This window comes from Sciurus carolinensis, chromosome 4 (genome assembly GCF_902686445.1).
Source record: "Sciurus carolinensis chromosome 4, mSciCar1.2, whole genome shotgun sequence".
NCBI classification, from domain to species: domain Eukaryota; kingdom Metazoa; phylum Chordata; class Mammalia; order Rodentia; family Sciuridae; genus Sciurus; species Sciurus carolinensis.
The window spans coordinates 138805590-139959022 of record NC_062216.1 but is presented as its reverse complement, the minus strand read 5'-3'; the positions used below and the strand labels follow the sequence as shown (position 1 = coordinate 139959022).

The 1153433-nt window shown below is 34.4% G+C and overlaps 2 protein-coding genes, 1 non-coding gene and 2 pseudogenes across 19 annotated transcripts; 3 read left to right on the top strand and 2 right to left on the bottom strand.

The window, feature by feature from the left end:
• Positions 1–100717: 100717 nt before the first annotated feature.
• Trnam-cau (transfer RNA methionine (anticodon CAU)) lies at positions 100718–100790 on the top strand. The gene has a single exon. It is a non-coding gene; the product is annotated as a tRNA-Met (tRNA).
• A 395002-nt stretch (positions 100791–495792) lies between these two features.
• On the top strand, positions 495793–957940 carry Ppfia2 (PTPRF interacting protein alpha 2). Of its 13 annotated transcripts, XM_047551043.1 has the most exons (33): positions 495793–496028; positions 500099–500349; positions 581845–581898; positions 751883–751984; positions 765648–765812; positions 771907–771981; positions 804751–804867; positions 828395–828616; positions 842962–843108; positions 844126–844260; positions 849382–849465; positions 849738–849869; positions 851635–851697; positions 855535–855626; positions 860117–860252; positions 862047–862267; positions 866717–866954; positions 870614–870643; positions 873681–873811; positions 875488–875642; positions 887060–887153; positions 901058–901066; positions 922709–922790; positions 925996–926196; positions 934774–934836; positions 935996–936025; positions 937601–937776; positions 940030–940127; positions 948306–948481; positions 949736–949804; positions 953131–953290; positions 954468–954559; positions 956569–957940. In XM_047551043.1, the coding sequence occupies exons 2-32, from the start codon at positions 500101–500103 to the stop codon at positions 954524–954526; spliced, it is 3765 nt and encodes a 1254-aa protein (XP_047406999.1). In that variant the 5' UTR covers positions 495793–496028; positions 500099–500100; the 3' UTR covers positions 954527–954559; positions 956569–957940. The 13 variants fall into 13 exon arrangements, with proteins under 13 accessions (XP_047406999.1, XP_047407000.1, XP_047406998.1 ...); XM_047551044.1 differs by lacking the exon at positions 901058–901066; XM_047551042.1 differs by lacking the exon at positions 901058–901066 and having other exon boundaries at positions 937583–937776.
• LOC124983626 (E3 ubiquitin-protein ligase TRIM32-like) lies at positions 541732–543607 on the top strand (annotated as a pseudogene).
• On the bottom strand, positions 923033–924357 carry LOC124982188 (acyl carrier protein, mitochondrial-like; annotated as a pseudogene).
• Acss3 (acyl-CoA synthetase short chain family member 3) lies at positions 952749–1128595 on the bottom strand. 5 transcript variants are annotated; one of them, XR_007108471.1, is made up of 18 exons: positions 1128254–1128593; positions 1103553–1103697; positions 1073878–1074066; positions 1070126–1070260; positions 1066377–1066517; positions 1057636–1057716; positions 1057461–1057556; positions 1034979–1035130; positions 1010859–1010962; positions 996584–996679; positions 993288–993351; positions 984630–984711; positions 982377–982499; positions 962490–962589; positions 962226–962401; positions 960422–961359; positions 957402–957465; positions 952749–955579 (listed from the first exon to the last, which is right to left on the bottom strand). XR_007108471.1 is itself a non-coding variant. In XM_047551058.1 (17 exons), the coding sequence occupies exons 2-17, from the start codon at positions 1105475–1105477 to the stop codon at positions 961291–961293; spliced, it is 1794 nt and encodes a 597-aa protein (XP_047407014.1). In that variant the 5' UTR covers positions 1105478–1105644; positions 1128254–1128380; the 3' UTR covers positions 958011–961290. The 5 variants fall into 5 exon arrangements, 4 of the variants coding, with proteins under 4 accessions (XP_047407012.1, XP_047407013.1, XP_047407014.1 ...); XM_047551058.1 differs by lacking the exons at positions 952749–955579; positions 957402–957465 and adding an exon at positions 1105437–1105644 and having other exon boundaries at positions 958011–961359; positions 1128254–1128380; XM_047551055.1 differs by lacking the exons at positions 952749–955579; positions 957402–957465 and having other exon boundaries at positions 958019–961359.
• Positions 1128596–1153433: the final 24838 nt, after the last annotated feature.

Sequence of the window (1153433 nt, the reverse complement as noted above, 5' to 3'; positions counted from 1 at the left end):
ATTAGCATTTTTGCGTGACTTGCATTTAATGCTTGCATATGAAGAAGGGTAGTTCAATTTTCTTTTGTCCTGGGTTTACAATTGTCTTAAGTTATAAACAGTCACACCATCTTAAGTTATGCTTTGTTTTAAGTTATAATCTGTCACAATAACTGTCATCCCTTAGTAAAATGTGATAAACTGCTGCTAAATTAATCTATTAATTCTTTTCTCCAAACAGCTCCAAGGCAAATTTATTTTTGGTACAGTTTACTAATAAACTTATAAAAAACAAATTTAAGTTTTAAAAGAAAGGCTTACTATTTACAGCAACCCTTGAGTATCCTTGAAAAATATTTGAGATATAGTATTATGTGATGTGAATAATCATGATTTATAATTCTGGACATTCACATATTCTTTACAGGTGTACTCTCTAACCAACTGAAAAGACTTATCCACATTCTTTGATTTCATAGGAATGTTTTGCATTAGTGGCCTAATAAGAGGGCCATTCACATGAGTCATGCCTACAGACCTTTTCTGTCCATTAGCAGTAATGGAATATGCACTTTCTAGAAATCAAAAACCACTAATCTAGTGTAAAAGGTGAGCTTTGTCTTTGCTCTTGTTTGAGATAGTTTGTCAGTTTTCAATATTCTGCTATCCCAATAGTTACTGAAATTGAGGAACACCATTAACAATTTATGAAGAGTGTGATAGGGTCCAAAAATGTCTAAATTATTAGCTTACACATTTACAACTTGACTAAGGATGGCATTTATATTTAGAGTTATGAAATTATTATTCATTTGCCAGTCCTTAAAAAGCTATTAAAGTCTCCGAGAAACCTTAAATAATATATCTTGGGGCATACTGCAGATGACAAATTCTACTTTTGCTTCTGATACTGTGAAATAGGACATACTCTCTCAGGATTACACACTAAAATAGTTAATACTACTTTTAGACCTTCCTATAAATGACTTGGTTAATGGTGCTCATGTACATTTATTCCATTTAGAATTCATGACAACAGAATCTTAAATATAATTTAGAATTTAGGAATAGAAAGAAATGAAGCAAAATACCACTTAGTTATTTATTCAAGGTCATACAACAATTTGGTTTCTGAGCTAGAAACAGAAAGTCAGTTTCCTAACGTTCATCTCAATCTGCTATATGGATAGCTCTAGAAATTTCATATGTGAAATTTCAATCAAGACAGCTATATTTCAGTCCTTGAGAAGCTGTGCCTGCTCTGTAATTTCACAATTTCAGACTGATAGTAGTTCACAGGACTGTTTTTTTTTTTTTTTTTGGACAGTCCATGCTGACCACCCTGTCGCCTCTACCATGACATACACACACTCTCAAATAAATTAATGTGTCATCTTCAACTGACTTATATGGGATGATCTCTTTCTTGAAGGACAAAATTAGTTTTTAGCCTGCAGCATTTGGGAACCATAAGGTTTTCTACATTATTTTTAAAATGACATTCATCTATAGGTACACATCTCACTTTCCATGTTTTAGATGTTGCACTCAATGGGAAAGCAAGGAGGATAGGAAAAATATTTAAGACCAAAATAAATGTTTTGGAAGTAAAATACTATTATTTTTGTTTGCATAGAAATGAATCACATATCAACTGCTTATTAGCTGTGTGACTTTGCAAGATTAATTACCTTCTCTGTTCTTTAGTTGTCTGTGAAATGAGCATGATAATGGTTCAGTTCATATCTTACTTCCCCCTTGCCACCCTCCCTTCCTTCCTTGTACATGTTAGGCTAGTTCTCTACCACCTCATTACACCTCAAGACCTCATACTTATTTTCTTGGGTTGAGGGGTATTTCAGAATTAAGAATATTTAGGATTTTAGAAAGTAATTCAGTGTAGACAACACCACAGTAAGGTCTGAGGCAGCATTTTAAGATATAAAATAGCTGCAGCAAAATAAATTCAAACTAAGAGGGATAATTCAAGTAAATGAAAAGCTTCTCATCAGATTTCAGCTTGTGTGGGAACAAAACAAAACAAAGTATTTAGAGATTTTCAGCTTTCAAAATTGTAAGTAAGAGATTGCAGATCTGAAATAATATGTACATCAAAGGGCAACTTAAATTAATAAATAAATTAGTTCATGCCATGTAGTTAAAACAGTAGTTGGCACATACTAAATGTTCATATACTTTGTAATAATAATAATAATAATAATAATAATAATAATAATAAATTATGTACCTTGGTTTATTTTTGAGATGTTACATATTGACATAATCATCTTGTTTGCAAGGAAATAAGATTTACACCAAAGTTTTATACCAGATGTGTCTTGGATGAGGTTTGTTGATGGAATTTGTGTTGAGGAAAAATTAAAAGTCAAAATTACTTAAGGCATTAGATAAAAGCATGTTGTCAATATAAAACACTTGCAACTACCTGTAACTACAATTATTTTTCTTTAATAATTTATAGCTTTATATTCTACATGAATAATCTTTAGTAACATGTTTATAGTACCTAATTGACAATCATGTAGGGTTATTTTTTTTACAGTATAAAAACCCATTCAATTAATAATGGCAATTATGGCTACTAAAGGGAGCATACAAAAATCCAGAGTGCCAGATGCCTTCTAAATAAAACCTGTCTGCATTTGAATCATCCATTCATGTTTCTTTATCTCTGAAGACTTTTTAGGCACTTGTTTCTTAAAAATAAATTTATATTGTATGACACAAATTAAGCTTTATCTTTCTCAAAATTTAATTGTGAAGACTTATTTTGAAAAATAAATTTCCAATGTTGATTTCTTAACACATTTTTGTAACAATATAAACTAAGAACTCAGACATTTTGAGTTTTGGATCAAGGTTGCTGAATGTTGAACACTTTTTCCCCCTTATAATCATCATATATTTCCACATAAAGTATATTTACCATGTTGAAATCATTTAACAGTAAACTAGTAATCTGGGATCAAGAAAAACACAAATGTTAGAGGAATTTGTAAATATTTGGAGACTATTAATCTGACATTGTGCATATTTTGGAAGTAAAATACTGTTATTATTGTTTTTATAGTTACTTGGCACTGTGCTGAGATTTATAAATATTACCTTATTTAATTCCCCAACAAACCCTGTGTTTTCACACAATCCTATGATTGGCTAAATAACAATAATATGATAAAAATAAAAATATTAATATTGTATAATTCTGTACTAAGACTTTTAGGTATATTCTCATTTAATTCCCTCAACAGTCCTCTGATAAATGGTGCCTTATTACAATTTAGTAAATTATAATTCCTTTTGCTCCTTAATCATATTTGATGAATTAATTTATGTGCAAGCCAGGATGCATATTTCATGTATAGTATTCATCCAAATTAACTTTCTCAATATTTATTCTTTGTGTGCAGAATTTTAAAATTTAGTACACCAATTGATTCAAGTAGGAATGATGAAAGTTTCTGTTAAGACAGTGAATCATTTTGCAGTTATGAAAATTTGAAAAGTGTATTTAAAAGTTATCATTCTAATGTATAATATGTTTCCAAAGAAAATTGTAGACAAAAAGTAGCTGCGCTTATCTCTTCTTATCTGCTTGTATCAAAGTCATACACAAAAATGTTCTTTCAGCTATCTGGTGACCAACACATTTTTGTATGGTGTTAATTGTGCTAAAGAATAACTGAGTAGTAGTTTATGAATATTGCTTTTTTTCTAAATATTAGTCACAGATGAAAATGCATGTTTTAAAAAATATGGAGAGGTAAGAACTATTAATGTATTGATACACATCTTCCAAATATGTTTTATATCATATTAACATCTTTTTACATCATTGCATACTCTTGTAGATCGGTATTTTAATAATTTATAGTCAAATAACATTTTATTACAATGTTGAGCAATAATCTCTTAATTACTTCCAAAAATTGACTTTGGAATTTTAACTACCCTAGAAAAAAGATACCATATTGATATTTTTGTAAATAAATGTTTAAACATTGTTCTCATGTTTTCCTTTACAAATTTCAATTTTATATAAAATGTCTTTAGAGAAATAAATATGATAGGTCATGCTAAAATAAGTATTTGGGAAACTTTTAGCATACTAACTGTCATCATAAGTTTATACCAGGTATATATACCACAGTTTCTTTGTCCATTCATCTATTGAAGGGCATTTAGTTTGGTTCCACAATCTAGCTATTGTGAATTGAGCTATAATAAACATGGATGTAGATGTGTTACTCTAGTATGCTAATTTTAAGTCCTTTGGGTATAAACTGAGGAGTGGGATAACTGGGTCAAAAGGTGGGTCTATTCCAGGTTTTCTGAGGAATCTCCACACTGCTTTCCAGAGTGGCTGCACCAATTTTTCAGCCATAAAGAATAATAATAATAGGCATTTGCAGATAAATGGATGGGACTGGAGAATATCATGCTAAGTGAAATAAGCCAATCCCAAAATACCAAAGGCTGAAATGTTTTCCATGATAAGTGGATGATGATATATAATGGGGGTGGGGGGGTGGGGGTGAGAGAAGAATGGAGGAACTTTAGATTATGTAGAGAGAAATGAGAGGGAGGCAGGGTATGAAAAATGGTGGAATGAGACAGACATCATTTCCCTATGTACATGTATGATTACATGAATGGTATGAATCTACATCCTGCACAACCATATGTGTACAATGAATCAAAATGCAGTCTGTAGAAATTAAAAAATTAAAAAATATACCAGTTGTATGTTATAAAGTCTTTCTTTTGAGCTTTTAAAAAACTCTCTTGGACAATCTAAGTAATTAATTTTATTGGAAATGAAATGTAGAAAAACAGCATCACATAGTTCTAAAAGAGAATGAAAGAATATTTTCCAACTCTTTCTTATGTATATTTATTGAAAGATGAAAATGCTTAATTAAGTTACCGGAAACTATAATAATTTGCACCACTTATTGAAGAATGCTTCATTTTCTTAACTAATTTGACACAATAATGCTGGATATATTGTAGTATACTTCTAGAAACTTTCAAATCACTAGAAGTTTCTGATTTATCCAGATCTTCCAGAAAGGAAATCTGCTTTTAGAAAAATTTATGAAGAATGAAACTGGAGGACATGTATTAAGTGAAATAAGTCAAGCACAGAAAGAAATACTGCCTGTTCTTACTCATGTGTAGAAGCAGAAACATTGACCCTTAAAGAGATTGGAACAATATTTACTAGATGGTTGCACAGGGAGAAGAAAGAAGAAATAGTGGGAGGACGGGTGGGTTCCAAAAAATAGGAGGAATAAGTTCTAGTGTTCTATAGCAGAATAGGGTGATGATTGTTCACAACAACCTATTATATCCTTATTGAAGAACTGGAAGAGAAGAATTCAAAATCTTCAAACACAAATAAATGATAAATATATAAGGACATGGTAATAGTTACCCCGCTGTTATCAGCACATCATATACATGTATTGAATTATCATCACACTGTGCCCCATAAATATATATAATTTATAAGTGTCAATTTAAAAGAAAAATAAAACTTAAAAAAACAACATCATAGAAACAGGTAATTAATAAAATTCATCAAATATATTTATTGAATACACATTGTTACAAAAGCACTAATTGAGTTATAATGCCAAGTCCAGAGGGGAAGAACAGCATGATTCTTGCCTTTCAATATTTATAATATGCTCAAGAAAGTTTTACCATATGTACTATGATTAATATTTTCTTTCATTAATTTAACATATTTTATGTGTAATGATGTCTCCATGCACTCAAAAGTAAACTTTGTACTATAAAAATGATTTAAAAAATAATTTTTATTTAAAGTAATTAGTAATAGGCCTCAACATGACATTTTTGATTAAGTGCTTTAAATCTTGAAAATACAAAGCACACCCAATTAGTGAATCTAAGAATGTCAATTTAATGGGCAGAATTTATGGGGTAGAGTGGAGGCCTGGACTATTATTTTTGTAGGTGGGTACAGGGATTTGAACCCACGGGCACTTGATCACTGAGCTATATGCCCAGCACTTTTTATTTTTTATTTTGAGACTGCGTCTCACCAAGTTGCTCAGGGCCTTGCTAAATTGCTGAGACTGACCTCAAACTTGTGATCCTGAGTTGCTAGGATTACAGGTGTGTGCCACCATGTCCAGATGAACTTTCTCAGTTTTCTCTCCCCTTTCTGGGCACATAAATAATTCTTAAAAATGCACTCATTAATTTCAGAATAGTAGGAAAAACCCTGACATTTGAAAAGGAATCATTTCTTTCCTTGGAACACATGACTTTTGTCCTTTGTTTCTAACAGGTAAGTTCTCTATGCACCAAAGCTAGCCAATTGTTAAAGATTGTCTGGCCTGAAGAATCCTTTGTGGAGTTTAGAAAATAAAGGAAAAATGATCTTTCCATTCTGCATCCCTTTGTGTTTTATGATTTTTTAAAATTTTATACTGCTTTGTAAAAGTTCAAGATTCTGAGGTCTAATTTGTTCTAGCAACTGAAGAGTGTGTTGAGTATCACGAAAGAGTTGATTCTATCCAATTCCATAGTGCAGATTATTCCTCAAAAAGGTCTATGCCTTCAATTTTGAGGGTAAAGTAAATGAGCCAGAGAGATACTATTGAGAGAAGAAAAGTAGGATGAAAAAATTAGGTTTCAGTGTTCATATACATAATTTATTTGGATATTATGTTGTTTCCTTCTCAGCAGTCTCCTGCAAGGCTACTTCTTTATAATAGTCAAGAAGTTACTATGAAATGATATATTTTAGACCTCTTCAGATGACAAAAACAGAAAAAGACTAAGATCCAAGAATTTTTACTTAATTTGCTCATAATGCAGCAGCTCATTTTATATTAATAAATATTGCTACAGCACAGGTAGGAGACTAATGATATGCTTTACCCTCATATTTTATACTTAATATATAGTTATAAATTCAGTCTAGTATATTATATTATAGTTAATATAAATTATATAGCCAATACAGTATAGTAGGTAGAACTATGGACGTTTTACTTTGACATTTGGTCAAACTACTATAGTTCAGACTGGGACACCTTGGGTTATTTTGCCCTTTTCATGTCATGTAATGTACTTTAACATTTCTTCAGTGGTACTAATCAAAATGAAGAATTCAACAAATTTATACATTCCCTCAGTTGTGTTGAAGTTTATAATTCCCAGGTCGTAACACAGATTGAGCTTAATATAATGTGCTTTTGGTTTCTAAAATGAGTTGAGAACATGTAATTTGCATTCTCTGAAGTCACAGCATGAGACTGTTTAAACTGCAGCTGGATGTTTATAGCTTCTTTTCTCCTAATTCTCTTTGTAGTGCTTTAACTAGATGTGCTACATATTAAAATTCATATCTTTTATGCTGATGTTGTATTAATGCATCTTCTCAAGCTGAGCAGTCAATGCAAAAGCAAAAATAATGTGGACATATAAATGAGTCTGCTATGCCCATATTTTTCTTTTGCTGTAAATGAAAGGAAAATGATCTTCCTAACATGATATAGGAACCTGCTCCATGACCTTGATCTTTCTGTTATTCCAACTTCTTGTCCTACTGTTTTTGTATAATCTATGTTATACAAAATTTTTTTTTTTTACTTAGTAAGCACGTAACCACAACGTCCCATTGGGGAGGGTCGGTGTAATAAAGAGAAGATATTTTAGATGTATTTAGTAGACAAAGTGGATAGGACTCGGTATTTAGTCAATTAAGAGTGGAATGCAGAGGGAGAATCTTGGCTGACTCTCCAATTTATATCTTGAGTGAAAAGTAAACAGAAGTTCCAAGCATGGTGTGTATGGTGTGTGTGTTAGGGTTAAATATCTGGAATGTTACAATATTATGCATGATACCTTGTGGTTTCCCTATACCTTATTTATATCTGTGTAAATTGTTTTTTTTTTTTATGAATCTCTTCTCTCATTTGTGTCATCTGTACCCTGGCGGCACCTTGACTGATATAATAATAACTACCAAAAATGGCCCCAGGAAACAGAACTGCAAATTAGAGGAACAGATTGCTCACATATTTGGGAAGTGCTGAGAAGAAATGGGATATAGATAATTCATGACATGAAGTGGTGGTATTATTACTTAAGTGATCACAGGTGTTAGCACTGGATGAAGCATATAAGCAGGTCAAGGTGTTGAGAACTCAAGTAATTGTAAAAGTTAGTTTCTATGACAAAAAGCGATTATAAATTGTTGGTATTACCTGACTTCTTTTGATGGTCAGAAGAGTTTAGGTGCAATTGATAAAAGATATCATGCATGAATAATCAGAAAGCTTAAGGAGCCATCTTGAATCTTCCATTTTCCTAGGGCCACATGGAGGCTGTGGAAGAAAACTAGGTCCAATGTCTTATTGAGAAGTTTCAGAGTTTTAATTCAAATACATCCACAATCCCTCTCACTGATGGAAAAATATCTGTGGGGAAGGAGTGGAGATTTGGAATCATAAGACAGGGACACTTGGGCAGCATGGATGAGACTGAGAAATTTGATGTTCTCCCCATTTTTGCCATCAATTTCCTCAAATATAATACATGTAGATAACTAAAAGGACACATTTCCTCTGATAAAAACCTTTTAATGAATGTATTTGCTTCACAGGTAATTGATCCTCATAACCAACCTATGAATGCTTCTAGATTTAGAATGGATGAAGAGTAAAATAATTGCACCAAGAAAAGACAGCCTGTACCCACAAAGGGTTTCAGTGCTTCACAGTCTGTATTGGTGAGAGATCAACAGGTGTGTGTGGGAGTGGGTTTTAAGAGGTTAGACCAAGGTTTAGACCAGTTTAATTAAAATTAAACTGATTATCTAAAACAGCTATTATAAAAAATTGTTTCCTCAACTACATAACTATGTGAAGCAGGAATTTCTTTATATACTTCAATGGAAACATCATTTTCCAACAAACTGAATGCAGATTCACATATTGGATTGTCCCTTATTTAGCCTAACATTAAAGAGAGTTGCAGAAAGTGAACACTGCCATTTTTCTCACCACACATCTTTCATTTTGGAAAGTATTCTTTTCCATAAATTATATCATTTAAGTTAGCATGTAATGGGTTATTACTACTATTTAAAAAATACATAACTAGTTTTTAAATTATGCAGTTATATTTTATAATATAGTAAGACCAGGTATGTGCATGTGTGTGTATGTCTGTGTCTGTATAAAATTTTTTCTTTACTTAATAAATCCGGATTTATTTATTTATTTATATATTGAAATCCTGGGACGAACTCAGGGTCCAGTGTATACTAGGTAAATGCTCTCTCACGGAGCTGTGTTCCCAGCTCCTTTTATTTTTTTTATTCTGAAACTGTGTCACCAATGTGCCCTGGTTGACCTCAGACTTGTGATCTTCCTTCCTCAACCTCCCAAGTAGCTGGGTTTACAGGTGTGCAGCATCACACCTGACTTTGAGTTTAAAAGAGGAGAAGTTTTGATATTAAAAGGATTGAGAATTAATGTTTAGATCATTCCTCTACTAGATAGTAAATAACTTGCTACATTGATTGTCCTGTTAAAGATCACCTGGCACAATGATTATAAGGGTGCAATACTCTTCATCCACAAAATATATCTCTTTTCCTCCTTCTTTGCCTTATTATATTAAAAAAACTTACTGGTATATGTATATTCTGTGTTTGCTTCATCCTTCTTCATGTGAATATATTAAATTCCTGTATAGCAGGGTAATAGTATGCCACATTTACTACTATGCCTATAATGTCTAGGTGAGATCCTTGTGTATGAGGTATTAATAAATACTTTTAACTGACATATTAAATGAATAAGTGAATTCATTTCAGTTATCAATTCCACAGATCAACTTCTAATTAGTGAAAGAAAGGATTCTGTTAGTTTTGTGCCATGGACATAGTATATTTTTCTAAAGGTTAAAAATATGATTACTACAAAATATTGAATAAATGCTTGTCAAAACCTATTCAATTCAACTAACGGGAATCGTAAGCAGTTCAAAGGCATACGAGCTTTATCATCATTGGAAAAACATTACTGGATGAGCTTGTCAGTTAGACGCAAGATGGTTAACACCTTATAGATCAATAAAAGTATAATTTCTGGGGTTATGTCATCTACTGAAACAAAATGCTACAGAAAAATACGACATTTAACATGTATAATCACATATTTTAGGTCTTTAATTAATAGAAGATCATGATTTAATAGTGGTAGACTTATTAATTCTTCTAGATAATAAAATATTTCTTTGGTTGATATGTTAAATAATGTTCCAATATGACATTGAAAGAATATGCTGCTCTTCCTTTAACCCTCAAATTAGAAAGATTTTGAGAAAGGTTATCTGGTACAAACCTTAAAATGATTATTTTGGGTTTAATAAACACAAAAAATCTATTTCTAAACTTTGAAAGAGCTAGTTTCCCCATCTTGTATGATAAGTAAGCCCCAAAGATTATTTCTAATAAAAGATGTTTGGTTTCACAAGTGTTTGGTCCTATTTCTTTATATTAGGTGGTCCAAAAAGCGTTAATTAATATGAATCTCAGAGAACATTCAGGGTTGAGCAAATAAAGGTTAGAAACAAACTTTTGCCTGGAAATTTAGGAGAAAAATAGGATCAGATTTTTAAATTCCTCTTTTTTTTTTTTTGAATCTTGAAAAACCAAAGACCAAAGTCTATTTATTTACACAAGATTTATTTCAGTGTCTTTAAATTTAGGTGAATTCTTCTCTCTTCAAAATTCCTCAAATATTCTGAAATCTGTGGCTCGTCAGAAAATGACTTTTGTCATCCCTGTGACAGCAGGATCTTATAAGTCATATAATAGGTCCCAGTCCAATTTGGTATGAGGAGTTGTGAATATTGGTTCTACATGTAACATGAGACACTCCTTTTTGGCAAACTCTAGAGACTTTTCATCATATATAACATTGTTTGATGATCTTGGTTGCATTATCAATTTGTCAAATATACCCTGATGTAAGGAAGGATGAATTCTTAAATGAACTTATGAAATAAATGCATCACCATGAAGAGTAAGAAGACTCAGTGAAAGCATCTTTTCAGAACTCTGGGAAGTGGGAATCAGATATCATTTAAAAAATATTTCTTTCAGTTTGTAAAAGCACAGTCCATTTTACTGAAGGTTAGAAAGAGATTTATAAGTAGAGGGAATGTTTCCTCAAAAACGAATCAGAAAATAGATCTCTAGAAATAATATCAATAGCATGCCAAAAGAATGACCCAAATTAAAATGCCTTATTCAAGTATTTGATTCTATGTAACTAATTTCTGTACTTCAGGATTTAAAAAAAAAAAAATTTTAATTTCTATGTCTGTAGACAGTGTAGATTCACACCATTCATGTAATCATAAATATACATAGAATGAAATACTGTCTGTTTCATTCTACTATCTTTCCATCCCCTACCCCCTCCCACCCCATTTTCCTCCACACCATCCAAAGTTCCTTCATTCTTTTCTTCCCTCGGCCACCTCCACTTGTTTTATATCATCATGTTCTTATCAGAGAAAACATTCAGTCTTTGGTTTTTTGGGCTTGGCCTATTTTACTTAGCATGATGTTTTCCAACTTTATCCATTTACCAGCAAATGCCATAATTTTATTGTTCTTTATGGCCAAGTCATATTCCATTGTGTATATATACCACAGTTTCTTTATCCATTCATCAATTGAAGGGCATCTCAGTTGGTTCTACAATCTAGCTATTGTGAATTGAGCTGCTATGAACATTGATGTGGATGCATCACTGTAGTATGCTGATTTTAAGTCCTTTGGGTATAGGCCGAGGAGTGAAATAACTGGGTCAAAAAGTGGGTCCATTCCAAGTTTTTTGAGAAATCTCTATACTGCTTTCCAGAGTGGTTGCCCCAATTTGCAACTCCATCATCAATGTATATGTGTGCCTTTTTTCCCACATCCACACCAACACTTATTATTGCTTGTGTTCTTGATAAAAGCCATTTTAATTGGAGTTAGATGAAATCTTAGTGTGGTTTCAATTTGCATTTCTCTAATTACTAGGGATGATGAGCACTTTTGCATATATTTGTTGATCAGCTGTATACCTTCTTCTGTGAAGTGTCTTCCCAGTTCCTTAGCTCATTTACTGATTGGGTTCTTTGTATTATGGGTGTAAAGTTTTTAAAATTCTTTATAAACTTTGGAGATGAGTGCTCTGTCTGAAGTGTGTGTGGAAAAGATTTTCTCCCACTCTGTAGGCTCTCTCTCCACATTATTGATTGTTTCCTTTGTTGAGAAAAAGCTTTTTAGTTTGATCCTATCCCATTTATTGATTCTTGCATTTATTTTGTGCGCAATGGGGGTCTTGTTAAAGAAGTCTGGTCCTAAGCCAACATAATGGAGATTCGGGCCTACTTTTTCTTCTATTTGGTGAAGGATCTCAGGTCTAATTCCTAGATCCTTGATCCCTTTTGAGTTGAGTTTTGTACAGGGTGAGAGACAAGGGTTTAATTTCATTTTACTGTATATGGATTTCCAGGTTTCCCAGCACCATTTGTTGAAAAGGGTATTTTTTCTCCATTGTAAGTTTCTGGCACCTTTGTCTAGTATGAGATAACTGTATTCATGTGGGTTCGTCTCTGTGTCTTCTATCCTGTACTATTGATCTACCTGTCTATTTTGGTGCCAATACCATGCCGTTTTTGTTACTATTGCTCTATAGTAGAGTTTAAGGTCTGGTATTGTGATACCTCCTGCATCACTCTTCCTGCCCAGGATTGCTTTGGCTATTCTGGGTCTTTTGTTCTTCCAGATGAATTTCATGATTGCTTTTTCTATTTCTATGAGAAATGTCATAGGAATTTTAATTGGAATTGTGTTAAATATGTAAAGCACCTTTGGAAGTATGGCCATTTTGACAATATTAATTTTGCCTATCCAAGAACATGGGAAATCTTTCCATCTTCTAAGGTTTTCTTCAATTTCTTTCTTTAATGTTCTGTAGTTTTCATTGTAGAAATCTTTCACCTCTTTGGTTAGATTGATTCCCAAGTATTTTTTTTTTTTTGAGGTGATTGTGAATGGAGTTGTTTTCCTCATTTCCCTTTCAGATGTTTCATTGCTTATGTATAAAAATGCTTTTGATTTATTTGTGTTGATTTTATATCCTGCTATTTTGCTGAATTCATTTATGAGGTCTAGAAGTTTTCTGGTGGAGTACTTTGGATCCTCTAAATGTAGAATCATGTCATCAGCAAATAGTGACAGTCTGAGTTCCTCTTTTCCTCTTTGTATCCCTTTAATTTCTTTAGTCTGTCTAATTGCTCTGGCTAGTATTTCAAGGAAAATGTTGGATAGAAGTGGTGAAAGAGGGCACCCCTGTCTTGTTCCAGTTTTTAAAGGGAATGCTTTCAGTTTTTCTCCTTTAAGAATGATGTTGGCTGTGGGTTTCACATAAATAGCCTTTACAATGTGGAGGTATGTTCCTACTATCCCTATTTTTTTTCCTAGTGTTTTGAGCATAAAGGGGTGTTGTATTTTGTTGAAAGTTTTGTCTGCATCAATTGAAATAACCATATTATTCTTTATCTTAAGTCTATTGATGTGATGAATTACATTTATTGATTTCCAGATGTTGAACCAACCTTGCATTCCCAGGACCCACTTGATTGTGGTGCACTATCTTCTTAATATGTTTTTGTATGTGATTTGTCTGGATTTTGTTAATGATTTTTGCGTCTATATTCATCAGAGATATTGGTCTATAATTTTCTTTCTTTTATGTGTCTTTGTCTGGTTTGGGTATGAGTGTGATATTTGCTTCATAGAATGAGTTTGGTAGGGTTCCCTCCTTTTCTATTTCCTGGAATACTTTGAGAAGTATTGGAATGAGTTCTTTGAAGGTCTTGTAGAACTCTGCTGAGAATCTGTCTGGTCCTGGCTTTTCTTGGATGGTAGACTTTTGATGGCTTCTTCGATTTCATTGCTTGAAATTGATCTTTTTAAATTGTGTATGTCCTCCTGGTTCAGTTTGGGAGGATCATATGTCTCTAGAAATTTGTTAATGTCTTCTATATTTTCTATTTTGTTGTAGTATAGATTTTCAAAGTAACTTCTCATTATGTATGTATTTCAGTGGTGTCTTTCATCTTTTTTCATCACAAATTTTAGTAATTTGAGTTTTCTCTCTCCTCTTTGTGTGACTAAGGGTTTGTCTATTTTGTTTACTTTTTCAAAGAACCAACTTTTTGTTTTGTCAATTTTTTGAATTGTTTCTTTTGTTTCAATTTCATTGATTTCGGTTCTGATTTTAATTATTTCCTGTCTTCTACTACTTTTGGTGTTGTTCTAGTCTTCTTTTTCTAGGGCTTTGAGATGTAATGTTAGGTCATTTAGTTGTTGACTTTATTCTTTTCTTGAATGCACTCCATGCAATGAATTTTCCTCTTAGTACTGCTTTCTTAGTGTTCCAGAGATTTTGATATGTTGTATTGTCATTCTCATTTACCTCTAAGAATTTTTTTATCTCCTCCCTGATGTTTTCTGTTATCCATGCTTCATTCAATAGCATATTATTTAGTCTCCAGGTGTTGGAGTTATTTCAGTTTTTTATTTTGTCATTGATTTCTAATTTCATTCCATTATGATCTGATAGAACACAAGGTGGTATCTCTATTTTTTTTGCATTTATTGAGGGCTGCTTTGTGGCATAACATAGGGTTTATTTTTGAGAAGTTTCCATATACTGCTGAGAAGAAAGTGTATTCACTCATTGATGAATGGAATATTCTGTATATGTCTGTTAAGTCTAAGTTATTGATTGTGTTATTGAATTCTATGGTTTCTTTGTTTAGTTTTTGTTTGAAAGATCTATCCAGTGGTGACAGCAGTGTGATAAAGTCACCCAGAATTATTGTGTTGTTTTCTATTTTATTCCTGGAATTGAGAAGGATTTGTTTGATCTACTGGATGCACTGTTGTTTGGGGCATAAATATTTATGATCATTATGTCTTCCTGATTTATGTTTCCTTTAAGCAGTATGAAATGTCCTTCTTTATCCCTTCTCACTAACTGTGGCTTGAAGTCCACTTATCTGAAATAAGGATGGAAATCCCTGCTTTTTTAGTGAGTCTGTGTATGTGGTAGGTTTTTTCCCATCCTTTCACCTTTAGTCTGTGGATGTCCTTATCTATGAGTTGAGTCTCTTGAAGGCACCATATTGTTGGGTCTTTCTTTTTAATCCAGTCTGTCAGTCTATGTCTTTTTATTTCTTTTTTTGCATTATTTAAATTGTAAACAAATGGGATACATGTTGTTTCTCTGTTTGTACATGGAGTAAAGGCATACACCATTTGTGTAATCATAAATTTACATAGGGTAATGTTGTTTGATTTATTCTGTTATTTTTCCCTTCCCCCCATCCCTCCCAACCAGTCTTTGTCTTTTGATTGATGAGTTTAGGCCATTAACATTCACAGTTATTATTGAGATATGATTTGTATTCCCAGTCATTTGGTTTATTTTTGGTTTTTAACTTTACTTGGTTTCTCTTTTGATTGGTTTTTCTCTTAAGGTAGTTCCTCCTTTTGCTGACCTACATTGTTGTTTTTCATTTCCTCCTCATTGAATATTTTACTGAGAATATTCTGTAGCATAGACTTTCTATTTGTAAATTCTTTTAACTTTTATTTATCATGGAAGGATTTCATTTCATCTTCAAATCTGAAAGTTAGTTTTGCTGGGTATAGGATTCTTGGTTGGCAACCATGTTCTTTCAGAGCTTGAAATATGTTTTTCCAGACCCTTCTAGCTTTTAGGGTCTGGGCTGAGAAATCTGCTGATATCTGTATTTATTGTTTTTCCCCTATTTGTAATCTGATACTTTTCTCTTGCAGCCTTCAAAATCCGATCTTTATTTTGTATGTTATGTATTTTCATTATAATGTGACTTGGTGTGAATCTGTTTGTGATTTTGTGCATTTGGTGTTCTGTAAGCCTCTTGTATTTGATTTCCTATTTAATTCTTCAGGTTTGGGAAATTTTCTGATATTATTTCATTGAATAGTTTGTTCATTCCTTTGGTTTGTATCTCTGTGCCTTCCTCAACCCTGAAAATTCTTAAATTTGGTCTTTCATGATGTCCCATAGTTTTTGGAGGTTCCATTCATGATTTCTTACCATCTTCTCAGTTTGGTCAATTTTATTTTCAAGATTAAATATTTTGTCTTCATTGTCTGAGGTTCGGTCTTCCAAGTGATCTAGTTTGTTGGTGATGCTTTTCATTGAGTGTTTTATTTGGTTTATTGTTTTATTATTTCAAGGATTTCTGTTTGTTTTTTTGAGAATCTCTATCTCTTTGTTGAAATGATCTTTTGCTTCCTGCCGTTGCTTTTTCAACTACTTATTGGAGTGATCATGCATTGCCTGCATTTGCTCTCTTATCTCATTCTTTGCTTTATGAATCATTTTAATTATGTATATTCTGAACCCCTTTTCTGACATTTTTTCTACCATGCTATCACTGGATTCTATTAATATAGAATCTAGGTCTATTTGGATCATTTTCTTCCCTTGTTTTTTCATGTTTTTCATGTATCTTCCCCTCTAGCAGTGCAGATCTGGGGTATTGAAGTCCCCACCCCCCTTAGGCTTATAGTGACTCTGCAGGTTTCCAAAACCTTTTCTTTAAGGGGGAGATCAATAATAGCAGTGGCCAGTACAGACAATATGCAGCCCTAAACCGAAGAGCCTCTATGAAAACATTAACAATATTGTCATAATAAACAGAATGAGTTCAATTATTATCTACAGTATAACAAATAGATTTGCAATAAGGTCGGCAGTTTCTAATGGAGGACAAAGAGAATGGGGAGGGGTGTAGGATGTAGCTGTTACTGGGATAAGAAAAGAGTATATAGAAGTTCTAGATCATAGAAAGGGTGAAAGTATAATTGAAAGAAGTTGGTTGTTAGCATGTGAAAAGCAAGAAGGAATCTCTGAGGAAACAGGTAAACAAAAGGAAAATAGAGTGAGAAAAGTAAGGAAATAAAAACTTCACACCAAAAATGCAAAGAACCCAATCAATAAATGGGCTAAGGAACTGGGCAGACACTTCACAGAAGAAGATGCATAGTTGATCCACAAATATATGAAAAAGTATTCAGTATCTTTAGTAATTAGAGAAATGCAAATCAAAACCACACTAAGATTTCATCTAACTCCAATTAGAATGACTATTATCAAGAACACAAGGAATAATAGGTGTTGGCATGTATGTGGGGGAAAAAGCACACTTGTACATTTCTGGTGGGATTGCAAATTGGTGCAGCCACTTTGAAAGCAGTATGGAGATTCCTCAGAAAACTTGGAATGGACTCGCCATTTGACCCAGCTATCCCACTGCTCGGTTTATACCCAAAGGACTTAAAAATCAGTGTACTACAGTGACACATTAATGTTTATTGCAGTTCAGTTCACAATAACTAGATTGTGGCACCAACTGAGATGCCCTTCAATAGATGAATGGATAAAGAAACTGTGGTATATGCACACAATGGAATGTTATTCAGCCATAATGAAGAATGAAATTATGTCACTTGCAGGTAAACAGATGGAATTGGAGAATATCATGCTAAGTGAAATAAGCCAATCCCAAAAAACCAAAGGCTAAATGTTTTCTCTGATAAGTGGATGATGATACATAACTGGGGGGGGGGTCTTGTAAGTGAAAAATGGAGGAATGTTGGATTGTGTAGATGAAAATGAGGGAAGGGGAGGGGGTTGGAGGAAGGAAAGGTGGTGGAATAAGACAGACATCATTACCCTATGTACATGTATGATTACACAAATGGGGTGAATCTTCATTGTGTACAACCACAGAAATGAAAAGTTGTACTCCATTTGTGTACAATGAATCAAAATGCAGTCTGTAAAAATAAAAATAAATAAAATTTTAAAAAATGACCTTTCTTTTTATTAAATTCCTACTTCAACTCTAACTTACCATCCTGAACTGGCCTATTGTCACAAATGTTAAAATATACTAGTATGCAAAAGACCTAGAAAAGGACTTTTGAAAAAGAAGGAAAAATTTAGAGAATTTAGCTGTTTGATTTTAAAATTGCTACAAAGTTACAATAATCAAGATATTGTGCTAGTGGCATAAAAATAGTCATAAAGATGGATGGAATATCATTGAATCCTGAAATAGATCTGTGCATATATAATTGATCAAGCTTTTCATTGTTGACAAGGTTATTTAATTGGGGAAGCCCACACATAGTGTTTTTAGTAGAATATTTTTATGCCCTGAAAAGAAGAATTTTAATTGGTATAAAATACAAAATAATGTATAGACCTAAACATCAAAATTAAAAATATTAAACATCTATAAAATATGAGAATCTTTGTGATCCTGGCTTAGGCAAAGCTTATTTAACTATAACAACAAAAGCAAGATCTGTAAAAGAAAACATTGATAAATTTGACTTTATTAAGGGAATGAAACATGAATCACAGACTGGGATAAAATATTTGCAAATTATACATCAGATAAAGGACTTGTACAGAATATATTAAAAGCACTTGATAAGAAAACAAATAATTCATTTAAAATAGGACCAAAAATTTGAATAGACCAAAAAAGGCATATGGATGGCAAAAAGCACCGGAAAAGATGTCCAGTATCCTTAGTCATTCGGAAAATGAAAATTAAAGCCACACTTTTAATAGGCTGACTAGAATCCAAAATAGTCTGTATCAAGAGTTGAGGAAGATGTGGAGAAACTGGAAACCTCTATCAAGAACTGTAAACAGTGTGACATTTTACCTTACTTTTAAGGTTAATGAGTATTCCTTCTATGTCATATGGATTCTGATAGAAAACATAAGATTCCTGACTCTGAGATAAAAACAGTTTGTTATTTTAAAAAATAGCAGTGGTCAGAGTATTATCATTCTTGTATCAGTTATCTGACTTCAAATTCTGACAGGTGGGCCGTGTGAATGCTATGGATACAATGGGTTTATATCTAAGTCTAGATATATATCGCAGCCTCTAAGCCTGAGGAATCTGAATCTTTGGTAATGGGTTATAAACAAATTTTCCTGACTTTATTCCCAAAGGAAGACATTTTCTTTACTAGCTTAGTGAATAAAACTATTCTTGGCTCTTTCAAGTCTATTCACTGTGCAAACATTCTTTTTAAAAAAGATAGTTTGAAACAAAAGAGCAGTTAATTTCTGTGCTTGCAAAATGTGCAGAAACATGAAAGACACGTGAAAACTATCTCCTAGCAACCACACACAACTGGTGAGAATGTAAATGGTACAGTCACTTTGGAAATTTTGTCATTTCATAAAATTGAGTGAAGCTACTCTTTGGTATCTATTTAATGAAACAATGAGATCATATATTCACACACAACTACCTGCACATGAATATTTATAACAGTATTATTCATAATATCCCCAGGTTCGAAAAATTTCAAATGCCTTTCTACTGAAGAACAGTCAAGTCTAATGTGGAATACTATTAGCAATAAAAAAGAATAGACCACTTATACATGCAACAGCAGAGTGGTTTTTAAAAATATTGTGTTAAGGAAAAGAAGCAAGATAAAAATGAGCATATATGGTACAATTACAAAACAAAGTTTCCAGGAAATCAAAATTGTGAGACAGTAAAAAAAGTCAATGGATATTTGAGATTGGATTGGGGGTCAGGTTAGACTACAAATGTACATGAGGAGACTTTTTGGTAAATGATAAATATGTTCTTGAACTTGGTTGTGGTGATGATTGTGCAACTGTGTAAAGTTATTAGAACTTATCAAATGTATGTTTAGTGGTAAATGTTTGATATACAAATTATATCTCAATAAAGTTGTTTTTAAAAGAGTGAAAATAAGATGTATGGCCGTTATTATAAAGCTCTAGGTTTAAAAACTATTTTTTTTTTTTTTTTTCCTGTGCGTTATAACCGTCTTTTTCCCTTCGGGCTGCCTGGTGGTGGCATCAACAGACTCGAGCTACTGCTTTAGAATCAGGGAGAGGATGCTTAGCCTATTAATGGTTCTCAACCCACACAATGCTTCTGGATCACCTGGGGAGTTTTTAAAAACACTGGTAGAGAAGATCCAATCCCCAGTTCTAAGATTTGGATTTAATCAGATGAAAGGCATTTTCATCTGATTAGACAGTTTTCACATGTCTTTCATGGTTCACTGTTCTGTTTGTTTTTTGTTCCTCAGTGATCTCTAAGGTGAAGCCAAGGCGGAGGGAAAGGTATCACACTACTTTTCTGGAACAATTTTGAAGCTATTTTGGGAGTCAGTATTACCGCACCTGTGATCACAGCCAGCCCCAAAGAAACACGTGAACTCAAGTGGGGAGGCTTTCTCTGTTCAGCCTGTAATGCTCTTGGCAGCGAGCATGAGGTGGGTTGGGGAGTTTCCCATATACCTGTATGCTTGGGGTCTTGCTATCTCCTTCCTCCCTGGAAGTTCCCCTACTACCCCTATATTTTCCCCACCCATATTTCATGGAACCCTGCTGAGTGGTTAAGATTTCTTTTATTTTTTGGTGGGAAAAAAAAGCAAAAAATACTAAGAAAATTACTATAAACTAAAGATGTGTAGAACAGCTGGGTGTGGGGGCACACACCTGTAATCCCAGTGACTTGGGAGGCTGAGACAGGAAGATTGCAAGCTTGAGGCCAGCCTCAGCAACTTAGAGAGGCCTTAAGCATAAAAAGGCAGGGCAGGGTGGTGGGCTGGGGATGTAGCTCAGTGGTAAAGTGCCCTGGCCTAAATTCCTAAATTCCTAGTACAAAAAAAAAAATAAATAAATAAATAAAAATAAAAGATGTGTAGAACAAGTCTTACGTTCTCAGAGATAGACATGAATACTTCATATTAACTTTCTCTGTAATTTTTTTCTTTACTAAAATTAAATTATTAAGTCAGTATATGATAGATACATCAATGTTCATTTTATAAAGAAAAAACTTTCAAAGATGTATATATAAAAAGTTAAGATTTGCTCCCTCTCTACTCCTGCCCCCCTTGTTTGAAACTATAAAGGGCTTAGTTCTTTCTTTTCACTACTTACTTTATGAAAACTATATAATTGGAGTGTTGTTGTTACGGCTTTTCTTGAAGATCCATCATGATTCATCTCAATGATTCTTCAGCATGACTAATTTATATTTCTTTCTGATCAATACCCCTATATCTAATTACATATTTCCACTTAATAATTATAGAATGACTATATTAAAATTTATTCACTTGTTCATTCTTTGATATTTGAACGTTTCCCAATTTTTGCTACTACAAATATGTTACACTAAATGTCACCACATGTATATTCCTTTTACCTTTTATTTTTATTAATGTGTATTAATTATACATACTAATGAGTTTCACAGTGTGATATTTCCATACATGCATACAACATGCACTGATAAAATTCAACTTCCCTTTATTCACCATCCCCATATTCTCCAACCTCCTTTTATTCACCATCCTCATATCCATATCAATTTCTAGAAATTGTTCTTCTACTTTTGCCTCAACAATTTTTAGCTTTCATGTATTAGCCGTCTTTCTAGGTATGGCTTATTTCACTTACATAGCATTCACTAGTTCCATTGATTTTGCTGCAAGTGACAGTATTTTATTTTTCTGGCTGAATAATATTCCACTGCGTACATATAACACTTTTTCTTTATCTCTTCTTTTTCTTTATCTCTTTTCTTCATCTACATGTATATTATTGGGTGTTGGTCCTTTATTTTTATTGGCTAGATTCACTCAAGTGGGATTACTTCATCAAAAGTTGCATGGATATCTGATTTATAGATATTGCTAAAATATTTTTTAAAATATTGCAGCAGTTTACAATGAATGTTATTGTAGTCTTAATTTTTGCCACCTAGCCCAAAGCTTAAGCTACCTATCCCATTAATGATTTGTAAACTTAGTGTGCATTTCATTTTTGTTTTCATTTCCCTTTACTCCTAGGGAAGAACAGCAACTTTATACAATGCTTATTGACTATTTATATTTCTTCTTCTATGAATTTCCTTAACGTAAGTCTTTATTTTTCTATTGAGTTCCTTTTCTTTTTCTTATAAATTTGTATGAGCTTTTCACATGTAAGGGAATTTATGCCTTTATCTATTATATCTGTTGCAATATTTGCCAGCAATCATCTGCCTTTAACTTTGTTTACCAGAATATGTGTGTAGTTAAATACAACTGTCTTTTCCTTTGTGGATTCTAAGTTTCTTGTTTTGTTTAAAAAGATCTTTTCTATCTAAAGATATAAATAATTCTCCAAAATATGATAGCAATGTTTAAATTGATATATAATTTATAACTTAAAGTTTTAAAGTTCTATGTACAATTTACTATGGCATAAAGTATGAGGTAGAAGTCGTTGCTTGGTTTCTTCCAGAAATCTAACTGATTATGTTAATATACATTACTAATAAACTCTACATTATGTTGATTAATTTGTTCTGTTTTTAATTTATTCAATTCCTAAAAGGCTCTTTTTTCTCTACTCTTTATACTAATCTTTCTGTCTTTACCTCTGCCTTCCTAAATTGTGTTAATTGGTGTAGTTTCATTTTAATATCCTTTCAATATTCACTTCGTGTGACTCCAAGGTGTATTTTTAAGGCTGAGAGAATATAAGCATGCTTATTTTTACATGGATTTTATTATAATTGAAGTAATTATGTAACATTTAAAGTGCTTATAAGTGTTTCTGTTTACATGCTAGAATATTATGTCTTTTAAACTACCTTCATAAAGCCAGCAGAGGGAGTACAAGGCACTGTTTTTCTCGTGAGAAATTAAAATTTGTTTTAAAATGTGTTCTTTTACTGATTTATGGAATAAATATAAAAATACAAACTATTCACTCAGATATTTTTATTGATCAAGGTGTACGTCTACATAATCAAAACTTGCCTAAATATTTAAAAGTCCTCCATAAATCACAGAATTCAGGGATGAACCTAAATCTCCTTTTGAATGAGGAGAATTTTGGGCAAAATTTATTTTATGCACACAATAAGGATAACATAAAATTGAAATAATTTATTATTTTAAACGTTATTCCTACTTGTTTTTGGAGATTGAAGTCAGGAGAAATCAAAAGACGATTGTAGAATAATTAATAAATATGTTATTTAACTAATTATATTTGATCGCATGAATACAGTTCTCTAACTTGAGAATATGCATGTAAGCAAATGAATGTCTTGGCTGAATAACAACACTAAATATTTTGAAGTGCCTGTCTTTTACACTAAAGTAATTAGAAGACATTGCAAACATGATAAACTAAAAAGGGGTTAATAATTTAATAGGAACTTATAGATGGGCTAATGGATATTTTGAAAAAGCTGTGTTATTCCAGGCAAGTTTTTGTTTGCAGTCTGTTGCTCTTTGCTATTTATAAATATCAGAATGATGGAGACTGCTATGAAGTAGAAAACGCTTCACTGAACCTCTCAGTGGCAGTAATTCAATCAAGCAAAGGTTACAAAAGCCCTGTGGGCCACTTGTTATGTGATAGCAGAGGTAGACCTGATTTTGTTGTATCAAATATTTTTTAAGCCAGGAAGCTTAGTCTTAAATTTAATGCTCTATCAGGGTAACTCCATTACTCTGAATTTGATATATCCATTTCATTTCTGTGCTAGATTTAGTTCTGTTTGATGTTAAGATACATTATCTGATGCACAAGTATATATACATATATGTATTTAAATATTTAATATTAGGATGTCAATCCAGTTTTGCAAAGGATAAAATATTATGAAAATTAAACAAGGGGACAATAATGCATTGAGAATGATTTATAAGTTTATTTTTAAACTAATATTTCTCAAATATATGCTATTTAGATTGTAGCCAGAATTATATAGTAAATTTTAGAATAATATATATAAATTATCATTGCTGAATTTTCCATCTTCCTTTTCAGAATATTTTTTCAATATGAGCACTTGGGTTTTGAACTTTGCTAACAAAAACAAATTTAATTGTAGTTTTTAAGAATTTCTAGTCATAATTCACAAAAACATGTGTGTATCCTTATATAGATATATATTCACTTGAAAATAGGCTTATAAAACAAGTAGAAAACATATATTTGATTATTTATGTTTTCCTGGAGGTAAAAAAAAATATTTGAGTACTATTTCAAAATGAAAGAAAAAGCTGAGTATATTTTAGTATATTAACTTAAAAATATTTCTGCATATCAAAATAAATATAATCAAACTTAACAGGCGCAACTTCCAAACTGAAAATGGAATAAATACAAGATGTTAAAACCACAGATCACAGAATAAACTCTCCTGATCATAGAATAAACTTTCTCAATTCAATATTTAGCAATAAAACATACATTTCAAAGTACAGGTATTTGTTAAAAGAAAGATACAAATAATTACTGAATATGAGAAAAAGATGCATTCTCACCAGAAATTGCATACTTAAACAACGTAGGTTTGGGTTTTGCATTTATTTGGTGGGCAAAAACAATGATAATAAATAGTTGGAAATGGGTACATGATAATTGATGTGCGTTTTCAATGAATGTTTAATCTGATGCAATCTTTCAGGCAACTGAAAGATTTTTTAAAGCTGTTTAAAAATGTTCACACTCCTTAACAGGACTCCCATAGCACAAGAAATAAAAGCAAGAATCAACAACTGGGATAGATTCAAACTAAAAAGCTTTCTCTCAGCAAAGGAAACTATCAGTAATGTGAAGAGAGAGCCTATAGAGTTGGAGAATATCTTTGCCACTCATACTTCAGATAGAGCGCTAATTTCCAGAATCTATAAAGAACTCAAAAATCTCTACACCAAGAATACAAATAATCCAATCAACAAATGGTCTAAGGAAATGAACAGACACTTCACAGAAGAAAATATACAAGCAATCAACAGATATATGAAAAAATGTTCAACATCTCTAGTAATAAGAGAAATGCAAATCAAAACTACCCTAAGATTCCATCTCACCCCAATAGAATGGTGATTATCAAGAACACAAGCAACAATAGGTGTTGGAGAGGATGTGGGGAAAAAGGTACACTCATACATTGCTGGTGGGGTTGCAAATTAGTGCAGCCACTCTGGAAAGCAGTATGGAGATTCCTCAGAAAGCTTGGAATGGAACCACCATTTGACCCGGCTATCCCACTCTTGGCCTATACCCAAAGGACTTAAAATCAGCATACTACAGAGATAGAGGCACATCAATGTTCCTTGTTGCTCAATTCACCATAGCCAGATTGTGGAACCAACCTTGATGCCCTTCAGTTGATGAATGGATAAAGAAACTGTGGCATATATATACAATGGAATATTACTCCGCCATGAAGAATGATAAAATTATGGCATTTGCAGGCAAATGGATGAAATTGGAGAATATCATGCTAAGTGAGATAAGCCAATCTCAAAAAACTAAAGGACATATGATCTCCCTGATAAGCAGATGAGGACATATAATGGGTGGTGGGAGGGGTTAGCATTAGGGTTAGGGTTAGGTTTAGGGTTAGGGATAAGGAGGGTGGTAAGAATGGAGGAAGGAAGGACTGTATAGAGGGAAAAGAGGGATGGGAGGGGTGGGGGGAAGGGAAAAAATAACAGAATGAATCAAACAACATTACCCTATGTAAATTTATGATTACACAAATGGTATGCCTTGACTCCATGTACAAACAGAGAAACAACATGTATCCCATTTGTTTACAAAAAAAAAATGTTCACACACTCTGACTTGGTCATTACCTTTCTGAGAATTTGTCCAGAAGACATTGACGTTTTGTATTCTCCCATTTTTTAGAGGTTTTTCTTCAGATAATGATGTGACACTCCTTAGTCTCCCCTACCTTGTCATTGATCATCACTCAAGTATCAACTATTCAACAAGACCTTCCCTAACCAACCTATCTAAATTGTATATCCCACCCTTCCAATCTATACTTCCAAATTTTGCTCTTTCTCTTTATTCATAGCACATAATATATCCTAATATAATTTATATGTTTTTCATATGTAGTATGATAATGTCTCCCCTCAGTGGAATGTTAAGCTCAACAGACTTAAGCTTTTGTCTTGTTCCATGGTGTCTTATTCCCCCAGTTATCTGGAAGAGCATCTTATAATAAATATAGGTTGAATGATTGAATGTCAAAAATGTTCATCCTAACCTTATTTATGATAGCAAATGAAATAAATAGGAAACATCCCTCTTTGTCTGGAAGTGGTTAAATAAACAGTGATTCATCCCCATGTGTACAAATTTCCTAGGGTCATTGTAGCAGATCACCACTATGTGGGTAGTTTAACTCACAGAAAATTTAGGAACTCCCAAACTGTGAGGCCAGCAGGCTGAAATGAAGATGTTGGCAGGGTCTATTTCCTCTGGAGACTCTGAGGGAGAATTAGTTTCAGGCTTCCTAATTCAGAGAATACAACCACAATCCACACCACAGTCTTCAAATCGCCTCTCTGTCTTTTCTTCTATATTGTTATATGGATCCTGGTTGCATTTAGGGTTCACTCTAATCAAGGGGAAACTCATTTTGAGACTCTAATTACATTTAAAAAGACTCTTTTTCCAAATAAGGTCACATTCAAAGTCTCCATGTAGACATATATTTTGGGGAGGTCACTCTTCAACCTGTTACAATATGTTATATTGTTAGAGTGCTATTAAAAATCTTAGTTTGATTGATGTTAAAATCTATAGAAATATTCATTTTTAATGTTAAATTAAGAAAAGATGATAGAAATTCTGTTTGTATGACTGTATTATATACACACACACACACATACACACACATGTACTCTGAGTAAATGGTACTAATTTTGACTAAAATGTGTGAATTGATAACATCTTAGAGGAACTACACAAAAATATTAAAGAATATCTTATGTTGGGATTTGGTAGATTCATAAATGGTTTATTTTTTCCATTGTTTCTAGTGTTTTCCAATATTTTCACAAGGAAAATGAACTTTAAATTTTATACAGTATTTATAATTTTTTTACCATGATAAATGAAAAGGAAATAAAATATGCCTTATAAATGATTTAATGGGAAACTAAGAAAAGTTGTTTCAAAGGGCACAGTGATTAATCATCTCTTTCACTGGTTTACTCTGATGAAATTTTTATGCCAATCTGTTCAAGAAGATATGAATCATTTGTTTCTAGAGATTTTCTAGAAAAGATGAGAGAACCATTTTGTTGGGCAGTGTAGAAACTCACCTTTCCAAGGACAAGGAATTGAATCAAATGCATATTTGGAGTCCCTTGTAGTCCTATGATTTTGTCAGTTTTAGAATATTACTCATTGTATGATTTATCAAAGTCATGTTAATTAAGCCAAAAATTGTTATCATCTTTTCCTGACTTACTTTTTTTTTTAACCTGCTTTGTAAATTTGACACTATCATGCTCGCTTTTTTGGATGCCTCCACTTTTCTGTACCTGTTAATTAATTGATTTGACAAGTATCATCATTCATTGTCCCCTTTCTTTCTTTATCTCTCTCCTCTTCCTGTTTTTCTTTCTTGCCTTAATAAGTTAGCTAGATTTTAAACTTAGATGCACATTAGTAGTGAATATGGGAGAAGTGCTTACACAGGGGCCTTGTATTAGAGTCATCTGAAGAACCAATCTCCTCTATGTACTGGCTTAATAGCGCTTCTTTGCTGTTTCCTTTGAACACAATAGGCTCCAGATGAGGGTCTGGCTTGTGCCAGAATTGCATGGGAGGAGTGGAGGGACTTGTGAATGCAACTGTCACAGAGATTCCTGTGTTTTTGTTCTCAAGTCTTTAAACCTTGATTGACCACATTCCCAAGTGCAAAAAGCTATATAGAAGTATAGTCTTCAAGGTAACTGGTTATACTCATTAGAAAACTGAAAGAAGAAACCAGCAATAGAAATGAAAAATAGTGAATTATTCCCCTTCTAATATTTTAAGTCTAATGATTAAATGCTATTCATGCAAATTTGTAATGTTTGTCTGGTGATACATAAGCGATCTCCCTGCAGTATAGTACACAATAAAGGTAAATATACTTTTAAAAAGATACATTGCTACTTATTAAAGAACATAAAATCACTTAAACAAGGAAGAAGATGGTATTCAATCATTTCCAATATTATTGGAGGCATCAATGAGGGCAATTTCCTAAATTTTCTATTTGTTAGGTCCTGCTGTGGACATTAGCCAGTATTAGGTCTTTTAGCACTAACATGAAAGCTTCCATTTTGAATCTCATTCAAAAGATGATACCTTTAAGAATTCAACAACGCTTCACTTTGAGAATCTATCTGGTGCACCTCTAGGGAAATCTATTGGATTGTCTCTCAATTAGTGAAGTTCAATTCTCAAAAAATCATTTAGCACCACATCAATGATCCCAAGAAGCTACTTTTATCAGATCACATTTAAACAGGTGAAGAGCCACTTCCCCTATCTTGCACAGATGCTGAGTACAACTCTGGCAATGCCCACTGGGGCTGTGCAAAACACACTCCTCAGCCTTCAGATGGGATACGCTGTCACCTGTGGGGGAAACCAGGAAGTCCCTGATGATCTTCTCTTGCTCTCATTCTTTGGTTCTTCTTTCACCTTAGGTAACATTTGTAAGTTATGAAATACGGGGATGCAATTTAAATGTAATTTAAACCAGGTCACCAAAATATTTTGCTTCCAACCTCTGATGGCTTCTGGAGGTGAAGGAATTACCCAAACAATAGGAAGAATGGCTGACAGTAAGCGTCTCAATTATTTCCAGGCTCATGCGGTATCTTCCAAGAGTTAGTGTTGTTTGTTCATTTGTTTTTGCCCTGCTATTTTTAGAAGATCAAATCATGCTGCTGCTCAGGGATTAAGAACAATGAACCATCCTTGCTAAAATACTTTTAAGCCAGAATTGGGCCATATTTATTTTTATAATATCTATTTTTTACTGGTGCAATATAATTATACACAAGAATGGATTCATTGCAATATTTTCATCCATGCTCAGAATATATTTTGGTTGATTTCATTTTCCAGTACCACTCCTTCTCTTCCTTCTCACTTCTACTGCTTCCCTTCTTCTAATCTTCTGGTAGCCTTTCTTTTTCCATGAAATCCTTTCTTCATTCTTTTTTCTCTCTAGCTTCCACATGTGAGAGAAAACATACAATCCAGGATTTTCTTCATTTGGCTTATTTCATTTAGAATGATTTTCTCCAGTTCCATCCATTTACCAATAAAAGACATAATTTTGTTCTTCTTTACATTGTGTATATATACACCAAATTTTCTATATCCATTCATCTATTAACAGACATATAGGCTGGTTCCACAATTTGGATATTATGAGTTGCACTGCTATAAACATCTGTATGCAGGTATCATTATAGTGTTCTGACTTACTTCTTTTGAATAAATGCTGAGGTGTGGGACAGCAGGGTCATATGATACTTCCATTGCTAGACTTTTGTGTAATCTCCATACTGTCTTCTATGATGGTTATATTAATTTGCAGTTCCAACAAAGATATGTGTTTCTTTCCACCTGCATCCTTGCCAGCATTTATTATTATTTGTATTCTTGATGATTGTTGTTCTAACCAGAGTGAGATGAAATTTCAGTAATCATTAAGTGGGCAAATGAACTAACAGACATTGCTCAGAAGAAGAAATAGAAATGGCCAAAAATAAAGAAAAAAAATGTTCAACATCTTCAGCAATCAGGGAAATGAATATATAATATCTATTATGTGCCTGATACATCAACTAATTAAAATAATTTTCTTAAATGAACTTAGGTTCAAGTCCCAGGTGTGCTACACAGACCTGGGTCAGATATTTAATGTCCCTGAGGCTCATTTTCTCCATTTATAAAATGGATATTTAAAAAGTTGCTTGGAGCTGGGTATGCAGCTCAGTGGTAGGGTGCATTAAGACCCTGGGTTCAATCCCCAGCACCAATAAATATGAAGGAAAGTAACTAAATAAGTAAGCGTCTATATCTGCATTTTGAGACAAAACAGGCTAATGCTTATATATATACATATATAAACATTATATATAAAATATATAATATATAAAACCATATATAACCATACATATAAACATGCTTTCATATATAATATTTAACATGTTTATATATAATATATAACATGATTATATATATAAATATGTTTAAATATATGGTTATATGTATATATGGTTAAACTACAGTATTGTGTGGAAAAGTAATGACTTGTGCACATGCTAAAAGTGTTCATAGATAAATTAAAGTTGTAATGTTGAATTTATTAAATGAGACTAAAAGAGGTTGTTGGAATAGCCAGTTTGAGGCCTAACAAGGGACATTATATTTCTGTCATAATTCCTGACTTAACTGTTATTTGTAGCAGTCATATCACTTATTTCCTTGTTTAAAAATATTTTCTAACTAGTTAACAATATTTACTAAAGCAGAGACCTTTCCTATCATGATCCCAGCTGAATCTTGAGCACTTAAAATAGTTTCTGGCACCCAGTAGACACTCAACTGTTTTTTAAAAATAAATCAATACTAATTCAGTGCAGAGAGCCACTCAACACTGGCTCCCACTTTGCTAATGTATATGGCTTGTCCATAGTTTTGAACCTGCTTGAGACTGGAAAACAGAAAAAATAAGATAGTCGCAATTTTACACCCTATATAAATAGAGAAGAAAAATATTTGTTTGGAGAAGGATGTTTTGTAGCAGAAAACTATGAGATTATGCAGGGAGTCAAATTGTTAATCATAAGGCAGGCCATATGTTTTACTTTAAATCATTAAACTTAACATTTGTATAAGTAATATCATTCTATTTTCATGTGACATTTTCTAAAAAGTAGATTTTAGTGTTTGTTTTATGTTTGAAGGCATTACTGGACCTTCTAACAGAAAAAATTTTGAATGGAATCTTATAATCTAGAACAAAATCTTATCTTTAATCAGTTTATATAAATATTTTCTCATGTTTATTAAAGCATGCACTGAAGTGGTTGGCATATTTTTGGCAGTTCTGATCAAATTACTTCCTCTTTTGAGAAATGTTCAAACCAAACAGACAGTTTGGCCTATTTGATGGCTCTCTTCTGTGATTGTCTAATTTTTCCACATAGTGAACCAAAAGATTTTCTTGTGTATCAAGTTAACAACAAAGGGCTTATTTCCTATAATTGTTATTTTGCCAATTGAGTATTTATAGAAACTTTACAGCTATATTCAGAGACAAGGATAGTTGATATGAAATGTTACTGTACAAATTATGTTAAGGACTTTAGAACCTTTTTCTTTTATATTCCACTTTGTCTGGTGGGGGTAATATAAATTTTATTGTGAATTTGAACGTTTTATTTTTGCTTAATTCATTTGAAAACTTCTTTAAGTTTTCTATTTTTTCCGTTTTCTGAATATCACTATACAGTCTAATAATTTGTCCTCTGTTATTTTATTTTAGTATTTTAAATTTTAGATGAGAGTTGCTTGATCAATTGGCACTTTCTCGGTTTTTAAAAATAATACTTTATGGTTTCACTTGTTTGTTTCTGCTTTGGCAAAACAAAACAAAACAAAACAAAACAGAAAAGTAACAACATCTTCATGGGTGTTCGTTTAGATTAATCTCACTGAACTTTTTAACTCTGAAAAACATCCACATTCTCTATCACTGTAATTTCCCTGTCTTTAAATTTAAGATAAGTAATTTCAAGTTTGAAATGATTTTCTGTGCCACAATATTACATACAGAGAAAATAAAATAAACTCACCAATTTTGATAGGAACTACTTTAATAAATTATGTGAGAACCTAATTGTCTTCCACTTGATAGAGAGATATTAAAAATTTATTAGTGTCAATGCCCTAATTAAAACTCTGTTGATTGCAAACAATAGAAATTTACTTAATCAACTTTAAGAAAAATAGAAAATTTAACGACAGATATTGAGTTATCCAGTGGCATCAAGGGCAGCATGGGATCTCTGGACTGGAGTCAAGATCAAGAAAGATGTTAGGACTTGAATTATTTTTCCAGAATATCTTCTTCACTTTTTCTTTCCTTATAAATGGACTTCGGTTTCTCCATATCCACGACGGAAAATGGTCACTGACAGATAATGAGTTTCTATCAATGTTTTTCTATATACCCTTGTTGGTTGTTTCTGACCTACAATTTCAAGTTTTTGATTAAACATTTTATTTACTAATTTGACTTTGACACTGTTGTGATCATCAGTAATGCTATTCACCAACTATCTCTATTTTTCCTTTTACCTTACAAGCATGTGATAGGATTGTACTTCTTAATTCCATTGTAATTGGGTGAGGCCATGTGATTTACTCTGGTCAATGAGGTGTGAGTAGTTGTGATGTGTATCATTTAAATCTCAGTAAGTGGTTCTCTAGAGTGTGCTTTCCTTGGGCTTTCATGATCAGCAATGTTACAGTTAATGGCTGCTTCATAAGCCTGAGTTCCTGAATTAAGATAAGGTGAATTGAGGCCCTCATCTATCCCTCAGTGGAGCAAGAAATAAACCTTCATTGTTTAAGTCAGTGGGATTTTGAGATTGCTTGTTATCTCAGCATAGTCAAGCATGTTTTGACTAATGTGTACATGTACATGGAATTGCACTAGATGTACAATGTTTATATTTGGATATGATAGTTACTTAAAATCTCTCCCTGAGCTACTGCTCCATATTCTTGATGCTCTGCACTCACACTATTTTCTTGCCTTGCGCTCAGTGCCCATTTTCTTCTGTCATGCTTTGCTGCTGTTGTAAGGATTTTTAGAAAACATAACCAAGAGCATTTAAGTGTATTGGAATAAACATTGGCTGAGAAGTTGGAAGATACACATTCTTTTGCTCATTTATTAGTCACGTGGTCATTTGGAACTCAGTTTCTTTATTTGAAATTAACACATTATACTCTTGCTTCTCTCAGTTATAGTACATAAAGAACAAAGTGCTATATTATACAAAACGAGTTTAATTGACCTATTTCTCTATCTACCCATCCATCCACTCCATGTAAATTGCTTAGGTGTATTTTTCTAAGGCATAGCTGGGCATCATTTCATTTGATCAGTTTAATCAGTAAATATACAAGCATATAAATTCACAAATTGATGGCAATGACATGTAACAGGTTGATAATGATTGCTTGAACATATAATTGCATCTAAACTATTGTTGCCTTAGTATTTCTTAAATCACACTTGAAGATAGCTATAGAACCAAAGATGATTCTAGTTACTGACTTCAAAACACAATGTATTGCGTCTAAGTGATGATTTAACCAGGTCGTTCACTGAGTAGCAATAGGTAGTACAAAGTTTATTTTCTTACTATGTTTCTAGTTGTGTACTGTGATCTACCGAACAAATACAGTGATCCAAGATTTTGAAACAGGATCAGTATTTGTACCCCCTTTTATATTCTGTGAGAAGCAATCATGAACATATGAGGCTTGCCTGCTGCTGCTTTTCAGGCTTCATTCTCCAGTTTTTAGTGTTGAGATGCACATATACGTAGACAATGGTGGCTAAAATTTCAGCATCCTGACACTGTGCTGTGGTCATAGCACATGTTGTTGAAATCAGTTACTCTAGTAGTGGATCCAGAGGTGGTAACACTCTGTGAAGTCATTTCTATTCTGTTCTTTATTTCTGGAAACCCTGTTCTGAGCTTGCTCTTGCAGCCATCTTAATGACACTATAAGTATCTAATCTGTATTAAGTGCACTCTTCAACAAAATATTTAGAGTACAACTTCTCAAACTTTAGCATAACCCAGAATGAGCTGAAGGGCTTTTAAAAACAGATTATCTGACTTTAGTCCCAGATTTCTGATTAATGAGGCATGGAGTTGGATTTACAAATATGGAAATATTATAAGTTCCCAGATTGCTGAAAATCATCAATCTAGAGTATTTCGTGAGTATTCCTACACAGAATATGTAATGCATTATGCCCTGTACTATGTATCAAATAATCTATACCCACCAGAATCATTTCTCAAAAGTTCAATAATTGGACACATTATTGAGCATTGCATTCCAAATGGGAACTATTAATTGCATTTACAACCAAATGCATATTAAGAGGTTGCAATGCAGATTTAATAATTAGTAAGGTGTTCTAAAATGGCTTATGCTATGCTCAGTGTGTATTTTTAGTTTTAGTTTTTGGAAGAAAGCCCAGTTGGTGATTTCCTATTGTAACATTATCATATAGTTACACACACTTCTTTTTCCCCTTGTCTGAATATCAGTTACGCTCTGACTTCTGGCATTATGAAGATTTAAAAAAAATTCAGTTGAAATAGAAGCTTAAATGGAATTGCCATTTACATTTTCATCATATCCTTTCATTCTATGTGTATTGGAGCACATTCTCATTTTATATTTTAGCTTAGTCATAACATATTGACATAGTTCATTGTATACTTTTTAGATAGATATTTTGAGACCCCAAAACATACCCACTTAGAGACTGAGTTGAAATTTGTGATTAAATCCTTTGGCACTTAGTTCAGCATTTTTTATTTAAAAAAATTAATGAACTTCATTTTATGGAGCAATTTAGGTTCACAGCTAAATTCATAAATTATGGAGTTCCAATAAACCCCAAGGCTGACGCTCATAATTGCCTCCATGATCAGCACCACCCATGGAATGGTGTGCATAGGTTATAGTTACTAAACCTGTATTATGTATCATTATCACCCAAAGTTCACAGTTTATACTAGGGCTCACTTGATGTGCATTTTAAGGATTGGGACCAATGCACAATGATATGTATCCAGCATTGTATCACACAACATAATCTCCTTTTCCAACAGTTTTCTGTGCTCTATTTTTCAACCATAATTCTGGTCACCACTGACATTTTACTGCTTCCATCATTTTGCCTTTTCTAGAATGTCATATAGTTGGAATCATATAGTATCTGGTCTTCTCAGGTTTTCTTTTACTTAGTAACATGCATTTAAATATCCTCCATGTCTCTTTACAGGTTGCTAGCTCATTTATTTTGAGGGATGAATAATATTCCATTTTTTAGCTGTACCATAGATTATTTATCCTTTTATCTGTTGATTTTTTTTTGCTTCTATACATTAGTAATTATAAATAAGGCTGTTACAAATATTCACATGCAGATTTATGTGTAAGCATAAGTTTTCATTTGGGTAAACACCAAGGAATGTCATTCCTGGATTATATAGTGAGAGTATATTTAGTTTTGGAAGAACTCCCAGGGTGCCTTCCAAAGTGACAATACTATTTTGCATTCCCACCAAGAATGAATGAGGTTTCCTTCTGTTGTTCCACATTTTTTCAGCATTTGGTAGTGTCAGTATTTTGGATTTTGGTTGTTCTATTTGGTATGCAGTGGTACTTCATTGTTGTTTTAATGTGCAAATATTTAATGACAAGATGCTGAACATTTGTTCATGTTTGCTTGCCATCTTTATCGTTTTTGGTGGGGAACTTGTCCAGGTCTTTTGTCCATTTTCTAACTGTTTTTTTAAATTGAGTTTTAAGAGTGATTGGGTGTTTTCAATATCAGTCTTCTATCAGATGTGTCTTTTGCAAATATTTTCTCCCCATCTCTGGCTCAATGTATAATTATTCTCTCATTGTCTTTTACAGAGTGATTTTGCTTTTAATGAAGTCTTATGTGAATTATTTCCTTCATGGTTCATGTCTTTGGGTTCATTTATGGGCTCTATATTTTGTTCTTTTGATCTATTTGTGTATTATTTCAGCAATATCACACTCTATTTTTATAACTCTGTAGTGAGTCTTGAAGATTTTAATGTCAATCCTCCAACTTTGTTCTTCAATATAGTTATAGGAAGGTATTCTAGGCCTTTTACCTTCCCATATAAACTTTAGAATCAGTTCATTGAGGTCCAAAAATAATGGGAGGGATTTGTCTGAATTGAGATTTTGTTGACATCTTAACATACCCATGATCATAGAATCTCTATTTATTTGATTCTTCTTTGATAACTCTCATGTGAGTTTCTTAGTTGTGTTCATATAAGTTTTGAACATATTTTGTTAATTTTCACCTAAGTATTTCATTTTTGGATGTGCTAAATTATTGTGTTTTTAATTTCAAACTCCACCTGTTCATTGATGGTATGTAGGAAAGCATTGTATCCTGAAATCTTGCTTTTTTTTTTCATTTTTGCTATTGTTGACTCTTTGAGATTTTCTTCATAGATGATCATGTCATTTGCAAGCAAAGACAATTTTATTTCTTCCTTCAAAATATGTGTACTTTTAATTTCCTTTTGTTATTTTCTTGTATTAGCTAGAGTTCCAGTACAATGCTGAAAATAGTGGTGAGAGGATAAATCCTTGCCTTTTTCATAATTTTTCTTGGGAAGATTTTATATTTTACACCATTATGTATGATGGTAGTTGTATGTAGGTCTTTTGTGGATATTCTCTGTCAACTGAGGAAGTTCTCCTCTATCTCTAGTTTGCTAAGAATTTTTATTATGTGTAGTTATTAGATTTTGTCAAATGCTTTTTCTCTATATAGTTATATGATTATGTGACTTTCTTCTTTAGCTTAGTGATTTTATTAATTTATTTTCAGACTTTTTGAAACTTGCCTTGAATACATGGGATAAATCTCACTAGGTCATGGTGTATAATTCCTTTTACCCTTGGATGGATTTGCTGTGCTGATACTTTTGTTTAGAACTTTTGCATATTGGTCTACTTTTTTGTATTCTCTTAATGTCTATTGGTTTTGGTATGGGATTAATAAATAGTTTCATAGAAAAAGTTGAGGCATTTACTCTGCTTCTATTTTCTGGGAAGTGATTGTAACAAAAAGTAAAATAATTTCTTCATTAAAGTCTTAGTGCAATTCACTAGGGAATCCATCTGGGTGGGATGTTTTCTGTTTCGGAAGGTCATTTTTATGCAATTTCATAGATATAGGCTTCTTCAGGTTTTCTATTACTATTTCTTCTTTGAGTTTTGGCAGACTGTGTCTTTCAAAGAATTGATCCATTTCATCTAGGTTATCAAATTTGAGGGTCTAGAGTTGTTATATTTCACAATGCTTTCTAAGTCCATGGGCTCTGTAGGGATGTTCTCTCTTTTCAATTCTGATATTAGTTAATCGTGAGCTTTCTCTTTTTTATTAACATGCATAGAGGCTTATCAATTTTATGGATCTTTTAAAAAATCAATTTGAAACCAAAACCCAGTTGTTTGTTGCTTTCCTCTATGACACTTCACTATACTTTCCACGTTGACGATCACTTTTTTTAATTGGTTCATTTAGACGATTGACATTTAAGGTGATTAGTGATACAGCTGGATTAATACCTATCATATTTGTTACTATTTTCTATTTGCTACTCTTGCTCTGTTTTTTGTTTTCTACCCTTTTTCTGCCTTTTGTTGCCTTAATGGAGCATTTAAATTAAAACATGACTTCATTTTTCACTTTTATTAGCATGCTGGTTAGAATTGTTTTAATTTTTAAAAGTGGTTATTCCAGAGTTTTCATTACTTTTTAGAACTCACATTTACAGGTAAGTCAAATCTACTTTCAAATAACACTATATCACTTCACATTTTGTAATAACAAAATAATCCTAATTCTTTCCCATTTCTAAAAAAATCACTATTTTCATTCTTTCTCATATATATATACTTACATGCATAAGCATAAATATACATATATTTACATAAGCATAGATATTCAAACAAATTGCCACTATTATCATTTTTAAAAACCATTTTAGTAGATTGATGTAGAATGAGAAAAAAATTAGTTTACTTTTGTTTCTTTCCTTTTCTTATTCTCTTCTTTATGTATATTTGAGTTTTTAAGCTATATCACTTTTCTTTTCTCTGAAGAACTTTTAAAATTTTTTCACTAGGAAGATCTACTAGTAACAAATGCCTTAAAATTTTGAGAATTTAAAATTTCTTTTTCACTTGTGAAAGATAATTTTTCAGAATAAAGACTTCTAGGTTCATATTTTGTTTTCTTCCATACTTAAATTTTTTACTTTACTCTCTTTTTTCTTGTGTGGTTTATGAGGAGAAATCATATACAATTTGGTGTGGGGGGAGGTGTTGGAATTGAGCTCAGGGCCTTGTGCATGCTAAGAATGTTCTCTATCATTAAGTTCCAAGTTTATTCTTCTTTTCATATTTTATTTTATTTCATATTTTGGGGGCTGAGGATTACACTCAGGGTCTTATGTATGCTTAGCACATGCTATACCTCTGAGTCACACCCTAGCCTGTTTATGTAAGTTTTAACTTTGCTTTTCTATATATGGTGTTTTTCCTTTGTTTTTTCCTCAAGATTTTTCTTTATGTTTGAAATTTGAATATGATATGCCTATGCATAGTATTTTGAGCATTTATCCTACTTGATGTTCTATGAGTTTCCTGAATCCATGGTTTGGTATCTGACATTAGTTTGGGAAGTTTCTTTCATTATTGAAGTAGGATTGAATAAATAAGGACAGGTAGAAAGCAAACAAACAGGGAAGGAAAGAAGTTCTACAAGTTCAAATCTAAAAACTCCATCAACACCCTCACCTTCACTCCCCAGGCCTGTTTTCCTCCAGGTCTGAATTCTTAGAAGGTCCAATAAACCTTAGAGTACTTTAAGTCTAGTTAATTAGTGACTATATACTTTATTAGTTTATATAAAGTACTTTAGACTGATTTAAAAAAAAAGTGTACAGAGCGAGAATGTAAGAGATCCAAGCTGTGGGCATAGTTGAAGTACTATATAATGTCAACCTGAAAATTTTGAGAAGAACCAGACCACCAGATCTTTTCTGCTCTCCATAATAATAAAAAAAAAAAATCGAGTTCATTAGGCTGATGCCACCCCACGTTCCTCTCATGCTTACCATTTACAACATTTTCCTTAAGAGAAGAAGACGGAGGATCCCCAAAACTTGTCTCACTCAAGTGCCCATGCTTGCTCTCCCTTTCAGAGTATATCCTGTGTTACAGCTTGGTATCCTGAATAAATCTCCTTGTATGGAGAACAGACTAGGCCCTGTTCTGAGTTACTTCATGACTTGTAGAACAAGAATCCTCAGGTCATGCCTAAACCTGTGTTACTCCATTTTATAAAGCAGTAGGTTGCCATAAGCGACTCCATTTTAAGTTTAAGTGCTAGGGCAGAGAATGATTCTATACCTGGTTTGTACAAGTGAAAACCACCATCTGCCTAGTACAACTGTAAGGCACAAACTGATAAATTAGTTATGCTAATAAAAATAACCACCTATGAACATATTGGATTAATCAGAAACATATCAGATACATGGGCATATTAAACTTCTATCAGAAAAACCAGGCCCATGAACTTATCAAACATTACAGACCACTGAAAGAAGCAACCTCCTCACATGAGGTTCATAAAAGGAGGAGCACCTCAAGATGACATGTCACTCAGAAACTAACATTTGTCTGGACCTCAGCCTGGAATAGGTTCCTGTGTTTTGACATCTCTGTGCCCTGAAGCCCTGAACAAATTTTTCTGCTGATTCCTAATCTTACCTGATCATCTACAGTGACTCTTTGCATTCTTGTCTGCTCTTTGGCTATGCTCACTCTGATTACTTGTGGCTCAACCCTTTATTAGCATTTCTGTAATGTGTACATGTATGTGTGTGTGTGTGTGTGTGTGTGTGTATAAAGTGTGACTTGAGTATTACAGATATTAGAAATTAAGATTGGAATAAAAGAACTTGTGATTGCCCAGTTTGTGACTAAGGTGACACATGAGTAGTTGGTGTACTGCCAGTGATGAAAGTGGTGTAGCCTGTGAATTTTATTGTTAATCAACAAATTCTGACATTGTGGAAAGACACAAATATGTTTGGTTTATGTTAATGGCACAATACCTTACCTACCGTAATAAATCTCTGCCTGTACCTCTTGATGCTTCCTGAAATTCCTTTCTGTGGTTTAAGTCCAGAAACTGCCAGGGCTGAGTTGAGGTCCTCTTTTCTTCTGGGGACCTCCTCAGATCCCATTCAGTGAAAGATATTACTTCAAATATCTCTTCTGTTCCTTTACCTCTTTCTGACACTTCCATTATGCATTATTACACCATATGGAGTTGTCTCAGTTCCTGGATATTCTGTTCTGTTAATTTTTTTTTTTTTTTTTTTTTTTTGGCCTCTTGAGGTTGGAGCAAGATGGTGGCCCAGTCAGAGCCTCGTGATCATCCCCTCAAAGACACTCCAAGTTGAACAGCTATTCACACACAAAACCTTCACAAAAGCAAAAGAAATCAGGTGAGAGACCATAATATCTGCTTATAGTATTGTGAGAAATACAAAGTTTGATGATCCTTCAGAATATAGTATTTTGCCTTAATTGGGGTGTAAAGAACTAATTATAGCCATTTTTAACTATAGTCCTTCCTTTTGCCAGTCTCAATTTTAAAACTAGGTAATTGTGTAAATCTAACCCTGAGCGCCTCCAATCAGGGAAAGGGGAGTGCTATGTGAGGGATAAAAGCAGGCCGACTGCCCACCCAGGTGCGCTTGCTCTCCCTTCTTGCAGAAATGAAGTTTGCCTTGCCCACCTTGCACTTCAGAGCATGCATTTGATTTCTTGCAGCACCTCGGTATTTCTAACAGTATGAAAAAAGAAAAGAAATAAATGGAAGGAGGGGAGCAGAGAGAGGGGAAAGAGAAGGAGAGGGAGCAGTACTGGGGTTTGAATTAGAATAAGATATATTCCATGCTTATATAATTTTGTCAAAATGGATTCTACTGTTATATGTAACTAAAAGGAACCTATAAAAAAGTTAAAAGAAAAATATGTATAGAAGAAGGCAAGCAGGAAAGTTGTCTGTGTCAAGCTTTCCCCTAACCTAAGTCTAAGCAGTCCACTGTGGGAAAAAGGCCTATGGCTTGTGGGAGGGAGCATTAAGTCCAGGTCTGAGACTTGAAATGTAGTGCCAGTCCTGCATGGTGAAACCAGTGTTAGGAAAAGCCCCACATCCCCTAACCAAAGGCCAGTACCTGAGATGGTACCTGAGGTCAGGTCAGGTGGCTGACAGCAACCACACTTACCCCTCCAACCTTGTGGGGTAGAGCTTGGAGCCAGACTCTATATGCTGGGGAGCAGAGCATGAAAGCTAGCTCCAGCTAGCATGGGACTAGTTGCCATGGTGAGACCCAGCACTGGGTAGAAAATGAGGGTCCCCCATACAGATTGGAGCTCACAGACTGAACCTCTAGACCTGCCCTGGCACTAGGCAGAGATCTGTGTGTCGTCATGATGAACTTGGACACAGACAGGACTCTAGAATTGCTCTGCCATTATGAAGAGATCTGTGACCACAGGGACAGACTTTTGTGTGAACCTGGATCACTGCCAGTTATGGAATGGGCCTCAGTGCACCACTGAGTCTGTGCAGGTCCTTGTGGCTTTAAGATTCAGGTTTGACCCAGCTTAGTGTTGGCCTAGAAGTTCAAGGCTCTGTTTTCACCAACACAACCCAAAACTCAGGCAGCATCGTGTGGCACAGGATCTCATTCACTAGGGATAGGACAAGGAGGTCACTACAAGACTTTGCACTGGAACTTAGTGTTTAGCTGATTAAATCTAATACTAGGCAGATTGTAACAGCTTCCATCTCCAGGACTATCAGTGGACAGAGCCTCTGGAATAGCTCTGGCGCCGGAAGAAGACACACTGCTCCACTGTCAGATTTATGGCTAGTATCACCATAAAGCCATCTTGGTCCCTGAGTTCACTTATTGTGTAAAACAAACATCCGTTAGTAGGCCATTAATAGTAGTGTTAGGTCGGAGTTTAGGGACACCAAGATGGTAGAGGCAGGGTATAAGAAAAATGGCTGGAGTACAAGATGAGAGGAGTCATCATGTCCCTGCATATAATAAGTAACATCACCATGACAACTCTTGCAACTGAGGGCTCATAGCCTATGACAACTCTCTCCACAGGTTTAGTATTCTAATTAGGTAAAATACAGTGACCAATGGGTGCAAAATGGGCAGTATTCTAATTTGGTATCATAAAGTGACTGATGGGAAAAATTGAGGCAGGATCAATCAGGTCTGTATGGGGAAGGGAATACCTCACAATTCAGGAGATAAGAAAATAATCCCTTGACATTGGGGCCTAAAGCCTCCCCCCTCCCCTCTGCTTTATGGAGAGTTGTAATGGTTAAATTGTCAACTTGATTGGATTAAGAGATGCCAATGATTAAGAGGCTTCTGGGTGTGTCAATGAGGGCCTGTCTAAGAATGACTGGAATGTGGGATAGTGAACTGAAGTGGAGCCCCTCCCTAAGAGTGGGCAGCACTGTCCTATAAGATGGAATAAAGGTTGGAAGAACAAGGAAGCAGATACAGATGCAAGCTCCGCTCTTCTTGAATGGGTTCTTGATTCTGCTTCGATTGTCTGAGGATGTCAGACTCTTGCTTCTTTACTCTTCCAAATCGGACTCTGCCAGTGATTCTCCAGGTAGTTTCCAGAAGCTTTGGACTAGGGTAGCACTGTTGATCCTTCTTGTTATGAGACTTCTGCCTCTCAGACTGCGCAGTGCTGGTTCTTCCATTGTGGACGAAGTCAATCTAATAAATCCCCTTTTAGAATCATACTTCCTGTTGATTCTGTTCCTCTAGAGAACCCCGACTAATACAAGTGTGCTTGCTCTACTTTATGAACTATTATTTTCACCTTCAATATATCTTTGTCACTTCTGAGTGTCTTACTTGATATTTCGTTCAGGACACTGAGAACCTGGACTCCAGCTGGACATCCCACTGGATGGTAACAGGAGGGTGGTATGACGTAGGGAGAGGGAAAGTATTATACAGTCCCATGATTAAATCTTGATCTTTTTTAAGCACATGCCCCTAAACTGTAAATCAGTGAACCTGTAAATCAGTGTTTGCTTTCAGATTTCTCTCCTGCTTAGGTGAGATGGGATGGATAGAATGGGCTGAGTGTGGCTTATTTTCCTTTCTCTGTGGAAGACAAGGACTGATTAGAGTTGGTTAGCTTAGGTTTTGCTGGACCCTCAAAATGTTAGTCTCAGATAAAATAGCATCTTGTGAGAATGGATCTTATGCAGAAGAATCAAGTGTTCTGGTGTAGTTCAAAATAGTGAATTTTCCCCTACCCCTGCTGGGAGCACGAGAGTATTTTTTCCTGAAATTTATTTACTGTGAGGACCTGTGAGCTCCTGGAGGTAAAATCCACAAAAGGAAAGTAGTCCTCTCAGAGGTCCTAACTCTGTACTTATTCACAAAGAACCTCCAGCAATTTGTCAATTACAGTCCAGGTTTTCCTACCCTGGGTACCCATTCCCATAGAGGTTTATTTTAGAGTTTCTTCTTGGTAAATTGAATTTCTTGGTATCTGCCTGTCTGTCTTTCCAGTTTTGGGGGAGTGGTTTGCCCTGTGAGCTCATTTCTCTGACAGATCTAGAATCTAAGAAAGGTGGCTGATGTTTTATGTCTATTGGAGTTTGTACTTGTTAGAGTGGGATGGTGATTCCTGAGCTCCTTTATAGCATATTCCTTTCTTTACTGCTCTAGTTCTCTCTGAAGTCCAGGCTTCATAATTACCTATTTTAGGGATGTGTGGGTGTTCAAATCAGCAATGGAAGAATTTTGGCATATTTGAAACAAAAGTTTTAGAAAATCACTAGAATGAATATATTGCCAAATCTAACATATTTAAGTATTAACCATAGATAGCTAGTTGCTTCCAATTTTTAAGTTATTATTTTTAGGCTGTTTAAAATATCATTTTAGGCTATTTTAAGTAATTCTTTAATTCTTAGAAATAAGTAACGTATTTGGAAGCCATCCAGTATCTCACTATGAATTAAATCCTTTCACTCTATAATCATGTTATTTAATCAAAAATTAATTTCCTGCCAGAATGACTTGTTAAGGATTTGCTAATTCTGACTTTCTTCGCTGAAACTTAATTGAACTCAGCGGTCAATCGCTCCTCTTCCCAGGATTCAGATAACAAAATACATTTTGGTTTTTTCTTTTTTGCCCCAGATTTATCATTTTTCAAACCAGTAATTTTTTTCTTTAAAAATTGCATTTTTACAATGATTAAAGCAATTGAAAAGGATAAACAATTCACCATTAAGTGATTAGTCTTGAAGCTTTGCTATTTTTAAATTAACTTGGGATGATTTTTAATTGCTTCTAATATGCTTTCACACTCAGTTAAAAAATATGTAACAATGTAGAAATTTCTAATATATTCTCAACTCTTTGGGCAACTCAAGAGATGTATCACTTATTCTTACCTCTGTTGTCAGCTATGGTCCATGGAAGATAACTTCCATGGTGATGTGGGTTACCTCATGATGAACCAGGAATGTAGTCAAAGTCTCTTATGGAGTTGTGGAAAGCTTAAAAATCTATGTTGCAAGCTAATAAGTTCATAGTTTCATGAGATTTGGAGAGATGATATACATCTCAGCAAAAGGTTCTGATTTAAGATTTATCCCAAGGTGATTGATAATTATTGAAACTGGATAATGGGTTCAGAAGGCTTATTTTACCAGTCTCCTTATATTTATGTATAATTAAAATTTCTGAAGTAAAAGTGAAAAAATAAAATGTGAAATGATAATTATAAGGATTATATAATAAGGTGCTTAGTACATAGAGAAGTATTTAGGGTAAAGAGATAGACAAGTATAGGTCTAATGTGATTTATTGTGTGCAAGTAAGACATGACTAGGAGAAAATACACTTAAAAAAGGAAGCTGATATGTCAGAGAAGGGATTCATTTTTTCCTTTGGCATGGACTTTATTTTGCAGAATTTCTTATATGATAAATAAAAAATTTAAATCAACTTAAAACATTTTTATATAAATCTTTTTCTCATAAAGTTTAATTAAGTAAAGTTAAATTTAAAAATGAATTCTAGTTCTTATATTGCCAAGCAATAATTAGTTAATTAAAGAAGTATTCTTGCATTGAAAAATGATGAATTTTGTAGCACAAATGAGAGCAAACACCTCAGAGTCTGCATATGATGCTATAATTCACAATGAAGAAGTATAATCCTTAATTTTAACCAAAAAAGTTATTTTTATTTTTTGAGGATTATCCCATAAAAATTGAAATAAATATAACCCAAATATCACAATATTATGATATTTCATAGAACATACCTGTGAGAACCAGGTTAAGAATACTTTGGAAAAACTGTTTCCATTCTAATCCCCTAAGACAGGTTACTGATACGTGAATATTAAATACGTCTGTTAAAACAAAGTGCACCATTAAAAATTATGACAAGAATATAGGCTTAATATATCTAATATTTAAAGACAACCAACCAAAATTAGAAGATAAAGATTTCAAAAGATAAGTAATGACTGATCTGGCAATAAAAAAAGATAGTAAAATAAAACATGTAAAAGTGTTTATCCTCTGTACCAGGGTTGGGAATAAAGAAAGCAAGACACCTAGGACACAAAATAAAAAGAGGCAGTCATTCTCTGGGATATGAAATTTCATGCAAGGTGGCACCAAGGATAAGTACCTTTTTGCATTCTGCTTTCTAAATGCCTTAATTGATTACCCTGCCCTGATCCCAGCCCTGCTTTGCACTAATCAGAGAAATTACAATTACAGCTGTGATAGTTGATCTCCATATGGTTCCCTGTGATCCTCTCCTTCTGGTATTCATGCCTTTGTATGTGGTATTTATAAATACATGGCATTTTGAATGACCAACAGAATTTGTCTAACATGATGGTAAATGTGATGTTTTGGCTGCTGACTTGGGTCTTGTTTTTGGGAGAAGCTCTCATGCTGGGAGAAGTCAGCTGCCATTTTGTAAAGACACACAAACAGTTATATTCAGAAGTCCAAGTAACAAGGAACTGAGGCCTCCAGCCAATAGCCATGAGTGAATCATTTTGGAAGCAGAGTTTTCAGTCTTAATCAAGCCTTCAGATAAATGTAGCCTCATCTAGCATCTTAATTATAACTTCATAAGAACCCCAAGCCAGAATCATGCTACTCTTGACTTCATGGCCCACAAGAACAGGTAACTCACATAACAACAAATTTGAGGCATTTAATCATTTGTACATAAAGAAAAAATAATGAATTATGTGTTGTTAATATAGTCTTGCCTCAACATAGAGGAAAAAAACATAGACTCTGGAACAAAGCTCTTCCAGATTGAAATCTGGATCTGACATATATTAGCTATGTTTCCTTGGGGAAATTTCTAAGCCTATTTGTGTTTTAGTTTCTTCATCTATGAAATAGGGAAAATAATGTATCTATTCTTTGGTGTTGAGGGATGAATTAAGAAAGCAAATACCTATAAAACATTGATTGAATAATAAGCATTATGTAAGTGTTTGATGTCATAATTATTCTAGTTAATTTTTCATGCTTATTTCTCAAACAGAAACACATTTTGTTAATGAATGAGGTGCATGTTTCCTTATGTACAAATGTAGTTCACTAATGTCTTTCTATCATAATGCCCAGGGATGGATGTACATGACTTCTAAAAATTATTTTGTAATTCCAGAAGAGGACAAATAACATTTCTTCCACCTTGGTTTTAAGTGGAGAAAATAATATTCTGGATTATATAGCCAGTGAGTTTCAACCATTTTTTATTTTATAGTTTGTCCTTCTTGCCATATCAGGCATACTCCTAATTTCAGTAGCTGAGGTTAAAATTTTGCATGTTTCCTTATAATGAGAAACTTGAAAAGGTTTTATTGTCCAAATGTTTCATGCCTACAACATTCAGCTTCTACAACCCTGCAAATGAATCTTTTCTTCTCTGGCATCATGTCTCCCTGCTCCAAGTGTGACCTACATGCATTCTTTTCTTTTTGAAGGAATGTTCTTACTGCTCTGCAGATATAATGTAGCCTGAGCTGGAGGTTACCATGGTGATATGGCCATACAAAATGACTTCAAGTCTACATCTTGCTGAGTTTTTTCCTGGGAGAACTGAGGATTGTTGTCTTTTGCTGATAGACTCTACTTAAACTCGCCCTCCCTGCCATTTCTTTTAAGAATAATTAAAGAACTTTGCTATTGGTGGATGTTCAGGCTGGGTATTTTCAAAAGTAGGAAACATTTATCTTTTTTACACTTTCCTTTTCTTTAACCTTTTCCCCAGTAAAGCATCTTTTATTTTCTTTAGACATTTGATGACCTTACCTCAGACCTTCCTAACAGTAATAAATGAATTCATTAATCCCATTCACACTGTGCTTTATTTTTAAAAATCATATCACTGTATTTGAGTGGTATTATGTAGACTCTGAAGTTATGACAGCAGAGAGTTACACTAGGGGAAACATTTTAATCCTTTTAAAAAATGACACTGGTGGTAGAAATTTCTACAGATATAAATATATAATGAACTCATTATTTAAAAATTACATCTATAGAACATGTTACTAGCTTTCAAATAATCCCCCAAATGTATACATTAGAACAGCTGAATATGTCCATTTCTGCTTAACACACCAATTTTTACCCCTCTGTTCCATTTTGTTTTTGAGAACATCATTTATATTTTTTGTCTTTATTGTTTTTGAATTGGCTAACATAGTTTTTTAGGTTTCTCAAAAACTTGCTACCAGATTGTACAAGAAGTTAGGCTCAAAATATTTAAAAATTACAATTATATTTCAACATGAAGGGAAAATGTTCTCAATAATTATCTGTAAAATAATGCATTTGAATCTCACTATAGCTCTCTGTGTCAGTCATTCCAACATCCATTGCTTGCTGCCTGGCAGCTACTTAACTTTTCATGTGTATATTCATCTCCTCAATTGTCTTGATGTTAGGAATCCTGTCTAATGTTTGGTTCTTTGTTTCCAGTTAGTATTTAACTAGCAATTCAATAGCACTAATCAACTGAAAATTTATTTAGAAGCAATTAAAGAAGGTATGCAACATTTAGGGGAAAGTAATTACTCACATCTTCAATTTTTTTTTTCCCAGAAATGCTTTGAACTAGCTCTTTTTCAAGTTTTAGCTCTTTTTGGTAAAAAGGGATGCTTATGTATGCATTTAACAAATTCTCACTAAGGCTGTTTTTTAAGATGCGAATCTTGGCTAAAAGATCTCCACTTTTATGGAACTTTATTAGTGGAGGAAAACAAATAAACAATTAAGCAGGCAGTGCATAATACCAATATCCATTGGTATAAAGAAGCTCCTTATATAAGAGATCACATAGTTACTTAAAAATCAGCTCTGTGGAAGTGCCAAATTGACAGTGAAAGGACAAAAAGCTAGGTGCATGAAAATCAGAGGCATCAGCAAGTGAAAAATTGAGTGTGTTTTATTTGAAGATATGAAGAAGGTCAATGTTGCTGAAAGTGAACAAGAGAGGGGAGCCATTAGATAATATAAAAGTGGAAGAAAAATGCCAGACCATGGATTGCCCATTTTAAATTGGGGTAAAGGATTTGTATTTTTTTCTAAGTGTAATGGGAACCTGTGTGAAGGTTTGAGGAAGGAGGAAACAATTTCTGGTTTATATTTTAGAAAGTTGTCATGGTAGGTTTTGAGGTGAGAAGGATTTGGACAGTAGTTGGGGTGGGATTAGAAGCTAGAGAAAGAGTTCATGTGGAGATATCAGGTGAAAAGTTGATATCTAGGGCATCCTAAATATTTTAAATTAGAAAATAAGGAGGAGCTACATGTATAAAATTTGAAAGATATACTTACACAGTATATGTTGTATATCAACAAAAAAGTATGTTTTTTGTGATTTTTGCAATGTCAATATAATTAAGTTTTCCCAATTTCTTTCATATATGGTTTCTGGTTAGAATTGACAAAAAGAATTTGCATGAGATATGGAAGGTAGACTCAAAGCAGGTATTTTACTTTATGAAAGTTGTCATGGTTACCTGGGGGTGGTTATAGAGATTGCTGTTGAACTCTACTTTGTCTTGTCTTCCTGCCCCTCCACCACAGGTCCAGCCCTTTGTTCAGATTCCTGGTCCTGCTGACCAGTATCAGCTTCAAAACTTAACAAGAAGTACACAGGTTCTAGTGGGATCCTGCTTTGCTTTGCTCCAGTCTCTAACTCCTCTTCAGAATTGTTGACCCTAACCCAGGACTGTCACTACTCTGATGTGAATCCACAGAGGTAACGGCTCTCCACAGATTTTTCTAGTCTGCCCCCTTTTTGTGGTTCTTCTTTGGTAGCTGGATCTACCTGGCTTGTCACACTAACTGTTGATGAACATCGAACTTCCATTTTCAGACTCTAACTTTTGAGCTTCTTTCACAACTGTTTAAGATCTAATTCCTATAAAATCATTGCTTTATTTTTTAACTATTTTATAACTTATTCTACAATCATTATATTAATTATTAGTGATTCACTGATTGAATCCAAACTGATAACAGTTACTGGGACAGGTCTCCAAATATGGTGTCAATAATTCCTCAGTCCCTTGCATGCAGAAACTCCAAGAAATGTGTTCTGCTTTCGCTCTCCTTGCATCTGGGCTGTACTTGACTTGCTTAGGCCAATGGAATGGAGTGGAAATGACATTCTGGAATGTCTGCATTAGATGTGTTACCATAGTACAGCTGTCATTCCTCCATCTTGGATCTCAGTAGCCATGACGTAAAGAAACCTGGTCTAGATTATTGAATGGTTGGAGACTGCATGGAGCTAGAGAAGCCACTTTAGATGAATTCCATGTTGACTGCAGTTACAATATCACATATAGCAGAAGAACTGCTCAGTTGAGCACTGTCTGAATTCCTAATCCACAGGGTCAATAAATAAGAAAGCATTGTTAATTTAAACCTCAAAATTCTCAGCCAGGTTGTCACATAACCTTAGAAATACTGATTGATTGACTCATTAAGCAATTATTGTGTACCAGGGTGACATTCTACATGTAGGGAAACAGTGTTGAACAAGAAAGACAAGGTTCTTTCTTCTTAGAACTTACATCCTTATAGAGAAAAATAAATAGAATAATTTTAGATGGTGATAACTGCTACAAAATAATTACATATGCTCCTGAGATAGAATCACTGAGTGGATTATCCTAGATCAGAGTTGAAGAGAGAATTCTCTGAGGAGACATCTGATGAGTTGAGACCTGAAGAATAGGAAGGCTCCATTCCTGCAACCAATTGGAAGTTTTCAGGCAAAGAAAATTGCAAAGTAGATGAGAATATCCTAAGAACAGAAGAAAGCATCATGTGGCTATTGTGCAGTGAAGGAGGGGCAATGAAGTCCATAAGTAGACTCTTTGACATCCTTTTAGATTTATGAAGAATTTTTGGTTCTATTCTAAAGTTGAAAAATGTTAGGTATACTATGAACTCATTTAAAATATATTTAAATGTATGACTACAATGAGTTTTATAGGGACTTGTAACAAACCATTTATGGTAATTATCCTTGTGGGATTGTCATAAGGAGTGATTTATTTTTAAAATCACATTTTATGTCTCAATTTTGTATAAATGTGGAGTAAGCATGAACTTTTCTCAAAAATCCATTCTTTCCTTTTGTATCCATAGGATTATCATCATGAACATAGACTATCTATTCCTAACTGCTTTGTGGTGGAAGTGTTATATGGTTCAATGTATGAATAAAAAACAAATGTGTCATTCTCTTCTTTGACTTTTATAGGAGTGGGTAGGCCTCTTTAATGATTTCTTTCCTCTAGTTTTGTCTGCTTATACAGGCTGGTAAGAATGAAATAGCCACAAGATGAAAGGAAACTTGGTCCTGAGCTATTTCAGGGAAGATAGGAGGATGAAATACACTATGGTGGATTAAACTCCAGAAATTCTGGAATGTGCTACCATGGTTTAGTTTAACTTAACTAATAGAATAAGTATATGCAGTATTCTTGTAATCTGAAGAAAAAAGGATCAAAAGGCCTATATTTAATTACTACTTTCTATTGTACTTCCAGTTAAAACTTAAGGCTTTATGAAGTTTGACTGCAAACAGGTCAATAAATTAACTGGAGTACTAGAGCAAGTAGATATTTAAAGTTTGTTGTGAAGCAATATTTAATGATGCTGGTGCCACTGGTTTTCTATGGTAGATCCTCAAGGGTTCTCCACACTTCCACTCTATTTACTTCATGTCAGGAAGCTCCTACTTGAATGCAACAAGGACTAGGAAGTACCACTGGATTGCAGCTTTTTAAATCAACTTTTCTCAGAATATTACCAAAAGTGTTATAAGATATGCATTTGCTACATTGTCAACTTTCTGAGATCATTATGAGAGTCTACAACTGAGAGAAAGGCTCTTGGTATTAAAATCAAACAACTTGAGCATTAATGCCCAGATATTTCAAATTACAGTGGTTTTAACTTAGTACCATCAATTTACAACCTCACTTTAGCATCTATAACTTCTGTGCACAGAGCTGGAGGACACACATCTAAGTTTGCCTGCCTATTTAAAAGCAGTTCTGGAGATCATGTATAGTTGACTCAACTATAATTCTAGAGGTCACATAAGACTCTTAGCTTATTCTCCCTTCAATTTATGCTCTTTCTGCCAGGCCCATCCAAGATGAGAGAGTGTTTTCTAACATTTATTTCATTGCCTTTGGCAAAGTGCAACAAACTGGGGTTTATACAGTAGAAAATTATTCTACATTCCTAACCTAATATTTCTGAAATATACCTAAACTTGCTCTGTCTGCTGAAAAAAATGAGATCTTTACAGGAAATTTCCTGTATTGTTTCTTTTAACACTAAAATTTTGATTTTAAAATTCCAACAATTTAATGAATGATGTATCTAATGAAACAGATACCATTAAAATGTATAATCTGAGTACTCTGGCAAACTCAAAACTTTTTTGTGTTGAGTTAAAATGAATTAGCTGACTAAAAATTATGTTTGCAATTCTGTAAATAAAACTAATTTTGTAAGAATTTTACGAAAGAAAAAGAACATAACTTTAAACTTGATATATTGGGTTAAAAATTGTGTTTTTCTATTTCTTCCCTTTTCATGTTTTAATGATGTTGCTGTAATGCTGTTTGTGGATTAGGTAATTTACTTATTCAAAGTCATTTTGCATTGACAACCTACTGCATCCTAGGCTTTTTTGTGGGGTAGGGGTTGCTATGATTTGGACCAGTGTTCTTCAAAGGTCCATGTATTGAAGGCTGGTTTGTCAGACTGTGACACTATTGAGAGATGGTGGACACTTTAAAAGGTGAGCCTACTGGAAGAAAGTTAGGTCATTAGGGACTTGTCTTTGAAGGGTATATTGGAACTCTGAAACTGCAAGATAAAATAAACCTTTTCCATTATTAAGTTAATTATCTTGAGTATTTGATTACAGTAACATGAAACTAATACAGGGGATGTGTCAGTACAATGATTAATAAGACAGACAAAGTCACTTCCCTAATAGAACTTGCATTCTACTGATACGGACAAAATATTAAAAAATGTGATATACTTTGCTATGTTGCTGGGGTTCTTTAGAAAGTAGACACTCGTGAGGAGGTGGCATTGAAAAGATTGGGTAGTAAATTTGTGAAAGAAAAAGGGAGAGAATGGGACAGGAGTGAGGTCAGCCATGATGCTGCATCCAACAATGTTTCTACCAATTTATTGAAATACTCCTTAGCAAAGAATGCTCATTAGAAATGGTGAGTCCCCTGTATTAACTGATGGCTCAGCTATTGACTGAGGTCACCTAGTGTTATGGTTTGGATGTGAGATGTCCCCCAAAAGCTCACATGTGAGACAATGCAGGAAGGTTCAGAGGGGGAAGAGTCTTAATTGAAGTGGTAGGGTGTGACTGGAGGAGACTGGAATTGGGGCATGGCTTTGGGGGGATATATTTTGTATCTGGAGAGTGGAGTCTCTCTCTCTCTCTCTGTCTCTCTCTCTGTCTGTCTCTCTCTCTCTCTCTCTCTGCTTCCTGATGATGCAAGCTCCTTTCCCCTGCCAAGCTCTTCCATCATGATGTTCTGCCTTACCTTGAGCCCCAAGGAATGGAGCCGACCTTTTATGGATTAAGACCTCTGAAACCATGAGCCCTCAAATAAACCTTTCCTCCTCTATAATTGTGCTGATCAGATCTTTAAGTCACAGCAGTGAAAAAGCTGACTAAAACACCCAGATAAGAGCATCACTTGCGCTCAAAAGCTGAGGTGGGTCTTGAAGGAGTTATTAGCTGGGGGCTGCCAGTCAGTTCCACTCATCTTCTGAAGAGAGGAAAGACAGATCCTTTCTTAAAGGAAATTTTAAGAGCAGCATGTCTTTGTCTATCAGTTTGTAGAAGATAAAATCAAGGTAAGAAGAGAAAATGATGTAGGAAGATTATTTTAAATAGATGGTGAGAAAACCACGTATAATACCATTCTTGAGCAGGGATTGGGAAGGGAGGCTAGGAGCATAAGGGCTATGACTGGGGTATTTTCTAAGTACCATGGATTGCCAGTGGAAGGTTTTGAATGTGGGTACCCTGATCTGGTTTTGCATTTTTATAAAAATCTAGCAGGAGAATGTGGTGAATTGTAATAGGGAATTAATGATAGGGTAGTGTGAAGAAGTAGAAATCAGATATACACAATAAGGATGGTTTTGGGGCTGTGCATGCTGTAATCTTAGCTATGTGGCAGCCAAAGCAGGAGGGTCATGAGTTTGAGGCCAGTCTGGACAACTCAGCAAGAACCTGTCTCAAAAAAAAAAAAAAAAAAAAAAGCCAGGATGTAGTTCAGTAGTTCATTGGTAGATATATATCCTGGTTCACTCCCTAGTGCAGCAAAAACAAACAAACAAACATTTAAAAAAAAAGACCATGACTTTCTGTTTGGTCAAATTTGGGAAATGAGAATTAGAAATCGAGGGCGACTCCTAGGTCTATGGCCTCAGAAAATGTGTAAATGAAAAAGGAACAGGTTTATGATCTAGGTGGGAAGATAGAGTTTTGTTTTGAGTATGTAAAATTGAAGATGCTTATTAAATTTTTAGCTGACATGTAAACAATTTGATAAGGGCATTTTGAAGCTTATAAGAGAAGCAGAATGTGAGATTAAATCTGGGAGTCATTAACACAGAGATGAAATGTATAAACCATGTGATTAGGCAAGATCATCCATGGATTCGAGGCCAAGTGACTAAGAAGTGAATTTGACTAAGCCATGTGACTAAGGAGTAATTTGACTAAGCCCCAAAGTAGTACAAAGTTCAAAACTTCAGACTAAGGAGAAGAGATATCAAGAGCTGCAAAGAAGGAACAGTAAGACAGGTAGAAAGACACCAGGAGATTTGGTGATTTGGTGTCCTGGAAAGCCAAGGATTTTTTTACTCACTTATTTTTCTTTAGGGTACTGAAAATTGAACCCAGGGGTGTTGCACACTGAGTTACATCCCAACCATTTTTATATTTTATTTTGGGACAGGGTCTCACTAAGTTGCCCAGACTGGCCTTGAACTTGCAATCCTCCTGCCTCAGTCTCTTGAGTCATTACTGGGATTGGAGGCAGATGCTACTGTTCCTGGTTAGGGTCATGTAAAATGAGGACTAATTGTTGATTTTTTGGAAATGGTAAAATGGAAATCAATAGCAACTTTGACAGGAGTAGTGTCATTGGAATAGCACAGATTAAAGACTTCTTGAAAAGCATGTTAAGAAGGGAATTAGAATTTGAGAAAAAAGAGACTGTGGTGTGTGTGTGTGTGTGTGTGTGTGTGTGTGTATGTGTGTGTGTGTGTGTGTGTTTCTATTTTCTCCCTAGAAGAGAGATCTGGTGAAACCAATCAAATTATTCTGTGCTACAGTTGTTTTAGAATATAGGTAATACTAAACTCTTTTAAAACACTATGCTTTTGGAAAAAGACTTGGACAAATTTCTCTAATGCAGAAGTTTCTACTATGGATACCTACATCTAAATATATCAATAATCAATACAAATTATATAAACTGCGTTTGAAGCACCATCAATTACTTTGTATTTCTGGATCTACAATTAAACCAGAAGAGGAAAAATTAATTGATGGTTAAGTTTCTGTAATCGTCTTGGGCTTATACTATTATAAGGAGTTTTTCCCCACTTGTATTATCATGCTTATACTGAAAATGATCCTGTCAAAGTCCTTTAGAGATAAGAAAACTGAGGGCCTGAGTTTTGGGTGGTTTGCTCAAAATCACATAGCTGCAGACATGGAATTTCATTGTGAGTCCTTCATTAGGTTCTTACTTACTCTCATGTGCAATACTACTTCTTGATTTAAAACAACTTAAGAGGGACAATTATTTATGCCCTGTGTGCTCACCAAACTTTTAAGTACTTCAGAATGAATTCCAATTCAATAACTAAAGATATAACAATAATACATGGAAATTAAGGTGAAATTTTTTGATTTTATCAAGATAAAGGTTGATCGGTTAAATAACTGTTTTTGACCTATTTAGTAAAATAACATACTAAAAATCTTTTTGAGATTATGTCTATATTCCAAATGTATTCTTAGTACAGAAATTAACTTGACATTTATTTCTATATAAATTCAATTATGTAGTGTTAATGTCTCTAAGACCAATATCCATAGATACAAACATAGATATAGAAATTTTATAAAACTCTTGGTCTTAGGATGAATAGTCAAGGAAGAATAAATTTTAAATTGGCATTTGAAATATTGACAATGATGGATGGGAATATTTGGTATTGATGGGAAAAATGCAAAATTTAACCTATCCAGTTATGACTGTGTTTAAAATAATAACTTGAATCTATAATGTAGCACTAATTAGGAATATAATGTTAAACTTATCATGTATTCCAGAGTTATAGCAACTATTACCTAGGTAACCACAAAAATATATTGTCCTGAATTGAATTTATCAAATGAAAAGTTTTCCTTTGGATTCTTTCTATTACTATATGTAAAGAGAATTTGATTTTAAAAGATTTAGATCACATAATATGGATTTTAAAATACATTTTCTAATAATTAGAAAAGAAAATAATATTTGTTTCAATTAAATATCTCAAAAAATATGTGGTGATGATTTATACTTCACATTTTTCTGTAAAATTGAATGTGCTTTATGTTGTTTTTATTTTATTTTTATTTTTATTTTTATTTTTTTTTAGGTTATTTCTTTTTTTTTTTTTTTACGTTTACATAGGGTAATGATGTTTATTTTATTTTTCCCCTCCCCCCTACCCCTCCCACTCCTCTTTTCCCTCTACACAGTCCTTCTTTCCTTCATTCTTACCGCTCTCCTTAGCCTAACTCTAAACCTAACCCTAAACCTAATGCTAGCCCCTCCCACCCCCCATTATATGTCCTCATCCGCTTGTCAGCGAGATCATTCGTCCTTTAGTTTTTTGAGATTGGCTTATCTCACTTAGCATGATATTCTCCAATTTCGACCATTTGCCTACAAAAGCCATAATTTTATCATTCTTCATTGCGGAGTAATATTCCATTGTATAAATATGCCACAGTTTCTTTATCGATTCATCAACTGAAGGGCATCTAGGTTGGTTCCACAATCTGGCTATGGTGAATTGAGCAGCAATGAACATTGATGTGGCTGTATCTCTGTAGTATGCTGATTTTAAGTCCTTTGGGTATAGGCCAAGGAGTGGGATAGCTGGGTCAAATGGTGTTTCCATTCCAAGCTTTCTGAGGAATCTCCACACTGCTTTCCAGAGTGGCTGCACTAATTTGCAACCCCACCAGCAATGTATGAGTGTTCCTTTTTCACCACATCCTCGCCAACACCTATTGTTGCTTGTATTCTTGATAATCGCCATTCTAATTGGGGTGAGATGAAATCTTAGGGTAGTTTTGATTTGCATTTCCCTTATTACTAGGGATGTTGAACATTTTTTCATATATCTGGTGATTACTTGTACATCTTCTTCTGTGAAGTGTCTGTTCATTTCCTTAGCCCATTTGTTGATTGGATTATTTGTATTCTTCGTGTAGAGTTTTTTGAGTTCTTTATAGATTCTGGAAATTAGCGCTCTATCTGAGGTATGGTTGGCAAAGATATTCTCCCACTCTGTAGGCTCTCTCTTCACATTTCTGATAGTTTCCTTTGCTGAGAGAAAGCTTTTTAGTTTGAATCTATCCCAGTTGTTGATTCTTGCTTTTGTTTCTTGTGCTATGGGAGTCCTATTAAGGAAGTCTGATCCTAAGCCAACAAGTTGAAGATTTGGACCTACTTTTTCTTCTGTAAGATGCAGGGTCTCTGGTCTGATTCCGAGGTCCTTGATCCATTTTGAGTTGAGTTTTGTGTAGGGTGAGAGATAGGGGTTTAATTTCATTCTATTGCATATAGTTTTCCAGTTTTCCCAGCACCATTTGTTGAAGAGGCTATCTTTTCTCCATTGCATATTGTTGGAAATTTTGTCTAGTATGAGAAAATTGTATTTATTTGGGTTTGTGTCCATGTCCTCTATTCTGTACCATTGATCTACCTGTCTATTTTGGTACCAATACCATGCCGTTTTTGTTACTATTGCTTTGTAGTAGAGTTGAAGATCTGGTATTGCAATACCCCCTGCTTCGCTCTTGCTACTGAGGATTGCTTTAGCTATTCTAGGTTTTTTATTCTTCCAGATGAATTTCATAATTGCTTGCTCTATTTCTGCAAGGTACATCATTGGGATTTTAATTGGAATTGCATTGAATCTGTATAGCACTTTAGGTAGTATAGCCATTTTGACGATATTAATTCTGCCTATCCAGGAACATGGGAGATCTTTCCATCTTCTAAGGTTTTCTTGAATTTCTTTCTTTAGTGTTCTGTAGTTCTCATTGTAGAGGTCTTTCACCTCTTTTGTGAGATTGATTCCCAAGTATTTTATTTTTTTCGATGCTATTGTGAATGGGGTAGTTTTCCTAATTTCTCTTTCTGAAGATTCATCACTTATGTATAAAAATGCATTGGATTTATGAGCATTGATCTTGTAAGCTGCTACTTTACTGAATTCACTTATGAGTTCTAAAAGTTTTCTGGTGGAATTTCCAGGTTCCTCTAAATATATAATCATGTCATCAGCGAACAGGGATAGTTTGAGTTCTTCTTTTCCTATTCGTATCCCTTTAATTTCTTTGGTTTGTCTGATTGCTCTGGCTAGAGTCTCAAGGACGATGTTGAATAGAAGCGGTGAAAGAGGGCATCCCTGCCTTGTTCCAATTTTTAGGGGGAACGCTTTCAGTTTTTCACCATTTAGAATGATATTAGCCATGGGCTTAGCGTAGATTGCCTTTAGAATAGTCTGAGAAGTTTTATACAAATGAACTATTGGAAGGCACTTTCATCATAGTCACTTTAATTCAGTGACAAAAGAAGCACCAATGTATCTTTTAATTTTTTAAAATTTCAAATTAAAGATACATTTTAATTCCCACTTATCTTTCTTTTTTAGTTATTTTAATGTGATCTCGTTGCCTTAAAATTTTCCTTCTTTCCTTCCACAGCTATTTCTATTTCCAAATTATTCAAGTTGGATGTGATCATGTGGTTAAATTTTCTTTGAAAATATGTGAGTGGAATAGTGTGTGCCCCTTGTGGACCTAGTCCTGGGTATGTTCCAACACAATCTTGTCTGCCCACTAGCCAGTGTAACCTTAATATGACAGTACCCAATTTCTCTCCTACAGATAAAGGTGAGATACTACGGAATGATGGCGGAATGTAAGGAAAGATCCTGGACTTTTGACAAACTGGAGAGCAGGGCAGACTATTGGTTTGGACTGCTCACTTCAGACTATGAGTTAAAAGAAAGAAATTTCTACATTTTAAAGCCACTCTACTATTGATAAATATATTTTTTATTTCAAGGCCGTCTAAATAATGCACACTGATCTGACCAGATTAAATGAGAAAAGGAAGAGGTCAAAGGCTGTCTCTGGTTCACAGGTGCAAGCTAATTGACTGATACATGGGACCTAGTCTTCCCCTGATGACATGGGTCTCTGTGATAGTCCTCCCCAGTTCTTCCTTGGTGTAAATCATTTGTGGCTCCACCTCCAATTAATGCTTGTTCTATTTACTTTGCTTTTCCTCATTACAATGCTATTTCCATAAGCAGAGGGAAGTGGGGTTGATGTCTGCTACCAGGACAACCAAGAAAGGTGAGTGTACATTGCAGTTGCACAAGAGATATTCAACTTCATCAGTTTCTTTGGCTTTTCTTGGCCTCTCTCACTCTCGTGATTAAAAGAATCCAGAGTATTCTGCTATTTGTTTCTTCTTCTTTTTTCTATCTGTAATGATTAACACCAATTCTTTTTAAAACATTAAAATTTTTTTTTCTTTTTAGATATACATGATAGTGGAATGTATTTTGACATATTATACATACATGGGATATAACTTATCTTACTTAGGATCTACTTTTTGTGGTTGTACATGATGTGGAGTTTCACTGGTATTCATATATGAACATAGGAAAATTATGTCTGATCCATTCTACTGTCTTTCCTAATCCCATCCTCCCTCCCTTCCCTTTATTCCCCTTTGTCTAGTCCACTGAATTTCTATTCTTTCCTCCCTCCCCTTTATTGTGAGTTAGCATTCACATATCAGAGAGAACATTTGGCCTTTGGGTTTGGGGACTGGTTTATTGCACTTAGCATGATAATCTCCAATTCCATCCATTTACTGGCAGATTAATACCAATTCTGATGAAAATGCAAACTTGAGAACTCAATGCTTTTTCCTATATAGTTTCAATTGTATACAATTATGTTTCCTAATATTTTATAGTAACATTTTAAAATTTTGTACCTAGTATATTTTATACAACATATTATTTTTATATCTCTATATGATATAGGTATCTTTCTGATTTATTCCCTTACTTATAATTCCTCATTTTACAGAGGAGAAAACTGAGATGTAGAAATCATTAGCTCAAGTGGTTTCACAGAGTTGCTAAATAAAAGCCATATTTTCAACTTGGTTCTGAGTACAAGTTTATTTTTGTTGTTGTTTTCTAATAATAAAGGAACAAGGTGCCAGAACTTTCAATAGAAAGAATTAGAAGTTGAGTGAAGGTGTCTAGGGAACCCAACCTCATTTTAAATGATGTGTGATTGCAGTCTGAGAAGGCTTCATTGAAAGAGACTGTTTTCAAATAACATAACATAGGGAAAAATTTTTTTTGTTGCAAAATGAGTTGAACATTCCTAATGATCTGCATGGACTATCCATGCTTAGAATAGACGCTAGGGTCCTGGTTTTAGCTGAGGTTGGTTTCAGAATGGCCGTGCATAGTTGCAGGTCCTGTTCTGGGCATAGGTTGTCTTGACAATAGTAGAAATCTCTCTCTCTTGCATCTTGCTAATTTTCAAAAGGGACTAGTGACTGGTCATGGCCTGGCGCTAGTATCTGCATGCTTATTGGCTTTATTATCTTGTGGTTCCTTATTAGCTGGTCTCCCTTATTCTCTGTATGTGCATTTTATCACACACTAATTAGAATGTAAGAGGTAATGAGTACATATGAAGGTGGTATCAGTGAGACAAAAACCAGGAGACTTGTATGAAAAATATTGAGAAAAAATCAATAGTTAAAAGATCCAAGAGATGATGTTACATATTTTAAAATATGGAACAAAGTGTTTTGTGTTCTTCAATAACTCATCAATATCTTCACTTAAGAAATGCAACAAAAATTCACTGGAATTGTTCAGTTTCCAGTAGTGGCTAACTTTGATAAATAACTGTATTAGGTTGCTAGGGCTATCACAACAATATCGCAGACTGGGTGGTTTAAACAAAAATTTATAAAACCTACTATAAAATGCTAACCTTTAGGAAAGAAGAAAGAAAGTTAAATGAATCAAATTTGTTTTGAAACTACCTCTCTCAAAACATGAAAACGAATGAAGTGATTTCTTTCACTCTGTGGCAAATTTCTTTCTCTAATCATGAAAATAGCAAGGAAAGAAAAATTACAGTAAAGATACAGATTCAAGATAAGTTTGCAACAAACTTCAGGAATAGTATAAATGTTCTCACAGTGCTCAAGGATAGAGGTCCAAAAGCAAGTGTGGGTAGGTTTCTTGTTGTGTCCTCACATGGTTGTCCTTCTTTCTGTTTTGTCTCTGTCCTCATCTTCTTTTCTTAGAAGTACACCAATTGTACTAGATCAGATTTCTCTCTGATGGATCCATTTTTACCTCAAATGCTGCCTTACAGGTGCTTTCTGTAAGTATAGTCACATTCTGAGGATCAGGGCATGAAGACTTCACAATATGAATTTTGAAAGATCATATTCAGATGGCAAGAGTAGGAAATATTTAATAAATGCCAGCTATGAGTCTGCATTATTATAAACCCTTTTCATGTACTGATTTGTTTACTATGTTTCAAAATTCTTATAACTAATGTTATCAATTCCATTTTGCAGCTGTGAAAACTGAGGCACAGAGACATGAAATGACTTTCTAAAAGTCAAGAAGGTAGTATGTGGCAGAGTAGGGAACAAACGGAAGTAGGCTGGTTCTAGCTCTGTTTCCTCCGCCACTGTGCTGTTATGTTCGTTGGTCAAAGGAGAGGATGAACTCATCCAGTGGAATCTCAGCTCAGAAGATGACTTCCTGTTTTGGTTCCATCACTCTATGCCTTTCAGAAAGCCATCTGATCTCTTCGGGTCATCCATAACTGCCTTGTGAGACATAACTGACAAGATGATGTAAAGCTCTTTTGCAAATAAGAGCTAAATGAATGTCAACTGTCATGGTAATTTAATCAGTGGGAGTGTGTTTGTCACTTATATTTATGGGCAGCCTTGCTATTCAACTGAGAAAGGACTGTGTGTAGAAAACGAGTCCTTTGAAAATGTGGAAGAAAGAAGGTCATACTGTGTGTGGCAGTCAACCTTTCTGACTCCTCTGGTAAATCCAACATTATACCAAATGATCTCAGACAAAGTTCTTGTGTAGATTATAACTTCAAAACATAGTTAAAGATAATTTTTATCTTTAACTTAGTAAATAAATCAGTACATGAAAAGGGTTTATAATAATGCAGACTCATAGCTGGCATTTATTAAATATTTCCTACTCTTGCCTTCTGAATATGATCTTTCAAAATTATCTTTAACTATGTCCATCAGAAAAATTATCATTAACTATGTTTTGAAGTTTTGAATAACCAGGTCATTCAAAGGTGAGAAAGAAAAAAAAAATAGTCCTTGACACCTAGGAACTAATGTGACACAGCTCTGGGCTTCAGTATTATTTGAAACTGGCCCAGCATGCATAACTAGTTGTTTTCCTGTTGGACATTAGTAAACTCATCACAAAACAGCATCAGGCCAAGTCACTCAGAGACTATGGAATAAGACAAACCAGGGCACTTCATTGTTTTTAAACACAGACAAAACCAAGGTCACTATGCCATCCAGCAAAAGTAGTCAACATCCCCCTTTCCTAAGAGGAAATTGTAACGTTAGCCTCATTCCAGTTTGCTTTCAGTATAGACATGATTTATTGAGATGATCAAACACACAATTGTCCCTACTTTCTTAGACTCCTCAGAAGCACCCAGCCAAAGCTCTAATCCTGTGAAAGATTATTTACAAAACCTCTGCATTCATTTGTTAGGGCTGCTATAAAAAAAAAAAAAAAAAAAAAAAAAAAAAAAAAAGCCAGTCTCATTGGCTTAAAGAACAGAAATGTATTTTCTCACAGTTATGGAGGTTGGAATTCCAGGATTGTGACTTGGTCTCTTGAGTGGCCTTTCTCTTTGGCCTGCAGATGACCACTTTCTTACTGTGTCTGCGCATTGTCTTTCCTTGTGCATGCTACTCTCTTGTCTGCCCAAATGGCCTCCTCTTGTAAGAACATGTCAGATTGGAATAGAGCCCATCCAATTAGTATCATTTTTATTTAATGACCTCTTTAAAGGCCTCATGTCCAAATACATTCACAGTCTAAAGGTATTGCAAATCAGGGTTTCAATACGTGAATTTTTCTGATGGACACAAGTGAACCCATACGGCCTTCTTGTTGAGAGGCACTGCAGTTTTCTATGTGTGTTCACCGTCCTTGAAATGAATAATAAACCTAAACAGCTGTATGAACCACAAGTCAGGTTCTGGTGGTGTTCAGTGGTATTAACAAATGTCATGAAATTTCCTATCAGATTTTAGAGATTTATTATAGTATTTCCATAATTGAAGAAGACTTAAAAAATATTTTTGGTTAATAAAGATTTGATATTTCTGGACTTTTTTTGGAGGAAGGTCATCCCAAGTTGAATCTATTTCATTAGTTAAGAAAAACTTCCATGTAGAAATAGCCATTTTTTTTTTTACTTTATAGATCATGTAGACTGAGCACATATGTTTCTAGTATATCCTTAATTTTTGCTTACCTAAAAGTTGGAGGTTATATTGCTATAGATGGATCTTAAGAATCCTGAAAGTCCATGTACTTTGAAACTACCTCACTCAAAACATGAAAACTTGGTCCCCAATTTAGCAGTACTGAGAAGTGGTGAACCTTTAAGAGGTGAGGCTTAGTTGAAGGTTCAGGTTACTAGGAGGCATGCCCTTAAAGGGGATGGTGGGACCCCAGACACCTCCTCTTCTCTTTTGCTTCCCAGTCACAAGGTAAGCAATTTTGCTTTACCACTCACTCTCACCATGTTATCCTTTTCCCTGAATCACAGGCCCAAAAGCAATAGATTCTCCCGATCAGGTACTGGAACCTCTCAATATTCGAATCAAAATAAATCTTTTCATAAACTGATTATCTCAGGTGCTTGTTACAGTGATGGAAAACTCCCTAACATAGTTTGATGGTCATGTATTCATTCCTTCTCGTCACAAAGTGTCGTACTAGTTAGTACAAAGTTCTCGTTCTATGTATTCTTGTGTTCTTAGCCACAATGGAAAGGAAAAAAAAAAAAAAGAAGAGCTTTATACTGGTGTGAGCTGCCTGCCCAATTTAGTTGCTAACTGTCCACCCACTGTTCTTTTCTTTGTGTTAAGCTTGTGACTATGCTGCAGTTTGAATGATGAAATTAAACGATAGACCTAATTAACTCTAAGAACTTTGCAAGCTTCTAACTGGAAAATCTGCTTCTTCTGGCTTATTTCTTTTCCTCACAGAAAAACCACTTTATACTTACAGCTTATTACTCTCTGATAATTTATACAGTATTGCCTACACACATACACATTTAACTCATTTTATTCTAACACCTTAATTCATATGCTCATAGTCTATGACTTGAAATCTCCCTTTCTCTCAATATGGTTGCATAGCAACATCTGCAAGTTTGTGAACAACAAAATGACTTATTATTGAGTGCTAGGAAAGAGATTTTCAAGTAACACCGAGTCAAGAGTTATATATGTAAATGTTTTTCTCTTATACCTTGATGGAAGTATATTTGAAGTGTGAGGATTCAAATTTGTGATTAATCTGAGAAAAACAATTATTTGACACCAAAGAGAAATATTTAGACAGTTTGATAAATCAACTGATTTGACGGGTTCATTGACTTTTGTCTTTTTGGTGAAATGTGAGTTTCAATCTTTGACTTGAATTAAAATGATGTGAGCATAGAGGTTTATTTTTAACATTATTAGAAAAATTCATGAATATATTGAAAAAAAAATCTTACTGTAAATTATACCAGAAACTGGGGGTGAAGATGTATGTGATGTAAACTCTATTGCAAAGGCATTTCATCAAATGCTTAAGTTCTATTTTTCATGACAGTCAATAATCTTCCCTGGTTTTTGCTTCAGATCTTTGATCAGCTTGAGGGTACAGAGGTCAAAAGTCTTAGTGCCTTAGGACTTCATTACAAGGACAATTTATTCTTTCAGAATAAAATATGTGCTTTGCTGTGGGAGGTCTAACCTGGAGGAATCTCATTTGAAAAATTGTACATTTTTTCTTTTTATTGAAGCTGGTTGCTATTTGCAGAATTTTAATCTTGAAAACTCCACCTTTTATATTCACTGTCTACCTAATGTACCTAATTAAAATATATGCATATAGAGAAAATTCCCCATTTCCAATGTGGCACAGCGGGGGAGAGTTTTCTGGTGTAGCACTTTTCATCTGATTGCATTATATTATGCCTTTAAAAGCGATTCTCTAAAATCTCATTCTTAAAATATTTTTAAAACAATTGTTTTCTATCTGAGATGCTTATTATCATCTGTCTAGGTAGCTTCGGTTTGCCAAAAATGTAGTGGATACAATAGCTATTTTAATCTAATTTGAGTTTAGGTCCTGTTCATTAAAGTTGTGATTTAAAAAACAATTTTAGTGTTAATGGACTACTAATGATGTTTTGAGACTGCACTATTGATGAGGTCCGCATTTGACATTTTGTATGCACAGAGATTCAAGAATAATTTGTTTTTGATTCGGAATTAGACATCTGTAATAAACTCAAAGGTCAAGTCCATATGGAATCAATCATCTAATCATATTATAATAAGTAATATTTATTAAGTACCTACTATATCCATGCCTATTCAAACACTTCTCATTTAGTGCATGTAGCAATAAGATGAATATTATTATATGATTTTTTAACCAATGTGATGATCAAGTCTCCAAGTAAAAAAGAAATTTTACATGTCTTAATGGAGAAGTAGCAGAGGTGACATTCAAACGTGTCTGCTTGCCTTCTAAATTCTTTCCTACTGCACCATTCTGAGACTCAGGGAGCTAACATTTATTGACTACCTATCATTTGTCAGTTATTGGCTGAAAGTTTTGTATATATTTTATGTATAATATATCCATTAAAGTGCTTTGGAATCTACAAAGAATTCTGAGTCATGTGTTTGAGCTAAAAAAACCTGTTGACACATTGGAGGAGCTTAATTTATGAGGCAACATAAAAGTACCAGAGGAGAAGTGTAGATAATTACTATAGGAGCTGAGTGAAGGACTTCTTTACTAATCTATTGAAGTAAGTTTGCAGGTTGGCATCCACAGGGCATATGCTTATTTTCTACTTTTTATCTAAAATATCAATGAAGAGTTAGCTGTTTTTGCTATAAATTGCTGGTGCTACTTTCCATTCTATATTTTTGTGGCTTGAGTGAATGTGATACAAATGAGTATCTCCCAGCTCTACCACCTACTATTGGTTAAATTAATTACTTCTCATGTGTCTTAGTTTGTCTATCTATAAAATGTACATAATAATAGCACCTTGTTTATGGGATTATTGCAGTGATTACTGAGAAACTAGGAATGTTGATTAATGATTAAAAAAGACAGAACATTTTAATATTATTTTTTATATAAGTTGTAGTTTTTAAAATAAGTTTTATGATCTTAAAAGAAATTAAAGTTTAATTTGGTTGATTAACACATTTAGAACATCAATAATCGAGTTTGTGCCTACACAGGATATGAGTATAAATATGCTAACAAAATCAATTAAATCAACTTTAGTGAGTACTTATTGAGCACTATGTGCTTGTAACAAATCAAAAAGAAGAAAAAAAACTGTTGTTCTAAAGGTAATTGAATATTCAGGAAAGAAAGGAGACAAATGATAGATAATAAACATATTTAATAAGCACATATTATATATATGCTTAATGTCCAAATGAAAAGATTACTCAATCTTATGAAATTCTTAGCAAGAGAGAATTATTATACTTTAAAAAGGTGTTACAAAAGCAGGCAAAAATGTCATGATTATCTTAATTTTAGGCTATCTTTTAGTGCTAATTACTGGTTAATAATTCTTAGGACAACTTCATAAGCTCTGTTTTTAGGTGAGGAAAAAGGCTCATAAAAGTTCAGTAATTTTCTTGTGGTAAGATCTCTGGAAGAGGTAAAACTTGGATATAAATCCAGTTCCTTCTGATTCTACAGTTATGCTCTTAACTACTGGAGAAACAGTAGGAACCCCTATTCCTTCTTGAGAGTTATTTCCCCACCCTTGACAGCTAAGACAACATTACTAGTGTCAGTAATATTGTGGGTGTGCAAGTTTTCATTTTAGTATTCTTCTTTTTTTAATATTGAAGTATTTTTCTAGGTAATATTGAACTGTGGCAAAAATGGTTACTAGAGAAAATGGGGAAAGGACAATGATTCAGTTTATGATTTTGGAAGCTGAGCCATAATTTAAAAAGTAATCTGTAAAAAGACTTCAGCAAATATAGAAATGTTGAAAAAGTTATAAGTAAGGAGTCAAGGATCCAGAATCAGAGGAATAAGCAAACTAACAGTTATTTAAGAATGAGGGGGGCAATAAGGGGGGGCAATATTTGGATAGATCAAACAAATTTTAAGACATGTGAGGGAAGCTGTCTAGGACTAGCAAAATTAGACTTGGTGGAGCCATAGACACAGAAATCTGGCTTTCAGGAACTGGCAGTCATGAGAGATTGTTTCAGATGACCTGAAGTATGTGGTTTCTGTGCAGAATGGCTCACCCCAGGGAATTTGCATGTCCTAAATGTGTCACATGATCCTATAGAGCAAAATGGCTTCCTTAACTCCACCCCATCCTGTTTCTCCAGAAGCAGCTCCTCCTGGTCCCCCTTTGATCTATACTGTTATAAATAAACCAAGTGGGCTCCATTTCTTGTTAAAGCCAGATCTTAGCATGGCTCAATCCGTCATGCCCCCTGCTTCAAAAAATAATTGTCTCCTGTAGTTTTTCTATTAAATAAGTTTCTTAGTGATTAATTTACAGCTGGTCCATCCCTCCAACAGAAACCCTTTCCCTAGCCCACACAGGGCGTGTGACAAGACCCAAGAGATATGTTTTTCACAAAGAGCACATTTTGATGTGTTACCTGTAATGTTATACATCAGAGTTTCTTCAGGCACATACCATTTTCACTCCACTTCTTATTGGAGTTTTCTCATTCAACAAGAGGTGCAGTTAGGGATTCAGCTGCACCTGGCAAAAAGAGATTTGAAAGAATATTTCTATATCTCTTTTGGTAATAACTCTCATTATTTTAAAAATCTTTGTTGGAAAAGTATAGAAAAATTATACAAATGTCCACACACTCACCAGCCATCTTAAAGTAAAAACATTAATGGAAATTTGGAACCTCTGTCCATTTCCCGACAAGACCAGTCCCCATTTCTCCTTTACACTTTCTTCCTCCCTTCAAGTGATCCCTGCCCTCATAAAATGAGGGCATTAAAAATGCCTATTAAAAATGTCTATCATTACCATGACTGTCTTTGTATTTTATCATTTATGTATGCTTCTACAAACCACAGATTAATCTCCATTTGGGGTTATATACAGGTATTGATACACCCCAAAATATCCTAACAAGACATCTAGAAATGCTAGCTAAAGTGTAAGAAACTTTTCTCACACACAATGCTGAATTCAGGAGAAACAAAAAAATCAATGGGCACACACACACACACACACAAAATGAAGAAATTGAATGCCCAAGAGATAAGGGGTTATACCATTATAGTTCTCCTACTATTCACTTATGTTTATTTACAGTTATTTTATTAGGTACAAGCACAGATATCTATAATATCTTACTGGTAAAATTTTTCTTTTATCACCAATCACTCTTTATGCTTAATAATAATTTCATATACTTTTCCCTTTTATCCACAAGTTCTATTTTGTCTATGTCAACTTCTTTTGATTAGTGTTTCCTGTTAGTATTTGACATTGCTTTTTCCTTAATCTTTTCCTAATCTTTCACCTGAAATTCTAAGTTTTCAGTTTTTAAAAAATTATTTTTATTACAATTATTATAATTGTTATTTATTTTCACTATAATTTTATGATATTTCCCTATGTTTATTTTTTACCTTTTATTTAGGTAATTCAATTGATAGGTGTATTTTTTGTCTTTTTATTCTCTCTTCTCAATTGTAAATTATTTATTTTATTTATATTTCTTTATTTTTACCCTTAAAATTTTAACATATATGTTTAAAAAACACAAAAACTTGGAATTTTTTCTTTCTTCCCAAGCAGTGTAATTGAAAACTGAAACTCACTATTTCCCATAAATATCCAAGCATATCTTATAATATGGGCAACTAAAGTCAATGTTTTCTTGTTAATAATGCCCACCTTCTTTTTCATGCTATTAATTATCAGGTGATATTCATTCATTCTTAATTTTATGTACTCCCAAATAATCCTTATTTTTCTTTATAGTCATTGCTTTCTTGGTAATTTTCTCAGTACTACCTAACAATTTATAATCATCTTTTCAACTTCATTTAATATCCTGATCTTGGTCTCTATTAATATTCTTTATTTTCCGGACATTATATGCAAATCTGATTGGGTTTTTCTTGTTGCACTTATTTTTGTATTCGGGATTTTCACTCCTTCTTTATATACTTAGTCTTTAAATATACTTGGTATTTTACTTAAGATTGTTTTATTATCTGAAGTCTTATGGATTTTACCTGTTGTGTACAGCATATGCTGATTCTTGCTCTTGGTGGTTGTTTTCCTTATGTTCTTTCTAATTTTAGATTGCTCATCTTCAGCAGTCTTCTGTTGCCTGAATTTGGGGTGTATCCCTTAGGGATGACTTTTGTATTTAGTTTCACCCAGAGTCTTAAAGATTTACCAGCTCACAGGCAGCATTTCATATTAATTTCTAAGCTTTGGAGATATGGACCAAGCAGGTGGTGGGAATTAAAACATGCCTAACCAAGGTCAAGCCTGAGGTCACAAATTTGTGCAAAGATTTCTTTTCTCTCTTCACAGATGTGGAAGAGAAAGAATGTGTGGTGATCTTTTTGTCTGTTTCTGGTGGGAAATGGGTGCATATTTACAGAATACCATTTCACATGGTTGTGCTCCCTTGGTATATCCTAGATTTACTGGGGAAGGGATAGCAGGGGCTTAAAGCAGATAATTCAGTACAGTACATTCCACCCAGGCACTCCACCAACTTGCATTTACCTTTCTGGATTTTATTTTACTCTTTGTTTGGACCATGAAACTTTGTTACTTTCTTCTGAATTAGTACATGTTTTAAAACTGTTTCTCACATTTATCCACTGCCCTTAGAGGTTTTATAGTTTGAGAACTTTAAAAATTTTTAGTTGCCCATATTATAAGATATGCCTTGATATTATGGGCAATATCAAGTGGATTCCAAAGGTAGTAGACTTTGTTTTGTTGGTGATAGGGAAAGTCCTGTGGTTTTATAGTAAAATTTCAACTTTATGTTCAAGCTATTTTCACTAAATCACAAATCCAATTAAATTGTTGCAAAAAGTCTTCAGTGATTTCTTAGGCTTTTGGGATCAATTCTAATTATCTTAGCATTTCTTTCACTAGTTTTCAGTATCTCTATTGCCTCATCTAGATCTTCTCCCATTCTCATGTGGTTTATGTATGGCTAGAATGAATTTCCTTAATTTCTCCAAGCTTAGCATTTGTTGTTTGCTCCTAGCCTCTTAAACATGTCAATCCATCTTTGGAAAACTACTTGGTTCCAACCTCTCACCTTCACCATGTCTTTGATGATTACCTATTTATATCTTGCTCTAAGCATCCCTTCTTATGGAGAGTTTTCTTGATATTCCCCTGCCAATCAGCCAGCTTCATCACATGCTCCTCTTGCATCTTTTAGATCCTATGTTTTCTATCATGTCACTAAAATTATATTACTTATACTGCTACCTTATTGGTCATCTTGGATAGTCTCTAAATCCTGATGATAATAGTGAAATTATTCTCTCACCATTGATTCTCCACATCTTAGCATAGTGACACATTGTAAGAAATTTGTAACTATTTGCTGAATAATTTCAAATGATTTCTATGGTCATTATTATTATTATCAATATCAACCATTTGTGTACCTAGAACAGTATAGAAATTACAGGCACTATGGTGTTATAAGAAAAGGCTCATTTGTGAGAGGCTTTTAAAAGTGAAAAATGAATTGTGTCTTATAATTCTAATTATCTAGTCTGTGAGGTTCTGTATTTGGATCTACATAGCAAAAGCAGAACATTTTGAGAATATGGTGGTTGCTTTCAAGCAAAATATAAGATGGGCCAGTTTAGTTGAGAGTCCCTGATGATGACAGGAACACAGGCAAGTAGGGTCACTAATGTGGCTGTGTCATGGATGCTTGCATGGAGGGTAGAAAAAAGCTCGGGGTTTTTCAGAGCAGTTTTTCTTGTAGATACAGACATCACACATAAAGCATGTTGATTTACAAGATGGAAAACAAGGGTGAAGAGAAGTCTGGATGGCATTTGTAGAATGTGTCATGGCTCCAGGTTAAATTGTGGCAAAATTAGAGTAGCAGTTCTTGGGCCTTCCTGGAAGAGTCAGACAGAATGGCATGGGAATGTCAATAAGAGAGCCTATTCATAAGTAAAAATAGGTGTAAATGTGAATAACAGCAAATCATTTGGACAAATAAACCGGCTTATGTTTCTGCAAAGTGAGGAAGATGAATTTAAAGATAGGCTGAGGGGTGATAAACTACTTATTCAAAAATAGGGCAGAGGCCATTTTTAGGGATTAAAAGATCCAGGATGTTTAGATATTCTTGCTTTTAGGTAGGATTTCCATCATAGTTCAGCATTTCATGCTTGTTTATGATCAAGGAGCTGAAATATAGAAAGAATAGCAATTGCCATCCTTGTCATCATTTAATTTCACAATCACAGGGAGTCATGTTAATCTGGTGGCCAGTAGCATTATGCTATGACCTACATCTGTCCTCTTGGTAAAGACATCCCACCTTACCTGTGGTTCTTGAGTTTTCATTATCCACAGGGAATGAGTATATGTGTTCTAAAGGACTAAGCTTCTTCAAGAATTACAAGCATAGAAACAAAAACCAGAATCTAGATTCCTTCTGGGTCTCCACAGAAGCCATGATCATTTAGGTTCACCCATCTCAGTCATAAATGGCTGAGAGGGTTTTCAAAGTGAATTTAAATGACAGACTCTGGAGAATATATCATGCCAATAGGAATTACTAAAGTAGCAGGTTCTTCTCCAGGAGGTATGTGAAGAGGACTGGATGGTGTCAAGAATTTGTAAACGCACCCCATAGGGACAAGAGATTTTGGAATTATTTGATGTCCTCATTGGTAGTGTATGACCATAATGCTAATTTTCAGGTATGTTTGAGTTCCCTTATTGGATCAGATATAACACTCAACTTTAGGGCAATAAAGCACATCTCACTCAAATATTATATTATGTACAAATGATACTGACACCAATGGCCCATATTACATAGGCTTAAATGATCTTTTGAGTTTTGAGTATCTGAGCATATTGTTGCCAGCCAGAAAATTCCTTGACCTAAAAGCATGTGGGGGTTGGACACAAACTCTGAAAAATTGTGGGTTCATTTTATAGGTCAAAGTTTACCAATAAGCATTGAAGTGTTCCAATATGATTTTTCAAAAAGAAAACATAAAAGTTTTATTTATTTTCTTAAGTTTTCTTTTAGATAAGAATCTAAGAGTAATTTACACAGTGAAGTAAGCTTTCCAGCAACAAAAAAGAATTAGGGCATGACTTTAAACTTGTTAGCATGATCATGGAAAACTGTACAATCAGCAAAAAATTGTAAAATGACTGAATTCCTGCTGAGATCAATGCTAACAAGTTTTCGGTTAACTGTACCTCAATCACTAGATGGAGCCTACAATTTTAGTGTGGGAAGAAGAAAATGATAAACATAATGTTGACCACATAACTCATGTCTTTCACCCCACTAGATGACTTTTTTTTTGACAGAAGAATGCATTTATGCATTTTGATAAATCAGACATGAATGGAGTATAATTTCTCAATTTTCTGATTGTGTGTACTATAGGATCACATCACTCATGCAGGCATATATGTACATGAGGTAATAATATCTGTTTTACTCTACTATCTTTCCTACTCCATAACCCTTCCCCTTCATTCACTCCTCTCTACCTAATCTAAAGTAACTCTATTCTTCCCTAGTATACCCCACCCTATTGTGAATTAGCATCTGCATATCAGAGAAAATATTCAGCCTTTGGTTTTTTGGGTTTGGTTATTTTACTTAGCATGCTATTCTCCGACTCTATCCATTTACCAGCAAATGCCATAATTTCATTTTTCTTTAAGGCTGACTAATATTCCATTGTGTGTGTGTGTGTGTGTGTGTGTGTATCACATTTTCTTTATCCATTCATCTGCTGAAGGACACCTAGGTTGGTTCCATAGTTTAGCTGTTTTGAGTTGTACTGCTATAAACATTGATGTGGCTGCATCACTGTAGTACACTGATTTTAAGTCCTTTGAGTATAAACTGAGGAGTGGGATAGATGGATCAAATAAAATACTTGGGAATCAACTCCAATATGATTTTGTAAGTTATGCTATTTTAGTTGCCTATAATGAACCCTACAAGCTCATAGGGAAAAATGTTGAAAGAATTTACAAAGGTTCAATTTTTGTTATGTTATTTGGGTATATGCATCTCACAGCCCTTCCCATGCTGTTAGTCATCTTTTCATCACTGTGATAAAATGCCAGAGATAAACAACTTAAAAGAAAGAAAGATTTATTTTGGCTCACAGTTTCAGATATTTCAGTCCATTGCTTTTGGCCTGAGACTGGATAGCACATTATAGTAGTGAGAGCATGAAGTGGGAAAGACCACTCACCTCATGGAAGCCAGGAAGCAGAATAAGGGAAAGGGCCTGGGGACAAGATGTAGATCTCAAGGTTACTCCCCTAAGGATACACTCCCTTCAAGTAATCCTACCTCCTACAGTTTCTACCATTTCCTGGTATTCCCTTTAGCTATTAATCCATCAATGGATTCATCCACTGGTGAGAATCAAAGCCCTTATGATCCAACCACTTCCCCAAAGCCCAAACTCTGAATGTTGCTGCATTGAGGACTAAGCCTTCAACATTTAAGCCTTGTGCGGATACTCCAGATCCAAACCATAATGGATCAGAACCATAATTCTCTCATTCTGGAATGCTATTCAACAAGATCTTACTCTATATTGTTTATTTCTTTATTTCATTTCATCTCTTCGAACAGAAATTCTCTGCTAGCTTATTTATAATATTCCTTTAACATGCTGTGGTTTTCTTGTTTAATTTTAATTCTCTTGTTTATCACTCTCTGGCATCATTCTGTGTTACTCTGTATATATTCTGGTTGTTTTATTACAAAACAAACATCTGTGAGAGCAGAACATTCTTTTAATCCTCTTTATATCCCCCATTCCCAACATCTGCACACCAATCAATAAATAGCTGTTGAATAAATGAATTAAAGTTTGCTAATCCTAAAAATTCACTTAAATTGTTTTCTGATGGAAAGAAATTATACAAATTATTTTTCTTATATCATTCTTTCATATCCCTTTAAATAATGTCTCTAAAAGTAATTTATAACTTGAAGCCATTATTATGGCCTCATTTTAAACATGTTTTCAAGCAGTATTAAATTGGAGCTTTAAATGCTTGCTTTCCTAGATTGTTGGATTGGAAGGAAATATTGTCAAAGGTAATAAGGGACAAGTATTGTTCATCAAACATTAGCATTACTAGGCTTCATGCCCACAGCAAGGTCACATTTTGTCCCATGGAGGTGAGTGTTTTTGAGTATAGCTTAGCAGTAGATATCTTTGGACGAGTGGCATTGGGATCAATGGTAAAGTTAGACACCTTTCCATCCGTGAAATTTGAAAAGAAAGGATGCTTTTTCTTTTGTTTTTCATCACCTCCCTCTTTTCTCCTCCCTTCTTCCTGCTTCCCCTGTTCCTCTTTCTCTTACTGTTCTTTTCCCCTTCTCTCTTTTTTTCTTCCTCCTACTTTTTCTTTAATACTTTTGTGAAGAAACCCACTGGGTGGAAGCACGGAGCTACTTTCATCAGAAGAGAGCAAAGAAAAAAAAGAATACTTAAAAATAGTGTTGCCGTTTCAAAATATCAATGCTACTATTCTTAGAAAGTCTTTTTGTATTTTTAGAACTGCTACAATTTGAGAAGCAACATGACAAATGGCATCAGGGGACACAGAGATGTGATAGATTGGCAAGACGTGTCCAGACAGAATGTGCAGTACTTACTTTTACTTTAAGATGCCTTCACTTTACAACAAGAGGAACAGGGAAAAACATGCTCTATAATTAACTGTGTTTTGATGGCATATTTCCTTAGCTTATTTATTAATTTCCTAGTCACACAGATTAGGCAATTTTAGCAGTTTCTTTATCAAGATTTGTGAAAAATTGATGATGGATTAGTGAAATGAGATAGCACAGAGAAGTTAGAAGCTGGATAATGATTATATTAAAAAATGCCATATATGGCTTTAGTTTGGTGACTTAAGTAGACAATCACATTTATCTCAAGAAAAAACTTAAATGTGTTAAAGAGGATAGACTTTAGTCGTTTCCTATTTTGATGTTAAAACACATCTCAAACACTGTACAGATGTCACTGCAATAAAATGTAAAATTATTGCATAAGTAAGTGTCTGTCTATTGACTGGGACTCTCACATATAATTAAATTAAATAATCAAGCTGCTGTCAGAATAAACATGTGGGTTTGCATTAAGAAAGAAAATGCAGATTTCATTTAATAAATTCCAGAGACAGGAGCCACCAAGAGAAACTTGCTAGCTGAGATTACTTAGTGTGATGGTATGAATGTAGGCAAACTACCATCATGGTAATATAAACAGCTTTAAGCATCAGAGGTGGGAATAAATGCCCTCAATATAAATGTGAAAAATAAGTATCATGTACTCTGAATTATTCAGTGTGATAGAAGAGTAATTTGCTTTAATCCTTTGCAACCACAGTTCTCAGCACCAAAAAGTGAACTTGGGAGCTCATGAATGTGAAGCACGTAGAAAACAGCTCCACACTGCAGCCAGAATCATCTTTGAAAACACAAGTCCGATAATGTCACCACTTTGAAGAAAGTCCCCCTTCTTTTCCTGTTGTTTCCCAGTTCAAGACGAGAGACTATTTATCGTGCTCCATTTGGCTCTTTTTGGTCTTACTATGCTCTCCCTTCTCTTCCAGACTCTGTTTTGTCTCTCTGATCTTGTCTCTAGTCACCGTGTCTCATTTGAGACACATGCTTAAATGAACTGTGTCTCCATCAGCAATAAGCTCTTCCTGTTTCCTGAAATCAGAGGAAGACTTTTGTTCTTTTGCCCACTTAATACCTGCTCATCCCAGTTTTTAAGTCTCATTTCTTCAGGAAGCCTTCTCTGCCTGGTCTTTGAGGCCAGTTCAAATCCCTAACTACAAACTCATAAGGTATTGTACTGTATGATTATTTGACTAATATATTTTATCTAACTTGACTGAAAACTCCAGAGGACTGGGCTGGGGTTAGATTTTGGTTACCCTTGTATTCACTGTTCTAGTATTTTGTCTGGGACATCATTCCATATTCCAATCCTTAAATGCATCCTGCTAGTTTTGAGATACTGACTTTTGCGATTTTCAAACTACTGTTAATGTCTAGCCACATAGTTTCTCCCATCTACTTATAGTCAGAGACTGGCAATATGCATCAGATCCGTAGAGGTATTATGCCACTAAAAATGTGTAGTGGTGTTTCAAAGGAACTTGGAAGTGATGCATGCAGTACACAATAGCTCTCATGAATTGTCTTAGTTTAACTCCCCAGAGGACAAGGAAATGAAGATAGGAGAAGATCCCACCCCCAAACAAAAACCCCTGGGCAATTGAAAACTTGCAAACCACATTCTGGACTCTGTGATATCAATTTCCAAACTGAAATTACTGTAGTTATCTATTTTGAATAAATGCAGATAGAATGTGGTATTGTTGGTATACAAAAAAAACCAATGTTTTCTCTGTAATATTTACTGCTTTTTTCATGGTTTAATAAGACGACTAAGGAGATCAAAATGATATCCATGGTAGAGAAATTATACCTTCACTGAGGAGAAAGGATGAGAAAAGTAAAACCAAGTCTTATGGTTTAACAGTATAATAAGACTATTGATTATTCCCTCAGATGAAAATATTTACTCTTCTCATCAATTTCTTCAAGTTCCTAATAAAAGTGAACTGAATACAAATGCTTCTTACTTCCAAGTGTACCTTATTTAATGAGTTTTTTTTTTTCTTTTAGTAGGTTACCAGACTGGAGGTCATCTAATCCAAACTCCTCGTTAACAGGTGAGAAAATAGTACTTGTATTATGAATTTGTGATGTCAAGGTATGTAGGTGATGCTTTACATTTAGGTTGCCTGTGTGTGTGTGTGTGTGTGTGTGTGACACATACACACTAATGGGCATCTTTCTAATGAGATGGTGCATATATTACCAGAATCCCAAAAATGCTTAAACTTTTTTTCTCCTACTCTATCCTCTCATAGTAATAATCAGATAAAGCCTTATCTAAATAGGGGTACAGAACTAAGGGAATCCAATAAAAGAGGGAGAAGATAAAGAGGAAGATGATAAGGAGAAGCATATTTAGAAATGCAAAAATGTAGAGATTGCTGTGTAGTATGAATACATCTCCTCCCAAGGGCATTTTCATTACCGCCTATGGAATTCGAGACTCAATCTATATTTGCTAACATTGCTATATTTGGATATTGATACAGTATGTTTTAGTAGGATGAACCAAGAAGCAGTTATATAAAATGAGAAAATAAGGAGGAAGTACAGCTGTGTACTGACATCAGGGAAGGAATAGAAAAATTCTCTGGACTTAGAAAAAGCTACAGATGTAATACCAATGAAGGCTTGGACATGTGATATCGCTCACTGACTACCAATTTATAATAAAACCACAGCTGTACTGAAAAGATACTACAGTGATGCAATTTGTTATATATGGATAGCATTTTAAATTTTAGAAAAAAGTGATAGGATAATTTTACTTATTGTCTAGGGCTATATTCATATTTCCTTAAAAATTATTCTAAGCCTGTGAACAAAATGTGTGTGACTTTAACAGAAAATTTTATTTGTTGATAAACTTTTTCCATAAAGTCAGCAAAAAATTCAAATTTTATTTAGTAACAGTGATTGAATAGTTCCCCTTTTGAATGTAGACTTAGATAAATTGTCTAAAAAATAAGATTGAAAATGTTCACTTTGGTTACTGTAAAATTACAGTTATTTCTAGTATAAGCACTTTAAGTCTTCAGACTTATTTATTGATCATTGTCAATATTGTTTGATGTGAAATTTTTATTAATTGCTTTCAAAGGTAGAGTCCAATACACTGGTTTAGGATTAAGAGGAAGTGGGGTAATATAAATTGTAGCTTGAGAGTGATCTCAAACACAAGAAATTATGAGATCAATGGAAGCATATGGGACTTAAGTTCAAACCAACGACAGTCACTATTACATTATTGCAGAGTAGTTCAGTGTGTGCACTCTAGATTATGGATGATTGTGTTTGGCACAAGAAATTTGTCTTCTCTGTGTCCCAGTATCAAATTTACAGGGTTTCTTGTGGGATTAAATATTTTAATATAAATATCTCATCACAAAACCTAGAACATAGGAAATGGGTCCAAAATGTTAGCTATCTGTACTAATCGCTGTTGCCACCACTATTATATTTATAACCGGTGAGGAATTATTGAGAAGATATAAAAGGCTAGAGAAGAAGTTATAATAATCGAAAAGGTGAAGAAAATAAAGTCCATAACCCTATCCTGGAGATTCTGGTGTTAATGTGTTTTCTTGATCAATAAATTAAAGAATCTATTTAAAATAATTGTTTGGGAGCATCTAGAAAAAAGAGGAAGTGATGATTAGAAGCTCAGACAGATTAATTTAAAATGAATCAGGTCTAAGTAAATTTATTTTGACAGAAATACTAGACTGGATATAACATCATCCCTCCAAATGTCACAAGGCACAGTGTATATGAATTTTAGTGTCAATAGACATGCTCTTTCTTCTTATCATTGTGAACAAGATAAAAAGAAAAGAATGATAGATGCTTTACTAACCATTCAGAAAAATAATGAACTTAGTAAATTTACCCAGAGGACCCTCATTAATGAATTAATATAAAGAAATAAGAAAATTTATACTTGTATGTTTCAGGCTATAGCTTTGTTGTGCCTTGGAGTTTATTTGTATTTTTATCAATTACCCAATGATAAGAATAATAAAAATTTTAGAAGACACTATGTATTTCTACTCACAGTGAATTCCCTTCTTTTCCTAACAAAGCCCACTTTTCGCTATTACTGTTGTCTGCTCAGCCGTGTGCTTACAGGGAAAGGGCATCCCTAGCAATGGAATTATGACTGATTTATGACAGTCATTGTTCCCCTGTTTCCTTATTCCCAATGACTGACTCAGAATGGGCGTGAAAGAACATTCTGACTTGTAAGGAGAACTGGGCACCATGAGAAAGTTTCTAAAAGACAGGAAAGAGGACATTTCTTACCACTTTTGGGCTTTGCCATAAAGAGAAAAAAAATGTACTAATGTCATCCAGAGATAGAAGAAACGCCAACAGCATATTCATATAGCAGTAAAGAGAGGCAAAATCCCATCATTGACATTGTCCTTAAACCATTGAAAAAAGGAGCCTGGAACCTTCCTACCTTTAGATGTGCAGTACAGGAAAACTTCTTACTGTGATGGTCAATACAGGGTTCTCTGTAACTTGCAACCTAAAACATTTGAACGAATGTAACTGTGTGTGAGGAATTGTGCTGCATATCTTAAGCCACTCTCCTGTTTAATTACCTCAGTGACTGAGAGGTGAGGTGAGTGGTATTTTTGTCTATACTTTACTGAGAAGTAAATTGAAGCTCCAGGAAATGAAGTGATTCACCCAAATAACATGGGGAGCAAACTGGTGAGTTGAGATAAATGTTAAGTCTTCTTGATTCTAGAATCTGCATTCTTAGCTATCATAATATACAACCTTTCCAGGTAAACATATAAAGCATGAGTACAAAGTTTTTAGAGGGGGAGTGAATGTGTTGAAAGGCAAATTAAGATTCCAAAGAAAGTAGGCTCAGAACTGATGCTGTTGTTGCCCTGTGGGCACTTTGCTGATCAGATTAACTTGAGTTTCTGATCTCATGCCTGGTTGAGAACAGCCAATAACAAAGAAGGAAAGGGGAGCAGGAGGCAAGATAGGAACTCTCAGGCTTTGCCGTAAATCTGAGCTTCCTAAAGGACTCTAACCTCAGGAGTATGAACCGTCCCTACCACCTCTTCATCCATAGGACCTTCCAGAAAAGTTACTCTGGCATTTAAAAGATCAGGAGAAAAGAAAAAAAACTGTTCTTGAGAAATCATCATCACCTATGGAAGTTTGAATTGAGTTGTAGTAAAAATTCTCATCCTTTGGGTACTAAAAAGAAAAGCAAGAAGAAGATAATCCATGAACTTGATAGTTACCATTCAAATGCCAAAAACACAACACAAAACAAAGAAACAAACAAAAATCTCACAGGTGTAGCTTTACTACTGTCAGAAAAAATTGACTTTAGTGAATAAAAGAATTAGACAAAGATAGTCGCTTTAAAGAGATAAAAGTTTCAATTTTTAAGAAAAAATTTACATACATAATACCAGGTAATATATCCTTAAGACATATCAAGGAATAATTTTTAGAACTTCTAAAAATAAGTAAACACTCATTGTGGTAGGTTTTAGCACATATCTCATATTAGTTGAAGAATAGACAAAAATTAATATAATATGAACAACATATCAATATCCTGACCTAGAAGACTGAAGAATATTTATGTTTAAAAACATATGGAAAAATGTTAAAAAAAAGTTTCAAAAACTTGAAAACATTGAAATTTTATATGGCATTTTCTCTCATCAAATTATGTAAAGTTTGAAAAATTACAGAGCAATAAAATGGTTAACAGAAAAATCTTCGTAAGATGGAAAGGCAAGAAACACAGTTTTACATAATTCATGGTGCATGAAGTCATATTGGAAGATTCTTCAACTTAATAGGTAAGACACTCAAATAGTTTCGGGAGGTCATACAGCTAAAACAATTACAATTTGGGGCCTTGAAGATTATTTAGAAATAAGACTAAAAATTAATATTAGGTATCTGTCTCGAGAAGTACAGATAAAATAAACTAAAACATGAGAAAGTGAAGAATAATGAGTTTGAAAACAAGCATAGAAAAAGATATAATTTCAGTCAAAATTTGCTGTTTTAGAGAGGAAAGATCAATAAAATTGACAAACCTCTAACAAGTTTGATCATGAGGAGAGGAAGCATAAATAACTCATATAATTATGCAAAGAGGGACATACTATAACTGCTGCATAGAGTAAATAGATAAAAGGTATTATAATTAGTTTATGCCACTAAATTTGAAAATATGGAAAAAAGTTTTGAATTTCTTAGACATTATACCTTGCTTTTTGGTCACAGCTTTTCATTGCTGAGACCAGAAGAACCTGACGAGTACAACATAGAGAAGAAAAAGTTTATTTGACTCAATTTCAGAAGTTCAGTCTATGGTTTCCACTCCAGAGTTCTGGGCCTAAGATCAGTCAGAACATGGCAAAAAGGTATGATGAAGGAAGGTTGCTCAGGACATGACAATCAGGAAGCAGAGAGAGCTCCACTCACCAGGGACAAATTATAACTCCAATCATGCCCCCAGTGACCCACCTCCTCCAGTCCACACCCAATCTGCCCAGTTACCAGTTAATCCATATTGGTGGATTAATTCACTGATTAGGTTACAACTTTTCTAATCCAACCATTTTACCCCAAAATATTTCTGCATTGTCTCACATATGAGCTTTTGAGAGATACCTCATATCCAAACTGTTAACACTTGTCTAAAGTGAGTCAAGGTAAAATGGAAAAGGGATATCCTGTATCTCTATTAACATAAAATAAATGATCAAAATCTTTTACAAAGAAAACAGACCAAGATGGCTCATGACTTTTACCAGATAAGCAAACAGGAAGTAATTCCTATCCTATGCAAATTCTTCCATAGGATAGAAGAGAAAATGTATTCTAGTTTATTTGATAAAGAAAATGTAATTTTGTTACCCAGTTAAAATATTTAGAAGATATTAAAAGCTTGTCCTGAGATTTGGAATCTGAATGCCTGTTAATACTAATTCTATTCAACATTATACACAAAAATTTTGCAAATAAGTGAAATAATTCAGTAAAGGTGTGGATACAAAATCAAGCTAAAAAGGATATCAACATATAGACACAAGCATGAAAGTGAGATTTTAGAAAATAATATATGAAATATTAGACACATGCAGAAATGAAATTTTAGAAAATCATATTCATAAAACAATATATCAATGCTTAGGAATAAGTTTAACAAAAGTATACAAGATCTCTATGAATAAAATTATGTCATTTTCAAAGGTCATTGTAATATGTATGTAAAAAGTGATATTTTGTGATCATGAAATGAAAAAGATTATTGAAAAGATGTCAGTCCTTCCCAAATAGATTTGTAGATTTGATGTAGATGCCACTAAGGTCACTGCAGATTTGTTGTTGAGTTTGAGGAGTTGATTAACAATTTCCATGGAATTGCATAGGATCTACACATCCTTGAAGAAAAAGACATGATTGTTGTGAAGTATGATCTAACATCTATTAAGACATCTTAGAAAGCTATAAATAAGGAGTATGCTATAGGGTAGGTTAGAGAAATAGACCAATGGATAAATTGATCACAGTGATCAGAAATAGTCTTAGGCATATTCAACAAAGGTGAAAATGTAGCTAGGTAGAAAATGACAGACTTTTCAGTGAAAGGCAATGACATAACTGAACCTTCACTGAGAATTCAATGGAAATTGTAAATTGTTTCCACCATGCACAAAGTCCAAGAGCAGATGTGTTAAAGTTAAGGTTTTACAACATCCAATAAAGAATATCTTCATGACCATCGGCCATAGAAAGCTTTCTTCATTAAGACATGAAACCCCCTAAAGGAAAAGACGTTTTTGACTAAATTATCTGACTACATTAAAATTAAGAATTTCTTTTCATCAAACTGTAAATTCATATATAGCAGGATGAAATTGAACCCGTATCTCTCAGCCTGCAAAAAACTCAACTCAAAGTAGGTTTTAGACCAGAAATCCTGCATCTACTAGAAGAAAATGTAGGCCCAACTTTCTATCATGTCAGCTTAGGAACCACCTTTCTTAACAAGACTCCTAAAGTGCAAGAAGTTAAAGCAAAAAGCAAAAAAATGCAATGGTATCAAACTAAAACAACTTCTTCATATCAAAGGAACAGAGTGTAAAGACACAGTCCACAGAATGAAAAAATATCTTTGCCACATGCACCTCAGAGATGGATTTAGTTTCCAGGATACACAAAGAACTCAAACAACTTAACACTGAAAACAAACAAACAAACAAAAAACAAGAAAACACCCAAACAACCCAATCAATAAATGGGCAAAGGAACTAAACAGATACTTCTAAAAAGAAGAAATAGGAATGGTCAACAAATATATAAAAAAATGTTCAACAGCCTATCAATTAGAGAAATGCAAATTAAAATTACACTGATATTCCATCTCACTTCAGTCAGAATGGCGATTATCAAGAAGATTATTGTTCTTGATAATAATCGTAAACAATAAACAATAAATGTTGGCAAGAATGTGCAGAAAAGGTACACTCATACATTGTTGGTAGGACTGCAAATTAGTACAACCACTCTGGAAAGCAATATGGAGATTCCTCAAAAAACTAGGACTAGCAGTTATCCTGCTCCTTGGTATATATACAAAAGAGTTAAAATCAGCATACTAGAGTGACTTAGCTACATCAATGTCTATAGCAGCACAATTCACAATAACTGAACTATCAAACTAGATGCCACAGATGAATGGATGAAGATAGTGTGCATAGATACATGATAGAATGTTACTCAGTCATAAAGAAGAATGACTTTATGATATTGCAAGTAAATAGATGGATCTGGAGACTATCAAGTTAAGTGAAATAAGCCAGTCTCAAAAATCCAAAAGTCAATATTTCACTGATATGTGGATGCTAACCCATGACAAGGGAATAAGGAGGGGAAGAATAGAAGTTCAGTGGATTAAACAAAGGAGAATGAAGGGAATGGAGGGGAGTTAGGAATAGGAAATAAGGTGGAATGAATCTGATGTAACTTTCCTATGTACATGTGTGAACACATAGTGAATCTCAACATTGTGTACATCTACAAATCTAGGATCCTAATTAGAATAAGATATATCCCATGTTTGTATAAATATATCAAAGTAGATTCTGCTGTTATGTATAACTAAAAAGAACAAATAAAAATAAGTCTAAAAAAAAAGAATTTCTTTTCATTAAAATAATGAAAATCACACAGAAGAAGCTGAAACACATGATAACAATAAAGTAATATGCATATAATCTAGAAGTTTTTCTAACACATATAGATAGGAAATTCTTTCAAATCAGTATAAAAAAATCATATAGTTGAAATAAAAAAATGAGCAAAAGGTTTATACAGATACTCCACAAAATAGGAAATCCAATGGCCAATGAACAAAAAAAACCTGATCTGTCTCATTTGTTCTTAAAGAAATACAATTAAGTCATAGCTAAATATCCTTACCAACCAGAGGTACATGTAAAATTTAAAAATAAATAAAAGTTGTGTGACAAGGATCAGTACAGGTTTTCTTTTTAAGTAACTATTTTGAAAAGCCTAAAATGTTATCTAGTTAGTTGAAGATATGCAAAACAATTATTTCTTTCCTAATATATTCCCTAGAGAATCTCCTGTATATGTGTACAAGGAGAGAGCTATAAGAATATTCATAACATCAAGTTTTAAAATAACTCCAGGTTAACACTATTAGAAAAAGAGAAGGTGACAGGAGAAGGAGGGAGAGGGGGCTAGAGGGGGATAGTGAATGGGGCGGGAATGATCAAAATATGCTATATGAGAGTGTACAAGTATGTCATAAGTAAACTCATTATTTAATATGCACCAATGTACAAAAAGGGCCAGGGAGTATTGGGGTGTAGCTGAGTGGTACAGCACCTGTCTAGAATACATAAAGCTGTGGATTCAACCCTCAGTTCCACAAATATTAAACAAAACAAAACAAAACCAATAAAAATAATACAAATAATCATCAATGAGAACATGAAAAAATGTGTACACATACAGAGGAATGTCATACAGTATGGATGAATCTAACAAAGGATTAAAAACAAAGAAGAAAGTCATTAAATAGTATGTACGCTATTATTCTAATTGGATACATTTCAAAGACAGGAAAAACCACTTTTAAAAGCAAGGAAGAATTGTTCTAATTGCAATGCATTTTCTTGTTTTAATGATGCTAAGTACCGTTTCACAAATCTGTTTGCTGTATGTCTTCTTTAGAGAAATATCTGTTTAGGTCCTTCTCCCATTTTTTAAATCAGGCTCTTTCTTTCTTCTTTCTTTCTTTCTTTCTTTCTTTCTTTCTTTCTTCTTTCTTTCTTCTTTCTTTCTTTCTTTCTTTCTTTCTCTTTCTTCCTTTCTTTTATTTTTGCTATTTATAAGTTATAAATTTGGATATCAAACCCTTTCAGATTCCTAGTTTGCAATACCAATTGCTATTGCCCTTTCTTTTGCTTAGTTTGATGCAGTTATTCTTCTGTATTTTGCTTTTGGTCCTTGAGTTTTTCATGTGATATCCGAAAGATTATTGTCACAGACAATAGTTTTTCCGTTTTCTCTTCTTTCCTTTCCTTTCCTTTTTCTTTCTTTCTTCTTCTTCTTTCTTCTTTCTTTCTTTCTTCTTTCTTTCTTTCTTCTTTCTTCTTCCTTCTTTTCTTTTCTTTTTCTGTGGTGCTGGGGATTGAATGCAGGATCTTGGGCATGCTAGGCAGCACTCTACCCTATATCCCAAGTTCCCTGATTCTTCTAGAAGTTTTGCAGTTCAGGTCTTAAGTTTAGATCTTTAATTCATTTTTAGTTGATTTTTTTTATCATATTTGGTAACATAAAAGTCTGGTTACATTCTTTGGTATGTGGGTATTCAATGTTCACAGCACCATTTATTCTTTATTTTTATTTTTATTTTTTTTTTGGCGGTGCTGGGGATCGAACCCAGGGTCCTGTGCCTGCAAGGCAGGCACTTTACCAACTGAGCTATCTCCCCAGCCCCACCATTTGTTGATGAGATTATTTTTTTCTCCACTATGCCATCTTAGTGGGCTCTGTCCCAGTAATCCCTCTGTAGTGAATGGAATCAAAGGAGATGAAATCAGTATCTTCTAGAGATATGTGTGCTGACATATTCCTTCAACATTATTCACAATAGTCAAGACATAGAACCAACCTAAGTTCTGGTATTTATATATATATATATAAATGTGTATATATACTGGAATATATATATATATATAATGTGTATATATACTGGAATATATCTTTAGATTTATATATATAAAATGGAATATTATTTGGCCTTTAAAAAGATATACTCCAATTATGACAACATAGATGAACTTGGAGGAAATTATGAGAAGTTAATAACCCAGAATAGAAAGAGTATTTTTTTTGTCTCACATGCAGAATCTAAAAAAATTTAATAAATAGAAACAGATTGTACAACAGTAGTTTCTGGGAGGAAAAAGGGAGGAAATGGGGACCATGGGTCAAATGGTACAATTTGTAGTTAGGTAGCATGAATAAGCCTATGGATCTAATGTAGAGCAGGATGACTATAATTAATACTATTTCATTGTACATTGGTGAATCTGCTAAGATAGTAGATTTAAAGTATTCTGTGTTAGTCAGCTTTTTGTCACTGTAACCAAAAGACCTGACAAGAACAACTTAGAGGACTAAATTTATTCTGTTCATGGTTTTAGAGGTTAGTACTTGGTTGGCCAGTTCCATAGTTTGGGTCTGAGGTGAGGCAGAACATCATGGTGAGAGGGTTTGAGGGAGGAAAGCTGCTCAGCTTATAACATCCAGAAAGCATAGAGAGCTTTGCTTACCAGGGAGAAAATATCAACCCTAAAGGTGTGCCCCCAGTGACCTATTTTCCCAGCTACACCTTACCTGCCTATAGTCACCACCTCACAGATTTTTGATTATTAATATGTCAAATGGATTGATGGTTAGGTTGCAGTTCTCATAACCTAATCATATCACCTCTGAACATTCCTGCATTGTCTCACACAAGAGCTTTTGGGGCACACTTCATATCCAAACCATGACATATTCTTACCACATACACACAATACAAACACATATACACTTATTACATATAAACACAAAAGGTAACTATGAACATTGATGGATATGTAAATTTGTCTGACCTTGGTAATAATTTCACTATGTCTATCTACAGCTAAACATCATAGTGTACATTCAAAATATATGTAATAAAATTAAATAAAATAATAAATTAACCCAATTAAAATGATTAAAGATATATCTACTCGAATAGACATTTATCCAAAGATGATACACACTTGGACAAAAGCACATGAAAGGAAGATCAATACTATCAACCATTAGGGAAATGCTAATCAACAATTAAATGCTACTTCATATCCACAAGAATGGCTACAAATAAGAAAGAAATATAAACTATGCATGGTGGCACATGCCTGTAATCCTCGCCACTTAGGAAGTTGAGGCAGGAGGATTGCCAGTCCAAGGACAATCTCAGTAACTTAAGATCCTGTCTCAAAATAAAAAACATGAAGGTTGAAGATGCAGCTTGGTGGTAGAGCACTCCTGGGTTCAGTTCTAGTATGGGGGTTAGCTAAAAAGAGGAACATTGCAAATGTTGATCAGCAAATTAATGTACAAATAAATTTAGAATATTCAAACAAGGAATTGTTATTTAGCTATAAAAATGAATGAAGTACTTAGATATGCTATAAGGTATATGAATCTTGAAAAAATATGGTAAGTAAAACAAATGTCCAAAAAGAAAGAGTTCAGATCATGTGATTCCATTTTTTATGAAATATCCAGAATAGTCAAATCTATATATAGAGAAGGTGGTTTAATGGCTTCCTGAGCTTGGAAAATGGGGGACATGAGGAATGATAATTAGTAGAGTGCTTATTTTGGGGGTAATAATAATGTCCTAAATGTTTTTGGTAATGGTTGTACAACTTGGTAAATACATTTAAAAAGACTGAATGGATGTACTTGATATGGATGAATTGCATGGTATGTGAATCTCAATAAAGTTGCTGAGAAACAAAGAACAACCCTAAGAGGTAAAATTAGGTTTGACACATAGAAGGAACCAGAAGACAGACTTGGCTCTATATAGAGAAAAAAGCTATGTAAATGAATGACTGCTGATGGAACAGTCACCTCTGTAATGAGGTGAGTTCTCCTCACTCTAGATTTTTAAGGCCAAATAGAGCACAATGGAGGGTTTAAATGGTTTATGTATGGTTGACATAGATGGCCTTTCACGTTTCTTTCAACTTTATAATTCATAGTTATATGAGGAGGGACCTAAGTTGATTTCTTAATTAATATTGTATGAATATTCATTCACTTTTGCAATGAAACAAAGTCTAAATATATAAATTGAAATGTTAATAAACTATGTAATGGCTTTATAGTATCTGTCAAATTGATCACAATTCAATAGTCTTTTAAAAAATATGAAAATAACCTGTCAATTTCATAGGATGGTGAATTATTCCCATGAAGCGAGACTGTAACAACTACCTTATTCTCAGATTAAGAAGACATAATTCTCATTCGTTCTCTTCATTCATCCCCGTTTCTTGGAAAATAAAATACTCTTAACTTTCAATGGGAAAATGTTTAGTTTGAGTATAAAATGAATGTTTCAATATGTCCTTCAATGACCTTTCTGATTTAAAAATTATTCTGAAGAAAACAGTTTAAAACCAAAGTTCCTTTGTTTTATCTTTGTAAACTTCTGCAAATTACTTAGTTCTTTAAATCTCAATTTATTGACTAAATGGGAGTAATAACAGTACCAACCTCACCAGGCACTGGGAAGAATTAAATTAAATAACATAATCTGTGTAAACCACTTAGCATAGTGCCCAGAATATGGTAAGGGCCCTATAAATGTTTATGAAAAGAATACATGATTTCTGTCATCGTCATCAGAAAGGATAGGATCTAAGCGAAGTTTCCAAAATGCAATGGAAATTTAGGGAAGAAAACTGGAGTTAATCAGGAGAACCGTTATGGGATTTATTTATACTTTATCTCAGCTCATTGCTTTCTTCCTTCCAGTTGCATAACTTGTCCTCTGGCTAGGAGGTATAGAGGATGGATTGTCAAATGGAGACTTTTAGACATACATAAATATTTCACCTCCCTCATGCCCCTCAGGACCAGGGATGTATCTACTTAGTGGACCAGCAAAAGACAATAGGGAATTGGGTGTAATATATATTTATAAAACATATTACTGTCTTTCTATGAACATATGTGGAAGCTCACAGGGCATTTTATAGATTAAGTCTTGATATAACTGATGGGATCTGTCACTTCATTCTTGATGCTTAAAATACATCTGAGATAAATCTGACATAAAATAGTGGAAATTTCAGCTTCAGTGCTGACACTAAAAATATAAAAGCATGAATAAGTCAGATCTTGGATGCCTGTCTACCTTAAATTTTATTTCAGATGCCTCCAAAAGTCTTTTGCTTTAGGCTGATAGGGCAGTCACAATCTGATTAATAGTTTTGGTGAAGATGCAATGTCTTATATTAATACACTTGATCAATAATACTTTCATTGATTTTAACTTGAAACATAATTGAGAGTTTTAGAGACTAAAATATGCTTTATTTCCATTTTGACAATTTTGATACATTTTATAAATGAGAACAAGAAACAAAATAATTCTAGAAGAGCAATCAGTCTGTTTCTTTCTAATTGTTTGATTTTGGCTTTCATCTATCGCTATTTTTGGCTGTTGTAGATCTAGCTAATAATAGAGAAAATTGAATACATTACATAATTTCAGCATACAGGAAGCCAGCAAGATTTACAAATGTAATGAGGAATATCTTTCTTGTTATATCTCAGTATAAGAGAATCTATCTCTTTCCCATGAATAAAACTGAGTTGTGCAAAGGAAGGAGATTCCTATCTATAGAATCACTGTTTTCCTCAATCTCCAAACTCAATACCTACGTTTAAGTCTCACAATTGCTCTCCAGCTCCCTAACTGGTCATCTGATGTCTCATTTTTCTCTCTCTCTCATCCTTGATATTAAATTCATTCTCCCTAAATCATTCCCATTGATATGTATACACTCACTCTCAGACTGTGTCATTCTTGGAGAGTAAAATTCTACTAATCTCATAAAAAAAAGGAGAGAACTTTCTCATGGTTAATTTCTCTACTATCAACACCATCATTAATTTATTTCTTAAACATGTTCCTTAGCACTAAAATATTTCTCTTTAATGTAGCATGCACCCATGTGATCCTAGGGTTTTAAAAAACGCTTGTGTTGCTTCATGTCGTCACATTGGGAGCTTTGAGAATTGGTGCTATATTTAATTCTTTACATGACTTTCAAACCTCCCATGATTCTGGTTTCTTGTAGATGAATTGGGGTTAGTGAAGATGAAGAGAAGCAAAGAATTTCAGTTTCAGAATGGTTGGAAGATGTCAGGGGATTAAATGTAACAAAGAGAGAAGTAGATCATCATGATAAATCTTTGCTTGGGGTGTAGGCAACTGGAACTAGTAAGAAATGGAAGCCTTGTAGGATGTGTGTCTGTGTTGGTGTGAATCGGGAGTTTGCTTTGAGTATTGTCAAAGGAGCAGTTGATCAGGATAAAATACATTTGGAAGTCATTAAAATAGTTCATATTTAAATACCCCGGGCATGGGTGAGATAAAGTAGGAAGAGATTTACACATCCAGAAGGAAATGCTGTCCAGAAATAGTCCTTAGGAACACTTCAGGAGAAGAGGAGAAAGAAACAAAATTGGAGACTTAAGAAGAAGGAGCCAAGGAAATAAAAAGCAAAGTCAAAAGAGTGTGATGGAAACTGTGATAGTTGGAGGTGGCTGTGTGTCAGGGATGGGTCATTGAAGACAGGAGGTGATATAGCATGAATGTGTAGAAGGAAATTGACAATATGGAGAGGGGACAGAGATAATTCCAAGAGAAAACCATCTTGACAAAGTTAGGGGTCCTGTGCTTCAAGGCTACCTTGTAACAAGGGGAAAAGAGTGGAAGTGTTACTGCAGGTAGCCATGTTGGTTGGCTGGTGGGAAGGTGTGGGAATTCTAGTTTGAAGTTGATTTTTTTTTCCTGAAAGGGTTATACAGTGAGTTTGTCAGTGTGGAATGAGGCACTTAAGGCATATCGGGGATCTGAGGTAGAGGTAAAGGACAAAATTGCTGTTACAGAGTGTGGAAGAAACCTGACTAGGAAAAGAGAAGGATGGCTTTACTGGGTTGCAAGATTATTTGAGGCTTGGGATCCTGACATTTAAAGGGAAAGTGCTTAGCCCAGGTTTGTGTTCCTTTAAGCAACATCTAGCTGCTTGCATGCAGGTATGGGGAAGGCAGGTATCTGGGTTTAATCAGACTTGGAGTTTTGCCAGGTATGCACAGCAATGGAGAGTGTAAGGAAAGAAGTGAATGAAGGACATAAAGAGAGAAGAGAGGTGGCTCAACAGTAAAACAGGTTTATTTGGGACAAACCTGCAGAGGGGGGTCCAGTGGAGACTAAGACCTACCTTCTGCATACAGCCTGGGTAGACATAGGGTAATGAGGAAGGGGGTTGTCAGGGAAGGGTCCTTGTGGTGTCACCGTCTTAAGGAACTAGGAGTTTTCAGGACCTTAGTCCCAGATAATTATTTCTTTGTAGGATGATGGAGTGATTAGGGGTTTCAGTGATTAGGGTTTCTTTCCATGATGATGAAGTATTATCTGGATTTAGGTCAGGCCTGAGTAAGAGTGATCTTGAAGTGACTCTGGTTCTAAGATGGAGAATATGCTTCAAAATGGCATTGCCTTGGTCAGGTTTTACCTAACATTCCTACCTTATTCTTTATGTTGATCAGAAAGGAGTGATGGGAGAAGTGGTGATGTATCTTACACTATTCCTCACTACGGGGAGTGAGGCTGTGCTTGAGGCCTCTTGTGGTATTGGTAGTAAGCAGTTCTAATAGAGCTCAGCAGTAGTATGTTCTGGCATTACCTCTGTGTTAGCTGAAGGATCCTTTTAGTGTGTCACTTAAAAACTCTCTTGGTAAAATCAGGGCTTTTATGTGCCACATTACATTTTTTAGATTGATCTTATAGATAAATAGTAGAAGTAGGCAATCATACCAGGGAAAAATAGATTGAATTCATAGGAGGTTAGGAAAATTTGTAGGTTTCAAATTGGCTTAGAACAAACTTGTGTCCGTGGTAGTGTCTTTTTGAAGTCTTTCTTTATAACCTCCCAATTTTACTTACTTGTGAAGAACTGACACAAGTGTACATTTCAAGTTACATTAAAGAGTCATTGCCTTTTTCTTAATGTCCATGTGTGACTGTGTTTTGGTTATACTCCCCTCCAAGTTGACCTTTTTTTTCCTATCTACTCTTAGGGTCAACTGAGATTCCTCAGAGATCATACATAGGAGCATGTAGGAAGCCTCTTGACTCCTTTAAACTTTGTCTAGTCATTGTGCCATATACCAGGATAGGTCAGAGTCTTGCTGACCACATGTGGTTTCCTTTGGAAACATTAGGGACATTTCCCTTTCCAATGAACTTCCTCTTTGCAGAATGTGCACTGGTTGGCCCCTGTTCTCTAGGGTCCTCTCCATCTCCCTGATCAAGAGTAAGAGTTTTGTGACTCATCAAAGGTACAAGGACTGTAGAGGTATACCATCATTCCTTGAGTCCTAGCTGATCTTAAAAGAGCAAGTACCAAAATATTGACTGATTATCCCTTGGCCCTTTTACTTCCTTGACTTAGATTTCCAAGTTTTTGGTTTTAAATATCCAGCAGGCCAGTTTTACCCCGTCTTAAAATGGGAGTAATGGGTTATAACTTGAATATCTATAATTTTAGTTACTTCTGGTCATTTAATTAGGGACAGTATTTGTTCTGGGAGTATTACATCCTCCCTGTCCTGTAGATGATGAATTGTCTAAATTAACTCAGGTTGTTCGTTAGACCAAGTTCAATTAGTTAAATAACCTAAAGACTAGTATATTTAACTATATAAATGAAAGGCACACAAATGTCTAAAATTTTAATTTGCTCAATATTCATTTTCAATTTTCATTATGTGATTGACCTTCACATTCTCTTTTGTTGTCAGGGACACAAATAAATGGACTAAAATAGATTATAATTTCAGCTATTATGTAATTTTTAGTATTGTAGGATTGAAGAATGATCTTGCTATTGAAATAGCACTTATGGAAAAATGCTTTAGAAACCAGCAGTTACATTAGTATTATTAATAAAAATACTTAGATTCCTAAAATAGAGTTCATCTCAGAATCACTTAATTAATAAGGGAAGAATGATTCCACTTCTCTCTCCTATGATATTTTGTCTTCATCTTAATTAATATTTTTTGCAGTGTCATCCCAAATGCTAATTCATAGCTAACTGTTGTCATTTACCCTTAGTTTTATTTTATTTTAGGACATTGTCAGAGAAATTATTTTAAAAGTATTGAAATTCAAGATGCCTAGGGATTAAGTAGAGGAAATAATAATTTTGAGACTCAGTAGGATACTGAAATTTCTGACAGATGTTATTTCTAACAGACTCATTGTTTTAATTGGAGCTTTTTATTTTAAGTGATTTTATAGCAGATTTGCCCAGTACATTATAAACTCTTGAAGGATAAGAAAATCGTCTGTTTTCTTAGGGGGAAATACCTAATTGAAGTAATGAGTTATTGAATTATTCAGGTTACTTTATTGTCATGGTAACTTGAGTTTTTAAAAAAATGTACTGTAAATTTTGAGTTTACTTTTATTATTAAAATTTTATCTCCCACATCACTTAGTAAGCAATGTGTTTATCTTTAATATAACATCAAATTTATAGTATTTCTAGTAGATACACTGGGTGAAATTCCTATTTGCAGACAAAAAGGAAAAAAAAAATGGCATAGATTTGCCTAAGAATATCAAAAACCTTATGACATAAATGTTTATTTCCTTATATTTCCTAAAAATCACGATACTGTCATGGGATGTTGGTTTCTAAATAAATCATCATTTAATTTGATAATAATAAGGTTAAACCAAATGTTGACATTAGCTCAATATTTATAATTTTTTGTTTAGCATTCTGGATAATGAACACTAATATAATATTGTGACAGAGTTTTAAAAGGTTTTTAAATTAAGCAAACCTTAAGACTTAATTTTGGTGCAAGCAAATTTTTATCAGGTTTCTTTACCTTTTCAGCTGGGAACAAAAACATTAAAAATTTTTGTAAATTAAATGAAATGTCACCTCTTCATGATGAACCATCTAAGGAAATGCTCTGCACAGTGTCTAATGTTAATAAAAGCACCTAAAATGTATCAATTATGAAATTCCTTAAATATCCTAAGCTCTCAAGATTAAATATTTATAGAGAATCAACAATTGACCAAACTGCATGCTAAATTACCAGGCGAACATTGATAAATTAATCCCTCCCACTAGTTAGAAACTTTGGCTTACTAAAAATAGCTAGGAACCTGCAAAGATCAGAGTGGAACATGACAGATTCTACATTCTGTCAGCTTACCCACAGTTACTATTGGTTGTGAAATTCCTAATTAGAGCATCATCCTGCCAGGGGAAAGAGATAGGCATAAGAAAGGAAAAAGAAGAGAACAAAGAGTCTAATTCTGAGAAGGTGTCTTGTACTGACAATCTGGGAAAAACTTTCCAAATATGCAGTCACCAATTTTTCATCCTGGTTTGTGGTTTGAGTCTCTGGTTATGGTATCAGACATTTTGTGAACTCTTTGTGTGACCTGGATGTCAGGCATCGTGAGATTTGTACCTTGGGAGTGAATATCAAGTTGTCCAGCTTTAGTTTGTGAAGCTTCAGGAATTGAGCAGTTTTGTTCTTAGTTTGAGAATTATAGACAGATATTAGAGAAAACTGGAAGAATTCAAATCCAATGCAGTCTACAGGTAGGTCATTAAAATCTCAGAATACAATAATAGGGCTACAGTCTAATAAATGCACTACAGTTTTTCCCTCTGTAATTTCCTTATTTTTCCAAGATAATCACAATAAGACCTATTTGCAAAATAGGTCTCATTTCCTATTTATTTGTATAAGTATAGCCAGAATAACCATATAGGATTTTTAGAAATTTGTTTTATTTTGGCAAAGAATCTTAGATTGGACTTTCAAAATCTTGAGGTGAGGAGCCAAATGAGGTGGATTTCAGATTTACATATATAACCTAATATCTTGAGGTTTCTGAACCTGACAAGTAGTGACAGTTTTCACTCACTGTTTGTAAGGCTGGGAACCCTTGAAGTCAGGCATACTATGCCCATTCTTAAGTGTGGCATCCTAGTCAAAGCTAGTAGTTCCAATTAGATACTATTATAAAAGAGAACAGATTTTTACTGATTTTATGCAAATAATGATACCACCATAAAAATATCCAACATCTCTAGCCCAAATGTTTCAAAATTATACTAGTGATCTCTTTATAGTGTTTCACTTGTCTACTTTAATTTACCTAATTCAGGGATCCTAGAGACCAATTTACTCCATACTAACTGAACAGGAGGGAATCCATGCATGTGCACTTATTGTACTTTCTGTTGCATATTGTTAAATAAACTGGACATTATAGAGGCTGTGAACTGACAGTCTCTGAAGAAGCTGCATATATATTAAAGATCCTGCAAACTGCTTGATCTTGCTCATTAGAACATTGTGATTGTGGAGAGATGGAACATTTTAGGTTGATAGTCAAAATTACCTGAGGCTCTCTTATGCTTTTAATAGCCATTCACCTTAATTTGCATCTGGTTTAACATTTGTGTGATGATTATATAAACTCCTAATGTATCAAGCTTAGCAAACCTCTTCCCTCTACCAACCCGGAAGCTAAGAAGCCTACAACATCTGAAACCTATAGAAGAAATTTCCCTATCTTGCCATAGCCTGCCTACCTCATATGTCCATCAATGTAATAATTGGTAGATGTACTGATTTATGATTTTCTTTTGTTCTGTGACTATAAAAGTTCATGTAATCTCTTCCGTGGTGGAACATGTCATTCAAGGTAATTTGAATCCTTGTTCCAGTCCATGGTCACTCATATTTGGTTTAGAATAAACTACTTCTTATTTTCTTGTAAAGTAGAGTTGTTATTTTACATTGACAAGACTCAGTTGCAAATATTAATGACATATGACTTGGTTAAAAGTGTGTAATTTTTTTCCCCTGGCTCTTTGATCTGTTTTTACTTAGTTTGTTCCCAAATCTAGAATAGCAAAAAAGGCTAATTAGGATTGTTTAACTGAAAAAATAGCAACAAATAAAGAGGAAGCTAATGGCTTAAAGAGGAAAAAGAAAATAAAATTTCCTGTTAAAACACAATATGTTTTATGATATGGTAGTTAGGAGATACTCAGAATTTGGATTTGAGGGGCAACTAGGGACACCTTTTTCAACATTGAGGGATCATAAAAGTTTTTCTGGAGGAGGTAGTTAAGAAGTTAAGCTATGAAATTTAATAAAGAGGAAGGCAAATGGTGTTGGTGAAGGAGTATAAGAAGGGGAATAGAGCTCTTGTGAAGAGTTCCCCAGGTGTATTAAAGCCTTATCTCCACAAATATTTAGAATTAACTTCAAGATTGTTCCTACAGAGAGACCATTTTCCACAGCTCTCACATTTCTGCATTTCCTGAGCAGTTGCTCTGTTTACTATTTTTGCGGACTATCTGTTTTTTGTTAAGCTTTTCTATTATAATTATTTTAATTTTTACAGACTGCACTTAGATTCATTGTACACAAATGGGGTACAACTTTTCATTTCTATGGTTGTGCATGATGTAGATCCATATCAGTTGTGTAATCATACATGCACATAGGGTAATGATGTCTGTCTCATGCCACCATCTTTCATATCCTCTCCCTTCCTCCCTCTCATTTCTCTCTACGTAATCTAAAGTTCCTCCATACTTCTCTCACCCCCGACCGCCCACCCCCATTATGTATCATCATCCCTTATTAGGGAAAACATTTGGCCTTTGGTTTTTTGGGATTGGCTTATTTCACTTAGCATGATATTCTCCAATTCCATCTGTTTACCTGCAAAGTGACATAATTTCATTCTTCATTATGGCTGAATAATATTCCATTGTGTGCATATACCACAGTTTCTTTATCCATTCATCTATTGAAGGGCATCTCAGTTGGTGCCACAATCTAGTTATTGTGAACTGAACTGCAATAACATTTATGTGTCACTGTAGTACACTGATTTTTAAGTCCTTTGGGTATAAACGAGCAGTGGGATAACTGGGTCAAAAGGTGGGTCCATTCCAAGTTTTCTGAGAATCTCCATACTGCTTCCAGAGTGGCTGCACCAATTTGCAATCCCACAGCAATGTAAAAATGTACCTTTTTCCCCACAGCCATGCCAACATCTATTATTGTTTGTATTCTTGATAATAGCCATTCTAATTGAGTAAGATGAAATCTTAGAGTTGTTTAATTTGCATTTCTCTAATTACTAGAGTGTGAGACACTTTTTCATATATATGTTGATCACCTGTATATCTTCTTCTGTAAAGGTGTCTACCCAGTTCCTTGCCCATTTATTGATGAGGTTCTTTGTACTTTTGTTGTAAAGTTTGTAAGTTCTTTATAATTTTGGAGATTAGAACTCTATCTGAAGTGCATGTAGAAAAGATTTCTCCTACTCTATAGGCTGTCTTTCACATTATCGACTGTATCCTGTGTTGAGAAAAAGTTTTTAGTTTGAATTCATCCCATTTATTGATTCTTGCTTTGATTTCTTGTGCTTTGGAAATCTTGTTAGGGAAATCTGATCCTAAGTTAACGTGATGAGATTCAGGTCTACTTTGTCTTCTAATTGATGCAGGGTCTTTGGTCTAATTCCTAAGTCCTTGAGCCATTTTGAGTTGAGTTTGTGCAGACTGAGAGATAGAGTAAGTTTAATTTCATTTTGCTGCATATGGATTTCCAGTTTCCCCAGCACCATTTGTTGAACAGGCTATCTTTTGCCACTGTATATTTTGGCTCCTTGGGTAGTTTGAGGTAAATGTATTTTTGTGGGTTTTTCTCTGTGTCTTCTATTCTGTACCATTGGGTCTACCTGTCAATTTTGGTGCCAATATCATACTGTTTTTGTTACTATTGCTCTGTAGTGTACTTTAAGGTCTGGCATTGTGATACCTCCTGCTTCACTCTTTCTGCTCAGAATTGTTTGACTATTCGGGTCTCTTATTCTTCCAGATAAGTTCATGATTGCTTTCTCTATTTCTATAAGAATGCCATGGGGATTTAATTATATGGTATAGAAATCTGTATAGCTCTTTTGGTAGAATGGCCATTTTGACAATATTCATTCTGCCTATCCAACAACATGGGAGATCTTCCATCTTTGAAGGTTTCTTCAATTTCTTTCTTAGTGTTCTAGTTTCACTGTAGAGGGCTTTCACCTCTTTTGTTAGATCGATTCACAAGTATTTACTTTTGTTGAGGCTATTGTGAATGAAGTGGTTTCCTAATTTCTCTTTCAGAGGATTTTCACTTATGAATATAATGCATTAGATTTATGGTGTTGATTTTATATCCTGCTACTTTGCTGATTCATTTATGAGATCTAGAAGTTTCTGGTGGAGTTTTTTGGATCCTCTAAATAGAGAATCATGTCATTGGTAAATAGTGACAGCTAGAGTTCTTCTTTTCCTGGTCAAATCCCTTTTAATTGCTTTGGTCTGTCTAATTACGCTGTTTCTAGGATGATGTTTAATAGAAGTGGTGAAAGAGGGCATCCCTGTCTTGTACAGTTTTTAGACAGAATGCTTTCTATTTTCCTCCATGTAGAATGGTGTTTGATCATGGAATTAGCATAGATAACCTTTACAATGTTAGGGTATGTTCCTACTATCCCTATTTTTTAGTGCTTTGAGCATGAAGGGGTGCTGTATTTTATTAAATGCTTTCTCAGCATCTATTGAAATAATCATATAATTCCTAACTTTAAGTCTATTGATGTGGTGAATTACATGTATTGATTTCCAGATGTTGAACCAACCTTGCATCCCTTGGATAAACTCCACTTGATCATGTAGCACTATCTTTTTAATATGTTTCTGTGTGTGATTTGCCAGAATTTTGTTAAGAATTTTTGCATCTATGTTCATCAGGGATATTGGTCTAAAGTTTTCTTTTCATGATGTGTGTTTGTCTGGTTTTGGTATCAGAGTGATACTAGCTTCATAGAATGAGTTTGGAAGGGTTTCCTCCTTTTCTATTTCCTGGAATACTTTGAGGAGTATTGGTATTACTTCTTTAAACTTCTTGTAGAATTTGATGGAGAATCTGTCAGGTCCTGGACTTTTCTTTGTTGGCAGACTTTGATGGCTTCTTCTATTTTGGTGCTTGGAATTGATCTGTTTAAATTGTGTATGTCTTCCTGATTCAGTTTGGGATGATCATATGTCCCTAAAAATTTGTCAATGTCTTCAATATTTTCTATTTTGCCGGAGTATAGATTTTCAAAGTAGCTTCTAATTATGTTATGTATTTAAATGGTGTCTGTCATTATCTTTCCTTTTTCATCACAAAATCTAGTATATTGAGTTTCCTCTCTCCTTCTCTTCATTAGTGTGGCTAAGGATTTGTCAATTTTGTTTACTTTTTCAAAGAACCAACTTTTTATTTTGTCAATTTTTGAATTGTTTCTCTTGTTTCAATTTCATTGATTTAAGCTCTGATTTTAATTATTTCCTGTCTTCTACTACTTTTGGTGTTGATATGTTCTTCTTTTGCTAGGGCTTTGAGATATCATGTTAGGTCATTTAGTTGTTGACATTTTTTTAATGTGTGAGCTGAATGCAGTGAACTTTCCTCTTAGTACTACTTTCAGTGTGTCCCAGAGATTTTGATATGTTGTGTTGTTGTTCTCATTTAACTCTAAGAATTTTTAAATTTCTTCTCTGATGTCTTCTGCTATCATTGCATCATTCAATAGCATATTATTTAGTGTCTAGGTATAGGAGTAGTTTTGATTTTATTTTATCCTTGATTTCTAATTGTATTCCTTTATGGTCTGATAGAATACAAGGTAGTGTCTCTATTTTTTTGTATTTACTAATGGCTTCTTTGTGCCATAGCATATGGCCTGTTTTGGAGAAGGATCCATGAGCTGCTGAGAAGAAAGTGTATTCACTTGATGATGGATGAAATACTATATACATGTCTTTTAAGTCTGTATCATTTATTGTATTACTTAATTCTATAGTTTCTTTTTCAGTTTTTGTTTGGAGGATCTATCCAGTGGTGAGAGTGATGTGTTAAAGTCACCCACTATTATTGCCTTTTGGTCTATTTGATTCTTAAAATTAAGAAGAGTTGGGATTGGGGATATAGCTCAGTTGGTAGAGTACTTGCCTCATAAGCACAAGGCCCTGGGTTCAATCCCCAGCACCCCCCCAAAAAAAATTGAGAAGAGTTTGTTAATGTACAAAGATGCTCCATTGTTTGAGGCATAAATACTTAAAATTATTAGGTCTTGCTGGTTTATGGTTCCCAGGAGCAGTATGAAATGTCCTTCTTTATCCCTTCTGACTAACTTAGGTTTGAAGTCCACTTTTTCTGATATGAGGATGGAGACCCCTGCTTTTTTACTGAGTTCGTGTGCATGTATGTTTTCCCCCATCCTTTTATCTTTAGACTTTGGATGTCTTTTTCTGTGAGATGAGTCTCTTGAGAGCAGCATATTGTTGGGTCTTTCTTTTTAATCCAATCTGCCAGCTTATGTCTTTTAATTAATAAGTTTAGGCCATTAACATTCGGGGTTATTATTGTGATATGATTTGTATTCCTGGTCATTTTGACTTATTTTTGGTTTTTAACTTGACTTGGTTTCTCCTTGGATGACTTTTCCTTTAGGGTAGCTCCTCCCTTTGCTGACTTGTTGTTTTTCACTTCCTCCTCATGAACTCTTTTGCTGAGAATGTCCTGTAGTGCAGGCTTTCTATTTAAATTCTTTTAATTTTTGTTTATTGTGGAATAATTGTATTTCATCATCAAATATGAAGGTTAATTTTCCTGGGTTTAAGATATTTGGTGGCATCCATGTTCTTTCAGAGCTTGAAATATATTGTTCCAGGTCCTTCTAAACTTCAGGGTATGGACTGAGAAATCTGATATCCATACTGGTTTCATTTTATATGTAATTTGGCACTTTTCTCTTCAGTCTTTAAAATTCTATCTTTATTTTGTATGTGAAGTATTTTCATTGTAATATGCCTTGGTGTGGATTTGTTGTAATTTTGTGCATTTGGTGTTCATTCTATTGGTTTGTATTTCTGTGCCTCCCTCAATCCCAATAATTCTTAAATTTGATCTTTTCTAAATTTGAAAAGACCTTCAATGGAATGGAGTTTCTGTTCATGGTTTCTTACCATCTTCTCAGTTTGGTCAATTTTATTTTCAAGATTAAATATTTTGTCTTCATTGTCTGAGATTTTGTCTTCCATGAGATCTATTCTGTTGGTGATGCTTTCTATTGAGTTTTTAATTTGTGTTATCGTTTCTTTCATTTCAAGTTTTTCTGTTTGCTTTTGTTTCAGAATCTCAATCTCTTTATTGAAGTAATCTTTTGCTTCCTGCATTTGTTCTTTTAACTGTTTATTGGAGTGATCATGCATTGCCTGCATTTGTTCTTATCTCATCTTTGCTTCACAGATCATTTTAATTATGTAGATTCTAAACTCCTTTTCTATCATTTCTACTGCCATGACTTCATTGGATTCTATCAAAACAGCATCTTGATTTGTTAGGGACACTTTCTTCCCCCTTTTTTTTTCATATTGTTTCTGTATATTCCCCTCCAGCAGTGAAGAGCTGAGGTATTACAGCTTCCCTTCTGTAGGCTTATTGTGACCCTGCAGGTTTTCAATACCTCTCCTTTGAGGGGAAGATCAATATTAGCAGTACCCAATACAAACAATATGTAGCTCTACACCAGTTAGTTCCTATAAAGATGTTAACAGTATTGTAATAAACAGGATGAGTTCGAATATTATCTGCAGTATAACCAGTAGTCTTGCAGTGAGCTCTACAACTTCTAGTGGTGGATGAATGTAGGATGTAGCTGTTAATGGGATAAGAAATGAGTAAATTAGAGGCACCTGATAAAGGGAAGAGTGAGAGCGGGATCAAAAGAAGTGATCTTTAGCAGGAGGAAAGGGAGAAAAGACTCCGAGGAAATAGGTAAATAAAAGGAAAATAGAGTGAGAAAAAAAGAAACAAAAAATTAAAAATTAAAAAAAATTCTATGGTTCACAGTCATGACTCAATCCTTGAAAGTTCTCAGTATCTCAATGCAAGTGTGGTACCTGTCAAAGGGCCTCCAGTCTCCTGCAGGTGTCTCGGTATGGGAGCTGACCTATCCAAAGATGGTGGCCACACCCTCAGGGATAAATGTCTGCACCAGCCTCCAAAGCCACAGCGCTGGTGGGTCCTGAGGTCTGGAAGCACTGGGTGGGGGTGGGTGCGAGCAGGTGCGGTCTCTGACTATCTTTGCAAGAACATATGTAGAGTGAGCAGCTTTGCCTGATGGAGATACTGTTTCTCTGGAGCAAAGGGCATAGTTGTTTCTTGTCCAGTGTGATGGTGTCTCCCTCTGGGGAACAGTCAGGCAGATTTACTGCTCATCTTAAAAACTTCACTGCTTCTAAGCTCAGGATTTTTCTTCTGTAGCACAACCCACTGGAGTGGTAGCCATTACCTGGCTTTCTGAATGTTGCTTTTGGAAACTGACCTCTGAGTACTGTTTTAAGTATTGTTTTTTTCACTTCTGACTTTTGAATACTAATAGGAAAGTAATATTGATGAAGCAGGAAGAAAGAGGACATAATTGCAGGTTTGATGTTCTTAATTCCATGAGATAAGCTCCAGGAAATAGAGTGGGATATATTAAATTCTGCAAACATCACCTGTTTAAAAAAAAAAAAGGTAAATGTACTGAAGCACTCTTCAGTGAGGAAGCACTCCCACCTTTACAGGGTTTTAGCAGCATTTGGAAGGAGCGGGTATAAGTAGGAAATTCATAGATCTTTCTTGTGTGTGACTGAAATTGTTTAAGGTGAATTTTGAAAGATGAGGAGCTGATTGAGTTTAGACACAGTTCATGATGTCACAGTTGACACAGTCCTGTTGACATAGTCATCTACAAACTCATCTAAGTCATAGTGACACCAGGGTTTTCAAGTCCATCCCTACTTTTTCATACTTCAGTTCAGGCTGGAAGACAGACCATTATCATCTGGGGAAGTGGTCAGTTCATATCTCTATTACACTTTGGAATGTCATGATTGCATAGCAAGTTGCTGCTAGCAATCATTTCATCTGCTGCCTATTAGGTTTCCTTTTCCAGTTGTTACATAATCATTTTTGGGACATCATTGATGGAACAGGGGCTATATAAGCCACTCCAGGATTTAAGGTTCAAACAAAGAACCAGGGAATATATGGTGTACGTTTTACCTGTGTCACATTTTTTTTAATATGGAAGTTTTTACATTTTTTTTTAAGTGAACTGTTATGCTATCTGCTAGGAAGAAGTCATGCCATGGCTGAGTCCAACCACTGGTGAAAAAAAAAGGATTTATTTTAATAAGGGATTAGTACTTCGCATTACTGGTTGGCACTTAGAGGTAAGAGTGTACAAACCAAACAGTAGTTTGTACATTTTGTCCAAATCATGAAAAGTTTACAGAAAGGGATTGTGCTTATAAAAAATAGTAAGTGAAAATACAGAAAGTAATATTACGTGTAAACTCTTGAAAGTACTGTGTTTAAGGAAAAAACCTACTTTTAAAAAGTCCAAAACTTGTTGGGTATTGGGCATATGTCTTGTAATCCCAGAGGCTTGGGTGGCTGAGGCAGGAGGATCACAAGTTTAAAACCAGCCTCAGCAACTTACTTAGGCCCTAAGCAATCTAGTGAGATCCTGTGTCTAAACAAAATATAAAAAGGGCTGGAGATATGGTTCAGTGGTTAAGTGCCCCTGGGTTTGATCCCCAGTCACCCCTCCCCCCCAAAAATCCCAAACTTGAATCCAGAAAAGAGGAGAGAAATAAAATAAATAAAGAACAAGGATATGCATAACAATCTGTAACTTCAGTAAGCCAGAATTCATTCTGTAGGATTTGAGTTGAATGCTACCTACATTATGTTGTCATCTTAATATGAAGCTCTTGGTTTGAATATACCCTCTTGTCATGACTGTTTGCCTCTGAAGGATTTTAAGAACCCTTTATTTTCAGCCCATCAATGGAATGCCAGTCCACATGTTGAAGCATGAAGCCAGGATACCCAAATCCAAGAATTTACTCATGGAGTTATATATCCAATCTCATGATTAGCCATACCTGACACAGTTACTTCCAACTCTGACATTTTATTTCTTTTTCATTTTATTTCTGTTTCAGAAGATAAAGTCTCTGGGTTTTGCTATGGAATTTGTTCAGGAGGTTGTGAAGGCAAAGCAGCTTGTACATGTTGGTGAAAAGACAGAATGAATATATTGCTTAAGGTCTTTGAAGTATTTGCTGAGTCTAAATCTCTGACTGAAGCAAATTTAAGCCCCAAATCTGGGAATAAATACCCAACCTTACATAGAAACATGAAGTAATTTATATGATGACAGTTGATGGGTCTCAGAGTAAACACTTGGGATAATTAGCTTACGGGTAGGAAGGTTGTATTTGGCTCATGGTTTCAGAGGTTTAAGTCTCTGGTCTCATTGCATTTGGGCCTGTGGCAAGACAATATGTTATAATAGGCAGCACAATAGCAGAGCAACCTCTCTCCTCAGGGTGGCTGGGAAGCAGAGAGAAAGAAGGGTGGCTGGTGTCCCAATATCTTCTATCAGGTCATGGCCTCTAATGACTTAACTTTCCTTTCACTGAGACCCACCTCCTGAAAGTTTGACCACCTCCTGACAGTGTCACAGACTGGAGAACAGGCCTTCAAGACATGGACCTTTGGGAAACCTTCAAGATCTAACCTATAGCACAAAGGGTGAGGATCTCAGGGTTATGAGGGAATTCTTATCCAAAGCCTAAGAGTGACAGATTATTTTGCTCATTTAAATTTAAACATGACATTGTTTCTCTCTTACCTTCCTGAAGACCAAGCGATTGGGACAATAAAGTTTCTAATTACATGGCAGGAGTTTAAATTTTCATAGTAACAGTTCCAAGAAAATGAGTTCTTTTATCACTGGAGGGGTAGTTTGAGATTCCCCGTTATTGTATTCAGCTTTTTCACTGCTGTGATCCAAAGACCTGACAAGAACAATTTTAGAGGAGAACAGTTTATTTGGGACTCATGGTTTCAGAGGTCTTAGTACATAGATGGCTAGCTCCATTGGACTGGGACCAAGATGAGGCCTAACATCATGGTAGAAGGGTGCAGCAGAGGAAAGAGCCCAGAATGTTGCACCAAGAAGAGAGAGTGCCCCAGAGGCACATCCCGCAGCCCACCTCCTCCAATCACACCCTACCTGCCCACAGTTAATCCCTATCAGGGGATTAATGCACTGATTTGTTTCAGAGTCTCATAACCTAATAATTTTACCTCTAAGCTTTCTTGCATTATCTTACACTTGAGCTTTTGGGGGAAGAATATTTAAACCATAACATCCTTGCTGGGAACCTAAAATTAGCCAAAGTTTTGCTATTGCCTGAGCCATGACTCTTCGACAAGAAGCAACTTCAATTCATCTTGATAATAACCATTGATTTGGATATATTGAAACTGGTAGAATGTGTGAGATCTATTTGGAGATGTTCAAAAGAACCAGAAGTCTTGAGTTCTTGATCATTTCTCTCTCATAGTCTACCATGATTATACTGGTGACAAGACAGGTACCCATAACAAACTTACAAATGTTGGTAAAATTTACCACCACCATCCCCACAACCAAGAATCAACTTGGTACAATCTGTCTTTGATGATGTGGGTAATTTCATATAAAGTTTTTGCAAGATTTCACTTGAAAGTCTCTGAAACCAAGACTTCATACACTTTGCATATAGATTTCTCTCAATAATCTGTTGATGGTAAGCATGTGGTATATCTTTCTATTTATTTTTATTTGGTGGGGAATCATTATTTGAGACTCAACCATATCAGTAGCAGTGAGCTAAAAATGCATGTATAATGAAAACTTACGTTTGATTATCTCTCAAAGAAGTTGTTGAAGAATATGTAAACTTACAAAATATTCATTTTCAGCATTTGCTTTCAATCATGGGGGCCATAAAATGTCTTGGACCACATGGAAAGCAGAAAACCAAGTATACTTATAGACATAATCATCATGTGCTTCAAACTTACAAGACACTTGAAACTGCAGAAAGCACATTAAGACTTTAAAAAGTTCTTTAAATTCATTTTGTGCATTATCAATCTCAACTTTTAAGTATAAAAGTAAATATTAGGCATTAATGTATTGAACCAATTAGTAGAAGAATATTCAGACAGTTAGTGATTCCAGTTTTACATAGACATCGTTAGATGCTTAAAATAGGAAATCAGTTAAATTAATTTCCATAGTGATTTGATTTCAGAAGAATTCATTTCATGGAAGAAACGAATCTTGGAAACATTCTGTCAAGTTCATATGTTTAATATTATTATATTGCTGTTATAAACTTGGATTAAAGGTTCAAAGCTAAAATTTAAAATTATTTTTGTAATGATAATGTAAAATCTTTAGGTACAACACAGCGATGTCATAAAGATTGCTACACTCAAATTAAGAAACCAAAAGGTAGAAATATACTTGGGATTTGATATGGTATATACCAATTTGTCAAAATGCATTGAATTTTTATGTATATCTGCTTGGAGTAGCAATTACAAAATGTTTTTTATTTAATACTTTAGAATTCAAGGAATGATTTCTCTCTTGGCAATCCAACATTGTTCAGACTTTGAATTGTTTGAGTTTTGAAGAATTACCATTGTTTTCAACTTAGTATTCTACCCTGGTATCAACTTATTTCAAAGTGACTTCTCTAAATCTTTGTTGCAAGGAGTTGAAAATCAGTAAGAAATCTTTAATCAAATGTTCAACAAATGGAATGTCATCCATCTTTTGAAGTCTTGGAGAATTATAACTCTTGAAAACAAAGCTTACAAGCAGAGAGAGTTAGACATTTCTTGATACAAAATCAGAGGAATAAGTGAACATGTTAAATGGTAGGAGTTCAAACAAAATACAAGTTTGAAATTCTCAAATTGTTTTTGGAATAAGATGATTTTGATGGACTCTCATGTTTTATGGGCTAATTTAGATTCCCTACAAGAATAGAATGAAGTTTGAGAGGGCTTATATTTTGCAAGATATGAGTTTGGCAAACATCTAGAACATTATAAACTGTGCGGCTGACTTACTTGATGAGTTTGTCAGTCAATATTTGCCAAAGATAAATCCTCTCACTGCAGGTGAAAATGATGTGTTTGTGAAAATATTTATGATGAAAATTTACTTATAAATGTAAAATATTAAAACTGAGAATATTCCCTATTTAGCAGTATTTGCCTTGAGCTAATCAGTTACCCATAACCTGTAGAGATAAAATTTTCTTAATGGAAATTATTGTGATCATAGAAAAGAAATAAATTTCAAATGCATTCACATTACACTTAGTTTCAAAGACAATTTCAGATAACTGGGCAAAACAAATAAGAAAATAAAGTATAGTATTTAGAAAAAATGCCAGTAACATGACTCTGGGAAAAATATAATGAAGAAACTGGTAAAAATACATGCATGTACCAATAATATTGTGTCACTTATATTCTTATAATAAAATAAGTAGTTTCCCCTTTCATATATACTTGTATGTTATCTTTACATTCTTTTTTAAAAATTATTTTTATTGTAACAAATGGGATACATCTTGTTTCTCTGTACATGAAGTAGAGAAGTATGTGTAATCATACATTTACATAGGGTAATAGTTTTTGATTCATTCTGTTATTTTTTGTTATCTTTATAGTCTAACTAAAATTTTATTTTTGAAAGTAGTTTTAAAAATACAGTATTTCTATATTCATCAAAACCAAATTTTCAAATATTTATATTAGTTTATTTTAGAAATTATATTACTCAGAGTTGCTTTAGTTTGGTTAATCACTGGTATGGTCTCTCCAACTAGTGTTGGTAAATTAAAGAAAATAAAGCTACAAGAACCAAATTACAAAGGAAACTGAAGGTCTGGTAAGGAGTTTGGAATCTGGGGTAGAACAGTAGGAAAGGTTACTTCCTACAATGTGAGATGCAGGAAATTGAGCTAAACTGAATTTGTGCTATTTCAAATATGAAGATAATAATAATTTATAATGTTCTTTGAGGTTAAATTGGTAGCAATCACATACTTTTAATTAATAAGACTTTTTGTAAGAATACGCTTTTCCTGAAAGTTTATTGTGCATTATAAGTTTAATTTATCAGTGTCAAACTGCCGGCACCTTATCAGTGATTAGAATCTTGTAGAATGGCTTTGCAGTCTGGCAAACAGCTTTCATATATTTACCAAAAAAAATGTGGTTCTCACACCTTCGGTTCCCCATTCTCCCTTCTTTCCCTGTTTCTTTCAATGGATTCAAGGTGTGTGAAAACTTTTCCCCTTAGACTTTGTCAGAATCACATTTTTCACTCAGGTGTTTGTTTCTTTATCTCTATTCAGTTTTAGGAAGACCTGGAAGTAAATTTGAAATTCGTTCTTCTCCAGTGGTCTTTCAATCAGTATTTAAACCTAATGTTGGCTTGATTGACCCAGAAGAAATTATCAGTATTTGGGAGGCAAATTTTAATTTCATTTGGGAAAATTTAAACCTATTGTTTCTTGTCCTATCTCTTACTTTCCTTGTCTCTGTTACCTATGTTTGTAATCTCCTTTTTCTTTCCTTATTCTCTGACAATACTAGAGTATCTGTGGTACAAATAATTGTTATGATTTTATCCTAGGTTTGTCATTATTAGCTTCATATTATGTTGGGTAACTTAATAAGCAATACTATAGGGCACTCTCTTTGTGCCAGATTATTTTCTGTGAACTTTGCCATTATTAACTCATTTATTCCTTCCAATGACACCATGAAGTAAGTGCTATTATTTTCTCCTTTTACAAATGAGGGAATAGTAACCAATTAACTCAAGGAATTTATGCACAGTTACACAGATTGTAAATGTCTGAGTCAGAGTTTAAACTCAGGTGTTCCCTGCTCTTTAACATATTGCTTTTTATTTAAAGTTAATGCAGGTGAAGAATGGAGGAGATAAAAGGGAGGAGGAATTTAACAGGATATAGGACTAGATAGGGAGGAAGCAGCAAACAGGGAAGGTGATAACAACCAGTTCTGATTTAAACAGGGATGTGTCCACTTTAGACCACATATGGGCAAAAGATCTTAGCAAAGTTTCAAAATGGTATGGAACTTTGAAGACTCAGCCTCTGGAGTATACTGTGGAGTTCTGTGAAAGCACCCAGAAACCACTCCGGAAGCAGGAACAAACGCAAAAGATTTTATAGAGAGAGAGAGAGAGGAGAGAGAGGAGAGAGAGAGAGAGAAAGAGAGAGAGAGAGAGAGAGGAGAGAGAAAGAGAGAGAGAGAGGAGACAGAGGAGAGAGGAGGGGGGAGGGAGGGAGAGAGGAGAGAGAGAGAGAGAGAGAGAGAGAGAGAGAGGAGAGAGGAGAGAGAGAGAGGAGAGAGAGAGGAGGAGAGAGAAGGAGAGGGGATAGAGAGAGAGGAGAAGAGAGAGAGAGAGGAGAGAGAGGAGCGTAGCAGTGGGGCCATTCTTAAATAGTGGAAATTTTGCGGGCTAATGAGAACGAACAATGGTTGGCAAGGAGGTTGGCAGACTAACAATCTGGGTTGTAAAATGTGGTGCAGAGGGATAGTAATGGTGGCTGCAGCAATGTGGGCAGCAAATAGCAGATCTGATGCCAATATTCTGGAAGGGAGTTTTTGGAAAGCGACTCCTATAGCAGTAGATATTTTGAAAAGTAGAAGGGGAAGAGTGGGGATAGGCTCAGTTTCTAAAAGGAAGACGGAAAGGGCTTAGGCATCATTCTCAGCTGAGGTGGCTATTGGCCCTCTCAAGGTTCCAATGATCTGGGAGAAGGACTGGGGAAGCACTGAAATAACAAAGGCCCAAGGAGGAGGGCTCATACAGGTGGTCCGATTTCCTCAGAGACATTCCAGAGATCTACCACTTATCATCTATGCTCTGTATTTGTTGGTACAACAGGTAATTTCCACATTATTGTTGCTGAGTGCATATTTATTATAATCAGCTGTGATAAGGCCCTGGTTGTGATAATTAAACAATATTAAGAAAATTTTATCACACATTCAAATAATCATATCCAAACATGTCAATATATGCAATATTTTGTTACTATAAGACAAGCAAAATTCCAAGAAAATAGTAAATATTTCTAATAGATAATTGTGTATTTTAATTCAGTATGCTAGAGAACAGATGTAAATGCCAACTCTGAATTCAGGATTTTCAGTAGGGTAAACTGTATATGTATGATAACAAATTCTGTGAAAGTTTAATTACTGTTCTTATAGAATATAACTCAATTGTAACCTCTTTCCATTGTTCCTCTGATGCTTTGGCCATAGGTGGGTTTTTCTTTCCCATCCATCCAAGGGAAGAGGTTTAAAAATGATCCATTTGTAGTCTTGAGGTGGCAGTCAAATTATAGGAGACTACGATCTCACTTCACATAGGATGTTTGCTGAGTTGCAGAAATTTGTAGGTCTATCCCAGTTCTTGTAGAAAATAATTTTGGAAATTAACAAATCATGGCTTTTGATGTTTGGTGCTAAGTGTTATAGTGAAAGTTGTCATAATGGGATCAATTTTCCCTTTTATGCCTGGAGGATTCTGAAATCTGGAATTTGACTGAGTGTAGAGGAATATTACCATCTTTTCTCTTTATGGTTCAATTTTGAAAGCAAGACACTTATTGTCCATGAGGGTAGCCAGTAACCCCATGCCTCCAGTGGGCATTTGAAATGTGACTGGTCCTTATCAAAATGTGGTGAAAATGTCAAGCACACATTGGATTTGAAAAAGGGGTTATATATCATTGATATTTCTCTATTAATTGCATGGCAAAATAGGAATGTATAGAAATATAAGGTTAAATAAAAATGTTACTAAAATAGTTTTACATTTTTTTCCTTTTCAATGTGATTACTAGGCAGTTTAAAATTGCACAAGTAGTATTTATTTGTGGTCCATATTTTATGTATATTGGGTAGTGTTGAGCTAGGGTAAAGTTTTACTTTTCTTCTCATTTTTTGTCATTTCATAACTTGAGAAGTCTGTGAAAATTCCTGACTGTGTTGGGAACAAGCCTGTCCACAAGAAGCATGCCTTATCATCTGCTTTTCTGCCAAGGATTGGCATCCTGCTCCTGTAAGGAGAGTACTGTAGTTTGCCAGCTATACTTGTGACTGGATAGATATTTCTGTCTACTTTGAGGGTGATATTTTAGCAAGGACTACTGGCACAGCTCTAAACTATTTCCTGAAAACATGCTTTCATCAGGAATAATACTAATGCTTAATCTCAATCTCTATCTTTTTGACTCATATCTGTCCTATTCTGATTTGAATTTAGATGGGAAAAAGACTATTTTTTTAGGACCCTTAAACTCTAGCTGCTGGAAAAAAAGGGATAGCAAAGGAACAGTCAGTACGTAATTATCAGCATGTCGCGGATGCATGAATTTGCTGTCAATTTATTGATTGCTGTGAAGGTAACCAGATTGAGCCATTTTAACATAATATCAATCAAAGAATATATTTTGAGGCAGTAGGTTTCCGATGATAGGCAGCTGTGCAGTGGGGTACTAGGAAATGGGACTAAATGAAGTCCTAACACTCAGCCGAGGGCACTGCCCTGTCATGGAAATCAGAGAGGCCAGTGGAGGTGTACCAAACAACCCATATTTGGGGGACTTCCTCAACAAGGATTCTGATGGCTGTATTACAATAGCACAAGTCACGTGAATGTTTTATCCTATATATTTTTTAATAAAGATCTTCTTCCACGGCTTAGTATTTCAAAGAAAGAGAGATCCAAAAGTAGCAGAGTGTTAGGAATAAACAGAATAAGAATAAAAAAAAGATTATCTTCCTCTTTCCCACCTACTAAGTTATAGTTTCAGGTCTTGAATTGAGTGTGAAATTAAACTTTTTAAACTCTCTGAGATGTTATAATACCTAAAAAGAGGAGTGAAACTGAATGAGTTGAGAAAGCTAAGGGATTTGCCTGAGGTATTCTTAAGGAGTAGGAATGAGAGAGTTAGAACAATGATTATTAAATTTTAGTATGCATCAGAAGTATATGAAGTGCTTGTTAAATTGCACTTTGCTGATACCACCCTCAAAATTTCTGATTTAGCACATGTCAGGGAGGGTGTATGGGGTCTGAGAATTTGCATTTCTAAGTTTCCAGGTGATATTGATGTTGATGTTGACATTTTGCAAACCACTGTTAATAAAACAATGTCAAGACAATCTTTCTTTTTGTATCCATTAAATTTAGTCCATTCAATAAACAATACTAATAGACAAAGACATGTGTATAAGAAACTTTTTTTTCTTTTTTTTTAATTGTAAACAAATGGGATACATGGTGTTTCTCTGATTGTACATGAAGTAAGGGCATACCATTTGTGTAATTATACATTTACATAGGGTAATAGTATTTGATTCATTGTTATTTTTTCCTTCCCCCCCACCTCTCCCCACCCCTCTTTTCCCTCTATACAGTCCTTCCTTCCTACATTCTTGCCCCCTCCCACCCCCCATTATGTGTCATCATCCATTTATCACCGAGATCATTGTCCTTTGGTTTTTGAGATTGACTTATCTCACTTAGCATGATATTCTCCAATTTCATCCATTTGCCTGCAAATGCCATAATTTTATCATTCTTTATGGCTAAGTAATATTCCATTGTATATATATATATATATATATATATATATATTATATATATAGCCACAGTTTCTTTATCCATTCATCAACTGAAGGGCATCTAGGTTGGTTCCACAATCTGGCTATTGTGAATTGAGCAGCTATGAACATTGATGTGGCTGCATCTCTGTAGTATGCTGATTTTAAGTCCTTTGGGTATAGGCCAAGGAGTGGGATAGCTGGGTCAAATGGTGGGTCCATTCCAAGCTTTCTGAGGAATCTCCACACTGCTTTCCAGAGTGGCTGCACTAAATCCCATCCCCACCAACAATGTATGAGTGTACCTTTTCCCCCACATCCTCGCCAACACCTATTGTTGCTTGTATTCTTGATAATCGTCATTCTAATTGGGGTGAGATGGAATCTTAGGGTAGTTTTGATTTGCATTTCTCTTATTACTAGAGATGTTGAACATTTTTTCATATATCTGTTGATTGCCTGTAGATCTTCTTCTGTGAAGTGTCTGTTCATTTCCTCAGCCCATTTGTTGATTGGGTTATTTGTATTCTTGGTGTAGAGTTTTTTGAGTTCTTATAGATTCTGGAAATTAGTACTCTATCTGAAGTATGAATGGCAAAGATTTTCTCCCCTCTCATGTTCTCTCTTCACATTACTGACAATTTCCTTTGCTGAGAGAAAGCTTTTTAGTTTGAATCTATCCCAGTTATTAATTCTTGTTTTTATTTCTTGTGCTATGGGAGTACTGTTAAGGAAGTCTGATCCTAAGCTGACATGTTGAAGATTTGGACCTACTTTTTCTTCTATAAGATGAAGGGTCGCTGGTCTGATTCCAAGGTCCTTGATCCATTTTGAGTTGAATTTTGTACAGGGTGAGAGATAGGGATTTAGTTTCATTCTGCTGCATATGGATTCCCAGTTTCTTGGATAGGCAGAATTAATATTGTCAAAATGGCCATACTACCAGAAGTGCTATACAGATTCAATGCAATTCCAATTAAAATCCCAATGATGTACCTTACAGAAATAGAGTAAGCAATCATGAAATTCATCTGGAAGAATAAGAAACCCAGAATAGCTAAAGCAATTCTTAGCAGGAAGAGTGAAGCTGGAGGTATCGCAATATAAGAACTTCAACTATACTACAAAGCAATAGTAACAAAAAATGGCATGGTATTGGTACCAAAATAGACAGGTAGATCAATGGTACAGAATAGAGGACATGGACACAAATCCAAGTAAATACAATTTTCTCATACTAGACAAAGGTGCCAAAAATATGCAATGGAGAAAAGATAGCCTCTTCAACAAATGGTGCTGGGAAAACTGAAAGAATATTTATTGCAGCTTTGTAGAAGCATAATTTACCCATAAATATGGCATTAGATAAATTAAGGTATATTCGTAAAGTGGAGTACTATATAGTCATTATGATGATATAGATATATAGCTAATACATATTTTTAAGTTATACAAAACAAGTAGCCAAATAATGTGTGTAGTATGATCCCATTTTTGTAAATAATCATATACTTACATGTGAATTAAAATCAAATGGAAAAATACAGAAAAAAATTGTTTAACAGTGGTTTTATCTTGTTTTGAAGTCAAATGGTAGTAAGCAGGTAGAGAGCATTTGAATTTGAAATTTATGTTCCTCTAAATATTTGATCACATTCATACATCAAAAGAACAGCCATAGTTTTAGAGATGCTGTGCTTTTGCATATGCTAGTCCCTTTAAACCTGATGTTCTTTTACCTTTCTTTGACAAACAGTAGCCTGCCCATGTATCTCATATTCTTTACAAATTTCTCCATGTTTATTCCTCACTTAGTGATCTCACTGCTATGAGCTGAATTGTGTTCCCACAATTCACATGTTGAAGTTCTAATTTTTAGTATTTGCTGATAGGGCTTTGAAAGAGACAGTAAAGTGAGATCATGTGGGTGGTCTAATCCTATATGACAAGTGTCTTTTTTTCAAAGAGAAAATTTAGGACACAGAATGAGAAGAACCATGAGAGGACACAGTGAAAAGGTGATTATCTGCAACCTAAGGAGAGAGACCTCAGGAGAAACCAAACCGCAGACACCTTGATCTTGGCTTTTAGCTTTCATAATGTTTGGAATGTATTCCTGCTACTTAAGCTGGCCTGGTTTTGGTTTTTGTTATGACTGCTCTAGCAAACTTTTACTTTCAGGTGCTTTGTTTAGTCAATTTCCCAGAACACTCACCCACGCACATTTTGTTATTTGTACTTCTTCTTATTTGCTGGATTATAAACTTTTTGTATTATTTTCTATTGCTGTCAAAACAATTACTGCAAAGTTAGTGGTTTAAAACAACATTGATATATTACTTAGAGTTGTTCTACAGATCAGAAGTCTAGTACTGGTTTCACAGAGCTAATATAAAACTCTTGGAATATTTCTGGAGTCTCTGGGGAGAATCCATTTCCTGCTTGTTCCGGTGTTGACAGAAGTCAGTTCCACGTGGCTGTGGGGCTGAACACCTCTGTTTCCTTGCTGACAGTCAGCTGGTGATTGCCCTTTCTGTAGAGGTCCCCTGCCTCTAGAATGAGCCACAGAGCTGTGAATTATCTCATCGCCATTTCTCTGATCTTCGGTCACCACATTTTTCTCTAATTGAAAACCAAGTGATTTCTGCATTTGAGAATTTATGGGATTAGATTGGGTCCACCAATAATTCAGCATAATCTCCCCATCTCATGGTTCCTAGCTTAAACAAATTTGCCAAGTTTCTTGATGTCTAACGTAATAACACTCACAGGTTATGGGGATTAGAGCATCGACACCTCTATGTTTAAAAACAGATTTAAATTTATTTCCTTGTGTGTCCTTAACTTTCATCAGATTCTGACTAATAGATTTTTAACTATATTTTAAAAACTTGAGCACGTGGGCGAAAGGCCAAGTAAAGAGCTACGGTAGAAGTGGAAGGAGAGAAAGAAGAAGAAAAAACAGGGGGAAAAAGAAGGAATACTATATCCTCCGATAAAACTTGATGCTATCAGGTAGAGGACCCCACACTGCCTGTTATATAAAGGTTAGCTGCTTATTTTATTAGACACATGAAAGGCATTAAAGAAGTGTTGTGAATATATTGAATCAATTGGCTATGAATTTAACTTAACTCACCAATGAGTAATCTAGGGAGGTAATTACAATCAATTTCTGTAAGTTGTGTTTTCTAGCATGGTTGGAAATAAAATACTCTGACCAACTTTTCTGGTTAGTTTAGAGATCCAAAGAACTTTCATATTTAAAGCACTAAAATAAAATAAAAATACTATTTAAAAAGAGTTAATTTTTTTTTGTTAAGTAGCCCATGAAATCTTGAAGTGAGTCATATTATATATATTATATATAAGTATCTATCTATCTATCTATCTAAATCTGTCTTCCAGTATATGTCACTGACTAGAGAAAAATTTTAAAATATGTCAGATAAATAAAATTACTGTATGCGTTTTGGAAACATTGACTGTTTATTCTACAATGTCATTTGACTTGGATATGCATTACCCTTTTTAGACTTGGGTATATTCTCCCTGCAAAAAAATTAGGGGTGAATAAATTTGTTATGAATTGCTTCAGAAGACACCAATGAGAAGATAATCTATTTATAGCCATCTTGAATGGGCTTTATGGGAATATCTGAAAATAAAATGCAAAAACTTTTCTAAGCAGCATATAATTACCCAAGTGAAGTGGTTCATAAAATATTGAGCAAATATGATGTCATTGATGAAAACAGTGTCAGATTTCTCAGCATGACAGGGATCATGGTCATAAAGTATCTTCTTGGAAGTTTAAATTTTCTTGAAACTAACTATAAATGCTTGTAGATATCTAAGTAATGTTGGTTGGTAAGTGCATATGTTTATCTGTCAATAGTTGTTTTCATGGCAGACAATCTGAAAACTTCCACTAGGCTAAGCCCTGAGTTATATGTTTATCGGTAAGCTTTTATTTTTCTTTTTTGTCTGAGAGAAACAGTGTTAGGTTCTTTAGGTTAATATTCCAATCCCCAATACACTACATCAGTGCACGTGAAGTGCTTTGCCACCATGGTAACTAACAGTTCTGAAGTGTATTGATGATATTATCATGCTCTATATCTCACTGTGGGTGTAGGGAGTGTGTAGCTTCCTAAGAGTAAATGTGGTCAGGCTGGGCAGAGGTGAGGATAGGAAGACTGGAGGGAGAGAAATTGTCCTATTTTCAATATCCTCAGTTCTTACCCCTCCTTCAAATTGCCTATGTCTGTTTTGAAGCATTTTTCCTATACCATAAAGATGGATCTCAATTATCTAGGATAATTGAGTTCAGAGTAAGAAAAAATGAAATCCACTGGTAATCAAAAACACTAATTTAATTACAAGTTTCAATTTCCCCTTTCATAAACATTTATTTAACAAATTGGCTGCAAAGAAACTAAATGGAATATTTCCTTATCTCATCATCACTCCTCATTTTTTTTTTCTGGTTTCTGATAAAGTGCCAAAAAATAATAATAGGGTACAAGGAGTTTTCTGGATAATTCCCAAACTGGTTAATCACTTCTGAACTGCCTTGATTGAAAATGCATCAATAAATTTTCTACACCAATGGAAATGTGCAGTCACACCATAATTTATTTTGGTAATATATTTTCCTGCCAAAACCATTGTTCTTGGTGTTATGCATTTGGTTCTCATCAGCTTGGACTATGCATGTGTCTCAATGCGGAGTTGGTGGAGATCAGTGACAGTATTGACCTAACCACATTTCTTTGCTCTTAAATTTTTATCTGGATGAGACATCTTTGATGTTTTTATATTATCAAAGAACAAATAGATTTTGATTTTATATTGCAATTTGTGCTGATTTCATGGGTCAGGTTCCATTATGCTTTCATATTTACAGTCTGGTTTTTCTGAGTTGGGAGACTAACATTGAGCTCATTTGTTCTGATTTTATACTTAATGGTATCTATACCAAATAAGCTCAGTTTCACACAGACTGAGAAAAAATTCTTATTTTATTCTCTTTCTGCTTCTTTTTAAAACTGTTAAGAGATTTATTATTATTCCTGAAGGTGCCATTATATAATTGCAAATAAAGTCAAACAATAAACTTTCTAGTTCTTAGAGAAATCTTCAAACTATGTTTATCAAAGTATCTCTAGAGAGTTAATATAACTTTAGAACTTATTTGTCCTTGGGAAGTAGAATTTCATTTTTAAAATTTTCTCTTATAATGATAGTCAGTCTGCATTCGAAGAATGCCACATGGTTGAAAATTCTCTTTGCTACCATGTTTTGAATATGAACCAGTATTTAAAATGAAGCAAAAAAAAAATTTGATCATATTTTAAGATGTTATTTCTATTCACCGATATTTATTGGTTGATTGAGGTGTGAGAAATTAATCATATATAAAAACCTTTGCTCAGAGGAATTATACATGAGGGCCATATGCCATGCATATAAGTAACTAATATTATCACACAGAAGTGATAAAACAGAAGAGGGTATAGAAAGATGCTGTGAAAATTTAGAGAAACAAGAACTTAACTCTTATAGAGATTAGAGTACAGGTTTATGATGGAGATAATTAATTAACTAAATATTTACTAAGCACCTACATTAGCCAATTAGTCACAGAAGATATAGTCAGTTCTTTCCATACAATCTGATACAAACTAGCAGTTGAGTTGTACTTTGAAAACCAATATATAGAAGCATAAAGATGGAGATGATTACATAATCTGTAGTTCCCCTTTTCTTGTATGTCTATTTTCTCTCTCTCTCTCTCTCTCTCTCTCTCTCTCTCTCTCTCTCTCTCTCTCTCTCTCTCTCTCTCTCTCTCTTTCTCTTTCTTTCTCTCTCCCCCACCCCCAAGTTAGAATTGCACAGATGTGGAACTTCATTTTGATTTTTTGAATAATTTAAAAAATACTAACTTGAAATGACAAATGGATGAGGACTCTCGTGTCTCTTTTATACATTTGATTTGTGATCCATCTTGGCCGAGTCACAGTGATGTCAGGAAAGCCTTTTTTCTTCAAACATTTATCGCTTAGTTTCTAACTCCTGAGGAGACACTTGCTCTACTGGGTTTCCTTCTCCTCTGCATATGCTAAGAGGTCATAGTTTTAGAGCTCAGGACCACCTGCTTGCCAACGTGTCTTCCTTGACATTAACAAATCCCAGTATTTTAGTAGGGGTAGATATATTCTGTCATACAAATCTTAAAACTAAAATGTAAAAATAAAAAAAAATGAATGAGGGCTTGTGAAGTTGAAGCAAAGCTATCAGTATTTGTTTAGTCATATTGTGGTAAAACAGATATTTGTCAGGTACAGCCAGCCTTAAAACATTACTTCTATGGAAAAAAAATTCCAAATAAGCATGTTATAAACAAACTTTGGGGGGATACTTATATTCATAAATAGTGGGCTCTGTAATTTGTCAAGCAAATATTATAATTTGGTAAATTAACTTTTATGGAATTTTTCTCAGAATAAAAGAAATGGACATTGAATACTAGGGCTATGTTTAAATATAAACTAGGAACACCTTCTTTCAGCCTTGCAAAAGACATGTATTCAGTAGGTAAAAAGGCCATGACATTTATTTACTGTGATAGTTGTTTGAACGGTCTCAAGGCTGATGTAGCACTGCTTCCCTTCACCCTTCTAGCTATAATTCAATACATTTCTGTTTCTTAAAGCCTGTACAGAATTGTAAAGGATGAATAATACATGTAGGAGGTGTTTGTAATTTCTTCCTTTAGGATAATTATGTTATCAATTATTAAAAGCTGATAATGAAAGTTGATTATCTGAAAATGGACTAAGAAAATTAGAAGCTTGGTGGATGCATATGCAATTTATGTATATAGAGAGATTAGTACAAATTAAAGTGGAAGTTAAAGGATTTAAAAGATCCTTGAGGCTTATCTGTAGTTTTCAGTAAGCCTTTGATGTTTGAGATGGGATGCTGTCAGAACAGGCTGGAACAGATGAGGGGTAGTGTGAGATGGGCTGTTAGTGCACATTTATTTTTGAGCTAGGCAGACAAAGATAGCAAGACCACATAGAATGAAATAACCAACAATAAGAATCTGGTGTGTTTGTGGCCAACAGAGATTGCTAGAAGACCATGAAGATTAAGACTAAAGCTGTGGGGCAGGCAACTCTGAGAGAAAGAATTTAACCTTGAAGAAGCTTATAGAAACAAAAGAGGAATATGGGAGGTTGAGGAAAACTACGTCCAACATAAAGTAGTGTCACACAGGTGTGGAGTCAGGAAAGCAAGCAGTGTCACAGTAATGACACAGTAGCAACAGCAGTTGTACTGATAAAGAGCTGGAATGGAGAAAAGAAGAAAACATTACTAGTAGGGACTGCTAATGAAGAGGTTAACTACTTACAGGTAAAAGTATAAGTAAATGAAAACACAGTATAGAATATCTAGAAAAGTATTCAACAAATTATATTTGCTGTTGAACCTGACATTCAGAAGGGTTCTAGCCATTTGTAGCAGCCAGCTGACAAAGTATGTTGTCATTAGATAAAAGAACAAGAGAAATGTGCTGTTAAACCATCAAGAAAGAGGAAAGAGTCTTTGTTTCCAGTTACTTGGAAGACTTGAGGAAGATTGTGTCGTTATGAGAATTACCTGATATTAGATTATATTTGCGGTATCCTTTTGATAAAGTAGTTTTGTGACAATTATTATGTAATGTTGCATAAATAAATATTGTACCCTCAGGGGGTAAAGGGAGGATAGGGGAAGGTATTGAGGAATGAAATTGATTAAATTATGTCATCTGGATATAGAATATGTCACAATGAAACCCACTATTTGTATAATTAATATGCACCAATAAGAAAATACTTTCAAAAGTCAAGAGATGAACCTGGGCAGGACTCTGGGAAAATTTCCTGGGACTCCCAATAAAACTTGAGTGCAGGGTAGGCATGCTAACCCTCTCCTCTCTGAGGACCCACTCTCTCCTTTGAGAGTGTCTCCTTACTCCTTTCCCATCCATTCTAAAAAACTCATGCCTGATTCAAAAAAGAAAAGAAAATATTCTCTACCTCTGTTGTTCTTTTCCTTCTCAAACTAATTCCTTTTGAAATTTCTAAAGTCTACTTTAAATAACTCTGTATTACAAATCAGACTGTCTTTAAATGGATAACTTCAATGATTTATTGATTTCATTTATTTATTCAGCAATTATTGAGTGCCTCTTAACACACTTATGTTATAAAACTATCTGTCTCTTCCTGGGCTTCAAAGAGAGGAGGACTTAAAACTTGAACCATTAACTACAATACTCCCTGAGAGCTCTCCAGAGCATGGAAGAAGCAACCATACCTGGAGAGGGCGTTTTGCAAGGAGTTGGAGTTTGCAAGGTAAAGATGGCGGGGAAGGACATTACAGGGCACAGGAGGATTTGTTTACAAGAGATATGGAGACATGAAAAGGTCTGAAGAAAAGGTGAGAACAAATGGCATGGTAGGAGCCTAGCATTTGTGACAAAGGAGATTATATGGCTTCAGATGGTGAAGTTCCTCAGCTAATATGCTAAGAAGTTTGGGGTCCAATTCTAATAGCACCTCTTATCAAACCAACAGATATTCTGAAAGACAGAAGTGACTTGATCTGAATTGCAATTTTCAATGTTAACTCCAGTGGCAATTGAAAGATAGATTGGTGGAAGGAAAGAGTAGGTCTAGTAGGAAAAAACAGAGATAATTATTACAGTTTTCCAAGAAGAAAAAGTGCTGCTTTAACATTGCTGTGGCTGCATCACTGTAGTATGCTGATTTTAAGTCCTTTGGTTATAGGCCAAGGAGTGGTATAGCTGGGTCAAATGGTGGTTCCATTTCAAATTTTCTAAGGAATCTCTATACTGCTTTCCATAGTGGTTTCACCACTTGCAGTCCCACCAGCAATGTATGGGTGTACCTTTTTTCCCACATCCTCACCAACACCTATTGTTGCTTGTATTCTTGATAATAGTTCATTCTAATTGGAGTGAAATAAAATCTTAGGGTGGTTTAATTTGCATTTCTCTAATTACTAGAGATGATGAGCACTTTTTCATATTTTGTTGATTGCTCAATTCACAATAGCTAGATTGTGGAACCAACCTAGATGCCCTTCAATAGATGAATGGATAAGAAACTGTGGTATATATACACAATGGAATATTATTCAGTCATAAAGAAAAATATAATTATGGTATTTGCAGGTAAATGAATGGAATTGGAGAATATCATGCTAAGTGGAGATAAGCCAATCCCCAAAATAAAGGTCAAATGTTTCTCTGATAAGTGGATGATGATTCATAATGGTGGGGGGAGTCTTGTCAGAGAAGAATGGAGGAAGGCTGGATTTGGTAGAGGGAAATGAGGGGTGGAAAGAGGGTGGGGAGAAGAAAGATAATGGAATGAGACAAACATCATTACCCTATGTACATGTATGATTACATAACAGTGTGACTCTACTTTGCATGCAACCGAGAAATGAAAAGTTGGACCCTATTTGTGTACAATGAATGAAAAATAATTAAAAGAAGAATAAATGCTTGAATGTAAGGGCAATGAGGTTAGAAAGAGAAGCCAGATTTAAGATATTGCTTGAGTAAAATAGATGAATTTTTTTGTTTAGCTTTTTTTTTTTTTTTTTGATCTGGTTGGATATAGGAGATGAAGGAGAAAAAGTAATTGAGAATGGGTCAGAATGCCTAATTTGAGAAACTAATTCAGTGATGATGTAAATGAAGAATAACAATAGAAGAGGCTGTTCAAGGCAGGAGGTAGAGACATTCTAGATTGTCCATGCTAGTCTACTAACTAGATAGAAAATCATTTTTATTCAAGTAGCATTCAAAGGAGGATCAAGACTTGGCAGGATACTGCTTGGGAATCCAGACTTAACTATAAAATAGAAAACATACATAAGAGATATGTTAAATTCTTGTGCTTTGGCACCAGTGACAAGCAATTTTCTTATGCAGTGGTATGAGCAATGGCAGCATTTCTTGTTTCTATATTTTTTTCTTTAATGTTTTCCCATGCAGGCAAGCTTTCCATATGCTAGGCTGGGTAGATTCTTGTTGCCATATGGCACCATAAATATGAGAAAAAAAATCATGAGGAAGATGTTTCTAGTTGTCTAAAGGATGCTCTTGGAAAATCATAATTCCATGCTGGGGTTGAAGAATCGTACTAGGCAGAATGTCTTGGTTAATTCGACCAGTGCATGATCCATTAAATATGGATTCTAAAGATTTGGTAAGTGCCACACAAGTTTAACACAATTCATCACCTTGATGCTCTTTGAGGAAACAATTTTATTCTTACCATAGGAAAGATGGAAATGTGGCTGCCTTCCTAGCTTATCTCTGGGAAAATTTTGCATATCTGTATACTCTCAATTCAACTCACCCAACATTTTATGAATATGGAGGTACTTGGAGGTATTGAAAGATGAATGGTCAGTGTGTGAATAGTCCTTGTTATGATACTAAATGATTTTTTTGACCAAAACCCTGGTCTAGTGGATCTGTGTCCGCAGGGAGGTCACTTCACACCCTCTTGTACTTCAGAATTTTCATCTCTAAAATGGAGATAATAATGCCTACTTTGCAGAGCTATCAAGATGTTAGAAATAATACACTCAAATACCTTGCACTACCCATTACAGGGAATGTGAGTCACCATTACTTTGGCTTTTAACTCTATACCTTCACAGGCCTGAAAAATGAACTTCAATAATAAACAACTCCCACATTTTAATTTTTTGTTTTGTATGTATTGAACAAATACATACCATGTGGATTAGAAAGTCCCAAGGTGCTTCTTTCATTAAATTTGAGATGTAAATGACATTTGGTTACAAACCGAAGCTTGTCATAAAATTAAGCTGTTAAAACGTATATATATTCTGTGGTAATTCAAAACATATTTTGATCCTTCAAATTTATATGATTTTGAATAGTTATAGTGGAGAGTGAACTTTGTTTTACTAAAGACAGAACAAATTTAAGGTTAACTGAGATGTTATTGGCCTGCTATCAAAATGAGTGTGTATATTCCAAGAAAATTAACTCACTAAAAATAAAAATATTTGGTCAACTATTTAATGTTGAATAATATTTGTTGGGAGAATGCATTTCTTATTTTAATACTTTTGAAATGTGCAATGTCATTACTCATTTTCTGTCCTACACTGACATATTAATACTGATAACAAGTAATCATAAAGCTTAATGGTTTCCAACAACAAGCATTTATTTTTCTTATTCCCAGGTCCCCAGGTCATCTTTTGCTAGGCTGCTCTGTGCCTTGATGAGTCTACTTTGGACTCTTGGTTTGGGTTTGGATTCAGGGGAATGAAGGGAATGGCTACATGGGGTGCATATTTCTCATGGCAGAGGCTGAAAATTCTGGAAGACTAAGTCAAATTACAGTCACCCTTTACAGACTTTCATAGCAGTGATATATATATCTCCACTTACATCCCATCTGTCAAGAAGGATCAGACAGCTAAGTCAAACTTTAGGATGGTAGGAACAAGTTACCTCATCTATAGGAGGCACTACAAAATCACATGCCATAGAATATGGATGACTTCTACCGCAGGTAAAAATGGGAACATTGACCCAACATGCCACAACATCAGTCTGATTGAATAGAAATAAGGTCTACTGACACACACTCAATGCAATAAGTTTCACATTATTCTGTTTAGCAAAGACAAACACAAGTTAATAATTTCTGCCTTTTGTACAATTTTTATGTTTTTTTTCATTAGTATTTTTATTTATGGAAGTCTATGGATCGTTTCATAAATTAATGTAAGTTGGCCTTTGGTTAAGGTGTGACTGGGGCTCTCTGGTATTAAAACACACAAATGGTGATATTAGTATAGAAGGAACTGAAAGAAAGTACAACACAGAATCCTAAAGTTTCTGCTCCTGTATCACTCTGAAGTAACATTAGAATCCAGGGGTCACAGATCAAATACCTGGGGGAGACCACCCAACAGTAACATAAAAGGAAAAGTTATTGGTTTTGTACAACAGGTCTACTAAGCTGCTTGTGTTAAGAACAAATTTTACATCTGCATAGAACATGTCTTTTTAAATGCTGAATTTAACCAAGTGTTCCCATCAGGAATCAGTGTGCCAGACTTGTCTAGGAGAATAGACAGTCATTAAATAAAATAACTAGCACAAATATATAATTAATTTTGATATGTATAACCAAGAAAGTTATTGTGAAAATGAAAGTGAATAAAGGAGTTGCATCTATCAGGTAAAATTTATACAGGGGGAAACAAAACATAAGCAAATCCTGTGGGGCAGAAGTAATTTGGAGCTGTGATAGAATGAAAGAACAATGGCAAGAAGCATTTTTGTTTCCTGTGGTGAACCATGATTCCAATTTTAAAAGCACCTATAGTACATACTGAATTGTCATTATGTATTTCAATGAATTATGGGTTATAATGTATTTTATAAATGCATTGCCACAGGGAAATGAACTAGGAGACTGTGCACAAAGTAAAAAGGAAAGTTATTTTTTTATTAATAAACTATTCTTTGCAGCAGTTTTATATGTCACTCTCCTCCCCCACCTGTGGAAGTTTCCTCTTATTAACATCTCATATAAAGGTGGCAAATTTGTTGCAATTTATAAGCTAATATTAATAAATTATTATTAATTAAGGTGCATAGCTTACATTATAGTTTACACTTTGTGTTGCATATTCTTTGGGTTTTAACAAATGTATAATGCATGTGTGCACTATGGTTATAGATGAAAGTTGAAATAGTCAAAAGAATTTTCAGCTATTAGAACATTTTATTCACTTTTTGCCTGACAGTGTGAATAAATAACTTCTTATATTACTAATAATTGGCTTATATTGTTTTGAGGCACAGCAAATCTCCCCCAAACTGATTCTCAAAACCTATTTATAAAGTCTGTTTATTTTTGTAGATGTCTAGCACAAATTAATGCTTTTAGTTCTTTTCCAAATGCATTATTATAAAAGATTCAGTTAATATTGAAGAGATGGCATAGTACCATCAACAACCAGAGAGTAATGAAAACAAATCCCAAGAAATTTATTTTTCCCTTAGGTCAAGGAAACAGCACATCAGCCTGGGTTCTAACTTTGTACATGTTTTATTATTCAGTCTCCTCTCTAAATTTGGCTTAGTAAAATACATGCAAATCAGATCAGCCACAATTTTGCAAGCATACTGGAATTTGCTCCGTCTGTCATCCACTTTTGTTGAACAACTAACAAGTTGTTGTGTAAGTAAAATACTCTACTCGTTACACAACTGACCTCTTGCCAAAACCTATTTATTTTACTTCACAGCATTTCAAAAATCCAGTTTTCTTTTACATTTCCACAAGTCATATTCTCTTTGCTAGCCAAAGTAATTTCTTGCATGAAGTCTCCAACTTTCGAGTGACCTTTAAAAATGCAAATTTTATCATGTCTCCTGTCTACTTAAATCCTTAAATGACTTTGCTCTTGGAGAAGGTAAAGAATCCTTTTCATGCACGAGTCATCTTCTCTACCCTGTCCACCTGGCTCACCTCATCTGTCATGCTGTTTCCAGGCCACCCAGGCTGCTACACCCACTCACTTTCACTTCCACCAGGAATCTCTCCTTCACTCTCCTACTCCTTTGCCTAGTTGTAAACAAAAAAATCCAACTTTGAGTAATTTAAGGAAGGAAAAAATAATAAAAGATGTTAGGAGGCTCATACAAATGGGGAGTACTCTAAGAACAGAGATTGTGTCTTGGTAGCCAGTACCACATCCCGAATCACTTGGTACAGTGCAGAGGGCATTGCCATTAACACCAGCCCCATCGGTGGCTGCTTACCCGCCAAGTCTGTTGACCAGTAATATTTACTGCTTCACAACCCTGTACCCACAGAATCATTTCTTCCAGTTTCTATTCATGTAGGTTTCTTGCTTCAAATTTAAGTTTTTTATGGCTATGTCTTAATGGTAGCTCCTGTGTAAATGTGAGCATACTTTGGCTATTAAGGGGGCTGGGAAAATGAGTATCTGGGATTTCTATCTTTTCTTGGCTTGGGTAGATTCTACTTTCTACCAACACTCATGAAGTGATGAATTTATCAAAAAATAAGAGATTTAGATGATTTCTGACCAAAGAATAACATTAGTTCTTTTATTCTCATTCTTCAAGCACTCAGCTGAAATAAAATTTTCTTCAAGTATGTCTGTATGGATCACTATGGATTACTCCTTTCTGCCAGTGTAGCGCAGGTCTCTGTAATACACTTTCATAATACTCTATCTTCCACAGTATTAACACTATTATGAAGTGGATAATTGTGTAATATTTTGTTTATTGTCTGCCTTTCCCGGCCAGAATAGAAGATATATGAAGACAATATGTCTATCTTAGTCAAACTTTTATATCCATACATTAAGCATACGGTAGATGCCTAATAAATATGTTTTAACTGAACAAATTGTGCATTAAATGCCTATATCTCTTCATAATACTTTCCAAATAATATTATCTGGAATTTAAAGGATCTTCTACTTGATAGCAACTTACAAGGAACACATTTCTCTAGGTGAAAAACCAGAGGTGGGAGAAAAAAACCCTACATGCTTTAAATTTCCACTGACAATTTAGGTCAAGAAGATTTCAATTGAGCATACATATAAAGATTTCAATACTTTGACTGAGTTAGTGTCTTACTTATATCTTATTACTAGAAAACTTTCAAGCCAGAACTTGTTTAGACCTTTGTCATCTTGCAATTTCAAGCTCTGTTACCCAAGTCTATACCTCCCTTAATTTTCAAATTATCTTCTTTATTTGATTTGGTTTTAAATATGAGGTGGCCCTCCCCAAGCTCATATGTGAGACAATGAAAGAAAACTTAGAAGTTAAATGATTGGGTTATGAGAGTCTTAACCCGTCAGTGAATTAATTCACTGATAGCTATTAACTGGGTGGTAACTGTAGACAGGTAGGATATAGCTGGAGGAGTTGAATTGCTAGGGACGTGCCTTTGGGGTTTATATTTTGTCTATAGTCAGGGAAGGAGGCTCTCTTTCTGCCTTCCTGGTTCCATGTCCTGAGCTACTTTCCTCTTCCATGCCTTTCTGCCATGATGTGCTGTCTCTCTTGGGCCCAGAGCAATGGAGTTAGCCATCGATGGACTGAGACCTCTGAAAGGTGAGTACCAAATAAACTTTTCCTCCTCTAAATTGTTCTTTTCAGGTCTTTTGCTCACAGCAGTGAAAAGCTGACTAAAACACTGCCCATTCTTTTCCTGGTTACCCCTTTTTAGGCTTCTGAAATACTTTGCATTTCTTTTCTGTTGGCTCATCTACATCTTACCTATAGGTGGAGTTCTTGCTATTCTTTACAGATAATATTTGGGGGATCATTTTAATATAGATAACAGTTATGTAATCACATTATATTTTTCAGAGAAACAGTATCGTGATTGTGGGTTTCATTCCTAACCATAGGTTGAAAAACATATGTGGTGAGTAAAATCATTAGTATGTGGCATTCATTAGTATTTGTAATCATGCAAATAGGAAAATTGATCTCCAAATCCTGTAAAATAGGCTTAATTAAGGGGTTCCAATGCACCAGTAAAAATGGGTAAAGGGGCTTGCTATTTAAGTTGATTGATTTTAACCATCATATTAACTATTGAATTGGCAGATTTATGAGTGTGAATGGGTAAGTGAATTTGGTTTTCTTCTTCATTCAGTTTTAATTGTTCTTACCCTTTTTCCATCACTCTCCCATTTCATAACTTGGGAATACCTTGGAAATGGCTCATTTATTCAACAAGAATTTACTGAGACAGTCCGTGCAAGGTGTGGGGATGCAATGGGCCAAATCATACTCCCTCATGGAACTTACAGTCAAAGGAAACAGGAATTTTATTGAAGCATGGGCAAATATTTGTTGTAAAGAATCCACACTATTATATTCTTACTAATTGTGATTATGTAAAGACTATCTGGTGTGAAAGATGAAGCATTTAAAGATATTTGTTATTTAGTCTGGAAGGCTCAGGGAAAGCCTCTTGAACAATATTAAAATAGGCAAACATGCCTACGGGTACAGAGGTGGTATGGAGGACAGGAGATGTGACAAGATTAGAGGCTTTGGCACTTGGTGACATTGAAAGGTGTCTGTGAACTGAATGAAGAGAGACTTGCTGTGTCCCTTTGTATGCTGCCTTTCCTATCATTTCTTCATCTCTCTAACATATTCATGGCTCCAGGCCAACAGTTTTGAACCATGAGGCAAAATTGTCAAACGTGTGAGTAAAATTGGCACTGAGTAGAGGACATGGCACAGAGTGAAATGAGGCAGGGGGAAGTCGGGTACAGTGTAGCTCACGGCACTGCAGAGCTGTGCTTGGGAGGACCTTGGCATCTCCCATCTGCCTGCTCATTATTTACCATTCTCCAGACAAGATGGGTGTAGCATTTGTACAAAACCAAACTCCTTGATCCATTAATCCCACATCTGCCTCAGATCGGTTTCCTATTCTGTGCTCTCTGCCTGGAGTGCCCTCCTGGTCCGATTATCAAGTTTTTCCTTTCATATTATATAGCATTTGGGAATCTTTCAGTCTTTACTTTAAAAAGCTCACAGTCTTTCAACTAGACCAGGAGGTTTAGTCTTCTGATTGTTTTCCTTTGTACTATATGCTCTAAACTGCTTGACTTCCTTTATGTAAATTATAACCACTTGTATTTCTATTCAAATTACTGTGGATCCACAATTCCTTTGCCATTCATGTTATACATTCTTAGAGATAACTACTCTAACCATTTAATTTTCTTGTCAAGCTTTTGCTTGCCTCAAGCTGCTGCCAAATGTGTCCAGGGGCTTCAGCAATTTGCAGTAGTTCCAAGCCACCAACATTTTTAAGACAAAACCCAAAATCTCTATGATTACACAAAATTAACCAACCAATAGACATAATGCATCCCTTCATAATGTCCATGACCCAGTCATTTACAAAATAGCATGTTAGTGCCCAACATTGTACTTCTATTATTCTTAATTTTGTTGCATATATATGAACTATAGTAATCTCTAGTGAAAGAACTGAGTAATGAATCTAATTCTGGTTATATAACCTGATTTTGTATACATATGTAAATATATATGAAATAAACATTTTATAAATACATGAAATATGTACACATATACGAACCTTCTGATCTTGAATAAGATACCCTATCCTATGAATATTAAAAATATTGGCTTTCCAAAATATAAACAGGGATAATCATACCTGCTGTAATAGGATTATTAAGCCCATGAAAAAATTCTTTGGAAAGATAAAATGTAAGTTATGTTAATGGTTATTGAATCCAATAAAAAGTCACAGTCTTGCATAGTAGAATATGTTTTAAAATGGTATTGATGTTGCACATGCTTCCTGCAATTGGATGAAATCATCTTTACAAGAGGGAAAAAAACAAAGCTGGCTGTGTAGTTTTTCTCCTTGGCAGATGTTGCTATGTGATCCGCATTGTTCCACTGGGAAAGCCTCAGAAAACTGCATGTTCATTTTAGCTTGTACTGTGTGAGATATCAGGAAAAGATTAGCCTTCTGCAAGAAATATGCTGTACAATGCATCAAACCTGTGAATGTCCTGAATCTATTGGACCTCATTGCTTGAATGGTTGATTTGTAATTGCTAAAATTACATAATATTGTAATAAAAGTTAAAGTAAGCATTAGGTACATGTTGTTTGTAGAAATTAGCTTTGATATATTTAACTGCATTCAAGATTTTCCTTTAGAAGTTTTGCTTATTAATGAAAAAGAAAAAATATTAAAATTTCATAGTCATTTGAAGAAAAATAACTGCTTATCAAAATGGAAAGGCTGGTTCTTGGCAGAAATTCAAAAGGACTTTTACAAAATGTATTAAATTTGTATGAATAAATTAAACATTTCAGCACTCCAGTGATGATCTCAAAGTAATAAAATACATAAATACATGTTCTGCATAAGGATACTAAAGTACTAAAGTAGAAAGGTTATTACATGCTTTAGGCCATTCTGAAAATCAATGTCTGCAGAGGCAGAAAAAAAAAAAAGAAAAAATAGAAGGAGTCACGTACTTTAGCTCCTAAGAATGAAATAAAATCACTTATGATTATTACTCTTATTTTTTTCTACTTTTCCCTGGTTAGAGTTTTCTACTTTCTTAGATTTACTTCACTGCACATGTCATCTGTATTCTCCTATGCTTGAACCTCTTACTTTCCCCCAAATTAATATTTAATGGGACAAAGCAAACCTCTATCTACATGTGCACATAATTTGCTTACTATATATTACTGACTCAGGTACCAACAGTATAATAGAAGAGACAGCTACTTTAATGAAATTAAATGAAGAAATTGTTAATTTTAGTATTGCTTTTTACTTGGCCATTCCAATATTCAAATGCTTCCTGATGATTTTTTTTTTCCTTTGCTCTTTTCATACCTTCTCATTCTGGGTGCAGGTTCATGTGACTTTTGGGCAACGATGTCTGCTTCAGTGCAGGACTAGTGGAACTGTGCTGCATCTGTTAGACTTTCACCTGGTGTGCCTAGTCTCAGAGTTGGCATTATTCCCAAAAGGCAATTGGGGAATTGATCACACAGCTGTTCTACACGGATAACAAGAGAGGCTGCTACATCCTGTGTCATCACACTCAGCTTTTTTTTAAGGATTATTACATAGTTACATGCTGTTGTATGTATCTATCAAAAATGTGCTTCAGTGAATTGTTAAAATACATTTTTTGTGATAGTTTTTTTCTTAATTGAATATAATTTATAATAGTGGTCCATCATTACACTGGTTTAAAAATGTGTGTGTTTGTGTGAATATGTGTGTATGTGTATATATATATGTACATATATATGATTATATATATGTATATATTCAAACATTTATTTAATAATTGAGCAAAAATGGGTAAATGTTCCCTACTGGTTTAATTATCTGAAAATACTGTTGTAAAAAGGAATGTTTTATTTGTTAACAGAATTTGACACACCCAGTTAGTCTAACTAGATTTGTATTATTATAAGCAAGAAGAGAGAAAGCAATAAAAATACATGGAAACTGAAAATGAAAGCTTACTTGTAGGTCAAATGAGGTGAAGAGAAAAAATTTTATTGTGTTTCAGTCCATTAGGTAACAGTCTCCCTATTAGTGCATGGTGAACTGAATCTAGGCATCAACGCTGGCTTTAGAGAGACACAAATTGATTCATAAAGAAAGATATAAGGGAATTTTCATGATCACACTAACCAGTTCTTTAGTTCTCAAGAGATGGCAGTTTCATACAATGAAAAAGGATGTGGGAAGAACAAAGGAGGATGGAGAAAAAGAGAAAATATTCAAAGGACTAAAAAGGAAATATTAGAGCAACTGGATTTAGACTTGAAGGAGAAAAGGAAATATGATCAAGGAACACATTTGCCTTCTTTAAGATCTATTGTAGTATCTATCTAGAGCTGTTATAAGAATTTGAGGGCTGGGGAGAGATGCTCAGTTGGTAGAGTGCTTGCCTGTAGCATAAGGTCCTGGGTTTGATCCCCAGCACCAAAAAAAAAAAAAAAAAAAAAAAGAATTTGATATGTAAAATAATATGATACCTAGTGTATATAATGCTCAAAAGATGAAAAAAATAACAATAATGAGTAAGGCATTGGAATATCATAGAGCTGCTTTCTTTAAGTATTATCATTTTGGGTATCTTTGATTATGATTTTAAATTTACTATTTTAAATTCTGTGAGATCAAAAATAATTTTAGATTTAAAAAAATTAAAAACAACAATAACTATACCATGTATTTTGCAAGTGCCTTTAAGCTTTTTTATTTATATTACAAGTGAGTGAAAGTAATTGAATTGTCTGTTATAATAGAAAAGTTTATTTTCAGAGCATTTTAGAGATAGATTTTTTTCTTCATATTAAATGGCCACATAGTTGAATTAAGCTGTTCTCAGAGGTTTCTAGGGAAAAACTCTCCTGCAGGAACTTTTGCCTCCCTCCAGTCCTGCTGCCTTAGAGAGTTGCTTACATTTCTTTTCTGTATTTTCATTTTCCTTGGTATTCATAATACTCAATCGATTTGCACATTCATCAGTGTTACCTGATTGCATAATTGAGGATCAGCTTTCTGCTACTTAATCCTTTTCAATATTCTTTCTCCCCTTCTTCTTAATAAAGTTATATCACAGTTTTGGTCCTTCTTTCATTCCTATTTATATTTAAAGTCTAGCAGAATTTTCGCTGTGAGGTAAATAAGCGATTACATTTTTTAAATTTATCTTTCTTATGCAACTTTCTGATTTTAGAATTAACCTTTTTTCCTTGCTTAATCTTCTATTTACTTTAAATTTCATCTCAGCGATTCATTAGAGCCATAAAAATCATATCAATACAGTTTTCCAAATGTCAACAAATGAAGTGCATTATTAGTTTGCTGCTTTCATGGCAATCATCACCCCAGAGACCTTCTGCTCCCATGTGACCTGGCAAATCTCCAGACCTGTGCACAGGTGCCATTTTGAGACTCCTTTGCCCATAACATGGGAATTCCCTTGATCTCTTCTTATATTAGTTTCTCTCTTTTCTTGTAGCTTCCTAAGAAAGAAGAATGACAGAGAAATTTGGTTTAGTGTTTTAAGCTTGATAGATAGCTTAGATGCATCTGAATTTCTAGATTAAAAATTATGTTCCCTCAGAATTTTGAGAGCATTGCGGTAATCTCTCCAGTGTTGGTTAAGTCTACTGGGAAACTCTTGACATTTGTGTACTTCTTGAATCTTCTGTTTTAATTTTAAAAACATTTTTAGACTCTTTTTTAAATCCCTGTGTCCTGTGATTTGTCGATGTATTTTGGCATAAATTATTATTGTTCTTGCTGTCTTTTTTTTCTTCAGAGAATTCAGAGCATCCTTTTAATGAGGCGACTCCAGTCCCTCAATTTTGGAGAAATTTATAAATTTGTGTTTTGATTTTCTTAATGATAAACTTATCTTCTAGTCTCCCTTTTCTGTGCCCCCCTTTGTAAAATGTCAAATCACTATTGGATTCTTTGATTTTTCTTTCTTTTTCCCTTCTATTTACCTTTGCTCTCCTTTTCATCCTACATTTTAGAGGATATTAACATGATTTGCAATTCATTATTTTGGTTTGTTAAAAATTGAAGATACATATACATGTATGAATGTATAGTTTATTTAACAGGAATGTTTTGTATTTTGTTTCATCTTAATATATATTTTTATGTTTAAGGATGTACTACTTCCATTCTCTCTGAGAATATTGTTTTATTTGGTAACTGTTATTCTTCCTTCCTATTGCCCCCTCCTTCATCATCTTGTGTTTTCTATTTTTAATGTTTTTTCATATTTTTATTTATGTTTTCTTTCAGACTACCATTACAGAGGCACACATAGAAACTCAGTTTGTATAAGGCAAAAAGGACTCCTATCTTAAGCAATCTGACATCACCTTTCGTTGCATATTCAGCTGTTCAACTACTTGGAGAAAGTGTTCTGTAAAAGCAGAAGCCACACATGTCCCAAGCTCACTGACACTTCACTTCCTACTCTGTACTTAGGAGGACTAGTCCTTATGACCAAAGCACATCATCCTGTCAAAGGGCTGCTGGGCTGACAGAAGCACTATGAGCAGACACATTATCTCTCCACAGGGAAATAACTGGGTCAAAGGAGAAATCACAGAAATTTGCCTCCCATCTTAGGGATTGATTCTTTGTGAGGCAAAAATAAACTAAAGACAAATCCGATTTCTTACCATCCAGGGGAGATGGCAGCCTGACATTTTGATTATACTTTGGAAAGTAGGCTCTTCCAGGAAGGACTTTCTAGATCATGCAAATGGTCAACTGAGACCTAATTTTCTACACATGCCTTGTAGAATCAAGTGGAATCCCTTTTAAGTTGATCTCTCCTTTGCCCATACAGGAAAGAAAACAAAAACAAAAACAAAAACAAAACAAAAACAAAAACAAAAAAACAAAAAAAACATATTCCAGGTCAAAAAATGAGAAACAGTTAAGTATAGTCCAGCCTAACTTTTGGGTATAAAGCCCCTGTGTTAATTTGGACAAATAACATCAACTCTTAAAAACTCAGTTTCAGATAGGGATAATAATATATATTTTATAGGATTATCAAGAGGATTAAATAAGGGAATCTATTTAAAGTCTGTAAGCACAGTACCTAGTCCATAGTAAAAGTGCAAAAGTTATTGAGTATTAACTTATGTATTAAATGCTAGAATTGGAAAGGAGGAGCTATTCTAATTTAAGTATAGACTCTGTTACTTAGCCTGTATTTCTTCTCAGTCCCCAAAGACTCAGGCTACTATAAAGTTGGCTGTAAGCCAGGGTGTTGTGGTTGGGAATTGTGCAGCTAGAGAAGACCGCTCTAGTGTTCTCCCCACTGATAAGCAATGCTTTGGGTGTGGCAAGGTTTAGAGCAATGGGATTTCTAGAAATGTGGTATCAATAGCCACTGTAGATACTGTAGCCACTGTAGAGGCATTGAGGGGTAGAGACTTTTTTTTTTTGGTGGTGCTGGGGATTGAACTCTGGACCTCTTGCATGTTAGCCAAGTGCTGTAGCACTGAGCCACATCCCCAACCTTTCCTGTTCTTTTGACAGTGACAAGAGATGCCACCACAGTGTGTCAGAACAGAAAAGGAGAAAAACACGAAATACTTAGGGTTTTCTAAGAAGACTAGCCCATGGAGCATGGAGGCGCTCTCATATGAGGGTTCCAAGATCAATTTGGGAGACATTAATGCTGGCGGCAGCAGTAGGGGTGGTGATGGTGGGGGAGTTATTAACACTTCAGAAGGGTACACTTAGGTACAGGCAGGGGAACACTGTGCTTCCTGACCGTCACTGTAATCCTCTCCCCGCCACCCGCCCTGCCCCAATTCTAGAAGGAGGTGATGTGACTTATGAAAAAATGTTATTAAAATAGTTTACTGCTCCTATCCAAATGAGTTTACAGGAAAGGAGTCACATTGCTTTTTTATTGTTAAGTCCTTTGCAGTCTCTGAAATCCTTACCCCTTTGGTGTGAGTTGCATCATTATCAAGGATCTTGGTTTCCCCACATCTTCATGCATTATTTCCACAGATCTTTGCAGTTTGTTATGAGGCCTATACCGAGAACAAAATGTTGATATTACATATATTTAAGAGAGGAGTTGGAGAATATTTTCATTTTGGTGTTCAGCAATGTAATGTGGAACTGTGGCTTTTATGGACCTAACCACTAGAAGAAAAATCCTGGGCATTTCATTTGTATTATTTAACTGTAGTCTGTAAAGTTTGAAGTCTCTTGGGGTGGGATTCCTTTACCTCAGCCTCTTGATCATGATTTGAACATTTCCTGGCAGTATGGGGTGCAGGAGTATAATGTGGGCTTTTTTGTCTAGGGGACCAGGACCTTGATCTCTGGCCAATGTTCTGATATTCCAAACCTGAATTTGGGATACAGTTCCTTCCTATAATTTTACTCAACTCATATGTTCTTACTGGTTGAGAAATGGATACCTGGTTAGCAACTGTTTTCTTTTTCTTTCCTTTTTTTTTTTAATGAAAGTACATATAACTATTTCATAAGAGAATTTTGATGAAAAAAATGTCAATAAAAAAGGAGTCAATTTCAATTTCATGTTTCCGTCTCTTTCCACCTCATTGCATACTACTACTTTGAGTCGTTCTCTACTACTACTTGTTCTAATCTTAATTTGAATTCAAACTTCCTGCTACCACAGTCATTGCTGTGTTCCTGCCTCTCACCATCCTGTTTGCATTATTTCAATAACCTCCTTGCTGTTCCTTTGCTTTCAATCTCACTTTTCTCTTGCCATATTTTATGGTCATTAAATTATATTCCTACAAAACTGCTCAATCTTTAGTATTATAATTTCATGCATAGATCTCAAATATCTTAGTGTAGCACTTAAAACCCTTAACAATTTAGACCCAATTGAACTTTTTGGTATAATTTCTTATTCTTTTCCCATTCATCTCCAAGACTAATGACTATCAATAGTTACCTTAATTGTCCCCAAATAAAGTGAAAAATAATCTTTTTGAGCATGATCTTTGATGCAAATGTTTATAACCTACGTATTTTTTTAAGAACCAGCACAAATGATCTGCGCATAAGAATTTCTTCCTCCTATAGCTGTTATTATAGTACAGGACCTCTTGTCTTAGATGTCACTTGGTAGAGTTAAGAAGGCCTGGTCTATTTTTACTGAATGTGAATTCCTCAAGGTATAAACAGTATTTTATATATTAGGTGTCCCACTACCAAATCTAAAAAAATACTTGGTAGATACTTACTGAATTAAATTAATTGTGTTGATTTGAATCACTTTCCATTTTAAGTTTTCCAAAAGACATGGTAATATTTTCAAGTCCATGAGTATTGCAGTTGATAGTCATTTATCATCACCTTGGCTTGAATTTCCACAGAGGAATTTCTGCAAAGCAGGATGCCATTTAATGTCATGAATTGGACACTAAGCCAGATTAATTCAGAAATTTTATAATCTAAAAATTTATAATATTGCATACTTAATTATGAAACAAATATGCGTTGAGACTATATTATGGATCAAATATTAGGACAGGTGCCAGAAATTTGATAATGAATCATTCAATTCCTTGCTTCAATAGTTCAGAACATAGTGAATGAGACAGCTGAATTTAGTCTAATAAGCTTGTGTCGAATGCCTACTGTTGGGTGACAAGAAGATAAGAAGGTCTCTGGCCTCAAAAAGCCTACACCCCATGGAGGGGAAGACAGGTACATGAATAAATGACTGTAGTACCACATCTAAGAGTTGGTGATAGAAGAATCTGCAGGGGTGCTTTGCAACACTGAAGAGGACTGATTGCCCAAACCACCTTGCAGCATAAATGAAGACTTCCTACATAGATATGTAAATTCATAAATAATTTAAATATGTTATTTGTGGAAGATTCATGTATAATATGCTATGCATAAAATCAGGCAAAGTTTCAAAGAGACAAGATAGAATTCAAGCTGAGACCTAAAAATGAGTATTATTCAGCAGAAGAAGGGAAAATGGCAACTAAAAAACAACAAAAAAAGAAGGATCAGAAAGTATACACGCATGAGGATGAGGTTATATCACTTGTTTTAGAGAACATTAATAGAAGTCTATTATGGTAGGGCAGAAATTATGGCATGATGAGGCTGAGAAAACACAATGCAAAGTAGATCTCAAATCTACTGGGGTGAGATTGCAAAAGGACTCATATGCCAAGTTAAATAATTTGTTCTGAGGGAATAGGGCGCTCCTGAGGAACTTTTAAAAATATTTGGCTTTTATGGCATATTTTACAGCAAAGGTATATTAATGTATATTGTGCATCAAATAGTATATATAATAAGTACATGGTTTGTTGAATTTTTGAAAATTCAATGAAAAAAAATGCAATGCCTGTATCAAAAGACAGCATGATAACTACTCAGAAATTCTCCTGGTACCCACCTTTTAATCAGTACTCCAGGGGTAATCACTATCATGTCTCTAATAGCATTGACTAGTTTTACTTGATTATATATTTAGATATTGAATCATATAGTAATTTTTTAATCTGGCTTCTTTTCCTGATGTTGGAAAGACCTATTTATATTGCTATAGTTGGTTTTAGATTATTTTCATCTTTGTGAAGTATTCCATTGTATGAATAAACCATATTTGATTAATTCTATTGGTGATGGACATTTAGATTATGTAAAGTTTGGAACCACTTTAAATAGTGTTGCTTTGAATATTTTAGTATACGTTTTTGGTGTACATATTTATGTATTTTTGTTGAGCATGTGCTTATGAATGGAATGGTTGATGTTTGCAGATGGTATTACAGTTTTTCAGTGGAATTTGACTTGGTGAGTGTTTCTACTGTTTCATATCCTCAACAACACAGTCTAAAAGTGTTTAAGGGAAAGGAAATACATTTATTAAGCACTTATTATATTTTACATCATCATTGGGATAGTAGGATAGGTAATATTATCCCATTATTCTTCTGTTACTAACATGAAAGCCAGTAAAAATTAAGAAGGTAGCACAACATCAAATAATGGAAAGAAAAACACATTTTTTGGAACTTACTATGAGGTAAGGTCTTATAGTAGGCTGGAATCATGGTCCCCAGAAATGTTCATGCCTTCATCCCTGGAATCTATGAATATTCCCTTACTTGCAAAGGTCTTTGTAGATGTAATTAAATTATGGGTCTTGAGATGGGGAGATTATCTTGGATTATTTATGAAGGGAGAGATTAAATGTAACCACAAGTGTTTTTTATAAGAAGGTGGTACAGAAAGATTTCAGATAGAACAGATGAAGGCAGTGTGACCATGAATGCAGAGATTGGAATGATGCAGCCACAATCCAAGGCATTCAAGCAGCTACTGAAAGTATGAAGAGGGAAAGAACATTCTCCTCAGGACACTCCAGAGGAAAGAGTTGACACCTTGATTCTGACTGAGGGAATATGATTTTGCACTTCTGGCCTCCAGATCTGTGACAAAATAATATCCATTTTTTGAAGACAAAAGATTTTGGTAATTACTTACAGCAGCTTGTAGGAAACTCATCAGTGCTAATAGGGAGCTCAGAATTTTTCATTCACTTTATCACTTCATACTATGAGATAGGTATGGTTAACCTCATTTTCCAGAGAACCGAAATGAACCTGAGATAACTTTCCAAAGAACACATAGACAGCAAGAACAGAGATAGGATTTGAAGAACAGAGACCACAGACTACAAAGATGATACCAATGACCAATATAGTAATTAGATGAATCAGTCTCCAATCTAGGTTTCTCTACCCCTAACATCATAATCCCCCCATCACATGCTATTTCATGGATTTGTGCTTTGAAAAAGAAGCCTCAGTAAACATAGTAAAGAATAGGTTATAATCAAATGTTAGGAGATAGGAAGAACAGTTAGGAAATCAGTTGGATTATTTAGGTCAGAAATACTCAGAATCTGGATCAAGTATGGGGACTTGGATCAAAGATGCCATGGAATAGCTTTTCAGCTGTAGAGTTATCACTGTTCAGGACTGAAGGTGCATCATCTTATGTTCATGAATCAATCATTGAATGAATGAAGGGCTTATTATGATTATTGTTCTTTAGATTACTTTAAACTAAATTGGGAGTTTTTCTGCTGTTTACCATAGAATCATACAAATAATGCTCTGAATAGGAGTCCATACATTTTTTTGTGATAGTTAAGAACTATTGATTAGTAAAAAAGATGATGGAATGCAAAATAAATTGATTATCCCATCAATAAAATCTAGTGGCTTAAATATATGGATATTATATTGAAACCAGTCAAGCTAATTATTATATTCATCACCTCTGCATAATATCACTGCATGTGTGTGCATATGTGTGTGCATATTTGTGTGCTGGGAAGGTTAAATTTAAGATCCATCTTAGCAAATTTCAAGTGTGTCACAATGGTATACATTAAATATGTAGTATTTATTCATTTTGCATGACTGAAACTTTACACAATTTTATCAATGTTATCCCACTTCCATATCTCCCTTTCTCCAGCCTAAAGTAACCACTATGGTATGAGCTACATATACATTAATCGGAACATCAATTTGTGCACATATGTATAAAAATCTTTATATGTCAATGATAGGCCAATAAAGGTATGTAAAAAATCTAGTAGTTTCCATTTCTGGAATTGTTATATTGAAAATGTATAACATAATGTATACTGAAAATGTTCTTGAAATTACATGAATCTTCTACAACTCCAATTTGTGTGTGTGTATGTGAGATCACATTTTAACCCACATGGTTTTAAACATTCTAAAAAATAGACGTGGATTATAAAAGTAATACATGCTAATTTTGGAAACGAAGTATAAAAGAAACAATACACAATACAAACCAGCAGACGAATCATACATATTCATTTCTAAAATTTTGAGTTTTTCCTTATCTGTGCAGTGTGTGCCAATGTATTTTGGGTCACAGAGTACCTGAATCTCTATATTTTTCACTTATTATTTTACTGAAAAGAATTTTCAATGTCTCTAAATACTTGTTAAAAATTTTTAAATAACTAATTAGTTGGTATGATTAATGTCACTTTTTTAAACTTCAGTTATATGCCAAGTTCTACTTGCTGAACATTTAAAATCCATTGGAGGTTCACTACCTAATCTCACTCTTCTCATCTTGAGGAGGAGATGAGAATTTAACAGGAAATTTGTGGAGAAATCTTTACTAACAGGACTTTCTAAATAGTTTTTTTTTTTTTTTTTTTTTTTTGAGATGAGATTTCACTATTTTTACCAGACTAAAATCCTCAACTCAAGTGATTCTCCTACCTCAGCCTCTAGTACCTGGGACTATAGACTGGTGCCATTGCACCTGGTTAAAATAGCTATTTTTGTGGGTTGAGTCTGATGTTAATAAAAAATACAATTGCTACCACTAATTACTGAGTAGTTTCTTAGCTGCTTCTTTTCTTTTTATTCACACTAAACTCCTCATAGCTTTCCTGTATATATATCTGGACCATAACTTGCTTAAATTCTACAGACTAACATCTGGGAACCATTTTATAATTTTTTCTTGTAGTTCATGGGGGCAGGGTATTCCTTTGAGTTACGGAGAGGTCCTCATCTCAGGAATTACTGAGAAGAGTGTGTGAGAGAGAGATAGAGATAGACAGAGGAAGAGAGAGAGAGAGAGGGAGGGAGGGAGAGAGAGAGAGAAAGGTTTGTTTTGACCTTTTTTATCATCTGCCTGTTATACTACGCATATAGTTGGCCTCCAATAAATCTGACTGCTTCGAATAAAAAGGGTGGTGGTGGAGTGGAGGAATGGGGAAACATTGATCAAAGGGGACTCTGTCATAGGAATGAGGTTCTGTTATGCTGGAATATAGTAGGGTGGTTACAGACTATACCAATACACTTTACATTTCAAAAAGCTATGGAAAGGTGTTTTAGTCGGGTTTTTCTGCCACCATGACCAAAGACCCAAAAGAATAATTTTAGAGGAGGAAAAGTTGATTTTGGGGCTCATGGTTTCAGAGGTCTCAGTCCATAGATGGGGGCTTCATTCCTCAGGGCTCAAGGTGAGGCTCACATTATGGTGAAATGCTGTGGCAGAGGAAAGCTTCATGGACACCAAGAGGCAGAGAGAAAGAGAGAGCTCAGTTTCTCCCCAGTTAATCTCTATCAGGAGATTAATGCACTGATTAGGTTAATACTCTTGAAACCCAATCATTTCACCTCTAAGCTTTCTTGCACTATCTTGCACATGAGCTTACACATATCTAAAGTATAACAAAAATATACACAAACTTTTCTCCAAAAAGAAATGATAAAGGTTTGAGGAGATAAATATGTCTTACCTGATGTAAACATTACACAATTACACATTTTGAAATCTCACATTGCCCCATTATAGATAACCTTTTTATGCTTTTAGGTTAAAACAAATGTAATTAATTAGCTAACTATGAAAAAGTTAGCTCATCACCAGTAATAAGCATGATTGCATTTTACTTCCTCTGAAGCATCTGTGCATAATGCTTAGCTCCCTGTAGGTCTGTGTGGCCATGGGCCAGGCTACTATAATGCTGCTTCCCCTGCTTTTAATTATTTGGAGGACTTCTCTGATTTGGATTTGTGTCATGTGAACCTATACCTCTACGATTTGAATTAGTACCTTTCTTAAGTTTAATTTTGTCTATGATACAAAGAATATAGGTACAAAAATTTTATAGTATCAAGTACTACTACTGTATAGATAATTAAAGTTTTGAGCCAGACCCTAGTCATCTCCATTTGTTTTTCCTATTTGTTCATTTTTGATTCAATGGAAAAAAAAAAAAAAAAACCTCTCTCATTCTTTCTCTATTGAAATCATTGTCAACTTTTGGGTTCTTAATTTCCTGGCATTTTCTTTTATTATCTCCTAAAAAAATTGATCTTCAGAAGACGAGAACGATTTCTTAGGCCATTTGGTTTTCTTGCTTATTCTTAAATGTGTAACAATCCAAAAATGTCTTCATAAAATTATTGTGGCCCTTTGAAGACCAGGCAGAGAAACATTTGAAAACTGAATTTTATTGTTTTCCTTTCTTAAGGCACTCACTGTTGTCATGCCAGGCTAACATCTCCTCTCTGATCTCCTTTACTGTTATATGAGGTTTCTCTATTCCAGCATTTTTCAGCTAATATATTAATTTCCTATTGGTGCTGTAACAAATCACCGCAGATTTAGGGACTTAAAAGTATTCATTTTTTATTTTATAGTTCTATAGGATAGAAGTCCAGTACCAACCTTACTAGGATAAAGTCAAGGTATCAATGCTGTATTCCATTCTGGAGTTGCTGGGAAAAACCATTTTCCTTGTCCTTTCCAGTTCTATAGTTCACACACATTCCTTGGATTGAGGCCCTTTTTCTCCATCTTTGTTTCTATGTCTTCTTTCCTTAGTCACACCTTTCTCTGACTTCATCTTTGACCTTTTCCTCACTTTTAAATGACCCTGTGTTATGGTTTGGATGTGAGGTGTCCCCCAAAAGCTCATGTGTGAGGCAATGCAAGAAGGTTCAGAGGAGAAGTGATTATGTTATAAGAGTCTTAACCCAAGCAACCTAATCCCCTGATAGGGATTAACTGAGTGGTAACTGAAGTGGTAGTGTGTGGCTGGAGGAGGTGGGATTTGGGGATATGATTTGGGAGTATATACTTGTATCTGGAAAGTGGAGACCTCTCTCTCTCTGCTTTCTGATCATCATGTGAGCTGCTTCCCTCTGCCACACTCTTCTGCCATGTTGTTTGGCCTTACCTAAATGAAGACTTGAGGAATAAAGGCAACTATTAATGGGTGGAGACCTTTGAAACCATGCACCCCTGAAAAATCTTTTCTCCTCTATAGTTGTTCTTGTTGGGTCCTTTAGTCACAGTAGCAAAAAAAAAGTCAACTAAAACACCCTTATTACTCTGGGCCCACCGAGTAATCTAAGCTAAGATCCTTATTTTAAGGTCAGTTTATGAGCAAATTTAATCCCATTTCTAACCTTAAATCCTCTTTCTTTTGTTACCTAATATGTTCATCATTTCCAGAAATTAGAACACAGATATTTCTGAGGAGCTATTATTCTGCCAACCACAATTAGGAGTTGTACTCATATATTTACTTGTCTGTATCTCGTGTGAGAAAATGAAGTCTTTAAGGTCCAGGATTCACCTCAACCTTGCATCTCGGCCCCAATCACAGTATCTGGTACACAACATTCATCAGTGAATGGCTGTTGAGTAACTTAAAGTTTTACCTTGTAGAGAAAAATAAAAGACATAAATATGTAAAGTGCAGCCTAAGATTTGGCAATGGAGGTGTTAGATAAATGTAATATTGTAACAAGTGTGACATTATTCCAAATTTTTTTTTAAGGTTCGAATTTATAAAATAGATGAGAATAAATTAAATGTTACAAACTCTGGGAAGTATGCCATAATATATCATTTTAGAAAGAAAATCAATATATGCTTAGCTTATTATAACTACTAAATAGGTAATCCAACTATACAATTTCCTAACCTTTAAAGAGGAAAAAAAAAGTGATTAAGGAAATAGATTTTATATTTAAGAGTAACTTGCTATAGATTTAAAGGTTCTTCTCTTTATCACTCTACCAAGTTCAGCAATCTTATCCCTGTAGAGCTCAGGGAATGGGGAAAGATTTCTGCATGTTTATATGGAGATTTCAAAATGCACGGGCTGGGATGAATGAAAACGGTGACTTTAGCTCTGAGAGTGATTAAATTTTGAGTTTTCCAAATGTATGGCTGTACTCTAGAATATTCAAAGGGGAAAAATGAAAAAGTAATATACTCTAGGAATATCTGGCTAAATTCAAATTTACCTACAAGAAAAAGGAGGGATTCGAATGTCAATCTTTGCTTCCTTGACAATGGTAGGCTTTATGGAACCTGCACATTTTAACATTATTTTCCTCGCTAAAAATGGAGGAGTCAGTTATATTTGGATATTCAGAGCAGGTTTCGTTCAGTGCCATCTTCTGGATTAGACCCTGTTTTCTCAGGCGGAGGAGCAGAATGATTGAAAAGGTGGTTGTGAGAGAGAATACCTATGATTTACTTTTAATTCTGCCATTTTCTGTTTTGTGACCTTGGGCAAGACTATTTTCATTTTGTTGTCTCATTTTTGTTATTTACAAAAGGAGAATTCTTGATAGTACTGAGGATTAAATGTGCTACAACATGTGAAACATAGAAGAGTGCCCCATTTTAAACATGCTGTTTGTTACCTGAAAGAATAGCTAGTCGAAGGACGGGTATGGATATGCCACTCTCTTCTTTGTGAAGACATACTGTTGCCACACTTGAATGCTGCAGTTTAAGCTGAATAATGTGATCATACATCTTGCTGGAATCACCTAATCACTTACCTTTTTCATGTAAAGGGATTTAACAACATAGTCCTTTATTTGTCTTAAACCATTCATTTTTATGACACAACAGATTGACACCAAAGAATTCTGTGCATGTAGAGACTAAAGTCATTAAAGTCAAGTATACACCTAATTTAAAATTAATATGCTTATGTTATCAAAAACTTTTTCTTAGATCTAAAAGAGTTTTGGAAGAACTTGTTATACAGAATTTGAGATGGCATCTGGCTAGAAGCCACCGGTCCAACTTCTTTCCACTTTTGACAAAAATCTATAACAGCAGAAATGAAAAATGAAAATCTACAAAAATACTTCAAAGGAAAACCATAGCCAAATGACAGCCTCCAGATATTTTGAGATTGATGAAGTTGGTGTAGGAAAAATTATTAGTTCTATTTCTTGGCACATCTAGGACAAAGGAGGCAAAAAGGATACTATGTATTTAGAATGAGCATATGTGTATAAATACTTCATGTACATATTTATTACACAATGTTCAAATATATCCATACCATAACAGATGCATACAAGATGTATTTTTAAAATCATTTCAAAAAGCCTGTATGATTGGTTTTGCTCAATTCCAAATATCATTTGAAAAATTCAGTAGCACATTTGTTATTCAGAGTGTCACATGTGGGAATTTTTAGTCACAAATTTGAAAGTTGGTGCCAGCTATTCAGTAGTGTGCTCAAGTGTTTAACAACAAGCTCTCAAATAAATAAATAGCCCTGAAGTGTAGGATTGACTGATTCCCATATTCATGTTATGGTAGATTCAAGCTACCAAGGTGACATCACTGAACTGTTAACCACTATCATGGAGCCCGCAGATATTTTAACTTCTAATCTCTGAGCTACTTAAGCTGATGTCAAGCAAAACTAGACTTTGCCAAATTCTTCTCAAATTACAGATTCATGAGTCAAGTAAATACACTTTGTTTTGAGTCAAAAAGTTTTAGAGAGCTTATATAGCTTCAGGTTCACTAGAATACCCTACTAGTTTACTTACTTATATTTGTAACCCTAATCTTAGTGCTGAGCTTGCTGCAGGGTATGTATTCAAATAATGTTTTTGATATACTAGCAAAGGGAGGCATAATTCTATTTTAAAAAATGGTAAATAAGAAGAATCTTATAATCTTTTTCAAGCATTCTAGGATCCTTCAACTGAAAATGTGATACAGCTCAGAATCAATAGTCGGAAATGTATAGACTGTAAGCACAAATAAATAAATATTGAAAAACATTTCAGAACCAACTTTCTTCATCATTACGCCATTATTATGATTTATGAGCAATATACTTACAATTAATGATGTCCTAGTGATATGGGATGTAAAATAAATAGAATTTTGCTTTTTGTCTTTGATGACTGAGAAAGAAATTGATATAGCATATCTTTGAGGCTCAGCATTTATTTGGTTGCTTGATATTTGAAAGTTTTTGTCCTCAGTGAAAGAATTAAAAGAAAAAAAAAAGAGTAAATGAGGGTGAAAAGTATGTGTCCACTTTTAATTTTCATAGATATTGCCAAATTTTTCTCCAGAGTATTTTTACACATATATACTCCTACCAGCAATGTATCAATAAGTTGTGTACCTAATTTTTTAATCTCTGGCAATATGTTAAATGAAAAATGGTATTTCTGAGGAGATTTAACTTGCTTCCAAATGAGTTAAGGTTGAATATATTTTCACATATTTAAGAGTAAATTGTGTTCCCTCTTTTCTGAATTATATGTGAAAGGTCTTTGTTAGTTTTTCTATTGATATCTTTAAATTAACTTATTAGTATATGTTAGCACTTTGTGACAGAAGATGCAGTCCTCCTCTATCAGGTAGTCATTGGCTTTTTGCTGTGGTTATGGTGATCTTTGAATACCAAAGTATTTTACTTTTAGTGTGGTCAAATTTGCCAGTTTTTAAGTGACTTCTAGATTTCGAATCATAGTCATAAACACTATGCAAACCAAGGTTATAAAGGAGTGGTCCACATTTAGAGCCATTGATCCATTTCTAGTGCTCTTTCCCAGGAGTCCTTCCGTATCTATCCCAGTCCCCTCAACATCCTGCCCCAATTCAGTAAACTAACTTCAGTGAGGACCAAACTGCTTCTTGGTTTCCTGTTGGATTTGGTCAAATGAGATTTGTGGCAAATCAGGGGAATAAAAGAATTCTTCCATGGGGTGTCACTGAGGCCTGGGTGTGTTTCTCAACCTAAGGTCACAGCTCTTGTCAGGTGCTCCTTTTCACACATCTGCCCATCTATCAACATTATAACCCTAAGACCTAGGTATGGCATGAGAATCCAGCTGTTAGTAGTTCTTCAGAATTCCCAACACCACATAAACCTTTGTTAATAGTCTCTTTATCAAACTCCTCTACTGAATTTGAGCACCAACAGTCCTTCAGGGATGATGTCTGATACAGGACCTGATATTTTCTTTTCAGATGGCTAATTAGTTGCTTCACTAGGCTTTATTGAATAGTTCATCTTTCCTCACTGATTTCAAACACTCAACTTGTCATATTGTAAAGGAAGATATACTCGTTTTCCCCTCCCTATTTGCTCATAAGTTTGAAAAGAAATAGCATTTTTGAAAGAATGGAGAGATGAATAACGTTTATATAAAATTTCGAATTATATCATTGACTCTCATTAGGAAATTTTTAATGAGTAGATCACATTTTACCTAGTTTACTGAAAAGACACGATATCTAATATATATAATATATGTTATCTTCTTATGACTTAGACATGAAATATATGGTTTTAAATTATAATAAATTTAATTGCAGGATTAAAAAAAAGAAGATAGAGACAGGCTTAGAAAAACATAAGGAGTTGTCACTAGATTTCTCATATAACCTTATTACTATTGCCAGGCATGCAACTTGGCTTAGTTCCCTGGCAGCTAAGGCAAAAAGAGAAATATGCTGAGCAAAGTAATATTCATGTCTGATACAAGAGGCACTAAAATTCTTCTTCAGGGGCAAATTACTTCTTGGAAATAGATTTAATGAGACCTATACTATGGAAATTGATTACAAGGGATGTCATGTATAGTCGATTAACATCTTCATTTTGTTTGTATCAAAGGTGGGGAGGAGACACCATTGAAATAAAGAGCTTTTGTTTGACTTTTCATACAGGTTGAGGGTAGAACATTAAATCACTAGACACAGCAAATAGCTCAAACCAAGGCATTTCTTCAGAGACTTGTGTAATGGTTCTTCACGTGACCCATGAATACCCTCTCAAGAAACATTCATTCTCATATATCCATGTTTTAATGTGACTTGTCAACTTCAGTCATCAGATGTGACCAAGTCATCTTTCATTCTTCCATAATTCAAAAACGAGAAATCATATTTTCTATCCCCTGTGTCTCTGGTAAGTAGAGAACACAGGTATTGTTTAGGTAGGAGTTAGGAGGGAAAACCCTCTATAAAGCATGATCACCAAAAGTGATGTCCTTGTTGGGTGAACCAGAAAAAATCAAAGAACACATCACAAAGAGGTGCACTGACAATGAATAGTTGCCTATCTTGGATTTGTTCTGGGACAGAAAAAAAACAAGAAAACAAAACAAAACAAACAAACAAAAAGCACACACACACACACACACACACACACACACCACTTTTAAGATTCCAACCACAAGTCTGGCATCAGGAGGATTTGCGTTTAAAATTTGCTTTATTTGATTAGTTTTCAAAATCCTGTGCTCACAATTTAGTCTAAACGGTGTGGGAAGCCATGAATGAACTGTGGGCGTGTCTGAGTCAAATCCAAAGCAGAGGTAGGCCCTTCGAGAACTCTGGGTGCAATTTCGCCCATATAAGATTGCTCCCTTGCTTTGGCAGACGTCCTGCTGAGAGAGAATTCTGTGATACCACGGAATATATTGACCCAGACAGCCCTTGGTTCAAACGCAACTCCGTGAAGGTGGAGAGAGATACCAGTGCCCCAACTAGCTTTGTGGTGCTAGCTGCCTGGAGGAGGAAGATTTACTGCCCAAGAGATAAGTCCCCAATCAGGCCAACTGCCCCGAGCCTCTCGCTTCTTGTTTACTCTGAAGAACCCCTCCTCACCCCAAATTCTTTGGTGTGTTTCACTATAAATAAAGCATCACGGGCTTTTCCCTTTGTTAGGACCAGACTCATCAGGTCTTTTACATCTGTCAAGTCCCTGCTTCAAATATTTTCCTGTGTCTTTTGCTTTATTTCTTTTCTTTTTTATTTATTTATTTATTTTATTGTAAACAAATGGGATACATGTTGTTTCTCTGTTTGTACATGGCGTAAAGGCGTAATCATGAATTTACATAGGGTAATGCTGTTTGATTCATTCTGTTATTTTTTCCCTTCCCCCACCCCTCCCACCCCTTTTCCCTCTATACAGTCCTTCCTTCCTCCATTCTTGCCCCCCTCCCTAACTCTAACTCTAACCCTAACACTAACCCCTCCCATGCCCCATTATGTGTCATCATCCACTTATTAGCGATATCATTCATCCTTTGGTTTTTTGAGATTGGCTTATCTCACTTAGCATGATATTCTCCAATTTCATCCATTTGCCTGCAAATGCCATAATTTTATCATTCTTTATGGCTGAGTAATATTCCATTGTATATATATACCACAGTTTCTTTATCCATTCATCAATTGAAGGACATCTAGGTTGGTTCCACAATCTGGCTATTGTGAACTGAGCAGCTATGAACATTGATGTGGCTGTATCTCTGTAATATGCTGATTTTAAGTCCTTTGGGTATAGGCCAAGGAGTGGGATAGCTGGGTCAAATGGTGGTTCCATTCCAAGTTTTCTAAGGAGTCTCCATACTGCTTTCCAGAGTGGTTGCACTAATTTGCAGCCCCACCAGTAATGTATGAGTGTACCTTTCTCCCCACATCCTCACCAACACCTGTTGTTGCTTGTATTCTTGATAATCGCCATTCTAATTGGGGTGAGATGGAATCTTAGGGTGGTTTTGATTTGCATTTCTCTTATTACTAGAGATGTTGAACATTTTTCCATATGTTTGTTGATTGCTTGTAGGTCTTCTTCTGTGAAGTGTCTATTCATTTCCTTAGCCCATTTGTCGATTGGATTATTTGCCTTCTTGGTGTAGAGTTTTTTGAGTTCTTTATAGATTCTGGAGATTAGTGCTCTATCTGAAGTATGATCGGCAAAGATTTTCTCCCACTCTGTAGGCTCTTTCTTCGCATTGCTGATAGTTTCCTTTGCTGAGAGAAAGCTTTTTAGTTTGAATCTATCCCAGTTATTAATTCTTGCTTTTATTTCTTGTGCTATGGGAGTCCTGTTGAGGAAGTCTGGTCCTAAGCCGACATGTTGAAGCTCTGGACCCACTTTTTCTTCTATAAGATGCATGGTCTCTGGTCTGATTCTGAGGTCCTTAATCCATTTTGAGTTTAGTTTCGTGCATGGTGAGAGATATGGGTTTAGTTTCATTCTGTTGCATATGGATTTCCAAGTCTCCCAGCACCATTTGTTGAAGAGGCTATCTTTTCTCCATTGCATATTTTTGGCCCCTTTGTCAAGTATGAGAAAATTGTATTTATTTGGGTTTGTGTCCATGTCCTCTATTCTGTACCATTGATCCACCTTTCTATGTTGGTACCAATACCATGCCGTTTTTGTTACTATTGCTTTGTAGTAGAGTTGAAGATCTGGTATTGTGATAACCCCTGCTTCACTCTTTCTACTGAGAATTGCTTTAGCTATTCTGGGTTTTTTATTCTTCCAGATGAATTTCATAATTGCTTGCTCTATTTCTGTAAGGTACATCATTGGGATTTTAATTGGAATTGCATTGAATCTGTATAGCACTTTTGGTAGTATGGCCATTTTGACAATATTAATTCTTCCTATCCAAGAACATGGGAGATCTTTCCATCTTCTGAGGTTTTCTTTAATTTCTTTCTTCAGTGTTCTGTAGTTCTCACTGTAGAGGTCTTTCACCTCTTTTGTGAGATTGATTCCCAAGTATTTTATTTTTTTCGATGCTATTGTGAATGGGGTAGTTTTCCTAATTTCTCTTTCTGAAGATTCATCACTTATGTATAAAAAGGCCTTAGATTTATGTGCATTGATCTTATATCCTGCTATTTTACTGAATTCACTTATGAGATCTAAAAGTTTTCTGGTGGAATTTCCTGGTTCCTGTAAGTATATAATCATATCATCAGCAAATAGGGATAGTTTGAGTTCTTCTTTTCCTATTCGTATCCCTTTAATTTCTTTGGTCTGTCTAATTGCTCTGGCTAGAGTTTCAAGGACGATATTGAAAAGAAGTGGTGAAAGAGGGCATCCCTTCTTGATATCACTTTTTCAGACTTTATTTCCAGCTGACTCACGCCTCCGAGGGCTACTCATTCCATCCCCATGCAGGTGTTGGGTATGAAAATGGTGCACTAAATTAGGTTTGTACAAACAACCTAAACCATCAATCATCAGGAACATTTCATATCTTAGAATTACTATAGGCAATGGTTTTGCCCGTTGCTTTTCTACTTCAGAATACTGGTTCACATCTTATCAGTCTCTTGCCTTGTTTTCCTTGATTCTTTGAGTTATCACAATCTCCTCATTGCCTTTGCTGCCTCTTCTCACTGGCCAGTTTCAAAACTAATGTAATTTGTTCTAAGTTTTGCCCACATTTCTAGTTCCAAATTTTGTGTCAGTATCTATTGCTTCAAATAAGTAACTCTAAGACTTGGCTGTTTAAAATAGTAATCATTTTTGATGATTTTGTGGTTTGACTGGTTGCCTGTGGCTGACTTCATGTAGGCTCATTCATGTAGGCATGTAAGTACTCTCCTTCAGGATTGACTGGAGGGATCCTCTCTCTACTTAGCAGATACAACATTCCAAGAACGGAGGCCTTATGCACGAGCATTTATTAAACCTCTGCTTGTCCCACATTTGCCATTGTCTAGGGAAAGTCAAAAGGTTAATTCCAGCATCAATGTGGGAGGGGCCATGCAAAGTCATTAATTTTGAAAGTGTAATTTACTGGAAGTTGCTGGTATAAAATCTATCATAGTGAGATAGAAGCTAAGTTGCTGCTTTTATATGGATACGTAGACAAATAGGTTCAATTTCTTCTTAAAACTATTCCTAGTAAGAGAATGCAATGTTCATATAAACAAATAATTTGGCAAATATTTGGATCCATCACATATAATAAATTATGAACCCTTTGGTAGCACTTAATCTCTGGAGAATTTTATGAATGGTAAGTGATGGGTAAACATTCTACAGTAACTGGTTCCCCAAAATACAAGTTCTTGAATTTACAAAGCATGATCATGTAGTGAAGTGAACAGATTTTTTAGTTGCTCGTGGCTATTTGAGCTTCATTCCATTTGGTGCATTGTTAAACTAGAAGGGAAAGCTTCTGTTAGTGTTTCTCCTGCAGTGGGCATATGGGACTGCATCTCCTTCAGACAGAATTCATTTCCTAACAACAAATCCTCAGTATTTCAATATGATCTGACCCCAATTACTATTGATGCTTTTGGCGGAATTTCCTCATTTCTTTCTTTACATTCATTTTCCTTCCTCTGTACATGGTAGCACATATATACATATAAAACAGTATGCTTTATTAGAACAATAGTTATCAGATTAGCCAATTCTGTTGTTTCCTAGCAAAGGATATTTTGTGGCTTCAAAATTTCTACTAATAATGGTATGCAATAAAAGGAAAATGACCCCAAATTTAGAGTATGAAAAGCATGATCTCAGAGCTCCTTGGTATTTTGATCTGTGAAGAAACTTCGACACCCAGTTATATTTGTGATAGATTAGAGTGAGTAATTCTGATTATCAAAATAAGATAAAGGCCAAAATGCCTAATTTCAGCATGGTTAAAGATATCCATTTCTAGAATGAGAAATCATAAAATATGACAATTATTGAGAACTTGCCATATACTTTGTCCTATTCTCTAGACACACATATACATTTGATTCTGAATAACAAACTTAGGAATTAGTACCTAGAACTATTTTTAAAATAATGTGCAAACTCAGGCTTTGACAGGTTAAATAAAATGCTGAAGGACACACAGCTGTAAGTGATAGCACCAAATGACTCAGTTCTGTCTAAATTTAATCTATAGAACTTCTGAACCCTGTTATCATGAGGGCTAATTAATAGTCAATAATTTTCACTTTTCTTTTAGAAAAGCATCCCTCAGACTCATTTAATGCTATTAAATAGTTTCTCATTATTAGACAAGTTATGTATTGATAAATTAGAGATTTCTTTGTAAGTTAAAAAAGGAAGCTTCCTGTGGGCAAATGTTTACTAGGTATCCTGTAAATGTTTACTGGGTATCTCTAAACCCATTAAATGACTTTCCCTCCTTAAAACAAATGTACAAGTAAATATTAGTGAATAAAATAATTACAATATTTATTCTCATGTGGCTTACCATCTAATGAGAATACAGATACTATATGAGTAAACAACTAAAAAATATAAATTGAAAAAATGTAGTATGTGCTCTGATACAAACAGTCTAGCATGGGATAAGGTCTTAAGTGCCTCCGATGCAGATAGTCAGGGAACTACACATAGGAAGATATGAGTGGGACCCAAACCAAGCATTGCCAGATATAGATATGCATTAAGGTCATTTGGCCAGTTTTCAAACAGATGAAGGTTCCAGTGTTACATCATATTCAATTAAAGCAGTTTGCTCCAGGAATCTGTATGTGCAATTGCAGCAAGTCAAAAGAGAAAAGTAGTGTTTGAGAAATGCTGGCAGAGACAATCTGTTAGGGACTCATGGATATAACTTCCTGTTTAGAATGAAGATTTTAACAAGGTGAAATAAAAAAGAAAAAGTGTAAAAGTACACTGGATATTCACTGAGGGAAAATGTAACTACTAAATAAAGATTGGAGGGGGTTCCATGGAGTCCTGAGCACTCACAGAGATTGATGACAGGATAGAAAAATACACACTCCTAGAGTTCTGGAGTTTACTTAAAACTCCTGTTTTACTTAAAACTCCTGTTTTAAGTAAAAGGAATTACTCATTTGTATCAGGGGCTGAGAGTGTTGTGTTTGTGTGTGTGTGTGTATGTTTTCCTAATTCTAATCCGTAAACTGCCAATAAATTAGCTTTGTTTGTGATTTCTCTATGTCAGGAATGATCTTAAGCATTTTGAATGCACTGACAATCTGGACAATCTTCAAAGTGGTTTAGTCCCTTCATCTTCATTTTTTCCCCCCAGACCAGTTAACTAGGACTTGAGAAAGGAGCAAAATCAGTTCGATGGAAGAATAGTTTGTCAACAAATGATGCTGTAACAATAGAAAATCTGTAGGCAAAAGCAACCTCAATTTAGACCACATACTTTATGCACAAATTAACTCGAAATGGATCATAAATTCAAATGTAAACCCATAAAACTTTTAGGCTATATTTTCTAAGAAATTATAGTACTCTTGTATGTTAAATAGATAAGTATTTGTATTCTAATTCTCATGTTTCTGTTAGTATATTATTATTTTTTTCATGATTGCCCTGAGGATTACAGTTAGCATCTTAGATTCAAACGGCTTGACTATGATATGCTTAGGTGTGAAGTCTTTGAATTTATCTTGCTTGGAGATTGTTGAGCTTTTCACACATTTGTCATGAGTTTTGGGAAGTTTCTGGACATTAATTTTAAAATATTCTCCCCCCCCTTCTCTCTCTCTTTTCCTTTTGAGATTCTTATTGTGTATTTTAGCACAGTTGATTGTATCCTAGAGAGTTCTGAATCTTGGTTGGTTTTTCTGTATTCTTTATTCTAAAATTTCTGTTCCTCAGGTTGTAATTTCTCTCTTGATCCAGCTTCAGATTTACTCGTTATTTTTTTCTGCTGATTCAAGCTTGCTGTCAGTTCCTCTAGTTAATTTTCATTTCAGTTATTGAGGTTTTCAGATTAACTATTATTTCTTTTTCAGGATTTCACTCTCTTTGTTGTTATTCTTTGTTCAGACAGCTAACACTCTCCTTCCTTCCATTAACATTTACACAAAATTAAGTCCTTTAAATATTTTTATAGTAGCTAATTTTAAGCCTTTGTCTAGTTCAGCATCTGAGTTTCTTTGGGAACAGTCTATATTGATTTTTCCATTGGTTTATATGTTTCTTTGCATGTCTCATGTTTTGTTGTTGTAGTTGAAAATTCGATGTTTTAAACAATGTAATGTGGCGACTCTGGAAATCAGACATTCTCCCTCATGCAGGGTTTGTTGTTGTTCATGGACTTTACTGCATTAGCTCTCTAAAGTGCATTCTCTGCTGTGTACAATACTGAAATCTGTGCATAGTTAGCTTACTGGTCAGCTAATGATAGAACAGAGATTTTCTCAATTGTCTTGGATTGATAAATCTCTATACTTTGGAGAGTAGCTTCATGTATATGTTGGGACCTTAAACACTCTGACAGTTTCTAATTATGCTTAGCTTATATTTTCTCCTTATACAGGACCTGAAGGTCAGCCATTATTGAGGGATTTAGGCCATCTCAGATATTTTCTGTGCATATGTTGTTGCCATGTTAGTCAATTACTGTTGATCATTTTTAACAGACTCCCTGGACAGGGCCCTTTCCACAGAACAAATTTAGTGAGATCAAACAAAGACAAACCCCGTGGATGACACTTTTCCAGGGAGCTGCCAGTCAGGTCCAATAATGTTAATTTTCTGGGAGTTGAGTGTTTTGGGATGCTGCAAACCAGAAATTCACCTACAGTGTTTGCTAGTCTTTTTGTTTTCATATCAACTTTGCTGTAGGGCTGCTGGTTTTCAAGGTTACTATCTATGGAAATGGGAGAGGACTATGGCAAAAGGTCAAGTTAAGAGGTCACAAAATATTCTGTTCTTATTGAAATTCAACCCCTGTTATCGAATCAATTCTCCTTGGATTATTGCAAACCTTTGGTTAACTTTCAGAATTCTGAAAAATAAAATTCTGATCATTTTCCCCAGTGTCCTTACTGCTTTTATGGAGAATTGAAAGGTTCCCCCGCCTGTCTCTGGTATTCTGCATTCTGCAAGAGCTTCTCCTGTGGTTACTTCTTATGCTATGACTGGAAACTAACATACTTCCCTAAAATAAATTGTGACTTTGGATTGTGGAGTGGAAAGGTGGATGCTGGGAAGGCAACTTTCAATTCTCACTACAGTGAGTGATTTTTGAGAGTTTTGGAGGTTCTGTATTTCGAAAGCTTCCTTCTTCTCACACCTTGCTTCATGCCTATAGAGTGAGAACGAGAATCTAACTGGGAGGCTTGTTGCAGTAAGTCTTACTTTAATAAAAAGCACTGGTACATCAGAATCAGGCAGAACCAGGTTGAAAGCACAATCTCACTGCTTTTTCCTGAGCAGGTTGTTAAATGCTCCTTGTTTCAATTCTTTCATCTGAAAATTAAAGATGAAAGAATTGGAAACAGAAAGTCATGATACACGGTAGATACTATAAAATATTAGCAATTTAAAACAATAATTCAATCTAAGAATATCTTCTGTTCACAAGTAATGTTGGCAGATGCTTTGATGTCTTTCTTTAAAACTTTGACAAATATTTAATATTACTTCAGGTAATCACTATTTCTAGTTCAAAAGAGGCATTATGAATTAATGAAGGCTATGTTTCCATAAATGGTCAGTTTATTTACAAAAATATTTTCAAAAATATCAAAACCCCTCGTAATTAAGTATCTCATATTGTAAAAGAACACCATATAATGAAATCAGGACCCACATTATAGGACATAAAATATTTATTGCCAAATATGGAAGATGGTTCAGTGGCAAAAACTGACTGAGGAATATAGTTTAGTATTTTATCACTGACTCTAATTCTTTGCTAATTCTAAATTGAACTTCAACCAAAACTGAAAACAAAACTTTTTTTGAAGTCTCAAAAGATAAAGAAAAAGTAAAAGAAAAACTTCAATTGAACATCTCAGATTATGGGTTGTGTTTTAAAAACTAAGAACACAATAATTAACTATGTACTTTAAAATGTATAATTATAAAGAATAAAAATCAATACACACAGATATACTCAGTTTTCCATTTCTGATATATAAATAAGGTTCTATTATTTACATTTTTTTGCCTCTTTCTCATGTCACAGCACTATTTATCTGTGATGATCTGAGGCAGCTGAAAATGATCAGATAAAGCTAATGCATTCTTTTGGAATTGTATCATGTCCTATGAAATGGGTCTATGATAATGATACACATTTGGTAATGTTTAGAAATTGTTATGTATAAAGCTGCTCCCCCGCCCTTTCTTTTGCAGCCATTTTCCCCACCTCCCAACCACTTGTCAATCTGTGAATATCCTAGCTAGCTATTGGTTCATCAGTCAGCTTGCAAGTATCCTTCTCCGATATTGGTCCCCTGTTACCCGGTGGAATTCAACTGTTTACTGTAGCTACCCCCCCCCCCGCCATCTTTTCTCATTCTTCTGTCTCTCCTCACTTTCTCTATCCTCCTGGCTTTTACACTCTCTCTAGCACGCGCCCTTTCTCATTCTCTTTCTTTTCCTCTCATTTTCTCTCTTACCCTGCAGGGAGACACTCTGTTTGCTTAATAAACTCCCTTATGTGATTTCCCGTGTCCGGCGTGGTTTCGTGGGATTTCCTTACATTGGTGCCATGACTTGGGATGGGATCTTCCACTGTCTCTTCAGCGAGTGGAACCCCATCCGACGCCCCAGTGCCCCCAGACACAGCCCCACCTTCCATTCTGCCTGGATGCTCTGCTCTGCATTCATCACCAGATTTCAGGTTAGTGAGTCCTCTAGGCCGGTTCCCCTAGGCCGATTTATTCGGGACCCTCGAAGTGGCTGAGGGGTGGGGGTACCCCAACCACAACTTTTATAGTTACGGCAGGCCCCTGTAGTCGGTCTTATCTGCCGGGTGGGTTCCTGATTTTCTGGTGGAGATTCTCTCTCAGGGTTGAGGCTCATCTTGCACTTGCGCTCACACTTGCACTCGTACTCGAAAACTCTTCTCGGCTTTTGCCTGGCCCCACATTGATGTTTGTGTGATGACACCATCTATGTGCCGCCTTCTCGTCTCCAGTCGACTACTCTGTGGCCTCGGGACGCCGGGGCACAGACTCAGCTGTATCAGTCCCCACCATGGAATCTGGGTCCTCCAATCTGGCAGATTCAACCCTGGGAACCCATCACTCGATCCCTGACTTAAAGCCATCAAAATTCGTTTGTGTAATGGCACACAGCTTCCATGAGCGAGCGGGCAGATGGAAAGGGATTCCTTATCTTCCAGTCTCTTCTTTCTTGCTTCTTAGCTCTTCCTGCAGGCTCAAGCACCTCCAGACTCTGTTTCTCTGTCTTCCCCTGCTCCCCCATGTAATATAAGCAGCCCCATTCCCCACAAGTAGTGGGAGATAATTGTTTGACAATTTTCTGCGTCCAAACCTAAATTAATTGCTAACCAGGAAAAAGGGTTAAAAGGACCTAAGCCTCAAGTTTCTGCTAGAACATTTTAGCACCTTTCAGATTCAGATCTCAGTCAAGGCTTACATTGAAATGTAAATGGAGGAAGGCACCGCAGTGGGAGACCAGTCTCAAACTCGAGGAAAAAAAAAGTGTCCATTTTAAATTTCTCCTGGGTTATAACTCAAAATACTTTTCTCCCGTTCACCTTTTCTCTCCTTCTCATTGTCTCATGCTTTAGTTAATGACCCTTATCATTTTTCTTCTAGGACTTTTGTTTTTTTTAAATGCTATATTTTTGAGCTCACAATTTTGATCCTACATACCTAGGTTAATGATTTTTGATCAGTTCTTTTTATCCAACTCTAGAGTTATTTTTGAACATCTGTTACATTGCAATGGAGATAAATATTACAAGGCCTTTACTTTTGTGTTAAATATAAGTGTGCATAAAAATTAAAATTTAAAAAATGAATCCAAATATTTTTAATTCACGTGATTTAAAGAGGTTCAATTTAAATTGGGTAAACTAATAGAAGTAAAATGTCTTTAAAATTAACTCACAAGTCTCTAGGTGGTAACACTAATAAAATGTTGATGTTTATAAAATGTCTAACATCAATTTTTCTAGGACTATTCTTTAACAGGAAAGAGATGGCAAATACTGTTTACACTTGTCTGACATCTTGGTTTTTTACACTTGTCTGATATCTTGGTTTTTTTTTTACAATACGAGAATTAGAGTTGACATGTATGGGATTACTCAAACGTGTTTGTTAGAGACATCTAATTAATTTACAAAGTTATTCCATGGAGTAACCTACTTAAAAACATTATTCTTTATATATTAAATGTGTTCATATTTTCCAGGTATACAAGCCTTTAAAGCAGAAAGTTTATCAAGCTGGTATCCTCCAAATTAAACTTGTCTGTAATGGTAAACCTATCACTTAATGTTCTATTATAGGACCTGTCATCTATAGGGTATATGTAAAATTTGTTAAATGTATTTCTAAAAGTTATTGAAAGCCTGATTTATTTAAAGGTTAAACATGAAAGCATTTTGCCACTTTGCCACACAAAAGGAAACTTAAAAGCTCTCTCAGCCTTTCTTTAACTCATGTTTTGGATACAATGTTAAATTGTGTTAACTAATGTTCATATAGACTCAGGAGTCAATATATGTAAACTTCTTAAAATAACATTTAAGAAAGAGTGTAATGCGCAGTAGAAAAATGGGACAACAGTGACTGAGATTGGGGTCTCTGACCTCATGACTGTGGCATGCCTGGTGCCTGGGAGTGCTCCTGTGCAGGGGCACAAGATGCCTAACTGCTGTGGCAGTACATTGATCTCAGGCACACAGCTCTTGGGCAGAAAGGAATTTTTTGCTAGATAACCAGTGTTTAATCAGCTCCCTTCTCTGGTTCCTGTCCACCTTACAGTAACTTTGAACAGTGGACTTCCTTAAGAGCTACACAGAGCTCCTAGCTACTTTGCAGCTCTGAAAAAAGTTACGTTAATGTCCTAGTCTCTGTAACTTTCCTGAAAACAAAGAATAATGCTTACATACATATATAAAGATTGCTGACATAACTCTTTAGATCTGCATTTCCCTCAGAGAACAGAGTTCCATCTGATCTCGGCTTAATCTTCAAAATCTGTGTTTATAAACCTTTATTTTCTAATACTCCTTTGTCCCTCACTGAACTTGAGAATTTGGTCATGCTGGTCATAGCAAAAGAGGAAGCCCCGCCTTACCTGAGATAAGGCTCTGCCTCACAACCCTGCTGCACATTAGAATGGCTCCAAAGTAAGCCAGACTTTAACTCATTTAAAGTTGTGTTCAAAAGTTTGATGTTTGTTGTAAAGATTACTGTGATGTCAACCAGGGGATATAATGAATAACTCAGCCAAAATTCAAGATAGCTATTGCACAAACTGAATGTTTTACCCTTGGTGATTCAATTTTTTATTTCCTTATAAACTCTAACTGTTGCCTGATATTTTGCAGAAGTACACCATAGATTAATTTGAAAAGCCATCACCTATAGGACAGATAATGTAGACCCCAATTAGATAAAAAGGGGTAAATAACTGTAAAGTTATAGACATTTAAGCTAAAGCCCAGTACTCTTACTTTATGACTGGTGAGACTGACTTGCTTGATGGTTAAGATCAAACTTAGAGATTGAGATTAAATACAGAGGTCAAGAAAAGTCCATATTTGGGTCTTGCCCTCAAAGTCAGCCTGAACCCAGGGAATAAGAGGACTTCTCTAAGGAGGTTTGCAATTTGGGGTCACACAACCTCCTGACCAAGGAGATTGATGAGGCCACTAGAGGAAAAGCCACTCAGTGCACCTGCTGCAGAGGAGGATCAAGGAAAAAGGGAGACATCCCTGGTGATTTCAAGGGAAGCCACCTCATCAAGGAGACCCTGCCTAACCAATGGCACTATTGGAGATAAGAAGCTGGTCTTAATTTCTCTGAGTGACCCTTGTGGGAACTCAGCTGACTCTTTAACAGACAGGAACAGGTCACTTTGACCAACTTGATCTTAAACATCTAGCAAAACAGTTAAAACCAAAATATAGCCATTCTTGGGCATTTAAAAGAAATAATACTTAAATGTAACTCAAGATGTACACTTGTGTTAGCCCACTAGAATAAAGACTAAAAGCTACAAAAGAGATTCTTAGGCAAATGTGCCTGATAACTATCAAGAGAAACTGCCAGAGTCAGAAGTTTTAGTCAGTTTAAAGCCTACAGACACAGATAGGCTTAATCTATGTTTGCTAGTAACAGAAGTATAGAGATCTCTACTAAATGTTGTGTTTACATTCCTGATAACCTGGACAATGTTGAAGTTCCCAAATAAAGGCCTTGTCCTCTCCAGCCTTTGCTAGACCTTGTTATGGGAACAACTTCTCAGTTCTTCCACCTGCTGGTGAGGAATTATTGACTTCTGTCATCTTTATGATATGCATTGGCATGTTCCAGATTCTGCAACATTTATATTGTATCAATCTCATTTCAGTACTCATGTCTTTTTGTTCTTCTCTCATAGAAGCACCCACCCCCAGATGCCTTTACAACCTGCTCTTCCCCAACTGGACTTCTACCATGGACCCCTCAATTGACCCGATTTCTAAAAAGGGAACTCCAAACTGCTTGCCCCACACTGCTCCCTTCCAGCTCGAAGAAGCCAGATCGGTCATCACCCCCTTTCCCTACAGCAGTGAAGGAGTTCCTAAAATTAGAGGGGTGAATGAAGTCAGAATTGGGGACAGGCAGTTAGTATAGAAATAGGGGATCAGTCAAATTGAGGAAATAAAGTCCATGAAAACCATCTGCCTTTGGAAGTCTGGAAGGAGAATGGACTTTTTACATCTCACCTGCAAAACCAGCCCCAGTCACTTTGGCAGGAAGGAGAGAGAAGGCTTCAGAAAGAACTGGAGAGCAAAAGATTTTCTTATAAAAACAGAAACGGGGGAATGTAATGTATAAAGCTGCTCCCCCGCCCTTTCTGTTGCAGCCATTTTCCCCACCTCCCAACCACTTGTCAATCTGTGAACATCCTAGCTAGCTATTGGTTCGTCAGTCAGCTTGCAAGTATCCTTCTCCGATATTGGTCCCGTTAGCCTGGCAGAATTCAACTGTTTACTGTAGCTACCCCCGCCATCTTTTCTCATTCTTCTGTCTCTCCTCCTCACTTTCTCTATCCTCCTGGCTTTCACACTCTCTCTAGCATATGGCCTTTCTCATTCTCTTTCTTTTCCTCTCATTTTCTCTCTTACCCTGCAGGGAGACACTCTGTTTGCTTAATAAGCTCCCTTATGTGATTTCCCGTGTCTGGCATGGTTTCCGTGGGACCCCTTACAGAAATATTTTTTATTTTACTACTAGGGAAAACAAGGAGTTTTATCTATTGGCATCTACTGGGCAGAGACCAAAATACTACTAATAATTCTATAGTGCATATGTTAGGCCCCCATAGGAAAGAAGTGTCCAGGGTACAGTGCCAGCAGTGCTGATCTAGAGAAACCCTGGTCTAATAATGTGCTTTCTCACCTTTTTCCTTTTCAATTTTTTAGTGTTAGGCTGCAAAAATTCTCTTTCCTGTCTTTGTTATGAAAGTTTTTCAAATGCTAGATTTTAAATATAGCCTTGTTTCCTTTTTAATATTTAACCTCTTTTTTATATTTAAATGCTTCATCCATCTGGGCTTTTAAAAATTTTACTCCTTTAAATGTTGTGAATTGGGGTGTGAAGGGGAAAAAGCCTATTGTTCCAGTACCACTGATTAGATAATCCATCTTCTTTCTCACTGTCTTACTGCACTGTGCATGCTGGGGAAGTGTTTTGGGATCTCTATTTTGTGTCATTGATTTATTTGCATACTGTCATAAGTAGCATATAGTTTTGATTACATTTATTTTAACATCTGGTAAGCCTTATGATAATTTTAATAACTTGTCGGGCTAATTCTCCTTTACTCTCACTGTTTAATAATTCCTTGCCTATTTTTTGCATTATTTCTTCATGTGATCTTAAGAAGACTGTATACACTTTCTCAAAATGAATCATTGAGCATTCTACTTTATTAATTTTAGCCCTCATACTTACTAATCATTATCTGCTTATTTTCTTTGATTTTGCTTTCAATTTCTCAAAATAAGTATTGAACTGCTTAGATTATTCTTAATAACAAATGCATTCAAATCTATAAATTTTTATCTGAATATAGTTTTTGTATGTCCCATAACTTTTAGTAATCTTGACATCTTTTGCTGTCTCCCTCTCTCACTATGTGTATGTGTATATGTATATGTGTGTGTGTGTGTGCATGTGTATAATTATATATATATAATATATATACAATGTATGTTAACATAAAATATATACATGTAAATATTAAACATATAATTTATTAAAATATTAAAATTATTTTATAACCAAGTCTAGATTATATTTCAAAACATTCTCCACATATGTATGCATTCATTAAATTTTATTTATTATATTATTAAGTTCATTTATGACCTTAATTTTTGTCTGCATAATCTCTTTGGTTCTTAAAAAGTTTGAAATCTTGAATTATAATTGTTTCAAACGTTTTTTGAAAGTATACCACAGGACAGAAGGATGCACAAATAAAATACTTGTAGTTTGTTAAACCATCACACCTGAACACACCCATTTCCTAAATCCTAAGTCAAGAAATGGAACATTACCAGCACCTCCAAAATACATCCATTGCTCTTTCTCACTTAATACCTTTTTTTCTATTTCAAATGGAACCATTTTTCTGGGTCTTCATATGATAAATTATTCCTGCTTGTCTTTACATATATAATATATATATCTAATTAGATAATACATTAAATAGTCTCATAATATTGTCAAGCATATTTTTTACTTCTTTAATTTTTTTGTAATAAATTACTTCTTTTAGTAGATTTTTATTGCTCTCTAATATTCCATTGGATAAATTTAGTATGATATGCTTATGAATTCAGTTTGGGGGACTATTTGAATTGTTTCTAGTTTTGGGCTTTTATAATAATGTTCTTATGCATATATTTATAAATGCCTATTAATGCACATGTGTGAATTTCTTTGGGGTAAATATTTCATAGTAGAAAATCAGCATGATAGGGTATGCCTATTATACCTATGTTGAACTTTAGTACATACTAAAACAGTAAATACTAAAACTGTGAGATGTCATCTTTCCTTTACAGAGAATTGTGGCTATTTTCAGTTTCTGTGTATGACTGGATAGTGAATACTGCCTATTAAGTTGCTACCTGCTTTATCCTATTTTCATATGTTCCAAAAGAAAGGCAGTTTTATAGATTGTAATACAGGAGAAAAAACTGATGTTCTTGAGTAATGTCCTTTTCAGAAAGTTAAGCGCTATAATTCTTTAAAAGAGGATATTACAAACAACTCATTAGAATGCTGAATGGTGGACATTAATGGTTATTTGTAATGAAGCCATGTCTGGTAACTTCCTTGAATTCTTTTGGAAGGCACTGTTGGTAGAATTCTTATTAGGAATATGCTTTCTATGAGACTATAATAGTAGTTCTATTTTTATCTGGAAAGAAATGAACCTTACAATACTAATTTTCTCACGTAATGAAATTTCTTCCCTTCTACAAACCCAATTCACTAATTTGGAATGTACCCATTACATTATTGCATTATTCTGTATAGAAAAGTGCACTGACATTATAGATGAGAAGAAAAAAACTAAAGTAAGACATCATTTAAACCTTTCTTTGTAAATTGAAAGAATCTATTCCCAATATTCTTGAATACCTCATCCTGGGTGTTGTCTTTGCAAAATCAAGTCTTTTAAATTATGCAAGAGGTATTTTCTAAGATGTGGCTCTTAATAGGAAAGAACATAGATTTTTAAAAATGCATGAGAACACAAAGGACATTTTTTCCCATTGGTTTAATGAGTAGTTTACTGCATGCTTACACTATGTAGATACTGGTGTAATCACTAAAAAGACTGGCAAGTAAGACAGATGAAGTTCCAGCCTTCAATCAGCTTAAATTTGTATTATGAGAAGACAATGAGCAGAGAAACTAATGCATTTATAGCATAATGTCAGGTAATGACAAATATAAAGAATATAATGAAAGAATAAATCAGAAAATGGAGAGTGAAGTACTATCTTAGAAATATATGGATAGATATGAATTTTTGTAAGGAAATAGTGTATCTATTTTTTTTAATTTTAGCCTTTATCCTTATAATCCTTGTCTACTTTCTTTTTTCAATTTCTTCTAATTTTGCAAAGTAAGCATTGAGTTTCTTTATGCCAGACTTTTTCTCAGTATTTAAATCACTGAGGTCTACACATTTCCTTTGAATGGTGTGGTGGACACACTCTCCTATATCCACTTCAGAGGTGGCAATGGAAGATAATAAGCAAGGAACAACCTACCAGACAGAATACAAGGCCGGGACCATAGAGGAAATGTTAAGGAAATTACTTAGTACAGGGGATGCCAGATCACCTCTCAAGGAATGACTCCATAATTTTATGTGGAGTCTAATTTTTCAAGAATTGAAAGAATTTATCAAGAACTGATAACTACTTTGAACTGATGACAAGTATTTTCCACTCTTGTTTTTTTCTAAATGTGAACTTGTGTTATCCTTATTCTATTCTAATTCCACATTATATTTTAATTATCTGGGTGAGAAAGGGAGATCGATAACCTTTGAAAATACAGTGCATTCAGAAGTCAACTTCAGATGTGAGGAAGAAATCTGAGTATAAAGCCCAGAACCTGGAATTTGTGATAGATCACTAAAAGTGTTAAATTTGAACAGTTCCCTTGCTGTGAATTAGGCAAGTATATGTATATGCTGAAAGCAGATGAAAGTGGATATTTAGGTTACGAAAGCATTGGACTGTGAAAGATATTGCTAATTGATTCCCTTTATTCTTTTATCACCTAACTACAAAGTAGAATTTTCCGGGTGCGGGGGTGGGAGGAGGGGGGAAATCCTTTATCATCCAGATGAAGATACTTTTGTTGGTGTCTGTGTTGCCAAATGTACCATATGACAAAGGACCCGTCAATGGAATGTGAATGGAAACAATTTGTGTAATTATTGTGTCATGTGCTAAAATGGAAGTACACCTTCCCTAAGCTCTTCCCTACCTGCTGAGGAAAGTAGATGTGCTGGTGTGAATTGTAGCACCACCTTGGACAGGAGAGTGAACTACTTGAAGAAGACAGGGCAATACAAACACAATAGAAGGAACATGGGTTCCTGCTGATAGTGGAGATATTATATTCATCCTTCACATACTTCCTGGACATTTACATGAGAAAGAATTTAAAAATTTTATTTTACTTAAGACTTTATTGAATTTGGGTCTTTGTTACAGCAGTTAAAACTAAGTAGCACATCAGTGAAGGCAAGCATTCCGGTAGAAAGAAACAGAGGTACGAAGGCCCTGGGACAGAAATATGCCTGGAGTTTTAAGGAAGAACTATGATTTCTGCTTATCTGGAGCACATTATGCTAGAGGTTGTGAGGGAGGTAGTGAGATCAAAGAGGTGACAGGAACTGAACAGGGGGTACATTCTAGATCACTGATTTTATCAGACTGCAATTCTAAGGGTCCTGAGAAACCACTGGAAATTTAAGAGCAAAACGGGGACATGAGTTTATTTTTTTGGTTTAGAAAACATGAAATTTTAAGTTCTACTCTCAAATTCAATAGATATAATAACAAAAATTCTAACTCCCAAAACAAAGCATGTCTTTAGTTCTTCTAATACAGAAAAATTAACTGAAGTTGTTCATCTTACCAGATATTATCTCACTACACCAGAGTCATATTTTTGAAAGCATAATGTGATCCATAATTGCTCTGCTTAAAATCCCTTGGTAGTTCCCCATGGAGAAAGAGCCTTTAAATGTTTTCACAATATACTAACCAACCTGGGTTTGTTACATTCCCTACTAACATAGCATGGTACAAGGAAGTAATCAAACAATAAATCAATGACAGTAATTACTGAACATCTGCAAGCTGTTGGCTTAAATAAGGTTCCAAAGTACTTCTGTGAACAAGAAAGACAGTATCTGCCCTCACAGAGCTTAGGGTTGTAAAGGGAAGCTGTTAGGAAATAAATCTTGAGAATTTAAGCTTCTTGTGAGCACCTGAAATATATGCTCTACAGGGACACAGTAGATGCTAAAGAGATACTTGCTGAATGTTGAATGAAATTTTAATGAGTCTATTCAAAGGAGAATAAAAAGGAGTAATGGAACATTTAACAATGATACGTAGCTTAAATGAAAACTGTTAATCCCTTTCATAGTTATCTCTAAATTTAAATTAATTCAGATGGGCGTGGTGGAACATGCCTGTAATACCATTGGTTTGGGAGGCTGAGACAGGAGGATGGCAAGTTCAAGGTCAGCCTTAGCAGCTTAGTGAGAACCTAAGCAGCTAAGCAACTTAGTGAGATCCTGTCTCAAAATAAAAAGAACTGGGGATGTAACTCAGTGGTAAATTGCCCTGAGTTAAATTACTAGTACCCTTCCCAGTTAAATGACATTAAAATTAGCAATTGCACTGGACATATTTTAAACATTCAAGAGTCACACACAGCTAGGAGATACTTTAATTGGGCAACATAGATATATAACATTTCTATCATTGTAGAAAGTTCTAGTGGCAGAGAATCAGATCAGAGGAGCTGTTCCAGAGGACTATGGATGACTTTTTGAAAAGTATCACAGATGCTAAGACCAGAGAGAAGTGACAAACCAAAAGTCACTGATTTGGTATCACCTGATTTAGTGTGAATGGTTTTCTCTGATTGAGAAAAATAGTTTATTAATTTGGTTGCTCAAAACTGTCAGAACATTGTTTTAATAAAAATATACGTGTTTGTAAACATTTTAAAAGTATTTTTAAATTCAATAGATAGTTCATGCCTTAATGTCTTCCCCTGCAACTAATTGTTCCAATAGCATCTACCTTGTAAGTTTCTGCAACCCCAGTATAAGACACGTAGAACTGACTAAATAAAAAATGTGATGGTGATGGTGGGTTGCAGAGAATTGTCCCAAGCAGGGAGTAGAGTCTGCAGATGGTCTTGGGTTGGAGACATGAAGCAATCTCATACCACTATAACTTAAAGTGCAAGGGAGGGTAATGGGGCACAGATCCTCTTTTAGTTGATGCTGGACAGTTGAAAAAAAGTTCAGATAATATAGGGCCTGGTCATTCGTTTTAAGAATTATAGTCTTTAAACTAAGCATGGTGGGAAAGCACTGAAAGATTCTATGGGAAAGAGAGCTGTTCCCATATTGACACTTTAAAGAAAAAACTTATGGCTGTAGGAATGATTGGGAAGAATAGGAATCTGAAGAAAGATGGTGTTTTTAATCAGCTGTAGGGATATTGAAATAACCTGGGTAAGAAATGGACCACGACAGTTGCGGGAGAGATGCAGGGAAGTAGCTACATTTGAAGTGCATTGTGTAGTAGGTGAGTTGCTGTAGAGGGCAGTGAGGGTTAAGAGTAAAAGATGACTTCATTTCTGGCTTGTGCAGTTCTGGATGCTGTTTACTGAGATGGTGGTTGGAGAGATGGGAAGTCTGTTTCTGACCTAGAGTCTAAACTAATTTTTAGTTGCCTCTGAAACACTTCTATTTGGGGCAGCTATTTTCCATTATACATGTAGTTTCTTCTCTGGAAAAGGCATTTCCCTCTCCAGGACTAGTTTTCTAATATACCTTCCATGGGGAGATTCAGGGAAACTAATTGCTCATTCATCTGTGGTTTTGCAATGGTTAATTCATAACCCTTTTGTATGATTAATGACAGAACAGCTTTGTGTCCTCCTGTAGATGATAAGCTTTCTGGGGACAGTGAAGATCTCTTAGTTGTGCCTCCAACACAGCATGGCCACCACAACATAGTGTAGAAGAAAATGTTCCAGAATGTCATTAAGCACAAAGCTTTATTCAGAATGCTGGAATATGATAAACCTTCCAAAATTGTGTTCTAGTTTGGGGAAGAAAAGCATAGTTTTAATAGACTGTCAGCAAAAGGTGTCAGCAAAATGTCTCACTAATTCACAGAACAGGTGAACAAAAATGGTTCTTGGAAGGAGAAATTGTTTTTATGGTTTAGCAACCACTGACCAGGTAACTGAAGTATTGTCAGAGTGAAGGGGAAGAGCAGTTGGGGCTAATTTCATGAAAGGACCATGAAAATATTTTCAGTCTTCCAGAGCCTCTCAAAGAGTGCATGTTGAATTATTTTTGAATAAATAAATAATAATAATAATTCTCATATTTTCTCTTCCCTCAACCTCAAAGTGTCTCCAAAGTTGGAGAAAAAAAAAGTTTCTTTTATTAGGCAAGGTAATGCTGCCCTATCAAGTAGGCCTATCAATAGGCTGCTATTGTAAATTTGTTCCTCATTCTGATTGTAGACCATAATTAGTATTCCTGCCTGTGTGACCATCCACACAATCATTTGGAACTCACTTACCTTGACACCTCAGAATCTGTTTTTCTGTCTGCAGATTTACCTGTAGGTGATCCTTGGGTTGAGAAAGAAAAAAGGGACTCATAGGTAGATGGTTTTTATTTTCTAAGCTTGGGAGTGGAATACCTCATTTCTGCTTACATTAGGTCACCATAACTCTGTCACATGGTCACACTTAAACACAAGGGGGTCTGGGAGATATGGCATAGCTATGTCCCAGGAGGAGGAGGATAAAATAAGTGAACAGGTAGCAATTTTTGCTAGTTTTCAATAAGTTGTGTACATAAATTATTGAATGAAGAAATGAGCAATACTTTTTAAAAAATTTTTTAAATTGTCAATGGACCTTTATTTCATTCATATATTTATATGTGGTGCTGAGAATCAAACCCAGTGCCTTATACATACCAGGCAAGCGCTGTACCACTGGACCACAACTCCACCCCAGAAATGAGCAATACTTGTATGCTTAATGGGAAAAGGACAGACTTAAGATTATCACCTCTTTAAGGGCTAGCATTTCCTTGGTGTTGTATTTGATAGAGTTTGGGGAGTTTTAGTTAAGATATTTATGTCAGATAAAGAATGGAGGATGTTCAAGCACATTTATTTATTAACAGCAACTGCCTGGAATCTACATGTATTTGGCCTCTTTCCTCCTGCCTGTAATATAATCAATGAAAAATTAGGGACAAGTCTTTTTCACCCTCTTTTTTATACACAAGTATGGACTTGGGTTCAATTATTCTGTTGCACAGAACTCCTTATAACCTGAATAAAAGAACTGGATTGTAGCAGAGATGAGAAGGGACAGTCTGAGCATTTGAAGAAAAGAATACACATGTATAGGTAAACTAAATGAGTGAAGTGGTATATATTCATCTGTGAGAATACAAGTATGTGTCTTAAATGCTGACAGAAAATCAGTCTTCCATTAGAGAACTGCATGGATGTTTAAGTGCTCTGAATATAATACCAGAATACCTTATTTTTCAAAAGTTTACTGGAAATTAATCTGTGGAAAGAGTGCTTGAAAAGTTGTGTTAAGAGCTGGGGTTGTGGCAGGGTGGTAGAGCACTTGCCTAGCACATGTGAGGCTCTGGGTTCAATACTTAGCACCACGTAAAAAAATAAATAAATAAAGTAAACTATAAAAACAGATTTAAAAAAGTTGTGTAAAAATTCAGTTTACTTTTTACAATTTGAATAAGTGCCACTACCCACATAATAACTGCTCTTTTCGTCATTTGAAAGCAGAACATTTCTAGTTGAAATAACCAAACCACCAGGAAAACTTTCCATTTTTTTTCATGAAGGAATATGTATCACCTCTTTTCATGATACCGCACCACTTCCAAAAATAAAATATCATTTTGACTTTTGATCTGTGCGAGTTTTACTATGTCCTTGAGTCACAAGATAAGTAGAATTTTTCTATAGTAAGTAATGGAACACCCACATATATAGTTAAAAATTAATTTGTTAGTTGTTATTCATACTTGGTTGATTTTCAAATGTCACAAAGCAGATTCTCCAGGGACCAGACATATAATTTGAAATTAGAAACTATTATACTCTCTTGATAAAACTCCAAGAATCTGATATAAGAAACCATCAATTCATTTTATAGATTAGGAAAGTTAAATCTCGAAGGTAAAATGATGGAAATGAGTTCCTAGAACAATTCAGTAAAGATTGTCCACATCCATGTTCAGTCCATTGTAATTCCTATTAACTCATCAAATTTAGGTGTAATATGTGTAACATCCTCCTATCAAGCACATCGTTTTTTGGGGGGAGGGTACCATGAATTGAACTCAGTGGCACTCAACCACTGAGCCATATCCTCAGCCCTATTTTGAATTTTATTTAGAGACGGGGTCTCATTGAGTTGCTTAGCGCCTTGTCATTGATGAGGCCAGCTTTGAACTTGCCATCCTCCTGTCTCAGCCTCCCTATAGACATGCAGAATATCTTAGGAATTTCTTCCTTGATATACAAGCACATTCTTCTTTGTTCAAAACCCCATCAAATACTCACATTGATTTAATGGACTTTTATTTTAAAGAGGAGTTCTTTAAAACTCAGCTCATGACTTCATAAAATAGAACAGTCTTAGTTTATCACATTTCTTTGATATTAAGCAAATAAAGTAGTATTTTTGAAGTTGGTTTTAAATATAAGCAATTGATGAAGAAAAATGATTTTCCAACAAGAACCACAGCATAAAATTGTTCTGGTTGTTTATTGCACCTGCTTGAACAGAGAAATTGGTGCTGAAATTCAGGCTGTGCCTTCCTGGATTAAGAAGTACAATTTTATATGGTACAAAGATGGTTAATAAGTCAGTACGGCCTTGAAATGTGCTCATACTGAATGAAAACTATCAACAATTGCGTGCACCTGGAATTACATCCAAAAAATGCTCACTGAGAAACGCCATTCAACACTTAACAAAATCATTAAAACATGCTCAATGTACTCAAAATTTAGATACATTTGAATTCACTGATAGTAGTAGGAAAGAGACCTAGTAAATTATTAGCAATCTCTTCTTTTTTTTTTAAATTAAATTTATTTTTAACGGGTACATACAATCATAAAAGTTGTACATATTAACAGAGTACCACGTGATGTTTTGATACATGTCTACAACCTGAAATGTTTAAATCAGTTTAAACATATTTGCCCCTCTCTTTTTTCTTATGAATTAAGAATATTTGGGATCTTCTTTTACTTTAAAAGAAACTAAGCAAATTTCTCCCTAAAACTTAACAATTTCTTAAGTTCAGAGAAAAGTCTCACTAAAAAGTTATTCCTAATTTTGTGTCTTTATTGTGCTTACGTATTTTATTTTGGTTACATTAGTATTAAGAAGCTTAAAATTATTTTTGAGTGTTTCTTTATAAATACCATGTTCTGGTGAAATACAATGTTGATTGCAATGATAAAGTTCTTTGGAAAATTAAAGCAATGTCGTAGATTATTCTTTCAGATATTTGGATCAAGCCTGCTAAGGTTATATGTAGAAAGCACTAAAATTCCCTCCTCACTGCTACCCCTTGCCCATAGTCTGCTCATGAGCAATTCTTTATGTCAGCCTCATTATAAAAACATTGGCTTAAAAATTAGCCATGCAAATAAAAATGTTTAAAAATCATGTAATTTATTACGTTTTATCTGATATTCTGAGTTGTTTTAAAACTCCTTAAGTAACATGCCAGCATTTTATGGCAAAAAACATTCTGTTAGCTCAATGGATATCTCAATGATAGAATCTTACATTTCTCTGAGAAAATAGATGAAAAATAATTGCTGGAAAGGTCAAAATGACTTGCCCACCTCTGCATGTCCTCTAGTCATGTTCAGTCATTCTGAGCTGATTATAATATCTCAAAGCACATGTTTTGTGCATTCCTTTTATTCTGTCTGGAATTCCTCCTATACTTGCCATATGGAAATGTAATCTCTTAAGTTAACATTTAAGAAATATTCATTGAGCCCCTTTAGCTTCTAAGGGTGGAGTCTGCTTCCCTAACCCATTAAAGTTGGGCTTGGCCATGAGACTTACTTTGGCCACTGGGAAGTTATAAAATAACATGACAGGGAAAAACTATTTTTAACTAAATGATAATGAAGATATAACATATCAAAACTTGTGGGATACTGTTAAGTATCTCTTAAGGGAATTTCATATATGGTAGAGAAGAGAGGGTAAAAAAAATCAATGAATTTCTCAAAACTAGAAGAGTCACTGAAATTTCCTGTATCCTTATTGTTACTCAGAACATATAGTTTGATCAAGTTCATCTCAAAATTTTCTGGGCAATTTTATGAACACTCTTTAATGTTCATAAATCAGTCTTTCTAACTCTGTGGTTTAGATTGTATTTTTTAACTCTATTTATATAAGTAATGAATATTGTCTACCATTGTAACTATTATGGTATTTTTCCATGAGTGCTTAACAAAATAAGCTTCGTGGATTTTTTTCTTTTGCTTTTTTAAAAAAAAAAAATGTTTTTTTTTAATTGTAAACAAATGGGATACATGTTGTTTTGAAAAAAATTGTTTATTTATTAAAAAAATTTTTTTTTGCGGACTACATTTTGATTCATTGTACACAAATGGGGTACATCATTTAGATTCTATGGTTGTATACGACGTAGATTCATACCATTCATGTAATCATACATGTACATAGGATAATGATATCTGTCTCATTTCACCACTTTTCATACATTCCCTCTCATTTCATTCTATGTAATCTAAAGTTCCTTCACTCTTCTTTCACCTCCACCTGCCAACCCCCATTATATATTTTCATCCACTTATCAGGAAAGACATTCAGCTTTTGGTTTTTTGGGATTGGCTTATTTCACTTAGCATGATATTCTCCAATTACTTCCATTTATTTGCAAGTGTCATAATATTCTTCTTTATGGCTGAATAATATTCCTTTGTGCATATATACCATAGTTTCTTTATCCATTCATCTGTTGAAGGGCATCTAGATTGGTTCCATAATCTAGCTATTGTGAACTGAACTGCTATAAACATTGATGTGTCTGTGTTACTGTAGTATGCTAATTTTAAGTCCTTTGGGTATAAATTGAGGAGTGGGATAACTGGACAGACACTTTACAGAAGAAGACATATAGGCGATTAATAAATATATGAAAAAGTGTTCAACATCTCTAGTAATTAGAGAAATGCAAATTAAAACAACTCTAAGATTTCATCTTACTCCAATTAGAATGACTATTATCAAGAACATAAAAAATAATAGATGTTGGCATCATGTGGGGGAAAAGGCACATTTTACTTTGCTGGTGGGATTGCAAATTGGTGCAGTCACTCTGGAAAGCAGTGTGGAGAATCTTCAGAAAACTTGGAATGGACCCACATTTTGACCCAGTTTCTTTTGTTTTTAATCATTTTATTCAGGTATAATTTACAACTCACAACCTTTTAATTGTGTAATTTTAAGTACACAGTTCAGTGATTTTGGGCATATGTACCAAGTTGTACAACCATCACTACAATACAGTTTTAGACCATACTCATCACTTCAAAATGAAATTTTATGCCTATTTATAGTTGCCCCCAGTTCCAACCCACACTTAGGCAATAACAAATTTGCACTCCAACATCTTGGCTCAGGAACTAGCTTCCTTAAAAAGACTCCTAAAGCATAAGAAGTAAAGTCGAAAATTAACAAATGGGATGACATAAAATTAAAAAGCTTCTTCACAGCAAAGAAAACAGTCAAGAATATGAAGAGAGAGACTACAGAATGGGAGAAAATCTTTGCCACCTTCACCTCAGGTACAGCATTAATCTCCAGGATATACAAAGAGCTCAAAAAACTTGATACTAAAAAAAAACAAAACAAACAAACAAAAAACTAATCAATAAGTGGACAAAGGAACTAAACAGACATTTCTCAAAAGAAGAAATACAAATGGTTAATACATATATGAAAAAAATGTTCACTATATTAGAAGTTAGAGAAACGCAAATTAAAACTATACTGAGATTTTATCTCACTCCAGTCAGAGTGGTGATTATCAAGAATACAAGTAACAATAAATGTTGGCAAGGATGTGGAATAAAGGTACACTCATACATTGTTGATGGGACTCCAAATTGGTGCAAACACTCTGGAAAGTGGTATGGAGATTCCTCAGAAAACTAAGAATGGAACCTCCATTTCACCTAGTTATCCCACTCCTCAGTGTATCTCCAAATGATTTAATATCACTATACTACAGTCATGGTGCCATGTCAATATTTAGAGCAGTTCAACTCACAATGGCTAAGCTATTGGAGCCAATCCAGGTGTCCTTTAACAGATGAATGGGTAAAGAAAATGTGGTATAGATACACAATGGATTATTACTCAGCCATAAGGAAGAATGACTTTATACATTTGCCAGCAAATGGATGGAACTGGAGACTACATGCTAAGTGAAATGAGCAAGTCCCCAAAGCCAAAGGTCAAATGTTTTCTCTGAGATGTGGAAGCTAATGTAAGTTGCCATGGAAGCCTGAAGTAATAAATATGATCTGGTTTTACAGTGGAAAATCTGAAGAAAAGTATTTTTAACAAAATGAATAATAGTACTGTGGAGTTTAAAATGATTTTTAACATACAATCTTATTTGATTTTCATTAAAATTACTGAGGAAAGTAGAAAACAAGTATTAAGTACTTTTTAAATGCTAGGTATTATTCTGAATATTTAAAATATATTATTTCATTTAATGATGACAATGATTCAGTGGGAAGTATTATATTTTTCCTCATTTTACAGATAAAAAAATGAGTTTCAGAGAAGAAAAGAGCTCACCTGTTTTCACAACGAATAGGTGACATACTTGGGGTTGCAATCCCTGTTTTTCCTTATAGTCTTTCCATTTTATTTTACTTCCATGAAGTCAAATGATCCAAAGTCAACAAAAGGGAAAGGATGCTCACAAGAAGCTGCAAGAATGTTAGAAAGGCTGATTCTACCACCAGGTTTCATTTTTAATGAATTTTTCATAAGTTATGAGATATTAATGTTGTGTATAGGTAAACTGCACTCTACCTGGAATTGACTTATAGGTTAATTATATCTAGTCAGCAAATATTCATTGAGTAGTTATGATGAAGTTACTGAATTATTGTTCTAGTGCTATTCATAGGTTATGAGAAAAGGGGAGTAGAGGAGTGGGAGGAAGCCATAGAAAGAAGGAATTTAAAAAAAATGCTGGCAAACTTTCAACCTTCCTTTAAATCCTAAACACACTGCTTTGTGAATTCGATCTTTCCTAACATAATAAATCTTGGTTACACCATATTGTATATGTGGAGGTAGACCAATTTTTTTGTAGAAAAGATAAAAATTGATTTGGACCTAAGATTTTCTATCTAAGATACAGACACAGAATCACTGAATGCTTGAACTATTACTGAGGCCTAAAGTTCCTTCAATACAGTGATTTTCAAACTTGATTTCATAACAGAATCTGCCTGAGAACTTCCTAAGCTATAGCCTTTGAGATTTGATTCAGCATGCCAGGAGTAGGTCTTTAAGTCTGAATTTGTAATAGAAATTTCAAGTTGATTGTTTAAAACAAATCAGTAACAGGCTGGTACATACCCTTTGGGAAACTATTAATCTAAATATCTACATTAAGGTAAGAAAATTGAGACCCTGAGAGATAAAGTGACTTAGCTAGTTAGGTTCATATACATTTCAGGTAGCCAGAGATGGGTTTGGGGAGGAAGGTAGCCTAACTGTCAAATATGCCATAATGAAGCCTCAAGTAACTGCATGTAACTTTCACAGAATTTAAATGAAATATCTGACAATTTGCTAGATTCTCTAAATATTATAATGAGAAGAACATGAAAACATTAACTTCAATGCTTGGTAGAGTTGAAAAAGAAAGTAAGAAAAAGTTATTTAATATTTACATTTTATCAGGCATCACTATTCAATTTCAGAAATATGTAAACATTTGCCAGGAGATGTGGTGCATGCCTATGATCCCAGCTACTTAGAAGTCTGAGGCAAGAAGTTTGCAAGTTCTAGGCCAGTTTGGGAAATTTAGCAATACCCTGTTTCAAAATAGAAAATTAAAAAAAAGACATAGGGATGTAGTGCATTTGTAGAATATTCCTGGGTAAAATACCCAGTCAGTACCACCAGAAAAAAAACAAAAGCAAACAACAACAACAACAACAACAACAACAAAACAAAACCAACAGAAATTCATAGACAAAACTTATCATCTCATAGGGCACTGAATTTATCTTGGAATAGTGACTTTAAATTTAGAATAGTTGATAACTTTATTATTTTGATTTACTTCTATTGAAATCATTGCATGTGATAAAGCAGATGTTGACATTATGATTCTCATATTTCATCACTATATTTAAGAATGAGACAAAAAGTTTTAATATTATTCTCATTGAAGTACAAGTCTCCCCTCAATTGTTTTCTATTCTGAGATAAAAATATAATATGATATTTTTTTTGACATACTATCTCACCATAGGCTCAGAGACAACAGGGCCAAGCAATCATGAAAAGAATCTGTGAACCAGTATGCACTTTTCCTCCTTATAAGTTGATTATCTTGGAAATTTTGTCATAATGACAAAAAGCAGATTAACAGGATGAATTATTGGAGTAGGAAAAAAGTGTCAAGATCTTTGGTATTATGTTATATTTACAAGTGAGCATCTAGCATGCATGAGCTGCTAAGGAAGTAGTTCAAGTAGACAAAAACAAGTAGACAAGTTTTGTGGACAGTTGACATGAGCCAACCTTTGTTACTGGTTAACTCCAATACTATACTATGGGAACATGAATAAAAAAATCCACTTTGGCAATACTGAAGACTTTTAAAAACTCAGAAATACTAGGTTCCATTCACCAAGGAGAATTTCACTAAGGCAGGTGCTAAATGTCCAGGCTTCCGATGGTGGAGGCTATTATTGAGTCTCTAATATGGCGTCAATCTACAGTGTGTCTCTTTCTTCTGCATGAGCCAACAATTTGTTCTAGGAGGTATCAATACTTTTTCTATATGACTTGCCTTTTCTCTTCTGATTATTTACAGAACCTTGCCCAATACTACTATTTGAGAGTTTATGAAGAATTTTCTCTCCCATGTAGAATCCCACATAATATTTCATCAGACCAAGGTACCCACTTTATTACAAAAGAGGGCCATGACCATAGAATCCACTGGGTATATCATATTGCACAAATCAAAAAATTTTGTAGTATTGGAATGGAATGCACATTTGGATCATTTTGGAATTGATGTCATGAATGGGATACCATCCTCCAGGGAGATACATACGTAAACTTAAAGATTTTTATATGGCAATGGCCATTTGTACCCTAATTTCCAATGACTAATCCAGGATTTGTACTACCTATACCCACAACAATGAACTCTGCATGGTTTTTGGTCTTTAAGGAGGAGATATTTTCACTGGGGAACTCAGCAAGAGAAGCATTGTACTCTAAGCTTGAGTTGCCACTTGGTGCTGCAGGATGTTGTGTCTAAGAATCAGCAGGCAAGAAGGGTTACCATCTTTCGGGGGTTATCAAGCCTGATTTTTGAGAAGAGTTTGGACTGCTATTACCTGATGGAAACAGAGGAGAACATGTTTGATAATCCGGTGATCCAGTCAGGTATCTTATTGTTCTCTTGAGTATTGTGATGCTAAAGGTATAAATTCAGCATCATCAATGCAAGAAGTACTTGATGGCTAGAGTTCAGATCTCCCAGGATGAAGATAATGTCTGGATTGATCCACCATATAAACCAGTCAGACCAGGCCCTGTGGAATTCTGGAGGAGTTCCTGCCAAACATATGTAAGGTGATATGAGAACACAAGAATTGGCTGTTTCCTGTTGACAGATAAAATACAGACCACCCTGTTAAATCTGAATTTTAGATAGACATCTTTTAGTGTAACTTTAAGTATTGTCTTTGCAACACACCAAATTATTTATTGTTGATCGAAGATTTGAATTTAAGTTTCCTGAATTTTTGTATGTTAGAAATAGTAATTCTAACTGTAGTAGACATGAGGTGTGCCTGGATGTGCCTTGTGATTCCTCTTCAAGAAAAAAACTTGTTGGCTTAGGTGCTGGAAGTGTTCTCAGTAGACACTGACAACTGCTTGTCTCTTCAGCAATTGCTTCAGCTGCAGCATCAGCTATCCAGGTCCACATTGCTCCAGGGATATGCCACGTTCAGAGATTTTTTGGAAGAGAGATATGGAAGTCTAACTCCTTGGACCCAATAGAGGACAATTTGATAAGACATTCATCTTGAGAAGTTCTTGTTAGTTTAGTTGATGCTGTTGAGCCTAATTTTCCCCCTGCTCAATCTTCCTCCTGTTCGTAGAGGTAGATCCCACAGGCACTCCCAAATAAGCATCCTATACACACCAAACTCTCTGAGTCTGATTTTTAGAGAAAGAAAACTGCCACATTCTGTTTCTTCGGGACTTGTCTTGTGTAGGAGAGAGAGGGAAAAATTTGTCTTCCCTTAAATGTTTTTCATTGACAATGCCCATGCAGTAAAATTTAGAGGTCCTAGGTATCCCTTGCCATCAATCTTGAAAATTGTGCATACTTGTGTAAACCACACTGCTATAAAGACAGAGCATTTTCATCAACCAAGAAAGTTTCCTCAGGCTCCTTCCCAATCATTTCTCTCTCCTCCAGCAGCAGCAACCACTGGCCTGTTTTCTATTATTTTATGTCAGTTTTACCATTTCAAAAACTTAGTATGGAGTCATGCATTATTTATTCTTTTGTATCTGGCTTCTAGTTTAGAGCTCTAATGAGTAAAATTACAGTGAATATTTTCGTCTGAAGATTTATGTAGACATATATTTTCATTTCTGTTGAGTAAATACATAGGAGCAAAAAGTATTGGCTCATAGGGTAAATACATAATTAATTTTTAAAAGAAACTACTGTGTAATATTCCAAAGTGATTGCAACATATTGCTTTCCTGTCAGCAATATTGGGGATTCTAGTGGCTTTCCAACACTTGGAACTGTTAGTAACATTTGAAACTAGAGTCGTGGAAATATACTGATATCTTTTTGAGATTTTCACTTGCATGTACCTGATATACAATACTGTTGAACACTGTCCATGTGCTTACTGACCATTTGTGTATTTTTTAATTGTTCACTCAAATCTTTTGTCCATTTTTAAATTTAGGATTTTTCCTTAATATCATTTACTTAAAGACGGTCCACATATATATTCTGATGTAAGTCATTATTTGAATACATGAACTATGAACAAATTTCCTTCCAGTCTGTGCATCACATTTTTCTTTTCTTTTTTTCATCTTTGCTTGTTGCTGGGGATTGAACTTAGAACCTCCTGCAAGCACTCTACCACTGAGCTACATCCCCAGCTCTCGTACCAGTTTATTTTCTTAATTGTAGACTTTGATAAACATTTTAAAATTCTGTTGGTGTCCACTTTATTGAGATTATCATGGTTAGTTCTTTCTATCTCTTAAAAAACTGCTTTTATTTTGAGTCTTCTATCATAAGCAGCTAAAATTAATTCTATTTGATAGACTTTTTCATGATAATAAAATGAAATAAAATTATAAACTTTTATTATATAATACTTTAGTATATCTGTTCCTAAATGTGAATTTCTTCGATTTTCTCAACCAGATATCCATTGATAAGTGGTAGATGTGAATTCAGATTTTAAACATGTTTTATATCATCTATTTTTAAGACTCAAGAGTGTGTCCAGCATATTTAATTAAAACAACAATGTGTTCCATGATTAGTATTAACATTTGAGAGCAATTTACATAGTGTATATTTTGGAAATATTCATGTGATTTATTCTATTGTAATATTAGCTTTTCCTTGTAATTTAAAGACTTATGTTATAAATTATCTCAATGATGTGAGAGAGAGGGGGGAGGGAATATTTGAATTCCACTGGAGAGGAACTATTCAAATAACATAATTTTTTATGCACTGGAGTAAAAGAAGAACTCAGTCTAAAATCTGTTCTTTAAATAAGAAAAGTAAATGGTAAGAAAGTTGTGTTCAGTTTAACATTATGCAGAAGATATCTGTTTAAATGCTAAAAATGGAAGACTTGATATTTAGACGGATAATATTTTCCATTGACTTAATATTCAACACTTGCATTTGCTCTGAGATGGGAGACACTTATAACAGCACTAAGATGCCTCTAAGTAAAGTACTGATGTAGGTTGGTAATAAATTAGCAAAATAGATTTCAAAAAGAAACAAAATTGTATCCTTTAAAGTTTACCTAATTAGATAAATTTAACCACCGTTTTCACAGTTTCCAATTAATTTGCAAGATGACACCTATGGATGATTTTTAAAAAGGTAAAATATCATTTTTTATGTCTAAATTTATGTAATGCATATTTTTAGAGTTTTCAAAATGTATTTGTACAGTGGATGGTTTATGCCAAATTTTTCTTTTTTTTTTTCTAGCCATTGTTAGTTAATCTTGAACTTGAGTGGTATGTGAATATAGATGGTTACTTAAAAGTTGATATTGATGCAATAATACTATATAACTCATGAAATTATTATGAAAATTCAATGAAATTATGCATATAACCAGTTTATAATAGAACATATAATGGTTTAGCAAGCATTACATGAATGTTTACCATTGTGGATACTAGTATTATATATGCATACCCATCTATAAGAAGTCTATCAGTTATACTTATTGAAAGGTTTCATATTTATATAACATACATAAACATATGTATGTAACACATATTCTTTATAGAAATAAATATATGCATATGTATAAAACTTTTATTTTATATAACATATAAAATATAGAAATACACATTACTATGATGAAACACTTGTGTATCTGTTTATCTACAATGATTATATAATTTTAGTAATAGAATGGCACAAAAGCTGAATGTGGTGGCACATACCTATAATCCTAGCACTCAAGAGGCTGAGGCAGGGTAATTGCAAGTTCAAGGACAGCCTCAGCAATTTAGCAAGGCCCTGTCTCAGAATAAAGATTAAAAGGAGGACTGGATATATAGAAGCATCTTTGGGTTCAGAACCCAGATTAAAAAAAAATGCTATTGAAAGGTCTACAGTGTTTGTTAGAACCTACATGACACACAATTCAGCGGTTTACTCTCTTTCTTTTTTTTCTTAACTTTTTTGTAAATTCATCATATTACTGCAAATGATAACATGTGAGTGAAGGATTGCTGTCCTATCATCTGTTAATTTTTCCATAAAGAAACACATGCCCATATACTGCCAACTTCAAATATTACATTCAAAAATAGATGCTCTTTCTCTGGTTGGTAAGGGTTGAGGAAAAGGAAAATAAAGAGGAAGTTGTGAAGGAAGATGAAAAGCAAATAATTACCCAGGATGTGGATTTTGGATTAAATAAAGCAGTTCCTTTCAAAATGATTCTCAAAAAATGTCACTAACACCTTCTGCTGCACATCTGATAGGAATCCAAGGGAGTCAGTATTGCTGGACTGAGATGCTCCATATGGTTTAAACATCTTGGGATGTAGCTGCTGTTAATCCAATGGCAAATGTATCATAAAATCACTTTCCTTTTTGATAATATTTCTATTCTCTATTATCTTTCTCCATGTGGTTTTTATAATTAAAATCAGGAGTGTAATAGAAAAGATTTCTCTCCCATGGTATATGAAGTTAATGTGTGCAAAGAAATGTAGGTGACAACAGTAGGAGATCTAAAGTCTGTAGTTTTAGATGTTTAAGAATCTTAGGATTTTAAAGAAGTTTGCAGAAGGTGATATAACATATATTTTGTATCTTTCTACTATGTTTTTAAAAATTAAATTACTGTATTATAAGGTCAGACTACTTGAATTTGTTTTGGACTTGCCAATCATTTCTATGACCTATTTATTTATTTATTTATTTGTACCCATAAAAGTAAAAGAGTAATAGTAGTGTGGCAAGATCATTGTACTACTTAATCTCTGAGATGCAATGAAGTGTGCCCAGCACTTTACTATGTAAACAGTAATGACACACATTTCCTTTCATTTATTAGCCATTTTTTTTTCACTGCCGCCTCTCTGTTCAATCTAGTTATAGGAATGGGTGATGCTGAAACTGGCCTATCAGAATATCCTACCTGTCATGTTAACAAGAAGTTTCTTTGAACATGTGATCTAAGATGGACCAAGTAGAGTTTCCTATTTTTCTTAAATTAAAATTCAAACTTTAAAGATAAATTGGACATAGTACCACCAGTAACAGTCTTTCAGAGATTCAGGATGGAGAACTATGATTCATAGATAAATAGGTAAGTAAAAATAGCAGTGGGGAAGAGAATAAGTGGGAGAGGTATGTGGTGTGTATGTGGGGGAACTCAGAAAGAAAGGGAGATAGGGATAGAAATAGAGATAATCATAAAGATAGAAAGGGATGGAGGGGGAGAGAGAGAGAGGGAGAGAAAAGAGAAGAGAGAGAGAGAGAGAAGAGAGAGAGAGGAGATATGATAATATGGTAATATCTGCATACCTGAATTAATCAGTGATGGTTAAATTTATGAATAAGTTTAACTGGATTAAGATGACTTAAAAAACATCATTTTGGGGTATATCTGGGAGGGTGTTTTCAGAGATATTAGGGTTTGATCCCACAGACTATAGGGAAAAAAAGTTGCCCTCCAGTGTGGGTAGGCATCATCCAATCTGTTAAGGGTCCAATATAACAGAAAAGACAGAAGAAAGGTAAATTTGTTGTATCTGATCTGGGACCTTCATCATCTTCTGCCTTCAGACATTGATTCTCATGGGTTTTGTGCCTTCAGACCTGTACTTGGTACTTGCAACCGCATCTTTCCTTCCTTCCTCCCACCAAGTCTTTGGCATTTGTATTTGGACCAAATGATTCCACTGCCAGCTTTCTTGCTTTTCTAGTTTATAGACACCATAATCACAAAAGTCAATTCCTATTTTTCATGTGTATATGTGCATGTGTATGTGTGTATGTGCATGTGTACGTGTGTCTGGAGAAAGAACTCGTTGGTCTTTCTGTGGAGAATTTTGACGAAAACATGATTTATCACAGAATGGTATAAGATCTTCTCCTGGACCATTTAGTAGACCATTAACTATTTGCATTTTTGTTTCCTTCCTTTCCTTAAATTTCTTTCCTTTTCTTTTTTCCTGTTCTCTTTCTTTTATTTATGAAAGTTTGAACTATTCTGTCACTTGCTATTTGACTAACATATAGGATTTTTATAATGAAGAAATTATAATAATGATAGTCTGAATATGTATTTAAAACATTTGAATGTGGACAATTGCAGACACAGTACTAGGATCTGAGTTAATTGTTTTTTGAAGTAATATTGTATCAGTTGTATGAAAAAGCACATATTGTATATATCTAAACTTAATACAAATTATTTATAGGACAAACATTGCCCTAAAAATTGTCTCCTTACACAACAAAATTTATCTTACTTCTTGAACTTACTTATCCTTATTATGAAGGAAATCATTATGTAATAAACATTTGGCCAAGTAATTCCTCTTTTGTATAATGCACATATTGAAGTTTAATGTCATTAATTGAATTTCAGTAACTTACAGCTTCTAGTTTATTAGAGAATCAATCACTGCAGAAAAGTCATTGATTTTCTTCCCCATAAATATCAGATTAATGTTTTCAAGGAGGAGCGAATACCAAGTTTGGAATAGTACAGGTCTGTATGTGACTAAAAATAATTTTGGTAGACTTATAGACTTGCAACCATCAAGTGGAGTGAGGACATAATAGTTTTTAGATAAGAACCTCAGCCTTTACCATGTTTCATGGAAAATTCAGAGGAGGATTACTACCATGGCAATGAAGGCTGAATATGATAATGTCACTGAAGTACTTCCATATTATTTGTGTACTTCTAAGAAACGGTACCCAGAGGAAGGAGTCTTACAATGGATCAGACTGAATAACAGAATGTTGGTAGAAAAAAGTACATATTGGATTTCATTCAAGACCTCTTCACTTTCAGATTCTTTATTGGAATATGTCTGTATTTGCAGGGATTTGCCACTTACTCAACACAATCTTACTAAGCCAATGGGAAAAATAATGATTTTATATTACATGGTCTCCAGGAAACTAACATTTGAGAATGTACATAAAACCTCTGACAAGCTGCTGGACTAATTCATTGATGTTTCCATATCTCTTTTGTCATTAGTTCATTAAGAAAATATAGGTTAGGAAAAGCATTTGCTGATTATAATTAGGAGAACAAAAAGATATTAAAAAATGCTTAGAATTATAATCTTAAAAACCTAAGGCTCATTAATTTTCAAATCTCAGTTTAAATCTTACCAAATATTTTCCTTTTATTAATTTTACTTTGTGTTGCAGTTCCATAATATATCTATTTAAATTTCTATTAAAATTTCAATACTTATTATTGGTGTCAATGGGGATCCCCACATTTAGGTGTGGGGAATCACACACCTAACGATAAAAAACAATAAAAACAAAACAGAGGATTAAGACAGGGACAAAATCATGCCTTTAATACCAATAAACTTAATATAAATAAAGGTGGTTTATATCTAATAGACAAATGGGTTTCCTAATATTGTTCACTAAAGTATTATAGATATACTTTGGAAGTCATGTCAACTCTGCAGCAAATTGTCAAGTGTTTCTCATTATTCCCTATCCTCCTTGTAGTTAAGGTGAACCATGTGACTCTAACCAATGGGCTATGTAGTATACTATATGTCACTTCTGGGCCAGAGCATAAAAACTTACTGTTCAATCATTGTTTTCCTTCGCTTTAGCAACATCACCAGAAATCCACATGTTCCAATGGAAAGATTTGTCAACTGGACCCTTAAGTCATAGTTCAAAAGTGAGTAGCCTTGGAGAGCTGCTGATCCCAATTATACTTTGACATGTGTGTTAGTCTACTTTTTGTTACTATGACCAAAACACCTGAAAAGACAAATGTAAAGTAGGAAACGTTTATTTTGGGCTCACAGAGAGTTTCAGTCTATGGTTTTTCAACTCCATTATTCTGGCCCTGAGATTAAGTAGAGCATCATGGCAGAAGGAAGCAATGGAAGAAAACTGCTCAGCTTATGGCTGCTGGGAAACAGAAAGTGAGGAATCAGGGACAAGATATAACCCCCAAGGCCACACTCCCAGTGACCTACTTTCTCTAGTCACACTTACTTTTTTATAGTTACCATCCAGTAGTTTATTCAAATTATTAATCCATCAAGTAGATTAATTCACAGATGAGGTTACAGGTCTGATAATCTAATCATTTCACCTCTGATCATTCCTGCATTAACACATGAGCTTTTGGGGGAATATTAAAGATCTCAACTATTATAACATGAAACTATTAAAATCTTATTACCCCATATTTGCCTCATTTGGCATATCTAAAACACATTCCCATCTACTCATTTGGCAGAGGTAGTCTTCTCCTGTATACAATTTATGGAATTGGGCAGCAGAGTGGAACACATTCTTCATTAAGAAAGAGAACAAACAGCTGGATTAAATGTGTCAAATTACTTTTCACAAACTCATAGATCATTGGTGCCCTTAGATGTTAGTTGTTCTCATAGTCCACTGGGTTTAACTAATGAGTCCATGGATTGTGAACATTTTGGTTTTTCCCCTTGGGGGAAAGCATAGCAACCTACTCAGGCAGTCCCTCTTCTACCTACATAAGCCCACTTCCCTTACATAAGCCACTATTCCTTTGGGTATTTTTGGGGAACAATATAATTTTGTTTCTAGAAGTCTTATAAAATGGGCAAAAACAAAAACAATTAAATTAATATTTAGGTTACATTCAGAGAAATACCAAAATTTAATTTCTGTATCTATTTCTCTTCTTATATTATTTATAGCCATGTTGTTACAACATAGCTTATCAGAAGTTCATGGAAATATCAGATAACAATAAGATATGCGAATAATGAAACATTAATATAGAGATGTCTCAAATTTTACCACAAACTCCTTTTACATGATCAATCATTAGGGAGAATTCTACTTAAAAGAATTGACACTTTTGCATTACAGCTAGTTGGATTTTCCTGTGTTTGGAGTGGTTTAGGATTTCTTGAGTACCTATTCTCTGGGGGAATTCACAGGTTGAATTAATCAAATGCCATATCTCTAATATGACTACTTTTAAGTATAGTTCTGTGCCTAATTCCTTTAAGTTTAGAAAACTAACCATTCCTTATTCAACAGAGGTTATTCCTTGTAAAATGTATTGCCAAACATTAGGGGAGATCCTACTTATTTGAATGAAGGAGGTTAGAATAGAAAAAGCTTCTACTTCAAGGTTTATACTCACTAGGATGTTATTTAGTTTTATACTAGTGGCATGGAATTTATGACAGTGAATCTAAACATAAGGAGGAGAATTCCAGCTTAAGAGCAATAGTTTTAACAGTGTTATTGGTGTTTAATAATGCTCCTTGTCTTTGGGCAGCAGACTTCGCTTACATGTTTATCTTCCAATACAACAATTTCTTCTTTAGCCATATTTGATCTGTTGTGCACATTATCTATTCAAGATTTTAAAAATCTCAATTATAACTTATATTTATAGACCTTCTAGTTCTAGTCATATCATTGTATTCATTTTTGTGATTCCGTGTTTTATTTTCTTCATCTTTTCTTGCACATTTATTCATTTTTTAATAATTTTTTTTAGTTGTAGATAGACACAATACCTTTATTTTTATGTGACACTGAGGATGGAACCCAGTGCCTCACACATGCGCAGCAAGCACACTACCACTGAGCCACAACTCCAGCCCCTTGCGTATTTATTTTTATTCTTGTGGTAAGTTGTATATTCCAGAGTCCTATGACAGTGTATTCCACTCGCATATCCTTTTGCAATGTGAACTTGACACTTCCTTATCAAGAAGTGAGGAAGAATCCCAGAAGAACCTCAGAAAACAAAGTGAGGAAAATAGAAATGTCTCCTCAGCTCATATCTGTGACTCTCCTCCACAGAGGAAATGAAGCTATTTTCACTGCAGCTAACACTGTAAACTGCCCTGGAAGCCTTTGGCGTGCTACCTTTTGGAAGAATGCTTTTTGGTATAAGTATGTCTCAGGCAATACATGGAACCTTTTGTACTAAAATTTTTTTTTTGTTTATGTAAATTCAAATTTAAGTGAGCATTCTATACTTTCTGAATATGGCAACCTACTTGGAAGCCCACTGTCATACAGAAGTGCAATCACCGTGCTGTGAGGACATCAGTAGGTGAGTAGCAAGGCCTTGCAGGAGGAGACACCATGTGGAAAGAGAAGAAAGCCAAGGAACAGTGAGGCACCAGCCACATGAATAAAGAAGACATCTCAGAAATAACTCCCCTACCCATGGTGATCACAGTGATACCAAGGGGATGAACCAACCAGCTGAAACTTCCCCAAGTTCCTGACCCACAAAATTTTGAGCAAATGAAAAAGGTTTAAATCACAAAATTGCAAGGTGGTTTGTTATGCAACTATTAATAATTAAAATATACCTGTATTTAAGAAACAAAACTGATATCTCAGTAGGTCTAAATTTGTTTTCTCTTGTTTTATTCTTGTTCTTTTTTCTGCTGATTTCTTCTGATTTTGATCATCTTTGGTCATGAACTTATATCTGATTGGTTTTAATATTCAAGCATCTCAGTTTCCAAAATTGAGCATATTCTTCATGGAAACAAAGGGAATTGTAATTTGTAGCCTCTTCCTAGAGGTTTCAAACTAATCGGGTTCAGTCTTAATATAGGAGTTTCAATTTCAATGCCCTCATCTCACCAGAGACTCAAAATTTAGTATTGTGGTTAGGGCAGTTCTATGGACAATGCCAGCTTTCTCCCCCACTGATTATTAACTACTCTATATTCAGGTTTCCTCACATGGTTTATTATTTTTCTTAATTTGGACAGAAGGGTGGGAGCTTTGAGAAATTTCTCAGTTCCTATAAATTTAACAGTGTATGAAAAAAGAATGTTTTATCTAGAACTGTTTGGTTATATTTTTGTGGTGTTGGGAATGAACTCAGGGCTTTCTGTATGTCTGGAGATCTTACCACTGAGTCACAACTCCAGTTCTTAGAAATGTTCACTTTTTAGTAGAGAGCCTGTCAGCTACATAACAATAATGCTGCCTGATATCCTTCTGTTAGTTCTTTGATAACGTTTGAGGTGGCTCATGTGGGAGATAACTTAGTATCCTGAGGCCCTAAAGTGGCTATCCTATGTCCTTGGAGACATTCAGTCTGTGGTCATGAAGGATCCTCAGTTCACAGAATTATCAAGAACCCTCTTGCCTATGTCCTAGCATGATAGGAGGTTTAGGAAGAATTTTATTTCTTAGTTTTTTACTTAGAAAATGTCAAGATTGCTTAATTTGAGGCTTTAATTCATTTGGACTTTGAGGTCTTCAATTTATAACAGTATTTAATCTTTGCATTTTAATTTCTTCCATTTTAATTTCTTCCTTACAACGCAAAAATGAGAGGAAATTTACTTCAGGTTTGGAAATCTTTGCTGGCATATTATAATTAGATTATCTTATTTTGACATTAGTTTTTATTTGCAGAATCTTGGTTTATGTCATAAAACATGAATGGATATAATTTGAGGTGGGAAATAAAAGTGAGAGCACTCCATTGACTTTAGTTACAAAATGGTCTTGCAGTTTATTCCTAGTAGAACAGGAAATAATCAACCTGCCATGGTAATTAGTTTGCACATAAGGAGAAAATCATCAGATTCAACTTGTGATGGTCCCGTGCAGTTTGATTAGCACACAATATTATACAGCTATGTAAACAATTCTAGGTTTCATAATTTCACTCATGACATAAATTATTGTACTGTAGAAGGTAATTTCATACTATAGATCACTTCTCTGGTTAAAAAACAAATTAAAAGAGTGGTTGTCTGACTAAGTAGTTCATTAACTGACATTCTCAAAGTAGATTCTTTGGATTCTGTTTGAATGTTTGAGGACTTTTAGGTAAATCCTTTAAGTTAAGATTAGAAAAATCTTGACTGAATACTGAAGATTTTTCTTCTTTATTGATATCAAAAATAGTCTTTAAATAGTGATGTATTTCACAATGTTTAGTAATAGCCTTCAATTTTTCACTATGGAAGGATCAGTTATAATTCTTAAAATTTCTTCAATTTAATGAAATTTTATTTTAAATAATTTCAGAAATTTTAGGAAACAAAATCTACACTGTACAGCTATGGTTGCAGGAGGGTACTAAAGTAGGAAAAAGTAGGGGTGAGGTGGTCTCGTGAAAGAAGAAGCCTAACTGTCATGAATCTCTTGTGATCACCATCAGAGGAGACCCTATTTAACCACAGGCTTCATGTGTAAATTCAGTGGGTTAAGAGAACCAATAGTTAAAGAAATTTTCTAGGGGAATACTTTTCCCCTGCTATTGATAGTTCTTTAAAAATTTTTTTTTAGTTGTAGATGGACACAATACCTTTCTTTTATTTATTTATTTTATATGGTGCTGAGGATTGAAACCAGTATCTCACACATACTAGACAAATGTTCTACCACTGAGCTACAATCCCAGACCCTGATAATTCTTTTTATTTGGAGGAAGTTTCAAAAGTGCAACCCTTCTAACCTTTTCTCTGCCCTCCCTCACTGCTCTCCACAAGTAAGTGCATTATTTTACTAGGGAACTTGGAAAGAGAATATGTACGTGCATAACTGAGCTTCCTGCCTAATAGCGTCCTCTCTTTCAGTCCTCTCAATTGTTAAACTTTAGGTATGATCTCTTCTAAAATTGACTAACATAATATATTTGTACACATTTATGGGATACAGCAAGATAATTTGATATAGCTATGTAATATGCAGTGATCAAATCAAGCTAATTATTTCCATTCATTCATACATTTACCATTTCTATGTGCTGTGAACACCTATATAATTTTTTCTAACTATTTTGAAATAAATAATGAACTTTTGTAGACTATAGTTACTCAACCGTGTTACAAAACACTAAAATTCTTCCTTGTTAACTAGAACTGCTCTTAAAACACAAATTTCCGGGACCCCACCCCAGAGATTTGTTTCAGTAGGTCTAGGGTAGGCACATAAATTTACATTTTTAACAAATTCCCAGGTGATACTGAGGCTGTTTGTTCAGGACCATACTTTGAGAACCTTTGCTATATTACAACACTGTCCAAAGATCACACAATTCTGCTTTGCTTCTCAATGCTAAGGGTTTTGTAGTGGCAGCTTCTACCCTGTGGTGGGGCCAGCAGCAGGGCTGCCTCTGTCAAGATTAGTAAATCTGTCACATTCTGGGTCAATACAAGAAAGCCTCCTTGCCCACAAATAAAATGCTTTCTTTGATTTTAGTTTTCTATCTTTCATTTTGTGTTTTAACTTGAACAGAATTTGAGGGGGAAAGAGGCATGCTATTTATAACATCTCCTTATAACCTCAAATTAATATGTATGCTCTGATGTTGTTGATTAACATAGGCATCAATTTACCTGCCTGGGTTGTAAAGAAATTAGAGCGGATTACATGTTCTTCATCATTGTAAAGCTGGTAAGTACGCATCCTATTGTTGCCCTTTGTGTACTTGAACCTGGTGCTGATTAAGTAAAGTAGAGCTCATATACAAATACTACTGTCACCTTCTCCCAATGAGGCATTTCTTTGTCAGCTAGAATTTTAGAAGTTTTTTTTTTTTTCCAAATAAAAGAAATGTCTTCCCTGTTAGGTGCACTATCAGCAGTCTGTTTTAAAGTGCTGATGCTGCTTGAAATCATTAGAATGGAATGATATCCAGTGTTCACTAAGCCAGCTTGAGATATGCTATCCCAGGATGTTAATTTTTCAAGTTTGATTAATCATCAACCTTATTCCTTCAAGGTTTTCTATATCATGCTGGGTGGATTACAGTCTGGTGACTACTCCTAGCAGCTAGCCAGCTGGTGATAATTGCTGTTAATTTCCTGGTATTTGGCAACCAATTGTTTCTTGACAACTGGAAGGGGATAACATGAGAAAGTGTCAGAAGGATATTTATTGCTTGTGCTTGATTATAAATAGTGATGCATTTCGTTGTTGAAATTTTCAAAGATAAAGCAAATACAAATTAAAAAGTAAATTTGATCATAATCCTTCTATTTGGAGAAATCATTTGCATAATACTTTTAGATTTAGCATCTACCTATCCTCATCTTAGTCTGTTTGTGCCACCATAACAAAATACCTGAGATTGGGTAATCTATAAAGACTAGAAATTTATTTTTTCACAGTTCTGATGACTGGAAGTTGAAGACAAGGTTGCCATCAGGGTTAGTGTTGGGCAAGAGCTTGGTCTCTCTTTTTTTAATATGGGAACTTGGTACTTCATTCTCACAAGGTAGAAGGTGGAGGGCAAGAGTAGACCTAGTTGTTTCTTCTAGCCCTCTTATAAAAGCACTAATCCCTACAATAGCACTTATCCACTATCAATAAACTCATTCTGTCATTAATGAAACTTCTTCTCCTAGGAATATAATATTTTCATAGTCCAAAGCAGCATCAAGATTTTGCCTACCTGTAAATGCTTGTTAAGGTACAATGCTCACTGACTAGCCTGTAGGGGCTCCTCTGGTGCCTAAAAATTACTTGTTATCATTGGAACTCCTTGGTGATACTAGGAGTTCATTGAGTGCCAGTTATTTAGGTAAATAACACAGGAGTTCTTCAGTATTTTACCAGCCTTCCCAGCCTGGTGCCATCAGGTACATAGGGATGGAATTCATCTTTTGAACTTTGGTTTTATATTAATTCATTCTTCTATTTGGAGAAATATATCCTTTGATTTTCATGTTAATAAATTTAATAAAACAGAATATTAATTAGAATAGGAAAACACTGTCTTCTAATCCTTTCTGTTTTAGAGAAACAATTTCTAAGATGAAGAAGCATCAAGGTCTTGAATATATGCTAGGACTTTAGTGAAAATACAATTATGTAGTTTCATATATATTTTTGAATTTGAATGTGATGATTGGATGGATGAATGAATGAATGAATGAATAAATGAATGAAGACTACTAAGCTACAATAATACCAAGGATTACAAGTAATACCAAGGATTTACATAGTGTGTAAGAGTAAAAAAATTCACATATGATGTCATATTTCATTTTTCAATACTAAGGTATAGAATTACGATTCCCATGTTAAGAGAAGAACTACTATTGTGGCAGGCTCAACATCATATCTAAAAAATATCAGGTCCATGTTGTTTTGATCTTAGGTAAATGTTCTTTTGCTAAATGTGACTGTTCTTGTATAAAAGTCAGTCATGTAATGTTTGCAGTTGCATGACAGAGGAAGTAGTACAAGAGTCTAAAGGAATTCAATGTGTTAAAATCAGTATCAAGCACTCAGAGAATTGAGATGAATGACTCTGGAATAAAGAAGAGAGAAACTGGGCTAGGGATATAACTCAGTTGGTAGAGTGTTTGCCTTGCATGCACAAGGTCCTGGTTTCAATCCCCAACACCACAAAAAAAAAAAAAAAAGAAGAGAGAAACTTGCTTTATAACTAATATATATGAGACTTGATGAATCATGGGTGACATGGAAGAGAAAATGCTTGATGAAACAAAGTTAAGAAATATTTGAAAGTCAAAATAATTCACACGGATAAGGAATTTATAAAAGTGATGTGAATAGGAAATGGAGTCAGAAACTGTTTTACTGGAGCTTTGGAATCAATAAGCATACCCTGCAATAGAAAATCTAGATTTCTGAGAAAAATAATGGCATAGTATAATTAATCCCCTGAGTTCCAGTGCTTTTAAGAATCTCATATTTGTCCTGAAAAGACCTGAGAGTTCATTTTCTTCTTACTGGGAGATGTAAACCTGGCATAGTGCACTGGGAGATGTATTTGTATAAGATAGACTATAACATATAAACTATCCCTGATCAATAGAATTTACTACAAATTTGTTGCTGCTGTTTTATTTCTAGAAAAAGTCTTTCCAAAATCTTAGAGAATCGTGAATTGTGGTTTTGAACAGAAAATTGAAGTGCTGCAAGAGAATAGTGACATTTTCAAATGAATTCAGGTATCCCAGGTGGTACTCAAAAAGGGCATTTGGAATCTGTCACACTACCAGCAAATTCTTGACTAATAAATTATCCCATCTAACAGGAACCTAGAAGAATGTGCTGGCTACTTGGCTGAAGACTACATAACTTGTACAGGAATGCACTAAACTGAATATGGAGGGGAGCTTCAGATGCTGAGATAAAAGAACAATGTTGAATAATTTAGGCATTCCATGAAGAATAGAAATACTAGATATTAATAAATAATTTGCTTAGGAGAGGTTAAGAAATAAAATGGTTTCATATGTCTATCAAATACTAGTGGTCAGCATATGGGTAACAAATAAACTAAACATAAGATTATTGCATATGGTGGTAAAATTTTAACCTCATTGATGTCCTGAAGAGGTGTTGGAATGGATTCACAATGGAAATAAGCAACTGGAACTAGTAGCAAAAATAACAACACACACACACACACACACACACACAAAAAAAAAAAAAAAAAAAAAAAAAAAAACAAACACACACCAATCAACCAATAGTAACTCACAGAAAGACATGTGCTAACTGACAGATGCTGGATTCCTGAATAGACTGGGCTTTAACTTATCTGATACATAGTTGTCAGTATAACTGCTTCCTAGTGCTAATGCCAAAGTATTTTTGTTAATATCCATTAATTTTCATGGAGTTAGGAGCTTCTTAGAGAAACAGCATCAACAAGACAAAACGAATTTAAAAATGAACCTTGACATTTTCAATACTTAAGTTTAAATTAGGCTAGATAGGTATTACAGTAGATTGAGGCAGTAGCATCCATCACGGGCCAGCCAACTCATGATGGAATGGAAGTAGTTGGACTGTTCAGCACCAGGCAGAAAATTCTTTAAAAATAAAGAAAAATTCTAAACATCAAAAAAAAAAAGCAGTTGCTTTGAAAGCAGTTACTTTGACTAAAATTGGGAGATGGAAGAAATCAAGTGTGTAACTCAGTTTCTTCCACCTTCCTCAGCACAGGCACTTTTGACTAGACCACACCTTTTGTGAATATACTAATGGAATTCACCACCTGGGAGATAAATGATAGCCTTTTCTGAGCTACTACTCTATATCCACGAGGGTATTTTTTTGCTAGAGAATTTATGATTTGTTAGAACTTATAAATAAACCTGTAATTTTATGGATCTTTGACACAGTTGTACTGGAGGACTTAAAAGTCAGTCATGTAATGTTTGTAGCTGCATGACTAGAGAGGTATCAAACCTTGGAGAACTCCAAACTAAATAGCTTCCCTGTAAAATTTGAAATATAGTAGTACTTGCCTCTCTAACTCAAAACACATTTAAGGGGAAGTGATTTTAGGAAGGTGGATCTGGTGGGGTCATGGCAGCCCAAATAGCATTAGTTGTAGTGTTTTTTTTTTTTTTTTTTTTTTTTTTTTTTCGCTCTTTCTTGTATTCTTTATGAGTTAGAAGTAAAGGCTGGTTCAGGGCTTCACACTCTGAAATTAGGTAGTCAACTAAACTAAGTTCTTATCTTGATGTTGTGGAAAAAATATCCTTTGTGTTCATTTTTTTTTTTGTTCTATCCAGTCTTTATTTTTTTATTTGTTCTAATTAGTCATACATGACAGTAGAATGCATTTTGACACATCATACATAAATGGAGTATAACTTCTTATCCCTCTGGTTGTACATGATGTAGGATTACACCAGTTGTGTAATCATATAAGCACATAGGGTTCATTCTATTATCCTTCCTACCCCCATATCCCCTCCCCTCCCTTCACTCCCCTCTGTCTAATCCAAAGTACTCTTTGAGTTCATTCTTATTTCAATCCTTTGTTTTCGATTCTTTGAAATTAAAGGATTTAGGTCCTCATTTCCTTGCTAGTGCTGAGGCAGGAGCCATACTTGGCTCCTGGAGGTCACCAAACTTCCTTGACACATGCCCTCCTTTCATTGCAGAAATCCCCACATAATGCATCCTTCTTTCTTGGAATTTCCTTGACTTTCCCTTCTCCAGTGAGCAGAAGTAAGCTCTCTGCCTTTAAAAGTTTCATGCAATTAGGTCAGGCCCACCCAGATCTAATTTGCTTCATTTAAGATTTGAGTTCTTAATTATTTCTGCAAAATACCTTCATAGCAATAACCTAAATTACTCCCTGTAGCAGAATGTCTTCTGTGGGTTAATGTCAGTATCTTAAAGTCTATTTACTAGCTTATTCACTTTAATCAACCAAATCCAGCATTTTTTAATAGGGAGAACTTCAACACTAATTTTGCGCAATTCATGGACAAATAGAAATGGTAAAGCAGGCAGCAATAACCCAGTTTCACATTTCCCACACTGCATCCTAGTTGAATGGGAGACTATCACGAATCCTTTCTCCTTTGGAATAAACGTAGTTCCAAGAACACAATATAATTGTGTTCTCACATGTGATTGGGTTCTCTCTCTTTTTTTCTATTGTAGAGAGAGTCAGAGAAATATGGTTTGCTTTTTTAAAAAATCATTTGAATGAAATAACTACCACAAAGGATGAAGTTACCTTATTCTATAACAAAGACTTAGTCATTTTTTGTATCTTCCTCTATTCTGCATCTGCAAAGTGAATCCAGCTTTTACCTGTCAAATTCCTTGGAGCAGATCTCTGAGAAAAGATAGGATGAGGGGTATGCTGTTGGTGAGCAGTGCAATGTTTTCTTTAATGTACAGGCAGAGGAAAGATTTAACTATTCTTGCCCCAAACTATATTTATTTTAGCAATAAGAGTTTAATTAAACAATGTACTTGGCCAGGTCCTAAAGAAGGTTGCCTTTTGATTCATAATGTTTTTGAGCTGGAGTACATTCACAACGTGAGTACAACTTATTCTTAATTTTTATATTTTCAGCAAGGATAGGGGACTATCTTTATAGAAAATTGCACCATGTAAATTGATGGCTATTTCATGTTTTTTTTTTCTGTTTTAATACTTATATTTAGCAACCATAAGCAAACATTCAAATTCCTACACTAACAACTTATTTGTGGATCCCTCTAAGAGAATAGAATTTAAGGGAGATATTTCTCTATCAAACAACATGGTCTAGTGGAAATATCAGAAGTTAAATGAAAGTACTCCTTTTTGCTGTCCAAAATGGTAGCCATGTATGGGTTGAGTAACTGAAATGTGGTTAGTACAACTGAAGAATTCTGTTTTTAATTTTAATTTATCTTTTTGTTAGTTTGGTAACTACAAGTATCCATTAGTTACTATTTTAGACTACAGACTGTTATATAGTATAGACTATCATATGTACTATATAGGTTTTGCAGAAGATATGAGCAACCTGGGGAAGCTTTTAGAATGCTCTAGGGGGCGTAGACAGCAAATGAGCAGAGTGGCAGAAGGAGAATCAGGCAGTCTGAATGGTAACTGGAGGTAAAGTCACAGTATTATGATCTGCAGTAATTAAGACAGATTGCTGAGTGTGTTAAAGATACTCCTGGGTCTTCTGGAAATTAACCAGGGAATTAGCTTGGGAAACAAAGTTAATCCTGAAAGAGGGACTGAAGGTCTTCAGACAGGCATGTAGGGTTAATGAGCTAGCAAATTTCAAGTCTCTATGACAAGATCAAAAGTACTTCAAACCCTCAGTAAAATACTAACAAATTGAATTCAATGGCACATTAAAAGGATCATTCAGCATGATCAAGTGGGATTTGTCTCTAGGACAGAAGATTGTTTCAGCATACACAAACCAATAAATGTGAGATACCACAAAAACTGAATGAAGGACAAAAACCATGCACTCATCTCTATAGATTCAGACAGAGCATTTAACCAAGCTCAACATTCTTTCATGATTAAAAACTATCAACAAACTAGGTATAGAAAAATGTATTTCAAGATAATAATGGCTATGTACGACAAGTCCATTACTAATAATGTATTCAATGATGAAATGTTAAAGGCATTCCCTTTAAGATCAGGGAACAAAAAACAATGAAACCTACTTTTGATACTTCTGTTTAACATACTATTGGAATTCCAAACCAAATAAACCAGGTAAATAAATAAATAAATAAATACCATCCAGATTGGAAAGAGATTAATTTGTCCTTGTTTGCAGATGACATATATAGAAACCCCTAAAGAGTCTACCAATAAAATAGTAGAAAAATAAACAAATACAGTAAAATTGCAGGATACTAAATCAGCATGCAAAAATCAGCATTGTTTCCATAAGCTAATAGCAAACTATCTGAAAAAAATAAAAAAAATAGTACTATTTACAAGAGTTACCCCCTAAAAATACTTATATAAATTTAGCTAAGGAGCGTAAAAGATCTGTATACTGAAAATTATGAAATGCTGATAAAATAAACTGAAGAGGACTCAAATAAATGGAAAGATATTCCAAGTTCAGAGATGGGAAGAATTATCATTGTTGAAATGTTCTTACTACCTAAAGCAATCTGAAAATTCAATGCAATCACTATCAAAATTACAATGACCTCTTTTTACAGAAATAAAAACAATTTCAGAAATATATACAGCCACAAATGACCCTGAATAGTTAAGAAAATTTCAGCAAAAAGAATAAAGTTGGTGGCATCACCCTACCTGAATTCAAAATCTACAAAGCTACAGTAATCAAAACAGCTTGTTACTAGTATGATATTAAACACATCGGCCAGCAGAATAGGATATAAAATCCAGAAATAATTCTACATATTTATGATCAATTGATTTTTGACAAAGAGTTCAAGAACATGCAATGGGGAACAACAATTTCTTCAATAAATGGTGTTGTGAAAACTGGATATTTACCTGGAGAAGAATGAAATTAGATTCTCAGCTCATATCATATACTAAACTCAGGTCAAAGTGGATTAAAGATTTAACCATTTAAGTCTTTAAATGGGCAATGATTTTTTTTTTTTTTTGAGATAGCCCTCAAAGCTCATCTTGAAAAAGCCAAAACAGACACATGGAATTACATTGAACTAAAACTTCTGTATCACAAAGGGAACAACAGAGTGAAGAGAACACCTACAGAATGGAAAAAAAAAAAAAAAAACATTTGCAAAGCATACATTTAATAAGTGGTTTACTATGTTTTGAATGTATTGCCCAAACTTCATGTGTTACAAACTCAGTCCCCAAAGTTATATGTTGATAGTATTTGGAGATGAGGCCTCTGGGAGGTAACTGGTGGGGTCATGAGGATGGGACCTCAAAGATGGGATTAGTGACTTTATAAGAAGAGGTGGAACTGGAGACCATCATGCTAAATTAAATAAGCCAGACTCAAAGTTAAGGGGTGATTGCTTCCTCTCGTAGGTGGAAGCTAGACCCAAATAAGGAGAAATAAAAGGGAGCGGGGATCCTATGGAAACAGAAGAGAGATTGGTGGAGTGGAGGAAGAGAATTGAGGGGGACAGAGGAGGGACAGGAAAAGGGAGAAATGGTGGAATGAAATTGACCAAACTATTCTATATGAATATACCATGTACAAAAATATGCTGCAGTGAATTTCACCTTTATGTTTATCTATAAAGCACTAATTTAAAAAAATATTAAAAAATAGAATGAAGACCAGTAGAGTCGAAGAAAAGGAACAGGGAGAGGGAAGAAGGGAGGAAAGGGTAAGTAAGTACTGGGGACTGAATCAGAACAAATTGTATTCCATGCTTACATGAGTATGTCAAAATGAACACCAATATTAAGTATAACTGTCATGCATTTATGTCATGAAATAAATAAAGAAGAGGTGGTGGGACCTGAGCACATCTGTCCTCTCACTCTTGCCATCTGATGTCCCCCACCAAGCTAGGATACAGAGATAGCTTGATATTAAACTATGAGAAAAAAATTGTTCCTAAAAAATTACCCAGTCTCATGGATTTTGTTATAACAGCAGAAAATAGACTAAAGATAGTTCAAATAAAAAAATATACCAGGAACTCAAACAATAGCAAGAAAACAAAATTTAATTTAAAAAATGAATAGAGATGTCTAAAACATGTATATAAATAGGCAACAGGTATATAAAAATAAGCTTAACACCACTAATCATCAGGGAAATGCAAATTAAAACCACAATGAGATATCACCCACATCTGTTAGAATGGCCATTAATATAAAAAGATAACAGTGCTGCTATGACTGTGGAGAAAAAAGAACTGTTGTACACCATTGATGGGAATGTAAATTAGTATAGCCATTATGGAAAATAGTGTGGAAATGCCTCAAAAAATTAAAAAATTAACTACTATGGTATCTGGTGGTCCCCCTTCTGAGTATATAGCTAAAGAAAATGAAATCAGTTCTTGAAGAGATATCTGCATTCTCAAATTCAATGCATTATTCACAATAGCAAAGACATAGATCAACTCGAGTGTTCATTAGTGAATGAATACATAAAGAAAATGTGGTATCTACACATGATGGAATACTATTTTTATTCAAAGAAGGGAAAAAAATCCTGTCATTTGTGACAACACGGGTGAACCTGGAAGACATTTATGCTAATGAAATAAGCCAGACAGACACAAAGAAAAAATATCACGTGACGATATTGTATGTGTAATCTAAAAACGTTGAACTCACAGGAGTAAAGAGTAGAATGGAGGTTAACAGGGCTGAGATGGTGGAAGAAAGAGTAGTTGGAGAGATGTTGGTGAAAGAACACAAAATTTCAGTTAGTAGTAATAAGTTCAAGAGATCTATTTTATATCATGGCAATCACAGTTCATAACAAGTGTCTTGAGTACTTGAAAATTGCTGAGACCAGATTTTAAGCATTCTTACCACAGAAAATGAGAAGCATGTGAGGTAATATGTATGTTAATTGGCTTGATTCAGACATTCCAAAATGTATACATATATCAAAATATCATGTTACATACAATCAATATACATATTTAAGAAGTGACTTCAATTAGGGAGCATTTGTGAGAATGCTCTGAAGAAACATTATTATCATCTCAGAACCAAAAACATAAATGCTGCTTCTTTCTAGTTCTTACATTTGAAGGTGACAGACTAACAGATGGAGCAAATGGATGATGTGTCCCTGACACAAATTAAAGAACTGGCACAGAGGCAACATGAGGGACTTTCTGGACATCTGCTGGAAGTCTTGATTGGCTAAAATCAGAGTACCCCACAAGTTCTGGATTTGCCTTGCTGATGACTTCATCTCCCCAAAGACAGAGAAAACAAGTACAGAGACTGTTCTGATTTTGATCCTCTTCTCAAAAGAACTGGTATTATGCAAGAGGTGCAAAGTCTTGAGGAAAGGGAGCAATGCCATTTTGGATGTCAGAGTAGCCACGAGCGGAAGGCTGTGCTGTGCCAACACATACTCTAATTATTGTAAAGTACAGATTTATAAAGTAAGGGGAGAGATAGGCTCACTTCCATGAGCTTGGGCTCTAGAAAGGAAGAGAGTTTTGAGTGTATTTACATTCTGTTGCTGCTATAACAAACTACTACGTAATTGGTGGTTGAAAAATTTATTATCTTACAGTTTTATGGATCAAAAATCTGGGCAGTGTGACAGCTGTCTTCTCTGCTCAAGGCCTCAGAAACCAAAACAAATGGTTTGTCAGGAGATCAGGTTCAGGTTGTTGACTAAATTCATTTCCTTGACATTGTAGGACTAAAGTCTCCATTTCCTTGCGGGCTAGCAGCAGGATCAGGTCTTTGTTCCCACAGAGTACCTGTGTTCTGTCTCTTGCTTTCCACGTGCCTCCCTCCACTAGCAGCAAACCGAGTTCTACTCATAATTTGGACTCTTTCTGGATTCTCCTTTTGCTGTATCCTCATCTGGGAAAAATTCTCTGCTTTTAAGATTGGATTATGCAAACAAGAATCAACCAGGGTCATTGCCCTACCTTAAGGTCTGTAACTTTATGCAAATTGCCTTTTGCATATACAAGGGCAGAGACTAATGTGTGAACATCTTTGGGGTGGTCATTATTAATCCATACCACTGTGAGGATATTCTTTTTTTTCTCTTTTTATTATAATTATTAGTGCATATTAATTATGCATAATAATGTGTTTCCTTGTGACATTTTAATGTCTTTAATGTGTAAGAAAGTCATGAAAGGATAGATGAAATTTACCTTCAGCTCAGAGTTTTAAAGAATTGTTTAAATCTTTAAGTACCTGAATATTAAGAGTAGTATCAGGAAGAGTAACACTTTACATGAGCTAATAGTCCATAAAATGTTAAGAAAAACTAAAAAGACCATTGCATTTATATTTGCAGTGAGACAATAGAGTTTTAAGCCTGGGGCTGGCTGAGGGTAAAGGATTAATGACCATCTCTGAGATGAGGGAATTTTCCCTTAAGATAACTGATTTTCAGACTGGAAAAAAAAATCCACTCAGGAAATGTAAGAACTAATTATTTTAGCTGATCCATTGAGTTGTGCAATGGTCTTCTCCAGCGGAATGCATGTCAGGACAGTCAGGGAATCCATGGAGGAATCATGTTGAATGAGAGAAATTCAGGAAGTACAAAGCAATCACTGTTCTCTTCTATCCAGTAGTTTACAAAATGTTTTTGACAATGTTATGGAAAAGATCACTTAGAAGCATCTTTTTCTTTAATCAGGAGAGAATTAACACACGCGGCACTTTCCACATTTCTGATTTAAATGCTTATTAATGCCTGCTACCTATGAACACTCATTCATATGTTATTAGTTGACACTGGTACAAATGGTGGCCAGATGATGTTCTTAAAAATAAAGGGGAGGATTGGTGCCTGAATATTCTTCTTTGTGTGTGAGACAAAAACTCAAAGGTATATAACAAGTGCTGATATCAATCTCTAATTTCTCCATGTTAAAAACTGAAAAGTCTTAATTAGCATGGAAGAAAATTTCTCTGGTCTTATTTGTCATCTTTTATTTCTTATATGTTCTTTTTAGTGATACATCACAGTAGAATTAATTTTGATATATTTGTACAAGCATGGACTATATCTTATTCTAATTAGTATACGGTGGTGTATTCATATATGAACAAAAGAAGGTTGTATCAGATTCATTCTATTCTCTTTCCTATTCCTATCCCACTTCCTGTCCCTGTACTCCCCTTTGTCTAACCCACTGAACTTCTATTCTTTCCCACACCCTTTATTGTGTGTTAGCATCTACATATCAGAGAGAACATTTGATTTTTATTTTTTGGCAGGGCAGGGGATTGATTTGTTTCACTTAGCATGAAAGTCTTTAGATCTCCCCACTTACCAAAGAATGTCATAAATTCAGTTTTTTTATGGTTGAGTAATATTCCATTTTGTACATAAACCACATTTTCTTTATCCATTCACCTGTTGATGGGCATCAAGTTTGGTTTCATAGCTTAGCTATTGTGAACTGAACTGCTATAAACATTGATGTGGTTGCATCACTGTAGTATGCTGATTTTAAGTCCTTTGGATATATGTCAAATGGTGGTTCAATTTCTAATTTTTTGAGGAACCTCCATAATGCTTTTCATAGTGGTTGCACCAATTTGCAGTCCCACCAAAAATGTTTAACTGTACCCTTTTCCCCTCATCCTCACCAACATTTATTGTTACTTGATAATCACTATTCTGACTAGAGTGAGATAAAACTCAGTGTAGTTTTAATTATCTTTTCACAATATCCACTCTTCTGTTTAACCTACCCATTGAGATTTATTCTTATTTCAGTGAGTACATTTTCAATTTTGATAAATTCCACAGTTTTATGCCCTTGTTTTCTATAGATTCTTTTCTTATGATTTTAATATTTTCTCTATAATAATTTAAAATATGCATTTAATAACTTTTTACAAATAATCTCGGTATCTGAAGTTCTCAGAAATATAATTATCATATCTTTTGCTTCCACTGACTCTAAAGATTTTGTTTCTTCCTATGCTGTGTAAATTTGAATACTATGTTCATTTTCATCAGAGATTTATTTGTGGGAACCCCAGCAGGCCTCAGTGGGATATATCTGCATATGTTAGTTACCTACCAGTTTTTTTTATGTTATATGAAAAGTGGAAATCTATACCCTAAACTTTATGATGGCAATGTTTTGGGAATTTTTAGGGAGAAACATTTTACTATTGTTTTCACCAAGATTCTAGCCTGGAAACTTCCTTCTTTGCTAGGAATTTAGTAATTTTTTGGTTGTGGATATAAGAATCCAACCTAGGTTATACAGGAATACAGCATTGTTTCAATGAAAATAACAAAGAAGTGATACAGAGAAGACTTAGAATCAGATACTGACAGATTAATGCCACCTCTCTCTCTCTCTCTCTCTGTGTGTCACACACACACACACACACACACACACAAACACATACACACACACACAAATATACACATTCATTGCATATTCTTGGAAAATAGTCATATTGAATCAATTTATATGATCTAGGATCTCACATCATTCAAAATGGATTGTAATAGACCCACTCTTTAGATAGATTTAAAAAATAAAGGAACTATAAATTTAATATATGTGGAAATAAATTTAGATGCCATCTCAGTTCCCGAATACCAGACTAATTTAGCAAATCCTATTTGATGATTGATGTTGACAGTAAGTAAACAGACCTATCTAAGTGTACGTGGAATTTAGGAAGCAGAAACCTATTTTAAATCATGAGGCATGAAACTTAAGATAAGAAATGGAGAATCTACAACCATAAAGTTCATTGTAAAGGTCAAATATAATAAATAAATGATGCTATTTAATCCCACCAGTCATCATGAGAAAGTGACACTAATATTTTTATATTTTAAAAATTTACCTTGAAGTTCAGTATGGCCAAATGTCATGCTGTCAGTCAAAAGTAGAACTGGTATTTGAATCCAGGTCGTACTCCAAAGTGTATGCTTTTTCTAAGAGCAAACTCTTTTATTAGATAAGATTATATGAGAGCAGTACAAAATTATAGGACTCAGATGGACATGTAGAAGCTACGTTCCTTTAGTTTTTAGTTAATTTTGGCAAATTTTCACAGAATTACCTCAGAATATAACAGTGAACTGAAGTATCTTCATTGAACAAAATCAGTATATTTTAAGTAACCAATTTTGTTATTAAATGAGAAGCTCTTGACTTTGATTTCAAATGCCTATCTACTGGAATACATTTTCCTGCTTCATGTAGCCTCTTCTGGATCCACAAAGTGCAACTTTAATTTCTTGTGCCCTTTTCTGCCCTGCCCCAGCTAAATCAGCTCTTGTTCCCAGATTGAAAATGCAATCAAGAGTCCAGGCTTTAGTGTCAAACTGCCTGATGTGAATCCCGGCTCCATCACTTAGTTACTGTGTGACTTTAGCAGGTTTAAAATCTCTCTTAGTGTTCTTCTCTAAAAAGAAAAGAAATCATAATAGTAAATATCTCAGCATCATACCTCAATAATAACAGTAAGTATCTCACAAATAACTTCAGCAATATTCTTGTTTAGGAGAAAAACAATATGCACATACAAGGTAAGATGCAAAATACTTGTATTAGACTCAAAACATATACTGATTCTAACACTGGATTAGGATGCTCAAGGCATTTGAATTTTTATTGGTATATAGTGAGGAGGTCCAAAGTGTACTGGGAAGGAGAAAAATTATCTGGGGCAGTGGGAAGGTAGTCAAAGGAATCAGTTCCAAGACTATTTTCCAGCTGATGTGGGAATATTCTCATACATTAATAAATGATATAGCAGTGTTCATATGTAATAGTTTGATATTGTTGTTGGGCATTTGCAAAGAAAATAAAAGGTGATGATGAAGGAAACTAGTCTAATTATGAAACCAGTCAGGCTCAAGGGTCATATGGGAATATTAGCCTTCCTCTACGAAAATGCCTTCAAATCCGGATATGAAAAATAGTAGTAACTATTGATTGACACTTAAGTATTAGGCATTGTTCTAAATGGCTTGCATACAAACACTAACCTTCACAATAACATTTTAGGGTTGGCTGCATTAAAATCTTAAATTTATAGAAAACAAAGTGAGGAAGAAAGAGTTGATATGCATTTGGGAGAAATGAAAAACAGATTTTTTCAAACCGAATATATTTAATAAGAAAGATAGAGTAAAATAATACTAGAATGCAGAAAGAGAGAGGAGAGAGAGAAAGAGAGAGAGAGAGAGAGAGAGAGAGAGAGAGAGAGAGAGAGAGAGAGAGAGAGAGAAAGTGGAGATGCTAGGAACAGCCCAAACAACTAGAAAAGTGGTCTGGGAACTATCTCAGTCCTGCTTCTCAAAAATTGTATTGAATGGTGGGTTTGGAGTTGAGCTCTGTCTAGGTCATAATTTATAAAGTTCAGGGTACTCACAGTGTGGTGACTGGGCAATGTCAATGATGTTGCTCTCTGAGAGTCAAAAGTAAATGCCAAGGCCCAATTTCATACAGTGAGCTGGTATCTGGATGGTTATAATTCTCTGCTCCAGGTCTTGTTCTTAAGGATATTTGCTTTGATTCTCCCATTTGCCTTCTAGAGATTCTACACAATGTCTTTTTTTACTATAGACACCACTGGAAATATTGGATGGCTACACTCCTTCCAGAGTCCTGTAACTAAGTGGCAGGGCCCCTGGTACCTATCCTAGCCTAACGATGGAGGCCTCTCTAATTCTACTTCACACTCCAAACTGTAGGTTTTCTGAGTCACTTTGTAACTGGGTTAGGACAGTATTTCTAAGTGTAAATACACTTTATATAATATCCAAAGAATCCTTCAAATTCTCTTTTCCAGTAATGTAAGATAAAAATTGACCTTATCTTTGAAGGAGATGTCCCTGCACTCTCAATATCACGGAAACCCTAAAACTTCAGGTGAAAGCTCCATGAGTAGGGGGTCTTGTCCATTTTGCTCACCGCTCTCTCTTTAGACCTAAAATAGTGTTGACGAATATTCAGTACTCAATACATATTTTCTAAATGAATAAATGGCATTCACTATGCAGTTATTTTAAATCTATCTCTTTGTTTCAATCTATTAACTGACCTAAATAAATAAATAAATAAAAATAAATCTAAAAGCAAACTCCTTGATGCTCTGGAAAACACTTTCTCAAGGAAAGTGAAATGGAATCAAAAGTGGTTTGCAACTGGGACATTTTCCTCAACCTAGAACTATGTTCATACTTGAACAACCAGTTTAAATATTAATACTATTTTTTAACATATCCTGGATTAATACCTTCTTTCCTCCTCTGTTTCTATAACATGTTAAACATACTTCCAAACTAGCATTTAATATACTTCATAACAATGATTAGTTAATATTTATATATTCCCATTGATTTGGAATTTGTTAAGGGTCAAAACTGTCTCTAAACTATATATAGGTGTATAGTTTAGTGAAAGATCATTTGTTTCCAGTCAGACATGCTGTCTGGAGTCATATAGGGCCATGTATATCCTTGGATACTTGATATTTTCATTTAGATAGCTCAAAACTCCTTAAATTTAAATTGTCCAATACAGAATTCATGATCTCCACCTAAAAACCTGGTCATCCTCTGGTGGTCATATTTCCATAATAAAAACCCCAAATAAATATACAAGTTATATGCTAAAAAATTCCCTGAGATTTTCCTATCTTGCCTATCTCCAATGTCATATATTGGCCAATCTTGCCCAAATATATATTTTGACCTTTTCTCTTCATATTATATCTACTCTACTTTGAGCATCAATCGTCTGTTACCTTAGTTACTGCCAGCAACCTTGCAATCATCCTCCCTGAATAGACACATACAATCTGTTTTACAAGCTGAAAACAGAGTAATCTTCTAAAAACACAAATCCAATCATGTCACTCTCTTGCAAAGACTTTTCCCATACACCCCTATTGCTCTTAGGAGAAAGTCTCAAATATTTGATAAGGCTGCATGTCCTGATCTGCCTCGGTGCCTGCTCAGCTGCTCAGATCTCTCTCCCTCTCATTCCTTTCCTTCCAAGCATGTTGGTCTTCTACAATGTCATGTCTGGAACATTCCATTTATGGTTTTTTCTCTTTCTTGAGTAAAATCCTACTCACCAGTTACCTCTTAGCTCAGATACTGTGTGGGAACCCATAAACCAGAAGATATCAGAAAATATTAATGTTTTGTTATTTTCCTTCTTGTCACATATTGCAGTTTATAATATTATTTTGGGTGGAATATTTGTCTCTATTCAGATCACATCTGGGATGTACAAAACTACGGAAAATATTTTAGTTTGTAAGTCTTTTCCTATACAAGCAATTTGGTTAAAAATGTATTACAAAATTCTTGGACCAATCTGAGGGTAGTGATTTTTCTATGAAGACTTAGAATAATGGGTAGAAAATAAAGTACTTATGCTTCATTGTCAAATTTCAGTGCAAATGGATATTCTTGACTGAGTCTGGGTGCCATATCTTTTTCTATTCTTAATATTTGCCATGAGAATAAGGTGTCAACCTTATAATATACAGTGCTTTGGCTCTTCAGAATCTGAAACAATATAGATCACTTTGCCTCTGCAGTTTCTTAATATTTAATAGTATTTGCCTCATTATTCACTACTCTGTAGGTGTCATACCTTGTGCCGCCATAAATATTGGCTTCAGTGACCCTCTCAAGATTTGCTACTTGGCTTCATTAATGATATCCACAAGTTGAAATCTTATCTTGAGTATGCAAGAAACTGCAAATGATAATTTGTTTTCTAATGCACTTATACTAAGAATCTTACTACAGCATAAGAGAAAGGCAGCACATCTTCTAATTATGTCTTCTTTTAAACTCTTTGGATAGTAATTACTATAATTCTGAAATGTGGTCACTTTCAATATTGAGCACTTGCCTTCCTTCCAGACAGCCTACCACAGGAAGACTAGGAGAGGGGCCATGGTGGAACAGGAGGAGTGGTTCCATGCAAGCAAAGACTTGTCTGACATGTCGAAGTCTGACCCATAAGAAGGACAGTGCCCACCATGATCTGTGGGAGGCTACAGAGAACATTGATCAGAAGAGTAATTTTGAAGACCAACAGTCTCAGAAGTCTTTGGATGAAATATGTGCAACTATTAGCATCCTTCACACATGGCACAGAGCCTATGGGGGACAGATACCAATCCCCAGTGTACCAGTATTAGGCTCACAGAGGAAAATACACCTGTTATTACCCTCAGATGCAGCAGTACCATGGTATTTAAGTATGTGATTCTGTGAGATGTGATGCTTACTTTTGACATGACATCAAACATATGAGCACAAGCTAATCAATAGTACATTGATGGTAGCCCAAAGACCTGAACTTATCCAGGGCCCAGTGTGAGTGTGCGCCACACACAATCCACTTGTCAAGGCTATTCTGGAAATCCAATCTTATATAATTCCATGAAAGTAATAATATGCTGTCTTGAAGTGAGCAATTCTTTCTTCAGGTCAACTTCCAGGAAACAAGAGGTGACTCATAGGCATGAGACTGAAGCTCTGTGGAGCATCTGGTTGACCGTCTATATGGGAAGGAAATTTGGAAAGTGCTTGAAAGGAAGACATGGTAGGCAGGGGCCACATGGTCCTAGTCTGGGCCTCAGACTTTCTGCTTGGATGTCACTGATGAACAGCTGGCCTCAGGCATAGGAGAACTAAGAATAGAACCCCTAGAGTTCAAGTGTCTGCACACTGCAGGTACTTAATAAAGGTGCATTAAAATATTGAAATAATTAAACTAATTGATTATATTGGTGATGCCCTGGTTTTGGAGCTGGTCAAAGTCTGGTTATGACGTCCTAGAATTTGTGATCCGATCTAATTGTGTAGAAACCCTGAATTCTGACAAAATTCTGTGTTTTCATTGGAAGACCTAAGCAATGAATTAAGGGGTGTTAATTTTTTGTAATTGTTTTTATTACTTTCATCTACTTAAGAACACTCTCTGAAACTCAAAGCACAATTTAAATATATTGAAACAAGTAGAAAAGTGGTATTTTTCCTTTTATTCTGAAGTTATTTATATACATTGTATAACAAGCAGAAAAATGTCGAATATTTAATTCATCTGTAGAACTCTAATTCATATTAATAAAAAATATGCTGAGACTTATTCATATTGTAGCTTCCCTTGGAAAATCTTTGAGAGCTAAGATTATTCTTTCATATATACATAAAATCCTCAGTATCTGGCATGTCTTATCTTAAAATAACAACCACTATTTAAGAAAAATGTATAATTCCATGGTAGATAAAAGCTAGCAATATCTCTGCAGAGGTTTGGCATATCTTAGAGAAGAATAAAAGAAAGTCTGCATGATCTTATTTGAATTTGAGCTTAAAATGATCAAAATGTGTACTCTTTCATTTTTTTTTCATTTTTTTCTTTTTTTGCATTAAAAATGCCTCTTGTATGTAAAAGGCATATACTGGAGTCTTAAAATTCTGGCCACATGTTTCTCACCTTGCATGTGACTGTATTCCAATGGCAGCTGTCAGTGTGAACTTCTGACCTAAATTCAAAAATTCAATCATCTCCAACTATTGTCCCAGACTCCCATGAAGATGGTATTGTTCTGGTTTGAATAGGTCCCCAAAGTTCATGTGTTAGAGATTTATTTGCAGCACAATGGTGTAGAGAGGTGACCTGTTTAAATGATGATTGAGTCACAAGGTCTCTGCCTCCATGAATGAATTAATGTCTCTGTTGTGGGAGTGGGTCAGTTATGTTAGGAGTGGATTCCAGATAACAGTGAGTTCATCTCTCTCTGGCTCACACACTCTCTTGGCCTGTACACCTTCCTTCACAGGGTGATCAGTATTAAGACCTTGCCAGACCCTCATGCCATGCTCTTGGGCTTCATGGCTTCCAGTGCCATAAGTCAAATAAACTTACATAGTTACAAATTACCAAGGTAATCTATTATAATAGCAGAAAACAGACTAAGATGGTGTCCCTTTCAATAATAGGGGAAACCCTTCTTCCTTCCTTCTGAGGGTCCTTTTCAGAGGATGTCACCATTTTCTTTAATGCATCACCATGATTCAGCCCTGAAAATGAATGCCATGCTGATTGGCATAGCATGATGGATATGAGAGCATCTGCTTTGTTCTATTCTATAAGGACAGAGGAAAAACATGTAGATGTGTTGCACCATAAAGACTTACAGAGTTGAACAAGTATAGTGTCCTTGATTGCTGATAAATTTCTGATCAACTGATTTAAAAATCACCATTTAACACCATTTAAACTTCAATTAAAAAAAAATTACCTAAAATGTTCCTTACTTAGAAAGTCTGAAGTAGCGGTAAAGTCCCTTATGCTTCCCTGCCTCCCAACCCCCAAACTGGGAAATAAACCCAAGGATGCTCTACCACTGAGCTACAACACAAACCCTTTTTATTTTTTATTTTAAGACAGAATCTTACTAAATTGTGGAGGCTAGCCTTGAATTTGATGTTCTCCTACCTCAGCCTCCAGCCTTGCAGGGATAATAGGCATATACCACCACTCCTGGCTCCCTTGTACATTTTTATTGTTATAGTATTTATCAGCTTTACGTTTTATGACTCCTGAATGGAGACCACATCTTGGTACATGGGATTTGTTTCTACTAAGTATCACCATTGGACCTGTGAAAAAATTAATATACCATGCACCAAATCATCTGTAAAGACAGGATATGCCCAAAGGGTGAAGGAGAGTGTGTTTTAGTTCTTTTTGCTAAATTTTCTTATTAAATTCTGATGATGGAAAGTCTCCCATTCAAAACATTTTCAGTTGTTAATTGTTCTACATGCATGATTTTTTTGTTATACCTTGAAATCATAATTGATTAAAACATCACTAATTGGTTTTTAGTTCAATGTGCTCCTTTAAATTATTTTGTTTCTATGTTTATGCAGCACAGACATACCTCAGAGATATTGCAGGTCCAGTATCAGACACTGCAATAAAATGAATGTCAAAATAAAGCAAGTCAAAGGAATTTTTGTTTTCATAGTTCATATCAATGTTCACAGTATACCATAGTCTATTAAGTGTGCAATAACATTACACCTAAAAAGCAGTGCATATATCTTATTTTAAAATATTGCTAAAATGCTAACAATCATCTGACTCATAATTTTTCAGCTAGAGGGGGGTCTTGCTTTGATATTGATGACTGTTGATTGATCAGGGTGGTGATAGTTCATGGTTGGTGTGATTGTAGCAATTGCTTAAAAGGAGAAAACACTATAGCTGGGCATGGAGGCACATACATGTAATTCCAGTGACCTGGGAGACTGATACAGGAAGATCTGAATTTCAAGGTCAGACCCAGCAACTTATCAAAGCCGTCAGCAACTTAGTGAGATCCTGTCTCAAGACTGAAAATGAAAAAGGACTGGAGAGGTACTCAGTGGTAAGGGACCTCTGGGTTCACTCCCCAGTTAAAAAAAAAAAAAGACAACAATGAAATTTATTGCATTAATTGACTCTTTCGTCAAGGATTTCTCTGTAGCTTGTAATGCTGTTTGACAACTTTTTACTCAGAATTTCTTTCAAAATTGGAATCAGTCCTTTCAGAACCTTCTGCTGCTTTATCAACTAATTATATGTAATATTCTAAACCCTTTATTGTCATTTCAGCAATATTCACAACATCTTTGTTAGACAGATTCCATCTAAATAAACCACTTTCTTTCCTCATTTATAAGAAGCAACTCTTCATTTGTTAAAATGTTATCATGAGACTGCAGTACTTCAGTCCCATTTTTAGATCCTACCTCTAATTCTAGTTCTGTTGCTATTTCCACCACATCTGCAGTTACTTCCTCCACTGATGTCTTGAATCCCTCCAAGTTTGAGGGTTGGAATCAGCTTCGCGCAAACTCCTGCTAATATTGATATTTTGACCTTCTCTCAGGAATCACAAATGTTCTTAATGGTAACTAGAACAATATCCTTTCCAGTAGATCCTCCCCAGATCCAATAGACAGAGGACCCCCTGTCTATTACTGTTGTAGGTTTACTTACTGTATTTCATAAACAATAAGACTTGAAAGTAAAAATTTTTGTTTGATCCTGGGGCCACAGAATGAATGTTGTATTAGCAGTCATGGAATCAATGTTAATCTCATTGCCCATCTCCATTGGAGCTCTTAGGTGACCAGGTACAATGCCAGAGAATGGTAAAATTTTGAAAGAAAATCTCTTTCCCTGAGTAGTAGTTCTCAACAATGTGCTTAAAATATTGAGCAAACCATGCTGTAAACAGATGTCCTCTCACTGAGTTGTTATTGTTCCGTTTATAGTGTACAGGCAAAGTAGAATTGGTATAATTCTTAAAGGTCTTGGATTTTCAGATGGTAAATAAACATTGGTTTTAACTTGAAGTCACAAGTTGCATTAGACCTTAATGAAACAGTCAGCCTACCCTTCAAAGCTTTGAAGTCAAGCATTGACTTTTTTCTCCCTATGAAAGTCCTAAAGAGTAGCTTTATCTAATAGAGGAGTGCTTCATCTACAATGAGAAACTGTCCTTCACTGTTAGCCACCTTCATCAATAAACTCAGCTACATATTCTGGATATCTTGCTGAAGCTTCTATATCAGTACTTGCTGCTTCTCCTTGTACTTTTGTTAGAGAGAAAACACTTTCCTTAAACCTCATGAACAAAAATATCTGATAACTGAACTTTTCTACTGATGCTTTTTCATCCTTCTCAACCTTCATCGAATTAAAGAATTACTATTGCTCTGGATTGGGTTTTGGTCTATGAGAAAGTTGTGACTGGTTTAATCCCCTTTTCAGACACTAAAACTTTCTCCTAATCAGCAATATTTGTATACTCACTTGAGAGCACCTTTTTTTTTTTTAAACTTGAGATAGTCCTCCTTATTTTTGGATGATTATTTCATTTTTAAAATTCATACAATATTAGATCCTTTTTTAATGATGGCTAAAGATATTAGCTATTCTTACCTCTTTGTTTCTTCATATAAACTTGAGAATTATTTTGTCAAGTTCTCCCAAATTATTTTTATTAGGACTCTGTCTAATCGTTAATATTAATTGATTGGTAAGAAAATTACATTATTAAACGTATTAGTCTTCTAAAAGCATGGTATTACTTTTTTTATTGTAAACAAATGGGGTACAACTTGTTTCTCTATACATGAAGTAGAGGCATACCATTTGTGTAATCATACATTTACATAGGGTAATGGTGTTTGATTCATTCTGTTATTTTTTCCTCCCCCCCACCACTCCCACCCTATTTTCCCTCTATACAGTTCCTCCTTCCTCCATTCTTGGCCCCCTCCAACCCCCCATTATGTATCATCATCAGCGAGATCATTCGTCCTTTGGTTTTTTGAGATTGGCTTATCTCACTTAGCTTGATATTCTCCAATTTCATCCATTTGTATGCAAATGTCATAATTTTATTATTCTTTATGACTGAGTAATATTCCATTGTATATATGCACCACAGTTTCTTTATCCATTCATCAATTGAGGGATATCTAGGTTGGTTCCACATTCTGGCTATTGTGAATTGAGCAGCTATGAACATTGATGTGGCTGGATCTCTGTAGTATGCTGATTTTAAGTCCTTTGGGTATAGGCCAAGGAGTGGGATAGCTGGGTCAAATGGTGGGTCCATTCCAAGTTTTCTGAGGAATCTCCACATTGCTTTCCAGAGTGGCTGCACTGATTTGCAACCCCACCACCAATGTATGAGTATACCTTTTTCTCCACATCCTCTCCAACACCTGTTGTTGCTTGTATTCTTGATAATCTCCATTCTAATTGGGGTGAGATGGAAGCTTAGGGTAGTTTTGGTTTGCATTTCCCTTATTACTAAAGATGGTGAACATTTTTTTCATATATCTGTTGATTGCTTGTAGATCTTTTTCTGTGAAGTGTCTGTTCATTTCCTCAGCCCATTTGCTGATTGGATTATTGTATTCTTGGTGTAGAGTTTTTTGAGTTCTTTATATATTCTGGAAATTAGTACTCTATCTGAAGTATGATTGGCAAAGATTTTCTCCCACTCTGTAGGCTCTCTCTTCACGTTGCTGATAGTATCTTTGCTGAGAGAAAGTTTTTTAGTTTGAATCTATCCCAGTTGTTGATTCTTGCTTTTATTTCTTGTGCTATGGGAGTCCTGTTAAGGAAGTCTGATCCTAAGCTGACATGTTGAAGATTTGGACCTGCATTTTCTTTCATAAGATACAAGGTCTCTTGTCTGATTCCAAGGTCCTTAATCCATTTGGAGTTGATTTTTGTGCAGGGTGAGAGATAGGGGTTTAATTTCATTCTGTTGCATATGGATTTCCAGTTTTCCCAGCACCATTTGTTGAAGAGGCTATCTTTTCTCCATTGCATGTTTTTGGCATCTTTGTCTGTATGAGAAAACTGTATTTATTTGGGTTTGTGTCTGTGTCCTCTATTCTGTACCATTGATCTACCTGTCTACTTTGGTGCCAATACCATTTCATTTTTGTTACTATTACTTTGTAGTACAGTTGAAGATCTGGTATTGTGATACCTCCTGCTTCAGTCTTCCTGCTAAGGATTGCTTTAGCTATTCTGGGTTTCTTATTCTTCCAGATGAATTTCATGATTGCTTGCTCTATTTCTGTGAGGTACGTCATTGGGATTTTAATTGGAATTGCATTGAATCTGCATGGCACTTTAGGTAGTATGGCCATTTTGACAATATTAATTCTTCCTATCCAAGAACATGGGAGATCTTTCCATCTTCTAAGGTTTTCTTTAATTTCTTTCTTTAGTGTTCTGTAGTCTCATTGTAGAGGTCTTTCACCTCTTTTGTTAGACTGATTCCCAAATATTTTATTTTATTTTTTTTTGGAGGCTATTGTGAATGGGGTAGTTTTCCTAACTTCTCTTTATGAGGATTCATCACTTATGTATAAAAATGCATTAGATTTATAAGCATTGATCTTATATCCTGCTACTTTACTGAATTCACTTATGAGTTGTAAAAGTTTTCTGACTGAATTTCCTGGTTCCTCTAAATATATAATCATGTCATCAGCAAATAGGGATAGTTTGAGTTCTTCTTTTCCTATTCATATCCCTTTAATTTCTTTGTTCCGTCTAATTGCTCTGGCTAGAATTTCAAGGACAATGTTGAATAGAAGTGGTGAAAGAGGGCATCCCTGCCTTGTTCCAGTTTTTAGGGGGAATGCTTTCAGTTTTTCACCATTTAGAATCATATTAGCCATGGATTTATTATAGATAGCCATTAAAATGTTAAGGAATGTTCCCTCTATCCCTATTTTTTCTAGTGTTTTGAGCATGAAGGGACGCTGTATTTTATCAAATGCTTTTTCTGCATCTATTGAAATAATCATGTGATTCTTGACTTTAAGTCTGTTGATATGGTAAATTACATTTATTGATTTGTGGATGTTGAACCAACCTTGCATCCCTGGGATAAAACCCACTTGATCGTGGTGCACTATCTTTTTAATATATTTTTGTATGTGATTTGCTAAAATTTTGTTAAGAATTTTTGCATCGATGTTCATTAAGGATACTGGTCTGAAATTTTCTTTCCTCGATGTGTCTCAGTATGGTTTAAGTATCAGGGTGATATTGGCTTCATAGAATGAGTTTGGAAGGGTTCCCTCCTCTTCTGTTTCATGGAATATTTTGAGGAATATTGGAATGAGCTCTTCTTTAAAGGTTTTGTAGAACTCGACTGAGAACCCATCTGGTCCCGGACTTTTCTTTGTTGGTAGGCTTTTGATTACTTCTTCCATTTCATTACTTGAAATTGATCTATTTAAATTGTGTATGTCCTCCTGGTTCAGTTTATGTAATTCATATGTCTCTAGAAAGCTATTGATGTCTTCCAGATTTTCTATTTTGTTGGAGTATAGATTTTCAAAACAGCTTCTAATTATGTTCTGTATTTCAATCGTGTCTGTTGTGATATTTCCTTGTTTCAATCCAAATTTTAGTAATTTGAGTTTTCTCTCTCCTTCTCTTTTTTAGTGTGGCTAAGGGTTTATCAATTTTGTTCATTTATTTCAAAGAACCAACTATTTATTTTGTCGATTTTTTTCAATTGTTTCTTTTGTTTCAATTTCATTGATTTTAGCTCTGATTTTAACTATTTCCTGTCTTCTACTACTTTTGGTGTTGCTCTGTTCTTCTGTTTCTAGGCTTTGAGCTGTAGTGTTAGGTTGTTTATTTGTTGATTTTTAATTCTTTTATTGAATACGCTCCATGAAATAAATTTTCCTCTAAGTACTGCTATCATAGTGTCCCAGAGATTTTGATATGATGTATCTTTGTTCTCATTTACCTCTAAAATTTTTTTTATTTTCCCCCTGATACCTTCTGTTATCCATTCGTCATTCAGTAGTATATTATTTAGTCTCCAGTTGTTGGAGTAGTTTCTGTTTTTTATTCTGTCATTTATTTCTAATTTTAATCCATTATGATCTGATAGAATACAAGGTAGTTTCTTTGTCTTCTTGTATTTGCTAACATTGGCTTTGTGGCATAAAATATTTTCTATTTTAGAGAAGGATCCACATGCTGCTGAGAAGAAAGTGTATTTGCTCTTTGTTGGATGGTATATTCTATATATGTTTGTTAAGTCTAAGTTATTGATTGTGTTATTGAGATGTATGATTTCTTTGTTCTAATTTTTGTTTGGAAGATCTGTCCAGTGGTGAGAGAGGTGTGTTAAAAACACCTAGTATTATTGTGTTGTGGTCTATTTGATTCCTGGAATTGAGAAGGATTTGTTTGACATACATGGATGAACCACTGTTTGGGGCATAGATATTTATGATTGTTATGTCTTGCTGATTTATGCTTCCATTAAGCAGTATAAAATGTCCTTCTTTATTCCTTCTGACTAACTTTGGCTTGAAGTTCACTTTATCTGATATGAGGATGGATACTCCGACTTTTTTGCTGAGTCCATGTGAATGGTATGATTTTTTTCCATCCTTTCACCTTTAGTCTGTGGATATCTCTTTCTATGAGATGAGTCTCTTGCAGGCAGCATATTGTTGGATCTTTCTTTTCAATCCAATCTGCCAGTTTATGTCTTTTGATTGATGAGTTCAGGCCCTTAACATTCAGGTTTATTATTAAGATATGATTTGTATTTATGGTCATTTGGCTCATTTTTGTTTTTTTTGGACACAACTTGGTTTCTCCTTTATTTGGCTATTCCTTTAGGGTAGTTCCTCCCTTTGCTGATTTACATCATTGTTTTTCATCTCTTCCTCATGGAATATTTTGCTGAGAATGTTCTGTAGTGCTGGCTTTCTTTTTGTAAATTCTTTTAGCTTTTGTTTATCATGGAAGGATTTTATTTTGTCGTCAAATCTGAAGGTAAGTTTTGCTGGGTATAAGATTCTTGGTTGGCATCTGTTTTCTCTCAGAGCTTGAAAAATATTGTTTAAGGTCCTTCTAGCTTTTATGGTCTCGATTGAAATATCTGCTGATATCCATATTGTTTTTCCCCTGAATGTAATTTGATTTTTTTCTCTCACAACCTTTAAAATTCTGTCTTTATTTTGTATGTTAGGTATTTTCATTATAATATGCCTTGGTGTGGGTCCATTGTAATTTTATATACTTGGAGTCCTATAAGCCTCTCATACTTGATTTTCCATTTCATTCTTCAGATTTGGGAAATTTTCTGATATTATTTCATTGAATAAATTGTTCATTCCTTTGGTTTGTTTCTGTGCCTTCCTCAGTCCCAATAATTCTTAAATTTGGCCTTTTCATGATATCCTATAATTCTTGTAGATTCTGTTCATGATTTCTTACCATCTCTCTGTTTGGTCAACTTTGTTTCCAAGATTAAATATTATGTCTTAAATATCTGAGGTTCTGTCTTCCAGATGTTCTATCCTATTGGTTATGCTTTCTATGGAGTTCTTAATTTGGTTTATTGTTTCCTTCATTTCAAGGATTCCTGTTTGTTTTTTTTCAGTATCTCTAACTCTTTATTAAAATGATCTTTTGCTTCCAACATTTGCTCTTTTAACTGGTGAGTAGTGTGATCATTCAAAGCTTGCATTTGCTCTTTCATCTCATCGTTTGCTTCTCTGATCATTTTAATTATGTACATTCCGAGCTTCCTTTCTGACATTTCTTCTACCATACTGTCATTGGATTTTATTGATGTAGCATCTGGGTTTGTTTGGGACATTTTCTTCCCTTGTTTTCTCATATTGCTCAGGTATCTATTCCTCTAGTAGTGAAACTCTGAGATATTACAGATTTCCTCTATTGACTTATAGTGTTCCTGTAGATTTCCAATAACTCACTCCTAGCCTTCAGTTGATGTCTTGGAGGAACTTGAAAATGCAGTGCTCAACAGGGAAGTTGCCCCTCTAGGGGTGGTGGCCTTCAGGTGGGGTATATTCCCTGCTAGTGAGCAGAGGCACCTCCACTTGTTGACTGATAGTCAGCCAAAGGGGGTCTAGACTGTGGACTGGGGCATGTCTGGTCTGTGCCTGTGTCTCTGGTTCTACTGCTCTGGTGGGAAAGCCTTTCATGGTGGGGAAGATTCACCTGGTGTGGACGTCTCGCTGGGCAGCTCTCCTTTGAGAAGTTCCCTTCGGTCCAGAACTACCGCCTGAGCTGGGTTGCCATACTCTGTGACATTCCCTGGGGTCAGGAAATACCACCTGGGCTGGGGAGCCTGGCCCTGTGAGGAACTCTCTTGCTGACTCCTCTGCGATGTTCCCTGGGGACTTGACCTACCGCCTGGCCCAGGGAGCCTGGTCCTGCTCCAAAGTCTTTCTCTGGGTGGCCCTCCTCCAAGAAGCTGCCTGCGTTCTGATCCTGCCACTTGGGACCCCTGCTCTGCGCTGAAGCCTCTCACTGGGTGGCCCTCCTCTGCAATGCTCCCAATTGTCCAGGTTCACGGCTCCAGCAGGGGAGTATCACTAGGCAACTATACTCTACAAAGTTCCCTGTGTTCCAGGACTACAGCCCCATCCGGGGAGCCTTGCCGAGTGGGAGAGGCTCACCCGGCAGCTCTGAGTTGGTCCCGAGTCTCTCAATACCTCCTCTTTTTGAATCCTGAGTCCTGTCAAAGGGCCTCCAGTCTCCTGTAGGTGTCTTGGGAAGGGAGCCGCTCTTCTGATGCTGATGGCCACGCCCTCAGGAATAATTCAAAATGCCTGCACCAGCCTCCAAAGAAGCTGGGGAGCTCCAGCGAGGGTGCGGTGAGTCAGCACAGAGGCTTGTGCAGTGTCCCTTAGCAGTATGGGGGCAGGCAGGCAGGCTCAGGGATGGCGTCTGACCTCAGTGTGGGAGTCGGGCTGGCTAGCTGGCTGGCTCGCTCGCTCGCTCACTCCGAGATGGTGTCCGACTTCGGTGAGTAGCACTTTTAATTTCATCATTCACATGATGAAGGCATCATTCTGCATTCACAACTTGCCTAACTGTTCAGTACAAAAAGCCTAACTTTTGGCATATCTCAGCTTTTGCTATGTATTCCTAACTAAGCTTAATCATTTATAGTTTTTATCCATCAGTGAGAGATATATGACTCTTTCTTTCCTTTGAATACTTGGAGGCCTTTGTAATTAATTGGGTTATTAATTGGTATAGTTTCAATATTATTCTCTCTCAGGAGTAAGGAGGCCTGAAGAGGAGAAGAGAGATGGAAAATAGCTGGTTGGTGGAACTCTTAGAATACATGCAACATTTAGGGATTTAGTTTGATATTCTATATGGGCAGAGTTCATGGTGCTTAAGACAATGACAGAAGTGATGTCAAAGATCACAATCATAGATCACATAATAATATTGGAAGTCTTAAATATTGAGAGAATTGCCAAAATGTGACACAGAGTGACATGAAAAATTCACATGCTCTTGGAAAAGTGGTACTAATACAACTGGATTGCCACAAACCTTCAATTTTTAAAAAGGCAATATCTGCAAAGCACAATAAAGTGAAATGCAATAAAACTAGGTACGCCTGCATACATTATTAATAAAGAATAGAAAGCAATGATCTCACCAACAGATCTTGCTTTTTGCATTCCTTAGTTTCAAATTCAGAAGGTGTATGAGGTGATCAAAACATGAAAGAAAGCTGGTTTTGTTGATGTCATTTTTCTGAAATAATTTCATGAAGTCAAGCCACGTCCTGCTATCTACCTCTGGACATAGCTATCATTAAAGACAAATAAATATTTGCAAAACAAACAAAAAACCTTCAGGAATAGCAGGAAATATAGTGTCTATTTAAAGCAGATTGGTGGATAACAATGTGCGGCTAAGCAAGTACTGGTGTCCTACATGACTTACAGATTTCTGAACCATACTATTTTTAGGGAAGTTTCACTGGTAAATTTCACCATTATTTTGAGGCATTCATCACTGAAACCAGTAAGATTATGGATAAAATGTAGCTGCAGTGACCTAGTTTAGGCCTATCATAGATTGAGGTTTAATTTAGAAGAACTAAAAAAGTAAGATTGCTTTTTTGCGTCTGATATTGGCATTGGTCATGGAAATGAGATAGCCCCCACTTTCTTGCCTGATCAGTTATATGTGCACGGGTTTAACACTTCAACATCTCTTTTCCTTTCCCAAGTTCCAATCCTCTCTTTAACAGAGAGTATTTAAGAAGTTTTAGAGAAATAGTTCATTTAGCATCTGATTTTTGTATTAGTATGTTAATCTTTGCCTCAGATCCACTCACTGAGATCTTTCAGACAATACATCGCCATTGTGTGAGTTCTGCCCTAAGTTTTGCCCTCATCTCTTTTTTTTTCACTTTAGCTCTGAGGTCTTGACCTGGATTTTCTAGGCATGTTTTGTTTGCCAAATCTTGGTCTTTCTGCTGGATTTCTAGAACTATGATAGCAAAGTACCATAAACTAGTTAGCTTAAATATCGACTATTTTATCACAGTGGTAGAGGCTAGAAGTCTGAGATCAAGGCATTGGAAGTGTTAGTTTCCTCTGAGGATTTCCTCTGGCTTGTAGACGGTTGTCTTTTCTGGTATCTTCACATTGTCTTTTCTCTGGATGTCTGTGTTTTAATCTTTTTCTTTATATAATGCCACCAGTCATATTGGTTTGGGGTCCAATCTAAGGATCTCATTTTTAACTTAAGTACTCCTTTTAAGACCCTATTTCCAAATGTAGTCACATTCTGAGTTTCTGGGGTTAGGACTTTGTATCAATTTTAGGGAAACATAATTAAGCCCATAACACTGCCCATCTCCCTATTATGACAACAAAAACAATTATTTTCATAACTAACATTTATTGAGTACTTAATAGACACTAGATACTGTACTAGCAGCTTCACATTTACTGTGCCACTGACCGGAGCTCCGACCTTGCACTCAATCTTGAAATTGACAAGTTCTGCTAACTACTGTTAGATTTGCTGCCATTGACTGACTTTGAAGATACAGGATTTGTGTGAGTCCATTCCTACTGCTAGGATGAAAGACTTGAGACATAATTTATAAAGTATAGGAATTTATTTTTTACCATTCTGGAGGTTGGAAATCTAATAAAAAAAATCAGCAGGTGTGTTGTGTGGAGGGGGCCCAGTATCTGCTTCCAAAATGATACCTTGTTGCTGCATCCTCAAATCACAGAAGGAGTGAGTGCTGTATCTCCACATGGTAGAAGGCACAAGAACAAAATAGAGCCTAGCTAACTTCTTCCAACTCTTTTATAAAGTTTCCACCATTATTCATAAAGGCATACCCTTCATGACCTCATCATTTCCCGAAGCCCTCACCTCTTAATAATGTTACTTTGGAGATTAAGTCCAACATTAATTTTAGAGGGGATACCAAACATGCCAATCATAGCAGATTTGCCCAGTGGTTATGAGGCTTGACTACAGAGATAGAGAAGGTGAATTTTTGTTCCAGCTCTTCCCTTTATCAGCCATTTGACCTTGGACAAGTTAAAACTTCTTTGTACTTCAGTTTCTTCATCCATATAAATGGGAATAATGATACAACCTATAGATTTACTACAAGTGAAGCTAAGAGTTTTGCTGGGTGTGTGGTCAGCACAATGAAACATTAAAATAATATATCTTGCAACAAGCAAATTTGAACAGAATATGATTGACAATTAGCTCCCATCCTCTGAAGCAGCCTTACCTTAGTCAATTCAAGCAGCCTTAACCTTAGTCAATTCATTAACTTCCCACTCCATAGTTTTTTTTCCTTAAGTCTCATATGAAGCACTATGTTGGAGTGCCACTGTAGTTGCATTTTAATTCTTGTTACTATTTGACTTTCTGGTTTTGCTTCTACTTTTGCCTTTGAGGACATCTGTTCTTACCTTCCATGTGGATACCACCTACCTGAATTGCTGCCTAACTCTTACTATTTGAATTCTATGCCAAACTGACTGCTTTCAACTCTTGCCTATAGTAGTTTTGCCCTGCTCCACTGAATGTGGCAAACTCCCTTCCTGGCTTCATTATCCAAATGCCTAAATCCCATACCTGGAAAGGCATGATTCCCTAAGATTGCCATCTAATAAAAGGAATTAAGGAATTTTAGATCACCCTTGTTCATAGGACTGATAAAAGTAACTGATAAATTAGTTACTCCAGGTACTCAATAATGTCTGTCTTCAGAATTGCAAAATATATATCTGATTCATTATCTGATTCAATAATTGTCAATAAAACTCTTTGTTTCCATGTTGAATAAGTTAAGGGTATAGTAAGTAGTACATACAGAAGGTATTACACTATACAAGTTAAGTCTGCTGCCTCTGGAGTTGTACTGATGGGTCAGAATATCAACTCAATCATTTATTAGCTCTATGGTTTTAGACTCAGTATTCTCATATGTAAAATTTGAATATTTAGATTTGTGGGGAGCATTGCATGAACTAATTGACTGAATAATTATATTTGCACAATACTCTATAGTCATTATTTTATTTGATGCCCATGACAATCCTTTATGTTAGGTATTGTTGTTATTCCCATCTTACAGATATGTAATGGTTCAATTATGGTAGCCCCTGCCATTATTTCTATATTTTTTTAAAAACATTTTCTTCTAAAATATCTCCTACTGTTTGAATGTTCAGATCTTACTTGTGAGTTTCCTTGACAGGAAGAATGTGTTATGTTCTGAATTATACTGAAAAACAGTTACTCGTTCTAGCAAATGTGTGTATGTGTGTGTGTGTTTGTGTGTGTGTGTGCATAAATCAATAAATTCCTGAAAGTGATTTTGTTAGTTATATCAAATGGAAACCTCTCATAGTAATTACAAATAATTATAATTTCTTAAGTTTTTAAGAATACTCAAATTTAGGAAGGTATAAGAATCCTGTTAATGAAAATGGTGATATCAAAAGACATTGACTACCCCTGATGAACATAGATGCAAAAATTCTTAATAAAATATTAGTAATCCACATTCAAACACAAATCACAAGAAGTAACATTGTAACTGTCATTTATGACAAATCCAATGCTGATATCATACTAAATGGTGAAAAACTAAAAAAAGTTCCTTTAAAATAAGGAATATGACAAGGTTCTCTACTGTCACCACTATTATTCAATATAGTCCTTGAAACATTAGCCAAAATGATCAGAGAAGAAAAGGAAATCAACGGGATACAAATAGGAAAAGAAGAAGTCAAACCCTCTGTTTGCTGATATGATGCTGTATCTGGAAGACCCACAAATCTCCACCAGAAAACTGCTAGCGTGTATAAGTGAATTTAGCAAAGTAACAGAATACAAGATCAATACCCATAAATCAATAGTTTTACTATACTCCAATAGTGATTCAAACAAGGAAGAAATCAGGAAAACCATCTCATTCACAATAACCTCAAAAAAACTAAATTTGTGAATTAATTTAAACATGGAGGTAAAAAAGCTCTATAATGAAAATTATAGAACACTGAAGAAAGACACTGAAGAAGACTTTTGAAGATAGACAGACATCCATGTTGTTGTATAGGCAGAATCAATATTGCCAAAAAGACTGTTTTAGTCAGCTTTTTCATTTGTCCAACTAAAAGTTCTGACCATAACAATTTTAGGGGAGGAAAAGTTTACTTAGGGGCTCAGGGTTTCAGAGGTCTCAATCCATAGATAGCAGACTCCATTCCTCAGGGCTCAAGGTAAGATAGGACATCATGGCAGAGGTGTGGAAGAGGGAAGCTGCTCACATGATGATCAGAAAGCAGAGAGAGAGGTCTCCACTTGCCAGATACAAATATGTACTCCCAAATCATATCCCCAATTCCCACCTCCTCCAGTCACACCCTACCACTTCAGTTACCACTCAGTTAATCCCTATCAGGGGATTAGGTCGCTGATTGGGTTAAGACTCTTACAACCTAATCATTTCTCCTCTGAACCTGCTTGCATTGTCTCACACATGAGCTTTTGGGGGACACCTCACATCCAAACCAAAATAAAGGCAATACTACCAAAAGCAACATACAGATTCAAAACAATCCCCATTGAAATACCAATGACATTCTTCACAGAATTAGAAAAAAATTCTTAAATTCATTTGGAAGAATAAGAGACCCAGACTAGCCGAAGCATTCTAAGCAAAAGAAAAGTGAGGCAGGAGGCATCATAATACCTGATCTGAAATTAAATTACAGAGTTTTAGTAAAACAACAACAACAACGACAACATGATATTGGCATTAGAATAGATATGGAGACACAGAAACAAATCCACATACCTATAGCCACCTGATACTTGAAAAAGTTTCCAAATATGTCTTGGAGAGAAAAACAATCTTTTATCAAGTACTGCTGGGAAAACTGGATAGCCATATGTAAAAAAAAAAAATGAAATTATACTCCTATCTATCATACTGTACAAAACTCAAGCTGAAATGGATCAAAGATTTAGAAATTAGACAAAAGCATAGGGTCAGCACTAGCATCTACTTCTTTAACAAGATCCCCCCCCCAGAAAAAAGAAATAAAACCAAGGATTAATAAGTAGGATGTCATCAGACTGAAAAACTTCTGACAGCAAAGGAAATAAGAGCATGAAGAGAGAGCCTACAGGATGGGAGAAAACATTGGCCAGCTACTCCTCTGATAGGAGATTAATATCCAGAAAATACAAAGAACTCAAAAAAACAGCATCAAAAAATATGCATCAATAAATGGGCAAAAGAACTATGAAGAAACTTTGCAAAAGAGTAAACACAAATGACCAGAAAATATATGAAAAAAAAAATTATTCAACATCTCTAGCTACAGGGAAATGCAAATCAAAACTATACTAAGATTTCATTTCACTTCAGTCAAAATGACAATGATCAAAACACCAACAAGAGTCAATATGGGTCAGGTTGTAGAGAAAAAGTACACTTCTACATTGTTGGTACTGCAAATTAATACAAGCACTCTGGAAAGCAGTATGGAGATTCCTCAAAAATTTAGGCATGGAACCTTTCTATGAACCAGCTATTCCACTACTTTATATTTCCCCAAAAGATCTAAAATTGGCATACTACAGTGATACAGCCACATCAATGTTTATAGCAGCACAATTCACAATAGCTAAATTATGGAATCAACCCAGATGCCCATCAGTACATCAATTGATGAATGGATTAAGAAAGTGTGAAAATATATATATATATATTTGCCAGTAAATGGATAGAAATGGAGAATATCATGTTAAGTGAAATTGGGCAAATTCAGAATCAAATTTTGAATCTTTTCTCTCACAGGCAGAAACTAGAGTAAAATAAAGGAAAGGAGGAGAGAGGGATAGGATACTATAAAGAACCAATCAAATTTAAATTAATAGAGGAGCAAAATGAAGTCTAGTATAGTAGAAGAAAGAGAATGGGAGAGGGGAGGGAAGACAGAATTGGAAAGGGGAGATCAAGAACAGAAATTGATTTGCTTACATTTATGATTTTGTTGACATGAGCCCAACTACTATGTATAACTACAAAGCTCTAGTAAACAAGCAAAAACTTCACAGATGAGTTGACCAAAACAAACAAACAAACAAACAAACAAACAAACAAACAAAACAGTGATTTCCAAAGGTCATCATTTTCAATAGGTTGCTCTTTTTTGGAAAAATATTTTCTTTTTTTTAAATGTTGTTATTGTTTGGCTATATTATATCCAATTTGATCTTATTTTAAGACATGAAATAATAGTATTACTGATAAAAAAAGAAAGAAACACAACCACAGAGTGCTTGCTTACATAGCATGTACAAGGGCCTAAGTTTAATTCTCATCACTGCAAAAATAACATTAGCAACAACAACAAAAACACAACCATATTAGAAATGCTACACATTAGAAAAAGATGATAATATATTGGCACTAGAAATATAAAATATTTGGGTTGAAAATTTGAGCAACTAAACAAGTTATTAAACACTGAATTTCTTATTGATCCTTAATTAAAGCAAAGGAGCTGAGCTCTGGCTCTCTCCTGCCTTGCTCAAAATCACACATAGAACATCAGTTATGTTTAGAATATTAGTTTTGTGTCCTTAAAAATATTTAATATTTGTGGATGTTGAAAACAATGGCCCTTAAACCTTTGGTGTAGAAATATTCTAGTGTAGCAAAAATGTCTGGCTTGCTCCATTCAAGTCCACCCACAACTAATGTATTTAAGCTTACCCATGATTTGTCATTTGTGTCAGTTACTCTTAGGTCAGTTCTACACTGCAGCGACTTCATCAAAACATTCTCATTCACGTCCTTCAGTTTGATATTGATTGCATTCATTGAACACACAAATGGACATTATGTACAGATAATTTCATTTTGAATTTGTTTAGTATAAACCCCATCCCGAGGGAAACTGGAACTCCTTTTTCTTTTCCTGTTGAGAAGATGATGGTGCAAAATGTAATTGTAGGAAAAAACCACAGTTCCTGTTATTGCTCTTTCTTATTCTTTCAACACCACCACACAAAGACATTGCTGCAGTGTATCAGATTTTGCTGAAAGTGTGGGAGACAATCAAGGCAAATATACCAAGAAAAATAACTATTAGATTAATATTAAATGTACCCCCTTCTAAAACATTCCTTTAGCTATCTGGCCATGAGAAAGTTCTCTCTGGTTATTCAGTTGATGTGTTATTGACCTTTGTTTCTCCTGTCCTCCCTCTCTCTACCTCTTTTCCCTTTTAATCCCCCTCCTTCTCTCCCACTTCCTATTATTTTTTCCTTTCTTCTTTACTCTCTTCCACACTGAATTTCTTATTGATTTATTATGCAGTATAGTTTAGCTATGCCATTTGTCTACTTCATTATTGTATAACCCAGATTCAGCTTCCTCCTTATTAAGGTTTGATCCTTCTAGCAAATTTGGAAACGGCGTTTCGCCTCACATCTGCTGCTGAATCAGTTCCATACTGCAGCTGCAAATCTTACTGCCTCGCCTTCTTCCAAGAGATGTATCAGGTAGGCATTGTCCTATGCAAAATGCCTCTTTTTTATAAGCATCTAGCATGCCTGTGTTGGAATAATATTTTTTATCTTCATAAACTTAAAAAAAAATCTTGTTCTGCTTTCTCTTTGCCAGGGACACTGTTTGACCTCAATGCTATCTAATCCAATGCTTGCTCCAGTATACTGAATTGGGATGTTTGATTCTTACTCTATTTTATTTCCACATCATCATAGCATGTGGTATTAAATATGTATTTATACTTATTATTAAAGGAAAACACAGATTGTTTATCATTGATCCTGATACATTCATTTTTCCTCTTAACCTATGACTAGGAGGAAAACACATTAGGACAGAAAAGAAATAGTGCTAATAATTACTAAATGTTATATCTAATTTTACTTTTTTATTCCTATTATTATAGATTTATATTGCATCTTCAATGAAACAACTTCAAGGTCATGCCATGCAGATTTGTTAAACTCATATCTAGAAACCAACTTACCATTTCCTGTCATTAATTGTTTACCTCTTTGCTTCCTGTGGTTCAAGAATGTATGTCCACTTGACCAGACATAACATATGGAAATTATTGTTGACTTTGACCTTTCTTTCACTTCCTTAAACCCCCGAATTTGCCAATATGTCTCTATTCTAACTGCAATTAGATATCCCTTGAATATTTTCTGTTCAGTCTATCTCTACTGCTAGTACCTTGCAACAATCTCCAATTTCCTTTATTTCTAATCTTCTACACTCTTTTCTTCACAGTCTACAAAGAGTGATATTTATAACATGAGATTCTAAGTGGGTTCTTCTTTTGCTCCATTCAATGGCTCCTCATTGCTTTTATGTTACAATATAAATGTACATGGCAAATCCAACGGCCCATTTGCTTTGCATTTATTGTTTTCTTTCCTGTTGCCAAGATTCCCTGATGTCTCTTGACTTCCTGTGGTGTCAGGAAAGTTAATTCCATCCAGGCCTCATGAACTGTACGAGAGGACTGGATTAGGTCATTTAATTACTAACTTTTATGTGATTTAAATTGAGCTAGCCAAAGTAAATCTCAGCATTTTTTTACTGTAAATAGGAATTATCTTCCATTCTTCACACTGCTGGGTGCGACTGGAACCATGTCAGTCTGGAATCTGCTTACAGTCACTTTGAGATTACCAAAGTGGAGCTGGGGTGTCAAGAATGAAATCAATAGTGATGAAATGGGTAAACGAAAAGGAAAGAACAATTTGGGACCTGGTGAGATAGTCTGCAGTCAGCTCTGGATTTATGGATGATTTTTCTGTTACTTGGTGCTGAAAACATCTTAAGTGATACTCCTCTGCCCTCATTTTTAATTCTAAAATAGGATTGTATGGAGTTTCTTTCAGGCTCCTCTTCTCATTTCAGGGTCTTTGCATGTAGGGTTGCCCTTATGTTGAAGTTTTCTCACTTTTCTGTCTACCTCTCAAAAAACTTGACTGATATCCAAATAGCTTTTAAGTCTGAGTTTTGATTCAGAAAGACTTTGTTCAATCCCAAATTAGTCACTGGGCTTTATTCCCATCTCTAGAAGTATTTCTGATATTGCTCTTGTAATTGTCTGCTTACTTGTCTTTATTTTTGGTTAATTATAGGCTCTACTGGGAGAGGCACCAGCTCTATATTGCTTATTACTTTATCTTTAACTGCTAGTTTATAGCAATGACAATCATTCATTTGTTAAGTCAGTAATTATTTGTAAACCACCAACTATGGACCTGGAACTCCAGGGAGTTCAGATGCTCATGGGCGGATACAGACCTTGCACCAATGAAATAATGAAATAGAATAAGTGATGGTAACCGCTATGAAGGTCAGTAAATCAAGAGGAAAATAGAGTAAATGAATGAATCATCTTTAAAAACTCAGGCTTTTGATTTAGATTTATAATGTAATAAAATTTGAGAGAGTTATTTGTTCTGGTCATTTAAACAGTTCCTAGCAATTACATTCTAAAGACAATGCTTTCAATTCTTAAATAAATGTCCAGCAGTTGGAAGGGCTCCGTTCAACAATCATTTACCAACATTACTCCTAAAAGTTCCTTCATTTTACTATTTTTAATGTGAGATTACAAAGTAATACTTTTAAAAATCTGTTAACCTCCCTCTTGCATTATTAAATAGTTCAGATTATTATTAAAATATAGGTTATTATAACTTAAAATAATAAAGCATAGAGAAAATTTATGCATATTTAAATTCCTCAATCAAGTCTTTGAGAAATTTGTCAGCTTAAAACTACCTTTAAAATAATTTCTCAAAGTCACTTTCTCATTTTCTTGCCAGAATCATGAAGTATAAATTATAGTATAGAAGTACCTATGAGACAAGACTGAAAAAGAGGGAATTCATGACATACTGAAGTGGTTTTAAATTACCCTAATTTTAGTTTTTAGTTCTTGTTATAATTTTCATTGAAGTAGATGCACATACTATAATAAAAGCAAGACGTTTGTTGTTGTCCTGAATGCTAACTGACCTTTAAAAAATGCAGAAAATTTTCATTTATTTTTCAATAACAGTTATTTGGAAATTCAAGCTTCTACTCTGGTAGAAAGAGTATGCTGTTCTTTTATGTGCTACTTTTAAAATTATGGACATGTTTATGGAATTTTTAGTTTTTTTTTTAAATGTCCTTTGACCTTTATAACACTAACACAAATGTCTAACATTTCATACTATTTTCTTTTTTCCTTTTGGGAGAAGTGGTAAAAAGAGTGTAATCAATAAATTTTTATAATACCTAGTAAATGCAAATCAATGTGTGTGCATTACTCTCAAATATTTTACCAGAATATAAATGCTATTTATTTAAACATATCAAGTAAATTTCTATCAAATTATGTCACTGAAATGAAAATTCCATGAGTCATTTCAGAAATCTATCTGTACTATTGAGATGGATTCTGTAGTGCAGAGATCTTAAAAGGTAGAGAAAGAAAGGATGCTTCTTCTAGAACACACACACACACACACACACACACACACACACGACTTTCAATTGAGAACCCTTAAGAATATCTAGATTTAAACAGACATGAGAGAGCACAAGAAGTTTGATTAACTGTTTCAGTTTATTACATGTCATCTTGGAGGCTGAATACCAAGTAGATACCTCCATTACATACCTGTGAAACTGAACTCCACTTGTCCTCGTGGTCTATAAAAAGTGTGCCAAACAAGAAGAAATTTTACAGGCACAGATTTTTTTTTTTTAACCCATCTAAGATTGTAATGCAAAAAATAGCAAGGGATCTCTAAAAGTCTCTCAAAGTTCAAAGTGGAGAACATTGCAAAATGTCAGTTTAGTACCAGGCTCTCACATGCTCCAGTTACATAAATATTTAAGCAAACTTCTGATAACTGTCTCATGTCTATTTAAGTCTGAATGTTCTTGAAGATTCTCCAATTTAATCATATTTACACCTTTGTGTGGTCCCCTCCCACATGATACCAGGGATGTCTTGTGATCAACAGCAAATGGCAGAATTCCAAGAGTAGGTTGTAAAGATTACAGTCTCCATCTTAGGCTCTCTTTCTTTGATCACATGCTCCAGGAAAGTCTTCATGTTGTATAAGTACGCCTGTGGAGGGACACATGTAGTAAAGAGTCGAAACCTCTATCAGCAGTTCCTGTAGTGAACTTGTATGTGGTTTTTTCAGCCCCTTCAAATTACTGTGATCATGGCTGACTGGACTGCAGTCTCACAGGAGATTCTCAGCCCGAACTTCCCAGATAAGTCCTGCCTGAATGATCCTCATGATTTGTAAATACATGTTTGATAATTTAAGTTATTGTTTTTTTTTTCATGTATCAGTAAAAAAAAACCAAAAAAACAAAAAAAAACAAAACATCTGCAAATTATTCGATGTTGTCTTTGGTTTTACAAATTAGACCATTCAGCACAATGAATTTTCAGTAACTAAAGTCTATTTTTGGCATGAACTCAGAAAAACTCATATAGACTTTTCATTTTTCCCTGAAATAGAAAATACTTCTCATTTGTTTTCAGCACTCCTTCCTCTTAAGCCCAGATATGTCTTTAAGAAAGGAAGAGAGAGGAAATGAAAGAGGGATTGTGGGAAGCGCTTTGGGTGCCTGCAATATTTCAGGTCTTGCATTAAACACTTTAAATATGACAATCAATCTTGTCAATGATGTCAACAAATCTTGGAAAACCTGTTTTTACTTAGAGAAGTTAGGTGATGTTATGTAAGTGAAAACTGTTTACAGCCACAATTATTACACAAAGCTTCTAAGTGAAAACAGTAAAGTTTATAATATAAGCATCTTAAATTTTTTCAGTATAATAGGACCCTCTGTTAAAACATTTGGAGAGTGTATTCTAAATCAATAAAAATACCTGAATTGACAGATTGTCATGAGGATAAAATGAGAAAGCAAGCACAAACAAGAGTTTTACAACTATAGAACACCATGTAAATATAAGACATTGTGATTTTTTTATAGATCTTGTGGTTGATGTGCAATACACATTTGTTCAAGGATAAAGTTGCTGAATGGGAGTGGAGTTTATTCTTCTGTAGGCAAAATAATTTTAATATACATTTGCTTAATATTCTCTTTTTCTACAGGATAGCTTAGATTTTATTCTTCAATAGTATATCTGAATCTTATGTACTGCATGTTTGTGTTTGCCACCAAATTTATACGTTGAAACCCTAACCTCCAATGGAATTGTGTTAGGAGGTGGGTCTTAGGTAGACAATTAGATCATGAGTGTGGGGACACTGTGCTGGGATTAGTGTTCACATGAGAAGAGGAAGAAAGCTGGTGTTCCATCCCAAGGGAAGGATAGTAGGAAAAGGTGGCCATCTGCAAACCAGGAATGGGGCCCTCATCAGACATTGTCTCTGCCATCACCTTGAACTTAAAATTCTTCCACCTTCAGAACTATGAGAATGTTGTTTAAGCCACCCATTCTATTGTATATTTAATACAGCAGCCTAAAGTGATTAAGACAATGATATATACTTATTTCTTTTATTAATAATTTATTTTTGAAAGATTTCTATATAAATTTTGTGAGAAAAAAATAATTTTAAGTCATAGTGTGCTGCCACTGTGCATCATCTGATGTGCAAGAATGTGGGTGAAGCAGTTATTTTAAACTGCTGAAAACATATGTGTTAATGTCAATTTTGGTTATTTTATCTCATATGAAAAATTGTTTTAGATGTGTGTATCATTTTGTGACTGCTTAATGTTAGCTGAGGCATTACCAATGTGAATTTCTGTGAATTATTTTCTTCCATTAGTATCAAAACGTATTTGTGATTGTTCTTTCTAATTGCATGTGTTATTGGTGGTATATTTACACTTTAATCCTACTGATCTACTAACGTTAGTTCTAAAAGCAACTATATTTACTGACAAAGTATGGTAACTGATGTTTATAGTTAATTGAGTGAATAATGGAATAATTTTGCATGAAACCTATTGGTTTCTCACAATGAATCCAGTAAAGAGTCTAAGAATAGAGGATTGGATACTGGCCCTTAATACTTACTTGTATAATTTTAATGAACTGCAGAATAAATCTCAGTATCTTTATATGTAAGAGAAAATTTTATGAAATAAGAAAAAAATTGGATTTATTTTGAGTTACATGATCTAGAAGTCCAGAAATTTACTTTGCATTATTTTCTACACCAAATGATTTAAATCTAGAGTCTGAGCAGTTGGTGGGTTGAAGCTTCTAAACTGGGATCAGTGGCAAAGTTCAGACTTGTGGTTATTCAAAAGCGGGAAATTGTGATAAAGAGGAGACTATACAGAGGTAGGATTTTTCTGGCTCCATATTCACTAACTCCTTAATAAATATGCAATGAATAAATAATCTTTAAATTAATAACTGAATCAATGGAACTAGAGACACTATATGTCCATTATCCAGGTTATGATAAGACTTATAAACTTTGTTCTAACAGAATTGGGAAACCACTGAAAGGTTCTTTAAAGAAGACATAAATAGATGAGTTTTGAATTTCAGAAAGACAATCAGATGGTAAAAGGATTAAACTTCAGGTAATAAAACTGAAGATGGCTAACACTGGTAAAAGATACTGTTTTTTAAGCAAAAATAGCTAAAGAGAGATGTAATTCTAAATAGTTGGTATATGAATTAGGAAGGTATTTGGCTGCAATTTGTAGAAAATCCAACTTGCAGTAGTGAATGACTAGGATTCATTTCATTTTTTACATAGTAAGTCTTGGAAATAGACAGTGGTTCTAATTGGTTCAGAGACTCTACTAAGTTATAGGATTTGGTGTCCTTATAGTTCTTTGAGAGATCTCATGCCTATTTCCTCTTGAACAGGCTACTGACTGAAGGGAAAAGGGTTGTGCTAAGTACATTATTGGGAAAGAAAACACTTTCAGCAGACTTAAGTCTTTTTTGGCCATAACAGGCTCTGCTTCTCATCTACTCAGCTACAAGGGATGCTGGGAAATCAAGGAACGATGTGGTCAAGATCAATTATTAGGCTTCATCACTAGGAGGTCACATTGTTTCCTTAGGTAAAATCATGTTTCTGTTAATAAACAGCAAGGGGAGAATGGATATGGGCGGAAATTAACAGTATTTTCCACGGTTGACAATTTTATCCCAGGTGGCCCTGTGGCCTGGGTTGCGGTAACACACTGCACATAGATGTAAACATGCCATCTCACTCACTGACTCTTGTTCATTATTGTGCATCATAATCTGAATTAGTGAATATGGTACCTAAAGGAATATAAAAATCAAGTTAAAAATGAAGAAGCTCAAGCACTTTAATTTTCCTTTTCTTCTATTTTTATTTAATGCTACCCACAAACACAACCTACACCAACCAGAGCACCTCTCCTTTCAGCACGGCTGCTGTAGAGCTTTTTTGTTCCATTACAATGATATGTATGAGGAAGAATAGAAATAGAGGTCTCAGAACTGGAATATAAAGGGATACAATAGCACTGACCTGCACTGAAAATTCATCATTATCCAGATAGTGTTTTCTTGTAAACTATTTTTTTTTATCAAGACGGTTCATTTTTCTTGTAGCAGTAATTCCTCAATATGAGCAAAAATCATATGATTATGCAGCCTTGCACAATCTGTTTCAGTTCTCTGGCAACAACTGCTGAAAGGACATTAACTCCAGGGAGCCTTCGTCAGGCTCGAAGAACCGTGGCATCTGGCATGTTAATCAGGGAATTTTATAAAGCCAGTGAAGACAAAATATCTCTTGTGTATTTTTAATTAGTTTAAGAAAATTGAATACTATAGACCTTTAAAGGTTATTGATTTAACAATTTAATAATAGTAATTAAGCTTTGTGCATTGAAGTGAATGTATTATCTACTTCTTTAAGATGTGTGTGTAAAAGACTGATTTATGGTACTGTGCAATAAATTCTACTTAAATAATCTTTAAGGTAAACTTGAACATTTTGAGTAGTTTTGTTATGAGATCATTTTTGCAGGAAACTATACTATCTGCATGAAAAATACATAATCAGAAAAAAGAAAAGTTATATCGATGAAGTTCAATTTATGGCATGTTTTCTACTACTGTATTTTATACTTTCATGTTTTATGTTTACATATCATGTATTATTATTATGTGCTGTAATAGTAAGTAACATGCAAGTGAATAAGACCTATTCCATAAGGAATTTCATTTTAAATTACAGTCTTCCCACTCTTCTGAAATGTGGAAAGACAATCAACAATGTGACTCTTAGGGTCATTGAAGTTTAGATTGCAGAGGTAGTCTTAGAGATCAACTTCATAAACTTACTCATTTCACAGCTGAGGAAATACAAACCTCAACTCACTGAGTTGCCTGCTGAAGATCTCACAGTTTACTAGGGACAGTGGTCTCAGGAATGTAGTCCTAGATTCATTTTCATAAATATCCAGATGTAGTCATTAATCAGAATGGAGAAAGCCCTTCAATAGTACCTAGAATCAGACAGATGAATTATTTTTTTAAACACGTAGCTCCTTAGTTACTCCATCAACCTCTGCTTATAGAAAGATGGGTTCTATGAAAGGGTGGGAGGAGGTTGAATAGACGTGATTAAGGTTGTGTTTAATGATCAACTAATTAATTCATAGAACAGATATTTATAGAATATTTGCGAAGTACCATGAATCACTTGAGGAACTGTGACTATAACAGTGGACAGTGTATTGTTCTAATGTCATTCACATGTGGAGAAGACATATAACAAGTTAAGCAAAGGAATAAATAAGCAATGTATTTACTTAAAAAGTTCGTTCTCAACAACCTCCTACAATGAGATTTTTTTTCTGCTCCAAAAAACACTGCACATTCTTTGAAAAAGACACAAGTTGTGTTTTTCTTTTTTTTGTATTTATTTATTTATTTTTTATAGACTGCATTTTGATTCATTGTACACAAATGGGATACATCATTTCGTTTCTATGGTTGTTCATGATGTAGATTCATGCCGTTCGTGTAATCATACATGTGCATAGGCTAATGATGTCTGTCTCATTCCACAATTTTTCATACCCCTCTCCCTCTCATTTCCTTCTACATAATCTAAAGTTCCTCCATCTTTTAGTATGTTTTAAATGTTTGTAGAAATTTCTTTGGTAAAGGGATTATTTATTTTTATTACATTTCACTCTAGAAAATCATGGATTTTAGAATAAAAACTACATGTATTCTAATCTTCACTCAAGTATTATCCTCACGGTTAGTTAACTTTCTTGAGCCTGTTTCCTCACCTATAAAACAGACCTAACACTGCCTTGCATGTTTTATGTGCTCAGTAGCATCTATTCTCCTTTACTCCCATCATTCTTAGGGTTGGGTTTACATTGAAGAATATAGATTGGGTCTCTGAGATGGGTCTGAATAAATCTCTTATCTAAGGCACCTCTGCCCAGCATATAACTGTGTTAAAATATAGAGTAAGTAATCACTAGAAGTTGGTAAGAGCAGTAGTCTCTTGACATATTGTCTTCTGCTTGGGAACATAATTAAGTCTTCAAAGGGTCTTTCCACTGTTACATGGCTGATAAGATCAGCAAATCTCATGGGCATTAGACCTTTGCCTGTATCTTTTACACTTTGTTTGACAGAAATAGTGTTGCATGGGATAAACTGTTGGTGCATTAGGCATTTAGTAAGTTCACTGATGGTGGTTCTGATAAAAGCACAATGAGAAAGGAAAGAAAATGCAAAAGCATAATGAATGTCTAATTTCATGAGGAGGCGTGATAACATTCTTTGTGATGGAAGGGGTCTAATGTGGTCATTCTGTCATCATCCAGCAGGTTGATTTCAATGAAGCATGATAGCAAGCTGAGGGACAAGGGTTAGTGACCACTTCCAAAAATCTGTGTGACACAGGTGATAGATCAGTCTTAATTAGGCAATTCCTTGGCATTATGCCCATCCATATTCTATGCCCTTGCCACTATGACCACCCACTTTGTTTATAAGCCCAATGAACAAGTACCCAGATTGCTAAAAAGGAGGCTCACCCCTGTCCAGAGAGGTGAATGTATCTAACAGTTTATTAATGATCTACTCCACTATGGAAGTGTTTTGAGTATTTCCTTCCAAATGTTCTTAGTCACAAGTCTTTAATCTTATTTTTTCCAAGTCCCTGATCATTAGCCACAGCCCAATAATTGGTATGCTCCTTACCTTAGGTAATCTGTCTTTTCAGGAAAAGTGCACAATGAAATATATAGCTGATATTCTGTCTGTGGATACAATTTTCTTTAGTCCCTGATTTTCAGAGTCTTCCAGAATGTGATTAAAGTAGCCCATTTTAAGATCTATGTCTGTTTCAATCTTGTACTTATCTATATCATAATAAATTTGATAATATTTGCTTTATATTGAGCTTTAACATTTAACTGTTTATGCTTTTACTACTATTTTTCTTTTAAAAGTTACTACCAATCCTTGAATATTTCTTCTTCAATGTGATTTATGAAATCATTCTCCTATTCCATGCAAAAATCTTACTAGTATCTATTTAGAATTTCTTTATATTCATGTTAATTTGGAAATATTTTAATACTTTTACTGTATAAATCACCAGTTGTTTGGGTTTATTTAAAAAACATTAATAAAAGTGAATATATTTTGCCTAGCTTTGAAGGCCTTCTATAATAGAACCTTACCTAAACTATTTAATTTTTTCTCAATTTTCAGTCAGACTCTTTCTTTGGAGACACCCACACAGATATTTAAATATGCCAGTGCCAAAATGTTGTGAGTCTACTATATTCTAGTTGCCAAGTAATTAATAGAGTTGGTCCATCCTGTCGAAATTTTCAATGTAGTAGAAGGAATCTGCTATTCACAAATAACGATGGCACAAGGTAGCATATAATAAATGTTTCATAATAAAGATTTGAGTAAAGTCTAAATTCAGCCTGTCAGACCTGTTCTATAACTTTCCCAACATTGGCCCACCTTTAAAGTCCAGATGAGATATTAATTTTACATGAGGTAAAATAATGGTCTCATCTCCATAATTCATAGTGATTGTGTCCATTCTAGTATTCCATAATATTGACCACCAATGAAGGGATTTCCACTTTGTTCCAGATATTGTGTTATATACTTAAAGGAAAGGACATCACTCCTCAAATTTTTCACAGGGTGATTCGTTACTATCATTCCCTCATTCCCATTTTATTGATGGGGCACAAAGGCTCAAAGGATTTTCTCCTTCCACACTCACATAGTCAATAACTAATAGAACTGAATCCTAGATCCTTCTTATCTAATGCTTGGCTTTATTTCCTAAGATCTTGCTAAAAATTTTTACCCTGTATTCATGAGAGATACTAATCTGTAATTTTCAAACATCTTTGGTTTTGGTATTGTGATAATACATGTTGCAAGGAGTTTCCCTCTTTTCTGTTTTCTGGAGGATATTGAGTAGTATATTATTCCTTAAATGTTTCATGGAAATCACAAGTGAAACTGCCTGCATTTATTTCAAGGTTCAAGCTTCTCCAGCATTCTTCCTCTTAACTCAGGAGAACACTAATTTATATTCCAATTTTTTAGATTCCCTTTTAACCATGTCTGTTATGCTTCCTCAATGTTCATTTGACACTAAAATTCTGTCAAAATGTTAGCTGCCTTACTTCAGCATTAAAAACATTTTCTTACATATTTAACACATTTCACAACCCATTTCTCCCATAAAAAGAGAGGCTCCTTTTTACCTTGAGAATTTGTTTTCAATATATCTCTTTCTATTTTATCATTAGGCAATCAAATTGAATAGTGAGTTTAGGAAGTGAGTGATAAATTTAAATCATAGACCAGGAATATTGTTTGAAGGAAGTTTTATTCAAATAATTCATAGTGATTACCAGGACATTTTCTTTAAGTTGATTGGAAACAATGACCTGAAAACAAAGATTAATTTGAATTTGGACTAATGGATATATAAACAAGGTTTATAATGTGAAATAATTATCTGTAAAATTTTAAACTTGTCCCCTCCCCCCAAGAAAGTAATGAGAATCATATTTTGATTGGCAATATACATCAGTGAATTTTTAAAATTTATTTATTTTTTTATTTTTACAGACTGCATTTTGATTCATTGTACACAAATGGGGTAAAACTTTGCCTTTCTATGGTTTTGAATTTTGGTTAAAATATTTCTTTCTTTTTTTGGGGGGGTGGTGTACCAGGGATTGAACTCAGGGACATTCAACCAAGAGCCACATCCCCTGCCGTCTTTTGTATTTTATTTAGAGACAGGGTCTCACTGGGTTGCTTAGCACTGGCAGTTGCTGAGGCTGGTTTTGAACTCATGATCCTCCTGCCTCAGCCTCTCAAGCTGCTGGAATTATAGGCATGTGCCACTGCTCCCTGTAAAATATTTATTTCTTCATGGTTTACTTTTTCATGGTCATTTGTTAACTGCCTATCATATTGTTTCTCTGGTATACTGAGGAAAAAATGCTAAATCAGACTAAGTAGGGTTGAGATAAGAGAGAACAGGCTAACAGCCTGGTCAGAGTTAAGTACTCCTGGGGGATGTGACAACTGAGATGAGACCTGAAGAGTGAGAAGTTAGTAGGACAAAATAGGAGGAAAGTATTTTAGATGGTGGAGAGCATATGTTTAGAGAAACTTGGGGGCTTAAAGAACATGGAGAATTATTGAAGCATAGAATATGTGAACATGTGTTGATATGGGCAGGACTTGGGAGTATTTGACAAGAAATGGAGAGAGAACAAGGGAATATAACTTAAGAAAAACATCTGGATTGTCTTGATGTCAATGGACAACTGCTAGGAAACTTCGAGGTGGAGTGAGATACTGGATTTGGTTTGGTGAAAGACTAATTTACTCTGCACTTTGGAGGATGCATTGTACTGAGAACAGTGATAAAGTAGAAGCAGAGTTTTGTGGACAGGTAGAAAAATGCTGGAGGTGGAACTGGGAAAATCTTGTAATTAATTGAATGCAGAGGTTCAGGAGTGCAGTAGATAAAAACAGGGAACCAGCCACATGTAATCTGAAGCTATAATTTTTGAAGAAAATATTGAATCATAATAAATGCAAAGATGATGATAATTATAGGTGTTATTTCCTCAGAAGTTACATAGTGGAAATGAAATATTTTATAAACAGTATTTTAAAATAATTTCTAGAAAATATATCAAACAATAAAGTAGCTTTCAGATATGATCAACATGTAAAGGCTGTTTGAGATTTGCCAAAGTTGCTCCATGCCTGGTTTTATTTACAAACAATATTTGCTTAAATATTCCAGGGAAAGCATCAGTTTTCCCTTCTACACAATGGATTTGGCTAGTTCACAACTAATTAACTTCTTATTTTAAAATTTACCTGAAAGGTAGAATGTGATGCCATATATGTTTTTTAAAATATACATTTTGCTGCTAGTATGTGTTCTTTTGTGCTACACAGCATTAGTTATACCCATAATTCCTTCATCCTATGTATTATTCAGTTCCTCATTGCTATCAAATCTTGACTCTTTTCAAATTGCTGCATTAACATTTTCTTTTTGTCTTACATTTTTCCATCATCATTGTAGGTGAAATATGTAAGACCAATAAAAACTAAAATTAAACACAACATAATCAAAACGTGATTTCTCCATAATTCAGTACATAGTCACTAATGAGTACAAATCTTTTGTCTTGTTATGCACTAATGTTCTAGGATTGAAAGTAAATGACACAGAAGAATTGCCAATAAGACAAAGGGGAAATGAATGAACTCATTGCAATGAGAAGATGAATGATTAATTTAGGAATATTTCTATGTCATTTAATTGTAGTACACTTTTGTGTTGTCAATATCATTCAGTTATTTAATTCAGGTTGCTATTATTTGCAGTAATGCTTATTTCAGGGTACAATAGAAGATAAACTTTGATGATGTAGTAACACTAATAAGAATAGTTGAATCATGGTGGTTTCTTAAAAAAATTTTCTGAGTTGTCAATGGACCTTTTTATTTCATTTATTTATATGTGGTCTGAGGTTTGAATCCAGTGTCTCACATGTGCTAGGCAAGTGTTCTACCATTGATTCACAACCCCAGCGCCTTGGTGGATTTTTAATGTTTTATTTATATTCTACCCATTTTCAAGAGTATTTTGATGTTATTCTTTACAAAACAATTATTTACATGTTTTGATTCTCCTAATAATTTTGTTAGAAAATCATTTTAGTTCTTCTTTATAGAAGACAGAATTCAGACTTAGGGGAAATGACTTTTCTGGAAACATCACTGATAAATATCAGAACTGATACCCAAAGGCAGACATGCTGACTCTCAATTCTGTACTTTTTCCTACATCATGATCTGGTTTTTAAAGTGTGGTGAGGTGAGTTGCAGTGTGTAATGTTCGATTTCACCAATATTCACTGAGTACTGGTTTTGGCAGTACTGTGCAAGGTGCTTTGGCTAATAGCAGGATCCCAAGGTCTCAGATAAGGATATCCTCAATATTCTATGGAACATGCTGTCTTTTGCATTTTTGTGGAGGTTAGTGTATCTTTCAATAAAATCTGTAATCTATTTACTGTATTTATGAAAGCAAAGAAAATGTCATCCACTGTGAAAAGGATGATGAATCAAATTCTGGTCTAGATTGTCTGTCTCACTGTGTACTCCAGTGAGATGTGAAGAGGTCAGTCTTGTTGGCCATTAATCTGTAAACACGTGCTGAAGGTAGAGTGCAAAGGATTTTATAAGCACCAATACCCAGGTATAATTTTTACCAGTTTTATTCAGTCAAGCAAGCAACATAGCACATCTCATGGCCTGTATCATGTATCATATTGATAACTGGATTCTAAATAGTTTGAGGATGAGGTTACTTTTGAATGAGGAGAGGGACTTGTTTTGTTCTCTTAAAAAAATGATTTTAAAACAATCTTTTAGTTTTTTTTTTTTTTTTTTTTTTACTGGAAGTCAGTTTTAAACCTAAATTCTTACATATAAAAAATATTTTTGAGAAGGGTTTAAATCAATTCTTAAAATGTTTAGTAGAATTCACCAGTGGAACCATATGGTACTGGACTTTTTTCCATTGGAACAGTTTTGATGACTGACTTAATCTCCTAATTTGATTTTAGTCTGTTCATATTTTCTTTTCTTTCTAATTCATTCTTGGTGGGGAATAAGTTTCTAGAAATTTTTCCTTTTCTCCTAGGCTGTCCAATTTTTGGACATATAAATGTTCATAGTATTCTCTTATGATCCTTTGTATTTCACCAATGGATAGATCCTCCAAACAAAAACTGAACAAAGAAACTATAGAACTAAATTATACAATCAATGATATAGACTTAATGGATATTTACAGAGTATTTCATTCATTATCAAGCAAATATACTTTCTTCTCAGCAGCTCTTGGATCCTTCTCCAAAATAGACCATATGCTATGCCACAAAGAAGCCATTAGTAAATACAAAAAAATAGAGATCCTACCCTGTATCCTATCAGACCATAATGGAATGCAATTAGAAATGAACGATAAAATAACAAACAAAAACTACTCATATATCTGGAGACTAAATAATATGCTATTGAATGATGCAATGATAACAGAAGATACCAGGGAAGAAATAAAAAAATTCTTAGAGGTAAATGGGAACACAACATATCAAAATCTCTGGGACACTCTGAAAGCAGTACTAAGAGGAAAGTTCATTGCATTGAGTTCATACATTAAAAAAATAAAAAGTCAACAACTACATGACCTAACATTACATCTCAAAGTCCTAGAAAAAGAAGAAATAAACACCAAAAATAGTGGAAGACAGGAAATAATTAAAGTCAGAGCTGAAATCAGTGAAATTGAAACAAGAGAAACAATTCAAAATATTGACAAAACAAAAAGTTGGTTCTTTGAAAAAGTAAACAAAATTGATAAACCCCTAGACACACTAATGAAGAGAAGGAAAGTAAAAACTCAAATTACTAGAATTCATGATGAAAAAGGAAAGATCACGACAGACAACATTGAAATACATAACATAATTAGAAGCTACTTTGAAAATCTATATTACAACAAAATAGAAAACATTGAAGACATTGACAAATTTTGAGAGACATATGATCCTCCTAAACTGAATCAGGAAGAAGTATACAATCTAAACAGATCAATTTCAAGCATCGAAATAGAAGAAACCATCAAAAGCCTACCAACCAAGAAAAGCCCAGGACCAGATGGATTCTCAGCCAAGAATTCTACAAGACCTTCAAAGAAGAACTGATACCAATACTCCTCAAAGTATTCCAGGAAATAGAAAAGGAGGGAACCCTTCCAAATTCATTTTATGAGGCTAGTATCACTCTTAATGAGACCCTGTCTCAAAATAAAATTAGATTAAATTTTTCTAAAAAGGACTGAGGTTATAACTCAGTGGTAAAATGCCCCTGGGATCAAACCTCACTACCTGTCCCTGCCAAAAAGAAAGACAAGCCATTTCTGACAACATGAGTAAACTTGGAGGACATTCTGCTAAGTGATATAAGCTAATCTCAGAGAACTTAAAGGAGTTAGCTAAAATAGTAAAATTCATACAAATAGAGAAGAGCAGGGTGATTGTCAGTGGAGGAGGAGGAATTAGAGAATTGTCTTTCAGTGGTTATTGGTTCTGCAAGCCAGAATGAATGAGTTCTAGAGACCTACTGTACAGTACCTACATTTAACAACACCTTATTATATATTTGAACATATTTTAAGAGAACAGATTTCATCTTATGTGTTCTTTTTTTTTCTTTGCATTTTTTAAAATTTATTTTTATTGTAAACAAATGGGATACTTGTTGTTTCTGTTTGTACATGGAGTAACAGTATACCATTTGCATATTCATACATTTACATAGAGTAATGATATTTGATTCATTCTGTTATTTTTTTCCTCCCCCCCACCCCTCCCACCTCTCTTTTCCCTCTATACAGTCCCTCCTTCCTCCATTCTTGCCCCCCTCCAACTCCCCATTACGTGTCATCATCCGCTTATCAGTGAGATCATTCATCTTTGGGATTTTTGAGATTGGCTTATCTCACTTAGAATGATATTCTCTAATTTCATCCATTTGCCTGCAAATGCCATAATTTTATTATTCTTTATAGCTGAGTAATATTCCATTGTATATATATACCACATTTTCTTTATCCATTCATCAATTGAAGGGCATCTAGGTTGGTTCCATAGTCTGGCTAATGTGAATTGAGCAGCTATGAACATTGATGTGGCTGTATCTCTGTAGTATGCTGATTTTAAGTCCTTTGGGTATAGGCCGAGGAGTGGGATAGCTGGGTCAAATGGTAGGTCCATTCCAAGTTTTCTAAGGAGTCTCCACACTGCTTTCCAGAGTGGCTGCACTAATTTGCAGTCCCACCAGCAATGTATGAGTGTACCTTTTTCTCCACATCCTCTCCAACACCTATTGTTGCTTGTATTCTTGATAATCGCCATTCTAATTGGGGTGAGATGGAATCTTAGTGTAGTTTTGATTTGCATTTCCCTTATTACTAAAGATGGTGAACATTTTTTCATATGTTTGTTGATTGATTGTAGATCTTCTTCTGTGAAGTGTCTGTTCATATCCTTAGCCCATTTGTTGATTGGGTTATTTGTATTCTTGGTGTAGAGTTTTTGAGTTCTTTATATATTCTGGAAATTAGTGCTCTATCTGAAGTATGAGTGGCAAAGATATTCTCCCACTCTGTAGGCTCTCTCTTCACATTGCTGATAGTTTCCTTTGCTGAGAGAAAGCTATTTAGTTTGAATCTATCCCAGTTATTGATTCTTGCTTTTATTTTTTGTGCTATGGGAGTCCTGTTAAGAAAGTCTGATCCTAAGCCAACAAGTTGAAGGTTTGGACCTACGTTTTCTTCTATAAGATGCAGGGTCTCTGGTCTGATTTCAAGGTCCTTGATCCATTGTGAGTTGAGTTTTGTGCAGGGTGAGAGATAGGGGTTTAGTTTCATTCTGTTGCATATGGATTTCCAGTTTTCCCAGCACCATTTATTGAAGAGGCTATCTTTTCTCCATTGCATATTTTTGGCCCCTTTGTCTAATATTAGAAAATTGTATTTATTTGGGTTTGTGTCCGTGTCCTCTATTCTGTACCATTGATCTACCTGTCTATTTTGATGCCAATACAATGCTGTTTTTGTTACTATTGCTTTATAGTATAGTTGAAGTTCTGGTATTGTGATACCCCCTGTTTCATTTTTCCTGCTAAGGATCGCTTTAGCTATTCTGGGTTTCTTATTCTTCCACATGAATTTCATGATTGCTTGCTCTATTTCTGTAAGGTTTTAATTGGGATTTTAATTGGAATTGCATTGAATCTGTATAGCACTTTTGGTAGTATGGCCATTTGACAATATTAATTCTGCCTATCCAAGAACATGGGAGATCTTTCCATCTTCTAAGGTCTTCCTTAATTTCTTTCTTCAATGTTCTATAGTTTTCATTGTAGAGATCTTTTACCTCTTTGGTTAGATTGATGCCCAAGTATTTTATTTTATTTTTTTGAGGCTATTGCAAATGGAGTTGTTTTCCTCATTTCCCTTTCAGCTGTTTCATCGCTTGCATATAAAAATGCTTTAGATTTATGGGTGTTGATTTTATAGCCTGCAATTTTGCTGAATTCATTGATGAGGTCTAGAAGTTTTCTGGAGGAGGTTTTTGGATCCTCTAAATAAAGAATCATGTCATCAGCAAATAGTGACAGTTTAAGTTCCTCATTTCCTATTCGTATCCCTTTAATTTCTTTAGTCTGCCTAATTGCTCTGGCTAGAGTTTCGAGGACAATGTTGAATAGAAGTGGTGAAAGAGGACATCCTTGTCTTGTTCCCATTTTTAAAGGGAATGGTTTCAGTTTTTCTCCATTAAGAATGATGTTGGCCATGGGCTTAGCATAAATAGCCTTTACAATGTTCAGGTATGTTCCTACTATCCCTATTTTTTCTAGTGTTTTGAGCATGAAGGGGTGTTGTATTTTGTCAAACGCTTTTTCTGCGTCAATTGAAATAACCATATGATTCTTTTCCTTAAGTCTATTGACATGATGGATTACGTTTATTGATTTACGAATGTTGAACCCTCCTTGCATTCCAGGAATGAACCCCACTTAATCGTGGTGCACAATTTTCTTAATATGTTTTTGGATATGGTTTGCCAATATTTTGTTAAGGATCTGTGCATCTATATTCATCAAGGATATTGGTCTAAAATTTTCTTTCCTTGATGTGTCTTTTCCTGGTTTGGGTATGAGGGTGATATTAGCTTCATAGAATGAGTTCGGTAGGGTACCCTCCTTTTCTATTTCCCGGAATACTTTCAGAAGTTTTAGAATGAGTTCTTCTTTGAAGGTCTTGTAGAACTCGGCTGAGAATCCATCTGCTCCTGGGCTTTTCTTGGATGGTAGATTTTTAATGGCTTCTTCTATTTCATTGCTTGATATTGATCCATTTAAATCGTGTATGTCCTCCTGGTTCAGTTTGGGAGGAGCATATGTCTCTAGAAATTTGTCAATGTCTTCGGTAGTTTCTATTTTGTTGGAATACAGATTTTCAAAATAGCTTCTCATTATGTTCTATATCTCAGTGGTGTCTGTCGTGATATTTCTGTTGAGAGCAGGGTGGTATCTGTACTGCTAACTGTCTCAAGGACAAACAGGACTGCTGGGCCCCTGTGCTTACCAAGGTTGTTAAGAGATATTTGTCCGAGGAATGTGCGGTTGCCTGGAGACTTTATCCGTCAAGGACGGGAGCAGGGCTTAGCCCCGACTCATCTCCTGCATAGTTCACCCCTTCCCTCCTCCCTTCTTCCACTAGGACCGTTCAATTCTGGCAGGACCCAATGAGAATCAAATAGATTGGCCGGACCCAACCAGAGGAGGAATAATATTTAGCTGTTCAAATGTTAACCAATTAAAAGAACACTGTAAAACTGCTTGCCTTTCATTATAAAAACCCTGCTAACGAGGGCTCTGGGCCTCTCTTAGCGTCACTGGTTAAGGACGCAGAGGACCAGGTTCGAACTTGCTAATAAATGACTCTTTGCTGCTTGCATTGATCGTGGTCTGTGGTGGTCCTTGCGGGGTCTCGAGCCTTTGGGCACAACAATTTCCTTTTGCATCATGTATTTTAGTAATTTGAGTCTTCTCTCTCCTTCTCTTTGTTAGTGTGGCTAAGGGTTTGTCTATTTTATTTACTTTCTCAAAGAACCAACTTTTTGTTTTGTCAATTTTTTGAATAGTTTCTTTTGTTTCAATTTCATTGATTTCAGCTCTGATTTTAATTATTTCCTGTCTTCTACTACTTTTGCTGTTATTCTGTTCTTCTTTTTCTAGGCCTTTGAACTGTAATGTTAGGTCATTTAGTTGCTGACTTTTCATTCTTTTCTGGAATGCGCTCCATGCAATGAATTTTCCTCTTAGTACCACTTTCATAGTGTCCTAGTGATTTTGATATGTTGTATCATCATTCTCATTGACCTCTAAGAATTTTTTAATCTCCTCCCTGATGTTTTTTGTTATCCATGTTTCATTCAATAGCATATTATTTAGTCTCCAAGTGTTGGAGTAATTTCCCTATTTTATTTTGTCATTGATTTCTACTCTCAGTCCATTATGATCTGATAGAACACAAGGCAGTATCTCTATTTTTTTGCATTTCCTAAGGGTTGCTTTGTGGCATAACACATGGTCTATTTTCAGATTGTTCCATGTGCTGCTGAGAAGAAAGTGAATCCGCTCGTTGATGGATGGAATATTCTATATATGTCTATTAAGTCTAGGTTATTGATTGTGTTATTGAGTTCTATGGTTTCTTTGGTTGGATTTTGTTTGGAAGATCTATCTAGTGGTGACAGCGGTGCGTTAAAGTCGCCCAGAATTATTGTGTTGTGGTCTATGTGATTCTTGAAATTGAGAAGGATTTGTTTAATGTACAGGGATGCACCATTGTTTGGGGCATAAATATTTACTATCATTATGTCTTCCTGATTTATGGTTCCCTTAAGCAGTATGAAATGTCCTTCTTTATCCCTTCTAACTTTGGCTTGAAGTCCACTTTATCTGATATAAGTATGGAAACCCCCCCTTTTTTACTGAGTCTAAGTGCGTGGTAGGTTTTTTCCCATCCTTTCACCTTTAGTTTGTGGATGTCTTTTTCTATGAGATGAATCTGTTGCAGGCAGCATATTGTTGGGTCTTTCTTTTTAATCCATTCTGCCAGTCTATGTCTTTTGATTGATGAGTTTAGGCCATTAACGTTCAGGGTTATTATTGAGAAATGATTTGTATTCCCAGTCATTTGGCTTATTTTTGGTTTTTAAGTTGGCTTGGTTTCTCCTTTGAGTGGTTTTTCTCTAAGGTAGTTCCTCCCTTTGCTGACCTACATTGTTGTTTTTCATTTCCTCCTCTTGGAAAATTTTGTTGAGAATATTCTGTAGTGCATGCTTTCTATTTGTAAATTCTTTTAACTTTTGTTTATCATGGAAGGATTTTATTTCATCTTCAAATCTGAAGGTTAGTTTTGCTGGGTATAGGATCCTTGGTTGGCAACCATGTTCTTTCAGAGCTTGAAATATGTTGGTCCAGGCCCTTCTAGCTTTTAGAATCTGGGTTGAGAAGTTGGCTGCTATCCGTATTGGTTTCCCCCTATATGTAATCTGATGCTTTTCTCTCACAGCCTTCAAAATCCTATCTTTATTTTGAATGTTAGGCATTTTCATTATAATGTGCCTTGGTGTGGATCTGTTGTGATTCTGTGCATTTGGTGTTCTATAAGCCTCTTGTATTTGATTTTCCATTTCATTATTTAGGTTGGGGAAATTTTCTGATATTATTTCATTGAATAGGTTGTTCATTCCTTTGGTTTGTATCTCTGTGCCTTCCTCGATCCCAATAATTCTTAAATTTGGTCTTTTCATGATGTCCCATAGTTCTTGGAGATTCTGTTTATGATTTCTTACCATCTTCTATGTTTGGGCGACTTTATTTTCAAGATTACATATTTTGTCTTCATTGTCTGAGGTTCTGTCTTCCAAGTGGTTGTCTTTTGGTGATGCTTTCCATTGAGTTTTTTATTTGGTTTATTGTCTCCTTCATTTCAAGGATTTCCATTTGGTTTTTTTTTTTTGAGAATCTCTATCTCTTTGTTGAAATGATCTTTTGCTTCCTGCAGGTGCTCTTTCAGCTTATTGGTATTATCATTCATTGCTGAATTTGCTCTCTTATCTCATCCTTTGCTTCGTGAATCATCTTAATCATGTATCATCTGAAGTCCTTTTCTGACATTTCTTCTAACATACTGTCATTGGATTCTATTACTACAGAATCTAGATTTGTTTGGATCATTTTCTTCCCTTGTTTTTTCATGTTGTTCATGTATCTTCCCCTCTAGCAGTGCAGATTTGGGGTATTGCAGATTTCCCTATAGGCTTATAGTGGCCCTATAGGTTTCCAAAACCCTTTCTTTAAGGGGAGATCAATATTAGCAGTGCCCAAATCAGACACTATGCAATCCTAGACCAAATAGCCCCTATGGGGACAATAACAAAATTGTCATAATAAACAAAATGAGTTCAAATATTATCTTCAGTAAAACAAATAGGTTTGCAATAAGGTCTGCAGTTTCTAATGGAGGACAAAGAGGATGCAGAGCGATGTAGAATGTGGCTGTTAATGGGATAAGAAAAGAATATACAGAAGATCTAGAAAATAGAAAGGGTGAGAGTGTAATCAAAAGAAATCGGATGTTAGCATGCAAAAAAGGGTGAAAGAGACTCTGAGGGAACAGGTAAACAAAAGGCAAAGAAAGCAAGAAAAGTAAAGAAATAAAAACTTAAATTGTTTTAAAAAGGAGAAAAAAGAAAATCTACTCTATAACAGTCATATACTAATGAAACCTCCAAGTGTTCAGTAGCCTGAAGCATGAGAGGTACCTGACAATGAGCTTCAAGCCTCCAGCAGGTGTCATAGGATGGGATTTGCCCCACCCAAAGATTGGAGCTATGGCTTCCAGGATTATCCAAGATGGCCGCTCTGGCTTTAAAATGTGTTGGCAAATGGGGAGCTGCAGCTCAGGGGTGGACGTGGTCAGCTGGAGGTCCTGGAGACGTGATGCAGTTGGTCCAGCAGGGTTCCTGGAGGTCCGGTGTGTTTGGTGTGGTTGTGGGATCCTGGAGGCCAGGTGCAATCAGTCCGTCTGGGGTCCCGGTGATAGGGAGCAGTCAGTTGGTCTGGGGGTCCTGGCGGCAGGGAGCAGTCAGTCGATGTGAGGGCCCCAGAGGCAGACAGGGAGTGATTGGTCAGGCTGAGGGATCCTGGAGATGGGGCTCAGTCAGTCCGGCCAGGGGTCCTACAGGGCCTGACTGTTGTCTCAAAATGGTGGCAGCCACATGTAATCAAACCTGCAGGTACTGTAACAGTGAACTTCCAGGCAGCAGCAGGCAGCTGGTGGTCCACTGGCGGTTGGTGATCAGTTTGCTGACTGTTGCTGGACGATCAGGAGGTGAACCTCGAGCGTTGGGTGATGGATAGGAGTAAGGCAGGCGATGGACAGGCGAGAGGCAGGCAAATGGTGGATGATAGGCGCCTGACAGTGAGCAATCTGCACTCAAAAAAGGCGTTGATATGCTGGCAGACTGCAGGTCATCACAGCAGACAAATGGGTAAACACCAGGGGATCGATAAGCAGCAAAAACTGCCTCACCGAGAAACAGATATCCTCTGCTTGAAACCGGCGTTACAGAGCGACAAGGAACACAGCCTCCCTCTAGTCCACCATCTTGGATCTCCCCATGTTATGTGTTCTTACAAAAAAAAAAGTCAAAATCCATAAAAGAATGCAAGGAAGAAGTAATGGATATATTTTGTGTCTTGCTTAGGTCATGGCTTCATGAGTATGCAAACTTTTAGTCTCATGAAAATGTATACATTAAATGGGTTCAATAGTTTGTATATCACTCATATCTCAATAGCTAAAAAATTATAAAAATTCCATTATACAAACTTGAGCGTTGGGTCAGTTTAGATATTTTCAATTACAGAAAATGACCTATTAGGGAATTAGAAATGAAATGGTTTCCAGTAGAGCAACCAATACGCTCAGGTTGCTGCAAGTTATTAGTTTAATAAACTATAAGTAGAAATCTTTGGAGGTAAATGGTCAAATGCAAGTTATAATGCTCAGAATAAAATTATCTTGGGGAAATGTGAATATTTTAATAAGTTTGTAATTTTTATTCATAGCATTTTTTTTTCCCCCTCAGGCTATAACTGCTTATAGCCAGAGACAGAAAATGAATGTGCTTGTTGATCTCTGGACCTTGGCTATTACCATCCACTGCTGAGATCCTGCTGGAGCCATTTAAAGCATAAAGATTACTGAAGAACTTCCTTTCGGAATGAGCATGAGTTTCTGAGGCATAAACAATCTGTAGGACACTACCACATAAATTCCAAATTGTTGAAGTAAGTTAGGGAGCTCAGGAAGCTTCAATTTTATGTCCTGAGTTGATTGTACTTTAAAAGGAATGTTTAGAGACTCTAACCCTGGTAAGTCTCAGCTTGTTTACTTTTAGATACTTACAAACCTGTCTTAGGTAGATGGAAGATTTGGAAGCTTCCCTGAGTGAAGAGAAAACATGTGCTCTTGGTAACTGAATAGACTGCCTGAGTTTGGTCACTAAAAGACTATGTTTGAGACAATAGGTGCATATGAATCTTAATTACCTTTATGTGTTTTGTAATAAGAATTCATGAAAACAGAGTGATTACTGATCCAAGAATAATACAGCATTTTTGTTATGACTATTGTAAAATTGTGTGGTTCTGAAAAAATTAATAGGACTTGGGGCCTTGAAGGATTCTGACCTTAGGAAGGTTCTTCATACAAATAGGCAAAAACTATTTTTCTTTTGGAATTTGTTACCTAGTGCCAGAGTGAGGGAAACTAAAGATTTATGTAGATTAAGAAGATTTGCAGTGAAAATACAATTTCAAACTTATGTGAAGAATATATTTTAGAAAAAGAATTAATTTAGAAAATCCTTGACTCAAATAAACCAGGTTCTTTTGTTATCTTTGCATTTTGATATGAATGATAGGAAGGTATCATGCTTATCATTGTATTTGAAAAGTTAATATGCGTTGTTTATAATCCCTATGGTAAGTAAAAGTTATCATTTGTATTGCTTGTTCTTTTGCTTTATAATAAATATTTTCCAATGAACAGTTTTGTCATAGATTATTTGAAGCTATAAAAGTATAGTTATGACAAATAAAATAGTATTTTTTTGAATGAACCAAATTTATGATTATCACAGCCCCCACTACCTAAAATTGATTTTGGATGGTTTATGATGAAAAATACCTAGATTTTAGGATTAAACTGTTCTGGATTTGAATTGTACATCCATTTCTTATGAACTGTGCTACTTTTAGTAGGCAAGTAAACCCTGTCACTTTGTTTTCCTTCCATGTAACACTGGATGGTTAACAGTCATTCCCAGGCAAGGTGTGTCAGAGGACGAGAGAGGCCAGAGTACCTTTCACTTTCCGAGGATTCTAAGACATGATAAAACAAACTGAAAACTCAAAAATGGTTTCAGTGCATTTTAAATATTTATTGTTTGACAAAGGACATGGGGATTATTCTTTGTATAAGCATGTGTTCCCTAAAGCATCAACAAACTTCAGGAAATGACACTGAGAACAATGAGTCTATTTTTAAAAACATATGGAAGTACTGTCAAAATTTGAATTTTGAGAACCTTCATCAATGCAAGTGACTAAAGAGATCTTGTTTTTGCTGGTCATTTTGCTGCTCTAAATGCCAAAGCAATAGTAGAATACATGTGAGGAATAATTAGAAAGTTTGAAAAATGTCCAGGAAACATTCTGCTTCTGAGGAAAACCACATGTAACTTCTGGATAAAATACATTGTGAGACCATAGAATTCAGTTTGGATTTTTCCTCTCCTCCATTTTTAGAGACATTATTGTTCGTAAGTTAATATCTCTTGTGAGGTTCTTAAGTATAGAGGACATTAGCAACTTCCAATACTTCTTTATTGACAATGACCCACATAGTCAAGTACTCACACACACATGTATTTCATGTTACATTAATTTAGCACATTCTTAAAAACATGTTTAATACAAAAGTTTCAATAGAGCAGGAACCTAGTGTTCATCATATTTAAAAAATTAGAGTCAGGCACAGTTATTCATGCCTGGAATCCCAGCAGCTTGGGAGGCTGAGGCAGGAAGATTGAGAGTTCAAAGCCAGCTTCAGCAACTTAGAGAGACCCTGTCTCAAAATAAAAAAAATTAAAAAATAAAAATAAAAGAACTAGAAATGTAGCTCAGTGGTCTAATATCTGCTACCAAAACAAACAAACAAACAAAAATCATAATGATTTATCAGCCCATACAAAAATCTAAAACTTTTCAAATATTAAGACAAGTAACTCAAATAAACTTATAAAAATTGACTAAGAGTTTCAATGCAATATAAAGTATTTAAAAGACTAAGTAATTACTTAATATTTAATGAACATTTGTAGATATATTTTGGGGGAAAATTCAATGATAACGTATAAAAGTAAGCACAAATTACATTATCCTCTTTTACGTCAAGGGATATGTAAATAAATTAATGTGATGTAAATAAAGAATTAATTAAATAATATTTTAAAGGTCACTAATGTAGGCAAATACACTTAACAAAATAAGAACTTTTTAAGGGACTAGTTTAAAACTATAGCTACTTAATTGAGAGAAGGTAGATCCTCATAAACAATATGTTTATACTTTTGAAGATAGGCTTTTAACATTATGTCATGGTTGTTCTCACTTGTAAATAAAAGGATTTTGTTTTTATACTATTTTTTCAAGATTTTATGTCAAGTATTCCTTGTTCCTCCAGAGGTCAATGGTGAAATGAAACAGGCTGAGTACCTTAGTAACAAGTGTTGAAGTGAGCTTTACACTGGGACCGCTTGATCCAAATTTTATGTAATCCATCAGGAAAATGGCTCATACCTCACTATTGTGAAAGACATTTCAATTATGACAATTTAAATTACACAGGTCTGTGTATTTTGAGGTCATTTGATCCACCACTATTTCCTTTGAAACCCAACTCCTTTACCAACTCGATGACCTCCTCCATTTCCTTCTTCCTCAGATTTTGGAATATACACAGCAGGTTCTGTTGTGTCCACATGATGCTCCGTGGCATGTTTTTTTGCTAATTGGAGACATTAACCCATTGCACAAGGTTTCTTCAGCTGTTTCCTGCACTCTGGCATCATGGTAAAGCTTTCCAGAGTCCAAAACACTTTCCTCATTTTTTAAAATTTTCTAATACATGTATGTCTTTGAACGTTTTTGTGCTTTCCTCAGTCTATACAGTTTATAACTTCCAACTTTCCTCCTAACACAGGAACTTTTCAAGAACTTTTAAGTTCAATTACCTTCTTCAAAGCCTTTTATCATTATTTGAAGACATTTTTTACTCGATAATGTGGGGGAGATAATAACCATAATACACAATGCACTTAAGTGGTAAAAGCGAAAAACATGATCTTGTTGGGAAAAAAAAGCTGATATATGATGACAAGTTAATTTTATACTTTATTCCTAGACTTACAGGCAATTTAAATGTTGTTGTCTGCATGTCCATATAGATTCGTTGCCGTGATTTTTGCTTTGGTTAGTAGACTTCTGAGTACACTTGATCGCACTCAATTGAAGCATGTCTTCAGATAGAGACTTCAACTAGGGAGAACTTGGCAGACCACATTATTTTTCCAATTCTTCACTCCCTCCACAGTAATAGGATTATACATCCACACCCTTTGCCATATGCCTTTGCTGTGCTCTCCTAACAGTGGGAAGACTATAGCTCTCCAAACTTGGCTCATGATTTAGCAAACAACTTGCTTTGGCTGGATGTTAAGAAATGTAATATAAACAAAAGCTTAAATAATATTTGAGTGATTGGGCCTCCCTTCCTGTGCCTCTCCATTGCTATGAGATGAACATACTGTGCCAGCACTCTGGTCTGGTCCTGTGCGGAGGAGGATAACAGATACATGGAGCAGAGCCAAACTAGCCAGGTTGACTCCAGCTCAGCTATCCCTCTGTCCAGTTGAGATCGACAGAGGCAAAGAGTCCTTTTGAGACTCAGCTAAGTGTAGACTATAATCCACAAACCCTAATCTACCCCCACACCTGTGAGTCAATTAAAATCTTATTGCTCTATATTGGTGTAACTTAGTGTTTTCAGTTTTTCATTTTTTTAAAATACAGTCTTATGATGGCCATACATAACTTACTGATGCAGAGGGATATCCGTATAAACAAATCAAATCTAAGTTTTATAAAATAACTTTTTTGTTAGCATATTCAGCCTTATTAAATGCTATTATTATTTTCCATAATTTTTTTCCATAATTTTTTCCATAATTATTCTTTTTTTGTTTCCCTTTTATTATTTGAAAGTGATGCTTATAATGGGCTAAAATAGATGACAGACCACTAGTGGACCTCCCTCCAAGTTACCTTACCTTTTTGTTGTTTCAGTTCTGTACTCCTTCTATGTGCTCCACAATTTCTCATGTTCTGCCCCTAAGTGTAGTATACTCAATTTGCAGACTCTGTAAGTGTCAAGCAAACATACAAGACAGGCTAGTTCAAACCCAAGACCTGACTTTTTTTTGGGTAAAGATACAAGGAGCCACTTTTAGATTTGGACTGTATATTACTTATATAGTCAGTAAAAAGATCAAGACAAAGTTGCCAGTTTCTTGTTCTATAAATTGGAAAGGATAATATTAAAACAACAGGAGTCAGATGACTACAATGACATCTGAGGGATACACATGGATAAAGAGCTGAAGATAGACTGCACCTAGGTAGTTTCATGTCCTGACACTCTCTTCTGAGAGGGATGAGGCAGAAAGCTCCACACCTTATCAAAACTCAGAAATGACAATCTGTTTCATGCTAGCCTCCTGAGAAAGATAGTGAGGAGAATAGGATAAGGTCTCAGCGTGGCTTCTTACAGGTCTTCCATTCTCTCCTAATGAAATAGTATCATGACATGCTCTGCCAAGACTCAGACGTGTGGTTCAAACCTTTGCTTACATGGCTGTGTGCAAGGAACCCAGGGTACCTTGATGGACTTATGACCCTATAGTTAGCAACTTCTCTGCTTTTGTTGCAGCAAATGTTCAAAGTTCACAGATTTTATAAGGGTGACATGTCTCCAATAGTCTATGCAAAAATAGCAATTGCTTTACTTGTTATCTCAAATGGCTGCACAATATATTGGCATCTCTCTTACATGACCACTTAGCATTTTTTTTCCTCTCCCCAGTGGTCAGCATTATGCACATGCTGATTATTACAGGGTTATTTAAATTTCTTTTGGAAAGAAAAGAGTAATTTTCTGCTTGCTTTCAGAACTAAGTATGAACTTACATTCTACAGCATTGTGAGATTTCTTCTGTAACACTAATACCTTTCATCTAGAAACAATTATTCAGAGATTTTAACACTTAGTCACATCATGCCTTAAATTTTGTAGCCTACAATGTAAAATCTAAAAAAAGCTACTAAATTTCAGCAAATTATAATTTTGAAGGTATTTAATTCCATTCATAGAAATCATATATAGTAATTAGTAAGACAAACTTCATAATTGGTGTGAAGAACATTTGGGTTTTTTTAATTTAAAAAATGTATTGTGATGTTTATTGTCTTATAAATTTTAATTTTTTCAGACACTAATATTTCAGATTTGTGATTACTAGAGAAACTGTAATTCATGTTTAAGAAGTTATACTGAGCTATATGTTGGTTATATTATAATTTGTAAGTGAAAATAAATTCTAATTTTCACATTCTAAATGAGATTAGAAAGTCTGGACAAAAACAAATACATTCACTTTAGCATTGAGAAAACAGAAAACAGATTTCCTGCGATAGCAGAAGCTGAATGCCGAGTAGTGACTAGGAAAATGGCAAACTAATCCAGACTTTCTTTCAATCTTCCAAAGGGCTTCAATCTCAGAGAAAGCATGAAGTGGAAATTCACTGACCCAGCCAAGACTGAAGTTCTAATTTCAAATCAACTGAGTTCACTATTGGATTAAGATGATCCACCTTGTCTTAGTTAAGTTCAGAAAGCAGAGATTGATATAAAGACCTGAATGCAATCAGTTTATTTGAGCCTTTATTTTGGAAGCAGAAAGGGATAGAGTGGGAAAAAAATATCAGGGGAAGAGAGAAAAAAGGTGTTTTAGTGATCTGATTATTACTGAGGGCAATTGGCTCTCACCTGGAGAGAATCCTCAGAGAAACCATGCAATACTTAACGTCAGAATTGCCCACACTGAATAATATGAAACTGGAGTGTTTATGTACTGATGATATCATTGTCTGTTGAGTGCTGTTCCCAAAAGCATTACTTTCCTGTAATTCAGGACTCTGCTTCTGCACAGTTTTGGAATAGGCTTCCATGGCATTGGAGAAAGCTTTTATGTAAGAAGGAACCAAAATGCTGATATACACTTGCCGTGGGTTGTTGACCTCATACAAGCAATTCAGCTTGTTGAAATAGGATGGTCCAAGGGAATGTGGCATGGGCAACCCAAATATCTGCTGTGCTCAGGGCCTGCTAAAATCCAAAGATAACACCTTGCTGAAAGAAGGGACTTGCAAATTTCTCTACAAAATTTCCAGATACAATATCAGCATTTATTCTAATAAATTTATGCAAGACAACATGATTTAAATGAAAACCAAGAGAAATAGTTAAAAAAGATGTACAAATATTCAACTAGATTTTGGAGTTAACCAACATGTAGTTTAAAAAAACTGTGTTTAGATAATGATATGAAAATTTCATTAAATTAAGGACAGCAAACATGAAAATGATAGAAGTAGAAATATATTAATTGAAAGTTAGAAATTAATGGATAGGTTTAACCGAAATTTAGACATAGTTGAATGATGAATTAATGAATTGACATGTTCAGATTAAATCCCAGAGACAAAAAGATAAAGTACAGAAGAGATGTTAAGATATATAGGGGATACCTCTAAAATACTTGCATTTAGAGTGCCAGATGAGAGAAGAGATGAAAAGGGAGCAGATATAACATTTGAAGAGTGACTAAAAATGATCCCCATGTAGTGAAAGATAGCAAGCCTGAGAATTCAAAGAGTGCTTTTAACCAACCACATACAGAAGATAAAGCTTGCTACCATGATAAAATTCTGAAAAATTAAAAAGCAGTCTTAAAAAGATAGCTTTTAAATGAGAATAATTAAAAAATCAGCTGATTTCTCCGTGGTAATCTTGGAGGTCAACTAACAATAGGATCATATTTTTAAGGTGCTTAATGAAAATAACTACCAACTAGAATATTATAACTTGTGAGAATAGCTTTAAAAATAAATGTGAGATAAAGATACTTCAAATAAATAAAGCCTGAAGACTAATCAGTAATTTGCAAGTTAAGATTGAAAATACAGAGATATAAAATAAGACAGAATAAAAAAGGTAGAAAGGTTAAACTGAATTGAAAGATTATGTTCCCAATATTTCTTACCCCAACCCCTATGCCCAGCTGATTCTAATTTAGGCCACATGGTAGGAATTGTAGTCTGTATTCTGGATAATTCCATGCATGGGTACTGATGAAGATGGACAGATCACATGGTCATTATTATGGTATTTATTTGAAGTTTAAAATCACATAGTGATATTATGTTTATTTTAAATCTTCTATTTAACTAAAAGGAATATAGTAGCAAGCTTCACTGTGAATTCTTGAGAAGAGAACTTATTAAAAATCTGGCTGAAAATAGATAAGAACTTTTTCTCACATTATATTATTAATAATGATTATTGTGATGCTGAATAAAAATACTGCTTAAATAATAATCGTTTTGAAATTGTATTTCAAATAGTATTGTTAAATGTGAGTTATTCATAAAACTTCAAAGGATGCAAAATATTATTACAGTGGAACCAATATGTTCTACCTATTAGAAGGAAGTTTGTTTCAAAGTAAATTTAATTTCCTTACAAGTATAGAGAAGTAGGAATTAGATTATTAAATTTTTTGCATAATCAGAGGATAGTATCTTTTTCAAGCATTGGCATTATTATAAAATTACTGTAATGTTTTCATTAAGTTTTTCAAGAACACGCATGCCTCAAATGTTCAGAGAAAAACAAAATAATTAATTTTGCACACCATTTCTATAAAATGTTTAGACTACTGAATTTATCAAAATTTCAATTTGTATTTCTTAAGGTGCTTTTTATAGACATACATAGGTAAAAGTGAAAACATCCCTTAATATTAGTGCTAACTCTAGCAATTTGAAATAACTGTCCTTGAAGAAACTCTGCATGACAAGGTTAAAATTAGATAATGATTGATGCAAAGATGTTAAAAATAATGGCTGAAAGAATGTGTTCTTTTTAATATACTTAGTCAACAGTGTCCACACTTTATAAAAAGAGTCTGTTTCACAGCTTTCGTAGAAACTGCACCGGGAAAACAATTCTGCTATTTTTTGTATTCTTTCTCCTCCAAATAAAACTGTATTCTTCCTTTTAGGGTCCCCTGCTACTTTGAACCAGAAACTTTCATTATAAGTTTGTTTTATGTCACTTGCATTTGTATTAAACATACTTTGGTTCACTGATGTCAGAGATAATAATGGTATGAGATCCCAATATAGCTTTCTGCTTGGGAAAACTATACACTTTAAAATATCCTAGCACAGAGAATATCCCTTTTGGCAAGGTGCTCTGGTGTTAATCCTGCTCTGGCAGGTCATCAATGAAAAAAGGGTTTCCCCACCCTACCCCAGTACAAAGTGCAGCTACTGCCAGAATTAAAAAGCTCCCTTCAGGTTCATACATAATTCAACACATCTTCAGATATCTGAGGATTGTGCCTACTGTAGCAAAAGAAAAAATGTATTGAAATAGAAAGCACATTATGAGTCAAAATAAACAACTCTGTATGTGGAAAGAAAATATTTTTATCTATTATTGGAATGCTATTAGAAGTTCTAGTTCAAAAATTCTAACACCAAGAATGACACAAAGAAAATTGTTTCTTTTTATTACATACACACACAACATCCTCTTCCTCAGAGGTAATCACTGTGAAGAGTTTTGTATATTTCCAGAAATGTTCTGTGTTTGCTAGTATGTGTGTATATGTGGGTACATTTCCAAAAGAATAGTTTTTAAATAAAAAATATCGTTATATCTTGAGGAATATTTTAAAAATAATATGTATGGTTATTAATTTAAATGGTGCCAATTGACATATTTCTAGTGGATGTATTTCAATCATTTTATTGGTTTTACTTAATTTATCTCTATAGTCAATTTACTGAGAATAATTTAGAATTATTTTCAATTCGTTTTAATACTTTATCAGATTCCTATAAGGACATATTATTCAAATAAGATATTCTTAATGTGAATAAAAACAATAGTGAATAAAGTAATTTAGTGCTTAATATGTACATACCCTCATCTAAGTGATTTATACTTATTAATTTAACCAATTAGCATATAAGATTATCAATTCATCTCATTTTATAGATAAATAAAACTGAATCACCAGAAGATGTTACATGTGAAAATTCATATAGAAAAGAATAGCAAAGTGTGCGTTTGAATCCTGGTAGTATGATTGTAGGAAACACATTCTTACATATTCTGCTACCTTGATTATCACATGAGGCTATTAGTCAGACAATATTATCTTCAAATACATTGTATAGCTGTGAAAATTCATATTATGACAATAATATTCATTTTATTATTCCTTCTGTGTGTTCCAAACACAAATGATAAAGAAATCTCTACCTCCCCACCATAGTATACACTATGAATTACTCCCCACAATCTCAATTTCTGTCATTCCTAACTCTTTCCAATAGAATTATCAGAGAGAGTTTACATTAGACTGACTTGACAGCCACACAGAGAGTGTGGACTTATGATTCTGAAGTTGGCACCAGGCTTCCTGCCTTGTGAGGATCCATCTGGAAATTGACTTCCTGTCTCTTTTGGCATTGTATGCCTCAGCTGTGTGACACTGGTTTGTTATTGGGTTCTTCTTCCTGGCTTCTCTCTTACACTGCCTGTCACTCCCAGCAAAACAAAAATTCTTTAGTTGATACATTAACCCTTCTGGAACCAAACCTCCTTTTAAAGGAGTAATCATGTTTTTTAAAAAAAATTTTTCAAAAATGTTGTGGAAGTGTTGACCCACATTTTCTTCCTCAATAACAACAAGCTGCTAACCTCATCTGAGTGCAGCTGTGCATGACCAAAATACTTCATACACAGTTCCATTTGTTCTTACGTAGCAAAAGCTAAATGATGCTGCTGAAAGGAAAAATAACTAACATTTGAAGGTTTTGTGGGAAGATTTCAGTTTCTCCCTTCTGAAATCTTGTGCAGTTTTGATCAAATTATGAATTTCTTAGATTATGTCTAAGTAGCAATTGTAAGCATAGAAAAAAAAGAAAAAATAAGAGTGTAGGGTAAAGAAAAATGTTTCTAACATTTTTCTAAGAAAATATAAGCTGTTTGGGAAAACTCTATATTGTGGTTACATTCAGTTTTACAAAAGGGACAATATCATTCTTTGAGAACAAAGAGCCTACATAATGCCCATTTATAGACATTTCAGAGGAAGCAATTCAATAGATACATTATAAATTTTAACTGCTTAGTAGAATTAAGCCTTCCCCTTCTTAAAGAGTTACATGTGATGGTTATTTAATTTTTTGTTGTTATTTAGTTGATTTAGTTTATCAACATTGTGTTGTGGTCATTAAAGCTATCTGCAAATATTCCATTTCTCTGCCTTTATTGCCATGGCTGACAAATTGTGAATGGATGTGATATAAATATAACTTGCAGGTTATATTTATATAACCTGTGTAGGATGGAGCCTCTCTTGAGCTGGGTCATTTAGTGTCTTTGATGAACACCTACTCTGCTGACCTGAATTGGACATTAGTGTGAGGAATAAATAAACCTTTAATATGTTGTTCACTAAAATTTGGAGACTGTTAGCTACCACAACATTATCTAGCCAGTTGTACCTGTCCTAACACATACTAACTGCATTGCAGTTTCCACATTCATGGATTCAACAAATATTGGATCAAAAGTATGCACTCCAGCTACATTTGTACTAAATATGTGCCTTTTTTCTTGTCATTATTTCTTAGCCAATACGGTATAACAATAATTTACATAGCCTTTGTATTACATATCATAAGTAACCTAGAGATGATTTAATGTATACAGGAAGGATGTATATAGGTTACATGCAAATATGGTTGAACGTCTGTAGGGAATCATATCTATAAGCTCCTGTAACCACTGCACCATGGAAACTAAGGCTGGTATATCTTTCCCCTGTCTTCATCTGTTCAGGCTGCTATGATAAAATGTCATGGAGTTTGTGGTTTATAAACAATGACAATGTATGTCTGATAGTTCTAAAGGCTGGAAAGGCCAACATCAGGGCACAAGTAGATTTAGTGCCTGATTGCCTGATTAGGATCCACTTTCTAAATGGCCTTCCCTTAACTGCAATTTCACATGGTGAAGCAGCTGGAGGGTCCAGTCCCATTCACTTATCAATGCTCTTAGGCAGAACTAGTCACCTCCCAAGGTCTCAACTGCTTATACCGTCAACTTGGGGTTAGAATTTCAGCCATAGTTTAGGTTCTTAAGATTCATAATCATCTCACATGTTATTTTGCATCTAAAACCTAGTCACATAACTACTTCTGATATGGGAATGTGCCAGTGTTTTGAGAAACTGTTTTAATACCACATACCAAAGATGTTTTCCCATCTTTTCATTTATAACATGTAGAACGGCTTTCTGTTTCATATTAGTTGTCAATACCAATTCTAAGTTTTACATATTGTGGGAGCATTAATCTGCAAATCCATTAAGAGTTCCTTTATTTGAAGGGGTTTGGGGGAAGGAATAATAGTGGAGTCAAACAGATAATATTACCTCATGTACATGTATGACTGCATGACTGATATGATCCTACAATATGTACAATCAGAAAAAATGAGAAATTACACTTCATTTATGTATGACTTATCAAAATATATAAATGCATTCTACTGTCATGTACAACTAATTAGAAGAATTAAAAATTAATATTAAAAAAGCCATATTTATATTTATTTAAGTCTCACTAGATGTCACATACTATATGGAGAACTCAGTATGTAGAAGTGTTTAAAACAGATGTTGTTCCTGCTTTCATCAGTTATAGGGTTTTGATAACTAAAAAAGTTGGTTCTAAGACTAAAGAGTTGATAATCAAAAACCATAGGTTAGGTTGTGAGAAAAAGAAAAATAAACCTAATTACTATTCCACAACAAATTGGTAAACCTGATGTTGCATATTTAGTAGATAAAAAGTTAATTGTTCAAAGAATGTATTTGTTAAGACACTATAAACATTTTATTCCAATCGCTATTTCTGTCCTCACATGTCCTTTTGCAAAATGCTATAATGTATTTTGATCCGTCTGAAAATTTGTTAAAAACTTTGCTGAATATGAAAAGGAAGTTGATCTTAAGAATTACTATAAATGGGACACATTATTCTATAGAGAGGAAATATCTTATTTATGTCATAAGTCTGCTTATTCTATATATACTTCAGAGATATCTTTGGTCAACCCAAAATAGATTCTTGCTAACTCACAAATTAAAAGTGGAAATGAGAAGAAAATGTGGAATGGGCAGTTCCTGCATAATGGTAATGGTGAGTTATTACAATATTTATTTACATATTTTTGTATGATATTTAATGGATTACATGCAACATATTTCAGATGTGCTTTGTGAAACATTTAATTTACAAAAATGACGCCATGCTTAGAGTAGTCAGAGCTTCTAGTTAGTAGAAATTTATTTGTTTACCTGGAAAATGATCTACAGTACTAGGTTTTATTGGATTATAATTTATACAGTTATGGATAACTTCCTATATATTTATATAAAGGATGGTATAATATTTAAAATATTTTAAAAATATTTTAAAAATTAATTTAAGATTCAAGTTTATAAGTGATACAAGAATAAGTCAGACAAAACTGGAGTATAATTCATTCAATTTCAGTGGTTTCTACATTATAAAATGTAGAACAACCAGGTAAAATGAATGTATGTGTGTAACATATATGTGCATGTATATATGTATATGTACATATACAAATACACACGTGTGTATATGTACATATATATATCTATGTTCCGCGATGCACTTGATTACAAGTATATCTGACTTATTCAGCAATAACATGTGGTTTTATTTATAATTCTGACTTTTTTTCTCAGAGACTAGATAAGAAGATGATAGAACTTTTTAAACCGAAATAAAATAGCTACGTTGAGTTTTATCTTTGAAAATAATCACCATTGGTGATTTCGAATTTATGTAAGTAACAATCATATTTAAAATATTTTAAATACTTTTGAAAATTTTTTAACAGTTACATTTATGAGTGAGTAAATAATTAGCTTATTATTAGACTTCACATATTGTTTAAATGTCATGGAAATTATAGCTAAAATTTTAATGTTAAAAGAGACATACAAAATATTAGTCTGGTGCTGATGATATAGCTCATCATGTATAAGGCTTGCCTCGAATGTGCAAGGCCCGGGTTCAAAACCCCAGCACTGTGGGTTTACAGAAAATACAAACAAAAAAACAAACGAAACCAAAATATTAGTCTGATGACTTTGTGCCACACATTAGTTTGACCTAAGAAAACTTCCAAACTCACAGAAAAAGAGGGAAAGAAAGAAAAGGGAGAGAGAGAGAGAGAGAGAGAGAGAGAGAGAGAGAGAGAGAGAGAGAGAAGAAAAGGGGAGGGAAAGGAAAGAAGGAAGACCACTGAATTGAAGTTCCCATGAAATCCCACTAATTTGTGTGATGCTTTGATTGAGGGGAATAATTGGAGAACACTTAGTGAACAGCATCACCTGTGTAAAAATTACCTGACATTATAATATAAATGCAGCCCAAATCAGAATGCACTTATCGGTTGTGCCATATATTCTTTTCAGCTTACCTTAGGTCTGAAAGACATAAATTAGCTATAGGCACCATCTATTGATTTTCATTTTCTAGAAATATGTAGAATATTTCATTGAAGTCAATTCACCTATACTACAGATGTTTTCCTGACATCTGGACAATATTCATCCTTGTTTGTTTAGAAAACTTATTAAAATAAGGTAGTAAATCAATTGTTGATCTCTTTTTGTTGTATTAAAGTCAATACCTTAACATTCCTCCTTTTTTCACATTTTAATTTTGTTCTATGAGAGCAGTAATATGGAGTATGTTGTTTCATCTACATTTTCCTTTCATCCAAGATTCACTGGATCTGGTAAGCAGGAAACAGGAACTACCCAAATGACCTTTAGAGAAAAGAGAGAAACTCATTAATGAAATTTAGAAGGCTGACATGTTTGTCTTGATCCTCAGGACCCTGAAGTCCAGGGTGTGTCAGGGTACTCTGTAAAGTGAAAGACTCATTTCTGTACCTTACACAACTCACCCTTTAACAAGAGGAAAGCAACTTTTGAGGCTCTTTAGATTTTGTTGGTAATTGCACATTTCAGTGTGCTGCTCTTGCCATTCACTAAGCTTTGAATGAGTTCCAGAGGGAGAGGAATCTGTGGAAGATGCACACTGTGGGGTTGCCAGTTTTGTCCCAAGGACCTTATGACCCCTAAGATCCAATAATATCTGCCTCATTAACAAAATTTTCATGCCTTGTATTTGTGTAACTATGTGAGTTAAGTTAAAAATAAGAAAGAGAACTAAGCAGCAAAAATGTTGGTTGAATGCAAAATAAAGAGAACAAGAAACTAAACCCTTCTATACAATTGGTGAGACATAAAAAGACAACCTCTGGAAAATAGCACAGAGGTACATTTCTGAAAGAAATGAAATTAGAATCTCAAAGAGACATCAGCAATTCTGTGTTTATTATATTGTTACTCACAATGGTCAAGATAATGGGAATAATCCAAATGTTCCATATACAGATGAATGGATAAAGTGCCACATCAATCCAATGCGTTAGCCTAAAAAAATACAAAAAGAAAAACACAAGAAGGAATCTTCTTAACATTTGTAACAACATGAATGAAACTGGAGGACATTATATTAAGGTAAAAATCACAGAAGGACAAATTCATCTTGATTCCTCTTATAGAAGGTATCTAAAATAGTCTAAGTCATAGAAATGAATAGAATACTGGTTTCCAGGGACTAATATCCAGGGGAGAATAAAATTGGGAGTTTTTGCTCAAAGGGCCTAAAATTTCAATTGTGTAAGATGAGTAAGCTCTGAAGACCTGCTATATAACATACTATCTATAATTAGTAATGTAACATTGGGTAGATTTCATGTTACATGTTCTTTTTAAATTTTTTAAATGTTCTAATTTGTTGTACATGACCATAGAATGCATTTATACATTTTGATAGATTATACATAAATGGAGTATAATCTCTCTTTTTTCAGTTTATACATATTGTAGGATCTCATAGGTCATGTGGTCATATATGTACATGAGATAATAATGTGTTTCACTCTACTATCATTCCTACCCCTATACCCCATGTTAAATGTTCTTAACACATAGACACATACACAAGCCAACAAAAGAACATGAGGATATTCTTGAAGCTAATGGACATGTTTGATATCTTGATTGTGGTTGATAGTATCATGAGTGAATGCATATTTCCAAGTTTATCAATTAAACATGCACAGTTTAAAAATATTAATTATACCTCAATAAAACTGTTAAAAGTTTTTCTCAGTACAGGAAACAATCAATAATGTGAAAAGAGAACCTACAGAGTGGGAGAAAATCTTTTCCACACACACTTCAGATACAGCACTCATCTCCAAAGTTTATAAAGAACTTAAAAAATTTTACACCCAAAATACAAAGAACCCAATCAATAAATGGGCTAAGGAAATGGGCAGAAACTTCACAGAAGAAGAAATACAGGTGGTCAACAAATATATGAAAAAGTGCTCATCATCCCTGTAATTAGAGAAATGCAAATTAAAACCACCCTAAGATTTCATCTAACTCCAATTAGAATGGCTATTATCAAGAACACAAGCAATAGTAAGTGTTGGCGTGGATGTGGGGAAAAAGGCACACTCATACATTGCTGGTGGAGTTGCAAATTGGTACAGCCACTCTGGAAAGCAGTATGGAGATTCCTCAGAAAACTTGGAATGGATCCGCCATTTGACCCAGCTATCTCACTCCTTGCTTTATACCCAAAGGACTTAAAATCAGCATACTACAGTGATGCAGCCACATCAATGTTCATAGCAGCTCAATTCACAATAGCTAGATTGTGGAACCGACCTAGATGCCCTTCAGTTGAAGAATGGATAAAGAAATTGTGGTATATATACACAATGGAATATTACTCAGTCATAAAGAAGAGTAAAATTATGGCATTTGCTGGTAAATGGGTGAAGTTGGAAAATATCATGCTAAGTGAAATAGGCCAAGCCCAAAAAACCAAAGGCTGAATGTTTTCTCTGATAAGTGCATGACAATATATAATGATAGGGGGTGGCGGGGAGAAAAGAAGAATGAAGGAATTTTGGATGGTGTAGAGGAAAAAGGAGTGGGATTGGGTAGGAATGGAAAAACAGTAGAATGAAACAGTATTACTGTATATATATGTATGATTACATGAATGGTGTGAATAAACTTTTTGTACAACCATAGAAATAAAAAGTTGTGCCCCATTTATGTACAATGAATCAAAATGTGTCTGTAAAAATAAAAAAAATTTTAATTAAAAAAAAGAAATGAATTTCCTCTTTTGAAAATGAGTCTGTCATAAGATGTAAAAAATAGGTCCAAAAAGAATTAAACTCTTTACATCCCATTAATTAATTAGTCCATGGGATCACTAAGCAAATGTTCAAGTATTAATCAGTTTCAAGTAAAAATTTTGTCACCAGTTCACCATTCATTTCAGCAGTACATATTGATAAAGACTTAAAAAATTTGTGACAGAGACTTTGAATATAAACTTTTTTTATACTTTTCTCATACTACTGAATCCATATTTTTGTGAGCTATGAGGTAGGATGGTATACTCATTTAAGTTTTTAAGCTTTTTAGTTAAACTATGTATATTTTGATAATAATTGAATAGTAGCATTAAAATCTGACCAGGGTTAAGTGTTGTGGTTTTTAGTAGTTAAATTCTCTGAACCTCAGTTTCCTACTCTGCAAAGTGGAAAATGTGATGGTGCTGGATCAGAAATTGGTGTGAGGCTTAAATGAGATAGTACATGTTTAAGTACCAGCAACAGAGAAAACCTTCAGTAAATATTAAGTATTAATATCCTGGAGACTGGATGTCAGTTTCTTCAATTGTAAAATTTTAATTCTTTTCCATTGTGAAAATGGTAGATTTCTATCATTTTAGGTCATATCTACCTAAAGTGAAGTGGAGATTTAATCAGTCATTTGATTAAAGGAAAAAATAAAACAACCATATAAACAAAGCTTATGAGCAAATTGTTAAAAACTGTATATTAATGACTTAATGAATAAATATTCATTTTTAACCTTAGGAAGTCAACCTGATTAAGCCTTCTCTAAAACCATTTAATTTTGTCAAAGTTCTAGTTACAATGTACTAAATTGTATTATTAGCTCCCAGCTACCACATCCTTTTTTTGAAATTATAATTTTCATGTGTCCCTCACATTAAGGATTTTGCAATATAACAAGTAATGAATATAATTAACAAGTTAATTTATGTTAAAAAGTTATTTTCATTTGTGTTTGGTGAAAAGACAACTTTTTTCCTTTTCTGAAACATCTTTATTCTCTGTTTATTTGTATTAAGCATTCGTTAAAGGCAAGGACATTAGAGGAAATAAAGATCCACTTTTTTTTTTTCCAATAGAAGAACAAAACATAAAAATCCAAATAACTTTTGACATTGACAGAGGGTCTCATAGTAGAAAATAACTGAGTAATTGTTTTGTCAGTTTAGAAATCACACAGTGAATTATAGCATTTGTTTCATTTCACTCTGTCTTTAAATTGATAGACTGAGCTATTGGGGAAGATTTTGGTCTCAAAATACACTGTGAAATTTCTCCATCAAAATCAATATCTCTAAAAAAAGGCATGCATGATAAATGAAATTTTGCGCATTTCATGATAACCTCCATCGCTCTCAACTCTTCCTTATTGTGAAGGACAAAATCGTTATCATAAAATAAGCCTACTTCAGGCTCTCCATTTCTTTCTTCAGATTGTAGACTAATTTCTCCCTTTTGAATTTCACTGCCTGAAATGAAATTGGCTCATTGATTGTGATACATCTTTCTGTGCTTCTCCTAATAATTATTTGCCAGGGAATGTGACTTACAAGTTAAATGCAAAGCAGTTTATGTAGGATGAAGAAATATCAATAATGAGCCCAAGAATCAAGTTCATGGTATATAATGAACTATTGATAATCTTTAAGAAATAAATAACATTGTGAGTAGCATATCCTTTAAAATCCTTTTAATTAAAAGTGGTCTTAAAGTCATGGTCATTCATAGTTCAAATATTACTAAAGTTGTTATCCAAAATATGGAAAACATTAATGTGTTTATTAAGGATGAGAGAAAGAATCACAGATACTCTATTCTTAGAAAATCAACCATATATCTGAGATGGCAAAAAGAAGACTTGTGACCTCTTCTCTTGATTCTTCTGCCACTTCTAAATTTGGACCAGAGCTCACAAACTTAAATGCCTGAGGGAATTGTAGTGTTAACATACGTAATTAAAGAATGAAGGACATCAAGCAATAAATATACTCATGAATGCTATGTGTAGCATCTGCCTGATGTCACTGCTGCATATAACAAACAACAAAACAAAGATGACACCTGGGTTTAAAATTAGTTTGCACAACATGGGTTAGACCAGATGTTTGTTTTTTCTAGCCTGTAGCATGTTATATCTCTGCCTTCCGTCTCCAATAACTCTAGTACATCCCGCATACCACTCTACTGGTCTTTTAAATAGCCAAAATGCTCATATACATTTCTTATTCAAAATGTTCTTTGTCTTTTTTTCTGTTACTTGATGCAAACACCTCACTTTTCAAGACAGCTTTAACCTCTTGCTACAATTTGGCTTCCTATGCTCTGGCCATAGTGAATGTCTTGTTGTAATCTTTCAGTGCCTCAAGACTTTTTTGGACCATTATTTGCTTTCTAATACCTCTCACTCCTCCAAATTGACAGTAGTTTGTGAATCTTCCTTTAAAATCCTTGAGGATCCCACTTCTGTCTATTCCCACACCACCTTTCATATGGTATTGCGGTATGCAGTCTACCGTTTCTACTACTTCACTTTCAGAACAAAGAAAATTCTTATTTATCTCTGCATCAAGGCCTTACAATATCTAGTAGTTAAGAGATTTTCAAATAATGTATGAGTGTGTTTGTGTGTGTGTGTGTGTGTGTGTGTGTGTGTAGAACTGCATGAATGAATAAGCTAACAGTGTAGTAAAATTAAAATCTAATACATTTCAAAGCATGATAAATGCTTCCTACAATTTTTCAGCTAGTGAAGATTTCTTTCAATGAATGTGAACATATGGATGAAAATAATGAATACGTTGAGAATATTCTAAAGAAAATGCATTTTCTACTTTCACATTAGCTAAGATTATTCTGTATACAATATATATATCTACCATTGTTTCTTATCCTGTCGTAAGTGCTTTCCATGTCTGTGGTTCTGATGATTTGCTGCTTTTCTATAGAGTTTTCACCTGCTTTCCATTCACAGTAACAGAATAACTGTCCTTGAAATTTGAATGTTTTAAAAGAAACTCAGAATATGTAGCTGTCTGTTTCTGAGACAGTAGACTCTTCTATGACACCCTGCACCTGGGTCTCAGACCGCACAGGAAAAAAACAAAAAAAAACCCATGACTAGCAAAATAATCTTCCATTCTTCCATTTGGTGTGTGCCTGTGTGCATGAGTGTGTTGAAATAGGATGGACTTGAACTAGTAATTTTAATAGTAACTTGAATATTCAAAGCATGGTGTTCTACACCATGTATTATTATTATTTATGTATAGTATTTCTATTTTCTTTACTGCACTTTTACTGGAGTATTGCTAGAACCTGTCTGATGATTGTGCTCTGCTCCTGTAATATAAAGTTAATTAAGCTTCCATTAAAATTGGTTTTAGAAACTGATGGAGGAGCATATAGTCATTGTCTACCTTTTTGAATGAAGACAATTATGCATATATAGTACATAGTTTAGAGCTTTCTTTTTCTTTTAGAGGTTTCAATATTTTTCTCTGATCTCTTAAGATATACCTACATTTTTGTTAAGACATACTTTGTTTACTAAGAAATGTTTTCATTTCTCATTGCTAAATTATTTCAATATTTTTTCTATCCTTTTCTGTTTATTTGGTGCACTGCAAAGCTTTAAAACTGTTTTCTCTTTCCTGTGTTCACTACAGAGAGCTCAGGCTATGAATCCGGGCTTTGGAATGAGATCCAGTTTGAATACTACTTCGACTGATTATCATCTCTATCTCACTAAAGATACTTACCCTTCCCAAACCATAGAGAATATGGGAATAATACTAATACCCATGTCATGGAGTTGGGAGGTTTAAATAAGACAATGCATATAAAACAGGGTACAAATTTTCTAGAATACGCTTAACAGTCAATAAATGTTAGATGCCGTGATGATAGTGATGATATTTTCTCAGTGTCCGCTTACATCATAATCTATGCGATTCAGGTTCTGCCTACGTTGTTGTTTCTCATTGTATTTAGTGCCTGTGATGAGAACTTTTCATTGACTCACTCAATAAGGTCTTCTGCAGTGTATCAGGTATTGTTCCAGTGGATGGAGATATGGCAGTGTACAAACAGACAAAAATTCCAGTCACTGTGAAGCTTAAATTTGAGTTTGGGACAGAGATAAATAAATAAGCAAGAGAGTTGTGTTGTATTTTAGGTGATTACCGCTATGGAGAAAAATAAAGGCTGAATGAAGTATAGGGAAGTAATGGTGTTTTAAATAGGGTAGTCATGGAAACTCTTACTAAGGAGATGATATTTAGATAAAAACAAAAAGAGGAGAGAAAACAATTGTCCCAACATCTCAGGAAAGTGTATTTCAGCTACAGAGCAAATGCTCACTAGGTGCAAAAACTTCAGTAAAGCCAGAAGGCTATAGGAGTGAGGGAGAGACCAGAGATCAGTTCCACTATAATGATACAGGTCATTACCGTATTTGCTTTTCCTCAAATCAGTAAAGGTTTTCTGATAATATTCTTGTCAGATTAGGATTGCTATATATGTCTGTTCAGTAGCAATGGGGCAAAGGTATATTAGGAGACACTGAAGTAGAATGCCTAATATCTGCACATTCCCTGTCCTCAGAGTGTAGAAGCAACTGAATGTACTGCTGATTGGAGTCATCACCCTGTTAGCATAATGAGCTCTTCTTGTTCCCATCTAGTCCTTTGATACAGGAAATTCAAAGCCCAGACAGCAGCCATAACTTAGAGCTCAGTAGGCCACTTGTGTCTCCTAACAAGACAACCCTGACTGGGTTGTCCACCACTCAAGAGCCCAGGGTGTTAGAACCAAGAAGTACAAAATCCTCCAGTGGGTCTTTGAAGAATAATAAGTGGGGTCACTCCTGTTTTCACCCCTAATGGAAGGATCTGTATATCATTCCCACCATGAATACAAAACTATACCACAGTCTCTAATTTAATGAACATACAGCATCCGGAAGAGAAAGCATCTTCTTTTCAGGGTGGTTCCTTCAGTTAAACCTTTAAAAGCTAGTTACAGCATTGTATATGGCTCTCTGCTTCTAAATGATATGGAACAAGATTTGACCAATGAATTTCTGAACATTGGCTCACCCTCATACTTCCTTTCACTGTGAAGTGAATCCCCTGGACAGGTACTGTGTCATGTGAATTCCATTTATATAAATGGAATATATATAGTTTCTTAGCAATAGTATTGATTGAAACTCTGCAGAGAAGAAGAGAAAATTCACCTCAAAACTATTATCTTATTGGCTGTTCCAGGATGGAAGGGTGCAGCCAATTAGCCACCTACTTAAGGAGCTCAATGTTGGATTCTGTTGTCGAAAAGTGGAACAACTGGAGGTATAAACAGATGAATTTGCCTTAGAAATTGGAGTCCACAATTTTGGTGTTCATATGTACTCTGTGTACACCACTCTGTTTATTCTGATCCAGCTTCAACAGATGTGTTATGGACTCTTGTTGCCAGGTATGTTCGATGACTTTAGGACTTGGCATGTCTGACAGAATCCGATTTACAATGAGTAGTTCTGGACATATATTCACTTGGAATCCCGTTGGTCAAACATGTACTTTCTACCAGATCCCATGAAAATGTTGAGAGTTGTTTCTCAAAAGGCATATTGTTATTATCCTCTGGATACTTGGCTTTGTTCCATAATTCCAGTGACCTGCCTTAGATTTTTTTCACGAGAGCTAGCAGCAAAGTCCACATTGTATTTTTCCTATTACTGATATGCTTGACACCATAAGGTCTGCCAGATGACATGATGCAAGTTACAGGGCTAAATACACTAAGACCAGAATCTGCTACATAATTCTTTCCTATCAGTGGATGACCTGATTCTGGAAGACTGTTCCATAGGGTATATGGGCCAGAGTGAAATTCCAGCTATAGGCTACATTGACTTCAGAACTAAGATGTGTGTCAAACACTGTGCCTCATTGTTTGCATAGGGAATGAAGTATATGATAATGATGATGACAACGATGATGATGATGGTAATGATGATGATGATGACGATGATGATGAAAACTCAGCATGATTATGATATACGGACACTTATAAAGGTCACTGGATGAAACTTCTCTGAATCTTCTTAGGGTTTGTTTCTTATACAGTTTCTAGCATACTAGCCATAAATTGCTAATCTTGCAAAATCAGCATGCTATCCATCAATGCAATGGTTGCCTGAGATATTCTGTGAACTGTCCAGGTAGTACAGGTCTTTTCAGACTACAATAGGATAGAAAGTGGAAGAGTTAACATAGCTCTGAGACAAAAGCATAGATGTATATTATTATCCAGTCCATATGAATGCCAAATATTTCTAACCTTATTCTTAATCAGAATGGTAAAAGCACATTCATCAAATTAACATGCATGAATCATACCTCAGGCTTTCATATTTGTACTAGCAATGAACCCATGTCCAAAACTGCTACAACTTTACAAATTTATCAAATCTGATAGAGTCTACATCTATTTTCCATATCCATCCATCTCTTCAGGACCAGATTGGTGAAGCAAATGAATATAAAATATGGGATAATACCCTTATACTTAGTATCTAATGGTAATACCAATCTCCTCCATAATCCCTGGAATATAACTCTGATTCTTATATACTATCTTGGCTGAAGGTAGATGAGTGGAGGATGGACATTTTCAGATGTTTCCATATGGCCTTTCCTAATATGATAGCTTTTACTCTACAAACCGGGGACCTGCATGGTCATGCATAGCAAAGCCAAATAGTCCCTCTGGTACTGGGGAAATGACCACTGATTTGAGTCCCTGGGCCAACTAGGTGCAATGTGAGCTGGAATTTAGACATCTACACTAATTGCTTCCCAATGATTCTCACTCTTAACAGGAAGACTCTGATGTAACTTGGAACTTTCAGGCAACAAAGTCAATTTGGAACCTTTGTCTAACAGTTGCAAAAAAGTGGTTATTTCCTTTTACTGGGATAATTGAGTAAATGATCAGTCATACGTAGGTTTCTTTAGGGATTTATTTTATATTCTTTCATTGGTATTGTCAGATCTTTCTTACTAGAGACTTGAGTTTTTGTTCAATGGGGTTCAGATCTGAAAGTGGGTTCAGGAGCAAGAAATGATAATTCTTATGGTGACAACGGTTCTCAGTCTCCTCCTACTCCATTCCAGTTCCATTTTTGAAACCTTGATTGACTTCCATTTATTTTCCTTCTTGGGACATCACGTTCTGTTAGTCATCTTCACCACTTTCTGTGGTCAATTCTCTTGCCTACTCCTCTGATCTCAGAGGGGAAAGGAAAATTGAGAGGAAGCATCTTAGTTCCTACTGCAATCTAAGAAGTTTGAACAAGATCATCAGGGTGTCCTGGAGCCAAAGCTTGCTACCAGAAGAAATGTAGGTTTTTCAGTAATAAACTTGTTTCAAGATCCCTGTGTGCTCATTCACTCATTAGAGACATCTAGTAAGAAATGTGTGGTGGATTTAAAGTGTAACTATGATGCTTTTGGCCAATTAAGGTCCCCCAAGTTGGGGATCTGTAAGGAACATTCTCATGACTGAAATATTAGATGAATAAAAAATAATTTATTTTCCAGGAATGGAGAGGAGTGGGTTGGAGATGAAAAAAAAAAAAAAAAAAGGAATGAAGCAAGTGCTATAAATGAAGAAAATAGGTAGGCTGGCTTCTAGAAAGAAACATCGATTGAGATAAAGATAGCTTGGCTTATGTGTTAGAAAAAAAAATATACTTGAGTGCTGTGAGTTGTGCTCCATGAAAAAATGGGAATCTGGTGTTTCTAAATCTGACTTTTTTGAAGCAAAAAGTATGTTTATATGACACATAAATTGTACATAATGAAAAGTAGTTTCTAAAAACCCATTGGGAACGTAATAGAATGCATTCAAAAGTTTATTTTGGCCTAAAATTTGTGTTTCTCTATTTAACTATCTCAGTAGATAATCCATTCTTTTTATCTTCTCTGCTTTCATATCATGGGAAAAATGCTAGTGCACAGATAACTCACTCTGCACTCCCAAATTCAAGATCTGATTGACTTTATTCCCCCTACCTTAACTTCTCTTTGCCAACGAGTGCTTGAATTCTTGATGTTGTTGCTCAAGGCAAAGGTTTAAGATATCCAGGGGAGAAGAAGCTTTTTAGTTTGAATCCATCCCATTAATTGATTCTTGGTTTTTACTTCGTGCACTTTAGGAGTCTTGTGAAGGAATTCAGGCGCTAAGCCGACATGATGAAGATTTGGGCCTACTTTTTCTTCTGATAGACACAGGGTCTCTGTTCTAGTCCTAAGTCTTTGATCCACTTTGAGTTGAATTTTGTTAAGGGTGAAAGATAGGGTTTAATTTCATTTTGCTCCATATGGATTACCAGTTTTCCTAGCACCATTTGTTGAAAAGACTATCTTTTCTCCAATGTGTGTTTTTGGCACCTTTGCCTACTATGAGATAACCATATTTAGATGGGTTTGTCTCTATGTCTTCTATTCTGTACCATTGGTCTCCATGTGTATATTGGTGTCAATACTTTGTTGTTTTTGTTACTATTGCTCTGTACTATAGTATAAGGTCTGATATTGTGATGCCTCCTGCTTCACTTTTCTTGCTAAGGATTGATTTGGATAATCCGGGTCTCTTATTTTTCCAAATGAATTTCATGATTGCTTTTTCTAGTTCTATAAAGAATATCATTAGGATTTTAATGGGAATTGCATTAAATCTGCATAACAGTTTGGTAGTATGGCCATTTTGATGATATTAATTCTTCCTATCCAAGAGCATGGAAGATGTTTTCATCTTCTAAGGCAGAATGGGAGAAAATCAGATAGAGCACTAATCTCCAGGAACTCAAAATCTTAACATCAAAAAACCAAATAACCCAATCAATAAATGGGCTAATGAACTGAATGGATACTTCACAGAAGAAGAAATACCATTGATCAATAAATACATGAAAATATGTTCATCATCTCTAGCAATTAGATAAATGCAAATCAAAACTACTGTAAGATTTCATTTTACTCCAGTCAGAAAGGCAATTATCGAGAATGCAAGTAACAATAAATGTAGGTGAGAATGTGGGGGAAAAATTACACTCATACATTGCTGGTGGGACTGCAAATTGGTGCAACCACTCTGAAAAGCAGTATAGAGATTCCTTAGAAAACTTGGAAAGGAACCATCATTTAACCCAGCTATCCCACTAGTAGGTTTATACCCAAAGGACCTAAAATCAGCGTACTACAGTGATGCAGCCACATCAAGGGTATAGCTGCTCAATTCACAATAGCTAAGCTATGGAACTAACCTATGTGCCCTTCAACAGATGAATGGATAAAGAAACTGTGGTATATATATATACACAAGGGAATATTTCTCAGCCTTAAAGAGGAATGAAAGTATGTCATTTGCAGGTAAATGGGTGGAGCTGGAGAATATCATGCTAAGTGAAATAAACCAAAAAACCAAAGATTGAATATTTTCTCCGATAAATGGATCCTGATCCATAATGGAGGGGATAGGTGGGTAGGGAAGAAAGGAGGAACTTGGGATTATACAGAGGGGAGTGAGGGGAGGGGAAGTTTGTGGGGGTGGAAGGATGGTGGAATGAAATGGACATCATTACCTTATATACATGTATGATTTTACTACTTATTTGACTCTGCACCATGTTCAGCCAGAAGAATGAGAAGTTGTGCTCCATTTGTGTACAATGTGTCAAAATGCATTCTGCTGTCATGTATAACTAATTAGAACAAATAAAAATAAAATAAAATAACAAAAAAAAGATAGCCAGGGGAGACAAATTCTTTATCCTTGTGTTGTGCTAATGTCACAGTCATGGCAAAAGATGCCTCCAACAGTCCCTGTCAGTTACCATTGATACACTTGCTAATATCCTTACCAGGCCTAGACACCACTTCATGTCCATCACCATTTCAATCCTAAAACCAGTAATGTCACTTTTGCTCTTTTCTTTACACAATATACTTTCCACACACAGCTCCTATGACTTGCCAATGCTCTTATTTTTCAGATTGGCATACTGAGGGAATTTAAATTCCTGTGACATTTTTTTTCCCTTGCCATAGAACCTCAGTGTCAATATTTTCCTAAAGCCAGGGTGGGCTGACAGCTGAGGTTTGCTATGTTAGGATGTAAGTGATTTTTGCTGGGTTAAATCTGAATTTTAAAGGACTTCTTGACCTAGAAAGTGTATGCCAAATCTTTATTCTTTTTTTTTTTTTTCTGATTCAGAAATTGTTCTACAAAGGAAAGTGTACTTGACTCAAGCACCCTTAGGACATTTTTCTGTGTTGCCTATTTCAGAGCTGCGATTTTCCCATGCATTAATAGAAACTTAAGGAAGTATGTATGCTATCACACATACCTGTGCATACTATGCCCATTCTTCCCTTAGAATTAGTCCTGCTAAACAAGTATATACTTTCATCATCTTGCCTTTCTTTACTTAAGTAAAGAGCACACCTAGTAAAGAACACTGAGAAACTGGATACCATTCATGGACATTATTTTCAACCCTAGCAATTCCATTCTAAACTACTCATTTATTCATTCTCAGTGTAAAAGAAGTTTAAAATAATAAATGTTGTTATTGCAACATGTGTTGACAACTTATTCATCCATTTCCTTATAAAAAACACTGTCGAGGAGCTTACATTTACAGTAAAAATGTTATTGAGGATGTTGTTCAGTATATTAAAGCGTCTTTTATGAGAGTCTGCAGAATAGATTTTGCTCTAGTCTCAGAACCAGGAAGAGTTATTGCTCCCCTTGAGAAACTAGATGTTTTTATCTTAAGACATGAAGAATTATGTAACTGAATAAATGCCATTCTCTGCAAAACTTGGAGCCAATCTGTGAATCCTCCGCTAAAGTTAATGGTATTTATTTTGTTTTAAACTCATTCTAGTGCCATTTTGCTTTTCTATTCTTATTTTCTGTTTGCCTTGTTTTTCTTCTCTTAAAATTTTAGTCTTTACTGAATGGCATGTTTTTCATTGTATATGTTCTTAGAAGTCCTTTCTGGACAAAAGGAACATATAAATAAATTATACATAAAGGAAGACAGCACTCTTCCAACTAACAAGTTACAAGTTACATGCCATGCCCGTAAATGAGACTTAAATGAGGCAAGATTTCATGGGAACCTTTATTCTGTCTTATTTAAACACAGGTAGAGTTAAGTTTAGAATTGTTTCCTGACTATATAGTAAGTTTTTGAGAACAGGTTTCATAGTGAATGTAGGAGGTCAAGTATGGTTGTGTCTATTGACAGAAAACTTGGGAAGCATGGTTACAGTTGTTGATGGTCTCAAATTCCTCTGTCACAGTGTCAGGATAGTCCTGTGAAAGATGATGTTTAAAAATATAATTTGGCCTTCCTCTAAACCTAGACATTTTAAAAGCAGAGTGTGATTTGCAACTCTTTCATCCAGATGGGGTAAGGAGAAGAATGTCATGAGTGAGGCAGGGTTTCATATGATTCTGAGGCTTAAAGCCTTTGAGATGAATAAATTCTCAAAGAAAACTTGAACATCCACCCTAGTTGATATTTTCTTTAAATGTTTTTTTGAATATAATAAGTGTTGAATTTTCCATTTTTCTGCAAACTATAAGTTGCTCCATTAAAATGTTTACAAATTTGTCTTTGTTATATTTATATTATAATTTAAAGTACCATTCATTCGTACAACAAAGTTTAGTCAGACTGCTAAGGGGTTAAATTTTCATGGAGAATTTTACTTTTTAAAACACTGGATGTCACATCCCCTTTGCCTAGAACCCTCCAATAGCTTCCTGTGAGTCTTACAGTGAATTCAAACTCTGTGTCATGACTTGCAATTCTCCTCCATCCTAAGGCCTGCCTATTCCTCTGACCTCATCTCTGGCTACTCTCCCTCTGAATTGGCGTTTTTCAAATCTTAAAATTAATACATAAAAACTACATTTTACTTTTTGGAGTTTACAAAACCAAAATACATTTTTATTGTACATCTACTGTGTACTCATCCCACTAGATGGTGTGAATAAAATAATAAAAATCATGGTTGCTTATGCCACCCTTAAAGAAATTATAGGATAATGGGTCTCTTGTCAGAGATTCACTTAAGGTGTCAGATCAAACATTTTTACATCTATTGATGAAGCTTTTGAGACCTGTGCATCTGCTTTAACTCCATTAACTTCTGATAGTCAGGAAGTATGGCATAATGGGAAGACACATTTGCAGAGTGTCTGTCATTGTATGAGCTGACACACAGTGAACATAAATGCTACTTCTAAGAATGGAATGAGCAAGAGTGGGCATTGTTATTCTGCTATACAACAAGCTGCAAGTAAAGACTTAAGGCAGAGGAAATGTAGTCATTATAGCAAGCCCAGCTTCAACCTGATTCATGGCCTAAAGAGATAGGATCTGTACACACTTTTCTAATTGTTTTATATTATTCCTATTATCTTAAGTGATTTTTAAATTAATTTTTTATTTGTTCTAATTAGTTATACATGACAGTAGAATGCATTTATGCATTTTGATAAATCACACAAAAATGGAGTATAATTTCTCATTTTTCTGACTGTACGTGTTGTAGGATCACATCAGTCATGCAGTCACACATGTACATGAGGTAATAAAGTCTGTTTCGTTGTACTATCCTTCTTTTTCTATAATATGCTTTAATGTGGCAAGACCCTTTGTAAAATAATAAATAATTTTTAGTGATGAGATTCTTTTCTTCAATACTTGCCAAAGATATTTTAATTTCTTAAGGTATTACTGTTTTTTTTTGCACTGATTATATTTTTTTGTAGAAAATTCCTGGTGTAGCATATGTGTGTAAGTGTGTGTGTACACATGTGAATCTGTGTGCAATGTGGTATAGAAACCTTATACTTCTTACTATGTTTTCTAGTTCCTCTTTTTTTATACTATACACATTCTAGAGTTTATGCTGAACTACTACCATTCTATATTAAATTCCTAATCCTCATAAGGACATGTCTTTTCTTTCCCTAAATATATTTAATACAGTCATATTAAAGTTTATTCCCAAGACCTTTAGCTATATCCAATAAATATGTCCAAGTTAGAGCATGCATTATTTTTCATATCATCAAACTCAAGGACAGTATCACTGGGGCAATTTTACAGAGTTTTTCAAAATTAAATGCATATCTCCTTTGTTGCTGTTGCCTAGGAACACATCACATTTGAAAATATGTCTAAGAGTCAAGGTAGAATGGAGGCAAGTAAAAGATTTTACTTTATGAATACAGTTAACAATAAATCCTTTCAAAAAATATACCATGGTAATTTTGCTTCTGAATTAAATAGAAAAAGCTTACCTCATAGTTAGTCATATTTGATAAAATACTAAAAATGATCACATCTTGTCTCACATGGTGTGGTTTCTAGACCAGACGGTTAATGATGTATACTTTATGAAACTGTGGCAACTCTCTTAGGAACCCAGTCTCCTCATTCCTTCTTATAATTTATCTTTAATTTTGAATGTGTGATTCTAGTGGCAAAAGGTTTATGAATAAAAACAACTTCTGATGTATGATGTTGCTTTCTGGGTGAGGAAAACTGTCTGGAAAGGGTAACAGCAAAGCAATAGCAATAGGATAAGACACCAATAAGGCAGGTCCTGCTATTCAAAATGTACTTGCTTTTCTTTTTCTGAATCATGTGGAAAAGTATTCTTTCCTGCTATAATCTAATCTTACTACTTTATTATTACTCAGAAAACACTACTTCAATTGGTTTATATTTTGTATAAAATGTCCTATTAACAAGTACTCACATTAGTGATATAAAAAGTGATCTGCATGTGACTTCAATATACTTAGAGTTACATCATTATGTAATTAAAGTTCTGATTGGTTTATTTGATTTGAACAGGCAGTAACCCAATCCCAAAGATGCAGAAAGCACAAACCATTCCTGCAGCATACTATTGTATGAGTTTTATACTTAGGTGATATATCATAACATATTTGTTCTATATAATTAGCTAACATGTCAGTAGAACAAATTCTGCAGATGGAATAACTCAAAACATTGAACACATTTGTATTTTCTCAGTAAGCTAGATATTTTCTTGATGGCATTCCCTGCTTTTTTGAAATTTCTTGAGAGGGCTCCAATCTCCAATGTCATGACCTGTGGAAGCTTATCCCCTTTCTCCAAGTGCTGTGTAAACTTGCCTGGGCCTCCTTGGGTTCCCCTAGCTTCTGCTAGTGCTTTGTGCATGTTTCACATTACGCCATTCAACTCATAAGTAAGATTCATCCCATGCTTAAGATTTAGAGGCAAATATCCTACAAGAAACGGTTGGAACTGAGGTAGTCCTTGGAATACTGGTTAAGAAGGATATCATAATTAGGTGTTGGAATTGCAGAGGTAAGTCCGTATGTTGAAGCAATACCAGTCACTAGAAAGAGGACAGTTTTGAATGGAATCTTCTCATGTGTATTCCAGTTATAACGCATCTCTGGTTCTTCTGACTCTCTGGTTATTCTTTAATTGCCTCCATGTACTTTCCTCTCAAGAGCTGAACAAATTCCTGTCCATGTCTCTTAGAGAAGAAAACATTTTTTCCAGTTAGTTAACTCTGGCATGTCTAGAAAATGCCTCAAGACCAATGAAGTATTTCACATAAGGGAATTTCCCAGATAACTTTTATCCTCAAGGCAATACTTTTGTTCATTTTAATGATTTTGCATGGGCAATTTTCTATAATATGCTTTCATTTTCCTGTCTCTGTTGTAGAGTATATGGAAGACAATGTTTTGTTCTTTCCACGACTTTGAGTCATTACTCTGAACATCAATCACCTTGTATAATCACGTGTGATAGCATCATGATTGAGACGTAGAAATGTATGGTTTTATATTAACTGACCTCTGATAGCTAAGATGTTTTGTCTATTGTTATAATTCTATGACTATGGTTTTATGTACATATTTCTGCTCTTAAACTATTTGTAACAGTTCCTCACCCTCAGAACTTGCCGTGGTATATCTGCTGTTGGAGGACACAATTCTATTGAGACCACAATGAAACAGAAGTCACACTGAATGCAGATTTCTTAGATGATCAAATTTCATGGATTTTGTGATATGTGTTTTGGCCAAGAAATTTTATTGGTGTTGTTTCCTCATACTCCTAAGTATGAACAACGATCAAGAGGGGTGAATCCATTGAATGCATGCCTTTGGAAAATGATACTGTGATTATAATAGAAATTAGGGTTTATAACTTAGATTTTAATTAATATTTCCAAGCATTAGTTCTTTTATGTGGGGGGTGGGTACTGGGGATTGAACTCAGGGGCACTTGACCACTGAGCCACAGCCCCAGCCCTATTTTATATTTTATTTAGAGACAGGGTCTCACTGAGTTGCTTACTGCCTTGCTTCTGCTGAGACTGACTTTGGAACTCATGATCCTCCTGCCTCAGCCTCCCCAAGATGCTGGGATTATGGGCATGCGCCACTGTGCCTGGCCAAGCTTTAGTTCTTAATAAGTCATCAGTACTTCTGTTCACCATAATACCTATCCCAAAATGGCCTAGGATAAATGCCCATCACCTGATGACAAGAACTAAGGGTAACTCCCTCTGCAGATTAAACGTTTATCCAGGTGCTCAGGGACTGTGATTACTTCTTCCTGCTTCAGAACTGTTAATGAATCTCTCTCATGACAGGCCCTTTGTCCTATGTGAATATAAAGATTTTTCTTTTTTGCTTAAATATGTCAACTCCCTGCAGCCCTACACCTATCCCCTTTTATCTTGATCTCCTTCAAAATTTGTCCCTTGCACACATATTGGATTTGTAATTAATCTGAGCTGATTGCACTTTTCTTCATTGCCCATATGAATCTATTATTATCCATTCTTTCTTTTTGTTCGCCTTCCTTCAAGTCAGCAGCAGCTATACTATGCTGTCATTTCTTTGGCTTGGAATCAATTCTTTTTTCCTGCCAAGTGCCATAGAGCCTACAAAGTGCTTCTGTTGCACTAGTAATTTCGTTACCTAATATAAATGAACAGCCAAGCTTCAGAACCTTTACTATTAATAGCACGGAGTTTCTCAAAGGTCTCCCACTGAGTTTTCACCAGACTGATTTAATCTCTACTAATAGGTTTAATTCATGAATTGACATTTTAACAGTCCTTTCTGGATTTTCCCCACCTCCATACTAACCAATGCTTCTCATTGTATCTGCAGCATTGGCTATTCATTGTTCATTTGATTTATAGCACTTATACATAAGTATATCTAATCTCAAAGAAAGGGGGGAATAAGTAAGAAGATGTGGGATTTTCTATTGTTTCTTATTCCTGCGAACTATTTGTCTATCAATCTCCTGAACAGGATATAATTTGGAGGCTCTCTGGTATATTTTGTTGCTTGTGATCATCAGTTGGTAAGCAAATATGTTGATCACTGACTGTGCTCAGATGATTCAGGAAAAGAAAAATGATGTGGCATTTTGTAATTGCAAAGCCCTGGGTGGTGAGACAGAAGAGGGGTTTGGTCACAATTATGTCAGTGCATTTCTGTATGCTAATATGTAGGGCTAGTCCTGTCTCCTAAAAATAGTTAAGTATGATTATTTGAATTTCAACTTTCATTTATAATATTTTTTGACGTATAATACTGATTTTATTTAGAAATTCTCCACTTAATTGAGATGGAAAATGAGAGGAACGTCAATGCCTGAATTTCCTATAAGAGTTTTGAGCACAGGGACCAGGTCCTCTCTGCTGTTCCAACTCCAGGCATGATTTTAAATGGAGATTGCAGTTTCCACCACAGACACAAATGGCAGATGACATTCACATTTACAACACATTCTCATAGGTCTGTGTCATCTTATAAGCCCTTCTGTGACCAAATGGTAACTTTCAGCTCTCCTATGTCATTAAATTTCAATACTATTGAATCTGCTTTTGTTATTTTGTAATGGATACAAAATAAACTTCACATATTGTCAGGGTCTTAAACCCCCTTGCTCTTCTCGACCAGCGACAAGGGAAGGGGACACTCCTCAACAAGGTCAGACTGGGATAGGTAGGGCTGACTGACCACCCGCTCCCAGTCCTCCGGGCAGAGGACAGTCAGACTCATCAGGGAGACCAGTCACAGCAGGAACTCGTTTATTGAGGAAGTCACACAGCTTTTATGTAGGGTGGAGGCTAGGTGGGAACCAATCAGCTTAGAGGTCAGCAAGGCACGGGGGTTCACGCAGGCAAGAGTCCCATAGGACGACATGGCAAGCACCAGCTGATCACGTTTGCGGAACTGTTGTTAACCAATCCCTGACGGTGGTCCGATTTATCGTCATTAACTATTGAAACCGCCTTTGAGGCCTTGATCTTGCTCACCCACCAGGGAGTAAGGAGTCAGCCTGAGTTAGTTAACGTGTCATTAGTCCCAACAACGCATTTAAAAAGTACAAGTTAATATGTTGGCATATGTATATTCCTGCAAAATTGTTACCACAGTCAAGATAATGAACACATCTACCAACTCTTACCATCTCCTCCTCATGCTACTTTGTAGTCGCTCAGGTGTGCTCCTCATGCTCAGGTGTCTTCCTTCATGACCCTTCTCCATCCACTGTCACTGACTCTTCTGATTTTTATCAATAGAGATTACTCCGAAATTTCTAGAATTTTAAACAAATTGGATCAGGGAACAGTAAGATACAGGGGGATTCAGCTTTCTACTTTGTATAATTATGTTGATATCCATCTTCTAGTGGGTTTAACTATTTTATTGCTTGAAAAGAAAATGACTATTTTTTAGAGTAGTTTTCCGTCCGCAGCAGTAGTGAGTAGAATTAATACAAAGATTTCCTCTATCCTCTCTGCCCACACACATCACAGTTGCACCCATTACCAACGCCTGCCACCAAAGTGGTACTCTTGAGCCATTATCATTCAAAGTGACCTCTGGTTACCTCTAGGTTCACTCAGGGTGTTGTGCATGGTATGGATTGGGACAAATTTATAATGACATCATTATAGTGTCATAAAGAGAAAGTTTTGCTCCTCTAAATCTTTCTGTGACCTTTCTATTTATCCTCCCTAACCTGTGGCAACAAATGAACATTGTACTGTCTTCACAGTTTTGTCTTTTACAGAATGTCATCTAATTTGAGTGATATAGTATGTGGAACTTTTGCACTGACTTCTTTCAGTTAGTAATGTGCATTTAAATTTATACCATGTCTTTTCATGGCTTATTAGCTTATTTCTTTTTCATTGCCAAGTAATATTTCACAATTTGGAATGAAATACAGTTTATTTTTTCATTTACCTACATAAATTGTTTGCTGCCAGGTTTGGCAATTATGAGTAAAGCTGTTGTAAATATTTCTATGTGGGTTTTTGTATGAAGATAAGTTTTCAAGCTCTTTGGGTAAATACAATTGCTGGATTGTGTGTTGGTAGTTGTTTAGTTTTGTAGGGGAATCACAAACCTGCTTCTAAAGTGGCTGTACTATTTTTCATTTCCACCAGCAATAAATCTGTTTCTGCTGCTCTACATTCTCGCTAGCATTTGGTGTTGTCAGTGTTCTGTTTGCATAGTGTTATGGTATGGATGTGAAGAGTCCCCCAAAAGCTCACATGTGAGACAATGCAAGAAGGTTTGGAGGAGAAATGACTGGGCTATAACATTAACATAATCAGTGAGTTGATCCTTGATGGGATTAACTGAGTGGTAGCTGGAGGCAGGTAGAGTGTGACTAGAGGAAATGGCTCATTGCGGGTGTGGCTATAGGGTATATATTTTGTATCTGGAGAATGGAGTCTCTTTTCTCTCTGCTTTCTGATCATCATGTGAGCTACTTCCTTCTGCCACATTCTTCCGTCATACTGTCCTGCCTCATCTTGAGCCCCAAGGAAAGGAGGCTGCTGTCTATGGATCGAGACCTCTGAAAACATGAGCCCCTAAATAAACCTTTCCTCTACAGTTGTTCTGGTGGAATCTTTCAGTCACAGCAGTGAAAATGATGACTAAAACACATAGGAAGGTTATGGTGTTTCATTATTGTTTTAATTTTTATTTCTCTGATAACGCTGTAGTGTAATTTTTTATATTATTATTTGCTACCTCTCTATTGGGGTAACTGTTAAGATTTTTGGCTCACTTTTTAATCTAGCTGTTTTTTCATTTTTCAATTTTAAAATTTCTTTGTGTTTTGAGTTATAGTCCTTCATCAGATATTTGTTGGGCAAATATTTTATCCCAGTCCTGTGACTTGTCTTTTTCATCTTTGCAGAAATTTTTAATTTTAATGAAGTCCAACTTATGGTGGTCTTCATTCTTTCATGGATTGGGTCTTTGTGCTGTATCTAAAAAGTCATCACTAAAACCCAGTCATCTAGGTTTTCTCGTATGTTATCTTCTAGGAGTGTTATAGTTAACATTTTGCGTTTACATCTGTGATCCATTTGGGTCAGTTTTGTGAAGAGTATATGTTCTGTATAAACATAGATTAACATCTGGCCAGTGGGTGCCAAGTTGTTCCAGCTCCATTTTCTATTTAGAGACTTACAGTTATACATAGTAGTTGGATTCATCCTGACAAACTCATAATGTATGGAAATCTACCTCAGTTCATGATCCAACTTTTTCCCTTACCCTTTCCCCCCAATGCTATTTCCCCTGTTCTATTTCCTCTACTCTACTAGATTTTCTTTCATTTGTCTATTTATTTATATTTAACTGGCTCTTTTTACTAATACATAAAGGTGAATTCCCTCTGGTATATTTATATACTAACACAACATGTTTCGTAAAGACTTCATTCTGCATTACCTCTTTATTTCTATCCCTCCACTCTGACTTTCTTCTACATTACTGATCTTTATCTTTATGATAGCCTATTCTTCCTTTCCCCTTTCCTTTATTTTACTCTGGCTTTCACATTCCTTTTTTTTTTTTTTTTTTTTTGGGTACCAGGGTTTGAACCCAGGGGTGCTTAACCACTGAGCTATATCCCCAGTCCATTTATCTATCTATCTATTTGTTTATTTATTTTTATTTTGAGGCAGGGCTCACTAAGTTGTTGAGTCTGGCTTTGAACTTGGGATCCTCCCGCCTCAGCCTCCCAAATCACTGGTATTATAGGCATGCACCACGTGACCAAGATCTGGCACCAGTTTTTAAAGACTAATTTTTCTCCACTGTATTGCTGTTGCTCTTTTTTCAAAGATCAGTTGAATACATAAGTGCATATATTTCTGAGTCCTTTATCTCATTTCATTGATTCATTTGTTCTTTCACTCATACCACACTGTCTCAATCCCTGTAGATTTATAACTAGTCTTGAAGTTAGGAAGTGACAGTTTTCCACTTCAATATTATGTGTACTGTTCTAAATGTTTTGCAACTTGACTTGAACTTTAGAATCAGTTTGTTGGTATCCACGAAGTAACTTCTGGGATTTTGATTGGGATTGCATTGAATCTGTGGATCAAGTGGGAAAGAGCAAGCGTCTTGACCACACTGAATTTTCTTACCCACAAATATGAACTATCTATTTATTCAGTTCTCCCTTAGTTTCTTTGATTGAAGTTTTGTTGTTTCTCTCATATAGATCTTGTACATATTTTGTTAGTTATATGCCAAAGTATTTTACTTGGAGAGGTACTAATGTTAGTAATATTTTAATTCCCATTCCATTTGCTTATGCTAGTATATAGGAAACTGACTTGCCTGGTAGCCTCTATTCTGTAAACTTGCTATAATCAACTATTAGTTGATTCTATGCCAATTATTTCATTTTCTTGTGTTATTAATTAGTTAGAATTTATAGTAAGATGTTAAGAGTTTGAAAAGAACAGGTTGGCAGGAACACCCTTTCTTTGTTCCTGATTTTACTGGGAAGAATTTGAGTTTCACACAATTAAATATGATGTTAACTATAGATCTTTTGTAGATATTATTCTTAATGAAGTTATTGCTAGCCCCAAGGGAGTCACTTTTATTCCTAGTTAACAGATATAAATATATATATATATATATATATATATATATATATATATATATTTTAAATGAATCATTACTGGATTTTGTTAAATACTTTTCTGCATCTCTTTGTATGATCATGTGATTTCTCTTCTTTAGACTATTGATGTGAGAGATCATATAAATTGATTATTTTTTCTATTGAACCATCCTTATATACCCAGGAACAATTATATTTGATAAATAATTCTTTTTCTATATTGTTGAAAATTTTTTACTTATATTGTTGAATAGCATTATATTGTATGAATATACCCGGAATTTTTAATCCATTCCTCTGATGGATATTTGGTTGTTTTCAGGTATTATTCTATGACAATATAAAGATCCTGTGAAAATTTGTGTATAATTCTTGGTATGTCATAAACTTTCATTTAGTTTGTGTAATTACCTGGAAACAGAATGGTCAGATCATATGCTAAGTATACATTTAATTTCTGAAGAAATCAATAAAACTGTTTTCCAAAGTAGTTAGACCATTTTATATTTCTATGAACACAGTTAAAGATCCTCCATATCATCATCAACATTATTGACAGTCATTTTGATTTTAGATACTCCAGTAGATTTTTTGATACATTATTATGGTTAATTTGCATTTTCTTAAAGACTAATAACAGAGAGCTTTTTTTTTATACTAGGTACTTGTGGTAATTCTGTAATATGTCTGATCAAATATTTGCCCATTTTTTGAAATTTGTTTCTTGTGGGACTTGTGATTGAACTTTGAGTATTTTCCCATATCATAGAGTTCTTTATCTTGAATTACATATCATATATTTATACATATATATTTTATAATTAAATATGACTATAAAGTTTATATTTAATATTTTTATCTTCATTTTAATAGTTTCTTTTGAGGAGCAGAAATTTCATTTTATTTTTATTTATTTATTTTACTTATTTTTATTGGTTCTTTTAGTTTTATATGACATCAGAATCCATTTCGATATAATTATACAAATATGGAATATATCTTATTCTAGTTAGAGTCTCATTCTTATGGTTGTAAATGGTAGTGAGATTCAATGTATTGTTTTCACAAATGTACATGGGAAAACTATGTCAGATTAATTGCACTATCTTTGCTTATCCCCCCACCTTCCCTCCATTCTCCATTGTCTAATCTACTGCATTTCTATTCTTACCCTCATCCCCACCCCTTATTTTGGGTTAGCCTTCCCCTATCAGAAAAAAACATCCAATCTTTGGTTTTTTTGGGACTGGATTACTTTGGTTAGCATGATAGTCTCTAGATTCATCCATTTTCTGGCAAATGTCATGAAGTCATTCTTTATGGCTGAGTAATACTCTATTGTATATATATACCTCAGTTTCTTTATCCATTCATCTGTTGAAGAGCACCTAGGTTGGTTCAGTAGCTTAGTTATTGTGAATTGAGCTGCTATAACATTGATGTGGCTGCATTACAAAGGACTACTGTAAGTCCTTTGGGTACAAACTGAGGAGTGGGATAACTGGGTCAAATGGGGTTCCATTCCAAGTTTCTTGAGGAATGTACATACTGCTTTCCAGAGTGATTGCACCAATTTGCAGTCCCACCAGCAATGTATGAGTGTAATATTTTCCCCCACATCCTCACCAAATTTTACTGTTAACTTGTATTCTTGCTAAATGCCATTCAGACTGGAGTGAGATGAAATCTTAGAGTAGTTTTTATTTGTGTTTCTCTAATTGCTAGAGATGGTGAACATATTTTCATATATTTGCCAACCATTTGCATTTCTTCTTCTGTGAAGTGTCTGTTCAGTTCCTTTGCACTTTTATTGATTGTGGTATTTGGTTTTCTTATGGTGTTAAGGTTTTTTATTTCTTTATATATCCTGGAGATTAATACTCTATCTGAAGTGTAGGTGGCAAAGATATTCTCTCATTCTGTAGGCTCTTTCTTCATACTCTTGATCGTTTCCTTTGCTGTGAAGAAGCTTTTTAGTTTGATGTAATCCCATTTATTTATTATTGATTTTACTTCTTTCACTTTAGGTATCTTATTAAGGAAGTCAGTTCCTGTGCCAATATGTTGGAGTGTTGGGCTTACCTTTTTTCCTAGTATGTGCAGGATTTCTGGTCTAATACTTAGGACCTTGATCCACTTTGAGCTACATTTTGTGCAGGGTGAGTGATACTGGTTGTATTTCATTCTGCTACCTATGGATTTCCAGTTTTCCAAGAAAAACTTGTTGAAGAGGCTATCTAATATATGTTATTTGTGTCTTTGACTAGTATGAAGTGATTGCATTTTTGTGGGTTTGTTTCTGTCTTCTACTCTATTCCATTGGTCTTCTCACCTGTCGTGGTGTCAATACCATGCTGTTTTTGTTACTATAGATTTATAGTATAATTTTAGGTCTGGTATTGTGATGTTCTTCCTTCATTTTTTTTTCTTCATTAAGAATTGCTTAGTGAAAATAAAAGGCTATTCTGAGCCTCTTATTTTTCCAGATGAATTTCATGAGTACTTTTTTAATTCCCATGAAGAACATCACTGGAATTTTGATGGCAATGGCACTAAATATGTTTAGCACATTTGGTAGTATGGCCATTTTGACAATATTAGTTCTGCTTATCCAAGAATATGGGAAATCTTTCCATCTTCTAAGGACTTCCTCAACTTCATTCTTCAGTGTTCTATAAATTTTCACTGTAGTGGTATTTCACCTCTTTTGTTAAATTGAGTCCCAAATATTTTTTTCAAGGCTCTTGTGAATGGGGTAGTTTTCCTAATTTCTTTCCCAGTGGATTTATCACTGATGTATACAAACGCTATTGATTTATGAGTGTTGATTTTGTATCCTACTATTTTGTTGCATTCATTTATGAGTTCTAAAAGTTTTCTGGTGGAGTTTTTGGGTCTTCTAAATATAGGATCATATTATTGGCAAATATGGATAGTTTGAGCTCTTCTTTTCCTCTTTGTATCCCTTCAATTTCTTTCTTTTGCCTAATTGCTCTGGCTAGAGATTCAAGAACTATGTTGAATAGAAGTGGTGAAAGTCGGCATCTCTGTTGTTTCTGTTTTTAGAGGGAGTGCTTTCAGTTTTTCTCCATTTAGAATGAAGCCAGCCTTGGGTTTGTCATATACAGCTTTTATAATGTTGAGGTCTGATCCTTTTATTCTTTTATTTTCTAGTGTTTTAATCATGAACGGATGCTGTATTTTGTCAAATGCTTTTTTTGCATCTATTGAGATAATCATGTGATTCTTATTTTTATGTCTATTGATGTGCTGAATTATAGTTATTGATTTCTTATATTGAACCAACCCTACATCCCTGAGATAAACCTCTTGGTCATGGTACACTATCTTTTAAATGTATTTTTGTATGCAATTGAGGAGCAGAAATTTTAAATGTTATTTTTAAAATAAAAAAATGCTTTCCCAATTCTGGAATTTTGATAATATTGGCAAATAATTTGGTGCCTGTCTTATGAAAATCATGATGCACAAGTATATAGTATGGAAGAGAATGGAGAGATAGTGGAGTTCTCACTGGCAGTGAAGTTATGATTAGATAATCTTTTATAGTATCAAAATATTAAAATTCTTACTGGTTACATAATAATTTCTATTAGTAGCCTCATTTATGGGTCATTTAAAAATAGTTTAGGATAAATGTTGGAGTAGATGGAAGATACAGGTTGCGTAAAGCTAACCTCCACATATGTTAAAAAAATTGTGGATTCAGTGCTATATTTAAAAACTTGCATTGAAATGCAAAATTTTCCTTTGGAAAAATTTCCTTTGGAAAATTTTCCTTTCCAAAATTGTGGAACTTTGTTATTGGAAAAATAAGCAATTATTCTGTTTGTTTAGTTTTGTTTTTAGTTTTTTCTTTTTTGATGCTGGAGATGGAACCCAAGGCTCTGCACATTTGAGACAAGAGTTTGATTACTGAGCTACATTCCAGCCCAGCATTTATTTTTTTAACATATAAAAGTTGTATGTAATTATGTTCTACAATGTGATACTTAGATACATGTATGCATTTTGAAATTAGATCAAGCAAATTAACATAACTATCACCTAATATGGTTATCATTTTTATCTTAAAGTGAGAATATTTTAAGATCTACTATCTTAACAATTAAGTGCACAATACATTATTAATAGTAACCATGGCTTAATATAGATCTCCAGAAGGTATTAATCCTATGTATTTGAAACTTTGTATCTTTGATCAACATCTCTCTATTCTTCTGCAATACACAGCCCCTAACAACTACTATTTTACTCTACTTCTAAGCAATCAAATTTTTAGATTCCACAGAGAAGTAACATTAGGCAGTATTTGTCTTTCTTTGTCTATCCTATTTCACTTAGCATAATGTTCTCCAGCACCATCCATACATATAGTCTTTATTTATCCATCAATGAACACTTAGGTTGATGTCCTATCTTGACTATTCTAAATAATGGTGCAATGAACATGGAAATACAAATATTTATTGGATGTACTGATTTAATTTTTTTTGAATATATACCCAGAGTGAGATTGCTGTATCATATGGGAATCTTTAAAAATTTTTGAGGACCCTCCATACTGTTTTGCATAATGACTATATTAAATGACATCTTAACAGTATACAAGTGTTTTGGTTTTTTTTTTGTTTGTTTTTTTTTTTTTTTTTTTTTTGCTGCATGCTCACCAGCACTTGCTATGTTTTGCATTTTTGGTAATAACCTTTTTAACAGATGTGAGATGACATCTCATTGCATTTTAAATTTGCATTTCCCTGATGATTAGTAATATATTGAACATTTTTTTATATACCTGTTGATAATTTTTGTGTCTCTTTTGAGAAGTGTGCACTAAGCCCCTTTGTCTGTTTTTTTTTTATAACAGGTTTTACTTATTTCCTTGTTGTTGAGTTGTTTGAATTCCTTGTAAATAAACTCCTTATTAGATGTATGTTTTGCAAATATCTTCTCCTATTCTCTAGGTTGTCTCTTTAATCTGTTGATTATTTTCTTTGTTAGATAGAAGATTTTTCTGTTTGATGCAATCTCATTTGTCTATTTTGTGCAAGTTAGGGAAACAATTTTAAACTTGGCCTTTAATAAGTGCTAGTTACCTGGGTTCATGAACTAGTCAGGTTACCACACTTTATGAAGGCCTTTTCCATATACTTTTGATAATTTTTATTCATGCAAGCAATTGGCTATTTTTACATCTGCAAGATTATGGCAGTACCTTGGAAGATGCTTGTGGACAATATTGCCCTTAGCAATCTGGCATAGAAGAAGCAAGAATGCAATTAGACAGAGAAAGAGAGTGTATTAGTTTTCTATTGGCATTATTTTGGTTTAGATTTGGAATATCCCAAAGGCTCATTTGTTGAAGCTTGGCACCACTGCAGCCATGTTCAGAGGTGGGCTTTGGGGAAGTGATTGGATCATGAGGCTGCCAACCTCATCAGGGGGTTTATCCTTAGAGAAATTAATAATATGAATAGACTACAGGAAAGTGGTAGACACTTTAAGAAGTGGGGCTACGTGGAGAAAGTTGGTCTTTGGGAGCTTGCCTGAAAGTATATTTCTTGTCTCCAGCCCTTCCTTTCTCACTTTTTCTGCTTACTGGCTGCCATGAGCTAGTAGCTTTCCTCTGCCAAGCCCTTCCATCATGAAAGTTGAAAGTCTCACCAATAGACTAGATCAAGCAGAAGACAGAATTTCAAACCTCAAAGACAAGGTGAATAATTAAAAAAAAGAAAAAAGAAAAAAGAAACTGGAATATACAAGAATTCTGGAACCACATTAAGAGTCCTAACTTAAGACTTGTACATCTACCCGGAGGGGTAGAGATATAGGATAATTACATAGATAACCTATTCAGTGAAATAATAGCAGGAAATATTGGAAATAAGATGTACATTCAGATACTGGAGGCATTTAGAATCCCAAGTAGACTAGACCAGAAAAGAACTTTTCCATGACACATTAAAGAGTTAAAATCCAGAACAAAGAAGAAATTTTAAAAGCCACAACAGAGAAACACCAAGTTACTTATGCAAACAATACAGAATAACAGTGGATTTCTCACAGAAACTCTAAAGCCCAGAACTTAAGGAAGATGCAAATAAACAGCTGAATTAATTATGGAAAAAAATACAGGTTATGAATGAGAAAGTCAGTGAAAAGATACTGGTTCTTTATTTCAAGTCCCGAAAGAAAATACTGCCAACATAGACTGCTATATCCAGCAAAGTTAACTTTCAAAATTTATAATGAAATAAAAATCCTTCCAAGATAAAATGAAAACAAAGGAAACTCATGACCACCATGCCACCATTGCAGAAGACACTTAAAGGAATCCTACACAGAGGAGGAAGACAAAAACAACCAAGAGAGCATGGGAAGAAATAAATTTCATTACAAGAGCAGATGAACAATTAAGAACAAATGAAACATTAGAAATAAAACAAAATTACAGGAAGTAATATAGAACTGTCCAAAATAACACTAAATGTAAATGGTCTTACTCATTCCATTAGAAGACACAGATTGGCAGTTTGGATTAAAAAACAAGACCCAGCTTCTGTGAGAAATACATCTCATTGGCAAAGACATGGATGAACTGAAAGTGAAAGGATAAAAATGATATACCATGCAAATGGAATCTGAAAGCAAGAAGGAGTAATTATTCTTAAGTCCAAAAAAGCAGTCTTCAAATCAAATTAGTCAAAAGAGACAAATAAAGTTAGTACATATTGGTAAATGGAAGCATATAAAAAGAAGATATAATGATTATAAACATTTATACTGTGAATATTGGCACATATAGATTGAAAAAATAAAAAGTATTCAATATATAGGAGCAGATAATGAGATGACTTTAATACACCATTCTCACTATTGAGCCAGCATTCAGACTAAAATCAACAAAAATACTACAGTTAAACAATACATTTGATCAAATGAACTTAACAGACATCTACAGACTATTTCATCCCAAAATAGCTGAATATATTTTATTTTCAACTATTCACGGAACATTCTCTAAAATGCATTATATTTTAGGCCACAGTGCAAGTCTTACCATTTATACAAAAAAAAAAGTTGAAATAATCCCTTGTATCTAATCAGGTCATAATGGAAAGAAATTAGAAATCTAAATCAGGAAAAACTACAGAAACTATACAAGCACATGGAGACTGAATGACATCCTTTTTGAATGATGAGTGGGTCATCAAAGAAATCAGAGAAGAATTTAAAAATTCTTATAATCAAAAGACAATAGAAATATAACATACAAGAAACTATGACATACAGGAAAACTGAAGAATTTTAAATAAATAACCTAATGATGAATATCAAGTTCTTTGAAAAACAAAGAACTGAAAAAACAGTCCCAAAACCAGTAGAAGAGAAGAAATTATAAAGATCAGAATCAGAATTAATGAAAGAATAGAAAGAACATACAAAGCATTCAATCAACAAGGGACTGTTTTTTGAAAAGATAATGAAATTGATAATCATTTAACCAAATTAACAAAAAAGAGAGAGAACCCAAATTAATAAAATAGGTAATATTACAACATATACCACTGAAATCCAAAGAATAATTAGGGACTATTTTGAAAACCAATACATCAACAAATTTTAAAAACCTAGAAGAAATGGATAAATTGTAAACATACAACAAACCAAAATTGAACCAAGAAGATATAGAAAACAAATTCACAAATAATAAACAATGAGATTCAATCAGTAATAAAAAGTCTCCCAAGAAATAAAACAGCCTACAACCAGATGGATTTAGGGCTTAGTATGTCAGATGTTTATGAAGAACTAACACTAATGTTCTTCAAATTATTCAATGAAATAGAAAAGGAAGGAACACTTTAAAACTCTATGAAATCAGTATCACCCTGATAACAAAACAGGATGAGGACATATCAAGGAAATAAAATTACTGAGTGATATTTTTGATGAATATAGATGCAAAAATCCTTAATACCAAACTTGTAATTTTAAGTCAGCAGCACATTTAAAAGATTGTACATCATAATCAAGTTGGTTTCATTTCAGGGATGAAAATATGATTCAACATTCACAAATCAATAAATGTAATGCATCTATAAATAGAACCACGTTTTAAAAAAATCCACATGATCATTTCAATAAATGCAGAAAAACCTTCAAGAAAATTAACACCCTGGCATGATAAAAACCCTAAAATATAAAAACCCTAAAATAACTAGGGATAGAAAGAACACACACCAATACCATACTGAATAGAGGTAAACTGAAATCACACCTCTAAATTAGAAACTAGACAAGGATGTCCAATCTTACTATTATTCATTATACTACTTGTAGTTTCAGCCTGAGCAATTAAGCAAGATAAAGACATAAAAATAATACAAAGAAAAAAGGAAGAACTCAGATTAACCCTACTTTCAAATGATATGCTCCTATAATTAGGAGACCCTAAAAGCTATAACCAGAAAACTTCTAATTCTGATGAACAAATTCTGCAAAGTTGCAAGATAAAAAAATCAATATGAAGAAGTCAATAGCTTTTCTATATGCCAAAAATGAACCAACAGATAGGCATCATGAAAATAATTCTGGTCACAATAACTTAAAAAACCATGAATAAGTCTAAAGAAGTAGGAGAAAGACCTCTAGAAAATTATAGAACGTTGACAAAAAAAAATTGAAGAAAACAATAGAAGATGGAAAGACCTCAAGTAGGCAGAATATTATTGTCAAAATAGTTTAGATTACTGTTTAAGTGATATACAGTTTCAATTTAGTACTCATCAAAATGACATTCTTTACAGAACTAGAAGAAAAATAAATAATCCTAAAATTCACATGCAGGAACAAAACACCCAGAATAACTAAAGCAATTTTGAGCAAAAAGAGCAATACTGGATGCATTACAATACCTGATTTCAAATTACACTACAGAGCCCTAATATAAAAAACTACATGCTATTATTCTTCTTTATGGCTGAATAATATTCCATTGTGTATATATACCACAGTTTCTTTATCCATTCATCCGTTGAAGGGCATCTAGGTTGGTTCCAGAATCTAGCTATTGTGAATTGAGCTGCTATTCACATTGATGTGGCTGCATTACTGTAGTATGCTAATTTTATGTCCTTTGGGTATCAACCGAGAAGTGGGATAACTGGGTCAAAAGGTGGGTTCATTCCAAGTTTTGTGAGGATTCTCCACACTGCTTTCCAGAGTGGCTGCACCAATTTGCAACTCCACCAGCAATGTATAAGTGTGCCTTTTTGGAGAATACCATACTAAGTGAAATAAGCCAATCCTAAAAAAAACAAAGGCTGAATGTTTTCTCTGATAAGTGGATGATGATATATAATGGGGTTTGGGGGGGAGTGAGAGAAGAATGGAGGAACTTTAGATAATGTAGAAGGAAATGAGAGGGAGGGGGAATATGAAAAATGGTGGAATAAGACATCTTTACCCCATGTACGTGTATTACAGGAATGGTATGCATCTACATCATGTACAACCATAGGAATGAAAAATGTACCCCATTTGTGTACAATGAATCAAAATGCAGTCTGTAAAAAGTAAGTAAATAATTTAAAAAAAAAGAAACTACATGATACTCGAATAAAAACAGACACATAGACCAATGGTATAGATTAGAAGACACAGAGATAAATATATAGATACAAGTATCAAAGGTGCTAAAAACCTATGTTGGAGAAGACAGCAGCTTAAACAGATGATGCTGGGAAAATTAGATATCCTCTTGTAGAATGAAACTAGATGTCTGTCTCACCCTGCACAAAATTCTACTCGAAAGGAATCAAAGACCTAGGTATAAGACCATAAACTTCACAACTGCTAGAAGAAAACACAAGTGAAACATGCCAACAAATGGGCACAGGCATTGCCTTTCTGAACAGAACTTTTTTAACTTAGAAGATAATACTAAGAGTCAACAAATGGAATGATATCAAATCAAAAATCTTCCACGAGCAAAGGAAACAATTAACAGTGAAAGAAGAAAATCTACAGAGTGGAAGAAAATCTATGCCATCTACTCCTGCAGCAGAGAATTAAGACCTGGAACACATACAGAATGCAAAATACTCATCAACAAAACAAACAAACAAACAACAACAAACCCTCCAAAACAAACCATTCAGTAAGTGGGCAAATGAACTAAACAGACAATTCTCAACATCAGTACAAATGGCCAACCATTGTATAAAAAAATCCAACATCGTAAGCCATTGGGTAAATTCAATTCAAAACTACATTGAGATTTCATATTACTGCAGTCAGAACAGCAGTCATCAAGAAAACAACTAGCAATAAATGTTAATGAGGACGTGAGGTAAAAACAATTTTCATACACTATTGTTGGAAATGAAAATTAGTGTAGTGACTATGAAAATCAAAATGCAGTTTCCTCAAAAACCTAAAAATGGAACTACTGTATGATCCAGCTATACCAGTCATTGGTATTTATCCAAAAGGATTAAAGTCAGCATTCTTCAGAGATTCATCAAATCTGTTTATTAGCACAATGTACATTACCCAAATTATGAAATCAATCTAGCTATCCATCAACAGATGAATGAATGAAGAAATTGAGGTATATACACTCAAAGGAGTTTAATTCAGCCATGAAAAATGATGAAATTATATCATCTGGATTTAAAAAGGATGGGAATGAAAAGCTTTATGTTGAATGAAATCAGTAATACTCAGGAAGACAAGTGTCAATCCAAGATGGCTGATTAGAGGGTGACTGCATCTCCCATCACTCCAGAACACAGGATTCAAGAAGGGGAGGCAATGAGAGACTTGGACTAACATAGAGCCCCGGGTGAGTCTCTCCCACCGGTGAAGCTCGGCCCGGGCGGGAGGCCCGGACAGGGGAGGCTTCTTGGAGCAGGACAGGGTAGCTAGAGTCTTCCCCAGGCAGCCCTGCTCCCTCCGCTGTGGGATCCTTCCACAACCAGCTTCTTGGAGCAGGCTGCCCAGTGGGAGCCTTTCTGCGCAGAGCCGACTCCGGGCCGCGGGCCAGCGGCGGGCCCACAGGCGGCTTCTGGGACCAGGGCAGGGCAGCCAGAGACTTCTCCAGGCAGCCCTGAAGCCTCGGTGGCAGGCTACTTCCACAGCCAGCTTCTTGGAGCAGGCCGCCCAGAGAGAGCCTTTCCGCACAGACCTAGCTCCCAGCCCTGGAACCAGTAGCAGGCTAGGGGCAGCTTTCTTCGGAAGCACTGCATTATCAAGTTCCTCCAAGACTTCAGGTTACTGAAGGCTGGGAGGTGATACACTGGAAATCTACAGGGACACTATAAGCCAAAGAGGAAATCCGCAATATCTCAGGGTCCCACTGACATCTGACCAATATGAGAAAACAAGGGAAGAAAATGTTCCAAACAAACCTAGATACTATGTCAATAAAACCCAATGACAGCACAGCAGAAGAAATGTCAGAAAGGGAGTTCAGAATGTACGTAATTAAAACAATCAGAGAAGCAAACGAGGAGATGAAAGAGCAAATGCAGGCATTAAGTGATCACACCAATCAACAGTTAAAAGAACAAATACAGGAAGCAAGAGATCATTTCAATAAAGAGTTAGAGATACTGAAAAAAAAAAAACAAAAAAACCAAACAGAAATCCTTGAAATGAAGGAAACAATAAACCAAGTTAAAAACTCCATAGAAAGCATAACCAATAGGATAGAACACTTGGAAGACAGAACCTCAGACATTGAAGAAAAAATATTTAATCTTGAAAACAAAGTTGACCAAACAGAGAAGATGGTAAGAAATCATGAGCAGAATCTACAAGAATTATGGGATATCATGAAAAGGCCAAATTTAAGAATTATTGGGATTGAGGAAGGCTTAGAGAAATAAACCAAAGGAATGAACAATCTATTCAATGAAATAATATCAGAAAATTTCCCAAATCTGAAGAATGAAATGGAAAACCAAGTACAAGAGGCTTATAGGACTCAAAATATACAAAATTACAACAGACCCACACCAAGGCACATGATTATGAAAATACCTAACATACAAAATAAAGACAGAATTTTAAAGGCTGCAAGAGAAAAGAATCAAATTACATTCAGGGGGAAACCAATAAGAATATCAGCAGATTTTCAATCCAGACCCTAAAAGCTAAAGGGGCCTGGAACAACATTTACCAAGCCCTGAAAGAAAATGGATGCCAACCAAGAATCTTATACCCAGCAAAACTTACTTTCAGATTTGATGACGAAATAAAATCCTTCCATGATAAACAAAAGCTAAAGGAAATTACAAAAAGAAAGCCGGCATTACAGAACATTCTCAGCAAAATATTCCATGAGGAAGAGATGAAAAACAATGATGCAAATCAGCAACAGGAGGAACTAGCCAAAAGGAATAGCCAAATAAAGGAGAAACCAAATCATGTCAAAAAACAAAAATGAGTCAAATGACTGGGAGTACAAATCATATCACAAAAATAACCCTGAATATTAGTGGCCTGAACTCATCAATCAAAAGACATAGACTGGCAGATTGGATTAAAAAGAAAAATCCAACAATATGCTGCCTGCAAGAGACTCATCTCATAGAAAGAGATACCCATAGACTAAAGGTGAAAGGATGGGGAAAAACATACCATGCACATGGACACAGCAAAAAAGCTGGAGTATCCATCCTCATTTCAGATAATGTGGACTTCAAGCCAAAACTAGTCAGAAGGGATAAAGAAGGAGATTACATACTGCTTAAGGGAAGCATAAATCAGCAAGACATAAAAATCATAAATATCTATGCTCCGAACATTGGCTCATCCATGTACAAATCCTTCTCAATTCCAGAAATCAAATAAACCACAACAGAATAATACTAGGCAATTTTAACACACCTCTCTCACCACTGGATAGATCTTCCAAACAAAAATTGAATAAAGAAACCATAGATCTCAATAACACAATCAACAATTTGGACTTAATGGACATATATAGAACATGCCATCCAACAAAGAATGAATACACTGTCTTCTCAGCAGCACATGGATCCTTCTCTAAAATAGACCATATTTTATGCCACAAAGCTACTGTTACAAATACAAGAAGATAGAGATACTACCTTATATTCTATCAGATCATAATGGATTGAAATTAGAAATAAATGACAGAATAAAAAACAGAAACTTCTCCAACACCTGGAGATTAAATAATACACTATTATATGATGAATGGATAACAGAAGACATCAGGAGGGAAATAAAAAATTCTTAGAAGTAAATGAGAACATTCTGTTGCATATGGTTTTCCAGTTTTCCCAGCACCATTTGTTGAAGAGGCTATCTTTTCTCCATTGCAAATTTTTGGCCCCTTTGTCTAGTATGAAAAAATTGTATTTATTTGGGTTTGTGTCCATGTCCTCTATTCTGTACCGTTGATCTACCTGTCTATTTTAGTACCAATATCATGCTGTTTTTGTTACTATTGCTTTGTAGTAGAGTTGAAGATTGGTATTGCAATACCCCCTGCTTCGCTCTTTCTACTGAGGATTGCTTTAGCTATTTTGGGTTTTTTATTCTTCCAGATGAATTTCATAATTGCTTGCTCTATTTCTGCAAGGTACATCATTGGGATTTTAATTGGAATTCCATTGAATCTGTATAGCACTTTAGGTAGTATGGCCATTTTGACAATATTAATTCTGCCTATCCAAGAACATGGGAGATCTTTCCATCTTCTAAGGTTTTCTTGAATTTCTTTCTTTAGCATTCTGTAGTTCTCATTGTAGAGGTCTTTCACCTCTTTTGTGAGATTGATTCCAAGTATTTTATTTTTTTCGATGCTATTGTAAATGGGGTAGTTTTCTTAATTTCTCTTTCTGAAGATTCATCACTTATGTATAAAAATGCATTGGATTTATGAGCATTGATCTTGCAACCTGCTACTTTACTGAATTCACTTATGAGTTCTAAAAGTTTTCTGGTGGAATTTCCAGGTTCCTCTAAATATATAATCATGTCATCAGCGAACAGGGATAGTTTGAGTTCTTCTTTTCCAATTTGTATCCCTTTAATTTCATTGGTTTGTCTAATTGCTCTGGCTAGAGTCTGGCTAATTGAATAGAAGTGGTGAGAGAGGGCATCCCTGCCTTGTTCCAGTTTTTAGGGGGAATGCTTTCAGTTTTTCACCATTTAGAATGATATTGGCCATGGGCTTACATGGCCTTTACAATGTTTAGGAATGTTCCCACTACCCCAATTTTTTCTAGTGTTTTGAGCATGAAGGGATGCTGTATTTTATAGAATGCTTTTTCCTCATCTATTGAAATAAACTCAACTCTAAAGGGATCAAGGACCATGGAATCAGATCAGAGACCCTGCATCTTATAGAAGAAAAAGTAGGTCCAAACCTTCAACTTGTTGACTTAGGATCAGACTTCCTTAACAGAACTCCCATAGCACAAGAAATAAAAGCAATAATCAATAACTGGGATAGATTCAAACTAAAAAGATTTCTCTCAGCAAAGGAAACTCTCAGTAATGTGAAGAGAGAGCCTACAGATTGGGAGAATATCTTTGCCACTCGTACTTCAGATAGAGCGCTAATTTCCAGAACCTATAAAGAACTCAAAAAACTCTACACCAAGAATACAAATAATCCAATCAACAAATGGGCTAAGGAAATGAATAGACATTTCACAGAAGAAGATGTACAAACAATCAACAGATGTATGAAAAAATGTTCAACATCTCTAGTAATAAGAGAAATGCAAATCAAAACTACCCTAAGATTTCATCTCACCCCAATTAGAATGGCGATTATCAAGAACACAAGCAATAATAGGTATTGGTGAGGATGTGGGGAAAAAGGTACACTCATACATTGCTGGTGGGGTTGCCAATTAGTGTAGCCACTCTGGAAAGCAGTTGGAGATTCCTCAGAAAGCTTGGAATGGAACCACCATTTGACCCAGCTATCCCACTCCTTGGCCTATACCCAAAGGACTTAAAATCAGCATACTACAGAGATACAGCCACATCAATGTTCATTGCTGCTCAATTCACCATAGCAAGATTGTGGAACCAACCTAGATGTCCTTCGGTTGATGAATGGATAAAGAAACTGTGGTATATATATATACAATGGAATATTACTCTGCCATGAAGAATGATAAAATTATGTCATTTGCAGGCAAATGGATTAAATTGGAGAATATCATGCTAAGTGAGATAAGCCAATCTCAATAAACCAAAGGACAAATGATATCACTGATAAGCGGATGATGACATATAATGGGGGGTCGGAGGGGTTAGCATTAGGATTAGGGTTAGGTTTAGGGTTAGGGTTAGGGATGGGGGTAAGAATGGAGGAAGGAAGGACTGTATAGAGGGGAAAGAGGCGTGGATGGGGTGGGGGGGAAGGGGGGAAATGGCAGAATGAATCAAACAACATTGCCCTGTGTAAATTTATGATTACAGTAATGGTATGCCTTACTCCATGTACAGAGAATCAAAATGTATCCCATTTGTTTACAATAAAAAAAAAAGACAAGTGTCATATGTTTTCTCTAATGTGTGGAAACTAGAGATCAAAAAAGGAATCAAATGCAAGTAGAAGGGAGACTGGGAGGGCAGAACAAGGAGCAAAGGAGAGGGAGCAGGAGAAGGGAAGGTGAGGTATTGAGGATTGAAATTAATTAAATTGTTTTATATGTACATATGAATATATCAAAATAAAGCTTACTATTCTATGTAATTAATATATACCAATGAAAAGAGAACTGAAATGAAAAATTCTTTAGAAAGACTCAACAGTAAATTTGAGCTTGTGGAAGAAAAAAATCAGTGGATTTAAGGAAAGAACCACTGAGATGGTATAATTCAAAATGAAATAGAAAATAAATAAAAATTAATCCTCAGATAAGTGTAGAACAATGCTTAGCACATCAACATACATGTAATGGAAGTATGAAAGCAGATAAAAACAAGAGCAGAAAATAATCATTGGAACTCTCCAAATTTGATAAAAAAAATTTTTTTTGGTTAGTCAGCTTTTTGTCACTGTGACAAAATACCAGAGATAATCAGAGATAATTGACTTAATGCATGCTTTCAGAAGGTTCAGCCCATGGTTGGTTCCATTGTTTATAAGCCTATGGTAAGGCAGAACTTCATAGTGGGGAGGGCATGATAGAGCATAGTTGTTCAATTTGTGGCAGCCAGGAAGCAAAGAGGGAGAGGAAGGGCCAGGTTCCTAGTATCACTTTTAAGAGCATGACTCTAGTTACCAAACTTCCAACACTAGGCCCTACCTCTTAAAAGTTCCAACACCTCCTAATAACACCTAGGCTGGTAGTCAAGGCTTTAGTATACAGGCCTTTGAGGGACATTTAAGATTCAAACAGTAAAACACTCACGTACACAGCTAAGAATCTCAACAAACTCCAAGCAGAATATGTGCAAAAAGCAAATACCCAGACCCACCATAGTAAAAATGTTGAAAAATACAGAAAAAAAATCTCAAAAGGAGCGAGGGATAAGGCAATCATTGCATCAAACTGACTGCTTATCAGAATTAATAAAGACCAAAAGGCAGTGAGATAACATATCCAAAGGACTGAAAGCAAAAACTGTCAAAAAATTTTATAACTAGCAAAACTATGTTTCAAAAATGAGTGTGAAATAAGACATCAAATACATGAAAACAGAATTTTTTGTTAGTAGATTATACTTTAAAACGTCTTAAAAGTTCTTCAGAGTGAATTTTGACACAGTGTACGAAATGTGTTAGTTTACGAACTCTACTTTTGTCCTACATCCACAACATCTTTAATATCTAGAGACTAGATATTATAAAATTAAGACTCCTGGGTCCAGTATGTATACAATATATACAGTACAGCAAAGTTAAATGAAATGTACATCACAGGGCAATGGGTAAGCTGAAGTTTTCTAGCATACTCTAACAAAACACCTTTTGCAACTTCTTCCCTCCCACCTTCCTCAACCCAATGAGCAAGTACAGACAGTATTCTGCTCAGAGGTGGTTTAACAATTCCAAACACAGTATTTCCCATCACTTTTTAAAAGCATTTACAAGATGTTTTAATTCTACTCCTTCTACTTTTAAATATATCAAGCACTTCTAAATATACAGAAGGACTAGATATTCCATATCAGAACCTGTCCACTATGCACACAGCGCTGGCAAATAAAATTGCACACATAGCAATGTTTATAACCTGAGGTATCTTCTAATATGACCATTTTGTCCTTGAATCTTTCCTTCCTTACTTCCTTCTCTCTACTTTCAGTCCAGTGGACAAGTACAGGCACATGAACATTTAGAGATGGTTGAACAAATTCATATTCAAAAGTCATTTATAGAGGACAAGTGTTCCTATGAATTTCAACCCAAAATGTACAAAAATGTGCTAATTTTACTAACTACTTGGTCATACTGGCAACCTCTTTAACATCTAGAGACTAGATGTTGCAAAATTGGAATTCATTTGTCCATTATATACACTATATACACAGCAAAACAAAATGTAGAAAACATACAGAAAACTAATGTCTGAAAATGTTCAAATATGAACACACTAATATATTACCTTTTGTAATCGCTTCCTTCCCATCTCCTCCACATCACTGAACAAGTACAGACAGCACTATACTGCTTACAGAAGTATCACTTGACAATTATACCCATGCACAAAAGAAGAATGTATCTGTAAATATAACTATTTTGGTAATTTAAAAATAAAACATTTCACTAGTTCTAGTTTCTTTGACCAATTTAAAAAGTAATTATGTACTATAATAATCAGGCATATAACACACAGAAATGTAATATATTTGACAACAGGAATACAAAGGAAGTGGTTGGGAATGTGATTATGTTTAAGACAATGACACCAAATGATAACTCAAATTTCATATAAAAATAAATAGAACCAGGTAGAATAATTAAGAATGCTCCCATAACAAATTGTGCTTTAAAATTTTTTAAGCCTTTAAAAATGTCTGATAATATAAAGTAATATTTATATAATACACTATTCAGTTTATAAAATATGTAGGTGTAGTATATATGATAGGGCAGATTTATTTCTAACCATATAAATAATATTAGTTATTATATAGATGGCTTATACAATTGAAACAGAAAGTAAAGATTATCAGATTGGATTTAAACAACATGATCCAACTATATTTTGTCTACAAGAGAAGCACTTCGTATTCAAAGACACAAAGTAACAGGATGAAAGTTGACATACAATGACAATAACAAAGGAAAGTAGGGGTGACTATCATGTTCTTAGAAAATACCAATATTGAAAAACTTTTAATGAAAATAACTGTGGATAAAAGAGATTTAAGTTACTGAAATCAGGAATGATAAAGAGGACCTAACTATTGACATTACAGTAAGAGAAAGGATTATAAAAGAATTATTATGACCATTGTATACCAACAAGTTAGATAAATTGGATGAAATAAAATTATTGGAAAGGCACAAATGATTAAATTCCAGTGAGGAATAAGTAGGAAATGTGAATGAGGCTAACATAAGAGAAATAATAAAATGAATCATATTAACACTTTCACTGGTGAAAATTATCAAACATCCAAAGAGAAATAACTATAAATTCTTCACAAGTTTTTTTCAAAATAGATGAGTTGGAACCACTTTCCACTTCATTCTGTGAGACTAGAATCACTATGATGCTAAAACTAAACAAAATCACAAGAAAATTATAGTACCATATGCCTTAGGAATACATTTGCAAAATTAACTAGTACACCAAATCCAACAACATATTAAAAGTATTATACACCATGGACAAGTAGTATTTATTCTAGGAATGCAGGGTTGAATCAACATACAAATATCAGTTACTAAAATACTTCATACTGATAGAATAAAAGACAAAAACCATAAAAACATCTCAAAAGTTTTTGAAAATTTAACTGCATTCCATGATACACTCAACAAACTAAGAATAAAGGGGAGCTTTGTCAACATGAGGAAGTGCATTCTCAAAATATAATTAAGCTTAATGATAAAAGAAGAACACTTTAGACCTAAGACCAGGAAGTAGGCAAGAATGTCAAATCTCTTCACTTTAACATTTTACTGTAGGTATCCTGCCACACAATTAAGTAAAATAAAAGTATCTAAATTATAAAGGAATAAATAAAGGTATCTTTATTTGCACATTTCATAATTGTATACTTAGAAAAATCCTAAGGAATACTTTAAAAATCTATCAGAAACAATAACTTCATCAAGTCTGTAACATATAAAATCAATTACAAAAATAAATTATTTCTTGGGGTTATCAGCAACTATTTGCATAAATTAATAAAACATTTGAATAGTTTATAGTAGCATGAAAAATAATTATAAACTTAACAAAAGGGATAGAAGACATATTCTGAAAAATACAAAAAGAAATTGCTGAATGATATTTAAAAAAGACTAAATAAAAAGATACTTCATGTTCATGGACTAGAAGACTCATTGTTGAGATGGCAATAGTTTGCAAATTGTTCTAAAACTCAACATAATCCCTATCAAAATCTCTGCTGACTTTTTGGAAGAAATTGACAAGTTAAAGTTAAAATTTATGAGGAACTGCAAGGGACCTAGAATAGCCAAACAATCTTGGCTCATATTTCCTGATTTCAACCCTTCCTGCAAAGCTACAGTAATCAGGACAGTGTGGTACTGTCATAATTACAAACATATGGTCAATTTATTTTTGAAACTGTACCAAGAAATTTAAATGGTGAAAAATAGTCATTTCAACAAATGCTGCTGGGAAAACTGAATGACAATATGCAAATGAATGAAGTTGGAACCTTACCTCAAATCATATGCAAAATAAAAACAAACAAAAAAAGCAAAAAAAAAAAAAAAAGCCTACAAAACTCAAAGTGGATCATGGATTATAGGCCTAAATGTAAGAACTAAACTTTAAAAATATTTAGAAGAAAATAAGAATTGATTGTGAGTTAGACAATAGATTCTCGTGTAGTCCATCAAAAGCAAAAGCAATAAAAGAAAATACATAAATTAGAATGCATAATTTAAAAACTTTTGTGATGCAAATGATACCATCAATAAAAGTAAAAAAAAAAAAATTATAATACTAATAATAACCCCAAATGGGAGAATATATTTGCAAATCCTGTATCTGGTAAGGGAGTTGTAGATAAATATTTAAGAAAGTTTTGCCTTTTGATAATAAAGAGAAAAACCCCGTTAAAAATGAGCAAAGGATTTGAATAAACATTTTCTTTTTTTTTTTTTGCGGTGCTGGGGATCAGAACCCAGGGCCTTGTGCTTGTAAGTCAAGCACTCTACTGACTAAGCTATCTCCCCAGCCCAACATTTTCTCTAAAAAGGATTTGAGTATGACTATTTGGCACATGAAAAGATACTAAATATCATTGGTGAAAATAAAATGAAAACCTTAATGAGATGCCACTTTGCTCTTACTAGGATGACAATTATAAATAAGACAGGCAATAGTAAGTTGGGAATGGATGGAGATAAATAGAAAAACGCACACACTGCTGATAACATAAAATGGCAGTGAGTCACTTTGAACAGTGGTTGGTAGTACCTTGAAATTTAAACACAGTGCTACCATACAACCTACAATTCTACTCCAATGTATATTTCAAAACAAAATATAAATATATGTCTGCAATAAAAACTCACAAATGAATATTCATAATACTCCAAGAGTGTAAACCAAAATGTCCATTAACAGATGACTGTATAAATATAATTTGGTATATTCATACAATTTAACATTATTTGACAATAAAAAATGAAAGAGTAATTCATGCTTTGGCAGGGATGACACTCCACAACATTATTGTTAAGTTAGAGAAGCCAGTCACCAAAGAAAACATGTTAGATTATTCCATTTACATTAAATGGTTAGAATAAGAAAACATATAAAGTGGGCAAATATACTAGCAGCTGTTAGGGCTAGAGGGAAATGAGGGAAAATGGGGATTGCTGTTAGTGAGAACAGGTTTCTTTCTTTCTTCCTTTCTTTCTTTCTTTTTTTTCCTAGCAGGGTCCACAAAAGATTCTGAGATTTGATTGTGATGATGGTTGCATAACCCAAGGAACATACTAATTATATGGTATGTGAATTCTACTTTGATAAAGGTGCTTGAAAACAAAACAGAAAGAAGTGACACGCAAGACCTAGAGCTTTCAAAAGTTGAGTAAAACAACACATTGAGGAGCATATGACAGAAGCTGGTTGATCTTAGACCTCTGAGGTTAAAAGTTACAGAAACAACCAGAGCAGTTTTACCTCAGAAATAAATATGCTGAAGGTGATTCTTCAGTTAAAATAAATGGGAGTAGAGAAGAAACCTTTTCTATGCCACAGACAGAAGGCGGCAATAGTTCAAGTGTTGGATGAGACCACAGCTTGAGTATGTAGTTTTCCTCCCGCCGCACCCCACCCCCAACAAAATAAATAACACACTAGTGACACAGCCACATCAATGTTTATAGCAGCTCAATTTACAATAGTTAAACTATGGAACCAACCTAGGTGCCCTTCAACAGATGAATAAAGATAAAGAGAATGTGGTATAGGTATATGATGGAATATTACTCGGCTTTAAAGAAGAATGAAATTCTGGCATTTGCTGATAAATGGATGGTAAATGGATGGAGTTAGAGAATATCATGCTAAGTGAAATAAGCCAAACCCCCAAAACCAAAGGCCGAATTTTTCTGATATGTTGATGCTAATTCACAGTAAGGTGGTGGGGGGGATAGGGAAGAATAGAGTTGCTTTATATTACATACAGGAGAGTAAAGAGAGTATGGGAGAAAGAATGATAATAGAGTGAAACAGACATTTTTACCTCATGTACATGTATGACTGCATGACTGATGTGATCCTACAACAAGTATAATAAGAAAAATGAGAGATTACACTCTATTTTGTATGATCTATCAAAATGTATAAATGTATTCTGTCATGTATAACTAATTAGAACAAATAAAATTAAAAAATTAAAATAAAAAACATAAAAAAAATTTATTTAAAATAGTAACTCCTCGATGAGAACTTTCTTTCAATTGCGTTTCACACGTATATATTTAAATATACACTACCACTGAGTGCTTGACAACCCACTATGACTCCCTTAAGACTGTTCTTCATTTTTTCTCCTTGTCAAATACCATTGACTTTCTGCTATGGCTTATGACAGAGAATTTTAATTCTAGGGAGGATATGAAAATATCTTGGACCAAGATGTTCATCAGTAGGTGAACAGATAGACAAACTGGTCATCCATAGCTGTAATATGATTTGGCAATAAAGAGAAATGATCTCTTAAACCTCCAAAAGACATAGAGGAACACATAGCATCGAGCTAAGTGAAAAGAAGCCAATCTGAAAAAGTTACATAATGTATGATTCCAACTAGTGAATTCATCTGGAAAAGGCAAAACCTTGAGATGCCTAACAAAAAGATGATTAAAAAAAAAAAAAAAAAAAAAAAAAAAAAAGAAGAAAGAAAAAGTTAATAATTTCCAGGTCTTAAGTAGAGGGATGAAGCAATGAATAGGTGGAGCCCAGGGGACTTACAGATCAATGAACCTATTCTATAAGTTACAATAATGATCGACACATGTCAATCTGTGATGTGTTTATCAAAATCCTTAGAAAGTACAACACAAAGAGTGGACTCTCATGTAAACTTCCTTATGTAAACTCTGTATTTCTGTTGATAATTATAAGTATTCGGTCATCAATGTAACAAATGTTTCACACAAATCCAAGATGTTAATAATAGGGAGAAAACTGAGGCAGGGAGAGGAGGATAAGGACTTTATGCAAACTCCCTGTACTTTGTATTCATTTGTTCTATAAACTTGAAACTTCTTTTAAAAAAATCAATCTATAAAACAAAACAAACAGAACAACCCTGATGATCTTTTTAAAAAGGCATTTACACAATTCCTCTTTCAGAGATCATGTTAGTTTTCCATTGTTGTGAAAAAAACTTACAAGGAAGAAAGATTTATTTTTGCCTCCTGGTTTTAGAGGGTTCAATTCATGGTATCTTGGCCCTCTGGTTTTGGGGTTGTGGCAAGGATGAACATCATGGTGGGAAAACAGAGGTAGATAAAAGCTGCTCAAATCATGGAAGCCCAGAAGTAAAGAGGAAGAAAGAAGAAGGAGTTGGCCTTCCAATATATTCTTCAAGGGCATGCTACCAATGCCTAACTTCTTCCAACTAGGTCTCACCTTCTAAAGTTTCCACGACCTCTCGATTGCACCAACATCTGGGCCCCAAGCTTTTAATGCATGAACTTCATGGGGACAACTAAGATCCAAACTATAATAGAAATGCTGATTTAATTGTTTTTGAATAAGATATCAGAATTTTTGAAAAGTACTCATGATAATCGTAGTATACATTCAAGGAATGAGATCAGCTGATTAAGGACAATATTGAGTATCATAACAAAATTGTATCAGAGTAGGCTTTAAGAATTAGCTTTTATCTAAATTTGTTAGGAATAATTGAGTACTGTAATAGTATGGTGTGTGCTATTAATAATTCCATTTTTTATGAGGCACATTAAAGACTTTGGCTAAGTTTAAATTTATTGGTTCTTTGGAATTTATATCTTTACCAATAGGTAAAAATGATACTAAGTTTGCAAATATTCAAGACCTCTTATGAGAAGTCTTTTGAGAGATTAAATGGAATGAGAAAATGGAGAGATCTTTAAATCCATTAAGCTTTAAATTCTTTCACTTGAATAAGGTATTTGATTTTAAATGTAAAATATCTTCAGATATTTTAAAATATCTTTCTGTGACAATTGTAATGGAAGGGAATTTATGTTCAAATATGGAGCATGCCTAAGGTGTCACTTTATCATTGCTATATCTAAAGCTATTTAATCTTACTGCAGAAACTTCAATGAGCTGTGTTGAACATGGCCTGATATAATTTTGACTAGGACAAAGTAAAGGGCATAACTTGAATTGAGCAAACCTTGTAGTTAATTTGTTTTTTTGATGGGTTGTGGAGCTTCTTGTGGGATATACCATACCAGTCAGAGGATCCAAGTTCATAAAAGAAGTTGTTTTTATTTTGCTTGGAGCTTCTTGAGTATCAAAGTGGGACAGTCCTATAAAAATATAATGTACTTCCCTGAGAGGGGCAACCACAACACCAGATGAATGAACGTGAGTCATATGATTAAGTCCAATAGGTAAGAGTGCAAAAGACTTGGAAGTTCGACAGCGGCCATGCCCTGGAAAATCTTCTCTACTCAGTAGAACCTTCTGATAGCTTGTACATTCAAGTCAACTGGAGAGCTTTCAAAAGTCCCCAAAACTAATTAAATGAGAGTTCCAGAAAAGGCATGATTCATTTGGTGATTCAAAGAACACACTGAATGTGTAGAGATCATCCATTCTTTTCTGTTCTCACTTTCAGATTCGTCTAACTGCAGCCTCTATGCTATGATCTTTACTGAGAGAGGCCCTCCTGGGTGAGACCTATAGTATTCCTCTGGATTTGTGACAAATAGGTAAATCTGAAAATTTTATAGTAAGCCATTAGCAGCTTGCCTAGTCCAACTTAGCTTTTGTCACTAATTAAAGCTGACAGTTTGAACTCTGTCAAACTTCCAAATATGTCTCTCAATTGGATCCAAAATAAGGACCTAATTTATGAGCCCTGTACAATCCTTAACAGATATTGTGTCTGTAAAGCACATAAGAACCAGAGAAATCTCTAGGAACCTAGTGACTGGAAATACAGCTGGGTTCATTTGCCCTGGAAGGTTAACAAGCAGCCTTTGGCTGTTCTCTTGTCTACTCTCTTGCATTCAAGTTCGCGCTGGCTCCGGCTCATTCTCTAGGGCCATGTGCTGCATATTCAGCTTCATTCTCTTTCTTTAAATAGGCCTGTCTTTGAGTCTCTTGATGACTCATGGTGACACCAGTTTCCCATGGCAATGATTCTAATACCAATTAAATAACACCTTGTCGCTTCAAGAACCAAGGCCAACAAGCATTGTCACCGAATCTCAAAATATTAATTTCCATGACAGAACAGGATTCTCTTGTCTTGAAATATATACTCAATTCTGTTCCTATCACTTGCAATTGGGGGAAAGTCACAAGTTTCACAGAGGGTAGCCTCCCCTTCATCAAGCTGTTTGAGGCTGCAGCTGAGAAGGACCTAGACTGGGAAGACCTCCTGAAATATATTCACTGATTCACCAGCTTTCTTCTCTTTTTATATTTACTCCAGGTCTTCTACATAACCTTCAAAAAGCCATTGATAACTTTATATCCCTTCATTGTAAAATGATCTAAAATCTCATTGTGAGAATAACTAAGATAATTTTATTAACCTTTTGAGAATTTTAGACAAAACAAAATTCATGGTTCAAATGTATTTGTCAAATATCAGGCGAAATAAGAATGGTGGTTTAAACTCCAAAATTGTTAATATTTTTCAACATAAAATGATTACTGGAAGTTATGCTACTTTGGGAAAAAGAACGATACTACCCATTTTATTTATCTAATGTTTCTTTAGAAACTAGTAATGATTCTACAATATTTAAAAAGACCTCTTCAAAGTGTTTTCAATGCATTAATGAATATTTAATTTTGTTTAAAAACAGTCTCATCTGAATTTTGCCTCTGGAGTAAACATCTAAAAGTTGATTTTTGCTTTTAAGAAGCGTTAAAAATGTAGCTTGTTAGGGAAATACTGTTCATTTTGTTTTCTTGTGTTTTGTTTAGATTTCTTTTCATTTAGTTTTACTTTAATGTAGAATTTGAACATTTCCTAGGGAGATGAAAGGCACATTTTGGTTTCCCTTCCTATTAATAAAGCATTGATTACAGACGGCACTATTTTTGAGTTGTAACACCATAAGGGTTTTAGATCTGTATTTGATTATATCTCTTTAAGTGATGAATTATATGACCAAGGGTTGGCAATGATATTTCCGAACCTGTCATCTTGTCTGTGAATAGAGGTAGTCTGAATATATTTCATTCATTAGTCTGAATTAATTTAGCTCTCTTTCTAGCTTCAATATATTATTCTATGCATGACCATGTGGCATGATGGTAAACTATTCCATAGTCATAGAATTATATTTATAATTCCTCTGCAACACCATCCAAGATTCCTGATAAGAGTCTTGTATCACAAGAACTTGACAGGAAAACCTAAAAGGCATTAGTGTATCTTGACTTATTCATATACATAAGCATTTGCTTCTGATCCAAATAGTCATCTGGTTTTCCTGAAGAATTAAGATGTCAAGATGATAAAGGTGGGTAGTGGCATGCATATTCATGAATGAAGAATATGAGATTTGACAATAGTACAAAGAGTAGAGCTTTCCTGAGGAATCTGAAAATAAGTCTTTAGGAAAGCCTCATACTTGTGATCAGTTTCCAGTTTTCTTCTTTGGTTTTGTTTATTTGCTTTGAGTGATGGGGATATGATAGGAGGTCAAAGACAGAGGCTGAGACTCTGCATGGGCGAGTCATTACAGTTGTGTTTTATCTGTCAAAGGAAGCTACATAATCAAACCTTGTGAGAAAATAGCATCCTTCTGTTGGAAGGAGATGAAAAGTGTGGAAGTCATTTTTGAAACCTCAAAACATGTTTAAACCTTGTACACTCAAGTTCTCATAAAATTGACAAAGAATATATACTTTGCAAGGTTTTCATGAGCTTTGGGTAAAATGCAGTATGTATGTCAACTCTGGGTGTAGAATAGCCATTACATAAGTAATATTTCTTTGTCAATTGCATAGTTATGGTTAGAAAATCATAACTGGATTTAGGTCACCAGGATGACTAAATCTTGTGACTCTTTCTATCTTAACAAATCAAAACATATCTTCTCTACCCCAGCTGCCACTGCTTCGATTTGACCTTCATCACTTCTTACCATGATTATTGAAATAGCCTCATAGCTGCTTTTCTTGGCATAAGCAATTGACAATGAGAGGGATTATAAACTCCACGTAGACAAGGACCCAGCTTGTCATTTATAGCTGCATTTTAATTTCCTGGTACAGAGCATTGCTGACAATGGATGCTCCACAAATATTTGTTGAATGTATGAATGGAATATTAAACTATACACACAAATAAAAAATTTTTTAAAGGCCAATCTTATTATTCTGCTTTCTTTTATGACTCTGCTTCACAGAGTCATAAAATAAATTTTAAGGTTCTTAAAATAAATTTTAAGGTTCTTAGCTTAACTGAAAGGACTCTCCAAGATCTGCCCCTTGCTGTTGTAAGTTCATCTCTCATTTTTCCTGTACCTGTAATCTATCTTGTACCTGTTTCCTATCATGCCTTACTGCAAGTGTCCTCGCTGTTGGAATGAACTGAACACCCTTCTTAATCTGGCCTATCTCCTACATTTCTTTAAGACTTTGGTCAATAATTTCTTCCTCTGAGACATGTTCTTTCATGCTTCTGGAATTGTCCAGAGACGACTTTTGCATCTTTTGGCATTCCGTTTGAACTCTGTCACAATAATTTTCAAACCACAGAGCAGACGGTACATCTTTCATCTCCACATGACCAGAAAGCGTCTGGCATGTAGTAGATGCTTTGTAATTATTGTGTGAATGAATTGAGGCAGGATAGCAGTTGTGAAGGAATGGTAGTTTTAAAATTCATTGCCAGGAGTTTGATGGAGTACTCCACTTAAGCCTGGGGACATTTATTTCTTCCATTATTAAAGTCTCATTAGAGTGTTCTTCCTCTAAATGGGCTAAATTGCTTTTCTTTGTTCTCAAAATAATTCTCAGTAGTGAGCTTGGTGTTACTCTATCCCCAGATGACTATTGTCCTAACCTTTCTTTTCAGCGAAGCTTGACTTCATTTCTCTTTGATTGCTTTTGTTGATTGAGCAGGTGGCTTATGTTTTATTCCTGAACAATCTCAAAAGACTCAGGCTAGTCCAAGTAAAGCTATGTTTGTAAAATGCTAAACTATTCATTTGGTGGTGACTAAATTATTTTGGCATCTTGAGCACAGCAACAGTCTCAACTTCTTCCATAAGAAGGATAATATTGTGCTAGTATAATGGCCTTCAGGAATGAAGAGAAACCCAGCATCGATTTGACAAGACTAATGTTTAAGTGGATCCTTCTGCATTTGCTTTTGAATAAAAGAGAAAAATGATAGTTATACCAAGTGCCATGTGAATCTTGTATATTCCATTCGTGCAAGAGTTAAAGTAGCCCCAGGCGACTTTTTTAGTTAGTCTTCTTTGACTTACTTCTCTTTCTTAAAATGGAACACAAAAGCATTCTAAACAATTTGAGGTCACCTAGTGCTTTTGCTTATTTGCCAACCATGAACCAATTCCCTTAATTCTTCCCTCTTTACTGTAAAAGAGGCAAATAAGACACAATTTAGTTAAGACAAATACAGCGAATCATGACAAACCATGACTTTCCATTTCTTAACAGTAAACTGGAAGTAATCCTTCATAAATATGTTTAATGATTTCAGAGGATGAATGGAGTTCTTAGTAGCAACAAGGGATCCTTTGTTTTTCATGGTAATATTGCCTAAGGTTGAGTAGGAGCTTTCATTCTATATCAATTATTTCCTACATTTATTGCACTAAATAATAACTGGCATATTTAAAATGAAACTTGGTGTGAGTAGGAATTTGCCTAATCAAAGCCAACATCCTGTTTAACCATGTGGGAAAACAGAGACCCAGGGAAATGATGACCAGACCAAGCTCATAAAGTTCATATAGTTATCTTATATTAAAACTAAGCCCAGGACAACGATTTCAGTCTCTTGTAGTTTTTTCCTCTTCCATTTTTATAATTGTTCTGCTACTTGTCCTTTGGTTGTTATATATCTGAATGATTATTTGTTACTAATTGTTTTTAAAGACATCAGTACATTTGAAAATCAGTGAGATTTTTAGCTTAATGAACATGGTTATGAAAAGATTTGTTTGTAGATGCATACCAATTTCATACTGCCCTAATTTTATGAATTTTACATACACACAAAATAAATTTATATTTAATTAATGAATATCACAAGTCTTAGATTATTTGGGATGCAAGCTGTAGGCAAGATGTAGTTTAGAGGTAAAGCATATTCTATGTTTACTCTGTACCAAATTTCATTTTCACTTGATTCTCTAGGAATTTGTTAGGGGTATTTAAAAACATTTTTCTGGATCTGCTTATGACATCTTATTATTGGTACTCACTATTTAAAATAAGAATCTACCTACAAAAATGGGTATATTTATGAGCAATCCAATTTTTCATTTATAAATAAATCAACATTCATGCATTCAAGACACAAATATGTCTGGATAGTATTGGAAAACTATTTGTGTTACTTTTTTCTTTACATTAAATCCTTTATACACATGTCAAGGTATATACCACATATGAATTCCGTACAGTCTGCTCTGCTATATATGTTTATATGAAAAGAATTTTCAGACATTTATTAACAAACCTCTGGTCTGCAGAAATAAGGATACAACTATTGTTATATGTGCCAACATGTAAATAACATATATATATACACATATCATTTTATATACAATTTTTATCTGGGGAGTGGAGTCTCTCTCTCTCTGCTTTCTTTTGCCACACTCGTCTCCATGATGTCTGCCTCACTCCAGCTCCGAGGAATGGAGCCAGCTGTCTGTGGACTGAGACCTCTGAAACGGTGAGCCCCCAAATACATTTTCCCTCTTTTAACATTGTGCTTGCCAAGTCTTTTAGTCACAGTAGCAAAAAAGGCTGACTAAAACACCGACAAATGCTAGAATATAAGGAAGAAGAGAAGCCCAATAAGAACTGAGAAGGAACAACGTGAACATGAAGAATATCAGGTTCATGGCAGCCATGGGCAAGGTTGAGTGTGTCATAAAGGTACATTTGTTTGACTGACTCCTAACAATTTTCTCCTTCCCAAAAATGGTCTATTCTTAGAAATGACCTTCTGGACCCCATGACTCTGACTCCTGAATGTTGAATGTTTCAGGTGGTTTCAGTGAGCCCCGCTGGCCCCGCCAGGTTCTCATTTCTAAGAAAATGAAACTTAGGACCAAGAGACACAGAAACCATATCTAGCAGGTTTAATCAAAGCAAACCAATAAAGCACATTAAATAAGCATGAAACTATGGGTAAGTCAGGAAGCAGAGAAATCTTAAGGGTCTTGGCAGAAGAAGGTAAAGACAGTATCTGATGGGGAGAGAAAGAAGGCAACCTCAGATTCATTTTGCTCTGTTTGGTTTTTAAGGTCTTAAAGATTTGAGTATATTTGAATGTATTTGCCTCCCCATTCTCAGCAGATGAGTTTGCATCCTAATTCACAGAGAAAATAGAACTCATTAGGCAGAAAATTCCTCAATTCCTTGCCACCAAAGCTGCAAATTATCAGCATCTGTGCTCATTCCTTTTCCTTCTTTGCATTGTGTCACAATAGAAAAGGGGGCTTCTCTGGCAAATTACCCTACAATAACATTATAAATTGGATCCAAAAAGTAAGTGACCAAATATGTAGGGTAACTTTAGTGCAAGCTTGGTACAATGAAATCTGAACCTGCACAACTATCCATCCTGAATTCTAGGGATCTGTCTGCCAGGTCCAAACCCATCTCTCTCTGGCTGCACTTTGGCACCAGCTGACAGTGGTGCTCTACTCTGGTTTAAATATGCACGGAGAATATTCCAAAACCTAAAACTGACTGTGACTTCCAGAACAACATTTATGATCCTAGGACTATTCTTTTTTACTTGAGATATTGGGACTGGAAAAATACTTATAAAACAAAAATCTCTTCCAGTGTCTGCAGTTTTCCTCCTCCCATTTACGCCATCCTCCCCAAAAGCAGAAACACTAATTGGCACTACTTTGACAATAAGCTGGAATGGAGGACAGGGGCCTACTGCCAGGTTACACAGTACATCAATTTCTCCTGTCTTCCTAAAATGTTCTCTAGGATTATTGTATTCTCAATGAGTAGCATAATGCTCAGTACATAGCAGATTCTCGGTACAGTTCTGTAGACTATGTGAATGGATGGATAAATGAGTGAGCAGATGGATAATTTGTACAAGGTGGATGAAGCCAGAATCCAGTGTACAAGAATAAGGATATATTTTAGTGAAGAGAATCATCATTTTCTATTGAAATCTCTAGTCAGCTGGAAAGAGGCAATATGAATTGCATGGCCTATAGTGTTTCTCATATTCTACAAAGGAAAGAAAATATCAAATAATTAATATTTAGTGCTTTTATTGGTAAAGACAGATTTTGATTATTGAAGCAGTTGTCAGTTCACAGTGAGAGTGAACAGGGGGTGCCGAGATTACCCATCTTCCCCTGCCTCACAAATGCATTTTCTTCCCCATTAACAATATCCCCCACCATAGCGATACTACTGATGAATCTACTTTGTTAATGTTCTTTTAAATTCTCAGAATGATCCCCTCTGTGAACAGAGAGTTATAATTATTGGGGATATGTTTAAATGCTTACTTCCAATTTCCATTTCCATGTGCATTAATTGAGTAGTTTGATACAATTTTCTTATTTTGGAACAACCGAAATTATTAAAGTAAGTTATCATGAGTTGAACAACTGCAAGTTTTAAACTAGCATGATTATTAAAGCAGTGTATTTTGGGTTTGCAAACAAAGTGCTTTATTTTAATTGCTGGTAAAATGTGACTTTGATCAAAATCTTTATTTTGTTTTTCTGTTTTTTAGGAAAAATTATGTATATACATACTTTTACAAAGTAAGTCTCTGATTTTCTGTACCATTCTTTCTTAAAACAATCAGAGAACAATTCCTATTTTCCACTTCTTCTGAAATCCAAAAGCATGGACTTTGCTTTATTGTATTTCTACATTACCTTAGTCCTAATTTTTTCATGCTGTATAATTTTATCTTCTGTTGTTTGAAAAAAAAAAAAAAAAAACCCTGGAACTCTTTTTCTGTTTAACCACTTCTTTTTTGATGAATGAAAAATTCAAATCTCCTTGAAACTTCCCTTCAAATTACAAGGAGTTGGAAATATCAAACTATACAGAAAGGTAAAAAAGAAGCTTTTTTTGCAGGGCATAGTGGTGCATGCTTGTAATCCCAGTGGCTCAGGAGGCTGAGGCAGGAGGATCATGAGTTCAAAACCAGCCTCAGCAAAAGCGAGGCACTAAGCAACTCAGTGAGACCTTGTCTCTACATAAAATCAAAAAAGGGCTGGAGATGTGGCTCAGTGGTCAGGTGCCCCTGAGTTCAATCCCGAGTTACCCATTCCCCCAAAATAGTTTTTTTTTACTTTAACTGTACTTGGTCTTCATGCTTAGAACCCAAGCCAAAGTTATCCTGAGTAGCAGATTTCATAGGGCACCTCTAAGATATAGCTTACCTTTATCTTTCTTAGAGAAAAAATATAGAGAGATAAGGAAAGAAGTTTGTAATTAATATAATTAATAATATTTAATATGATATTGTGAGACTTTATTGTACTAAAAATAGGCTCAACTAATGAGATAACATTCAGTGCAAATGACCAATATTTTTATTCTCATCTTTCTGCACACAGGGTAGGATTATATCTCTGAGCATTTTTGAAGACAGGCATGGCATGTTACTTCTCTAGGCAAACAGAATGTGAGCAGAAGTGACATTTGTTGCCTAAGATTGGAAATCTTTGAGGAATGATGCTTCATTTTTCATGTTCTTTTCTTCCTATTGATGCAAACAACATCTCAGGAGGTGAAATCTCTAGCAACCTACTGCCCTAAGAGAGGATAAAGTGGAGCAAACTCCACTGCTGACCCAAAATAGACATGTAGCATAATGAAAAATAAACTGTTGCTTTAAATCACTGATTTGGGACTTCTAAAAAATAGCTATTTTTACAAATAGAGAAATTGGTATTCAGAAATAGGGGACTAAATGAAAGATAAAAATATCTGACATTCACTTAGGAGCTAGTGGCTGGAAGGAAAGCAATCTGTGTTATATTATAACAATCCATATTATACTATGGCAAAATATTCAGTAAATCTGTCTTCTGAGATAACATGAAAGGCAAATCATGAACACAGTGAACTTTCAGAATTGGAGAAGAAGTTGGAAATAGAATGCCAATATTTATGTTGGTTATTGTTGATTGTATCTGGCCAGGATTGCAGAAAACAATGAGATCAAAACATCATTTGCTGGGCTTGCAAACAGGAATTAATATGACTAGATACTCTAGAAACTTGGGGCAATAAAATGTTGGCAGAGACAACTAATTTTAGAATCTAAACAGGGGAGATAACATTGAGGAATACTTTAAGCAACAAGACTAATTAAAACTCAATCGTACCACAACCCATCTATTAGAATGGCAAAAATCCAAAACACTCAAAATTCCAAAATTAGGTAAGAATATGTAGCAATAGGGACTCTCATTTGATGATAATGTAATGCAAAATGAAGCAGCCACTTTGGAATACAGTTTGGCAGTTTCTTACAAAGCTAATTGTAGTTTTACCACATGATTCAGCAATCTTGCTCCTATGCATGTATCCAAATGGGCTGAAAGTTTATATCTACACAAAAACCCAGACATGAATGTTTTTGGCAGTTTTACTTATAATTGCCAAAAAATGGATCCAACAAAGATGTCTTTCATTAAGTGAATGGATAAACCTGTAGAAAATTCATACTATGAAATATCATTCAATGATTAAAAAAAACTATCTATCCATTAAAAGACATGGAGATACCTTAAAAATGTATTGCTAATAGCAGTGAGAAGAGTCAGCCTAAAAAGACTGCATTCTTTATTTTAATTCAATTACATTCTGGGAAAGGATAAAACAACAAGACTGGTGGTGCTAGAGGTTCAATGAACACAAACCCACACCCCCACACACACATACACACTTAATGTGAAAACATCATGGGTACTATATTAAGATTTCAAACTAGTACAAACAATAATTCCAGTTTTGATTGGAATTTTCCATTGTTATCTAAATAACATTGAAGAAAGAAGAGGCTTATCATTTGGTTTATTTTTATTCTTGAAAAGACCAAGGAAATGCCAGTTGACACAAGAACAACACTCTGAGACTTTTAGACCAATAATTTGCATAAATAAGATTAACTCTGTGTAAACTTTGGGGATATTTTTAGGTAAATATTTCCTTCTTCTTATTATTTTTCAGGGCACATATTTACCCTTTAGAGTGTTTCTGTATGCGAGCATATGTATATGCATATTTAAATGTATGTGATCCAGAGTATATAATTGTAAAAAAAAGAAGTCTGTGCAAGTCATACTGGAAGAAGACCTGGAAGAAAAGCAGATTTGGGTTCCCGAAGTAGAAGTTAGACTTTGTATATGGTAGCAAGAGCCCAGGCTTTGAAGTCAGGCCGACTTGGGTATAATACAAGTTTTTCTACTAAGGGCCCTTAAAGCAGTTTTGTTAACCTATGTGACATAGGAATAATAATTTATAGAGCATCAGATTCTTGTGATGCTTTAGAAATATGATTTATATGAAAGGCTAGTTCATTGTAGAAGCTCAATAAATTTTAGCTAGTTGGATTTTGCTGCTATTTAAGTACTGTTGAAATTACTTGAGTAAATAGCGGGGCAAGCGAGAAACTAGATATAAAGTAACACAATATGCCCAGGGCACCATGCAGATCTTAGTTCAACTCTAATAAAGATTCTTAGATAAAAATAAATAACCGTCCCCTATATTAATCTTCATTAGCAAATATTCACTAAGTGATTATTTTAAGTCCATAACAGAGCAAACACATTAAAAAATACAATTTTTTCTTAAGATACATAATAGGGAGTAGACAGAATGATATCCTTATAACTAACAGACTAGTCATATGTAGCAAATAAAAGAATGCTAATTGATAAATGAGGCTAGTTTGCCATGATGTTGACAAAATCTGAGTAGAGAATGAAAGATTTGATTTCATCCTCAGAAGAGGAAAATGGCTTACTACATGAGACTATGTAATCAGAACACAGAAGAATAGTAGGTGATTGGTATTTGTTAAGTGACTGCCATGCTTTAAGCACTTCTGCAAGTATCAACATATCTAAGCATGGCCTGGTATAGTGTTTGCACACAGAGGAATGTTTGGGTGGGTGAGTGGATGGTTGGATGGTTAAACAATTGTATTATTTTACCAGAAATAAACTTGTTTTTTATTGTAATAAATTAAATTTATTTAGGTTATAAGGACTTTCTTTATTTGTCAGTACATGGGTTGGGTCACATTTACAATACAATTTTATGTTCTTATGGTGTATAATATTGAGGTATGCCTGTTTATACAGGAATGACTAATAAGGAGAAAATTCTGTTTTGTTTGTTAAACACTTATTGGAATATTACCAAGGTTAGTAATAAGAACCATAATTTATTCTTACAGTGCTTGAACATATCTTTTATGGATTTTGTTTTTATATTCTTTAATGAGACATCTTCAAAAGGTGAGTATATATAGACTGAGAAAACAGTTATTGATGCTCTACATCATGAGTGAGACACTTTATCAATTTTATTTCTATTGTTTGCTTCTTCACAGTTATTTATCACTATCTGTCAGCAACAAAAGAATACTGTTAGGATCTCCTTTTCTTTCTCTTGATGGAAGATTTTTGTTGCAATCAAATTTTCTGCAAGATGCTGTGTGACATATTCATTGTCTTTCACACAGGGCTTACATAAAATTTGCTTAGATCATCATTGGATTTTTCTTTAATCATCTCAGTATATCATATATGATGTGAGGTTATTATTTTGTTGCTTAAATTTGTAGTTAAAAAGTATGCATTTCTTATTAGATTTTCCTGGCAGTTGGCAAACTGTCTCGTGTCATATGTACTAAAATTTTGAATTAGTCACAATATTTACTGTCTGTTGGTGTTTTATGTAAAAAAAATATAAAACAATTCACAACATTTATTAATAATATAGACATATAAATGAGAAAGTGGGTTACTAGTAATTATATGAGTTGCGGAAAACTACCAATAAGTGTTGTGTGCATTGAGAGAGAGGACGATACAGATATGTAGATTAAAAATTACACTAAAAAGCACAATTTCTTAATAAGGTTACAATCAGACATACTGAGTGGTGATTAAAATTCATATTGCAGCAGGGAATACCATCAAATTAGGATTGCCCCTAAAATTATAGTCAAAGGTGGTATAGACAAAAAGCCCCAAGAAAGTCAATGATCAGAATTGAATCTAATCTTATTTCCTCAAAATAATGATGTATGAATGCATCAGTTGTAATATTTAGGTAAATTCTCTAAACCCTGTGATATTAAAACTCTCAGAAAATAGAGTTAGTATTCTAGATTTTTGGTGCTATTTATATTTTCCTAAAACAAGGAAAATATATGGTGTTTAAATTTTCAAAATAGATAGGGCATATGGCCAATTCACTAAAATTTGAATGATAATTCAATATTTTTAAAATATGTTCTCCCATAATTATGTGGATGTGAGATAGGCAGAGAGCAACCATGAAAGGAGAGCTATAAACTCCTCTTCCCTAAGTATAACCAGTCCACTTTTTTCTACCTTTATATGAATGACTGTATTATACCGCTTTTATTGCCAACAACAAATATTTGAAAACCTTTGCATCTGTAGCTCTTGCCAATTCCTAGGTAGTCAGGATTTATTTTTTATTATTGTTTCTCTTTTTTATAGTAAATTTGTGATTAATGTCAATTTCATCTTTTTTCAGTAAGTAAGCTCAAATCAGCACTTTTATTTAAGTATGGTGTATAGTTGAGATAATGAACCTTGGAAGATGAAAAAAATCATATATTTTTTCATTTATTATTTGAAGAAAAACTCAAAAACTATTAACTAATGACAATAAAATGTTTAAATGGGACTTCAAGGCTATCAGAGAGTTTCTCCTAAGTTTAGCTATTTTCCCTTTTTTTAAATTGTAAACAAATGGGATACATGTTGTTTCTCTGTTTGTACATGGAGTAAAGGCATACCATTTGTGTAATCATAAATTTACATAGGGTAATGTTGGTTGATTCATTCTGTTATTTTTCCCTTCCCCCACCCCTCCCACCCATCTTTTCCCTCTATACAGTCCTTCTTTCCCCCATTCTTGCCCCCCTCCCTAACCCTAACACTAACCCCTCCCATGCCCCATCATGTGTCATCATCCACTTACCAGCGAGATCATTCTTCCTTTGATTTTTTGAGATTGGCTTATCTCACTTAGCATGATATTCTCCAATTTCATCCATTTGCCTGCAAATGCCATAATTTTATCATTCTTCCTTGCGGAGTAATATTCCATTGTATATATATGCCACAGTTTCTTTATCCATTCATCAACTGAAGGGCATCTAGGTTGGTTCCACAATCTGGCTATGGTGAATTGAGCAGCAATGAACATTGATGTGGCTGTATCTCTGTAGTATGCTGATTGTAAGTCCTTTGGGTATAGGCCAAGGAGTGGGATAGCTGGGTCAAATGGTAGGTCCATTCCAAGTTTTCTAAGGAATCTCCATACTGCTTTCCAGAGTGGCTGCACTAATTTGCAGCCCCACCAGCAATGTATGAGTGTACCTTTTTCCCCACATCCTCGCCAACACCTGTTGTTGCTTGTATTCTTGATAATCACCATTCTAATTGGGGTGAGATGGAATCCTAGGGTGGTTTTGATTGGCATTTCTCTTACTACTGGAGATGTTGAACATTTCTCCATATGTTTGTTGATTGCTTGTAGGTCTTCTTCTGTGAAGTGTCTGTTCATTTCCTTAGACCATTTGTGGATTGGGTTATTTGTATTCTTGGTGTTGAGTTTTTTGAGGTCTTTATAGATTCTGGAGATTAGTGCTGTATCTGAAGTATGATTGGCAAAGATATTCTCCCACTCTGTAGGCTCTTTCTTCGCATTGCTGATAGTTTCCTTTGCTGAGAGAAAGCTTTTTAGTTTGAATCTATCCCAGTTGTTGATTCTTGCTTTTATTTCCTGTGCTATGGGAGTCCTGTTGAGGAAGTCTGGTCCTAAGCCGACATGTTGAAGATCTGGACCTACTTTTTCTTCTATAAGATGAAGGGTCTCTGGTCTGATTCCGAGGTCCTTAATCCATTTTGAGTTTAGTTTCATGCACGGTGAGAGATATGGTTTTAGTTTCATTCTGTTGCATATGGATTTCCAATTTTCCCAGCACCATTTGTTGAAGAGGATATCTTTTCTCCATTGCATATTTTTGGCTCCTTTATCTAGTATGAGAAAATTGTATTTATTTGGGTTTGTGTCCATGTCCTCTATTCTGTACCATTGATCTACCTGTCTATTTTGGTACCAATACCATGCCGTTTTTGTTACTATTGCTTTGTAGTAGAGTTGAAGTTCTGGTATTGCAATACCCCCTGCTTCATTTTTCCTGCGAAGGATTGCTTTAGCTATTCTGGGTTTCTTATTCTTCCAGATGAATTTCATGATTGCTTGTTCTATTTCTGTAAGGTACGTCGTTGGGATTTTAATTGGAATTGCATTGAATCTGTATAGCACTTTAGGTAGTATGGCCATTTTGACAATATTAATTCTGCCTATCCAAGAACATGGGAGATCTTTCCATCTTCCAAGGTTTTCTTTAATTTCTTTCTTTAGTATTCTGTAGTTCTCATTGTAGAGGTCTTTCACCTCTTTTGTGAGATTGATTCCCAAGTATTTTGTTTTTTTCGAAGCTATTGTGAATGGGATAGTTTTCCTAACTTCTCTTTCTGAAGATTCATCACTTATGTGTAAAAATGCATTAGATTTATGAGCATTGATCTTATATCCCGCTACTTTACTGAATTCACTTATGAGTTCTTAAAGTTTTCTGGTGGAATTTCCTGGTTCCTCTAAGTATATAATCATATCATCAGCAAATAGGGATAATTTGAGTTCTTCTTTTCCTATTCATATCTCTTTAATTTCTTTGGTCTGTCTAATTGCTCTGGCTAGAATTTCAAGGACGATATTGATTAGGAGTGGTGAAAGAGGGCATCCCTGCCTTGTTCCAGATTTTAGGGGGAATGCTTTCAGTTTTTCACCATTTAGAATGATATTAGCCATGGGCTTAGCGTAGATGACCTTTACAATGTTAAGGAATGTTCCCACTATCCCTATTTTTTCTAGTGTTTTGAGCATGAAGGGATGCTGTATTTTATCGAATGCTTTTTCTGCATCTATTGAAATAATCATGTGATTCTTGACTTTAAGTCTGTTGATATGATGAATTACATTTATTGATTTCCTGATGTTGAACCAACCTTGCATCCCTGGGATGAATCCCACTTGATCATGGTGCACTATCTTTTTAATATGCTTTTGTATGCGATTTGCTAAAATTTTGTTGAGAATTTTAGCGTCGATGTTCATTATGGATATTGGTCTAAAATTTTCTTTCTTTGATGTGTCTCTGTATAGTTTAGGTATGAAGATGATATTGGCTTCATAGAATGAGTTTGGGAGAGTTCCCTCCTCTTCTATTTCATGGAATACTTTGAAAAGTATTGGAATGAGCTCTTCTTTAAAGGTTTTGTAGAACTCGGCTGAGAAACCATCAGGTCCTGGCCTTTTCTTTGTTGGTAGGCTTTTGATGATTTCTTCTATTTCATTACTTGTAATTGGTCTATTTAAAGTGTGTATGTCCTCCTCGTTTAGTTTAGGCAATTCATATGTCTCTAGAAACTTGTTGAAATCTTCTAAATTTTCTATTTTGTTGGAGTATAGATTTTCAAAATAACTTATTATGATTTGTATTTCAATCGTGTCTGTTGTGATATTTCTTTGTTCATTCCGAATTTTAGTGATTTGGGTTTTCTCTCTTCTTCTCTTTGTTAGTGTGGCCAAGGGTTTATCAATTTTGTTTATTTTTTCGAAGAACCAACTATTTTTTTTTTCAATTTTTTGTATTGTTTCTTTTGTTTCAATTTCATTGATTTCAGCTCTGAGTTTAACTATTTCCTGTCTTCTACTACTTTTGGTGTTGGTCTGTTCTTCTTTTTCTAGTGCTTTGAGCTGTAGTGTTAGGTCGTTTATTTGTGGAGTTTTACTTCTTTTATTGAATGCGCTCCATGAAATAAATTTTCCTCTAAGTACTGCTTTCACAGTGTCCCAGAGATTTTGATACGATGTTTCTTTGTTCTCATTTACCTCTAAGAATTTTTTAATTTCCTTCCTAATATCTTCTGTTATCCATTCATCATATAATAGCATATTGTTTAATCTCCAGGTGTTGGAATAATTTCTGTTTTTTACTCTGTCATTTATTTCTAATTTCAATCCATTATGATCTGATAGAATACAAGGTAGTATCTCTATCTTCTTGTATTTGCTAACATTAGCTTTGTGGCATAATATATGGTCTATTTTAGAGAAGAATCCATGTGCTGCTGAGAAGAAAGTGTATTCACTCTTCGTTGGATGGTATATTCTATAAATGTCTGTTAAGTCTAAATTATTGATTGTGTTATTGAGTTCTATGCTTTTTTGTTCAATTTTTGTTTGGAAGATCTGTCCAGTGGTGAGAGAGGCGTGTTAAAATCACCTAGTATTATTGTATTATGGTCTATTTGGTTTCTGAGATTGAGAAGGATTTGTTTGACATACATGGATGAGCCATTGTTTGGGGCATAGATATTTATGATTGTTATATCTTGCTGATTTATGCTTCCCTTAAGCAGTATGAAATGTCTTTCTTTATCCCATCTGACTAACTTTGGTTCGAAGTCCACATTATCTGAAATGAGGATGGATACCCCAGCTTTTTTGCTGAGTCCATGTGCATGGTATGTTTTTCCCCATCCTTTCACCTTTAGTCTATGGGTATCTCTTTCTATGAGATGAATCTCTTGTAGGCAACATATTGTTGGATCTTTCCTTTTGATCCAATCTGCCAGTCTATGTCTTTTGATTGATGAATTCAGGCCATTAATATTCAGGGTTATTATTGAGATATGATTTGTATTCTCGGTCATTTGACTCATTTTATTTATTTGTTTGTTTATTTTTGACATGACTTGGTTCCTCTTTATTTGAGAGTTCCTTTAGGATAGCTCCTCCCTTTGCTGATTTGCTTCTTTGTTTTTCATTTCTTCCTCATGGAATATTTTGCTGAGAATGTTCTGTAATGCTGGCTTTCTTTTTGTATATTCTTTTAGCTTTTGTTTATCATGGAAGAATTTTATTTCATCATCAAATCTGAAGGTAAGTTTTGCTGGGTATAAGATTCTTGGTTGGCATCCATTTTCTTTCAGGGCTTGAAAAATGTTGTTCTAGGCCTTTCTAGCTTTTAAGATCTGGATTGAAAAGTCTGCTGATATCCGTATTGGTTTCCCCCTGAATATAATTTGATTCTTTTCTCTCACAGCCTTTGAAATTCTGTCTTTATTTTGTATGTTAGGTATTTTCATTATAATGTGTCTTGGAGTGGGTCTGTTGTAATTTTGTGTATTTGGAGTCCTATAAGCCTCTTGGACTTGATTTTCCATTTCATTCTTCAGATTTGGGAAATTTTCTGAAATTATTTCATTGAATAGATTGTTCATTCCTTTGGTTTGTTTCTCTAAACCTTCCTCAATCCCAATAATTCTTAAATTTGGCCTTTTCATGATATCCCATAGTTCTTGGAGATTCTGCTCATGATTTCTTACCATCTTCTCTGTTTGTTCAACTTTGTTTTCAAGGTTAAATATTTTGTCTTCAATATCTGAGGTTCTGTCTTCCAGGTGTTCTATCCTCAGGTGTTCTATCCTATTGGTTGTGCTTTCTATGGAGTTCTTAATTTGGTTTATTGTTTCCTTCATTTCAAGGATTTCTGTTTGTTTTTTTTTTTTCAATATCTCTAACTCTTTATTGAAGTGATCTTTTGCTTCCTGTATTTGCTCTTTTAACTGTCGATTGGTGCGATCATTCAATGCCTGCATTTGCTCTTTCATTTCATCGTTTGCTTCCCTTATCATGTTAATTATGTACATTCTGAACTCCCTTTCTGACATTTCTTCTGCCATGCTGTCATTGGATTTTATTGATGTAACATCTAGATTTGTTTGAGGCATTTTCTTCCCTTGTTTTCTCATATTGTTCAGGTGTCAGTGGACTGCTGAGTTGTTGCAGATTTCCTCTATCGACTTATAATGTCCCTGAAGATTGCTAGTATATCCCCTCTTATCCTTCAGTAGCCTGAAATCTTGGAGGAAGTTGTTAATGTGGTACTCCCCAAGGAAGCTGCCTCTCTAGGGTTGGTGATCCTCAGGTGGGGTATATTCTCTGATAGTGGGCAGAGGTGCCTCCACTTGTTGACCAATGGTCATTCAAAGGGGAACTAGGCTGTGGGCTGAGGCAAGTCCTGTTTGTGCCTGTGTCTCTGGTTTTACCGTCCTTGTGGGAAAACCTCACCCGGCAGGGAAGACTCACCCGGTGGGGAGGTCTCACTGGTCAGTTCCCCTCCTGGAGGTTCCCCTCAGTCCACAACTACCACCTGGGCAAGGCAGCCTTCCCAGACAATGTTCCCAGGGGCCCAGACCTACCTCCTGGGCCTGGGAGCCCTGCCTTTCGCAGACGAGTCTCCTTAGGCTGCCCCTCCTCAGAGAAGCTGCCCGCATCCTGGAACCTTTGCTCCGCCCCTCAGCTTGTCTCTGTGCAGCTCTTCCACAAGAAGCCGCCTAGGTCCCCGGACCATGCTTTGCACCTAATCGCCTGGCTATTCGACCCTTCCTCTGAGCAGCCACCTGGAGCTTCGTACAGATGTTCCGCGCCCCAGTGACCGGCCACACGCCTCTTCCTCCAGGCAGCCACCTGGTGTTCTGTGTGGTCGCTTGGAGACCAAGCAACTCACTGCGCACCTCCTCTTCCTCAGGGCAGGCGCCCCCCCCCCCCCCCCCCCCCCCCCGTTATTCAGGAGGTTGCTCTGAGACCAAACAGCTCGCCGCCCAGCTCTTCCTCTGGGCAGCTGCCGGAGCCCTGGCGGGTTGCTCCAAAACCAAGTGTTGTGCTGAGCAACCTCCTCTGCAAAGTTCCCAGCTGTCCGTGTTCACTGCTCCAGTGGGGGGAGGGGTATCTTGCCACCTGGGCTGGGCAGTCTTCCTCTGCAATGTTCCCAGGGGCCCGGACCTACCTCCTGGGTCTGGGAGCCTCACCCTTCGCAGACGAGTCTCCTTAGGCTGCCTCTCCTCAGAGAATCTGCCCGCAGTCCTGGAACCTTCGCTCTGACCCTCAGCTTGTCTCTGCAGCTCTTCCACTGAAAAGCCGCATAGGACCTGGGACCCTGTTCTGCACCTAATCACCTGCCTATGCAGGCCATCTTCTAGGCAGCCGCCGAAGCCCGGCGGGTTACTCTGAAACCAAGCACTGTGCTGAGCAGCTTCCTCTGCAAAGTTCCCAGTTGTCTGTGTTCACTGCTCCAGCGGGGGGAGGGGCGTCTCGCCGGGCAACTCTACTTCACAAAGTTCCCTGCGTTCCGGGGCTACCGCTCCATCCAGGACGCCTCCCCAACAGGAGAGACTCACCCGGCGGCTTTGAGTTGGTCCCAAGTCTCTCAATATCTCCTCTTTTGAATCCTGAGTCCTGGAGCAACATGAAATGCAGCCACCGTCTAGACCGCCATCTTGAAACCTCCTATTTTCCCCTTTCTTTTCTGAGAGCATTTTAGTGAATGCTGAATTATACTTTTCTAATAATATGTTCCATTTATATAATTTAATCACTTTTATTTTAATTTCTCATGGACTTCAGGTTTCTGGTCTAACATGTAAATAACTTAGAAGTAATCACTCCTAGCTTCACAACTAGAAAAATACTGCAAAAAGCGGAAACCATCACTCTTCTTAGAACCACTGAAGAATCGAGGTCACAGGGCAAATTACTGCCATGAAAGCTGGAGAGACAGGAGTATAAAATACCACAGCTCACTGGGAACAGAAGCCACTGTGAGGCCCAGTGACTGGTAGGAAATCTTAGAGAAATTGAATACATGCTGGACACAAAACATGGACTAGCTGGAGAGATAACTGTCCTTAAGGGGGCCACATTTCTATGAATTTTACCTTCAGGAGACCCTCCAAGTTCTCAGAGTAAAGATCGGGGTTTAATGCCCTCATGCTTCTAGCCAGAGGAAGGAGAAAGTAATAATTTTGAAACATGACACAAGCACTCTGTTCTTAACAAAGGCTTGCCCTTCAAGGGAAATTGTTTGACCAAAGTCTAACATATTTGGATTTTCCCAAAGCATTATTATCCTGGGGGAAAGGAAATATTCAACTCTAGTTCAATATCATTTTCCTCTCACATGTAAAGGGGTTGGTTGGAGAAAGCCAGGAAGAACTTGTGGAGGTTACATCCCTAGGACAGAGACTCACAGAAAGATTGAGCCCTAATCCTGGGATTATACAATGCTTCCCCTCTGTGTTAGCTTTCTATCTCTGTGACAAAATACCTGAGGAAAACAACTTCAAAGGAGAAAGATTTATTTTGGCTTACTATTTCAAATATTTCAGTTCAGGGGCTGGAGTTGTAGCTCAGTGGTAGAGTGCTTGCCTAGCATGTGTGAAGCACGGGGTTCAATTCTCAGCACCACATATAAATAAATAAATAAATAAATAAATAAATAAATAAATAAATAAAAGGTCCATCCATAACTAAAAAATATATTAAAAAAAAGATTTCAGTTCATGGTCACTTGGCCTTGTTGTCTTTGTGCCTGTGCCAAGGGAGTATATCATGGTAGGGGGATGTACATCTGTGGTAAGGCACATGGTAGAGGAAACTGTTCATTTCATGCTGGCTAAAAAGCAAAGAGAGAAAGAGAGAGGAAAAGGAAGGAAGGAATGGGGTTCTAATCTTCCTTTCAAGGACACACTGTACAATGACTTTCTTCCTCCTACTAGGTTCCACGTCCTAAAAATTTTACCACCTCCAAGTAGCACTATTAAATGGGGACTAAGCCTTCAACATGTGAGTCTGGAGTACATTTAAGATCCAAATGATAACTTTCCATTCCTGACCCCCAAATGCTCCTGTTCATCTCGTAATACAAAATGTACTTGTCACTAAGAGTCCTCATACTCTCATCAGTTCCATTATTGTTCAAAGTCTAAGTCTAAAGCTCTTCTGAGACTCGAGGCAAACTCCTAGTTGTGAGTCCCGTAAAAATAAAAATCAGATTACAGACTTCCAAGATACAATGGCACAGAGCAACATTCTCATCTCAAAAGGGAGACATCGGCAAACAGAATGGAGGAATCCAGCTGAAGAAAGATTGAAACCAGGCAGGACAGTTATTAAGTTCAGAAACTGTATGTCTAGCATCTGGGACGCCTGGTGGCACGATGTGGACTCTAAAGGGCTTAATAAGTCCCCACTCTACACTTTACTGGCTGCAGTCCACGTGGCCTTTTTACCAGACTTCTGGCTGGAGACCTGAATCTATGTTTCACTGACTGGATTTAGTTGCCCACCTGCATCCAGAGGAATAGAAAAAATATATTAAAAGGAAAACTGAATTTATTCAGTTTGACCAAACTTGGAAGACAGATAGTCTTGTTATTTGTAGGAGGGATAATTTAAGAAGAACAAAGCCAAGAAATATGTATATGTAGATTTAGGAGGGACATGTTGCAAGTGTAGTTTTCTGGGTTCTGTTGCTTCCTCCTGGCAGCAGGGATTTGGGGGACAATTTCAGCTTCTGTTTTCAGAAGGAGATGATTGCCCATAGGAAGTTGTGATGGAGAAATAGCTTAGAACAGGCTAGAAGGACAATGACTGGAACTGAGAAAAAACAATTTGAGTCTTCTCTATGACATCCTAATTTTAAAGAGTACCACTGACAAGGTGATAGATATGTTAATTAGTTTGATTGTGGTAATTGTTTTATAACATACATATATAAAAACATCACGTTATTTGATCATCAGTACTGCAAAAAATAAATAAAATAACATGAAAACACATTTTACATACTACCTAGAATACATACAATTTTTGTCAGTTATGCTTCAATAAAACTGAAAAAACAAAACAAACAAAAACAAGACAAGACAATAGTACCAGCTCCTGAGTCACCAGCCTGATAGCCTGCAAAACATGTTGCAGACTTGCTGGCCCCCACAATTGCAGGAGCCAATCCTAAAGCAAATCTCTTAATTTGTATGTATATACATGTCCTATTGGGTCTGTATCTTTGGAAAATCCTGACTTATGAAAGCTTTTAAAATTGTTTAAGTTCCAGCTATCTCTAACATGGGAATAATAAAAAATACAAATCACAGAGCTCTTATAAAGTACAAAATAAGACAGAGAAATTGGATTACTTAGGAAAAGATAAATAATAAGTACTCGGCATATATTAGTCTTCATTCTTTTTGTACTACCTGGATTTTCAACTCAAATATTGCAGGTACAAGTTTCTTCTAAATTTTATGTTTATATCTCAGACTATTGTGGTTTGTAATAATTTCACTAAGGATACCTCCAGCAAGACCCATGAAATATTAAGATTTCCAGATGTTAGAAGGATCAATTATTCTTTGGTAAATGTTCACTAATTAATTTAAACACCTCAAGACAAACTGAATACCCACTGTAAGTGTCTAAATCCATTGCGCATCTATGATTATTCATTCAATAATTCATTCCTTCAATAAAGGAAGAAAATGGAAGGTGACTCACATCCCCCCACAACAAACCTTTGGTAATTTTAGTCAAAATATTTGTCAAAAATATTTAATGAGCATGTACTAGGTTCCAGGAACTGCCCTAAGGCCTGATTAAATAGGAGTAAGCAAACTAAAGACAGGTCCTATCCTCATTGAGGCTGCATCCTATAGGGCTTTATTGGGCACTGTAAGGATCTTGGTTTTCCCTTAGGAGAAAATCAGTAGCCATTGCAGGGTCTTGAACACAAGAAAGATGTGTGTGAAAAAAAAGTGACTATGAGTCCTGCTTTGATAATGAATAATGTGCACATCATATATTGCTTTCACAAATTGAAAAAAACATCTTTACACTCCAGGATAAACAAAGCAACACAAATTGGATCACCCCTTCTGTTTCTAATCCACCAAATAAATGTTAACATTGTGATTTTCCCATGAGTTATAAACTCCTCAGCAAAAACTTACAAATTCGTGAGCCAAAACATCTCTATCTCTGACTTGCATTGCTAATGTCTGAACATCTGTGGTGATCTTGTTATATAATCCCCACATGCTTGAATGCTGTTTTACTACCTAGAACAGATTAATATAAACTTGATAAATTTAGTCAGCTTGCATTTTTCATTAAATTGCTGTTTTGTTTGTTTTTCATTTGATTAAAATTGGATGAGGAAGAGAAATTGACAGTACCATGTCCTTCAGTTAGTGGCACATGTGGGGTTTCTATGGACCATCAGCTCTCTGGGGAAAACCCTGGTGTATAGTGTTTGCCAATATTTGTGGCATCAAAAGATCCCTCCTCCACATTTTCATTGTTTTGTTCAATTTAACAGTAATCATGTTCAGGAGAGGTAACTGCATCTACCTAAAAATTGTCATTTACACAGAATTAATTTGTTACCAGTGTATTTTTAAGGCAACAATAAATGTCTGTCATCAACATTACTGGAACAATACTCATGCACCACCTCTTTTAGGATGAAGCAATATGCATGTTCTCATCTTTTATTTTAAAGTTACAGAAATTTTCTCTTTTCTCCAAGTAGGAATAATAGAAATACAATAATAAAGCTATTATATTCATAATGAAGGCAATAAGAGAATCGACTGGAATGGTGTCATTAAATTCAGAATCATTTCACTCCAGCAGACCAGAATTTAAGTTGATTGAAAATAAGCATCAGAGGCTAATTTGAGACTTGCTGTAAGGTACTAGTCAATTCTAATGTGGTCATAAAGTCAATCTATAACCTTCCTTCTTCCCTCAGTTTAAAGTGGATATCAAGCTTTATGTTTTATAAAGCACTAGTAAAATTAAATTTAGATGTTAATCAAAACAATCTCTGCTTTCTAGTTTCACAAATAGTGGGTTTTAACTATTGGTGGTAACCAACTCTAATATTTTCTATTCTTTTATTTATATTCATTTACTGAATATATTGTATGCTGTATGAATGCTGCATGTACCCTTGAGATAAACTAGCAAATCCATATGCATGTAGTCTTGATATTAGAATGCACTGGGGAGCTATAGTCTTACAGTTTCTTAAGTTTTAAAAGAATGCACAGAAAGTTGGGCACAGTGACTCCTGCCTGTAATCCCAGTGACTCTGGAGGCTGAGGCAGAGGGATCACGAGTTCAAAGTCAGATTCTGCAAAAGGAAGGCGCTAAGCAACTCACTGAGACCCGGTTTCTAAATAAAATATAAAATAGGATTGGGATGTGTCTCAGTGGTTGAGTGCCTCCGGTACTCAAAAAATAAATAAAAAAGAACACACATAAAGTATTATAAAGTATTATTCATGCAAGTGTTTAAGAAGATAGGTAAAGAGAATGTCAACTGATGCGTCGGGTTGAACTCCCCAAGAGGGGAATTCTGAGGAAGGATTTGTATGTGAAATTTATGAAGAAGTAGTTCCATACCTGTGTAAGGAAGGCAAGACAAAAAGATTGGTCAAAGGAAGCTTGGAATCTCAAGAAAGGCTTCAGCCAACACCACTGGAAATTCCAAATTTGATATGACCCTTCAGAGTTTTCCCAAGTTGAACCAAAAGTATCAGGCTGTAATAGACTTGTGTTCACTAGTCACTAGATTAATTTGCTCTGGGAAGGGATCATAATTTCAGAAGAGGAGACTTTTCAACTGTGTCTGTTCTCAGAGAAGGCTATGGTGGTAGTCAGTTTCATGTATCCCCTTGAGTAGTTTATAGTACCTACTTATGCAAACACCAGAGGTTATTTCTATGATGACCATTTCAGTTGTCTTTAAGTAAAGGAGATTATTTTGAATAATTTGGTGGATTCAATACCAAATTGAATGAATTCTGATTCAATACATTGACAGACCTTAAGAACAGAATTGAAGCTTCCTTGAGGAAGAAGAGATTCTACTGATGAGTAGGAGATCTAGCTTGTGCCTTTGCTGATGTCCTGTCCTGCCCTTTGGATTCCAGATGTGCTCTGTCAGCCCCCACAGTTATGTAAACCAAGTCCATGCAATAAATATCTTCATTACATTCTGTACTGATTCTGTTCCTCTGGTTGGGCACTGACTGATACAGGCTGACAGTTGAGAACATCTAGTAACAGAAATTCCAATAGCTGGTTGATTAACCCTCAGTCCAAAAGAGAAATCCTAGCTGGATATCACAATGTGAACCACAGGGTAGTTAAATTATCCTTGTTCTCTCCATTTTGCACTCAAATTCATACTTCTTACCACTTGCCATAGAGAGGAAGAAGGGTGAAAACAGAGACTAGCTATTATGCTCTTGAACTAGTTATGACTCTTTATTTGGGTTGCAGAAACCCAATTTAAGCAGACCTCAACTTAATGTTGGCCATTAAATATGGGGCTGCTAAACCTAATGACTCAAACAAAATGATGACTTTTGGATTTCTATCATTTATCTCTTACCTCTGCTTTTCTCTGGATTGACAGCATTCTTCAATTTATTAGTCCTCCACAGTTGAGGTCTTTATAAGCTTTATAGTAGCAAGACCAATATAAATAGACCACAAATTTATTTATCAAATATTCTGATTTTACAGCTAAAATTAAGTTTTATTTCTCATTTTTGAGTGAGGTGACAAATCTTGAACCAATCACTAAGAGCAAGGAAGACAATTTGAGGACTAGTCAATAAATCCCAGGTCACTTGCCTACCACTGGAAACAGTTTTTATATTTCATGTAAGGGAAGAAGCTGGAGTACCTGAATGCCTCTGCATTTTCAAGTAATGTGGGGATGTGATCAAAAGACCGCTGCCCACAACTAGGTACAATCGTTATAAATATAAATCAGAACAACATCCAATCCAGTACCAGGAAATGGCAATGAGTTTGTGTCATCCTAGGCTCTGGGGAAAAATAATCTCTCCTATATTCCTTTATTCACCGTAAGTATTGTTTAAATTTAGCTTACCCAAATTATCCTGGGTAAAGACAATAAATTAAGAGTGATCTGAGGGCACCCAAAAAAAGCAAAAGCAAAGTTTATTAGTGTGAAATTTCAGGTTGTTCAGTATTTCAGCATGCAAAAATGAAGCAGAACTCAGTATTCAAAATTATAAAACCCAAGAATTAAGTAAGAATCAGATGCAACAAAGAATTGTATATGGGAAGTTCAGATAATATGCTTACCAGATATTTAAATTATATAAGTATATTTGAAATAAAACATAAAATGTAAAGTCTAAAGATAATAAGTGGCAATGTTCTTCATAAAATCCTTGATTTTAATGAAATGTAAAACGTTATTTCTCAAATAATTTCAGTAAAACCACAAACTTAATAGAAGTATTGACAAACGGCACTGAATATAGAGAGTGGGGTTGGAATAAACTTTTGCAGGCTAAGTTTTATATGAGGAATATTTGAAAAGTAGTAAAATAATAGCCCAGAGGGGGGAAAATGGAAAACAATAACTGTCAAAGATTTGAAACTGTCGTATGGATGAGAAATTACTATGGATTATGAGAAGATAGATTTTGGTTACTCGTGGCAGAACATGTTTAGTAACAAGTCATTCAACATGGCAATTAGTTACCTCAAAGGAGATAGTTTAAATGATGGCTCAGTATGCGAAGGTCTGACATGAGAAGATTCTTGATTTAAATGAGGCCTGGAATTAAGAGAATAGCAAAGATGGATTGTTTCTATAGTAAATTTTTAGTTTTTTGCTCATAGAATATATCAGAATTGATGCAAAAGGATAATGTCAGTCAAGAGAAATTTGTATTTGTTTCTTTTTTATGATAGAAGAAAACAACATGGTTTATGTTCAGAAAGAAGAGGAGAGGAAAGGGAAACAAAGGAGAGATTGCAAGAGCAAAAATCTAGACTGGACAAAAATAAGTGGGATGAGCAGCAGTCAAATCTTCAGTAGGAGAGCAAATGCTTCTTTTCTTGTAACAGGAGGTAAGGCAGGAAATGTGCCTTACTGCAGTGGATGGCAGTATATCATAATGAAAGAATAAACGGGTTTTAATGACATCTATCTTCTTTCCATTCCCTGAATATGCTGAAAACTTCTGATTTTTGAACTAAGATTCTTGCTTTGTGAGGAAAGAACAGCAAAATAATGGGAAGGATGCCAATGTTTATGGAATATGTACTGAATTTCAGACTCTTTTAAGAAACTTATCACATTTTATCCTCACAAAACCCCTGAAATAAAGGCACTATTGTAATTTTTAGATACTAATGTAAGAATCAGAAAGATTAAGCTACTGCCTAAAATAACACACTGCTAGGAGTGACAAAGTCAGGGTTTGGAATGACGGTCTGGCTGACTTTAGATTTCATGTTCTTTTGGTAACTCATCATTGCCTGAATAATTGAAAATCAAATGCAAGAAATCCCATGCTAGTCCATTTTAATAAAGAATTATTATTAAAATGTTTTATAAGTCTTTCTTAGAGTATTATGATAATGGTATAAGGCAATTATTATGTTCTCTTTATTTTTAGTTTTCAAAAAAATTTAAGACCACACATTAGCACTGTAGAATTACTTAACAAGCAATTTCTAAGAAAGGGAATTTAGAAGTTAATATTTATTTTTAGAGTTCAAATTTTGTCTTAATTTGCTAAAGCCAAGATTTTGTTGTATAACATTTATGCCTGATATTTATTTACAAGTTTTGAAATTGAAAACACACCATATAAATACAGTTAAATACTCAGTACTTACCTCACAAAAGTGTGAATTTTAGATTACTATTTTGCATTTTAAAGACAGTGCAGTGTGAAAAAGTAATCACTGAGATGGTATGGAATATTAGTGATTCTTTTTTATTCATCTACAATAGGAAAATTGTCTGTGCATCCTGCCATTTCATTAGTACACATGGTCATTTATAAATCAATGACTTAGATTAACCAATTAGGAATGTGAAAGATAGTTTTCTGCTTTTCCTCTTAAGCATATAACATATTAAATGTCTGTTCCCTTTCTTTTATAACATATAAATATTTGATGTCATTCATATATTGGAGATTCAAGAGAAGTTGAGAAATATATAAATCTGAGAAAAGAAACCTTTACTCTAGCATCATCTTTAACAAAACTCAGTCAAAAATTAGAAATATGTACTCTATGAGAATAGAGTTATAAATAAAGGCAATAGAATGTGAAATAACTTCATCAGAAGTCCACAGAAACAACAAAAAGGACACTAAAATTATGTATAACTCCCTTGCTCATTTTTAGCAATGGAAACAAATAGCCTAGACAGAACAACTATTTCTTTGAAATGTTAAAAATGTTAAGACTGATAAAAAAGAAAAACTTCAAATAGTATTATAATATGTGAAATGAGGGGGACACTTTTTAAAGCACAAGTTATAACAATTAGAATTATTTTCAAAACTTTTTATGATTAACAGTGTGGATGAAACCTTATAGGGAAATTGGATTATGTGAGGTTTTTTTTGAGATTTGTTCTTACAGCAGTTAAGTGGGTCTTTTTGATCTTACCAGCTTTTATTCTGTGTTGGGTGATTTTAGTTTTATTTGTATTTGCAGAATGTGGTCTCTACTCTACGCAAGTTGTTGGGGGGCATTCCAGATCCAAACTATAACAATGTCTACAGGACAACTGATCTAATTTCTTATAACAGGTAATTACTTGAACAATATAGGGTGGGAGGAGAAGAGACTTATCTATATTAAAAAATAAACGTGGGGGGCAGGTGGAGAGGGAATCAATTACCAAACAAAAAGAATGAATGGTCTGTTCAGATTGTTTTCTAGTTCAAAAGCAAATTTAAAAGATATTTTTTAGTCAACTAGAAGCATTTAACTGATAAACCATGATTGTCAATTTTGTTGATGTTTCAAAGTAATCAATAAGTATGATCCCTTTCTTTTTTTTTTTTTATTTTTGGTAAGAAAAAGACTTTCTTACCAAAGAAAACTTCAATTGACATTGAATGAAATAATGTTCTGTTTGGAATTAACTTTAGTGAATCATAAAGAAATAGAAAATCTGAACAGATCAATAACAAGTGAAAACTTTGAATCAATAATAATCTCCTATCAGAAAACAGCCTAAATTTTGGAGGTTTCAAGAATGAATTCTATGAAACATCTAAAAGAACTAATAACAGTTCTTTTCAAATATTTGCAAAACATTGAAAGGAAGGAATGCTTCAAAACTCTTTATAAGGTTAGTACTACTCTGATAAGCCAGACAAGGACATTATAAGAAAAGAAAGTAACAAACCAATACCTCTCATGACATACATGTAAATATCCTCAACAAAATATGAACAAACCAAATTCAACAGCACATTAAAATAATTATTCACCATGATCCAGTGGCTAATATAAAAAAGACTAAAAATAACAAATTCTAGCAAGAATTTAGTTGTCTAAGAAGGAAACTCTTGTACATTGTTGGTGAAATGTAAATTTGTACAGTCATTATGGAAAAGAGTATGGAAGTTCCTTAAAAATTAAAAGTAAAATTACCATATGATCTAGTAATCCCACTTTTGGGTATTTATCCAAAGGAAAAGAACCTGGAATATGGGATAGACATCTGTACTTCATGTTTATTATAATGTTATTCCTAATAGTCAAGTTTTGAAGTCAATTTAACTGCCCATCAACTGATAAATGGATAAAGAAAAAGTGGTATACACCATGGAATATCACTTAGCCATAAATAGAGGGAAACTATGTCATTTGGGACAAAATGAATGAACCTAGTGGGCATCATGTTCAGTAAAAGAAGCCAGGTACACAAAGACAAGTATAGCATGTTCTCATTTATGCGTGAAATCTAAAGCAATTTAACTTACAAAAGCAGAGAGCAGAATGATAGTTACCAGAGATTGGTGAGGAGTGAAATGAGAGTTTGGTCAAAGGGCACAATGTTTCAGTTAGTTCAAAGGAATAAATGCGTATTTGAGTTAATGGATACGTTAGCTAGCATAATTCAATCATTCTACATTGTATTCATACATTAGAGCATGGTTTCATACCCCATAAATATATACAATTGTAATTTGTAAATATATAATAAAAAACAATATTTCACAATCCCTCACCCCACTACCACAAACAAAAATAGCAAGGAAAATAAATTCATATAAGTACGGCACAATATTAATTAAAAAAAATCTTAGTGGGGAGAGTAGTAGATTTTATTTATCCTGCTATTGTGTGTATTTGGAATTTTTATTAATGCAAATTTATGAAAAGATAACAAAGATACTTGAGTAGCTGTATTTCACTGTCTTTGAGGAACAAGGTTTACAACAGGTTTTGTTTAAAAATGGTATTGTCAATTCCTGTGATTGCCCAGGATTGAAACTTGAATTTTGTTGATATGCAGCTTTGATATGCTATATATTATGCTATACAGGTGGGGAATAGATGGCATCTTCAAAGAGATTGAAGGTTTAGTGACTGAATTATGTATAGAGGTGAGTACAGAGTGAGGGAAACCAAGGAATGGTGAAGCCTTAGGGACTTGGAACAAATATAGTCCAGACCTAAAGAGACAAGGGCAGGAAATGGAACCCTGTTACTGGAAAGTGTGAGAGCTAGAGCCCTGGGAATGGGCCACCAGAGAGGAGGTAGAGCTAGGAAACAATTTACATGCAGGAGAGAACATCTAATTGTTATCCTTGTCTTCCATCAGTGAAGCCCAAGTGAGAATCAGAGTCAAAAGAGTCTGCAGTCCACAGACAGAGGGGTGGCGGGGTACAAAGCAGGGGAGAGGTGATCAAAGAATGAATGGTGGTCTGGGGTGAAGAAATGTACAATGAACATGTTATTAAACTTAAGTTTATATCTTTACAATTGATTTGGAATAGATAAAATGAAAAAACTTTTTGTACTAGAGTTTGAACCCAGGGGCATTTAACCACTGAGCCACATCCCTGTTCTAAGACAGGTTCTCACTAAGTTATTGGGGCTGGTCTCAAACTTGCAATCCTGCCTCATCCTCCTGAGTCACTGGAATTGCAGTCATATGACACCACACCTGGCTTACAAAGTGAATTTTACAAGCATCCCAAGGGTTACATGGTTTGACTAACATTTTTCAGATTTCTTTTTTCACAACTTAGAGATTACCCATTACCTCAAGTAGAATCAATTATATATTACAATTATAAATATGTGATCACTATCTTTGCATTTTTTAAATTTTTATTTTTAAAAAAATTTTTAGTTGTCAATGGATTTTTATTTTATTTATATGCAGTGCTGGGAATCGAACCCAGTTCCTCACACATGCTAGGCAAGCAGTCTACCACTGAGCTACAACCCCAGCCCTGTCTTTGCATTTTAAAGCCAAACTTTATTATCAACATGAAATGTTTTCTCTTTTATTTTCATTGATTTTAATGGCATGTTTACCTGTTTCTCATAGCTGAAGTTACTTGAAAGACAAACTACCTGAAATTAAAATAACTTGATTTTAATTGAATTTATAATTTATGTGATTTCATAATTAACACATCTAATAATTGCATCTAATAATTTTAAAAAAATATTTTGTGTATATGACAAGAATGTAAACACATGAACTTAAAGAGAGAGTCAGAAACTGCATTTGGAAAAACTGTATGACCCCAAATCATACTATTTCTTTTAGTTACTATTAGTGAAATCATGACAGAAAAATAAATTTGCTCAAGAACTTTTGAGCATTATATTCGCATTCAATTTTGCATCTTTACTACTTAACTGAATTAAAACTCCATTATGATCTGTCCATCTGATCCACATATTCAGAGATTTTACTACATTAAAGAGAAACAGCACCAGATCATTTAAACAGTCAGGAAAGATTTTTTCAGGACTATTAAAATAGGGAAGAAAGGCTGTTGCAATGTGAAAGAGCGATTCAGCACAACTGCACTGAATAAAAAAAGGAGAATATTAGAAAAGTACTGAAGAAATTGTTGGGTAGGGAGGTTAATCAGTGTAGCATAGGTCATCAGTATTTGCTAATTCGCATTTACAGTGCTTAGACTCCTCAACTCTAAGGGAGACAGGAAAGTAGTGGCTCTGTTTCTGGGTGATTACATTATATGTTATTCTATTTTATTTATTAAAAATATTGTTGAATTATAATTTTACATAGTAATGGGATTCATTGTATTGTATTCATACCTGCATATAGGATAATTTGGTCTATTTCATTACCCTGTATCTCTCTTTTCATTCCCCTCCTCCCACCCAATAATACCCATCCTCTGTTCCACTGGTTTCCCTTTTATTTTAATGAGATTTTCCCTTTTATTCATTGTTTTCTTTCTAGCTTCCATTGATGCAAGGAAACATAAAACCTTTGACTTTCATAAGTCTGACTTATTTCACTTAACATGGTATTATCCAGTTCCATCCATTTTCCCTGAAAATGACACAGTTGTACTTCTTAATTGCTGAATAAACCTCCAATTTGGGCATATACATACATATATATATATATATATATATATATATATATATATCACCTTTTCTTTATCTATTCATCTATTGAGAGACATCAAGGCTTGTTCCATAACTTGGCTATTGTGAATTGCACTGCTATAAACGTGAGTATTCTTTTAGATAAATACTGAGGATTGAAATAGTTGGGTCATATGGTGATTCCATTCATAGTCTTTTGAGGAAACTTCATATTAATATCCACAGTGATTTTATTAATTTATAATCCCACCAAGTGTATAAGCATTCCCTTCTCCAGCATTTATTATTATCATCAGCATTTATCACTTGTGTTCTTAACAAGTCAGATGAAATCTCAGTATAGTTTTGATTTGCTTTTAATTTTTAATTCTAAAAATGTTGACCATGTTTAATATATTTGTTGGTAATTTTCTTTTTTTTTTTTTTTTAGAAATATCTGTTTAGTTCGTTAATTGTTTTTTAATTTTTGTTGGTAAGTTTCTGAGTACTTCATTTATTCTCCTTTTTAATCCTGTGTCAGAATATTAGCTAGCAAACTTTTTCTCCCATTCTGTGTGCTCTCCATGTTCTTAATTAATTCCTCTGTTGTGCATAAGTATTTTAATTTGATGTCATCCTATTTGCTAATTCTTGGTTTTATTTCCTGAGCTATAGGAGTCTTATTTGGAAGAGTTGTTGCCTGAGCCTAATATGTTGGAGTGTTGACCCTGCCACTTGCAGCATTTCTGGTGTAATTCCTAGGTTTTTAACACTCTGAGTTGACTTTTGTTTAGGGCAATAGTGATCTAGTTTCATTTCTTCTACATATGAATATCCAGTTTTCCCAGCACCATTTGATAGAAAGGCTGTCTTTTCCCCAATGTATGTTTTGGTGCCTTTATCAAGGATTAGATGATTACCTGTGTGGGTTTGTCTCTGTCTTCTATTCTATTACAAAGGTTAAAGGCTACTTACGACAAATTAATGCCCAACATTACACTGAATATCATATCTAATATCATATCTACACTGAATGATTACACTGAATATATTACACTGAATATCATATCTAATATTAGGAACAAGACAAGGATGCCCACTCTCATCATTCCTATTCAAAATAGTATTTTGAATTTTACCGAGAGCAATTAGGCAAGAGAAGGAAATAAAAGTGATGCAGATAGAAAAGGAAGGAGTCAAATTATCAGTGTTTCCTGATGACATTGTTTCAGAGCAGAGACCTGCCATGAAGCTGAGGGAGTTACAGGGAGCCCCTCTTCACATCTGATTTTTGCAATCATGCCAGAAAGATTTCAGATGTGTCGCTCAGTGTAACAGGTGTAAGTTTATTAGAAGGGATAGGAAAGAGGAAAAGGCAACACTCCCAAGGGTTAGCGTGGGTCCTCTCAGAGAGAAGAGGGATGGCATGCTCCTTTTGTCTGCCAGTTTTATTGGGGGCCCCAGGGAAGTTTCCAATGAGTCCCATCCAGGTCTACCTCTTGATTGACAGCATGATGACATAAGACAATTGAGTCCCCACCACACATGTAAACTCTAGGTCACTTTGACCCATGCTGACTGGTTCTAATAGGAACCTGTTTCTAAAGATTTTATGGTTAGGGGGAATTATCCTTATCTCCTTGAGTTCTGGGATCTGATCTACCTTCCTTCAGGGTAACTTGTGTACTTCTTATTGGCATTTTGGCCCTGCATTTCTCCTACAGGTAATAGTTTGCTGAGGAATGTAACATATCCTATTGACTTAAGCCAGGCAGGGCTGCAGGGGAATTACTTTTTTAAAAATGAAATAAAGTAGGGGTCAGCATAGTAAGCCCGGTTTATAGAATTATTTCCTTAACCTCTTATTCTCGCTGCTCACGTCTCTGTTCCCTATCAATATGATCTTATACTTAGAAGACCAAAAAACCCCACCAGAACACTGCTAGAGCTGATAAACAACTTCAGCAAAGTATTAGAATACAAAATCAACATATAAAAATCAATAGATTTTCTATATATATATATATATATATACTGAAAAGAAATCAGGAAAACAATTCTGCTCACAATTGTTAAAAAATAAAATACCTAGAAATAAATCTAACCAAGGAGGTGAAATACCTTGTTTTAATCAGCTTTCTTGTTGTTGTGACCAAAATACCTGACAAAAACAACTTAAGGGAGGAAAAGTTGATTTGGTGCTCACAATTTCAGAAGTCTCAGTCCACAGATGGCCAACTCCATTTTCTTGGCTTGAGGTGAGAGAGAACATCACGGTAGAAGGAGTGGTGGAAGAAGCAAATAGAGCTCCACTCACCAGGGACAAAATATAAATCCCAAAGGTGTGTCCCCAGTCACCTACCTCCTCTAACAATACACTGTTTGCTTACAGTTACTACCCAATTAATCCACATCAGTGGATTAATCCACTGTTAGTTTAAGGCTCTCATAAACCAATCATTTCACCTCTGAAAATTCTTGTATTGTCTAACTCACGAACTTTTGGGCAACAACTCAGATCAAAACCATAACAGACCTCTATAAAATTATAGAACAATGAAGAAAGAAATTGAAGAAGACCTTAGAAGATGGAAAAAATCTCCCATGTTCTTGGATAGTCAAAATTAATATTGTTAAAATGGCCATATTACCAAAAACTACCTACAGATTCAATGCTATCTCCATCAAAACACACTGGTGACATTCTTCACAAAATTAGAAAAAAAAAAAACAGTCCCACAATTCATATGGAACAATAAAAGACCCAAAATAGCCAAAGCAATTGTGAGCAAAAAGAGTAATGTTGGAGGCATCATAATATCAGATTTCAAATGATACTACAGAACTATACAAAAACAGCAATGTATTGGCATAAAAACAGATATTCTGAATTTTTAAAGGTAGTATTAAAGAAAGACATTCTAGATTGTGGAATATTTACTTGTCAAAGGGCAGAGAAATAATTTATAAGTGTACCTTTTCTAAAGCAAATGTTCTAAGAAAGAAGGTCAGGGTTCATTAACAGGAAGAAGCCTGTCTAAAGTTCAGTCATGCTGAGGGGAATGTTTAGGAAGACTATTGGTAAACTATATCAATATTTTAATTAGTGAACCAGAAACAAAGATTTTTATAAAAGTGATATACTTGATCTTAAAACGTTTAGAGGTAAGCAACATAATTATCTCAAAATTAACCTTCTATTTTATCTTTGGAAAATTCAGCCCACTATGCATTTCATTTTACTTAAAAGAATTATGCATTCACTTTGTGGATTAAGATTTCCATATAACTGGAAAATTAACTGAGGAATTTATGCTAGGGTAAATATGCGATCATTCTGTTGTCATAGATAATGAGGTACAATGAGTTCTGCCCAATTCTTGAAAAAGTAATAAAATTTATCTATTAACTAAACAGGAACTTAATATTCCAGTGCTTCTTTGGGGGAGGATTGGCATAACCATAAATTGTTGTAAACTAAGGCATAAGGAACCATCCCTCAACAAAAAATTCTTTCAGGCAATCCAGTGAAAAACATCTACCAACAAATTGTTCTCTTCTCTCTTTTCTGATTGAAATGCACTTTACATTCCAAAGTGTACTAGCCTTTCTTGGCTTAAAACTTTATACCCACAGTTTCCTTCTGGATTTAACTAGATTTTTAAGCCAAGTGAAAACACATGAAGGAGTTTCTTGGTAGAATACTTAAGAGAAAAAGTTTGTGAATCCCTTGGAAAAGATAAGCTGAGAAAAATAATATTTTTGGACAAAATCTAAGGTTATCTTGTCTTTAATAGAAACAAAGGGCTAGAATTGAAGATATTTGGAATATATATGCCTTAAGAAATACAAAAGAATGGCTATTTGAGTATAGAAAGAATGTTTGCAAATGTCTGAAGGAAATAAGAAAATCAACAAAGGATTATGATGAAAGTTGTGAAAAGGTTCAGAAATGGGGGGAAAAAAGAAGGTAGTCCACATTTCAATGAGGAGAAATGAAACAGTAATATTAGAACTAGTCTATAGGTATTGTCTTGTAGTAGTTTTAAATTCTTATAGTAGTTTTAAATGTTTGTATCTGCTCATGCTTAAGTTAGAATGGTAGTTATAGTTCATTCTCATTTGAGGTCATAACACACACTTGCACATACTTTCTTAGGCTCATTCTCTGCTATTAAATTTGCTACTAATATTTTTTTAAAGCTGTTCAAAGTGAAGGTCTTCAAAGCAAGTACTGTTCTTCTTCAAAGTGAAGGTCTTCAAAGCAAGTACTGTTCTGTACTGTTCTTCTCTATATACTCTCCCAACTCAATTAAATCTATGCCTATGTTTGTTTGCCACAGGAAGGAGGTTGGCTGGATAATTCATAGATGTATATACTGATCCCAGTCTATTCTCTAAGTTCCAAAGCAAATGCAACTGGTTTACCTGGCATCTTCTCCAGATGTCTGCAAACACCTCAACCTTCTAAAACCTGAATTAAGTAAGCCAAACATGACCCACTGCTGGTGATACCTACCTACCTTGTGAGTGAGCACCCTGCTCACTTCCCTTCTGTCCCCACTATCCTTGTCCACTGCTTTACTGTGACATGATACTTTTACATCTTAAATATCTCCAAACATTATCACTTCTATCCACTTGTGCTGCCACCACCCTTCTCCCATCTGCCATCATTTGACAAGGACATGATTGAAGCAGGTGGACCACCTACATCTGAGCCCAGTGGCCTTTCCATACAGCCACACCAAATATAGTTGATCTTCTAGAACATCATCTAGTTATCACATCAATCTCCTGTTTCAATTTTCAGTGGCTTCCTTTTGCTTTTAGAATAAAAGAAATTCCATTTCAATATGGGCAAAGCCATGCATGGGCTGGCTCCCATCCATCTTGCCAGCCTTATCACATTCAAGGTTCCCCTTACTATCTCTCAGCAGCCACATTTGCTTTCGTTTCTCCTCCTTCACTGATGAACTATATATCATGTTCCCACTAGAGATCTGTGCTTGTTGGTCCTTATACTTGAAAATTTTCTCCCTAGATGGCCAGATAGCCTCCTCCTTCAACTCTTGGCTCAAATATCACTTTCCCAGTGAGATCCTCCATAACTTTTCTATTTAAAGGTTTAGTCGCCTATACCTAACTTCTGCATTTCTTCTTTCCCCCTCTATTCTTTTGGTTTTTTATTTTACCCATGGACCTTACCTTGTTGTATACTGTATATTTTAATTGGTTTGTTTGTTTATTTTCTTCACTGACCCATTAGAATATAATTACCTTACTTTGCTCTTTATACTGATGGTACTACAGAGTCCCCCAGAGTACTAGGATACACTGCTAGATATTCTCCATTTGCTGCAACAAATCTGCTTCCAGTTCTTTTCCTTCCTGACCTTCACTATGTCCCAGTAGCTGACCTCTACAGGTTGTTATGTGGAAACCCTTGTACCCTGGCTTTCCACTTACAGAAGTTTGTCTGTGGGAAGCACTTTCAGAGGATCAGAGGGGAACACCCAAGAACTGGCTGTGTTTTTCTACTTAAGGTCACAGCCGGGGGCGATCCAAGATGGCGGCCTAGAGGGAGACTGCACCCCCAGTCGCTCCAGAACCCAGGAGTTAAGAAGGGGAGGCATTGAGAGACTCGGACTGAAATAGAGCCACAGGTGAGTCTGCCCACTGGGTAAAGCTCGGCCCGGGTGGCAGGCCCAGATAGAGGTGGTTATCGGACCAGGCAGGGCAGCTAGAGTCTTCCCTCCGGCAGTGGGCTCCTCCCACAAGGCCAGCTGCACGGTGCAGGCCCACAGTGAGAGCCTTTCGGCACAGAGCCAGTTCCAAACCGTGGAACCAGTAGGGGGCTAGGGGCAGTTTTCTTCGCATGCACTGCATTATCAGATTCCTCCAAGATATCAGGCTACTGAAGGCTGGGAGGTGATACACTGGAAATCTACCGGGACACTATAAGCCAATAGCAGAAAACTGCAATATCTCAGGGTCCCACTGACAGCTGACCAATATGAGAAAACAAGGGAAGAAAATGTCCCAAACAAACCTAGATACTACATCAATAAAACCCAATGACAGCACAGCAGAAGAAATGTCAGAAAGGGAGTTCAAAATGTATGTAATTAAAATGATAAGGGAAGCTAATGAGGAGATGAAAGAGCAAATGCAGGCATTGAAGGACGAGATGAAAGAGCAAATGCAGCCATTAAATGATCGCACCAATCAACAGTTAAAAGATCAAATATGGGAAGCAAGAGATCATTTCAATAAAGAGTTAGAGATACTGAAAAAAAAACAAACTGAAATACTTGAAATGAAGGAAACAATAAACCAAGTTAAAAACTCCATAGAAAGCATAACCAATAGGATAGAACACCTGGAAGACAGAACCTCAGACATTGAAGACAAAATATTTAATCTTGAAAGCAAAGTTGGCCAAACAGAAAAGATGGTAAGAAATCATGAACAGAATCTACAAGAATTATGGGATATCATGAAAAGGCCAAATTTAAGAATTATTGGGATTGAGGAAGGCTTAGAGAAACAAACCAAAGGAATGAACAATCTATTCAATGAAATAATATCAGAAAATTTCCCAAATCTAAAGAATGAAATGGAAAACCAAGTACAAGAGGCTTATAGAACTCCAAACATACAAAATTGCAACAGACCCACACCAAGGCACATTATTATGAAAATACCTAACATACAAAATAAAGACAGAATTTTAAAGGCCGCGAGAGAAAAGAATCAAATTACATTCAGAGGGAAACCAATAAGAATATCAGCAGATTTTTCAATCCAGACCCTAAAAGCTAGAAGGGCCTGGAACAACATATGCCAAGCCCTGAAAGAAAACGGATGCCAACCAAGAATCTTATACCCAGCAAAACTTACCTTCAAATTTGACGATGAAATAAGATCCTTCCATGATAAACAAAAGCTAAAGGAATTTACAAAAAGAAAGCCAGCATTACAGAACATTCTCAGCAAAATATTCCATGAGGAAGAGATGAAAAACAATGATGCAAATCAGCAACAGGAGGCGCTAGTCTAAAGGAATAGCCAAATAAAGGAGAAACCAAATCATGTCAAAAACAAATATGAGTCAATTGACTGGGAATACAAATCATATCACAATAATAACCCTGAATGTTAATGGCCTGAATTCATCAATCAAAAGACACAGACTGGCAGATTGGATTAAAAGGAAAAATCCAACAATACGCTGCCTGCAAGAGACTCATCTCATAGAAAGAGACACCCATAGACTAAAGGTGAAAGGATGGGGAAAAACATACCATGCACATGGACTCAGCAAAAAAGCTGGGGTATCCATCCTCATTTCAGATAATGTGGACTTCAAACCAAAACTAATCAGAAGGGATAAAGAAGGACATTACATGCTGCTTAAGGGAAGCATAAATCAGCAAGACATAACAATCATAAATATCTATGCTCCGAACATTGGCTCATCCATGTACGTCAAACAAATCCTTCTCAATTCCAGAAATCAGATAGACCACAACACAATAATACTAGGCGGTTTTAACACACCTCTCTCACCACTGGATAGATCGTCCAAACAAAAATTGAATAAAGAAACTATAGATCTCAACAACACAATCAACAATTTAGACGTAACGGACATATATAGAGTATACCATCCAAAAAGAACGAATACACTTTCTTCTCAGCAGCACATGGATCCTTCTCTAAAATAGACCATATTTTATGCCACAAAGCTACTGTTAGCAAATACAAGAAGATAGAGATACTACCTTGTACTCTATCAGATGATAATGGATTGAAATTAGAAATAAATGACAGAATAAAAAACAGAAACTTCTCCAATACCTGGAGATTAAATAATACACTATTATATGATGAATGGATAACAGAAGACATCAGGAGGGAAATAAAAAAATTCTTAGAAGTAAATGAGAACAAAGACACATCATATCAAAATCTCTGGGACACTATGAAAGTAGTACTTAGAGGAAGATTTATTTCATGGGGCACATTCAAAAAAAGAAGTAGAAATCAACAAATGACTTAACACTATAGCTCAAAGCGCTAGAAAAAAAAGAGCAGACCAATACCAAAAGTAGTAGAAGACAGGAAATAGTTAAAATCAGAGCCGAAATCAACGAAATCGAAACAAAAGAAACAATTGGAAAAATTAACAAAAGAAATAGTTGGTTCTTTGAAAAAATAAAAAAAATTGATAAACCCTTAGCCACACTAACAAAGAGAAAGAGGGAGAAAACTCAAATTACTAAAATTTGGAATGAACAAGGAAATATCACAACAGACACGAGTGAAATACAAAACATAATTAGAAGCTATTTTGAAATCTATACTCCAACAAAACAGAAAACCTCGAAGACATCAATAAATTTCTAGAGACATATGAATTACCTAAACTGAACGAGGAGGACATACACAACCTAAATAAACCAATTTCAAGCAATGAAATAGAAGAGGTCATCAAAAGCCTACCAACAAAGAAAAGTCCAGGACCAGATGGGTTCTCAGCCGAGTTCTACAAAACCTTTAAAGAAGAGCTCATTCCAATACTCCTCAAACTATTCCATGAAATAGAAGAGGAGGGAACCCTCCCAAACTCGTTCTATGAAGCCAATATCACCCTGATACCTAAACCAGACAGAGACACATCGAGGAAAGAAAATTTCAGACCAATATCCTTAATGAACATCGATGCAAAAATTCTCAACAAAATTTTAGCAAATCGCATACAAATATATATTAAAAAGATAGTGCACCACGATCAAGTGGGTTTTATCCCAGGGATGCAAGGTTGGTTCAACATTCGGAAATCAATAAATGTCATTCACCATATCAACAGACTTAAAGTTAAGAATCACATGATTATTTCAATAGATGCAGAAAAAGCATTCGATAAAATACAGCATCCCTTCATGCTCAAAACACTAGAAAAAATTGGGGTAGTGGGAACATTCCTAAACATTATAAAGGCCATCTACGCTAAGCCCATGGCTAATATCATTCTAAATGGTGAAAAACTGAAAGCGTTCCCCCTAAAAACTGGAACAAGGCAGGGATGCCCTCTTTCACCGCTTCTATTCAACATCGTCCTTGAGACTCTAGCCAGAGCAATCAGACAAACCAAAGAAATTAAAGGGATACGAATAGGAAAAGAAGAACTCAAACCATCCCTGTTCGCTGATGACATGATTATATATTTAGAGGAACCTGGAAATTCCACCAGAAAACTTTTAGAACTCATAAGTGAATTCAGTAAAGTAGCAGGTTACAAGATCAATGCTCATAAATCCAATGCATTTTTATACATAAGTGAAGAATCTTCAGAAAGAGAAATTAGGAAAACTACCCCATTCACAATAGCATCGAAAAAAATAAAATACTTGGGAATCAATCTCACAAAAGAGGTGAAAGACCTCTACAATGAGAACTACAGAACACTAAAGAAAGAAATTCAAGAAAACCTTAGAAGATGGAAAGATCTCCCATGTTCCTGGATAGGCAGAATTAATATTGTCAAAATGGCTATACTACCTAAAGTGCTATACAGATTCAATGGAATTCCAATTAAAATCCCAATGATGTACCTTACAGAAATAGAGCAAGCAATTATGAAATTCATCTGGAAGAATAAAAAACCTAGAATAGCTAAAGCAATCCTCAGTAGCAAGAGCGAAGCAGGGGGTATTGCAATACCAGATCTTCAACTCTATTACAAAGCAATAGTAACAAAAACGGCATGGTATTGGTACCAAAATAGACAGGTAGATCAATGGTACAGAATAGAGGACATGGACACCAACCCAAATAAATACAATTTTTTCATACTAGACAAAGGTTCCAAAAATATGCAATGGAGAAAAGATAGCCTCTTCAACAAATGGTGCTGGGAAAACTGGAAAACCATATGCAATCAAATGAAATTAAACCCCTATCTCTCATACACAAAACTCAACTCAAAATGGATCAAGGACCTCGGAATCAGACCAGAGACCCTGCATCTTATAGAAGAAAAAGTAGGTCCAAATCTTCAAATTGTTGGCTTAGGATCAGACTTCCTTAACAGGACTCCCATAGCACAAGAAACAAAAGCAAGAATCAACAACTGGGATAGATTCAAACTAAAAAGCTTTCTCTTAGCAAAGGAAACTATCAGTAATGTGAAGAGAGAGCCTACAGAGTGGGAGAATATCTTTGCCACTGGTACTTCAGATAGAGCGCTAATTTCCAGAATCTATAAAGAACTCAAAAAACTCTACACGAAGAATATAAATAATCCAATCAGCAAATAGGCTAAGGAAATGAACAGACATTTCACAGAAGAAGATGTACAAGTAATCAACAGATATATGAAAAAATGTTCAACATCCCTAGTAATAAGGGAAATGCAAATCAAAACTACCCTAAGATTTCATCTCACCCCAATTAGAATGGCGATTATCAAGAATACAAGCAACAATAGGTGTTGGCCAGGATGTGGTGAAAAAGGAACACTCATACATTGCTGGTGGGGTTGCAAATTAGTGCAGTCACTCTGGAAAGCAGTATGGAGATTCCTCAGAAAGCTTGGAATGGAAACACCATTTGACCCAGCTATCCCACTCCTTGGCCTATACCCAAAGGACTTAAAATCAGCATACTACAGAGATACAGCCACATCAATGTTCATTGCTGCTCAATTCACCATAGCCAGATTGTGGAACCAACCTAGATGCCCTTCAGTTGATGAATGGATAAAGAAACTGTGGCATATATATACAATGGAATATTATTCCACAATGAAGAATGATAAAATTATGGCATTTGTAGGCAAATGGACGAAATTGAAGAATCTCATGCTAAGTGAGATAAGCCAATCTCAAAAAACTAAAGGACGAATGATCTCGCTGATAAGCGGATGAGGACATATAATGGGGGGTGGGAGGGGTTAGCATTAGGTTTAGGGTTAGGGATAAGGAGAGCGGTAAGAATGAAGGAAAGAAGGACTGTATAGAGGGAAAAGTGGGGTGGGAGGGGTGGGGGGGAAGGGAAAAAATAAACATCATTGCCCTAAAAAAAAAAAAAAAAAAAGGTCACAGCCGTCCTATAATACCTTTCCAAAGGTTGCAGGATCCCAAGCTTCTGGTAACTGCTTCCTTGTATCTTTCTTTTGCCACTTAGGGGAAAGTCTTCTGTTTTGATTCCTAGGCTTAACTCCGTTGATTTCTTCAATCCTTCCTACACCCTTGTATAGTAGGCCCTCTATATCCACAGATTCTCCTTCCCTGAATTCAACCAATCACAGATGAAAAATATTAGAAAAGGTTGTATCCGTACTGAACATGCGCAGACTTTTTCTTGTTACTCTAAACACAGTACAATAAACAATTATTTACATAGCATTTACATTGCATCTGGTGTTAATCTAGAAAAGATTTATCGTATATGAGAAGATGTATGGGAATTATATGCAAATACTACCGATTTCATGTAAGGGACTTAAGCAACTGCAGACTTTGGTATTCCCCAAGAGTGGAGAGAGCGGTTCTGGCACCAATCCCCAGTAGATACTGCGGAACAAGTGCAATTTGTCCTTCACCAAATGTCCTCAGTTATTCATTTGAATATGCCATCTTTTTCCTTCTGGGAACCTGACAGATACAGTAGATATTCAATAGTAATTTAATAAGACTATCTTTTAGGAAAATCAGTATGAAGTATATTTTTCAGCACACTATTAGTGCTCAATACATGGTACTTATCATTATTGCTTGGTCAAGATTTTTCTCAATTATTTTACATCTTAATAGAATTCCATATAACATTTCGTATATAGTATAGTATTTTAGCAAATACCGTAGCATATAAGTGAACATCTTACTGAATCCATCTATCCTTTCCCAGGGTCAACTATTTTATCAATAACTAGGAAGTAGTGCAGTAATAACTTTAAGAAGTGGGTTTTTATGATTAATTTGTTGTTATTTTATAAAAATTCAAATGCATCTATCCAAATTTCTATAATAGCAGCAATACACCTACTTTATTTTATACCAATTGGGTGACTCTTCTGTGTACAGTAATGTAGTTCAAACAGCTCAATTTGTGATGCAAACAAGAGGAAGATAAATCATAGAACAAGAATTCTAAAAATAGTGATTACCTGTCAACTCCCTGAGTTTCAGGTTGCTATAGCAAATGGCTCATTTCTACATAATTCAGACAATAGCCACAAAACCCAAATGACCAAATATAAACCTGTGGTGTTAAATAATTAATTTGGGGAGAAACTTTAAGTTCTGTGTTGTTCTAATTAAGTTTTGTGCAAGTATTTTTGGAAGGTAAATCTACCTAATGCTATTAATGACATTTTCGTTCTCTGTTGGTAAAGAAACCAGCGTTATAGTCTTCTGTTTGAGAGCTCTCTTAAACTCACACCTGAGCATAATATAGTCTCCGTGACAACCACTTACAATCCCAGAAGATGCTTAATGAGCTGGGGAAGAATTACTGGGGAAAGTATTACTGAGCCAATGCTGCAGGAAGTCCTACAAGCTCTTTTTGCCAAGAAGATAAAATCCAAAAGAATAACCATCGCTTTTGGTTGAGATATAAGCACAAAAAGGAACATTAAGAATTTTTATTTCAATATTTTTATTTCTAATTATTTTATACCATAATTATAAATTATTAAATGTCTATAAGTAGTTATCTTATTTTAATAATTTAGTCTAGAAATGTATTTATTTCATTAACAATACAAAATACATGATGCCAAATAAAACTGATATTGTTAAAGACCAAATGTCCTTTGGGGCATACCAAATAAATCTATGTAAAGTTTATTTTTCTTTTGTTCATGCCTGCCCATACTACAAAAGGTGGAGAAGCTTACTGCATTCCATGAATTTCTTTAATGCAAATGCTGTGCCAACTACCTATGGCACTTGTCTTTCAGATGCATATTTAAGCAGTTTTGTAAGACATCTCACCCCTGGCAGATAGTACACAACCAGTTGTTCTCAATTCCTATCCTTTCCTTGCCTTTTGGTTTAGTGGTACTACTTCATCTCCAAAGATACACAGCTCTTGTTCACACCATGCAACTCCAGGGTCTGCTTTGTGTTCCTACTATGGCTTAGATATGAGGTATCCCCCAAAAGCTTATGTGTGTGACAATGCAAGAATTTTCAGAAGTAAAATAATTATATAGAATTAATCTAATCTGTGGGTTAATTCACAGATATGGGTTAACTGGACAATAAGCAGGTAGCAGAAAGTAGGGAGGCTGTGACTGGAGGAAGTAGGTGCTAGGCATGGCTTTGTAGTTTATTTTTTGTTCTTGGTAAGTGGAGCTCTCTCTCTGCTTCCTGTTTATCATGTTATCAGAAGCTTTCCTCTACCATGCCCTTGTGCCATAATGTCCTGTCTCACTTTGGGGCTCAGAGCTATGGAGTCAGCTAGTCATGGACTGAACCTCTGAAACCATGAGCCAAAATAAACTTTTTTCTCCTCTATATTGTTCTTGTCAGGTCCTTTGGTCACCATGATGAAAAACTGACTAAAATAGTTACATCGATATGGTGCAGTGCAGAAAGTATGATTTCCCTGTGAATAGGAAAGAGAAATAAATCTAAAACTTTAAACTTAAAAAAAAAAAAAAAAAAACTTTATGAAGAGGTTTGTTAAGAACACCTGTAATACAGTGGAATTACTATATCTTATTACAACTACAAAGGCCAAATGAACACCCATAATATTATCCCACAAAAGAATTCTTCCTGGAATGAAACCCTATCCTAGTTCCACAGTCCAGTGATAAAAATGACCAAAAGAACTGTTTTATTCAAAGATCACTCAGAACAAAGAAATGCCTCTTTATATTTCAGAGTTCAATTTTGAACTGCATTTCTCACTCTAGAGTAAAATAAAAGTTGACTATTGTGGGTATTCATTTTCATTTGTCTAAGTTAGTTACATTTTTAAAGACCTAAACATTAAGTTCTCAGAATTTAATGAAAATCTATGTGAAAGATATTAAATTGAAATTAGTGTAATTTTATTGATACTTAAACTAGTGAGCTTGAAAATACAATCACTAAAAAAAAAAACAAAAAAAACCAAAAACCTCACCTTTTTTTCTTAACTCAGTAAGATTGTATTAATCAGATCATTTGATTGTTTTGGCTATTCCCACCTTCCTGCTTTGATTATTCCCATCTTCCAGTCATAGCTAGTCAGTGTTTGAGCTATATTGACACATCTTCATGTCTCTGTCTCTGTGCTGTAAGAAATTGGCAGTTGGGCTGGAAAGAGCAAAGAAAAATGAAAAGATGATCTCTGTGGTGTCAGTGTCTGTGGCTTGTAATTGAAGACTAATTTATTCCCTTAATTTCATTTCTGCCTAGATAGTAAGTATCCTTTGCATATACATACAATAAAATTAAGTTTTGTAATAGTTGCTGCATCAAGCATATTGAAACATTTAATTGCAAATTTTTTTTGCATTCAGATTGGTGAATTTTTCTCTCTAGGGACTAGTCAATGCCCTCCTAGTTTTGTTTTTCTGTAAAAATATTTATCAAGGTAATTTGGGCACACAGTTTTAAAAATACATAATTTTGAGAATCCCACTCTCTACTGTTAATCCCCAGTGGCAATCTCTTGGGGAACTTCTTTAGTTGTTTGTTCTAATTTTACCCAAGTATCTTTATGTGATGTGCTAATGCCATTATTTAATTTGTACTTGGTATAATACATATCAACTTCTTTTTATGGGAGATAGGGACATTCCCTTTCTTCTCAATTATGGAAATCATAATTTTAGTTAAATTACTTATTGGTGTTTAGATTATTATGCCTGTGTAAAAGTTATTCATTGTTGAGTATACCATGATTTACATTTTCTTCTAAAAATATCTTTTCATGAATTTAATATTCTTTTCTTTTTGTAAATCTTAACTTCTCTGATGAAGGCCTATGGTCACAAAGAAGATAGGAGAATAGGAAAAGAGACATCAAAAAAGGTTCATCAATGGAAAATTAGAAATGTCAATAGTTCATGATTTAAAAAAGCCCAGTGTTAAAGTTACCATGGATCCCTACTTGATCAAATATCCTTCCAATATGCATGTCTTGTGAAAAATTTGAAAAGAAAAATGGTCTGCTGTCTACATTATTATTTATTTAAAATCATAATTGACTTTGCTAGCAAAGGCTGCTCTAAGTTAAGTATGATTTTTAATCAGGTTTTATAAAAGATCACATAAAAAATATGAGCATTTAGTCATTGGAATGGAAGTAGAGGGAAAGAACTCAGCTGTAAATTTTTTTATACTTATGCTGTTGCTGTCAGTAATTATTATTCCTTCCCCCCCTAATTTTTTTCTATCATATACTTCCCTAGACCTGTGCTACACAAGGTTAAAGCCACTAGCCTCTTATGGATCTTTACATTTAAATTAGTTAAAATTAAATACAAGTAAAAATTCAGTTCCTTGGTTATACTAACCTTATTTCAAGTGCCAGATTGCTGCACATTGGCTACTCTGCAGAACAGGGCAAATATAGACGATTTGTATATCAATGTTTGGCTGAACAGCACTGTCCTAGACAAATAATATAAAATTATTAATCATCAGCAAATATATTGTCCCCATTTCATGAGGGGATTAATATACAACTTGGATTTACAAAGGCTGTCTGATTCTCTTTTCCATTCATCAAAGCTATCTGTGCTCCGACACTAAGACTTAAAAGAAATCTTACCTTTGAAACACTCCATTAGAACTCCTTGGCTTTTATAACTCAACAGAATAATGAAGCCCAAAACATGAGAGAAACATGGCACATTAAAGGAAGAGCAATGCATATTTTATTTAGGAATATAGCTCATGAAAGGAGAATGTTAACATATCAGGGGCAGGTGGAGGGTTAGGATCAAAAAGCATATATGTAAAACATGTTTAGAAGTTTAGTTTAGTTTTGTTTTGTTTTGTTTTTGTCTTTTGTTGAGAAAAAGGAAAATGATTTTTATTGCTTTGCTAGCAAAGGAGAAACACAGGGGACTCCTGTCCTAAAGGCTGTGATTCTGCCCATCAGCAGGAACAGGGATTTTTAAAGAGTGATTAAAAGGCTTTCTCTGTTGGATTAAAGGGATTCCATGTGTTCTCTGTTGTAGTTGTAATTCACTTGTTAATTTGGGAGATACCATTTTCTGAGATATTCTGGTGCCATCCCCAAAGTCTGGATTACTTCATTCCTGTGTTGGACAACTCGAGGACAGATAAATCTGCCTAAAATGCAGAACAAAGGTAATCCTGTTTTCCCTGAGATTAGGGAGGAGAAGATATTAGGGAGAAGCAGGGAGAGAGGAAGAGAAAGAAATATGTCCGTTTTAAAATTAAGTTGCAGTGGCAAAGCAGCAAGGGTTATGTTCAAAGCATAAAGTGACCCACTGTTACATTTCTCCACTGTCAATTTCTACATTCCATTTCTATGGAAAAATTGGCAACAACATCTCCAAGTTGCTTCCTGCTGAAAGAGGGTGAAGTTAGAGGAAGTAACCTAGAGTCCTTGTTCTCTATCAGGTGGGGCATGGACAGGTAAGGGCATTCAGCATCAGAGCAGTCCAGAGGTCCACAGTGGTGGATGGCAGGTGACTGGACAAGGCATACATATGGCAGGGGTCATGCTAAGACAAAAAATAAGACAGCAATACATTACCTTTTTGTAAACAATTATCACAAAAGCAGTTAGTATTTCAGTAAGTCCCTGAAAACCATGAAGACAGTAACTCATAATCATATCAATGAAAAACAGATTAAGTTTATCAATGTAGGGGGTCAGAAGTTTTGTAGGTCTATGAGATCAGGCTCAAATTGACTCAAGACAGACTTATGACTCTAGAGTTGTTTGTGATCATTATTATTAGGTGCTCACACACAAGAACCCTTCCTCTATAGCCTCCAGTTTACTTACTTTTGGTAGAGCTGACACAAGTGTACATCTTAAGTTACATGGAAAAAAACTACTTTTTCCTTTTAAATGTCCTTGTAGGACTGCACTTAGTGTATATTATCCTGCAAGTTGGTCAAAACTGACCATATTCCAATCTACTCTTAAAAGTTAGCTGAGATTCTTCAGAGATCACTCTTGGGGATGTGTACTAAGCCTCTTGGCTTCTTTAGCTTTCCTCTACCAGTGGTGCCATCTGCCAGATGGGTCAAAATCTTTTTGCCCATATATGGCTTCTGATGTAAGCTTCAGAAATATTTCCATCTCCAATGATCCTTGTCTTCACAGAATGTGCACTGGTTGGCTTCCTGTTTTCTAGGGTCCACTCCCTCTCCCTGATTAACAGATCAAGTGACTCACCAAAGTTGCAGGGCCCGGAGAGTAGTCTCATCGTTCTCTGAGTTCTGGCTGACTGTAGCGGGCAAGGGACAAAATGTTGACTGCTTTTTCCTTGGCCCTTTTACTTCTTTGGCTTTGGCCTCCAAATTTTTTATTTTATATTTATATATTTATTTATTTTTGTAGTGCTGAGGATTAAACCCAGGACCGTGTGCATGCAAGCAAGCACTCTACCAACTGAGCTATATCCCTAGTCCAAGTTTTTGATTTTAAACATCCAGCAGGCCAATTTTACCAGTCTTAAGGTGGGAGTAACTGGTTATAACTTAAATATATGTAATTTTACCATTATCCCATTTGTTTAATTAGGCTCAGCATTGGTACTATAAGTCAGCATTATATATTTCTGCCCTACAGATGATGACTTACTATTTCAAATTAAGTCATGTTGCTTATTAGAAGCAATACCTCTGCAGAACACTAACGGGCAATAGTTATGAAGTTTACAAGGACAACATAAAATAAAACTAACAGAACAAAAACATAGTTAGTTGTGTAATAGCTATGAATCAAGTAAAATGATTTTTATAATCTTAAACCTTTACTTAGTTAGATATCCCCTGTTTGTTTTGAGATTATAGTAATCTCTACAACGAAATTGGGTCTTTTGAACACAACTCTAAATGAGCTGAACTCTAGCCCATTTTGGAGCAATTCTAACATGGAGTAAAGCAGAAGTAACAAGGACACAGTTTTGAGAAAAAAGAAACATGTTTTATAGACTTGCTAACAAAGGAGAAACACAAGTGACTCCTGTCCCAAAGACTGTGATTCTCTAGAAGTTCAGTTTTTGTGTTTGTTTTCTGGGTGCCAGAGATTGAACTCAGGAGTGCTTAACCACTGAGTCACATTCTCAGCCCTTTTTTATTTTTTATTTTAAGACAGAGTCTCACTAAGTTGCTTAGGGCTTCACTAACTTGCTGAGGCTGGTTTTGAACATGTGATCCTCCTGCCTTAGGTTCCAGAGCCACTGGGATTACAGGTATGTGACACCATGTCTGGCAGAAGTTTAGTTTTAATGCTAAGGACAATAGAAAAGACATTAAAACATTTAAATAGGGAGATAATATACACAGATTATGTTAGAAGCAGCTCTCAGTTTTGTGAAGAAAGCTAGCTAGGGAGAGAATAGGATTTAGAGTCAATCTTACCTATTCATATTATTTGTCATAATCTGAATGGTCCTATACCAAGTTCTTTAAATTTTCTGTGTCTCAGTATTTCATTTGCAAAATGAGCTAATAATACCATGGAGTTGTTATGATAAATGAATGGAATAAGATATATTAAGTGTATCATTAAATGTATGACATTTGAAAGGAATCTTGCAATTTGTCAGTCCTTAGTCTTTCCCTTATTCATTTATGTTTATATTGAAACTATCAGCATATATAAAACAGACATTTTATAGGTTTATACTTTATTTGCTCCCATAGTCTAAGAATATTTCTACATGGTTTAATAGTTGGGAAGTGCAAGACATTTCAGATCTGGAACTAACTTGTCACATCACCCAGTGAAAGCCCTGAATGAAGCAATATCAGAATAGAAATGAAAACCTAGTAATCAAATGGAAGCAGACATATAGCAGACATACTGACCAAGTAAACTGCTAGTTAATCTGAAACTCATCAATATAGCATTATGTGTGACAATAAATAAATGCAAAGGATAAAGTCAGTTCATCATATGAAAAATGTCCTTCAGTTAGTGTTATAGTTCATTGGTATACCACAAATGTTCAGAGATATTCTGCCAATCTTCAAGAGATGTACATAATTTATATTTTCCACAATTAAATATAGAAATTAGGAAGATGCTTATTTGTGTACTCACAGGGCTACAAAATTTTCCTCCCAGTCATATAACTTATTTTTTTATTTCATCTAATTATCTGCACAAATGTCACATCTTCCAATGGAAACTCCTTGACCAGGCCATCTAAAATATCATTTTTCCAATGTTCTAAGTGTCACTGAAAGGATCAAGATTAATCGTTGGCAAAAAATACTGTCAGTTGTTTTCTTGAAGTGACAGGATCACTCCATTTTAACTAACTGTTTGCCAAGTATCTAAGTCTGAATAACTATAGTTTATTTTCCAGGTGTTTTTCCAAACGAAAATGTGGTTTCATTAAAGAATTTAAAAATTTGTTACTTTAATTCTTAAACAACTATACAAGTTTTTTTTTTCTTGAGACAACCATTTTACTTTAGGTGTGTAGCAAAAATACATTATATGAATTTCCCATTTCATTACATACAACATTAGAGAGGTGTACTCAATGGTCAAGATTTAATAAAATTAACAATTTATACTACTTCATTAAATACATTATTAAGTGAAAGTGACTGTTTTATACAAGTATACCATAGTGAAGAATGCAAGGATTAGTAGTATTGCCTCTATTTATGCTTAAAGCACCAATAGTTTTACCTATCATTACTTTTCTACTATCTAAAATTTTCACAATATTTAAATAGTATACACAATGAATGTAAAAATGAATTATAAGGTCAAGCACAGTGACCCATTTCTGTAATCCCAGCAGATCAAGAGACTGAGGCAGGAGAATTGTAAATTCAAAGACAGCCTCAGTAACTTAGCAAGGCCCTAAGACACAGGGTATTAGTGAGACCCTGTCTCTAAATAAAATACAAAAAAGGTTGAGGATGTGGCTCAGTGGTTAAGTGCCCCTGCATTCAAGCCCAGTACCCCCCCCAAAAAAAAAAGAATTATAAAACAAATTTTTATAATTCATAAAATAAATTACAAATCCTAGGATTTTTATATACTCTAAATATTACATGAAAATTACTTAATGAAAAGTCTGTATATTAAAGAGGAAAACGTAGACACACAGGATTTAGATTCAGAAGGAAACCTAAATACCTTGTTTCAAGTTACAAGACATTACAACATTCAACAGTATTTTCATTAATTATCAATACTTTATGCAACGGATGATAATCTTAAAAAATGTGAGTTACAAAAATGTGTCTTATAGAAGATATGGAAAACTCAAGCAAATAATTAACTATGTAAATTAACATAGTTATCCTTGATTTCTTGTAGACAAATAAAGGGGTGAAGATAAGCAAGAAAATATGGATTGAAAACAATAGCAATGATTGACTTCATTGGTCAGACAATAAAATGTATATAGTATAGAGCTTTGTGGAAAAGAATAGAAGGTGCACAAATAGACACATCCCTTTCATCATTATCATCACCACAACACCACCATACTATCATAGTATTTAGTGACCACTTGCTATATGCAGGTACTGTGCTTAAGCCCTTAGCCTGCCTTAACTTAAGATCCTCATAACAGTATTCTGAGAGATTCTTCTGATAAGGATCTAAGCAATAGACACAACCTGGAAATGGTTGATCACTCTTTAAGGGTATTCTTTTATGACAAAGTATTTTAAAACAGTAGGAAATAGAATAATTTATAATATTCAAATGAAAACCAGTTATATATTTTTAAATCATTTTAATTAGTTTTATTAAAATAAATTTAAAATGAAATAAACCTATTGGGAACAAAGTAAAGTTGTGAAAACTGTTTACAAAAATATAGTTGCCCTTTTCCTCACAACTTTCAAGAAAATGAATTAAAGATTAAAGATTTAATTGTAAATATCATGAAATATAAATATAATAAAAGCCATCAATGTGAATATATGAACAAATGCTTTTGGGTGATGGAAAATCTTTTCTAATCGTCTTGCAAAGACCTTATATAAATAAGGAGATTTATAAATTTGACTACCTGCAAATATATATGCTATGTATGGCAAAAAATAAAACCACATAAATAACAAAGGACAAATTGTAACCATGGGAAAATATTTGCAACATATATGATATGCACAGGTGAGTAATTTAAGTATACAAAGAACTCCTAAAATCAATAAAAAGACAAGCTTAGAAGACAAGTCTAATAAAAGAAGATTTACAATAGAAAAGAGTCTCATCAAAAAGTTGGAAAAGTTACAACATTAGTATCTTGTTTTCTACAATAGGTGATGATTAAAAAAGAGTATTGTCAACAGGGTATGGTTAGTAGGCCTAGAAAACTGTCATTGGAGAACTTAAATTGGTAGAAATTTCCAGAAGGAGATCTGTGCATCAAAAAGTTTTCAAAAGACCCATACAAATGCTCACAAATTGTTTATCATACTTTATCCTAAAACGATAAAATATCAAGTTGTATATATAAGTTTATAAACACTGAAGTAATGTTTTCAATAGCAAAAATCAAAATTAATTATAAATGTGTAATAATTAGGAGTTTTGTTTAAAAACAATGGTACTACTTGATAGTCTACTCTTTCAAAAAAATGACTATATCCCTATTCATTGACATAAAATAATGCCAATATATGTATGTATGTAGATCAACATAGAAGTTTTTAAACATGGAGTTTTCATTATCACTTCAAAATTTTGTTTATTAATATATTTTCACATTTTCTATAATGAATTTTTTTCATTTTTATACACTAAAATTAAACAGCCTTTAAAAACACTGAAAGTTTTCTTTGTAAGGATTATACTTATTACTAGTAAAAAATAAGGTCAGTATGATTAAACTGGTGTAAAAGCATAAGAATATTGCATAACTTACCACACATTTTTTTCATTTTCAGTTAAAGTGTAAACAATAATTTTAGAAAAGTGAGCACAATCTTTATCAACTTAAAGCAGGAGATGGGAGAACTGATGATTGAGATTATTGTCAAATATCCCTCAATTACTTTTTCTGTTGTTTTTTTCACCTACTGTTTTAATTATTCTGTAGAAAAATCTTTTTCTTGTATTTTCCATTTAAAACAAACTTTATTTGAACATTTGTTTTCTCTTTTAAATTCTCATAGCAAACTCAAACTTATTATCCACAAATTGTTTTAAGTAATCTGAAGTGGGCCTGAATTGGACTCATTACTTCAGTGCTTTAGTTGGAAATTTTCTGAACTCCAACAAATATTAAAAGTTAAAGCCTGTCCTTCCAGAAGAATAGTTTGGTACAATTTATGCCATATAGATTGCAGATTGGATGCCCACTTGTCACATCTTGCCTGGAAGCATGTTCTTTTCTTTGGTTTACAAAAAATTTTAAAGGTGATGAATTTTTTTAACAACAGTTTTGGAATGTTTGATTTTGCACAAAACTCTTAATGTTGGAACTCTAAGTTTTATTCTTGCTGGGCTTCATGGTAAAATCTTCTGAACTGGAGTCATTGGAGGGACGCCTAGATGGGGCCTTTGCACTTAAGTTTGTAATGTGAGACCTGCATTGCTCATGAATATTACTTGCCCAACTCCTTTGTAGAATTTGAATTTATAATCACTTCTTCAGACTATGTCCAAAGTCCTAACAGGCATAGAATGGTTTCCCAACATGCCCACTATGCTATCAGATTCCTAGAAATACTTTGGTTTATGGAACTCTACAATATGTCTAGGCAGAGAGCAGATGTGTATCATAGTAGAAATTTGTAATTTCTTCTTCACATTAACAAAGACTAGGTAGGAGATATGAGTCCTGAATGAAGGTGATGCACAGGATAAATGTGTTTGTGGAGGATGTAGTCAGAAGCAACGGGGACCAAATGCTTACAAATGTCTGTAGTGCTCAAGCTATGGAAAGGAGATAAAAATGGACATTCCATGGAAAGCAACAGAATTGATTTACTTTTAAAGTTTGTGTGTAAAAAAAAAAATTCCTTATCCAAAATGAATACCCAGTTTCAGTTTTAAAAGCTACTAACCTTGACTTTTAAACAATTCTGAATCTATTTCAGACTTTTCAATATATGCTTAAATGTGCATATTTTTAAACAGAAAGTGACCAGTATGAAATATGTTAATATTATATAAAAGTTCAATTTCAGAAGTGATTTTTAAATTCTCATGCTTTTCTTGTTTTTTATGAAAAATGATTTTGAAAGCTGTTGTTATCTCTTCAAAACACATGTAATTAATCTATTTTTGGCATCACTCCAAGATTAAACATGACTGAAATTGTAATGAAATTATTCATAGAGGCCTTAATAAAATGTGAATTAAATCCACATTTTAAAACTCCATGCAATTCCCTTATACATCTATTCTACTTTTTAAATTTTGACTCAAAAAATTTTGGAGTTGAGATTTACTACAGTTGGTACTTGGTTGAATCGTTTGTCACCCCCAAAGTGGTGATATAAAGTGAGTCAGAGAATTTAGGTCTAATTTGGGAAATAGAGTGTATGTTCCTTTTACTCATTCAAAAAATTTTATTAAGATAAGATTATATGTTACTTATACTAGTCCTTCGTGGAGCTATAAAGTATAGAAGACAGAGCCAATGCTTATAAGCAATTTGCAAATTAAGCAGGCAGAGAGATGGTTACCTAGCACAATGTGATTTGAGATAATTGCAAAGGCAACACAACAGGAGTATGGATTAATACTGCTGTGTGAATCAGAAACCCTACAAAAAGGATAACAGTGACTGGAATTGAACCAGGACTATGATTTTATCACATAGCAAAGGGATACATGAAAGCACATGGCAGGTTTAGGAGGTCACAAGTGAACTCACAACTTTGGAAAATAAGTCTGATGAGAGATAAGGCTATAGAAGTATTGAGACCAGATGGTGAGTGTTTCACACTAATGCATTATCCAAGGAAAATTGAAGACAACTGGGAAATGTGTACGAAGAGTCTTGGAAATTACATATGCCTTGAATAATTTTAAGTCTAGGACCTTATTCTAAGAAAAGAGTGTGGAATTGACAGCAAGCTCTAGTATCAAGGATGGTCCTCACAGCATTTTCTAGAATACAAAAAGTTGGAGACATCTGAAATAAGTAATGAGAGAATACTGAGGCACCCCCACCTCAGTGTTCTCTCATTACTTATTTCAGATGTCTCCAAAGGCACTTACATTGTGGGTCTGGATCTGTCTGGATCAGATTCTATGGTTGAAACAAACTGTTTTGGACAACCACCATCTTCTAACATTCTGATTCTCTCAAGATCTATGCTAATTCTCATAGGAGGACCAGAGGTTTCCCCACATTCAGGTTTTCAATATTTAAATACATGTCTTCACTCTTATCCCTGGAAACCCACTGTTTACATGCTTTCTTCATAATTTTTAAAGTCAAATTCATCAATTTCTCCTAAGATGCAATCACAGCATTCCTAGTATATGCTGAGCAGGAAACTCCTATCAAAGGCAGTTATTTTATGCACCCCAACATCTAAGTTAATTATTACTTTCTAAAGAATTGCACATGGAGCTAGACCATCTGAATGCAAATTTCAGTTTCTCCACTTCTATCTGGATGAACTTGTGCAATTAATTTGGCTCCTTTCTTCTTCAGTTTACTCAAGTGTAAAAATTGGAATATAAATAATACCTAGCCTTGTCAATTAACTTGTGGCCAACCCCCCAAGTACTCATTTGTTGCAGTCCTAACTCCTAGAACCTCAGAATATCTTATTTGGAAGAGATGTGATTAGTTAAGCAAGGTCATACTGGAGTATGGCGGACCTCTAATCCAATGTGACAGGTATCCTCATAAGAAGAGGAACCTGGGGCATAGACATGAATATAGAAAGAATGCTACATTGCTAGTGTGCTAGTTAACTTTTCATCACGGTAACAAATACCTGAGATGATCAGTTTATGTACAAAGAAAAAATTTATTTGAATCATGGTTTCAGAGTTTCCAGTTCATGATCTGGCCCCATTCTTTTCAGAGCTGTGGCAAAGCAGCACATCATGGTGGAGTCTGTGGAGGAACCAAACTATTTATTTCTTGACTGGGAAATGAAAGAGAAAGAGGAAGAGTCCTGGATCCCATAATCCTTTTAGAGGGAATGCCTTGAGTGACCCAAGACCTACCAATAGGACCCACCTCTTAAAATGTCCACTACTCCCAAATTAGCACAAGTTGGGGAACCAAGGATTTAACACATGGGCCTTTAGGAGACATTTAAGATCCAAACTGTGGCACCACATGAAAGTAAAGGCAGAACTCTATAAAACAAGGAAGAACAAAGTTGCCTAACAAACCATGGAAAGTTGTATGGGAGACCAGGGGCAGATTCTTGCTCACAGTAACAGAAGGAACCAATCCTACTGACATCTTGATCTTTGACTTCTAGCCTCCAGAACAAGGAGAGAATGCATATCTGTTAAGTCATTCACATTGGGGTATGTAGCTATGGTGGCTCTAGCAAATATGGGTTAATAATTACTCACTAATTATTCAAGTATACCTCTTCCCTTAGACAGCCACCTGTCCAGAGAATGTTGCCATCTTCCCCCACCCTTAATTTTGGTGCAACAAAACTTCAATTCATTTTTAGCTTCTATGTATTCCTCATTGTTTTTGTTGGGGGGTGATGCTAGGGATTGAACCCAGTGCTTTGGCAAGCACTGTATCACTGAGCTACATCCCCATCTGTTTTATTTATCTTTACATGATTTTTTACATGGCCACAAAATTTTCTTTTTTGCATGTTTTCAGATTTTTATGAAAAAAGCACTTAGACTATCTTAATGGTCTCCATATTGTTTTTCTTGTTTCTTTTACACACTGTTGCTCAACACATTATCCTGAAATGCAATTTTTGAGCATGTTATCGTCTTCCTAGAAAATGTACAATGTTTTTAGAATCTGATTTACACTGTTTAACTTGGCACTCAAGATGGTTCATGTTTTAACTACATTTAATTTCCCAAATTCAAATTCTCATGAAGTTGATTTCCACTAGCATTTATCTACAGGGAAAGAGAGATAGAGAGGCAGAGAGTAAAGAAAGAAGCCTGCTGTTTTGCATTTCACAACTCAAGATTCTAGAAATGGGATTTTTAAAAAATCAATTATTTAGCAACATGAAGAGGGAACAATATGGAATAAGAGCAACAATTGATTTTTGTCTAATGAAAACTGGTGGACAAACAAATACTGTAGTTTAATTTTCCTGTAAATTGTCCTCTGTGTTTCTAGAATTCATCACTGTGTTTCTTTTTATTTTTAACAACTAATATTAGACTTAGAAACAATTTAGTAAATAATATTACAACTACTCATGTACCCATAACCAGAATAAAAGAAAGCATTTAACATAAAATTATGTCAAATAAGGCCAAATATTATGTATATATATGTATATAAAATGAACTAATAAAAGATCTAAAAAATTTAAAACAGAACTTAGAAGTTCATTATATGTACCTTCTCAATATAATCTTCCTTCTTGAACCTCAGAGAAAATCAGCTCCCTCAATGTCTTTCTTATGTCTTTATCTCAAGATAATGTATAATACTACTTTTACTTTACTATTTTATGTTTATACTGTATATATCCTTTTGTGATTTGTGTTTATTCAGTGTTATGCCTTTGAGACTCCTCATGCTGATTCATATAAATCTGATTCATTTATTTTCTGTTTAGTATGGATTTTTATATTTGTTTTATAGAAAAATGTATCCTTTGTCCTGTTGGTGGACATTCTGTTGTTATTTCATTTTATTATTCATTCATTTATTGAAGGAACATGTATGAATCATTGGTACAAGAGTAAAATTCTATGTTCTTCTGAAGCTTATGTTCTAGGATAGACTCATCTCTTGTAAATGAAAAAGGATTTGTCTGGAGTTAATTTCAAGTAAAGATATTGATGGAGCATCAGTTATTCACATCTTTAACATCAGTAGGTATTGTCCAAAAATTCTCCAGAGCTTGTACCAGAACATTAGAATATTGTTGGATCTATATCCTTACCAACACTTGGGATTGTCAGGTTGGACCAGTCTGATGGATGTGAAATAGTATCTCCTTGTGATTTTAATATAAATTCTCTAATCATTGGTGATTCACATTTTTTATTATATTGGCAATTTGTGTTTCCTGTGCTCTCACCCATTTTTTCTGCTAGAATGTTTGATTTTTTTTTTAAAGTTGTTTGGTAGTGCTTTGCATTTTTGTATGTCAATTATAATATCTTTCAACCGAGTTTTATAATTTTTCTCTACAAAAGTCTTAACACTTCCTTTGATACATTTGATCTTATATATTAACTTTTAAAAACAGCACTTACAAATCATTTTTTCTAATTGTTTGTGGTTGTAAATGGACTTTGTTTAGATATCTAAGTCAGAGGTCAGCAAATTTTTTCTAGTAAGAGTCAAATAGTAAATATTTTGGGCTTTGTGCACAAAATAGCAAAATCCAGCAATTATTCTTGCCTGAAGATTGAAAGTCTTTTTCATGTTCGAAATCATTTTTAGCTCATGAATTTTAGAGAAACAAGAAACAAAATATATTTGGTCTGAAGGCCATAGGCTGCTGATCCTTGATATTAATTATACTTTTCAAACTCAATTCTTAAGTGTAATTATTTGTAGATTTGTGTGAATTTCCTACTTTGATGTTTGTATAATGTATGATATGGGAAGACAGAATTATTTAATTTGGATAGGGTTTTCAGAAAACTATTGAAATATAATTATTGATCATAGGCATACTATTCTTGTTTTTATAATCGAATAATCACTACAATATTCCACCTTTGGGCATGATTTTTTTGATGATAAAAGGTAAAAATTTTATTCATGCATATCTTATACTGAGGCCTGCTCATTTGAAAGGTTATTTTTAGTTATTATGTTTTCTATGACTTGCATTGAAACCTTCATCAGTTTAAAGGATTGTCTTATTTTTCCTTACTTTCCCTAGGTTTGTTATTTACTTATTTTGCTACTAAGAATACATGTTTTACAATGTTTGATGTTTTCTTCATTTATCTATCGAGACTATTTTATGTTTCTCTTATTTCTAAAAGCATATGAAGAGATTATCTGATGTTCAATTACTTTGCATTACTTTTGTTGAGTTGCTGAATAATTTTGCTTCTGTTTTATTCATAATTTTTCAACTATCACCAGATATGAGATTGGTCTGTAAATTTTCTTTCTTATGCTGTTCTTTTCTGATTTGGTTATCTCTGCTATACCAGCTTCATAAAGTGAGTTGGAGAGTACATCCACTCTCCAAAATCATCTAATTTTAAAGTATATTAAAGTATATTTTACTCACCTGTAAATATACCCAAGACCAGTAGATTTCAGTATGTATGGTTACATGTGTAGATTTTAACTGTTGACTCCACTGTATATGTGATTATATATCAATTAAGGTTTTCCTTAACAATAAGATCTGGTGGGGTATGGTGGTACTTGCCTGTAATGCCAGAAGATAGGGATGCTGAGGCTAAGGGATCACAGGTTCAAGGCTAGTCTTAGCAACTTAGTGAGACTCTATCTCAATACAAAAAATAAAAAAGGACTGAAGATGCAGCTTGTCGACAGAGGGCCCTTGGATTCAATCACCGGTACAACAACAATAACCATAACCACAATTCTAATATATTCTATAAAACCCTTCTTTATACCTAGTTTTTTAGTTTGCTGGTATAGTTCTTTAATATTTTGAATTTTAAATCATTTTATTAAAAAATTTTCCAAACATACATAAAAATAGAGAAAGTAAGTTAAATAATCTCCCTTATAGTCATCATGCAACTTCAATTACATTAACATCCTTTTGTTTTATTTACCTTCCTGACACCCACTTTTTTGGTTCTAACTATTTGAAGTAAATGCAATAAATCCTATAATTTTATCTATGAATATTTATTATGTATTTATTATTAAATTAATAATAATCCATAAATATCTTCTGATACCCTGAGTGCATTTAATTCCCCCCTATATTTTAGGAATGTGTCTTTTTGAAAATAAAATTAAGCTTCTAAATTCAGTTTTGATTTTTTTCTGTAGTTTCTCACTTAGAATTAATGAGATGGAATGTTCATATGACCTTGTTAGATATTTTCTGTTTATGGCTAAACCTATCCTGTGATTATATGCTAATGCAGTATCATAGGGAAAAAAAATTCAACATCCCAGAACCTGAATTTTAACTCCCACTTACTATTTATATGAGATCTAGCAAGTTATTTAGGTCTTTTGCATCTCCATTTCCTTAATTGGATAAACAGAATAAAAATAATTAGCTTCTACTGAAAATGCAAGAATTTAAGTATATATTAACATACTTCTAAGTTTTTAAGTGCTATAGAAAATGTTATGTGCAAAAACAATATGGAGTGGTGCTGTGACTGATCAATTCAAATTTCTACTTCTGAATAAAGAACCCAATGTGTGTGATCTCCTCAGGGTTACTAATAGTTTTATTTCTGTGTGTCAAGGCTCATATTTTTTGTTTTTTTAATTTTTTAATTTGTTGTAATTGATTGTACATGACAGTAGAATGCATTTTCACACTTTGTACACAAATGGAGCATGATTTATCATTACTTTGGCTGTACATGGTGGTGAGTCACACCAGTAGTGTATCAAGGCTCATATTTTAAGTTTGTCCTATGATATCCATGAGTAGAATTTTGCAAATGATGTAATCTAATAAAAATCTCACTGCTACTGTTTGACATTGGGTAGGGGAGGTGATGATATTTTCAACTCTTCATTAATAGGTTTATGTTTTATCCAATGATAAAATAAGAATTCCTTATTGGCCCTATATGTACACTTTGGTCATTATAACAGGAGAGTTAAGGGGTGTATATATCTATACATTTTCTCTTTACCACTTACTATTTCCATCAAGTATTCTCATATTGTCATAACCTTATATTAAAATTTTACATTTGCTTCTTTAAGCATCAGACAAGTTTTAGTTGCTAATATGTAAATGAGTAAGAAGAGGAGATAGAAAGAAAATATGTAATTTTTTTCCCTATGTGCTTGTTTAATCATGGAACTGAATACCTATGTGTGATGCTGGAGTTAATTTATCTTAGTAAAGAAGAAAAAAATGGAATGAAAGGTGGTTGGATATCCTAAATGAGCTTATTCTAGAATTTGAAATGCCATAATATGAGAAATCTGTTCCTTTTCCCTGATTCCTTTCCAACTAGTTTGCATAAAGTGGTATGTGGAGATGTTTGTTTCCCAAGGACTATTTCTAAATTCTTAGTGTTTGTATATGTTAACACACACACACTGCTTTGTATTTACAATTATATCTCTATAACAAGAGACATGATTTTTCACCTAAAGAGTTATGTAGAAATTGTGTTAGCAAAATATAAATGACATAGATATGGTGTTACTCTATTCTTCATGAAATTTGAATCTTTAATGTCTATTTCCCATAAATATTTATAACAGCAATCAACGCAACAATGACAACAGGCAAACTTTTCATGTCTGCTAGTGACCACAGAATATGTAACTATCATTCTCCATGACCACTAAAAATTGAAAAAGTTCTTTTATCACATATTGGACTGGCAGTGAATAAGAAAACAGTGATCATTTTGAGTGTTGTCTTTTTTTTCTACAGAAAATATAACACTATAAATTTGACTCAATTGAAAGAGGCTTCCACTTCTGTGGATACTATAATATTGTGACTTTTTTTTTTATTGGGACTACAAATCACTTCACCATCAAAGAATCAAAAACTCCTGACTTGTCATTTTGATGGCAAAAGGGAAGCTATATAATGAACCACCAACAATGAAGAGAAGAAAACTTGTAGAGTAAGACAATGATAACAAACTCAAGATGGTATAAGGGGAAACCTGACTTTGTTAATACTTAGAGTATTTATATATATGACTCAGAGGGTATATATGACTCAGAGGGTGCACACCAATATGGCATACTGGCTTTGTATCTTGATTATTCAGGCACTTACGATTGGTCAGTTCCCATGGTATGCCGGTTACTGAAAATATGAAATATTTTCATTGTTTAAAACTCATCTTGCTTTTAAGTAGTATGTGATTAGGAACCAGATATCATTAATGAGGGAGAGAAGAAGATTTTGCAAGAAGTGCCTGGAGGAAATTATAGAATAGATGGATAGAAGTAACAAGGTAGTTTATACTCAAACTTGTTTCCATTTACTAGTTTATAAATTTCTGGACAGAATACCATAATGATCAAAGTAAATGATTTCAAAAGGATTTGGATAATGCAGGAAATAGATGACCCTGCCTCAGAGCTCAGGGGCCAAAGTGTGATCTTGAATGGTCTAGTAGTAGTATCTCAATTTCTGTGAGGAGTACACTGCCACTCTTTTGACCATTAGAATTGAAGCATCATAGTGTCCAAGATAGCTTCAAATCTAGAGGGAAATAATCAAAGCATTAGAGAATAACCTTGAGATTATAGTCAATGCACATTGGTAACCTCTAGAAATCACTAGAGACTGGGGGAAGGGTGGAGTGGATACTATAACCCTATTTCCCTACATCTAGAAAGTAGAGAAATTTGTGTAATGATAGTAACCTACTTTGCATAATTAATTGCTTTCATATGAAAGCTTGGTGCCTCATGATTTGATCCACATAGTAGAGATGGTATACAGGAAAAAAGATTTCATAAGTTGAATCAGGTTAAGAAATGATCTTATATCTATGATTTACTGAGTTTTAAAACAAAAAGTAAAAGGATTCAACTTGTGGGACCCTGTCTCTTAATAGGGAATTTAATTAAATTGCATTTATTATAATAAGTAAAATTTTTGTCTCTGTTCAGGTCATTTATTATATGCTTAATGTATCTCTTTAAATAATATCTTTTGATTAATATTTGTTGGACATTTTTTTAAAAAAATGTTCTCTGCTTCCTTAAAAAAAAAAAATCAAAAAAAAACCAACAACAATTCTTCTAAAACCCCGATCAGATTATCACCAGGTCTTACATACTGCCCTCCACACTTCCTAATTTCTTCTAAATAAGTTCATTTCTTAATCTGGTGATAGTCCCTTCTTGGGAAATATATTATAAATTACTCTCTTTTTGACTCATTTGAATCTATTATTTAACCTATCCAACAGTTATTTTTATTTAAAAATTATATATAGTTATTTCTAATTGTTTTGTTTTAGGTGAAAAATTATTAAATATTTCCTACATAGAAGTGCTAATACCTGCACTTTTAATATATTTATATTTTGGTATTTAAATCTTTTGTTCTTGATTGTTTCATCTGACTCTGACTTGTCATTGGTTGATCTCTTTTAGATCTTAAATCTGTTTTACTTCTTCATCATATTCATTTGAGAATCTGGAATAACACTCAGTTATCTGTCACTATAATGAAATACCTGAGGTAATTATAAAGAAAAAGGTTTTTTCGTGCACAGTTTGGCAATTTGAATCTATTATTGCTTGATCCCATTGCTTTGGGTCTGTGGCAAGGGAGCTTATCATGGTAGAAGTGCATAGCAGAACAAAGCTTCTTATCAACCAGAAACAAAAGGGAAGAAGATTAGGGCCACACAATCTCCTTCAAAGGCACATCTCCAGTGCATTAAGAACCAATAACTGCCGGCCCACAGGCAGCCACTGGAACCAGGGCAGGGCATCCAGAGACTTCTCCAGGTGGCCCTGCTCCCTCCTGCAGCTGGCTCTTTCCACGGGGTGATCCAAGATGGCGGACTAGAGGATGACTGCATCTCCTGTCGCTCCAGAACCCAGTATTCAAGAAGGGGAGGCATTGAGAGACTCGGACTAAAATAGAGCTACGGGTGAGTCTACCCCACTGGGTGAAGCTTTGCCTGGGCAGCAGGCATGGATAGGGGCGACTTCTCAGAGCAGGGCAGGGCATCTAGAGTCTTCCCCAGGTAGGGCTGCTCCCCCTGGTGGTGGGCTCCTCCCACATGGCCAGCTTCTTGGAGCAGGCCCCCAGTGAGAGCCTTTCTGTACAGAGCCAGCTCCAAGAACTGGAACCAGTAGCAGGCTAGGGGCAGCTTTCTTCAGAAGCACTGCATTATCAAGTTCCTCCAAGACTTCAGGCTACTGAAGGCTGGGAGGTGATATACTGGAAATCTACAGTGACACTATAAGCCAATACAGGAAACCTGCAAGGTCTCAGAGTCCCACTGACATCTGACCAATATGAGAAACAAGAAGAAAATGTCCCAAACAAACCTAGATACTATATCAATAAAACCCAATGACAGCACAGCAGAAGAAATGTCAGAATGGGAGTTCAGAATGTATATAATTAAAACAATCAGGGAAGAAAACGAGGAGATGAAAGAGCAAATGTAGGCATTGAAGGAGGAGATGAAAGAGCAAATGCAGGCATTAAATGATCAAACCAATCAACAGTTAAAAGAGCAAATATGGGAAGCAAGAGATCATTTCAATAAAGAGTTAGAGATACTGAAAAAAAAAAACAAACAAACAGAAATCCTTGAAATGAAGGAAAAAATAAACCAAGTTAAAAACTCCATAGAAAGCATAACCAATAGGATAGAACACCTGGAAGACAGAACCTCAGACATTGGAGAGAAAATATTTAATCTTGAAAACAAAGTTGACCAAACAGAGAAGATGGTAAAAATCATGAACAGAATCTACAAGAATTATGGGATATCATGAAAAGGCCAAATTTAAGAATTATTGGGATTGAGGAAGACTTAGAGAAACAAACCAAAGGAATGAACAATCTATTCAATAAAATAATATCAGAAAATTTCCCAAATATGAAGAATGAAATAGAAAACCAGATACAAGAGGCTTATAGGACTCAAAATATACAAAATTACAACAGACCCACACCAAAGCACATTATAATGAAAATACCTAACATACAAAATAAAGACAGAATTTTAAAGGTCGCGAGAGAAAAGAATCAAATTACATTCAGGGGGAAACCAATAAGAATATCACCAAATTTTTCAATCTAGACCCTAAAAGCTAGAAGGGCCTGGAACAACGTTCACCAAGCCCTGAAAGAAAATGGATACCAACCAAGAATCTTATACCCAGCAAAACTTACTTTCAGATTTCACGATGAAATAAGATCCTTCCATGATAAACAAAAGCTAAAGGAATTTACAAAAAGAAAGCCAGCATTACAGAACATTCTCAGCAAAATATTCCATGAGGAAGAGATGAAAAACAATGATGCAAATCAGCAACAGTAGGAACTAGCCAAAAGGAATAGCCAAATAAAGGAGAAACTAAATCATGTCAAAAAACAAAAATGAGTCAAATGACTGGGAATACAAATCATATCACAATAATAACCCTGAATGTTAATGGCCTGAACTCATCAATCAAAAGACATAGACTGGCAGATTGGATTAAAAAGAAAAATCCAACAATATGCTGCCTGCAAGAGACTCATCTCATAGAAAGAGACACCCATAGACTAAAGGTGAAAGGATGGGGAAAAACATACCATGCACATGGACACAGCAAAAAAGCTGGAGTATCCATCCTCATTTCAGATAATGTGGACTTCAAGCCAAAACTAGTCAGAAGGGATAAAGAAGGACATTACATGCTGCGTAAGGGAAGCATAAATAAGCAAGACATAACAATCGTAAATATCTATGCCCCAAACATTAGCTCATCCATGTACGTCAAACAAATCCTTCTCAATTCCAGAAATCAAATAGACCACAACACAATAATATTAGGTGATTTTAACACACCTCTCTCACCATTGGATAGATCCTCCAAACAAAAATTGAATAAAGAAACTATAGATCTCAATAACACAATCAACAATTTTGACTTAACAGACATATATAGAATATACCATCCAACAAAGAACAAATACACTTTCTTCTCAGCAGCACATGGATCCTTCTCTAAAATAGACCATATTTTATGCCACAAAGCTACTGTTAGCAAATACAAGAAGATAGAGATACTACCTTGTATTTTATCAAATCATAATGGATTGAAATTAGAAATAAATGACAGAATAAAAAACAGAAACTTCTCCAATAACTGGAGATTAAATAATATACTATTATATGATGAATGGATAACAAAAGACATCAGGAGGGAAATAAAAAATTCTTAGAAGTAAACGAGAACAGCGACACATCATATCAAAATCTCTGGGACACTATGAAAGCAGTACTTAGAGGAAGATTTATTTCATGGGGCACATTCAACAAAAGAAGTAGAAATCAACAAATAAACAACTTAACACTACAGCTCAAAGCCCTAGAAAAAGAGCAGACCATCACCAAAAGTAGTAGAAGACAGGAAATAGTTAAAATCAGAGCCGAAATCAATGAAATTGAAACAAAAGAAACAATTGGAAAAATTAACAAAAGAAATAGTTGGTTCTTTGAAAAAATAAACAAAATTGATAAACCCTTAGCCACACTAACAAAGAGAAAGAGGGAGAAAATTCAAATTACTAAAATTTGGAATGAACAAGGAAATATCACAACAGACACGACTAAAATACAAAACATAATTAGAAGCTATTTTGAAAATCTATGCTTCAACAAAACAGAAAACCTGGAAGACATCAACAGGTTTCTAGAGACATATGAATTACCTAAACTGAACAAGGAGGATATACACAACTTAAATAAATCAATTTAAAGCAATGAAATAGAAGAGGTCATCAAAAGCCTACCAACAAAGAAAAGTCCGGGACCAGATGGGTTCTCAGTCGAATTCTACAAAACCTTTAAAGAAGAGCTCATTCCAATACTCCTCATACTATTCAATGAAATAGAAGAGGAGGGAACCCTACCAAACTCGTTCTATGAAGCCAATATCACCCTGATACCTAAACCAGACAGAGACACATCGAGGAAAGAAAATTTCAGACCAATATCCTTAATGAACATCGACGCAAAAATTCTCAAAAAAATTTTAGCAAATCGCATACAAATATATATTAAAAAGATAGTGCACCACGATCAAGTGGGTTTTATCCCAGGGATGCAAGGTTGGTTCAACATCCGGAAATCAATAAATGTCATTCACCATATCAACAGTCTTAAAGTTAAGAATCACATGATTATTTCAATAGATGCAGAAAAAGCATTCGATAAAATACAGCACCCCTTCATGCTCAAAACACTAGAAAAAATCGGGGTAGTGGGAACATTCCTTAACATTGTAAAGGCCATCTACGCAAAGCCCATGGCCAATACCATTCTAAATGGTGAAAAACTGAAAGTATTCCCCCTAAAACTGGAACAAGGCAGGGATGTCCTCTTTCACCACTTCTATTCAACATCGTCCTTGAAACTCTAGCCAGAGCAATTAGACAAACCAAAGAAATTAAGGGGATACGAATTAGAAAAGAAGAACTCAAACTATCCCAGTTCGCTGATGACATGATTATATATTTAGAGGAACCTGGAAATTCCACCAGAAAACTTTTAGAACTCATAAGTGAATTCAGTAAAGTAGCAGGTTACAAGAGCAATGCTCATAAATCCAATGCATTTTTATACATAAATGATGAATCCTCAAAAAGAGAAATTAGGAAAACTACCCCATTCACAATAGTCTTAAAAAAAAATAAAATACTTGGGAATCAATCTCACAAAAGAGGTGAAAGACCTCTACAATGAGAACTATAGAACACTAAAGAAAGAAATTAAAGAAAACCTTAGAAGATGGAAAGATCTCCCATGTTCTTGGATAGGCAGAATTAATATTGTCAAAATGGCCATACTACCTAACATGCTATACAGATTCAATGCAATTCCAATTAAAATCCCAATGATGTACCTTGCAGAAATAGAGCAAGCAATTATGAAATTCATCTGGAAGAATAAAAAACCCAGAATAGCTAAAACAATCCTCAGTAGAAAGAGCGAAGCAGGGGGGGGTATTGCAATACCAGATCTTCAACTCTATTACAAAGCAATAGTATCAAAAACAGCATGGTATTGGTACCAAAATAGACAGGTAGATCATTGGTACAGAATAGAGAACATGGACACAAACCCAAATAAATACAATTTTCTCATACTAGATAAAGGGCCAAAAATATGCAATGGAGAAAAGATAGCCTCTTCAACAAATGGTGCTGGGAAAACTGGAAAACCATATGCAACAGAATGAAATTAAACTCCTATGTCTCACCCTACACAAAACTCAACTCAAAATGGATCAAGGATCTTGGAATCAGACCAGAGACCCTGCGTCTTATAGAAGAAAAAGTAGGTCCAAATCTTCACCTGTTGACTTAGGGTCAGACTTCCTTAACAGGACTCCCATAGCACAAGAAATAAAAGCAAGAATCAATAACTGGGATAGATTCAAACTAAAAAGCTTTCTCTCAGCAAAGGAAACTCTCAGTAATGTGAAGAGAGAGCCTACAGAGTGCGAGAAAATATTTGCCACTCATACTTCAGATAGAGTGCTAATTTCCAGAATACACAAAGAACTCAAAATACTCTACACCAATAAAACAAATAATCCAATCAACAAATGGGCTAAGGAAATGAACAGACACCTCACAGAAGAAGATGTACAAGCAATCAACAGATATATGAAAAAATGTTCAACATCTCTAGTAATAAGAGAAATGCAAATCAAAACTACCCTAAGATTCCATCTCACCCCAATTAGAATTGCAATTATCAAGAACACAAGCAATAATAGGTGTTGGCAAGAATGTGGGGGAAAAAGGTACACTCATACATTGCTGGTGGGGTTGCAAATTAGTGCAGCCACTCTGGAAAGCAGTATGGAGATTCCTCAGAAAGCTTGGAATGGAACCACCATTTGACCCAGCTATCCCACTCCTTGGCCTATACCCAAAGGACTTAAAATCAGCATACTATAGAGATACAGCCACATCAATGTTCATTGCTGCTCAATTCACCATAGCCAGTTTGTGGAACCAACCTAGATGCCCTTCAATTGATGAATGGATCAAGAAACTGTGGCATATATATACAATTGAATATTACTCAGCCATAAAGAATGATAAAATTATGGCATTTTCAGGCAAATGGATGAAATTGGAGAATATCATGCTAAGTGAGATAAGCCAATCTCAAAAAACTAAAGGATGATGATCTCACTGATAAGTGGATGAGGACATATAATGGGGGGTGGGAGGGGTTAGGTTAGGGTTAGGGTTAGGTTTAGGGTTAGGGTTAAGGAGAGTGGCAAGAATGGAGCAAGGAAAGACTGTATAGAGGGAAAAGAGGGGTGGGACGGGTGGGGGGGCAGGGAAAAAATAACAGAATGAAACAAACAACATTACTCTATGTAAATTTATGATTACACAAATGGTATGCCTTTACTCTATGTACAGAGAAACAACATGTATCCCATTTGTTTACAATAAAAAAAAAATAATATGAGCAGAAAAAAATGCTGCCACACCCTAGAGAACCTATAGAACAATAAAAAAAAAAAAAAAAAGAAAAAGAAAAAGAACAAATTTCTAGGCCACACTTCCTGAATATCTGTAGCATCTCCACATAGCACTTCCCTTGGGAACAGTCCATAACACGTGGACCTTTGGGGGCACTTAGCCAACCAATAGGAAACAGTGATTCAGAAATCTTTCTTCCAGAGACGACTGGCTCCTGCATTTGTTAAGTATCCCAGCTGAGATCATGTCAGTCTCCTGAGGATCACAGTCAATAGAAAAACAAGACTGCTGACCCACTTCACCCCTTTTAAAACTGCATGTTCACACAGCAGTGTTTTCACTGGTAAGCCACTTATTGGGACTATGTAGTATTTCAGCGCCAAATCATCTTTTATCCTTTTTCATTTTCTTTTTTCACTGTGAGAACAATCTTTACTATCATTTGTGAAATCTACTATACTACACGGGAAGGTTCTATTTAGGATATAATCAAACCGTAGTGACAATGATCTTTCAGCACACTTAGTCATTTATAACGTGGGAAGCGGAAAACACATTAACTATATATATAGATACTTATTATTTTCTTTTGAAATCTTTATTGTTTGAGTCTATGAAATCCTGTGGAATATTTGTGTATTATTCTTCCTTCTCTTTTTGACAATAGTTCTTGTCATTTTTAAATGGAAGTTGGAAGTTGCCAGTTATAGAGACTTCTCAAATATGCTAAGAAATTGTGTTCCCAGGATTTCTTTGCTTTTTAATTTCAAAGATTGTATTTTTTTCTTACTGTGAAAAATTTTTATGCCTGAATAATTATTTGTCAAATACACAAAAAAGAGGAAAATAATTTACAGTTCTCTTAGTTACCTAGGAAGATTTATATTATTTTAACTATAATTTAGGTATTTGTATGCATATTTACTAATATATTTTCATTTTATTTTATTTTATTTATTTATTTATTTTTTGCAGTGCTGGGGATTGAACCCAGGACCTTGTGCTTGACAGGCAGGCACTCTACCAACTGAGCTATATCCCCATCCCCAATATATCTTCATTTTATATGCTTATATGCTAATATGTTTTCTTTTAGGAAAAATATATTTTTAAAAATTTTAAATTATAGATGGACACAATACCTTTATTTTATTTATTTATTTTTATGTGGTGCTGAAGATCAAACCCAGTGCCTCACATGTGCGAGTCAAACACCATCACTGAGCCACAACACCAGTCCCTAGGGAATATGATTTTTTTTAATTATATAAAACTTAGAAATTTTAGTATATTTTTAAAAGGAAAGAAGAAAAAATGGCAAAAAGTTAATACACTGATGTAAACATTACTAACTAAACATGATGAACCCATTTTAAGGTCGCTGAGTGCACGCGTGTGCGCGCGCACACACACACACACACACACACACACACACAGAACATATTATGTAATTGCATGTTATACATTCTCTTCTATAACTACCTTTTCCACTCAATTGTATATTTTAAACTATATAGAAAACAACTTTTTAAATGGTAGTTTAAGAAAATGACTAAACATAAAACTCAAGAGAATAATTGAGATACCCTATAAGTTTAGACATAAAGTAGGGGAGTCAGGTATAGTGGTGGCACAGTATAATCCCAGTGACTCAGAAGGCTGAGGCTGAAGGATCACAAATTCAAGGTTAGCCCCAGCAACTTAGTGAGACTTTAAGTGACTTAGCGAGACCCTGCCACAAAATAATAAATAAAAAGGACTAGGGATGCAACTCAGTGGTAAAGAGTCCCTGGGTTCAATCCCTAGCACCAAATAAATGAAAAGAAAAAGGGGGGAATAAAAGGACAGAAATAGGAGATGAAAATCACTGTTCTTATCTTTTTATAAGATCTTTCACAAATGTGTGCCTTTAAAAATAATCACCATGTGCAACCGTGTACTAAAAGTACTTCCACAAGGACATCTGCACAGCATTTGTCTGTCCAACCTTGGACTAGCAACACCTTTGTAAAATCATTATGGACAATGATTATTGTTTTGAAGTATCTGTTGTACTCTTTATTTTTGCCTTTAAGATCTTTCCATTTTTTCCACAAAAAAATAATCGCCATTCATGATTTGGTTTATTCTCATTCATTCTTGCATATGTTATATTTTGAATATTAATCCTATCATTGGAAGAGCTCTGTTTTGAGTGCTAGAACTAAATGCTGGGAAATAAATGCAGCCTTGCCCTTGGGACATATCAATCCAGTGAAGAGGAAATGGAATTAAACATATTAGCGACCTATATAGAAATCATCAGAGATACAAAGAGGACTGGACAGTACTTTCTTGGAGGAAAATAGTCAAAAACGTTAAAGCAGAATATCTTGAATTGTGTCTTGGTACAGAAAGATGTCTGTTTACCAAATGGGCTTGTAAGACTTAGGGTGAGGGAGAAAAAATGTGAAATAGTATCCAATATCCAAATAATAACTAGTTCAGTAGATTTACTAAAACAACTGTGTAAGAATATTAAATTATAGGTAATGGTGAGAGAACTAAGTTAACCTAATCAGTGAAAGAGTTAAGCTATTAGGAAAGACATTTTTCCAAGTTTAATTCATTTTCAGGGATTCGTACTCCTTATATTATTAGACACAGTCACATCACATGCCCTCGTGCTATGATCGTGAGATTAGATATTCATTTCAGTAAACATGAGTATGTTTTAATTAAAATGCCTTCTGAGAAAATGGAATGTCACATTTTTAAATAGATTTTCAGGTTGCTATAGTAACTAATAAAACTGTCACTATTTATTCTAAATAACATTAAAAAACATCTTTAAAGATGGTAAATCATTTTCAAAATAGTCTAACCATTAGTTACTGATTTAAATTAAATTACATTAACAATTAGATGAATGTTTCATGCATGAGAAACTGCAGGAAATATACAGGAACAGAGAAAATAGGAATATCTTTGAAAAACTGACTGGGTTAGATGGAGACAAATGTTTGATGCACCTTCCACAAAAGAGGAGCCAGTTTCTCTTTACTGATCAGATCATCTGTTGCATTTAAATCATCAAATAAAAATATCTTTTTCTCTTGTTCCCATGGAAGTGTGCGAGACAGTGAAGCACAAGGGTAGCTAAGTGAGGGAAACAGTGAGCAACAGGAATAACACATCCTGGAACCACTGGGTTCTTGGGGTCAAATCCCTGTAGGAATCCTTGTCTCTATGTTGCAGACCTAGTGACATTAGAAACAAAAATGTGAAAAGTGTAATTATTTTAAATAGTGTAAATATTTTAAAGTATTTAAAAAATATAATTAATGCAGAATAGAATCTCAGAAACATTCTATCTTTTAAAAGCTAATAAAGTAAAACTGAACAATACATAATCATGTCCCTTCTTACCTGACAGTGGCAGAGAAACCTAGAGCCACTAAAAGAAACCACGTCATGAGTTTATGGGCAAGAACTCAGATTTAAATGTTAATAAAAGCGTCAGCTAAAGATTTTCGGGGCAAGTCCAAGTATAAAGGTGGATTTCAAACTTCATAGGGATACATAACATAATAGTCACCTTGATGCTCTCCCTTCATCAGAGGAAGCATTGCAATTGCTGAATTTTTTCTGTTTTTTTTCTCTGGCCTCAGTTATCTCATCTATTGAATGGGGAAAGAAATGTCTACTGCAAATGAAAAAATAATTTTAAAGATTCCAGCGCAGCTCCTAATAAACCATGGTTCCTTTTGTTTGCCAACCCTTTCTAAGCTAAATATAGCCTACCCTGTCAGAGAAATTCACAGAGGAATGTTTTCATTTAAGGTTAAAATTCTGAAATAGTGGAAGAGATCAAAGTCCTTTTCCCCAACCCTCAAAAGAGAGAACCATGTATAATAAAGCAAAGTAGTTGGTTTCATTGAGAGATCAATGCAAAAAAACTTTCCAGGAGATCCTTTGTCATTAGTGGTGCCCTGACACATTATGTCCACTAAAGATTTCTACCATGGTTTTGGAAAAGTACCCAATGGCCAATAATGACTTTGGGCTCCAGTCTGTGGTGCAGTGCTATTGGTTGGTGGAGCCTTTAAGAGGTGGGGCCTAAAAAAAAAAAAAAAAGAGGTGGGGCCTAGAGGGAGAAAGGTAGGTCATTGGGGCATGACCTTGAAGGGAGTATTTGAACCCCAGCCCCTTCTTCATTCTCTTTTGCTTCCCAGCTGCCTTGAGGTGAACAGTCTTCCTCAGCGTCAGGCTCCTGCCATGATGTACTGTACTATTGCAGACCCAAAGCAACAGGGCCGAACAACCATGGACTGAAACTTCTGAAAACATGAACCAAAATAACTTTTTTTCCTTTTTAAATTGATTTATCTCAGTAATAGAAAACTGACTAACACAAATTCTCATCCAGACTATTTTGGTTTTATCTCTTATATTTCCTAGAATAATAAGAAAAAGTATAATTTTTATCCTTTATAATATTTTATTTTAGTGTTTAAGAAACTTGAAAAATTTAGCTGAAAACCCTCTTTGTATCATAATATCTTCCAGGATTAGTCATTTTTCTGTGAAGTTTCCTAGAAAATATTGTGGTGAAATGGCACAGATGTGTGCATTTCTTATTGACTATATCTCTGTAAACCAGTTTTGCATAATAATTTGGCAATGTAATTTGATTTTTAATATTAATATCTTGAATTAACTATTTTTCTCATTAGTTTGGGGAATATACTGGATAGCATGTGTTTTCTTATATAAATTAGAAGTATAATAAGAAGAAAAATTTCATTAAATTCTGCCAGAGATTAGAAATAATTGCTATAAACAAGTATGAAAATGATATTTTAAACTAGGATTATATATTTTAATAATAGTAAACTGAAACAAAATGGATGTGTATTACCCAAAAGTGGCCCAGTAGACAAATTGCAAATAAAAATATATTTTGTGTATCAAAAATCAGTCTAGGTAGTGGTATGGAGATTCCCCAAAAAACATGGAATGGAACCACCATTTAACCCAACTATCTCACTTCTTGGTTTATACCCAAAGTGTGGGAAGCCATCCATGTCTAGCAGAATCAGATTTGGGTGAGCCATGGGATACAGAGGTCTGACTCCCAGGAATTGGCAGTCATGAGAGACTGTTCCAGACCCCCAGGGAATAGGTGGTCCTTTTGTGGTGTGGTTCACCATCTGAGGATATGCTAATCCTGTAAGCAAATGACTTTCCTAACTCTCCCCCTTCCTGTTCCTCACAGAAGAAGCCCCTCCTGATCTGGGTCCCTTTACCTATGCAACTATAAATAAAAGTGAAAGTAGGATTCTCCATCTTGTTGGAGGCCAGATCTGGTATGATCCGATCCGCCACACCATTTGAAAAGAATACTTGCTCTTGTGTGTTTATTGATTAGATAAATTTATTAGTAATTAATTGATTTATTGCTGGCACCATCATCCTCTGACAGAAACTTCCCCTCATCCACTCAGGACATGGAAACCCTGCACACCAAAGGACTTAAAATCAGCATATTACAGTGATGCAGTCACATCAATGTGTACAGCAGTTCAATTCACAATAGCTAACCTATGGAACCAGCCTAGGTGTCCTTCAACAGATGAATACATAGAAAAAAAATGTGGCATATACAATGGAATATTACTTAGCCTTAAAGAAGAATGAAAGTATGGCATTTGCCTGTAAATGAAGCCAATTCCCAAAAACCAAAGGCCTAAAGTTTTCTCTGATATGCAGATGCTAATTCACAATGGGTGGTGGCTAGGAAAGAACAGAGTAACTTTAGATAAAGTAGAGGGGAGTGAAATGGGGAAGGGAGTATGAAAATAGGAAGGATAGTATAATGAATCAGACATTATTACACTATGTACATATATAACTATACAACCAGTGGAATTCTGTATCATGCACAACCAGAAATTATACTTGATTTATATATGATCTACCAAGGTACATTCTACTGCCATGTATAACTAGTTAGAAAAAATAAAAAAAATTAAAATATGTGGTTTTCACCTCCATTTCTATATTTCTCTAAGTAAATATTAACTTTTAATAAGTATTAGAAAAACATAAAAGGAGATTTAGATTCATTGTCTGATTTTACTATTAATAGTCAGTGGGACTCTAAGCCAGTTGCCAATGCCCTAAGTCTCTGATTCCTTTCCTGTAAATCTGGGATCATAACATGCTCTGTCCTGCTTACTTCAAAGGTATATTTAGTGAAATGATATGAATGAAAGTTTTTTGGTTACTAGAAAAATATTGTGTCCTTTCTCATCACACATTGGTCACCTCAGTCAGAATATCCAACAACTGACATTAAACGCTAAGGTACAGATTTTTCACGGCTAGTCTTTGTTGGCCAAATGAACAGTCCCTTTCCCTCTAATTTTCTTGTTTAAAACAACACAAAACAAACATATGTTCCCAAGTATTAACTATTTCCTTTTTTAAAATTTATTAGAGCATTATATATTTAGAATTATAATGCTAGGTGGATTCATTATGACATATTTGTACATGCACCTAACCTTCAATCTATAGAACTAATCATCTAGTAAAATGAAGAAGGAGGAAAGTCGTTTAGTATTTTGAGCATAATATACAGATATGGTTAATTTTATTATTCCTTTTATTCATCTTTAAGTTGCCTTCTGCCCTATTAGGCGTAATCACTTGCATGTGAATTGGGCATTTTATGCCTTGCCTGAACTGTATTTGGGTCTCAACCCAGCAGTTGTGTGTGTGTGTGTGTGTGTGTGTGTGTGTGTGTTGTGTGTTTTAACATAGGAAACATCATTAACCAAACACAAATTTTCATGAATATTATTGTGGTGCTGTTTCTGGCAATTATTCTTCTGAATTATTTTTACTATAAGTAACTTATCTTTTCACATTGTCTTTAAACTTTCCACAATTACCCAGTGTGAGCATACTGTTCCTTTCCTGATGGACTTGACCAATGCAGAGTAGGGTCATGGCTAAAAAGGAAGAGAAACTACCAGTTGTACAGGATTTTCAGTTCACTGTAAGGAGTAAGGACTAGTATGCTCAGGGGATCCACTGAAGGTTTTTAATGAGAGCAGTAGCATTTTCTATCACTCTGCTTATTCTCATAGTAATACCCCAAATATTGTTGCAATACAGTACATCAAGAGATTCTGAAATGTCAGATTTAAGCTTGAGTCCAGTGGCTTAAAAACTGAACAAGTTTCTTGCCTACACCAGTTTGTTGAGTTCTGTCAACCTATATTTCATCCTGATGGGCAATATACATAATAGAGGGAGGGCATTGGTATTAGTCTTTCCTCCAAAATACCTTGAGACTCCTCATACAAACTTTCATAACTTTATTCTTAGCTTTGTCAAAGGGGCCAAGATTATCATTCTTTATTTGTCCCGCTATCTAAAAATAACAATTCACATGCCATTGACATCCTCCTTTCACTGAATTTGCATTGCTGTTCTTGTTTCTGAGAGGTTGCAGCAACTTTTCTAGCCACTTTAACTTTTTATGCAATTTTCCTTACTCTTATTGTCAAAGTCAGAGACTTCCCCAGCTTATTCCTACATATCTGTTCTTTTCAAGGGTGTTAGCATTTTTCTGCAGAACCTAAATTCACTCAATTGTAAGTCAAAATCTCCATTCAAAATTGAGTGAATGTGGTTTGTAGAAGGCCAAAAAAAACCCCCTTTTTTTTTAAATCAGATTTTTTTCATAGTGTGTGAGGTGAGGGACAGGAAGTCTGTGGAGGAGGCTATTTCAACAGAACAAATAAGAATAATTAAGTAACAGAGGATGATGTGTAGGGAAGAGATTTAAAAATTAGTCACGAAAGAGGTCTTGCTGATTAAATTGGGAAGATGATATTAGTAAAAGAGAATGGTTCTAGCCCGAGTGTGTGGGCTAACTGAGAGAGGTAATACTGTGAATGAAGTAGGTTTGGGAAGGATTGGTTCCAGTTATTGTTTCAGTGTTAAAATACACTATGGAATATTATTCAGCCATAAATAATAATAATATTATGGCATTTGCAAATAAATGGATGGAATTGGAGAATATCATACTAAGTGAAATAAACCAATCCCAAAAGACCAAAGGCCAAATGTTTTCCCTGATAAGTGGAGAATGATATATAATGAGGGTGGGGGTGTGGGGAGTGAGAGAAGAATGGGGGAACTCTAGATTATCTAGAAGGAAATGAGGCAGGGCATGAAAAATGTTGGAATGAGACAGACATCATTACCCTATGTACATGTATGATCACACGAATGGTATGAATCTATTTCGTGTGCAACCATAGAAATGAAATTATGTACCCCATTTGTGTACAATGACTCAAAATGCAGTCTGCAAAAAATATAAAAATAAACAAATAATTTTAAAAAATTTATGTGACTGATACATACTCATGTGGAGGCACTTAGTAGATGGTAGGGAATATTGATGTAGAACTCAAGAAAGAGATAAATCCTAGAATTATAAATCACATTCATAGAGACACTTGAATAAATGACATTTCCCTGAAAGAAGATATTTAATGAAATCAGTGCTGAGGAAAGAACATATGGAAATCACATATTTTAGTGGTTCTTTGCATAAGTAGTTATAATGAAAACTGGAAATCATCAGTGACAGAGGAGAGAAACCAGAAAAATGTATTGTAGTGGACAGAGAGGTTTTCAATAGTGTAGTAATGCTAAGGACACAGAGGTCAAGGAAAGTGGGGTCTGTTACAGGAAGAGGACATTGAAGTGGAGTTCAATATGAAGTGTGCTCATTACAGAGTTCCTTTTGAGACCCCAGTAGCATGGTCCTAAATCAGATGAAATTACAGGTCTGATCCATGCTGACCAGTCATTGAATGTGCATATCTGGGACTCTGCAGTTGAGGCACCCATGAATGGGCTGGTCACTGGAGGTTGTGTGCCAACCACATTCCCATTCCCAGTCTTCACAGTAACAAGCCAAATCCTTCCTTGAAAAGAGATTTGTACTTCACAGGGTTCATCACAGAGGTAAAAAAATGAAACCAGTGGAATCAAAGATTGCGTTTTGGATCATGACGAGAGAACTAAAGCCATAATCTGTCCATTGCTAAGATAAATGCAGAGAGAAAAAATAAAGGTAACAGTTGAGAAGATTTATTTGAAAGAGTGAAATGTCACTGGTATTGAAAACAGAAATAAGCCTTGGAGAAAAGGAAAAGAGATGATTTGGGCATTATACATATAGAATTGTATTTATGTTAACAAGAGGAAAATGATGAGCAGAAATTAAATAATTATCTGTAAACTTGAAATCATAAAGTTATTGAAAGAAGAGGATGGTGTTTCAAAACTTTATCTGTCCACAGCTTGTTCTCAAAGACATTGTTTCTACCATGATTTTTCCTGCCCTTTAGGGTTTTTATCTTTCCTGCTTCTTAGTTGACATTTTTCAAATTTTGATGATGTCCAACTCCAAGAATCATTTACAAATTTTCTAACCCCAGTCTTCATCTCTCTAGACAGTACTTTTACGCAATTCTTAACAGTCGTAGTCATCTTTTTTTTTTATTATTGTATACAAATGGGATACATGTTGTTTCTCTATTTGTACATAGAGTCAAGGCATACCATTTGTGTAATCATACGTTTACATAGGGCAATGATGTTTGATTTTTTTTCCTTCCCCCAACCCCTCTCACCCCTCTTTCCCCTCTATACAGTCCTTCTTTCCTTTATTCTTACCGCTCTCCTTATCCCTAACCCTAAACCTAACCCTAAACCTAATGCCAACCCCTCCCACCTCCCATTATATGTCCTCATATAATGAGATCATTCGTCCTTTAGTTTTTTTGAGATTGGCTTATCTCACTTAGCATGATATTCTCCAATTTCATCCATTTGCCTGTAAATGCCATAATTTTATCATTCTTCATTGTGGAGTAATATTCCATTGTATATATATATGCCACAGTTTCTTTATCCATTCATCAACTGAAGGGCATCTAGGTTGGTTCCACAATCTGGCTATGGTGAATTGAGCAGCAATGAACATTGATGTGGCTGTATCTCTGTAGTATGCTGATTTTAAGTCCTTTGGGTATAGGCCAAGGAGTGGGATAGCTGGGTCAAATGGTGTTTCCATTCCAAGCTTTCTGAGGAATCTCCACACTGCTTTCCAGAGTGACTGCACTAATTTGCAACCCCACCAGCAATGTATGAGTGTTCCTTTCTCCCCACATCCTCGCCAACACCTATTGTTGCTTGTGTTCTTGATAATCGCCATTCTAATTGGGGTGAGATGAAATCTTAGGGTAGTTTTGATTTGCATTTCCCTTATTACTAGGGATGTTGAACATTTTTTCATATATCTGTTGATTACTTGTACATCTTCTGTGAAGTGTCTGTTCATTTCCTTAGCCCATTTGTTGATTGGATTATTTGTATTCTTGGTGTAGAGTTTTTTGAGTTCTTTATAGATTCTGGAAATTAGCGCTCTATCTGAAGTACCAGTGGCAAAGATATTCTCCCACTCTGTAGGCTCTCTCTTCACATTACTGATAGTTTCCTTTGCTGAGAGAAAGCTTTTTAGTTTGAATCTATCCCAATTATTGATTCTTGCTTTTATTTCTTGTGCTATGGGAGTCCTGTTAAGGAAGTCTGATCCTAAGCCAACAAGTTGAAGATTTGGACCTACTTTTTCTTCTATAAGATGCAGGGTCTCTGGTTTGATTCTGAGGTCCTTGATCCATTTTGAATTGAGTTTTGTGTAGGGTGAGAGATAGGGGTTTAATTTCATTCTATTGCATATGGTTTTCCAGTTTTCCCAGCACCATTTGTTGAAGAGGGTATCTTTTCTCCATTGCATATTTTTGGAACCTTTGTCTAGTATGAGAAAATTGTATTTATTTGGGTTTGTGTCCATGTCCTCTATTCTGTACCATTGATCTACCTGTCTATTTTGGTACCAATACCATGCCGTTTTTGTTACTATTGCTTTGTAGTAGAGTTGAAGATCTGGTATTGCAATACCCCCTGCTTCGCTCTTGCTACTGAGGATTGCTTTAGCTATTCTAGGTTTTTTATTCTTCCAGATAAATTTCATAATTGCTTGCTCTATTTCTGCAAGGTACATCACTGGGATTTTAATTGGAATTGCATTGAATCTGTATAGCACTTTAGGTAGTATAGCCATTTTGACAATATTAATTCTGCCTATCCAGGAACATGGGAGATCTTTCCATCTTCTAAGGTTTTCTTGAATTTCTTTCTTTAGTGTTCTGTAGTTCTCATTGTAGAGGTCTTTCACCTCTTTTGTGAGATTGATTCTCAAGTATTTTATTTTTTTCGAGGCTATTGTGAATGGGGTAGTTTTCCTAATTTGTCTTTCTGAAGATTCATCATTTATGTATAAAAATGCATTGGATTTATGAGCATTGATCTTGTAACCTGCTACTTTACCGAATTCACTTATGAGTTCTAAAAGTTTTCTGGTGGAATTTCCAGGTTCCTCTAAATATACAATCATGTCATCAGCAAATAGGGATAGTTTGAGTTCTTCTTTTCCTATTCGTATCCCTTTAATTTCTTTGGTTTGTCTAATTGCTCTGGCTAGAGTCTCAAGGATGATGTTGAATAGAAGTGGTGAAAGAGGGCATCCCTGCCTTGTTCCAGTTTTTAGGGGGAACGCTTTCAGTTTTTCACCATTTAGAATGATATTAGCCATGGGCTTAGCGTAGATGGCCTTTATAATGTTAAGGAATGTTCCCACTACCCCAATTTTTTCTAGTGTTTTGAGCATGAAGGGATGCTGTATTTTATCGAATGCTTTTTCTACATCTATTGCAATAATCATGTGATTCTTGACTTTAAGTCTGTTGATATGGTGAATGACATTTATTGATTTCTGAATGTTGAACCAACCTTGCATCCCTGGGATAAAACCCACTTGATCATGGTGCACTATCTTTTTAATATATATTTGTATGCGATTTGCTAAAATTTTGTTGAGAATTTTTGCATCCATGTTCATTAAGGATATTGGTCTGAAATTTTCTTTCCTCGATGTGTCTCTGTCTGGTTTAGGTATCAGGGTGATATTGGCTTCATAGAACGTGTTTGGGAGGGTTCCCTCCTCTTCTATTTCATGGAATAGTTTGAGGAGTATTGGAATGAGCTCTTCTTTAAAGGTTTTGTAGAACTCGGCTGAGAACCCATCTGGTCCTGGACTTTTCTTTGTTGGTAGGCTTTTAATGACCTCTTCTATTTCATTGCTTGAAATTGGTTTATTTAAGTTGTGTATGTCCTCCTCGTTCAGTTTAGGTAATTCATATGTCTCTAGAAATTTGTTGATATCTTCGAGGTTTTCTGTTTTGTTGGAGTATAGATTTTTGAAATAGCTTCTAATTATGTTTTGTAGGCCATATAGCAGGCCATATAATCGTAGTCATCTTGTTCATCTACTTCCACATTCACAATTTCAGTTTGAAAATAAGCTCCAAGGCTTTGTGCTGTTTCACTCACACCTGTGCCGACTCTCTTCACTATCTGATGACACAATGTGACCAAAGTCCTTTTACTTGCAGATCCTGGGAAGGAATAAAGGAAACATTTATGTAGCATCTCCTATGTGCTTGGCAAAGTAGTTCTTTCTTGGTTTATTTCTTTTCATAATTTATAACAGCCATAAGAATTATTCATTATTCCCTATTTTATAGATGAGAAACTTGAAATACAAAAATACTAACTTGATCCATATTATACACTTCCTATCACTATCATATCTGATTGAAATGGTAAGTGACCTAATTACATCACATTTATGTTGGGGGGATTATGAACTGGTATTTCTTTCATTCTATTCTTTCATATATTTTTCCAATTCAGATTTCACTTTTACTACTCCAGTGAAAGTGGTCTTGTCAAGGTCATCAATAACATATATTACTTCACCCCAATGATAAATATTAAGTTTTCATTTGATGTGACCTGTCAGCAACATTTGACAAAATCCATTATTATGTAATCTTTAATACGACATAGTCATTAGTTTTCTGGATACTACACTCGCCTTTTTTCCTTACCTCTCCAATCACTCTTTTTCTTCTTACTAGTTTCTTCTTTACTCCTTGACCTTTTAATATTTGGATGCCCCAAATCCTTGGTTCTATAACTTTCCTTATCTATGATTACTTCCTGGTAGTGTTATCCAAGATAGTCCAACTTATAGATTTATCTCTTCAGCCAAAATCTCTCCAGTTTCAGGTATGAGTATAAAACTGTATACTGAACATCATTATTTAGATGCCAAATAAATACTTAAAATTTGGATGAGCATCTCTAAAACTATGTTTTTGATCTTTCTTCAACAGTTTGCATTCAATGGTTTACATTCTAGAAAATCTGAGTTTTCTAGACCTCAAATTTTCAATTGTGAAGGTCAAAATATCTGTAGTTATATTTTATTTCTTATTATATTAACACAGCACATATACTCTCTTAGAAAATCCTTTTCTGTCTACCTTTCTACCTTTCAGATATTCTAAAATCCAGGCACTTCCTACAAAATTCATTATTAACAACCTGGATGTAAGCTTCCATGAACTCTCACCCAGTTGTTGTAGGAGCCTTCTTATTTTCTCTAGCCTTTTTATTTGTCCTTCCATGTATACTCCATCTTTGGTACATCCAATCAGGAATGGGTCCCTCAAAACGGTTGTCAGAAATGCCGTCATCTGCTCAAAATAAGTTTATGTAGTGCAAGATTTCAAATCTTATGGTGACACTTATGTTCCTTCATGATCAGTTCCACTTTAGATTTCATCATTTTTCTGATTTTATCTTCTAATTAGTCACTTTGTCAGCTACAGTGACATTCTTTACACAACATACTTTGCCACACTGTTTTCTCTACTTGAAAATCTCTGTTAGATATCTGCCTGGCCAACTCCTTTACCTCCTTTAAATTTTGCTCAAATGAATTTTCAATGAAATTTTAAGATGCAACCTGACAGTGTTCAACAGTTGACCTAAATGTAATATTTTTTAATACTTTACCCCATAGTAATTATCATCCTCTATCAATCCCTTGATAGGGGTTAACTGAGTGGTAACTATAAGTTGGTAGGGTGTAACTGGAAGAGGTCGGTGTTGGGGCCTTGCTTTGGGGTATATATTTTGTATGTGGCAATCTCTTTCTGCTTTCTGATCATTACGTGAGCTGCTTCCCTCTACCACACTCTTCCACCATGATGATCTGCCTTACCTCGAGCCCCAAGGAATGGAGCTGGCTGGCCTTCTATGTACTGAGAACTCAGAAATCATGAGCCCCTAAATAAACTCTTCTACCTGTACAATTATTCTGGTCAGGTCTTCTAGTAACAACAGTGAAAAAGCTGACTAAAACAATAGTTAATTATAGAAACTCTCACAATCCAATTTGGCATTATATGGTGAGTTAAACCTTCACCAGTAATACCACTTCATGATACATATACCCAACAGAAACTAGTGTATTTATCTTAGAAAATGTGAATAATCTAAAACGTCTAAGGAACACCTACCACCCAATAGCAAAAAAATCCAAATAATCCAATTAAAATTGGGTGACAGACTTAGTAGACATTTCTCTAAGGAAAATATACAAATGACCAGCAGATGCTCAACACTGTGAAAAGGTGTTCAACATCACAAATAATCAGGGAAATACAAACGAAACCTCAATGAAATACCACCTCATACCTGTTAGGATGGCTATTATCTAAAATCAAAAGCTAACACCTGTTAGCAAGGCTATCAAGAAATTGGAACCCTTCACACTATTGATAGGAATTTAAAACACTGCAGCTGCTGCAGCAAAGAGTATGGGATTTCACAAAAATAAAATGAAAAATGAAGCTTTCATATGACCCAGTAATCCCACAATACTTTTTATATCACTTTAGAATATACTCTGTTTATCCTCAGAGAATATTGTGAAAATAAAAACAGATTCTGTAGTCTGAAATAAAAGAAAAAGTAGAAACATGAATAGTCAACTGCACTGGTGAATTAAAATGAAAATTGCTGGCACTGTGGTTGGATAATACTTAAAATCAATTTATTTAAAATATGGTCAAATATCATTTGGAACATTTTCCCACTAGGAATTCTCATTTGACTGTCCAAATGGAAAATTTGTGTTCTGCTTTGAAAATGTTTATGCATATTTTAAAATTTATCAGCATCTTGGTTCCTGAATTTTATTTTAACTTAGGCATAATAGATAGATGTGATCATTTATTGTTTTAGCCATAATACTTTCTGAAAAAGAAGGATTTAAAAAAATAATATTATCCAGATATGAGCAATGCAACACCAATGAAAGATGAAATCTGGATAAAATAATTGGCATAGAATAGGAAAGACCTTTATGCTTTATTAATAGATATTTTTTCTCTTTTGAAAAACTTTATGAAATATTTAATTAGGATTCATAATAATCCCAGAATAGTAGAAAATTTTCATTTAAAACATGTTTAGCAATACCTGAATGTTATTATAAGTTATATAACATTTATTATTTTGGAATCAGAGGGTGAATTTAAATGGGAAAAGTCAAGACTTTGTTAAGTAAATATTTATTCATTCCATAATGGGATGGAAATTTACTATACCACTTTCCTGATTCTTCACCCTGAAAAGGACTGTATAAAATGAAAAGCATGGAAGAATTGTCTCTCTTGGAAACCATATAAATGTTATTGTTATAGATTTAGTAAAATTTTAATAAGAATTTGATATAATTTTTATCAAAAATGTCAATTTTCATGTGAATATTTCCATCTTGATTTTAGACCACAGATTAAAAGAAAATGGGTTCATATATAATTTTTAAAATCCAGTCATTTTCACACAAAAGCCAATGCTAAGAATAAAATGCATGTTTCTTTGTTGTTATTTCCTAAAGATGTTAACTACATTTGGCTTTTGTCTTCATTATGTTGTAATTAATTCAAGTGATGGAAGTAAGCAAATCAACATTAAAATAATTTCTCATGTTTAAAAATGGTTTGTTCAAGTTAAATATATGCCAAACTCAGACTCTGATGATACATATGCTCTTTGTCCCTTGTTCCTATTCTACCTTCAAAACTCCACATCTTTTTACAGGGCATAATCCACTTGATATTAATAAATAATCTGCTGATTCTTCCTCCTATTGAAAATAATTCCATTTTAGATCACACTTGAAAAGAGAGAAGAAAACTTAAGAGTGGTGAGTTAGCTGATTTGCTTGCTTGGAGATGTTAGCAGATGCTGCTCTTAATAATAAATGAAGTCATAACTTTTAGAAGCCTGGAAAATAAACTGAAATAATTATGTTTTCAGTTTTGGTTTAACTGAAAAACAGTTAACAGGAGGGGCACAAGCATTCTCCCAACTGAAACAAGCTGTAGTTCACTGACAACCAGGTCAAGTGTGTATTTTTCACAGTGGCCTAATTTATTGGTATAAATACCCACTCAAGTGAAGAAGACCTCAGAGAGCTTTAAGGCAGAGGCGCCAGAAGAAAATTCAAAAGCTCGAAGTTCATAGTAAACAGATGGCACTCAAACTTTGAGCACTGGTTTGATATTACTGCTGATTTCTGACCACATCTCATATTAAGAACTAGCACTTATTGAACATTTAATCTCTATCTTGCTTTCTGATTACATTAAATATCACATTTAGTCTTGAAAAAGTACCTGAGAGAAGACTGATGGTATCATTATCCCTATCTGAAACCTAAGGGAACTGAGATGTATTTACTTTCCCCAGGTCACATAGTAAGTGACTTTCTACAGTCTTTCTGATTCAAAATCCTAGGTTTTTTAAATCCCTATGATACTGACTTCCTGTGGAATTATTGTTAAACCCACTATTTATACAGAGAATTAATATTTGCATTGCATATTTGGTTTAATAAATATTTTCATGAGAAACAAAGCAATTATTTATATTTGCATATAGCATAGTACCCACAATCCAGTACCAAACATATTTAAGATTCTAATATCCCTCAAGGCATCATTAAATGTACCTCATAGGTAAGCAGTAATATTTATTTTTTCTGATATTATAAATTAGTAGATGAATACCAAATAATAGTAACTCAGGGCCACAAACCCACAATTGTAGTACTGTGGGTGCTGACTCTATTGGGCACTATTGATATTGCTGCTGTGTAACTGAGATAATACACTATTTAATGGTAAGCATCAAACTTTTGCATACATGCTTCCTAGAATTGGTAGAGTTTTGATTTTTAAAAGATACAACTGGAACATATATTATTTCTATATATTTTACAATGCATAAAAAGACAAAGAATTAGGATTTTACCATTTCTAATTAAGGAATAGAAGTAAGAATTAAACACAATGTAATTCTTCATAGTCAGGGCTTTAAATATCTAAACCAAAAGCAAAATAAATCGATTGTGAGATTTTAGATCTTTCTGGGGAAATTCTAGTCAATCTGTTTGATTTCAGAATCCTGTTTATCTCACTAAAAGGAACTTAACTGTTTTATATCACAATTTCCTATTTATAAAATAAGGGTAATGAAAGTACCTATCTCATTATTCATTTTGAGTATTTAGTAGTACATAAACCCCTTAGCACAGTGCTTATGACATAGGATAGTAATTAGTGTTTAATGGTAACTAGTTTTAAAACAAATTTACAAGGATGGCAGAAGTAATTATTTATTTTATTAATAATGTTTATGAAGAAAAATCACAGTAAAATATAGCCAAAATGAAAACAGACAAACAAAAGAGAAAACATGAGTAGCCAAATGTGTTGAATCAAAAAGATTCAACCTCAGTCACAAATTAATTAAAAATAAAACATTTTCTATGCATCCACTAAGAAAAATGTGATGAATAATAATTTTATGGGAGAGTGTTGAATATTGTGATTTTTAACCTTCATTGATGATGACTTTTTAACTGGATAAGTGCTGCAAATATATTAGGTAATCTGTATCAAGAGCCATTTCTTATTAACTATCTTTGATCCAATAATACAGTACTATAGATCTTATATAATGAAATGATCCTAATATAGAAATAAATGCAAAATCATACTTTAATAAGGGAATTTTTACATAAATAAGTTTATTTACATATGAATATTGCATCCACCAAAAATAAACTGTACAAAATATTAACAATCAAAAGGAAAATCTTTTAAGTTCTGAATAAAAAAGGGGATAGAAATTGTAAGTTTGTAAAGGAAAGCAAAGAAATCTTAGAATGAGGTAAAACAATATAACAGTGGATTTATTAAATTTATTAAAATTTATTTATTAAAGTGACTTTTTTTTCCTTGTTTTTGCTCTGTCTTCTATGGTCTTCTTTCAATATTTTTAAAAGTTGTTTAGGGGCTGGGGTTATGACTCACATGCATGAGTCCCCGGGTTCAATCCTCAGCACCACATAAAAATATATATATATAAAATAAAGGTATTGTGTCCACCTACAATTAAAAAAAAAAAAAACTTTAAATAAAAAAAAACTTTAAAAAAACAAACTTTAAAAAAAGTTGTTTAAAAATACATTAAATAATAAAATGATATTAAATAAATTTATAATTACTTATATTTTTTACACTGCAAGATTATGAGACACCACAGTGCCAATCCAAGGAGAAAATATAACCAGAAATGTCTGAGAACTATTTTTTTTAAATCTCAAAACCAATCACATATCCATGATGGCGTATTAGAGGGAGGCTGCACTTCTAGTCATTCCTTGACTTGGGATTCAAGCAGAGAAAATAATGTTTCTCTGTGAGGCAGCCGCCATTGCCCACTGATGCCCTGCTGTTTACCCCCCACCACTGCATTTGTCCCCTAGGACCGTCTGCTGCCTGCCAGGATATCTATCACCTGCCTTTTGCACACAGATCACTAGCTAACTGCTGACAATGGTCTACCATTTGCCCATTTGTGTACCTCTTACCTGCTCATTGCCTGCCTTTCACCTGCCCATCACCTGCCAACATTCACCCACCAATTGCTTGCAACAGTTCACAGATCGCCTGCTGCCCACTGCCTACTGCTGCCTAGAAGTTCATTGTCAGGGCACCAGCAGGTTTGGTTACATGTAGCCGCCACCACCATGGGACTCCAGCCAGAGCCTGGGAGTCCAGGGCCAAGGGGCCTGGAGGTTTGCTGCCACCACTACTGCCATCTAGGGGCATGGTCACCTTAGTCTGGGGACACCGGCCATGGGTTGGTGATATAATATTGGAATACCTGCAAGTCTGATTGCACTTGATGTTTTCCTGCTGGGGGTGCTAGTGGTCACCATCTAGTTGCCTCTTTTCAGGGTCACTTTTTTGTGTGAGCACATTTCTGGTGGTCTATCATCAAGTTGGAACAGCATTGAGATCTTGTGACTGCAGCAAGGCAGAGCCTGGAAAATCTGAAACCCAGATCTGCCAGATTGCAGCTGAGTCTCTTTGGGCCAGTCTGGACCTGATAAGCCTGTGGAAAGGTGGAGACTGGGGGCAGATGCCCAGGGCAGGGTTGGGGGAGCACAGGTTGGAGAAACTGGAGAAAAATAGACTCTCTCCAGCTCAGTGAGTCCTGAAGTATGCAGGGATGGAAGGGCTGGCTACAACAGGTGGGAAGACTGGAAGAGGGTGAGAGGGCATCTTGTTATTGGCTTACCCAACCAACCAGACCAGCACCCACCAGACTGGAGTTACCATCAAACTTCAGACAACCCCACCTATTGGTGGAGAAGGGAAACTAGAAAATTTTTGAAAGCCAAAGGAAGCAATCATTCAATTTTCCACTGACACTTTCTTTTTGCCCCACTCTCTCACTCCTCTACCATCTTTGAAGTTAACTATTTTTCATAAATCAGTTCATTGAGGAATGGGATGTCTAAATAGTATATTATAGTTTTGTTGGGTATTCTTATATTTTACTTTATAGAAAATCTGTATATATTTTTTTCTCTCACTTATTTGTCTCCCTGGGTTCTCTTTCTCATTTCTCTCATGCTAATAGCCAACTTCTATTAATTCCTCCCTCACTCTATTTTCTCCCTCATAAACATCACATCTTATACAACTGCTGTTCCTTAATTGTCCATCATTTGAAATAGTAAACCTTTTTAGCAAACTTACTGTTTATATTGTAGACAGTAATTGAATACCTCATTTCTGTTTATTGTGACAAAACTGTAGACACCTTAATAGGAGCTATTTAATTTAAGGCTGTATATTTTTTGTATTGGGTGCTATTAATATTGATCTTCCCCTTAAAGGTGAGGTACTAGAAATATTCAGGGACACTATAAGACTACAGGGTAGAAACTGTACTACCTCAGATTCACACTGCTGGGAAGACAAACAAACAACATGAAAGAAAAACAAACACACACACACACACAAAGGGAATAAAGTGCTTCAAACAAACCAAGATATTTCAACAATAGAATCCATAGACAACACAGTAGAAGAAATGTCAGAGAAGGAATTTAGAAGGTACATAATTAGACTGATCTTTGAAATATAGGATGGTATCTTGAGAAAAAAAAAAAAAACAGGAAGTGAAAGATCCCTTCAATAAAGAGGCAGAGGTTATAAAAAGGAATCAAGCATAAATCCTTGAAATGGAGGAAACAATAAACCAAATTAAATATTCAATAGAAAGTATCACCAACAGACTAGATCACTCAGAAGACAGAACCTCAGGTAATGAAGACAAAATAATGCTCTTGAAAATAAAGTTGACCATACAGAAAAGATCATAAGAAACTATGAACAGAACTTCCAAAAAATATTGGATAACATGAAAAGAGCAAATTTAAGATTTATCAGAATAGACAAAAGCCTGGAAATACAAACCAAAGGAATGTATAATCCTTTCAATGACATAATATCAGAAAATTTCCCAAATCTAAGGAATGAAGTGGAAAATCAACTACAAGAGGCTTTCAGGACCCCAATTATACAAAATTACAGCAGATTCACACCAGGGCACATTATAATCAGAATGACTAACATACAAAATAAGGTTAGAATTTTAAAGATTTTGAGAGAAAAATATCAAATTATATTGAGGGGGAAACCAATTAGGATTTTGGCTGATTTCTCAAACCAAACTCTGAACACCACGAGGTCCTGGAATACCAAAAAAGCTCTGAAAGAAAATGGATGCCAACCAAGAATTTTATACCCAGCAAAATTAAATTTTAGATTTGAAGATGAAATAAAAACCTTTTATGGGCTGGGGAGGTAGCTCAACTGGTAGAGTGCTTGCCTTGCAAGCACAAGACCCTGAGTTCGATCCCCAGTACCACAAATAAATAAATAAATAAATAAATAGATAAAAATAAAAACCTTTTATGATAAACAAAAGTTTAAAAGAATTCACAATTAGAAAGCTTGCACTATAGAACATACTGAGCAAAATATTCCATGAAAAGGAAATGAAGAAAAAAAGAAATCACCAAAGAAAACCAGCGGAGGGAGGCACTACACTAAAGATAAAGTCAATCAAAGGAAAAAGTAAGTCAAGTTAAAAACCAAAAATAAAACAAAATGACTAGGATTAAAATCATATCTCAATAATAATCCTGAATGTTAATGACCTAAACATCATCAATCAAAAGACATTGACTGGCAGACTGGATTTAAAAAACATACCCAACAATATGTCTTTAAGAATTCACCTTCTAGGAAAAGACATCCATAGACTAAAGGTGAAAGATTTAGAAGATACATATCACTTGAATGGACTGCATAAAAAGCAGGGTTTTCCATCCTCCTATCAGACAAAGTGAACTTCAAACCAAAGTTAGCAGATGGGATAAAGAAGGACATTTCATACTGCTTAAGGGAATCATACATCAATAAGACTTAACAATCTTAAATATACATGCCCCAAACAATGGAGCATCTACATACATCAAACAAACCCTTCTCAATTTCAAGAATCAAATAGATCACAGATAATAATACTGGGTGACTTTAATACACCTTTCTCACCACTTAATCGATCCTCCAAACAAAAAATAAACAAAGAAACTATAGAACTAAATAATATAATCAATGATTTAGACTTAATGAACATATACAGAGTGTATTCATCAACTGAATACACTTTCTTCTCAGCAGCACATGGTCCTTCTCTAAAATAGGTCATATGTTATGCCACAAAGCAACTCTTAGAAAATACAAAATATAGAAATACTACCCTGAATTCAATCAGATCATAATGGAATGAAACTAGAAATCAACAATAAAATAAAAAAAGTAGAAGCTACTCCAACACCTTCAGATTAACTAACATAAATGATGAACGGATAGCAGAAGAAATCGGGGGGGGGGATAAAAAAATACTTTGACAGCACCAATAGATAAGAACACTGATATAACATATCAAAATCTCTTGGACACTGTGAAGTCATAGGAGGAAAGTTCATTACAATGAGCTCATTCATTAGAAGAATAAAAAGTCAACAAATAAATGACCTAACATTATATCTCAAAGCCCTAGAATAAGAAGAAAATATCAACAACAAAAACAGAAGACAGGAAAAAATTAAAACCAGAACTGAAATCAATGAAATTGAAACAAAAGAGAAAATTCAAAATATTGACAAAACAAAAAGTTTGTTCTTTGAAAAAGATCAATAAAATTGATAAACCCTTAGCTATACTAATGAAGGAAAAAGAGGGAGAAAATTCAAATTACTAAAATCCATGATGAAAATGGAACTATCACAATGGATACTACTGAAATACAGAAGATAATTAGAAACTATTTTGAAAATTTATACTCCAATAAAATAGAAAATCTCAAAGATATCAACAAGTGTCTATAGACAAATGATCTACCCAAAGTGAATCAGGAGGCATACACAATTTAAACAGATCAATTTCAAGAAATGAAATAAAAGATGCCATCAAAAGCCTACCAACAAAAAAAAGTCTAGGATCAGACGAATTCTCAGTCAAGTTCCTTATATAAGACCTTCAAAGAAGGATTAACATCAATATTCTTCAGATTATTCCATGAAATAAAAAAAGGAGGGAACCCTACCAAAGTCATTTCATGAGGCTAAAATCGCCCTGATACCAAAATCAGACAAAGATACATCAAGAAAGGAAAACTTCTGACCAATATCCCTGATGAACATAAATGCAAAAATTCTCAATAAAATTCTGGCAAATCACATACAAAAACATATTAAGAAGATAGTGCATGATCAAGTGGGGTTTATCCAAGGAATGCAAGGCTGATTCAATATATGGAATCAATAAATTTAATTCATCATGTAAACAGACAGAAAGACAAGAATCAGGTGATCATCTCAATAGAAGCAGAAACAGATTTTGATAAAATACAGCACCTCTCCATGTTCAAAACACTAGAAAAACTAGGGATAGTAGGAACATACTTCAACATTGCAAAAGCTATCTATGCTAAACCCAAGGTCAACATCATGCTAAGTGGAGAAAAATTGAAAGCATTCCCTTTAAAAACTGGAACAAGACAGGGATGCCATTTTCACCACTTCTATTCAACATAGTCCTTGAATTTGTAGCCAAAGCAATCACACAGATGAAAGAAATTAGAGGGAAAGAGACAGGAAAAAAAAACAATCACCATTTGCCAATGATATGATCCTAAATTCAAAAAATTCAAAAATCTACCAGAAACTTCAAGAATTCAGCAAACTAGGAGGATATAAAATCAATACCCATAAATCTAATCCATTTCTATACATCAGTGATGAATCCACTGCAAGAGAAATTAGGAAAACTAACCCATCACAATGACTTAAAAAAAAATACTTGGGAATCAATTTAACAAAAGAGGTGAAAGACCTCTACAATGAAAACTACAGAACACTAAAGAAAGAAATTGAAGAAGACCGTAGAACATGGAAAGATCTCCCATGTTCTTGGATAGGCAGAATTAATATTATCAAAATGGCCATACTACCAAAAGTGTTATACAGATTGAATACAATTTCTATTAAAATCCCAATGACGTTCTTCATAGAACTAGAAAAAGCAATCATGAAATTCATTTAGAAAACATAAGAGACCCAGAACAGCCAAAGCAATCCTTAGCAAGAAAAGTGAAGCAGGAGGCATCACAATACAAAACCTTAAACTATACTCAAGAGCTACAGTAATAAAAATGGCATGGTTTTGGCACCAAAACAGACATGTAGACCAATGGTACAGAACAGAAGACACAAAGACAAACCCACATAATTACAGTTATCTCATACTAGACAAAGGTGCCAAAAACATTCACAGGAGAAAAGATAACCAATTCAACAAATGGTGCTGGGAAAAATGGAAAGTCATATGTAACAAAACAAAAGTAAACCTTAATCTCTCACCCTGCATGAAACTCAAAGTGGATCAAACATGTAGGGAGTAGAACATAGATCCCACATAATAGAAGAAAAAGGAGGCCCAAATCTTTGCCATGTGGCCTTAGGAACTGACATCCTTAAGGAGACTCCTAAAGCACAAGAAGAAAAATCAAGAATCAATGAATAGGATGAATTCAAACTAAAAAACTTCTTCTCAGCAAAGGAAATGATCAATAATGTGAAGAGAGAGCCTACAGAATGGCAGAAGATCTTTACCAAATGCACATCAATAGAGCACTATTGTCCAGGGTATATAAAGAACTCAAAACACTTAACACTGAAAAGCAAATAACTTAGTCAATAAATGGGCTAAGGAACTGAGCAGACACTTCACAGAAGAAGGTATACAATCGATCAATACAAATAAGGAAAAATGTTCAATATCTCTAGTAATTAGAGAAATGCAAATCAAAACTACTCTAAGATATCATCTCACTACAGTCAGAATGGCAATGATCAAGAATACAAGCAACAGTAAGTGTTAGTGAGGCTATGGGGAAAAAGGTACACTCGTACACTGGTGGTGAGACTGCAAATTAGTGCAACCACTCTGGAAAGCAGTATGGAGCTTCCTTAGAAAACTTGGAATGGATCCACCAGTTGACCCAGCTATCCCACTCCTTAGTCTATACCCAAAAGACTTAAAATCTGCATACTACAGTGATGCAGCCACATCCATGTTTATAGCAGCTCAATTCACAATAGCTAAGCTATGGAATCAACTTAGATGCCCTTCAATAGATGAATGGATCAAGAAACTGTGGCATATATACAGAATGGAGTATTACTCAGTCTTAAAGGAGAATAAAATTATGGCATTTGCAGGTAAATGGATGGATTTGGAGAATATCATGCTAAGCGAAATAAGGCAAGCCCAAAAACACCAAAGGCCAAATGTTTTCTCTGATATGTGGATGCTGATCCATAATGGGAGTAGGGAAGAATGAGGAATGTTGGATTATTCAGAGGGGAGTGAGGGGAAGGGAGAAGGTGTTGGGTGGGAAAGACAGAGGAATGAGAAAATTGTGCTCTATTTGTGTACAATGTGTCAAAATGCATTCTACTCTCATGTATAACTAATTAGAACAAATTAAAAAATTAAAAAATCACAAATTAAAGTCATTTTTTGTCCTATAGAGTATAAAATGTTATAAATTGAAATTATTGACAAGAAATAAAAGACTTATTTTAATTGAAAGTAGGATTACATAAGAGCAGCAAGGTATACATATTAAGCATTTTATATGTGAGTAAAAAATAACGTAAAATATGATTTTATTGCTCGAGAACTCAAATAAAAACAATGTATCTCTTCATTTAGTATGTCAAAAATAAGCATTATGCTCCACACAGGAGACACAAATTTAAAAGTTTAAGACAAAGTGTACTTCCAATTAATTTGGGGGACAAAGAAGGGAAACTTAAAACTTAAGCTCAGTTTAGGCATTTAGATAATATTTTGTGGAGGTGTTGATACTTCACCAAATCTTGAAGGATGAAGAAAGTTGGCCAAACCAAAAGTACTAAGAGGCAGAGAACATAGCATGAACAGAGACGAAAAAGGAAGCATCACAGTGTATTCCACAGAAGAGATGGCTCAGGATTATCAAAGGTGACCCCAGGTTTAGTATTACCAAGAGATGAAGGCAGAGAAGTCATGAGAAAGCTGAAATAAAATATACAGAAGCATAATCTCAGTAGTTACTGTCTTGCTTTTGTTCACAGACCTCTGACTACCTCATGAAAGTAATTAACATTCTTTCCCTCAAATTACATGTAAGTCAAAGCACTGAGTTACTTTGAATACAATTTTAGAAAGTTTGCTGAGCACCTGAAATCTATTAATTGACTCTAAATCCTGTGACAGGTGAAAAACAAAATTAAAACTGAGTTTATTAAGGCAAAATTATGGAAATATAAAGGAGCTGTGGTTTTTTTAAATCAGAAGTTCTATCAGTAAATTTTGCTCCAACTCTGAAAGAGATTCAAACAAATCTTCCTCTTCTCATTTCCAGCATCCCAATCCAAACTAGTCACTCTTTGGCTACTCAGAGCACTTCTCAGTATTGTCTTCATGTTTTCATTTCCTGCCCTTCTGCTATGGCTTGGGTTTGGTTTGAACATCATCTAAGGTTTTATGAGTTGAAATTTCATCACCATTGTCAGCTCTTAGGAGGGTGGAAGCAATCTGATTGCTATGCTTGAAGCTGGGGCTTTGAGAAGTGGTTAGGATTGGAAAAGATATTAGAATGAACCCCCATCACTGAATTCTGGTCACTTTACAAGACAGGGGAGATGGACCAGAAGAGATACACTCAGACAGACTTGTGAACTCTTTGTGTCTTGCCAAGTGATGCTTTTCACAATCTCAGAACTCTGTCAGCAAGAAGTCTATCACAAGATGGAGCCTCTAGAACTTTGTACCTCCAGATTTGTGAGCCAAAATAAACCCTTCCCCTTTGTAAAGTAGTCTCTTAGGTATTTTGTTACAGGAACTAAAAATATACCTAGTATAATTTGTTCTTTTTATTACAGAAAGTGATGCATTTAAAAGGAATATCAAATCATGCTGCTCACTGATTAAGACTCTGAAGTCTTATTGCATTTAGATTAAAACTATGGTAACTACCAATGTCCGTAAGACTCCTGTGCTCTGACCAGAGCCAACATCCTCAACCTCACCTGCGACTGTGATCTCCTGCTGTTCTTGTAATCTAGCCCAATGAATTCTTGTCCCCTCCACCAACCTAAGTTCATTCCTATCTCACTCCTTTGCATCTGTAATTTTCTTCTGCATTAAATTTTGCTCCCAAACCTCTCATGATCAATTCCTACCTATCATTAAAATCTCATCTAAAACGTTCATTCTTGTGACAGGATTTCCTTGACAACTCATTCAAAACTCTGCTATCCTTTGGTCAATCTTTCAATAATCTATTTTATAGAAATTATTATCTAATGTCTTATTTATGATTATTTACATTATTATTTTTTCTCTTTCTCCACTACTAACTAGAATTTGATTTTTTTCTTTACATCCCTATATATATCTGACACAAAATGGATAATCAGTAAGTGTCAGTTAAACAACATTTTTGAATAATTGAGACTGTGTATAACATAACATTTAGACCTAGGTCTAAAGTACCAGATCACATACACGTTCTGAACAAATGTATCAAATGAATGGAAAATATCTTTTAATAATTGTTTTATGTTGATATTTCTAAGGTGAACAATACACCTTTGAAAATGAATATAGGTTTATATACTTAAGAAATTTTACCATAAAGTTTGAAACTTCTGTACACCTAAAGGGAACTTAAGATTCTCTGTATATTTTTCTATCTAGCTTCTTGGATGAGTTATTTTCCTGCTTCTTTGAAATATAAAACAAATATTATTAAAAATTTATTAAGCTGGTGTGGTGGCACATGCCTGTCATCCCAGCGGCTTGGGAGGCTGAAGCAGGAGGATTGTGATTTCAAAGCCAGCCTCTCCAAAAGTGAGACACTAGGCAGCTCAGTAAGATCTTGTCTCTAAATAAAATACAAAATAGGACTGGGAATGTAGCTTAGTGTCAAGGGCCCCTGAGTTCAACTCCCAGTTCAAAAAAAAATATATATATATACATATATGTATATATACACATACATATATATAAAATATATTTATATAAACATTTTTACCTAGATACCATAAAGTCAGTCCCAAGTATTAGGAACTAGAAAAATAAAAATTCAAAATTGAACTAATTTTTAAGTGTCAAAAAAATAGAGAATATACAAAAGAAATTCTGTTTAAAACCATTTTGTAATATTGGTAGGATATTCATATGTTTTGTTTTGCTTGGGATAATCCTATTCTATGACTCGATGTCCACTATCTCATCTTAATCATACTGTTACCCTCAAATTGTCTCAAAAGGGACTAGCAATATGCCTACTGTAAGTATGGATAATATTTTTCAAATGGCAAAAGGATAATAATAGTATCTTCTTCTACTGATAGATACAAGGTTTAAATAATTCAATGTGTATAATGTGCTTGAAAGGTGCCTGCCGTATGATGCATATGTAATAAATGTTAGCTACCACTGTCTAATTCGGATGAAAAGGAAGTCCAACAAAAGCTGGCCAGATAGGTAGAAGAGCAAGAATTGAGTGTGTACAGAAGCATTACTCCATGATAGGAATCTTCCTACTTAGTCATATTTGATTTTTACCCAATCTTTTTATGTTCACTGGTTTTGTCTATAAATGGAAGCCAAATAACCATCCAGATCTCCTGTAGTCCTTTAAAATGGTTGTTTCCCTGGTAGGTATATTTTGTTTGCATTGGACTTCACTAGAAAAAGGTCAGCTGAATAAAAGCATATAGCGAAAGTATAGACATTATTTTACTAGGAATACAATTTTCATGTTGGGAAGGAGTTGGACTTTAGATTGTGTATAAAGGCTAAGGTAGTTCATTTGATTACAGATATTCACAATCATTTTCATGGACTTGGATTTACACTTTTTATAGAACAAAATAGAAAGTTATGATCATTAACCATTTAGTTGGCTGTGACACATTTTAGATCAGTGAAAAGATATCTGGTTTGTGGATTACAAAGGGCTTCTATGATTGTAAGGAATTGGAGGATGCTGTTGTAGAAAATAAGAATCTGATAACAGCATGGAATTGACTGAGAAAATGATAGCTAGGTAAAAAGAAATAACATTTCTGACACAGTCTGTTGAATAGTAACATCCGTGTGAGACTGGATTTATATATTTAATAAAATTGATAGTTAATGGTTGATTACTAAAAGGATTATTTTGGTTAAACTCCATCAAAAGGCAACCAGAAGTGTGGTTTTAGCTACTAAATATATATATATATATATTAAATATACCAAATTTACCATTGTTTATTTTAAATATTTACTCTCTTCAACATTAAATAAGGTTGGAAAATAATTGTTGAACCTTTACAAAGTCATTTTCACTGCATTGTCTCAGGCAAATATTTAGAGTTAGAGTGGCAGTAGATTGGTTTTAAGTGTGATTACTATTTTGGATTATTCACTCGTGAAATAAATAGACTAATAAATACATTATAAAATTAAACAGGCATTTATTGTTGACACATTCATATTTTTCTTTAGAAAGTATGAAATACTTCATGAATAATATGGGATGCTAATATGAATACTTTATAAATCATATTGGATGTTAATAATATGGGCTTAAAAAGCTGGATTTATTGTTTAAATTGTCTCAGTGTAGGGTTGATTGACAGTCCTTTCAACTATCTTATAGAAAAAAACTTAAAACAATCAAGAAATATCAAGAAATAGTTCAAAAACAGTTTATAGTAAAATTGTTACTAATAAATGTATTTATAAAGCTTTTACTATGAGGATACCTAGATGTTAAGTTGTTCCTCACAACAATCTATGATTCAGTTGGCTATGTTAGTGAGAATGGTAAAGAATTGTAGCAAATGAATGAAATACAATGACCTGGTTAAATAGTCAAAGGGGGAGATTCCTGTTAGGTAGGGAGCAGTTCTACATGTAATGATTATTCTGCCCCCTACTAGTGATATAAGAAAGAAAACATGGAGATAAAATCCTCTTAGTAATCTTGGCCCACCAGAGACAAATGACTTCCATTCAGATTCCAACACCAAGAACTAAAACCCGGTTACACACTGGTACGCAATGGGAGCTGAGAAAATGGTATCTATTTAACAACCGACATTTCCCAGGAATACTTGATTAACCCAGAAAGGGAGAGCAAACTTTCTTGGATACCTCACCTAATATGTATTGATGCTTATACATTTTGCTGAAAAGGAAACTAAGTTATAAAATTTTTAAGAAACTTGCTCAAGATTTCACAGATGATGAGCATATTTGGAATTTCTTTGAGATAGTACTGCCTTTTCCTTTCCCTTCTCTGAATTCTCAACTACTTTGATTAATTTATATTAAATTGCAATTTGCCTTTTAAATTTCCTTAATTTTTTTTCCACATATACATTTGCATCTCCTCAGAGGCATTAAAATGCTCAATGGCAGGGACTCTGTCTCTTTCTGTCTTTGTAACTCTAGTACTTTTTGTGTTCTATGAGATTGTTTCAACTTGATATTGATATTTGATAAAGTTTGTCTGATGTCTGATTATAGGTTAATGTCTAATCCAATTTAGAAGTATAAGGCATGAAGTAAGAATCAATGTAAAAAAGGAGTGGACGTCGTAATGGCTGAGCTCAGAATCTTAGCATGTTTTCAGAAAGAGACTATAATGTAGCAAGTATTAAATGAATACCACAACTCTCCTCTAACCAAGCAGTTAATATATAACAAATTTAAAAAAAAATTTTAATATCATTTGAGAGATCTCTTTATTCATTAACTACAAAAATTCAATGATAAGCAGGGGAAGATTTGGTGCAATATACTTAGTTTTGAATGTATCAGTCTGGAATAAATGAATAATAGCTGGTCTTTTATGTCAAAATAAAAGTTTTGGAAATACTTTTACAACCAAAAAGAACAATATTGTTGCAGATATTAATTATAATATACCATATTTAAAAGTGCTCTGATTGCCACGTAGAGTTAACTTATTGAATATTCTCTGAAAATTTTTATGTAACACCTTTCAATTTCCATGGAATATTTTGAGAGTAAATTCAAATAGAGAAATGCGTTGAATATTTTTTCTGGAAGAGTGAGGTCAGAGGGCAAACATGCCCATAACATGACTGTAGAATATTTAGGTAATATTCAAGAAAAAATAGATGAACCACTCTAAAATGTTCCAATCTGTTTGATGAAAAGATAAAGTGATAAACCTTGGAATTAAATAAATATTGAATTTTGTATAAGACATCTGAAAAACTAATGTCTTTTTAAGACAAATTTAAGCAGTTCTTACTTTGACACATTAAAATGCCTAGTCACTATGTTGGTGATTTAGAATTTCCTTTATATTTGCTTCCACATTTTGAAAACACTAATTCCCCAAATTCAGGTACTTGGTAAAGTCCTGCAATTTGAATCTATTGATGTAACAGGAACCAAATCAAGAAACAGAACATTACCAGAACACTATAAGATTTCCTTATGGATCTTTTTACTCACTATTCCCATATTGATTCATTTTGCCAGTTTTTATCTATATTTGGTTTCTTATTGGAACATTATATTTTGTAATCACTTATATATGCTGCTATGATTAATTCATTCTCATTGCTCTATAGAATTCTCTTGTGTGTATATACCAAAATTTATTTTTCTTGTTTTATATAATTGGTTCTTTTTACTTATACACAGCATTTTGACAAAATTATAAAAGTTTGGGATATAATTTATTTGAATTCAGTCTCCAGTACTTCCTCTTTCCCTTATCCCCCTTACTCCCGCTGTTCTCTTCCCTCTAGTGTATTGATCTTTCTTCTATTTACTTACAGTGGTTTTTTTTTTATTAGTGTCTTGTGCATATATAGTGGTGGTGAGATTCACTGTGGTATTTTCACAGGTATACATAGGAATGTTAGGTCAGATTCATTCCAATGTTCCTTCCTTATTCCTTCTCTCCTCCCTAACCTTCAATCCCTTTCATCTACTCTCTGGACCTTTCTTGTACTTTTTTATATTCCTCCCCCCTTATTTTGGATAAACTTCCACATACCAGAGAAAACATTTAACTTTGACTTTGAGGGACTGACTTATTTCCCTTAGCATGATAGTCTCCAGTTCTATCCATTTACCAGCTAATATCAATATGTCATTCTTCTTTATGTCTGAGTCATACTCCATTATGAACATAACCATATTTTCTTTATTCATTCATCTGTTGAAGGGCACCTAGATTTATTCCATAACTTGGCTATTGTGAAATGTGCTGCTATAACATTGATGTGGCTGTATCACTGTAGTATGCTTATTTAAAATCTTTTGGATTGAGGAGTGGGACAGATGAATCCTGTGGTGGTTCCATTCCTAGTTTTTGAAGGAATCTCCATACTGCTTTCTAGAGTGATTACACTAATTTTCTGTACCATAGATAATGTATGAATGTACCTTTCCCCCCACATCCTCACCAACATGTATTGATATTTGTATTCTTGATAATTGACATTCTGGAATGAGATGAAATCTCAGTGTAGTTTTAATTTGCATTTCACTGATTGCTAAAGATGTTGAATATTTTTCCATATATTTGGTGACAATTTGTATTTCTTCTTTGAGAAGTATCTTTTTAGTTCTTTTACCCATTTATTGATTAGTCTATTTGATTTTTGGTGTTAAGTGTATTTTAATTCTGTGTATATTCTAGATATTAATGACCTATTTGAGCAGCAGGTGGCAAAGATTTTCACACATTCTGTAGGCTCTGTCTTCACACTCTTGTTTCCTTTGCAGTGAAGAAGTTTATAATTTGATGACATCTGACTTATGGATTTTTGCTTTTATTTCTTGTGCTTTAAGAGTCTTATTAGGGGTGTCATTTCCTGTGCCAACATGTTAGAGTGTGGAGCCTATATTTTCTTCCAGAGGTTGCAGGGTTTCTGGTCTAATTTATAGGTCTTTGATCCACTTCGAGTTGAATTTTGTGCAGTGTGAGAGGTATGGGTTAAAATTCATTCTTCTGTATATGGATTTCTAGTTTTTCTAGCACCATTTGTTTAAAAAGCTTTTCTTTTCTCCAACTTACATTTTTGCCACTGTTATATTTATATGGGTTTGTCTCTGTCTTCTATTCTATTCCTCTGGTCTTCATGCCTGTTTTGGTGCCAATACCGTGCTGTTTTTTCTATAGCTCTGTAGTATAATTTGGGGTCCAGTATTGTGATGCCTCCTGTTTGGTTTTTCTAAGAATTGTTTTGGCTATTCTGTGTCTCCAAATGAATTTTATACTGCTTTTTCCAGTTCTGTGAAAAATGTCATTGGAATTTTGATGGGGATTGCATTGAATCTACATAGCACTTTTGGTAGTGTTACTGTTTTGACAATAGCCTATTAAAGAACATGTGAGATCTTTCCATCTTCTAAGTCTTTTCAAGTTCTTTCTTTAGTGTAGAGGACCTTCACCTCTTTTGTTAGCTTGATTCCCAACCATTTGTTGTTGTTGTTGTTTTTGTTGTTTGTTTTGTTTTGTTTTATTTTGAGGTATTGTAGATGGGTAGTTTTCCTAATTTCTTTTTTGGCAGATTCATCACTGGAGTATAGGAACACAATTGATATATGAGTGTTGATTTTGTATCCTGTTACTTTGCTGAATTCATTTATGAGCTCTATATGTCTTCAGGCAGAGTTTTTTGGGTCTTCTAAAAATAGAATCATGTCATCCTCAAACTGAAATAATTTGAACTCTTCTTTTCCTATTTGTATCCCTTTAATTTCCTACCTTGACTAATCCCTTGACTAATTTCTCTGGTTAGAGTTTCAAGAACTATGTTGACTAGGTGGTGAAAGAGGGCATCCTTGTCTTGTTCCTTTTTTTTTTTTTAAGAGGAAATTCTTTCAGTTTTTCTCCATTCATTATAATGTTGACCTTGAGTTGTTGAGATACATTCCTTCTTCCTAGTTTTTCTAATATTTTAAACATGAATGGATGCTGGACTTTGTGAAATGCTTTTTTTGCATCTATTGAGTTAATCATGTGATTCTTGTCCTTAAGTCTAGTTATGTGGCAAACTATTGATTTCCCTATGTTGAACCAATCTGGTAACCCTGGGTGAAACTCACTTGATCATGCTGCACTACATTTTTAATGTGTTTCTGTATGCAGTTTGCCAATATTTTATTAAGAATTTTTGCATCTATGTTCATCAGGGATATTGATCTGAAGTTTTCTTTCCTTGATGTGTCTTTGTCTGATTTTGGTGTCAGGGGATCCTGCCTTCATAGAGTGACTGACAGTGTTCCCTCTTTCTCTATTTCATGGACTAATTTGAGGATGATTGGTATTAGTTCTTCTTTAAAGATCTGGTAGAACTTGGCTGAGAATGTATCCAGTTCTTATCTTTTCTTTGTTGGAAGATTTCTGATAGCTGTTTCAATTTCTTTACGTGATATTGATCTGTTTAATTTTTTTGTATCCTCATGGCTCAATTTAGGCAGGTCATATATATCTAGCAATATATCAATTTCTTCAAAGTTTACTAACTTATCGGAGTATAAATTTTCAAAGTAGTTTCTGATGATATTCTGGATTTCAGTAGTGTCTGTGCTGATATTTCCTTTTTCATCTCAAATTCTGTTATTTTGAATTTTTTCCCTCTTTTGGGTAGTTTAGCAAAGGATTGATCACTTTTGTTAATGTTTTCAAAGAACTGACTTTTTGTTTTGTTGATTTTTAAATTTATAAAATTTCAATTTTATTGATTTTGGCTCTGATTTTAATTATTTCCTGTCTTCTACTGATTTTGGTGTTCATTTTTTTTCTTTTTCTAGGGCCTTGAAATGTAATGTTAGATTATTATTTGTTTTTTTCTATCCTTTTAATGCATGAGCTCAATGCTTTGAACATTCCTCTTAAAACCGTCTTCATGCTGGTCCAGAGATTATCGTATATTGTATCGCCATTCTCATTTGTTTCTAAGAAGTTCTTTTATTTCTCTCTGATTTCTTGTGCTATCCATTCATCATTCAAAAGTATATTATTTAGCTCTGTGTGGTGGTGCATGCCTGTAACTCTAGCAACTCTGGAGACTGAGGCAGGAAGATGGAAAGTTCAAAGTCAGTCTCAGCAACTTAGCAAGGCACTTAGCAACTCAGCGAGACCCTGTCTCTAAATAGAATATATAAAAAGGGTAGGGGATGTTGCTCAGTGATTAAGCACCCCTGAGTTCAATCTCAGTACAAGAAAGAAAGAAAGAAAGAAAGAAAGAAAGAAAGAAAGAAAGAAAGAAAGAAAGAAAGAACCATTATTTGGTCTTTATGTGTTAGAGTGGTTTCTCTTTTGTCTTATTGTTGGTTTCAAATTTTATTCCATTATGATCTGATAGAATGCAAGATATTATCTTTATTTTTTACCTGCTAAGATTTGATTTGTGACCTGAAATATGGTCAATTAAAAAAAATGTTGCATGTGCTGCTGAATATATAGTGAATTGAGTCAGTCATTGACGGATGAAATATTTTGTAGATGTCTGTTAGGTCCATATTATTAGTTGTACTTTTCGTTCTGTAGAATCTTTACTTAGTTTATGTTTGGATGATCTATCCAGTAGTGAGAGAGGTATGTTAAAGTCACCCAGTATTATTGGATTGTAGTCTAGTTGATTCTTTTTTTTTTATTAATTTTTTTTTTATTTTTACAGACCTCATTTTGACTCATTGTACACAAACGGGGTACAACTTTTCATTTCTATGGTTGTACACAGTGTAGATTCACATCATTCATGTAATCATATATATATATATATATATATATATATATATATATATATGATATATAGGATAATACTGTTTCATTCTACTATCTTTCTGTCCCCTATGCCCTCCCACCCCATTTTCCTCTACACCATCCAAAGTTCCTTCATTCTTCTCTTCCCCCTGCCACTTCCCCTCGTTATATTTCATCATCCAGTTATCAGAGAAAATGTTCAACTTTTGGTTTTTTTAGGCTTGGCCTATTTCACTTAGCATAATATTTTCCAACTTCATCCATTTACCAGCAAATGTGATAATTTTATTCTTCTTTATGGATGAGTAATATTCCATTGTGTATACACCACAGTTTCTTTATCCATTCATCAGTTGAAGGGCACCTTGGTTGGTTCCACAATCTAGCTACTATGAATTGAGATACTATGAACATTGATGTGGTTGTATCACTGTAGTATGCTGATTTTAAGTCCTTTGGGTATAAAACGAGGAGTGGGATAGCTGGGTCAAATGGTGGGTCGATTCCAAGTTTTCTGAGGAATCTCCATACTGCTTTCCAGAGTGGCTGCACCAATTTGCAACTCTACCACCAATGTATGAGTGTACCTTTTTCCCCCACATCCAAGCCAACACTTATTATTGCTTGTGTTCTTTGATAATGGCCATTCTAATTGGAGTTAGATGAAATCTTAGGTGGTTTTAATTTGCATTTCTCTAATTACTAGGGATGATGAGCAGATTCTTAATATCAATAAGGGTTTGTTTTATATATGTAGATATACCATTGTTTGGGACATAAATATTTGTAATCACTACATCTTCTTGTATTATTCATTGAAACATGAAGTGAACTTCTTTGATTCTTCTGATTAACTTTTGCTAGAAATCCACTTGTCTGATATCAGAAGATCTACTCCTTCTTGTTTACAAGTACCTTTGCAAGATATGTCTTTTCTCATCCTTTTGCCTTCAAACTGTGGCTATCTTTGCCTGTGAGGTGAGTCTCTTAAAGACAGCATATTGCTGGATCTTTAATTAAAATTTTAATTTTGGTGGCTATCCTCATAATTTCCAATTTGAGCTATTAGAAATACTGCCATTATCAATATTCTAGTGTTTTGAGAATGCAGGTATGCATTCGTTAGGTATGTAAGTAGAATTGGTATTACTGGATCATAGGGTCATATTCAAAAACAATTTTCATCGTAACTATTTTATGAATCCACCACAAATAATAAAAGTTTTTGTAAATATTTTAAATTACCTGAAAGAATATATTTTACAGCCTCCTTTTCCTCTCATCATTATTGTAGTTTGAGCAAAACAAAATGGTCATACTAAATTTAACAAATTCTTTTTTATTTTATCAGTTTGGAAACAGAGGCATTGTGTTGTTGACTATGAATTTTGCTTCCCAAACCAAAGAACACACTATCTTTCTATGAATAACTAATATGAAATTTGCTTCCAATATAATTCAAGTTGAATACAGGTCAAAATGGTGCATATAAAAAAATCTTGCTACACGTTTCCAAATAATGAACACATTTAATTTCAAGTAAGTGACTAAGAAACAGGAATGTTAAATAATAAAACATAACTTTAAAAGATTACCCCTCAACTTCCATCTTTTTTAATGAGCGAATGACAGTATTAAAAAGAAAATCATCTTGTTTTCAAGATGGCAGACTAGAGGGTGGCTGCATTTCATGTTGCTCCAGGACTCAGGATTCAAGAAGAGGAGATATTGAGAGACTTGGGACCAACTCAAAGCCACTGGGTGAGTCTCTCCCATTGAGGAGGCGTCCTGGATGGGGCGATAGTCCCAGAACGCAGGGAACTTTGTGAAGTAGAGTTGCCCAACTAAACACCCCTCACCCCACTGGAGCAGTGAACTTGGACAACTGGGAGCATCGTAGAGGAGGCCGCTCAGCACGACGTTGGGACTTGGAGCAACCTACTGGGACTTTGGGCGGCTGCCCAGAGGAGGAGCTGCATGGCGAGTTGTTTGGACTCAGAGTAACTGCTCCTGAACACCAGGGGGCTGCCCAGAGGGGGAGGAGGAGCACAGTGGGTCACTTGGACTCGGAGTGACTTCACCAGGGCTACGGGCGGTTGTCGGGAGGAGGAGGTGCGCAGTGAGTTGCTTGGTCTCATAGCAACTGCACCAGAGGTGCGTCAGAGGAGTGTGGCGGGGTCGCTGGGACTCGGAGTGACTGCACAGGGCTCCAGGTGGATGCTCAGAGGAGGGGCCGCATATCCAGGCGATTAGGTGCAGAGCAGGGTCCCAGGACCTAGGCGGCTTCTTGGTGGAAGAGTCACACAGAGACAAGCTGAGGGGCGGAGCGAAGGTTCCAGGACTGCAGACAGATTCTCTGAGGAGAGGCAGCCTAAGGAGACTCATCTGTGAAGGGTGAGGCTCCCAGGCCCAGGAGGTAGGTCCAGGCCCCTGGGAACATTGCAGAGGAAGGCAGCCAAGCCCAGGTGGTGGTTGTGGATTGAGAGGAACCTCTAGAAGGGGAACTGACCAGCGAGACCTCCCCACCAGGTGAGTCTTCCCCGCCGGGTGAGGTTTTCCCACAAGGACGGTACAACCAGAGACACAGGCTCAAACAGGCCTTGCCTCAGCCTGTAGCCTAGTTCCCCTTTGGATGACCATTGGTCAACAAGTGGACGCACCTCTGCCCACTAGCAGGGGATATAACCCACCTGAAGGCTTCCACCCCTAGAGAGGCAGCTTCCTTGTGGAGCACCGCGTTACCAACTTCCTCCAAGACTTCAGGCTACTGAAGGCTAAGAGGGGATATACTAGAAATCTTCAGGGACACTATAAGTCAATAGAGGAAATTTGCAATATCTCAGCAGTCGACTGATACCTGAAAAATATGAGAAAACAAGGGAAGAGAATGCCCCAAACAAATCTAGATGTTACATCAATAAAATCCAATGACAGCATGGCAGAAGAAATGACAGAAAGGGAGTTCAGAATGTACATAATTAAAATGATCAGGGAAGCAAACGATGAGATGAAAGAGCAAATGCAGGCATTGAATGATCGCACCAATTGACAGTTAAAAGAGCAAATACAGGAAGCAAAAGATCATTTCAATAAAGAGTTAGAGATAATGAAAAAAAACCAAACAGAAATCCTTGAAATGAAAGAAACAATAAACCAAATTAAAAACTCCATAGAAAGCACAACCAATAGGATAGAACACCTGGAAGACAGAACCTCAGATATTGAAGATGAAATATTTAACCTTGAAAAAAAACAGAGAAGATGGTAAGAAATCATGAACAAACAGAGAAGATGGTAAGAAATCATGAACAGAATCTCCAAAAACTATGGTATATCATGAAAAGGCCAAATTTAAGAATTATTGGGATTGAGGAAGGCTTAGAGAAACAAACCAAAGGAATGAACAATCTATTCAATGAAATAATAACAGAAAATTTCCCAAATCTGAAGAATGAAATGGAAAATCAAATTCAAGAGGCTTATAGGACTCCAAATACACAAAATTACAACAGACCCACACCAAGGCACATTATAATGAAAATACCTAACATACAAAATAAAGAGAGAATTTTAAGGGCTGTGAGAGAAAAGAACCAAATTACATTCAGGGGGAAACCAATACGAACATCAGCAGATTTTTCAATCCAGACCCTAAAAACTAGAAGGGCCTGGAACAACATTTTTCAAGCCCTGAAAGAAAATGAATGCCAACCAAGAATCTTATACTCAGCAAAACTTACCTTCAAATTTGATGATAAAATAAAATCCTTCCATGATAAACAAAAGCTAAAAGAATTTACAAAAAGAAAGCCGGCATTACAGAACATTCTCAGCAAAATATTCCATGAGGAAGAGATGAAAAACAACGATGCAAATCAGCAAAGGGAGGAATTATCCTAAAAGAATTATTAAATAAAGAGGAACCAAGTCGTGTCAAAAAAAACCAGATAAATAAAATTTAAAAAATGAACCAAATGACCGGGAATATAAATCATATCTCAATAATAACCCAGAATGTTAAAGGCCTGAACTAATCAATCAAAAGACATAGACTGTCAGGTTGGATTAAAAAGAAAGATTCAACAATATGCTGCCTGCAAGAGACTCACCTCATAGAAAGAGATACCCATAGACTAAAGGTGAAAGGATGGGGAAAAACATACCATGCACATGGACTCAGCAAAAAAGCTGGGGTATCCATCCTCATTTCAGATAATGTGGACTTCAAGCCAAAACTAGTCAGAAGGGATAAAGAAGTACATTTCATACTGCTTAAGGGAAGCATAAATCAGCAAGACATAACAATCATAAACATCTATGCCCCAAACAGTGGCTCGTTCATGTATGTCAAACAAATCCTTCTCAATTTCAGAAACCAAATAGACCATAACACAATAATACTAGGTGATGGACAGATCTTCCAAACAAAAATTGAACAAAGAAACCATAGATCTCAATAACACAATCAATAATTTAGACTTAACGGAAATTTATAGAATATACCATCCAACCAAGAGCAAATACACTTTCTTCTCAGCAGCACATGGATCCTCCTCTAAAATAGACCATATATTATGGCACAAAGGTAATGCTAGCAAATACGAGAAGATAGAGATACTACCTTGTATTCTATCAGATCATAATAGATTGAAATTAGAAATAAATGACAGAGTAAAAAACAGAAACTACTCCAACACATGGAAATTAAACAATATGCTATTATATGATGAATGGATAACAGAAGATATTAGGAAGGAAATTAAAAAATTCTTAGAGGTAAATGAGAACAAAGAAACATCATATCAAAATCTCTGGGACACTATGAAAGCAGTACTTAGAGGAAAATTTATTTCATGGAGCAAATTCAAAAAAAGAAGTAAAACTCAACAAATAAATGATCTAACACTACAGCTCAAAGCACTAGAAAAAGAAGAACAGACCAACACCAAAAGTAGTAGAAGACAGAAAACTCAGAGCAGAAATCAATGAAATTGTAACAAAAGAAACAATACAAAAAATTGACAAAATAAATAGTTGGTTCTTCGAAAAAGTAAACAAAATTGATAAACCTTTAACCACATTAACAAAGAGAAGGAGAGAGAAAAGTCAAATTACTAAAATTTGGGATGAACAAGGAAATATCACGACAGACATGATTGAAATACAAAACATAATTAGAAGCTATTTTGAAAATCTATACTCCAACAAAATAGAAAATTTTGAAAACATCAACAGGTTTTTGGAGACATATGAATTGCCTAAACTGAACGAGGAGGACATACACAATTTAAATAGACCAATTTCAAGTAATGAAATAGAAGAAGTCATCAAAAGTCTACCAACAAAGAAAAGTCCAGAACCAGATGGGTTCTCAGCCGAGTTCTACAAAACCTTTAAAGAAGAGCTCATTCCAATACTTCTCAAAGTATTCCATAAAATAAAAGAGGAGGGAACCCTCCCAAACTCATTCTATGAAGCCAATATTACCCTGATACCTAAACCAGAAAGAGACACATCGAGGAAAGAAAATTTCAGACCAATATCCTTAATGAACATCAACGCAAAAATTCTCAACAAAATTTTAGCAAATCACATACAAAAACATATTAAAAAGATAGTGCACCATGATCAAGTGGGTTTCATCCCAGGGATGCAAGGTTGGTTCAACATCAGGAAATCAATAAATGTCATTCACCATATCAACAGACTTAAAGTCAAGAATCACATGATTATTGCAATAGATGCAGAAAAAGCATTAGATAAAATACAGCACCCCTTCATGCTCAAAATACTAGAAAAAATAGGGATAGTGGGAACATTCCTTAACATTGTAAAGGCCATCTATGCTAAGCCCATGGCTAATATCATTCTAAATGGTGAAAAACTGAAAGCATTCCCCCTAAAAACTGGAACGAGACAGGGATGCCCTCTTTCACCACGTCTACTCAATATCGTCCTTGAAACTCTAGCCAGAGCAATTAGACAGACCAAAGAAATTAAAGGGATATGAATAGGAAAAGAAGAACTCAAACTATCTCTATTTGCTGATGATATGATTATATACTTAGAGGAACCAGGAAATTCCACCAGAAAACTTTTAGATCTCATTAGTGAATTCAGTAAAGTAGCGGGATATAAGATCAATGCACATAAATCTAATGCATTTTTATACATAAGTGATGAATCTTCAGAAAGACAAATTAGGAAAACTACCCCATTCACAATAGCCTCGAAAAAAATAAAATACTTGGGAATCAATCTCACAAAAGAGGTGAAAGACCTCTACAATGAGAGCTACAGAACACTAAAGAAAGAAATTAAAGAAAACCTTAGAAGATGGAAAGATCTCCCATGTTCTTGGATAGGAAGAATTAATATTGTCAAAATGGACATATTACCAACAGTGCTATACAGATTCAATGCAATTCCAATTAAAATCCCAATGACGTACCTTACAGAAATAGAGCAAGCAATTATGAAATTCATCTGGAAGAATAAGAAACCCAGAATAGCTAAAGCAATCCTTAGCAGAAAGAGTGATGCAGGGGGTATCGCAATACCAGATCTTCAACTCTACTACAAAGCAGTAGTAACAAAAACAGCATGGTATTGGTACCAAAATAGAAAGGTAGATCAATGGTATAGAATAGAGGACACGGACACGAACCCAAATAAATACAATTTTCTCATACTAGACAAAGGGACCAAAAATATGCAATGGAGAAAAGATAACCTCTTCAACAAATGGTGCTGGGAGAATTGGAAATCCATATGCAACAGAATGAAACTAAACCCATATTTCTCACCATGCATGAAACTAAACTCAAAATGGATTAAGGACCTTGGAATCAGACCAGAGACCCTGCAGATTATAGAAGAAAAAGTAGGTCCAAATCTTCAACATATCGACTTAGGAGCAGACTTCCTCATTAGGACTCCCATAGCAAAAGAAATAAAAGCAAGAATCAATAACTGGGATAGATTCAAACTAAAAAGCTTTCTCTCAGCAAAGGAAACTATCAGCAATGTGAAGAAAGAGCCTACGGAGTGGGAGAAAGTCTTTGCCAATCATACTTCAGATAGAGCACTAATCTCCAGAATATATAAAGAACTCAAAAAACTCTACACCAAGAATACAAATAACACAATCGACAAATGGGCTAAGGAAATGAACAGACACTTCACAGAAGAAGATCTACAAGCAATCAACAAACGTATGGAAAAATGTTCAACATCTCTTGTAGTAAGAGAAATGCAAAAAAAACCACCCTAAGATTCCATCTCACCCCAATTAGAATGGCGATTATCAAGAACACAAGCAACAATAGGTGTTGGCGAGGATGTGGGGAGAAAGGTACACTCATACATTGCTGGTGGGGTTGCAAATTAGTGCAGCCACTCTGGAAAGCAGTGTGGAGATTCCTTAGAAAACTTGGAATGGAACCACCATTTGACCCAGCTATCCCACTCCTTGGCCTATACCCAAAGGACTTAAAATCAGCATACTACAGAGATACAGCCACAGCAATGTTCATAGCTGCTCAATTCACAATAGCCAGACTATGGAACCAACTAGATGCCCTTCAATTGATGAATGGATCAAGAAATTGTGGTATATGTGTATATATATATATATATATATATATATATATATATACACAATGGAATATTACTCAGTCATAAAGAATAATAAAATTGTGGCATTTGCAGTCAAATGGATGAAATTGGAGAATATCATGCTAAGTGAGATAAGCCAATCTCAAAAAACTAAAGGATGAATGATCTCGCTGATAAGTGGATGATGACACATAATGGGGGGGTGGGAGGAGTTAGTGTTAGGGTTAGAGTTAGGATTAGGGAGGGGGGCAAGAATGGAGGAAGGAAGGACTGTATAGAGGGAAAAGAGGGGTGGGAGGAGTGGGGGGAAGGGAAATAATAACAGAATGAATCAAACAACATTACCCTATGTAAATTTATGATTACACAAATGGTATGCCTTTACTCCATGTACAAACAGAGAAACAACATGGATTCCATTTGTTAACAAAAAAAAATCATAATATAATTTAAGATTTTGAACTCTAAAAGTTTCCCTATTCAAAACTATAGCTTAAAATAGTATGTGACCAGGACCATTTAGCCTAGGGTTTCTGTTTGTGCAGAGGACTGAAGAGGCTTTTCATAACAGCATTGTTACAAAGACTGCTCTTTGACAATTGCTGTTTTTTTTTTTTCATTTGGTACTGGGGATTGAACCCAGGGGCACTTGACCAGTGAGCCCCATCCCCAGCCCTTTTCATATTTTATTTAAAGACAGAGTTGCTGAGGGCCTTGCAAAATTGCTGAGGCTGGTTTTGAACTTGTGATCCTCCTGCCTCAGTCTCCCAAGTAACTGGGATTACAGGTGTGCACCACCACGTCTGGCTCTTTGACAATTTTTGTTAATTATTCTTACAAACATTAAGAATTTTATTATTTTTTAAAAAAACTTTTTCTATTTTGAGAAAATTATTATTGTTATTGCTAGCTTGAAAATGTCCAAATTATAATCTTCTTCCCGAAGAAAGTGAAGAAGCTTAGAATCATATTTTTAAATGTGCATTTTAAATGACAGTCAAGGAGTCCAAATACAGCCAATACAACAAATTCCAGTGACTTCACAGTTTTCAGTGTTGTTCACCTGATGGGTTATTACTTTGGGGGGAAATGCTGAACTTTGGAAAAACGTGAATCCATTCAATTGAAGATGATCAGGTTTCCACACATTAGCCTGCAAGCAGTGCTACTTATCTACAGCTTTTCCACAGAGGCACATACATCCTCTTGTAGTACCAATTGGCCTGATGCCTTTTACTAAAATATTGATAAACTTTTATTGAATTGATGTTGCTTTTTAGAAAGAAGTGTGGCTTTTCATCCTGATTTGGACTGGTTTTACATGTCAGATTTTAAAATGTTCTTTTTCTTTTACTGAAATTAGACCACAATGACCTAATGAACACATTCGTTTATTTAACAAATATTAATTGAACTACTACTATGTTTTGGGCATGGCCTATGCATTGGGTATACGGTAGTGAAATTGATAAATCTGGGAAGAAAAGGAAGATAGAAGGATGCATATAGTAAAATAAAAAGGGTGATGAGAGAGAAGATAGATTTTGTGTTCACAATATCATATAATAAGAATTAGGCTTACAGAGAAAACCATATTTAAGATGAGCACTTTCAATTATGGCAGTTGAAACAAAAGATGCTTTAAATTTCTTTAGCTATTTCAATGAAAAGACAAACAATGTTACACGTTAATTTTACGTAGATACTTAATAAATCACCAGTAGGAGAAATCACATTTAGTATTAGTTATGAAAAATTATAAAACTGTAGGTCAAATATGTATGTGCTTTTTAAACCAGCCCTTTTAAACATTATGAATTAGTTTTCTTGTTAATAAGCATTTTATTGAAGAATTTTTGGAATTGCAGCTTATTTTATCTTACTTTCAGAAAATCACAATATCAATCTACTGAAGTTTTTAGAAAGTCTTTGATTTTTATTACACAGAATGTTCTGAGTGTATTTGATATCTGAACTTTTGTTTTTTTGTGTGTGTGTTCATTGAACTTCTGTTAAAACCTGTTGAAAACTTGTAGTCTGTGAAACACATTTTGAGACATTTAGGAAAATATGTCAAAATTATCAAATACCGAAAAGGAATTTGAAAAATTTTAATCACAGTGGGATAGCTTAAAATCATTTTCAGGCTACATCTAAACAGGGAGAAAAACAGACTGAATAGACTTTTAAGGGAATTGAGCTTCTGACATTTATGTTTACTTAATTTTTTTAAATAAATTACTAGTTAAAAATGTAATATAATATTTCCAGCAGATACCATGAATTTATGAATTCCTTCAAATATATTTTGTTTTTAAAAATAAGCTAAAATTGTGCCTTTTTTTTTTAGAACTTATAAATAGGTCTCAAAAGGCATAATAGCTTTAATGTGCAAATATGCTCTGAGTGTGGAAGCCCCGCATTGCTGGGAGTAACTAAAACTTGCATAAGATGGAGAGAGTAGATCAGGCCAATGTCCCACTGTACAGTACTTTATTTGGTATTATTCAGAATATGTAAGCTATTTTATTCCAGTCAGTTTGCTCCACTGGAGTAAGTAGCTGTGCGGTCTTGATTTCTGTTAAACTATATGACTTTATAAAGCATGGCCATTGTTAGGCATGGACTGAAGGACACAGGCCATTTTTTAAGATTTTGAAGAGAGATATAAAGATTTAAGATTTTTATTCTAAGACCAAAGGAAAGTAATTTAAAGCTTTAAACCAAGTGATGTGATCATATTTACATTTTAAAAAATGCTTTGGGATGAATAGATCTGATTGAGGGGGAAAGGGAGCAGGAGGGCAGTTTAAACAGTCTACTGTTTTCCTTTGATTTCTTTTTTTTTCCCCACGGTACTGGGAGTTGAACCACAGCCTCATGATTACTAGACAAGTACTATGGTACTAAATTACATTCTCTGTCCTGTTTCCCTTCAATCTAATTACAAACAGTTCTAGTCCCACCTTCTCTCCCATCTTAAAGAGAGAATTTAGGATCAGTTTACTTCTGTTCAAAGGCTGAGAAGTTTATGCTCATCGAGGCCACGGTGACACTGGGAAAACATCAAAGGAGAAACGAGAAGCTAGCACCGTGTAAGGGAAACTGACGGGAATTTCTTCCAGGAAGGCTACTCACCTGGATGAAAAATAGCAGTAGACAGTACGTGTTACCAAGTCTAGATTCTAAAAAAATCATTGCTCACATCAATTTCACTTATTTTCTATATTCTGGCAAGATCCTTGACTTCTTAAGAGACAAGTAAGATAAATGTTGGAATTAACACTGTGTTAATATCGTATTTTAAACTTTTGACTGGAAGAAGAAACACAATGTAAAGAAGAAAATAGACAAATTGGAGATAGAGTGAGAAAAATTATTTTTAAATGGTAATACTTATTCTTGAATGATATTTTGGTGGTATGGATTCCTATATTGGCTCACAAGCTGAAGACAAATTATATACCAGCTGATTAATTATTTTGACTAAACTCAAGCAGATATTTTTTTGGTATTCAAGTGGAATTTATCACATCTGAAGTAACTTGCTTATTATAAATGTATTGCTTACTTTTCCACTCATTTCATGCACAGTAGAACTAAGTAAAAGAAAAACAATTAACGTCCTTTAAACTGAATTTATAGTTTTAATTACTTTTGCAGCAGTATTTTCTATTTTATATTTGAAATCCTAGTTTGATTATCTCAAAGTAAAAAGAGCACCCTTGCCACAAAAATGGGTGGGGGACGTGAGGAAACTTTGAAGATGATGGATATGTTTATTTCCTTGATTATGATAATGGTTTAATATGTGTTATACATACGTATGAACTCACTAAATTATGTATATTAAATATGCACATCATTTGTATATCAATTATATTTTAATAAAACTGTTAAAAAATAAAAGAGATTATTCATTGAGCCATATAATTGTATCAGAAAATGCAGATTTCACATATATTAAATAAATTCAAACATTTCACATGATAATTAACATTCATGGTGCTAATGTTTTTTTCTTACACAGAGGTACTTAGAAAATTAAGTATAAGCTTTTGCAGATCAATACATTGTCTTTTAATTTTCCTTCTTGTGAAATCACAGACTATTTCTTATTTTACCATCAAGTATTATATATTCTATTTTAGATTCATTCATGGATAATGTAACTTGGAGTCTGTTAATATTACAATATTAAATATGCAACAAAATATAAACTAATATAAGCATTTTTTTAGGATACGTCAATTATGTGGGTGTACATACCAGAATGGCAGTAATCCTGGAAACTGTGGATTAACAAAGAGACAATTTCTGATCTCATTTCCTCTTTGGAAACCACAGCCAAGTGGGGGTATGAAAGATGGTGGAGTGAGACAGACATCATTACTCTATGTACATGTATGATTACATGAATGGTATGAATCTGCATCTTGCACAACTATAGAAATGAAAAGTTGTACCCCATTTGTGTACAATGAATCAAAATGCAGTCCATACAAATAAAAAACAAATAAATAAATAGAAGGAAATCACAGCCAGGTTACCAACTATGTGCCTCACTTTTTGAAGGAAAAAAGAAAAGGGAAGTAGTTATTTAAGAATCTTAGCATTATGGGATAAAATTAATGATTATGGAAAGAGACACAATTTGTTTTAAAACCCTTCCATCTTCAAAAGCAATTTATCATGTCAAGTTATTAATTTAAAAAGATTCATGATCTGGTTGGCAAAGCCTCACAAAGCATGAAGAAACTAGAAGAGAGTCATTATGCATCAGCATAAAAAATTTAACCAAGCTTAATGTTTATCAGACCTGCTTATGCTCAGCCTTATATATGAAGCATCTGTGAGGAGGAAGGGATATTTCTCAGGGCATCCCTTCAGCTGGACTTGTTTAAGCTTCCACAGGAAAAGTCATGATTTTTTCCTCTATATTTTCAAATCATTTTGATCACATCTATTGCATTGATTTATGTGTGTGTGTGTGTAAGGGTGTAAGTGTGTTTACTTTTAAATTGAATTGTATACATTTTTTAAAATATTACAAGTAGAATTTGGTAATTTTTTTATTTATTCTTTTTAGATATACCTGACGACAGAAAGTACTTTAGCATATTATACATTCCTGAAGTATAACTTATTCTAATTAGGATCCTCTTCTTGTGGTGCATGATGCAGACAAACCCTGGTCGTGTATTCAAATAAAAAGATAAGTTATTTTCAATTAATTCTATTGTTCTTCCTATTCCCCTTCACCCTCCCTTACCTTCATTCCCCCTTTTATAATCGAATGGACTTCTATCTTTCCCTCCCCATCCTCCCTTGGTGTGGGTTAGCATTCACATGTCAAAGAGAAAATTCAGTCTTTGTTTTTTGGGGACAGGCTTACTTCAGTTAGCATGATAATCTCCAGTTCCATCCATTTACTGGCAAATGCCATCATTTCATTTTTCTTTATGACTGAGTAATATCCCATTTTGTATATTTACCACATTTTCTTTATCCATTCATCTGTTGAAGGACACCTAGGTTGGTTCCATAACTTGGCTATTGTGAATCGAGCTGTTATAAACACTGATGTGGTTGTCTCACTGTAGTATGCTGATTTTAACTCCTTTGGGCATAGACCAAGAAGGACAAGTGGATCAAATGGTGGCTCCATTCAAAGTTTTCTGAGGAATCTCCATACTGCTTTCCATAGTGGTTGCACCAATCTGCAGTCCCACCCACAATGTTTGAGAATACTTTTCTCCCTGCATCCTCACCAACATTTATTATTACTTGTATTCTTTATAATTGCCATTCTGACTTGAGTGTTTATTGATACCCAGAGATCCACAACATAATCATGCCTCCTTCTCCTTTTCCCTTTTCAAATGGGAACCTAACAGTCCACATAATGAATGGAATTTTGGTGAAAGTATAGCTTACAGTAAGTCCACTGGGTCTGCATACCCATTCTGTGGCAATTTTCTTAGTTCCTGAGCACATAATTGGGATTGGTATACTCGGTAATCAAGTGACTCCATATTGAGTACCTGATCTATGGGGTAAGGTAACATTAATGGGGATAGCCCAAATGAACTCCTTTGAAACTACCCCTCCCCTCAACCCAATTTAAGAAAACTATTTTACCCTGTGGTGTATGTTCAAATTTGTGCCACCATTAATGACCTAAAATATTCAGAGATAGTGGGCTCCAATCATATATGCATTTAATTTGCTATTGTGAACCCTGTGGCACTAGAAAATTATTATAGACTATTGCACACTCTACCAAGTAGAAGACTAATAGCAACTGCTGAGTCAGGCATGATGTCACTGCCCAAGCAAATTAAAACCTCTGAAATCTGGCATGTAATCATTTATTTAACAAATGCATTTTAAAACCTTTTTCCAGTTATAAAAGAAGTCAGAACAGTCTGTACTCACGAAGGATGGACAATATTAATTTAAAGTTTTGCCTTGGAGCTATGGTAGTTCTCCTACCCTGTATTATACTGAAGTCCACAGAGATTCAGACTATGGACAAATTCTGCAGAGCACCACACCAAACCTTTATATTGATAGACATTACACCAATGTGGCATAGTGAACAAGAAATAGCCTGAGTTAATGCCATAGCCCATTTGTGCTGCTACAATAAAATACCACAGACTAGGTAATTTAGAAATTTATTTTCTTAGAATTTTGGAGGCTGGGAATTTGAAGATTAAGGCATAGGCAGTTTGAATGTCTAGCGAGGTCCTATTCCCTGCTTCCAAAATGTTACCTTGTTTCTGCCTTTGCATGGCAAAAGGAAAAAGGAAAAAAGAGACCAACATTATATCTTCAAGGGCAAGAAAGGTTGAGGGAATAAACCCATTTCTTTAAGTCCTTCATAAGTGTCCTAATCTCATCCAGGAGGATCCATGCTAATTACCCAATCACCTCTTCTTAGTACTATCACACTGATGATTAGGTTTCAACAAAGAACACTGGGCTTCACATTCAGACCATAACAGTCAAGAATATATATTAATATATATTATCTATATATATATGTATTCTTACATATACTTAATTGTGTGTATATCTATATACACAGTTGTATACATATTATATATATATACACATATACATACATATGTATATGATATATATATATATATATATATATATATATATATATATATAGTGTACCAGATAAGTAACCATTGCTCTGGTAATCTTTTCAGAAGACTAAGGGAAAAGGACTGAAACATCAGAGACAAGAAAGTAAGGCATAGACATATGGATAGACATAACACAGAGGGTACAAAGTAGACTTTTTATGTCTACTTTATAGCAGAAAGAATTCATCATGGAAGAGCTATTGAACATGGAAACAGACAAGATGATGTGGCTAGCTTTATTTAGTGGTCACTTCAGAAATGAGATACTGGGAACAGTGCTTGGAAAAAAAAAAAAAGGCCATAATTATGGAGATAGAGGTTGTTTGTAGACCCAGCTGTATGGACTCTTTCTGTGACTGATCTAGCTACACTTTCTTCTGAAAGTCCAACTTTCAGGAATATAAACCAATACTGAGTTTAGTCCATGAGAACAAGCAGGTAGTTGGTAGCAAATGGATTGATTCAGAACTTTTCTGTTCTAAAAGGGCCAGTGGTTTGTTCTCATAGGGATAGATACATTTTCTTGGTGTGGTTTGCCTGGTTTGCTAGAGAATCTCAGCCAGTGGCATTATTAAAGGGTTTCTGAAATACTTGATCCACAAGCGTGGAATCCAACATAGCATTGTATCCAACCACAGGGAAGGAAACTTTACAGGGAAGGAAATAGATGGAGATGAGGAGCTCCCCACCATGCGATCCATTGGTTTTAGTATGTACAGCACCATCCAGAGGTAGCTAACTTTATAGGAATCTTAAACAGCCTTCTAAAGGTTTGGAGGAAAAACTGAAAATATCAAGTAATTCTTTAAGACACCATATATTTTCCACAGCAAGGAACTCCATACAGTGCTGTATCCAATAGAAAGGCTATGTTGGTGAAGAGAAGAATGGCACCACTTACCATCATTCCTAATAACACCCTGGGAGATTTTGTATCTATCTCCACAACTCTGATTTCTGTAGCATTTGAAGACCTGTTTCTAAAAGGAGGTGTTCATAGCAAGGAAACTCGATTAGTTTACTATTATCATGTAACAAATGATACCAAATGCAGTAGCTTGAAACAAAACATATTTATTATCTTATAATTCTGAATTCAGAAGTCCAAAATGGGTCATATTCAAGGTTTAAGGAGAGCAGACTTCCTTCTGGAAATTTGTAGGGCAGAATCTTTTCTCTGAATTTTACCAACTTCTACAAGTCACCTGCATTTCTTGGGTCATGATTCCATCCCTCCACCTTCAAAGCCAGATTTATCTTGGGTTCGCCCTCTTCTTCCTTTCTCGTTTACTTTTAAGGAAACTTGTGATATCATTTGTGTCCAAAAGATGGTCTAGGATAATACCTTATTTTAAGGTTGACCAATTAGCGACCACAATCCCATCTGCAAGTTTAAACCACTTTTCTTATGCAAGTCACCAACTCCAGGCGATGAGGACATACACATCTTTGGTGGATATTTTTCTTTCTATCATTCGTTACAAATACCACCAGGGCACTCAGAATGCCTTTTGTTCAGGGATTAACAGGTAAAAATATAGCCAACTCACTGGGAAGGACAATGACCCTCATCAGCAAAGGAATATGGGCCAGTTTTACATATTGAGGGTAGGGAGCAATACGTGTGAAACTCTGGTCATGAAATTGGGGGTGCCTCCTGGCACCACTGTAACTGTGGATGATCTTATGCAACAAATGAAGAAGATTACTGTTCAGACCACACAGAGGTTGTTTTGGAAATAAGCTTTTTACACTTGATATTGAGTCATCAACTCATTTTTTAAATATTAGTCCTAGCAAAAAGCCACCTAGCATCACTTATTTTTACATAAAAATTAGAGAATTTTCTGTGTAATGAAATTTTAAAAAGTGATGACAAAGACAACCTAGTAATAACTCTGTAACACATTTGCTAGAAATTATGACAACTTTATGAACAACCATATAACTTTCTCAGTGTTATCATCAATTGCCTCTCACCTTAATTTAGATTGAAGATTGAGGTTGGTACAAAAGGATTTTAATTGCAAACCCATCTCAAAGATAATAGCAGATCCAAAGTTTTCAGTTATAATTAAGCATCAGGCAACTTTTAGAAAATCTCTCCTATTTTTTTGCTGGATATCCTTATGTGTTATTCTGTTAAAAAGAGTAACATCTGTTTAATCTTCTAGCTTTTCCCATTCTGCTCTCTTCCTTAGGTGGCTGACCTGGATGGACTCTCTCAACATGTTCCCTAACTGTAGAACTTCCACTTTGGATCAGTGAATGGGGAACTGTGTGGGAAGATGTTGAAAAGGGTATAAAAGAGAGATTAGGGAATGTACTACCCTGAGATTTTTCCAAAAAGGGTCCTGTGTGCTCCCACAACAAAAGACCCATCTCCTCTTCAATCAGTCTTTAAAACAAGATCATTTGATTTTAAATTCCAAAAACTGCTCCCTCTTCTGGTACATTTTTGCCTGTAGGTAGCAACAACCCTCACGGACAGCCCCAGAATTTTTTATTATCCTTGTGGTTTTCCTTATGCCTTCACCCACTATGCTGTAAAGAGCCTTTTTAACAAAATGATCCTTGGACTCTAACTGGTAATGTAATAACATGTTTCTCAGCATTGTTTACATTATGTAATTCCTAATGAGTTTTTTAGATTCATTCTTTTTCTACCTTGGTTCTCCACCTCACAGATCAGTTTTTTTTTCATACCCTGAAACTAATTTACCCCATTTGAGGGTGATATTGTCTTTGTTGAGAAAACTTGGAGTAACTGATCACAGAGGTAGTCTGGTGAGGATTAAGGATTGCTTGCTTGTATAATTGAGAACCTTAATTGTTGGGAGGCTATGAGACAGGACATGCTATATGACATACATATTCAGAATCCACAGATCTGGGAACCTAAAGGTGATGACAGTGAAGGTGGCCCCTCTCATTATGACACATAGTAAACCTCTGAGGAATTTCCTTCTTGTCACTGCAATCTTGAATGTGGTAGGAGTGAGTGGGCCCACCAGCCAAAGCACAAATATTTCCTCAAATGAAAAAAAAAAAAAAAAAAAAGAGTCATGATTCCAGTGAATTGGAGACTAAGTCTACTGTTTCTTTCAGGATCCTCATGCCTCCAAATTGACAGGAAAAGAAAGTCCTGGGATTACTGGTCTCCTTAACAGGGAGGTATCTGAACAATAAGCCCAGAGAGGCCCATTGGGAAACACCAGGGCATTCACAGGGAGCACCTATGGTTACTTGCTTGGTACTTGTTAGTGGTGCTGATCAACAGAGCTGTGACCCAACAAAGTAAGTGATTTGACAGGAAGGTGCTTTGGATAACTACATCAAAGAAGTCTGTGCAGAAAAGTTGCTGGCAGAGAAAAGGGAGATTGTGAAAAAGTATTGTGGATTTAAGCAATTGCTATCATCAACCTAGGGCTCATGACCAACACAAAAAGTAGAGACCTGGCAGTTATATTTACATTCATTAACTCTTTCTTTTCCCCTCTTTTTCTTTTATGATTTTTAAGGAATATTGATTGTGATTAATATTTCAGGTTCCAGACAGGAGTAGGGTTGAACTGACAGGCTGTGGGTCTTCATCTGCCTCCTATATGTGAGCACACCTGAAACCCAGGCCAGAGATGAGAGTGTATGCTGAGATATGGAGGGATGGATTGTGCCACATATCTTCCATGTGTCCCTTGAGATTCACTGCCCCTCTTCCCCCACTTCTTTTCCTGGAAAGGGGCCTGTATTGATTACTTGAGAAGTTCTCTTGTTCTCTGGCTTCCAGTGAGTTTGAATACAGTGGTTATTTAGCAGACCAGTCCTTTTCCTAGAGTCTCTCCACTGAAGGATGATGCACTCCCAACTTTTTAAACAGTCTGTTTAATAAATCCTCCTCAGCTGATCTTAATTGATTACACCATCTGTTTTCTGCTAGAACCTTGACTTGCACATTACCATGTTTATGTGGGCCTAATTCCAAAATTATATGTCTGTGTTAACCATATGGTCTGTAGTATAGTATCAGTATGAAATTAACTGGAATGATATTTTTGGCCAAAGAAAGTAATCTTCAGTTAGAAGCTTCAAAATTAATTATTAGCTTGAGAAAATAATGAATACAATTTGACCTGATAAGGTCAGCTTTAATATAGGATAACTTCATTCTATCTGGTGATAATTAAGCTTATTTTCTGAAAGATATATGGTAATTTACACACTATTCTAATGTGTTGATTAGAATAATGGATAAGAAACTTACATTAATAATTAATTCTCTATACTGGAATTTTTTCTGTAACTACACAGGTAAAAATTATGCATATAATTGACATGTCCTTACTGAATTTAGCACATTATATTGTTCTTTTTGAAAGGTAACACTTCTGTTTATAGAATATCCATCCTCAAATAAAAAACTAGATCCGAAACCAATTTTTGAATGATAATTAAGACAATGTTCCATTCAGCTTCAATATACCACCTTCCCTGTCTTTGTTCTGACTTACAGCACAGTGAATGCCTTTCTCTACACGAGTTAAAACAAACTATCAATATTTATTGAATGAATGAAACCTAATTTAAAACATTGCTCAAAATATAATGTAATGTAATGGATTAAAGACTTCATGACTTTATGCAGAACCTAAGCTTAACTCCAAACAATGGGACAATACATTCAGTGTAAGATTGTTGACAATTCTCAGATTTCTTTTATATAATCTTTTAAATGAGAAAATATAAAATATATTCTAGCATAACTACATATAAATAAAATGAGTGATTCAACTGCTAAAATTAATGATCACAATATCTTAAAGAGTGTCATAAATCAATTTTATTTTCCTTAATTTCCCTTAAATAAATTTTGTTGGTTTAGTGTTTCTTTTGAGGTCTAAATCTTTCAAATTTGGTGGCCCATGACCCTAAAAAGGAGACATAGGTGTTTCAGAATTCAGAGTGACTCTGTTCATAGTAACATATGTCTATATATTTTATATAGATAAGTATGTATGTGTGTATTTATTGAATTGAGCATTGATCAACTTCTATTCATTTACAGTGTCCATGAATTTCTTGTTTATATGAATTATGTCCATATCCTTTCTTTTTTATCCATAAATCAGATACATGAACTAGTTGAAAACCAAGTGAACGTAAGTTACTAAAATGAACAAATAAAGCAATCATCTCACAAAGTCTACTAAATTTATTTTATTTTTAGTGAACACTGATATGTATAATAAAGGGACAAAAATTAAAGTGCTAATTATGTGCTTTAAAATATTTCATTTGCATATGAAGGAATAGAGATAAATAACCATTCCAATTTTTTCAAGACAATCTGGTTTCATGACTGTTGTCCTTGGCTAATTAAAAAGATACTAGGAAATGATTATTAAGTCAATAAGTTTTATGGTCACTTTGCAGATAATGTGTATTAATCAATAAGTAAAACAGAAATTGGCAAGTAATTAGTATCAGGAAATGAGATAAGTACTAAGCAAGTACCTCTGGAATTCATACAGTGCAAATTTCCTTGTTACTCAAGGAAAGTTTAAAAAAAAATGACACTCATATTAGGTCTTAAAGAAACAGTAAGATTTTAATAGAGACAAAATGAAGGACAGGCGATTCATTCAAAATATGCACATATTCATCTGGGCATAGTGGTGCTCACCTGTAATCCCAGTGGCTCTGGAGGCTGAGGCAGTAGAATTGTGAGTTCAAAGCAAGTCTCAGCAAAAACGAGGCACTAAGTAACTCAGAGAGACCCTGTTTCTAAATAAAATACAAAATAGGGCTGGAGATTTGTCCTAAAGGTTGAATGCCCCTGAATTCAATCCCTGTACCCCACCCCAAAATATACACATATTCAATGTGAAAAGTATCCACATTAAAGGTGGAATGTAGATTAAAATTATAGATAGCTTATTTTTCTATAACAAATCTGTTTTTTTATACTGAACCCACACTCATTGTTTAGTGGGGGAAATTTTACATTTTACTTTTGTCCAATTTTAAACAGCTTTCTTCAAGATAAACAACCTCTTCAAGAGGTTGCTATATATAGGGTAAAAAGTGATTAGTTTCTCAGATTTTGTCTTCCACTCAAAAAAAGTATTTATTGCAAAGTCATACAATGTTTTTCCATGGTTTAATTTTCTATAAAAATTTTAAGATTTGTGTATATAATTGTAATTATTAAAGGCTACCATTTTTCTACTCCAACAATATTTCCATCACATTACATTGTGGGTGAAAAGAGAATGACTACTGGTATTTGTGGGTCCCTGCAAACGAGGACTTGGGACCATGTTTGTAGTATATTTTTGAGGGTCACTCTATTCCCATGTAGAGATCTGTCATTACTGGCCATGCTGAGGTAGGCTTGACTTCCAGGAACTACCCTTATTATCCCCTGTGACAACTTACCCTACTCATGACATGAATAAAATAATTTATTATAAACTGAACATGTCTTATTGCATGAGAAAACAGAAATATGGGGTGAGTAGTGATGGCGAAAAATCATAGGGTCTAAAATATACTGAGACAGAAGGTAATCCCTGAAAACATCCTTTGATCACCATATGTATAAAACTGTACCAGGAAGAACCTCAGATAGATAGATAGATGAATGGATACATAGATAGATAGACAGGCAGGCAAAGAGACAATGGACCTGCTCAAACCTGATCAGAATTCTGGTTTTATAGGGCACAAATCTATAAAAATTTTATAGGGCAATACTACTGGGAATTAAACCTAAAGTCAGTGATCAGTAAAATTCATATTCTGTTTTCTTTCAATTTGGTTGAAGCGGGATGGTACTCTCTGGGAGGTTAAGTCTCATCTTTGGTCTTTTTGTGGCTCCCCACTTGTATGTTTCACTTGGTTGAATGATCTCCCAACCTACTATGTGAAAGCTCGTCAGCTAGCACCCTTCGCTACCTTCTGGGTTCCACTTCAATTCATGCATGAATATTAGGGAGTTCAGACCTAGCATCATTGCTTAAGTATGCCATGTGACCATTTATTCTGATATGGGCACCCTAAGATTTATGTGAGAATGAAGAACACTGTGAGATAATTTTAATCCACAATACAAATGGGAGATAGGGCAGGGTGTCCTCTCTGTTTCATTTATTTGACTCTTTCATGTCAAATCCTACAAAGGACAAATCAGAGACAAATTTAACAAATTTCACTGTCTTCTCTCTCCCTTGCTTCCTTAATCCCAAGAGACAAAGAAGGTGTGCCTTATCTCCATTCTCTATGTCTGGGCTTTTTCTACTAAGAATTTAAGCTTTAAAGGCTGACCATCATTGGAGAATGAGATGTTTTTCTCTGTGCTATGGCTGCACCCTTTGTTCTTGTCCCTTAAAATATTAAATTGGAACTGAAGCAGGCTGGTAATTTTTTTCTTCCTCCATAGAGCCAATTCTTCAGATTCAGTGTCTTGCTAAAGAGAACAAGGTCCTACCCTTTCCTTCCCAGGAGTTATAAACCAGGCTCTGGAGATGGGAAGTAGAAAATCAAAAATGATTTAAAGGAGAAATTAAAATGCATTTGGGTCACTATTTGCAAAATACTAACCACAATACACAAGCTTACATCTTTCAGTAGTTTTTCATCTCCCTTACCTTATTTTCAACATTTTCTATCAGAAGGAACATAGAAAAATAATGTAAATATTCCCTAGCATAGTTTAAGTCATAGAAAATAATTACTTCTAATTTAAAAAGTGAAAAGTTCTGTGCCACCATTGTTAGGACCCTTGAAACTATGAATTTTATTTTCCTGAATTAAGTAACTCTTGGGACCAACGCTCAAGAAGAAGCCATACCTACATGAGGTACTGAAACCCATGCATAAGGTTAAAACCAGTGGAAGGTTGCATTCTGGCACTATTATATACAGTATAGCTTTCAAATTGCACCTCTGATATATTTCAATACATGTTTAACAAAAAGAAATGAAGATTAGACAGGTTAAACTGAAATGTAAACAGTTTAAATTTTTCTGACCACAAAATTCTGGTTATTTGGGTTTCTAAAAGTAAAATAACAATAATACGCTTTAGTTTAACACATTTTGTAGTATAGGAAAAAAAAAGGCAAGGTTCTACCTTGTGCTTAGATTTTTAATCATTGCAACTGTTTTTAACTCTTACCTCTGTCATATATTTTCTTTATCAGGATAATAAGATAATCAATTCTCTTTAGTCAAAGATCTAAAGATAGGTGGTACAGGAAAATCAAAGCTGCTGAAGGATGTCATCATGGAACCAAGCTTTCAAACTTCTCTTATTTTCCTTCTCTTCTGTCCTTTGCTTGCACTTTTCCCTATCTTGGCCTATGAGTGTAGTTGTAATTCCGGTAAGTAAATTAACAAAATAGGAAGAAGGAGAAAGGGAAAGGCCAAAGGCAAAAGCCTTTTTTTCTAAGAGATTTAGACCATTCATTCAGGAAGTAAAGCTGGAAGGATTCTTCCAGGTTCTACTGGCCAAAAATGTATATTCTGGTGCAAATGAATATGGGTACTATCACCTTAAAGTTCATATATAAAGAATTGTTCCTAGGGTGGAGCTATGGGAAACCGTTGTGGACTTTTAAGAGTTAGGACTTAGTGAGAAGTCCATATGTTATTGAAAGCATGTCCTCTAAGAGTATGGTGATACCCGTCTCTCAGTCTCTGCTTTCTGGTTTGAGATGTGACTTCTATTCTTAACATGCATTATTGACATGATATGTCACCCTCACAAGAATAAAAACTGAGGGGGCCACTTAATCTTGGACTTTGAACCTCTGAAACTGTGAGCTAAATAAATCTTTTCTTTTCATAAGTTAGTTTCATCAGGTATTTTGTTGTAGTAATAAGTAGCTAGTGAATACAGCTTGTTTATTCTGTAAAGAGGTTGTGAAGGAGACTGGAATGATGACTACTTCCACATCCTAGTCTCCAGAGCAGAGGAAGGCAAAAGAGGCTTCCAGGGAGTTGTCACTGAGCCAACTGCCAGCATCTGAAATACTGACATGAAGTTCTTTTGGCAAGAATTCAAAATTTGAAAATATCCTTATCTGTTTAGATTCATAATCATAAGTTATGGGTAATTATAAACTTTTTCATTAATAAGTATATTAAATAGTGACTGTATATAATATTTACATACTATGTAGCACCTAGTAAACTAAATGTTAATTCTGATCTATAATGACAAAAGTTTTTTCAGATTGAGACAATAATTCCTGAGTGAAAATTATAGTAAGCAGATAACATTTTCAGTTATAACATAAATCATGGTGTACATTAATTTTCCCCCAAAAGCAAAAGCACTCTTATTTTCAATTAAAATTCTATTTAAATCTTGTTGAAAAAATATCCTTTACCCAGTATGTCTAAAGGAATACGAAAATAGGAATATAGATGGTGACTGAGTAAGATCCTCCAGCAATTGTCTCTCCACAGACATTCCAAATTAAACAACTCTTCATGCATCAAACTACCCTCACAAGGGCTAAGGAAATCAAATGTGAGTACTTATTACCTGCCTTTTTTTTTTTTTTTTTTTTTTTTAGTATAACAAAATGGATACTTTGAAGAAGGCAGCAATGACAGTGTTGCTAACATTACTCTTCTCCCTGTTCCAAGCAGCCCAGCATGGAGAGAGATACCTTCTTCTTGAGGGAGGGCATGAGAATTAATTCCAGGCCTTACACTTGAAACTCAGGACCAGGTCCACAGTGGTAAGACCCAGTGCTAGGCACAGCCCCATAACCCCAACTGCTAAAGCAATACTGGTGGACTGAGTTTTAGGAGCTTCATTATGCTAGGTGGCTTATGGCTTCCACCACGCCTCTTCTAAACTTGACTGTCAAAGTGGGGAACAAGATTGTACCTCTTGGGGAGTAGGGCACAAAACTGTCAGAGGGTTTTGTCGTGGATGCCAGGGTTAGTCTGCAGTACTGAAACCCAGCACCCAGTGGAAACTGAAGGCTCCATATGCATGTCAGAGCTCACAGAGAGAGCACTTTAGCAACACTTGGGACCCGCTGGAGACCTGTGCTCCAGTGAAACAGACTCAATTTTGGTTTGCATAATTTGGAGTGGGCCCAATGTATCTGTCCTCCTTCCAAGATAGTGTAAGCACCTGTGGCTGTAAGGCTAACCCAAAGCTTAGCATCAGCCATGGTGATCAAAGGACTGTGTCCACAACCCACTCCCACACTTGGGGCAACGCAGCTATCAAAGGCCAACGTTTGTGGGCAGGATCCATAACTACCCTAGCACTAAGCAGAGGCCTGTGACCCAGTGGTATGAACTTGTATTTTGGCCTTTATCCCCACCAGCTGTGGGATAGGCCTTGGTGCACCCCTGAGCCTGTGCAGGTCCTTGTGGCTATGACACTAAGATGCAATCCCACTTAGCATGACCCTAGGTGACCAAGGGACTGCCTTTACCAACACTTCCACAAGGGCATGCTGCAAGACTACATTTTCTGAGGATAGTACAAGGTAGTAAGCCCAAGACTTTGTCCTATAACTAAGTGCTGGGCTAATGAAACCCAAGACTGGATAGATTCTAAAAGTCCCCATCCCCAGGCTCTCCTGTGGTCAGAAACTTCTGGGACAGTAGCAGTGCCTATGGAAGACACATGGCCTCTGTCTATTGGGATTCTTTTCCTGCCAATATCACCTGGTGCTGGTTGCAGTGGTCTTGGGCCACAGGTTTACCTCAGCAAAAGACAGTCTCACAGTAGCAAAGGTCTTGGTCCTACCTCAGTAGTCTTAGTGGATTGTCAGCTCAGGTGTGACACACCTTGGTGGCATTGGTGGCCACAGTTTGACATAGGAACCTAGGGCTGGTCCACCAAAAGTGACTTTCCCTTGAGTGGGAAAAATTCCATAGTGCCTGACCATAACCCTGTAACCATGGATGAGTTATCTGGAAATACCTTATCTCCGGGGAGAAGTATATAGGACCAGATTACACTTTCCAGATATTCTCTTGTTTCTTTCAAAATAACATACCCACAGTGTTTTTAGCTGAACCCTGTGATGGGATTTCCCTCTATTACCAAAATCAAGACTACACACCAAGACACCTGGCAAATCTGGACCTGGGTGACATCAAGTACAGAAATAGCAAAAGTGAGTAAAAACTGTTTAGAATTGCTGAAAACACACACACACACACTGCAAGATCTGGAAGACTGGAATAAATACTTAATCTTTCAATATTCCATGCCAACAAGCATCAAGACTTCTCAGGAAATCATATGTGCACTTAATAAGGTGCTAGAAAGTGACCAGGTAGTAATCTTTATGAGAGAACTTTCAGAAAATTTACAATAGTAATTTTAAGAAAATTTAGTGAGCTTAAGAAAACGCAAAGAAATGTTTCAATACTCCAGCAGAGAATCCTAACAACCTAGATTTTTAGCACAGAGGTGGAAGCAATAAAAAATATCAATCAGAAATTCTTGAGCTGAAAAATACACTCAGCACAATTTAAAGCATGATAGAAGAATAGATCAATAGAAAAAAATAACTAGTGAGCTTAAAGGCAGGGTATCTGGAAAATACACTAGGAGATAAAAGAAAAAAGAATAAAAAGGAATAAAGAAAGTTTATGGGAACTTCAGGATGGTATTAAAAGAGCAAATATTCAGGTTATTGGATCTCAAGAAGAACTTGACAATACCAAAGGGGTAGAAAATTTACTCAAATAAACAACAGAAAACTTCTTAAACCTAGAGAAGGATACAATATCGAGGTGGAGAAAGATCAAAGGTCACCAATCAAATTTAATTCAACTAGGTCTATCCCGAAGACATCTTCCAATCAGACTTTTAAAGATAAAAGATAGAGATTCTCAAAACTTCAAGAGAAAAGAAACAAACAATACATATGGGCTTAACAATTCACTTGACAGTAGACTTAACAGAAACATGATGGGCCAGGAAAGAATAGCATGAAAATTTCATGGTATTGAAGGAAAAAAGTATCTGTCAACTGAGACTACCGTACCCAACAAAACTATTCTTTAGAAATGACAAGAGATAAAGATATTCCTCAGACAAGCAAAAGCTGAGATAATACATCTTCACAGAACTGTTCAATAAGAAATGATAAAGGAAGTTCATCAAACTGATAAAAATCTTAAATAGTAAGAAGTAAATAAGAGAATGTATAAAATCACTAGCAAGAATAATGATACAAATCATAACCACATATAATATAGTATATCATGTCATGTAGCATATCATATATAGCATATTATATATGATGTATCTATATCATATCTATACCATATATATCATATATGATATTATTAGAATATCATATATCATAGCACATTTATAATATAGCATATCATAATGTCATAGCATAGTAAACATGGTATGTAAACCATTAATATTTTTATTATGAAGATTAAAACAAATAAATTAAAATAGTAATAACTACATTAATATGTTAGGAAATATAGAAAGATGTAAAATATAATATCAAGAATTAAAAAGTGAATAAGAATGGAGTGTGAGTGTTGGTTTTTCTTAGTATATTTTCTCTTGTCCTGCTTGTTTCTGTGTCTTTATGATCATGTTAAGTTGCTATTATTTCAAAATAGTTTGTTATGAACAAAAGATATGTTTTTTAAGCCTCATAGTAACTGCAAATCAGAAATCTATCAAAGAAAAATAAAAAAATAATAAGTAAGGAATCAAAACACACTACTAAAATTAATCACTTAACTACAATGAAAGACTGTAAGCGGGGGAAAGAAATAAAGGAACTACAACACAAATAGAAAACAAGCTACATATTGCTATAGTAATACTTTTCCATTAATAAATATCTTGAAGGTAAGTAGACTGAATTCTCCAGTTTTAAAATACACAGAATGACTGGGTAAAACCTAGATTCTATAGTATCTTTCTTACAAAAAACTCATTTCACCTATAAAGATACACATAGAATGAAAGTAGGAATGGAATAATATGTTCTGTGCAAATGGAACCCAAAAGAAAGCAAAAGTAGCCATGCTTATATCAGATAACATAGACTTTCTATCAAAAGCAGTAAAAAGAGGTAAGGAAGATCATTATATAATGATAAAGGTATCAATTCAGCAAAAGGAAATTATAATTCTAAATACATATATGTACCTAATACTGGAGCACACAAATATATAAAGTAAATATTAATGAACTTAAAGGAAAAGAAAGACTCCAATATAATAGTTGGGTATATTAACATCCCACTTTCAATAATGGATAGATTGTCCAGACAAAATCAACAGGAAAACAGCAGAATTAAACTATACCCTAGACCAAATCTATCTGTTATTGTTTAGATATGAGATGTCCACCAAAAGCTCATGTGTGAGACAATGCAAAAAATTTCAGAAGTTAAATGATTAAATAAAGAGAGATGTAACCTAATCAGTGGGTTAGTCCACTGATGGATTAACTGGTAACAACAATAGGCTAGCAGGATGTGGGTGGAGAAAGTAGGTCACTGGGCATGTGACTTTGGTGTTCACATTATGTGTCTGGTAATAAGTAAGGAATCAAAATACTCTCTCTCTCTCTCTACTTCCTGATGGTCATGTCCTGAGCAGCTTTCCTACTTCACACCCTTCCACCATGTGGTTCTGCTTCACTTGGGTCCCAGAGGTATGGAGTCAACTGTCTATGGACAAAGATCTCAGAAACCATGAGCCAAAATAAACTTTTCCTCCTCTATGTTGTTCTTGTCAGGTCTTTTGGTCATAGTGACAAAAAAGCTAACTAACATGGTAGCTAAGAGACATTTTACAGAAAATTCTATCCAACAACTACCAGATATATATTTTTCTAATCATTTCATGGAATTATCTCCAGGATAGATAATATTCTAGGCCATAGAACAATTCTCAACAAATTTTAAAAATTAAAATAATATGGAGTATCTTTTCTAAACAAAATGAAATAAAATTAGAAATCGATACGAAGAAAAACTTTGGAAACTATACAAATACATGGAAATTGAACAACTTATTTTTGAGCAACCAATGGATCAAGGAACAAATCAAGAAAAAAAGTCTATTAAAACAACTAAAAATGGAGACACAACATACCAAAACAGATGTGGTACACCAAAATTGATACTACAAAGGAATTTTCTAGCAATCAATGTTAACATCAAAAAAGTAGAACAACCTATTACTATATCTCAAGGAAATATCAAAATAAGAAAAAAACCAAACTGTAAATGAGTAGGTTAAAAAATTAATAAAGATCAGAGCAGAAATAAATGAAGTAGAAACTAAAAAATAGTACAAAAAATCAATGAAATAAAAAGCTGTTTGTTCAAAGAAGTAAACAAAATAGAAAAACCCTTAGCAAAAATTAAATTTAAAAAGAAGAGAGATGACTCAGATACATAATATTGGAAAAGGGAAACATTACCACTGATACTACAGAAATACAAATACTACAGAAATACAGAAATACAAAGTTCATTAGAGAATATTATGAACTATGATCGCCCACCACCCGCGGGGACAATCACAACGCATACGCTCTTCTTGATCACAGGAACCAAAAGGACTTTATTCCACAAATCTCAGACTTATATTGAGAACATCAGCCTATCAGAGAGTAGACTACCAGGAAAGTCAGTCTATCAAGGAACAGTCTCCAGGCAGATACCAGGATTGCCTCATGTACAACAGCCAACCAGAGTTACTTCCTAAAACTTGAATATGAGTGCAGCTATGTCTGGCAAGCTGCCAGGCACCATCTTAGAGATCAGGCCACGGTGCGGTTCTGGGGCCCTCAGAGCCCACCCCTGACAATGAACAACTATATGCTAACAAATTTGATAATCTAGAAGAAATAGACAAATTCCTAAATACTATATCAAGCCTGAATAATTAAGGAATAGGCAACTAAATAGATTAATAACAAATAACAAGAGTGAATCAGTAATAAAAAGTCTCCAATTAAAGAAAAGTTCAGGACCTGATGGCTTTACTGCAATATTCTACCAAACTTTTATAATAGAATTAATACCAATTCTGTTAATTTCCAAAAATTAGAAGAAGAAGTAATTCTTCCAAACCCAATCTATGGAGCCAGCATTACCTTGATACAAAAAGAAAAGTAGATAAGAACACAACAATTAAAAGCAAACTATCATCCAATATCCTCTGACAGAATCTAGTTGCAAAAATCCTCAACAAAATAGTAGCAAATCAAACACAAAAGCACATTAAATGATCACTCATTGTGAATTAGTGAGATTTATCTAAGGAAGGCGAGGATGGTTTGATATTTGCCCATGAATAAATGTGATACACATTAACACGATGATGGACAAAACCATACAGTTACGTCAACAGATACAGAAAAGGCATCTGGTAAAATTCAACATCTCTGTATGAAAAAAAATGGTGAAGGAATTAGGCATAGAAGGAACATACCTCAACATAATACAGTTCATTTATAATAAGCTAATAACTAACATTATGGAGAAAACCTGAAAACTTTCTTAGATCCAGAATAATACCACTTTAATTCAACATACTTCTGGAAGTCCTAGCCAGAGCAATCAGCCAAGAGGAAGAAATAAAGGGCATTGGAATGGGAAAAGAAGTCAAATTGTCACTGTTTGAAGATAACATGATTGTACATGTTGAAAACCCTAAAATCTACATTAGAAACTACTAGAACCAATAAATAAATTTGACAATGTTGTAGGATAAAATAATCAATATGCCAAAATCAGAAGCATTACTTTATGGCACAGCACATAATGTAAAATAGATATAAAGCAATCAATCCTGTGATGGGCTGACAGATCTGACTTCAGGAGAATGTTATAGGCCAGACTTTAAGGGAAATGACTGGACAGACTCCATTTTGCTTTGAGACTCCATGTTATGTAGGAAATAAGCTTTTCCCACTGGAACACCCCACCACGGTCCCCATCATCTGTTACTTAGTGTGACATGTTTAGCAATACAAAATGACAATTCTTATGTAATGAAAAATTGCTCTCTTTTGATTCCTATTGCTCCTCAACAATGTACCATGTGAACAGTGATTATGTGGATGTTAGTAACCATTCTTTAGTTTGTACCTAGGGAAGGGTCATTTTGACCCACTTCTCCCTCTGTTGATGATCTCATGATGTTAGTTTGTAATTTCAAATCATAGCAAAAGACACTTATGATTGATGTGATTTTTGGTATAAGAATCCCTACAATCCTGTGGTCGGGGCTATTCCCCCAATAGCCATTTTTTTGGGGCATTGTGTGAGACTCTCAGCCAGCTGGCTTAATAAAGACTCCAAAATTTGGACTTCTCAGTGGTGATCGGTCTGTTCCATAATAAATCCCACTTATAATAACTGCAAAAAGAAAAAAAGAAAATATAATTTAGGAATAAATTTAACCAAAAAGAGAAATAATTTCTACAATGAAAAGTCATAAAGCATTGATGAAATAAATTGAAGAGTAGAGAAAAAGTGGAAATATATTCCACATTCACGAAAAGAATGAATATTGTTAAAATGTTTGTATTATGTAAAGTGACAAATACAATGCAAACACTATCAAAAATATTAATAACATTCTTTGCAGAACTAGAAAATGATTCTAATATTTGTATGGAATCACAAATACCCCTGAATATCCAAAGCCATCCTGACAAAAAACACAAAGCGGGAGACACAACTCTACCTGATTTTAAAATACTACAAAGCTAGAATTAAAACATCAAAGTATCAAAAGGCAAAAACAGACACAGATCAATGGAATAGAATGGAGAATGTAGAAATAAACCCATACCCTTATAGTAAACTGATTTTCAACTAAGTTGTGAAGAACACACACTGGAGAAAGGACAGTCTTTTAAATAAATGGTGAAGGTGAAATTGAATATCCACATGGAACTAGATCCTTATTTGTAAAGAAAATCAACTCAAAATGGATTAGACTTAAATGGAAGACATGAAAGTACTAAAGAAAACATAGGGATTATGTTTCAATTCATTGGAATGGGCAAGATTTTTTTTTTTCAACAAAATCCTCAAAATACAGGAAACAAAAGCAAAAGTAGACAAATGGAATTACATCAGACTGAAAACCTTCTGAATGACAAAGGAAATAATCAACAAGAGAAGGGATATTCTACAGAATGGGAAGAACATTTTCAAAGTATACCTCTGACAAGGGATTGATATTCATAATATGTAAAAACTCCTATCACTCACTAGCTATGTGTAAAATAAAATAAAATAACCTGATTTTAAAATGGGCAATTGATCTACATAGACATTTCTCAAAATAGGTCACCAACAGACACATGAAAAATACTCTCAACATCACCAATAATAGGTCAATGAAATATCTTCTCATTCCATTAAGAATGGCTAACTGATAAAAGTCCAAAGATAAGAAGTGCTGGTGAAGATATGGGGAAAAGAACACCCTTGCACACTGTTTTGGAGAATATAAACTAGTATAGATATTATGGAAAACACTATGGAGATTCCTCAAATAATTAAAAATAAAACTACTACCATATGATCCAGCAATTCCACTCCTGGGTATATATTAAGGAAAAAAAAAAGAACAGAAAAGAAATCACTGAGTCTAAGGGCCATCTGCACTCCTGTGTTCAATGTAGCCCCATCTGCAATAGATAAGATATAGAAATAACCTAAGTGTCCACGAAGCGATGAATGGATAAAGTGGTAAATATACAATGAAATGTGATCTAGCCATACAGACAAAGTGAGATTCTGTTATTTGCAGCAACATGGATGCAGTTGGAGCTCATTTTGCTAAATGAAATAAGCCAGGCACAGAAAGACAAGTCCGTCATGATCTCGCACTCATATGTAAAGACTAAATAAGTTGATATCATAGAAGTTGAGTACAATGGTCATTACCAAAGAGTGGGTTAGGAGATGGAGAGGAGGGGGGAAGGTTTATCAATGCATACTAGTTACGGTTAAGAGCAAGAAGTTCTGGTGTGTTTATTACACAGTGTGTTACTGTAAAGAACAACCATATATTGTGTACTTCCAAAAGCTAAAAGAAAGAATTCTGCAAACTCTAACATAAATGGTAACGGTTTGAAGAAATTTACATGGATCACATGTTTATATCACATGTTTATTAATGGATCACATTAGTATAGTGTTTTGTCAGATCATTAGAATAGTCCTTTCTTCTTAAAGTATACATATACCAAGGATGTAAGAAATAAGAGACTACTAATCATGCAAAATGACTCCATGGTGAGAGTAAATAGTCCTGAGTTCTAATGAACAGTCATATCATCTTGTTATGTGACCTGGAGAGAGGCAATGACCACTTTGTCTTTTGGGACATGTAAAGTGGGATTGCAAAGAAAATATCACATGTTCCCTTCAGTCCTAAAGTTTAACTGATTCTTATTCTACACACCTCTAGGAATAATTGACTTTATAGTCTTTAAAGTGAATGAAAGTCAAGGCAAACTTTTCTAAAGGGATTTTTAAAAATACAATTGATACAATTTACAATTCTGCCATTTTCAGGCATTTGAGTCTATCATTTTTAAGATATTTACAGAGTTGGACAACCATCGCCATGATCAATTTTGTAACATTTTGGTCACCCTTAAAAGAAGCCCCAAATTTATTAGCATTCTCTTTCCTGAGCCCTTCTTTTCACCTCTAACCTAGGCAACCAGTGGTTGTACTTCTCTGTCTTTATGAATTTGATTATTTTGGACATTTAACAGAAATGGAATGATAAGTGATCATTTGTTACTGGTTTCTTTCACTTAGCTTAATACTTTCCAGGTTCATCCATGTTGTAATGGTTAACAGTACTCTGTTCATTTCAGTGCCATATAATATTCCATTGGATGGTTATAGCACATGTTATTTCTCAATTCATCAGTTGACTGATATTGGTTTGTTTTCTTTCCTGCCTATTAAATCAGAAGCTTCTATGAGCATTTATGTACGTATTTGTGGACATATGTCTTGGTTTCTCCTGGGCGTATACCTAAGAGTAGAATACTGGGTCATATAGTAATTCTATATTTAATGTTTTGAGGAAGTGCCAAGCATTTTTCTAAAGCTGTTGTAATATTTTATACTTTACAAGGAACATCTGAAATTTCGTTTTTCATACGGTAAATAAGATTTCAAATTCAAAAGTAATCTTGGGGATGGAACAGTAGTTCATAGTCTTCCGTATTGTACTTGGTAATAATAGGTAACAGGTAGATATGAATTGTGAGGAGATGAAATTAAAGGGATAATGTTATAAATCAGGTCCACTATGCTGACCCCAAGTTTTCTTTTAAAAACCAATTTACCTGATCGCTGCTTGATTTAAACCAATGGGATATGTTACATTCTTCAGCAAACAACCTGTTATCTATAGGAGAAATGCAGGCCTAAAATGTTGATAAGAAGAACACAAGTTACCCTGGCAGATGGTCAGGAATGGGGGGGGGTTGTGATGCTTGCACAGGCTAGATCCCAGAACTCAAGGAGGTGAGTATAATTCCCCGACCCTAAAATCTGTATGAACAGGTTCCAACTAGAACTGGTCAGCATTGGTCAAACTGACCTAAAGTTGACCAGAACATTCACAAGGCACTGTGGGGACTTGGAACCACTGATGTCATCCTACTGTCAGTCAAGAGGTAGCTCTGGACAAGTCTTTCTGGAAAATTCCCTGGTACCCCCAATAAAACTGAAGGGCAAGAGAGACATGCCATCCTTCTCAACACCAAGAGAACCTCTTTCTCCCTTGAGAGTATTCCCTTTTCCATTTTTATCCCTTATCATAAATTCAGGCCTGCTACACTGAGTGACATGTCTGACATCTTTCTGCTGTGATTGCAAGAACCAGTGAGAAAGGATTACCATGACTGCCTCTTCTCTGCAATGGGCCCTTGCTTGGAATAGTAAGCTCAAACTCCTATTTTATTGTGATAGCCTGAACTAACTAAAGCAGCTAAAGCAGTTTATCAACCATTGTATCTCTGAATAGTGTGCATTTATTTTGTCATGGATCCGCTTTCACTCTCCACTATTACTGAGAGTAATCAAACTTCTGAGATGTGGCAAGCTGAATAATGGTTCCCAAAGATAAACAAGGACTGATCTCTGTGGACTTTGGCAATTTATGTAGCAAAACAGACTTAGCAGACATGATTGCAGTAAGGATCTTGAGATGGGAAGACTTTCCCAGATTATTCAGATAGGCTGTAAATGCAGGGTGGCTGCAGAGGGAGACTTGACACAGAAGAAGGCAAAGTGGATACTGGTACAAGGTGCTGCACTGCTAATTTTGACAGAAATAGGAAAAAGCCATGGGCCCAGAAATATAAGGAATTGTGCTCAGGTGCTGGAAGAGTCAAAGAAATGGACTGTCCCTATAGCAACTGGAGAGAGCATGGCAATACCAACACCTTGGTTTGGACCCCATGAAACTGATGTCAGACTCCTGACTTCCAGAACTATAAGAGAATAAATCTGAGCAGTTTTAAGCCACCAAATTGGTGGTAATTTCCTTGCAGTAGCCCAAAATCCCTGCTAGATTAGGTAATATATTGGAATTTAAATAGAATTCTTAGGTGAGCCCTACTACTTTACCCACCCCCCAAATTTTCTGATGATAATATCATATAAAGAATAGGTAATTGAAGGAAATATTGGGGAAGGAACAATCTTTTCGTGTCCCAAAAAATCACATGTCCAACTTGGTGGTTTATTTTTAAAATTATGTAACTGGGAAAGTACATGAATATCTTTAATTTTTGTATGATTACTAGTCAGGGTTATAGAAAACCAAATCTACATTTTATAAGCTCAATGTGTAAGTAATGATGTTTATTAATTGCTAATTTTTCTCTTCACTCAAAAACCTGTGATCTTTAAATGTATGCTTTTGACTTTCCTGTAATTTCAGTGCAAGGAAGTATCACCAAATGGTTGGAGAAATTAGGTTTTTATATCAGTCACCAAAGTGTGATATAAAATATATGTACATCAAAGTTTGTTATGTGAGATTGAAGGAGAGAAGCTTTCCAAGGTGTTTAGTACAGAGCCTTGTACATCGTATACATTGAAAAGTGGCTAGCAATTACTGTCACTACTACTTTCATCAAGGAGGTGAAAGTTGCATGTTGGTTAAGAGCTCTCAGGCTCTCAAGTCAGGCTGAGTCTGCATCCTGGCTCAGGAAAGGTGAGGTGTATGGCTCTGGGTAAGCCACTTATCGTCTTTATGTCTCGTTTTTCTCCTTCATAAAATTTTGTTAAAAATAGACCAGATCATAGGGATGTTGTAAGTCCTGGATGAGTTAAAAGAAAGTTTGAAAAGTCATGCCTGGCACATACAGCCTCATGTTAAATACTAATTCTTCATAATGTTTATTGAAGAATTGCTTAGAATTGCTTTCAATCCCCGACCTTCCCACATTTGGGTTTGACCCTTTCAGCTTTGTTCACTCATGCTTACTTTGATGTGGATGGTGGAACCTGCATAAGCTGACTCTGCTTCTATGTCTTCCAGCTTGTCAAAGCATTTTTGTCATGACAGTATTCACACCAAACAGTGCAGCCTAGTTCCTATAAACCAGGGAAAGAATTACCCATTGTGGAACTCATTTACACAGTGTGCCCAAACTCTGCTTCCTGAAACAAACTTGCAATTCTGCACGATTCCCTAGGGCCTACAGCCCCAAGACTGCCACTCGTGTGCATGCTTGTTTCCACTTTTGGGAAAGTAGCCTCTTTTGTGAAGACAACTCTCAGGCAAACATCTGATAGAACAGTTTATGGAAACCAGTCTCTAAATTCAAGTCAGATACAGGAATGCAAAAAGCACCTTCAGCAAGCATGCTGAACAGATGGGAAGCTAAAAGGAAACAAAGAAAATGATAGACTGAATCTTGGGTACTAAAGTTCAGACCTCTTCGTATAATTGGATTCACACAAACAGTATTTTGATAACTTTTCTTAAGCTAACACTTCAGTTTCCTGATATGCACAGAGCACCTTAAAAGTATCATATTTACTCTTATCGAAAATACTCTGAGATGAATCTAATTAACTCCATTGTGCATTGAGGAAAAGAGTAAGAAACAGCCACAAGAAGGAAGAGGATCAGAATGTAAATCTGTTCCTAATCTGGCCTCCCAAATAGCAAATGGACAGGTCGATCATCATTTAATCACTTTCAAATGTTAAGCACATAGGTGGTTTTCAATCTTTCTATTAAAAGTAATGCCACAATGAATATATCTGAGAATTTATCTTTGTCAGAATTTTTATTGCCTTTAGATAGAACAGTAGGAAAAAACATACTAGGTCAAAGGGTTTGTAATATTATTAAAGTTTTTTTTTTTTTTTTAATACATGAAATGAAATTGCTTCCCTGAGGTGGCTCTGTGTCTTACTCCTAGCAGGAGCAACATTGCCAAATTTGTGCACTTCTGCCACACTGTCATTCTTTAATTTTTGTGAATTTGATAGGTTATATAAAATATTCATCCATATAATTAATATAATAACAAGGTCAAAAAATTTTTGAAAATTTATTAGCCATAAATATTTATTCTATAAATTATCTACTAATATGTTTTCAGAAAACAGAAAATAGTTCAGTAATTGATTTTTCAGGAATTCTTCATATATTAAGCATCTCTTTTATTCTAACATACTCTATTTCTCTGGACTAATTTTTGTCTTTAATGTTATTTATAGGGGTTTTGTTGTTTTGAATAGGTAGTCATGCCTAATAATAATGAACTCAGATTGATTTTTTTTTTACTATTTATTTAGTGATTTTGAGCTCATCTTATTCCCATTGATCTTTCTCTCTTTCTCTCTCTCTCACACACAAACACACATTCACCTATACCTATATCTAGTCCTTGGCAGTTATCAATTTCATAGATAATTCTTCAAACTGCTTGACATTATTATAGAACATGGAATAAGTTAACAATGTAGCTTTATTTTATCTCAAAGATCATAAAATTTGTAGTTGTGTCATGAATTGAGCTTCTCTTTATAGCTTTTATTAGAACTTTTAAACCCATAGTACTTCCCTTTTTTTCCCATTTTAATTGCTGTTTTATAATTACACATAAAAGTGGAATTACTTATGCCATATTCATACATGTACACACATAATTTGATAAATCTCATTCCCCAGTACTTTCTCTTTCCCTTCCTTTTTCCATCCCATGATCTGCTTGTTTTGTAATTTTTATTTATTTTAATTATCCTGTGTTATCTATAAGGAACCTGATGATTTCATAAAGCTAAATGACTAACTGGAACAATAGAATTGGTAAGTGGTGTGTGGAGGATGCTGGATTTGAACTCAGTTCCAGTTCTGACTGCCATATATATACAATTATGTCAGTCTGTCTTCATTTTGTTTCTCCTCCCTTTGTCTCTCTTCTTTCAGATAGCACATGTTTATTATATTTCAGTGACAGCACATAGTAAATGTTATTTAACACTTTCTTTCATTTCTTGTGATACTATATTTTGACCCAGTTATCCCATTCCTTGGTTTATACCCTAAGGACTTAAAATTAGCATACTACAGTGACACAGCCATATCAATGTTTATAGCAATTCAATTCACAATAGCTAGATTGTGGAACTAACCTAGATGCCCTTCAACATATGAATGGATAAAGAAACCATGACATATATACACAAAGGAATATTATTCAGCCATAAAGAAGAATAATATTATGGCATTTGCATATAAATGGATGGAACTGGAGAATAACATGCTAAGTGAAATAAGCCAATCCCAAAAAAACAAAGGCTGAATGTTTTCCCTGATAAGTGGATGATGATATATAATAGGGGTGGGGGGTGAGGGAGTGAGAGAAGAATGGAGGAACTTTAGATTACATAGAGGGAAATGAAAGGGAGGAGGGGCTATGAAAAATGGTGGAATGAGACAGACATCATCGCCCTATGTACATGTATGATCACATTGTGCACAACCATAGAAGCAAATAGGTATATACCCCATTTGTGTACAATGAATCCAAATGCAGTCTGTAAAAATAAAAAATAATTTAAAAAAAGAATAAACTTTCTGCTATATCTCTAGAATGATTTACACATTATGTTTGTGTTGTCTTTTTATTAATCCAAGGTCATTTCCACTTATTAATACCACCAGTTTCATTACTTTTGAAAAATGAAGACTCTACCCCAGTATTTCACTGTTCAGCAAAGATAAGATGCACATTTTCTTCTTGGAACCTCTTACAGTCCACCTGGATGCTTCCAGAACACTCCTCCCAGATCGTCAGTTTGAGGACAATTTGATGTGCAAAGTTTTTGCCAAATTTCTACCGTCTGGCAGCCTTTAGTCAGCATGTTCTGCAAGATTAAGAAATGATCTTGTCCTTCTTGTTTTGCCTATACTTCCAACTCTGAAGTATGGAATTTTTTTCCCTGCTGAATATTTAGAAATAAACCATAGTTCTCTTCCTAGCCACGGAATGGCTTCCCCAAATTACAGTAGAGCCCACATCCCTGACTGAATTTCCTGTTTGGAAATGTCTTCCTCTGGACAGGCTATGTTACTAGGTGCTTAATATCCGGGTCAAAGACTGAAAGTATGTTGGGGACTGGCAATGACCTGAAACTGAAGAAAGCTGGGTTCACAGTTCACAGTTCACAGTTCAGGGCAGATCCTGTGTCTTAGAGGTCACTGTACAGTGTGAGTGGATGTAAACTTTGGACTCATGACTTTTCAACGTCATCTTTTTTTACCCATCAAAATATGAAACAGCTCCAACTATTTGTGGAATCTCTCACATCTGTGGGGTAGCAGAGGGAATTATTTCTAGAATGTAGCAAATCAACACTCTAGCTTCTATGGCTATACATACAGGAACACCAGTGAGTTCATGGATAATTTGAGGAAAAATAAGTGTGGGTAGTTGAGTCTATCATTGAGAATTGTTACTTGCCATTTCAAGCAAGGGCCATCAGCCTATTTAAGAAATCTAATATTAAATAAGCCACGCATATTTACACACTTGTGATACATCATTTCCATTCTTCCTAAGAAAGTCTGCTTTTGTAGTACGTGACTTCAGACAAATTAATGTGAAAGGTCATTAATAATTTGCCCAAGCATTGTTGCTCTTCTGTACCTATTTTTCTTTGTAGAAACTAGTGCTGTGTAGCAACTTCATGGTTGTAAGTTGATTGTAAGGTTTTCTTCTCTTACCATTTTGTTCCTTAATTTCTATTCACTCCTGTTGGTTGCCATGCTTTTTATCATGAAAATCCAGATAAAAACTACACTCGCTCTGAAAAACTTCCAAGTCATTTTCTATTGCTTTTATTTAACTTCAAGAAGCACATATAAGGAAGTCCTATTCCTCTTATCTTGCATCAACAGCTTTTGGTTCAATAGCATTTTCTACTTTGTTTCTTCTTCCTCACTCATCTGTTATTTTGCGATTTCTTGAGACAATTTCTCAATACATGCAGAGTAAATTATTAGAGGTAATTTCAAAGGCTTGACCACAGATATATACACAATAAATCAGTGGTTGAGCCCACAGTGAATATTAGATGCTAATCTTATGCATACAAGTTTAAACTTTTATCTAATAAACTCACCACCTCACTGGGAAGCCACTATTCACCATAATAATAGGCACAAATTAATATGAAATACATTTTTCATGAACTACAACATCATACAAATCCTTCATAAAGCTAATAAAGTGTTACCTTGATTATATTCACTTATAGAACAATTGATTAAGAGAAGTAAATGAAACAATAAATATGAATTGATTGGTACTTTGTCTGGCACGTAGTAAATACTCAGTAAGTATTCACTATCATATTTAAGTGACTAATGGATGTCAGATGAGCTACTGTTCACTTTATAGCTAAGGAAGCCTTTAGAGTAAATCATTAAATTTTTAAAATTTCTTATTAGGCTTTGACATGTTCCTTGGCTTTATTATATTGACTCATTATCTTTTCATTTTCAGTATATATTAAATTTCAGTACAACACTAAGTACTTCAGAATTTACATATCAGAAAGCAATATGCTTTTCTTCATCTATTTAAATCTGTTAGTAGTATGCTTCAGTGAATTTCCAGGCCTAGAATTGTACCTGTTGGAAAAAGCATATCTCAGAGTCTGTTTGTGACTATAATAGTTTCTGCTTTAAAAAAAACACTAAGAACAACAATACTTCTACAATGTTTGTATGTTCTAATATTTCTGCAATAGTAAGCATATAAAAAGAAACTAGTGATTAAAAATAAGCAATTCCAAAAATTAGTAAACTGGTCTCGGATGTATTAAGCACTTAGGTAGGTAAAAGGAGCCTCTAAATCCATATGTATGTTTATGTGTGTGTGAGTATGTGTGCATGTAGTTTGTTTGTTATAGGAAATCAGGTGTGTTTAATGATACAAATGATTACAAACACCAGAAACCACAAAAGATGGTCAAGCAACTACATGGAAGATTGCAAGAGGATGGGTCAGGATGGATCATAGACACAGTAAGGAAACATCCTTAAGTCCAATGCATGTGACCAAGGGGCATACATAGGAGGATTTACAATGCTTAAAATAAAAGACAGTAATGATCCATTTCATAAATACAGTAAAACATTTTTTAAAAGGATGCCAAGTAAGCATTTTCCTCAAAATTCCATTGGACTGTGTCTTCATTAGCATCCCTAGGATTGGAAAGATCACACCAGTGATGGTTTTTATTCTTTGTGTTCACATAAGTCATATTTATGGTTGTGATTATGGCTCTCAGACACAGATCCTTCTGTTTTGACAATATTCAAAGACAAGACTTTTTAATACTCTACTTCTTGCTTACTGGATGGAATCAGTCAGCTCCTTTTCGGTAATTATTATATTGGTCTCTATTCTTCTGTTCCAGGTGAATGATCAAGAACTGGGAGGTATTTAAACATACCCACCAGTTAGGGTTTTCTGCCTACTCATCCTCTTTCACCCAAATATAAAACACATCCCCACTGGAATAGGTACCCTATCCAAATCTGAAGTCAGAGAAAACAGAGCAGCAAAGCTTGTAGGTTCTAACACAAACCTTGAGGGCAAGCAGAGCCCCTGTTTTCTTTGGGATTGAAAGGTAAATGTGCCATAAACAAACACCTTTCTGCATTGTTTGCATACCTGCACTGTGAGGTGTTGCTTGATTACATTTAGAGAGAGGTTTAATCTCTCCTAGGTGTTAGGAGCTTGCCTATAGTAGATCAATCTCTCTTCAACTTCATGTTTTCATTTTTGTGTACCACTGTAAAGAGATTCCCAGGTATCTGTTATTCAGTCCATGAAGGTTTGATCTGAAATTGTTCTAAGGGAAACATTTTTAGACTAGGTGTGTGTGCCAGGAGGAAAAGACGGAACTTGAAATTCTAGTATAAACATAGTATATTTAGTTAGTTGTGTAACCAATTAAACAAATCTGCTTATACAGTTTAACCAAGTAGTGGTGTAAGTCCAGTTGTGCTATCCAATATGGTGACCGCTAGCCACTTCACACTGTTAAAGTTAAAATTAAGAAGTACGTTTAATTCAGTTTAATTCAGCATGGATTCCTCAGTCTTACTAGCTGTAATTCAAGTGCTCTATTATATAGCTAGTGCCTACTGTGTTTGGTAACATACAATATTGTAGAAAGTTATGTTGAACAGTAGAGAGGTAGGCAACCACAGTGCTAGCAACATGCAGTCTTCTTGTAGATAACTAGATTTTCTTGATTCTTACTAGGTTATTCTTTATGCACATTTGTCCATGAGTCCTCAGCTCAAACTGACTGTTTTACTCCCAAGCCTTATGTCAATGCTCCAAGCAAGAAACGGGGAAAGAGTGGGTCAAAAGTTGATTGCCAAGCATTCTTACCACTTTTTGTTTCACGGGAAAGCAGTAGTTGTTTATCCATAATCTGCAAATACTAAACTTCTTATAGCACATTAAAGCTGAACAGGATGCATGACTTCCCCTGACTGGGGCAAGGTCTGAGATGCTTAATATTTTTAATGGCATATTGCTACTACAAAAAAAAAAAAAGTGTTGTCTTGCAAGTCAAAAGGGAAAAATTATAATTTAATAGGCAACACCACGGTCTGAAACTCATAGAATATCTTCTTATAGCATCAATTTTAAGTAATTTAAAATATGTGCTTTGAGTTTTTGTTAAGTAAATTTTAAGTAATTTAACAAATTAAAGTGCATATTAAGAGAATAATTGAAAGATTATTTTGTGCAAGAAATGTAAAAATATCACTTAATTTTTAGATAAAGTGTAATAATAACATGAAGAAATTATATTCTTCAGCAAAGTCATTTGATATATACTTCTACATACTTCGGGGGTACTCTTCTGCCATTGGGGGGATTTTGGTTTAATAGTTTGGAAGAAAAATTATATATTGGTGCTTCCGCTATGGGTAAAATTTTTATTTTCATATGAGATTCTAGGCAACTGAGAAGTCAATAAGATATTAGAAATAGTGCAAAATCCCCCATAGTCATAATTGAAAAGTTTTTGATTTGGGGAGTCTGTGTGGGGAATAAAACTTTCTGCAATCCCTCTAATAAGCTGAAAGAACTTGCATGTAAGGGTTACTAAAGTCATGTCTGCCTTATGAGGCTCTTTAAACACTGTTTAGATCATAATATTGGAAATTAGGTTTAGGATTTCCAAATGATGTGATGAGGGAGAGAAAACATCAAGTTCTTCTACCATCAAATTAGAGCATTTAGGAGGTTGCTTTGAAAAATCCAGGATATTTGTTTTTTAAATAAGGAAATTTTTGAGGTGTGGATGAAAAATGATACCCTTTTCCCTTCCTGTGAAACTTGTCATTTGAAGATTGGGCAGTCTCTCTTTATTCCAATAAATTTAACATTCCATACCACAATAATAATCCTAAAGTGTAATTCTTTGATTTTTCTCTTTGCTCACCATTAAATGACTTCACATTTTTTAAAAAGTAAAATCTCTTTATAACAATGTTATGTCTTCCAGGATTTGAGCCAAATTTGCCTCCTTGATCTAAGCACCTCCTGTTTTGTTCCCAAGAGGTCCATCACAGACAGCCTGACAACTCACACTTGCTCTACCATGCATGTGTCTCTTGCAGAGTTGTGACAACACTGTTCCCTTTGTAGGCATGGACACAGATTAATGTACCACGAGGGTGGTTCCACAAGGGAAATAGAGTTTGGAGACTAAGTGCTCTACAATGTTGTAGCGTATTGTATTTATTTTCCAGACACCCCACATCCTGATACTTTTGATAAAACAGGATGCAATTTTGATAATCTTCACTTATCAATGCCTCCATCCTGAAAGTTGCATACTAGTCAAAATATTGCAAGACAGAAATGACCCTTCACTTTCTCTCTGTGTATACATAGTTTTTCATCTATAATTATTTAAAATATGTAACATATTTAAAAACATGTCAGATCATGTTTTATATCCTGGATGTATTTCCACATGTTTCCACTATGCTTTGTATTCTTTTAAGAAAGTGAAAAGAAGAAAAAGAAGAAGGAAAAGGAGGAGGAGGAAAGAGAGGAAGAGGAGAATGGGGAGGAAGAGGAGGAAGAAGAGGAGCAGGGGGAGGGGGAGGAGGAGAAGGCAGTCGCAACAGTGGTTCTCCTTTGGGTATCAGAAATTAGATAAAGTCAATAATAAATTGTCACATGTTGCTGATAGTAACACATAAATAAATGTATGCATCTTGGACATAGGAAAATAAGGTAATAAACTTTCTTGGTTTCTGTTGGAAATCTGAAGTTATAAGACTGGAAAGTGATTCAAAAGGTCATTAAATTCATTTATTAAAAACTTTTAAAGCCAAACTATATTGTACATGCAAAAACATATTAAACTCATAAAGGTACTGCATGATTAATTATTAAAAACTAAATACACTTATGTAACCACAACTGATATCAAAATATAATAGAGACTGGGTGCTTTCAGGAGCCTCCCTCCTCCCTCCTTCCTGTGCTGTCCTCCAGAGATAACCACTATTCTGATTTGTATAATCCTAAGTTATATTTGTTGAGTTTTTTGTATTTTATAGAAATGAATCACACAGCACGATTCTTTTGTGCCTGGATTGTTTTGCTCAACATAGTGTATTGGAGATTTATCTGGGTTATGGTGTGTAGGTGTGATTTGTTCTTTTTCATTACTGTACAATTTGGGTTGCCTCCAGTTTGGAGTTCTTATAAATGCTGCTACAAATATGTAGCATTGAGCTGATAATACGCATTTCTGGTCACCTTTTTTATTGTATCTATATCTGGGAGTGGAACTGCAGACATTTAGGATATGATTGTAGTCAGCTTTGTTAGATACTGGCAAACCAAGCATTTTCCAAGGAGATCATACCAATCCAGGCTCCGCCAGCAGTGTTTGAGATGCAAATTACCGCTTTTCCTCATCAGCATGTTGCAGTATCGCTCCTTTTTAAAGTATTCTTTTGAGTGTAGAAAGGTAAGTCATTGTTGTTTTTAAAATTGCTTTTCCTTGATGATTTCTTTGTTAGTCACCTTTTCATTGCTTTGGCCAAAATACCTGATGAGAACAACTTAGAGGATAAAGGATTTATTTTGACTCACATTTTCAGAGGTTTTAGTTCATGGTTGACTGGTTCCATTACTTTGGGCCTGAGGTGAGGTGGATCATCATGGCAGAAGGGCATGGTGGAGGAAATTGCTCAGCTTGTGGCATCCAGGAAGGAGAGAGAGAGAAAGAGAGAGAGAGAGAGAGAGAGAGAGAGAGAGAGAGAGAGAGAGAGAGAGAGAGGAGAGGAGAGAAGAAAAGGAAACCCTTTTGGGTTATGTCCCCAGTGAGCTACTTTTTCCAACTAGGTGCCACCTCCCAATAGCTATCCAAGTCATCAATGGGTTGATCTATTGATGTGGTCAAAGCTCTGGGAACTAATCACTTCCCCAAAGCCTCCCTCTGATCAGATGAGACTTTGGGGGACCGTTCAAATTCAAGTAACAACTGATGATGTGAATAACTCTTCATAGGCTTAAAGGTCATTTGAGAGTTCTCCTTCAGGAAGAGCTTGTACACATCATTTGTCTATTTTATCTATCATTTCCTCATTAAAAATTCTTAATTTTACCAAACTGTCCTCTGTACATATATGAATATACCACAGAGAATTTCACTTTTATCTATATAAGCACTAATTTAAAAAGCTATAAATAAATAGAAGAAGTACCACTAAAATAGTGGAAAAGGAATGTGGGAGGGAAGAGAGGAAAGTAAAGGAGAAGTACTAGGGACTAAATTGGAACAAATTATATTCCATTGTTTGATTTTGTCAAAATGAACTCCAAAATTATATATGATCTTAATGCACTAAATATACAAAAAATATTTTGATTGAAAATTCCCTTCTATTTATTTAGAGTAATCATCTTGCTATGTAGCCCAGGCTGGCCTAGAACCTTTTGACTCAAGTGATCCTCCTAATTCAGCCTCCCTAGTAGCAGGAACTACAAACATATGCGACTGTGCCTGGCTAAAAGGTCTCTTTTAGATATATAGGTTACAAATATCACCTGTCTGAATCTTGACTTTATGCTACAAATACTTATATTTTATGAACAAATTGTATTAAACTCTTATTGAAAATGGAGAGATATTGTTACCATGTAGAAGAACTTAATAAAAATTTCAATAAGAGATTTGGGATCTAATTCATCGGTGTTTCTTAATATCCTTTTGTTTTATTTTTGTTTTTTAGGTAAGGTGTTCGACCAAACTGTGCCCATATGTTTCCGTAAATCTGTCCTAAAAATTATTTTTACTCTTCTGTTCTAATCCTTGAACATCTTTTATTTTTCAGAAGTTATTTTATTTGTGAATAAAAACACTTTAGTTGTAATAAGCAAAAAAGCTTCAAGGCTTTATGAAGAACATGTTTTACTTGTTGATCTTTGTGGCATGAATGAGGAAATTTGCGACTCTGTAATTGAAGAGGTTAAAAAACTGTAACTTTTTAAGAAAAGCAAAGCAAGAGGCATCACAATATCAAACCTTAAACTATACTACAGAGCTATAGTAACAAAAATGGCATGGTTTTGGCATTAAAATAGACATGTAGACCATGGTACAGAACAGAAGAAAGAGAAACAAACCCACATAAATACAGTTATCTCATACAAGACAAAGGTGCCAAAAACATGTTGGAGAAAAGAGCTTCTTCAACAAATGGTGCTAGGAAAACTGGAAATTCATATGCAGCAAAATGAAATTAAACCCCTCTCTCTCACCCTACACAAAACTTATCTCAAAGTGGAACAAGTCTATGTTGTTTTAACTTCTTAGAATTGTGCCTACTGTTGGGGGAATGTGTGCAAAATTGTAAGAGTGCTTCATGATGGGCAGAAGTAAGTGAGATACCAATCAAGAGGATCCCATCACACCCATGTTACGTGAGGTTCTAACTTATATCTGCACAGTATAAATTACACTGTATTTTTCATTTGCATTTTCAGTTAATGACAGAAAAAAATTCATTATACTTTGTGATCTTTTGTTTCAGAAAAAAAAAATGAACCCAGGTTTTAGATTGTTTCCCCTAACTTTAGTATATTTTTTCTTAAATTTTCTAAGTGATTTTTGATTCATATGTGGATATAGTCATATATATATATAAATACAAACAAAGTGATATCATATTTTCCAATGCTCTGATTACTTAAATTGTGGACATATGAGAGTTATCCAAAATGCATCTTCATTGGGCTTGTCTATATTTTTTCCCCTTTTGGCTACAACACATTCATAGTGTTCTCCAGATTTATAAAATAGATGGTCATTTATTGCCTTCTATTTATAAAGAAGGTTTTTTTCTAATTTGACATATCTTAGCTACTCACCCTTGTTTTTCCTGTTTATAACAGCATTTGGGCGAATGGGAAGAACATGTAGATTTTATTATCTCCAGCAAAATGAATACTGGCAAGAATAAATGTTAATAATGTTAAGTACCTGTCTTTAATATTGGCATTTATTACTGAATAAAAGTGAATGTTACACTATCTGAGAGGCACTATGAGTGCTATTACTTATATTTGAAAACTACTTTATTACAGTTACCATTAGATTTTCTTCTACTTGATTACTAATATATCTGTCCTATAGAATTAGAAATTGATAAAATTCACTTAAGTGTTCTCCCTGATAGACTATCCTTGTTTTCCTTCCTGCAAAAAGAAAGCCCTTAACACACAATTTCTATCAAAAGAATTTTAAGACATCTATAAATTTGTACACACAACTTCTATCAAAATAATTTTAAGACTTCCATAACTTTGTACACATGCCAAACTTATGTAACACATAGATTCACCAAAACCTTCTGTGCTGTTATTATCCCAGGTGAGAACTGATCTAATAGGGAGGAAAGTCAATGCCCTTGCTGGTGAAAAAGGTTTGAGATGGTTTCTACAGACAGTTTGAGTGTAAAAACTGGGGTCTAGATGGGATACTTTGTTTCGGATACTTTGTTTAGATTTTCTACATCGATTTTCAAAGTCATGAACTTTGGATGTTGTTAATTCAGAAATTTTATAAAATGACAGATAACTCACTTTGCGTGGGAACTCCTACCAAAAAATTAATATTTGTCTTTGGTTGACTGTCAAGGACTGATTAAATAGAAGAGGAGCTGAATACTAAGAGTCCTTTTTTAAACAATGAAATGCATGTTTATCAACTTCTAGGATGAAAAAGAAAAAAAATTTTACCCTGTTGCCAGTAGGGTGGAGGGATTATTTTTTTTTTCTAACTGATTACAGGTGAAATCAGCATAGTGAACAACAGACATATAGGAAATATTTATTGAGGAGTCCTCTTATGTTAGGGAAGTTCTTTGCACATGCTGCCTTTCCATGTTCACGAAAAAAGACCACTTGCAATTTCCAGCAGGCAGTGGTACCTCTTGATGTAAAATCATTCAATAAGAGTTTCAACACATAGGCAGGGCAGTGTGAAGAATTTCTTCCTTCTCCCATTAGCCTGGAATGAATGTGAATGATAAGTAAGCAATTCTCTTTGTAAATCCACACCCCCTCCACCCATCAGTTACTTTATAAATTGGTGTCTAAATATTGGAGGATTATTACTATTTCTGGATATTTTGATGAATCAGGGAAAATGTCAGAAAGGAGCAATGTGCAGCGTGCCCAGTTCTGTTGAGCACTTTTCCTGCCATCTGCTTCATGATTCCTCTTTCCTTCTACCACTGACTCTAATAATCAAGCAAATCAAGCAGAGAAAGCAACAGCAGTCTCAGTAGTTTTTCTTTCATCATCATGTTAATAATTTTGGGGTTTTGAGGCAACCTAAAAGTTACTAGGGGAGCAGTACATGGAGAGAGAGGGCTTTGGAACTGAGGTTCTTCAGTTTGAATTCTGGCTTGGTCACTTATCAGGAGTGTGGACCTAGACAAATCAAACAGCTCTGTGTGACTTAGTTTCCTTATTTAAGTCAATAATAATGGTACTTAGAATGAGTTGCAGCATAATTAGTGATAGGACACATATAATGTTCTCAAAACACAGCAGACACAATTTAAACGAACTCAAAATCTAAAGAAAAATCCAAGGTCTCTGCCCTTTAAACACCTTGGAATATAATTGGAGATATATTGAACAGGAAAAAACAATCAGTAGTATAAAACAGTATATGATTTTGCCAAATGACTTGATTGGGTCCATCAGAACTGGAGAATTTTAGAAGCTCATGTGAAAGATTCAGTGACATTCATAAGCTAGTGACCTTAGCTTACCCAAGAGCTAAGTGAAATCATTGTCTTAGGCAGATCCTCTTGACAGCAGACTCCATATACACCAGGAATGGCTATTGGACATTCGGAAGTTATTGCAAAAATGTAGCGTGTTAAAGGCTGGAATTGTACAGAGAGATAATACTGTTTACACTGGAGTTAAAAGCATTTATGGACTGAGGGGAACGAGCAGTACAAATAGGTAATTCGCTCGCCAAATGTTAAACAGAGATAAGCATAATTTTCTTCCAGAGAAAGATTGGTAGCATCATTGATTTGAAATGAATTAAATTGCATCAAGCTACTTATTAATCCAGAGAAAACCAACTGGGGCTCTGAATAAGTATCTTTTCAAATTATTTCCCTAGCAACTTCACACCCTGGTGCTAGTGTTGAATTTAATAAAACAAAACCAAGGAAGCTGTGGCAACTGAAGCATGTAACATAGCTGCAGAGCGGAGGGAGGGCACAGGGGGCTTCATCGAAGCTGCTTCATGAGGATGTGTAACATCTACAGAAAGCACCTCAGCATTTGCTCCCTTCCAAATAGCCACTTCTTTCCTTGCTCTCAGCCTTCCTTTTACCGTCACAGATACAGGAAAGTCATAAATCCTAGTGTCCAAAAAGGTAAAAATCATAGCTGTATTATTCTGCATTTGCTTAGAACTTTATAGTTGTCCAAGTGCAATCATATGTTTTCATAATTTAATTGCCCATCTTTCCTAAATTTCTAAATACATGTACTTTTTCAAAAGTTGAAAAATGGTCACGTTACTGAGATATTTGCAATTTTTCCCTCTTGGTATCAGGGATTCAACCCAGGGGTGCTTTACTACTGAACCACATCCTCAGCCCTTTTTTACATTTTATTTAGGGACAGGGTCTCACTGAGCTGCTTAGGGCCTCCATAAGTTGCTGAGCCTGCAATCTTTCTGCCTCAACCTCCCAAGCCACTGGGATTGCAAGTGTGCACCAGTGCGCCCAGTCTGAGGTATTTGCATTGTGTTACATTTTTTTAAAAACAATTTCCCTATTATCAAATAACTTTTAGAGATATTAGATGAATGGGAATACAAGAAGTTTGGTAAGAATAATTATATCACTTGGTAAGAAAAGAATTGGAAAGGTAAAAAATCTGGATTTAAGTAACCAAATGAAGTGTTTGAGATAGGGTGTTGAAGATTCTGGGTAATAAAAAAAAAAGTAAATCTTTCCTCTCATTTGAACCCAACCACTTGAATGCATCAGGTTAGCACTGATGTGGTTACATAAGTCTTTGCAGAAAGAGATTGGAGTTTCCAGAACTCTAAGACATTAGGAATAACATTTTAAGAGTATTTAAAAAGACTTGCACATCATGTGCTCAAGGACAGATGAGCAAGTCCACAAAGTCATTATCAACCCTTATGAGCCACACAAGACACAATCTATGTACCAGTGGTCCTGACAAAGAAGGGAATGTTTTTCCGAAGTACGTGCCTAGAGTAGATGATTCACCCCTTTGAGCTGCAGAAAGTCAGTTGTAATAAGCCCAAAACAAGTTAGATAGTAGAGAGACCATTTACTATGTGTGGGAGTGTGTATGTGTTTGTAAGAGATAGAAAAGTATCTAGTACAGACAGAAAGTTCAGATAAAAATATTTCTGAAAATAAAATTTTTAAAAAATACTCCAAAAACACTTATATGATTCAATTAATACTGTATTTTTCAACAGCTACTGCATTTTTTGAGAATTTAAATATTCTATTTGGGAAGGGCATTGGCATAATGATTAACTAGAGCCTAGCCATGATATCTCCATCTTTTTCTCTGTTCTATTGTGTTTTAAGTATAAATTTAATCTATGGTCTATATGAGATGATATCCAAGGACATGTTAATATGCCAATATAATATCATTATAATAATGCTTAATGTATTGCATTTATAATTCTCTTTATTGCACATATTTTTCACATGATAGGCAAGATCATAAGGAATTTGAAAAATTTAAAGTAGCAATTTATCAAATAAATGCTGCCATCACTAATACAAGAGTTAGTAGTTAAATTTTATTTAAAAAAACAAAAAAGTATGGACAAATAGAAAACTGGATGTGACACCATATAATTGAAGACCCTTCTGAGTAAAGCAAGGAACACACTTATTAGGTTAAGGGTAAAAATCAGAGAATGTAGCTTAAGAAAAGTCAAAGGAAGAGAAAGTTCTAATAAACAGGGCTTATCAATAGTGCCAAATGCTTCTGAGGGCATAGGGTAGAGGAATCCTCCCAGGTGCCTATGTGGTAGAGCAATGTAGAGTTCAAAGATGACTTATTAGAGAATGTTGGTAGGTTATGGAATTAATGGAAGTTAATAGGATGGAAAGATTATAGTTACTATTTCAAGGTTGGCCACAAGTAGGAAAAGGTGTAGAAAAATAATCATAGAGTATTGGGTGAGCGCAGGGGTTTTAAAAGTTGGGTGAGACTTGAGTAGGTTTGCATGTTCGTAATAAGGATTCAAAAGAAAGGAAGAGGTCTATAATATAAAAAAGGAGAAAAGATCATGAGAACATAGCATGGAGAGAGCTCCAGAACACAGGCATATGTTTGAAACCAGGGTAATTACTCCATAAAAAGTTCATTTGTCCTTGTGTGAAACAAACTAAAAGTAAATCGGAGCTAACAGGAATTAGAAATAACAGGGAAAAAATCTTATTAAGAAAGGATAAAATAACAAGTTATAAAGACAAGCTTTCAGTAGTTTGAAATGAATTTCATTATAAAATGCATTAAATAAAGGAGAAAATATTAAGAAGGTTGATCATGGCAGTAATGGGTTTTAAGTTTTATGAAATGCTGTGATAATTAGGTCAGAATTTTCAAGTGGAAATTGAGTGATCATCCTTGGAGATGCAAAATATTCATGGAAACTATAACCAGGAAGTTATTAAAGAGTTCAGATAAATATAATTCAGTCACAAAATAATAAGCTTTCATTTATCATCCTGAATCTCTATGAAATTAGAACCCAAATGTTTTTATAGAAAGAAAAATACTTTATAAAAATTTTATGGTTTCTGAATGAGAACTTTTGAAAGTCAGTTAGGTTTGAAAAACAATCATTGCTGTCGTTTTTAGGCTTGAAAACTAGTGAAACTGCTTTGTAAAGATACAATAAAAGAATGTGTCCATTTAAAAACTTTCCAATTCTGTCATTACTTTGCCTTTTACATAACAATGTAACTCAGCAGAGATTTACTTTATTGACTGCATTTGGCTGTGTCATTCGCTCTGCTCATTATTTATGCCAGTACTGGAAAGAAATCAATAGCTCTTTATATGCTATTGATGATAAAAATAAGGCTTCTTTATTATTATGTCACACGATGTAGTGACTATAGTAAAAACCTAAAAATATGAAACCCTAAATTCTATTATAAGAATGTGACTTCATCATTGTATAACAATAGAAACATCAGTCTTTGTCTTAATATCCATCACTGCAATGAAACTGAATGAGATACAACTTTGAATGTATTCACAAGAGACAAATTGAATAGACCTAGCCATCTCATTCTTCAAAACAGTTTAGCAATACTTGACTATTAATAATATCTTCTACTTAATATTACTATTTACGCAAAATATCTGAATATTTTAAATGAAAGCTTACTTCCTATTACATTGATTTGAAATTATTTGTCTTATTTTTATTTTTAGTGGTTAAACACTTGCAATGTGGAACATTTTTCTTATATAGTTAAAAGAAGTACATGAAAGATAATCTGCACACATATTAAGATGAAGAACAAATTTTTGAATTATACATGTCTAAAATGAACTCAATTTTCATGTGTAATTTCAGTTTAATTACTAAAAATAATTTCAAGGAAAGGTAGAATGATATAAATAAATGGAACATCACCTTTTCATTTGGTCCATCTTATATAGTAATTTCCCTTATCTGACAGGGGTGTATGTCCCATGACCTGCCCCCAGTGGATCCCCCCCGCCCAGTGGATGCCTGAAATCGTGGACAGTACCAACCGCTACTTATACTATGATTTTTCTTCTAAATATACATATATTTTCCTTCTAAATTTATATATTTGTTTAGAAGGAAAATCATATATATATATATATATACACACACACATAAATACATACACAAATTTATTGCTGTTTTTCATCTTAAACTGTTATCATGTATTGTGGTCATAACCTTTGCAGTTTATGGAGTGGCAGAAAAGCTAGCACAAATTTATTTTTACTTTTCTATGATTTTATGAACAGAAGATTCATTCAGACTGTTGATCTTAACAACATCACTATATGATGTTTTTCTTTCTTATTTAGTTAGAGAATTTTCAGCTTTTCACTAAAAGGAAGCACCTTATGGAGTCCTTCTGGAATCTTCAAATTGCTAGAATTATACTTTTATGCTTTGGGGCTACTATTAAGTAAAGCAAAGCAAAACAAAGCAAACCCCATGCCACTTAAACCCAAGCAATCTGACAGTTGATCTGATAACTGAGATGTTTATTAAGTAACTGATGGGCAGGTAGCACATATAGTGTTGGTAATGCTAGACAGAGGGATGGTCCCTGACCCAGATAGAACAGCAGGATGGTATGAAATTTCATGATACTTTTCATAATGCCATGCATTTAAACCTTGTGAGTTATTTATTTCTGAAATTATCCATTTAATATTTTTGAACCATAGTTGATTGCAGATAACTGAAACTGCAGAAAGTAAAACTATGGATGTGGGTGGAACTGGTCTATACTGTATTATATAACTACAGCATAGTATATTTAACTTTCCATATGTGAAAGCTCTTTGTAAACTATGAAAACCTATATAAATATGTTTTTATTGCTATTTTGCTATTCTGGTAATTAAAGTGATTGTTTACAAAAACATAACTATTAGGAAGAAAACATGCAAGATGGATTTTATGATGTTGTAACTTTTATTTTCATTTGCCATGAAGTTTGAAAATGATGTTCCCACATATTCTGGCCCCAAGCCCTCTTTGTGACTAAATACTCTTTTAGAGTTAAAGTAGCATATTCTGGTAAAAAGCTGTTAATTAATTAAGTTAATGTTTTTATTATCCTTGTTATAGACTATATGATATATAAAATATGAATTGTAGCTCATTCCTTTTTAATTCAAATGCATGTAATTTGATTTTGAAGTGTTCCTTTTAACATGATTTTTAGTGACTTAACATGGAAATAAGTAAACTGTTATTGTAATATAAAGCATCTTTTTGTTCATCTTTGTTTACTTGCCATGATGTGAAATGAAGCTGGGGAGATAGCTCAGCTGGTAGAGTGCTTGCCTTACAAGCACAAGGCCCTGAGTTCGATCCCCAGTATGCAAAAAAAAAAAAAAAAAAAAAAGCAAGAATGATGTGAAATGAAAAAGACAAGAAAAAATAACTTGAAAGATATTTTCAGTATGACACACTATGTAGAACAATTAATTCAGGGTTTCTATACCATATTAAGGGAATAGTCCCATCTCAGGTGATGCAGGGTGTAAAGAATGCAGGGAAATTCATTGGCAAGGAAGAGGATATCTATCCTAAAGTGAGGATGCAGGAGGAAGGGTGCTTGGGAACAGGAGCTGACTGGGAATGGTGAAGACAATCAAAGTACAGATTTTCATCAGGAACTCCTGCCCCATAGCAATGCTCTATCCCAGGGCACCAGCCATTCAGACTGAGCTTCAGGGGAGAACTCCAACTCCAAAAAGGGAATTGGAAAGTGAACCTGCGAACTAGCATAGAAACTTTCTGGCTATGTACATAAGATAGGATTGTGGGCAAGCATACCACTTGAAGAATTTCAAAGGATTCAGTAGTTCCAAAACATATCTTGATAAGATTGATTCCAGAATAGATAATGCTGACTTCCACCCATTCCACTGTAATAAGTGAAACATACAGTGCTTTCAGTAAGATGCTACTTCACATGTGTTAAATGAAAGGGTCTAGTTTTTGTTGACTTTTTAAATTTTTCTGTTTCATTTTGTAGCCTCCATTGTTGTTTAGTTGGTGCTCCTCTGCAATCCTATCTCTCATTCTACTAAGGCACCTTTAAAGTACTAGAATATGCCTCAGATGAAGGACACAACACAAATTAATAGAATCTCTGACTAACGCATAAAGAACTTCTTCAAATGTAACCATGGTTTCATCATTGAACATTTCTATTGTTAGTTCCTTTTTCTATTGGAGAAAGGCTAAACAGCAGGACTTTTTTGATATCAGGATAATTTGAATGTAAAATGACAGACTATAACACATAAGAAAGATAGCTGAATTTTATGTGAGTATGGATTTAAATATATATTTTAATTCCTAAAAGGTTATATGAATTTCAATGCCAACCAATGTCTCTAATTTAGACTTTGATTTGTTGAGAAGAATAAAGTGCTTGATGAAATATTAAGGCAAATTATTAATGCTTAAATATTGTGATTACAGTTGTTATTCAGGGGAAGAAATCATTTTGCTTGAATTCCTAGTGATAAATTTGTTGTTCAAATAATATAGTCCCCAAAGTATGGCTTATAAAATGGATGTCTATAATCAATAGATTTATGATTATGTATTAAAGATATTTTTATTCTCAGTTTTTGGTGTGCAAAGAAAATAAAGAAGGCACTATATTAGGAAGAAAATAAATAAATGTACTCAGAATTCCCAGTTAGATTTTGTTAGATTTTTTAAAAATTTGTAAGTATTCCATAAACCAAAGTATTATAATGATGACCTGACAACCTACTCAGGCAAATAACTTCTTAAAATAGATCACAGAATGACATTTTTAAGTTTTCATAATGTATCTAAAGCTACTCTGAAATTTCCCTATTGATTTTTAAAAATTTTCTAGTCCTGAAACATGACCCCAGAGATGTAGATTACTGAAGCTAACACTTGACTTTAGTTCTCAGGTTTTTACTAAGCCTATATGAAATTTTAAAAGTAATTTAATACTTACAGCCTTTTAATAAAAATTGTTTCTTTTTTTTGATTCACAAGGGCATATGGAATGTTGTCATATGTCGTGGTAGGCAAGAATTGGCCTCACTATGGAAATCGTATAAATCATATATTATTCCCAAATTCCTTAAGTGTTTGTCCATGTAAGTATTTGTCCATGAAGAAATTAGAAACTTACAGGTCTATTTAAAAACACAATTCTTTCTATTATCATTTATCTAAGCATACACAGGTTCTTTATAGATAGGATATTTTGCTATATTTTCTTCCACAAAAACGTGTGCATGTGTGTGCACCCACACACACACACACACACACACACACACACAATTTTCTTTTCAATCTTGGGTACAAAGATAAGCAAATTATTGTTATTATTCTGTGTGTTTTTCCATTTTTAAGTCAAAGTTTTTAAGTCTCTCCACTCTTTAATTTGAAGATCTAAATGTGAACATGTAGAGGAAATACTCATTCAAAGGTTTCATTTAAAGACAACATTTTAATGCAATTTTTTCAAAATAATTAAATTGTGAAGTTTATGGTCAAAATGGCTCCTGATGTGAAAAATTTGTATAAGAGTTCTATCACTTAAGAATTGATTTATCTTAGAAAACTGACAGCATAGTGGAAACAATATCATTAACCTTGGAAACAAGGACTATAAATAGCCAAAGTTGACAAGGAGCAAAGGTTAACTTCAACATCTTGATCTAATTTCTGAAGGACTAACTACTTCATCTAATATCCACTCTTAAATTACAAAATAATAATTGTAAATGAATATAAGCTAAATCACTCTCTTTAGAGTTCTTTGTCCTTTGGTAGGCGAGTGACAAAGAACGGTTACACTCAATGACTCTTGCTGATATCCACATGGTGCCTGACCCACACACATTTGCAGTCTATTAAGCTGTGGTGTTTTGGTAATCTTAGATTGGCCACTATGGTTAGTCCTTCCTAAAATGCTCTTTATTCACTAAATACAGATTTTACTAAAGGTTCCCAGGTAGATAGCATCATTACAACCCTGGAGCTTTAAATAGTTTTTCTTGAATACTTAAATGCATTTCCTGGTGACAGAGAAGCAATTGAGTCCCTTGAAGGACCTCTAGAAAGAGGTGTAGCCTGTGGTTCACACGACAGGTGCCATATTCCAGCAAAAGATAAGAAAATAAGTAAGTGCAAACATCACCTGGGAAATGTTCAAGAACTATGAGTTCTTAAGAAAATATACAGCAAGATTTACATGCACATACCCCAAATAAATGTAACTTTAGGAAATAACAGCTCTTATTCTAATAAATATAAAGTATATATAGAGAGAGGGATAGATGAGCAGAAAAATGTATTAAAGCAGAAATTGTTTAAATATGGAGTGAAGTGGCTTAAAGCATTTTATAGAGAAGGTAATTGATCAATGAGAGCAATCATTCTTTAGCCACAGTGATTTTGCATTGTTATGGCACTGTCCATTTTATTAGTATTATCTTCCATTAATTACCTAACTAAAAATGCACATTATTTGCATAGTTTAAATTTATATTTATATGTTTATATTGAATATTATGATTTATTCATTAAAATTAGAGCATTTAATATGAGTGTAACATCATGACTTTTCTAAAAATGGGTTAAAGCACAAATCACACTTAAATTCTTAAAATAACAAGAAACATTATAGGATAGGATGATATTCTTAAACACTGACTAATGGGAATAGTGAATTTATTTTTGTGATAAAATTGATAAATTAAACTATATTTTCCCATAGAAGAAAAAAGAAACTCCTACTTTTAATCTTAACACAACTTTTGATATAAACCCAAATATTAAAATTATGTTAGCCCTATCTGCCCTGTAATATGCCTTCCATGTGGAAGTTGCCTTATAAATAGTATCTTCTGAGATAATCATTTTTAGTTAAGATTCTGAAAATGGTTCTTCTAGGGAAATTCAAAAACCCAATATTGCAGACAAAAATATTTTCTCATAACTGCTATCCCTGATGAAATTGGAAACTGGACCAGGAGAATTACAGTACACCCTCAAATCAATGAAAACCTGGTGAGGTAGAAGGAATAAACAAAACTTAGTCTGATGTAGAAGAAACAGTGATGAAATTTATTCAAGTGAAAATTTATCTTTGCATATCTGATGGTAAAAATAGTTCATTGACTTTTTTTTCCTTGAGTCAGTCTGGTTTGTCAGACACTGTATTGAATTATTTGAATGCTGTTTTAGCATATACAACTTCTTATCTTTTAAAATAAAACAGTATCTTAGAAGAGTTTAATTAGGTGTTGCTTGTTTTGTGAAATTGCTCATATGAATTAGACAATTATTACAATTGCTTAAAGAAAGTACATGATAGTCACTGTTAAATTGGCTGTGTCTGCAGCCATAAATATTTGTTGAATGGACTAATGATTTATTGTTTTAAATAGAAGGATACTTTTCATAGATCTAAAATATAGATAATCTCAAAATAACTATCTTAATAATATTTTGGCATGTGTTTTCAGTGTTTGGAAAGAGCTTTCACATAGCTTTGTGAGAAAATTACTTTTATTTGAGAAGATTTCAGTTAGTATTCCCTTTTCAGAGTTGTTTAGGTTCAAACCATGTGATTTAAGAATCCAACCAGAGGTTCAAAATGAGTAATTCTAATGTACTTTCCCCAAAAGTTAACATCGAAAGCATTCTTATAACAATTTACCCCAACCATGGGCATTATATGCATAAATAACATACATACATATATTTTTATAAAGAGGGAAGAAGATAACTGCATTAGAAAATATTTCACGAGTTCATCAATAAACTACAAATATTTTAACATAACTTCTACCTAATTTAGTTATGCATTTTCTAGATAAAACGTCAGAATTGAGAGGATAGAGCAAGGCATATTTATCTATCAAAACTATTCCTGCTGGGTGTGGCACACGCCTGTAATCCCAGTGGCTCTGGAGGTTTAGGCAAGAAGATCGAAAGTTCAAAGTCCGTCTCAGAAAATCCACAAGGCCTTAAGCAACTCAGTGAGACACAATCTCTAAATAAAATACAAAACAGGGCTGGGGATATGCCTCCGTGGTTAAGTGCCCCTGAGTTCAATCCTTGGTACCAAAAAAACAAAAACAAAGCAAAAAGAAACTACCCTTGACTTTTATATGCTTATCCAAATCAGCTTTACTGTGACCTCCAATTTTTCTCTCAGATGAAAATACTAGGTTTGCCTGGTTTCTCAAATCTGGAGTTACTGATGCTAATAATAGTTGGCATTTATTGAGCCTATATATAAATGATCTTGTTTTATCCTATAATGTAGATATTGTTTTATCCCTATTTTACACATAATGGAATCAGGAATACAGAAATGTTAAATTATTTGCTTAAGGTCAGCTAGCATGTAGCAGAGATAGGATTTGGAACCAGGTAGTCTGCTAAGATGATATATTCAGTATTACATTTTATCCTCTCAATACCCTGCCAAGACTTATTAAGACAGATACCCTGCCTTGCTCCGGCACCCTCTTAATGGCTAAAAATCTTCTTGTGTCTGTATCTGAGTAAACCTCACATACTGCCTAGTAACCCTACCTGCTTTCTCCTAACTCCTGAGTCTCACCTATTATGTGATGATTCCAATGCTCGGCCTACTGAAATAATTATGTATCACTTCCCACTACACCTCATTAGTATATACTTCAGTTTCCTATCACAATGACCTTCTCCACATTCCAACTTTCTCCACAGTTGCTGAACTCCTTCAAGACTAGTCAAGATGCTTACTTAAATTACATAATAATATGGCATGATATATCAAGTCACAGTGGAATGAGAAGGAAAAGAAAAATTCACAAAAATTTTGCAGTTAAAACAAAAAATTATTGCTATTATACTAGATACAAGGTGAAAATTTAGAATTAATTGAATGGGGATGTTAAAATCATGAACCTTAGTTACTGGGATAATAAATCTGTAATACAGAAAGGACACCTGAGAGGAGTTAGGGTTTAAAAAAATATAAAGACATAATTTTGGTTTTAGATACATTGACTTTAAGGGTACACATAAAAAGAGATATCATGATATCACTATAACTGTAAGTTTATTTGTTCATTATACATAATTTTCCTTTTACCTTTTAAATATCTGACACTAAGAGATAACAGAAGTTCAGTTAATTAATAAGTTTTATTATAGAATTCTTTTTTTTAACAAAGAAATGCAGGTTTAAAGGAAAAGATTATGACAGTCCATTTGCTCAGGAAATTCATATAGTTAATTCTTGTAACACTTAAAATAGTTGATAAATCGATGCATTTGTACTTTCAGTAAACAATGAATAATTTTGATTCCCCTCACTTATCATTTTGTCTCTTTTTTGAGTTATTTAATTAGAACAATGAAGTTTATTTGATCAGAAATAATCTTTAAAATGGACTACCTTCAGGTTCTGAAAAAGTTTACAAGACACTAATAAAATTTGTTTTTTAAAAATTTAAAGTATTTCCTCCAAATTGTTTTCTTGTCAACTACTAAAATAGAGACACATCCTAATTTTCATAAATGCCATACACGACATAATCAAGCTACAGAGTACCAAATATGTAGTCTGAACAAGTGGAAAGATCTAATGTATAACCTGAGGACTATAGTTAACAATACTATATTGTACTTCACAAAATAGGTAGATTATTGCTGCTCTTGCCACAGAGGGAAAATGATTAGCTTTGTGTGATGATGTATCTGTCAATTTGTTCCTCTGTAATAATCATCGTGCCATATATGTGTGTGTGCCTATTTACATATATATAACATGTTGTAACCTTAAATGTGCACAATAAAATTTAATTAAAAGTGCAATGAGACTCTGAAGAACAATTTAGCAAAGAATTAGATTTTGTGTTTAAATTTCTTTTTTGTCTTAATAGAAACAAAAGCAGTAGTGAAGTAACTTTCAAAAGTAGAATATTTGTGACAAGCTGCTAGGATTGCAAATCCCTCTCTCTGTCTCATCTCTCTTTCATTGGCGCTCGTCACACACATGTGGAGCCTGAGATTTTGAAAGCATTGTACCATAATTGATATTTGTAAGCAATCTCTCATAATACTTAATACTGACAGCTTTACTGATGAAAAAAGGGTCTGTAACACATATTTGAAAAGAATGAACACAAGAATGGAAGCTACATGGGTACAGGATTCTTTTGCTGAGTCTTTTATTCATTGCCATGCCCCTAGCATTTTTAACGTTGTCTGACATATCATGGATTCTTATTAAAGTATATAGGATACACTCTAATAAAAATATTATATTTCTAATAAAGTACTATTCTTTACTTTTCTTAAGTAAGATCAGGAAAGAAAGGATCTGAGCAAACACACACACACACACACACACACACACACACACACACACATAGATGTGTTACCCCCCGCTCCCTTTAAGCCCCATATGTCCAATTCTTAACTATCAAGCATCTTGAATCTCTAACTCTTTGGTCTTCCTGTCCCTGTTATATATTTCCATATGAATCAATGTTTTTTTTTTCTTCTTTACTCCAAAAGTCCTTTGATATTTTTTTCTTTCATTAACTTTTTTCACCTATTTGAGCAAGTTAGTAACCTCATGTTCATTATTGTAATCTGTAGTACCTAGGTCATCTCTCTTCTCTGATGCACTTATCTCTTTCTCCATCTCCTTAGAGACCCAAATAAGTTCTGTATATTTATTCAAGTCATTTGCTTATATATTTCCTTCCTATTGCAACTCATAAAAGGAGTTTAAAACCAAATCTTTTTCTACTTCATTTGAAAGCATCGTTGGTTTGCTTTGTACAAAATTTCAGATTATATTTTTACTTTTCATATTTAGGTCCATTGTTCTTTTTTTTATTTCCTCATGATAGCGCCCAAGGATGTGGCTTAAATTTTTCTTTCCACATGGTTTAAATTAATTAGTATTAATTAATTAGTATTAATTTAAATTAATTAGTATTAATTAATTAGTATATAGTTTGTCCATTAAAAAATTCCTAATGCAGTTCTTTTTCATCCCAGTATTAATTTCTAAAGGATGGCAGTGTCAGGACATACCAGGTGGTTTTGAAGAGTATATATGTATATATTCAGGCTTCAGAATGATCAACAATCTTGGATCTGTGGCAGAGGGGAAAGAACTATGACAAAATTGTGAAGTTGCTGGTGATAGAATATAACATGATCACTTCTGTTCACATTCTGCAAAGAGAGACAAGAATTATGTGCAGACCTATGTCAATAAAGAGTAGAAACACACCTGCCCAAGAAGACAGTGGAATGAATATGCCCACAGGGGAGGGTTTATAATCTTCAAGGACGCACATTAGAGTAACAGGAAGTAGCAATAAAAGGTTTTGAACTCTATCTTAGGGTTATATGATTTGTTTTCCTGTCCCAAATAAAGCTTGTCACAGTAAGACATTGTTATCATGTATAAATTCAGGTCTATGCAAGTTTTAACATCAAACATACACTATTCAATACTAACTAGTGCTCTGTGTATAGCTCTGGTCATTAGTTTCTGTTCTTTCATTGCCTTAAAATCTTATATAATAACACTAACTGTGCATCTCAAAGAAATGCACACACACACACATATGCAAAGTTTTGCATAAAATTTCAGGAAATTCTGAAATGTTCTAAATCCCACCTAAAACTCACTTAGAGTTCTATCAATTCCTAAGACAAAAACTGTTATCTTCTTTCAGCTTGCCTCCATCTCTCCATCAGCACTGTATTAGACAGTGACTATTTCCACTTAGGCATTTACAATGATCTCATTATGATTTGTCTTCTGTAGCCATCATTTCACTGAAACTTCCCCTGCTCCATATAATATGTTGTTGCTATAGCAAAAGGATGTTTTCCAATTTTTATCTGACTTTGTAGCTCAGGAATGTCCAGCACTGGTCACTACTCCTTAATTGCAATACCAGCTCTGTTTCCCTGTTCTTCTTCCTTGTCTCTATTTCTTGTTAAGAGTCACTTCCTAAATATTAGTCTTCATTGAGAGTCTGTCATTCTGCTCTCATCTTATCTAATTCTACACTCTTCTCATTGTCAATTTTGTTCACTTTCATTGTTTAAAATGCCACTAATGATTTCCAAGCATTTATCCTCATCCCAGATTTTTCTTGATAGATTGGCATTTTTAACTCTTAGAATATCTCTAATTGGATGGCTCACAGTGAAATAATAAAGCTCAACATGATTAACACTGAATTCATTTGTTTCAACCCAAATATACCCCCCTCTGCTTCATTTCCTGTAGAAAGATGGTTCAATATTCATGTCACCTATAGTTAGCTCTTTTGTCTCCCAACTTGGATCCTGCCTCTTCCAAAACACTCTCTACATGTTCTTGATTTAAAATTCTATTAGGACTCCCTATTGCACTCAAAATAAGTTTCATTTTAAAAATGTTTTCAGTTCTTTCATGTATGATTCTGCTTGGATTTTCAGTCTATCTCCAGCCTAAATGTCCCTCACCTTCACACTATAGGCAAAGTGGCAATATCCCCTGTTCCTTTTGCATGTCATAGTGCATCTGCCTCTGGCTATTTGTCCTTGTAATCATTTCATGGCATTTATCCACAGGTTTGCTAAATAAATCTTATCATTGCCATCTCTGATTAGCCACCAATAGATTAGATGATTCTTTTCTATGCTTTTTGTCATCACTATTATATCTCATATTACAGTATATGATTCCTGACTCCCTACATTGCTGGTTCCTAGGTGATGCATGGAAATCAAGCGTTATGAATCAGAGACTTACTTATGAGTGCATATTATAAAATAAGTTTCAACACCTAAATACTCTTTTTGTAACCCCCAAACTCAAATAATCAATTTAAAGAATAGATGAAAAGGAAATGATGTGATGTGGCAGAAGGTAACTGACTGAGGTACAATGGTCACTAAGATGAACTTAATTCCATAAAATGCAGGTTTACATATTTTCCATATTAATCAAAGGGCCATAATGAGATTATATTGCCAGTTTGCTAGGAATCCCAAGTTTTGGTCCCTCTATCCAAATCTATCCTACGCCCAGTGGCAGTTTGGTATCACTTGGTGATGTTTGGCTGCCACAAATTACCTAGATGAGATGAGATGATTTAGGGTTTTTTGGCTAAATGGAATTTCAGAGATTCCCAGGAAAGTCCAGCTGGCTAGTACTGCTTTGTTTCGTTGTTGTTGTTGGTGGTGGTGGTGGTGGTGGTGGTGGTGGTGGTGGTTTGTTTTCATTTTTGGATGAATCCTGGGAGATCACACTGAGAAGATCTTTGAGGTTATAAGAACCCAAGCTTTGCCTTCTTATAATCTTACCTTGAGACAGTGGAAGCCTTCAAGTGTATAACCAACAAGCATATCTCAGTGGCCACAGAGTAGAAGACTCAAAGAACAAATGAAAATTATCAAATACCACATCTTATCAAGTCTATTAAATAATAGGATAGGTTATCACATTTAGGATAGGATTCAAACAGTGTGGAAGCACCATCCTACCTGAGTCCTGGGGTACTCAACGCTCATATTTCGTGTTCTCTATTTCTCACATCAGCCTTCCACCAATGGTGTTATCTACAAAGCCAAGAGTGGAGATTTGAGCTTGGGATCGAAAGGTGGGAAATAACTTGGGTCAATGGCACACACTCTTTGGAAGAGAAAAAGGGACAAATATGCCTGGATGATAGATGTAATACTTCAATTAATCTGAAGAACAGTTGTAGAATTTATATGTGTTACTTGGGTAGAGGAATTGTGGATCACCTTTAGTGCTACTAATGGGTGGCCAAATAAAGATCTCATTAATATTAATTTGGAAAAATCATTGAGAAAACCAATATTAATGGTGTATCCCAAATACTTTGTGTATTTGTCCTTAGGTGTATTTATATATTATGAATATGCACTACCCAGGTGTCTCATAAACATTAAGCATATCTGCACTTCCTATTCGTATGTTTAACACAACACATTTTGCTTACTATTTATCTTTAACAATTCCTGTGAATTCTGCCTATGCCTAACAAACATTTTGCCTACTAACTACTCATCCATTATTGAAAATTTTTAAAGACTTAGTCTATGTTTTACAAACTACAAGCTAATTCATCTAATAGAACTGAATATTTTCAATAGCATATGCACATTTCATGAAGATAACCTATTGAGTCTGATGGAAGTTTCTACAAAGGGCTGTGACAATGCTGTTTTTTGTTAAAATGGTTTCTAAATTTTCTTAAAATTTGTTTTAGTTATACATGACAGTAGAGTGCACTTTGATACATCATATATAATGGAGTATAATTTCTCATTCTTCTGGTTATTCATGATGGGTTTATTTAAACCCCACCGTTTGAATAGTTATATATGTACATGGGGTAATAATGTCTGATTCATTCTACTATCCTTCCTACCTCCACACCCAGCCCCTCCCTTCATTCCCCTCTTTCTAATCTAATGTAACTCTATCTTTCCCTAGCAGGAATTAGCACCCTCATATCAGAGAAAACACTTGGCCTTTGTGTTTGGGGGATTGCCTTGTTTTTCTTAGCATGATATTCTCCAGCTCCATCTATTTACTGGCAAGTGCCATAATTCCATTCTTCTTTAAGGCTGAGTTATATTCCATCATATATATATGTATCATATATATGAGCTTCTGCCTTGTTCACTACTTGCTCTTGAAGAATTCTCCTGCCATGCCTGACTGTCCTTAGGCTACCAAATTATGACAAAGCACAAATTATCGAATTTATGGAGAAGCTGAAAGACTACATACACACTGGGAAAGAGAGATGGCTGTACAGTGCCAACTGCTTTATCTGCCTCTCACCTCCAGTATTCCAAATCTAGCCACTGTCTGAATACAAGTGCTTGAGGTATCTCAAGTCAGCACCCAGGAGACCCCTCCCCAAATTCCCAGCCCACTTACACTATGATAAATAATGAAATAACTGTTGTTTTAAATTACTAAATTATAGCTGGATGCAGCAGTGTATGCCTGTAATCCCAACAATTCAGGAGACTGAGGTAGGAGGATCACATGTTTGAGGACAGACTCAGCAATTTAGGAATATCCTCTCTCAAAAGCAAAAATAAAAGATCTGGAGATGTAGCTCAGTGGTAAAGCACTACTGGGTTCTATTTCCTGTACCAAGAAAAGAAAAGGAAATGCAAAGTTTTAGCATGATTTTTTAAATGCAGCAATATATAACACAATACCTGCTGTTTTCCAACCTGGTCTTGACCTCCCTTCCACATCTCACTTTTCCATTTTGATGATATAAAAAATGTGTCCACCCCATTTATGACTCATCAGAATACAATGTCAATTGCCAAGTGCATTACATGTAACTGTCACTGTGGCAAGATTGTCCAACATGGCTTTAACTATCTAGCACTTCCTAAACTTAGTCTTACCAATTTGGTATTGAAGATGCAGCTGTTTCTTCACAGTTGTTCTAAAGCACACATTTGTATTTTTTATTGATTTATGAATCTTCAAATTATATCTGAAATGAGGATGACCTTATCAGTTACTTTCTTTGTTGTAGTTACTTTCCCTAAATGCTTGCATATGTTTTGTGAGTGATGAACACCAAGGAAAACGTGATTTTCATGTTTGTTAAATTTTTCCAATAATTTTGCATCCAAAGAACAGGAATACTCACTGATCTCAACCTCATATTGTCAGTGTGGCTAATTAAATAAAATATTCAACTGGTATTAGTAACTTCAACTATCAAAAGTGGTTAAGCAATCATACATAAGTTTGAGTCATGTCTAGATATCTAGAATACATGATTTGTATTTCATACAAGTTAAATAACAGAAGTCCTGTGGTACCTTGGGAAATAGCTTCTTTAGGGACTTGATGTGGAAAACCCAGAAAATAATACTAACAAATTTTATTTCATTCATCTGTAAGATTGGAGTTACACCAGGGTTCTTAGCATAAACTTCTTTGACTCCTTAGTAACAAAGGAGGGGCTGCTGGATTGGAGCACAGGAAAAATAGGAAAATCTTTTTTTAAGGTTTCACATTAGAATTCTTTCTAGTTAAAAAAAATCCTGTTGAATATATTTAGAATGTGTCACTACTACTGTCAAATTGCGTCTGAAGAAGAAACACAAAGCAGTTTTTCCTATGAAATATTATTTTCCTTTAAAAAGGGGGAAATATTTTAGAAGACATCATTATTTTTCTTTGTTTCTACTGCCCTCACAGTGCTCTTAGACTTGATGTCAGATAGTACTGAATGGTATAAAATAAAACTCTCTGAAACTTGTCTTCTTTTGTCATACTTTGACTTAAAAAAATAGCAGTTAATGTCCTTCAAGAACATGGAGATAACCTTAGTTTCAACTTGAAATGTCAGTAAATATTTGTCAAATTTCTAGATTTTACAGTAATCCCATGGAAATGTGTAAAGGTTGATTAATTACCCTTTTCACACCAATTTATCTTATGAGAATTGATATTTATAAATTTGTGTAGAGGCACGAGTTGGCAACCAAGTGCTTAGTATAGCTTTAGTATGCTACAGTTTGCATTTTTGGACAGCTAAAAAAAGAATAATGTAGAGCATAAACATAAAAAGAAATATGTTAGACCTACATAATAAAAGTACTATTTGTGATAAATATGATTTGGTATTGATTTTCATCTTTGGTTCCAAATAATTGCATTTAATCTTGTGGTTTTTTGGGGGGTTGGCAGTTCTGGGGATTTGAACCAGGGACAATTTACTACTGAGCCACATCCCCACCCCTTTTTATTTTTTATTTTGAGACAGAGTCTCACTAAGTTGCTTAAGGTCTTGATAAGTTGCTGGTACTGGCCTTGAACTTGCAGTCCAGCTTCTAGACCTGCTGGGAGTGCAGGTGTGCACCACTGCATCCCACTGATCTTGTTTTTAAATTTATGCACCACAGAAATTTACACATTTTCCCAACATACCTTTTATTTCAGTTGCCACTTGCACAAACAACATGTGGGAGAAACTAAGTTTTTACCAAAAAACTGTTAATTCTTCTTCTGTCCTTGAGGCTGTCATCTACCTTCTCTTCTTCTCTTGTACTTAGATGTTGCCATGTCAGTTGTTCTGACTTGTGAAATGGGAGAAAAAATGTGTGCCACTTTAAAATCAAGATTTCTTAGGAAATAGATGTGCTTCTTCCTAGCTTATTCTTCCCCAAATATCTGAAGGCAGGGCACAGACCAGAAATTACCGAGCAGAAGAAAGTAGCCTGCTGATCAATTCTCATGGTGGGATATAGAGAAAGTGAACAAGAAACTTCAGTTGAGTTGGACATATTTAATATTTAGAATTGTTCTGTTGCCTACCCTAAATTGTACAGTGTGAAAATATCGTATAACTATTCTTTCTAAATGCAACTAAAATAAAATTCACATTCCCACAGGACTTGATAAAACGAAGGTAACTTCCATTATCTACATACAAAACCATCTTAAATTTTACAGTCAACAGTAAGCATAAATCTGGAAAATGTCATTGAAGTGCCTCTAATAATGTTAATATAAACTGTTTTCAATATAAGCAAATTATTTATTTATTTTTTATTAGTGTAATATAGTTATGCACAGTATTAGGGTTTATTATGATAGAATCATACAAGCATGGAATATAATTTTGCTCCCATTCAATCCCTTCTTTCTCCTCTTTCCTCCCCCTGATCTTCTTTCTCTACTGGTTTTCCTTCTGTTTATGTATAGTTTTATTTTAATTGGTGCTTTATAGATCATACATAAAGGTTAAATTTACTGTAGTATATTCATATACATACATAGAACAGTTGGATAAATTTCATTCCACCACTTTTTCCATCACTCTTCCCTCCCCCTCAATTCCTTTCCTCTGTTCTACTGATCTCCCTTCTGTTTTCATGGGATTATACCCCACCCTTTGTTCCTTATTTTGGTCTAACTTCCCCCATATGAGAGAAAATGTTCAACCCTTGACTTTCTGGGGTAACATATAGTGAAACGGGATGATATTGAGAGAAACGTGACTATTTTAACTAGCTATTACTTGCATTCTATTTGCATCAAAATTATTCTTGTACTTAAAAGATTAATTGCTGATATTGACAAAAATTTTGTTATTTTCATGACTTAGGCTTAATTAGCCATTTCCTTTGGGTAATTAAGTATGTGATCTTACTAAATTATGTCTTCACTTACAAATCCATCCTTAATTTAAATAGAAACAAATCTTTTAATTGTATATTCTTTTTTCCTATCAATTTATCATGTGATGGGCAGAATGGGTAGAGTTGGAAGTAATGGCCACTATAGCACAAATGGGATTAACTGTATGACATACTCCATTAAAAGTAATGTACAGACAAAAAGATCATATTGGTAATAAAATGTGCAGAAGCAGCATTAATAAGTATGACCACTGTAATATTATATGCGTCTATAGAAAAAAAAATTCTCTTACTGATGTTAGGACTAAGACTAACAGTGAAAGAAGTGGCTTCCACTACCTTTGACTAAATCTAGTTGAATCTTAGGAGATAAACCTGTTTCATCTTAATCATTAGTCATCAAAATTAGTCAGAGTGGATTACAACCTTTTATACATATTTGTATAAAAGACTTTTCACCTTGACCAAAAAATATTTAGCAACTCTTTCTTGCTGGGTGTTTCTTTTGTTCCCTGGTTTCTCCAGATTTATTTAAGCCCTTGTCAAAATATCACGTTGGCCTAGCAATATTAGCATCAACTGGGAATTTACTAGAAATGCAAATCCTTGGACCACACCATAGATCTAATGAATCAGTAACTCTGGGGATGAGCTGAGCAGTATGTGTCATAGTAAGTCATTCTGCATGATCTTTTTTATGCTAAATTTGAGGGTCATAAAACTAGAAGAAATAGTATAGGTGATATCTATTTTTTTCTCATGTAAATTCGTTCACCTAATGAATTTTGCAAAATTGCTTCCTAAAGGTGCCTTTCTTAATCTTGATAGGAAATGCTGTTTACACTCCTTGCAATGGTTTAAGGGATGAGAATTTACATTTTCTAAACTTAGAGTGACCATTATCTTCTTACCAAAATATCCTTTATATTTTTTATTCTATGGAAAATTCCTTCCTTCCATTATTAAAATTTTTTCTTTCTGTAATATCAACTATGGGTAGAATTTGATCTATTTTGTGTCAACTGAATATGGAGATTATGCTTACAATTAAAACTTTCATTTGCTAAACAAATGGAGGTCAGGCAAACCAAAACTCTTAGAAACAGTAAGAACATCTGAGCCTGTACTTGACAAAATTTAATTGCCAAAGAAATCAAAATCAAGGTTTATTAAGAAAGGAATTCTTGTACAGAAATACATGATAGCTGTCTTCAAAAATGTAAAAGTCTCTCATATATGTAGGACTTTTTATGTCTTCTGTGGGATTCCATAGGGTTCAGTAGTAAGAGTCCTGATATATAAATAATATGATAAGAATATAATAATATTAGGTCTGTCTGAAAAAAGACTGGGATGTTTTTGTGGAATGAGTTTCCTGTGGTTACATGAAGTGGTGGGTTGTTTGGGTGGTCTAAACGCTTCCTAAAATGGGGTACCTTCTGGGACTTGCTAGAAATGCAGAATCTGGGTCCAACACAATCTAGTGAATCAGAATCTACAAGTTCACAAGATCTATGGGTGACCCAGATGCACACTATATTGAGAAATAGTGCTCCATTGACCTCTAACAATTCTCATAATTTTCTGCTTAATTCTTATGTTGGGATTCAAAATTTGAATCACAGTCTAGAAGAGAAGGGGGTAAATTCATGGGCTCGACCTCACATGCCACTGTAGAATCACCAACTGAATTAAGTACTACTCCAGAAAGAAAGACACTGTTTCTTGAATATTACCCTTGACTCAGTGAGTATTATTCCTTTGTTAACTTAGGACTCTTTGCTTTACACAAAACTAAATGACACCTTTTGAGTTTCTTGCATTAACCCTACCTTATACTCAGTGTTTAATCCTTTTCCCAATTTCCCCATGCATGTCCTCTTTACTTTCACCGACCCCAGGGTTCGTGAATCTCCCTCGCTGAAACGTTTCCTTTCTGCTTGGAGTAGGTACTGGATTTGTCTCCTGCTACCTGCTTGTCCCCAATGGTCTATATGAATGGACAAGCAGTGGCGGGGGTGGGGGGTGGAAAGTAGGTAAAGGGATGTATAGGTACAGGGGGAACTGGAGCATGATGGAGAGACCAGTCTCTGCTTTCATCGCCAAAGCAATGAATGGAGAAGAGCTGGAGAGGTAATGAGAAGTGACAGATGCCGCCACACCCTAGATTGACTTAGGTCCCTACAACCATGATTACAGTGCCCTGGTCCCGGGCGGGGAGGCGGGGAGCTACTTAAAGCCAAGCACTGAAGGCCAGAGCCAGAAGGTGCCCAAGTCAATTTCCATTCCCAACCGCGCGTGCTGACGCCTCACATGCTCTCCTATAGAGACCATTGTGTGGGAGAAGCACAGGCGGGGGAAAGCGTACCCTCTTCCCACTTCTGCCCATCTCTGTCCCTCGCGATCGCTAGGGGCACTGGGACCAGCAGGAGCCTCTGCCGCCCGGAGCGGCTTTGGGGGAGACGAGTGTATCCGCGAGCGCGTGTGCGTGAGGAGGAGAGCAAAGACGTGATTACTTCAGAATTTATTTAAGGGCCGGTGGAAACCACTGCAGCAGCTTCCAGGGGAAGCCCTTGTTCCAGAGGAAGAGGAGGTGGAGGCTGCCAAGGAGGAGGAGGGGAGGAGACAGAGAAGGAGGCGTAGCAGCCGCTACCGCACGAGGCGAGTGAGGAGAGAAGCTGCTGTAGCATCCTCACCGGCTCTCAGCAGGTTGGTTCTGTCAGCCAACTGATGCAAGCAGAGAGGCTTGCAGAGGGGCTGGAAGGAGAAAATGGGTGTGGGAGGGCTGGTTGCTTCCCTTTTCAGAGAAGAAGCGCCTCCTTTAAGTGAAATGAGACACCCTAGCGCAGAAATAGGCTGAACGCCAGGAGAAGACCTGTCCTGCTTCTCGCATCCCCGGGGACTCGCTTCCCTTTAACTGTCAAACTCCCAGCATTAGCCATTAACTCCGGAGGGGCTCCAGGTGGGGGACTGGGTGGAGAACTTCCCTTCCAGATACATCTCACGCCTTTCCCCAAAGTTCATGTTTGGAGGGACACTTCCTCACACCCCAGTGGGCCGGACCGGGAGGGGGAAGTCGCGCTGCTTGGTTAAGTTTCTGAAAGTCAACCCCGGTCTCCCAGTTCTCGGCTCCCCGCCCCGGGGCTCCAGCTGCACGCGGGGAGCTGCGGCTGCTCTAGCAAAGGGGCCGCTGCTGCTTTAAGAACCGCCTCCCCCTCTCCTCCCTTTGACAATGGTCTGAACCGAGCTCTGCTTCCCAAAGCAAAATTTGTAATATGCCATTTTTCCGATGGACGCTTCTCCTTTTGGCTGCTGACGGAGCCGCGGGAAGATGCCGACTTGCTGCCACGCCACCGAGCCGGGGCACGTTCCGGGAGAGTGCTGGGACACGCGTATGTCTAAGCTGCCTTTCTCCTCCGGTTGCTAGGGAAATGGTCCAGGAGTGCTGGGTGTGAGCCTCCCCTCTCGTCAAGCCAGAGACTGCGGTTGTCATTGATCAATTGAAGAAGCAGGACCCGAAATTACAGACATTAGGTACAGAAACTGTATTTGAGTTACACGCTTTCCCTTCGTTTTATTTTTTACCACCTCCCCGGCCCCACCCCGCCCCCAGGGAAGATGAGATGCAAATTCCTCCTTGTGGATTACTGATTACTGTTAGGTAGCTTTTGCTTTCCACCCCTTCTCGCCATCTCCGATTTCTCTGCCTCCTGCCCACTTATCTGGCTCCTGATGAGCAGGATGAACAATTTTAGTGTGGAAATTATGAAGTCAACTTCTTCGGGGCGGTGGGGGGTGTGGCTGAGAGATAACTGTCCAGCAGTGTGGGGTGAGCTGGCTCTTTGGCTACTGTGAAGGCACTGAGGCAAAGAAAGTGAAAATGCTTCCATTAGAGATGATAATGATATTTCTCGAAGAGGACGGGGGATTTCAAAGAGTTAAATAGAAGGAAGAATATTCATGTAATGTAATCAGACAATGGCTAGCATTTCTCTCACTGAATTACTCCTGTGGGTTAACTGAGGTGGAGCAGGGATGGTTCTTAAGACTAAATTTTTGCAGAGGAAACTCACTATAAAGAATAATGTTATCTTTGCCTGTAGTAGGGTCTAAATCCTAGTGATATGGTATAAGTAAAGTTATTCACTCACAGGAAAAAAAAAAAAAACCTTTGGGAACAGTCTTAGATCTGAATAGGTACTGCTTGTGTGACATACATTGCTAATGAACACATCGAATTTTGAAATCCCTTGGGTAATAACTCTAGCGGATATTCGAAACTTTTATTTTGAAATCAGAGATTTAGAAGACAGTCAAGGTTATGTGCTAAGAATATAGGAGTTGGTTTTTCAGGCACAAATTATTCGAGCTAAATTTAAGCACACAGATAATCAAACCAAGCAGGCTTATTACTTTTTCCTCCCACAACAAAATTAAATGTTTCTAACTAGGTCTTGAAGTGTTCCACAATTTAATGTTGAAGTCATCAATACCTAGATGAGGCTAATGTCATTGATATATCAAGTTGACTTTAGGGAGGGATATGGTGATGAAAAGATAAGTATTCAAATAAATTGTGTGCATGCCCTTTCTGGTTTTTCAGAAATTAGGTTATATTTGCACTTTTAATACTGAAGACAACTATAAAAGTTAAAAGTAGTATATCTGGGTGAAATACCGAAGTCATTGAATGACCATATCCTTTGGGACCTTCCAAGTTGTTTCAGATGTCATCCTTTCTACAAAACATTCTGTATAGATTTTTAATAACTTTTAGTATTTAAAATGTGTATTTCAGAAAGTGTAAGCTATATTTTAAGGATAATTCAACTATTTTACAATTGCTATTGGACAGAATATAAGTTCTAATGCAAGAACTGAGTTACCTCATGAGAGTGGCTTTGTTTTTTGTTCACTTTTTTCCTTTAATTTTTATAAAAAGACTTTGGATCTACATGGCCAACATTTAGGTTGACCAAAGAAAAAGTAACATGTATCCATTTATTTTCTGAATGACTTTTGCATACTTTGATTTTTATAAATTGAATTTGAAGAGTTCAGAAGTATCCACTAGAATTAAACCTTTAGGCCTAGAAGCAAAAAGAGTCACAAAGGTATAATATTATTTCTGCAAAACTGAAATTTTCTAATGAAAATAGATATGTGGATTTATAATAGTCCTTTATATCTTTTACTGTGTGATTTCAGTGAGGTAACCTATTAGATACATAAAATGAGATTTAAAAAAATAAAATAAGAGATTATTATTCCTACTTTATGGAAGAGAAAACTTAAGTTTTGAGAGATGAAGTAACTTGCTCTGGTTCATATATTTCAGGAGTGGAATGGAATCAGATTCTTTTGCATGTGGATATACTTTCTAAGTCCCCAAGCAGCTTCTCAGAGTAACATCTTTTGACTGACTAAATCAAAGACTACCTTTTATGCTGATCTGAGAACCTAAAATCTATGAATGCCTAATATACCATGGTAATACAAGAGGTTTGTAGAATTAGGAAATTACATTCAGGTCAAAATTGTACTTGGGGCAATCACTACAGTTAAGTTTTTCCTTGGAATTTAAAGTTATCCTAAGTAACCCAAAGTGGAGAGGAGCTAATAGTTAACTTTTAAGAAGGATTTGACATAAAATAATGACAAGAAGGCTCAGGTTACCTTAAAATTTAAACTCTATTAGTGTTTTGGCACAAATTGTCACACTGCTATCATTTCTTCTCCCATACTTTGTTTTAATCTTAAATGTCAAAAATAAACATAGGCTTCTGATTATGTTTCTCACAATGACACAACTGTTCAGTGTATTGATTTCATACTGTTGTGTGAACTAATTGTTTTAAATAGGCACATGTGTTAGAATTTTATTGCTGTTTTCCAATTTCTTTTCAATTAATGTAAAGAAAGTTTATAGCAGTGAAATTTTTTCCATTTTTGTTATAGTTTTTGAATGAAAATCAAATTGATAAAAATGCAAATCCATTTGTGTTTTTTTTATATTAAGCTGCTAACAAAAGGAGTAATGTGTGAGTGAGTGCAAATTTGTTCTATACGTCAACTCTATATTTATTTTAGGGAAACAGGTAGCTCAGTGTTTTGAGTGATGAGCAAAGTGTGAAGGCATTTTGAATTATCCTAAAATTCACCAATTCCTTAATATTTTACCTAAGTTATCAGTCACAGAAATAATTTCCTTTTAAAAAATGTTCTTTTAGTTCTCAATGCTCCCTCAGTCATTCACAAATAACCAAATTCCTCTCCTCAATAACCCAATTCATATGAAGAATTATACAAAAGTAATTAACTACTGAATTGTTAAATCTTGACATTTTATTTGAAAATATCACCAGAAATGTTTTCCCCCAGGACATGAATATGTAGGCAGGAAAACAAATTAACCTTGCATTATAAAACTAAAGAATACTTCAGGATCAACAGCCAAACCAGTCTTTCTCCACATCAGCCTTCTGCAAAATCAAGCCCTCTAATTAATAGCTTCTGGCCTTTGTACAAAAACTGAAATTGAGATGAGTTGGACTTTTTTAAAAAAACATAAGATAGAGGATGAAAGAGAAAATGTGATAATTTTTGTTTTTTAAGATGCCACATAATAAGAATTTTGCATTTCCATTTCTGTGCGGTTCATTTTAAATCAAATTAAATAATGATTTAAAAATATTTTGAACAGTTCATTTATTTCATGACTGGGAGCTTGTGATTAGCAGCCGAGATGTGATGTTACTACATTAGCTAATGTAATTTACCGCATCTGTTTTGTGGAATATTTGAAAGTGTTCGTTTGTATTGTTTGGGTGGAAACCAGACAATGCACCTAACAGGAAACAAAGGAATATTAACTGTAATTAGTACTATAATAATCAAAGCAAATTTATATATCTAGGTCTATTTCATAAAGTTTATGTGATTCAGTCAGTGTCACTTATCAGCTAAACAGAGGCGTCTGTAAAAATTCAGGAAGCAAGCACATAAAATAATAAAATGAAAGTTGTAAGGTCAAAAGCTTTAAACTAGTTGATGTGAAAACATCTGTTGAAAAGATAAGGTAAAAGCTGCTCATTATATAAGACAAATACTCAATTATTTTGGATTTTCTAAATGAAAGGTGAATATTGATTCACTCAATTACCTAAGTCATTCAAAAATCATTACTTTCTATTCATTAAGTGCCAGACACTGTGCTTTCTGTTGACAATATAATAACAAATAACACAGAGGTATGTACTATAAACCTTGCAATAAGTGAAAGGTGATGACATATAATTGAAATAACATGTTTCTATAAATCAAATTAGAGTGGGATAAATCAAGAAAATGAAAACCAAGAAAGAAGGGAAACCAAGATGTATTTTGTTGGTGGGACATAGTGAAAAGAGAAAGCATGTAGATTGGAGGAAGTGAATGGATTATATTTCACTGAGGTCAAAATAACTTGGTCTGGAGTTGGGGCAGTGAGTAGGGGAAAGAAGGATAGTGAAACTAATGAGCTGCCAAGAGTATACTGTGATGATAACCAGGCTGCGTTATTGGAATCACTTCTTTACTAAGACTCCCCCTTCACTTTCTTTAAGCAATGATGTGTGAAGTGATGCCCACGATTAATGAGGACACCCCAATGAGCCAAAGGGGGTCCCAAAGCAGTGGCTCGGACTCAGACTCCCATTTTGAGCAGCTGATGGTGAATATGCTAGATGAAAGAGATCGTCTGCTGGACACCCTCCGGGAGACCCAGGAAAGCCTCTCACTTGCCCAGCAAAGGCTTCAGGATGTCATCTATGACAGAGACTCACTCCAGAGACAGCTAAATTCAGCCCTGCCACAGGTATGCTTCTAGTGCCATTTGTCCTTCCTGTTGGAATTAAAAATGGGATAAGATTTTTAAAAGATTTGCTTTATTCCTATTCTTAGTTACTTTTCCACTTGTTATATATAATATGCAATTTCTGATAAGAAAAAATTAAGAACAGATAATTAATTTATATGAAATCTTGCCTCAAATAAAATCATGGTATATTGATGGGGAGGGGATGTGAAGCATGAGTTCCCATCTGGTCTGTTTCTTGGAAATTTTATCTGTATGTTTCAGCAGAGGTACAGAATTACTTGTTTAGTTTTTAATTGCCTGATTGTGAACACAGTTTTATCTGTGATGTTTGGAAATACCTATTTTTAATTTTTAGTAATGTAGTCTGTCTTAGTAGTAGTTTAGAAGTCTACTGTTGAAATGTTGTTTTGTCTTTCTTTAAAAATGCCTAATACCTGCTGTATTAGAATTATTGATATATTGCCCTTTCTGCTTAAAAACTTCAACTGGGGAATTGAGGGTGCAGTCCAATGGGAGGGTGCTGGTTTAGCATGCATGAGGCCTGGGCTTGATCTCCAACTCCAACCAAGTAAAACAAACAATAACAACAAACTTCAGGTATTTTCTTTTTATTTTAAAAATAGTTTGGAAATTGAGAAAAGACAAAATTCAACATTATTTAAACATATTTAATATTGTTACATTAGTTATTTTTAAATATTTTTCTGTCAGTCTTTTTATAGGAAGAAACTAAAAATTTATGGTGATTAATAACTTATTTATATACAGAGTTAATAAGGATCAATTTACTTACTGAAGAATTTCATAATTGTGGTTCTTTTAGGTATGAAAAAAATCATAGGATATGAATGAGATTTTTAATAATTACCATCACTACAATTTTCTTCCAAATAGAGGTTTGATTGGCCTTCTACTTAAAAGATAATATAGTGAACATTAAAGAGGTGACTTCTCTCCATGAAATTATGTCTGGTACCAGCACATATCTTTTCAGAAATATAGAAAACTATGCAATTAAGGTTGATTGAATTCTAAACCCTGCTGTATTAGTAACTTGCAGTGTTACAATGAGATATTTATGACTCTCAGCATAGAAAGGATACCAAAACCCTTCTACCTCACCATATTGGGTGATCCTGAAATCCATAGAAAAAACTCTTGTTTACATTTTCAGTCCATTTATTTCCTGTTGAGATGAAATAATGTTTCAAATAACTCTCACCTGTTGATAAGACTAGTTTATTTAATCACACAGAATGTGTTGATTCATTTTAAAAAGCAATTATCCAACCTTTACTAAGAATGAAATTTTTCAAGGTAGATATTTAGGTTTTTGCAATTGTTTTTTATAAGGTGATTTCTACAACTATCATCATCAAGCTCCTTCATCTCTAGGATTTTTGAGTTGGTTATTGCTGTTGTTAAAGTAGGGTCCTGTTACCAATCACACTATTCCTCATCTGTGTCAAGCACAAAATCACAGTCATTTATCTTTTGGATACAGTGTTTCTTTGGAGAAATCTACAATTGTATATCGGGCACAAGTTCAACATAACTTCGGAATGTACTGGGGTAACAATCTACTAACATTTTTTGTTAAATTGCATAAATTCTGTAGAGTATTCCCATTTTCCTCACACTCTCCTTGGGAGTTAATAATTTGATCCCACTTGTAAGATTCTGCATATATCCTTTCTGCCTTGTCTTTCCATGGTTTATTTCAGCCTAATACTTTTGGTTTCAATCCTAACCCTGTCAAAATGATTCTAAGAATAATTCAAGTTTTTAAATGTTGGCCCCCTTTCATGAAAAAAAGTGACAACTTTTTAAGTTTGTTGTAGAAATAAAGTATTAAAACAAGATGGTTGAGGAAAAAAAGAGAAAACTGGAAAATATTTTCACAAAGACCTATATTATGTGGATCAATCTTTTCTCAAAGGTACAAGAATTAAAACTATTAATTATAGCAATTCAGTTGAATTAAACATTTAGATTATAATGCCATCTAAAATTTAATTTTTGATTTTTTATATTAATGCACACTTTTTTAATTCAAACTACTTGTGTTTTGGAGTTCAGAATTTTCCTGTTTGCTGCATGTATATGAATGTATATTATAAAATTTTCCTCTCGAAGGGTTATGGGAAGCACATATTTATACATATTTATTTCTGAAAAGAAACCTTTGGATATTCCTACTTCATGGTAAAAACAGTCTCATGTTAGCACAGATCTAGTTTTGCCACCAATGAAGTTTGTTAGATATTTACAAATAAAATATCAATTCTCAGAGTATATGATTTTGGAATTTTACATTAGAAATTATGGCTTCGCATATTTAGATGGGATTGGTTCCAATCTATTTTATATATACTTTGACACATCGTTTTCAATATTGATTTGTATGCTACTATGATAAATATCTCTAGAAATCCACAGGTCCTTAAAGACAGTGATGACTCTCATATTTTAAAACATCAAATATTTAGTAACCTAATTTGTACCACAAGGGATGTATTTTCTGTAAATAATCAAGGAGTATTTCTCATTAATTGGTACCTTTGAATGCTGTATAATATTTTGCAAGCAAAATACCTGCACCATTTGGTGGCATTGTAGCTTTTACTGAACTGAAGGGAAAAATGACTACTACATGTGTGAGGTTTGAGGCAGAAATAAAGCATAAAGTTGAAATCTAGTACAGCAGCATTAAAAATAAAAACAACTTTAGAAAGCAGAATTGAAAGCAGAGACAAACTTTTGACATAGACATTTTAAATAGCCTGTGCAATGTTTGTTGATGTTGGTGATTTGGAGCTCTGCTTTAGCTACCTCCTGTCCTATTATTCCTTTATGAAGAAAGGCAGCAATAATTTTAACAAACCTAACCATGTAAATCGTTTTGCAGCCGAAGTGTTTAATGTTTCCTTATGTGTTTGGATGTATCTGTATTTCAGAGCACTGGTCATTCCACATCTCAAGGTCTGATGTTTCTAAGCTACACACTCAATTATTTACCTTTTAAATGTGCAGATTCATTTTAATAGTCCAGGGACCCTCACATTCAGTATGTCCCAAATTCTGTCATACTGTGTCTTCCACTTTCCACCTTGTCTGCTCTAATTCCCTACCCACACACCTGAGAGTCTTTAAATAATTCTCAAGTCCCTCTATTCTTTGCTATTCCTTCAGTACCTGGCAGTGCACTTCTTTGCTCCATCTCTTAACACCCCACTTTTGTAAATGTGCCACATTTTGTGCTAAATAGTAATGTTTTTACTACCCCAACGTACCTAATGCTATGCTAGTCTTCTCCCTTCATGCATATTCTTCTCTGTGCCTAAGATGTTCTTCCCTAGTGCCTTTGTTTGGCTAATTGCTCTTCCTAGCTAAGAGTTTATCTCCTCCAGGAATTGTTTTCTGAACCCCAAGTACATTTCCTGTTTTACTTACCCCTATCATTCATCACATTGTAATTACATTATCTGTCTATGTACCTGTTCCCAACTTAAACTCTAAATTGGAGAATAGGATCATATCTCGGTCCACACCACAAGACTACCAAGCCCATAGTGAGGTCTTTTAAAGTAAAAATGGAACTAAATATATGCATTGTGATGTAGAAACACATTATAAACTAGAAATAGAAAGGTTTAGTTTGTATTGTGACTCTATCACATGTCACCAGCCTGAGTCAAGACTTCTGATTTCTATGCTAAAAGAGGGCTTAATACTAATACCCCTCAGGGCAGTTTATGATGATTAAAGAAAATAATACAAGTATAAGTTAATTAATTTATGAAACATTAAATATTGAAAAGATTGAATTTGTTTTATCTAGAATATCAAAAGATTAACTTATTCCTACATATATATTAAAAAGCATTAGAATAATTTACATGAATATTGAAAAAATAAATGATTTAGACATTTTTGAAAATAGCAAATATTTGTCAGTTATTAACATACTTAAGAATATTTATAGGAGATATAAGAGGCCTGTACTTCCTATTGCAAAAGTCATCATATATAAGAATTTTAACGATTCTTTCCATTACTTTGTTTAGTATATATTGAGGGTCTCCTGTGTATTACTGAATGGTTACAGATGATTATAAAGACATGGGGAAAAGTAACATAGTTTGACTCCCAGAGAACACAGAAAATAGAATTGCTTTAAAAATGTAAGTGGATTGGAGATTATAGAAATGCTGAAAGTATTTGGGCTATGAAACTGATATATGATTAACTGCAGAAGGTTTCATGTGAGAAGTGGTATTATTGAGGTACTTTTTTAATGTTGGAAAAGATCAGAGCATATTCAGTGTAAGGCAGTTAAGTTGGGCAGACAGAAACTTGCTATAAGGACACAAGAACTGACATTCAAACTATGCTATGTTTTAGGCTAGGCTTGAGGTCCCAAACTGAACAAAGAAGATCTAACAGTAGTCCTGATTTGTTTTGAAAACTAAATGGGAACTACATACAGAAAATAACCAACAGATTCGCTTGATGAAAGGTTGCAGTGTGAAAATTAGGTTTTATATAGCAGGACAAATTAGGTTTTATATATAGGAAGTGTGAGCTATTCATATGTGGGGGAGAGAGATAAGAGTAGGAGTTTGCACATAAAATAATATGTAGAATTTTGATCGAGTTGGTACCCTATAAGGTTATCATGAAGAAACATTATTCTATTGTTTTGATTTTGAATGGATTATGTAATATTCACATATTAGTTATCTGGTATTTAAATAATACTATGTAACAAACAACATAATACCTCAGTGGCATACAAAAATATGGGTTTGTGGAATTTAACTGATTGACTTGAATTGGCTAATCTTGGCTGGGCTAACTTCTGCCACTAGATTCATCAGATATATGTCATCTGGCTATTGTCTGCTTCAGGATGGTTTTGGCTGGGCTGACTGTGGCCACTCAGCTCTATGCCTGGTGTTTAATTCAGCATAGGTTAGCTCTGGCAGGTTCTCATATGGTCAAGGCAGAGGAGTAAGAGCAAAGCAGAAATAAGCAAGTGTTTTTTAAGTGCTTTTTAAGCTTCTGCTTGAGTATTTTTTTAGCAAGTCCCCTGGCCAAGCCCAGAGACAGAGTGGAAAACAATACAAAATTCCATGTCCAAGGGTATAGACACATGGAGGGGTGAAGCACCAGGACCATCTTGCAATCCAACTACCACAAATGCAACCAGAGTCTTTTGAGTCATTATTGTATTAGGAAAAACTTATTATGATAATTTTCTAGTGAAGAAGGAAGATTTGAAATAGGAATATGAACCAGGGAGCTAGGAAAAAAAAATTAGAAATACAGGGAATATTGAAGAAAAAGAAACAGGGACTAGTAAACTACTGAATGGACAAGGCTTTGGACTTGAGTCAGAAGGTCAGAATTTGCAATGGAGCTCTTCTACTTGTTAGCTGAGAGATCAGTGGTAAGTCCATTGAATTTCCTGAAACTCTTATTTCCTTAATTGGAAGAGGGGATGCTATCTACTCTTAGGACTGGATGCAAGGATGTGTGTGTGTGTGTGTGTGTGTGTGTGTGTGTGTGTGTGTGTGTGCGTGCGTGTGTGTGTGTGTGCATGCTTCAGGAACCATTGTAAATGGCAGGTATTTTTCATAAATTGAGACGTGCTCATGCACACTTTGATAAGGAGTTAAAGAAGGTTGGAGGAGAGGAATATGCTTCTCTTTTGACATTTTAAAATGCAAGCTATTTAGGTAAGATTTACAAAGAGTGACAGAATCTGCCTTAAAGAAAGTTTCATTCTCTAGGCAAAGAGCCTGGGTATCTTTTTGACTTACTACTTAGAGCTCAATAACATTGGTTAAATATTTGATTCAAATAACGATAGAAACTGCCTCACAGGATCATTATGAGAAATAAATGAATTAGAACATGTCAAATGATCAATTCAATGTCTCACAGATAGTACAGATAGTATACGCTGAATGTAACTATTGTTGTAGTTATTATTAATATATTATTATAATCATTATTTCTAGCCAACCTTAACTGTGCAATTATACTTGGTAATAATGAGCATTAGCACAAATTGAGAGTGCCAAAAGCCCACAATCTTTATCGAATTTTGGAAGTTTTTCAATTTATTTTTTTATATTAAAAAACTTATCTACATTCTCCTAAGTGGTTTTCCCAAATTTTCCACTTCCCCATTGGTCAGTTTTTCATGTCTTTTGATTACATCAAACAACATTCCTTTCAAGTATGCTGAGATTATCATATCTGGATCTAGCACCTTCCTGTTCAGTGAAACCTGATGTCAACACATTAAGTGTCCTACCCTTTGGTCTGTCAAAGACGAAGGTGCTGCATCTTTTGCTACTTCCTAAAGTAGCCAATCTATTTTCTTAATATGTTTTTATCTTTCCAGTTATTTTCACCTCCTGGCTAAATGAATTTGTAGCCTTTGTTTCTCATTGCCTCTTCTTATCCATTTCTTACAATTAGGCTTCTATTATCACTGTTCTCCTAAAATGTACACTAATGTATGCCAACAGTGGATGTATATTTTACAAATCTAGGGATCCCCTTTCATTCTTCATGCCCCTTGAAAGCTCAGTGTCAAGCAATGCTATTATTTTGTTTCAAAATTTCCATGCCATTAATCCTTCACAACCATCCCTTCCCAGGCTCATTCTTTTCCTATACACCCCCAACACTTACCCATTCTCGTGCTTGTCTTTATTTAGTTTCATTCTTCACTCTTAAGTATTGCTATTCCTGTTCAAAACCAATACTTTCCTGCAAATCCTCCATCCCTCTTTATTATCTCCCCCAATTTTTTCCTCTGCCTATAGTATCTTTACTCTTCCTTTCAACTGGTGGTTTGGTAACATATTCAAATCTATTCCTTAAAATGAAAATGGGAAGCACAAAAATAACAAAAATGCCCATTGACTCTGTTTCCCCTTAGATTCCAAACTATTCTTTCATTTCCCATGAATTTATTTTCCAACTTGTCTCATTATTAATTGCTCAGTGGTTGTGCACCTTTGGTTCAATCCCCAGTACCAAAAAAGAAAATAAAAATTCCCTGGAACCCTTTAGGAGACCTGGACCATTGATAGATTTCTCAAGACTACTTCTGAATTCTAATAAGACAAACAAATTTTTACTAAGGACACGTGAGATGCTTATCAGAATTAACATGAATATACTGCGTGTAACTTTTCAAGGGTCTCAAATCCTGATATGGATGACACCATGAATTTGTCTTTTTTGTACTAAGCATACATTGTAGCCCATTACTTACATGAGCCAGAGAGTGAGAGCTATGTGAAAAGTATTAACTAGAATGTATAATACCTGGATTTCAGTTGTAACTTTACTAAACAGTAAGAAACTGGAAAAGGATTTAATTTCTAAGATACTTAATTACTTTTGTATAAAACATGGAATTCTGGTTTCCTCTAATCTGTTGCATGATTTTACAAATTTTAAGTGATTATAAAGATATAAATTTTAACTTTATTATTTTAGTTGTAAACATTTAATAAACAATTACTATTTATTAAACAAACATTTCTGAGTCTGCTTTGTGTCAGACTATTCTTATGGCATAGTATGGCTAACATATTTGTTTTATTTTGTCTTAAGGTTTTGGTTCAAATTATGGTTCCTAGGTATATGTAATGGCAATAAGAAATATTACCTGAATTCTACTGAATATCAAATTTATTTGTGAATTTTTTTTTTTTTTTTCTTTTTTGTGGTGCTGGGGAATTGAACCCAGGGCCTTATGCTTGCAAGGCAAGCACTCTGCCAACTGAACTATATCCCTAGCCCCTTGTGAATTGTTTTTTGAAACTGTTTTTTTTTTTTGTGATTTCATTATCTCTTATTTTCCCCTGTGATGAACTGTTCCATGTTCCTGGAAAAGACCAGCTTTCTCCTTGAGTTCTGGGTCCCATTGCCTCTTGCTTTTCCAGGACAAAACTTTTGAATTTTTCCTTCTCATCATGAATGTTTCTATCCGTACTAGATTATAACCAGCAGCATGAAACCAGCAGCATGTTCCTATATTTATCTCATATTTTAAAAAAATCTATTAACACTCCCACTCTACCAAGCTACTACCTCATTTTATCTTTTACTTTACAGCAACAGATTGTTTAAAAATTGCCTTCACTTGCTTTTTCTCATTTCTCTCTTCCCAGTTTCTCTTGAATTTTTCCAGCCAGGCATTCACCCCATCCTCTTCATCTAAACTGCTCTTGTGAACATTGTCGACAACCTCTGTGTTTCTAACTGCACAGGACCGTTCTGAGTCTTCATTTCTGCTTAATTTATCAGCAGTGTTAGACACAGTGCGTCTCTCTTTCTCGAAACACTTTCTTTAATTGGCTTGAGGACAGCTCCCTTGCCTGTCTTTTCTTCTGCCTTAGTGTTCACTCCTCCATATTCATTGTTGGTATTTTCTTGTCATATCAAGGACTGGTTATTCCCAAGTGCAGTTCTCATACCCTTTCTCTTTCTGCCTCTACTAACACTACTGATAATCTTGTCTCTCTTCTGGCTTTAAACAACATTTAATGTTTACGACTCCAGAGTATTCATCTCTAATCCAGACATTCCCCCTGACTTTCAGATTCTTCTTGTCAAATGTAGAAACTTAATTTGTTCAAGACCAAGTTCATGATCTTCACTTAGTTGACATCTCAATTACTAGCTAGCAACCTCAATCCTCATTAGCTTAGGTCAGAACCTCAGTGTTTTACATCTTTCATATTCTGTATGCAAACTAGTAGCAGTCTCTTAGTTCCATCTTCCAAGAGAATATCAAACTGAACCAGTATCATCACCTCTATGACTCCATCCCAGTAGTTCACCATCTCTTACCTGAATCATATGGGATTTTCCCAACTGTTTTGCTGTCTTTCTACCTTTCATTCTAATTCGGGGAAATAAAAATTAAGTCAAATTTTGTTTCGTATCATCTTAAATCCCTGAAATATTTTCCCACTTCAGTGTCAAAGCTCAGGTCTTTAGATCAAGCTGGACTATAACATCAACATTAGCACCTTCCCCTTTTCCTATCGGATATCACCTACAATTTTCCACCTCATTCATTCTACACTATAATCAACGTGTGAAACATTGAACTGCCTTAGGGACTTTGCACTGGCTATTTCCTGTGCTTGAAAAAGTTGTCCTCTGGTTAACCGGAAGTTTTCTCTCTTAATTCCCTCAGGTCTTTACTCAGAAATCATATTCTCAGTGGGACCATAAATGATCACCCTACTTAAAATTAAAAAATTGTAGCAGTTTCCACCCTAGTGCACCTGATCTCTCTTCTCTGTTTTTTCTTTGTAGAACTTGCAACTATATAGAATTCTATATTTTATTTCTCTAACTTAGTTTTCTTTTTTCCCTCCAGTGGACTCTACATTATATGAAGCCAGGGGGTTCTTTTCAGTTTGACAGCTACATTTTCTGCCTGTAACAATATCTGCATTTAGTTGGTGTTCAAAAAACAGTAAATAGATAAATATGAAGATCATTATTTTGCATGTTGAACACATTCTCCATGATATCCCTTTATATTTATTAATTGGCAAGTCATTCAATCACAGAAAAAATTAGCATATATTAAAAATATATAAACACAAAAACAAATATAATTTATGGAGCCTCATGGCTAAAATGTCTTCAACACTAAAGTCCTTATGTCTAGAAGACTGGCACTAACATTGTATCTCAAATATCATTTTAGAATAAAGGGAGTTTTATATCAAGAGATGGTATTAGCATTTTGAATATTTTAGTCTGAGCAATGGGGATAAGAATGTAAAGGATTTTAATACAGGATATTAGCCCAACTTTTTTGGACTCAAATTCCATTTCTTTTAAAATTTTTAATGCATTTTTACTATGAAATTTATTTCCTAAATTAAGCCAGTTTTCATAAAAGAAATGGTATTGATGGTTACATAGCATTATAATACTATTGCCACAATTTCTTAGATCTGTCTGATGTTCATTTTGTGGAAGGGCAAGAATAAAGGCAGAATGTTTTTATTAGGTTTTCTCTTTGAAGCAACTCATGCTTTAATTCCTAATTTTCTTTTCTCTTTTTTCTTCTTATTCTACTCCTCCTCTTCTTTTTCTTTCTCTTCTTCCTCCTCTACCTCCTTCAACTTCTCTTTCTCTTTTATTTTTTTTTTGTTTTTACTGGTCTCATTTTCATTCTCTCAGAGGGAAAGATAACAATAACCATTAGTATTATCAAGATGAGTTTCTAACATGAATTTTTCCACTAAAATTTATATTCCAATTTGATGTTATTAATGTTAGCAACATAGGATTTTCCCTCCCTCCCTCCCTCCCTCCTTCTCCTTCTCTCTCTCTCTCTCTCTCTCTCTCTCTCTCTCTCTCTCTTTGAAGAAAATTCTAAATTAAATAACAGGGACATCAAATTTTATGCTATTATTCCTGAATGATTCTCTTCAGAGTTTTATGACTTAAGGCTAGGTAGCAACTACGACACATCACAATGTCCCAGTTTGTGATAAAAGAATTTAAAAGAATTATGATTGTGGAAATCTTCTTCTTAAACATTAATATCATGCCATAATTATTTGGAGTGTAAATCTTTGCATTGATCTCTGCAATTTATCACAGGTGGTTTACAAGAGAGTGACTCTCCACTACCTTATGCTGCATGACCCTTAGAGGAACCTTAACATTTGTTGTCTAATTAGTCAATAGTCATAAAAATTAAGCTAGTTAATTTAAGTGAAGATTAATAGAACAAAGGTAAATTGAGCTTGATTTTAAAATTATTTTTCATATTGCAATCATTTTAATTTGTGATTTTAATAATCTTTTTAAAAAGATCTACTAATTTCTTCCAAATGTGATAGAATTTGTTAAGATCCTGAATGATTGATAATTTCTTCCTTGGGCCTTGAATTAAGACAAATTTCTCCAAGAAAATTTAAAATCATTTTTGCCTTCTAAAAAGTGAGATACTTGACCCTGGAACTTGGAATAGAGACTATGGTTAGAAAGTCAGTTTTCTTGCTCTGGGTCTGATCCCTTCTTCTCTCCCTTGTGGAAAATAGTGGCCTCAGGTTGCCGTCAAAGGCAGGTATACAGATTTACCAGTATTAGTATTCCTGTGGTATGTGCCAAGAGGAGATTTCTGCTTTGAAGAGTTCCTTTACCCTCTAAGTCATGTTAACCTTCATGTCAGTAAGAGGACTTGTTCAGATATGGATGTGATTAGAATTTGGTCTTACATTTTAACACAAGTAAGCTAATTTTCCTGGATTATTCTTACCTATAATGCTCTCTTTTTATGTCCACTTTTAGAGTAATCTACTTCAATTGAGACATGTAATATTGTGACTCAAAATTTTTATCTGTTCTTGCAAATCTTTATAAGATACACTTATGTTTTGGCAATTTATAATCATTAATTGACCTAATTTAAAAAAATAATAAATTTAAAGTTTTTCTTGGTAAAGATTTACCTAATCATTTATGTCTAACACAAAGGAGATAAAATAATTTCTAAATAGCAAAGTAATTTGATCTTTGTTAATTTTACCTGTGGAAAATATTATTTAACAATACCTTTAAAAATTTTTGTTAGCCAATTATTTGATCCATTCTACCATCAGAATACAGCCCTCTGAACTATATTCAATCTGGACAAATAATCAGTAGCAGATGATGTTGCTTGGGTTAAAGTAAACTAATTAGATAGTATCTTTGTGTAGAAAAGATGTGACTTCTAAAATCACATTTTTTAGTAGTCTTCTTTAGTAAATTTAATTTGTTTTCTAAAAGTATAACTTCTTTTGCTGTTTTGAATGAGGTTTTATGTTAATAATCACAAGTTTTAGTGTCTCCCACTATGATTGTAGATTTTCTAGTTCTTGCAATTCTTTTATTTTTTTGCAAATGTTTTGGGGCTGCTATTTGTTTCATTTAGGTACATCATTTTTATAATTTCATAGACAATTGAGCCTTCCATCATTATGAAGTGTCCTATGCCTTCATGGACAGGTATATTCCCTTGAATTTTACCTGTCTGTAGTAATCATATTACAGCAAATTTCTTTTTAATTAGTGTTTGCATTGTATACTATTTTTATGCTTGTAATTTTAACAAGTTTGTGTTCTTAAATATATTTCCTACATATAGCAAATCATTTCTGGGTTTTGTTTCTATGCAGTCTGACAATCTTATTTATTTGTGCTTAACCTATCCTCCTAAAGGCTTTCTATTTTCCTGTCTGTTCTATGTTTCTCTTACTACTTGTTTATGCCTCCTTTGAAGTGATTAAATATGTTTTTATTGTTCCACTTGCCCTTGTACTACTCTAAGAGTTTTACACTCCTGCTATTTTAATAGTTAACCTACAAATTGCAATGTTCATCCTCACAAAGTATTATTCTCTTTTATATATATCTTTTTAGTTGTCAATGAACGTTTATTTTATGTACGTGTGTATATATGTATTTATATGTGGTGCTGAGGATTGAACCCAGGGTCTCACACATGTCAGGCAAGGGCTCTACCACTGGGCCACAACCCCAAACCCACAAAGTATAATTCTAAAGGTGTATTTTCCTACCTTATAGTCCTATATGGAATATATGCATATGTCAGTTTTACACAGGGGACATATTTCTTTAGATTCCTTCACACATTTATCATTTATATGAGTAATCATTCTTTCTGAATCTCAAGTCTTCCATCTGTGATCATTTTTCTTTTACCTGAGAAAGAACTGCCAATATTCTCTTTAGCAGGAGTCTGCAGATAATTTTCTTCACTTAAGATTTTTCAGAAAATACCTTTTTTTTTTTTTTTTTTTCAGTGCTAGGGATTGAACCCATGGCATTGTGCTTGTGAGCCAAGCACTCTACCAACTCAGCTATCTCCCCAACCCCATAAAATATCTTTATTTCACCTTTATTCCTAAAGAACGTTTACACTGGATTTTGAATTTAAGTGAGCAGTATTTTTTCTTTTGACATTCAGCACATCACTTTATTCTAACTTTCATGGTTACTATTTAGAAGGAAGTTGTCAATTTAATTGTTGCTTCTTTGAGGGTAAACTGTCATTTTATTTTTCTTTTTGGCTGCTTTAAAGAATATTTTTAGAATTTCTATTTGATACATCTGATTTGCATATTTATTTTTATTTTCCCTATTTAGTGTTTGTAGGAATTATTGACATTGTGACAATGTCTTTTATTAGTTTGAGAAAATATTTAGTAATTTCTTTAAATATTGCTTCTGTCACATTTTGTCTCTCATTTCATTCTGGAATTCAACTTTACATGTTTTAGTTCATTCCACTTTGTCTTCTTTTCATCTTCCCCTTTTTTCTGTATTTTCTATCCATTTTTCTTTACATGATTCATTTTAGTGTTGTATTTTTAGATCCATCTTTTGGTTCACTAATTTCCTCTGCTGAATCAACTCTGTTATTGAACACATTTATCTGGTTCTTTGTTGTGATCGTTATCCTTTTAAATTTTACAATTTCCAGTTATTTTTGCCTCATAATTTTGTCTTTTATCACCTTGAGCACTGTAAACAGAGCTATTTTAAGTCTTTCAAATAATTTCAATACATGGAGCTCTTATAATCCGTTTCATTTTCTTGTGTATTATTCATTCTTATTGTCTTCTCATCTCTTGTGCAGTGCAATTTTTGACTTTGTGACATTTTATTTGCACATTTGTTAATAGAAGTCACTTTAGTTCTAGGACATTATTATTTACCTCCACAGGTAAAAGTTATTTGTTTTGGTCTGATGCCTGGAAAAGTGTTGATTCTCAATCATTTAAATTCAGATAATCTCTGGAAAGATTCATCTCCCGGGGATTGTTACCTCTGTGGTATAGTCCTTAGGAGTCTCAACTCCAAATGAGGAGGATTAACTCGGCGCATTGCACCTTATCAGAACCTGATCCCTTTTCCTATCCTCTAGTTGTCCTCATCCGCCAAGCTTATCCACATTTCCGCAGTCTGCCACTCCTGGAAGCAGAAGTCCACGACCTTTAATAAGTACAATAAATGTAATTAATTGAAGACCCTTACAACAAGTTTCTTAGCATAAAGTTGCCCATTTCTGTGAAAAAAAAATAAGAATCTCTTTTTTATTTTATTTTCTGATGTACTCAGAGTTTTATTATATATTCCAGCAAGGATTCTGGATGTCAGTAACTGTTCCGACACTGTTGAAAAGTTATCTCCTTTCCTACAGCATTTTCTCCTTTAAATGAACCCTCCTCACAGCTGCAGAACTATCTATTCAAAATGCAAATCTAACTATAATACTTCCTTTCTTAAAATTCTTGCAAGTTCACAAAGAAAACTCCCTACAACTAATAAATTGAGTTGTGTAAGATCAAGGATAATAGATGAACATATAAAAATGGTTATATTTCCATATAGTATGAAAGAACACTTAAAATATAAATTTAAGAGTTCCATTCATAATAGCATCAAAAATAATAAACTTAAGAATAAATGTAACAAAATATACGGAAGATGTACACAGTGAAAGCTACAGAACCATACTAAGAGAAATTTAAAAATATCTAGATAAATGGAGAGAAAATGTATGTTCATGTTTTGGAGTACTTGATCAATCTATTGATTGATTGCAGTGCTGGGGATCAAGCCCAAGGGACTTTGCACATGCTAGGCAATCACTGTACCACTGAACTATACTTCTACGTCTCAATATTATTAAGATGTCACATATGCCCAAATTGTCTATAAATGTTACACAATTCCACCAAAACTTCATCAGGCTTTTTTTAGGAAGGGATATTTTGATTCTGATACATGTATGGAAAGGCAAAGGACCCAGAATTACTAAAATAATCTTGAAGATGCTTAATAAAGAACCTAAATATGATAATGACATTGACATACTCTAGAGGAAAAAATAGGAGAAAATCTTTGAGACCATGGATTACACAAAAAATTCATAGACATGGCACTAAAATCACAGTCCATAAAAAAACTGGCAAGATAGACTTCATCAAACTAAAAAATTTTATATTTTAAAAGACATTAAGAGAAAAAATATAAGAGCAACTAGAAAATATTTTCTTATCATAAATCTGAATAAGGTCTTCTATTCATAATTGATAATGAATTCCCACAAGTCAATAAGAAGATAATCCAATTAAAAATGGGTAAACAATTTGAATATACATTTTACCAGTGACAGTAACAGGATGTCAATAAATTCATAAAATATGCCCAACACTATATTATTAGAAATTCCAAATTATAACAATGAGATTGCATGTCACAACCATTAGAATATTTATAATCAAAAGGAAATACCAAGTGTTAGTGACGCTGTAGAGAATCTAGGACTTCAGTACATTACTAATTGGCAGATGACATGATACAACCATGGTCAATAACAATTTGACAGTTTCTTTAAAAATGCAAACAAGCATAAATTCCACTTCTAGAAATCTAATCAAGAGTAACGAAAGCATATATCCACAGCCTGTTCACAAATGTTCATATCGGCATTATCTATTATAAACAATAAGTGGAAGCATCATAAAAATACCTCAAGTGATAAAAGGAAAAAAAATATTGTGTATCTGTGCAAGTAAATGTTATTCAGAAATAATAAATAGCAAATGACTGGTATACAGGAATAAAACTGAAAAGCATCATGTTAAGTGAAAGAAAACGGCCATAAAAGATATCATATTGTATGATTCCATGTTTATGAAGTATCCAGAAAAGACAAAACATTAAGAAAAAAAAGCAGATTAATGATTAGATGTGCCTGGAAGTGGGCATGTGAAGTAACTAAAACGGACACAAGGAAACTGTTTGGGGGTGATGGAAATGTTCCAAAGTTGGATTCTTATGATTATAAAACTCTAAATATAAGATGATCATGGCACTGAACACTTAATGTAGATGAATATTTTGAGATCTCAATTAGTTCTTAATAAGTTGTTAACAAAACAATAATTTTTCATGGCTCCCAATCACCTTGAGCAGTTTTCACAAACTTGACTGAAAATGAGAATCACTTCACAATGCTTGTAAGCAACATTATCTTCTCTGGAAAATTCAATTTCATATTTTCAACAATCACCTTGGATTATTTAAATATTACATTGGAAAAACACTAATACACTAATCTGGAAAATAAGTTATTAAACCTGTTATGCCTTAAAGCCTGAATTCTAATCTGCCTCTCTCACCTTTCATATTCTTCTGCTCTGAGGCTCATCACTTAAAATACAAGTCTTAATTTCTTACTGTTGTATTGCTCAGTGTCCATTTATGTATATTTTTTCTTCCAAGTGTAATGTAATTTTGCCCATCGTAGACATTGTCTTGTAATTCCATATCTCCCAAAACTACTTACAAGAGCTGAGTTTGAGTTTATTTTCAGTTAGCAATTGTTAGTTGCTTGAAGAGGTTCACCAGGGACCAGAATGTGAGTCCCATGGGCACAGGGAGAGCATGCCCAGCATTTTCACAGTCTGCAGCCTGCAAAAGAAAATGGTGGTCATGTGAGATGGGTTTCCATCTGGGACTTACAGAGACCACCTTCTATCTGCAAGATATTATATGCTGGCCTTCAATAGCTTACATGTTTTCAGAAGACACCCCCAACCTATTCACTCTGATAAGATACGTATGTTATAGATGTGAATCCCAATCAAGGGAACACAAAAGATGAGCACACGGTTATCCTGGTGGTATTGTTCTGGGCTTCTTAAATGAAGAAGACAAATAAAAAATGCCTCTCCCTTCAAGAATGCTTAGCTTATTTGAGGTGACTGATGATTCAACCAATATTTACACTGACAAGTGATAGGAGTATGTCAGTGATAGAAGTATGTCAATCACAGAAGTACAGATAATGAGTAAGAGCCAAGAACTCAGTGTAGTAGAAGGATAGGAAGCATCTGTTGATCAATACATTAGTTGCCATTTTCAAATAATTTATTTCATTTTGTAAGAGTTGAGATTAATCCCTTTAATTCCATTTTCTGTACAGTAAGACAAAAACCTCAGAAAAGTATGTTTCCTGTTCATGTATTACTAGTTTGTTTCAGAGTCAGGATGTAAATTCAAGTTTTACTTATTTTATTGTGATAAAACGCTACATGAGTGTTATAAAATTTTAAGTCAACTGTATAGTATTAATTATGTGCACAAAGTTATACAACAGATCCCTAGAATTTATTCATCTTCTGTAACTGAAAGTTCATATCCACTTCACTTAAAGCATTTAAGATATTAGAATCAAAGATAGGAAGAAGTATTTAAACACTTGGGGAAGAGTTTTTATTCCTGGGGAAATTATTTCACTGAGTCTTTATTAAAGACAAAAATATATGCTTTTTGTTCAGAGCACCTTCTTAATGTACTTCATCACTATAAACTTAAACACAGAATATATAATCTAAAATATGAAATCACAATGGATTGGTATCTTAATTTAGAAAATCTTCTTTGTAAGAGATTTGTCTAAAACCACAAGAACAGGAAGAACTAAGGGAGGTTTTTCCCTGAGTTAACTTTCAACACAGTTTATGACATATATTTTGCAAGTTTGAGTACCTATCAATCTTTTAAAATTTTCCTGAGTTCTTAGTTATTTTTTTTAATTATGTTTTTTTGCACCTTGCGGAAGATCTTCAAATAGCTACATCTACAATTACTTAAATTTCTGTTTAAGTAGGTATTCATCATCTCTTACAGTAGGGGAATGATGTTTTTCTCAACATTCAGATAATCTATATGTAATCTTATATGATGCTTTTCATTTGCCATATTATTACCAGAAATAATTACCAGAAATAATTTATGTCATTAATTTTTCTTTTCTCTTTTTTGATATTGCATTGCATTTTTGGTTTGGCTATCCAACTGGGCTTTTCTACTTGTTTGCTTATTTTTTTCCCCCTTGGATTTTCTCTTCCACAGGATATATAAGAAATACACATTATTTGTACCAAACTTGCAAGTCCTATTTTAAAACAAAAGCATTACCCATATCTCTTTAATTAGTAAAATCAAGAAAGTAAGTGGTTCATTTTTCTGATCAACCTATAAAGAAGAAAAGTTCAACACTTGGCTATATGCACTCCATGCCCACACAGAGCTTACCCATTTGTGTTAACATATTATTATCTATTGTTAGAAACTTTTAATACCATTTTTAGTATATGATGTATTGTCTGCAGTTGCATTCAGGTTTAAAATTAAGTTTTCATCAAGTATTTACATATCATTTAGTGTTTTATTTATTTGAATGTTGGTATTATTCTTGTATAACACCACTTGCTCATTTTGTGTTTTTTTTTTAATTTTTATTTTTCACTTTTTGATTCATTATACACAAATGGGGTACAACTTTTCATTTCTCTGGTTGTATACAAAGTAGAGTCACACCATTTGTGTAATCATATATGTATATAGGTAATGTTTTGTTTGTCTCATTCCATTATCTTCCCCCCAACCCTCTCCCCATCCCTCATTTCCCTGTACACAATTCGTCCTTCCTCCATTCTTCCCTTACTCCCTCTCCCCTCCATGTTATGTATCATCATCCACTTATCAGATAAAACATTTGGCCTTTGGTTTTTTGGTATTAAATTATCTCACTTAGCATGATATTCTCCAACTCCATCCATTTACCTGCAAATGCCATAATTTTATTCTTCTTTATGGCTGAATAATATTCCATTGTGTATATATACCAGTCTCTTTATCCATTCATTGATTATTCTTATTTATGGCTGAATAATATTTCTTTGTATACATATACCACAGTCTCTTTATTGATTTGTCTTTTGAAGGGCATCTAGGTTGGTTCCATAATCTAGCTATTATGAATTGAGCTTCTAGAAACATTGATGTGGCTGTCTCACTGTAGTATGCTAATTTTAAGTTCTTTGGATATGAATGGAGGAATGGGACAGCTGGGTCAAATGGTAGTTCCATTCTAAGTTTTTCAAGGAATCTTCACACTTTTCCAGAGTGGTTGCACCAATTTGCAGTCCCAATAGCAATGTATGAATGTACATTTTCCCCTACATCCTCACCAACACTTATTGCTTGTATCCTTGATAATTGCCATTCTAATTGGAGTGAGATGAAATCTTAAAATAGTTTTGATTTTCATTTCTCTAGTTGCTAGAGATGATGAACATTTTTTTCATATATCTGTTGATTGCTTGTGAATTTTCTTCTTTGAAGTGTCTGCTCAGTTCCTTAGCCCACTTGTTGATTGAGTTATTTGTATTTTTGGTGTAAAGTTTTTTGAGTTCTTTATAAATTCTGGAGATTAGAACTCTATCTAAAGTGCCTGTTGTAAAGATTTTCTCCCACTCTGCAGGTTCTCTCTTCACATTGTTGATTGTTTCCTTTGCTGAGAAAACACTTTTTAGTTTGCATCTATTCCTGCTTTATTTCTTGTGCTTTGGGAGTCTTGTTAAGGAAGTCTGGTCCTAAGCTGCCATAATGAAGATTTCGTCCTACTTTGTCTTTGATTTGGTGCAAGGTCTCTGGTCTAGTTCCTAGGTCCTTTATCCATTTTGAGTTGAGTTTTGTGTGAGATGAGAGATTGGGGTTTAATTTCATTTTGCTGCATATGGATTTTCAGTTTTCCCAGCACCATTTATTGAGGAGGCTATCTTTTCTCCACTATATGTTTTTGGCACCTTTGTCTAGTATGAGGTAGCTATATTTATGTGGATTTGTCTCTGTGTTCTCTAAAAAGTTCTACCAAAAAACTTCTAGAACTAATAAATGAATTCAGCAAAGTAGCAGGATATAAAATTAACACTCATAAATCTAATGCATTTCTTTTCATAAGTGATGAATCCTTTGAAAGTGAAATTAGGAAAACTATACCATTCACAATAGCTTCAAAAATAAAAATACTTGGGAATAAATCTAACAAAAGAAGTGAAAGACCTTTACAATGAAAACTACAAAACACTAAAGAAAGAAATTAAGAAAAACCTTAGAAGATGGAAAGATCTTCCATGTTCTTGGATAGGAAGAATTAATATTGTCAAAATGGCCATATGGCCAAAGGCACTATATAAATTCAATGCAATTTCAATTAAAATCTCAATGATGTACCTCATAGAAATAGAGAAAGCCATCACGAAATTCATTTGGAAGAATAAGAGACCCAGAATAGCCAAAACAATCCTTAGCAGGAAATGTGTATTTCTTCTTATTCCATCCTTTGGCCAGAGGCGGTGTAAGCTCTTAAATCAAGGCGTTTGAGTGGTAGTATATTTTATGAGCCCTTACATCTTGGGCAACTTCTATTAACTTTGTATACGTTCAAATTCCATGTTATATTTACCTTTATTTCTGACACTAGCTGTGATATACAGTTTAATAATTAACTTTTATCTTTTCACCTTATTTTCTTCACTACAATGTTTTAGACACCCTACACACACACACACACACACACACACACACATTGATACCATGAACTCTCAGGATAGTGACTAAAATAAGAACTAGAAATAAGAGCTAGTATTGGGAGCTCATTGAGCTACGGGCATAGTTCTAAGGACTTTTACATACATAATGAGTTTAGTTGGAACTACCAGTCCTCAACTCACATTATTATCACTAGTGTCTTTTACAGGTGAGAAAACTGGCATGGGAAGGGATTAACTCACCTTTCCTAGGTCTTAGGGGTCAGTTATAGTAGACTTCCAATTATAAGATTTCTGAATTCTTACATGAACACTCTAAATTGATATATACTGATATATAACATTTAGTACTATTTCAAGCTTAAGTTTTTTAAATTTACTGAAAAGTCCTTTAATTTATCAAAAAAAATTAATGATATAAACATAAGGTCCTTTCATGAAATTTAAAGCTTGTAACCTACTCTAGACTTTGAGGCACAAAGAAAAATCATTGCTGTCATATTTGAAGTTTGGACTTCACATGATGTTAACCTACTGAATTCCTCTGTGCCTTTGCAAAGGGTAAAGAAGGTCTGCATTCATAGCCAAGATAAATTGCAAACAGGACTGACACATCAAATTTAAGTATTTCACTTTATAATGTAAAGAAATGGAAAGGCAGTAGAAAGTTATAATCTCTTTTTTAATCCTCCCAGACAGCCCAGAGGTAGCCTTCCTTTAATTGCTGTGTTCAGACAAGAAAAAAAGAAAGTGGGATGAAAGAGAAGAAAACATTTATCAGCATCCAGTTTTGACCAATAAAACATCATCCCAAGCAGGGTTTCTGAAGTCGGAGGCTCAATTCCAACTGAGCCTTGTGTGGCTAAGGAGTGGCAATGACGTTAGTACATGGGATCCTGGCAGCTGCAATCAGGGCAGCAGCAAGATGGCAGCCACAGAGATGGAATGATTTCAGCAAATGCCCTTGGCCCTCTTCTTGATCAATAGTGTCATTTAGATGCCTGAAATTTTCACTTGTGGAGACAGAAGTTTCTGGGTTTTGTCACGAAAGGAAGTCATTTCTACCTACCTTTTCAGGCCTTCCAAACTAATTTTCTTGAAAACTATTGTTTCTGGTGGTTATATGAACTCTAATGTAATGTAGTAAGATTTATTTGAAACATAGTAGACACATAAAACATTGTTTATAAATCTCCTAATACATTATCTAGCCTATGACAAACTTATAAAGGTTAGTAACTTTTCATTTAAGGATACAGAATAAATTCTGATCTGAGGGTTTGTTTTGTGAAAGTAGAATCTTACTTGGATTCAAATAGTTCTTAATATTAATTTAATTTCTCCAGGCTGAACTTTTTGTGGAGAATAAGTATGTTCAAATAGTAGCATAATCCGTAAAACAGTTTTCCTCAGCAAAGGAGATAAGTAATATTTTGTTTTAGTTTTCTGTTGTTATTGTAAGAAATTATCACAAATATAGTCATTTGAAACAGCATTCATTTATTAGCTCACAATTTTGTGAACTAGAAGTAGATACAGCCTGAGCTAATGGAATCCTTTGTTTAGAGTCTCACAGAGTCAAAGTCAAGGTATCAGCAGAGATACATCCTGTGCTGACAGCTCTGATGATGAATCTGCTTTCAAGCTCTTCCAGGTTGTTAGTGGAATGCAGTCCCTGGAGTTGTAGGCTGAAAGTCCCTGTTTCCTTTCTGGCTCTCAGAGGGAGATCTCTCTCAGTTCTTTAGCCCATATTCTTCCTGGTGTTGCCCCATTTGTCTTCAAACCAGTGATGCTCTCTTGAGTCATCTCTTGCTTCCCAGTCTCTCTAACTTTTTCTTCTGCTGCAGCTCTCTGACTCCAGCTGGAGGGGAGTTACTACTTTTAAGAGCTCATGTGACTAGACTCACAGTTCAGGATACTCTAGTGTCCTAGTTTAAAGCTTATAACCTTCATCACATCTGCAAAATCCCATTGCTCATGTATGTAACATATCACAAGTTCCAGGGATTAGGGTGTGGATATCTTTGGGGGCCATTCTGTCTACCACACTTGGGACTAGTTTTTACAGTATCTCTGTTTTAATCAGCTGCTGTGCCTGAAAGATTTGACCAGCACAATTGTAGAGGAGGAAAAGTTTATTTGAGAACTCACAGTTTCAGAGAGGTTTTAGTTCATAGAAGGTGGGCTCCATTCCTTGGGGCTTGAGGTGAGGCTGAACATCATGGGGAAGGAGGGTGGTGGAGGGAAGCAGCTTACATGGTGATCAGGAAGCAGAGACTTCATTCTCTAGATAAAAAATATATACCCCATAACCCTGCCCCCAATGAACTGCTTCCTTCAGCTAAACAAAGTGACACATAAAATATTGAAACATAGTGACACATAAAATAGACACAGAATAGAAAAAAGTTAAATAATCTAAAAGAATGTTAAATATAATGACATAAAATATTGAAACAGAGTGACACATAAAACACCACCTACCTTCAGTTACCACTCAGTTAATCCCATCAGGGATTAATTCACTGATTAGGTTAAGGCTATGATACAATCATATATCTCACATATGAGCATTTGGGAGCCACCTCATCTAAACCATAGTAATCTCCAGTAACAAACTGTGTGCTGTATATCTGAAACCATTTTCAATATCAGAAATCCTCTGCACAGTACAATGTAGCATACAGAAAGATAATTGCCTATGGCATATAAATTATGTCACTAGGACTTGACAACTTCTCATTAAAGCATGTCTTGATGTATTTAAAAAATACCCACTAGCCTTGTTTTAAAACTAAATCCAGATGTTCTTGAATGTTTTATGACTTAAGAAATTTTTCTCTGTGTCCATGGATAGCGCTCTTTCTATAAGAGCTAGTTATGTTCAGTGAGTCAACTTATTCCAGTTCAGTAACAGAAATGTTAACGTAGTCATTCTTAAAAGAATGTGTGTGTGTGTGTGTGTGTGTACACATACAAATGTACTATATGGAAAACAATTGATTCTGAGAAAAGTTCTTATTTTCTTTCCATTTCCAAATATATTATTGAAATAATATTTAAGTAAATAAAATTGCTCTCAAATAAAATTGAGTCAATTTATTCATTTCTAAAATAATTCTGACATTCTGTAATGGTGTCTTTTCATGTTCACATATATGTGCACCATATTTGTTCTTTTGGTAAGTACTATATGGTGGCATTATCATATTTTCAGATTGATTAGATATAAGTGCAATTGAGAATCACCAGAATGTCCTTTCTTCTTTCTTCCCTCCTATCTATTGTCTGTCCATTTGTCCACTTGTTTATATTAACTATCAAATTGCTAATTTTTGTTAAGTATATCAAAATTTTATTAAATCAGTTTTCCTTTACCATGTTGTCACTTTAGGATTCTTCTTTAGGTTGCTATTAGGTCAAAATGCTCTATTAAGAAACAGATTCGAAGAACTTTCCACAGGTCCAACAACTGGTATAAGGTGGCAGAATTGGAGATTCAGATGCCACCAACTGACTCTGAATTGATCTTTCTTAAAGTGTATTCAACAAATCTTTATGTCAGAATTACCCGAAAGCCTAATTTTAAAAGAAAACTCTGAACTCAAGTACCCCAGATATGTGAAATAGAATGCATAGTATAAAAGAAAAAAGAAACAAACAAACAAACAAACAAACAAAAAAACACAACAACAACAACAAACCTTGTTCCTTTATGAACTGCAGGCTCTCAAATATGCATGTGAATCATCTGGAGAACTAGTTAAATGCAGATTCTGATACAGCAGATCTAGAGTAAGTCTTTTCCAACAACCTCCCAGATAGTTTCAGTGGACTATTCTTTGAATAGTAAAGATAGAGATTGCCAAAGAAACAATATAGAGACAAATCCTTTCATAAGTATGGAATTAAATTTCAGTGATATTAGAAACCTTTTATTTTAATTCTAAGATTTCTTTTTTTAAAGGTCAGTGAAAAGTGATCTTTGGTACATTGTTTCAAAACTGTTAAGAGGTACAGAATAGAAAAAAGTTAAATAAACTAAAAGAGTGTTAAATAAAATTGATACTTTATTTCTGATTTCAAGTAGCATCAACTCAGAGGTTGTCCATAGACCTTGAATTGTATAAAGAGGGTTGCAACAAGAAAAAAACAAAACAAAACAAAAACATTATTTCAATTTGATATGACATGGATGGAACAAACACAGAATTCTTTGACCTACTGCTGTTTCAGGCACCTTTAAATTGGACTGTATCCATTGCCTTTTGCTAGATAATATGCCATCACAACTAAAGGCAAATCTCAGTGATTTGCAACAACAAAAAATTGTTTCTCATTTTTGTGCCATATTGGCTAGCTGTTTGGCCTGGCTCAGTTACAACTAGGTTCTTCATGTTAAAATCCAACTAAGACAGTAGCTCCAATCTAAGACAGGCTATTCTTGAAACAACAGGCAAGAAAAAGCAATCGACAAAGCTTGTAGTGGTTCTCTGTGATTCTGTTGGATCATGGAACTTCCTTTACTTGTACTCCATTGGCTAGAGCTAAGCCTCAAAAGGGCATGGGACATTTACTTTGCTCCCATGCAGTCACCACATTTCACACCATGAGAATGTCTGTATACTCCTTTCTGGGGAAATAACAATGCCTGGGTTATCTGTGGGTTGTTTTTTGTTTTGTGTTGGTTGTCAGTAGTAGTTAGTCTCTTTTTAAATCTGAAATATTGTGATCCCAGAGAAAGCATTGACTGTTTTAACATTAGAAGCTTCTGAAGAAGCAAAGCCTGATTTGACTTCAACTTTGACTATTCCCAACACTTGCACATTATCTAGCATATTATAACTTTCCTGCAAATTTTCAGTGTAGCAGAGTAGATAAAAGCTAGGTTTTCATGAGTTTAAGAAAAAATGCTGTAAGTAGAAGTAAAAATTGCAAATATAAAGAATTTTCAAGGAATTTTTCTAAAAAATGGGAAGAGATACACAGGTGGTAACTGATTAGTGTAGTGAATTCAAAAGAAAGTTTTTGTTGTTATCAAATACTGATGGGAATAATCCATCAGAGAACCATACATTTGGGATGTGTGAGAGTGTGAGAGTTCTGTTCCTCCTCCTCTTCCTCCTCCTCCTCCTCCTCTTTCTTCTTCTTTTTTTGGAGGGGGGGCACTAAGTAATGAATCCAGGAAAACTTAACCATGTGAGCCACATCCCTGACCCATATTTTTATATTTTATTTTGAGACAGGGTCTTACTAAGTTGCTTAGGGCCTCACTGAACTGTTGGGGTTGGCTTGGAACTCACCCATTGTCCTGCTCAGTCTCCGGAGTTGCTGGGATTACAGGCCTGGGCCACTGCCCCGGCGGCAAGAGGGGTGAGACTTTTTAATGTCTTTGGGAGATTGAAAGAGAAAGCAATGAAAATGGCTTCAGAAAGAGAATGCATCATTTTTCATGTGTTTTACTATGTGACATTTAAGGTAGCAGGTGGGCACACACGACTGGGGAGTCCGAAAGTTCTATTCGGGTTGCTTCAATTTTCTCCGTGAAGTAGGGAGCAAGGACATCCCTGAGAGTGAATATGGGGGAGGATTTAAAGGTTTGAAAATAAAAGAGGATGTGAAATAGATTTAGGATGCAGAGGGTGATCCCTGGGAATTAGTGTGTCATTTAGATTCTGTGATAATACTTATGACTTACCTATTATCATTTTCCCCCTTTTACTTTGTGCTCCCCCTTCTTTCCTTGATTAAAATAGTCAAAAGGATTATCTGTCTGTTGTTTTCACTTGATTTGATTTGTCAGCTGTACAATGTTCGTATTTCTTATTCATCAATTTATGTTTTTATCATTTTAAAATACTTTATTTTACATTTTGTAGGTTTATATTATTATTTCTCTGAGTTTGGGTGTTTAATTAAATTATTTAAAATCTTCATGAATATAAGTACTAAACTCATAAGTTACTTTGAGAACTCTTTGATTTCTTCCCAATAGGTTGTGATATATAGTATTTTAAATATTCCATTACTTAAAAAGTTAAATAATTGATTAAATGTTTTAAATTCTCATGTGATGGGATATTTTATTATTTTCATCCTTATTGTATTGTGATCAGAAATAATGGTCTCTAATAGCCCTGATTTTCAAACTATTAATTTTTGGTGTATGTTCTTATATAATAAAATGTGTGAATTTTCTTAGGGCATCTGGCAAAAAGACTTTACTTAGGATATAAAATTTCCAGGGTCTACAATTTAATGTATGCATCAGTTAGGCCTACCTGTTTGTAAGTTGTTAAGTTTTCTTAAGTTGTTATTTCATTTTTGTTCACTCTCTGGCATGACGTAAGAAAAAGCTGAATTAAATTATATAGGCAATTTAATAACATTTTGTCATTGCTTTTAATTATAGAGCTTTCTAGTGATCAGGCAGCCAAGACACCCTCACTTTTTGAGATGGGGTCTCCCTAAATTGCCCAGACCAGAGCTGAACTTGCATTCTCTTCTGCCTCCACTCCTGAGTAGCTGGAATTACTGGCATGTGCCAGCATTACCAGCTTCAAATTTCACCATCTTAAAGAAGATATCCTACACGTCTTTTATTATTGCTGTAAAGATTATGCAAATTTAGAGATAAATAATTGTAGCCACATCAAAAGATGATTGAGAATACTACCTTGAAAAGTGGTATTTTCCATTTTACTTTTCTTGTATTTGTAACTGACTCTATTATTTAAAATAACAAATTAATAATGGTTGAAAATACCCCAAAATATGCTTCACACCCAAACATTTTAGCTGATAATTTAGATGGAATTAACCAAAAATATCATTTACTATTTATTTCATTTGAAATCTTGAAGGAGAAATGTCTCTTAATTTCACCCTCTATGCTTTCAGATACAAAGCACCTTAACTGGAGGAAATTAATCCATTGTTATGTGCAGAATTTTCTCAATGAGCTTGCTTTATAGACAGAAATTCTGAAATGTCTTCATATTTCATAATTTACATTACAATAGATGTTTTTGCAAGAATTTAATGAGCTCAACTGGAAGCATTTGAATGTGTATGGCAAATTGTGGTTTATAAAGTGAGGACATGATTTTTCATGAAAGAAGAGTAATTATTTTCTTGGACACCTGGGGAGTGTGTTAGAATTAAAATAACAATGACAGAGCAGGGGAGTACAATGATAGTTAAGACTATTTCATTGATTCCCCCAAATACCTTCTTATAGATAGCTCTCTATAGTGATACACTTGTCATGATTTTCATAAAACTTAAAAATTTTTATTAATTTCCCATTTATTTAGATTCTATTTATTAACTTTCTACTTAGAAGTTATTTTCAATTTTTTATTTCTTTTTTTAACTTATTATTCTATTTATTAATATCCTTTTAACTTTCTGTGTTTGAACTAATTGCATTTGTGTTATAGATTGTTTAATTTAATCCTCAATTAAGTTATAAGACAATTTATACTGTCTTAGCTCTGCACTTTCTGTGTACTCAGTCCCATCAGCTTTATGTTTTATATTCAAATATATTTAGAAAGAGTGCAGAGAACAAGTTGGCATTTTGAAATGTTCAATATAGGTTCTAAAGGGTTTGCCTGAGAATTAGTGAAGAGTGAAATATAAAGCAACAAAATCACAGCCTGTTCCAGACACGGGGTTTCTGAACACATTTGCCTATGTGCCTAAACAAGTATACTTGTGTCTTTAAGTTTTTAATTGAAGTTAGGCCCTGATCATAAAAGGTTACATCCTCAGGGTAGGCTCTGTCATCTGCCAGTTTAAGTGTAACTTAAACTGTATTTTGGAACCTCCACCCCCAAGTTGAAGAGGTAATTAGTATCCTTTATGCTTTGTACAATGCACCTTTATGAACCTTCAGAAGAGAATTTTAAAAATAAACTGTATTGGAGCAAGACCACACAACCAGGTATTTTTCATAACAGGGATTTTCCTTAGCTAGGTTGAAATGAGGTGATTTGGAAAATGATTAATAAGACCTGAATTTTGATAGCATATAAACAGTTTCATTGGTAGAAAGTGGAGCTTTGCCTGGGGTAGTTCCCTGATTTGAATTTGAGAAGGCAAAGTGAAGGAAATACAGAAACTGTTCCTTAGAGGATTTTATTGGGAAAGCTGAACTTAATATAGACTTGAGATAGGTTTCTTGTCTCTCATGGGCTCTATGATGATAGACATAAACTTCTTGACTAATGAGAAGCTTTTTTTTTTTAATTTTTAGAAAGAAACTCGAGAGGCATAAGAACCTTCTCTTTTAATAATCTATTAGAAAAGCGAGTGTCAGATCCGGTCAGTTTAGATTTCTAGATAAGATACAGTGACATGCACATTAAAATAATTATCTAAATAAGTGATTTGATCAACAGTGAATCTCATTTAGAGAAAAATCTATATCTGACACAAGTTGATATATATGACTTCAAATTCTTAATGTAGATTATTATATCCTGTCTTCTAATATTATCGCAAAATTAAAAACTGCTTAATCTTTTTCTTGAGATTATTCTTGGAGGAGTGAAAAGTGGCACTTGGAGGACAGTAAGAGCAGTCACAGTGCAGAATCTTCTCTAGGTTGTACATACTTTATATAGTGTATCCTCCAATGAAAACTTATAAGAAACATTATTTTAGAGATAAACACTGTAGAAAAAGTTTTCCTTGAAACAGTGATATTTTTCTTTCTGAACACCAGAAAAAACTTAAATTCCAGAGTTCTAAATGAGTGACTACGCCTTTTACTGCAGATATTTCTGTTTAATGCACACTGTTTTAAATAGCAATGGATAGTATTTATTCAGTGCTTATGTTATATACTGTGTTATATCCCACTGAAATCCTCACTAAGCTCCTATGAGGCTGATATTATTACCATCTTGATTTCCAGATGAAGAGTAGAGAGAAAGTTTGTTATGTCCAAGGTCAAACATGAAGTAAAGGATGAAACCAAGTCATTATCTCTGGCAGTCTAATCTCAGACCTAATTACTTTTAACCCCCCAACTACAAATCAATTTTCATAAAATTTCATGAAATTTGGGAGATTTCATTTTAAAAACTAATTCTTGCTCTCTTAAATTTGGGTGATCTGATGGTGAGGGTTTGCATTTCTTCTTGAATCAGTGAGTTTGAGCTGAGCAGCAGTCAATCTTTAGGCACATTCCAGCAATATTGTCCCCATTGTTTGTGGTTGTGTGGAGTTGAGATCCTGAAAGGCAAAAATGATCATGTGCTCTTTGTTTTGATCACCAAGCTATTCATAGCAACCTTTGTCTTTGGGTAGTTAGTTATATGGGAACAGAGATCAAGTGGGAACTTATCACCAAAATATTTATTTTCCTTCTGATATTGATTTTTAATCTTCAAAGCTGTATTATTGTGTGCAAATCTTTTTAGGTGTGTCAAACCCTTCATGGGATGCTTTCTTTGACTAGTGTGTTAAATGTCTTCTGTAATTGTATAAAGACATCAGATATTAAACAGACATAAATTTTGTCATGAAAATTTTAAATAGCATGCCATGGAAAAATAATCACCTGCTGTAGTTCAGGTAAGTTATTCTGAAATATATGAGGTTTATGTAACTAAAAAATATGGATAGTATTGGATCAATGCTGTGTTATGATATTGTAAAGAGAGGGATGAAGTTGCTTTTTAGAAAAGCCTTGTAGTAGAATATCATTTTCCTAACTGTACAATTGTAGACACTGTCCATGTTAGATTAGAACATTGGGAAGTACCACAGGTCTGAGGAGGGAATAAGTTTGTGAAACCTCCAATTCTTTTGAAATCATGCCCTAATTTTCCTCAGGCTCCCTAATTACCAGTGGCAGCCTTAGAGACCAAACTACCACTAGGCACTAGGTAGGGTTGTGTCTGTGTGTATGTGTGTGTGTGTTCATGCTTGTGGGAGATAACTGGAATTAAGTCAACAAGTGCTAATGGAATATGAATTCTGAACAATCTTTCTACCAGATACAGATGGCATAGTAATCCCAAATCCTACCCTGTTAGAGGTTATAAACAAACGAGGAATGCAGTAGAGTTTAGAACACCTGCAAAACAACATATATGACCCAAGAGAGCAAATCCATCATTAAACAAAACTGACCAGGGAAAATTTCTAAGAAAACATCTGGGAACAACACAAAACACTCCTGACTTGGCCTTCTCTGCACCTGTTTCTCCATTTCAGGAAAGACTCTAAACTTTGTTGCAGTATTAATGTGATTTTGATAGTTGAAACTAGGCATTAAAAACTGTCCCTTTTTTGTCTTGCTAAGGTATTTAGTTTATCTACTTCATGTAACTTATGGCATATCTTATGTGCCAATTCTGATTGACTTTGTACTAGAAACATTTCATTATTCTCTGTATATATAATACTGTATTATAATTTACAATTTTTATGAAACGTCATTGTCAGGTATCTTTGGTATAAGTAACAGAAGTTGATTCTGGCTGAGTAATACCAGAAGGAGAAGGGAAAAGGGAAAGGGAGAGAAGGAAAAGGGGAAGGAAGGAGAAAGGGAAGGAAAGGTAGAAGAGGAAGGAGAAGGAAAAACAGATGCACAAAGAGGAGAATTATTTATTAGAAATATACAAGGTAGCTAAATCTCAAAAAAGAAATCTAATAGCTAGATGTCAGAAAAAATGGGGTCAAGGAATATCCAGGGATGTGAACAGGAACTACATGATTATTAATGAGATGTTCGTATACAATGTGAGTGACCTCTAATTCTTTTCTACCTTCATGGCACTCTGTTCAAAATTTACCTACTCAGTTCTGAGAACTGGAGCAGCCTAGTTTGAGTACCTGGGTTGACCAGCAGCGACAGTATCTTCACAGATGGTCCTCGTACATAGATAATGGAAGTCAGTAGTGTTCCAAAGTTGAGGTCTCTTGAGGAGAAAGGAGCAGAGAATTCCATGCAGGGTAAACATACACACAACATACCTGCTAGTATTTAATATCCTCCATTTTAAATCTACTTATATGTGTGTAACTCTCAGTCATACCAAAATGAAATTGGTATAGGTTGAGCATTCATGATCTGATAATTCAAAATCTGAAATGCTCCAGAAGCTGAAACTTCTGTGAAACCACAAGTAGAAAATCCCATATTTTGTTTCATGATCAAAATTATTTCAAACATTGTTCAAAATCACTGTCAGAGTATGTGTATCAAGTGCATATGAAACAAGTGAATTTTGAGTTTAGATGTGGGTCCCATGCCCAACATATCTCAGTATGTATAAGTGAATATTCCAGAATACCAAAAAATCTAAGATCCAAAACTCTTATTGCCCCAGGCATCTCAAATAAGGGAGATTCAACCTATGTATGCATTTAAATATGCAGACCCACATGTATTTATTGCTGTGATTTTGAGCAATTTTTTACCCAAAGCATTTTATATTTGGTAAAAGCCTTTTCCAGAACTCTTTCTTTTTCTAATTAAAGAAACCTGTTGAGAGCAAGTGTTTCTGTACAAAAGATAGTAACAATTAAAAATTTGATTCTATTTCAAATTGAAGACTTGGCATATGTGGGCCATGCTTTCTCACCAATTATATCACAGGATTTTTTTTCACAAGAATCATTCTTAACCTCCTAAAGTAGGGAATACCAAACTTTGTTTAAATTGCATTTTTAAAAATTATACTAATTCTAAATTTGCTTAGAATGGATATAATTTATTAACAAAACAAATCTTATTCTTTTAGCAAATGAAACAAATACCCCTTCACACTCAAATGTTCTTTATATTTAAAAAGAATATTTAATAAATTAAACTAAGTGTGCCCAATGTTATTTATCATATATATCCTATCTTAATGATGTGAAAACATAAAACTACTTTGAAGTGAATAGTACCATGTGTGTGTCTATATATCTGTGTCCATATTTGTATCTGTTATATATGATATGTGCGTGTATAATTTAAGGTATGAACCACATTCTTAGCTTATGATCTAAAAGGTTGTATGACTGAATTCTATTTTGAATACAAAAGTAAACTAGGTACACAAAAATATTTAGTTAAAATTGCTCTTACTCCTTCAATTGTATCACTTTGGCCAAAATTTATCTAGCTCAATAATAAAAAAGAAGTGTGACACAGGAAATAAAATTTAGACTTCTGTTTCACAGACATCATGAAAAGGGGTAATCACTGCACAGAGAAGTTCTTAATGGTAAAGAATCAGGAAGCAGAATGAGGATCAGCAGCTTTTAGAGGGGAGAATTGATAGCAAAATAGGATATGGGGATATGGGCTATTTAAAGTAAAGATGAAACTTTGAAAATTATCTTTCAAGAAAACAGGCAAGGTGTGACTTTTCATTAGAGAACATAAACAATTTTTTCGATCAATATCTGCATTGGATGGAGTTGATATGCATTCAACAACAAGAGGAGCTGAAACCACTAATGAACATTTCTATAAAGATAAAATGGATTATTTCCTTCAAACTAATAGATTCACAGGAAATCGATATTGTTCCTGAGCATTCATAGGCAGGGCTATTTTCAAATAACATCATAATGACTCACTGATTATCCTTCAAGGACAGTATGTTCTTCTCCATTCTTCAACTTAAACGTAAAATACTTCACATTGGACTTAGTAGAGCTGATAATTTATGCAGCTGTAGTCATCTTGGCAGTAGTTGACCATTGCATGTAAGGAAAATGCAGCTCAATTGTCACTATTTCTCTTCCCCAAGGTGCCAAGATTAAAGCTAGAATAAATGCCAGCTGGTGTCAGACAGTGAGCAGGCACCCTCTGCACATCAGCCAGCTTAGTTCTCATCCTCTTGCAGCTTTGCCATTGATGGGATGACATTAAGATTCAGGACTTAAACAAATGAAATATAATATGTAGAAACTGTTCAAACATTTATGGCATAATTTTCTTCAGAAGTATTGAATGGGAAGTCAATTTCCATACATTTTAGAACTCTATTCTTGCCTTTTAGTTTCAGTGAGATTTTCCACTGTAAAAATGCTCTAAAATTTGAAGTTAGACCAGATGGCTTTTAAGAGCCCTTCTGGTTCTAAAATTATGATGACGAGATCCTGTGGAACTTAGTGCTTTTGTTTTCTTCGTGTAAGAGCTGAGCACTCTACAACAGAATTCGACACCCTGTAGAATCTGTCACCACCCCTTCCATCTCCAGCCCCACTTCCTAGCAGTTTCCCCATCCTTAACACTTCAGTCACACCCACCTTCTCACTTTTCCTGGAGGATTCCAGGCTGGTTCTGTCTTGATTTAATGACTTTCTTCCCTCAGATACATGCTGACTAGGAGTCAGTTCCCTCAAGTTTCTTTGCAAATCTCACATTATCTCAGAGGCCTTCCTTCGCCATCCTATCTAAAAGAGCATTTAATCCCTGTTGCCATTTCATCCTCTGCCATCATCTAGCCATATAGCCATGGAACTACCTGCTTATTCCATATACTCGTGATTATTATTTGTCTTCTACTTATAGCAGACAATGTGAATTTCAGGCCCAGATTTTCCTGCTGATCACCCAAAGCTGTGCCTGTTTCCCTGTCTTGTTGAGAATTACCCTCAGTCAAACAAAAACCACCTCTCCAAGTAAGGCTGAGAACCCCCAAGACTGCAAGAGTACAGAATTCCAGGCACTCTGCCTCAAAGGGCAGCATACTGTGGTATAAGTCCTTTAAATTTTTTTCTCTAGAATCATTTTGAAGCCAGTCTCAAGCTGAGAACATATTCTTTCTTTCTTAGTTTTGTTTTTCTTCTCTCCTGCCTCATCCTGCTTGTCCCATACCACTCCTCCTGAGATCCCTTCACCCTTGAATTGCTTGCAAAAGAATACACACCTCAGCCTCCGCTCCTATGGAATTTAACCCATTAGACTACTCCGGAATATATACCTTCAAAGATTAGATAACTTTCTCCTTCATTCATTATTGTATTCCCAGTATGCAAAACGGGGCTTGGACTATGTAAGTATTCAATTAAGAAATTCTGAATGACTATCTTAGTCATTAGACTCTCATTATTTTGGGTAGAGTAACATACTAGCTGACTCGAACTCTCATTCTACATCTGGGAGAAGACAGGCATACAAAAAAATAACAAGTGAAAATAAGTCGGCTTTCCAGGTTTTTCCTTTTTGCTTGCTACCATCCTAAAATTAAATTCATTAACATACATATACTATTACTATTCACCAATATTAGATTTTCTGCAATTCTATGATGATTTAGGCCATGAAAAAAACCATGATTTGTGGGCAAAATCTGGCCCTATTTTATGTCACCCAAAAGATAAGAAAATTTTTTATATTTTTAAATGGTTGAAAAGATCAAATACTATTTTAGGACACATGAAAATTGTATGAAGTACAGATTTAGTGTTGATAAAGTGGTACTGGAACTCAATAATAATTCCTTTAATGTTATCATCTGGAATTGTTTTTATGCTATAAAAGCAGAGTTGAGTAGTTGCAACAAAGAATGTAAGGCCTATACAACTTAACATACTCATTATCTTACCTACTCCATAAAATATTTGCTGATTCCACAGACTGAGACTTCCTTGTCCCACTATCCTTTGGATTCTTACACCATAACTTCAGATGATGATTTATTCCAACACAGTCTCTGGTATTGTGCCTTGCCATGTCACAGTTAGCTAAACTCTTCCCTTCAAGACAAACCTAATTCTTTCCTTTTGGGAAATTCATTATTTTCCTGGTTATGAGTTGCAAATTATCTTACTTATCCAAGGCATCCACAACTCTAAGTTCATTTGTTGTCTGGCCAAGGAAAATATTCCTAGCACACAACTTACAAATAGAAGCACTTTTTAAAACTGGAGTATATGAAAACACAATAAAAATCTCCCCATCATAACCTTGTGTACACACACATATGGTTACACAAATGGTAGGAATCTGAATCGTGTAAAACCACAGAAATGAAATGATATACCCCATTTGTGTTCAATGAATCAAAATGCAGTCTGTAAAAAATTTTAAACAAATAAAAAATTAAAAAACAAAACAAAACAAAACCTCCCACTTGGGGCAGTTTTATTGTAATATGTCTTCATTACTTAGCAGATATAGGACCTTACAATCATTAATTCCAAATGAACTGTATTTCATCATCCCTTCTAACTTGTATTTTTTAGATACAAATTTTGTTTTGTTTCTTCCACAGAAGAAAATCTCTCTCTCTCTCTCTTTCTCTCTCTCTCTCTGTGTGTTTGTGTGTGTGTGTGTGTGTGTGTGTGTGTGTGTGTGTGTTGGTGATTTCAACTAAAAGTTTAGCATCTAGTTGGAGAACTTTTAGGTTCAAAGTAGAATCTTAAACAATCTCCACAAATACTTGATATTAAAGATAAATGTAATGGCAATTTTATGAACTGTTTTAAGATTTAACTATTTCTGTTAGGAGATAGGTTAGTTCTAAGGAGTTAAAAAGCATGAGCTTATTTTCTGTATGTGCTAATTAGTTTTATGATCTTTAGCCACACAAGTTTCAGTGAAGTCCAATGTGCTGGCTCTGTGTTCACACAGAAAATAAGACAATTCAGTGGATGAAATCTGTGAAATTAATGTCATAGCTTTTACTCACAGTCTACAGCAAACTTTATTTATAAAAATATTTAGATTGCATTTTAATATTTCTAAAAGCACTATTCTAGAGTACATGGATAAATATAAGCTCAAGTAAAAATTAAAAACATTGTTGTGAATAACCAAATATTTTTTGGTTCATACATGGTATTGCTTTATTTACTCTGTAAATCTATTAAAGATTTATTAAAGAAAATAACTATATACTATAGTTAAAATGAAAATTTTTAGTTGACCTGTCGACCTACAAATTAGAATTTAAAATTTATCTATATCAAATCAGTTATATGTAATTAACTATAATTGTATTGAAAATAATATCCTGAGTATATTTATATATTTTTAAATAGTAAATAATACTATTTGAAATTATCATTTAATATTTTTAAATAATAAAGTACTATTAAATATGCATGTTTAAATAATAAAAAGTGTATTTATTTATTTTTAAGTAATAAAAGTATTGTAATGAGACCATGGGAGTATATGTCATTACCATCTCTAAAATTGATATATATTTCATACCTTATCAGTAACTGTAATCTCTTCTGTGTAATTTAGATTTTTTTGCTTAAGTTTCATACATCCAACTTGAAAAGAATTACACTATATTATAAATGTGTTTCTCATTTTTCATCCTAGAATTAAAGCTTATTTTCATGAAAAATGAGGACACATGTTACGTTTCTTTCATTAATGCTATGGGAAAAAATGAAAAACCCAAGAGAAAGCACTTAAATTTGACCTAATTAGATATCTTAATCCATCCATGTCAATATCTTTCTTCACCAAAGACTTGAATATGATATCATGGTGAAACTGTACTCTTATTTATTTTTTCCTATGGATCAAATAAGTAATAAATGTAAAACTCAAGGAAAAAAGCAAAATTTTAAGAACATATGCCAGATTTAGCTATTACTACGCAGGTATTAACATGTAGCAGAGTCAATTACTTATGTGATTAATTATTTTAAGAATAATAAAGGAGAAAAGCTGCACATGAAGATGAATAGTTCACAGTCATATCAAATGTGTGTTCCTAGAACTGGAACTCTTTGTTATTTCTACAAACTTTCTATACTTTGAAGATATCTGAACATATGGGCCAGGGTTCTTGTGCCATCTTGTAAGATTAAGGCCAAAAACCACATTCATTTATTTCACAATTTGACCTCTCACCTGCCAGATGAATATGAAAAGAATGATTCATGGATTTGGAAACAGTATTTCCAGTTTACTAGCTACTGATCATTGATAGATAATTATGTAATACATGTACCATTACCACTAGGAAGTAGAAAGTGTTGACATGGGCTCTTGACTAAATACCATAATAGAAATTAACATATTTACACATGTTAACACAGTCTTTATTTTCATTTTTAAAAATTACTTTAAATTCCTGTTGGTTCATTTTGAAAGTCAAAGGATCACTCCTTAGAAGTTCAATATCTCCACATAAACTCCACTATATATGTTTTAAGTAAGGTGTTGTTGCAAAACATAATAGAGTAGAAATAGAATAAAATAGAATCTAAAATATATTTAGATTCTCGATTTCTTCATATTCTGTATTCTAACATTTTTCTTGATTCAAACATGATAATCTTTTACTTATCTTCCCAGCCCCAAAATATCACCATGCACCAAGGTTGCTTCTCTTCTCTTTCTATGTCACTGTGAGGGTAAGCTTGTCCAATCCAGAACATTCAATATATTCCATAAAATGACAATTCACAGAGTTTTTATTCTTCCACAAGAGAAACTCACACCAGCAAGTGGTTGCTCAGTAACTCCATTTTGGAATTAAATAGAGATTTCCAGCTTAACATATCTATAACTTAAACAATTGATTTCCATCAACTTCTAAAAAGTTGCTCACTAAACTGCTTTTAATATCTTTTTAATAGATTCCAAACTTTTAGTTACTTGGGTCAAATATTTGAGGGCATTCTGATTTTAAATTTTTTCTCACAAAATAGCTGAACCATGACTTAATCTTCGTAGCTCTACCTTTAATACATGGAAATGTTTGAAGGGAAATATGTGTGTGTGTGCATTTGTGTGCAAACACACCCATGTCTATATACTTATGTTCATATTTCCAATTTCATCTTACCTCCTCTATCTTTCCAACCAGATGCTACTTTCCTCTTTGTTTTCTTTCCTTTATTCACACTGGCCCCTTAGATAATTTTCAGAACTCTTCCTAGAATCATCTTCTAGAGATGTGCATGGATAACCTCTTTCATTTAATTTAGGTCTTTGTTCAAAATATCACCTTTTTAGAGAGTCCTACCCCAACCGTCTTGTATAAAATGAAATCTTCCATCTGTCACTGTTCATTAACAGCTCTCATTATAGACAAATCATCAGTCTTCATCCTTCCCTAGAATATAAGCTTCATAAAACCAGGAACTTTGTTTCATTATCTGCTATTTTCCCAGTGACTGTTAGTCACAGAAACATGGTAGCCATTAAATCAATAAATTTTGATGGATAAATGAATCAGGCTAACACTGGAGTGGTATTAGACAGCAGGAAATGTCATGGTGGTGACATGGGAACTGTGCTATAGGGTAAACACACTGTCAAGTCTATAAGACACAACTAACATGCTGGGAATTCCAAAACATGTTAGGGTTATTGAAATTGGATTACTGTAAAAGTGTGGTAGCTGGTGTTGCAGAGTCAAGGAATGCTATGACTATTATGTACATTGCGAACCTATCATAACTTCAGATTACAGAAGTGTAGAAGAGTATTATTTACATGAAAGGTGTTATTTTAATCCTATACAAAAACAATATTATTGGTGAGGTTCTCTTTGAGATCTATCAATGAAAAGTATTAAGTACTTTGTATGAAACTAAGGAGCATCTTTGAACGGTTTAGACAGTAGGAGCAGTCAGCCTAGATTTGTTTCCTAGCTCTGTTACTCCTAGCTTTGTGGCATTAGGTAAGTCTCTTAATTTCCTAATGTGTCTGTTTTCTCATCCATCAATTCAATATATAAATAGAATAAGCTAATACATTTGTTATGAAGTTTAAGTGAATTAATGCACTTAAAACTCTTAATTAGGTCTAAAAAGTTATTATTTATAATGTCTTCTAAATTTATACTAAAATATTAAAGTATGCCATAGAAATCACTTAAAAATACTAAGGATGGCCATGCAGCACACAGGGAAAATTTTGGCTTAGAATAAATTTTATCAAACAAAGAAGAGCAAAAATGCAAAAAAAAAAAAAAATTAATCATGACATTTCAAGAATTTGAGAAGTGGGCTCTTGCCTTTAGAACGCTGAATCAATGATAAAATAAAGCCCTTCTCGTATTGACTAGGTCTCTAATCCCATCATCTCTTTACTTGCAGATGCAGTTGAAAATATAACGTTTAGGGAAGGCTTTGGTACTGAAAGGATGACAGTTCCATGATCTGAGCTAGAAACTGCACAATGGTACATTGATAGTTTTTTGTTGTTGTTCGTTTGTTTTTTTTTTTTGTGCTTTTATTTTATTTAATATAAAAAAATAATGTTCCAATAATTAAAAAAAAATTCATTTGTGGTATTGTTAGACCAGAATGCAGGGCCTAAGTTACTTAATAAGCCACCTATTACATCAGGATATTTAAGCCTTTAGAACATGTCCAAGAGTGGGCTGTTCATTAGTCGTAACTGAAAACATCAAGTGGTATTGAAATGTACCTATAGACCCACAGTCTCTAACTGATACTTATTACTAAACCCCTACTCTACATTTCTCTGTCTGTTTAAGAGTCTAGGAGACCTTGCTTTCACATATAGTCTCGTAAGCCAAGATTAAAATCAGTTAAAAAGATGCTTGCATTTAAGATGTTTTAGTATTTTTGTTCTAGTTAGAAACAACATTATTAACAAAGTTCCTTTGAGATCTATAAATAAAATATATAAACATTTTATACTAAACTATTATAGTATGGCACATTGATATAAGACTCAACACATTAAAATTTCCAGTGATTTCTCTGTATTATTTATTGATTTTTGATGGTAAGATCAACACTATGTGATATTCAGATTTTACTCTTTTCATCAATGTACTATCTATTGAATTAATGCCTTCTTTGAAAGTGGTGGCAAATTTCTTATACTAAGTATATTAGTACAATAAAATTGATGTTAATTGTTGAAAGTAACAAAAGTTAAAATGTAATACTTTTTTTAATTATAAAATTTATAAGAATGATTTTTAAAAATACCCTATTAGAGCCCCCCATTTTATTTTTGCAAAATAATGAATCATTATTATTATTCCTTCACATAACTGAAAAACTATTTAAATAATTTGATTTTTCATTGTATGAGAAGTATAGGAAATGTTTGAATACTTATTTTCTCTTTGTTTGAGTTGGAACTTTCCTAGAGGACACCAATAAGGTACCATATAGCTTTGCTGAAAAAGAATTGAAAATATTCACCCTTATGAAAATAAAATAAAATAAAATAAAATAAAATAAATAAATAAAATGAAACAAAATAAATATATCATCCCCAAAAGGAAATATTCAACACAGAGATGGTATACTCATGTGACTTTTAATGGAATCAAGATAATATTAATTACTAATAAGCAAATATTTAAGCAGAAAATGATTCTCATATTCATTCAGAAGAAAATATGTACATTTGGGAAAATTCTAAATCATTAGGGTAGAAGTGCCCATCAGGTTAAGTCTTATGACAACAACATAATATTAACTCTGCAATAAACTGACTAAATAGAAACTCTAGAAACAACTGAACATATATAGGAAAGCTTAGTAAGTGTGGAAATTTATAATGTATGAGAAAGTTGGTATTTCACTTCTTTGGGAAAGGGAAGGTTAGTGCATGTGTACATAATAACCAAAATCTACTTGAGGGAATAAATTTTTTATCTCTAGTTCCCACAAAAATTAATTATATGTTGGTCAAACTTTTCAATTTGAAAATAGTAGCACTTTAGTAGGACTTGAAGAAAATTCAAGTGGATGCATGTATTTATTCTTGCATGTACCATTTACACACTATTGTAATTTGTGTATTGATTAAATAAAATTAAAAACATGTGGATTAAATATTTAAATATGGGGTGGGCTGGTGGGGGTGGACATGTCAGGGCTGTAGGTGGTCAGCAGGAGTTGGACTCCAGGACATAAATGCTAAGCTGTTCAGTTCTGGGCTGTGCTAGCAGGACCCTTCAAAGGAAGAGCAATGACTTCAACAGCAGTTTCTCACCTGAACTTGGAGGCCCTCCACAAAGTGCTGGAATGCTCCATCTGCATGGAGTACTTCCACAGAAGATCAGCTGTGGCCCAAGGTCTTGCACTATGGCCATACCATCTGCTGCCTGGAGAAGTACCTGGAGAAGCTACTGGCTAGTAGCATCAATAGGGTCTGCTGTCCCTTTTGCAGCAAGATTACCCACATAACCAGCCTGACTCAGCTCATAGACAACCTGACAATGCTAAGGAACACTGACACAGCTGGACTCCAGGAGGCTGTGGGGCTGCTCATGTGCTGGTCCTATGGGCAGCAGCTCCCCTTGGAGTTCTACAGGAGCTGTGGTGTAGTGTTCTGTGAGCCCTCCCAAGAGGCAGACCACCAACCTCTCAACCACTGTATACTCCCTGTCGAATAGGCAGCTGAGGAGTGGCATGCTGGGACTTTGGGGAGCTTATGGAGGAGCTACAGGAGTGGAAGGTAGTTTTGGAAGGTGTCTCCAAGTAACTTCAGGCAAGGTACAAAGCAGTCCTTCAGGAATATGGGCCTGAGGAATGCAGGGTCCAGGATCAGTTGGTGTGTTCTCCAAAGTTCTTCACAGCTCTTTGGATGAAGTTGAGAAGTATAGTAGTCAAGTGGTAGAGGAGCAGAGTTACCTGCTTCACATTGCAGAGATGCAGGTTGTTTCTCACTGTGACTACTCTCTGGTCACGATCAAGCAGGTTGATGTAGCCCTACAGGAGGAGATGGCCGAGAAGGAAGAGACAGGGCTCACTGTCAACTTGTCCCTGGAGCTCACTCTGCAAGATATGTGGAGCCCCTTAAGGTAGGTCATGTTGACCCCCTCCAAATTGGGCAAACCATTAAGAAACCCTGGACAGTGAACATGGCATGGAAGATTCCTGGGCCATGGAGGCTGCAGCCTCTGCTGCCTCTACCTCTGTTAAATCTAGAAAGATGGACATGAGCCCTGAAGAAGTTGTTGCAGCCCCAGGGCCTCACCAGCTAATCAGTGAGGTTCTGAGGTGGCCACCAGTATCCAAAAGTACCTCTTTCTCAAGAAGGTAGGGGCCAAAGGCAGCACTCTAGGCATGTTCAGTCTCTATGTGACCAGTCAAGGTGAGGTGCAAGTTTTGACCCTGGCAACTATTGTAAATAAGTCTTTACTAGCAAAGGTTTTTTGAAAGAGATCCGCCACAGACCCAGTAGCATTGATAACTTTGTGCTAAGCTTCCTTGGGGCGGATTTGCCCAGTCTACTCCCCTCTCTGTGAGCATAAACTGTCATGGTCTCATTGGTGTGAGACCTCAAGGTATATACCATGGATGGCCACTGCATGGCATCTCACAGGAGCCAGCGGAACAACACATGGGGCAAAAATTCTTGCCATCCGGCCTGTTTGTGGTAACTGGTGTGGGAGGCAGAAAGATTTGGTGTTTTACTATTGACTGAGGAGCAGGAGTGGTCAAATACAACTGCCAAAAGGCACCGTCTACTTCACCAAGGGCTTGGGCCTCAATCTGGGAAACAGCCAGAATAAGCATCACTTGGAGGGTAGTTTCTCCATTGGTTTGGTGGGTCCTGAGGGCAGCTGTGTCACCAGATTAGCCACTTCTACTCGGAGAATGAGGATTTCCACTGCATTGCTGGTGTGGATGCCCATGGTGACCTCATCATGGCTGACAGTAGTAGCAAGGAAATTCTCCCTTTTCCTCGGTGTTGGGGCTATAGTGTCCTTTTTTGAGAAGGGCTTACCTGTCCAGTGGGCATTTCCCTCACTCCTAAGGGACAGTTATTGGTCTTGGACTGTTGGGATCATTTCATCAAGATCTATAACTACCATTTGAGAAGATATTCTACCCCTTAGAGAATGATAAATACCAGTTTTTTCTGCTCCCAGCCAACTTTCCTTCCCTTAGTCCTTGCTTGTTCACAATACTGTAGAGTAGACTTTACCTATGTCCTGATTCCAACTGGGTTGTTCTAGCATTTTAGAAGCTCTGTTTTTTAGTGTTTATTTGTTATTCCCTCTCCACACCCCATCCTACCCTCTACTATAATTAGAACTTTAACAGATGCATTTCTGCAAATAGAACACATGATGGTTTTAGCTGATGTTTGATTAGAAATTAGGTACTTCTAAGACTTCAGTACTGAAAATCACTTTAGGCTTTTGCCCCTGTATTTGAAATTTGCCCCTGACTCCTTGTTGATTTCTTTAGGTTTTGATGTTCTTCCCTGATCTATTGTTTCCTTCCTATTATAATGTGCTTCATCTATAATACTTTCTCTTCAACTCTGGTTGCTTTCTGAATGCATGCCCCAAGTGGAATCTGCATCACATTGCAGTGACATTTCAGACATTGCATCCCTGTAGCATGATGCTCTGGGTTTGATCACCTTCATCAGTGTGAAAGCACATTTATAGAGTGCCACCAAGAGAAAGATACACAATCCCTCAGAGAATCAGTACCTCTTGACTGGGAAATTTAGTCTCAGATTGGTCTCCATTGCAGATGTGCGAGAGTTTGACCCTAGTTGGTTGGTGTTGAAGACTTCAACCTGGAAATTGCTTGCCTTTTTAAAAGGGCACATGAATTGGAATTATACCACAGCATAGAAAAATATGAATACGCAAACAGAAATGCTAATGTAGTCAGCAAATTTAATAGCCTTTGGGGTTTACCATTTTTTTTTTCTCCATTCCACTGAACTGTGCTGAATTGTAGGAGAAATTATAACACAGGCCAGGGTCAACAAAGCAGGGAGGTAGACATGTCCATTTTCATTACTAAAACAAACACCAAAAATGTTGTATGATTACTTTGTATAGTTCTCCAGGGAGTGTATACTGTTTGGCTTCAGGATTTATTTCCATTCTTCTATTAGGCATTAAATAATTGATAACTTTCTTTAAAAAAAAGGTTTAATTATAAAAATAAAGCTATAAAATTATAAAACTTACAATTATATATCACGGACATGTATAATGTATGTTACATGTACATTTTTAAATGTGCATATGTCTATATTTGTGTAATTTTTGTAGTCTTGAGAGCAAGTGGGCCTTTTCAAACTTGGTACTAAACTTAAAAATCTTGATGAGAAAATATATTTTGATTATAAAGCAGCTAAAAATATACAAAAAAGATGAAATACACATGCAAAACTAGAAATAATATTTACAACAGATTTTTACTATAAAAATAAAATTGTCGGGAACGGAACTGGCCCGCTAGTGAGAGCCTGTCTGAACAGAGCACGCTCCGAGTCCCGGAGCTGCTGCAGTGCAGTGTACTCCTGCAAAGAACCAGCGGAGAGGCTCGATCTGCAGTCAGCCTCAGGGATAAGGTCAGGGCAGCCAGAGACCTCTTCAGGCGGCTCTGCCCACTCCGGCTGCGGGCTCTCTTCACGGGGCAATCCAAGATGGCGGCCTAGAGGGAGACTGCACCCCCGGTCGCTCCAGAACCCAGGAGTTAAGAAGGGGAGGCATTGAGAGACTCGGACTGAAGTGGAGCCACGGGTGAGTCTGCCCACTGGGTAAAGCTCAGCCCGGGTGGCAGGCCCAGATAGAGGTGGCTTAGCAGAGCCGGGCAGGGCAGCTTGAGTCTTCCCAAGGTAGTCTTCCACACTCCGGCAGTGGGCTCTTCCCACACGGCCAGCTGCACGGTGCAGGCCCACAGTGAGAGCATTTCCGCACAGAGCCAGTTCCAAAACGTGGAACCAGTAGGGGGCTAGGGGCAGTATTCTTCGAATGAGCTGCTTTATCAGATTCCTCCAAGACATCAGGCTACTGAAGGCTGGGAGGTGATACACTGGAAATCTACTGGGACACTATAAGCCAATAGTGGAAAACTGCAATATCTCAGGGTCCCACTGACAACTGACCATTATGAGAAAACAAGGGAAGAAAATGTCCCAAACAAACCTAGATATTACATCAATAAAACCCAATGACAGCAGAGCAGAAGAAATGTCAGAAAGGGAGTTCAGAATGTACGTAATTAAAACGATCAGGGAAGCTAATGAGGAGATGAAAGAGCAAATGCAGGCATTGAAGGAGGAGATGAAAGAGTAAATGCAGGCATTAAATGATCGCACCAATCAACAGTTAAAAGACCAAATACGGGAAGCAAGAGATCATTTCAATAAAGAGTTAGAGATACTGAAAAAAAAACCAAACTGAAATCCTTGAAATGAAGGAAACAATAAACCAAGTTAAAAACTCCATAGAAAGCATAACCAATAGGATAGAACACCTGGAAGACAGAACCTCAGACATTGAAGACAAAATATTTAACCTTGAAAACAAAGTGGAACAAACAGAGAAGATGGTAAGAAATCATGAACAGAATCTCCAAGAACTATGGGATATCATGAAAAGGCCAAATTTGAGAATTATTGGGATTGAGGAAGGCTTAGAGAAACAAACCAAAGGAATGAACAATCTATTCAATGAAATAATAACAGAAAATTTCCCAAATCTGAAGAACGAAATGGAAAACCAAGTACAAGAGGCTTATAGAACTCCAAACATACAAAATTACAACAGACCCACACCAAGGCACATTATTATGAAAATACCTAACATACAAAATAAAGACAGAATTTTAAAGGCTGCGAGAGAAAAGAATCAAATTACATTCAGAGGGAAACCAATAAGAATATCAGCAGATTTTTCAATCCAGACCCTAAAAGCTAGAAGGGCCTGGAACAACATATACCAAGCCCTGAAAGAAAATGGATGCCAACCAAGAATCTTATACCCAGCAAAACTTACCTTCAAATTTGACGATGAAATAAGATCCTTCCATGATAAACAAAAGCTAAAGGAATTTACAAAAAGAAAGCCAGCATTACAGAACATTCTCAGCAAAATATTCCATGAGGAAGAGATGAAAAACAACGATGCAAATCAGCAACAGGAGGCGCTAGCCTAAAGGAATAGCCAAATAAAGGAGAAACCAAATCATGTCAAAAACAAATATGAGTCAATTGACTGGGAATACAAATCATATCACAATAATAACCCTGAATGTTAATGGCCTGAATTCATCAATCAAAAGACACAGACTGGCAGATTGGATTAAAAAGAAAAATCCAACAATATGCTGCCTGCAAGAGACTCACCTCATAGAAAGAGACACCCATAGACTAAAGGTGAAAGGATGGGGAAAAACATACCATGCACACGGACACAGCAAAAAAGCTGGAGTATCCATCCTCATCTCAGATAATGTGGACTTCAAACCAAAACTAGTCAGAAGGGATAAAGAAGGACATTACATGCTGCTTAAGGGAAGCATAAATCAGCAAGACATAACAATCATAAATATCTATGCCCCGAACATTGGCTCATCCACGTACGTCAAACAAATCCTTCTCAATTCCAGAAATCAAATAGACCACAACACAATAATACTAGGCGATTTTAACACACCTCTCTCACCACTGGATAGATCGTCCAAACAAAAATTGAATAAAGAAACTATAGATCTCAACAACACAATCAGCAATTTAGACTTAACGGACATATATAGAATATACCATCCAACAAAGAATGAATACACTTTCTTCTCAGCAGCACATGGATCCTTCTCTAAAATAGACCATATTTTATGCCACAAAGCTACTGTTAGTAAATACAAGAAGATAGAGATACTACCTTGTACTCTATCAGATCATAATGGATTGAAATTAGAAATAAATGACAGAATAAAAAACAGAAACTTCTCCAATACCTGGAGACTAAATAATACACTATTATATGATGAATGGATAACAGAAGACATCAGGAGGGAAATAAAAAAATTCTTAGAAGTAAACGAGAACAAAGACACATCATATCAAAATCTCTGGGACACTATGAAAGCAGTACTTAGAGGAAGATTTATTTCATGGGGTGCATTCAAAAAAAGAAGTAGAAATCAACAAATAAACGAGTTAACACTACAGCTCAAAGCACTAGAAAAAGAAGAGCAGACCAATACCAAAAGTAGTAGAAGACAGGAAATAGTTAAAATCAGAGCCGAAATCAACGAAATCGAAACAAAAGAAACAATCGGAAAAATTAATAAAATAAATAGTTGGTTCTTTGAAAAAATAAATAAAATTGATAAACCCTTAGCCACACTAACAAAGAGAAAGAGGGAGAAAACTCAAATTACTAAAATTCGGAATGAACAAGGAAACATCACAACAGACACGAGTGAAATACAAAACATAATTAGAAGCTATTTCGAAAATCTATACTCCAACAAAACAGAAAACCTTGAAGACATCAACAAATTTCTAGAGACATATGAACTACCTAAACTGAACGAGGAGGACATACACAACTTAAATAAACCAATTTCAAGCAATGAAATAGAAGAGGTCATCAAAAGCCTACCAACAAAGAAAAGTCCAGGACCAGATGGGTTCTCAGCCGAGTTCTATAAAACCTTTAAAGAAGAGCTCATTCCAATACTCCTCAAACTATTCCATGAAATAGAAGAGGAGGGAACCCTACCAAACTCGTTCTATGAAGCCAATATCACCCTGATACCTAAACCAGACAGAGACACATCAAGGAAAGAAAATTTCAGACCAATATCCTTAATGAACATCGATGCAAAAATTCTCAACAAAATTTTAGCAAATCGCATACAAATATATATTAAAAAGATAGTGCACCACGATCAAGTGGGTTTTATCCCAGGGATGCAAGGTTGGTTCAACATTCGGAAATCAATAAATGTCATTCACCATATCAACAGACTTAAAGTTAAGAATCACATGATTATTTCAATAGATGCAGAAAAAGCATTTGATAAAATACAGCATCCCTTCATGCTCAAAACACTAGAAAAAATTGGGGTAATGGGAACATTCCTAAACATTATAAAGGCCATCTACGCTAAGCCCATGGCTAATATCATTCTAAATGGTGAAAAACTGAAAGCGTTCCCCCTAAAAACTGGAACAAGGCAGGGATGCCCTCTTTCACTGCTTCTATTCAACATCGTCCTTGAGACTCTAGCCAGAGCAATCAGACAAACCAAAGAAATTAAAGGGATACGAATAGGAAAAGAAGAACTCAAACTATCCCTGTTCGCTGATGACATGATTATATATTTAGAGGAACCTGGAAATTCCACCAGAAAACTTTTAGAACTCATAAGTGAATTCAGTAAAGTAGCAGGTTTCAAGATCAATGCTCATAAATCCAATGCATTTTTATACATAAGTGATGAATCTTCAGAAAGAGAAATTAGGAAAACTACTCCATTCACAATAGCATCGAAAAAAATAAAATACTTGGGAATCAATCTCACAAAAGAGGTGAAAGACCTCTACAATGAGAACTACAGAACACTAAAGAAAGAAATTCAAGAAAACCTTAGAAGATGGAAAGATCTCCCATGTTCCTGGATAGGCAGAATTAATATCGTCAAAATGGCTATACTACCTAAAGTTCTATACAGATTCAATGCAATTCCAATTAAAATCCCAATGATGTACCTCGCAGAAATAGAGCAAGCAATTATGAAATTCATCTGGAAGAATAAAAAACCTAGAATAGCTAAAGCAATCCTCAGTAGCAAGAGCGAAGCAGGGGGTATTGCAATACCAGATCTTCAACTCTACTACAAAGCAATAGTAACAAAAACGGCATGGTATTGGTACTAAAATAGACAGGTAGATCAATGGTACAGAATAGAGGACATGGACACAAACCCAAATAAATACAATTTTCTCATACTAGACAAAGGTTCCAACAATATGCAATGGAGAAAAGATAGCCTCTTCAACAAATGGTGCTGGGAAAACTGGAAAACTATATGCAATAGAATGAAACTAAACCCCTATCTCTCACCCTACACAAAACTCAACTCAAAATGGATCAAGGACCTCGGAATCAGACCAGAGACCCTGCATCTTATAGAAGAAAAAGTAGGTCCAAATCTTCAACTTGTTGGCTCAGGATCAGATTTCCTTAACAGGACTCCCATAGCACAAGAAATAAAAGCAAGAATAAACAACTGGGATAGATTCAAACTAAAAAGCTTTCTCTCAGCAAAGGAAACTATCAGAAATGTGAAGAGAGAGCCTACAGAGTGGGAGAATATTTTTGCCAACCATACCTCAGATAGAGCGCTAATTTCCAGAATCTATAAAGAACTCAAAAAACTCTACACGAAGAATACAAATAATCCAATCAACAAATGGGCTAAGGAAATGAACAGACACTTCACAGAAGAAGATGTACAAGTAATCACCAGATATATGAAAAAATGTTCAACATCCCTAGTAATAAGGGAAATGCAAATCAAAACCACCCTAAGATTTCATCTCACCCCAATTAGAATGGCGATTATCAAGAATACAAGCAACAATAGGTGTTGGCGAGGATGTGGTGAAAAAGGAACACTCATACATTGCTGGTGGGGTTGCAAATTAGTGCAACCACTCTGGAAAGCAGTGTGGAGATTCCTCAGAAAGCTTGGAATGGAAACACCATTTGACCCAGCTATCCCACTCCTTGGCCTATACCCAAAGGACTTAAAATCAGCATACTACAGAGATACAGCCACATCAATGTTCATTGCTGCTCAATTCACCATAGCCAGATTGTGGAACCAACCTAGATGCCCTTCAGTTGATGAATGGATAAAGAAACTGTGGCATATTTATACAATGGAATATTACTCCGCAGTGAAGAATGATAAAATTATGGCATTTGTAGGCAAATGGTCGAAATTGGAGAATATCATGCTAAGTGAGATAAGCCAATCTCAAAAAACTAAAGGACAAATGATCTCGCTGATAAGCGGATGAGGACATATAATGGGGGGTGGGAGGGGCTAGCATTAGGTTTAGGGTTAGGTTTAGAGTTAGGCTAAGGAGAGCAGTAAGAATGAAGGAAAGAAGGACTGTGTAGAGGGAAAAGAGGGGTGGGAGGGGTGGGAGGGGTGGGAGGGGTGGGAGGGGTGGGGGGGAGGGGAAAAATATAATAAACATCATTACCCTATGTAAACGTAAAAAAAATAAGTAAATAAAAAAAAATAAATAAATAAATAAAATTGTCATAATATGTGAATATAGAAAAACAAACTTCCCAATGAACAAATGGGCACAAGCCATAAAAAACTCATTAAAAACTAATTACGTATTTCTCCCCTATTGAATTGGCATTATAGATCATTTTAATATTGCTGAAAGTATTATAAAATGTTGATATAAATAGAAACTGGTAAATATTGTTTGGAGTACAGTGTAGGAATATAAATCATAATTTAAAATATGTATATGTTTATTTGCTTGGAATTTCACTTTTATTTTTTTCTTTATATCGTAAGGAAATAATCAGGCAAGTGATCAAATCCTATGTACAAAGATATGACTCACACTCCTTTTTATTGAAAATTTGATAATCTAAATGTCTAATAATAGGGGATTTGGTTTAAAAATACCTAGTGTATTCAAATGGTGGAATAATTTGTAACCATTAAAAAAAACTTCCACATTGAAATCTCTCATATTTCTGCTAGAAAGAAAACTGGGTAGCAAAAGGTAAGAAAAATATGATATTAATTTGATTAAATGTTTACGTCCAAATATCTGTGTTTGTATGTGTGTGGTTTGTGTGCATGTGTGTGTTACATGTATACTAACAATTTGTTAATGTAATTTATTTCTTGCAGTGAATGAGTCAAATAAAGTTTCAACTCTCATGGAACATATGTTCCACAGAGGAAAGTTCAATAAAAAACAACTAGGCATACAAATTAGGAAGATAAATTCAAAGTTGATCTGTCACACACACAAAAGAAATAATTACTGCCTTAGGAGAAATGATAAGCATTTACAAAGGGGATTCTAAAATGATGTCTTTGAACTGAGATATAAATGAATAGAAAAAACCAGTTATGAGAGGACTATGAAATAAAGCCTTGTAGGAAGAGGTGACAAACAGCAAGGACAAGAACTCTAAAACCAGAATAGACTTGCAGAACTGAAGCAGAAAGCCTATGTTATGGAGGCACCTGATCAAAGAGAAGGGAGAGATTCTGAGTCTTGAGCTGTTTGATAGCCCTGGTAGGTCATGAGCATAAAACAATAAAATAAAATGGAAATTATAATCCCAGTGCAATGTAGAAAGAAACAGGACTTCATTTCAGAGGGAAAAAAAATTTATTTAAAAAATTATCTTCCATTGAAAAGTAAAATTTCAGATAGACTTTCCACATTGCCTTCCTTAAACAACACTGTTTTGTCTTCCCCAACAGTTTAATTTCACAGAGATTTTGGATTCATTGAATCACAGATAATTGTAAAGCTTTCAAAATTAGAAGAAATGTTCCATTAAGGGCCCAGTGATTATGTTTATTAGTATTTGTGGTCTGATTTGTATTTGGTAAAGAATGCTATTACAGTGTAATCTCATGCATTTTAACAGCTGTGTTATTTCAAATCATTGGAAGAAAGCTGTAAACTGAGTCTCCTATATTAACAGAGATTCCCTAAAAACAGTAGATAGCAACAATCAATTTTATTTTAAGGGACTCCACAGAAATTAGTTTAACTGTATAATTAGCTTAATTGTTCCTGCACGCCATTGTTGCTTCATACTAACTCAGCTAAATAGATCTCAGTTGTAATTTTTTTTAACAAATAATGATTTTGTCAAAATAACTTAAGAAAACTTCTTATGTGGTTCATTGATTTACAAGTACCTTCTAACCACATTTTTCTTAATTTTACAGAAATTGTTGGATAACTCCCCAAATCCTTAGTCTGTTGTTTCCCAAATACATTTTAAACATGTTAAACCATTTCTAATTTGATTTTAAATTATATTGCCATCTTCTGTATTTTAATACTTCAAAAAATTAAAAATAAAATAATTAAAATTAATATGATTTGTTAACACATTTCCATCTAATTTCTATTTTGATATTGTCTTTAACTACACATCTGCTATTAAAAATCAATAGGTTCAAAGAAGGCCATTAGACATGGGTTAAAAGATATAAGTATTTTAGTGTGATAATTTTCTAGGGTTGTAGAAACAACAGAATAATATAATTGATAGCTTCACATAAAAGATAAAAGTGACTATGCAATTCTCCATTAGAAGAGCACTATACTGTAGAACCTTTTCACGTTTAATTAATATTAACAAATGTAGCTTCCCTAGATAAAATCACATTTTAAAAAATGCTCAATGCTTTTCTGCATGTCTACGATAATACTTATGTGCTATATATTAATCACCTTTTTTTAATTTAAGCCACATCATGGTTTAGAGAGTATTTTATTGGATCAGTATTAGATAATCTCTAATTTTGACTTCGTATTTTTCCATTTCTAGAAAACCACATTTGTTTTGAAAATTTTTAGATAAGCTATGTTCAATAGAAATATAATGTGAGTTACACATGTACCTAAATATAGAATTTATAATTTTTAAGAATAAATAGATGATATTCATTTTAATGAAACACTTTATGTAGCTTACTATGCCAGAAATACAACTTCAACCTGAGGCAGTAGCCACATTTCAAATGCTCAGTATCCATCTCTGGCTAGTAGCTCTCAGATTGAACAGTACAGTTGAGAATATGCATTGGTCTGTGACTCAAAGAGCCCCAACAGACTACAGTTTCTCCAAAATAGAAACTATATTTTCAGCTAACAAAAATGGTTAGCAATGTGAAGAAAAGTCAATTGATTGAACAATTTCATGTCATGACCAAACAACCAATTGAATCATCTTGTTTGGTCTGGTGTTTTACAGTTTACCTTTCAGTAGGGAGCTTTGGTCTGTGTGGACAAAATTTCTTATGCCCCAAGTACCTATTATATTATTGTACTGAGATGTTTCCAGTTCCCCACTGGTACTGCTTACCATTCCACATTCTCTCAGGCCTATGATTTCAAGCACAGACCAAAAAGAAAATTCTTCTATTTGAAATACATTTCTTCTTTGTATCGGTGGCCCAAACTTCACTTGTCCTCAATGTCTGGACTAAATAACATAAAATCTAACTTAGATTTCAACAGGCAAAATTAGTTGACTTCTCAGTAGTGATGTTTCAATGGCATTATGTTTATGTCTTTCATAACCACTTGTAGTGTCATGTCTATTTGAAGTTTTTTAATTGTCTCCCTTTTCTCTCCACCCAAATGAATTATGGATACTCTGTGACTCTTATCTATTTTTACCAACTTGGCACTGAATAGAGGCCAGACACTAGATAGGTTCTGAGTAAATATCTTTACATTATATTTATTTTCTATCCCAAAATATTGTTTACTTTGACTTTTTAAAAAGATAACTTAAGTTGATGAATGGATAAAGAAACTGTGGCATATTTATACAATGGAATATTACTCCGCAATGAAGAATGATAAAATTATGGCATTTGTAGGCAAATGGACGAAATTGGAGAATATCATGCTAAGTGAGATAAGCCAATCTCAAAAAACTAAAGGACGAATGATCTCGCTGATAAGCGGATGAGGACATATAATGGGGGTTGGGAGGGGTTAGCATTAGGTTTAGGGTTAGGTTTAGAGTTAGGCTAAGGAGAGCGGTAAGAATGAAGGAAAGAAGGACAGTATAGAGGGTAAAGAGGGGTGGGAGGGGTGGGGGGGAAGGGAAAAAAATAAACATCATTACCCTATGTAAACGTTAAAAATAAATAAATAAACAACAAAAAAAGATAACTTAAAGGGAAAATTGAGAATTGTGATTTTTTGGTGATTATTACAAATTTCCAAGTTGTCTGGACTTTTTATATGCATACAGACAGGTAATTTGATTTGCATTTATGGTGGGATCTGCTATTGTCCTCTACTTCATATGATCTCATTGCAGCTCACATTTTAGAGGGCCATGGATGGTCAAGGTTACTCTCACCAAAAAGAAACATTTACTATCATTGAGTTTTGTTGAATATTTTACAGCTTTTTTTCCATCAATAAATCATTATATATGCCCCTTTTTATGTTGTTCCATGTGTTTATACCTTAGTCCCTCAAAAATATTATAATTTTATAAGTGTAATGACTATATTATTTTTATTCCATACTCCCTATTTTGCCAAGCAGCATTAAGGGCATAGAATAGGTGTGAACTCAAGAAGCTCAATTCACAATAGCTAGATTGTAGAACCAACTAAATGCCCTTCAATAGAAAAATGGATAAAGCAACTGTGGTATATATACACAAAGAATATTATTCAGCCATAAAGAATAAAATTATGACATTTGCAGGTAAATGGATGGAGCTGGAGAATATCATGCTAAGTGAGATAAACCATTCCCAAAAAACTAAGGGCCAAATATTTTCTCTGATAAGTGAATGCTGATACATAATGGGGGGTGGTAGGGAAGAATGGAGGAACTTTGGATTGTGAAGAGGGAAATGAGGGGAGGGGAAGAGTCAGGGAGAAGGAAAGATGGTGGAATGAGACAAACATCATTACCCTATGTACATGTATGATTACACAAATGGTATGACTCTACATTGTTTACAACCAGAAAAATGAAAAGTTGTATTCCATTTGCATACAATGGATCAAAATGAATTCTACTAAATAGAACAAATAATAAAAAAGAAAGAAATTCTCGATGAACCCACAATATTTCTGCCTAACAATTATGTTTAATATTGAAAGTTTACCAAATAGCAACAGAGCTAAACGATTTTAAACCATATGATTTGTATACTCCCCTTAATTATTTAAAAGAATGTTGAATGTGTCTTTCAATTTTTAGTCCATTCAGCATATGGGGTGCTACAAGGTTTAGGAAATGTATGAGATACTAAATGTGCATTAGTGAATACGAGACATGATTCCACCCTTGTATATTTTGTAGTATAATAATAAATATAAACAACAAAAAAGTAACAAAGAGCTATAAAATAATTGGTCTTAATTCTGTGAAGGAGCAAATGGTGTGGGACAGAACAAGGAGAGACTAGACAGATGAAGTGAACAAGGCATCTACAAACAGAGGATCCTTAAACTGAGATTTGAAGGGTTAAGAATGAATTGTTGTGTGAAGAGCAGGATAAAGAGCTTTCTGATGAGAGGATACCATGTTTAACAGAATTTAATGCACAGAGGGAATTAAAAGATGGCAGGGGATGGCATGAAAAGAATGTGGAATTGTGGACAAAGCACAGGATTATTCTGGGATGTATATGAATGAGAAATTTGGGTTTTATCTAAAAGGTATTGAGTAATGGAGAATAATGATCCATATTTAACAGATAAATATGCAGAAACAAGTGGAAGGGGAGGACAAGAGGGCAAATGGAATAATGCAAGGAGTATTTTTTAGGAGTTCCTGTGAAAGAGGAGGTGTGTTGAGCCACAGTTGTTGCACTGATGTTGAAGAGAAACTGCTGTAATTTTGGTTGACTTGGGGAAGGCTTATTGAGGAATAAGATGTGGGACTGAGAAAGGGTGAAAATTCAAAGATGGCTAGCAACTTTTCTGCTTTTTCATCTTGGAGGAAGTTGGAATTTTTTTCTTTTTTTTTTTTTAAGATTGGCAAGGACTACAAGAGAAACCCAATTGAGGGCTGTAAAAAAGAGGCAATTTTTAAACTCATAAAATTTGAGCTCTCTCTGAGATGCCTAATGAAATGTCAGACAAGCATACTGTTATAAAAACCTAGAACTCAGAGAATTTTTCTTTTGTAATGTTTTTATTAGTGCATGATCATTATACATAATAGTGGGAGTCATTGTGACATATTCCTATATGCACACGGCATGATTTGTTGCAATTTATTCCCCAGTATTTTCCCATTCCAAGAAGGGAATTTTTAAAAGTATCACTTTGAAACCTCCTGACAGTATGTAGTTCTCCAAGGTGTATAACTGAATGAAAATCCCTAGAGAGAAATATAGAGACCTGAGGTCTAAGGAGTGGATCCTGAGGAGCATGGCATCTTAGTCTGCTCTTACTGCCATAGCGAATTCCCACCAGTGAGGAGGCTTAAACAACAGACACTTATTTCTAACAGTTCTGGAGTCCGGGAAGTTCAAGGTCAAAATGCTGAGAGATTTGTTCTTGGCAAGAGGATCCCAAATCTTGGCTGTGTACTCACATGACCCAGAAAAGGAGCTCTGGTCTTACAAGGGCATTGATTTCCTCATCAGGGTGAAGCCCTGATGACCTCATATAAATCTAATTGCCTGCCAAAAGTCCTGCATCTCAGTTCTTGCTCTTGGGGTTCAGGGCTTCAACTATAAATTGGGAAAACACAAGATTTCAGTTCTAAATGCCATGTAACAACTGGCATTTAGAGTTTTGTTTAAGAAGGAGAATCCAGCAAAGTAACAGAAAAACTCAGAATATGTTACTCAAGATTTCTCCTCCCCAAAACATTTCAGTGGCTTCTTACAGCATTTATAATAAACCCCAAATTCCTTTTTTTTTTCCAGTTGTAGATGGACACAATACCTATATTTTTATTTGGTTTTATTTGGTCTTGAGGATCAAACCCAGTGCCTCACATGTAAGTGGCAAGCACTCCCCCACTGAGCAACAACTCCAGCCCTAAGCCCAGAATTCTTAGTGTGATCCTAAATCCCAAGATTTTGTAAAAGAAGGTATGGTAATTCCAGGGAATGCTAGTGACATCTGATAAAATAGATTTAAGTGGTGATGTCAACAGATTTGTTTCACTGGAGTAATGAGGTTTGAAACCAGATTGAAGTGGAATGGGTAATGTAGTAGGGGTCATTAGTGGGGATAATATCACAAGGTGGCTGTCAATGCAATCAAGAAACTGAGTAATTTCCAGGGAAAGAAAGTTAACCAAGAAAAGATACAATGAGACCAGGAAATGCCTCAGGGTGATTGTGTATTGAAGGGGTGTGTGTGTGTGCAGATCTACCGGAAGCTTGCAAAAATCTGAGCAAGAATGTGCCAATAGTAGCAAGGTGAATCTCAGAAGACGTCATGTTCTGGGTATTTGCCTGCTGCCCCATTTTTCTTACTGCTGCCAAGAGGAAATGTCAGCATACATTCCATGTGTTTTTCTCACTTTCTCCAGTTACCAGTCTGCTCCTGTTTCTCTCTTTCCTCATTTACTGAACTCATGTAAATCTAATCTTCCTGCTGCTTTCCCCTTTTTGCTTTTTAAAATTTTCTACAACACGTACACTTTTCTCTTGTGGGGTTAATTACAATGAGATACAGAATTCGAGTCAGAATTTAGCAAAAGGACAATCACGTGACTGATAAAACCAAGTATAAATAATAAACCTCTGTTCAGGTTTTTTTTCTTTTTTGGGAGTGGGAGAGTACTGGAATTGAACTCAGGGTTACTGGACCACGGAGCCACATCTCCAACTCTATTTTTTGTATTTTATTAAGAAACAAGGTCTCACTGAGTTGGTTAGTGCCTCACTTTTATTGAGGCTGGCTTTGAACTTGAGATCCTCCTGCCTCAGTCTCCCAAGCCCCTAGGATTACAGGCATAACCACCACACCTGACCTCTGTTCAGATTTAATGGAGATCATATTTCTATTTGTACAACACAGTAAAGGAGAGAATGGTAGAATATTAGAGCTTGATTGATGTTTCCAACCACTGTGCTTCATACACTATTCTAAATTCTTCATGTGAATTGTGTCACTTAAATTTCACAACAACACATTTAGTCAGCTTTTATTTTTATTCTCTTTTTACAGATGGAGAAAGAGGTTAAATAACTTCATTAAGATCATGCATTTAGAAAGTTTCAGAGCCAGGATTTGAACTGAAGCATTAGGGTCCAAATTCTACTGCCAGAAGGAAAATAAAATGGTATGAATGAGTATCCTAACAGAACTCCAGCATCACATGACACATTCAAGATGTTGTCTTCCTACCTCCCTCCAAATGCTTGAATTAGTTCGACCCCATCCTTGATGTGAGGGCACCGCCAGGTTTATGCCTACCACCCTAAGGGTAGTAATAGCAATAGCTACAGCAAGTACTCTTAGTAAGAGGTGACATTTGCTGGATGGTAACTAAATGTCACACGATTTACCAATCACCTTCCTTGCATTTCATTTAATCTACCTATTGACCCTGAACCCTGGGTGCCATGGTGGCCCTTACCTCACAGAGAGGGAAATGCCCTAAACAGCTGCTGACTTGTCCCTGCCTGCATGTACAGGAGAATGCAAATTCACCCCAGAGCCCAAGTTATCAGTCAAAAGCTTACACATCTTTACTTGCTTGAAATTTTAATAAAGTTTAACCACTTCTTGGTCTGTCTCTGTCTTCCAAATCTTTTAGCCCCAATGTAGAGCAGGTTGTCAGCAATATTTTTAGAGTATATAAAATGTAAGAAGTCCAAACACTGTGAGTTTGTGTTAAAATTTATTTCCACACATTTTTCTTTTCATTCAATTTTTTAATCCAACAGATCTATTAACATTCTTTCCAGGATTTGTCTTTCTTTGTTCTCCATTGCCTGTTTTAGCATGTTCTTCAGAATTGTTCTGTGGCAATTTTTGATTATCATTTCATATCATTCTTTTTTTTTTTTTTTTTTTTTTTGCGGTGCTGGGAATTGAACCCAGGGCCTTGTGTGAGGCAAGCACTCTACCAACTGAGCTATCTCCCCAGCCTCATATCATTCTATATAAGTTGTTAATGTGTAAATTCAGATATAATGAACAATTCCAGAGTACAACTAGTATTTTTTATATAATGCTATAAAATTGACTAGAATTACATATTCCAGAACCAAATACTTTGGACTTTGCCCAAAACAACACCATAATCAAAATACCCGCCACCTACTCTGGGCAGAAGCTTTTCAGGTTTTGTTTTCTTCTTACAATTCATCATTTAATTTCCTGCATGCTATGACAAATTTTATATTTGTAGAAGAAAACATCTTTAAAAAGTAGAAGGACAGGAATTTTAAGTTTTCTTTTTTATGTGAAATCTGTAGATGTGCAGTTAGTAGAACTTTGAGTAGAAAATGTAATTTTAAAAGATTTTCATTTACAAATCCACTGTCAACTTTGTTGTTTCTCTTTCACTGAGGTAGGGTGGTCTTTGCTTTACAAATGGTTGAACTGTAGCCCTAAAGTGTAGCATCAGAAGCTAACCTGAGAAAGTCCTGTCTTCCCAGACTACTGTCTGTAATTCCAGTGGTTTGGGAGGCTGAGGTAGGAGGATTGCAAGTTCAAAGCCAGCCTCAGCAAATCAGTGAGGCTCTGAGCAACTTATTAAGATACTGTCTCAAAAGTTAAATAAGTTTTAAAAAGGGATAGGAATGTGACTCGGTTGTTAAGAACCCCTGAATTTAATCCTTGGTACCAAAAAATAAAATAAAGTTATATTTCTGTGTGGCAAGGTCAGAATTAGCAAAGGCCTTAAAGCATCCTTTTTCTTTTCTTTTCTGTCATCCAGCCCTTCTTAAGGAATCTGTGAGACCACAGTACTAACAGCAGCAATATACCACATGTCATACGGTCCAATAACTTATGGGTCGGTGTCCTCACATATAAAATAATACTAATGCTAATAAATAACAGGGCTGTTGTAAATATTAATTGATTAATAACTACAAATAGATCTACAGTTATAAGGATTAAATTTGTACAGGCTTAGAGGAGTGATTGTCACTTAATAAGCTGAAAGAAATATTATCTTTTAAAAATGTCTTTTATTATATTTTTGTTTGTAGAAAGTTCAAATCGTCCAGTGTTCATTGAGAATGACTGAGCTTCTTTGGAAAACAGTCCTTAACTACAAATTCAGTAATCATCTTATCATCTTACTTTATCAGAATTCATAAAATTATAAAGTATTATTCTTTTCAAATACAGTGCAAAAAATAAAACATAATAAAAAGAAGCAAAATTAGAGTTTTTTTTTAACTCATACAAGAAAGAACTGAAAAAAGGACTAGGTAGAAGGAAAATAATGGGATTTGTAACTTCATAGTTCACCTTTCCCTCCTTCTAAAGCACAATGAATTACCAAGTTATAGGATGATTTTCATAACAAAGGGGTGTCTATGTGTCTAACAACTTCATTATTTCCCCATTTTCTCCTTACTGAGAGTCCACTTTCTCCATACAGACTGTAGGAATGCCCAGATCTTGCCCACAATAGATAACCAGACCTCTTTTGGTAGAAACAGATTTTCAACCACAAACCCTCTGAGTCAGAAACTTTTGAATGGCATGTGGGATCTGCATTTATATTAGCTTTCTGAGTTACTCTTAGGTTCAGAGAAATTTGAAACACATTTAAGAGGTAAAATTAGCAGGTCTGGGTGATAGATTAAATGTGATGAAGAAGGAAATGATTCAGGAGTTTCCCAAAGTCTGGCCTGTGTGACTAATGGTCATACTATTAATTAAGGTATGAAGTGCAGTTGAGAAAAATAGATGAGAATTTTCAAATTGAAATCATTATATTTGAAATGTCTCAGTGACAACAAGTCAAGTACTTGACTGAGATTTGAGAATCATTATCTATATCACTGCAGGTGGTTATGACCCTATGAGTGGGTGAACCATCCCAGCTGATTATAGAGTAAGCAGACAGATGGTTTACAGATTGAACTCTGAGGAGCACCAATCTTAGGAGCTTGGGTGAAAAGGCATCCCTTAAGTGGCACGAAGCCAAATGGTCATAGGGATAGGAGAAATTTCAAAATACTCATGGAAGACAGTTTTGTTGGCTAAAATTCCAGGGAGTGAAAAGTCAACCACGTCATAGTGGTATTAATATTCAATGAGAATTTTATTTAGCAATATGTCAAGGTCATTGTCACCTTGGCAAGATGAAACCTGATAGAATGGTGGAAGCATAAACAGGTTAGGAATTGAATGATAAGTAGTGATATGGGAAAAGGTAAAGGTTCACTACTCCTTCTAGAAGTTGGATTAAAGGGAAAGGACAAAGAATACCTGGAGGATTATTCAGGGTCAAGAAATATTTATTCAGAGACAACAGTTGATAATGTTTATGTTACAAGATGGAGAATTTTATTGCTAAATTTTTAATTTAGTGATAAAAATCTACCAAAAGGAAACTTTAAGATTTGTGAAATCCTCTTAGGATACAGTAATTTATCTGTTTTTCCTTTCATTTTGCAATTAACTAAGCTACATCTAGTTCCAATAATTAAGGAAGAAGCTAAATTTTGTAGAAAGCAGCACATTATGATTTTATTTTTATGGTACTAGGGATTGAACCCAGGGCTTCCCATATTGTAGGCAAGTGCTCTACCACTGTCTTTTTAAATTTTATTTTGAAATAGTCTTACAAAGTCTTTCAGCTATTCTTGAATTTGAGATCTTCCTGCCTCAGGCTCCTGAATAGCTGGGATTACAGACGTGTACCTCTAGGCCTGGCATAAAAACAAAAATATTTCCTCAAAAAGTAATGCTTACATAATCATTAAAATGCTGAAATAATCTTAATTTATTCATATATTTATCAAAATAATTGTATATATATATCAATGTCTTTACTCAGTCTTTTTCTTTATGGTTTATTTTTTAATTATTGTTATTTTTTTGTGTGTATAGGTACTAGAAATCAAACCTAGAATCTTAAGCATGTGAAGCAACTACTCAACAACTGGACTTTCCATCCCTAAGCCAATCTTACCAAACTTTTATATTGCCATGGAAATAAATAAATTTTAAGTCAGTGTTTGAGTGATTTTTTTTTTTAATCTTTTACTAGTGTTTAAGGACATGGGTATATCACTTGTGTATTAAAAAATGTTTATGCCCTTTTTACCATCCTTTAGTAGTTTCTTACAATTTCTTAATTGCTATAATGTTCTTTTACAAGTGTTCCTGTGATCTTAGAATAATAAGATTTTGGACCTGATTCTATGCATCTGTTGATAGTGGTATAGCTAATAAGCTGATCTAAAGGCTTTAACTAATTAAGAGAAGTAAGTCTGCTTTCAAATATTTTTGTGGATAGGAAATATCTTAGCACCCTTTCACTGTGTGTGTGTATGTGTGTGTGTGTGTGTGTGTGTGTACATATATATGTGTGTATGTATATAGTGAATATATATACACATATACATATATATATGTACACACACAATATCTCATATATATATATATACATGAAATACATTTTACTACAATGTAGTCATAATTGTCATGGAACATGGAATGATAAGTCATATCCAGTCTACTCAAAACTAGCACTTCAAAATAAAAAGGAATGAATCTTTTGGTTTCCATTATGTGTGGTGAGAGAGAGAGAGAGAGAGAGAGAGAAAGGTCCAGACTAGTAGATTGAAATTAATAACACCTTTTAATGAACATCTGATATACCTCACTCCATAGGCATAAGAAATGTCTAAAATTTATACAAATCAATTTTCATGAAAGGATTTGCTTCAAACTACGAATAAACTATTTATTTCTTCAGGATCCTAATTCTTCTTTTTCTTTCCTCTGACCCTATCAGCACCATTCCATGCAAATCGTTTTTAGAAACAAAATCTTTCAATTGCTGATTCACTAAAATTGGAAATTGTCAAATTCTTAGATTCTGTATTTTTGCCATCTTTGTGATTTACTTTTGGAATAGTTATGTCCATAGTAATATTCATGTAAATATATTTTACATGACTTCTTTATGGGTCAACAGATGCATCTGACCAGAATTGTTCTGATTACTTTGGTTATAGTATTCCTGTATTCAGCATCCAAACACCATATTAAATGTGTTTTTAAAAATCGTATTATACATTTCAAAATTTCTAACAAAGTAAATTTCAGATGTTTTCACCACAAAAAATAAGAATTTGAAGTAATATGCTAATTTACTTGATTTAATTATTCCACATATTTTCATACATCATAACATCACTTTGTACCCCACAAATATATATTATTATAAATTGTTAATTTATAATAATTTTTTAAATGTCAGCCTTTTCCTTGATTGATTTTTCTAGTCTGATTTGAACTGATAAAGTATATTCATGCAGACATTCAGTTGTATTTATTGAGTACCTATCTAAGGCAGACATTGATTAACCCAGATGCCTAGAAGGAGCAGTAAATAGAACAAAGTCTTGGTTTAGAAGAAAGATACTGAACAGAGAGGAAGAGAGACCTGTGGGAGCATTTGAACATTTGGGAAAAGTTCTTCCACTGATAGATTTGTCAGTTTACCTAAGAGAACCCATGCTTCCTTGTAGTTTCTGGGCTTATATTTTTTCTAAAAAGGAAACTTGTCCTTTTCTGGATAATGCAAATCTAAATCCAAGCATCTGGATTTTCAGCAAAAGTGGCCAATACATCTCTTTCATAATTATAAATATGATCTATTTAATTTCTTTGGCTCTTGCTTTCCTCTAATTCCCCAAATTAATTGGATATACCACTCCAGTGTGAGCTGAGAGTTTCTGAAAAAAAAAAGTTGTAAATGGAATAAATAATTTTATTTAGTGAAGCAATTTTTTAAATAATGTATCATAATTTTCTGTCACTTATCATATAGTAAAACATTTAATAAATAGAATAGCTGTAAAGTCTTAAAAATGATTTACTAAGAATTATATCACTTGAAGAGTATACACTTTCCTATGAGAACTCACCATTTAAAGAAGGGGAAGATGTCTTACTTGGTGTTTAATTCATTATACAATCAAAACATTATTATTAAACAAAATTCAGAAATACAGAGGATCCACATGTTTTAGTAAGCCCACCATTTCTCTATTAAGCATGGTCTAGCTACAATCCATTTCAACAACAAAAAGATTCTGGGTACATCATAAACCCAAATTTAGGAATAAAATCTTTTACTTTCACATGAAAAAAAAATCTTGTTTTTCAGTAGAAGAAAAGTCAAGGTCAAAAGGTAGAACACTATTTCTTTTAAAGTGTATGAAACTTAAGGACAAAAGAATATCTTTTTATCTTGTGAAGAAAAACGTAGCAGGGGATCATATAGGACATGGCTAATTGGATCGCATTTTAATAGGTTAACGTTTTTACTGCCTATCTTTAAATAGGTGTTCAAAATAATCTTTAATTCCTTTGCTCATGGAAGAATTCATGACATAGCTAACAAACTGTGTGATCAAAAACCTTCTCTGAACACAGTAAAAAGTTTTGTAAGTAAAAAGTTTATCTGAGATCATTATGTACAGGAAGACTTAGTTAGGTGCCCACTAACCCTATAAAAATATCAAGATCTGCTGACCTTGGCTCGTGTCTCTGTTTCATAAAGCAAGGCCAAGTTGTTTCATGGGTTTGTAAGTCAAATTCAAGTTTATAACTCAAATATGTAAGGTGTATGTAGTATTTCAGTCTTTTTCCTTAGCATTCACTCAGTCACAATGTCTTCTGATTAAATTATGCTACTACATCCTTCATAATGGGTTGATGACAGTGAGAAACCCAGCAGAGAAATTGACAGATTCAGATTTTTCTTCTTTCTAGTATGCAAATCAAAATTTAAATAAAACACATCAAACAATATTGCAATATTTTCTACTGCTGCAAATATTGCTACTTATGCTACTACAGTAACTTTTATTTTCTTTTGCTCTTTGTACACATTTACTCTCCCAATAACCATCTGAGGCTAGCACTATTTTTCCCTAAGTTTGTTTATTCATTCACATATTCATTCATTCATTCATTCATTCATTCATTCATTCATTCATTCATTCATCTTGGGGATTGAATCCAAGGGCACTCTACCACTGAGCTACATCCCCAGCCCTTTTTATTTTAATTTTTGAGACAGGTCTTGCTAAGTTACCAAGTCAGTCCTTGATATCATGAGCCTTCTGATTCAGTCTCCCAAGTAGCATGGACTACTATGCCCAGCTATTATGCAAGTTTTATATTTGGGAAATCAGAGCACAGAACTAACAAATCCAAGGTTATACATCTGGACTACAATAAAGTCAAGGTTCAAACCTATGCATGCTGGCTCCAAAGTTCATATTCTTGACTAAGCTCCCTGTATTAATATGAGCACTAAAATACTTGACACAAATCATAGTATATTGATATGAATTTAGCTTCTTTACTGATTTCCTGGTTGCAAAGTTCTGTATAAATTAGGCTTTCATTTTTGGGGGCCCTTCTTGTACAGACAATTACCTAATATAGTACTGGGAATTACAAAATGAGGTCACAGATTTGCCTAAGGAAATTAGAGTTGGGAAATGACAAAATGCAAAACTATTTAGAAAAAACTAATTGATGTGTAGTGGTGATCATTTGAGCAGAATCATTTGAGCATAAGTATAAGTTTCTAAGGAAAAATACATTTTCATGTTTTGACTGATGGTTTTCTAAGCAAAGTGAGGCTGGATCTTTTGTTTATAACGAGGGGAATTCTTCCAGTGCTCCCTGAAAAGGAGTTTTAAACTGCCCTATTTATTCTAAAGTGCTAGATAAAATGAATTGGATAGATATTTTCACTGTGTGGTCAGACATTGACTAAGGAGTGTTTTTAATCTCTGGTATGAAATAACTAAGGTTTTAAAAAAAAGTATGAGTCATCTGCTGTGACTATGTATTTAGTAGCTAAAAACTGCAGGATTCTTTAAACATTCTTGTTGATTTGACCAAGCTCGTCATGCGTAATTAAAAATAAGCTGCTTTTTCAAAATAGGACTCCACATCCTTTCTTGCTTTGGGATATCAGAATTGAGCCTAGCAATTATTAAAATAAAATCTATTTTTTCTTAGAAATTTAATATATAGGATTGGTTAAGAAAATGGACATCCATCTAGAAGAAGATATATTGTAATTTGTAACTTGCACATACTACCTTTTATGATTCGCATTGATAATTAACAATAACAATACAAGGAATCAATCAATACCCACAGTGTTTTTTCCCCAACACTGGTTTTCTTTTAGAAATATAATTGCCATTGTACAATTAGAAATGCTAGAGCATTATTTCTTTTATGGATTAATTATTAGAAAATGATTCATCCTTTGCAATATTTTTTATTTTTTAGTGAGTACTTATGTGGTAAATGCACAAAGTTGAACACTTGTTTGGACATGTATGAATATTGTCTTTAATATTAGTAACCTATTCCTGTATAAACAATCATCTCAAAATTTATGGTCTTAAAACAATAATATTTATTATTTCATAATATCTGTGGGAAGGATTTTGGCACAGCTTAGCTGGGTCCTCAGACTCAAGAGCTCTCAAGGTTATAATCAAAGTGCCAGAGAAGGCTGAAGTCCTTGAAAGCATGGGGGTGGGATGGAGGAGCTTCTAAATTCATTTAACCTGAGTTTCCTAATACATGAGACGTTAGTTTCTTATTGCATAAATCTCGCCATAGGGAAACTCAGCATGTGGCAGCTTCCTCCCAGAGAGAGAAGGTGTTGGAGTCAGGGGTGGGACACTGCTAGAGAGAGTCTTTTTAACTTAATCTCAGAAGAGAAATTCCATTCCTTTTGCCATATTTTCACTAGGTCCAGTCTACCATCAAGGGGAGGGAATTATAGAAGGGCATGAATACCAGGAGAGGATTAGGATAAATGGGAACCAATTTGTAATATTCTCAGTACCGTTTTGGTATTCTAAATGATATTATAAAATAAGATGTTTTTCTTCTCCTCCTCCTTTTCTTCTTCCTCCTCCTCTTCTTCCTCCTCCTCCTCCTCCTCCTTCTTCTTTCCCTCCCCACCTTCTCTCTCAATAATTTTTTTCCTTATTGAATGCTCCCTATGTGTTACCCTGGTCAAAAGTAGTTATCATCTTCTTTCTATGGCTGATCAAAATTTACTTTTAGCTATTAGTCATCAATAGATTGTTGAGTTAATCTTATTTTATGTGCAAGACTTTTGACCAGTGCATTCTGAATAATAAAAGAATGAGTAACAATGTACTTCCTGCCAATGAGTTTGCAGTAGAGGTGCTTAACATGGTGTAGAATCTGTTGAAATGATTTAGTATTGGTGAGTAATTCCAATTATGTATTATATTGTTATTGTTCCTGAGGTTTCAAGGCCTTGGAACAACAAAAGATATATGATGAGAGAATTACAAGTACTGAAAGGAAGTACTTTTTTGGTAGAGTCCTTAAGAAGTTCTTGCATCTATCATACAGAAAAAGCCTACTCCAAACATCTTTCTATGGTTTGGGGTGTTTTTTTTTTTTTAAATCAGTGTGTTTATTAAGAGCCTGTAGAACACAGAGAAATATGTGCAAATCTCTGCTAAGGGAGTTAGAATTTATATAGAAATAAAATAATAATATAAGATAATATGTGCATGAAAATGGAGAGGTCACTCCTGACTGGGTTGGTCCAAAAATTTTCCCTTTTTTTTTTGTTTTTGAATCTGAGATCATGTTACAGTTCCTGTGATTCAGGCCAAAACTACTCTGGTGCATATTTTTAATTTTCCTGTGGTAGGTTGAATAATGGATCCCTCAAATGATTTTAATTCCTAGGACTGTTACTTTACAGGGCAAAAGGAATGTTCCAGGCATGATTAAATTAAGAATCTTGAGATAGAGACAATCTTCTGAATTACCTGGGTGGGTCTAATGTAATCATAAGGGTCATTATAAGAGAAAGGTAAGAGGATTGGAGTTAGAAAAAGGGGATGTGAAGATAGAAGCAGAAGTTGGAGTGATGCTCTTTGAAGATGGATGACGTGGCCATGAGTCATGGCATGCAAGTGTTCCACAGAAAATGGAAAATAAAGAAAAAGACCTCTCCCCTGAAAACTTAAGAACATAACCCTGCCAACACTTGGATGTTTATTACACTTCTGACCTCCAGAACTATAAAAGAAAAGATGGGTGTTGTTTAAAGTCAAAAATTTGTGGTAATTTGTTACAGCAGCAAGAGGAAATTAAATAGTCCCCATTTTCTGGGATTCTTGTAATCCACTGTAGGCTTCCTGACAGTTCTCTTAGTTCTCTTAAGTCAATCACTTTTCAGGATGTGCTCCTTCCTGTGTGTCTTGATGTTGGAATATGGGAGATGAAAATTGGTCTTAGTGTCCAGGGAGCCAAACATCCTGAAAGCAAAAGTATCAAAGGTGTCAAATTATACATGAACTAGTTTCCTACTACATAAGCCAATAAAACTCCCATTAGGAGAGATGCTAATCAGTTCTGGCAGAACCTGCTTAATAATACTTTTGCATGGCCTGGTATTGCTCCTGGCTTAAGTATGTGTAAATGCTTTTCACCCATAGCATTATTCTTGGCCTTTGGGTCAAAGATAAAATTGAGAAAGAATCCATTTGAATATTGGGTTATATGTAGCTATTGTACCATGCATTCAGGATTCACAGTCCAATTTGGGGCATGCTGGAGGCAAAGGAGTGAAGACTTATCTATCATTAAAATGTAGCTGCAGAGAGTCCTTGCTTTAAGTGGTACTGTGTTAATTGAAACCAGTCATATCAGAACCAGAGAAACCATGTCTTTGCTTTATGTAATAACCATGGAGCCATGCAAAGTAAAGACAGTTCCTATACTCCTATTTCAGTTAAGATTGTATGTCCGAAGAAAAGACTCTGCATTTTCTGTCTGATGTACTTCAAGCAAGAGGAATATCCAAACATTTCTCTGCTGACCATCCCCCAAAGTTAGCATACTATGAACTTTAGAATTCTTACCTACCTATGTAGTGCAGTTGAATACCATCAGTAATTTATGGGAAAAAGAATAAATAATTAAAATATGTTTCATAAACATTGAAGAAGGAAAATATGGATATAAAGTATTCTAAATTAATCTCAGTAAATTAAAGAATATTATGAACTTTGAAGCTTGGTTTTGTTTATTGGGGGAATAAGTTTTTGGATGAATAGTGGAAAGTAAGATTGTGGAGCACATCCTGCCTAGAGAACATTTTGTCATTGATGCTAAATCTCCAGCATTATGCTATATATATCCTAAAACTCCTACATTATACTATTGTCTCAATTAGCTTAACAGAATAGCATCAATGCATTTATGTTCTGATTTCAGTTTAATTTCTGTTCATTTAATAGTATTTCAAAAAATGTGATATTGATATTGCAAACATTTGTTCCTATCAGAATCCTGGTAGCAGGATTTGAAATGGAGCTGCCCAGAAGAAAAACAAGGAAACCAAATGTCCTATCCCTGTTTCTTTTTACCATAATGATTATCATTCATCAGTTCAAACACTGAACTAAGGAAAGGGAGATGAATTGGAAATGTACTTCTTATGATCTAGAACTTGGTGAATTTTTCCACAAGAAAATAGCAATGGAAAAGAATTTTTCTGCACATCCTACGGGTTCAAATTTGATTTCTGTCTGAAAATTTTACATATCTGATTTTTGGATACTTCTCAAAGCTCCCATCTCTCCTTCTGACTCTACTCAATTTCTCTATGGCTATTATCTGCAAAATTAAAGTGAGATGAAATATTTATTATTTGGCTGAAGATCCCATGCCAAATGTTTCTAAAAGTGTAAACTTAATGAATCATTAAATCATGTTATCTGCTTCTTCCCAGGTTCTCATGGTTACCTTAAAACTATTTACATTAATTGGCCTGATACCTAAATCTAGTAAGGGAGAAATACAATTAGGTAAATATTTATAATATCTATTATTAGTATTAATAGAAATATCAACTTAATACTTACATATTTTACAAATTACCCTGTTTTTCTTCCACTTCACAAAATATTCTGCCTTGTGGTTATTTATTAATCAAAAAGGTAAATCGCTTTAAGGTCTCAGTCAGTGGAATTTCAGTTAAGAATAATTGGAAAAGACAGAAGCATTTTATTCTTTCCTTTTACAAAAATCACCTCAAAGAGGCTTGCTTATCTCCAGGTTTTATTTTTTAAACCCAGTATTTTAGGCTATTATTTACTAAGTTGAAAATAAAACCTGATGATTTTTAAAAATTTGAAGTATAGGGTATTTATCATAGTTATTTGTATTTTATGTCAGGGAAAGACCTGACCATCATGTCATTGAAGGTTTAATTATAAATTAAGATCACAGAATTTGAACCTCTGATTCTCAACCATCAAAAGTTGATAGATAAATCTATAAAATCTACTACATTGGTATCCTCTTTAAGTTTTGGATTCTTCCTCTTAGTTGCTATAGCACATTTCTAACATGCTTCAAGCTGTCCATATGGTATATAAATATATGATGTCAAATAACACACAGTGAAAGAAGAATACATTTTTCATGGAGAGTGATTCACCCAATAACCAGCTCTTATTTTATAGCAAAAAATGCTCAATTTTTTGTAGAAAGAACAAAAATCACATATTTGAAAATGGCTTTGGTCAAAATTTTTTAAAAACCAAAGCCATAGAAATATATAACTTATAAGGCTAGCTAGATTACTAGGATCAATCCTAGAATCCCTTTTCTTTCAGGAAAAATACACTCTAGAAATCTAAAGGATAATTTTACCAAATATTAATCTATATCTGCATTTCCTGTATTCATGTGCATACCTGTTTCAACATATCTTTATATAGACTGTGTCTATGGTCTATTATTATTTTACATGTGTAATCTAGCTTGGGTCTGTGTATCATTCTATGGATAATAATAGCTACTATTAACTGTTTAGTATAATCTACCAAAAAATGACTTTCCATAAATTATCAAATTAATGTTAATTATTATTAATATTATATTTAGTCATCCAAGACTTCTTAAATTAGGTACTAGGACATAGATGGATTTATTTTATTTAAGGGATATCAACTAATCTGCTCAAGATGATGCAGCTAGTAAGTAATGAAGCCCAATTTGCAACTGTTCTTTTGGTTACTAAGCTTCGTGTTCTTACATATGTGTGGCATTTTGCAGACTTGAAGTAGAATTGGAGGGCACTTCCAGGGTCCTTCAGGACTGTAATTTCAGCTGTGCTACTAAGAATATCTTAACACCAATTTTACTGTCCATAAGTTCAGTTTCTTCAGTAAGATCAAAGTTAATTAGTTTCTCATTGGCTGGTTCACACTAAACAAACCAGTATACAACCAGAATGCACGTCTGTTAATATGAGATAAAGTGAAGATCAAAGTCATCCCAAGAACTAATGTCAGACAATCAGCTCATCCTTCCCTTTCAGAAGCTCTTTGCAGGGTAAATTGAACATTAATTTATCAGATTTCTTTAACATTTATTCATTGGGCTTTGTGACAATTGCTGGGTATACAAGATGAGAAGTACAGAGCAGAGGTGATCTAGAGCTCAAATGAATGGCTAAGTCAGATGAATAAAATGACAATTATGAAATGATTTATTCATAACTATGATACAGTTAAGTGATAGGAGCTGTGGAAGCTTCAGTAGAACCACTTTCTTTGCCTGAGGCACTGAAACCTTGAGAATAGGTCATATCTGGTCTGAGTCTCCAAGGAGGAATGATATTTACTCAGAAGGCAAGGAAGACTCTGTGGAGCAGAAGTATGGAAGCAAAAGATCACTTGTCACAAGGAAGTGCAAGCTTTGTTATGATAGGAGTGCAGGTTTCTTCCTGGAAATTGGTGAAAAGCAAGGTGAGAAAAGTAGCCCAGGATGGTATTACGAAAAGCCTCATGTACAAAGATATTTACTGGCTTTTCTTTCTAAAAATGACAAGCTTACTTAAGAGTTTTGGCTACAGAAGTAACCTGATTATATTTGCATTTGAGACACTTTGCTCTGGAGCAATGTTTCTCAAACCTTAGTGTGAGCTCTTGCAGGGTCTGCTAAACACAGTTTCTGATTCATTCTTCTTTAAAACTGAGTAATATTCCATCATATGTGTGTGTGTGTGTGTATCTCACATTTTCTTTATCTCTTCATCTATTGAAGGACATCTAGGTTGATCTAGACTGGTTCCATAGTTTAGCTATTGTGAATTGAGCTACTATAAACATTGATGTGGTTGTGTCACTGTAGTATGTTGATTTTAAGGCTTTTGGGTATTTTAAAAAAACTCTATTCTATTTACCACTGATATAATTGTGTCTTTGATACATATATTTCCTACTTAGATTTGAATGTGGACAAAATACTTTGAAATTAGAAATATAGAGCCCAAAACTTTGGAATTTTATTAATTTATTTTTGCTAAATAATGTGATTGACTCATATCCAGATAATATGATATCCAATCAAGGATAGTCTTTTTCCTATCATGGACTGTAATTCTCTCCTCAGAAATGTTCTGCTTACAATTTGATTCAGTCATGCTTCAAACACTAAACAAGTATGTATGTTTTTTCCCTAGTCTGTGGCATGGCAAGAGGTTCTCCCCATTATTTTTCTTCACACTTCAAATTCTTGAAGTGAGCATAGTTATTCAAAATCACTGCATCTGGATTCAGCCAGTTTGGGTTTGACACTGTGTAACTTTGTCAAGTCAATAATACCCTTAAAGACCCAGTTTCACCATCTTCAAAAAGATGGAAGTAATAATAGCTATGAGAGCTAAGACACTATTTAATGAGGTAATAGAGTTCCTAACATGGGATCTGTTAGAGTAAATGCTCAATAAAGGTTACTTTTTATGTTACCCAACCAAGTTCCTGGTCAAATTTGCTCTGTATGCATTCAAAACCAAAATAAAATTTCAGGAGTGTGAAATACTCAAACTTATTTTCATTCTATAAAATTTACTTCTATAATTCCCATTATCAATTAAACACTTAATTTCTCAGAATCCTTCCACATGTTCACATGATCTGCAGATTGACAAGCTCTTAGACTGAAAAGGCTACGACTGAAGTCAGTCATAGCCTTTGGATTCCATGCACCAGATTCAGTGGGTGCCTCATGCTTATTGTACAATATATCGACTAAATTGTCTCTAGTTCTGACTCCCAACTTGACTCTGAATACTATGGAAGCTTTTGGCCTTGATTTATCATGGTACCCTCCCATGAACAGCATAATGCCTCCATCACAATATGTGCTCACCCTTTTTTGAGGGAATTAATTGTATGGACTAAAGGAAAATTCAGAAAATTAATAATTTCAAAGTAAAGGAAAAATGGAATTTCCCTTTCTTAATTTTAAAGGATGACTAAATAGAGTTCCTTTTGGCTTCTATAAGAAAGATTTATAAAATTGGCATGTGTGTTTTTCTTCTCTGCCTCCCAGGAAATTTACCCTGTAAAGTTGCCAAGGAAACACTAACAGCTTCAGCCTGGTAGAAGAGGAAGATGCCTCATTAACAAACTCGGCTTTATTATTTGGATGCTTGCCTTGAGGAGCTGGTGTTCTGTAGAAAGATTGTTTCCATTAAGCGTTATGTGAAAAACTGAATGATTTTTTAAAAAGAAATTTTGTCTTCTGTTACTAATTCCCAGTGCTGTTAATCTACATACTATGAGATGTTACATAAAATAAACATTATTGATTTTTAATTTAATATATTTGAAGCACTTAATTATGCTAGATATATACATTAGGGACATTTTTCAAGCATTGATTTATTCATTGTATGGTAATTAGGGAATCAGGACTTTAATCTGAACTATTGACAGTATTTCACCAGAAGATAAATTTAATGTTTTGTGTATTATCTATTAAGTCATTTTGTATTTTTTCCCTTTCTATGAACTAGGAACCCTGGAATATATAAAAATGTATTGCTTCAAGATGAGATCATGCAGAGTAGGGCTTTTGCCTTTTGAAGGTTGTCTCATTAGTGGATGTGAGATGGAAAGGAAAGGCTGGGGGTAATGACACTTGGACTTCAAAATTCTTTTCAGTGTTCACCAGCTATATGATCTGAAGCAAGTCATTCATTATTATCTTATAAAGATTTGCTGTACAAACACTAATGCCTTCAGCTATGCTTTCAAAGTGATGCATTTATACAACAAGAAATAACTTCATCACGTATACCCTGAGCCTCAGCATTTTTACATACTAAATGGAAATTACATCCTTTTTTTATTCATTCACCCATTCATCCATTCAACAGGTCCTGAACCCACTATGTGGCAAACTTTGCTAGAGGTAGAGGCCTCTTGCTGGCCTTTAGCAACATTGTTCTTGTACCTTACAGGGTTATGTGTGGGGATGGTTACATTATTGCCAAGCCCTGTGCTTCACCATTCCTATAGATCCAGTAAACTATTCATAACTCTATAAATTATCTTTTTATTAAGCACTCTTCTATGAAGTCTTCGAGTTTGCAAATTTTTCTAAGTGGAAACTTTACTGATTTAGACAGTTAAGGAAAGTTTTACTCATGTTTTGATATTTAAGCTGAGATCGAAATAAAATGAGTTACTAAACCAGAAAGATATCTAGGGAATGTATACCATAAGCAGTGTTAAAAAGTATATTCAAAGGCTCTGAAATAGCAGATATATTTACACTAATTTTTGAATAATAACGGGGTCAATGTGAGTGAGATAGCACAAGAGAGGGAGAATTGTAAGAAATGGGATCAGAGAAATAACTGAAAGCAGGATCACACAGGGTTTGTCAGGGCAAAGTAATAAGTCTGAGTTGTTAGTCTTTAAGATTATGGTAAACCATTGAAGGGTTTTGGACAAGAGAGTAAACAGATATAATTTATATTTTTAATAGCTCTGACTGCTATGTGGAGAATATATGATGGAGGAGGAGCAAAGAACAGATTCATAAACAACCCAGAGTAATTTCTTTAGTTTAAGGGAAAGATCTTGTTGATATAGACTAAGGGACAAGGATAGTAAGAGTGGAGGTAGAGTCAAATTGAAGCTACATTTTAATGAGTTTTATAGCGGAATAAGTGAAAAACTTAGGACTTAAACAACTGAGTGACAATGTCATTTGATAAGATGGAGATTACTGGAACAGGAAACTAATTTGGAGAAGATGAGGTCAAAATAAGGTCTGACTTCACATTAACTTAATGAAGTTTTAGATGACAAAATACATCCAAGTGGAGATTGGAGTAAGCAGTATGGATCCCAGTGGGTAAGTTGAAGCTGAAGATAGAAATTCAAAATTCATCAGCATGTGTAGTATGTAGTATGAAAGCTTATAGAGGAAGAAAGTAAATGGAAACCAAGAGAAAAGGAATATTTCAAGGAGGATGTAGAGGTCAACCCTGTCAAGCATACCCCAGTGGGATGATGAAGAAATACTGATGAATAGTTTTAAACAATAAGATGTTTCACAGTGAGGTCCTGGTAAAAACAGGTAAATCAAGAGGAAAATGTAGAAAAGGGAAATTTTGAGGAATTTTTCAATACAGAGGAAGAGATAAATGCGTAATGTTGATATTGCAAATATGATAAATTTTATAAACTTTTCTATAAAAATAAAGCACTTTGTTGAATATTTTAAAGACTGAATCAAATTCTAAATATAACAATTCAATATAAATAGTTATTTTATTACTTTATTACCACTTTTACTACTTTTACTACTACTGACACTGTTGCAGTTTTGGATTGATTGCTCAATTAACTGTAATATACTTTTTATTGAAGTATGATAACTTTCCCCAAAGAATCCTTAAATGATCTCTGAATTGCAAATATGCATGCATTAGTTTGCTAGAAATGCAACAACAAGATACAACAAAATGCAACAGCAAAATACCACAGACTTGGTGGCTTAATAGAGACTTATTCTCTCACAGTTCTGGAAACAGGAATTCCAGGATCAAGGTGTTGGCAAATTTGATTTCTTCTGAGTTCTCTTTCCTTTGCTGTGTCCCCACATTGCTGGTGTCTTCTTCTCTTCTTATAAGGAAATCAGTCATACTGGATTAGTCACTTTAAGTACCTCTTCAAAGTCCTTGTCTCCAAATGTGATTGTGTATTGAGGTACTGGAGATTGGAACTTAAACATGAAATGAGTCCTTTGCAATGTATAAATATGCAGTTTTAAAATACTCATAACTGTCATCAATTATTGCAATGTTTTAAGTATTATCATATTATATAAAATGATTTTTTTGGAACTTAGCTTTAATCTTAAATTTTACTATCATATTTGCAGATAAGCAGGATCTTGAGGCACAGGTGATAAAGATTCAATTGACTTGACTCATTTTCTTCATTTTTATTATATTTCATGCCTAACCCATTTTATCATCTTTTCCTTTGCCATTACTGGTTGATCATAGTCTTTAAGGATTAAGAATAAGAATGCAGTGATATACCTGAGAAAGACTTTAAATCCTAACATTCTGCTTTTTCCCACCTCTACACAGAGGAAGAAGGATTTACAATATTTGAACCAAATGACTTACCAAATTACTATAGCTTCATCATTTGAATATATGTTGAAGAAAAATACGTTAATTCTTGGAGCAGGGGCCCATAAGAAGGAAGTGCATTTGGGGAGTGCAAGGTGGAGTTTAATCTTTACCAGTGTGGAGATGATACCATATCTTAGGCTGCCTTCCAATTCCATTCTATTTAGAGCTCTGACACTAATTGCCCCACTTTTGCAATTCGGTCTTCCCAAGTCCTAAGACTTCTGATTCATGAACCAGAATTCCATCCCAGAAAAGAGTATTCCAGTGTTAAAGAGACCAACTCTACAGCTTGTGTCAAAGACTGCTTGCATAACTTAGGTATGTCATATCTTCACTTGGGTATTTCATAACTTGGAAAGGGAAATGGAAGTTTCATTCATAAATTTTTACAGAATTAAAGTTGATTGTGTAATTATTAGTTCCTGTTTGTTTGTTTTCTTTTTTTCCTGTGTAGATGTTAGCAACCCTCTTCATGGAGGATATGTATTATTGGTATAGAGCCCTGAGCAATAACATGGTGTAGGCACTAGGTTAGCTTGCCATCCTTCTGTAGATCCAAGTGGTAAGGATACAATGAATCCAAATGGCAAAAGGAAATCCACCAAGGTTTCAATTTCCCAAACCCTAGAAGGGTCCAGACCAGGGTGAGACAAATACAGTGTTTAGGGCATTATATTTTAAGAAGGTTCTTACTCTTAGGATTATGCAAGGTACCTCAGGATGTATGCCTCCTTAAATTTTGCACCATAGGCACCTGCCTATCTCACTCAAATTCTGGCTTTGTGGGTTTCCAAACCCACAGGATAACAATAAACTAGATGAACCAGATAACAGGAAATAAGAGAGGTAGAGTTCTCTGTTAAGGAGGAGCCAATTCCATACTGCGATTAAGTGAGTTTATTTTGTGTAGATGGAACCAGTATGAGAAGGTGTGAGGTGGGCAGCACCATGCCTCTTAGTGCCCAGGAGGCAGAGGAAAAGCAGCTATTTGGAAGCTCCCCTTAAGACTGCCTCCCTTGCCATGTACTGGGAGGCCCACAGGACACCAAATCCAGACTTAGACCAGTTCATGGTTTAGTCTTGCTTACAAAGCCAATGTGGACATGTCAAAGACCACCAGGGTACAAGTTGAGGCTACTCCTCTAGTACTGGTATTAAAAAGCATGGGTGTGGAGTCTTATAAACATTTTTGTAATCTGACTTATTAAAACTACATGCCATACTACTGGATATATTATCCATTCTCCTAAGTAGAAAAGAAATAGCTAACTTATAAAGCACTTGGGGTTAATGTGTACAAAGCATTTTTGAGTGGCACATAGTAAAACTTCAGTAGGTAGTAGTTATTTTATTAGCTATTAGATGTAAATGATGAACTACATACAGTATACCATATAAATAAAAGTTTGTTTAGAATGCTTTAATCAAACAAAAAACATGACAATAGTAACTTTTAAAACTTTCTAGGAAATCAATGCTTTTACTATTTAATATCCTTTCTGTTGTTGTGCATAGAAAAATACTTTCAAGTAACATTGTAGGCATTGTCAAAGATTTCACTTTTATAGATAAAATATTCCATAACCATAAAGATTGATTTATTTTTAGTTACCATTTAAGAGTTATAGAGCAATGCATATTTCCTGAGTTCCTCAAAAGATTTGTTTATTTTATCCATTTTCTTGTTATGCATTCATGCATACTTGTTCATTATTCACACCTGAAAAAATTCTTTTTGCATCAAATGATAAGCCATGTTTGACTTGGGCTTCTATCCAAGTAGGACACTCTTGCTCAGCTTTACCAAAATAGAACATAAGCTCAAAAACTGTTTTATAATTGAATGAGTAAAGGGGATAAGAGTGTACATTTATGAACTCTTTAGAACCATAAATTCATGGTTTATATTAAATTCAACACTTTAAAAGCAACACATATCAATACCTTTTTTCACCTATCACTGAAATTTTTTTGTTTTTTTCTCAGGATCATGGTTAACATGAAAATTTTAAAATTTTTAAAAATCTGAAAATGGGTACACTTATCTGTTATAACAAGCAATCTTCATGATAGAATTTTTTTTTAAATTTACTAATTGAATCACCTAACTTCTTGAAGTAGTATCTGAATTACTTTCTACATTTTCTCTCATAAGTGCATTAGAATTCTAATTGCTCATATGATATATATGCTTTCCTATGCCTATGAAGAAAGACATATATTATCTCAAAATGTATTTAACATCATTTTCTTTCATTTTAAATATAGTTGGTAATAATCTTTCATATGAATGGAACTTTGATTTTGTCATTGTCACAACAGGGATATTATCAAGTATGATAAACTGGGTATTTCAATTTGTATTAATCTTTATTTTAGCCATTTAATCCCTAATGTCAAATCTTGCATGGAATTCTAAAAGAAATTTGAAGTTATAGTTTGTCTTTGAATTCAATTGGGTTTTCATTTTGTTTGCTAATTTATAAATATATCTCACTCTTTGATTACACAGGATATACTTAAATATGAAAGTTAAAGTTTACTTAATAAGAAAGTTAAAAGAACATGTAAGATCAAATAATTTAAGTGATTTGATTCCTTTTTGTGTGCATGACACTGGAATAAATAATTTCAGCAGGAGGATGAGGAAAGGCCCTTTACAAATAGACCGAACAATAGAGTTATATTAATGGGGATATTCTGGCTTTCGAGAGCCAAAAAACTGTCTTAAACTGAGTTAAAGGCAAAAAGAACATCTAATTTCAAACATTACTCAAATAAAATACTCTAGGACTTAAACTACCAGATTCTGTATCACCTTTATTCAATGGCAGACTCCTATAACAGTTGAATAGTTGAAGTCATTTTTATAGCCCTTTATGTTGTTGTTTTAATGTTAGAAATTGAAACCTAGGGCACTTAACCTCTGAGCCATATCGCCAGCCCTTTTTTGTATTTTATTTAGAGACAGGGTCTTGCTGAGTTGCTTAGGGCCTCCCTGAGTTGCCTGCAGAGGCTGGCTTTGTATTCCTGATCCTCTTGCCTCAGCCTCCTGAGCCACTGGGATTACAGGTATACACCACCACACCCATCTACAAGCCTCTTTTAAAGCTAGGATGGAGGTGGAAAGGGATAGTTCCTTAAAAACTTTCTGGATAAGGTAGAAGTGTATTTATGTCTATTTATCTATACATGCACTATATATGTGTGTGTGTGTGTGTGTGTGTGTGTGTGTGTATACGTTATTGAAAAGACAACTCAATAATTATCTTGGTGAATCTTCCTTGTGGTTTCCTTATCATTTATGACCCTCAGTATAATATGCACAAAGAAATTCATCATCCATTGAATTCCTGCTCAAAGTCAGCTTCTTCAGATGGAAACGCATACCACCCTTCCTCCTCTCCTGCCTTTAGTGTTTCAGTGGCATCCTATCTTAGAACTTTACATATTGTTAAGATTACCCAGGGCTGGGAATATAACTCAGTTGGTAGAGTGCTTGTCTCGCAAGCACATGACCCTGGGTTCAAATCCCCAGAACTGCAAAAAAAAAAAAAAAGAAAAAGAAAAAAAGATTCCCCATTCTCAGGCTGGGAGTGTAGCTCAGTGGTTCATTACTTGCCTAGCAAGTGTGGGGCCCTGGGTTCAGTCCACAACACCACAAATGAAGATTTCCTATTCTTTATGTGCTAGGGGAAAATGATATGCTAAAGTTTCAAGTTAATTAGTAACATAGGTTCTCTTAATGATTTCAAAGTATTGGCTGTTTTTCTAATCACAGACATCTAATTTTCTTTTACTTCAATTTTGATTCAGTTATCTTTCATTTTTACTTTCTTACTGCAATATTATTTACCTGGGTTACTCGTCCCTACCATTTCAACCATATGCAAACAGACAAGAAGTGATCAGAGTCACAAGAAAGAGCCTTTTTAGCAAAAATGTAATTCTCCAATGTAGTTCCAAACTCCAAGTCAGCAGTCTTTGAATAGACAGGTTTGGATTTGTTTTGTTTTTACGTGTGTATGTGATGTGTTTATTTCTTTTGGTTTTCCATTGTGGTAGATGAGAGGTGGCTTAAAACTTACATCAGTGATAGTCATTGAAAATGTGGGAGATAGCTGGTACTGAGAACTGTAATCCACTAATAAAAACATTTTTAAAAACTAGAAAGATTTTATTTTAAAACATGAAATTCTAGTTTCTTCTGAAAAATCAAATGATTGGCATGCCGAACACCAAAGTCATATAACTGATAAGATTTAGTTGTAGTAGTTGTCCCTATAAACAGAGCACAGCTGCTACAGTTTATCACAGTATTACCCATTTCCCCACTTATGATCACCTTGACAACTGCAATCATTGCTCAGGCATGACCTTCTGTGATTACTGATTCAAGATTAGAAATTGATCTTTGTTGCAGAACAGCTAATCTTTATCTCCTTGTATCCTCTCCATATATAGTAATAGAATAGATCATAGATAATTTAAAAATTTTGTAGGTTAGGCATTTTCCATGAGCTTTATATTCTTATGCTAATTACAGGTAAAGTTTATTTTTCTATTCTGCCCTCATTTTGACTTTTTAAAGATGTAACATCTATTTTCCTGAGCTATTTTATTTGCATATGTCCAGAAAAATTAACCCATTTATATATACACATATATGCAGAATGTACAGAGATGGAAAAAATATATAGGTCTTTAGATATAAGCTATTTGTGTAGTACTAATAGTATGTCAGATCATAAAAGAAGAAAAGTAACTGAACTGCCCTAACTTTGCAACTGAAGACAGTATTATGCTGTGGGACTGGGGAGTACTCCATGCTATTGAGTAGCCATTTTACAATCACACCTCTCCCCTTTTCAGGATATCGAATCTCTAACAGGAGGGCTGACTGGTTCTAAGGGGGCTGATCCACCGGTAAGTTAGATTCTTCTTTAAATTTAAGTGTTGATGAATTGAATTTTGCATATGCCAGATCATCAGATGACTGTTTATCATTTGTGTATATAGTACTTTCTGAAATATAGCTGTTGTAGTAATCAACACAAAATTGTGGACTTGTTTTGAAGTATAGTCTGGTGTTTTAAGATGTTGTAATTACTCATGAAATCCATTTCCATTTATTGGCATTGAAACATGAATAAAAACTTAATTAGAATATATTAATAATTTATGTTCTGCTAATGGGCCACTCTAACTAGGAAGTTTATCATTCCAAATATGAGTATAGAATTTGGTTGTACTATAGTTTCTATTTGCTGATAAAAATTATGTCTATGCTATAAATATCATTGATTCTTGATACTGTTGTCTTTTTCCTATTTCACCCATGAATCTTCTAAAAAATTAAAGATAATTTTATCTAATTTTTTTATTGTAAACAATGGGATACATGTTGTTTCTCTGTACATGGAGTAAAGGCATACCATTTGTGTAATCATAAATTTACATAGGGTAATGTTGTTTGATTCATTCTGCCATTTTTCCCTTCCCCCCCACCCCTCCCACCCCTCTTTTCCCACTATACAGTCCTTCCTTCCTCCATTCTTGCACCCCTCCCTAACCCTAACCCTAACCCTAACACTAACCCCTCCCACCCCCATTATGTGTCATCATCCACTTATCAGAGAGATCATTCGTCCTTTGGATTTTATCTAATTTTTAAAGATTATGTTAAAGCAATGAAAGGAGCTTGATGTTCTAGTATTGGAACATCTTGGTCCTGGCTGTGATTTCTTATTTGAGAAAACATTGATCAAAATGACATTCTTGTAATATCAGGAGAGATACAAATATGAATTCAAAGTGTATAACTAAAGTAATAAGACAGTTTTAATTTATTTTAACAAATAGTCAATGCACAAATTCTTATCACTTTTTGCTTTTCACTTAGCATGGTGAAATTTAATGAGGAACACATAAAACCTCATGTTATCAGTTTTTAGATATGCTTCACATAGGTATGTAGGTGAAGTACATAAATCTATTAAAACACCAGTGAAGTATAAAAAAAGACAACATTTAATTGTAGTTCTTTCTTTCCTGTATCACTCTCATGTTGTTTTAGTTAACTTTTTCATAGCTGAGGCCCAAAGATCTAAGAATAGCAACTTAAAGGAGGAAAAGTTTATTTTGGCTTATGTATTCAGAGGTTTAGTACATGGTTGGCCAACTTCATAGCTTTAGTCCTAATGTAAAGCAGAACAACTTGGTAGAAGGACATGACAGAGGAAAGCAGCTCAGAACACCGCAACCAAGAAGCAGAAAGCAAGTTCTGCTCACCAAGAACAAAATATAAACCCTAAGTTATGCCCTCAGTGACCTACTTCCTCTAATCGTACCCTACCCACCTACAGTTACTATCCAATCAATCCACATAATTGATTAGGTTACAACTTTCATAATTCAACCATTTCATCTATGAATACTTTCATATTATCTCACACATGAACTTTTGATGGACACCTCATATTTGAACCATATCGCATGTAATAGCATTGCTTAATTTTCATGAAGTTGCTCCTATGAAAGAGTTAAATAACATTGTAATTCTTTCCTTTGTTTTTATTTTTGTCATCTGAATTTATAGAAGAAATATGTATTGGCTACAGACAACTACTTATATTTATACACTGAACCTATTACATTGCAGCATAAAGAAAGATGAAATATAAGTCAACCCAGAAAGTATATTGACAGGACCAGCCTTGTATTTAAGTATCGTAGGTACAGCTTATGTGATATATCTTCACCCTGCTGCTTTGCACTGTGCCTGCTTGCAACATTCTCTTTATATCTGAAGATTAAATCCATCTCCCATGAAATACTTCCCTCAACTGTTCACTGGTTTCTTAAAGAATTCTACCATTAGAGATTAGTTTTTATGAGAAGGGTTTGTTCTGGTACAAAATTAAACTAAACCTTTCTTTTCTACAAGTGGTAACAAAAAATATTATTCATTATTTGTATATTAAATGAGTTTATTATATCCTTTAAGAGAGCATATTTCCAAACATGGAAAATTGAATAGGCTTGTTGTGTTCTGGTTGTTGAAAGAAATCCTTTGCAAAGGAAAGTCACGGAAAGGAAAGGTGGCTGTCCCAAAGGCTACCTTCCCTCAACTTCCTTCCCAACAGATAAAGGTGAATAAGCATTAGGCATGTGATGTTCTGCATTAGGTATACAACTTTCCTAACATTAGGTTTCCACTCTCAACTATGTGTATGCGTATGTGCGTATGTATATATCTATATGTACATATATATAGAGAAACTATATATATATATATATATAGAGAGAGAGAGAGAGAGACACAATTTATATTTAGATATAATTTATAATATTGTGAAGATATGTGTTCTTCCTTGGTCATGTTCCACCCTGAAAATAGATATTTTTATGCTTGCATTTTCTGAAGTTCAATGCTTATACTTATGTGTAAACTTTTTGTCAAGTGGGTATGTAAGAGCTTAGGCAATCTGGGGTTTCATTATTATGCAATAATTTGTGTCTCCCATTGTTAGTTATCTGGATTGCATTGCCAGAAGCAATGTAATAAAGTCATTTTATTTAGCTTATCTCTAAGGCTTTTTTAAAGTTCTTTAAGTATGAAAGTGAAATGGTCACATTTGTCAGGATTACTTATGTCATATAAGAATGAGTTTTAAATGAAGATTTTGTATTCAATTACAAGTTAGAAAACTGAGAGTCAGATTAAATTAACTTTAAAATGTCATTATTAGGTCATCAAAATACTATTGTCCATTTCTAAAATTATGTATCTTGTATAACTGTTTGCAATGTACAACTAAAAGCATTCAATCATGAAAGTTGCATTGGTAAGAAATTCAAGGTCCTTTAATTTTTTTATTCATTGAACAGAATATAGAATAAATGTTCTCTCTCAAGAATGCATAGCTATATAACAATTTCTTTACAAGTATAATAGAAAACTCAGAGAGATCTTGAAATAAAAATAGTATGTTTTAAGAACCAGAAAATTTTGATCTGGGTACACATAAGTATTATTTCTGAAGCATTAGGAAAGAAAGTGAAGTTATATTACTTAAAATTGTAAGGCATGTAAAAAAGTTTGTGTCAAATTTGCAAATGTCATGAAAAATTTGCATATTTTATAAGAAGAAATTTGAGGAACTCCAGGAATATTTTGTATTGATATTTTTGAAAATAAATGTTAAGAAGGTTTTTTAAAAATTCAAGAAGTCTCAATTTCACTGCTAATAATGAAACACAAAACTGCTCATTCATGATTTTCAGTGGCAATTCAAGAAGTTTTACAATGGATTTCTTCTGAAAAATATTTTAAGAGGCATTTTTTTAAAAATTAGAAACTGGAAATTAATTGTTGTAGCAAATAGAACTTGCAGATCATTCATTTTTATTTATTTATTCATTTATTTATTTATATTATTTATTTATTTATTTTTTGTACTAGGGATTGAGTCCAGAAAGGCTGTACCACTGAGACATATCCACAACCCTTTTTTATTTTTTTTTTTAGAGACAAGGTCTCACTGAGTCACCTAGGGCCTCTCTACATTGCTAAGGCTTGCTTTGAACTCCTGCCTCAGCCTCCTGAGTCACTGGGATTACAAATGTGCACCATGATGCCCTGCAAGATTATTCTTAATCACATAAAATAAACTCTTTCATCCCCCAAAATTGTTATCTGTTAAATATTAACTTAAAACTATCTTTGAAAAATTATATAAAAATATTCTGCATTCTTTATAGTTTTCCTGTTCATAAAAATATCATACCTCAGATTAACCTACAATGTAAAACCATACCATAATATCTGCATAGAAAGATAAAGGAAAGAAAATACACAATTAAAATTTAAGGTTAAAATATAATAACTAAATTAAGTAGTATTTTTCAAATATAGCTGACTCTTCATATCCATAGATTCTGTATCTGTAGATTCATTCCAATGCAAATTAAAGTATTTAAAAAAGGAATTGTATTTGCACCTAAGATGTACAAACATGTTCTGGGTCTTTATTCTCTAAACAATACAGTGTAAAATATTTACATAGCTATTACACTGTATTAGGTATTACAAGAAATGATATAAAGTATATGAGAAGTTGTGTATAGGTTTTATGCAGATAGTATGTTATTTTATGTAAGGAACCTGAGCACAAACAGATTGTGGTATCCATTAGAGAAACAGTCTCCCATGGATACTGAGAGATGACAGTGTACCACTTCACCACGGTTTATTTTTTTTTAATATCAGCAGCATTAATATGTGAAAGACTTGGGAACTGTTAGGAATCAGCATGTTCCAAGTGATTAGAACAATTGTCAGCCAACCCTTGAAAGCCCAAGATAGAATTTAAACATCTCAACTTCAGATGACCAGGAGAATTCTGAAAATTGAAGTAGGGTACAATCCAGGAGTCCTATTGTACATTTGCAGTGGGAACAAGGCATGCAGTTCACTGTGGAACCAGAATGTGAGGCATTACTACGCCCTGTTGAGCTCATGACTGGTGGCTAAGAGGTGTTGAGTAGACCTGGCCTGGTTCCTCCTAGACTGTGAGTTGTGAGATCTATAGATGGGATTAGTAGATCAAGTTGGCCAAAAAAAGATAAGTTTAGTGATGCAGATTTTAGCAGACTAAAGTACATGATGAAGCACATTTCATTTTGTAATTTGGTTTAAGAAAACATTCTCATCATTAAGGTGCTATTTACTGTGCTATCATTTCTGATATCTTTTAGAGGTCAATGTGGAAAAAAACTAATAGAGAGTAATATGGGCCAAACTTTTAGACTACGTGAAATACATTCCAGAAAGTATTTCATAGGAACATATATTGGTCAAATTTAGAAACATTTTATTCTTTCACACATAATGGAGTTTAGGTTAAGTTCATCTTATGGCCCTACCTAGAAATTACATTAAAAATGTTATTGAGGTTATTCAGTTCCCACCTTTAAAAAATTTTTTTGCATTTCCTATTTTTGTGACCTTAGAAAAGTAATACCTATAAGTTTACTGACTGTAGAACTTAGTTTAAGTTGCTCTAAGTTTCTTTTTCCAAATGTTAAAGATTCTTTTTTATTTCTAGAGTGGGATTATAAGCGAATCCCCATCTGATTCATTCTTAGGCTTGATATACACACTGTCCTGAACATTCTTTAGCTCTATTAATTTTTCCCCCACTGAGGAACCAGAATTGTACTTTCTGTATTTTTGTACTTTCTGTTCTCATTTTATAGGTTCTTGATTGCTCTTGGCAATTCAGGTGTGTTTACACCACAAATTTTCTGAAAAACATTCAGTTTCCTGAGGATATTATTTAGACCAGGTTTTAGATAATATATACACATATATATTATATATTTTCAAATTGTAAATGGGCTTAAAACTTAAAAATCTCTCAAACTGTTTTTAATTTGATTATTCAAAATCTGCTAATGTTCTTTTGATGTCAAAAGATAAGGAATAAAATGCTGTGAATCTGAATTGTGATCTAATTTAATTACTTTTAACTTGAATCTTATGTTTCTTATTATTTCATTTTGTCCTTTTATTTGTTTATTACAAATTCAGTGTATATCTGAATGGATATTATATGCTAGGCATTTGGTTTAAAGATGCATAGTTAGTTTTTCACTTCAAAATCTTACAATATAGTGAGATAGACAGTGTGGTAAAAAGCCAATTATAGTGTCATGTAGGAAGGTATCGAGCATGGTAGTTTAAGCAGAGAAAACTGCATCTCCATAGGTCAAAAATAAAATATAATGTCATATGAATGGAGTATGAAAAAAGTGAGAATGGGAGAAGTGGTGAGATAAAGTCTAGAAGGTTAATTAGAGGTGAGAACATGAGCAAATTCATGAAAGGAACTTGTATTCTACACTAAGGACTATAAGGAATGATTCAATCTTTAAACAGGAGCATTACTTAATCAGATATTTCCTTTAGAAACGCTTTCTTTTCTCTAGTTTAGGAATGAGTTACAGAAACATCTAAAGCAAGGAGATAAATGAAAAGATTTTTTCAGTGCCTGGAAGGAGAATGACAAAAATTATAATGGTGACTTTTTTTGTTTATTAAGTCAGAAACCAGATTCTAAAAGAAATTTTTCTCATTTCCTCTCTCATGTTTGTTTGTTTTGGGGGGCGGCAGTTACCAGAGATTGAACTCAGGGGTACTCAACCACTGAGTCACATCCCCAGCCCTATTTTGTAGTTTATTTAAAGACAGGGTTTCACTGAGTTGTTTAGTGCCTCAATTTTGCTGAGGCTGACTTTGAACTTGCAAGCCTCCTGCCTCAGTCTCTGGAACTGCTGGGATTACAGGCATGTACCACTGCACCTGGACTACTTGTTTTTTATAAAGTTGATCAGAATTTACAATATTGATTATTGGAGGTTGGAAAGGATTTGCAGAGGGTGTATAGTGAGAGATTGGATAACTTGTACCCAGTTAGGTAGAAGTAATACTCTATAGCACATGATACAAGAGTTCATTATAACTTGTTATATCTTTTATGACTATCTAGAAGAGAAGAGCTTGAAGACTTCAAACACAAAATGATGATAAAATAGAAACTTCCTTGAATTGATTGGTACAGATTGTATACATGTGTTGAAATAGCATACTCTACCCCATAAATATGTACAATTATTATGTTAATAAAAATTTTGAGAATAGTTGCTGGGCATAGTGGTACATACCTGTAATCCCAGCATCTTGGGAGGCTGAGGCAGGAAGATGGAGAGTTCAAAGCCAGCTTCAACAAAAGTGAGGCACTAAGCAATTCAGTGAGACCCTATCCCTAAATTAAACGCAAAATAGGGCTGGGGATGTGGCTCAGTGGCTGCATGCCCCTGAGTTCAATCCCTGGTATCTCCCCACCCCCCAAAATAAATTGAGAATAGTTGAAGAAACAAAACTAGGCAAGGGCAATATTTCAGGAGAAATATAAGTTTAAAAAAACAGCAAATGGTTTATATGAGTCAACAGAGTAACAATGAGACTGGAGAGGGGGACTGATTCATGAAATGATGAGGATGGAGTAAACATGTGAGAATAATGGTTATCTGGAGGGAGGAAAAGGAGGCCTATGGGGAAGTCATTTCTGACATTTGAAATTTCTGTTTTGGCAACTGAGTGAATGAAAGGGCCATTCTTAGGGTCAAGAAACCCATGACTTGGAGCATTTTCATAGGAGAAACGAAGTCCATTGTAAATACATTAAATTGAGATGACTGAGTTGGGAATAAATGAATGATTTTGGAATTTAAAGGTGAGATCAAAATTTAAACCAATGATTTGGACATGTAGAAGAAATTATAGAAGCTCCTGGAGTGTGTGAAATCATCCCCACCCCCCCCCTCCAAAAAAAATGTTTACAGAGATAGAAGAGTTCAGAATAAAGCTCTGAGGAAGAAAAATATTTAAGATAAGGGGAAAGAGTAATGTCAGGGGAAAAAATATGCTCAGGAAGGGACCAAACACAGCTGATACATGGAAATAATAGCAGGAAGGCACAGAATCATAAATGCCAGGTTAAAAGAGGATTAAAAGACCTATTAGCAGTTTTGTGATGTCAAGAATTCAAGAAAAAAATAGTGTCCAGTATATATTGCAAGAAGTTAAATGGTGATCAAGGTTAGAACAATTTTAATGGGGTAATTTGGGTGAAATCAAGTTTCCAGTGATCTGGAAATGTAAATGGAAGACAAAGAATTGAATTCAGTGGCTATGGACAGCTATTCCAAAGAGCTTAGTTATGACAGAAGTGAGAGGGAGTAAGAACCAATATAAGAAGTGAGGTAGAGAGATGATTAAGGAGGAAGAAATATAATGTGTTGTGTCATCACGTAGTTGCTTGATTTAAGCATTTCAGTACCAAAATATTCCTAGTTGTTACTAAGATCCAGGGTGTGGTCATTGACATGGTGAAGAAGTACAGTAAGAAAGAAGCTGTGGGAACTGATGACAGCAAGAAACTGAGAGGTTAGCGTGTTGGATGCATCATTTATGTGGGTCATTGAATCCTTTTCTATTGATGATCCTATTTAAAAACTTATGTACCATGTAGAAAACAGTAACTGAAAAATGTATACCTCTAGTCTAGATCACACTCTTGAACTTCAGACTTGTGTATCCAATTACTATTTGACATATCCAGCAGTGGGAAGCTGCTCCCCTTGTGGCAGGAAGGAAGCAGAGAGAGGGTTGGGGTAAGGGGTCACAGGGAAGATGCACCCTTCCAAGGCTGCCCCCCATCGCACCCCCATGACCCACCCTCTCTAGCCATGTCCCACCTGCCTACAGCTCCTACCCATTCAGTCACTTCGAACTGGGATGAACTGATTAGGTTACACCTATCATAATCTAATCATTTCACCTCTGAATATTTCTGCATGATCAGGAGATTTTAGGGGACATTTCATACTCAAACCATAAAACAGACATATATGACTGCTCAGTCAGATGTTTTCTTCCTAGATGTTAATTTGGAAGATGGATGCCTGGTTGGAGCTATCCTAAGTCAGGTCAATGAAGAAGGGTAGTAGTAAGGGTTGTTTTTCCACCTAGAATGTGGTAGGTCAAAATCACAAGAGTTTTCTATGGATCATTTGATGAAATAGAAAGATAATTAAAAGCATTTTGAAGATGACTACTTGATAGGGTAATAGGAACCAAGATGTGAGACTTTCTGTGAAAGGCAGAACCTGGGATGTGAGTCAAATGGGAGGAAGGCGGCAAATGTTTAGCCAAAGAGAAAATAGCAAATCGCCTATGTCAATAAAGTGTGTTTAGGATAACTGCTGAATATGGGAAGACTTTTTGAGATCTCTTAGCATGTTCTATAACTGATGGTTAATGTAAAAGGAAACATTTCTTCAGTATCCTCAATAATTTGAAAATCTAAGTATAATGAAGCAACTCTATTACGGAAGCTTTTCTTTAAATTTGTGATATATTTAAAGAAAAAATTTTAAAGGAAAACCAGTATATGAATTAGATACAGCAGGATAAGCAAAATAAATTAGGAACCTGTGGTTATTACAAAAGTATATAATTTTGTTAGTAATAATAAAATACATAGAAATAAATATGCATATAATATATATTTCAGTATATTGGTTGTATAATTTAAAATTCAATATGAATTGTTTTAATTCAACTCTCTTTGTCCCCCAAAATAGTTATCACAGTTTTGTCTAAAATGGCAATTCTATTTCTACCACAGAAATTATAAATATTTGTATTTTGTTGTTTCTCCTTTATTTTCTTTTTCATTCCTCCCTTCCTGTCTTTTTATTTCTACATATTTTTACTATATATAGATTTTATATATGCTCATATGTATTCATTTTCAAGATGTATATATACATATAAAACAAAATTTATAAACATCTATAAATATATGTACATATATATTTGTGTGTCTTTCTACAAAAAATAGAACAGATTTCTTAGTATCTTGAGTTCTTGACTAATCAGGGTCTGATCTCTAATTAGACTATTCTTATCTATCACAATAAAATAGAGCTATTTTTATTTTTTTATCAAAGATGCTTATAATTTTGGATGTTTATCTGAAATAAGAGATTGATGAATGCAGCTTTCTACATATAATTACTCATTAAAATGTGAAAACTATGCAGTAAAGATAAAAGTTTATTGAGAAAACATTTCTGTAATGGTCGCTGTGTACTTACTACTATTTTAGGAACTTTAGAAAAAATAAGACATCAATTCAGAGCTATAGACTTTAGACACTCTAATGATAGTAATTATTTCTTTTAAAAATATAAGTGTAAAAAGTGATATGTAGATAAATGATTAGTTTTGTGTTCCATGGAAATAATAATCATATTTAGGGGGTACTTATTGGAAGACTTTTTTCAGAGTTAAACACCGAACCTTGTCATACAGAGTAATTTGCATTAAATTCTTTCTTCTGGATGAAAGTAGTTCAAAGGCTTTACTTTCCTTGGTCTTTAGAAGAATTTCAATTCTACAGAGTTTAGCTATTAACAGAGTTTGCTGCTACAACTTGCTTACAGTACATTAGTTTGAATGTAGTTGCCAAAGTTATTAAGAATATAAAATTAACACTGGTTTCTAGATATCTTTCTTGAAATTATTTATGGTTGACTTTTCTGAGGGAGTCCCAGACACCCTAGATGTGATAGTGATTCCAACAGCTAAATACCACTTCACCCTCAATGTAATTAAGCTACTGGCAGGTGCTTGGCTTGCTAGTCCTAAAAGGAGTCATGATTGTGGTCAGTGGGTCTTCTAAGAAAGGAAGTCAGAGACCAGTCTTTAGGATGGCATATACATATCTGGGCTACTGCTGTTGCTTCTCCAGGGACTTTGGTAAGGTGATGTTCCATCTCCTTTGTCAAGAGGAGAAAGGAGTTAGTATTATGAGAATTTGCCCCTACCATTAGGAGTTAATAAAGTTTGACCAAGTAAGGAAAAGAAGACTGCTCTGCCTTGGGATTCTCTCCTTTTTCCTCCCTGTATCTCTAGGGCCTGGTAGACACCATTAGCCCTAGCTGGGGAACCTTTGTCTTTGCTTTAAGGATACTTATATGGAAGGAAAAGAGCCTGTTCTGGTTACTCTTCTGCAAGGAGATAGTCTTTTTCAAATGCCTACAGTTAAAGAACATGAATTAGCAAAAGGTAAATGCTTGAAATTACTTGCATATATTTTATAAAATAAACTTAACATTAATTATAACCACTACAGACACTTTAAAGAGAAATCTGATTGTGTATTCATAATAAATTGAAATTGATATTCTGCAGAATTCTTACTTAAAATTAAAATATACATGGACTCAAAATACCACATAAGAGGAATATTCCATAAAGATTTTATGATAAGCTATTAAATTATTTTTCAAAGTGATATTTTAGACCTTTGAAGTGTATTTAGAAAATTAGAAGTGTTATAGAAAGAGTAGAAGAGTTAAAGTATTTAAAATTGATGTTTTACTCACAGAGTTCACCAGGGTCCTTTGAAAGTTATTAAGTCATGTACTTAAATTATCAAAATGTTCTTACACTTTACTTACAGGAAATTTTATATTTTAACTGGAGCATGGAGAGAAGTTTTATGTAAAATTTTATTTCCTCTGTTTTTCCTTCCTTTCATCCCATATTAAAAGGGGTAATTCACATGCATTAATATTTCCTTCTATTAACAACTCTTTCCTCAAAAGATTTTTAAAAATCATCCTGATATGCCTATCTAGAAATACTAGATTTGTTTCATTAGATTACCATTCTCCAAAAGGCCATTAGTTTAAATAAATGTTGATATTCCAATCAACATCATTTTCCTAAATTTTAAACAAATGCATGTAAGTAATTATATTAAATATAATTAGAAAAATGGTCAATCCAGATAAATCTGAGAATGCTATTTTTAAAAAATGTATATGTTCACAAAAGATTTAAAAATTGAGAATAAAGATTGAAATTACATGATAGAAAAACTACACCATGATATATTAACTAAAAAAAGTCTGTGCAATATGTTAATATCAGAAATTAGTCTTTAAGAAAAGATTATGAAATACAAGAAGAGAGATATTTCATTATAAAAATGTGTGTACTAGGAAGACAGTATTCTTGAATCTAACAGCAATCATTTAAGTATAAAAAATAAAATTTAACAATAGTGCACAAAAAAAAAAACCTCAGTCATGGTGGAACATTTTAACATATTTTTCTTAGTTCCCAGTTGAACAAGATGATGAAATCTGTAAAGATGATAACTTGAGCAATATGGTAAGTAAACTTGACCTCAGTGATATATCTGTATGGACATCTGTATTTATTTCCCAAAAATGACCAAATGTGAACCATACAAACAGACTCAATAAATTTTAAATAATTGAAATAATACAGACTATTTTTTCTTTCAATAGTTACGTTCAGCAAGAAAGAAATTAATTCTAAAAGACGAAAGTATTTCAGCTGATAATTTAAAAGCACTAAAATTTTTATAAAGTAACAAAGATACTTATTAACTTATTAGAGCAGAATTCAAAATGAAATAATAAAACCTTTGTGAATTCAATGATATTAAAATATTTCATTTTGACATAAAGAAGGTAACTAAACTGCACTTAGAAATTTATAGCACTAAAATATAAACACCAGAAAAAAATAAAGAATAAAAATCACTGGTATAAGTATTCATCTGAAGTACCTATTGGGGAAAAGAGCAAATAAAACCTAAAATATATAGAAATAGGAAAACAATGAGGTTAGTGGCAAATATTCCTATAGATACTTCATATAGAGTATAAATAAAACCAAAAACTAATCTTTCAAAAAATTAGTAACATTCCTAACTCTCTGGAAATTCATCAAATAAACCAGTGTGATAGTGCAAATAAACACAAGCAAAGAGAAGACTTGGAGTATAGACTCAGCGCAAGGACCTGGGTTAGATCCTCAGCATGGAGGTAGAAGGTGGGGACATAAGAGCAGAATTGAACAGTAGGTATCCTACAGACAATGAAAGATAATTTGAACAATTTATGCTGATGAATTTTAAATTGTAGATTTAAATGAAATTGAAAATTCCTAGAAAAACAGCTTTAACCGAGTTAATACAAGAAAATAAAGAAATATGCAAATAGTAGTTTACATAAATAAAGAAAATATACACACGAATGAAGAAAAACACAAATAATACTTTACATCAAAGAAATGGAATCTTCAATTAAAAACCTTTTCAAAGAAAACTCCTGGGCCAGACGGTTTCTTCAGTGAACTCTGCAATTTGTTAAGGAAGGAATTATATCAACTATTAAAACCTCTAAAAGACAATTAGAATAAGTACTTCCAGGTTGTTTTATGAGGTGTATCAGTTTCTATTTAAAAATTTTTCTGTTTAAAAATTACTACTACCCTAATGGCTTAAAAGCAACATACTTACTTCAGTTTCTGTGGGTCAAGAGTCTGGGGCTATTAACTGGCCCTTTAGAGTGTCCAGCTGCAATCAAGGTATACAACCGACTTGGCTGCTTTCTTATCTACAGCTTGAAATTCTTTTCTGAGCTCACATGATTTTTATTATATATTCCCTTCTATCTTTTTTTCTCTATATATATGTGTGTACATATCTTACAGGAGTTACCTCCCACTACCTTTGCCATATTTATTTAGTTAGAAACAAGATACAAGTCTTAGAGTCAAAAGGAGGTTATTATAGGTAGAATGAACATGGGCCTCACTCTGATGTCTGTTTAGCATATAAGGCCAGATTTGAAACAAAGGCTGATATGAAAATTATTAAGGAAACTAAAAACCAGTTTCCCATAAATGTGGCTATGAAAATCCTAAATAAAATTTTAGTAAATTGAATGAAGTAATAAATATATGCCATGAGGACCTAGTTGAGTTTGTTCCAGAAATGTAAGGCCTAAATACTAATTACATAGAAAGATATACGAGGATAATTATTTAAAGAATAATTCTGTATTTATTTTTTACTTTGAAAAACTTCAATTCTGTAGACGAACAGAATGATTACATCATTAATGATAGTCGCTTGGGGTATTCTATTAGTGTACTTTTAAAAATTGATGTGCCTTCAACTCATTACTAGTACTTATGTTTTATTTCACTTTTGTAAATATTATGATTAATAGTTCTTACCCTGAAAGTAATTTCTAGTATAAAAAAAGCCTTTATTCAGTATTGTTTTCAGAGAAAGTAGCCAGTATGAAACTGAAGAGTACAGTTGATGTCCTGGATCACATGGAACGAATCTCTTCCTCCTTCCCTTCATCCCTCATTTCCTTCGTACTGTTTAAAAAATTTGTGCTTATGTACCAATTTGTTTGGAAACACTAATCTACCCTTTTGATCAAATTGTTTGGGAGTCTTCATTTACTTATCTAAACCAAATGTTCCTGTCTGCCATAAGGAACATGTGAAGAATTCTATGTTCTAGTACTTGGTAAGTTTAATTCTAAAATCTTCAAGGTATTAACCCAAGCCCACATATTTTATTGCTGTTAAAATAATTTTAAATATTTATTTGAATGTGATGGAAATCCATTTTCAAGATATTATAGTAAGAAAGATAGCTGTAGATACTCGAAAGGAAATTTCACTTATATTAATGTTGGAGATGTGCCAAGAATTCAAGTGTATTTCTAAAATACAACTATAAAAGTGTAAGTTTTCCTAAATTATATGAAGATATTATTCACATATCGATCTAAATTCCATCAGTCGAGTATTCATAAACCCACATCTAACTTTCTTATCTCCTATCAAGGTTGAATTTTACAGGAACAGATCAGAAAAATGATTTCCTTCATTTTCCCTCTTCATAATGCTATTGCCTTTGGCATACACATTTTTTTTTTGGAAGCCCTAAAACATAGTCTTGTTTTGTTGATTCTCTCAGAGGACTCTATAATCCTTACACTGAAATTTATAGACTGAAAAAGCTTATATTTCATTTTTTAGAGTTTTTTTTTTCTTTACCTCATGCAAATCGAATTGTATATCTTTCCTTTATCTTCTTATATCTTGTCGTTGATGCTTTTTGAGATTTACAGATGATTCTATCCATTTTATTTTCTTCCTCCTTAGTGTTCATCACTCTTCAAGAGATTCTGTTATTCTTTGATTATTCCTTGCTAGCTTCCTTTGAGTGTTTTCCAGCACAAAGTTATGTTAAGAAGTGCTCCTGTGTCCTTAACTAGCCACAAAGAGTACGTGTACTCATACCCACACATGCACGTATTTACATATTCCAACACTTACCTGTTCACCCTTACACTTATATTTAGTGTGTAGTTTTACATAGATGATAGATAGATAGATTCAAGATATTTCACTGAAATTATGCATGTTTATCTGAAATTATAAAGGAAACCAAATAAAGCCATAATTTATAATGAAAGGCAAAATTAAGTAAGATCTTTCTTAGTGACTTTTGGAAGATAAATTACCTAAGGAGTAAATGAAGAACAATCTTGACAAATCATAAAGCAAGTTAAATAGCGTCCCCCAATTTCATGTCCACTGAGAACCTCAAAATATGTCTTTATAATAGGATCTTTGTAGATTTGATTTGTTAAGGGCCTTGAGACAATCATCCTCTGTGTCTCTATGTCCTTTCCTCTTCTAATAAGGACACCAGTCATTGATTTTGGAACCTACCCTAGTTTTTCTGTCTTTAGTCTTTAAACTATTGTTCACCATTTAAGATGGGATAAAGGTAGAATTCTGACTCTAATTACCAATAACATTTTTGTAATTCCACAAATCCAGTTCACATTGCTTTTGTTAGCTCATGTGCAATAAGCCTCAGTAACATTCTGTTTTTAATTTCATAGCCAGCTCATATGGTATAACTTTTTTTGAAAAGGGTCCATATTTAAAATCTAAAGATAAAAAAGGATCCGAACTTATAGCCAATCCTAAATTTGGTTCCTTTACAAAATGGGCCTGCTCTTTCCCACCTATCCCGTTTTTAGATTCATAGAAATACAGAACTTGAAAATGCCTCGCAGACTATACAACTGTTTACCTTCATTTGCAAATAAGAAATCAAAGCTGGGAAAGAACAAATCACCTCCCTATGTCATAATGTGTTAGAGGCAAAAATGGAACTAAGATCAATGGTTTGTGTTGCCTGATAAAAGCTGAAATTTCTCTTCGGAATTAATTACAAGGGATTTCTATTCTCCAAAGGCAATAATAGACTCTAGTTTCATTAGAGCAAAGGAAAAAACAGAATATTTATTAAATACTGTGGTTATGTCAGATAAGAATGAAGTATAAGAAATTACCATAGAGTTTAATCCCAATTTTATTACTTATTAATACTTTGGTTTTAGACAAGCTACTTATATTCACAGAACATCAGTTTTCTTATCTGTAAAATTAAACCTGCATTTCTCTGTTATATGAGGATTTGTGATAATCCTTCCATGATTGTAATTAAGACTCTGAGCCATTTGTAGCCTTCGGTCATAACAGCATTGAAGTAATACAATTGTGAACCATCGCCTGACCCTGGCCTTGAGAAGAAGAATCAAGTAGAGGGAAAGGGATAGAGGGTAACAAGGAAAGACAGGAAGAAAATAGCACTCTCAAGTTCTAGTCATGTAGTACAACACTGATACATTGACCTTCAACTACTCACTCAAATTTTTTAAAAAATGGTTTTATTTCAACATTACTTGCTGCAGCAAGAATAAAATCTCTCATCCTAATAAATCACTTTTCTCCTTCTCTCTCAGTTTCTTCCCATGTCATTTCTTTCCTTTCTCTTCCACCTGCTCAGGGACCTTTTAACCTTCAGATATCCATTCTCCTCGAGCAAACTTTCCTTCTCATTAACTCCTTTTTCTCCTCTTCCATATGTCCCTGTGTGAAAACCCTTTTATGGAACTGTATTTATTGTTTACCACGGGGGCTTGTGTAATGGGGGTGAAGAGCACAGTGTCAATAACCACCCAGACACCGGAGCCAGGTAAGAGCAAGCGAGAGCTGCTGACTCATTTATTGCGGAAGCTTCTTCTTCTTTTATTAAGTACCTATTCAATCAGCTCGTCCATCAGCACATCACACCTCTGGAAACCACCCATCATTTAGTCACCTAGAACCACCAATCATTTGAGGGTTTTGTATTTTGCACCAATGGGGATATATGACTCCACATGTATTACCTTTGTAGTTTGGGTCTATACCTCTTCGACATTGCCTGACTTCTCATACTAGTATGCTATGTCTTTTGCAAGAACTTTTCAGCTGTGATTCTCTCCTTTGTTTTATATGAAATAATTTCCACCCTGCCTTGCCTTTGAAAAGAGTATCTTAAACATTATATTTAGGTCTGTAATAACTGAATCCAATGACCTAATTTCATTTTTCATTTCTCCTGCCCTGTCAGCATGTGGTGCTGCTCTCTCTGCCTTAAAAGGTTCCTCTTCTTTCTCCTACCTTACCAAGGAAGAATTACTTGTTCATATCACTTTCTTGTGCATTTGACTTTCTGTACATGTTTACATTTTTACAGTGGTCAGGAACTATCATAACTTCCACCACCTGTCACTAAGTCTAAAGTCTGTGACTCCTGACCCCCAGTCTTTTTGATCTTTAATCTTTCACTTACAATGAAACACAGAAACAATATTGATTATTTGAGAAATATTACAGTTACCAAACATGTACCCCTGCCCGCCCCCAACCTCAGCAGACATTTCCCAATACCAGATTTAGTGTAACCTTCCTCAAGTATACTTTTGACTTCATTCTCCTGCTTAAGAAATTTCACTCTCTCCTATGTCTGACAAACTTATGTTTATACTTATATGGATTTGCTTCTTGTGCATCAGGAGTTGTATTTGAAAGCCACAAGGAAATGAAAAATACAAATAATCAAAATTATTTTTGAAAACCCCTTAGAAAGAAGCTATGTTAAAGAGTAATTACAAATTATGTCCAACCCATCCAATGTACTTATTTCAAATTTTATCTTGGCACAATATGTAGAGAGTAAAATCCACATTTTAAAAAGTAAACTGTGAGATTAGTTTTTTTAAAGATATATGTAGTCATTCAATCACCACCACACTCAATATATCACCCTAGCCACAATCCTTTCCCTAGGACCACTTTATAACCCACTAACACCTGCAATCTTTACAATTAATTTTATCAGCAAGACCTTTACTTTCACCATAGCATTCATATGAATTTCATCATCCTATCCTTGCTTCCAATATAATCAACTCATACATTTATTATGAAAAAAATGTCCACCCTTAACCTTACCCTTCCACATATAATGTATCTCAATATCTATTATCCTATCAAGCTCCTTTCACAAGTATGAAAAAACTATGTCTGATGAAAGAGTTACTTTGATAGAGTAAATTATAGGGATTTAAGTCCTCTTATTCTAGAACAATAAGATTTGAACCTAACCCTAAGAATTGAAAACTCTTTGTGCTGCCAAATACATCATGTTTTATGGTAAAGTCAACCAAATAAGCTATCAGACCCATATCCTGAAAATACTGGTTTATACCCTTCCCAGGCTAATTAACCCCTCCACTTCTTCTATCATGGTGTCCACTCTGCTCTTAGGGACAGTAATCACCCTTTTGCAGTTCCTGTTGGGTACTCCCTTAAGTCAGACTGCAAATAAGCAAACTTGCTGGTATCAATGTACTTTAATTTATCTCTAAAAATTTTCCTAAGTCCTTTGGCAGTTGAACCCCTTCCTGCCACTCATGTCCTTTAAACTACTGATTTGCTTTCTATAGTGATAGTTTTAAAACTTCTGAATCTCACATCCATAGAATCACACAGTATAACTTCTCTCACTTAGGAGAATGCTTTTGAGATTCTTCTATATTTTTGTGTGTATCAGTAGTATAAAATAGTTCCTTATTGTTGGTGAACAGTGTTCTATTAAATTAATACTTCCTAGTCTTTCTAGTAGCTAATTGAGAGGCATTAGAGACATTTCTAGTGGTTAGCTATGATGCACAAACATCCTATGACTATTCATATATGTTTTTGTATCTTTTGAGTGGATACCTAAAGTTAAGGTTTTTGGGTTGTCTTATAGATGTATATTTGAGTTTATAAGGAACAAGCACACTGTTTGACAAAGGAGCATACCATTTGCATCACCAATGTGTAACAAATCCAAATTGTTCCATATCCTCATCAAAACTTGGTATTGTCACTTCTTTTGATTTTAACTGTTCTAGTGGAAATGTTCTAATATCTATTCAGATCATAGTCTTTATTTCTTGATAATTAATGATATTAAGCATATGGTTATGTTCTTACTGGCCTTCTGAATGCATAAGAAAGCTCTTTGTTGTCTTCTTATTGAGGTTTTAGAGGACATGAGTAAACAAGTTCATTATCAGAAAGTGTTTTGTAAATATTTTCAAAATCTCTTGCTTGTCTTTTTGTTTAACTCTATTTCAAGAGCAATTTAAATTTTGATGATGTTGAATTTATATTTTTTCCTTTGTGACTTTTGTTTTGGAATTCTATTAATTTTTGCCTAGGTAATATAACAAAGATTTTACCCTATCTTGTCTTCCAGAATCTTTATGTATTTGGTTCTGACATTTAGACGTGTGATCCAGGCATGAATGGTTAATTTGTATGTGTGGCATGTTGATACTCTTTTCTCATCTGCTTCAGTTTTCAGTTCCATTTCTTTAGCAGATTACCATTCTTCTCTTAAATTTCTCCTTTGTTAAAATCAGCTGACCACATATGCACTGGTCCATCTTAGATCTACACCTCTGTCTTTTTTTACTATTATCAGAGTTTTGATTACTGAAGTTTTATTCTAGTCTTTGAAAGGTCTACACTTTGTTCTTATTTTTCAAATTGTTTCATCTATTCTCAGTTCTTCACATTTATGAATAAATTTTAAGATTGCCTTGTAAGTTTCTTGAAAAACATAAAAGGAAGCAGAAAAAATACTTCTGAGGTTTAATTGAATCTACACATCAATTTTGGGAAAACTGATAATAGTATTCAATCTTCTCATCTCTGAACATAGAACATACTCTTATTTAAGTCCTTTAAAATTTTTCTCAGAATTGCTTTAATATTATAATTCTCAGTTATTCATTGGTGGTACATAGAATTACCCTTGACTTTTCCATATTGGCTTCCCAACTTGCAAATCTTACTATAAAGACTTCTTCTCAGTTCTAGTAGAGTCTCTGTGTAAATGAGTGCTAGCTATGGGGTTTTCTTCTTATTGTTACCTTTTGGATATGGGGTGTCTCCCCAAAATTCCTGTTAATGCAGGAATGGTCAAAGGAGAAATGATTAGATTATGAGAGTCTTAACCTGATTGTTCTATCCTAGTTTGAATGGATTGACTGACTGGTAACTACAGGCAAGTGGGATGTGATTTGAAGAGGTAGGTCACTTGGATGTGGCCCTGGGTGGGTACATCTTCCCTGTGGCTCCTTCCCCCTTCCCTTGCTCTCTCTGTTCCCTGAAAATGAGGAGATTTCCTCCTTATGAAATGAGGAGATTTCCTCCACCAAGTCCTTCTGCCATGATGTGTTGCCTCACTTAGGGCTTGGAGTAATGGAGCCAACTTCTATGGACGGCAACCTCTGAAACTGTGGACCCAAAATAAACTTTTCCTTCTCCAAATTTTTATTCTTTGGTATTTTGGTCATAGCAATGAAAAACTGACTAAAACAGTTGTTGTTTGATGGTATTTTAGTAATGCAGCTCTTTCAAGTAGAAAAGGTCCTTTCCTATCTGTAGTTTGCTAGTGGCTATTTTTATGAATTGATTTAAATTTTATTAGGATACTTTTCTTTTTCTTGAGAAAATATGTTATTTCTCTTTTCTATTAAATTTTATTAATTTATTTCAATTGCTGAACTAACCTTACTTCTATACTAAAACACTTTGGGTCATGAAGTATTTTAATTTTAATATAATCCTAGATAAAGATATTTTCTAATTGATAGAATCTTAGAGATTATTTATTTCTTTTCATTAAAGTTGTTGCTCACTGTTTCTAGTTGCATGGTTTCTAACAGGAAGTCACCTTTAATTTTTAGTTATTGTTCCTCTGTATCTTTTTCCTCTGTGTCTTTTGCCCCCGATGATACCTTCAAGATTTTTTTCTGTGTCTTTGGGTTTTAGTAGAATTTCACTATGATTTGCCTATTTGTTTCTCCTCATTTCTCTTTCTTCAAGTTCTCTGCACCTTTTGAATAGTTTGTGTTTCATTATTTTTTAAAATGTATATGTGTATGAAAGTGTGTGATATACCTTGCAGCTTTTCTATGTTCTACACTCCTGTACTCTTGTTTTCTCATTCTTCTTTTTTCTGTGTTTCAATGTGAATAACTTCACTGATCTTCAAGTTTACTTATTCTTTTCTCTACTGCTACTTTGCTTCTAAGCCCACCAAGGGAATTTTTATCTCTGATACTCTGTCTTTATTATTTGTAGCATTTCCAATTCATTCTTTCACTTAATTTTTATTTTATGCCAAAATAATCCCACCTGTTTATACATACTCTTCTTTTTTTTTTTTTTTTTTTAACCAGTCCCTTCCACATGTCAATACTAGTAATACTAGTTATTTATTTTATTTTTTATGCTGGGACTCTTTCTTTCTTTCTTTCTTTCTTTCTTTCTTTCTTTCTTTCTTTCTTTCTTTCTGTTTGTTGTGTGATTGTGGAAGTAGTAACTGCATGCCAAGAATTGTGTGAAATAAAACAACAAAACACAAACCCAGAAAAGACTTAAAGTTTATAAATGTTTATCAATCAGATCATTAATTTGGATGTTAAGTCAGTAGCTTGTAATGGAAGTAGATTTGTGTTTTAGTGTCACTGTAGATAACTTTCAATACAATACAGTCTTGAAATTCCTCCATTTGTGTACTGCCTCTATGCTGTATTTTGTATGCATATTAGAATTTCAGATGGTTTGTCTAAGGGGTTCTGTTTTACCTTCATTTTACAGAGGACTCTGAATGCCTGTGTTATAATAGGGAGTGTGGAGGATTCACTTTGCATTCTTGTGCCTTTTCTAATAATAGATTGTTGTTCTTGCAACTAGTTGCAAGGTTCATGGCAGGAACAAGGAGAAAGAGACTTTGGGACTTAGTTTTACTTCTCCAACCAGAGTCTTAAGCTGGCTTTATGCACCAAACTTCAGAATTCGGCCTTCATTTCCCTGCCCCTTCCCTTCATACTCAAGTTGTCTACCCTTCTGGCAAGGACTAAAAAAATGACCCCTGCCTTTAATTAGTCTTCACAAGCTAGTTTCCTGCCCTTATCCCACAAAAATTGATTCCTTTCTTTTATCATAGCATATCCCTGGGTTTGAGCAGGTGTCCATTCCTTTCCCAGTAGCAGACAGGTTTTCCTACTGTTAAGTACTGGTTCAGAGGGGAACCAGTACTTATGTTTTTCTGTGTCTTTGGGTTTTAGTAGAATTTCACTATGATTCTTGACCTGTGAGTAAGGGATGAGTAGGTTCATTTTTCCTTTGCTACCATCAGACACTCTTCTTCAGAGACTTATGGAAGTATTTCTCCTCCTCCTCCTCCTTTTTTCATCGTTGTCAGTCATCATCTTCTTCTTTGTCTTCTTTTTTTCTGGTGGGCAGATGGCTCTTCTTATCAAAGCAGGACCAAATGTTGGATTCTAGAAGGGTCCTTTGCCTTCCCTTGGAGACAGATGTATTTTCTCTTTTCATATCTATCCCCAGAGAGCAGCTGAACCCATCATGTAAAAGAACTGTTGGTCAAGCAGGTGCAGACTTTCCTTGGGCATGGAACTTTCATGAATGCTAACCTGTTATGACAGTCCACACTTGGTCTTTAAGATTTATTAAATATTAGTAGCTCTTGCCTTACCTACCTGATAGCTGCTTCAGTTAGTGGATCCTCTCTTTCCTCAGAGGAACTTGTCAACTTTTCAATCCTTGAAATTTGACTTATTGGCCTTCATTGAGTTCTGAGCTCTCTGATTGTTAAAGAAAAATGATGTGGTTTTGTGTTTTGGGTTTTTTTTAAGATTACCTGGCTTCTTGTTTTTAGAATGGTAACAATATTCCCATAACACTAGGTAGAAATAGAAATCCTTGTCCAATTAATTTTTTTTCTAGTACTGAAATGTATTATTCTTACTGTAAATGTTTATAGAAAAACTACTTGACTTGGACTGAGGGGTGACGTAAACAAAGAACATAAAATTTTGAACACTGCGATGGGCCTCAGTAGGGTCAGATGTAGCACTCTGAGAGCTTTGAGGGAACTAAGCACACGTCGGTAGTACATTCAAGTCTCTTACCTCATAGTCAGAAAATAGGATCTTTGAAAAGTATGGAGGGCAAAATTGCTGTTGTGATGTAACTTTATTTTTATCTCTTTCCTGTTTTACCTATTTTCCCTTTTTGTTTTCCCTCAACAATAGCTGTATTCAAGATCAAATGTGCTTAATATATGACTTTTTTGCCCTTAAAGGGTTTCTATCTAATGTTTCCACGTTATACTCTGGCTTCCTTCTATTCCCAGAAAATAATTTCTGTTGTGGTCACATTTATCTTCTGACTATCCCTCCCTCCATGTTTTTGTTTATGTCTGTAATGAATGTTCCTATTCAGAATTTAACCCTAAACATTTTTAAGTCATCTATATTTTCAATAGCTGAAATTGCTAACCAAATGTATTTATACACTAGCATTTAAAAAAATAAAATCCAATGAAAGCAAATTTTAAATAATAAATGTTTTTTCACTGCTCATTTGGTGATTTACAATATACCAAAGGCTACATTCTGCCATTGAATACTGTGCAAATATGAAACAAAACTCCTTCCTGTTGCATTTTTTAAATAAAGAGCACCACCTTGTGGGGCATGTGCTTAACTATATTTTATGAAATGGAAAATATATAAATATAAGAATTATTATAATTTGTTCTAAAAATTTGTAATTTATACTTTATTAATCTGTTACTGTAGAAAGCATTATATTCTTTCCTTAAAAAAAAGAAAAAAGAAAAAAGAAAAAATCTTGGAAATTTTGTCAATTTTTGTATTTCATGAGCCAATAAAAATCCTTTGCAAAATTGTCATTGCTAATGATTACTTTCATGTAAATATTAGTTCCCTCAGAACTAAAAGCAGAAAGTAGTAAGTAGCATTATAAGAAACTATTGATAGGACCTAATCAAAACAGGTTTACCTTAAAAATAAGAAATCCATAATTAAGGGAATACACTTAGTGTGATCACCAACTTACACATAACTGGTGTAAATACCACTTCTGTTTGCCTGATTGATTTTTATCAAATTTCAGATGTGAGTGTATAGCAATTTTTCATTGAGCAATACTGGATAATGGATTACTTGACAAAACAGAAACCTTTTTTCTATATATTTAAATTTAATTTACACATATTTGAAGAATAGTGGAGTTATATATATATATATATATATATATATATATATATATGATGTTCTACCTAAATTTCTGAGTTGTTTATTAGCATTTAAAAGAACTTGTTCCTTTTTAAAATTATTTATTCATTTTTTTATTTTTTACAGACTGCATTTTGATTCATTGTACACAAATGGGGTACATCATTTTGTTTCTATGGTTGTTCAAGATGTAGATTCATGCCATTTGTGTAATCATACATGTACATAGGGTAATGATGTCTGTCTCATTCCACCATTTTTCATACCCAGCTCCTCTCATTTCCTTCTACATAATCTAAGTTTCCTACATTCTTCTCTCTCAATCCCAATAAACCAAAGGCCTAATGTTTTCCCAGAAATTTTTTTCTTAATGAATAATGAAGAACAGCACAGCAGTCTACATGAAATAATAATTATTTTTCTAGAAACTTTCTATGATGTATTGTTTTTATTTTAATAGCAAATATTTAATGCATCTGATATTTTATGGAATTTAATTTGAAAAAAATGACATCTTTGCAAGTTAAAGTGTTATTGTCTTCTATAAAAACTTTACATTTGACATTGTTTCTTCTCAGTTTGCTTTCAAAGATTATAATAAAGTTGATATGGCCTCTCAAATATGGAGGTCAGAGTTGGAAACTAGTCCTCTTCTCAAATATAATTAAAAAACAGATTTTGTCAATCTATGTAATTATATTGTGGAATTATATTTTCATTAATCACTGCAATTATATTTCGGAGTATCAATTCAACTTACTACTTTCAAAAATAAAGTTAGAATATTATTCAATGTTAAATTTGAATAATTATTTTTTGTTTATTTTTTGTAGATTATTTATTCAAAAATGGAATTTTAGTGAGTCAGGTTTTTTTCCACTCTGTTCTAAAATGACTGAGTTATTAAATCTTTGTGCAGTTGTTTTCTTTTCAGGTTGAGCATTGATCTTCCAGTTTGTTGTGTTTTCATATAGGATTTTTAAGATGGAGAGCACACCACCAATGATACAAAAAGCACATGAAAATAAAGATTTTATAATTTATAGGCCTTGAGGATACGTGGATACCCACAGGCCACGCACAGATGTCACGAAGCACAAGGAAAGGGAAAGAAAGGACCCTTAGGCCTCTGCCTATATTGGGTCTAGCATGTTATCCAAACAGGTTTTTGTGGGGAGGTTTAATTGGTGGATTCAAGAAAGCAGGCAGAATTTCCAGGAAGTCATACTGTGGTCACAGTAGTATATCTGCACAATCCATATGGAGTGTTAGGGTCAGTGGAGCCAGACAAATAGGCTTCATGTATCTGTCCTAAAGGAGGGTGGTCACCAGGAAGTGGTTATATGAGGGACACACCTGGACCGAGCGCACTGAGGAACTGGGAGAAGGTGTAGAACTGGAAACTGTGTCAAAGGCTTCTGGTAGGAGGACATCTGACATATTCAAAATGGTTGTTGAGGCAACATTAAATTATATGAATTCACACTTGGACTCTATGATTCTGAGTCTGTCATTCGTTCCTTATTTCTCTAGTGTTGCATAATCTATGCAATTTGTAAATTTTCCTTTGTGTTTTCATATACAGAAACAGCAGTGAGTTATAAGAGATCAGTTATAATAATTGAATCTTACTTGTAGTACCTATTTCAACTGACTCCAAATCCAGTTACTCAATTTGATAAAAAACCATCTCACTGCCTCATCACTCAACTTGTATGTCCTTATCTTGTTTTCCAAGAGCCTTAGCTCAGGTAATTATACTTACCGGGATTGTTGCAATATTTATCTCTCTATTCTTATTACGGAATGTAATTATAATATATCTTACATGTATAGCAATTTTTATTCATAATTTACTACATCTAACACAAGTATGCCAGAGTGTGAAGAACCAGGAAGTTAGACTTGTGGACTTTGCATGATTTCCAGAATTTGGCATATAGAGAAATTCATAGAACTTTAATTCATAGAAATTCATAGAACTTCAGGGAAGAGAGATGATATGTAACAATAAATTATTCCAAATAAATTTGAAAACATAATCCCTTTGCTCTTGTAACCAAATTGTATAAAGTATTGGATGAAAATATATAATGTTTTATAGTAATATTTCAAACAATTAGGATATGTATGTTGAAAGAATAAAGCATATCTTAATATCGTGGTGTTTGGGACTTGGGAGGAGCTGAATGTATGTGCAGCTTTTATTAACATGATCATTATCAGATCCCCAGAAATGTATTGTCAGAAGTAGAACTGTAAGTACTGAACAGATGTAAAAATTGAACCCTGAGATACAAAATAAAATCTTATATAATTCAGTGATTCTAAAACTGGAGCTAGTCTGTTTTTATACTTCTTTGTTGTACCTCTTCAACTTTTAATTATGTAGGTTTGTGCAAGTCTTGCTATGAGATTTGTCACATAACATGTATAATATTTATTAGATAACATATTATATATATATGTACATATATATATTAAAATCATCTCCATTATTTGATATTGCCAGACTGGTGTACCTGCAATAGTGTAGTATTGTAGGATAAAATATTTCATTGAATTTAACAAATAACATCTCACTATAAGAGAATAATACAAAAGTGTGAAACATTATGCTAGCATAAAAGCAGGAGAATAATAAGAAGGTCAGTTTGGCTGGAGCAGAGTTCATAAATAAATAAAACACATTTTCATGTCTAAGAGGACATTCTGTAACATGGTATTAGGCAGTTGGGTCCTTTGTCTCCCAAATTTGAGGAACAAAATTCATAAACACAAGGGTAAGACAAAGTAGCAGGATTTATTAGAATAATAGGAGAAAGCAGAACTCCCAAGGGGCAGGGTTCTCAGGAGAGAGGTGCCCATGGGTGTCTGTCATCTGGGGGGTTTTGAAGCCATATCTGATGGCCAGTGCAGGAAATCGGTAGGATGATGGATGCCAGCATAGACAAATCAAGCTTCTCAAGCTCTGAGTTTAATAAGCCAATCAGAAGTGCATAATTTCAATCCCTTATTTACATAATTAAGGGGATGGGTCTTGCCTGGTGGTTTTTGACACATCTTTTAGAAAAAGGAACCATTCAGGTCAAGGTCTCCTTGTGGTCGGCTATTGCTAGGGATAAAGGCAAGGGGAACTGAAGAAGGACTGTAGTTGGAGCTGTGAGGAACCGAAGAAGGTACTCTAACTCAGAAGAAGGCATTGTGGTTAATGCTGGCAGGGAGTAGTGAGTCACAGGTTATCTTTCAGACCCACTATCTCCTTTCAAGTTGGCATAATGTCCCCCTCCCCTCCTTTTCATCTTCATGGCCCTTATTCTAGCTGCCTATGGGAAATCTATCTTCCTGCCTCAGTTCCACACATAGGGGTTCAAAACAATAATCAGTTATTTAACCATTTATTCTACAAAGTGGCAATTTAGGGTGAGCTCTATGTGGAGTTCTGTTTTTTCACATGATTGTGGTCAGTCACTGGATTTAAGGAAGCTGGCTTTTCTAATGTGGCTCAGCTGGGACTCTTCTCATGTAGTCTCCAATCCTCCAGAAGGCTGGGCCAGATGTGCTCATTAGGCAGCTGTGCCAGATGCTTCTGGATTGAGAAGAAGTACAAAACTCTCTTGAGGTTTACATTCAGAATTCATACAAATTTCAAGCCAACCCAGAGTCAATTATCCTTCATTTGGTGATGGGCAGATTTGCAAAAAATTGTAGTCTACCATAGCCAGAGTGGGTGGTCATGGAAATGGAAATGGAACACACTGTGAGATGACAATCAATGGAAGTGTAGAAGTGAGAAAAGTCAAGTTAAATTATTTGTACTAAGTGACTTTGTTAAAAGAACATAGTTTATGTGATTAAATATTTTCAGTGACATTGATCAGAATGATAATCCATTTAATTTTACCACAGGTACACTTCCCTAAAAACTAGCCTTACATAATACGTCATTTAATTTATTTAAAATATTTGTGTTTCCTCATTTGCAAAAAGCCAGATATAATATTGCCACCTCATTGTATCATTAGAAAGATTAGAAGAAATCATTCAAGGAAATGTGTAACCATGTACTTGGTACAGTAAGGGCTCCACAGTGGCATGAAATTATTATTCCTAGTATCATGTTTTTCTTAGAAATATTATAAGTAAGGTTCTGGTTAAAACAAAAACACATCTCAGAAGGATAAACTCACTTGCAAGTAATTCCGAAGCCAAGCACAATGACTCACACCTGTGGAGAAGTGCTACTCATGAGGCTGAAGCAGAACGATCACTTGAGTCCAGGAATTGGGGCTAGACTTGGCAACATAGGGAGATCCCATTTATTTCTATTATTTTTCAAGTAATTCTATTCTGGAAAAACTTTTATTGCATTGTGAACAGAAATAGGAACTGGCATACTGGAAATTTGAAACTGGAGATTTAGATGGAAATCAGAAATAGATATTCCTATAGTGAGAAAATAGTTGAAATCATGGGACAAAAGGAAATCCGGAGCAAAAATCTGTGTAAGAAGAAGAACAGGCAGCCAAAACTAAATATTTAAGAGTTTAGATTAGATTATGATTAATTTGGTAAGTTTGATCATATATGTAGGATAATAAGGTGTTTTTGCTGTTGTTTGCTTCCTTGGCACTAAATGCTCATTCTGCTTCCAGTCATTACCGTTACCATCAACTGTTAGAATACTGTTCCTCTGCAAAGACTTATGTCATGTATCCTCTGCTTTCTATGCTGGATGATGTCAGCCAAAGTATAGGATAGGAAAACAGTAATAGCTCAAGAAATAGTTTAATCGGATAAGAAGAAGCAAATTTATAATATGAATTATGTCAAAAATTTAGGATAGTCCGTGTAATGCATAGACATTAAATTTAGACTCACATGTATATGTAAGTATATATTTATGGAAAATCACATTCATGTTTAATGGGCTTCAACCAGAAGTTTCCCATAGACTCAAGTATTTTTAAAAAGACAGTATTTTTCTCCATAGGTGAGTGTAAACTTAGCACTACCAGGTCCCTGTGGTAATAGTTAATTGCAATTGATAGAAGAAATCTTGACCTCATCTAACTCCTTCAAAAGCAAAGACTAAATTTATTAAGGTACTATGTCTAGCTTCTTAAATGGAGATGCTTTCTCAGGTAGCTCACCATGGGGCAAAATGTTGTCCAGACGATCAACAACTTTGGCATCATATATATATGATTTAGTATTATCAGTGTAAACTGTCTTCAGTGAAATATAATTTTCAGTTCTATTCAACAGGCATTTACAATATTTTATATGAAAGATTTTTTATCAATTAAGAAAACATTCATAACCTTTGTGTAAAACATGCTTATCTGATCTTCCTTTATTTAATCCCCTGACCCCAAAAGTTTCTGCATTGGTAGAACCTGTTGTGACTGAATAACATATTACATTATTTTATGCTGAGTTTAGGCAACTAAAATTGTTGACTGGGAAGACTATTTTGTAAGTGTGGTTAAAGGAAATGTGTGTTTGAGTCATGCTGGAGGTGGGAAGGAATGTAGGTGGTTGTATTTTATTTTTCTAGGCTGTGGGTGTTATTTTGATATGTTGGGGATATTTCAAGGTTTGGGAGTGAATGTTCTATTGTAGTTTCTATTATTTTCTTTTGTCAGGGATGTGCTGAATGTTGTTTTTCTTGCAGATGGTATTTGGAAATTTGATCCAGAGGAACATGTTTTCAGAGAAAAAAGTTGGGTGGTGGGGGATGGATGCTAGTTAAACATACTCCTACACTTCTCATCTGGTAGTTGTTATTGCCTTTCTAGTCTTATTTTCTCCATGAGGTAGATATTGAGTGATGAACAGGTTGTTGGTTTTCATATTTGCCAATTCCCATAGTAACAAGTATTTCCCTCAAAGGAAGGAAAAGAATATTGACAGGACACTAAACAAGAAATATGCAGAGATCTGAAAATATATTAAAGTGAGAGGAACATTTAAAACAGGAAAAAAATCTAGAACAAAATATAAATTGCTGTTTTATTTCACCATATTAATTATGGAGCTATAAGAAATACCTGTATGGAGCCTCTGAATGTGTGAGATCATCATTCTGCATAGACCTTATGTGGATGAATAATTAAACAAACATTGCTCCAAGATCTATGCTTAGCATCTACTTGTCTGTCTTCATAAAAATCTTTCAAACTCATGACTCCATGTACAATTTTAAAAAGTTGTTTGTCATTGTAAAATAAATGTATCTCTTAGTATTTAGATAATTGTATTATTTATAACTTATGTTTTTTTCTGAGTTCAAGATCTACTTTGCTTGGATGTCACATGAGACTTCAAGGTACAACTTCAGTATTACCTTCATTTTTCTCCTTTATTCTGTATTTTAGTAAATGATTCTGCCACCCAGACAGATACTGTAGTTCAACATTTGGATATCATTCTTGACTTTTTTTTTTTTTTTTTTTCTCCAGAACTACTCTATCATTACCAACTTTTCTTAATTCAATCTCCAAAATACATCTCAGGTCCAAATACTTTCTCCCTTTGTATTGCTACCATGTTGGGCCATTGCCATCTGATCTCAGTCAGATCTCTGAAATTTCATTAGATTCCTTACACACAGTGTCATTCCCCCCAAATTAGTCCCTAAATTCTCTATCAAGTGTCCGTTGATATGTATATCCCCTCACAGCATAGCAGCAATGGCCTGCTGTAGGCAGTGAATTGGAAGCATAAGAGGCTGTAGGTAAGGAGCTGGATTTTCAAAGCTGAGTTCTAGAGCATGAGGCTGTCATTCGTGATGACATGATCCAGGTATGGCCCTGGGCATGGGTACCAAAGATGCCTATGAGAAGACGGAGAAGCTAGAAAAGCAAGCTCTTGAATGAATTTCCTGAGGAGATTTTTCAAGGCATAATGAGTGGCAATAGGAAGAAAGATGAAAAGAAGAAAGTTATCCAGGAGTTAAAGTCGGTAATAAATGATACAATGGGCCATGGAGGAAAGGTGTAAGGATGGGAGAATTAGATGACAATGCAGAAAGAATAGTGACTGACACATACGAATGGAATGAACTTCAAAGAAGATATCTGAACCAAGAATTAGGAAAATGTTTGGAGAGAAAGGAGATGTAGCTTTTCTTCTTTGGGGAGTAAGCAAGAGAATGGCTCACAGAACAAGCATTGTATTTTTTTTTTTTAATCTCACTTAGAATCTGTATTTGTAGCTTCTAAAGAGAACCATGTCCTTTGTCTTTGCGTGTCCTAAAAATTGGATAGTTTGTATCTGCCTGTGCCCTCTTTGTGGGAGGGGAGGTCATAGCATATGGCACATGGGACTTGTGCAGGACAGAGAATAATTATGTCTACAGTTCTCTCTTTTCCCCATTAGCCTTTAAACTCTGAGGCAACTGGTACCAATGCTGTTTCAGTTATTATCATTAAACATCTTTCTTGGTGTATAATAAGTACTCAGTGTAAATTGATGAACAGATGTTATCAATTAATACTTGATTTCTGGTCTTTGATGGCTCACAGTCTAAAGAAACAAACTTGTAAGCAAATGTCCAAGTTCACATAAGAAAGTCTTAAAAGGCACATTTATTTAGATAAAGTGACTCAACATGCATCAAGAAGATGCAAGATTGCAGCTGGGTTTAGAGATGGCTGTACCCTAGGCTAGATAGGAAAGAATCCAAGTTCTGCCAGGTGAAGGGACGTAAAGTTTAGCAAAAGGAAGAACAATCCAGAAAAATGATATAGCATGGGTGAAGGCACAAAGGAATTGAATCATATGATGTGTCCTTAAGAAATAAGTCTTCTGACAGGGAAGGTTTAGAAGGAGAGTGTGCTTGAAAGTCTGAGAGGTCTTATTAAATCTCATTCTAAGGATTTTATACTTGTATTATGTATTATATTATCTTTTAAGGGGTGTCTACTAATTTTTTTATTAACAAAGTGATATTCAATACCATTAGATTTTTGTTTGAAAACTATTAACTGGTTAATTTCTAGAGCAGAGAAAATAGAGGTATGAATAGGGTCTGAAGCTGTAATAGCTAACCAGGTACAATATTATTTTGTAACATATTTACACCAGTGTCTTTTTCACATTTAACAATAAGCTCACTTTTAGCAGAAACAGGAAGGAAGAGTAAAGGCAAAGAAATTTGAGCAGCTGCAGAGGCTAATGATAAAATTATTTTGCCTAAGTAAATGGGAATAAAAGACACCTTTATTTTTAAAATTCAAACATTTCAGGAGTGTGGGGGGGGGCAGATTGCATTTTCTAAAAATCACCATAATAATAGCTTCTATTCCATATGTTCTTAAAATATGACTGTGGTAGTACTACCATTAAGAGAAGTCTATTTTTCTTCTCCTTGAATCCAAAAAGGCTTGTGATTTTGGCAGAAATGATGCTATGTGACTTCCACGGCGAGGTCATAAAAAGCAATGTAGCTTTCACTTGGCTCTATTCACTGAAGGAGCTCAAACTAGCACATTCAAAGAAACTGCATGAACAAGTCAGGCATGACTGTCCCAGCTGACAGCACAGCTGGAGTCCCAGCTGATAGCCAGCACCAACCACTGGGCATTTGAATGCAGGCACATCCAGATGATTTCAGCTGCCAGCTGTGAGGTCATTTCATGGCTTTCTGGCAGAGGTTGCAGAAATCATTGACAAAGATAAGCCTTCCTCACTGTAACCCTTCAAAATTTTTGACCCCCAAAATCCATAATTCTAACAAATCTATTGTTTTCTGCCACTACATTTTTATACAACAGTATTAACTGGAACACTGAATGCATGCATATATTCCTTTTATAGAATAATTTGTGTATTGATGAGTGAAAACTTTTTCTTTCTTTCTTTCTTTTTTTTTTTTAATGAAAGCGAGGACTTAATAAGTCTACATCCCATCATGGAAAGAGTTATCAAAGTCAAAGATCCAGAAAACATTCTCACCTAAATTGTGCCTGCCCTCTCTTACTCACATTTGAATGATGAACAGTAAAAATTGTAGAAGAAAAGGCGTCATTTCAATAGATTTTTTCATTAAAATTTTATTTGAATAAAATTCAAATATTTTCATCATTTCTCCCATTACCTGGAATCAGATAATATGAACTAAACATACAACAAAAAAATTCTAATGTTGTATTACATTCAGACGGTTCAAGCAAGATGTTATGAACTAAAATCTCACAGTACCTCCTAATAACAATGAAGATGGGTTGGAGATTAAAGCTATTATGTATTGTTATTTGGCAAAGACAACATATAAAACATTTTAAAGGGCGTATTGCCCATAGGATTAGGAATAATATTGGAAAATGTCTAAAAAGGAAACTTTTACATCAGAAAGGAAGAACAACAAGGAAGAGTCAAAAATATGGATAAATGGCATAGAATTTTTTAAAATTATGTTTAATGGTTGAGATAAAAATTGTTACACTGTATAAGGAGATTTTCAAAACTAATTATGATAATTCAAGTAATGCCTCTGAAAATTGTGTTGTAATGTGCAGCATTATTTCTTCCAGGAAAAGCATTTCACTTTTCATCACAAGAAGTCAATGCAAAAGCTTTGCTCTGGGGGAAGGAACTGATTTTCACCGTGGTGAATTAATGTGCAAGCTATGAAAATATCAGAATTGAAGGACAGACTTTCCATCTCTGTGGAATAGCAAAGCCACAACTGGATGAGGCCACTTCATCAGTTCACACAAAGGCTATAGATATGCCATTTGCTCTAAAGAACTCAAAATGGAAAAGCTTAAACAGTTTTTCATTCCACTAAAAAAGCTTCCAAAAATCATTCTGGTTTTATGAAAAGTGGGATTAGTCACTTGCATCAAGAGCATTTAGAGAAAGAATGGAGAAGACTTCTCTCTTTATTCACAATTTAATACCCTTAACTCTAGCATTCATATTGTAAGTACGAAAAAAAATGCCAACCTTGGAACCAACCAATTGCACAGAGCAGCCTGTGAGAACAAAACCCACAGTTGCAAAGGTTACAGATACTTCTAAAAGTGAAAGAAGTTTCAACTTTTATTTGGACCCATATTTGATATTGCAGGGCACAAAAATCTCATTACCAGATAAACTAAACACAACAATTTTACCTGTATTCTAGACCTGCCCTTAAATATAGTTCACCTCCAAATATTGTCCAAGTATTATTCAGAGTCTTAAAAACCTGTTTTTTTTTGAATTTGGAGCACATTTTTTCTTGAGTTCCTAATAAAAATATATGCAACATATTTCTCCAAATTCACAACACCCCACACACAAAACAACAACATTCTCACCTAAAATGTGCCCTCTCTGACTCACATTTAGTTGAGATGCTGGAGGAAAAGGGACCATTTCAATAGAATTGCTATCCTAATGAGGAATTATGACTAATTTTATATTCTCATATCCCATCTACCTTCCACTTGTTCTCACTGTTTAATTAGATAAAAGTTTCATTTACATAATATCATGATCCTTCTTCCTTTGATTATAAAAGTCTTTTCTACCAGGAATGCTCTGTTCAATTTACCACATCCTTCTCTGCCTGGCAAACTCCTCATTAGCTTTCAAGTACTAATTTAAAAGTCACCTTTCTGGGTACGTTTTTTGCTGACCTGCTTAATGTAACCATGATCATAGCTTAGTTCCTCTGCCTGAATCCTCAGATGATTTCCAGAACATGTTGGATCACATTGTATTATCGTCTTTTGCCTGTTTACTTCCCCACAACATTGTCAGCAGCTAAAAACTGGAAACAATGAGAAATTTACCACCAAAAATCTCTAGTATTTAATACAGTAGCCTACACATGTCTCCAAAGGGGGAGGTGTATTAAACATCCCCCCAAGGGGAAATAAACTTTTTCTATCTAATCACCCCTAACCCATCATGGAGGTTTTTCTTTTATCTATTAGATAAGAAAGAGAGATGCCAGCTATGACAGAAGTGTGTGAGACTGGAACTGTGTTCCTTCCCTATAGCTCTATTAAGATGGAAGGATACTGTAATAAAAATAGCAACACTCCAGTTGTGGGGTCAGACAGAAACCTGACCACAGACACCACATTACTAAATATGTGACCTTGATGAAATTTTAGAAACCCTGCAAACCTTATTTTTTCCATTAATGTAGTACATACCTCAAAAGGGTAGGTGTGAATATTAAATGTGATAAACCAAGCTATTATTATGGAGTGATTCACATGGCATAAGCATCATTATATTTCCTAGTCAGGCAGAAACGAAGCTGCAGTTCCAGTTTGACTTCCTATGCCACTGAAAAATCAGCATACCCAGAACTATACAGGATAGAGACCTGTCAGTTCACCTGGGTCCAGGGACTGGGAACACCAGAGGGTATTTATCAACATGTAAGCCACCAGCATACAGATATTGCCTTTGCAAGTAAAAACGGGCCCCTCACACACATCCTCACTTGCTTTTCTTTGACTCAGAGATTAAATTTGTGTCTTGTAGATTTCCTTTCTTGTCCCTAGTGCAAGCGAAAATTTAATCGTATTGTATAATTCCCATCATCAAAGAAATGTAAGAATAAAGCAAGGGAATTGAAAAAGCAAAAAGACCAAGAATGAAGTAGCAAAGAATTCAGCTTAAAACTGTGTCTTCCCTTTCATCAAATTATTATTGTACTTTTAAATTGATTTGATCTCTTTACCTATTTTGCATTTTAACAATTTTAGGGCAATTTACACTTAAATTTTAGATAGGAGGTGATAATTCTGTGTGGGTGTATGCATATATAATGGGATATGTTACATATTTTTAAATAGTATAAGGATGATGTTTAAAAGAGATTGAATAATTTCATCTGATAGGGTAAAAAAATTAACTCTGCCAAATATTTGTATAATGGTTTTGGGTGATATTTGTGATTAATGAAAAAATAACAACTATAGTTTATGCAGAAGTTAATTTCTTTTATGTTGAGAAATTTCTTGTGCAAATTACTTGAAATTATAAAACTCAAACTAATTTCTGAGCTCTGCATTTTTTTATAATGAGTGTTTTGCAGAGTTGTATTTTGATAGGAAGTCTATTTTAGAATGCTACTATTTATACAATTTAATGGTTTATTACAGTAGACACATATGGAATAAGTGAATGGACACAAATGATGTATACTCAAACATATTTGACCTGTATTTGATCAAACATTGCTAATATTAATAAGTTAAATGTATTAAATGGTTACTGTGTGACAGACACAGTGTCGAGTCACTTACAAGTATTTTGTCATGACAGGAAGTCACACTAGGAACATATGATCACTTTCATATTACATGAGGCAAAGTGTTTGTAGATTGTAACTAGAATAGATCAGAACCAGAGCAGGAAACAATGCTTGTTGGGAATAAAGACCTTGCTCTTGAACACAGTTCTACCCTGGGTAGATGTTCTGCAGCTATTGTAAAATAGTTTTATTAAGAAAGTATTTATAGAAGCATGAACCCTGAGTAGTAGACACTGTGGAAAATATGTTGCAACTCGGTTCAGATGATAGCTTAAATTTTAAGGCTCTACAATAGATAATTAGATATTCTGTATTACCAGAAAACCACTGTAATCTCTTTTGAATTTTGCCTTTTTACTAAGTATTTTTATATATTTATTTTATAATTTACACAATCTTGTAAATAGTTTCCCCTTCATTTTAACACATCATCAGATCTTTGGGTTAGGTAAACAGAAGGTTAACCAAAAAGAACTGGACTCAATATCATCCTCATGAGACCTCCTGATAATTTTATTACTTATATAGGATCCAGAATTTAGACCTAGACTCTTAAGCTAACATATTTCTTTTATCAGGTGACATTGAAAAAATTCAATTCTTTAATCCAAATTTTATATTCAGTATAATAACTGGAAATATATTTTAGTATGATATTGCCAGTAACATTACAATTATTATCTACTCAGGAATTGATCTAAAATTCCACAGTGTTTTCATAGAAATGTTTAAGCAAGAACAAAACAGCCCAGCAATATGATTTGTTTTTAAAGAAAGTATTGTGTAATTATATAGAAAAGCTCTATTTTTCTACTTCATAATATGTCTGAGATAATTATAGACTGAAGAATTTGCTTTTATCTCTATAGTTGAGTCAGGAGTCATAGCTTTCGAACTTGGATGATTTTGCTTTGAACTGTTGAAGGGAGCCATCTGGGAAAGAATGAAGATAATGATTGGAAAGTCATCAAGATTACAATAGCAGGCTTTCAAAAGCTGATAATGACACGATCTAAAGAATAATACTAATATTAAACTGTGATAATAGCAGATACTTGTCTTCCTTTGCCTCCCTACCACATGAAAACCCTTCCCTGTACTTGGGAAATTATTCATCATATACTTCTCAGAAGAAATCAGATCTATAAACCTCAACAAAGTCATGAAAACCCTGGCTTTTCTAGGCTTTTGTGTGCTTGGCGAGAAGCTGTGTTCCCTGGACCTGGAAAATCTAATGCGTCTGTTCAGGATGGGAACTGAGAGCTAGTGATCAAAGAAGCATCTGCAGTGGGCCATTATATTAGCTTCTTCCTGCAACTGTAACAATTTACTCTCAATTTAGAACATGGAAACACCACAGTTTTATCATCTCACTTTTATAAAGGTCAGAAGTCTGAAATTGTCTCACTGGGCTAAAATCAAGGCATCAGACTTCTGGCAGGCTGTCAGGGAGCATTGGTTTGCCTGCCTGATTCAGCTGCTAGAGTCACTCCTGTTCTTCTGCGTGTTTCTCCTTGCTCTCCCTCCAAATCAGAAGTGTAGCATCTTGAAATCACTCTGACCTTTCCCTACCTGCCTCCCTCTTATAAGGACCTTTGTTGTTGCATTGGGGCCACTGAGTAATCCAGGATAATCTTCCCAGCCCAAGGTCCTTAACTTAATCACATCTAAAAACCTCTTTTGCCATATAAAGCAACAGATTTACAGGTTCCAGGGATTAGGATGTGAAACTCTTTGAGGAACTATAATTCTGCTGGCCACAGGAATTCTTTCTGGTAGCTCCCAGCAGCAGCAACGTTCATTTTCCTATGGTCAGCAAGGGCTTAGGTTCTAGTGGGCACATCTGAAATTCAGTGGAAGCTGGGATCCAGTGGAATTCTGTAACAAGGGTCTTCACTTGATGGCTTATTGAATTGAAAGTTTAATGTTTGGTGTCATCTTGCTTACTCCCAAGCCTTCTTTGTATCTTCCAAGTTAGGTTTCTCAGATTTCTTTTCCTGTTTTTTTAAGGGTTCTATGAGGAATTCAGTACCCTTTCTACAAGTTTATTTTCTGTTTAAATTATTCAGAATGCTGAGGATACAGGAGGAAAGGCATGGAGTACAGAAGAGAGTAGATGAGACACATGACATTCAAAGATGGGAGATCCGGCAGTCCCCCTTCCGCTTCCCCAAGAGCTTAAGAGTTTCCAGTTATTTAAAAGTCTAATTATAGATTTATTCAATAAAGGTAATGGTGATTAATCAGGTTTTTTTATTTTTACAGACTGCATTTTGATTCGTTGTACACAAATGGGGTACATCATTTCGTTTCTATGGTTGTACACAATGTAGATTCATACCATTCGTGTAATCATACATGTACATAGGGAATGATATCTGTCTCATTCCACTATCTTTCATATCCCCTCCCTCTCATTTCCCTCTATGTAATCTAAAGTTCCTCCATTCGTCTCTCACCCCCACCCCACCCCCATTAATCAGTTATTTTTAAGGTTAATAGCTTTTCATCTGAAAATAATAATTTTAAATGACTCCTGGATTTTAAGTTTGCTATCTAGTTAAATCATACTATTGCAGCTCTTAGAAATCTAAATTTTATTAAAGTAATTTATTATAGTATAAAATCAATAAATTCTTATTACATATATATGTGAAACTGCAGACAGATCTATGCTATGTAAACATTTATAAGACTTGTATGACCTAATTTATGTCCATTTTTTATTGTGATAGTGAACACAAAATTTGTTTTACCTTTTATTCTTGGCCTATAGCCCTTCTGGAAGAGGGAGAAAGGTCAACTAATTTAGTTTGCCCAGGGGAGCCTGCTAAGCATCTCTCTGACTTTTTATTTATTTATTTATTTTTCCCTCCCATTCTGCTGGCTCTGGGCCAGTCCTTGCCATCCCAGGATTGAAAATGACAGGAGATTGTAAACATTATGTACCATCGACGCCCTCAGCTCTGAACAGAACTGCTTCAGAAGCCTGACAGGAGATTGTGACCAGAAGGCAGAAACTTGCAGGGGCGGTGATGGACTCAGTAGATATTTTAGCGTGCATTCTAGAAATCAGGTGAAGGAAATTAAATAAAAGAGGAGCTGTTAATTTGTAGTTAGGTTCTTACTAACTGAAAGTGGGAGCCATCTAAAATGGATATTTATCAAAATCATCTGACTTAAACTCCTCATTTTACAAAATGAGGAAACTGGAACACTAGAAAGCTTGAACAGGTAGCTCAGGAGTAAGTAATTTTTAATAGCTTAAGTGCTTGATTATATTGGTATTATTTCTTAACCCAGCCTTAATAATTGAATTGTTCAGTTGATCAAGTAGGTTTGATAACTAAGAAGAAAATCTTTGGCTATTAATATTATATGTGAAAATTAATTGTTCTCCTAAATGTTATATTATATAAAACTAGAATTTCATTTTATGACACTAAAGAATTATATTAACTTAATGGCTCAATGAATGTCCAAGGTTTAAGCCTAATAGTCTTTAAAATTTTTTTCACTTATTTATTTTATTTATTGAATAAGTTCATCATAGCCTATAGAGAATTTTTAGAAACCAAGATTTTGCTTATAATGAACCCTGAATACTATCCATAAAGATGTCATCTTGGTGTGCTATCAAGTGAATATTAAGATAGTGTTTCTTAATAAACCTCCAAAGCATTTATTAGATGGAAAAGAAAAAAAGACATCATGGAACAATTTTTCCTTTGTTGTCTGTAGCATCATATGTGGCCACAAGAGGGCGACCTATGAAAACAATTCAAACTCCAAGAACAACCTCAGTGTATCCTGATGATCCTGATCTTAGAGCATTAATACAAATTATTTCACAATATATAAGAGGAGTTTGTTTCAATTAATTGAACTTCAATTTTTCTCAAAATTGGAACATAGATTAAGACATTTTTAGCTCTTATGTTTTCCTTTAGGTTGTGGTGTTGACAGCTATGCCATAGGTACCTCCCCTGTGTGGTGCTGGGAACAGATTGCATCTTCCTAGTAATGCTGTCAGTACTCTCCTAGGAAAGTGATGATCCTTCAGGGATTCAAATGACTCTCATTTATTAGAAATTGTCATAGATTTTGATGACCCTTGCCTAATCAATGATAATGCCATTACCTGCTTTCAAACACATCAAATAAGACAAGACAAAAAAGGAATCCCTTATGGATTAATTCTTTTTTGGTACCAGGAATTGAACCCAAGGGTACAGCCACTGAGCCATATCCCCAACCTTTTTATTTTTTATTTTGAAACAGGATCTCACTAAGTTGCTTAGATCTGCCTAAGTCGCTAAGGCTGGCTGTGAACCTGCAATCCTCCTGCCTCAGCCTCCTGAGACTCTTGGATTATAGGCATGCACCACCTCGCTTGGCTGGATTAAAATTTTTTTGATAGATAAAATTAGACCAATTCCTAATTTGCATATTTTTCTCTGACTCAAGGTAATGGATTGTGTTTTGTTTCTAAGAGATTGTTTAGAGGATGGGAATGATTTGGCATACCTACTGCACACTTTAAAAATCCTGCCCTCCCCAACCTCCCACTCCCCAAATCCCCAAAATAAAGCATATCATCTAAAACGTAAGTTTTGTTCCCAAGAAAATCCTGTGGTTGGGTCCTCTAACTGCATTCCCAGAAGCAGGTGTTCTTTATGATAACATCACCTAATTCCTGCCAAGAACATAATGTTCGGCACACCATTCCAGCTTTATTAATTTCATTATTGTTTGCAGTACTTCACCCATCCTACCAGATAGACTGCAGGTGACTCAAGCCACTCTTGAGAGAGACACTCTCTTTATATCTCAACATCATGTTCACCTGGTTATAGGCATGCTTTACCTTTCAAGATTATTATGCCTTTAAATTTAAATAGAATGTAAAAAATATTGGGCCAAATATTTCATGGAGTTATAAATTTTGAGATTTTCTAAGTCTAAATATGGTACACTAGTGGAAAGTATTCCATTGATACACAAGAGCTTGAAAACAGTTTATTTATCAATTCACAGGGAAAAAAATTTTCTGGTAACTTTAATGCCCCTCTCCCTTTTTAAGCTAGGATGGGTTCTTTATCTTGTTTCATGTTTGGATAATTCAGAAGGATGTATAAAATAAGTTTGCAAGTGGTACAGAAGGTAAGGGTTGATAACTTGAAAAGCTATGAATTAAATTTACAAAAGGAGTAACAAACACTAGCTTTATAAATCCTGTTCTGGGGCTGGGGTTGTGGCTTCATGGTAGAGTGCTAACCTAGCATGTGTGAGGTACTTGGTTTGATCCTCAGTACCACAAAAAATATATGAATACATCCTATTCTGGAAAATGAACATTCCATCAACTTAGGGCTTGTGGTTGGATTTTATTTTAAAAAATCTAACAATGATTGCTATTGATAATTTATCTTCCTCTTTCAGAGACTCATACATCATTTTTCTCTTATCAGAGGCATAGCACATAGCACTTCCCCATATAGATTCAAAATAGAAAAAAGGAGAAAATCAGGAAATGATAATAATGTACAGAAAATACTGGAAAATAGTAGAAATAATACAAAAATTAAATCAATAAACATTACCTCTACCTTTAATGCTGGTTATCCTCAAGTAAAATGTGTAAATGTGTTTCAGGAACCCCCTTTATATGAAGTTATATATATATATGGTTCTATAAAATGCCTAATAGAGATCACTAGACTACCAGAATACACTAGAGATCAATGCAATTGCTGAATACCTAAGGCATAGCACATTTAATAGTCTGAGGGAGTAAAAGTAGAGAGAGAGGAAAAATTAGGAAATGATAGTGATGTGTATAAAATGCTAAAGTAACATACAGAATGTAGGATTGACCTGGCACTGAACCTAGGAAGATATTAATTAAAAAATAGAGCATATAGGGATTAAGCATGCATCTATCATATAGTTTTCTGTATTTGAAAGTTGACATTTGAGTAATGTAAAGCAAGCAGCTGGACTGTATATTTAGAAGTATGTATGCTTGCCAAATAATGTAAGAAGAGTGTATTTTGACATTAAGTGCTTGCAGAAATGAAGATTCACTTTCCAATCACCTGTCTTTTCCATTGCAAATGTAGCTTCCTATTCACCATGTCACATGGAATATTTTCCCATGGCAAGGAAAGGACAAGTGAATAGCAACAACTAATCAATACAGAAAATATGACAGGTGATTCACTATAAAGAATTGTTAAAGCTGGGTGCAGCGGTGGCTCATGCCTGTAATCTCAGCTGCTCAGGTGGCTGAGGCAGGAGGATCGGGAGTTCAAAGCCAGCTTCAGCATTTTATGGAGGCCCTCAGCAACTTAGGGAGACTCTGCCTCTAAAAAAATACAAAAAAAGGACTTGTGATGTGGTTCAGTAGTTAAGTGTTCCTGGGTTTAATCCCTGGTACAAAAAAAAAAAAAAAAAGAAGAAGAATATAGAGAATTTGGGGGGCAGTTATTCAGTAATGTCCAAAAAGCAGCCATCTTGTTTATAAGAAAAAAAGTATACTAAGTAAAATTTGCCTTTTTTTCTTTAACCCCACTATCACAGTATTATTTTCATCACATCTTAGGTGGAAAATGATTTGTTAATGCTACTCTATTCAAAATAGACTTCTAACTCAAAAACTTGATATCTTTCACTAAAACATAATAATTTTTATTTAAAAATTTCCCTGGTGTTTTTATTTAGCTAAATCAAAATGTGATTGTTAGGTATGCTTGTGTAAGTTCTTTTAACTAGTGTGCATTACTACATCATACTCTGCATATGCCTATGTCTGTGATTCTTCATAATGATATAAAATTACAATAAACTGTTCCACAAATATTGTTCTAATTCCTTCTAGGCATAGAAAGTTTAGTCATGAGTAAGGATCCTTCTCCTAAGGTTTCTGATCTCAATTTGTAGTTGTAGAAATATCAATTTGTCTGCCACATTTTAGGATTCAGCCATCAATATCTTAGTACTAAAGGTTAATAAGCCATTATCCATGCTCTGTAAGATCAGTAGCAGTGAATTGAAGAAGAATATACGAGTAATTCTAATATAAGCAATATAGTGATAAGTCTACTCAAGTTAAAAATAAAACAATCTGTGATAATAGGAGAGGGAGATAATATTTCACTATGGCTTGATGTTTTAATAGAAAATTATTACTGTGTGAATATTTAAATTTCATATTAAATGGTGACTACAACATAATTATCACACAAGGATTGATTGTTACTTTGATAAACAGACTTAGAGTGAAAGATTTTTTCCTTTTTCTTTCTCACTTTACACGCACACACACACACACACACACACAAAGTGCCTTTTAATAATTCAAAATTAATATTAAAAAAGAAAGAAAAAAATTGAATATGTATGTCTCTTTTGGACCACTGTAAAACTGAATTACCTCTACCCTTGATTCTTTTTGTTTGGACTCTTTTTTAAGGTTTACCTCCTTTCCTCACTATACTTGCTGATTATTGGCAGGGGACATTGCAAAAAGTAATTATTTAACTCCTTTAGTTTGTTTTGATCACCACATGTTGTTACTTCTATTTTAACCAAAAACTACAGACTGCTATCTATAATTGTGAGATAACTAATGCTTTTTTCTAAAATGGTAATATATGTTTGAAGGCCTCCTTCCTATGCAAGCCTGTAATTCGACCATACAAAATAGCTTGTTTAAAGTAGACGTTTGCCTGACCAGTCAGGGATAGTTCTGATGCTCTGGTCTGTGTATCCTGTTTCATTCATTCAATAAATATTCACCAAATTGCTACTTTCTTTCCTTTCTTCTTCTTTTTTTTTTAAAATGGTTCTTTTTAGTCCTGAGTTGCTATTTTATGTGAGGCATTTTTCTAAAAGCTGAGGTTATGACAACGAGCAAAAAACAAATTATTCTTCTAGGAGGAAAAATGAGTTAATTCCCTTCCATGTAAGTTTTTATGTTTTGCATTGAATTTGTACAAGAAAAGGGCCACAGACTTATGGAGACCAATACACTATCTATTCATCTTTTGGGTGTCTAGTTTTAGGAATGATACCCACATACCTATAGGATATAATCATGAATACACCATAGATGTGGTCTGAAATCAGAATGTGGTTAGAGTCTTACACTATAGATGTTAAGTCACTTTGGCATCTTAGGGATATCAATTAAATGCTTATATTTGTAAACTAGTGATACATCTTTCAGCTTTAAAGGGAAAAATTAATGTTCTGATTTTATTTTAGTAGATGGATGAGGTTAATGGCACATCATTTGAAGTCATTAAAATTGCCTAAAATACTCATCATTTTAATAAGCATTTTAATATCACTTATTCTTTTTTGTCCACTGTATTAAATTTATTCCATACATTTTTAACATCTTCATTTTCACTGTTTGAATGCCTCCTGAAACTCTCACGTCTCTAAATAAACTGCAGTATTCCTCCTGAGGGTCCCCACAAGATTGCATTCAATTCACACTTACACTTAGTGCTGGTGGTAGCCTAATCTCCCATTTGATTAAAATAGATAGATATTGGGTGCAACTGTAGGTTCATTATCATGTACATTCTTTGTTGCAACTGCTTTTTCCCCATGAGAGCTATGAAAATGCACAGTCATTATCTTGTTTTTTGTCCATTTAAAAAAAGAAAAAAAAAACTTTTAAGCACATTTTCTCCTTACCTTATAGTTAATGTTTTCTTGAAATGGGTAAATCTCATTGTATACTTCCATTCTTAGGCACAATGGACTTTTTCCTAGATCATAATTTTTCTTCCTTTCTTTAAACAAAAATTTCTTAAAATATTTTCCCTAATTACTCCCCTTATGCTGATATTGTAGTACCAGAGGTTTTGTAACTGAGTATCATAATCTGGGGAGACAAAATCAAACTTTGAAATGATGCTTATTCGCTTAGGTCCTTTTTTCTCTGACAACTACAAAGACCTTACCTGAGTATTTAATACCAGTTATTTTCATCTTTAAATGGTTTTCCTTTTAAATTTCTCCCAGTGTTTTCAAACCCATATTTATAGGGTTTACATGGGCTCTGGATTATGTCAGATGACTCACAGATAACTTTGGCAGGGACTCTGAATTGGCAATTTTCTGGTTCTTTTACTTCTGCATCAAAGAAATTCGACCCATATGTCTTATATCTTGGATTCCACATATAATTTCATTTAAAGTGTATTCAGGTTAGGAAAAAAAATGTAAACTGTTATGCAGGGGGTTACATCAGCATTGTTCTCTTAGCAGCTACCCTGTATCCTTCAGCACTGGCATTGAGGACTTCTGAATAATTCTGGGTACTGGTGTTGAGCCTTATATCAAGTTGCAAACACATGTTTTTTATTATAATGTTCCCACTCTGACCTTCCCTTAGAGTCAGGATAGGAAAATCACCATGTGGTAATTTGTCACTTCACTGATCTGGCTTATCTGGTTGGCCTGGAAAACATCACCTCCTTTTTTTTTGTCTACCTGTGTACTGTCCAAGTTGGCCAGTAGGGGAGAAGAGGGGTTCAGTTGGGAGCCTGAGGTGAGCGCCCACATGGGTAAAAACACCCAGTCATAGTATTATGCTTACTAACCTCTCCTTTCAGCTTTTTTTTTTGGGGGGGGTGTTTGCTCATTTCTCTGAAATTTTTAATATTGGGGTATTATAGGGCTCAGTCATCAGCTTTCTTTTCTTTCCCTTTCACTAATTTCCATCAGCCTATAAACTGAGGATTCCTGTTTCTTGCCAGGACTCCACTCCTTTGAGAATGTCCAACTACCTACTTGACACCCACAAATGAATGTTTAATAAATATTAAACTTCAAGCATGTGGAAAATTGAATTCTAGATTTTTATTCTAAACTAGTTACATCCATAGCCTTCTCCATTTTGGTTATGACAGATTTATCCTTTCATTTGCAAAAAAAAAAAGAAAAAAAAAACTTAAAATTTTCCTCCACTCCTACTTCCATCACATCCAAATCTGTCTTCAGAATACTTTGAGTCCAGTTCTGCCTCACCGCCTTCACACTACTGCTGCTATCTGTCATTATTCACTTTTATCTGCATAGTCTGTTCCTCTCACTTGTTCCCCTTTTCTACTCTAGCCACCCCTCCCTATCTTATGTGCTCCCCCCTAAAGCAAAAATGATCCTTTAACAATATTGATCTGTCCCCAGTCATGACACTCTGAATGGAAAAGGTCAACAATGGATTTAAAATTATAGTTAGATTAGAATTTCTGGTGTGCTCTTGTGATTGTAGATAATGATAATACACGACATATTTAAAAACTCTAGAAGAATTTTGAATGTTTTCACAGTAAAGAAATGACAAATATTTGAGAAGATATGTTTACCATGATTTGAACGTAACACAAGGTACACATGTGTTAACATATCACATGGTACCCCATAATATGTAAATTTATGTGCTCTTATTTGTATGCTCTTATGTATCAATTAAAATAAATTTGTATTTAATACAAATTTATATTAAAAGTAAAGCAAAACAACAACAATAACAACAAAAAACTTCCAGAGCTTTCCCCACTGTACTCACTGATCTACTCAGATCCAGTGTTCAGTTAATACTCTGTAAGAGCCAGTGTAATTTGACTTCTTGCTCTCTCTGATCTTATCCCCTGCTACTTGCTTACTCACCTACTCAGTTTGGGTGAACCATGTCACACTCTTCATTCACACTCTGAAGTACGCTATCATTTTAGCACCTTTGCATTTATTTCTTCTGCCTGTTACTCCTTTTGATATCTGGTTGGCTCCATTCCTCACCCCAAGTTTATCCAAATGGTAATTTATCCTTGAGGTCACTCCTAATTAACTTTTGAATTCTTTTTTCAATTCTCTTACTCCTCCCTAATTTTCTCTCCTCACCCCTTCTAACATGCTGTACAAAGTGTATATTTATTTTCCTGGAAGATAAACTTTATGAAGAGAGGATTTATTTATTTTTTCTTTTTTGTCCACAGTTTAGTCCTCTCTAATTCAAATAGCTGTACAAATTCAAGTATTTGTTAAATGAAAAAATGGTTTCCCAAGTATTCTTTTATTCCTTCCTTTAATTTCTAAACTGTGTATTGATTTTACCATAGGTATCTCAGTGCCCTTATTTTTTAGAAAGTGTCAGGGGATTTTCACATTTCCCTGTTGTTTCCTTGAAATTCTTCATTTCAGAGTCACATTGCAGGTTCCATTTTGTAACCTTACATTGTCTCAGCCCCACTCCTATCAGATTCTGTCCTCTACTGATCTGCTTTGTATGCATGCATTCCTGTTGTATTTCTTTACCAAGGTGTCATTAATGCAGGTTTTTACTGCTAATTTGGGGAGAGCATGAGTTAATTTGGGCAGAAAACAGTTTAAAACCAATAGTAGACATCATAGTTTATAAAGTTTATGAACCATTCTCTATCTCAGAATATACCTCACCCTAAACTTTAGATATTTATTTTTGGTTCTGGATTTTAGTTATAGTCTAATTACTGAAGTACAAAAATTGATCCATTAAAAACTTATGGATTGTGAACACTATGTAGACTAATCCATTCTATCATCCCTTCTGGATCCAGAGATAGAATTTTTTTTTAACCATGTCTATCTTTATTGTTTGGAACTTCCATACATCTACTTTTTTCCTAAGCATGTAAATTGTAGATTTAATCGTGAGATACTTTACCTTTGATACATTTCTGTTTCATGCTCTTTCAATAAAGAAGTAGTTTTTTCTATTTAATCAACTTATCTCTACTAGAGGTCATTTTCTTTTAAAATGAATATGTTTATTTTGCTTGTGGCCTTAAGGAAAATGACATTTAGCATTATGAATATTAAATCTTAAGAGCTGAGTACTAAAACAGGAATTTTCTAATGTGTTCACATTTTTTATCTCTTTAGAAGCAGTTGAAAACTTATTTAGCTTTCACTTGGAAAAACAATGAAGATCTCACTCAAATTTCTTGTTCTGGAAAAATATTATTATTTCATATTCCCAAGTAGGAAGTAACAGATTTAATATCTTGCAATAGATTCAAACCAAGTGAAGGTATTAACTAGTTCCATTCATTCTTCAGTGGGAATACTTTTAAAAGCAATCCATGTCCTGGTAGAAATTTAAAGGGTGAGGAAAAAAATTGATGATTACATCTTGTGGCATTTGAGTGGACTGCTTTTGCTGACCCCTGTGACAATTTAGGATTGGAAAGTTACAGGTCTAACATGCATGGTTAACCACTCTTTATTTATCTTGTTCACTAACAACTTAAGTGCCATTGCACACAGCAGCAGAGCCTGAAGAATGGAAGGTGCTTATGCTCCTAGCCCCTTGTCAGAGAGGAGTGACATTTTGCCTCACTCTGAGTCCAGAGAAGAATATAGTAAGTAGCATATGTAACCAAAGAAATCAAGTTTCTAAGACCATCATTGAATAGTGACTTCATCCAAAAGGGAACAGTGTGGTGACTTTCATAAGCAATCATTTTTAAAAGTTTTATAAAAACTATTATTTTATTAATGTGACAACTTGATTGATTAATCATAAGATTTTGCTGACTTTCTTTGAACTATTTAATTTGTTCTCATTAGTTATACCTGACAGTAGAATGCGTTTATGAATTTTTTCTGATTGTACATATTGTAGAATCACATTGATCATGCAGTCATATATGTATAAGAGTTAATAATGTCTGTTTCATAAGCAATCTTTGTGTCTTAATTTTTATAACAATATAGATTCAGGATTTCTAATAATGAGACATAACTTTTAAAAATAATCATGGCTGCCATTTGAATTGTTGTATCCTCAGTGCTTAGTAAAAAGCCTATAGGCACTCAATTAATAATTAATAGGTTAATGAATAGATAATCTTATTTTAAAGAAGTTCAGTTTTGGTAGGTAATTGTCATGCAGATAAGAAATGCCATGGGTATCAAAATTAGAATATTTATGTATGAAAATTCTTCCCAATGATTTAGAAATATGTTGATCATTGCATTTCAGTCTTATTTGCTTTACCCTTTGAATTTGAGAATTATTAGCTGAAACGAAAGATTATCTCCATTTTTTTATTCAATAATCATTTATTAACAGCCCTGTTTCGGACATTGTGCTAAGCAATGAAAATACAACAGCTGATGAAACAGAAAAAATATCTGTTCCCTCACATAATGAATATGTATATATGTTTCATATGTAATACACATAAATATTTTTAAGTACATGAATACATAGATAAACATTTAACACACACACATAGATACACATAGAGGGAAAGTGAGATGAAGAAAATAAAACAGATTAAGGAATGGTGAATCACACCGTACGCCTGTTGACACTGTCTTCAGGTAGGGACTTTCAGAAGTGCTGACATTGGTTAGACGTTTACACGTTGGAGCAATCCCCCAGGTCTCTGGGTTAGAGAACCAGGGAAAAGGAACAGCCATTGAAAACACTTAGAACAGACTTCACATGAGAATTGAAATCTCAGTTCTCCTGCCCCTTTTCCCTCCTTCTACTTCCTATCCTCTCCACACTGCTCTGGTTTTCTTCACTGCATTAATCACTTTCTAAAACATAATTTAATTTATTGTTCATGTTTGTTTCTGTACTTCTCGCCATAGTAGAAACCTCCATGGAAAGTACTTCTTTATCAAATGTCCCCATGTTTCCTAATTGCCTAGAATAGTGTCCAGCTCAGGGCTGGTGCCAAGAGGGAAACTTGCAAAGGTGGATATTTCAATTCTGAATGACTGAATGACATTAAGTGCTTTACATACATTATCTCACTAATTTTCACAATGTCCTGGTTAAATGTACTAAAATGTATGTTAATCCCCACTTTTAAGAGAAGAAAATGGAGGCTTAGAGAAGCTGGGTCAAAATTTTATTCGTCTAGAAATTAAAAGTGGGAATGTGGTCTTAAATGAGCTTAACACTAAAGTCCATACTTTTAACTGCTATACTGGGCTGGTTATTTAATAATAAGAATAGTATAATCATAATTCAAAGAAATGTCCAATCTTTGCACCTAATCAGTTCAATAGAATTAATATTTATTCTGTGTGACTGTGACTGCCAGTGTAGATAATCCTCTCCACATATTGTAATCATGTCACTGATTATGTGCCCTTTTGATATTAAAGGAAGGCATTTGTTATAAGAATTTCTGCATCTGTTATGAAATGTTAATATTTATATTTCTTTCATTTATTTATGTGTGGTGAATGTCAAGCACAAGGATGATAAATTGGAGAAATTAGCCTATGCCTATAATTTATCATAACAACAAATTTTCAACTCTGTGCCTTCATGTCCTCTAATCAGCAAGCTTCACAATTATGATTTGATCATAGTCTTTTAGGAATCTATATTTCTAGTTAAGAGGTTGTGATCTGGGATGTTTTTAATAATTTTAATAGTAATTTTTAATTCAGTGTCTATATATATATAAAATGAAGTCTTGCTAAGGTTATTATATATATATATAATATAATATAATTATATAATAATATATAATATATATATATATATAAATGAGGTTTTCCTGAGGTTATTCCACTTCTGAGTGATGTTTAACCTTTTTCTTTACAGGGTTACAGGACTTTGAGAATATACTCATTCATTCATTCATTTTCACTAAAAATGTAAAAATGGTCACATGATTGGGGCTTATAAGAGAGCACCAACATTTAAAAAAAAAGATATGTTGGGAAAAGGAAGCAGAAAGATAGATTTCTCGAAGAGGAAATACTAGCTAGCACATTTTGAAAATAAGGGTATACCAGTGTCTTTCAATCTTGTTCATATCATGGCACAAATAGGAACATGACAATGTTTCTACATCACACTGTCAACAGGGCAGTATTCTCAATAACGACTGAGTTATTCATTTCTCAGAATATTCAGAACTTCTTCTCCAGCCTTGCTCAAAAGATGTCCTTACTTTCTAGTTCCCAAGAATATGTATAAACTCCTATTGCCACAATTACCAGCAGGTTGAACCTGCGTACTGTGCCTTCCCCCATTATCAAAGATGATAGCTGCCTCCTCTCTAAGACTATCTCTTCCTTTTTAGATTATGTCTTCTCTCACCTACTCTAGGACATTGCTCTAGAAATGTACCCTTTCTATCCCACATCATCAATCTTTTGTTCTCTCCTGGAGACTTTCAGCACATTAGCATACTTTCGTTTCTCTCTCCCTCCTTTCCTTGCCAGCTACTCTTCCATTTCTTTATTTCTTTGCTTCCTCTGAAAAGTATACCAAAGAAGTTTTGTATTGAATAGTTTCTAATTTCTCTCCTCCTGGTACTTTTTATATGCTCTTCAATCTTTTTTGTCTCCATCAACTCTCCATTGGAGCCAACCTGTATGAACTTAAATCCAATAACTAGTTCTCCATCCTCAGCTTAATTGACCTAGGCAGCATTTGATACAGATAATCACTCCTACCTACTTGGTTCATGTTAATCGCAAGAGTGTCCTGGTCTTCCTCCAGTGTCATCAATTGCTCCTATGCATTCTTTGTTGGTGTCCCAGGGCTCATTTTGTTGGAATACACCAGGTTTCTGGTTTGGACGTCTTCCTTGTTTATACCACTTCCTTGCTGACCTCATTCCAGTCTTTTGGTTTTCAATCTGTATGCAATTATGGTCTCCATATTTTTATATCCACCTACCTATGTGACATCTCTATTTAGATGACTAACAGAAACCTCAAACTCAACACATTTGCAAAATTTAACACTCACATTTTTTTCCAAACTCTTCTCCTGCAGCCTTCCCCCTCTCATTTTGTGGGAATTTATTTTATCCTTCCACTTCTTAGGGCCAAAATTTTTGAGTATCTGCTCAGACCAAAGACCTTACACCTATTCTTGATTCCTTTCTGTCTTTCACAACCCGCATGGGATTCATTTAGAAAAATTTGAACAATTTTATATGATTAAAATAAGCTGTTAATCAGATAGTCATCTAAAAATTCTTTTTTTATGTATGAAATCAGTTAATCAATAAGGTATTTATTATTCCTTTTTTCATATTCTTCACTGAGTTAAAGCCAGTGTCAGATAAAGAAGTAACAAAGATGTAATTTTGATTTATACTATAACTTTGTAATTGGACTGGATTTCAATTGATCTGACTTTTCCACATATTAGCTATGTAATCTTAGACAAATTGCATGATTTTTTTTAATACAGCTTGCTTATACTTATGTGAGGAATAAAAATCTCCATTTAAGGATTTTATGCAAGGCAAAACAATGTTTGGAATACAATATCATTCAATAAATGATAACTACTGAGTCATTGTTATTGACCTTAATATAAAATAAAACAAGATAGTGGTTGGCTTTGTCTTCCAAAGAAAATTCTTGCAAAAAGTAAAATTAAGGAGGAAATAATATAGTTGCTGTCATGGCAACTGTGGCCATGGTCTTAAGAGTAAGAAATAAGGTGGACTACAGATTACATTAGCTTACTCCCTGTTTTTGCTGAATATTATCCCTCTTCCTGTGATCTTCTAATCTTTTTAATTTTAGACAGGATCCTGATTGTAATCTCCATCCATCTAAATTACTTTTTAAAAAAATCTGGTTTTTTCGTTATTTCATGTTAGTCATGATAATGTATCTGAAAGGCCCTGGCATAGAATTGTTTACTGATTCTTCACTTTTTCTCATCTAATTCGCATCTATTTTCTCTGAGATGATATAAACAAAGTAGTGTACAGTGGAAAGCGTTAGAACATTTACTTCATTTTTGTTTGAAATTTTGTTTTACCTCATGTGATATTTCTCCCAATGCTCTGTGAGTGTGTACAGGGAGATGATTGTGACTGTGTGTATCCTGAGGCGCTTGGATACGTGCAGGTGTGCAATGGGATGTGTTCCTATATCTGAAAATAATCCATAAAATGTCCTAAAAACCATTTAAACTACTAGGTAGTATTTAATAAAATAATATGGATTGTTAGTTAGAATATCTGCATTTGTTTATTCTCTTCATTCATTCACCAAAATCTTGCCAATTATATGCAAAGTAGTGCATTCAACCCAAAGTTTATATGTTAGACATACCATTTACTAACTACAAGAATTTGAGAATATGACCATTTTTTTCATTCTCAGGATTATTTGGTGAATCAAATAAGACAATACTAAAATGCATCTCAGAAGAAGAAAGAAGTCAAAGAGCCAGAGGAAGATGTTTCAAACATTTCTCAAATATTTATTAGATATCTACTCTATGACATGCACTGCACTGGTCCTTGGTATAATAGGGAAGAAGTTCCATATAATCCAAAATTTTTGCACACTAAAGTAGCATATTGCGATTCAAACTTGAGCTAGGAATTTTGCTTTCTGATAATAAAAAATCCAAATTCTACAAGAAACAGAATTTTTTGTATCCTGATACGAAAGTTCTATCATAGAGTGTGACAGGTCATATATAGAAACTGGACAGGAAATGAAATAGCAAGTACAAGCTTATCCAGAGAAGCATTTTGTTAAGCCACAAATTCCTAATAATTTTACCAATTACTAACAAAAAGTAGTTGAACATTTAAATATTAAAACCATACTGTATAATAGAGTAGGTAGGGTATATTTAAGTTTAATTTTAGCATATAATTGTCTATACATGGCTCTCATGCCATAAAGTAAGCCCAAAATTTCTCAAGCAGCTATTTTTATGTTTATAAAAAACATAATTCAAAAATTCCTTCAGGTGTTACTATAAAAACTTGAACTGTATAGGCCTCTGGTATCTAGAGTCATACAGAATGAAATAAATTTTGTCCTGGAGTCTTATTTTAATATGATTTGTATAAAACCTAGTTGATAGTATGTGTTTCAAAACATGAGATAAATTTAGATATTATAAAATTAATTTAGATATTATAAAATTATGAAGTTTTAAGATTAAAGAGATCTTCTAACAGACCAACATTTGTCCATTAATGGACCAGAAAACAAAAAAAAGAAAAAAGAGTGAGAAGGAGTAACCACACCAAAACAAAGTAAATATCTGAATGCTAAAGATTTATGCATGTTAATATTTGTAATTTAAGTACAAAGGTCTTCATGGCCTATGAACATGATACATATATAAACATTTTTAAACATGTAGTTCAAGGAAAGAGAAACCAAAGTAAAATATAAGGAGGAATAAAGCATGGAAAGATGCCATTTAAAAATCTCTAATTAAATTCTAATGTGTGTGTGGATACACACATGCACATATCCATATGTATGCACATGTCCAAATACCTGCACATAGGTTAACTTTATGAGATTGTGTAAAAACAGACATGATAACCAAGCCCCAAATTAATGCCATCTTGAATATTTTTGTCCTATAAACAGAAGAACATAAGTTTTGATTTCAATATACTATTTTTTTTAACTTGGATACAAATCTTGAATTATTCCTATGGATTCTAAAGAATATCATGATTTTTTTTGGAACACCTTAAATAAATGGTTATTTAGTTAAAAAAAAATCTCTTGATCTATGAAGGAAGTCTCTGAGATATCAGTAGTTGCTTTTTCTTTTTTTTCTTTTTTTTATTATTGTATAAAAATGGGATACATATTGTTTCTCTATTTGTACATGGAGTCAAGGCATACCATTTGTGTAATCATACGTTTACATAGGGCAATGATGTTTGATTCATTATTTTTTTCCCTTCCCCCCACCCCTCCCACCCCTCTTTTCCCTCTATACAGTCCTTCTTTCCTTCATTCTTACCATACTCCTTATCCCTAACCCTAAACCTAACCCTAACCCTAATGCTAACCCCTCCCCCATTATATGTCCTCATCCGCTTATCAGGGAGATCATTTGTCCTTTAGTTTTTTGAGATTGGCTTATCTCACTTAGCATGATATTCTCCAATTTCATCCATTTGCCTGCAAATGCCATAATTTTATCATTCTTCATTGCGGAGTAATATTCCATTGTATATATATGCCACAGTTTCTTTATCCATTCATCAACTGAAGGGCATCTAGGTTGGTTCCACAATCTGGCTATGGTGAATTGAGATCACCTAATCTAAGGTTTCACCACTGAAATGAATGAGATCTGTTGGAGTTTCTCATTTTTGTGGTACAAAATCTCTCACACTGTTTATTCTTTTCTATTTAACTGTGACTGTTGTCTTGCATTTCACAGCTCCTTTGTAATGATTTGCTAGATAAATGTAGGGTGAATGAATGATTCCTACAGCCATGTGTACAGCCAATGCAATTGCCAGGCAGTAGACGACCCAGAGCAGGATATAAAAGTAAATTCAGGGTTTTAGCTCTCTTTACAGCATCATCTTCATTGTATTTTTTAGAACATGTGATGCAACGATAAGGGTACAGATATATGTAGAGACAAATAAATAGGAGAGAGAAAGAGAGAGAGAGAGAGATGAAAATGTAGCTCCCAATATATACTTAGCTAGCTAGCTTTCATATGCCATCCATATGGATTCACTAGGACGTATTGTCCATCTGGGCTACAAATTGCACTCCATCTGGAATGACTTATGACTGAATGCTTGCTGACAAAATTATTTGTTATCCTATGGTGAGATAGCACAAGTTATACGAATCTCTCCCTCTCTCCCCTTCTCGCTTCCCTCTTCTTTTCCCTTCCTCCTCATTTTTCCTCTTGTATGTTCTTTTTCCCCTGGGTGTTTATCGGAAACTAACATAAAACGAGCAGCCTATTCACTGTATTCCTTTAACTCCCCAATTCTTATCACACTTGCAAATTTTTAACTTTTTACCCAATACCCATAAATGAATGAAAGGTTATATCAAATTGCTTGTCTTGAAACAGAATATATCTCATAACACTTCTTAATCCAAAATTATTTTGAAGGGATATAAAAACGTTTTAGCTGAATCTTTCTATTGACAGAATATAAAATCACAGGCTGTATTTTCTGATTTTCTATAAATCCCAGTTGATAACATTTCTTTCAGGAGACTTAAGAGTAATTATTCCTCCAGGCAGAAAAATGGCTTCTGTGAGTGGTCTCTGAATCTATTAAAAACAAGTGTCTGGCTTTAGGTCTTTTATGTCATCCATTTTTTAGAGAGCATAATTTAGTGATTCTTTCAATGTTTCACTTTCAATTGCTTTCTGTAAAAATTCGAGCATTTAAATAGCTGGAATTCAACTTTCTAGAGTTTATATTCTTAATTTTCTTCTCTTGGTACATCTTGAGCTTTTTTTTTTTTTTTTGTAGAAGTCTGTAGCAATTGAAATGAACACATTATTTTCCTTTCATGTAGTAGACACTTGAAAACCAATTATTTTTACCATGAGCCAATTAAATATTATTTTGATGAAGTATTTTATTGTACCTTTTTTAACTTTCATGTTAATACTCAAACTACTCTGATACATTGAAAGCAATCAAACTTAGAATGAAGTTTCTTGACAACCTAAAATAATCTTTGATAGCTATTTGGCAACCTAAACAAAGGTGTCAAAATATACTAGTCTGGAGTATGAAAATATGCCTCTACCTTTTGTATTTTTTTTTCCAGATAAGAATGTTCTAATTTTACTTGGTTTTATGGGGAGATAGTGGTGGACAGGTTAAGTGTCCTTCCTAATTTCACCTGAGAAAATGTTTTTTGTTTTGTTTTTTTTTTATTGTAATGTTTTTATATGCAAATCTAGCACCGTTTCCTCGTTCACCCTGAGGTACTTTTAGTCAGGTTCTCTAGTCATTTCACACGATCTCATACCTTCAACATTGAACATTGTCTTTGGGAATCCATCAACCCTCTTTTTCCAGGGCCTCTCCAACATAGCATTCACGTAAGTTTCTTTCCAGATTAACTCATTTGGAATCCCTTGAAGCTAAGTCAATTCTTAACACTTACTCAACTGCATTACAGTTGTCTTGCTAGTCAACCATCTATTGTTAGTGGAGGTTTTTCTACCAAATTTAAAGCTCTTTAAGGATCAATAGTGTATATGTTATAATTGTGCTCCTAGGTCCTGGAAAGAGCACCAGGAAAATTTAAAGTATTTGTTAATCATTACTTGATTAAGACACAGTTGAATAAATAAACAAAAAAACAATTAGTGAATGTTGGGAGAAAAGGAAGAAGAAGAGGCAGGTGTTCTGGAATAGGTCCCACCCTCTTTTGTGAAAAGTGTCATTCTGTCCACAAGTTATTCTCTTCCTTGAATCTCAGTTTTCTCACACAGAATTAATATATTTCCAGGACAAAAATGGTGCATGGACTAAATTAAATGGCCTGCATGCATGTCTGATACATAGGTGCTATGTTTGTTCTCCCTCCCTCTTAGGTTTTCAGGTGACTTGCCTCCAAGAAGTCAGCTCTAATCAATCAGCCCAGTTGAATTTCTTCATGTGCTTAGCTTCTTTAGCTCTGATTTGATCTGTGTAATCCTCATAGAGTAAAAATGTTTAAAGTATGTGTTCTTCTTTCCAAGTGAATTAAAAGCCCCTCAAGGAAGACATATCTTTCTGTTTACTGTGAATAGGAATGACCCAAGTCCCGGATTACCCAGGACAGTCTTTTTATGTCTGTTGTTCTGGGACAATGATGCATGGATTTCCTTTCTCCATTCAAATATGTTCCAGTTCATTAATAAATGTAAAATCATTAACCATAGTACCACAAGGTGAAAAGTACCATTTCCATTAATAAATATGCAATTTTAAAATTGATAAAATACCCTGGCAATCAATTTCTAAATTTAAAAATCAAAACTATCAATTTTTCTTTATGAATGAATAAAAGTCCATACAAAAAAGCATATTTCAATTTGAATAATTTTATTTCCTCCAAATACTTGTTCTGGTGTACGCTTTGGCTAGATGCAATATCCAAATATTCTTAAGTTAAATATTTTACATACTAAATTATTTTTGAAATTTGATGTAATCCTAAACTTACAGTTTATGAGGGAAATAATCATTTTTAATGAATGGAGCATGGCTTGTAAATACTCTATTTACTTGTATTTTTATCTCATAAACTTTTGAACTTCCTGAAATCTATTCTTTCAAGTGGCATTAGAAATTTGTAGATTGTTGAGGTTTTATTCTCTGTATTTTCCACTTAAAGAAAGAAGAGGAGAAGAGTAGGAACAAATGTGAGTATTTTGCTGATTACTGCTGCATTTTTTCACTTCTTTAATCTCATTTAATTGTGACAGAAGATTTTGGATGAGATATTATTATCCCTTTCCACAGATGAGGAGACTGAGGCTCTGCATGGCCCACTGAGCTCATTGTGCATGCTTAATTTTCTTGCTTATGTTCTGAGAATATGGTTGAAGTTTTGAGTTTCTAATAAAATCAAAGGTCTGCTAATTTGAAATTATTGGTCATACATGTTAGAGATAATGTTTATTTCAATTACCTCAACTAAATTGTGTAAACAGTACTTTTTGTTCAGTCTGCATTTATCAGATCCCTGATACGTGATTGATTTCTAGGATAGATGTTTGATGATTATTTTAAATAAGTGCAAAGACTCTCCAAAGAATACAAGAATAGAAATATTTTAAGCAAATTTTTCTTCTATCTGTACTCCTTCCTGAAATGCATAATTCTGTGAACAGTTTTTTGGTTAAGGAAGCATGCATTCAAATCATTCTACCTTTTCAGAATAGCACATTCCCGATGAATCTTGCTATACTGCATTACCCCAGGGACTTAAAACTTCAAGGGCCAAATTAAGGAACCACTCAAAATATAGGTTTTGATGTTGAGAAAGTTAATATATTTAATAAAGAGGTTACACATCATTTTTCAAGACAGGTATGTTTTCATTTTTAACTTTCAATAAAATTGGTGATTTAGCTGGGTATACTGGTATACATCTGTAATCCCAACAACTTGGGAGGCTGAGACAGGAGGATTGCAAGTTTGAAGTCAGTTAACAGACTTAGTGAGGCTCCAACTAACTTAGTAAGACCATGTCTCAAAATAAAAAATGAAAAGGACTGAGGATGTGGCAGTGGTAAAGTGACCCTGAGTTCAGTCCCTGGTGTCAAAAGAAAAAAGTAAAGAAAAAAATCTTTGATTTAATCAAAGTATCTGAATAATGATTGATTATAAAATATTTTTTGACTTTACTGTATAAGCAGAAGCAATTAAAAGGATTTAGCGACACCATTATTTTAAAAAATAATAATAGCATGTTTTCCCTGTACCATCCACTTATTTCTGTGTACAGTGTTTCTGAACAAATAAATCTATAAAACTGAAAATTAGGACTGACTCATTATAATGGTATATTTAAATTTATACAAAAGCTATTTTGAAAAAAAATTAAATTTTCTCATCAAGACACAATTCTGATAACATTTTACTTTTTGTATTTAATATTTATTGGCATTTTGTTATATTTATTCTATTTTATACTGTGTTAAAATAATATTTGTGAATGCAAATCATTCCAAAACATTTATTTTTAACACTTATAAACTTAAAGGCCATGGAAAATTTGCAAACTACAATCCTAGTAATGAAAAATTTTAAAGTAAACAATATAGAGATATAGTATAATATAGGAAAAGAAAATTATGTACAGGGAATGAGAAGGCATATCAGTTTTTCCTTACTGCCTCCTGGTTAACTTATACCTATTTCCTCCCCTTCCTACAAAAGATATATAAGGAAAAGCCAAGTGTATTATTATTGACCACAAAACTTCAACATAAAAAAATTAAAATAAAAAGCTTCAATATCACCAGATAAAGTAAAATTATTTCTGATGCAAATTCAGAATGTATATGAAATTATTCCAAAAGTATGTGAGATCATACCAGAATATTTGATTTACTGACTTTTCTATAATAATAAGGAAGATGATGAATTTAATGGTCTAAATTATGTCAGAACCAATTTACATATAGGCATAACATTGCATGGAGGTTATATTTGCACAGTTCTAATCTACTTGACAAACTTTTCCCCCTAAAGTCTAAGCTCTCCAAAGCTGCAGGTTTGTGTTAGAGACTTTATTTCTACTCACAGTTCTTTGAAGAGTATGAATTACATGCTTTCACCACAAGAGGAAATGTAATCATAACATGGTTCTGGCAGTGGGGTGAACCCAAATGTTTACATATATCACTAATATCCACAGTTATTAAGCATATATAGTCATTATGAAAATTTGGCAATTAATCTGTATGAATCTCTCATGTGGGTTGAGAAATGAGGGAAAATATAAATTTGAAAAATTGCATATTATTACTGCTTAAATAATTATGGAAGAATAAAACACATTTTTTCAGGTTTACCGCAGTGGTATAGTTATGGTTAAGGAGATTAACAGTTTTAGCAAATCAGACGTGATTTTTGTAAGAGACAATCATTTTTAAAAACCATGCAGGTGCTCCAAAACAAATGGATGGTAGCATATCAAAGGGACATGGGAGCAAACTGAAGTAAAGGAGTTGCCAATGGCCAAAGCAGGGACAATATAAATCATTATCTATATTGATATAAGTGAATGATTGAAAAATAAATAATTGAAGAAGCAACAGTTCTTTACAAAATCTATTTAACATACATAGATAATCTCCCCTTTAAATGTAGGACTTTATTTCATCCTTTTTCCACACTGTTAAGAGTTAATATCCTTAATGAATAATTCCAAAGAGAAAGTAGGGAAAGGGAAAAATAGCAACTGTTCAAAGCTGACAACATTACTTAGCACAAAGATGAAGGTGCAGATCACTATTGATACTACAGATATTGTGTACCACTGATGTGACGTGATATGATGGTATTCTTCCACAGCACCAAGAGCCCTTACCAAAAAGTGAGGACAATAGCAGATAAATGTTTGATTAAAACATAAGATCATAGGATACATACATGGTCATGACTTCTCAAGACTTGTCAAGGTGATAATATTATAAATTGAAAGCATAATTAGAGAATCTAAAGTATAAATTAACAGTAATTTGTTTTAAGAACTTTTACCACCCTTTTGTAGAATCCAGGTTCAAAGCCTGTGGTTTCTGGTTTCTTGACTGTGTAGAACTATGTCAACTTAGATACAGTCACAAAGATACACTTTTGGATCATTCTGTTTTATGTCTTCCTGAAGTCTCCGCCTTTGAACCAAGTGTAAATGGAACATTTATTTTTACCTCTAGAAGTTGTCAAGTCATCTGAATATGATCTTTTATACAGACTGAATAATTTGTTAAAGGCATAGAAAATGAACATGTTTTGCAAATAACTTTTTTGCAATCAATATTTTTGAAACTGGAGTAAAAATTCTTCAGAGATATTAATTGCTCTCTGTGTATATTTGTATATAAAATAAATTATTTAAAATAAATTTATGCTACTTTTTAAGGCATTGTTATTGTCAGCTTAATTTTTGAGCTAAGATAGAGAAAAGAGAATAATGATAACATGTGTATTATGTTCTTTAGGTCTTCAGACAAGTGGAAAATATTTGCTTTGTATTTGTTAATAGTCCTAGTATTATAGAGATTTACTGAATTGTATACATTGTCCCTCAGTATCCTAGCCAGCTATGATATACTTGCATCTATAAATTATAAAAGAGTTCTTTTTTTAAAAAAAAAACAAGCTTTGTAAAAGAATATTATCATTTTATTGAAAAGACTAGGGATTATGAAGAAATTGGAAAGCATGCAGAAATAAAAGTGATAAAACAATAATTTGTAACTGAATGCAGCTTTAAGCAGTATGTGAACCATGCTTCAGGTTAGTCAGAAGAGGTCCTCTGAATTACACTGTGCATGCTTCCCTGAAATGAAACTGTATGTTATTGGTTAACCAGGATATTTAGCATAATCACTCCGCTAGACTGTGGTGGAGGGAGGTGATTATCACTGAGAACAGATGGGCAGGTCCACAGCACTGCCAGATTCTGCACAAGCTCCATTTATCGTTGGTTCTTGCGTTTTTCCTTCTGTGTTTTAAAATTTTTTTAAACATTGTCTGTTCTAAAGAACTAGCTGCACAAAAGGCCGGTAGCTGATGCCCTTTCAGCTTAGATTTCAAACGTAGGAGAAAGATTCAAAATGCTATCACTGTGTATCTAAGAAGGATGGGGCAGATTTCATTTTACCCTGTAGTCTCCCTCAATGCATGCACGGATTTATCTGTACGCTAAGCTCTCTGCTCTGCATCTGTAGCTCCTTGTGGATTATATTGTCTCTGTGATCAGAAATGATTTTCTCGGATATGAACACCGTTTCTGGCTCCCCTAAAGTGCATCCTCCTAATGGGACCCGGTTTTACACTTTTCAAGTAAGTGTGCTTTAAATGACTTCACGACTTAGGAAGTTAATATGTAGTCAAACTTTTAATAATGGGAAATATAAAGAAGGGAAAACTGAAAAGTGTGAAAGTATTGAAGAGGATTATGGAATGGACAATGTGCATGTCAGTTTAGTCTGTTTTAAAATATTGAAATAGGCTGTCATTGGATTCTCTGTGATTTCAAACAAAATAATAGTGGACACTTAATTTTTCACAAGGATTTTTAAATCTTTATAACCTTGAAAGTTTTTGAGGTGTGTTATTTCACCTGATATTATTTATGATTGTAATGTGTACATTGCACAGTTACTTCCCTTATTCATCACAGAGAGAGTAGAATTAAAAGATATTTTTATAGAACTTTGCAAACCAAGACCCCTAGGCTAAGAAAAATGTGTTATATTTCATATACATAGCTTCAGATAATTTCTGTTATTTAATTTTGTTATGTGTGCAGTGTACAAGTAATCAATAATACAGGAGTCTTAAGTACCATGTTTAGTATGCTTATCAATTCAAGGTAAAGTAGAAACTCATTAAGATGGAAGATTTTCTGTGTTATCAAAAAGTCAAAATGATTTATAATACAAATATGAATGTGAGTTACAAAGCTGTTAACTACTAGATGTAATTCAATTGCCTGTGAATAAATCAGTCATCGATCTAGAAAATGGTTTAGTCTAACCTCAATCAGATCCTACCTCATTTTATCTTTCAATTGCATCTTTCAGTGCTAAGGTTTACTTTGTAATTCAGTCATATCATCATTACATGAAAGGGAAAATGAACCTCTTCACTGTATATTTTACATTATGGAAATATAAACAAACTTTCATTTAACTATCTTGTCTGTATAGTCAGAGTGTTCTGGGGAAAAAAATACAAAAACCAAGAGAATCAATGGAGTAAAAGTAGTCAGAATATTTTTAAAGGATACCCTGAATAAATGCACATCAGATTTATAAAATTCTCTTGCCTTTGTAAACTGTAAGCACTGAATGTGTTTATTCTCTCTCCTTCTCTCTCTCTCTCTCTCTCTATCCACTTTCTATACTTCTATTTTTAATCCTGTCGCCTCTCTGTTTTACACTGATGTCTACTGATAGTGCAAGTCTGTGTTGTTCCAGAATATATTCTCTTCCCAGAGGTGATCTGCTTATTGTGGCAGTGATTTAAAATGCAAGTGCCCTGAGGCTGTTCACAGAATTATTACTTTTTTTTTCTTCTTATACTGAGATATGAACATTGCTTACAATATCCTGTAGCTGACACTTGGGAGTAGATTTTGACATTAGGTATTCTAGTTGAAGTTTAAGGGTCAGTAATCCCATATGCTTAGTCATGACACAGGCTTTTCACAATTCTTTAAAGATCTTGCTGACACCTTTCCTGGCAGGTGATTTTCTTTGAAAACATACTGTTATAAATTTAACCACTCCTTTTTTGGATGGTGTAATAGCATAATCATGTAAATCCCCTAGGATTTCAGGTAAAATATAAACATTTGCAAATATAAGCTCTATTCTCCTATATTTTTAATTGTACAACATGATATTTGATTCTGAGGTTTGCAATACCAGGCAATGTCTTTAACTTTGGGTGTTTATCTATTTGTTGCTATTGTTTTTGATTTGGATGGAAGAAGGAGAAAAGACAGTTTTTGAAGCATAAGAGTTTATGATGGTTGATTCATTGCTTTTATGTTAAAAGGAAAGAATTAAACAATTGTTTTTCTTGTGTACATTAACCTATTTCAAGGAAGTTTATTTTTTTTAGTTAAAACACTGTAAAAAGCAATGAGATGCTGTAAAAGTAACAGACCATTTGTCAAAAAATGTGTCTTGTATAAATGTTTAAATTTTCAAAAGTGGTTCTCATTATGGAATGGCATAAATGTGCTTCTGAAATGATCCTTCTTCGACAAGTTGGGATTTTAATGTCTACTTTCTTAACATTATTCCAGCACAGGAGTTAACATATGCAAAAACATTTAAGAGAGCTCAGCATGCAGAATACTGAATTTTAGCTCCACTTTCTCATTAAGCATCCAAACTACCTGTCATTTGTGCTGAAACAGTGTGTTATCAGATTTTAAGAGCAAGATTTAGAATATGTTTGACCTAACTAGTTCAAAGGTAAAATGAAAAGCTAAGGATATTTTAAGAATATGAATTTCTTTTACATTGCATTTTAATTTAGCCAAATACATTCATACACTTGCACATATACATGTAAATAACTTTTATATAGAACATCTAACACTTGCTTTAAATTTATTTTCTTACGTATGATTTCTCACTGATCCCTTACTTTATATGTACTAGTGTCTGCATTTTTTTTTAATTCAGAGATGACTGGAACTGGATGATACCAATACCCAGATTGTATTTGATGTTTAATGAATTAATTGTCACCCAAAATTAAGTCCTTGACTACAGTTGCCTAGAATGCTCTTTAACTGACCAAAATTAAGACTAAATGCCTCTAGGAGAAACATCTTACAATATTTTTATGTATTATCAATTTATGGCACTCTATTTTGTACAAATGGGAAACCTATGTTAAAACAAAGTTAAATACATGTTTATATTTTTAATATATGCATGTATATATATGTAAATACTTTAGAACAGTGAATTTTTCTTAATTTTATGTCCATAAAAATGATATCCTAACATGATTTCACATTTGTTCCTTCACTGTTCTATGTTTGCAAATAAAACTATTTGTCTGCTCTGCTAAACTTCTAGATTCACTTTTCATGACTTAAAGTGTGAGCCTTACCAGAGGTATTGATGAGCTCTCATTTCCTAGAAATTAAATACATTCATCCAGTGGTTGTTCCTTGTAATGAATTTGCTTGTTTTATGAAATGGAACTCTGTGCAAGCTTTTGTATAAAACAATAACGAGCAACATATTACTGTCAATAAACAGAGCAAAAATTTCAAACCATTTCTCCCAATCAAAATAATTAATTTTTGGCCAGGGCAATGATCTATGTAGCCCACAGAAGAGATATTTCTCTTCAGGGTACTTTTCTTTGTCATTCAACTCTAGCATTAATGACATTATGTGTGAGGTCTGTGTGTAAAGGTGACTAACTCCCTTGCCCCCTAATATCCACTGAAAACTAGAGAAAGACACTTTATTGCAAAGTATAAAAACATAGTGATCTGCCATTTTCATGTTTAAAATAGTATATGTATTCCCCCTCATAAAAGAATAAAGTTCATCTCCCTGAGTTGGCATGCAATGTCCTTTGTGATCTGGAAGACACACAACATGTTGTCTACTTCTTCTCAGGAAATTGTTTGAACGCTTCTTGTGATTGACTTTGCTTCTTCATTTAACCTGCTTATTGGAAAAATAATGTCTTAAAGACTTATCTCAAAGCTAGGTCTTACACAAAACTCTCATTCAATCCTTCATGCTATATTAAGAATTTTTGATCCCCTTTTCTTGCTCAGAACACTATTGATATGGGTATCATACTTTATTATAATCCTTGAAAGCATTTTATTAATCTATCTCTAATACAAGGATATGGGAAACTTAGCTGGGGTATATTTAAAATAGAAATGATTAAAATATGAAAATTATCACAATACACAAATTATTTCTTTCTAAACGTGTAGGTAGTTAGTGAGGCTTAACTATATATTAACAGGGAATATATAATAATGTGTAAATGGCATCTTGCTTAATACTAGGCGTTGTATACCACTCAAAGTTGTTGTATTCAAAATATCAGTTATATGAGTGATAAAAGAAAAAAAATTAATTTTATTATACTTAAATACATTTATATAGGAGCTAGCCAAAACTTTTTTGAAAATATTTTTCTATAGACATCTTTGTCATTATTTATTCATTGGAGTTTTTTTCCTACTTTATAAATAAAATTTAAAAATTTGATTAGTATATATTTTCACATTTGGCAGATAGGGTTAGCACTTAAAATATATAATAGGAAAGGAACTCTCAATTGCATAAAGAATTTTTACTCAAATGATATTATTACTAATTAGTATGGAACAGCAAAACATATCTTTATAATCAAACATGGTTGTAGAAGTTATGACTTTTCAGCAAAGAACCAGATTTATATATTCAATAATTTTCATGCTACCTTAAAAGAGTTCAGCACTATTTTAAAACTATTATTTGGAACACATTATAGCTTCTTATTGTTGATAATTTTAAAATGCATTAGAAAATATCTTCCAAATATTGGCACACATGGTCTCAAGAAAAAAATTAGGAATGAAAGAAAAGTACTCCTAACCCTGTAGAGATCATAAGAAAGACAGACAGACCCCTTGACTTCAGGATTACATAATAATATATAGGCAGATGTCCAAGTTATATGAGAGAATTGAGGAGATGCTTGTCACCTCATGGTATACATTCATGATTATGAATTCTAGAAATAATACAGTAAGTGTTTCAGGCAGAGACAAAGCTTCTCACTAGTATGTGGGACAAGCAGTGTTTAGTATAATTGGAATATAAACTGGAGGCTGAGAATGACTGTAAGTAAAGTGTACAGAATCTAAAGGAGCACAGTGTTGACTGTTATCCTCAGGATTTTGAATTTGAGATCTAAGGATTTTCAGTGAAGAGTGGCAGGCTTGGTTTACTGTTTATTTAAAATACTGGATATTACAATGGTTAGCAATGGGGCTGGAGCAGAAAGAACAGTTTAGTAGCTTTTCAAATAATCCAGATGAAGTGTTATGATTTCCACATTGTACAGATGAAAAACATGCTCACAAAAGATGCCCAAAGAGTTATTAATAATGCAGAGATCAAGTAATATATTATCTGTTTGAATCCAGGGTTTTGAAACACAATTCTATGATCTTTCCCTTATAAGCTGTTGCCTAAAGTGTTGATTAAATGCAGTAGCACAAGTCTTTTAAGATAAATAATTTCTAATCCCAGTGATGTATTATGGTGAAAATTTACAAAAGCTTGACCCCATGACTTCAAAACATTATAATATAGTCACATTGTATTTAAATTTAAGACTTCCATTTCATTACATCTTCTCATTTAATCTTAACTGACACAATCTGACCTAATCGGAAATAGGTATATTTCTAATAAACTTATGTCCTGGAATTGCAATGAAAGACATAAAGGGAAATTGAGAAGAAAATCTATTCCATCTTTAATTTAAGCATGTTCTATATATCAGTGAGATCAACTATAGAAATCAATAAATATTCCCTGGGACTCCAGATAGATAATCAATCATAACTCTTCTATTAGCCGAAGTTTCTGCTTAATGGAAATCTACAAGGTTATGTGTTCCCTGAGAACAGGAACTGTGCCCTTCTTTTCATTTTTAAATTACTAGCATGAAAGCAGATTTCCCAGCATACAATCATAATGAGTACATAGGGGTTGTATTAAATTAAAAATTGAAAAGAAAAACATCTTACTATGCATCATAGAGTGTTGGTTATATCCTGACTTAGGATAACATAGAAACAAATGGTTATAAGATTACCAGGCTAGAGTTGACAGATGTATTTTACTTATACCTAGCTAAAATAGCTTCATGTTTCAGGTACTACCTGGAAAGGAGGGGAATTTGAATTGGGAAAACCGCTTTGAAGAACCTTGAGATAAAGCATTTTAATTCAGTTAGCACAGGGCCTGGTGGTTAGAAAGATCTCAATAAGCAAGCAACCCCCATAATAGCAGCAGCACTCAAAGATATGGTCCATAGGCCACAGCAGAGGTGGCAAAGATTGAACTAAGAGAAGTTAAGGACAAGAGGAAAGTCTCTAAGAGATACAGTTAAAAGAATTTATGAACTTGGTGAATATAGGAGACAAAAAAGGATACAAAAATTTATAAATTCCAAAGTTCCTAGTGAGTAAAGATGAGAAGAACAGAAAAGGAGTAGGTTTGGAAAACCATTTGCTGAGTTCAGTTTTTGACAGATTGTGTAGACAGTTGGAAACAGGTTTGGCTCTCAGGAGAGGGATCTGTCTTTGAGTAGTAGGTGTAAATGTGGGAGACATCTGCTTACATGGTAGGAAAGCTATGGTAGTAGATGAAATGACCTTGGCAAGAATAAGGAGATTGGGGTGGGGGCGAAGAAGGAAAACCTTGGACACATTGACTTACCCAGAATTACCATCATTTTGAATGTATGTGCTTGATTTAATTTGCCATCACATTTTAGAAGTTATTTTCCTTTTCAAACCTCCTTGAGTACTACCCTTAAGGCTAACTAAAGTTAGGTGCACTTGAATTTATATTTGCTTTATCTTGTAAATACATTCTGGAAGGTTATTTCTCCTGGAATATCATCCCTGAATGTTACTAAGTTAAATACTCCTTTTCTTATTTCATACTTAATGCATAGCTATTGCATTGTTTATCATAGTACATTTAATTTTTTGTGTATCTGTCTTCACAACTAGATGGTGAACTTCTAGAGTGCATATAATTTATTTTACTTCACCATTCATTTTGTTTATTGATGCCTAGACTAATGTTTATCATACAGAAGATTTCTGTGCTTTTGAATAAATTAATGAATTCACTTGTAAATTGGAAACTGCCTAAAATTACTTCTCTTTTATTAATTCATTAAATCATTTGGCACACCTTTTAAAGTGTCCTTATTATACAAATTTAGCAATGTTAGGTAAAACACTTGTTTTCTGCACTCAAGAAATCTTAGAGTCGCCATAAAGAAAATTATCCAAAAATCACAATAGCACATTTTTTTGGTCTTTAGAGTAGATACAGATACAGGAAAGTTTTGTCTTTAAAGCTTCCACTCCCATTTTTATTTTAGTTTACAGTTAACCTTCCCACTGCTACCCTACTAGTTTTTTTCTTTTATATTTTAAAAAATATTTTATAAATAATAAAGATTCTCAGGAAAAAATTCATAAAAATTTCATAAAGAGCATTCTCTTTGGAATTAAACACATGGTTCAAAACTTGGTCCTGTCATTTGGTTGAATGTAGCTACCAAATGTAGAAGAATGAAGGAACTTTGGACAGTGTAGAAGAAAATGGGGTGGGAGAAGGTGGGGGACAGAAAGATAGTAGAATGAAATAGATAGTATTACCCTATGTATATGTATGATTACATGAATGGTGTGAATCTACATTATGTACAATGAATCAAAAAAAGATATGAGGTCATCACGAGTAGAACATTCAATAGAATATTTGTGAAATCTTGTATAAAACATTTATTTCCAATAAAGATGGCATTCAGTCAAAATTAGCCTGTTGTTTAACAAGCCTTTGAAATAATAGCATAATTTCTTTTACAATCTTCTTTCTCTTATCTTGAATTTAGAAAAATTTGATGCTGAGTACAAGCACCACAATACATACTTCATATATAAATTAAGGGAGCTTATTAAAATGCATTGCATTAATTTTCACAGGTAATTTTATATAAAATATCTTTGTGCCTATCAAGTATTTTCTTTCAGAGCAATAATACAAAGTCTCTCTTTGAAAGTGTTTTTGGCTAGCATTTACAAATATTTTTAAAAGTTTTTAGTTGTATTTTGTAATCCATTCTTCTCCCATTTTATTTCCATTGTGACATATGCTGGCATCTTAGTTTTAAACACATACAAATATAAATTTAAAATTACCAGTTTGTGAAATTAACTAATTTTAGAATACAGTTTAGAATGTATACAAAAGTAAAAGAGTAGAATAGGTGAAGGTGTAAGAAAGTTTGTATTATTGAGAGTCCATAAGAGTCAATGTTATTTTTGGCATTTTTAAATAATATTTTTAATTGATAATTTAAATAATATATAGAGTAAAATTGGTAGAGTTAAATAGAAAAACTGGGCAATGGCTTTAGGTAGCAATGAGAATAACTTAATTTTTACATCTTAAGTATTTTCAAGTTTATGTTGTTAAAGAAAACAGAACACTTGTATTTTTTGTTGTGTACAAAATGTAATGCAAAAGTGAATTCTGAGCTATGATGTCAGGTTACATACATAATATAATTACTGATCCCTTTTATTGTGTATTTTTGTTTATCATATTTAGCACATCATTAATTTGTTCTTTCTAAAATGATCTATCTTTGAAGTTACAGTTGGTTTATAGGAAACCACAGGTGTATTTTGATTTGTGTTTCCAAGAAGCTTAAAAAAAGAAGCCTTTTTTTGAAATACAAAAAGATATAAGCTTGCATTGAAATGTTATAAATGTACTCTTTGAAGATTAATACTTTATCATTGTTTACACTGTCTTATTTTAATAATATTTTGTTAAAATATTAAGTGTATCAAGAATCACAAGTGTTAAAAATAATATAATGTAGTTCAACTGTTTACATATACATATATTTCTTTCATCCAGGATACACTTATTAAGAGCTTGCTTCAGATGTTTTCAGGGAACAGTTGTAATACATAACAGGTTAAAATAAATATGTTAGTACAGAACCATGCAAGTGTAGTGACATTATGCTAGAATAACCAGTAACTTCCAATTTGTCAATTTGGAAAGACTTTGAGAAAGAACACTGTGTTTTAGGGAAAAAGTACTAAGGAATTTCAAAATAACCACCACACAAATATAAGTAGAAAAGTGATTTTCAGACATATATATCTCCTTGATCCCTGACTGGGTCAAGGGACATGATCTAACATGGACAAATATTCTCCACAGCAGACTTTTCCTAAATTTTTAGTGTCCTTTATCTTCTTGCAATTCCCAAACACTCCATGGAGCCTAGACCCCAAAGTTTTAGTTATGCCCTTCCCTGTGCCTAAGTCAGATCATGCACATGTTAATACAATATAATATTTGGTTGATCATGATCAGGAAGAGAAAATGATTCTGCTTTAGCTAAGAAGCTCTGTGAACAATAGGTTCCAGGAATAGCATGGTATTATTGAAAGAGGAATGACTGATTTGTTTAATAACTACCTCATAAGCCCTGCCCCCCCCCTCAAGCCACTGCCTCATTTCTTTTAACACTTTGCTAGGTTATTTACATTATAAAAAGAAAATGTGGATTTTCTTTGGGCCCGAACATGTTTACTGATAAAAGGCAAAGAAAGCTGGATGTATTCAAAGGGTGAAGTTAAAGGAAGAACTTGAATATTAGCTTTGGAAGGAAGAATGTCTCATCCTCTTATGAATGAATTAAGAAAAGGAAATTAGTAGTTAGATAATCCTCAAATTTACTTTTTTGCCTGTATCTAGTAGTAAAAGTTAAATGACAGTAGAAAAAAATGCATTGAGGGAAATATGAGCATATCAAACATAGTTAATGTTGAGAAGAGAATCCGTTTATTATAACCTAAACAAAAGGTAAGGCAGTTTGTGTCTTTGTGGGGAAAGGCCTAATAAAATCATAGCCTAAAAATGATCCACATTTTCATATTGTATTAATCTAATCTTACTTAATATATGCAGTTAGTATAACACACTCTCAAAAATATAGAGAAACATTTAATATAGAATGCTGTCAACATACTTTATTAAATTAAGCATAAGCCTTAAGAAGAAAGGATAGACAAAAAACCATGTACATTGTGTAGTATAAGGAAAAGAATGTGGAAGAGAGACCCTGTCATTTTTTCCCACTCTGAAGATTCTTTGGATTGGGATATGCTGTAAGTGTTCCACAATGTCTAGTGAGAAACCTGCAAGTAAACATGAACCTGAATAAAAACAGGAAGGGTTTCTATTGGGTGTAGAGAATAACTCATGAATACTGGTGGGATAAAACACCACAGTGGTCAATCATCAAAGATGGGGTCTCCATGAAATCTCCATATTGAGGGTTTTCAAGATGACATTGGACCTGGAGACATAGATTTGAACCTCATATCTATATCTTGAAACATGTGAATATGTAAATATTATTAAATTGCATTACAGTTCATTTCTTTACTTTCAAAGTAATAAGAATAGTAAAGGCATTGCTCAGAATGGGTGACAAAATGTGTTTGAAAGCATTTTATACATTTAAATGCTATTCAGTTAAAGTTAGTCATTGCAAACACCAGAAACTCATGGTAGGCAAGAGAATGCTGTAGTGGATGGATAGGGAAACAGGGAAGGAATCTCCAAAATCAGAATTTTATTGTCTTCTGCAGTCTTCTAGGTGCCAAGTTTTGTTCTATGTGCTGGATAAATTGCAATGAGTAAGAGAAACATGGAAATTATCTTATAATAGAATAAAATAGATAAATAAAATATGGACTATTGTATAGTGTGTTAGGCAACAGAAGTGCTGAGGTGAAACATGAAGCACAGGAAGTAGAAAAGGAATAGTGCACAGTTTAAAATATATGGGCAGAGAAGATTTCACATAGTAGAGGGTACATCAGTGAAGACGAGGAGGAATCACTAGCCTCTGAGACCTCTTACTAGAACAACCTGAAGAGCAGGGTCTTCACAGTGCCATTACCAGGTGGGTTAAACCCACTTATACCCCTCCCCTTAAGACTTACATTCAAGGGAGAGGAAGGCTAGTTGACCCAACTGGACCTCATTTAGGCAAGTAGGTACCTCCTCTGGTTGCCTTCTGCCTGACTCACCTCTGTCTCAACACTTTCCTCCTCCTATAAAGAGATTTAGAACAGACTGTGTTCAACTAAATTTTAGACTTCCTTTAAGACAAAAGAAATTGTCCATTGTATCTCTAAATTCCTCACTTCTCTCAACTTCCTTCCTTTATATTTACTCTCCATTTCATACTTCTTTTCCCCAAAATCTTACTCATTTTTTAAAGTTCAATACAATATATCATTCAGGAATGCACCACAATCCCCTAGTTTAGGTTCATTTTTGCCCTGACATGCCATAACATGTGTTGATCTCTTCTACAGTAATTACTACAAATATTGAAGTATGTGTATCTGTTTCCTCCTTGTTCTGTAAGTTACTTTAGGTTGACCCAAAACATTCATTAAGGTACACAAACTGTAGTTAATCAGTAAATGTCCAAATATGTAACATACGCATGTGATTATCTCAAAGACCACAAAATACATTTTGTATCAAACTTTATGTTGAGAATGCATTGGCTGAACTTTACATGTGTCTATGAAATATGAATTATCCAACAGAAGATAGAGATTGAGCTCATTTTATGTGTGTGTGTGTGTGTGTGTATCCACGGTGGTGGTGGTGGTGGTTTTCATTGTTTACTTGGTCATGAGAAGTTACTGCTGAAAAAGTAATGTTTTTATTCATTTTATTATTAAAGTTTCAAATATTTGAAATATAATACTTCAAGCATATATTTCCTATTAACAGCATACTGAGATTCAGGAAATTACAATTGAATTTTCAGATTTTATGTCATATGTGGCAATTTATTTTATCCCTTTCTCTCCTGAATCAGAGTAAAGGAGTCTTAGAGTTGTTACAGGAATTTTCAAACTTTAGAATACATAATTATCCAAAAATGCTGGCTACCAACTGCCACCTCCAGAGATGATTCAGAAGATATGTAAGGACCACAGAATTTTCATTTTTAAACTGTCAGGTGATGTTCATGCAGAAATATCACAGGTTGGAAAAGAGTGGACAGGAGATGGGTATTTTTAGTACCTTGAGCTTCCTTCTACATGAAGGATAACCAGTGAATACAAAGCTGAATATCTACAAAGCTTTCTCCAGCTATTGTTGTTGTGCTTCAGAAAGATGTATTTTGACTTGCTGTAATGAAGCCCTTTGGTAATTTCTTTCATGGGACAGTTTTTAACTAAATGATTTATGAATTGTGAGAGTTCCACACTACTTTTTTAAACCAAAATAAGCTAACTACGTTAAGGACCAACCCTCATTAATGATGATCTTTAACTTATATTTCATTTAGACCCAAGTTTGTGAAGGAATTTCCAAATTCAAACTTAAAACATTATCATGTCAAGAATGCTATTCATCTGCTCTTTATTAATGCTTTCTGTGTCACCCAGAAACTATAAAGTGAAGCAAAAGCTTTAGATTATATACTACCATAAATGTATCTAGTTCCTTCAATTCTGAATCCAAATAGCAGTTGATTAATATGACAAGAATTGTGTCAGAAATACACTATGACAAAATTCCTGAGATAATCAAATTAAAAGGGAGAAATTTTATTTTGGCTCACAGTTTTAGAAGTTTCAGTCCATGTTTGATTGGTCTCACTGCTTTTGGGCTGGTAGTGAAGCAGTACATCATGATGGGAGTTCTTTGGTGGCCAGGAACAGAGACAGGAAGGGGACTAGGTCCCAGTATCCTCTTCAAAGACATGCCCACATTGACCTAAGAGCTGTCACTAGGCCCCACCTCTTAAGGGCTCCACCTTCTCCTAACAGTGCCAGGAGCTGGGGCCGAACCCTTTAAAACGTGGGCCTTTGGAAGACCATAGCAGTGCTGTTTAAAGAGATGTATCATGTAGTTACTACTTGTGGGCTATATAATTGTTAAATATCAAGAATATCCCTCCTAGTATTTTTGATCATTATCTTTATGCTTTCAGCTAAATTTTAATAATAAGGCCTACAGAGGGTTACTTTTGTGTTTATAAAAATTTAAAATCACAGGAAATGCACAAGAAAATAGTCATGAAGAAAGCATTACTTTATAATTGGTTAAATAGTAATAACTTGTCTCAAGATTATTTTTAATGTAATTTCAATGAGAAGAATATTGGCAATCTTACTTTAATGTTAGAAACATTGTTTTCAAATATATTTTGTCTATTATTAAAAAAAATTCTTAAAGTGCCTGAATGATTGGTGTTGATAAATATCTCTATCTTTTGTACTTTGTGCTACATTTAAGAGGCTATCATACGAGGCACTTATAATATCTAGCAAGATCAACCCTGAGCTGACAATATTTTCTGAAAGGCATCATGGTATGTTTGAAGAAGTATGAGATTTGAAATCAGATTGACATTTATCCTGCCACTTAACTAATTGTGTGACTTTGGGCAAATTGTTTTCTCTGAACTTCATTTCTCTCATAATAAAAGGAAAAGAATAAAACCTATCTCACAGGCATATTATAAAGACAGGAAATGATATAAACTACCAACCACATATAAATCTTTTTATAATAAATAATTATTATATCATCATCATCATGGTGATAATGATAATATAATAATAACAGTATTAATAAATGACAATAATAAAACAATACCTGATTTGGTGACTAAACAGTAGGATACTGCCAGTGATCCTCACTACATGAACTTCCTGCCTTTGCATAGACTCCTCTTTCATTGCATTAGAGCTGACCCTGTCTGAATAATATCATATGACATAAGAGACCTTGTGAGATGATATCATGAAGCCATTGCAGCTTCTACCTTGCATTCTTGGAATTCTCACAAGCCAGGTTTCATGCTCTAAGGACACACACAGAGGTACTAAGGCTCATGAGAGGTACTCATTGTTCTCAGGCAATGGCCAACAACAACTTGTCAATCATATGAATGAAATACCTTAGAAGTGCAACCTATAGCAAAACTTCAGGAGACACTTCCCACACTGATCTAATGGCTGAATTCTTGAGGCCCCAGAGCTGAATCACCCAACTGAGCCATTCCCAAATCCTGACCCACCATCCTGACCAGATTGAAAAGCAACTTTGTCATCTATAAACAGGTTTAAGTAGCCTCTTCTCTCTGTATATATTTCATTAGCCCTAATATAGCCTTCCTAGAAAACCATCTTGTTCTCTCTCCACCCAATTTATTTTTGATCCCCAACTTTACCTCAATGCTTTCCTTTCATAAAAACTCTTATTTTAGAGCATCTCTCTCACATTAAACCAATTAATGAACATTTCTTCCCAAAAGTGACTTATAAAAAATTTACACAGTATACTTATAAGTTGCTTGTCAGCGTGTATCTTACCTTTGGATTTTTTTGATGGATCATTCATTCGATCTAATCTCATTTTATGGTGGTTAAGTGAATATATGTTTGCTTTAATGGTTTCTTAGTAAAAAAAAAAAAAAAAAAAAAAAAAAAAAAAAAACCCTGATGTTATTGAAAGTCAAGTCTACTTACTAATCCATGTGCAGGATAGGAGGGGATAGCCAGTCCAAATAAAAGAAGCACCTCATGTAGGCATTTAGAAATTTTACTATAACTTAACCATTTCATTCTCAGCAAAAGAATGCTAATTTTAATAAATTGATTAATTGGAATATTTAATTATTTTATGAGAGATGAGATAAACCAAGTTTTATCTTCCTTGAATAAAATACCATTTTAGATTGAAAGAATTTGAATTCTTATTAAGAAAACAAACATATCAGAATAGCCTGGTAAGTCATACATTTTATTATATTGAGAAGCAAAGTTTAAAAAATTTTGAAGTATAATAATGAGTATGTGATATTCTAGTGTCTTAACCTGTAGTATAAAACTATTCCTACCAAGTCTGTGTTTGTCAGAAACAAATGACTGGTCTAAAAATAATATTTGAAATTATTTTGAATAAAGTACCAATCCACATGCCAAAAAATTTGTCAGGAAATATTTTCAGAAAATGTTTTTAAATGAAATCATAGTAGTTAAGTGACTTATTTTAAATGCATATGCAAATTTACTAAAATACAAGATATGATTTTCAAAATCTTTGGTTTATTTCAGCAACAATAAGTAATGAAAACAGATTTTTAAGTATGTATATATCCAAATGAACATTTGCATAGTCTTGATTGGAGAGATTTGTTTACTTGTGTGTCTGTGATATTATTTGAAACTGTCATAAACTCCTGGCAAGAGTAAGCTTAGTATTAATAAATGAAACAAAAACATTAATCATGTACCAGACTTAAGAAAAGTAGTAAAATAGAGGAAGTAGACTTTATCTTAGGGGTTAGCAAAGGGTATTCTTTAGGGGAAAGATTAGGTTTAATTCCATATATTAAAAATCACAAAGTAGCTTTAACCAAAAGGGAAGTTAATTTCTCTACCAGACAACTGGGTACAAGACTTCCATGACCAGCTCAAAGGGTCTGAGGTAGCCAGGTGGCTTGTGCTTCTGCCTAGACAGTTCTTCCCTTTCAGCTGCCTGGTTACCTTCTCCTCACCCATCAAACCTCTGATCCAAAGTCATTTTCTCAAGTTATGGCAGATGCTTCCATTTGCCTCCAGATATTCATTCTTTCTTTCTTTTTTGAAGACCTACTGCACTCAACTTTTTTTTAACACATTTTTCATGTGGCTGAATCAGTCTTCTTTACAACTTGGTATAGTTATGTGACTAAGTGTTCACCCCCTAATGTAAGGGGAAAGGTTGTCTTTAAATGGGATGGGACACCTCCCTCCCCCCCCACCACACACACACACACACACACACACACACACACACACACACATATTTTCCTTTTTCTTGCTAGCTGGAATGCAAAACTGACTGCTGAAGCTCAAGCAGCCATCCTGAAGATAAAGTAGAAACATATGCTTATGCTCAAGATGGCAGAAATCAAAGAGGAGTGTGGACCTTGGTCAATTTGTAACTTTCATACATAAACGCGGAACACCTAGGTCCACTAATCTTTCATATGAGAGAGCAGTAAACTTCCCTCTTACTTTTGTCGCCTTTATTTTGTGATGTATTTCAGATATAACTGAACTGTATCCATCACACACACACACACACACACACGTATTGTTTTTAATGCAAACTTCCAGAGAGGAGGGACCATGTATGTGTTTATTCACCTTTATTTCATACCTATCATGGTACTGATCACAAAACTAATGAATGTTTTATAAATACCTGGTCAATAAGGGAATGATCATATGGTTAATATGCCTGAGATATTATAATACTTATAAGTTTAAGTGATACTGTAAATTTCTCTTGAAATACTTTGAATAAAGTTACTTCCCAGGCACATTCGTGCACTGGTTGGCTGTCAGCAGTGGTAATGGATTTGTAACTGTCTACTTTGTTATAAGATCTACTTGGTAAGAGGAGAGGTGTGAGAAATACTCTGTTGTGTTAGATGATGAGATTCCCTGTCTATAGTTTCCAGATATCTGAATTACTTTTATCTTCACTTTTATGAACTGTTTACATTAATAATTTACATTAACAATCTTAGATGACTTAAAAATCAGTGGCCTCAAAAACGATATATTTAACTTATTGGACATCTTTTGAAATGATTGCTCTTCCATGTCCTACATATTTTGAATGTATCTGTCATTTTTCTTCTTTATAGTATTCTGCCAGTTTTTAGAACAAAAAGAAACATCAATTTATTTAGCATTCAAATTAATTTTAATGCAGTTACATGAAAGAAAGGGGAAACATCAAAATACTTTCAGCTTACAACCTCTGGCTAAGGTATAAAGGTATACCACAGCAAAAAATTAGATTTGATGTCTGTAAGAGCAGCATGAAGCACAAAAGGATCAATTAAATTAGAACTTCATTTCTGTAAATGGAGATGTGTCTCACTGAATGCGGACTGTCAGGAGAGTGGCTGTTTTTTCCCAAGAAAAACAAAACATCTATAGGGATACCTTGGTGACAGCAGGTAGAAATACATTTGAACAAATGCTCATTTGAACACGTTTTATTCAGGAAAGGTGTTCTGGGGACCATATTACTAAAAAGGGAGTTGGATTGTGCAACCTACTGCATACATTAAGACTTAATAGAAGGATTCAGTTCTTTTTGCCTGAGAAGGCAAATACAGTGGCATAGATATAAGGATTTTCTCTTCTAGACCCGACTGTTTTCTATGTACTGAAATTTTTGTAAACTTTTTAAAATATTAATAATTTGAAAACAGTGATGGGTCTTTTGAAACATCAAGAAGGAGGTCAATAATGGTTCATAAAGTATTAGTCTTAAGTATTATCTAGTTCTTTAAAAATTGATTATATCTTGCTATGAAATATAACCTTATATTATCTAGAATCCCCATTAGTTCCCTGATTATAACCAAACTATATTAACAAGTAATACATAAACAGATGGTTGGGCATAGCATGCAACCTTTTGGCGGCACAGAAATAGATGTAAAAAAAGGAACTGTGAAGGTTATGTTTCCTGGGTGTCTACAGAAAATAGATATGTGGCCAATGATAACTGTTTTTATCTTGTGTTATTAGAAAATGTAACATTAAATGTGCAGTTGAGCACCATCTGTCTAGTTGCAAGCCAAATGGTGATCACTGAACTGACATTAAGTAAAACTAATAAGAGGGCAAAAGCCGTTGACACAATTGTCACTAAAATTATTTCCTACTGAGAATATTTCTGAGCTCTAACAGTTTATAGATTGGATTTTTTTGTTTACTTTCAGTGAAGACATTAAGCTGTCTTCAAGTGAGAAATATTAACCAGGCTAGGACCTCAGGGTCAGCTAAAGTTTCTTTAACATCAATAAATACTTCAAAAATGCTTTAATATAAAGTATTATAATTAATTGCTGTTTCACAGGAGCATTTTAATTAACACATTTGAAAGTCCTGGCATCGGTAAGCGAAACACTGCTACTCATTCGCTGTATTTGTGAAAAGAGAAGAGGGTTTTACCTTCTTAGTTGGGGAGGTGGAGGGAGATTTCATGATTATGCTGGTTAAGACCAGTGTCCCAATCACCTAATCAAACCCTGAAACCAGTGTGGCAATTCAGGTTTCCCAGAAAGATCCTAGAAATGCATGCAGGCTGGGAAACCTAGATAATGACTCTGCAGTTTGCCCCTTCAGGATGGATTCTTGCTAATGCCAAATGCAGTATGAGCCGAAGAATGGGTGACTGTCAACATGCTTTAAATAGACATGCACAGATCATTCCAGAAGGAAAGCAAACACTTCTCTATTGTTATCAAAAAGATAATTGTGTTCTCACTACTGCTGAGAATATGAATGGCAGCTGTGTTCTCACTCTTTGGTGTATCCATGAATGAGGAAAGGACAGGACAGGAAATGCTACAGCTTTTGTTAATTTTTTCTCCTCTGAAAGGGCTGTGGTTTTTTCCTGATAACGTGGGAACCTACAGCAAGAACTCATGAGCTACTTCTTCCCATCAATCCATAATACAATCTGAAAATCTGAAGGTAGTTATATTTGATATTTGTGGAATGTCATTTAACAAAACATGTTATTAGTATAATTAGCTAACTAATTAAATCAACATCATTATCTTATAATACCAATCAAGCCATATTAGATCCCACTATGCATACAATTATACATATATATATAATTTAAGTACTTGTATGTCATATAATTGTATAAGTTATACACTGACAATTATAAGTAATTTTAGATGTTGGTTATGAATTTTTATTGCTCTTTTCTTACCCATATATAACATGTTAATAAGTCACCTTCATTATTTATCATCAAACTTCTCCAGAAAATATTTTTAGGCATTGTCCTTTTTTACATGGATTATATCAGCATTCTAAGAGAACCCTTGTTTTCTCTGATTCTGTTTTGTAAGTTAGCATACAGGTTTTTAGTGTGTGTGTGTATGTGTGTGTGTGTGTATGCACAGTTCGGTGAATTTCATGGTGTGTATTCATGGAATCACCACCATGATCCAGTTACAGAGCAGTTCCTGCCTCCCTTCACGGTCCCTCTTGTGTTGCTTTGTCATCTTACTCTCTTCCTGTCTGTCCCCTGACAAATTGAGCTTTTCTCCATCTCTACAATTCTACTTTATCTTTTTGAGAATATCTTATAAAGTTAGTCATACAGAATTTAACCCCTTAAGATTACCTGTTTTCATTCAACCTTTTTTTGAGACTCCTCTAAGTTGTGGCATGTGTTAACAATAGGTGTAATTTGTAAAGCTTCTTGTGCAGCTTCAGAGGGACTTTTCTTGCCACAAATGAGTGTATCCTTTTCCTGTGTTTACAGAGAACAAATTATAAATTTGATACCTCTTACTAGAAACTGAAAACCTTAAACAGCCAAGGAGATATAAAATTAATTTAATCTATATTAACAATAACATTGAAAGAAGATAAAGTTTTATTTTTAAAGATATTAGAATGACATTTTTAAATTCAATTAAAAATGCTTTGTTATTGATCCTTTCAGTCCTTTTTATCCACAAATATCAGAATAAATACATATATAACTATTTTTCTTAGATGAGAAAAATTGGATTTTTAATAGAAGTTGTTCTTATTCCCTAAACATCTGAAAAACAGCAAATAGAATGACAAAATTTTTTTTAAAGTAAACACATAAGGCAATGTTTTTTTTAATCAGAGAGGATTTTGCTCCCATAGGAGATGTTGGATGTTTGTAAACATTTTGTTTTAAGGGGACAGTACTCCTGACATCTAGTGGATAGAAGCCAGGTATACTGCTGAATTATTTGTGATGCTGTCCCTCACAACAAAGAATTATCTAAAACGTAAATAGTACTGAAATGTAGAAACGTCAAATAAGGCACTGTATTACACAATTATTGCTAATTAATTTTAATCACCATTTTCTAACTCATATACAAATACTATATTGCTAATTATTTTGCCAACATCAGATTATTTGAGTTTTACCACAGCTAATCTAACATTTTGTTTTGAAACCCATTTAAAAATGCCTTTATATTTTATGACTTCATTTTTTCTTTAATCAAGGATCCAATCAATGTGTACATATTGCATTTGTATTTTTGTCTTTTTAGCTTCTTATTCTAAATAGTTGGAACAGTGCCTCAGCTTTTTTTAGTATCTATTAATGATCCTTGACTGAATTATATTTTCCTTGGAGGTTGCAAAAGAGTAACTGCAATTCTATCCTGCCTTACATTCATAATCTTGGATATTACTGTAAAGAAAAGCTTTCTTTTGCTGTATATAAGCTACAGTTCCACCTAAAGTAAGAGTTACTCTAAACTATCAACAGTTTAAAAGCTGATGTGACAGAAACTCTGTGGCAAAATAAGTCTCTCTCTCTCCCTCTCTACCCTCCCTCCCTCCCTCTCTCTTCTTATCATGGATACATGCATTTTCTCTCTTCTTTGCATTAAAATAAATTGTAGTAAGTTATCCCAAATTTTGTCAGTGGTAGCCCCTTAAAGACGCCCTTGTGTCTTTTGACATACCTCTATTAATCTCTGAATTGTGTGTTTATTTTAAGGCACCAAACCAAATTGTACAAATCAGTATCTCAGGATCACCTTCCTTTCTGAAATTGATCAGTTCTTTAAAGAATCTTGGTCTCACTTAATGGGAAGGGTAGGTAGAAACCAAGATTTGAATACCAGAAGGACTTTTTACTACATTCAAACTTTTAGTGCTCAGTATGTATGACTCTGGATTGTTGCATGATATATTTAATTTGCACTCAGGAAAGCAAACATCCCGCATATAAATAGTTAATACATTTCATTTATTCTTTTGTTTATTAAGCATTTGGAGATGTTCTATGTGGTAGTCACTGTTCTTGCCCAGGAGATACAAAAAAAGTGGCTGTCGTAATGGAACTTGTACTCTATGGGAAAAATAAGATAATAAATAAGCAAATAAATATTTATTATGATATCATGATGATGACTGATATGGAGGAAAACAAAGAATCTGAAAGGAAGCATAAAGGGGGAAGGTTGCTATTTAAAATAAGAAGAGGTAAGCAGATTATGTATCTGGGGTAGGGAGGAGAAAGAGAGTGCTCTAGACAGAAGGAGAAAAAATAGAGACCTCTTGGTGTAGAAGAATTGTTTGCTGGATCCCAGCAAAGCAAGATCAGTGGGGCTGTAATAGGGTGCTCAGAGGCAATTAGATAGAGCTTCGTGTCTGACATACTCTGAGGGATATCCTAAAACAGGTCCTTTCTTTAGCTATCCTAGATATTAAGACTGCATAATGTACAATTATACTCACTACTTTTATTCAGGTAACAGAATTAAATAACATTTTATCTGGAATGCTACTTTAATATGGATGGATCACATGGATGAATTTTTCTTCTACTAACTTCTTAATACCTATAATTTTTCAACAAATATCATTTCCTGACACCTTTGATAGAATTGTTTGAGGTTCAGAAAAGATGTGAGAAACAGTTACAGTATTCTATAAATATCTGTGGACCAAATGAATGAATATATTTCTAAATGAATAAAATTTTACAAGATTTTAAAATATAGGTAATGAATTTTTTTTTTTTTTTTTTTTTTTTTTTGCAAATACATATATATGTTGTGCTCACTGTGTCTTCTGTCCTAATCAGTGTAGTCACATATATTAGCTGGTTGACCTTTATGACAATCTGGTGTGGTAAGTAATGTAATTACCATATTTTCAATTGAGTAACTTGCTTAAGGTCACACAGCTAGTTAAGTGGAGAGCTGGGATTTCAGTCCACACTGTCTGCTTCAAGTCCATGAACAATATGATAGACTCCCTTATGTGAGCTGTTGCTATGTTGCTTGTAGCAAAGTAAAACAGGGTGGTGAGGAGAAAAAAAATGGTAGTATATGTGCAGATTTTTCTTCTACTATTCTGCCTTTATGTATTTTCTAACTTCTTAGAGATTTCTCCTTCTTCCTTCTCCAGCCCCAATTCCCAATTCAGTCCTCAAAGTAGTTCAGAAATGTTAAAAGCAGCTTCATCATCACATGACGCTCCAAAGCCTGAGTAATTTGAAAAAAATATTCTACAATTCTTTACCCAAAGAATTTTCAATCCTAGAATCTTTCAGATTGCAACTTTAATTAGGTTGTGCAAATGCTGGTTTTCACAGCTAACTGTGTAATCATAGCATAGTGAAATGGAAAAAAATTCATACAACTATTAGTTCTCTGTGTTGAATTGAAGGAATGTTTTAGAAAAAAAATTACTAGGAGATGTAATTTCAACTTGCTCATGTAAAAGAAAACACTTTTTGAATCTAAATTTGTAAAGCAGTCGAAATTTAGAAGATTAAACAATTGAGGCAACTTGTCTTCTTTGGGTTTCCAACTAGCTTTCTGTAATGGGATGGTAACTCTTGATAGATGGGAAGTTATTTTTATAATCCTCATTGTAGTTACTATACTACAATTAATATGTAAATTATACCTATAAATTGCATTAGTAGTATAAACCTTTTTTAAATGAAATTGAAAAAATTTTCTCCAATTTAAGCATATAATTGATGAATATGAAGAATGCTTCTAGTTTTGAAAGCAAGAGAACATAAAAGACATACAATAGATGATTTTTAATAAGTCACGTATATTACACTTGTCAAAAATAGCAGCAGTTCTTATTGCTCATAAACCAACTTCCATCACCCCGCCCAAACACATTTCATGATTTGGCAACACAACAGTTGTTCTCTAAATTTAAGTTAGCAAAAGAGTGAAAGGGGAAATTTTTAGTCTGAATTTTTCAGAGGAATAAATGGAGCCCATGAATTTTTTGAAAATTTTTATTAGAATTTGAGGATCATATTCTGAGAACTGAAGTGGGAATTGAGACTGGAGAAGGAAGAAGGGAATAATTTCTATCTAATTTAAAAATGCATAAAGGCAGAATAGTAGCAATAAAATATTCACATATATTACCAAATCTTTCTCCCACCACTAAGCTTTACTTTGCTACCAGCAACATAGAAGCACAACATCCCTCATCCCATTTTTACTGAGGTTAGTCAAAGCAGTCTTTCTTTGATAGGTTGTTTTTGCTTTTGGAGCATATATTTGATATCACCAGAGGAAAGTCATATGTTTAAGAATAGAAGGTAGTGATGGGTGGGCATTGGTTGTAGAAAAAGAAGTGTTTACTCTGCTGGGTTTTGCAATAATTTGAGGTAACTGAGTAATATGTGTAGTGTTGGAAAATTGAAGAAGCAGTTGATAGATGTGACTTGTTCTCTCAAGCATTGAACCTGGGCCTTAAATAGTAGATAGTCAAGTCCAAATACCCTCATTACCTGTTGCCAACTATATAACCTTAAAAGTTGACTTAATCACTTTTAAACTACTTATAAAAATCAACTAAATATGTTTTCTAATTCAGAAGGAATACTGCCTGGAGTAGACTTACTGGGACCTAATATTTGAGCCCCAGTGTGACTCCCTAAGGAATTGTCCAGGTTGATTTTAAATAAATGGATTTCTGCCTTATGGGTTGACTTTAAAACCTAATCTTTCCCACTGTGATTTCCCTGTGAACATGTATGTGATAGGTTTAAGGACATCAAATTCTACTCTTGCTGGGACCATCCTCTGAACATGAAAGGCTGTCACTGGATGTCCCATGTTACTATCTGCACTTTGGTGGAATGAGTGGGCCATGCTCATATGCTTTTTATCATATATCTCAGATTATAAACTTCAAATAGAAGCATCCAAGTAAATATTTGTATACCCTGGTTGTTAAAGATCAGAATAAGCATCTGGATTTTTTTTCCAGGAAGCATAAAGAAAGAAAGAACATTTAACTATAGAGAGATAAAAAAGAAAAGAATTGGGCTGGGGATATAGCTCAGTTGGTAGAGTGCCTGCCTCGCATGCACAAGGCCCTGGGTTCAATCCCCAACACCAAAACAAAACAAAACAAAACAAAACAAAAATAGCAAGGAATACAGATTTTAAGTGAAACTGGTGACATTGAAGAGCTTTTCTTTACTTCTGAGATCCAGTTTTTTACCTGTCTCTGAACTTTGTGATACACCCATGATTTTCTCTCCATACTGTGTTTTTCTTGAATTCCATTTGTGATCTTCTAATATTCACCTCAAAGAATTAATGCCATTGAAATTAGATGCTATCGGTAAAAATGATCAACATTTCTTCAGTGCTCAATAATCACAAACTCTCCCTTTGATGAAGTACATAAATAACTAAATACAGAAGTTTTGATGTGACATTAACCAACCCATGCACCAAATGAGTGATATTTCATAATATGTTTCATAATGCATTTTGAAAAGAACATGGGGAAATTGATAGCTTTTAAGTAGGAAATAGAAGTTGGTGGATTGCATCTGTTACTAATTTCATCATAACCCTGTGTTATAATTAAGAAAAAGTTTGAGAAACTGCCTTAGTCAACACTCTGGAGAATATATATATAACTTATGTATCAATTGAAGTCCAACCTTTAGTCTACACTAAGGAGTCACTAGAATATCTTCTGTCATGCCTTCACACACCCTAAGCCTTATCTCTCCTGTGCGCATCTTCAAACCATGTGACAGGAGCCTTCTATCAAAGCTTTACTAAAGCTTTTATTTAATTATGCATTGATAAAATTATTAGTCATCTAAGAGTTTCATGTTCCAATATACCATTTTTGTGGCTATTTTGTGTTGCCAACTGCAAGTCTTAAAATGCTCAGATTGCACATCTCTTAATTATCAGATATCTATTCAACACCCAAATACTACCAGTAGTTTATCTTTAGAATTTGACATTTGGAATTTCTTTTAATGTTCTCTTCTCCAAATTCCCTTTCCCTTTTTTTCTGCACAAGTCTAGTGTGCCTAAAATCTACCTTTTAGAAATCTTTAAGATTGTCTTATCAGCAAAGAAAAACTGTTGCTTTTACGCCTCTCAAAACTCCTCAATGGCTCCTAATATTGGTAAGAGAAGACTGTTCACCCTTTCTAATGCAGTTTAAAAGACCATAAATGCTGGCTCCTAAGAACATCTGTGGCATCTCTGCTGGCTACAGTCTCCCTGGCCCATACTGTTAAGCTAGTTCCCTTACACACCAAAGCCTTTTTCTTGTTCTTGTATCTTTGCCGAATCTCTTTCATCTTCATCAGGATAACTCTGCTTAATCTTTAACACTTCTTCAGATGTTACCTCTTCACTCATTAATCTGAGGTTGCTTGATTAGTTGATAACTATCTAGTTAGTGAGAAACCATAGAAATGGTGTCTTAAAGTCTCCTGCTAATAGAGAACCAAATATTCATCAAATAATCAAAGAAATATAAATAAAAGAATTAGGGCTATGAAGGAAAGAATGAGGTTCAGGGAAAATTTTTGAGGATGAGGTATTCAGTTAAGAACTAGAGGTCAGCATTAGCTAGTTCAAAGGGAGGTCAGAGAGTGGATGGTGGTTGAACAAGCCCCTTGGACAGGAGAGCATTTTAACATACCAAGTTTAGCTAAGCATTTTTCTTGGCACTCCAATATCATCTATGCACATCTCAATTCCTACAATATTGCATAGGTTTACTATTTGTATTTGATTCGTCTTGAGAGACTCCAAGTTTTTTGTAGCATGCACTGTGTCTAATTCTTATTCAGTTATAGTTGCCAGTCATATCATAGCACCCTAAACTATCACTTTAATTATTTGTTACATCCTAATTGAATTGGGCTGCCTCAACTAGTAAGATTAAATTAGCTACATTATCATGTGGGAGAAATGGGAGAGAACGTACATACTGTTCATGCACTTTTTTCTTTGCCATCTTGTGTAGGTGCCCATTCTATTTTTCTTCCTATGTGAGCCACAATAGAAATAAATGCTGTTGTCTTAATGAATGATAGTAATAATTTGGGAATGTTATTGTATTTTTAACTTAGTGAATTAAGAAAATTATTGCATTCAAATAGCACATGTTACAAAGAACTCATCCGTGTAATAACAGAATCTGAGACACCTGCACTAAAGCTGAGGCTTGAACTTAGGTCTCTTTGATTCCAAACGTGACTTTCTTCTAGTCTTTGCTGCTTCCTACTTATAAATCTAAAGTTACATCATGTTGAAAAACAGCAAAAGCACATTACTGCACACATTTTAGCTCAATCTAGAGCTAAAAGTTTAAAGTCTTCTGTGAGAAAGAGCAGTTCTCTGCCTGACACAAAATAGACTTTTACTGGGTATTTATTATATAAGTGGATCCAGTTTTTATTTAAGTCAGTCACCCGGATGAATCTTCCAGTCCTTTTTAAAAAAAAGAAAAAAAACAAACATGTCTCTCTGCTAAGAGTTTTACAAAAACAATCAAATGGTGAGGTCATGTAAGTACTTGCAACTAATGTATGAATACACACTGTATCCCATGCTGTCAGGATCACCTCTTCTTTTTTCTTACGCACACACACACACACAGGTTGCTTTTTAAAAAACAGACTTCCATACTTTTGATAATATTTTAAACATCATTACCACACTACCTCTACTTTCTATGCCATATTTTATGTAGCTTACATTATAGTCTGTTACCTGCATTACTCAAATCACAGGTATAGGCCAAAAAATGTCATTTAAAAAATAAGAACAAAAAGAAGGTTTAGAGTTCTTCACTCTTAATGCAAAGTGGAATGACATCTGTTATATTTTTGATGAAGGTGGTCACAAGGGTCAGCTTACAAATTAGCCCTCGAACTTTTTACTCAGGTCAAAAGGGTGTATTGTGATAGGATGTTAATTTATTCCAGCAGATGTGTATCAACATCATTCTGGAGATTGAGTGGAGTGGGAAGTGAGTCAGAATACAGCAAAAGAACTAAAAGCAATCCTAAAAGCACTAAGTAAGGAAAATGAATGAAATGTAAAATTATTTAATAAATAGCATGACTTTGTAAATTTAAAGAGGTTTGCAGCATCCTGTCAAAATGTAAAGATGTTTTTCTTTTGATGTTTTGACTAAGTTTTTGATACAGTGACGGTAGAGCTCATTCTTAAGTCTAAAATGGAGACTCTCTAAGGAAATGAGTCTTCTCTTGAAATCTTGTGTAAATTTTTAATATGTCTAGAGACTCCCCATAGGTTGAAGTCATAATGTTGATTATGCAACAAGAAAGCATCAACATAGTTTTGGAATACGAAGCACTTTTCTTCCAATGGAATAAAATGGAATGAAACATGGTTCCCTTGAAAGACCCATAGCACACAACAGCTCTTTGGAATTACGTTCTTGGGTCATCTTTTCTTGCCACTAACATCCTTACCACCTAAAATATGTGCACATGTACACACATACACACAAACACACATGTGCACACTGCTACCACACATACACATTACTTTTTAACAAACAGCAATAAGGTTCTTTAATGTTCTTATTTTTTAAATGTTAGTCATTGTTACCCATATATTTTTTATGTTAGTGAGAATACCCTGAAGCAATTCTTAACTCCTTCAGAGAAATGAAGGATGGATCTGTGTGTTTTAAAATTGTTTCAACTATTGCATGAAGTATGTCATTTCCAAAAGGTTCAAAGATTTCTTAATTTTCAGGACTATTAACTTTGAGATGAATTTAAGAAAGAAGATTAAGCTAGCCAAATACCCTATATTGTAATTCAAGAACTTATGAAAACAAGTTTTATGCTTATTCTAGGACAGGAGGGACTATATTTTGGCCTTCATAACATACAGCATAGTCCTTTGGAAACAAAACTAACACCATTATGTGATTTAGAATGGAAGCACACATACATTCATAAATGTGTTATAGTGTGTGTTTCCCCAGGCTGCTCCAATCAGGGTACAAATAGTAATCCATTCTGTACCAGCTCTCCCCATACTTCCATGGTAGACCACAAACACTTAGCACAGGACCACTTCTTCAAGTATTTACTAGTACCCAGAGATGTCTTAGGATTCCTCCCAAGTAAATCTTTTGAGCTCCTGTTACCATCTTCTGCTCTCCAGACTGTTTTGTTGTGCATTGTTCTGCAGCCATATGATCACAGTAGGATGGATCTGTCTTCATTATACCAATATTCCAGTATGCCAAGGTCAGTCTATATTCCCCATAGAAGTATGGGGTACTCTCTGAGTAGTGCATGATCAATAATTTATTTGTATACTACTTAATCTAATTTTCCTAACTGTTCTCAGTAATCCCATATCAAATTATAATCTATATGCAAATGTAATTACCTTAGGATAAGGATATAGATCACAGTAACTATTATTCAATCCTTCATTTGCTCTAGGTACCAGTTTAAGGGCCAAGCTCCACAACTTGAAAAGTATAAAGAAATTTTACAGAACCATGAATATGATTCTCTACTTTACTTTAGAATTAAGCTGTATAAAATAAAATTATTTAAATACAGAGCAGAGTGAGTTATATATATATTTCCTTTGAGAATTTAGCTATGTCCTGATAACCCCAGAAAGTTTTATTTGATAAGACTGACAGAATTCCATATTTTTAGGGTGATTTGAATATAAATGGAATATCTTTGGAATAGCAAGATAATTCTCAAAACCTTTTTAAACTTTCTCTTCCTACTATAATGGTGGGTTTCCAAATCAAGGCTTTCTAGAATGAAGCCTGCATAGTTGTATCACCCTATGGTTCCAATTTCAGAAATCTTTAGTTTATCAAAAATACACATTTTGTTGATACTATTAAAAGAGCGAGTTAACATCTATAACATTTTCTTTATTCTACAGTGTGTATTTATTATACATATATAGAGAAAGATGTACATATATATGTATATATATATATACATGCACACTTTAAACATAACATCCTTTTCTGATATTTTCAAAAATAGTGTGAATTTTGAATTAAATCTTATTAAATCTTATTTATTTTCATGATCTGTCAACAGTATTATTATGGTTTAGATATTAGGTGTCTCCTAAAAGCTCATGGGTGAGACAATGCAAGAAGTTTAGAGGTTAAATGATTTTGTTATGGAAGTCTTGACATTATCATAAATTAATTCTCTGATAGGAATTAACTGGGTGGTAACTATAGCAGGTATGGTGTGGGTAGAGGAGATGGTCATTGGGGCCTGCCTTTGGGGTATATATTTTGTCCTTTGTGAAAGGAGAAGTCTCTCTCTGCTTCTTGGTGGCCATGTACTAACCTGCTTTTCTCCACTACACTCTTCAGCCATAATGTTCTGACACATCATGGGCATGGAACAATAGAGTTGGCCATCTATTGACAGACCTCCTAAGCCTTGAGACCCAAATAAAATTTTTCTCCTCTAAAATTTTTCTTGCCAGGTCTTTTGGCCACAGCAGTGAAATAGCTGTCTAAAACAAATATTGATAAAATACAATAAAATATTGATGCAACATTTTTATTATATTCTTGAAATTTCAAGTCTAGTTAAATGTATATGTTTCAGATAACTAAGTAAATCTCTTCACCCAATAAGAATCATTTATTATTTTTCAAAATAAGTGTTGTGATATACTTCTATATAGTAATAGTTTAATACAATTGAATTATGAACATTAATATAAAAATTATTTCCTTAAAGGAGTGAAGTCATTAACAATGATTGCCATGAAATTTGACTAAGGTACAATTCCATATTCCTACCTTTCAGCTTTTCATGAACAAAAGCAGAAAAATTTTATGTCACCTGTTGGATAAAAGGAAACTTAAATAAGTCATATATTTTGATCCTATTAGCTATGTGTAATTCTTAAAAATTCACATGAAATATTTGAAGATATTATTTAAGAGTATCACTGTAATGTTTCATCTATGAATAAGCAAAGGAAAGTATAATGAGCATTAAACAATACTACACGAAATAAACATGTGAAACTTATAGGAAGCTATATTATCATTTTGGAATTATACCCAGGGCTACCAATTCCCAAGTACATCACCTGTAACTAGAAATCCACTAGTTCTTCAATGAGATTGTTGATCATTTTTTCTAATAATTATTTTAGCTCTTATAAAAAATAATGTCAGTAAAATCTCATCAAGGTTCAATGCAATTGTTTTTATAAATTCTTCATAGAAGCAGTCATAGAAACTAGACCATGACATTCCTTTAAGTACCTTTCCTGAGTCTTAGTTGATATGAAAGAATTAATTATGGTTAGAGAGTTTGTAAGTACCTTTTAGAATAAAGCAACATTTAGAGAGCTAAATGCCATTTAATTTGAGAAGTCTCAGTTATTATCTGAAAGTATTTAACTTTGAGTAATGGCCTATATTTAGTATGTTTTCATGAATTAGCTTAAATCTCAAAGAAAGGAAATTATTATACCTATTCACCTGTGCAAACATGAGCTTTAATGATAAGTGGTAAAAATTGATGAAATATCACTGCTTTCCAGATTGATTGATAGACTTTGCAATGATACCTTTGAATAAGAAACCATTAGCTCTAACAATTAAGGTTGACCAATTTTGAAATTCCTCCTCCACTCTGGTCAAGAAAAAGAAAAATATTCAGGGAACTTAACTAAATGAGTTCAATGTTATATACCTGTAACAGGAATTGGAGATATAGAGTCTGTACTGTGGCAGAAACTATGATAATCTGAGGATACAAAAATGAATGAAAGCAGATCTGATCCTTATACTCATGGAGTTTAATCCAATGGGCAGAGAAATATTAATACAATAATCACTCTAAATAATGTATACTATAGATAAGGGAAAGAAATTTAATTCAGTTTAGAACTGAGTTGTGTTACAATTACTTCTTCTACTAGGGAAGGTAAAAGAATAGTATTTTATAGATCAACATTATTATTTAAATTTGTTCTAAAATTGTGGTATCCCATAAGTCTGTAACAGTCTCTATAGTCACAATTTAGCATTATATTGAATCAGTTTTACTAGTGATTCGAATCTAAATGTGGATGGAGTAGGGGTTTTATCAATCACAGTACCTGAGATTATATGAGTGCTTGGTTGCATTATAAATTTAATTGGCTAGATAATCTTCATTTGTGAAAAATCTATGATGTGCACACATGCATGCATGTGTATGTGTACAATTGTGTAAATTTTATAATCAAAGAAACCTGATGAACTACTTCTTATTTAATTCCTCTTTCTTCTGATAGTCTCATTGAGGAAAAGAATTGCAGGGGTCTTTAAAGGGATGTAGGTCACTTATATAAATATTTAAAAATATATTAATCAATTTCAGAAATTATAAGCTTAATTTGTATTGAAACCAAACATATTAAAATTTAAATTGAACTTTTATTGAAACCACATTCTTGATAACAAATATAAAATGTAAATGAATGCAAGAAATAAAACATGCACTGTACCTGATATACATCTTACATTATAACTTCTACTAGGTCTATCATTAATTTCAGTAATGAGAAGTCAAGTTTCATGCTATATGTGGAATTTTCTCTTAAACTCATTGATTGTAATTGCTAAACTTTCACTCGATTTGTTACATCCTATCAGATACTTTGATGTCAAACCCCAATTCCTGCCTACCTAATCTTAGCATCTAGCCTCAAATCATAGGATAAACTTTTAAGTCCAAACAATACACTTTATGAATAGCTTGTGGAAAGCAGTTCAGAATTTCAAATCTTTTGATGTGCATGAAAAATGTAAGAAATATTCTCTCAGGGAGATGAAAAGCAAAAGTAATCAAGTTTGACAGGGAGCTAGTTTAAAATGTTAGGATATCAATAAACCCAAGCTATTATTATAAGAATTTTCATTCATTTAAAAGTTTAAACTGTTAACTTAATAGTTATAAACTCTTCTTTCTTCATGCAGTTAATTTTGGTAAAATGACCACCGTACTTTCAGATAATGAATATTATCTGGCTATAATCATATCAAAGAGTTGTTATTATTAATCATTTTTCATTAAGATGAATAAGTAGTGATAATCAGAAAGTGTGAATTATTTCAATGAGTTGAAAATAGTTGGCAAATGTTCTAGACACATTCAGTCCAGAAATTCCCATACATTATGGTTGTCACATACCAGAGGTATGACAGTCACAAATGCTACTTTTAAATATAAACTTTTCCTGATTTCATGGAAACTAATTCTGATTCATTGGGGTTGAACCCCAGGGAGTCTTGATTTTTAAACATTGAATTATCCTGAAGGGCAGCAAACTTCAGGACTGGCTGAATTTAGCTGCTACTTATTTTGTTTTATTAGGCCATATTTAAATATCAAGAAAAAGCTAACTATAACATGTATCCAGTCTGTACCTTTTGATTAATCTGCAAGATCAAAAGACAAGAATTGGGATTTGGGATGTTTTCCTCTTTATCTTCAATTTAAATGCTCTAATATTTTTAAACATCTCAACTCTATAAATTTACCGATTCACCAATTTGTACTCTTATACTTGTGTTCTAAAAATTAATTGTAATGTTTTGTGTTTTGACATCCAAACTGGTAAAAAGATTTAATAAAAGAAAGCCATAACTAAATCACTGTTTCCTTTTACTGAAAGTTCTGTTCATTATTTGAAAATTATGCCTACTAAGATGTAGAGATTATTCAAAATATTTCAGATTTATAAAGTATAATTCCTACTGGGAAAACTAAGAAAATGATGAATGCCAATGTTATCAATTAATTTCTTATCATATTAAAATTAGACTTGTTTTGACTTTTAATAATATGTGTGATAATGATTTTATTTGCAGTGTATATCTAATAATAATCTATATTCATGCCATATAGCTTAAATTAGGATAGTAACAAATACTTTTCAATTGAAATCATAGAAATAGATATCTAAATTAACATTATACTCTATACATTACCCACATATAGTATGGAAAATGAGAAAAATAATTAAATGATTGTCAACTACATTAGAATATACTAGTTTTAGAAGTGTGTATATAAAACTATTTTTTAAGACTTTTAATACTCTAATCTATATAGTAAATTCCTCATGGGCAGATTGTAGCATTGCCAGAATTCATGTGACCACAAAACCCTGTTTGCATTTAGAAGACTACTCTTTGGAAAATGGTACTCTAGATCTAATAGACTTTTCAAAGTTTTTTATTTTTTTTATTTTTTTCATAAACCACACCTTGAGATCCCATGCCCCAATGAACTGCTACCTTTAAAGAAAGAGGAAAGCAATAATTATTATAATATTCACTCCACCCTATCACTTAAAGTTTGAAATAAACTCACATGGTACTGAACAAGAAAAACCTCATCATTTCTGAGCAGTCTTTAGTTCTTGTGCTAAAATCAGTGTACAGCATTTTGATTCAGAAAACTTTCATGCTTCATATCCCAGAACTAAGAATTTCCAGATCCAGGATCAAGGATGATGTCATTTGAACATGCTTGTTCTTAACCTATGAGAATATTTACCACACCTCAGGCTCCTTTTGTCACTATGAAGACATGAGAACCATGGAATCAATTTTTTTTTTTTTTTCAAATCTGGTCAGAAGATTTCTTGAACACATTTTGTTTCTGAATCTGGGAAAGAGAAAGCAAGCTTCGTACTAGCTCTTAGAATATTAAATGAATATCTTGGCCACTGTGAAGGCTATGTTTTCTTCCATTAAGAATGGAAAATTAAAAGGATACATTATACAAGGTAAAAATTGAAGATTTAGGGAAGAGCAGAAATGCAAACTGGGAAAAGATTCAGTGACATTTGTGTTCCTGACTTCAGTTGTCTGTAAGAAGAAGACACATCCCAATTTTTTTCTAAGACAAATCCCACCACTTTGAGAATCCATCCCACTTTAGTAAGTAAAATTTGAGTTTCTATCATTTTTGCTTGTTTGAAATACCCCAAATTATATCTCCCACTTAACCGGTTAAGTCCTACAAATTTTAAACCCTATCACTCATAGTTCTCCTTTCCCTCACTGCCATTTTTGTTCAGGCCCATCATTTAAACTTCAGTTACTGAAGCATTCTTCTACCTGATCTCCTAACCCTAGTGTTAGACTCTTCTGATTTATGTTGCAGTATCTGACATGTAAATTATCAAACCAATTTCTAACCAAATATTACTTCAATCAATTAAGTTTTCTTTTCTTACAATGCCATGAAAACCATTCTTAATGTGGTTTCCAGTTAAGTATGCCACTCTTTTTTCCATCTACCTCATCATCAGCACCAAAATGCACATTATATATCTTAGTTATCTACTGTTGCTCAACAAAACTCTGAAACACAGACACTTAAAACAAGTTATCACTTTTCCTCCTGATCTGAGATTTGGCTGTACAGTTCTCACTTGGAGTCTCTCAATGCAGTCACTGATGGAAGGCAATTGGAATATGGGTCATGGAATGTGTCAAATAGGCTGATATCTACTCCCATATCTATCAGCCCAGTTCTCCCTACAGCCTTTCTCTCCAGCTGACATTAGCAGTTCCTGAACTTCTGTCTTGAGATCTAGGCTCAGGGCTATATGAAGCAGGAAGTGGAAGTTGCTATATTCTTTAAGGGATATGCTCAGTTGACTCACTATGGGTCAAAGAACTCACAGGATTCAAGGAATTAGAGAAATGGAATATAGTCTACCAATTGAGGCAAATAGGACAGAAGAGCATGAAGGCACTAGATTATTGTTTGTGCCCCTCTTCAGAAAATATTTTAGCTACATTTTAAACTATAAATATATCCCTGGTTTAGTTACCTTCCAATGCTTCGTGGCTTTCTCCTGGAAAGCTTTGCCCAGATTACTTCTCCTGGCCCAGAATACTTCAATTGGTTCCCCTTTATTTTGCCTGGATAATTCCCATTCATTCTCCAAAATAGCTCATATAGCTCCCCCAAGACACCTTCTCTGTCTTCTTCTTTGGATCAACACTCCTCCTGCCATAGTATAAAGCACTTAACACATTATACATGAAATATGACTCTTAATAACAAATCAAAACTTGATTTCTCAGTAATAAGCAAAGTACATGACAGAAAATTCAATCATTATTTATAATATGAAAAATTTAGTTACTAGTTTGATTTTTACTAGGTAACCTTATGACTACTTGGTTTATTGTTGATGGATCAAGTAATAGGTAACATCTGTAATATAGCTTCTCCAAACAACTTATATCATCAAAAATTATTTAAGCTATATTACTATTTAAAGTAGATAGGGTGATATTTTCTAAGAAGGAAGCTATTTGTTTTCACTCATGTAAAATTTAGTTAGAATTTAGAGTATTTTGTTGAAGGTATTGGATATTGTAATTCCTATCATTTTGACAAGCTATATATCATGAAAATTTTGATACTTAAACAACTGAACATTAAATCACAAGATTTAATTTTCGTTCTAGAGAAACACAGAATAGACAAACAGATAATGAGATTTCTGGTCAATATAGATACCATGATCCAAAACTTAAATATTGGAAGGTTCTGTTTCTTGAAATTTCAATTGAACTATGTTTGGCACATCAAATCCCCTTACTAAAATGTATTGCTTCATAGCATATTATTTCCTAAGTATATATATCTTAGATGTTATAGATTTTCATATTTTTCAAATGGAGTAAGAACATTTCCCTTGTGAAGTTTTAATAAAATATTTCGTTCTGTGCACTTGCTATAATACTTTTAACTTAATTACATATGTGTTCATAAGGTAAGTACCTGTCAACCTTATAACTATGAGTAGTCTCATCAGGAGAAAACAACAACAAATAAAAATGTAAGACTTAAATTTTTGTGCAGTACAGTTTACATTTAGAAGGAATGCAATGCAGTATGTGAAGTATGTATTTGACCAGGTTTTCTTCACCAATTCTCTCCTTTCTATGGAGTCCTGTGCTTATAAATAAAATTCTATTAATTATTCAATATAAATTTTTGAAGCACCAATTAGGCTTATTACCACTTCAGTTATTTATAAAGTTTGTAAAGTTCAAAACCTTTTTATCATATAACATTTTACATTATTATATTGATTATAAAATAGATATTTCAAGTACTTAAAATTAAGTCAGTTGTACTGAAATGATCTCTTAGAATTTTTGTGTTCAGAATATTCTTGTAGGCCTAAGCATAATCATATATTGAACAAGGGAGCAATTAAAATAATTCGGTTATTATTATCTCATAAAATAAGGGTTACAGAGTTAATCTTGTTCTTTTTTGAGAAATGTTTGGGGAGGGATAAAATGGAGACTGTAATTAAGAATGTGACAAAAAGATACAAGAAAACACTAATTTGAAAAGATTTATATGTATACATTTTAAAAGCTTTGTAAAACCAGAATTGCAGAGTTATTCTCAGTTGTAAAGATAAAAGGAGAGAAATAAGTACTAATAAAAATACAACCTTCCCAAACCAGATTACTTTCTTATCATAGGACATATTTCTTTCATTATCATAATACTGTACATAATGAAGTTAACTAAATTTAGTACTCCACCATCCAGTGAATGGCACATCATTATTGCTATTACATTTTGAATATGGATAACCCCAGAATTTATTCACCATCCATCTCTTCATCCTTTTACACTGCAACATTTTTTTGGGGGGGTACAGATTACTGGCTTTTTCATTTGTTATTTTTAGATATGTTTGACAGTAGAGTGTATTTTGACATATTATACATACATGGAATATAACTTATTCTAATTAGGATCCCATTCTTCTGACTGCACATGATGTGGAGTTTCACTGATCATGTATTCACATATGATCAAAGGAAAGTTATATATGGTTCATTCTCTTTCCTATCCCTGTCCTCTCCCTTCATTTCCCTTTGTCTAATCTAATGAACTTCTATTCTCCCATCGGATTGTGTGTTAGCAACCACATATCATAGAGAACATTTAGCGTTCAGTATTTGGGGATTGACTTATTTTACTTAGCTTGATAGTCTCCAATTCCATCCATTTACCATCAAATGCCATAATTTCATTCCTCTTTATGACTGAGTAATATTCCATTGTGTATATATATATCACTTTTTCTTTATCCATTCATCTGTTGAAGGGTACATGTTTGAAATCACATAATTTTTTTTACACATTTTTGAAAACTGAGACCGATCATTTAAGTTGTTAAATTCAGGTTATGCTTTTCTGACTTGATGATCATTTCCTACTCACTGTAATCTGTGTTCATCAGAGTTTTGCCAATGAAATCCTTTTACTATATTTTCTCTCCTTTGACCTGCCAAATCCAATGAATAGTTTTCATTCTGTTTCTTATCTGATCTCTACTTGAGATCTTCCATTAGGGTTCCAAGACAGGTGGATCACCAGGTTTGTCCAGGTTTCTCCTGAGATATTTTCCTGTCTCAAATTCTTTCTCTCCTTAACCATGGAATACCATTTTTCCTGAGGTACAATCTTTAGTCAACTGTTCTCCCTTACATGTGTTTTCTTGGTATTTTTATTGTTACATTTGCTTTCACTCTCTTATATACTAATGACATTGACTTTATTTCTAGCTATTAGTTCTAAAGAACTAACTCCTTTTATCCCATAGGCACAGCAGTATCAGCACAACTCAAATACCATGTTAAAAATCACTATTTGATATTCAAATGCTGCTGTGCAGGGATACCTCAGCCAGAAACCTGAGTCCATTGAATTCAAATTCTTAACAGAAAACCTGTTTCAAATCCTCTGCTGTTACTTCCACAGCCTGGTTTATGTAGGCCTTTAAAATTTATCACTTCAATCCCCTACCTTCTGTTTAATTGGATCACATCACTCTGAATACAACCTGTCAGAGATAACTCATTACTGTTTTCCCAGATCAGTTACCTCCTTTCCTTTACAAATGCTCTCCCTGTGCCTGGAATATCTTAACCTTCCAAGTGCCTAGCAAATCCTTTTCCATTCTCAGAGATTTAACTGGAATGTTTCTTTTCACGTGAATCCTCCCTGGAGTCTCAGGCTCCCTAATCCTTGCATTTACCCTACCCTTTACCCCATGCAGTTGTGTGGTAGCACTTAATCCACTCCCCATTCCCTTTTTCATTTGTCTATCTTCCTGGCTAGACTGTGAAGTTTGAAAGGGCAGTGATTTGTTAATTTACTCTGTCAGGACTTAATGCTAATTAGCCTATGTTTACTTGAGGTTAAAGTTACATCTTTTAGACTAAATTATTCTTTGCACCTAGAGAAAACATTCTTTCAGGAAGGAAACCATCTCTACTCTGGACTATAATTTAATAAGTTTATATTTTTTTAAGATGAAATAATCTGAAGATGGCTTAGGTAAGCTGTGAGAGATCTAGATGAGTAATTAGCTTTATATAATAAGCTCATTTGGAGCATCTATCTGTGGAAAGAGCAAAACAGAGACCCTAGTTAACTAGACAGGGGTGATAAGAACAGGGATGATTATTGATTCTGCTATTATTTATTATCCCTCAAACACCCAAACATGTCATGTGAGTGATGTTTTGGGAGTATGTTAGAAAAAGGGCAATTCAAGACAATCCAACAAAATATGAAAGTAGGAGCAGCCAGGTTGTTGTGAGAATGAAAACTCTTACATTCAAAGATATCGAGGGGGATGCATTTAGACTTCCCACAGGACATGATGTGAGGACAGTGGTTAACACTATCTCTCAAAAGGAAGGAGACTCCAGTTGACATCTGTGTCATATTTTTATAGAAACTAAAAGTTCTAACATGCAACATTAGACATTTTAAAAATAATTTTCCTTAGGATATACATTAATTCTCCACTAGTCAATTTATAGAATTCTGTACCAGTTGTGAATTATAGTGACTGGTAGCTTTCCAAAAAAGCATTTAATTCTTACTCAATTTTATAAAAGGACAGAAGGCTCTAGGAAGATAGAGGCAAAGCTGGAGCTGTATATAAATGAAAGCAATGATAAATACACGTGCCAGTGTTCTTCCCAGAGAGGAAAATGTTTCTAATGGATACATTTGGGTTGGAACAGATGGAAGAATATGATTCACTACTGTGTAGAGGCAAGCTACAGCTCAAAGACATCAATTTTTACTATTTATTTCTCTTGCAGGAAAATAAGCTTCCATATATTTTTACTAATAAAAGCTTACCAACCAAAACTTTAAAATAATACAAATATTTGATTTTCAAATTTAGTTATTATAGCTCTATGACAAGCACCTTCATTTTACTCATGTAAAATCATAGTACCTATTCCAATGGGACAAAAAAAAAAACATTTTTTATAAAAGGAAAAATGAAATCTAGGTGTCTAAAATGAAATCTAAGTCTTCAACACACTTACTTTATTTCTCTCATTTTTTGTGAGGGGGAATTTTTTCATCTGACATTACATTGAATTGGAGAACTATGTCATATTTTAAATATTTCATGCAGTTTTATATGCAAACTTTAAGTGCAAAAAATGGGATTATTAAAAATTTAACTTATAAAGGAGTGATTGACTTGCATTAATATATCACCATTTATTTTTCAGCTTTAGACAAACCAAATAATCAGAATCTTGTATGTGAAAATCCAGAAATTCAGACCGACTTTTAACATCCAGTTTTGAAATAGTAAATAAAATAGGAAAAAGCTCACTTATAGTTTATCACAAAGAAAAAAGAAAACTTTTCTGATGTTCTGAGGTGTTCTAACTTTCCCTGATGTATTTGTGTTGCTGAGAAGTCTCTTCTGTTGGCAGGATAGTGTGCCTAGAAGTTAAAAAAATAGCCTTGGGATCAGTTTGAGGTTCTCCCTCTTGCAGTGCCATTTTTAGCTATATATACTTTGGAAAAACTACCTAACTTTTCTAGGTTTTGATTTTAAAATGAGAATATATAATAGTAATAACATCCAACCATTCTTTGGAAAACCAAGTGAGACAAAATACACATAGCACTTGGTAGAAGAAGACTGGAACGTGACCTGTATTTAATGAATGTCAGTTTAATGCTACCTTCATAAATTCTGATTGCAGCTACATGTCATGAATTAATGTTATCATTGTTTAAAGGAATGTAAATATTCAAATATTCTTCTTGCTTTTTTAAAGTAACAATAGCCCTTTGCCAGGAAAAAAATGTTGAGAGTTCTTGTCCATTTCCTTGTTTTTCCAATTTTTCTAGGTACTAGTTACAGTTGATAAAATCAGAGATTAGTTATTTTTCCTCCTTCATTGATTAAAATATTAGTCACATGAAATTTTCATAGATCATTAAAGAATCTTACAGCAAATCAAGATGAAATTGAGTTCAAATTCCCAGTTCTCATCGTTTTATCTGTAATTCTCTGTTGCTTCTTCAATTAAATGTAGCACTAATCCATTTAAAAGTCCCTCAATAAGTTAACAATTACCCTAAAGTGAGAGTGTAGAATTTTGTTTTAGTAAATCTCAGAGGTGCATAATTGATCAATGTGGTGTTTCGGTAATAAAATAGGGATACAAATGAAATTTACATAACTTAGATTTCTACTTAACAAGAGTATAATTCCATGAAGTGAGCACAATTTTCATAACAGATAAATGCAGTTTGTCATGGACAAATAATTTCCCTGCCAACACCAAAATCTAGGTGCTGGAAAATATTATTTCCTTTTTCCTTCCAACACACCCACCCCCAGCATCTGCCACATTCCTCACTGCCAGACTTAGGGCATGATTAGGAACCGAGACATCACAACCTGCTAAATCTTTTTACTCTAGAGAAGAACACAATCAGAGACTCAGAAGCTCCCAGACCCAAGGGTACTGACATACTAAATCTAGTGTTTTCCAATGCAGTGCTCTTTTGCTTCCCAAAGCTAGTTCATACAAAACATAATCCATCTAGATATATAATTTTCAAAAGTCAATATAATGCTGTAACTGAAATGTAAAGAAGTATAAAGAAAGTCAATGCATAATAAATGCCACATATTTCAATATGCTCAGACATGCCCAGTCATAATTAATTCATTAGGTACACATAGGATTTCCATAACTGTGGTACATGGAGTATGTTATACTGGCAACTGGAATTTCAATTCCTATATTTACACATATCTATAGCTAAAGCTATAGGTATTAGTTTCCTGTGTCTGCTATAATAAATTGCCATTACCTCCATGGTATTAAACAACTAAAATATATTCCCTTACAGTCTGGAAACTGTAAGTCCTAAATTGAGGTATTGATGGAGTTATGTTCCTTATTAAGCTCTAGGGAAGATACAATCTTTTCCTCATCCTTACTCTGGAGCTCCAGGCTTCCCTTGGCTACTGGCCACATCACAATAATCTCTGTTTCTGTGGTCACATTTCCTCTTCCTCTTGTCTTAACACTCCCTCTCCCTCTGACTAATAGAATCTACGTGATTGCAGGTAGGATCCAACAAGAAAACCAGAAAAAGTTTTGCTCAGGATTCTTAACTCTTTTTTTTTTCCACATAAGGTAACATTTAGAGATTATTACAGGTATTAGAACAGACACATCTTTTCCAAGGTCATAAATCAACCCACTATGGTATACACCAGTATGTGTCTTAAACCACAGATGTATTTAATCCTAACCCAGTAATACATAGATCATCCTAGTCTCCAGCCCTTGCTTGTCCATAATTACCTTCCCACAGTTAGAAATCTAGTTCCCACCATCAGTCAAATACTTACTTAGTTGTTTATGTCCATCATGTATGGATAGTGGTTTCCTATTGTTAACTTGTGGCCAGGAGCACCTTCTCAACACCTTGAGCAGGTCAGCTCAAGGAAAAAAAAAAAAAAAAGATTATCTTAATTCTAGCAGTCTGATCACAACACACTCAGTATTCAATAAAATATTAGCAGTTTTATTTACTGATTACTTTAAAGACACATTCTACCTGATAAATGTAAAAAAAAGAACAAAAGAACAATTTGTTGAGCAGTAACAATTTTGTTCACAAGTCTTTTATTCTCTAAGAAAATAAAGGCTTTCCCAAGTTGTTGAAAATATCATAGATATCATGTGGGAAGTTATCAAAACATATATGCTTTGTCATGTATTTCTTCTTGGAGCTTATGACTTTCCTTTGGCATCTGGTTTCCCACCCTACAGGACAACTACTCTCGTAGGAACTTTTCACAGAAATATTAATTTTACATAAAATTATCTTGCATTAGTATGGACAGCTGTTGAGGAGGAGCTCATGGACAGAACTGTCAAATTTGAATGTGCCATGGACAATTTTCTACAGCTGAGTTCATTTGAATAGTGCTCATTAAAAAAAGAAAACGCCTGCCAATGAATTGTTTGTAATAGGAGAAAAAGAGAGTGTAAACAGCCTAATATTCTGTGCAAAAATATAAATAAGCCATTCTATTCTCATAATATAAGACTATTTAGCAACATGCATCAACACTGATAAATTTCAAAAGCTTAATGTTAAGTGAAAAATGCAAGTTATTTATGAAAATTTTTAAACACAGAAGGATATCGAATATTGTTTGTACATACATATGTATTCATATGAATCTGCATGGGAACAATGCGCTTCAATTTCAGGAGACTGGGGTATCATTGGGGAAGAAAAAAAAATTGTTAATGGAAATATGAACACATTTCTTAAGTCTTAATGAAAGGTACAGGGTATGTGTTATTTTATTTCTGTACGTTTGTGTCTTATTTTCATTCAAATGGTTCCAAATACCTTCAAATTCTGAGATAAGAATATTTGTATATGGGTAATATTTTGAGTATGTGAATTTTTGTTTTGCATATTTCCTGTTTTGATCAATAATAACAAATAAGAATATACACTACACCCTGTACCTAATAGAAGAAAAAGTAGGCCCGAATCTTCATCATGTTGGCTTAGGATCAGACTTCCTTAACAAGACTCCCAGAGCACAAGAAATCAAAGCAAGAATCAATAAATGGGATGGATTCAAACTAAAACGCTTTTTCTCAGCAAAGGATAGAATCAATAGTGTGAAAAGAGAGCCTACAGAGTGGGGGAAAATCTTTTCCACACGCACTTCAGATAGAGCACTAATCTCCAAAATTTATAAAGAACTTACAAAACTTTACACCAAAAATACAAAGAACCCAATCAATAAATGGGTCAAGGAACTGGATGCACTAATCTCCAAAATTTATAAAGAACTTACAAAACTTTACACCAAAAATACAAAGAACCCAATCAATAAATGGGTCAAGGAACTGGATAGACACTTTGCAGAAGAAGACATACAGGCGATTAATAAATATATTAAAAAGTGCTCAATATCTCTAGTAATCAGATAAATGGAAATCAAAACAACTCTAAGATTGCATCTTACTCCAATTAGAATGGCTATTATCAAGAACACAAATAATAATAGATGTTGGCGTGGATATGGGAAAAAAGGCACACTTTTACATTGCTGGTGGAGTTGCAAATTGGTGCATCCACTCTGGAAAGCAGTGTGGAGAATCCTCAGAAAACTTAAAATGGACCCACCTTTTGACCCAGTTATCCCACTCCTCGGTTTATGCCCAAATGACTTAAAATAGCATACTACAGTAACACAGTCACATCAATGTTTATAGCAGCTCAATTCACAATAGCTAGATTGTGGAACCAACCTAGATGCCCTTCAACAGATGAATGGATAAAGAAACTCTGGTATATATACACAATGGGATATTATTCAGCCATAAAGAAGAATAATATTATGGCACTTACAAATAAATGGATGGAATTGGAGAATATCATGCTAAGTGGAATAAGCCAATCCCAAAATACCAAAGGCCGAATGTTTTCCCTGATAAGTGGAGAATGATATATAATGGGAGTGGTGGGGGTGAGAAGTGAGAGAAGAATGGAGGAACTTTCGATTATGTAGAAGGAAATGAGAGGAAGGGGGGTATGAAAAATGGTGGAATGAGACAGACATCATTACCCTATGTACATGTACGATCACATTGTGCACAACCATAGAAACGAAAAGATATACCCCAATTGTGTACAATGAATCAGAATGCAGTCTGTAAAAAAATTAAAAATAAATAAATAATTAAAAAAAAAAAGAACATACACTAGGAAATCTATCCTTAAAATATGTTAAAGTCCTAGTTTAGGAGATAAATTTGTTTAAATAATTAATCAGTACTCTCTGTCTCTAAAATCGCTTTCTTTAATAAGAGCCATGTTTTTCCTTCTATTTTAATATCTACTTAATCTTTGTTTACTTCTGAGTTTGGCAAGGCATTTTCACAGAAGAGAAACCGATCAGTTCCAGTCCTCATGCAGGGAAGGCTTTCTAACTGTGCGCATTTCTATTGTTGGGTATGCAGAAGTTCCAAGAAGTTAAATACATTCCTTTATTCAAGTCAGTTTCCAGGCTGATTGAACAAAAAAAGTTCTTTCTCTTCTTAATTACTGAATTTTATGATAAATTCTTTTAGCTTTCTTAAATATTAAAGACTTCCAAAAGTTTGTCGTGTTTTTGTTTCCTGGTTTGCATTTTTATTCTCATGTTACCTATCTTTTTATTTTGTCCATTTATTTTTGGTAAGGCAGGAAGGAGTGGGGGTTAGTGAGAAGTGGAGAATCTACTGAAATAGTCAAATACTGGCGCTCACTCTTTCTCTCCTCTTTCTCCCTTTCTGTCTGTTTTTCTCACTTCTCTCCCTAAATTGCAGGAATTAATTTGGAAAAAAATAAGCTCCTCTTTTGGAACTCTGGTTGTTCCTGGATGTTAAAACCTTAAATTTGAGTACCTTTAATCAGATTGATGGAAAAGAATTGAAGTCAGTGAAATTGACTTTGGGGAATAAAAATTATTCTGAGCAGACATGCCTATTAGGAATGGAAAATGGGACAATGAGGAATAGGAAATTATGCAAAATCTTTGATGAAAGCATGGCAACATCCTAGAGTGCTACAGTGTGTGCTCCTGAGTGACTATTTAATAGGTAGAGGTGCAATGATCGTTTATTAACATTTAAGATAATTAATGCAGATTCTACTGTTTACCCCAAATCCAACTGTCCTGATATAGCAGCGGTTCTTAATCTTCAGAGTTGTATAGGAACCACCTGAAAGTGCTATTAAAACACCAGTTACTGGGCTCCACCTCTAACTCCTGATTCATGAAGACATGAGTGGGACAAGAGTCGCAGTTCTAAGGAGTTCCCTTGAGACGAGATTGATGTCCATGGTGGAAACCACACATTTTTCTCCTACTTCATTGGTTGCTTTCTTTCCCATGTCCTTTGCTGACTTTTCTTCTCCAGAATTCCTAATGCCAGAACACCACATAGCCACCCCTTGGTCACTTGATGTCACTCAATCTCATGACTTTAACTACCATTCGTAGGTCCCCGGCTCCCAAATGATGTTTCCTCCTCACATTTCCCCCCTGACCTTCAGACACATGTACCAAGATGCCCACCTATCCTCCCTCTCCATTGCTGATTCTAACTGGCAACTCATCCTTGACATGTCTTAAAATAGGACTCTTGACCTTCACCTCTAAATGGCTCCCTGTAGAGACTTCCCCACTTTTGTTGATGACCATTCAGTTCTTCTAATGAATTGGTGTGCCTATCTTGAGATCATCCTTGACTTCTCTCTTTCACACAACACAAGTGATCCAGAAATCTAGCCAAACTCGCCATGTATGGTGCTCTACCCTAGTGTGAGCAATCTCCTGTCATCTGGATTATTTTAAAAGTCTTCTAACTGTACAACCAAAACACCATTTCTACCTTTGTTTCTCTGTAGTTGTTAGCACAGCAGCCAGATATTGCTAAAACTGTTTTTGTTATTTTTGTACTCAAGTTTTGCCAAGGCTATGTGTCCCACTCCACATGAAAAGCCAAGGTTTTTTAAATTACCTATGAATACAATTCATCTTTTCACTCACCTCATACAATCCTTTCCCTAGTTCATCCACACTGGCCTTCATCCTGTTGTAAAGAAATGGCAAACTTCATACCACAGGGCCTTTGCATTTGCTAGAATACTAGCAATACTAGAATACTTTGCATATACTAGAATACTTTTACTCCCCATATCTACATGCTCACCTCCTTTCAAGCTTTGTTTAAATAATATCTCAAAGAATTTTACTGAGACTCCTCAGTTTAAAATTGCAATCCTTTCCTCCCACATCCTTAGCATTTCCAGTTTCCCTGAACCTCCTATATTATTTTTCCCAAAGCACATATCATCTTCCCTCTTATTCTGTAAAATACACATTTTTGGGGTATTTGTGTTATTTATGTTCCTCTGCACCAGAAGATAAAACTCATAATGTCTTGTACATGAATATTTCCATGCATGTGGCATAGTGCCTGGCACTCAATTAGCCTGTTTTTAATGAAGGAATTAATTACTATTAAGTAACTTCATCTTATGTTCATGATAATAACACTTCCTGTTTATTGTGAATGCCCAGTAATTGTGTTATACATTCATCATACCTGATCTTTTTTATTATTCACAACCAACTTTTAACATAAGTATTATTATGTTTACTTTCCAAGTGAAGAAAAAGGCTCATTGGGATATAATAACTTTATAACATTAGTGGCTAGCAGAGATAATACTTGCTTTAATAAAATCAAAGAGTTGTACCCCTAACCACTAAACTATGTTTCTTGCTATGCATGCTATGGGACTCCTGCATATCCTCAGAATGAAACATGAGTGATGTGAATCCAAATTTAAGAAATGGACCCACTTACAATGTGCTGACCAAAATAAAACTTTTAACCCTACAGGACTGTGGGGAAAGTGCAGATCCAGGAAAGATTGTATAAGGACATGTCGCACCTTGTAATCAGGTCTCCTTTCCTTAGAGCTCACATCTTATTCTCATGGAAGCCCTCGCCAGGCACAGTGCCAGGTCTTGGGAAAACTGGTCAACCCAAGAACGCACAGCCTAACATGAAGGAAGGATTCTGTAAATGCTTTGGGGTCTGCGTTCTAGCAGAGGTGTCTTGAAAGTGGAAGAAATGGCCTATCAAGAACACCAGGAGAAGCAGGGAGGCGGCTCAGGGCTCTGGGTCAGCTGCGTAGATGGCCCACAGCAAACTGGTGTAGAGGGCAAGATGGAACCCAAGTGCAAGCCAGGCTCCACTGGGGCAGGAGTGAGACAATTTCAGTTTCAGCCGGGTTCACCCTGTTGTTCTTTTCCTTCTTTCTTACCTTTCTCTTTTTTCCTTTCTCTTTTTTGTTATAAGTCAAGGACTGAGAGACTAAGAGGTGGTACAAAATAATGGCATGAGTCAGTCAAATGTTTAAATACTCATGTACTGTATAATTGTCCCAACATTTTTTAAAAACCTTTCATCACATCAAGGGTCTATTGTCTCTTGCCTGGTTTCTCTAAATCTGAGGTTTTCATTTCCCCTATAAGCTACATACATAGTTAAATGCTTTATGGAAAGATACTTATTTTTCATTTTTTTTTTTTTTTGAGATTCTTTCTCCTGCTTTCCATTCAGGTTGCAGAGCTATATCACGCTCGCTCTACAAATAGTATGTACTTCATAAATTAATATTTACTGACGTAAAGGCATAAACTTGTCATGAACCAGCAGAAAACTTACAGCTATTAAAAATGTTTAACATTTATGAGTCATGGTATATATGGAAGATAGCCGCACTTTCTCTGTATGTTAACCTAAAAAAATTTTTTCTTCATTTACCCCCTCTTCACAATCCCTCAGTGGAAATTTTCTGAAATGAAGATGTTTCTACATTTTCCCAAAAACTCAATACACCTACAAATACACACACACACACACACACACACACACACACCCCACACACACAGTAGTCATGTGTCTGTAAATGGAGGGAATATATGATGAAAAATGGATATTAGATGATTCTGTCATTGTGTGGACATGATAGACAGTAATCACAAAGACGCAGGTAAAACACCATTAGGTAATAGATTTCTTATGGGACCACCATCATATAAGCAGTCTGTCATTGCCTGAAGCATCGTTATGCAGCACATGAATCTCTGTGTGTATAAATGTATGTATTATGTATATGACAATTTATTATGAATAGAATATATATGTGTATCTATTATTGATTGGGTAATCTGAAGTTGCCAATTTATCATTCATGTTTTTTGATTATTCCTTAAGGCAATTTGAATGATATGATTCTTTTCAATATAAGATTTATAATTTCAGAACTTTAGATTAAGGGATCATTTTCATTTTTTAAAATTTTCTGTGATAAGGAATTATGGGAAAAAATGAGTTGTTTTCATTTTTTTAAGCTGGTATCTAAAATTGTTGATACTTTTTAGTATGGTGGTTGAATGATTTGGAAGATATAATTAAAGTATTTGTAGAAAACAATAAGAGCCTAAGAGTCTCAGAAAAGAATAGGCAATCTGTAATATGAAGTATCAATGAGCAGTAACATTTGTAATTTATGCTGAACCAGTGAGGTCACCTGTGTTTTTTATGCAGGGTAGATGATACCTGTATCTTGTTTCATGTTAATAGTCTATTCATCTGATATCCCAGTAAACAGTAGCTTTCAACTTTGTTGTGATTGTTGATGAATTTTCTGTGCTGTTGTAATTAATTTTCATAGTGTATCCTTTGTATACTGAGATGCTGACTATATTTATAACACTCATATTTTCATTGAACACTCAGATTTGATGATGTATGAAAATGAATTTGAGGAGCAAAGGTGAAATTCTGGTTTTGCCAACACTTTATGACCTGCTTGATTTAATGAAGTGCCTAAAAGCTCAGTTTGCTAATGTTTTTCCCCCAGATGGAACCTTGTATTTTATTTTTATTTAATTTAGAAACACTAGATTTTTCCTCAGTTACAACAAAAGTTTCATGAATGAAGAAATTTTCAAATTATAATTTGTATCAAAGAATTGGATTTTTCACATAATTTCTTAAATATAAAAGAAAATAAAAGTCCTACAAATTTCCTCTTTTTTTGTAGTGGATCTCTTCTTCCTCCTGAATTCTTAGTTCCTGATATGGAACAGTATGTGAGTGTCATAAAAGAGACTTTGATCTCTTTTATTTTCAAACAATCTCACCTGTTTCTGTGAGTGTGGATTTTATTTTTATTTTTCAGAGGAAGGAAAAGGGGCAAATCTAACTATACTCATGAAATTTTTTCTTCCTTGTCAAGATTGTACCTGAAAGGAGAGGGAAATACATTTTTATGGTATTGCGTTAGATATTCTTTATTTCAGGTCCTTCACCTGATCTCATGGCATCTGCTACAGTGAAAATTTACATTTCAGGACATTGGGCATCATGACCTGTATCCACTGAGTTATGGCTGGTCCCATCTGGTCTCTTGAATTTTGTTCTGGCATGCAGTGCTGCTGAAGGTAGACCTGGCCTTTGCCAACAATCAGGAGTTTCTAAGTTCTACAACCTTCTTATTTCGAACCTAGTCCTCTGGAAACCTAGCAACATTCTCAGAACCTATGTACATTCTTTAGTGCCCCTTGCCCTGAGAACCTCAAGTACACATCATGTACTCAAGACTGGAGTGTGACAGACCTGCTGGGGCTGTTGTTGTATGCCCTTACCCAGACAGCCTCAACCACTACCATCTTGTGTGATAGGGGCTATAGCCCCTGAAAATGGGAAAAATTTTCTGGTGACCTTGGGAGTTCCAAATACTTTACTGGGGGAAGCAGGAATTTCCTTAAAATATCATTTTTCTCCAATCCACCTGAATCTTTCAATCCATTAGGTCTTCTCAAAGATTTCAATATTGAGCAAGGAGCAAGCCATGTACTTATCATCTTCCATCCTCCTTTCAATCATCCTCTTGCTTCCCTCCTCTGCTCCTGGTAGCATTCTCCTGTGCCAGTTACTTGACCTGCTCTTTCTTTTGACATCATGGCCTGTCTTCTCAGATTTGGTTTTTGACTGTTATTCACTCTTCTTTGGATGTTTCTAGAAAAGCTTTTTCTGTGTGTCATGAAAATCTCCTTTGCTGTAAATTTTCAAGTTAAGTCTGAAATTCAAAGTTTAGCAATGAATTATGAGTCCTCAGGGTCCCCTCACACCTTCACCGAAAGAATGTAAAGTAAAAAGGAAGAAATTTGATTTGTGAGAAGGGAAAATGCATTGGTAATATTTCAGAGAATTGGCATTCATTGTATTTCTTCTTTTACTTGGTGAAAAGTTCAGCAAAGAAGTGATGATTGAAAGTTAAATATCATATTAACTGTGCAGTTACTAGGATAGGAAAATGACCCAAGGAAATATGAATTCAGGAACTATTATAATTAGAGTTCTTTGCTGTCACATAGATAAGTTCTAATTTATTATTCACTTATATGTCACTATGGAACTCTTTCTAATTCAGAGAAGTTTTTGAACCCAATTTAATTTCCTCTCCAAACGTCACAAATTTTAAAAGGTTTTTTAAAAGTAGTGGGAAATCACTACAGAAAATCTTCAACTCATTATAATCTGTCAACACTTGTTTTCCTTAGATTTTGAGGTCTTTATCAGTTGTACTTTTTTAAAAACAACCTGGGTGGGCCTAAAGAATAGATATTGGTTACTGATAAGGAAAGTTAAAATCTTCCTGAAAGTCATGGATTTGTCTAATTCATATTTCAGTTTTCTCATTTATTCTTTTGTATATTTTTGAGGTCATATTATTGGTTCTAATAAATCTAGAGCTTTTATATAATTTTGGCAAATGAACTGATATTTCAACAGAGAATGTCTTGTTTTATCTCTATTAGTACCTTTGCCTTTCTCTGCTATCAGTTTTCTTTTGATTAGTACATATTTTCCATGTTTTTATTTTAAACTTTTTGTGTTCTTGTAAATAGACACTAATATTTATGTTTTCTGAATGAAAAAGAAGGATATTGAGCACACATACAATTTAAAAATACATTGCACAAATTTGATAGATCCTTAATTCATACGTGATTCTTGGAGAAAATTTGTACCTTTATATCACTTCATATTAAAATTCTGTGATATTCATACCAACCACAGCATTTGTAATGTTTCAACCCATGTAATTTTCATCAAAGTGCACATTCAGGGTGACATAATCATAGACTCATCAAAATTAGAATTGTACTTTATTACATCTTTTTCTTCTGCCAGGGAATCAGTAACACTGTATATGAAACTGAACTCTGCTTTTCTCAGAAGGATAAGTGCCTCTTCTTGCCATTTTGCACCAATGTGATGGCACAAAGTTGGAATGTCAGCTGAATTTGGCCCAAAACCAGATACCTGAGAAACATACTATTAATAGAAAACTCTTAAGTGATAATTGATTAATGGAGATACCTTCTTGGTTAATAAAGAGACTTTTGCTTCTATCAGTGAAACTACTTCAGTTATATGTTGTGATAGAGAAGGAAATTGAAATGATTTTTAAAAACACTTCTAAGCACTACTAAAGAGGAGATTATGGGATGAGAAAAACAAAGGAATAGTAGGCATGCCTCTTGCATCATAAATACAATGAGCATCAAGCTTGCTATCATCAGAATGTACAGAACTAGTTAAAACCTAAAATCTGAAAACAGACTGTATTGTATCAAAAGGGAACTGAAGATATCTGAAGAAAAGCTACATAGAGCAAAAGAAATTCTTAACAGCATAGGGTTTTATCTGTTTGATGAGTTAGTCTCTGCATTTCTACTAATGTTTTCTTTGCAAGCAATAGAACCCATGTAAACTAAATCAAAAAGAGAAGTTATTGATTTTAAAGCTTTGAAGAGCATCACAAAATCTATCAGAGTAGGAGAAAGATTATTTGACCTCATGGTAACTGGCAAGCCTTTGGGAATTGAGCCTTTGGGACAGACTCTCAGAGACTACATGATTCCTATCTCAATGCCTTTTTTCTGTCTGCTTTACTTTCTCTGCAATGAGCTTAGTCATCTCCTTGCATAAGTTTGAAACTATCCACTCCAGAACCCAACGATACCTCATTTTCCAGTTGTGAAGTCTACAGCTCACTAGTAACAATCTCTAAATCTCTAATTTGATTGCATTAGCTCCTCTGTTCAAGCCAGGTCACCAAAATTAAATGTCACAGTTGCTTTTATTTCAGAAGACAATTTTGGATCCTACTAACTGTGGCCAAAGGCTGCAAATAGGGAGAAATAATTGCATTGAAGATAATGCTGACCTTTTAGGAAATGGGCAACTCCTGCACCTGGAAACGTGTGCATTACATTAATTTTCTAATTAATTTCCACTTAATTAATTGTCAGTTATTGCTGTAATTGATTTAATAAATCTGGGAGTTGATCCTTGAGTTTCTAACTTTCAGATTCTACTGTTCTTATGGTTTCTTAACAATATTGCTGTTATTATTATTATCATTGCTTTTAAAGTCGTCATTTTGCCTTCAGTTTTATTGTAGTCCAATGTTCAGTGTTTCCCATCTTAGTCAGTCTCCGGTAGGTAGAAAAAAAAAAAAAAATTCTTCAAAACCTGCCCACTCCCCTTAGGAGAAAATCTTTTGTCGTTTACATAAACTACACATTTCCTGGAAATACACACCTTATCTTCCTTTCCATCTTGCATCTTGCTATATCCTTCTATGCCGATGTCTGAATCATCCACATCACTCATTGGTCACCAGTTATTGTCATCCTCTTCCTCATTAGTTCTTTCATTTTGTTCTTGTGCATTTTACCTAAAAGTGATCCATTCAGATCCCAGGGAATTCTTTTTTGTTCGAAATATCACCCAAGCTTTAGTTCACTCAAAAAATCCTCTCTGACCTTCAGACATAGGGCTTTATTTTCTTTTCCTATGATTTTTATGGTATGCTCTATACTATCTTAATATTTCTACTCCATTGTTTTTATTTAGTTATATCTATCTCTTCCACTATTCCATGATTTTCAGAAGGGCAGGGACATGGTCTTTCATCTGGAATATATAGTGCCAGATTGAATCCCAGTCACATATTAGCTAACTATTCAATAAATATTCTAAATTCTCCAATTTACACTTGAACTTTTATAAATCTAATATTTTACATATTTAAATACTGCATAAAACATGGTAATAATTTCACTTAAAAATCATAATTTTAAACCAATTACTCAACTTTATATATTCTAAACTAGAATCACAAGGCCATCTTCTATCTCTAATAAGAGCACAATGCATAAAACATTGCAATTATATAATACTCCAAATATGCAGTGATTTCTTCATAAACGAATATATTAGCAGGATGTGAATCTTTTTTTGGTCTTTTCTGTTCTCAATTCTCACTTCCCTGGCTTCTCCAGTTCTTACTGTCTCAATGTTTACCACAAAGGAGATTGTACCCTTTTCAGCTGACTGAGCTGGCTTATCAATCAGAGATTGCAGCTGAGCAGATGAAGAGCTACTGACATTCTGAGTGAATTTTCTGTCCTTTACAGTTGACATACTGAGGCCCTTTTTAAAAATCACATACACTGAATTTTTTATGTTTTAAATTGTCCTTCCAGCTCTCACAGGCCAATGGTTCTATACTTCTGTGTTATTCAAGGAGGCCTATAAACCTCACCCAGGTTGCTATTCACCTGGTTTGTAAGCTCATAAGATATTTAAATTTCTAATGAGACAGAATTCTGCTGTCCTTTTAATTTTCTTCATATCTTGAATCCCCAAATCTTCTGGATACTGAAGTTGTATTTGTTTATATTCTGAATATCTCTTTCTCAATGTTTGGCTTAACTCCATTGTAGTCGAAAACATTTTCTGTAAAGAGGCAGATAATTAATATTTGGGACTTTGGGAAGTTAGAAAGTCTATGTTACAACCATTCAGTTGTTCTTGAGGCTTAAAAACTACCACATTTTCTTCTAAAATGCATGAAGAAATGGTTGGCCCTAACTGTATTCCAATAAAACTGGATTTATAGCCACTGAAATTCAAAATATGCATACATTCAAATTTCACATACACTTACAAGTCATGAAATATTATTATTTTAATTGTTTTCCAATCATTTGAAAGTACAAAAATCATTTTTAGTATGTTGAACATGAAAACACAAATAGTCAATTGGATTTGACCAGGGAAGCTATAGTTGGTCAACACCCTACTGGGAAGTTGTTTAAACAGACAGGAAATCATCTTGCTTGCCATTGTATTCATTGTATTCTCTCTTTCTCAATATATACTATATTAAGATAGATATCTCATTCCTCCACCTATCTGGAATGAATATAAAGCTAACATTCTTCCTAGAAGGTTATATCTTCATGTGGGACTACTGGATCAAGTTGTATTTCTCTGATTTTACTTTTCTTCATGTATTTTCTGTCCTTCCACTTTTTAGCTACTTTTGTTCTCTAAGTAGACTACTCATGATTCTACAATTATCCAATGTAAAATTTAAAAATTTATAATAGCAGTTTCAAAGTAGGAAAATGTACTTTCAAGAAACTAAGATAGCATTTAATCGCTTGATACTATAAAGGTAAATGAAATATTACCAAAGTCTCAGGTGTCTTTCTGGATGGCCAAATAAATCTGTGATGACTTGATTTTTAAATTTTGAGGCTTAAATATTTAAAATATAAAGGTTTTTTTTTTTTTTTTTACTAGTTTTCTTTGTTTAATGTGTTCCCTTAAAGACATATTCCATTTGTCAGTTGAATCTTTTCTTTTTCCTCATTGGCTCTGATAGTCTGCATCTTTCTTAGATCCAGATGAATTCTTGTTAGTGCTGAGAAGACAATAGTCTCATTAATGAGATACATTTGATTTGGGCTTGCATTTCTTATTCTAAAATTGGGACTCTAGCTACAATGTTTTAATCCTAGAAAAATAATCCCAAATTAGAATATGTTACATTTTACTGACACTGGAAAATATATAATTACCTCTTTTCATATGTGTTTTTGTAAAATATATTTTTATACTCAGTGATTTCTGTATAATTGTATAGGGCTCAATGAATGTTTTATACATAAAATGTAATTTTCTGTTGTTCATGCTGCCGATTCTACTGTGTGGGTGAGTACTGCAGTCCCATGATTCTGGGAAAAAACAAGGTTTGGCGTTAGCACATTTTTTTCTACTGCTGATTATAGTGATAAATATTCTGACGTTGCTATGGAAATGCTTCTGACACTTTTCATAAATGACTTCTGTTACTGTTGTTATTTTTCTGTTTACTTATTTACTTAGGTACACATTGATGAACTTAAATTATATTTTGTGGTCACAATTACAAAGCATTGTTGCATATGACTGAACAAGTACATGCTCAGAAATTTGAATGGAACACAGATTCCCTCTCATTGTCAAGAACTTCTTTTATTTCACCTTTTATCTAGAAGTTATGTTTTCCTGCTTATGAATCAGCGTAGTATAAAACAAAAGTACTCTCTAGAATATATGAAGTATGTGTGGATATATTCAGTAGGAAACTGATGCTTTAGCTAGTTCTATTCTGGAAGTTGGACTCCTGTGCCTTTTGTTTGACTTAAAGTCAGATGATTTTGGAACTCAGTTATATATTTAAAATTATCTTCACCTGCAACATGTCCTATTGACTAGGATCAAGTCACAGACTCTATCCAGGGGAGTGAATGGTCCTTCTCAGGTCTCTTTTATAAGGGCACTAATATAATTCATGAAGGCTGCACTCTGATTACCTAATAATCTCCAAAGATCTTCACTTCCTAATACAATCATCTTGGGGTTAGGATTTCACCATATAAATCTGAGGAGGATACAAACATTCAAACCATTGTATTCCATCCTTGGTCTTCCAAAATTCATGTCTTTCTATAAAGCAAAATGCATTTATTTCACCTCAATAGTCCCAAAATATTTAACTCATTCCAGAATCAATTCAAATGTCTAAAGTTTTATCTAAATATCATCTAATTAGGATATGAGTTAAACTCAAGATATGAGTAATTCTGAGGCAAGGTGTTTTCCAGCTGTGAACCTGTGAAATCAAAAAGGTTATGTGCTTTCAAAACACAATGATGGGACAGAGACAAAGGCACACATTTCTAATACAAAATTTATGACAGGTTTCTAGCAAGTTGAAAACTGTAAGGTATGAGAATAATCCTCTTTTGTTAGATTATCTGCCCTCCACGACCATGGGGACAGAAATCCTGCTTTTTTGGATAATAATGGGATGGAAGTCTCATTTCTTCAGCTTTCCTTGGCAATCCTGCCTCTATATTTTTGTTAAGTTCAGTCTATAAATAGGTCTCCTGTGCTGGAATTGTGTTCTGGTGACTCCACCAATCTGGGGTGACAATACCACTGAGACTCCATTAGGCACTGACTCAGCCCAAGTTCTCTGTGGTAACCCTGTTCTCATCGAAGTTTCCTGCCTGAGCTCTGAGACTCTCCAGATCTTTCTCTGAAACTTAAGAAATGTGGCCACACCCCAACAGTCTTGTGGAGAGCAGCAGAAGACTTGACATACTGAGTAGCATGAGTTGTAATATAAACTAAAGGTACTTTCTCTTTAGGTAGATGACAGGGAGAGAACATTTAGGTAATAAGGTAATTTGAAATTCTAAAAAGTCTACCAATGTATGATCAATGAAAGATTGGCAAACATAGCATATACCAATTTCTGGTCTGGCCTGAAAAATCTCATATAACCTCTGTCAGATGAGTGTTGTTCCTCTCGGTCACTTGAAGTAATGAGATACAGATGATAGAACCAGGACTAGCCTGGATCCTGGAGTAAGGGTGTGGAGCAGAGTCCTCCAGTCCACTGACACAAAAAATTTCCATTGAGACTTCAGGACCTCTTTGGGAGAGAAGCTACTATTACCTTGAATACTATCTCCATGAGTGAGGGCCACAAAATAGTGGCACATTCTAATAAAGCTCAGCTTCACCAGAGCAAGCAGGTGGAAAAGCATTCTGTGAAGAATCAAAGTAATTAACATAGTTATTTATCATGGAAAGAGGCTTCTGAGGAAAAAACCTGGATGGAAGAGAACAATGACATTAAAATTGAGTGAAGTGAATCTGAGAACACTAGTATTAGTGTTGTAACTTTTATAAAGATAAATCTTGCAACAATATGTAGGATGAATTGTAGTACTGAACTAGGGGGACCTGGAGGCAGAAACAATATGTGATTTCTCATTCAAAAGTACTACCACATGTTGCCTGGGCACAGTGGTACACACCTGCAATGCCAAGTTATTCAGAAGACTGCAAATGGAAGATTGCAAGTTTGAGGCAAGCGTAGGCAATTTAGTGAGGCACCATTTAAAACAAAGCAGTGGGGTGGGGCTGGGTTTATGGACTGTGGGTAAAGCACTTGTCCAGCATTTGTGAGTCCTTGGGTTCAATCAGTACTGAAAATAGTAGAAAGGAGGAAGAAAAGCAGGCAGGCAGGAAGGAAGGAAGGACGGAAGGAAACAAGAAAGAAAATATTCCTATAGGTATTGTGCACTTTAAGAGAAGTAATATTGATTAATTCAAATTTTTATATTTAATTCATTCTTTATGAAAACTGAAAACATTGTTTCAGAGAGCTAATTTTCAGATAGATTTAGTATTTGTGAATGTATCATATCTTTCTGAACATATAAGACATATATAGCTAGATCCAATTTTGCTTATGAGTATAGGATATATAATTCAAAGTCTGCAGATAGTTCTAAAAAGCAGACATTTCTGTATAAAGAAGAATACCTATTCATTCCTTGGTAAGGTATAGGCTGTGAAATCAAGAGAAAAATAGCCTGGGAAGATTACTTTGAAGCAATTAAATACCTTGTTTTAAAAATATCTCAAATAATTAATATTTTCAATCCAATATATTTTCAAAAAACCATGAAATAAACATACGTAGAAAGATATCTTAAGTATTTTTATTCAACTTTATTAATTATCCTAGATTAGTGTATGTTTTGGTTATATTTGACTAGGTTAAGAATAGGTGAAAAATGAATCCTTGCTACTCTCTTTAGATAGCAATACATAGTATAAACTCAGTAATACAGAATTGTGTATTCTGGGTACAGTTTAATTTCTTCAAAAGAAAACTGATTTTGCATCAAAATATGCAATAACTTTAATAAAGTTCTAGTGATACTTCAAAATCTTTCCATTTGGATAACTTATTAGTCTTCAAAATTGTACTGCAATTAACCAGATAGTAATAATATGCACTTATTATTTTTAAATGCTTAAAATGCTTATTAGAATTTAGTAAAGATCAGCATAAACCCCAACCCATTCAATTAGATGATAAATGTATTTCAAATTGCCACTCACCACAGTTACTATATTAAGCTGTATTTACAAGGAGCTGTTATCTTGGGCCTGCAGTAGGTTTAAACTCACTTTGATCTTTTGTTAGTGATCATTAGACCACACTTTATTTCATTTAACTCTTTAAATTTCACAAAAGTTTTAGGAACACATAATGGTCTATTACCTCAAATCATTGAACAATTGTCTAAAATTTCTGTGAATATGTACCATCTCCCTTTTTAAAAAAGTACCATGATTTTTAGATTTATGTGACTATCTTGCATTATATACAAAGAAGGACAACATACGAACAGAAAGAAGTTTCTAATATCTTTTACAATACTTAGATTGTATGATAGTCCACCATCTCACGTTCCCCACAGAAAACAGTCTTCCTATTGCACTGACAAAATATCCAACCTCCTTCCTGGGCTATCAAGCACTGTGTGGCGTGACCTCTTTCTACCTATTCTCTATCTTGCCTAGACATACTTACTATCACCAATTCCATACTGGCTCTTAGACTACACCATGTTTTTCCCACAAGAGGAGATAGATGCTAACACTCTGGAATGGCTAATTGCCACCTCTGGACCCCTCTATTGCAGCTACTCTCTTGACTGACTGCTTCTGATCCTTTGGATCTCAGCTACCTTCTTGTAATTTTTTATTCTGACAAACCTGTCAAAATGTCTGGCACATAGTAGGTAATCAATAATTAGTTAAGAAAGGAAAAAGAAGAAGAAAAGGGGGAAAGAAGGAAAGGAAAAAGAAATTGTCTTTTGCACTCTTTATTATAAACTCTGGAGTGACAAACACATAAACTCAGAAAATTCTATTGTAAAAATAATCCATCACCAATCTCATTATAATAATCTCTAGATAGCATTTTGTGTGAATTGTTCCTATAGTCAGAGATTGTTCAGGTTTTAGCAGTATGCTAGTTGCACAAGGACTTGAAACACTTCTTTTAAGTATTCAGTTTCATGGCATTTGATATATCACAGATGTCTAGATGTTTGTCATAACAATAAGAGCAATGCTGCTGTAAACAGTCAAGGTTGCAGGCTTAGGAGAATCTAGTGCATGCTTATGTAATGTGGGTCTCTCTATAATTAGCTAATCACTTAAATAGTTTTTACTAATTTAATTTTCTTCTTCACTTCCTATTAATAGATTGTCATGGTTGATTTAGCTGATGTAATTAATAATTTGGGAACTACATTATGATTGCTTAATGGCATCATTTAAATGAATCTTTAAATGTTTTCAAGCTATTTAATTTTTTTCCTTAAAGAGAGATTGAAGAGAGTAGAATCAATTTGAAGATAATTGAAATCTCAGTACAACATTAATATAACCTATAGTTATTGTAATTGACCAATTCAAGATTTTATTCAATTACTTATCTCAGATATTTTTAATCATTTAAAATTTTATTGTTACTTTAATTGAGGTGATTTTCATTAAAATGTGAGAAATTTTATGAGGAAAAGTTATTAGAGAACATTTTCAAAGTATGATATATAACAAAAGGGTAGATTTTTGTATTTCTTATATATCATTGATTTTATAAAGTTGACTCTTCCATTGACCTTTAATGGGAAAACCAAGTAGAGTGCTAAGGGTTTGCTTTATTTTAGGATTACCTGTTCCATGATATTCATTTATCTAAATACTCAAATATTTTAGTAACTTTTATATGATAGGTAGTATTATAGCTGAATTAAAAAATGAAAATATAATTATGTCACTAATCTACTCAACAAATATTTATTGAGCTCTTACTGTACACAGGCACTATTCCATGTTCGGAGGCAAACGCCATGAACATAAGTGTCTTTAATCTCATGAAACTATAGTTAGGATCTGTAGTAGGAGAAGGGGTAATTAGATAGATAGACAGATAAATTATGGTAAATTATAAGGCAGGAAAAGTGGTTTAGGAAGTGCTAAAGAAGAGGAGATTCTTAGGTGAAGAAATATGCACATGAGTGATCATGGGGATGGATCATGGCATCTAAGATGGATAGCTAGGGAATTTAAGGACACAAGAATGTAAATATGGTTTGTGTGGATGTGAATCCTTCTAAATTTGGGGAATTGCTGCAATTTGGCTATTTGAGGATGCAGTTAGAAATACAGAAGGTTTTAGAGAATGATATGTTTAGAATTGAAATTGTGGGAATTGGAATATAGTTATTAATAGTAGAACATAGATACAAACTTAAAAGTAGATGGCTGAGACATGGTTGAAGATCAAATCACTGCAAAAGAGAAGTCAAGATCCTTCTGTGTGAATATTGAGTCATCCAGGATTTTGATTGGAAAAGTTAAAATGGCACTGATTCAGGTGTTAAAATCATCAAGGAAGTAAATCTAAAGGCATCTGTAAGAGGAAAGGTGACACGCAGTGTTCTGAGAGTTAGAGGATCCAAAACCAAAGATTTTCAAGAAACAGGAAAGCTAATTGGCCAGAAGTGAAGAGTAAGGACTCCTAAAGTAGAAGCTAGATGGAGTACCTAAGATACTGTCATAAAAAACCATTACTAGGCTATTTGGAGGGTGTGGTGGATTAGTGCTCAATACCTTCCCCCTCTCTAATTAGGTAAGAGACAGCAATTCTCCTGGATCCTTGTCCTGAAGTATAGCTTTAGAACTGGTTGCTAAATGCTTAATCTACAGTTTTTCAGTCCTCCTAGTAATTCAATATGCCATTTAATATGCTATGAGAGAGCATACACTAGCTTACGTGAACTCCAGTCTCTCAACTAAGATTCTGAACAATGCAGAACAATTAGAAAAGTTACAGAGAATTCCAGATGATACATTTTGAGCATGGGGTTAAGGAAAAATAAACTGTTTCATGTAGCTTCTCTTTTGATCATGAAGCCTTCCCTTTGGCCCTGTAAAATATGAGAGGAATTCATTAGCATGTTTTCCTCTGGGTTTGATAAGATTTCATTTCTGGCATCATTAATATCTTTTATTAATTATCTAGCTTTCTCTGGTACTTTAATATATGATCAACATATTCCAGGTTTATATCTTCCCTTAATTAAGCTTCTGAACAGTTAATATAAGAATGGACATATTTATATAAAATACAATAAAACAATTGTATTAGCTTTCTGAGATTGCTATAACAAAGGCCCCCCAAAATGCATGGCTGGAACAAAAATTTGTTGTCTCACAATGCTGGATACCCAAAGTTCAAAATCAAGATATTGGTAGATTTGGTTCCTTCTGAAATCCATGAAGAAGAATCTGGTTCATTCTTTTCTCCTAACTTCTGGTTGCCTGGTGGATATCTTGCTTTATCTATGGCAATTTCCCTTCATATTGTCTTTTCTCTCTATGTGTCTATATCTCTGTTCAAATTCCTGCTTATAAAGACATAGTCATATTGGATTAGGACCCAACCAAATATCAATTCAATCATCTGCAAAGACTCTATTTTCAAATGAATTCACATTTACAGGCACTGGGGATTAGGATTCAACATTTTTTGGGAGTACATAATTCAACCCATAAAACCAGCAAAACCAAATTATATTTTATGCATCAAATTATATCACAAATGCTTGGTATCTGAAAGGGACATGAACAGTGAAGTTGAAATGGGAACAAAAAAAAATACATATATGTATATATTATATGCAATTTAATCTCAATAATAAATCTATCAGGAAATATTTTCCTTCTTTTACAAAAAAAGTATAGTGTCTCCCTTGATAGTTACATAAATTGGCCAAGCATAAAATCATTTGTGCTCTGAAAATCTAAAACTAATCTATCTGAAAACAAATTCAATATACTTTTCTACTCCTCTATTTTCCCAAAATTAAAAAAAACCCTACATGAGAATTACAAATCTAGAAAGCATCATTTCCTCCATCTTCACACTAATAGAAAATATAATATTTTAGGGACTATTTTTATCATTAGAAAAAATATTTGGTAGGTTGGAAATCTAAGGTCTTTCTAAGTACCGTGATATGTTAGTATTCTAGAAACTAGAGTAAAAAACTTGCTAAGAGATTATATGGATTTTGGGAAAGGAGAGAAGTAATGAGATTTCAGATATATATTTGGTGTAGAATTTGTAAATCTTCCTTATCAAATACAATAACAAGAAAAAGGAGTTTAGAATGACTCCCAGATTTCTGATTTGAAAAAAAAAGTCAACTGTAAAAACAAACATGTATGTAGAACAACATTCAAAGAGAAAAGATGTGGGTAATGAAATTTTGAGGACAAAGTCCTGGTGAGTTTAAGACATCCAGGTGTTATGCATTAAAGAGTTGGAATATGAGTATCTGAGCTGATGAGAGAAGCAAGGGATTATTCTCAGTGACCTGGACTGACCCTCAGAGTACTGATAGATGATGAAGAGCAGATAAATACAAACATAAGTCAGAAATAAGAGAAATGGATGATGACACTGAAATAATTACGGTAAAATATTTGAAATGTTTGACATTTACATTTTTATTAATTTAATTATGTAAACAGCATATTTTCAATATATGTAATATACATTTGGATTTATGTATGATTTGCTTTCATCAGAGTGTGTTTATATCCATGTTGTTTAATCTGTAAGATTTCTAAGCAAAACATGATTTTTATCCTGCATTTAAAGTTCCTTTGGATTTATCCTTTACCAACAATTCTGTACAACTGGCTTAGCTTGTAGGAAAGAGGGAGGTAGACTTCTATAGATTGCATTGCTCTTGATTTAGTATTAAATGTTATTTTTCTCGGGTCATATACTATTCATTATAATCAAAGCTTATTTTACTTGGCAGCTCATTTTTAATTACGAGGATTTTATATAGCTTCCTTTTTGATGTCAAAATATTGAAAGAAAATAAATGTATAAATTCACGCCAATGCCAGTAGTAGAAACATGTTATACTTTCTCATAGAGTTCCTTTAACTTTGATATATAATCTGAAAGATTAAAAGTAATAGTGGGGAAAAAAAACACTGAGGGAGTGTGAAAACATGGATAAGAAGAACAGTACAAAGAATCCACAAGTCATTCTTTATAATAAAAGAATAACTGGCAGTTTAAATGACTAAGTGTTATTTAATAAGAAACGGTTGATTTCTACGAACATTTTATCAAGGAGAGCAGAGTGGATTAAATAAAGAAATAAGGATAAAACATGCAAGATATTTTAGTATATTTACCTTAAGATTTAATAGACATTGAGTTTATCATTGTACTAAAATTTCAGTCTTAATAAGTTTACTTACATGTGGATAAATTATAAAGGGAAACATACCTCTAAAATACCCTAACTTTATATGAATGAAAATTCTCACTTAGAAATGATTTCTAAAAGGGCCAAAATAAAATATCCTAAAAGTAAAGTAATAGGTGTTTGTCATTGTTTTGCAGTTAAGAATGGGAACTGCGTTGTTATGAGATATAAAATTCAAGGACTTTATTCTGAATGTTGAATATCACTTAAATTAGTTTTCTCCTAGAATAAAATGAAAGCACTTTAAATGACAGCATCAGTATGTATGTAAGCTAAAACTGTAAAGAGAAATTCAATGAAAACTAACAAATGTAATCTACCTATTTATTTTTATGACAGCGTAATATTCTAGTATGTGAATGTCTTGTCATTCTACTTTTACACAAAGGATCTGTGGGCTTTATGTTACATCTGGGTTTTTTTGTGACACAAAAAATTATGCAGTGGATATATATTTGTATACTTTAAAATAATTTTAGAAGTCTATGTTAGCATAAATTCTTAGAGGCAAATTAGGTCAGATTATATTTGAAATTTAAATAAATGTTATCAAGTTGCTTTCCAAAAAACATTCTGAAATGAATGTGTCCCTTCTCAATTATCAAGTTGCTTTCCAAAAAGCATCTGTCCAAGTCACTTTATAAATTATATTTATGATATTGATGACCTCATATGTGACATTTGTGATGCTCTAAATAAATTCTAGCTTCCTTTTATAAATAAAGAGAGCATATCTCTAATAACAGGATATTTATTATTCTCATGCTTATCAGTCTTTTATCTAATTTGGAAAAATGTATTTTTGCCTTTGATCAATTTCACAAAATGAATTCACTTCATTTTTTAAAACATAGTATATTCATATTTTTAAATTTTTCTTTCTAGATTATAATTGTTTTGTGTTTCAGTCATTATTTTTCACTGGTAGACGCTATCATGTCAATAACAATACAATGGAGTTATTTATTCTACCAAAGTAGTATTCAAAACACCATTCACACATCCAGACAAAAAGTGAACCAGGTCATTGACATTTTCTTTCTTACATTCTATTTTTATTCCTAGTTCAACTTTGAAGAAACTAAAAGTAAGGTTGCATATGCTATCAAATGTGTCTTCTAATTTGTCAGAGGAACAAAATCATTAGAGGTCTTCCCATTAGTGGCTAACTGATTATAGAAAGTTGGAAAGGAGTCCTAGCAGTATTTAGAATATGATAAATGCTTTTTCTCAGATACAAGATCACACTATATGCTAATTATGAAGATAAAAGCAGGTGATCCAAGGTCATAACAGTAGAGTGCTATGTTAGAAAGAGGTGTGTCTGTGAGCTGCCAATGAGCATAAAGTGGTGCATTTCTAACTTGCAAGGTGCCTGGGGAAGCTGGGTCCATGTTAAATGTGCTTTTATGCTTCATTGGCCTCTTTGGCAAACCTGCCCTAAATAATTAAAATGTTCTTTGACACTTTAAGCCTTCTTGATTTCTAACCTAAGTACTGAAATTTCTAACTAATCCAACAGAGTACCTCAATAAAATTATTTCACAAGCTCCACCTCTTTATATACATTAGTTAATCTGAAAACACAATGCAAATATTAGGCAAGTTATTTGTTCCATTATGCACCAAGCCTCGACTTTGGACCAAACCTCAGTACATCAAAAAAAGATGAATATGACACAGAACCTGACGTTGAGCAGATGCATCCTTCAGAGAATTGGTCAAGGAAATCTGCCTTGACATCAAAAGCCAATGAAGCATTATTGGGGGAAGGAACTCATACCCAAACGAAAGGGAAAAGACAAAGTTTCCTAAAGAAGGTGATGATTTTGGTGAATTTTAAAGGAAGATCTGACATTATATCAAGAGAAAACTGGATTCCTAGTGGGAACACAGCATCACAAGTGTAAAAAGATGAGAGTTCAGAGAAAATAAGAAATTGGTTTTGTCTGAGGGTACATAGGAGAGAGCAGTAAGAGAAGGGATGAGAAAGGAAGACAGGTCAATCCATCAAGAGTCTTTTGTGATAATATGAGGTGTTTTGATTTTATCATGAAGACACTGGGGAGCCATTTAGTGATTTTAAGTGAGGGATACTAAGACACATTGTTGCCTAACATTTTGATGGACACTGCAGAAAAAAAAGAATTAAAAGCAGGGAGAAAAAAAAATCACCAAGTGTATCTCAATAAGGTCTGAGGGATTCTTTATACTGTACTAATTAAAACTCATATTTATCAGTGCTATATTCTCACAGTAGTTCTCAAAGTTAGGTGATTAGAAAATATACTAAATGTAAAATTCCAGAAATAATCAACTCATAAAGTTCAAATTGTGCACCATTCTGAGTTGCGCTATGAACTCACGCTGTGTCCCACTCAGGTGTCAATCATCCCTCTGTTCAGTGTATTCATACTGTATGTGCTACCTGCCCCATAGTCATTTGGCAGTCATGTTAGTTATTAGATCAATTAGTTGTCAGATCTCAGTTCTTATGTTCAAATAACCCTTGTTTTACTTAATAATGGCCCAAAGCTATTCTGGCAATTCAGATATGCCAAAGAGAAGATAAAAATTACTTCCTTTCAGTGAAAAGTTGAAAGTACAACATATTTTTAGGAGAGAGATTACATTCACATAACTTTTATTACAGCATACTGATATAATTTCTCTACCTCATTATTATTGTTAATCTGTTACTGTGCCTAATTTGTAAATGTAATGTTATCACTGATGTGTGTGTATAGGAAAAAAACAGACAGTTTCAGACACCCATTGGGGTTCTTGGGACATAGTCCCTGTGGATAATAAAGGACTACTGTATAGCTGAATGCTATTCATGCCTTGTGTTATTTAAGCTGCACAAGAACCCTATGAAGTTGATATTAGCCTGTTGTATATATTTTTTAATGAAAGAATAGTAATACTACTGCCCAAATTTGCAAGACTATGATGAAAAACAAATGACGCCACTTTAGAACAGAGACTACTACAAACAGAATTTTGTACTACACAGTTGAACAATAGGTTTAGGACTTGAAATTGTTTCGTTCTTAAAGAATTTTTTATCAGTCATCCCACTACATATATTTATTCAATTGTTAACTTTTCTTTTCACATTGATCATTGATTATTTTCTTGATTTTGAACATGGACTGGAAATATGAAAGTGAACAATATTTGCCTTCACAGATCCTATAGTGTAAAAGAGATTGATGCAGCTTTGGGTGTATTTTTATGTATTTGAAATCAAATGATATATTCTGGTACAATACTTTCTACAATTTACTTTTATTCAGTAACATTTTCATATGTTATCAAAGCTTGCATGATTATAATTTGCATTTTAATAAATTCAGTTATTATATCTATATCTTGATCTTTTTTATTTCTTATTTTCATTTGTTCTTTCTGATATTCATTTCTGTTTATTTTCTTTTAATGTTTTCCTGGAGAATAAATTGCTTGCTTAAAATATAATGTTGTACTAGGAAGTACCAGTTAAAGCTTGCACCAGCAAAATGCCAAACAGCAGTGATGAAAGTTCACTTTTTAAAAAAATGTTTTTTCAAATGCAAATGGTTTCTCTTCATATATTTTTGAAAAATGTTCAGATGCAGATAAAAAAATGATCACAAGTTTTGCTCAGCTTTTTTCCAGAATATTTTTTGAATTCTAGGGAGTTTGACTTTTATTGTTTTGTTCAAAAATTATAAGAATTTTTCATTGTGAATGTCAACTACCTTCAGAAAAATCTTTCCATATATTTTGTAATGAAAATTTTACTGAACATGGTTTTTCCTTTCCTTAGTAAATTATTGCTGTGGATGTAACAACAGCACATCTCTCCTACTGTCATTTGAAGATTAAGGAAGACATGAAGAGGAATAATCAGGAAAAATAAGACAGCTAATTAGATATTTTAATAGGCACATCAGCTTCCTTGGCTGAACTTGAATTTAATGATTTGTGTGGGTGGACATTTTCAGATTGGTCTTCTTTTTTATTCTTTCTGGTCATGAATACTTTGTTTACAACAGCAATTTCTTTGAAGGTTTTTTTTTTTCTTTTATGATGATTATATAAGATTAGTATATCATACAATTAACAAAATATAATTGAGTGAAGATTCTAGAGTTATCTTTTATGTTTAAATTCTGGTTCTGCCATATGTATTTATTACATGCTGTACCTCTTTTTTTTTTTTTTTTTTTTGCTAAATTTTATGTATCATAAAACTTACCTCATGGTATTTTCTTTGGAATTAAAGAGATAAAATATGTAAGTAATTTTGAACAGTCTGACATCTAATAAGTGAATAATAAATGTTGGATATAATATTACACATATAATACTATATATATTTGTTTAAAAATTCATTTCAATGGGCAATGATTTCTCTGTTGTTGCACTCAAGGATTAAAAGTTACACAGGTCTCAAATTCAAATGTAAAAAGCAATTTTGAACTTATATGTGATAATTGGAAAAAACTAACATGTAGACAAATTTGATAAGTTTAAAATTATCTTGAGCTCCTGAGAAGTTGTAGTTTTGGGGAAGTGTGATTGGAGCCCAAACACACGTGATATTATAACACACATTTCTGTGCATCTACCTTATTGTTTACTTTTTATCTATTATTAAGAAAATATATAGAATAGTGGTTTTAAAATACTCAAATTTTGAAGATTTTGTAATACAATTGACATTTGAAATGTGAATGGAGATCACTTTTAGAATCTTCCAAGTAAAGAAACTAAAATATAAGGCATAAGTCATTGATTAATTGGGGTGGTCAGATTGCTATTATCCATGGTAAGTGTACTTTTCTCCTCTTTTAAATTCCAATCTCCATTAACATCTAACAGATAGTATATAATGGTTTGAACTTTTTAAAAATATTTGAATTTCACTTTTGATTAAGAAAACAAGATCTCACAGAAATGTTTTTTTCACAGAAAGTATGTTGAGACTTTGTAGTCAGGGAAAAAGGGATAATATTTTTTTTTTTAATATGTGGCTGAAATTTCTTTCTTTTGGGGTCTGAGTTCCCAGAACTCTCACCTGTCCTGTGTCAACAGAGACTAAATCTTATTGTAGAAGCAAGGAGAGGTGATTCATAGCATTGAGCTTGAGATAGAGAGAAATGAGACTAAGTCTCATGCATGAGATATTTACATAATTTCAAGTCCACAGAAAGCATCAGAAATCAAGAACTATACAGAAATGCTGGCTAGATGAAGTGAGCTGGTTCAGAAAGCAAAGCCTAGAGGTATTTCCTGAAGCAAAAGGATATGGGTAAAGCAGGTGAATATCAAAGGTAAGAGCCTTAAGCTCCTTGAGGGAAAAAGAAGTTTTTTTTTCTAAGTCCCTGCAACCAAAAGTTCATTCATTTGGTCTATATCTGCTACTTGACCCTGATGTATGTTCTTAGATTCAGACCAAAATGTTGAAAAGAGGAGGATGCAACAAGAACTGATCAGTAATAGAATTTGAAGGTCTTCCCTTATCCTAAGGAAGATTTGAGTGCAAAACCTTCTTTCCTTTACCATTTTCTATTCTTCTATAATAATCTGGTCTGAAGTCTATAATGAGGGCACAACCCAACTTTATATCATCCAAACATTCAAACATTTTCCTGAGAATTAATGGACAGAAGGCTCTGCTTTGACTTGGGTCCCAGTGAGGTGGTCTTGTCTCCATTCTTTGAAAGGTCTACAAGATATATATATATATAGTTTTAAATTTGTATTTCTTTAGGTTTTAAAGAGCTCCTTCCATAAACATTTTCTCATTTTATCCTTGCAGATAATACAAAAGAGACATAGATTTGTGTTATGAAACTTCAGATATGGAGAAACATCAGAGATGAAGATAAAGTTAATTCCATACCACCAAGTTTAATATGATATGACTACTAGAATCCATATTTGAGGGCTTAGAACTTATTTACATCAGATGAAGAAGTAGATGTTCTTTGATACTATTTTGTTTTAACACTAGTCATGTAATAACACTTCAGATTAAATGCCAGATGTTGTCTCTTTTAGTCCCTACACCTTCTATAATCTGTGTGAGGCTGAACAAGTATCCTAGATTGTCCTCCATTCAAAGCTGATTACACTTTGGGTTTTGAACCAAATATGGTTTTATGTTTTAAGAGAATCTCTGTAACTACTATGCTGAGAGTAGACTGAAAGAGACAAAAGCAGAAGTAGACTTTAGTTACATGGTTACTGCAATAATCCAGATGAAAGATAAGAGTGCTTGCTGGAAAGGAGGTGAGAGGTGATTCTATTCTATGTTTTGAAAAATGGTGTCAGCAGAATTCTCTAGTAAATGGTATGAAATGAAAGAGAGGAGTTAAGAGCGATTTCAAGTTTTTTGGCTATCATAGTGTCTGCAGAATTTGGGTAGAGTATTAGATATCAAAAATTACTTTATAGGAACTTAAAACACTGAAGTAATAATATTCTCCAGACATTTTAATAAGAATTTTAGTCTGGATCTTATTAGTATTAATTTAATTTGAAGTTCATATTATATAGATAGACAAAACAATACTTTGCAAACTATGTAAAAACTAAGTTTTCTTTATAAAATCTGAAAGAGAATATTTAAAAAGAATACATGTATAGTTTTTAATTTAGATATAATAAATCAACTCAAGCAAATAAGATCCTAGGGGATGTTTGAAAAAATAAATAAATACAAACCAATTACAATATGTAATAAAACTGTGATATAGTTTTAGGCATATCCATGAATGGAAGGGTGGAGTTGCTCATTTGAACCATAGAAACAAGAGAACTGAGTGGCCATTTTCTCAATTGTCCCAAGATGGAGTATAACTATCACAGTTCTAGATGCATAAGAGAAAAGTTAATTCAATATATACATGGAAGTCTCAAGGCATTAAGCTTATTCTGGTCTGTAACTATTTGAGAAAGGCCAATATAGATCATGAGCACATCTGGCCTGCCATCTATTTTTGCAAATAATATTACTGAAACACAATCATATCCATTTGTTTACATATTATCTAAAGCAGGCTAATTTTGTGTTACAACATGAGAATGGAGTGGAAAGAGGGTTTATAGCCCGAAAATCCTGTATTATTTATTATTTGACCCTACACAAAAATTATTAAAATTCACCAAATGATAATCTGGATCCATGAAGATAATATATCTACTCTAGACCATCCTGGTAGTATAATACCTAGAATATTGCACACTTTCCACAAAAGACTTTGATAAAAATTAATTTCAAGACAGATGAACACTAGGAATGAAAATTCCAATATAAATGACAAAAGTTTAATTCAATCCATCAGATAAAAGTTGCAACTGTAGTATATATCAAACACTGTATTTGGTTTGAGGTAAAGAAAGAATGAGCTACAGCTCATGTACTTGGTGAAGTTATATTCTAGTAAACTACATGTAACTAAATGTAACACTATGTGGCAATACTAAAAGTGATATGCCAAGTGCTGTATGAATGTGTTAGTTCTACTGATGGTGGATTGCAGCCTGTTCAGTTCAGAGTCTGCATTTCACCTGGGTTTTTAAAGAAAATTTAGAACATTTTCAGGCAGACAAGAAAAAAAAAAAAAAAAAAAAAAAAAAACATTTTCTAAAACAGGGATATGCATGAGGAAAGAATAAAAATTTTAATAGTGTATAGTATCTTTATTGAAAAGCAAAGCAAGTACATGGATTATTTTACAAGCCCAGTGTGAAGTTGCAAATGCTATCTGGCTTCCTCTACCTTGTTCCTTCCCCCAGTTTGGAAATACTTCTATGATAGTGAAGTGACTTTTTTACTGTATACTTACTCTACACCAGTAACTTGAGAACCTCAAGGTAGCCATGTCCTGGGTTCTGATTAGCAAGCCCAGCCTGGGTCCTCTTTTAATTTCATTCTTTCTCATCAGAACAGACATTGCTGAGGCCAAGAAGATGGTAAAAAATAAATTTGTTTAACTTGATTTCAGATTCCTTCGATTAGACCTCCCATACTGCCTCTAGACTATCTCTGTGTACCAGAAACTGAAAATCCCAAACTTAATCAATGATCTAATATTGAGGCCTGGATGGGCTAGCTTATTGGTGTACAGACTTCACTTTGGACATGAACATCCATAGGACCATAGAACCAAAGGAGGCTCTTTGTATGGAGGAGTTCATACATGTAGGTCAAGATGTGTATTTAGGGCTGGGGAGATAGCTCAGTTGGTAGAGTGCTTGCCTCTCAAGCACAAGGCCCTGAGTTCGATCCCCAGCACCGCAAAAAAAAAAAAAAAAAAAAAAAAAAAAAAAGATGTGTATTTGTACGCTTGGATCTGAAGCTGCTCATGGTGTGGAGCAAAGTTGTGGTGAGGTTGGGGAGAGATTAGAGAGACAGCACTGAACCTCCTTTTGTACTCCTGTTGTGGGTCTTGAAAATGTTATGGACAAGCCTGTTGAAAAATGCCAGAAAATGATTATCAACCTTGGGGCAGCACTATAGAGTTGGATATAGATCAGAACCACTTTCATACAGAGCAAAATTCAGTAGACAACAGCTAAAAGCCATTGTGGAGAAAGTATGTGGTTAAAGGAAAGAAAATGGTAGATTTCCATTTTTGCCAAAATTTCCCATTTTTTACAAAGATGAAACATAGCAGCTGCTCTACCATTACCCTCATGATGATCAGGTGAACTTCTTCTTTTGAGGTGTTTGGCTCTTTCTCTCCTTTTATTTTCGTAGTCCACTGATCTTGAAGTTTCAAGAATTTATAGGAAAGAGGATTCTACATTAAGACTTTTTAAATTCTTTGTTTAAAATTAAATTATTTTTATGAACTGCATATAAAAGTTTCTTACAATAAATAATAATCTCCCTCCAAGCTGCAATAATTTAATCATCTTACTTTAAATATTTTGCTTGAACTGCTTTCTCTGTATGTTTTTCATAAGCTTCAATAACCCTCAAAATTTTGTTTTTAATGAGTTTGGGGACTAAGCATTACTTAGTAGTCTGCCCCAGTTTTTCATACATTGCAGATTCTGCATAAAACACTTTTTTTGTTGTTTATGAACAGGCATTTGCATGACTATTTAGGCTTTCAGGTCAACTAAAAATGTAATATGGACAAGTAAGGAAAAAAATCAACAATCTACCCAGTTTATCAGAGACCCTGTTAAGTGCTGTATAAAAACAATAATTTCAATTCATATTTTACCTATAAGGTTCTAAAAATTACATAATTGCCTAACCCGTTTCCATCTTTTTGTGTACGTATTCCTTTATTAATCTTATTAACAAAACAGTGAAAAAGAGTATCCCATGTATCTAGACTGGGTCAACTGAGGCACTGAAGAATTTGACCAGTGAGGTTTGGGAATCAGCGTGTGTCATATTCAACCAACCACATGGTCTTTTTCATGTAGACAATGGGAATTAGTGTGACTTATTTTTTTTTCTTTTTTTCACAGTATGATGAGCAGATCTGGGTTTCAGAGCTGTTTCTTAAAACTATGAAGAACTCTTTGGATGATGAAGATTCTAAAAGATAATAAAATGGTTAGAAATATATTACAGCATAGTTCTTCTCAGAATAGTTGTTCTAGGCCAGGGCAGTAGCAATGGGAGAAAGAGAAAAGGACTAGAGAGAACTCTTGGTTATGGGAAGTGGAGATAAGACACCACATGCAGGGTTTCAAATGGTTGAAGACCTCTTCTCTGGTCTAGAAGTGAAATCTCTCTATATATCTCCTCCCAATATTTCCATACAAAGAGTTTTCGATAAAGCCTACACTTTCTTGTAGATAAGACACCGGAAGAACAGGGAGAAGTGGAGCAGTACAAATTGAGTTAGGTTATTTAGATAGTGGCACTTTTATAAGATCTTAGATGTCATTTAGATAAATAACGGAAAACAGATTTAGGTTAACTTGATTTCAGATTCCCTGTGAGGATGTAAAGGAAACAAATGGTCCTTGGTGCTTTATTGGCATGAATATAGCACTGGTATATGTTAACATTTAATTAATATTTTCTGCTTTGTGATGAAGTTTTCTCACCTAAACTATACACCGCATGAACTTACTCCCCCAGGACAGTTCCTAGCATATATTGAGTACTTGATATAATTTATGATGGATGAGTCAGTCATTGAAGACTGTTATGCAGAAAGTCTATATACATTTTTCTTACTGCACATGGTTATCAGAAATTAGTTACAGATTAAATAACTTGAAGGAAATTATCATAAATGGAAATTACTTGGACCTACCAAGACTTATATATGAAAATCTCTTTGGAATTGGAAGGATGTGGACATCAAATACTAGAAACCCATATTTCCAAACGTTTGCAGGAGATTTTAATATGAAGCAAGACTTGAGAGAATCATTTAACCATTGCTCCATTGTTTTCTTTCCTAATATATTATCAATCACTATTTGCCATTATTTTATGGGAAAAAACTTACCCTAAAACAGCAACTTAGCAGTCCACATCATTTTTATGTAAGCAGCATCTGTTTGTAAATTTTTTGTGAAGTAATTATGGGGCAGATAATATACTTGGTTCTGTCAGGGTCAATATTAAAATTATCAGTGAGGGAATGCTTGCATTGGCTATAATGTGATCTTCCTGAAATGATAGAAGGCCATTTAATTTATTTTCTTAACATTATATATCAGCTTAGGTCATGGTTTCCATGAAAATAAGGAAGTGTTATAAAAATGTGTACCCTCCCTTTTTTTTTCTGAGAGAATATGTTATTATGTAACTTACTTTGGTTAGTGTCTGAAAATGTCCCACAAAGAGTTCATGTGTTAGGCAATGTAGCAATATTCAGAGGTGGAAAGATTGAATTATGAGAGCTGTAACCTTACCAGTGAATTAATAGTCTGATGGATGTTTTAGTCAGCTTTTCTGTTACTGTGACCAAAACACCTAACAAGAACAGTTTTAGAGGAGGAAAAGTTTATTTAGGGACTCAGGGTTTCAGAGGTCTCAGTCCATAGATGGCCTAGTACATTCCTCAGAGTCTGAGGTGAGGCAGGACATCAGGGAGAAAGAGCATGGCAGAGGCAAGCAGCTCAAAATATTGCACCAGGAAGCAGAGAGAGAGAGAGTGTGTGTGAACTTCACTCAACAGGGATAAAATATAAAACCCAAAGGCATGCCTCAAGGGAACCACTTCCTCAAACTATACCCTACCACCCAGTTAATTCTTATTAGAGATTAACCCAATCATTTCACCTCTAAACTTTCTTGCATTATCTTACACATGAGCTTTGGGGAAAACCTAATAGCTAAACCATAACAATGGATTAATAATTTGAATGGACTACTAGGTGGTAACTTTAGACAGGTAGGGCATGGCTGGAGGAAGGTCACTAGGGATATAATCTGGACTCTGTTTATGGCCCCCTCTTCTCTCTCTCATTTCTAACTGCCATAAGCTGAACAGCTTTCCTTTGGCACACCCTTATACCATGATGTTCTATCTCACTTCAAGTTCAGAGCAATGGGGTCAGTCAACCATGGACTGAGACCTTATCATTGGGGTGTCCAGTTGGGGTCCAGGGCCTTGGTATCCTGAACAAAGAATTGAGCAAGACATACACAAATAAAAGGCAAAGTACAAATTTATTGAAAGTGGAGTTGAGAGTAGCACTTTATAAAGTAGAGTGGAGTGGGTTGAGGGTAAAAGAGAGGTTCAAAGCCCCACTATCTGGAAATCAGAATCTTACATGCTGAGCTGTGAGGTCTTCTCTTTTCTGTATGGACCAGATTGAAAATCTTACCCTGTTTGCTCCTATTGGCTACCTTATCATACTTGATTAAAATATTGTCCAATTTTCTCCCATTGGTAATTTTAGAAAACCTAATTAGAGTATTTTTCATGTACACCCATTGGCATTTTAAATACAGAACCTGTGGCGGGAGTTGTCATGGTGATAAGTCCTCAGCCAAGAGTTGCCATAGTAATGGGATTTATTATGAACAGGAACATGATTCCTCTTCCTGTATTGTCCTATGACAGCATCTTTCTTATACCCTGCCTCCACCATCTTGGCATCCCTGAACTCCTACCTAACACTTGTACCATGATGTTTGACCTCATCTCAGGCCGAGAGCAATGGGGTGAGCCAACCGTGGACTAAGACCTCTGACTCTGTGAGCCCCAAATAAACTTTTCTCCTCTAAGTTGTTCTTGTCAGGTATTTTGTTTACAGAAGTAGAAAAGTGACTAACAAACCTCCTCTCAATTCCAGGGTTCAGAGATATTCCTCTTCAAAGCCACATTAGTGTGTGTAGCTCTTTTCTAGTTTCTTAGTAGCAAATTTGCAACATCATCATTGGTGGCACTACCTATAATCTAGAGCAAACAGTTACCTTGAAAAGAACACTAAATTTAGCATATTTTACATTTTTCATTTAAAAATTAAAATATTAAGGATAAATTTCTAACCAAAATAATAAAAATATAGTAAAATATGACTAAATAATTTTAGCATTTTATTAGTGTTAATGAGTAATAGTAATTCATGACCCAAATATTTGCAAGAGTTGATAATAACATATCTATTCATTTATATATTTAGTCTTTAGATAAATGTGTTTTGAGAACCTACTATGTGCCAGTGCCAAGTACTTTCTATGTTCTGGAAATACAGCAGTGTTCAAGATAGAGAAAATTGCATATATCACGAAGCTTATATGGTATTCAGGAAAAATAGAAAAGTAAAACTGCTTAAGCTAGTTTACCAAATGTTACTGATAAATGTTCTGATGGTTAAAAATAAACCAAGAAGGTGTGTTGCACATTGAAATAAGGAGGTCAGAGAATTCTTCCAGGTGAGGGAACATTTGAGCAAAGACTTGACTGAGATGAGATAGCCACTCTGGGGAAAAGCAAGGAAAAAGCAAGTACAAAAAGCTGAGGCAGAAATATTCCTGGCATGTTTGAGCAGAGAATAATGCAGCTACAAGAGAATGGACTAGGACAAAAATAAGTGATAGAAACAAAGGAGGGGAGTGCAATCAGGGTACAATATTGTAGACAATAATTTCTCTTTGGCTTTTACTGTCAGTGAGATCAGAAGCCATTGGAACCAGGGAGTATTGTGAGCAAAAGTGGCAGCAGCAGGGCTAATCTGCTTTTGGTGTGGAAGGGATCTCTGGCTGCTATGTTGAGAACAGCTTGAAGTAGGGCAACTGCTATTATTGGCAATGATTTTGACCTCTTCCCTGAAGAAGCTTTATCTGAATTAATCTGATTATAAGGAGCAGAGGTCAGAAGCAGAAGAGTCAAGTCTATTTACAAACAGAAGCTGCAGTTAAGAAATAAGGGTCAAATTAACAGATCAAATTCAGAAGACTTGTGGTTGAAAGATAAGTTTCACAGAGCAGATGGAGAGGGAAACATAAATTAGCACAAATGAACAAATGCCTTTTTCATACCAAAACTCTCTGTTTCGGATATAAATGCTTTTTAACGGGCTATAATACCAAAGTGAATCAAAATTTGATTGCATTAATTTAAAATTTAGTTTTTAAGAATAATTTGGTCCAGTTTTTCAAAACAGGAACTTCTATTATGTACCAATGGAGCCCATTGTTAGCTTGTTAAGATGATAGATGCTATGTACTGAGAGGTATTGTGCATGGAATGTATGCTCTTTGTTCCAGAATTGCTCCAAACTGAAGGGGCTAGAAATTTAGGTAAAATATATGAATGAGCTAAAATTTATAAAAATATCATGGAAGTTATTTATTTTAAAAAATATATATATTCCTGGTGTCCTTTCTATCTATGGAGACTGGGGGAGTGTTATGGTACAGGCACCCATAGTAGAGATAGGGTATTATATTGTAGTGTATATGAGGTCAGGGTTTGGACCAAAGAAACTAGAATTCTAGTTCTGATTTTTGCTAGCTTTGAAACATCGAGGAAGCCACTTAACCTTTGTAAATCTCAGTTTTCTTGTGCTTAAGTGGCAATTGCAATATCTGTTTCATAGGACTGATGGAAGACTAGATGAAATAATTATATATATTCTACTTAGAAGAGAGTCAAGTAACACCTCAGTTAATTATGCTCTGTTGCTGCTTTTGCAATTTTAGTTTAAGAGTTGTGGATATCATACTCTAAATCTCACAATATTGTCTCTTTTATAATACTTCTGTTTTATAAAATAGAGATAAATGAGAGAAATGATAGATGGATGAATGGTAGATACATAGACGGTTCAATGTAATTGCAAGAAAGTACTGAAGACATCTAGGGTAAACAAGAAAGATATCATAGATGAGGGAGTAAGTAAACTGCATTTTGAACAAGAAAACAAAATTCCACATGTAGTCCATGTTCAATCATTCATTGTCTATCATTTCATATTCATTTACTGCATTATACTATGTCCTGGGACTGTGGTAACCCTGGAAATGCAAACCTTTAGAGCCTTTTTCTCATTATGGTAGGAAAAAGCAATTTACAAGGATCATCTGTTGTACAGATGACTGTGTTTAGTGAACACAGTGTAAATATGTGTTCACTAAAGCAGACTGTTAGGAATGTGCCATGAGTATAGATGAAGGTAAAGGTTGATTCTGTTTGCAGTCATGAGGAAAGGAAAATTAGGTTTGAAATTCCTTTGAGTATCTGGTCTAGGCAACTTATTCACTTACTTAACCTTACTTAACAACAACACTCTGAAGTGTGCTTTTCTCACTTGACACTGGAGAAAACTTAGATTCAGGACATTAATTATCTTGTCTGTGTTCCATAACTACCACAAGGAAGCATCAGGATTTGAATATGGTTGCACTCAAAAGAAGAAGAGAAGTACATTTTGGTTACATGCCTAGAAGGAAAAAAGAGCTGGAATATGTGTGAGTGGCACTAACAACATCATTGGTGGCTCCCTACTTTGAAGGACTGGTCAGAGTGCTGTTGGCAGAAGTAGTCAATGCAGGAGGATCATGACCTTTGACTGAAGGCTTCCTGGAAAGAACTGGAAATAGTAGTGTAGAGAACTAAAAGTGTAGGTTGTTAGATTTAAGTTCAAACAGGTTCCTAAGCACAGAGAATCATCAGAGACCCAGACTTAGAATATCACATGAAAAAGAAAGAAAGAAAGGAAAAAGAAAGAGAAAGAAAGAAAAAGAAAGAAAGAAAGAAAGAAAGAAAGAAAGAAAGAAAAGAAAAAGAAGTTCCTAGGAGAGACTAAACTGCTCATGCAACTATCAGAGTTACCTTGTCAGCTGAACTTTCATTTTTAATTGGAAACTCTAAGTCTTTGTGCATGAAAGAATTTGTTTTGTAAGTTCAAAACCTTTTTGGACAAATAACATTAAAGTTAAGAATCTTTGTGTTCAGTTTTTCATTTTGCTACATTCCTACAAGGGATACTTAGTCATTGTTTAGTGTGCCTCAGGGAGTTATCAAAAGCAAAGGAAACCCGTTTTTTGCTTATACTTTAGGATTCTGTGATCTATGTCTTCTCATTCAAATTGGAGTAGGTCTGGCATTAAAGGGGCAACGCAAAGCTCTTTGAGGGAGACAAAAATCTTCTCAGCCTCTAACAGGTTCAATCTATTCAATATTGTTCAGTTGCATAGGATAGAATGAGAACTTTATGGAATTCTTATTTATGGATGGTATTGTTCACATTGTTTTCTGCCTTTCAAAAGGCACATAATTAAACATCACAAATAATCTCAGGACAATTACTGGAACATCCCCTCCAGCGGGGATGGTATCACAATCAGGATTAGGTTTGGTGATAGTAGGAAGATGGTCTATCTTTTAAGTTCAGACTTACAGAATCTATGTGATTTACACCTCTAAGAGAGGGAAAGAGGGAAAAACAAGTCTTTAACCTTTGGTCTTTCCTTCTTACTACCTGGAAGATCCTGGAAGATGATTTTTTTTTTTTTTTTTTTTTTTTTTTTTTTTTTTTTTTTTGGTCACACTGAATTTCACTTTCTCCATCTGTGAAAAAGAGAAAATAATACTTACTTTATAGGCTTCTCAGATTTAAATGGGATTTGATGGAACGTATAAAGCTATCCTAATCCATCATAAATGGTGGCTTCTCCCCTTCTCTTTTCCCTTGTCCTTAACAATATAATTATTGTTAGCTGAACCTCCAAGGTGAGAGTTAATTTAGGGAAGTGTTGATTCCCTTAAGATATTGCTTTTGACTGTGCCTCTCTGCTATGATATGGGTTGAAAAAGAAAAAGAGAATGAGAGTTAATAGCCCTTTGAGAAGATAATGCAATTGTTTTAGCAGGAACAAAATGGGAAAAAAAAAAGCAAAACAAAAAAAAACCTCTTGGGAACCCCCTCTAGTTTTTATAGCAGTTGACAATAGACGATGGGAAGCACATGTGGAATGGTGTACCCTTTGAAGAGGTCTTACAGAAACATGGTGCAGAGGTAGGGTGTTTGTCCTACCAGAGTTGACTGCAGGTGAGGCAGAGCCTGCAAAGATTAATGTGGCCGAAGTACTGACACTCTTATAGCACCCTACTGCTAGTTTATAGTAATGGCCTAAGGCCAGCAGGCCAAAAGTGCCAACAGAGACAGGCTGTCCTAACAAAATTGGTTTTCATCCATCCTGTGACACACAGTGCTTTGCTTTGCCATGCTTGCCCAAAAGGAAACCTACATTTTTAAATCTTCACAACTGTACTCCCTGAGAGTACAATAAAAAGGTCACAACTCTGTGGTATTCTTCCACAAAGTTTATAATGTCAAATGTAATCCTAAGAAAATAGCAGAAAAAAGCAAATTGAGATACAGTCTACAAAATATGTGACCAGTACTCTTAGGAGATGTCAAGATCCTTAAAGATGAGGAAAGACTGAGAAATTTTCTTAGATTTGATGAAACTAAGAAGACATGATGAAATACAGTGAGGTATCTTAGATTGGATCCTGGGACAAAACGAGAATATTAGAACTTACAACATATGAAGGTAGTTTGTACTTTAGTTAAGAGGTTTTTTTATCAGTTTTATTTTCTTTGATACATGTACCATGATTATATAAGATGCTAACAGTGGGTGAAGCTGGATGAAATGTATATAAAACTCTCTGTACTATCTTTGCAACTCTTCCATAAATCTAAAGTTATTTCAAACTAAATTTAAGCAAAACACTCTGTTGACACATACCACAGCTAGCTCTCTTGAGCCATGCCAACTCTAAATTTGTGGGAACAGCAGCCATAGGGTTTTCATTTTTTATCATTAATAGGGATGGTGTGCCCTTTTCTTTATCTTCCTGTTTTTCAAAACAATGAAATGAAAACTCTGGGGAAAAATGTATGTAAAAGGAAACTGACCACTGCCTATGGAAGGTAATGGAAACCCTTTAGAACTAGAACTTCAGTTTGTTTTAGAGAGCATCAAGAAAACCTATATGACATAGAAATTTCAGATGCAGAAATGACACATGAAATGAAAGGAAACCCTTTTTTTTTTTTTTGTTCATCCCTACAATGTTTTACATAACTCATATGCCAAGAGCACATAAGAAAATCTGGATCCTCATGAAGAGAAAATTAATACAAAGAAGATTAATGTATACATATCTTTAGAAGAAAAGAAATGCAGTAGTAGTCTCATTTAGGAATTCAAACACATCTCATTTTTTAATCCATGATTTTCAAAATTGTTGAGCCAAAAATAATCATAAAATGGCCTCAAAATGTGTTCTTGGTGCAATTGCTTCTGTTCTCATTTTTATCTATCACAAATAACAATTCATAAGAGGATTATTTCTGTAGCCACAACTCTCATGGGTAAATAAGGAATTTGCTTGTCTTTAGGGAAGTGGAACAGCTGCCAAACAGCTCACATGCATGAGGAACTAAGCATGGGTTTAGACAGCCATTTTGACATTTATGATTTATAAATTTTAATTACAACACACATTTTTATTACTGAGACTTGACTTTATAAAAACAAAACCATAACTTCCTTCTCCAGGAAGATGGACCTTTACTAGGACTAATGCCATCCTAAAGCCTACCAAGTCTGCTGTGTGTGCTCTGGACTTTGTCACAGTCAAGAAGAGCAAGCTCTGGTTTGCAGCAGAAGATACCCAAGTCCTCAGGCTTAGAACTATTCTTTAAAGCAAGCCCCCTTTCTATCATATTAAAATATCCTTCTGGTCTTACTCATGAAAACATAGCACCACCAACCTCCCATGCCATGCATTTACTCTGAATCTCTCTTCTATTTTATTCCTGCATGTTGAATCATCCCATTTTGTCCCAGCAGGTTGTGGGCTAGAAACACAGGACTCAGATCCTGTACATGCTTTAAAGTTTTTAAGTATAAAGAGTCTTTATTATTATTAATTTCTTTCACTCACAAAATTATTCTGATTGTTTCACCACATTCATTTCATCTATTTCTTCCTTTGATATCTTTTTCTGAAACACTTGAAAGTACATTCAAATAACATTGATGCATTACCCTGAAAACTTTAACCTGTGTCTTATACCTGTGAAAACTTTCTTCTTGAGTACTATCGTATCATTATCATACTCAAGAAATTTCACATGATAGTGTTATTTAATATTTAGTCCATATTAAATTTTCAGAAGTTCTTTCCCAAAATTTTAGAAAAGATAAAAGTCTTTAAAAATTCAATCCCTAATTCAATCAAGGATCACACATTGCTTTTGAGCAGGTTAAAACTCCCATGAGCTCCTTTACCTAAAACTAATTTACCTGCTGGAGAATCAAGCTGGTTCTCCTCTGTCCTATGTAATTAAAACATGCATATCTTCCTATACATAAAAAAAGAAAGAGAGAAAGGAAAGGAAGAAAGGAAGAAAAGAAGGGAAGAAAAAAAGAAGAATTAAGAGAGTGGGGGAAGGAAGGTAGAAAGGTATGAAGGAAGAGAGGGAGGAAGAGAGAGAGATAGGGAGATATGGTTGAGAAGCATTACTTTCATTCTTGCCAAATTCTTGCATGGTGCATTGCTCTGTTAAAAAGACTCCTGTATCTCCAAACTATAAGACAAAACACAGCATTGTCACATGTGAATATTCTTTAATCAAGTTGCAACATTCCTCTTTACCTTCTTCATTATATTGTGCATTGCCAATAAAATTTACTTTCATAATTAAATATCAAAGTTTTTAATAAATGTATATTTATATATATTATTAAATATGTATTTATCAATTTCAATAATAATTTTGAGAATTCACAGATAAAGAAAAAATTTTAAGTGGAACTTATATGGTTTAAAATTAAATGCTTTCTATTTATTGCAGAAAAATATGTTCAGTGATCAATAAGTGACTTTAAGTTTAAAAATGCATTTCAGGGTATAAGAAGTAAAATGGAAATAAATTTAGGTGAAAGAAGAATGCAAATTTTCTATCTTAAGGAATTTACATTTTTGTTTCTAGTGAATAATGGCAGTATAAAATTATAAAGATGTTAAGATTCAATCTGATGTATTTTAAAGTGTTCTTTCATTTTAGTATGTCAAAATTTATAACATAGCAAAAGTTGCATATTTTGTATTCAGTTAAATAGTATAACAAGTTTTAAAGATGTATGAGGCAATACATCCCTAAATTTCTTTTAGGGAATAATTGAGGAAACATCTTTTTACAAATTCACTTTTTGTTAGACTTCCAACACCTTCTACATTTTGATTCCCAGTTGTTGACTCCGCTTCTTTCTTTGAGAAAACAAAGGCTTCAAAAGTTATATCTCCCCACCTACCTGCATCTTACTTCTCTAGGTTATTCTATCTTCTCATTTGCGACCACAGAAGAACCAGTCCAGTTATTGACCAAGGTCAACCCCTTCCTCTGCTCCCTTCTCAGCAACTCAGAGTTTCAGAAATTCTCCTCCTCTCTCCTTGATTCATTTCCCTCATTTCTATTGTGTCTTTTCCATCAATGTTCACGTTGCCATTGTTTTCACAGTGTTAAGGTGTATGTATTTAAAAACCCAAACCCTTTTCACTCCATCTATGACTCTAGTTCCACCTCACTCAATTTCTTTCATTTCCTATACAGCAAAATGTCTCAAAAATTGTGAATGTCATTGCAGTGTTTCTCTTCTATATGTCTCATCCTCTTGCCTCTATCTCTCCAGTGAACCTCATAGGTTCAGAGGCTGGAAAGTCAAAGTTCAGGGCAGCGGCAGACCCTGTGTCTGGTAATAGTTTGCTTTCTCTTGTATCTTCACAAGGCAAGGGAAGAGGGGGAGATTCTTGGTCTCCCTTTTTTATTAGGGTGTTAATTCTATCATGAGGGCCTCACCCTCATAGCCTAATCTAACTCTAAAGACCTCCCAAAGGCCTCACCTCCAAATCTCACAAATTTGGAGGGTATAGTTCAACACATAAATCCTGAGGAGACTCATTCAGTGTATAGCAAGGACTAAGAACTTTTTTCTTTATTCTCTATGCCTGGGGGATTTATGAAATATTGATGAGGGAATAGAAAATCAAATGACCAAGACTTTGAAAGATGAGCAATATTCTAGCTGTAAAATGAATAAGAAAGAGTGAAGGTAGGAAACCCAGATCAGCATTTCAATAGTTAGGATAAAACAAAAAAGTACTACTGAATTGGAAAAACATTAGAAGAAATGTTTCCTAAAGCATGAGAGGATGTAAAGAGATAGTAACTGCAAAAGGGTGCAGAACCTACTTTAGAGTAGATGAAAAGGGAGGCCCCCTCTAAAAAGATGACATTGAAGAGAGAGCATTCCAGGTTGAAAGAAAACAAAGGCTAAGTATTTCTGGGAGAGTCTGTTTTCCTAAAGGAACAAGTAAAAGCAGCATAGGCTCAAGTGGGAAATGGCAAGAATAAAGCCAGAAATAAAGTAAGAGGCCTTGAAGAGATAATGTCTGATAAAGCCTACAGTTAACAAATTAAGCAATCAGTTTCTACAATTGAAAGAGACTTAGTAGAGCTTCAATGGAGAATGTTCAGCGTGAGGAAAATCTATGGGACACACATCAGTGAGTACCTGTGTGGATAAACAGCACTATAAAATGAGAACCAAATAGAAAAAGACAAGATTGAGGGAAAACTATGTTGGAAAGGTAGAGAGGGTCTCCATAAGAGAAGAATCTGAATGCCTAGAAGTCTTAGAAGCATGAAGAAATTTCAATTGTTGCTTTTGTTACCGAAAGCTCTGTCCTTGTCCGGTATGCCAATCCAATAATGAGGACAAGGTTTTGAGAAAAAGGAAAAGGAGATTTTATTGGTTTGCTAGCAAAGGAGAAGCATAGGGGACTCTATCTCAGAGATTGTGATTCTGTCCACTGGGGCAACAGGGAGGGTTTAAAGAGGTGATTCAAAGGCTACATTCCCAGGAGTCCTCTGTTGGGAGTTGTAATTGACTTGTTAATTTGGGAGTAGTCCTTTCTGAGATCTTCTGGTGACATCCCCAGGTCTCAATTACTTGGTTCCTGTGATGGGTGTGTGCTCAAGGACAGATAACTCTGTCTAGGATGGGGAAGACAGGTTTCCCCTGAGATTAGGGAAGGGGAGCAATTAGGAGGAGGAGGAAGACAGAAAGAAAAAGAAACTTGTCCTTTTAAAAATACTTCCAGTGGCAGAGAAGCAAGGGCTAGATTCAAAGCATAAAATAGACCACTGTTACACTTTTGTGCTTCTCAGTCAAAGCTCCTTAACAACATTTACTTACACCTGATGAATGTGAATCAGACACCCAAAATGTCTTAAGGATCTAAATATACAAACCTCAGCAAATCTCTAATTGCATTAGTGCTCTAACTTATGCATATTCTTTGAGCATAAACATCCAATTTAAAAGAAATGTGTCACTCATTTAGAAATATTAGTGATGGCAAAAAGGTGATAAAGATGACCATGGAAAAGAATGGAGCTCATAGCATAGATGCATTTCTCTCCATTTGACAGACCTGCCAACACAATGATGCAGGGATGTTTTTGCTTATGCTAAGTTTCGAACATTTAGATTGGAAATTTTTTAGAAGATTATATTTCTAGAAATATACTACAAAGCATTACACCCAAGAAAAATTTAATAAAAAGCTAATTTGAAATTTTCCAAAGGTTGACATTATAGCCCCTAAAATTCTATGAGGGCCCTATTTATGGCTTAGCAGACATAGTAATTTTCCATTGTGTATTTATAATTTACTTAATTAGTTTAATTCAACATGAATTTATTAAACATCTACCATGTGTCCAACCCTGCTCAAATGTTTATTTTTGGTAAGATAAATACTAAATCTTATGATGGGGATGATGTTATATTGGGGGTGCTGGACATGCATCAAAAAGAAAGATTGTAATAATTGAGAACAATTGATACAAAATATAACATTTCTAAATGGTGAAATAAAAAAATAGACCTTGAAAGATGAGTAACAACATATCAGAAGAAAGTCAAACAGCAAGAGTTAGAAGGACATTCTTGACAACAGCCACTCATAAATGTTTTGAATTGTTAATGCTTCATAAACAAATTTCAACTTACAAATGCAGTACTTTTTCTGTTCACATAGAATTCACATACTGTAAGGACTTTTAAATAGGATTGTACCTGATAGAATTTTATTTCACACAGAAATCTATTTAAAAAGTATCAAATACTAGTTGAATTATTTCAATTGAAAATTTTATCAAAGACAGGTTTGGAACTGTTTTTTGGTTTTTTTTTTTGTTTTTTTTTTTTTTAAGGATAGTGTGGTAATAAAATAAAGTAACTATTTAAAAGTAAGAAAAATGTTGCCTTCTCAGAATTCTCAGAAATGACTTATATATTCACCAAGTAACTATAGTACATGTTTTTAAAGTCAATAATAAATGTGGTGCTGAATACAAAATTAAATAGAAATGCAAATATTAATCATAAAATCAGATTATGGGATTCATTGCCATCACAGACATTTCAAATTACATAATTATTGTATATTTTTGATAATTTACCTTCTATGGCCACATATCAATTATTCTTTTAGTTCAGATCTATACATCTTCTTCAGTTTTCAAGTGGGTCATTATCATGCCATTGGACCCAAATGCCACTGTTTTTTCTTGCCATAACAGAAATTGATTATGTTAAAACTTTGAAAATGGACTTGACAACATGGAAGATACCAGTCATGGATTTAATGCTAATGTGACAATGTCAGTATCTATGGATTGGAGGGACTTGGGCTGACTCCCAGAATCACCTGTGACAAGATCTTCCTGTTCTTAAAAAATGAGCTTTGACTTTATTCCTGCAATAATATTAATAATAAATAATGGTTAATATTAGCAAGTGCTGACACTTGCCTAAGCATTTTACATGAAAAACTTAAAAATGAATAAGATGAGATACAAAAACGTGAAATAAATTTCCCAGGGACAATACCACTACTAAAAGAGGGAACTAAGATTCAGACATAAGCAATTGCTTCCAGGGCTGGAGATTCCAGCCACTTTGCTACTTTGTCTTCCCAAAGGTCCCCTTTTCCCCTTATGTAAGTAGGTCAATGAAAGACACACCACATGGACATTCTAAATCATCCCTGTCATGGCCACTTGAGGTTCCAAGTGCTCCAAAGCTAAATACAGTATGCTATGATGATCCACATATTTTTCTTTCCTAAAGACAGAAATCACACCAGGTTTTATAAAAGATAATCCATTGAATAGGCAAAGGAACTAGTCAATGTATGATATTTCTCATTGACAAATTGGAGTTCACAATTTTAAAAATAATTTACTGAAGTAGATTTAATAAATGTCATGTATTATTATTATAATGATTACTCTCATCCAAGATTGAATTGAGTACTACTCTGCTGAGCTAAATATGTATCACTAGTTTCCTACCATTGCTAGTATGAGTTATGTAGAGTAAGTTTTAGACTATAATCAAAAGCTGATTACAAAACCCAGCATTCAAGTTTCAAAATATTTATGTGAATTTATTGAAAAAGAATTAACTACAGGAATCTGAAGTTTAAAAAATATTCATATGTTTATAGTAAATAGAATATTTTCCTAAGGCAGTTTGCACCTGAAAAATACATTGGTAATATCATTTTTAGGAATACAGTAGTTACTTATCCTTTCTATGAGCTTATATCCTGAAAGTTCTCTGCTTTGTATATTATTTTATGTGGCAATGTTCATGATGTAATTGTGAGATGGGAAGTACAGTGTTAGTGCTTAAACTGAAATTTTATCACTAGATGATTAGGTTCAAGTATTGACTTTGCCATATAGAACGTTAATGCATCTTAGCCATTGGGCAAATTACTTACACTGTCTGTGCATCCTTTACTCCATTTTTAAAATGAGATAATCAGACTACACTACCCTAGATTAATTTTAAATATTCAGAAGTTGATGCAAATAAAATGTGTAGAACAGTGCTTGAAATGCAAGGAAAATTGGGTATTATTATTGATTCTATGAGTTGTACTGCATTTAAAAACTAATTTAATTTCTAATCTAATAGGAATATTCTTTCAGAATGCCCTCAAATATGCAAGAAGTTATATATTATAATTTTGTAAATAAGATTACAGATGGGCAGTCTGTTTTAAGTGAAATTACCAAATCATTTAGTTCAAAAAATATATATAAAATGTAGCCTCTGCAATTTATTTTTAGTATCTAACGTTCCTTGAAGGTGTCAAATTTTTTTTTTTTTAGTTAGGCTTTCATATTTTGACATTAATATAAAAATACACATTTTATGGTCTCATATCGCCTAGTGAAAGCAAAAGTAAACAAAACTGGGACAGACCTCAAAGGACCAGGGGTGCATTATTAAGCAGCAGAGGGGCACATTTTCAAGAGAGAAAATGGCAACTGGTCACAACAGGAGCCTAAGTTTTATAGGGTTCAGTTAGACTTGAATGATAGCAGAATGCGTGGTTGAGCAGTCACAGGGAACAGTTGTGAAAGTTCAAAGCCCATTGTTACTGGCAAATGGTGAAAATCCAGAGCCCATTTATTTCCTTCTCTCCCTGGGACCCATTGTTTTTTTCTCCCTGGGGTTGTTGTTCCATATCCTTCACCTTATGTTTTAAGTTACTTTAATATTTTGACTTGTGTTACACAGTTTTCTCACAAAATTTGAAATCTCTTTTTCTTTTTTCTTTTTTTTAAAATTCCCTTTTGGTCTTGTGATTGATTATTCTTCTTGCACATAGTCATTTAGATCAAACCATGAAATTCATAGAGACCACTGCTTTAAAATAAATATTTTTCATTCACAAGTGAGGTGATCAATTTCAGGTTGGTACTGAGAATCTGAATTATTTAGCACAGGTCTTTTCCCATTTCTTAGCATTGGGAGGAAAAATAAAGGAAGAAATACTAGTAAGATCAGCTTAAGGTCGTGTTAACTTTCTGTCTGACAGAAAAAAAAAAAAAAACTGTGATAATCAACTTATAAGAAGGAAAGGTTTATTTTGGCTTAGAGTTTCAGAGGTTCGGATTGTTCCTGTGGTTTCTGGGCCTGGGGCAAGGCAGTACAACACCCGTAGCATGTGACTAGAAAATGAAAGTGAGAAAAAGGAAAGGGCCTCAATGCCAACATCCCCTTCAAGGATAAGCCACAGACCTTTCAATAGGTCCCACCTCTTAAAAGTTCTGCCATAACCCCCAGCACCATGGGCTGAGGACTGAGACTGCATCACATGGGACTTTGGGGGACAAGCAAGATTCAAACTATAAAGGATAAATGCAGAAATTTTATTTTAAAGAAATTTATTGAATGTGTGATTTTAGAAAGAACTATATAAAGCATATCATGGAGAAAAATCAACAAAACAAAACTAAATGATAATCAAAAGAAAAACATACACTGTAGAAAGAGTTGATATAGAGATTAATTAAAATATAATGAATTATCTTTTTAAAAGTAAAAGTACCTTTATTGACTAGATAACATTGAATTCACATTTACAGAAGTCTCACTTTGGATTAGACACTTGAAATCAACTAAGTACTTTTTATTTTTTGAAATTATTTACTTGACTGCTTTTTGAAATATACCTTTAGCCAAATAATTCCCTATGTACTTAAAAGTAATTGGGCTCATTAGACAATCAGCATCACTATTGCGAAATGACATCTAATTCTAAGACATCTAAGTGCTTGGCTTAATACATAGTCTGGACTGATTTTTTTAAAATTTGTCCATTATATTTATCCCGAGAGCTTTTGATCTACTCTGGTGGCATTTTAGGTTTTTCATATTGTTTTATGTAGGGCAGTAAAATACAACTCTAAAATTACTAGAATCTTGTGGAGTTATTACTAAGGGAATGACCTTCACCCAGACAATACCACATTTTTTTCAGTGTCCTTTAAGAATACAGCACCATGAATGAAACAGCAGAGCATTTTAAAAGTGATTTCCACCCCTAGAGAGACTTCAAATTTCTGCATATGGGCAAGAAGTAATTTACTTCTGTACGCTCACCAAACCAAAACGTGGGGGATTGATGGAAGAAGTTATTCTATAAAATGATTACATTTATAATGGCCTGAGTTCTCAAGAGTCCTACAGGAATTCAATTAAACTTAAATATACATTCTATGGAGTTGAAAGTATTAGACTTCCATTTTCCTTTTAAATATTTTATGTAATTTTTCTTATAGTTTTTGATAAATTGATTAAGACATAATTTATACATCATAAAATTTGCTTTTTTCCAATGTAAACTTCAGTATTTTTTATCATGTTCATAGAGATGTGCAACCTTCATTACCTAATTTTAGGATATTTCCATCACTCCTTTCCCCCAAATAACCTGCATTATTAGCAATCATTCCTCATTCCCCCATCTTCAAGCCCCTGGCAACCACTAATTTGCTTTCTTTCTGGATTTGCCTATTCTAAACATTTCATGTCATTGGAATAATACAACATAGGATCTTTCTTTGACTTAGCTTTAAGGATTCATCCATGTAGTAGTACCTATCAAAACTTCATTTCTTCTTACTACCAGATAATATTCTATTGTATGGATGTGCCAATTTTATTTCCCATGCATCATCAAATGATTGACATCTGAGTTATTTTCATTTTTTGACTATTATGAATAATACTGCTATGAACATTTTCCCTATAGGAGTTTTGTTCTTATGCATGTATTTTTATTTCTCTTGAGTATATTTTGAAGGGAATTGGTGGGTTACATGGTCACTCTGTATTTAACATTTTGAAGAAATGCCAAACTATTTTTCAGAGTTTTGCCATTCTACCAGTCATGATGTATGAGGCATTTATATAAGTTTTCAGATGCACAGATGTCCTTTTGCTCTTGGTAGATTTCTTCCAGACTGCCCTGCCTCTGAGGGCAAAGCTCTATATAAACCTAGATAAAATGCAACACAGGAATACATGATTCCACTTTTGCAGAATACATTTCAATTTTTATCACAATGTATTTTATATATCACAGTATATCTGAAATAGGCCTGTCTCTTCCTTAAACTCTAAGTAGGACTTCAGAACCAAGAACTTACTTTATTCATCTTTGTGATCTCAGCGCATGTTTTGACACATGACAACCACTTGCAAATGCTGGGTAAATAAAAGATGCAATGGATTAAGTATATTTATCATTTTGCAAATATATTTTCCTGACTTTCATATTATCATTCTCTCTGACTGTGAATCAACTCTTTCAGGATTCTGGGTGAAAGCCTTTCAGATAATTGAAGGTAGCTCTTCTTTTCTCCTTATTTCACAATCCTATGGCTTTGTTTTTCTTCCTCAGATCAATCTTCTTAACAGAAAGCACTTTCACTGATGAAATGTAACTTTTTTTAGTCAACTGGAATATTTTATATACAACTCATATATACTGTGATATAAATCTAGATATCTTGTATGTTTCTTTATAAACTCACTAATATCTTGTATTACATTGAACCTCATATTTCACCAAGTAGAAAACTGTCAGAGGAAAAACAAATACCAATTCCCAGTCATAATTCCCCAATGGGTTGAATAATCTTTAATGTTAATTCTGTACAGGAGTTCAACATTTATAAATATTTCATCATTTTCAAGTTCTGCTTTTGTCAACTTGGCAAATATGAAAGTTTAAAAGACGTCACATAAATCTAGATAAATTGCAACACAGATTCTTTTAAATACATGACATCGTTCTCACAAAAAGCAAACAGTTGAGAAAAGAAAAAAACAAACAGTGCATTCTGAAAGTTGGAGCAACCTAAACATATTTACTAATGTCAGACACTAGAAACAGGATTTCATGTAGGTATGCTGGGTGCTGGGGAGGGGACAGGCCTTCAATCCAGGAGAGAAGGAGAGTGGAACTAAAACCCCTGCATAAATTCAGAACACTAATGTGCTTCACCCTCAGAGGCAGGGCAGTCTGGAAAAAATCTACCAAGGGCAAAAAAGACAAGAAATACAATGATACAGACTCAAATATGATGGAGGGGGGAAATGCTGTCAGCACAATGAAGCCTTTAAGAAGGGTTGGGGCTCAAATTGTTATTAGCTATTTAGGGTAGTCCTTGATTCATAGTTCCTGGCAGGAAAAAAATAAAAATAAAAAAATAGAAAGGAAGCCTTTAGTTGGACCTTACAGAATTCTCACAGATTAAGAAGATAAAATATGAGATTGCAATTCCATGCTTTAAATCATGAGAATGAAGTTTTCTTGTGCTAGAATCAAGAAAAACAATAAACGGAAAACTGCATTTTCAAGAATGTCAAACAATAAAATTATAACACACAGCACACAGTTTAAGTGAAAAATATTTATATAATAACACTTTAAAAGAATGAAATAGGTATGCCTTGTTTCAAATTCATTACTTCATGACTTTATCAGAAATAAGACTTTAGTTCTGTTCATTCTTAACTAATAATGCTTGCTAATCTGTATTAAACATTGATTACCAAACATGAACAGGGTAATATCACTATTTGACAAATGTAGTCTTCAGGGCAGGTCTTGTGGGAGGAGCTGATAATGGAACAGAGGCAAGAAAGTTCTGGCTGGTACAGAGTTTGCCATCTAGATACAAAGATTTTTATATGATAGTAAAATAAAAGCTTTTAGTTTTTTGTCTCAGTTACATTTTTGTTTCATAATGAACTGAATACTCAGAGTGTTAACAAAAATTGAAGGAAGAATGCAATGAATAATTAAAATGAGATATAGCTCACCTAAACAATTTCATTGATTTAAAAGGCTATGTTTTATGTAGCACTGTATTCTAAATATTTCATAATTTCAACTTCTATCAAGATTATTCAACCAGTCATCATTCTCTTTTTGTATCTACCATTTATTTTACCACAGAAATAATTTTGAGAGTGATTTATGTAAAACAATAGGGCAAAATTAGTAAACTTAATTAGAAGAAAGATAAACCTCCTCTAATACATCAAGAGCAAAGATTTAAAAATACTAATTTGATTTTTGTCTATTTGCAAAGTGTAGATAACTGGGTTTTTAAAAACGATTAAATGAAAGACAATAATTATGTTTTAGAAAATTAAATCATAACAAAATGGTATTGGGTATTAGTATTGATTTTCAAACTTCAAGTTGTTAAAATTTAAAACCTCAATTAGAAGGAAGTGTTGAAATATTTTCTTCCCTTGAAATTATAACTTTAAAAAATTTTTTTTCTAATTAAATTTCTTACTCATAGAATATGTTCTTTCTCTTGAAGCATATCATCAAAAATGTCTTTTAATACCAAAATATAAAAAGTGGGAGGGAAGAACATCTGAAAATACACTTTGACTCATAACTGTTTTTCATTCTCCCAAGCAACTGTAGCTTAAGTAAATAAAAAACGAGTAAAGAGAATGGTAGATCCTTGGTCAAAGTGACTTTAATGTGTCACTTTGTTTGCATTATGTGGACAGCACTCAATCAATTTCATTTAATTTATTAGCATAAATAAATGAAAATGAACTAAGCTATGGTTTTGCAGTTAGAATTTTCATTTGTAGTCTTTTCTGGAGTATCAGTTATACTTTATTTTTTGAAGAAGATATAAAAACAAATTTTTAAAATTTCAAAATAAGATGGCTAATAAGATTCTTCTTAGGTCCCAACTTGGCTTATTAAATAGTTTCTGCTTAAGTTCAGCATTGGGAGATATCATGAGGCTACTTCATGGAAAAACTATCATGATTATTTCTCTTCTTAGACAAGAGAGAATAGTGTCAACACACATGTGTAGGAAGACAGTATAAAATAGAAAACATCAAATTATTATGTAACTAAATATATATTTTGCTCTCTACATTCATGTTTATGTATATGTAGCAATTGAATATTTATTGGACTTGTTTCATAAATGAGTAAATAGGGAAATCAAGAGTTGTCCCTAACTTTGACTGAATCTTTTTGCATACTTCTTAGGAACACTTGAAAAGATTCAGAATTTTCCATGTACTTGCTTTGTGAAAATTGTATCTGCCTCCCAAAAAAGCAAGTCTTCTGAGACCCTTTCTACTTCTACTGATCAGCAAATGCTCCAATATCAGGGAAGTTTTCTAGGAGTAGGGAAAATGTCCAGAAGGAAAAAGGGCATATTTCTTACGTAAAGCATTTTTTTTCTAGCATAGATTACTGAGGGAGGGGGGATCAAGGTAAGAATGCAATTGAAGTTGAAAACCTTGGATGTCCACAAGCAGACTGGTTTTTAAAGAGAGTATTCCAGGATAATATTACCTTGAAAAACTTATCAAGGTCCAGTATCTGACTCTTAGCCTGAGAATTCCAGAAATTTCATGATTTCAATGAAGTTTCTAAATTCATAAGAAACAGGATAAAGACTGTCACTCCCATTTATCCCAAAGCCCCTTACCAAAGACCAAAATAATTAATTAGCAAGGTTCATTCTCCAGTGCATCCACACTGAACTATTTTTTAAGAAAACACCCATTTAAAATGAATTTATTGGCCTTTAATAGATTCACATAGTTGGGTATACATCACCACAATCAATTTTAGCACATTTTCATTATTCCATAAAGATATCTGGCATTCCTAAACTGTCACCTCATCCAACATCCTCTTTCCCCATAGTCCTAGGCAACATCTAATCATACCTTCCATTTCTATATATTTATCTATAGGAGACATTTCATATTAATGCAAACATAATATGACATTTCTTTAGCTCAGCATAATATTTTAAGGTTCATTATGATATAATAAGCATCAGTAGTTTGTTTCTTTTTATTGCTGATATTCCATATTAATTGAAAATATTTTCAGCTTTACTAAGATATAATTGGCATAAAATGAATTGCACATAATTAATATATATATATTTTTTGGTGAATTTGGCTATATGTATACATTCATCACCAAAATCCAGGTGATAAACATATCCAGTGTCTCTAAACATTTCCTTATGTCACCTCACACCTGTAAGCATGGTTCTTATCAAAAAGAAATAGAGGCAAATGTTGACAAAGTTGTAAAGAAAAGGAAACACTTGTAGCTACTGTTGGTGGGAATATAAAATGGTACAGCCACCACAGAAAACAGTATGGAGGTTTCTGAGAAAATTAAAAACAGAACTATCCTATGACTCAGCAATCCCTCATCTGGGGATGTATCCAAAATTGAAATCAGGAGTTTGAAATATGTACATTCTCATGTTCAGTGTAGCATTATTCATTTTATTTAGATACAGAAACCACCTAAATGTCCATGGGCCAATTAGTGAATAAAGAAAATGTGATGTATTATTCATCCTTAAAAAGAGAAGGAAATCCTACGATTGCAACAACATGTATAAACCTGACAGACATTATGCTAAGTGAAATCGGTCAGTTAAGGAAGAACAAATATTGCATAGTTCTTCTTATATCTGGTATCTAAAATAGTTAAGGGAATAGAAGTAAGCAATAGAATGGTGGTTACCAAGTATTGGGGGAAAGAAATATATGGGGAATTTTGTTCAATAGGTGTGAGATTATAGCTATATATATTATATATATATATAGATAGATTGTAGCTATATGATATATATATATATAATATATATATAGATGGTACATTCCAAAAATATGTCATATAACATACTACCTTTAGCTAATAATTAGATATTTTGTACTTAAAATGCATTAAATGGATATATCACATTTTAAATATTTTTATTACAAATAGCAATTTACCAAAAAAAGAAGACATGCCACATTTTAAAAATTCATTCTTCAATTTTGAACATTTGGATTATTCCACTTTTTAACTATAATGAATAATGTATCTATGACTATTCATGGATAAGTTTTTGTATGGGCATATGTTTTCAATTTTCTTGGGTATATACCTAGAAGTAGGATTGCTGGATCATATGATAATTCTCTTTTACCATTTGAGAAACTGCCAGGCTGTTTTTCAAAGCAGCCTCACCATTTTGTGTTCTCACTGTCAGCATGAGAGTCTTCACATCCTTGCCAACACTTACTGTTTATCTTTCATTTTAACCAGTCCATGGGTATGAAATGGTATCTCATTTACTTTGTGTTTCTCTGATCCTTAATGGTATAGACCATCTTTTCACATGCTTATTGTTTATTTGTATATCTTTGGATATGTGTAACTCACTAAAATTTCCTCATTCTATGGGTAGTCTTTCATTATCTTGATCATTTCATTTGAAGTGTGAGTTTTAAGTTTTGGCAGTGAATTAGTTTGAGTTTTCATAACAAAATATCACTGACTGGATGGTTTGAACAACGAAGACTTATTTCCTTACAGTTCTAGAGGTTGGAAGCCTGCAAGCAGGATTCCAGCACTGCCAGGTTCTGGTGAGACTCTTCATGGCTTGCAGGTAGCTGTAGATGGCTACATTGTCACTGTCCTCACATGTTAGAGAGCTATAGTGTCTCTATTCCTAAGGAAACTAATACCATCATAAGCACCCACCCTCATGACTTCCGATTCTTAAAGATCATATAAAAGCCCCATCTCCAAATATACCCTCATGTTGAGGGTTAGGATTTTGTCATATGAATTGGAGACTGAGAGATAAAACTCAGCCCATAGCAGATGGTGACCAGCTTATCTAGAGTTCTTGTATTGCTTGAGCTAATGGCATCATGTCTGAAAAACCAAGATATTATGATCTTAGTGAATCCAGCATCAGGTCCCCATAGGTTTTATCAGTTGTCTGGCTTGTTTATTATTGTTGTTTTTCTAATAGTTTTGTGGTTTTATGCTTGAGGTTTTCTGGACCTTAGGAAGCTGTTTGTGCTGGTCCCTTAAGCTGTAAGAATTTATGTTCAATTTGTGCCCTGCTAACACTCCATCCTTATCCACATTTCATCTTAATGCTCCCTACCCACACAGGAAGAGTATGAGACTCAGTTGACTGGTATGCAAATGCTGAGCACCTTAGATGTAGCCTTATCACAGTACTTACCACATTGTACTGTAATTGCTCTACAGTTATCTGCACTCGCTAAGACTTTTTCACCCTTGCATGCATTATAATTTCTGAAAATATTTAAAGATCTTCCACATAGTAGGCATCCAATAAGAGTTTGTACAGTCAATAAAATAATGATCAAAATGTCAATTTTGTTTTTTGCTGTAAAAAAGAGGATTGTCAAACAGACTTGTATCCAAAATGGGCTGACAAGGACAAGTCCCATTTAAAAGATACAGAAAATTCATTTGTTCTAACAATACTGCTTGATATCCATGGAATCAGAAGGCGTTACATGATTTGAATATTGAGTGGAACCAGGACATGTTAGTGGATCATAACACTATGGGACATACATACACTTTTCTCCACCCTACTCCCAGACATCTGTAATACTTAAGCCAGGACACCCTTTCGGAGGAGTGCTTAGAATAGACTGGCCAGCTTTTTTTTTTCTGTGTTTTCTTCTCCTGTGTTACTTGATACCACCACCTCCCCCATCTCTCTGACAAATTCCATTTTAGCTATATGTTAGTGTAGGATGTTAGGATGCAAAGTGTTATTCTCTGAGCCAGACTCCTCTTCTAAATGCTGAGCACAATAAAATTCTCCAAGGCAGGACAATATGTTTCAATATGTTTTATAATTTCTATGGTACCCACGACAGTATTTTAGCACAGTGAATAGTCAAAAATGTCCTAACCCAAATATATTTGGTTATATAAATATATCTCTGCTTATTTTGTTAGAAAGACATGATTTTGTTGTTTTGTTTTGTTTAGAATTAGAGCTTTTGGGGGGAGATTTAAATATTCTGCTTGAATTGTCTTTTGTGTGCCTGGGAGTGTTGGCCACAGCAGGTATTACCTAACCAGATGCTAAAGCCTTTTAAATTAATATGCAGCATCTTGTCAAACATGCCTCCTGCTTTACGCTGTCAGAGTTGTTGAAAATTGGCTTTTCCTGCCAACCGAGTTTTTGGTTGGCAATGATTCATCCCTGACATGCTTTAGCTACAATGCTTACTGGCCCAGGTGATTTTACTAATGGGCTTAAAATGTTGGGTTATAAAAAATTTCCAAATGATTCAAGCATCTAATGAGCAAAAATATCTTTTGGACCTTGTCAGAGATAAAAGATGCTTTCCCTTTCCTTCCACAAAGATGAGTCAAGATCAAGGACAAGATCATTAATTTGACTATAGAACTAGAAGGCTTGGTTTGTCTGTAATTTCTCTTTGATAATCTTCCTCTGTCTTCTCTCATATATTTGATCTATTTAAGGAAAAGTGAAGGGGGAGGTGGAGCAGGTCAAAAGGAAAGGAAACTTGGGGTTTCCTTCCAGTCTTAGTTCTAGGCCATTATGTTGGACTCTTACTGACTCTTATAATAATATGCAGAGAAAGAGGATTTTGGAACAAGGAAGCTACCCAAATTTAGAGCCAGAGACCAATGAGGGTCTTCATTTCACAAGGCACATCCTATTTCCTGGGTCAGAAATTTATAAAAGTATCCAGGCTGTAACCCCTTGTTCCTGGCTAGACTCACAGGCAGCTGGGCCCTACAGCATCTCAGGGCAACCAACACAAGTTCACTGAAAACTGAAAGATGTTTTGTGTTGTTAGTTTTAGTTCAGACATGAGACAACATTTGAGGATTGTGTGAACTCTGGGAAAGTGGTAATAGGTGCCAGAAGAGAGGTACAGAGAGAATAATAGGGGATGAAGTTGGAGACACTTGTTCAAGGGAGTTTGCTTTTAACAAGTTTTATGACAGCGAGAGAATTTCCTCATCCCTTCTATCTTTATGGACATTGATATTATAGGTGTTTTTTTGATGAGTTTTATGTGATAATAACCAAATTCTTTAGCCACCAAGAATTTACTGAGTACAAAGGAGCTAAAGGGTAAATAAGACCTTTTCTCTTATCAAAGTGCTAAATATTTTATGGTAACACTAATCCCTATCATTTCTTTTGGTCATTCCAGTAATAGTACAGCAGAACCCCTTCTTTGTTTTTACTCTTGAGTATAATCCTGCATGTCTCTATCAATATTAGGGCCTTCAGAAAAAAAGGAAAGTGAATTAAAATGAGATTTATGTAAGTGAGTCTCAGTTGTGTAACTCTCAACTATATTTCAGTTACCATGAAATTAAAAACAAACAAACAAACAAAAAACAAACACATGAAATTTTCTATAACCTGAAGCACCTTATGAAATAATTAGATTGTACTAATCTGGAAAACTGGGCCCTGGAAGAAACCAAAACTGTATGTTGAATAACTATATATGAATTATAAATAACTGGGTATATATCATTTATTGAACCCAGGGCCTGTAGTAGTCATGTTTGTAATAATAATTTCATTTTTACTCACACTAATCCAATAAGAAAGAACTTTGACTTTTCTTACCTAGTTATATAATGGAGGCCTAAAAAGTTCACGACTATTGGTCAAAATATGAACCTAGTTCTGTTTCACTCTGAAATGTGTACTGTTTGGATCATTCCACAACATGACCTCCATGAAGGAGCAGAGTATAAGGCCAATTTACCTATTAGTCATAGTTGGTGCACTGCTTGGGGGGGGCACAGTATTTTGTGGGGCCAACTAAATGTTTACATTTCTTTTAAAATTAAAAGAAAAAAAAGTAATTGGTAACATTTTTGTTAACAAACTAGCTTAGTAAGGCAAAAGTGTCTAGGGACCCCAGAAGACAGAGCACAGGCAGTGTGGCTGATTTGGGGATATCAAAAAACCCTACTATGCCTCTAAATATGTTTGTAACCAATCTGTGGTGACACTGAGTCACCCTGCTGAATCATGGCTAGAGGGTGACTGTTAAGGAGCAACAGATTCCCAGGGCAACTCTATACACGTATTGACAAATTAGAGTTCACAAAGCAGAGTGTGGACAAGATAGAAGACAGGCACATTTCAGGGGGAGGGCAGTGAATGATGGATGGTAGGAATATGGTTAGATGGTTAGGTAGTAGGAGGCTGCCTGACAGCACCAGTGTTTGATTTCAACAAACATCCACTCTTTGCAAGACTCTACTTACCTTAATTGGAAGGTTTTGAAAACAGAAATTGCCAGGCACCTCTATACACGTCCACCATAAAAAATGGCTTTTGTGGCATGTTCGATTTTAAACAGACTTGCATTCCCCAGGTCACCGAGTTATAGTGACAAAACCTGTCATGCAGTTTTAGGGAAAAGACAAAAAAGCTCTCTAATTAGAGTATATATAAATTAAAAATCAAAGGAGCATACAATATAATTTGTATGGAGTTTAAATCTCACTTTCATTTTAACATGGGCAGCCTTACTCGACGAGTTTTGTGAAAATTTCTGAGTCCAGTTGTGCCTGTCAAGTTGTATTAGCTATGCAAGCGAGTCTACCTTCAAGCTGTCTTGCCCAGGGCTGACCATGAGACATGGCTGCCTCACATAGTAATTTTGGATGACAGTTTTCCCTGGGCTTATGTGAGTCTAGAAGGCAATTATAAAAACAGAGGTCATTAACACCATACTCGATTACATAACAATGGAAAACCTTTTATATGTGTAAGAAATAGTACAATAATGGAGTACTAATGTCTATGAAATAAACACAATTTTGTTTTCAAACTAAATCATTTCTAAACTAAATTTCTAAAGATTCTTGTGAACAAATTTATAGTGACTAATTTATGGATATGTATAGGTCTAAAATTTAAGGAATATAGAATATCAATTCTTTTTTGTTGCTTTGTTTTCATTCCTCTAATATAATGCTTATATAATCAATCTGTTCCAGAATGTATATCCTGTGATTTGAAAAAAGAAATGTCTACCTTTATACGTGTAAATTTATGTGCAATTATCCAAAGAATTATAGATTGAAAAACCAATTCTTTTCATTGATTCTTACAAATAGAATTGCTGGAAGAGCTTTCAATTTTCAAAAGAGGAAACACCAAAATATAGTACGTGGGGGGCATAGCCCAAGGAAGTCATTATAAAAAGAATTTTGAAGTGGTTAATTTGTCTAATTTAAATGCTAGATGTCAACTCAGCCTGTTTCCATGCCATATGCTCTCCTGAGAGCTATTTTTGATTTGCACAAATGGTTGGAGAATAAACCTAAAAGATACTTCTTTGTGGTTGGTGAGGGTGTTGGCGGTGTTTCGTGAAGCTGAATTCCAAATCACTCTTTATTTTATTTTATTTTTCAGACTAGTTTGCACTTATGATTCTTTAGCCAGTACTTATTCAGATATATGGCTGCAGAAATAAGGCCACTCTGGGTTCATTAATTAAGTGACCCACAAAATTAGAAAATGCAGGTTTAATTGAAAGGTAAAGAGGGTTAAAATTGTCATCACCAGGAATGTGCTGCCAGAGATTTCTCTGGGGACTGCCGGTGTCACTGACTTGAAATGGAAAGGTTAAGTTTCCTTCTCGTGCAGCTTCTGCTGATCTGCTTTCCTGAGGTGAGGACTCATCTATGCAGTCAAGGTCTTTCAAACATGAAGCAAATGAGAAAATATATCCTTTTCCCCCACAAATAAACCATAAGAAAATCCACCATATGAAGTGAGTCAGGGAAGTTAGCATTCTTTTAGTCCTTGTATGTTTAATATTAAATATTAGAAAATGAATTTAAAAATGAGCATGGGCGAAAATAGAATGCTCTGCACCTGTCAGCAAAGCTAATAGGTGATGATGACTGGCCAGGTGCAAAGAGGCAAGAGTCCAAAAGAAGAGGAAGGATGGCCGGGGGAAGCTCTGATTCTGTACACTCTTTCTTCTCCTGTCAAGGCTACTCTCATAGAATGTAAGTAGAGGCAAAAATGAAGTGAATCTCTTCTTTACCCATGTATTTTCCTCATAGGGAAAAACACACACACACACACACACACACACACACGCAGGGACCAAAACAAAAGAAGCTTCTTTGCCTTAATCAGATTAAGACAACCTTTTTCTACCTATAGGCTATCATTTAAGATATTAGCAGTTCAGATGATCAAACTATGGATAAAACTCATCGTTAGCTCAGAAGTCAACAATGGGGTGTGACCACCATTAAGATACCCAGGCAGTTTTCCTTACCCTGATCTAAAAGCCTTGGGGGATCCTGGTGCCATCACAGATATTGCCAATGTAGTAGAAAGGGCCTTGCTAGAGTTACTTAATCCAATCTCTTTCAACCATGTTCTCTCACCTGTGTTCTGGGAATAAAAAAGCTGAAATGATGAATAAATGATATGACATTTCAGAACAATGTTCCCAACTTCAGAAAAGTGCTCAAAAACAATGGTCTAAAAGAAGGATGGGGGAACATGGACAGGGAAAAGAAGGTAATAACTTTAGCTGAACAAGAGGAACTTTAGATTTTATACAATGTAAGAGGCTTGTAAATTAAAAGTAGGAGTGTAAAAATTAGATGGCCGTATTGCTGTTTAAGAAATGCTACTAACTGGAAAATTTTTTAAGATACTAACTGAAAAAACAGTTATTTTATTTTCCTCTTTCTGTGATTTTTATTATGAGATGAATTAGTATTAAGAAAAATTTCATGTGTTGGAAAAAAGGTTTTAGTTCAAGAAAAAGGAGTTAAAGTAACAAATACCAGATGTGTATGGGCATATCCAGAGCAGTGACCTTAAATTTTTATTGTCAGTGTCCCAGCACTTAGAACACAGTGAGTGCCCCTAGGAACGTGTGTGTGCTGCACAAGGCCAAGCTAAGAAAAAACAGAGCACCACTCCCTTGGGTCTGAGGGTATTTTATGGCACTGTGTGTTCTAGATCCTAACCACTCTTTAAAATTCCAAGGAAAAAAATACAGAGTAGAGAAAGTAATTTCGTTCCTTGGGAAAAGTAAGAATTTGGCAAACTATGGTTGGGGAACAAAATAACTGGTCTGAAAAGTTGTTGCAAAGCTTTTTGGCTGGTGTTTGATTGAATCCTCCTGATTCTGTTATTCAAAGGAAACTCAACTTTTCCTATGAATTCCTTTAAATTCAGCCATGGTGAAATATGAATAACGTTTCTTTTAACATTCAATCCTCACTGACTTTAACTTCTGATAATACTCTGTGTTTTATGGTAGGTTGTTTTATACCCTTTTTGCTCAATTGTATTTTTGAAATATTTCCATTTTCATACAAATATGTAGCTTATTTATTCTGTTCTTTGCACAATATTTCATTATGTGGAGTTCCTATATCAATTCATCTATTTTCCTATAAATAAAAATCTAGGTTGTTTCAATTCTTGGCCACAAAACCAGCTTTGTCAAAAATTTCTTATGTTCTTATGCATGTTTGTAAATTTCTAAGAATAAAATGTAAAACATATATCATTTCTCAAATTTATTTGGTTATGGATGCCGCTTCCTGGGAATCTTGTAAAAAATATTGTTCAAGAACATAGTTTGAGAAATACTACTCTAGAAAAATAATATATTGGTTAAAGATGTATTTTCACTTTCCAAATCAATAAGATCAATGTGATATATCCAATGAACAAATGGTAATTTTGAATACACGAATTGTAGAGAGGAATAGGCCCTAAGAACTAAGAAATAGAATTTTTTATTGTTGCTTCCTATCATTTCTCTTCTTTCAGATATGCATATTATAATTCATCCTATTGTCTTTGCAATCAACGCAAATACTTTTATCTGAACATTATGGTTTCACGATAATGAGCTTCAGAACTAAAGCTGGTCTATTCCTAGCTTAGTGACATACTGTGCACCTCTTGGTAGAAACTACCAGGATCAGAAGGGATTTTCTGAATACTTGTTGAATTTGGCACTTTTAAGGCCATTACCATATCACTTTACATAAATGCAATAAAACATGGGAGAAATAATACTATGCTGTGTAGAATATAGTAGAGTGTATTTCAGTTACAAAGCAATAGCTACAGAGTAAAAAAACCATCATATCTGTTCTATATTAGGCAAATTACAGTGTTCCTACTCCATAAGAGTAGGAAGACTAATTAATATTACCTTCTAAATTATTTGACACTAAAGTTGAAAGTTTAGGGAAAGCAAGTCATTCATCCATTGTCATAACAAGAACTTGTCAAAAGTCCAATTTTCTAGGAACTATGCTAAGAGCTAAGTATATAAAAATAAATAAAATCATCTTGCCTTAAAGGGACATATTGTTTAATGAGGGAAGATAAACATGAAACTCAATTATTGTAAACACAATGCCGTGAAATATTATGGAGCATTAACAAAAACAGGATGAACCTTTAAAAAATGAATTAGAGAGGCTAATATATAAGAGGAACAGAAAAAATAGATGAGAAAATAGAAAGGTAGAAATAGAAACAGGAAAGTGAAATCTATTTCAGAAAATGGACTTTCTAATAAGGGACTTTAAAGAGGCATAATTAGTAGTATTAATAGTTGAACAGTACGAATCTGTGTGTGGCACTTTGGTGGTGGGTGTTGAGTTCTTGTTTAGAAAGGAAATCCATGAGGTGTCTTAAATGTGAATTCTGAAAGCCCTAAGAAGTCAAATGAAGCAACTATCTCTAACTTACCTTTCTACCTTCAGCACCTAGCTTAGGTGGAAAATCCTAATACCTGTTGTATGGATGGAAGATTAGAGTAAGGATACATATCCTAAGAGATTTTCCATTTTCAGTCAGATGGAGGCAGTGTTGCAAAGAAAAAAGTTGGGAATCAGGGTGGGTCATTTTTACCTTTGTGACCTTAAACAAATTATTTATCCCTACTAAACTTTGATATCCTCATCTGAAAAATAAAAATGAAAACTGAAGTAATTAATGTCAAATATTTAGCACAGAGCATAAGACAACAAAATGACACCTGTTTAAAATTAAAGTGGTTGCTATTATTCTGTAATAGTTAATTTTTAAAGGACCTTTTCTTGAATAGTTTGATTTTAAAAACTAAAAAAGTCTGTTTAACTTGATGTGTTTGGTAGTAGAAAGCTCTGAATGTTTTGGGAACTTGGGGAAGATAACTTTTACAAAGAATGAAGGAAGAACAATTTAGAAGGGAAAAACCTGTGGTCAGGAGAAAAATTAATTACCCAGGATAAATTGTCTGAGTTCAATGCCTAGTCCAGAATTGACTAACTGTGTAACTGGGCAAATGACTTATCTAGGCCTCAGTGAGTTTTTAGAGTTTGTAACAAGACATTGTTAGGATTAATGGTATAATAAGTTAACAAGATACAAATTGTTTAGTAGAGTTTCTGGTATTTTGCAATGACTCAATGTTAACTATATATATTTCGTGTTATTATTATTTTTTACAAGATGATACTAGTTCATATTAATAGTAAAAATGGAGAAGCAGGCTTGGAAAAGAAAAATGTCAAAAAATAAAGCTATAAAAATGTTTGATGGTTAATTCCACTGTGTCTGCATATCTGAAATCTGCATCTCTCACAGCTCCAGATGTGTAGGACATGCTTTTCTAACATTAGTTGTCCTCGCTTGAGTCTCCTAGCTCCCCACACTCCCATTGGATTAATTAAGGGAGATCATGCAATATAATTGGGGTAATGGTTGTTTGATGCTTCAGATTAGAAAAATGGAGACTGCTAAGTGTACTCCAAAGCTGAGTCATATAAACCCAATAAACAATAGGTTCAAAGTAATACAATAGAAGAACAGTGAACTTGCAATCTGGAGAATTATGCTTAGAGATAACTCCCTCTATATGGCTTGGTAGTTTCATACACACAACACACACACACACACACACACACACACAAACACACACACATATACATATATACATATATATATATATAATCTATATTTAGGCATTAAATGACCTGCTTAGAATCAGTGCCATGATGAGGAAAAAAATGTCAAATTCTTTGTTACCAATAACACTTGACTAATTTCCATCCTGTGTTTCAGATGCATGCTCATTTCCATGCACTTATGCATTTATTTTTCTCTTATTCTCTAAGAGAAAAAAAAAACTATTTCTTCTTTTTCAAAGTTTGGATAGTGGGAACATAAAAGGGGAAGGTAAAAACCAGAAATCATTCATAATTTCACCACTGGAGATCTAATAATAAAATTCTGAAATTTTTATTTCTATTTATTTTTTTCTATTTATTTCTATCTATTTATTTTCTATTTATTTCTATTTAATTTTATTTCAAGCTAACCCCTAGAAAGACATTGATACATGTTTGCTTGTTTGTTTACTGGTATGGTCTTAAATATACAGATTTGATTTATATCCCTAGTGAATATTCACCCTAGTGAATATTATGTTATTTGACTATAGGATGATTCTTAAATGCCTGTATGTTCACAACATACCGTATAGAATCTTTATATGTCACTTCTTTTCTCCATTACAATTATGCAATGTATAAAAGTTTTATTTTTTAGAGGATTTTCTGTTTTTTACTTGTTGCTTATTTCCATTCTCCACTTAAATAATATGCTCAGAGTATCAACAACATTTAAGCAGGCAGCAATCAGGGGAGAAAACATTCATCTGTAATGCTAGTCAGAATGTAACAATGAACTCTTTCATCTGGATTCTAAACCCTAGAGCCTACTCTGAGGTCTTTGAAGTACCCACTGGGTTGACGCCATTCAAAGAAATGGAGCAAAATAAGTAGTTTGAAGCAAAACAAGAATGTAAACCCCAAACCTTTCCCAGCTTAGCATAATCATCATATTCATTTGCTTTTTACTAAATTTGCCTTTATGGAGGCAAATTATGGAGGTTAACCAAGTTTGTCTCCCCATATTTTTTTTTCTTTTTTAACTTCTGAGAATATCATTTCATCTTGTATCTAAGTTTTCCCAAATAATCAAATATTTGCTAAGCATCATTTTTACTACTGAGGATCACTCTAAAGGGCTCAATGATAATAGGCATCTGTTTACCATTTTTTAAAACAATTATACAATATTTTTATTACTTAGAGTGCAGAATGGTGGAATTAGTTTTCCTGGTATTCTAAACAATATTTTCTATGTCTAAATTCACCAGCTAATGGTGAATTCATAACCATATTTTTTGTGCTTACAGATTGGGAAAGAAAGCCACCAGAGATCTCTTCAAAGTATCAGTAAGCCCATGAACATAGAATTACTCCAGAATGCCCCAATTTTTTATTGCAATTTGACCCATTTTCATTTATTGAAAATAAGATTAATTGAGTGTCCACATTAATTGAGATGCTGGTGGTATAACCATGAACTAGTTAGTCAAGGTCACTGTACACATAGAACTTGCCATTCAGAAAGACTGAGCAATACAAAGATTCATGAGACAATCTTAGCTAATCTTATCAAATTTCTGATACATTTATTATTTTGTAAGACAGGTAGATTCTCATTCTTCACCTTATTAGTAAACAAAATTCTTAATTTCCAGCACATTCAGCAGGGGTTTGTATTGCTAGTTTGATGATCTACTATACTCTGAATATTGCTATCTGGGAATCAAAGTGCAAGATTGGGTGGCTACTCACAAAATTAGCCAAGCTTAAATCATTCCAGCAATAAAATATTATATAAATGCTAAATTATGTTAATGTGATGTGTGATATTTTTGAAAAACAGTTTATATACCCATCTAAGCAGTATATAATAATAAAATACATATAATAAATATCATGGATTAGCACTTGTTGAACAAAAAACCAAGATACTTTCATAACAGCAATATATACCAACTGGACCAATTTTCCCCATTCTTTTCACTCAAAAGCTTTTATTTTGCATTTGTCTCTTTCTACTTAAATTTATTTATTTTTTGACATCTTGAATATATCTTCAAACATTTTTATTTCCCTTCTAGGAATTTGCTGCACTGACAAAAGAATTGAATGCCTGCCGAGAGCAACTTCTAGAAAAAGAAGAAGAGATCTCTGAACTTAAAGCTGAAAGAAATAACACACGAGTAAGAATAAAGCAGCCTCTTCTTGGAATTAATTCCATATGTAGATCAGTGCCATATATGCAGGATGTGTATAAAAAGACTTTCAAAACTTCAGGAATACTTTAGCAGATACCTACTCATAGTCAGCTACTTTACAAAAGGAAGAGGATATCCTACAAAACTCAAAATAAAAAGTCAGGAAATCTAAATTACAGTCTTGGCTACTAAATCACTATGTTGCCTTAGAAAATATTCTTACTCCTTCTGGTCTTTACTTTATTGGACTTTAAAAAGAAGGAATGTATTTCAATAATGGGTTTCAAACTTTGAAAAGATTGGGAACAGAGTAATACCTCAGAGGCTAGGCATGGGCAAAGGAAGAGAGTTTTGGGAGAGGAATAAGAGTTTAATGATGGGGTGCTATGACAGACTGGCCTGGATTTGGTCCTCGATTCATTCCAGCAAATTGTTTATTTAAAAAGAAAAGGTGTTAAAAATGAAAGCCATTAGAACAGACCTCTGGCAAGTAAAAGAGGCCTACCCTTTATATCTGAGATCTCCAAGGAGACTTCTAGTTCTGATATGCATTTTGATTTCATAAAATCTGATTTCATAGAAGTTGCTATGTTTTACTTTTGAAACCCACATGACTCATCAATGCCATTACATGTCATATAACATTAAAGTTCAGAGTTTGATCAAAGATGCTATGTTTTCTAGTTCAGAAGAAAGTCACTAAATTTTATGAACTACACAAATTGCCACATTACTCATAAATGCATGTCATTTCTCTACTAAAAGAAAGGAGAAACCACTTCTTGTGTGGATATAAATTCAATTTAAATAGTAAGCAGGTAAAATATTTTAAGTGTCATAGCTTTAATTAATTCTGAGAAAATAAAACACAATTAATGGCCTATTCATTTTATGCTTGGTCTTAGAGACTAATGTAAAAATACAAACTGTGAGCTTGTGGCTCTAATGAGAGAGAGAATTGCACACTGAATGGTTTTTATGGTCAAACTCAATTTATGTCTTTATTCACCAGGGCTTTATTGTATGGGAAAGAGAAGACACACAATACATATGAATTGGTTTACACTGAGACTTTGATGAACTGGTAACATGGATTGTCTGAAATGGGGTATTACAAAGGCAGTTTAGATGATATTTTTAGATATCAGATGAATATTTTTCTTATTTCCCTTTCCCTCTCTATATTTTCCCACTTTTGACTTTTAACTTAGCACCGTATTTCATACAAATTTAGTTTATTTCAGTCGTGAGATTTATTCTACTGCATCCCATTATTTTACGTTTTAATTGGGATGTAATGCAATACAACTGAATGTAAAAAATAGGAGCAGGAAATTTAGAATGAACAGAAATGCATACCTTCAGATGTATTTCCAAAACATCCTATAAAATGCACCAGATAATTTTTTTAACTGTGTTTGCATTTCTCCTTCGTGTGTCCTTTCTTTTGCCCTCCCTTTACACCTTTCTAAACTCCTAAGGAGGTGTTATGATTTCTCCCTTTCACAGACAAAGCAAGTGAACTCAGAAAAAGTCAGATTAAGTTCCCAGAAGTCATATAGTTAGAAAGAACAGAGAAGGGATTTGAAAGGTAAGGCAATCTCCATCCAGAACCCGCATCGTTAGCCATGATCACTCAAGCTAAATTCATGGAAGAACTCAACGATTTACTACAGCTTATAGGAAATATTGCCCATGAGACCACTGTAGTGTAGTATGTGACATTCCTTCTTAATTGTGACTAATTTCAGAGAACTTAGAGATTTGGTTTCTGCATACATATCATTTTCCTCATGTTAAATCCTCTGAAGCCCCTGAGTGTCTTTGTCTGTTACCCAAGGAAGGAGTCCTAGGTAATACAGGCAGCAAGCTGAGCTAGCCTTGAAATGTCCATTCAGGACTCAGAGGGAGAAATATGTAGTTCTTTTAGGACAATAGAAATTGAAGTCATTGATTTTAAGCATGAATAATAGTTACTTTGAAAATATGAATAAGTCTAAAAAATGTTTTCTACCTTCCTTATAGCATTGATGTGAAGGATTTTTGTTTTTGGTTTAGTGAAAGAAACAGATTTATGAAAGCTTTCTTGTGCAAAGCACTGATTATATAACAACTCCTTAGGTTGCATAACCACCTCTGACCCTCCTCCACCTCCACCAAAAGAAAGAGCATCCAGGACTAAAAATCAGATGTTTTCTCAAAATGCCCTACCATGTATTACTAAGTTGTTGTTGTTGTTTTTGTTAATAGACTTATAGCTGTTTCTCCTTCTACATGCTGTGTTTTTCTTTGCTGTTAATATCTACCTAGTGTTAGATTGTGAGCAAGTTTAAAAGTAGATTCAGTGTTCTAGTTTCTAGGGTACTGACTCTCTCCAGATTGAGGAGTAAGCATATGTTCATGAATTGAGATGAATAACACAGAAAGTCCACAAGGGGACTCTTGATTAAACAGGGATAATTGTATTAATTTTGAGTATCATCTAAAACTATAGATCAGAAGGGGCCCTCCCTCATAAAGAAGAGTTGAATGAAGTGTATCTGCTCCCAAAATAGAATATAGAAGTTTCAATAGGAGTTGAATGACATTTATTTAACATAAAAAGTAACAATAATGAAAATATAGTCACCAGCATTATGAAGTGCTCATTTGTTTCCTAAATGCTCTATATATTTAACTAACTCTATCCTTCCAGCAACCTCATTATCCCCACCTAACTCATAGGGAAACTAAGGTACTAAGGGATATGCTTACCTGAGACACTCCCAAGGATTCTCCTTGGCTGAGGATCTCAAAATAGAGTTTCTATTATTGATAATGTTTTAGAATGTAACCATTACATGACTTTGAAAATAAGATAAGCTATGATTTTGAGAGCCAATCTTAATGTCATTTAAAATAACATGATAATTTAATCTCATGGGTCATAAACTAAAAGAGAAAGACTTAATTACATTGGAAATGTTCCTTACCATGCCTTACTTTTGCTTCGAGTAGAAGGATTTATCTTTATGTTCAGATGGATTCAGCCACCTGCTATTACTAAAGAAAAATGTCCTATTCTTGACAAACCTCTGGCTACAAAAGTTAACAATACTTTTCTAACATATTTCCCCAATATGCAGTAATTACAACCCCATCAAAAAAGGAAACCCCTAGCAGTTGAAAGAGGATAAGTTTACTACATGAGTGTGCATGTGTATGATATATTACAGTAGCCAAACTAGTCAGGGTATATTTCTACTAGATGTTATCTGTAATTGAAAATAATTGCACACAAGGTTATGTTGAATTTAGATATAATGAAGGTTATAGTTTTAGAAATTCTTACAGGATCATAGTTAAATTAATGAATTTATATTACCTAGGATATTTTGTTTTTCAGGCAGAACTTAGTGCAAGAAATTCCTGATGGTGGTGGTGTGTGGGAGTATACACATAGGTAGGCTATACTGGTTTAAAAGGAATTCTGACATAGGTTTGATTGTCATTTATAGAGTCCTTGCAGTCTTCTGAGTACCAAAGAACGTATAATCAGCACATTCTGCAAGAGTTTTTAGAAGTTAGACTAAAATTGTGGCTCCCAGTGAAAGTGTACATTTAGTACATTGTTAGTGATATCTTAGACAAGTTCCTCCTCTTATGTTTTAAATTTATTCACTTTTCTTTTTTCACAAATAGATTTTTATTTTTCACTGTTAAAAATACGAATTTTAAATACCTGCTTGGAGTGGTAGTTCATATCTCTCCCCTTATTCAACTTTATCATCTGTATCATACCCAGTAGCTTTTCCAGAAATACCATTACCATGAAGTTGCATGATTTTTTGCAGTTCAAACTTGGGCTTCTTATACATGTTTACTTTCCTAAAAAGGGCATCATGAAGAAAACAAGTAGATTGGCAAGACTTTTCTGTTTCTTTTTCCAGTGTTAGATAGAAACAGTTTACTTACTACTTCTTTCAAGTCATTTGTCTACAACTCTTGGATCATGATTTCTACCATCCCAATTGGGTGGACACGTTTATGCTAAGATACTCTATATATGATTATTGTGGTTTTTTTAAAAATATTTTTTTAGATGTTGACAGACCTTTATTTTACTCTTTTATTTATATGTGGTGCTGAGACTTGAGCCCAGTGCCTCACACATGCCAGGCAAGCACTCTACCAGTGAGCCACAACCCCAGCCCTTATTGTGGTTTTTAATAAAACAAATGCAGAACAGATAAAGCACTAACCACTGGTAGTCTTGACATCATCAGGAGTTTCAATTGTCTTCTGCCATTTTTTGACCATGGAACACATTTTATCATGGGTAAGATTCATGCCATGAAAGTTAATCATGCAGTTTTTGCCCTGAACATCCTTAGTAAATTAGCTTCAATTTTCTAAATTCAGTTTCATCATTCTGCATATAAGTCAAACACATGACCTTTGAGGCCATTAGATGAAATTTTGGTTTCTTAATCTCATGATTAATGCTTCTTGATATTTCTTATATTAAACATAGCAGGTGTTTTCACAACACAGCAATCTCTCTGAGAAAATGGATCAATCACATTCTTCCCATCTCCCTTTTTGCTTCCTCTTATAAAGTACTCGTTTTATATGTTGCCCAACCACCATTGTGCTGCTCAAAGAGCCAAAAGAACATATATCTTCATTTGTAACCTTAGAGACTGTAGATCTGTGCCAGATAATACCATTTTTGATTACAATCTCCAGTCCATTTATGATTATCATTAATTTGATTCAAAAGTATTAAGCATGTTTTATGTAGAATATTTCACTAGGTATAGAGGAGTATTTAGTACAAGTTAAATTGTTCAGTGAATAATGCATTTTCTTTTCATTGTCTTGTAGAGGAGAGCTCCTAATTGTCCAAAACAGAATATAACTCAGCTGTTTTAATCTTTGAAAAGACGTTACTTAAGACATATAAGAAATCTCTAAGTTTCCAAGCATTTTCTATATTTCTTAGCCTTGTAAGTTTTTCTCACACCCTCAGTCCCAGACACTTACAGTAAATCAGCAAAATGGATCCCCCTGTCCAGCATGTTTCCTCCTCTTGTTCCATTTCAGATCTAGCTAATGGAGGTGGTTCATGGTTGACTGATTCATGTCTGCCACCTCGTGGTGAACATAGCCAAGAACTATTTCTTGGAGTCTGGATTGGGAAGGTGGGATTCAGAATGTGGGGAACTATCAAATATAAAGATAAGTTCAAAACATTTTGAACAGCCGTAAATGGAAAAATCTCTACTACAATCCATTTTTGTAATTTCCATTTTCCTTATTTAAAATTTAAATAGTAGTTATCTACCCAACAATACAACTCTCTTCTTAGACAAAAATAATAATAATAACAATATCAACTTTTTCTTCAAGGAAAAAAAATGAGAAGATTCATAATCCCTAGTTCCCTAGTCACTGTGTCTGTCTACATGTCTGGTATGTGAAGTCCTGTTTTTGTTAAATTTCAATTCAGGTAGAAGCTTCCTGGCCTTTTAAGTTTTAGGCTCAGAAATCACAAAATGATGAAATGTAACATACCAAACTGTTTTTCAAAACATTCAAAGGCCCACCCAGATTCAAGCAAAGGGGATATAGCCCCCCACCTCTTAATAACAAAGATTCAAAAACTCTGGGCTAATTTTTACAAATCACCACAGATAATGCTAATACCTCAAGTAGCTGCCATAATAGTGTTACTGGTATTTTGTGGATTCTGGGTTCTCTTCCTACAATATATTTCACAATGACTGAGAAAAGATACTTTCATCATCTCAAAGGAACTACCTAGGGGGTAAATTATACTCATGAATTACTAGCTCCATAAATTATCAGTTTCCTTCTACCTTATTCCCAAAGAATTCCTAGTATTTATTTACGTATTCTAGTTCACTACTGAGTTGACACAACCAGTAGAGCAAACAGTTACAGCCACTCCATGATGCCTGACATCAAAGTAAAATCCAGATTATTTGATTAACAGAACAACCTTTTATTTTCCAATACTAGACTTTAGGAATTGTAATTTGCACTAAAGTCATCAAAGCAAAAATAATAATAATGCATTCTGCTTCCTTTACAATCCCCCAATGCAAAAGGGGGAAAAACTTTGGTAGGAAAAAAAAAAATGGCTTCGTACATGAAATGAAACAACATAATTTCGCAATTTTCAGATAAGGTCTAGCTCTATTATTCATCTCAAAAATTTCACATGAATATCCAGTCAAAACCAACCTTTGATATGCTGTTTATTTTGATTTCCAAGTACACACCAGGTCTGCATACTCTCCTGGAATATCCTCAGAAGGTTCTACCTTCTGTAGGCATAGGAAAAATGTCAGAGTCCTTTCTTTCAAATGGAAGAGGGAAAACAGTGGGACTAAAGAAAACCATTGAGGTTTCTTTACTTGTGGATTGTGACCTCCTCCTCTTTATCCTCCTCTTCTTTCTCTGCCTCCTCAGAAGCCTTCTTGCCCTCTAAAGTCTCCCTGGGCCTCTGCAACCAAATCTGCCTCATCCTCCTCTCCTCAGCCTCCAAAGCTCCTATGGGAACCCTCAAAACCACCTCACCCCTTGGGTTTGACCCAGTCCAAGATGGCATCCTTTCCCTCAATTTCACCATCTTCCATGACCCCCTTGGGAGCTTTGCCATCTTCCTTATGATTAAAGTCTACAGAATCAAATCCTTTAGAAGTTCTCGTTCCCTGGTTGGTTACTATTCTTGCTTCAATAGAACTGTTAAATGATCTCTTTAGTGTCTCCTTTGTGGTATCCTCAGACAGACCTTTCACAAACAAATTTTGGATGGATGGCTTCCTGCATTTGATGATCCACAGGGTCCTTGCAACTCCACCTGAATGCTGTGACCTCAACTTCTCTTGCATGAAAGTGACTTAAATCTTTAGTACCTTCAAATAAAGCAAGTTTTATAAACACATATCCTTTAGATTTGTCATTTTGGTTCTAGGGCATTTTGATAAAAGTTGACATCTCAGATACTTCCTGAAAAGTTTCTTCTCCAGCACTGTTGGAAAGGTTGCTTAAAACCAGCATTTTTGATTTACCACTCCAAGTGCTATTCTTTCTGCCTCTGTAGCCTTGACTTTGACTTTTCTCTTCAGTGTAGTACAGGGAAATGGATTGACTATAGATCTCTGCTCCCTGTTTTATTTCAAAGGTTTTCTCTCTGTCTTACATTCAACATAAGCAATTCCTTTGCTCTCTCCATTCTTGCTGACTAATCTGATCTCCATGGCATCTTCAAACGCTTCTCTTAATTTGACCTGCTTGACTGTAAGGGAGACTTTTTTTTTTTTTTGCCAAAAGTATTCTCACATTTCTATCCTTCTTACTGTCTTTTCCTTTTTGTTTCTTTAGTTTAATTTCATTGCCAAAGATTTTTAAACCAGTGCCTTCCAAGGCTTTTTTTTTTTTTTTTTTTCAGACCTCCAGCAATTTCAAAATTCACACAGCAAACCTTCCTACTCATACCAATTCTGACATCCACAACAGCAAGAACCATTTTAGCAAAAAGATCACATTTTCAATTCAGGAGAAGATTTGTTAGAATTCAGGTTTCCTACAAAGAGATTGGAAGATGGAGCTAGTTCTGTGGCTTCTACTTTCTGTTTCTTGGCTCCCAGAGCCAGTTTCTGCTTGATCATTTCTTCTTTCATTTTCCAGATGCTTTTTTGACAGGTTCTTTTCCCTCCTCCTCATGCTTCTCTTTCTTATCTTCTCCCTGCTCCTCCTCCTCCCCTCCTCCTTGCTCTGCTCTTCCTCCTCCTTTTCCTCCTCCTCCTCCCCTTCCTCTCCATCCTCCTCCTCCTCCACCCTCTTAGCTTTCACAGGAACAGCTTTTGCAGGAGCTTCTTTCCTTCGGCTGCTGTGGTCTCCATGGGTTTTTCTTCAGCATCGTCTTCCTTCCATTATCAACATCCCCTTCATCTTCCTTGACTCCCTGCTCTTGCCTTTGGGCCCTGAGGAAGGGCAGCAGCTGCTGGTCACACCCACCCTCATCCACTCTCTATCATCATTCTCCTCCTCATGGGTGCCAACACCCTCCCCATCATTGTCTTCCTTCTTGACATCCTTTCCATTCTGTGCCCACTTGGCTGGGGTTACAGCTCCCATCTTCCCAGCACTTACTGCCAACACTTGACCTAATGTGGCTGCCTTCTTGCCAGCCGACTGCTTTGACTGGGATAACTGTCTTCCTGGCCCACATGGCTGCTGCCTTTTTGCCTGAGGTGACAGCTGCTTTCTTAGTTAACATGGCAATAGCAACCATTTTTGTTGGAGAGACTGCCACCTTCTTTGTCTAAGTTACGGTAGCCTTCCTGTCTTTACTCTGAGAACTGACAACTTCTTCCCTGCTCTCATTATCTTTCAAGATTTCCTCATCTTTGCCCTTTTTCTACCTCCCTCAGAGAAGGAACCATTTTCTTGGGTCACCTTGATTTTTACTGACCTTGGCTAGCTTCTCCAGGATGGTGGCTATGGCAGTGGAGTGTGTAGCCAGAGTGGTGCATATGAGCAAAGAAGCCCCTATGACATGGACGGCAGCCATGGTACTGAAAATGCCGCAGTGCATATGCCCGGCTGCCAAGCTAGAACTAGCAACTGAGGCAAAAAGCCAGGTATGTTTTTGCTCTTCTCTTCCTGCTCAGCACTATTAGCATCAATTTCTACATACGTTGCCAGACTTCTGAGAACACAAATTAGCAAACTCACACAATTCTTTTTACTGGGAAGCTTTCTCTTCTTAAGTTAGATTGTGTTATATTTCCCTATATCTTCTACTTGAAAATCTGCAGGCAGGAAGGGATTTTGAGGTGGAAGACGAGGACCAAAAACTTTTTTTTATAAGATACCTGCTTTAAATGAAATCATTACATAGTCATGAAGACAAAAAGGACCAGCCTCATCAGAGCAGAGAATCATTGGGATTCAATGTATCAGAATAACTCAAGCAAATGTCTCCTCTCCTCTACTTTTTGTGGGTTGTTTTTTAGATTTTTTTTTTTTTTTAGAATTATGGTAAGATTCTTTAAAATAAGACACCTGGTAAATCTATGCATTCATCATATATTGTAATTTAGTAACCTTTCTTGGATCAAGCTCTTTATCTTCTGTCTGTATGTCTTGAACCTCGATAAGAAGCCACTATGAGCAGCCTAACAAGTCTTGGATTCTCTGAGCCTTGATCTAGAATTGAAAATCTTAATTTTGTCGTTTTATTTCTGTAAACTTTTCAGTATAGTTGAAAGCATTCTCCTTACCTCATTGTCCTCATATTCTCCATGTTCTTCAAATTAGTCTAATATAGCTATGACTCAGTCCATCAAAGCCTGACTTTCACAGACACCCCACAGCAAGAGAGAAGAGGTGATCACTTAAGTCACAATATCTCCTCCATGTATCATGAAAGACAGTGTTCCTTCTTCTGATATTAAGCTAATCTAACCATGACTTCTGTTGCATGTATCTAAGCCACATATCCAAGATTCCCATTTCTCTAAAGAATTGTGGTCTATAAATATGCAAACACTTGCTTTACTTGGTTTTATTTATTTACTCAGTAAACACGTATGAGCATCTTCTATGCACTGTATGTAAAGAATTGAATAAAATACAGAAAATTTTCTTTAGGGGCCTTATATTAATTGGGGGATTTAAACAGTAAATAAGATCAGCACAAGATAAATAAAATAATACATTAGATAGGGACAGATGCAAAAGATGAACGGACAAGCTGTAGAAGAAGTCATCCAGGAAGACCTTACCCAAAAATGACATTTGAGTAAAAATATGTAAGGGGTCATGGAGTAAAATGGTCTCTGAAAGCGAATGTTTTAGGAAGAGAAACAAAGTACAAGGGGCCTAATATGTAGACATGAATGTTACAAGCAAAACTCAATAAGCAAAGAAAATGCTGCAAGGAAACTAGTGCACCTGTCCTGGAGGAGCATGAAAAAGAATGGATGGGAGCAGATAATTTACAGCAGAGTCCTGTGAGGACTCTGGCTTTTATGTAAGCCTGACGAGAAGATGCTGAGAATTGGAGCAGAGGTATAAATGAACTGACTTATGTTTTAACTTGAACAGTGTTTGGAGAGTAACCTGATGGGTAAAAGGATGAAAGCAGGAGAACCAATTAAGAAGCTATTATTAAAATAATTCACTGGGAAACAATGGATCTTAGACTCATGTGGGAGCAATGGATGTAGTGGCAAGTGGTCAAGTTGAGGGAACATAAAAACAAGTGATTATAAAGATGGAACTGTACATTTTAGGCTAAGTAAAGAGGCAGTGAGGGTGTGAGTGTGGTCAGAGGCAATAACAAATTCCTATGATAAAGGGACTGAAAGTGAAAGTATTTTTAGAGTTTGAGCATTAAATGGGTGAGCTAAAAGGTAGTGCTGTGGGTTAGATTATAGATTTAAAAATCATAGAAGAATTGCACTTACTGATAACAGCAGGGTCTGTAGTGGAACTCTGAATGTGAGTGAAATAAGGTAGAAATTGAGACCATTAAAGTAATGAAGTCTAGAAATTTAGATGACAATATGTGGGAAGAATCATCTAAATGAATAATAAAGATCACCAAAAATTATACCTGAAGGAACACTAAAAAAAGTGACAATGATCAGAGAGCTAACACATTTAAGGAATAATGAGAATGGTCTCAGGACTTGACAGTTACTATTATAAAGAAAATGGGTAGCAGCTGGCAGAACCTGATGACTTGAACGGCAACATGTTCTTAGTTGCAGAAAACAGGATTCACTCTAGTGAATCTAGTATTTTAAGCAGAGAGTTATTATTTAATGGACAGTTAGAAAACTTCACAAAACAAAACAAAATTTGTAGTCAGAGCTTTCAGGACCAAATTCCAGAAATTCTCTGCAAAGCTGGTAAGGGGCTTGCTTCTCCTTTTCAGTTACAAGTCCATAATTCCTTTGCCACTCCCATTGAGCAAACTGGATGTTTTCACCTAATATATTCCTTCACAAGACTCACATTTTACAAGGATGTGCTATTAGTAAAAACTGTGGGACTCAAAAGGCTTAAAATTTGCAGTCTGAAAAAATAAAAAAATAAAAAAATTTAAAAATTTTTAAAAAGGTTTAAATTGTGTGGTTTTTTGTAATGTTGTTTTTGTTGTTTTTTTGGTATTTTTTTTGTTTATTTTGTACTCTGTTGGCAAGACATAATTTGCAATGTAAGGAACTGGCCAAATGTTGTAAAGAGTATGATGAAAAGATTTGGGACATTACTAATAGATGTTCTCTGTAGCTTTATTATAATACCTCCTTATGGTTATTTTCCTACAGGGTATTATCTTATACATTTATCCTGTACTATGTCATGTAATATTAGATGCTCAAATATTTATACAACTACTGTATAAACCAACATACTTCCATTCACAGTTGGGAAAGGAATTTTATTGTATCATAAAACTTGTTTCTTTATATTAACTAATTGAAACATTCCTGTATATAACAATGTTGATTAACTGGGCATGGGTTTAACTCTAATATAGGCCAGGAGACACACAGGAAATTAACCTAATATATTCATTTTTTAAAATTAATTCAGCAAACATGTATTGCACACCTTAGGTGTCAGGAACTAAACCGACACCTGAGTACAAAAAGAATCAAAATGGAAAAGGCAGACACTAATGACCTCATGGAGCTTGTATTCCAATGAGGAGATAGAATGGAATCTAACAAAACTATTGTAAAAATTATTTATTGTGATATATTATTTAAAAAAGAAATAGAAGGTTGAAATAGAGATTAATGCAGCCTGGAAAGGGGAGAGACCTACTTACACAGAGTTGTCAGCAAAGGGTAATATGAGACTTGATGAGAAGGAACTGGCCAAATGAGAAGCCAGAGGGAGAGTACTCCAGGCAGAGGGTACAGCATGTTCAAATTCTTGGCATTTGAGGAACTTAAAATAGGCTAGTGTGGATGGTACATAGTTTGTCAGGGAAAGACTGACACCAGATGATGTCAGAAAACAGGCAAAGTTCATGCAAATCCCTATCCCCACCACCCATGTAAAACAGCTTGGATTTAGCCAATCTTGGATCTATAGAACACAAAAGAGTAGAATATCATAATTGTAATTGGAAAGTAAATAATTGTAAATGGAAAGTTCTTTGAAAGATTATGTCATCTTTGTACAGATAGATTAATACAGGGTTAGTATCCCTTGTTGATATGCTTGGGTCAAAAAGTTTTTCAGATTTGGGAGTTTCTCAATTCTGGAATATTTGTGTAGATTACCAGTTGAGCATCTACAGGAATTTTGGATTAGGGATAGTTAACCTCTACTATTATTTAGAACCTTAAAATTGACTATTAACTACTGATCTATGTTTAGGATCTTCGACAATTGTATTCTTTTGTGTCAATAACAGGCAAAGTTTTCCAACACTGAACCATAATTAGTGCCAATGAATGTAGGTAATTTTAACTTACTAAACACTAAGAAATGTGATAGTAACACGCAACATTAAATAGAAAGTGTATTATGCAAAACCAAAATATTTCATTCATATTAATGCCTGAGAAAAAGAAAATTATTTTCTTTCCTTCCTTACATCTTGTATCTGTATTTCCCTCTTTTTTTTTTTTTTTTTTTGTTCAATTTCCACTTTAGTTTTTCCTTTATTTTGTAAAAATACTACTTGTAGTACACATTCTTCACTGTTCTTCTGGAGATCTCTCTCACAAAACTTACCAGTTGTTTGTGGTTCTTCACAAATAGAATTGTAATAACTGATAATGACCCAGTAATTTATTTTTCTTCTCATGCATCTTTGTTTTTAGCAGCAGAACTCCCTTTTAAAATGAAAACGAATGTGAAACCCCAATTCAAAAATCATTTTAAAACAAGCCTTTTCTGGCAAACAGAGAATATAGAGCCTGGAACAGTCCAGAAAGGATTCACTGCACTCTCCCCTCACATTTGGCATTGCTCAGCAGGCTGCTCTAGGTGTGGGTTCCAACAGGGACACTTCAGTTATGTTCGTAGCCTCCCTTTCCCAAATGACCACTGGGGAACCTCAGTTACTAAAATACAATTGGTTGCATATATTTCATATAATGTCATATGAAGATTAATTGTGAATAAGATTATCACCATAATTTAAACCATCATCTTGATGATTATGCTCATTTTTTTCAACTCAAAAAAATTTAAATGATCAAATGTAAATAAAATGAAATTTGACTTTGGATACTCTTCTCTTAAAAAATTATCAGGTACCCTATATTTAGCTAAGGAATAAATGTTCTTTAATAATTATCATATTAGATCATGCACATTTTTTCAAGTGTTTTATTTCTGTAGAACCCATACTGAAATTATTAAATCAACTAAAGATTTGCATTGTATTTTTAAATTCAGCAACTTGTTAACTTGTTATATGATTGACATGTAATTTGACTTTGAAGTATTTTATAAAGTCTGATTTAGACAGCATTGTGTTACTAAGTTGTTTTCTGTTGAATAACCTGAGGTTATTACTGGGTACTCTGTAAACCTGAAATAATTGAAGGTAGAATCAGTTATTGTACCCAAAAGCAGTCTCATTTTCTGTTAAATCCCATAGCTGCTACTGGAGCATTTGGAGTGCCTTGTGTCACGGCATGAAAGGTCATTAAGAATGACGGTGGTAAAACGGCAAGCGCAGTCACCCTCAGGAGTGTCCAGCGAAGTTGAGGTTCTCAAGGCGCTGAAATCTTTATTTGAGCACCACAAGGCCTTGGATGAAAAGGTACAGTATGAACAAAAGATTTCAAGCTGACCCATGCTTTTATCATTAGCATGAAGGTCCTTGTCTTCATCCACTGACTCATGTGACTCCTCAAGCCAGTCAGTTTACAGGAACTCATTTGAGTTACATAGAAAAACCACTTTTAAAAATGGAAATGTGTTATTGTGTATATCTTTGTAATATTCATGACCATATTCTTTCTTTATACCACTGAATCTGTGGCTTATTCAAATTATACCTCTATTATGGTACATTATGGCCCTAGTGCAGATGGCCATTTGAAATTTAATATTATGTAATGTCATTCAGTCTCTCTCTCTTTCTCTTCCAACCCCACTCTCTTTCTCTTTCTGAAGTGCACGTCTATAGATGCCAAAATAAGAGACCACTAACCGAAAATTACACCTATTTTGTAGTGCAAATTGGGTGTACTTTAACTTCTAGACATTCATATTAGAAGCATTCCATTTTGTTGGGTCTCTAATATCTTAGTTTCAAATATATATTTTAAGAGTTTCTGCATGTAACAGCATAAGATATTAGAAGGAAAACTTGCTTTTAGGTCTTTTTAAAAGTAACTCTAAGCTTCTCTTAGTTGTTACTCAAATAAGTTCTACTGACATATATAAGCCAATATGATGATAATATCCTTTGGAGATTAGTAAGGTTTATGATTTCAATTTTGTGAAATTTCAAAGAATGAACTTTAAAAATTAATAAGGCTTTGGGATTTAGTACAGTGGGAATTGGGACACTTTATTATAAAATATATGACAAGTTTGAGGATTAAAATTCAAACTAGGGATTATTGCCCAGTTATATCTAATTTTTGAGCATGCAGATATTTTTGTTCCATTTAATATTTATATACCTATATATTTTTATCATCAGTCTTTCAGATGTTCTTAGAGAAGGGAATTATATGGAGTATGTGCATAAGGATAACTATAATTCTGTCTTCTAGATGATTAAGAAGAAATTGTATCTCGTTTTTCATATTAGCCATGAGAGGCAACTAATTTATGAATAATTTTGAATAAAAGATAAATGGATATTATATAAAGATCTATGTTAAACATAATATCAAATAATCATTTTATATGTTTAATGTTTAGTTTTATATTATATTCCCTCTTTTATCACAAAAAGGCATTGTTAAAAATTTGTAAGACACAATAGAATATTTACTTTGTGCCAGGCTCCTTGGCACTTATTTGGCACATAAATATAAAAAAGGCATTCTTCTTATGAATGAGTAGTTCATAGGACTGGAGATTCATATATCAATAACAGGCAATACCAAAAACAGATATGTACAATATAATATGAAGTCGCAGAAAGGCAGTGACAAGTTCTACTTGACAGACAAGAAAGTCGAGAATGTCTTCAAAAGGGAGTGATATTTGATATTTGATTTGAAAATTAAAGAATGAGCTTTTTGTTGTTGTTTTGTTTTGTTTTTGTTTATGAGCAGAGAAAGTAACACTGAGCAGCATGACCAACACACAATATAACCCAGAGCTATAAGAACATGATTGGTTCTGAGAAAATTTAACAGTTTCTCTCTCTCTCTCTACTTTTTTTTTTTTTTTTTTTTTTTTTTTTTTTGGTGTCAGGGATTCAAACCAGGGACCAGGGGAACTTAACAACTGATCCACATCCTGGTCCTTTTTGATGTTTTATTTTGAGATAGGGCCTTGCTAAATTCTTAGCGCCTCACTAAGTTGCTGAGATTGGTCTTGATCTTTCAATTCTCCGACCTCAGCCTCCCAAGCCACTAGATTACAGGCAGTCAAAACCACACCTGGTTTAACAGTTTTGAGTAACAGACAAAGGTACTAGAAAATGTGTGATTTGGGATGTTCCCTATGAGCACTCTGGCGTCACTTGAGGATGCTTTTATAAAGAAAAATATTTATCAGAACTGAGAGAAACAGCATTTAGGACAAATATCCTGATGATGTGAGTTCACTTAAGAAGAAAATGGTTGTTACACAATTTAGAATCTAGAAATAATTTGCTAAACAGAAGTGAGCTTAGCATAACTAAATGAAGTATTCTTTAACATGGCCGTAGGAGCTTATAATAGTATTAACTCAATGGAAGCACACTGGTCATTGGTTAGTTTAGGGGCAACTGAATAGATTATCAGTTAATTTAATGTTTAATAGCCTGAAGGAAGAAGGTTATGAACTTGAACTCTGAAATATACAGACCTGGACAAATGATCCAAATTCTTTGAGCATCTGTTTCTTTTTCTTTTGAAGGGTATGATAGTAACTACCTCAGTGTTACCATGAGGCTTTCATATGATCTAGTATATAAAACTTTTAATCATTGCATAGCATATTTAAAGTCCTCAATTAATGTTAGTAAATATTACTATTAACATGAGTAAATTTCAGCATTTTGCTAAAACTTTCAAACGAAGTAGACCTTGTCATCACTGTTGATCTAGATATTTGTTTAAATAGCATTCACTTTAGTTATGAAGGAATTACTGTGTACCTAAGTCCCTTTGTAGACAGTTTTCCCAAATAATAGTAGCTCACAGCTTCTTATGGAGATGGGGACGGACAAAGTTACAGACATAAACAAGCAATTGCAATATTCTAATCTAAGCATTATGGCTAAATTATGCTATAACACAGATAAAAGGTATGAAGAAGATGTGTTAGGAATAAGAAACTACCAACTTTATTACAGAAGGTTTAGAATATGAATAACTAAATAAACTATGTAAGATTAAACATAGCTGTGGACAATGACACTGATTGATAGTCTTCATTATTGATGTTCACTTATTTTTACAACCACTGAGTTGTTGGGAAGAATTTTCATTATCAACTGAGATCAACAGTTATCTTGACATCACCCTCTACGAGTTTACCAGGGCTGGAGGAAATGAGAAACATCCAGGTGTTTTTTAATTACTCAGAAATCATTGATTATTAAAAACCAGAAGTATGAGACATATATGGGCAATGTAACTCAAAACAGTAATTACACATGCCTTCCACTTATACTTCCAAGATTTAATATCACAGTGTCAAAATGATTTGACTGCTACTCTGAGGAGATTTCCTCACAAAAATTTTGTGTTATAGGACTGATAATTCCAAAAATGATGCCCTGCCATACCATTATTTCAATTTGGAATGTGTGCTTCTTCCATCAAGATTTCTCTTCATCCTGAAACACATTTGTCATGTTCAGGGACTTGTTTTATATAAATCTTCAGGGATAAAATTTTTTGTGACCTGAAGCATCTTTTTGAAAAGAGTTTTTCTAAGTATTTTTCATACTATTTTGAAGAAAGCAGATATAACAGATGAAATGAAAACCAAAAAATTCTATAGGTAAATAAATAATATAGAGTTGAGAGTTATTACTCCTATAGTTTAACAAATAACTAATCAATTTATTTTAAGGGAAAGATTATACAGACAACACATTAATTAAAGTGGTTCAATCATTTTTTAAAAATCAGAAGAAGTTAAAAATAGGGCTATATCAACTGAAAAAATATTTAAACTATAATTTTATATTTTATCAAGCATGTTTAACTTCCCAAGAAGAAAAAAAACAACGTGAAAAACAAAGATAACTACAATGTTCTCTGCTAGTGCAATGCTCAGAGCAGAGAAAAAGCTAAAAGTCTTGTCAGAGAGACTATTTTTTTTCCATCAGTGCAGTTCAAGCCATGTACATAAAGTAAAATGTTAGAATTCTTTGTGGCCTAGAAAGATTACTCCTTTGGATCCCTCCCTCTTCTCCTTTCCAAGTTTAGCAGAAATAAAAGCAAGATGAAGCTAACTTGTTTCAGTTTTCTGAGTCTTGTCCATTAATTAAAAGTACAGAGAATAATTCATCCTCATGTAAATGTGAGTAAAGCATAAATACTTTATTGATATTTACAGCATCAATTTTTAAATTCATATTGTTAATCCAATATATATATACAGAGATCATTTTTTATTTGCTTATGAAGACAGTTTAGATTCATTGCTTTCTGGATAATATAGTTTGTAAAAGCATCTCTAAATTTATTGAGGGATGATTATTCTATTTTCATATTGTTTTATAAGCTCAATAATTTTTTTCCCTGAAGGTTCAAAATAATAAGACTATAAAATGCTTCACTTGTGGTAAATAGAATACAGATTAGAATAGTTTCTATCCTATTTTCAGTTTAGCAAAAGTCAAGTAGCTGTTTTAACCTACAATAGAGTCTGAATTCAATCATTCTTTATGTGACTTGAGTGACTCTGTTGGAAACATTCCAGTGCATCAATGTCTTTTGAAGTTAGCACCTTAACCCTTTACAGAACTCCAGTATGATCTGATCAGTGTTGCATGCAGAGAGAATTAACATGTATTTTGTGACTTTGCATTGCTGTTCTCATTAGCCAGAATTCCTACACCCATACTTCATGGTTGGCATTTTAGGAAGTGGGCATGAAACTTCATAATCATCAGTCATATCTGTTAAGACCTTTTTGATATATGCATTCCTCATACTGGTTACCCTACTCATTTCATGATTTTAGGATAATTGCTTCTGTTATATCTATCCAAGTTCTTCGTTTAAAAAATTCTCCAAGTCAAATTATCAAAAATTTCCAAATATTTATTGTTTAGTTATTAATCAGCATTAATTATATGCATTTTACAAACAACTAGACATTTGTCTAATAACTCAGAAAGTTAGCAGTTGATCTGACACAGCTAGAAAGATTCCATGCAACTTCTTTTTATATTAAATGTTCATTTATGCATGTATTATTACTTTTCAGAGAACTGAAGCATAACAAAATATAATTAATGTTAAAACCCCACTCAGTTATTTTCCTTGCTTATTTAAGATGTATTTCAGGAGTTGAGTATACACAATAACCTGAATATACATGTAATCATAATTCAGTATTAAAATGTCCAGTTGAGAATTTTTATTCCTAATGATAGATTCTAGGTTAATGGGACATTACTGGCCTTTGATTTTTAACTGAAAAATAATATTATAACTCCAACTTTAAAATTTTTATGTATCTGGTTGTTTATATATTTTATATAGTCTATATTTGAAGTTCAATGTTATTAAAACAACACAAATACCATTTATTCTTACACTGTCAAATTTAAACTATAAAGGAATGTGATTTTAACATTAATAAAATAAATATTCACTACATAAATACTGTAACAGTCACATGGAAAAATTTGTTAATTCCTAAGTAATTAATATTCATGATCAACTGCATCTTAATGTTATATATTTGATACTTTTAAAGGAAAGCTAAACTACTGTAGTCTTTCATTTTAATTCAGCAAACTATTTTTCTCTTAATATTTTACTTTTGATAAATGCAATGTAGAGAACATCTATAGGTCTAAATATACAACAAATAAAACAATTTTGGAAGTTAAGGAAAGCCAGAGTCTAATAAACTTCTTGGAGTTTCATTCATGTATGAAATATTTGTTAATCATCATTACTTTCAAACTTAAAGGTGCAGTTTTTGGTTCTACAAATATATGGTTCTACCTTTGAAATCTGGAAGATAGTTGGGAATTTTAATTGTTTTTGAGGGATCACAAAAACAATATAAACTTCAAAATTATACAAAATATAGGAGTAGTAGACAAGTTTCAGGTTCTTAGAACACTTTGCTTTTAGACAAATAATTTTTAATGTTACAATATAGACGTCAAATAAAATTTTACTTATTTTAAAAAGACAGAAAAATTTTGCCTATTTTTCATGCTTAATCAGTCACTATTTTTCAGATGAATTCATAATATACTTTACTATGAATAAGAATTGAGAACAAGACCAGTCAATCTCCAACCCCTTCGGAAGTTCTATCAGTGAACCATCAAAAGAATTTGCTTACAAGGAAATCCCTTGATACAGTGATTCTACGAGGTGACAATGTATTCATAGTATTCCTGCCAAGTTTATTATTCTGGGCACTTAGGGCTATAAATACTTTAATATTTGCCAAATTGTGTCTGATGATGTTAATGATGGGTTCAGCACAGTTTAATATGCATGGGCTGTACATTACTGCACATATTTTGATTTTTCTTCTAGGTAAGGGAGCGACTGAGGGTTTCTTTAGAAAGAGTCTCTGCACTGGAAGAAGAACTAGCTGCTGCTAATCAGGAGGTAACATACTGCACTTTCTCCCCTTTTGAGGTGCAATATCGCTAACATTATGTCCCTTGTGTTTCACATCACTTTTATTAAAACTGTCACGCACACAAAAAAATATTTTCTGCCTACACCATTGAACAAGGCCTTTTCAAACTAGTTTCCAGAGTCATGTTTTCTGATTTCTGGTTATTTAGATCTGTCACTAAGAAACCAAAGGAAAAGTATCAAGAGTGAGACAGAGACATAGAAAAACCACGGTCAGAGTACCAGTCCTTTCAAGAAGCAAAACATGGTCCCCGTATTGGAAAATATGTCAAATATCTGTTAAACCTAGAAAATTATATAAATGAAGTTAACTCATTAGATACACACACACACACACACACCACACTTATTTCCCCTAAATGCCTGCCTATTCATATCTTTGAAAACCATTGTGCCCATGTCTAGTGGCTTCATTGATCCACATCTTTTGCTATCATTTCAAACTGTTAAGAAAACATTTTAAACTATCTCTTCAAGATTTAAAGAGTTGCTTTCATTTTAGAAGATTTTGCTTCTTTTAATTTTTAGTGCACAAATAAGCTTGCATAATTAGACAACACACACAAGCATACGTGTACACCACAGGAAACAAATCTTTTCAACAACTAAAATACCCTCCTCTCTTTAACACTTATTTATAAGGCAACTTTTTTTCCCCAGAAGTAAATTCCAGTAAAATCATTAGTTTTTCTAGTAGTAGACATAATTAAAATTATTCATCAACTATTTCTGCTTTTAATAATTAAGGCTGTAAGAGGTTAGTGTCAGCAATGATAAACCTTATAAAGATATTCATAACAAAATAACATTTACATATACATTGTGTACACAAATATGTTTTCAAACAACAAAAAAAATCATGTCCAATAAAACTCCCATGTTATTTAATATAAGACAGGTCAACTAGACAAGTTTAGATATGCTTTTGTTTACTGCAGGAAGAACAATTTAAACTTTTAAAAATTAGGAAACTTTAACTCTTGGAAGGATAAGTTCCAGGAAAATTAAAGGCTTCCATGTTAAAAGCATAAATTGTCACATAATAGTTTTTAAAACAGAAAAAAAATCCTTTTGTTGAACAGATTCAGCTTAGCAGACAATGGTTTGAGAATGTAAAAAAGAAGAAGAAATAAAGGATTGGTATCTCTCAATCATCATAGAAGAAAAGAACCTCTGAGATGCTAGGTAACAAGAATAACTCAGTCCTTTTATGAAATGAAACAGACAAATTGTCTACAAATTAGAACATATGCATTCTGGGGGCGTAAAGTAAACAATGTTACGTGTATATTCATTTTGTATTTTATCAATGTTAATTTTGGTTTTCATATATGTTAAATATGTATACTTATTTTTAGTGCATCCCTCAAACTATTTTATTGATAATGGTAAACAAAAGTTTTGATGACTACTAACATTAAAGTATCACTGAATATGGCAATGATATAATTTGTATTTATTATAAACAAAGGTGTGGTGGAACCACTTAGCTAAAGAAATACAAATGTCCCATATGTTCAAGTGAGACTTTAAAAATTTGCTCCAGAAATATCAATGGAATAGTTAATTCAGTTCTACCTAAAATGGGAGAACAATTGAGAAAAAAGCTATAGGAAAGACTTTAACTGTTTATATCATTTATTTTAGCCCTAAAATATTTTCTTAGTCTCTTGTAAGCAGTATCATGTTTGATTCCTTGGACATAGAAAAAACAAATTTTAAATAATTAGAATTCCTTTTATATCTACTGAAGCCTTTTTGAATACTTTTTTCACTTTAAATAATTTGTAAATGTAAGAAAAAAATATTTGTTGTGTTTATTATCTTCAATATGTTTTTCTTCTCATCACTGATTGTAAATCCATGTGCCTTAACCAAAAACCAAAAAATATTAATTTAGTTTTCTAATGAAAAAATATTTATAAATAATTAGAATTTTTAAGAAAGTGAGAAAAAGTCAACTTTTACTTTATAGTGAAATTAATATTTCAAAGTGAAATACTAAAAATCAGGGCACTTAAATTCAAGTCCTTGATTCTCTATAGTAATAGCAGTTAGTACAATAAATCTCTATAAGTAAAACAGAACACACTGAAAACAAGATAAATTTAGAAACATGACAAAATATGTTTAGGAAAAAATCACACTATTATCAGTTTTAGAAAGCAGAAACTTGCTGAAGTTTGATTGTTAGAAGAAGCAATTGAAGAAAATATTTAAGAAAACAAAGAATTTTCATGGAAATAAAATTGAAGCTATTCAAGAACATATTATTAAGAGCCCAACAAAAATATATAACAAGGATAGAATAATTAACTACTAGAACTAAAGTCACACATGGCTGAATGTGGCAAAGGACTGGAGGAAATTTTACTTGATGCTCCAGATTTTAAAATAAAATTTAAATGTATGTATAAGTGTGCCCTATAATTCACTTGTTTCTTGAGCTCATATAGTAAGTTTGGAGAGTGAGTACCTTATGTTATCAGAATCTGTTTGGTTCCTCCGTTTGTGGTGGTGAGTGACAGTTCAGACAGTAGGGAATTTATCCAAATGTTTTTCTGAATGGATTCAGTTCCCAAATTTAGAAAACAGAAAACAGAGAGCAGAGACTCAGATTTTGAGTGATACCTTGATATATTCATACATGCATGTGAATATGTAGCCTGAAAAGTTGACAGACTAGAGTTTATGATATGACTTGAATGGAGATCATTTTACTGTTTATGCATTGTCCAATGTCACAGATGGATTTGGACCTATCATTCTTCAATAAATTTTTTTTTTTTTTTTTTTTTTTTTTTTTTTTGCGGTACTAGGGATCGAACTCAGGGCCTTGTGCTTGCAGGGCAAGCACTCTACCAGCTGAGCTATCTCCCAGCCCTTAAATTTTTTTATATAATCTCCTCCATGGAGCTCTTCTGTCTTTCTCATCCATTCTTACTCATCCAAGGCCTGTGATTTCTGCTGACAAGAAACCAAAATCTACAGCTTGAGATTCATGCTGCCTTCTAACTTCCATAAGAAATTTTCCAAAAAAAAAAAAAAAAAAAAAGACTATTTGACAAATTCCATATTATTCTGTCACAAGTGCCCAACAAGAAACAAAGGCAGGGATTGAAATTCAGCTCAGAGTTGGCTAATTAGGACATACACCAGAAAAATTATGAATACCTATATGAACATATTTCCTAATTTACACTAAGGTATCATCTGCTTTGATTGAGGCTGAATCTCCACCTAGTTTTCCAGATGTTTCCTTAGATTCTACATAGGTACGCTAATGTAATAAAGTAAGTAACCTCATTAAACAGAATAGGAAATACCTGTGTTGTTCTGGGAAAAGCTCCAAAATATTGTTCTATATAAAAAGGATAAAGTTGTATAGGATGATCCCATTTTTTTTTTACAAACAGAAACAATAATAATGTATATTTCTATTCTATAGGAATAGAAAAAAAATGTTTTATCTATAAGTACCAAACTCTTATTAGTTGTCTTTGCTGTTTGAAAGTACATACACTGTGTATTTCTGTAGTGTTTGCATTTTGCTTTATGACTTTTCATTATTCTTGTAAAAATAAAATAACAAAGATATTTTAAATTCAGGTATAATTTTCAATAGTAACTATTACTACGTCATTTTATTGAGCATTTAATAATAGTATTTACTGACTACTTTAAATCTCAAGGCTTTCTGCTAAATATATATGTGTTTGCACAATAATTCTGGCAATTAGATGGTACAATTATTTAACAAATAAGACAAAAGAAGTTATTTCTCTTAATGTACCACTGCTCTCTCCTACTTGATGATGTGGTTATCTTTGACTTTTTCTCAACTGTCTACATTCAGGACCTTCCAATCTATACATACAAATGAATTGTTCCATTGTTCCTCATATCCATCTACTCTCATCTTTTCCCATATATATTAAAATTGTAATTGTTCAGATCTTTTAAATTCTCACCTGGGCACATGCAGTGAGTTTTTAATCTGTCCTTGCCTGCTATCCCTTTCTACTATATAATTCTAAAAGGTTAAAATTGAACCTCAAATATTTTTTATGATATATTCTTATTTTAGTCAGCTCTTTCACTTCTGTGAAACTAAAAGAACTGACAAGAACAATTTTAGAGGAAAACTTTTTTTGAGGGATCACATTTTCAGAGGTCTCAGTCTACAGACAGCCGACTCCATTCCTTAATGCTCGAGGTAAGGCAGAACATCATGGCAGAAGAGTATGGTGGAGGGAAGCAGCTCACATGATAATAAGAAAGCAGAGAGAGAGACTCCATTCACCAGATACAAAATATATACTTCAAAGGCAGGCCCCAATACCCAACTCCTTGAGCCACACCCTACTCACCTTCAGTTACTACTCAGTTAATCCCGTCAGGGGATTAATTCACTGAGAGTTAAGGCTCTCATAACCCAATTATTTCTCCTCTAAACTTTCTTGCATTATCTCACACATGAGCTTTTGGGGGACACCTCACATCCAAAACATAACAATTTTCACCTATTAGACATATATAATATACTCTATATTAATAACAGTGATATATGTGATATTAATATGTTAATAATATAATGACATATATTCCATATACCTGTAATATATCATCAAAAATCTTTTCAACAACCCTAACCTACAAATGCAGTTTTAACTCTCATTACTCCTTCTGCCTTGACTGAGTCATTCTAAGGTCTTACGAAATTAGACCATGCACTAGTTGTGAAAGCCATTAACATTTTTCCAGGCTCTAAATGTTACTCATGTTAATTTATCTCCTGGAATGTCTCCACAATCCCAATCCACCAGTCAAAATCATACTTCCTTTTCTAAACTCATTTATTCATTTTTATTTTTAAAATATTTTTTCTTTATTTATTCTTTTTAGTTATACATGACACTAGAATGTATTTTGACATATTATACATACATGTAATACAACTTCTCATTCTTCTGGTTATACTTAATGTGGAATTATATTAATCATGTATTCATGTATGAACATAGGAGAGTAATGTCCCATGCATTCTACTGTCTTTCCTATTCCCATTCCCCATTCTATCCCTTCACTCTCTTTTGCCTAATGCAAAGTACTTCTATTCTTCCCTACCCATCCCACTACTATGAGTTAGAATCCACATGTCAGAGAGGACATTTGGCCTTTGGTTTTTGGGAATTGACTTATTTCACTTAACATGACAGTCTCCAGTTCCATTCCTTTACCAGCAAATGACATAATTTCGTTCTTATTTATGGCTGAGTAATATTCCATTGTGTATATATACCACATTTTATTTATCCATTCATCTGTTGAAGAGCACCAAGACTGGTTCTACAGTTTAGCTATTGTGAATTGGGTTGCTCTAAACATTGATATGGCCACATCATTATAGTATGCTGATTTTAAGTCCTTTGGGTATAAACTGAGAAGTGGGTAACTGGGTCCAATGGTGATTTCATTCCAAGTTTTCTGAGGAAGCCCAATATTGCTTTCCAGAGTGGTTGCACTAGTTTGTATGAGTGGACCTTTTCCCTCACATCTTCTCCACTATTTATTTTTACTTGTATTCTTAATAATTGACGTTTCAACTAGAGTGAGATGAAATCAAAGTGTAGTTTTAATTTGCATTTCTCTAACTGCTAGAGATATTGAACATTTTTCATATATTTGTTAACCAATCATATTTCTTCTGTGAAGTGCCTGTTCAGTTCCTTTACCCATTTATCAATTGGGTTATTTGTTTTCTTGGTGTTAAGTTTTTTGAGTTCTTTATGTATCCCGGAGATTAATGTTGTATCTGAGGTGCAGGTGGTAAAGATTTTCTCCCAATCTGTAGGCTTTCTCTCCACTTTCTTGATCATTTTCTTTGCTGTGAAGAAGCTTAAGTTTAGATTTTGCCCATTTAATGAAATCTCTTATGATTCCTCATCAACTAGTTTTGCTCCATAGTTTATATTGCTAAATTTCATTATTTAAGCATATATTATGGGTCTTCAACAAATTTTTACTATTAGTTTATACTTATCTAAGCCTAGGTCATTGGTTCCCTGAGAAATAGACTACCTCTTTTTCACTTACATTTATTTCACTCAGTACAGTGATTCAAACCTTGTGATCAAAGTATATTTGTCAAACTGCCTTGTGTATAGTTCATTTTGACCAATATTTTCATCTGTTCCCTAGCTGTCTCCTAAATGGATAATTTGAATAAACTCAGACATGCTCAATAAACATCAATATGTTCATCATTTGTACACAATGGGCAAAGTGTTTGTTCTTCCAGTATGTTACTGAGCACCTACAATATGCAGAAAATTTGGGGAGTCTCTGAAAGGACAGAATGGAAAAAAATAAAATAAAATATTATTATTAATATTTATTATGCATATTTTAATGAACTTACCCTCTATTAAAGGAGAAAGGTATAAAACCACCTAAGATATAATCAAAATGCATTCAAAATATATCAGAGTGCAAAGGAGAGGAGTAGAGCATTTATTCTGAGCCAAAGGGTAAGAAAACTAAAGTGTGTGAAATTCCCTTGAAGGAAGACTATGACATCTTCAAAACTGAGCGAAAACATTTCAGGCTGAGAGGACAATATGTTTAAGAAAACCAGAAGCTCCCCCTTTCAAAGATAAAAGATGATGTGTTGATAAGTTTCAGGGATAAAAAGAGGTAAAAGAGAAAGGTGAAAAGGTTGAAAGGACTGTAGTTCTAGAGGGCTCTCAATGCCATGCTAAAATTTTAGGTTTTATACTTTGTGAAAAGTGAAAACCCTAAAAATATTTATTTGTTTTGCTTCTGGTTTTTTTGTTTGTTTCATCCTTTTGGTAATGTGAAATCTCTTGAAAATATGTCTTTATTTCTTGAGTTCTTGTATTTTGTTTTGGGTTGGCGTAGAGTAGGAAGTCAGTGTGATCTGATATGGTTAGCTAGCACAATGATTTGATGTGCTATTTTGATTATGACACTTCAATTCACATTTATTGGACAACTTTTGTTTGACAGACATTTATTAAGTACTGGGTATAAATAAAACAAAGAATTAGTTCTGCTCTCTAGTGCAGTATGGAAATAGATGTGTTTTAATTATAATGGAGAGTTAGAATTTAATGTACATTAAATTTTAATCTGGGAAGATAATCTGGAGATGGATCATGGCAATAACTCTGTATCAATGTGAGTGTACTTAATGCCTTTAAATGGCACACTTAAAAGTAGCTAGAATAGCTAATTTTATGCTACATATATTCTACTGCAATAAATACAACTATAATAAAATGACTAATCTGAAAATGAAAGTAGGTACAAAATTTAGTACTACTACAAAAGGAAAGGATCAATTGTATGTCTGTGAATGACAAAGAATAGATAGTATTACGAAAGACTTCCTAAAGAAATAAAGCACTTTACACAGATTCGGGCAGTGACTGAAAAGAGTTTATGGAATGGCCTTAGTGTAAGAGAAGGGAAGTGGGCAGGGATGGGATTGAGGTTGCAAAGACAGGATGATCTGAGCTGGAGGTGACTAGAGCTGAGACTTTGTCCTATAGGCAGTAGTGAGTAAATAGGAAGTTTCTATGGAGAAAAGAGATGATCTGATTTTCAATTTTACAGATCAAGGCTATTTCTAAAAGTTAAAGATTTTTTTAAAAAGCATATGATGGTCATGATACTAAATTAAAGTTTAGATTTAATAGAATCATTATGATTTCTCAAAATAATCAGGAGTCAAAAACAGAAATTAATGAACGATACAGGTATTACTCAGCCTAGCATTTTTTAATGTTCTTTTAAGAATGCAAGATATAAATGCAAGAGTCAAATTATTATAAAAAATATATACTTAATGAAAATTTGCTGTACGTATATGGTGTGAATGGCCCCACATCGGTAGATTGTGTTAACGATGAAGACATTTTCTAGTTTATCATCATAAAAAAGTGAATCCAAATGATTTAGATACAATAAATACCATAAGTTCTTTATTTATTGCAAAGCATCTTTGTTATTGCTTAAAATTGGAAAAACCACAAAAAAGTGCAATAAAATGCCAATGCAAAGAGAAATAGATAATATTCTAACAATCTGTTCTTTTTTAGCCAAAGCCCATATACTTCTTTAATTATTTAATTAAGTCAGTCAAAATGGATTATTCAGAAAGCTCCTGTAAAAATTCAATTGACAGACTAATTTGCAGTGAATACACAGACATGTTTATTTTAAAAGCGTTTTTCCACATGACTGCATTGTATATAAAAAGACTGTCATGTTTAGTTGTAGCCAGAACTACACTTTTTGTATCTTTTACTCTATGTATGCTTATTCTGTAACCACAGTATTTAGCAACTTTCAAGTCAAATTTTCTTAAGGAAATTAACATTTAATTTTACCTTATCTACAATCAGCTTTATTCCTGAAGTTTATTTTCTAAAGAGAAATGAAAGAAATTGCATAGAAAGTGAAATATCATTAACATTTAGCAGAATGCTGGATCAGGACAGTGAGAGGAGTTAGAAGAACTGGATTCACTTCTGGAGGTTTATGGATCATGACCATTGCAACACATATTATTTCATGTGATCATTGCAACAATCTTTTAATTGGATAAAGAACTAGTACTGATACCGCCGTTCACTGGTGACGAGTTCTGCTCCCTCTAAAGTTGAAGTTTGAACACTAGAGAAGCACACCAAGGCAAGCATATTAAGCAGGTTTTATTTAAAAGTAGTAATAATGAAGACTTCTCCCAGGAGGGGGAAGGGGGCCATGGCTGATGTTCTAAAGTCCCAAGAAGTGAGCGCACCCTACATCTTTTATAGGTTAAGGTCTCTTTTGTTCTCCAGTTCTCTCCCCTGCTTATCTTTCCTTCCTGCCTACTTAACTAGGCCTGGTTTTGCAGGTGAGATGTAAAAAGTGAGAAATGAATGGGGCAGGGGGAGGGCCAAAGTGATTCAGCCAGGCAAGGGCCCAGGGGGCATTAATTAGCAGCTCCTTGCTTGCAGTCCTTGATAAGGGCAGGTAAATTTGGTAATCAATGGGCTCTGGAGATCCTTGACGTTCCATTCTCCCAGGGCTGTCTCCAACTTCCAGAGGCAGATGGCTTTCATGGCCTCCATTTTCTTGATTTGACCCCATCCCCTATTTCTACACTAACTGCCTGTCCCCAATTCTGGTTTCAGTACTATGTTCAATGCATGGGGATGAAGAAAAGATGGAAAAAGTGAACAGATCTAAGCACAGGTGGAAGTTACCCCTCAAAAATATAAGAGCTGAGAAGAAGGGGAGAGAGAGAGAGAGAGAGAGAGAGACCCCATGAAAGTCAGAATTACACTGAGAGCATTTTAAAGGTTGAAGTTGGAGGAGGTCAACTGTGCCCAGTGTTTAATGAAAGTAGGGAGGATTGTGTCTTATGTGAATTGATTAGACTTATAATAAGAAGGCCACTGGGAATGTTTGCAAAGATGATTTCAATAAACTATAAAGAAAGGATAATAATTGTGCTGAACAGAATTTATGAGTCAAATAGAAAAGTTTAAGAAGGGAGATGAGACAGTAAGTAATATTCTTTTGAGAAGTTTGTCAACCAAAGGATGGGAGGGTAAAAGTTGAATGAGTTGGAGCAGTATTGAGAGAGAGCCTTCTCAGAATGGTAGAGAAATCAAAATGTTTATAGTCAATGGAAGGAAAGGAAGAAACAAAGGAGAATGAATTGTTGATAGACAAAACAATGGAGGATAAGCATGACTAATCCCAAGTAGTAGAACTCTTTTCTCTGCAAAATGAATGAAGGGAAACAACGGATAGTGTAGTGATGAATAGATTTTCATCTGGAGAGAAAAGAAAGACAGAGGATTTTATTAGAGGGATCTTTACCAAGAATACGGCTACTAAGAGATGTAAAAACAATACCTGTTCATGAGCTTAAAGAGACTAAGAACAAGATCACACAGAACATGACAATGAGTCAATAAAACTAAGCAAAAAAAATTTTAGTGTGGCATGGTAGACTCAGAGGGAGTTCTCATAAATTTACCACAACCAATTAAATAAAATCCAATTTGCTACAAACCTTACCAATGGAAACAAAATGGATTACCCTCTCATATGTCCTTACTTAAATTTATAAATTTTTTTTTATTAATACCAATTCAAAAGGAGGAGATATGAACATAAAACTAACCTTTTCTATTATGACATTGACCACTCAGAATAAATTCAAAAATAATATGTTTTCCTAAAACTTTTCAGGGGTAAAAACTTAAGAAACTTCTTAAATCCATGTACAATTCAGTATATTTATTTTTAAAGAAACTTAAATAGCTGAAAATAACCCAGAAAAAGAAGTTGAAAGTGAGAGATTGTAATTAAGGAATTTGCATTAAGGGAGAAAATACCAATATTCATTTGAAAGTATAGGACCATTTATATGCAGAATTACTGAAATGACTATCAATTTTCACTTCAAATTAAAGTGGCCATGTCTGTTCAGAAAAACTCCAGATGTACAAACAGAGATCACTGCAAAAGTTATTAAGATTTTTCAGAATTCCAAAAATGAAAATTATTTCTTTTGATAGGCCCCTTTGCAAACAATTCAGTTTTGGATCTTTTAATTCTGTCTCTCATTTTAGTAGGGTAAAAACAGACTTAATTTTGCATGTCTATCATTGCTTTGTAAAAATAATTAATCTTATAATGACTTTCCAGTTTCTAACATGTTTATGTAAACCACATAAAGCTCATTCATCTGATTAGTTAATTTTCAACAGTAATAATCATATTGGTAAATTCCTACCTACTTCGAATTAATAATCTAAGAAAGTAAAATACAAGGGTTTTGTTTTATTAAGAATCAAAGTGAGTCACCATAGCTAAGCTTACCAGGAAGGAGTATTTGTTTAATGACAGCAGTGTTTGCATTAGGCAATGACATCCTTGCAGCTCAACTTTGATCCCTTGAAGACAATGTAAACACTCAGAGACTAGGTTTTTAGCTTGCAGCAAAATTACTGGGAACCTATTCCTCCTGTTGGAATTTTGAGTTAAAAAATTATAGAGTTCTTGATTGGTTACATTTCATAGTAGATTTGAATGATAATTTAATGATGTCCTTTTTTTCTTTTGTTGGCAAACCCAAAAGTTTCAGCATTGTCAAACTAGTATTTATTCAAAAAGACATATGATTTCTTATTATAAAGATAAGGGTAGAAACTGTAAATTACCCAAGTTATTAGCATCAATAGAAAATGTCTCTTTACTGTTGATAATTATATGCTTCAGCACAAAGACTCTTTCCCAAGTAAAAGGGAATCAAAGTGTCTTATGACAACATATGTTAAAACACAACAAAGAAAACAGAGTTGACAAAATTGCTCTTTGCCACTTCCACTGTTTAGAATATTTCTAAGACTTGTATGAAGCAATTGTCTAAAATAGAGGTTAAAATTGCTGCCTGTTGTGTATGAGACATTGAAAGTCTGTTTGCAAATCTTTTCACTCTTTCCTATTTTGGTTAGAATATTTTCTTTGATGACAGCGCAGGATTTGTTGTTCTTATAGTAGCAGATGTGGTTGTTTTATCTTTGCATGAGATTTTGAACTTTTTCTATTAGTAGCAAGATCATGTTTAACATTAATATTTTAATCATAGACATCATTGATTGACCCATTTTACTCCTCTCTATGCAAGAGTATTCTTATTAATTTTAAAGCTAATTATCTAAGTAAATTACTGATATTTCAACTATTTGAATGAAATTTGAAGTCATAAAGTTCAATTTTGAGTCCAAGATCTGTTATTTACTATTTCTCTAACACCTGGCAATCTATCCCTCAGTTTTTTCATCTGAGAAATGGAATTTTAATAAATTTTGGGCCTGCCTATCATTCAGCTATCACATAATGAATGAGATAATATACAAGGAAACACTTCATGAACCTTGATGTACAAAGTTGTTTTGAGAAAAATTGTTCTCAAAATGCCAGCATTAATTATTATTTGAGCAGATTAAAAACATTTTTCTGTTGATACTCTGACTTTGACAATGAACAAAATAACAGTACTTCACATTCCATTTAGGTCTAAGGCTCCTATTATTAGATTTTAGAATAACTTTTTTGTTTGTAGGATGATACCATAGCACTAAATATGTTTTATAAATGGTCTTCCAATTCACTATTTATGTGTTTCTTAAAAAGAATGTCAAATACAATTTTGGAGGGAGACTACTTGGAATGATGCTGAGCACTAAGAACTATACACTTTCCTAAATATATGTTTTTTGGTTAATCATCATACTTAACATAGAAGAAAAAAATTATTATTAGCATTTTGAAAATTAGGAAACTGAGACTTCCAGAAGCTAAGTGAATTGTTCTGAGAGATGTCATTTCTAAGCGGGAACCAAATTCAAGAGGTCTGACTCTGCAAATGAGTGTTTAACAGTAGATACTATACTGCCTGGTCTTTCTCTTAATAACAAAATTTCTTTAAATATAAAAATTTGTGTATGTTTATAAAGCACCAGTTCATCTCCCATTATGTGAAATTACCATGACATCTTCCTATTATATTTCTATGGATTATTACAAGGCTCATAACTTCATTATATTGAAAGAGAGATAAAACTGGTCTTAACTAAATTAATAAGGCATGAATTAAACCAATTAGTTAAATTAGCCTACTTTTAAAAAGCACCAAAAATTGGACTACAATTAAATGTTTGACTTCATAGAAAAGATTCATTAAAACAGTCATATATTTGCATTTGTTTGGAAAAATTAGAATACTAAATTGTGTAATTTTCATAAAAATCTTCTCCCTTGGTGCAAACTTCAGTATTTGGGCCTCTGACCTAGATCCTGAAATAATTAATAGTGTTGTAATGACCCCTGTGTTTTAAATGAGAAAATATGAAATGCCAAGTTATACAAAATAAGATTAGAGGATTTATGCAGAACTCCTTGTTTCCATTTCATTTTTTAGTAGGAAAGTACAGTGTGTCTCAAATACAGAAAAATTCGAAAGTTACAAATAGTTGAACTGGTAGAATTTTAAGAGGAAGTAGATGGAAAAAAGAGGTATATTAACTGCTTTCATTTTTAATTAACCATTTATCTACTAATGGCTTATTTTTAAAATCTCAGTAGCTAAAATGTCTCACAATTTGATTAGCTAGTACAGATACTCCTTTATTTATGATGGGACTACATCTCAATAAATGCACCCTAAATTGGAAATTTCATAAATCAAAAATGCATATACACTATGTAGTATCAGTTGTTTACCATTATTATCCTGTGACCAACTGACAGCTGCTGCTCCCTGCCACTACTCATCATTGTGACAGAATATCATACAACATATTCTTATCCTGAGAAAAGATAATTTTTAAGTGGGATTTCAACTGAATGTGTAGCACCTCCCTACCATCATAAAAACAAAATGTTATTAAGTCAAATAACACTATATCAGAGACTGTATTTATCCTATGCCATAACCAGAACTTAGTCAAACTGTGAAATCCAAAGACATAGTTCTCCACAAGACCCCCCTCACTTCTAGGATCAGTGTAAGTGTAGGTCATTCCCAGATTCACCCTTAGTTTCAATAGTTCACTAGAAAGACACATAGTACTCATTGAAAATGATACTCACAGAGATGGTTCATGTTAGCTAAAAGATAGAGATTTAAATCAGCCAAAGGAAGAAACACAAAGGGCAGAGTCTAGCAGTGTTCCAAACATAGTTTCCATTACACTAAGGATGTGTTATTCTAGAATCCATGGTTGACAGAGTATTGCAAACAAGGAAACCTCATTCAAACTTTGGTGTCCAGAGTTTTATTGTGGTATCATTATACAACACAATTAATTTATTGATCACCCATGTTGTTTGTATCGGCCTCTAGATTGCAGCCAAAAGCCCCCTAAATTGTATTTTTATTTTTATTCCATAACCTGCCCTCAACCTAAGGCTATCAGGTATGAGCATCCTTTTCCCTCACTTAAGACTCATCATGGACAGCCCCCTACTTAAATAAAGATACTTCTACTAAGTATGATGTATATAGCTTCCTATGGACTGAAACCCAAAGCTTAACTTCACTTTGGACAAGGTCAAATTCTTAACTACACAGTTACAAATCTTCTTAATCTTTCTATCTTAATTAAAGGTTTTTAATGAGTGGTTACTGTCAACAATCTCTCCTTTTGTTAGTTAATAACATACTGTTAGAGTCAACATAAGATTTTTCATTCAGAAAGCACTGTCATTGGGAGATAAAGAGGAAAGTAAATAAACCATAGTAGAATCAGAAAATATGTTGTGGGAGTTTTATTGATTCAGGAGAGAAATAAAAATAGAGACAGAGAAAAAGAAAGTTTTTAAAAGATAGAAATAGCAATACATTTAAATAAGAGTGCCACTAGAAATTTTAGGACAGTCACCTACTATTCATGAGAAACAAGGACATTTTTAAAATAAGTAGATACATATTTATTGATGTAGAATGATAAATCTATAATGGAACTGATGAGAGAGAGAGAGAAAACTTTCTTCTTGTGTTCATCAACTTCAATTTCTCCAACACATTGAACATTGGTATTTGCTAAACCTCAACTTTTTATTCTAAATTTTACAACTTGATGGAAAGAATCGAGGTTCTCTTATACAATATGTCTACTTAAGCAGTATGACAGTAAGTGTAGAAAAACTCTCCTCTACAGAAAAATTATGGATAGTCGATATAGTAGGAAAGATAGAATTAGAAAGCCAGCATTTTACAACTCCTAGTACAATAATCAATTCAAGAACTATTATCATTTGCTTAAACCAGCAAGCCAAAAGTTGATGATGATATTTTAATATTTTAGACAATGTGGTTTTTTAATTATTTAATTTATCATAATTAGTAAGACATATACACTGTGCCCAAACCCACCTTATAACAAGGAAGATACAGGGAAATAATAACACATTTTCCAGTTAGAAATAAACTCAACTTTGCACAAGAAACCAATACCCCAAAACACATCAGGAAAAAGCCAGTTGCTAATAAGATCATAACATAAAAGCAGAAAAAACATCCACCCCAACAGATACACAGATTTCAACACAAAATCCCAAGATATGTGAAAAATCAATATAACACTTCCTAAAGTTTTTAAGTCTCTAGGGACAGATTCCAATGATACGGAGTAGATGAAATGTCCAGAAAACAATACAAAAGAGTGATTTTAAAAAAAAATACTTGATAAAATACAAGATAACTCAGATAACATTTAAATGAAATAAGAAAACAATGAAGAATATAAATGAAAAATTCAGCAAATGGAGGTTTAGAAAAAGAACCAACAAATCTTGGAAATGAAAAATTCTAACAGAAGAAAGAACATCTGAGATTTTAGACAGGTCTTATGAAATATTACATCCAGACAGATATAAATAAAAAATAAGAAAGAATAAAGAGAGCATTCAAGATCTTTGGGGTATAGTTGAAAGATCAAATGTCTTCATAATTAGCATACCCAATGGAGAAGAAATAAAGTTTAAGGACATAGAAAACCTATTCAATGAAACAATAGCAGAAAATTGGGCATACAAATACTAGAGGCATTTGTAACACCAAATAGACATGACTAGAAAAATGCCTCTACCCAAAATATTAAAATCAAGCCATCAAATGCACAGAATAAATGAAAGAGTATTAAAATAGTGAAGTGACAAGTCATACTTGTGACAAACCCATTAGACTAAGATTTCTGAGAAGAAACTGTAAAGCCTGAAAGCACAAGGAAATTTGTATTTCAACTCCAGAAAGCAAATAACTAAGATTGCTATACCCAGCAATGTCAGCCTTCAAAACTGGAAGAAATAAAGCTCTTCCAAGAAAATCATAGACTAAGGAAATTCATGATCACTAGATCAGTCTAACAAAATATGCTTAAGGGGCTCCTACACCCAGAAGTGAAAGAAAGGTAATTACCACTATGAAAGCACATGAAAGAATAAAACCCAATCCCATCAGAAAACCAGATACACAAATGAGAAATGGGAAGAAACCAAATATCATTAATACAGTAAACCATCAAACCATAAAGATGAGTAAAAGAGGAAGAAATGAACAAAGAATATTCAAAACAACTTCAACGAAATAACAGGAAAAATTCAATACCTTTCAATAATAACTGTGAATGCTAATAGTCTTGATTATCCAATTAGAAGATTTAATTGCTAAATGGATTAAATGATAACACCCCAAAATATGCTGTCTACATTGTACATATAGACTGAAGGTAAGAGGATGGAAAATGATATTTCAAGTAAATGGAACCCCAAAGCAAGCAGTAATAGTTACATTGGACAAAATATACTATAAGACAAACAGTAAGAACAAAGTCACTATAAAATGTTCAATTCATTCAGACTGTACTGCAATTATAAATCTATGTGCACTAAATGTCAAAGCCACAATTTTATAAAACAAACAACACTAGACCTAAAGGGAGTGATAGACCCCAATACCATGATAGTGGGGGACTTTCATATCTCACTTTTACCAAGAAGTTGATCACCCAGACAAGAAAAGTCAACCATAATCTTCAGGGTTAAGTCCCACTATTGATCAATTTTATATTATACAGAACATTTCATCCAGCAGTAACAGAACACAGTCTTTTTGTCAGCTTATGGAACACTTTACCATCTTAAAATTTCATCTAACTCCAATTAGAATGGCTATTATCAAGAACACAAGCAATAATAAGTGTTGGCATGGATGTGGGGAAAAAGGCACACTCATACATTGCTGGTGGAGTTGCAAATTGGTACAGTAGTATGGAGATTCCTCAGAAAACTTGGAGTGGACCCACCATTTGACCTAGCTATCCCACTCCTCAGTTTATCCCCAAAGGACTTAAAATCAGCATGCTAAAGTAAAGCAGCCACAGCAATGTTTATAGCTGCTCAGTTCACAATAGCTAGATTGTGGAACCGACCAAGATGCCCTTCAATTGATGAATGGATAAAGAAACTGTGGTATTTATATATATAATGAAATACTACTCAGCCATAAAGAATAATAAAATTATGGAATTTGCTGGTAAATGGATGGAGTTGGAGAATATCATGCTAAGTAAAATAAGCCAATCCCAAAAAACCAAAGGTCAAATGTTTTCTCTGATAAGTGTATGATGATACATAATGGGATGACAAGGGGGCGGGTAAGAGAAGAATGGAGGTACTTTGGATTGTGTAGAGGGAAATGGGGTGAGAGGGGGTGAGGGAAGGAAAGATAGTGGACTGAGACATGATTACCCTACTTACATGTATGATTACATGAGAGGTGTGAATCTACATTGTGTAAAACCATAGAAATGAAAAGTTGTACCCCATTTGTGTACCATGAATCAAAAATATAGTAAAAATTTAAATATGTAAAAAAAATTAAATATCCTACGTCTTCTCTGATCACAATGGGAAGAAACTAGAAATCAACAGCAAGATAAATTGTTGAAATTACACAAACAAATGAAAACTGAACAAACTTTTGAATGAATTGTGAGTCATTGAAGATGTCAAAGGGGAAATTAAAAGATTTCTTTTAATTTTTTACAGACTGCATTTTGATTCATTGTACACAAATGGGGTACATTTCGTTTCTGTGGTTGTGCACAATGTAGATTCATACCATTCATGTAATCATGTATGTACATAGGGTAATGATGTCTGTCTCATTCCACCATTTTTTATACCCCCCTCACTCTCATTTCCTTCTACATAATCTAAATTTACCCCATTCTTCTCTCCCTCCCCACTCCCACCCCCATTATACATCATTCTCTACTTATCAGGGAAAATATTCAGCCTTTGTTTTTTTGGGATTGGCTAATACTTAGCATGATATTCTTCAATTCCATCCATTTATTTGTAAATGCCATAATATTATTCTTCTTTATGGTTGAATAATATCCCATTGTGTATATATACCACAGTTTCTTTATCCATTCATCTGTTGAAGAGTCTAGATGTTCAGAGACTGGGTTCGCTGAGGGTGAGGACTAACGACGCCTACCTTACCTAGCCTTACCCAGCGTACTTACTCAGGCATCTGAGATCGATCTCTGAAGGCACAGATCTAATTTTATTTAGGGTTGCACAGGACATATATAGGCACACTATCCAATCAGATTAACACACTTGTTAAAGTATAACAGAGTCAGCCTATAGGTGAACTATACGTCGAGGGTCCAGGTAGTGTAAACAAACCAAGCATGCCTAAGCAATTCTGCCCAGCAACAGGTCTGAGACAAAGGACTGGGGGAATGGCAAGCTCCAGCACACAGCATGAGGCAAGGCAGCACTGGGGAGCTCACATCACAGCTTGCTGGGGTGCATGACAGAATGAGGCCTCCCCTCAGCTCAAACTCAGCCTCAGCAACTGCAAAGACCTTCATTCCCTGGCGAGTCTTTACCATTAATTCAGTTTCTCTGTCCACATTGTTTAGCTTACTTAGACCATGGTGTCAGTGACTGCTGTCAGATAAGCTTGAGGAATGTTCCCTACAGAAGAGCATCTAGGTTGGTTCCACAATCTAGCTATTATGAACTGAGCTGCAGTCTGTAAAAAAAAAAAAAAAAAAAAAAAAAAAAAAAGATTTCTCGATTCAAATCAAAATGGAAATACAACATACCAAAAGCTGTGGGATACAGCAAAAGTGGTACTAACAGGGAATTTTACAGCAATGAGTACCTACATAAAAAATATAAAAAGAGCTCAAATAAACAACCCAGTGATGCATCTCAAGTTCTTAAAAAAGCAAGAGCTAAACTCGAAGTCAGTAGAAGGAGAGAAGCATAAATATCCAAGCAACAATAATAAAATAGAGATCAAATAAATAATATAAAGAAACAATGAAAGAGAGTTGGTTTCTTGAAAAGTTAAACAAAAATATTTTATTTTATTGATTGATACATAATATTTATAGATATTTATGAGGTAGTGTGATGTTTTTATTCATGCATACATTAGGTAGTGATTAACTCAGGATAACAGCATTTCCAGCATTTTATACTTTCATCAGTTCTTAATGCTGAGTACATTCAAAACCTTTCTTCTAACTACTTTGAGTTATATGATGCTTTATTATTAATTACATCCACCCTGCTGTGCCATAGAACACTAGGATGTATTCCTCCTCTCTAACGTTGGCATTGTACCTATTTACAGACCTTTCTTTTTATTCCTCCCCACTAGTCCTCCTTATCTCTGGTAACCACTATTCTATTCTCAACTTCTTTGAGATCAAGTTTTTTTAGATTTTTATAAGTGAGATCATTCCTTGTCTTTTGGTATTCAGCATATATAATTAAACATATGTTTTCCAGTTCCACCCATATTGTGCCAGTTGACAGGATTTTATGCTTTTTATAGCTGAATAGTATTCCATCTTGTATATATACCATATTTTTTGTGTCTGTTCATGTACTGATGGAATTTAGGTTGACACCACATTCTGGCAATTATGAGTAATGATGCTATAAACTCGAAAGGGCAGGTGTCTTTTTGACAGTTTATTTCATTTTCTTTGGGTATATAACCAGTAGTGCAATTTCTAGATCACATGGTATTTCTTTTTTTGTGTTTTTGAGAAAACTCTATACTGTTTTCCATAATGATTGTACTCATTTATATTCCTACCAATAGTGCATAAGAGTTCCTCTTTCTCCACATCATTAGTTATTTTTTGTCTTTTGATAATAGCCATTCTAACTGGGGTGAGGTGCTATTTCATTGTGCTTTTAATGTGCATTTCCCCAATGATTAGTGATATTTAGTAACTTTGCATATATCTTTTTTACCATTTGTATGTCTCCTATTGAGAAATATATATTCAGATCTTTAATTCATTTTTAATTTATTTGGGGTGTTTTTTTCTTTTTTAAAAATATTTATTTTTTAATTTTTTACAGACTGTTTTTTGATTCATTGTACAAAAATGGGGCACATCATTTCATTTCTATGGTTGTACATGGTGTAGATTCATACCATTCGTGTAATCATACATGTACATAGGGTAATGATGGCTGTCTCATTCTACCATTTTTCATACTCCTCCCTCTCATTTCCTTCTACATAATCTAAAGTTCCTCCATTCTTCTCTCACTCCCCACTCCCCCCCAACTCCCATTATATATCATTCTCCACTTATCAGGGAAACCATTTGGTCTTTGTTTTTTGGGGATTGACTTATTTCATTTAGCATGATATTCTCCAATTCCATCCATTTATTTGTAAATGCCATAATATTATTCTCCTTTATGGCTGAATAATATTCCATTGTATATTATAACAGTTTCTTTATCCATTCATCTGTTGAAAGACATTTAGGTTGGTTCCACAATCTAGCTATTGTGAATTGATCTGCTATAAGCATTGATGTGGCTGTGATAAATGGGATGAACTCAAACTAAAAAGCTTTTTCTCAGCAAAGGATTTAATCAATAATGTGAAAAGAGAGCCTGCACAGTAGGAGAAAATCTTTTCCGCATGTACTTGAGATAGAGTACTTATCTCCAAAATTTATAAAGAACTTACAAAGCTTTACACCCAAAATACAAAGAACCCAATCAATATATGAACCAAGGAACTGGACAGACACTTTGCAGAAGAAGACATACAGGCGATTAATAAATATATGAAAAAGTGTTCAACATCTCTAGTAATTACAGAAATGCAAATTAAAACAACTCTACGATTTCATCTTACTCCAATTAGAATGGCTATTATCAAGAACACAAACAATAATAGATGTTGGCATGGATGTGGGGAAAAGGCACACTTTCACATTGCTGGTGGAGTTGCAAATTGGTGCAGCTGCTCTGGAAAGCAGAGTGGAGAATCCTCAGAAAACTTGGAATAGACCCACCTTTTGACCCAGTTATCCCACTCCTCAGTTTACACCCAAAGGACTTAAAATTAGCATACTACAGTAATATAGCCACATCAATGTGTTTCTTGATATGATATGCATGTCAATTCCTCTTCAGATATAAGAGTTTACAGATATTTTCTCCAATTCTGCAGATTGTCTCTGTACTCTGTAGATTTGTTTCCCTTGTGGTGCAGAAGCTTCTTAGAATGATGTAACTCTATTTGTCTGTTTTTGCTTTCGTTACATGTGTTTTAGAGATCATTTAAGAAAAAACACAGTCTACATCAATGTTTTGAAGTACTTCCCCTAGGTTTTCTTTTAGAAGCTTTGTAGTTTCAGGTCTAGAAGTTAGGTCTTTGATCTAATTTGACTTGATTATTTTGCATATGGTAAGAGATAGGGTTCTAGTTCATTCTTCTTTATATGGATTACTAGTTTCCCTAGTGCCATTTACTGAAGATATTGAGCTTTCTCCAATGTTTGTTTTTAGAGATTTTGTCAAAGATCATTTGTCTATAGATGTGTGAATTTATTTGGGGGTTCTCTATTCTGTTCTATTAATAACTGGTTTTATGTCAGTACCATGATATTTGGTTACTATTGCTTTGCAGTATGTTTTGAGGCCAGGTATAATGATCACTCCCGTTTTGTTCCTTTTGCTCAATATTGCTTTAGTTATTCAGAGTCTCTTGTATTTCCACATCATTGACAAGTTTTATGATTGGTTGATTTTTCTTTGGCTTTAAAAAGAAAGAAAGAAAGAAAATGGATAAGAGCTATTAGACCAGACAAACATTTCTGTAAAGAACCAACTACAAAACATTTTAGGCTGTAGCTCCACTGAGGAATAAAAGCGATCATAGGCAATATGTAAACAAATGAGTTTGGTCATGTTCCAATAAAAAATTATTTGTGGACACTAAAAGTTGAATTTCTTATAGTTTTTGTCACAAAATATTATATTCCTCTTAGTTTTTTGACCATGCAAAAATGTAAAACCATTTATAGCTTGCAAACCTAAAATAACAGAAACGAGAAGGAGCAAAAAATTATCAAATATCCTACGAAAGCATGTAGTTAGGAGTAGTTAGAAATTAATTTGGGCAGGTACAGGGAAAGTGGCAAGTCTAACATTCTATATATAAATTTAATTGGACGCTATAAAATGTATTCTGCCCGGGGCAAAGAAAGGGTGAAAATTAGAAAAGAAAGAGGCAAACACACTCCAATGAGGAGCTATAATTCCCACCTAGGGCAACTAAGTTTCTCCCTAAATGATTCTGCCACTTGTTCACTCTTCACTTTGGACAATTTTCTTATCCCTTTTCTCTGAATTAACTCAAGCATAATAATAGAAATTATCTCATAGGTTGTTAGGAGGTTTAAATGAATTAATACATGTAAAGAACATAAAACTATGCTTGACCCAAAGAATGTTTCAGCAAATATCATTGACATTAATGATGATTATAATGTCATTATTATGTGTGTAGACATGACATTGTTTATCCCTTTCAAAGATGATTGGACCAAAAGCTAGACAGGCAGAGTGTTCTGCCCACAGTAGGACTAAACAGGTGGCGATATGTTGGAGAAAGGAAGAGGTTGATCACTCATTGTCTGTAAACTTCCTTTTCTTTATCCGTAAAACTAAAGGTATAAAGACCATGTAACTTTTGCCTCTTCCTCTACTGACATTGTGTAATATGAACACATTTAAAAGTCACATAAAAATGAAATTGAAATGCATACAGATGAATATAACACATAATAATTACCATTAGAACCCAAGAAAATGGATTACTTTAATGAGAATTGTTCAGAATAATGGGTTTAGTATGCTTCCTCTGTTATTTCTAAGGAAGGAACTAAATGGATAAATCCTTTTTATTTCCCTGGCTGGCTTTTTTATATGCAAGGATGACTAATGGATATTGTTTCTGCCTTCTACATTTTCTTAAGTACTTTTCAAGCACTCTGAAATGCTTTTCTTTCCCTTAAGACTCTTTCCTTTTCCACAATAGAGCTAAAAAGAATAGTTCCAGGACACAGCCTATAATTTTGTGACTTCCTTCCTGACTGGGCAAAAAACAAACAAAAAAAAAACAAAAAACAAAAATGACTTGAGTATGTACTTATAGTTTTAAGCATGCCTGGCTAAGAAGATCAAATCTCATGATGCTGAAAGAGGAATGTGGAAATCAATTGTCCATCATCAGAGCAATTGACTTTAATGTGACATTTTAAAGACTCAAATATTTGTTGATGGAACTATACTGTGTTTGGGCTATTAAACACAATGCTCATTCTAGAACATCCAAAAATTCCTGACAGCAAATTGTCCACACTTGAATAAACAGAAGACAAAGATATGATTAGGATTCTGTAGATTTACATTTTAAATTTAATAACAAGTATTTGCTCAAAATATTCCAATATTGCCTCGCATACATAAAATAAACAGAATAGGAGCTTTTATTCATATATTAAGACATTTCATTAAAAAATGAACATTTAATGAGACTCTTGAGAACAGGAACTCGTCACAGAACATACACCCTGCTGTGTGAATTAATCATCGTATGGACTCATTGGATTATTTCATTTGCTTTGACTCCTCTCAGCACAACTTGGTCTCCCCTATTGTTGTTTTTCTATTTTATTGAGGTGGGAGGAGAGTTAATTACTGCAATCAGTTGTCCTTTCTGCCTTTAGCTGAAGGCCAAGCCAAATCAGCGACTTTGTATTCTGACTTAGAGAGTAAGAAAAGAAATAGGAATGATAGTGGGGAGTATAACTAAAGGAAGATGCCATTTTGTACCAAGAAGTACTTCATAATAATCAACAGCTTTAATAAGCCCTGTTTGCTGTTTCCACTATGAGACACCAAGTTCATTTTGTCAGTAGGATTCTGCTGCCTTCTGCAGGACAGTGGGAAGCTACCAGCAATGGCATTTTCCAGGGTATTGGCGGGAGATTGTAGCATATTTCTTCATGAAATTTTAAACTTTCAGCTGTGTTTGTGTCAACGTTCTCAGAACTCAGCTCTGAATTAATGCAGTTGTTTTACTCTGGTGTTGCCCTACTCAGTGAAATTTGTTCACCTTAATGTCCACCCCTCCTTACTTCATCAGTTACTTATTTATATTTTAAATTGAGGCTAGCTTTCTTGCAGTGATGACTATAAATTGCTAAGAATGTGTTTTCCTACCATTGCCACTTTTGGAAAACTGTTTAGGACTTTGCTTTTTATTTCTTTCTCTAGGTTAATTTTTTAACTTCCTACATTAACAGCATCCTCAATTTATATTACTATTTTTTCCACCTTATGCCACTTTTAGCAGCTAACTCACTGTAGTGGCAGTCCTGGACCATAACAACATCCAGTAATCCTTCTGACCAGTTCAAATTGTTTTGTATCTTCGGTAACCTTTCGTGTGCCTCTAATAAAATGCCAACATTTCATTTTATTCTCATTTTAAATATTAGGAAACTATTTAAATGGTGGAAATAAATGAAAATGAAGAGTAACTGAGTATCAGAAAATATAATTCAATAATGACTAAATTAGTGGTTAGATAGATGAACACAATAGGGACATTATGAGAGAAAGTCACAATTTTCATTTGAAATATTTATCAATAACTATGTTAAAAATGCAGCTTTATTGAAATTACTATTGTTGAAAGTGGATTTCATAAGCATATCCTTCAATAAACAAACAAGTTTTACATACCATATGTTGAAAATTTTGCTACTATTAAGACCATTCTGGCTTAAAACATAATTTTACAGATAAGCATTTCAGTTCTTGTTCTAGAAATACTTTTTAAAAATCTTTACTCTTTTAAAATTATTTTTCATTATTAGAAATTAAGCTTGGATTCCATGGTCAAAGTATCCTTGTGTTTTTATATGTAAGCAAAACAAGTTCCAAAAAAAAAATTGGAAAAAGCAAAATTCATGTATTTTCCATGTACTGTATTTCCATCAGAGTCATCTCAAACCTTCTAATAACATACCTTTAAATCTTACCACTTAGGCAATTCACCTGTATAGGCATTAGAGGGCTGGTCAATCAAGACTGGAGTGAAAGGAGGTTGAAAATAAAGGAACATAAAATTGTCTCATTCATTCAATAAATACTTTTTGACCAAATAGATGTAGCATAAGTGGTAAAAACAACCACAAAATTAACTTGCTTTTCCTACCTCCAAGCTATTTGATCATTCATTAGGATCAATGGATTCATTTACTAAATCATTGATTGATTATCTCTTTTTAATTTTAACTGACAGAAGACAAATTTTCACAAGGCAAACCTCTTATTCTCATCTTAAAGCAATTTGGTCATTTACTGGAACAGCACAAGTTCAGACGTTTTCATGGTCTGTCCATGTTTTCTGAAAACCACTTAAAATGTGTTACAATGGAGTCTGATCAAACTGCTCAGATACATGAAGTTGCTTAGCACACCGGCTTTAATAAACTTCTGTGATGTTTATAAATCTTATTTCCAAAAGCAGAACTGGAAATTGAAATAGGTACTGGTTCAGCGTCCTTAATTCTGTTTGAACAAATATCCTAACATTTATTTTTTACTAAATAACACATAACAACACAAGTCTGAGCCATTGTGGTTGTAGAGTTACCTTAAGTGTAAATTGTAAAACTCTACTGTTCTGCTAGTTTCTCTTTTTAGTTTGTTTTTGTGTTTTGCAGTCTGAATGTAAACTAAGCATGGAATTCAGCTAGAATTAGAATAAGTATCTGTGTAGAAGCAAATTATACGTTGGTATGGTGAGACTTCTGTAAGTCTCACTCTTGGAATTGTTAATTGAATTTGGTGTAAAAATAGATGAAAAGAATCTTTGTTAATTAGATGTGGATACTGCTTGGAAGTTGTTGTAAAATAGGTAAAGGCAAATATTAATTTTAAAACATGAAAATGAGGGTCCCTGTCCAATTAGCACTTGGGAGTTTCTGTGGATGTAATTTATTTTCAAAAGTAGTTTGGAAAGTTTCCAGATAAGTTGAAATACCTATGCCACATAAAAATTATAAGAAAAAGTGGTAAGTAATGTAAACAGCAAGATTTTTATTCCTAGGAATAATTGAGGTACATCTTCTAACAGGTTTTTGAAGATAGTTTCCAAATTGTTTGCCAGGATAGGGCAGTAAATTCCCTAGTTCTCAGACTATGTATCTGTAGCACTGACCTAGATAAATACTTGTATGGTGTATGCAGTGAATCATTCCATTAATTATCAAAAGGCATTAAAGCATATTGCTTAAAAACCATAAGATTTTAAGAAATTCTATCTAAATTAAAAAACTTTCTCTGTCGTATCTTTTTCTATATGGCCTCAAGTACATTACTTAGGCACTCTATGCTAGTTTCCTCATTTGTAAAATAAAAATAAAAATAATCAAAATACAACTTTATTGGAAATAATAAATAAGGTGATGCATATAAATCACCTCACAGCACACAGGGGATATATGTTCAACATGTGACGGCTATCATTATAGCCAGGAGTTTTTAATAAGGAATTTCACTTCTAAACTCATAATTCTTACTTTCCTTCTTTATCAAATTTCACAGAAATGTCCTCCACCTTAGATTTTCTGAATTAAAAAGAAGAAAAATATCAAATGAAAAGTAATTTACATTACTTTTCTTGTCCCACTTTAAGAATGCTATTAGAAGAATTTGCTCCTTAGATACTCTTGGAATTCCATTTTTCTTTCTAATGCAAATCCATTTTTAGTGTAAGTCACATAAACATAATGTATTTTGATGCATTTGAGCCCTGGTACCTAAGCTGCAATACACTTACAAGTATTTTAGTAATATTTTGAGACACCTTGAAATTGCCTCTTACTTTACATTTACATATTGTCTCGGTTACTTTCATTGAACTACCCTTTCATTATCTTATTGCCTCTCCCCTTTACAGTTGCCATGTGCCTTCATAATATGTCTTCTACTCTATTTGCTCCTCATGCTATGGCTATGCAAAACTTACAAGGTTCTATCAGTACTTTTTAAATTTTATTTCCCCAATGAGTTCTTCAGTGGATTTTTTTTTTTAACCTTATGGGCATTTGGAAAGTTTTCAGGTTCATATAGCTTCCTATATGGATAACTAATTTTCTTCTCCATTTATAAATCCTGCAGTTTTGCATCCAAGGTTTCCAACTCTCCGTAGGTCTTTTCTACCCATGTAGTCTTCTACCATTTGACAGTTCATAAATATTTCTAGAGTACCTTCTATTTGTCAGTGTGTGGTCTAAGAATGGGCAAATAATAGATATAATTCCTGATCTCAAGGCACTCAGTATCAAAATGGGTGGTGAAGACACTAACATGCAATTGGGGTAGAGTTATAATTCTATGTCATGGAGAATTCAGAGGAATTATGTAACTTACCTCCCTGAGATGGTGTGGTCCTAGAATCCATCTCAAAGACCTAAAATGAGTAAGTAGTCAACAAGGTGGAAAGGCAGCCCAGGTGTGTATTAAAACTCATAGTCAAGGTGGTAAATGTGTGACTGACAAAATTAAAGCCTTTCAATAATGTAGAGCATGGAGTATGAGTAGGAAGATAACATCAAAGAGGCAAGGGGAATCCAACTCATTCTTGTCATTACATAATGAATATTTAGTGCACATTGTATTTGACCAAATACTTCACAGTACAAATGCACTGTAAGATATGACTTTTTACCCTCCCCCTATCTTACAGAAAAAGAACATGAGTTTGAGGTTAAGTAAAAACTTGCATGGTATCACACAACCAGCAACAATTAAAAGGGCCAGTACTTACCCTTGGCCTTTCAAGAATATTTTTAAAAAATAGCATGCTTCTTGGAATCACCTCCCAAATAAACTACTTGTACTCAATTACTTATCTCAGGGTCTGCTTTCAAAATATCTGGATCTTAGATAAAAAGAATAATATAGATGAAAAGTTGATATAAATAAGCAAGTTTACACAATGTATTTAGCACAGTTTCTGGCATATTTTAAGAACTCAATAAATTATTATTATTTGTTGTTATAGTCTTACTACTTTCTTCTTTATCCTTTACTAGAATGTAATTTCCAGGAGAGAAGTACCTTGTCTGCATTTTCCCCAACAGTATCTGAAACAGAACAGTAATCAATAAATAGTCATTAAATAAATTAATTCATGCATCTTATATCTTTGAGAAATCCTAAAATTTGAGATATAATAGTTGGTTACGGTGGTATGGACCTGTAATACCAATGAGTCAGGAGACTGAGACAGGAGAATCACAAATTTGAGGCCAGCCTCAAAAACTTAGTGATACCCTCAGCAACTTAGTGAGACCCTATCACAAAATAAAAATAAATAAATAAGGACTGGGGATGTCTCAATAGTAAAATACTCCTGGTTTCAATCCCCAGTACAGAGAGAGAGAGAGAGAGAGAGAGAGAGAGAGAGAGAGACTATATTAATTTCTCCCAAAATCACTTTTCTCTTTAGGATCATATTGTTTCTAAGGTGTCAGCTTTCACTGATACCTTAGCTGTTATGTGGAGAACATTTTACATTATCTGAGGAACTAACTGAAACATTTTTATGGATTTCAAACATTAATTTTCAACTGTAATTTATATTTTTTGAAACTTCTGCCTGAAAAGTTCTTCTGCCAGGTATTCATGTATCCTATTTTCAAATTCATACTTATAAATCACCTCATTTCTAATTGTTATACTTCCCAGCATCTTTCCCTTGTTTTAATTATTACCTTTTAAAATGTGCTCTACTTATTTTTGTTTATAATTTTTTTTTCTACAACAAGAATGAAAGAATTTCTTCCCTTTTCTTCTCAGCATTTCTGTAATGCCTAGTAAGTCATCAGTACACAACAACTATCTGAGAAAGGAACTGATCTCTCCAGGTGTCAAAGAAAACAGTAATTCAAAGGCAAAGAGATAGGAGAGTCTGGCATAAGAGCTAGAAGTGTCACAAATACAATACAGGAGAAAACTAAAGAGAGTTCAGAAATTTTCCAGATGGGAAAACTGGTCATCAAGACCACTGTAGCACTGTATGCAGTTAGAAATTGATAAGAGCCATAAACAACCCGATAGAGACAAGGACAAGAATGAAACTTGGGAGACTAACTTGAAAATACACAGAGTTTTGGAGTGCTCAAAAGAAATGGGTCAGGTGTCAGAAACTTGATGAAAAGTCAAGAAACACAAATAAGGAGCAGGACAAAGCAACAAACCAGAGAGAAAGAAGCACAGAGATACCAAGTTTAAGTTCAAACACTTGAGCTTTGCTGATCCATCAGTCCTCCATCTTCTTTCAGATAGCTATATAGATACATACACTTTTTTTTTTTTTTTTGCCTTGGCAACCTAGAGAACTATGAACCCAAAGTATTAGAAATACAATAAACCTGTGGTCTTCTATCCACCAAAAATATCTTAATCTATCACATTTCATCTTGAATGGCAACATATGATTTGGGAATGATACACATATTCGAACTGTAACAATTCTCCTCATTAATCTATTTTTATCTTAGTTTAATCATTTTTTAAAATATGAATAGTACCTCTTTCTCAGATAAAAGTAGTTTAGTGCTTGTATGTAGTGGGTTTTCAGAGCTTTTTGACAATTACAGAAGAACTGTATAACCGGGCTTGTGTAGAAGTGGTTCCTCTCACATGCATGTCATTCTATTGGAGGAGACCATGTTGTTTAGCAGTGATCAAGCAGACCTACTTCAGTATTCTAGTCAAGTTACATGGGCCCTCCCTCTGAGAGCTTTCCCAGTCAGTGAGCTCACAGAATGTGTTGAGACCATCATCCACTTTTATTCTGTTTGTGGTTCCAAGTGGATTTCTCAGCTTCTCCTGTGTCCACTTCTCCAGCCAACTGGGAGAATTTTCTCAAGAGGCCTGTACAACCTCTAGTACCAGTGATTTGCAGATGACTTTCTCACTCTTACAACATGTTGAAGAGATGGTTCAACCCCCAAAGTTAAATTCTTAGGAGAGAATCCCTCACTTTCCTAGGGTGAAAAGGAGAAATCAACTAGTACCACCTATAATTAAATGCTGAAGCTTTGCATTCATAACTACTCAGGATAACTTGTTATTAGAGAAAATGGAGCAGGATAGAATCATATTAGCATGATAGAGAACATAGAATAGTGTACATTGTTCTCTTGTTTCAAAAGCCTATTTTTTTTTTACTTGACTTATTTTAAAAACAGTTTGCATGCTAGTGTTTGAAAACTATGTCTTTCTTGGAATTAATTGACATATATACTTCAGAAAAAATTGATGTTTATAATTTTTTAACAATGATAAAATCATATGTGTGCATATTGTTTTCTCAATGATTTCGGTGTTTTGATGCTTTTTAAATAAGGGTATTAATTCATTTTTTCAATAATTCAGCAAAATTATATAGATGGCCTGCACTTTTCTTATTTTTTTTTTTTTTTTAGGATCTAGGATATACTTAGATTTATCACACTTATTAAACAAATGGAAATTCACTGGTTAACTGAGAGTTCAGTTTGGTGTATGGATGCTTTTTAAATGGTCTTGCTTAATTTCTAAGTAGATTAAATAATGGAAGAAAATACATAGAATTTTTTAATGTACCGATACATTTGTCTTAACATATCTGTTAAGTCATGGATGTTATTGGTATATAATAGTTACATTTTTTAAAAATTCATCATAAAATTTCGCCATATCAATAGTAACACATTTTGTACAACAGGCAATATGTTAAAGTCATATTAAATGATTTTTTTCAGAAGCTATTTCATTACTCTTGTTTTTCCTTTCAAGTGATCAATTTCCATGTTCCCTAATATGAAAGAAATGTCTGGTTTCTCATGTACTCAAAATTTTTTTTTCTGTTACTCATGAATTAATTAGGTTTACATTCTTTATTTTTCATTGCCATTCATTAATTCATTCAACACATTTTATTAAATAGCCTGATATAATAATGTGGCTATTTCATATGAAAATTTTATTTTCAATAAAGTATACCTTTGAAAGTGAATTACCCATGTGATATTATTAGAACTTCTGCAAGCTAGACAAACAAGCAGAGTGAAGTAAATAAAGGAATAAAACATTGCATTTTAATAAAGGTTACAGACACCTATAAAATAATCAGGAATATATTGTAAAAAGTGTTTTCTGGCAAGGAGTCTTGTCTCTGAGGGGAGTTATTTCAGCTGAGTTTTGAACTCCAGGATATTGTCAGCTCTGATAATATAAAAAATGGTTCAGGTGAAAGGACAAAGGAGTTCCTCAGTTCCAGGGAAGATAGTTACAGGTATATTTGAGGAATAAAAAGAGGCCAGTGTTCCCCAAATCAAAGGGATCATAGAGGATAGTATAGACTTTGTAATAAGTTTAAATATAAACTAAATAAGTTGGGAAAGCATTGTAGTTTTTTAGAAAGCTGAAAGGTAGTACAATAGAACTTCCAGGTAAGGGATATACCTGGTGGATCTGTAGGCAAGAATGGGAGTGAAGAAACCAATTATTTGGTGATTGCAGTACTGTGAGAGAGAGACATTTACATAGCTATTCTTGATTGTGGGGTGATCTGCCCTGATGAAATGATGGGCCATGTGTTCAGATGCCAAAAGTCATGTGACAGACCTCCTGACCTCAGAGGCACATGGTGGCAGATTCAGGCACTGAAGTATTGACTGATGGTAGCACCACAAATACCTAACCTCTTGATGTCCTTAAAACTTATTTAATAATGACTGATGTGTGTGACACAGTGGTCTCATAATTTCAAATATTTTATCAATTTTATATGTTTTGATATCTATTATATATTGTATCAATATCATTTACTGCACATTAAATACCATGGAAATTCTCTTTCCTAGATTGAATACTATTGTTTGAATTGATAAAATCATAACATTTGTTATGAAATCATTTATGACATTAATATAAAGATAATATTTTCAAAATTATATATCTACATAGAAAATATATTTTAAAGTACAGTCTTGAAAGGGCCAGAAACCTTGCTCTACTGTCTGTGTTGCTAAGCTCCTGTATACTACAATGACCTGAGAACATGTTTCTTAGTTGAAATAATCATGTCTGTAAAATTGAGCTGAAAATTGCAAAAATTAATTGCTTTGGAATTTATAATTTTAGCAAAATAAGAAAGTTTGGATGAGAAATGCTAAGTTAATAGTCACTAAAATATAGATGAGACAAATTTAATTCTGAGTACTCATGAGAGTGTTACAGAATTATTTAAATCCAGCTTCTGTATTTGCTTGTTTTAAAATTGCAGATGTGCTACCACTGCAGGGTAAACAACTGTGACCATAATTAACTTCAACCTTCAATCTCTTTATTTATGTTTCTTACATAAATAGAAAGTAAAGACAATAAGAATTTTTATGATATCTCACAAGTTAATTTAAAAAGTAATTTCATAATCCACTACACATGGATCAGATCTTTAGATACTCTTCCAACTAGATAAATTTTTTGACTAGAAAGTATTTCTGAAATAAATTTCACAGAGTTTTCACCTTTTGTTAGAAGAGGTTTTATGAATTCTCATTATTCAAAACATTGACCTAGATTTTAAAAACATTTTTGAAATGAGTAAAATTTAACATTTACTTTTTGACCATCTGTTAGTATTCATTAGTTATTAACCACAAACAAGTAAATTCAATTTTTTAGTCTAAATTTTAAAGGAATAATGTTTTTATTTTGCAGATTGTTGCCTTGCGTGAGCAAAATGTTCATATACAAAGAAAAATGGCATCAAGTGAGGGATCCACAGAATCAGAGCATCTTGAAGGGATGGAACCTGGCCAGAAAGTCCACGAAAAGGTCTGACACATGAGACATATTCTTACACAATAATTTTTACTTGCTGTATACCATTTGACAGGGGTATGGGGTATAAAAACCATGTCAAAACTTTCTTTAATGTTGATTATTTTGGGGCAAAACTTCATGGTGATTTCCCTTCTCATTTATTATTAATTTAATTATTTTAAAAATAATACATATGTGTATTGTTTGTACTTTTGCACATACATTTTTAAATTTATCTTTACTTTTAATTTGATTCTTTTCAAAATAATTCAAGTATATATCATTGAATTTATATAGAATAAATATATAAAATATACAATTATTTTATTTTATTTTATTTTATTTTTTGGAAAACTGGCAATTGAACCAGGGGCACTGTACCACAGAGCTATATCCCCTTTGCCTTTTATTCTTTATTTTGAGACAGGGTCTTGCCATGTTGCTCAGACCAGCCTTGAACTTGCAATCCTCCTGCCTCAGCTTCCCAAATAGCCTAGATTATAGACATGCAGCATGGTACCCTGCTATAAAGTATACAATCTAAAGTGTGCATATGTATGTGTGTACATATATATGCACACACTTGCATACATACAAAAATTATATACATATATATTCAGAATTTTAAATGCAATAGCAGTACTTGAATTATCAAGTATTTTAAGTGCTGTTATGTATAGTTGATGACTAATCTGTTTATCACTGCAAAAATTTTTTGGTAACCTCTTATATGACTTAGTATTTTTCTTGTTTTGTTCTGGAAGAACAAAGCATAAGAAAATTATGTAATAAAATATTTGAAGTCACCAGATTTCTACATTTTTTTTTTTTTAAAGAAGGGAGCGAGTCTGCCTTTGAATGGACTTAGATACAGAAAAAGGAAACTAAACAGTCTGTTTGGCCACTAGCAAAAGACCTTTTCTGTGCTAAATTTGTTTCCAGTGTAAGAAGAAGAAGGTAAATCACTGTTGGTAGGTCTGGAATTAGATGAAAATTCCTTGTACATTTGCATATCAGATGCTTGGAACTCACAAGACTCTCCTAAATGTTTGTGACAAGCTATTACTCTGGATAGTCAAGTTCCCTTAATCATTAAGACCATATGAGTCAGGTAGCTAAATTGGTATAATCGTGACTATCAAGATGTTCCAAAACCTAGAGATTAAGAAGAAAGTGACTGCAAAATAAAACAAATGACATTTGATTTCTTACCAAAAAGTAAATTGAGCATTTCCTCACTTATGATTTTGAAATAAATGGAGGGGCTTCTTGTGTTTCCTCCTTCAAGTACGAGTACAAGGGACCAAGTAAACCACAGTTGGGTTTTAATTCTGGTGACTGAGAAATAAACAGACTTCACTATTTCAGCCTTTATCCATAGCTTTTATAGAAATCTAAGCTAAGTGTTAAAAATTAACTGTAACTGTAGAGTCAGATTTTATAAGCTGTGTCTGATACTAGAATAAAATGCATTTTTCTTTCCATCAGTTAAATAAACTAATATTAGTTCAAACAACATACTACCAAACTCCTTCAGACAAGACATTTGCACTTAGAACACAACTTAGGAGAACCAACATGAAAATTTCCATTGCCCTTTTGCTTAAATTATGTCATCAGTAGCTGACTGCTGTTCCTCTCCTCAGATAATTACAGAACCCAATTGATTTGGGCAGACATGGACTTCATGTTCTAGTCTTTCTCATAGACATCTACAAAATACTGTTTTCTATAATACTCTATGCAACTTCAGTGCAGAATTGGAAAATTGTCTTTCTCAGGTGTAAAGAACTTGAGATCTTGTCTATCCACTAATAAACTACTTGCTCCTTAAGCATTCTTGTAGCACTCCTGAGGATGGGGAAAAGAAGAGCTCATAAAACTTTTTTGGATATGGTTATGTTTCAATCTATAAGAAATGGCATATAGGATGCTACATACCATACATAGGTGTGCAGCAAGCAATATCATCTGGTGGGGTATGAATACACTCTATGGTGTTCGCTTGAAAATACTGCCTCATGATGTATGACTCAGAACATATCATCATGCAGCCACATATGGCTATGCTGTTTTTCAAGATACAGCCCCTAATATATCCAAACATTACAGAATGCTTATTTCCATTGAATTAGTTTTATGGTTCTGTTTACAGAATCAGTACCAGCATTTCTGCATACTTTGTTTTTATCTCTTTCGAACTTCATAGATACAAGTGTACATAGGAAAGATGCTGAGTCACTGGTGACCTAACGCATTTGTCTATAACTCTCTTTGCATTCCAATTGTTGATGAAGGCATTTCAACCAATGAAAAAGAGAAATTCTGGACCACTGCTCACTCACTCATTCTTTGTGTGGGCATAACTAAGGTTTTTAAACATTGTGATTATTGACATTCATTTCTTTTATTTTCCCAGATTGCAGTGTGATTTTCAGGTGTTTGGGAATAATGATATAGTGTGATTATTTAAAATTCATGCTCATACCCTTCAACATGATCTAATATATAGATATAAAGTTACAAAATATTTACTTTAGGCTGGGGAGATAGCTCAGTTGGTAGAGTGCTTGCCTCACAAGCACAAGGCCCTGGGTTCAATCCCCAGCACTGAAAAAAAAATTAATTTTAAAGATAACTACATTTCAATTCATATTACCCTTGTGATTAATTTCTCAGGATGATTCACCTTTACCACATTTCTTTATGTGACATTTCTCTTTTTTTTTCCTTTTTCTTTTTCTTTTTTTTTTTTTTTTGTGCCAGGGATTGAACCCAGGGGCACTTAACCACTAAGCCACATCCCCAGCCCTTCTAATGTTTTGCTTAGAGACAGGTTCTTGTGAAGTTGCTTAGTACCTCACTAAGTTGCTAAGGTTGACTTTGATCTTGCAATCCTTCCTCAGCCTCCTGAGCCACTGAGACTACAGAAGTATGCCGCTGCACCCAGAACCTGACATATTTTGATAAAATAGAAAATAATATCCTGATTATTACTTTCATCAATTATATATAAATACTCATCAATTATACACATATAACATTACCAAGCATCTTTTTCTTTCAAAATTATCCCATAGAACATGATTATTTGAAGTATAGCAATACCTTGAATACTAAATTATCAAAGTATTATAATATATGGTTTAACACCTAATATTTTATTGAGAACATTTTAAAGGTATAGTTAAACACAGGGAAATAGGATATTATTTAGGTGAATGTCTATGTGATAAAGCTTATCAGTATAGGATAACTCAAGTGTTAATGTTTAAATTGCAAATCTATTGTTCAGGGGGAGAATGCAAAACTATTGTTAGTTGTTAGATACTAAAGGAACTGTCAGAAAGTGACTTAACCCTAGTCACAAGAGTCATTCTTTTTTTTTTTTTTTTTTAAGGCAGTAAAATTACTTAAATTACACAGCTAGGGTAGGTTATTAGCCAACAAGAGATTGTTTTATATCAGTGACTTGAGAGCTCTGTTGACAAAATAATTGACAAAAATATTCTCATAAAAAAACCCTCTGAAATAGATCTTATAACTCATTAAAATACTTATAATAATTAATATTTTTTTAAATTTTATTTATTTATTTATGTACTATTTATTTATTTATTTTTATGTGGGGCTGAGGATGGAACCCAGTGCCTCACATGCGCCAGGTGAGGACTCTACCCCTGAGCCATAACCCCAGCCCCAATAATTAATATTTTTAAAACAAAATATAACAATAATAAGCTTAACTGAAACTGCAGAAATTTAAATGATTTCTGTATGACCTTAAATTTCTTTATTTTAGAAGAATAGAAATAGTCACAAGATAATGAAAATTTTCAAAGCACAGAATTTTACCTTGTTCAGAAGTGGGCTCAATAACCTTTTTTCTATTGCTTTCTAGAGGGACTTAATTTGCAAATTTTTAAAGTAAACATGCTGTTCTTACAAAGGAGATAATAATGTTCACACTCAGAATTCTATACTTCCAATTTTATTCCTTGGCTGCAAATATTTGCTAAGTGATGTGGATCAGTAGAATATTAGACAATGGTAGAGATTCAGAAGACATAGCACCTGTAATAAATTTGGTAAGAATTTACGTTGACACATAAAGATGCCTGAAGGAATATTAGAAAATGTGAGAAATAATGTGATATCAAAAACAACAATAGGGTTTAGAAGAAATATTTCAAGATATTGGAGTTTAAGATAAAAGTATAAGGAGTCAATTGTATGAAAAAGCTTCAGGAGTTTTTGAAGGAAAGGAAACACTGAATGCAAATTCACTAAGGCTGGAAATGTACTTTGTTGTTCTTTAGAGAAGGAAGAATGTCATGGTGACTGGATGGAGTTCAGTGGTCAAGGTAGGGAGCAACTAGAGACTGGACACAGCAGTTAGCAAATGCCAGATCATTTAAATTCTTGTCAGTTCTGCTAAGGAGTCTGATTTTACTCTATGTGCAGTGGAAAGACATGGAAGTGTTTTAGGCAAGGAAGCACCCTAATTATATCCCTTTAAAAAATCATTAGCTCTATATTTTTGTACACATTTCTCTTTTTTTTTTCACATATCAGTAGGTAGCTTTTTATCCCTTAATTTTTCAGGTAATGAAACTAAGATGAAATGACTTGGCTGGAGCAAATGATCTCACCTCCAGATGATATTGTACTCTCACATGCCTTCATGACAGGAAATGTATCTTTATTCTTTCTTAATTATACATATTCTTTTGTTTTCTATGGTTGATTGCTTTATTCTGTTCAAGAATATGCCTTAAAAAAATTATTTCATAGTTTTCCCCCACAATTCCTATGGTTTTTGGGGGGGGAGGGCAGTTACCAGCAACTGAACTCAGAGGTGCTTGACCACTGAGCCACATTCCCAGCCCTATTTTGTATTTTATTTGGAGACGGGATCTCATTGAGTTGCTTAGTACCCTACTATTGCTGAGGTTGGCTTTGAACTTGGGATCCTGCTGTCTCAGTGTTTTACTCTGAATTAACCCTCTAAGAAAGTGATCTTTAAAATTCTTCACTGTTGTGAGTATGACTCTAAAATCTGGCTGGATAAGAAGGGCCCATGACTTAAGGCCACAATTTAACAAGCCTTGCTCTGGCCATCTACATCCTTCTGTACAGGATGAGGAGTGCAGGCAACCAAGGGAACTGCACAACTATGAGCTACACTCCACCCCTTCCTTACTGTGTGCCAGGTACTTGGAAGCCCAGAATCCCTGAAATCTCACAGATCTTAGATTACCTCCAAGGTCTTTGTGGGTTTCTTCCAAAGGTAACTTCAGTCGTCTGCCTGCTTCCTAGTGTACCACCCCCTATACCTAAAGTGTTCCAAGAGTTTCTAATTGCTGGGGTTACCAAAGATTTGAAAGCATTGGCTGAAGCATTGACATACACAGGGGCAAAACAGATGAGTGCTCTGGAAGGAACTGAGACTGGGAAGAGGGCAGCAGGAGGCTACAGTGCAGGGGCCATATTTGGATGACAAAGTTGGGTGTGGAATTTCAAGGAGTTGAGAATTATGTATTAAAATCTGGTCTAACAGTTAAATTGAAAGTGAATTTTCAGGAAAGATACTAGAATATATTTATATTTGACTGACTGTTAACTTGATTTATAATTGTTAGATATTTAGATTTATCTATGTGAGCCTCTTTATTCTTTTGCCCTCAGCTTCAAAATCACTAGGGACCCACCTGTCTCCTACCCACCATAAGAAATACAGTTTAATTTCAGTCCTTTACCATGCATGGATTTGTTCTGTGTCAATATGTATGTATTCATGTATGTATAAAATTGAAACAGAACTTCCATAAAATCATTACCCTTAGGTAGATGTAATGCGTTTTTCATATATCTCATGTACGAATGACTGAGGGACTACTTTGGTTCTTCACAGAACTAAGGGCAGAGAAGGCTGTTGATCTTCCAGTAATTGAACTATATGTGAAACACAACTTTACCGTGTCACATGAGGCCTTCCAAGCTGACTGCCCTCTTCTCACTTTTCAGATCACTCTACTTATCATTCCTACTTGGAACTTAAATATTCTGAATGAACCAAGCTGAATCTTCCCTTTTTAAGAAATGTTTGATTGTTACATGACAATCATCTGTTTATGGAGTACAGGGTGATATTTCAATACACATATACATTGTGTAATGATCCAACCAGGATGCTTAGCATACCCAACGCCTTAAACACTTATAATATCTTTGTGGTGACAACATTCAAAATCCTCTCTTCTACCTATATTGCGATCTATTATACTTTGTTAACTATAATCACCTCACTGTGCAATGAAACACCAGAACTTGTTCCCTCTAACTATAACATTGTACTAGTTGACCAATCTCTCTTCTCCCTCCTCTCCTTCTGTCCCCAGCCTCTAGCAACTACCTTTCTACTCTCAACTTCTGTAATGACAACTTTTTCATATTTCATGTGTGTTTTGTCTATTACTATATATGTTCCTTACTACATGTCAGCTACTGCCAACAACTATTCTCTCCAAAATTGAGTCTCATCAGATGTAGCTCATTCTATGAACTATTGCTTCCCTCTAATAGAGATAATTAGCATTTGAGTTTATTTACATCTGGATAGCACTACTTTTCTGTTCACACATCCCTTATATTTCATTTTAATTCCTAATAAAATACAGACAAAATGACATATGTTTATCTTTGATTTTCCAATTAAATTTTCAACAATGAAACCAACAGGAGGATGGGCTTATGAATATGTCATCTTGGAAAGAGAAGGTACAGTCCTAGATACATAGACTGAATTGGCCCCGGAGGCCTATGATAGGTCTTGTAAAGCATCAAGAAGATGCAAGTTTAGGCCATCCTGTGACTCATCCGTATGTAATTTAATTTTTAATGTTGTTGAGCTCCAAGAGAATATAACTTGCAAGATTGCCGGAGATGCCCTTTCTCATCAGGGTAGCCCCTCATACCAGAGTGAAGATTCTGCAGGATATCCCTGGCTGGCTCTGGCCTTTCCAAGACTGGCAAAATCATTCTTCCAACCTGTCTGGAAACTTCATTAACAAAAGAGCAAAAGCCAATAAGAACAAGATAAATGACTTTAATAAAGACCTCTGCAGTTTTCTAAAAGTACTTTTATATATGTTATTTTATTTGATCCTTGTGAGGCTTGTAGAGCAAATATTATTGGCCTCAAATCATATAACTGTGAACAGGAAGAGCTGAGATAAATAGATAACAAGTGTACAGTTATTAAAATTCACTTATGGGTTTAGAAAGGCAGCATATAAACTCTGATTACATGGATTTCAAAATAGAAGAGTATTTGCTTAAAACAAAGTCTTAAACCTGTCCCTGTGTCTAAGTGGCTGAAAGTGATTATTTGATAATGATATTTTAATTTTTTTCAAAAGTAAATCTTAGACAAAGAAAATGCTATTAGGATATCTTCAGCTACCATTTGTCCATGTGTGTTTCTCCAGCAATTCTTACTGTTCTTTCCTTTGTCATCAAATTTTCACCTTTATCTATTTTCTACACACATGTGAAATTATTCTGACTTGATTTTAAAAGAAGGTCTCTTAGCCCCATGTCCACTACCAGCAGTTATTGTGTTTTCTGTTCTTCTTTGCAGCAATACTCTGTCAAAAGGGTTGTATACCCACCGTCTCCAATTGCTTTCTTTCCATTCTTTTATAAAGTCATTCTGATATGGTCTTTGTCCCACCATTCCACAGAAACTGTTTCAGTTACAGTCCCTAAATGGCCAATTCTCAATCCCGGTTGTAGCTTATCTCTCAACAGCATTTGATATGGCTGTTCATTCTTTCCTCCTTGATACACCTTCTTCACTTGCGTTATAGGAAACCACAGTTTTTCTTTTACCTACCAGTAGCTTTGTCTGTCTCCTTCCTTAGATCATTCTCTTATTCCTGACTTCTTAATGTTGGAGTATCCCAGGCCTTAGTCTTCTTCATCTTCTCTATTAACATTCTCTCAGAGATTTCAATCAGTCTTATGCCTTTAAATTCAATTCATCTGATAATGAATTACAAATCTTCCCAGATAATCAATTAGACCCAATAACCAAATATGTCTACTCCACCACCTGTTGAACATGTACACTTGGATATCTAAAAGACACCACATATTCAAGTGACAAAACTTATTTTTATCCCCCCAAAACCTGCTCCATCTACTTCATTTCAGGTTATGAAAACTCTACCTTTCCAACTGTTCTAACTCAAGAATTTGGTATCATTATCATGTCCTCCCTATCTCTTACACACCACATCAAACTATAAAGAAATTCTATTTGCTGTACCTTCAGAATACATTCAGAATCTGACCATTTTGCACCACATCCACTAACTACTGTGGTCTGAATCACTATCATCTCTCACCTGGATTATTGTAATCACCTGTTATCAGGTCTCTCAGCATCTCTCATGGCTCCTCCATGGTCTATTTTCAACATGGCATGAATCAAAGTGATGTTTTAAAACATTTATCTAAACATGTCAATCATCTGCTCAAAAACTCAACACATGCTTCTTATTTACACAAAGCTCTACGTGCTCTGGCTTTCTGTGTTTTCTGACTTCATCTCCAGCTCCACCCAGCCACACTGACCTCCTGTTGACCTTGGACATGCTTTTGCCTTCTTCCAAATATCTGCATGGCTGACTTCCTCACTTTCATTATATCTTTGTTTAAATGTCATAACATACTCTAATGTAGTATATAATTTATTTATAATGTCTATAATTTACTGTCTTCCCCACAGTTAAAAAATAAGCTCAGTAAGAATTAATATATTTGTTTTATTCGTAATGTGGCTTAGGTCCTCAGAATAATTCCTAAAACATGAATAAGCACTTAATAAATATATTTAATGAATAAATAGATGTATATTGCTTTGTTTCAACTAGTGAAACTTTATAAATCATGATTCTTAGAGCTTATTGTAATTCTTAGAGCTTTTCAAATTTCATCTTTAAACCCTGTTGTGATTTTGATTGGAACTTCTTAAATTATGGAAGCAATTTGTGAAAAAAATCATATCTGTGACATACTGTTTTAATATTTGTATATAAGGCTTATGCCTCCATTTGTGTTATGCTTTATATTCTTCAATAAAATTGATTAACTTTTTTGGGGGGGTCTTTCAGATTTTTAGATTTATTTCTTGGCATTATAGTTTGTTGTTATAGTTATTATTATCTCTTTTTCCTACATTCCTAATAAATTAATATTGGCATATAAACATAGTACTGAATTTTAAATATTGACATGGCATCCACCAAACTTGCTTACTATTTGTTCTAAGAGTTCATTGTTCTTTGCTTTTCTAATAGCTAAGAAAATAAAGAGGGTTTTATTCTCCCTTCTGTTCTTTTTCTGGTTTCATTTCTTTATTTCTTATACATTGGCTAAGACTTGAAAACAATGTTGAGTGGTATGGCACACTTAACTTTATAAAGCCAACTTCATGTTGCCAAGTTTAATAAAAAGGCTTTAAAAAATTGAGAATTTAATGATAATGCTGCTCAAGTTTCATTAATTATGTTGCTTACCATAGTAGCTGTTAGACAAGTTTTATCAGATATAGAATTTCTCTTCCTTTGCAAGTTTGCTATTTTTAGAATAAGATTCACACATCTCTTAAAAGTTGTTGATTTCATTGACAGATATTCTGGTAGTGACTATTTTTCTTTTTCTAAAGATAAGAAATTTGATTTTTATATTTTAGCCATATGTATGTAAATTTCTCCAAAAGTAAATTTTTGAAGTAAAAAAAGGATAAAACTCTTTAGTGCTTGATTCATATTTATTATCATTATGTCTATGAATAATACTTTACATATATAAATGTAAGACCTGATTGGAATACATATAGGTTGAGCTCTCTTGTGACTAGCTGAAGTTCAAGAGCCCAAGTGATCCAAATGAATATAAATTTGGTGGTACTCTCTTAAGGCCACTTATTATCTACTTAAATTATCCAAGAACCCTGAAAACTTAAACAGGTCAAAGGGTTCAGTCCTGTTTTTTATTTTTTCATGAAAAGAGAACTGGAAAATCTGATTAGGTAGCAAGTGAGCCACCATTTTCTTAAAACTACTATTATATCCCTTAAATCCTCAAAGCGTCACTCTTGAAAGCAGGTGTTCCCCTCAAATGAAGTTCTGAACACACACCAATGCAATAACCCCCTGACATACAGGTCAAATGAGACTATCTCATGTCAGTTGCTGGCCTAGTTCTGAATTTCCAGCAGCAGTAGTGACAACTCCTGCCACCACGGTTCTGCAGAAATACATTCCCATCCTCTAAGATATACCCACTAAGTTTTGGGTTCACTTGTGTTCCCAAACTCCATCATGATGACTAGCCAGAAAGGTCTTCTAGATCCCACCAGGCAACAGGCTGGGACCACCCTGACCAGTAATGTCTGACTCAGGTCCCAGTTTATAACTTCTTCCCTCATGGTATGTTTTCCTTATGATTTCTCAGATCTCCTTGTGATCCAGTTAATTGCTTTAGTCTAACAGAGAGTAACTATGAACTTCATAATTGAAATGAGAACATTCTTATTTTTCCTATTCCCTTGAAGTTTCCCAATAATTGTGCCAAATAACTTCCTCCTTCCCTCTCCTCGTGTCACCCAGGACCTAGGTTTGCAGGAACTGTGATTAGATGGCTTATATGATATGTAAGAGACTGAAGGAGTCAATGCAGAACTTAAAACTAAAATGAGAATTCTATGATGGAAAATCTTGAACCAAAGACAAAATGTGGTTATTTGTGAGACAAGATTTGATTAGTGAGTTCTGATTTTTGAGAGTAAAAAAAAAAAACCTACTATGAAGATCAACAAAAACAGTCTAGGCAGACCTAAAGTATCCTGAGGTCATGACCCTGAAACACTAGGCTTCCCTAGTGTTTAAATGCTTTCTGGTTCCTAGAAATGGATTTGTTTTCTTGTCTTTGTTTATTTATTTTTTTTTCCTCCCATATTATATTACTTATAGACAGGAGTCTTCACATTCTGAGTACCCAACCTAACATCTTGCATATCCTAGAAGCTAACCAAATTGAAAAGTTTTGATGGATGATTGGATTAATGGATCAATGAGACAATGAATGAACAAAAGAGAAAGATAAAAAGGAAAAAAACAAAGGAGAAAAGGAAGGAGGGGGGAGTAGAAAAAATTCCTAAGAGTATGATACTAGAATGAGAATGCTTAGGTTCGGATCTTAATCTCATTACTTTCAATTAGTCTGACCTCAGGTAAAACACTTATACTTTTTGCTCCCATTTCCTTTTCTGTATACAATAGGTTGTTATAGCGATTTAATAACCAAGTGTACATCATGCACTTGTAATACTGCCTCACACATAGAACTTAATAAGGGTTAGCACAGTGTAATAATTGTCGTGAACCCTTTAGTCTATCAGAGAGTAGCGGACTATTGATCAGTTCTGTGTTCTTAGCTACTAAATAAATGTTAACCATGCTGTTATTGGCTTTGTTCTGATGGAATATATGATCTTACTTGAGGACTTGAAGACAAATCCAAATTGGAGAATGAAAGTACTATAAAGAGCACAATGATCTATAAAAAAGAACAGAAAAATTTGCTAGGACTTTCCACTGGTTAAAATCTTTTAAAGTCCCTTTTTGGTTCAAAGTATTTATCGCGCTCCCTCTGGCCGCAGAGAGAGACACGACAAATGTCTGAAGCTTTGGAAGTTTATTATGCACAGTCCCTCTCCTACACTTCTCTTACTCCCAGCTTCCGCGCACTCCCAGCTTCCAGCTCAGCTTCAGCCTCCGCCGCCTCTCTACTCTCCCACCCACCAGGCTTATATACACTTCAACCAATCAGGGGAGAGTACACGAGGTAAACGCAGACAGCTGCAAGCATAGGATAGGTACACGAGGGGGGCATGCTCTAATCACATCGTTAACTAGCCAATCATTGGAATTCACTGGTTGTTTACTGTATAGCTGGCCGCTTTTGGCTCAGTGTCAGGCGCCATCTTGACCATGCCTAAGGCTGGGGGTCCCGGAAACCCCGACAAGTCTTGTTAAGGATTTATTCATATAGTTTACTTTTAGACTTTATTCTCTCTCTGGGAAATCACTGATGGATTTAGGCACTCATTCAGTTATTATGTACTTTTATTTTCCACAATACATTACTGACTTACACTAAATTTACAGTTCTAGATTTTTGTTATTTTTCTTAATATTTTTATATATACCTATGAATGTTTCCTGTCTGGATTTATGTTATTTATTTTTTAGTTCTACATTTCTTCAGTACTTCATTTCTTTTGTCACAGAATAAAATATTTTTATAAGTCTTTCCTCAAATTTATAGATTTTTCCCAGCCCAGCAAGTAATTATCAGTTCTAGATTATTTATGTTAATCATTGGAAATCTTGGTTTTACAGCTTTGATCAGATAATTAGTAATTTCTCTTGAACTATAAAATATTGTAGTTTTTGAAAATGGAATGGAACTGCTTAGTGTTTATTCATTAAGCACTGATAGATTTTAGTATAACTGTGCCTTTAATATATGACTTTAATGAATACTAAAATAAATTCTAAATTTCTACTTTGATCCCATCTATTGCTGTTTTTTCTAGAAAGATAAATAAATCATGAAAAGTAAACCACATAAGAGACTAATGGTCAATAAGACAGAAGCAAGGACTTATGGTTGGAAAAAGAGGTGTTAAAAACACACAAATCCAGTTAGAAATATGTTTATAAAAAAGTGTAAATTATCAGCTATCAAATGAAATAGTTCCAGAATTAATGTCAACCAAATATTCTTTCTGCATAAGTAGTGTTCATCTAACTGTAAAACTTAGAGTTAATATAACTCCTAAGTCCTCTGGAATAGCTTGTCAAGAAGTCTCTATTCCAGGACTGGTGTAGTAGCTGAGTGGTAGAGTGTTTGCCCAGCATGTATGAGGCACTGGGTTCAATCCTCAGCATCACATATAAATAAATGGAGTAGATGTCCATCAGCAACTAAAAACCAAAACATATTAAAAGAAGTCTCTATTCCAGAGAAGAAATTAAGTTACATTAACATAGTAATTTAAACACCCTCTGTTCTGTATATTCAGCAAAAATGATTTTACCACTTGAATATAAAAGATTGTTCATTAATGTTTAATACACTCTTATTTTTTGGCAAAGTAGAGGAGTAGTGTGCAACCACTAACATACGTTTAAAACAAGCAATAACAATTAAATCACCATAAACTGCAAAATGAAAATGGTTACTTTACTAATTTCACTATATCACTGTTTTTCAAAGATATGGTATAGTATATGCTAATACATGCTAAAGCTAGAAGTGGGATGAAAACATTTAAAAGATAATTTTGTAAAGGATTATCCAATACAAAAAAAAGACATTTTATATTTTCATTGTTTACCTGGTAGAATGTGAAAGAACATATTTAAATTCCCAGACTTATGAGAAATGAGCATGTTGCTATATAGTTTAATTTTGAAACTTTTAGTCCATATATTTGATCTTAAGTGTAAGCTGTCTTTCTACCTTATTATTTATTTTAATGTGAATTTAGAATAATGGTTTTCTAAAATTTACCCAATATTTTTATAAAGATATTTTACCCATACAGTGCTTTTAAAACAAGTGGGAGGGTTAAGCTCTCTTTGCCTTTTGTGAAGGTATTTTTTCATGAACTTTATGTGAGGATAGCTAAATATATATTTCTATATTTAATTTCATTTTGAATGCTTACATTTTTTCTAAAATTCATCTCATTTTTTAAAGGAAACATTCATTTTTTACTCATTCAACAAATACATTTTAAGTGCCTATATTATGGAATATACTGTTCTAGTCACAAGAGAAACATAAATTCAAACATTTATTAAATCAAAATTCTATTGTATATCCATCACATGCCTCCTAAGCACTTGTGGTACATCAAGGAGGGAATATATTATTGGTCCTTTTCCTCCTAGAGCTTGTGATTTGACAAGATGGAAGAGGTTAGAAGTAATTTAACACCCTCTGTTTTATATGCATATAAATACATATATATATATAAATTTAACAAAAATACTAATACTTTTATCTTTACATAATTACAGACTCATCTTAGTATCTACAAATCACTCAAATCAAACACTGCCTAAAATTAATTTGTTATAACTAAAAGTAACCTAAATTGTATATATACATTATTTAAACCCATTATCTGACCAATGAAAATAAATTACCCCACTATATTATATCGCAATTAATATAACTTCCACTTCCCTATCATTAAAAATTCCTGAAACATTTAGATGTAAATTGAAACCTCTCAAACACTAACTCCTATTCTAATACATACATAGAACTTAAATCAATACCCTTAAGATAAGGTCTCATCTAAAACCAAACAAATATAGACCTAGGTACATATATACACATATAGAAATATACATATAATCATAAACATTCCAAAACACTAAACTGACAAAAATAATAATCCTAATCCCACCTTAATATATATGTATGTTCAAATTAAATCAACCAAAAGCTATAATTTTCTAACACATTAGTTAATGTGACTTAATTAATGAAGCAAACTACTGAAAAGGTTTAGATGAATATTTGAACTCCATAGCATAAAGGTTTGGTCTTGGCCTTTTTTATGAAGTTATAGTAGAATTATACATGCAAGTGTCCTCAGTGAGAATGCCCTTTATATCAAACGGGTCAAAAGAAACAATATCAATTACACTATTACATGTAGTCCATCATGCCTTGCTAAACCACACCCCCACAGGATACAGCAGTGATTAAAATTAAGCACAATGAATGAAATTTCAACTAAGTCACACTATTAATAGGTTTGATAAATTTCATGCTAGCCACTGTGGTCGTATTCTAACCCAAATTAATAAGTCAAGTTTCAGATGAAAGATAATAAGGTTAAGCTTTAGCTAAGCCTTAAAAAAACCTTAGCTAAAATAAAAACAAATCATGAAGGTAACTTTGATATGTTGTATATATACATTCATATACACATATTTATTTATATGTAAATCATTTGTATGTTAGAAAATGGTAAACCATTTTGAAAAAAAAAGGACAAAGAAACAAGAATCAAGGGTCCTGGTGAGAGGAAGGAAGGGGACAGGTACATAGGTTGTCAAAGTTGATCTCATTGAAACAATTTGGGTTTTCACTATGTGGATTATTAAAGAAAGAACATTCAGTAAGAAAGAAGAACTAAAGTGAAGGCCTTATTTAGAAGAGAGATTGACACGTAAGGTGAGCAGTGTGGTTACCATTGTGACCGAATAGAGTAAATGAGAGGATAGCAGGAAAGAGATCTTAGAGATAAGGGCATTGAGGGAGGGAAAAGGATAGGAGATCCCAGGAAATGGTGGTAGTGATCATTGCTAGTTGTAAGAATTTTGCATTTTTACTAAGTAGAATGAAAAAACCATTGCAGAGTTTGGAGTACAGACTTAATTTCACTACAATAGGATCACCATGGAGCAATCTGGAGCTTCTTTAAGAATTAATAAAAGACAGGATTAGAAGTAGAGGACCTGTTAGGAGACTTACAGTAATTCAATTGCAAGTAGATGGCCAAGACAAGGGTGGCAAGGGTAGAGGTCCTGAGAATCAGATTTAGATATACTGTAAAAAGAAAACTAATAATAGATTGATTAGAAGATGGTAAAAAGAGAGGATTTGAGAATCACTAGGTTTTTGGCCTGAACAATTGGAAAGATGGCATTTTTACCAGTTGTGTTGGGGAAGGATAAACATAAAACATATTTGAGATCAAACTGTAGGAATATATAATACATCACAATGAACACACAAATATGTAACATGGTAGAGTGAAAAGTCTTTCTGATAAATTAACATTTGAAGACAGCTCTAAAAAGTCACTTTTGGTCACCTTTGATAACACCCGACTTCACTCCCCACAGACAGGTAATCTGTATAGTGAAAGAAAGTCATTTAATAGTTGCCTAGGGCTTGGGGCAAAGTAAGTTGTAAATGATTGCTAATGAGTAGGAGGTTTCTCTTTGGTGTGATGAAAATCTTATGTTGATTATTACATAATTCTGTAAGTATACTAAACTCTACTGACTTTTACACTTTTAAAGGGTGAATTTTTATGGTTTGTGAGTTGTATCTCAATAAAGCTGTTTAAAATAAGCATTTACCTTTGATTCAGTCATTTATCATGTAAATTTGCCATAATTTATTTCAAAGGTATATCAAGATAGCAATAATTTGGAGCAAAAGGAAAATATTTTTTTTCTAAAATATAAATCACAATTTTAATATGACATTCTACTCTGAAATTTTGAAAACATATAATAAGTTCTCTGAAAAATATGTTTAAACTTATTCAAATAGATGAAAGATTACACATTGTTAAGGTTTGGATGTGAGGTGTCCCCCAAAGGCTCATGTATGAGACAATTCAAGAAGATTTAGAGGAGAAATGATTCAATTATGTGAACCTTAATTCAGTAAATTAATCCCATGATGGGTTAACTGAGTGGAAATTGAAGGCAGTTAGGGTGTGATTGGAGGTATGTCATCAGGGCATGTCATTGGGGTATATATATCTGGTATCCAGCAAATGAAGTCTCTCGTCTCTCTCTCTGCTTTCTGATCTTCATGTGAGCTGTTTCTCCACCATGATGTTCTGCTTCACCTCGAATCCCAAGGAATGGAGCTTGCTGTCTATGGATTGAGACCTCTGAAATTATGAACCACCAAAGGAACTTTTCCTCCTCTAAAATGTTCTGGTCGGGTCATTTAATCACAGCAGCAAAAAAGCTGACTAAACAGAAATTGGTACTGGGAGTGGGGTCATTCCTGTGACGAATTTGACCACATGGTTAATTTTTGGAATTGATGGGAGGAATTCTGATATGTGTAGTAGTACAAGCTAGAAGTGCTTCACATTGTTGTAAGTGGAGCTTAATGGTCAATTCTGGTGGGAGTTCACAAACCAGAATGTCAATAGGACTGTGGACAGTGAGGACAGCACTCAAGAAGGTTTAGAGGAAGAGAAGAACACTATTGGTAATTGAACTGGAGGCCATTAATGTTGTGTTCTGTCTGAGAAGTTGTCTGCATTTTGCCCCTGTCCTGAGACTTTCTGTGACGCTGATTTTAAAAGCGACAGACTTTTTAATATGGCAGAAGAAATTTCTAGACAGCATAGCATTAAAGCTGTGGCAAGGATATTGCTAAAGGCTTTTAGACAAGTTTATTGTGATATTTAGGAGCAGAAAGATTTGAAAAACAAAGACTTGAAAGGTGAGATTAAAACTGGGACTCAGGAAATTGCAGTTGTGAAAGACATTACTGCCACTAAAAAGAAATGCTGAAGACTGCCCAGAGACCATAAGAAAGATGGCTTCAGGACATCTCAGGAGCTGGCAAATCCACACCAATCTCAGGCTCAACGAAGTAAAAGTGAATCTCCTCTTGAAAAGAGATCAGTGAGGAATACTTCTTGCACAAGGGGGCCTCGGAAGTTTTTTCAACATGCTCAGCCACCCAGAGACTACTCAGGCACTCAGAGACTTCTGCATCCAGGGTCCCTGGAGGATTTACTACTGCTCAAGATGGTGGCAGAACTTGGCATCAACCATGCAGTGCTGATTCTGCAGGAATACAGGATGCTGGAGTTAGTAGGTCATGGAGGCTGCCAGCAAGATTTCAAAGGAAGGCCTGGGAGGCCAGGCAAAGTGCAGCTGGGTCAGCCTCCCTGCGGGCAGCCCCTGAGAGAACAATGTGTAGAAATATGAGGAGGAAGTGGAAACTGCAGAGGAGACCCCCAAGATTAAGAAATGATAGTAATGTGGGACATTGTCCTAGGAAAGTTGCAGGAATCCAGCAGAGACAAGCCAACAGAAAGGTCACTTAGGTTGCAAACAATAAGGTAGTAAGGGCGGAGCTACACAAGCCCTTTGAACAGAATATCACCATAACATTTGCCTCAAATGCCGAATGTAGAGCTACAGGAGTTGTTTGCCCAGCTAGATTTCAGTCTTGCTTTGATCCTATCCCTTCTTTCTATGCCCCTATATTTGTAAATGAAAATGTTTACTCTATACCTTTATATATTGGATACTCGTAAATCGCTTTTGATTTTTATAGGAGCTCAAAATGAAAACTTGCCCTGAGGCTCAGAGGAGACTGTGGACTTGAACTTTTACGAAATTTTGAACCGTTAAGACTATGGAACTCTTGGAATGGACTAAATGTATTTTGCATTGTGAATGGTCATGACCTTTTGGGGGCCAGGGGCAGAATGTTATGGTTTGGATGTGAGGTGTCCCCCAAAAGCTCATGTGTGAGACTACGCAAGAAGATGTAGAGGAGAAATGATTGAGTTATGAAAGCCTTAATCCAATTAGTGAATTGATCCCATGATGGGATTAACTGAGTGGTAACTAAAGTGGTAGGGTGTGGCTGGAAGTGGGTCATTGGGAGCATGTCTTTGGGGTATATACATATATTTGGTATCAGGTAAGTGGAGTCTGCTTTCTGATCTTCATGTTAGTTGCTTCCCTCCACCACACTTTATTGTTCTGGTTGGGATTTTAGTTGCAGTGGTGAAAAAGTTGACTAAAACACACATTTTTTTCAGGATGAGAATGTTGCTCTGTGGTGAAGTGCTTACCTAGCATGCCTGAGGCCCTGGATCTGATCCCCAACACTGCAAAAGAAAATAATTACACATTTTTAAAAACATGAATGACTCATAAATACTTCAAGAAACAAATTGAGAAATCAAAAATATTTCCCTGAATTGTTCCAAATTTCAAAATACCATGAAGATCATGTAGCATACATCTACTCCTTGAAGGAATTAAAGAGGTTAACATTTGAAAAGTTTTATTTTAGTTGCCTGATTACTGTTTATATTTAGTTAAATTCCTCTCACCTTAAGCCCATTAAAAAATATATAATATTATAGAAGATTTTAATGGACCACAGGTGCACAAAATTGCAATAATCATCTTTTCTAATTAGAAAATTAGAATAATTTCATTTCATGGAAGAAATATTGTCACATATATTAACATGCATCATATATCTATATAAATATGTACTCATTTTATATATATATATGAATATATGAATGTTTGGTATGTGAATATGAATGCTTGGTACTTGTCTCTACTATACAGCACGTATGGTTTTAACCTATTTATTTATATGTTCTGATTAGAGGCAGTATAGTAAAGGATAGATGAACCAACTTGGGAACTGAAAGTTCTGCATTTTAATTTACATAACTTTATATTTAATTTCATAAGTCTCAGTTTCTCCAAAGTTCTAGGACTCTACAATTCTAACTATTATTTTTTTAATTATAAGAAATATTTTTATAACAAAAAGTTTTTTGTGATTTTTGTATTTTTAAAAGAATGCACTAATGTATAATTTGCATACAATTAAAGTGCACAGTTCCATGAATTTTGATATATATTTGCATGCACACACACATACATATTCAAATGCCACTCCGAACACAGAGAACATTCCCATCACCATTAAAAGTGTCCTTGTGCCCCTTTAGAGTCCATCTCACCCCCAGTTTCGTTTCTTGCCATGAAAGATTAGAATGGTTTACTCTAGAATTTCATACAATAGAGTCATGTAGTGTGTACTCTCAGTATATTTTTGAGGCCCTTTTGTTTTATTGCAAATTAAAGTAGTTTATTCTTTTTCATTTCATGAATTACCAACCGATTATACATTAAATGATGATGAAAACAATAATACAGAGATTTTCTCCTATTTTTCAAATTATTTAGTATAGCATAAAAATATTATTCATAAGGGACTCCATGATTGAGTGCTAATTTTTCTCTTAAGATATAAGTTGGATCTACAAACCTAATTATTTGAAGATACTACTAACCATCTGGTCAGAGAATGGTTGTAATATGGGTACTGAACTTTAGTAAAAGGAGCAGGTGATGTTGCAAATATGTAGGAACAGGGAAGTGGATGCTGCAGTACACAGGCCACATTCTCCTCCTTGCTGGGAGTGTTGCTTACTAAGGGATCAGAGCTGGGCGTGGACCTAGCAATTGCCCTTAGAAGAGGGGAACCATGAACTCCTGCAATATACAACTACCTGTACATTGAGAAGGTCCATGTAGCAGCTGGAAATTGGATTTGGGAAGAAGGCTAGACCCAGTTGCCAAAACCATAATACCTGAGGTATGATTGTGCAGTTTGTTATAATTTCAAATATCATTGACCTCTATACACAACCTACAAGTAACTGGGCAAGTTTAAGATTTAACAGAACTTCCAGTTCTAGAGGAGTAGAGACATTCCTCTGGGCAACTGAAAAAATGCAAGTAAGTCTGTTTAATCTTTCTGTGCCTTTTTAATTTAGATTTTCCTAGCTCTTCCTCTATGCTCTCTCATTGCATTAGTATTAGACTTAACATTTCCAACCATTTGTCTGCTTTCCCTTTCTCTGCATTACATCTTTCCTACTATTTTTATGATACCTTCTATTTTCCCCCCTTGTGCTGCAGTCAATTCTTAAAAGTTTTCATTCCTAAAATTCATGAGCTATGCAAAATTACCAACCCCCCCCCAAAAAATGACAGGTATGGCAACAAATATTCTATTTCCTATTTCTATAAAATTATCTCTTCTACATCTAATTTCAGATCATCTTACTGTACATGATAACTTCATATAATTTTATCCATAGATTTAAAAAGAAAAAAATCTCATACATGTATAATGGAAGAAGTGAGGTTCACAGCACCACCCTAAAAATTTGGTAATACATAAAAAGGAGAGAAAAAATATGAAGATGTATAAATTGGAACAAGTGGATTAGGGAAGGGAAGAGGGGAGTCAAAGTGAAGTATCCGGGAATATGTTACATGCATGTGTGAATATGGAATAATGGATTCCACTCTTATGTATAGGTATAATGTACCAATAAAAATGGTAACACAATTTTACACATGTTGAATGGTTAAGAATCACACATATCTTAAGATAGATATGACTCTTTAACTTGAAAAAGACCTGAAGTTTCTTTGAGGAAGTGGTGTCAGAAGAGTTAAAAGACTTTCATTTATTGTGAAGTGGTAGACAAAGTATCTAAGATCAGCAAAATGTTGTAACTCAGGTGTGGATGGTAAACTTACACCACCTGCAGGGGACTGAGGTTAATTGGTATTAAATGTTTGGGGAAGATGCATGTGTGCCTTTGATGTGTTTTTCACTTGGCTTATTTCAGCTAGGTGCCATTTCCTGGGGTTAGCCAATACTTCTCAGGAACAAACTTTGCACATAAGAGAACACAACATGTGTATTACATTCAAATTATTTCCTGATAGATTTATAATATTGGAACAAATCCACGTTGCTAAACAAGCACTACAGCAGACTAACTGTACTTTCTTTGCTCTTTCTCCATAGTTTCCTATTTCCACTTGGTTGTCCTTTACTTTATAGAGGTGATTTCTTCCCAATTTTTGCACTACTCTCACCACAAATCTGCTCCCAAGCAACTGGTCAGTGGAGTGTTCACCTTTTACAATTTTAAATGACAAGTGTATTTACTTTCAAGCTATTTAACAAATGGTTTACCTCAAGTACTTACCATTTTGTTGTAGTGAGAACATTTAACATCTACCCTGTCAGCAATTTTGAAATATGTGCTACTTTTTTAACTGTAGTCACCATGCTGTGCGATAGACCACTGAAGGCTACTCCTTCTAATTGAAACTTTGTGCCCTCTGATTAGCATCTCCCCTTTTATTATCATCCCACCCCTATCTCCTGTCCTTGATTACACCATTCCCTTCTCTACTTTAATAAATTTGACTATTTTAGATTCTACATATAAGTGAGATCATGAAGAACTTTTCTCTGTGCCTGACTTAGTTCACTCAGCAAAATGTTCTCTAGATTGATTCATGTTGTAAAAAATGGCTCTTTTCTTCTTTGATAAGGCTGGATAGTTTCTATTAGTGTATACACCACCTTTTCTTTTTCCATTCATAAGTCAATGAACACATAGGTTGATTCCCTATGTTGGCCACTGTGAATGGTGCTGCAGTGAACATGTAAGTGCAGATATCTCTGTGAGATTGATTTTGATTCTTTGGTTATACATCCAGACGTGAGATTACTGACTCACGTGGTAGTTCAATTTCTAGGTTGCTGTTTTTCAAGGTACTTCCTGACTGATTTCTAAAATTTGTGTGCTAACTTACATTCCCCACCAACAGCATATAAGAGTTTCAATCAGTTCACATTCCTGCTAACATTTTCTTTTGACTTTTTGATAATAGCTATTCTAGCATGGATAAGATGATATCTCATTAAGGTTTCAGTTTGCATCTCCCTAATTATTTTTTATTTTTTATTGGTTCATTTTAGTTACACTTGACAGTAGAATCCATTTTGGTAAAATTATACAATTATGGAATACTACCTTATTCTAATTAGGATGCCATTCTTGTGGAGGTACAGATGGTGGGATTCACTGTGATGTATTCATATCTGTACATAGGAAAGTTATGTCAGATTCATTCCACTGTCTTTCCTTTTCCTATCCTCGCTCCCTTCCCTTCATTCCCCTTTGTCTCATCTTACTGAATTTGTGAAGTTGAACATTTGTATGTCTTCTTTTGAGTAATGTCTTTTCAGATCCTTTGCCAGTTTTGTAACAGGGTTATTTGCTTGTTTGCTGTTGCGTTTGATTTCCTCATATGCTTTGGATATTAGCCTGTCCTGCTCACTAGTGAAGACATGGGTCCATTGGCTTTGGGAGGGCCCTTTCAAAAAGTAGAAATGTTGATCTTAAAATCTTTAACCCTTTTCATTTCCTTCCAGTGGGTTGTGTGCACATGTAATGTTTATGTTGCAAACAATATAGAGATTGAGACTTTTCTCTGCTATACTTTTCTACCAGTGGGGTCAGAATTACCACTTTCTAAAAAATAGTGTATATGTTCTTTTTCCATGTGTCATTCAAATTAAGGTTTGAAAATTCACAAAGGATTTTGAATAAAAATAAAAAATATTATAGTTTCTGTGTACCTACCTATTAAAAATAATATGCTGTTATCTCAATATATGTTGATAAAAAAGTATATAATTATTGTTAAAATAATAAATTCCAGTTATCACATGTGATTTATGCTACTTTACATATGTATACAAACATAAGTATATATATATATATATTTGTGTGTGTGTACACACAAATATATATGTATATTTGTAGTCAAATGCTTTTTGAAATTTATTAATTTACCTTTGTATTTTAATATCAATTATTTTCTCAGAAACTTGTTCTTTCTTCAAAACTTTTTTTCAGAAGTTCTAATTTGTCAGTGTGAAAGCTGCATCAATTTCATTTATTTAATTGCATAATACTTTTTAAATTTAAGGATAAAGAACATCCTAAGTGCCATCTCTTGGTCTATTCCTACAGCGTTTGTCCAATGGCTCTATTGACTCAACGGATGAAACCAGTCAAATAGTTGAACTGCAAGAATTGCTTGAAAAGCAAAACTATGAAATGGCCCAAATGAAAGAACGTCTAGCCGCCCTTTCTTCCCGAGTGGGAGAGGTGGAACAGGAAGCAGAGACAGCAAGAAAGGATCTCATTAAAACAGAAGAAATGAACACTAAATATCAAAGGGATATTCGGGAGGTGAGTGATTCATAACCCTCTTGGTTTTTGCTTCCTGGATTCTGTCTCTGGGAAGCTCTTTCCATAATTTCCTCTAATGATGTGAAATCTGTACTTCTCAAAAGACCATAATTTGGGTCACATTATATTAGTTATGTACTTGTTCAGTAAAGCAAAAATAGTTTGCTTCATCAACAACACTTTAAATATGTATGGAAGGAAATTTTTGGTGTCAAGTCTCAGATACAATAAAGACTTTCTGAAGCTTTAATGAATTTTTAAAAATTCAGGCTTTTAATTTTAAATAACTGTGTGTGGGAATGAATCACGACTTTCTACAATCTTAGCATACAAGAATACTTAAAGACGTTACTTTAAATCATTCCCTCTTATTTTGGTTCTGTGTCTATGAATGTGAAGTATATGTGTGAATGTTATACATATGTATAACATTTCTCATTCTATATATTCAGTTCTTGTTGGAATTAACATTGCTTTATCATTGACAAAAAGAAAGAACTTTAAAGTTACTACAAAAGATACAAGGAGATATTTTATTTGTAACACTGCCAAATCATCTTACTTGCTAAGGTTAAAGTTTAGAATCTGTTTATTTTCTCTCAATTGAAAAGAAAATTATTTTTCTCTGTGAAGATTATTTTTGATTTTACCCTTTTCCACTTTTGCATACTCTTTTCAATTATATGTTTTTATCTTTTTATATTGTATGTAGGTACTTAACAAGCTGTTAATGCAGTGACTCTTATTCTATGTATTTAATTCTCTTTCTCATTCTCTCTTGCACCCCTTTCACCATACTTATGCCTCCATGGTCCATTAAAACTGTCCTTATAAAAGTTTCCCTATTGACCTGTGTGTTACTGAGTGAAGGGATCAGTTCTCAGTCCTTTGAATCATTTTATCACCTTACCACTCCCCCTTCCCTGGAGCATGTCATCCCTGAGCTAATAGAACACTCCAGAATTTCCTCCATATTTACTCCATGCCCTCAATTCAGAGTTCTTTACTGGGTCCCTTCCCTATCTGACCTCAGAATGCCTTCCCTTCTCTATCTTCTCTAGTAAATTCATGTTAGTTTTATGATTCCAAAACCCTCTACAACCTTCTAACTCCCACTTTACATCTCTAGCTGGTCTTGCTGTCCTGATTTCCAGATGATTGTATAGAATTCTAAGTGGCATCTCAAAATTAACACCTTCAAAATTGTTTTCTTGCTATTCCTCCCACAAACCTGACTCACCTGCAATCTTACAGACCCATCATTGTTGTTGTTCATGCCAAAAGTCTCAGCTATCCATGGTACCCCTCTTTGACTCAGATACTATTGTTTGCATCAGTGACAAATACTATTACCTCCAAATTCCTAGTGTATTCATTATAACTTCTTCTCACAATTACCATGGCTCTTCCTTGTTCCACACACTTTCTCCAACTGGATAATTATAACGGTCTCTTCACTGGTCTTCCTACTTCAGCCTTTGGCTCGCTTCAATCTAAACCCCACAACCAGGGTAGCCTGCTTATGCATCATCTCATGCTACTTTTCTGCTTAAAACTCTTCAATGGCTACCTATTCCACTTGCAGTGATATAAAAGCCCTTAAAGTGACCTAAAAGACATGTGCAGTCTCTGTTACCTCCCTCCTGACCTTTTGGAGTTCATCCCCTCTATCATTCTAGCCCACTCTACTCATTAAATGTGACCTTGTCTGCAAGCAGGCCCTATTAAGTTGTATCTTCTTATCACCCTGCCTTTTGCTCAAATGTTGTCTTCTCAAGGAAGTATTCCCTTACCTTGCTATTTATACATATATACTCTCCCTCTTTTTTCATTTATGTATCCCATAGCACTTCTTCTTTCTTGGCATAACATGTATTTTACAGATATCCTTGTGCATCATCTGATTCCTTCCATGACTATATATAAAGATGCATGAGGACTGGGAGTTTGGTTTGCTCTGTTCACTGCTCTCTTCTAACTATCTACAAACTATTAAGCATAATAGGCACCCCAAAACACTTTTGTGAAAAGCAGTTTTATATAATAAGTAAATATTATATTTACAGGTTTATATAATAAGTAAATATCAGAATGCATGGATGATATTAGAATATGCACTAAAACAATAATTACTGTTTCTGAAAAATAATTACTGTTTCTGAAAAACAGAGATGATCTGTGAATGGCTAAATGCATTCCAGCTCAGATGATACAGCTTTATATGAACCAATATTCCATGGATACCTGTGTCCTCTTCATTCCTTCCCACAACCAAAACTCAGGGAATTTAAAAAGTAGATGATGTTTCACCCCTCTTCTATACCAGCTTTAAGGAGTCACTAGGACTTCTGTCATTTAAATTACTAGATCTATTTCTTGAACTGTTGCTCATTCTGATATTTCTTCATTCTCTTGGTTCCAGAGGTTTTGGTGTTTCCTTCCATTTTAGTACTTACATATCCAATTTATATCTCATCTATTGTCACCTACACGAAGAGTCCAGTGCCTCCAGTTCCCCCTTTCTTATCACCCATTTAAAAATAACACCTTAATATACATAGTCTCTGGATGTAGGGGTCAAAGGGCCCAGTTAGAGGGAAGACATCATTCCTCTGACTCCAGGTCTTCTTTTATCAGAAATTTCTTCTAATGTCCCCTTCCACAGGAAATTCTTCTAAAGTATAATTACTCTTTTTCATTTTAAGAGTTCCATGAAAAAAGAATATTTCTTGTCATCCCCCTTTGAGTGGAGATTGCAAACACAAGTGTTTTCTGAGCTAGGCAGGCCATATAAATGTGTGAAATACCAGGTGCAAGACAGTAGGAGGTGACAGAGTTGACAAGACCAGTGAATTGAGCAGAGCCCATGGCCAGCCTGCCTTTCTGGATGCATCAGGCTTTTTGTGTACACACACACACACACACACACACACACACACACACATACAGCACATTCACAGGCACTGTGAAGAATAACTAAAATATGTCTGAGAGATTCAGTTTTCAAGTCCCACACCCCTGGTTTAATAAGGATTTCAGAAGGACCAACAACATGTGAAAGCTATTCCTGGTACATTATATTTGATTTCTCTAATTTTTCATGAATTCCTTGGGCAAAAATTACTATTACCCTCACTTTTCCTAGATGAAGACCCTAAGGCTTAGTGAGATAAAATGACTTGCCAACCTCCTATTCCTGCACTAAGAAATAGGATCAGCCTGGCTTCAAAACTTGTGCTTTCCCACTATGAACATCTTCTAAAATCAACACAAAATGATTCTTTACTCAGTGATAGCAGCTATTGTAAAAAATGCAGCTGCACTATAACTGCCATCTATCTAATTAATGTTTTGGTCATTCTTCCCAATAAGCAAGATATGAAAGTCATGTACTTAAACAAGTAACCCCTTTTTTTTCTCTGCTTTTATTTTTCTGAATAATACATTGCTGAGCTGTGGTCACACAAAGTCTACTGGATTGCACATTTCTTAGTAGAAGAAACGCTGGTCAGTTTGTTTTGGTACTTCTACAGCATTGCTAGTGCAGTATGATTTATATATTATTTAATTTTGAATTAATTAAGAAAAAACTCAGGGAATCAGAATGACCAGTCATGTCATTTAAAACTGAAATGCATTCTGCTTTGCATGTGAGGAAAACCTAACATATCTTAAAGGAATTATATACTTATGTTCCATTGATGGTTTCAGAATATATTTTTGTGATTTTTCTTTATCAAGAAGTAAATTGATCCAAACTTTACTTTCATTTAAAGATTTATCTTAGTTGTTCCTTACACTGATTTTGACTTACAAGAGTAGGTGAGACAGATTAAAGATAGACAAAATACACATATTGGAAAAATAGTTCCACAAAGTGTCTTAACTCTTTACTTTTTAATCAAGGTTATTAACTGTATTGAACTATAGTATCTCACTGAATACATGACTGTACAAAGAATGAAATAGTTCAATGAAGTATTTTAATTATATCTTTTTGTGAATGAAATCAGCTTATCTTTTCAATTTTCTATTAAAAGTTCCTCAAGAGCTCACTATGTGATCCAAGGAACGAATGCATATCAGTTTTGTCTCCTCTATTATGTGAAGCATGGAATTATATTTTTCACTTTATTAGATGTTACTATAGAGTTATGTTTATTTAATATACCAAAGTCCTATTTATACATTCCTTTAGGTCAATAGATTATTGAAACTTTGAATTTTTTTCTCACTTTTTTCATAGCAGTTTTTAGAGACTAGAAGAAGCTTCCTTTCTTAGAATTTCCAAATGACACAGAGGAAAAATCTATTTCTCTCACTTGTAAATTTAAAATTATTTTTGGCAACACAGCCTGCAGTTAAGAACTGAATCACCCACATAAATCATTGAATCAAAAATGCAGTACTGAAGTCATAATATAATGATTCCTACATGTAACCGATGCCACAGGGTAAAGTTAATTGTGGACATAACAGTAATTAATAACAAAAAAATTACTATTTATTGTGTATTATATCATCATGAGGTACTATACAAAGAACTTTTAAAGATTATATGACCTGCTTCTTAACAATAATGTTACATGGTAGATGTTTGGTGGTAATTCAACAATAACAAAAAAGGCAGTGTAGATTGTAAGGCTATATAATAGAGTTTGCATCATTGACCCATGATAACAGAATTAATAAACATAAAAAATGAGGATTTGGCACAAGCATGTATTACTGTAGTGCTCATGTCCTTGAAAACATGTTTGATTTTTGCTGAATTTATTAATATTAGAATTTACTAAGAAATTTATATTCACAGGACTAGAAGAATTTGTGGATGCAATGGAACTAAGGACAACATGATGAGGCCATTACTTCCAGCATTTTCTCTTGTTTATTTTTTTAATTTAGCTTTTAATTTTTTATAGACTGCATTTTGATTTGTTGTACACAGATGGGGTGCATCATTTCATTTCTATGGTTGTACACGATGTAGATTCATACCATTCTTATAATCATACATGTACATGGGGTAATGATGTCTGTCTCATTCCACCATTTTTCATACCCCTGCCCTTCATTTCCTTCTACATATTCTAAAGTTTCCCATTCTTCTCTCACTCCCCACCCCTCTACCCCTATTACATATCATTCTCCACTTATCAGGGAAAACATTCAGCCTTTGGTTTTTTGGGCTTGGTTTATTTCATTTAGCATGATATTCTCCAATTCCATCCATTTATTTGCAAATGCCATAATATTATTCTTCCTTATGACTGAATAGTATTCCTATTCAGTGTATATATACCACAGTTTCTTTATCCATTCATCTGTTGAAAGGCATCTAGGTTGGTTCCACAATCAAGCTATTGTGAACTGAGCTAGTATAAACATTAATGTGGTTGTGTTACTGTAGTTTGCTGATTTTAAGTCCTTTGGGTATAAACCAAGGAGTAGGATAACTGGGTCAAAAGGTGGGTCCATTCCCAGTTTTCTGAGGATTCTCCATACTGCTTTCCAGAGTGGCTGCACATATTTGCAACTCTACCAGCAATATAAAAGTGTGCCTCTTTCCACACATCCACTCCAACATCTATTATTATTTGTGTTCTTGATAATAGCCATTCTAATTGGAGTAAGATGAAATCTTAGAGTTGTTTTACTTTGCATTTCTCTGATTACTAGAGATGTTGAACACTTTTTCATATATTTATTAATTGCCTGTGTGTCTTCTTCTGTAAAGTGTCTGTCCAGTTCCTTGGCCCATTTATTGATTGGGTTCTTTGTATTTTTGGTGTAAAGCTTTGTAAGTTCTTTATAAATTTTGGAGATAAGTGCTCTATCTGAAGTGCATGTGGAAAAGATTTTCTCCCACTCTGTATGTTCTCTCTTCACATTCTTGATTGTATCCTTTGCTGAGAAAAAGCTTTTTAGTTTGAGTCCATCCCTTTTATTGATTCTTGTTTTGATTTCTTGTGCTTTGGGAGTCTTTTTGAGGAAGTCTGATCCTAAACCATAGTGATAAAGATTCGGGTCTACATTGTCTTCTATTAAGTGCAGGGTCTCTGGTCTAATTCCTATGTCTTTGATCCATTTTGAGTTGAGTTTTGTGCAGGGTGAGAGATAGAGATTTAATTTCATTTTACTGCATATGGATTTCCAGTTTTGCTAGCACCATTTGTTGAACAGGCTATCTTTTTTCCACTGTATGTTTTTGACTCCTTTGTCTAGTATGAGGTGACTGTATTTATGTGGTTTTGTCTCTGTGTCTTCTATTCTGTACCATTGGTCTGCCTATTTTGGTGCCAATACCACGCTGTTTTGTTTCTATTGCTCTGTAGTATGGTTTAAGGTCTGATACCTCCTGTTTCACGTTTTCTATTCAGGATTGTTTTGGCTATTCGAGGTCTTTTGTTCTTCCAGATGAAGTTCGTGATCTCTATCTTCCTATCATATTAGATAAAGAGTATATCTATCTTATTCCTTTCCTTACTTTTTCTTCAACTCATCTTTCCATTGTAATTATCTCAAAATCACACTCAGTGTTATCATCATCATAATTATGATGATGATGTTGTTGATGTGAATAATTTTCACAATTAATTGAAATAGTAGTTTGCTATAGCAATATTTTCCTCTCATTATTCAACTTTGTTTTTCCAGATTTTTATTAACTACTGCATATATAATTTGCTTGCTCAGTGTTTAAACTATGGTAAATCTTCCCACACTCTCCAACAGTTTGGTAAAATTCTTTTCAATTGAATTATGGTTCCTGGTAAAGCAGGAAGTTGTCATTCTTATTTTATTTCCTTAGAATTATCCTTTTTTCCTCTTCCTTCCTCTTCTGATCTGCACCAGTTTCTTTGTTAGCCTGTTTCATTGTCAGTTATCATGGAATTTATCTCTACCATCACCTTAAAAGTCCATAAGAAAGGAAGTAATCAAGGTTATTAGACATTTTGAAGAAAGATTATGTTTTATGTAGGTGTGGCAGGACTCGCTTTGGACCTTGAAGCAAAGTGATAAAGGGACTGATCAGGAACAAGTAATCAAATGAACCCAGATAGTAATATACAGAAACTACCACCATCCTCTCAAATCTTTATGCAAAGGAATAGTAATATATAGAAGCAACCAATATCTCTATCCCTAATGCATTCTTTTTTTTTTTTTTTTTTTTTTACATAGGGCAATGATGTTTATTTTTTTTTCCTTCTCCCCCACCCCTCCCACCCCTCTTTTCCCTCTATACAGTCCTTCTTTCCTTCATTCTTACCGCTCTCCTTATCCCTAACCCTAAACCTAACCCTAAACCTAATGCTAACCCCTCCCACCCCCCATTATATGTCCTCATCCGCTTATCAGCGAGATCATTCGTCCTTTAGTTTTTTGAGATTGCCTTATCTCACTTAGCATGATATTCTCCAATTTCGTCCATTTGCCTACAAATGCCATAATTTTATCATTCTTCATTGCGGAGTAATATTCCATTGTATAAATATGCCACAGTTTCTTTATCCATTCATCAACTGAAGGGCATCTAGGTTGGTTCCACAATCTGGCTATCGTGAATTGAGCAGCAATGAACATTGATGTGGCTGTATCTCTGTAGTATGCTGATTTTAAGTCCTTTGGGTATAGGCCAAGGAGTGGGATAGCTGGGTCAAATGGTGTTTCCATTCCAAGCTTTCTGAGGAATCTCCACACTGCTTTCCAGAGTGACTGCACTAATTTGCAACCCCACCAGCAATGTATGAGTGTTCCTTTTTCACCACATCCTCGCCAACACCTATTGTTGCTTGTATTCTTGATAATCGCCATTCTAATTGGGGTGAGATGAAATCTTAGGGTAGTTTTGATTTGCATTTCCCTTATTACTAGGGATGTTGAACATTTCTTCATATATCTGTTGATTACTTGTACATCTTCTTCTGTGAAGTGTCTGTTCATTTCCTTAGACCATTTGTTGATTGGATTATTTGTATTCTTCGTGTAGAGTGTTTTGAGTTCTTTATAGATTCTGGAAATTAGCGCTCTATCTGAGGCATGGTTGGCAAAGATATTCTCCCACTCTGTAGGCTCTCTCTTCACATTTCTGATAGTTTCCTTTGCTGAGAGAAAGCTTTTTAGTTTGAATCTATCCCAGTTGTTGATTCTTGCTTTTATTTCTTGTGCTATGGGAGTCCTGTTAAGGAAGTCTGATCCTAAGCCAACAAGTTGAAGATTTGGACCTACTTTTTCTTCTATAAGATGCAGGGTCTCTGGTCTGATTCCGAGGTCCTTGATCCATTTTGAGTTGAGTTTTGTGTAGGGTGAGAGATAGGGGTTTAATTTCATTCTATTGCATAAGGTTTTCCAGTTTTCCCAGCACCATTTGTTGAAGAGGCTATCTTTCCTCCATTGCATATTTTTGGCCCCTTTGTCTAGTATGAGAAAATTGTATTGATTTGGGTTTGTGTCCATGTCCTCTATTCTGTACCACTGATCTACCTGTCTATTTTGGTACCAATACCATGCCGTTTTTGTTACTATTGCTTTGTAGTAGAGTTGAAGATCTGGTATTGCAATACCCCCTGCTTCGCTCTTGCTACTGAGGATTGCTTTAGCTATTCTAGGTTTTTTATTCTTCCAGATGAATTTCATAATTGCTTGCTCTATTTCTGCAAGGTACATCATTGGGATTTTAATTGGAATTGCATTGAATCTGTATAGCACTTTAGGTAGTATAGCCATTTTGACAATATTAATTCTGCCTATCCAGGAACATGGGAGATCTTTCCATCTTCTAAGGTTTTCTTGAATTTCTTTCTTTAGTGTTCTGTAGTTCTCATTGTAGAGGTCTTTCACCTCTTTTGTGAGATTGATTCCCAAGTATTTTATTTTTTTTGAGGCTATTGTGAATGGGGTAGTTTTCCTAATTTCTCTTTCTGAAGATTCATCACTTATGTATAAAAATGCATTGGATTTATGAGCATTGATCTTGTAACCTGCTACTTTACTGAATTCACTTATGAGTTCTAAAGTTTTCTGGTGGAATTTCCAGGTTCCTCTAAATATATAATCATGTCATCAGCGAACAGGGATAGTTTGAGTTCTTCTTTTCCTATTCGTATCCCTTTAATTTCTTTGGTTTGTCTGATTGCTCTGGCTAGAGTCTCAAGGACGATGTTGAATAGAAGCGGTGAAAGAGGGCATCCCTGCCTTGTTCCAGTTTTTAGGGGGAACGCTTTCAGTTTTTCACCATTTAGAATGATATTAGCCATGGGCTTAGCGTAGATTGCCTTTATAATGTTAAGGAATGTTCCCACTACCCCAATTTTTTCTAGTGTTTTGAGCATGAAGGGATGCTGTATTTTATCGAATGCTTTTTCTGCATGTATTGAAATAATCATGTGATTCTTAACTTTAAGTCTGTTGATATGGTGAATGACATTTATTGATTTCCGAATGTTGAACCAACCTTGCATCCCTGGGATAAAACCCACTTGATCGTGGTGCACTATCTTTTTAATATATATTTGTATGTGATTTGCTAAAATTTTGTTGAGAATTTTTGCATCGATGTTCATTAAGGATATTGGTCTGAAATTTTCTTTTCTCGATGTGTCTCTGTCTGGTTTAGGTATCAGGGTGATATTGGCTTCATAGAACGAGTTTGGGAGGGTTCCCTCCTCTTCTATTTCATGGAATAGTTTGAGGAGTATTGGAATGAGCTCTTCTTTAAAGGCTTTGTAGAACTCGGCTGAGAACCCATCTGGTCCTGGACTTTTCTTTGTTGGTAGGCTTTTGATGACCTCTTCTATTTCATTGCTTGAAATTGGTTTATTTAAGTTGTGTATGTCCTCCTCGTTCAGTTTAGGTAATTCATATGTCTCTAGAAATTTGTTGATGTCTTCGAGGTTTTCTGTTTTGTTGGAGTATAGATTTTCGAAATAGCTTCTAATTATGTTTTGTATTTCACTCGTGTCTGTTGTGATGTTTCCTTGTTCATTCCGAATTTTAGTAATTTGAGTTTTCTCCCTCTTTCTCTTTGTTAGTGTGGCTAAGGGTTTATCAATTTTATTTATTTTTTCAAAGAACCAACTATTTATTTTGTTAATTTTTCCAATTGTTTCTTTTGTTTCAATTTCGTTGATTTTGGCTCTGATTTTAACTATTTCCTGTCTTCTACTACTTTTGGTATTGGTCTGCTCTTCTTTTTCTAGCGCTTTGAGCTGTAGTGTTAAGTCGTTTATTTGTTGATTTCTACTTCTTTTTCTGAATGCACCCCATGAAATAAATCTTCCTCTAAGTACTGCTTTCATAGTGTCCCAGAGATTTTGATATGATGTGTCTTTGTTCTCGTTTGCTTCTAAGAATTTTTTTATTTCCCTCCTGATGTCTTCTGTTATCCATTCATCATATAATAGTGTATTATTTAATCTCCAGGTATTGGAGAAGTTTCTGTTTTTTATTCTGTCATTTATTTCTAATTTCAATCCATTATGATCTGATAGAGTACAAGGTAGTGTCTCTATCTTCTTGTATTTGCTAACAGTAGCTTTGTGGCATAAAATATGGTCTATTTTAGAGAAGGATCCATGTGCTGCTGAGAAGAAAGTGTATTCGTTCTTTGTTGGATGGTATATTCTATATATGTCCGTTAAGTCTAAATTGTTGATTGTGTTGTTGAGATCTATAGTTTCTTTATTCAATTCTTGTTTGGACGATCTATCCAGTGGTGAGAGAGGTGTGTTAAAATCGCCTAGTATTATTGTGTTGTGGTCTATTTGATTTCTGGAATTGAGAAGGATTTGTTTGACGTACGTGGATGAACCAATGTTAGGGGCATAGATATTTATGATTGTTAAGTCTTGCTGATTTATGCTTCCCTTAAGCAGCATGTAATGTCCTTCTTTATCCCTTCTGACTAGTTTTGGTTTGAAGTCTACATTATCTGAAATGAGGATGGATACTCCAGCTTTTTTGCTGTGTCCGTGTGCATGGTATGTTTTTCCCCATCCTTTCACCTTTAGTCTATGGGTATCTCTTTCTATGAGATGAGTCTCTTGCAGGCAGCATATTGTTGGATTTTTCTTTTTAATCCAATCTGCCAGTCTGTGTCTTTTGATTGATGAATTCAGGCCATTGACATTCAGGGTTATTATTGTGATATGATTTGTATTCCCAGTCAATTGACTCATATTTGTTTTTGACATGATTTGGTTTCTCCTTTATTTGGCTATTCCTTTAGGCTAGCGCCTCCTGTTGCTGATTTGCATCGTTGTTTTTCATCTCTTCCTCATGGAATATTTTGCTGAGAATGTTCTGTAATGCTGGCTTTCTTTTTGTAAATTCCTTTAGCTTTTGTTTATCATGGAAGGATCTTATTTCATCGTCAAATTTGAAGGTAAGTTTTGCTGGGTATAAGATTCTTGGTTGGCATCCGTTTTCTTTCAGGGCTTGGTATATGTTGCTCCAGGCCCTTCTAGCTTTTAGGGTCTGGATTGAAAAATCTGCTGATATTCTTATTGGTTTCCCTCTGAATGTAATTTGATTCTTTTCTCTCGCGGCCTTTAAAATTCTGTCTTTATTTTGTATGTTAGGTATTTTCATAATAATGTGCCTTGGTGTGGGTCTGTTATAATTTTGTATGTTTGGAGTTCTATAAGCCTCTTGTACTTGATTTTCCATTTCATTCTTCAGATTTGGGAAATTTTCTGTTATTATTTCATTGAATAGATTGTTCATTCCTTTGGTTTGTTTCTCTAAGCCTTCCTCAATTCCAATAATTCTTAAATTTGGCCTTTTCATGATATCCCATAATTCTTGTAGATTCTGTTCATGATTTCTTACCATCTTTTCTGTTTGGCCAACTTTGCTTTCAAGATTAAATAATTTGTCTTCAATGTCTGAGGTTCTGTCTTCCAGGTGTTCTATCCTATTGGTTATGCTTTCTATGGAGTTTTTAACTTGGTTTATTGTTTCCTTCATTTCAAGTATTTCAGTTTGTTTTTTTTCCAGTATCTCTAACTCTTTATTGAAATGATCTCTTGCTTCCCGTATTTGGTCTTTTAACTGTTGATTGGTGCGATCATTTAATGCCTGCATTTGCTCTTTCATCTCCTCCTTCAATGCCTGCATTTGCTCTTTCATCTCCTCATTAGCTTCCCTGATCGTTTTAATGACGTACATTCTGAACTCCCTTTCTGACATTTCTTCTGCTGTGCTGTCATTGGGTTTTATTGATGTAGTATCTAGGTTTGTTTGGGACATTTTCTTCCCTTGTTTTCTCATATTGGTCAGCTGTCAGTGGGACCCTGAGATATTGCAGTTTTCCGCTATTGGCTTATAGTGTCCCGGTAGATTTCCAGTGTATCACCTCCCAGCCTTCAGTAGCCTGATGTCTTGGAGGAATCTGATAAAGCAGCTCATCCGAAGAAAACTGCCCCTAGACCCCTACTGGTTCTACGGTTTGGAACTGGTTCTGTGCGGAAATGCTCTCACTGTGGGCCTGCACCGTGCAGCTGGCCGTGTGGGAGGAGCCCACTGCCGGAGTGTGGAAGGCTACCTTGGGAAGACTCTAGCTGCCCTGCCTGGCTACGATAAGCCACCTCTATCTCGGCCTGCCACCCGGGCCGAGCTTTACCCAGTGGGCAGACTCACCCGTGGCTCTATTTCAGTCGAGTCTCTCAATGCCTCCCTTTCTTAACTCCTGGTTTCTGGAGCGACTGGGGGTGCAGTCTCCCTCTAGGCCGCCATCTTGGATCGCCCCGAGAAGAGAGCCTGCAGCCGGAGTGGGCAGAGCCGCCTGTAGAGGTCTCTGGCTGCCCTGCCCTGATCCCAGAGGCTGCTTGCAGATCGAAGCTCTCCGTTGGTTCGGGGACTTGTGGCTGGTTCTATGTAGAAAACCTCTCACTGGGCGGTCTGGTCTGAGAAGCTAGACTTGAAAGGCACCTCCCACCGCAGGGGTCCAGGCTACTTGGGGAGGTCTCTGGCTGCCCTATCCTGGTCCCTGAAGCTGCTTGTGTGCCAGAGTACGTTGCGCTGCAGTGGCTCCGGGACTCGGAGCTTGTTCTGGTCAGAAAGGCTCTCACTAGCGGGCCAGTTCCGTTCCGAGAACCTGGAGAAGCTGGCTGTGTGGGCGGGGCCCACCGCCGGAGTGCACAGGGCTGCCTGTGGATGACTCTAGCTGCCCTGCCCGGCTCTGATAAGCCACCTCTATCTGGGCCTGCCACCCGGGCCGAGCTTTACCCAGTGGGCAGACTCACCCGTGGCTCTATTTCAGTCCGAGTCTCTCAATGCCTCCCCTTCTTAACTCCTGGGTTCTGGAGCGACTGGGGGTGCAGTCTCCCTCTAGGCCGCCATCTTGGATTGCCTCCCTAATGCATTCTTAAGAAAACATTCCAGTTCCATGAGACTAACTTCTGTAGCTGATTGAACCCAGTATCCTCTCAATAATGTAGATTATCTATTTACCAACAAAATTCCATGGAATATGTTAGGAATAATATCTCCATATTATTATCCATAATAAGTTAAATAGTTTAAACACTAGTATTTAAAATATTATCAGTGCCACAACTGTCTCCATTTATACAGATAGTTGATTTCTTCCTATACTTATGTGTTCACTGAGTCCTCTAAACTCTTATTTAATTGAAATGTATATAAGGGAAAATGGTTACGTTCTTAAGTCCTTTTGTAAATTTACCATGAATATGGTTCACATATATAATTTTTCACCTCTGCTTTTTGAAAAAAATATTTATTATTATTATTACAATCATCATAATCTTATTGTCATCATCATCATCATCACTATTATTTTGCAAATGCTGGGGGTCAAACCCAGAGCCTTGTGCAGGAGAGGCAAGCCCTCAATCACTGATCTACATCCAGCCCCTACCTCCTTTTTTAAGCACTGAGTTACTCTTTCTAATGTATATGAGAATACACATGGTATTTGTCATTTCTTATTTGAAGATTGCTTTACAATTTGGAACTTTAGCCATCATATAACAATCGTGTAGTTTACAATTCTACCTGTCATTGTACTTACTTTTACTACAAAAAGAGCTAATTTATCTGCCACCTCTTTCTAAATATGTCAATTCTTCAGTAGATCATCTCAAAATATACTCCTTTGCATTCTCAGAGAGCAAAAAACTTCTGGTTAATCTAGGATGTAAGATGACTTCAGATAAAGAAATTGGGAAAACTCACATGAAATCTTGTATTACTTCTATAAAAAGAAAAGAATATCTACTTCAATAAAACCATATTTCTTATGCCTTATAATTTTATTTACATAAAAAACATATTAAGCGCTCTACAAATCTGATCTGATTTTTCAATTTTAATTATAGGCTATGGCACAGAAGGAAGACATGGAAGAAAGAATCACCACCCTTGAGAAGCGTTACCTCAGTGCTCAGAGAGAATCTACCTCCATACATGACATGAATGATAAACTGGAAAACGAATTGGCAAATAAAGAAGCCATCCTACGGCAGGTTCAGTATCTCTGTCTTGGTTTTGTTCTGGTCCATGTGTGTATTCTCACCATTCTCACAAAACACAGTGTAAGTCAACTAGAGTGAATCTTAGCAGATTATTGGTCAAACATGCTCTAACATTTAGAATAAAGCTAATGAAAAAATGTGATTTCCACTATACCATTCACTTTTTAGAAAAATAAAAGTATTTGTCATGATAATAATAAAAATAATTAAAATTATTTAGTTTTAATCTGTATGTGAATCAGAAATTATGCTAAATAGTTCACATGTTTGTATGACTTTATTCAAACTACCAACTCTGAAGTAGTAATAGTTTTTATATTGAGTACACTAAGGATCAAAGACATTGAATTGTCCCAATGCTACACATCAGAAAATGCCAGAAAATAAAGAAAGCCAAAGTCTATTGGGATCTAGAGCAAGAGTAGGCAAACTATGGTCCACAGGCCAAATCTGGTTGGCTGCCTTCAATTGTAAATAAAGTTTTACTAGAACATGGCCCTGTATAATAATTTAATCATGTTAACAACAGCTTTTGTGTTACCACAGCAGACTTGAGGAGTTGGAACAGAGATCATTTGATACACTGTCTAGACCTTTACAGAAAGCTTGCCAGTCTCAATTCCAGAGTCCAGACTCAGTTGTCAAGCCACATTCCCTGTTCCACTCCAGATTAATGGGGCGATTTTCCTTATTTTTTGTCATGATAGATCTGACATCTTAATACTGAGCTATATGGCATTTGTTCCAGTTTATACTCATTAGCAATTTCTTTTCTTTTTGCTGCCAATGGTAAGAGATTTTCTATTGTTTATAATGTGCTGAATTTTATTAAGGAAAATGGATAAATAATATATAAAAGCATGATGATGATAGTCACTTAGCTCATTTGGGTACACTTATAGCTGATTTTAAGTCTAGATTAATGGCTGAAGTATAAAGCCCATAGTGACTGTATTTGCTATACTAACTCTGACCCTTTAAGTGCCTCTTTTACCATTCTTATTTCAGATGGAAGAGAAAAATAGACAGCTACAAGAGCGTCTTGAGCTGGCTGAACAAAAGTTGCAGCAGACTATGAGAAAGGCGGAAACCTTACCTGAAGTAGAGGCTGAACTGGCTCAGAGAATTGCAGCCCTAACAAAGGTACCGAACTAAAACAATTAGTAGGTCAACTTTCATATACATGTAGCAACAACTGTTAATCAATATGGAATCTGTAACAATTTTCTTTAGGCCCTATGAAAGTCAATTTTATTGAACTTTATTGATTTAATCTGCGATTCAATGAATTTTTTCTTATTGCATGTATTTTACCTATGCTGATATCAGTGACTGGTACAAACATAATAATGATCCCCTTGCCCATTTGAACATTAGCAAAACATACAATATTTTACTTTATTGTTATAGTTTTTTTCCATGGTAATATTTGTACATAAGAATAATGGAGATAAACACTCAGTGATGTTAAATGTTTAAAATATATATACATGAGACATAACAATAGGCTTCACATAAGTTATCATTAGAAATTTAGGAAATATAATACCATGTTGATTTTTTTCAGCCTGTAGTATGATAAAACTTGCTACAAATTGGAAGTTACACTTACAGAAGTCTATAGGAAAAACATTAGATAGCAAAATAGTAGTTTTATAGTTGTAATGTTCAGAAAATTAAAATTAATAATACTCTGAAGAAATTTCAAAATTTTCTGTGATAGTTTCCAGTAGATTCTGCAACTATCTTTATAGTTTAGAATTTTGCAGACTTTATAACGTTTAAAAAGACTATTCTGACCCGTAATAGTCAAATGGAAATTAAATTACTTCAAACTGTGTATACATTTTACTAGAATAAAAGTCCTGTTTATTTTTACTAATAGCATGTTGGACTTTTGATAGCCATTCAAAATTGTACACACATTTTATGTGATCACAATCATTGCTGTTTGCTAATTTTTCTAGACCATAGCAATAAATGGGTACTACAGGTATGTGAACTTAAAGTTTAAATTCTGGCATTAGGAATTTTCCAAAGCAATTGGTACAAGTAATGGAAAGGAGACACACAAAACCTATACTCTTGAAATACTTAAAATATGATCAGGCAGCTAATCTTCCTGTTTGTTACAGTAAAGGAGTTCACTGGGTAGTTAGAATGCAAACTTTTCATTTAATCTGAAAATGTTTCCTAAATTATATAAAGCTTTCCTAAATCATGTAAAGTTATCCAAATGTTAGTATTTTTATGTTTTTCTCGCAAACACTTAATTACTATAGTATGGATTAAGATATGTGAACTTGACTTTTTATTTCAGAAATATAAATAACTTTCATAGAGGTTTTTTGTTTTTGTTTTTTTCTTTTCTTTTCTTTTTTTACTGGGAATTGAACATCAGGGCACTTAACCACTGAACCACACCCCAGCCCTTTTTCTATTTTATTTAGAGTGAGGGTCTTGTTGAGTTACTCAGGGCCTTGCCATATTGCTGAGGCTGGTTTTGAACTAATGATCCTCCTACCTCATCATCCTAAGTCGCTGGGATTACAGGTGTGCACCACCATGCCCACTTCACAATGAGTTCTTAAGTGTCACTATTTCAAGGGGAGTTAAGTTAGTGATTACATAAGAAAAATAACTTTTTAAAATTATAGTGTATAATAGTCATCATTATTATTCTGACTAAAATACCAGAAAGTCTATAATCTTCCCCAAGGAAACAATTTAAAATTCAACAAACCATTGCCTGAAATTAACCTCTGACATATGCTGATAATAGAACATCATTTGAAATATAATATTTGGCTTATAGGGCATTAAATATTCCTAAGAATTCTTTAGAATGTGTACATGTATATATATATATATATATGTATATATATATAGACTATAATAATATATAGGATATATAATACAATATATATTAGAAATCCTTTTTGTTCTCTTTTTGTCCTGTCAGACTTTTATTTTGATATATTATATTATCTTGTGCATCCCAAATAATTCCCTCAGCTTATTCCTACCTAAAATATTACCCAAAGTCCACTTTCTCTGGATTCTTTTCTTTTTCTTATCTTTCAGAAAATTTTTAACCTTCTTAAAAAATCTTCCCATGTTCTTCCCATGCTACAATTCACCCTTTTCCTTTTCAAAACCTTCTCTTCTGACTGGTTATAAATCAATAACATATTTCAGATATACAATTTTTATGTTACTGACTTATTTTGTTATGTGAGCTCCTTCAGAGCTGAAATTTTCTCCTGAACACATTCTATCTGATAATAACATTTTTTATAACATTTGAATATCACTTTTTCATTTGTTTTCCCAAGGTTTATAGCTTCAACAGTCTTGTATTTTCTTGTCATCTTTTCTCAATACCTTTAGGAATTATCCCTATAACCTACTTTATTATTATTTTTTCAATTGCAGTTTATTTTCAGAAACTCAGTATTATTGATCATCATATTCTTTTTTTTTATTTCTTACTCTTTTGTCTACTTACCAAAATAAAAAAGATTTCTGCTTAGCTTAAATGCAAGCTCACTTCTGCTAATATTTTGAATTCTTTTAGCAATCCCTCAGACATTTTATTTGACTGTTGTATTTTTTTCTACTTTTATTATCTGCCAATCAAAATTCTTGATTAACTCCTATGCATAAAACTAAACTCGTGCTTTGGCAAGTTTACTCACAATTCACCATTAGAGATTCAGGTTCCTAAATCTATGATTTTATATCTACTTCCTTAATTAAAATGCATATTTCCTCAGCATGGATATAATTAATCTTGAGTTCAATGAGTTATTCACTCATTTTTAGTAACGATAAAAAGTATCAACCATAACATTGTAATTTAGATTGAACTCAGGGGCACTCAACCACTGAGCTGCATCCCCGATCCTATTTTGTATTTTATTTAGAGACAGGCTGAGTTGCTGAGAACCTCCGTTTTGCTGAGGCTGGCTTTGAACTTGAGATCCTCCTGCCTCAGTCTCCTAAGCCACTGCTGAGATTACAAGCGTGAGCCGCAGTACCCAGCTAGAATCTTGTATTTTTGAACAGATGGTTTTTAAAGTTGAAATATTCATGTCACCTGATTAATTACAATACCCCTAACTGCCTGTTACAACATACTTTCAAAAGATTGCATATAGCTTAATAAATTTAGATTTTATAATTTCAACATATTAAGTTATTAACTATTCTTTATTGAACTCTAAGTTTAAATTATGTTATAAAACCATTTTTTTCTATTTGGGGATCATTGTAGCTTTCTGTGTTGTTTCTGCTTAGAAATTTGTGGAAGATGTAGGGAAAGAAATTGGTTATTTGTTATTTGTGCATTGACATTCACATTTATGAGATAAAAACATCAGAAGGAAAATCTTACAAAATATAAATACTGAGTTATAATTTGTATAAACATACCAATTTGAAGCATTAAAGGTTAATTACATAGACTAAATTTGAATTTGTTGCATAAAATAGTACAAACAAATATACAAACTGATACTTGAATTGGTTACTTTTTATTTTTTGCATACATACTTATATATAGTCTTTATTGGCATAAAGTAAGTTTTACTATTTTAAAATGAACTTATAAAGAGTAAGATAATATCATTTGGAGTTAAAATATATAGTCCTGATAGAGATTTGTTCTAATGTTATAATTACTTGACTTGTAATTGTGATTAAAATGTTGACATAATTTTCTATGTAATTTGTGCTTAACATACTAATACAATTCAGCTATCAGCAATGTCACATGTGTTAACACTCTGCACTCTGGTAACCTGACAAGTCACCTCCAAGGCATGTAACTAACCTTAGCACTGGGCAAACTTTAACTCACAAAGATTCTGTGCTGCCTGTTCACTTTAGGGCACAATTTTGTTTCCATAGCAACAAATCAATGTGGAAAGCTTTGCAGTAGTCCTTGGTGTCATTTTGGAAAGTTCACAAATAAATTTTCTTGTCCTCATAGCATTATTGTCACCTTGATAATGTGAGGACTTTTAATAATTTTGAAATTTTGAATTTTTGAAATTTTAAAATTTCAACTTAGAACTTTATCTGAGAATAGGCAGTTAGGTTTTAGATGGATGACTATAAAGTGTATTGGGAGACCAGAAGTCATTTTGTAAGTTGGTCTCCTGAGGTAACTCAACCTTCTTCAACTGGAGAATATGCATAATATAATTTGCCCCATAGGTTAGCTTTTTCCCTAATGTCCAGAATAGCATTTAGAGTAAGTTTTCTTCCAAATATATCACACCCAAATTACTGCCTTTCATATTCCTCAGCATTTAGATACATCGTTATCATTATTTTAATGATAATTAAAATTATGATGAGCAAACCAACCAAAATACAGCACTTTTACAATCTATTAGAGACATATTCTAGTGTTTGGTTTCCCATAATTCCAGTTATTACATCACTTTTTCAGAGTTGCTTTAATTCACTGTGTAGTAGTCTTTCATTGCCAGCCATCACTAACCTTCCAAACCTTAGGTTCACAGCTTTTTATTTTAGCATATCATTGTTTTTCATTTATAACCATCAACTGCATTATGTTCACCAAATATCAATATAGTTCTTTCCATGTAAAATTCTGTCTATTAAAGTATTAAATTTGCGATCACACTTTTATTTTAAGCATTCTGTGCTATGTTCTGTTCAGTGTCAGTGTCTTTAGTTCTGATTTTTCAATTTTGTCCCTCTCCTTTTCCTTGACTTGTTAGTCTGATCCAACCTCTTCTACCTCATCTGATGATTATCAATATGTTATGGAAGCTAAACTACAAGAAATGATCTCCATACGTAGGAAGGTAGTCCTACTGGACTTTACTTTCTATTGCTAAATAGAATCCATCTAAGTTTTTCTTTTCATTTATAAAAATTATGTTACTTTTGTTTATTGATAATCAACCATCTGTGCAGTTCAGTGCTTCAGGAGCTTAAGATTGGACAATGGCAGGTTTGTGTTCAAACCATGCACAGTCTGCATGTTACATTTGGCTGATTTCATTGCTCATAAATAAATCCAATGTTTTGCTGATGCTTGGATGTAACAGGCCTTTGTAGCTGACACATTTCAAGCAATGCTGTTCAGCTGCCTGTTTAAAGAAAGTTTATTTTTTGAAAACTGTTTGCAGTTGGTAGTAGCTTGCTTTACATTTTATTTCAATTTATCTAGAAGAAAGAGTTAACCACCTCTTACATTTCATGTACATTCTTCATATTTCTTAACAGGCTGAAGAAAGACATGGAAATATTGAAGAACGTATGAGACATCTAGAAGGTCAACTTGAAGAGAAGAACCAAGAACTTCAAAGAGTATGTGCATTATAAGCCATTCCCCATTATCCATTTATAGATTTATAGGCTACATATAAAAAGAAAATTTTTCTTGATTGCAGGTTATATTTAGAATCTTTCAGACGTGCTCTTTGAAATTTAAGGGGAAAAAAGTTTCTTCCAATTTAATCAAAACAGACAAAATTAAATCCAATTTCTAGCAAAAAATATAAAATCAAGTTTGAAGTAGTTCATACCTGATTTTCATATCAAATTGACTTCTTTTTTTTTTTCTTTTTCTTGAATGTAAGGCTAGGCAAAGAGAGAAAATGAATGAGGAGCATAACAAAAGATTATCTGACACAGTGGACAGACTTCTGACTGAATCTAATGAACGTCTACAGCTGCACTTAAAAGAAAGAATGGCTGCTCTAGAAGAGAAGGTAAAAGCACGGAAGGGTAGAATCTCATGAAAGTTTAGCAATGTTGTTATGATTGTGTGTGTTTGATATGCTGCTGCAATCATCATATTAGCAAAATGATTCATTTGCTTTCCTTAATTTAAAGAATACCTGAAATATTCTCAGAAGAGCATCAATAATTTCTGTAGAAAATAAAAATGAATTTTTAAATGAATAAAAAAATGCTGCATGACATAAATCTTTCATACTAGCATGTTTGTATGAGGCAAATGTATTAACATGTGCTGTGCTTTTGTGATGAAACATTTTATTTATCTTTTCCTCATATGTGAAAAAAAGAATGATAAGACAAAACTCAATACTTGGGGTGTGGGGGTCCTACTTTGAACTATTCATGTATCTCAAATGACTGATACCTCCTCCCAGAATAAAAACTGAAGGATGAGTAAGTTTGTATGACAAAAAGAACTTTTTTCAATACCACTGGAGAGTTTAGGAACCCAAATGTATTGAATCAGATGTATTGGTTCAAAAAAGGTGCATCTGTGAAGTCTGCTATTTGATTCAGAACTATGTGTCCCATTGATAGCTGGCAGCTAGCAGACCAACAAGAGTTTTGTGATATGATTGCCAAGTCCAGAGCATAAACAAAGGTAGGGACTAAAACCCAGGTGCACAAATCATTTTGGAAACTGAGATTGAATGCAACTACTACTTTAGCTAAACATTTTCCCCTGACACATAAAATAAACCAAAATAGGGAAAAGGTTTCAATGAAACATTAAAACACTTTGATATATTTACCCATTAGAAAACCATAAGGCATGCTTCTTCCCACCACAACTCCAAATACATGGCTGCTATGTAATTAGGACATTCTTGGTTTAATTTTACTCAATACTTTGAAAAGAGTGTTTTTATTATATTATTATTATTATTATTATTATTATTATGTGGTTCTGAGGAATGAAGCCAAAGGTACTTTACTCCTAAGCTACATTCTCAAGCCATTTTTATTTTTTATTTTGAGACAGGTTCACATCATGTTGTTAAGGCAGACCTTGAACTTGGAGCCCTCTTGCCTCAGCCTCCTGAATAGCTGGGATTACAGACATGCACCACCATACCCAGCAGCAATGCATTATTTTAAATCACATTTTGTTGTACTATAAGAAAAGTACAAAGCTTTTAATGACTTAATATTTTTGTGACAAAGATTTTTTTAATTACCATTATACATCTCATTTCCATGTCTTCACTACATGTAACATCAGTTTATTAAATTGTTAGAATTTCATTTTTATTTTTCTAATAATTTGGCTATTGTTAGAAATAGTAAATGTATTGAAATAAAAGTCCAGAAAGTGAACTCTTAAAAACATGACTCAATGATTTCTTCTTTCTTTCAAAATTGAATATGAGTTTATTGGAATTCTTTATAACACTCCAGGCTAATATTTAGCATGTTACTCACTATTTCTCATTTGAAGAATTAACTAATGATTTCTGATTTAAAGTGTAGTATGACAAAAGGTAAAAATAAATAGCCTGAAAGGTAATATTTGTTTCATTTGTCCATACAAATGTTGCAAAATAACATTTCTTACATAAATAATTTCTCACAATGTTTAGGTATCACATTTAAAGATTCCATTGAATCTTCCATAGAAAATAAGAATAGATTCACCAAGGAAGGTATCAAAGGAGATCTTTGAGTGACACAACATTAACCTACATATTTAAGTATTTTCTGTTTAATTTATTGCTTATTTCTCTTTTTTTATAGAATGTTCTAATTCAAGAATCAGAAACTTTCAGAAAGAATCTTGAAGAATCTTTACATGATAAGGTATTATGGAAACATTCTTTTCTTATTTTTCTATTTTATACTGATGAATGTTTTGTTGTAAAATAAATTTGAAAAGAAATAATTTTAGGAAGTAATCTTTCTAAAATAATTTTAATTTTTTATATTATGCCTGCAGAAAAGTGCACAGGTATATGTAGAGATCAAATGAGTTCTACTGTCCAAACATACTAAAAAATCAGTACTCTGGAAGCACCTATCATGTTAGTCACTACTCTTTCCTTAAAGATAATCACTATTTTGACTTCTTATATTAAAAAAAAAAAAGTGTCCCAGTTTTTGCCTGAATCAAATGAAATAAAAGTGTGTGAACTAATTTGCATCTACTGAGATATTGTTTGTGCAGAAATGTAAGTACCAGTTATACATAATAATTATATATACTAAGTTATGTATTTGCAAATATGATCCTAGTTTCAAAGTAGTTGGTTCTAATTGAAGAGAGAACATACCTTTATAAATCATTGAGGATTCAGGGTAGCAGATGTCAAGTGCCAAATGAATGAAGTAGAAGATGAGAGTCTGGGTAGGAAAGATCACCATATACTGCTGCTGTGGGGAAGTCTTCAGGGATCTGGGACTCCACTAAAGAATTAAGCAATGGTCAAACTGTGTGGCACACCTTTCCAACACCATGCATGCAGGGTAGTCATAGGTGCTGAGTGGGGAGAGGAGAGGAGTGTGATACCTTAAATATAATGGGCACAGCAATTTGGAATCAATTATTTCTGTTGTAGGATTCTGGCAGAAGAGTCAGGTGAAGGATCTGGTTATGAAATCTTAAAAGTTGTAGTTACTAACATATCTTTTCCTATTTTATTAATCTTATTTTATTAAAGTTGCTAATTGAAGAAGTGATTTATAATTTTGTGTTGAAAGAGAGATAAAAGGAATGGATAGAGATAAGAGGGAGAGTAAGGAAATGAAAGAAACAAAGGAGAGAAGAAGGAAGGGAGGCAGGGAAGAAAAGAAATGAAAGGAGAGAGAGGGGAAGGAAGGAAGAGTGGGAGGGAGGGAGTGAAGTTCTAGCAACAGTATTGCAATGTAGAAGAATTGGAAAACATGGTTGAATAAAGAAAAGACAGAGCAATTTCACAGCACACTACACATTATGATACTAATTTAAAAATAATCATTTGATTCCATAATCAGGATGTTGACAGTCTCCTGATTGATAGTCATATTACAGCAATATAGCATGGCACATGAAGATAGCATCTAATCCTTTCTGAAGTGGTTAATATTGGCTATACAAAGGAGATATTACAGTAAGCTTTCAAAGACAAATAGGATCTTAACAACTAGCAAAAAGAGTAGGGCATTCAAGGTAGAGAATGAAGCTTGTGCAACATTTCAGAAAAACCAAAGATTGTTGGCTGGATGAATCATCAGACCTTTGCTGTGACTGGTATTTGTTTAGAGAACTAGGTTTGACCAGATTGTAAATTTTGGACTTGATCTAGTTATGCTGTGCAATGTTATTCAAAGCTCTGTGTGCTCCTGGCAAGATCCCCAGAACCCATTCCCCACTATCAACCCAAGCATTACAGCTATCACAATGTGCCTAAGTAACCAACGTCATTAATGATTTCAAGCTTTGCATTCTTGTTTATGCCAGTCTTCAGAGAGAATTTTCCTAGGTCATACTTCATTTCTGCACTATCATTCCCTATGACTGAGCATATTCACTAGTCTGACCGTATCTATAATCGCTCAGATTTAATCTCAGTCCATTATCAGGAAAATCCCTTGTGTGCTCAACCTCTTTTTTTTTTTTTTTTTTTTTTTTTTTAATGTTCTTTATTCTTATCTTCAACATTTGAAGTCCCTTGAGCTGTCCTTGTAGATTCTCCCTGTCGGTCCCTGCCAAGTATACCTGATCTCATGGATTTAAACACAACCTACAAATTGAGCACTTTCTAATTTAGATTACATTTTGGTCATCTCCCCTGATAAAATTTGTATGTTATTGTGCTAACTCAATATGTCCACTTGGACACCTACACCTCTCAAATTTAACATCTCAGTCTTCTACCACACCCTCCCCCTACACACACAACCCAAACACCAACACCACCTAACTTAACAAGTAGCACCATGGCCTTCTCAGTTAATCACAACTACAACTTCTTTTAGTAACCGAAGTTAAAAACCTTGGAGTTATTCTTAACCCATGTTTATGTTTCACTCCATGTTCAATAATGGGCAAATCGTTACTTCTACCATCCAAATCTAGTCAAATCTATCCATTCTCTCCCCCAAAAAAAAAATTCTTGTCAAAGACATTATTTTCTTATCAAAATTTTTTGAAAATTACCAATTATTTTCTTTTTTATCCTACCTTCTACTCCCTTTCAATAGTTCATTGCAGAGCTATCAGAATGATCATGTCATTTCTCATCTCAAAAATTCTCCCTATCTCAAAGTAAATTAGAAAATACTCCTTATCAATCAAAGTAAAACCAAAGACCACCATATTGTTTGCAATGTGCTTCAGAACTACCCTTTCCGAATCCCTACTCAACTTCTTCCTTAACCTCTTAAACCCACCACACTGGATACTTGTCCTCCACTTCACCAAATATGCTTCCAATAAGGGACATATGTACCTGCTTCTTTTTCCATCTGTCTTTTCCTAAGAATTTCCCATATTTTCTTCTTCCTCTTGTTTAGGTTTTTGCTAAGCTATTTTATCATCAGAAAGTCATTTCATGACTCCATTTTCTTCCTAAGCCCATCTTACCCTCCTGCACATCCTGTTTATTTAGTGTTTGTTTTTTTCCACTAGATGGTAAATTAAATGAGGGCAAGAAGTCTGTCATTGCACTTCTGTATCTTAGGGATTCAATGCATTTTTCTGGAGATAATTACAAATGAATTAATGAACTCAACAAGAAACTATTGGCTATTTCTAAACAAAGCAATTATTTGATTGTATATATGTTTAAAAATGATATGACCAGCTGAAGAACATATGGGTAAAAGACTGAAGCTAGTAAGGTAATTCAAGGGAAAGGTCAAAAGAATTTGGAGTAAGATGATGGTTTTGAGAATTACAAGGGCAGATAAAAGAAACATGGCAAAGGCCACAATGAGATTAAGAGCATTGAGAAAAGAAGAACGAGTCAAAAGTAATGCAAACACTGGCCACTGACACAGAGAAAACAGCCTTAGAAAATCTGAAGTATGTATTTATACATTTATAATAGTATAAAAATTATAATCATTAATACAAAATTAAGTGCTTTCATAGTATTTAAGAAATATGACAACCTCTACCTTCATAAATTTTTTTACTGAAATATATAATTTCAACCAATGAAAATTATCAGAAGTACAAATATTTGTGCAAAATAAGTCAAAAATTGTGTTGTTAACTTTCCTATTTAGGTGATGATTCTTTTTTTTTTTTTTTTGCTAGTTATTTTAATTCAGCCCTTTCCTTTACCCAAAAGTCCTTCAGTCCTCGGAGAATAGCAAAACTCTTCACTTACTAGATAAATGGTATCTTTTTTAAATTTTTGAACATGGATTTTTTTTCTACTAGGCATTTCGAAGTGATATTTTGATAACTGGTCATGATTTTAATATTTCTGTAAATTTGCAGAGATTAAGGATTAGTGAATGCCAGGGAATGTAGGTAAATTTTTATCAATTTCTATCAATTCAGGCATAATTTACTATCATGCTTAATAATCTTTAATAAAAATATATTTATCATTTTCCCTACAAAAATTCATCAGTCTTGGCTTTTCATAATTGAATGTTGGTAATATTGGCACATGATTATCATCTGAGTAACACTTTTTTAATTTTCAGGAAAGACTGGCAGAAGAAATTGAAAAGCTGAGATCTGAACTTGATCAATTAAAAATGAGAACTGGCTCTTTAATTGAACCTACAATATCAAGGTAAATATTAGATTAAAAGTATATCTATAGTTCACTAAGAATCATTGTCACTCTCCTATGGTTTCATAACTCCAAACTAAAGTAGATATTCCCTACTGCTCAATAGTCATTGCTATACTTTGACACTTTACTGATTTAATTTCTACATTCAAAAAATAGTTTTCTAATTTAGAAATCCTTTCTGTGCATATTCAATAAAATGCAAATTAATACCTTTTGTATTCTGAATTTAATTATATATAGATATTAAATGATTTTTAGATAAAGAAATTAAACTGTATATGGAGATTACATTCCATTCTAAGAGGAGGACCAGTCCTTTCTCTACCTGTGTTCAATGTGGAAGCATGAGAAATATGTTCAAGGTTTAATGTGATGGAACAAGTATCAGTGACCTTGTCCACTTAGCATCTATTTTGTTAAAGTAATTACACATTTAAAGGCAAGGAGAAATTACACATGTGAAATGAATTTATCCATCTTCAGTTGTTTTTAGTCACTACCTCATTGTAAAGAAATGGGATGATCCTTGGCTGAATAGTTACACAGGTTAATAGACAGATGCACATGTTAACAACTTACACACCATTTTCTCTTATGCTTAAGGCCCTTTATTTAAAGTTGGTAAGAAATTCTATAAGTATTCACTCATTTTATCTTCTATTTTGCTAGACAATGCAGAACAATACCAGCTATTTGCAACTTCTGACAACCACAGACTTCTAAGAGAACTACATTTTAATTAGTAGTGTGTCCATCTAAAGAATGTTAACTCCTCAAAGGCAGAAATGTGTGTTTGTTTCAATAACTATTGTAATCTCAGCATCTAAAACACTTCCTGGCATGTAGCATGCTCTCAATAAATACTATTGAATGAATAAATGGGTGAATATCCAGTAAAGCACGTTTCAGGTAATAAAATAAAAATTCAAGTTAAAAATAATTCTAAAGGATCTTATATTCTTTTCAATGAAAGCATAAATGAAAACAGTGTTTAATATTTGAGTATTTCTTCAGTTTACTATGAGAAATACAGTTCTTCAGGCACGATGACATTCAAAGAACTTTTAAACATGTAAGTCATCAACTTAGAAAATCATGCTTATTTTTATAATTCTGATATTTTTCTTATTTTAAAATTCCAGTTTAATTATCAATTCAATGATATGTATTCATATTGTGGTGGTAGTGACAATGATGAAGAAGAAGGAAGAGAGTTAGTAAAATATCAATGGAGTAAATACACAGACTAAGTATTAGATAATCAACAAATTAGATGTATTCTAACAGTATCAGATAGCTGTTTTCCTGTCTTTTTGGACTTAGGTCTCTGAAACAGAGTTGAAGTCTAGGACTTCGTCACTGCAGTGATTTTTTTGTGGCTAACAGGGTGACATTTACCTAAAATGAAGGGTCAGTGGACCCATGCAGAACAAATATTCTTTGATGCAGCAGATGGTAGTAGAAAAACACTAGAACCAGAGTAAAATGACCCACATTCCTAAGTTTCAGACAGACAATTATTATTTGTTTGATTTTGGAAAATAAAAGTCAATTAAACCATAAATAAGATTTCATTCCATTCTAATATTTTTTTCTTAACAAAATTCTAATTGAATATGTATTTTATATATCTGTACATACTTGGTATTTTCATAATTATCTTTCAGACTTTGCAATAAAATGATACAAGTGAGCAAAAGGGGGCTATAAATAATAAATCATAACATAATAATAGAGTTATTGTAGAAATTAAGATAGTGAGACTAAAAGAAGTTACAACATAACTGAATGTTTATTAAACAGTATTTTTTTCAACATCCATGCTTTTGAAGGAATGTAATTAAATTTGTATGTAAAATAAAAGATGCATGAATACTCAGTATACCAGTGTTTGATCCTATAAAAGGGGAGTTGAGAAGAGAGGAGCTAAAGCTGGTGAATAACAGCAATAGTCTCAACAAGTATCTTGTCTAACAAAATAAAATGAGTACCAAAATGACTAGACAAGGCTTGGTTTGGCTCAATTCTGAAGAAAAGGTAGGACCTGTGTAATTGGAAAGGATAATAGAGGATGATTTAGAAAGCAGAGGGATGGGTAAGAGGCATTTGCTAAGAAAATTCATATATCTGATTAATTTATGGAATTATATAATGAGATTATGTGGGAGAATTACAGAAAAGTACTTTTTAGATGTGTAGGAAATACAGTGGTAAGGAAGAACACATGTGCCAGATAGGAAACACAGAAACACTAATTTGTGGACTGAAGTTGTGAAGTATATTGAAATAGGAATTTTATACTGAGATTTGAAGAATGCTAGCCATATAAATGTGTTAGGAGACTGTTTCCAGCAGGGAACAAATAAAAAAATAAAAAAGACAGCATGTTCAGTGGCACAAAGTGAAATAAAGAATAAGTTATCAAAGGAACTGAATGAAATCAGTTCAGCAGAATGGAAGATAAACAGACAGTAGCTAAAAGTGATGCTGGAAAGTAGGAAGGGCCCAGATAATGAAGATATTCTGTGGATTAGACAAGGGAAAGAAAGGTGAGGGATTTGGGATAGGAATGGGAAAGAGAGTGAAATGAATCTGACATAAATTTCCTATGTTTATCTATGAATACACCTTAGGAATCTCAACATTGTGTGCATCCACAAGACTGGGATCCTAATGAGAATAAGATATAATCCATGTTTGTATAAATATGTCAAGATAGATTGTAGTGTATAACTAAAAAAAAACAATAAAAATTATTTTTCAAAGGACTGAAGATTTTTAAGCTGGGCATTGATGTGCCAGTTCTGTTTCATTTCATGTTTTTACAAATTAATTGGCATTGAGAGGTAAAACAAGAAACAACGTCCTGTTAGCATGATGAGTTATGTTAGAAACTCCACTCTAAAACCCAGAGGGACATTAACATGGCAGCCACAGATGAAAGAGACCTAAACTGCTCTCAGCTGGGAAGTTTGAGACTATATTATATTTGTATTCATTACTATCTTCCCAGATGTTTATAAAATACATCTTATGTACTGGACACACCTTCCTGGACAAAAATGGTGACCAAAAAACATCTGATCTTGTGGTCTTTGTGAAGCTTAGAGCCTCTATCCAATACACTGAGAGTTGTGTCATTCATCAACCAGTTCATACTGGTTGATTAATTTTATATATGACTTATCTACTGTAAAGCAAGTTTATTTAATTTTAAATTTGATTGCTGTAGAAATAATAACTATTTGAGGGATGATTCCTTAGGTCATCTGCTCTAATTTTCTATTTGGCAAAATAAGGTCTCTCTTAAGGTAGGTTAGCATTGGGCTAGGGATATGGCATGGGTTGGTAGAGTACTTGCCTTGTATACACAAGGCCCTGGGTTCAATCCCCAGCACCAAAAAGTAAAAAATAAATAAAAAAGTTAGACTAGCATCCCCCACTGTTGTAAACATCCAGGCTTCACCTAATCTTTTCAAATCTTGCCAGATATTCAGAAATGCTTGTTTTTGTTCAAAAACAGAAGAAGTATAGTCAGTCAGTAGGAGCCCCAATTTCCACAGAATACACAGCTTTAAGTCTACTTCCTACTGATGATGGATCTGTTATTTCATTTTATAGGACAGCATGAAGTTGCTGTCATAATCATCTTCATTATTGTGGCAATAAACTGAATTTGCTGTAAATCTATATATGAATAATGTGCTTAGGAACCTATTCAGCATTTTGATTACAGTGTATTTTATTACCATGTTTATTGAAAACCAGTGTGATGATATTTTCCAATTGGAATTTTCTATTTCATCTCTAAGCAAATTGTAGAATCGAATGTGCTTACTAAAAGCTTTTTCTTACTCCTTTTGTAACAATGTCTTATGAACAGATAACAAATTGTTCTAGTGGTACACCCTATTTTATTTTAAAAAATAAGATGATTAGCCTGTTTCTATCTTAAGTATTTCATTGTTTTTCTAAATTGAAAAATAGAATATTACAAAATAGAGAATGTGTGTGCAAATTTCTCTGAAATTCTTAAAATTGGGAAGATTCTGGTGCCCTGGAAGTTCACACATTTTTCAGTTAAGTGAGAAAAATTTAAAAGAAGTGTGGTGAGAAATGGGAAATATCGAGATACCAGTAAAGAGCACAAACTAAATAGAATTGTCCGGTTTATTTCAATGGATCTTGGTTATCGACATTAACACGTTTCATTGTAATACCACATTTGAAAATGCTAATAAACAAAAAGGTTGGAGTATATTCTAAAAGTAGAAAAATGGACTTGCCCTTCAGGAATGGACCTGAGACTAGGACTTCTGATATAAGTCTCTAATTGAGCCTCAAAAGCATGACAGTTCACCAGTTTCTTCTTGAGGTTTATATCCTTTAGGGTTTAATGCTTTATTGCCAATGAAGCAGCAGTTATTTGCTGGTAAGTTTAATTTTTGAAGTTGGATATATGACATATTTTTTTTCCATTTCTCCAGAACTCATCTAGACACCTCAGCTGAGTTGCGGTATTCAGTGGGATCCCTAGTGGACAGCCAGTCTGATTACAGAACAACTAAAGTAATAAGAAGAGCAAGGAGAGGCCGTGTGGGTGTGAGAAGAGATGAGCCAAAGGTTAATCACTGCACTTCAACTCTTTGATCATTTTAATTAAAAGCATGATTCCATTTTGGATAGAATTTTAACACCAAGAGAACTGAATCTAATTGTATTAGTTTCAAGCACAGACTATGACATATTTTTAAAAATTATAGCTAACATAAAGCCTTTACTATACACCAGAAATTGAGCTAAGCATTTCTCATATTCTTACCTGTATACATTATGAAATGAGTAATATTTTATACAACTTCAGACATAAAATTATTGAGACTCAGAAAGATTAACTGTTCAATATTACACAAGTATTACTGGAGTTGAAACTTGAACCTGTACTTGCATGGTTTCAAATACCATGCACTAGTTATCATTACACCATAATTCCAAACAAATGGACATATGTATTAAACACTTAAGCAGTAGTGTTCATATTGTTAATTCAAGTTAATTGAATATCTTAATGAAAAATTATTATGTAAAAATGATTGGGGGAAAATGTACAAAAACCACCCAAATTGTTAATGTCAACTGCTCTACGGGCCTTTCATTCAGTCAATAACTTAAAATTTAAAAAAAAAATTTTTAGTTGTAGATGGACACAATACCTTTATTTTATTTATTTATTTTTGTGTGGTGCTAAGGATTGAACCCAATGGTTCATGCAAAAGGCATGCACTCTACCACTAACTATAAGCACAGCCCCAATAACTTAAAAATTTTAAGCTACGCTTTTTGAGTAATACAATTGAATTTTATAAAGGAGAATATCCTTTCTTCGTGCCTGAAGTTTAGTTTGTTCCCCTACTTTCATGTATTCAAAATACAATTCATTTTTCCTTATTTGTACACAGGTCCTCAACACCTTATGGTTTTTAACTGCCACCAATATGCCATATATAAATTAATTCATCACAGTAGGCATCTGATATCTGTTGAATATTTGAATAAATACATAAACCAAGAAGGACAAAATTAAGTTCATCTCAGTTCTTTTTTCTATTATGTGACAAGTAAATTAGTACTCTTTGCAACCAAAACAATGTCTAAAGAAAATGCTAATTCCAGTCCTCAATTCTTAGTACTTGAGGAAATATCATGTGGTCTCCATATAACTCATTTTGCAAAATCACAACAATGAAAACTAACTTAAAAAAAAATACTCTAGGGCCTATCCCTTATACCCAACTCTCTCATACCTTCAGATCACAGTTTGAAAACCACCTGCCTATTGGTTACTCAAAATTCTCTTTCATTATATTAATTACAAAAATATAAGCCATATAAATTAGCATGTTTTGGGCTTAAAAAATCAAGGTGTTCAAGTGACCAGAGAAGTAGAGATGAAATTAAACATTTGTGCAATATTTTGTTAACCCCTATGTAAGTTCCAAAGAAAGAATTCTTAAATAATTTATTGTATAATATCTGTAGTCTCATAGTAATGAGAATAAGAAAAGCAAATGTTTGAGTACAGAGATTGCTGTATTTAGAAATAAGGAATAGTGTTGAAAATGGAGATACTTTATAGTAATTGTTACTTTGAAAGGTGATTGGATTATCAGTCATATGGAAATTTAGCATCTCTATTCCTATTACAATATTGACATTTATACTGAAAATTAAATTACTTAAAATGTCAATAAACTATTATATAGAACCGATAAATTGAAATGTTAATAGTTAAGCATATGGTTATGCTTTTGCTAGGTCAATTCTAAAAACTGGCATGCTTTTGTTGGTATTTTATGGATTCGTTCTTTAAAAATGAGCAATATGATAAATACTTGCCATTGTTCATGTGCCATTTAGGTGAAATCACTTGGGGATCATGAATGGAACAGAACACAACAAATTGGAGTACTAAGCAGTCACCCATTTGAAAGTGACACTGAAATGTCTGATATTGATGATGATGACAGAGAAACAATTTTTAGCTCAATGGATCTTCTCTCTCCCAGTGGTCATTCTGATGCTCAGACTCTAGCTATGATGCTTCAGGAACAATTGGATGCAATCAACAAAGAAATCAGGTGAGTTCAATTAGTATTGACCATTTCAAGAGAATAGAAGACCTAAATGACTCTCAAATCAGAGGCATTGACATTAATACTAGTCTTGGAAATCAGAACCAGTCTTTGTTCCCCTGGTGTTGAAGATTAAACACCAAGAAACACCAAGGCAAGAATAGAAAGCAAGCTTTATTTAAGAAAGGTAGAGACAGATTTCTCTAGAGAGAAGTGGGACCCACACCTAGGTGTCTGCAGGAGTAGATGTGTATTGCTCTTTTATAAACCCTGGAACCCCACACCTTCTCTTTCTTCTCCACGTATGTGCCTAAGGGCAGAAAGGACAGCACAGGAGGTAATAGCTTTGTGTTGGGAAGTGTGATCCCCAGAGGTCTTAGCAGCCCTGTCTTTTCTTTGATAACCATTCCTCACCTTCTCAACCCCCATCATTCATTATCTACACTGACTGCCAGGCCTTCCACCCCCTGCCTCAGTTCCTTGATAAATGTGACATTTCCTGTCCCTCCAGGTCAGGTAGGGTTACAGGCCGATTGCTTTTTGCAAAGAAAGCATGTGGGGAGTTAGCACAGTGGGCTCATTTTATAGAATTATTCTCTTAATCTAGTGTTCCCACCATCCCCATTTATTTGTCCCCTTACAACATCACCTGGATACCCACTCAACCAAATGTACATTTTCACAAGATTCTCCAAGTATTTGGGAATCTCTGGTGTAAAATTAGGACAACCCTTGTAAGCATACATGACTCATATCAGACTAATAACAGAGGCAATATAAAAGAATAGGTTAAAGATAAAATTTCCCCAGTGAATTTTAAAGTACTTTTTAAATTAAAATTTATCATTAAAGTGGATGATATTTGTAGTAATAAGGTAACAAGGTCAATTAATGCTGCATCAAAGATACTAAATAATATGCAAATTAATGTATAATCAGCTCCCTCAAAAATATTTAGTCATTGGAGTAAAATTAATATTATTTTTATCAATTTTAAACCATTATATTAGGGATAGCATATTTTTTAGAAGTTTATTAATGTTGATTACATTTTAACACACCTTGTTTTTTAAATTCACCACCAACGGAGATGACTTAGTCTGCTTGGGCAGCCATAACAAAATACCACAGGCTGAGTGGCTTAAATAAAAAGTTATTTTCTCACAGTATTGGAGACCAGAAAGTCCAAGATCAAGGTTCAGACAAAGTTCAGTTTCTGGGAAAGGCTCTCTTTCTGCTCTCAGGAGAGGCAGATGGAGGGAGAAACAGAGAGGAAGAGACAGAAAGAAAAGGAAAACATTAACTTTACCAGATCAAGTTCTCACCCTTATGAACTCCTTTAACTTTAATGACCTCCTGATTGTTCCATGTCCACACACAGTAGTAGAGTTAGGGCATCATTGTATGAATGAGTATGGGTAGGACATAATTCAGTCCATGGCAGAACATGTACTGAAAGCAGGGTGGGGTGTTTTTCTCTGCCAAAACTATAGAGAGTTTAAAAAAAAAAGAAGTTAATGCTTTTAAATAATGGGTTTAAACTGAAACTACTACTACTGTTATTAATGACAAAAATCAAATCCATTTAGTAATATACTACATGAAAAATGTATTATTCATTTTAATGCTTGTAGATGATTATAATTGTATTCAGTCATACCTAAACTTGCTTTTCAATGTGGTTACTTTCATAGTTAAAAATGAGACCCAATTCTTATTTAGATCTTCTGGAGATTAAGGAGTATTCCTTATATCTGTAAAGATAAAATTTTCATCCATTGATATTGAAGTTCATGGTAAATCAGGTTGATCAATAAAAATCCCCTCCAATTTTGGGGAAGTATGTGGTGTAAATTTCATAAGGAAGTAAATAAGGATAAAATTAATTAGCATTCTTTGAATAAAAAAGTCTTAATATATCTGTCAGAATTAATTTAATATTATACTATAATAATATTAGGCTATAATATTGTATTTCTTTATTATATTTTTTATTTCAGAGTCAATAAAACATGTGGATGATGTGTTCTAAATATGATTTATTTCATAGTAAATAAGAAATAAGTACTATGATCTCACAGCATCTTGATAATAGATGATTTACACTGTATAATTGAAATCATACAAGTCAACATTTCAAATACTGAGAAATATTAGTACTATGATAATTTTTATTTTCATTTAATATAATGTTTATTTCAATGGCGGTCAGTTCTTTTTCTCTAATTACCTTGAATAATCCCAGTAAAAACCCAAATGTGACAGGTATATTTTTTCTCTTTGAATATAGGATACAGGTGTTTATTAATTCGAACATGCATTCTGCTGTTCTTTTTGGTTCTGTTTAAGACTTTGCCTCCCTCTGCTATGATTCACATCACCTCTTCCATTGTCACCCTACAGCATACTATAATAGCTCTTCGCCTGCAGGACAAAAATTTCTATCTGGTTTTGTTGTAATCTTTGAATCCAGAACTAATTTATCCTAACACTGCAGTCACAATAGAATTTTAGAAAACTAAATGTGTTTATGTCCTCTCTTCCAAACTCTTCAATTGTTCTTAATATGAAGACCAACATCCTTAATATTGTCTAGAGTGTCCTACCGTCCCACCATTTTCTTATCACTCACTTTTTCTTCTCCTTGTACCATTAGACATGACTTCCAAATCCTTGGCTGTCCCATGGGTACTCTTTTGGTGTGACTGTTTCCTTCTTCTGGAACATTCTCCCTAGTTCACACCCTTTTCTCATGACACTTCTTTCATTTTTACCCTTCCTCACCATGCACAGCTCCATCACCACTTCTTCAGGAAAGGTTTTGCTATCTTGCAGAAATTTTACTTTCACTAGATTGTAATTTGTCTAAGAGCAAGTTTTGCTCACACATTTCTATGTCTTAGCACTATGCTTGACATATGGAAAGTGCTCCCCAAATATTTGAGAACTATAAACTGAAAAAAAATAATGTAGAACATAAATTCTAACTGAGTAACATTCTATGATGCTGTTCAGCTAATAGTTAAATCCACTGAATAGGTTTGAAATTGCAGATATACTCTTGTGGTGTTTTTTTCACCAAAAAATATCAAAGCAATATTATTAACAGTCTATTTATTTTCAGAGACTCTTACCCCTCTTAAATTGGGGTAGTAAATCTCTGTAATAATCTTAGCCTAGAGTAACTAGAACATAGGTTAATATAGTTGCTGAGTAGAAAGAACATTGAAAAATACCTGAGATTTTATTATATAACACCATGCAACGAAAATAGGTACCTTGATATAGACTGTGGTGAGCTGCTAACTCCAACCAGAATTTACTTCTGCTTGTAATTTTTCTTCTTTCAAGAACCAATTTAGTCATTTAAAAAGTTTATCTTTTCAGAGTTGTTCACAGCTCACTGAAAGAGTCAAGAGTTCAAAGAAGGACTCAATTCCCACCACACTGCTTTTCTTCTGTCGTTGGCTACTATGCTGCCTGTCTTACTTTTGTGGTCTTCATCCCTTCATCCTTCCACATGATTCCTGGGGAACATTCTAAGGGGAATCTAGTTTGCTGTTATTGTTTTCTTTGCTTTCCATATTTATATCAGGACTCCAAAGATCAACAGATTGTCATTTACTTTTTTGAACAAACTGATCTTGTATGCGCATTTGATTTCCTATTTAATTAAGTTTCCATCTACCTCTTACTCAACTTCCTTTAGGCTTGACTTGCCTTTACAATTAACAGAATATCCAGAATAAATAATTAAAACTTTTTATACAACAGGAATATATTGCCTCTTATCAAAATAAATTTCTGCAGTAGTCGTTTTTTTAATAACAAGTGTATTAAAAGTACAAAATGCAATTTTTTTGGAGGGGAAGTTTTTCCTTTGGAGTATGTTTATACATTAATGATGTTATACTATGCATTTGATTAAATATACTGTTATTAAATTGCCTGTTACTTATTTAAAGGATGCTTAGCTAAATAAGTGTTGATTTTTTAAGAAGACTCTGGGTTTTATTTGATTATATGATAATTATGAATTAACATTTATTAGAGATGCTATTAATCAAATTTTTCATTGGGTGGAAACTCAATGAAATGCTGCTGATATCTGGATGTCTAAGTGTTTTTAATTGGTACCTGAGTTTACATGTAAAATTAAAATTAGCAGTAGACCTTAACCAGGTTGCAAGGTTTTAGAAGAGTTTTAAGGGTGGTAGTAGAAAAAGGGTCAAACTGAAAGTGACAGGAATTATATATCCTTTGAAAGATACAGTTTTCTAAATTGAGGTCAGGAACCCCAGCATTTACTAAGTTCAAACTGCCTACATCAGAAAAATGAGACAAAAATACTAGTTTTGATATAAAATATTTAAAGTACTCTTTAATTGATTTTTATGTGAATTCTGGTTGCCATTATAGCAGCATATAATAGATCAAAATTAAACTATCTTTTAGGCTGATTCAGGAAGAAAAAGAATCTACAGAGTTACGTGCTGAAGAAATTGAGAATAGAGTGGCCAGTGTGAGCCTGGAGGGCCTGAATTTGGCTAGGGTCCACCCAGGTACCTCCATCACTGCCTCTGTTACAGCTTCATCACTGGCCAGTTCATCTCCCCCCAGTGGACACTCAACGCCAAAGCTTACCCCGAGAAGCCCAGCCAGGGAAATGGACAGGATGGGAGTCATGACACTGGTATGACGATGTGTACAGAGAAATTTTGTCCCTGTTAAGATTAATGATGCATTAGCTAAAATACCCTGCGTGTTTGCTCTCATCTAAGGACTTTCTATGAATTTCATGGTTTGTTTCATTTTTCCCCACAACAACCCTTTGTGGTAGGCATAATTCCATTGTGAACTGAGGAGACAGTATCCAAACAGATGCTGCAACTTTCTTAAATGAACAGGCAGAGATCTGAATATCACATGAGAAAAGTGAATGATGTAAATCAATAAGTACACTTTTACTGATGTCATAGTGATGAAATAAATTTAGACTGGAAGGATTTTTTTAATATAATAAATAGCAAAACACACATGATAATTGCTTCAATACACCAAGATAGAAATTTATAATATTGTAAGACATAATTTTCATCACAGCCATTAAAACTCAACAGTACCAGGTTCTTATCTCTTCCAGATTCATGTCAACCTCATCACATTAATTTTTTAGTTTTTGGGCTTTTTTTTTTTTTTCATTTATCTTTATATTCAGAGATAAAATGTGAAAGTCTAAACTAGAAAATCCCTGAAAACATTTGAGGAAAAAAAAGTGCTACATGCTAAAAGTAATATAGAAAGGCCTGTGTAAAATATGGTTGGAATGACTACTGAATACCATGATGTTCAGTCATTCAATTCTCATGTGAGCCCTGACATCACAGAGCATGGTCTCAACAGAGCAGAGGTAACTGAAGCTTTGAGACATGAGTAAATTGACCGTGTTCAGCACCACTTATGAGTGGAGCTGGAACTTTCCTCAAATATGTCTAACTCAAAAGCATACATTATTCTTGACTTTTTTAGTTGCTTTTTGTTTTTGTACCAAGGATTGAACCCAGAGGCGCTTAACCAATGAGCCACATCCCCAGTTCTTTTTTATTTTTTATTTTGAGACAGAGTCTTGCTAAGGGCCTTACTAAGTAGCTGAGGCTGGCTTTGAATTTGTGGTCCTCCTGTTTCAGCCTCTTGAGCTGCTGGGATTACAGGTGTGTTCCACTATGCCTAGCTGTCCTTGGTTTTGGGGTTTGATTTTTTTTTTTTTTAATTTTTCTGTAGTTACCTGGAAATAAGTTGAGATGAGAGCAATGAGAATCAAAATATTTTGAACAATATATGGAAGTAAAAGTCTGTATTTTTCCATTGTAGATTAAAACTATATTGTTTTAATAATAAAATTCCAGTTAAAATAAAATAGTCTGGGGATTGAGACTAAAATGCAAATAGGTAATAGTTCATACACTATGAAATTGAGCACAAATACAGTAAATAAAGAAAAATTAATGATATTACAGAAGAATATAAAGTGTATGTTGTATTTGTGATCAGAAGACTGTGAAGTACTATAAAAGTCCACAATGCCCACATCTATGTGTATGATTATATATTTTTCTATATGTGCACATTATATCTGAATAAAGAAGTTCAATTCATTGTTTAAATTTAATCATCAAATATTTTGAAGTAATGTGTAATCTAGTTAATAAATTATAAAAAAATTTTATTAGAATTAATTTGTATAAAAATCTACATATATGTGTGTATATTGGTGTGTATTTATTATATATATATTTCTCACCCTAGAGAAAACACTCTTACAGATAAATATTTAATATTCATATAATTTTATTTCATCTTTAAAAAATTTCTTTTACATATTATATATAAAAGTATATATATTAGTTGAGGTATATTTTTCACTAATTTTACAGTTGACAATTGAAACAAAACTATGTGGTGAAGTAGCATTTTCCACATTCAAAGTCTTTATAGTTATGGGACATCCAAGCAATAAAACTTAAATGAAAGAAAATTGGAGAAAAAAAAAAAGTTACAGCAAAAAGTTACTTCTTTAAGTCACTGAGTCTTCCATTGCATTTGCTCATTACCAAAATTTATATTTAAAATGTTTTTAAATAAACAGGACATTGACCATAGAATAATAACCAACTAACCAGAATTGACCTCAATATAGTGCAAACTTGGAGTCCACATACTAAGGTATCCTAACTAGATACACCTATGAGCCACATTATGTCTGCTTATTTTGGAAACCCAGGAAACATCTCTTTGATTTTATTAACTAAAAATGCTCTCATCTCTGCTTAGTTTCTGCAAGTGTAATATGAACTAAATAATATTAATGACTGACTTATTACCAAAGCTACTGGAAGAATCTTGGCCCACAGAGCACAATTTAGTCAGCCTTTCAGGCAATTATACTTTGGTGATTTCTATATTGCTCTTATTTCCCTTTATTTTTAAAACATAGTATTTTGCCTTTAAGTATTTTCAAAAGTATTAACATCTTAGGCCTTAATAGTGCTATTTTTATGAAAATAAAATAGTATATTAAAATCATTTAGATTTTTGTGCATATGAAAAATATGTCAGTGCTTTCATGCATTTTCTTGAGCAGATAATCATTAATTAAAACCAGTAAATTATAGTATGACCATTATCATACTATAATTAAAATACTGAAAAAAATATTTATGGCATTTCCTGAAAGTTAAAGAAATCAAGAAATTTTCTTGAATTTTTCTAAGTCAAGAAAGCAAGAAAGGAACTCTTGGAAATCCTTGACACCTAATAAAACCCTGTTACCAAACTCATATTCTTATAGTGAAGGATGGGTATTTTCTTTAGAAAATATTAAAGGAAAAATAATTTAATTGGATGTAATTCATGTTTGAATATTCAAAAGAAGATTAGAAAGTTTAGAGACAGAAAACAAGAGATTGAATAAACATCGTGTTAGTTACTACATGGCATGATATCTTGCCAACATTGCTTCTTAATCCTGAGAATAAAATGCACTTGTATTTACCTTTATCTCTTACCTCACACAAATCCACAGGCATACTAGCAATATCTAGACTACTCAACATAGTGAAATCATCATATCTTCTACTAACAATAAAAATAGAAAGCATAATGGAATAGTTTAATAAAGATGGTTTTACTTACATAAGAAAAAATGAACAAAAACAGTAAAATTCATCTGGAATTATAAAAAAAGGAACAATTTTCTTTTTAAATCCTGTAAAAGAGCATTGACAAAAAAGCACTATCCCCAAGGGCATGTTATGCTGAGTCCAGAGCTTTTAGCTTGTGTTGGGGATGTGGGGGTGGAATTTGTTAGGATTCCAGGAAATTTGAGATCCTTCAGAACAGAATATTTGCACAAAGGATACCCAAAGCTCTTCATAGATAGAACAGGGAGAGTTTATAACCTCTATATATGTGCACTGGATCTTCATTTTGGTCTATATTTTCCTGGAAGGATATTGTGTCGCATTTGTTTCTGACCAACTCACTGGCTAGATTGACTTCCTCTGCTTTACGCCCTCCACTGTGTGTCTCATATGCAATGCAGGCAGTACAGGTAGACATGGCTGCCTCATAGAGACCTGCCCTTACCCATGAGAGGTTTCTTTTCTGAAGTAACCACCAGGAGGAGGAGTATTTCTGTAATAATTAAAAAACACTTATTTAGGATAGCATGGAATAAAGAAAAGAAATGGTAGATAAGTTATGGATACAAGATACTATTTAAACTTGTAACATGGTCAACAGTAGTCATTAATTAGTTCTATTTCCTGTTGCTTTTATTACTGCCAATCGCAGCCAAGTGATCTAAGGAAACATCGGAGAAAGGTATTGTAAAAAACTTTTATATGGTTGCTAGTCGAATATTACTTTTATTAATAAAAAATTTAAAATAATTTTTCTTCGAAAGTATTTTGTTAAAGTAAAAAGTATTGAAAGTGTTTAAGAGTTATTATATTATTGTATTGTCTAAATATGATAATAAGAGATAATGCATCAAAAATAAGATCATCTATGTTTTAGGAGCAATGATTAGATTTATGAGACTTGATATCCTGATATTCCTCTGAATGCTTAAACTACAGATGATACAGTTAGATATTTTAATATCAATACTAAATAAATGCTGGTTGTTTTAGAATGTTTATTTCACTGTTATTCATGAAAACTGAGGTCAACAGATCAGGAGACAACTGCCAAAGAAAAGACAATAGTTGGTTACAGTACCCAAGAGAAGGGGGCATTCCATGTCCCCAGAAATGCACCAGGGTTGGCAGGAGCAATGGGAAAGCATAGGCAAGGACCTTTTTGAAGTCCTTTCCAAAAAGGTAAGGGAAGGCAGAGCAAGCAGGTTTAGGTTAAGTAACTTGGGGTGGCTCTGGGGTCTATGGACCTCTCTTGTCTAATGCCTGAAGCTTGGCAATTAGGGCAGAAGAATATTAAACCTAGAACCAGCTACAGGAGACAATAGAGGGCTCTGAGTTGAGGGTTTGCAAATAAAAGACTCTGTTCTGGGGTGTGGTTTGCTATGTTTAGGAATTAATGAGCACTGGAAGGAGAAGCCTTTCCAGACACAGAGCATCAAGGATACAGGAAACCAGGAGATGAGTAAAAACATGCTTTCCTGTTCAAAATGAAATCAGGAGAATTAGTACAGGATATAGGAAACAAAATGGACACCAATTCTAATTCACAAAAGGGCTTCCTATTAGATAATTGAGGACAGCATAGTTTTAGTCACCAGATATCAGATGGAGAAATTTCAAATATTCAAACCTGCTTTCCAGTGCATGAGTCATTTTTCAGTATCTTCAAGACCTGGTAGTCAGTATATACTGAAACTCCCGAAACCAGAGAACCTGATCATCATCATCCTCATTAAATTGAAGGAACCCATGTTGTACTTACATAGCTTAGATGAATGGGATTTTCTGTTCCTGGGTTATTATCTAACTGCCTCTAGAGTCTTCTTGACAATACCAGCTGGTTCTCAACCCTCAGATTTACCCTAGAGAGGATTTTTATTACTCCTTGACTTCCTCCACCACTTTACAAGTACTAGAAGGAAATTTGTGACTATATAAAGAATTCTGAGAAGATGATATAAAGAAATTGAGTGAGTGTAAGAAATGAAAAAAAAAAAAGGTTGGATAGAAGGTGTTGAACAGAAATGCAGACTCACAGAATACAAAGAGTAAAATGGTGACTGGGAAGGAAGGTCATGGAGAGAGCCACAAACTAAAAATGGTGTGTATCAGGACAAGGAGTTACAGAGGGGCTTCATTAACACTTCAGAACAATGCATTAAGGTAGGAATGATCACTTCTATCTGACTGACTGATTCCAAAGTCTTTCTCTTCCACTTTTTGTATACTGTGAGCTCTAAGTGTTATTCAGTGGAACAGTTTGTGACTAATGTTTTTAAGAGTTGATATTAAGAAAGGTATAGTTTGGCAGTGGGGAAAGAGGAAAGTATTTTATAATAAAATATTTCAGGAGCAAAATTCTGAAACCACAAATAATTGTGCTTAACAAAAACAATTATAGAAAAGAATCGTTATATCACATAACTATGATAGCACTGATACGTATTAGGAAGAGTAATGAAGCATACTTAAAGAGTTTAGATTGGGTGTGGATTTAGAAAGGATCTTCCATCACAATGGAATTGTGTCGACAGCAGATTCTTCTGGTGGCCTTATGCCAGTTTCATGGAGAGTAAGATGCCCCCTTAAACTGGAAGAGCAGTCTGGGCCTGGATGACAAGAGACCTGACAAATGACTTCATTAAGTTCCTCCAGTGCCTGGGGTCTTCATCCTATATAAACAAGTTTATGCATAAGAGCATAACAGCGTCATGGAGAAACAAGTATTTTCCCAGAATGCAGCTTTAAAACTTTTGCTTTAGCCATAAACTGAATCATACTGAGAAATTTTTTCATCAGAGCTTTTATAACTGTATGTCTTTTAGCTGTATTTTCCATATTTTTGGTCTCTGTATGGATATATAATATGTATTAGTGCCATTAAAAATGCAGCATGTAAAAAACTATTTCTCTACAATTGACTTGATCCTTGGAAAGTTCTTTTTATTACAGTGTATCTCTGACAAAACTGATGGTATCCTGAATTGTTCTGAATTCTGAACTTTATTATTCTTTAAAGAAATCCCTCTCATTCTGTCTGTGTTTGGTTTTCTGTATCTTTTTCAATTTTCCTTTCACTGGTAGTGAGATGAAACAATTTGTAAGAATTATGTTTTTTTCCTTTTATTATTCTCACTTGAAAAAAATTTTTCTCTAAACTGATATCCATTTTTAAACACTTTTAAAAGGCATTTTATTAGGTTGACTAATCTAAAACACTGTAACTGATAACATTATTTTACCAACTTATCTTTTCATTTAAAAAATTCCCACTTAAAGGTGTCTTTGTTATGATAACTTGACTATGCATGCTTTTTTCTACTTTAGTAAATTTGCTCAAATATGTGCTCAATACTTTATTATAAAGAGCATACACCCTGATGTGATAAAATGAATTCCAGAATGACTTTTCTAAAGTTACAGTATATTGATCTATAATGTTTATTACTCTTAAAAAATGCTTTGGTGGAATGGTCCATGAGTGTTTTATTTCTTTTTTTTTTTTTTATATTCTGGAAATTCCATGAGTTTTTAACTGGAGTATCTTTTTCTATGAAAACCATCCTCCTTAATAATATGAATTGATACATGTAAAATGTGTATGCCCCAAGTCTTTCTGTTTGAATTCCTCAAAGCTGTGCCTTAATGAGTCTTCATTTGTATCCATTTCAGTTGAAATTTAGAAATAGTTCATTTTAATGTACTGTTTTTGCTTCTAGATTGCAGTGGTGGAAGAAGATGGTCGGGAGGATAAAGCAACAATTAAATGTGAAACTTCTCCTCCCCCTACACCCAGAGCCATCAGGATGACTCACACCCTCCCATCTTCCTACCACAACGATGCCCGAAGGTAAGACAGTCTGAGCACACTCACATCGAATGCTCTTCTTCCCAAAATGTCCCTCTTCCTTCAGTATTGTCAAATAGACTGCAAGAAAATTTATATGAAAAATAGATTTGAGTCATAATTCTGCATCAGATTATTATTCTGCTCCCGCTCCCCAATATATCTTGTGAAATAACCAACTCTACTTTCTAAGATCAATTTTTGACTTAAAATTAACATATTTGCAGTCTGGTAACTAGTCAGTATATGAGAATAACTTTTCTTTTTAGCTAGATGTTTCCTATTAAAATGGATCAGACTAGAGAGGAGACTTAGGAAGAGTTCGAAAATACTAAAAGGATTCTAGGACAGTATGATAAGTTTGGATTGTAGGATAAGGTCTGAAAAGTCCCATGACTGTGCCTTACTTACTTTTTACAAACAGGTATGTGCACTCTGTGCAGCTATAGTCAACCAAAACTCCTCAGACAAATAGTTCAGAGAATAAAAAGCACGAATATTAAAGGCAAAGTTGTCTAGATATGGAAATATTGCATCTGTCAAAGTGACTCATCATGCTGTTCTATCCATATGCCTAAAACATTGCAATAGGATCTCTATAATAATGAATGCTATATATAAGTCTGCGTGCACTTTATTTCTTAAATGTATGTCTTTTTATTGTCTTATCAATTGCAGGACACAGTATAATGACTTAATGATCAATGATTTAAGTACGAATCTATCTTCTAAATAGTATGTTTTATAACAAATCCTTTTTTAAACAGGGCTTTCTATCTTACAGGCATTTATTTTTTGTTATTTTTCAGTTAAGTGGAGGTGGGAGCTTCAAAATATATATCTCTTTTCCAGTCCAACAAAAGACAGAACATATGAAAAGCAGTTGCTTTGGAGTATAGAAAATGTGAGCTGAAATTAGATCAGATGAATAAGTAGTTAAAGAATGCATCATGGTATTATCAAACTAACAACTATAAAAACTGATGCAATAGCTATTGAACTCTTCCTATTGAAGCAATGTCAAAGTAGAAATAGAAATTGGACTTAGACAAACTACTTAGTAATCATTTCAGCCTGTCATTTACCTAAAAGAATATTCGAGAACTATAAGAAAAGATATACAGAAATCACTATGGTGTATGATTTGTTGCTTCTAGATCCCAATCAGATGAATTTAGAATAAATGAATTAGGCTCCAAACTCAAGTGAGAAAAAGATGGATAGAGGAGATTCCAATAAAATCACAGGTTGGAACAGCATCTTCAATTTCATAATTAGTTGATTACCATAGGTCGGTATGTTTAACATTAGCAAAACAAACTCAGAAGGAAATAGATAACAGGTGCTAAATTCACAAAACTAAGCTAAATAGAAAGACTTATAACAAACTGTTATTACACCAACCTATGTTCAATGATTAGTTTCGTATTGTACTGAGCATAAAGGAGAAAAAGCCATTTGCAATAAAAGGAAATTTTTCTATTGAAAATTTGGAGATGCAGAACCCTGAGGCTGAGGAAACTACATTTCAATATCTTAAAAATCCTAAGAAGAAAGGGAGAAAATAACATTCAAAGTCTACTTGTTCCTCCTTTTGTACCTTTATAAAGGAAACAAGTCTTGTGTGCCTTATGGATATTGCAGCAAAACAAGCAGTTTGTCCTCTTTTGTGTTTGCAGTAGTTTAGCTGCCTCTCTTGAGCCAGAAAGCCTTGGGCTTGGCAGTGCCAATAGCAGCCAAGACTCTCTTCACAAAGCCCCCAAGAAGAAAGGAATCAAGTCTTCAATAGGACGTTTGTTTGGTAAAAAAGAAAAAGCACGACTTGGGCAGCTCCGTAAGTATAAATGTGTTTGAGTTCCCAGAGCCACTTCTTTGTCACTTCAAATTGTCCACCTCCTTCGTTTCCTTTTTCTCTTTTCATTTCTTCTCTTGTTTACCCGACGTTTCTTATTTAGTCAGTTTTATAAATCCAATTCAGCTGAATAATGCTTAATAAAAATTACAGTGAAAGAATATTGCAAAACTACCAGTGCTTTTAAACCTGTTAATAAAAAATAGTTAGAATATATTAAATGCTAATTCTTATGACCGACATAATCACTGTCATCCCTATTTTATTGATGAGTAAATAATGTCTTCATAATTTGTAGGACGGAGATGTACGTCCTGGTGCCAAGGTTTCAAAACCAGCTTAAGACCATTGGGTACACTGCCACTTAGAACATAGATGCATATAAAAGCTTACTTGTGTGAATTTAAAAGTTTTTTTGAAAAAGCTTTTCTTTTTCCTTTTTAAATTTTAAGTCAGAATAAAGTGTTTTAATATTTAGGGTATAAAATGTAAAGAGCAAAATTTATTTGTCTAAAGGTGTCATGACTTTCCCATAATACACTCTATGGCATTTGGATGAGGGGAGGAGGAAAGGAATAGAGCAGTAGTTAATTCACTAAATGATTTATTTTTAGTGATTAATTAAATAAAAATACAGATTAGTTCATTTGAAATGACCCTAGGTAAATATATATATTTATGAAAAAAGAGACACACAGATACAAACTTACATATTGTACATGAATAACAGTCTAGAAATTAATATGATATTTCTAAAATGATGATGGGTATAATTGGTTCTTTTGGAGGGATTTCTTCCTATTTATTTGTAGAGTTAAATTATCGGCAAAGGATTGAGCTTCTACTTCCAATGTTAAGTGTTGAACAAAGTGATACAAATCTCTAAGTGCTACCTTGGGCTTATTAAATGATTATTTACAAGCATGCTCCAAATACCAGGCTTAGCTTCCTGCTCTAGTACCTAAAAAGTTTCTGAGTATGATATTCATGCTTGCAGATTTATGACTAATTCAATTCGAAAATGCCTTTCCTGACTTCTACAGTGTGGAGGCACAGAAAACATCAGTAGCTTTGGAAACTGATGTGCCACCAGCTGTGTGACTGTTACTCAATGGAAGCTCAGTACTCTTTGAATTTCTCTTTCTCATGAGAGGGACATCTTGGGCTATAAAAACTGTTGCATAAAGAAAGGAGAAACTGATTATTTTTTATATAAAATATATATGCCAGACATTAAGATTTGTTTTATCTAATTTGACAACTGATTATAGTCTTTACCAAATAATTCATCATTTCCAATATACTGTAGTATAATTCACAATAATGTGAATGGTTAATAATTTTACAATATATATTTTGCTGATATAGTTATCACTTCGTTTACTCTTATTTCAACATGTATTTAGCTTAGGTTCTATAATTTATTTTTTCCTTTAAGATATACTTAATTGAACTTCTCACTTGAATTTTTCTATTGTTATTTTATATTTAAATTTGATGAGGAATTATTAAATCCAAATTAGGATATCCAAGATATGATTTATGATCTAGAAAATATAGAGACTTCTACCAACCTAGCCTTTATTTTCTATTTTCAGACCCTGTGTACCTTGTTTGTTTGTTTGTTTGTTTGTTTGCATTGTACCAGGGATTGAACCCAGAGGCACTCAACCACTGAGTCATTTCCCCAGACCTTTTTATGTTTTATTCTGAGACAGAGTATTGCTAAATTGCTGAAGCTGACTTTGAACTTACTATCCTCCTACCTTAGCCTCCTGAGTTGCGGGAATACTAGCATGCACCACACCGTGTGTCTTTTAGAGCAGAATAGATGAAAATGAACTCCACTTACATCTTTATTAACATTCCCCATCCCATAGTTGGGAACTAGCAATAGGTGTTTGGAATCACATAATAGACTTGGGAAAATTTCTAAGCTCTGAGAATTTTGGTTTTACTCCATAGAACAGCAGAGGGAGAAAATAAATTGACAGGGATATCAGGACCAAAACTATAGCTATGGAGTTGTGTAGAAGCCAGAAATAGGTTGAACCATCGCACTTAGTAGGTATAAGCAAGCTCCAGGACACCATATCTGTATGAGAAGAAAATGGTTCATGGGCCCCACTGTTACTTTGGGTAAAGGACATAGATTTTAGGTCTACTTTTGTTCTGGAAGGTAGATGTAAGTTGAAATGGAAAGACCGTAAGAAGCTTTCAACTCTAAGGAATAAAACCTAGTGCTGAAGCTTCATGAATTAGAAGAAACTAGTTCCTTCTACTCTCCAGTGATTGTGATTTTAATGTCTGGATGGGGAAAATTGAAAGACACAGGAGCACTGCCAATGTACTTCCCCCTACCAATAAATATGTAAATAGCAGATAGGAAAGTGTGGCATGGAAAGTAATATGGTAGGAAGATGATGTTTCAAAGAACCAATTTTGAAATTTTGAACCAGATTTAAGATCTATCACTCTTTTTTTTTTTTTTAATCATGAATTGAACTAGGGATTTAACCACTAAGCCACCTCCCAGCCCTTTTATTTTTATTTTGAGAAAAGGTCTCACTAAGTTGCTTAGGACCTTGATAAACTGCTGAAGCTGGCTTTGAACTTGCAATCCTCTTGCCTCAGCATCCCAAGCTGCAGGGATTGCAGGTGTGTGCCACCATGCCTGACAGATTTATCACTTAAAAGTTTAGTTACTAAGAGCAGAGAATTATGAATTTACTTGAGGATAGATATAATATATTCATTTGAATGAAATATAGTGGGAAGGAACAAAACTGCATAAATAAAATTGAAAGTGTTTCCTTGGTTCCATCAGAAATGATGAACAACAAAGGAGAATGTTTTAGTAATTCACCTGGGAAAATATTTGGAGAAGGGATGTTATTTGCCTTAAATAATAATTTGAAAAGTAAGTGTAACAACATCAATTTTTTATATGTTGGATCAGTCGATATGGCTATAGGGACAACCTCTAATCATTAAGAATCAAATGCAGTAGGCACAGAATATGCACATTGTCTATTTTTACAAATGTGTTATTAGCCAAGGCAGTACAGATATGGAAAGTCTCAAAACCAACGGAAGCAACATATTGAAAAGCAATTACATAAAGCTAACAGAAACTAAACAAAATACTTTGCTCCAAAAAACTATGGTAGCATCCTGTCCAAATGGTTGGTTCATTCAAATCACAAGAGCAATATAGGAAAAATTCTGGTAGTAATGCGTCATTTGGAAATTTCATTCTATTGTTATCAGAGTATTCTTGCTTATGGCATTATCAACTATATTTATCAGATTATAAAACAACAGGGAGTGGTAGAGATTAAAATGACTCAATGAGTATTTGTTCTTTCTTTTAAAGCATTCAAAACCAGTTTTTTAGAGTTATATAAGGGGGGAAAATGATACAGATGAGCCAGTCTGTTTGAATTCTATAATTGAATTTGGGGAAAATCTCCTGGCAGATAAATATTGCTTCTAGCTTACTTGGGAATCTGGTTTTAGTCCTTCCTGTCCTACTTTATTCTTATTTACTATGTTTTTATATAAAAAATTATAGGTTTGATAATCTCATTGAAAGGCATAGAGACAGCAGGTCTGATACATACTTCTGCCTACCTCCTGGAGCATAGCGTCAGGTTGTATTTGAATACTGTGAAGACTCAGCATGGCCAATGGTCATGGCTTCCACCCTCCACTGATTTATGCATCCAGATGCAATGCACCTCTGATATTTCCACTAGGGTTCAAACATGCTCATGTCTAATCTATACTTTTAAGTTTCATTTAATCCTGCCATCTTCTCCAGATATTAATTGTCTTTCCTCTATCCTTAACATCCAAAATGAAGAGAGTTATCCACAGGTACTATTTTTACTCCTTAATCTCAATCCCCTCACAACCTACTCCTGGCTGAATTCCACACACGTTACTACAAAATCCCTAAAAATAAGTTCAGCCTTGGCTGGGATTGTGGTTCAGGGGTAGAGTACTTGCCTATCATGTGTGAGGCACTGGGTTTGAATCTCAGAACTGCATATAAATAAGTAAATAAAATAAAGGTCCATCAACAACTATTAAAAAACATTTTTTTAAAAAGTAAGTTCAGTCTTAACACAGATGGTTGAGCACAGGACAACAAAAGGCTGGGTAAATGAAGGAAATTCAAAAGGACAGTGGCACAATCACATATTATGATAATATGAACTTAAGAACAAAGCAATATATCTAAAATAGGATTCCTTGCCTAAAACAGATTTTAAAACATATTGTTACAAAAGCTGTCAAGAAGAACACAACAAATGTTAGATTTATGGTATAGATACATAAAATTGGTATAAGAAAGGTCACCAGCCAAAATAAACTGACAACTGGAAAACTTCCCAGACCAAAATGGAAATTATAAAATCATATTATTATTTTTATATAAAAGGAAGGTTCACTTGAGGTGAACAGAATATACAAATAAGCAGGACTGTTCAAAAAACCCTCATTTTTATCTCTCTCCCCTTACTTAAAAAGAAAGAATTCTCCTGGAAAAGAAGTGATAACAGGAGGGTATTAAAGCCCAAGAGAGCTGAGCAGATTGTGAGGGTTAGAAAAATAACCATAGGTAATCCAAAATCATTTGTCTGTTCTCATTTCCAGTGAGTGAACATGTGTTAAGCTGCTGTTACATGTGAAGTGCAAATCATGGACTTTAGGTACACAGGCCAAAGTACGGCTATTGATAAAGAGTTTCAAGTTAGTAAAAGAAGGATACTGTGTAAACATACGCGATCTCTATATTTAAAACAAAACAAAAATGTCAGTGTATTTCTGATCCAGAATTTTCCGGCTACATTATTATCCTGTCAGGATAACCAGGAACAGTGAATTTAAACCCTCTGATCTGTGATGATGCATAACTAATTGAAATACTGACTAGCTTGACTTTTAATTTTATCTGAAGGCCTTAACCTATTTTGAAACAAAGAAAATTAAGCTGTGTTAAAAATAGCCATATCAGACTAAACTCTCTTGTTTCTTTGACAAAGTTATTTGGTAACAAATCAGGAAAAGCAGCAGGCACACTATGACTCAGGACATCCCTGCAGACAAGATGTCATAAGGGTCCCTGAATAATGGGAGAGTCAGGAGAGATATATAACAGGTTGAATAATCCTCACCCACAGTGCTCACTCTATCCTGGATCAACACATTGCCCAATTACTCAGACATAGATATTTAGTGCAAGTTTCTGATTAATAGATTACTGATAGGAACTGGAATCACAAATGAGAAAATTAATGGTCTCTCTAAAGACTATCTCATAAAACTGAGATAAGGAAAATCCCAACTATCCCACTCAAAAAGTATAGCTTGTGGGAGCATTTTTAAGTAAGAAAAATGTAGAAGCTTCATGTGACTTTAAAGTCAATATGATTATCAGTATACTTGTGACATATTGATAGATGGAAGTATTGGAATGAAAGAAGATTTTTCCAATTTACTCTCCTGTGGTAAGTTAATCGCCAAAAAAAATGTTTTCCATTGTGGTTATTGAACTTCTAGAGGCATATGTAGCCTTGGAGGGAGCATAGGTAAGTAGTTAGTTGTGTTTCTTCTCCTTGCTGACCTGTTGTGTTGCAAAAATTTTGAAGAACTGTTAGGTGGAAGGGCTATTGACTTTTTCATTGTTGAGTGATGACACAAAACTAGAAACAATGTGTTAAAGTTCTAGGAAGATAGATTTCATTTCAATGTAAGAAAGAATACTGGGGTATCAGAATTATGTACAAAATGTAAGTTTAAGAGGTAGTAAGTTGTCACCTGATATTTTCAAGCAAATACGAGATAAATACCAGGAAGAACTGTTTTGGTAACTGCCCAAGCTTTTGAAAGGTAGTTGGACTGGATGATCTTTAAGATATAGGTGAACCCTTGCAAATGTACAATCTCTGAAGTTCTAACATTTAAGGCAGTCTACTTATATTTTTAGAGCACCAAGATATCTAAAGACCAGGAAATGGACCACATCTATACTTCATGGACACTGAGATGATTTTACAAGCTGCTTAGCAGGATGGTGGCTGTCAGCTCTGTTTCCTGGTTGAGGGTTCTAGTTGGTATGCTCTTGCCACTGGTACCATCCAGAAATAGCTCATTAAACTCAGCACAGTGAAATGTATGTAGGAACTTGAAGAAATTTTAAAGATGATTATTATTTCCAAAAATTTATAGCTTCCTGAGGATGTCATACATACATTCATGGGAAAGTAAATAAGAATTCAAGGCAATAACTTAAAAAAAGACTTCACACAGAATCAATTATGAATTTCTCAGTCAAAATGCTTATAGGGAGTTCAGATTTTTATTTTCCTCTCTCTGGATATGTTTGATTTACTAGGAACACGTCAGTGCAGTTTTCCTACAGAATTATAAATGTGAAAAGCCAGAGTTTCAATAGGAAGTGTCCATGAGAGTCACTTGAAAGATCAAACTCCAAGGGAAATGTGACAGAAAGGAGCTTGGATTGTCTGTATGGTTAATGAGGAAGTGGGCCCTGAGTACGAAGCCAAATTATCAAGCAGAGGAAATGATCAGAACTGAGGGTCAAGTCTCCAACTACAAATACTGAGTAGAGACAGGAATGGTAGGCAGATAAAATCAGCTAAGTTCTCGGGTCAAGCATCCAAGCAGAAGTGAGAATTAGGAGTTATAGCAAAAGTACTGCTCAGCAGAAGCTTGCTAGCTTAGCAAAATTATGGTAAGGTATAGAAAAGATACTGAAATATTAAAATAGTTACTGTTTCTGGGGGAGCCATCTGCTCCATATAACTCTGACATATTCATCAGCTACCTGGGAAACACACAGTTCTCTCAGGTCTTCAACCCTAATAATACTGACAATTAAAAAAAAAAAAAAAAAGAAAAGAAAAAGAAAGAACACAACACACATGACCAGTTTATCTCAGTTGTGAATTGTCAGGATAAAGAAGAGGCCATTGACAGACACTGAAAAACATAGAACATCAATCTAAGATTTTTGAGAGCAAAGAATTGATCAAATAGAACCAAATATAGCAAAGTATGCAAAAATTAAGAACAGAAAAAAGTATTAACTTTGAAACAGCAGAGTCCCCAATTACAGATATACAAATGCAAGTTATTCAGTTTTTAAAAAGGCAAATTTTTAGCAAATTTCCTAAAAAAGCATTTGAGATGAAAATATAGGTTAAGAGTTTTTGTTTTGTTTTTCATGTTAAGTTGCAATTCCCTTTCCTTTGTGGTCATCTTCCAGATCGTATTATGATTGCCTGAATCCATTGACCTACTATAATAAGCATAATGAAGAAAATAATTTCCTAGTGACAAAAACAGGACCAACATTACACAAACATTATTTAACAAGCAAGTATTTTTCTGCTTATAAAATTTGGGTAGCTGTGATAGCCTTTATTCAAAATTTTAGATTGTTCTTTGATACTGTAGAACTAAGAGATACATTCTATAATTCACAAAGTATCCATTAGAAATAATTCATACTCTGTATTAATTTTTCTTTTTTACAAAACAGCACTTAGTTTCAGTTGAGTTTATCTTTTAGGTACCTTTTGTGAACCAGATCCTGTGCCTAGGTGCCTTCTCCAGACATGGAAAGACTAACAGACAATTAAGTAGCAATATATAAATTCAAGTGTGTTTAAATGCAAACTGAGAGACTGGTGAATACCGAAAAGAGGGTAATGAAAGAAAGATCAAGGGTAGATTGGAGGTATAATTTGCTTCTAATTAGAGCTACCTTTTTCATGCAAGGATAGAGAGGTCTGCTAGAAAAATAGAGGGAAAGAGTCCTTGCTGTGTGGTTTTGGCAAAAATTTCCTACAGACTGGTATCTCAAGGGCCAAGAGAAAGATGTTATTTCGAATGGAACCTAAACCCGGGTGATGTGGAGATATTTGCCTTGATAGCCCGGGTGAATGGATACCTCCAGCTGGAGATGCCCTTAATTCTGGGCCTGTGAGGTCATTCTTTGAGTTTTATCTCTTTGACCGTAGATAGCCCCACCCTTTTCAGCATCTTACTTGACACTTTTTAAGACCTTTAATGGTGTCTGGGAGAGACCAAGGCTGACAGTGCATCTGGGCAAGGCACCCCCTGGACCCATGTGAAAGTGGAAACATAGAAATGTTTGGGTTTCCCTTCAAACTCTGGGACAGCCAGGAGACAGTGCTATCTGGGCAGGGATGTCATTCATGATGTCGTTTCAACACATGATCAATATAACATTATTAATTAGATATCTCTTTGTGCTCTCTTTTCAAAATTTGGGGTTAATTTACATGTATAGCATGTTATTTGGACTAGCCACACTTGATCTGCCCAATAGTCACATGGAGCTAGTGAATAAATTTTGTTTTGTTTAATTTTTGGTACTAGAGATTGAACCTAGAGGCACTTAGTCACTAAGCCACATCCCGACTACACCCGTCTCCCCATATTTTTCTTTTTAAATTTTGAGACAGTGTCTCACTAAGTTGCTTGAGGCCTCACTAAGTTGCCAAGGCTGACTTAACTTTCTATCCTCCTGCCTCAGTCTCCTGAGCCACTGGAATTACAGGTGTGCACCACCACACCTGACTCAATACATGCTTTTTCTTGAAGTCCACACAGTCTTGTGAATCCACTGATATCTGAAGGCAATGAGCCACTCTCACCAGACTGAGATAATCAACTAAAAGAGTTTAAAGATGGATTTGCTTAAGTTTTCCTCTCAGCTGGGCAGAAATGTGAAAAGATGAATGGGACTCATGAGGCAGCGGGGTCAGTTCTGGGAAAAACTGTTCTTCTCACCTGCAGTGTATTAATTGAGAGTGAAAAGGGGCACTGACTGTGGCTGACTGAGACTTTTGCTCCTGTGTAAGGGCACTGTCTTGCTTGTGATACTTAAGATTATTTTACCTACCACGGACTTAAGCCCCATTTGTACTTGGCATTTTCAAATAGGACTTATTGCCAAATATCTATTAAACCCTTTAAAAACTAAGAATTAGATTTCAGAGTCCTTAGTATTTCTAAGATTTCCATTTTTCTTATTCTTACAGTTTCAATTATGAGAAATAAATTCTAATGTCTGGTTTTGACTCATAAAATACTCCTAAGTATTCTGTTTTCTTCCAGTGCTTTTATTGTTTTAAAAATGTTATTTTTTCCATTGAAATGTTGGCTTCTTGAAAAAATTTAAATGTCCTTTTATTGCTCAGACAAATAAAAGTCTGATTCATCTAACCATCTGGTTGTTGAAAATGTTTCACCATTTATTGAATAGGTCCATTTCATTAATCTCCAGTGAAACCATATGGACTGATTAAGAACTTTATAGCATTTAAGTGAATAGTTCACTTCCATTTCCATTAGCAGAGAACATTTTTACTGTCACTTGCATATTATGAATGACAATTTATGGATGTACAGTAAGATACACACACACATATATATATATGAGAGATATAAAATGACAATATTCACTCACTATGCCTAATGGAAAATTTCAGACTTAAAAATGCCCCCCAAGAATATTTTAGTCAGACAGTGGATGGCTTTCCTAATGATAGCAACAATGAAGATTTTTCACATTAAACACTTCAATATTAATTGCACATGTTCATAATGAATAAAATGAAATTTGATCCTCAAACTCCTTAGTTCTAATTTTTCTTCTTCTTCTTCTTCTTCTCCTTCTCCTTCTTCTTCTTCTTCTTCTTCTTCTTCTTCTTCTTCTTCTTCTTCTTCTTCTTCTTCTTCTTCTTCCTAGGAATTGAACCTAGGAGCACTGTATCACTAAGCAACATCCCAAGTTCTTTTTATATTTTATTTTGAGTCAAGTTCTTGTTCAATTACCAAAGGTCTTGCTCAGTTGCTGAGGCTAACTTCAAACTTGCAGTTTTCTGACCTTAGCCTCCCATCTCTGGGATTACAGGCCTGGGTATGGGCACATTGCCATACTTTTTATTTAGATGGACAGTAATTAATGTATTTTAATTAGAGGGGATATTCTTATAATTATGCAGCTATGTAATTATATGAGATTAACTTGTTTATATCAATATTCCAGAATTAATAATATTCAGTATTATAATTAAATTGCTAAAATGAATTATGAAAAACAGTAGCAAATAATTTTGCTCTTTGATTTTGATAAAGAGAAACCACATCTTGGTCAAATCCTGCAATTGTTAAATAAGAAAATGTCCACTAGAAAGAGAGACAAGTGAAAGTTGTCTTCCATGGTTCTTATTTACTGAAACACTAGTGAAATTCTGGGGGTACTTTTGTTAAGAGTATTAGCTTAAATTTTTCTAATGTTGAACATCACTGTAGCATAAATTTCTTCTATTTTAAAAATAAATAGATGTTTTAGTCCATTTAAAAATAGTATTTTTCATTTAGTTTGACTTTGTTTCTCACATTATCTAAATACCAAAGAGAAAGAAGAGGACAATATTGTCTCTATTTTATAATTATAATAGATAATCTATGAATCAATTATACTTAGAGAGGTTTGGAATGAAATAATTTCACTATAAAAATGTGTAGTTCTACATCTGATACCAATAAAACAATTTTTTTTAGCTTTTCATTTCAAGGCTATATGTACATATTATTCTGAAGTCAATAAATACTGACACTAATTCAAATAATTTTTTACATGCTAGGTAGAAGCTATTCTGATTAGAGTCTTTTGAAGAAAGACTTTGAATTTTTTCCAGGTATTATGAAGTTTAGCAACAACAACAAAAAAGAATCCTCTCCAGAACACATAAAGTTCTTGAACTAAGGATACAATGAAGCTAGAGAGTTAATCAGCTAAACAGAAGTTAACTTCTAACTAAACAGAAGTGTAAGTTCTAGGAGCAGTCCTTGAAGAACATTTAGGAGTCAGCAAATATTTCTCCATTCTCTCAAGGCAGAATTTAAAACATACACCTAAGTTTCTTTTCAGTGGGCTAACATTTATCCCATTATATTTATATCACAGATAATTAAATATTGGAAAATAATTTCACATGCTACACAAATATTCACTCTTCTTTTCCATAAGAAAAGCAGAAAAATTGACCTCGAACCTTGGGGCCTCTATATTCAGTAAGGGTCAGTTTACAAACCACATTTATTATTTTCCTCATGTAATATTGTACAACTAAATGGAACATCAATAGGTGTTTTTATTCTTTTGGTGTATGTTTATGTATGTAACCATGTCATTTTATTTTGTTGAATTGGAAATACAAGGAATTTTTTAAAATGAGATAGTAAACAGTTACTAAAATTAAGTTTCAAAATTTTAATTTCAGAATGGAAACAATGTTTATAACCTAATCTAAACACTTGCTACTTTACAGGTGGCTTCATGGAAACTGAAGCTGCAGCTCAGGAATCCTTGGGCTTAGGCAAACTTGGAACTCAAGCCGAAAAGGATAGAAGACTGAAGAAAAAGTAGGTTTGGAAATTATTTCCCCCTCCTTTTTATAACTTTTATTTATTCTTTATCATTTGGGGGGGAGGGAATTAAGAAAAGAGTGATTAGAAGCAAAGTCACTAAACTAAGGCTAATGTTTTCCTGGTTTACCTAAAACAACTTAGTTGCTTATGTTTTCTGTTATAATGAACTTCAGTTTAAAATAAGCAAAAGTTCGTGATCAAATAAAGTTTCTTTTAAGTGATCAAAATTCAAGTATATTTAAAATACATAAATATAGCCTTAAAAATAAAGTAATACTCTATTTGGTTTTAAGTTCAGTACTGAATTGATATGATAAAATGAGAGGATATAGCCTAACTTTGTGTTTCCTCTCATGGTAATTAAAATTATCTACTCTTTATAATGCAGTATTTGAAAGAAGAAACATTTCTCTGACTTATTGAATATAAACTTATTTTAGACTCACAGCAGATTGTTTTTCATCTGTCAGGAAACTGATAGTGAATCTTTTCATTCACATATAATATGGAACATTTAACTGACTTGCAAAATTGGCAAATTTTGAGTCTCAGCAGCTGTTGGAAAGAAGTGAGTCCATAAATAACATATTTTAAGATACATAGTAACATTTTCAGTGACAAAATAGCACCCTTAGAACATGTTCTTTAAAAGCAAAATAATTTCTTCTTATTCCAGAATCTTTTAGCCAGTCACTCCTTTTAGTCTGTCTTTCAAATATTCATTACATCATTTATGGTTTTCATGTTTTACCTCTTTCCTTTGAGAGAATATTCATTGTTCTAGTCATAATTTTGCAACAGATAAGTTTCTATGGTTATAGCACACAGGCTAATCAATTAACTTCAAGTTTTGACTTTTTAATCTGCCTTGCAAATGTTCACTAATAATGGGAAACATGCTTGCAAGTTGCAAAACAGCCCATTAATTGTTTATTAGTTTGCTAATTCCTAAAATTACATATATATCCGGATTCAATAGAAATACTATCCAGAAAAATATGTTCTTGAGGACATTCTTTCTTGATAACAATTAGATGCTCAGTCATATTCAATGACAAATATTTCTTTAGTTATTGATCAAATATATAATTAAATATTGTTATCTTAATTTTGTTAAGTACTGTCAAGAAATTACATGTTTAATTTTGTGACTATATATGGAGAATACATTCTTCTATAAAATATCATTTGATAGAATTTTTTAAAATTTTTAGTTTACTTCAAATCTAAAGGAATATGAAAAATTAAAAGCCACTCTGGCTAATGGCCATGGTCTATTCCCTTAAGTTCTTATTGCTACCATGAAGAAGTGTTTACAATCAATAGCAATCTGACCAGCTTTCTCATTTGTATATAATATTGGTATTGAGCATGTATACTGCATAATTTATAACTTATTTTGGGGACCAAGTTAAATAACCCTTCCCGTAGCTACAAAAGTTAGACACTCCAGTTATATATTACTTATATTTTATAAGTAATTTATATATAAATTACATTCTAATTACTTAAAATATTTAAGATTAGTTATTGTTAACTTCACGTACTATTAGATGATTTGATATTAATTTCATAGAATTATTTCTTAACTCCTAAGTACCCTCATAGTCAGATCTTGATTTTAGTTCTGTATTTAGTTGGAGAACTTACCTTGCTTGATTTTGTGTTTTAATTTGCAGTGTTTTGACAAAATACAACTGTGCAACGTATTAAATAGAATACTTCTCTTTAACATTAAGAAGAATATTAAGAACATTCTATAAGGCAATGATGGCTAACATTTCTTAGTATAATTATTTTCTTATAGAATAATAGCATTTGAGTTAATAGCTCCAATGAGGCAAGGCAGAGTTAACTAAAGAAAACACAAAAGTATTTCCCTTTTTATTGGCTGTTCCATAACAAGAATCCCTATGGGCATAAATATGCAACCAGTATTCATGAGATGTACATAAGTAAGTGCTAACCCTTACTCAGGACTTTTCTGACTCTGCTTTTGTTTCTGGGTTATCAGAAAGTAATGAGTCTTCATATAATGACAAGATAAATTACTTTTAAATTACCCGGTTCCAAAATTTATTTCTACCAAATTTTCATATTCATAATTATTAAGTATTTAGCAGCTTGTTCTCAAATTTCATTTAAACCTTTCCAATTTTCCTTTTTTAAGCAACAACATATCTTTTTTCATTGCACTTTAAGGGATCATATTATCTTCTATGTTCAAGTTTCATACATGCTGATCTTTTTTAAGATGGAAAAAAGTTTTGAGAATATTTTATTAAAAAATAAACAAAAACAACAAGTGGAGCAGTATGTGTTATTCATGGACAATTGTGATTATGTGTTTCCTATCAGTTGTTTTTGCATTCTGTCCTTTGGCCCAGCAGATGTTTCCAGGCTGTAGTACTCAACTTAAATTTAGGGACACCATATCAAAATGCAGAGCAGATCCATTAGTGTCTGTGGCAATAAGTGGAGCTAGAGAGAAACTTACTTTCAACTTCACTAGGATATCACGTATCTAGAATTGACAATCTGTGTCTTTAAAGAAATCTTCTCTGAGAAGTTATTTGTGGAATATTTTTTAAAATAAATTTTAAAAAACATGGGGAAGATACTTTCTGAAAGCAGCATTTGAGACATTCCAAATTCCTGCAAAGTATAGAAATTTATAATGTTGGCAATCTCAAAGAAAGGTCTCATTTGAGGTTACATTTACCATGTGACAAATGTAACACACCTGGGTTAGCACACCTGGATTAAAACAGCTTACAAAATACATGTTTGTAGTTTCAATCTACTTTTACTTTACTTCCTGATCCAGGCATTCATTTTGCTTATATTTACAGATATTGTCCCATGGTAGGAAATAGCAAATCAACAATATTGGGTCTGTTGCAACACCCTTCCTGCATGTTGTCACAAAGGTTGCTGTTCTTCCATCGGAGCATCGGACTTCAGCCTGAAGTCTGTCTATGAGTGCACTGCTTGGTGTGCCTTTACTGTGTCTTTCTTTTGCTTTACTTTACTTTAAATCTTCAATTCCATACATTTCTCCAACAAGATAATATAGAGTGCAGTTAATACCTAAAATAACTGTGTCAAACATTATTACACTTGGTCTTCCCCTTTCAAATTTGACCCCCCCACCCCCGTGGTCTCCTGGTTTGGTGCTCTTAATCTTTAGGGGTGAGACATTTATTCCCAATATTTTGTCTGCATGTTAATATTGTGACTCTTCGTAACTTTCTCAATGTGAGCTCCTTCTGGAGGGGCCATGCTTTCAAGATCTTATCCTTCATCCTGTTTCATTTCAATGGACTCCAGGCACCTTTTCCTACTTAACAAAAATAAACATCTTCCCCATTTCTAAGGTGACACTAGCAACTGAACCTGAGAATTTCACCTCTTTGCCATCTTCATTTAAAAGAACTTGTTTCTCTTTCTTAGTTCTCCAGCTTATCTTTCAATTTAAAATTTTAAATGACTTGCTCAAGATAGCTAGCTAAAACCAACCATGCAACTATGAAAAGCAGCTCCATGGACTAATAGAAGTTAGTTCAAGACCAAAAATATATCTGGGATAGACATACAAAAAAAACTCAACTTCTGAATGAGTTTCAGCTCCCCTACAGTTGAGAGTCTAGATTTGAGTATTTTAGGGTTCAATAACTAGAAATTTTCTTCTTTGCCTAAGTTCAAAACTTTTTTCTTTCTGAAATTTTAAATGTCTTTCCAAAGAAACCTCAAATTTAAAATGCAGCTATCTGCAAACCCATTATTTATAAAATTTAAAACTATAAATTTCTTATTGATTGAAAAAATATTATCATTGCTATAAACTAAAAAAAGATAGATCAAAAGTTAGAGGCTTAAAGAAAAGCAAAACAGAGTTTTGAAATTTATTTGTTGATAAACAAAGGAGGCAAACAATTAGAGGTCAAAATGTCAGCCTGATTACCAATAATTCTGTAAGAATATGGTTTAGAATTATGACTAAAGAGAAAAAAAAAGGAGGTAGTGAGGCTTCCTAAAATAGAATATTGAAGTTAAATAAACTTAATTGACACAGAAAAAGCTGGCAGTCACAGCCTTCCAAGATCTGCAGATATAAGCCCTACCTCACCTTAAAAATAAAATTTACAGTGGTATGATTTGATAAATGTTACTGTAGAAGCAAGTGCTCTTGATGTAAATGAAAATTTATGTCATAACAAATTTGCCTAAAGTTTTTGAAGTATCAGTATTAATTTTATTTTATTAACATCATATCAAATTTCTTACACCTCTCTCCCTTAAAATATATTTAGCTGCCAGTTTCTCATATTGCCCTCTTTAGAAATGTGATTATAGGGTGAGTGGCAAATTCTTTAGGTCTTTAGAGACCTAAAGATGTATTTTACACCTAAGATTAATTGATAATTGCCAAAAGAGTAGAACAATTATCTTTAAATAATTTTCCCTCAGAATTTTGAAGTTAATTCATTTCTTTCTTCCAGATATGTCTAATGTCCATTGTCATTCTTTAGTACATAATATGTAAAATGTCTTTGTCTTCTTTCTTCCTCTCTGGAATTTTTAAGATTTTTTTTGGTAGGAGGACTTCATCTTTGAGAATCTAAAATGTCATAAATATGTGACTATTAAAATTTTTATGTTTCAATTTTCCACTCTATACTTTCAATCTGAAGAGTTGTTAGACCAGACTATTTAACATTTATTGTCCTAAAGGATTTAAATTTTGAGACTCAACTTTGATTCCAAGAAGCTTATTTTTATCCACAAAAATAAGATGGGATTAAAGATAAGGATTTCTGTTTTAATAGTAATACACCTTTCTAGCTCTCAAGACAATTTCTAATAGGCAGTAAACATATTAAAACTGACAGAATATTCAACAAATAGTTACTTATCTCCAGAAACATAAATTATGAAATTCTTAGCTGAATTTTTTATGTGCTATTTTTCTCCTACCTTTTAACAATGTATAATTATTTAGTAAAACATGGATGCTGAAATCTTCTGTATATTGATACTTAAATGAAAAAATAACATTCATTTTAACATCCTGAGTAATTTATCATTTCCAGTCTTCAGTTACAATATTGATAGCATATTATTATATGCTAGAATTTTCTACATTCTCCATGGATAACACTGCTAAATGAACATGGATTTCATATTCAAATCAATTTTTCAACATCATTAAAATGAAATTAACATCCCAGCTCAGCTATCAGCAGTATCCTCTCCAGAGAAGCATTTTGATCCTCAGAGCATGGCAGTCACAGCTAATCACTACCAATGAATCTTTATGTTAGAACTTCAAAGACATAAAAGTGAAGCTGTATAGATTTAGTTAATTTATTCCCATCTTAATCCTAAGGGTCTCCTTCAGTGCATAATCTTTAATGTGTTTTGAGATTCTGCACTTTTTAATCTTTGGCATTAGGAAGGTTCAGAGTGTGCATATCTTGAAGCAAAATAAATGTCACTGAAAATATTCATTCTTGAGGTATTATAAAAACTCCACAACATCCTTTCATTTAATAAATATTTATTAAGTGACTGTATGCCAAATTAACTTATAAATGAGATGTAGTCCAAAAGTTAACTTGTAAGACATGTTAAAAAGCTCTGAACACACTTTTCCATGTAAGTAATAAGAAATACATTGGAGGTAAATATCTGTGCTTCCCCCACAAAAATCTGTTTTGTAGGCCCCCTTTGGAAATAAACTAGAAAAAGTCAAAGGAGGATCCAGTTGAAGAGTATTGAAGTTTCTCACAAATTATAGACAAAAGAACCAGGAGAACTCTAAGATTATAATAGGAAGAGATCATAAATTATTTCTGCAGTGTTGTTGAGAGCGTATATTCCTCCTTCACCCCATTACAGAGTTGGGGTACTAGGTGAAATCACATGATCTGCCTAGCCTAGTGTTGAACAGATATTTACACTTGAAACAATATTTTTGTTTTTTTGTTTTCGTTTTTGTTTTTGTTTTTTTGTTTTTTGTTTTTATAACCAAGAGTTCATTTAGCACAGATACAGCTATTTGGGGAACACTTCTGAGCAACCAACACAAGGAATCCAATGAAGTAGAATATTTTAGAACCTGAATCTAATGTTCTCAAAATTCCATGGGAAAATGTGTCTGAATTTCCTACCTGGAACTCCAGATCTGAGCTTTTTGTGCATCCACTGAGATCAAGCTGTCACTGCTATACTACTTAATCCCACATGAAACTGCTGAGCTACAACCACAATTGTAGGAATTCCCTGAACCTCCATAAAAATAAGATCCGCAAAGGCCATAATGTGCTGAAATTTGTTAGGAAAAATAAGGAAAACCAAAGTGATGTCTTTTATTTATCTCAATTTAGTTATATTTGATCTGTTGGGAAGAGGGAAAATATGGAAGGAATAGGACTGATCCAGTCAAGTGTAGAACGCTCAAATATTGAAGAGCCTTTTCTTTTTTTTTTTTAATTTATTTTTATTGTTCACAAATGGGATACATACTGTTGAGTCCTTTCTTTTCTTCATAATTTCTTCCCAAAAGAAACATTTTTGACCCAGAAAACAGTAAAATAAGAATTAGTAAATGGAAAATAAACTCACAATATTTACAAATACTAGAAGAATAGTTTAGTTTTCTTTTCTAAATAAATTCATATCATTTATTGGACTGAAGTAAACCATAGGTTAAAAGAATTCAGGATTAATTTGACAGTCACTACTTTTTACTCCTACACTTAATGTCCGTTATGCCCCCGAAACTATATTATAAAGTATTGATATTTCAAATGTACAGATTCCTTTTTCAAAACATTTTTAGAGAGAAAGAAGTGGAAGCAAATTATTGCACTTAAGTATTTCAGGGTCCAGGATCTAAGTCACTGGTCTTTTAAGAAAAGAAAAAATCCCATGCCATAAAAACCACCCATTGTCCTTATTTAAAGGATCTTCTCCAGCCTAAAAGTAAATGACCTTTATAATCAAAGGGGCTGAATAAATAAACTGATACTGGCTGAGTGGAATAGAAGGTGCATACCTGGCACCTTTACAAGCAATTTAAAGAGGAACATCAGATTTTGTCACAATATAGAGTTAGAAGACATAATTAAGTTTTTGGCTAAAACATTTTATGAAATACCTTTATAGAGTTAGCCAAATTTAACAAGTTAAAATTTATTAAAGATGATCCTTCTGCCAGCCTCAGTACAGTTATTGATTACTTGTACATAGGAGAATATATATTCTGTATATTCATATTTTACATATACCTATAATTTATATATAATTTCACTGCAGCTCCTATTAAAAATTTATCTACAAAAAATACAAATGAACGATGTCTAAAAAAGAAATTCAATTTTTTTCAATATCCACAAAAGTAATGAGAGGATCAAAATTCTCTGCACTGAGCATATATCATAGGTGGGTGCTCTGTTAATTTCTGGGAAATATATTTGAAATCTGTGTATTAAGATCAACATGTATTCAGAGAAACATGACCATAATAGTGAATGACACAAAGCCATGTCCTCAAGGACTGTTAGTAATGATTAGACCAGTAGAGTGTGGAGTACAAAGATCCAGATGCTGCTGAGAGAAAAAAGAACCACCCATCAAATGTGTTTTCAAGGCCTTGTGATAAAACCTTGGGCCAAAAGTCAGAGGTTATGACAGATAAATTTGAGCTGATTCCAAATGAGAACTATTAGGAATCACACTCCTAGTGCAATTGGTTACATGGAAAGAAAGTTGACCTCCATGAATTTGTCCAATGAAGACCTGCTGTGTACATTTATGATGGCAGGATTATTATGGGGAAATCAACTTTCAGGGAAGAGATTGAACTATACTCTCTTAAAATTACCCCTGCCCTAAGATCTCATGATTCTTTATACAATTTATAGAAAAGAATTCAGAATTCTGAATTTTTTTCATCATACTGACCCCTACATATTTTATCTACTCAAAACTCAGTTTCTGAATATCTGAATGCATAAGTAGAAGCCAGATATGCAGACAACTCTAGGAAAAAGAGGAAATCTCAGAAAATGAAACAGGAATGAGGGCAGTGATTTCTACCTTCTTGAGCAAACCTGAACCTGGGCTGCTTATTTATTTTATTTTATTTTATTTTTTTTTTACTTTTTTTTAAGTTGTTGATGGACCTTTATTTTATTCACTTAGTTATATGTGGTGCTGAGATTCAAACCCAGTGCTTCACACATGATAGGCAGGCACTCTGCCACTGAGCCACAACCCCATTATCTCCTTCCACTTCAAAATGCTTACATCTCTTAATAACCAGCATTCTCTTACATCTGCAGTTAGGCTCAACACACTCAATTTTCTCAGCACAATCTTCTTTGAAGTTTTAGCCTTTTTTTTTTTTTTTTTCAAAAATTTGGCTTCATCTGCTCACCATAGCCATTGTTTCCTGTCATAATGCTGCTTTCCCTGTGTCACTTTATGGGATTGGTGATTGCCACACTTCTTATAGAATGTCGGGTGGGACTTAGGAAAATTCACCATGTTTTGCAAGAGCTTTTTGGTGCTGGGGATTAGAACCCAGGGCCTTGTGCTTCCAAGGCAAGCATTCTACCAACTGAGCTATACCCCCAGCCCTGGGCTACTTCTTAACTGGTGTTCTTCCTTGTCCTTACTCTTCCTCCATGCACTCCCTATAGCTTCACCAACTATAGCCAGTTACATCTCTTTAAAAATCTCTATAACATATTGATTTTCTTTTCAAGCTCAGGCCTAGACTATAAAAGTCTCCATACTTCCAACTTGTCTTCCTGTAATACATTTTTCCTACTTCAGCTAAGGAGATTTATCTAAATCATATCTCTGAACCTGTCTAAAAACCTCTCAATTATTTCCTAGCAGCCCCAGGATAAATTTCAAATGCCTTTATATAGCCCACAAATCCCTACATTATCTGATTCCTGCTTATCTCACCAGTTTTCTCTCTTTCTATTTTCAACTTTACACTTCATGGTCTTAATGTGTGTAATATCTATTTCTTGCTTACGATTACTCCTATCTCTCTGTTTCATTTTCCTCCTTGTCTTTATCAAAGTAGTAATAATAATATGTTTTATGTGTAGTTACTATATAATAGTCACATCCAGACATTGCAATGAACAAGGCAAGGTACTCTTCTATGAATTTTACATGTATTACCTCTTTTTTTTTTTTTTTTTTCCACAAGCCTCGAGGTGGAAACTGCTCTTTTCTTCCACACATGAGAAAGTGCAGCTTTCCAGACACTTTGGTATACAAAAACAGAGATCTCTAGAACCCACTTTTCCTCTGGATTATTTAGGATCTGAGGTCGGGTCATGATCTACAGGGTATATACTCAAATCTTAACAGGACCTTGAATCATCTATATATTTTTAATGGTATATATAGAGTGTGAATAAAGAATCCTTCTTTTTCTTTATATTCTGAAAAGAGTAGCATATTTTTTCTCCTAAGGAATAATTAGTTTCTTATCTACCTCCACCCTGTCTTTCAAACTGAGCAGCAACTATATTTAAAAAAATACCTTTCTGAAGAGTGGGAGGATAATTTCAAAACATGAGATGTAGCTGTATTGTAAAATTGCCTTTTTTTTGATATAATTAGCCACACACAGTATTCCAAAATTTGACATAATAATAGTAATGTTCACTAGAAAACAAGCCATGTGAGAAATGGAAGCGTGTGCTTGAATCAATCTAAACTTTCATTTCAGTAAAACTTACAAGGTAGCATCTAATGACACAGATAAGTTGTTTCCTTTATTAAAAAGTACTAATTAAGATATATTTAAATATAATACTGACTTTTTAATTTGGAAGAATGTTCCACATTTGTTCCTCCAAATATAGGATATTGTATTGGCTCTGTATAGTGCTGTTTGTTCATAAAGTCTTGGAAGATATGGGTTTTTCACATAGTTGTTTAAAATTGACCATTCATGAATCAAGCTTTTCTTCCTTGGCTTCACACTTGTATGAAAGGCAGAAAATGTGTATATCTTCTCAGTGATTTTATGGAAAAGTTCTATTTTGAAGACTTTTCACTTAAATGTTGATGTATCGTGTATATTTATTTTATTCACACATGTACAACTATACAATATAAATGTCCATGTTGAATTCTATTTCATCAAAATATAAATTTGGGGCTTGACTTCATTATGTTTGCTGGAAAATGAATAATAAATTCTTGGAGCAATAAATATTTATCAATCCCTTTTAATGAATTTCAAATATTTTAGTTACTTGAAGTCAATATTAAAGAAAAGTTATTTGAAGTAGTGTGATGATGAGCCATACTTAAAACTTCTGAACTGTTTTATTTCATGTATAAGGACCACCAATAACCTGTTTGGTTATTTATTTCCACATGTGTCCTATCATCTGTCTTTGTCTATGAAGCTATGCTGCCATCATCCTCAGATGATCTTATTATCCAAATAACTTACCCATTCCCAACCTAACTTTTTAGTTTATGGCTTCATTACTTCCAATGTCATTCTCTGCACCAAATCACACACTCCCCAGAGTCATCTTCTGAATCTCTTCCTCGCCACAAATTGTTCTTCTAAATTTATAATTCAAACATGTAATTTCTCCCTAGCCACAGTCTTTTCTCTCTTCATTTTGCTACATTGCAATCCTCTCCCTTTTTTTTTAACTTCTATTGTTTCCCAGTGCATTATCCCGTCTTGTACTCCCCTTCCTCTTTTTTTTCACTTAGATTCCAGACCCTGAGTTTCCATACACTCAAAAATTCTTAAATTTCTTTACTTCTTTTTCATTGGTTACATCTATATAACATATCTATAGCCCCCAAGAAATTTTTCTTTCTCTACATACACTTTTGGAAATTCCTGTGCAGCTGGGGATGATTATAGCAGGGAAACTTGGACCAACTTCTTTTGGTTGTTCTATACTTCCCAGTCACCCTAATAGTTCTATATTATCATTTTTTTTTTTTCTCTGTGCAACTCATGGTAGAGAGTCCACTATCCTCACATATACATCTGCTCATGGGCTTATAATCAGAGAGCGAGAGAGAGGAATCATCAGAAAGTTGAGCAACCCTGATCTTACTCGAGATCTTCTCTTACCATTTCCTAGATCATTTTATGTTGACTTCCTCCTTTGCTCTTCTACTGTCAAATTCTGTTGTCATCTTTGTCTTTTCCCAGATGAGATATTCTAACATTCTCACCTTAACTCATTCAATGAAATCCTTCATTCCTTCATTCTACTTTTCTTTTCCAGACATAGTCCATTCACTTCTCAAATTGGTGTTAATATTTGATTTTAAAATATTTGAATCACCAACTTGAACCTTAAGAAGCAAGAGACAATTACATTCCATATATAAAACACAGGTAGTGAATTGTTTCTCATCTGAAATTTTAAATCCAAAAATCATTGAGTTTACAAACAGGAAGTTCATTCATTTGATAGCAGATCTGGTAGAGTAAAGCGAGACCACGGAAAAGTTTAAGGCCCCATTGTTGAAAACAAGACAGATATTAGTGAGTCCTTTCTTTTTCTTGTGTCCAAATGTATGCTGATGTTCCCAGGAAAACATTAGGTCCATAATTGAATCTGATCTTATCCATTTGATGGTGTCATAACCTGCTCTTTCCTATATTGATTAAAACTTGCTCACCCCTTATTACTCTGCAGAATATTTATTTACAACAGAATCTCTTCTATTATCATAAATTTAACTCTTCGGAATCAAGGGAAAAAGAATGATGAGGTTATATCTTCATGTAAATACATGTTTGTAAGAAAGGATGTATTAATTTTTAAAAGAAGAAAAATTGAACACTTTAACCAGAGGAACAAAGAAAACCTCTGCAAATGTATACTACCTACTATATGAAATTTATATCTTAAAATCAGAGTCATTTATGATTACAGATTTTTATTCTTCGCAGAACACATTTTTGAAAGTCATAGGCTGAACTAGTTAATATTCTAGACTAAAAATAGCTGTCCATGATGGCTCTTAAATTTATTGAATGTTTATAAGAACTATGAGAAATCAGACAATGTATGCTTATTGGCAAGACCAAAATATTAGAACTATAAACAATACTTTAAAATTTGAGTTTCTTATTTATTTTCATAATTTCTCTTATATTTCATATTTTTAGGTGTTCTCCTTGGCATAAGTTTCCTATTTTAATAAAAAATGAATGAAGGTCTGAAAAATATTAGTATTTTACTGTATGCAAATTTAATCACTTTGTTTTATTTGAAAGTGACAACTAGATAGCTGTTAGGTTAAGGAAGATTATTTTCTCAGGGTAATAACTGGTTCCAAATATTTTGGGCAACTTTCCTAGAAAGCTCAGATGTTACTTCTTTTTCCTAGAGCTCATCATAGAGTTCACAGGTACGTTGACAAGAAAATCATTTTAAACACCTAAAAGTGATCTCTTTTTGGTCTTAATTTCATTTCTGTTGCATGTATGATGATCAATTTCTTAATATATTGTGGTTTCACTTTAATGGACATTTATGTTTTTGTTTATGTGAAAATTTAAAGACTTACCACAGCTGTTGTGGAGCTAAGGCCAAAGAATTTGCATATTTTCAAAGTGCCCCTGTATTAAAATATACATGGTTTCTCTGAATGAATGCCTTCAGATGAGGCACGTGCAGGGTGTTCCATTGCACATCAACCTTTTCTTTATAATTGTGCAATAAAAAAGGAAATGCTCTAACTTGTCTAATTTTTGAAATAGGAATTTCTGTTTCATATTTTGTTATATTGAATATATTAAATGAATTGTAGTAACAGTTTCATTTTTCTAAGAGTTAATCCGTTATGCTTGCTTAGAAATTTAAAAACAATATTCCCATTTTTTTTTTGTTGAATTAGTTAACTTCCACATTTTTCAATGCCTCTACTACATACAGGTAGTAAATGGTACTTCGAGTTACATTTGAATCAATGTCATTTTGTGATGATTTCTAGTAATATCAAGGAATCGATCTAGTTCATTTTTTTCTTCAAAGCAAATTTATCAAATATTTCTATGGAAAGCAACAAGAATGGCACAAACTTAACATCTATTTTTTCCATTTCAAATAAAAGAGGAAGTAATGAGGCAAGAGGAGAAGAATAATCAAATTCTTTGCATTTTCTTGTGTTCTTATTACTGGTGCATGCATTTTTACATAAAAATAATTATTGTTGTTGTAGCACTTGTTAGAATAAAAAATTCTGGACCTGGAGTGGACACCACGATTTTCTTCTTGCTCCAGAATAATATTAAGGAAATTGAAGATCAGAACCTGGTAGGAATTTTGACTAGGTTGCCAAATTAGACAAATTAGAACCCAGGAATTTTTGACTCTCAAACTAGTACTTACTTCACTTCCAGTTTCTGCCTTTGCAGAGCTCTACTGTGCCCCTCTCCAGAGCTTTGACTGTGGGCTTACAGGGTTATCTGAAATTCTGAGTGCCATTTAGTAGGTTGCTGCCTCTATTTTTAAAGTAGCTCAGGTGTGACCTGAGGTGAAGCATATTCTACACTGAGGTGCCTTGATTTCCTCCTGGGGTGTACCAGAGGCTGGAAAATGTGGTCATGCATGTTTCAGAGTGACTCATACTCAAGACAATGTTTTTGGTCAACTATTAGAACTGCCCTCAGCCCAACCAAGCTTTTGAACACAGTGAGTATGTGTATCATGGTGACAATAAAAAAGGCACCATGTTGTTTCATATCTGCGCTTGTCACACCTGAAATAATGCTCTTGTTTTATTCCATGGCTTTCTTTGATTGAAATGTATCCATTAATATTTGTGTGCTTTTCTTTTCCATCCATCCTTCTCCATCTCATGAAAAGCACATCTGGGTAAGTTGAATCACAATGGCTACTGAACATGTTTATTTTCAGCAACATCTTCTTTTCTTTTCTCTTTAGTATTTCTTTTTTTTTTTTTTTTTTTTTTTTGGTTGTAACACAAGCTGCACTGCCTCTGACCTAAAATGAAAACTGTGAAGTATATTCATTTCCACACAGTAAAAGGAATCATTGGTTCAGAGAAATGTTCACATTCAAATTAATTATGTTGGCCTCTCAGGCACTTCTATTTCTTCAGTTCTGTTAGGTAGCTGTCAAAAGACCTTGTGGACCTTATTTCCCCTAGTTCTCAAGTCACTCTTTAGGAGTTAATGTGGCACTCAGTAAGACTCAAGTCATCCTTCAGGCCACAATGCTACCAATTGTGCTGCAAATCTGAACCTGCCAGATCCTTAGCTCTCCACCTGCCTTCTATTCAAGAGGCAAATTTATTCTTCCACTAGTGGAACTACATTTTGCCAGAAAAGATCAAATGTTGAGTTTTCCCAGCAAAACCTTAGTACCTAGAGAATCCAAAGTACCTTAATGGGTTGAATGTGTGTTCTTTCCATTATTTCTTATTCTACTGACTAAATTTTAAAGTTTAAAACACTATATTTTCAGATAATGGTTTTACATTTAAATCCTGATCTTGGAAATCAAGTTAGGTATATTAGGAAGTCTTCAGAGAAGTAGCATTTCAAAGTAAAAAGTAAAACAAAATGAGCATAATATTTATAACATGTTTACATTGGTATGTACTTCTGCATTGGTAGCAGAGTGAACTCATTAAGAGTGAGATATTACTTTTAAATTTAAAGCAAGTTTTTTTTCATAAACAAAATTGTTCCAGTGAGATGCAAGAATATAGGAAGTTACAAAGCATATTACTAGCTGTCTTTATGGATATTTAATATATTAATATCAGATCTTATACTTTGTTAAATAGCAATTTTATATTGTTTTTCTACTCTAATTGTATTAATTATTAATACTCTAAGATATTTTATCTGTTATCTGTTAGTACCTATTAATACTCTAATTATTCATTCCTCAAGATAATTTTTTAACAATACAGTATTACCTAAAGTTAAGATTAAGTATAATATTAAGGAAAGCTTGAATAAGGTGTTCTTAAAACTGCAAGACAAGACCTATTTGGAATGCTAGCTCATCATACTGGCCAAATGAATTTTGTAAGCTCTTTTTAAAATAATTAATATTTTTGACATTGAGTTAAAGCATTGTTTTCATGTCATCATATAAATTTGGTCTTCTTTTTTCTAATGAAATCAAAGTTTTATGAAGAAAATGATTTCAAGAAATAAAATTTAACTTCCCCATCTCTTCTGGAATGAAATACTGGCAAACAAAAAATAAACAATTCATTAATGTATGTCAAAAATTTGACATAATTGTGTTCCTTCTAAAATTGAATTTCTTGTTTTCTTGCACGGGTTCTTAGAACTTACATGTTTTAAAACCTCAAATTTTTTCCCTAGTGCCATCACTAAAAGAAAGTTCAGGAGGATATAGGGAGGAAGGAAGATGTTCCAAACAGTGACAATGACATGGAAGAGTTGAGGGCAGAAAGCACTAAATTATGTATCAGAAATCAGAGTTGAAGCCCCCCTGTTGCACTTGTTGGCTACATACCCTTGTATGACTGATATCTTGTGTGCTGACTAACATTATTATCAACACCCTGCCCCAAAAGAGTATAGAATATATATAAACTCTCATGGAATATATAGAATATATATATAGAATGGAATATATAGAATATATATATAGAATATATATAAAGACTCATGGAAACCATAAGTCTCCAATCTGAATGAAAAGGGGCTCAAAATCAGATTACGCACAAAAGCAATCTAATCTAAATAGTGTTCACATAACTTGGGAAATTAACAATGTTCTCTAGCAAGTCCCTGATTACTAACAGGAGGGGGCTGGGGAATAGACCACAGGGTCTAGCAAAAGTGAGATTGTTTAGTGCAAAGTAATATGAGTCCCTCTCGTTTTCAGTAGCAGCATGAGTAATTGCATTGCTTAATCACATTTTTGTGTATGTGTTTACACCTTTTTAATGGTTTTTAAAATGATTAAACTCAAAATAAATTGAGGAAGGAAATTATGTAAATCCCAACTCAAATTCACAAATAAATTAAATTTCTTTCCAGAGACTGTGCCCTATATTTCACAGCAGCTTGAAGAAAAAGCAGTTCTAAATCTGAATAAATTTTGGGTTTAATGTAATCAATTTATTTCAAATCTAAACAGCCTAATGTGTGTTACTGGAGTCTACATAAAATACCACTTAAATGTGTCATGGATTTTTATGCATTTTTACTGAATGTGAAATATGTAGCAACAGGATACACATATATTGCATTTGCACACACACAAATCACACTATGCTGCACTTCCAGAATCAAGTCTGCCTTGTTAGTGTTGAACTTGAAACTCTTAATTTTATGGCACTAAATATGTGTATTTAGATAATCAATGTTCTGAAGCAGCTGATTGGGATTTGTGACATATTTCTGTTTAGAATAATTATGTTAACTAAGATATGTATTTTTGGCTTGCATATATGTTAAAAAAAAAGTGTAGATGGTACTATACTTTGTTCACATTTACTGACCAGAATTTCAACAAGCAATTTCTTAAATCACTTTTGATTTTCATTGAATTGGTCAAATAGTGCAGATTCCTGAATAATGGAGTTATAATAAGCTCATTGTTTGGTTACAATTTGAGGAGATTATATCCTTCTTACCCTCTTGAATATTAAATTTTAATGGAACAAGATACATTTTATAATTAATAATAGTGTAAATTCTGTGTACATTTCCTACTAATATTGTGCAAGGAAAATTTATTCTCTGATACAACTTTAAATTGTCAAATCATCTGACTTATATCTTATTCTTAAAAATCCACATATTTATTTTTTCTTGTTTTTTCAATAACTAAGTACTTGACATGTATCACAGCAAATCAATAAGGTTTTCTAAAGATAAATTTTCAATCAGAGAATGACTTCATAATTCAGTTACACAAAATCAATTTCACAACAAATCAACTTTTTCATTTCAATTATATAAACTAGGATAACCTTCCTGTGTCCAAGATACAGAACTTATTAATATAGAGTAAAAAGAAAAGGGAAACAGACATTATTATCTCATGCACATATATGACTGCATTACCGATGCGATCCTGTAATATGTACAATCAGAAAAATGAGAAATTATACTCCATTTATGTATGATCTATCAAAATGCATAAATGCATTCTACTGTCATGTATAACTAATTAGAACAAATTTAAAAATTAAAATGTGAAGAAGAAAAAAGAAAAGTCACAGTTCCTTTGTTCTCTCAAAGGGTTGAGGATTGATATATGTGACAGTAAGGAGGTATAGACCTTATCCATCAACTGTTAGTCAAATAACTATATGCCACTTCTAAAAAATGGTGAACCATAGGGAAAGAAAGAGAGGGTCCTACCTTTTGATACAATGAGAAAGTGTTACTTTTTTCAGTTATTAAAAGTTCCAGGGGCTCGGGTGGAGAACTTGCCTTGCATGTGTAGAATACTGGGTTCGATTCTCAGTACCACGTAAAATAAAATAAAATAAAATAAAAGTGTCATGTTCATCTACAACTAAAATAAAAAATTTCTTTAAAAAAAGTTCTAGAGAGGTGAATTAGCTAAGGGATAACATGGGAGTTAAGAGAGTCAACTCTGTAACCAGGTTGTTTGGGTTCAAATTCAGGCTCTGCCCCCAATGGCTCTGTGACTCCCTGGGATCTCTATTCTTTAATATTCTCATCAACAAACATGTGTTGGTGCATATCTGATTGGATTGCTGTGAAGACTGAAGGAGTTAATATTCTCAAATACTTAGGATAGTGCTTGATACATGGAACATAACAAGTGTGTATTAGCTGTCATCTAATGCCTAATATGTTTACATCTAGAACCTTTGCTCTTTCAAACCTCTGTGTTATACTTTAAATAATAAGAAGTGGTTCAGATGAACAAAAGAACAAATTAGATAAATTTCTGCTGTAGCACATACTGCAGTAAATTGTAATGTAATTTACTTAATACATTTAAATAAAATTATAAATTTTAAATGAAAAATATAAGTACAATAACCAGAATGCATAGGAGTTACAGTGTTGTATAGGAGAATTCGTACTCTTGTAATTAGAGATCCTGGAATCTTAATAGGAAGGATAAAGTCTCTGAAGAAGAGTTTGGATTGTCACCAGTGTGATGCAAAGAAGACTTTTCCTGGAAGAAGGAAAAGGCATGGTAGAAAGTCAGAGAAGGGTAAAACAGTGAGGTATTTGGAGAATAGCTAGTATTTCAGTGTTGATTAAGCAGAAGCAGCAAAAAGGATCACTTGGGGTCTTTTTACAAGATATTGGTTGCTCTTTTTGAGTACAATGGTAAGGGTTTTAAGTAGGAAAGTCTTTAAAAAGATTTGTGCCTGGGAAGATCTCACTGGAGGTCAGAGAACAAGATTGTAGGGAAAGGTACCAAAAAAGAGACAGGGACCTGGAAGCCCATTGCCATTATCCACAAATGATGAGAGTTTGAACAAAAGGTTTGGGAGTACTCTGTGGGTTTACTAAATGTGTTTTTGAACATGAGAAATAGCACTTATCGCCATTTGCAGCCAACCTGGGTAACATTTGTGCAAAGTCATTATTCTTTTTTTTTAAGATTCTATAAACAAGTAGAGGTTAACTAAAGAAGATAAAGTTCTTAAAAATCACCCAAGAAGCAAGAATTCTATGTGGTTGTCAACATTGTGAATTTTTTAGATTACAATATAGAAATCACTCAAAGGATATTCTTAGTTGGTGCATATGAAGGAAAGTGCATGGTGCACTGGCAGCAAACTCATGTCTAGGGCTTTGTTTGCTGCCTTGGGTAGGAGATGAGGCCTGTGCATGTGGTTATAGCCCAAGGTCTCTATGAGTGGTGCTGATACTATCTGCTTTCAGATTGCAAAGGAGAAAACATTACTGTGAACTGGGCTGACCACTAACTATTTCAGATGAAAAGAAAGTCAACTTAAGCCAACAGTAGGATTTTGATAGTTGAAAAAGAGGGGAAAGAATTTTCTCCTGGGAAGTGGTACTTGCAAAGGAATTAGCAATGCATAAACTATTTATGAAAGTAAGTTTTTAATTTTGATTAGAAATAAGGGGAGATGATTAGGAAGGAAAATCACAATTAAGCCATGACAGTTTTTCTAATGTAGGTTGAGGACAATACTAGGGGTATTTGAGGAACCATCTATGACTTCTAAGGGGAGGATAATACTGCAGGTATTTGAGGAATCATCTATGACTTCTAAGAGGACAGCACTATGATTATAAGTAGTAAGACTTCACATTTATTGACCATTTCTTTTATGCAAATCGCTGTTGTCATTACACATATTTTCTCAAGGAACCTTCAGTCCTCTGAGGTAGGTACCATTATCAGCTACGGTTTACACATGAGCAAGGAGATGCACAGCAAGGTAAAGTAACATGCTTCCTGATGTGCCGCTAAGGAGAGGCACAGGAATCTAGCTCTAGCAATGTCATTTGGAGAACTGTTCTTTTATCTACTCTGCTACAAAATCTGTCTCCCAGAAAGATTCTTTTTCATGGCAGTGTAAGAAACCTAGAGAAAGACCAATTAAAGACTGAAAAAGAACTTTGTGGCAGCAAAAATATGAGGTAAAGGAATGCAGTAGAAATTATGAAGGGGAAGTTGACAAGCATTGAATGGAAGGTGACTGAAACAGCCACCTTGAGTGACAGGGAGCAGTGCTCTGTGGTGTTTAGACAGTCATATCACAAATTGGCAGTCCCAAAATAGCACCCTGGACTAAGTGGACTAAGAATAAAGTTTTCTTTTTTTTTCCACTGTCAGCAAGGAATCATCTACACTAGAAAGAATATGGGGGGAAACCCATTACTGTCCTCATGGTCTTTAACTTTTGTGCATAACTAATAAATTACAGATCTCATAGGTGAAAATATAAACACTAACAAATTCAAGTTTTACCATTCTGATAAAATTGCCAAAAGAATACCCATTTCTGAAAAGGATTGTCTAATGTATAATTTAGCATACTCTTAAAATTATGATAGTGTTGATTCTTTCATTCACTCCGTAATGGAGTAAAGTAAAGAATGATGGAATCTGATGAGTATTTTCTCAAAAAGAAAAAAATATATGACTTGAGCATAAGAAAAAAAATAGCACATAATTTAGAAATAATCCTCCCTTTCAGGAGAAAATATTCAAGCACCTCTGTCCTGCAAATTCCTCATACAATTTAGGAAGAAAGAGTACTTCACAATGCATATAAACTTCTTCCAGTTAAATTTTATTTAGGAGTTTGTTCAGTCCACTTTTAAATTGTAGCTGATTTTGCCTTTCAAATATTTTAGTTAAAATTCCTAAATCACTATGTAGTAAAACTGGGGTGTAAAAGCCAGTGAGATGGCTCATGTCTTCAGGTGACTGTAGCACAGAGACAGGCCTTTTGCACATGCGGTAATCTGCCTACCAGTGTTACATGTGGTAAGAGTGGTGGCATTTGAGGCACAGGGAAGGTCTGGAGGAAAAGAACTGAGGAAAAGTCCATTCTAAATGGAGAGGAAGGCAGTAGAACAGAAGAGATGAAGCCTAAAAAGTGTTGAGTATCAATGTGGCGGGAGAGAGGGATTCAGTAGCACATCTAGAAATGTAATGTAGAGGCCCATCAGGAATGATCATGAAACCATTCTTTCAATAGTCAATAAAAATGTACTACAGAAATTTGAGCTGGGTGTTACGTTCATAGATGCTTTTAGAGAGATTAATCTGATGGTGGCATATAAAATGAATTCTTTGGGAAAATAAGAAGAGACAGGCCCTGGAAATTAGCATCCATTGCCTAAGTAATGTTACATGCTTTTCTCAGAATTATTTAATTCTTATACTTGTACTGAGATTAATTTATGATCACCTTCAAATATGAGAAAATTGAGCCTTAAAAAGGTAAGTAAATAGCCAAAGGATAATATAGATAATAAGAAGCAAATTTGGGATGTGTTCGTTCAGTTAAAACTTACTGAATGTTATACACCATGTGCATGAATCCCTACGGTGACCACTTCTCACCATGTCTACAGATACAATTCAAGGCCAAATTACCATCAACATTTATTTGGCTATAGCAACATCTAACTAAATCCTTAACTACCACCTCTGGCTGACCTACCTCAAGTCTTCCTGTATTAAGCAGTCAAAGGGAACTTTCTAATGTACAAATCATATTCTGTTCCTGTGCCTGAACTTTCTAGTGGGATAAACTCTTCCATATAACCTGCGGACCCAACTTGATCTTGCATTATTCTTGACTATCTCTCCATTTCTTCTCCCTCAGCCCCAACTCTCACATCCTCCAGGACACTCCAGCCCACTGACCTTGCCTGCCTGATTTCTGTTGCTCACACTTCAGGTTCCACTCCTTTCACTGAAAAGAAACATGTTTTCTTCCTCTGCTTAAGACATTTTTCTACAAGTCCTTCACTGCCAGCCCCTTTCCAACATATGTATGTCAACTCAAATATTACTTCTTCAGAGGGACCTTCCCAGGGCACTCTAGGCAAGTTGGTATTCTTGGTCCCTCACTAACTTACTGCATTCTACAGAGCACATTTCAGTGGCCTAGATTATTATTTTTTATTTATTTTTGTATGTTTACACAAATCTTTCCTCCTTATCAGAATGCATGATGTTTGAGACTAGAGAGTCAGTTTGATTTATTGGCAAAATGTGGCATACAGGTGGTCTATAAAAATCAATGAATGACTGTCCAGATAACACGGTTAGTCACAGGGGATACAACATCCCTGCTATAAAATTCATAGAATAGAGGAGAACAATTTATAAACAATCAAATTAAATAAAATGTTAAGACACAGTAGAGAGGATTGCTCAGCACCATGGGAACTGTGAAGGAAATCATACTTATTGGCTTGGTGAAAGATAATGGTTTCAGAAAGGAAGCAGATTGTGGCTTGAGGGTGTAGCTCAGTGGTAAAAGTGCTTGCTTAGCATGCAGGAAACCTTGGGTTTTACCCCAGCACCAAAGAAAAGAAAAATAAAATGGAGGCAGATTTCTTGAATCTTGAAAGTCAATACAAAGTTAGTTGGGGACACAAGGGAGGGGGAATGAAGGTGGTGGTGTTTAATGTTTAGTATGGCAAATTATGTTTACATAATTTGGATGCTACCCCAATTAGGACACAATTGAAATAATTAAAGAGATACATAAAATCTGAGCCCAATGTGGTGGTACACAACTGTAATTCCAATTACTTGGGAGGCTGAAACAGTTCCAGGCCAACCTGGGCAACTTAGACCCTGTTTCAAAAAATGAAATAAAATAAGACCTGGGGTATAGCTCAGTGGTAGAGCACTTCCTAGCATGCTCTAGGCCCTGGGTTCAATCCTAGTACCATATACACATTAAAAAAGGAGGAGGAGGAGGAGGAGGGAGAGAAAGAGGATCTAGTCATTTCCATTAGCTTTTAGTTAGTCATTTAAATAAAATCTTACCTGCTTACTCTGGATTATGAGTTGGAAATCACAAAATAGCAAGTGTTACAGATACATTTACACTTTATGAACAGTCTTTGAAAGAAAAATGAAAGAGAAAGAAAGAGAAACGGAGATAGACCTCAGCGGATCAGTGATGCTTTAGTAAGCACCTGAGGGGCACATTTTCAAGAGAGAAAATGGCAACTGGTTACAATAAGAGTCTGAGTTTTATAGAATTTAATTAGACTGAATGATAGTAGAATGTGTCAGTTGGGCAGTCAGGGGGAACTCTTGTGAAATTTCAGAGCCCATTGTGGCTGGGAAATTGTAAAAGTTCAGACCCCATTGTCCTCCTTTTCTCTTTAGTGGTGGTTTTCCATATCCTACACTTTATACTTTAACTAGAAAATTTTGAGTCTAGTCATTTCTAGGATGCTCATCCTTTGTTCCTGTTCTCAGATCAAGTACAGCATGGGCTTCCCGTTACACGTTTGTATGGGCATGCAAATTACTTACAGCCTGAATGCTCACCCCATGTTGGGCCTTGCTAACTTGTCCAGTAACTCCTTGACAAGAATCTAAGGCCTTTGGAGGATCATAATGTTCTTTATTGCAGATGAGAATCTGCTTCTTGAAAATACAAAGTGATTAAGTTTTACATATTCAAAATTACCTCCCTTACAATGAGTTCATCTATTTTTTGAGTTTTCACACAGGTAATGACAATTCAGTACCTATCACTTCCTCTCAAAGGAAGTGCTACTGATGCCCTTGAAAATCTGGTCTAAATCTTAAAACTGAAATTCAAGCTCACAACTATTAATGTATAAGCATCCTTTGTGAAAAATGTTGGCATATTTATCTTTAAAAAAGAAAAAAGAAAAAGAAATAAACACTTTCTTCAGTTCTAAGAATGACTGTTTTCAGTCAAATTTGTAGTAGAACTGATCACAGCTTCACTCTGAGAGAACTGCTTCTTGACCTTTAAAAAGTTGAATTCCAGCTGTAGAGAGAATGCATTCCATACTAAATACCTTCTCACACATGGACTGATCAAACCAAGAACACCAGGATATCCAAAATCCTTGTCTGTGCTAAATTAATTTTTTATTTAATATTTCCTAAACTATCGTGTTCCCTCTGGCCGCAGAGAGAGACACGACAAACGTCTGAAGCTTTGGAAGTTTATTGTGCACAGTCTTCCTTTCTTTCCCTCTTTTCTATCCCCTTCTCTCTTTTCTTTTCTCTCGCTCTCTTTCCCTCTGCTTAACTCTCGCCTGCTCCGGTCGCTCCGCTCCTCCCGCTCGGCTCACACCTGCTTCAGCCGCTCCGCTTCTCCCGCTCGGCTCACGCCTACTTCGGCCGCTCCGCTTCTCCTGCTCAGCTCACGTCCTCGCTCGCACTCTTCTTCCTCGCTTCTTCTACTACTCTCAGCTTCTTCTTCTCTCAGCTTCTTCTTACTCCCAGCTTCTGCGCCTTACTCCCCCACCCACCAAGCTTATATACACTTCAACCAATCAGGGGAGAGCACACGAGGTAAACGCGCGGACAGCTGCAGGCATAGAATAGGTACACGAGGGGGGGCATGCTCTAATCACATCGTTAACTAGCCAATCATTGGAATTCGCTGGTTGTTTACTGTATAGCTGGCCGCTTTTGGCTCAGTGCCAGGCGCCATCATGACCGTGCCCAAGGCTGGGGGTCCCGGGAACCCCGACATATCCCCCTTCTTTATTATTAAACTAAGGCTCGGGACCGTGTCTGTCTTAGGCTGAGTGGTCAGCATATGTCCTTACCCGTCATCAGAGCCTGCAGAGCATGCTGCAGCTCCTGTCTTAGGTTGGTACACAGCCACCTCCTTCATTACCCGTCTTTGACTACCGGTCCAGCATCAAGAGCCATACTAATGGGGGGCTGTCGGCCTTTAGGGCGGTCATGGCCTGATGAAAGATAATTTGATCTCTCTATTGGCTAGCTCGTAGATGCATGCCAAAACGAATGAAGAGAAGGGGCCAAGGCAGAGGAGTACCACCATAGCTCCTAAGCCTGCCCGCTGTTTGACAAATCTATAAACAGAAGAAAAACCATATAGCCATATTAAATACAGAAACAATATACATCCCAGTAGAGTTACAATACGGGCAACACAAACAGCTCTCAGGGAATAAACGCATCCCAGTCCCAAAAGTTCTTGCAAGGTATCCACTTGTTCTTATAGTAAGTCCACTCTCTGATAGAGTCTCTATGGTCTGTAAGGCTGCAGCTGTATTTTCGGCCAAATGATCGTTGTTATGGTTGTGTCAATGCTGCTACTGCAAGGACTGTGATGGCAATGATCACGGCTGTTGCAATGTCAAAGCCTCTCCTGTTTCTTGATAATAGCACTGGCAATTCTATATCTGCAACAGAAACTAGGACTGGTAGGAAGATAGAAATGTGCATCAAATTGCACGGGTGGCAAAAGAACCATTCCAGCATTGTGAGAGATAGCACACGGTTAGTGAACAGTTAAGAGGTGTTATTAGAAATGTTAGTTGGTAGAAACATAAAAGGGAGGAAATACACAAACTGACGTGGGAGGAAGAGCAATATTACAGCTAGGGTCAGCAGAATGAGTTGCTCTACTCTGGGTCTGATTTGTAGTATGATTCCAATGGCAAAGTGCAGAAATTCCTCCTGTTAAAGCAAAGAAAGGCTAGAGATATCCTTGTCACCAAAAGCAGCAGGACCTGAAAAATCATCAGTAGAATTGACAGGCTTGTAGAGGAATTGGTGAAAAACAAGAAAAGGAAGGATAAAAAATGTGTTAGTTAGAAGTAAAAAATATGGCCAGGCTAACAATGGCCCATAGGTTCCGGGTTTGCCTTTCCGTCTGAGTTTTTGTTTTGGAGGAGGGCTCAGGCTCACCATTGCGAGGAGGAGCAGCATCACTTGCATGCTGTAAAACTCTGATTAGCCTTTCTGGAATCCAGACTGGAGTCTGTTGATCCTGTGGGAAAATACAAACAGACCCTCGGACCCAACGAAGGACTGGATCCGGTCCTTTCCAACAACCTGTCAGGATATCTTTCCATTTTGCCCATACTTGAGGAGTATCATGGGGATTATAATGTCGATCAGCTGCAGAGTGGCCGTCCCTATCCAGAGTTAAGAAATTTAGAATGAAAAGAACTAAATTAAGTTTATCTTTAGGAGACTTGTAGGAGGCTCCTATTCCCCCTTTTTGTTTATTTAGACAATTTTTTAAAGTAAGATGTGCTCTTTCCACAATGCCCTGTCCCTGAGGATTATAGGGGATGCCAGTGACTGATTGGATGTTAAATGTTTGTAAAAACAACCGGAAGCTTTTGGAAGTATAAACAGGACCATTATCTGTTTTAATAACTTTAGGTATGCCCCAGCCAGCAAATGCTTGTAGGCAGTGTTGAATGACATCTTTTACCTTTTCTCCAGAATGAGCGGAAGCCATAATGACCCCTGAAGCAGTGTCTACTGACACATGTACATACTTAACAGTACCAAATTCAGAAATATGGGTTACATCCATCTGCCAAATATGACCAGGCAGCAGTCCCCTGGGGTTAACTCCAAAGGATTGTACTGGGATTAAAGGAGCACAATGTTGACAATTTTTTACTATTTGTCGAGCCATACATTTAGATATAGGAAATTTTCTGCTCAAAGTAGTGGAATTTACATGGAATTTTTCATGAAAGAGTTTTGCTTGTTCCTCTATGGAAAAAACAAAAATTGATTTGGTGGCCATATCTACCAAGTCATTAGCATTGGCCAAAGGTCCTGGTAAATTAGAATGAGCTCTAATATGTCCTACATAGAATAGATGTTTATGCTGTAGGATAAGGTTTTGTAGCGTGGTAAAATAAGAAGCTACTGTGGACATGGAAGAAATATGGGGTACCGTTTCAAGAACCTGTAAAGCGTTAACGATATATAAGCTATCAGAAAGAAGATTGAATGGCTGATTATCTGCTAATTTAAAGGCTAATATTACAGCTGCAAGTTCAGTAACCTGTGCGGAGTTGGGTGGAACTATTATGGTGTGAAGTTGTTTACTGATAAGTACTGCACCTACTCCATTTTTGGAGCCATCAGTAAAAATGGTTACACAGTCTTTAAGAGGCTGGACACTAGTCACTTTTGGAAAAACTATGGGAGTATTTTTACAGAATTGAATCCAGGGATGTTGGGGATAATGGTTATCGAACTGAGCTGAAGTGGAACAATATAATACTGACCAATCATCATCATTATTAATTAGCCATTTAATTTGCTGAGTGGAATAAGGAGTTATAATAATAGATGGATGGATTCCAAAAACAGTAATGCAAGATTCTATTCCCTTGAATATTACCTGAGCAATAGCTTAGGGATATGATTGTAATGTTTTAGCTGGAGAGCTAGGGAGATTTATACTTTGCAGAGGTCCTCCTTGCCAAACTATGCCAAAAGGGGTATGTTTCTCTGAGATTATGATTAAACTTAATGGTTGAGTAGGATCACAACGATCAACGTAACACTGCTGAAGTCTATTCTCTACTAGCTGTAAGGATATCCGTGCTTCGGGAGTAAGTTTCCTAGGGGAATTCAAGTCAGGATTACCTTTTAATATATCGAATAAAGGTTTTAATTCCCCTGTGGATAATTTTAAATAGGATCTGATCCAGTTAATGTCACCTAAGAGTTTCTGAAAATCGTTCAAGGTATTCAATTGATCTGTCCTGATGGTCAACCTTGATGGTCTGACTGTAGTAGCAGTGAGCCTTGTACCCAGATATTCTTGGATCTCCTCTAATTGTAATTTTTCAGGGGCTATCGTTAGTCCTCTTTTTTCTAATGCTTGAGTTATAAATTGTAATGCTTCTAACAAAACTTCTTTTTCTGGATGGCAAATAAGTATGTCATCCATATAATGATAAATCAACAATCTCTTAAACTTTTGTCTAGTAGTTGTTAACGCTTTATCTACGTATATTTGACATATAGTAGGACTGTTAGCCATACCTTGAGGCAACACGGTCCATTCGAATCTCTGGTCAGGCTGAGTGTGATTAAGAGAGGGCAAAGTAAAGGCAAATCTCCAACAATCATTTTTGTGTAAGGGTATAGAGAAAAAGCAATCTTTTAAATCCAGAATAATAGTAGGCCAATTTTTTGGTAGCACAGTGACAAGAGGGAGTCCACATTGGATGGGTCCCATAGGGTACATTTGTTCGTTTATGGCTCTTAAATCATGTAATAACCTCCATTTTCCTGATTTTTTCTTTGTTAAGAATATTGGAGTATTCCAAGGAGAAGTAGAATGTTGTAAATGACCTGCTTGTACCTGCTCTTGTACTAACTTATGAGCTGCCTCTAGCTTCTCTTTTGTTAGGGGCCACTGTGGAATCCAGCGAGGCTTATCATCTTTCCATATTATAGGGATTGATGGTTTATCAGTGGCCCCTAGGAAAAACCCAATCCATGAGAATCATTTTTTGGTGGAAGTAAAGGCAGTGGTTGGGTAGATCCTTGACTATGTCTTCCTAATCCTTTTTTATCATCATAGTTCATATTTTGTAACATATTTCTTACAGGAGTCCCTTGGTAAGTCTGATCAGTGGTGAGTTTCATATCCATTTGCTGCAGGACGTCTCGTCCCCATAGGCTAATAGGAACATTACAGACATATGGCTGAAATATTCCTGTGTGTCCCTCTGTATCTTTCCACGATAATGAGGAAGCACTTTGATTGGGGCTTTCTGCTACTCCTAAGCCTCTCAAGCTCTGAGCTGCTGTGATCAATGGCCAGTGCTTTGGCCAGACCATTGCGCTAATAATACTTTTGTCTGCTCCCGTATCTAATAAACCTGTAAATTCCATATTTCCCACTTTTAATTTTAGGAGGGGCCTCTGTCCCATATCCATAGTAAGGTTTATTAAAGTGGTTCCTGTTGATCCAAAACCTCCTTGTCTTTTATTTGTATTTTTACTGGGCCACAAAGAATGTCGACTGGGTAATATAAGCATTTGTGCAATGCGATCCCCTGGAGAGATGACCGTAATTCCTTTTGGTGAAGAGACCAAGGCTTTTATTTGTCCAGTGAAATCAGGATCAATAACCCCTGGGTGTACTATAAGTCCTTTTAGTGTTGAGGAACCTCTACCTAGTAATAGTCCTACACTGTTCTGTGAGATTTTTTCATGCCAATCAGTATCAATCATCTGCACCCCCATATCTGGGGTTAGTATGAGTCTGGAGGTGGCACAGATGTCCAATCCGGCACTTCCTGAGGTGGCTCTGCGCTCCCCTTCTCTGTGGGAGGATACCACCGTCGGGGAACTTGTTGAATTACCCCGTATATTTGTTGCGGGCCCCGGGGGGGGGCCCTGTCTCCCATTTTTTTGAAGTTTAGGATTCAACCCTAGGAAATTATCCTCCCTATCTCTAATAGACTGACAGGCACTATTCCAATGACTTCCTCTTCTGCATCTTGGACATAGCCCAGGTCCGGTTCCCAAGTTATTCTTTGTATAGATGTTCCCACCTTGGGCAAAGGGTAGCCTTTTGTTTGGACAAGTGGCTTTTAGATGTCCCTTCTGTCCGCACACAAAACATGATCCTAAAGACTCTTTATTAGTTCTTGAAGGGAACCTCCCCTGGGCTTGTGCAAGTGCAGCAGACAACAAGGTGGTTTGTCTGTCTATGGCTGCTACAAAGGCACTGCTCTGCGCCGAAGTATCATTTACATCTCTACACACTTTTAAGTAGGTGGACAAGTCTTTGTTTCTCCATGGTCTTATGGCCTCCCTACACCATTTGTTGGCTTGTTCGTAAGCCAATTGTTTTACTAGGGGCATGACTTGCTCTGCATCTCCGAAGATGCGTGATGCTGTCTGAATTAGCCTATCGACGAAGTCCGCGTAGGGCTCACTACTCCCTTGAGTTACCTTTGACAACTGGCCCTGCAAATCTCCTGCTCCTTGTAATGTTTTCCAGGCCTTGGTTGCAGCCACGGCAATTTGTGCATAGACTGCTGGATGATAATTAAGCTGTGTCTGAAGGGTTTCATAAGGTCCTATGCCCATAAGCATGTCCCTATCGACTTGGGGATTCCCCGCTGCCGCATTTTGGCGGGCGGTATCCGTAGATATTTCTTGCCATGATGTTTTCCACATAAGGTACTGTCCCCCAGACAGAGCGGCCCTAGCAAGATTAGTCCAGTCCTGGGGCACTAAGTTTAATGATGTCAAGGTATCTACTAAGGCTATAGTGAAAGCTGACTGAGGACCATATGTGCTAACTGCTTCTTTTAACTGTTTCACTATTTTGAAGTCTAAGGGTTGGTGGAATCTTTGATTTTGAGCATCCTCAAAAACAGGATACGCTACAGATCCAAGATGACTCCATTCTGAGCATAATCCGAAACCGGACACTTCATGAGGGGGTTCCCTATTTATGGGAGGTGCACTAGGCAACACGGGCACTAGAGGGGGCTTTTCATCTAGTCTTAATTTTTGTACTCTTTTTTCCAGTTCCTCTCCTGATAATTCCCCTTCTGATAGTTCCTCATCTGAATTAGTTCCTTTTTCTGAATTTTGAGAAAGATATGAGCGTTCCTCTTTTATTTCTTCCAAAACCTGTCTTCCCTCAGCTAAAGGCTCGGTGAGTGAAGGTTTTTTGTTTTTATCTTGCAGACAGGATTTAATAAGAGACCAAATAGCCATAGTGCCTACTGGCAAAGGGTTTTGCCTATCCGCTATACGAAGGTCCTCCCCCAGCTGTTCCCACTGTAGGGTATTCAAAAGGCCCTCATCCAAAAACCAAGGGGAAACCCTTTCCACAGTATCGAGAAATACTTTAGCTGTTTTTTCCTTTAATGGCGTCCCATGGTTTTTTAATAGCTCCCTGAAGGGTTGCTGCATTCTGAATTTAGACGTTTCAGACCCCGTTGTTACTAATTTGAATAGCTTCAGTTATGGCAGTTACAATAACAAACAGTGGCCAAGCTGCCAGGAGCAACGAGATTACTGAAAGGAAAACTATCTATCAAGTGTGCATTAAAATTTTTATAGCGGCTTTTCACGTGCTACCTATACCCTAATTGGACCGCTTCAAGCGTGTTTCTACTTTCACTTTTAATTGGACCACGTTCCACGCGTCAGGACCGCTGCTGGCGTATCCTGATACCGGACCACCTTTGGTGTGTCCTTATTTTTATTTTAATCGGACCGCATCCCGCGTGTCCCCAGGACCACTGATGGCGTATCCTGATACCCTTTAACTGGACCGCATTCCGCGTATCCCCAGGACCGCTGATGGCGTATCCTGATACCCTTTAACTGGATCGCATTCCGCATATCCCCAGGACCGCTGATGGCGTATCCTGATACCCTTTAACTTTTTTATAACCGGTTTAACTTATTAAAAAAATTTTTTTAGATATCTTACCTTGTTTTCTTTATAAAATTTTCATCTTCCCGGGTTTCGGCACCAGTTATCGCGTTCCCTCTGGCCGCAGAGAGAGACACGACAAACGTCTGAAGCTTTGGAAGTTTATTGTGCACAGTCTTCCTTTCTTTCCCTCTTTTCTATCCCCTTCTCTCTTTTCTTTTCTCTCGCTCTCTTTCCCTCTGCTTAACTCTCGCCTGCTCCGGTCGCTCCGCTCCTCCCGCTCGGCTCACACCTGCTTCGGCCGCTCCGCTTCTCCCGCTCGGCTCACGTCCTCGCTCGCACTCTTCTTCCTCGCTTCTTCTCCTACTCTCAGCTTCTTCTTCTCTCAGCTTCTTCTTACTCCCAGCTTCTGCGCCTTACTCCCCCACCCACCAAGCTTATATACACTTCAACCAATCAGGGGAGAGCACACGAGGTAAACGCGTGGACAGCTGCAGGCATAGAATAGGTACACGGGGGGGGCATGCTCTAATCACATCGTTAACTAGCCAATCATTGGAATTCGCTGGTTGTTTACTGTATAGCTGGCCGCTTTTGGCTCAGTGCCAGGCGCCATCATGACCGTGCCCAAGGCTGGGGGTCCCGGGAACCCCGACACTAAACAGTTGAGACCACTATTTTTTCGATAGCAACAAGTAAGCACCATACAGTTAACATTACCCTGAAAAAAAAAGTTACGTATTAGACTCAGCGTTTTCTGACGATTACAACATTGCCTACAGTGCTTTATTTTTCTAACGTTGCTTCTTTCCAAAGCTTTACTTTTCTAACATTGCTTCTCTCTTTCTTTACATGAGTGATACTTCCCTTGGGTTAAAGATAAGCAGGTCTAGAGTTATTCTCCTTTAACATGCAGTCCTGGCTTCCCATTCACTTCTGGGCTGGTCTGTTATTCACAGTCTCAAGTGTGTTGTATTAAGGCTTCTGCCTAAATTCAGACCTAACAGTTGGGGATAAAAGGACAGAATTCACTGGACTTGGGGCTTCCTTATCTTATTTCTTTCTGTTATATCACTAAATCTTTGTTATGAGAGTTGTGATTTAAACAAAACAAAACTTTCTCAAGAGCCAGATTGCTCAATAATTTCCCAATTATCTAATTAAAGTAATAGAACTATTTAAGCATGTTGGGCTGACACTTAACCAAAACTCGATCAGTGATCACTTAGGATCAACTGTAAGCAGTGCTAGTCTGAGGAAGAAAAAAAAAATATTTCAAAAGGAGGTAGGACAGAAGAAAAACTTCTGTTATTTAAAACATAAAAATTTGACTGTTGTTGTAAGATAAAATAGGAGAAGTTGTTTGAACTATAAAAAACCCACATAAACAAAAATAAAACATTATGGAACACAATTTTTGAAACAGGAAGTACCTAAATGTAAATACTGCCTGACATGTTGTTCAACATTTATGACTATTTGCTGATTGCCTTTTCTGTGCCTGAGTTTGTTCTAAATTTCAAACTCAACTCTGAACAAAATATATCAAAGCATTGTCTTTCTTGAGCTTATGTCCTATTGGCAGATCACAGACTTTGGAGTGAATGATATACATTTAGAAAATAAATGCATGGAGAAAAATTAAGCATGGCAGGGAACAAGAAATGCATTTAAGGGGATCAGAGGATGTAGGAAAAGAGATAGAGAGAAAGTGACAGTTGAGTAGAGTTAAAATAGGTGAGGAATTGAGTCACATGTAGGTACAGAGAATCTTCCTAAGGAAGGGACAGCAAGTTCAAACTTCCTGAGGCAGAAAAAGACCTGTATGTTTCCAAAGAACTGAAAAGAAAGAGGTGTCCCGAGTGAGATGAGAGCTAATTTAGGTGAGATGTGGGGAGTGGTGTGGATCCTAATAGTTGGTTTGCTTTTATGCTCAGTAAGACAAGGAGTTATTGGAGAGTTATGAGCACAGAAGTTATATGATTAGATTGAAGTTTTAACAGGTTCACTCTGGTTTTTATGGTACTTTGTTGTTGTTGTTGTTGTTTGCTTTAGGGGACTGGTCAGAAGTTTCAAAATTTAAGTGGTCTAACATTTAAAGATGACTTTTGTACAATTTATATAATGCACATGTGAAAATGTTCCTTGGTTATTATTATGCATTTACTTACTTTCTTACTAACTAATGAGAACATTATGACTGTATCTTTCTTTCTTCTTGTTTAATGTCACACACCTATTATAACTAGAACTATTTTGTTCCCCATTGAGTATAATGTTACAAATCTAACGACATGCTCAGACTCTGTGAAGAAAAATTCTAAATTTTCTTGCACATAGTCCCTGTTAAGTTCTTTCTCTGCACCTCCACCATTACTGCTGATCTGGCTTACAGTGTCATCGCTGTATCACTCCCACTTGCCTTTCAAAGTTAGCTCAGTTGCTACAAAGCCTTCACCAATTGTTTGCATTATTGTTAAACAAAATAATGATTAATAACAACCCAATTCCTTAATCAGAACATGAATCCCTGTTTAAGCAACTATTTGTATGTTGTATATTTTTTGCACAGTTTCATGGTTTTGATCTAACAGGGGATCTCCTTGAGTCAACTAACCCTGGCTCCAAAACAGAGTCTGTGGCTCTATTTCCCACCCTGAGTTCAAGTCTTAGCTCACAACAGTGAGTTAAGTACCTGCGTTTGTGTTTTGATCCTTCAATCTATTTATTTATAGAAATAGATAAATATATCTACCACAGTGAAACTAAGCCATTCAAAACTGATTTTAAATGAAGGAACGTAACTGGGAAGCCCAAGGGAATGGGTAACAGTAGAAAAACCAGATGAGGAGATGCCTACACATTGACTTCAGATTCAGGTACCAGTGTGCTGGATAGCCTTTACACAGAACTTACTGATGCCATTTATTCAAATGAAATAATAGCTAATTTACGTGTCTCTTCAACCTCTATACCTGCAACTTTTACTTTGCCCCTTGCTACATTTTTTTTTTTTTTTTTTTTTTGGGTGGTGGTGGGGATTTAACCCAGGGCCTTGTGCATGCTAGGCAAGCACTCTACCAACTGAGCTATATCCCTACCCCGCCTTGCTACATTTTTATGCAGTCTTATTGGCAGCCTCTATCAAAAACACAGGAAGTTCTGGTGTTGAAAGTATTTTTTATTATATGTTATATGAATATAGTTTATCATAATAAATAAAAAGTAAATAGTAGGAAATAATCAAATACTGTATTTGAGAGTTCATGTATAATATCTTCAATGCATTTCTAAGCATGGAAGACACTGAAAATAAAGCAAGTATCATACTATGTTTTTAATCATACAGAGAATGTATTTCTAAATATTTTCCTGGCCAGATATACAGCACTTTGAATCTCAAGGGAAACACAGTCCTGCTGTCTCAATAAGGAATGATCTCAAGTTGATTTAGTAAGTGTGTATCAGCCCTAAATTCCTAGTGGTAGGGACAATGGATTTGCAGATGCATTTGTCAGGGTTCTTTACATTATCTTGACATCAAAAACAACCACTGATTTTCACTGACATATTTTACTTTTTTTAAAAGCAGTAGTAATTATAATTGAAAATAAATACACTGTTGAATTTTATACTTTGCTTTCTAGTGATGGAAATCAACTTATATTGGGGTTCTCATTAAATGAGATGTGATTTTCAGCTATTTATGAGTGGTTAAGAGGTCAGAGAGTGGGCAACAAGATGGACAGGTAGCAGTAGCACATGCTTGGGCGTGGATGACTTCAGAACAGATCGGTCACTTAGAAGTTTCAAACTGGAGGCCACAGAATGCAGAGTGGTTTTTGTTTTATAGTCCTTTGTTTTTACCTTAAGAAGTTGCACCCTCTCCTGAGTGTCACAGCCCCAGTGTTCCTGGTTGTCTTCTTTGCCTGGTTTACTCTTTACTGATACTTCTTAGTGACCAAATACATATTCCATTTTTCTAAATGATCTATGTTATATTCAAAATGTACATTGCCTGACTGTTGGGGCAGCTGTCATTATGTAATCAAAACATCAAGTGCATTAATAATATTGTTCAAATCTTCAAAAATAATTAAAATGTAGCTTTATAATCCAGACAAAGAACTAATGTTTTAGTTACTCATGAGCCCAGAGGTTAGACCGGAAATCAAGCCCATTATGAAAAATGGGGCAAAAGTGACCAAATTCATCTTTTGTTTCTATAAACAAATATGTTCTCTGCCATTTAAATGGTAAAGGGAAGAGAGAAGGGAGATGAAATAAGAATTATGAAATATATATATTTATATTATGAAATCTCATAATATATGATTATATGAGCCATATTAAAGGGATAAGATCTTTGCTGATAATATAATTCAAATTCTTAGTTCATTTGCACATAATATTCAAATTTAGTGAATAAATGTTGGGGAAATTTATTTTTAGATGTCATTGTGTCACTCCTAATAAAATCAATGTGTGATCTGTGTTTATTACTCAAAGGAAGAATTTTATTTATTCCATGTCATCTCATTAAAAGTTGAAGGGGCTTATTGGTTATTTTAAAATACTGTCATTAAAAATAGCCATGGGCATCTTTTTCTGCATTACTGACAAATGATCTTTGCTGTATACTTTAGGCATGAACTTCTTGAAGAAGCTCGGAGGAAAGGGTTGCCTTTTGCCCAGTGGGATGGACCTACTGTGGTGGCTTGGCTAGAGGTGAGAAAAATCAAACCAGAAGACTCCTATGTCAATCACTACTCATTAATAGTTTTTTGGATTTTTTTTCTTTTGGTTTTATAGATTTATTTTCGAAGGGTAGTACATTTAGAGAATTTAAATACAAGTCCAGGAGAACTGCTCTGTCAAAGTCAGTGATGACCCCAGAGTGGGTTCTCACTTCCACACACCCGCCAGTATCATCTGAGTCCTCTCTCGCTGAGGGAAAGGGCTCTGATATTTTATTCATATACATCTTTCTTATCTGCAATGTAATCAACAATTTCTTGTGGACACATTAACTTTTCTGCATTTATATCAGGAATTGCAAACCCAAGTTCATCTTCCATGGCCATGATAATCTTCACTTGGTCCAAACTGTGTAAGCCCAGGTCTTTCATAAAATGGAATTTAGCGAAAGTTTTTCAGGATCAATCTTTTCATAGAGTTTCAAGACATACAAAGCACGGTCCTTGATTCCCTCTAATGTCAAAGGGGGTGTACCACCATACTGGCGGCACAACTACGTTAACTCTCCCTGGCACCTGCAAGAGCACCAAAGCCGGCCGTGTAGTCCCGGGCCTCGTCGGGTTATCCGCGGGACACAACGCCTGCTGTCCCGGCTAGGGCGGTGCAAGGACCCGGGGAAAGGGCGCGAAGGCCGCAGGCACGCGGCGGACACAGGCAGAAAGGACACGAGCCGCTATGGCTACACCTACCTAGGATGCACCGTGTTACTTGTTTGCAGAGATAGGTAAAGATAGGTTTCTGGATCCTAGCTTACCCGTGGCCTAGGATTGCTCACAGAGGAAAGTATTTGCCTTAGCGGGGGACCTGTGAGCACTGAAATTTCACCCTGACACTTTCCTGTGATTGTAGCAGAACAAAGCAGGCAGTGAGGTAAAAGAAAAGGTACCCTCCTTGTGTCTAGAGCGGAACAGGTAATTATTGGTCCACTTTCAGTCGTTTTTAAGAAAATGGCTGTTCCGATCCACTAGTCCACGCGAGCAGAGAAGAGCTGTCTTCCGTTATCCAAGATACGAAGTCCACCTAATCATAAGGAAGCTGTTCCTTCACTTCTAATTTAATTCCTGAACGTGGTTCTCAGAAATCTAAGGATCGACTAGATTAAATTGGAATTAAAGAGAGAACATATCTTTTAGTTAACCTACTGTGTCCAAAATGAAAAAAAAATCAGTTTAATTGATGTTCATTTAGTTTATTAATAAATAAGTTAATACAGTTTAGTTCGAATTAATGAAATAAGAACCACATTCAGCATTTCCCCACAATATGATCTTTTGGAGAAACAATATCTGAATGAGGGGGAGGGCAGCAGACGACATTGACAGGGAGGGGAATATATATTAGACCACAGAGGGCCCCTTCATGTCACTTATGAGTGGCATTCACTATCATTTCCATTTAGTTCCTTAGTGTGAGCTGCTGCTAGCAGCACTAGAAGATGTTAATAGGGGGAAAACAGAATCTATGATTTTCTTGCCTGATAAAGACAATAACACACATTGTTTTAAATGACTTGGGGTTATAAGACCACTACCTTCATTATCATATATCCATATCTAAATAATCAGTGGTGAAAATTAAAATTCACTTTGGTTTAAAAAATACTTTTGTAGGTATAAAATCATGCTTTGCATTTTTTGTTGTTGTTGAACTTACTGAAACAAGCCTGTTTCTTTTATTTTATTCTGTCACATCAGTCAGGGAAATTTGAGCATATTAACAATCAGAGCTGCTTCTTCCAAACATGTCTTTAGAATTACTGTATTTTAAAAATCAATTACAAGACAAAATGCTTAAGACATCACACCTAAAAAATGATAGGAGTTCTTTGTTCAGATTTCACTCGAATAAGATGAGCTTCAGTTTGACAGAGTTAGCTGCTATTTTGGCAAGTGATGAACAAATCCTTCAGATAAAAAAAAAGAAAAAAGAAAAAAAAAAAGCAGATTTACTGACAGTAAGGTGCTAGGAAATGACAGACAGTGAAGTTGGTGCTAATTAAACCTATCCTGAGCACACAGAAATTGCTCATAATGTGATTCCTAATGTGACTCAAATTATAAAATGGAATAAATAAGATGAATCATCTGGGTGATCCAATGAATGAGCGCTCTTAACATTTCACCTTCCACTTCCTGGAGTTCAGGGTCTATAAAGAATGTTGTGTAGGAGGGAGTCTGAAGCTTCAGGAACACCTTTTATCTACATCAAAAACTTGAAAATCTCATCACAAAGGACACTGGTAACAATGTATTGACAAGCATTTGGGCAAATGTTAACCAGTGTGGAAATCTTAGAAGAGAGGGGTACAAAATCATTAGGGTCCAGTGAAGGTGTATTTAGTTGTTTGGTTATTTTGAATTTTAGTTTATAAATTTAGTTTGAGTTTATGAAGTAAGAAATCAGTCCTATCCTCCATCATCAGTAATGTATTTGTCATGGTATGGTCAATTCCTTGTGCCAAACTTGCAGGACAATTGCATAAATTATGTAGTCATTGTGCTTAAGTTTCCTCTCCCTTTTTCTTTTCTCAGTCACAGCCCAGGTCACATTGCTTCAGAGATTTAGCATTTGTTTCTGAACTCCCACCCCCCCCCACACACACTTCATATAGATGCCTATATTAGTTATCAACTACTGCATAACAAATTCTACCAAAACATGGCATTCATTATCTCAGGGTTTCTGTGGCTCAAGTGTTCATAGGTAGGTGGGAAAGATGGTTTAGCTACCCTGTATGTTTTGTTCAAAATCACATGACTGGAGATAGTAAATTTGTCTAATTCTGTAACAAAATCTCTCCAAACTCACAATTTCAAAAGAAAACTATGAATTGAAGTCACTTATTAAATAAACATATCAATTGAACCCCTTACTAATTGCAACTTACAGCTCTTCTTCTTGTCCTTATACACAGAGGGAATTTGGTAGTTTTCACTTTCACAATTTCACAATCCTGGATCCATTACTACCTAATAGGTATTTTCAAACAAATCACATAATGTCTCTGTGCATCTATCTCCTCCAGGGAAAATAATAATAGCATTTATTTCATGGAGTATGAGCAATAAATGAGTTTACATATGTAAGGTGCTTAGAATAATCCCTGGAACATAAAAGACACTAAGATGTTAATTGTTATTATTACAACCTGTGTGTGTGATTTCTTATCTAACAGCTCTGGTTGGGAATGCCTGCCTGGTATGTGGCAGCTTGCCGAGCCAACGTAAAGAGTGGTGCCATCATGTCTGCTTTATCAGATACTGAGATCCAGAGAGAAATTGGAATCAGCAATCCTTTGCATCGCTTAAAACTCCGATTAGCAATCCAGGAGATGGTTTCCCTAACAAGTCCTTCAGCTCCACCAACATCACGAACTGTGAGTCAATTTGTGTTCCACCCTTCCCTGGTGCTGGGCAAATAGCAGCATGTCTAAGTCCACAGAGCAAAATGTGACAGCACACATTTCAATGTCATCACCAATTATTCTAAAGAGATTTAACTTGCTCTTCATTAACCTTGCTGCTACTTTTAATGGGTTTTCAATTGAGGAGCTGCGATTCATATCAGACTTGAAGGCTACAACCAAGACAGACTTTTGAGCTAGCATTTAGACTAGAGTTTAGAGTTTTCTACTGAGCATCAAGATCCTGAGTGTACTGTTTTACAGGGATTTTTTTCTTTATTATTCTTTTATTTTTAAAATGTAATCCAGAATCTTAGGAGATGGAGCTATAAGCATTAGTGCTTTCTGAAGATGCAATGCTAACTACTAACTTTTAAGCAATTTTCATCATGATGAAATTATATGAGTTTTGATGTTTTACAAACACCAAGTGGAATGCTTCCCTTCAAAATCTGCTTCCTTATAATTTATAAATCACCAATCATTTTTATGTTTTATTCCTAACATTAGGTTAATGCTAGATTAACAGAATAAGCAGGCAAGCATGATGATAAGTTCAAACACTTATAGAAACTCCCAAATAATACTTCATTCCTTATTTATTTCCTTCCTGAATTATATATTTTGTTGATAAAGGATATGATATCTGATGTTAACAAGATTCTACAATCCCTTTTTTTCTTTTTTCTTTGTTCTTTTAAGATGTACATGACAGTAGAGTGTATTTTGATATGTTATACTTACATGGAATATAACTTCCCATTCTTGTGGCTGTACATGATGTGGAGTTATACTGGTCATGTATTCATATATGAACATAGGAAAGTTGTGTCTGATTCATTCTACCATGTTTTATACAATGTAACAAAATATAGGAGCATGAGATAAATTTGGAAGTGGGTAAAAGCCAGAAAAGTGATATTATTTTTTTGCAGGTTTCAGGCACAAAATTAACTTGATAATAACTTTTTTTTATATATAGCCTTAAATAGTTTTATAGAGTTTGCTTCATTTCTATCATGTTTAGACTTATTTTCCTTTCTAATATTCTAGATTCTAATGTCATAAATTCAAGGTCAGATTCAAAAGACTTAATCTTTCTTGCATATTTCCATTTTAACTTCTTTCTAAATACCATGTTTTATATATATATATATATTATATATAATATATATATATATTTAAAAACTCTTACCTATAATATAATTTTCAAATGAAGATAAAAACTCTTTACTATAGCTAGAGTATTGCTTAGGTTAAAACACAATTCATAACACCTAAATTAAAACTGAGAAGGCCATTAAATTGTTGCAAACCACTTTCAGATCTGATGAGTTTCCTTACTAATTTTCAGCTGAAAAAAGAATCACAATTGGTTTATTTCAACACTTACATGTGAGGAGCACGTGTAAGAAAAAAATATAAAAACTTTAAAATCCTGCATAAATAAAAGCAAAGTCCCATACTCTAGATTAAAAAATTTGGATATACTTTATTATTTTTATTTCTCAACATGGGCCATTCCTTAATGGAAAAAAAGCACTATTTTTCTAAAACTGTTTAAACAGAGACAATTTTAATTACAAAATATTAATGATAAGACTACACTCATTTGTTTACAGAACAGGAGAAGTGGAGAGAGCTTATGAAACTCCTAGGGATCTCATCTCATTCCACCTCAAAGACTTTTTTCCTTAAATACAGATTCCAACAGTGTAGAACTACTTTCATTTCTTAAACTTCTATATCATTTGTGAGTTTTTACAATTGCTTTTTTCTGCAATTGCTCAGCCTGGAACTTTCTTCCCACCAGAATCACAAGATGTGCCCCCCGTCCCCACCCAATGCATCCATCCAGAGGCATTATATAATGTCTCTGAAAAATTTACTCTGAACTTTCAGAGTCTGGGTTTGGTTCCTCTCCTGAGTTACCATTATGCAATTATGGAAACCATTTTAAAGTTCTCTCTTCTTGATTTATCCCCCAGTAGACCAAACAAGAATAGTATGTTATTTAACATAGCACATTATTGTGTCCTACTCTTTTGACACTTAGTAATAGAACGTGAGTATATTCCTCATTTCATTAACTATTAAAATGCCAATAAAATTTTTAAATTCTCCATATCTTTGTGGCAATGCAATGGAAATCACTACTATTAGATAGATTTTTATATAACAGTTTTCATTATGTATAAAATTTGAACATGTAACTATGTTGTTGCATGAGCTATGTTTATTTGCATAGCAATATTTGTAAATAGGGTATTTATATTCTTAACATTTAAAAACTTTAATTTTCAAATTATTTTGTGTTGCCACTTCTCTTTTTGGCAGTAGTAGTTAAAATTACTAGTAAAGTTGAATTTTTAAAATATTTTGTTTGCTCTAGTTATTCATATGTGTTATCTATTCACAACCTTTTCAATTTTTCCTTAAAATTATTAGAATATTTATCATTTTATTAATTATAAAAGCTCTTTATTCCCAGGGGATATTTGCCATCTGCTAACTATTGATGCAGGATACATGAGACAAGTTGTGTCTCAAACTTTAAAAATGATCTACTAAATAATTCTTTCACCCCATCTACATGGAAAATTTACTCATTTCCCATATATTTCAAATAGATTTTGCTTCTTGAAACAAAAGGTTCACATAAAATTGTAGTCAAGAATCTAAATGTAACCAGATACAGAGACACATACCTAGGTATTCTCAAATACCTAGGAGACTGAGGTAGGAGGATGGCAAGTTTGAAGCCAACCTGGGCAACTCTCTCTCAAAATAAAGAGGAACAGGGGATGTAGCTCAGTGGTAGAGTGCTTACCTAGCATGTGCAAGGCCCTGGGTTCAATCCCCAATACCACATACATACACACACACACACACACACACACACACACACAAATCTAATGCATAAAACAAAGATTGACAAATTAAAGATATCACCTAAAATTATGTTAGATTTTATACTTAGAAAATACAAAAGCAGTTTGTGCTTTAAAAGAAATGTTGCCATATCTCTGAGAACACTGCTGTTAGTTCAAATCATGGAAACATGTTTATATGGTTAGGTTCCTTAGTCAGGTGTATCTATCTAAGGGCATGTGTGTGTGTGCATATGTGTATTAGGGCTTTCTATTTTGTTTCATTATTAACTGACTAGAACTTCAGTCTGATTCTGCCTCCTTTTCTGTCTACATGAAATGAACTGGACCCCACAAGGAAAGTCTGAAGGTTACCTTTATTATTTCCTTGGGTCAGCCTAATCTTCCAACTTTCTGTTTCTTTTTATTAAAGTACTACTACTGAGGAAGACCTTTTTACCTATCTGAATAGGGATGGAGATAATCAGTTAATTAAAATTTGGCTCAAGAGAGATATCACAAAGAAAAAATGCAGTCTTTTTTCTTAAGTAAAAGTATGTGAACAATCAGCCATTTGCAAATTTAGAGGATGCCTCTGGTACTTTTCTTAGAGTAGTTTCCAATGCCTAGAGTTCCACATTATCTATGACCTCATTCATTAAGTCTTCCCTTTTTCTAGTTCAACTTTTTGTTGATGTTTACGTTTAAGTGATAACTTCTGGATAACTCAAAGAGATATCTGAGTACAAATCCTTCTGGACATTTATACTTTGCTCCCCAAACTTTGATAAAATTGTATCTCATTGATTCTGTGTTTTCAGATTTGCCTTTATCTGGTTTTTTGAAATAATTCAACTTACTGTTCATGTGTGAGCAAAATTTCTTTTTTCATATAATATTTACTTAAATTGCACAATCTAAAAAAGAAAAAGCAAGTGCAGTGGAAATAAATAGATTTGGAAACAAAGACAAATGATCTTTGGCAACTATATTTTGCAACAGTTTGTGCAGCAACATAAGGGATGAGGCAGGCATTAGATACTACAATGTATAAGGGAAATAAAAAGTATTTATTGAACCAAAGATTTGGTTCAGTGGAAGTTGCTTGGTAGTTTCTACAGCAATAGAAATCAGTGGAATTACAGCAACACCAACTTCAATAATCAATACCAATGGCTAAGAGTCAGTCACTGTCCTAAGTGAGTTACTTGTAATAACTCATTCAAGCCTTACATTCACACTATGAGATTGGGGCTTTTATTTGTCTCTTTTACAGGTGGGGAAAACAGAGATAGAGAACTTAAGTGGCTCATTTCAGGTCACACCCGTGTGTGCTTTGACCCCAAATCTGAGCTCCTAAAAAGTCACTTCTGCTTCCTTCTCTGTACCAGTTTTCCTTCTTTCGTTACTGCATTCTTTCAGCCTGCTTTGGCCCTCCTTTCATTGTTATTAGCCTCCTAAGTCTCAACCCTGAGTAGAAATTAAGTGAGGTATAGTTAGACAAATTAAACGAATGAAAAAAATCTCTTATAATGAGAAGCAAAAATTCAGAGGGGGAGAAATATGAATCTAGGTCATTTGAGTGTAAAATGTAAATTTCAAGTTACTTTAATTTGTAATTGAACTATACAGTAAAACAATACTTAAAAATACCTAGGTCATAACAAAAGTTACTTTGAGCAAGATAAGATTTAGGGTGATTCTGAGATCTAGCTGACTTACTGATCCTGTATCTTTGACTGCAAGAGACTTTTCCTCTGATTAATTTTCATGAGTTATAATTTTTTTTACTTTTTTTAAAAAATCTTTTTTATTTTTACAGATTGCATTTTGATTCATTGTGCACAATGGGGTACAATTTTTCATTTCTATGGTTGTAAACAATGTAGATTCACACCATTCATGTAATCATACATATATATATATATATAGGGTAATACTGTCTGTTTCATTCTACGATCTTTCCATCCCCCACCCCCTCACCCCATTTTCATGAGTTATTTTTAAGTTAATTTTAACATTTATCTTTTGATAACATTTTCCAGAATGATTTAATTGGGTGAGTACTTGAATTCTTCATATTCATTAGGAATTTTCTCCTCACTTCTCATTTGATAATACTTTCTAAGTACTCAATCTGTACTGAGGAGGCAGACAAGGCATCTCCAGGCTAGCACAACTTAAAGAAGTTCCCATTGTCAGGTGTCAAACGTGCATTTACACAAGACTGAAAGTCAGTGATTCCTTAAATTGAGGATCCTGGAATTTCACTTGCTGCTCATCTGAGTCCTGGGTTAGAACATACTATATTATAATTTAAAGTTCTGTATATCTGAGTATGAAGTATATATACTTTTTGCTTCACTTGAGATGTAGAATCTGAAATTTAAGAGAGGTTTAGAAAGGTCCCAGAGTAGTTAGTACAAAGTGGCAATTCTAGAACCCAAGCCTCCTGATGATAATTTGATAAATGTAAATGAATTTTTATAAATCATCTGTTAGGCTCAGATGATATTAGCCACAAATAATGACAACTGTTTTGCATTCCCCAGTTCAGATATTTGAGGGGTTGCAGCACAGGCTGCCAGCCATAGTGAGTAAATGATGCTGAGGGCTCTCAGAGGAGCACAGCCAAATTCTGTGAGGTTTGTCCTTTATGCCTTTCCAATCCACTGTTTGTGTTCTCTTTATCCTTGGTTCCATGGCACCAGTGCCCTTATGACCTTTGGTTGCCCAGAGTTTCTTGCTCTGGCTATTCCATTAGGGATACTCTTCTCTGAAACTCTCAGCTCTAAACCACTCCTTCACAACACACTTAGAGGAAGGTGGAAAGAACACCTCACTTGCTTTATGTGGGCTTGCTTATAAAATAAGCTCATTCAAACCTCAACTAATTTCTACTAGATTAGGTTTGTAGAAGCTGTCTTGTGGGTTACAAGTTTATAGGCAGGCAATGCTCTTCATAAGTAAAACCTCACATCAAATGGAAACACTTGACACACAACTGTATTTGTCAATAACATTTCAGCAAAGTGCCCTGGATATATACTCATTCTGCAAATAAAGATACAGATAAAAAACATAGCTTCCAGCATCTTCCACATTCTAAAATACAGTGGTAAACTGGCAAACACAGACTTTAAAATAACCTAAGAGATTATTCATATTTCTATTATAATATGAGATAATACTGGTCAAGTTTCTTTTGGAAGGAGTGAAAGATTCATTGTTTGGATTCAGAAGCAAAGGAGAAACTAGTACAAATCAGATTGACTTAAATGATTTTTTTCTCCAAATATTCATCATTAAAACTCACTTTGAACAAAATTACAGCCACTCTAGCAGAGCATTGTGATCAACAGGTGTACAGAGAATGTGACAGATATGTTTGAAGTACTTCTAAATACAGTACACTCTTCCTAGGTCAATAAAAACAATTATCTTCCAAATGATCTGATATTTAATATATGCCTGTACAACTTTCTGTTTATAATGAACACCATTCCAAAATCTGGAAGTCTTAGAGGGGAGGGGCTTTTAATGATATAAATGGCTCCTATATTCTAAAACGTATTTTCTAAGAGTGCACAGATTTTTCTTATAGGAAAACATGGGCTAGCCTTAAAATTCTAAAGCACTAAGAGAATGAGAGTTCTATAGATGTGATATCTAACATTTGGAATTGTTGTGATTTACTTGTAATTATAAATCTATCCTACCCAGCTCAGCGTGTTAGACACACACACATCATTTATATGATATTTCATTTATATAAAATTAAACCCAACAATTTAGTTTATATATGGTCACTTTTTAAATTATATTGGATTACATTATTTATAATACAAAGAAAGTTAGCCATGGTATTAGGCAAGTGGTAGAAAAGTCTACAGTGAATTATAGTGCTGACTTACACATGGTGGTTGAGCATCAACTTTGCTGTTTCCAATTCTTTAAAGTTGGACCCCTTCCAAAAAAAGTTACAAGTCATACATAGGATGTAAATTTCATGAGTATTTGGGCAACCTTACAGTTTTTAAAGCATCCCAGTGAAATTGTAGAATCTGATGAGAAGTGTTTCCAGTAACCCATACTTTAAATATATGCTGATTCTGTATATTACTCTAAGGACTTTGAATTAGAAAGTGTTCTTTATTCAGTATATAATGTTATGGAAATCATGCTCAGCAAGAGACCAAGCACCACTGGGAAGGTTGGAGAACTCAGGTTTATTTACTCCAGCAGACCCAGCTGAGCTAGTGCTCTGAGGTTTGTTCCCTGAGCTACATTTATAGGAAATTGGACATCATTTCTTACAACATTGGTGGGGTTGAGTTCTTGGCCTTGGTATCCAAATATCATGCACAGGGAACTTGCAATAAGTAGTTCACAGGTATAGAACAAGACAGTGAAACATTTGCGATTGTTATCATGAAGTGGCCTTTACCACAGGCAGCAGTCACTAAAGGTAACTTGTGTTCATCTCCCTAAGAGCTATATCTCTAAGAACTAAGCCTACGAGGTTATAGTCTAGACAGCAGTTAATTGGCATAGTAACCTATAATTTACACTAGCAATTAAGTAATATAGCTACATTCCTACAGAGTTGAGAAAGTTACAAAGTATAAGAAGAAATGATTCTTTTCACCAGCACCTGTTCAATCTCTGGCCTTGAAAGTCTATCCCAGTGGTGTTTACATTTCAAGAGGGAGCCATCAGACTCCTAGGGAAAGCTATTTACACTCCAATAGATAGGGACCCAGCATTAATTAGGTTCCCTGGAGAGAGGCTCACAGAGGGAAGGAGGGGAAAATTAAAGCTTTCCCCTGGCACTGGTTCTTCATCATAATGTTCTTATAATTTCATCTTATTATCAAATCTGGTTCTTCCATCACAGTAGAACTAATATCAAATATTGCCTTATTTAGAAATCAAATGTGACTTCATAATAGAATAGATTTTTTTGCACTATAGAATAGCCTTTTTTTTTCTCTATAATAGTATAGAATACTGCTGAAAAATAAGAAAATGTATAAATTATGCATTTGACAGTATTTAGTGAGGCCAAAAATATCTTTTATTAAATAAAAAATGGCATTTTACTTCTTTTTAATGTGTAAGAACACAGAAAAATGACATGTTTACTGAATTGCAAAAGGAAAACATTATCTGGAAAAAAACTGATGCTGATTTCCAGACAGGTTATGATAGTGCTTTCAGCTTTATATTGACAATCGATCTTCTCTCTCCAAGGACACTGATGAATCAAAATTATTTGAGTGAAATTTTGGTAATAATACAACAAAGCATCTGTGTCATCATCTTTTGAAGAAAAAAAAGCCCTGCATTCTTCTCTAATCAGTTCTTCATTATTACAGAAATGGTCTGATAGTTACATACCTTTGAAATGCAAATTTTGACCATGCCCCTTTTCTAATAATCACAGAAGTATCTTTGAAAGCTACCCCCCATGAGCTTCACTCCATGCTTCTGTCTATTTTGATCCCCTTGAGTAGAATTAAAAGGGAGTCCTGAGCCAAACACCCAGGCTGTCTCTCCTGCATGCTACTAGGGCAGGGGCACTGTGGCCAGCTGAGTTGCTGTTACTCACAGAGGTGCTGCCTTTCTCTTTACCCCCTTGCCTACTGGATTCCTTGCTTCTCTCTGGGCTCCTCCCTAGCCTTCAGGCAACGTTTGGGTGACCCATGAAGAAATGGAAAATCTTGCAGCTCCAGCAAAAACGGTTAGTCTTTACAGCTTTATTGAACCTGAAGGAAAATTATTTTAATGCTGTTCAGATGAAAAAACTATTTTATGCTGCTTTTATATAATGGCATGCAACGATAACTAATATTTTTGTGACAATTTTATTTTACAACACGACTTTGACATATTTAAACGAAAGTGTTAGATTACTTGTAGCAAATATAATGTTTGTAGTATGTTAATAAATAAAAATTTGATAAAACTACCCATTTTGCAATATTGCAAATTTTTGATAACAAATATCACTTGGCATTGGCTACATTAACAGGTCTCACCTGTTACCAGCCCAAATTAAACATTTTGTACAAAAGTTGAGATTGAATCCTCATTTTAAAAATAATCATGTAGTTTGTTATGCTTTAACATATCAGTTATTCAAAAGCACAGTTTAAAATTACTTCTTAGGGACTCTACTCAATTTTTAAAATACAATGTCATACATAGTCCTTTTTCATTTAAAGTAGTAAAGTTGGGCATATCATATATTTTCACTTTTGTCACTTCTTTTTAATTCAATGTGCTTTCAGTTTTATCCCTATTTGGAACATTGATCATCTGGAAGTTTATGATGGATAAAATGGAAATGTCACATACTAATTTCATTTTTGATTTAGTTTTGTTGTACTTGATTTTTGTTTTATTTTATTGACTGTTGTTGAAATCCATTTGATTACCATAAAATATTTAAAATATAGTTACTATTTTTGCTTCAGTAATGTACTTTGTATAAGGTTTCTCTATCATATAGATAGATGTGTGTGTGTATATATATATATATATATAAAATCAGAATTTGTATTATAACATATTACATTTGGAAAATTACCTACTTAAGAATTAAAAAGATTTGGAATGATCAGATCAAATGTTTGCAATATCATGAAAATCCAATATGTATACATATATCTAAATTTAAATTAGAATAAATTCAGAGCTATGTTATTGCCCTGTATTTGCTCTTGATCTAGGAGATTGATTATTGTAAATTGTAATTTAAAAATCTATGTATTTATCTGCTTATATAATGCTAACATTTTGTATTAAAATGTCACTCTTGCTAGAAAAAAATTTCTGTATTCATTTGAAATTAATTTATATTTACCTGCTTTATTAATCATTTCCGGCTGCTAACACAGAAAGAATCTGAGGAAGGAAGCTGGGCCCAGGTAGGAAATTTATATGCTTTAAGCCAACTATCATTTAGTAGGCTGTGAGGATAAAAATTAGGAAACTATTATAAATCATATTTGAAATATTTGAAATTTTTACTTATCTTAATAGTAAACTGATATGTATATTTAAATATTTATTATGTATGTCTTTTTAAATAGGATAGTTTTCAAATAAGATGATTATCATTTCATGATTTGCTTCTAAAACAGGGTGATTTTATTTCTTCCCCAAAGAATGGTCTGTAACTTCAGTATCTCTGAAATCATCCCTGAATGTATTTTAACAGTAATCACTCAAGTTGGATCTATGGGGGCAGATTTCAAAAGGCTAATTTGGAGCTCCATAAACCTTAGGGTATCCTGCAGAGTGTTTGAGGACTGGGGCTCATACAGGTGTATGAGGGACAGGTGTCAGCCCTGCAGACTGCACACAGAGTCACTCCCTTTTATTACAGTAGGCAACGAGAATGTATTCTTTCAATAAACATGTTTCTAAGGAAGCTGCACAGTTTTTTCAGTATTTCTCCATGTTGGATAATTGAAAGAATAAATGTGTATTATGTTCAGTGTGATTCAAACATTCAAATATAAGAAAAATTTGAGTAATACTATTAGGACCTATATTTAAGCATATTGCCATAACATAGGGTTGCATTGAATTTTGATCTTAAGAGTTTTATCAACGTTAAGAATTTCAGTAGATACACAAATTATAATTGTGGATTTCTGGTTTGATTTTTATGCAGTAAAAAGCAGGTATAAATAGGATTTTATAGGAAAGCCTGTGTTAAGAGAGAGAGAATAATTAGCTTTTAAAAATTAGTTGAGTAGTAACAGTTGATTTGGTTTTTATTTCAGTTGTTTTGGTCAATATTTGGCAAGATCAGTTCTTATTACTATATTAAAGAATTAGATTATCTTTCATAGCTTTTAATCATGCCCTGCTTCTTTAAGTACAATTTAAATTGATTGATTTCTAGAAAGGACTATGATTATGATCCTTATGGAATTCTGCCTACCTGCTCTTCTAGGAAATAATATTTTTGATATAATGTTTCAGTATTCTGTCTGCCTAACCTCATTGCTCTTTTCTCTATTCATTGAAGCTTTAATTTCATATCCAGGTTTGCTATGACCTGGTAGCAATGGCAATAGGAGTGTTGAAAAGAGGGAAATGTTGGAGTATTGGCTGACAGATATAAATTAAATTAAATAGACTGAATATAAAGAAGGAATCTTAAAGCTCAAAATTCATAGTATATCTTGGATTCTAATTTATTTATTAACAAAGTACATGTTTAGACAAAATGTAATTCCTTTTGAGAATGCAAAGTGAACAGTCAATTATGTTCTATAGGCAAATAATTTGATAAATGTATTCAGAGTTCCGTTTTGTATGAAAGTAAATAAAATATTATAGGCTTAATATTATTTCTCCATTCTTTTCATATATCACAGTAATTGAATATCAGTTGTAATAATGGGTAATATCCTCCAATTACCATCTCACTTTATTGGTTAAGAAACTTGACTGCTATAAAACAATTCTAGTGTCCGGTTTTTCTACAGACCCTGGCTTATGGAGACATGAACCATGAATGGATCGGAAATGAATGGCTGCCCAGCCTGGGGTTACCTCAGTACAGAAGTTATTTTATGGAATGCTTGGTTGATGCAAGAATGTTAGATCATCTAACAAAGAAAGATCTTCGCGTCCATTTAAAAATGGTAGATAGTTTTCATCGGTAGGTATTTGCCAAAGAATATTAAAGTGAAACAAAAAATAAGGTGTATGTTATTAAAACAAAAATAGATGTTTAAGACATTAAAAATTTGTGCTATTCAAAATGTCTGGGTACATCCACTTGGAAAAATATTTCCAGGCAGCATAGGGCAGAGACTACAAGGTAGAGCTGTTTGTATTATATACCCAAAGTTTATGCAAATATTTCTACAGAAAAGTTAATTTTCATAGAGTCTAAGTTGATTTCTTTTTTTGGCTGAATCTTTAGGAAATTCCGTGTTTGTAGTTTTTGTAGGTGTACATATATTGAAATTATTTATGAAGAATAAAAATATTTGTAGTACAACCCTATAAACGTGGTTATAAGTTATAATTTAGGGAAATACTTGAAAATTTTTGAGAAAAAAATTCTTCTATGAAAGGCATATTTGTGCCTTTTGATTTTACATGTCTTTTAGTGATTTTGCATATTTGTACATTAATTTTCAGAATAAAACACTTGATTGTGTTGCTGGATAGCTTTGAGGACCCAGGTGAATGAAATGCAATCTCTTTCCTCAAGTTGTTTACCAGGTAGCAGGCAGAGGGGGTTTACTATACTAGACCTTAAGTTCTATGTTACACTCTGATATCCTCCTACTCTATGTTCTAGAAGGTATGAATATGACATGAAGGTGTTGACAGGTCTGGTTTCTTCTGAGGTCTCTCTTATTGACTTGATTGCCACCTTCTCTTTGTATTCTCATATGATCTTTCCTCTGTGAGTTCCTGCTCCAACTGTTTCTGTCCACATTTTCCCTCTTACAAAAACACCAGTCATTAGATTAGGGACCACCCTTGTGGTCCCATTTAATGTAATTACCTTTTAAATATCATCTCCAAATACAGTGACATTCTCAGGTACCTGGGATTAGAGCATCATCATATGAATTTGAGGAGAACATACTTTAGCCCAGCACACTCACCAAATGTAGATTGATTTCTTCCTTCCCTTCCTCTCTCCCTCCCTTCCTTCCTTCTTTCCTTTCGTTTTCATTCTTTCTTTCTCTGATTCTGAAATATTTGACTTAAAATTGTTTTTATTAAAATGCAGAGCTTGGAAATGCATCTAACATTTACATGTCACCTAGCCAGTGTATATGTTTAAATGTTTGTCTTCTTTAACACTTCAATTTTACCAATAGCTAATGATTGTGTTTCTAAATCTAGAGATTTTATTTTTCCTATCACACTGCCATTGGCCTTCTATGTAATATCACCAAATCTTCTAATTTCTTCTCCCTGGACATCTCTAGTGTCTGGATTTGATTTTCATACTCATGGCTGTGTCCCTTAATTGGTTTGCCTATCCTCTAGGATTACTTATACTCCATGTCTTTTTTGCTATGAAATTCTTCTCTAAAAAAAAAAAAAAAAAAATTCCTTCCTCCTTGTCATTCCTTCCTTCCTCCTCTGAAAATCATCCAGTAATTCTCATTCACCTGGATGTATTTCATACACGAAATGCAAGGCTGTCCTGAAAACACCCCACTCTCCTTCTGTAACAGTGTTCCTCCTACTTCCTGGCCTGGGTTTCAATTCTGGATGCAATGCCTCACCATCAGGACACCTTTGACATTTCATCTGCAAGCCTGTGTTCCTGACGCTGCAACATTTTCCTTAATAACCCTTTTCCTGCTACCTGATCTTTTAAGGATCAATTTTCTATTCCTCCTTTTCACAGTTTCAATATCTGCTGACTTTCTCTCTCTCTTTCTCTCTCTCTGTAATGCTCTGTTATCACTTAGAATTGTTGCCTGTTCCTTTTCGTATTTGGTGCTCTATTGTATTATTGAAATTACTCATGTTTTTATGCTTATTTTATCATCAGCTTAAGAATAGGGTATCCATTTCCAATAAGATCCCTTCAATCTCCTTAAGGGGACTTTAAATTCTTTTCAAATGAGTAAAATATGAATTTGTTAGCACATAATATAGAGAGAGTAAATGGAAGGCAGAGATGTATAGATCATTTTCAAAGCTGTTTTTCTTATTTTGCAAATAGTTTTTCTCCTCTTTAGAAAGAAAATGCTTTGTAAGCATTGTGTGCCTAGAATAATTATAAATTTATTTCCTTCCAATACTGGAGGATTGAACTGGAAATGTCATTTATCAGCCTGATGCCCTAAGAAATGGTGCATAGTGTTGTATATTATTCAGCAAAGGACAGTCTCCACCTGCTGAGTTAATTTAATGTTTTTTTTTTTAATAACAGAACAAGTTTACAGTATGGAATTATGTGCTTAAAACGGTTGAATTATGACAGAAAAGAACTAGAGAGAAGACGAGAAGCAAGCCAACATGAAATAAAGGGTAATATATGTCTTTCTTTCATATCAAATTCCTTTTCTCTGATATTTTAGCTTTTTTTTCTATATATGTTATATGGTCATTAAGCAGCGTAAGTTTTTTGTTTAGAAGTCACTGTCATTTGTTTTCCTAATTATAACACAGAAAAGGAAATTGTTTTAGGGTGAATATTCCATTTGGAACATATTCTTGATTTTTTGAGTGGAGATTTATTTCTCTGGACCTATTAATTTTACTTATACTAAAGGTATCTCCATGTAGATATTTTTTGTCAAACTTTTAATGGAACATTGTTGTAATGATTGAGAGAGATATGGTATATATATTTTTAATTGTGGTTCATTTTTGATTTATATGATTTAAATTTTATTTCAGTGTCCAAAAATTTTATTTGGATTATAGTTACAGAATTTATATAGGAGCTTCCCTCCTAGAAACTAGACTAGTGCATTAATAGTTTTAGCTGAGAATGGTTTTAGAATTATTGCTAATTGCTGCAGTATAAAACTGTATATAAAACTGTTTGATTCAAATAACAAGAACTCCATATTGCAAATGTATTGAAAAGTATTATATTTAATAATTAAGCATTATATTAATTTTGTGTTACTGTAACAAAATACCTGAGGCATACTAATATAATAACAAAAAGAGGTTCATATACCTCCTTGTTTGGGAGGCTGAAAGTCCAGATAGCTTGGCACAGGACTTTGCAAAGGTCCCCTTGGTTGTGTCACCACATGGTGGTTGACAATGGTGTGGGAGCACAGTGGCAACAAGAAGTCACATTACTGACAGAAAACTGGAAAGCTGGGTGGGACCAGGATCAAGTTTCTACAAAAATCCATCCTCTCCAGAGAACTACCAAGGTGTCCTAAGAATGACCTTCAACCCCTAGAAGGGTAGCGCCCTCAATGGATGGCAGGGCCTCTCACTAGGCCCCACCTCTGATCCATGTTTCCAACACATGAAACCACAGGACCGCACTAAAGCCATTTCAATTATAGCAACTATCTAAATGTTGAGAGTCTTAATATATAGGGGGAAGGAGAAAAAAAGAAGAAAATGTTAAATTCTGTACTTGTTAACAATAAAGATTTGGTGGAATCTTTATTACTGTTGAAAGACAAAAATCAATTTTTTGGACATAAGGCTTAAGTGTCTGTAGACCTTTTTGGGGTAAAATTCATCAATTCACTGATGCTGCTTTATTAAAGAAGGGAGAAAAGGCTTATTAATACAAATATAACCAAAAATTATTTAGGAAATTTCTTGGATGTTAAATTACTTGTCTCATCTCTGTTTCCATTTCCTCTTACCTAAGAATTGATTCCTTCAAGCATTTCATTAAATGCTGTGGGTGTTTTCATGTCATTAGCTATTCAGTTAGGCCTGATTCTCTGTCTTTATCTTAACATCATTGGGGGCTTACTTTAGATCAGAACCTATTTTACATGTAACTCCCACTTCCCCGATATTAAAATGAGGTGCTCTTTTATTCTGTATTTAAGGTCACCTCTTTTAGACTTCCATGATCTTCACTTGTGATAAACAAGGTCAGAAATTACTTTTTTTCTCTGGCAGTTCTTGGACAGTACATTAGTCCGTGGTCTGTGCTTGAGTGCATGTTGAAATTACTGGTTAAAAATATTTTTTTGTCTATGGTTCATGGAAGAGTAACTATACACACAGTGGATTTCTCCTAACGCTTCATTGGACTCATTACTGAGGAGCAAGAAAGTGCTTTTCCATTATCAAAATCGTGTTGTTCAATTTCACTTTATTTTGGGGACCCAGGAAATTGTAGGTTGTTTTCAGTGCATTGTTCTTCAGTTGAATTGAAATTTGGGAACTAATGGACCAAAGATAGACATCAGAAGGTAGTGTGATTTGACCTAACAAAGGATGTTTCAGCTCACAAATAGATTTTGCCGATGGGGGACCACTTTCTAGTTTTCTTTCTGAAGTTTTTTTTTTTTTTTTTTCAATTAGATTTTATTATGCCTTGTTTCACCACATGAAATTCTTCATATATAGATAGATATAAAAGAGAAGAATTACCCATTTGGCTCTACACCAAATGTTTTATTAGAATTTGGCAATTGCTGGTTAGAGTACTGCCTTGAGAAAAATTGCCATGATTCACTATGATTATATACAAACAACTCCATATGCTAACTAACAGTGAGTGAGATCATAAATAGCCTCTATTTCCTATAATTGATCTGGTGACATTTACAGGAATAACTCTCAACTGTAACTAGGGGTCTTGGTTAATATCTGAAGTGTTAATTAACCTTGACCTTAATAAACAGTTTTCTGAAGTGAAAAAAGTATCAAGAATGTACTAACATTTAATTTGTTGCTAGGAAACAGTCAACACTTATTGTTTAGGTCAAGAGGATTCCTACAGAACATTAAAAGTCAAGGCATAAATTTTGCCTGGAAACAGGTTTATAGAAGGGAATCTGATTTACAAAATGAAAAAAAGGATATGTTTCTGTTCTGCAAAAGCTGAATTAGTGCTTTATTTGTCTTTACTCCCAAAATGTATTATTTTATATCTTTGATCACTCTTGATTACAGGTATGACAATGGAAATTTTGATTGACATATACTTGCACATATGACATATAAATATGATGGCACCCTAACGTATCTTAGACTACCAAAACATTAACCCAATTCTAGAAAAGAACAAACACTTATTAATTAGAAATCTACATAGTACAATGAAAACTGGACGATTTTTATTGTGTTCTTGATGAAAGTATTAGTCCTAGTCCATTGATCTTTTAAAAAATGTTGAATTTAGTAAAATCACATGGAGAACTGTGGCTGCCACCTATACATACCCACCGAGCTTTTAAAGTTCAAGTGCAAGATAACCAGCAGTTAAAAGAATCAGTTGCTCTCAAAATATAATATTAAACAACTTACATTCCATTTTCTGAGTTTTCACACCTCAAGGGAAGGTGGGAATGGAAAAAGCTAACGCAAACTCAGAGGAAAACCTACACTTCAGAACTCAACTAGGGAGACCCAGCAAACTTATGTAACATGAAATTCCCTATTTACTGCAGATCAATGAGGAAGTTTTAACCTCCTTTGTTTTGCTGAAGACATGGGAAAAGAAAGAGGCGAAACTCTGATCGGGACAATAAATGTCCCACTTCTTGCAGAAATTCATTCTGCTCTGGGTGGAATAGGGAATGGTAATAAGACTGGGAAGCAGACATTGCTACCTGTTCTTCATGGCTAAACCAAAGAAAGACTTAGCATCTTTCTTTTCAAATGAGATTATTCAAAGCCAAAACAGAAATTAAGGAGAGAAATAGGGGGCAGATTCATCTAAGTATCCAGATCACATACGAATGCTGTACCAATATCATGGATGTACAGAAACAAAAAGAGCACACATGAATTTTAGAAACTTTTATTTCTTACTATAATGAAGTACACTGAATAAGACAAATCTTTAACCAGTAACAAATAGAAAGGATAGATACATCAATAAATAGCTATTTAAAGGTAGTAGAAAGCAACTAAGACAACCAAGACTGGAGAAGCTGTGATCTTGGACAACAGAGAAACACATGAGCTAAATGGTAAACCTGAGATCCTCCACTGCTTCTTCTCTGTCTCACAGAGAAATAGGGAAAGGAGGTTGGAATTCAGAGGTGCCAAACTGCCAGGTTCAGGGGAACCAAGATCCTGGAGATAAGCATGACATTTTGTACAACTTTCCTCCTGAAACATTTGTGAACTTTTAAGAGCAACAGAAGCAGAAATTAAAAATTGATGTCTGGTATTCAACTTTAAAAATCAGACAGTTCCACTAATGGTGAAAATGAGGACGATCAGGAGAATAAAATCAGAAAATAGTAATATGTATCTGCAGTTGACCTTGACATGGTGCTTTTGTTTCTACCGAGACATGAACTTTAAAAAAATTATTATTAGTGTGTTAGGGAACTAAGTAGCAAAATAGAAAATTTTTAATTATTGCTATAATTAACATGTTAAGAATATAGTTAAACGGGAAATTTCAAGAAGTGGAAAGTATAAAAAATTAAGAACTCTATATGTAGTTTAACAGTAGAAGAGAAGTTCAGCAAAATAAGACAGATCTCTTGAAAATACCTGGCCTGAAATACAAAAGAATTTCCAAAACAAAAGGATGAATGATAGAAAGCAAATCATTGGCAATACATTGGACATGGCAAGGAGTCTAGTGTGTGTTCAACTGGAATCTCAGAAAAAGGGGAGAGAGAATGAGGAAGAGGCTATATTTGAAAAGATACTGAGAGATTAAAAAAAAAAAAAAAAAAAAAAACCTAACGGGAACAGGAAGCCACAAATTCAGATACTCTGTGAACCACAAGTAAGATTTAAAAGAAAATGGAAAACAAAACATGTCTAAACACATTATAGTAGAGCTGCTGAAAAATCAAGACCTCTCCAAAAAATCTTAGACTTTAGCAGAATAAACTCCATATTACTTCCAAAAGAACAATATAGCTGATGTTGCTCAACTAAAACAATGCTAGAGGAAAATGGAATATGCTTCAAATGATGAATTAAACTAACATTTTACCTAGAATGAAGCATGTCCCATCAATATTAAAGGCAGAGCATACACTTTCAGACAGACAAAATCTGAGAGAATACTTCACCAGAAAATCAAAATAGAAAATAAATATTAGAATGAATAAGGTGGACACAAGGGAAATTATCTTAAAGACCATAAATATTTAATAAATTTGATAATAATAGTATTAAATGAGTAAATTTAGCAATAATAAAAAAAATAATGCCTGCAGGGTTTAAATTTTACATAGAATTTAAATACATAACTATAATGCAAAAGACAGGAATTGGGTAAAAGAAATTAAATTGTTTGAAGGTCTTTGCATTATCCAGGAAATGATAAAAGGGCTAATTTATAGACTCTAAGAAGCCAAAGGTGCATATTATGAGCTGTGTGACTAACAAAAAATATATATAAAGTGCTAACATCAAAAACTAGTAGATTGACTAGTAGAATAAAATTTTTCAAAAGCACAAATAAAAGGGAAAGAAAGAAGGCAAAAATGACAGTGTCTTAATCAACTTTTCATCATTGTGACAAAATACCTGAGAAAAATATAAGTGAGAGGAGGGAATATTTATTTTGGTTCACAGTTTCAGAGGTTTCATTCCGTGTTGGACTGGCTCCATTGCTTTGGGCCTGAGATGAGACAAAACATCATGGTGGAGAGGGCATGTGGAGCAGAGCACTTCATAGCAGCCAGAGACAAGATGTAGCTGCTGAGGGCACACCCCGAGGGACCCACGTTTTCCACTGTGTCCCACTTCTTACAGTTTCCACCAATAGTCTATTCAGCTATGACTCCATCATGAGGGGAGAGTATTCATGACCCAATCACTTCCCAAAAGGCCCCCCCCCCCGCCCCCGAGCTTGCTGCATTGGATACCAAACCTTTCACACATGAGCCTTGAGGGACATTTCAGTCCCAAACCATGACAGACAGGTAAGACAGACAGAAAGATGTAGATTTAAACTCAAATATGTGAAATATGAAACAGGAGTAGACTAACCAATCTAATTGAAGGATAGATGAAAACACAAAACATTAACATCCTCTATATAGTGGACACATCTTAAACATAGGAAGAATTAGAAGTAAAGGAGACACACATGCAAATAATAACCCAAAGTTGCTGTGCTTTTTCTAATATCAGAATATAGACTGTAGGCAGAAAAAAATATTAAAAATAAGTAAGGTACTTTATAATAAAAGGGAATGAATAAACTTTTTATGCTTCTAATACATAAATTTAAAATATAAAAAGCAAAATTGACAGATCCAAAATGAATAGATATTTCCACAATTCTAATGGGAGTTATTGATTAAACCTACAATGATAGGGTAGTTTGCTGGGTTGCTTTAAGAAAGTACACAAAACTGTGTGGTTTAACCAACTGAACTCTACTGTCCCACTGTTACAGAAGTTTGAAGTTGCAGATCAAGATGTTAACACGGTTGGTTCCTTCTGAGGGCAATGAAAGAATCTGCTCCTTGCTTCTCTCCCCTGGCTTCTGATGGTTTGCCAGCAACAGTTAGAATTCTTTGGGCTATGGGAGCATCACCCTGATCTCTTCCTTCACCTTCACATGTCATTCTCCATGTGTGCATATCTATTTGCACATTCCCCAATTTATTTTTTTGAGACAAAGTCTCACTATGTTGCACTCAAAAGAGATTTTCCCATGTCAGTCTCCTGATAGTTAGCCTCACAGGCACATGACACCATGGTAGGCTTTGAAATTTCCCCTTTAAGAAGGGTACCAGTCATATTATATTAGGGTTCACTTTAATTACCTCCTTTGAATTGATCATTTCTTTGAAGACTGTATTCAAATAAAGTTACATTCTGAGGTCCTGAAAGTTAAGACTTTCATGTGAATTTTTTGGAAAAACAATTCACCCCATAGCATCACACATTTAACATAAAAGCTCAAAAAATAAGCACACAAAACTAATAAATGAAAATTAAAAACTACTGACAAGGATACTTGTCCTCATACTTTATTAGTACAACTTATATTGCAAAAGTATAATTTATTTAGCAAAATCTGATAACATTGAATATATGTAAACCATATGACTTAACAATTCTATTCATTGTTATTTACCAACTTGTGATATACAAGTACACACAGCAAAATACATATAAAACAATATTCAAAGCAGCACTATCATTAATAACCCAAAGTAGAATCCACCTAAGTGTTCATCAGCAGTAGACATATTATATTGCAGCATAATCATACAATGGAATAATAAACAACAATGAGGATAAACAAGCTATTACCTATTGCTTTATCCCATACTGAGTGAAAGACACCAAAGTACTTATCACACAAAAGTATGATTTCATTTATTGAAGCTAAAAAGGATAAAATTGTAGTGAGGGTACTCAGTATGTTGGTTACTGTTGGGGTGGATATAATGATCGAGAAAGTGAGTGAGTGAATCTTTGTGGGACTGTGGTATTACTTTACTTCCTTAATGTTAAACAGAAGAAAACTCAAACTGGTTCTAAATGAATGCATTAGGACAAATTAATAATGCTTTTGAAAAATTTAAACAATATAAAATACTCTTCCTGCTTCCTCCAAATACTACCTTGATTTTGTAGGTAATGGAAATAGGGGGAAATAAACAGCTGAAGCTGAAAAATATGTCTCAAACTATTTTTAAGCTTTTTCTGAAAAAGGTATGAATTTCACTCAAAAAACAAAAATTAACAAGAACACTTTACTTAAATATAGGGATTTTTTTTCTTTCTACCAAGAGGAAAAATGTTTCAATGTTTTTCATTTACCCTTAAATTCCTTAAAATTCTGTTTTCTATGGAACTTTGTGATTCTTCTATTTATTAGTTTGCATGTAGCACTCTGCCAACTCCTAATGAGAAGAAATAGAAAAGAAATGACAAAATATACTTTTCTAAGTGTTTGTCTAAAAAAAGGAACAGATGACATTTCCCTGAAGGTTTTATTTTTACTTAAATAGAAATAGAAGTGTTTTGTACTTCAATAAGCCACTACTTTTTACCAAAGGCAAAACAACTTGCAACTTGACTGGTATTTGATTTTTGCACTAGAATGTTATTGAAAGATAATGAATTGACAATACCAGGGTAAGTATTGGTCTACTTGGTCCCTGTTATTATTTTACTGTTCTTGTCTGTGTTATATATTACTTTAGGTGAAAATGAAGATTCTCATGTGTATACGCAATATTTAAGTAGTGGTTAATAAATATTTCTGATGAAGAACAACAGTATTAGGTCTTTTGCTGTTTACTCTTGTGTTATCAAGACACAAATAAGAAATGTCCCCATCTGGTGGTAAAAACATTAAACTTCAGATGGACTCCTAGGGCTCTAGTATGAAAAAAAAAAAACCACTTTTGAGGCATGTTTCAGTAAATGTTGTTTCAGCAATAACAAGCATCCTGAAAATGACGGCTTTGTTTCTGGACTAGGTGCCCTAGGGAGTGTACCAATCAGCATAAATGTGACTTAATGGAATACCTGTGGTTGGTAGAGGAAGAAGTTTTCTTTATTGAGCAAAGTACTGTAGGCTAACAAGATGCCTCTCTTTCCCAGATGTGCTGGTATGGAGCAATGATCGAGTTATTCGCTGGATACAAGCAATTGGACTTCGAGAATATGCCAATAATATTCTTGAAAGTGGCGTGCATGGCTCACTTATAGCCTTGGATGAGAACTTTGACTACAGCAGCTTAGCTTTACTCTTACAGATTCCAACACAGAACACTCAGGCAAGCCCCTTTGTGCTGAAGTTTCATTGGTCTTGGTTAATGTAATGACAAATTTAGTCTTTATGAGGAAAATGCAGCTCTGTGTTTGTGATTCTTTTTTTTTTAATTAAACTTATTTTTAACCAATACATAAAAACGTAAAAATTGTATACTAATGGGGTAATGCGATGTTTCAATGCATGTTATACTGCATAATATTTAAATCAGGCTAAACATTTGTATTTACTCAAACATTTATTTCTTTATGGTAAAACTTTAAATCTTTTCTTCTTGCTTTTTGAACTTAGCAATAGCACACAAGAACTTCTTGTAACTTCATAGTTGTAACTTAGTACCTATTAATTAACCCTTCGCATTTCCTCCCCATACTTTCTTCAGCCTTTCATGGCCACAGACTACACTCAACTGCTATGAGATCAACTTTCTTAGATTCCACATATGCATAAGATCATGCAATACTTGTCTTTCTATGTCTGGCTTACTTCACTTAACATATTCATAATTCTTAATGAAAATTAGCTTAATCTTTCAAATGTGTAACTAGGATTTTGATTTCAAGCTACTAGATTTCTAGCCAAAACAAAATCATAAAATTAAACAAGAAGGGAGTTGGAGGTTTTCTAGTCTAACCTCTCCCCTGAATACCAGATTCCCCAAAACAATATTTCTGACAGATGATCTTTAGTTTCTGCCTTTCTGAGAGGCAGTTCTTTCTATTTACATGTCTGAATTATGCAGGCACTTAACATTGGATATGCCAGTGATTCCCAAATCCAGATAACTATTTGAATCAGTGGAGTTTCATGCAAATTAAAAGTAAGCTGTCCAATCGACATCGCAGTCCTCTAAGAAATCAGTTATGAGGGGATAGGGCACAGGAATTTTTAATATCTAAACTTTCTCTAAATGACCATTGGTAAGTTTAAAGAAGTACCTGCATAGCTCTGATAAAAATTTACGATACAACTTTTTCTTTTGTTTTTGAATATTTCAAAATTTATATAAAATATTCAATTGAAATAAAGTAAGAAGTCTCTCTACTCTTCCATGGACAAAAGAAAATGGCCCCCACTAGTACTTATAGCTAAAATTTACAGTGGCTTATAGACATGGAGGAGTAAATCCCTCAACACCCCATAACGAAACTGCAGTTTGTAATGCATTCTCAGGTAAATATAATCTATATATTTTTTTTTTTTTTTTTTTAAGTAAAATGTGATTTCATTGATGGTAACTCTAACTTGCTGTCAACAGGCAAGGCAGATTCTTGAAAGGGAATACAACAACCTCTTGGCCCTAGGGACTGAACGACGACTGGATGAAGTAAGTCCTTACCTAACATTCAAAAGGGACCCTTGATCTGGTGTGCACAAGGCTCTGAGTTCAATGCCCAGCACCCCAGAACAAAACCAAAAAAGGATCTGGATCTTTAAGAGTATAGGAAAAATAACAGAACATCTTTACTTTTAAGGAATGATTCTTGGAAATTAACAAAATTTGTGGGTAGAATCTAGAATTTTCCCCATGATTATTCTTAAATATCAAATGATATTATTTAGTTTTGAAAAGAACATTATGAATTCATAAATATATCATTTTAGCACTTAGAAACAATGAAAAGTAATTCAAACAGACTTTTTTCAACATGAATGACCAAAATGTTGAACATTTTTTTAATTATAAGCAATAAAAACATTAACATTGACAAGCTCACCTTTTTAATAAGAAGATGCTTGTTTCTTAAATATATATCTTCTCAGAAAATATCAGGATATTAAAATGAGGATAAAATTTTCAATAAATGTTTTCAATAAACATTCTATGTTCAATAAATAAGAATATTTTCATTATTTTAGGTGTCAGTATTGTGTTTTCCTTCAAAATAAACAAAATAACATTTTTAACAATCATAGGATGTGAAAGGTATATTGAATGTAAGACTCTATATATATAATATATGCATGGTTTAATTATATGGAAAACAATAAACACATGAGAAACCTCCTGAGTTAATAAATATAGGAGATATCAGTAAACCCGATTGACAGAAACTTTTAGTAGTCCTGAGATTTTTGCAGGAGTTTTCTAAAAGTGAAAAGGAAACCTTGCTATGAAGCAGAACATAGAGAGATATATAATTCTATGTTGCAAAGTGCAGGTACTTCCTGGCTATAAAAATAGGCTGTTTAAATAATTTTTATGAATGAACTAAGCAAATCCTAAAATAGGGCAAAAATTCTATATTCAAATGAGCAGGGCAGACATCTTGACATTATAAAATATATGCTGTTCTTTACGGAGATTATAGGGAGATAATCTATATTCCATAATCTAATAAATTCATTCTTTTATCCAATCAGGATATTTATCAGTATTTTAAAAAATTCAGTTGATCCTTTACTGATTTTAGTCTTTAAAAGTTGTTTAACAATCTTTTTAGTACTTATTCTAAATTGATTCAAAAAGTTTGTATGATTGCCTACACTTTAAAATACAGTTATTCTTATTTAAAATTAGAAAGGAATTTTAACCAAATTCTTAAAGATATATCCTATTGCTACATTCTAAAATGTGGATTTACCTCAGGAAAATGTCTTGGTAGAGACACCAGCCTAATGAGTTATGATATTGTATCCTGAGGGCAATGAAGAAGCAGAAAGGTCTTTTAAATAGGATATGACTATCTGCCTTTAAAATAGTCAATCTCTTTTGTTTATTTTAAAAAGTACAATACACGATTTTGTTATTTCAACCCTGTAGTCTTTTTTGTTTAACTTCTTTTTGAATGAGCAAAAATAGCCAAAAACCTGCCTAAAATCACAGTGGATTTATTTCTTGGACTTGGCTGATCAATTCAGATTCAACTGAAACAGTTTGAGAAGTGTTGATTTGCTTCTGTGGGCTTTAATCATAAATGTATCTCTTAATCCCATCTCATGAAAATTTTTTTCTCCCATGACATTGTTGCTTAGAATTCCCATTAACTTTCTGTAGTAAACATGTTGTATGCTAAAAGAACAAATGTGAGAAGTCAAATAAAACTCAATTTACTGGCTTATTTTGAAGCCCTGAGTGTGTTCATTATAGGAGTTGCATAGCCCTACAATGTAATGTACGGTTTGGTAGATCTGAGGGATATTTATATTTAGCACACTAACTTCTATACGGATTCTTAAGTCAGAGAGGTCACAACCATGAAATTGTTTCTTTTCTTCATTTACAAACATTTGGAGGTCTAGGGCAGTATAAAACACAACACTTGATAACAAGAAGAGCAGACATCTCTTAACTAAAATTTGGACATCAATATGAGGTATTTTAACAGTGGATATATGTCTTAATTTATTTTCATTTTCCCACATTGACTTTTAATGTCAGTTAGTTAAATTGGTAGTCTATTAAGAATTCCATATAAGCTGGGAGTGACGTACCTGTAACCCCAGCAGCTGGGGAGACTAAGGAAAGAGGATCACAAGTTCAATACCTGCTTCAGCAATTTAGCAAGGCCATAAACAACTTAGTGAGAACCTGTCTTGAGATAAAAATTTTTTTTTTTAAAAAGTGGATATTGGTGGAGTGCCTCTGGGTTCAATCCCTGGTACCAAAACCAAAACAAAACAAAATAATATCCCAAGAATTTTATATAGTTATTCATTTATAACAATGAAATTTGAGCTTTATATCACCCTAATAATCTGTATGTCAAAATGAAGTCAAATGAGACATCAGGGTAAACAACATATACTTAGTTGTAACTTCAGGAAATAAATGGTCCTTCCCTGGAAAAATTTAGTGATTTTTAGAAGACAAGATGTATGTGGAATGTTTAATATTTTCCTTAGAATTAGACACAGCAAATATTAGTTAAGTGATAAATTATATATTACTGTTTACCAATTTAGAGGAAAACAATCATATTGGTAGAGGTAATTTAAATATACAAAGAGAAGAGATTATTTCATTAAAATATTTAAAAAATCAGCAACCAGGAATATATTATTAATCAGTTACATTATGATCTCAGAGGCACCTAAATAGCACTTGTATTGACTGAAATGAATGTGTCCAGGCTGTGAAGGTTTTCAACAAATTACAAGTTAATTCTGCAGCATCTGAAATCTAACAAATCACTAGGTAAGCATTTCTTACACAGTTTAAGTACTACAATATCTCGTATTATCCAGGCTATTATAAATATAGATTTCCAACAACATCAATATCTTGTATACATAAAATGATTATTTCTCAAGTGGAGAGTCAAATGTAGTCAGATTAACAATTTATTCAATTAAACAGATTATCTCATTCCATAAACTAGTTGGCATGAAGTGTAACAAAATATATCCAATATTCCTTTTGGAAAAATACTTGGGGATTTTATTTTAGGTTTTCAAAGATGTTTACTTTAAAGATGCCAAACCTTAGATTTGCAATCACATGAACAGTCATAGAAATATATTTCTGCTTCAACTCTCCTAACTCTTTGTTTTGGAATCTTAGAACTCTGGAGATGAACCATAACTGTTCCATTTGTTTACTCCATGGACTGAATACAAATAATCTTTTTTGAGTTTCTAGGCACCCAGCTTCATGTACCTGGACTAATAACATTGTTTGCATAACGTCATATTCTAACTCTGTACTTGCAGACTGATGACAAGAATTTTAGACGTGGCTCAACCTGGAGAAGGCAGTTTCCTCCTCGTGAAGTACATGGAATCAGCATGATGCCTGGATCCTCAGAAACACTGCCAGCTGGATTTAGGTTGACCACAACATCGGGGCAGTCGAGGAAAATGGCCACGGATGGTACAGTAGCTTTGCATTTTGGCTTGTAAATTTAAATGCTTGTTAAAGCAAAAGCAAGTGTAATTCTCTAACCTTGCGTAGCTTTGTGGAATTAATTCTTTTCTTGAGTTGGTTTGCTCTGCTTGAAATTTACTTTGCTTTCATCAAAAGCCAGACCCTTTTGTAAACTGCTAATGCATGAAATCATGGCACTTTATTCATATTTTTAAAATGATTTAAAACATCCTAAAAAGATCGACATTGGCTAATGTCCACATCTAGGAAGAATAAGAGACATCTGCATGACTTACATTTCTTTACTCTTCCATTCCCAAAGCAAATAATTTGTTTAAGGTAGAGATTGGATTTGGACATAGTAAATGACAATTAACCTCACCGACACCTTGCATGTTTAAATACTGCAAGTTTTATCTTCTTAGAAATCCAGACTCATCAAAATTTTTACCTCTGACCAAGGCAGAAGGTCTTAAATAAACCAGCACAGTCATGAGAAGAGAATTAAACACAAAGTCAACAGTAATGTCCCAATAGAATTTCCTTCTGTGGACATTAGACTTTTGATATATAATTCACAAAGGAAAACAGTCATTCTGGAGAGACAACAGTAAAATTGTAGTCACAAAATGATTTGTTTGTTAAATAAAAGAAAAATATTATTATAGAAATATTATCTCATTATTAACCACTGAGAATCATTATTTCTCTTCAAGGTCATAACTTTTATGGTTCTTAAAATTAGTTTCAACATAAACTATTGTCTTTACATTTCTTATGTCTTGTTGATATTGTGGAACATGTTAGCAAAATTCATGAGGAATTTAACATGATTAAAATTAGTACAGAAGTTCCTCAATACTTGGTGAAAAACACAGTTTACCATTCTGAATTCTCTAAGCCATCTTGACAACAAAAACAGAAGCACCCTGGGGAACTCTCTTGTTAAGATTTCTTCCAAGGAAGAACACATAACCACTGGAAAGTTCAATAAATTACATTGGGATAAAATTCTATTAGCAACTGGGTCTAGAGAAGAGGAATGTGAGTGGCTTACATCTGAAACAAAGAAGGTCTACTAATATGTTCAGTACCCCTTTAGGCAGAGAAAAGAAATCTTTCTCATCTGAAATCTTGTACTCAATCATCCAAGAACCTCTAAAGCCCTTTTCTCCATTTGCAGTTGCTTCATCAAGACTGCAGAGGTTAGACAACTCCACTGTTCGCACATACTCATGTTGACAAGCCACTCAAAGGAGGCAGCACTGACCTGCTGTGAGTAGTTTCCCTTTGGCTGACAAACCAGCAAAAGAAAAAAAAAAAAAAAAAAAAAAGAAACCTACATAGACTAGTAAATATACACTGTGCCTTTTGGTATGGCCTAGCAGTACAGACGTGAGATAACCCCTTTGAACTGATAGAGAGGGGAAAGGAATCTTCTTTTTAACTCTTAATTTGGTGTTTCCTATCACCGCCCATCTGGTTGGAAGGTCTGTCTATTGGAGGCCCGTCATTCAGTTATTACACATTGACCCGTGGTTAACCATACTGTTTTCTACTTTTTAAAAGAATTTTATACTGATTCCCCTAGCATTTTATTAATAAGATTTTGGTACCTAAAAATTAAACATTTAAGTGACTACTTTATATAAGGTAGCCAAAGTAGGCAGATGGGGATTTAAGTAAGTTCTTAGTGTCAAATAGTGGCAGAGAGAGGAAAACGATTTAGAAGTATTAAAACAAAAGTAGAAACTGAAAACACTGAACTTTCAGTATGTTGCTTTTTATCAGTGATTTATATTTGTGGAAAACAATTATGCATTCTATTAAGTATATGGAGCCTGTAAGATAGGCCCCAAATGAAATTAACATAAAATGGAGGACAGAAACAGCACAAAACCTTATATATATAGTATGCAGAATATTTGTGTTTAGAGAAATATCAGTTGAAACTATTTCCAAATCCATACAAAAATGGTACTTTATTGAAAAATAGTTTTATAAGTAAAACCATATTTTCCTAGTGTCAAATGTTCACAAATTATTTTGACCTAAAACATTGCTATATCAGAATACTCTAGAATTTTCAAGGAATTAATATTTTGAAAAAAAGAAAAACTTTTGAAAGCAATATTTAGAATGAAATGTGTGCCCAGGGGCAGGACAGGAAGCAGTAGTAGGTACAAGCAGCTCACCTTGTGCTGTTAATTCACTGCCTTGACCCAAAAGCTCCATCCACAATTGGCTGGTCTCTTGGGCCCAACATGGAGCTGATACGCTGCCTTATTTGAATCACTATTTGAAACCAATAAAACAAAAAGCATTAATTTCAGAAAGTACAACCCTAACATTAAAATCTTAATTATGGTATGCAATTTGGCATTTAATTAGGCATGATCTAAAGTATATAATAATTTGGTTAAATGAAAGACTTTCCAAAATACTGTTTATAATTGATTCTACACATAACAATTTCCTCAGGAATTGAATACTTCATTAATTCACTAAATGACTATTTAGTATGTTCAGTAGTGCTTGCTTCTCAGCTCTTGACTGATGGGTAGAATTACTCTTTAACTACTTGCAACATATTTTTCTTTTTTTGTGCATGGCATTCTAGTTCATATTTCCTACTTTCTTCCATTAAATGGGATGTAATGGCATTTAGTTACAACCAGTAAATCTAGGACAATCAATTTTATTTTGGTGAAACAGCACCTCTGTTATAATTCAGAGCACACTGTTCTACAAAGAATTCCAAGCATACTATACTGTTTCTTTTGTTTCAGTAAAAATAATTGTGAGCTTTTCCTAAGCAGATTATGGTTAGAAAGAACCTGTGATGCCATCAACTGTCACAGAGCCTTGAAAACATATACCTATCATCATTGTTTTCATCACAATTAAACAAAATTTTCTTTTTAAGAGCTCTAAAATATATGAACTAGAATATAAATCTCTTTCATTGAATAGGTTAACTTAACCTGGTGTATAACTAGTAAGCTGTTAAATTTCAGAAGGCATGTTGACATTTTCCTTTCTTTATATTACTGCCATATTTTCTCCCAAGTTGGGCAAAATCTATTATTTTAGTTCCCTTGCACAAAAGTGGATAAGAGCACATGTTATTGATGTCCACTATTGTTTAGATCTTAGATGATGCTCTTTCCATTTCCTTTTAGGACAGGCGTGGGCAGGATGCATGAAGGTGCACCAGAGTAGGGAACAGACTTCACCAGGCTGGGACCTTTCAGTGAACTAACTCTGTCCATTCCATATTTTAGATGTCGTGTTTTCAGTCTACCCTACCTAAAGTGCACTACCATCTACGAAGATGAGCAGTGAAAACCTTTGTGAAGACCGAATTCAAAGGAAATAATGACCAGTAGTGATTTATTAAAAATAAAATGTGATTTTGGGGGGAATCAGATATCAAATTTGGTTAGTTTACTACAATTGTAATAAAATGCTTAAGTCATTTGAATAATAAGCATCATCCACATCATAAATTCTGTACAACAGATGCTTTTATGAAATGGAGCCACTTGTTTTTCATGTTGTAATATACTAGGCATTTATGTATTACTGTGTATTTCTTTTTAAATGTGTAAGTCTTATGTAAATGGATATAAATATGATTTTTTAAAAAATAAAATATATGGTTCATGGAGTCTTGAGTGCAAACATTTGACAATTCCAAGTACTGTTTGTATTTTACCATTCCACCATTTTTACAGTTTTTGAATTGTAACAGTCAAATCAATATGTTTCCTTGAAGCATGTTTCATGCTTCGACATGTTTCTCCTTCAAGTCTGTCAATCCTTAAAGCTGAACACCTGCCTCTGATCATGTAAAAAGAATGATTTAACCTGGAACTGGAGCCAAAAATGACCTTTAAAGGCAATCAGGGATGTCCTTATCTATAGAAATAGCACTGTGATGGCTTGATCTCCTTTTCAATACAAAACAAAGCCAAACTGTTTACAAGAATCAAGAGCAGTTATTTAAACAAATTTATATTAAAAAACCATTATCTTCTCTTGTTACCTGTGGACCAAGAAAAAAAAAAAAAAAAAAGCCACTTCTTTCCTAAGAAACACATGTTCATTCAAATACCTTGAACTGCCAGCCCACACTGGAAGTGAATGTCAACCACGGCAGAGGCTGAGGCTCATTTCCACTGGAAAAAACAGAACCCCTTTTTGTCAATGGAACAGAGCATTTGCCAGACTCATGACTAATCTTATAAGCTTTTAGCCAACATGGCCTTGTTGTGACTTCCCTGAAGTCAGTTTTATCAGAGGAAATAAACGAAAGGCAGAGTGGTTACATATATGGTGTATAAAAAGTATAGAGGAGTAATCTCTTCCCTGTGGCTTTATTTGGTGGTGTTATTGTTGTTTATTCTTTGTTTATATGGAAGATTTCAAAGTAAAATCTATTTAATAATACCATTTATCTAATTGCTGATTTTTCTGCTGCTTGATCTTATTGAGCGCAAGACCTGTCATTAGTAATTTCTTTTTGTATTTTAATTTGCTATGTTTGCACGTACATTACATTTGTTTTGATGTCTATTTTTGTTTAACAGATTCAGTCAAAAGGTAATGGTAACAAAAACCCTCTCCATTGTCAATAAAAAAATACTTCCAGTTCTCTGTTTAAGCTTTGTTTTCTAGTAATATAAAATTCGACAACTTATTTGAATTATAATGAATATCACTCAGTAACTCTCAAATATTTAGCTTCAAAAGTAAGTCTGCCACTAGAGGGAGTACTAAACTAACTTATGGACATGATTTTAAACAATGTAAAAGAACGTTCTAAACTCAACTGAAAAAGGGGAACTTGATTCACAAAAATGAAAGGTGATATAGATGTTATGATATTAAAATACCAGATTAGATTTGTATTTACTCTTATACACAATTATGATAACTTTCACTCTAAAGAAACACCTGCAAAATGAATTTATAAAAAGAAAAATTATATTTCCGTTCAGTTTTGGAGGCTCCAGTCCTAAGTTGGGCAGAGCCATTGCTTTGGGTCTCTGTTGCCAGATGGTACCTATTGGCACACATGGAAGAACAAACAGCTTCACTTATGGTCAGGAAGCAAATGAGAGAGGGGAAAGTACTGGGTCCCCACAGCCCTCTTTGTGGTCATGCTCCCCATCCATGATCTAGGGACCTTGCACAAAGTTCCTCCTGCAAAAGGCGCACACCAACTTCCGAGACACCATCCTGGGAACCACGCCTTTAACACACAAGCCTTTGGGGGACAGTCAGCATCCAAACAGGAGCAACTACTCAATCACTAAAGTCAGTTTCTTCTTTTTAGAGATCAGGTAAGATATATTAGTCACTTACAACAAACCCTAACATTTAGTGATGTAAAAAACAGCTATTTCCTTCCAAATAAAGGCATAAAATAAGCTGCAATTCATAAGACAATTTCTGCCAGATTTTAAAATCATTTAAGGGATTGAGCTAAAATACTCAGTGTTCTTTTGTGACACCCAGCATCGTGAATTCTGACATTTCGAATGATCAAATCAGAGCCTTTCAAATACAATTTAATATTAACAAAACTTCTTTTTAAAATGTAAGTCAGGTCTCATTTGGTTACATTTAATATATTTTCAGGAGAAAAATAATTAATCGTAAAACACTTTTCTATAGATTTTGAAAACTTCATTTCAATTTTTCCAATTTCTTATGGTACAAAATGTCATGAAGATACCAAAAGTAGATCTCGCGGAATTTATTTTAGCAAATATAAGTATGATTGCACTTTTTAATAATATTATATTAGTGTTTTAAAAGGTATATTTAATTCAAAATATTTTAGGTTCTATGTAGTCAGGTATGAAACTAGAAAATTCCTTTATTTTCCTCCCAAATTATAAGTAGTCTGATGACTTGGGTATACCTTTATTGACCCATTTTTAATTATATGAATATAATTGTACTTTCTCTGACACTGCAAATGAGATAAATTTTCTCAATGAGAAAATTTGGTCTTATGCACTGTTTTCCACACCCATTTAACTGGAAAATAAACCAGGTCTTTTTGCTGAAATGTCCCTTCACATTTGGTTACCAGGAAAAATGTACAGGAACACCAAAATAAAGTGTAAACTTTACACAATTGTTGGGCCTGCTGGAGTTTATAACTTGCTAATGAACAATGATACACATTCAGTTAAAAAATTTGCTATTTCAAGTTAAGGACTCATGTTAAAAACATTAACGACATATATTTTAATGCTGAGACATTAAAAGTGGTTTATTTATAAGTACTACAGTTGTGATAATTGATAAAATGCACCCTATAGAAAAGACATTTCAAAGAACTCAGCAGCTTCAAATTATTGAATGTCTATATAGTTAGTTTAATTCTGGATACTAAAATAATTGAAGTTGAATATATTTTTCAGGAATAACAATCAAGAAGGGAGTTTAAGCAAATAGGCATTTACTTTGAGAAGCCATATATTTTGTAACATACAGTCCAAAAGAGCTAACATTTTCAGAATGTTTTTATGTAGGCTGTAAATAATCTTTACGACACAAACAATAAATGCTCATCTATTATATCTCATATATTTCATGTACCTAGACTATTACATTAGAAAGATATGCTCTTGATAATAATGTTTCCAAAGGACTGAAAATAGAGAAATACTTTGATAAACTTCCAAGATTCACTGGGCATGGAACTTGTTTTGTGTTTAAATGTATTGTTTGATAACTGATACATGTAGTTATCAAACCCTAAGTAAACCAAATAGCTAATCACCTATTTCTATCTATTCCAGTTGATTGGTACATTACTATAAACTTATTAAAGACTCATTTTCAAATTCTTTTTAAAAGGCTTGAGAGTTTTATAGAAGTTTAGATAGATGTGTTTAGGCATAATAATTTTCAAATGAATTATTTATTTAAGAATTAGAATTTTCACATAAAACTATGAATGTTTGGTTTTTCTTAAAAATCAGGTTCTTGCAGTAGAGGATCTTTCTCCCTCCCTGCTGGGACTGGTTAGAGGCTGCTCCCTTGATGGAACAGGTGCTCTCCAGTCTTCACCAAACCCTATCTTCCTGAAACTTGAGATAAATGGCTCAAACTCACCTCAAAAGAGCACTGATGTTATAGAAACTCCCTGGAAAGTCCCTTGATCTATAGCCTAGTGAAAAAAAAAAACCTTTAGAGTTCTTCCTTAAAAGTTTTTCTTGCCACTCTACTCCATTTGTATACTGTTTCCTTGATTCCATAGGAAGCTGGAGTCATTAAGAAGTATACAGTCAACTAAGCACCTGAGACACGAGGGTGACCTCTCAGGAGGCCACATCTCCATGATGAAAAGATGGGATCCAATGACTCCAGGTTCTCTGCCAGACCTGTGACTTCTCTTGCCAAAGTGACAGATGAGCTGAAGGCAGAGCAATAACCCTGGCCACCTGCCTTCCCTCTCACATGTGGCTTACACAGGTCCTCCTACCAAAATACAATTCTTCTGTCTGAATGACTACATAAAACTCCCAGTTCATCTATTTCATTTAAGACAACGTGAGCATCTGAAGAATATTAGGACATATTCAAAATTTCTACAAGAGAAAATTTTTAATTGCTTTCTGACTTGAATATTTGAATATAGATCAAAGCTGTAGATTTTTAACTTCAGGAAGTATCTATATGAGAGTCATTTTCGGTTAATGTGTTTTGAGGGAGTATAATTTTAAAAAAATCATGTAATAGATTTTCTTAAAGTGCTAGACAGCACCTAATGAGTCATTTTACAGGCAACTGACAACAATATCAAATTTGAAAAATCAAGAAAGTACGGATCTTTCACTAGTCTTCCTTAGACCACTTTAGACCAAGCTTTACAACTCACATTTCAGCTGGAAAGTAATTTCTATTTAAATATTCATTTCTGGAAAATAGCTCAAATAATGCCAACTAGAACATTAACTCAAAATTGAAAGAAAAAAAAAAAGTCACGAAGCCTGCTTCAGCACTTCTTCTATGTGCCCAAAAATGCTGGGGTCTTCGATTGTAGGAGTTACCTAGAAAAAAATTTAGTGTCAGAGAAACACTCTTCCTTGAACTCCTTCAACTCCCTTTATTATGAAAACAATCATATGCAGTATTGTATTTCCACATCATCTTATAACACTTCTGTTAAAAATGTACAAAAGAGAAACTTTGAACTTGATATTTAAAAATGTGTCTATAGTTTTTCAGAATAACCAAATAAATGGTTCAATTAGCAAAACTATTGGTCCTAGATGGTACTTTCTTTGGAGTTCCTTTTAAGAATATTTCTATATATTTCCATAGGGAGTTTTTAGGTTTTTTACTTTTTGACATGTATTCATGCAAGTACCCCTTAATGCTGAATTGACTTTAATTAGATATTATTGATAAAAATATGTGTACTTATGCACAATGTGCATACAAAAATTTAAAGAATATATCAGTATAAAGTTTCCTAAAATAATTTTCCCTTAAAATAGAAGAAATAATAAGGACATACATCAATTAAAAGGTTTTAAGCATCTTTAACCAGCCTCAAATATTTTGCTTTCTCATTTACTCATCGCCATTAATGAAAGGAATGAAGGAAAATGTACTTTTAATTCAATGTGATCGAGGTTTCATAAGTATGTTTGAATTTAACTGATATAATTACTGATAGTAAAATGCTTTCACACAGATTCCTATAATCAAAGCTATGATTTTAATTAGTCTGCTTTTCTTGCTCAAACCCTCATTCCTACAGTTTCCCTTTTAATATTAAAAAAAATCATTGTGGTATGCTTTCTATGAATACAATTCATGCTGGAGAATCATTTTTAAAGAGTCTTGCTGATGCCAATGAAATGGTTAAAAACATTTCAGTGCTCAGTCTTAAATATCCTTGGTCATTTACCTTATACGGCTTGCCATTGACAAGGGCAGATAGAGTGGATCGTGGAATTTTTCCAGATCTGGTTTTGGGTAACTGTTTGACAAACACTGCGTTTCGAAAAGCAGCCACAGGGCCAATGCTCTGTCTAACATGTTTCACAATTTCTTCCAAAATTTGTTCCTCTGTTGCGTTTATGTCTAGGGAGGAGGTTGAGATGGTAAACGCAGAATTAACCTGAGTTCATCATTCAGGCCCAACCAACCAGGAAGGACAAAGGTGTCTCACCTTTCTTCAATACGCAGAGTGCTAAGGGAACATGACCTTTCAGAGGGTCTTCCTTGCCAACCACAGCGCAGTCTGCCACAGTACCATGGGACAGGAGAGACTGTAATGAGAAAAGATTATTATTTAGAATATATATGTGTATATACATATGTAATTTTAACACAGGAAAAAAAGTAGAAGTCAGAGAACCCCCAAATCCATAGCTGCCTTTCTGAAAATTTAATGCAAATTCACATCATTATTACTGAGGCGAATGGTTAGATCCCCATGGTAGTTACTAAAGCCTGACAGTAATTAAAATAAATTGCCTAGCTTATCTGGAAAGTAAGGGAATTGTTTCTTCATCTTAATTTTTTATTAATGAGGTCAGAGAAAATAAGCAGTGAATACCACATGTCAACAAAGTATAATAGGCCTTCTCAAACAGGGGCCTTCGTGGTGATTTGATGTTAATGTAACTACCAAGTACAACTTTAGGAGGAATCCAAGACTGCTCCTGGACAAACAAGGAATTTAGTGAACAATGACCAGAACATTCCATTCCTTGAGTGGCCACTCATCAAGAGAGGATTTTCCAGGGTTTGAAAGAAGAGGCTGGATATGGAAAGATTTCAACACCAGTTAATCACCACTGATGAGGACCCATGTGGTTCACCCTCAGCTCTCAAGGCCTTACTTAGCAAAGCCACTATTGAGAATCCCAAGAATACACAGACAATCACATGAAACTTTTAAAATGCATATTCAAAAAAATCCTCTTTTGAGGGATTAATATATATTGCAGTGATTTCAAATGTCTAATGGCTAGAGAGAACAGCAAACAAACTTGATTCCAGCAGTTCATTCAGCAGTCTTTCTTCTCTTTATTCCTTCAACAAATGTTTATTTATTTATTTATTTATTATAATAATTATTATTAATATTATTTTTGCGGTGCTGGGGATTGAACCCAGGGCCTTGTGCTTGCAAGGCAAGCACTCTACCAACTGAGCTATATCTCCAGCCACAAATATTTATTAAATGCCCCTGGTGTTGTAATCCTACTGCACTAGGTTCAGTAGAGAGAAAGAATAGGCAGAGTATCACTTCATGGTGCTTAGTCTAGTAGGGGAGACAGATATTAATATACAATCACGAATATTTATCTTCCATGAAAGTTTAAATATAAATTGAGCTACTATAAAAATTGATGTGGCTGCATCACTGTAGTAAGCTGATTTTAACTCCTTTTATACTGAGGAGTGGTATAATCATGTGGAATGGTGGTTCCACCCGTAGTTTTTTGAGGAATTTCCATACTGCTTTCCAGAGTAGTTGCACCAATTTGCAGTCCCACTAGCAATGTATGAATGTACTTTCTCCCCCACATCCTCACCAACATTTATTGTTACTTGTATTCTTTGTGAATGATTTGTTTATAAAAATAAAGCCCCTCTGTATAATCCAAATGCAGACTGGAGAGAGAGAGAGAGAGAGAGAGAGAGAGAGGAAGTGTGTGTATAAGGGTTCTAGAGAAGTAATTAGGTTTTATATGTAAAATATAGCAAAAGTAGCTAACTTCACCCAGGCTATACACCTCAGAGAAGTTCTCCTTTAGAAAATGACAAGAAGCAGTTTGAAGAATGAGCAGGTATTGATTAGGCAAGGTATTGATTAGGCAAGGAAGAGGGGCAAGGCGAGACCAGTAGAAACATTCCACGTGTCCCCTTCAGACCTGAGGGAGACCAGCATGGCTGGAAGGCAGAATGAGAATGGTACAGAGGAGATGGGGTTGCAAAGGTGGATGGGGGCCATGGTCCAACCATTCATTGCTTCAGCGACACTGGGGATGGGCAATAAAGCACTTCCAGGAGTGGAGGGAAAGGGGCAAGCTCAGAGTGAATTTTATAAATACACATTATTTGTTTAGAGTAGTTTTAGATTTATAGCAAACTGAGCAGAAAGCAGAGAATTCCCATACTATCCCCGTTCTCACATACCCACAGTCCCCCACCCCCAGGAATCTGCACCAGTGTGGTGCATTCATTATAATTAAGGAACTAACACTGATACATCATTATTACCCTGGTCCATAATTTATATATGGTTCACTTTTCTTGTATGTTCTATGGATTCTGATAAATATGTAAGACATAGTCCAAAATTATCATATTTTACAGAATAAATTCACTACTCTAAAAACCCCCTGTGTTCTGCCTATTCATCTCTACCTTTACCCTACCTCTTGGCAACAATGACCCTTTTACTTCTCCAAAGTCTTCTTTCACAATGTCACATAGTTAAAAATTATACATGTGGACTTTTCAGATTGAATCCTTTCACTTTGGAGTGGGTTTTGAAAAAAAACACAACTTTGATTCCAGTGTAGAAAATAAATAGATGATTGTTGATGGTGTATGTCACAGTTTATGCCAGACAAGCACCTGAGAGGCTCCTATGGTGGACTGAGGTGATGATAGTGAGTATCAAGAATTTAGGTTTTCTTTAGAAGTAAAAATCGAAGAAAATGTGATGATAAATTGGATGTGGGGCTGATTTTAAAGTTTTTGGCTTGAGTAGCTGGCTGGATGGTGGTACCAATTGCTAAGTCAGAAAAGGCTAGTAAGAACTAGGCTTAGAAGGAAAGATCATGTATTTTCTTGGAGATTTCCTACTACAGAGGTACTTTTAAGACAACTCAGTAGAGGCAGTTAGATATAGGGATGTCAGACTGGTTTAAATTGCAGATCACATTTAGATGTCACTCATGTATAGTTATTAAGGGAAGTTATTGAATTGTATGAGATTATTTAGAGAGAAAGTAAAGAAAAACTAAATGTAGTAAAGAACTCTAGCATCTAATGGCCATATGAAAAAAGAAACAGTTGGTGAAATAGACTAATAAGACAGAGCCAGAGAGAAGAGGGAAAGAAAAATCTGGGACACCCTACTTTCAAGTAACAAACTTTGCATAAAGATTTTTAATTAAGTAAGCTGAATTGAAAATGAGGTTTCTCTTCTCTGAACTCCTGGAAGACTACATTTTTTTGGAATGGTTAGTACAAAACCAATGTACTACTTTACACTACCCCCACCCCAAAACACACAGATCAGTCTTACTCCTCCCAATTGTAAGCATCCAGTTTGAAGTACTAGATTGTTAGTACTTCCATCCATGAAGCTTTTAAGTCCTACAGTGCTGAGGATAACACATGTTGAATAACTGATTTCTGTAGCATTTGTTTTATCTTATTTGCTGATATAAAGATGTTCATTTTCTCTTTGCTGCTATCTAAAAAGTTACCTAGAGCTGAATACATACCCTACAGGCTATGCAGAACCATAATCTCCCATTACTACTATTTGGGATGTCAAAATGCTCCCAGCAGTTTTCTTATTTGTTATGATAGTATGTACCTTTAAAGTGCATTTACTGAGAATAGACAAATTTTACTGCCAGATATTTGTTTTGGTAGTTAACTATAGTCAGTTGCCAATTATGAAAAAGAATATTTTCTCCACAAGCAGATAAGATATAGGATTGGTAGGCTAGATCCTCTAATTCTGACTTAGCAGTCTCTAAATGAGTAAAGAATAACTACTTTACCTGGCTAACTAGAACTTTAATAATTAAAAGAAACATTTATTCAAGTGTTCATTAGACCCTCAGTTTCTAAAATGCCAAGGTAGAAATATGTTCAAATCACTGTAAAATAAATCAGTCATTCAAATATTTTGTCACTTAACCAGTATGACTATAACTTGAACTAAATTGAATGTCAAAATTTCTAGTTTGTCATTCTTTCACCTTGTTATTTTAATTTCTTCATATTTCCATCTTTAGCATTAGTGGTTTTAGAAGTAGATGGGGAAATTTTTTTTTTTTTTTGTAGCAGGTAATATTTTGAAATCAGATGTAACACATCACACAATTCCCTATAATTTTGGTTACTCAGATAAATTCTTAAAAATCTGTGAGAAACAACATCATTTTTCAGAAATCTACATCATCTCTAAATAAGGCACATTATTACAGTGGATAAAATACTGTGTTGATCTATCAGTTAAAAAGATGCCATCAAGGAAGAGAGGCAGTTTTCTGTGCTGAACCTGCAAGTAAAATCTGCATGCAACATGAACTTTGACAACTGCATCATTTAAAAGGAAAGCATCAAAATGTACTTTGATAACATCTGAGGGACAGAAGCCAACCAAATGTCTTCTAAGGGAAACAAACAAAAGACCCATGCATGAGTCCCTCAATGTAGAGTCTATGAAGCATTTGTGATAAAGTGGCATTTAAGTACCTAAGAAAGTAATACACCTTAAAAGGTAATTGTCTCATCACAAGTCAGTATATTCATGTCATGAAAATAGGCCTGGTAAATGCCTGTTGTTGTGTTTCTGGAGTATGGAGATTTTTGAATAGATTTTAATGGATTTACAATATTTCAAGTCTTCATTGGGCAAAACTACCTACAGTAGTTTTGCCCAATGAAGAATTTTAATTTTAGAAAAATTTGCCAATTAAAGAATTTTAATTTTAGAAAAATCAGTTTAAAACAAGCACCCCCATTCAATACAAGGAATTACTTTGGGAAGAAAAAGCCTGCTTTTTCATTTCCTTTGACATTGGAGAAGTCTAGGGAACTATCAGAGAGAGTCCACATCTTCATCAATACCCACATCAGTACTCAGAAAATAGTCAACAATTTTGCAACTATTTGAATCCAGTAGGAATTTAATGCTGGGTGCAATTGTAATTGCAGGGGACCTTTCACTTTATGGAAATGTATTGAATTTTAAAGAAACCACTTCTAAAATAGTAAACAAAATAGCTAAGTTGGAAAATAGATAGTGATGCTTTGGACAGAACAACCTTCAAATGGACAAATTGTATATGAACACTGCCCTAGGTTCTTCATGCAGTATTTTAAATAGTTCCAAGTTGCCAAGAATAATTAGTAGGATTATTGAGCAAGCTGGAACTTAAGCTACATATGAAAGGATAAAATCAGGGAGCCCAACTTTTCTCCTATAGATACCTTTTCCATGAAAAGTCCTGCCTGCAGCAGGGAAAAGCAATGAACAAGAAGGATGACATTGGCTCCTGCTAATTTTGTCTCATAAATCCCAGACGAACAGATTTCAGACCCAATTTTCTTAAGAACTCCTTGAACTGCCACCAAAATTTCCCAAGTGTCTGGCTGCTTGCTAGGCTTTCAAAGATTAATTAACTGTTAAAATAGATCTTATTACTCAAGAGTTACAGAAGGCCCTCACTTGTATTCAGATCTGCAAGAATAATGTCCTCTTAAATTTACAAAAGCTATTCTAAGGCTCCATTTTCTTATGATAAGAATAGAAAAGAACATAAAGTAGGCTAAAATATTATTTTTGATGTAGTAATTTTGATGGAATATCTGTTTGATTTAGTGTTATGTAAGGTAATATACTCAGAAAATTTTTACTTAAAGGAAAACAGGTATATTCACCATATGTAAAAACAACATTTCATTTTTTTCCCCAAAAATGAAACTTTCAAAGGACTAAAGTTCTTTTGGTTATTTCAAAAAGTTAAAGTGGAATCTGGCATTCACCACTGAGAACTCTGGAAATTAAATACTTATGTTTGGGCATTTAATAAGGGCTGGTTATGTAATCAGTATAAACATATCAGGCAATATTAAGTATCAATTTGCTAAGCAACTCTATGAGGAGTTAGGGAAAAGTCGGTAAAGAATGCTGGCTTCTTAAAAGTTTCCCAATAAAGAGAAGTCAAACCTAATATGAATGAGATGATGCATTTCTTTTTATTTAATAAGAGTCATTGTTTAATTCATGTAAAAAGAGATGTTAAAGACTTAAGGCCTGAGAAATGTCCTACTATGTGTTATAAATACTCCAAGGCTCAGGGACAAAACTTCTGTTCAATGCCAATAATTCTGGCATGTTTTCTTTATTTTTCCACTTGAACTGCCTTTCTGGCCCATCCGAACTCCCCATTACATGCAGTGAGGAGGATGTCAGCAGAAACACACAAAAGGGTAACATACATTTGAATAGGTTGACACTTCTCTTTGCATTCTAAAAGGGAAAAAGAAAACTAAGAATTTGGGCTGATAATAATAACTGTGAGGATGTAATCTTCATACTTTGATTAGCTGAGTCTGCTTGAAATATGTGTGAATGTTGGAGATAATCTTCTAGAAGCAAGAAATTAAAATTCCACACAACCAGAACCCCCGTTTGCCAACACTCCAAAATACATGAAGCAATTTTCAATTTCAAGTTATCACAGAATACTGAGTCCTTGAAAGACAAGACATGACAATAGTACACAAAGGTCATATGTTCCAAAACATTTTATGAAATTCTTTCTTTTCACTAAAAATAAAAATAAAAAAAAAAATCACAATGACTGACACAAACATGGAGGAGGAGATGGAGGAGAAAGAGCCAACAAGACAAGTAGTTCTAAGCTACTAAGTTAGTCCTCCAGGTGGGTCAGGCCTCTAGGGAAAGTCAACTATTTGAGAAGAGGAATTGTGTCTTTAGTCTGCATACTCTGATCCTGTTGACTTGTTTAATCATGCTACTTTAAACTTTTTCTTTCATTAAATTGCAATTCATTTGCTCCATTCAGTTTAAACATTATTCTGGAGATCAGTTTCTAGAAAAGATAGAGTAACTAGTTCCACATTCTCTCTTCTACAAATTAGTTCCACATTCTCTCTTCTACAAATTATCGTGGGGAAAAAAAAAAAAAAAAAAGTGGTCTAAAATACCTATCAGAAGACTCTCAAATTACCAGACCTTGAGAGAAAATCCAATGGTGAGTTCCTTGTTTGTCTGGGAGTCTGGGGATTTTGTTACTGTTGCATTTTGGTTTGTTTGTTTTGCCTGCTACATATTTTGGCCTGGGAGCTGGAGCAGCCCAAAACGTGAAATTGCCTATGAATATCAATAGACAGGAAAAGAAAAGAAAAAAACAAACAAAAACCAGCTGTGCCTAGCCTGAGGCCCAGGAAAAGGAGCCTTGGAGTTGTGAAATGAACTATCCTCCAGCTCCCTTATGAACCCAGGAGAAAGTAGTTCCCTGCCCACACAAAGCATTGAATCCCCAACCTGTCACCAGTCAGCAAAGAAGCTGGGTCCACTCCTTTTTCCTCCTTGACTATGCAGCAATCCTGTGGGATGGAGCTATACCAGGAGAGCCCAGAAAGACTCCGTGCTCCCATCCACAGCTACACAGTCCCTGAGAGTGGGCCCTGCTGGCTTACCCTACCCAACATCAGGACACGCCAGCAAAGACACAAAAGCTCTGTCCTCTTCTCAGAGACTAAGCCCAGATACATTGAAGGAGTCCTGGACAGTATGAGAGCAAAGCGCCAACTTACTACCCAGAAGACCAGTAGGGGGCGTCCTGTGACTCAAAAGTGAAGAGAGGCCTGCAATTTGAGTCTTGCACATAGGAGCTTAGAAGTCACCACTGTATCTGATAACATACAGAAAGACCAAATTAAAAACTAAATTTTTTTCTTTGATCTGCTAGAGACTGAGGTCAAAGGGCAAACTGCTGCTCCCCAAACTGGAGAGACTAAAAAATTAAGAAATCACAATTTCCTGGAGTAAAAACCTCCTTAGGAACAAGTGCCTGGGTAGGAGGAAAACCTGAATTGCAATTGATAAATTATTGGCGGTTCAGTGTGGATAAGTCTGAGAATTAAAACCTGCAGGACCCTCCCCTCCCCCACTTTGGGGCTCCATATCCAGAAGCACATGTGAGAATCAGAGAAAAATTTCCTCATATTTAAGGCATAAGCTGGATAAAAGGAACTATTTTGAAATAGTCCAAAACATTCTGTTCTTCTTAACAAGGTCTGTCCCCAAAAGAAACTATGTGCCAGAACTTTGCTTGCTACAGTTTTATCAGAGCCTAAATCACCTTGAGAAAAAGAAATACCCAGCTCCAGCTGCCTCTAGCCATCCTGTGCTATCTAAAGGGGAAAGAAACCAATAAGTACTACTAAAGTTCACAGTCCAGGGACACACTAAAGATTTCGCCTCACCACCACATTACTAACAGACACTGACTAGAATTCTTTTTACCTAGACATCATGTTCACATTTCACCAAAAAAAAAAAATTACGAAGCATATTAAAAGGCAAAACACAGTTTGAAGAAGCTGAACGGGCATCAGTACCAGTCATATATGGCAGGAATGTTGGAATTATCAGATCAGGAATTTAAAAAGCTATGATTATGATGCTAAGGGTTCTGCAAAGTCACAGAAACTGGACTTCTCAAGGTCCTTAGGGCTTATATCACAACCCCTGTGCCCTGGATGCTGGATGTGCAGCTTAAGGAGTTAATGTTTGACCTGCTGTGTTTTGTTCTTGCTTTGATTTGATAACTGCTTATTATTTTTCTATTCTTCCCTTTTGGAATGGGATTATTTATTTGGAACCATTGGATTTCAGAAATTTGTTGAGTTTTGATTTTTATGAGGCCTATAGCTGAGTTTGCCTTGAGTCTCAGAATACACTTCAGACTTGCACTTTGAAAGAATGCTACAACTGTTAAGAGTTTGAGGATTGTTGGAGGATAAACTGAATGACTTTTGCATTGTGAGATGGACACGAACCTTGGGTGGCCCAGGGTAGAATGCTATAGTTTGGGTGTGAAATGTCCTTGGGTGTGAAATAGCCTGTGTGTTAAAGGCTTGGTCCACAGCCTGTGGTGCCATAGGTGATAGGAAAGTCTTCTGGGGTGGAGCTTATGAAAAGGTCTTAGATCACTGGGGGTGTGCCCTTGAAGGAGATTATGGGGTAGATTCTAGTCTCTTCTTCTTTCTCTGTCTGCATTTTAGCTGACATGAGGTGAGCAGCTTCCTCTGTAATACACTCCTGCCACGATATGGCTAATTCACCATAGGCTGAAAGCAACAAGGCCAAGTAATAATGGACTGAAATCTCTGAAACTGTGAGCCAAAAATAACCTTTCCTCTTTTTAAGTTCATTATCTCAGATATTTTATTACTTCCATGAAAACTGACTAAAATAAGACTGTAATGGAAAAAGCAGAAAAAATTCAAGAACATATATATAAAGCCAGCAAGCAAAGATATGGAAATTTTGAAAAATAATTAAAAAGAAGTGCTGAAATTAAAATTTACTGTAACAGAAATGAAGAACGCCTTGCTGCCTTGATGGGTCTGTTAGTCGAATGGACATGGCTAAGCAAAGTATCTCTAAGTTTGACAATATCTCAGTAGAAATCTAAACAGGAAAGCAATGATTAAAAAGAGAAAAAGAAAAAAAAAAAGAACAGAACAGAATATCCAAAAACTATGAGACAATTATAAAAGATGTTACATAGAAATAGTAGGAATACCAGAGGGATAAGAGGAAAAAGGAACAGAAGCAATATTTACAGTAATATTTGAAGCAAGAATGAGAATTATTCCCCAAATTAATGTCAGACACAAAACCACAAATCCTTTAATCCCAAAAAACAAAAAGCAGGGAAACTATCAGAAAACTACATATAGGTATATCATATTAAATTCCATAAAATCAAAAAATAAAGAAAAAATTCAAAACAAGCAAAAGAAAAAAAACCTACCGACAGAGGATCAAACATAAGAATCATACACCTTCTTCTCAGCAGTCATGTAAACAAGAAGAAAGTGTAATAAAATATTTACATTGTTGGCAAGAAAAAAAAAGGCATCAATCTAGAAATCTGTGCCCTGTGAAATTTTCCCTCAGAAATGAAGGACTTTCTCAAGCAAACACAAAATGAGGCCATTTTTTCCCCCAAGAGACTTGCCTTGTCAGAAAAGTTAGAAGAAGTTCTTCAAAGACTAGGAAAATACCATGGATCAGAAACATAGATGAACAAAAGAAAAAAATAAAGGAAAAACATCAGAAATGAATATATGAAAATGAAATTAAGACTTTAGTTTTTATTATTTTTAATCTATCACATATATAAAAAATTATTCAAAATAATAATAGCAATTATATATGTACATGTATAGACACACACTTGTGCTGACCTAGCATACGTGAGGTTTTGAGTTCAACCCCCAGCACCATGAAAAAAATAAGAAAAAAAGATAAAAATAAAAATCATCTATCTTTGATTCAGAACACCTTGCTTTCATATTCAGGATAAAATTAACAATGATGAACATTAAACAACTAAAAGTAACCCAATAAATATGAACAAGCACTTGGACAGAATGGAAACAAAAACATAAAAACATAAGCTACCACCAGGCATGGTTGACACATGCCAGTAATCCCAGCAGCTCAGGAGACTGAGGCAACAGGATCCCAAGTTCAAAGCCAGCTTCAGCAACTTTGTGAGATCCTGTCTCAAAATTTAAAAAAGCTACTATTCCTATTACTTCTAGTAATAATAATAATAACCAAAATAACAAAAGAGAAGGGAGAAAAAGGGAAATGTTATTTAAAAAAAAGAGAAAAGAAGACGAAGAAGAACAAGCAGAAGCACAGGGAAATGTAATGATAAGCTGGTCAACATTTAGACAATTGTCTAAATACTCTAGTTAAAATATAGACATTGTTTATATTATATTATATTTGGATAATATATGTAATCAAGTATATGCTGCCTACAAGAAACATACATAAAGCATAATGATACAGACAGATTAAAAATGAAAATTCAGGAAAAGATAAATGATGCAATCATTATTCAAAAAAGAATGACAATAAGACTATCACACAAAGCAGATTTCAGAACAGGAAAAATTACCTTGGATAAAAAAAATCAACATATAAAAACAAAAATGCATTGTAACATGTAAGGTTTATCCCAGAAATGCAACATTAGTTCAAAAGTGAAAATTATTTAATATAATTCACATGCTGGCTTTAAAAAACAACAGATAATCCTGTCAAAACAGGTAAAAAAAGGATTTGATAAAATTCATCATTTGTGATTAAAAAGAGTCAGCAAATTAGGAATAGTAGAAAAGTTTCTCAGTTTGATAAAGAACATCTACAGAAATACCTACAGTTAGCATTATTCTTAATCATTAAACATTGAATTTTACCCCAAGATCATGAACAAGATGAGAGTATTTGCTCTTGCCGCTCTTATTCAGGGTCATACTGGTTGTTTTAGCCAGTTCAAAAAGGCAAGAAAAATAAATATATGAAAGGTATACAGATTAAAAAGGAAGTAATAAGACTATTCATAGACATTATGAGTATTTACACAAGAAATGCCAAGAAATCTAAAAAAACAGAACAAGAAGTCTAGAATTAGTAAGCAGGGTTACCATGATCACAGAATGAATATTAGTATACAAAAGTCCTTACTAGTTCTATTCACTAACAATGAAAAGTTGGAAACTAATTTTTTTTAAAGAATACTATTTGTAATAGCTAAAAATTAAATACTTGGGTATAAATATAACAAAATATGTTCAAAATCTGTATTACAAAAAGTATGAAATGTTAATTAAACATCAAAAAAGACCTAAATACATGAAGAGGCATATGAAGTTTCAAGAACTGGAAGACTTAATGTAGTTTAGATAGAAATATTTCCCAAATCAGTCTATAGATTTACAGTCTTAATGAAAATTCATGCATGAATTCATTGTAGCTATAGAAAAACTCAATCTAAAATATGTACATGAAACTAAAGGAATGAGAACGGCCAAAATGATATTGAAAAAGAAGAGTCAATTATAGGCCTCATGCTGTTCAATCACAGAGCTACAAAATCAGGACAGTATAGTATCAGTAAAAGGATAAATGTGTGGGTTAATGACAGATCATTCACTCAAATATTATCAGCCGATTTTTGACAATACAAAAGGCAATCAATATAGACAAGGCAATCTTTTCTATAAATGATACTGGAAAAACTAACATCCACTGTTTAAAAAATAATTCTCAACCTTCACCTCACAATTTAAAAATTAACTCAAAAGTAAATTTAAAATTATATAAAATGCAAAACAAACTAAATGTAAAATTAAAAACTAAAACTTGGCATCCATGTCACCCATTGCTGCTGCCCCATCTCCAGATGTAGCTGCCTCCATATTGGGACACTGACCAGGGCCTGGAGGCCCAGTGTCAAGGTGCCTGCAGGTTTGCCTACACTGCTGACATATCAGGACACTACCACCTCCATCTGGGGACACCAACCAGGGCCTAGAGGTACATTATCAAGGTGCCTACTGGTTTGGTTACACCTGAGGTCTTCCTTCTGGGTATGCTGGCAGCCACCACATTTCTGCAGAGGTGGAGAGAGTGGGGTTCTCCCCAGCTCTATACAAGTCCTTAAGTGCACAACTGGGGTGGGATACAGCCCATCAGAAGGTAGGAAAAGGGTGTGAGGGCAACTTGGTCTTGGTTCACCTAACCAGTTGGTCTGGCACCTGTCAGGTTCCTGGGGTCCACTTGAGCCAGCATTTGCTGGACCCCAGCACGAGCCCAGCCCCCAGCACTAGTCCAGCATCCATTGACCTCCTGGTTCCACCAGGTCCAGCATCAGTCTGGTACCCAACAGGGTCCTCTGGCTTCCCAGTCCTCAGTCTCCCAGCCCCTCACTACCTGCCAATCTGGCCTAGCACTCAGCTACATGGGGGAACCCACAGTTCTCAGCACCTGATCCTGATCTGCCCTATGCAGAGCAACTCTCGGTGACAGGTGTACAGGTCCCAGCACTTAGCCCTCAGGAATGCCTGGGAGAGAAGTGCCTGACATCTTAATAGGAGCATTTGGTTTAAGGCTGTATATTGTTTGCATTAAGTGCTGTTAATACTGATAACCCTCTTAAACACAAGGTACTGGAAACTTTCAGGGACACTATAGGACTTCTGGGTAGAAACTGTAATGTCTGGGATCCACACTGCTAGAAGGAATGACACATAAACAACATGAAAAAAACTAGGGAACAAAATGCCCCAAACAAACCAAGATGCTCCAATGACAGAGTCCATTGACAACATAGTAGAAGAGATGTCAGAGAAGGAGTTCAGAATGTATGTAGTTAAACTGACCTGGGACATAAAGGATACTGTAAAGAGTGAAATCAGATAAACTTCAGGAGGTAAAAGATCACTTCATAAAGAGATAGAGATTATAAAAAGAGTTCAAGAAGAAATTCTCAAAATGAAGAAATCAATAAGCCAAATTAAAAATACAATGGAAAGTATCACCAACAGACTAGACCACTTGGAAGACAGAACCTCAGACAATGAAGACAAAATATACAATTGAAAATAAAGTTGACCACACAGGGAAGATGGTAAGAAACCATGAACAGAACTTCCAAGAATTATGGGATAACATGAAAATACCAAATTTAAGATTTATTTGGATAGAGGAAGGCACAATCTTTTCAATGAAATGATATCAGAAAATTCCCCAAACCTGAAGAACAAAATGGAAAATCAAATACAAGAGGCTTATAGGACACCAAATTTACAAAATTACAACAGATCCACACCAAGGCACATTATAATGAAAATGCCTAGAATAAAGAGTAAGGATAGAATTTAAAGGCCGCAAGAGAAAAGTATCAGATTACATATAGGGGTAAACCAATTTGGATCTCAGCTGATTTCTCAACCTAGTCTCTCAAAGCTAGGAAGTCCTAGAACAACATATACCAAGCTTTGAAAGAAAATGGATGCCAAACAAGAATTTTATATCCAGCAAAATGAAGTTTCAGATTTGAATATGAAATAAAAACCTTCCATGATAAACAAGAGTTAAAAGAATTCACTAGAAAGATTGCACTACAGAACATTTTCAGGAATATATTCCAAGAGAAGGAAATTTTTTAAAAAGTGAAAAACAGCAAAGGGAAGAACTACACTAAAGGAAAAGACTATCAAAGGAGAAACTAAATCAAATTTAAAATCAGAAACAAAGCAAAATGAAAAGGAATATAAATCATATCTCAATAATAACTCTGAGTGTTAATTTCCTAAAGTCATCAATCAAAAGATATAGACTAGGAGATTGGATTAAAAAGCAAGACCCAACAATATGGTTTCTCCAAGAGACTCACCTCCTAGGAAAAGATATCCACATACTGAAGGTGAAAGGATGGGAAGAAAACATATAACTCACACGGACTGTGTAAACAACCAGGGGGGTTCCATCCTCATATCAAATAAAGTGGACTTCAGTCAAACTTAGTCAGAAGGGAAAGAAGGATATTTCATACTACTTAAGGGAACTGTACATCAACAACACATAACAATCAAAAATATTTATGTTCCAAACAATGGATCATCTACATACATCAAACAAACGCTTTTCAATTTCAAGAATCAAATAGATCACAACACAATAATACTGGGTAACTTTAACACACCTCTCTCATTACAGGATAGATCTTCTAAACATTAACAAAACAAAGAAACTATAGAACTAAATAATACAATCAATAATTTGGACCTAACAGAGATATATAGAATATTCATGCATTAATGAGTGATTTCACTTTCTTCTCAACAGCCTGTGGATTTCTCTCTAAAATAGGCCATATCTTATGCCACAAAGCAACTCATAGCAAATACAAAAAAAAGTACTATACTGCATAATGGAATGAAATTAGAAATCAATGATAAAATAAAAATAGATGTTACTCCAACAGCTAGAGACTAAATAATAAGCTAGTAAATGATTAATGGATAGCAGAATAAATCAGGGATGAAATAGAAAAATACTTAGAGGTAAAGGAGAATACTGATATAACACTTCAAAATCTCTGGGACACTATGAAAGCATAGAGAAATTCATTGCACTGAGCTCATTCATTAATAGTATAGAAAGTCAATGAATAAATGACTTATATCTCAAAGCGCTAGAAAAAGAAGAGCAAATCAACACCAAAAGCAATAGAAGACAGGAGATAATTAAAACCAGAGCTGAAATCAATGAAATTGAAACAAAAGAAACAATTCAAACATTGACAAAACAAAAAATTGGTTCTTTGGAAAAGTAAATAAAATTGATAAACCCTTAGCCACTATAACAAAGAGAGAGAGAGAATTAAAATTACTAAAATTTGTGATGAAAAAGGAAATATGATGGACAATACTGAAATACAGAAGATAATTATTTTGAGAATTTATACTTCAATAAAATAGAAAATCTCAAAAACATCCACAATTTTCTGGAGACATATGACCTACCGAAACTGAATTAGGAGGACATACAAAATTTAAATAGATCAATTCAGTAAATGAAACAGATGATACTATTAAAAGCCTACCAATCAAGAAAAGTTGGGAACCAGATGGATTCTCAGCTGAGTTCTACAAGACCTTCAAAGAAGAATTAACACCAATACTCTTCAAATTATTCTGTGAAAGATAAAAGGAGGGAACCCTTCCAAACCCATTCAATGAGGCTAATATCACCCTGATAACAGACAAAGACACATCAAGGAATGAAAACTTCAGATCAATATCCCTGATGAACACAGATGCAAAAATTCTCAATAAAATTCTGGCAAATTGCATATAAAAACATATTTAAAAGACAGTGCATCACGATCAAGTGGGGTTCATCCCAGGGAGGCAATGTTGCTTCAACGTATGGAAATCAATATAATTCATCACATCAATAGACTTAAAGACAAGAAACATATAATTATCTAAATAGGTGCAGAAAAAGCATTTGACAAAATACAGCACCCCTTCATGTTCAAAACACTAGAAACACTAGAGATAGTAGGAACTTGCCTCAAAATTGTAAAAGCTATCTATGCTAAGCCCAAGGCCAAGATCATTATAAATGGAGAAAAATGGAAAACATTCCTTCTAAAAACTGGAACAAAACAAGGACACCCTCTATAACTACTTCTAATCAATATATTCCTTGAAACTCTAGCCAGAGCAATTAGACAGACAAAGGAAATTAAAGGGATATGAATAGAAATAGAACTCAAACTATCACTATTTGCCAACAACATAATTCTATAGTTAGAAGATCCAATAAATTCCACCAGAAAACTTGTAGAACTAATAAATGAATTCAGCAAAGTAGCAGGATATAAAATCAATACCCAAAAGTCAAATGTGTTCCTATACAAGAATGGTGAGAAATTAGGAAAACTACCCCATTCACAATAATCTCACAAAAAAGAAAATAAAATATTTGGGACTCAATCTAACAAAATAGGTAAAAGACCTCTACAATGAAAACTGTAGCACACTAAAGAAAGAAATTGAAGATTTTAGAAGATGGAAAGATCTCTCATGCTGTTGGATAGGCAGAATTAATATTCTCAAAAGGCCATACTACTAAAAGTGTTACACATATTTAATACAATTTGTGTTAAAATCCTAATGACATTCTTCATAGAACTAGAAAAAGCAATCATGAAATTCATTTGGAAAAATAAGAGACAGAATAGCCAAGGCAATCCTTAGCAAGAAGAGTGAAGGAGGAAGCATCACAATACCAGAACTCAAAACATACTACAGAGCCATAGTAACAAAAATGTCATCGTATTGGCACCAAAGCAGACATGTAGACCAATGGTACAAAACAGAAGACACAGAAACAAACCCATATAAAACAGTTGTCTCATACTGGACAGCCGAGCCAAAAATATTCATTGGGGAAAAGACAGCCTCTTCAACAAATGGTACTGGGAAAACTGGAAATCAATATGTAACAAAATGAAATTAAACCCCTATTTCTCACCCTGCACAAAACTCAACTCAAAGTGGATAAAAGATTTAGGCAGTAGAACGTAGGCCCTGCACCTAATAGAGAAAAAGGAGGCCCAAATCTTCACCATGTCAGCTTAGGATCTGACTTTCTTAACAAAACTCCTAAAACACAAGAAGTAAAACCAAGAATCAATAAATGGATGGATTCAAAATAAAAAGCTTCTCAGCAAAGGAAACAATCAATGATGTGAAGAGCAAGCCTACAGAATGGGAAAAAATCTTAACCATGCGCACTTCAGAATAAAGCATTCATCTCCACGATATATACAGAACTCACAAAACTCAACACGAAAAACAAATAACCCAATCAATAAATGGGCTAAGGAACAGAACAGACACTTCATAGAAGAAAATACAATCAATCAACAAATATATAAAGAATGTTCAGCATCTCTAGTAATTAGAGAAATGCAAATCAAAACTACTCTGAGATTTCATTTTACTTCAGACAGAATGGGAATTATCAAGAGTACAAGCAACAATAAATCTTGGCGAGGATGTGAGGAAAAAGGTACACTCATAAACTGCTGGTGGGACTGAAAATTGGTGCAATCATTATGGAAAGCAGTTGGAGATTGCTCAGAAAACTTGGAATGGGACCACCATTTGACCTAGTTATCCCACTCCTTGGTTTATACTCAAAGGACTTAAAATCAGCATACTACAGTGACACAGCCACATCAGTGTTTATAGAAGCCCAATTCACAATAGTCAAACTATGGAACCAACCTAGATAGCCTTCAACAGATGAACGGATAAAAAAAATGTGGTATATACACACAATGAAATATTACTCAACCTTAAAGAAGAATGAAATTATGGCATTTGCAGGTAAATGGATGGAGCTGAAGAATATCATGCTAAGGGAAATAAGCCAATCCAAACAAAACAAAGGTTGAATGTTTTCTCTGATATGCAAATGCTAATTCACAATAATGAGGAGGGTGCTAGGGAAAAATAGAAGTACTCTGGATTAGGCAGAGGGGAAGAAGGGAGGGGAGGGGGTATGGGGATAGGTAAGATAGAAGAATGAATCAGACATTATTACCCTATGTACATATATGATTATATGACCAGTGTGATTCTACAACATGTACAATCGGAAGAATGAGAAGTTATACTCCATTTATGTATGATGTATCAAAATGCATTCTATGGTCATGTATAATTAATTAGTACAAATAAAAAAATTTCAAAAAATAGAAACTACAAAACTCTTACATGAAACCAAAAGAAAAATCTTTATGACCCTGGTTTAGGAAAGAATTCTTAGATATAATACCAAAATAATATCCATAAGAGAAAAAGACTGGACAATTAGACTTCATTAAGGCAATATTTAGTAGAATAAAACACCAGCCACGAAGTGGTAGAAAATATTTGCAAATTACCTATCAGAAAAAGGACTAGCGAGCATAATATATGTAATGAACCCTTAAAACTGAATAATAAAAAAGCATACAACCCAAATATTTAAAAAGCAGGCATAAGTCATCAGATATTTCATTAAAGAATATATAGAGAGATAGATAGCAAATAAATATGTGAAAAGATGTACCTATCATGTAAATGCAAATTGACAATTATGAATATCAATTCATACTTATTTTAATGATTTAAATAAACTGACACTATCAAATCCTTCAAAGGTTGGAAGACATTAGGACACTCAGACGCTGCTGGTGGGTATGTAAATAGCACAGCCACTGTGAAAAACAGTGGAGCAGTTTCTTAGAAACTTAAGCATACACTCATCATACAATCTAGAAAACTCACCAGAGATATTTAGCCTAGTGGAATAATATTTACATAAAACCTGTACTTGAAAATGTAAAACCACTGTTTATAATTACCCATAATCAGGAACAACTCCTAAGTCCTTCATGGGTGAATGGATGCATATACTCATTAGGACAGCTACATAATGAAGGTACACAACAATACAAAGGACAAACTATTGATCACACCAAAGTGAAAGGATCTCAAATACATTTTCATGTCTCAAAAAGTTATTCCAATTATATGACATTTCAGATAAGGCATAACACAGGAATCGAGAAAAATCAGGGTTGCCAGGAGTTATCAGGGTAAGAATGCAAAGGTGACTATAAGAGAATATTTGTTCTATATCCTGTCTGTGGGGATGGTTCCAAGAATCTACACAAATATGAAAACTGTACAGAACCTTTACAAATATAACAACTTCATTCATACAATTAAGTGGATTTGGCTCTAGTGAATTTAAAACATTAAAAAAGAAAAAATCTTCTATGAACTTAAAGTATCTTACATTGGTAGAAAATTCTTGGAATTTAAAAGGAAATAGAAAGTTTAAATCCCACATCACTTAAACATGATTATCAATCAGGAATAATTAAGAAGCAAGAGGCAATCAAGTAGCAAATAGCAAGAAACAAATGTATATAGCTCTCCCATAAAGAATACATGGAAGTGCTTGAAATGCCTCACCCAGGCAGGGATGGGATAGTATGGAGAATGTAAAATTCTACAGAGGAAGAAATGAGGTAAGAGAGTGTTAGCTTTTTGTTGCTATGACCAAAATACCTGACAAGAACAACTTAGAGGAGGAAAAGTTTATTTGAAGCTCACGGTTTCAGTTTAGTCCATGGTCAGACAATTCCACTGTTTTGGGCCAGAGGTGGAGGCAGAATATCATAGCAGAGGGCATGGTAAAAGAAAGCTCAGCTCACAGCAGCCAGAAGGAAGAGAAAGATCAGGGAGCCAGAGACAAGGTATGTAATCCCCAAAAGGACGCCTCCAGTGACCTACTTCCTCCAGCCACATTCCACCTGCCTACAGAACCTTTACAAACTGTAAAGAACCTTAGGTGGATTTCTGCCTATAGTTACTACCCATGAGTCTAAATAAATTATTAATTCCTTGAATGGATTAATCCACTAATAGGATTATGACCCTCATAATCTAACCATTTCACCTCTGAGCAGTCCTGCATGAACAAACGCATGAGATTTTGGGGCGACACCTCATATCCAAACCATAAAGGTAGTGACCTAGCCTCTACTGCAAACCAAGGGCATGGTAATTCTCCAGGTGAAATAACTTAAACTCAATATTTCTTCAGTTCAATCCTGTTTCTAAATGCTACTTGGAATAAAATAACAATATTTATTAATACCTCTTCAATGGCACCTGCAGAAATTCTGTGACCTGCAACATTTATGACATCATCAACTCGAGACATAACATACAAATAGCCTTCCTCATCCATGTAGCCAGCATCCATGGTGTCGTAGTAGCCCTGAAAACAAGAATGAACAAGTTTCATTAGCATGCCATGTTGGGTAAAGGAATCATTTTTAAACTTCATGAAATATAAAATGTGAAAGAAACGGATTTACTGTATGTATCTGACTTTTTCATAACTGGACTACAAAATTAAATTACTTTTGATTTTGAAACCTTACTAGAATCTCTTTGCTCCTCTAACAGCCAGAAGTAAATTAAAGTGTTCTTATATATGTTCAAGTTAAATGTTTGAACTTAGAGTTGTAAAGTTTATGAACCCAATTACTTTTTTTAATGGAGAAGTAATAGCTCAATATTTCCAATATACTTTGGTATTGCAGAGTAATTCCTTGATAAAGTTCTCCTCTAATTGTATTAATTTTGAAAAGCTTTAAAGCTCTGTATGAATAATTACAAAATAGATCACTGGTTTATTAACATGTATTAGGATTGGACTCGAGCCTCAGTGAAATTTAATAGTGAAAATGAAATAAAAAATTTAATCATCTCAGAGTAGCACATCTTTGCTGGTGCAGAAATCATGATAGAACGAAGTATCAAGAAGAATAAGAAATAGAAAGAAGAAATATTACTTTCTTTAAGGCTTCTGAGTTTTTTTGATACCTACGTAAAAAACATTTTCGTGTTTCTTAACCCTTCGGAGATTCGGTATGCTCTTATGGTAAATAAGCTAATGAACTCCACTTTATGAGACTTCTGTGAAGCCTATATGAAAACAGTGCAGATGAAGTAGAAGATAGACTTTGGCACATCATGAATCGTAGCTATTATGGCAAATATGACTGCTATCATCACCAGAGAAGCAGCCTATAGTAGTAGTTAAGAGCACTAACTCTGAAGCCAGATTATTCTGGTTAAATCCTAGCTCCACAACTTCTAACTTCTGTGAACTCTGGGTGAGTTGCTGAGCACTTCCATTCTGTTTTGAACCCTCAGATGAGAGGTGTGAGGTCAGGTAACAAGTCACTTCACACTAGTTAATCATATATTGGTGTTTGAGGGAGACTTTGGTATTATAGGCGATCATGTTAAAACCACATGTGCATATTGTTTGCCACTGTCAGGTTGTAATTAATCATATCAGAACCCTGATGCTTTTAACTGTGGCCCATCAGGTAGATAGATTGGGCTGGCTGGAGTCAAGTGTACTGACAAATCTTCTCTGCCACAGTCTATCAGGGGAATGTTCAATCTTGGCTATTGAGGTCATTCTACCCTGAGATCTCTTTTTAAAGAAAGCTATTTTAATTCTTGTCATTTGTCTAGTTGATTAGGTTATCTGTCTTTCGCATACAAATAATAAAGATAGAATACTAAATACTTGGAGTCACTTTTTAAAAAAAATTAAATTCCAATTATTCATTCCTTTTAATCCAGTGCATAATGAGGACAAAGTATCACTCTCAGGGCAAGAAGGAGAAGTAAAAGGACAACAAAGAGATCATGGGCGGGACCCTGACCTGTGTGATCAATGAAGTGCTGTTATGAACACAATGAACTTCACCTTGGCACAGTGATGGGCAAATGACAAAACAGAATACAGGAATATCTTTGTTATCCATGCCACTGGGGTGAGGAATGGACTTTGGGAATACTGTCTGTAGCCTGTATCTATATTTTTAACATGGAATTTTAAAATAAAGAACCTAGAGGACATTCAGGAAATAATATCTAAAATAGATGAAGGGATGAAAAAATATGACTTCTGTGTTAATCAAAATGAATTTTATTCATATGGCCAGGTGTACAGGAGGTAACATGATGGCATTGTATAATTCTGATTAATTGCTCTCAGTCTGTACAGAGGAATCCAGTGGAGGAAATAATATAGAAAACAAAATAGAAAAAATCGATTTAAGAAAAAGAAATTGCTGATAATGAGAGCTCAGGAAAAGCAGCTCAGAGAAACAGAAATTTCTACACCCAAAGACTAACAATACATGTAAAATTGACTTAATTAGATAATTGCAATTTTCGTATTTTTATCTCTAAAAGCTAGGAACTGGTCCAGGTAACCTTTAGAAGTCACATCTGAGATTCTAGAAGCATATTGATCAATTTAATGAGGAAAATTAAAGAGAAATACATAAGAAGATAAAAAAAGTATCTTAAAAGTTCTTACAGGAAATTTTTCAAAGTATAAATGCTTGAATGCTTCCTGATTCTTCCAGAGTCCTGAAAAAGCCCCAGGTGGTAATGGCAACCTTATATAAAAACAGAGCATTCAAAATTATGATGGAAGTCATGAGAGCAGATTGATTAGAACTATCATTTTTCCAGAATGATGAATAATTACAATTCAAATCCCATATTAAAATATAACCCCTAAACCTGCTGGACAGGTTGTGTCTAGTCGAAGCCTAAGTAGTTGGCTATGTCACAGTACTACTATTGAAGAATGATTGTTATTTGGAAAGACATAAAAGGCTCACACATTTGGCATTCAAACTTATTAGCAATAAGCACTATTTCAAAAATAAGCATAACATTTGCAAAGTGAGCCAAAATGCATCACTAAATTACTCTTTAATACTTCCATCAAAGGAAAATAAATTCATTTTTTAAAAAGTTACCAGGATAGCAACTGTCACCTTTGCCTGTCCATGTAATGGAATGTTCCAGGTTAACATCCAGTATACAATCTTATCTTCAGAGTCAGTGTGCCTCCCTTTCCTGGGAATTTCCTCTCCTGCTCACTCTTCTATTCTTTCTTTTCATGACCATCTAGCTGTAGGTACTTTCTCATTTCTACGAACACATGGGAATCTTGAGCGTATTGAATAGAAGGCACTACATATCTTTTCTTGCCAGTGAATTTCCTGGAATTCTTCCTTTCTTCCTCTATAGTATCAAATAAGTGTTATGTTCATGGCTTAATTGTATCTATCTATAATTTATCTATCATCTATCTATGTGCACATAAATAAATGAATAAATGTTCATCTTGGTTCCATGTAGGAAATTTCTTCTAACAAAGACAATCATTCAAATTGTTTTCTGGATGACAATGGAAAATTTGGGTACTATAAAACTTGATTTTCAAAAATGCTCCCATATTCATACAATAAAAAAATGCCAAGTGGTGACTTTATCCTTCTGATGCTGAGAAAACTGAAAAAGTCAAGATGATTGGTGCTCACTTTAGGAAATATCAAATACCTTTCCCACAAGCAGCATTTTCAGTTCTGACAGAACAAGAGGAGAAGTAAGGCAGTCATACGGCCACCCCAGTCTTATACCTCTGGGATGCTGAATTTTATCTCACCACTCTCAGGTAGAAAATGCAGCTCCAGGTGGGAGCAGCTGCCAATGCCCTTCAGGGCAATCCAGCTAATATTGCCCATTTCTACCATGGTCAGCTTGTTAGTAGTGATCTTGAGGACTTTTCTTTACTATGTGCTTTTCTTTACCACCACCACCCTTTTTTAAATAAGGAGGAAAAATGCTACATTAGCATTTCTGGACCTCATATTATTACATAAATTGCATGCGACAGCATCTTATAATCTAATTTTTAAAAACTACAGAAATGTTGGTGCATTGTTGTTACTGCTTGTTACCATTACTATTCATTGTTAAATCTATTTGAAGGCAGCAGGCTGAAATTGATAATCCCCCCAAGTTCTTTTAACTGACTTTACTGTGCTAATCCTAAATACCCATGTATAAACATGTACAAATTATTAGTTTGTTTTAATCAATTTGTTAATATTCTGCAAAAGAAGAGTGAAAATCACTGATTATTAAGCACCTAAACTAAACATTAATATGATGATCACTATAAAGTCAATTTAATGGCATTGTCAGAAAGCTAAAGGTAAAAAAATGAAGAGAACTCTAAAAAGATATGGCAAAACAAAAGGGATAACAGTAATGAATGAAACAGATGCAAAATAAATCTGATGGAGATGCACATTAATAAGATATAATTTTAGTTGCTCTTAGGAAATATATCATAATGTATCATCCTTTCTGTCTTTTGTTGTGTCATTTTTGGACAGATGCATGGGTATGGGTATTAAATATATCTTACTATTCATAGCACAAAGAAAATAAAAAGTAACAAAAATAATAAATAAAAGTAAGTAAAATAATAAATTGTAACTGACATTCATACTTGAATGAGGATAACAGAGTGGTGGGATTGCTAATATATAGGCATATTACTGAACAAACATTTCAGTCATTTCATCTACTGTGAATCAAAGATTTCAGTTTAAGGACCACATAGTACTTCCTCACAATAGAGTCTCTCTCTCTCTCTCTCTCTCTCTCTCTCTCTCTCTCTCTCTCTCTTTCTCTCTCATTTTTTGGAAATCACTGACTAGACAAAAGGCATGTGATAATACTGAATTATCAATATTTTTTAAAAGAAGGTATTTGTGTAATCTGATTTTTGTTTCAGGAAGAATGCTGAAGCCAGTGTGATGAATTGGACAACTGGAAGACACAGTAAAACAATAAAAACTAAATGTGAGGGATGGAGGAGAGAGATGAATTAAAGTTGACTCTTAAGTTTCCAGTCTAGGTCAACAGTGATACAAACACAAGGAGCACAAACATAGCAAAAGAGACATTTCAGGAGAGGTTGCATATTAGAATTTGGAGAAGTGAAGAGGAGATAGATAATTTGGTTTAGATGTTGAATTTTAAGAACCTATAGCCATCAAATAAAAGGTTGATAAATTCATGTCTGAAAGTCAGAGGGCAGTGAGCCTGGAAGGTAGAAAGATACAATCCTCATATGTAGCTGGATAATCACAGAGCTTAGAGATCAGTGGGACAATCCAGATAAAGTTTATGGAAGAGAAAGGAGAATTCCAAAGACAAACACAGTGTCCAAAAAAGGATTAAAGAAAAATGATCACTGAACAAAAAGAAAATCAGAAATGTATGGGAATGAGGAGAACTTACATCATAGGAACCACCAGAGTAGAGTATTAATAATGACCAAGGGCTGAATAAGGTCAATCAAAGTGCAAATTTTCTTTGAAAATGGGTTCAACAGAAGGAATGAAACTTGGCGATTATTTTGAATATTCTTATGATTGCTATTTCAGGCAAGTGGAATAGGAAAAGCTGGAGTACCTAGAGGAAGTAAGTTAGATACTTTTTAAAAGTTTGTGGGTGACTATAAGTCATTGGTTTAATTCAGAGACAGGCTGATGTAGGACAGGGAAGATGGGGGAGAATGAGAAGAGAAAACAATAAAGGGATTATCCCATTGTTTTATTCATTCACTCCTTCCTTTGTGAACTAACTCATGCATTCATTTTCTTCATTCTTTCAGTGTTTATTTGGGGCTTGTATTCATCAGTTCATGTAGTAAGCATTAATAATACAAATATTTAAACTCTGGTCTCTGATACACAGAAATTCACACACAGAGTAAACTACATGAAATTTAGTAGTTTTGAAAGGCAAATGGGAAGGAAGATTGATGTAAATGAAATTCACGCCCTTAAGTCAACAATAATGTAAAAATGTAAATGCTCAAGGTGTTTTCAGGCATGTTTTATAGTAGGTGATTAAACCTTGCACTACCAGAGGCTCTTGAAATAAGTTTTTAACCCTACCCAAAATGTGGAACTGTTGGAAATGGCATGTGTGCCTATCTCAAGTTATTTCTGAAATACCCCCAGAGAACTGCTTTGTTATACACAAATCCAACTGAAGATCAGACTGGAAAGTACGATAAAATAAGATAGGAGATTGCAATTGGTAATTGGTAAGGCAAAATGGGGGAATGCTCTCGGTTCCTCACTAACAAGTATCTTTAAAAATTCAGATGCTCTTATCTGAATATCAAAAAGGGTGTCTAAGGAGGGAAATCTGGGAAGAAGCATATAAGAGAAAGAAAAACAGAAAAGAATAAAAGTGTCAGAATTGGAAGAGTTTGTGATATATACATATTAAATGAGTTAACATGTGAAAAAATATTCCAGGCTTTTATATTTATGTCAAAATGAATCCTATAGTCATATACAAATAAAAAGAACCAATAAAGAAAAAAAAGGAGTGAAAAAAAAAGATCCAGACAGAAGTTATGTGTATATAAGACAGAGCAGGAATTCAGTTTTTTGCAATATTCTGAACAAACACTTTTCTCTCCATTGCTATCTGAAGGATTACCCAACATTAAGTGCAATTCGTCCTCCTGGAATAATGGTGCATTGGGGATCTTTTTCTGAGACTGTAGAAAACAAGAATGCTTTTTTTTTTTTTTTTTTTCCTGAGGTTAGACAGAAAAATGCATTGCACTGGAAGAAGGAAGGAAAAGATAGGGGGAGAAAAAAGGAAATTTGGCTGGTTAATGCTCATACTCATCCTTCAAATTGGAAATCAAACGCTACCATCCTGCAAAATTTTATACAACTCTTCCAAGTAAAGTGAAAATGGATATTTATTATAACTCCTCCAAGGGTCAGTCAGAAGCTCCTTGTGGAGAAATGTCATTTCCAAAGAGACCATTCTGAAGGGGCAAGAGGAATAAATGAGGCAGCAGTGACACCCATGTGGGAGGGAGGCATCAGAGTGCTAGGAAATCCTTCAATCATAAGAGCAGGAGGAGAATGTCCATCATTCTAGAAGGTAACACATCCTGAGCACTCTGAAATGAAAAGCTCCCAGATGCCTCCTGTTCAAGATAAAGATGACCTGTATTCACTACTCTAACAGGAATTCTTATGGATTCAGAAATAAATTGAAAACAAAACTTCAGTTCCCCAGAGAAATCTGAATATCAAAACTAACTTGGCACTCCTGGTACTTCCTACAGTGTTCTTAGGCTTTACTTGAGATTTTCATGTGAAGTTACTTTTTATCTCCCCAGAAGATACTGCCTAGGCCATCATTTCATTCTCTCCAGACAGACAAAAGACTGTGTGATAATGTGAATTCTAGCTGTGTAACTACTAACAATGCTTCATTTCTCATGTCTGAAATGAGGATAATATCTGTCCCTTTGACTGCCTTAGAGTGTCATTATGAGGCTAACCAGGGATCATAGTAACTAAGATCTGTACATGAGATTCAGAAAGAAGAAGGATTATTATTATGTGACATTGTTGGTTTTACTCAAAGAATACTGGATAAAAAGAAAGATGTCCTGGCTCTTTCCCAAGATGGCAGTATGGTGACTGAATCACTGCTGTGAAGCCATAGAGATGCGAAAAAAAAAAAAAAATGCATCATTAAAAGCCAAGAGTTCAATATCTGGAGAATGAGAAATTGGCAGGCAGTTAAGTAAAAGCCACTTGGACAATTCCATACAGCTCCCTCACACCTCACCACTGCCTGTGGAGCACAGGTCAGCAGAACACAGCAGGGAGTGAACAAGTCACATTTCCAACAGCAATGACGAATCTGGTCAGAAACACATATGCCCATCAGAGAGGAAGAGCCAGAGACCTATGACTTTAATAACAGAGAGCGCCGTGGTACCAAGGCAGGCAATTGCAGTTAAAATTTTCTTTCATGCTCTGCTCTCTGTTGCCTGGAAATTACTGACTCATAGTTTTATTTCTGCACTTCAGAGCTCTGGATGCAATTACAGGAGCACCTTCTAAAATTCATGAGCATTTTGTATTCATAGCAACTCAGATACCATAACTTTCTCACTAAATTAACTGCTTGGAGTATGCTTCAAAATCAAAAGAATTTTCTAACATCTATGTGGACATGAAGTTTTCTCTCCTGCTACAAAGGTAAATTCTATGAATGCAAGTAATCTGCTAAGACACTAAAACTGCAGGATCCTGTTTATTATATCCCAGAGCTTACAGTAGTTTAAGAACCACTAAAATATTTACTTTCTTGTAAAGGGCCCACAGAAGAGAAAAGAAATGATTTCCAGAATGCCACAACAAAGAAGGTGGAAAAAGCTAAGCTGATTAAGAGGTTTTTGGGTTTTCCTCCTGTTTTTTTTTTTTTTTTTCCTTCCCTATACAGCATGGTGTCTAAACAGGGACCTATGTGAGCAAGTTTTTTTGATGTAAATATGGAAACATTCTACACATACTGGAAACAGTCATTGGGATGCATGGGAGGTTTTCATGTTGATGATTTAGAGTGGAATAGTTATTGGCAGAGAGTTTTCCAAAGGGTGTACTTTCTCTCATGGATAAAATTGAGTTCCTGAAAAACAAAGTTGTTCTATTGAGGGTAGGGTAGGGAGAAAAAGACCTTGTGGTAATCTTGTTTTCGTTCGTTTGTTTTCTGATTATTTCCCCCTTACTTTTCTAAAACAATCCTATATGTAATCTTTTCAAATACTCAGTTTCACTATTAACCAACAGGAGGAATTTCAATGCACATCTTGACATACTGCATCCTCACAATTTATAATGAAATCTCCTAATCCCAGATCTATAAAATACAATTCCCTGCTTAGGAATACAGAGCCAAGAAAGTCATTCTAAACTAGTGACAATCTAAACAATGGGATGCTTTCAGGCAAGATCTGAGTTACTTTCAAGGACTTGGATTAACACTAAAGGCCATAAGGAAAAGTCATAGTTGATGTGGGATATGGCTGTATTTTTATTATTGCTGAACGGATGCAGGGCTAAGTGACCCATAATTATAGTGACAGAACCCATGAGGGGTTTAAAACTGTGCTGGCAACAAATGCCACCCTTGGGATCTTAAAAGAGTTGCTTTATGAAATAGATGACTCACTTATAGTTAGGTTATATAAAAATGTATGTGTTGCAGTGCTTTTAAGAGCTCTCAAAAACCATGTGCTTTTAAACATGTACCCACAATTGTGTTCATACTATTTTCTTTAGGAAGCCCTCCCCCTCCCCCTGCTATTTTATTCCTACTAGGTCATATTTCAACCTATTTTATGTGAGTATGGACGTTGATTCAGGGAACTATGAATACAAATGGCATATTCAATATTTAATTTTTCCATCTTTTAGGATATACTGTCTTAAAATTGAAACTTTAAAAAAAGTATTATAGCATCTACATGTTTACTGATAACATAGAAGTATGAGGGAAAAAACTGTGCCATGGTGTGTCTCTGCTCTATTAACTTTTTGTAAAGGTAAAATATCTCCATGTGAAGAAATAATTTTTTACTACTGCTTTTCTTGTAATTTCCATAGTACTTAAAATATTTTATTAAAGGGAGACAGTCTGAGAATGCCAACTAATAAGAGTTCTTTTGACTTCTAAGAGAAATAAATGAGAAAACAAATCTCTTTTAAGACCTGACGAACAATATTTTATATTTATAGCAGCTCATTCTGGCAAATTCTACAACTTATGAAGTATCAGTAAAGAAATGAAAAAAATATATAATGATAATCAGAGGCACTAAAGAAAACAGCTGTACCAATTATTTAAATGCACATATTATATGTGGCTTCCAACTTAACTTCCACATCAGCTTTTACTAGTGTTAACAATTTTAACATATTGATTATAAAGTAATTTTGAATATTTTCACTTTAAACATTAGCATTTTTACCTATCAAATAAACAATGATGAAAAATGTTAACGAGGAAGGGTGGTTAAGTTGGGAATTTCACAATATGTTACTATTTGACCCAGTAATATGCATTTAGAAATGGACTAAATACTATAGCAAATTATTAGAAAAGGAAAAAAGACAAAACCAAAAGTGTGTTCAATACAGTATTACTTATAATCATAAAAATTCATAGAGTGAATATAAAGAGTTTTACAGGACAGAGGAAAAATTAACAATGCTTCTGAAGTGCTGAGGAGGTAGCTCAGAGTTAGAGCACTTGGCTAGCATGGGCAAAGTCTGGATTCATTCCTGGCACCCTCAAAAGAAAAAAATCTTTCTGAGGAAGGGTTAAAGAGAAAACAGTAATCCACAAAAACACATCAAATTAATTCAATTATGGAAAATACTTGTCAAAATGTATATGGCAATATATAGTCACATGTCACCTAATGATGGGATATGTACTGAGAAATGTGTCCTGAGTGATTTAGACACTGTGTGAGCATCATAGAGTGCTTTTTTACACACTCCTTGATGGTATAAGTCAACTAGTTGCCGCAGTCTTGATTGCATCAAGAGAGTGGACAAACAATATTTATGAGGCTACCACCAGCATAAAGTGTCATACTGCTTTACAGTAAACATTTATTTTTTAAGTAGAAGGAGTACACTTTTAAAATAATGATAAAATGTATCACATCGTAAACCAGTAACATGTTTACATACTGATTATCAACTATAACATACTATATGTAATCTGATGTGCTACACTTTCCTAAAACAGGTGGCTCAATAGGTTTGTTTACATCAGTGTGGCCACAAGCTGGTGAGTAATAGGTTGCACTATGATTCCACTAGGTAATAGGAACTTTTCAGCCTCATCATATGGGAGTACTACCATATGTGGGGTTCCACATTGATTGCAATGTCATTTTGTAGCACAGACCATATATTCCAAATTAACAGTGAATTGCTGAGGGGTTGGAGTACATACATTTTATTTACTTGTTTGTACTTTCAGTATATAAATTACCTTTATAATCTACACATTAATTATATAATCAGAAGGTTAATTTTTAAAAGTACAAGATTTATCTTTTAAAAACATCTAAATTTGTTGTATTTTATGGGGCTTCCATCTTTAAATTATAGTAGAGTTGGTATAATTCTCAAATAGTACACAGATTCATTTTGCAACAACCTCACTTGTACTATTAATTCAACAACTCCATTATTTTCCTTAATATAACATACCCACTTTTGCCCTTTTAAATAATAACATTGAAAATTTTGCTTACTTTACCACAATATTTCCTAAACATCGAGCCTTCAGTTTTTGCATGTTGTCATCCAAAATCATAACTACAAAGTAAAATGTAAATAAAATTTTGAATAAAAATGTTTATAAAATAATAATGCTTAAAACTTAAACATTTTTTTCATATTTTCTATATTTGATCCCAAAACTGTAGCTTAAAAAAGTGATCTTTTAATTCCCTTGAGACCCTGAATATATTCAAATAAACTATCTTAAAGAGATTATGAAGGACATGAGTTAGATGTCTATGAGATCATAAATTTTCCTTCCTAATCTCCCTTAAAGGCACTGTATTTCAAATTTGTTAGTATATAAAGACTTCATAATCTTTATTTGCTTATACCCTTCTAGTAAGTTAAGAACATTAAAAATATGTTCATATTTTCAAAACTTGAAATAAAGTTTTAAAATACTCCAAAAATAGTACACAGAATAAAAATAAAGCATTTAAAAGCACAAAAAAACACTTATTCTGATTTGTCTTAATATCCACTTATGAGATTTAAATTACTTGAATTTAATCTTCTGAAATATTATCCAAATGTTTTCTGTGCTATCTTGATAAAACCCTGAACGTGTTTATTCTAAGCTTCTGTCCACATTCAGTACCCCTCACTGCAAACTAAACGCAAAGACACATCAGTATCATCTAGGCTTCAATGGGGTCTTTGTGTGGTTCTGTTCACACAGGTCATTCAACCGTAAGCACCTATGAGAAGAAGAGGGCATTGGGCCCATCAATAATAAAGTGCTCCCATCTTTGTGCTCCTGCAGCACTTTGTTTACATACCATTTTGACAATCAGTAGAGTTATGAGTGTCTGTATTTCACTAGCTTGTGAATTCACGAGGGATGGAGGCCATGCCTAATTTATCTTTATTTCCCTAAATCTCAGGACAGTGGTGAAATGGCTATGTGACCTGAGCATGCTGTATTACCCCTTCAGTTTTCCTACCTGTCATAAAGGAGCAATTCTTTTCTTATTGTTTTGGCATAAGAATTACTTGGGGAGCAGCTTGGGAGGTTGAGGCAGGAGGACAGCTGGTTCAAAGGCCAGCCTCAGCAACTTAGCAAAGCCCTCAGCAACTCAGGGAGATCCTGTCTCTAAATAAAATATACAAAAGGACTTGGGATGTGGCTTAGTGATTAAGCACCTCTAAGTTCAATCTCCAGTAGCAAAAAAAAAATAATAATAATAAATAAATAAATAAATAAATAAAATAAAAGAAAGAAAAAAGAAAAAATTACTGTACTGGGGGATGAAAGTAAAGTGAACAAGCTTGCATAAGGTACTCAATGGAGTAAAAGTAAGTGTTATATCACATTTAAATTTTTTTTACATAGAAAGCATTTCCTTTCCTTCTCCAAAATTATCTTGCTTTTGTATGATAATGTTGAATATTACATTGTGCTCTTGAATTCTGAAATAACCACAAAACATAAAAAAACATCACAAAGTGACTGATTCTTGAGTTATGAGAGTTTAACTTGTCTGCAAGCAAATGGCTTTCAGACAATCAGAAACTTTGCACTGAAGTTCTATGAGGCATCAAAGTCTCACTCTTTCTTACAACTGGATATAAAAGTAGAACAGAATACTGAAAGGAACATGTTTAACATCTCTCACATTGGCGACCCCAAAAATGTCTCAACACAAAAGCAACTTTTCTGATAAAAGGAACAGGGATGACAGAACTGTTCAAATGGAGGATTTCACTAAATCTGGGTTCACCTGTCTATGGCTAGAGAAGTCACTGTCTATATATATATCCCGAATAAAGAATCTAAAGTGTCTTTTTATAAATATAGGCTGCTAGTTTAAACTAAATGACCTGGGTTTCCCAAAGTAGACATTGTTCAATGAAGAAAATGCAATATTTTTATATTAGAGAAGCAAGAGACAAATCTCTAAATTTTGTAATTTACTTGAAAATATAAAACATATTTAAGAATCATACTGTGAGGGTTGTGGGTGTAGCTCATTGGCAGAGTGCTTCCCTAGTATTTGCAAAGCCCTAGGTTCAATCCCCAGTATTCCCTCCCAAATCACACTCTATCCCCTAAATTTAACTTTTCCTCATAAAAACTATTGAGCTAAATAGTATGACCTTACCCGAATGACATAACCTCTGTGTCTCACTTTCTTTGTCTATGAAGTGAATGAATATATAAATAAAATTAATGTGAGTCAAAGTCAAATAGTCTGGCTTCTCCGAAATATCAGTAGTAATACTAGCTAAGACTTGTTCCCTCTTTCTATTGACCAGGCACTGTGTTAATGCTTTGCTGAGTAATATCACAATTCAACAGCCCTAGAAAGTGTTATTCTTATTCAGAAGTATGAAAACTGAATGTTTGAAAAGTTAGATGACTTGTAAATTTATATACAATGGAATGGAACCCAAGGGAAATTATTCACCTATTATGATGACTACTATAAATTTTAGAACAAATAGAAAAAGTATATCTCTGTTACAAAAAGCCAGCATCAAAGAAATGTCTTCTTTGAGAATCTTTACTTGTCTGGCACAGTGATGCATACCTGTAAATTGGGAAGCTGAGGCAGAAAAATTGCAACTTGAAGGCCAGCCTCAACAATTTAGTGAGACCTTGTCTCAAAATAGAAATGAAAAGGGTCAGGGATGTAGCTTAGCAGTAGAGCACCACTACATTCAATCCCCAATACCAGAAAAAAGTAATAGAACTCTTACTCTTATTTTCAGCCAACAAGATTCAAAAGCCTTGTCCTCATGCCTAAATTAACAGTAGTATATGTTATGAAATCAACAGCCAGTTTTGTAATGAAAGCAAGGAAACAAATGAAATAAAACACAGTGGTTTGCACTGTCCTGAGGAACTAACCAGTTGGGTTATGCTAGGAAAGTTATTTGGTCTCTCTGGGTATCAGGTTACTGATCTCTAAATGGTTATAGTGTCTCTAAAGTAAATATACTTCAATACTAATGAAATGATGTACACAAATACTGAGCACATAGCACATGTTTCATATAGTCATTTCACACCATGTTCTTCAAATTCCTTATAAATGGTACTGTTATCTTGGCTATTACAACATTTAGTTAGAACATGTCCCTGGAAGACGATGTTACTTTTGACAGTAAAAATCAAGACATTCATATTTAATACAAGGCATTCATTCAATGAGATACTCACTAAGTACATAGAATGCTTCATAAAATACAGTACGTACTAGGTGCAGGAAAATATCAAATTTATTAACATTACATATTTAAAATGGTCACAGTCGTTTCTTACCATTGTATCCTGGAACACATTTTCCTGCTTGTCCTGGAGGAGGTGTTTTAGAGTTACCTAATCCAATGCATGATGCTGTAATTGGGGATCCAGTTTCTGAAAAAAAGAAATGCAGTCTATCATGCAATGCTTCAATGTGGAATTGTAAAGCTTCTTCAGTTGCATGGACACTCTAACCCACCCTAGTTTGCCTCATACTTTAGTTGCATTAGTAAGAGATGAATAATTCAAATATGTTATTTAAAAATGAAAAATACAACAATTTATAATGTTCTATAGTTTTCAAACTTAAAGATATATATTTATAATAATGCATACAGTAGTGTTTCTTCTAAAGAGGAGACAGACTGCTCTACTATGCTTGGTGGTAGATCAGGAGGCATGAAGAATGGAAAATGATGGCACCGTGAAGGTTTTACAACACAATTAAAAGCTGGATCACTAGAAAGATGCTTTCTCTTGACACACTTAAGTTATTATGTTTATCCTTATAAATTACAGCTCAGGGTTAAAACTTTCAGGTATTTGTGGCTTGTTCTCTGGAATAAATAGCCATACAATTTTTTAAAAAATAAATTTATGAATAATGTCATGCTTTAATTTTCTGACAACTGCTCTTGCCTAGAAACCCTGCATCTCACACTGAATCTATCAGTGCTTTAGCAACTTGTTCTGAGTCTGAGAACCTGCATGTCTAGAAGCCCCCAAACATAGGAAGGCATATGTTCTTGCTGTACTATTTCATCAAGATCATAAAGTTATGATAAGCCTGCATAGACTAACAAAAGTGTTAAATTTCTTTTCTCCATCTCAAGTTAAAACAGCCAGAATAGTAGCAGCTATTTCCTGATAACCATAGTTCTAAGAGTGACCATTTTTAAGGAAGAATGCTTTTATTATACATGAATACAAATTTGGAGTATCCAAAATCTTAAAGATATAAAATGTATATGAATGGAGGGGGACGATAAGAGGATATTAATATTGAAAAGTTTGGGAACCACAGTCTTAATATTATACTCACAAACACACACAAAAATATCCTCAAGGGATTAACTGCCAAACCAATCATATCCAAAGTCATCCAAAAAATTAGAAAAACATCCATCTTTCTAAATATGCAGAATGTATTCCTTCCTCCATGTTCTGTACCATAATATATCATACATTTATATCACCTTAGAATGATGGGACGAATTTATGACTGTTCCTTACCTTCCAGAGTAGTTCAGTTTATTATTCACATTTTATGGACGGTGGCTCATCTGGCATCAATAACAGAAGATGGACTCTTGAACATGAAAACAGTTCCTAAGTCACAGTCTAGTGCTTAGGATGCTAAGTCGTATAGTCACGGTTGAGGCTGAGCAAATCACCGGAATTAGATATTCCTGATGTTTTAACAGTGAGTTCCCAAATAGTTTTATATCATGACAAAAAATGGGAAAGTGCCTATTGAAGTGGCATTCCATAGCCAGGCCATACCCTGCCCATTTACCCCACAGCACAATCAAAGCACAGAAGGAAATCCACATGGTTGGAAGGGTTGACAGTGTTTTCTCCTTTGTCCTATTTTATCTTGTTTTTTTGAATGTCTAGGTATTCATCTCAGCTCTCCTTCAAAATTGATTTGAGAGACAAGAGCAGGGGTGATGACAGAAAGCAATCTTGTGGAGTGAAGTGCTCAAAGGTCCACAGGATACCAAGTTCTGTTCCCTGTAGGAGCAGACTATGAGGATGCCTTAGGAAAGGAGATCACCCCTTCAACATGCTCCTCTCTCTCTTCCAACACTGGTAGAAGGTAGCTGCTAAATCAGCTTCTTTTGAAAGTATTTTTTGCCTAGTTTAGTTTATGAACAGGGGCACACCCATTATATGGAGTTCAAACTCTCTGCAGTTCTTGATACCAGAAGGCCTCCACTACTTGTCAACAGGTGGCTCTGAAATCTACAAGTGAACCACCATGGTACCTACCAATGGCCCCAGTACCTGCTGCCTAAAGAAAAACCAATGAAAAACACCTCCTAACACCAAACTCAAACTGCATCAAGCTTGGTCCCATCTCCCTGTAGATTACTATATAAGATGTCAGCACTCTGTTCTTATCCCACGGGGAGAAGTTGAGTGCAGGTAGGGAGTGAGAAGTAAGCACAGTCTTAAGTGGAGATGCACGGATGGATCAGCTAGACACTGTCACCATCCCTGCCTGAGTAGGCTGCCACTTGCACCTCCTGAGATCCTCAAACATCTTTGTATAGAGATTGTTTATTTATAGTCTTTTAACCTTCAGCTGTTTTGTTAGTTTATGATTACAATACAGTTATAAAAAGTGTGTTTTGCTGTATAATTAACTTGACTCTATATTTTAGGGGCACTGAAAAGGATGATCCGTGCAGGTTACTTGAAGTAGGTGAAATAACTTTATGCTTTGAACATTGGTGATTCAAATGTCCTATTGACCTTATTTTGAAATTTATTTGGGTATTAGAAACAACGTTAATGCTACTGAAGTACAGCGGATGCCATCAGAAAAAAAAAAAAAAATGGCAGTTCCTAGGACTCCAACTACAATAAGAAGTCGAAGGTAGGATAAGAGCAGGATGAGAAAAGCCATCACAGACACTTTGGTTTCTCTTTGTACCTTGGAACATCCTGGGACTGAAGACTGATCCATCTGCAGCGCAAGCATACACACATGTGGCACACCTCCCTACACATGGACTCAAACCCACCCAGTCTCCCAAGATGGTCAAGGGCAGAATGGACTTCTGCACTTGAGAAAGTCCTCAAGTTACAATTCTTGACTAACATCCTAAGGGATCCCAGAGCCCCATCTCAAAGATGTTCCTAAAACATCTGCTTCATGTGACCCAGGCTGTAATTAACTGGCCAGCAGTTATCTAGGGAGAGAGGAAGTATAGATGTCATGCTGTGAGTGGAAAATAGCTACATTAAACAAACTAGAACATTATCCTTGAGGAAGAGAATTGGAAACTGCATTTGGAGAAACCTTTACAAAGATATCTAACCTCAGAGAAACAAAACTGAGCAAATCACCAGCACAATCTCTTTAGATAAGAGACATCCAGTAGAAGGATGGCAGGGAACTGACGTCTGTGAAGAGTGTCACATGGGCACATTTATTTTATTCGTCAGTAGAAGCCAATAGAGAAATATCATAGAATCTTTACTGCCTCACTCTGCTGCATAGGGAGTTGCCACCCAACTGAATTTTCCTTAAGAAACTTCTAACTAAAGGGAGAAAAAAGGAAGAGAACTAACAGACATAATATTTCAAATATGATTATGCTATGTTCATTGCTAAGTGGGTTTATTTTGTTCATATTATAGCTTTTAATCCAACCATAAGACTATAGGGAGAAAATGAAATATTCCTTTTACATATGATAAATACTGAGACTTAGTCAAAAAAAACTTAAAGTTTTTCCTACTCCACAGTTATTTCAAAGAAGGAGATGAATAGAATAGGCAAGTTAATCACCCCGAAGTTGTCATACAGAAGACAGAGGGTTTGTAGGTCACCCAGACTGAATATCAGCAGAGAAAGAAAACTCCTTATAGAGGAAGTGATCCCAGCATCTCACGTCTGCAAATGGAAGCGGAGGTGGTACAATTCACTTATTAGCCAACATTTATGGAGCAGTTATTATGTGTTAGCTGCTATTTTAAGAACTAAGGATATGAGGATATAGCAATAAACCAAAGTGACTCAAATCCCTACCTTCATGGAGTTCACATTCTAGTTGGGGAGACAAACAATATACAATATACAAAATTAAAATATATGTTAAAGAGTGATAATGCTTAGAAAAAAAAAGAAAGCATAGACAAACTATGAAATGTCATGAAAGCGTTGCAATTTTATATTGTTTGGACAGGAATGATCTCCCTGCTCAAGAAAGCAACCTTTGAGTCAACACCTGAAAGAAGTGAGGACAAGGGAAAGAAATATCTAGAAAGAGGGACTCTTGAAAGAAAAGTTTTCAAGGTAGGCTTTTCCTAAAGTGTTCTAGAACAATGGAGCAACCAATGTGTTAAAACAGGGTAAATGATGAAAGTATAAATAGGAATTAAGGTCAGAGATAGAGTGAAGGGAAAGATCATTTCAGACTACTTCAAAGATTTTATGGCCAGATTTATTATATTTGGGTTTCCAGAGAGATTAAAGTAGGACAGAAGAGGCTGGACACCCGATGAATTTTCAGGAAGCAAGTTTATTAACTGCAGGCCCCAGAGAGGCTACTGAATAGCCTAAAACATTCTCCTCTGAACAATAAGTCTAGAAATTCTTTGAACTTTATACCCAGTGAGTCTGTTGGGGTTGTGGGGAGCTTGGAGGTTCATGTGCAGGGGGAGTCTACATGAAAGTAATTTTTTTCCTTTGAGTGCTTTTTGTTACATTTCTTAGAACAGTTACAGGACCGTGGCCAAACTTGGCTTTTGCAAGGCAGAGCAGAGCAACAGGAAATAGGGCATCTAGCCACATCGAACCCTTCTGCAGAGATTTTAACTGATATTTTGTTAACAAGAACAATTGTGGTGAGGGTCTTTGGAGAAGTTTAATTATGGCAAGGATCTTTTTGGGTGGGAGATCTGGTCTGCTTCAAGCTGAATGATAGGAAAGGCAGAGAGAGAGAAACTACATTAGAATGACTGGGTAATAAATCCTGTGACTGCCTGTACATCAGAAACCAGTTCTTATGAGAAGTCATAAGATTGGCAGAAGCATTAGGACCCAGTTAAGTGGTAGAGAGAGACAGATTGTGTGGGTAGATGGCCCACACAAATTAAAAATAATCATTTTGTTATCTATCTACCTATCTATGCATTTCTGAAAGGCAGTTTGGCAACTCTTATAAAAAGTTCTAAAAAAAAAATAACCCACATAATTTTAACCCAATTATTTCACTTTAAGGGATGTATACAAGGAGATACTTGTAGATCATATACAGTGACAAGAATGTTCCTCACAGTATTGTTTATGTTAGAGTTTAGAAGACTGTTCAAAAACAGGAATGATTTGATATTAGGGAATAATGCAAAGGCCATTCAACCATCATAAAAGACTGTCTACTGATCGAAAATAATTCTCATAAGACATTCTCAAGAAAGATGTTGTAAAACAGAATGTACAATAGGACACATTTTTTGGTTTGTAATATGTGCTGAGTCACAGTATACATCTAGGCAAGATACACATTAAAATATTAACCAAAGTTATTTCTGAATGATAAGTAAAGTGTAAATTACGAAGAGTCCCAAAAGCTAAATCTACAACTTTTCAATTTATGCACAGTGGTAGGTTAATTATGGCCAAAATTCTTCAATATTATTCCTATTAAGAAGTGGGTTCTATATCTCCTCTCTTTAATTTGTGGTTGCTTTTTTACTACTTTGTCAACAGTGATGTGGGTACTATGTCAGATTCCAGGCACAGGCAAGCACTATCTCTGGGAGCCCTTTAGCTTTAGCTTCCAGACACAGTGGACACTACTACCCTGCGTCCTCCAATTGCTGCTGTGGGCAGCAATTCCAGTCAGTACTCTTAGATGAATCCAGCCCTCCTGTCATCTAGAGTAATTAGAATAAAGTCACCTCAGATCCTCTGAACCAACCAACTCAACACTGAATACTAAGTTGTTTCTATATACACAGAACACCAGATCCACAAAATCATGATATGATCCTTTTGTTGATCCTTTAGCTTTTGGTACAACATTTTTTATGTAGCAATACATACTCAGAACATTTGCCATTAAAATATTACAAAATCTTTTTTTAGAAGATACGATGTGATGCTCAAAAATAATTGTGCATATAGTTACATAAAGCATTCTCCTAGCCTGCAGCTAAAATCATGTTTTTTTTCTTCTGTGTGCCTGAGAGTCATTTGTATCATCAGGGTCAAATAATCCAGTCCCTGACATTTTGTGCTCAAGAAATGTTTGCTGGTTAGTAAATACAAATTTCTGACATGATTTTAGGCTACAGTTCACATTATTAAGATCAGGACTCTTAAGAAATAAATAGGAAAATCACAGAATGCAGTCCCCAAAGGAACCAAAGAGAAGGAGAAATAGAGAACTTCAAGAAGGGAGAGATTGTATGTTACTGTTACAATTCTATTACAAATTTTTCTTATTTCTGGAATGATATTCAAAGGTCAGCCCTTCAGTAAGTATCTGTTGAGTATATTCTACTCACTGAAAGACATTTCTTTTAGGGGAAAAAGGTGGAATAGTATACCAGTGACATGTGTGAAGGTTCTGGGACAAAAGCAACAAGGGACCCCACGTTATCCAGCAGAGCAAAGCCTGGTAGCGGCAGGTAGATTAAGAAAGATGAAAGAAAAAGTGAGAGAGGTAAGCAGAGGAAGATTATTAAATACTTTCCATGCCATGTAAAGAAATTTGGATATCAGATCAGGAACAATGAGTTTAGTAGAGGCAATTAATTCACTCAGAATTACTTTATAGAAAAATCTCCACATTCACTAGCTGGAGAACTAATTTAATAATCCAAACCCAGAGCAATAAATCAGTTAGATGTTAGCAGTCTGATACAAGGAAGGTACGATCAAATACTCTGCATGAAAAAGTCTTGATTATTGTTGAAATATGGGAAAAGAGAAAGAGGTCCAGGTTAAACCACAAGGTTTTGGTTTGAAAATTAAAGACAATACAGAAAGAGTAGATATGAGAGAAAATTAAGAGAAAGGACATGGTGGCGACTTCAGATGTCCAACTCAGTAAATATGGGGCTCCTGCTGCATCTGTCGTGGTTTTGGAAACACTACAGTTTGGCAAAGTGAATGGAGAAGATGGTAGCCCATGTTGAAATCTGAAGTACTAGAAATAAATCAATTCAGCAGCCTGGTACTGCTGAGCCATATTAATCATAGCATCATGATGGGAAGAGAAGCAATTTGTACAGAAATCATTCTCTCCACCTCTGAATCTATACAGTGAGCTATAAATAACTTGAATGGTGGTAGCAAAAAGAAAGCAGAAACAGTGAGATGTACACTGGTGAAAGAAAATCAATTTAATCTTTGTGTTCAGGCGATGGTGCAATTGTAGTTTAAAATACTTAATTCAAAGCAACCTAATTTTGTACTGGAAGCAAACCATTAATTCAAACTCTGAGACACTGGTCTTTTCCTACTCTCTTACCAGGACACTGTGGATGACTTAATGAAGAAGCCCATAAATAGCCTGCAGTTCAATTGGATAAGAAATGCTGAATTAATGAAAGCGTGCGATAAAACATACCAAGAGAACCTGGACCACACAGAACAATGAGAATTCTAGCTCTGATGTTATTAAGTGAGTTGACTCAAGGAAATTAAACTCAGTGGATAAACGGAGCTCTTACATTCTAAGGTTTCTTGAATATGAAATATCCATAGACCAAGATGTTAAATGACCTTTACATTTATAAAGGGTTATTCACAGAAAAGATGGGCAAAGGAAAATAATGCAGATGGAGTGTTGACTACAGATCAGGGACTCTGCTAGGTTGCTTGTGCATATTTCACTTTATTTAGAGCTTTCCATGAAGCCCATGAGGAAACTCATAAGCAGAACATCACGGACTTGCCCACAACTACAGAGTAAGTGATTGAACAAGGATTTATATACAGTGTTATCATAATTCAATATCCCTCTTGACTACCACATTGCTTTTCCAAGAAGCATAGTCATCTGCTGTTTTCCAAACTAAAATTGACAGCAAAAGAGGAATTGTGAACTATTTTGTGTGGCCAGTGGGCCCCAGTGCAGGGCTTTGCATGATACAGGGAGAATCCAATTTCCAGACAGTAATATTCCTCAAGGAAAGGTTAAGAAACTCTTGCCCTTGTGAAGATCTATAAAAACATGACATATTTGCACCTTTCTAGGGTAGATTAAATGTGAACCTTGCCAAGGGCAGGAGAATTTGAATAGGTAATATTTCAAAGACCAAACCAACTATCTTATTAATCAATTTCCCAGTGTTTGGTTTCTTGACAAAACATTATCCCTAATATAAAATTGAGCAGAAATTGTGATTATAAGAAACAATTATACATCTCCAAATGAATTCATGTAGTCATATTTTTAAAAAAAACGATGTTCTTTATACATTACAATGCTGTAAAGATGAAAACTTCTGAGTCAATGACTGCTGCTTGGTTTGGGAATTCACTTTCAGGCGGATTAACAATTTGTAAACAGTTATTCACTTAAAAAGAGAAAGTCTTATCAAACATGCCTTACAATTCACAAAAGATCTTTCTTTCTACTAACCAAATTCATGGAGCTTACCTCTAAGCTCCTGCTTCTCAAATTATCAGTAAAAGTCACCTACTTTAATCTAATGAAAACAGCTCTAGATGAGGAAAAAAAATGCTGTTACCAGGCAACGGTGATGACACCAAGACTTTCTCTCTCACCAGATGGGTACTGTCACAGCCTCTCTAGCTGCACATTGCTGGGATGACACTGTCTAACTGTTTTTTCCCCAACCACAGCTTTCATGCTAAAATATATTTTCCATGAATGAAATAAAGATTAATATATTTCTGACTCTTCAATTATAAGAACCAAAAATGCATTAGGCAGTAGCAACTAATTCCTATTACTCAAAGACTACATTCTACTATTTGATGGTATCATAAGGACCACTCAGTTCATGGGGCAATGACATTGCCAGTCTGGTCCAATCCACCCTTTGGGTTCCACAAAGTGCATTTCACACTACTTCAGTCCATAGTCTTTCACTATATAGCCATGCACTTTAAAGAAATTCTATCATCATAGTCCAAATTTGATAGACTCAGAAAAACTAGAACAAAACTCAGAAGCAGGAAACAACAAAGAGTCAAAAGGTAAAATTTATAAGGCAGCACTTGGTTGTTGATGGAAAGAGTTTGCTCATAGATATCCAACCAGAAAAACATTTACTAGTGCTTAGCGGCATCCAATCCATGGAGAGTACATTTGTAAATAGAGTTCTCAAGGTAAAATCACCAGGAGGACACTTTCCTCACCGCTGCGTCATATAGAGCCTTGTGAGCTTCAACTTTGGAAAGCATTTTGCAGTAAAATTCAAGAGACTTTGCATGGGACACAAGCTAAGTATGTTTAAATTGGAAGAAAGTCACACCTCTAGCACATAGTGGTAAAATTAAAAAAAAAAAAAGGGAAGATATAAGAATTGTACAGCTTTTAATACTGAATTCCAGAGATTGAAAAATAAATCCCCATAGTAAGCTAAACTTAAAACTATAGACTGACAGATTAAAATTTCTCTGTAATAAGTATACCAACACAGACACATGAGAGTAGAATATCTGACAATTAATGGTAACAAATGACACAGAAAAAAATGTGACTTGGACTCTGATACCCTGTGAATCAAATCCTTGGATATTGGATACTGGCTAAGTGTTTCACAGTTTGCCTAGGAGGAATGAGTCCGTGCAATGTCTGTAACATTTCCTTTAAAGGTCTTGGCTTAGGATAATTGCTACCAAACTATAATTAATTCTTCTATTTTGTGATTTTCATTCTTATAAATAAAATGCATGTCTTTCTTTAAAAAAAAAATCCTGGGCTAATGGATCTTGTCCAGTTAGAACCTAAGGATAAGGAATGAATTTGGTCAGCTTAACCAACTTCGGTGGTTAAAACTCTTGTCCCAGTTGTCTGATCTAGGGAAGTACCTCCCACCAAACTATGCAAAACAGAGGCTGTCCTGTCAAGTAGCCATGATGCACTTTAATAACATGGCATTAGTGTATGAGTGCCCTTTGGAGCAATGGTTTTCTTTTCTTTTTTTTTGTGGGGGGATGCTGGGGATTGAATGCAGGGGCCTTGTGCTTGACAGGCAAGCACCCTACAAACTGAGCAGTACCCTCAGCCCTGGAGCAATGATTTTGGTGTAAGAACTGGCATGACTGAAGCTTGCCTTGGGTCCATATTAATAAAATCAAGAACTATCAATTTCCTCCTCAATGGAGGAGTATTTAGGTTGTACATAGACTATAGTTACTTCAGAACTGCAACTGCAATGAATGCAGCCATTCAATCAAATGGAGAGAAATACTCTGATTACTCCAATATATAAGAACTCAGCAAAGATGGCTCAAGGCAGATAAAGTAAAATCAATAACTTCATTACTAAAGTCTCCAGTCATTAAGTGATTATTATTTTCTCACTGAAATCCTTCCTTAGAGTCTTTAAAATTCTATGAAGAATTTCATTTCTCCATTAAAGTGCTGAAAACAAAACAAACATCAGCTAATGCTGCTGAAGTTGATAGTCATTACCTCATTTTAATTATGTCATCACTACCTGGACACAAGACAGCAGAAACACTTTCTATTTGAGCACCATATCTTCTGATGGTAACTACACAGATAATGTCCAGCCAACAAGTGGAAAAAATCATAAACACTGATGATCTAAAACCTTCACAAGTTTTCCTTTATAAAAGTCATTGTAGGACTTGAGTATTCCAGGTTTGTAGCCATTTGTCTTTATTTAACTTATTGATGCAAGTGAAAGAATTAAGTATTTCCACCTAACATTAAATAATACTAAAAATTAAGAGTTCAAGATGTTTTGTTACAATTGTTTCTAAACAAATACCATGTCTAATAGCAAATAGGATGAAGGAAGGAAGGAATGAGGAAGGGAAGGAGGACACCTCCAAAAGGGATACAGTGTACTATATTTTGGTTTTAAAAGTGAGTTTCCAACATTTAAGGAATCTTGTTTTGTTTTGTTTTTTTTCCACATTAGTTTATTTACTTATAAGGAACAGAATTTCATTACAGTCATCTTGATTCAGAAGAAAATAATTCTCACAAAGCACACCATGTACTTCCCTGATAATTTTTTCCTTCTAAAATTGTGTTTCCTGTCTGATCTCAATAAGAGCTCCTCTCGGTACTAAAAACAAAAAACAAAACAAAACAAAAAAAAACTTTGACAATGCAGTGTTTTATCTAGGAACTCTACAACCAAGGATAATGAAGTTCTGGCAGTTCATTTTTTTTGTACATGAACTACCATATTTTAATGGAACAATTTTCTATTCTCTTAATTTTCCCTTTTCATATTATGATTGTAGCACTTCTATTTCTCTATCTCTGTGTAAAAAGGAATATGAAAAATTCAATAATCCAGAGGTTTTAAATCATCTTACAAATAAATTAATTTGAAAATAAAACATTTGGGTGAATACCAATTCAACTTTTTTATTCAGATTGATGAATCCACTGGATACAACTTTCTCTTGAAACTCAGTAAGACCTGCTTCTTTCACTGCAGCATTGTTTACATGATTATGATCCAAAGCAAGAACTTAATGCTTCAGTGGTCTTGAACACCAATAAGTCTGTATTAAGATACTCCTATGAGGGAAGGAGGTTGCCAAACTGTTCTTGGATTCTTCACAGAATAATTTTCAATTTAGAATCTTAGATACCATTTAAATCAAACATTGAGAGTGTTAGTATTAATGGATCAAAAGAGGATGTTAATCACTAAAAGTTCATCATTATAATACAAATTACACCTAGGTAACAAACAGCACAGTAACATAAATAAATTGACTGAAAAATTCCTTCTTAGAACTCAAGTCAGAGGATCCAATCAATTTTTATTCACAAATTTTAGTTACTTAACACATTCTTTACTAATTTCAAATCATACATTACAATTTTCAAACAGCTCCTTTATACAAATATTTTAATGTAATCAAAGACCAAATTTATGAATTATTCAGACATATATGGAAGGCTCATAGAAGTATGAAAACATAAAAATATCAATTTTTAAGTCAATGGCAAGAAAGAGCAGTCCTGTAGAAGACTAAACTTTTAAATAAAGTAAAGTATCATGTGGTCAAAGCTTAACCTTCCCTTATACACTATCTAGTGTCACCAGCAGGCCACTTGGGGAAATGTGCCACCAACTATTTGACTTGTAAAACATTAGAAAATTCCTCAGTGTGTTAAAAATATCATGTTTTTCCTTTCCCTAGGAGTTAAAAATCACCCATATGAAACTTGCCTTTCCCCCCAATAATTGAACATTAATTTAATATTACTTTAAGAGAAGGATTGTAAATGCTGAACTTCAGTATCACTTTACAGTGACCTCAACATACAATTTTGGAAATGATAAATTGAATTTTTCCCATGCAAATAAAGTTTCTAGCTAGGTTTTCTATTAGTAACTAACACTGGCATCATCTAGGTTGAAAATCTTTTATAAAGTACAAAATTATTTATCAACTATCTATATTATTATCTATCTGCATAGCTATTCAAAATATATTTACTTGTGTAATTTAATTGCAAAAAAGCTGTAAAATCAAATTGGAGGACAGGACAGAGAATGGAAAGAAGCAGTCATTCTATTAGTAAAATTCCCTGTTTTCCACAGTAAATGAGCAGCCTATTCCAACCTGATTAAGTTACAGCACACAGCACAATGTGGCTATTAATTCTCTCTGAACAATACATTAAAGAGAAATTGCAAATTCATATGAAACTCAGTACCCACCAGAGACCTCATGTGCTTATTTCACAGGCTTCAATGAGTTTCTTTGTAAGCCTGAATGCACTAACTGCATACATCTACACAGACTATTATGTTCAAAGATGTCTACAAGAAAAAGCAAATCATAATCTTATTTTTGAATGTGCTGGTTTCCTTCAACAAGCTTCAGTATAGTCACATTTAAAGGGTAAAAACAAAACTCTCATGCAAACACTTGTGGGTGAGAAGGTCACTCCATTACGTAAGGTCACTTGTGGGTGAAAGGAAGTCCCTCCATTTTGACCGGATAAGGAAAACTGTTATAGGTGACATCTTATTCAATTCATGTCAGGAAATAACTAACTGTTAAAAACTTTACTGTATAATAGAAAATACATCTACACAATATTGCAGAGGTAATAATTCCTCAGTTGTTTTTACATACTTCTATATAGAACATTGATTTTTTTTCCCAATGCAGTTCTATATTCTGAATTTTCTAAACAGTTACAAATCTGAACTTAGATATGTAATTTTTCCTTTAGTAAATAAAACAAGAGATAATAGAAACCCTCTCTGTGATTTTCACTTATATATGGAATGTGTCTACTGCTCTGATCATCCATTTTATATTTCATATTACAAAGGATATAGAAAACATGTTTTTCCCAAGAGAAATATCCAAAGAGATAACATAAGAAGCACAATTTCTCAGACTCAAGAAGATCAAAATTTAAAACACTGATCTTCAGCTGTAGTTACCTTGATATTCTAGACAGTAATCATATTTAAAATCATATCTAATTTTTGCAAAGAAAGATTAATTCTTAATCCAAATTTTATGCTGAAAGTACTAATATAAAAAGATCAGTCTAATTTAATGGAAAAAGTGGAAGTCAACTAAAATGTGTGCCTGAAGTCTACAAGGCTCCCATAACTCATCACTACTTTCAGTGTGTCAAATGGAAAAAAATAAAATCTCCACACTTAGGTGAGGAGGAAAACAGATTCCAAATCACCTACCTACTCTTACATACACACAAAATCCCTCAAAGAAAAAGAAATTTATTTTTCCACAATTTACCTTGTATCTATTTAATAAGAACATTTGTTTCCCAGGGGTCACTCAGAATAAGAAAAATAGAGAACAAACAATATCAGTCAACAAATAAATTACATATATTATGATAATTGTTTTGGGGGGAAATAAATTTTTCTGCCTTGAAGGCAAAAAGAAGAAATTAGATTTTATAAGGCACAAGGAGGATGCCGTAGACTCCTGTGATAGGAACTGCAGGAACTGGGGGAGCAGTGTGCAAGGTGGATAAGACTGCAGGAAGAACAGACATGAGTGATGAGGAGATAAGGCCACTGCCACAGCTCCAAGACAATGTGAACACTGAAGGAGGGATGAATCCCACAGATACAGCAAAGGGAAATCTGAGATTCGGCAACAGGTAGGACATGAGAATCAAAGAAAAGAAAGGTAAAGAAGTCTTTAGTCCTTTTATCTACAGACCAAGAAAATGGCAGCCCCAATGTCCCGTATGCAGACACTATTAACAATATGACAACCAAAGAATTGTCTATTCCTACTGAAACCAGAACCACCCGAATCCTGAGTAGGTGCTTGCTGGTCATAGCTTAGGATGTTCTTCAATCTTTGACAGTTTTTGAACATTTCAGCAATTTTTACATACATGTTTGGAAAAATGCTCACCAGTTTGCCACCAATGGTCTAGGACAGGTACTCTGAAGACCCTTTTGGACCATTCCAGTGTCTCCACATCACATCGTTCTCCAGCCACAAATAATGTTTTGAACCTGAATATGAGAGAAACAGTAAATTCAAATTATTTCTGGAAAGGAAATCTGAATTATTTCATCTACATTTTAACAATATGCCAAATTTAATCACATTAATTATGTCAGAGGAAAACACATCAGTATATCATAGTGTAGAACAGTAAGATATATTACTTGTTTTGACCCAAAGGCTACCTAACCCAAATCCCAGCATTGGAGTGAGGTGCTTAAAAGGCAGAATTCACAGTGATAGCTTCTCAGTTTTGAGAAGAACAATTCAGTTGATGTTTGTAAGCTATCTGTCATATCCCTCTAATGATCAAACATGAAAACCTTTTCCTCCTTAACATTACCCCTGCTAATTTTATCTTCAGTTTTGATTGTTGTGGTCTCCTGAAGGATATGCACAAAAATATACTCACAAGTGTCAGTTGAGGCAATAGATATGCTCTCAAATATAATGCAATTTTTCCTTCTCATGAATTCCTCTAGTAAAGGCAACTCTGATGTCAAGTACATATTTACTTTATTTCAAAATCATTTTAAAAAAACAACTGAGGGAAAAAGTAAATATTATTATTGCCTTCCAGGTCAAAAAGACTCTCATCAAAAAGAATACAGAGATACAAAGAGAAAATCATGTCACAGACCAGAAAGAATTAAATAGCAAAGTAGAATTGCTTGACCCTCCTCTTGGTTCATTGAAAGAATGACTATTTCTCTCTCTTCATCTAAGTCAGAAAACAAAAGTTATATTCAACAAACAAAAACCCACATGTTCATCTTACACAATGTAACCTGTCACCAAAGATATCTTATTATTCTCTTAATTCTCATAAATTTCAGGAAGAGTAGTCATGGAGGTTCAAATATTCCTACCTCTGCTCCAAAAACATTCTGCTCCTATCTGCCATAAACATATATTTCTTTCAATTATTCATTTCTTTTCTATGTGCCACACTGAACCATGAGATCTTTAGGAGTATTCATCTTTATAAACCTAATATCAACCATGGTGTGTAGAATTTTTATTTAAGTTTCTAGAGGCTCAGAATGATAAGTTCAGAGATGGAGGAAGGGTTGGCAAAATATTTTCCAACTGAACTTATTCTTTTAAATAAAAAAGAAAGCACATTGGTTTCTAAATGTATGGAAATTGACAATGGAACTATGATGTGAGGAAAGAAAAGTTCTGGAAAGGCTATTTTAGGAAATTTCAAGTACATAGCATAAAAGTGAAAGGGGTTAAAAGCAGCCAGTTGGCTTCTATGGACTCAAGTGGCAGCCTGAGTTCCTTTGCTGGGACAGCTCAGGTTGGGTGTGACACAGAAGAGAAGGGCTGGCAGTTCAGTGCTGGGGAGCTGCCTGAGGAATCCAGACAAGCAAGAGCAGTGGACAGTAACGCAGGAACAACCAGAATGGAAAAGAAACACCAGAAGAAATAGTGGGGTAAAAGATCAAAAGTCACAAAAGAAATTAAAAGTTTGGTGAAAATGAGGGCAGAAATGGTAAAATGGTATAGTTGTGAGACAGGGCAATTTTAAACGTAGAGACCTTGAAAAAGAGCCTATTCTGAGGGATGATAGTGTTTAGTGACCAAGAGGCTGTAGCATGGAAAGATTGTGGGGGAAGTGAAATTGTGTTGATAAAAAGATTATTGTCAAGATAGTAAAAATCACTCAAGGACCACAGCCATGGAGAGTAGAGAGGAAGCCATGACTTGTAAACTAAAGTCCTTGGGAAGACCTCAGAAGACGGGAAAACAGTGTTACAAATAACTAGCACAAACTTCAATAAAAGATGGGATAATATATTAGGTTGCCAGCTTTATTTTACTATCCTCCCTAAATTTTATTGATAATCTTGGTTCCAAAGCTGCAGTTTGGCCTCAGTAGCAGAAAAGAGGTGAAAGTTTAAGGAGAAAATTCTAGATGCAGACAAGCTATTGAAAACACATGTTATAATTAATTTCTAAGTACAAATGAATCACTGATAAATGACATCTGCACTTGAAATGCTACCACAGGAAATTATTCATGGTAATATTCACTGACAGGTGAGTCTATCTGTACATAAGAGTGTCAAAAGAGACTTCAGTTAAATTGTGTAAAACAATGTGCTATTACTATTCCACATATTTTCTGAGGATAAAGGATAAATGTCTACTAATATATTGATACTTAGGATAAAATTATCTAATCGGGATATCTTATTTTGGGTGGATGATGAATGATACAGTTAGAATCATGAGGATTACTTAGATTGGTATTGTCGAATTAAATATAATGTGAGCTACAAATGTAAGAAGTATTATAGCTTAAAATTTTCAAGTAGTCACAGTCAGAGACACAAGAAGAATAAAGTCAAATTAATTTTTTAAAAATGATACTGCAGATTGAACTCAGAGGCACTCTACCACTGAGGTCCATTCCCAGCCCTTTTGACTTTTTTTATCTTAAGATAGGGTCTCACTTGTCACCCAGGCTGGTCCCGAACTCGTGATCTTCCTGCCTCCGTCTTTGAGTCCCTGGGATTAAGGTGTGCATTTACTGAAGCTGGTTCAAATTAGTATTTATAATATATTTTATTAAATCAAATATATCCAAAATGTTACTATTTTGACATGTAATAATATAAAAATAACTAGTGAAACATCTCCCCATCTTTCTTGCATGCTAACTCTCAATTCAGACTTAACACATTTCTCAAGAGCTCAGAAGCCAAATAGGGTTAGTGACTACCATGTGGGACAGTGTAGAAGAAGATCATTAATTTCTGAAAGAACAAAAGAATTCTTACACTGATTTGGATGAAGAGAATTTTTAATTTAATACTCTATATACAATTCTTTCTCAAGTCATTATGTTAGAAATTTCTTTTGACTCAGATGTATGTACATGTACAGGTGTGGGTAAGCAGTTATAACTAAATATGGCCAAGACAATATTATTTAAAGTTTCTCTAAATAGACTATCATCACATAGTTTTGCAAAATTTGGGGTTTCAGTCTGGTTTAATAATTATAAAGGGATACCATGTCAAAAATTTTTGAGTGGCTACCCAGTGATATATTTCCCAATCACATACCCCAAATTATCTAAAAGTCAATTTTTGACATGATAAATACAAAGGTAATATTTAAATGTCTTGGTAAAGACAGAGAAGCATAACTTCAACTTTCATATTAGAAAAGAACATAGAACTAGAGTTGTTAAAAAATCATTTGAACGATCATGGTTAGTACTCTCTTACAGCACACAAGTCTACTAGAACAACACCGAAATCTTTGAGAACAGGAAGGGAGAGAGTACAAAGATGAGAATGGTAAAGAAAGAAGAAAAATGAATAAAAGGTAGAAATTAGAAAAAATACATCATAATGTTTTGACCAATTGCACATATATTTTCAATTCAACATAAAAGTTAAGTCTTCAAAGGTATATAAGTTGTGATTACAATTTGGATTATTGAATATGACTTCATCTGACAGAATTGATACAATAGAAACATATTCCTATATTAGGTTTTAAAAGTAAATTAAAGTATAATAAAGATTAGTGTAAAGTTTTTTTTAAAGTTAAGACAGGTTTAACACACCTAATTTTATTTTATTTTATTTTTTTATTGTAAACAAATGGGATACATGTTGTTTCTCTCTTTGTACATGGCGTAAAGGCATACCATTTATGTAATCATAAATTTACATAGGGTAATGTTGTTTGATTCATTCTGTTATTTTTTCCCTTCCCTCCCACCCCTCCCACCCCTCTTTTCCCTCTATACAGTCCTTCCTTCCTCCATTCTTGCCCCTCTCCCTAACCCTAACTCTAACCCTAACCCCTCCCACCTCCAATTATGTATCATCATCCACTTATTAGCAATATCATTCATCCTTTGTTTTTTTGAGATTGACTTATCTCACCTAGCATGATATTCTCCAGTTTCATCCATTTGCCTGCAAATGCCATCATTTCATCATTCTTCATGGCAGAGTAATATTCCATTGTATATATATACCACAGTTTCTTTATCCATTCATCAACTGAAGGACATCTAGGTTGGTTCCACAATCTGGCTATTGTGAACTGAGCAGCTATGAACATTGATGTGGCTGTATCTCTGTAAGATGCTGATTTTAAGTCCTTTGGGTATAGGCCAAGGAGTGGGATAGCTGGGTCAAAGGATGGTTCCATTCCAAGTTTTCTAAGGAGTCTCCACACTGCTTTCCAGAGTGGCTGCACTAATTTGCAGCCCCACCAGCAATGTATGAGTGTACCTTTCTCCCCACATCCTCGCCAACATCTGTTGTTGCTTGTATTCTTGATAATCGCCATTCTAATTGGGGTGAGATAGAATCTTAGGGTGGTTTTGATTTGCATTTCTCTTATTACTAGAGATGTTGAACATTTTTCCATATGTTTGTTGATTGCTTGTAGATCTTCTTCTGTGAAGTGTCTATTCATTTCCTTAGCCCATTTGTCGATTGGATTATTTGCATTCTTGGTGTAGAGTTTTTTGAGTTCTTTATAGATTCTGGAGATTAGCGCTCTATCTGAAGTATGATTGGAAAAGATTTTCTCCCACTCTGTAGGCTCTTTCTTCGCATTGCTGATAGTTTCCTTTGCTGAGAGAAAGCTTTTTAGTTTGAATCTATCCCAGTTATTGATTCTTGCTTTCATTTCTTGTGCTATGGGAGTCCTGTTGAGGAAGTCTGGTCCTAAGCCGACATGTTGAAGCTCTGGACCTACTTTTTCTTCTATAAGATGCAGGGTCTCTGGTCTGATTCCGAGATCCTTAATCCATTTTGAGTTTAGTTTCATGCATGGTGAGAGATATGGGTTTAGTTTCATTCTGTTGCATATGGATTTCCAATTCTCCCAGCACCATTTGTTGAGGAGGCTATCTTTTCTCCATTGCATATTTTGGCCCCTTTGTCTAGTATGAGAAAATTGTATTTATTTGGGTTTGTGTCCATGTCCTCTATTCTGTACCATTGATCCACCTTTCTATTTTGGTACCAATACCATGCCGTTTTTGTTACTATTGCTTTGTAGTAGAGTTGAAGATCTGGTATTGCGATACCCCCTGCTTCACTCTTTCTGCCAAGGAATGCTTTAGCTATTCTGGGTTTTTATTCTTCCAGATGAATTTCATAATTGCTTGCTCTATTTCTGTAAGGTACATCATTGGGATTTTAATTGGAATTGCATTGAATCTGTATAGCACTTTTGGTAGTATGGCCATTTTGACAATATTAATTCTTCCTATCCAAGAACATGGGAGATCTTTCCATCTTCTAAGGTTTTCTTTAATTTCTTTCTTTAGTGTTCTGTAGTTCTCATTGTAGAGGTCTTTCACCTCTTTTGTGAGATTGATTCCCAAGTATTTTATTTTTTTCGATGCTATTGTTAACACACCTAATTTTAGATGCCGTGTAAAATCAAGATGAAATTAAAAGTAAAAAGGTCATAATATTAATAACCTAGGACTGAAAAATGTGACCATTTCCTATTTAAATGGGTTAGGAAGTTGTGATACAGCACATGATGTAGTTGATTCATATTAAAATTTATAAAATGGAAAATTTGACTCATTTCAACAGTATAAGAAAAGAACAATCAAAAGGGTGAGTCCTACAGCTATTGAGATCATATTTCTTTCATCTATGGAGCCACAGATTGTTTCAAAGAAGTCAGTTAACATGATTCACATGGCCATGTGTTTGGTTTACATATGAAACAGAAAGTCCAGAACTAAAAAGAAATATTTACTCTAGAAGACATGATGTAAAATATTGCTAATTTTAAAAAAGTACGTACAAATTTTTTTTTTTGACTAATCAAGGAATAGTCAATACCTTGATATTACCGTTATTCTTTGCAAGGTTTAATTATTTTGTCTTTTTTCCCCATCAAATTAACTACATTTAATTAAGTATACATTTAATTAATTATAATAACAAATCATGCATTAGCACTGTTTCTAGCTTATTGCAAATTTCAGCATTATATATCTTAAAACTTAGCATTTGTTATTTAGGTTTCCGGTACAATCCTATTGCTTTTCTCCCTAGATTATAATTACATTAGTATTATGATAGCAATCTTCACATGACCTTATTAAGCTAAATAAGGTCTTTGCAGGTCAGAAAATTCCTTCAATTTTTATCAAAATCTTTTTATAATTTATTGGATGCAAAGGAAAAACTGTGCAATTATTATTGACTTAGAATTGTTCAAGAAGTATAAATGACTTATTTCCCTAAATATGCCAGAAATTATTTTTGTATTAAAATTCTTCAAACTGCCAAAAGTAGTTATTGTTTTTATCAATTACCTCCCACCAATTGTATAGCATTATGAGACAAAAACATATTGTAAACATAAATGATATTTAGGATTAAGACATAACAAACTAAATAATTTTTAATCTTCTAATAAATATTAATCAAATATTATTTAATTCCTGAGTCCTTAGTAAACAAAACTACACTGTGTGATTTATTTTATGACCATGATGATAATTAAGAAAAAATCATAGTATAAGTCTGTCATTTAAAGTTATCTTGGCATGAGTTCCTTCTTTTTTTATGTAAGTTTAGTGGTTTGTTAAAAATAGTAATACACCTAGGTGTCTTTCAACAGATAAATGAATAAAGAAAACATGGTATATATATATACAATAGAGTATTACTCAGTCATAAAGAAGAATGAAATTTGCCCTAAATGGATGAAACTGAAGAATATCATGTCAAGTGAAATAAGCCAGACCAACAAAACCAAAGGTCGAATGTTTTCTCTGGTACGTGGAAGGAAGCTAGTTCAAAATAAGAGGGGAGGGAAGAAGAGTGGGAAGAGAGATTCCATCAAAAAAAGAGGAAAGATCGGTGGGATAGAGGAAGGAGATTTAGGGGAGGGAGAAGGAACAGGATAAGGAAAGAAAAGTACAAAGAATCTGACCTAACTTTCCTATGTACATTTATGAATATACTACAGTGAATCTCACTATTATGTATGACCAGAAGACACTAGTTTTAAAAATAAATAAATAAAACAAAAACATTGCTAAGTCAATAACTGAAAGATCAGTAAACTAGAAGGAACAGAACAGGTGGAGGGAGGAGGGGAGGCAAAAGGAACTGAATTAGAGCAAATTATATTCCATGCTTTCATTATAATTTTATAATTGTTAAAATGAATTCTAATGTGTAACTAAAAGAACCAATAAAAATAAATAAATATCTCTGTACCATAGATAAAAATAGTGGCTTTCCAAAATTTTATCATATGCCCCCCAAAACAATTTTGAAAAACCATAAATCATTTTAAGTTGATGCCAAAAACTTTTCAATGTTTTTAAATTTAAATAATTAGAAAGAATTTTTAAGAGTTGGGTTTTATAAAATATTAATGTTCAACAAACATAAACACTAAATATTAACATAAAAAGGATAGTGATATTTTAATAGTTAAATTCCTCATGAGTAACCATAAAGTTGCAGAGAGATGGGCCATATTGAAAGATTAAAAAATTTATTTTGTTTTAAAGATGCATTTTCAAAACATTAAATTAGCTATTTTTTATACAGTAACTTGGGTTCTCTGGAGGACAAATTTACCTAAGTTAACTACATGTGTTCTGAATCTGCACTGTGTCACACGGGAGCTACTATCTACACATGAAGTAGATATCTACACATATCTACTTCGACTTTAGTTAAAATAGAGAAAATTTAAAATACCCATTTCTCAGTGGCAATAACTCCATTTCAAGAGTTCAATAATCACATGTAGAGAATGCCCACCATCCTTTTGTGCTCAAGTTTAGGGTGAGTGTTGTTTTAGATTATTATTGGCTAGTTAATAAAATTGTAATATTCTGATGATGTTAATGCATTGACAGGTGAAACTACTTCTAAATCTAATGTATTAAAATACAAACAAAATGATGATATGCAATACCTGAAGTAGAAAATAAAAAAGCAAAAGAGGAAATTATTGAGCATAAAACCTAGGTGTCTTTCCCCAATTTTATATAAAATTTAGTATATTTCAAAACTAAAATGAAGCTGAAAACTAAGAAAAAGATAAACAGAAAAATGGATAGGTAGTTAAATTAGTTGTAGTACAAAACAGAGAAAAAGTCACACAGAAATAGAGAAAAACTGAAAACAAATCTGGTGAAGAATTTTCAGGTAATAAAGCAGGAGCAGAAGGAAACTAAAATGAATATTTCTTTCAAGGTCCATCAATTACCAAACAAGCAAAAATTATTCTTCACTTGTGCCAACAGATGTTGAATAAAAATAGATTATTTCAGTGATGCCTCATCAACTTCTAATTCACATGACAGATCATCATTATTTTTTGTCAACTAAATTCCTGCAGTTATCTCCATCTTTCCATAATTCTAGGGTCTTGAACTTGCTTCTTGCTAAAATTCACTTTTGAAATATAAAGACACCTGTGGTAATATTATACATGTATTTGCCCCATCAATGGACAGCTAGCAGTTCGTCCAACAATCTCTCTCAAAGACAGCCCGATACACTGGAGAAAGTATTTTTAAACAGTACCTTTTGAAGGTATCAGAGAATGAAAGAGAAAATAAGCACCTGAGGCATTAAAATCTCAAGGAGAAAACTGTATAGAAAAGGAAGACAGACATTCACTTGATGATTCCCTGCCTTGGACAGACAGACAAAAAAAAAAAAAAAAAAAAAAAAAAAAAAAGCCCAGAAATGAAACAAAAACTGTGTGACTAGAGGCTCAGAACAGTACTTCCAGTCATCATAGTTTATTGGGAAATGAAAATTACAGGTCAAAAACCAAACTGGAAAAAGATGCTGTAAAACACCTAGGTATTCAGTTGGAACACCCAAAGAAGTACTCCCTAACAGTAATGGAAAGAAAACAGCCCTCTGGAACACCAAAGTCTAGCTTTAAATCAACTAAGTCTCTAATCAGATAGAAGTGATCTTCCCTTATAGTGGCTACCTGCCAAATCTCTGGGATTATAACAACATTCAGAGTCTCAACATAGCTTACTTATTTTTTTTTACAATGCTGGCATATTGGGAGACAAGACCTTAGGATCAAAGACAGGAGAGAAACAGGAGACAGAAAGAAAAAACAAAAAAACAAAACAAAAACAAAAAAAAAAAACATAAAAAGTCAGGTATTCTGTTTATCAACATAGAATTCAAAATCACTTTGATGAATATCTTCATGAAATATATATATACAGATATATATATAATATTAGCAAAGAAATAGAAAGTATACATTTAAGAAACTAAATGAAAATTCTTGAATTGAAAACAAAAACCCAAAACAAACTCAATAAAAGACTAAATACAACTTAAAAGAGGGTTTGAAACCCAAAATGCCCTGTGTGGTGGCCCATGTGTGTAATCCCCTGACTCAGGAGGCAGAAGCAGGAGGATTGAGAGTTCAAAGCCAGTCTCAGCAAAAGCAAGTTGCTACGTGACTCAGTGAGACCCTGTCTCTAAATAAAATACAAAATAGGGCTGGGGATGTGGATCAGTGATCAAGTGCCCCTGAGTTCAATTCCCGGTTAATACCTCTCAAAAATAATTCATCAAATTGCAACTGGAAAGGAAAATACAGAAAAACAATCAATAAACTCCATAGAATAAAGCATATGAGATATAAATGACATAGTAAAAACATTCTAAGATATGTGTCATTAAAATTCTAAAGCTTAAGAATGGAAAACAAGGTAGATGCAGTATCTAAAGACTATACTGAAAAGTTTTCCAAAACTTTTGGAAACAGAAATGAAAGAAACAGATTTTAAGAAGCCATAGACTTAAGAAGTAGTTTGAATCACAACAAATTGGATTCATAATTTAAAATCTCCCCACAATGTAAACTCTAAGCCCAGGAAGTTTTATTTGTAAATGCTTCAAAACATTTACTTAAATAAGATCATTTTTTCCTAAATTCCTCCATACAGTAGGGTAAAAAGACTTCTAAACTCATTTTATAAGGCTAACATAACCATGAAACCACAACCAATGATAGTATAAAAAAGGAAAACTGGATAATATAAAAAAGGAAAATGAGGTAACATTGTGAAACTTAACATTTTCCCAACATTAGGGAAAATAGGAGGAACGCAGAAGAAAGTGGACATATCATTATATATTTGCTCAAAACCATAGACTATATAATACCAAGAATAAACCTAAATAAACCATGGATTTTGGTTTATAATGGTGCCCAATGTAGGTCCATCAATTGTAAAGAAGGTGCCAATCTAGTGAGAGATGTTAACGGTGAAGGAGTGTGCATGTTTCTGGGGACAAAAAGTATATAGGAATGCTGCACTTTCACTAAATTCCCTCCTAATTTAAATTCTAAAAGTAAAGTCTAGTTAAAAAAAAAAAGCTTTATAAAATAACAGCAAATTGAATTTGGTTGTTTTTAAAAAATATTATACCAACAAAGTTGTGCTTTTCCCAAGGAAAGGGTCGTTTGACACTTGAAAAATCAATTATAATTCACCACATTAACAAATAACAGAATAAAGATGGGGAAAAATAACACAGTCATAAATAGCTAAAGGAAAACCATTTGATAAAAACTTCAATATTAGTAATGGGAAGAACTTTGCTAATTAATCTGAGTTTGTATGCAAATAAATGTTAGTAATAAAAATACTAAAAATGTTTTAAATAGTTATATTGAATGCTTTCTCCCTGATAAACTGTGTGAGATAAAAATGCACTTCATCACCACTTAATCAAGAGGGTACTAGCATAGCAATACAGTAAGAAAAATTAAGGGCATAACAAGTTTTTATAAGGAGAAAAATAATACTATTCTCAAAAATGATTCTTTCTATAATAAAATCCATATAAACAAACATAAAATCTATGGAATTAGTAAGTAACTTGAGGACACTATCAAAAGGTAGGTCATCATATAAAAACAGGTAAATGTCCATATACTAAGATAAAACAATTAAAATGTATGCAAGACTTTCTCCCAGAGCAAGCCCAAAATCATTAATGTAAGAAATTAAAGATCTAAATAAATCAAGAGATATACTATAATCATGAATTGGAATATGTCTTAACAAGTAAGTTTTAATTGTATCCATCATTAAATGAAACATGATCCCAAGCAAAATCCCAACCCCACCCTCAACTTAGATGCTGATACTACAATCTGTATAGAAATAAAAATGAGCTGTGCTTGGAGAGTGTAATAGAATGCTTGTCTGACACATGCAAGACCCTGGACTTGATTGTCTGCACCATAATAAATAAATAAGTATTAAAAAAATAAAAACAGACTATGGGGTTATGGCTCAGTGGAAGCATTTGCCTAGCATGTGTGAAGCACTGGGTTTGATTCTCAGCACCACATATAAATAAATGAGTAAAATAAAGGTCTATTGACATCTAAAATATAAAAAAATAAAAATAAAAACAAAGACTATTCAAAACAAATTTAGAAAACAATTTTGATATTCCTACTACATATCAAGATCTATTATAAATCTACAGGTAAAATGACAATGTGAGAGTAGCACAACAAACAGTCAAGAAACAAACAAAAATGAATTGGCACTAATCAAACAAAAGCTAAGCTAACTGCAGTGGACAAAAGATCACCATTTAAATAAACAGAAGTCAAATCACTGGATAAAAGGTAAAAAAGGAAATTCATCCCTTACTTCACATTATACCCAGAAATCAATTCCAGATAGATTGTATTTCTCAGCATGACAGGTAAAACAGTAAGATTTCTAGAAAATGACATAGTAAGTTCTGACTAAGGTCAGAACTCTAAGGAGTAGGTGAAATGTTTTAAATAGGGCATGAAAACACTAGCATTAATGAAAATATTGATGAAATGTACATTTTTCTAAATCAGAAGTCACCATTAAGACAATGAAAGGGAAATTCAAACCACAAGTTAGAGAAGACTATAATACAGTCAATGAAGAAACTGGCTCTGAAACATGAAAAATGCCTACAAATCAGCAAGAAAGAGAATGTAAAAATTGTCAAAGACATGAATACACACTGTATAGAAGAGGATCTTCAAATGGCTAATAAAATATGAAAAAAACTTATTAAAATTCTGACATGCAAATTGAATGCTAATGAGATATTGCCAGATGACAATCAGAATGGTCAAATTTTAATATTGACAATATCATGTTTGATGAAGACTTAGAAACTAGGACTATTATATACTGCAAATGGGTGTGCAATTTAGTGTAACAACTTTAGAAAACTGGCATACTTTGTAATACAGTCATTACAATCCTAGTGATATATGTACAGTGTGTATATATATACACACATATATAATATGTATTTATGTATATGAAAAAGACAAGTAGTGCATTTTGAAAACAATCCAAATGATTCAACTGTTTATCTCTTTGTAGAAAATAGAATAGTGACAGGTGCTAGGGTGGTTGGGGGAGGGCAAATTGCAGAGCTATTGATCAAAGGATACAAAATTTCAGTTAAATAGGAAGAATAAGCTCAAGAGATCTGTTGTACAATATGATAACGTTAGTAATATAGTATGTTTTTGATAATGCTAGAATGGATTTAAAGTATTCTTGCCACAAAAAAATATGATAACCATGTGAGGTAAAATATGCTAATTAGCTAGATTTGGTCATTTCACAATATACATATATTCCAAAACATCATGATGCATACATGAATACATATAATTTTATGTACCAATTAAGACAATAACAATTTAAAGATTATAGAATTGTAAAATTAAACCGATGTAGTTGGGGAATTTTGCACTTTATGAATTTGAATGTCCCTATTGAAAGATGAGAATTTTTCAGCAACTTGTTCATTAAATAAATTTTATCTTTCTTTGTCCTTTATCCTTCCCAAATCCCATGTGAATATTTGTTTGCTTAATGGTGTCCCCAAAGCCCATACTTATTTTCCTTCTGAGTCATTTCAAAAGAACTATCTTCAAGTTCCCAAGTACTCTCTTCTCCTTTGTCTGCTGTTGAAGGTTTTAATTGTATTTTCTATTTAATTAATTGAATTCTTTAGTTTTATGAATTGAAGTTTTTTGTATATCTAGTTCATCATTGAATTTCACAGATCATGAATTGTTTCCTTGGTGTCATCAAATGGTGTGTGTATCTCCTGTATTTTGCTGAGTTTCCTTAAGATCATTGTTTTCTATTCCTTTTCAGGTAATTCATGAATTTCCAATTCTTTTTTGGGTCTGATGTGCTTCACCGCCATTCACAGCAGCACCAGGATCCAAGGTACAGATGCTTAAAAGGGCTGGATTCAGGATCTTGATCCTGGATTCAGGATCTTATAGCACCTGCAACTTGAGTGGCAGGCTCATTCTCCTTGCAAAGTGAATGCAATTCTCCCAATAAGCTGGTGTGTGTTGCTCTGAGGCAAACCCCAGCAGCTCAGGCCAAGGGAGCTGGGACACAGCTGTGGCTCTGACCCTGAAAAGCAGGCCATAGCACTGCCTGATGTGGCTCCAGGGAAAAAGAGGTCCTCCAGAGGCTTGAGCCCTAGGAACAGTGCATAGCTGCAATTCAGGACTTTTAACCTACTGGGTGTATTGGGTGCTCAAATGGGGAATGAGGACCCATGCAGTGTGAATTCTGGACCCTGGGAGGGTAGGACACAGCAATAGCCCAGGTTTTAAAAGGGCAGATGCAGTAACAGCAAGGACCCAAGAATGGTAAGATGCCATGGTGGCTTGGATAGGAGCAGCAGAGTGGTGACTCCTCTCCAGAAAGGCAGTGTCTCAGTACTCAGACTTCAGGTGGCTAGTCCAGATTTTGGTAGGGGTGGCTCTGTGACTATTTAGCCTGGAGTGAGTTCAGTCAAGCCTCTGATTCTGTGGGATGTGAGGCATGCCTGCTTGGCCCTAGGAAGCACAACTTAACAGGTCAGTGGAGCCTCTAGGTCCCTTTGAAGTGAGACGCCGGATCGGCTGTGACGTTGGGAAGTTCTACTGATCCTGAATGCTGGAAGCTTAGAGCCCCCAGGTACCTTGGGCTGCACTATCTATGACCTGTTCTGGTGTTCAGAAGGCCTGGGTTCCCCAGGGAACAGGGTGATGCCTAAGCTGTTATGCTTCTCCAATAGTTCAAGGCTCTGGGTTCCTGGGGGAGGGGCAATGCACCGCTTCAGCTTGGTCCTAAAGTGAAGTGTGCTAGTGACTGGGATGGGAGGTTTGCAGTGGATCTGTGTTTGCTCAGCCCAAGGGTGGGGTTTAGGGATAGTGGGCTACCATGGGGGAAGATGCAGTGGCAGCTGAGCCTCAGAGATGAAAGGATGCAAGAGCTATTTACCCTGAAACAGAAAAAGCTCTAGCAGTAGTTCCATTTCCAAAATGGTATAGAGCAATAGCAGCACAGGGAACAGGAGGGGTTCAATGGTGGGGTAGGGTATGGTGTGGCTCCTTCCCTAGGTGATATCTGAGCATGAGGACTCTAGGAATCTCCCTCAGCTGGGCTCAGAGCCTGTGAGAACTATAGGAGTCTCTAATAGTGATTCCTAAAGGTGTCCATGGTGGCAATCGAGGCTGCTGGGTTCCTCTTGCTTACAGATAGATCTGATCCCGATTGAGGGGATGGGATGGCAGAAGTAGAGCCTTCACTTCCCTTCTCTATGTAGCTACACTTGGGCTTTTGAGCTCTGCAAGAGTCTGATTCTTTGCTGCTCTCTAGTGCTCTACCTTAGTTATTTTGGTTGAAAAGTGGTGTGTTTATTCATTGTTTGGGGTTTTATTCCCTTGAGTAGACATAGAAGCAATTGCCTATTTTTTAAATTAGTTTTCAAATAAAACTTTAGAAACTTCTAGGACAAGGCTTTTTTTTGTTTTGTTTTGTTTTGTTTTTGTCTTTTTACCCCTTTATATTAATATAGGCTTTGACATGGTTCAATATTACTAAATACTTCTAATTTACTCCATCAAATAGCAGTGTAAGAACAATCCTGAAGCTTCATATCCTTTCCAGGTAGTCTTATTGGTAGATGTTTTATTTTTTGCCTTTATCATGGGAATAAAATGGTATTTCATTTATGTTTGCATTGTCCTGCGTATTAGTCAGAATGGAGATCTCTTCCTGTTTTATACTATTCTAGTGTCCTCCATGAACTGTCACTTGCCTTTTGCCTATTACATTGTCTATTTTCTTAGTGATTTGTGACAGCTCTTTATATATTTTGTGTCCTAATTCCTCATGGTTATATAGGTTAGAAATATATTTTCTCAGTGTATAATTTGTCTTTTAGTTTTATTTATTTTTTGATAGACAATTAATCATTTTAACATAGTCAAACTCAATCAATATTTTTCTTAACATTTCTAGTTTATGCTTAAATACTCCCTATGAAAGAAATATTAAAATATCCATCTATGATTTCTTCTGAAAATATTCTTTATTTTATGGTTTTAGTGTCTGTAATCCCAGCTGAAATTTATTTTTGTGTATAATATGATGGAAACTAATTTTTTTCTTTATATATAATCACTTGTCCCAGCAATGTTTATTTAAAAGTCTATCCTTGCACTCATCTGTTAAGATACTTCTTCCATAAGTTAGTTTACATAGCAGTATGGACCTTTATTTCAACTAATATTTGTAGATCCCTGCTCCTAAACCAGTGTCTTATGAAAAGAATTTTATAATAAATCCCTACATCTAGTGGAACCTAACTCCCACCCCATATTTACCCAGGTCTAGTAATTCTCTATACTCTCCCTTTGTACATACCATGGACTACCACACTACCTTTGAATAACATCCTCCCTGCAATTTTGTTACTCTTATTTATAATATTATTTTTGGCATGTATTTAATTAAACACATCCCATCACAATTACATAGAAAATTATTACATAAACTCATCAACACCATTCATCTTTTATTTGCCACGACTTGTTTTATATCCCACATTGCTCTCTTACATATATTTTTTCTCTATGAAATTCTTTGAATTTTAAGTTCTCTTAACCTTGTCCAAAATTAAATATTCTTTCTATTTGCCCTCAATTTTTAATAACAGATTTTTTTTTCTTAAAAGGTTATCTTATCTCCTTAAACTTTATTCATTTCTTTGTGGTAAAAGCTCTCAGAATCCTTTCTTCTAGTCTTTTTTTTTTTTTTTAATTGTATACAAATGGGATACATGTTGTTTCTCTATTTGTACATGGCGTAAAGGCATACCATTTGTGTAATCATACGTTTACATAGGGCAATGATGTTTGATTCATTATTTTTTTCCCTTCCCCCCCACCCCTCCCACCCCTCTTTTCCCTCTACACAGTCCTTCCTTCCTCCATTCTTACCACCCTCCTTATCCCTAACCCTAAACCTAACCCTAACCCTAACACTAACCCCTCCCACCCTCCATTATATGTCCTCATCCGCTTATCAGCCAGATCATTCATCCTTAGTTTTTTGAGATTGGCTTATCTCACTTAGCATGATATTCTCCAATTTCATCCATTTGCCTGCAAATGCCATCATTTTATCATTCTTCATTGCGGAGTAATATTCCATTGTATATATATGCCACAGTTTCTTTATCCATTCATCAACTGAAGGGCATCTAGGTTGGTTCCACAATCTGGCTATGGTGAATTGAGCAGCAATGAACATTGATGTGGCTGTATCTCTGTAGTATGCTGATTTTAAGTCCTTTGGGTATAGGCCAAGGAGTGGGATAGCTGGGTCAAATGGTGGTTCCATTCCAAGCTTTCTGAGGAATCTCCATACTGCTTTCCAGAGTGGCTGCACTAATTTGCAACCCCACCAGCAATGTATGAGTGTACCTTTCTCCCCACATCCTCGCCAACACCTATTGTTGCTTGTGTTCTTGATAATCGCCATTCTAATTGGGGTGAGATGAAATCTTAGGGTAGTTTTGATTTGCATTTCTCTTATTACTAGAGATGTTGAACATTTTTTCATATATCTGTTGATTGCTTGTACATCTTCTTCTGTGAAGTGTCTGTTCATTTCCTTAGCCCATTTGTTGATTGGATTATTTGTATTCTTGGTGTAGAGTTTTTTGAGTTCTTTATAGATTCTGGAAATTAGCACTCTATCTGAAGTATGAGTGGCAAAGATATTCTCCCACTCTGTAGGCTCTCTCTTCACATTACTGAGAGTTTCCTTTGCTGAGAGAAAGCTTTTTAGTTTGAATCTATCCCAGTTGTTGATTCTTGCTTTTATTTCTTGTGCTATGGGAGTCCTGTTAAGGAAGTCTGATCCTAAGCCAACAAGTTGAAGGTTTGGACCTACTTTTTCTTCTATAAGACGCAGGGTCTCTGGTCTGATTCTGAGGTCCTTGATCCATTTTGAGTTGATTTTTGTGTAGGGTGAGAGATAGGGGTTTAATTTCATTCTCTTGCATATGATTTTCCAGTTTTCCCAGCACCATTTGTTGAAGAGGCTATCTTTTCTCCATTGCATATTTTTGGCCCCTTTGTCTAGCGTGAGAAAATTGTATTTATTTGGGTTTGTGTCCATGTCCTCTATTCTGTACCATTGATCTACCTGTCTATTTTGGTACCAATACCATGCCGTTTTTGTTACTATTGCTTTGTAGTAGAGTTGAAGATCTGGTATTGCGATACCCCCTGCTTCACTCTTTCTACTGAGGATTGCTTTAGCTATTCTGGGTTTTTATTCTTCCAGATGAATTTCATAATTTCTTGCTCTATTTCTGTAAGGTACATCATTGGGATTTTAATTGGAATTGCATTGAATCTGTATAGCACTTTAGGTAGTATGGCCATTTTGACAATATTAATTCTGCCTATCCAAGAACATGGGAGATCTTTCCATCTTCTAAGGTTTTCTTTAATTTCTTTCTTAAGTGTTCTGTAGTTCTCATTGTAGAGGTCTTTCACCTCTTTTGTGAGATTGATTCCCAAGTATTTTATTTTTTTCAATGCTATTGTGAATGGGGTAGTTTTCCTAATTTTTCTTTCTGAAGATTCATCACTTATGTATAAAAATGCATTGGATTTATGAGCATTGATCTTGTAACCTGCTACTTTACCGAATTCACTTATGAGTTCTAAAAGTTTTCTGGTGGAATTTCCAGGATCCTCTAAATATATAATCATGTCATCAGCGAACAGGGATAGTTTGAGTTCTTCTTTTCCTATTCGTATCCCTTTAATTTCTTTGGTTTGTCTAATTGCTCTGGCTAGAGTCTCAAGGACGATGTTGAATAGAAGTGGTGATAGAGGGCATCCCTGCCTTGTTCCAGTTTTTAGGGGGAATGCTTTCAGTTTTTCACCATTTAGAATGATATTGGCCATGGGCTTAGCGTATATGCCTTTATAATGTTAAGAAATGTTCCCACTACCCCAATTTTTTCAAGCAATGAAAAAGAAGAGGTCATCAAAAGCCTACCAACAAAGAAAAGTACGGGACCAGATGGGTTTTCAGCCGAGTTCTACAAAACCTTTAAAGAAGAGCTCATTCCAATACTCCTCAAAGTATTCCATGAAATAGAAGAGGAGGGAACCCTCCCAAACTCGTTCTATGAAGTCAATATCACCCTGATATCTAAACCAGACAGAGACACATTGAGGAAAGAAAATTTCAGACCAATATCCTTAATGAACATCGACGCAAAAATTCTCAACAAAATTTTAGCAAATCGCATACAAAAATATATTAAAAAGATAGTGCACCACGATCAACTGGGTTTTATCCCAGGGATGCAAGGTTGGTTCAACATCCGGAAATCAATAAATGTCATTCACCATATCAACAGACTTAAAGTTAAGAATCACATGATTATTTCAATAGATGCAGAAAAAGCATTTTTTTTTTTGTTTGACAATTATTCTCCCTAAATCTCTAAAGATCTTACACCATTGTCTCCTACCCCATCTATTCCTCTTTGGTGAACTGTCATGTGACTGGTTGTTTTTTGAATTTTCTCCATGGCCTCCATTGGTGTTCTGAAATTCAAAATGACATGCCAAAGTGAACTTGCTTATTTTTAACCTGCTTGGAGAGCACTTTCCATCTGGGATTGATGTCCTTCTTCAATTCTGTAACATTCTCAATTGTTGGCTCTCTGAGTATCTTTTTAAAATATTATTATTATTTTAATGCTAACAATCCTGTCATCCTTTTCCTCTGAAATTTCTATTAGAAACATTTTTAACTTCTTATTCTCCTTTGGGTTTTTTACTTTCTTTTTATATATGGCACATTCTGGGAAAATTTCCTCCATACCATCTGGGAGTTTTTATTAGATTCATTGATTATGCCCATATGTTTATTGTATTACTTAACTTATACCATTAATTGCATTTTATTTTTATGGCTATTATTTTTTAATATTTCATGGGAAAGTTATTTGACTTTGATCATCCTTAACATGCTTCAAATTTGAACTGGTAATACTATAAACATTTCCTCTAAAATGAATTCATGTTCTAACTGCAGATTTTGTTATATTTAAATTTCTTCATGTTTTGGAATTTTATTTTTATTTTTCAGGTTACTTTGGGGAAAAAAACGATTCTTTGTTTTATTTTTATCACTCAGACTCTCTCCCATGCTCACCCTTTCTGTCCAATAGGTCCATGCACAACATAACTGCTCCCCAGATGTCTGGGATAAAATGGTAATCCAAAATTCTTAATCCACAGTCATCTACGGAATATCACAGATCTGCTCTGGGATAACAAGTGGGTGTTTCTGTTCAATCTCCTGTTCCCAGGTGGTTCCTTGTCTCATTCAGATATCTAGACCAAAGTCCCAGAAAACAACTGACCACAAGTCTTAACAGCCCCTTGAAGCAAAAGGAGTAATAGTCAGACTGTCTTCAAGCACTGAGCAAGCTTTTTTCATTTTTTTGTTTTTGGTACCAGGGATTGAATCCAGGTATGCTTAACCACTGAACCAATCTCCAGACCTTTATATTATTATTTTTTTTATTTTGAGATAGGATCTCACTGAGTTGCTCAGGGCCTCACCAAGGTGCTGCTGACTTTGAACTTGTGCTCCTCCTGTCTCAGCTCGGATTAAAGGCATGCACCATGCAACTGGCTTGATCAGACTCTTATTCAGTACTCAGATTGGGGATTCTGAATCCCTACCATACTGCCAATGCTTGCTCGTACTCAAAACAAGCCTCTGCCTTCAGTCAACTCACAGCTTTGCAAACTTATTCCTTTTCTAGTCTCAGAAATGTTTACCTTACTTTTTAAGCTCATCCCCGATGTTCTGCTTTTTCTCTTTCATATTATCTCCCATCACTAGGTAATTGGAAAAGAGGGGAAGCATCAAAGTTAAGTTGCCGTGAAATCTCAAATGGAAGTCCCAGCATTGGATTTTTTCTAACTTAATTAAAATTGAACTAGAAGAACATAGGAAAATAAATCACTATGATGTAAAGAAAAACAGTGGTGAATTGGAAAGCAGAAGATAATAATACTAATTAAGAACTACTTCAAGTGCCTTGCCTGGACAATGCCCCTTTGATTTTCACTAGACCCTTGAGCTATTATTAACCTTATACTCCAAAGAATAACAACAAAATCCCTGTAGAATAGAGAGATTATGTAGCTTTCTGGAGGTTACAAGGCTTCTAAACTGTAGATCTGACATGAATGAGTCTAACACCAGGATGAGAATGTATACAGCATGGTACTGCCTACACCCAGTTTTGCCTAGGATCATTGTGTAATGCCAAGAATGTTATGTGACCTCTATGTGGCAGTTTTCTCATCTGTGAAATAAGACAACACTAAATGACTTCTAGCTAGTTTTCCAAACTCTAGTCATCTATGATATTATGTTAAAGTGAATCCACAACTCAGTTTGGCTCCTATTACAGATTACACTTATAAGCTTGTTTGGGGAACCAAAATGTTTGACAAACATCCAAATTTATTTTAAGACAATCTTCTAATGAGATATGTAACCTCTTTAGAAAGAAAACTTCATCCTTTAGAAAGCTGGATAAGAGAAGAGAGAAGCAGAGAATCATGAGTTCACAATTAAAATACCAAGTGAATGCTGACTTAGTAAGAATGAAATACCTTGAAAATAAATGTAATACTGAAAGTATAGTTGTAGGAGAAGATGAGTTCTTTCCTATTATCAGTCTCTAACCCAACTTAATTTTATTGGACCTCAGTTTCCTTGTTTTCAAAATAAAAAGATCTTCTAGGTCCCTGCTGTTTTTTAAGTAAGAATTTACTGAAGTAGTTCAGTAGTGGCATAATTGAATGGAACAAAAATATGAGAGGCAAAATATACTTTTATTCCATGAATGACAAAGTCCCTGACTTCGGTTAGTTTCCTAATTTGCTCCTTAATAGTAAAAGTATGCCTGTGGTATTTGTTAAGGGAGTGGGTTCTACTGAAATTGTCTGAGTTAGTTTTTTTCTATAGAGTTACTTAAACTCACTGGTAGTGACTTTCTCTGATTTGTAAAATGAGAATAATCACAATTTCTACCTACAAAGATGCTGCTATTATTAAATGAGATAAGAAATTGCAAGTGGCACATTGTAGGTGATCAGTAAGTGTTTTCATTTACTAATAATAGCAACTTGAATGGGTTGAGGGTATTTGTAGATTAATATTTTAATCTACATATGTTAAATATTTTTAAGTATCTATTAAAATAGATGTGTGAGTAATACTCCACTGTGTATATATATCACATTTTCTTTATCCATTTATCTGTCGAAGGGCACTTAGGTTAGTTCCATAGGTTAGCCATTGTGAGTTGAGCTGCTATAAACACTGATGTAGCTGCATCACTGCAGTATAATGATTTTAACTCCTTTGGGTATAAACCAAGGAGTGGGATAGCTGGGTCAAATGGTGGTTCCATTCCAAGTTTTCTGAGGAATCTCCATACTGCTTTCCATGATGGTTGCACCAATCTGCAGTCCCATCAGCAATGTATGAATGTACCTTTTTCCCCACATCCTCACCAACATTTATTGTTGTTTGTATTCTTAACAAATGCCATTCTGACTGGAGTGAGATAAAATCTTAGAGTACTTTTAGAATGAAATTATGGCATTTGCAGGTAAATGGATGGAGCTGGAGAATATCATGCTAAGTGAAATAAGCCAATCCCAAAAAACCAATTGCCGAATGTTTTCTCTGATATGTGGATACTAATTCACAACAAGGGGGACAGCTAGGGAAGAATAGAGATACTTTGGACTAGGCAGAGGTGAGTGGAGGGAGGGGAGTGGGTATGGGTTAGGAAGGACAGTACAATGAATTGGACATTTTTACCCTATGTGTGCACATGAGTACATAATCGGTGTGATTCTACATCATGTACAACCAGAAGAATGAGAAGTTATACTTCATTTATGTATGATGTGTCAAAATGCATTCTACTGTGATGTACAACTATTGAGAACAACAACAACAAAAAAGATGTATGTATCATGATGAATAACTTAGGTACCTAGAGACAGATGCCAAAGTCTGGGGAAATCTCCTGACATTTTGCAAAAAAAGATGATGAATCTCTACTCAGGTCTGCGTGTATATATTTAAAGAGTGATGATTTAGGGAGTATTGTGTGAAGGATAACATCTAGGAATCCAAATAAAATCAGAGAACAATAATGAACAAATGTGGGACCTTAGCTGGCTGGTAATGCAACTTCACACTCACAGTTAGGGTGTTAATAAAGATACAATGGAAGGAACTAAAATCATTTTTTTTCTAAACCCTGGAATTGTCTTGAGGAATGTGGACTGTATACATTCTAAGTTGTTTTGGTTAAAATCTAGTTTTTCTATAATTTGGGCTGAAGTGAAGGAAAAGAAATTAAAATGCAGCAAATGAAAGAACAACAAGAAAGGGTTGCCAGGTGTAGTGGTGCATGCCTGTAATCCCAGCAGCTCAGGAGACTGAGACAGAAGGATCGAGAGTTCAAAGCCAGCATCGGCAAAAGTGAGGCACTAAGCAAGTCAGTGAGACCCTGTCTCTAAATAAAATACAAAATAGGGCAAGGGATGTGGCTCAGTGGTAGAGTGCCCCTGCATTCAATTCCTGGTACCTCCCCCACCAAAAAAGGGTGAATAAAATACTATGATGGAAGAGTCATCTTATGGTCACCCTCTAACATTAACAAGAGTGCACTGTTTATATTATGAATATAATCTTAGGCAATTTCATGTCTATTCTTGTAACATAAAAAATAAACAAAGAAAACAAATGACCCTGACGAAACTGGAAACTTGCTTAACATATGTAGTTGAGTGTATGATAATCTAGTTTAGCTCCCTTGGGCAATAGCAACATAAAATTCAAATATTCTGGCATTAAATTTTAAAAAAATTCAGACCATCTTACTTCAAACCCATTTTTTGAATTTAAGAAACTACAAAAACTCTATTTTTTACAGCAATGACCTACATCAAAGAGTTCAATGAGAACTGATGTTGAAAACTGCCTTGAAGATACAAATTGCTATAATTACTTTGAATATACATATCATTAAACTAAAACAGATGTCAATAAACCAGCATAAAAATATCTAAACTATTCACAGCACATTATTACAAAACAAAAGTAAAAACAATTTCCTTACTCTTTCCACAAATGTAATTTGGACTCTAATTTTCTCATTTTATCTCTACACATGAATTCAAATAATTTTTTCCTTCCATTTAAACCAATCTACTTTCAAAAGAGAGTTAGATGCTGAAATTACATGCATTTTAAGTCATAAACAGAATTTTACTTTGTATGGAACATGAAGCAGGATAGTTTAAATAAAGAAATGTATAGGTAAGATTCGAACTGAGATAAAGAAGATTCAGTATTTTAAAAACTCTACAGTATAGTTAATATTACAACTATTTCAAAGTAATATTTAGCAAAAGCCAATCTTCAGATTCCGAATCTTTGGCTGTTCCCATAGAGGTACTGCAGTACTAGAAAAAACATAATGTTCTGTTATTCATTTTGATTGCAGTTTTTAATGTAATTTGCCCTGTGCATCCCGACTTCACCTTGTCAGAGAGTACTGCTTCCCCAAGGCTGCCCCAGGGTCCTGTTGACGGATTGCTCTAATTGCAGTCGGCGCTGTAAACAAGGCAGCCACTCCATGCTCTGCAAGCACACGGAAATAAGCACCAGCATCTGGTGTTCCCACAGGCTTCCCCTACAATGAGATTCATTTAAAATGTCACTGGGTAAAATGTCTCATATTTCATCGACAGTTCAATACTTACACATTTAACACAGCAATATTAACAAAGCTAGGTGCTCAACAAATCTTGCTTTTAAAATATTCCCATGTTCCATCATAAATAAAACAAAATAAATGCCCAGACCTGGAAAAGGCTGTTTGTTCCCTTCCGACATCCTAAAAGCTTTAAAATTACAGTTTTTCCTTTCTCCCATCTTGAAAGATGAAGCACCAGGAACGTATATCATATTCAAATTAAGAAAATAAAGACTCCTTCTATTTGCCAAGAAATGAAATATATTGCTTTTGTGTGGTAGGTTAAATGAAAAATATGGTCATTATTCTACCATTAACATGTTTTTTTCATGATCACTATTAAAAGTGACAATAGCAATTTTCAATCATTTGAGAAAGCAGAAAAATCTAAAATCACAGTGATTCCTGATCAGTGACCTTTTCAATTAAATGTATCACTCCAAGGAAATAACTTGTATGCATTAAAAAGAAAGTCCCTCAGATATCCCAAACTGCATGTTTTCCAAAGCCTCAAAATGAAATTATGCATGTTCAATAGAAAAAACACGTAGTAATTAATATATAACAATTTTGGTAGATTATATAATTCAAAAAGCACAAAACATTTTAATTGATGCTACTACAAAGAGAAAAATAAGCAGGTTATTGAAATAAATCAATAACCCTATAAATATTCCAAGTGACTCATAAAATCTATCTTGGCCCAGCCACATAACTTCATTCTTCAATCCATTCTCATTGCTGTTTCTTCCTATGATTTTAAAGCAAGGTGCTCAGAATGTTAATATACATTATGTAAAATATATGAATATTTCACAGTAAAAGCCATTTCACAGCAAAAAGTTGGAATAAGCAGAGAGAGAGAGAGAGGTTTCTTATTTCTTGAGCCTTAAAACTGTCAAAATAAATCAGGAATTTCCAAGAGATGGGGAATCATATGTTGTATTTCCTGAACTTCTGACAAAATCACCCATGTGAGCTTTCATGGATCTTATATTCTGGAAAACACACAGGGGAAATGGAACTATAGCAAAAAGGAAAGGATTTGCTATTATCAAAGTCAGAGATCTTCCCAAACAGAGGATAACTAATAAACAGATAATAAATGTGAGGTCAGTCCATAGCTGGTCTATAATTTAGATTCATCAACTTCTAATTGAATCTTTGATAGGACACTTTTTAATTTTTAAATGGTTGTCCTTACTATTCCTTAGTGTGATTATTTTCCTGTCTAAAAAATAACCTCTTTAAGTCTTTTTTTTAACACTCTAATGATTTCTCTCTTGTTCTTTTAATATCAAAAAGTATTTGTTGTGAATAAAAATTTATTTTTATTATCACGACAATCTCAAAGCACTTGATCTCAATTTATTTCACTACTACTTCACTTGGGTCAATACATTTAAACAGTATAAAATATGCCAGTTAGCAATCTGGCAACACATATAGGTAACTTGACTCACAAATTCTAAAGGCTTAAGCACATCAGTCAGAAATGATTGAGCAACCATGCTTTCTAACAAAGCAAGGTGAATATTTGACTTTTACTTTTGTATGTTCGGCACCAATCAGTCCTCACAGTAGTGGACTGTAACTTGAGAAATTTTCTGTCACCCACATAGCACTGATTTGTCAAAAAGCCTTATGCAATTGACTTGTCTCGTCTATATTTCCATTTTCTTGCCTGCTAAAGAAGAATAAATCACTTTGCCAATATCTCCTCAATAAGCTGACAGTACTGAGATAATATTTTTAAATAGCTTGACCTCCACTGAAGAAAGAAATTCCAGGACCAGTTGAAGTAATTCAACTATCCACTCCAATGTCAGTTTCATGGGACAATGATACTAAAACTAACATGTCAACATGAAAGTGCTGTACTATGTAAGACAACCTACATAGAAGATAATTTATTTCACATTGTCTTCAATTAACTGTGTCTAATGATAACAAAAATGATGGATTAAGTACTAGAAGTATTTTAAAACTATATCATACTTTTAATAAGTATTATAGGATTATAACTACTGTTGCAATTCTGACCCTGCACAAATTGAATATTATATTTTTGAGCATAAAAATCATAACATAGAATTACCATTAGGACGCTAAGGAAGTGATGCATAAAATCTCATCATGTTCCTTTGTAAGTCAGTCAAACTCAAAGTTCAGTTGTTTTGCATTTTATTGTGCCTTCCCCAGTAGACACTTCATGTTACAAACAAAATGTTTCCCTATTTTAAATTTTAATATTTATATGTTCTACTTTACATTTTCTTAAATTCTATTTGACCTCAAATCTGATTAAAACAAAATTATGATGATAAATTTCCTTTCCCAAAAATAACCTACTGATTAACATATGTCTTAAGTTCTGATAACATGAGGCAGAACAGAGCAAGAGCTTTCATCTGAGACAAGTTATAATAAAGTAGATGGTGCTCATATATTCCTTCATTTCATAAACATTTATTGGTTATGTAATATGGGTTGTATAATGTTCTAAATTCTGGAAACAATTTTATGAATAAGCCAGGTAAGTTTCTGCCCTAATAGAACTTACCCTTAAGTAAGGGTGTGTGTGTATGTGGGTTATTAAAAGTAATATACCAGAGGCTGCAAGCTATTTGGGTTTAATAAAGGGAAGGAATACAATAATAAACTTAGGATTTGTATGTTCTCAGCACCTATGATGACTAGCAGCTTCACAAACTGAAGCAAAGTTTGTAAGCAACTTTTACCATGGACACTAAATAAAAGTGACTCGATGGTGTATTAATTTTATTGAGCATCCTTCTCTGTACCCTCGTGCCCAGGTACACTCACAGAGATAAGCAGGCACACACCAGCAACCCAATCTGTTTACAATGCTTTATTAAAGTAGCCAGTAACACATTAACCAGGCTGACCTGCCTGAAGAAAATGACACTGATTCTAGAACTTCCATTTTCAGTAAGGAACAATAGTCTATACAATATTCAATCTAAAAATAAGATTCTAACATCTCAGGGATTTTAAACGAACAAAAAGCATATCAAAAGGAGTAAAGAATCAAAACTTAAGGATAAAAAAACTTCAAACTCAAATCAATGTCATTACCATTTGGTTTTTTAATTCCTTTCTACATGCTTGGTTGCTGCCTAAATAATGAAAGCCTGACGTGATATCCACAATGACTAAGTAGAGATTCCAAGTCTTTGGTCATTACAAATCATGTCTTGTTAATATCGGAGTTTTAGAAAATATCAATTACAAATATCAACTGCAAATATCAACTAGATCATAATGTGCCAAGTGATGGTATGAAGCTAGCACAGTTATAGAAGTATCTCAAAATTAACTTCTATGTATGTTCTACAATTTATGACTTAATGAGCTAATATTAATGGACTATAGGTGACAAGTCAGTGTTTCCTACTGATAACTTCAACACAGGAAAGCAGGGAAATATAAGTCCTCAGCAAAAGAAAGTATACTTAAAAGTTCAAGTTAAATCTTTCAGCAAGAATGTCATTGCTTTATTATTAATTCTACAATTTAGTTTATCCGAGTCTGGAGGTAAATGCTACTAGTGGTTTTGCAGATTTTGTCACAAAATTGTTTTGAGTCAACTGCATCTTTTGTTTTTGTTTTGTTTTGTTTTGTTGATTTTTTTGTTTGTTTGTTTGTTTGTTTTGTTTTTTTGGTTTTTTTGGTGGCAGGTTTAGAAATACATCTGGTCTCTTTCTGAGCACTCCTTTTGAGAATGTCACCCAAGGCATGTTTTACCTGCAGATCTGAGGTGAAGACAGCAGCATTCCTTATTGAGTACTATAGAAGTTCATGTTAGCTGACAGGTGCTGCCAAGCAAGGGCTTGTTTATTTTGGAAGTGATGACAGTGACAATAGCATTTGTTGAGTCCCTACTGTACATCATGTGCCTTTATCCAGGCATGAGTGGTTAGGCTCACAACATTTAAACTTGAGAAGTGTTAAAACTTAAGCCATTCTCCAAGACATACTATTTAGTGAAATAAGTCAAAATGCAGAATAGTATGCATATTTGCAAGATGTCATTTGCATAAAATAGGGGAAAAGCCATCGCTTGTACATGAATTAACTCTTGTACGGTAAGGCCGCCTGCCTTCCAGGGAGAGAAAATAGAAAGTTGGAAAGGGGAGAGTGAGAATTTCACTGTTCATTCTTTTGCAAGTTTTGAAATATGAACCAGGTGGGAATATACTCTCTGAGACTTTTTTCTTCCCCAGAGTCCCTTCCTGTATAAATCACATTATCTTGTCCCAATTTTTAAAACACTGCTGTTGCTTTAAAGCTACATGGGTCTGTTGTCCTACGCTTTAAGACCCTGAGACCAAGACTTTGTTTTATTCCCTTTTAGGAGCTGAATACTTATCAAGACAATTGGATTCATGTGAGTCTGACTCACTGGCTTGCTTGCTGGAGATTTCCCACCTTTCCACCGGCCTGACCTGTGAGGAAGTGTTGCCATCTTGCCTGCTTCATCTTATCTACTCTGACCCAATGACATACCAGAACTTCTTGGGATGCTTTTGAGAAGTATCAGTGTCTAGTCCCCACTCTCAGAGACTCTGATTCAATTGGTCTTAAGTTGGACCTGGGCATTATTATGTGTATCCTAAGTAATTCTACTCAGCAGCCAGTTAGAACCAACACACAGTCCTTAAATAGGCCCTACCTGAGGTTATTTTTCAATACCCACTTGCGTAGTAGCTTTAATGGAAGAGCATAGAATTTAATACCAGTCACTACTGATTTTCTCTATTATAAATAAATTAATTAAATTCAAGTACTAACAAGCACATGTACTGACAATTAAAATCTGATAATGAGCTGGGCACAGTGGCACATGCCTGTAATCCCAGCGGCTGAGGAGGCTGAGGTAAGAGGATCGAGAGTTCAAAGCCAGCCTCAGCAAAAGTGAGGTGCTAAGCAACTCAGTGAGACCCTGTCTCTAAATAAAATACAGAATAGGACTGTGGATGTGGCTCAGTGATCAAGTGCCCCTGAGTTCAATCACCAGTACTCCCCCACCAAAAAAATCTGATAATGGCAGGCCAAACAAAGGGAAATAACTGGTGAATCTTTGTCTCAATTTCCTTATGCCTTGTTCCATAAACCAAAAACCAGATTATACATATATATATCATGATTTACAGGCCACAGCATCCTACATACAGCTTCCCTTTCTCTATAGATGGGAGGATAAGCCCTGGCCTAGCAGCTTTTATGTGGGTTACACAAATCTTTGAAGGTCTGAGAATTATCTTCATCCCTATAGGGAGGGGTTATTGACTTGTACTTCAGGTGAATTCGTGCATATTCCAATTTTTTTAAGTGTATGTATGTTTATTTTCCTAAGAAGAAAAAGTCAATAGCTTTTATCAGATTCTTAAAAAGACTAAAAACAAAAGAATTCAAAATAACCAAAAGCCTCCCTAATCGAAGACTTTCAGTTTGGCTCTGAGAAATGAAGTGAGAACAAAGTTGGACATGCAGAGATGGTAACATCTGTTCAATATTTCCTACAGAGGATGAATAAATCTCTGTAGGACTACTCATTTAATCCATTTTTATCAAAGGACTACAAACATCCTCAATAAGACAAAATTCAGTGATCAATCTCAAGTCTCTAATAGTTTTTTTTTTTCCTCTCCTATTGCTTTGATCCTAAGAAACTGCTATTTTTGGAAGTCAAACCAGTGAAATATAGGCCATTTCACATTATTCAAATTAAAACTTCCCATCAGTTTACTACTTTGACAATTCTTTTGCATCATCACCTTGGGGTGGGTCCCACAGAGCTTTGATTCCTTGGGCTGGGGTTCTGCCCTGTCTTCAGTTAAGAACACACTCTGGCTTCCAGGTTCAAGAAAGTAGATTTCTCCATAGCTCAAAAGCCAAGATTCTTTATGGATATAGTAGTGCCCATTGACCCATATTTTTATCTTCCATGGTTTCAGCTATTCAAAGTCAACCACAGCCCCAAAACATTAAATTAAATGGAAAATTCCAGAAATAAACAATTCACAAGTTTTAAATTACATGGTACTCTGAGTCACATGGTGAAATCTCATGCCACAACACTCTGTCTTGCCCAGGACATGAATCACCCTCTGTCCATGCTGTATACAAAACCCACTTGTTAGTCACTTAGGAGCAGTCTCAGGTGTCAGATAGATCACAGCTGGGGTATTACAAAGCTTGTGTTCAAGCAAGAATGTTGACAGTAGCCTAATGCCACATCACAATGCCTGTATCATTCACCTCACATCAAATCATGTACACAGTGTCACCTCACATCATCACAAGAAGGGGAGTACAGTATAAGAAGATATTTAAAATACAGAGAAAACACATGTACATAACATTATTGATAGTACACTATTACAATTGTTTTATTTTGTTATCGACTATTGTTAATCTTTTATTGTACTTAACTTATAAGTTAAACATTATCATGGGTATGTATACAAAGGGAAAAAACCCAAAATATATAGGTTTCAGTATTACCCATGGTTTCAGGTATTCACTGGGGCCTTGAAATATATCTTCTATAAATAAGAGGAGGAGAACTATGTGTGTACATATGTATATGTGTGTGGGGGGTAAAAGGCATGTGTACGTGTGTGTGCTGTGATCTGAATGTATTCCTCAAAATTCAAGTCTGAAAACTTAATTTTTAATGTAAAACTGTTGGAAAGTGGGGTAATTTAGGAGGTATTTAGGTTAAGAGGGCTCTGAATGAATGAATTTATCCTACTACCAAAAGGGTTTGAAGACTCAAAAAAAAAGAGAAATATTTGGGAATCAATCTAACAAAAGTGGTGAAAGATTTCTATAATGAAAACTATAGAACACTAAAGAAAGAAATTGAAGAAGACTTTAGAAGATGGAAAGACCTCACATGCTCTTGGATAAACAGAATTGATATTGTCAAAATGGCCACACTACCAAAAGCACTATACAGGTCCAATGCAATCCCTATCAAAAGTCTAATGACATTCTTCCCAGAACTGGAAAAAGTGGTTATGAAATTCATTCATAAAAATAAGAGACCCAGAATTGCCAAAGCAATCCTTAACAAAAAAAGCAAAGCAGAAGGCATTACAATACAGGACCTCAAATTATATTACAGAGCTATACTAACAAAAACAGCATGGTATTGGCACCAAAACAGGCAGGAAGACCAATGGAACAAAACAGAAGTCACAAAGACAAATGCACAGAATGTAGCTATCTGATGCTACACCAGGGTGCCAAAAACATACGCCAGAGAAAAGACAGCCAGTTAAACAAATAGCTCCAGAAAAACTGGAAATCCATATGTAGTAGAATATATCTCACCCTGCACAAAAGTCAACACAAAGTAAATCAAAAACCTAGGAATTAGACCAGAAACCATGCACCCACTAGAAGAAAATGTACACCCAACACTCCAACATGTTGGCACAAGAACTGGCTTCCTTAACAACACTCTTAAAGCACAAGAAATAAAATTTAAAAATCAATAATTGAGATTGCATCAAATTTAAAAACTTATGCACAGCAAAGGAAACAATTAAAAGCATGAATGGGAGAAAATCTTTGCCATCTGCTCCTCAGATAGGGCATTAATATCCAGGATATACAAAGAACTCAAAACACTTAACACCAAAAAATCAAAGCTAAACAGACACTTTCCAAAAGTAAAAATACAGATGGTCAACAAATATATGAAAAAAAAAAATCAACATTTCTAACAATTAGGGAAATGCAAATTAAAATTGTATTGAAATTTCATCTCACTCTAGTCAGAATGGCAATTATCAAGAGTACAAGTAACAATGAATGTTAGTGACGATGTGGGGAAAAAGGTACACTCATACATTGCTAGTGAGACTGCTCATTAGTGAAACCACTCTGGAAAGCAGTGTGAAGAATCCACAAAACACTAGGAATGGAACCACCATATGACCCAGTTATACCACTACTTGGTATATAGCCAAAAGATTTAAAATCGGCATACTATAGTGATTCAGCCACATCAAAGTTTATACCAATACAATTCCCAATAGTCAAGCTATGGAGCAATCCTAGATGCCCTTCAACAGATGAATAGATAAAGAAAATGTGATATGTCTACACAATGGAGTATTATCCATAAAGAAGGATATTATGGCATCTACCAGGAAATAAATGGAACTGGAAACTGTCATGGTAAGAGAAATAAGCAAGTCCCAAAAAGTCAAAGGTCAAATGTTTTCTTTGATATGTAGAAGCTATTCCAAAATGGAGTGGGGGTGGGGATAAAATAGATCAGAGGAGTAAATGAATGGTGTTGAAGGGCAGAGAGGAGAGATAGGATAGGAAAAGACAGTGGAATGAATCTGACCTAACTTTTCTGTGTACATATATGAATATACCACAATGAATCTCATCACCTTATACATCCACAAGATAATAATTAAAAAAAGAACTATAAGTAAATAGCAAAAAGATCAGCAGAGTAGAGGGAAGGGAACAGGGGGAGGGAGGAGGGGAGGGAAAAGGGAAGTATCGGGACCGAATTATAGCAAATTGTATTCCATGCTTTTATAATTAGGTCAAAGTGAATCCTAATGTTATGAATAACCAAAAAGAATCAATATTATTTTTTTTTAAAGAAAAGGTATTACAGGAGTAGTTTGTCCTCTCTTGCTCTTTTGCTTTGCACCATATAAAGACAATGCTCCTCCTCTCTGGAGGATGAAGCAAAAAGGTGCCATTTTGGAACCAGACAGCAAACTTGCCAGGATCTTCATCTTATACTTCCCAGCCTTTAGAACTGGGAGAAATCAATATTTGTTCTTTTTTTAATTACCCAGTCTGTGGTATTCTGTCATAGCATCACAAAACAGGCTATGATAGTGTATATCTATACCTGTCTAGAACTATCCCTTTAAATTTGGTTCTTGTCTATTGCAACTGTGAGAGTTTACCATATTGGGCCCTGTGATGAGACTACTTCACAACGAATAAGCCATTGTTTCCAACCAGGTGGTGAGTCTATTTGTCCCATGAAAAAAAAGTTTACCTCTGGAATTATTAGTGTCAAGTAAATGAAGCAGAGCACTGGAGTGAGCAATTCTGCAGACCCAGTGCTGACCTAATTAGGAACACTGACATATTTAGCATTCTCAGTAGTCAGAGCATTTATCCCTGAGAGTCAGTAGATCACAGCTTTAGTAGGACTGTTTTTGCCTCTGTGTTCTTCCATGCTGATGAGCGATTGCTCTGCTACTCTATAATAAAGGGAAAAATTAAGATTTTTCTTATTCAGAGTGATAAGTGAGATTCCTATAAGTAGAGAAATTTATGGCTTATTGCTTTATCACACGACCCAACTTCTACCCAGGAAGTACAGTGTGGCTATTCCATACCTGAGGTTGCACATAGCCTGTTCCCCTAACCTTCCTCCTTTCAACCTTCAAACATGTTCATATTTTCCCATGTTAAAACACACACACACACACACACACACACAGAGAGAGAGAGAGAGAGAGAGAGAGAGAGAGAGAGAGAACAAGCCTTCCTATGAAATTGCTCTAACAAAGATGGCTGTTTTAAAATGCCATCATCACCTCAGCCATTTACAGGTATCCTATTGGATTTCTCTCTGCAGCACTTGGTCAATTCAAGTCCCATCTTTGAGAAAATCTTCTCTCCATTGTTTTTCAGCACATCCTGTTTTTCTGATACTCCAATTATCTCTCCAATTTCTCATTCTCAATTTATTTAGCTTCTCTTCCAAGTCTCAAAGTTTTCCCAAGTTTCTATTCTGAATCTTTACTTCTCGGGTATCTTGAGCACCTTAAGGACTTAAATTATCAGTACTTCCAATTCTGAATGTGTTCTCAGCTTCATACCTGACTTTCCAGTATCAGTCACGTGATTTTGGTAATTTCAAAATTACCAAAACCAAAAGTACTGAGTCCTTCTCCACCAGTTATTCTTCCTACTGCAGTACTGCGGTTGATAACTGACATAATATCAATTGTCCCTGCTGAAGAAAACACACCTACTTTCAACTTCCTTTTCACCTCTTTCCTGCAGAATTCACCTGACACCCTAAAATCCTTCCTATCCCTTCATGTTTATATCACTGATTCCCTGGTTCTGGCCATATATCTTGTACTACTCAACAGCTTCCCAATCATCCTCTTCTAGATAATGGCAAGGAGCCCTGTCTTTGAAGCCTTGTTTCAAATCCCAAATCCATCACCTTTGTGCCACTAGTAAAGCTACTGAAGGGCTCTGATCCTTAATTTCCACAGATACAAAAAGGAAATGTTTAGTTAGAATTAAGATCATGTATGTGAAGCACTTCAAAGAGTTGCAATTTTCCAAAATTCAATCAATAATAGCTCTGATTTTCTTTTACTCTCTCATCCACAAATTTCTTCCTGTCTGCTAGGACTAAACTTCCCTTAAAGACTAGTGGACAGACTTGTGAGCCACAGTGTAAGGATTAAATATGGAGTGTTTTTCATAGGTGATGGTCCACTGAAGTTTACCCAGAACTTTTTATAATACACAGTGTAAGACCTTTATAAGTTAAGCAATGTCTTCAATTTTTTTTGTTTTGTTTTCTGTTCTTCATATCAATTTAATTCCTTGACTGTATTTTCAGCTTTTTCAGTGCATGGGCCATCTCTGCTACTTATTCTGTTTCCTGTTCACCCGCAAGAATGATGTTGAGCTCATAACAAACTCCAACGTGAGAAATCTAAAAGATGCTGGCATCAGCTTCATGATCTTTTCCATTTGAAAAGATTATATAAAATTATATAGCTAAATCACAGCAATAACTGAGTTACCAGTTTTCTCATTCCATATATTCAGAAAAGCATATTAGTGTTACACTAGATTAAAAAAGGAAAAAAGAAAAGATAAACAAAATTTCCATCCCATAGGAGGGGAAAGAAGGTCTGTGATGTTTCCCATTGAGTGAACTAGTTAGCAACTATCATAGATACTAGTCTTAAAAGGAAGTAAGATATCCCTATCCTTGAAAAAGGAATAAAAAAAATATTAAAACAGTTAACACTGGTAAAAATACAAGATTCCTGACAAGAGAAAATGATTACGTATACACAGGTAACAATTGCTTTGTTGAAACAAAGTCCTGGTCAAGGCTAAGAACTCAAAAGGTCAGTGTGAAAATACAGCACCAGGCAACGTCCTGGAAATTACAGATCCAGTGCAGCATAGGACATATTCAATGGAGGTACTGTAAGGATGATCTGTCAAGAGTATCATACAAAATAACGTGGAAGTAGTTATCAGCTTCAGTGTTCTCAAACATGAGACTTTCACACTTGGAAGTGGTTTAAAGTTTTATATGTAAGGTATATATGTATATGAAGTCAGCATGTATATACAGTGAGGACAATTACTTGTATTTTATTAAAATATGTGTGTATATAAACAAAGTGATATTTCTTCAAAGGTTTTTAACTTTCACATACACCATCCCATTTGATTCCTGTCCAAACACAGAATAGTACAGAGCTCATTTTCATGCTAACCATTCTATAAAGAACGAAAAGGTGAAGTTATCTGAACTCTCCATTTCCTCTAGGAACCCCTGAAGAGAGCATCAATAAGATTATCAAGCTGAATATTTTGAAGTCTGCCAAGATACACATGCAGTTAAAAACTAGTAATAAAGCTCAACAACAAAAGATAGAAGTGAAGGTTATTAATGTTTGGATAATGGTGAACCATCAAATGTGCTGTCTTATTCACAGATGAAAGGCTTCAAAGGTCATGCTTATTTCCCTCACAAGTTCTACTCCTAGAGGAGAGACTTGAAGAGAAAGACCACTGGGCTGTTTTCCACATCCGCTCCTTATTCATCAAAGTTGGTAGTAGCAGGACCAACACATCTCTGTGTGCTGATTCCTTTGCCTGTGCTTAGAAGAGAATTAATGGGCTCCAAAGGGAGCTGCCTCCAAGCTCTGATGACTGCTGCAGTGTGAGGACAAACAGCTTTTGAGAAAAGAAATGAGTAGTCTCTAAAAATCCAAGCATTATGATAGTTGGTGTGTAGCCAATAAATAGTTGGTGGTTACATTCTAGAATTCTATCTGGAAAAGAATAGACCGTATTTTTGAATAATGACAGTAGCTTATAATATCTAGAATTGATTATATTGTTAAATCCTAGGAACTATTCTCAAGATTTTTCTTGGATTAAACAATTGAATGTCATATAAGAAAGGAATTATTAGTACTGATATTTATAAAGGAAAAAAATGGAAGCAAGGCAGGTAATTAGATTGTCTCAGGCCACATGATTAACACAAAGAAGTGTCAGAAATCATTGATGGTGGTCTTAAGTACTATGAAACTTTTCTTCAGTAAATACATTTGAAGAATCAGCATCATTACCTAAAAAGGAAACTGGAATGAAAATTGTTGAGTTAAAAAATTAGAACAAGTTTCCAAATACTGTATTTATACTAGAAAAAGAAAAACAATATAGAAGATTCACAGAAGTGAAAACTGGGAGAACATGGATCACTCTTTTTTGTGTTAAACATGAAAAAATGGAATCCCAAGGTAGTTGAATTGTCCAGGTCATATAGATAGATACAGGCAGAGCAAGATAAGAAACACAGATATTTGTATTTTGGATCCAGTAATAATGTTTCTATACCACAATTCAGGATCTTAAGTTCTCTTTACTTTCCTGAACCAATTTATTGCCTAAGAAGGCTAGAGTATAGCACATACCTTCAAAGTCAACTGTTGAATTATTAACAAATAGCCATCTGCCCCCAATACCAAAGAATACCAAAGAATTTGTTGAAATGACTTGCCCGATATCAAGCATACAATTTATGAATTGCCAGAAAAATGCAAAATGAGAGTAAGCTTTAATTTTTCTTTAAAGGAGACCATTATTGCATAAAAATGACAATTTCCATATCAATATCAAGTATACTAATCAATTTCATTCCAAGCTAGATTTAAGAGGAACAGTAATCACCAACATCCCCTTCTGGACCTAGGTAATAACCTAGCCAAGGATCAACAGTACTCTGTTTTCTTGCTTTAGCCATATCTTTGCCATTGTGGAAGCCTGGGTTCCATGGCATTATGAAACTGAATGTGTATATGAGACACACATTTCTATACTGAAACACGGCAGTAAAGGAGAAAGGCAGGACCCAGAAGGGCTTGTTTATCCTTAAGAAGGTTAGGTTTGATTCTGCACATGGCAAACTAAAAGAGTAGACAAATACTAAATAGAAGGCAGAGGCCAGGAGGCATGCCTGTGTGTATTTCCGAAACACAAGTGTGCATACACAATAATATGTGACTAAGTTTGTTTAGACATTAAAGTTCCTATATTAAAAGATGGTTTTGCTCTGGTTTGGATCTTATGTGTCTCCCAAAGACTCATGTATTTAGGCTTGGTTCCCACCTGATGGTGCCATTAAAACCTAGCAGAACCTTTGGGTGGGTGGGACTAGAGGAAGGACATTAGATCATTTCCATATCTCAACAGGTCAGTCCAGTTTGGCTTCTATCATTGAATCTTTTAATATGCTCAGTTCAATTAATAAAAGTAAATCTTTGCCTATAAAAAGTATAGCCTTCTTATGTAAGTTGTTCATGAAGTCCTCTGATACAAGAGGAAATTAAAATTACATTTTCCCCTCCTAGAGGAAAAAAATCTTTACCTTTAAGTCAAGTTATACTTTTTCTTGATATCTTCATTCAGGAATATGTTTAACAAATATTTATTGGGACCCGAACATGTGTGAAGAGCAAGATTAGGAGCCAAGAATTGATGCAAAAAAACTGAGATGATTCCTTCCCTAGTAGAGTTTAGAGAGGAGAGGGGCAAGCACACATCCCAAGGAGCCAGTCAACCAACTAACATGAAACTGTACTATAGGTGAAGCCACTCCAATGTATGGTGCTGAGAGACTATGGAAAGGAGATTTGACCAACAAGTGATGGGGGTCATGGAGAGGACAATGGAGATGATCAGGGAGTTAAGAAGAGTTGTATTATGGATCGATGATAATAGATGTCAAGTGAAAATGACTGTGGGCTTAAAATCCAGGTAAGGAAACAAGCTACTGAGTGCAGATAAGCTTCAAAGATGAACAGAGAACATTACCACTGCAAGGACAGAAGGGAATTAAGCATTTTGGTCTGTTTGTCTTAAGAGAAATATGAATGTATTTTTACCTGTGCTATTCATTAGGATGCTCATACCAAAGCAGAAAAACAGGATTTCTGATATGTTCAGCTCCCTACAGATGTAGTTATTGTCTTTTTATGGAAGAAAAAAAAATGTATTTAAATATCTATTGTATTCTTTCATTTTTAATCACACCTTATTATCTCAACCAACTAGCCCTTGTATCTAGAAGTTACACTGAATGTTCAAACTAGTTTTAACCCTTTGGGGTGTCTATTGTTTTCATCTGATATAGTTATAGATTGGTATTAAATTCCAGAATACTAAAAAAGTCTTTGCTGAGGAAAAAGAATTCATTCATTATTCATTTGCAAACTATCACAAGCTATTTGCATTCAATAAAAGATATTTTTTATGCACTGGATGTTGTACTCCAGATGATTTGGCACATAATGATCTGCAAATCTCTTGGTACTTCAGAACATCAATTTTTGTTAAATCAGGATTCATCATTAAGGAAAGATATTGTCCCAGACACTAATTCACTATCCACTTTATATGACACCTTTGAAATGCTACAATTCATTACACATGAAAATAAACTTCAATCACAATCAGCTGTATATATTTTTTTCTTTAGAAAAGGTAAACCTATGAGAATAACATGAATGATATGCTAAATTATTGTTTACTATATAAAGAAATATATATTTTATTACTTTAACGCAAGAGTTTGGCTTCCTAAATAAAATATTCCTAATAAAGCTAAACTAAAATAACACTATATACAGTCAGCTTTTCAAATCCCTGGGTTCCACATTCATGGATTCAAACAACCATGGATAAAAAATATTTTTTTAAAATGTGTCTATTCTGCCCTGGGTTCAATCCCCAGCACCATTAAAAAAAAAAAAAAAAAAGTGTCTATTCTGAACATGTACATTTTTGTCATGACCCCCTAAACAATACACTACAATAACTATTTATATAGCATTTACTTTGTATTAGTCATTTAAATCATCTGCAGATGATTTAAAGTATATGGAAGGCCAGGCACAGTGGCACACTTCTGTAATCCCAGTGGTTCAGGAGGCTGAAGCAGGAGGATCCCAAGTTCAAAGTTAGCCTCAGCAACTTAGTGAGACCCTAAGCAACTCAGTGAGACTCTGTCTCTAAATAAAATACAAGGGCTGGGGATGTGGCTCAGTGGTTAAATGCCCCTGGGTTCAATCCCCAATACCAAAAGAACAATAAATGAATAAATAAATAGGAACAATAAGGATAGGTTATTTGCAAATGCTATGCTATTTTATATAAGGGACTTGAACATCTGAGGATTTTGACGTCAGCCCTTGCTGGAACAAATGCCCCATGGATACCAAGGACAACCGTATTAATCTGGTAATCATCTTGAAATGGGGGTCCAAGTGTGCTAATAATTTTGTGAAGCCTAATAAATATTTTCTTCATTTGTTGGCTTGGCAACAAGTCAGAATTCTTTATTAGTTTAGTTTAGTTTTGCTTTAATCAATCAATCAGGGATTTTTTCTCAATGGATTCTCCATGCTTAAATTGTTAATAAATCATCTTAAAATAGTTCATTCACTCAGTAAATTTTACCTACCTCCTGGAAGCACCCTGCCAGATAAATAACAAACACCCCTTTCCCACAAAGAGTTTACAGACACCAACAGTGTATCTGCAAAACTGAAGGAATCTAAGTGGGTTAATGGAAGTATGAAGAACACTACCATCACCCAGAAGAAAGCAAAAACAAAAATATCAGACAGAAGACTATATAAGCTTTAATATTTAGGCTATAATATTTTATATTTAGTCCTTTGATAGAAGAATCACTTTGCTATATGATCAGAATAGAAATTTTAACAGAGGGAACTACTTAACCACGAGCAGAATTTTGTTCATGTAAGTGCCAGAATGACAGGACTTCTGAGAGAAGAGAGATGGAGGTCAGGAACCAGAGAAGACTATGACTGTAGGTGGGGACAGGTGACTACGGATCATTTGTATTATGCAAATCAGACTGAATTATGTTTATTAAGAGACAGGAGTTCTTTGAAAAGCATTCAATTTTTCTTTTTTTTTTTTTTCTTTTTTTCTTGGGGGAGGGTGGGTCCTGGGAATTGAACTCAGGGGCACTCAACCATGGAGCCACATCTCCAGCCCCCCAGCCCTATTTTGTATTTTTTAGAGACAGCATCTCTCTGAGTTGCTTAGTGCCTCACCGTTCCTAAGGCTGGCTTTGAACTTGCAATTCTCCTGCCTCAGCTTCCCACACTGCTGGGATTATAGGCTTGCACCACAGTGCCTGGTCCATTTTTATTTCTTAAAGCATTTATATAATTTGTAGATTCACATGCAGTTGTAAGAAATAATACAGAAATACACCATGTGCACTTTACCCAATTTTCCCCAGTAGAAATGTCTCACAAAAACTGTAGTCGTACTCTATCACATTCAGGATATTGACACATCAACATACAAAACAGCTGCATCTCCACAGGGATCCCTCATACTGCCTTTCTCAGTCAAATGTGTATGTTGCTAGTACATAGCAATACAATGGATAGTTGTATGTTTAGTATCTTCAGGTGGGGCTGAACTTAACAGTTGTGGGATTTTTTTCCTGTATAGTCTTCAAATTCCTCCATAGATAATCAGGCCATATGCAAATAGAGACAATTTTTTTCTTTCTGACTTGTACACCTCTCCTTTCCTTATACTGCCATATTCAACTGGCTAGAATTTTTTCAACCCTGTCAAATAAAATGGTAAAAGTGAAGATCTTTGCCATGTTCCCAAATATTAGGGAAAGCTTTCAATCTTATTAAGTGTGATGTTAGCACTTGGCATTTTTGTAGATGTTCTTTGTCAGGTTGAGGAAATTCCTTCTTATTCCCAGTTTTCTAAGAGTTCTAAATTATGAGAGGATGTTGGATTATTATATAAATTTTCTGTATCAATCAATATGATAAAATGATTTTTCTTCTTTAGACTGTTAATATGTTAAATTAATAGGTTACATCATATTTGGTTGATTTTCCAATATTGAACCAGCCTTGCATCTTGGGATAAATTCTACTTGGTCATGGTGTACAATTCTTTTTATATAATGATCAGTTCTGTTTACTAATCTTTTTGTGTATATATTCATGAGAGATATTGATCAGAAATAGTCTGCTGTTTTTCTCTTTGTCTGATTTTGTTATTAGGGCAATATGATCCTCCCTCTTTTTCTTTTTTCTGAAGGACCTAATGCAGAATTGGTGTTAATGCTCCTTTAAACATTTAGTAGGGTTTTCTAGTAACGCCATCTGTGCCAAGAGATTTCTTGCTAGGAATCTTTTAAATTACAAATTTGATTTTTTTAATAATAATGTTATTCAAGTGTCCTATTTCATATTCAGCAAGTTGTAGTAGTTTGTGTTTTTAGAGGAAATGGTTCATTTCATCTAAGTCATCAACTTTATGTCTGTTAAGTTGGTCAGAGAATTTATTATTCATTTTATGTCTAAAGGGTCATTAGTGATATATCCTGCTTCATTTGTGGTATTGGTAATTTGTGTCTCCTCTTTTTCTTTGTAACACTTGTAGAGGTTTGTCACTTCTATTTCACAGAACCATCTCTGTGGTTCATTGACTTCCTCTATTGCTTTTCTGTTTTCAATTTCTTCGATTTCTGCTCTTATCTTTATTTCCTTCTTTCTGCTTGTTTGGGGTTTATTTTGTTCTTCTTTTTCTATGTTCTTGAGATGGGCACTTAGATTCTTGATTTGAGATTTCTCCTCTTTTCTAATGTATCCATTTGATACAAAAAACTTCCTCCCCACAGTGCTTTAAATGTTTCCCACATATTTTGATATGATGTACTTTATTATTCAGATCTAAATAAATGTGTCTATATATGCATACACATAAGCATACACACAAAATAAATTCCTTCCTTCAGAGTATTTCTTTATCCTATTGAAGATTTAAAAGTGTGCTGATTAGTTTTCCATCATTTGGAGATTTTCCTTTTACATCTCTGGTATTGATTTCTAGATTGTATCCATCAGAGTAAAACAAAACCTGACTCTAGGTGATTTTGATTATTTTAAAATGATTGAAGTTATGCTGTGTGTCTGTCTCCTAGGACTTTATCTATCTTAGTATGTGTTCCAAGGGCACTTAAAAGTATATTTTGCTGTTGTTGGAAAGAGTGTTCTATAAATATCAGTTAGATTTTTTGGTTGACAATTTTTGCTTTTCTATATCTTTGCTGATTTTATTTCTGTTTTTCTATCAATTTTTGATACAGGAATGTGGAAGTGAGGAGAGGTCAGAGAGCAGAAGTATAGGGAGGGCCTAGAAATGAATGACACTGGATGTATGTCAGAAAGTCCTCTAGTCTATCTAATAATACTCTGAAATACATAACTGGATTACTCAGGCACATATCAAATTAGAAACTCAAACACGGGGGCTGGGGAGATAGCTCAGTTGGTAGAGTGCTTGCCTTGCAAGCACAAGGCCCTGGGTTCAATCCCCAGCACCGCAAAAAAAAAAAAAAAAAAGAAAAAAGAAAAGAAAAGAAACTCAAACACGGAATGAACATCAGTCAGCATGACATGAATATCAACCTTGAATATACGGCAGGGGAGAAAGAAAAGAGGGGACAGTTTGATAGTTACTAAAACAGTAGATTCAAAGGACATAATGACCAACTGAGTGGAAGGTGTAAAGACAATGACGTCAAAATCACTTGTAGATTCGTATCTTGGATGATGACTGTGTGGATGGAGGTAACATCAACAGAACTAGAGACTACATGGAAGTAAGCACATTTGTCTGGAAAAAGTGGAACTGACAGCAACAATTCATGTCATCTTGAGCATAAGGTATCCATGGACCATCAAGAGACCAGAGAAGGTCAGATATAGAAATAGGATTTGGGAGCCTTGGTTTAATTAGTAACAGTGTAATCTACCCGCATGAAGATTATCCAAGAAATATAAACAGAATGAGAAAATAGCATTAAGAATATGACCCAACTAAACCCCAATGTTTAGGACTGAAAGAGGAGAAGAAATCAAGAGAGGAAAATGCTATCAATCTGTCAGAGAAGGAAGAGAATGGGGAGGAGAGTTTATTTTGGTTCTACAAGTATTCATTGACTGCCACTTTGTGCAGTACACTGTACTGGGAAACTGGATTTTGATGCTATTACTCTTTCTGGATGTGAACAGATAACCCAGTGTGGCCAGCTCAGCAACAGATGTACACTTAGAGGATAATGGAACCACAGAAAAAGCACTGAACACAGCCTAAGACTGTGAGAGAAAACTTTCGAAAGATGATGACATTAAATCAGAGCCTTCAAGGATAGTAGAAATTATCCAGGTAAGGAAAGAGAGAGGAAAAGTCACACCAGGTCAAGGATACCACTCGAACAACAGCAAAGGGGCATTAGACTCAAGAGAGACGAGAGAATTTCCTAAAAGTAACAGTCAGCAGTGCTGAATGCCACTAAGAAAAAAGATAACATGATACTGAAGAAGGCCCTTTGACTTTGACCTCTGCTACAGCAGCTTCTATGAAATGATGTGGACAGAAACCAGACAAGAGTGAAAAGAAAAGTGAGTGGAAGAATGTGAAGTTCAGACCATGTGGGTAGGGTCATTTCTCAAGTTTAGTGGAGAAGAATAAAAATGGAAAAGTTAGAAGTGGATCAAAGTCTAAAAGGCTTTGTTGTGTGATCAGAGAGAACAGAGGACATTTACAAGTTGGGGGGATAAAGGAGAGTGCAGAAAAGGCCTTAAAAATGTAGCTTACTACAGCCAGGCACAGTGGCACACACCTAGAATCCCAGAGGTTCAGGAGGCTGAAGCAAGAGAATCATGAGTTCAAAGCCAGCCTCAGCAAAAGTGAGACACTAAGCAACTCAGTGAGACCCTGTCTCTAAATAAAAATACAAAATAGGACTGGGGATGTGGTTCAGTGGTCATGTGCCCCTGAGTTCAATCCCTGGTACCCCCCCAAAAATGTTGCTTACTTTATTCAGTCATTCACACAGCAAATATTCATAGAAACTCAACACTGTTCTTGAGCATAGCACTCCAAGATAAAGACAAACAACCAAACTCCCTTGCTGGTTTTAGCATCACATTTTAAACAAACTGGAGAAACAATAGAAAGCCAATGGTAAATAGCAGAAGAATTATATGTATCTCAATTCTGAAGTCAGCATAATAGTGATAAATATAAATACTTATAAAGGTGAATTCTGCTTTGTCACATTTATATGAGTAATGTCACATTTTAATGTAAGCATTCAGTATTGAGATTTATTTTGCTTGCTTGCTAAATAAAAACATTTATTCTCTTGCAAGGACCTCAATATGGAACAGATGTGTCAAGCTTTATATCATTCTGTAATTAATTACAAACACCCGAATGCATATCGAATCTGCCAGATACAAAAACACAGTTCAAGAGCTGTGGAGTAGTGTGCAATGGTTTAATTCTGGTATTAAAGTCTGCCTGAATATTTCTTAGCATTCAAAGACAAAAACTTGAAAACTAAAACAGCTAAAATTGATGGAACACAAATGACCTTTCAATGGTGAAGGCACTAGAAGCATTTCATATAAAGAATAGTCTCTCATGTTTTTTTTTTGAGATTCATTGAGTTGCAGAGTGTTATATCGTAAAGAAACTTGACATCATCTGGTACTTCTCTACATATCCCACACGCAAAATTCTCTTCTCCACATTCCTAGTTAGATATTGAGAGACCACTTTATGTGAGAGAGAGTCTCGCAGTGGAGAAGCTATCCTTTCTACTGCAATGCAATTATATATTTAAATTTGTCTCTGATTATTCCCCAAACATAACTTTCTATAACTCTGCATTATAAGGGTACTTATTTTATATGCATCAGTTCTTTAAGTATCAAAAGACGCTTTTGATATATGCACCTTAGAAACCTTGTTTTTCACACTAACCATTCCTAGTTCATCTCTTTACGATTTTTACCCTAGTCCTTTTCTTTCACATGATTTCTAGCAAGCTGCTTTTTGTTTTGTTTCATTTTTGTTTTTATCCTCTTCATTAAACTGAACACAAATTTTCAAATGCAGAAAAATAAAGATTATATCATTGTATATGGTAACTATTTCTTAAAACAATCCCACCAACAATTTATGTTTGTACCATGGACAATTATAACCCCCAGGATTTAATGATAAAAAGTACAACCAACCCAAGTTTGTCCTATTTTATTTCTGTGTAATTTTCAAATTTAAATATGAAATCATAAAGACTTCTGTATTTTTCTATCCTGTTTTGTCCAAAATAATCTAGGATCATTTGAATGATAACTTAGCAAATCACCACATATTTAATCCCTCCAAGATTCTGATCACTTACAAATCTTATAAGTATGTTGTCTAAATTTTCATATGTCACTGAAAGTAAAGAGAATAAGTACAGACAGAGGACTTCCTAGTTATACAGACAGAAACCTTATTCCAGGTTGAAATTAACATGTGTATCCACTCTTCAAGCAGTTATTTGTTTAGCTCTGAATCAGGTCAGTATACTTCTCTTGCTTACAGAGTGTTATGATCAGAAACCATCAAAATAATTTACCTATAACTGAGAAAAAATACGTTTGGAAATCTACTCATTCTTTAAAAAAAAAAAGGTGAATCTATATTGCTTGTTAAATGGTAACTATTTTCTTTTCTAGGACTCTAAAATTAAGTGCACAAAAAGTATCAACTTGATAATACTCTAAAAATCTATTAAGGATAGACATTAAGTTTGTTCTTGTACATTCTCCAGAGTTTAATTTATACTGACTGTTCTTCATGGCAATTGAAATAGCTGGCTATTATTTCCTACAAATTGCCTTCTCTTTTGAAATCATATTTTTAACTAGAAGAAGATATAAAAATGTTTCCTGTCTCTATACACATTTTACTGTTCCTACTCGGGACTACTTCTCAAAAATTTCATTAAAATATGTACCACCTATATGTGGTATAATATTGATTGTATTACCTCATATAAAACTGTTGTGTTCCCATGTAGGAGAGGTCCGTAACAGATATAGGAATGTCCAACAACCCAGCCTAAGTCGGAAGCTGCCCACCACACCTAAAAAATAAGAAGATGATAAAAATGTACATGGCTTAATCAGAAATGTCACATAGTGCATACTTAAAACCATGATTACCTCTCCAGGTTTAAGGCCATATATTGAAGACATTGTCCAGTTTAGCATTACTGCATATCCTCCAGTGGGTCTCACCACACCCTAAAGGAGAGAAAAGCAAAGTTAAATTCAGTGGAGGATACGTTAAAAATTGCTCTATCTTCATGCTCTTTACTTTAAAAATTCCAGATTTAAAGTATTTGATATTCTGTAGAGTACAAATTACTTCAAATTTATATAACTATGTTTGAATCGCTATTTCTGTGGCTTCTTCAATAGAAAACCCAGAACAATTTGTCCTTATCAGTTCCATTCGTGGAATCCATCTTGCATGACATTATTGCTCTTCTAAAGAAGACTTATGATTTCACAAAATCACATACATAAAATATTTTCAATTTTGTTACACATTATCAACATTACATTTTCAAATGCATTTCCAGAATAAAAATGGAAAATAACAAAATTAAGTGCATGAAAAGTTCAAATGTAGTTACATGCCTAAAATACAGACTAACATAAAGGTATCTATTCCTCAAGATAATTAAATAATACTGGATGGCTTATAGGAAACAAAGTCATATTCTAACTGGAGCCTGATTACAATGCTAAATGGGAATCCTACAAGCATCATCTCAGAGTTGAACAATTCTTAAATGATGGATTCTGGAACCCTGAGGGATGAAACCTGATAAGTTGGACCTGAAGCTAACAGATTTGCTTTTTTATACTGCATTTGGGACAAAACTAAGGATCAATACATCACTATAGTACCATTTTCACAAATCAACTTTTATATAAAGTTTTTTCCCAGTAGCTTTCCTCAATACTGAACATATTCAACTTCAATAGAAGACTAATATTTGAACACTGGGCATAAGGGTCATCATAAATAAGAACTGATGGTAAATTTAATAATTAATTTTATTTATTGCTTCATTATAAACATTAATCATCAGTCCAACAAGATATAACCATGTTTATATCTAGAATAAGGAAGTGAATGCCTGCTAACAAGTACAAGTTATATTATACTCAAATACATTTTGAAGCATCTTTTAGTAATTACAACTGCTGTATGCAAAAAAAAAGTTATTTTACATAAAAGAGCAAGCATGGCCTTAATTAATAAATGTGCTGTTAATTATACTTTTTTGGCATAACTCTGCAGTTTTAACCCATATACATGAACCAGGGGAATGTAAAATAAATTGACATTCCATTAGTTACTAAAATCACTGCTCTCCTCAGGTACCACTAATAAAACATAGGTATCATGCTGTGGAACATATTTTATCTACTAGTAACAACACCTGGTTTCTTGGCAAATACCAGGTGCAGCTTTGGTGACATTTGAGAGCTATTTTCTTGGTTGTATGACATGGTTAGCAGGCAGCTGGATCTCTTGGTTATCTTGAGAATATGAGAAATATTGGACCCCCTGCCAGCAAACTTCACACATGCACTCTGCCATGACAACTGAGCAGTTGTTTCCCCATATACTCTATCCTATCTTCCACACACTTTGCTAATTAGTTTATTTTAATAAGGTCTCTTTTCCTATGGCTCAATAACCTGATGAATTTGACATTAATCAATTTGCAAATAACCTTTTCTAAAAACTTTTACTAATTTTGCAAAGGAGAAAAAGTACACCTTTTTTGTAGACCACATGTTGTCTATATGTTACAGTAGAAAGAAATATTTAATGTCAATAATGATTTCACTTGATGCATTTTAGATTTTTCTCTCCAACCTACCTACATTTGAAGCTCATTTTTATCAACAATTTAACAATTATTATAATGGAGTAAAATTTCAGATGCATAATCTGGAAATTTTGAAAAGGAATAAAAGACTAGATAGATATACGCAAAAGAATAGTAACCACTTCCAAAACCCAGATGATAAATTTAAAGGATTAACAAATTTCTATTATCTCTCAAATAGGTACTTTTTCGAATGATGTTCAGGAATGTTGCTTTATAAATATGTGGTTATTTAAACCCAGCTGACCAAAAACAAAAACCAAAAAACAACAAACAAACAAAAAAAGTGAGACTTAATGCGATCATGTATGAAAAAGCATTTAAAATTGTAAAGGCTAAAATTTTAAATCTTCTTTTTTTTTAAGTGCTGGGGATCAAACCCAGGTCCTTGCACATGCTAAATATGCACTCTGCCATTGAGTTACATACCCAGTCTAAAATCTAATATATTTTAGATAATATTGTTTCTTCTAGAAATTATTGCTTTTTATTTTATCCTGTTCTAGTGCCACTCAAAAAGAAAAAGTGCCAAAATAATTAGAAGCCACTGTCAAAGATCCCCTTTAAAACAATAAAATGAAGCTGAGAGATAAAAACCATAACTTCTATTTTTATTGATTTTTTAAAAATATTTTAAAGTTGTTGATGGACCTTTATTTTATTTTTTTATTTATATGCAGTGCTGAAAATCAAACCCAATGTCTCACACAGGCTAGGCAAATATTTTACCACTGAGCCATAACTCCAGTCCTTCATTGATCTTTAATACTCACTTTTTTAAAAAGAAAAATGAATATAAATATTTTAGTCAGGCATCATTTTGCCATTCAATAATTTAAACTTTAGATCTGTAATTTGGTCTAGCTTCCCAAAATGTTCAGATGATACAGATTTCTGATTATTTATATGGTATAGAAGAAAAGAACTATGCCATTTTATATTCTCCATGTAGACAGTTTATGAGAGGTTTGAAAGTAAAAAATATGAAAGGTTATATTTAAAAGGAAATTCTTTGTTATATACATTAATTTATGAATAAGATGAAAAAACATTTCTGTTTCTTGCTTGTGATCATGTGTTCCAGGTAATGATAATCACAATGCAAAGGAGAAACCCTGTTCAGCTTCTGAAAACATGTAAGTTGTGCTCAAAAAACCAAATCATTATATTCTAGGTAAGTAAAATTACACTCAGCAGTTTTAAAATATATCTGAAATACCATGCATGAGGTAAGAATATTTATTCAACACTAGTGCTTGCCCCCAATCACAAGCTTGCTACATTTTGAGTCTTTTCAATCTGTCACTGCTTTCTCTATGTGCTTACACTCTACCTTGTAAATTAAAGCATTATGTGATCTGATATATTCTCAGAAAAGCCCTATACTCTGCCAATATACTCTTCAGGAGGTTTTTATAGGATCAACAATAATCCTTAAAATCTTCTGGAGAATTTAAAAAACATCCAGGTGGGAATCACACTCTGAGCTTTAAATAAAGACATGAAAATGAATTCTGTCTCAGAAATGGGAAAAAAAGACAATGTGCAGATTTTTTTTTGTACTTAGAATGTTTATGATATTTAAAGATTTTCATTTCCACAAGTCAAAATAAAGGGTGATTATTAGTCACTAAATCATGGGACCAGAGAGTAATCACAAATAGTACTTTAAGAATTCCAGCTTACTGAGCTGCTTTTGAAGAAAAGAAAAGCCACAAAATATCATAAATGGGACCATTAAATAAGACAGAGAACACATCAATATGAAGTGAGGTGTGTAGTTTGAGTTGCAGAAACTTGAAAAACACAATTGGAAAAAGAGACATTAAATGGGAAGAGGTAGGAAAACTGAGAAGCATGGTTAGATTATGAGCTTTAGAGCTTCATTCTAAAAGTGTGTGTGTGTGTGTGCATGTGTGTGTATGTAAATGGATCTATAAAAATATGGAAGGCAAATCTCAAAATAGTGTAGCAAAAAAAGTTTACAGTACATGACAAAACTTCATACTTTCCAAGTTCAACCCCTCTATTATTTATTCTATAATAAAGACTTCTATAAAAATATACATTAGCATACATAGATATTTATTTGCATATGCAAATACACATGCATGTATTCATGTATATGTATATGTTTATGCTTATGTATACCTGTTTTATATGTGTATATATGAATATGTGTGTGTGTTGGAGTGTGTGTATGTGTGTGCATGTTTTTCAACTCACCCTCACAAGTCAAGGAAAAAAACAGGAAATGTGAAGTACATTATTGTACTTATAAAAAGAAATCCATTACCAAATGATGGTTGGCATTAGAGAATCAAGAAAAAAATAAAGAAATGGCTCTGATGTACTTAAAAATTTCAGCACATCAATAATCTTATTTTGATAATGGCATTATTCATAGCATCCCCTTTCTAGAATGAGTCCCTGCTTCTTCTCTGAACCTCATCAGTTCCCATTTTTTTCACACAAGAATGCAAAGACACTGCAAAACACAACCTCTCTTGGGAAGCTGTTCCCCCATCCAATTGTGCTGCAGGGCTCTCTGCCCTGTGCCACAGATCCAGGGCCAGCACATCTCATCAAAGCAGGCCAGCACCCAGTGCTGTGCCTCTTCCCCAACTCAGTGTTGTTAGGATAACACCTTTGCACCTTTAGCACTATCTGGCACACAACAGTCATTTAGTACATTTGCTGACTGATAGAATGAATGAATATGAGAGTGAATAAACACAAGTGTGAATGATAAAATTCTTTTAAAAATATTTTCTTTGTTCAGAAAATTAAAAAAAAAAAAAAAAAAAAAAAAAAAACCCTTGAAACTAGTAGAACCCAGTGAATCATCTAAGAGGAAATGTAATGTTTCCATTCGGGATATTTCATCAGATATAAAATCTCTTGCTGCAGGCTTTTGGATGATTCTGAAACTATCTCTCTGGAAGATACTTTAGCAGCTGTATAATTTTTTATTGATCTGAAGAACTATGAGATAAGGAGAAAAGATGTAGCAAGTTCAGCATTTTAACTGCAAGAATTGTACCACAGATTAAAAAAAAAAAAAATCCACTGCTCTTATTTTATTCTCTCTCACTTTTCCCCCCAGGGTGGGGAATATGAATATGTCCCCTAACAAACAGGAATAAAAGTTATATAAATGCACAGAAGAATCAAAGGCCTTATCTATCACCTCCCTGTCATGCTTCCTTTTGAATCCTATCCTTCTGGTTGCTTTCCCATGTTCTCCTTTGGCACTGACCTTTTTGTTGTTGTTGTTATCACTGTCCTTCCATGATATCAAGCTGGAAAAAGATAAGTATGACCATCACTAAATCTCCCACTTCCAAAAGAACAGCCATCCAGATGAGGGATTTTTGTTGTTGTTGTTATTATTGTGCAGTGCTTTGAATGATATTGAATATAGGCACCAAAACCAAAGAAAACAGAAGTCCACAACAAATCCAAAATGCATGCAAAGTAGCTCAGCTGTGGTTGCTGGAATATGTGCTACAGCTAACAGATTAACCTGTCATACAGAATCCTAACAACTCCAAGGTTGGCAGATGCAGAGATGCAAATATGAACTGAATATATATGCAAATTCCAACCAAAGAACAGACTATCTTATGTGGGCCTTATATATACCTATGAGAAATAAGGATTTTTAAGCAGCATATTTTTATGGGATCTGTGTTAATTAGTTAGCCTTTCATCACTTTGACAAAATACCCAAGAAAGGTAACTTAAAGTAGTAAAGGGTTTTCTCGGGGGCTCACAGTTTCAGGGATTTCAGTTGCACTGAAATTAATCCTGTGGTGAGGCAAAGTATCATGGCAGAAAGGGCATGGTAGAGTAGAGCTGCTCCTCTCTTGGCAGCAGGGAAGTACAGAAGAAAGAAAGGGTCCAGGGCCAAAATACACTCTTCAAAGGCACACCTCCAGTGACCCACCTCTTTCAACAAGGCGCCATCTCCTAAAGTTTTCACCCCCTCCCAACAGTACTATCAGTTTGGGGATGATTCTGAAACTACCTCTATAGCACCACCAGCTGGGGAAAAAGTCCATGACATATGAGCCTTTGGGGGAGACTCCAGATCCAAACTGTAACAGGCTCATGATATTATTATTTCTTATGAAGATCAAAGATGAAGGAGAAACTATGATGTCATGAAATTTATATCTAAATGCATATTACTGCAGGTGTGTTCACCAAGCCTGTACTTCTACTCTAGAGATCCCAACAGTAACATTTCAGATACTAAGAATCTTGATTATATCTACAAAAATGAGAATAGTATAAATGAAAGAGGTGTCTGAAGAGAAAACTGGAGAAGTAAGAGATTATTAAAGATATCCTGAGACTCTTCCAGGGACAAATTCTAAGGTTAGTGCCATTGTATAATCAAAGTATCAAATATGTTCTAAGAACTATAACAATATGTGTAAGGTAGATTAAAATAAATGATGTAAAGGTCTGTTAGCAAGATATAATCTCAAAGCAATTGCAATTCTAAAGTTCATGGCAGGGAAAAAAGGCACATCTCAGGGACACTGAGAAATAATGACCTTATCTGCCATTCTGCAAGACCCAATTTGCAAAACCCACTCACTTCCATGAATTAAATACCAGCCCTCTACACTGATGACCCATGAATATCTATCTTTAGCTCCAGATGTAGGGCCTCAGACTCTTCTCTTCCAATACTGACTAGGAATCTCCATATTAATGTCTCCCAAACACATCATACTCAATACATTCAAAAACTCCTGGTTTCCCCACCCCAACCATGCTACTCTGTTTCTACTTCAGTAAATACTCAAAATTACCCTCCTATGTTCTCAGTTTCAATGTCTTCAACTTCTCCTCTCTCTCATTTTTAATCTTGAACAAAATCTGATTCTTCCCTAAAGTGTACTGTCATAAGTAAATTCCTCAACGGTCTGAAAAAATAATCTCCTTGCCTCCAGTGTGTGCAGTCTCCTGCCTTTTCAACAACTGAATCACAGTTTGTCTTGCATGACCTATGTTCTTGCATATGTCTACCTTACTAGATTAGAGGGACTGTGTTTTTCACTCAGTGTCTCCCTGTTCTAACACAGAAAGAGGACTTAACCCATGTACATTGAATTAAGCCAAATTCAATATAAATAAAGAAATCTCCAATCAATTAAAGCCTCCTCCAATTTATGGAAATAAATTGTCTTCAAGATGGTATGTTAGGAGGAAAAGGACAGAGGGAGATAAAAACATCGAAGGACCTTCAGTTTAGTCACTGAAGGAATCCAGAAACAAACTTGTCTCAGAAAACCTGGGGTAGCTAGGATCATTCTTTATTGGGAACCAACACTTTTCAAACATAATGCTCTATATACCACTTTTATCTTATTTGTTCTACACTGGCTGATTCAGCTTTGTATACTGACAAGTTCGTCTTATACAGATCCTAATCCTGGTCACAGTGAACCTCAGAGTGATTTAAAGTCTTGAGCTGGCACAAAGATTTTGCTTGTTTGTTTGTTTGTTTTCTATGTGTTTTTGAAAGATTCCTTCAAACTTTTAGCAAGCAATAGTGTTGTCATTTTTGTTTTGTCTATTGGTGTTTTATAAGTTTGATCAGTTATACTAAATTCTCAAGTTCAGGAATTTTCTCTCATGTTGATACTTCTATATTACTTTTATATTAGATTATAACTTTTCTGAACCCCCTTTTATTTTATAGCCAAATGTTCAGATGGACTCCATCACATTAGTAAAATGCAAAAAGTAGAGGGTAAATATTGGATTCAATCATTTGGGCTACTGAAGCAAATAAAACTGCAATATGGAGAAATATTTACAAAGGACTAGAGTTGTAAAGAATATCACAAGACTTTGATTCTATAAAGATAATTATCTTCATATGCATAAGATATATACATATATATATGCACTTGATAAAAATTATAGAGCACTCACTACATATAAAACATGATAGTAGAAGAAAATGTAATAAAACACGGTCTTTACCCTCGGAGAGAATACATTCTTCTACCAAATGTTTTCCTTTTCACAAGCAAGCTTTATGTGGAATATCTTAAATTTTCTTTTAAAAATATAATCTAAGAGATTAGACTAGTTTAATATAATGAAGATATTATGTTTTCAGAACTCTGAAGCTACAGGGATGTAATGATAATAGAGACCTCTATCCTTCAGGGTGAGAGTGATTGCCAAGGTCCCTTCCCCCTAAATTCTAGGATTTGGTGCATATTGAAACCTATAAGGAGATGTGTCAGGAAGATGATGCCAGAAGCCTTGTGAAGCTGTATGAAGAAACAGTACTACTTGAAGATACAAGGCAACAGTGGTCTTTCCTGATAGCAGACACATTCATGCACATTGATATTTTTCACTTTGCTTTGTGAAAGCACCTTTCAAGGTAAACAGACATTAAAATGTAGAGTATCTTCCATATTGTAAATCAAATACTTCGATACTACAGATAAACTGCCTCTTGCTCAAACTGTCCAGACCAATTCTCAAAATCACATTTATAACAAAGAACTAGATCAAAAACAAATTCCATAATATAAAATTCCTCAATATAAAAGAATACAAAATATTTCATTTAAAATATATATTTCCTCTGGGTTTGACCTCCAGCCCCCAAAATAGAAAATAAATACATACAAACATACATAAAATAAATTTTACAAAGTTTTACAAAACCCACTGATATTCCACTAAATATATATTGATTTTAGTAGATTACTAATCGATTGTGTAGTGCTGACATTTGAGAAGAATTTGGAAGAAATAGGGACAAACATTTGACATTAAATATAATGAATATTTTTGTATATTTAGAGTTAGGCACAAAATTTATTTAAGATACTAAGCAATTATGTCTAATCATCAAAGCATAGTCTAAGATATTTTTTAGTCAGTGATCAGATATTCAGAGTGCAAAGGAAATCTTCTGCTATAGATAATTATCCCTAAGAGAGTAAATACCTTAGGTAACCCAGTTGTTCCAGATGTGTATAGAATATATAGAGGATGTTCCGAAAGAACAGGAACACAGTCATGTGATTGGGCTTTCGCCATTTCTTCCTCCCAATCAAGATCACGACCTGGCATCAAAGGAACTGTCTCCTACACAGCAAAAACATAGAAATACACACTATAAAAAGGAGATTAAATCAAAAGGACAGAGAGTAACTAAATCTATATCTGCGTGAAAATCTACTGCTATGAAGCACCACACAATGAATTTTTAAATTAAAAAAAAATTCAAGGTTGTTAATTAAGATAAATGTTTAATTTAAAAAATCCCAATGGTTTCATGTTGGCTTCAAATCAACTGACACAAAGAACATATTTTACTCAACTCTAGGGATACCCTTAAGAAATTCAATCTAAGGCAGTTACATTTTCATCAACACTCAGAGCTTAATTAATTCAGAGGTTCATGTTTCCATAGATTATGTACATTAACAGCTTATAAACTAAGTTCTTATTTTTTGAATCCTATTTCTTTTACTTTGGAAGTTCTACTCCACAATGAAATGTCAAATAACCCATTAAAACTTCTCTTTATACAAGGGCATTCAAGGACATTTAGGAGGAATATTGGGGCCACCTTTCCAAATGAGGGCATGTCAAATTATCTTCAGGTGGTGAAGAATTCTATTTCTGTAAGAACAAAAATTAAATATTAAAATTTATGAGAGTATGTGATATATTTAAAAGACTACCCAAGTTTTCCTCTTTCTAGGTTATTAATTGATGTAGAAATTCTTTTTTTCTTTTCTTTCCTTTTTTCTTTCTTTCTTTCTTTGTTTATGAAAACCAGATTCTTTGTTGTAAACTTTGTGATAATAGAATCAAGGATTAAAGAGATATACCTTTAAATAAATCAATAGACCTCTTCGAAAACAGCAGCCATGCAATGGTCAGATAAGATAAAGAATAAGGAAGTAGTTTATGGAAGTTACTGTAATGAAGAGCTATCTAAGTAGCGTTAATACCCATGAAGTATTTTGTTATTTTCTAAAACATTAACTTGAGTTCGAGATCACATATCAGGAAGTTTATAATTAATGAGCATGGTAGCACAGGCATAAACAAGCTACATATTCCTTAGTAAACCTAGTGGGATTCACCAACCAGAGATGTATACAACCATTTACTCCATCAATGCAATTACTGAGCTAAGCCAAAGGACCCTGAGAGACTTGGAATGTAAAAGCAAGACACTTCTGTTTTCTAGGCTTCTTCATATATTAATCAGGGCTATAAAATCCGGTCATATGTTAAAGTAGGCACACCTACAACTTAGTGTCTTAATACAATATTACAAATACAATGCCTGTATAAATAACACTATGTATAAGTAATCTGAATTGATCCTTCATGAAGGTGATATTTCAGTCCCACTTGGCTTCCCTGGCCCCTCTCTGATTGGCACTAGCTGGTGCCATTTAGATTAACAAAAACAGCCAACTATAAGCAAATCATGTTTTCATATATTTTCATGCATCACATAAAAACAAGTAATTTCACATTATCAAGTCTTTGACATCACAATTACACACCTATAAAAATCATCACACTAAAAAATGAAAAATGTGAATTGAGTGATCACAGAAGTAATTACAGATACATGATTTTTATAGGCCGTTAATGAAAGGAGAGCTCCAATGGATGGTTATTCTAAAGGCTAAGAAATAGAGGTGCAAGGGAAAGAGATATGACAAAATGAAGAGAGAGAAAAATCAATATTTAACTTTATAAATAAGCATTTACTTCTTCAGACATGACTTTCCTAGTTGTTATAATTCCTAAAAGGCAGTACTGGAAGAGCATCAGGAGTGTCTGATGTGATATTCCTTTGATTATGTCATGCTTGCCTGAGGCTTAGGAGTAGCAGCCAAGTTTTTTACCTCCTCTGGCAAAAATGCAATCCGGGTTAATGAGATGCAATGCCCAGGCTCATAATTTGTGTCTCTCTAAACTTAAAGCAAAGCAAATCCACTGGGTTTAATTACTGCCTAAACAGTAGGTCTCATATACAGAACAAGAGACCTTGAAAATCCTTGTCCATGGCACAGTAGAAGAAAGGGTCTGGAGGAAAAGGGAGGCATAGAGAAGAGAGCTAGTACCAGGGATGAATAGACATAGAGCACATCTCTATTTAAGACAAAAGAAAAGAGACTTGTGTTTAAAAAACAAATTTGAGCAGAAAACATTGATATGCACATACCATGTGTTTACAGCATAAAAGAAATAACATATATCTTGATCCAAAGTCATTAAAACAGAGTTCAAATCTGGCTACATCACTTACTAGATGGACTTTAACTGCTTCATGATTCAGTTTCCTAAAATTGGGCCAATAATCAGGTCTACTAGTTTATTCATTTTTGAGAATCAAATAAGAAAAAGCATTTGAAAGTTGCTAGCATTGGTTCCTGCCCATCATAAGTTCTTCACAAATTCTCTGTGAATTCACACTCTATGTGTGTGAATAGCACCATACATCATGTAAACACATTTTTGCGTGTGTTTCTGTCATTCCTTGAACCTCCCTTTACCCAAAGCTTTCTTCATTGCCACTTTGAATTTCTTGATTTAAATAGCTACAAAGCATTCTGAAAAGATATGCTTGTGGTCCTCTGAAGGAAATTTAAATTCTTCCTCAAGACAGTAAGAACATTAAAATTACTGAGTGCAGCAGTTCATGAACCACAGACTACTAAAACTTTACTCAGGAATTTAATGTGGCAATGGGAATTGCTAGGTGATAATCAAAATGACACAGTTCTAACACTCTTTGTTCTCATATCTTGTCATTTAAGTATTTTCTGTAGATAACCTCTGAAGAGCTCCACAAAATTGTACATGATTCTTTGTACCCTTGTAATTTCTCCTCTGCAAAAATGTTTTAATCTGCTAAGAATCCAACTTGGTCCCACCACAAATAGCTGGAGACTTGCTTTGGATGTAAAGATAAGGCGATCATCAGGTCAAAGTTAATGGGACAGTATTATAAAATGTATTCATTGTTATATTACGGTATTTTTCTTCCTTCATCGATCACAGAATTTACCTATTTAGAATTTTCATGCTTTATTTTCCTGAACATAGTTTTATTTCTGGCCTAAATGCCTGTCTTAATTTTTTTAAAAAATATTTTACATGCAAATTAATCACACCGCTCCAATAGGCAGCACAATGAAGAGATAAAACACACAGTCAGGGAGCCAATGTCCAAATCGAGTCTGGCCCTTAACTAATCAAGCAGGGTACTTGTCTCTATGTCCACTGATTCCATTTTTAAAATAGAAATCACGATATCATGTAACTCACAGAGTTACCAGAAATATTTTTTAAATTATCTACAAAAAGAATATCTTAAAAATCAAATGATAGGTATGTAGGTAGTTTTCATTAGCATTTATATTATAAAATTTAAAGTAAAAAATGATGCCACATACACAGTAGCACTATACATAGAATCTAATCTATTAATATCATAAGTATTTCTTTGTTTCAACCTTTTTATTTTAACCTAGTTTTTCACAAAACAGTAAATATTTTTTATATCTTTTTCCACCAGAAATAGCAACCACATTCAGTATATATATATTAATCACTTGATCCTAGGTGTTTATGGACCAAGTGTCTCTTTCAAATGGTCAAAACCAGAATCATCCTTAACACAGTAACAAAACAGGAATCAAATGAAACATTCAAATTACCATATTCGGGCGATTATAAATGAGAACTTTGTCTGGTGTATGTTGACCTATTCTTAGTGCTTCTTCTAGAAGAGGTATGTACTCTACCTTCCTTCCAGGTTCAATGCCAAATGATGCTGTAACAACCACCTTGGGCTAAAATTAAAAAAAAAAAAAAAAACAGGAATAAGAATCAAGAAAGCTTTAACAATCCCAGTTAAAGTAATCACAATATTTCAGGTGCAGATTGGCAGTTTTAACATTTCTAAGGAAATGTTTGAATGATTCTGGTCTCTGTTGAATAAATGACCTGAAAACCAATATACCCTTTTTCAAATGTTATAGACCTAATCCCTTCCACATAAATCTTACTTACCTGTTGAACTTACACACTTTAGGTGATGCTCCTAAAACACAAGCTGTACAAAATATCTTCTAAAGATATTTTGGCACATGTGTATGTGCCATGATTCACTGAAATGTAAACCTTTGGGACCCTTAGTTGCACGTGCATGCTCACACACATGCACACACACACTCATAAGAGATGGTTTTGGAGGAGGCTTTAGCATTTCTTAGCTGGAGAGCTCCAGCCCGACTGTAATCAGAAAGCATTTCTAAGGCTTTCTATGTGAACATCTCTTCCACATGCCTAGAGACCACAGAAGGACAAGATCTGACTCTCCAATAATCTTTTGACAATTTTCGTTCTCATTCTAAAGATAAATTCATGTTCACAAAATATTGTAATTTTAATTTTATATTTTTTTTTCACAAAATAACTCCCAAGTGATTTAAATATCAAGCTCCACAAAGCTTGGACATGACCCTGTCAATAAGCTACCCTCCAAATTTTTCTTTACCTGACAATTTGCCAGTCATTTTTCGAGACATGCAGGTGTAGCTACAGTGTCCCTGGTAGCAACTGCATTTGGGTCATTCTCCCTCCTTGGTATATGATGGACATACCTCAAATAGTCAATGTGTTCTTTAATCCCCGATACTGCATAGTAAGCAGTTCAAGGTCAAGTTTGGATGTCTTTCATCTCCTCTGCCTGTATAGGGTCTGGCACATCATATACTCTCAATAAAATTTGTAAAATTGAATGAAAATTCTCATTAATTTGCAGAAATGAACATGTTATTATTCTTTTAAATGCATTGCTTCTTCACCAAAAACTCCAAAGCAAAGGAGACATATAATAAATGATTCAGGAGACAGCTAATCACTTCATGGTATTGCATCTATTCTTGAATTCTGATTTCTGGTTACAATACATTTCATCTAGGGAAAGTTTATACTGTGCTAAATATATGCATATATAGTACTCTTTGCTTCTTCAATATCATTTAATATTCATGGGACTGAGGTTCAGTGCAGTTACAAAGCTTGCCCCAGGTTATAAGTGGTGGAGACAGAAATCGGGCCAGTTCTGTGTGACTGTACAATCTTTCTCTTTCCACTATAGCAAGTTGACTTTTAAAAGAAAAACAAAGGAAAAAAGGAAAGAAAATAAAAATAAGTCTTATTTCCTTTTATTGTATTTTTAAACGATATTTGAATATAATTTACATTTTAATATTTGTAATACTTATAAAAATAGTTCTAGTTAACATTCCATAAAATTAGGATTCTGTATAAATGAAATTAAGCCACATATCAAATTAAGAACATAATAGAATATATCAGAACTTGAATAATTTAATACAGTCAAAATTAGACTCTTCTTCTGGAAAAATAAGTCCTTTCACATTTATATTAACAACCTTTATTAGAGGTTTTATTGGGTCTAGACTGACATGTTAGAATACATCCTTTTCATCTTTGTCTGTTAAAATAAATTTTTTTCTTTAGCCAATCTGTTTGAAAATCAGGTCATAAAAATCAGAGATTTCAAATATTAGTTTTGTCTAGATATCTCATATGTGTATCTCTATCTCCATCATTTCTCCTTAAATTTGACTTTCCTTATAGCTTTGCCCATAAGACTATGCATGTATTGCCTCAACCCCTTAAGAAGATTGTACATGTGTGTGTGATGAATGAAAACTCCTGCACAGCATTAGCTAAGTCCTTATTTATATACATATTTATAAATGTGTACATATATATATTTATATATTTCAATTCCCTCATATCTTATTAAGATGTTTTTAGAAGAAAATAACATATCCAATACCTTTGTCTGATGGTGTTTAGCATTTCTACAGCTTAAAACCTGGAGCCTATAGTTTCCTCAGAGATGTCACTAACTTCCCAAGGATTTTCAGGTCAGTGATGGATTGATCAAACCACCCCCCACCCCTAGGGTTTTTTTTTTTTTTTTTTTCACAAGCAATAACACAACATGTTAAAAATAAGAACTGAGGTGGTTAGTCCACAAAATAACTTTCTAGTTCTGGAACCTGTCTTATAGCAGATGAAATATGCTATGCAAAGCCTCACTCTAGGACCTTGAATGCAAATTATTTCCCTAAAAACATCTTGTCTTGGGTGTCTGAAACTCCAAAGACCAGCCATCTCTTAACTCCTACAAGGACTTTCCTTCCTCAGTCTTGCCACTGGCATTTTCTCCTTCCTATTTCCCATTTCTTCAAAAGCAGAACATGTTACAGAGCATCTCACTAAGGTCTCCAGCCTCCCCCCTCACTCGTGTGATACTGCAAAGCTTGTTTCCTCTTAACATTGCTTAAAACATGATACTTACCTGCTCAAAAACTTACAGTGGTTTGTTTACAGGTTAGACAAAACCAGCCTTGGCAAGCTCACATTTCTCTTTTCTCTGTCATGCCAATCTACTTGTTTCCTCCCAAATGATTTTACTCTTTCCTGCCACTAATGCCTGTTTCATACTCTTTCCCCTGCATTTGGATCCCACTACATTATTCTCTTCCAGATGAATCTCAGCCAGGACCTGATTTAAATCTCACATTTTTCCACAGAACCCTCTTCAGTCACCGAAACCAAAAGAAATGTCTCTTCCCCTAAATTAGGGGTCTGTAAACTATTTCTGCCACGTTTTATCAGAACACAGACATGCCCATTGTGGATACATTGCCTGAGTCTGCCTGTGTGTTACAGCAGCAGAGCTGAGTGCCTGCAACAGAGATTAGGTTGTGCACAATGCCTAAGATACTCTCTGGTCACTTACAGGGAAATGTTCATTGACCCTGCTAAACTCATACAACAATAATAACATTTTTAAGTGAACACTATCTCTCAGACACTGTGCTGTTTTAAATACAGTATCTCAAGAATATTTCACAATCAGCTTATGAAATTTTTTATCTTGGTATCCCATTCAAATATGTCACCCTATCCCTCTCAGCCCTTAATCATTGGGTCATTACCCCATTCCTAGAAGTATATAGATTTTAAAAATAATTAGCCCATGCATTTGATACCTATTATATATTATGCATTTCCAAGGTCAGTGCCAACCACATGAAGGGAACCTAATAAATAAATGTTGAATAAATAAATTAATAATTATTTTTCTTATATGTTTTGTATACCCCAATGTATAACAAGGTAACTTGAAAGGCATATACCTTATTTTATTGTTCATGTTTCTCTAAGCACTTGGCACACAGAACTGACTCAAAAAAGAACACATGATTAACAGACAAATGCCAAGGAAAAACAAATTTAAAGTACCCCATTTGAAAAGAAGATGAAAAGAATTAAGAATATTCTTAGATGATTCATCCACAGGTAAATATGGCTATAATATAGGTAGCCACAACTCAATTTCCCCAAAGAAAGCACTTACTTTTGCATGATCAATGCGACTGCTTAATTCTTTAGATGCAAATCCACCGAATATGAGACTATGGATGGCTCCTATCCTTGCGCATGCCAGCATAGTATATATTGCTTGTGGGATCATGGGCATGTAGATGACCACAGTGTCACCTTTTTTGATTCCATACTTAACCAAAACACCAGCCAGTTTAGAGACCTGTTACAAAATCAATAGATCAGCAAAGTTTTTCTGTATTACTTCAATAAATTTGTAGGTTAAGGCAGGAATACTTGAAGTTGATCATCCCCCTGGTAGTGGGTTAAAAAAGGTGAGAAACACATATTTGATGATGAGAATGATAATGGTTTAGATGGTGACAATAATAACAGACATCTGCATCACATCTGATTATAAACCAATCTACCATTATTATGTCATATGAACATTTTGGCTTACATTTGCTTAATCCTAGGACATATTTTCTGAGCAACTGTTATGTGGCAGACATAATGTTTAGATTTGGGAAAGCGACCCTGAAAAAGAAAGACAAAGATTTGTCCCTAGGGAGCATATATTCTAAAAGGTGATCTCTCAAGTAAAAAGAAAAATAAAATAATTATAAATTTAGATGCAGTTTGGGTTAACTGTTGAAAGAAACAAGTAGGTATTAAGAAGGAAAGCACTTCCATACACTCATAAGGCAAATAAGATAGACTCTACTATATTGCTATTCCCATTTAGAAGATAAGGTAATTAAGTCTAGGAGCTAATGAATTGCTAAGCTATGTTCAGAAAAGTAGTAAATGGTGTGCCTAGGATTACTGACATCATATTCTTTACTCTTTCCACTGCCTCAAGCCAATTACTTTTTCTTTATAGTTTTTATACGAATTATTTATGTAACACAATTTCCTTTTGGACCAAACACATGTACTTCTTTTTACTTTTTACATTTTTTTTGTTAACATACAAAGTCTCTTCCTTCTTAATATGTGTTTTTGAAATTTCTGAAAATAAAGGCAAAATAGACCATAAGCCCACAAATGATATAATTTGTTGCAAGAAATCTTTCCACAGGCAATTAGAACAGGCTGTGCAAGGTATGACAAACCTAAGTAGTTCAATATTCTTTCACTTAAAAAAAATTCCACTTTAAAAAAAAACATGATGATTCCTGGAATATAAGAAGTTCTCTCTTTCTCTCTTCCCTTGTCTTCCTCAGCACTGGTGATACATCACTAAATAAAACAAGACAAAGATTTCTATCTTTCAGATGCTTATATCTTAGCAAATGGACTACTTATAAAAGAAACAAACATAATAAATATATTATATATATATTAAAAGCTATGGGGGGGTTGGAGAACAGAGCAGAGTAAAAGGGGTTGAGAGTGCTGGATGTGGACTAAATGTCATTGTCAATGGGTCAATGGTACAATCAAGGGAGACTTCAGGAAGAAAGTGACTCTGTAGCAAAGATATGCAGAGGGTCGAGACTAAGTGGATCTCAGTGATCTATATTATTTTAGGCAGTGGGAATGCAAAAACAAAAGTGTAAAAGAGAAGGGGAATCACAGGAGATTCAAGGAGCAGTCCAGAGACCTGAGGCAGGAGTAGAAACAAGTGAGAAGACAACTGTGGATCAGGCAGAGAGCTCAAGGGCCTGCAGGAGCCCAGGAGGCAAATGGAAGGATGGCAGCTTGCCTTTGAATGTGACTGTCCAACATAATGAACAGAGAAGGCTTAAGAGAAGGATTGGGCCCACTTGGCTATTCCTGGTTTCTTTCATTTCACTCAACCTCTCCCACTTTTTGAACAAGTTCAGAGAATTCAGAATCCTGACCATTTTTCCTCTATCTCTTTACACACTGTCTCTGTGTAGATGGGGGAAGAAGTGGTCCAAGTTAAGGGTTCTCATGAAAGAGAGAAAGTAAAAAACCATCTCATTCTTCCCTATACTGCAATTCCCTATATTCTTCCCTATACTGCAAACTCTATATTTGAGTGCTAATTGAATTCCCTATATTCTTTTTATAACAACCTGCTCTTGCAAGAACTAACTAGAGTTCCTTTAGAAACACTTTGCTCTTGTCCGAGGGTGATGCCGGCAACAACTTGATTGCCTTTTGACAGTTTCATCACTTCTCCATATTCCCGCACTGGGGACCAATCTTCCAGCACATGAACCTGAGGGACACTCTCAAACCATCTCTATATATGCAAACTCTATATTTGAGTGCTAATTGAATTCCCTGTATTCTTCCCTATACTGCAAACTCTATATTTGAGTGCTAAGTTTTAAGAACTTCAAAATGCTCCTCAAAAAGTTATAAGAAAAATATACCAAAGAAATATAAATTATGAACAAATTCTATATGGTACTCAAGAACCAAGATAAACACTGGGAAATTATAGCCAAACATTCCAGTGTATGCAGAAAGTGACTAGGCTCTGTGATGATGCTGGTGAGCATCCCATTTAAGGTACGAATCTAAGAGAGATAAAGGAAAAAGATTTTGCTTATTTGTGACTGTAATTCCAACACTCTGAATAGTGCTTGTTGTTGAATCAAATTAATCCTCAACCAAGATCCAATCAAGTAGTTTCATATTTCAATCTCATTTCCAATGTTGAATGTTCTGGAAAATGCCCATAGCTCTTCTGTCCTTTGAAAGAAATGAGATCAAGAAATTTAAGGCCTTTTGTTGAAACTTATACATCAAAATAATAGGTCCTAGGACAAATATGGTCTCAAGATCTATTTAAGCTGGGACCACATCATACGTTTTAAAAAACAAGCTGACATATTAAATTTAGTAGGTCTCATATGCACTGTGGTTCAGAGATGGTTTGAGAGTGTCCCTCAGGTTCATGTGCTGGAAGATTGGTCCCCAGTGCGAGAATATGGAGAAGTGGTGAAACTGTCAAAAGGCAATCAAGTTGTTGCCGGCATCACCCTCGGACAAGAGCAAAGTGGTTCTAAAGGAACTCTAGTTAGTTCTTGCAAGAGCAGGTTGTTATAAAAAGAATATGCCTGGACTCTGAATCTCTCTTGCTTCCTCTCTGTCCATGGGCTCTCTTCTTCTCACACATATTCTTGTCATGAGAACACCCACCTTGTTGTGATATAGCAAGAAGACCCTCAAGAGAATCAACCATGCTGGTGCCATACTCTTTAACCTCCAAACTTTGAGCTAAATAATCCCTTCTTATGTGTAAAGTAACCAGCCTCAGGTATTTTGTGATAGTAACACAAAACAGACTGATACACCAATCTACATTACCAGGTTCTGTGGAAAAATTGGAAGGTCTAGCACTACCAGGCCAATGTTCTAAAATGACAACTAATCATTTGAATCTATTACCAGCTGAGCATTTTGCCATAAAACTACCATTCATGGGGTCATTAATCATAGAGAATTTGCATTTGCTTTCCAGTCAATATTTGAAATTTATTCTCCTACATCCTATGTTTGTATATTTTATGCTGTATGCTACACCATATTTCCATAACTGTAGAGAAAGTGTAATACATAACAACAATTGACTTTTTCTCAATTGATTTGTCTTCCATTTATTTTATTTGCTTAGCCCATCTAGATATCTGAATTGTCAACCATCACTCTGAAAACAACTTTGTCAAATTAGACTGCACCAGTTCTGTGAGACCACTAGATGGAGTCAATTTTTCCTTACTTCTTAGAGCTACTCTTCAATATTTCAACCATGATGACTACATCAGAGCTAGTCTAACAACAAAAGTTTTACACGACCTTTATTCATATTTCTTTTTCAGGAGTTGTCAGAGCTAAATTTCACTCTGATAAAATTTTCCAATGTAACTTGTAAATTTAGATAGAAAAATTGATATGTAGCTAGATAATATATGTGAGAAAATTAGAGGAAAATATAATTCTGATGAGACTATCAATAAATAGAAAAGACAAGGTTCATACCAAGAAAAAATAAAGATGTTGATTTAATATATATCTGTATATATATATATATATATATATGAAAATACTTCATGTAAAAACTTTACTTGTTAATATTAAATCTATAATTGGCTAATATAGGAGCTTAGAATAGAACACTTAATAGTTGTGTTCGTCAGCTTTCCTTCACTGTGACAAAATACCTGAGATAAACAACTTGAGGGAAGAAGGATTTATTTTGACTCATGGCTTCAGCGGTTTCAGTTCACGGTCACTTGGTTCCATTGTTTCTGGGTCAGAGCAACAAAGAATATCATGGCAGGGAGTGTGTAGTAGAGCAAAGCTGCTCACCTCATGACAACAGGGGGGCAGAGGGACAGAGAAACAGGAGACAAGATATACCCTTCAAGGACATGGCCCAGGGACCTACTTCCTCCAACTAGGCCCCACCTCCTACAGTCTCTATCTCCTCCCAATTACACCATCAGCTGCAATCCAAGCCTTCAATACATGAACCTTCTTAGAGGGACATTCCAGAACCTAATGAAACAAAAGTTTTGTTTTTGTTTTTGTTTTCTGAGATGCAAAAGAAATCATTCAGAATATGAGTAACAAACACTGAACAATAAGATGAAAAAACTGGAGTCCCAGTCACCTAAGAGTTTATGACCAAATAAATTTCTGTTGAACAATCAACAAAAAGGACATTTAATGAGTGCTATGTCAGAGTTTAAGATTCTCAAATTTTTATCAATTTCAGTTGGGAAGTTATCAAAAGAAGAAAAATATACATTACTTTTACCTAGAGACATATTTTTATACTGCCATGGCTGTCTGAATGTATATTTGTAATCTCTATTATCCAAAGGGAAATATTTAAATCTATATATTTTCAACTGAAGACAAAGTTAAATCACGGCCCATTCACCCAATCCATGCTCACTTTTGCATCTTCTTATAAGTATGTCTTAATGTATCAAAAATTTGATAGTTTTACATGAGGCACAAACCTCTAAAATCTACTTTCAATATGCCATTGAGGGCAATACAAATGTCATGCACCAATATGGGGACATTACACTGCTAGTCTGAGGATAACTGCTGTAAAGGAAGCCTGAAGAAAGAAAATGAATGTACATATTTACTTAGTTACAATGCTGTTCCATTCTTCCCACTAGAAATTTATGAATTAATCACTGTTTTGGTACTAATTTAAAGCCATTTTACTATGCAAGTATCCAATCATTGATTCAACTTTCATAGTATCTGCTACATATCCTACTAAGGTAAAGTCTGCAGATCCAAAAATAAGGAAGATATGATTAGTCTTTAAACCAAAGAATATAGAGTTAAGGAGGGAAAATTACATTAATAAATAACAATGATAAAAGAAGAAAATGCAAGCATAGAAATTTATACAATATAAAGTGATATACACATATTTTTGACTTTTATATAACGTATTTCATTAGATATATGTAAAATCTTTGAGACTTATAAAGTAAATACATTGGTTTAGATAATTTAATAAAAATTGAACAAAAATTTCATGAATTAATTCTGAAAGTTTTTCATTCAAAAGCAGTCTGCACATTAGTATGATTTCATAACCAAATGCTACAGCACAAACATATTAGTTAAAACTTGACTGAGGTTTATGTTCTACTACACATGCTTCACAAATAGCCAAGTGTGTTCATCTAAAAAAACTTCTGCTTATGAAAAAAGAAAGGGTATCCAAATTTTAGTAAGAAGTCAGCAATCATGAGCAACCTTAGGACAAAGTCAAATAAAACTATATGAAAGAGAAGACAAGGGAAGGCATATCTTAAAAACATAATACATTGGAAGCCCTGATCTAATCAATGACAAAAATGTAACTAATTTAGAAAATATCTGAGGAAACAGCTTACTAATATTGGGAATAAAGAACCTGTTTTTGAGAATATGTATAATTTACCATAGAAAGAGACTGAAATATATTTTACTTTCAAATATAGGTTAATCATGCATTTATTCTCTCTCTCTCTTTCTCTCTCTCTCTCTCTCTCTCTCTCTCTCTCTCTCACACACACACACACACACACACACACACACACATTTTTGTTTGTTTTACTTGGACACCCAAAAAATTCATCAAAACAATCCCAGTGAACATGAATATGCTTTCCTTTAGGCCATTTGCCAACTAGGTATCCAGGTAAACATCTGTGAAAAGAATCAACTTTTTAAAAATCTGCTCTGAAATTATATTAAAAACTATCTTTTTTGAGAGAAAAATCTTTCAGGCAAGCTTCTAGGGAAATAATTTTTAATGACAATGGCAAATTATTAAACCCGACAGTGAAATAATTTTTATTTAAACGTAATAATCTAAAGTACTAAGTTGATTTGTGAGATTGGTCTCCTAATAGCAGGAAAGAAGAGGTCATGTTATTAAAAGAAGATAAATCTTTCCTCAGAAGATAAAACCATGCCATTTATGTTCAAAAGAAAACATATTACTTATCTAAAACAGAGAACAATATACATATATATAAATATAATATAAGTATATTTAAGAAGGGCATTCTACTAAATTTTAGGAAAAAAATTATAAAATTTTATCCTATATAGAAAACAATTACTTGACAGTGGTGTAGAAAACATTTACTAGCATATTTCTTCTTGTTAAATACTTTTTTCCTAATGAATGACTAAATACCATTACTTAAAATAATCATTTTTCTCATTATCATTTTCTTCACATGTGGTTTCAATCAATATTTGATCATTTTTAGACTATGTGTTCATAAGCAAAGTGAAATAGAGAATTATTTAATTCATTTAGTTCAAGCTTGAAATAACTGCAATTTCAATAATCTGTGTGCTTTCAAGACTAATATGATTTTCAGACTATTTCACAGAAAATTAATTCAATCCTATATTTCTCCATGCATATGTGCTTTCATTTCCTTAATATTCATATGCTGAAATCTACAAGTATAACAACAAAATTTCTCAAACCTTGAAAAGAACACCTTGTAAATATTAAAACAGTGCTAGCATGTAATAGACCATTGTTGACAGGGAAAATAATCCTACTTCAAGGAAAAGTCCAAGGTCTGAAGAATGGAAAATAAAATTGACTACTATAATTAACACACACCATGATTACACTGAACGTAATAAAATAAAAGTACGTAAACAAAGAATAAAGTGTTGCCTCCAATTTTTTTTTTTTTTTTTTTTTACCATTTTAACATCTCTCCACACCAAGTATTAATGATTTGGTAACTATGACTGCCTCCTGTTTTACTCACTTGACAGTTTCTGCCAAATGCCTTATTCCTTATGGCAGGTGCCTTTTGACTAAGAACTAAAGACAGTTCAGAATGGATATGACCAAAATTCAGCATGAAGAGGGATGTGAGATGGGTTTAAACATTTGGAAGAGAATCAATATCAGATATTACACAGAGATTTGTTAAAATTCATTGTGTTTAGGTTTGCTAGGAACAAAGTTATATTAGCTTCATATTAGTAAAACAAAATACCAGAGGCAATTAACTTATAAAGAGAAAAAGTTTGGGCTTTGAGTTCTGTTTGTTCCTGTTCAATATTAGGTAGCTCCTTTGCTTATACTGGAGGGAAATCACTTGTATCAGCCAGAAATCATAATGAGAGACAGGAAGACACCGGAGTCCCACAGTTTCTTTCAAGGGCACAACCCCAGTGACCAAAGGACCACCCACTTGGCCTTACCTCTTTACCATCCAGGGCAGTTCCTAACAGTATCATGCTGGGGATCAGATCTTTAATACAGGGACCTTTGCAGGACATAAGGTATAGTTAACTCACAAAAAAATAGGAAATAATTGAAAAATGCTAAGTTCTCCTTAGAATTAGGAGCTTTCCCTATTTCTAAAATGTAATCATTATTACATGATTTAGGGCTGTGACAATGAAAATAAAAATAAATGAACTGGGGGGGCCAAGATGGCGGACTAGAGGGCGGCTGCATTTCACATTGCTCCAGGGCGCAAGATTCAAAAGAGGAGATAGTGAGAGACTTGGGACCAACTCAAAGCCGCCAGGTGAGTCTCTCCTGTTGGGGAAGCGTCCCGGATGGGGCGGTAGCCCCGGAACGCAGGGAATTTGTTTAGTGGAGTTGCTCAGCGAAACGCCCCTCCCCCCGCTGGAGCGGTAAACACGGACAACTGGGATCATCGTAGAGGAGGCGGCTCAGCACAGCGCTTGGACTCGAGCAACCACTGGGGCTCCGGGCAGCTGCCCGAGGAGGAGCTGCATGGCGAGCTGTTTAGACCCAGAACGACCGCTTCTGAACACCAGGGGGTTGCCCGGAGGAAGAGGAGAAGCCCGGCGGGTCGCTTGACCTAGGAGTGACTGCATCAGAGCCACAGGCGGTTGCCAGAGGAGGAGCTGCGTGGTGAACTGTTTGAACTCAGAGCGAGCGCTCCTGAACACCGGGGGACTGCCCGGAGGAAGAGGAGGAGCGCGGCGGGACGCTTGGTCTAGGAGTGACTGCATCAGAGCACAGGCAGTTGCCAGAGGAGGAGCTGCGTGGTGAACTGTTTGAACTCAGAGCGAGCGCTCCTGAATACCGGGAGGTTGCCCGGAGGAAGAGGAGGAGCGCGGCGGGTTGCTTGACCTAGGAGTGACTGCATCAGAACCACAGGCAGTTGCCAGAGGAGGAGCTGCGTGGCGAGTTGTTTGAACTCAGAACAACTGCTCCAGAACACTGGTGGCCTGCCTGTAGGAGGAGAGCGGTGGGATGCTTGGTCTAGGAGTGACTGCATCAGAGCCACAGGTGGTTGCCAGAGGAGGAGGCGAGTGGTGAGTTGATTGGACTAAAAGCGACCACTCCTGAACACCGGTGGCCTGCCTGGAGGAGGAGCGTGGTGAGTCACTTGGTCTCGGAGCCACCGCTCCTGAACACCCGGGGGGCTACCCCGAGGAGGAGGAGGAGGAACAGGGCGGGTCACTTGGACTTGGAGTGACTGCCTAGGGCTACGGGTGGTTGGCGGGAGGAGGAGACGTGAAGTGAGTCGCTTGGGCTCCTAGTGACTGCTTCGGAAACCGGGCGGCTGTCTGGAGGAGGAGGTGTGTGGCGGGTCTCTGGGTCTCGGAGCTATTGTACGGGGCTCCAGGTGGTGGCTCAGAGGAGGGGCTGCATAGCCAGGCGATTGGTGCAGAGCAGGGTCCCAGGAGCTAGGTGGCTTCTTGCTGGAAGAGCCGCACAGAGACACGCCTAGGGGCAGAGCGAAGTTTCCAGGGTGGCGGGCAGATTCTGTGGGAGAGGCAGCCTAAGGAGACTCGCTTGCGAAGGGTGAGGCTCCCAGCCCCAGGACGTAGGTCCGGGCCCCTGGGATCGTTGCAGAGGAAGACAGCCCAGCCCAGGTGGCAGTTGTAGATTGAGGGGAACCTCTAGGAGGGCAACTGACCAGCAAGACGTCCCCACCGAGTGAGTCTTCCCGGCCGGGGGAGGTTTTCCCACAGGGACGGTAAAACCAGAGACACAGGCACAAACAGGCCTTGCCTCAGCCCGCAGTCTAGTTACCCATTGGATGACCATTGGTCAACAAGTGGAGGCACCTCTGCCCACTAGCAAGGAATATACGCCACCTGAGGGTCACCACCCCTAGAGAGGCAGCTTCTTTGTGGAGCTCTGCATTATCAACCTCCTCCAAGACTTCAGGCTACTGAAGGATAAGAGGGGATATACTAGCAATCTTCAGGGACATTATAAGTTGATAGAGGAAATCTGCAATATCTTAATGACCCACTGATTCCTGAACAATATGAGAAAACAAGGGAAGAAAATGCCCCAAACAAATCTAGATATTACATCAATAGAATCCAACGACAGCATGGCAGAAGAAATGACAGAAAGGGAGTTCAGAATGTACATAATTAAAATGATTAGGGAAGCAAACGATGAGATGAAAGAGCAAATGCAGGCATTGAACGATCATACCAATCGACAGTTAACAGAGCAAATTCAGGAAGCAAAAGATCATTTCAATAAAGAGTTAGAGATATTGAAAAAAAACCAAACAGAAATCCTTGAAATGAAGGAAACAATAAACCAAATTAAGAACTCCATAGAAAGCAAAACCAATAGGATAGAACACCTGGAAGATAGAACTTCAGATATTGAAGACAAAATATTTAACCTCGAAAACAAAGGTGAACAAACAGACAAGATGGTGAGGAATCATGAACAGAATCTCCAAGAACTATGGGATATCATGAAAAGGCCAAATTTGAGAATTATTGGGATTGAGGAAGGCTTAGAGAAACAAACCAAAGGAATGAACAATCTATTTGAAGAAATAATATCAGAAAATTTCCCAAATCTGAAGAATGAAATGGAAAATCAAGTCCAAGAGGCTTATAGGACTCCAAATACACAAAATTACAACCAACTCACACCAAGGCACATTATAATGAAAATACCGAACATACAAAATAAAGACAGAATTTTAAAGGCTGTGAGAAAAAAAAACCAAATTACATTCAGGGGGAAACCAATATGGATATCAGCAGATTTTTCAATCCAGACCCTAAAAGCTAGAAGGGTCTGGATCAACATTTTTCAAGGCCTGAAAGAAAATGGATGCCAACCAAGAATCTTATACCCAGCAAAACTTACCTTCAAATTTGACGATGAAATAAAATCATTCCATGATAAACAAAAGCTAAAAGAATTTACAAAAAGAAAGCCAGCATTACAGAACATTCTCAGCAAAATATTTCATGAGGAAGAGATAAAAAACAAAGAAGCAAATCAGCAAAGGGAGGAATTATCCTAAAGGAACTGTCAAATAAAGGAGGAACCAAGATGTGTCAAAAATTTTAAATATGAACCAAATGACTGGGAATACAAATCATATCTCAATAATAACCCTGAATGTTAATGGCCTGAATTCATCAATCAAAAGACACAGACTGGCAGATTGGATTAAAAAGAAAGATCCAACAATATATTGCCTGCAAGAGACTCACCTCATAGAAAGAGATACCCATAGACTAAAGGTGAAAGGATGGGGAAAAACATACCATGCACATGGACTCAGCAAAAAAGCTGGAGTATCCATCCTCATTTCAGATAATGTGGACTTCAAGCCAATGTTAGTCAGAAGGGATAAAGAAGGACATTTCATACTGCTTAAGGGAAGCATAAATCAGCAAGATATAACAATCATAAACATCTATGCCCCAAACAGTGGCTCATCCATGTATGTTAAACAAATCCTTCTCAATTTTAGAAACCAAATAGACCATAACACAATAATACTAGGTGATTTTAACACGCCTCTTTCACCACTGGATAGATCTTCCAAACAAAAATTGAACAAAGAAACCATAGATCTCAATAACACAATCAATAATTTAGACTTAACAGACATTTATAGAATATACCATCCAACCAAGAGCGAATACACTTTCTTCTCAGCAGCACATGGATCCTTCTCTAAAATAGACCATATATTATGCCACAAAGCTAATGTCAGCAAATACAAGAAGATAGAGACACTACCTTGTATTCTATCAGATCATAATGGAATGAAGTTACAAATTAATGAAAGAGTAAAAAACAGAAACTACTCCAACACCTGGAGATTAAACAATATGCTACTATATGATGAATGGATAACAGAAGATATTAGGAAGGAAATTAAAAAATTCTTAGAGGTGAACGAGAACAAAGAAACATCATAACAAAATCTCTGGGACACTATGAAAGCAGTACTTAGAGGAAGATTTATTTCATGGAGCGCATTTAATAAAAGAAGTAAAACTCAAAAAATAAATGACCTAACACTACAGCTCAAAGCCCTAGAAAAAGAAGAACAGACCAACACCAAAAGTAGTAGAAGACAGGAAATAGTTAAACTGACAGCTGAAATCAACGAAATTGAAACAAAAGAAACAATACAAAAAAATTGACAAAATAAATAGTTGGTTCTTCGAAAAAATAAACAAAATTGATAAACCTTTAGCCACACTAATGAAGAGAAGACGAGAGAAAAGCCAAATCACTAAAATTCGGAATGAACAAGGAAATATCACAACAGACACGACTGAAATACAAAACATAATTAGAAGCTATTTTGAAAATCTATACTCCAACAAAATAGAAAATTTCGAAGACATCAACAGGTATCTAGAGACATATGAATTGCTTAAACTGAACGAGGAGGACATACACAATTTAAATAGACCAATTTCAAGTAATGAAATAGAAGAAGTCATCAAAAGCCTTCCAACAAAAAAAGGTCCAGGACCAGATGGGTTCTCAGCCGAGTTCTACAAAACTTTTAAAGAAGAGCTCATTCCAATACTTCTCAAAGTATTCCAGAAAATAGAAGAGGAGGGAACTCTCCCAAACTCATTCTATGAAGCCAATATTACCCTGAGTCCTAAACCAGACAGAGACACATCAAGGAAAGAAAATTTCAGACCAATATCCTTAATGAACATCGACGCAAAAATTCTCAACAAAATTTTAGCAAATCGCATACAAAAACATATTAAAAAGATAGTGCACCATGATCAAGTGGGTTTCATCCCGGGGATGCAAGGTTGGTTCAACATCAGGAAATCAATAAATGTCATTCACCATATCAATAGACTTAAAGTCAAGAATCACATGATTATTTCGATAGATGCAGAAAAAGCATTTGATAAAATACAGCACCCCTTCATGCTCAAAACACTAGAAAAAATAGGGATAGTGGGAACATTCCTTAACATTGTAAAGGCCATCTACGCTAAGCCCATGGCTAATATCATTCTAAATGGTGAAAAACTGAAAGCATTCCCTCTAAAAACTGGAACAAGGCAGGGATGCCCTCTTTCACCACTTCTATTCAATATCGTCCTTGAGACTCTAGCCAGAGCAATTAGACAGACCAAAGAAATTAAAGGGATACGAATAGGAAAAGAAGAACTCAAACTATCCCTATTTGCTGATGATATGATGGTATACTTAGAGGAACCAGGAAATTCCACCAGAAAACTTTTAGAACTCATAAGTGAATTCAGTAAAGTAGCGGGATATAAGATCAATGCACATAAATCTAAGGCATTCTTATACATAAGCGATGAATCTTCAGAAAGAGAAATTAGGAAAACTACCCCATTCACAATAGCTTCAAAAAAAATAAAATACTTGGGAATCAAACTCACAAAAGAGGTGAAAGACCTCTACAATGAGAACTACAGAACACTAAAGAAAGAAATTCAAGAAAACCTTAGAAGATGGAAAGATCTCCCATGTTCTTGGATAGGAAGAATTAATATTGTCAAAATGGCCATACTACCAAAAGTGCTATACAGATTCAATGCAATTTCAATTAAAATCCCAATGATGTACCTTACAGAAATAGAGCAAGCAATTATGAAATTCATCTGGAAGAATAAAAAACCCAGAATAGCTAAAGCAATCCTTGGCAGAAAGAGTGAAGCAGGGGGTATTGCAATACCAGATCTTCAACTCTACTACAAAGCAATACTAACAAAAACGGCATGGTATTGGTACCAAAATAGAAAGGTGGATCAATGGTACAGAATAGAGGACACGGACACAAACCCAAATCAATACAATTTTCTCATACTAGACAAAGGGGCCAAAAATATGCAATGGAGAAAAGATAGCCTCTTCAACAAATGGTGCTGGGAGAATTGGAAATCCATATGCAACAGAATGAAACTAAACCCATATCTCTCACCATGCACGAAACTAAACTCAAAATGGATTAAGGATCTCGGAATCAGACCAGAGACCTTGCATCTTACAGAAGAAAAAGTAGGTCCAGAGCTTCAACATGTCGGCTTAGGACCAGACTTCCTCAACAGGACTCCCATAGCACAAGAAATAAAAGCAAGAATTAATAACTGGGATAGATTCAAACTAAAAAGCTTTCTCTCAGCAAAGGAAACTATCAGCAATGCAAAGAAAGAGCCTACAGAGTGGGAGAAAATCTTTGCCAATCATACTTCAGATAGAGCGCTAATCTCCAGAATCTATAAAGAACTCAAAAAACTCTACACCAAGAATGTAAATAATCCAATTGACAAATGGGCTAAAGAGATGAATAGACACTTCACAGAAGAAGATCTACAAGCAATCAACAAACATATGGAAAAATGTTCAACATCTCTAGTAATAAGAGAAATGCAAATCAAAACCACCCTAAGATTCCATCTCGCCCCAATTAGAATGGCGATTATCAAGAATACAAGCAACAACAGGTGTTGGCGAGGATGTGGGGAGTTAGGTACACTCTTACATTGCTGGTGGGGCTGCAAATTAGTGCAGCCACTCTGGAAAGCAGTGTGGAGATTCCTTAGAAAACTTGGAATGGAACCACCATTTGACCCAGCTATCCCACTCCTTGGCCTATACCCAAAGGACTTAAAATCAGCATATTACAGAGATACAGCCACATCAATGTTCATAGCTGCTCAGTTCACAATAGCCAGATTGTGGAACCAACCTAGATGTCCTTCAATTGATGAATGGATAAAGAAACTGTGGTATATATATACAATGGAATATTACTCAGCCATAAAGAATGATAAAATTATGGCATTTGCAGGCAAATGGATGAAACTGGAGAATATCATGCTAAGTGAGATAAGCCAATCTCAAAAAACCAAAGGAAGAATGATATCGCTAATAAGTGGATGATGACACATAATGGGGGGTGGGAAGGGTTAGTGTTGGGGTTGGAGTTGGGTTTAGGGAGAGGGGCAGGAATGGAGGAAGGAAGGACTGTATAGATGGAGTGGAGGGGTGGGAGGGGAGGGGGGAAGGGAAAAAATGGCAGAATGAATCAAACAACATTACCCTATGTAAATTTATGATTACACAAATGGTATGCCTTTACGCCATGTACAGACAGAGAAACAACATGTATCCCATTTGTTTACAATAAAAATAAATAAATAAAAAATAAATGAACTGCTTTGAGAAATATTGAGTGTGGCATGGATGGTAAAGGATGATGTATGGATATGGAACATAGGAGAAAGGGAAGTTTAGGAATGGGTCCAGATTTGATATTAGCAACTGGTTAAAAAACAGTGCAATTCACAGCACTGAAAGCAGGATTGGATGTGTCTAAATCTGAGTGGCAGAGGGACAACCAAGGGTAGATATTGACTCAGCAGTCATATACAAGATCTGAATATCCACAGAAAAATATGGGTTGGTGATCAAGAGTGGAAATAACCAGTGCTGTCATTGGGAGCAACCATCACACATGTGGCAACTGGAGCAGGTGCAATGGCCCATGAGAGGATGTACAAAGTGAAAAGAAAAGGGGCAGAGAGTGAGGAAATGAGCACAGAAAGCCACACTTAAGGAGGAGGATTCAACAAAATGGCCAGCAAGGAAGAAGAAAAAAGAAAGCAGGGTAGTACAGCAGAAGCAAGTGAAGAATTGTCAATTTTCAAGAATGTTAGGCTGTCAGGTATGATAAAGAAGTAAAATATTGAATGTCTACTGGAATTATTAATATGATCACATTAATTACCTTATTTAAAGCAGTTTCAGAGGAAGCAACATATTTTAGGTTTTGGAAAAGTATGTGATAAGAAAATAGGAGAAAGCACATGTAGATAATTGCTTCAAAGTTAACCAGTGAAGGAAAATAGGTAAGAAATTAGCTAGTAGCAAAAAGATTCAGGCATGCTTTTTTTTCCTACTTGAATTTAAATTAAATTTATTTTAACTGATACATAAAAACATGAAAACTGTACATATTTATGGGGTACTATGTGATGTTTCTAACCGTTTATGTACTATGTAATGCTTAAATCAGGATAAACTTGTCTATTTCCTCAAACATTTACCATTTCTATGTGGTGACATCTAAAACACTTTCTTCTAGTTTTTTAAAACGTACAGTGTGGTACATTTATCTCCAGTCATCCTACTGTGCAACAGGCATGGTTTTAAGAGGCAGAACTGGCAATGATATGGGTATGTGAGGTGCTAACAAGAGTCCCTCCAAAATTTGTAGGGATGATTTTGCAATATCAAAAAAGGATTAACCTCCAATTGTGAAAGAAGGAAAAGAGAAAACAGTGGATATGGATTACAGGCAAGTCTGTCTGTCTCATGTTGGACATTTTTCATTATGGTTTCTGAATCTGAATCACTAAAGAAAAGAAAATTAAAATCCATCATTGAGAATGGTGGTGCTGGGGATTGAACCCAAGGTCACTTTACGATGGAGCAATACCCAGTCCTTTTTAATATTTTATTTTGAGACAGGTCTCACTTAGTTGCTAAAGGTCTTAATAAATGGCCGAGGCTGCCTCAAATTTGCCATCCTTCTGCCTCAGTCCGCTGGGTGACAGGGATTATAGGTGAGCTCCACTGGACCCAGACCGTTTACATATATTCTATAGCCATGTCCACTTTCCATCTACCAAAAAACCCACCTTGAGGGTTCCATCATGCACCTGTTTCCAGATTATCCCCACAATGTCCTTCCTTCATCCTTGGGCATCTATGATGCGTCCTTTTCCACCACCATGTACCCCATCTCTCCATTTATAACACTAAAGCAATCTCTAATTTAATGTTTTTTGAAACAATGCTCCCATTAATTTAAAATTTATATTCTTTTATTTCCCTCCCTAATTATGAGTATTGCAAGAATATTGAATCTATTAATTTTCACTGTCGATGCATAGTATTTCTGTTGTTATAGATGAAGCAATGTAGTGGCTAGACTAGAACCCCAAAAACAGAGGAATGTACCATTTATAGATATACATACAGTACAAATAAAATACAAATTCCAATTAAAGATTTCTCAAATGATTTTTAAAGCATAATTTAATTCAAAGTAGAATACTTTCTGCATTCTTTGTCCAGTGTTTCTTTAAAAAATGGAACATTCCAGCAAGGTGTAGCAAAGCACACCTGTAATCCTAGCAACTCAGGAAGCTGAGGCAGAAGGATCGCAAGTTCAATGCCAGCCTCAGCAATTTAGCAAGGTCCTAAGCAACTTAGTAAGACGGTCTCAAAATAAAAAATAGAAAGGGTTGGAGATGTGGCTCACGGTAAGCACCCTTCGGTCCAATCCCCAGTACAAAAAAAAAAAAAGTGGAATATTACTAGTCTTCAAAGTGTATTACAATTTTTAAAATATAAGCCACCTGGATTAAAATAAAACAAAATATTTTCACTACTGGAGAAGTCACTTTCCACAATTATGCATTCACTTGCCCTTATATAAGTATTCTGAAAAATGTAGCATAATGTGACTGATATGTAAACCTTCCAAATTTATGTTTAAAAAACACAGAATCTACTATAATCTATTCATAGAGTATTCAATTAAACACAAATTCGTGTAAGTCATTTAGACATAGCTCTATTCCTTTGATGAACAGAAAGACTGTGATATAATAACTGCCCTACCTATTTGTTTATACAATAATCAGCATGCAAAATGTGAAACAGAGTTATTATTTTAAAACAATCACTGTGTGGCTGCTATATATGCTGCACTGAATGACTAATGGAGAATATTAAAAAGTAGCATTAACTCGTGCTGTTAATTAAAGACAGCCCTTTTCTCTTATCTAATAAGTTGTTTAATGTAGTGTTTCTCAAACTGGGGTCTGTAGAGATGTTTTCAGAGCCTGGGAGTTCTTTATGAGAATTCTTAAACTTTGCATTTTCATTTTGATGACAATTTAAAAATATTAATATAGCATTACTCTGGATTATCTAAGCTCCAATGCGAATTCACTGTTAATTTGTGTTTGTTTTTCTAATCTCATTCATATTAAGTAAAGGGTAGATGACATAACAGTGCACTGTATAATAAGAGGATATATAAAGGTTCAATTACCAATCTGTTATGTGAGAACTGAAGCATCATCGGGAACATGTCACCAAACTCTAAGTCCCAGGGCCACAGCCTATATGCACATTGTAATCAGTCATTCGGTTCCAGCAAAACAACACATTTGCTATATTAAATTCATATCATCAACTGGTTTGTTTTGTAAGTTTGTTTTTATCCTACTTATAAATCTGACTTGGCTTTATATATGTATGGAACTGCAAAGAGAGGATATGAACGTGTAGGTTTAATTGTACATTAAAATAAAAATAAGTAAATACCATAAATATACAAGAATTATTTTTTATAAAGTACTTTTATGTTCCACAATTTTGAGAGAAAGTAAAGTGATTTTCCAGATTTCTTTTTCTTTTAAAGAAAGGGAAAATTAAAAGAAGCAAAAGACATCAACAGGAACCAGGCATCCTTTAGGTCAATTCTACACTGATTATTCAACTACAGCTTTAATTAAACACCCTTGACACTTATGTAGATAGTACATAAAATATGACAACTACTGTAAGTACACAAACTGCATTTCTCAGCAGTGGGCTATGTTCCTGTTAACCTTTATGGTTTCATTGGTCAATACATCCTGAAAGTCAATCAATATATGTGAAGGACTCATAGAGAACTTGCAAACACCCCAGCAATGATACAAGGACATGAGATCATTGCAACAGTTGGGTCTGTTCCAATAACATTTACATCTTTCAACCAAAGAAACTGTACACATTTAAAGGAAGAAAATTCACAAAATTATGCATACATCAATAACTAAGAAACAGAGCGAATGAACAGAGATCATTACACATGCCAAGAATTTACCATAATATTCATAAATGTATCAAATTCCCCATAAAACCATATATGATGTAGTTAACATTATTCAGCTTTGTAATGGAAAAGAAATGCTTTTAAATCAAGTACAGTATGAGAAAATAAATAATCAATTTTCCCCAGATCTCTAATCTTGACAATAATTCTATTGAATACAACCTTCCACTGATTTTTTATTCAAATGTAATTTACTTAACTATGACCATAGAACTGCCAAATGAATTAAAATTAAGAGTATCATTTTCCATAGCTACGCATTTTAATCTAATTCAAAGAGACTTGAATTAGACTTATATGACAATATTTTGTTTCATATGATCAAGATTCTGTCCTCATATCTTCATTTGCATTCCTTTAGCCACTCAAAGTTCTTCAATTTATGTTAATCAGCTTTATTTTCTACTTGTTATAAAAGTTATGCCAAGTCAAAGGATTTCATAATTTAAAATGATCTTTAACATGGCAGCTAAAGGTCAGAAACTGAAAGTTGTTGATGTATTCAGCTGTACTAGCATTGTTGATTGTACAGCAGGTGCAGGTGCTAACCAACAGATAAAAGAATAATTGTTACCAACTCTCCTCACTTCTGCTTTTTTCTTTTTATATTCTGCTGCTGCTTACTTTAACAACTGTTTGTCTCCCTTCTGTACTTTCTGACAATCTATTTTTCCCCTTTCTTAATTCTCTGAAAAGTCCAGAGGCAAGTCCAGCAAAGGCACTCAATTTTGTCTTCAAGGTATATGACTTCGTTATTAATTATGTCAAATCCAACTCTTAGAAATATTTCCTGAAGGCCTAGGAAGAGCCACCTATGCCTGTGCCATCTATTTCTGTCTTCCTTGAACCATCCAGCTCATGCATCATATCCACTGGCTCCTTCTTTGGACTGCTGGTCCAGGTAGGTTTCTTCTCTAGGTTACAAATGCACAAAGTTTTATTGTTACATTGTCACACTATATCCCATTGCTTTTTGTGTTTTTCTCACCAGGAAAACTATGAGATACTTGAATGCAGGTTCCATATCTTACTCATCTTTATGACCTCATGGCCTGATACAATAAATGTTACCCAATAAGCTTTCAATATGTGTCAGAAGAATACCTCAATGAACAAAGTGTTCCTTCTTTTCCTTTAACATGATGCCTATGATACTTCATTTTTGGCTCTTATTTCCCTAGACTCATTATAATTGACATTATAAATATTTACATGTAAGATCCTATATTATGTTTAGTCTATGAACTGAAAGTGTACTTGTGGCTATAAACTCCCAACTGCCTATCAAAATCCATCTGGTTACACTACATTCCCCAGTTTTTACTTGCAGCTAATAGCCAAATGGAGATGTAGGGAGACCACATATGATATTTCTGGATATAAATCTTAAAAGAGCATCTCTGTTCCTCTATAGCCTCTTCCACTTTCCCAAGAGTTGGGTCACATGTGTTGTACTTTGCCTTAGCTTCAATGATGCAGATGACAATAAACTAGAGGATGAAGGTACAAGAAGATATAACAAATTGGGTTATATCAAACCACACTTTATTGTCTGGATTATTACATAAGGGAAATTATATATTTTTTATTTTGAGTACTTTATTTTTGACTATCTTTGTTTCATCAATCTAGCCTTCATCCAACATTTAAGAAATTTGTTTTAGAAGATTGTATAAATCATTCAACAAATTCTAATAATAATAATGAAAATCATTCATAGTATATAGATAAAAGAAAAACAATTAAAGCACTTATAACAAATTGTCCCTCCTAAGATTCTACACAAAAAGTGAAAATTACACAAGAACAATCCCTTGGAGTACTGAAAAACAGACAAATAACCTCAAATGAAGGGAAGCAAGCAGGGCACTTATAGGTAGCCCATATATAATAAACTGAATCAGATATTTTTTCCAATCTAGTAGATAAAGCCATAGATCCAATAAAAGACACATGGAATAGCTTCCAGAACCCATGCTAAGTCTGCCTTTGTGTTTATGCCTTCATTTCTCACATGCAAGCAAATGCTGTCATTGTAAGGAGATGCAGCTAAGTGGTGCCTGTTCATTTCTCTTCTGAACCATTTGTCATCCCATTGCTTGCAACCTTTCCCACTGCAGTCCTTCTTTAGAGGAGCTGAAGTGATTCCTTTAACAATATGGAATTCCCCCATTATACTTAGAACACAACCCAGTCCTGACCATGGCCTGCAGGAATCTGCATGGTCTGGCTCAGCAGGCCCCACACACTTTCTCCCACTCTCCTTTCATTGGCCTCTCGGCTCTCCCAAGGTTCCAGGTCTGTTCTTGCTTCACAGCCTCCCCCTGGATACATTTGTCTCTCAGACATTCACAGGATTCTATCCCGCTCTTTATTTGTGACTCAGCTCAAATTTCATGTGTTCAGTAACAAGTAGCTTTTCCTGAAAAACCTTTCTAAGACCTCAATCCAGGTACCTCTCTAGCTTTTTACTTGTTACACTAAATTTTATTGTATTTTCTTTTTATTCCTACCATATCTCCCCAACTAGAATGCAAATGTCTTATGTACAAAGATTGTGTATCATTCATGACCGGAACTCATGGTGTCCCCAGAGGTACCAAATATAAATAAAGTACCCTACAAGTATGTTTTCATAAATAAATAAACTTGACTATGTCATTCCAGTTCAAGAACATAAATTCAAAGCAGGTGGCCCACTGATTTTCTTAACTTTTTCTAAAAAGTCAGAGTGAAGCCCTACTAAAGACAAGACAAATCATCTAGTAAGGCCTATTGATGAATGATAAAAATAAATTCATTAAGCAAATATAAGAGTAAAAACCATGGACCAGATTCCAGGTTTTCAAGATGGCAAAGTGAGGTAAATATCATAAGGAAGGCTCTAAATGAGGCAGGATACAGATCTCTGAGGTCAGGAATTGCCCCAAGGAAAATTTTCACCCTATATTAAAACGAAGCTTCCTAATGTAAAAAGAAAAATTACAAATGTGGGGAGGACAAGTGATATTTGTAGAAATTATGTATCTTCATCAAAGATTAGATCTTTCATTACTTTCTTATAAATGTTATTGAATGTTCTATGCATGGACTCACTCAAGACATAAGAAGATCCCAATCTCGATGAGGCCTGTATTAGCTACTGTGTAAGTTAAAAAGATGAATAAAACATTTCCCCTACCTAGAGGAGTCCTATCTCTTGTCAGGAGATCACATAAGTACACCAATAAGTAGAGTAAAAGGAGAAATGAAACCAGAGCTTGGGAAAAGGTTTAAGTGAAATGCTCTGGACTTCAAAGTGCATTGAAATAACTGCTGGCTTCATTGGAAGAGAAAGTGGGCTTATACTTCAAATGATCATCTTGCTCTCACAGACAATATGATCTTTACAAATCTTGCTCAGAAAATTCAAGGGAATTGGTGGTATTGCTGCTATTTTGGATTGAAGTAAAAACAACATTTACACTATTTTAATTTGGAATAAATATTCCAAAATATGGAAAGGGGAAGGCAAGAAATGCAAAATCATTGTTTTCTCACTTAAATAATTTTTCCTATATTACCTATTATAAACTTGTTCTAGTAATGGTTTTCCTTATAGTGCATCCTCTGAGATTCAAACTTAAATTTTACTAAGTTGGAAAACTGTTCAAAAGAGTTTCAGTTAGAATTTTGATCAAACTGAGTGCAGAATTTAGGGGATTCTAAGCTCTTTAAAATAAAATTTAAGTGTTTTTGCTAAAATACATTATATAGACTTGCAATATACAAAACTGCTCAGAAAAATGAAAAGGTTTGTGGAAAATTTGGTTGGACCACATGGCTCTAAGGCAATTTAACTACAGCCTTTTAACATTAATGAAAGCACCAACACTGTCTTCTAGAGTCTTAAATTGTGAGGCTTTTACTTCCTGTTTCAATACATTCTATTGGGAGAAATCACTTCCCAATTTACTTTTAAAGAGTGGCAAGAAAAAACTAGAAGAGTGCAGACTAATTATTTTTAAAAGAGGAAAATATTTTCTCAATTTTAGATTTTTGAAATCATTTAAACATAACCCTTATACTAAAGAATCTAAATCATGTTTTCTTCAGGTTTAAAAATATTCACAAAGTCTTCCCTTTAGTTGTACAAAAGTCTTTCTCCAAAACTTGAACACATGGGCTGGAACAGTCTAATACAAAAACGAAAGGGCAAAAGATAGAACTGGGCACTTCAGAAAAAAAGATTAGTGAATGGCCAAAATGCACAGGATAAGGAGCTCTTCTTCAGTTATTAGGGAAAAGCAAATTAAAATCACAATACAATATCACCACTCATTTGCCAGAAGGTCCAAATTAAACACACTTGGTACTATAAAAACCAAGTGCTGGCACTTGGTCTTCTCATATTCTGCAGGTAGGACTATAAATTGGTATGACCACTCTGGAAAATGGTTTGGCACTATCTACTCAAGACCAACACGTGCATTCCCTATGAACCAGCCATTTCATCACTAGACACATCACCAATACAGATGCATATACATCTACAAACTCTGCACAAACATATTCATAGAAACATTAATTGTAATAACCCTAAACTAGACATTACCCAAATGACCAAACTACAACCTCTTGCAATGAAATGAATGAACTGCATAAATAGAAAGCTGAGCAAAAAGAAACCAGATACATAAGAACACATTGTACTATTCAATTTATATGAAGTTTAAAAGCAGGTGTAACTCATCAATGTTGTTTAGATGGCTCTGATCACAATCATGAGTGAGAAATGATAAAAGGTGAATTACAAGGGCTTCTGGGGCTTGTAAAGATTCTATGATGAGGAAAATAAACTATTCTGCTTGTGAAAATCAAACAAAATCTATACTTATGATCTGTGTTGTTATGTGAGTCTATTATTATATTAAATAAAAGTTCAAAAATTTCTAGATGTGGTGGTCCACACCTGTAATTCCAGTGGCTCATGAGGCTGAGGCAGGAGGATCATGAGTTTAAAGCCAGCCTCAACAACTTAGCAAGGCCTTAAACAACTTAGCAAGGCCCTAAACAACTTATTAAGATCCTTTCTCAAAATAAGAAAAATAATAATAATAAAATAAAAAGTGGCAGGGATGCAACTCAGTGGTGAAGTATCCCTGGGTTCACTCCCCAGTACCAAAGAAAAAGTTCAAACATTGTTGTCTTCTATAAAAAAATGCACAAACTACTATAACTTCTACCTCATATAGTACCACTGATCAATTTACCAAGCATAGAAAATATAATTTACCTTAAAGATAGACACTTTTTAGTGGCACTGACTATAATTTAAATAGTTTATATTGTTTGTTTAGAAAATTGAAGAAGAGAAAACCTATCATCTGCATGGCTCAATCTTCTTTCTCAATCAGCCAACTTTGACGGGTGAATTTCTGTATGTTCTGTTTTTTGTGTTGTAGTTTTTGCTTAAGGAAAAACTGCCATTAATGACAGAGGAAATTAGACTACCATGACATTTCTGAGAAGATAGAATTCATACTTTGAAGCAAGAGTCCAAAGGTCAGAGGTTCAAAGTGGATTTTCCATGGGACATGGCCCTGGCTTTCAGAGCAATTTTCTCCTCTAAATTTTTAAATCTTCATAATTACAACCACTACCATAATTATACCTCAATAATTACCTTTAGTAGAGATAACAGGTACTCTCAGTTTTAATTAAATCAGGAAATTTAGTACAGATTGAGTTTTATCAATTTTCTTCATGTACATATATTCATGAAAATGTCTCAAATGCTCTTTGGGGGTCACTTTCTTATTTTGCAAGTAAAAAACTCTTAATTGTTGGAATATAGAAAAGAGTAAACTGTACACACAGAGATAAGTTCAAAGTTAAAATAGTGATGCAGAAAATATTCAATGTAGGAATACCTAAAAATGAACTACAATTTATATTACATACATACATGCACACAAATCCATTTTATTTCATTGTGGTTTAGAACATAGCATATTACCCTGAAAAGAGTTAGAGGAGGGACCCAATAAATAAATTCATGTCTTCAGGAAGGCAGATCTTTTGATGTTTAAGTGTGAGATATTAAAGGAAGACATATTTATTGTGAACCACCAAGTTGAAGGTAAATAACTTAAAATTTTTCACAGATGAAAGTTACAACTTATTTACAAAGATGATCAAGTTCTACTACAGATGTAATTTAAAGATAAGAACTTCTCGCAGTAAAAGAAACTTGTCACTTAGAAATTTCAAAAGGTATTTCATTGATTCATTCACCATTCAATAAATATACTATGTGCCAGGTACTCTTCTGCAGACAAAACAAAAATCTCAGCCCTTCTAGAACTGACATACTAGAAGAGGAAGCAACAATAAAGACAGATAAACACAATGTAAAGAATAGTACCAAGTAATAAATGCTAAATTTAAAAGGAAAGCAAAATAGGGAGGTACAAATTGGTGTGGACAAGGATATTTGTAGTTAATATGTTCAAGGGAGATCTCACTCAGAAAATAACATTCAGGTAATATGACCCACAAGATATCTGGAGGGAGAAGAAAAAAGAGAGCACAGGGAATTGGATCAATTTTAGGTATCAACTATTTCAGAAAGCCTTCCCAGGTCCTATTTCCCCTGGCTGTGTTAGGTGATGTTTGCTCAGTGTCCCTCAAAGGTCTGTGTGTTTAAGCCTTCATCCCCAGAGTGTGCTATTGTGAGCTGGTGGAATTGCTTGGAGGTAGGCCCTATGTCATAGGTGGCATGCCCTTGAGAGGACTGTATGATCTTGGCCCCTTCCTCTTCCTTTTCTGCTTCCTGGCCATGAGGTGAGGAATTTGCTCCACAACACACTCCCTGCTATTGCCATCCAATATACCTATCATAGGTCCAGAGCAATGAGCCCACCTGATCTTGGACTGGACTCTCCAAAATTATGACCCCAAATAAACCTTTTCTCTTTATAAGTTATCACAAGTATTTCTATATAAAGGATCATAACTCAGCTGCTTTTCCATGTGTTTCCACAGAATGTAGCACTCAGTTCTGTCATAAACCTTGTATTATTTTGAAATGGTCTATGTATATATGCTTTATTAGCTCCTTGACAGTAAGAAATGGCTTCCTTTGCTCTTAATAGGGTTTGGCATACAAAACAAATATGTGTTGAATGAACAATGGGTCTTAAAATGGGGTCAGATCCCTATACAAAAATCATAGTAAATGGTTGTTTAAAATATTCAGATCCACAGAAAAGATGACAGTTTCTCAAAAGCTCTGCTTCTAAATCACTTAGGAAATTTTTCAGATCTTCCACATCACTTAGGCAACTTAGCCTAAAATTTTCTGTTTCACTAATTAAATAAAAATACTAACTAACTTAATCAAGTTTTACCTAGCCAGAAACTCCCAGGAGAAATGAAACAGGGGAGATTAAATAAGTGATGTACAGAGGCAGTGCTTTGTTTGTTCTCAGTGGCATTACCTATTAAATCTTTCTTTCTTGGCCTTCCCTACTTGATGAAATAAAAGCCACAGGGAACGCTGGTGCAGGTAATCAAAGTAGCACACAAGGCTCTCTCTCTTTCCTAACAGTTCTTCCTTTAGTACTTTGGAGAAGAAAAGCCTGGAGAGTCAGAGGCTGTCAGCGGGTGAGAGAAACAGTCCTTTTAAGTACTTTGATGTCAGGCTAAACTGAAACCAGTGAACTAGTACAAACGTCAAGAGTCTAAGGGTCTAGACTCGATATTTGAAAGTAAGATGAGCTAGCACAAAAGCTTCTAAGCAAAACATATGTGTGTAATTATCATATACACTTATGTAATAAATGAATTTAAAGAGGAAGCACCAGAAAATGAGACTGGCAACAGCTCTTCTCATTTTAGGTTTCTCTAAAGTTTTTTCTTTGACTCTGATGTTTGGGTATATATCAAATTCAAGATGTTGATATAGATAATATTTTTACAATACATAAACAAACTTCCTAATCTGTATTCCAATTAAAATTTAAAAGTGTCTTTGGCTTTCATATTCATAAAATGAGACTGTGGCAATATGCCCAAACCATAGAAACAAGTTTTTAATCATAGATACCATAAACTTCTAAAAGTTGAAAATGCACAGCTACAATAAAACGAAGTATAGTAGGTTTTCCAGAAATTTCTGTTATCTCTTATATTACAACTCAGCCTCATATGAATAACAAACACATTTGATAATGGTGCACCTTGAAGTCCGCGGTGAACTCTGCCTCTGCATACAGCATTCCACAAATATGCAATTCCTGCTTACAGAACAATAAATATACCAAATGAGATAGCACAATTTTGTTTGGTCTTGTCTTGGGCTTTTTAGCATTTAAACTCCATTCTTATTAAATTGGAATTTACCTTGAGTCCTAGAAGGAGGCAGAGCACCAATTCCCATAATGAAATCAAAAGAGGACAAGATCTTTCCTCCCCAAGACCTGGTACTGTAGATATGTGACTTAAGTTGGCCAAGTACATGTTCCTACTCTGTCTTTCAATCTAGATGGATTGACTCAAGGCAACAAGTCTAGGTGACAATTGGTGGGTTGTCCTTAACACTTTGCTCTTGCTCCTTCTCCCCCCAGAATACACCATTTTTCTGAGACTGGTACTTCATTCTTCCCTTTTCATGAGTTTTTTTATGCCTAAATTAGCCAAAGTTGAGAACTATTGCTGCCATTAGTCTGATACACCAGCCTAACTAAACTGATTTAACTCTTCTCTCTTGTTTACAATAACTCAGGATTGGTGGGGGGAAGTAATTATTTTGCCTGAATTGCCTTTCTTAAAGTATTTTGTAAAGATAAATGGGAACATGATGATACAAAGAATGTTATTTCAGAAAGCCTGAGAGAATGGACAAAGCTACCTAAAAACCAAATGGAACTCTTAAACAGGGTTCAATAAGCAAAAGAAGAGAAAACAGCTTAGAAAACCTTCATTTAAAAGCAAATGCTTCCAAACCTTTGAATTGTAACAGGGCAGCTCTTTTGGAAGTTATCCTTGGCTGAGTTCTGAAAGGTTGTCAGTCCTCCCTAATCCTTGTGCTAGAGAGAAACCCCACCTAGATGGTTAAGATGTTAACTGCTAAGTCTTTCCTTAGTTTTACAGAACCAAGAATCTCTGATGAGCTTTGTAATGCCCCTTCTTAGTCTTTATTTTATGACAAGAGCTAGCTCCAGAAGATCAAGGTCATTGCATGTTTCAGAAAAAGATAAAAGAAAACTCAACCCCAGGGCTCTAAATTCAACTCAGCATGATCTTGCTATACTTCCTTTCCCTCCTTGTAAAAGTTCTTTGCACCCCTGAGTTCCCCAAGATGGAATTTTGAGGCAGTAACCTCTCTATCTTCTCAAGACTCCTGACCCTTAAATAAACCTGACTCCTTCCTACCAAGTCCGGTCTTTGTAATGTTGTTGGCCTTTCTGCAGTAGTCAGTCAAGTGATTTAATTCTAGTAACAGCATGGCAGACGCTGCACACCAGTGCTTCATAACCAGTGTCAATTTTACCACCAAGGGGACATTGGCAATGTTTAAAGACATATTTAGTCTTCACAACTTGGGAGAGGGGGGTGCTACTGGCATCCAGTAGGTAGGAATGCAGTTAACCATCCTAAGATGTGCATGACAGCCCTCCTTAACAAATAATTTTCTGATCCAAAACACTGAGATTGGAATTTAGAATAGAGAGAGATCCTGAATCTAACAGGAAATGCCCACAAGCCACTGAGATGCCGAAATCACAGTTGTAAATCTTGAACTTGAGAAACATGACATTAGCCTTTGTAAAATGAGGGAAATGTATAAGCAAAGGAAAAACTGAGGGCAAATTGTGAAGCTACATCCTGCCTCTAGCTCTTGTCCAATCCCTAACACTGGCCCTCTATAAATATTAACACTCCACACCAACAGGTTGCTAGCAGTTCTGCCCTTGGAGATGGTCAGAATTCTCCCTCAAATGCATATTCCATGCTTTGCATCAAAGGCATCTCTTTTTGAGATTGCTTCCCCACCATGTCCTCCCTTGAAAGTGTACCTACTTTCCTACATAAACCTGTCTCTGTCTTTGGCACGTGCTGAAATTCTTTTCTGTCATGTACGCCAAGACTTGCTAGTCCTGACTTGAGACATTTCTTCTCCCGTAACAATGTCAGTAGGGTCAAGATTGAGAAACCCTGTCCTTACAGCTTTATATCCCTTTAAATCATATACAAATAAATGCCCCCACAGAGTTGGAATAACTTTCCTATGTCCACAATACCCAAACACTTTCATAATTACCTGTGAAAACTAATTCAAATTCTACTGTTACGTTAAAAGAGGAAAAAATCTTATAAATCATCTGTCAACATCATGATCCACCTAAGAACTGCACAGATGAGAAAGAACTAAAAAGAGCAAATAAAACAAAGGAATGAGCATATGCAAGGAGCTACAAAGGGCCAGGAGTATCTCAGGGATTGACAGGAGTTATATTCATGCTAAGAATGTTGGGAAATGAGGCTTGAAGGGATGCTGTGATCAGATTCCAAAGTGTCTTATACATCACAGAAGTCTGTATTTTACTCTCTGTGTAACAGCAATTTTAAGGAAAAGACTTTTAGGTGGAACAGAGTAATACATTGTTTCTTCAGAAGAGAATTCTGGAATCACTTAGAGGATAATCTAAAATGAGCAGAGCCAGTAGTATGAAGACAGTTAGGAGATGCTTAGATCCTGCAAGAATGAGGAGTAGCCACTTTCAACCGTGGTGATGGCAGTAAGGTGGAGAGGAAAGGCCAGAAAAGGACTTTGACATATTCTTGAGATCAGTTCACCTCCCTCTGTAAAATGAATATCTTCCAGTACTGTGAAGTGTAAATTAAAGGGTTAAAAGCAGTTCAAAGGAGTTCACACATTTGCATTCATTTCCAAGGTGCATCTAAAGAAAAACATGGTAAAATATTTTAGAGGTTGCATAATGAGAGCATGTGCTTCTAAATAATTTCCACAGAACTTCTAATATAAAGAGAAAACTTATGTTATTACCTGCTCCAGTACTTCTTTGTAGGTTATAGTTGCTTTAGTATTTGTAACAGGACTGTCATAGATGATAGCAATCTTATCCCCTTTACCATTTTCAATATGACGATCGATGGCATTGTAACAAATGTTAAGCATTCCTTCCACAAACCTGAAAAAGAATTTCAAAGTAAAAGTGAGAAACTCTTTCCAAAATAAGATGTTCCTTAACTAGGTTACTCTATTTCTAGTTTGGCAGAACTGCCCGTAAAACTGTGTTTTCTAGTCCATGCTATGCTAGGTAATGATGGCTGTAAAGTACATATTTAAGATGGCACAGAGTGCACATTTTTATTGCAATAAATATGTATTTATTTTGATGTACACTGGGAAAAATATACTTCACACTTCAAACTGACATCTTTGTGGATTTTATTGCTTAGGATGATACAAGGGTATAGAATGCCAAAGTAATCTATTTTACATAGATGAAATGAATCCTATATAAGTGCAATGCAGAAGCATTAGAGATTATGGAAAGAGAAATGGTAGGTGTATGTCTAAAGGTTTGGTACCTGCTACAAACAAAATTACTGGAAAATTCAGTTCTTTGAAAGGGATATATGTATGTTTTGTTTTGATTAAATACGATGCCATCAATTGCATATTGGATAGAAAAGCTCTTTTCTGCGTGTCTGAAATGTTTCATAACTGATATAAAGAATGGACATGCACATAAAATGTTAAATGATTTTCAAAATCTTTTGCAATAGAAGTAAGAAAAGAAGTCCTGTTAAATAGCTCAGTGTCTTCAAGTCTTCACAAAGAACCCTGTGTGAAGTGAAGCACTACATTACAAGCAACTCTGAGTATAGTGGCAGTACTAGGAAAAAGATACAGAAGACAGTTGGAGGGAGATCATTTAATCAGCTCAAACAACCCTGTACAGTTCAATAATACCAAATATGATTATAACATAGCACAATATGCAATTAATACAATACACAACTTCCAATTGTAATAGAGTCAATGATCAAAAATGCTGTCTCTTCCCCTTGCTCTACTTCCATCAAAACCACTTTGTATCTTCACCTTACCTGTTGCTCCGACCGTGGAGAATACACCTCTTGATTTTGATTTGTCGGAGCACTTCATTTAGCTCATACAAGGTCAACAGAGATACTTGGAAAGCATTTGCATGATTGGGTTGCTCTCCTTCCACTCTACCTTTCCCAGGAAGCTCTGCTTCCTCAGCATGGCACCCGGAATATAAATTTGCAGGAGGGAACAGAGCCCAAAAGAAACAGAACTCAAGTCTAACCAGATATGTCATGGAGCAATGCTCCCAGATATGCCATCTTAGATCAACTGACCTCAGGACAATCTGCAAATATACAAAAATAATGTTGCAGAAATTTGTCCTTACTCAATAAGCAGCATAACTGTGGCCATAATTAACTAATACAAAAAGAAAGATACAATTTGGCATTCTCTAGGAGACATAGGTAAGATATTTTACAGAATTTCCCATGAAAATAACTATTCACTCTTTTCATTTATATTTCTGAAAAGAAAACATTACATAAAAATAGACTATTTGTTTGATGGGATCATTTCCTTTTTTCTCTCTCCCCCCTTTTTTCTTCTATCCATCTTTGATTCTTTTTCAGTGGGTCCCGCCCCTTTCCCCTCCCAGATCTGTGTGGTTTATAAGTTACCTGGAGCACTTCTTACTGATATCAATATTTTTTTTAAATTTATGGCTTCTTTAACACTCTTTTTTGCTTAATATTAAATTATGCTTATGACATTTAAAAACAAACAAACAAACAAAAAAACAGGCAGTCAGACTGCCTTTGATCCACAGATTCATGGAGGATTGACTCTTATCATTTACCTTGTTGTACCTACCTCTTTGCTTGCTCTTTCTCAAATATCTTCCTTGGCCTCATCTTTAATTGACTGTGATCCTGCCAATTCCATATGCACCCTTTGCTTTTGCTACCTTCTCTCCCTGGGTGATCACTACACTTCCATGTCTTCGACTTCCATTTTTTCTTTCATCTCTGATCTCATTCTAAGCTCCACACCCTTACAGCCAGCAGTCTAGTAGACATCTCTACAAGGAAAAAATAACATGTCGAAGACTAATAATTTCACACCACCTCTAACCCCTCAACCCTTCCCAACTGCTTGCCTACTTCTCTTCCTATTTTCTATTTCTATAACCATTCACCTAAAATAGAAACCATTTCTTGGTTCACTTGCAAGAGAGAGAAGATTTTGTTGTTATTTGTTTTGTTTTGTTTGTTTGTTAAGTTTGCAACCACTGGTGTTTTTAGGTTGCCAGCTTCTCCAGCAACCACTCTTGTATATATAAGACAAAATGAAAACCCAAGGAACTCATTGCCATGTCATTCTTCCTGTCCCCAAATTCCTAGAAGGTTAGCCTTTCTCCATTTCAGTATCTTTTTATCTGTGACTGAAATGTAATGCCCTAGATTTTAACAGTATTTAGCAGGATGAATAAGTAGTGCATTTTCTCCATCTTGTCTGGAAAACAGAAGTCCTTAATTTTTATTGAATTTCAATTAGAGGCCAAGTCTATATGTATATTTTTATCAAAAAAAAATAACTCTTCTCCTATGAGATAGGTACTCTTGTGGTGGCAAAATCAGACGTGGTTGTGAAATGAAATTACAAAAACGTATGATAAGAGTTCAGTGCCTGGGGAAGGGGTCAGTGCCCCCCCACCTTCTCTTAGGCTTTCCCCAGGAGGCTCCCTACCTTTTGCATTGTCAATAACTGCATTCAGAGTCTGACTTCTCCCTCCTGAAATGTAATAGATGTCTATGAAAAGAGCTGTTTTTTCTTATCTGTTCTGTGAGCGTGCTTTATGTTAGAGACCCTGCACAAGGCCTTCAGTTGCATAGATAAGGAATTTTTTTAAAAAAAGAGGAAAAAGTCCAATGACAGGATGAGTCTAAGATGATGTCAAATAACCTATAAATATTCTAAGAAACTGTGGATCAGGGCTCAGAATTTTGGAGTGCTAATCTCCTCTGCACCCTCTGGTGTAAAATAAAGTTTGGTTTCTCCTACTTTCCAAGTGCCCTCTGGTTTCCACAACACCCATTTTACATACAAGGGAATTGATGACAGTAACTTGCTCAGGGCAGGTGGCATGGAAACAAGTACTTAAACATTATATAGTACTACTTCTCTAGGCGGTACTTAGCAACTGCATTATTTTTTTCAGTTGTTTACAAACTTTTAGGTAGCTTACTAGTGAAATTATTGAGATGATCTTCTTTAAGATCATCCTTCAAGAAATCTAAAATAAAATTAAGGATATCTTTTGGGGTAGTAGGAAGGAATCAACACAGGGAAGGGGCTACAAGCAGTGTTGAGCAGAGATGCTTCAAGAGATAGACTGGCATGACTCCAAGGTAGCTCCAGGTAAAGAGTTCACCCACACAGATCAGCTCTACTCAAAGATGGTCATCCTGTGGATGACTGCACCCAGAGAACTGCAAGGAACCTCTCGGTTCAAAGATCTGACTCTTCTGCTATAACCAGATTTTTACTTCATTTTAAATTAAATCATTTCTGTAAAGGTCAATCGAATGCCTTCTATGTGCTCTCCACTGTCCCTTCTAAATTTATGGATGGGTTTTAAATGATTTGTCTTTCCAGATTTTAAGAATAACTAATGCTCATGTAAAAAGATAAGAAAATATACTGTGGAATATTTTATTTTGTTCTATATGTAAATATTACTTGTTGTATAGATAATTTGATAATTTGATGTTGTGCCTCCATACTCAGGATTGCATTATAAGCTTGTTCCAAGGACCTGACAGATTTTCAAATTATCATGTTTAATTATGACAAAATATTCCATTCAGTGGCTACTCAATAATAAAGTTAGCTCAGTATTATTGCCAACTACTTTTCACAACATTATCATTACTTTCAAAGATCCTAGGATAATTTTCTTGCAGAGAAATATTGGTCACATTGCTTTTTAAAATTGCATTTCCAGGCTATCATCCTACAATAGAATACATACTTACATGCACACATTAAAATCAAATAATCTAATTGCTTTCTGGAATCAATTTACATTACCATCAGCATTACCTGAGTGTCCATTTCATCATACTCCTCAAAACATGAATTATTCTCAATTTTCTTTAATTTGAAAAGTGAAAAATGGTTTTATATTTTTCTTGGTTACTCATATTGATTAAGTACAGTGTCTTACCAATTTTGAAAGCTCTTTATACATACACTATTAAACTTATGTCTAACAATGTTGCAGATGATTATCTCAGTTTATTCACTAATTTTAATTTATGTTTCCTGATATGAAAATATTTTAAATTTGTATGTGATCAGATAAATTCATTTCCTCTTTAATTTTTCTTTATAGATAATTCATTCTTTCGATTGCATCTTTAATATTAATCTTCTTAAGTGTCCAGATAATTTATTCACATGGATATATATACATATACATTATGTTATGTGTATGTATTATGATGTGGAAATACAACTATATTTGTTTACTTATTAATTGTCCCTTTTCCAAGCATAATTTTTTGTTGTTGTTGTTTTGATTTTGATTTTTGGTTTGTTTGTTTGTTTTGGTATTGGGGATTGAACCCAGAAGCACTTAACCACTGAGCCACATCCCCAGACCTTTTTATTTTTTATTTGGAGACAGGGTCTCACCAAGTTGCTTAGGCTCCCACTAAATTGCTGAAGCTGGCCTTGAACTTGCGATCCTCCTGCCTCAGCCTCCTGAGTTGCTTGGACCATAGGTATTCGTCATCATGCCCAGCTCCAAGCATCATTTATGGCACTCCATTCTTCCCATATGTATTAGCATCCAATATATACCGGAATCTTTTTCAGAGCTATACAGTTTCTACAATGTTCTGTCAGTGGACTCTTATTAATTGTTCTCTCTTTTAACGTCAGTCAGCTTTTAGTTCTGTTGAAGAAAGAAAAATCTTCATATCCTTTATCGTATACCATTCCTCCAAAACTTTGTTCCATAGAAAACTGCAAGCAATCTGAATGTAACCCATAACCCATTTATGAAAAACTTACATAAAATTAGAACTAAACTAATAGTAATAGTGGAACAATTAGTAATGGTGCCATTACCATTTCAGAACAGTGGAAAATTTCTAGATATACAAAGGGAATAGGAGCAGAATAATTGCTAAGTCCAGAAGTCAAGTAAGATGTACTAGATCCAAGTATATTAGTTATGGAAAAGATTTCCATGATATTTTATGTAGTTATTTTTTTAAAAGAAAGAAAACAAGTGTCAAAAATTTATACAACCATAATATAGAATACTCTACATTAATGAGAAGTCATGAGAAACTTATTAACCCTGAATATGTAATAACCACCAACCCCTCCCAGAAAAGAGTTGTTTATGCCTAAATTTAGGCAAATGGGCATGGTTCTAAAGTTTCAATGAAACTCTGAAATAAGGCAAAGATCAGAGATAGGTAGGAATAAAGAATGGGCCAATGGGGGTCTGGGGTTGTGGCTCAGTGGTAGAGTGCTTGCCTGGCATGTGTGAAGCACTGGGTTCAATTCTCAGCACCACATATAAATAATTTTTTTAAAAGGTTCTTTGACAACTAAAAAAATATATTAAAAAAAAAAATGGGTCATGGGTGTCTGGATGGATGAGTAAGCCATGCTGATTTCTACTGGCCTAGAATGTAACTTTCTGAGATGAGGGAGCTTCCATTTGGAGGATCCTGTAGAAGATTTAAGACCTATAGGAAGAGGGATCTATTTAAGTTCTACGAGGCCTATACACCCTATTAATCATCGCCACAGGAAATTTTTTCTCCTCTGTAATGATCACAGGAAGAACTCTAGTAATAAAAACCTGATTCACAGACAAATGCAGAAGGATCAATAGTGGGATTCTTAAATGTACTCCACTCAGCTACCTGCATCTTCACACCTAGATGAGTTGTATGTACATGTGTGCACAGACATCCATGAATAGGTAGATAATAGACACAAATATAGAATATAGATGCATAGATAGATATGTGGGTAGGAAGACAACAGTAAGCTGGGACACAAGGGAGAGCACATTTTCAGCAAAAATAACGAGGGGAGGATATATTTTTATCTTCAGTAAAATCTATAGTATTCTTACAAATAAATTTTAAAGATCTAATGGGCAAAAAATATGAAAAATATCCATCATGAAAAAAATGAAATGGCCAACTAAATGTAAGTATTATTCTCAATATTGTTAGTAATCAGGAAAATGAATACTAAAATAATAAAGAGAAGTCATTTTCCTTATCAGATTGATATACAGATGCAATACAAAGTTTTAGAGAGAGTAAACAGAAATTAGATCTCTCATATAATGTTGGAGAGCAAATATGTTAACTGAGTAATTTGGGAGAGCTCAAAATCAGTATATACAAAGATTTTAAATACATATCGTGTATCATGTACAAGCATTAAACATGAAAAATCATTACATGATGATTGTTTGATTATGTGATGTGATTTTTTGTTGCGGTGCTGGGAATTGAACCCAGGGTCTTGTGCTTACAAGGCAAGTACTTTACCAACTGATCTATATTTCCAGCCTAATTATTTTATTATGGATGGAACTTCTTTCTAAGCCAAAGCAAGTTGCATACATGTTCCAAGGTGTTTGAAAAAAGACAAAAGAAAATATTAATAGTAAAAAAAACTCTGAATAAGAAAAAAATTGGGAGGCAATAATAGAAAAGAGTACTCTACATTTTTATACAGTAACACCAGTGTTTTCTAAAAATTTTTTCTGAACATGCACTTATGTATCGAATGGGTGATTTAAGTATTGTAGATGAAAATAGAAATTTTAATGGTCTAGTTTGCTTTGGTCTGAATCATCAACTCTATAGTTTTGTTTTGTTTTTTTTGGGTGCTGGGGATCGAACCCAGGTCCTTGTACTTACAAGGCAAGCACTCTACCGTCTGAGCTATCTCCCCAGCCCCCATCAACTCTATAATCAGTATAACATCAAAGAAAAATATTTTAACTAAGTGAAGACATCATAGTATGATAACACCTACATTCAGCTTCAAGAAAACAAAACTTGGACTGTTAAAATTATACTTCTTTTTATATAATTTTCTCACCAGAATCAATCTTACACAGTTGAAGAGTCAGTAATAAATGTATAGAACCTTCAAATCACAGATTTCTACTATAAATCTTTGGTTACCATTGCTGCTCTTGACCAAGACTTCGGCTGCCCTCTTTCCAGGAACTTGCATGACTCCACTTCCATGCATGCATGACATGAGGCATGGTCACATGGCTCCCTGCAGCCCATGACATGGCCACAGGTGGAACAAAAACAAAACCGTCTTCAAGAAGCAGGTGGTTACACACTTCCTTCTTCCTATTCCAAATGGTGGCTGCACTTAGTGAGGATGGATGACATGGAGCAAAACTCCCAAATAACCCAAGATAAACTTGGCAATATCTGGGCTATTTTAAACAAGGAAGATTTAGAGGTTGTATATTCCTGCAGTATATATAACCTTCTGTACGCTGACATAAAAGTCTTAAGGTCTACCAACTTTGACAAATTTAAACAAATCTCATAATTGTCATATTTTATAATTTAAGGATACTTTCCATGGCAAATGAAATAGGAGGAATCTCAGTGAGTATAAATATATATGTACACTACAGTAATGTTACATGTCCTGATGAGGAAAGTGAGGTGGACAGGTTAAATGACCTACCTAACACCCATACATACTGAGTAACAGACTGGGATTGATGTCAGGCAGTCAGGCTCTGAGTCTCAACAACTATTCTGTTGATGGGTTAATATGAGAGAACTCTATGTCTTCCCTGAGCATAATTTATATGCATTTCAGTGTCTCATTTCTACATGTTTCCAAATGGGGAAACTGTCTTAGAGAAGCTATGAGGCCACAGTTATATGGCAATGAAAGAAACCTAGAGAAACTCACGAGCCAAAGGTGACAGTTTAGAGAGGTTGTGTTTCTTGTTTGTTTTGTTTTGTTTTTCTCCCCAAAAATGAAGTGTTATAACAAAGATGGAAAGGAGGTGATTTGAGAAATATTGAAGTCTAAGAAAGGAAAACAGGAAAAGAACATAAAGACCAGGTTATCAAAGAAACCAAGCACTGACAAAAGGAATCATCAAACTAGAACCCACAGGTCAAATCTGGTTCACTACCTGTTTGTGCAAATAAACAGTTATTGGAACATAACAATGCTCAATTGTTTATATGTGTTCTCTGCGGCTGTTTTTGCTCTGCAAAAAAAATTGCACAGGAACTTGTCTGGCCCACAAAACCCAAACTCTTGACTATACAATTCTTTAAAGAAAAGCTGTCCTAACCCTTTGTCTAGAGCAATCATGTCCAATGAAATTACTATAATGATCAGAATGTTCTATATCCCTGTTGTTTAATAGGGTAATCACTAGCTACTCATGGCTAGCAAAATTTAAATAATTACAAGTAAATAAAATTTAAATTTAATTCTCAGTCACTCTAGCCACCTTCCAAGGGCTCAATAGCCACATTTGAAGAATGGAAATTTATTTTAATTTAAAAATTTAAATAGTCACATGAATAGCTACTGCCTTCTATATTGGACATGACAGTTGTAGAGAATTTCAAGGAAGTAGAGTTGGCTCTCAGAGTCAAATACTAAAGAGACATCAATTAAGGAAAAGACCTAAAAACAATTCTTTGACTTCAACGACAGACAGGTATTAATGATTTTCGGTGATAACCGATAGAGTGGTGAAGACTGACACCCCCTTGCCGTGGGAGAGGAGCAAAAGAAAAGGGAGCTTCGTGTCTGAGAAGTTTGGGTGTGCAAGGAAGACAGTGTTCTGGCTTCTCTTCAGCTTGTGCAAATCTTTCACCTGGGATGTACTAAAAGAGAAGAATGACAAGCAAAGATAGCTAAGGGATTAAAATCTATCAAAATGTATAAATGCATTCTACTGTCAGGTGCAATTAATTTGAACAAATTTTTTTTTAATTTTTTAAAAATTAATAGAAGAAAAATGTCAGTGGCCTAGGCAAGTAAGACAAGAACACAGAGGGCAAAGTTCAGGTTCTGGTTTGGAAGTACAAATGCTGCTGAAAGAAGATGTGTCTTAGGGGTGGGGGTAGAACATGAGCTGAGGCAAGGAAGACAAGTGTAAGCGCTTCATTTTAAAAGCCTGTGTTCCCGGTAAGAAACAGAAGGCCTAGAGAGGGTGTGGAGCAGGGAAATGACCTGCTCAGAAATGGATTTCTGGAAGAACTCCAGGAGAGCAGTGCAGATAAGAGACTTGAGAGATAAAGGAAGAAATGGGATCACTTAGGGTCTATTGGTTGGCCTAGGGAGCCAAGCTAAGGAATAAAACGTAGAGAAAGAGGGACTAGTACACAAATCAATGAAAAGGAATTAGAAGGAAGGGCAGTATCAAAGATAACAGAGGTTCTTATGATCCGTGGATGTCAAATTTAGGTTCCCTTTAAGGAAGACCTGGAACACAGAATGTAAAGAAACATTTTCAAAATAGCAAAGGACACTGATATTTTGTTACTTGTGAAACATGTTCCAGATTCTGAGCCAGCTAATTCATATATATTACATCATTTAATCTACACAGAATCCCTTGAGGAAAACAATACTATTCCCATTTTACAGATGAGAAATGAAGTTCAGAGGGTCCAAATAACATCCCACAATTATAAGCACTAACAGTGTTTTCTGATTCCAAGGAAGATGTGATGAGCCTATTGCCAATTTTCAACCTTTATGTGCCTATTTGAATCTTTGTGTCCTTCTAGAATCTCTGCTTCCTATGGGTAGAGACCATTTAATAACTCATTAATGTCACAAACCAAATGCTCAACAATAATGTTCAATAATTACTTTTTAAGTAAAAAGCCACAAGTGTGAATGAATGGCAATTGAAGTAGCACTTTTCTGACACATTAACACAAAGTAAGAAAAAGTCTCTGAGGCAAACTATCCACAGACATTGCAAAAACAATGACTAGCTCAAAAGACTACTATTGCACACAAACAGAGAAGGCTTTAAGCACTTTTAAGAGGGCATCATGTTGCTTATTCACACAGTGACACCCCATCTAAATTGCAGATACTTGGCTTTGGGCAGTGTCAACTGACTGTTCCAGGAAATCCTCCAAATTGAGTAATTACTTACTTAAAGCAGCATAATAACCGTACATTAATTTAACCACTAGGGACACTGTTTTTGTAAAAGTATTTGGAAAGCACATCTCTCTGTAGGACAGACAATTATTTTAACAGAGAAACGTAATGCAAATAAAGAGATTCTTTAGTCCTGCAGATCATTCCTGCATGGGTACATACACTCAGAACCCATCCACCAGCTCTGGCCACAGACTGCCTCATCTCAACATGAAAGAACAGCCCAGACATCTGCACCCCTGCCAGATCATCTCAGGTTAAAACTGGAAGAATTGCCAATGGTAAGAAATGCAGTCAGCAGGAAAAAGAATAGAAAAAAAGGCTTTCAGGAAATCAATACCTGTTATTTGAACTGAATCCACTGTCAATGAAGAGAAAAGGCATGAATGGATATCTTAAAGATTCTCGGGTTGTGAGTCATGCCTGACAATAAATTCAAAGAAGAAGGTGAGGACACCATTTTACCTTGTTTCATTTGTGTTCCTGACAAAAATGCAGGAAAAACAGAGAACTGAAGTGAAAGGAAATAGGATTTAGTTTACTATGAAAAGATTGAATTAACTTAATATTGAGAGTCAAAAGTAAAAGATAAGTTCCAAACATACTTCAAAACACAAGTTTATTCATCTTTAGCACCACATAAAAATAAACAAATAAAATAAAGGTATTGTGCCCATCTACAACTAAAAACATTTTTTTAAATGTTGACTACAATGTTAAATAAACTTAAGAGTGTATTACATTTTTTTAAGGGAACACAAATTTCAGCAGTCAAACTCTTCATGATAGCACTTAAGATACTCTTAGGAACATGGGTTCCCAATCACATAATGCAGAAATACGTCAGCCCTGTCTAGATCAGTTTCCTAGAAAAAACAGACCTATAATTCAGGTTGTGCTTCAGCAGGTAGCACCAGAGAAACTCAGAATTATCCAGAAAACCAGGAGGGGTGAAAAGGGGAGTATTCTCTCTAATGCCTACTACTATTCCTTGGAGGGGGTGGAAGATTCCTCTCAAATTTAATCCTGTTGCTGACGATGAAGAAAGAAAAAGGAAAGGGGGACAGGAAGGAAGAAGAAATGGCAGTGGCAGCAATAGGCACAGGAGGAGTAACCCAACTTGTTTACGTGGTGTTACCATATTCTAGTTAAGGAGAAATGGGAGGAAGAGAAGGGAGAAACATATCAAAACTGAAATGAATGTCCTACAACCTGAGAACTTTAAGACTGCACATTTTTCCTCATTTCATATTACATCTTCATCTTACCTATCCATTCCTAGCTCTATGAGGTTATAACTCATGTAGAATGACACACTGCAATGTTCTGATGAAACTCTCTTCTATACCTGAGACTCCCAGGAGTCAGACACCACCTACACTAACTCTTTCCGCTTAACACTCAGAGATGTCCACAGAGAGGTGTTGGATACAAGCTCTTATTAAAGAGGAGGAATATAATCAATCATTTTTGAATGTCCAAGCACTTTTTCTTTCCATTGAGCCTTATAAATTAGCCTGTGATTGTTTCTAGAAAGACTATGGAACTGGGAGAGATACACAGGGAGCATCAATTGTGTCTGTAATGTTTTATGACTTATAATAAAAAGATCTAGACAAATGTGACAGAATGTTAAGATTTTACAAAACTCAGTATCCTCTAAGTTATTTCTATTTAAATATTTTGTAAGGAAAAGATAGTGAGAATTTTATTCACAAGATTTACCAAAGTTTTGGAGAACACTTTAATTATATATATCAAAATGTATAGAATTACCTTTTGATCCAGAAATCTGAGCATTTAAAAGAAGAAAGTAAAGAAAGAAATACACACACGCGTGCGTATACACACACACACACACACACACACACACACACACAGATAGGGAGGGGTTTCTTTGGAATGTCATGCCCACAGATGAAGCATATCTGCCTGTCCATTATAGCAAATAAAGAGAAACCACATCAATGCCAAGACAAAAAGGTTGCAAATTAATTTTATATTCAACAGTATGCTAAAATATTCTGTATTAAAAATTGTAGAATAGAAGAATGGAAAATTGCAACTTATTACAAGTGGAAAAATGAGGTATCAAGTAATATGAACAGTATAATTCCAGTTTTCCTTGAGAACAAAGAGAGACCTAGACTGTCAAAGAGAATGGCAAACAGATGTAGATTCTACATTTAAAAATACATAACACATATGAAAATGAGAGCATGAAAAAATAGGTGAAACTGAACTATGTCTATAAAATTGAGTTAACTATATCATCCCAATGTCAATTTGGGTTTTGATAATATACTATGGTTATGTAAAAGTCACCACTGGAGGAAGCTAAGTGAACAAGTGACTGTTATGTATTGATTTTATGACTCTTATGACTCCATAATTATTTCAAAATGAAAAGTTAAAAAGAAAAAAAAAAAAAAAGACTGAATGGAACCATAACAAATATACCAAGAGATATACTACAATCCTGTTTTAGATATTGATGCATAGCTGAATTTTCACCTTTTTTGTCTTTCCTGAGTTTGTCTGCTTAAAACTTAAAACAGATTTTATAGCTGAAAAAGAGGTATAAACCAAAATTTCATTCAGGAGTATTTCTGCATAAAGAAATGCCAGAACAAATCAATGCAAACCTATATGTTAAAACCTAGGCCTTGCATCTGTAAAAACTCTCCTCTTTCAAAATTAAAATATGCAACATCTTCAAGCAATTTCCTAACTCTCCCTCCACTTCTCACAAACATAACACAGATACCTTTACAAGGATAAATCACACTACACTAACCATAGGAAACAAAATATTGTGCCAAATAGGTAAAATTTGCACTGTGCCTTTTTTTTTTCTAGTCTTATCCTCAAAATTATCAGAGAACAATAAGCTACCTCTTTGGTAATTCCCCCACTGGCCACACACCACATTCAAAGATGAAACATTTTCCATTAGCACATGGACAATCTGAAACTTGAATACAGTGGAGCCCACTTAATTATCCAAGAGCTCATTATCTGACTGGTGCTAACCAAGCCCATTATTTCCCTTTAGTCTCTCTTTTGCTACTTGTCTATTCTTCACCTTCCTGCTTGTTAGTACTTCCACCTAAAAATGAGAGACTCCATAGAGGGATAAAATTCAAATTAGTTGATTCTTTTATCTATTAAAGGATTCATTAGTTGGAAAATGGCCACTGTTCACCAGAATAGAAGCCATGTGCTCTCGTTATTCACACTTCAACAGTAAAAGGTAATTCAGAGTAGAGTTGATTATAAAACAAAAGAGACTTTGTTACCCATATTTTTACAAACTAATTAGGCAGTCCATATCGCCTGTGACTGCTCTTATTAAACAGGGAAATGAAAGCTATCTTATTATACAATTAAACAATTGGCATTGTTTTTCAAACTTATACTCTGTCTGGACTTGCCCAGCTCCTAGAAGGCATTCAATAAATGTTTGATGAATGAACAAGACAGTGAATGAAGGCGTATGAATCAAGAAATAAACATATTAATAAATGAGTAAGTTCTCAAGTCACAGGGGAAAAACCACTTTTGTAAATATAACAAGCTAACAAGCATATATGTGCACGTGCACCTGGCTTGTTTTGGAAGTTGTAAACTGGTATTATAAGCATAAAATAGGATTAATTGTAGAGAAAATATGACATAATGGGAACCCGATACACTCCAGAGTCTAATGTGTCTGGTTTTCCATTCTCTGTCTGCATCTGCATACCAAGTAAACATTATTAAGTTACATAATCGTTTCTAAATTCTTCTTTAAGAATATTCTTGAGAAGTTGAAGAACTACTGTAAGGGATATGTTTGTTGTTGTTTTTATTAGCATAACAGTGTGGTTTGTATCCTATAAAACTTCAACACAAACACACAAATATTAGTATATACACAGGTACATACACACAAAGATAGACATCTATAATAAAATCATCCTTTAGAATTTAAGACATTTTGATTGAAGAGCACTAATATTTCCAGCAAATATGGCCTTTGAAATAATTATATATTTAATGAGAATCATAAAATCTTATTAAATGTATTTTCATCAGTTATAAATTACAAATTTAAAAATTAATCATTTTATAAATGAAGTAATGCAAGGTAAAACCTTATCAAATTAAATTAATAATTCTGTAATTACAGATCAGATTTCAAACATCTCTTGAAATATTATGATAAACTAATGAGATGTTTATGATAGACATGGAGAAGAGTTTGGGCAGTCAGGATTCAATATTTTTAAATTATAATAAAAATGACAAAAATCAGTCCCACATCTTTATAAAATTTAAGCATTGAACAGATTGAGGCAAGTTTTTATTGTAACATAAATATTAAGATTTTTATCAGAATTTTTGGTAATAACAAATTATGTTCTAAGAGGAAATAACGTTTTATTTTTACATTATCTGATTGTTATCAGTTTTAGCCTCTAATTTTTGTTCAGTATATTCATAAAAAATGACATCATAATGACATGATATTAATCCAACTCTTAAACTTGAAATGCTTTAAGTCTAATGTGCCAAGAGACACTTTTCTAGTTCCTACTCATATTGGTACTCAATCCACACCACACAAATGAGGTGTTTTCCCTCCCTGAAGTGTGGAGCCTTGTCCTGATAGATATAAACTCATGTCAACTGAAAAGACCCTCTACTGTAGCTTGAAGATCATGAGCCAATGAGTAGCAAAGGCAGTCAACTGTCTCAAAATGAAGCTTAGACCCATGAAGACAACAGAACTTTCAAACCCCTCAGATGCCCTTAGAGGATTCATAGATCATTTAGGAATTTGGTTGGATACATACTTCAGGTACTATCAAAATGTAATTTATACATAATCCAGACTTACAAGATGGATTAAGAAGTTTAATATGCATATGGTGATGATTTACAACAGTTCAACTGGTATACACAAGCCCTGCTCGTTCTGCTGTGGAGATAACAAATGTGATTTAGACCTGATCCCTGCTGTCCTATTACCAGACGGTGATTTATTAAATCACTGGTAACAGTATCCATGAAATGTAAGCTTAGATAATAGAAGTGATGTGACAACATGGAGATGTGATATTTCTTGCCAAACTAGCTTAAAAGGAAACAAGACTAATTGGCCTTTTAGAAAAGACCCATGTAAGATTTTAGGGTAAAATTCTTAGAGACACTGGAAGGAGGTGAAATTGAGAAAACATGTGCAAGTCAGCGCTGAGATAACAATGAAGACTTATTTTACTCTAAAAGCTGGGAAGAATGGAAGACATATAGCAACAAAGGACAAATGAGAAGGAAAGTCAAAATCTCTGATTATAATTTTTTAGAATTCTCTTGATAGAGAATTGTCATTGTCTTTTCTTTTACTCGCTCCATCCAGGTCCTGTCATCTGAACAGTCATATGTCAACCGCACAGAAGTTAGACAGTATAGTACAACTCATTACAGAAATTGGGTGCTACAGTAAGACTCAACTGGATTGAAAAATTAAGTATGACTACAGACAAGCCACTTATCTCCCTGTGCTTTTGTTTACCGTTTAAAAAATGCATTATAACTGCACCTTTTTCTTCTCCAAGATTAAAAAAAAAAAAACAAACAAAACGAGGGGTTGGGGATGTAGCTGGTAGAGCACTTGTCAAGCATGTGCAAGGCTCCAGGTACAATTTTCAGTACCATAAGACAGAGGGGGGTTGCAGGGAGCAAGAGAGAGGGAGAGATGCCTAATAGAACTTCGAAAGCTGGATGCAATGAGATTCCTGAGAAATGTGTCTTTGCACTTAACGTGAACCATTTATCAAGCAAGGTCTGTCCCTCTTGCGTGTGCAGAAGAAAACTAGGATCAAGATTAAGGAGAATAAAAGAAAAATGAGGAATACTACACATGAATGATTAAAAAATCAACAACTTTCATAATTGCAAACATATAAAATCTTACTATTTTACTCAGAGTTTAGAGGAAAGAAAAATTTTTGAGTATTTATAATTAGATTAATTAACTAGGTTATTTAGCACCATGTTCTCATAAAAATAACATTAAAGCAGACCACATGCAATGAATAATGTGGTCATTATAGATTTTTTTCCTTAAGTCAGGAAACTAACACAGCATTTCTAGAAGGAGGTTGATACTGCTTTCTACTGTCAGAAAATAGTACTTGTCAACTAATTTAAAGCTACCTTTCCACCACCTTTGTGTATTTTGTACATGATAATACGAAGAGTTTATTTTTTTAAATGAATCTATTATTCCATGTCTAATATAGTTAAAAAAATTTCTGAGATGTAAATTCAGATTTTTAAGCTCTTTTTTGTAAATATTGTTTTCTTTAAAAATGCCAAACTACTTTTAACAGTTTCAGTGAAAAGGGGTTAAGAAAAGAAAAAAAAGGTTAATCGAGATTAATATTATAGAAACAATACAATTAATTCAGAGCACAGATGCTCAATTCAGACTAATTGGATTCAATTTGTTGATCTGTCATTTATTTACCAGTTTTGTAAAGTCAGGCAAGGTGCATAGGATTTCAGTACCACCATTCCACACTCATTCAAGAGAACAAAAATTGATCCTACTTCACAAGGTTATTATATAGATTAAATAAATTAAAGCATTTGTTATTGTGCCTGGATCCTAGCATGGACAGAGTAAGGGTTAACTGTTCTTATTTTATGCCTGACATGGTACACACTAACATTCTCAGTCATTACAACAGAACTACAGTTATTATTATTCCCCAATCAATAGGATAGGTTGGATAAGGCTATAATAACAATTGCAAAATCTCAGTAACTTACAAAAACAAACACTCATTTTCACTCCCGTCACTCTACTGTGGGGGCAGGGGAACTTCCCAATACATAGTCATCTACATATTTTCATTCAGCAATCCAAACTGCTCCTATCCTACATGTGCTTTATAATGGCCTTTCCAGATGAAATAGGACAAAGGACTGAAGCTCCAGCAACTAAATGATACACACTGAAGTGACAAGGCTCATTCCTCTTACTGCATCAGCCAAATCACATCATAAAACCATGCCTATGTAAGGAAGGCCAATCCTGTGCTCTAGAGAACAGATTAAGAATGGAAATGCCCATCTCAGTCTCAGTCATTTCCCCATTTTACAATTATCTGGGAGCATGATATTGTTGAAGGAACGGAGCTAAGATTTTAAGCCAGACATTGGTTTGTTTTATCCACTAATTCTTAATTTCTTTACCTCCTACATACCCAAAGTAGGGTATCAGATAAATTCCCACTGGCAACAATGGCAAACTTCATTTGGACTTGATTGAGGTAGGAGAGTTAGGCAGAAGGTCCAGTCAGGGCATTTGTGGTTTAGAATAGCGTTTAACTCAATTGAGAATCAATGAAAGTCTACGAAAATAAGAAAAAGAGTCTGGAGAGAAAGTAAAGTGAGATCAGAGAAAAAGTAGACTTGTTCTTAAGTGTCCATGTATATATTAGCATAAAGTTCTTTAGCAAATGCTCAATAATACTGATTTTTCTGTCCCTGGATGATGAAAAATTTTACCATTTTATCTTACTAAATTTCTTACAAATTTCTATATTGATCAGAACTACAAGAGAAACCAAGCACTCTTTTTCCTTCTTCTTCTCAATTTTCTTCTTTAATCTTCTGAGATTTCTTTACAGTATTGATGCATGCATTTAGAAGTAACATCTTAAAAGATTTACAAGGGAAGTGTGACTATTCTAACATCAAAACCTAAGGAGAAGGCATTCCTGTTGTCTGGAGTTAGCTCTTGAGCCAAAACCTGAGGATTTTAGTTGCTTTTTTTTTTTTTTTTTCTACTTAGGATAATTCATGTTTTAAACAGTAAGGTTTGCTATTTATTTGAAAGTCATATAATTAAATTTTATCCCTCTCAAACTTACTATTTGAAAGAGCTTCTGTTCTATTATAATCTGTACTCTTTCAAACTTGGAATTCTTAAACTTTAATTTTCCTAGACATCATAAGAACAGTAACTTCTCCATTTTATGCACTCTTAGTTAATTGGGTCAAAATACCAGCAAAAACAAATATAATCAATACCTGTAATATAACAATTTCTCCAGTCATGTAGTTTAGATAAAGGATCTGAGTTCTACATTTACATATGCTTCTTAAAATTGTAATTTAGTGAGCTTATTGAATTTATATGTATTATTGCAAAGATTCCTTAGCCTCCCCCACTTTTCTCCTACAAATGCCATACTGCAATGGAAAGCAATGATCTCCTTCATAGAGTGGCTGCTTATTGCTTTTAAAAGTAGGGAAAAAAATGTTTTAAAGAGGCAAATAACTTCAGCCAGTGGACTTCTTTTCTCAACTAACAATATATGGCATGAACAAAGGAAAAGTACGCTGCCTTCCAGGAGGCACTAGGAGTTTGGATTTTCCCCCAACACCTAGGAGTTGATCGGTCACAGCTGATTGAATTTCCATTGTTCATTGATTGTGCCATTTGCCAGGCAATCCATCCCTGCTTATGTAATTGCAGCATTCCTGTAGTTCACTCTGTTCCATCCTAAAGGCTCAGCAGCATGACAGGCTGAGAAAATTAGATGCGGCCCAGCACCAAGATGCTGACCTTCAGAATATAAAATAAGGCCCATCTTTTTAAATCAGTCTTTCTTGATGAGGTTATTTTGAGGGACATTATTTCTAGCAGGTGATTTTTCTTGCTAACCATGTACCTTCTTAAAGCATTTTTATAAGAAGTGATCGTTTCAAAATTTAAATATACCTGTACTGTGTACAATGTTATGAATAAATTCATTTAATTTACAGTGTGTCAAAAGGGGACAAATGTTTCATCTTTAGATAACACTCTCACTTCAATCTAGAATTAAACATAATTTTAAAAACATGCAACTATATTCTTGAAAAAGGTAAGAGTGGATACAAAGGGTTATCACTGCAGAAATGATAACAATGTGAAATATGTCTATATTAGATTTAGTCATTTCATAATATGTGCATACTTTAAAACATTAAGTAGTACATGATAAATACCCATTGTGTCATCAATTTTTAAAAGAAAAAAGACAAAATCTGATGACTATGAAAGATTTTGCATAATCTTACTAAGTAGTAAATAAAATATTAAAAAATACTGAATTTCTCAACCATTTTAATATGGCTAAGCATTTGTTTGACAAAGAATCAAAGTTCAGGGTTTATGTAAAATCCACATTTATATTTTTCTTTTCCTTTAAAACAATCTCAAACTCACAGAAAAGTTGCAAGTACAAGAAAAGTTTGCTCCATAAGAACAACTGACGTGATGTTCAATAAGCCCAGAATAATTTAGTTCATAATTGCTAGGAATAAGGACGTTCGTCTAGAGAACTGCAATATAATCATCAAATTCCGGAAATTAACATTGACACATAACCACCATCTAATCCTCAAACCCCATTCAGATTCTTTAATTGTTCCAAAAATGTCAATTACAGTGGAAAATATTCAATTCAGAATTACCTATTGCATCTAGTTCAGGTCTATTAGTCTCCTTTAATATAGAACAATTCCTCAGTCCAAAGTCTACTTTAAAAATAATTCGAGATTTGGCACTGGGTTTCTGAAACAGTTGGGTATTTGTAGAAAAAGGTTCTGGGCTTAGAGCCAGAATCCTGGGGCTATTATTACTGACCCAGCTCTGCCCTCTGCTATCTAGCTGTGTGGCCTCATCTGTAGACTGGCTTCAGTCTTCTCACATGTAGAAAGGCCATGAGGACCCTAACTGAGCAGCATGGGGGAATGGAATAACAAATATACATGAGTAACTCTCGACATGGCTCAGAGATTGTTCAACAAAAGTCAATTCCCTCACCCCTTTTCAGCTGTTTCCTTATCTTCCCTCTTAGACATAAAGTCAAATGTTTTGATATTTGGCTCACTAGAATCATTGTAGGACACAATAAGAATAAGTGGATCTGCTCAGAAGCTCTTAATTCCATTTCTTAGATATTTCTATCCTGTTTGTTCCATGAACTTCTAGTACCTTTAAGGAACAACAACAAAAAGAAACCAAAACGTTCAACTTGCAAGAACAGGGAGTCCTGTGAAGCAATGGGTTTCAAAATAAACAAAATTCCTTTCATTCCTACTTCACGGACTTTGCTTCTGCCTTTAAACATAGGTTTCTTCTGAAGAGGGAAGAAGAAAATGGATGGAAGGGGAGGAAACTTTTATTTTACGCAGGTACTTCCATATGGTGTAGACTGTCTCTCCTTTCTGTCTCTGTCAAATAAATCCACAAAATGCTTTTGCCTACCACCAATCTGTAATGCTCGATTCTGGCTTTGGCCCTCATCACTTCATTGACATCACCTTATTAAAAGTCACCAAGGATCTCTGAGTCACAGAGATTCTTTTACAGAGATTGAATTTTTTTCAATCCTAGATAGCCTCAGAATATCTCTAGAGCCCTTGACCACTATTGACTTCCCCAATTTGTATCTCTTCTCTCTTTTATACTCCATGACACTAAAATATCCTGCCCCTCTCATACTTCTTTGAACAAGTCTCATCCATTCCCATGGATTCTTTTTCTTGTACTTCTCCCCAAAGTTTAGTCCTTAGTATTTTGATCTTTCCTCCCCCATACCTTCCAACAGCATTCCCAATGTTTTAAACATTATTTCTTTATAATTTATACTTAAATCAAAAGCCCTACAACAGGCTGCCTCCTAGTTTTCAAGGTATTATCTGTAATTCCCCAATTAATTCCTCTCCTTGGCTATTTCACTCAAATTCTTTTTTTTTTTTTTTTTTTTTTTTTTCCCTTGCAGTGCTGGGGATTGAACCCAGGGCCTTGTGCATGTGAGGCAAGCGCTCTACCAACTGAGCTACCTCCCCAGTCCACACACTCAAATTCTTAAGGTTGCCATAATGTCTTCTGTTTCCTCTACTCCACTTCCAGGCAGTCACTATGTCTGATGTAATCTTGATTCCGGAAATTCCTCTCTTTCTATTCCTCCTGCCATTACCCTGGTTCATTAGACACCTTACTGCATATTAGCATTACTCTGATATTTCCAATTTCTGTTATCTCCCATTCCCACAAGAAATCTCTCTCTTTTTTTTTTTTTTTTTTTGGTTTGCGGTGCTGGGAATTGAACCCAGGGCCCTGTCCCACAAGAAATCTTGAAATTTGAGGTCAAACTTGGTCTCTGATACTACGTTTATCCCATTATCCTTTTAACAAAAAGCCTCCAGGGATCATCACTGCCTTAGTAGGCATTGCAAATAAAAATGTTCACGATGGCCAAAGTTAATGACCAGAACTGGCAGAGAATAATGCAGTGGTGGTGGGGACACTTATCAATAAGCACATGCACCATTTAAAAGGGGTAGCAGATGCTCAGCTCTAGCCAAGTGCTGCCATGCAGGAATACCTTCCTATTCCTGACTGATAGGCTCTGTGTGTATATATGCTTGCATTCCCCACATGCGTGTGTTTCAAGAAAAACTCAAAAGCTGAGTTGTTACAGAAAAAAATAGATTTCATAAGAAATAGACTAATATTTAAATACTGACAATTAATTTATAAAAAATGAAACAGCATCTGGATCAAACAAAGTCTCTCTGTAGGTTTTCCAACAGCGTGTAACTTATAAGGTTAATGTAAATGCTCCCATTCCAAGCCCTCTAACCCATCCAACAACTGTCTTTTGAAATCCAGTACCAAAAACTCAAGCCAACCGGTCTGCTATAACTATCTTTCAATGCCAATGGGCTCTTTCTGAACTCTACACTTCAACTGTGTTGTAGAAATACAGAAACACCTTTCTCCCTTTCTGTATGCTATTTCAATGTCAAGTTCAAAATGCTACTATTTCCTTAAACATCTTCTTGGACCAAAATGAAGGGAATATCTCTTCCATATTCTACATAAATTTACAGGAGGCACAGTTCCAGACATTTTCTAAGCTCCTATTTGATCATTAGAAATCCATGCTATCATTATTCTTATCTTACAAATGGAATTCTGGAAGCTTTCTCAAGGTAAATGGTAAAGCTTGGGTTAAAGTCAAGCCTGTACTGTTCCAGTGCAGAAGAATGAGGAATTCAAGTTTTGGTCACCCATTATGTGACAAGTGGTATACGCTAGGAAAAAAAAAATCCTTAATAAGAATGACAACACCATTCTGGGGATGGAACCCAGATGTGCTCTACCATTAGTTCCATCCCCAGTCCTTTTTATTTTTTATTTTGAGACAGGGTCTCACTAAGTTGCTGAGGCCTCAAACTTGTGGTCCTCCTGCCTCAACCTTCTGAGTCACTGGGATTGCAGGCATGTGCCACCCCACCCAACTACCAAACAAAATTTTTGGTAAGAATAAATCACACTGCTGAAATCAATTCATATTCAGTTTTTTATTATTCACTTTGATCTTCTGCATTACTTTGAGACAGGTAAGGCTGCATGATTGGAAAACTGCACCAATCAATAATGTGGATCCAGTATTATAAATGTCAGGGATCTGCAATGCACTAATTAAAAAAAAAATTAAAAGATCCTTTACAAAAATTCTCATTGCAGATAATATTTTATAAACACAATCTTTAGAAAATTTAAAAACAAAATTTTAAGAAGAAAAAAAAAAATCAAGATTTTAGAAAGGCAATCTCCAGATCTTCAATGTCTGTTTGCTGGCCTGCCACTTTCTCTGGATTCCCCTGGGTCTTTGCTGAACCCCACTAACCCTAAAATCACTCAAATTCATCTTCCCTCCACTACTATTACCCATGTTTTAGGTTTGGTTTCATGGGTTTTAACTTAGAATATCCCACTGCCTTCTTTACTGAATGTCTGCACATTGGTTTTATAGTAAAGACAGTCACATAAAATAAATAATTACAGTATAATGTTTTATGAAAGACACATAGGTACTGAGTCTTGAGAACAAAGTGAAGAAGCCACTTTTTGAGGAACACCAGGAGAGTTTCCTCCTCCTAAAATGATTGTGCTATGAGAATACAAAGAGACTCATTATTCCTCTAACATTTATTGAGTAGACTCTATTAAGACAAGGTCTTAATCCTTTATTGAGTTAATCCTCAATCTAGTCACTTGCATTTGAGGAAACTGAGGCTCAGAGAGATTAAATGACTTGCCCGTGAACACAGTAACTGTGAGAAGCAGATAGAGAGTCTGGCCATGAATCCCTGTTCTTAATCTTCATGGTTCCCAGAAAACAGTGGCTGTTTTCCTCACTGTTGTACACTTAGTGCCTGGTTCACTGTCTGGGTACATGGAAGAGGATCAATCAAATACTACTGAAAAAAGAAAAATGGAAATGGAGGGGCGGTGCTAAAATTGTTAATGGAACATCATGTAAACACTCCCCAAACAAATAAGAGAGGACAAGACCTGATGAGGATACAGAACATCTTGCTGATTTAATTCCAAATTCCCTACTCTGACTAGGGAGGCACTCCTCAAATGACCTTGTCCTTTCCCCAACCTCATTGCTGAGCAGTGTATTTCAAAAGACTACACAGATAATTTCCCTTTCTAATGGCTAGCAGGTGAGATCAACTGCACTCTTCAGGGCCTAGGCACACAGAAGCCACACTAAGTTCTCCGAGACTCAATATCTTAGCAAGTTTGGCATCTAGTCTGCAATGTCTACAATGTATCTTGTTTATTGTAATATAAAAACAATGCTTATAAATACTTAATAATTGCAACTCTAGGAAGAAAACTTCTCTCCCACCATGACTTCTAACACCACCTGGCCTGTATCTGCTTTCTTTCTGGGCACCCCCTGCTGCAGCTTCATATGTCTCTGTCCCAGCTACTTGGCACATCACATAAGTCCCTTCCCACATCAGCCCCTGACTCTCTAGCCCCTTCTCTGGCTTTCCGACCAACACAATCATTTGCAACCACATTGCCAGCCACATTTCAAGCTATTTTCCATCTCCTGGACTTGGGTAATTACATTTGTCAACTTTGAGAACACATAGACAACCTTCCAAACCCTATTCAGCTGTGATTTTATTGAAGTCCTTACTCACTCCCTTATTCTCCACAGTATGGGGATATTGGTAATACTTCCTTAGTTTATTACACAGTCTGCTTTTGTTTACAAGGTGTCTCTCTAGTTTGTGCTGTCTCTGGAGGTAGCCCTCTGTTTTAATCACCTCAACATCCTTAGTGTCACAAAGAGCCCTGCCATAGAGGTAAATCTGATTTATGGAAAACTCGGATCACGTTAGATAATCGAGGCCTCCAGAAAAGACAGGATAGTTAACTATGAGACTGAAATTAAACTCAAAGTGGAAGGTCTGAGTTCATCTCAAATTTCGATTTTCTTTCGAGATTGAACTCCGGATTCCAAGTTCCAGCGATCTGAAGCCCGGGAAACCCAAGAATTAGGAGATTCAGAATTGACCAAGAAGTCACTCACCAACTGGTGGAAGGAGGGTATCTGTTCTCTAGCGTTTTGGTCCAGGGTTTGTACCAGCTGATCTGCTCAGCGGCTTTGCCCCAGAACCTCTCCGGATCGGCCACCGAGGCCGCAAAATGGGTCTTGTACTCGCCGCCGCCGGAGGTCAGCGCCCGACAGCCCAGGCCCCCGAGACCGCCCCGCGCACCCGGGGCCACCAAAGCCCTCCGGGCTGCACCGGCTCCGCGGGCCGAAGAGGACCCCGGCAGGGGCCCCCCAAACCCCCCGGCGCCCGTGACTTTGCGACATTGCAGCCAAGACGGCTTCATCCGCCCCCAGCAGCCCCCACCCCCGCAGACTGTGCGGCTGCAGTCCCGAGTGCGCCTGTTGGTCAACAGCTGGGCCACCAGCGACCGCCAGGGGCCCGGGGGAGGGGGAGCCAGAGGGAGGGGCGGCGGGAATTCCGAGGTCAGCCAGAGCCCAGAAGTTTGGAAGTCACACTAGAGTCGCTGGGAAAAACCGACCTGGAGCCACCGAGAAAGCAACAGGCTGGAGTGGGGACCCAGTTGGGGCTGCGGGGTGGGAGGGTCGTCACTGTGTTTTCACGGGAGGTGAGTTGCGCCTCCGCAGGAGATCCAACTCCCACCGGCAATTCCAACCCTGTGACTTTACCAGAAAAATCACTGTCAAAAGGCAGAACATCCTCCCGACTTAGACACACAAGTCTAAGACAAGGCCAAAGACGCCAACTCGCTCTCAATTTTCAAACCAAGCAAGTTGTGTGCGGCGTCCCTGGTTTAATCTTTGGTGGAGGTGGCAACGCCCCTGTCACGGCGGAAGCGAGCAAACCTGGGCATTTCAGCAAGGCCCCCGATGCATTATTCTTATTTATTCATTTATTTATATGTTTATTGAAAATCCAGCTCAATTCTGGTTACTAAAAAAACAAGTGACTCCAGGGCAATAATTGCTCCAGGATTTCCTGACAGCTGAGGTAGGAGGAGTGGAAGGAGGTTGCGCCAGCCTAATGGGGAAGTGCTTGGTGGGATGATTGACAGGCCCCTGGGGAAGGTAACCCTACTGGGATGGCGAGTCACCTGCGCACTGGACTCCCCACAGAATCTAGAGTCAGAGGACAGAAAAGACTTGTTGCATTTCCTCCCTTCCACTTTGCTCCTTTGGAGTATCTGTGGCCCTTTTTTCTGAGGACTACAAAAAAAAAAAAAAAAAAAAAATGGCTGTGAATTTTGGGGTTGGACAGGTGATGAAAATGTTCTGAAATTGATGGTGGTGATTAGTTGCACAACTCTGGACACACTGAAATCCCTTTGTGCTGTGAATTGTATGATATGTGAATTATATCTCAGTAAAGATTTATTTCAAGTCAAACCAAACAAAACAAAAAGGCTAAGTAAATATGAAATGAATCGCAAAAAAAAAAAAAAAAAAAAGGAAGCCGAGAAAATTAAAAGAGAAAGGTGGTATGAATTACTATCTGGTTGACATTCTTCAATCTATGCTGTTTTCCATGATTTAATGAAATTTGGAAACAATCTTTTCCCTTAATATGCCAATCACATTCCGTTTCAGTGTGACAATATTTGCATTTTTAAATGTAAAGATGTGTATTTCCAAATCTGAGATGAGAAACAATAGATGTCCCTGACCCTGGAATGGATCATAACTTGAGTATCTGTAAACAAATGATCCTTCAGAAAGAGAATATGTGAAGAAAAAGGCTAAATAGAGCAGACATAAATAATGCAAAACAGAAAAAAAATGTTTCTTTAAATAACCACCTCAGCTGTTCTCTTTTAAGTGAAACTAAGGCACTTTAGTATCCATTATTCTCCCAAAATTCTAATGGCAAGAGACGTTGCCACCACTTAAATGCAAAACCATTTACTCTCTTGGACCCCTCCTTCATCTGTCCCAGTCTCTTAAACCTGCTCTGTTGTATACTCAAGTTCCATGAACCACAAATTATCCCCCGTTGGATTCCAGTAGTGCATACTTTAGTCATTCATTTAACAAATATATGAGCACCCACATTATGTAAGTTATGGTCTGTTGGGGAAGATGTGAAGGAAGGACCAGACGGTAATTGGTTTCTTGTACTTGTTCACTTTGTGCTCAGCACTTTAAAGATAATGTCAGTTCCTATGATTCTCATAAGAGTACCAAGAAGTGGGAATTCTAATCCCCATGTTTACAAATAGAGTTTAGAGATAGGTGAGCTTGCTCCAGCCCATGCAGCTACCAAGCAACATTCAGAACATCAAATTTTGTTGATGCTCAGTTTCAGAACCAGAATTCCTTGAATTACAGGTGAGCCATGATACTAATCACCTGCACCTTGGGTGGAGGGGTTAGAAACTGTCCACTTCAATCCTGCCACTCCACCATAGTATTCAAATACCATTTTTTTATTCCCCCCCTTTTATCTTGTCTTTTATTTATTTTCACTGGTGCTTTATAGTTATACACAAGAGTGGGATTCATTGTGATCTATTCATAAAGGAATATCATGTAATTTGTCTATTGCACTCCTTCTTTACTTCCCCACTGTCCCTCCTCCCTTCCCTGAGCCTCTTCCTCTATATTCTACAAGTCTCCCTTGTATTTTCATGAGATTCCCCCAACACACATACACACACCTTTTTTTTTTTTTTTTTTTTTTTTCCTTTTTCCTCTCTAACTTCCACAAATGAAAGACATCATAGGACCCTGGACTTTCTGAGTCTAGCTTATCTCACTTACCATGAATACCATTTTCTTTCTATGCCTCAACTTGAATAAGTTGGGGAATCTGACTTCAAAGACCATGATTTTCATGCCAAGCTGATTATCTTCTTATTTAAATAATAATTTTAAACTTTCAATAAACTATGATAAATTGAATACCTACACCTATTTCCTCCTTTGAGAAACCCAACTGAAAGAGAATCATAAGAGTAGTGGTGGTGGTTTAAAAAAAATAATAATAAAATCTACAAATAAAAAGAGAACTAAAGAGAAGAAAGCTTGGAAGGTTTACTAACTTTCCTATGCTGTATCCTATAAATTCTCCCACTTTAGGATCCAATACCAGAAAAGACTAGGAGAAACAGAAAGAGTGAAAGAGAAAGGAAGTGATTGAAAAGCACATGATTTAAAAATAATTATATATCATGCTAGTCCTACCGTCTGTTGATCACACGATTCTTATTTTTACCTCAAATTTGTTAAGACCCAAATGTCTAACTACAAGTAAGTATTAGAATTACTAAAATTTTTGCTTATGACTTTTATACACCTTAGTGTCTTGGATATTATGAAAACTTGACAAGTACAAAGCACAAGTGTTTTCATGCAGTACTTTATCACTACAGCAGATACATGCTGACCTAAAATCTGAGCCTGGGGGAACACTGCAGATTTATTCTAATTTAGCAAAAGGGTTTCTGGAAAATATGATATTTTTATGGCTTACAAAGCAGTTTTTAAGTTCCTAAAATGAAATAGTATACAGAACATAATTGTGAACTCCAAGTTTGAAATTTTCTTCTCTTTGTCAACACAGTAATTGAAATAAAGATAAGGAGATAAGGGCAGATTGAAAGATTATTTTTAAATAATATTCCAATGGATGGGGAGACACTCACCAACTCTATTCACCCTTCAACCAAATGAGACATGAGATTCACTCACCAACCTTCATTTTATTTCTGGAAAAAAATAAAAAATAAATTTATTTCTAGTTAAGCAAAGTATTTAGCTGCTTCTGATCAGGAAAAACTTACAGGGAACAACTTAGGGAAATATCACCAATCATTTGTTTTTCAAGTTCTTGTTTCATTTTTATCTTCTTTTTCCTCTTCATGGCAATTGGCCATTGAGAAAAAAATTCTCATCAATGCAGTTATGAACTCAATAAAAGTTATGAATACTTTATCATACTTTATCCACTGTCCCTTTCTTGACTGCCAGTCCAGCTGCCTTAGAATGTCAGAAGGGGTAATATTTTCAGGTAGTCCTAAATGCTGCTTTCTGTGCAAATGTTTTTTGATTACAAATATATAACTAGGTTTGAAATGTTTTATAGAATAAGACAATATTTATTCCAAAAACTTTAAAAAAATGTACAGTTTGGTTATTTGTTTCCATCCCCACCACCTCTGCTTGCATCCCCTCCCCTACTGCCACTCTCCCACCCCAACAGCCCCTGTTTTCCTTGATTGTGTATAGGAGTTTGTGTATGTGTGTGTGTGTGTGTGTGTGTGTGTGTGTGTGTGTTGGTGGTGACAGGTGGGTGGGTATGAAATTAAAGTAGGAAATGAAACTCAAAGCCAGTTTATCAAAATAAGAGCTGCTCTTATGTAATAAGGAATTGGGCAATAATATTTGGGCTTCAAAGACAACACACAGATTTCAGCCAAAATTTAGTTACAAACTGAAGGGAATACACAGAGAAAGAAATGACTTAATTTAGCTAGAACATGAAACCAGATGTCTCATTTATTTATTCAAAGCTCTGTGGAAACGAAAACTAAGAAAATGATTACATGTTGGCTATTGAGATAGTTTTAATGCAATCTGACCAACATTTAGCTGTGTAGTTTCTCTCTGGTCCTATTTCTACTCCTCCAAACCAACTACCATGCCACATCCTGGGTGACTAGTGAGTGGCACAATGGAGATAATCAAAAAGGACAGTGATCTATTTGGACACCTTTCTCCCTTTGTCATTCTGAAGGACAGCATAACTGGTGACTCTTGAGGTACCTTCGTGTTTTGTCTATTAAACCCCTTGGCTGTTCTTAGAGTTGAACCATTAACAATTTATGACTTATTTGGGCTATTTGTTTTAATCAGAGCTGCTTGTAAATTTCATCAAGAACTCCAGAGTCTATTCAGAATTCCTAGTAAAGATATTAAGTAAAAAAGAGGGTTCATTCATTTACATGATTAATAGATTAATGGATTAATAGGTTCATGGGTTATCTTAAGAATGGGTCTGCTATAAAAGTCAGTTTGGCCAACTCTCTTGTGAGCTCCCTGTCTCTTGCCATGGTGTGAGAATTTTGTCAGCAAGAAAACCATCACCATATTCAGCCCCTTGATCTGGAACCAAACTGTGAGCTCAGATAAATATTTCTTTATAATTTACCCAATCTGTGGCATTATGTTATTACCAAAATACTTCACAACACATAATACATTTTGTGAAAAACAATCTATGAATTTGCCTTAAAAGATAAACAGAAGATATGTTTTCATAGATCATTTTTATAACTCTTAGGGAGCACTAACCTGATTGATATATTTATCTTTCAAAGATTTCTTTGCAATATGAATCAAGTTGCAATATGAATCAAGAAAGAGTAATAATGCTTAACTGTTGAATTCAAAGAGTTAATATGAATTCTCAATGTGCTAAGTTACAACTCTTTGCTTTCATTTAATGAAATCTGTAATAATAGGATAAATTACTATCTCAGAAGTTAAAACCAGCACAAAATGGGCTAAGTTGTGTGCAATAATAATATGAAAACTGATGCTTACTCTTCTTAAAGAGTAAATGCAATATCCAAATGCAGTTAGCTTACTAGAAGAATCATCTATGCTATTAGAAATAATTTAGCAGTCCCACAATACTTGGAATTTTGCTGCTGGTATTAGAGTCCAGAATTTCTGCTTCTGTTGATTTCTATCTATGAAAGATTCAGCCTACTAGGCATGGTCATGTCCTGACTTCCATCAAGTTTACGGAATGTTGGGTTCCTTTCTGAACGTTTATGTGCTCCCAAACTCTTCTGATACTCTGGAGATATGCTCAAGTGACTAATTCAATATATGTTCATTCATTCAAGTAGCTTATTTAACAAAGAGCTATTGAATGTCAATAGTCTATCAGGCACATATGAATACAGAGCTCAAGAAAGACAGGCACTTTAAAAAAAAACAGGTATTATAATGTTTACATTTTAGTGGGCAGATAGAGAAAGTTTTTAAAAAAGCTAGTAACGTTAAATAATGTTAATTTAGATGAAAATTTGAACTTTGATGAAAATAAAACAAAGAAATGTCAAATTGATGACTTTCTTAAAAGAGATAACGTTAAAACTAAGACCCAAATTATACACAAGAGTCAGTCATGTGAATATCCAGAGGAAAAGAAATTTAGATAGAGGGAAAGAGAGACCAAGAAGAGCAAGGTCTTTGTGATTTGAACAGGCTTGGTGTATATAAGAGTTAAAAAGTGAACAAGTGACATTAGAGTACATTGAAAGATTAAGAGACACAATCTGAGACATTATAGTAGCTAGATCATTGAAGGACCTTACATACTATGGAAAAGACTTTAGATTTTACACTAAATGCAATTAAAAATGAATGGATGGATTTCAGGAATAGGAGAGATGGTGTTCTATTTATACATATAAAGTTTCGGGGTTTTAACTCCGTTTAGTCTGGTTCTTACCATAACAATTTACTACTAATTTTTACATCTGTGACCAGTGAATCCAAACCAGAGACTCAGATTTGCTCACTTGGCAACATCCTTTAGATCTATGTTTTAATTGCATGGAAGTTCAGTACTGGGTCCCACCTTGACTCAAGTTCAAGAAATCTTTTTTTTTATTCCAAACTTTGTATTCTTGTTTTGTATTCTGGAGAGACAAGCACTTAATTCCTCAAACATTCTTAGTCTTTGCTAATTCCCTTTTCAAGTCTATTTTAGAAAGCTGCAAGGAACTTGTCAACAATAAAACTTTCACATCTCAAACCCCATTTTGGACTTTTTAAGCTTCAGGAACAGTTGAGCAGATCCAATATGAGCTGACAAACTTTTAGAGGATCAAATAGTGCCAAGTATACTGTATTCACTCCATTATACTTATAATATTTTTCTTTTCAAATTTGAGTACTCAGTGATTGTTTTAGGTTTAAGGTATCCAGCCTACATGCAAAATATCTCAATTGTAGATAAAGGATCAGTGACTTCAAAGATATCCCTCCCTGGCTCCCATCTTTACCCCAGATCCTCCTTATTATCATCAAGACTGTTTTTTTCCACGTAAATTTCTTTCATATTTTATCTTCCTGGAATTAGATGATTTAGTAATTGAACTAAACCTTTATTTAGTCTGTGAACATTACAGTTTCAAATATCATACAAACCACAAACAATAACAGAATTAAAATTTGAGCTTAAAAAAATCTCATTAAACAAAAAAATTATTTTGAGAATTATACAAACCTGTGTAGAAAGCTGACGAACTTTCACCTCTATGTGGTTCTCTAATCTTTACCATATGGGAAGTGCCCACTGATTTTAGCAGTACTACATGTAGTAACACTATTAGATTCGATAAAAGGAAAGTAAATTTGAGCTTCAGTATTATAAATGCACTTGTGGTAATTTAAAAAAAAACCCACAATGGTCCTAGTTAAGTGGTAATTAGGATATGTACTTAAATTCTTCAGTTTTTTAAAAGCCAAAATAATTGTGTAGAGCAAAGTAAGGTCTTTCACAACAACAACATTAAATCTATCCTAGGGATTTGGTTATGTTGTATATAACTAATTGTTAATCATATTTTATTTGTGATTTTTTTTTAAACTCCCAAATCTAATTTTTTTCTTCCAAAATATTATTCAAAGTAACTTTTAGGTGACTTCTTATAATACCCATCTTAATTCCTTCAAAGAACCAAGTAAATGTTTAAATGAACTGCTATAATTTTACATTTGGAAATTAAGTATTTGTACAAGATCTAGATATAAGAGAGAGATTTTCTAAGAAATAATCTTTTTTGGCTGTCAAAAATACATGTGATCTGTTTAAGTAAGAAGGATAATACTCAGGAAACTTGCAAAAGAAGGGGCACAATCCACTCCAAATTTCTCTTTGAAGATGGAACATTAGTTAAAAAAGTAATATTAGAATACATTGTTAAGCTATCAGAAAGATTTATTTATTAAGAGCAAAAGAGTATAACTATTCTATCTCTGCTTTAAAATTATCTGCAACCTCCTCTTTTAACAAAAATGAACCAAGAAGTCTTTTAACCATACTATAAAGCAAATCAACAGTATTTGAAGTGCATGCTATGAAGATAAAACTGATGCAAACAGAAGTGGAAATACTGATAATGGACACGTGAAGCTAATATTATCCAAGAGAACAGAGAAATGGAGAAAAGAAAGTTCGAGATGTTTTAAGATAGTACAAATTTCTCCAGTCAGTACAACAGATCTTAATGTGGACCAAATACATTGTTAATCCTCAATCAACAAAGACAAAGGAATAAATATAAAAGGAAAGACCAGGAAGAAATTATCATAATACAGAGGTCATTAACTCAGACTTGTGAGCCAGAGTTTCCATCCTTTTTGGCCAGTCTCTTATTGGCTGTGTAATTTTGGTTAAGTTTCTCATTCCAAGACTCACTTTCCTGATGTGTAAAATGAAGAACATAACAATAATTCTTCATAGGTTTATTGGAAGTTAAAATGAGATAATGCATATAAAATGACCTGTACATTGTTTAGTTCATAGCTGGTACTGAATAGTTATTTCCATTCATTCATCCATTCATGATGAATTCAGCAGATATTCATTAGGCATAAACTCTATGCCAGGCATTCTGCTGACTAATAGAAGAAAAAGAGCAAGGTTATAATCAGGGAGCTTGTAGTTTAGTAAGAAAGAGAGAAAGTGGTCAACTATAAAAACGTGCTGTGGGAGTATGGGAGCACATGATCATTCTCAAAAAGAGTGGGGCAGGGTGTTAAGCCAGAGAACACTGTTTGGAAGAGATGACTTTCAAGCAGGACTGCAGGAATAGACTGGGATGAGGCAGGAAACAAGGAAGCAGAGAAACATTTCAAGGAAAAGACACCTTGAAAAGGGCTTTAATTTTTTCAGAGATTTAGATGTGTATACTCTCTTCTCATCTTCATCTCTGGCTATTTTTATATGCTGGGACATCTGTACAGAACACTTTTCTGCCTCTGTTGTCTGCATGCCCCATCCCACTTCACCCATATGTTGTGACTAATGGTCAAGTGAAAAAAGTAGTCAAGACTTCCAAGGCCATAGTAAAGCTTCACAAGCTATAGAGGGTAAGATGGAGTTTATCTTCAGTGTAACGGGAAGTCATTGAAGGTTTTTAAATAGATCGTGTGTGTGTGTGTGTGTGTGTGTGTGTGTGTGTGTGAGTCAGTGTTGTTTTCTGTAGGTTATTATTCCTCTATTGAACTTTACTTAGCAACAACTTACCGTGGGGAAAGAAAAGCAGAAATGACTATTCATAGTTTACTGAGAAAATAGAACCATAAGGTCCAAGGGTTCAGAAGCTGCAAAATAATCACATCACTTTAAATTTTAGAAAGCCCCACGGTCAGTGTGATTGTAGATTGTCCAATGTGCACAGCAAGAAGGGAAACTGAAGCCAGCAGAGTATGATTAAATATGTGAATATGCACAATGATTGTCCAAATGACGCAGTCATGGCAGTAGTGACAACAGAAGCATGACAGCATACTGAGAAAACTCCCAGAGGTCTTTATGCCAGATTATCACCCAAGAGACAGAGTATGTGTGTCAGAGATAAAAGACAAATTGGGAAGATGATTTTATTTGCCTAATGCCCCCTAAATAGATTCCAGTTACCTTGAATTTCAAGGCCCTCTATATTCTAGCATCTCTTTAGCTCTCCTTTCTGGTTTCTTACCACATTTCCACCTTGTCCCCAGGACGTTCAGTTTTCTTACTGGTTTATGCCTGATGCCCATATACTTTGCTTACACACTACTCCATTTTTCTAGGTCATTCTTTTATTTTTTCTTTTTCACATCGATAATTCCTACTCAGGCTTCAGATTTCATTTCTTTCTTTTTTCTTTTTTTCTTTCTTTTTGGTTGTTGTTGTTGTTACTGGGTATTTAATCAAGTGGTACTTTACCAAAGAGCTACATTGCCAGCCCTTTTTAATTTTTTTTTTTTTTTTTTTAATTTTGAGACATGGTCTCACTAAGTTGCTGAGACTGGCCTCAAACTTGTAATCCTCCTGCCTCAGCCTCCCAAGTTACTGGGATTACCAGCATGCACCACGACACCCAGCAGGAAGCATTTTCTAGGTGCCATGTTTATTCACTTACTGCATTTCACTCTCTGCTCCAATGAAAAGTAATCCTGAGAGTTGCCTTTCTTCAGAGGGTATCTAGCATCACATTATTACATAATAGGTATTTAATTAGTGCTGGTGAATGTGTCTGATTTCCCATTTGACCTATTGAGTAAATGAATAAGACAAAAACCAAACCAAAATAAAACCTCAGGTGCACACAACAAAAGAAAGAAGAGTAAGAAACTGGGTTGGTGGTTGCTGTTTATAAAGAGCTTATTGCTCATTTTTATTATCTTATTTATATTTTATGAAATCTTGATAAACTGACATAATTATTCCTGTTTTATCAGCAGGGAATTTGAACATCAGAATGTTAATATCTTTTTGAAAACTAAACTGATAAAAGACATTGAATTAGAACCAGAAATTATAAGATTTTCATGTGGAGAGTAAAGTACAAATACAAAAATATTTTATAGAGTTTTAGAGGATAGATTATTTGATAGACTCACTTGTATTGGGTTTTTTGAGGGTTTTTTTGTTTGTTTGTTTTTGTTGTTCTTGTTTTTGTTGTTTTGTTTTGGTTTGTTTTTGGTACCAGGACTTGAACCCAGGGGTACTTAACCACTGAGCAACATCCCCAGCCCTTTTTATGTTTAATTTTGAAATAGGGTCTTGCTAAGTAGCCGAGGCTGGTTTTGAACTTGCATTCCTCCTGCCTCAACCTCCCATGCGGCTGGGATTACAGGTGTGTGCCACTATATCTGGCACTTGCACTGATCTTTAAAGTCAGACAAATAAGGATCTTTGATGTTAGTTTAACTTTTGCTGAGATTAAGCAGTTTTATGGACATGGTATGATGATTGCATTTTTTCAAGTCTTGGGGTGACACAGGATGGGGCAAGGAGTTTGAAGTCCCTTTTTAGAAATTGGGTCAGTCAAGGGTAAAAGTCTGATTTAGGAAGAGCAGGTTGTAAAGTCAGCTGGGGTAGGTGCTTCTAAGAGAGAAACAAAAAGACGTGAATACTAAAATAAGATTAATACAAAATAAATGTTGCAGCATCTGGAACATGTCATTGAACATCATGAAGATGATAGAAGTCAATAATGTCTTATCAGGAGGTGGAAGAGTTGAGAAGTTGTCCTGATAACAAGGCCTAATAAAGTCTAACAAGGCCCTTTTTGGGAATGTAAATCTATAACATTGTCAGAGCTATCAGTAATGTAAACACTAGTGCCATCTGTGCTAGGATGGGTCAAGGTCTTGCTGACCATGTGGCTTCCCTTGGAAATATCAGGGATGTCTCCCTTTTCCAATGGCCTTCCTCTTTTGTAAAATGTGCACTGCCTGGCTTTCTTTTTTAGGGTCCCAATAATCTCCCTGATCAGGAGGTCATGTGACCCAGAGTTGCGAAGCTCTTCCCTTTTTCCTCAGGTTCAAGCTGACTCAGAAGGCAAGAGCCAAATGTTGGCTTGAGTGACCCCTTCATTTTAACCTTAATTTTTTTTTAAGTCTTGGTCTTAAACATCCAGCAAGTCAGTCTTATCAGTCTTAAAGTAAGAGTACTGGGCTTTAATGTTTATAACCTCATAGTTATTTTTACCCCTTTTAATTACTATCTGTCTAGAGATGATAGCTTAATAGATTTTTGTAAGGCATTAACTGATAGTAGTTAAAGTGTAAAAGAAAAACTCAAAATTAACAAGAGTAAAAATGTATTTAATTTGTACATAATCTTGAACCTTAGCTTAGTTCATACATTATATCCCCTGTTTGAGATCACAGTAATCTTTACAGTAAAAATCAATCTTCTGAATACAACTGGCCTATTTTAGAGCCATTTCAACATGTGGTAAGGTGTGAGGTAGAGCCTTATCTCAGGTGAGGTGGAGCTTTTCATAAATCTGAGGTAAAGAGTTCTAGTTCAGACAATGATTTTGCCTTTTTAGATATCGTTTTATAAAATTTACATGTATTGTTTTCTAAGTCTACATGAATTTTAGCTAACACAATATGACATTATATCTAAAACATGAATCAAAAAAGGCTGAGAGTTTTCAACTTTCCTTTTGTATGGAAAAAGTGGAAAATGACTTTGTTTTACATTACAAACCTTTAAATATATCATGCTCTTATTATTTTTTAAAAATACCTTTAAATTTTTATATCCCAGTGTAGAGATACTGTAACAGACAAATTTAATTTGGAGAACACCAGCTTGATAAAATGTTCTTTTACACCTTTTACTTTAAAGACTTCTATACTTGGAAGTCATGAACACATTTAATATGTAAAAGAGAGTAATAGCACCACAATTACATTGATGTTTTTATATTAACCAAGTTTAGCTTTTAAAGAAAAATTTAGACTCTGCAATAGTGTACAATATCTAAAACAACAGTTGTATAAACCAGAGTTGTATAAACCCTAATTTTTTAAGACTAGTTGTTTTAGAGAATAAAATTTAACAGATACACTATTAAGAGTAAATTAATGTTTTAAGAAATCCCTGGCACTTTAACATATAGACTAAATTTTGTTTTATAACAGTGCATTAATATTGACCTTAGTGAAAAACCTGAAATACTTTAACTGATGGTATTACTTAGATATAACCAACTTAGTTACAAAAAAACCTTTTAAAATTTACCCTTAATTTATATAGACCTTTTTATCACTTATTTAGACCCTCTTGTTTACTTAGATGTATTATAACTTTCCTTAACTACATAAAGACTTTCTTACCTAGAAATGTTTTTTTCCTTTTACTGAATATATTTTTATACCTATCTGTAACCCCCTTTTAAAATTTACACTCTGAAACATCCCTTGTAAATTTCTGAATTTAGACAAATTTATGTTAGTAAGATGAAATACTTTGTTATTTATATTACTCTATTTTAAATGCAGTTGAAACTTTTGGACTCTTTGTATATAGAACTATCCTTGTTGGGACTTTTAGTAACCTTGTTTTTAGTGACAACACAAAGTAATTTTAAACCCTTTTTTATTTATCAATTTATGAAAACACCAATAATGTTTAAGTATGTAACCCTATGGAATTTAAGGCATTAAGAGTACTTGATGTTATATTTAGCAGTCAGTATTTTAACTGTAAATCAGTCAGATGTTTCTAACACATCCATGATTAATCCCATACATGTCAAAACTAATTTATTTATTTTTAAAAAACAAGATATCAGACAAATAAATTGAATAGCATCGGCCATTTCTTTCCTGCTGAGGAAAAAAATCCCAGAAACAATGGATATTAGACATTTTATAGACATCAACATTTTATCATTTTTTGACCTCCTAGAAACAAAACTGTTCATTAGTATCTTGAAAGACATACCTTTGTTTACCCAATTTAAATAGAACTTTTTAAATTATATGAATCAAAGGCATTTGGAGTCATTGTTTTTAAATTTTAATTTATGAGCTCATATGACAATTTTGGTACCAAACATATGTAAACATAACAATACACTGGGTACATACAAAATAAACAGACAAGAAAATGTCATATGGCTTATTTTTTAAAACATGTATTGATCTCCAGATGAAACAGTGTTAAAAAAAAAAACTTTTATAGTTGGATAAAATAGGTCTGATCAAAAAAACATGAGATCAAAATTGAAAGAAGCACACAGAGCCACAGTCCAAAGCAAATCACCGGAGAAGTCCCGTTTTATTTTTAAAATGCACACACTTATATAGGGCCGGGAAGAGGCTGATTGGTTGGGGTATGAAACGGTGTAAGAGTTGATTGGGAAAGCCTTGTTGCTGGGGGACAGGGCAATGGTTGATTGGGTGAGCCTTGTTCCTAGGGGTCTGGGCAGGGTGTCGAGCGCCTATTGGGTGCGAGTTCACACTGGTGGGAAGAAGTTATGAGGAGTAAAATCAGGATGAGAAGCTCGGCCAGCGCCATGTTGGCACCTAAGTGGGGCAGGGGGTCTTATAAAAATCATGAACTCAAAAAATAAGAACTTTAAAAGTCTTTCTGGTCTCCGTCCTGATGTGGTCCCACTTGTCAGAGATGAAGAGTTAAGAAAATATAGACAAAGACTGTGACCCCACCCTCCCTGAAGGAATTTCCTGAAGAGATATCAAGGAAGCCTGCTTCCATAGGTCTCCTCTGGAGAGCCCCCTCAGGTTGGGGTCCTGTTCTAAATGGGGTTTTCTGGTCTCTTGGATAGCTGCCACCAAAATTTTAGCCTGGCATTTTGAAAAACCCTTTGGACCAACTCCAAGAGTTGGAAGTTATTCATGCCTATAAATCTTTTAAGCTTTTGGAGTTGTCCATGAATATCGGGGCTGACTGAAAGACAGAAGCCAAATTTTCCTAGACAAAATAATATGGCGGGTAATTAGAAAGAGAATAGGAAAGAGAGAGAGGTACAGAGAGAGGGAGAAAGAGAGTCCTAAAATCATTTTTTTTTTTTTTTTTAGTCCTGTAGGCAGCAGTTTACATTGTAATGCAAGTTTTAGTGAACATAGTTAAAAAGTTTTTTAACCATTATTTTCCAGGTTGATAAACAGGCCAGGTTCAGATTAGGTTTCCCAAGACAAAACTAACAATTAAAACAATAGGCAGAAACAGAAGGAAGGTGAGAGAAGAATTTCAGCAAGACTTCCCAGGGCAAACAATTCAAAAAAATGTTAGAAACAAACCAAGATGGAGATTAACACAAATAAACAAAAGGGGACAAACAATAACAAACAGGACAAAACAAAAACAAGACAGATACTCTCTCCTCCACATAATCCCAGCCTCCAGACCGTCATCACTGTCCATTTACGGGACCACTTGGGCCTTGACTGAGGCCTTATCAGACTCCCGGTCATTTGATCCACCTTTGGGCTTTACAATTAAGCACTTAATATACTTCAAAAGATTCACGATCATAAGCTTGACACACCCACAGAGGAGGGCCCCTGATACACTCAGAAAGATTTACAATCAGGCACTCAGAACCTCTAAAGCTTTACAATTAAGTCCAAAGGAGAGAACACATGAGCTACCTCCCAACTCATGCAGTTCCATCCTCCTTCAAAGCCTATGGAATTACAGATGTGAGTCACACCAGCGCTTCTAAGGGCAGGCTCAAATCGGTCACCACAGGAGGTCCTGGCCCTCTCAAAAGCAGAGAGCTCCCATAGCTAGAGAGGGAGGGCGCCTCTCTCTTCATCAGAGGATCCAGGACTCCTGCATGCCCAAAAGCCACAGCCTGGACTCCTGTGATCATCTCGCTGGGGCCTCCAAAATGTTATGGCGAGAATGCAATAAATAACCAAGTCGATCTTAAAGCAGGAGACAGAACCATCTTTATTCACCAGCTGGAGGTCCAGAGTCACCAGCTAGTGGGACAGAGGCTGCAAGTCTATACCCTTCAACCCCCTCCAAGGGTTAGTATACCTTTTATACCATAAGTAAAGCATATCAGTACATTAATCATAAGTGGCTGTTCCTATGATTCAGAACTACAAACAAACATCATGAGATCTAAAATCATAAGCAGAAGGGGAAATGGGTCAAAACGGCCCTAGTTGAGTACAAGTTAAAGAGTGGTCACTAACATCTAGACAATCATTCTCACAGGGCACACTGTCCAAGAAAAATGGTAACGAAAAGAGAACAATTTCACGTTGTATAAGAATTGCCATTTTGCATTGCCAAACATGCTATGCTATGCAACTGTTGATGGGTACAGAGATGGGGTATTCCCATGGGAGAAGCATTTCTTACATGATGTGGAGTCTCAGGATAAAATGGAATCTGTTTGGTCATTGCCCAGATAGCCTGGCCCATAATCTATACATGTCAGATACCACTGAGGTATTGAGTCACATTAGCAAGGTTTGGGTGAAGGGCCTCTTGTCTTAAATTCTGTAATCATAATATTTATACCTTATCACTCATCAGTGTTGTAGTTTGTTTGCAAGAACATCCCTTAGGAGATTTTCATTTTATTACAATAGTTTGCTATTTTTCTATTAGTCTCAAAATTTTGATGCTTGTTTATTTGGGCATTATGTAAAACTGTACTTTATTTTGTAGTTTTTTTTTTTTTTTTTCTTTTGGGAATTTGAATTTAAATGTCATCAAGTTGAAACTAATGACAATTAATTAATTAACCTTATCAAAATTAATTTTGTCATAATAGGATTTGTCTCTCTATATAAGATTATTTAGATTCTCATGGAGTTGGGAATTAATGAATTAATATCAATTTGATTAAATAAAAACAGTAAGTGAATATAACTGAAACCCTTGTAAAGCTTAATATTGTTATCATATCAGGAGAAAAAAATCTGTGAATTTAAACCAAGTCTCCAGAATTTTTACAAAGAGGCAGAACCTAATCAGTTGTTGAACAATATTGGTATTTTTTTCCTTTGCTTGGCTGGCTTCTAGCCCCTTACAAAAGAGTCTTTGAGACCAAGTTTGAGCCAATTTACTATGGGCCTGTCTGATATGTGTGCTCCAATTCTGGCCCCTAAATCCTTGAATAACCCTCTCCTTCCTGCCTGCTATCTGGGTATAGAGAAACCAGTGCAGAGAACTCAGTGAAAGACTAAAACCTTACAGGATGGTGGAGCTGCATGAAAACAGCTAGCTCTTTGGAAAACAATGAAGAGCAGAGTCTACCTATCAGTGATGTGAGAAAACAAAACCTCTTGTGCTAAGACATTGAGATTTGCGAGTTTGTTACAAGGGACAGCTTATATGAATACAGAGAATATAAGAAAATTTCAAACTCTGTGTTGCTCTCTCTTATCTATTGTTCGTCATGCTCATCGATGTTCTATATATTATCACTGATTATGTGTCAATTAGCATAAATAGTGAATTTGATCTGGATCACGTTCATCAGCTTTCCATCACTGCAGCTATTTCCTAAAATGACTGTCTTACAAAAAGAAAATGTTTATTTGGGCTCACAGTTTTAGAGGTTTCAGTCCATGATTGGTAGAACCCATTGCTTTTAAGACTCAGGAAGTGGTGGGTAGGAGCAAGTGGTGGAGCAAACAGCTCACACATGGCCAGGGAGCAAAAGAGATAGAGGAAGGGCCAACGACCCACATTTCCTCCGAGAGCAAGAGGCAATCACTGAAGGACCTCCCACTAGGCCCCACCTCATAAAGATCCCTCCACCTCCCAATAGCTCTGCCTTTGGGACCAAGTCTTGAACACATGGGCCTTTTTGGGACATTCAACATCCAATCTATAAGATGATTATTGCCAAGACATCTCTTTATCAATCATTTTCAACATTTTTACAGGAGATGTATCTAAATTAGAAGTATACAGTGTTTACCATATAGCCAAAATATTTCCCTTTGTTCCACAAAACAGTAAAACAATTTTGTTTATTCTTCTCTTGCATTACCTTTTGCTGATTTCTTCTAGTGACAGAAATATCAGTAGAAAAGAACAATTTGGGCTCCTAAGGCATGTGATTTAATGAAAATGTAGGTTGGTAGTTTAAATCCATTTTATTAAATTATATCATGAAATACTCATTCCAATTAGAATTAATCCTCATCTAGCTTCATCTTATAAGATGAATATATTTTTGGTTTATTTAAAAAATTATGTGCAAGCTTCTGGATTGATTACTTTTAGAAATATAAGTTTTCTCATTTTTTAAGTGTATAGGAAAAATTTGATCATGATGGCTAATAAAATTAGTACAATTAGTTCAGAAGTACTCTACATTATTTTTACTTAATTATATCCAGAATTCAAACATCAGAATAAGTAGGAGTCTTTGTTATTCCAAAATAGCATTTTTAGCTTACTAATTTTGGAGGTGAATGAAATCTTTCTTATAAATAGTTCAACGTAAGAGGAAGTAAACATTTTATATCACATTATATTTTTCATTTTACAGATGAAAAAATTGAGAATCAGAGAGGAAAGATAACTTTCTTAAGCATCCAGGCTAGTTAGTGGATGAGCTAGCTGTGATGTAACCCACCCAAGAACGGCTCTGATAGTTTGGGTTCTTAACTAATTTCATCAGCTAGGATTATTCAGACCAGAGAACATGCAATCTGTTGAGAAGGTATCCATGGATCACCAAGTGGCTATGGGCTCTAGACTGAAAATTATTGAACACAATTATCGAACACAGTCTTATGTGATTTCTGGGTCTAATAAAACCATAAACACAAACTTACATTGAAATTACAGGACTGTTGCATGACTATAAAGGAACCTATGAGATGATGTAAATCACATTAATTCATACATGTATGTCTATCTAATGATTCATCCATCTATTCATCTGTTTATTGAGAAGTTCAAACCTGGTGGGGTATAAATAGTTTTAGTTTTCTCCAATCCGGTCTTTACAACACTTTTCACCCCCAGTCTTCAGAATCAGGTATGCAAACCCCTGCCACACAGAGACTTTAAAAGAAATAAGAGGAAAACAGTTTTAAAATTATCATTTCTCATATACTGTTTCAATTATGTGTTCTTCGCCAAGACCAGTCTGAGAGTAAATCCGTTAAAGAAACTGAAGTTAGTTTCCCCTTTTCTACCTCCCCCTCCGTGTCTCTTCTATCACTTCATAGAAGAAAGGGACACCTCAAAATTCTGTCTAAAAAATAAATCACTCTTAATGGATAACCAAGGAAATATAAACCATCTTAGGTCTTGTGTCTTTTCCTATTGTATAGATATTTCCATTACAGTAAAGACATTTAAAACAGATTAGTAGTGACAGTTATTTCTTAAAAACTTTACCTCTTTCATTTCCTCCTATGTCAGAAGAAGCACTAATTTTATGTGAGTTCCACAAAAATAAAGCAAATCATGTATGATTAACAAATATTGAATACTAAATATAGCGGCTATCATCTATTTAACTGCAAGTAGTTCTTTTCAGCTATTCTTAACACTCAGCCTTAGGACAAACATTAGCTGAAAAGAAAGGCATTGAAGAGTTGAAGCAGTATGTTAATGCAGTAAATCTATTTCAATATAAATAGAATATTTCTGAGACAATCAAAATATTTAAGATACATGGGAGTAAATCCATGGAAAAATGTTTACAGTCAGCTTAAGATTTTTGTTCTGTATTATTCAATAAGGAAATTAAAATCTAGTTTATCAAGTCATATCATGAAATATTTGCCCATTAGTTAATTCTCTCTTTATTTCATCTGGTAAAATGACAATATGTTCTACCTTGCATTAACAAAATAAAAGTATATTTTAGTTACCAAACTGATTAGTTTGGGGCTGTGCAGAAATTCTATTTCTTTAAAGTATACAAAAATAGTTTGATCATGATAGTTTTTAAAATTACTAGAGCTTTTATGATTTTATACATTATTGTAATTATTCTCAACTGACCAAGCACCAGAGTTTGAAACATGAATGTACACATATTTTGTAGTAAAATATTATTAGGTGCACAAAAGACTTAAGACATAAGCTATAGTTGGGCACTGGGGCACAAATCTGTATCCCCAGCCATTCAAGACCCTAAACAACTTAGTGAAACTATCTCAAAATTAAATAACTAAAAAGGACTAGGGATATAGCTCAGTGATTATGTGCTCCTGTGTTAAATTTCCAGCACCAAAACCAAAAAGGAAAAGAAAAATGTAAAAGGTATATATTACATTGCACTGTTATAAATAAGTAAAGAGAAATACACATTTATAATATTTTTATTAAATATTACAAAATTTGGTCCATTAATCTTGTCAATTAAGACTTTAAGAGAACTTCATCTTATAAAACATGCTCCATACTCTGTTTCCCAGTGATTTCATTAACACTTTTCAAAATGAATATCGATTGTTTATTTGAATAGAAAATTGAAGTTAAACTTTTTCTTGTCACAAAGCATTTTTTACAACAGCTTTTTGATTTGACAAACTGACTTTATCAATGAAGTTGCATGACAGCTAAATTTAACCATATATGTAACTTTAAACTATAAAGTATACTTAAGTACTTGCCAAGAAAAAAAACAATTAAAATGTAATATTGTTTCTAATAAATTATTACTTATATATTTCAAATAAAATGTTACTGTTATGGTTATTTTATAATAAAGAAAATATCTACATTAATGAAACCCCTTTTTGAATTTAGAATGTTCTCATTTCCAAAACTTTCTTAGTGCATTTAGGGGCAGATTTAATTTAGCAGACATGAGTACAAACCAGTCACACTGCCTGGACTCAAATCCTGGACTTCATCACTTTCAACCCAAGAGATGTTAGGCAAGTAGTTTAACCTCTCCATGGTTCAGTTTTCCTCTTTAAAATCAGATATCAATGATACCTACCTATTGTAAGGAATCCCACAAAAACCACGCCGGACATGGGAAATCACATAAAGGAATTTATTAAGCAATCAGAGTGTCTCCCTGCAGGGTAAGAGAGAAAATGAGAGGAAAATAGAAAGGAAAAGAAAGGGCGTGCACTAGAGAGAGTGGAAAGCCAGGAGGATAGAGAAAAGTGTGTAGGACAGACAGAAGAATGGAAAAAAGATGGCGGGAAGCTACAGTAAAACAGTTGAATTCTGCCTGGCTAACAGGGGACCAATATGGAAGAAGGATACTTGCAAGCTGACTGATGAACCAATAGCTAGCTAGGATGTTCACAGATTGACAAGTGGTTGGGAGGCGGGCAAAATGGCTGTACCTCATGGGCGGAGGAGCAGCTTCATACATTACACCTATAAAATCATGGTGAAATTAAATGGTTGATATGAAATTTAAACTGTATGGAATTTTTGTGTTCAACCATTTTTTACCAATCAAGATAGCAATTTCATATGATCCAACAAGAAATAAAACTTCTTACAACAGTGACTGACATACAATAAAGACTATATAAGTCAACAATTTTTCAGTTAAACTAGATTCCATTAGCAAAAGAGTTAACAGTTACAAATAAATGTCAGTTGAAAAGTCTTGGTAACACCATTTTAAAATATAATGCAGACATAGAGAAAACAAATGACTTTGACTACTATATAGCTAATCCTTTTGTAAGTCATTGGTTTTCAAATTCTTTTCTTTTTTATAAAATTGACAGAGAACCTAATTGTTTTAACAGATTTTAAAAAAAATTTTTTAACAGAGCACTATGTTATTTTTGATATAACAGAAGAAATTGAAAAAATTGGTGATATTTACATTAAAAATACTGTACTAACCACAAATTTATGAAAATATTTTTGGCCTGTACAATTATAAAAATGAAAAACAGACATGGAATTATGCTAAGCTTACTGTATTCTAACATAAAGTAATATATGAAACTAATGTTTTTAAATATTTTATCCTATTAAGAGATTAGTTTCTAATAAATTATTGTTTCAAATAAAATTTTACTGTTATTATTACTTTTATGATAAAGAAAATGACTAAATTAATGAACCATGTATCATATTGAAATTACAACTAGATCCAGAAAAAATAAGTATTAAACCTATAATTATGGGAAAATTTTAATAAATCAAATTTGATATATACCCATAATTTCTCTCTCTTACTTCTCTGTACAGAACACTACAAATAAAATATGCTGCATATAAAAAATGTTAAACTGGAGAATAAGACACCAGGATTGGATTTCTAATTTCTAGGAGAGATACTTCTTGAGAACTTCCTTCTTGGATTTGGTAATCACCATGTTCCCATATTTTTATAGCAATGAAGTGAAAAGTTGGTACTTCTCCATGGGCCAATAATTCACAGCTTGGATAAATTCCATTCTCCATCTTCCCAGGAGTTCTACTTAAATGAAATTTGAGAGTAGCATGGAGATCAGGGTAATGGGGGGGAATGGCTGAGCTATTTGACTACATTGTAATCAATGACCAAGAAGACCACAGCCTACTATTTATTTGGGGCACTATTTAGAATGGAGATAAATTGACATCCCTTTTTTCTCAGTTTTGAGTTTTCAGTTGTTGAATTTAAGTCTATTATTAACAAAATTACTACTCACCACAGACATACAGATTGAAACACAGATTTTTTTTAAAAATTGGCAAAATTATTTTAAAACCACAGGCTATATCTTCAGATCCAGGGAGCTACAGACCCCGACTTGAGTTTCTATAAGCAATAAGTTTTCCAACTTTTAGACAGGTGTCATCTAAATCTAAGACAGCCTGTGGGCTACAAATTACATCAGTACCACAGAATACATCCATCCCGCTCTTCACAAAACAAACCGCACTAGCATTAATTTCAAAATCAAAATTTAAAATATACATTTCTAAATTGTCATTTTATTTAAAAATTTCAGGACAAATCATGAAATAAAATTAAGATCATTAAATCATCATTGTAGATTAAAATTAATATTGTTCATTATTTTAGTATTAGTTCTTACAACTTTATTTCAGAAAAAAACACTACACTAGAAGAAAAAAAAAAGGCACACAAAGAGAAATACAAAAATCATCCCAATGTGATTACATGTTTATAAAATATTCAATAAGCTAGGTGAAAAGATTATTGCCCTAGTATCCAGGTATTTTGTAAAAATGTTTCTGATCATTATCTAGTTTTTCATTAATGAAGTTGACATCAGTGGAGACTAGGAATACTGGCCAACTGTATGCAAACAAATGAATTTTAGAGATGTATCTAAGTGCTCAGCAACATAGACAGTATGTTACAGATAACATATGCGTGTGTGTGTGTGTGTGTGTGTGTGTGTGTGTGTGTGTATGTTTCAAAGTATCAACATATCTGTCTGAGGAAATATCAGTAAGAACAAAATCATAGACAATGGTTTGGGAATACATAAAGAAATTTGGAAATGTCCCCTTAGAATGCCCATTAATCTTACAGTTCTCAATATGTACAATATTATCTTGACATACACAGTGTTTTCCTTTTAGGGTACTATTATTTACACATAGAATGATAGAAGTCTTTTTGTTTGTTTGGGCTTTTTTTTGTTGTATTTTGGGGTTTTATTTTGTTTGTTTGTTTTTGGTACTGAGGATTGAACCCAGGGAATTCTACCACTGAGCTACATCCTCAGCTCTTTTATTTTTTGAGACAGGGTTTAATTTACATAGGGCTTCACTAAGTTGCTGAGGCTGACCTCAAACTTGAAATCTTCCTACCTTAGTCCCCTGAGTCACTAGCATTACAGGAATGTGCCACGGTGCCTGGGAAGAAAGCAGATCTTAAGGTATATGTGCAACTTTTTTTCTCTATTCTAACAAAGATTAAGTACAATAGCCATTCAAGTCAAATCATATGTTTGGTAACAATTTTATTGCCCAAGAGCACATACCACATTTTGTTTGTTCACAGTAATATCTGATTTACTCATTGGTCAATCTTTTGTCAACTTCAACATCTTTAACAAATTTGAGAATCAGCTAACAAGTGAGAAATCTTTCAACCCACTAAAATACCTGGTATGCTAAGAGTTGAGCATCTTGTCTGTTGACTGGAACTCTAATTTCTACATTCAATATAATGAATTCATATTTCCACCAAGCTTGGTTATCTTATTTCCCTAAATACATCAAATTTAAAGGAAATGAAGTGGAAGCTTCACTTGAGAATTCATACATTTATTCCACAAAATTTATTTTAAAACTTTCTATGTGCTCAGCATGCACTGACAAACTGAAATGTTATGTAATAACTAAATAACAGAAAAGTAAGAGATTAAAAAAAAACACATTAAAACAAGGCATAAAATCAATGCTCATGAAAATGATTCTAAGCTGTTAAGACCTAGATTACACTTGATATTTTGTTTATGGAAGCAAGCAGGTAACTGTTATTTATGTTTGGAGGACTTTTATTTATTTTCACTTTATTAGGATTGTAATTTAATATGCATGTTATTAAAAATTTTTATCTTTGATTCTTGAACAGTTTCTTACCTGTGAAATTCCCTTACTGAAAACAATATGTTTTTCAACGGCAGGAGCATGGCAATAATAACAGGTAGGCCCTCATTGTTTCTTTAGAAACCTTTAGAATTTATTCTGATAAAAACAGTCATCTGTAAATGCCAGCATAGTCATTTTAAAAGTCCAAGTTTAATTATGATTATATTATGTCTCAGAAAATGGGCGTTACGTAATAGGGCACAGCCAGATTCCCTGGGGAAACCACAGTGGTTATTTTCAATTGGCTATTTCTATTAGAGATAGGAAAAGCACTGGAAGCTTTGAAAATGTAATAGTTTCTGTCCTCCCTAGAGGACTAAATCACTGGATTGAAATGAAATGTTATGCTGAATTTCAAAACAGAATATATAAAACTGTATACACAATTATCAGCAGTCATTCAGAAAAACAATCAAATGTGTCGCATGTTAAACCAACCATGTAGAATGACATAGGTTCATAAGTTCAAGGGCTTCATGAAATACTGCTGTGGGCAAGAAAACATTTGAATTCAGACTGAAAGGACAGCCCTGAGGTTTATAGCTGAATATATTTTCAGTCTGAGTTACATATGCATTATCACATTTTGTTATTATTTAAAACACAAAGGTTCCAAAACACAACTGGTCCCCTCCTGGTAAAGTTATTAACAACCCAGTGGAATTAAATTTAACTAAAAACCAAAACTGGCAGTCTCCTGTCTGACCTACAAGGAGATGTTCTTTCTTCCTTGTACAATGTATTTGATGTTTAGCATATCAACACACATAAGTGCTAATCATTGCTAAATGTATCTATGCGCTACCATTCATATATTTTGAAATGTAAAGTTGATAAATTATTTCTGAGCAAATGTTTCATTTTTTTTTTTTACTTGTGACTTACCAATTTTTGAGCCTTTCCTAGGAATAATAGCCATGAATCAATAATCCCACACTCGTCCTGTTATATTTCTATAAGGGGATTCTGTAAACTGTTTTTAGCACTCCATTATATGCAATTAGAATTATAAGTGCAAATTAAATTACAATGAAAATTCTACTGGATGTTTGATTCACCCAGTTGTAAAACAATTGAATAGAATGAAAACCTGCCATCTGTTCTATGTATTAAAAATCCACGTTTGTAACATAGCTTTTTGTAGCATTTGATAGTCATGGTTTCCAGGGGAAA

Bases quoted from the DNA above. Each gene is read 5' to 3' on its own strand.
- Acss3 (XM_047551055.1), bottom strand. From the start codon at position 1,128,561: ATGAAGCCGTCTTGGCTGCAATGTCGCAAAGTCACGGGCGCCGGGGGG. The intron at 1,074,067-1,103,552 runs GTAATAACATAA...ATTTTGTAACAG, and splicing joins ACAAAGAAGTACTGGAGCAG to GTCTCTAAACTGGCTGGTGT. The intron at 1,070,261-1,073,877 runs GTAAGTGCTTTC...TTTTAATTTTAG, and splicing joins GTCGCATTGATCATGCAAAA to CCCAAGGTGGTTGTTACAGC.
- Ppfia2 (XM_047551042.1), top strand. From the start codon at position 500,101: ATGATGTGTGAAGTGATGCCCACGATTAATGAGGACACCCCAATGAGC. The intron at 828,617-842,961 runs GTGAGTGATTCA...TTTTAATTATAG, and splicing joins ATCAAAGGGATATTCGGGAG to GCTATGGCACAGAAGGAAGA. The intron at 844,261-849,381 runs GTACCGAACTAA...ATTTCTTAACAG, and splicing joins GAATTGCAGCCCTAACAAAG to GCTGAAGAAAGACATGGAAA.